We start from the raw sequence: 1,153,433 nt of genomic DNA, 5'->3' as shown, positions 1-1,153,433 counted from the left end.
AATTCCCCTCGGAGCTCACTTCTTCGTGAAGGAAATAAAATACGATGCGCCCTGCCAGTCGTTGCCATCCATGTTCGCCAGGCTGCTCAAAAATTCTATGGAAGAAGTTGACGAGAAGGTAATCAAGAACGGTTTTGAAACGTGTGGCTTATGGAATGGAACCCAGACAAGGTGGATTATTCGAAATGCTTAGCCAAAAAAAAATCCACCAAACACAGTGCCGGAAACCGATAACTTGGTCGATGTGAGTAACGCACAAGATAGGAAAGCTGATTTCAAGAAGGTTGCCACTTTTCCTGTCATTCGTTCCGAGGCGAAAGGGATGATGAAGATGCTGGGAAAGGATCGCGTGGCTCGGTACAAACTCTCAGAACAGAGTTTTAGTTCTGATTGAATGTGTACAGAATGCTGAAGCCATTGAAATCTGGTGTATATGGAGAAGAGGATGTTGGTCAGAACCGTTCTAGTGGTCATAAAAGTTTTGAAGAATTGGAAGATGATGCCCCAAACTATCAACAGCTGCTGCCACCAACAACAGAGGAAGTTCCCGATCCTCCAGATTCTGATAATGCACTTATTGCGACCGACCCATTGCTAGATTTGGACGATTTATTTCCGGATTTTGAAGATAATAAATCTCCATCAGCACCAGAACCACTAACCAGTGAGGATCTAGAGGATATCCAGCATCCATCAACAAGTAAAATCACACCATCCAATCCAAATAAAAGTACCAGGAGGAGCATTTACGGCACTCTCAGATCTCCTGAAATATCAAACCCCCAAAACTTCCCATCGAAAAGGAACTCACTGGTTCCAGCATCGAAGTCCTGCATCTCGTCGAAGACTAGAATACCATAGACTAATTGCTGAATAGAAGGCTTTGGCAAAAGCTGAGAAGCAGCGTAAGGCTGAACTGAGGACACAGAAAAAAGCCGAAATGGTAGCTGAAAAGAAAGCAAAAGCTGAACTACGGAAGAACAAAATTAAAAAGATTAAACATTAAAGTTGATTTATTGTTAATTTTTTATGGTTACAAGACTACTACTAAGAAGAATTTGAAATTCAAGTCGATACGTTCTTGGCACTGTTTTTTTTTGTTAAATTTGTTGATTTAATATTATTTTGATATATAATAAAATCATTCATATTTCAGCATTTTCGGTTTAGAAAGGGAGAGGGTTTTATACAGGGTGTTAGGTAGCTCACTCAAAATCCTTTAAGGGTAGATAGAGGACGCTATTAGATGGAAAAAAAATCCTTCTACGCATATGGTCAAAACTCAACTACTGCAGTTATTCACTTTTTCAGTTTTCGGTTATGTTTGCCTTTAACGCGGTCTAGCACAATAAGTGTGATAGCTAGCTCACCCCGTCATACATGACATTCCACAACATCGGTCCCAGAATAGAACCTTGTGGAACTCCTGCTGTGATTGAGATGCACTTCTGACCAAGGATGGAAAAAATCGTGTCGGATAACAATCATTCGGGTATTATTTCTGAACTTGCTATTCGTAAGCTTTAAATCCCAGCAAACCATCGCTATTAATAGTTACACATTCTCACGCATGCAAGAGACAACTTATAGCAAAGAAATGGTAGCTTTCTTTGATGATTTTGTTTCAATATTGCCTGCTCTAGGTGGAGCGAGCAACATATAGCGAGTGTTGCACGAAAGAATCGTAAACGATTGCACTCGAGCGATCACAACGATTCTTTTAAATGTTGGTTGCTTCCAGGCGTAATTCGGCTACTCCACATCGTGCTTTCACCGTGATATACCGCGATGATTCTTAGTGATTTCAAATATCACATGCTAATGCACCATACTGGCGATAATATCTCAAAGATTCTCGCGAAACCGTTGAATGCAAGTGAACATGGATACAATAAATAGTATCGTGTTTGAATAATTCAGTCTCCTTCTATGGTATTCGGAGCTCTTAGAAGCGAAAAACAATCAGCAGCGTTTCTATGCAAAACTTGTACGCGAGTGTAAACAATTGAACGATACCTGATGAATCAAAGAATACATTTGCATGAAATATTGCTAGTGAGTGAAAATTTCCATGCTTGCTTCTGAGCCTCCTCCGTGTTGTAAACAAGTATTCGATTCTGGAAGTAATTTTCCAGAATTGTGTACAGTGACACTGGTTCATATATGCTCCTGGGTGCAAGCGCTATGGAGTCCTAACTGGGGTAATTGAACGCATTCTTCACATCATGCGTGACTATTGCGCAACAGTGTTTCTTGCGCAGGAGTGCTACCTGAACCCTGTAGAGCCGTGTAAATTGATGCAAAGGACATGTTATCGAAAGTTCCTCAATATCAAGAAAAGCGCAGACCGCTGTCTCTTTATGTTTCAGTGACTAATGGATGAATAATGGAACAAGCAATTACTTATCAGTATAACAAATTTCTTTGCCGATTATAATATGTACTCAATCAGTTAAATAAAACGCGTGTCCAAATCAAAAGTGCTCCATATTTTCAGATCGCATTAACAATCTTATGTCATCACTATGTTCTAAATGGGACTTCAGTTCTAAACTGCGTTAAGGCCCAAGCACAATGGATACGGTTTGCGTTTGCGTTTTTCAATCCGGTTGATCCGTTTTGTACTAAACACAAAACCGTACGCAAAACGCAAAATCAACACACAATTGATCCGTTACAAGCAAAAACATTTAAACGATTTGTATATTTGTGCACGTTCCTGATATAACCTCTACTACATACTTACGTTAACTTTATTTAATTTTCAAGAATGAATTCCACTGTTGCGATAAAAATTTGTAAATTGTACAAGGCTTATAAAATGTATAGCAGTCGTCACTCAAGAATTGCTGCGAGAAGATGGTGGGTACACCCTTTGTTAGAATCTCGGGAGAAGTCGGGTTTCTTCGTAGGGAACTTTGAAGAAATGAGACAAAACCCAGAAAAGTTTTTCATGGCAACCAGAATGTACCCGGAGGTTTTCGACTCATTGCTAGCAATGGTTCGACACAGACTGGAGAAGTTTTCTTTGAGAACTGCTCTTAATCCTCAGTTCCGACTATTTCTAACATTGGTGTGAGTATTTTTGTGTGCATTTGAATATTTTATTTTTGACAGAATTATATTTATTTAAGGTACCTCGCTCATGGACCAGATTTTCCGTTTCTTTCTCTAAGTTTTAAAATAGGAGGAAGCACTTCTAGGTCAATAGTTTATGAAGTTTGTGAGGTTTTATGGGATGAGTTGAAGGATAAACTGCTACCAGAATTGACCATAGGCGACTGGTCTAGGAATGCTGAGGATTTTTTCGAGCTTTGGGATTTACCTAATTGCTGTGGTGCTGTCGACGGAAAGCATGTGAACATAGAGTGTCCCCCACGTGCTGGTTCTCTATTTTTGACGTTGGACTAACGTCTATATCGAAGTTAGGCACCTGAATTTGAAAATCTAGTAATTCAACCGGGGAAAACCAGGGAAAAGTGGTCAGGTTTTGAGCGCTTATATATCAGTCATTTCTTTTCAGAATTTCGAGGTATTGGCATCAACCGATCAGAAATTCTTTTACGGTTGAATTTATGTAACAAAAATAACCTATTGTTCGAGATACACTATTGAAAAATTGATAAATCACATCGATTGTCTAAATCATACCGAGCAACCAATCACCACCTCTCTTCACAAGCACAGTCAACACTAACGGATACAACCGATCTGACTTTGTAAACAGTCTCACAGCTTTCAACCAATAACGAGCTCGCTTTCGGTAGCTGCAACAGGTGTTTCAACACCGTTTTTAAATGCTTCTTTTATCATTACCACTGAACAGATTCTAAACACCAATGGCTTGATTGATAGGGGAAATATTGCGCAAGATTGTCATATAATAATTTAAATATGTTTTCGATACTAAACTAGTTAAAAGTTGTGTTAAAAGTCGTGCACATTCAACCAATCACAAGCTCGCTTCTTGTTTGCTCGCGGATGGATTTTTGCTTTGGGCTATATAATAGCCTGTGTCGTCTCATAGCAGTCATTCATTACATCGCTCTTGAGCAGTTCGGGGGTGTGTATATTTTAAAATCGGTTCATTAGTGTAGTATAGTATAGTATCATATCGCTCGTCCGTGTTTCGCGCAATTACATAACTACCACATATGGGTGGTAAACGCCGAAGAAGAAGTACAGCCAGCCCAAAGGTTGCCAACGTCACAGCCAGTACCCCTGACCAGGTGCAGCCAAAAAAGCAACGAAATGAAGAGGAGTTATCATCAATTGTATCGCAAAATCGCTACAGCGCCCTATCTGAAGAAAACACCGCTATTAACAATAGTGAACTGAATGGATTCGGAGAACTTCAAGACAATCTTCTCGTTACAACCAACATGAAACTACCGCCCTTGATGGTAAAGTCCATCGGATTGGAGGAGCTGAAAAGAGGTCTAGTAGCCAAGAAGATCAAAGCGGAGTTTAAACTTTGTCGAATCGGCATCAAGGTGGTCATACGTTCCAAAGATGAATATGAAAAAGCTAAAAAATATCTGAATCAACTCAACGCAGAATATTTTACACACGACCTGCCGTCAGAAAAACCGTTCAAAGCAGTTGTTCGAGGGCTGCCTGCCATGGATGCAGCTGAAATTAAAATGGACCTTGAGCTCCACTACAAACTACAACCATTAGCAGTATTCCCGATGGCCAGACACGATACTGCCAGTAGATATAGAGATTGCCTCTATCTGGTCCATTGTAAGAAGGGAACAATAACTTTGGGAGCGCTAAAAGCCATCAGAGTCATTCAGGATATCATCGTCACCTGGGAGGCCTACCGGGCAACGAGCAACGGAGTGACACAATGCATGCGGTGCCTGAATTTCGGACATGGCACCCGAAACTGCCGGCTTAAAGCAAGGTGCAATTTCTGCTCTCTCGGACACTCCTCGGATTCCTGTCCGATCGAAGGAGCAGTAGATTACAAGTGTGCCAACTGTAATGGACCCCATCGAGCTTCTGATCGAATCTGTAAAAAACGAGAAGAATATAAAAACATCCGGAAGCAAGCATCAACAAGCAATCAACCAGGGAGGAGAAGAGACCGATTTCCACCACCAGTTCCAGTATTCGACGAGAACAACTATCCAACATTTCAATCGAATTACCGAAACCAACAAATGCCAATAACACAGGCGGCATCGGCGATGCAACCACCACCGCAGCATGCAGAAGGGGCGGACCGGCGATCGAGAACAGAAAACCGCTCCCCTCCGGGTTTTCAACAGTTACCTCGTCAGTCTATACCTGATGAAAATCAATCAGCCGGTGTACCTCCGCTCAAGTACACACCAGCTGACTTACTACAGATCCTGAATGAAATGTGTGACAAATTACAACAGTGCTCTACGCGACTCGAACAAGTGCGTACACTTGGTGAATTCGTACTCAACTATGGTTATTAGTCCGATTAAATTGCTACTTTGGAATGCCCGTGGTATTAAGCGGAAGTCAGTTGAACTACTGGATTTGCTGGATCGCCGTAATATCGACATTCTAGTGATAACAGAAACGCATCTAAAACCTGACACAAACTTTTCCCTGGCAGGATACACAATCGTAAGACTAGATCGAACACACTCGAGCGGGGGTGGTGTAGCGATTGCAGTGAAAAATAACATTAAGTTTAAAGTGCAACCTCATTATAAAACCACAGTAATTGAAGCCCTTGGGCTAGTGTTAACAACAGATATTGGTGAATTAATATTAATTGCAGCCTATTGCCCTAGGCAGTGTTTCAACAGCAATGGTGACAGCGGAAGATTTAAGAACGACTTAGCCAAAATCACGCGATTCAAAAACAAGTTCATAGTGGCTGGTGACTTGAACGCTCGACACGAATTGTGGGGGAATTACAGAAGAAATAAAAATGGTGAGCTCCTGTCCGACGATTCACAACTTGGGTACTATACCATCAACGCCCCGATGAAACCAACCTTCTTTTCACCTGCTGGAAACCCCTCCACGATTGACATGTTCCTGACAAACATCGAACAACACATCAGCATCCCGGAAACGATAGCTGAACTAAGCTCCGACCACTACCCGGTCGCGCTCCAGTTCAACTGTACTTCAACAACCCGGCCGAAGAAAATGAGGAAGGACTATCACTCTGTCAACTGGGCAGAATTCCAGCGTAGGGCAGACCACCGTATTAACTTTGACATCCCTCTGGTAACCACTGCCGACATCGACCGGTCATTGGAGGATATGAAAGCAGCCATCATTGCAGCGGAAGACGAATGCACCCGCAAAATTCCTACTACTGTGAGTATTCTTCAAATCGACACTGAAACTAGACAATTAATACGTAGTAGAAACACTGCAAGAAGACAATTTCAAAGGTCAGGGGATTTGAACGCAAAATTTCTTGTAGACAGAATGACAGAGAAAATCCGTGAGAGAATAAATAACTTAAAAAATCAAAAATTTCAAGATAACATCTACAAGCTAGACACCCGCTCCAAACCTTTTTGGAAAATTGCAAAAATTTTGAAAACAAAACCCCAACAAATTCCTCCTCTGAAAGATGGTGATACATTATTACTGTCCAATCTAGAAAAAACAGAAGCAATTGGTCAGCATTTCACAGCTTCACATAGACTGGGGTTCGAAATAACTAGCCCCATGGAGCAGGTAGTACAAGAAACTATAAACAGCTTACATAACAATCAATGTTATGTTCCTCCCAATAAGAAGATCACCATTGAAGAGACAAAACTAGTCATCAAAAACTGCAAAAACATGAAAGCCCCAGGCTTTGATCAAATTTTCAATATCCTCCTGAAGAAATTAAGTGATCGCGCAATCACACACCTGGTCGATATTCTTAACAAATGCATGGACCTCCAATATTTTCCCTCGTCCTGGAAGTGTGCCAAAATAATCCCCATACGTAAACCAGGCAAAGACCCTACCGTACCATCAAGCTATCGCCCGATAAGCTTACTATCTACCATGAGTAAAATTTTTGAGAGATTGCTTCTGAATAGGCTACTCCAACACATAAACAATAATAGGATTATCCCAAAAGAACAGTTTGGATTCACGAAAGGGCACTCGACGTCACAACAACTTCTTCGTGTTACGAATTATATTAAACGTAACAAATCTGTTGCTAAATCGACCGTGATGGCACTTCTGGACATAGAGAAGGCGTTTGACAACGTCTGGCACGAAGGCATAATTTATAAATTATACAGGTATAACTTCCCTATATATCTAATAAAAATCATTCAGAATTACCTGAAAGAAAGAAAATTCAGAGTCAACCTCGGTGACGTCAACTCCCAAAGTTTCATCATCCCTGCAGGAGTACCACAGGGCAGCATCATCGGTCCAGTATTATACAATATATACACCGCAGACATACCGCAACCACCTGAAAATTGCCATCTTTCCCTCTACGCGGATGATACGTGTGTTATGGCAAAGGGAAGAAATACCAAAGCCACCACAAGGAGACTGCAAGATTACATCAACACCATTGCTGACTACATGAAAACCTGGAAAGTTAAAATCAACAATAGTAAAACGCAAGTGATTCTGTTTCCGTACAACAAATCTACAAGACTCCAACCGCCAAACAACTGCAAAATTACCATCGAAGGAAAACAAACTGACTGGACACAGGAAGTAACGTATTTAGGGCTCACCCTGGATTCAAAACTTATATTTAGAAGTCACACGGAAAAAACTAAAGTGAAATGTCAATCTGTTTCACAAAAACTATTCCCTCTAATAGGCAGAAATTCTAAACTTTCAATCACAAATAAGGAAGCCATTTACAAACAAATTATCTTGCCTATACTTTTATATGCCTCTCCCATTTGGGACTGCTGCGCTGCATCACACAAACAAAAATTGCAAATTATACAAAACAAATCCCTTAGAATGATTTACAATTTGTCAAAATACACAAACAACAGAACAACACATCAAATAGCTGAAATGAAAACAATTAACGAACAGTTAACAATAAGAAAACAAAAATTCAAAGAAAACTGTCTCGCGTCTGAATATGACACAATTAATAACCTGTATCGAACTCGGTAAATTGTAGTTTAGCATATATTAGGATTAAGACAGAGTGTATATTAAACTAAATGTGCTGAGCACTTAAAATGTAAAGAAGGAATAACAAACGAAGGAAACAAAAACATAAAAATATTAAACAAAGATGAAAACTTAGGTGTATCAATTAAAATGTACAAAGAACAGAAATTGTTAAAACAATAAGAAATAAAATATTGTTAATCGAAATCATAGCAGTCATCATCATTAGTCAGTCGATGCTTGGCATTCAAACGATACAGGCTTGTTTTTCGGATTGTTCGTCAAAGTTATTTTGCTAGTGTAGCATTTACCTGCAATATTTTGTGATTTTGTCAACCATCGCTGTATATTTCTCGAATAGAAAAGTAACAGACTACATACAGCGAATAGGAAGTGCAAAAAGAGAACACAACTGATGGCGGCGGCGGCGTGCTGGGATCCAGGTAGCCAATATCCTGAGATTGGAACTGTGCCTCAGTGGATGTATAATAATAAATTTGGTCAACTTAACATTCTGCAACTGGAAGCTGACGACAGAGCGGAACTAAACCCCTTCTTGGTCGGAAAATGTCTGGAAGCCTGCGTTGGTGAGATTGAAGGAGCAACTACGGAGAATGATGGAAAAAGATTTGTATTGCGAGTGCGAAACCCGGAACAAGTGCGAAAACTTCTTGCATTAAAAGAACTGAAACAAGATGTGGGATAACCGAGCGTGGCCGTCTCTGTGATTTTACACCCAACACTCAATAAGAGACGCTGTGTTATTACCTGTCGTAAAATCGTAAAGATGAGCGAAACTGAATTAGTGGAAGAGTTTAAAAGCCAAGGAGTTATTGCTGCCAAACGATTCACTGGGCTCGTAGATGGAAAGAAACAAAACCTCCCTACGGTGGTCCTAACTATCGAGGGCGCCACCATCCCGGAAGTCATCAAGGTTGGTCCACTGAGAATTAAAACTCGAGTGTTTATTCCTGAGCCGACGATTTGTTTCACGTGTTACAAATATGGACATACTAAAAATCGTTGCAAAGCTGCCGCTCGATGCCGAAACTGTTCGAGAGTGCATGACTTTGATGAGGAATGCAAGAATAAGCCCTACTGCCTTAATTGCAAAGGAGAACATGGACCTTCCAGCAGGAAATGCCCAGTCTACCTAGCCGAAAAAGAAATCACCAGAATCAGAGTGACGAAAGGAATCGACTACAAAGAAGCCGTCAAGCAATTCAACGCAGGGGCAGGATCTTACGCCGAAGTGAGAACAGCGACTGAAAATCAACGATAACAATGCAGTAGCAGACCTGGTCAAACAGAAGGACGACATGATCCAGAAGCTGATGGATACCGTGGCCAACCTAACCAGTAGAATTAAGGAACTCGAGCAGACTAAAAAAGAAAAGAAGCAGAAGAAACAACAGAAGAAGAAGATTGTGATTGAGGGAACCGACCAGGACATCGAAGACGAGATGGACACTGACTCTAGTCTGCAAACAGCTAAGACAGTAAAGGTAAGTGACACTTCTTCCAAAGTGAATTTACTTCCGGTATCAAACTCTAAAACTGCCCACAAAAGACACCCTACCACTGAAATCATTCCCCCTTTAGTTAAAAAATCATCGGAACAAATGACCGTTGAAGTTGACAGTTCTTCCAATCCCGATTATCTCTTCTCCACTGACTCATCTTTTAAACTACCCAATTATGGCTTGCCCTTCAAATCAAACCACTAATCGATACTCAACCAACCCACCTGCCACTTTAACAAATCTTGCAATACAATGGAACTTATTTGGTTTAAAAGGAAGACTCGATGAACTACAATTATTAATTTCTCAATATAACCCTCTCATTATTGCCTTACAAGAAACCTTATCTCCTAAGTCTAAATTTCCTTCTAACTACATCAAAGGTTATACCCTTTACATCCACGAAAACTCAAGCAATCCAAATATAAATGGTGTTGCAATAGCTGTTAACTCAGAATTCCCTCACCGCAAATTGTCTATCTCCACTCCACTCCAAGCAATAGCAATCGAAATTGACTTTCCCATCAAAGTTACAATAATCTCAATCTATCTTCCTAGTTCAATTAATACTCATCGGCTTAGAAAAGAGCTTCGTGTACTTCTAGACCAAATCTCAACCACTACCATCCTACTGGGTGATTTTAATGCTCACTCCACTTCATGGGGTGGGCACAGAGATGACCACAGAGGAAAAATGCTCGAAGTTTTCTTTCAGGAACAAAATCTCATTCTTTTAAATGATGGTAGCCCTACACGCATTAACCCTTCTAATGGCAACACATCTGCATTAGATCTGTCTGTCGTATCTTGGAGCCTATTAAACCGATTATCATGGAAAGCTCACGATGATTCTTGTGGTAGCGATCATGTACCTATCATAGTCACTCTCAATCGTCCCTGTCCTATCTCTGCAGCTCGGCCGAGGTGGAAATATGAGTTGGCCGATTGGTCTAATTTTCAACGTGAAATAACCATTCGCTTTTCTAATAATCCCCCCTCCTCTCCTGAATCTTTCACTTCTACCATACTTGAAGTAGCTCGAAGTCATATCCCCAGAACCAGTGGCAAACCCGGGAAGAGGTCAGTGCATTGGTGGAACCCTGAAGTTGAAAAGGCCATCAAACTACGTCGAAAAAAGTTAAGAGCTCTTCAAAAGACTCCCAAAGAAGACCGTCAGAAATCCTTGAAATTAGAAGAGTTCAAAATAGCCAGAGGAGCTGCTAGAGAGGCAATTTCTAGGGCTAAGTCTGATAGCTGGAAAAACTTTATATCGGCAATAAACCCAGAAACTACTTCCAGAGAATTATGGGATAGAGTAAATCGTCTCAATGGCAACCGTAACAAAGCTCCCATTAAAATCAAAATTAATAACCAGATCTCCGATGATCCTTCTTCTATTTCCGAACATTTAGCTGATCATTTTGCTTTTGCTTCTTCGTCCTCTAATTACAAACATAAGTTTTTAACCAAGAAAAATTTATCAGAATCCTCACCTCCTTGTTTTGAAACAAACTTAGACCTTCCATTTAATATAGATTTTAGTTTTTCGGAGCTTGAATGGGCTCTACGCAGAGTTAACGGCTCATCGTCAGGACCTGACGACATCGGATACCCTCTCCTTAAGAATCTACCTCACTCTGGTAAAATAATTCTTTTATCTCTGTACAACGACATATGGGACAAAGGGAAAATCCCTCCTGATTGGAAAATTGGTCTAGTGATTCCTATTCCTAAACCTGGAAAAGATCGAAGTGAGGCTGATAGTTATAGACCCATCACCCTAGTTAACTGTATTGGAAAAGTACTTGAGAAGATGGTTAACCGGCGTCTCTTGAAAGAACTCATTTCCAGAGACCTTCTCGATAGCAGACAGTTTGCTTTTCGCCCAGACAAAGGAACCGATGATTATTTCACTGAACTGGAAGATCTTATTGAGAGTCACCTTCAACGGCGCCATCATGGTGATTGTGTCTCGCTCGACTTGTCGAAAGCTTTCGATCGTACATGGCGTTACACTATGTTGAAATCCTTGGAAGAATGGGGCATTAAAGGCCGCATGGGTCTCTTCATTCGAAATTTCCTGGAAAACAGGAAGTTTAAGGTACTCATTGGAAACACACAATCCGAAACCAGACTACAAGAAAATGGTATACCCCAAGGTTCAGTACTATCCCCTACTCTTTTCCTCATTTGTATGCAGTCTCTTTTTGAAATCATCCCTAACAACATCCATATCTTTGTTTTTGCCGATGATATTTTGTTACTTTCCTTCAACCCTTTCAAATCCTCAGCCCGTAATAGATCTGCGGTTAACACCGTAGCTCATTGGGCTGATGAAATAGGTTTTACCATCTCTCCCGAAAAATCCCAGCTGCTTCACATTAGTTCCAATAGAAAAGGTATAAGTAAGCTTCGAGATATTAAACTTAATCAAGTAACTATCCCCAGTAAACCAACTCTCAAAATTCTTGGTGTATATCTTGATAGACGTCTCAATTTTAAAGAACATGCTAATGCTGTTAGAAAAGATACCATCAATAAAATGCGGGTCATCAAGATAATTGGATCTCGATCCTATGCCCATAGGTCCACTATGCTCAAACTTGTAAATGCTTGGCTGCTTCCTAAAATCTTCTATGGAGTTGGACTCTACAGTAGAGGAGGTGAATCAGTATTAGGAAGACTCCTTCCGCTGTACAATCGCGCCATTCGTTCTACTTCAGGTGCTTTCATCACTAGCCCTACATCTGCTACCATGGCAGAATGTGGTCAACTGCCTTTCAAATACTATCTTCTTTTTTGCCTTGTCAGGAAATCCATTCGATGGTTGAGCATTACCGGTCAAAGCGACGTTCCCCTGGTAAATAGAACTTTACAACTTTTCCAATCTACAACCCGCTCTAATCTTCCACCGATTGCTATATTACCTAGAACTAAAAACCGACCTTGGAACCAACCCTCCCCTTTCATAGACCTCTCTCTTCTCAACACTTTAAAAGCAGGTTACACTCCTTCCATAGTTCAACAGCATTTCCATCAATTAGTTTCCGACAAATATCAGAACTACCGCCACATATATACTGACGGATCTGTAGCCGACGGCAAGGTTGGTTATGGTATATTTTCGGAATCCTTAAACTTGAATATAAGTTCCTCTCTCCCCTCTATCTCTAGCATCTACAGTGCCCAGGCCTTCGCTCTAATGAAAGCCTCCGAAATATCCCTAGACCCCAATAAAAAAACTGTCATATTCAGCGATTCAGCCAGTTGCCTGCAGACTTTAAATTCTGATTCATCCTCCCATCCTTGGCTAACTAAAACTGAACTAACGTCCATTAGTAATAAAGTCACTCTCTGCTGGGTTCCCGGACACTCTGGAATTAATGGCAATGAAGTTGCTGACAAGCTTGCCGGTTCAGGTCGAGAAAAACCGGTTGATTTACTTCCTCTCCCCGCTATTGATGTCTCAAGATGGGCTAGAAACAGAATAAGGGACGCTTGGGATATCGAATGGTTTAAAAACACTTCATGTAGTCTAAGAAGGTTTAAACTGTCAACTCTTTGTTGGCCCGACAATAAAATCCCGGCTGTTTGCCGTATTTTAACCCGCTTACGTATTGGCCACACACGCCTTACCCACAGTTATAGACTAGATAAAACTAATCCCCCTAATTGTATTACTTGTGGCTCCCCCCTTACCATACACCATATCATAACTGACTGTAGAGCTTTTGATACCGAACGATTTAACAACAACATTCCCAATACTTTGGAAGAAGCTTTGTCACTGCCTAACGAAAAAAACTTAATAAAATACCTTAAAGACACTGACCTTTATAAAAAGATATAGATATAAAGATTTTTTTTTTATTATAAAAAGATATAGATATTAAGATTTTTTTTTATATAAAAAGATATGGATATTAAGATTTTTTGTGATAAACTAAAAATGTAATTTTGTGTAAGGAGGTGAATGACTCCTATGTTAAAACCTCAATAAAATCAATAATAATATTAATAATAGCAGTCATCAGTTAACAAGTGAAAGGCCACCAGGCCGGTCTTGTATAAACAGCAGCGGTGGCTGATTCCAGTGGCGGAACTGAGCTGCAGCAGAACCAGAGCGGTGGTATCAGGCAGCAGCGGCGGAGGTAGTGGGCAGCTGCATTTCTTCATTCAGTTCGGTTCCCCTTCGATCTGAGTTGGACCCCACCAGCGGTAATCCAATTCAGATATCGTTGGGTAAAAACAGCCAGAAACTGCACAAGCCAGCACCGCCACTAGGAAAGCTACCTCCATTTAGGGTGTGTGCAGTGTGCACATATAGCGTATGTGCATCTGCATAGCTATGACATTTGCGATAATAGTGATGATAGGAAACCAACCCATGTGTATTGATAGCTAGAGCTGTTGCTAGCTATAGCGTGTGTAAAGCAGGTATTAGACGAAGAAAATATTTGCTATTTTTGGTACGGATTTTATTTTGTGCAAATAAAATTCGTACCAAAAATAGCAAATGTTTGCTTCGTCTAATACCTGCTTAAGACATAGCATGTGTAGCATATTATGGCTATTGCGTGTATATCTTCAGCGTGTGTACGGATAGTTATAGCTTGTGTGTGGATAGCTGCTGCGTGTGTAATGATTAGTTATAGCGTATGTATGGATAGTAATAGCACATGGTTGGATAGCTTATGCGTGTGTATAGATAGTTGTATCGGATGTATGGAAAGGAATAGCGTGTGTATGGATAGCTATAGCTACAGCGTGTGTATGAATAGTTTTAACCCGTGTTTAGATAGTTATAGCATGTGTGTGAATAACTATAGCGGGTGTTTATCGAAGATTATTATTGTCATTGAAAATATTAAAACGTCTTAACGACCACAGTTGTGAATTTGATTTTACAGCAGCGATTTAAACTTCTCCAGCCAGTCTTTATTCATCGAGGAAAAATTACTACCTATGAATGATCAACACTTATTTACTAGAAATTTGATTTAGATCAAAACGGGTTCTTTTGAGTATCATAAGTTATTGGTAAAAAGAGTTGCAAGTTATCTCAATGAGCATTCATTAAATTTTCATTTTTGTTTCTCGGTGCGCGGTTTTGATTTTGTTTCTCGCACACAGAGAAAGAAACAAACTTGTCGCTATCGTGAAAAATAACAAAACAATTAGAAATGCTCTAAATCACAACTGAAGAAGTTAAGATATTTTCCTGTCACTCGCCCAAACCTTGATAACAACTACCGAAAAACGTGTGATTGAGCTCTTGCTATATTGAGTTATTGAACCGTTTTTTTTTTTTCAAATACATGAAGTTATATGCTGGGCTGGAACTAACCTAGCATGAGTTTTATCGATTAAATGTCAAACAATTTTCAAATTTAAAATTTTCGGTTGAATCGTTCTGGGCTCCAATTTCAGATAGTTTCGTAAAGTTTGCTTTTTGCTTAGGTAGGAAAATTTTACCAATTCGCTCAATTAAATGATTGTCTTGGTAGTGCAGCAAACAAAGGGTTGATTCGAATATGTATGAAATGACAGCGATTAAATAAAAGATATCCATTCTTTTAGTATATATTATTATTTATAACGTTTTAACGTCTCAGCATCCAGAAATGCACTGTTAGATAAAATTGCAGCAAATACTAGAGTTGCAATTCTCTCTATTATTTGTTTCAATGGAATATAAGAATACCGTAGTCCAACGTCATGCGGTCGTGTCTTGAATACCACCCTCCTACTTTTTTAATTATAAAGGGAACCACAGTATGCGATGGCATATGCGATGCCAAATACAAATTTATTGTCGTAGATGTGGGTGCCTATGGGGGCAATAGTGACGGAGTAGTTTTTGCCAACTCCGAATTTGGTAAACGTTTGCTCAATGGCTCTCTCAATCTACCACCTGCAGCGCAATTACCAAATTCCACCGTGAAGACTCCTCACTACATAGTAGGAGATGCTGCTTTTCCCCTAAAACCTAATTTAATGCGACCTTTTCCTGGTAAACTTCTTCCGCCGATTCGAGAGAATTTCAATATGCGACTCTCATGTGCCCGGCGTACTATTGAAAACGCTTTCGGCATTCTGGTGACACGATGGAGAATTTTGAAAACGACTTTGGTAATGCTACCAAAACATGCCGAAAAAGTTGTTCTAGCAGCAATTGTGCTTATGACAACTACATACGAAACATATTGTCCGCAAGGTTTTGCAGATAGAATAAATATAAATGGCGAGATCGAAATGCAAGGAGATTGGAGAAGGGACAGTCTTCCACTTGAAGGGCTATCTAGGGTACTCAGAAGTAATAATAGCCCTCAACAAGCTTTCGAGGTACGTAACCTCTTGAGCGAGTATGTATTTACGCACCGAATAATAAAATGAAGTGACATTGATATTTACCACAGTCTAGAAATAATGAATGTTGATATTACCCCACCCCGTAGCTTTAAGTTAGATTAATTTTAAATTAATTTAAGTTAGATTTCAGCTCATAGTCGGCAGCGAGGATAAAAAATTTGCTTTTAGTTATTAAGATACTTTAGAAAGTAAGCTACCAGATATAATTGGCGCCGGTAAACATTAAATTGTATTTGCGCCGTGTCAAATAAATTATAGATGAAAAAAAATTACCCCACCCCTTTCCACTAACTACACCACTGTGATACAACAAGCTAAATATCACAGAAACACGCCTCGTATTTGAGAACCACCGTATAAAAATTAGTACGGTGATCATTGAAATCCTCTCCTCCTTGCCAACGCTAATGTGATAGGTGAAACTCAAAGTGATTGGAATTCATTTGCTGCTAAAGAACATCTAAATATGAAATTGAATGATAGTCAGCTCGGCAGTTTGAAAATTTGAACATAGCTCGAAAACATACCCCCTAATCTCCTTCCCCCTTCACCCACCGCTAACTGAGATACAGCTAGGTCTCATATGTGTAGGGTATGGAATTACTACGCAGGTTTTCTGCAATACTCTAATCGAAAACCTGTCGGTGATCGACCGCTGCCGATGTTACGCGATTCTCTACCGTGAAGAGAGTCGCGCTACATTGTCAGCGGTCGCTTTTTGAAATACTGTAGAAATACTACTGAAAAAAACATTTGCCGAAGTGGTAACATGTCCTACATATATTTAAATTTAAAATTCTTCAATATGAAAATACAAGATCGGTGTAACGCTTATTGATTACAAACAAAATAATTTAAACAGTAAGATTTTTAAAATTATCGAAAATCCTGGTAAAATCATTCATTGATAGTATTTGGTCCTTCTCGATGCTGCTTGACTGCCGAATATATAATATCCAATATTTCAGTCTCGCATTTTTCTGCAACATTCGTTGTTTTGCTTTCGTCTCGATTAGACGCAAATTGTTTATCTCCGTTTGAGTTCGCAAAATAACAATACACGAGTTATCGTACGGGTGTTTATTTGTCGATTAGTTCTTGTGTTGCGCGATAACAATAGCCTGTTGTATATCGGCAGAAACATCTTCTGCACACTGGTAGGGGCAGGCTACCCCGCCAGTGATTCGATACGCAGCTGATATATCAGCAAGAATAATTCTCCCGCACCGCTGTTACCCCGCTAGCAGCACGGACCATCATACGATCGAGCGAGTGGAAGTCAATTACAAGTGGCATCTACAAGGTCGCGTGTAAGATACGGCCACTGTGTCACAACACGAAGCTGGATCGTCATTGTTTGTTCAGCGGAGACACTCGATTAATCCAACTATCAGCCGTGAGGTCGTGACTTAGACGTTCAGTGAAGTATTACCTTTAGAATTTTTACTATTATTATCAATATTATTACTATGTTATAATGTTATTATTAATATTATTATTGATATTATTATTTTGTTATTATTATTATTATTATTACAATTATTTTTATTATTATTATTATTACTATTGTTATAAGTATTAGTATTACTGTCTTTTTTTTATTTGATCCTTTGTAGATTGAAAAATTGTTTTTAAAATTTAATATCAACTACTTGAACCCCCCCCCCCCATATTCGAATATTTATCGTTTGTGTGCGGTAGAGCGTAACGCTCCCGCAGAATGGACGACATGCAGGTGCAACTTTTCCTGGATGTGGAAACAAACGGGGAAGAAATTGAAATTTCTCCCATCAGCTCACCCCTACCTTCCCCTGTGCCCTCCCCTTTGCCAAGTCCTGTACCAAGAGTACCGGAAGTACGGGTAAAAGCTTACCCAGATGCCGCTGGCAGTCCCTACGTTGTTTTTTTCCGGCCCATAAAGAAGCCATTGAATATTATTCAAATTGGCAAAGACCTGGCAAAACATTTTTCGGCCGTAACCGAGATTACGAAGGTGAGGCCGAACAAACTGCGAGTTGTCGTGAGTAGCTTGAAGCAAGCAAACGAAATTGCTGGCTACGAGCTCTTCACGAGAGAGTATCGCGTGTACATCCCTGCCAAGGATGTAGAAATCGACGGTGTGGTTACCGAGGGGAATCTCACTGTCGATGACATTTTGCGTCATGGAGTTGGCTGTTTCAAAAACCCCTTGATGCAAAGTGTAAAGATACTGGATTGCAAGCAATTGCATTCAGTATCCATCGAAGAAGGGAAGAAGAAATTCCTCCCTTCGGATTCCTCCGAGTAACATTCGCCGGATCCGCGCTGCCGAACTACGTCCGCTTGGACAGGGTTCGTCTACCTGTACGCCTGTTCGTACCGCGGGTCATTCATTGCCAAAACTGCAAGCAGTTAGGTCATACAGCCACCTACTACTGCAACAAGGCACGCTGTAGCAAGTGCGGAGGCAATCATGCTGAGAACGCTTGCAGTAGGGATACTGAAAAGTGTTTTTATTGCGAGGGAACTCGGCATGACCTTCCGGCATGTCCCGCGTACAAACAGCGCGAGGAAAAAATTATGCGTTCCCTTAAGGATCGATCAAAGCGCTCTTTTGCAGAAATGCTTAAGAGGGCTGAGCCACCCTCGACAGGAAACATCTTTTCCTTCTTGCCAACTGATGAGGGTACATTTGACGATCCCGTCGAAGGGTGTTCCTATGCCTTGCCAGAGGGATCTAGGAAGAGGAGAATACTCAACTCTCTTATCTTTCTCGCAAAGGTCGTAAGATAACCCCTAGCGGAATGACCAATAAGACAACACAAAAAGGAAGCGGTGAAGAAAAACCGAAGCAAGTACCCCCCGGTTTTAATTTTAAATCAAACCAGGAGTACCCACCGCTTCCTGGGGCACCAAAAACCCCTCGTGCACTCATTTCTCGATCAGAAGACATAAAAGAAACAGGGTTCATAAAATTCTCTGATATTGTGGACTGGATATTTAAAACATTCAACATACCAGATCCCCTTCAAAACATTCTTCTTGCTCTTCTCCCTACAGTGAAAACCTTTTTGAAGCAACTCACAGCAACTTGGCCCCTCATTTCAGCTATCGTATCTTTCGATGACTAATACGTCGAAAGAGGTTAGGAATTTTGTGTTACAGTGGAACTGCAGAAGTATCATCCCCAAATTTGATTTATTTTCACATTTGATAAACACATACAATTGTGATGCGTTCGCGCTCTGTGATACTTTTCTCAATTCAAATGATCAACTTAATTTCCACGACTTTAACATCATTCGTCGAGATCGAGACTCACACGGTGGCGGGGTACTTTTAGGGATCAAAAAGTGCTATTCTTTTTTCAGAATCGACCTCCCCTCGATCTCGAATATTGAAGTTGTTGCCATTCAAACGAATATGAATGGAAAAGACCTTTGCCTTGTTTCGTTATATATTCCCCCATTCGCGCGGATTGAACAGAAGCAACTCCTTGATATAGCAGAATTGCTTCCCGCACCTTTTTTGATTTTGGGAGATTTTAACTCTCACTGTTCGCTATGGGGGTCGCTGTACGACGACAACCGATCTTCTTTAATCTGTAACTTGATCGACGACTTCAATATGACACTTTTGAATACTGGGGAAGCGACACGTGTACCTAATCCTCCAGCACGTGAAAGCGTGCTTGACCTATCCCTCTGCTCGACATCACTAGCGTTAGATTGCCAGTGGAAAGTAATCAACGATCCCCACGGTAGTGATCATCTTCCAATCGTTATCTCAATTGCTAATGGTTCAACTCCCCCGAAACCAATCAATATTTCCTACGACCTTACACGTAATATTGATTGGAAGTGTTATGAGTCTATTATAGCGCAATCTATCGAGACTCACGAGGAACTTCCTCCGGAGGAAGAATACGCGTTCTTAGCTGGCTTGATAATCGACGCCGCGACTCAAGCTCAGACGAAACCGAAACTCGGGGTAACGATTAGACAGCGCCCTCCCAACAAATGGTGGGACAAACAGTGCTCTGAGCTGTACGCGCGAAGGTCCGCGGCGTATGAGGACTACCGGGAGTACGGCACTGTCAACCTACTTCGAAAGTACGAGGCAATGGGCAGGCAGATGAAGAGCTTAGTAAAGGCGAAAAAACGCGGGTACTGGCGGCGGTTCGTAAACGCGTTGTCGAGGGAAACAGCGATGAGCACTTTTTGGGATACCGCCAGGCGCATGCGGAACCGTGACGTTTCGAATGAGAGTGAGGAGTATTCAGATCGCTGGATACTCGATTTTGCCAAAAAGGTCTGTCCGGACTCTGTACCGGAACAGAAAACCTTTCGCGACGCGTTTATAGTAACTACGGAAGGGCCTCCATTTTCGATGCTGGAATTTTCAATGGCTCTGCTGTCGTGCAACAATAAGGCTCCAGGGTTAGATAGAATAAAATTCAACCTGTTGAAGAATCTACCCGACTCTGCAAAAAGACGCTTGTTGAATTTGTTCAACAAGTTTCTTGAGCTAAATATTGTTCCGCATGACTGGAGGGAGGTAAAAGTCATTGCTATTCGGAAACCCGGGAAACCTGCCTCTGACCACAATTCATATAAGCCGATTGCGATGCTCTCTTGCCTCCGGAAATTAATGGAGAAAATGATCCTCTTACGGTTAGACAAATGGGTCGAAACAAACGGTTTACTTTCAGATACTCAATTTGGCTTTCGCCGGGGCAAAGGGACGAACGATTGCCTAGCGTTGCTTTCTACTGGAATTCAACTCGCCTTTGCTCGAAAAGAGCAAATGGCTTCTGCGTTCTTGGATATTAAGGGGGTTTTTGACTCTGTCTCTGTAGAAGTTTTAAGCGCGAAACTTCATTCGCAGGGATTTTCACCAAATTTGAATAACTTTTTGCTCAATTTGTTGTCACAAAAGCATATGTACGATTCGACAACTTCCCGAATTAGTTACATGGGCCTTCCCCAGGGCTCATGTTTAAGTCCTCTCTTATATAATTTTTACGTCAATGACATCGATGAATGTCTTGCAAATTCATGCACGATAAGGCAACTTGCAGACGATAGCGTTGTATCCATTACTGGTAGCGAGGCTAGCGATCTGCAAGGACCATTGCAAGATACCTTAGACAATTTGTCTGAATGGGCTCTTAAGCTGGGTATCGAATTCTCTCCGGAGAAAACTGAGTTGGTCGTTTTTCTAGGAAGCATAATCCAGCTCAGCTGCAGCTCCTACTAACGGAAAAAAAGATCTCTCAGGTTTTAGTCGCTAAATATCTCGGGGTCTGGTTCGACTCTAAATGCACCTGGGCTTGTCATATTAGGTATCTGACACAAAAATGCCAACAGAGGATTAATTATCTTCGTACGATTACCGGAACTTGGAGGGGTGCTCACCCAGGAGACCTTCTAAGGTTATACCAAACAACGATATTGTCAGTTCTTGAGTACGGCTGTTTCTGCTTTCGCTCCGCCGCGAACACGCACATTATAAAATTAGAGAGAATACAATATCGTGGTTTGCGTATTGCCTTGGGTTGCATGCAGTCGACCCATACGATGAGTCTTGAAGTGCTAGCGGGTATTCTTCCGTTGAAACATCGTTTTTGGAATCTCTCTTACCGGTTGCTAATTCGATGCACAGTTATGAACCCATTAGTAATTGAAAATTTCGAGAGGTTGGTCGACCTTCAATCTCAATCCAGATTTATGACTTTATATTTTGACTATATGGCTCAAGATATTAATCCTTCTTCATACGATTCCTCCAATGTCGCACTTTTAGATACTTCTAATAATGCTATATTCTTCGACACCACCATGAAACAAGCCATTTCTGGTATCCCGGATCAATTGCGACCCCAAGAGATCCCTAAGATTTTTTCCAATAAGTTTAAACATGTTAGTTATGATAAAAGGTTTTACACTGACGGATCTAATCTAGATGAGTCCACTGGCTTCGGTGTTTTCCACGAAAATTTTACCGCCTCCTACAAACTCGATGCTCCTGCTTCCGTGTACGTCGCAGAACTTGCTGCTGTTCAGTACTCTCTTGGAATCATCGAAACCCTACCCATAGACCACTACTTCATCTTCACAGATAGTCTCAGTGCCATTGAGGCTCTGCGATCAATGAAGCCTGTGAAGCACACCCCGTATTTCCTGGGGAAAATACGGCGGTTTTTAAGTGCTTTAACAGATAAAAATCACCGGGTTACCTTAGCGTGGGTCCCTTCTCATTGCTCGATTCCGGGTAATGAAAAGGCTGACTCTTTAGCTAAGGTGGGTGCTATTGATGGCGATGTTTATGAAAGACCAATTGCTTAAGATGAATTTTATAGCATTTTGCGTCAGAGAACACTCAACAGTATTGACGAAAGCATGGTTCAAGGGGTTGGATGTAGGTCGGGACTTCATTCGCGTGATGTCTAGACTTATGTCCAATCACTACACGTTAAACACGCATCTCTTTCGTATAGGGCTTGTAGACAGTAATCACTGCGTTTGTGGCGATGGCTACCATGACATCGAGCATGTTGTTTGGTCGTGTGCCGATTTCTGTGATGTTAGGTCCGAGCTTATAGATTCCCTCCGGGCCCGAGGAAAACAACCGAACGTTCCCGTTAGAGACATTCTGAGAAGCGGTGATCTTCAGTACATGACACAACTGTACTGTTATTTGAAAAAGACTGACATTAAAATTTAATATTTTTTTGTCTATTTGTCAGAATACCCGTATACGACGCTGGAGACACGAACACGAAGAGCCTAAATCTATGTTTAAAAAACAAAAAAGAACACCAGTCGAAACACAAATAGATCGTATATCTTAATTAGTTTTAAGCACGAATTGTATCTCCCCTCCTTTCACCTTAAATCCCCACTAGCTCGTAGTCGGCCGCGAGAATAAAAAAAAGGCCTCCCTCTTTTCCCTGCTAACGTAGAATTAATACGAATTGTACTTGGCTCAGTAAAACAGAAAATGTATCGTGCCGTGTCAAATAAACTAATTTAAACCATTTTTCTGCAAGTTCGACAGGTAAACTTGACAATTTTTTTTTTTCAATCAACTGTGCAAAAGCAGTATGCCTTCCTTCATCGGCGATATACTTGTCGAGCAAGGTAGACATTTTGTTGTCAATTTCTTCCGCTTTTCGTTTTCTTGTTGATGGTGTCGAAAATGGTGTCTGGTCTCGTTCTTCACTTCCCTCTGGATTTCGCTCCAAATGTTCTTCAACCATGTCATGAAAGTCAGTGCTTTGACTAGCATCAGTATAGTTACTGGTTGATCTGAAAGTTTAATAGTTATGCTTAAAATTAATTGATTGATTGTCCCCCACAGAGCTTTGAATCTCCAGTTTTGTTCAATATAGGTATTACTATTTATTAGGATATCAATGGTTATTTGACCTTTGAATCTCGAATCGGACTTCGGGAAATCATGCCTCGAAGTGGACAAAGTGTCACTTTTTCTACCGGTGAAAATGAGCACAGCAAAAAAGAAACTTTTGATAACATGTTTGAAGCCAAATGTCTTAGAAATGCTAGAAACGTCGATACCTAATTGTTTTTTTTCTAAGAAAGTTTGTTTTGAAGAAAATCCCAAAAAATCAAAAGAACGTCGAGATATGGTGTTATCAACAACAAAATTTCTTGAAACAAATCAACTATCTGAAACTTAGGAATATTCGAGCTGAAGTCAACTGATTGTGAAGAAAAAAAAACCTTTGGATCTAGTTTATAACTAGACCTTTAAAGCTTCGTCCTCTTGAAAAAAGTCTCCATTGAAAATTCAGTTCAATGCACAGATTCATGAAATTGTCGAAATCGAAAAATTTGTATTTTAAAGCCAAATGTTTCAGAAATGCGAAACGTCATCACTTTTTTCGACAGAAAAAATCTTTTTTTAATACTTGAAAAATTTCTGAGCTGGAAGACTCTCGCAGAAAATTGATTGCTTGTGTTAAGGGTGAGGGACGTGAGCACTCCAAACCATTGTTTGCCTTATCCATTAATCCAATAATCTCAATTTTTTTAAACCAAAACCTCCGTTACTCAGACGAAAATTCTGGCTACGCCACTGATAATGGGTAACCTTTTGGAGAGACCTAAATTTTGCTTATGTAAGCTTGTCCAACGCTAAAAATTTGTTATCTAGCAAAAATCATTTCATTAGTAGCATATCAAAATATATGCGATTATGTTTTCAAAATTTAAAAAAAAACAAGTACAGTGCTTTTTCGATTTTATCACGGTCGAAAAAATTTTTTGTGTTGGATTCTTTTGTAATTTATGATATTTTGAGTAAAATGATGCACTTTCATGGTTGAAGGAGATATAGGTACAAGATAGAAAAAAATACCCAAGAAAAGGTTAGTTTATGATATTTTTCTCCATTGCATTTTTGTGGACTTTCTCCCGGCTATTATACATGCAATATCCATATGACTTGTACTGCCCATTCTTTAGCATAGCTAGCAGAGTCTAATGCTTGTTTATGTAAAATTGTGGAACCGCTAAGTTTTATAATTTTTAAGTTCACGCTCTATGAGGACCAAACTGTAGGGCTATTTCAGTTGTGAACAGATTTTTTTTCTCAACTGCTCTAATAAAACGTAATTTTTGCTTCAAAGTCAATGAAATACGTATTCCACGGTTCATTTTTCTCAAAATTATGACACAAATTATTTGCAACAGATATGACACTTGGTTGCCTCAGGAAATTGATCAAATAAATTGAGTTCATAAAACTATAATACATGCAAGGACACAAAACACAAGTGTAAATGATGTTTCAAATGCATTTTCTACAACTGGAAGTACTTTATTATAGTATTATAGTACAAGAAAAACATCTGTTCAAAAAACGCCCACGAGTTATCTCTATCGTACCTTTCTGCACCTGATCGATGCGCTGAACGAGCTTTTAATTCTTCAACGAACCGATCTCTGAGAGATCGCCAACGGGTGGTTAACGATTTAGCTGGAAAATGTAGAATAAGATGAATGAATATAAAGCCTATATGGTCGGCGTACGACCAGACTGAACCAAGTGCCAAAAACAATATTTCGAGTAATCGGCGTTGAAAGTTTCACCACTTTGTATGTTTTCTGCAAGCTACAGCAGGAAATTTTTGTTATAATTTTATTATGAACTGCTCAAATAATTTCATATGTTTGTGAAAGATAGATTATCAATTTTCACATCCACTGTAGTTAAAAACTCAATTTTCGAAAAATGGGGGTTGGTTCGGTCTGGTCGCGCGCCGACCATATCATCAAATACAGTTTCTTTATCGGAATGGAATGCAACTCTATCACACTCTCAATTTCACAATATTTACGCATCACATTTTCAAATTAAAATTATAATAATGATTCTAATAGATCACATTATAATCAGTAAAGTAATTGCAGTTCCATTACATGTGTTGTGTCTTTGTCTCATCTGTCTTCATAAAAAGCAACCGCGACAAGAATACAATGAACTTACCTTCTAAGCCGGTTTCCGCAGCTAATTGCTCCCACAACTTATTTTTATTATTATTTAATTTGTATGCTCTCATTGTTTTGTCGTATAAGATTGTATTTTCTCTGACAAAAGCAATAGTTTTTTCGTTAAGGCTGGTTTCTGTTTCCTGGAAAAAAGTGAAACATATAGATAAATTTGAAACAACGCGGCTCTTCCTAGTTCAGTTGCAAATTCAATAGGATGCTTCTTTATCAACACATCATTGTTTTGACTCACCGTTTCATTACAATTTGATTGCTCCACTTGTTCCATGCAGTAATAAATATTGATAAATCAATCTGTTCGATATAAAAACTTGAAAACACAAACAAGAAAAATTCCAAGCTGCTCTACACGATCAACAAAGTGATTTAGATGTCAAATCTTGCGGCAGACTTTGCGATTGATATTGCGTTTAGTACAGTTTAGAACCCAGCCGCAAATTCAGTCCGGACTCATTGTGGGTTGTCGCATATGATTCCATGAATTTAATATAACTGTCAAAAATACGGATCGTTAACCGGATCCATTGTGCTTAGGCCTTTAGCGAGGTGATCAAAGCATCGACCGATAACATGTTTATCTCGAAGGTAACACGGCCCGGGGTGAATTTTCAAATTGGGCATGTTAGCATTTTATGCAAATTCTGAACAGCATCAAGTTTAACCTGCCCCTTCAAAAGCTACCGATGTCAAACAAAGATCATCACCCTGTTTTGACCTTCTCTTGAAACACGATGATAGACGATTTAGTCGATGTTATTGAGATTGGTTTATCGATAATCTCCAAAAATGACCGATCTGATCGTCCTTAGATCCTTCAAGCTAACACGAGGCCTGTGCCCATCTTCTCCGGAACTCAAAACCGTTTTGCTATTCTATCTGAATGTCACATAGATCACGAAAATCAATCAAACCACCTGTCTGCTATCTTACTGCAAACAAAAGCTCCCAGAGAATAAATATTGATTCACTCCAAGCAGGCAGCAACTATTTTCAAACCGAGTGTAGCCTTCTTCTGGACGAACGGCGATAAATGTCACCGGCCAACCGTCTGATGACCTCCACAAGTCCTACCCAGCCACACCGTTTTGGCACCTGTCCGAGAAGCGGACGACCAGTGACAACCAAAACCAAACAATGAATCTCATTCGCACCGTGCCGCGATCAGATTTTTCCCTGGAGGCTCTTTCCCACCTGCTTCCATCTTCCTACTCACCACTTGACTCGAAGGTTCTTCAGCAACGACGACGACGATGATGATAATTATTACGACGGCGAGGATGCTGAGGTCTTCAAGGGGAACTACCGTACTGTTTGCGTTGCATCATCCATCGTTCGGTTTTTCCTTTTTTTTTTCTACACCATCGGTCGCGCTTTCGATTTCAATGATCTTCGAATCTTAACAAGGAAACTAAATAACAAAAAAAAACCGAATGATGACTCCTAACAAAAAGTAACATACGCAAAAAAAAAAACATGAAGCAATTGATTCTAATTGAGCTGTCACTTGGTCACGGTTTGCTTCGATTATGTCGGCTGGCGACCGCTTGTCTGTCCGTCCGGTTTCGTCCGGAGAAAGTGAGAGGCAAAAGGGGAATCAGTGCACAGTGGAACTAATCTTACAAAAGACGTACATAACTTTTTTTCGACGTTGTAGATCAGATGCAAATTTAACCGCGAAAACTGTCTCTCTAAATGTCTAACTGTCTGATATAAACACGTGTTGTTTAAATTGGTTACCTTGTGAGTTCGTCTTATTTTTTATAACTCTCTGATAACAGGGTGAACACAGCGCGTTGGATTGGTATCATACTTTTAGTGATTTTTTTTTTCAAACTGTAATGTGTAGCTGAAAAAAAAACACCTAAACGTTCATAACTTTTTCGTTTTTCATTAAACCATAACTAAATTTTGACAAATAGTAGTATATATTGTCATCTTCAATGTGTAAAACAATTAGATTTTTTAAAACAGGTACTTTTTGAGATACTTGAAATTTTGTTACGATTTAGGAAACTATTCCCAGGAAAACAAAATTTTTTAGAGTGTATATATTTGTGTAGAACCGTAATTTTATTACCTACAACTTTGATGAATACACCATTTCAATCAAACAAGCTGGATTTCTGATATAGAAATGTTTATCCATCAATCACACCGGCTGATATCATAGAATGACCTTTTTATCAAAAAGGAACAACTGTGCTAAAAAAATATTTTTTTATTCATTTTCCATGGAGTGCCTCTACAGCTCGAACTTCAGTCCTTCAGTCCTTCGACCATTTTGTTTTCGATCTACAGTTCTCCGCAATAGTTTAGGTATAGCTTCTTCCTACACGCAAAAGTTCGAGCTTTAATCATCCAATGTGTCCTTCAATTCGCACAGAATTTGCTCTGACTTCGCACAACCAATGCGTGATACGCATAACGCAAAAGTTGTACAAGGAATACATTGACCGAGATCAAAATCAGAATATGTATCATATACACAAAAATCGTAATGTCTCGGTAAACTTCGGCTTCGGGCAAACGATCAGTTTCGAGGCGCTCAAAAAACCGTTCTTTACTTTCGCGAGCCGGTGCGTATCAACGGCTCGTGCATCCCTAAAAATCGTCAGCAACCGAAACAGCCAATAGCGAGCCTTGTTGCCGCGAAAGTTATTGACGCTGGTGTCAGTAACGCAGAACCGAATGCATGTGAATGAAACCAGAGTCATAAAGAAATGCAAAATCCATAGTTGAGCAAAGCTCACCTGGGCCGAAAACACGTTTACCCCGGAAAGTTATGCGCGACCGCTCTATTCCCTCTTACCGACGCATACGCGGAGACACGGTATTTCGCGTTGATTACCACTCACTTCTTGAATAATGAAGCGAAGATATGAGTATGAAAAACTGGCAAAGTTTCATGCATTCATAGCTAGAAAATTTAAAAAATGCAAATAAGCATATCTAACAAGACCGAGCACAAATTAGATTCAACAAAATGCCAAAACAATCGCAATCAATATTTATTTTCCATGCTGACCGACAAGATTTCTACTTAATTAAATTAAAAATTGTCAATGTGTTTCAGTATTTACTCAAAAGCTGAAAAATCATAAAACAAGGGCATAAAACTGCTCAAAATGAAAGCAGAGAAAAAAAAAAACAAAATAAAAAAACTTTGCTTTCCTTTTGCCATGCAAATCAAACAAAAAACACAGGCAAAACGTCACTAACACTAATACTTATCCTTTAATTCCCGCGTCCTCTCTGAACCATCATGCTAGTGCGAGAAAGTGCCGCACGCAAGAGCAACGGTTATCCTGTACTCGCACTTCTCTCGCTTTTCCATGTTCACCTTGCACTTGTTCACACACACTTATGACAAGGCAAGGGCTAGCGGGAAACGTGCTCCGCCACCGAAAATGAAATGCAGCTTTCACAAATTAGCCACAAAATTGCACGAATCTTTCACGGATTTCAACATTAACGTCACTCTCACCGATAATACGAAACCGCCACATTTCGTGTTACCTTTTACTCCACCCTTTGCACTTAAAATATAACGATTACGCAACGGGAAGGCTAAATAAAATACGTCGACATTATTGCACTATCCCCAACCGTACTCGACAACCCTCGGAACACTTTATCGCGATTCAAATCAAACACTCGGAACTCACACCGAAACAACAGCGGCCTTCATTCAATAACCGTAGACACATTCCTTTTCCAGATAGAAAATATATAACTTATAAAAACTTGAAAAAACGATGAAAAACATTTTCACGTCCGTTCTTGATCACAGCTTGCTTCGATCTCATGCGATGGATTGGCGTTCCACAAAATGGCGGGTTCAAACTCTTTGTTCTCTGACAATGGATGGCACCGCCTCAAGCGTAGAGCTAGAACCAAGAATAAAAGGCCCCTCGAGGACCTATTCGACGGAAATTAGCCATCTTGTTGTAAGAACTAGTGATCCCTAAGTCACTCTTAATCGCCTTAATTTCTAATCCTAATATCCTGCCCATAATCGCATACCAGTCCCACCTGCATTTTTGTCGTTCTTCTAGGAAAGTTATGGTAAATGTCTATCTCATCATATTATGTCGAAAATATGGGAATGAACCACGCTCAACAGCTGAAATAACTTAAGGAAGAAAAGTACCTTAACGCGCTGTTTTGTCAACATGATGAAAATGAAGCTGGGACTGATATGCGATTATGGGCAGTATCTAAATAATTTGCTTTACCTTTTTTTCCTTGTTTTAATAGATATACGTATAATTTTTCTGTCGATCTTGTCTTCTGATGTTTTTAAACCACTATAATACAGTGCTTTTTCGCTTTTATCAACAGTCGTTTTTATCACTACTCGCCAAATTCACGCTCGATTTTCTCACGGTTTTTTTTTCGTTTTTATCACGCTTTTTAAAGAAAAAACTTTAAATCAAGAATAATGTATTTCCATTTGCAGCAAATGTATTCGAAACATCATTTTCACTTATGCCTTGTGTCCTTGCATGTGTATAGTTTTATGAACTCAATTTATTTGATCAATTTTCTGAGGCAACCAAGTGCCATATCTGTTACAAATAATTTGTATCATAATTTTAAGGAAAATGAACCGTGAAATACGTATTTCATTGACTTCAAAGCAAAAATTACGTATTATTCGAGCAGTTGAGAAAAAAAGATCTGTTAACAACTCAAATAGTACTGCAGATTGGTCCTCAGCGGTTCCACAATTTCACATAAACAAGCATTAGTCTCTGCTAGCTAGGCTGAAGAACAATATCGCACACTTAGCCTTGAGGCTAATAGCGGTCTCGATCAACTAGATTAGTTGAGAGAATTCGTTATCGATATTGTTTTTGGCACATTTTGTATGTGTAGGATAAATACAACAACACACCAGGCCCCAGTGCTGAGTCGAGAAAATTTCCAGCTCGAAAAGATCCTCGACTCGATCGGGAATCGAACCCGATATCACAACCGTGTGGGAGAGCTTGCCGACCGACATCGCTAACCACAGAGCCACGGGGACCACTAGGCTAAAGAATGAGCAGTATAAATCGTATTGATATTGCATGTATAATAGCCGTGAGAAAATCCGCGAGAATGCAATGGAGCAAACTATCATAAACTAACCTTTTCTCATTTATACATTTGTATCTTGAAATTATATTCCATTCAATCATGAAAGTGCAACATTTTACTCAAAATATCATAAATTTCAATTGAATCCAACACAAAAAATTGAATTTTTTTATCATTTCGCCAAATTCACGGTAAAAGTTTTTTTAACCGTGATAAAATCGAAAAAGCACTGTAGTAAGATTTATATCAGTTAGGACGTTTTTACAAATTCACATTTTTGACATCTTCAGTATTTTAACAACTTGCAATAACAATTTTAAAACATTTTAATCACTTAATAGTACAATTTTCTAATTAATCACTGCGAAAACTCCCGGTATTTCACACATAGCGTAAACCTCAAGTACGGTAAAAAACTTTATACGCGCACCTCTGAGTCGTTAGCTGTTTTAGCCGAAAGGGAATCTTCTTAGAATTGCCTCGTCGCTTTATATGTGAACTGTCATTTCAGAATCGGGAGTGCCACGAACACTCCCGAGTCGTAATGAACTGTTCAGTAGGCCACTCATTCCTTTTGACCCACCCTGTGGATCCGAATACCTAGGTTGTCTCTTCAACACATCTGTGAACGAACCCTTATGAAAGACCCCTCCGTCCCAGACGCGGCGCGACAGACTTGGAGGGATATCACTCAACTCTGTTGAAGTAGTAATGGTGATACTATTGACATGCTTTCCTATATGGGTGACCCCTCCGTCCTAGACGTTAAACGACAGATTTGGAGGGATATCACTCATGTAGATGTGCTCTGAATCCAGGGTAGGATCTGGGAGGTGGGGATTTTAATCGGGCAAGTCCGGCTGAAGGTTCAATTGTGGCGGAGCCAGCACACGCAATGTAACCGAAGGTTACATCCGCTATATCTTTACCGATCTTCACTTAGGCTGATTAATCATAATAGCCAATCCGACCAGTAGCGGGTTCGAGCCTTTCATAATGCTTTAAGAATCAGCAAATTGCACCCGCAATGGATTAGTCGAAAGGTTTGTTGATACGTTTGAAAGATCCCACAAGAAAATCACCGCAGTGGAAGAACCACTCGTCCGACGCCCTGCTGTAGTGCAGCTGGTCGTAAGTCGCATGTCGAGCTAATTTTTGGCAGACGAATTCTCAAGGTTTGGAGCTACTTCGGCCGCCAACGACGTTCCAAAAGCCGCCATCAAAGAGAGCCAGATCCGTGGACTCGCCATAAATCGGAGGAAAGCTCGCATCAAGAAGGCCCACCCGAAGGTACCAAGCCGCCCCTGTCGGTGCTCTCGGATATTCCATTTTTTTCCCATTTCTTCGGGGTATTTTTAAAATCCAAACAACCAGCTCCTGCTCTGCATCCACTTGTATAGCAGTGGTTCTGTTTTTCCTTTTATTTTTCTTTTCTGTGCAATGCGGAACCTAATTGTAGATCAAGGTTTTAAGTGCCGGTAGCAGATTTTTCGGATGCAAGCTACTTGGCCAATTTCGTGTAAACACCTGTTCACGTCGGCCTCAGAATACCTCTTCTGTCGTGGAGGTTCTACAACTGTAGTTACTCATCTGAAATTAAAAGGATCAGGCTTAAAGCAGTTTTGTTGGCATTTGCAGCTAGTTTCATAGCGTTCAGACGTTATAAAATTGTAAATAAGTACCTGGAAATGATTACCAGCTGCTGCTTTGTCCAGCACGAACCGACGCGACCGTATGGTAAACAACAGAGATGCCAAATGTTTCTGAAAAATGACTGCAACTGCTCGAAAAACCGGAAAAATCTGCATTTCGCTCGTGCAGGCAAAACTCTGTACACATTTTGAGAAAATCTACGCAAATATAACTGTAGAAATCTGCGTTTTACAGACAAATCTGCACATCTGGTATCCCTAGCTAAATAAAAAAGCTGTCAATGCCAAGGGGCTCGTGTGGCTGTCAAACTCCATACATTCTCTATCTACCACTCATTGATTCTGGTACCAGCGTTTCTGGTACCCACTTTTTGGTTGGTTTGCCCTAAAATTAGTGGAATAGAGTAAGCAAAGCCTTGGTGTTACATTCCGATTCGGAACTCGACCTTCTGTTTATTACAGACTTCGCAGCCAACTGTAAAGTGTACAGGACAATTGGGGGCTAGCGCTACGATCCACAGAGGAGTACCTAGAACAAAAAGTTGAAGAGGTTGTTTATAAGACACGACCGCAGAGGTAACGTAGAATACGACAGCCTGTCTTATGCCAATGTATTTCTTGGAATAGGTTTGGGAATACACTGAATTGGGGTTAATTCTTCAGATAAACTTTGAGGTTAAATGTGTTTGTCAATGCCATTTATTGACAAGTGAATATTATTTCAACATGGCAAATTTTTGATTTAGTTTTGAATGATTCACAGTGATAATCAAATTCTACATGAGGTGATTTGTTAGCAATTACACTACCCGTCATAAGTTTGGAATCGCTTTACTGAGTATTGCAACACCCAGTTTGAATATTGCAACGCCTCCCGAAAAGTTTAGCATTACCTGGAATAGGCGGATATCTAGTGTTTTTGACAACCTAGAAAGTCTCAGTTTTCAGCAAACTTGTTCCGAAGGTCAAAGGCTACTGTATGTTGGCCAATTCAGAGTGAAATTTTACCACTATGTGGTGCTAGTGGGCACACAATGAGCCGTATTTTGAACTTAACTAATTTCTCGATTCCGACCTGCCAGAAAGTTGCGGTGTTCAGCAAACTTGTTCAGAAGGCTAAAGGCTTCTACATGGTAGACAATTTAATACTGAATTACCCTGCTTTGCGGCGCTAGGGTGCATGCAGTTTTTCATATTTAGACTTCAACTTATCGCGTGATCATTACTACCCACAAAGTTGCGGTGTTCGGCTTGTGCCACCAGTTCTGGTCAAGCATATTACAGTTACAGTTACAGAAATTTGCCCATTTTGAGTGATGCTAAACTTTTCGGGGTGTTGTAATATTCAAACTGGGTGTTGCAATACTCAGTAAAGCGATGCCAAACTTATGACGGGTAGTGTATATATGAAAATTTCAACCGCTATACTGCTAGCCACGCACGCTATATAGCAAGCCACGCACTCTAGCCACACGCTCTATAGACATGCACAGACATGCTAGACATTCACACGCTATATAGCAAACCACGCACGCTATATAGCAAGCCACACGCGCTATAAACATGCACACACGCACTACAGGCATGCATACACGCCATAAACATACACACACGCTTTAAAGCAAGCCACACACACCTTATATATTAGGGACACACGCTTCAGATATTCACACGTTATGTGCATACACTCTGTATATACATACGCTGGATGATGGTGGCTTCTCAATCCATCTGGCGGTGCGAGTCTCTTTCAGTTTCGGGTTGTTTTTTGCCCAACGATATCTGAATCAGATTACCGCTGGTGGGGTCCAACTCAGATCGAAGGGGAGCCGAACTGAAAGAGGTAGGACTGCAGCTAACCACTACCACCGCCGCTGTTGCTCACTGCTGATCCAGGCTGCTTCGCCTACTGCCATCGGTGTTGATGTCCGATGCTGCTGCCTGCTGCTAGTAAACTGATTTGCTTGAGGAGAAACAGTCTCTTATATAGCCCAAAGAGTGCATTCCCGGCTAACTAGGTACTCCATTCTGTCGTCCTATTTAAGGAAAGGCAGCAAGCGACCAATCAAAAATCGACATTTGCGTTTCGACATTGTTCAACAGTATTCAATATTACAATAGTTTGAACAATCAGATTACAATTTTCTGCATTTGGACGGGTGCTCAAATGATTTTCCAATCGATTGCTGCAAAAATGACAGAAATCGGTTGGAAACTGACTGGGTTTAAAACGTTTGAAATTGGACAATTTTTGTGACGCTCTCGATGTTTTCGGTTTTGAAATTGGGTCCCTGTAATTGTTCCCGTAAGACGTATTCTACGTCAAAAAGCTGGCCAAAATACGAAAAAAGTTTTTTGTCGCTTTTTGGTGCCGCTATATTTTTTCCTGCAGCTTAAATAAATGCTCCACAAAATGCCATCACTCGATGAACGTTAAACGGAATCATCATATGCTGGGAGCGCAGTAAACATTGACAAATTTTCAAGCATTTTTTTTTGGGAATCGAACCATTTATAATAACAAGTGCCAGGCATAAAAAAAATGACAACTGATCAATATTTTGCAGCAAATGAGTTCTTCATGTTCAATGCTAATAAACCGGTTGATAGAAATTCCGAAATTTCAAAATTATAGTTACTCTTAAGAAGTTTTAGAAATTAGTGATTTTTACGTATTTTTGAGCATTTTCAATATTAAAAAAGTTATCAAATCTCGCACAATCCGATCATATAATCATCGGAGGAATGGAAGTTCATAACATCACGAACACATCCTCGCAAATATCTCATTCGGTAACGTCCGGATTGGCATTTGCGACCCGTTTGAAAAATGTTGTTTTTGACGAATTTTGACGCTAAGTGTTCACGCATACACGGGAAATTAAAAAAAAAAAACCTGATGGGTACCCTTATGGGTGCCTGCCTCATGCTTAAAACAGTGTTTCAGCTCAACAAAGATGAAATGAGATTAGTTTAGTGAATGAATTTCAATTAATTTAAGTTAACTTAAAAATAACTTGATGCACAGAATCAATAATCCAGGTAAATAACACTCCGTACAAAAGGCTTTTTCCAACCTACGTAGGTTCCACGAGGCATCATATAATTTGTGAGCATCAAATTGATAGGTCTAAATGAAGATATTTTACTACAGCATTTTTCTGGTAAATTCTTAAATTTGTTTCGCTGCCCGTTTTGCGAAAACAAATCATTCTAGCGTATTACTTCATCTGCTCACTAACATTAATGCAGACACATAGGCTATGTAAATGTAAACATTAAGTTGTGTGTGTGATATTTAGAGTTACTTTTTGATATAATACTCGAACCAGCCACTTCCACTTCTCACTTAAATATTTCCCAAAATATTGCTAAATAGCAGCGAAAATAATTTTGGCCAGTTTTTCACTCGAGTTACTACTCTGTGCGATCCTACTGACACTAACAGTCTCTCCCGAGCCGAGACTCGAACCTACGATGACTGGCTGTTAGGCCAGCATCGTACCTCGAAACCAGCTCAACAGGCCAGTGAAATAGAGTAATCGTCCCAAATTGTCGGTAAACTTATTTTCGAATAAATATCGTTTTAGATGGAAAAAACAAGACCTCAACATTTGTTTTCAGTACAATGTGCACTTTCAATGAATAAGATAGGTTTTGTTAGCATTTGAAATGGAATAATGACGCCGTGATGAATCGATGATTGGTTGGCAAAATGTTGACGTTTATAGTCTCCTGGTCAATGCTTGGTTAGGTGGCATCAACGAAATATATACAGGTATGGAAAAAATTGTTTAGCTGTGCTAGCTTCGTGCGAACGTTTATCAAAGTTTCCAGCTTTCCACGAGCGGTAATGGCGGACAGTGCACGCAGCTCATTTTGACGTTTTCTGTAGGTCGGGTAGTTTCCAATCGCAGTAACTGAGTGAAAAACAAAAATTTTGCAATGTAGCACAGCAACTTAATACACAGTTTAATTTATTTTGATCCGCGAATGCGCACGGCGAAATTAAATGACAAAACGCTCATTGTTTGGTGAAGTTGATATGCTACGTTATACACTCAAAATATTTTTCACATTATTGTTACGTGAAATTTCCTGTACTTATTCATTATCTGTCATTTTGCATGATTTATGTGACAAACATAACACCTACGTGAAAATCATATGCATACTATGTTTTATCACATAGTATCTACGTGAACTAGGCAACGTCAAACAGAATGTCATAGAAGAAGTATCGCGTGAACTCTTTATGTGAAAATACACAGAAATCAAAATGGCGAAGCTGTTGTCTAACTCAGTCTCTGACAATAAAATAGAATTTCTCGACGGCTTGCCAATAAGTGAGCTTTCGAAAAACCGCACGAATTCGACATCGAGCCTTGAGCTTACAGGTTTCACACATATTTAGTTCGAAGGTCGAGGAGTTTCCTATACATAAACAGTTGCAGCTTTACAATAGTAATCGCCGGCAAATGTCGTAATATTTGTCCGTTTTTATGTCGTTTGATTCATTTACGAATCGGCGATTTTTCATGGGACGTGAAAATTATTTTGAGTGATAGAATATCTCACCGAATCTCTTCAATCTCACTTTTCTGACAGTTAGTGGTAACTTTGTTTACGTTTTTGAATTTTCGTTTTTTTCTTATAGATCAATCGCGCGCGTAGTGAAGTGCTGCTCAACTTTTAATTGTTCTTAGTGTACTGGCACCTCTAGCACAACATTTAAAAGGCATTTTGATCACAATTGAAATGATTTGCTGTAATTAAGAACAAAACTGCATCACCCGAAGGTAAACAAAGTTACCAGTAGCTGTCAAACTTAGGTGCGTGACGTCACCGTGCGATGGTCTATGGCGTTGTTACATTGTCTACTCCGTTACTGCGATTGAAAATTCTCTGACATACAGAAAACGTCAAGATGGGCTGCGTGCACTGTCCGCCATTACCGCTCGTGGAAAGCTGAATACATAAAATGTGTGCAAGGTACTGTAAGAAGCCTTGTTTGCCAACATTGCTGACGTAGAATGTAAAAAAAAAAAACAATGAATCACCAGAACGGCAAATCTAGTATACAGGGTGTTAGGGAGCTCACTTAAAATCCTTTAAAGGGTGATAGAGAATCCTACTTGATGAATAAAATCCTTCTACGCATATGGCCAAAATTTAACCACTGCAGAGTAATTCACATTTTTCAGTTTTCGGTTTTGTTTGCTTTTAACAAGGTCTAGCACAGAAAGTATGATAGCTAGCTCAATTCTGTTGGTTTCGTTGGAGAAAATGTCACAATCAATAGTGTTTTGAAACCTTAAAATTAAAGAGAATAAGAAACACTTAGAAAGAAACAAACGTGAGACCAAATGTTTTTTAAGAACTAAACTGCAATTTTCTCTCTGAAATGTGTGATAAACATAAGTTTTGCTGCTAACTAAATTAAACATTGAAGTCTACTCTACAAGTTGTTCTTTGATACCAAGCATCTAACTTTTTTAATTTAGCTGCTATTTTACTTTAAAAGCAATAAGCTGCACCTTCATTCAGTGTTGGAAGATTCACAATCTTCTGCTCCACTGTGCTTCAAGCATTGATCTACTATGTAGTGCATGCTGTGTATAAGACGTCAACGATGCGTTAACGAAAACACAGTGGAGCAGAAAAACGGGACTAACTATGCCTACAAACGGATGAACTCCAACCATCTACGAAGCGTACAGAGTAAGCTGAAATCAGATCCAAAAAGATTTTGGAAATATGTCAACGAGCAGCGTAAAGAGCTAGGACTATCTTCAACAATGTTTTACGACGATGGTAAAGTGTTGTAGCGATCCGGACAACAATTAAGATAAGTAAAACACGAGATTGCGGAGCATATAAAAAAACAACGTGGTTTTATTCTGTATGAAAAGCTAATGATTGGCTATTGGAGAAAAACGGAAGTAAACAGTAATATACAAAGACGTAGTTGTAATACTTCATTAGGTAGGGGCGCAAACAAGGGTTGTCACGCAGGGATTGCACTCTTAACACGCCCGCTCAAGCACTGCAGTCAGCCAATCCAAGACTGGCTCGCAACCTTCTAAACGCTGGTGCAGGAAGACTTTTGGTGAAAATGTCTGCCTGCTGATCAGCAGATGGAACGTAGTTAACTTTGATGCACCCATTTTTCTATCAGTTCTCTTACGTTAAAATGCTTCACGTCGATGTGCTTCAAACGACTTGAATCCTTAGGGTTAGAAACTATCTTAATGGTCGACTGATTGTCTTCGTGAAACGGAACTGCATCATTGCTGGTCCAACCCAAATCTTTTAGAAATCGAATTAACCACTGACAATGGCAAGCAGCACTACTAAGAGCCACTAGCTTGGCTTCCGTTGATGACAGGGAAACTGTGGATTGTTTCTTAGCGATCCAGCTTACTGTTGAGCCAAACATTTTAAATAACGCTCCAGACACTGATCGCCGATCCACCACATCACTTGCCCAATCAGCGTCCGTGTACACCTCCAGCAACGGTCCATCGCTGTTTCCTCTATATATCAATCCAAATTCTAGCGTACCTTTTACATAACGAAGAACTCGGCGCAAATGTAACCAATGTTCGTCATTTGGGCAGGCCTGGAATTGGCTGAAATAATTCGCAGCAGCAGCTAAATCCGGTCTTGAAGTAAGCGATACGTACATAGTACACCCCACTAACTCACGGTAGGGTTGCATGATTCGCTTCGACTCCTCTCCTTTTGCCAGCTTGAGATGATTCTCCATCGGTGTAGCAATCGGACGATAGTCCTCCATTTGAAAACGATTAAGTAGACTCTCAAGGTAGCGACGTTGGCTGATTCGCAACACCTTGTTCTCGACGTTTCGATCGATTTTCATCCCAAGAAAATTTCGAACTTCTCCTACATCAGTCATTTCAAATTTCTTCGCGAGACATCTTTTCACCGTGCATACGAGCTTCTCAGAAAAACTCACGACGAGTACGCCATCAACATATATCACCAGAATCACCTGATTTCCTCCAGTACCACGCGTGTACAGGCAAAGATCATTGGCACTTCTTCGAAAACCAAGCTGTTCGACAAACGTGTTAAAACATTCATTCCACTGCCTCGAGGCTTGTTTCAAACCATAGAGCGATCGGTTCAATCGGCACACGAGACCTTTATTCCGTTCAAAGCCTTCCGGTTGATTCATAAATATTTCTTCCGATAACTTGCCGTTCAGAAACGCCGTCTTGACGTCCATCTGATGAACGAGCATTCCTTTACGATTTGCATTCGCCAACACTGCTTGCAACGTATCCAGACGAGCTACTGGAGAGTAAGTTTCTTTATAATCAAACCCACGCTTCTGACAAAAACCACGAGCCACTAGTCTAGCTTTGTACCGATCAGGTCGTCCATCTTCACCGGGTTTAATTTTAAATACCCATTTACATGTAATAACGCTTCGTCCTTGTGGTAATTTCATCAAAGTCCATGTTTGGTTTCGTTCCAACGAATCCATCTCTTCACGCAGTGCCTGCTGCCACGAATCACAGTCGCTTCTCTCTCGCAAATCTGATAACGATTCTGGGAGATCCTCCACGAACGACAAAGCATTCAGTGCGAAACTCGCATCCACTTCGTAATCTTTCATCCACACAGGAGCACTACGATCGCGAGCCAGTCGGCGAGTAGAACTTTGTTCAGGTTTCTCTTCGGTTTCACTTTCGTGTTCAGTCAAACTTGTATACTGTTCATCGTCTTCATCATCATCATGTTCGTCATGAAGATCCGCTTCTTCATCGATAATTTCTTCCTCATCGTCGCGGCACACTTCAATCACTTCACTTTTATTTATTTTCTTCTTCATCTGCCCTTTTTCGACGTCATGTGACCTTCCCGTCTCCAAAAAGTCGACATCTCGAGCTACAGTTATTGAACGTGTAGTCGGGTTCCACACTCTATACCCGTTTGGCGCATAGCCAACAAACACCCCTTTCCACGCTGTTGAATCTAATTTCTTCCGACGCTCCTTCGGTACGTGATCAAAAACTACGCAACCAAAAGCTCGTAGCTTTGAAACGTCCGGTCTTCTTCCTTCCCATAACTCAGCAGGAGTTTTGTTCGAATTATTGCTACCAGTCGGGCATCGATTCACAATGTACGCAGCTGTTTGTATTGCTTGTACCCAGCGTTGCCAGGTATCCAGATTTAGCTGGATTATCAAGATTTTTGAACATGTATCCAGGTAGACAGCTTTGATGTCCAATTATCCAGATTTTTCATGGATGATCCAGATTTAATCCAGATTTTATTTTCTCTGTTCCACAAAAAGGTCATCACTTCAATTTTGGCGCGAAATTTTGCAATTTTGTCACCTCAAATTTTGCGTACCCCAAAACTTTTATTCGAAAAATTAACCTTTCACCCCACGAAATGACTGCCAGATTTTTTCCAGATTTTTATTTTGCCTTTTCCAGATTTTTGAAAAAATTACCTGGCAACGCTGCTTGTACCCAAAATAATTTGTTAAACTTCGCATCCTCAAGCATCGCTCTGGCCCGCTCGACCAGAGTGCGGTTCATTCTTTCACCCGTTCCGTTTTGTTCGGGTGTATATGGAACAGTAAAATCCACCTGTATACCCTTCCAACGACAAAACGTTTCAAAAACCTTGTTTTGATATTCACCGCCATTGTCACATCTGAATCGGGAAATTTTTAGTCCGAACTTTGCTGTGACCAATGCTTCATAATATTCAAAATATTGGAGCACTTCGTCCTTTGTTTTCATAACAAAAACCATAACAAAATGGCTCCAATCATCCGTAAATGTCACGAAAAACCGCTCACCGTTTCGACCGATTACCTTCAAACGTTGAGAAAGGCTGGCGCGTTTGTTTACCAATAATGCATGGTTCACACACGACTACACTTTTGTTCGAAACATTCGCAGGCTGTAAACCATCGACCAGCCTTTCGCTTAACATTTGCTCAAGCTGTCTATTGTTCACGTGTCCTAGTCTGCGATGCCACAATTCAAGGTTCTTATTGATCCTACCACAAGCTATTAATGATTTACCTTCACACTCTGCTTGTGTGTAAAAATCAAGTTCATACAACTTTTCGCGACGTAAACCGGTAGCAACTAGTTTTGAACCATTCCAAATGTTCACTTTTCCGTTATTAAATACTACTTTCATACCCTTACTCTCGACTTTTAACACAGAGAATAAATTGAATCGCAATGAAGGAACATAAAGTACGTTATTTACAGAACAGGGAATGCACTTACCTTCTACAATGGAAAATAGCTTTACCGTTCCACTGTGACTAGCCTTGATCGACTCACCATTCTTGGCAACCGATATTTTAATCGGGTTCTGCAGTGGTTCCAGCCGCTCAAAGAGATTTTTGACGTAGGACTACGTCTTTGTTTTCTATACTAGATTACACTTTGTGAAAATGAAAATGAAACTGGCAAACGTTGCGTCAGATTTCAAACGGTTATAGCAAGCGAACGACTTAAAGCATCTTAGTCATTTATATGTCGGTGGATAGATAAAATGTGTAACAATTTTTTGATATTATGTTCAACATTGTTGCTTTACTGCTTAATGGTGGAAAAAGGTGAAAAGTTCCAAGGTCAAGCTTTCCCATACATTTCCCTCGTTATTGGCTTGCTTCCCAAGCACAGATAACAATAACATGGACGAAATAAATTCCACTGCCTACATATTTTGACTCAACAAAGTGTTTTGGTTTATTTTTTTTTGTCTAAGCTGCGTGGCCACGCCTTAATGGTAAAAATCTACGCTGAACTCGATACAAAAGACTGCGTGTGGAAAATTCAGCTTCGGTTTAGTTTGTTCCACAATAGCGAGTGCGGTGCAGCTGTTAAAGGTTCGCGACATTGAGAAACGAGACCTGCATACGAGTCAACTTCCAGGCACCGCGGAGCATGTTACCTTTATTCTGCACACGGCAGCAACAATAACCATTGTACGCTGCAGGATATTTTGCTGGCACAGCTGCTGGAGGGCACAGCGGAGAGCAAATTTTATACGCGGCCAACAAAATAATCGATGCTACCGGTGGTGGTGTGATCATCAGCATTCTGTAGCATACATTTCGAGCTGAAGATTATGAAATCGGTTCTTTTCAGAAATATAAGATGATGAAGATAAGAGTTGTGAGAATTTTCACAACTACTACTAGTGTGAAATGTTCATCTATTTCTAAATAATCATTTTTACAATAACGACCAGGGCGCACCAGAGATAAACGGTAGTGTTGCCTATGAATAGTTTATCACAACAAGATATAACCCTCATTTCAAGAATTTACACTGGTAAATTGAGTGATTTTCCGGTTTGATTGTTTGTTTGTGTTCACTCGAACACCGTTATCAGTTAAATATTAGCAACGAAAATTAGTTAATCTAAGAACCAGAGTGGTTTGCACATCGGGAAAGCAAAAACTTTCTTTTGATGCTTATGAAAATCACTCAGTAGTATCGAAAGTGTTTTGTTTTGTTCCTCTTTCTCGAAGCTACGTAACCACGCCTTAATTGCAATAATCTGCTCTGAACTCGATACAAAAGACTCCGCGTAGAAAATTCAGCTTCAGTTTAGTTTGTTACACATAAGCGAGAGCAGTGCAGCTGTTAAAGGTACGCGACATTGAGAAACGAGAGCTGCATACGAGTCAACTTCCAGGCACTGCGGAACATGTTACACCTTTATTTTGCATACGACAGCAACAGTTACCATCGTTCGCCGCAGGATATTTTGCTGGCACAGCTACTGGAGGGCACAGCGGAGAGCAAATTTTATGCGCGGCCAACAAAATATTCATGGTGCGATTATCAGCGTTCTGTAGCACGAATTTCTAACTGAATATTATGGAATCGGTTCTTTTCGGAACTATAGATGCTTGAAGATAAGAGTTATGAGAATTTTCGCAACTACTACTAGTGTAAAATTTTCATATATTCATGCATCGCTAGTTTTAAAATAACGACTATCAAAAATAAACGGTAGTGTTACCTATGAACAGTTTAGCGCAGCATATAATAATATTTAGTTTAGCATATATTATATATTTAGTCCTACGTCACCATTTCATACAACCCCTAGGGCTGTATACCTTGTAGTATTGTCATTTATTAAGTGGTCTGAACATCCCGAGTCCGCTATCCACAAAACTCGTCGCTGCTCGGGAAATTCTCTACCATCAGCCAAAGAAACAAACGATACTGCTTCATCATTCGCTAAATTTGCCTTTAGTTTCTGATTCCCTTGCTTAACGTTTTGATTTTGCTGATGCCTCCTCGGACAGCCTGAAATCTTATGTCCTTCCTCTTGGCAACCGTAACATATCAGCACTTTCTTTTTCTTCGGAAGTTTTTTCGATCCAGCAAAAGCAGAAGCATTCGCATCAGGGGGAAACAATTCTATACCTTTTCCCCGTTGCTTTATCTCCTCATCCAATAACCGACACTTGACAAATTCCAAATTCAGATTGTCTTCGGGCATCGTCTCAAGCGTTGTAACGACGGTGTTATAAGTCGGTCCCAATGTAAGCAAAAGATGACAAATCACATCTAGATCATCCATAATTGCTCTCGTCCCACGATATTCTCTAACTAGACGATCAAATTTTAAAAAATGATCCTGAAAATTACCGGACTCAAAGCGGAGTGACAACATTTGCCGTTTAATGTACATTCGGCTAGCGATACTTTTACGTTCGAACACACGGGTTACGGAGTCCCAAATTGCCTTTGGTGTAGCACGATCCTGCACGTACTCCAGTTGAGAATCATGGATCCGTGACACCAATAAGGATTTACACCTTCTATCCTGTTTCGTTCGTTTATCGCGAGCCGCCTCCTTCTGTGCTTTCACCGCTGCTGTATCCTCCGGATCATCCTTCAGAGCATCCAAATCGACCGCATCTAATTCGATGCACTGCAAAAGTTCTCGTTCTTCCAATAGCACGCGCATTCGAAACTTCAGGGCATTGAAGTTCGAGCCGTCGAACAGAGGCAACAAAAACCTTTCATTTTTATCATCATCTATATTTACGACACTTTCCAAAAAGCACGACGCGTAATCTGGGCCTATAACCTAAAGTGTTGTAGCGATCCGGACAACAATTAAGATAAGTAAAACACGAGATTGCGGAGCATATAAAAATACAACGTGGTTTTATTCTGTATGAAAAGCTAATGATTGGCTATTGGAGAAAAACGGAAGTAAACAGTAATACACAAAGACGTAGTTGTAATACTTCATTAGGTGGGGGCGCAACAAGGGTTGTCATTGCACTCTTAACAGATGGCACGGTATCGGACTTGCACGACATATGTGACCTCTTCGCTCAGAAGTTTTCCGGCGTTTTCTGCAATAAATCACTGTCGCTAAGTGAAATATCCTCTGCCACAAATAACGTATCGCTATATGGACAGTCTTTGAGTGATTTCAACATCGACGTGTCGATGATCCAGTTGGATTTATGGCGCTTATGTTCCGATTCACAAGAAAGGTTGACAAGGGAAACATCGAAAATTACCGGGGAATCTCCGATCTGAGTTCAGTCTCGAAACTGTTCGAGTTGGTCGGGTTGAACCAATTTTTAGCTACTGGGAGCCTCTAATCTCTGACACGCACCATGGATTTATACCGATGCGTTCTACGACGACAAATCTGTCAACGTTCACTTTAAGGTGAAACGGGACGGTGGCTTTATTTTTACAATTTTCAGGTTAGGTTTCATTTCATTTGACGATTTTGAGCGAAAAAAATTCAGTTTGCATTTAATAAACAGGGCTCGAATTGCTACTCTATGCATGCGTCGGTAGTGCAAACAACCGATCAACGTTTTACACTTGTAATCTTAATGATTTTCGAGAAAATTACCTTGTAAAATTTGAACAAAATTCGAGCACGGAGTTTCACCTTAAATGCAATGGATGTAATGTCCAAAGGGTTCCAAAAAGACGCTATTTACATGCACTGATTTGTCAGCAGCGGCAGCCTTCGACAAAATCAACCACGGCATCGCTATTGCAAAACTTGACCGAATTGGTTTTAAAGGCAATATCTTGTTTAAATCGGAGATAACAGATTGAATCGTTAATCTACCTTTAATACTTTTATGGCGTCAGTTGAGTTCTCAACGGTCCCAGATTATCTTTCACTGACGACATGACAATATTATCAAAGTCAGATGCTCAGAGGATGCTCTCAGTTTACAACATAAAATGGGAAATTTCGCTATATGCTACGATATAAACAGAATGAGTTTGAACTTAGTTGGTATTTCTTATGAAAAAGCGTGTTTTTTGTTAACAAACAGAACTTTCAGAAAGTTACTACTTTTATGCAATAAAAAAAAAGCTGCACTCTTAAACAAAATTCCAAATTTTGCTCTTTTTCCTCGAGCAAAAAGGTGTGTAACCCCTCAATAGAATCAAGGGATTTCAGGGAAGATTTGTTCGATTTGCTCTTCGTCATCGACCATGGAGCGATCCCAACCTCCTCCTCCACCTCCAAGAGATCGGGAGCTAGAATTCTGTTGTCTTCTGCTCTACTGCATCACCGTTCAGGTGTTTATCGAAGTGCCCCGTGTATACGTTTGCATAGAATAATTGGACTTTTGTCTAATTGTGATAAAAACAAATGGCGATGAAAAATCACAGGAGGGTTGTGTGCAAAGCCACGACCGCAAGGTTGAAGTAGAATACTTTTACAAGAGAGTTAACCCGGCTGCTTGCGTGTCAGTCATTTTTTCTAGTAAAAAAATAGTACGAGGGTGGTATCCAAGACACGACCGCATGTTTGACGTAGGACTACGATAGTTTTATATTTCATTTAGAGAATTCAGACTTTGTTCGATTTGACCACGTTTCACTTTCGACGCGGTTTGACTTTGGCACACATAAGCCAAAAACGAGCGGTTATGTTTAATCATAATTTATAGTTTTCTTGTTTTGCTTTTAAACAATTCAAACTCAACAACCACCAAGAGAAGGGCATTTTGTTCATTATGTTGCCGAAACCGAAACCAAAATAGACATGATTAAAGCAGTACTTAATACGGTGCTATACCTCTAATTACTCGGAAGGGTCATATCAAGTGTCTAGGTCGTTGAAGGCTTCATGCGGACGTCGCGCTCCGGTTACTTTCAGATTATTGAGCCTAAATCCATCAAACGACACCTCTAACAACTTACAATCCTAAAACTAGTTCATTGGTGGCCACATATTGTTAAGGTCATATGCCACCAGAAAGTCATAAAAAGAAAAGCGTTTATTTTTAAAAATAATTTAGATTATTTATTTGCAGACATCTATTTAAGAAGAAAAAATCACAGGAAGGTTGTATGCAAAGCCACGACCGCAAGGTTGAAGTAGAATACTTTTACAAGAAAGACAACCCGGCTGCTTGCGTGTCAGTCATTTTTTCTAGTAAATAAACGTTGACCGTTCATTGGCAGTATTGTAATTTCTTTTTGTTTGATATTTTGAATGAAGTTCATTGAATATTCTTAAATTTTGTGCAAATGAGAAGATGAAGTGCTGCCGAATTGTAATATGCACATTTAATACAACATCATTAAACGGGAACGGAACAAAGGCTACGGTTATGCAGAACGCGAATGACGGCGCGATGCGATTCGCCTTACCGTGGTGAAATGCACAGCTGTTTTTAAGGCGAAGTAGAGCTATACATTTCAACACATTTCGTCTTGCCGAATCGCATCGCGCTGTTATTTGCGTTCTGAATAACCGTAGCCAAACACTAAGCGACGCAAACACGTAATAATAGTCAGAGTATGCATGTAGATGAAGATAATTAACTTTGGATTATAGCGCAAAACGAGAAAATATTAACTCTTCGAATATTCATTTGTGTTCTTCAAATTTCAGTTGTTTAATTTAATATCCGATGAAATGTCTGTTTATTATCTGATGAAGCTCTTATATAGGCCAAATGATGCATTCCCAATTTACTAGGTTCATAACTCTGCCGACCGTGCTTGGGAAAGCAATCGTAAAACGACCAATCAGAGGTCGAATTTTGTGTTTTGACAAGGCTTAAGAATTTTCAATAGTACAATAGTTCGAATAATAAAATTGCAATTTCATGCATTTGGTAGGAATCTTAGAAGATTTTCTAATCGATTGCTGCAGAAAAACGTGAGAAATCCATCGAAAACTAACCGATTTATTAGCATTCTAAATTGGACATATTTCTCACTATGTAGCCGAACTTCCTGAGAGGAGTATTCTACTTCAAAAGCATTATGCGGTTCAAAATCGTTTGCTAATTACAACCTTTGAGCTGCCCTAACATTGGGGGAATTAAGATACACGGACAACATGCACTGTGGAAGCTATTTCACATTCAGTAAATTAGACGGGTGCGACAGATTTAAATTGCTAGAATGCAACACAGTATGCTTGTTTGCGTTGACAAAATTTATTAACTTTCAATGACTTGTTTATTTGCCTTGAAAAAGGCATTTTGATTTCCGAAATTTAATTTTCTGATGGCAATCTTCATGCTGCCCCAACACGGGGGGAATAATGGCAGTCTGGCGACACACGCTGAGAAAAACCGCGCTGCTCCTGAGACGTGGTGACCAACCACAGGGCTAGTGCTGCTGCTAAGGAAGGACAACTGCTGTTGTCGCTGTCTAGAACTATTATGAGCGGCTCCGGCTGAAACAGGCTCTTATATAGGCCAAAAAGCATGTTTTCAATTGCAAGGTATATGATCCTGTCGACCGTGCTTGGGAAGCAAGCATATAACGACCAATCAGAGGTCGAATTTTTCGTTTTGAAAAGGTTTGACTATTTTCAATAGTACAATAGTGTGAATAACAAAATTACAATTATCTTATTTTGGGAAGAATCTTAGAAGATTTTCCAATCTATTGCTGCAAGAACGAAGGAAATCCATCGAATACTAACCGATTTATTAGCATTTGAAATTGGACATATTTTTCACTTTTTTCGGTTTTAGATTTTCATTTCACATCCCTATGTAGCCGAACTTCCTGAGAGAAGTATTCTACTTCAAAAATACTGTTTTTAACATTGATGAATACCTTTCATCCTAATGCAGTCAAATTAGGATGAAAGGTATTCATCAATGTTAAAAAATGGCAATTTTTAATATGGGTCTTAATTAAGAACGATTTAGTAGAAAGCAAACTTCCTTGCATCTTCAATTGCGCTTGTGAAAGATAGCTCACTCACCGATTTCAAAGCAGTATCATTGTTAGTTTCTTACAACTGCTTAGCAAAGAAGTCACATAAGAAAATCCTGTATTTACAAGTTCGTTGGAAAAGTGACGATAAAGAGTTGCAGTTTTTTGTGGAAAATCTATATCCACAAAAATTTTGAAATTGACATTGGAATTCATGAGGATGTAGCATGTAACCAGCGTTGCCATTGTGCCAGATAAATCTGGATTTTGCCAGATTTCTGTTCGCGCGCCAGACAAACAGATAAACCTCAGAATCTGCCAGATATTTGTAAATGAGCCAGACATTTGCCAGATTTCATCCGCGTTGTCTCGCAAAAAGGTCATTACTGCGAGATTGGCCGTGCCTGGCCTTTACCTACCTACACCCGGCGAGAACAAAAAAAAAGGTCATCACTTTCAATTCTGCCAGGAATTTTATTCAAAAATGAGTGACAGATTTTTGCCAGACTTGACTTTTTATTTTCGTTTGCCAGATTTTATTCAAAACTTAGTGGCAACGCTGCATGTAACAGTCATTATTTTTTCATTTTAGGCCAATTGAAACATTTATTCACTATGCAGAACCAGAAAAAAATTAATCAGTTTCAAGATACCAATGAAAAAACAAACAACAAAATGCCATATTTAAAAGTCATCCGTCTGTTTCCTTCAAAAATAAACCTAGCTCGGTTTGATAAACAACATAAACCTCTCCAACTGATGTTTGCATAATGTTGTTCAATTACAAGTCTGGCAATGACAGGTTGTGTTCATATGTTCAGTATCTTTACACGGTTGTGTTTATATGTTGTGTTGTGCGACAGGTTGTGTTTATATGTTTAGTAATATTTTCTTGCAGATGCTGATGTAATATTTTTGTAATTGAAAAATACGAATATGAATGTTTAAAACCTAACGTCAAGATGCATATAATTTGGATTTCTCTATACCACAACCGCGTAAACTGGAACCGTGCAACTAGGATTGTCATATTGAATTAAATTTATTGAACTGGAAAAATATAACCATCAGTACAGCTTAAACGAGCTATCTGAACTATCTGTTTAAAAATTTTTACGAAGCATATTGGTTTTCTATTGTCTTTCAAATAGCCTATAGTTGGTCATTTAGATAAATCTGAGAAAAACAGAGTGTAGAATTCAAAAAGACAGCAACCCAAATGCAACTTCTAATTTTAGGAATTTGAAAGAAGTTTTCATCATTAAACATGGATAAGAAAATCACTACGGTTGCAGTTCAAATGCCATCTACTCGTCACGACAACCAAAAGGAAACGAGCAACGGGGTAGCAAGCTTCAGATTAGTAGAATGTTAACACAACTTTTGTTGAAGAGATATTTTAATTATTATATAACAATCTTTCGCAATATTCTACCTGTCGATTAAGACATCGGTGTTTGAAATCTGTTCAGGGGTAGTAATACAATAAGCACTTTAAAACGATGAGAAAACATTTGTTACAACTGTATAAAGCCTGCTCGTGATTGGTTGAAAGCTGCGAAACTGAAGTAGAAGAAGTGGATTTCAACTGAACTTTTTACTAATTTACTGTTCATCGTACAATGTACAATGTACAATGATATGCCAATTATTGTATCACATGCTTTGGCAACCTTCGTCGTTCGATCAAAGCATTGGTGGTCAAAATCCGTTCAGTTGTAATCACATATTGGATGCAACATCCAACATCGTGATATACTGTTGCGTACAGAATTATTTTATCCCCGGTCGCACAGTGTAGTGTGCGAACACGCACCACTGTACGTCGACAGCAGCTACATTGTTTCCACTTGGCTTGACTGCACACAAATGGCAATCGAGTGCTACTGCACTGACGACGAGCGATCGTCTTCTCATACATGGCTCGATGCAGTACTGTTGCCTGTGTCAGCATGTTTTCCTTCAAGACATCAGTTTTAATAACATTCTCACAACAGATCGTTTGATTGTCTGATAAAGAAGGTTGTTACGAACTTTCCGAAAAAGCTTTACTTTCGAGACATCAAAATAGTCTAGGTTCATAGAAGCGAATATTAGTTGACCTATTGGGACGGGGAGATTCTGTCAATTTTTTTTTTGCCACTGAATAGAGGTTTTCATAGCAGACAGTTGGTGTCCACTCATGAAGTCTGTGCCAGGAGTGTTCGCATGTGATTGGTACATTGTTCGTAAAAATACGACCTTGAAACTTTTCATCAATTTTCACTGTTTAACAATTAAGTAACAATGATATATGAAGAATCACAAAATTGTCCATCATTTTATCAATCCAACGACATATTGATTATTGTGATCCATCATGTGGTTACATCAGTATCACCGTTTGAAATCTTTCATTCCGACGTTACATCTTGGTTTTTAGTTTCCTCAGAATGTATCTCGATATAGTGCGGTTAGACGTAGTCCTACGTCAAAATGTTGACCGCTCATTGGCAGTATTGAAAATTCTGTGCAAATGAAGTTGAAGTACCACTCAATTTCAGTTTGCACATATAAATACGACCTCACTGAACAGGAAAAGTACAAACCCTTTGCGGCGCAAACAAGTTCCAACAGTCAGAGTATATGTACATGTGAATTCAAATTAAAATAATAAACTTTTGGTTAAAGCTCAGAACGAGAAAATTTTAAAGAATTCATTTGTTTGGTTGTCCTGAAAAGGACAGTTTGTTGTTGGAAAAAAAATCGGATATGACGCTGATTGCATCTTTGTGTTACGCCGATAGCGGGAGTGCGTATCGTAATCACCTCACCCTCAACCGGCAAGGATGTTCCGATAGCAGGAAAATAGTGGTTTCGCATTCAGGAACGGCATCGTAGTTAGGAATTCTATTCTATTCACCCGGCCGTAGGTTAATGTACAGCTCTACTTACGGCTGTACATTAACGTACGGCCGGGCGAATCTGTTCGCGCCGCTTTTCGCGTTTAGCCTGGCAAAGGCCTAATACGCACGGCCAACACAATAGAAAGGTGTTTTCACATTGAAAATTAGACACGGCTTTACTGGATGAAGTGTTGGCAAATGCATCCACCGCTAATACCGCCGCTATCGTACGAAAGCGCGTCGTTTCATGTGGGAAATAATATCAACAACGAAAAATGAAGCGCGTCTAAGCACACCCGAACTGTTTCGCCGTGCCGCTTCCATTTACTTCCTTATAACGTCGGCCAAATGGAAGTACCGGCTGCACCTACCGCTGAGGCTGTTACCATACTGCTACTGGTACCCAAAGTTATTAACTCTTCAAATTAAGTGTTTTATTTGTCCTCAAAAGAACAATTGTTCAATTCCATATCGGATATAATGCAATCGCATCTCTGTAATATTACCGACAGTAAAATTCTTCTGAACAAAATGATCCAACTTTTCCATTAGAGGAAGTGCCGGCTGATGTACGACAAAAATTTCGCCCGATCGCTCGCGTTGGTGTTTAGCCTGGCAGAGGCCTGAGACGTGGTGACCAACCACAGGGCAAGTGATTTGTTTGATTTGAAGGCAGCCACAGGCGCAACCCACTGCTATCCTCTGTTACTGCTAAGTGCTGATATCTGCTGCGGTTCGGTTCTGATCGCAACCTTTGAGCTGCTCTAACAGTGGGGGAATTAAGATACATGGACAACATGCACTATGGAAGCTATATCACATTCAGTAAATTAGACGGGCGCGACAGATTTAAATTGCTAGGATCCAACACAGAACGCTTGCTTGCGTCTTCAAAAATTATTAACTTTCAAGAACTTGTTTATTTGCCTTGAAAAAGGCAATTTGATGTTCAAAATTTGATCTCCTAATGGCAATCTTCATACTGCCCCAACATGGGGGGAATAATGGCAGTCTGGCGACACACGCTGAGAATAACCGCGCTGCTCCTGAGACGTGGTGACCAACCACAGGGCTAGTGCTGCTGTTAAGGAAGGACGACTGCTGTTGTCGCTGTCTAGAACTATTATGAGTGGCTTCGGCTGAAACAGGCTCTTTTATAAGCCAAATAGCATGTTTTCAATTGCAAGGTATATGATTCTGTCCACCGTGCTTGGGAAGCAATTATATAACGACCAATCAGAGGTCGAATTTTTCGTTTTGACTTGGCTTGACTATTTTCAATAGTACAATAGTGTGAATAATAAAATTACAATTATCTTCTTTTGGGAAGAATCTTAAAAGATTTTCCAATCTATTGCTACAAGAACAAAGGAAATCCATCGAATACTAACCGATTTATTAGCATTTGAAATTGGACATATTTTTCACTTTTTTCGGTTTTAGATTTTCATTTCACATCCCTATGTTGTCGAACTTCCTGAGAGAAGTATTCTACTTCAAAAAGCATTTTACGGTTTAAAATCGGTTGCTGATTACAATTTTTGAGCTGCCATAACATTGGGGGAATTAAGATACACGGACAACATGCACTGTGGAAGCTATTTCACATTCAGTAAATTCGACGGGTGCGACAGATTTAAATTGCTAGGATGCAACACAGAATGCTTGCCTGTGTTGACAAATATTATTAACTTTCAATGACTTGTTTATTTGCCTTGAAAAAGGCATTTTGATTTCCAAAATTGGATTTCCTGATGGCAATCTTCATGTTGCCCCAACAGTACGGGAATAATGGCAGTCTGGCGACACACACTGAGAATAACCGCGCTGCTTCTGAGACGTGGTGACCAACCGCAGGACAAGTGTTTAGTTTGAAGGCAGCCACAGGCGCGACCCGCTGCTATGGTCTGTTACTGCTGAGTGCCGATATCTGCTGCTACTGCTATCAACGTTGTGGGCGGCCCATCCATTTCACCCTCCGACTAATGAATGTAGCTAGTTTTCCCAGAAACACTCTTTTATAGCCGAAGGGTGCTACGTAGTAGGCCACGCCTCTCTGTTCAGGTTTACCATTTCCTTATGTTCTTTAGACGAATTATTCCACAATTCGCATTTGATTTTTGTATCCAGCGAATAAACACCGATGGTGCTCTCACACACGCAACGATTTAACCCCTAACCGTATTGCGACTTGTAACATCAAGCGAATTCGTTTGCTCGCTGTTGCGTGTTGCAGCATTTTGCAACATGGCAGCTGGGAGACGTCGAAATTCTGTTGATGCTAATTGATTGAATCGACTTCATATTAGCTCTGCATAGTCGAACTAACTGTCCTTGTGAATGCGGTCTAACAGGGCAGTTTGTTATTCAAAGTCGGTTATGATGATCGCAGCCTTTGCGCTGCCCCTACAGTGGGGGGTTTGCTAAATAAAGTGAAAATTAGACAACTACAACCGAATTTGATTGCATCCCGCACAGAATGTCTGCTTGTGTTGATGCCAGAAAATTATTAACCTTCAATTATTTTTTTATTTTCCTTGAAAAAAGCATTTTGCGGTTCAAAATCGGTTGCTAATTACAACCTTTGAGCTGCCCTAACAGTGGGGGAATTAAGATACACGGACAACATGCACTGTGGAAGCTATTTCACATTCAGTAAATTAGACGGGTGCGACAAATTTAAATTGCTAGGAAGCAACACAGAATACTTGCTTGCGTTGACAAAAAATATTAACTTTCAATGATTTGTTTATTTGCCTTGAAAAAGGCATTTTGATGTTCAAAATTGGATTTCCTGATGGCAATCTTCATGCTGCCCTAACACGGGGGAAATAATGGCTGTCTGGCGACACACGCTTAGAAAAACCGCGCTGCTCCTGAGACATGGTGACCAACCACAGGACTAGTGCTGCTGCTAAGGAAGGACGACTGCTGTTGTCGCTGTCTAGAACTATTATGAGCGGCTCCGGCTGGAACAAGCTCTTATATAAGCCAAATAGCATGTTTTCAATTGCAAAGTATATGATCCTGTCGACCGTGCTTGGGAAGCAAGCATATATCGACCAATCAGAGGTCGAATTTTTTGTTTTGACATGGCTTGACTATTTTCAATAGTACAATAGTATGAATAATAAAATTACAATTATCTTATTTTGGGAAGAATCTCAGAAGATTTTCCAATCTATTGCTGCAAGAACGAAGGAAATCCATCGAATACTAACCGATTTATTAGCATTTTAAATTGGACATATTTTTCACTTTTTTCGGTTTTAGATTTTCATTTCACATCCCTTTGTAGCCGAACTTCCTGAGAGAAGTATTCTACTTCAAAAAGACAAATAATTGAGTTTGATAAATTTCCCACGGAAGATAATAATATGAGTTATATTATTCAAACGAAACATTCGCTATGGCGGACGAAAACATGCATGTAGGCATATTTTTGAGTCCCTTCTCAGTTTTATTTATCAATTCCTCCTTAGTTTTCGCGACAAAATTGTTGGAGTAAGTCTGGGTGAACAACTGGGGGACGTTGGGCGGGTTCACCGAATTGGGTACCACATCGTTTTCAACCATTCCATCTCCTTCAACGATCACTTCGGGTAGTGGACTGACGCCAGATCCGACCATCGCGTCTTTTCCTCTATGATATTTCTTGCTGAACGACATCTTCTTGGAGAACTTGGTTTGTGAAATGAACTTCACCTCGGAGCTCACTTCCTTCGTGGGGAAAGTAGAATACGAAGTGCCCTGCCAGTCGTTGGCATCACCACCACCACGCCGCTGCGCCATTGCCTGCAGCTCCGAATCCAGTGGACGAGACTGCCGTTTCCTGGCTTGTATGCCCTGTCCATGCTCGTCAGGTACCTCTTCACTGCTTGGCCGGTTGCCACTGTTCCCTCGGTCTTCCTCTTCAGCAGCCTTTGGAGTTTCTTGGCGCACAGGAGCATCAGCCGCCCGGAACCGGGCTTTTTTGCGATGCTCCGATTGTTATTCAATAGTGCCAAGATGTTGTAGATGCCGGATCAGGCGTTTCCGGCCTTCACAATGTGCCGTACGATGTCCGTTTTTCGACGCCACTGAGTACCATTCTTTGAACGCGCATACTGATGAACGGACTAGTTTAATTATTTGCGCCATCGCGGCTAGAGTTCGACTGATAGAGCTGTCAATTTTTTTCTGCTGACTCATGGGTTACTTTACTATGATTGATGCTGCACGGGTAGTTTCGTCAGTGCGTGTGAGGGCAAACCCATGAAAAATCGGCAATTTTTGTCCAGTTTTTTAATGCAAACGTTAGTGTCCGGCCTAACGTTCGCTTCGCAAGCGTAGTATACAATCTTGGGGTTTAAATCCATCAAGGTTCGCAGCGGCACCTCCTTATTCTTTCGTTGGATTCACTAGCTACAGCTTGGCAGCTTTCAAATACATGCAGAGCTGTTCAATATCATCTCCGAATGGAATAAAACTGGTTAACTGGTCGGTTTTTGGGGAATCCAGCTTGTGAATCCCTGTCGAGATGACTTTGCAGCAGTTGCTCAGAACGGTCGTAAAGGAGTCGCAGCTTCGTAATTACCTTACTACCGCTATTCGCATAACAGTCCTATGTAAAATTTTGTGTTTTCTTGTTTTTTCGGGAATGGGTGCATTATGACATGCTTTTCAAGAATAGCCATTAAAATTGAGGTTGTGAGAATCAAACCTTGCTGTTGAAGAAATAATCGCGGGTGTCGCCAGAAATTAACCAGATTTATTAACTGCCTGCTGGTAACAGGGGATGTTACAAAATCCTCCGGATATAATTCATTGAATAGAAGTAGTTGGGGAATTGTTGAAGTATCTTACTTTTAGTAATTTCGCCATTCTTCAACAGATTTGTTTGCTTACGATCTGCTTTCAATCTTCTCGATTAAGACTCTAGGGTTAGATGGATTTTAATTTTATAGTAGAAATTTAATTAGAAACTTTTCACATTCCTTACCCTTTGGTAAGTATTTGCCAATAATTTTAAGCCTCAACTAGTCGTAGATGTAGCTATAAGAGTACTCATTATTGCACGTGTTTGTAGAATTAACTAATTAGGATTGGACTCACCGTATGCTGATTTTTGCATTGATGCAGATCAACTAGGTAGGTTAAATATTATCAATTAGCTAGGTTAAGTATTAGATTTAAACAATCGATAATTTTAAGTAGTAAATTTAAGTTATCCACTAATTTTATGATAAGTATAGAGTGGGTAGACTGCATGTTAGACTTCTCCTTTTCCTTTAATTTTCGCAAGTCAGAAGCGATGACAGATTCCGGTGGTAATGCAGGCTGTTTGTATGTATGACAGACGACATGAGTATCGATAAAGATGTTCGATGATTTGGGGTTTGCCGAAGTCGACGGGCGTGCTTACACTTACTTTTTTAATGACTATTTTTATAGAGCATGCCTAAATGGACCCATTCTCGCAAAAAAACAAGAATACATTCAAATTTTACATAGGACTGTAATGCGAATAGCGGCAGCTTAGAGCAAGCCCACCAGTGGCTAAATTGAAGTTTCTAAAGCTACACGCTCGTGAAAAGTAACACGGTGAATGAATTAGTTTTAATTCAATTTCATAAGTTGCATGGAAACGTCAAAAAATGAATACCGCATTTGGTGATTCTGTGTAATTTTTACACTGATTTTAGATTAATCTAGAATAACTCATTTTTGAATTTACCACTATAACTCAATTTTGAGTACTAAGCATGAAAAAACGACGCCATTATTTGACACGATTGAAAAGGCGGCACTATGATTCAACATTTGTGCACCATTATTTAGCCTTTGCGGCCGTGTTATCTGTTCTTGTGGCTGTTTGAGTGATTCCAAAAAATGAGAAAATCGCTGAGAAGGTGGTCACGGACATTTTAAAAAGCTTTAAGGTACACATATAAACTTTTTTCATTATTCATTCTAAGGAACCAAAAGTTTTCAGGTTGTTCGTGTCATCAGGAAATTTGTGGGAGAGTAAAATATCAAGTGATTATGCATCACAAAAAAGAGCAAAATATACTTAAAAAATAAATATAATTAGACACCGTTCATATAGAATGTAACCTTAGTTTTGTTTTGTTCTGACTGTTACTGGCGCAAACCTCCCTTTCTACGCTAACATCACATTTAAAACTGAGTGGTTTTCCATTCTCAAACTGAGTACTTTTGAATTCTGAAAATGGTTATTCTTAAATTCAAAAATGAATATTTTTCTATTCAAAAACTTGATAGTTTCAAAATCTAAATCTGTGTAGTTTTGAATTCAATAAATGGATAATTTTGTACACATAAACTGATATTTTTTAAGAACTAAATGAGTTTTATTAAACACAAAAAATGAGTTCAATTGTATACATCATTCTGAATAATAAATACACAGTATTTGCCTATACTATAGTTACACAATTTTGAATAACAACAGAGTTACTCAATTTTCGTGTTGTTCCACTTTTTATGGAAATGAATTGTTTTCTAATCATTTTTGAATTCATTTTAGGGAGCGTGTAGTTTGGCAACTCCCACCATAACGTGGCAACCGTACCGGGCGTTGCTATGTTGGTTTGGGAAATAGCAATTCCCACCTCGGGTAGTAGCGAGTTATTAAATTTGGCAACGCGATAGCAACGAGCCGAATCGTTGCTATTTGATGAAATGTCACACTGTTGTTTTTTTTTTGTGCTCGATAGTGAATGTTCGTAATAATATTACGAAGATGATGAGTGTTTTGAATGCGGACTCAATTGGTCGGCCTCGGAAGACGAAGTGTTTTGCCTCGCTTGTTCAACACGTCGTAGGACGCAAGTGTCGACATGAACCACTACTCAATTTTATTTCCGATTGAGCTGAAATTTTGCACAGGGTGTTTTTTTCGGGCAGGTAAACATTTGTAAGGTTTTTTATTGCGATGACCATTTTGGTTGGCATTTCGGTCTGCAACCTAAACGATGCGGAAAGCTCAAATCCTCACAAGATTGGCCAATATTATTCAATAAACCTGGAAGGTTTAAGCAAATCTGCTCGGGAGTGTTACCAACTATTTTCCCGTTTCGTTCGGTCGTTGTATAAAAAACCATTTTTCTCCTTTACCGCTGTTTCAATCTTCAAAAACAACCTAAGATGCGTTAGAAAGCGGCGTTGGGAATGGTCATCGGTATCTATATTCGGTTCGGTTCTATATTTATCGGTTCTATATTTAGGTTTTTTTTTGGCGGCAAATTTTCAAATAATAATAGCAAACTGTGGGAACCGAGACAGCATGAAATAAAGAATACAACTAATGACAGTTCGCCAGCTTTCAGTAGAATAGTCATTTAAGCCAACGTTGCGGGACGTGCCCAGTTTTACGGAATTACTTTAAATAATCATATAAGGATGAAAAAATTTATGTACGCACAAGTAAAAAAGTAGGAGGGTGGTATTCAAGACACGACCGCATGACGTTGACTACCGTATTCTTATATTCCATTAAAACAAATAGTGGAGGGAATTGCAACGCTTCTATTACAAAACTTCGAGGCATCAGAAGGTACCAGTTGCCGATTATTCTTGTTTACTGGTTAGTCCGTCAAGAATTCCAGACAATTTAGTAATTTGCAGTAGCCATGTACTACTAACAGCCACCAGCATTACGGGTTAAACCGGCACGAGATAACCGGTACTATTTTGTCTTTCCTCCTTTCAGCTGCTAGCACTTAGCGTCCGTGTGTAAACGGTACGGTTTAGTAATGAAACTGATGGGGTTTGATTGATTGATTTCTTTTGAAGGGACTTCAGCCCCAAACGGTCATTTGTCCCTCTGCTTTGCTTGAGGAGAAACAGTCTTTTATATAGCCCAATGACATATGCTGGATGATGGTAGCTTCTCAAACCTGGCGGTGCCACACGCGCTATAAACATGCACACACGCGCTACAGACATGCCTACACGCCATTCGATATAGACGTTAGTCAACGTCAAAAATTCAAAACAACCTAAAAAAGAACGAACGAAACAAAAGAATTTGCTGTTTCCTGTGCTATTTCGTTGCATCGCATGCATGCATGCCATCTCATCAGCGATGCTAATTCAACAGAATTTTCTGTAGATTAACCTACGGGAACGATCCTTTTCTACGATGATCCGAAGGTCAAATCTACTGAGACATGCGAGCCGCTTTTTTCGAAAACGGGAGCTTATAAAGTAAAAGCGTAATCGGCCTTCGGTATCTGCAGAAGCTGGTTTTTTCTAGGTTCAGTAAATGAAAATGAACGGTCCAATTGAATTGAACGTTTTCATCTTAAGGAATAAAGAATAAAAAAAATTATGATTTTTACTTTTAATGAACTGGTAACGCGCAACGATACATGAAAAGTTTTGATACCTTAGCCTCAATACTATCAGAATATCAGTATCTTCTCTTGATACAAGTATCGATGTTTAATGGTATCGCAACGTCTCTATACGGAACTAACCAATTCTTTATCGCAAAATGTAAATATCGTGTAGAAAGCATTGATTTATTTAATATCGATACAATATCGCCCAATGCTAAAACTCAACTGCTCAAATAAAAATTTCTTTGTAAAATTGGTAATGACAAGAATCCCCCCTTCTACAGGAATAATTTTGTATGGTAAATAAATACAGAAAAGGTACTAAATAAATGCTTTAACTCCTCTTTGAAGTGGTTGGTCGTCCTGAAAAGGACGGATTTTTTCTTTATAGCGGGGTCAATATGAAATTTAAGCCTTCTTTTCGGTCTTCTTTGGTAGCAGTACGGCTTGAATGTTCGGCAAGACGCCTCCTTGGGCAATGGTAACACCGGACAAAAGTTTGTTCAACTTCTCGTCGTAACGGATGGCCAACTGCAGGTGACGCGGGATGATACGGGTCTCCTTGTTGTCACGAGCTGCATTTCCTGCCAATTCCAAAACTTCAGCAGCCAAATATTCCATTACTGCTGCCAAACACATGGGAGCACCAGCACCAACTCGTTCGGCATAGTTTCCTTTCCGCAGCAGACGGTGGATACGTCCTACCGGGAACTGCAGACCAGCTCGAGACAAACGGGACTTTGCCTTTCCCTTAACTTGGCCGTCTTTACCACGTCCAGACGTGTTGCAACGGAGATTTACTTATCGTTGGTTCTCAACTAAATAACAGCATTCCACTGATGCCAAAAACAGACTATTTTGCCAACCACAGAGTAAAATTTTCTTATATACCCTACTGGATGAAGAAAAATGATGAGAGGGTTGGGCTACGTACGTAGTAGAATGGAAGAACTAGAAAATATTTGCAAGGTTTTTTTCCGCTAGCAGCAGCATTTTGTAAACAGAAAATTCAATAAGCCGCTTCTGTAACAAAATTTCGAGGCACCAAAAGTTGCCGGTTGCCGATTATATTCTTGTTTTCAAGTTAGTCCGTCGAGAATTCCAGCCATTTTAGTGTTTTGCAGTAGCCATTTACTCCTAAAAGCCACCAGCATTACGGGTGAAACCGGCACGAGATGACCGGTACTCTTTTGTCTTTCCTCCTTCCAGCTACTAACACCTAGCGTCCGCATGTCACTGGTGCGGTTTTGGAATCAAAATGATGGGGCGCCGGCCGCTGTCGTAAAATTAACACCAACAAAAACATGCATATTTGCAAGGTTTTTTCCGCTAGCAGCAGCATTTTGTAAAACAGAAAATTCAAGGAACGCGAATAAACTTCGGAAACAGAAAGTGACAACAACAATAACAACAAAGTCAGATCGATTGTATCCGTTAGTGTCGACTGTGCTTGGGTAGAGAGGTAGTGATTGGCTGCGCGGTATGATTTAGACAATCGATATTGATTACCAATTTTTCAATAGTGTATCTCAAACAAAAGTTTGTTTTTGTTACATAAATTTAACCGTAAAGGAATTTCTGATCGATTGATGCCAAAACCTCGAAAACCTGATTATAAATGACTGAAAAATAAGCGCTCAAAACCTGACCACTTTTCCCTGGTTTTCCCTGGTTGAATTACTAGATTTTCAAATCAGGTGCCTAACTTCGATATAGACGTTAGTCAACGTCAAAAATCTGCAAAAGAATTATGCTATCGATAACTTGGGAGAACGGAAACAAAGTTAAAACAAAGTTATGTGAAATGGAGGGAACATTTTATGAAGTAGAAAGAACGTAGATCATTCCGGAAACGATTGACTGACGGATAAATTGGTTATTACTAGATCCGCAAAAATATGCGTAATACATCACAAACAAACATTTTGCCAACGCTGGCTAGTGACGGTCTTCAGAAATTGGCAACTGCCGGTGTGAAAAAGAAATAGTGGAATTGGTAATCCCCATTAGCAACGACCGGTGCGAAAATCGGTTGCTATCCAAAATAGCAACGGCCAGCGTTGTGAAAATAGCAACTCAAATGGCAACTCACCGGTGCGCTTGCTCTTAGGAAACGATTTGTGGAAAAGAAGTTGTTCACAAACTGATTCGAGTGCAGCACCCCTTAGGGGTACTCCCCAAGCTCTCTACGTTCGAATAGCCACAAACACTGCGAAACACATAGGTCACTCTTCCGGTTTTCCAATAGAGGTCAGAAACTTTTTCTTGTCATCGTTTTTTTCGTCGTCGTCGTCGTCATCGGTGTCACGTTTGGAGTATCACCTTATTGTCACAGGTATTTCAGGGTCTAGCTTTTAGATCTAGAGATTGAGTGCTGAGTACCAATTCATCGTTGTTGAGACCTCCGAGATTTCGTTATTTGATTTTTGGAGAAGCTCAAACGCCGAAAATATTCATTGAATCAGGTTTTTAAAAATTAAAATTGACTGACATATTAACTTCGCTTTTTGTTAAATTTTTGACCAACAGTTTTCCACTGTGCGGACCGAAGTGTGAAGAAGTTTAACGGACATAAAAAAAACCTATGTTTCATGATGTTGTAATTGAATACGGAACGATTAAACGATCGTTTCATCTTCGTCGGATGCGGCTCGTGACGAGCCGCTCAGTCCAGTCGAGCATCGAAAGTGGACTCTTGGGAGCCTCCTTTAGTGGGTGCTAAGCCACTAGGCTTTCAAGAGGAGAAACAAAAAGGTAACCCGGTTAGAGTGCAGACATCAGCTACTGACCGCACGGTCCGGCACGTCATGGCACAAGTGGAGATGGGATGATCCGATCCCATCGCTGCAAAGTGCAGTGCAGATCGTGCCGTTTTGACGCTAATGATGATCAGAGGCATGTAACATCCTGTTTTAGCAGCAAATTGGACGTGATTTCAATTCGTTTAACCCCTATATTAAGCATGATTTGTGTGATTCGAGGTAGAGACTAGAGTGGAAGCAGCACTCCACGGGCCGAAGCAGTTTGAAGCAGCGGATTGTTGAACATCTGCTTATCTGTGGAATGATGATGCTGAAGGATGAGATAAATTTAAACTTCAGCGTTTGTTTTTTAGTCTTTTTTTGACCCACAATTATCGCCCCCTCTCGAGTGTGTTTATTTTAGCAGAGCCGTTACGTACTGTTACTAAGGATCAGAAGACGATTGCAGAGTCTATGTTTATAATAAGAGTCCCGCAAAGATGAAACCAAAGGAACCAAATCAGTGTCAAACGAGGGTACCAATCGAGCAATGTAAATAAACAGGGTGATAATGTTAGGAGTGGATGAAAAGTGTTGAAATTGAGCGTAATAAAGAATGTGTTTTTCCAAAGTTTCACTTACACATTTGAATCCAACATTAAACCTGTACACTGGTTCACTCAAATTTAACAAAACATTACCGGTGTAATCTTTCAAAACTGTGTACCTTGTGAAGAATTTCAAAAAATGATATTCGCTTATGCATGGTGAAAAACAGAACTGTACAGTTTTTGGCAACAAACGACATAGAAATTGTGTTGCCGAAACGATAGATTTTCTCTTCGCGCGACTCTATATACACATAGACTCTGGACGATTGAACTCAGCTGAAAAATTGGTCAAGACCTAAGACAAGACGTGACAGCTGGTCACCGTTACATTCAACCAATTTGAACCGGCTGCTGATTGGCTGAATTTGATAACGCAATCGTCACGTAGAAAATACAACGAGGTTACTTTTCACTGTAAAGCAGTGATGCTGGAGAGTCATAATTTAGCTATTATAATTGTTCATAAATAATGATGCAAAAGTATGCAAGGTACATGATATTACCGAGTAATGTATTTCACTGTTATAACTTTAAAAATGCATTGATTAATCGTTTATTACTATTTCGGTTGAAGTCCAAGAAACTTAGAAAAAAAAATTTGGGTACCAAGAAAATTTGATAATAGAAGTATGCTTTATTGAACATAAAATAATAAATAAGAATTGGGTATTATTCGCCTATATATTGCAATTTTAATTTGTTTTATTTTCATTGACCTACAGAAGTTGTTAAAAATAATCATTCTGGCATCAACGGTATGGAACGTTCAAAAAAATTTCGACGGGGATGACGGCCGTTACGAAAAGAAAAATAAGAAGCCAGCTGTCGCGTCTTGTCTTAGGTCAAGACTAACACGTAAGCGAAAATCACTACCATATTATCTAATTCCCATCAGTGGCCATTTTCATAATTATCGGCGGCAGCACGAAAGAGCAGCGTGGTGCATCATAACGACCCCGTGACAAATGGTGCCATTTTCCGCGAAAGGCCAAACACTAACCTCCATCCAGGAAGACACGGCCGACCGCGTCATCTTCCGATAGGTCATCATAAATAAAGACTTATTGGCCTGTGGCTAGCCAGTAACTCATCAAGCCCTTTTGATGTTCCGCGTTAGGCAGGGCTTCAGGGATCAAAGTAGCCGAAGAGTGATTGGCACGCGAGACGCGACCTGTCATTGCAGCTAATCAGGCCTGTCAGTTGTGTTGCAATAGTTGGATTTGAAACATTGTCAGAATTTTTTCCTTTCCATGGTCACTAAAAACATCGAAACGTTGAATAATCTCAAACTTCCGCGTTCAGTATATGAGTTCGGAATTTGATTCCGCACTCGAACAAGGTGGAAACTTGTTCGAAACACAATGGAAGATTAATCCAAGTGTCCTCTTCAAAGGCTACCGGCTGCCTATTATCGTTAATAGTAGGTTTAAATTAGTTTATTTGACACGGCACGATACATTTTCTGTTTTACTGAGCCAAGTACAATTCGTATTAATTCTACGTTAGCAGGGAAAAGAGGGAGGCCTTTTCTTTATTCTCGCGGCCGACTACGAGCTAGTGGGGATTTAAGGTGAGAGGAGGGGAGATACAATTTTGACCTAAAACTATTTTGGAACTTTGTTTTTCAACTGGTAGAGCAATTGTATTCTTGTTTGTTGTGGGTTCAAAATATTTGTGTAAGCATAGATGCGGGCTCTTCGTTTCCGTGTCTTCAGCATAGCATATTTGTATCCTTAATCTGACAAATAGACAAAGAAAATTTTAAATTTTAATGTCAGCGTTTTTCAGAAAGCAGTATAGCTGTGTCATGTACTGGAGATCACCGCTTCCCAGAATGTCTCTAACGGGTACGTTCGGTTGTTTTCCTCGGGCCCGAAGGGAATCTATAAGCTCGGACCTAACACCACAGTATTCGGTACACGACCAAACAACATGCTCGATGTCATGGTAGCCATCGCCACAAACGCAGTGATTACTGTCTACAAGCCCTATACGAAAGAGATGCGTGTTTAACGTGTAGTGATTGGACATAAGTCTAGACATCACGCGAATGAAGTCCCGACCTACATCCAACCCCTTGAACCATGCTTTCGTCAATACTGTTGAGTGTTCTCTGACGCAAAATGCTATAAAATTCATCATAAGCAATTGGTCTTTCATAAATATCGCCATCAATAGCACCCACCTTAGCAAAAGAGTCAGCCTTTTCATTACCCGGAATCGAGCAATGAGAAGGGACCCACGCTAAGGTAACCCGGTGATTTTTATCTGTTAAAGCACTTAAAAACCGCCGTATTTTCCCCAGGAAATACGGGGTGTGCTTCACAGGCTTCATCGATCGCAGAGCCTCAATGGCACTGAGACTATCTGTGAAGATGAAGTAGTGGTCTGTGGGTAGGGTTTCGATGATTCCAAGAGAGTACTGAATAGCAGCAAGTTCTGCGACGTACACGGAAGCAGGAGCATCGAGTTTGTAGGAGGCGGTAAAATTTTCGTGGAAAACACCGAAGCCAGTGGACTCATCTAGATTAGATCCGTCAGTGTAAAACCTTTTATCATAACTAACATGTTTAAACTTATTCGAAAAAATCTTAGGGATCTCTTGGGGTCGCAATTGATCCGGGATACCAGAAATGTCTTGTTTCATGGTGGTGTCGAAGAATATAGCATTATTAGAAGTATCTAAAAGTGCGACATTGGAGGAATAGTATGAAGAAGGATTAATATTTTGAGCCATATAGTCAAAATATAAAGTCATAAATCTGGATTGAGATTGAAGGTCGACCAACCTCTCGAAATTTTCAATTACTAATGGGTTCATAACTGTGCATCGAATTAGCAACCGGTAAGAGAGATTCCAAAAACGATGTTTCAACGGAAGAATACCCGCTAACACTTCAAGACTCATCGTATGGGTCGACTGCATGCATCCCAAGGCAATACGCAAACAACGATATTGTATTCTCTCTAATTTTATAATGTGCGTGTTCGCGGCGGAGCGAAAGCAGAAACAGCCGTACTCAAGAACTGACAATATCGTTGTTTGGTATAACCTTAGAAGGTCTCCTGGGTGAGCACCCCACCAAGTTCCGGTGATCGTACGAAGAAAATTAATCCTTTGTTGGCATTTTTGTGTCAGATACCTAATATGACAAGCCCAGGTGCATTTAGAGTCGAACCAGACCCCGAGATATTTAGCGACTAAAACCTGAGAGATCGTTTTACCCGTTAGTAGGAGCTGCAGCTGAGCTGGGTTATGCTTCCTAGAAAAAACGACCAACTCAGTTTTCTCCGGAGAGAATTCGATACCCAGCTTAAGAGCCCATTTAGACAAGTTGTCTAAGGTATCTTGCAATGGTCCTTGCAGATCGCTAGCCTCGCTACCAGTAATGGATACAACGCTATCGTCTGCAAGTTTCCTTAGCGTGCATGAATTTGCAAGACATTCATCGATGTCATTGACGTACAAATTATATAAGAGAGGACTTAAACATGAGCCCTGGGGGAGGCCCATGTAACTAATTCGGGAAGTTGTCGAATCGCCATGTGAGAAATACATATGCTTTTGTGACAACAAATTGAGCAAAAAGTTATTCAAATTTGGTGAAAGTCCCTGCGAATGAAGTTTCGCGCTTAAAACTTCTACAGAGACAGAGTCAAAAGCCCCCTTAATATCCAAGAACGCAGAAGCCATTTGCTCTTTTCGAGCAAATGCGAGTTGAATTCCAGTAGAAAGCAACGCTAGGCAATCGTTCGTCCCTTTGCCCCGGCGAAAGCCAAATTGAGTATCTGAAAGTAAACCGTTTGTTTCGACCCATTTGTCTAACCGTAAGAGGACCATTTTCTCCATTAATTTCCGAAGGCAAGAGAGCATCGCAATCGGCCTATATGAATTGTGATCAGAGGCAGGTTTCCCGGGTTTCCGAATAGCAATAACTTTTACCTCCCTCCAGTCATGCGGAACAATATTTAGCTCAAGAAACTTGTTGAACAAATTCAACAAGCGTCTTTTTGCAGAGTCGGGTAGATTCTTCAACAGGTTGAATTTTATTCTATCTAACCCTGGAGCCTTATTGTTGCACGACAGGAGAGCCATTGAAAATTCCAACATCGAAAATGGAGGCTCTTCCGCAGTTACTAATAACGCGTCGCGAAAGGTTTTCTGTTCCGGTACAGAGTCTGGACAGACCTTTTTGGCAAAATCGAGTATCCAGCGATCTGAATACTCCTCGCTTTCATTCGAAACGTCACGGTTCCGCATGCGCCTGGCGGTATCCCAAAGAGTGCTCATCGCTGTTTCCCTCGACAACGCGTTTACGAACCGCCGCCAGTACCCGCGTTTTTTCGCCTTTACTAAGCTCTTCATCTGCCTGCCCAGTGCCTCGTACTTTCGTAGTAGGTTGACAGTGCCGTACTCCCGGTAGTCCTTATACGCCGCGGACCTTCGCGCGTACAGCTCAGAGCACTCTTTGTCCCACCATTTGTTGGGAGGGCGTTGTCTAATCGTTACCCCGGGTATCGGTTTCGTCTGAGCTTGCGTCGCGGCGTCGATTATCAAGCCAGCTAAGAACGCGTATTCTTCCTCCGGAGGAAGTTCCTCGTGAGTCTCGATAGATTCCGCTGTAATAGACTCATAACGCCTCCAATCAATATTACGTGTAAGGTCGTAGGAAATATTGATTGGGTTCGGGGGAGTAGAACCATTAGCAATTGATATAACGATTGGAAGATGATCACTACCGTGGGGATCGTTGATTACTTTCCACTGGCAATCTAACGCAAGTGATTTCAAGCAGAGGGATAGGTCAAGCACGCTTTCACGTGCTGGAGGATTAGGTACACGTGTCGCTTCCCCGGTATTCAAAAGTGTCATATTGAAGTCGTCGATCAAGTTACAAATTAAAGAAGATCGGTTGTCGTCGTACAGCGACCCCCATAGCGAACAGTGAGAGTTAAAATCTCCCAAAATCAAAAAAGGTGCGGGAAGCAATTCTGCTGTATCAAGGAGTTGCTTCTGTTCAATCCGCGCGGATGGGGGAATATATAACGAAACAAGGCAAAGGTCTTTTCCATTCATATTCGTTTGAATGGCAACAACTTCAATATTCGAGATCGAGGGGAGGTCGATTCTGAAAAAAGAATAGCACTTTTTGATCCCTAAAAGTACCCCTCCACCGTGTGAGTCTCGATCTCGACGAATGATGTTAAAATCGTGGAAATTAAGTTGGTCATTTGAATTGAGAAAAGTTTCACAAAGCGCGAACGCATCACAATTGTATGTGTTTATCAAATGTGAAAATAAATCAAATTTGGGGATGATACTTCTGCAATTCCACTGTAACACAGTGACAAAATTCCTAACCTCTTTCAACGTATTAGTCATCGAAAGATACGATAGCTGAAATGAGGGGCCAAGTTGCTGTGAGTTGCTTCAAAAAGGTTTTCACTGTTGGGAGAAGGGCAAGAAGAATGTTTTGAAGGGGATCTGGTATGTTGAATGTTTTAAATATCCAGTCCACAATATCAGAGAATTTTATGAACCCTGTTTCTTTTATGTCTCCTGATCGAGAAATGGGTGCACGAGGGGTTTTTGGTGCCCCAGGAAGCGGTGGGTACTCCTGGTTTGATTTGAAAATAAAACCGGGGGGTACTTGCTTCGGTTTTTCTTCACCGCTTCCTTTTTGTGTTGTCTTATTGGTCATTCCGCTAGGGGTTATCTTACGACCTTTACGAGAAAGATTAGGAGAGTTGAGCATTCTCCTCTTCCTAGATCCCTCTGGCAAGGCATAGGAACACCCTTCGACGGGATCGTCGGATGTACCCTCATCAGTTGGCAAGAAGGAAAAGATGTTTCCTGTCGAGGGTGGCTCAGCCCTCTTAAGCATTTCTGCAAAAGAGCGCTTTGATCGTTCCTTAAGGGAACGCTTAATTTTTTCCTCGCGCTGTTTGTACGCGGGACATGCCATGACCGAGTTCCCTCGCAATAAAAACACTTTTCAGTATCCCCACTGCAAGCGTTCTCAGCATGATTGCCTCCGTACTTGCTACAGCGTGCCTTGTGGCTGTGTGACCTAACTGCTTACAGTTTTGGCAATGAATGACCCGCGGTACGAACAGGCGTACAGGTAGACGAACCCTGTCCAAGCGGACGTAGTTCGGCAGCGCGGATCCGGCGAATGTTACTCGGAAGGAATCCGAAGGGAGGAATTTCTTCTTCCCTTCTTCGATGGATACTGAATGCAATTGCTTGCAATCCAGTATCTTTACACTTTGCATCAAGGGGTTTTTAAAACAGCCAACTCCATGACGCAAAATGTCATCGACAGTGAGATTCCCCTCGGTAACCACACCGTCGATTTCTACATCCTTGGCAGGGATGTACACGCGATACTCTCTCATGAAGAGCTCGTAGCCAGCAATTTCGTTTGCTTGCTTCAAGCTACTCACGACAACTCGCAGTTTGTTCGGCCTCACCTTCGTAATCTCGGTTACGGCCGAAAAATGTTTTGCCAGGTCTTTGCCAATTTGAATAATATTCAATGGCTTCTTTATGGGCCGGAAAAAAACAACGTAGGGGCCGCCAGCGGCATCTGGGTGAGCTTTTACCCGTACTTCCGGTACTCTTGGTACAGGACTTGGCAAAGGGGAGGGCACAGGGGAAGGTAGGGGTGAGCTGATGGGAGAAATTTCAATTTCTTCCCCATCGTTAATAGTAATAATAGTTTTTTTTTCGGCAGATGATAGTTTAATAAGTGTAATTGATTACAGCGTGCCGAACCAGTTTGTTTCGAATGCGTTTTTCGCGGAAACGAATAACACGAACATATTGGTTTCTGAAAAAAGCTCATAATGAAATCATGAAACTATTCTGCAGTTACTAAATTACATCAAAGGCACTTATTGTCTCGCCCCTCGCAATTTGTGAAGTGGCCAGAGCTGCGATTAATCCAAGCAACATGCTGACTATGATGAGAGAGAAAATATCATCGCACTCGTTTCTTTCTCTCATGAATAGCCAGCAACCATCACAGTAAGTGTTGAGATCCGACAAGTGATTCAATATCTTGTCTCTTTTGTTGCCATTTTCGGCTTCTCATTGTCAATCGTCGTGAATATACAGAGTTCACTCGGAAATATCACTGCAATGCAAATCAAGGTGATTTTTGGAATATCAAAAATCGTTTCAGTAGCGTGATTATGTCAGTGCCAGCTTGAAGTTTGTTGCTATCAGGATTTAAATTTAAATTTGATCTGCTTTGCGGTCCGTGACGATCCCAACTTAAGATATGGCCACCAATGAACTAGGTTAATAATTTCAAACCAGTGGTAATAGGTGTCGCTTGATGAGCTGGCACAACAACCCCGAGTATTCGGAACACAACCGAAACAGGTCCGCATTTTTACATTTTTCAATGAGAGGCATGGTAGGATTTTAAGCACTTCTAAGCACTGCTTTGATCATCGTTACCATGTTACTGAAACATATTCCGGCTATATATCCGAAACCAGTCGATTAACTCCGGCCATCCTCTTCGTTTAAAGAAAATATGAATGAAAACTAGGAGAAAAGCAAAACCGTTCCGAACCGAAATTGAACAGTTTCAAAGTTGAACCGTGCCAAAATTTAACAGGATCTGTATATAAATATACATACCCATACATATTTAAAAGTTTTATGTTTTACCACCCGCGATTCATTTTTTGCCGCGAACTAACACTGTTTTTAGTTTAACCTACAACAAGCACAATATTCAAGAATCAATTTGATAAACTCATGCTGTCAAAAAACAAATAAAAATGCAATATTAATATATGAGATCATTTGAAAAATATTAATAGAATTCTTTTCATTACAATTGGTGTTATGAAGAAGCATATTCTCTACTGAGAATAAAAATGAATGATCATACAGATTCAAAATGTACCAAACTAAAATACGCTCAGTTACAAAACGTAGTAATAGTTGTTTATTGACAATGCTTTTAGTCGGCGTGTTATCAAATGCTCGAACGATTTCGTTATTTCATAATAGATAGATTATTACTTCTCATATCCACTGGGGGTCAATAACTCAATCTGAGAAAACGGCGCTTAGTTCGGTCTGATCGCACGCCGACCATATATCAATATCATACATATCAATTGAAGAAAAATCATTGATTTTATGTTTGGTATCCTCATAACATCATGCTGTCAAAATGAACTTGATATTTCTGCTGGTTCAATCTCAGTACAGCCATACCCGAATGATCGAGAAAGATAGCAAGAAAAGAATGAGAGTGAGAGTTGACGCTAAGAGAATCATTGTAACATCGCAAAATCTTTTGTAATGAACCATGCATCGTAGTTGGCTGATTCTGATGTTGCATCATTTTGGCGTAATGTCAGTAGAATGATATTGACTTTCCGCAGCTCTGGAAGTGGCACTTTTCTCTACTCAACTTCTTTTTATCGCATGAACGACGTTGTGGGAACTAACTTCAAGAATCCGAAACCAAAAAGACTGGCACCCTAAACGTCGTGTTGCGCAACTCACGCGGAGAGCAGAAATTTCACTTTCTAGGTCACCCGTCCTCTACCTTCTCACCGGCGCGCCTCAACGGCCGCCCATTCAACTGATTGTTTCTTTCCTCCCGCTTTGTCTCTTCCTCTTCGCGGTGGAAGAATCGACTACCAGGCGGAAAAAAAACTAGCCCCCCGGGCAGCATCCGACCGCATTTCGGTTGACCACCGGCAACAATCGGCACACTTGCGATTCGCTTTCGATGTGACCACGCCTGGAGAAAAATGAGTTGATGATGGAGCAGAGGAAGATGAGGAGGAAGAGCAAACTAGCCAAATGCCGATGACATAAAATCAATATTAGCATAAAGCTTCCTTACGTAACCGAGCTCTGCGCTCAGCTCAGCATCCCGAAACGCGCCCGAACAGGTTTCATACTTGTTTGCGTTTTGTTTCGTCTCCCGCTATCTCTTTCATCTGCGTTTCAGACACGCAACTCGTTTGCAACAAAGCACAAAACGTGCGTATTTAGTCTCGCCGCCGCTGCTCGCCCTCTTATTGTTATCAGTATCGATCCGGCTTTAACGATCGCTACAGGTGGATCTCGCTTAGCGTGGGCACTTGGCTTAACTGCAGAATGTCAAATTGTCATTATATTTACCAGGGGGGATTTACCGTTGTCAAATTTCATATAGGTGTGCGTTATCGCAGATCAACTCTGGTCCATGAAGTTTGTTGGTCCATGACGTTTGATAAATTATCAATGTGACGATAAAACATCACCAATTTTCGTTTAGAACTTGTTGCTGTCCCAAAATTTCACTACGGAACGCATTATTAATAAAAGATTTCCGCGATTTCTCGAGTTTTGTTAAAAGAGAACGTTACATTTTACTTCGATCAAAACGACAAAAACCAAAACATACAGACGCCTTGTTGCCAAATGTGTTGGTCACGGTTTCACGATATCTGACAGATAGATTCCCCCTGATATTTACCCTTCATAAGGCAGAGGCAACTATATTGCCAGTGATCAGAAATAAACAATAAAATTTAATGACATTTTTTAGCCTCAGACCATTAACGGGTTAAACATCTCAAATGACAAAGAAAAGCTATGTTCAAAATGGCGAAAATGAAAATCTCTCTGCTTCTTAGTAAGGAATAACTGTAGTACCTCGTAGTAACTCATAATGTATAATCGAATCTCTCCATGCCTGGAGGGTACTCCTTTTTCTTTTCTTTCTTTTTAACTGCATTGTGAAATCGGGAGCAACCGGTTTACAACCATGATCGGGTGTGCATCTTTCCGAATCAACGGGCCAGAATCACCGCCGCCGCACCAGGTATGGGCATTTCGGCCGAGCTCTGTGCGTTACGCATATTGATAGCCTTTGCGAAAGAATATCAATGGCCACCAAATTTCTAGACGATATCAGCCAAACTGTCGTTAACTTCTTCTATCTCGGTCACCGCTGCGTGTGACTCTGCTAACTTAACACGTTACGGTTATGTAAATATTGCCAACCACGAAGACGACCACAACAATGCCATACGTTCGGTCGGTCATCAGCTGCGCGTTGTCCAAAATAATCAAAGGCTGGCTGGTTCAAACATGTTGGGAAATCCTCTCATGAGTGGCCACAGCCACAGTTAGCTAACAGGTGGCCCATTAGCATGGAACCGTGAATGACCGTCACGGTGTAGAACCGCCCGCGGCCGGCTTAGCCCTGTGAACTGCTAAACGGATAGAAACCGGATTTGTTTACAAGAGCAATATAATAATTTACCCCATGATGACGATGATGAAGATGATGCCATCCTAGCGGTGCGGTGACAAACTGTCAAAACCTCAATGCACACTGCGAGGTGAAGCCGCCTACTTGATTTATTAGCACTCTGGCTGGAAGATAATCATTCTGATTGATGGCAAATGCGTGATAATGCTGCTGGATTCATTAAGGGGTAAAGAAGGGGAGGAAGCTAAATTGACAGCTGTCATGGTCCACTAAACCACCAAAAGTTGTAGAATCTAAACAATTTCAAAGCGGTGAAACTCGGACTTGAGATCAGAATTTTTGTAAAACGTCAGAACTTGGAATGTGGTTATTTAAATTTTTCCACCAGCATCATTGAATCTGCTGTTTACTGAAACCGATATTAATTTATTTGGAAAAACACAGTTTTTGAATCGAAGTTCTCAGAATTGCTAGCATAGCGTATTCAATAATTTATGAACTTGTAGGCAAAGTTGTAGACGCCTACATTTTCTTTTTAGGCCCGACCATTTGTTTTGACAACGCCTTTCTGACGAAAATTGTCAGTACCTTCTTGAAACCTTCCAATAGACCTTTTTACGTACGAATGTCTTAGTGGCACTCGTTGAGGAAAGTATTTACAAATCGCCTTTTTGTTTGCTATGCTGTGTTTCTAGCAGCTCGACAAATATTCAGTTGAACACTTATTATAAGTTCTAAACTCGTTTTAGAATAAATTTTTCATTCGTGATCATGAATCGGAAGAAGCTGCATCTTCTGATTTCTGATGACGAACGAAAAAATTTATTCAGAAACAAGTTTAAAACATAGTAATCTCTATCTTTGGGTAATAAATGGCGCTGGATGCCAGACTGGTCGGATTATGATGCTAGACAACGGACTCGTAGGCTCCAAGAAAAGGCTGCCGAAAAATGTAGACGAAACAGGAAACGCAGGAGGCGACAATATATTGAATCGAAAAACTTCAACAACAATCGAAACCATACCACCAACAGCAACAGTAACAAGACAACGAATAGTAACTATATCAACAACAGCCACAAGTTCACACACACTTACCAAAACGACCAGATCCGTGTCAATGGATCGGATAAACAATTACTGGCAACCGCCAAAGTTAAATTTGCCAGACCACCATCAACTATTGACCACCCTATAGCAGGCCTCGCAGTTCCAAATTTCATCAACTTCCGGAAGGGTGAAACCATAAACCCTTACCGTTCAGACAACCAGAACCAACATAATATTGAATCGCCACCAAATGAGAACACGACTTCGAAAGCAACATTAGAATCGCACCCAACATCGTGGTCGCTCGATCCCATGCGGCCTCCTGTTGTCAACCTAACACAACAATCAGCTGTTGGAGACGGGCGTTTTCTGAAGGCGCGTTTACGAGATCCAAAAATTATGCACCTTGTACGTCTTTACCTTGCGTACATGCATGACAAAGACCCAACGGTTTGCTACGACGGTATGACGAAAACCAGCATACAAATTACTTTGGCATCAGAGGGACTACCAGTAGCTGCGGAGGAGCTCAGGAAATTTTTCTTCGAGGTACATGAAGAATTCGGCGTACCGAAACAAGCGGCTTCCGAAGACCTTAATTCTTATAGTAGACACTTGAACAACCAGAGGATTCAATCCCTGCAACGCGCAAGGGAAAGTGCCGACAAATTTTATAGACCGATTTTTCGGAAATAATGACTCCTTTCGATGAGAAAGAGAGTAATTCAAGACGTGGCTCTGAAGAGTTTGTAATTTATTGCCAGAATTTTAACAGAATGAGTAGTTCAAAAAAAATTGATATCCTTAGTAAAAAGATTAGTGGTTGTATGTATTCAATCATTATAGGAACGGAAACAAGTTGGTCTGAAAGTATAAAGAGTGAGGAGGTTTTTGGAAACAGTTATCAAGTATTCAGAAGCGATCGTGATCTTTTGTTAACTGATAAAAAATCTGGTGGCGGTGTACTAGTAGCCGTCAAGACAAAGTTCGATGCAGAGTTGGTCCCAACGATGAAGTATAAAGAATTTGACGATGTTTGGGTCAAAACTGTATTAAACGGTCAATGCCACATTTTTGCATCAGTATACTTCCCTCCACAATTTGCAAAAAAAACAATATTATGAATTATTTTTAGAAACCGCCAACTCAGTAATTTGTAACTCTGACCCGGAAATTAAAATTCATATATACGGCGATTTCAATCAAAAAGATGCAGACTTCATCAAGGACTGCGATAACGAATCACTGTTGCTTCCTATAGTAGGAGATAACGAGGCACTACAGCAAATTTTCGACACGACCAGTCAGTTAGGATTATATCAAGTAAACGCAATACGAAATGAACTGAACTGTTTTTTAGATCTCTTGTTCACAAACTGCACTGAAGATTTTAGCGTAGATAAAGCCGTTGATCCTCTATGGAAAAATGAGAAATTTCATACAGCCATTGAGTATTCATTGAACATAGATAGCACTAGATCACGTCCCAATGATAGTGAATTTGAGTATGTGTATGACTTTTAAAAAGCTAATATAACAGAAATCGACCGTAAACTCAGTGTAGTCGACTGGCAATCACTTTTGCGAGGCAAAGAGGATATTGAAAAAGCCGCGAATACGTTTCTCTCTCTATTATACGAAATTATAAATGATACAGTTCCTAGGACGAAAAAACGCACTAACTTTTGTTTCAAAGATCCCGTATGGTACACGCAACAGATCAAAAACTTGAAAAACAAAAAACAGAAAGCCCATAAAATGTACAAACACCATAAATGTGAGACCAATCTGGAACGATACAAGAACATATGCAGCGAACTAGATGCAGAAATCTCATTAGCTTATGAGAATTATAACTCTAGGGTAGAAAGTAATATCAAATCTGATCCAAAGCAGTTTTACCGTTTTGCAAAGGAAAAAATGAAAACTAATAATTTTCCATCACGCATGCATTTTGAAGGTAACGAAAATACCGAGTCTCAGCTTATTTGCAACCAATTTGCGAAATTTTTCCAGACCGTTTACAAAAACCCGGATGAAAATAGAGATTTTAACTACTTCACGCATTTACCTGAATGTACCAATAGTGTATCAGTTCAAAATATAACTGTTCAAGAAATATTAACATCATTAGAATCCCTAGATGCAACTAAGGGTGCTGGGCCAGATGGAATTCCACCATCTATGCTTAAAACATTTGCTTCTTCTTTTGTAAAACCACTGTTTTGGCTTTTCAATCTTTCAATCAAAACAGGTGAATTTCCTTCCATGTGGAAAAAATCATTTCTCATCCCGATCTTTAAGTCAGGTAAACGCTCTGATATAAAAAATTATCGCGGCATAGCAATCATCTCTTGTATTCCGAAACTATTTGAATCAATCGTTAATAAACGAATTTTCGAACAGGTGAAAAATAGTATTACAATCAACCAACATGGTTTTTTCAAAGGAAGGTCCACAGCTACTAATCTATTAGAATTCGTTAATTTCACACTCGCTGCAATGGATAGAGGTAACTACGTTGAAACATTATATACCGATTATAGTAAAGCTTTCGATAGAGTCGATATAACATTACTGATTTTCAAACTAAAACGCATTGGACTAGATAACCAACTCGTGAAATGGATTGAATCTTATTTGACGAACAGAACACAATTTGTCCGTTTCAAAGGCCATCTCTCTGATCCAGTGAAGGTAACATCTGGATTTCCGCAAGGATCACATTTAGGACCCTTACTATTCATTTTGTTCGTTAATGATGTAACCCTTTTACTTAACCAGATCAAAATTTTAATCTATGCCGACGATATGAAATTGTATATGGAGATTAAAAACCAGTCTGACCTCGAATTGTTTCAGTTGCAGATCAATACCTTCTATACTTGGTGTCTGAAAAGCTTACTTGATATAAATATTAAGAAATGTAATGTCATATCATATACAAGAAAACTTTCAATGCAAACTATGAACTATTACATAGGCCAACAACTTGTAGAGAGATGTACCAAAATGAGAGACTTAGGAGTGATCCTCGATTCGAAACTCACTTTCGTGAATCATTATAACACAATAATCAACAAAGCCAACAGTATGCTTGGTTTTATTAAACGTTTCAGTTATCATTTCAAGGACCCATACACAATAAAAACTCTTTTTGTGAGCTATGTTCGATCAATATTAGAGTACTGCAGTATAGTTTGGTCCCCATATCAAGAAGTTCATATCAATCGTATTGAATCAGTTCAAAAACAATTTCTGGTTTTTGCATTAAGAAAACTCAATTGGGCATCATATCCTCTCCCTTCTTACGAATCTCGCTGCATGCTTATTAATATCGAAACTCTGAAGAAACGACGAGAAACAACCATGATTACCTTTGTAAACGATATGATCTCACAACGTGTTAATTCACCTAATCTGCTGGAAACTCTTAACTTTTATGCTCCTTCTCGTCCTTTAAGAACGCGCAATATTTTTACTAACAATAATTACCGGTCACTGTACGCCAAACATGGACCAATTAACAGCATCATGAACGCATACAACAAACACTGCGAGATTATAGACGTTACCATGTCCCGGAACGCATTAAAAAGCGCATTACGTGCTAGAACTCGATAGCTTAAGATTAACGTATACATTAGAATTGTAGTCTACATTGATTGACGAAAATAAATTAAAAAAAACATGTTATAGAGATAAGTGACTTTTCACCTACGCACACTAGTAAACGTGTAAACCCGTGTAAAGTTGCTTTTGTTTCCTCCAAACTGTAAATCATCGCATCTCGTTGCTTCTACTTTTATCACTTTTTACCATTTTTGGTCGATTATGTTCAGCACCTTCTTCCGATTTCTGATCACGAATGAAAACATTTATTCAGAAATGGGTTCAATGATGGCAATTTCGGTCACGGGTTTCTTTAAAACACGTTTTATTATGTCAAAGCCAACGTTTCAAGGATATATTTCCTCGTCCTCAGGGCAACTACGATAACAGTTTACAATTTACATAAATTAGTCACACGAATTAAGTTATTACATACACAACTTACAAACAAAACAAACAAGTTCTCGTCAAAATATGGTGCATTGGTGTAAAATTGCTTTAGGTTAACTGCACTACACTATGGATATAAAATATACAAAATATTAATTGGTTTGTGACTTCAAAATTTAAAAAAACGCAAACGGATGAGCTACACTTACACAGTATCTTCCAACACACATCACACACGATTAAAGCCGTCGGGAAATGTTGCGTCAAAACGGGGAGAAATAATGTTGCAAGACAGAGATAGAGAGTGCTAGAGACTGTAGTAGTCTGCATCAACATGTGAGAGATCGCAGCGTGCCGGAGTAAGCGATGCTTAAGTTGTTCGTGTCCGTTCTATAATTTATTGCGGATCTGTCACATGTGATGTAACACATTTCTAACACCTGTAATGCTTGAATCCTGTCATCCGAAGTTAAAATTCTAGTGTTGGCTATATTGAAACTGTGATTCTCTTCTATCGCATGCTTCATCAACGCCGTCTTTTTAAACTCATCTTCCCTTCCCTCCCTCTCAGTGCTAGAATCTCTATACTGTTCGTAGCGTTTCATGAGAGAGCGGTGCGCGGCGAAAGTCAATATGTTGCGGTGGGCCGGTCGCGTCGTAAGAATGCCGGACGATGATCCTGTGAAATCACTTCTCTTCAGCAACCCTGTTCAGGACTAGAGGGGCCCAGTGTGCACGATGGCTCGATCAGACCGAAAAGGACTTGCGGGTGATGACACGTTTGAGGAACTGGCGGAACACAGCCCAAAACCGAGCAGCATGGCAAATACTCCTTGATACAGCACGAGCCACTACGGCTCTCGTCTTATTGGTAAGGCAAGTAAGAGAGCTAGGTTTGAGAATCGACCCTGGGTGCAGTACTGGTTCTCAGCCAATGAATGATGACATCTCAATTTGTGTTGATTTTGATGCTCTGATAAGAAGTATGGAATTTATTTATGTTGACTACAATTATTCTCGGAACTTCTATGGGGGGGGATCTTTAAACTTGCTAGGGGGAGCTGTAGCCCAATTCAGAAGTAAAAACGTATCAAAACAATCGATAAAAATCCAGCCGAACGAAAAGAGTTGTAATTCGGTACTTGGAACATTAGAGCTCTGGAGTACTTCGTGATAAAGTTGTATGTCTGAACGTAAACAAAACGAGTGAGAGATGGTTTGTGCTTGTGAAGTACAATAACTCATTTAACTAACGAGTTATAACGATATAACTCTCACTTGTTTTGTTTACGTTTAGACATGCGACCTTAAAGAACTGAACTATCCAGCTTTCCACGAGCGGTAATGGCGGATAGTGCAATCAGCCCATTTTGACATTTTCTGTAGGTTAGAAAATTTTCAATCGCAGTAACAGAATAGGAAATATAGCAACGTTGTAATGTAGCATAGCAACTTCAATAAATATGGGCGTTTGTAAGAGAAATTTCGTCATGTGATAGAGTGCCAAAACCAAATTAATACTGACGCCTAAAGGATCCTTAAGCGGAATACAATCAAAGAACACTGTACTGTCAGTGCCCAGTGGACGACGCTTCTATGCGCAAAATTACTGAATTGGGACTTAAGCTGAACTTCAAGTTTGAACAAATCTTCGCCAAGAAGGTTGGGGTCAACCAGTGGCTTAGTAAATAAGTGCCCGAACGCAAAACAAGAACAGTATCTAACAAGGCAGAAAAGCAAAGTCGAGGAGACCATAGACTCGAATCGGAATGCGAGGAAAGGATGATGCAGGAGCTTCGCAATCCTATTGGACGGGATATTAAAAATCCAAATTTGACCAGCCACCCCTCACACAAATATTAAATTTATTCAGGTGAGTCTTCGCTATGCAATAGGAGATACTGGACTCCTCAACCAAATATTCACCGAAGAAAATACAGACGTGAGTCTCATACAGGAGCCTTAGGCAAATAAAAACAAAATAATTGGGATTTTTTTTCCGTGTTGGGTATTTTCGTCACTGCGACCAATTTTTTGATATTTTGTGACATATTCCCCCTTTTTAATTTTGCTTAGTCAGGATAACGTATCACTATTGGAAGTGGTCGTTATAGTCTGGCCAATAGCATTGGTTCAGTCCGGTCTTATACTTCGTATGAAGCGCACAACCGTACTGGGATTTGTTCTCCAGATTTCAGAGGGTTCCAGAAGACCTCTCTCGAAGAACTTATAACTTTTGCCGGACATCGGCATTACAGATGTTCCGAATCTTCTTTTTCCATGCCACATACTCGACATGTATCATCTTGAAGTTTTTTCATAACCTTCAAATGAAAACGGCTCGGACAATGCCCTGTTATTACACCAGTATAGGTGCTTAGATCTTTTTTTGAAAGATCCAGTATGTTACGAGTCATAGAAACGTTCGGAGTGATGAAACGTTTCGACTGCCTACCGATGAAGGTGTTTGTCCAGTTGGGTTCCACTTTCAGAGTTTCCCATGCTTTTAGTTCCATTCTAAGGGAACAAGCGGATAGACCACAGAAAGGTTCTGGTCCTATGAACTGATGAGACGATCCAAGTCTTGCCAATTCATCGGCTCTTTCGTTCCCATCTATTCCACAGTGACCAGGAACCCAGTATAAGTCTACTTGATTATTACAACCCAGTGTTTGGAGTGATTGAACACACTCCCAAACTAGTTTTGATGTGCATGTCGCAGACCTCAAAGCCTTCAACGCTGCTTGACTGTCGGACATCATGCAAATGTTTGAGTGTCTGTATTTCCTGCGTAGGCATATTTCCGAACATTCTAGTATTGCTTGGACTTCAGCTTGGAAGACAGTTGGCCATTGGCCCATTGGAACTGACAGGTCTATTCCTGGGCCAGATACTCCTGCTCCCACTCGATTGTTTGAACCATCTGTGTAGAAAATGATTGATCCTGGGCGGAGATCAGAACCACCGCGTTCCCAAACATCACGCTCAGGTTCAATCATTCGAAATCATTTCTCCATCCGGTCTTCCTTGTTGATCACTAGGGGATTGATACGACCAGTTTTTAGAATACCTAGATGACCCGTTAAATCACCCTCAAAGAGCCTTAATGATCTTTTGATCCGTAAGGCACTCTTTTCGACTTCTAATTGTAAGAATTGATGCAGTGGAAGCATAAACAGTAGAGCTTCCAATGCCTTGGTGGGTGTGCTTCTCATTGCACCCGTTATTGAGAGAGTGGCTAGCCGTTGAAGTTTTTCCAACTTATCTTGAGCACCTTTCTCCCTTGTTTTTGTCCACCAGACTAGTGAAGCATAGGTAATTCTGGGTCTCACTATAGCCGAATAAATCCAAAGGATCATTTTCGGTTTGAGTCCCCATTGTTTACCAAAAGTTTTATTACATATCCATAGTGTATTTGTAGCTTTTTTTATTGCCTGCTCTAGATGTGTATTCCAGTTAAGTTTTTTGTCAAGAGTTACTCCAAGGTATTTGACGTTATCTGAGAGTTTAAGAAGCTCACCTTTTAGCCTAATACCATTAAGCCTAGTTTTTTTTCTACGTGTAAATGGGACGATAGTGGTTTTTGAAGGATTTACATTTAAGCCTTCCCTATCGCACCACGAGGAAATAATGTTTAAGGCAATTTGCATTCGGTCTGTGATGATATCATCATACTTGCCACGAACGGACGTCCCTCTTCTGAGGCAGAACCATTATATTTTAACATAAGTAATAACTTGACTAACACTTCTTCGCTTCCTCGACAGGATGCGACTGAAATTCTTATCTATTGTCAGAATTTCAATCGCATGATAAGCCCAAGCAAAATGAAAGAAATTCAACAAAATCTATTGTCGTCATCTTTTAAAATAATTTTAGGAACTGAAAGTAGCTGGGACGAAAGCGTAAGAAGCGAAGAAGTATTTGGAAACAATTATAATGTATTCCGGCACGATCGGAATTTGTCTACCAGTCAAAAAAAGTCAGGCGGTGGAGTCCTCATTGCCATTAATGTAGACTTTACTTTTGAAGAAATAATATCCGACAAATATAAAGAATTTGAACACGTATGGGCCAAACCATTTATTGCTGGCGAAGAACATATCTTCTGTTCCGTGTACTTTCCACCGGAACATGCTCATAAACATTCGTATGAATTATTTTTCAAAACTCTAGAATCTATTATGTCTAACATGAAACCAGAAGTAAAACTGCATGTCTATGGCGACTTCAACCAACATAATGCAGACTTTATTGTAGACATTGAAAATGAATCTATCTTACTCCCAGTCGTAAGCGAAAACGAAACACTGCAGTATCTTTTTGGCAAATCCTCAGAACTCGGTCTATATCAAATCAATCATGTCAAAAACAATCAAAATGCTTATTTAGACCTATTATTCACAAACTGCACTGAAGACTTCTGTGTAGATGCATCATTGACTCCCATCTGGAAAAATGAAGCATTCCACACAGCAATTGAATATTCAATAGTAATGAATAACACTTCGTACCCTAGCGACTGCGAGTACGAGGATGTACCGGAATACCACAAAACTGACTTCGAACAAGTCAAACGTATACTTCGCATAATAAATTGGCGTGGTATAATTTGTAAAGAAGGAAATGTAAACGAAGAAGTAACAAAATTTTATGAAATAATTAATCAAATTATATCAGAAAATGTACCTCAAAAAAAAAGAAGACGAACGAACACCAACAAATATCCAGTGTGGTTTAATCCACAATTGAAGAAGAGGTTCTTCAATTGTGGATTAAACCACACTGGAAAATAGAAAACAAAAAGCACATAAAATATACAAAAAAGACAACAATAGCGAAAATCTTCAAAATTACCAAGAAATTTGCTGTCAACTTGAGGCAGCCATTAAAATTGCACATGAAGAACATAATCGTAAAATCGAACATCAAATCAAGTCTTGCCCTAAGAACTTCTTTAATTACGTAAAAACAACTTTCCATCACGAATGCATCTTGACAGTAATGTAGGACAAACTAGTAATGAAATATGTAGTCTTTTTGCCACTTTTTTTCAAGAAATTTACACCACATATGAAGAAACAGATCGCGACCGCGAATACTTCTCGTATTTTCCTGAATTTTCGAATTCTTTATCTGTCAATCAAATATCTGAATTCGAAATTCGAAACGCACTTAAAAATTAAGACGCTACGAAAGGTCCTGGACCTGACAGAATAGCTCCAATTTTTCTCAAAAACTTGGCAGAAGAACTATCTACACCCTTACAACACCTTTTTAACATGTCCCTGAAGAATGGAATTTTCCCAGAACTCTGGAAAACTTCATATTTAGTGCCAATTTTCAAATCTGGCGCTAAATCTGACATTCGTAATTATCGTGGAATTGCCATTATTTCATGCATTCCAAAATTATTTGAATCAATAATTAATGAAAAAATCTTTCAACAAGTAAAACACCAAATTACAACTCAACAGCACGGCTTTTACAAAGGCCGATCAACTACCACAAATCTTTTGAAAATTTATAACTTTCACTCTGACTGTAATGGACAACGGTAACCACGTAGAAGCTCTTTATGCGGACTTTAGCAAGGCATTATACAGAATCGACATACCATTATTGCTCTTCAAGCTCGAAAAATACGGAACTGAAACAAAATTTTTGGAATGGCTGCAGTCATACTTAACAAAGCGAACACAAATAGTCCGCTTTCAAAATTCCTTTTCAAACCCAATAGAAGTAACTTCTGGGGTTCCTCAAGGTTCCCACCTGGGCCCTCTTCTTTTTATATTATACGTAAATGACATTTCCTTCCTTCTTAAGTCAATACATGTGCTTGTATATGCTGATGACATGAAGCTCTTTATAGAAATAACCAATGCAGAAGACTTCGAAATATTCCAGAATGAAATTAATGTGTTCTACACTTGGTGCAACAAAAGCCTATTACAACTCAACATTAAAAAATGTAATTCAATAGCCTTTAGCAGAAAAACAGTAACACCACCTACAAACATTTTCTTAGGAAACCAACCAGTAGAAAAATGCAAAATCGTAAGGGACCTAGGCGTAATCTTAGACTCCAAACTTACATTCATAGAACATTATAATACAATTATCAACAAAGCAAATAGTATGCTGGGCTTTATAAAACGCTTAGGCCACAATTTTCAAGACCCATATACAATCAAACTATTATACATAACATACGTCCGACCAATTCTGGAATACTGTAGCATTGTATGGAATCCCTATATTGCCACACATGAAGAACGCATTGAATCTGTCCAAAAACAATTTCTTTTGTACGCGCTTCGTAAGCTAAATTGGACATCATTTCCCTTACCATCATATGAAGCACGCTGCATGCTTATAGACATACAAGCACTTAAAGAACGCCGCGATCTTTCAATGCTTTATTTTATCAATGACATTATTTCTCAACGCGTGCAATCTACTCAATTATTATCACAACTAAATTTTTATGCACCCAGTCGTCAATTAAGAAATCGTAAAATATTTTCGAAAAATTCTCACAGAACAAACTACTCAAAAAATGGCCCAATAAATCGCATGATGCGTCACTATAATCAGCACTGCGAAAATATCGACATCACCATGGGCAGAAATCAAATAAAAAAACGACTTACTACTGGAAATAATGTATAGAATATAAGAAAACATTGTATTATTATAACTGTAGTCTACATTTGCTTGACGAAATAAATAAATAAAACAAAATAAAACAGAACAATAATGACAATATCATCAGCAATTCCAACTACTTCAAAGCCTTCTTCCATCAATTTTTTTAGAAGATCATCAACTATTAATGACCACAGCAGAGGAGATATCACCCCTCTTTGTGGGCACCATTTTATAGCTGTTACACTTATATTAGAGCTACCAAGGCTTGCTGCTATTTCTCTTTCTGATAACATCTCGCTAATCCAAATAATTGGGATTCCCACTAATATCGGTAAGCTGATCTTTGATGATGCGCAGCCTATTTCCAGGGCAGTCATTATGTAAGGCATCGCACACAAATTACGTAACGCCAAAAATCTGGATTTCAGGTTCCCTCCTCCCCTCCTATGCAACAATAAGTAACGTTCAATATGACCCCTCCCTCCTAAAATTACGTAACGCTGAACAGACTGACCATCCTTCAAATTTTCAATTTTGAGCATACATCCCAGTACCGTAACTGTCTCAACTAATACCACATCCCTTATGTGACAATAAGTAACGCAGACATAACCCTCTCCCCCTTCTTCATGCGTTACTTAATTTGTCTACGACGCCATACCAGTGAGCCCAGGTACACGAACTTGTCGACTACTTCGATTTCTCGAGGTGGAAGGTTAGCACTTTCTTCTCGTGAGGCCCTTTCTTTCTTGTACTTCGTCTTCGATATATTGCTGACCAGCCCAATCCGTTTGGCTTCGGCCTTTAGTGCGATGTGCAAATCCGTCATCTTTACAAAGATTCAAGCCACAAAGTCGATATCGACGGCGAAGCCAAACAGTTGAATCGATTTTTCAAATATCGTGCCACTCGTGTTAATTCCCGCTCTTCTTATGAAACCTTCCAGGGCAATATTAAACAGCAGGTGTTGAGGATCTTAATAACAACGCGTGTGTACAGGAGGAAATAACTTTTTATAACTGACTGTGTTGCTAGTTTATTTAATCACAACATATCTCATATCCTTTAATTGAAAGTTTATGATAAATTTAAGCAGTATATCGAGTAACTAATCAAGAGAATAATCATCAAAACGTTTAGGGCGCGACACATCTCTGCGGGATCGTTGCGGTAACATTGACTCTCCGTTATTCGTAGTTCTAGCTGTCTCGTCGCAATTGTTCATTGGATAGCGGACGTAACAGGTTCTTTACATGGGATGTGTTCCGCTTGACGATTTGCCCATTTTCTGTTTGAAGTGTCACACTGTTTCCATAACGCCCGACCACTGTTGCTGGACTCGGAAGAAATCCTGTGGACACCTTGTTCTGTGGAATCAAGTTTTTCATCAACACTTCGTCTCCGACTACTACTGGTGACTCTTTTGCCCCGATTTTCTTGTCTCTCACTGTTTTGGCCTGATATTTACACACCATATCTCGATCTCGCAGTTGTTCGTCGTCATTGGCATCAGGCTGAAAATGCGGGATCACGTCCCGAAATCTCCTACCAAACATCAATTGCGCGGGCGCTTCTCCTATTATGGAATGCGGTGTTAGAGAGTACATGTATAAATATTCCTGGAGAGCTTCTTTCCAGTCTCTGCCTTGGTGTTTACTTATTTTGATCACTTTGAGGAAAGACCTGTTCTGACGCTCAACTTCCCCGTTTGCACTTGGCCAATAGGAAGTAGTATGAGTTAGTCTTATAGCGTTGTCCACGCAATAATCCTGAAGCTCCAAACTAGAAAAGTTTTTCGCATTATCAAAGGTCAATATATTTGGTAGTCCCATTCTAGTAAATATCATTTTTAGAAAACGAATGACATCGCCTGATGTAGTTGATTTCATAGGTTCTGCCACCACAAAGCGACTATACAAATCGATTAGAACAAATACAAAGAAACCGTCAGGTAGAGGCCCTAGAAAGTCACCAGAGAGGTGATACCAAGCAGTTGTAGGTAATTCACGAACGCGTAGCGGTTCAGCTTTATCGCACTGACCAACAAGCTGACATTCGAAACATTCTTTGCATATTTTCTCGGCTGCTGTATCGATACCGGGCCACCAAACTGCGACTCTCAACCTTCGCTTCATCTTTTCGCGACCAGGATGACCGGTATGTGCCAAGCATAATATCGCATCGCGTAAGCATAGCGGTACACAAATTTAATTTCTACGCAGCAAAATTTCACCGACGACACACAACTCGCTTTGAAACGGTGCGTATCCTTTAATGGTTTCATCCCATTTGTTAAGCTGTAGTGCTGCCTTTACTTTCTGAATTTCATCATCTTCGCGCGAAGTTCAGATAATTTCAGCCATTGCTAGTGCCACCGGTCTACTTGCCTCCACTATAGCGCATAACTCAGCTTCTGATTGTCTATCAAAAGTTTTGCTGTCCAAATTTCCGCCAGTCTCGAAAGCGGGTCTGCTATGTTGATTTCACCAGGAACGTGCCGAATAGTGTAACGAAATCACATCCTTAACACCCACCGTTCTTGTCGCGGATTGGGAGTTGAAGGCATTTTAAAAATATTAATTAGCGGCTTATGGTCTGTGAGTACGACGAAATCTAGACCGGTGAGGTACATTCGGAAGCGTTCCGATGCCCAAGCGATTGCTAATGCCTCCTTATCAAGGGTTAAGTACCGGTAAGACACTGTCGTTAAGTTGTATATTTATTTGCACATTTTTCAATTTTCCCACCCGTGGTTCCTTGTCTTTAACGCTAAAAACTTCGCCATGAATTTCAAGAACCCCTAGGTCCAAATTATCGCCGTATCGCGTACCCCCCCTAGGGGGTCTCCCATACAAAAATATCAAAAAATATCAAAAAATCACCATTATTGGCACTTTATATGACAAAAATCAGTGAATTGGCTATTATTTTTCCGCACAAATGAAGTTTCTAGGAAAAAAATGTTTTTTTTTTTTGTTTTTGAATTTTTGTTTTCTCCTGCTTCGCATGGGATTCGGTCCTGAGTCTTCAGCGCATACATACACAATTACACATATTTCTGAGCCATTCTCATTGCAGATGGCGTTTGCAGTTTGCGTCCTTTTGAACATAAAATCGTATATCACTCTGTTACATCATATGTAATATTTTTATTTCGACCAGGCAGGCGAGCACCGCTGGTATGCTACCACAACGGCTACCACGCACGGACGCTCCGTTTCCACTGTTCCTGTAGAACCAGAGTGAATAAATAGAGTGACGCAGAGTCTGAAACCAGAAAAACCAAACGAACACTGCAAAGTCGGGTGTTTTCGTCAAGGAAATAGTCTGCTGGGAGGCAACAAAAATCCATCCACTGTTTCCTCACAATCGGATTCTTCGGGAACCGAAAATAAACTCACATTCCTTACTGTTTTTTGTTATTACACAAAACGCACTTCACTTTATCTATCTCTATCAAACTTTATCAAACGAACTTGTTTTGAATTTAAATACAATAACTATCTTTCCACTCTGACAATAACAACACTCCGTTGAAGTCAACTGGAACTTGAGCAAAAAGGGGCTGCCAGAAAAATATTTTGGTGGATACATAAAAAAACCGTGTTGCTGTTTTGACTGAATTTCTCTCTGCGTCACTCTATCTATTCACTCTGTGTAGAACTAGTGTAGGTTTCGTAGAGGATAGAAACGTCAACATGAATCATTCTACATCGTCCGCCAAAGAGTCAACACCTAAAATAAAAACCTGAAAGTGAAAGTGAAAATTGTTAAAGTCAAAATATATTTTTTTTAGTTTACAATGAACCCGCAAGATGAAATAGCAACAACATCATCAGCTATCGAAAACCCAATGAGTCATATACCCAAGCATGATGTTGCTGTTTTTGGTGTGTCTTCTGATTTGAATGATATTAATTTACCAACCGATCTGGATATCTTGAGATATTATTTTTACTTGAGTGAACGTGCAAAAACAGAACAAAAAAAGTTTTCTTATGAACAATTCTCTAATCACGTAACAGATAGGTTGGTTGGAATTTGGGAAAAACTTGGTATGAAAATAATTTCAAAAAACTATGTTATTGTTAAATTGAATAGATTGGTTGACAAATACCAAGCCGAAATTAAGAAGACGAATAGAGACCTTTTAGTGTTTACCGGTACTCTGAACGAAATTTTTGACGTTGACTAACGTCTATATCGAAGTTAGGCCCCTGAATTTGAAAATCTAGTAATTCAACCAGGGAAAACCTTAGCGGGGGCCTAGTGTGGTTGGTAACGTCTCCGCCAACCACGCTCGACGCCTGGGTCTGAATCCCACCGCCGACATAGGTGTCGATGGTTGTGAGGTGGCGTGATCCACTCACAGCCAACCCAACTGGTCTAGATTCAATCCTAGCCGACACCGGGAGATTTTCTGAGGCGAAAAATCTCTGGGATCACGCCTTCCATCGCATGAGGAAGTAAAGCCGTTGGCGCCGGTCCGTTAATAAACGGGTCGTGAGTTAGGGACCTGGGTGTGGAGTCGCCTCCCTGGGCGTCGGTAATTGGCCACAACAGTGGCGGAAATAGACCGACGGAAAATAAGCAAGAATAAAAAAAAAAAACAGGGAAAACCAGAGAAAAGTGGTCAGGTTTTGAGCGCTTATTTTGCAGTCATCTATAATCAGGTTTTCGAGGTTTTGGCATCAATCGATCAGAAGTTCTTTTACGGTTAAATTTATGTAACAAAAACAAACTATTGTTTGAGATACACTATTGAAAAATTGGTAATTAATATCGATTGTCTAAATCATACCGCGCAGCCAATCACTACCTCTCTTCCCAAGCACAGTCGACACTAACGGATACAATCGATCTGACTTTGTTGTTATCGTTGTTGTCACTTTCTGTTTCCGATGTTTATGCTGCTGCTAGCGGAAAAAACCTTGCAAATATGCATCTTTTTGTTGGTGTTAATTTACGACAGCGGCCGGCGCCCCATCATTCTGATTCCAAAACCGCACCAGTGACATGTGGACGCTAGGTGATAGAAGCTGAAAGGAGGAAATACAAAATAGTACCGGTCATCTCGTGCCGGTTTCACCCGTAATGCTGGTGGCTTTAGTAGTAAATGGCTACTGCAAAACACTTAAATGGCTGGAATTCTGGACGGACTAACCAGGAAACTATAATCGGCAACTGGCACCTTTTGGTGCCTCGAAATTTTGGTACAGAAGCGGCTAATTGAATTTTCTGTTTTACCAAATGCTGCTGCTAGCGGAAAAAACCTTGCAAAAATGCATGTTTGTGTTGGTGTTAATATTACGACAGCGGCCGGCGCAGCTTTCAAGAAACATTTGTCTCTCCATTCCATCATCTATGTAGCCCCGCCTTCTTTCTAATTATCTGACGAAGCCTTGGTATAAAACGTATCGTTCGAACATTTCACCCCATCAGTTTCACTACTAAACCGTACCGGATACATACGGACGCTCGGTGTTAGCAGCTAAAAGGAGGAAAAACAAAATAGTACCGGTCATCTCGTGCCGGTTTGACCCGTGATGCTGGTGGCTACTGCAAAATACTAAAATGGCTGGAGTTCTGGACGGAAACCAGTAAACAAGAAATCGGCAACTGGCACCTTTTGGTGCCTCGCAGTTTTATAATAGAAGCGGTTAGTTTAATTTTATGTTTTACAATTGCTGTTGCTAGCGGAAAAAAACCTTGCAAAAATGCATGTTTATGTTGATGTTAATTTCACGACAGCGCTAGGTGTTAGCAGCTGAAAGGAGGAAAGACAAAATAGTACCGGTCATCTCGTGCCGGTTTCACCCGTTATGCTGGTGGCTGTTAGTAATAAATGGCTACTGCAAAATACTAAAATGGCTGGAATTCTGGACGAGAATAATCGGAAACTGGTACCTTTTGGAGCCTCGAAATTTTGTTACAGAAGTTTTGTGAAAGAAGCGTTGCAATTCCCTCTACTATTTGCTTTAATGGAATATTTTTTTTTTTAAGAATACGGTAGTCAACGTCATGCGGTCGTGTCTTGAATACCACCCTCCTACTTTTTTATATTGGAGCATGTAAATGCGATTTGACGGCAGCTCAATGTGACTGCGGTTTGGTTCCAGAACGCCTCGAAGAGTTTATGCAAGATCAACATAAACAGAGAAGACTAACAATTGATGCATTTCTGATGGAAATTGAAGAGCAAGGGACATCGTCATCAATGCCAACAATGCCAACATACGAAGATCCCGATGATACAACATACGTAGACGTACCGATGACGGTTGATGAAGATGTTATGAATAGAAGCACAAGTTCACAATACACAGAAAGATACGATTGTTTTAACTTTGCCTTGATGTGTGACAGATTTGGTGTGTCTGATAGAGTAGCGTCAGCATTGGCAACCAGTCTTTTCAAAGATTTTGAAATGAAAGATCAGCATGGCGAACCTCTCATCATGGATAAATCGAAAGTTCGTAGAGAAAGAGAGAAATGCAGCCGAATAGTGCTCCGCAAAAGGTTTGATGATTCCAGTTTAATAGCGTTTTCATTCGACGGCAGAAAAGAAGATACTTATACGAGAGAAAAAATTGATGGTAAGTATCATAGTAGGATGGTAAAAGAACCTCACCTTGTTATTTTGAGAGAACCGAATTCTCGATTGATTGGTTACGCAAGACTGGTAGAGGAAAGTGCTGAATACAAAACAACAAAATTGAATGAATTTTTCAACGATAAAAACATATCTCTGGATGCATTGATTGGCATATGCACTGACGGTGAGCCAACAAACACTGGCACACACGGTGGAATTATACGAAGATTCGAATTGCTGCTAAAAAGACCATTGCATTGGTTTGTTTGCCTTCTACACTTCAACGAACTTCCGTTTCGACATTTGTTTGGGGTTTTGGATAAATCATCCACCACTGGACCAACATCAACAACCGGGAAACTAAGCAAGCAAATTGAAAATTCTGAAGCTCTTCCGGTAAGTCATTGCTATCACTCATTTATTATAATTTTCTAACATTTTGAATGGTGAAATCATAATAAATTTATTTAATTATTATATATTTTTAGGTTGTGAGCGACTTTCAGAGAATTGCGATGGAAAATATGCCTCCTGTTGCAGAACAGCATGAATATTCCACCGATTCGCAGTACTTATACGACATGGCACATGCAATTTCTAATGGCGTGGTTTCTGTGGATCTGGCTAACATTAAACCAGGGAAAATTGTACATTCTCGCTGGCTCACCAAGGCCGCTAGATTATTACGATTATATGTGACAATGAAAAAACCACCTAAAAATTTAAAAATTTCGGTTGAATTTATAATTAAGGTTTATGTGCCAATGTATTTTAATATCAAGTATTACAGCTCTGTCGTGTACGGTAGTGTATTATTTTTCAAGTACATTACTTGGGCACAATTTCTGGAGCCAAATTTACGCACTGTTGTCAATCATGTAATTAAAAATAATCCATATTTTGCACATTCGGAAAATATCTTGCTATCAATGTTGTTTGATGATAGGAAAGAGGTGCGCGACTCTGCTATCAAGAAAATTTTACGATATCGAGACAATGTTGAAGACCCATCGGAACTTAGAGAAAATAACAAACCAGATATAAACTTCCATTGCTTCGATTACACGAAAATGATCGATTTGACTGATAAAAATAACGTATTTGAACCACCATTCACGCGAATCATTCCGTATGAAACATTGATAGCATATTTAAATGAAGATGATTCACCATTTACTGATCCGCATATTCCATTATATATACAAGGAACGGAACAACACGTTCAACTGCTAGCTAGCGTTTCCAAACGAGTAATATCGGAAAATGTAGAGGCTGTTATGGAGGCGACATTAGAGAGCCGTGCGAAATTGCCCAGTGTTGAAACCAAAAAAGACTTCAAACAATAATTTTTTAGTTTCTTTCCTATGTTCTGATCGAATAAATTTTTAAAGAGAAAACAAAAATCCAAAAACAAGAAAAAAACATTTTTTTCCTAGAAACTTCATTTGTGCGGAAAAATAATAGCCATTTCACTCATTTTTGTCATATAAAGTGCCAAAAATGGTGATTTTTTGATATTTTTTGATATTTTTGTATGGGAGACCCCCTAGGGGGGTCCCAGGGGGGTAACACTAGAATGGGTGGGTCAGCCCTCCAAAGTTAGTGGGGGTCGGTCATACATTTGGACTCGATTGGGTCACTCTAAATGGGTCAAAACAGGATTTTTTGAAATTTGACCTTTTGGGTACCTACACGTTAGTACAAGGGACATCAGAATTCATTTTAGAGGTATGGTTTCTTGAGAAAAGTATCTTATTTTGATCCCTAAAATCCGAAAATCATATGTGCCTAAGCGATTTTTAAATCGACCCACCCTACTTTCCATGTTTTGCGACTGATGACATTTACGTGTGCACCAGAATCTATCACCCAGTTTATTTTAACTCCGCCTGTGAAGCACGTCACTTTTTCGTGATTCGAGCCCATAGTGTAGATCTGCTTAATGTTATTTTCGCTGCTTGAATCATCCGAATCGCTGCTGACATCCGAATCACTGGTTTCCTCTCCAAAACGATGTACTTGCATTACACTCTTTTTGTTTGATTTTGTGGAAAGTTTTGAGCTCGATTTTGTTTTATACATTTTACGAATGTGTCCGACGATTTTACATTCGTCACAAGATTTGTTTCTCGCGGGACAACTTTTGTCGTTCGCAAAATGACCGGAGTTTCCACAGCGAAAACATACATCCTTTTTTTTCATTATTATTCTCACGAAGCTAATAGTGCCATCGTCCGTAGTCACACTACTCTTTTTCATTTCAATTTTGTTTCGCTGTATCGTTTCCAGGATTCTAGCTTTTTCTATGATTTCACTGACCAGCATAAGCTTCTTTTTTAAAATTACCTCACGGAGGTCGTCAGAATGAGAATTGTCGAACACTTGCTCTGTTATTCGCATGTCTAGTGCTGCACCAAATACCTTAAAATAACAATATAGTTCACTCTCTAATTTCCCATATATTTCCGTAAAGACAGACAGGGAACACCCCCTCTTGTGGTGAAAAAGGTAACTAAACTCATTGCACAGTGGTACAGTAAGGCAATTTATGCGGACATAAGCGTTTCGTTGCGTTTTTGGTTTGCGATTTAAAGCCATAGTTTTTGTAAAAAGTTGTTTCTTATACATAGTCCTCTATTTATGTGCGAATGAAAATTAGGGTGGTCCTAAAATCAACGAAATAAAAACAAACTAACTTGGTTTTATTTGCATAAATAATTGTAAACCAACTAATTCTCAGCCTTTTCGCTCTATTTTTCAATTCAAATTTAAAAACAAATTTTTCTTCGGTAACTTTAATCAAAAATACGCCAATTTTGACGAAAAAACATTGTCGATATATTGTACAGATGGACTATTCATTATTTCTATTTTTAAAATAGGCCCTTTTAATATATTGATGTTTCCGTTTAGGGCAAATATAAATAATTTTTTTTGTATCATATGAAAGAACAAATATTGTATAAATATTGTGAAGAAATACCGAAATTTGCTTAAAATTAGTTGATCTACAACTGTGCCGATGAATGTATACATTTATTTCTGCAAATAAAAAAGTTAGTATTTTTATTTAGTCGATTTCAGGACCACTCTAATTTTCATTTGCACATAAAAAATAGACTAAATATAAGAAACAAGTTCTTAGAAAAAATTTTACTCTAAAACCACAAAATCGCATCGAAAAACTCATGTCCGCCTACATTGACTTACTGTACCACTGTGCATTGTTGTTGGATTTCTGTGAGCGTGTGACTGACATATTCACACACGAAACTGAATTTACTCAATTTTAGATTTAGTTGACTCAATTTCATACTTTCACAGAAAAAAATATGTTGCAGATTTCGTGCGTATATTGTTGGTATGTAAAACTAACGCCATTCCGGGAGTTAAATATTGTTAATATAATGTGATGTAGCTTATCGAGGCACTAAGAAGAAATATTCAAATAATCAGGCCATGACGTGTAAATGGTAAACTAATCCCAAGTTGCTATATACGTGGTTTCCTGTGTAACTTCACTAGCTCAGATCCATCACGGGAAGCAACTACGAAATGTGCGGCCGTCAAGCTCAAGCTCAATGATCAGGCCACGAAGTGTACAATTCAATGAAGGTTTCAATTACTCGTGGAGAAGATAAAAGGAGAAACCGCACAATGGTTGTCAATAGTCGTATATGGTTGTTGTGCAACTTTTAGCTTAGATAACACTTGAATGTTCTATCAATTTAACAATTTAAGTATGGATACATATAATGTTGTAATTGGTTTAAAAGCTTTATTATATTATATATAAAAGATGTTCAACAAAACAAACATAATTAGTGATAACAACTGTTATGCAAAAACTATTATTTAATGTTTAGTTTTCTTTGCTTTGAAAGTTTTTTTTTGTTTTTTTATCCATCCAAATTTTTTGCTTTCGAGTTCCAATCTTCGTATTAATCACTTGCAGCTTTGCTTTAACCAGCATATTTATGTATTTACTAGCTGACCCGGCAAACTTCGTTCCGCCTATTTTTGTGTTTAATTTAATGACTTTCAACATTCCAAATTCATTGATTTCTTGCGATTTGTTTATATCTTTTGAAATTATTGGTCGTAGTATTCGGCTGTTTTCCAGAAGTTGCCATCTTACAATTCAAAATGGTGTCTGAGGTCAATTTTTAGCTCCATGCATCTTTCTGGTTAAAGAAACACTCATATTGGGTGGTATTTGGTCACTTTAGGCTATTTTCCAGAAACCGGAAGTCACCACCCTGGATTTTAAAATGGCATTTGGAGACAATTTCTGGCCCCTGAGCGTCATTCTGGTTTAAGAAACACCAATAATAGGTGTTATTTAGTCATTTTCGGCTGTTTTCCAGAAACCGGGAGTCACCATCTTAGAATTCAAAATGGTGTCTGTGGTCGATTCTAGCTCCTGCGTATCATTCTGGTATCGAAGCATCTCACATTGGATGGAAATCGGCCGGTTGAAGAAATACTCATATTGGGTGGTATTTGGTCATTTTCGGCAGTTTCCCATTCACCGGAGGTCGTCATCTTACAATTCATAATGTTGTCTGAGGTCGATTTGTAGCTTCAGTGCATCATAACAATCCCGGAAATACCCATAATGAGTGTTGTTTGGTCTTCTGCCACTGTTGTTTAGGAACCGGAAGTCACCATATTGGATTTCAAAATGGCATTTGGAGACAATTTCTGGCCTCTGAGCATCATTCTGGTCAAAGAAACACCCATATTTGGTTGTTTTTGGGTCATTTTCGGCAGTTTTCCAGTCACCAAAAGTCGCCATTTCACAATTCAAAATGTTGTCTGAGGTCGATTTGTGGTTCAGTGCATCATCACGATTTCAGAAATACCCATATTGGGTGGTATTTGGTCATATCTCACTGTTTCTTAGAAACCGGAAGTCGCTATCTTGGATTTCAAAATGGTATTCAGAGACAATTTCTGGCCTCTGAGCGTCATTCTGGTTAAATAAACATCCATATTAGGTGGTATTTGGTCATTTTCGTCTCTTTTCCAGTCACTGGAAGTCGCCATCTCACAATTCAAAATGTTGTCTGAGGTCGATTTGTGGCTTCAGTGTATCATAACAATCGCGGAAATACCCATATTTGGTCATTTGCCGCTGTTTTTCAGAAACCGGAAGTCGCCATCTTGGATTTCCAACTGGCATTTGGAGACAATTTCTGGCCTCTGAGCGTCATTCTAGTTAAAAAAAACTCATATTAGGTGGTATTTGGTCATTTTCGGCAGTTTTACAGACACCGGAAGTCGCCATTTTACAACTCAAAATATTGTCGGAGGTCGACAAACGTACAAACCGTGGAACACCACTCATGGATTGCCTCATACATAGGCGAACTTTATTATTATAAAATATTCGCCCGAGTCCACTTCAGAATAAAATGTGCATTTTTCTCAGTGTACCCATTAGGGTAATATTATTGTTAAAAGTTACTCTTTTTCGCATGTCGTGTAAAACAAAATCAGAAGTGGCGCACCTAGCGGTCGAAAAGGTGACTAACGCTTCTGTCATTTTCAATTTGTCTTCTTAATTACACGTAAGTGAACTATATTGGTATTTAAGATATTTGGCTGCACCATACTCACACAGACGGCCCTGTTCCCGAAGGCGGCCTACGAACTTTTCTACGGATTCGTCCTCTTTTTGCTTCAAGTTGCGAAAAACGAAACGGTCTTACGGAACGCTCGCTAAGGGCGCAAAGTAATTATCTAGAAGCTTGACTGCTTCGCGTTAAACATCGGATCCCTGGGGCGGTGCAGCGTCATGATTGTCCAGATCATAGAATATATCTTGGACTTGGGTTTCAGCAAAATGTAACAGATACGACTTACGTCCTACCTCGTGTTACAAACTTTGGGGTTATGTGCACTCACTGACGTAGTTACTACGTAATTTTCAATGAAAACGACGTTTTATCACCGTAACCCCACAGTTACTGAATGGAACCGTTTCCTCCAGAGCGAATTTAATCTTCCTTTTTGAAAAAAATGGTCGAATTTCTATCCTCGTCGCCAAAATGTTAAGAATCTTAATAACAACGCGTGTGTACAGGAGGAAATAACTTTTTATTACTGACTGTGTTGCTAGTTTATTTAATCACAACAGTAGGCACGAGATATCATCACCTGCCCTAAACCTCTGCTCGAGAATGTACCCGATACTCGAACTACACATCACTCGTTCCATCGTCGTCGCTTTGACCAATCGCGTTAGTTTGTCGGGAAATCCGTAGTTGTGCATAATTTGCAATAGCTGGCCGATTTGAAATCGTTGAACAGATGGTGTGTGGGCACCGATTCGTGGCATTTTTGCATAACTTGCCGAACCGCAAGTTATGCATGAATCTCGTAAAATGGTGATATTCGACTGCAGAGTTTTTGGGAGGTAGGCGGCGTTCAGTTTGTCGCCCTTTTTGTAGATTGTGTAGGAATTATAGAAAGAAATTGTCAATGTTTTTAAAATATGGTTGCAAAAAAAAAGAATGTTTACTATTGCGTCAGTGTATAAGCATATAACAACGTGGACCATACGAAAAATGGATCACGAGAAAACACATACAGGAGTATGATTGCCAAACGTGAGAGAAAAGACCTTTCATAGCAATACATTCTCCCGATCGCTCGTGTGCGTGAGCGCTGGTGAGTGAACACGAATAAACTCGTCTTGCTATCGCTCTACTGAGAGCGAAGAAGACGAATCAGATTTCAGATCGCTGCTTGAGGGTCGAAATCCGAAAGAAAGCATTTCGCTGAATTTCCTTTTTTCAAGTAGGATATCATCATCGGTGAATCGAACGTTGCCCAGATTCATACCATTGCTCTAACGTTGTGAAGAGCATTTTCTATCTGAATAGCGCTGGCAGAGGATGGCATAACTACATATGCCAAATAATAAACTTGGGGTTATATATTCTATTGTCTAGCTAATTTGCTGCTGCGTTTATTCCGAGATGCAATTTGATGTGGGATACCTTTTTAATAATATGAGAAAAATTTTCCTTTACAACCAGTTCACACTACCGCGGATATCATGTCGCTATTCTCGATATTAAATCTCATACAGCAAATTTCCGGTGAAAACCAGATGTATGGATTCTGATTTCAAGATACGCGATATCACATGATTACAGTGAACAAGTTTACTAACGTTTGCGGTAAACAAAAAATGGACAAAAATTGCCGATTTTTCATGGGTTTACCTTTAATCACACTGACGAAACTACTCATGCATCATCAATCACAGTAACCCATGAGTAAGCAAAAAAATATTGACAGCTCTATCAGTCAAACTCTAACTGTGATGTCGAAAAAAGTGATGCTACTCCGTTCAGAAGTGCGCGCGTTCAAAGAACGGTACCCCGCCGAACATCGAAAGAAAGCCCGGTTCCGGACGGCCAACGACCCTGAGCGAGAAGAAGCTTCAAAGGATGCTGAAGAGGAAGACCGAGGGAAAAGTGGCTAAATCTCTGCGTACACTTGGCCGGGAGGTTGGTGCATGCAGTAAAACAGTGAAAAAGTATCTGTAGAATATGGACATACATGTCAGGAAGCGGCAGTCCCGTCCACTGGTCTCGGAGCTGCAGGCAATGACGCAGTGACAGCGGTTGAATAAGATGGTCAAGTCGATTTTCCCGGCGAATCGCGACGTGGCAGTGGTGATGGACGACAAGACCTATCTCACTCTGGATGGCAACTACTGGCAGGGTACTTCGTATTTCACTTGTTCTCCCACGAGGGAAGTGAGCTCCAAGGCGAAATTTATTTCACACACCAAGTTCCCCAAGAAGGTGCTGCTGTGGCTGACAGTCAGCGACAAGGGGATGTCAATGTCGCTCTTCATTCGCTCCGGTTGGCCGTGAACGGGGAAATTTATAGTACGAAGTGTCTGCCAGAAGTTGCGTCGTTCATCTAGAAATACCATAAGGGCGAAGACAAGAGGTGTTCTGGCCAGATTTGGCGTCGGCCCACTACTCGACGCAATAGTTGGAGGAGATGGAGCGGCTGAATATCGATGTGATACCGAAGTCGGCGAATCCGCCCAACGTCCCCCAGCTGCATCCCATCGAGAATTTCTGGGCAACCTTGAAGCACAAGATCTATTTCAACAATTTTGTCGCGAAAACCAACCAACTCAATCATCTGTTTTAGTTTTTTTTTTCATGACCATCTGAAAAAAGTCCGTTTTGACGTGGGACACGTCTTTGTTTACTATACTGGGATGCATTCTGTAAAATTGGAAATGAAACGGGCAAATGTTGCGTCAGATTTCAAACGCTAATAACAGCATAACCACATGATGGATAACAATAACCAATATGTTGTTGGATAGATAAAATGTATAACAATTTTGTAATGTGTTAATTATCACTCTAATTCCATTGCTAAGCGGTAAAATTGATAATAATTTCAATAACAAATTTACGCGAATAATGAACCAATTACATGCGAGCATTCCTAGCACAGCCGACGTGAATGGACACCATCCGTTCCCTGTGATATTCCCTGTATCAATTTCGAAATAAAAATTGACAGAGTCTCCCCGTCCCAATAGGTCAATTTATTTTTGCTTCCATGAGGTTAGACTAATATGATGTCTCGAAGGTAAAAGTTTTCCTAAAAGTTTGAAACAATACCCATCCTTGAACAATCTCTAAACCTGCGTGTTAGGTACTGTAGAACCTAATAAAAACTGATGTCTTGAAAGAAAACATGCCAGTAAAAGCAACAGTACCAGTGGAGTATAGAACCGCAGGTCTCTCGTCGTCTATGATTGCATTGGTACTCTTCTATTCGTACTGCAGCAGTACTATTCGTATTGCAGTGGTACACTTTTGTTCGTACATTTCTATTCGTATGCAATTGAGGAAAAACTACAATGCTGCTGTTGATGGTGATTGAAAGTTTATTTCATAAATATGATTGCCATGAATTACTCAACAAGAATTGTAAATTTTTGCAACGGATATTTTTTAAATTTTATCTTCGATATTCACTAAATAATCGTGACCGGATAGTATCGAAAGAGTAAATTCCTGAATATATACATTTATAGAAGAGTAAGAACCTGCGAATGCTTGTGATTTTTTAGTTAATTTAGTAAGATTCGTACAGAATCTCTTTTTACATTTCAAAATTGTTAGATGATATATTATTATTCTAAGCTTTACCATAATAAACGTATATTTCCTGTCTTCGTAATACAGCGAATGTAGTTGCAGGCAAATGAAAAAATTGTCAAGCAAAAAATAAAAATGTAATTGTGGATTTCTACGATTTTTTGCTGGAACTTGTTAGGAATTTTGTTCAAAATATTTTCTTATGTTTTCCAATTGATGAACCTTTGTAAGGGCTTCCATATTATTTTGAAAGTAATATCCATACTATAGATTTGATTTAGTTAGAGTTAAATAAGACAAAAATAAATTCTGACTTTGACGCATTATGAGAAATTCTTGGTGCTTTTTCAACAAGCACGATATGCTTGTGCCTTGTTAAATACATATTTTTTTGCACAAAAAAAAATACTAAAGGCATAATATCGCCAAATATGAATGATATTTTTTCGAGTGTTGTTGAATATATTCCAAAAATTGATTTCCAGGGGAGGCTGAAAATAAACACATTGATTCTGCCTGCAGACTCTGTATATTTTGTAACAAAAAATCCCCTAATTACAGTGTTTAGTCTCACGTCACCATTTCATACAACCCTAGGGCTGTATACCTTGTAGTATTTTACCGCAAACGTTAGTATAAACCTGGGAGGGAGAACGGATACGAAGCTGTGTGAGTACCAAAATGAACCAGAATGAGCTGTCATCGACTGTCAATTTGAACCAAGAAAAAAAAAGCATTTTTTGCGATGAGTATTGTTATAACTGATACCTCTCAGTTCCTCGAAAAAATATTCATCTCCAACAGTTTTTGTATTCATTGTCGTTTCACAAAATATTTTGGTTTGTTTTTACGTGAAATAATAAATTTTTATAAGCTTTAAGTAATAATCATGCTAGCGTACTTCGATTAATTAACGTGGGCTTCTCTGGATTTAAGGCTTTGGTTACAATTTCGAACACACTTCATCACAGTCGAACTCAAAACTCTGAAAAAAAACTTTTATACAACGGCAAATTGAAAAAAAAAAACTGACTCGAAAAATTAGTCTGTAAAATTTGCACATTATTCGCGTTGAAAAAGATATTGAAGGCTGTTCGCACTTGTGTGAGCTCTCATATGTAATTGTCAAAATATGCGTGATGACAAAAGCAAAAATATTCCCTTCCAAATATCAGCAACACGGTCAACGCTAATTCCTAAACTAATATTCCTTACCAAAAACTTCGTTTGAGTCATGTAGGCGTTACAGCAAGAAGATATTCGTTTGTATTCGTTTCTCCCTTCCAGTTGTAAACCATGATGAGTAGAACATGGTGTAACGGTTTGACCAAAAAGTAGGCGCGGGGTGAGGTCGCGTTTTTGCACTTTGGAGCGTTGGAGACGAAGCATCACTTTGCTAGGGATGGGAAATATCGACTAAAATGGCTATCGATAATTATCGATAAATTCCCTGATACCATCGATAACTATCGATAGTTTGACAGCTAGAGCCAGATGAAGAAAAACAACAAAATGTTGCTCCCGTTGTGGACAGGAACAATATTTAAAAGTTTATTCGCACACATAATTCGCACTTAGGCGAAATCTTGTCGTTGTCCGTATAAGGTAGAGTGAGCGAAAATGAGTATCCCTCAATTTTCTAACAATTTTAAAGAGGATTTCATGTGAAAGCAAACAATCACCGAATTCTCTTTAAACAAAGTCTAGGCCAATATATTTTTTCAGTTCTGGCATCATTGTGGAGTATAAATGCCAATGCGAGGAAAATATCAATATCTATCGATAACGCGGAAAGCTTAACGATTCTATCGATAGCCGGCAACTATCGATACTATCGATAATTATCGACAGGTTTCCCATCCCTACACTATGCAACAGTGAATAACTTTTTCGTGTTTGTTGATATATCCTCACTAACTAGGCAGTTGAATACCGCAAATTCAGGTGTTTTAAGTTGGAAATTATTTTTTAAATTAATGAATATTGGTAGCAAGGTATGTAGCATTGCCATATTTATAAACTAAATGCACCCAAATGATATATTATGAGATGCGATAGTTTTTATGCCCTAGTTGTTTATAAACAAACCTACTCGCTGGCAATTTTTTTTTCCAATATGGCTGATTCTGCTTTTGAAAGAATCTTTATACATCATGGTGTAAACAAGGCATTAATGAGACATTTACTAAACTGTCTAAACCGATAACACCCCAGCCGATTTAATCGATTTAATAAAATGTCTAAACCGATAACATCCCAGCCAAATTCAAGTAGGCTGGGGGCGCGTTCTCAACCCAGATTGCACTGTCCCATTTTTGTTTTTTACCTTATGACCTTGACAACAACGCTTCGTTGACGAATGAACGATTTTTTTTCGCTGTTGAGCCACGTTCTTTCCAGCTGGCCCACTATGTTCGGCAATTGCTCAATATTTGCACTGCCGACGCATCAGCAGCGTCGTTCGGTATTATTTTGTCCAATTAGCAACATCACTCACTTGCTCATTCGCTCGCTCGGTTCGTAATGATCGAGATTTAGCATACAATTAGCTGTGGGGCTGGGGAATGTAACGAGTGAATTGCAGGGTACATGAGTCTCTATGCTGATGCTCTTTGTACGCCAGTCACACCCAACGCAAACGGGGAACATTTCATTACTTTAGGGCAATTTTTTATTACTAATTGTGTCTTATGACTGCGCATTATACACAATTAGTAACAACTAAAAAGTAACAAAAATTATGACGGCCACACGCTTGTATGTGTTTCTGCAGGAGAACATACAGCCAAGCACCGCACTGCATGTGTTAGCAAGACTTCACTCGCTACATTTGTATTGATGCAAAAATCTGGTTTATTTTTGTCCCTTTCATCCATTCATAATCAGAATCTATACCGTCAACCTCAATTGTCTAATTAGAAACACTTTCGTTTCGTCCCCCAGTGTTTACTTGAAATGGAAATATGTAATACTGTCTGACCAGAGTTGCCGAAGTTGCGAATATTGTTCTGGATGGGCACAAGTTTTGTATTTTCAAACAGGTCCAAATAAGTTTCCATGAACCAACGATTATGTGCTGTAGATAGCTTGCAAGAAAGCGAATGTTTTTGTTTTTCTCTAACGCAGTTTACAGATCGTGATGTCATTTTAAGGCGCATTTCAAGTCTTTAAAATCATCAACGTTTGCTCACTCTATGACGGGGAAAATGCTGCTTGGCAGCTCTTGTCATATTTTTTCGCTACTCCGTATGCATACAACGAGCGAACTAATACACACACACCGGATGAATTGGAGATAGAAGAAACTTGAAAGGCCTCTGCCAGGTTGAACGCCAACACGAGCGATGGGGCGAGATTTCTGCCGAAGGTTAATGAACAGTTTTACTTACGGCTGTTTATTTACCGACGGCAAGAATCTCGCCCGATCGCTCGCGTTGGCATTCAGCCTGGCAGAGGCCTAACATGTGCAACATATGCGACGGTGTGTGGTTTTTTTTACTTGAGATGGAAAGGGAGCATTTTGCGGTAGAAAAAAATTTGCATGTGGTTGAAACGACCATTATTAGATAGTCGTTCTCCCGTAATACGTGCTAAATATATGACAGTATGTGTTGTTACTCGACTGGGGAAGAATTTTATTGCCTTTTAAGTAATAGGTTTGTTACCCAAAAGGCAATTTTGCGCTATTGCTTCTTAAGTAATAAGGAAAAGTTTTGCGTGCATCGATACTGCAGCCAATCAGCGCCGGGTTGGCATATATTGTAAATCTCGACTGATGATGTATGTTGACCGATGATGTGCAAGCAAGGCGATTGCATGCAAGCGGCCGGTTATGATGAGCAGAAGCTCAAATATTTGCCTCCTATTGTACACTTGCCGTGGCGAGGGGTGTGACGGTACAGCACTTTCTGTGATAATGCATAATCGCCGAACGGGTAAATAACCAGCCAGGCATGACGTAACGTTGACCTACCAGGATGAGCTTCTTTTTGGGGAGGTTGATAAACATTGCTAACAATTCAAAGTCTGAATTTGGTGTGGCGGCATTTTCTCGGTTCAAATCACGCTTGCGGTTTTAGTTGAAGAATTAGAAAAACACACAAGCACAGGTTTAACATTGCCCGGTTTACTGTCATCTTAGGAATTATTATTCCCGTTGCGGTTGCAGAAAGATGGCACGAGGGCGATAACCATGTGCGTCCGTTGTTGCACCAACCGTTGGAATTCGTCTTCGGGGCGGCTTCGAAGCTCCATGATGTAACCGTATGATTTATGGACCGCTTATTCTCGCCGCCACGTTTCGAGTCGGAACGGAACTCTCAACCGATGCAGCAGCTGCTTTTCATTTTGTTGTGATCGTGAAAAATGCAAAAAATAAGCAAAACAAGCGTAAACACGAAAGCGTGAACTGAATCGCAGGAACGTGCTTGGATTCGGAATTTCCGCCCTGCTGGCCTCCTGTGCTACTGTACTATTGCAGCAGATGCTGGTGCGGTAGGCCGTGACATTTTAGCTAATTTCAAATCGCTACCTTGTTGCGAAGGGAACAGCGACAATTATTAGGTCGTTATCAAACTTTCAAATATTAAATTATGTAGAATGGTCAAAGAAATTATCCCAAAATTAGGCAAAAAAACGCCTTTGAAAACCAGAAAAGGAGGAGTTTAACAGTTACCTAAAATATATTCAAGAGGTTTGGGAACAGGCTGAAATGTTACATCGTTTCACCAGAGAAAAAAAAACTAGTTCCAAGGTCTCCTCCCAGCAGCTTGGAGAAAGTGCGATACCGTGTGACCTTTCGTCTCTTAACACAACAGAAGAAATCTGTGTCACCATGTCACATAGATATGTGACACCTTAGTCGCGCCTGCCAGGCCAGCCGATGATGGCCACATTGTTGTCCATTTGTTTGCTCCTCGTTGATGGTATAAGCCGTACCCAGCCCACAGGGTTTGCATAGGGGCTTAAGAGAGTTCGAGAGTGAAACGGAGTGAATCCCATCAGATCCGATCCGCAGCACACTCGATCACTAATGGACACACTGCTGGATGCGGTTCGAAGATTACGTAACCGTCTTTGGTCGGCTCGGCGAGTCGCACGCATCTTCCCTCTTCTGCTGTGTGTCGTCGAAATGCCATACCCCTGAGTGCATCACCACGGATCGACACCAGCAGCAACAATACCTCCATAGGCCACAAGATCCATCACGGCAAGGCTGTCAATATGTATTGTAAAAACTGTTATACAATTACGGTGTGATCAGCAATAAGGAAAGCATCCCCATTTACACGGCTGTACAGACGGTTCGATTAGCTTTCGAGGTTATGTTGGTTCAGCTGCAGATTGACTGGCCCCTGGTTTCTGGGGTTGGCTGTTGAACTAAATGCGGAAGCTCGCCACACTGATTGATATGTGCTTTGTGATGGTGTTGAGTTACGACAAGACTATTTCTGATTCGGATCAACCAAGTAGTTGGTTCCTGGTTCCAAAAATTTCTAATAAATAAATAAGCTATGGTTACTGACACATACAATCCAAAGTAGCACGGTTTTTCTCAGTGCTTACCATAAATAGGCGCAGTCCGTATTTAATTCAACGATTCACACAAATTAGATTTATTGTACCTACCTAACAGACCCGCTGCGTTTACAATCCTATTACCAAAGTGTTCATACCTTGATTGCAATATAAACAGGCAAACAAAACAAACCTAAACTTCATCCTAACGCACAGCCTACTACCGCTTCTTCGCTCAATTTAGTGCACACCTAATTTGCGAACAATATCCTTTCTCACTCATTGGTGCAGAGTGAATTCGCTTCGGCTTGCTTAGATTATCACACGCTACTTCACTTTATACTATCCCACGATTATCCGAGCTAGTTTCGGTGCTATCCAATTCTGCCCTTAGTCTCGCGCACTGAGTCAAACAACAAAATTTGGGTTTGCTTTACTAGCGGTGTTACGCTCTGTTACCCAACAGTGTGCGACTCCGACTAGGATGAGCCCTGCTGCTGGGTAGACCAAATCCACGCCCACTTGCGGTGGAACCAAACTGGATCGCAGTGTGCATTTTAAAATATTTTAAATGTCTCTGCTCCGGCCAGTGAACCGTTTTTCGAGTGCTGCAGAACTTGATAAATGTTCGGGCGCATTTCTACTAGCTGATGTTATCGAATCATGTTATCAAAATTTAAATTAGTATTCGCGGCCATACAAATTAACTGGAGTGTGGATGACAACGTCCAAAATTGTGGTCCCATATATTTGAAGATGATGCAGTTTTAGTTTTTTTGTCCCTGCCCGATCGTGTTTCGATTGCATTACATGATGCCGCCCCATGCTGTTAGGTAAGATAGCGCATAAGTGGATATATGAATACGTAATCGATGCTAGTTAATCGGAACCTCATCACGCCGCAGCAAAACAGATGTCTTCGAAGATTATAAACAATGACGATTGAGGTTAGAAAGTGCGGGGTGCGGGGCATTCCACACGCGTTTGAAATTCCACCAGCCGCCTCCGGTGCGAGTCCCTTAGCAACTCTAGCCACTTGTCACCCTGCATTATCCAATAAAAAATAAGTTTATCAAAAAAAATTCAAAAGATTAAACTACTGTACATTAAATTCGCAATCATGCAATTCGCCCCTCGTCGTCCGTGCATGAAAAATCGCCTAATTTCGCATCAATTACCAGCAACACTGTCGGTCGGTCGGTGAGGAATGCCGAATAAACGCCGATTATTATCGCTTCTCATTTCGCCGTCCAACGACCAAAAAATCGAAGAAGTAAAAAAATAGCCGCATACTATAGTTTGGCCTCCCTTTTGAGATGCTGCCCGACTGTTGCACCACGGGGATTGAGTGGTCAAAATCTGTGTTACCTGCATCCTAGTAGGCCAGATAGTAACAACTTCTGATTTAACTAATCTGCTTGCTGCTCAACACTAAATTGTGTAATATTTATGACACATTTTGATGAATCTGTGGCATATGATGGAATACTATGAATCACTCAAGAGAAAAGCGTATTTCCGTAAGTAATCAACGCAATTTTCAATATCCTATTATTATATTATCAATAGGCTTCTAAATAACTTCCACAAGTCATGAAGACATATCGAAATCATTAAAACGCATTCAAAAAGCTAGTAAGGAGGGAAAAAATCGAAAGTCAATCTTGTCAAAGAGATAAAAAACACAACCTTATTAACTCAACCAATGGTCATTTTGCAAATCAACTTCATTGTATGATAACCATCGACCATCCATCATTATCGAACAATGAATCATGACTACACACTTAAATTTAATTGCCGAAAACTCAACAGCTGGTTAATTTAACGAAATATTCTACTAGTTTTCGGCAGAATTTTCAAAAACTTCGGCAAACGAAATGTCAATACTCGCTGGTTTACGGTAATCGATGTAATTGCTGAATGTTCGTCGAAAAATATTGCTGACATTCGCAAAAAAATTCGCCGAGCTCAATCAGCTGTTGGCAAATTTGACGAGATAAATTAATTGTGTAAGGAGTTGACATTACTCCTCTGAAAAAGTAATCATAATAACATCATTTTTTTTTAATGGGGGGGATTTGTTAGTAGCTTAAGTATTTATGATAAATATTAGTAAATAATGAGTATGTGTGTCCAATCACAAATGGTGACTTCTCAACACTGTTAGAAATTTGTAATTTTTATTATTAGGATTTGTTTGCTTTCGCAATTAGGACTTATCATTCGTAGGGATTTTAACCTACTTGTCAGAAAAGGGGAAGTAAACTTACAACTAACTTAATTGCTAACTTATTGGCTATAAAGAGAGCTTATCGTAGCAATTGAGGATTGCAACGATTTTTGTTGAAAATTGTTAATAATTTTATTTGACATAGCTTCTAATGGTTCAACACCAGTAAGTCTATGTAATTCGAGTGTACCAAACCAAGGAGGACGCTTCAAAATCATTTTCAGAATTTTATTCTGAATCCTTTGGAGCGTTTTCTTCCTTGTTGAACAGCAACTTGACCAGATCGGTACAGCATAAAGCATTGCTGGTCTAAAAATTTGTTTGTATATCAAAAGTTTGTTCTTTAAACAAAGTTTAGAATTCCTGTTAATGAGAGGATATAAACATCTCGTATATTTGATGCACTTGGCTTGTATACTCTCAATGTGCTCTTTGAAAATAAGTTTTTTATCATAAATTAGTCCCAAGTACTTAACCTTGTCGGACCAACTTAAAATAACCCCATTCATCTTGACAACGTGATTATTGTTTGGCTTGAGGAAAGAAGCCCTAGGCTTATGCGGAGAAATTATCATTTGAGTTTTAGAAGCATTGGGAGAGATTTTCCACTTTTGCAAGTAGGAAGAAAAAATATCTAAACTTTTCTGCAATCGACTGCATATGACACGAAGACTTTTTCCTTTTACGGAAATGCTTGTGTCATCGCAGAACAATGACTTTGTGCATCCTGGAGGCAAATCAGGAAGATCTGAAGTGAATATGTTGTACAGGACTGGACCTAAAACTGAACCTTGAGGTACACCTGCTCTGACAGGAAATCTATCAGATTTTGAATTCTGATAGACAACCTGCAGAGTTCGGTCAGTAAGATAATTTTTTAAAATTTTGATTAGGAAAATTGGAAAATTAAAAGTTTGCAATTTCGCAATCAAACCTTTATGCCAAACACTGTCGAATGCTTTTTCTATATCTAAAAGAGCAGCTCCAGTGGAATAACCTTCAGATTTGTTAGCTCGTATCATATTAGTAACTCTGAGCAATTGATGAGTTGTGGAATGCCCATGGCGAAATCCAAACTGTTCATTTGCAAAAATTGAATTTTCGTTGATGTGTGACATCATTCTGTTAAGAATAATTCTCTCAAACAGTTTACTTATTGAAGAAAGCAAACTGATTGGCGATAACTTGAAACTTCTGCTGGGTTCTTATCCGGTTTTAAAATGGGAGTAATTTTTGCATTTTTCCATAATTTGGGAAAATATGCAATTTTGAAGCAGCAATTGAAATTTTTTACTAAAAATCCCATTGTGCTCTCAGGGAGATGTTTGATTTGTATATTAAAGATTCCATCGTCACCAGGTGCTTTCATATTTTTGAAATTTTTAATAATTGATTCAATCTCATTCAAGTTAGTTTCAATTATTTCTGCAGGTAAAAAATTCTGGGAAGAAATTGAATCAAATTGACGCGTGACTTCATTTTCAATTGGACTCACAAAATTCAAATTTGAGTTATGAACACTCTCAAACTGCTGAGCAAGTCTTTGAGCCTTTTGTTCATTGGATACAAGAAAAGGTTCACCATCTTTTAAAACTGGAATTGGCTTTGAAGGTTTCTTAAGAATGTTCGACAGCTTCCAAAAAGGTTTTGTATATGGTTTCAATTTTTCAACTTTAGTCTCAAAATTTTGATTTCTCAGAAGAGTAAATCTATGCTTAATCTCTTTCTGTAAATCTTTATAAATAGTTTTAAAAACAGGGTCACGAGAACGTTGATATTGACGTCTGCGGACATTTTTCAAACGAATTAGAAGTTGAAGATTTTCGTCAATTATTGGTGAATCAAATTTCACTTGAGCCTTTGGAACAGAATAATTCCTGGCATCAACAATTGCACATTTTAATGCTTCCAAAGCGGAATCAATATTCACTTCGTTTTGCAAATCAAGCTCATTATTGAAATTTCTCTCAATATAATTTTTGTATCTTTCCCAATTAGCTTTGTTATAATTAAAAACAGAGCTCATAGGGTTTAAAACTGATTCATGTGATAAAGAAAAAGGTATTGGAAGATGGTCAGAATCAAAGTCAGCATGTGTGATCAAATCACTACATACATGACTTTGATCTGTCAGCACCAAATCAATTGTTGAAGGGTTTCTTACAGAAGAAAAGCATGTAGGACTATTCGGAGACAAAATAGAATAGTATCCTGAAGAACAATCATTGAATAAAATTTTGCCATTGGAATTACTTTGAGAATTATTCCATGAACGATGTTTAGCGTTAAAATCGCCGATTATGAAAAATTTCGAACGATTTCTGGTGAGTTTTTGTAAATCACCTTTAAAATAATTTTTGAGCTCGCGTGTGCATTGAAATGGTAAATATGCTGCGGCAATGAATAAAATCCCAAGTTCAGTTTGAACTTCAATTCCCAAAGTTTCAATAACTTTCGTCTCAAGATGGGGAAGAGCACGATGTTTGATTCGGCGATGAATAACAATTGCAACTCCACCGCCGGAACCCTGAATCCTATCATATCTATGAACCTCGTAATTGGGATCATATTTTAATTTTATGTTAGGTTTCAAAAATGTTTCAGTAATAATTGCAATATGCACATTATTTACTGTTAAAAAATTAAAAAACTCATTCTCATTGGCCTTCAATGAGCGAGCATTCCAATTCAAAATTTGGATTGGTTCATTTAAAATCATTGCTAAATTTTAAATTAGAAACAATTTTAATAGTAAAATTTGTACCTATTTGGATAGCTTCAAACATTGATTTTGCCTGCAACATGGCGTTCATAAGATCGAACATTGCCTGTTGCAAAAAAGAAAGTTTACCTGCCGTAATAGGCCCCAGGCAGTTGATATTAGAAAAAATATTTTCGGTAGCAATATTAGCTGGAGTGATAGGTGTACAATTATTTTCTAGCGTGTTTTGCTTACCCATATTAGCGGTCATTTTCGAACTACCAACATTAGGCGGTAGAATGTTCGAACTACCTTAACCTGTGCATATGTTAAACGGGTATGCAAAGGAGTAGGTAAACTATGCGTCACTGGTACGCTTGGAGAATTTTGTTTTGAAGTTTGTTTTGAATTTTGTTTACCTTGCCTTGCCTTAACAATTGCTAAACGGCCTGGGCATTGATAAAAATTTGACATATGGTTGCCGTTACAATTCGCACAGCGAAAATTTTTACTCTCTTTCACAGGACATGTGTCCTTTTTGTGAGAAGAGTCTCCACAATTAAGACATTTTTGGTCCATGTTACAGAATTTGGAACCATGGCCATAGCGTTGGCAAGTACGGCATTGGGTGATATGCTTTTCACCTCCGCCATACTTCCTATAAATTTCCCACTTTACACGCACATTATACAAAGCATGTGCTTTTTCAAAAAATTTTGAGTTGTTAACCTCATTGCGGTTAAAATGAATTAAATAATTAACAAGGGAAATTCCAGTTCTCTGACTGTTTTCGCCTCGTGATTTTTGTTTCATTAGAATTACTTGGGTAGGGGCTATGCCAAGTAATTCTGTTAAAGTAAGTTTGATCTCATCAACGGTTTGATCGTTGGTGAGACCTTTCAAGACAACCTTGAACGGCTTGGCGTTCTTGGTGTCGTATGTAAAAAATTTGTACATCTTGTCAGTTAAATACTGAACAAGACCTCTACGGCCAATTTGCTAGGTAACTTTAACGTCAGAAACAAACGTTGAAAGTCCTTTTTGAATATATTAAATTCAGAAGAAATAGTTACCACAACAGGTGGAACTTTCTCCTTTTTTAAAGATTTTATATTTTGTATAGTTTCATTATTAATAACTTCCATTTCACCAGCTTCTTGCTCAGGCAAAATATCAAAAGGATTGTCACTACAGACACTCGATGTGTCAGAAAGAGATGCCTCTCTTTTCCTCCCCGCAGCGATGCGAGGTTTCTTTTTCCGTCCAGCCATTTCAGGTGATACGAAAAAAGTTAAAACAAATGTTAAATTCAAAAGTAGGTAGTCTTGAGAAAGACTGATGGGAAATAACTTTCAGGTAGTCTTTAAAAGACACACTGACAAAACACAAACTTTGAAGCTATAGGCAGTCAAAGACCAGTCCACAAGCAACCGAAAAAACGTCTGATCTGTAGGACAGTTCAAGACGCACTGTTTATAACATCATGATTTTCGATCGAAGGCGGCGTTGATCAACGCTATGCCACGTTAGTTGCTGCGTTCTAATCGATCGCCCTTTTAATGGATGAAGCATACAACTCCTTCCATGCATTCCACCGATAGTCTTCTTCCGAATCCTGGAAATTACCTAGTGAAGTGTCATTTATAGTAGGGAACCTATACATTATGTATAGGTTCCCTAGTTTGTACTGCCTCTTTACCATGTTTATAGGGCTCTACCGGCCGTCTATCGTTGCCTGCGGTCACTATTAACACTTCTTTCTCCTAAGGATTGTAACTAACTCATTCAAGCGCGTCGATATTTGGCCACGTTCTTAAACAATGTTTGAAATCTCTCGTACTCAAAAATTGTAAAAAAAGAAAAAAGATATTAAATTTCTTCTATGTTTTTTCACAAAAAAATACTTTCTGTCCCCCCGACAGCTCACTGTGCCTTTGTAAATCGCGGCAATGCGTTTCCCAGCGCACCGATGCCTAAGCCCCCGAGGCTGCTGGCTGGCTGTGAAAATGTCAGCCGTAGACCGACTGTGTCGGTGAAATGCGAAAAGAAAACATCATTCATCTTTCCTCTTGCGTGGTGGCCTACCCACCGCCTCGTACACGAAACGAACATACCGAAAAGGTATGTCAAGTGCACCCCCTACAAGTGAGCGTGTCAAAGTGACTCATTGCTTTGGGGGTCTGGGTTGTGTTAATTTTTGCGGTCGCAATAGGCGTGGAAGTTCAGCAACAAGTTGCCTATAAAAATACGATAAAGAAAAAGGTTCGTTATTCTAGTTTCTTCTAGCGGCCGATTGGCGGCAGGATCTGCAAACAATGCGTGCCGCCTGGCAACCGACCGAAGATAGCTCTTCAAAACTATGCAAACTCGCTGATTGCTGGGACGAGTGTTGCTGTTATTGTTGTTGTTTCTTATTTTCTTCAACAAGAATTATGTAATCGCACAGCATGGCATGCCATGTCATGGCCTTCGGCTCTATGGCCGGTGATAAAGTGGGTTCCGCACTTTTTTTTTTGGTTTGCCCTTTGGGACCGCCGCTGCCGCTGTCGAGTGTATGCACACTCCTACCTCCCTTAATTTTTTATGATGAAAATGATGAGTCCACTTGTTCCCACTTGGTGGCGGCGGCAGTCAGTCTGTTTTAGGGCAGTTTTTCACATGGTTCGTTATGGTTCATTTATAGCTAGAGTTTTTCTAATTCGTTGTGGGTGGCAGATGTGATTTTGATTAGGCAGATAGCCTACTTTCTGTCGGACGAGGGAAAATTCCAAACATGAGAACAGCTTATAACGTAATTTATGGTGTTACTACCGTGGTGAAACGCTCTCTGCACGCGACGGAGTGTTGTCGTTATTAATTTCTTTTATAGCTGCCACGAAGTGATGACGTAAGGCTTGAAGCTCTCTTTTGAAGAAAAGTTTGTAGTTTCACAATTTTAGAAAGGTTTCTGGGAATTTGAAAAGATTTTTTTCTCAGAGCATAATCACCCAATTCAATACTAACGCTTATTTACGAAGCTTTCTATTGCAATTTTGAATGAAGACTGTAAAATCTTTTGACCATTTTATATAACGGTTTCAATTATGTCTAAGACTCTTGGCTTTTCCTTCAATAGGTTTTCGATGCATCAATAAACCATTACAAGTAGCAAAATGATTTTATATTATGTTTTGGGTATCTCAACAATTCGTGCAATTCTAAGCTCAATTATTTTTTTTTTTCATTTCACGCTTCAATTTTTTTCGGGATTTAGAGCCGAAATCATATTTTGTTTTGCAGTATATCTTTTTGGCTTGAGCTAGTGTCAAAATAGGTTCACTGAATAGTGTAAACAATTCACGGTCAAAAAAATGAGGTTAGGTTGCTCCGTGCAGTGATCTATTGTGAGCTCTTTACTTGATTGACATTTTTTAATTTTGATAAGCATTTTTTCACCATTCTGAGCTCACTTTGGGTTCATTTTTTTTCTTGGCCTTTAGAACCATAATTACCCTATAGCAAAGCCTTGGCGCTACATTCCGATTCGGAACTTGACCTTCTGTTTATTTATACACAGACTTCGCAGCCGACTATTTAGTGCACAGGACAATTGCGGGGCTAGCGCAAATTACGACAGAGCATGGTTTTCCAACAAACTTAATTAAGCTGAATCGTGTGACGCTCGACGGTTTCACAAAGATTCGAGCTGTTACCAAAACGCGCTGTTTGTGTAATGTTGACACGATCATCTGTATAAAAAACAATTTCGTCTCTCTTCTATATTCGCTATTCCTAGGACATCCTCCAAGTAATGTGATGCACTGTGGCCAATACGTTCTAGCACGAGTAGATATGACGAACAAACAGTAACAAAAAAAAAATATTTTAATCAGACAGTAGAACAAAAGGCTGTACTCTTGGGATTGCCTGTCCAAGACCGAGTGTATTATATGTCGTGTTCTCGATTCGGTATAGGATCTTTATGATCTGTCGCCATAAAGTAACAACTAAAGTAAAGACTAGTGAGACTAATTTTCATCATTCCGTTTTGACATCTTTTTTTCTGGATAACGAACCATCGTTTTCGCCATTCTGATATTTTTATGATCTTATTTGGTATTTAGAAGCGTATTTTTCTTTTCGTTCTGAGATCATTTTACCCCTGATTGACTTGATTGAAAGTCTATTTTTTTTGTCTGAGGTTAATTTTTGGCCATCTTTTTAACTTTTTCTTCGCTGTGAGCTAATTAGAGGAATCATTTCCTTGTCCTTGTTGCGCTTAACAGTTTAGTTTGACTTTTCGGGTCTTAGAAGCACTTTTCAGCCTTACTTACTTACTCCAGTAGCCGTGGTGGCTCGTGCCAGTATCAACAATTTTCCTTCACTCTCCTAAGTTCTCGGATTTCTTCTGTTAGTCTAAGTTCGTCTCTTGTTAGGTTGCCGAGTTGCAGATTCTCCTGGGATCGGCGCCTGCAGAAGTTGTCCATCGACCAAATCGGTTGAATGCCATGATCCATGTCTACATAAAAATGGGACGGACGAAGTTCTTTTTCGGTTGAGCCAATCGTTCGCTGGTTGGGCCAGTCCTCTTCGAGCTTGTAGAGGAAGGCCGTATCATAGAATTAGGAACTATCCGTAGCAAGGTTTGCAGCATTGAGGTTGGTAGCGACCCAGCTGCGGTTCGTCTCCTAGCAAAAGTACACCGCACAGGCGTAAGCGGTCAACAAAAATATGTATTTGAAGACGAGAGTAGTCCTCTGTCTGCCGAAAGTAGCTTCGAGAGATGCGCAGTTGATCCTGCTTATGAAGCAAGTCCGCCCATTGTCACCAACGTTCATTTAGTTCGTGTGGAATTTCTTGATCCCAATCGATTCTACTCGCCCAGAACTTCTAGATGAATACTTTTCCGTGAACCAGGAAGTACTCATAAGACCTTTGACCACCTTGACCACTATGGCATACGCCCTTTTCGTAAGCTTCCATGGTAACGTAACAAACGGAAGTTTATAGCACCGTCTAAACGTAACTTCGGTTACGTTAGACGTGAACGATATAAAGAATAAACTGTCAGCTAGTCTGACATTCGAACGTTGATTCTTGAACTGTGAAGACTGTTTCTTTTTGATAGTGCTAAAGTGATCCGAACGATACCTTCTAATTTGCTACTGGACTTGGGACGCTTTCTTCACTAAGGAGTTTCCTGGCATTTTACTGGCGATAGTTAGGTGAGTCCGCTTAGCGCCTGGGGTTTAGAAAAACCCCTATTTACTCAGGCCAATTGGTCAGTCTGACGAACAGTTAGTTCGTCAAATCTCTCAAAATTATTGAGAGATTAGATATAAAAACTGGCGACGAGGTTAAAACTTTCGAAGGTAAAATTGTTTGCTGACTTTCAGCAGAAATTTATTTCAATTTGCGTGCTAGGCTAAGTGTTTAAACAGAAGAAAAACTAAAATCAAATTAAGTGCAGTGAAAAATCTGACGGCCTTAATTGCCGTAGTGAGTGATTTTTTTATCTTCGTTAACGGCCTTAATTGCCGTTGGTAAAGCATTTCGTTCGTAGATAATCGCTATTGATAGCCATTGTAAAAATTTAACACGCGGTTAAATTTGCTGGGGCCATTTTGTTTTCTCTTTGTTCGTTTTTCGCTGTAAAACATCGAATAGGGTAAAAGCGGCATTTGTGTGCCACCTATTCAAGTTTCGTAACAAATGGAAATTTTTGTTTCGCATTAAATAAAAGAAATACTTTCATATTTAAATTGAGTTTCAGCGAAATGATTTTCTTTTGAATTTTTGCTAATTTTTTTTTTAACCTTTGGTGATATAGGAGCATCCATTGTTGAGACCGGACAAAAGGGAACAAATTTCGGAACAAAAGGACAGTGGATAAAGGATTTAAAGGACACCGGAGATAACCACAAAGAATTCAAAGGACTTATTTTGCCATTACTGTGGCAATAGGAGGGCTAACAAAGGACAAAGTATTGAAAGGACTTATAGAGGCAAGGCGACAAAGGTCGACCTATAAAAGGAAATAAATTTCAATTAAAGCCCAGGACCGTTTCGGTAAGTCGATCTGTTTTCCAAATTTAAATTATATTTGTGATATATTATATATATATTTTTGTATATACATACTTATATTTAAAATATATTTCTTGGGGAGCATCCTGGGACTAATTTCGGTTTTTCTCTCCTTTTCGTTTAATTTAAATAAAATATAGAACGGCATGGCTCAAATGAGCATGGCCTCTTTAGTAGAACCCTACAGGAAGGGAACATCATTCTCTGACTGGGTTGATCGTCTGGAATATTGTTTTCTAGCTAACGATATAAACGAAGAGAGTAGAAAAGCTCATTTTATTACACTTAGTGGTCCTTTTGTGTACGCCGAATTAAAATTGTTATTTCCACTTGGTAATTTAAATACCATTCTCTATGGGGATATGATTAAAAAGCTTAAATCGAGATTTGATAAAACGCCTTCCGGGTTGGTGCAACGTGTGAGATTTTCCCAAAGGGTACAGCACCCAGATGAAACTTTGGAAGATGTATTGGCTATTAAACTCCAAGCAGAGTTCTGTTTCTTTGGAACTTTCAAAGACCAGGCTATTAGGGACAGGATTATTTCCGGTATTGGCGACATTCATTTACAACAAAAATTATTAAACGAGGACGAAGAATTAAGCGCGGAGGCAACTGAAAAGATTATTATCACTTGGGAGATGGCGAAATCTAATGCCAAATCGTTGGGTATCGGTAAATATACCAGAATATCTTCGTTTGCTGATACTAACTTGAACAGTCCTACAGTGCAAAAGATTTTCAAAACTTATGAGGTAGCAGATGGGTCCAATCAATCCCCTAGTTACCCTAGAGGGCCAGTGGGGTCAAGGTTAGGTTACAAGCCATATTTTAGGGATGAGCAAAATAAAGACAGAAAATATAACAACATTAAACCAGCCGAATGGCGTAAGGGGCAGTTGGCTCAAAAACATAAGATGCAAAATATAATTTGTGACTTTTGCGGCGTTAGGGGTCACATCAAAAAGAAGTGTTTTAAGCTGAAAAATATTATGCGAGGCTCAGTAAAGTTCGTGAACGATTGGGAAAAGCCAGGCCCGAGTCAGAGTAAAAATATTGAGGAGATCTTCAGCCAGCTAAGGACAAATGATTTGGACAGCGATGACGACAAAGGTGATCTAACATGCATGCTAGTTTATAATATTAATAAAATTAACAGCCCCTGTTTAGTAAAAGTCTTTATAGAGGGAAAACCCATTCAAATGGAAATCGATTGTGGGTCATCGGTGACTGCCATGAGTAAAGACTCATACAGTTCATTTTTTAAAATGCCTCTGAGGATTTCAGAAAAGAAATTAGCGGTCGTCAATGGGGACAAATTGAAAATCGTGGGAGAGACAAATGTTTTAATTACATATGGTAATAAACAACTAAACCTTAGTTGTATTAGATAGTAAACACAATTTTATTCCACTTCTGGGGCGTGATGGTTTGGATTTGTTTTTCAGTAATTGGAGAAATTTTTTCACAGGTTCGTTACAAATAAACAATATAAACGAGAGACAAAGTACTGAAGTGGTACAAGAAATTAAGCATAAATTTGCTACTGTTTTCATTAAAGATTTCTCTTCACCAATAAAAAATTTTGAAGCAGATTTGGTATTGAAAAATGACACACCTATATTTAAAAAGGCATACAATGTACCTTATCGGTTGAGGGTAAAAGTCTTAACTTATTTAGATAAACTGGAAGCAGAAAAGGTTATAAGTCCAATCAAACCAGTGAGATGGGGTCTCCTATCGTAATCGTTATGAAGAAAAATAACGATATTAGATTGGTAATAGACTGCAAAGTCTCTATTAATAAGAGTCTTATTCCAAACACTTATCCTTTACCTGTTGCTCAGGATTTATTTGCCGGATTGGCAGGATGCAGTGTTTTTTGTGCACTAGATCTTGAGGGAGCTTATACACAATTGTCTTTGTCTAAAAAATCTAGGAAATTTGTGGTAATAAATACAATCAAAGGATTGTATACATATAATAGATTACCACAGGGAGCTTCTTCAAGTGCATCCATTTTCCAACAGGTAATGGATCAAGTTTTACATGGGATTGAAAATGTTTCCTGTTATTTAGACGATGTCCTTGTAGCAGGAAAAAAATTGCAGGATTGTTCAGAAAAATTGGAGATTGTTTTATCAAGACTATTAGAAGCAAATATAAAAGTAAACTGGGAGAAATGCAAATTTTTCGTTTCTGAGCTACCTTACTTGGGGCACATTTTAAGCAAAGACGGGTTACTACCTTGTCCTAATAAAATAAAGACAGTAAGAGAAGCGAAGGCGCCTACAAATGTAACAGAATTGAAATCATTTCTGGGACTTATAAATTAGTACCACAAGTTAATACCTCATTTATCCTCGAAGCTATGTCATTTATATAATCTTCTTAGAAACGATACAGAATATTTTTGGAATACAAACTGTGAAAAAGCCTTTAAGGAAAGCAAAGCCTCCTTGCTAAATAGTCAAATATTAGAATTTTATGATCCAAAAAAGCAGATAGTAATTGTATCCGATGCGTCAGGCTATGGCCTTGGAGGGGTAATGGCGCATATTATATATGGAGTAGAAAAACCCGTATGCTTCACATCTTTCTCTTTGAACACAGCACAGAAAAATTACCCTATCCTTCATTTAGAAGCATTGGCTCTAGTTTCTACAATTAAAAAGTTTCATAAATATCTTTATGGTCAAAAATTCCAAGTATACACAGATCATAAACCATTAGTGGGAATTTTTGGTAGTGAGGGAAAGAATGCAATTTTTGTTACCAGACTGCAGCGATACGTGTTGGAAATGTCCATTTATGATTTTGACATCAAGTACAGACCGTCTTCCCAAATGGGAAACGCTGACTTTTGTTCACGTTTTCCTTTAGCGGAAGCGGTGCCTAAAAATTTAGATGAAGAATTGATCAGGAGTATAAATTTCAGTAGGGAACTTCCTATTGACTCAGTGCAAATAGCCAAAATGACTAGAGACGATGAATTCCTAATGGAAATTATTAAATATATTAAAGATGGTTGGCCAAGGAAAATAGACAAACGCTTCGTCAACGTTTTTTCTAATCAGCAAGATTTAGAATTAGTTGACGAGTGCTTATTGTATAAAAATAGGGTTGTTATACCACAACTCATGCAAAGTGGAATACTCAATTTATTACATGCCAACCATATTGGGATGGTAAAGATGAAACAGCTGGCTAGGCGCACTGTATTTTGGTATGGAATCAATTCAGATATAGAGAGACACGTTACAAACTGTGATATTTGCAGTAGTATGGCAATAAAGCCAAATCCAAACATAGAATCCAAATGGACTCCTACTATAAAACCTTTTAGTAGGATACATATTGATTTTTTTTTATTTTGAGCAACGTACATATCTATTGATAGTAGATAGCTTTTCCAAATGGATTGAGGTTGAAAATATGAAGAAAATTAGTTGCTTTTTTCGCTAGATTTGGTTAACCAGATTTCTGGTATCTGACGGAGGACCCCCTTTTAACTCTTATAATTTTGTTAATTTTTTGGAAAGGCAAGGGATCAAAGTGCTCAAAAGCCCGCCATACAACCCGTCAAGTAACGGGCAGGCGGAGAGGTTGGTAAGAACGGTGAAGGAAGTTTTGAAAAAGTTCTTAATGGAGCCTTCAACGAAAGAGTTAAATTGGGAGGACCAAATAAATTTATTTCTATTTACTTATAGAAACACTTGTTTGGCAAACGACGGTAGCTTTCCGTCTAAAAAAAATTTCAATTTCTCTCCAAAAACCTTGCTTGATTTAATTAATCCCAAAAAAACATTATAAACGACAGTTGTCGTCACCTTCCCCTCCACAAGATGAGAAATTATCAAGCCCTACTAATGTAGGAAACAAACCTACTAATGTAGGTCTAAAACGTACTAACGAAATTGATGAACTGATGGCGGGTGATGTGGTGTGGTATAAAAACCACAACCCTCGTAATCATATGCGTTGGCTTAAAGCTAATTTCTTGAAACGATTTTCTAAAAATACCTTTCAGATATTGATTGGAAACGTGCCGGTTATGGCCCATCGAGGACAAATAAGAGTGGTTGACAGGAAACCAGAGGGACCGAAATTGATTCCGCTCTGGAATCCGTTCGAAGGGACGGAAAGCTCGAGACGACAAGATAGCATGGAAGGAGAAGAGGACTGTAGAGGTTTTCCGGAGAACAATTTGCCTAATCGAGGCAGAAAGAGAAAGCTTCCGATGGAATCATCGGAGATCGTACTTAGGCGTTCGAATAGAGTGAAAAGAGTAAAAAGAGATGAAAAATATGTTTATACTTAGTCTTAAACTTTTCGAATTTGGACTTCAAGCAAGTCAATAATAAATCTGTAAATATCGAGTAATTATATTGTATAAACCATTTTGTTAATTAGGTTTTAAGAAAACAACTAATTAAAAGGGAAGTGCTATGGCATACGCCCTTTTCGAAAGCTTCCATGGTAACGTTTGTTACGTCGGAAGTTTATAGCACCGTCTAAACGTAACTTCGGTTACGTTAGACGTGAACGATATAAAGAATAAACTGTCAGCTAGTCTGACATTCGAACGTTGATTCTTGAACTGTGAAGACTGTTTCTTTTTGATAGTGCTAAAGTGATCCGAACGATACCTTCTAATTTGCTACTGGACTTGGGACGCTTTCTTCACTTAGGAGTTTCCTGGCATTTTACTGGCGATAGTTAGGTGAGTCCGCTTAGCGCCTGGGGTTTAGAAAAACCCCTATTTACTCAGGCCAATTGGTCAGTCTGACGAACAGTTAGTTCGTCAAATTTCTCAAAATTATTCAGAGATTAGATATAAAAACCACCTCAACCGGTTTCGAAGTGTAGTTTCCTGCAGTAATCGCATCGCTCGATACTCATCTCCGGGTTCCAACTCATGACTTGGAGCGGTAAATGCGCCATCTTCAAAGCTGAAATAGTCGCGAAGCTGTTCGGAGAGTTCGCGGTCGCGATCAGCGACTCCGACGTGGGATCTGACGATTGATGAACGTAGCCATAGATGCTCACCCAGATCGATCGTGCAAAAGTGTATAGTGCTTCTGGCGACATTCGTTGACACCACTGACTTTCCGGGATTGGCATGGCCACTTGCTGTGACTATTAAGGCACGTCCTACAGAGTTTCTTTCGCTGGACTTGCAAATATTACTCCGGGTAACCGAATTCTCCAGATAACACTGGTCAACACAGGTGCACTCCAAAAGTTCACACCGGAAAAAATAAAAGATTCCTGTGAATTGTGGTGTCCCTAGTCACCAACTTTTTTTCAGACACTTTGATGAGTTTGCTCTTAAAAATAACGTTAAAGCGACAAAGATGACATTGTGACGTGACGTTTTGTATTGAAATAGGTACCTACGTCACTGTTTTTGTGTTTTTTTTATTTATTTTATGCAACGTACGAATAAGACAAAACTAAAAGGCAGGTACCAAAAGATAGGTTTTCGAATAATGAACAAATTGGAATGATAAACCCATATTCGAAAAAATAGCACTTACGTCGCTTTATCATCTTACGGCAGTAGAGGCACCAAAATTTATAGGAATGGTTAAATAGCTATAGGGGTTAGCGGGGTAAGACCGCCCCCTTAAGCCGTTATGTTTATAGAAAAAAAATCATTTTTTCTTTGCTAAGATGCTCTTCTATTCAATATCCGCATCTAAAAAATAAGTACTGAAATATTTTTGTTTATTTTCTAGCTTTTTTTTCAATATTAAAAAAGCATTGAAAATTTGCAGATCTTTTTCATGCGGGGTAAGCCCGCCTGAAACTTCCGAGTCAAGAAGTTGTTTTCAAAAGGGTCTTATGGGGCAACTAGACCTTCCATTTGACACTGATTTTATGAAAATCGGTTCAGCCATCTCTGAGAAACATGAGTGAGATTGAACAGTCTCCAGAACACGTTTCTTTCCATAACTTTTGAACCATATGTTCAATCTGTATGAAATTCAAAAGTTAAGGGTATTTTAGGTAGCCCGTTCATTTAAAATCAATTCGGTTCAAATCGGTTGTGTAGTTCAGAGATAATGATGTTTCGTGATTTTTACATTTTGATACATAACCTCTAAACTAAAAATCCGATCACAATGAAATTCAATAAATTTCTTAAGGGGCAACTAGACCTTTCATTTGCAATTGATTTCATGAAAATCGGTTCAGCCATCTCTGAGAAAAGTGAGTGAGTATAAAAGTCTGCACATACACACATACAGATTATGCTCAGCTCGTCGAGCTGAGTCGAGTGATATATGCCATTCGGCCCTTTTGAGCACTTTTATATCTTCGGTTTTGCAAGTGACTGCTATACGTTTCTAGAAGAAAAGCAAAAAATATACGCTGTACAAAATCTGAAAAAAAAGAAGTCATACCGATCAAACAAACCGTCCTGGCTCTAAAATTATTATTGTTCATTAAGAACATTTTTACACAAGATTAGTTTTCCAAAAATTAGTCTTGTTAAAAAAAGTAAAAGAGTAAAAGAGTGGGCGCGCTCGTGTGCATATGATCTCGGGAGCGAATGCGAGCAAGGAAGACAGCGAGAAAGAACGAGAAATAGCTGAATACCCTGTTCACACTACACCGCATATCACCTGATGTCAGGCGATTCGTGCTATCGATCCATATTACCTGATATTCCATACAATCGAGCTGTCATCGGATATCACCACGGCTACATGATATCGCGGATATCACGCTCGGAAACCCATAAAAACCAGATTTGCAGCACTGCCCATAATTCAGAAATTGGCTAATATGCCATTTTCACCAAAATCGAGAAAACAGTTTCTCGTGATGGTACACACCCTAAACAAGGTCCCTATGGAAGCCGATTGTGAAAAAATGCATTTGGGAAGGCAGCAAACGTGAAACAATTTTGGCTAATATCCAAAATAATTGAGAAGTTGGCTAATATCCAGTCAACCTGTGGCATGTTCACGAACCAGTGTATTATTACTGTACTGTGTTTCGTCTAACTTTCGAAAGTGTGTTGTAGCTTGGCGACAGGTAAGCGATCGTAAGGCCCTTGCATCAACAATTGTCTCGTCGTCCTTTTCATCCTCATTGGTGTTTCCGTGTTGTTTTATCAAATTTAAAACCATTTTTATCACCAGCGAGTACGATATAATTCACACCGTATGGATATTAGCCAAATTGCACACCGTTTTGTCAACTGACCTTTCGTTTATAATTGAAAAAACGGCTTCTGTGTTAAAAATACGTGGCGGATGGAATTATTCTACAGATTTCTCTGTTTCAACTCAACGGCAAGATTCCAGCATGTATGAAGGATTATATACTCAATAAAAAAGTTGTCATGAACAGTCAAAATATGTTGTGCCGACAAAAAACTTTCAAATGCGTTTTTCTCGATTTGATGCTTATAGCATATTAGCCAATGTTTGAATTATGGGCAGAGCAGTCGGCAACACGACCAAAAGTTATTTGACGCAACCCTACAAATTTCGCAATTCGCGTTGCATACGAGTAAGAAGGAAGGAAATACTTTTGCTATTTTCATCCCGCACATTTTGACAATTGCATATGAGAGTTCGCGTTGGTGTGAGCCAACTAGTTGACATCTTTATCCTAATTGCATTGCTCTTGTTGTCTTGTTATCATCAGGTAATATTCGGCGTAGTCTGAATAAGGCATAGATGGAGAATACTGTATAATATCAGCAGCTACGAAACCTCTTGAGGTGTTGCATGCTGTTCATGAGTGAGACTAACAACCAGTGGTTAAAATTATCAAATGAGTTTCACAACATTGAAACTATGCTTTTTCGTCGTGTAGGTGATACATATTACCATGACAATCGGTTTCACTATCCGATATGCGATGTAAACAAAAGTGTTCATCGTTACTTGACGTCTCAAAATGAATATAATACCCAACAAGAACGAAACAGAAGATATTCGTATTGGTTCATCTATCAATTCAAAAATAGCAACCGTGAAAATGAAACTCAAAGGCAAAAAAAACAATTTCGATTTGAGGTACTGATATTTTTTGAAGTGCAGTTACATTTTTTTTATTTCGAAAATAATCTGAAATGGATAGCAATACCAACTGGAAGCTCTTCTCGTGATAACGATATTATCAAAACTAGAAAGCTTTGTGCAGGTATGGTTATCGTCCATATGTTTTCAACGTTGTAAAAAGTGCTTCAACATTGAAAATCTTCTTTTAGGGAAGCGTACGCTACGGGAAGTTGCTTTACCGCTGATTGCACGTGGGCGATGTCAAATTGATGTTGGGAGCGAATGCAAACATTCCTAAGTCGTTTTGGACGTCGGGAATATCACCCGGCATATCCGTACTAGTCATTCTTTTGAAGAGTATGAGCATTGTTTATTCAAAGATGATGAAATTACACAGAAGAAACTAAGAATCATCACCAATAGACAGGTCGCTTTAGCTGATCAATTGTTCATGAATTCAAATAATAAGTTTGTGATTATGATTGAACTTATTTATGAGAAATATCATTTATTAGAATTAACGTATTAAACGTTATAACTTAAATAAATTTTATGAATTATATACAATGATGGCTGCTGTAATTACGTATGAACTGGTCTAGGTCAGTCGGTTGCTTGTCGAATCCCAGAAATTCAATATTGAATATTGCATCTGAGCTCAACGTAACACAAATATTCAGTACAAGTTACTGACACTGATATTCGTTCTCATTTCCGTGGTGATGATAATGAATTTCAACTTTGACAACATATAAACGAATGTGAACTTTGACTGAGGAATGAATACCAACAAACGTTTTCATCGAAAATCAACATCTCGATCTGTCTAGCGACCGTTGTCTAGCTACAGTTTATGTTTGTGCATAGAAAAGATATTTGACGCTAAGGTTGGCTTGATATCAGTCTGTTTGAGTTTCTAGGCGGTGATTTTTCTCAACACTGCGTGCAGGATAGTTCATCTCCTTGTCCCAACCCTGTGAGCGCTTCGAAGGAATTCGAAAGTGTCCTCGATACGCATACGCAACCCATCACTCGATCCAAGGTAGCTTTGATAAGTCATGTAAGTTAATCCGGAAAACGTGTCGATTCTGTGTGGTGTTAGCAATTCGCTAAGAAACCCGTTCCGCAGAAAAACTAGTATTGAAGTGCGTTTACTGTGATTTCAAAGATTTATTAACTGCAAATCGATCTGAGAGGTATGTATTCAGTGTTGTACATGCTGATTATGAGGAATATGTCATGTTATTGTTATATATTTTTCATGGTTCATGCTGTACGTAAATAGAGCCCGATGCATGAGCTGATTTTTAATCCGTACACATAAGGTAATTTACTAATTCTCGTTAGTCTATGTCAGTTGTTATATTTTAAACTGCCATCCTACTTTAGTAGGCTGAGCAGAGGTACCGCCTTGAGCGGGACAGTACCGTTTCTCAGACTAGTAGTACCGTTTTTGGATACTCTTAAACAAAATTTTGAAAAAAGCTTCAATGAACGCAGGGTCCGTGGCAGTTGCAAACCGACAGTGTTCCAATAATTTACGAAATGAAAAGTTTCTAAGCTACCGGTAGCTTGTTAAAGTTACTTAGTACCTTTTGGTCTTCTTGGTAGTACTGGAAAGGACATTCTCTATCGTGAACAGTATGTGGATTGATGAAAAGTCACGACTGCAAGTTGATACCATGAGAGCAATGATAGCAATGGGAGCGCTTATTAGGCAACACTTCGATCTTTAAATTTCACGATCTTATTTTCAAAAATCACACTCTACTGCGGAAAGTTTCATCCTCAGCTAAGTTTTGCATTTGCACAGAATGAGGCAGATTCATAGAAGCAATGCATGCTTTGATAAATCTGCCTCATTCTGTAGGTGCCCCTGTACGGATTTCGATTCAAAACTGAGGTGATTACTATCTACGTGATTTAAACCCAATTAAATACAGTTTTGCGGTCCTGTGATTGTAAATATCGATAAAATAAATAACAAAATAATGCCAGAAACTATCATATAAAAGGTATCGTGATTATAGGATATTATATTGATTAATCAATATTCTTGAGTGCTCAAGTGTACGGATTTCGGAGCCGCACGGTATCATACGAAAATGGGGGTACGTTGTTCTCCCGGTGCATGCGTGAAACCGCCTTGGTACGAATTCATTTGCTAGAGGAAAAAGACGGCGGAGCAGAATTTGGAAGAGTATTTCCAGATGGCGTTGACCAACGTTACGCCACGGTAGTTACTTTACAGTAACCGATCGCCTATTCTATAGATGGAGCATACAATTTTGAAGTAGAATACTTCTCTCAGGAAGTTCGGCTACATAGGGATGTGAAATGAAAATCTAAAACCGAAAAAAGTGAAAAATATGTCCAATTTCAAATGCTAATAAATCGGTTAGTATTTGATGGATTTCCTTTGTTCTTGCAGCAATAGATTGGAAAATCTTCTAAGATTCTTCCCAAAAGAAGATAATTCTAATTTTATAATTCACACTGTTGTACTATTGAAAATAGTCAAGCCTTGTCAAAACGGAAAAATCGACCTCTGATTGGTCGTTATATAATTGCTTCCCAAGCACGGTCGACAGAATCATATACCTTGCAATTGAAAACCTGCTATTTGGCTTATATAAGAGCCTGTTTCAGCCTAAGCCGCTCATAATAGTTCTAGACAGCGACAACAGCAGTCGTCCTTCCTTAGCAGCAGCACTAGCCCGTCTAATTTGCTGAATGTGAAATAGCTTCCACAGTGCATGTTGTCCGTGTATCTCAATTCCCCCACTGTTAGAGCAGCTCAAAGGTTGCGATCAGCAGTGGGTTGCGCCTGTGGCTGCCTTCAAATCAAACAAATCACTTGCCCTGTGGTTTGTCACCACGTCTCAGGCCCCTGCCAGGCTAAACACCAACGCGAGCGATCGGGCGAAATTTTTGCCGTACATCAGCCGGCACTTTCTCTAAAGCGGCATCTATAAATTACGTAACGCTCGTAGGGGGGAGGGGGAGTAAACTCGGGCGTTACGATTTGTTACACAGGGGAGGGGGGGAGGTGAGTTCAGCGTTACGTAACGAAAAATCTCTGGAGAGACTTTCAAAAACGAGCATTTTTATCAAGGAAATCCTTCTGCAGCGTTACGTAATTTTTATGGGGGGGAAGGTGTTGGCGTTACGTTTCGTTACACATGGGGTGGTGGGGGTCCAATAATTGGGTTTTTTGCGTTACGTAATTTATGGATGTCGCCTAATGGAAAAGTTGGATCATTTTGTTCAGAAGAATTTTACTGTCGGTAATATTACAGAGATGCGATTGCATTATATCCGATATGGAATTGAACAATTGTTCTTTTAAGGACAAATAAAACACTTAATTTGAAGAGTTAATAACTTTGGGTACCAGTAGCAGTATGTTAACAGCCTCAGCGGTAAGTGCAGCCGGTACTTCCATTAGGCCGACGTTATAAGAAAGTAAATGGAAGCGGCACGGCGAAACAGTTCGGGTGTGCTTAGACGCGCGTCATTTTTCATTGTTGATATTATTCCCCACATGAAACGACGCGCTTTCGTACGATAGCGGCGGTATTAGCGGTGGATGCATTTGCCAACACTTACTCCAGTAAAGACGTGTCTAAACACCTTTCTATTGTGTTGGCCGTGCGCATTAGGCCTATGCCAGGCTAAACGCGGAAAGCGGCGCGAACCGATTCACCCGGCCGTACGTTAATGTACAGCCGTAAGTAGAGCTGTACATTAACCTACGGCCGGGTGATCAGAATAGAATTCCTAACTACGATGCCGTTCCTGAATGCGAAACCACTATTTTCCTGCTATCGGAGCATACTTGCCGGTTGAGGGTTTCGGCCTTCCTCCGGTGAAGCTCTGCCTTATTTCGGCAACTACACAAGCATTCTGGATTTTGGCAATCAAAACTTCTGCTGGCTGTCTGTTTTTCAGTGTGAAAACAGCCTTTAACTTTGTTATCAGAGTGCCTGATTACGATTTGGTAATATTGTTTGAATTAAATGTTTACAAAATTTTACAATATTCCTCTTTCTCCCATTCAATAAAACAGGTAATACGATGCCTTCGTCATACGCAAGTTCACCACTCCCGCTATCGGCGTAACACAAAGATGCAATCAGCGTCAGATCCGAATTTTTTTTTTCCAACAACAAACTGTCCTTTTTAGGACAACCAAACAAATGAATTGAAGATTTAAAATTTTCCTCGTTCTGAGCTTTAATCAAAAGTTAATTATCTTAATTTGAATTCACATGTACATATACTCTGACTGTTGAATCTTGTTTGCGCCGCAAAGGGTTTGTACTTTTCCTGTTCAGTGAGGTCGTATTTATATGTGCAAACTGAAATTGAGTAGTACTTCAACTTCATTTGCACAGAATTTTCAATACTGCCAATGAGCGGTCAACATTTATTTACTAGAAAAAATGACTGACACGCAAGCAGCCGGGTTAACTCTCTTGTAAAAGTATTCTACTTCAACCTTGCGGTCGTGGCTTTGCACACAACCCTCCTGTGATTTTTTTCCATCCATTTCTCCGGTAGTCTCTCTCCCTCCCAGATCCTGGAAATTACAAAGTGGAGTGCCGTTGCTAGTGCTTCTTCGCCGTGTTTTTAGAGCAATGCCGGTAGTCTGTCCTTACCAGCGATTCAATTGTTCTTTAGTGACCCAATTTCCCGTTTGATCTCCTGGGTTTGTAGGCACTCCAAGGATAACTATCCTTTCGCCTCCTTCCGTTGCTCCGCTATTGAGGTGCTCATCGAAAAACTGCTTCCAGCTGGTGACCACCTCACGCTCGCTTGTGATCAGGCTTCCCTCCTTGTCCCTGCACATATCTAGACTCGATGTGTAGCTCTCTCTCATGTGGTCTTGAGGTACGATGCTGGCCTAGCAAGCCAGTTGTCGTATGTTCGACTTTCGGCTCAGGAAAAACTTTTAGTTTCAGTAGGATCGTGACGCTAGACCCGCAATTGTTCTGTACACTAAACAGATTGCTGCTCCAAGGTCAAGTTCCGAATCGGAATGTAGCACCAAGGCTTTGCTTTGCTTTTTGTGTAGCTCTTACGGGATTAGTTCACGTTCTCGTGAAACTTGCGCGTGTCATTAATTCGAAACGTTTGTTTCGGCTCACTACACAATCTCTGTCCTCCTGCTTGTATTTCTACTCTTCCAAAACACAAATTTCGAGCTCGTCGATATTTAACCGCGTACTTCGAAAAATCCGTTGGATTCTGAAAAATAACTTCAGACCAAGTTCCACAATATCCAGAAGGATGAAAAAACGAGTGATAAGAAAGAAAGCAAGGGCCGCGGAAGGAAGGTTGCACCTCTTCACCTTCACTCTTCACCGTACAGCAGCAGGTCGTGGATAAGTGAAACAACAGAGTTCTCCGGCCAGCAGGCGACAGAAACGAAATCACACGTGATGACCGATTTCCGCTGCTGCCTAATCGAGTAAAGACCAACAAAATCTTCGGAAGCCTCCTCTAAAAAACTAGAAGGTTTGGAAATCCTGCAGCGACCGCTAGCGGCAGCCTGGAATAAAAGTAACCAGTGAACTTTCAAGAAGCGATATGTTTTCAAGTGAAATTCGATGAGCTTTAGGTTGATAAAATATTTTTATTTTGGTAAATAAATCTATTTATTTCAATGTAGCAATTGAATTGCTGGACCCTGTAAAAGTATCAAATTACTCATACCCTTGAAAAAGGTTTTCAAGAATTATTCTGTACCGACCAGTTCTAAAACCAGTCTGACAAGTATTGAATATTGAGATTTTACGAAGCTGTAAGCAGAAATTGAAACTAGTTCTGGTGTTATTTAGTATAGATATTAAATTATTGGATTTACAAGATAAGTCTCATCATAACTATTCGAAACTGTTGAGGTTTCAATGACACCTTTCAAAAGCTCAAGAAAATCTTCTACTTTGTGTTCAAAACCATGAAGAAATCGTAAAGAGCAAATCCCGACAAAAATCCAATAGTGGGGGATTTGATTCAGGTCGTAACCCTAAGAGCGCAGCCTACTGCGATCATTTGTACAATCGTACATTGCACACTGGGCCAGAAATGGAATCTAGCGGAACGAAATTGATAGCGCTCTCAGGGTTTGACCAATCGGTTTTCAGTCTTCTACAAAGTTTCTCGGTATAGTTAGGGCTTCATTTTGGATGTTTGAATTAGTTCGGAATTCAGCCGCAAAGGTAGCGTTGCGATGCCAACTTCTTTCTCTTACACGCTAGAGCTTTGCGGTATTCGACAAAGTTGTAGATTTCTAAATTCCATAAAACTTTACAGAACATACAAAATTTTTAACTCTTCAAGTTTCAGAGATCTACGAGTTTTTATAAATTTTGTCTGAATTTCACGTTTTATTGTGATAATAGAAATTGAATAAATACGTCGTTTTCTTCCGAGTACAGAAATTTTTGAACTACTCAAGTGAAAATATTTCACAAAATTTGAAAAAAATACATAATTTTGTGAAGTAGATATCTCAGCGGGTAGCAAATATTAGCAAATCATGATTTTTTCAAAAAATTGTCCATCAAAAAATCTTCATTTTCTGAAATTTTGAAAGAGGTGGTTTTTGGTGTTTTTGTGATATTTCAGTTTGAATATAACCATAGGTTTCATGTAAAATAACAATTGCTATGTATTTATTGCATGGAATACACGGTGCAGTACTTTGATACTCTATCCAACCCATGTGTAGTCTCCAGCAAAGTTTCTCAGTGTAATAAGAACTTCAACTTGACGCTCACTTTAGTTCGCGATTTTGCCGCAGAGATGGCACTTCGACACCAACTTTTTATTCTTACACGCTTGAGCTCTGCAGTTTCAACAAAGTTTTAGATTAGAAAATTTATGAACTTCGTAGAAGAAACAAAATTTCTGTCTCTTAAATTTTTTTGGAAATTTACGAGTTTTTGAAGAATTTGTTTGAGTTTCACGATTTTTGTAATAGTTTTGTGATTCGAAACATTAAAATCACCAAAGAATATGCAATTTTCTGAATCAGCATACGTTTTCGGTTTAAGTAGGCGGCGAGTTTTCGTTAGTAAAGCTAGGCTTATTGAGAGTAGATCCATTGCTTTTGGATTTGGCTACGAAACAAACAAAGTAACAAAGTAACAACAAAAAACACCTCTTTCAAAATTTCTGAAAATGAAGATTTTTTGATGGACTATTCTTACAAAAAATCATGGATTTCTAATACTTGCTACCCGCTGAGATATCTACTTCACAAAATTATGTATTTTTTTTCAAATTTTGTGTAATTTTTTCACTTGAGTACTTCAAAAATTTCTGTACTCGGAAGAAAACGACGTATTTATTCAATTTCTATCGAGAAAAAATTTGTAAGAAATTAATTCTAATGAACTCATAAAATTATCACAATAAAACGTGAAATTCAGACAAAATTTATAAAAACTCGTAGATCTCTGAAACTTGAAGAGTTAGAAATTTTGTATATTCTGTAAAGTTTCATGGAATTTAGAGATCTACAACTTTGTCGAATACTGCAAAGCTCTAGCGTGTAAGAGAAAGAAATTGGCATCGCAACGCCACCTTTGCGGCTGAATTCCGAACTGATTCAAACATCCAAAATGAAGCCCTAACTATACCGAGAAACTTTGTAGAAGACTGAAAACCGATTGGTCAAACCCTGAGAGCGCTATTAATTTCGTTCCGCTAGATTCCATTTCTGGCCCAGTGTGCATTGAGACGCATTGGAAGTTTTCCGATCGAATCTGGTAAAGACTCAAAACAAGAAAGTTTGATAGTGGACAAACATAGATTGACAGAAAATTGTCTTGTTTTATCATTTTTAATTTTTATTAATTTCTTTGACCTGGATTTTTCCAGAACCGTGAAACTGACTATGACGAAAATAAATACTACATTTCTATTCATTACAAAAACAACCGAAAAATTAGTACAACAAATTTTTGGTTTAGCTCTGTTGCAACCTCAAGCTTGCTGCCGCGGTGACTGTTCCGGTACGAATCGTGCAACGCCGGAGTCACTCCCGCTGCTGTCGACAGTTCTAAGCCCCTCGTGGTGAGCCTGGTTCCCCCTCTGGAACTGCTCGATGATGTTCTGTCGAAAGTCGGCCGCATCGCGGTGCAAAGTCTTCACATCACTACCGTAGTCGAGGCTCTTTCGATCGAAACCGATTGCGACTCAAAATTCGTGGATGACGGAATCACCAGATTCTCACTGTCGTTCGGTTGTTGGCCCACCGAAGTGGCGTACATGACGTACACTTTCTCTTCCGGATCCGGAAGGCGCGCGTTGAAATTGACCGGCGTGACGATCTGGATCTGTTCGCCGGGTTGCTGTATAGGCTGCTGCTGCTGCTGCTGCGGGACGATACGGTTCACTGCGAGAGGTATTGCCGGCTGGACGACGCGAGGTGACACTTTGTTGACGCTTTGTACGGTGATGGTGGCCGGGGGAGCTGCAGTGGCAGTTAATGTGGGCGCCTCGGTTGTGGTTGCGAAATCGTTTGTCGGGATGGACAGTTGATGCGGAAGCGCCTCCTCGTTGTCGGTCACGGCAGTGGGGTTTGTGAGCTGGCTAAGAACAAAACTACCGGGAGCATCCTGATCTGATGGCTCTGGTTCCTGTAGGCGCGGATCGATGAAGGGTTCCATGTCTTTTACTGGTGAAATGATGTTCTCGATAGTGATCTGCTCGGGTTCTAGCGAGTAAGAATGTCCTTCGGATTTGACGGTTTCGATAGAGTATTGGCCGTCAGGCGAAGATTGGTCGTACTTTATCGAGTAGGAATCAACTGGTGCAATGTAGTGTTCAGACTTCATGACTGAAGGCACTTGATCAAACACGGGAGGCGACGATAGCGGCATGTATCGCACGGGTTGTACACCGGGAACTATTCGAGGAGACGCCATGTATTGAGGTTGTGCATAAGGTGAGAAAGCCTGCATTGGTTGTGTTTGGTGATAATACGGTACGTATCTCGAATTTGACGGCGCCGGTTGTTGATAGTAAGAATTGTACCTCAAACTTGGGGAAGGTGGCGGAGAGAAAGCCCTTGGGGCAGGTTTAAAGAAGTACTCTAACAGCGAGCCGTAATTTGAAACTGCGTCGCACACGCAAACAGAGATCACTAGCAGCGTTAGGAGGATCTGCAAAAAGAAAACACACTTGACAACACTGCTTCCGGTCACTTTCATCGAACTCGCTCACCTTATTCATTTTGATTTTCGCTCATCCACGTCTCCGGAACTGGCTAGAACTACACCGGCAGACGATAGCCGTGACACTGAAATGCGCCGCCGGCGCGGGGCAGATTTTTATAGTGCACCCCCGAATTCGGAGATTTTCGAAATTGCCTAACGCTAACCCGGACCTCGCGTGGTCGGGCCGGAGGCAGCTCACGGTATGCGCAGATCGGCCACATCCCCGTCCTATTTGAATTTTTTTGTTCAGGAAGAAGCAGAAGAAGCAAACACCACCGCATCTTCGCGGATTTCAACCGAAATCGTTTTTTACCTTATAAAAATTCATATCTCAACTGGACCGATTGACGCCGAGCGCTCGCTCGCTGTGCGTCTCCTTCCCCCCGCGGAGCAGTGAAAGCTTCGCTTCTCGGGTGCGGAATCGAATTACCATTTGATAACAACAAAGCAGTTACAGATTTCCAAACGAAGAAGATGCCTTACGGCACGCGAGGATACCTTGAATGCGGTCGCTGACCAGCCGGCAGTGCCGGCTCCGGTGCCGTTTGAGTGCTTGGAACCAAGAAAAAAAGAACCACAAAATATTATGTCACAGAACGAATTGGTGTCACTTGGAAACCTTTGAAACTTTTCCATCATTTTTTTTTTTTTGTGTAAACTTCACATAATTTTTATGTTGTATCGCCATCCAAGACCTTAAAAGTTTCAAAAATTGAACTCAATTTCCAAAAACTTGGGCGAATAGTAATTTTTATGGTTTCTAGGAACGGGTTTTTACAACGATTCCGAGAACAACTTAGAAGCGTTTGTATCTTAATTTACAACGTGTTTTCGCTTGCTCTAACATTTGTTTTTCCTGTTTTTTTTTTATTTATTCCTCTTGAAAGCGTGTTTTAGCCATTCATTTTCATTGGTTTTCAAATGTACGTTCTAGTGATTGATGAATTTTTATCCATTATTTCCGGTTTTCAGAAACGACTACATACAGTAATTCTGAGATTGACTTGAGAATATAATACGTCTTTCAATAACACGCCCTTTTTGTAAGTTATTCGTTACTCTCCAGAAACAAACATAAATTTGCTGAAATGTATAATTAATTAAACACAATTCATTCAATTCAATATAACACGATCGTAAATTTCAATTAACTCATTTTTGCTGCTGGAGAACTGTGAATAACACATAACATAACAGATCTTTTGAAAATCGAAAAGTTGAAAGTTTCCGAACCTAATTTAGAAGTATCCCAAAGACGGATGCATTTGGATAGTTAATCGCCAAGAGCCTAATGATTTGAAATTACTATTAGAATCATATTGCATGATTGGAAAATTTTTATCAAATGCTATGGAATAGTATTAGATTTCAACAACCTTAAGAAGCATTTTTCAGTGATTGACTGCAGAGACATCAATCAGAGACGATTCAAAATGTGTTGAACGATGTTGCATCTGATTATATTTTCATAAATGTTTTCAATTGTTTATTTTGAGCATAATTTGGGCTTTTTTAAAATCTTTATTGATTCTAGAAAACGTTTTTCGGCTTGTCTTTAGTTACGATTCTAAGCTAAATGAAGAATATTGTTTTTGCTGCCCCGCGGAAGTGTTGGCGACGCTTTTTAATATTCGTTTTCTCTTTGTTGGTTTTGTTCTGGCGTTGAAAAAGCATTTTCCACTGCTTTCGGCGTAATTTATATTAAAGCAATTTTCAGTTGAATTTGGGTTTATTTTCTGTTACCCTTTTTCTCATCAAATGCGTGTTTAGCGTTTCTTGGCCTAATTTTCGAAGCTCAATTCAAGACAGGCCTTTTATTTTTTTATTTTATACGTTGGTTATTCGCTACTTTAGTTTTTTGCCTTTCTCCTAGAAAGGTATAGCAATCACTGGAAAAACCAAAGGTATAAAAGTGGTCCCAATGGCCGAATGTCATATACCACTCGACCCCTTTCGACGAACTGAGCATTTTCTGTATGTATGTATGTGTGTATGTGTGTGTGTGTATGTATGTGCAACTTTTTTTTCTCACTCACTTTTCTCAGAGATGGCTGGACCGATTTTCATAAAATTAATTGCAAATGAACAGTGCGTCTTGAACTGTCCTACAGATCAGACGTTTTTTCGGTTGCTTGTGGACTGGTCTTTGACTGCCTATAGCTTCAAAGTTTGTGTTTTGTCAGTGTGTCTTTTAAAGATTACCTGAAAGTTATTTCCCATCAGTCTTTCTCAAGACTGCCTACTTTTGAGTTTAACATTTGTTTTAACTTTTTTCGTATCACCTGAAATGGCTGGACGGAAAAAGAAACCTCGCATCGCTGCGGGGAGGAAAAGAGAGGCATCTCTTTCTGACACATCGAGTGTCTGTAGTGACAATCCTTTTGATATTTTGCCTGAGCAAGAAGCTGGTGAAATGGAAGTTACCAATAATGAAACTATACAAAATATAAAATCTTTAAAAAAGGAGAAAGTTCCACCTATTGTGGTAACTATTTCTTCTGAATTTAATATATTCAAAAAGGAACTTTCAACGTTTGTTTCTGACGTTAAAGTTACCTATCAAATTGGCCGTAGAGGTGAATGCCGCTTATTAGCCGACTCAGTAAAGGGTCGTGATCGTCTTGTTCAGTATTTAACTGACAAGATGTACAATTTTTTTACATATGACACCAAGAACGCCAAGCCGTTCAAGGTTGTCTTGAAAGGTCTCACCAACGATCAAACCGTTGATGAGATCAAACTTACTCTAACAGAATTACTTGGCATAGCCCCTACCCAAGTAATTCTAATGAAACAAAAATCACGAGGCGAAAACAGTCAGAGAACTGGAATTTCCCTTGTTAATTATTTAATTCATTTTAACCGCAATGAGGTTAACAACTTAAATTTTTTTGAAAAAGCACATGCTTTGTATAATGTGCGTGTAAAGTGGGAAACTTATAGGAAGTATGGCGGAGGTGAAAAGCATATCACCCAATGCCGTACTTGCCAACGTTATGGCCATGGTTCCAAATTCTGTAACATGGACCAAAAATGTCTTAATTGTGGAGACTCTTCTCACAAAAAGGACACATGTCCTGTGAAAGAGAGTAAAAATTTTCGCTGTGCGAATTGTAACGGCAACCATATGTCAAATTTTTATCAATGCCCAGTCCGTTTAGCAATTGTTAAGGCAAGGCAAGGTAAACAAAATTCAATTTCTCAATTAAAACCAACTTCAAAACAAAATTCTCCAAGCGTACCAGTAACGCATAGTTTACCTACTCCTTTGCATACCCGTTTAACTTATGCACAGGTTACAGGTAGTTCGAACATTATACCGCCTAGTGTTGGTAGTTCGAAAATGACCGTTAATATGGGTAAGCAAAACAGGCTAGAAAATAATTGTACACCTATTACTCCAGCTAATATTGCTGCCGAAAATATTTTTTCTAATGTCAACTGCCTGGGGCCTATTACGGCAGGTAAACTTTCTTTTTTGCAACAGGCAATGTTCGATCTTATGAACGCCATGTTGCAGGCAAAATCAATGTTTGAAGCCATTCAAATAGGCACAAATTTTACTATTAAAATTGTTTCTAATTTAAAATTTAGCAATGATTTTAAATAAAACAATTAAAATATTAAATTGGAATGCTCGCTCATTGAAGGCCAATGAGAATGAGCTTTTTAACTTTTTAACAGAAAATAATGTGCATATTGCAATTATTACTGAAACATATTTGAAACCTAACATAAAATTAAAATATGATCCCAATTACGTGGTTCATAGATATGATAGGATTCAGGGTTCCGGCGGTGGAGGTGGAGTTGTTATTCATCGCCGAATCAAACATCGTGCTCTTCCCCATCTTGAGACGAAAGTTATTGAAACTTTGGGAATTGAAGTTCAAACTGAACTTGGGATTTTATTTATTGCCGCAGCATATTTACCATTTCAATGCACACGCGAGCTCAAAAATTATTTTAAAGGTGATTTACAAAAACTTACCAGAAATCGTTCGAAATTTTTCATAATCGGCGATTTTAACGCTAAACATCGTTCATGGAATAATTCTCAAAGTAATTCCAATGGCAAAATTTTATTCAATGATTGTTCTTCTGGATACTATTCTATTTTGTCTCCGAATAGTCCTACATGCTTTTCTTCTGTAAGAAACCCTTCAACAATTGATTTGGTGCTTACAGATCAAAGTCATGTATGTAGTGATTTGATCACACATGCTGACTTTGATTCTGATCATCTTCCAATAACTTTTTCTTTATCACATGAATCAGTTTTAAACCCTATGAGCTCTGTTTTTAATTAAAACAAGGCTAATTGGGAAAGATACAAAACTCATATTGAGAGAAATTTCAATAATGAGCTTGATTTGCAAAACGAAGTGAATATTGATTCCGCTTTGGAAGCATTAAAATGTGCAATTGTTGATGCCAGGAATTATTCTGTTCCAAAGGCTCAAGTGAAATTTGATTCACCAATAGTTGACGAAAATCTTCAACTTCTAATTCGTTTGAAAAATGTCCGCAGACGTCAATATCAACGTTCTCGTGACCCTGTTTTTAAAACTATTTATAAAGATTTACAGAAAGAGATTAAGCATAGATTTACTCTTCTGAGAAATCGAAATTTTGAGACTAAAGTTGAAAAATTGAAACCATATTCAAAACCATTTTGGAAGCTGTCGAAGATTCTTAAGAAACCTTCAAAGCCTATTCCAGTTTTAAAAGATGGTGAACCTTTTCTTGTATCCAATGAACAAAAGGCTCAAAGACTTGCTCAGCAGTTTGAGAGTGTTCATAACTCAAATTTGAATTTTGTGAAAATGAAGTCACGCGTCAATTTGATTTAATTTCTTCCCAGAATTTTTTACCTGCAGAAATAATTGAAACTAGCTTGAATGAGATTGAATCAATTATTAAAAATTTCAAAAATATGAAAGCACCTGGTGACGATGGCATCTTTAATATACTAATCAAACATCTCCCTGAGAGCACAATGGAATTTTTAGTGAAAATTTTCAATTGCTGCTTCAAAATTGCATATTTTCCCGAATTATGGAAAAATGCAAAAATCACTCCCATTTTAAAACCGGATAAGAACCCAGCTGAAGTTTCAAGTTATCGACCAATCAGTTTGCTTTCTTCAATAAGTAAACTGTTTGAGAGAATTATTCTTAACAGAATGATGTCACACATCAACGAAAATTCAATTTTTGCAAATGAACAGTTTGGATTTCGCCATGGGCATTCCACAACTCATCAATTGCTCAGAGTTACTAATATGATACGAGCTAACAAATCTGAAGGTTATTCCACTGGAGCTGCTCTTTTAGACATAGAAAAAGCATTCGACAGTGTTTGGCATAAAGGTTTGATTGCGAAATTGCAAACTTTTAATTTTCCAATTTTCCTAATCAAAATTTTAAAAAATTATCTTACTGATCGAACTCTGCAGGTTGTCTATCAGAATTCAAAATCTGATAGATTTCCTGTCAGAGCAGGTGTACCTCAAGGTTCAGTCTTGGGTCCAGTCCTGTACAACATATTCACTTCAGATCTTCCTGATTTGCCTCCAGGATGCACAAAGTCATTGTTCTGCGATGACACAAGCATTTCCGTAAAAGGAAAAAGTCTTCGTGTCATATGCAGTCGATTGCAGAAAAGTTTAGATATTTTTTCTTCCTACTTGCAAAAATGGAAAATCTCTCCCAATGCTTCTAAAACTCAAATGATAATTTTTCCGCATAAGCCTAGGGCTTCTTTCCTCAAGCCAAACAATAATCACGTTGTCAAGATGAATGGGGTTATTTTAAGTTGGTCCGACAAGGTTAAGTACTTGGGACTAATTTATGATAAAAAACTTATTTTCAAAGAGCACATTGAGAGTATACAAGCCAAGTGCATCAAATATACGAGATGTTTATATCCTCTCATTAACAGGAATTCTAAACTTTGTTTAAAGAACAAACTTTTGATTTACAAACAAATTTTTAGACCAGCAATGCTTTATGCTGTACCGATCTGGTCAAGTTTCTGTTCAACAAGGAAGAAAACGCTCCAAAGGATTCAGAATAAAATTCTGAAAATGATTTTGAAGCGTCCTCCTTGGTTTGGTACACTCGAATTACATAGACTTACTGGTGTTGAACCATTAGAAGCTATGTCAAATAAAATTATTAACAATTTTCGACAAAAATCGTTGCAATCCTCAATTGCTCGATAAGCTCTCTTTATAGCCAATAAGTTAGCAATTAAGTTAGTTGTAAGTTTACTTCCCCTTTTCTGACAAGTAGGTTTAAATCCCTACGAATGATAAGTCCTTATTGCGAAAGCAAACAAATCCTAACAATTAAAATTACAAATTTCTAACAGTGTTGAGAAGTCACCATTTGTGATTGGACACACATACTCATTATTTACTAATATTTATCATAAATACTTAAGCTACTAACAAATCCCCCCTTAAAAAAAAAAAACTCGGGCATGGGCCTGTCTTATGTCAATGTATTTTTTGCAATAAGTTAATGGTCTGAAGCGGTATATTTCAGTATAAAGCAGGACTCTTCAATGCATTCCGAATTCGCGTTTCCGGTCTACTTCGCGTGCCTCGCAAAAGCTTTCATTGGTGCAGCTTTCAACATTATCATACCGCGTAATCAAAACAATTTTAATCTGACCTTTTCATCGGCTCTCTCCACCCATGTGTGAGTGTGCATATGTTTGGAGTTCGAAAAGGCAGCCGCCAAATCGATCGTTATACAATGTCGTTTTTTCTGCTGTTTTTTCGTGTGAACGAAACAACGTTCAACGTTATTAAGCAGGGCTGGCCATCGGAAGCTGCGAGAGCCGTTGATTACAGATCATGTCACACAATTCGATTCGCCACGGAATCGATCGCACGAAATTAAATTAAATTAATTCGTTGGTGGTCATTTTTATTGAAAAGTGAAAAATGGAACCATTATGATAATGGTTTTGTCGAGTATCAGGAAGTCTCGCTGAGAGGTTCTATTACTCCTTGCGCAAGCCCTTACGAGGGGAGGGCAGTGTACTCACAGTTCAATTACCTACCTTCCATTCACAATACAGTGACATTCGAAGGTCGGTCGATTTGTGTAATGAATCGCTTTTTCCTTCTCATTGTTTTTTTTTCTCTTCTCCATCCTTCACTTTTCATTTTGCGGTGGTAAAACACCCGCCATAGAGGATCAGTAGGCGATCGTTGATCGGCTCACAGCCTGCTAAGGTGCGTATGCAAAATATATGGAGAAGAAAAAAAACATACCTGCCGTCGATGTCGTAATTTTAGTCAAATATTTGCCCGAAGATGAGCCTCTCGCCGCTGACATAAGTTAGCTAGCATATGTTCCGCGGGGGTTTCTGGTCCGATGCTAGCAACTGGCGCACCTGATATTATTTTTTGATGTCATCATGGAGGATTTTTTGTTCGTTCTTCTACTGGAGGGTAATGACAAAGCTTGCGTTTATTCGTTTCGGATTGAAACGATAGGTGCTTGTGAATAATTAATGTCAGTTGATAATTCATTTCAATCTTCAGGATTAGGTTTCCGAAAGAAAAAGACCGTTTAATGCGTGTCGTTTGAATGCCCACCGCACGCAGTCTGTGCTTCGATTGTTGGATTGCTTGTCAAACACACATTATTGTCGCGAACATGCGTTCAAGGTGGTTGCGCCCTGAACAGCGGAGCTGATTAACTGGCAAGTGCGTCGATTTTGTGACTCTAGGCCTAGCTGAGCTCTGTTTGAAGGGTACAATATGGTCACATCAATTGGTTGATTTTTTCCCAACCGGTTTGACATTCTTCTCTAGGAGTTTCTCGCTTAGCAGCATTTAACTCTTTTGTTTCGAGCTACACTCTTTCCGCTCTGCTAAAAGTATATTTGAACGATTTTGACGTAGATTTTGTAGGATTTTCTCACGATTTTTTTTCCGATCCTGTACCATTCTGTTTGTAGATCTTACTTGATTTTATTTTCTTTCGGAACAGTTTGACATTCGTCACTAAGAGTTCCTCGCTTATCCGCGTTAAAATTTTTCGTTTTAAAGCTCATTTTTTCCGCTCTGCTGGAAGCATATTCGAACGATTGAATTTCTGTTTGCAATGAATTTCCGCTTCTGCGAAGCCATGTTTGAATGGTTTTCTGTATCGCAAATGAACAAACAGTGAATCTTCCCTACATTAAACTTTCTCGGTTTCCTAATTTATCTAGTAAGATTTACGTTTTTCATCAATTTCTGACCGTAGTTCATTGTTATTTGCAAAACTTTAGCCATTTCAGCGATGGATTTTCCCATGAAATTTAACTGATTGTTCAAGTTTTACTATTCGCGAATCTAGCGGCTTACTACACGTCGGACTCGAAAATCCGGAGTTTTAAAAAATCTCAATAATTGAAACGATTTAATTATATTTTTTTTTTCATCGAGAACAGTCAGTTTGTTTAAAAATAGAATATTGTACTTGGTAAATATGCCGACATTAAATACATATATAAATTTTCTAGTGAATGTATGTCGATGTTTGTCATGCATAGTAAATTTAATCATAATGACACTGAAAACAAAAAGATGAGTCTGGATGATGAAATCACTTTCTCCGTACAATCCAACCACGAATACTCGAGTCTCCGTATAATCGAGACGTGTAGTTTCTGAGATATTGATGTTTCGTGATTTTTACTAGAACTAGAACTAGAAATCCGATTACAATGAAATTCCTTAGGGTAATATGGGGCAACTAGATCTTTCATTTGCAATTAATTTCATTGAAATAGGTTCAGCCATTTCTGAGAAATGCCTGAGTGAGATTGGGAGAGTGTTACACACACACATACACATACAGAAAATGCTCAGCTAGTCGAACTGAGTCGAGTGATATATGGCATTCGGCCCTTTTGAGCACTTTTATGCCTTTAGTTTTTGCAGTGATTGCTATACCTTTCTAGGAAAAAGGCAAAAAGGTGAAAAGTTTCAAGGTCAAGCTTTCCCATACATTTCCCTCGCTATTGGCTTGCTTCCCGAGCACGGATAACAATAATATGGACGGAATAAGTTCCACTGCCTACATATTTTGACTCAACAAAGTGTTTTCTTCTGTTTGTCTTTCTCGAAACTGCGTGGCCACGCCCTCATGGCAAAAATCTACGCTGAACTCAATACAAAAGAACGCGTGTAAAAAATTCAGCTTCATCATTCTCTCTCTGCTAGCGTGTTGAGCAGTATAGTCGCTATATTTTTGCGCTGCTTAGAACGTTCGTTCTCCGTATTCTATTTTGCAAGTTTCTTTTCGCGTTGGATTTCCCGTCGAGTACCTTGGAGTATCTTCTGGATCTCGCCAAGGTACTTCCAGGGCTGGCAACAAGCCGCTCTTTCCTGTTCCATTAGACGATATATCCGACAGTGACTGCGCGGAGCAGTCGACCGATGGTTTCCACCATCCATGGTACTGCGTGATTTGTCTGCTTTGGCCGCATCGACAGTGAAACATCTTGGCACCGGAATGCCCTTCCAGAATCTTCCGGTCCGGGGTTCACTCTGTCCTGGACATATTTCTGTCCAACATGGCAATCTTCGAGGTTCCAGTGGTGTTCGAGAAGCTTTCGTCGGTCCACGGTGGCCAATCAGCCCAGGCGAGATTACCATCGCGCCGACTGGGTCCGGTTTCAGCGTATCGTCGACGAGAACACCAACACCGACCACCCCTTGAACACTCCAGCGGAGATCGACCAGGCGTTGGGCACCCTCCAGCGTGCGATTGACGTCGCACGTGACTCGGCGGTCCCCGTACAGCAAACTCAGGTGAGTACCGCCCTCCATATCGACCGCACCACTAAACACATCATAAGGTTGCGCAACATCTATCGGCGCCAGTACCAACGAGCTGGTGGCCGATCCAAGAAGACCATGAGCAACCGACTGACCAAGGTTATCCAGGAACGTATTCAAGATCTGCGGAACCGCGAGTTTGGCCAAAAGCTCCGCCAGATTCCACCAAGCTCAAAACCTTTTGGTCTCTAACCAAAATTTCAAAAAAAGAGACGAAAACACATTCCTCCGTTTGTTCCGTCAGGGGAGGGGAAAACTACTCATAACACATGTTAAAAAGGCGAACGCGTTTGGGCAGCAGTTCGTGTCGTCACACAATTCGGGGCGAAACATCGTCAGCCCTTTCGAGCTGGCTGTTTCTGAGGGAGTTACCATGGTCGACAATTCGAACAGTTTGGTCCCAGAGGAAGCACGAGTGACGGAGGATGAGCTCATCGGTCTAGCGACGAGATCTAGGAATATGATGGCCCCGGCTTTAGTAACACATTTAACCTCGAGCGCAAGCACTTGAGCCACGGCTCATTTGCTTTTGTAGCACGTGTTTTCAATCGGTGCTGGGAGCTTGGCTACTTCCCTTGAATGTGGAAGTTAGCTAAAGCCATCCCAGTACTGAAGCCGGGGAAAGGTCCTTCTATTCCTAAGTGCTATCATCCACTCAGCTTACTCTCTGCCCTCTCCAAGCTGTTTGAAAAGTCGATCCAGATCCGTCTGCTTTATTCACCGATGAGAATGGTGTCCACCCTGAGGAGCAGTTTGAGTTCCGCAAGGGCAGGTCCACCATTCATCAACTCAATCGAGTTAGGAACATCATTCAGCGGAACAAGTCGGTGTCCAAGACGACAGCAATGGCGCTTCTGGACATTGAAAAGGCTTTTGACAATGTGTGGCTTGATGACCTGGTGTACAAGCTGCTTCACAATTTTCCGATATATTTGATCAAGATCATCAAAAGCTATCTCTCGGACAGAGCTTTTCGGGTTTCCTTGCACAATGCACAATGGTCCAGAAACCAAATTTAGGGGGAAATTTGGGTCTAGAACTCTATATCAAGAACATTTTAGAGAAAAACTTTATTCTACAAAGTTGTTACATATGATAAAACGCTTATTGAAAAAGTATCAAAAATTAGGATGACCAACATTTTCGATGCAATCAAGTATCTAACTTTTTTATCTTTGCAGATAGAAGAAAAATTTGTTCTACAATGTTATAGCTCCATTAATTTGAGTATTTTTTTTGTATGCCTGAAGGGCATTGGGTAGAAAGCGCCACTGCGACAGGAATGTTTGTCTTTTGTGGCTGGTCCCGATTACTTTACACAGATTACAAGATGCTCGAACTCATTGATGGAGTTGAGCTAGTTGGTTGTAAGCCTGTGCCCCAATCCGGAACTACATGGTTGATGAAACCTGTGACCGTTTTGGGATTGGTGCTCCATACCTGGTATGGAGTTGAGAGGTAACTTCCAAAGAAGTTAAACCTCGATGAAGCAAGAGCCCCGCAAAAGCAAAGCAAATGCGCTGAGCTCTCAGGTTCAGCGATGCAAAAGCGACAATAGTCGGTTAGGACTTTGCCGATTTTCTTTAAATGATAAAGAGCAGGACAGTGTCCAGTGAGAAGTCCCGTGATGATGCGTAGTTCACTACGAGTTAAACTAAGTAGCCGTTCGGTGACCGTAGGGTTAGGGTAGATAAACTGTTTAGCTTGCCTGCAACCCTGCGCATGTTGCCATTGAGATGTTATCTTTAGCTTTTCCCATGTACTTAGTTCGCCTTTAATGGCGGATGTGGAAGTACCCAAAAACGGTTCCGGTCCAATGAATTGCTGAGCAGATCCTTGTCTTGCGAGGCTGTCGGCATGTTCATTTCCCTCGATTCCGCAGTGACCGGGTACCCAAAGTAGCATAACTTTGTTGAGGCGGGAGAGTTCCCTGAGTGTTGCGATGCACTCCCAGACTAGTCTGGAGACACATGTAGCAGACTTTAATGCCTTTAGTGCCGCCTGACTGTCCGAAAAGATTCCGATTTTCGCATGTCTATATTTGCGGTGTAGACATGTTATAGCACAGATATATATTGCGTATACCTCCGCCTGAAAGACGGTTGGCTACTTACCCATTGAGATAGTGGCCTTTATACCTGGTCCGTAGATCCCTGAACCAGTCTGGGGTCCGATTTTTGAGCCATCCGTGTAGAAGCGGATTGTGCCCGATGGAAGACTCGGCCCTCCATTGTTCCACATGGAGCGATCTGTGTCGATCACTATATATGGAACGTCCATGTTTGGCTTCGCTTCCATCCAGTCCGAGACTGTTGTTACTAAAGGTGTCAGCTTAAACTCCTTTAGGATGCTTAGGTGACCCGTTAGGTCACCTTCGAGCATCGTTGTATTTCTTTGCAGCCTTAGTGCGCCAAGCTCTGCTTCCTTCTTCACATGGAGATGTAGAGGAAGTAAGCAAAGCAAGGCCTCCAAGGCTCGTGTCGGTGTTGTGCGCAGGGCACTGGTAACTGAGAGACAGGCCAATCGTTGGACTTTGGTAAGTTTCGCCTGAGCTGTCTTTTCATTTACTTTAGGCCACCATGCGAGGGCTGCGTAGGTTATACGTGGCCGAGCAATGGTGATGTAAGACCAGAGCGCTAATTGTGGTTTTAACCCCCAGGTCTTGCCAAACAGTGTACTGCAAGCCCAGATAGCTGAAGTTGCCTTCTTGATAATGTAGTCTAGGTGAGCAGTCCAGTTCAGCTTCTTATCTAGAATGATTCCAAGATATTTGGTCTCATTGCTGAAACATATTCTTACCCCATTCAGTAGCGGAGGAATGATTGTGTGCATTCTTCGCTTGGTAAATGGTATTATGACCGTTTTAGCGGGGTTAATGTTCAGCCCTTCTTCTGAGCACCACTGAGAGGTGGTGTTAAGTGCCGTTTGCATACGACTAGATAGAGTTGCATCACATTTTCCCCGAACAATAAGGACTATATCATCAGCATATCCAATGACTTCGAAGCCCAGCTGTGATAGCTTGGTTAGGAGAACGTCTACCACCAGTGACCATAGCAGTGGAGAGAGAACTCCTCCTTGAGGACACCCTTTCACTGCCCCTACTGTGACAGACGTATCCCCCAATGCAGCTGTGATCTTCCTGCTCGAAAGCATTGCTTGGATCCAGCTCATTGTAGTATCGTCGACTCTTTTATTTTGTAGAGCCGTGTAAATTGATGCAAAGGACGTGTTATCGAAAGCTCCCTCAATATCAAGTAAAGCGCAGACCGCTGTCTCTTTATATTTCAAGGACTTCTCGATCTTCGTCACTAGGCAATGCAAAGCGGTTTCAGTAGATTTACCCTGTTGATAAGCATATTGATGCTTGTGTAAGGGTAACTCCTTCAGAAACTCACTGCGAATGTAGTTGTCCGTAATTTTCTCCATCAACTTGAGAAGAGTTGACGTCAGACTTATAGGTCTGTAGGCTTTGGGCAATGTTTTGTCTTTTTTGCCCGGCTTTGGTATAAACACCACCTTAACGTTCCGCCAGTTGACCGGGATAGGTCCCATAGTAAAGCTGGCTCGAAAGAGGCCGATGAGTTCGGACATAACGACTCCGTCCGATTTTTGTAGAAAGATTGGTAGAATGCCATTCGGTCCTGGTGACTTCATAGGCTTAAAAGAGCTTAGTGCCCAGTTGATAGAAGTCTCCGTGAAGATTCTACGAGCGAGCGCTGCGGAGTCACGTGACGTTATGCGTCTGGATTCGAGGCTCTGTAACTCTTCGACGTTCGAACCGGAGATTGCTGTCGATCCAGGAAAGTAAATGTTCATAAGGACATCCAGCGTTTCCTTGGTGGTGACAGTCAGACTACCATCTTCCTTTTTCAACTGCCCAAGACCATTCGTGTGATCTTTGGACATCGCTTTTTGCAGTCGCGTTGCCTCAGGTAGAGTCTGAATGTCTTCACAGAATCGAATTCTAGACCTCTTTTTGGCTTTGCGTAGCTCAGCGTTGTATTTTGTAAGGGATGCTCTATAGGCTTCCCAGTTGGACGTGATTTTAGCCCTGTTGAACAAGCGTCTAGCTTCCCGACGAAGGTTGCTGAGAGTTTCATTCCACCAGGGCACATCACGGCAGACTGTTCGATTTGTTAACGGACAGTTTGACATAAAAGCTTCCGTGATCCTGTGCTGTAGGTCACTTGCTGCGATGTCCAGTTCACCTGGAGTTCGAATATTTTGATGGCAGGATGTTCTCGAATTGACCAAATGTTCCTTAAAAGAGTTCCAGTTGGTTTTCTTAGGATTCCTGAAATGTTCTCTTCTCAGAGGAGTAGCCTCGACGTCAAATCTGATGTGTCTATGGTCTGATAAACTGGGTTCATCAGAGACATGCCAGTTCTTGACTTTCTCCGTTATCGAGGCGCTACATAGAGTGAGATCTAGGACCTCTTGTCTAATAGCATTACTGAAAGTTGGCTCGTTTCCCACATTGCATACATTAACATTGTTAGAAGTAAGGTATTCAAGTAGGTACTCACCTCGAGTGTTGACATCCGAGCTGCCCCAGACTGTGTGATGCGCGTTGACATCGCAGCCGACGATGAGTGGCTTGTTGATGCTTCGGCAGTATCGCACAAGTGCTGCGACTTCGGATGGCGGTATATCGTCCTCGTCCCCCGGGAAGTAAGCGGAGGCAACAACCACTTCTTGAGTGCCGTTGGTTGTCGGGACTTCCACCGCAATGGCAACCAAATCCCGTTGGATGAACTCTGTAATGGGAACAAATTTAATGTTTCTGTTCCATGGTTCCTGGATCAGCGCCACGGATAGCTGATCCTTGGTGAACCTCCGGCAAAGAACACCAGAGGCGCCCTTTGCGTGATGGAGGTTCACCTGAACGCAGCGTATGTTGCTCATTTTGTTGGCAGCGCGTCCTTCGTCGGATCTGGTTGAGATCCGATTGGCGGACGGTTGCCATCAGCGGTGACGCTGGGATGGGTAGTCTGCATACCCTCAGTAACAGGCTCGCGTTGCAGCAGACAGTAGGCGACAGAAGTGCTACTCTCACGTTTAGGCGGCGGAATTTGGCTCTGAGGGTCGCGACTGTTCAGATGCTCACGCTTACTCCTCTTTCGATTTTTCGGCGGAACCTTCTTCGCTATCGCGGGAGTGCGTCGCGCAGGTGGTAGTGGTACACTCCCTGAGGGAGTCTCCGAGCGTACCGTTCCTGCCTTCGCACCAGAACCTTTCGCGCCTGTGTTTGAGGACTTTCTGCCAACCTGCCGCATGCGTGCTTTGCCGTACTTGTAGTTCAGCAGGAAGCTCTGTGCCGCTATGAGGTTAGCAGACTGTTGGTCCAGCTCCACCATCAATTCGACAGTCTTTCCAGTAACGTGGCGATGACATACTCGCCATGCACGTGTGGAGAAACCGTCGTTCTGATTTTGGAGAAGACGGAGAATTCTCTCATTTGTGGTGTCCACACTGTCCTGGAAGTACCCTACAAATTTTAGGGCCTTCGGCAGGTCCTTAGTGCGAAAGACACTAAGGTGTGCTCCCTCCCACGGTATGAGAGAAGACGCCGTGGTCTCCAGCCATCTAACTGTGTCGTTGTCGGCACAGTCAAGTTGTAGGGTACCGTTTTTTAGGCGGTAGCTCCTAAACTTCGGCCTGATGGCCGGTGACTCCTGGTCCGCAATGCAGTCCAGAATGGCATCTCGAACAGTTTTTAACTGTTCAGGGGTAAGTAGGGAGGCTGGATAGTCTATCGTTGTGATAGACAGGCTCGTGGCCTCCAGCATCTCCCTATATGTTACCCCTGACGTTTGTCGCGGTGCAGGGGGCTCCGCGCAAGCCAAGTCCCGGGGCTTTTTGCTGCTCGGGCCCTTAGCGCTTGTGTTTGGCGACGCTGTCTCAGTCGACCGCTGTCGCTTGGTTGCTGGTTGGTTGGCTCTCTTCTTTCCCGCTTGGCGAACCGAGGATTAGTGATGAAACTGAAGGTCCTCCGTCCAGCGATTCGCTGTCGAGGTTGAAATCCATCTCCAGTTCCATCTCCTCGGTTCTGCCTGTAGCGTGCAGCCTTGTGAGGCTGCACGCCATGGAGTGTGTTGGCTCCATTTGTTCCGACAGGTTGAGGTTGCCGGGGCCCTTTTTTGAAAATTTGTTAAACTCCAGTTTTTAGTCCCACGAGTTTGCCACGAAAGAAGGGGTCATCTGCGTGTCACGATAGCCTAACGCAAAAGGCTAGTTTCTGTGGAAGGGCGCCAGGTATTCCACAGGCTCCGTTAGCGGCTGGGAATTTATTAACCCCCCCCCCCCCCACCACTCATCTCTCGGCACGGGTCGCGTCACACCTTAGCTTAGGGGTGTAACCATTATTTTACGTAACAGCCATGGTTAAGAGCTGTTACAACCATCCTCCTTTCCAGGGGCTTTAGACCCTCTGCGCCAGTTCTCAATAATTTAAGTCTACTCGTACAGGCTACACTAAACTAAAGAGAACCGTCACAGGCGGAGTTAACAATTTAAGTAACTTTGTAAAAAAAAGTTTTTCTCTATCTTTGAAAACAACCGATTTATATTGAAAAAACACATTTTGCGCTCTAACTTTTTGATTTCAAGTTTCATATCAAAACTGTCTTTGAACATAAAAAATATCTCTTGGTCTCATTTTTTAGAGCATACTTGACTCTGTAAACGGAGGAATTTTTGAAAATATGTTAGTTTTTAAATTTGAGTAAATTTAATTTAAAAACAAGACGAAAATTTCAAGAATTTTAAACATTATGCATATTATTATTATTTTAATTAAACAATTACATTCATCTGACAAAGATAAGTCCTAATGAACTAAAATAAAATTTAAACTAAACCGTCACAGCCTGCGGAAAGCATCTAGGAGGCGTTGACGAAACACATTGATTGGCAAGTCGAAGTCAAACAGGTCGTATTCCTCATTTAAACGGTGGCAAATAACACGAATTGGATCATGACAACCGTAAAGTCGATTCCGAGGATCCAAATGCAGGAAACTTCTTTGACGCAACGGCCTCTCAGGAGCATACAGTTTCAGCTGTGCTAATATGGCTGGACAGTCGATGTGGCCAGTCAGTAATTTGGCGGCGAAAACGGCTTGTGCAATATGGCGGCGTAGCTCTAAACGTTGAGTACCAAGAAGTCGGCAACGGTCCTCGTATGATGGCAGGTTCAGTGGATCTCGCATTTCCATTCTGTTGGACCAGTTTGCATGGTAAGGGGTCCATATCACAGAATTGGATTCGAGGATTGATCGCACTAAGGCACAGTAAAGTGCTTTATAACATAACGGGTTACGAAATTCATCGGCAATCTTGAATATGAATCCCAATTATCGGTTAGCCTTGGCGATACTGTTGGTATAGTGGTTTTTGAACGTCAAATCGCTATCCAAGTGTATTCCAAGATCCTTCACGCACTGCATACGAAGAAGGTGCTATGATGATATGGAATAGTCAAATTCGATAGGCATACGCTTTCTATTAAAAGAGATTATACTGCATTTTTCCACACTCAACGTTAACATGTTTGTTGCACACCAATTAACAAATTTATTCAGATGCTCTTGCAGCTCCAAACAATCACGCAAGCATTTTATAATTTTAAATATTTTTGCATTATCCGCATAAAATAGTCGACATTCGGGTGGTAGCAGTAGTGAAGCGTCGTTTATAAAAATGGAAAATAGTAGCGGGCCCAAGTTGCTACCTTGAGGAACTTCTGATAAATAAGAGAAACGATTCGAAACCGCCGAACCTATTTTCACACACACACACACTTCGATTAGTCAGATAAGACTTAAACCAGCATACGGATTCCGCTGGGACACCGAGTCGTTCTAATTTGGTAAGCAGTATTTCGTGGTCTACCCGATCATAGGCTGCTTTCAGGTCCAGGTAAATTGCGTCAGTTTGAAAACTAGCATCCATACTTTGCAAACAGCGAGAGACGAACTGCTTGAGATTAGTCGCAACAGATCGTTTAGGGAAAAATCCGTGCTGCTCAGCGTCAATATAATACTTAGAGCTGCCAAACAAGGTGTCATTCACAATAATTTCAAACAACTTTGAGCAAGCACACAAGGATGTGATCCCACGGTTATTAGAAACGTCGCATTTATCTCCTTTTTTGTGGATCGGTAACAGATATGCAAACTTCCATCGTTCGGGGAATTTACACTGCTGCACAGACAAATTGAAGAGCATCGCGATTGGGGTACAAAGCACTTCTCCACATCGCACAGTGGTTTAATAGTCGATTTTGACGCGCTAAATTGAAAACTCCACGTACGTTGGATATACAATTATGACGTCTTCAGCAAAAATGGTGGGTAATACCTCCTGCATCTTTTGGGGCTATGAGATTTGTGATTAATCTCCCCAAAAGTGAGATGAAAAATTTATTTTTTTACTGTATCGAGTTACAGAGTTGGTGTCTTCGGTAAAGTTATAAGTATAACCAATACGACCAACTTTGCCGAAGACAAAAAAATTGTATCTGTTACTTAAACGGACTTAGAGAGTTTTTATTGAAAATAGACCTGTCAAAACATATTTTTCAATGAAACATATGTTTTTCTATTTTCTAGGCCTTCACTATGTTCTACAAAGTGGTTAGTAGCATCAATATACACAACTGTCTAGAAGGTACTTTATTCGTATTGTTTGAAAAACTATGAGTTATGGGCTATTTTTTATTTTTTTTCACCATATTTCAAATCACTGTATCTTTCTTAGGGGCAGGTAGATTCGGCAGATTCGCTAGTAAGCATATGAAAGTATAACAATAGAACTTTCAAACGCTGATGGTTTCGCTAGTCCACGACTTTCTGCTAATGAGTTGTGTTCATAACAAAAAACCTCGTTTTTACCCTCTTTAATGATTTAACCAGGTAAAATACTAATATTGTAAACCAAGATAACACGCAATAAGTTCGTATCTATGGTGACCATCTTACCAAGCGTGGTTCAAGTATTTCAGAACATGTAAATTGCATATGCTTGTTTTTGGTTCACCTCAAAGGTTCTCAATCAAAAACAATGAACCTAATACTAAGTTGATAACTGTAGAACAAACAAAGAACGGAAATTGCAAGCAGGATAATAGCAAGTATAAAACCACTATCACCAATTACAATTTAAGTGTTATTCTTGTTGAATTTTGTTTGGTGGTATTCATTTTTTTAATACTATTGCATTCAGTAGTAACTATTAACTATTATTGTCGACCACCATGCAGTTGGCGGTTTCGACACATTCGTACTAGCAGCATCATAACATTATCAAGTAATAGCTTCTCGTGATTTTCGGCCATCCGCGAATGGACGTTACTACGGGGTCTGATGAAGCAAGCAGCCAGTTTATCCAATAGCTTTACGAGCATTGTATTCTCGATATCTGTTGAATTAAAGTTTTGAAAATAACTTGACACATTCCTAAGGTAATCATCATTCTGTGCCGAACACGCATCAGTATAGGACGTGTTTGGTGATCGCTCCGATATAATATAAAACAAAAGACGCGCGAGCAAGTGTTGGCATTGTTTGCCTGGTCGAGTGAAGGTTCAAGGTCGCCCGCCTTTGTGCAACTGTTTCGCATCGTGGCTGTTTGCTGGTGCGTAAGCCGATTTGGCTGCTAAGTGATTTGTGCTACAGCAGTGGACGAGAATCTCAACACAAAGGAGGAAAAAGAAGAAGCCAACAGTTGACAGCGAGTTGTGTCGCTGTGCTGAGTGATCACACACCCGGCTCGCTGCTGGTGGCTGTTTGGAGCTGCTGTATTGGTGCTGCTGGCTGTAACGGCTGCAGCTTCGACCGTTCGGACAACCAACCCTGCTGAAAGGAGAAGTAAAGAGGTACGAGTTCTGTCGGCGCTAGTGCGCTAGATTTAGCGCGATGGACGTAGATCCATCGCCTCCCGTGCCACCATCCCCGAACCCCTCCGATCCCTGTCCCTCCTGCCAACCCTTCCTCTGTTAATTCTCCAGTCCCCCCTCGCCCCAGGCTTTACCCGGACGGATCACAGGGCAGCTTTACTGTTTTCTTTCGGCCAAAAGCAGGACCGAAATCGAAACCGTTAAACATCCTGCAGATTTCGAAAGACCTGACGGAGGGGTACAAGGCCGTGACCGAAATCTCCAAGGTCAGACCCAACAAGCTCCGTGTCGTGGTCAGCGACCTGGAACAGGCCAACGCTATTGCTCGCTCCGAGCTTTTCACACGCGAGTATCGCGTTTATATACCCGCACGAGACGTGGAGATCGACGGTGTCATAACCGATTCGAGTCTGTCGGTCGAGTGTATCTTGGCAAGCGGTTTTGGCTGCTTCAAAAATGCTTTGTGTCACGACGTAAAAGTAAAGATCATAGATTGCAAGCAATTGTGGTCTGTGTCTCTTGTCAACGGCACAAAAGTGTACACTCCGTCAGACTCGTTTCGTGTTACGTTTGCCGGTTCTGCTCTCCCTAGCCACGTCTCGATCGATCGGGTTCGTCTGCCTGTGCGATTGTATGTACCCCGTGTTATGAATTGCACCAATTGCAAGCAGCTAGGCCACACAGCCGCCTACTGCTGCAATATGGCACGATGTAGCAAGTGTGGAGAAACTCATGCGGACGATTCTTGCAGTGTAAATGCTGAAAAATGTATTCACTGCGGGGAAAATCAGCATGAGCTCTCCACATGCCCGGTGTACATGCAGCGCAGAGATAAAATCAAGCGGTCACTTAAGGAGCGTTCAAAGCGATCTTACGCTAAGATGCTGAAGAAGACCGTGACCACTTCTACCATAACATCGAACCCCTTTGATCTGTTGTCCTCTGATGAAACCGATTCTGACGATTCACCAGCGGGAACAACTTATGCCAATCCTGGGGCGTCTAGAAAGAGGAAAAATATTTCCTCTCCTAAACTTCCCCGAAAAGGTCCTAAGATTTCCCAAAGTGAAATGAAAGTTACAAACAAACCAAACAGTGCTGCGGAAAAACCGAAGCAAACTCCTCCTGGGCTTGCAAATTTAAAGTCCCAGAAGGAGTTCCCAGCACTGCCAGGAACATCTAAAACCCCAGTTGTTCCTTTTGCACTCCCAGTTGATGAAACAAACTCTGGATTAGTGAAATTTTCTGACATTGTGGACTGGATTTTTGAAACTTTCAATGTACCCGATCCAATTAAAATTTTTCTTACAGCATTCCTCCCAACAGTTAGATCATTTTTGAAGCAGTTGACTGCCCAATGGCCCCTCCTTGCAGCGATTGTATCCTTCGATGCCTACACACTCAATCCGATAATAAACGTTCGGTAATTATTATTACAATTTCGATCGGTAAGTTTGAGAAAATACAGAGTAGTTTGTAAAATTGATATAACTTTACATATTTTCTGCATTCAACAAATAATTTTACTGAATACTGTTATACTTTCTACTGAACTGTTCGGTAAATTAAACTTTTACCGAATATTGGTAAACAACTACCGGACCAACTATAGCGCTGTCAAATTTTCTCTATTCGTTGTTCTCCTTCTGGTTGTCAAGTCACATTCTCGGTTCGTTTCAACATTGAAGTTCCTGCATAAGAAAAAAAAATGGAGGACGTTTTCCAACAACTTCAGCGATGATCGCATAGAACAAATTTTTCGTAAGTATATGATGATAAAACTTGTGAATATTTTAGGCATCAACCCATCACAATGTTTGCTTCTACTTCCGAGCATCTGTTGCATGCTACGTAAATAGTTGACACCGCCATGTTAATGGACACATCCGGAAGATCCTCGGCTTTGAAACTATGAACACAACTGGCATGAAGTTCATGCACAGTCCACAGCAGTAAAAAACGTTTGATTTTCACTCATGCAAATTCGGTGCGGCGAACGACGATTTTTGATTTTTTTTTGGTTTTCAATAGTTAAAATTTTTAACAACATTTGAATAAAAATATTAATATAAATTTACGTCATATTTCTGGTTTCCTTAAATAGTTAAAAGTGAACAAAAAACAAACATCACAGATCTTTCGGTACTGTCTTACACAACTTACAGATTTGATCGGTGGTTTTGGCAACTAATTGCATTCGCCGTTTTCACATATTATTTCGGTAATAATGACAGAAAGCAACAATAATTTGATTACTGATCGATCGGTAGTGGTTTATATTACCGAACGTTTTACCGAGCGCTCAGCTGTTGAAAAGTCGGTGAAAAAAAAACGGATTCGGTGATTAAATGTAAGTGTGTAATTCATCTGCGTATACGAAGGATTCTATCTCTGTCTTACGGTGGAATTGTAGAAGTATTTTACCAAAAAAGGATTCATTTAAAGTTTTAATAAATAGAAACAAATGCAATGAATTTTCCCTTTGTGAAACTTGGCTTACTTCAAATATTGATCTCAACTTCCATGATTTTAATATTATTCGCCTTGATCGAGACACCCCATATGGAGGAGTACTTTTAGGGATTAAAAAGTGCTATTCTTTCTATCGTATTAACCTCCCCTCGATTCCAGGCATCGAAGTTGTCGCATGTCAAATGACAATACAAGGTAAAGAGCTTTGTATTGCCTCAATATATATTCCTCCCAGAGCACAGGTTGGGCAACGGCTGCTCTTCGATTTAATAGAACTTCTTCCCTCGCCACGTTTGATTTTGGGAGACTTCAACTCTCATGGTGCGGCTTGGGGTTCCCCCTACAATGATAACCGCTCCTCTTTTTTTGTTTTTAAATAGTTTATTTGACACGGCACGATACAATTTATGTTTAACTGAGCCAAGTACATTTTTTTTTAAATTCTAAATTAGCAGGGAAAAGAGGGAGGCCTTTTCTTTATTCTCGCGGCCGACTTCGAGCTAGTGGGGATTTAAGGTGAGAGGAGGGGAGTTACAATTTTGATTTCAACTATATTGAGTTATACGATTTATTTATTTGTACATGGCTAAGCAGTGATGTTCTATTTGAGCAGTTTGGACTGAGGTGTCTGCGTGAACATGAAGATGCCGAGTCTTCGTTTGGGTGTCTCCAGCTTAGTGTATCATCTTCTTTCAGCGTGTAGCGGGAATGGTAATCTAACAAATAGATAGAAGAGTTTCATATTTTAATACCAGCGTGTTTTATGAACACGTATAGCTGTGTCATGTACTGGAGATCACCGCTTCCCAGAATGTCTCTAACGGGTACGTTCGGTTGTTTTCCTCGGGCCCGAAGGGAATCTATAAGCTCAGACCTAACACCACAGTATTCGGTACACGACCAAACAACATGCTCGATGTCATGGTAGCCATCGCCACAAACGCAGTGATTACTGTCTACAAGCCCTATACGAAAGAGATGCGTGTTTAACGTATAGTGATTGGACATAAGTCTGGACATCACGCGAATGAAGTCCCGACCTACATCCAACCCCTTGAACCATGCTTTCGTCAATACTGTTGAGTGTTCTCTGACGCAAAATGCTATAAAATTCATCATAAGCAATTGGTCTTTCATAAATATCGCCATCAATAGCACCCACCTTAGCAAAAGAGTCAGCCTTTTCATTACCCGGAATCGAGCAATGAGAAGGGACCCACGCTAAGGTAACCCGGTGATTTTTATCTGTTAAAGCACTTAAAAACCGCCGTATTTTCCCCAGGAAATACGGGGTGTGCTTCACAGGCTTCATCGATCGCAGAGCCTCAATGGCACTGAGACTATCTGTGAAGATGAAGTAGTGGTCTGTGGGTAGGGTTTCGATGATTCCAAGAGAGTACTGAATAGCAGCAAGTTCTGCGACGTACACGGAAGCAGGAGCATCGAGTTTGTAGGAGGCGGTAAAATTTTCGTGGAAAACACCGAAGCCAGTGGACTCATCTAGATTAGATCCGTCAGTGTAAAAGCTTTTATCATAACTAACATGTTTAAACTTATTGGAAAAAATCTTAGGGATCTCTTGGGGTCGCAATTGATCCGGGATACCAGAAATGTCTTGTTTCATGGTGGTGTCGAAGAATATAGCATTATTAGAAGTAGCTAAAAGTGCGACATTGGAGGAATCGTATGAAGAAGGATTAATATCTTGAGCCATATAGTCAAAATATAAAGTCATAAATCTGGATTGAGATTGAAGGTCGACCAACCTCTCGAAATTTTCAATTACTAATGGGTTCATAACTGTGCATCGAATTAGCAACCGGTAAGAGAGATTCCAAAAACGATGTTTCAACGGAAGAATACCCGCTAACACTTCAAGACTCATCGTATGGGTCGACTGCATGCAACCCAAGGCAATACGCAAACAACGATATTGTATTCTCTCTAATTTTATAATGTGCGTGTTCGCGGCGGAGCGAAAGCAGAAACAGCCGTACTCAAGAACTGACAATATCGTTGTTTGGTATAACCTTAGAAGGTCTCCTGGGTGAGCACCCCACCAAGTTCCGGTAATCGTACGAAGAAAATTAATCCTCTGTTGGCATTTTTGTGTCAGATACCTAATATGACAAGCCCAGGTGCATTTGGAGTCGAACCAGACCCCGAGATATTTAGCGACTAAAACCTGAGAGATCGTTTTACCCGTTAGTAGGAGCTGCAGCTGAGCTGGGTTATGCTTCCTAGAAAAAACGACCAGCTCAGTTTTCTCCGGAGACAATTCGATACCCAGCTTAAGAGCCCATTCAGACAAATTGTCTAAGGTATCTTGCAATGGTCCTTGCAGGTCGCTAGCCTTGCCACCAGTAATGGATACAACGCTATCGTCTGCAAGTTGCCTTAGCGTGCATGAATTTGCAAGACATTCATCGATGTCATTGACGTAAAAATTATATAAGAGAGGACTTAAACATGAGCCCTGGGGGAGGCCCATGTAACTAATTCGGGAAGTTGTCGAATCGCCATGTGAGAAATACATATGCTTTTCTGACAACAAATTGAGCAAAAAGTTATTCAAATATGGTGAAAGTCCCTGCGAATGAAGTTTCGCGCTTAAAACTTCTACAGAGACAGAGTCAAAAGCCCCCTTAATATCCATGAACGCAGAAGCCATTTGCTCTTTTCGAGCAAAGGCTAGTTGAATTTCAGTAGAAAGCAACGCTAGGCAATCGTTCGTCCCTTTGCCCCGGCGAAAGCCAAATTGAGTATCTGAAAGTAACCCGTTTGTTTCGACCCATTTGTCTAACCGTAAGAGGATCATTTTCTCCATTAATTTCCGGAGGCAAGAGAGCATCGCAATCGGCCTATATGAATTGTGATCAGAGGCAGGTTTCCCGGGTTTCCGAATAGCAATGACTTTTACCTCCCTCCAGTCATGCGGAACAATATTTAGCTCAAGAAACTTGTTGAATAAATTCAACAAGCGTCTTTTTGCAGAGTCGGGTAGGTTCTTCAACAGGTTGAATTTTATTCTATCTAACCCTGGAGCCTTATTGTTGCACGACAGGAGAGCCATTGAAAATTCCAACATCGAAAATGGAGGCTCTTCCGTAGTTACTAATAACGCGTCGCGAAAGGTTTTCTGTTCCGGTACAGAGTCTGGACAGACCTTTTTGGCAAAATCGAGTATCCAGCGATCTGAATACTCCTCGCTTTCATTCGAAACGTCACGGTTCCGCATGCGCCAGGCGGTATCCCAAAGAGTGCTCAACGCTGTTTCCCTGGACAACGCGTTTACGAACCGCCGCCAGTACCCGCGTTTTTTCGCCTTTACTAAGCTCTTCATCTGCCTGCCCAGTGCCTCGTACTTTCGAAGCAGGTTGACAGTGCCGTACTCCCGGTAGTCCTTATACGCCGCGGACCTTCGCGCGTACAGCTCAGAGCACTCTTTGTCCCACCATTTGTTGGGAGGGCGCTGTCTAATCGTTACCCCGGGTATCGGTTTCGTCTGAGCTTGAGTCGCGGCGTCGATTATCAAGCCAGCTAAGAACGCGTATTCTTCCTCCGGAGGAAGTTCCTCGTGAGTCTCGATAGATTGCGCTATAATAGACTCATAACACTTCCAATCAATATTACGTGTAAGGTCGTAGGAAATATTGATTGGGTTCGGGGGGGTTGAACCATTAGCAATTGAAAACAGTAACACCACCTACAAACATTTTCTTAGGAAACCAACCAGTAGAAAAATGCAAAATCGTAAGGGACCTAGGCGTAATCTTAGACTCCAAACTTACATTCATAGAACATTATAACACAATTATCAACAAAGCAAATAGTATGCTGGGCTTTATAAAACGCTTCGGCCACAATTTTCAAGACCCATATACAATCAAACTATTATATATTACATACGTCCGACCAATTCTGGAATACATTGTATGGAATCCCTATATTGCCACACATGAAGAACGCATTGAATCTGTCCAAAAACAATTTCTTTTGTACGCGCTTCGTAAGCTAAATTGGACATCATTTCCGTTACCATCATATGAAGCACGCTGCATGCTTATAGACATACAAGCACTTAAAGAACGCCGCAGTCTGTCAATGCTTTATTTTATCAATGACATTATTTCTCAACGCGTGCAATCTACTCAATTATTATCACAACTAAATTTTTATGCACCCAGTCGTCAATTAAGAAATCGTAAAATATTTTCGGAAAATTCTCACAGAACAAACTACTCAAAAAATGGCCCAATAAATCGCATGATGCGTCACTATAATCAGCAGTGCGAAAATATCGACATCACCATGGGCAGAAATCAAATAAAAAAACGACTAACTACTGGAAATAATGTATAGAATATAAGAAAACATTGTATTATTATAACTGTAGTCTACATTTGCTTGACGAAATAAATAAATAAATAAATAAATAGATATAACGATTGGAAGATGATCACTACCGTGGGGATCGTTGATTACTTTCCACCGGCAATCTAGCGCTAGTGATGTCGAGCAGAGGGATAGGTCAAGCACGCTTTCACGTGCTGGAGGATTAGGTACACGTGTCGCTTCCCCAGTATTCAAAACTGTCATATTGAAGTCGTCGATCAAGTTACAGATTAAAGAAGATCGGTTGTCGTCGTACAGCGACCCCCATAGCGAACAGTGAGAGTTAAAATCTCCCAATATCAAAAAAGGCGCGGGAAGCAACTCTGCTATATCAGTGAGATGCTTCTGTTCAATCCGCGCGGATGGAGGCATATATAACGAAACAGGGCATAGGTCTTTTCCATCCATATTCGTTTGAATGGCAACGACTTCAATATTCGAGATCGAGGGGAGGTCGATTCGGAAGAAGGAATAGCACTTTTTAATCCCTAAAAGTACCCCTCCACCGTGTGAGTCTCGATCTCGACGAATAATGTTAAAATCGTGGAAATTGAGTTGATCGTTTGAATTGAGAAAGGTTTCACAGAGCGCAAATGCGTCACAATTGTATGTATTTTTTAAATGAGAAAATAGATCGAATTTGGGGATGATACTTCTGCAATTCCACTGTAATACAGTGATAAAATTCCTAACCTCTTTCGCCGTATTAGTCATCGAAAGATACGATAGCTGAAATGAGGGGCCAAGTTGCTGTGAGTTGCTTCAAAAAGGTTTTCACTGTAGGGAGAAGGGCAAGAAGAATGTTTTGAAGGGGATCTGGTATGTTGAATGTTTTAAATATCCAGTCCACAATATCAGAGAATTTTATGAACCCTGTTTCTTTTATGTCTTCTGATCGAGAAATGGGTGCACGAGGGGTTTTTGGTGCCCCAGGAAGCGGTGGGTACTCCTGGTTTGATTTAAAATTAAAACCGGGAGGTACTTGCTTCGGTTTTTCTTCACCGCTTCCTTTTTGTGTTGGCTTATTGGTCATTCCGCTAGGGGTTATCTTGCGACCTTTGCGAGAAAGATTAGGAGAGTTGATCATTCTCCTCTTCCTAGATCCTTCTGGCAAGGCATAAGAACACCCTTCGACGGGATCGTCAGATGTACCCTCATCGGTTGGCAAAAAGGAAAAGATGTTTCCTGTCGAGGGTGGCTCAGCACTCTTCAGCATTTCTGCGAAAGAGCGCTTTGATCGTTCCTTGAGGGAACGCTTTATTTTTTCCTCGCGCTGTTTGTACGCGGGACACGCCGAAAGGTCATGCCGAGTTCCCTCGCAGTAAAGACACTTTTCAGTATCCTCACTGCAAGCGGTCTCAGCATGATTGCCTCCGCACTTGCTGCAGCGTGCCTTGTTGCAGCAGTAGGTGGCTGTATGACCTAACTGCTTGCAGTTTTGGCAATGCATGACCCGCGGTACGAACAGGCGTACAGGCAGACGAACCCTGTCCAAAGAGATGTAGTTCGGCAGTGCGGATCCGGCGAATGTTACACGGAAGGAATCCGAAGAGAAGAATTTCTTCTTCCCTTCTTCGATGGATACTGAATGCAATTGCTTGACATCCAGTATCTTTACATCTTGAATCAGGGGGTTTTTGAAGCAGCCAACCCTGTGACGCAAAATGTCATCGACCGTGAGGCTTCCTTCGGTAACCACACCGTCGATCTCCACGTCCTTGGCAGGGATGTACACGCGGTACTCTCTCGTGAAGAGCTCGTAGCTAGCAATTGCGTTTGCTTGCTTCAAGCTACTCACAACAACTCGCAGTTTGTTCGGTCTAACCTTTGTAATTTCGGTTACGTCCGAAAACTGTTTTGCCAGGTCCTTGCCGATTTGAATTATATTTAGAGGCTTCTTTATGGGCCTGAAGTAAACTACGAACGGACCTTTCGAAGCATCTGGGTAAGCTTTCACCCGTGTTGCCGGTACCCTTGGTACGGGGCTAGGTAGCGGGGAAGGTAGAGGGGAATTGATGGGGGAGATCTCAATCTCTTCCCCAGTTGTTTCCACATCCAGGAATAGTTGCACCTGCATGTCGTCCATTTTGCGGGAGCGTTACGCTCTACCGCACACAAACGATAAATATTCGAATGTGGGGGGGGGGTCAAATAGTTGCTATTAAATTTTAAAAACAATTTTTCAAACTACAATGGATCAAAATTAAAAAAAAGGCAGTAATACTAATACTAATAACAATAGTAATAATAATAATAATAATAATAATAATAATAATAATAATAGTAATAATAATAATAATAATAATAATAATAATAATAATAATAGTAATAATAATTATAATAATAACAATAATAATACTATTAATAATAATGATAAAAATTCTAAAGTGAATACTTCACCGAACGTCTAAGTCACGACCTCACGGCTGATAGTAGGATTAATCGAGCGTCTCCGCAGAACAAACAATGACGATCCAGCTTCGTGTTGTGACACAGTGGCCGTATCCTACACGCGACCTTGTAGATGCCACTTGTAGTTGACTTCCACTCGCTCGATCGTATGGTGGTCCGTGCTGCTAGCGGGGTAACAGCGGTGCGGGAGAATTATTCTTGCTGATATATCAGCTGCGTATCGGATCACTGGCGGGGTAGCCTGCCCCTACCAGTGTGCAGAAGATGTTTCTGCCGATAAACTACCGGCTATTGTTATCGCGCAGCACAAGAAATAATCGACAAAAAAACACCCGTACGATAACTCGTGTATTGTTATTTTGCAAACTCAAACGGAGATGAACAATTTGCGTCTAATCGAGACGAAAGCAAAACAACGAATGGACCGCTCCTCTTTAATCTATAACCTTTGCGATGACTTCGACATGACTATTTTGAAAAACGGTGAAATGACACGTATCCCGAAACCTCCAGCGCGCCCAAGCGCTTTGGATCTATCCTTATGTTCGACGTCGCTACGGTTGGATTGCACATGGAAGGTAATCCTCGATCCTCACGGTAGCGACCATCTGCCTATTCTTATTTCAATTACTAACGGTTCAACTCGCATGCGACCAATTGACATTCCGTATGACCTCACACGGAATGTCGATTGGAAGTTATACGAGGAAATGATTTCAAAAGCGGTCGAGTCGATTCAACATCACCCACCACATGAAGAATACAACCTCCTCGCGGGCTTAATCCTCGACGCCGCGTTGCAAGCCCAAACGAAGAAATATCCCGGCGTAACGATCAAAGAGCGGCCTCCAACTCCGTGGTGGGACAAAGAGTGCTCCGATGTCTACACGCAAAGATCCGACGCGTTTTTGGCCTTCCAGAAGGGAGCTATACCCGACGACTATATACGGTATTCGGAGCTTAATACCAAGCTTAAAAGCCTGGCTAAAGCAAAGAAACGCGGATATTGGCGTCGGTTCGTGAATGAGACGTCGAGGGAGACATCGATGAGCACTCTTTGGAACACAGCCCGAAGAATGCGGAATCGCGTAACGGTCAACGAAAGCGAGGAGTCTTCAAGTCGGTGGATATTTGATTTTGCCAGGAAAGTATGTCCGGACTCTGTTCCTGAGCAAAACATTGTTCGCGATGCGTCTCCGGGCCACGACGCGATAGAATCACCTTTTACGAAGGCAGAATTTTCAGTTGCCCTCCTGTCCTGTAACAATAACGCGCCTGGGTTAGATAGAATCAAATTCAACTTGTTGAAGAATCTACCCGGCAATGCCAAGAGGCGCTTGTTGAACTTGTTCAATAAGTTCCTGGAGCAAAACAGTGTACCGCAGGATTGGAGGCAAGTGAAGGTGATCGCCATCCAAAAACCAGGGAAACCAGCTTCTGATCACAACTCTTATAGGCCGATTGCAATGCTATCCTGTATCCGGAAATTGATGGAAAAAATGATACTCCGTCGTTTAGACCATTGGGTCGAATCAAATGGTCTACTATCAGATACTAAATTTGGCTTCCGCCGTGCCAAAGGGACGAATGATTGTCTTGCGTTGCTTTCAACATATTCGGCAGGTCCTGATGGAATTCCTGCTGTTGTTTTTAGTCGTTGTGCTACCACTCTTGCTGTTCCGTTATGCCACATTTTTAACAAGTCTTTTACGCAAGGAAAGTTTCCTGCAGTTTGGAAGCAGTCGCTGATGTTTCCCGTTTTAAAATCCGGCGACCGGCAAAACGTTAGAAATTATCGTGGCATCACTAGCCTTTCTGCTGGGTCTAAGCTATTCGAGATCATAGTAAGCGGTTATATGCTCTCCTGCACTAAGCACTATATTTCAACCACTCAGCATGGATTTATGCCGGGCCGCTCAGTCTGTACCAATTTGTTGGAGTTCACTTCGTCTTGCATCTCACAGATGGAACAAAAAGCTCAAGTTGATGCGATATACACCGACCTCAAAGCGGCTTTCGATCGTTTGGACCACTCAATACTCCTGCGTAAAATCTCGCGCCTAGGTGCCTCCCACCAGCTCGTTGCATGGTTGAGCTCGTATTTACGAGGAAGAGTTCTACGCGTAAAACTGGGTTCTAGTATTTCATCGCAGTTTACTAACAAGTCAGGAGTTCCCCAAAGAAGTAATATGGGGCCCTTGCTATTTGCACTTTTTTTCAATGACGTGACACTGCTGCTGGGTGATGGCTGCAAGCTGGTGTATGCAGATGATTTGAAGTTGTTTCTGGAAGTTCTAACTATCGAAGACTGCCGTCGTCTACAAAATTTCTTGAATGTATTTACCAGCTGGTGTCGAAAAAACTGGCTTGTGGTTAGTATAACCAAATGCGAAGTTATAACCTTCCATCGTATTTTAAACCCTGTTATCTTCGACTATCGCATCGACGGATTGGAACTAAGGAGGGTTGATCATGTAAGGGATCTAGGTGTTCTTCTTGACACTAAACTTACATTCCACCTACATCACGCAACGATAATTTCGAAAGCTACACGCCAGCTTGGTTTCATATCTAAACTCGCCCGTGATTTAAATGATCCGCACTGCCTAAGAGCGCTTTACTGTTCATTAGTACGCCCACTAGTCGAGAACTGCAATCTGGTTTGGTTTCCTCACCAACTTACTTGGAACTTGCGGATTGAGCGTATCCAAAAACGCTTCGCCCGTATTGCATTACGTGAGCTCCCCTGGCGTGATCCTGCTAACTCACCACCGTATCCAGATCGCTGCCGCTTGATCGGAATTGATACACTTGAGCACCGTCGCCGATTGCATCAAGCTGTGTTTATAGCTAAATTACTCCATGGAGAAATCGACTCACCGAAGCTTTTGTCTCTCGTGAACTTTCGTGCATCACAACGCGCTCTGCGTTCAACTGGATTTCTGCAGACCCCTTTTCATCGCACATCGTTCGGTTATAATGAGCCCGTCACCGCCTGTGTAAGAGCATTTGCTTGTGTTGAGCACTTGTTTGACTTCAACGAATCCGTGAATAAATTCGTGCAGAAGATTAAAAGAACGAACATTTTATGAACTCAACTCTAATATTGTAATATTTATTAAGACATTGGTCAGATAAATGGTAGAAATAAATAATAATAATAATAATAACAGATATTCAGCTGGCGTATGCTCGCAAAGAACAAATGGCGTCTGCGTTCTTGGACATTAAGGGGGCTTTTGATTCCGTTTCTATTGACATTCTTTCGGGTAAACTTCACCGACAAGGATTTTCTCCAATTTTGAACAATTTTTTGCACAATTTGTTGTCCGAAAAGCACATGCATTTTACGCACGGCGATTTGGCAACTTTTCGCATTAGCTACATGGGTCTTGCCCAGGGCTCATGTTTAAGCCCCCTTCTTTACAACTTTTATGTAAATGACATCGACGAATGTCTGGCAAATTCATGCACGATAAGACAACTTGCAGACGACAGTGTAATCTCTGTTACAGAAGCCAAAGCTGCCGATTTGCAAGGACCATTGCAAGATACCTTGAACAATTTGTCTGCTTGGGCTTTACAGCTAGGTGTCGAATTCTCTCCGGAGAAGACTGAGATAGTAGTTTTTTCTAGGAAGTATGAACCTGCTCAGCTTCAAACACAATTAATGGGTAAAACGATTTCTCAGGTTTTGGTACACAAATATCTTGGTGTCTGGTTCGACTCTAAAGGCACCTGGGGTTGTCACGTTGGGTATCTGATGAAAAAATGTCAACAAAGAAGGAATTTTCTTCGTACAATAACCGGACAATGGTGGGGAGCCCATCCAGGAGACCTCATAAGGCTTTAACAAACAACGAAATTGTCTGTCATTGATTACGGGTGTTTCTGCTTCCGCTCCGCAGCAAACACACATTTGATCAAACTGGAGCGAATACAATATCGTTGTTTGCGTATCGCCTTGGGTTGCATGCAGTCGACCCATACGATGAGTTTGGAGGTCTTAGCTGGAGTACTACCATTGAAAAACCGCTTCTGGAGCCTGTCTTCTCGCATTCTTATCAAATGTGAGGTTTTGAACCGTCCTGTGATTGAAAATTTTGAAAGGTTAATCGAACTTAATTCTCAAACCCGTTTTATGACATTGTATTTCAATCACATGTCCCAGAATATTAACCCTTCTTCGAATATTCCAAATCGTGTCGACTTATCAAATACTTCTGATTCTACTGTGTTTTTCGATACATCCATGATAGAAGAAACTCGTGGAATCCCGGATCATTTACGCGTGCTGCAGATCCCCAAAATTTTTCCAATTAATATCGAAACATCAACTGCGACAATATGTTCTACACTGACGGATCACTTTTTGATGGGTCCACTGGCTTCGGTATCTTCAATAACAATTTAACCGTCTCCCATAAGCTCGATAATCCTGCTTCTGTTTACGTCGCAGAATTAGCTGCAATTCAGTACACCCTAGGGATTATCGAAAAAATGCCCACGGACCATTATTTCATCTTTACGGACAGTCTCAGTTCCATTGAGGCTCTCCGATCGATGAAAGATGTTAAGCACTCTCCGTATTTCCTGGGGAAAATACGGGAACATCTGAGTGCTTTATCCGAAAAATCTACTCAGATTACCTTAGCGTGGGTCCCTTCTCACTGCTCGATACCGGGCAATGAGAAAGCGGACTCTTTGGCTAAGGTGGGCGCAACAAACGGTGGAATTTATGAAAGACCAATTGCCTTTAATGAATTTTTCTCATTTGTACGTCAGAATACGATCATCAGTTGGTAAAATGCTTGGACCAGAGGGGAACTGGGAAGGTGGTTACATTCCATAATCCCCAAGGTGTCGACGAACCCGTGGTTCAAGGGGTTGGATGTAGGTCGGGATTTCATTTGCGTGATGTCCCGGCTTATGTCCAATCACTATAGATTTGACGCGCATCTCCGTCGTGTTGGGCTCGGGGAATGTGGTATCTGTGCCTGTGGTGAAGGTTATCACGACATAGAGCACGTTGTTTGGTCATGCCCTGTACACCGTGACGCCAGGTCTAAATTAATAGCTTCCCTGCAGGCCGAAAGTAGGCAGCCGGCTGTTCCTGTTCGTGATGTCTTGGCGAGCCGTGACCTATCCTACATGTCCCTTATATACGTTTTCCTGAAATCCATCCACGCCCCAGTTTAATCCTATTCCCTTCCGCCTACATCCAACCAAACGACAAGAACACGTTAAGACCCACGATCCGGAAACAGCAATCAGACCCGCACGATACTCTCAGGTCCCGAGGGAGACACCCCAATATGCCAGTCCGTAATATCTCGGCCCAGCAGCGGAACATGTGCTTACCTATGGCAATGAAAACCATCATACAGTAAACCAGTGCTTTTAATGTTGAATATTATAGCTTTAAGTTACATTTTGTTTCAGCTCGTAGTCGGCAGCGAGGATAAAAAATTTGCTTTTAGTTATTAAGATACTTTAGAAAGTAAGCTACCAGATATAATTGGCGCCGTTAAACATTAAATTGTATTCGTGCCGTGTCAAATAAATTATAGATGAACAAAAAAAAATTCCTAAGGTAAATTCATGTACCTTTCCCAATTCTTGTTCGTTACTTCCTAAGCCTCTTCTAAAAGCTGGCGGATTGAAACATTGAAATGGATGATTACGGCCAACCCATGCATTAATACATTATGGACGCTTGTTGGTAGATAATATCGCGGCTACAAACTTACCAGCAGATGCTTGGTTGCACAACAGTAAATTAGTGTTTCCGAAGAGGCTCAGAATATGTTAGAGAAGTGGTTCCTAATCTTTTTTGGCCCGCGGCCCCTTTTGCTAAATACAAAAAGCTCCGCGGCTGCCTTTGCGAAGCACAGAGAACATTCCGGCCCTCCAAATGAATTTCAGATACAAGTTTGCAATACGAGTCTGCGTTTTTTAGTTTCATACTGTCATGCAAGTCTAATTTGTTTCAAGTCTTAGTCCTAATAGGCAGAATAATTCCCCTAGTTGAGCCTCGCGGCTCCCTGTGCTAGAGGTTTATGGTAACTTTGCTTATTCTACAGTTATCAACTTAGTGTTCCATTGTTTTTGATTGAGAACCTTCGAGGTGAACCAAAAACAAGCATATGCAATTTACTTGTCCGGAAATACTTGAACCACGCTTGGTAGGATGGTCACCATAGATACGAACTTATTGCGTGGTATCTTGGTTTACAATATTAGTATTTTACCTGGTTAAATCATTAAAGAGGGTAAAAACGAGGTTTTTTGTTAGGAACACAACTCATTAGCAGAAAGTCGTGGACTAGCGAAACCAGTTGTGACAGTTGTGTATATTGATGCTACTAACAACTCTGTAGAACATAGTGAAGGCCTAGAAAATATAAAAAAATATGTTTCATTGAAAAATGTGTTTTGACAGGTCTATTTTCAATAAAAACTCTCTAAGTCAATTTGAGTAACAGATACAAATTTTTTGTCTTCGGCAAAGTTGGTCGTATTGGTTATACCTATAACTTTACCGAAGACACCAACTCTGTATCTCGATGGAGCAAAAAAATAAATTTTTCATCTCACTTTTGGGGAGATTAATCACAAATCTCATAGCACCAAAAGATGCAGGAGATCTAACTCACCATTTTTGCTGAAGACGTCATAATTGTTTATCCAACGTACGTGGAGTTATCAATTTAGCGCGTCCAAATCGATTTTTAAACCACTGTGCATCGCTTCAGAACCGCAGAAGGTATACCGTCTGGCCCAACAGCGTATGAGGTTTTGAGCTTATGCAAAGCAGCAGTTACCTCGTCTGTACTGATATGCGGTAATCGAAACGAAAAACCATCACGAACAAGAACATTGAAGACGGTACACCCCGTTCCTTACGTTTAGCGTTTACAAACGACCAAAATTGTTTCGGGGTTTCCGGGCGCTTAACATACCTGTTATACATATAACGGCTGTAGTTTCGGTACTGATTACTGGCAATTTTGAACTGATTTTTGTAATACGATGAGCGGTAGCAGCAATATTTAGCGGTTCACAGTATGGCACTGTTTGGGTAAACACGTTTTCGAGTGTGCTATTGGGAGCAGCAACTGCATCGTCGATACTAGAAGACGGTTCTAATATAGGATCCCAGTTTATCTCAGAAAGCACTGCGTTCAGCGTAGCGTAGTCAGCACGTCGAAAATTCAGAGATGTATATTCCGATGGCTCGTCGTAGACTATTGGCTCAGAACCAACGGCTCATGTGCAACAGATACATTACTAATAGGCAATGCTTGGTCATTCACCAGTAACAGATCCAAAATACGTTCACTCTCGATCAACAAATTATTAATTTGTGTCAAACCATGCAGACAGAAACCATCAAGGAGAGAATAGTAGCAAGCGGGCATTTGTGAACGCATTGTGTTCACTGAAGGTTGACCGTTGTCTGAGAAAAGCCAACGCAAACTAGATTGGTTGTAATCTCCGAAAAGTAACGCTGGCGTTTGAAGTTTCAATCGGGATACTACCATTCCAATCGAATCAATATGCTGTTGAATCAGCTGAGAATCGGACTTCCGGTCAATGTAGGTAAGGGTAGTCGGCAAATTAGATCCGTAACTTTGGAATAAGGATTGGCTCTGAAGACTGGGATGACTCGGGCTACGGGGCTGCCGGGTCGCGGGTCTGCGGTCGTGCACCCAGATTTATTTTTTGGTGTTTTTTCTTATAACTAGAAGTAATTACCTTTAATTTAACCTAAAAACGATCAAAAATCGATCAACTGGTTCAAAAGTTATGAATTTTTTGAAATAAAATACATCGAATATAGCCGTTTTTTATGGTCACCCTATTTCGGAGCTAGTCACCCTAACAACCCAACGAAACAATACGGGTTTGATTATTTTCAACATAGATCCATCCCAGCGATTTTGAGCACAATTGAAGCACTTTGCGTGACCAACTTCAAAATAGGGTGACCACCTGTGTTCGATGTATTTAATTTAAAAAAAATCATAACTTTTGAACCAGTTGATCGATTTTCAATCTTTTCGGATCAAATTAAAGGTAAGTATTCCTAGCTATAAGAAAAAATACCAAAAAATAAATCTGGGTGCTTTAATATGCATAATGCATAAAATTATTGAAATTTTCGTCTTGTTTTTGACGTTGACTAACGTCTATATCGAAGTTAGGCCACTGAATTTGAAAATCTAGTAATTCAACCAGGGAAAACCAGAGAAAAGTGGTCGGGTTTTGAGCGCTTATTTTGCAGTCATCTATAATCAGGTTTTCGAGGTTTTGGCATCAATCGATCAGAAATTCTTTTACGGTTAAATTTTTGTAACAAAAACAAACTATTGTTTGAGATACACTATTGAAAAATTGGTAATTAACATCGATTGTCTAAATCATACCGCGCAGCCAATCACTACCTCTCTTCCCAAGCACAGTCGACACTAACGGATACAATCGATCTGACTTTGTTGTTATTGTTGTTGTTGTCACTTTCTGTTTCCGATGTTTATGCTGCTGCTAGCGGAAAAAGCCTTGCAAATATGCATCTTTTTGTTGGTGTTAATTTTACGACAGCGGCCGGCGCCCCATCATTCTGATTCCAAAACCGCACCAGTGATATGCGGACGCTAGGTGATAGCAGCTGAAAGGAGGAAAAACAAAATAGTACCGGTCATCTTGTGCCGGTTTGACCCGTGATGCTGGTGGCTACTGCAAAATACTAAAATGGCTGGAATTCTGGACGGAAACCAGTAAACAAGAAATCGGCAACTGGCACCTTTTGGTGCCTCGCAGTTTTATAATAGAAGCGGTTAGTTGAATTTTATGTTTTACAAAATGCTGCTGCTAGCGGAAAAAAACCTTGCAAAAATGCATGTTTGTGTTGATGTTAATTTCACGACAGCGCTAGGTGTTAGCAGCTGAAAGGAGGAAAGACAAAATAGTACCGGTCATCTCGTGCCGGTTTCACCCGTTATGCTGGTGGCTTTAGTAGTAAATGGCTACTGCAAAACACTTAAATGGCTGGAATTCTGGACGGACTAACCAGGAAACCATAATCGGCAACTGGCACCTTTTGGTGCCTCGAAATTTTGGTACAGAAGCGGCTAATTGAATTTTCTGTTTTACCAAATGCTGCTGCTAGCGGATAAAAACCTTGCGAAAATGCATGTTTGTGTTGGTGTTAATATTACGACAGCGGCCGGCGCAGCTTTCAAGAAACATTTGTCTCTACCATTCCATCATCTATGTAGCCCCTCCTTCTTTCTAATTATCTGACGAAGCCTTGGTATAATGAAGCCAGTTTCCTTATTAAACCGTACCGGATACATACGGACGCTCGGTGTTAGCAGCTAAAAGGAGGAAAAACAAAATAGTACCGGTCATCTCGTGCCGGTTTCACCCGTGATGCTGGTGGCTGTTAGTAATAAATGGCTACTGCAAAATACTCAAATGGCTGGAATTCTGGACAGACTAACCAGTAAACGAGAATAATCGGCAACTGGTACCTTTTGGTACCTCGAAATTTTGTTACAGAAGTTTTGTAAAATAAGCGTTGCATTTCCCTCTACTATTTGCTTCAATGGAATATTTTTTTTTTATAAGAATACGGTAGTCAACGTCATGCGGTCGTGTCTTGAATACCACCCTCCTACTTTTTAAATTGAATTTACTCAAATTTAAAAAATAACATATTTTCAAAAATTCCTCCGTTTATAGAGTCAAGTATGCCCTTCAAAATGAGACAAAGAGATATTTTTTTAAGTTTGAGATGACATACAAATGAAAAGCGCATATTTTTTGTTTAAAAATTTTAATAACTTTGAGTAAAATTCAGATTCCTGTGCACCTTAAAAAGCTCTAAAAGTCGTTTAAAGACAGTTTTGAGATGAAACTTGAAATCAAAAAGTTAGAGCGCAAAATGTGTTTTTTTTTCAATATAAATCGGTTGTTTTCAAAGATAGAGAAAAGCTTTTTTTATAAAGTTACTTAAAATTAATGGAGCTATAACATTGTAGAACAAATTTTTATTCTATTCACAAAGGTAAAAAAGTTAGATAATTGATTGCATCGAAAATGTTGGTCACTCTAATTTTTGATACTTTTTCAATAAGCGTTTTATCATATGTAACAACTATGTAGAATAAAGTTTTTCTCTAAAATGTTGCTATAGAGCTCTTGACCCAAATTTCCCCCTAAATTTTGTTTCTGGACCATTGTGCAATGTGTGCTCATAGCAACTCAACATCGATGCAGGAGTGCCCCAAGGTGGTATCTTGGGACCGCTCCTGTATAACATTGGCACCTCGGACATCCCATCTCTCCCCGGGGGTACAGTGTTGTCACAATTCGCGGATGATACCGCGATCATGTACAAAGGTCGCATCATCCGCGCTCTGACACGCAAACTGCAGGGAGGCCTGAGTGCTCTGAATGAGTACTATACCAGCTGGAAAATTGTGATAAATGTGGCCAAGACCCAGGTCATTTCGTTCCCACATTCGAGATCGCTCAGGCTTGTACTTGTTGACGATTGTAGGATACGGTTTGGTGGCTCCCTTATAGAGTGGTCCAACGTCTTGGTCTGTCTCTGGACAGTCATCTGATTTTTCGGCCACATGTCGATAAGACAGTGACCAAATGCAGCATCCTCAACAGGGTATTGTAGCCCGCGATTTGTAGAACATCGAAATTGTGTCTGAAGAATAAGATGGCTGTCTACAGACAGATCATTTACCCCACGTTGGAGTACGCAGTACCAGTTTGGAAGGGCTGTGCCCGGACACACAGGCGGAGGCTCCAGCGCGTGCAAAACAAAATTTTAAAAATGATCCTCAACCTTCCCCCCTGGACAAAAACAAGCGAGGTGCACAATTGCTCCGAAGACACTTTTAAGCTAGGATGAAGGTGAAAGGCGCTATGGAATTAAGTTTCACTTTTTGCCTTATTGGACCACTGTGCGGTGGTAGTGCGGTTATCAGCGTTCTGTAGCACGCATTTCGAGCTGAAGATTATGGAATCGGTTCTTTTCAGAACTATAGACGCTTAAAGATAAGAGTTATGAGAATTTTCGCAACTACTACTAGTGTGAAATTTTCATGTGTTCTGGCATCGTTATTTCTACAATAACGACCATCAAATATAAACGGTAGTGTTTCCTATGAACAGTTTATCGCAGCATATAATATATACATATAATCCTACGTTACCATTTCATACAACCTCTTGGGCTGCATACCTTGTAGTATTGACGTGGGATAACAATAACCAATATATTGTTGGATAGATAAAACGTGTAACAATTTTATAACACGCTACACGCAAAAGTTGAAGTCTTGTACAATCATTGTGTCTTCCCGATTCGCACAAATGTTGCACAGAAATCGCACAATAAATGTGTGAAACGCGTAACGCAACAGTTGTACTGCGAATACATTGACATAGAATGAAATCAGAATATGTATCATATACCGACACTTTATTTCTCACGTCGAGTGTATTTGTGACTGCTACTCATGGAGCAGTGCAAGCAGCAAACAACAACTTGTGAACTCACTAGATTTAAATAGCTATAATACTCGATCGATTTATCTCGATGGATTTGGTCATTAAAAAGTACCATTAAATGAATTGCAAAAAAAAACGAAACAAAATTCTGTTCACAAGATTTTGTAATCAACGCTAGCTTCACCGCAAAACTAGCCAAACCCTCCATTCCACAAAGCCACAAGAGCGTTGCTGATTTTTAATGGCAACACTCGCGCTTTTTTCTCAAGCGACGAGAGAAATTTCTCTCTCGCTCGTAGAATTTCCATGTATGTGCGACGAGACTAGACACGTCACATACAATTTGCAGGTTGCTCTTTCGCTTCTCTTTCGGTTCGGATTGCGACGCGCAAGGCGATATCTCGTTGCTTCACGAAATGAGCAAGACACCAGGGCTAGTAGCGAACTTGGAATAAAATAATAGTGACTTTAGTGACTTTTCTCATTAAAATAGTGACCAAATAGAAACTAAATAGTGACCAAAAAATAAACCAAAGAGGGTTTTGAAATTTATTGTTGTCCCATAACATAATTTCACAATGAAATGGTTGTAATAACACCTTGTTCAACATATTCGAATACAAGTTTTCGAGTTATAAGTGCTAATGAAAGTACGTGAAAGACTGTATACACTCTCGAATACGCATTGGTGTGTTGGTGGTCTGTCAGTTGTATTTAGTTCTTGATGTGCGATGTAACAAATCCGGAAAGTCGTAGTAAAACGATTTTGGGTCAGTGACTGCCCTTGCACAATATTCAAACATGTCAAATCGTTTGAAGCTAGGCGAGCTTTCGTTTATTATGCCATCGAAAAATACAAGGATACATTCGCTTTGGGGAATCCTTGAAAATTCTGTCGGCCACGATCTGCAAGGATGCCGCAAGTCGTAAAATTGTGACTGTTATGAAGAAGCGTGTCCGGCAAAATGATAACGTTCAGTTTGTAATTCCCACCCATCTGAGTATAACTAATGAATCGGTCCACAATATTTTGGCCGATTCTTTTAGAAAAAGAGGCTCGATAGAGTGAGAATGATACTTTCACAGCTCGCTGTTCGCGAGTTCAGTGCTCCTGATGAGAAACTATTTGTCCTGGAGTGTGACATGTTACACAAAACAATCGAATGTGGGCAGCAGCAAGAGACAACATTTAAGAGTTCTAGAGGAGTGTTTCTCGATTGCAGAGTGCAGCTTTAGTGATGGTCTCGGGAGCAATTTGCAAGCGAGTAAAATTCCTCTGATTTTCATTTATAAAGACGCCGAATTTAATGCTGTTTATTGTAAAACGGTAGTTTTGGAAAAAAAACGTTACCCCGTGTCATCGAAAACTCTTCAGAGCTAATTACGATATGTTCCAGCAAGACGGTGCATCAGCGCATACTGCGAACTTGACTCAAGGTTGGTATAGGGACAATTTGAGGGACTTTTTGAATAGAAATAAATTGCCGTTAAGTTCACCTGATCTTAACTCAACCTTTTTTTTTACAAAATCTCCAACTTGTAAAGCGGTTATCCAGAAAATCTGGGATGAAATCTGGGAATCCGTGCAACCTGTGACAGCTTCGACAACCGGTTGGAGTTGGTTAAGCTAACTAAGGGAGGGGTTTTCCAAAATATATTAAAAATAGCATTGTTCGTTCCGAAAATCTGCAAAAACAATACTAAACCTGTTTGTCCCATCAATGATTTTCCACGCTTATTTAACCCACTTGACATTTTCTAATCCAATTCGTCCCACTAAACACTCGTTTGCTTGATCTGGAGCATGGGACAAATATGCGTAGAACAGGTTATCATTATGGAATTTCAAAATGCTATCTGGTAAACACCGGTAGGTTCGAATGATTGAAAGCAAAACCCTACGAATTGAGACCTAAACACCACTATGCACAATATCAGCTCGAAATTTTTGAATCTACTTCAACCAGGAGGAATAGTTGATTTGAGACAAGCAAATCAAACTACAAACGTAATTTCACGCACAACGCTAATTAGAGACGCGAGTAGCTCGTAGAATGAACTTCTACATTCCTTTGCAGCTCTTAGACAATTCGTTCGTAATCATTCTGCACTGTTCACTTCAATGAGAAATTTGAAAACATTGCCTGGCATTCTATGATGGAAAAGCTAACAAATTACCTTACAAACCGAACTGTCCAAATATTCTGCGAATGAGAAGCAAGCTTTTTAAAGTATGTTGCAATACAAAAATAGTTAATTTATTCATTTAAGGCTAAAAAAGTGACCATTTTGTAGTAAAATAGTGACTTTTCAGCGTAAATAGTGACTTTTTAGTGACTAGGCTCAAAATAGTGACAAAGTCACTAAAAAGTGACTCACTACTAGCCCTGAGACACCCGTGCTGTACATACTTGATACCAGTGTTGTTAGTCTCACTCATTCACGCTCACGCTCAAGGAATGCATGAAGAAGAAAAAGTATCTCGAAAGCGTGTGTTTAGTTTAAAATTAGTTTATTTGACACGGCACGATACATTTTCTGTTTTACTGAGCCAAGTACAATTCGTATTAATTCTACGTTAGCAGGGAAAAGAGGGAGGCCTTTTTTTTATTCTCGCGGCCGACTACGAGCTAGTGGGGATTTAAGGTGAGAGGAGGGGAGATACAATTCTTGCTTAAAACTAATTAAGATATACGATCTATTTGTGTTTCGACTGGTGTTCTTTTTTGTTTTTTAAACATAGATTTAGGCTCTTCGTGTTCGTGTCTCCAGCGTCGTATACGGGTATTCTGACAAATAGACAAAAAAATATTAAATTTTAATGTCAGTCTTTTTCAAATAACAGTACAGTTGTGTCATGTACTGAAGATCACCGCTTCCCAGAATGTCTCTAACGGGAACGTTCGGTTGTTTTCCTCGGGCCCGGAGGGAATCTATAAGCTCGGACCTAACATCACAGAATTCGGCACACGACCAAACAACATGCTCGATGTCATGGTAGCCATCGCCACAAACGCAGTGATTACTGTCTACAAGCCCTATACGAAAGAGATGCGTGTTTAACGTGTAGTGATTGGACATAAGTGTAGACATCGCGCGAATGAAGTCCCGACCTACTTCCAACCCCTTGAACCATGCTTTCGTCAATACTGTTGAGTGTTCTCTGACGCAAAATGCTATAAAATTCATCATAAGCAATTGGTCTTTCATAAATATCGCCATCAATAGCACCCACCTTAGCTAAAGAGTCAGCCTTTTCATTACCCGGAATCGAGCAATGAGAAGGAACCCACGCTAAGGTAACCCGGTAATTTTTATCTGTTAAAGCACTTAAAAACCGCCGTATTTTCCCCAGGAAATACGGGGTGTGCTTCACAGTCTTCATCGATCGCAGAGCCTCAATGGCACTGAGACTGTCTGTGAAGATGAAGTAGTGGTCTATGGGCAGGGTTTCGATGATCCCAAGAGAGTACTGAATAGCAGCAAGTTCTGCGACGTACACGGAAGCAGGAGCATCGAGTTTGTAGGAGGCGGTAAAATTTTCGTGGAAAACATCGAAGCCAGTGGACTCATCTAGATTACATCCGTCAGTGTAAAACCTTTTATCATAACTAACATGTTTAAACTTATTGGAAAAAATCTTAGGGATCTCTTGGGGTCGCAATTGATCCGGGATACCAGAAATGTCTTGTTTCATGGTGGTGTCGAAGAAAATAGCATTATTAGAAGTATCTAAAAGTGCGACATTGGAGGAATCGTATGAAGAAGGATTAATATCTTGAGCCATATAGTCAAAATATAAAGTCATAAATCTGGATTGAGATTGAAGGTCGACCAACCTCTCGAAATTTTCAATTACTAATGGGTTCATAACTGTGCATCGAATTAGCAACCGGTAAGAGAGATTCCAAAAACGATGTTTCAACGGAAGAATACCCGCTAACACTTCAAGACTCATCGTATGGGTCGACTGCATGCAACCCAAGGCAATACGCAAACAACGATATTGTATTCTCTCTAATTTTATAATGTGCGTGTTCGCGGCGGAGCGAAAGCAGAAACAGCCGTACTCAAGAACTGACAATATCGTTGTTTGGTATAACCTTAGAAGGTCTCCTGGGTGAGCACCCCACCAAGTTCCGGTAATCGTACGAAGAAAATTAATCCACTGTTGGCATGTTTTGTGTCAGATACCTAATATGACAAGCCCAGGTGCATTTAGAGTCGAACCAGACCCTGAGATATTTAGCGACTAAAACCTGAGAGATCGTTTTACCCGTTAGTAGGAGCTGCTGCTGAGCTGGGTTATGCTTCCTAGAAAAAACGACCAACTCAGTTTTCTCCGGAGAGAATTCGATACCCAGCTTAAGAGGCCATTCAGACAAATTGTCTAAGGTATCTTGCAGTGGTCCTTGCAGATCGCTAGCCTCGCTACCAGTAATGGATACAACGCTATCGTCTGCAAGTTGCCTTAGCGTGCATGAATTTGCAAGACATTCATCGATGTCATTGACGTAAAAATTATATAAGAGAGGACTTAAACATGAGCCCTGGGGGAGGCCCATGTAACTAATTCGGGAAGTTGTCGAATCGCCATGTGAGAAATACATATGCTTTTCTGACAACAAATTGAGCAAAAAGTTATTCAAATTTGGTGAAAGTCCCTGCGAATGAAGTTTCGCGCTTAAAACTTCTACAGAGACAGAGTCGAAAGCCCCCTTAATATCCAAGAACGCAGAAGCCATTTGCTCTTCTCGAGCAAATGCGAGTTGAATTTTAGTAGAAAGCAACGCTAGGCAATCGTTCGTCCCTTTGCCCCGGCGAAAGCCAAATTGAGTATCTGAAAGTAAACCGTTTGTGTCGACACATTTGTCTAACCGTAATAGGATCATTTTCTCCATTAATTTCCGGAGGCAAGAGAGCATCGCAATCGGCCTATATGAATTGTGATCAGAGGCAGGTTTCCCGGGTTTCCGAATAGCAATAACTTTTACCTCCCTCCAGTCATGCGGAACAATATTTAGCTCAAGAAACTTGTTGAACAAATTCAACAAGCGTCTTTATGCTGAGTCGGGTAGATTCTTCAACAGGTTGAATTTTATTCTATCTAACCCTGGAGCCTTATTGTTGCACGACAGGAGAGCCATTGAAAATTCCAACATCGAAAATGGAGGCCCTTCCGTAGTTACTATAAACGCGTCGCGAAAGGTTTTCTGTTCCGGTACAGAGTCCGGACAGACCTTTTTGGCAAAATCGAGTATCCAGCGATCTGAATACTCCTCGCTTTCATTCGAAACGTCACGGTTCCGCATGCGCCTGGCGGTATCCCAAAGAGTGCTCATCGCTGTTTCCCTGGACAACGCGTTTACGAACCGCCGCCAGTACCCGCGTTTTTTCGCCTTTACTAAGCTCTTCATCTGCCTGCCCAGTGCCTCGTACTTTCGAAGCAGGTTGACAGTGCCGTACTCCCGGTAGTCCTTATACGCCGCGGACCTTCGCGCGTACAGCTCAGAGCACTCTTTGTCCCACCATTTGTTGGGAGGGCGCTGTCTAATCGTTACCCCGGGTATCGGTTTCGTCTGAGCTTGAGTCGCGGCGTCGATTATCAAGCCAGCTAAGAACGCGTATTCTTCCTCCGGAGGAAGTTCCTCGTGAGTCTCGATAGATTGCGCTATAATAGACTCATAACACTTCCAATCAATATTACGTGTAAGGTCGTAGGAAATATTGATTGGGTTCGGGGGAGTTGAACCATTAGCAATTGATATAACGATTGGAAGATGATCACTACCGTGGGGATCGTTGATTACTTTCCACTGGCAATCTAACGCTAGTGATGTCGAGCAGAGGGATAGGTCAAGCACGCTTTCACGTGCTGGAGGATTAGGTACACGTGTCGCTTCCCCAGTATTCAAAAGTGTCATATTGAAGTCGTCGGTCAAGTTACAAATTAAAGAAGATCGGTTGTCGTCGTACAGCGACCCCCATAGCGAACAGTGAGAGTTAAAATCTCCCAAAATCAAAAAAGGTGCGGGAAGCAATTCTGCTGTATCAAGGAGTTGCTTCTGTTCAATCCGCGCGGATGGGGGAATATATAACGAAACAAGGCAAAGGTCTTTTCCGTTCATATTCGTTTGAATGGCAACAACTTCAATATCCGAGATCGAGGGGAGGTCGATAGTACCCCTCCACCGTGTGAGTCTCGATCTCGACGAATGATGTTAAAATCGTGGAAATTAAGTTGATCATTTGAATTGAGAAAAGTTTCACAGAGCGCGAACGCATCACAATTGTATGTGTTTATCAAATGTGAAAATAAATCAAATTTGGGGATGATACTTCTGCAGTTCCACTGTAACACAGTGACAAAATTCCTAACCTCTTTCGACGTATTAGTCATCGAAAGATACGATAGCTGAAATGAGGGGCCAAGTTGCTGTGAGTTGCTTCAAAAAGGTTTTCACTGTAGGGAGAAGGGCAAGAAGAATGTTTTGAAGGGGATCTGGTATGTTGAATGTTTTAAATATCCAGTCCACAATATCAGAGAATTTTATGAACCCTGTTTCTTTTATGTCTTCTGATCGAGAAATGGGTGCACGAGGGGTTTTTGGTGCCCCAGGAAACGGTGGGTACTCCTGGTTTGATTTGAAATTAAAACCGGGGGGTACTTGCTTCGGTTTTTCTTCACCGCTTCCTTTCTGTGTTGTCTTATTGGTCATTCCGCTAGGGGTTATCTTACGACCTTTGCGAGAAAGATTAGGAGAGTTGAGCATTCTCCTCTTCCTAGATCCCTCTGGCAAGGCATAAGAACACCCTTCGACGGGATCGTCAGATGTACCCTCATCAGTTGGCAAGAAGGAAAAGATGTTTCCTGTCGAGGGTGGCTCAGCCCTCTTAAGCATTTCTGCAAAAGAGCGCTTTGATCGTTCCTTAAGGGAACGCTTAATTTTTTCCTCGCGCTGTTTGTACGCGGGACATGCCGGAAGGTCATGCCGAGTTCCCTTCTTTGATGGATACTGAATGCAATTGCTTGCAATCCAGTATCTTTACACTTTGCATCAAGGGGTTTTCAAAACAGCCAACTCCATGACGCAAAATGTCATCGACAGTGAGATTCCCCTCGGTAACCACACCGTCGATTTCTACATCCTTGGCAGGGATGTACACGCGATACTCTCTCGTGAAGAGCTCGTAGCCAGCAATTTCGTTTGCTTGCTTCAAGCTACTCACGACAACTCGCAGTTTGTTCGGCCTCACCTTCGTAATCTCGGTTACGGCCGAAAAATGTTTTGCCAGGTCTTTGCCAATTTGAATAATATTCAATGGCTTCTTTATGGGCCGGAAAAAAAAACAACGTAGGGACCGCCAGCGGTATCTGGGTAAGCTTTTACCCGTACTTCCGGTACTCTTGGTACAGGACTTGGCAAAGGGGAGGGCACAGGGGAAGGTAGGGGTGAGCTGATGGGAGAAATTTCAATTTCTTCCCCGTTTGTTTCCACATCCAGGAAAAGTTGCACCTGCATCTCGTCCATTTTGCGGGAGCGTTACGCTCTACCGCACACAAACGATAAATATTCGAATATGGGGGGGGGGGGGTTCAAGTAGTTGATATCAAATTTTAAAAACAATTTTTCAATCTACAATGGATCAAATAAAAAAAAAGACAGTAATACTAATACTAATAACAATAATAATAATAATAATAATAATAATAATTATAATAATAATAATTGTAGTAATAATAATAATAATAACAATAATAATAATATCAATAATAATTTTAATAATAATATAATAACATAGTAATAATATTGATAATAATAGTAAAAATTCTAAAGGTAATACTTCACCGAACGTCTAAGTCACGACCTCACGGCTGATAGTTGGATTAATCGAGTGTCTCCGTAGAACAAACAATGACGATCCAGCTTCGTGTTGTGACACAGTGGCCGTATCTTACACGCGACCTTGTAGATGCCACTTGTAGTTGACTTCCACTCGCTCGATCGTATGGTGGTCCGTACTGCTAGCGGGGTAACAGCGGTGCGGGAGAATTATTCTTGCTGATATATCAGCTGCGTATCGAATCACTGGCGGGGTAACCTGCCCCTACCAGTGTGCAGAAGATGTTTCTGCCGATATACAACAGGCTATTGTTATCGCGCAACACAAGAACTAATCGACAAAAAAACGCCCGTACGATAACTCGTGTATTGTTATTTTGCGAACTCAAACGGAGATAAACAATTTGCGTCTAATCGAGACGAAAGCAAAACAACGAATGACGAAAGCGTGTGTGCAAAAGACTTGAAAAGCGTAGCATATGTCTCGTCCTCAGGCAGAAAGGAGATGAATGGTTTTGCTTCTCGCTTGCTTTGCAATGCTGCTGGATACCAGTTGAAACTGTTTAGGTGTAGTAGTTTGGAGCTGTCAAATACATTGGAGAAACGCTAGAGCAATAATTGCGTTATGCCCAACACGCAATTATTGTACTGGTTCCGAATTACGCGCTAAAAACGCACAATTTGTACTGGTTTTGCACCATCCAACTTTTGCGTGTAGTCATCATTATTATTTCACTGTTTAAAGGTGAAAATTGATAAAAAGTTACAAGAAAATTTACGCGAACAATGAACCAATCACACGCGAGCATTCCTAGAACAGACGATGTGAATGGACACCAACCATTACCTGTGATATTTTCTGTTTCAATATAAAAAAATGGACAGAGTTTCCCCGTCCCAACAGGTTAATTTAAGTTTGCTTCCATGAACTTAGACTAATTTGAAGTCTCGAAGGTAAAGATCTTTCAAAAAGTTTTGAAACAAGCCTTTTACTTCAACAATTTCTAAACCTGCTGTCAGAGCATAATAAAACTGATGTCATGAAAGAAAACATGCTGGTAAAAGCAACAAGCAACAGCAACAAATATAATATACATATTATGTGGAGCAGAGCGCCACCGGTCTCTCGTCGTCTATCATTGCAGTGGTACACGACTTCTGTTTCCGTGAAATCAAGGAAAAACTGCAATGCTGCTGCATTGATAGTGATTAAAAGTTTATCTTATGAATATGGTTACCTTAGAAAAAATAATGAACTGCTCAACAAGAATTGAACATTTTTGCAACGGTCATAAATTTTTTTTTGCATTTTATTTTCGATATTCACTAAATGATCGTGATCGAAAAAGTAGATGTTATAAAGAGTAAAAATTACGTTCTTTATTTTGAGTAAAGTTAGACGTGCATTTTAAGTCCTTTATGAATAACCATAATTTAGCGTGCACTTGAGAACGTCAGCGTATAAAATAAACACTTGATTGTTGTTTTGTCATCGAACCCAATAAAACACGAGTTTTATTACATGGTGTCGGAAGTGAGGTAATTTTCGCGATTTATAATTGATGTATCGAGTTAAAATCGGAAAATTCGCTAAACACGACAGTGCGAAGTTAATTCGTCGTGAAATTTCGGTGATGCGATAATTTCCTGGCCACGCAGCGCTGAAGGAAGATTGTCGGCATCAGCCCCGTTTGAGCGGCGAAAATTGAGGTTGGGTAAACGATGAGTATTCCTGGTGAGCAGATTCCAGAGGATCCCGTACCTGGTGTGGTAAGACAACGACCAGTCCAAATGATGGCATACGGAGTGCATCCCCCGAGCTTTCTGGATCTGTCCAGCAAGACGTTGCCGGAAGATTTCGCCGATTTTAGGCAAGCTAGGGATATTTATGTGATTGCCGCTGAAATAATCGAATAAAGTGATATGATAAAAGTAGCTTTGTTGAAAAACTTTCTCGGAACGGACACAGTGAAGGTATTGAACACATTGCTAGCAGCAGAAGCGCAAGCGACACCAGCAGCGATCTTGACTGCTCTCGAAGGGTATTGTGTACCGCAGGTGAATGAAACACACGAGCGACTCCGGAAGCTAGCAGAAACTTGTAATTATGGACAGCTTAAGAATTCCCTCATTCGTGATCAGTTTGTGGTAGGGATCCGTTCGGACGATACGAGAAAGGCACTTTTGAAGATGGCAAATTTGGATTTAACAGGAGCAATTGATACCTGCCGAGCGCAGAAATTGGTGGAAGATAGGATGGCGATGATGAAGATCAAAGAAGAGCCACGCGATTCGGAAACATCTGCGGAAGTGATTGCAAAAGTGAACATAAATACGAGAAAGAAGTACGATTCATGCGGTGAGGTATGCAAGTTTTGTGGACGGAAAGATCATAAAATCGGAGACCGGGAGAGTTGCCCGGCGAATGGTGTCACCTGCCGGAAATGTTTAAAGCTTAATCACTACGCCAGAGTGTGCAGAGCGAAGTTCAGTGATGATTCTCAAGCTGGAGGATCGCGAGATGCGTCGTCGAGCAAGTCAAAGAACACAAGAAAAGTGAAAACGGTCGAACAAAAGAGTGACGATAGTGATGAGGCGGATTATATTACCAGCGTTGAAGAGGTGAACGTAGTAGAGAAGAAAATAACGGTGATGATTGGTTTGACCGTGCAGAGAGGTGAAACGCCGAAAAAGATTCGTTCGTCGTCGATCGGAAGAATCTTAAAGAGCTGATGGGAAAAGTGAACATTGAGCCCAGTAAGACGAAGTTGCGTGGGTTTGGTGGTCAGATCGTGTCAGCGTACGGAAAAGTAGTTCTTCGACACGAAAGCCACGGAAAAGCGTACAAGGTGGTATTTCAAGTGGTCGATCTGGGGCATGGCGTACTCAAGATGCCACTGTTGGGGTACAAAACCTGTTGGGGATTGTAAGTATCCAAGAGGTGATGAAATGCGAAGCCCAAGGTAAGCCGGAAGTGACCAAAACGGTAAAAAATGAGATAGCGAAAAAGATAGTGAAGAATTATGAAGAAGTGTATAACGGTGATGGAAAATTTTCCGGAAAATTGAACATTGAGTTGGAACAATGCATACCGAAACAGCAAGAGCCTAGGAGAGTTCCGGTGACAGTACGAGAACTGAAGAGCGAACTGGATGATTTAAAAACGAGAGGCATAGTAGAGAAGATCGAAGAGCCAACAGACTGGATAAGCAACTTAGTGATTGTGCGAAGAAATGAAAAGTTGCGAATATGCTTGGACCCTGTGTTTTTGAATCGGGCAATTAAGCGGCCACGATTCCAAATGGCAACGGTGGAAGAGATTTTACCTAAATTACATGACGCTAAAGTGTTTTCGACCCTGGACATTCGAAATGGGTTCTGGCATGTCGAGCTTACGGACGAAAGTAGTAAAGTGACGGCGTTTTGGACGCCTTTTGAACGATACGTGTGGAAGAGGTTGCCTTTTGGACTATCGTGCTCGCCGGAAATATTTCAAGCCAAATCGCAACAAGCGTTGCACGGACTGAAAGGAATAGAAGTTCTAGTGGATGACATCTTGTGTGTTGGACGAGGCTCAACGGATGAAGAGGCTATAGTTGATCACAGTCGGAATCTGGAGGCGCTTCTGCAGTGTTGCCAGAGCAAGGGAATCAAGCTGAATCGATCAAAGAGCAAAATGAATCAGATTGAAGTTCGCTTTTTTGGTCACGTGCTGTCGAGAGATGGTCTCAAACCGGATCCAAGCAAGACGGCGGCAATTAGCGAAATGCCGCAACCACGAGATACAGCAGAACTACAACGATTCCTTGGATTAGCGACATACATGGCGAAGTTCATCCCGAAGCTATCCGAGCTGAGCAGACCGCTGAGGGAAGTTCTGGTATCGGAAGAATGGCACTGGGGCAAACAGCAAGCAGAGGCATACCGTGCATTGAAGCAGAAAATAGCCGAGATCACCGTGCTGAAATATTACAATCCGAAGCTAGAAGCAACGATCCAATGCGACGCCAGTAGCTACGCAGTCGGCGCGGTACTACTGCAAGAAGGACAGCCCGTTATGTTTGCTTCGAGGACGCTAACAGCGACGGAGCGTAGATACGCGCAAATCGAGAAGGAAACACTAGCGATACTCTTCTCTTGCAAACGTTTCGATCAATACATCTTTGGACAGAAACATGTGACGGTGCAGTCCGATCATCAGCCACTGCAAACCATCTTTAAAAAGCCTCTGTCGGAAGTGCCTAAGCGGATCCAGCGGATGATACTGAGTCTGCAGCGATATGATCTGCAAGTTAAGTACGTGAAGGGAAAAGATTTGATTCTGGCAAATACTCTATCACGGAACATCGACGACAGTAAGCCAGTGACGGCCGAAGATTGCGACCCGTTATGGAGGACCATCGAAGAAGTAAACGTACTGCAAGGCATCGACATTCAATCGAACTTGCTGGATAGGATCAAGCAAGCTACGCAGAAGGATGAAACTTGTCAAATTCTGAAACTGCACATTGTCAACGGATGGCCCAGTGAGAAATCTACGGTGATGGAGTGCGTGAAGCCTTTTTATGCGTTAAGGGCGGAATTAGTGATTAAAGATGGCGTGATCCTGCGAGGAAATCGCATCGTTGTGCCGGCTTAGAATCGTCAGGATGTTCTGAAACTTCTGCACTACAGCCATCAAGGAGAACAGGCGACTCTTCGCAAGGCCAGAGCCATTGTTTATTGGCCAAACCTCAACGATCACGTGCAGAACATGGTCAAAGCGTGTGGTATCTGCAATCAGTACAAAAACTGCCAACAGTGTGAGCCGATGCAGAGTTCGGAGATCCCAGAGCATCCCTTTCAAATCGTATCGATAGACTTGGGAGAACTGATACACAACGGACGGAAGATGATAATTCTGGTGTCTGTGGACCATTTCTTCAACTTTGTGGAGGTGGACTTTTTGAATGATGGCCAGAAAACAACAGAACTCATCGATCGGTGCAAGAAAAACTTCAGTCGGTAGGTGTACCCCGTAAAATCATAACCGACTCAGCTCAACAGTTTGTCGGCAAAGAGTGGGCGCAATTCATGAAAGCTTATAATATCATCCATGCCACGAGCGCACCATATCACCACGAATCCAACGGAAAGGCCGAATCAGCTATCAAAATTGCAAAAAACGTTATTAAAAAAGCTTTGGAGGATGGAAAGGACATATGGCTGGCTCTATTAGACTAGAGGAACACGCCGCAAACGGACGGTTACGCGCCGTCGCAAAAAGCTCTATGCAGACGAACAAGAAGCATTCTTCCGGTAGCAGCTTGCCAACTTCAACTGCAAACGGTGGACACGAAGAAGATTAGAGAGAACATTGAGCTACGAAAGGTCAAATCGAAGTTCTATCACGACCGCAAGGCTCAAGAATTGCCGATGTTGCTTAGAGGACAGGAGGTGTATGTACAGCTGAAGCCCGAGAAGACATCCGAGTGGACTCGAGGAAAGATAACGGAAGTGCTGAGCGACAGGGACTATCGAGTTGCAGCAAATGGTGGAAGCTATCGTCGAAACCGCAAGTTCCTTCGTGACGCCTGCACTCCGATTCAAATAGAGGAATCAACGGTTCAGGAATCCGGCAACCAAACCAACAATCAAACCGTCGATTCATCAAATGCGTGGTACAGCATGTCGGAAGACAGTTGGTATCCAGCATCGAGCACTCCAAGACCAGCAGATCGAACAACGAATGAATCAGAGAGGTCATCTATCCAGTCATCGCGCAAGTCGACTCCGCTGAGCCCAGTAAGTGAGGCGAGAAGACCAAAGCGGGATGTGCGTCGTCCGATCAGGTTTGACGATTACGAAATGGGAGAGGTATGTTAAAAGAAGGGAGGATGTTATAAAGAGTAAAAATTACGTTCTTTATTTTGAGTAAAGTTAGACGTGCATTTTAGGTCCTTTATGAATAACCATAATTTAGCGTGCACTTGAGAACGTCAGCGTATAAAATAAACACTTGATTGTTGTTTTGTCATCGAACCCAATAAAACACGAGTTTTATTACAGTAGATTTCTGAAAATACAAATTTATAGAAGCTTAAGAGCCAGCGAATGCATCGGAATATTTTGTCGATTCACTAGGATCTATTCAGAATCTTTGTTCACATTTCAACATGTTTATTCTCGCTTATTTTCCGTCGGTCTAGTTCCGCCACTGTTGTGGCCAATCACCGACGCCCAGGGAGGCGACTCCACACCCAGGACCCTAACTCACGACCCGTTTATTAACGGACCGGCGCCAACGGCTTTACTTCCTCATGCGATGGAAGGCGTGATCCCAGAGATTTTTCGCCTCAGAAAATCTCCCGGTGTCGGCTAAGATTGAATCTAGACCAGTTGGGTTGGTTGTGAGTGGATCACGCCACCTCACAACCATCGACACCTATGTCGGCGGTGGGGATTCGAACCCAGGCGTCGAGCGTGGTTGGCGGATACGTTACCAACCACACTAGGCCCCCGCTCTGACATTTCAACATTGTTAGATGATATATTTTTGTTTTCAAATTAACAAATGATATTCTTGTGAATGTAATTGTTGGCAAATGAAAAAAATTTGTCAAACAAACAACAAAAATTAATCATTTCGAAACTTAACCTCCTTGTAATTGTTGATTGTTATGAATTTTCGCTGGAACTTGTTGGTTATTTTGCTCAACATATCTTCTTATGTTTCCCTATGAGTGAACCTATGTAACGGCTTGGAAATTGATTCCATAAAGATTTGTGTAATAAATTTAATTTGATAAGAGTTATATGAGGCAAAATCATGTATCATGATAAAGTAGGTATTGATGGATTTGGTTTATGTGGAAATAGAGTTAATTCTTATTCAGACGCATTGCGAGAAATTCTTGGTGCTTCTACAATAACAACGACACGCTTGTGCCTTGTTAAATAAATGTTGTTCGCACAAAAAAAAAACACTACACAATATCGTTAAGTGTAATCGAAGTTTTTTCTAGTGTTTCTCAGTGTCGATAATCGGAAAGATCCAAGAAGAAATCGCCCATTTCCACTCAATCAGGGATCGCCCAATACCAGGGCGATATAGCTCCAATTAGGTATACAAAGGTGAGGAAGAAGAAGACATTTGTCTGTATCAGTAACGACAAAAACCCAAAATCAATCCACCTAGCGGTCAGACATAGCCTTTCTTCTTCAAACTTATTATTTGTAAAAATAGATTTACATGAACGCTTCAATCCAAAAAAGGAATATTCTCATTCTGCATAAAAACGTCGCACAAAAACAGGTTTGAGTGTACTTGATCCTTTACCTGGGCCGGCCGGATTTGGGTGCTAAAAACATTTCAGAAAAATAACAAAACGACATGTTCTCTCTGAGTAAGAGTACAAGGTTAGGAATATGAACGAGTTCCTGAATCGCGTTCGAGCAAGTGTCCTTTCCATTTTGTTCCAATGAAAGTAGGTAAACCAAGCAATGATTCACAAGGTTGCTTTCCGATTGACCTTTCAATGATAGAACTTAAGTGACAACTTTACTTCTGTTACAAGTCAAGAGAAAACGCCTCTCAATACCAAAAAGATGAGCCTAATGAAATGGAACGCCACCTAACTCCAGAGAAGACTATTAAAAAAATCCACATTGGGTTTTAAACTGCAAAAAACGCTTCTAGGGGCAGAAACAGCAGAAAAGGGGCAAAACTGCAAAAGCAAAGCTGGATTTTTTGCATTAAATCCGGTTTTTAGAAGTGATTTGTTTTGGGATTCTAAACTTAGAAGTGTTTTATCATCTTGCATAAACTAACGCTCGTCCAGTGGGCAGCGTGCTAGGAAAACCTCACATAATCTAAAATTTAGGAATAATTTAGTTAACTCAAACTTACTGCAAAATATTACCTAATTTACGGTTTAGACGTCCTATTAGTGTCATACAAAGCAGCTTAAATCGGTCTTAGATATTAGTAGAATTTTTGCTCGCAAACCGTTTTTCAAATGTTAGTAAGTGGCGTTTTCTCATAACAGCTAAGTTTTGTAAGTTAACCCGAATTGGAGACGGAACCGTGTAGGCAGAAAAAAAAAACAAATTAAAAGAAAGACTCCTCTCAATACACGCACCTCACTATGCACACGCATCGAGCGAAAATTCACCGTCCATCCAGCGACCTCCAGCACAAATCGGACCGGTTCCCACGAAGGTCGCCAAGGTTCGGACCAACTGGGAAACATCTTCACACAAAAGACTTTGCACCGTCTCTGCTCCTCACCCTCCCACCTTCTCCCGCTCTCTTATCACATTTCACACTGATCAATCACCGAACGAACGGAACGACAACGGGTGCGTCGTCGTCATGCGATGGTCGCATCACATCGCTTCCAATAATCCTATTAAATTCCCCATCAGTTATGCTGTTGCGATCGCGCGTGCAAATTTGTCCGCTTCACACACGTGGCTCAGAAAGCTGTTGACTTCCCACCGCTTTATGTCAGGCGTCGTCGTCGTCGTCGTCGTCTTCAACGGTGTCGCGTCGATCGTCCGGTGGGGCGTCATACAAACACACTCCCGATGCGATGCGACGCTGGCAGCATCTGCAGTGCAACATCTCATCTGTTTCTACCCCGGCGGCGATCGGATTGGATCGGATCGACCGCGGTACATTGTAACCCCCTTAGCAGACGTGCAAGCACACACAGAGAGGCCCGAACCGGACTGTGTGCACGCGAGTTTTTCACGGCAGGTTATACAATTTTCGGCAGCCGGCGTGTGTCGGTGGTATAAAATCCGTTGACAGCGTGCGACCGACTATCAGTGTGACTAGTTTCGTGAGACGCGCAGCACACACGCGGCAATGAAGGTGGGTTTTTGTGTTCCCGGCAGTGTCCTGCGAAGGACCTTCCGGCCTTTTACAGCGAGAGCTAGCAGCAGCAGCAGCAGCGACGACAGTGATAGAACTAGTTAATTATGATATGTGTTGAAAAAATGGGACATTCTGAACCAGGAACTGTCAAACAAAAACTCTTACAAAGTGTTTACCAGCCTACTGTTGATGGGCGGAAATGAAAACGAAATCAGCGCAAACGAAAGTGAAAAGCGAAAGGAAAAAAAAATCAAAGTGCAATCGGAACACATTAAAAAGGAGACAAGCGTGATTATTCTGGGCACGTGGTGCGGCGATGCAATCGCGAAATCGCATGCAAAAAATCAGTGATTACGCGTGCGCGAGGCGCACACACGCGGAAGACTCCGCGCGGCAGTCGAGTGAAGTAATGAACGATTCGAGATTGACCGAGGCGATCCAATTAGGTTGGCCACATCCATCGTCCTTTCGCTGGTGCTGCGTTTCAACGATTGTATCGGGAAGATTGGAGCGCCAGTGTGTAATGATAGTGTTTTACGCGCGAAAAAAAAACCCATGTGAGAGCGGAACAATTCTGGTTTGAGTGCAACATTGACTGAATTGTGTGTGGCCCTTACAGATGAAGACTCTAGATTAGTTCGAGGGGAACATGTGCTTAAAATCAACTGGAACTATGTTTTGTCAGATGATGGGACTTGAATAAGTGATCAAAGTTTTGTACATATAAAATATAAAACCAAAAATAAGCTAAACATCTACGAAAATATTGAAAGAACATTAATTTTTCAGAGGAAAAAAACTGTGTTCATTTCTCTGGATTGGAAGTGATAGTGCCAAGACTTTGGAATAAGTTTATCACTTTCGTTTAAAGTCTCAAAAAAAACGATATAATTTTTCACTAGGTTAAACCGCTCCTGAAATTATTACAAATTAAAAGCAATAATATTAAGCTAAATTGAAAATCATTCAATATTTTCCTAAAAGCATCCTTCTTGAATTTTTTTTCCTAAATTTCAAAATTTGGATTCTGAGCAACTTTTGCTTTAAAATCTTTCAATTTGCGATCTGATAATGATGAACAAATTATGTTTACGCTGCCCTACTCTCGAAAATTATACAAAAGCAGCAAAATTTCTGAAAAAATGCAAAAAAAAACTTTTTTTTACTCCAGCTCTCTATAAATTTACAATTTTTTCAACAGAGAAAAAACCGAAAAATCGAAGTACTGGGACTTTTTTTAATTCATCATGAAGGTATGCGTGGAATTGACAATAACACAAAATTACCAAGTTTTTTCCCAAGCACATTTCACACATTTGTTCCAGGGTTTGGAAATTAAACCAGTTATTTGATATTTTGACCACTTCCCTGCATTGTAAGCCATACTGAATATATGCACTCAATTTTGATTTACTCCTAGGCTTCATATATACTCTTAATTATCGTTTTTCTTTCTTTCTTCCTTTTTCTACAATTCTGCTTGTTAAATTTTTCGTACTGTATTCATTCATTAAACATTTTCATGCGAAAAACTCTAGCCAAAGTCGGCAATGTGAGACCGAGTGTTGTCATGCAGTAGAATCACTTTTCGTGCCTCTACTCGTACAATGACCGTTTTCCGCACAGTGCTCGGTCTAATCGCATCAATTGCAATCAATATCATTCCCCAGAGATGGGTTCGTTCAGTTTCAACAGCACATAATAAATAACACCGATCTCATCCTACCAAATACCCAGTTTAAACTTCGCAGCGTGTATATTCGGCCAAACCGACTACATAAACGGGTAGTACTCATGACTTTTTTTGCTTTGGGTTACTGTAATGAATCCATTTTTATCACCCGTCACGATGAGATATAGAAAACCGTTCCATTTTTGTCGCTGGAGTAGTTGTTCACAGGCGAAAAATGGTGCTGAACGCTCCTTGACTTCAAATCATAAGAAACCCAAGCTGGTGAATCATTCTCAAAGCATACAATCGCTTATGAATGACTTGGCGGGTAACTTTTGTTACTGAAGCAAGCTGTTCCTGCTTCTGTCAACGTTTACGACATATTGCGATAAACTGACAAGTCGTGGACGGTTATCTCGTTTATTTTAGATCACCATATCAGTGAAGCGTATGTAATTTACGAACGAACATTTGCCGTGAAAATCCAGTTGACAGTTTTGAGTAGACCCCATATTTTTCCCACGGCTCTACTACAAACCCATGGGAGATTTATACCCATAAATATACAGGGTGGCCACTCTACCGGGAAAAGCGGGAAAAAGCTGGAAATTTCTAATCACCGGGAAAAAAAGACGGGAAAACCGGGAAATTAGGCTTCACGCCGGGAAAATCATCCTCCTTCATGTTTGCCGTTTCATTTGTTCAACAATTTCTGAAGAAATGTCAAAATAAAAATCTGTTTTTTCGAACGATGACCTAACTGGCATGATTTTGCCGGTTATGGAAAAGCTGGTTGTTGGTTTTAGTCGACGGCGGCTTCGCAGCAAGATCTATGTTAAATAAAATCAAGCTTGATCAGGCGGATAAACATAGTTTACTGTTCCGTAAAATATTTCGTCAGATTTTTAAAGAAAATGGTTAAAAACATTCTGCTCTTACATATCCTATCATCTTTTAACGTGAACAAGGATCGCTCAGTTTTGAATCAGATGGAAGAAATTTTGATTGCTCAAAACATCGTATACGAGTTCTTGTGAATAGTGTTCGACAATGGATCGGGTAGAATTCAATCAAAAGTCAGATAGGACCGGCACCTTCGAAGCTTTTTTTCGAACCGGACCGGAACGGAGCTACCCGGGTTGTATTTGACGATTTTTGATATGATTTTCAAGCAGCACATTAATATTGCGGATTATTTTATTTGCATTTGCAAGTGACATATTTTAAAGAGAATATATATATCGAATAATTTTACAAACTGTGTTCGTCTGTCATGGTACGGGAACTAGGTTGATATCTGCTGAAATTTCATCAAATCTGCAAATATAGCACTCTGCCCTAAAAATTTTGGAACGTAACGATTTTTATTCATATTTTATAAATGTAAAACAATCGAGTTACATGTACTTTAACACTTAATAAATGATAAAACATGTGCATTTGATATGATATGAATGAAACTTCGCATTTGCTTGCGACTAGAAGACACTTGACTTTTTCGTTGATATTCGGATCATTTCGACTTAAGCAACATAATTAAAAAAAGCGTGTTGGTTTTAACTGATGAAATCATTAAAAACTTGTATCCCAAAAACTTCTACCAATGTTCTTTTCGATATGATTTTTCACGCGAATTTCGGAATTTCCGCTCGAAAATTTTGCAAGTTCCAGATTCTAAGTTTTTCGAAAAAGAAAATTGTTTCGAGATAACAGTTCTCAACATTTCATGAATTTTGCATAAAAATGCATTTTGCATAATAAAATAATTTTGACAATTTCATATGCATTTTTTCATTGGTCACTATGACTTGCTAACGTCGACGAACAGCTAAAAACGAGTTAGTTTTGTAACACTATTTTTGCAAGGCATAAATAAACATGTAAATATTGCTTTTTTCTCATATGTTTAATAAATAAAACACCGGGAAATTTTATTAAATATCGTCGGGAAAACCGGGAAAAAACCGGGAAATCGAAAATGGATTTCGAGTGGCCACCCTGGAATGTTATTATAGTCGGACTGTAACTTTGTCTGTTATGTATTAAAATGTAGAAGTTATGAAACTCCATTATCTTAGAAACCACACAAAATAGGTATCAAATGAAAGGACTCGTTTTGCCAAAAAGGCTGGACTGATTTTAATAATCTTATTTTTAAATTAAAAGTTTAGTTACTTTATTGGTACCCATTTCATTTAATAACAACACTGGTTGACAAAATCGAAAAATAGATGCTGCTCTAAAGCTCACAATAGATGCTCTAGAAAGAAAAAAAACACAGGAATGGTTAAAAAGCTTTCTTTTAATTTTTTTTTCAGTTTGACCTTCGGGGCCACACTTGTGTTGACTAGTGTAATCGGACTTTTCTTTTAACCATTATGTGTTAAATTGTAAAAATATTAAAAGTCTATTCTCTCAAAGATTACACAACTTTTTTAAAGGAAACAAGTGTCAAACGAACAGGTTGTTCTTCAAACTTACAAAGAAACAAAACCCAAAGTCTTTTTAAAACTAGCTGCTTTGATCAAAGTTCTAAATTATTATGATAGAAACACTATTTATTGCCTTTCTCTTTTCTTATACTGCCCCTGTTTACATAGTTGACGTAACAACCAACACCATCATTGCGAGAAAAACGCGTTTTTGTTATTTTAACCTAAATTATTATATTGAAATACAATTTCAACAAAATATTCTGTCAATTTTATGAAGATTGATGTTTGCATAGAGGCCCCTAGGATTATACGAGTTTGCCAGTGGTAATTGATCCAGAAAAACCGCTACGCCAGTTTATGCGAATAAACATGCATTTTTTTCGCAGATTGTTCGCATAGCTTGGTGTAAAAACTCGACTACTTCCTACTCTGCCTCGCAGTTGAATCAGTTTTATCAATCGTGTTTCGGTCGAACATGAGTTATTGTCCATCGGCAAGTTCAATTAGACAAACACGCACAAACACACATACAAACACACACACACATACACACACAAACATATGCACAAAGACTTACATTCACGCTAAGGTGGGTAATCGTTACGTGGTACATTGCAAACTTGACAGCACAGAGCCACGAAAAACTTTTTTTTTTGTTCAATTTAGGCCCCCAGACAATGCTAAACCTGCCGAATATGGATTACTCGTGCCTCTGATTGGTGCATTACATACGCGTGTACATAAATTTGTACGAAAATTAATATAGGAAAACATTTTCACATGTTTCTTCCTAGAGAGCTATCAATTGATCGATAGTGTAGTGTCAGGATTGTTTGGGGTCCCAAATAGAACCATAAAAACGTTCTATCAAATCGATTAAGTTTACCCACCGTAATATACACACACGTTTTAATTTTTTCATCTGATGCAAATATCCACTAGTAGGAGGAAAGGATAGGCGACTTTAGACCTTCCTGAGGCTGAGTGTTTGTAAAAATATTATCATTCAATACAAGAATTCAATACCCCTTTCCCCTTTCCATGGAATATTTGTCGAATTAAACGACTTAACTTAGACAATTGCACCTTGTATGGAGTGACGCCAGTTTTTGCAACCGATTGGCAGTTACGCCAAAACGTTTTTCCAATATTTCTCAAAAGTTTCAAAACAAAATAGTTTTCTTTTTGTTTGTAATGTATGCATGGGCGCAACTACGGGGGGGCTAGGGGGGTCTATAGCCCCCCCCCCCCCCTAGATGTGTATCAGCCTCCTCTAGGATTTCTCATAGACTCGAGGCTATTTAAAAGGTGGCTTTGTAAGGTCAGCACGCAGGATCGATTCTCATGCTTAGCTCTGCTCAATATTGAATCAACTTTGTTAACAGATGTAGATGTTGACGCAGTGGATAAGATATTCATTTCGATAGATAGCCCCCCCTAAAAAATTCCGGTAGCCCTCTCTAGAAATTTTTCTTAGTTGCGCCCATGAATGTATGTATCTCAAGGAAAGGAAGGTGAATCAACGAAAAAGTGCACTTTGGTCATTTTGGCTCTTACGTCAACTATGTAAACAGGGGCAGTATAGCAATCACTGCAAAAACTAAAGGTATAAAAGTGCTCAAAAGGGCCGAATGTCGTCGTATATCACTCGACTCAGTTCGACGAGCTGAGCATTTTCTGTATGTGTGTGTGTATGTGTGTGAGTGTGTGTAACGCTCTCCCAATCTCACTCGATTTTCTCAGAGATGGCTAAGCCGATTTCAATGAAATTATTTGCAAATGAAAGGTCTAGTTGCCCCATAAGACCCTATTGAATTTCATTGTAATCGGATGTTTAGTTTAGAGGTTATGTATCAAAATGTAAAAATCACGAAATATCAATATCTCAGAAACCACACAACCGATTTGAACAAAATAGATTTCAAATGAACGGGCTACCTTTAATACCCTTAAGTTTTGAATTTTATGAAGATTGAACTTGTGGTTCAGAAGTTATAGAAAGAAACGTGTTCTGGAGACTATTTAATCTCACTCCTGTTTCTCAGAGATGACTGGACCGATTTTCATAAAATCAGTGTCATATGGAAGGTCTTGTTGCCCCATAAGACCCTGTGGGAATGCGAGCTGCAACGAATAAAAAACGCGGCGTTTATCGAAAATCTTAGTTTATTATCTTTGAGCAATCAAACACGCGTCCGTAGCTTAGGGTTACAACACGAAGACTGCTGCTCTCTCTTTCTTCTCTGTCGATGGAAATGTTAGTGATGGTTGAATTTATAGACTGGGGAAAATCTATCGCCACATGTGCCCCCCCAGTTACACCAAGAAACAAACACGGTGTCCACTTGGTGTGACTAATGTACGTCGAACGTCCTGAGGATGTTCTAGAAGGCTTTCAGCGCATATATGAGCCGGCTTAATCCGATTAATTGAAACCGTCACCTTTTTTCCCGAGATCAAAATATCGAAACATTTCTCGTTCCTCGCTATCACCTTGTAGGGTCCTTCGAAGGGTTGCTGGAGTGGTTTTTTGACAGCGTCTACGCGAATGAATACATGGCTGCAGTCCTTCAGTTTTGGATGCACGAACGCTTTTTCATTTGTGTGGCGAGATGCTGCGGGCGCTTTAAGATCCGCGAATGTTTTGTGTAGTTTAGCAGCTAGTTCAGTGCGATCGATGTTACTTGCCGGTAAATCATAGAATTCGCCGGGAACTCTAAGCGCTTGACCGTATACCAGCTCTGCAGATGAACACTTCAGATCCTCACGATAAGCGGTTCGAAGACCGAGCAGAACCAATGGGAGCCGATTATGCCATTCTTTAGCGTCGGTACACATGATGGCGGCTTTCAACGTGCGGTGGAATCTCTCCACCATTCCATTCGCTTGCGGGTGGTAAGCTGTCGTATGAATATGGTGGACTCCCAATAATCGAGCTAATTCCTTGAACAGCTCGGACTCGAACTGTCGTCCTTGATCGGTGGTAATCGTTTCAGGGGTACCGAACCGCGAAATCCAACTAGCATAAAGCATAAAAGCGACTGTTGGTGCAGTCATATCGCTCAAAGGGATGGCTTCTGGCCAGCGCGAAAATCGATCAATTATCGTTAGCAAGTATCGGTAATTTTGAGAGGGCGGTAAAGGACCAACCAGGTCTATGTGGATGTGACGGAAACGTGCGTTAGGAGTCACAAATGTTGAAAGGGGAGCAACGGTATGACGTGAAATCTTTGAACGTTGGCATTGCAGGCATGTTTTTACATACTGATTGACATCTTTGTTCATTGATGGCCAAACGAATCGATCTGCTAACAATTTCCGTGTTGCTTTAGCTCCAGGATGCGCAAAACCATGTAGCTGGGACAAAATATGGACTCGGTGACGCTCAGGAATGTACGGGCGAACTCGATTTGGTCCTGAAACATCACAAAAAATCGGTTTAGTTAAATAAGGTAATTTTCTCGGTTCCAGCTTTAAGCCGGTAGCTGGGGATTTTTTTAATTTAAGCAGTTGCTCGTCATTTTCTTGATCCTGGGCTATAGCGTTATAGTCGATACTTGCAACGACGGTTTCTAATCACGATAAGGTATCTGCTGCAATATTATCCTTGCCATTGATGTGGCGAATATCCGTGGTGAACTCTGCCACATAGCGCAGATAGCGCTCTTCGTGTGGCAAACGACTACTAGGGTCACTATTTATTGCACAAGTGAGAGGAAAATGGTCAGTGTAGATAGTAAATTGACGTCCTTCGATTAGATATCTAAAATATTTAACAGCAAGTTTCATTGCCGTTAACTCACGAACAAACGTATACTTCTGCTGGCTTGACGAAAATTTGGTCGAAAAAAATCCTAGGGGACGCCAAGCGTTTCGATCAAACTGCTGAAGAACTGCCCCTGCTGCAAAATTTGAAGCATCTACCATTAAAGCCATTGGCTTCGAGGCATCAGGGTAATGCAACAGAGCAGCGTTTGCAAGAGCTTGCTTGCATTTCATAAAGTCCTGCTCTGACTGTTCATCCCAGCTAATCTTTCTAATATCGTTTTTTCTGTTATCGGGGATCAGGTTTCGAAGGTTTCCCTGAACTTCGACAGCGTGTGGTATGAAACGTTTGTTTACATTTACTAGTGCAAGAAAACGACGCAGATCTTTTACGGTAACAGGAGTGCTGTATTCTAGAACTACTGCAACTCGTGACGGAAGCGGTCGGATTCCTGATTTGTTAATCGTGTAACCCAGAAATTCTACTTCTGGCTTTGCGAAGTGACATTTATCTGCATTTATCACCAGCCCGTTTTTCTTCAGTCGTTCCAAGACTATGCGGACGTGACATATATGCTCTGTTTCATTTGCTGAAGCTATACAGATATCGTCTATAAACACAATGACGAAGTCCAGGTCCCCGAACAATTTATTCATGAAGCGTTGAAAAGTTTGGCTTGCATTGCAGAGGCCAAATGGCATCCGCGTGAATTCGTAGAGACCAAACGGAGTGATAACTGCTGTTTTTGCGATATCGGATTCCTCCACTGGTATATTATAATACGCTCTCACTAAGTCGAGAGTAGTGAATGTTGCCTTACCTTCAAAACGATTAAGCAGATCGTGAACGTGAGGTACTGGGTATCTGTCTGGAACGGTCGCTTTGTTCAGTCGTCGATAGTCTCCAACGAATCTCCACTCGCCATTCTTTTTTGGGACACAATGAAGTGGGCTGGCCCAGCTACTACTCGATGGTCGGCATATCCCAAGTTCACACATTGTCCGAAACTCCTCTCTGGCTGCTCTCAGCTTTTCAGGATGCATTCGCCTGACTTTCGAAGCTATTGGCGGGCCTTTTGTGACGATATGGTGCGTGACATCATGTTTTACTTCACGCTGAACAGTAGATGGTACGAGGATTTCGCGATAGTCAGCCAAAATATTCCTCATTGGATGATGCGCGTCGATAGTTTTAATTCCGTAAACTTTTGCCGGCACAAGATCTCCAGTCGCGCGAATCTTGGTTGCACCATCCACCATCTGCCGATTTTTCAAATCCACCAAAAGACCAAAATGCGATAAAAAGTCGGCACCGATGATCGCCTTCGTTACGTCCGCAACTAAAAATTTCCAAGTTAAACGACGGCGTAAACCGAGATCGACTGAAATATATTTGCTAGAGTATGCGTTGATTTTTGTTCCATTTGCAGCGTGCAATGAGAACGGAATTGGTCCAGACAGTTTTTCAGGCCGTGTCGCTGGAATGATGGAAACGTCGGAGCCCGTGTCTATGAGAAACCTGGTGTTGCTTGTTCTGTCATAAATGACCAAACGACGACTTTGCATTATATCTTCACCCACTTGCGCCGATTCAAGCCGGTGTTCCCTTAGTTTTTTTGACGATGAAAAACACACGGTTCGCGGCAATGTTGCGCACGAGCGCCATAATTACGATGATACCAACACATAGTTTCTGTTTCCGTAGCATTCCTGTTTGTAACGGAACGACTCCGGCTTCTTCGCGGGCCTGTTTTGAGGCGGCGAATTTCGGCGGATAGGACTTCGATTTCATCCCTCAAAGTAACGATTTCTGCAGCTGAGGTAGCCGATGATGACGCGTTCACGATTTCGACACTGCTGGACGACGAATCCACCATTTTATCCGCCATCTCTGCCAATTTCGAAAGACTGCCATCACTTATGCTTAGCACAGCTCGTACGCTCACGGGCAAACGCTTAAAAAAAAAAACATTTTCATTAATTTTTCGTCTACGTTAAGTCCAACGGCTATTTCTTGCATTCGAGCGAGCAAATGCGTTGGTCGCAAATCTCCCAAATCACACGATCCAAGCAACTGTTCCAATCGAGCTTGGGAGGAAAGAGCAAAACGTGCAATAAGGCGTTCTTTTATAGCGTTATACTTGTCTCTAGCTGGTGGATTTGCGACCAGATCAGATACATGGCATATCACACTTTGATCGATCTTGGCGATGATATGCCAGAATTTCGTTTCGTCTTTAGTAATTTGTGCCAAGTAGAACTGAGCCTCTGCTTGGGCAAACCACATGTGAGGATCACTTTTCCAGAATTCGGGCAGTTTTACAGCGACTGCGGCTGCCGCTTGCGGCAATTGTGGTTCGTCTTGTTCAGAATTAGACATTTTGAGGTTATAATCGTGAAATGACGCTTCCCGTTTTTGTTGGAATAAACCGACGATTTTATCGATTTAGCGATTTATAACTCGCGTCGGGGTCACCAATTGTGGGAATGCGAGCTGCAACGAATAAAAAACGCGGCGTTTATCGAAAATCTTAGTTTATTATCTTTGAGCAATCAAACACGCGTCCGTAGCTTAGGGTTACAACTCGAAGACTGCTGCTCTCTCTTTCTTCTCTGTCGATGGAAATGTTAGTGATGGTTGAATTTATAGACTGGGGAAAATCTATCGCCACAACCCTATTGATTTTTTTTTGCAAACGGATTATTACTTTGCCTGTTATGTTTAAAAATGTGAAAACCAGCTATGAAAAGAAACATATTCCGAACACTACATAAACTCACTCACTTTTCTCAGAGATGGTTGAACCGATTTCTACAAAATAAGTGTCAAATGAAAGGTCTAGCTACCTCATAACACCCTATTGAATTTTGCTGTAATCGGACTGTAACTTCGTCTGTAATGTATCGAAATGTGAAAATCACGAAACTTCATTATCTCAGAAACTACACAATCGATTCTAACAATATATAACAATTTGATATGTGGTTCAAAAGTTTTGGAAAGAAAAAAAAAAATCAAAGGCTATTCAAAACTATACCTGCTTTGATCAATATATATGGCCTCAACATTATTTAAATGTGGTATCGTACAATTTGAACGTTCCCGGTATCGCTCGTGATTAAATTGTTGGAAATTAAGAGTCATTTCTTTTATTTCGCTATTTCTTGAGCACTAACATTACGTCAAATTTCATATTTTATACTACAATTACAACATCAATATTTTAGAACCCAATGAGTGAATGTACTTTTATTGGATTTAAGCATTCATGTAAATCTATTTTTACAAATAACAAGTTTGAATGAGAAAGGCTGAGTCTGACCGCTAGGTGGATTATTTTTTTATTATAAAAAAAATGACGTTAGCGCCCTTGAAACCTGTTAGGAGATTTTTTCTGAAATTATAGTTTCCGGATGCCATTTTCCAACAATTTTTAACATTTATTGCATTACTGAAATTGAGTGCTTTGTGGACTGAACATGCATTTTAACTAACTTTTGATGCAATTTTTACTAAACTTAAATTTATTTTATATTGAGCATTTTGAGTTGATCTAGGTCTGTTTTTTTTTTTGGGGGGGGGGGGGGTTTAATAGTCTTCTACGGAATGAAAATTTCGTGAGAGCTGCCTTACAAAAAAGAACCCTCACGGAAACCTTTTGAAAATTTCTCACATTTTTCCAACGAATAAACTATAAGCTCAAGAAGCAGCTGAACAGTTGAGGAATTTTCATAATTTCAATTCGAACGTTGTGAGTTGTACTGAAAATGAGGTTTGACTCGATACAACACTCGGAAAGTTTCACGTTCGAAATAATTAGATTTTCAACTTGACTTTATAATTTCTAGTTTCATTTCGTTCCAAATTTCACACTTACAAGGTCTTTTTACGCCACAACTGTATAATACCATCGGTCAAGATTTGCCTGAAGCTGCGTCTTGAGATTATCACAAATAAAGAGCCAGTTCGCGAGAGCCGCAACCGCCTCTCTGCGGGGCGTTGTTTTGATGCTCTCCGATTGGGCTGAAATTTAAAGCGTTTGTTTGTCTATTCAGTTTCGTAAAGTTTGAATTTTTTTTCATTGAGGTTTAGTGGGTAAAACGGCCCTTGAAAATGATATGTCCAAGAACGTCCAAATACTAAAAAGTGCAATAACTCCTTCTAGACCTAATGGATTTTTCTTAAAATTTGTGGTATTATTCTACACTAAGAGTACTTCAAAACGCATGGTCACAATACATGGCAAAGAGGTAACATGACGAAAAAACGCATTTTTCTTTTAAAAATTGTCAATTCTCAGTGTCATCCTACTCTTTTCAACATCGCTAGAAAAAATATCTGAATATGGCGTTTTGTAGAGTAACTCACTAGCTTTAATGTCATGCAGTGCTGATAAAAGTCATTTTCCCCAGCAAAATTCTTCGAAAATCATTTTCAATTTACACTTCCAATGATCGCAGCACTCGTTCAGATACACTAGATTTTCGTCCTAGTAACGTGCTGTTATACTTAGATGAAATAGATCGCGCGCATCGTTCACGGTTACGGAATAAAATTCGACGACAAATCCAACCAAATGATCTTCACTTCAAAGCGAAAAAGAACAACAAACAGTCCATTAAATCAAAATGAACCTCACCGAAACACTTTTTCACTGACACTGACCGATGCCTTGACAATTTTCGTTAACTGATAAATTGATTTTATTGTCTTGCTTCGATATTGTGCTTCCATCGCATGAAATATAATGAGGTGTTTTGACAGTTCACTTCCGGGAAGGAAGGGAGAACTCTGAAAGGATTGTAAAAAAAATAACGTTTATGGATGCTTTTTTTCACTTTCACTCAAGAGTGTCAACAAATATCAACCCTGATGTCATGTATAAACCAAGTGTGCTGAATGGGGTAAAACTGTTCTATAGCTCCTGCTAGACTCAATAGATTTTAATGAAAATTTGAATTATCACTGTACCTTACCAGCCTACTTTACCTTCTTTACCAAAAGAAGATGGTGCTTTGATGAACGTTGAAGAAGATCATGAGTATAAATTGTAAAGCATTAGTGTTGAAACTCAAACCATTACTTACTTCATTTGCTTTAACAAAACTCGAAATATTGCAGTCTTTCAGCAACCGTCTCATCGATATTGTCTTTTACAAGGTTTGATGCTTTCCTTGAAACCTAGTGAAAAAGTCGAGTAAAAGTTCTGTCATTTTTAGTCAGTTTCCAAATGATGCATCTGGATTTGATATCAAATAAAAGCTCTCTAGTTGTTTTATAAAATACTAACTCCGGGTTTTTGGACTGTTTTCTGTTGAGAAAATAGCATCCTGAAAATCGCCAATATTTTCCAAACAATATATTTTCTTCGTCGTGTAGATCTATTTGTCACTTTTGTCATCTTGTGTTTAAGTTCGTATCTAACTAGAGTTATAATGTAAATTTTCAGTAAATCTATCAATTCTAACCCGAGTTCTTCCAGTTTTGGTGATTTTGACGGCATTTTTCGAAAAAAAAATCTCCAAGGAACGTTTTACCCCAAATTGCGTATCTTCTGGTAAAGTAGGTAGCTCTGGTAAGGTACAGTGATAATCCAAATTTTTAGTGAAATCTTTTAAGTCTAGCAGGAACTATAGTGATTTTAGTGATTTCGAGTTTTTTGAAAAAAAACCTTCTAGGGCCGTTTTGTCCCATTTAGCACACTTGGCTTATACATGACATATAGTAGAATGACCCTGAAAATTATCAATGCCCTGTCCAAAATGAAACCATCGCCAATCAATTTGTTGACCAATTTTACATAAGAAATGCTATATTGAAGGTATCCAGCCCAGCGGCTTTTAATTAGTGGAAATTTGGATTCATTTTTGCCAGTGTGCGTTGGTCGGAAATTGACATCGCCAACCAGCGTTGCCGGTGCTATCAATGTTTTGACTGGCTGTCGTGTGTGCCAAAATAAGAAGCACACATTTTCATTTGTCAAGTCTCCGTATGTGATCTTGTGAAGGTGTGAAGAGCTTCGTTTGCCTTCGCCATGTCAATGCCAGCAGTCGCCAACCGTTGGGAACAGTTGGCGGCAAAAATAGAAATAATTCTATTTTTTACAACAACAACAAGCGACGGTCGACCGCTGTGCTCTGATTGATCGAAAAGGAACGGAACGGTAACGGTCAACCGCTACAACGGTTAGTCTGATACAGGCTTTAGGTGCTTATTGCGGGAGTCACTTCACGGTGAAATCAGAGTGAAGTGAACAAAATCCTATAGACCTTTTTACGTACGAATGTATTAGTGCACCTAGTTGAGGAAAGTATTTACAAATCGCTTTTTTGTTTGCTATGCTATGTTTTTGGCAGCTGGACAAATATTCAGTTGAATACTTATTATAAGTTCTAAACTCGTTTCTGAATGAATTTTTCATTCGTGATCATGAATCGGGGGAAGCTGCTGAACATTATCGACCGAAAATGGTAAAAAGTGATAAAAAGTCGGAGCAACGAGATGCGATGATTTACAGTTTGGGGGAAACAAAAGCAACTTTACATGAGTTTACACGTTCATTAGTGTACGTAGGTGAAAAGTCACTTATCTCTATAACGGGACTCACGTAAGTGAGAAAAACGTCGCAAAGTGACATGACGTTATTATGAGTGTCATATCAGTGAAGTGAGAACGGAAAAAGCGACGTTTCGCGTGGAATTATTTCACGACCATTTTGAACGGTGGAATGATTCCACAAAGATGTCATAAGTCTTAAAGTTGATTGATTTGTGATCTAATGGTAAATATTGGATTTATTCTTTAGTAACGAAGCGAATCAGAATTTGATCCGTGCCCTAAAGCGGTCAAATTTTAATTTTTTTGCCCGATGAAAAAAATGCAAACTAGTTCAGGAAATTTGCGATACCGAAAAAAAACATTATTTTTTTATGCCGAATGTCTTAGTAATGCAGAACACGTCAAGATCTGGTGTTATCTAAAAAACCGGGAAAAAACGACTTTCTGGGACTTGGACATTTTTGAGCTGGGAAACAATCTCATTTCACTTGTCCTATTCTCAATTTCACTTCACTGTCAATCTCACTCTACGGAGGTGATTTTTGTCACCTCACTTGAGGTGGAATCGGGAATAGGTCTAAAAAAGTGAAGTGAGCGTGAGAGTGAAATATATTTCACCGTGAAGTGACTCCCGTAATAAGCACCTTAGTGTAGAATAATACCACAAATTTAAAGAAAAATCCATCAAGTCTAGCAGGAGTTATTGCACTTTTTTAGTTTTTGAACATATCATTTTCAAGGGCCGTTTTATCCCACTTAACCTCAATGAAAAAAATTTTAATTTTGCAAAACTTCCTACCTTGAATAAACAAACAAACGCTGAAAATTTCAGTCCAATCGGAGAATCATTTTTTATATCATTTTCAAAGCCAGGCTCCTGCAACGGAATCCAGGGTTGGAAAAATTATCAGCAACTATTGATGGTTATCACCAAGAAAACTTACTATTGATACTTTTATTTGCTTTAATGTGTTGGGGGTCGTCCACATTCCGCGTGGACAACTTAGTGAATGAGGGGTATGCAAGTGTTCACGCTTGTCCACGGTGTAACAAACGTTTTACGTAGCAAGCCATGTTGATTCTGCGGGGTCGGAAGCGAAGAACTTTTCTTTTATATTGTGGTAACAAGGATGACGACAGCCAACCCCTTCAAAATGAGAATACTTTGGGTTAATTCCAGCTATTCCGGTAAGACGAACTGGAGCAGACCAGTCGCTGCGGAATGCAAATTAATGATTGTTTATTGGAATTAACTTGCTTTTATAGGCAAATGCAATTGCCGAATACTTAATTCTACATGTGTATGTCTACATATCAACGTATGACTGATTGAATTGGGAACTCGACCTTCTGTTCATTGATACACAGACTTCGCAGCCAACTGTTTAGTGTGCAGGACAATTGCGGGCCTAGCGCTACGATCCTACTGAAACTAACAGTCTCCCCCGAGCCGAGACTTGAACCTACGACGATTGGCTTGTTAGGACAGCGTCGTACCTTGAAACTACCTGGGAGATAAGGGCAGGAGTAGAAACAATGGAAATCTGCCAGAAATATACAAGTTATGATCATTTTTGATTTTGACTTTTTCTGTCTAATCAAGACGTTTTAATATATTATTTCTATTGATACCTTTTTTATAGCTTTCAGAGACGTTTGAGCTGAATTAGTTCTTTCTTCTGATTTATTCTTACAAGCCTTTCGATTTTAGGATGTGTCAAGCTACATTTACGAGAGTTTTTATGCATTCTAATTTGAGTTTGATGTAGTTTTTCCGGGAGTTTGGTATTTTTTTTCTGGTTAAAAGTTGCACTTTAAAGCTTTTAGATACAGATTTGAGATCAATTTTTTACTTCCAGTTATTCCAGGGTGCATTTTTGAATATTTTGCTTCTAGGTTTTGTAGCTTTTAGGAGCGCTTCAGTTGAATCAAAATTGTTCTATTCTTTTGGACGCTTCTGGTTGTTTTCAACAAAACTTGAAATCATTTATCGTTATTGCTTCAGAGTGGTTTCAGCTTAATTCGGAGTTGTTCTGGTTTCATACTTTAGATGTTTGAAATGCATTTAATAATATGTATGAACATTTTGGTAACGATAATCGGCTTCCAGTTGTGAATTATATGTAAATTTTATTGCTCTGTAATTATTTTTGTTTTTGGTCTCAAATGGCTTTCGAAAGTAATTTCCATTTTTCTGGATTAAAATAAGAACTTTCTTTTTGTTTATGGAAGGTTCGAACCCGCTCGAGGAAAATTTATAAGTACTTTTATTTTCAATATTTTATCTTACCTTCGAAATGCTTATAGAATTTTTGTTTACCCCTTAACATGTTTTTAGTCACTCAAAGTTATATTCAAGATTATTTGCTTATCAACTTGTTCTGAATTTTAGGGATGTTTTTCGGCATAAACTTTTATATGCTTTCTTTCAACCTTTAAATAGACGTAAAATGGCAGTTAAAGTTACGAGATGGAAAACCTTTAATCTGCCTTACATTAGAGGCGTAACCAAAATCATTTGCAGAGCAAATGCAATTTCGGCTAATGCAACCGAATTATATGAGACATTCAGTGTATATTTTTTATCCAAAAGCGCAGTAAAATAAATTGTGAGTTTTAAAATCAATAATGAAGAAATCAATAAAACATTACCTCAATTTAATCCCTCAGTACGAAAATCGTACAGTTGCATGAAGACTTTTAGCACTTGAAATCTCAATGTTACATGCCTTTGTCAGTTCTTTCCAAATGTACCCCTCTACAGTGGGGTAAGACCTAGGTCCTACGTCAACTTCTCCGACCGAACGGAGAAAAACAGTACCATTGACTGCAACGATCGTTCGTGAGAGGTTGTGAAGTAAATATTTGGTGCACTCAGCCTTCAGGTAAGGCGCAAAATGTGCTCAACTACAAATAATGCAAAAAAGCATGAAAATATTTTTACACTCGTTACTTGTCTCGCGGTGTTTGCGGATCTTCCGAGTGCTTCCGATACTTATGCAATTCTCAGGAAAACTAGTTTTTATTAGTACTATTTATTTATTTCCACATTTCCTTGGTTTTGTTTGTTCGAGGTGAGCTCTTCACTATTCACAATAAATGGTTAGAAAAAACCTCTTTCGTTTTATACAGGTTGAAGCTATTTAGTAACCAATTGGCAACCACTTGAATGACACACCTAATTGTAGAATGTCGAAGTTTGCATGCCTTTTCAAACGAATCACATTTCTGCTTTACACAGTAAATGTTTAGTACCTCATCAAACATCATTACGGTTGACTTTATAACTTTATTGCTCTAATATGATCCAATTAAAAAAACTCATTAACTGTTTAAAACCGGAAACCTTTAGTTTCCTTATCATGTAATTGTTGGGTCCCGCAGTTACTTTCGCCACCCCTCAGGAGATGCTTCCAGTGACCCCGGAAGCAGCAGCGCATGGCCGTAAAGCGCGAGCGACTAGACTCAGAATATTAAGATTAAAAAAAAAAAACAACCTGCTAACATAGTCCGCTTGCCACAGACCGCAGTAGGCCAATATCACCACGCGGGCTGCTAAGCTTATCGACGCCGTTTGCCTGAATGCGATCACCTAGATCGCGGCCGAAGGCCCGCTTTGTGCTGGCCCTGTTTGAAAGCCCGAAAACCCGCAACTTCGAGCTCACCCCAACAATTGCAAATAATAACAATAATTATAAAATTAGACAGTCGGCCAACACATCGCAGGCTTACGCGCGCTGGAGAATGTTACGTAAATAATGCGCGCTCACACAACGCAGATCGTAATGTGAAATTGGACGTCATCGATTGGGCGGCTGCTGGATGGATGGATGGATGGAGCAGTGGCTAATGGCCATTATCGGTTCGTGCAACAGCCAGCAAGAGAAAGAAGAAATAAAAACAAGAAACAAATAATTCCCGGGCACAGAAATGCCCCAGATGCAAATTGAACCAATAATCACGCGTTGCGGTCGCTGTTCCTGCTGCTGTAGTAGCCAATTTCAGTTTGCTTGTACATTATGACAGGTTCGGCTAATTTCCGCCTTTCCCCGTTTCCAGGTCTTAATAGTACTCTTCGCCCTTGCGGCATGCTCCTCGGCGACATTTGATCAACTCTTGAGCAGAGGCGGCGGCGGTGGCGGAGGGCTGCTGGAAATGTTCGATCTAGGTGGACTACTCGGAGGTCTCTTTGGAGGCGGTGGCGGCGGAGGGCCACCGCCACGGCCAGTATACGGTCCGCCACGGCCAGTATACGGTCCGCCACCGCCCAGGCCCGTCTATGGTCCTCCGCCCCCGAGACCAGTGTACGGACCGCCTCCACCACGGCCAGTTTACGGACCACCCGCACCAGCTCCGGCTCCAAGTATGTTTGTTTTCCAAACTTTGTTTTTTGTTTTTGAAGGATTCAAAAATGGGGTCGACACATTTTTAACATGTTCTCACTGTTTCCATCATCACAGTCTACGGACCACCTCGACCGGGTCCAGGTAACCCCATCATAAGTTTGGGCGATGTTCGTCAAAGTGCGAACATCGCCCTCGATTCACATTTGTAATAACAGCCTCGTAACTCCGCATGATGATTCAGTAGATGTAACCAAACCGTAGCTACTAATTTTTCGTTTCGACAGCTTTCAAGTCAGGAAGTTTACAGTTAACAGGCACCCAGCTCTCTCCCTCTCTTCGTAGAGTAGTTTTCTCTGCCAATCACTCAATCACTAATTGCTAAACATTAATAATATCCATCTATCGAACAGTGATACTAACAGTCATAAGAGAGAAGCCATCATCATCGTCCTCGTCATCGTCGCAAAGCCAGCGGCCTCCACCAAGACCAGGTAAATACGAACGAACCGTCTGTCAGCCTTCGGATCTTTCTTTGATGTACACCTGCAGCATCTGCGTTCGCAGATTATCCAACAATTAATTTGCATTGCAAATTTCGTCTCAACATTTTTGGCGTTGTCCCGGTTATTCTTGAAATGTAGCCTTCTTTGCATACCATCGCCGGAACAGAATTTTCGTTCGTTCCGACCTCACGGAGCCACTTCATTAGTATTCTATCCGCCTAGCAACAACTACTCTCGTTTTCATTCGACTGATTTTTGACATTTGCAGCGAGACTCTTCATTCATGGCTTGTCTAGATTTAGTGACCGCATGGCATGATAGTTTAGTCTAATATTGTTTCCGCTTTCTCGGGCGTCGTCAATTTGATTGTGAAGCCATGTTTTGTTGTGGTCAAATTGGGGACGCCGCCGCTAGAACACAGTTTGAGCCTCGCTAATTCATTTGTGAATACTTACAGTCTACGGACCTCCACCACGACCGATTGCACCGCCTCCTCCAGGTAATTATACCTTTTTATCAAACCATTTTTAGCTTGTACCAGTAAACCTAAGAACGTATTGATTCTAGGGTAGGGAACATATTCTAAGCAGCTTTAGGAACCGTCTGTGTATTGGGACATTCAAACAGAAGTACCTATATCAATCTGTTCTCTAACTTTTTCTCTGTTAAAACTTGTTTTCAAATTGTAAAACTAAGTTAGCAAACTTCAACGATAATCAATTAAAGTTATCAATCGAGGGACACTATTCCAGTCACCTCAAACCTATTCGAAACAATTTCAACGGGAAACAGCTAAAAATGATCGAAATGATACCCAGGAGCCAAGAATTTCCCCTAGAGACTATTTTGAATTCTAGGATGGTAACTTTTGTTTCTTAATAAAGGATCAAAGTGGCCCAATACCACCCAATATGAGAATTTCCTGAATCAGAATGATACCCAGAGGCCAGAAATTGGGACTTCTGCTCTCTGAAAAACATTCCAAAATTATCGAATACCACCGAGGGGCGAGACAGCTTTAATCTGAGTTACTCTTATGCTTGGAATAACTCTAATTTACTCAATATTACTCCGAAATTTCCAGATGATTCACATCTTTGATTACCTTGAAAGCAAGAAATATATATGAACGGTGGGACCGAGCAACATTCATGTGTATATTTGCGGTAGGAAAAAAGTTTAAGGATGGATATTCAGAGACACGAGAGTTACTCAGATTTGCTCTTTATTTTTCAGTTTTCCTCAGAAAACCTCAAATTTACTCACTGTCTTACCCCTCGAATACCACTCAATATGGATATTTCCGTAATCATGTTGATGCACAAAAGCGTTCAAACGACCTCAGAGATGACCGTGTTAATTTCCGTCCACGGATTCAGCTTAGCGGTGATGAAATCGAGGTAATTGACAAGTGCGTGCACGTAGGCTAACTGGTGATTACCAAGAACGACGTTAGCAGAGAAATTCGTCAAGGTCCTATGGTAGGAAATCGTGCCTTTTTTGGACTCCGGAGGACGCATTGCTCGAATAATATTCGCCGCGGCACGAAGTTGACTATTTACAAAACTTCCATCATACTGTAGCTCTCTAAGGCCACGAAGCTTGGCCCATGTTCGTGGACAATGAAAGCGCACTTGCTTTTTGTACGGAAGAAGTGCAGATGGAAGATGGCAGAGGCCACGAATGCAATTATATTCCATACCAAGCATTCTCGAATCGCGACTAGTTGCCTGATTATGAAAAAAATAATTGTTGAGCGACTCGTCGCATACTACGATGGATGTACGTCAATCGGTTGTAGAAACAGTGAAAAATATCGCTGTTTCTACAACAAATTGACGTTGGTAACATAACTTCAGTTAATTGAACTTTTTGTACAAATCATACGTTCGGCAATGTTTTGTGATTATACTAATGCATTATGTACGGATCAGATTGTTAAAGTTCGTCCTAACAGTTATTATACAAACGTTTTTGGAAAAAGCTTCGTACTGAAAATTTTACTCACTGTCGCATACGTCAGTCTGCAAGATTACGGCAGCATAGGGGTGGTGGTTGTTGCTTTTCCTTCACGAAATTCAAAAAACAACACTCAAAATTGCGCAATTTTTTTTACGCGGATTCTGGAATCTACGTTTTTTTTACGCGGATTCCTAGTTGCTAGTAGCTAGGGGTACCTGGGGTAAGCACAGTTGAGGCAAGATGCACCCCTTCTGATTTACAATGGAGAAGCGTTTCAATAACAAAATAATTATTATAAATATTTGAATTTATGTTTTCTATAGTCACCCTGTTAAATTGGCAGCACTACAATGTCAGAAAATGTAATTATATACTAAAAACTGTTCTCGTAGCATACGGTCTAATTTTATGCCCAGCTGAATTAAGTGTTTTTAGCCCTTCATTGTTGTTTTTCACTAGCAAATAGTTATTGTATCGAATATATGTCGAGCAACATATTTCCGATGAAATATCTGTAAGTTTCAATGCAACCAGAAACGTTCTGTTGTTCCGTTTGGGCACAGAACGGAAGGTCAACTTCAGGTATATGATCAAACAGAAAGTGCACACAAAGAGGACTGAAAAATCACGAATGAATTTTCTTTGCCCTCAGCAATTTATATTTGTCGTGTACATTTATGCCACTGCGACAGTGGTATAAAGTGGCATAATTTATTCGTTGTTTTGAATTGACGGTTAATTCAACAGTTTAACCTGTTTAATTCGAACTTTTACGTGCAATGCGAAAACGTTGTGCGAAAACAGCAAAGTTTCACATTTGTGCAATTTTTTATATTCGAAAATCTATAATGTGGCATAGTGGAAGTAAGTAAAAGTATCAACACAAGCTATCTGATGTCCCGTACATGTTGGTTTGGAACACGAACCACAATCAATGCTATTTAAAACCGGGTGTTCGAAACTGTTAATGATGCAATTACATATTGCGAAGGTCTTCCTCTCACGATTGTATCATGTGTTAGCGACAGTTATTTATAAAAATTAGTTTGAAACTTTATCGTTGTCATAAAGCAAATATGAGGTGTTTTTTTTTTGACGTAGGACTACGTCTAACCGCACTATACCGAGATACATTCCGCGAAAACTAAAACCAAGATGTAACGACGGAATGAAAGATTTCAAACGGTTATACTGATGTAACCACATGATGGACCACAATAATCGATATGTCGTTGGATTGATAAAATGATGGACAATTTTGTGATTCTTCAATTTTCATTATCACTTCATTGTTAAACAGTGAAAATTGAATAATAGTTTCAAGGTCGAATTTTCACCAACAATGTACCAATCATATGCGAGCACGCCTAGCACAGACTTCATGAATAGACACCAACTGCCTGCAGTGATATCCTGTATAGCAGTGGCAAAAAAAATTTGACAGAATCTCCCCGTCCCAATAGGTTAACTTATGTTAGCTTCCATCAGCCTAGACTAAATTGATGTCTTGAAGGTAAAGCTTTTTCGGAAAGTTCGTAACCACCTCCACTACCAGACAGTTTTACGTTCTGCTGTTAACAAATATGTTAATGTTAATAAAACTGATGTCTTGAAGGAGAATATGATGGCACAGGCAACAGTACTGCACCAAGTAATGTATGAACAGAGCGCTGGTTACTCGTCGTCTATCAGTGCAGGAAAACTTGATATTCATTTTTGTGCAGTCAAGCCAAGTGAAAACTACATTGCCACTGTTGACGCACAGTGGGGCGTGGAACACAATCGAATTGCCGTTTGAATTGTCTTCTTCTTCTTCTTGTTTCGTATAGCAGCAAATATCAGAAATCAATATGATTTTTCGGATGTCGCAAAATAGGCTGCGCCGCCGGGGACAACAAAATGCGTTGTTTATTTTTTGACTCTACACTCTGCCTTTTTTTAGATTTATTTAAATTACTAAATATAAGGTATTTAAAAGACAATAGAAAACCAAAATGCTCCGTACAGATCTTTGAATAGGTAGTTAAACGAGCTGTACTGATGATTATATTTTACTAGCTAAATGAATTTAGTCCAATATGACAATACTAGTTGCATCACGCAGCGGCGGTTTAGAGAAAAACCAAATTCATTTCATCTTGATATTAGAGTTCCGATGTAGTGTTTGTATTTTTCAATTGAAATTTTTTTGAATTAGCATTTGCAAGAAAATATTACTTTCCATAACCTTACTTGTAATTGAACAACGCTATGCAAATTAATTAATTGCTGAGGCTAATGTTGTGCAGCACTCTAGCCCAGTTTATTTTCGAAGATAACGGACATATAACTTTCAAATATGGTATCTTCGTTGTTCTTTGGTATCTTGAAACTGATCAAATTTTTTTCTGATTGATTCTGTATACTGATAAAATGTTTAATTTGACCTGAATTGAATGTTAACATGTTCATAAAATTCTATGTCAATTTCAAATTTTCTGTGAATATACATTTTCTACTAAAACTGTGAATCGTTATCGATATTTTTTCCACGAGCTTGTAATTACAGGAAAAAAATTTATGTGACATCTTTGCCGCTTTGTGATCGGTGAGTGAGCCAACTTCAACAAGACAAATAGATATAGAAGGAAGTTTTATTTCTACTAAATCGTACTCAATTAAATAGTTTATAGAAGGTTGCCTTTTCGCGCATTAAAGAAAATTCGCTGTATTAGAATGAAAGGTATTCATCAATGGTCCAGAAACCAAATTTAGGGGAAAATCAAGTATCCAACTTTTTTATTTTTGTAGATAGAAAACCTTGTTTTACAATTTTATAGCTCCAATAATTTTAAGTAACTTTGTAAAATAAAGTTTTTTTTTCTAAAACATTGCTATAGAGCTCTAGACCCAAATTTTCTCCTAAATTTGGTTTCTGGACCATTGTGAATGTTAAAGAGAATATTTTTTCTTCTAAGATAGAGTGCTGCAAAGAAATAATCAAAATACAGACCCCGTTCGATTTTGGCAACACCTCAGAATTTTGTCTGTTGCCAAAATCGAACCATGCCAATAATGAACGGTTTTTTTCATGACTTTTTTGACTTTTTAAATGGTCAAAGACGACCTTAACAGTAGAAATGGCCACCGGAACCAAAACACCTTCCTTTTGGAAGATGTTGAGCTTAAATTGACTAAAATAAATCAATCAAACTACAAAAGTAAAACGTGCTCAAATCAAACATAGCTTCAAAATAAAATTAAAAAATTATTGTAGTCCTACGTCAACTATGCGGCCGTGTCTTGGTTACCACCCTCCTACTATTTTTGTTTTTGTTTAAAGGAAGTGCTACTTCGTGTTGTAAGAAGATGTTGTACAGATAAATTTTGTTTGGCAAATATCTAGATATTTTATAATTTTTTTTTGTTCACACAACATTTATTTGACACGGGGCAAAATACAAATTAATGTTTTACGGAGCCAATTAAGTCTAATGCCTTATGGTCTAAAATATCTTATAAGCTAAAGGCAACTTTTTTATGCTCGCTGCCGACTACGAGCTGAAATTTTATAATATTGAATCAATACCTTAGTCGACCATGAAATTTTCAAACAGGTTTCATCCTGTTATTCCATTATATCATATGTTTTATAGATCACCCGAGATCCAAACTCTGAAGGTATATCGGTTCTGGACTCATTGATGCTAGATACATCCGATGGAATAAAAATAAGGAGGATGAAATTAGATAAACTTGGATAAGCTTCTGGAGCAACGGATAATGTGGTTGTACGAACGGATAATTTGGTTGTAGCATATTAATTTTGCGAACGATATTTCGATATTAACTATTCACGGATTTCTGGTGTTTATATATCAGCTAGAAGAGTGTAATTTTCTGAACAAACGTGATTTTATATCATTGTCCTTCAATTTTTCAATGAAGAATAAAAATCGCATACATGACAGTTGGTACATGGGCGAACTGTTATTTTAGCGATTTTGAGCAGATTTCGAACTGTTTTAAATCGGAATTTTAAAACCGAAAGATAACGATAGAAAATTAATGAAAATCATGATTTTATGTGATAGAATATTTTTAAAAATCATGATTTTATTTGAATGTGTGAATGAACCGGTTCTTTGAAAAGAGCGAAAGAATGAACGGCTCACGAAAAAGAGCCACGGTTTTTTGAGCGCACCAGAACTGATGGATTCGCGCGAACCCGAAGTTTACCGAGAAAATACGAACTGTCAACGCTCGTGAATCATTGTGAACCATGAGCGGTTCATAAGAGTCTGTTCGGAACGGTGAGTGAGCGGTTCAGAGCCGCTTTTGCAAAAGAGCCGTTCCGCACACCCCTATGTGAAGTCTTGCTCTTCGGCCCAAATAACACAGTTATACATTTTGCCAAAGCCAGTCGACATGTTGAGCAGGAGTGCGAATGAAATAGCTTGTCCCCGGGTCATTTCACACCTCCCGATTTACTGGTCTCATTTCGAAAAATTCACACGAAAAAAGCAGGTTTCTTCACACGGAGTTCTATTCCACAAAATCAATATGCGTCGAGGCGAAACTAATTTAGAACACTTCTATATTAAATTGAATTAAGTCTTAGAATGATCTTTCACATTATGTGGATGTAACCAATATCTTCTTTTCAATGGTAGTACAAAGGATTTAGCAAATAGCATATGCAATCTCTCTGGTGCAGATTCTAAAGCACAGCAAAGCCTTGCTACTGCATTCTAAATCGGAACCCGACATTCTGTTATACACCGACTTCGCATCCAACTGTTTGAGTGTACAGGACAATTGCGGGGCTAGCACTACGATCCTACTGACAGTGTCAGTCTGACACTCTCTCTTCTCTCTTCTCTCTGAGCCGAGACTCGAACCTACGACAACTGGCTTGGTAGGCTAGCATCGTACCTCGAGACCATCTGGGACGGTTCGAGATCGCAGATTCAATAAGCATTCGAATCCTAATCACTTTTCGTGACGGACGGAATTTAAATATTGCTTCCATCCCCGTACCTTTCAGTAGTAAAAATTTGCAAATTTCCAGATCGATTATATTATTCGTACTCATACGTCAAAAGTGTAATATAAAACATCTTTCAAATGCTTGTGATAACCAGTATTGCTGGGAAACTTGAGAAAATTTAAAAGTAATAATATAGAATAAACACATAACCGCATTAAAAGAGTGCACCTGTAGTGTTTTCGCTTGGCATATTTATACCAGTGTGTATGACAGATGTCAATAAAAGAAGTATAAATTCTATTTATTTTCCGTGTTAAATGCGTTCTTTCCACCACAAGAGAGCGCTGCAAAATTCACTGAGCACTCAGCAGTTTTCAAATCACAGATGACCTTCCGTTCTGTGGTTTGGGGCATAACGCTTCCCGTAGCTCGGGGCAAAAGGATCGTTTGTAAACATTTTTTTTGCTTACATTTCATCTCGTTTCCAGCAATGTCCGGAAGTCCAATCGGCGGTCCTGGACCGTTGAACAGCTACGAATGATGCTAGAGGCAATCAAAAACGGTGTTTCCAAAACCCATGCCGCTCGAGCGTATGGAATTCCGAAGAAAACTATTTTGCCATTATTTACTAGATGACAAAATGAGCCGTACTGCCCCAATATTGTGGTGCATTCTGCCCCGTTTATGGGGTGCATTTTACCTCATTTGCATGGTGCTTTATGCTCCTTCGTTGCGGTGCATTTTACCCCAGCAAGGGCGCATTTTCCCTCGATTTGCGACTTTTATAGATTTTTACACTCACTTAAAACAATGCATTTCGTGTTATGCATTTCGTATAATGTTTTAGCATCTGATGCGAGTTGGAATGAATGAATAGAGGAGTTTTCATGTTTCGATCAGTATATAACATTGGTTCTATCTCTCAGCTTTGACAAGAATATACTCTGCTTTCGTTAACTGGTGCGTTTTACCCCAGAAACCCAGGAACTTTCAATTTTTTTCTGCTGATTCGTGGGTTAGGGTATAGCTGCCTTTGATGGACCACTTAGTAGCGTAGCTGCAAATTTTTAAAGAAGAAGTGTAAATATCTAAACTGAATTAAGTATTTCATTATTTGTAAACATGAAGTAACATGTTTATCATCTTTTCTGCATGAAAAACAACAAGATAATAACGTATGAGGAAAAAAATCCGAACAAACTTCAATTCCAAATTAAAATCTTGCGCAACTTATTTTCCTATACTTGTTTGTTTATTCATGTAATGTAACTTATTTACAAACCTCATAGGAAACACTCAGCTCCACATCGCGTTGATTTCCTGATCCTCTGGGGTACTTGCTTTATAGCTTTCTGAATTCCGGATGTTTCAATGGTTTTGAGCTCCTTCTTGATTTTGCTATCAAACTATCGACGTTTTTTGCTCTGTAACCTTTATGTTAGACCATCCGCTTCAAATTTGCTCAGAAAGTTTCAATAGATTGCAGCTGTGGCACATTTTGAGAACTGTATCCTTTCGGAATAAACCCGATATTGCCTTGCGCAAATCCGCTAAAGTTGCATTAGCATAGTTTGACAATGCAAGGTCTGGCCAAACACTACTTTGTCATTTTTATGGTACTTATATTTTGAGTTTCAAACCCATTTCATGCAGATAATTGTTCACCGTTTTTGAATCAATCGGGTATTTATTGCCCAGCTCACGATATGATTATGCCGACCGACCAGGCGTTTCCGCCCTCAACTTCGCTCGAACTTTGCTCTCTTGCAAAGTGCATTTTCGTCCGAAACCAGATTTTCTTTTGAAGGTATTTCCATTCTCGAAGAGTTGGTCAATAATGTATATAAATGTTTTTTTCTATATCCAGAATCTTTGGAATAGTGGAACCTTCACTTTTAGATTTTTTTTTTATTTCGCTCACAAAAATTACAAATCAATTTACGACGATCTTCTTCCAACCACGCCTTTTTCCCAACTAAGCGTCACTTGACAAAATCGACTAGTCGTGTTACCAGTTATATAAAAGTGGCTCTTCATTTTGTGAAAAAGGATCGATTCGTGCAGCACTTCGAAATCGTAGACCCATTCGAAAGTTGTTCGGATTTTTTTCCTCACACGTTACCTCTATTTTCTTATAATAAAAGAAATAAATCATCGCTTCAGTTGCCATTAATGGGCCATCGTTTCCTTATTTGGACCACAACAGTTTCCTAATTTGGGCCAGGTCTAAATAATATATCCGAGCAGTAGATCCTATTGCGGACACTTCATTTAAGTACCACATCTACTATAGCGGCGGCGTGAAAGCAGAAAGAGGAGTCGGTTTCGTGCTAATTGGAAAACAGATGAAGCGTGTTGGATAGATGGAGGCCGATCAGTGACCGTATATGCGTGTTGAGAATCAAGGGCGAATTCTTCAACTACAGCCTAATAAATGTGTACGCACCGACCAACGAGAAACCCGATGACGAAAAGGAGGAGTTCTATGAGCTCCTGGAAAAGACATACAATGAGTGCCCAGGACACGATATAAAGATTGTCATCGGAGATGCAAATGCACAGGTCGGGCAGGAAGACTTCTTCCGCCCCGTAACTGATAGGGAAAGGTTCCACTCTACTACGAACGACAATGGCCTGAGGCTTGTTAATTTCGCTGCAGCTAGGGGGATGGCCCGAATGGAGAGCTTTGCTCTCAAATTGACCACGTTCTGACGGCACTTTTCAGACGTTACAGACGTGAGGTCGTTCAGAGGACCGAACGTTGACTCGGATCACTATCTCGTAGTAGCCAAAATCCGCGCCCGGCTGTCCAACGTGCTGAAATCCAAGGAAACGAGGAGGATGCAGAAAGTTGATGAACGGATTGAGAAAAGAGTTGAAGGAACCTGAATGAACAGTGGAGGCACATCCACAGTTCGATCAGCACTACAGCGCGAGAAGTGTTCGGTACAACTGCGGCAGCTGCGCCCAATGAGTGGTTTGACGCTGAGTGCCAGCGAGTGACGGAAGAGAAGAACCGCGCCAGGGGTCCAATGTTGGCCACGGCTGTGACTCGTCAGAGCATGGGTAGATATCGAGATGCAAGAGCCGCTGAAAAGAGACTCCATCGCCGGAAGAAACGACAGCATTGGGAGCGTATTCTTGCGGAGGCGGAAGGTTGCTTCTCCAGGCACGATGCGAGGAGCTTGTACGAGAAGATCAACGGAATCAGGAATCGAAACGTGTCAGTGAAGTCAGTGATATGAGTGAAAATGAATGATACGAGTACGAAAAAGATCAGACATCTCTCCGCCTATGCGAATTTGTTACTACCAGGTAGTAAAGCAATTTTCAATAACACACTTCCGCATTCTCACTAAAATTCTGTCAAATCTCTTTCTTTTTTTTTTGTGACGTCACCGTGCAATGATCTATACACATAGACTCTGCTCTCGGTCTTTCTCTTCAGCATTCTTTGTAGCTTCTTATCGCTGAGGATCGTCGGCCGTCCGGAACAGGACATTCTTTCGATTTTCTGATTGTTGTTCAATAGTGCCAAGATGTTGTAGATGACGGAACGGGCGTACCCGGCGTCCACAAACTCCCACACGATATCTGTTTCCGATGCGGCGGGGTACGGTTCTTTGAACGCGCACACTTCTGAACGGAGTAGCTTCACTGTTTTCGCCATTACGGTTAGAGTTCGATTGATAAAACTTTCAATTTTTTTCTGCTGATTCGTGGGTTACTATGATTCATCCTGCATGGGTGTTTTCGTCAGTGCGTGTGAAACCAGTGCCGCCTTCAGACGGTCTTCAGTTGAACCTCTAAAAAGCTTCAATCAATACTTAAAAAATGTTTATAAAAATTCATAGTGATTTTTTCGAAGTCCGTCTGAAAATAATTTGGGCACTAGAGGGTGAAGAATCGGCAGATTTTGTCCATTTTTAGTAAGTAGCATGAACAAAAATCTTTCTCGATAATTTGAATATTTATCATCTCCGCCGTATCACTGGTTCCAGACTTTGCTAAAAAGTCGGCTAGCTTGTTACCAAAAATCGACTGGAAGCTTACACTACGGTTTTCTGTTTTTTTTCCAGGATTCCGTTCTGTTCCGCATTGACTATTATGTTTTATTCATAAGAACACTGTACGAAACTGTTCATGAATTGTTGTCCCTTTGTTCTCAGCTCGTCCTCATTCCTTCCCGTTATGATTGCCACAAAATCGTCCGCATATAGGACCAAAGCGACTCCATCTTGTTCGATCTCGTGAAGACCCGATGTATCTACATTAAATAGTGTGGGAAACAGTACATCTCCATGTGGTAGTCTATCACTGATGAATTTGTGCAGAATTTCCACAATCCAGCTGACTATTTCGTTCGACATAATAATTCCTTCTGGGTATGGGTTTGTTTCATGTTCCCAATTTGTTTTTTTCTCAGACATTTCTTAGCTTTTACCACAAAATACTTGAATTTAATCGTTTTGACTTGTCAGCCTCGGACTCTGTTTTCCTTTTCTCTTAGCAAAAACTTGGGCTTTACATTTAGTTGCGATTTTTTATCCTTATAAATAATTGGTCATCGAAGAATCGTGATGATTGTGACAGAAATTTCATTAATACTTCCTCAACGTCTAGCACTTAGCAGCACCAATCTTGTTGATTAATGGTGCCCAACAGTGATAAAAACCTTTATTCTGCTTATGAGCAACTAAATCTTTTTTTTTTGTGCAATTAGACTACTGCGTCCATTATTTAGAACTATTGTAGTATATCCCCCTTACTATACGTGCTATATAGGATACCCAGTCACCCACTATTGATCGAGTGATGACCGGTTGCCTCGGCACGCTCCCAGTCAGGTATAATGTGCCTAATAAAGCCTTGTTGAGAAATTTGATTCTGCTCATGTATAATGCACCACAGCTGCATAGCAGATGTTCTGAGGTTTCACTTTCTATGCTACAAAAGCGACAAGTATCGTCTTGAACCCGACCAATGTTCTTTAGATGATACTTACTCGGACAGTGCCCGGTTATTAGTCCTGTGTAGATGCAGAGCGCCCACTTATTGAGCTCTAATGGCTTTTTTGTAATTTTTGCGTTTGGCGTTATTACCCTTTTTGACTGGTGACATCCTCCGACAGCCATCCAGTTGGATGTCACCCGTTGTTCTTCCCAGTATTTAAGTTCCATTTTTATTGTACAGTTTGAAATGCCACAAAAGGGTTCTGGACCAATGAATTGAGAGGTGGAACCTTGTTTGGCCAGTTCGTCTGCTTTTTCATTGCCTTCAATTCCGCAGTGCCCTGGAACCCAGTACAGATTGACAGAGTTCGTACGACACAGGCTCCGCAGAGAGAGAACGCACTCCCAGACAATTTTTGACGTGCATTTGGAGGCACATAAAGCCTTCAGCGCCGCTTGACTATCAGAGAAAATGCAATATTCGCATGTTTGTAATTTCTCCTTAAGCAAACGTTAGCACATTCGAATATAGCGTAAATCTCTGCTTGGAATACTGTTGGCCATTCACCCATAGCCACCGATATCCGAACTCCAGGACCGAAGATTCCCGGACCCGTTTTTGAACCGATTTTTGAGCCGTCCGTAGAGAATACCGTTGGCCATTGACGAACCATATGAGCCCCGCACTCCCAATCGGAACGTGATGTTTCATGCACCTCGCAGTTATTCATAGGTTTCATCCAGTCTCTGTTCATACTCATCACTGGCCCTCTTTTGAAGTGTTGCAATATACTCAGATGGCCAAAAAGGTGACCCGGTAAGGCATTTTTCAGACGTTTGAGCCGGAGAGCACTCCTTTCCGCTTCTAGTTGCACAAATTCGTGCAATGGCAGCAGGTGAAGGATTGCGTCCAACGCTTTCGATGGGGTGCTGCGCATTGCTCCCGTTATAGCAATACACGCAAGTCTCTGCAGTTTCGCTAGCTTTGCTCTCGTTATTGCCTGTTTTGTTTTGGGCCACCAAACTAAGGAAGCGTAGGTTATTTTCGGGAGCATAATAGACTTGTAGATCTATCTCATCATTTTTGGTTTTAGTCCCCACTTTTTACCAACCGTTTTAGAACATAACCAGAAAGCACTGACCGCTTTGCTTTAACACCATCTAGGTGCGCGTTCCAGGTAAGCTTCGCATCAAGGATTAATCCTAAAAATTTAACCCTTTCGCTCAATTGGATAATACTTTCCTCAAGCCTAAGTGGCTTTAGGTTAAGTCTTCTCCTTTTAGTGAAAGGAACTACTACAACTTTGGAAGGGTTTATGTTTAAACCTTCTTTTATGCACCATAAATGGGTTACGTTTAGGGCATGTTGCATTCTTTCCGAGACTATGTTGTCAAACTTTCCCCTTACCACAATGACAATGCCATCTGCAAAGCCTACAACTTCAAAACCTTTATCTTCTAAGCTTTTGAGAAGGTCATCCACCACTAAAGACCATAACAGCGGCGAGAGTACCCTTCCTTGAGGGCATCTTTTCGTAGCTCTTACAGTTATGGATGAGCTCCCCAGCTCCGAAGAGATTTCTTTTTGTGCAAGCATAGTGTGAAGCCAGTTGACTGTGCAACTAAATCCTACTTATTTTACCTTATTTGTCGAGAAATATTGAGATACAGCCTAATGAACAAAATTCCTGCAATGAACTCTGTTCCTGTATGCGTTTCTCTGATCCCGCGGGCATCCAATACTTGCTAGGTCTTGCTCCACTTAGTCTAACCATCTTGCTCTCCACTGAGCTCTCAAACTCTCTTTCCATCGAACGCCAGTTTAGCAGAGTAGGGGTCCGGCATTCGTGCGTATCTGTCCGGTATTGATCACCTTCGAGATACCGGGATCAGTTGCTCACGCTCGTGATTCATCATCCGACGCCACACACCGTCCTTCTGCATTTCGCCGAAAATGGTTCCGTCGTTGAAAACTCTGAGTGCTCGCAAATCCAATAGTAGGCACGCCTTCCGTAGATATCCGAATCTCACGACTGATATCATTGTCTGAAGTTACCAGTGAGCCAAGGTAGACGAATTCGTCGACTACCGCCAGCCAGCACGTACTTCGTTTTGGACGTTTTAACCTTCAGCCCATCCTTCTCTGTCTCGCATTTTAAGTCTGGTGTACTGTTCTGTCACTGCCTTAAATGTTCTGTCGGCAATGTCTACGTCATCGATACTGCATACAACACCTTCTAGCGCACTGTTGAACAGTAGGCAAGAGAGACCAAATGAGTCTGATAATCTACCGAAATCCTCACATAGCTTCGCAGGAGAGCCGTTCTCGTCCATGATCACCCATAGCTTTTCCGGTCTATTGTTTTGGCCTTAAAATCGATAAATAAATGGAGTGTAGAGACTGTCCTCACGGCACTTTTGAAGGATCTGCCGCAAAGTAAAAATCTGAGCCGTTGTTGATTGGCCGTCTACGAAGCCAGCCTGATAACTTCCCAAAATCCAATCACTAGTGATGATAGACGTTGGAAGATGATTTGGGAAAGCACATTGTAGGCGAAAGTCAGCATGCACGATAGCACGATAGTTCTCCCAGTCCAGTTTGGCATATAATCCCATCCTTCAACTCGTCCGGAATCTGTTAGGTATTCCAAAGCTTAATAATCAGTCGATGCAGACACTCGGCCTACTTATCCAGGCCCTCTTCGATAAGCTCCGCTCTGACACGATTTTTTGTTCTGATGGCTGATGATGGCATCCTAAACTTTGTCTTTCATTGAGAATGGCACGTCTCCGTTGTCTGCTGCATCGACGATGTCATTGTCCGAGTCGACCCCCTATTAATATTCTGTCTGATTTGGTGACCTCCAGGTGTACCGATGTGAGCGTTGTAATTCTCGATGATGATCTTGCCATCATGTGCTGAACAGTGGTCATATACGCGCTTCAGTTGCGCGTTGAATTCATCCTTATCATTATTGGTGCCTCCGAGGCGGAAGCTGTGCACAACAATCGCCTGGGCCGATTATTCTAGTTTGAATTATTTTGTTTTCGTTCGTTGCTAGGTTGTTTTTCCTGGTGTGGGCACGCAAGGCCAGCATTCACTCCACTATCTCGCGTATACAGACAGACTCAATGAGTTTCTTTTTTTTTGTATTTGATACAGCTTTTTTTGCATAGCTCACTCGTACGCGACCTTGAAAGCCATAATTTTCAAGTATTTGGTATAGATTCCAATTTTTATAGGTTATACAACGTACGGTCTAGCAGAAATATTAAGTTCTCGTTTCTGTCGTTTATACTATGATTATGAACATAATGTCTCCACTATTTTGGGGAGCATCTTTGGAATTACTTCTCCCCTTTAAGTCTCAAAACAGATTATCAATCTGTGATTTGATTAACTGTTCCCTTAAAGCGCGTATTTCTCGAAAAACATTGAAAAATAAAACAAGAGAAAAAATCAGTTCAACACCTAACAACAAAAATCTCAATTCATTTCAGTTTACGGACCACCACCTCGACCACTGCCCCCACCACCACCCCCACTACCAGGTAGAAACATACTGCTCAATCGATTCTACTTGTTTCTTTAATCACAACCGTCTTTATTCTCGCAGTTTATGGACCACCATCGTACTCGCCGCCAGCTCCAGTCTACGATGCTCCACCTCCTCCACCACCAGTGTATAGCGCACCACCTCAAGCGCCTATCTTCCAGTTTTCTCCACCGGCGCCAGGTATTATCCACTCTACCTTACTACGATTTCAGCAAACAGAAAAGTTTCCTTCCTTCTATTTTACAGTTTATGGCCCACCAGCGCCCGTTCCCTTCCCCCAGTATGGACCTCCACCTCCAGCGCCAGCCCCGCAGTACGGACCCCCGCCTCAAGTACAAAGCTATAGCTCCGGATCTGCGCTATCGGTCGTTCAAGCGCCCCGCGTCGAATATCTCCCCCCGGAGCAGATCCAGCAGTTGCCCCTGCAGGACACCAACGTTAACTTCAGCGGACTGAGCTCGAGTGCGGTCGCATCGGGTAGCGTAACCGGCTCGGAGGGCTACCACTACGGCATAGGACACGGTTCCGGGCACTGAGAGCGGCCCGTTTCCGCGTGCCCCCTCTTGGACGACGCCTATTATTCCGTACCTTTCTCGCGTCCTGCGACTTTCGAGTAGAGGAACACTCACTCACACACGTAGCTAGGATTGTGCAATACCAAAAAGCAAGTTTTACTATAAGCAACTGACCTCTCCCAAACTCCTTCCATACCCTACTACTACGCGAATCGATAGGTTTCCACTCTTAGGATGTACGATATCCGCTGAGAATAGTGTCGAACCACTTGCTAGTCACATTCCGGATTACCAGCTGTCTTCTTTACCCAAATACTCACCACAACCACCGTCTCCGAATGCACCAGAGATTAGGAATTCTTCTCCCGACAAGTTCAAAACCAACACACTTTAGCACTAGATCTAAGGACAGATACACGACGTAAACAAACACTGCCGCTCCGGGTGTCGACGTCGAGAAGATTGCTCAACTTGCAGCGTTCAAAAAACACAGAAACAGAGTTAAAATTAGAAAGAAAGAAAAACCTCAGAAACAAAACGTACACTGCTATTGAATTAATTTATGTGCTTGTAAATTAATGTAAGGACGTTCGTAATAGCAGGTCTCTCTGTCGAGTGAAAATAATTCGGCAAGTAAAAACAGTGTAACAGAGGAAGTAGCTTAACGCAGGTCTGTTTTTTTTTTCACTGTTAAGCAACTCGGTTCACAACCTCTGAATGCCATATTTAAGAAAAAAAAGAAAATTTGTATCTTTATCGAAAAAAATGTAAAAATCGTTGAATAAATAAAATATGAAACAAAACTAACTCTACTCACATTCGCCTACGGATCTAGTTGAGAACTCTTGTTTTTTGCTTAGCTAGTAGAACGTGATATTCATTCAATTTAAACTCATTTAAACGTTTAAATTCTCTCATTCGTCATCAATATCATCCTCAATCGACGGTATCATATCTAGATCAATTAATTCGATGATCTGAAAAATGAATTCAACAAAAATTAATCATTCAACCGCGAACTGCATTCCACTCCTCCTACCAGCAGAAAATCCTCCTTGTCAGCAATCTCCTGCGGTGACGATTTGTTGCTCCGGCTGCTCACGACATTCCTGGCGGTCCGTAACCACTGCAGGTACGCTTTCCTCTGCTCGACCGGAAAGCGGAAAAACTCCGCGAAGCAGCAGTGCTGCTCGTCCACGTCCCGCCGACTGTCGGTGCTGTGCCTCAGCAGGACAGCATTCTGGTAGACGGAAAGCAGCTTCAGCAGAAGAAAAAATCGTCGCGTGTTCAGTTTGTGCCGTAGGTCGTCAATTTTAACTTGCTGCAGTTGAATTAACACCGTCTCGAAATTGTGCAGTCGGTACATCTGCGGAGGAGGTGGGTCTGCTCCACCGTCCCAATTAGCCGTGTATCGGCGTAAGCCAGCGAACATCAACGCTATCGATACGTAGTAGAGCAACTTGTGATTCAGGACAACCAATTTTTTGATCACGTGAATCAGATTCATTCCGTCCAGCGGAATGTCCTCGAACAGACTCCTGGCGAGGATATGAATTTTTAGCGGATCGAACTCGAACTCTTCGGTGTTTAAGCTGGAAATGGCGCGAATGACTCGGTTTGTCTCGAAAGCGATTCCCGGTGGTACGTTCTTTAAAAGACTCGAAGCACACGCAAATTTCAACAACCACATATATTGCTCAAGGGTCCGAAATTCCTCCAGTCGACTGATGATCAATGATATAATCTAAAGAATATCAATTTTTGAAAACAATACAAGTTCGGAATTTGACTAAGGACACATACCTCACGTAAAATCGAGCCCCGTTCGAACGACACATCCGAGTCGCTTCTGTTGGTTTCCCGCGGTCTGTCGAATGCGAAGAATCGTTTCAGGATTGGCTGCAAACTGTTAGTAAACTCTTTCGACCCGCAGGATGCGGCACAGAGCCGAGCGAACTTTTTGTCCGTAACGAGCTCCGGTACTTGATTGATTTGCCGGCTACCTACGTTCGTCGCCATTTGGTCTGCAAGAGTTTTCAGCCCGTCAACCATTGCAACATTAATGTCCATTTTTAACTATTACCGGAAGTTAAACAAATCGCGATTTAGTGAAAGACGAAATTATTCTAATTCGTTACGATTGCGCCGTTGTTTAATTCGAAACCTATAAAGATAAACAAAAACAAAACTGTTGGTATCAAGTAGAGATGTGAGCCGAAATTTTCGTACACGTGAAATATTTTGTATTATGGAACATCCTGTGAAAAGTTTCAGTGGAAGTTAACCCTCTCTCTACCATGGTTACTCTAGAGCACCCCAGGTTTGGATGCAAAAAGTCTTTCGAAATATTTACCAATGCTACTCAAAATGCATAAATATATTCTTGAACAATATACTGATTGTTCAAGTGCACATTTATGCATTTTGAGTTGGATTGGTAAATATCTCTAAAGGCTTTTTGCATCCAAACCTATGGTGCTCTAGAGTAACCATGGTAAAGAGAGGGTTAGAATCGATGCACGTTGTTTTTTTACATTTAAACACAGAGAACAGACTAAAGCCTGTAGTACACTCTTTGTCTAATGGTCAAATATTTGACCTTCTGACATAATGGTCAAATATATTTGACATCATGGTTGTTGTTTGCCCGTGTTTGCCCCATGTTAAAATTGGAGAGTGACAAATAATTATCTTTGACCCAATTTTTATCTGCCAAAAAGTGACAAATATTTGACGCTCGGTCAAAGAGTGTACTACAGGCTTAACAAGCAAACGATTAAAAGTGTGTAAAACAGTTTGTGTGCGCAGGAATATACCCTCCGAATTACACCCCTTGTCAATGATAAATGGTAAAGTAAGATGTGATGTAGCCAGAGCTGCGATTAATCCAAGCAAAATGTTGACTATGACGAGAAAGAAAATATCATCGCACTCGTTTTTTTCTCTAATGAATAGCCAGTAACCATCACAGTAAGCGTGGAGATCCGACAAGTGAATCAATATCTTGTCTCTTTTGTTGCCATTTTCGGGTTTCCATTGTCAACCGTCGTGAATGTACAGAGTTTACTCGGAAATATCACTGCAATGCAAATCTAGGTGATTTTTGGAACATCAAAAATCGGTTCAGTAGCGTGATTATTTCAGTGCCAGCTTGAAGTTTGTTGCTATCAGGATTTTTTAAATTTGATTTGCTTTGCTGTATTGGGATAACTACGCTAGCGTTTGTTCTGTTATTGGTAAGATCATTGAAATGAGATTAATTTGGATGATCGATTTTAATTTAATATTTGTTTAACTAGATTTTGTTACAAAACCAAACATGACTGAAATTGAAATTGAACAGTTTCAAAGTTGAACCGTGCCAAAATTTAACAGGATCTGTATATAAATATACATACCCATACATAGTTAAAAGTTTTCTGTTTTGCCACCCGCGATTCATTTTTTGCCGCGAACTAACACTGTTTTTGGTTTAAGCTACAACAAGCACGATATTCAAGAGTCAAATTCATAAACTCAAAGAGCAACTAAAAATGGAATACAGTAATCACCCGATTATATCTGTACCCGATTTTATCTACCCCCGATTTTATCTGCCCCCGATTTTATCACATTTTTCACCCGATTTTATCATCATAAAACATTTCATTAAAAAAATGTCAGGGTGAACTGATTTTCTATTACGCTTCAATATTTAAGATATTTTTCATAATTCTGTGTATCATTCTGGATGCAGTTTACATTTAAACCGATGCACAATGTTACATTTTGCTGTTACCGTGCGAATAATTGAATAGTGATACAAATGTTTATTATAACCGTATAATATGTTCGGAGAGGTTTCAAAATATTTGAAAACGCATCTTTTGATGAAAAAATCTGGGTGATCAATCCTCCTAAAAGTGAGATAGAATATTTACTTTTTCATTAGATAAAGATAGACGCTTGGTGTCTTAAGCAAAGTATTAGGTGATCTCAAAACAAGAAACTTCACAGAAGACATCATGTTTCTATCTCTTATATATTGCAAGCAACATGAAGTTGCTTGCAATATAATCGTTATTCACATTTTAAGATTTTTCTGGTTGCAATATGTGAGAGATATGAGCTATCTTCGGTAAAGTTTTGTGTTGTGGGAACATCTAATATTTTGCTTTTTAGGTTTTTTATTTTTTTAGGTTTGTTCAGAAAAGTTTTAGGCAACTGAATTATCTATCTAAAAAAATGTTTAAAAAAAAGTGATGATGGATTTTTTATAGTCACTTTTTGTTTTTAATTTTTTTTTTTTCGGTACAGGATCTCAAATTGAATTTTTGAAATATTTTTTATAAAAGCTCAGACAGTTTTCTCAAATTCATCCCTTGACAACTTTTCTCTATCCTTTGTCATTATTCAGATATATCGATTTATGAAAAAACAACTGCAGCTTTTTTCATATGTTTGTACAGATAAATTTTCCAAAAAAAAAATTAAAATCGCTGATTTTACGTATTTAGTTATTGATTTAACATCTTCAATAAAAAAAATAAAATTTCAAAAATTTCCCGATTTTATCACTTTCCCTATTCTACCACGCCAAAAATCATCAGGGTGAATTATAATCGGGTGATCACTGTATTATTTTTCAGATATGAGATCATTTGAAAAAAATTAATAGAATTTGTTTATTACAATTGGTGTTGTGTTTATTACAATTGGTGTTAAAAAGCATATTCTCTACTGAGAATAAAAATGAATGATCATACAGATTCAAAATGTACCAAACTTAAATACGCTCAGTTACAAAACGACGTAAAGGCCCGAATACACACACGGCGTGACAACGCCTTCCTGACGAAAATTGTCAGTACCTTCTTAAAACCTTTTAATGTGCCTTCTAGCATCTGCCACCTTCCACTCGTCTACACGGAAGGAGCAATCACGCCGTCTCGAACTCCGCCGTGCGCTAACCTTCTTGTCGTCATGCCACCTAATTCATGTTTGTTTATGTTTGTTGGAAGAAAAAATGAGGCTACACACTTCTAGAATCACGGCGTGCCAGCGCCTTCGCCAAAAGAAGGCGACACAAGACCGCGTGGAAGGCACGATGCGTCTACACGAAAGGCAGTCAAGTACGCAGCTGAAGGCGGCGAACGACTACCTTCTTCACTAGAAGACAAAGCTAGAAGGTTCTGGTTGAAAGGCGTCCCAACGGAAGGCGCGTTTACGCCTTATAATTTGCATGGAGAAGGCGTCATTACGCCGTGTGTGTATTCGAGCCTTAATAGTTGTTTATTGACAATGCTTTTAGCCGGCGTGCAGCCAAACCGAACCAAGCGTCGAAAGACATTTACCGCCGCGATTGCTGTGTAGGCAAGCTGCTACAGAGAATTTTTGTTATAATATCGTTATCAAATGCTCAAACGATTTCGTTACTTCATAATAGATAGATTATTACTAATCATATCCACTGGGTGTCAATAACTCAATCTGAGAAAACGGCGCTTAGTTCGGTCTGATCGCACGCCGACCATATATCAATATCATATATATCAATTGAAGAAAAATCATTGATTTTATGTTTGCTATCCTAATAACATCATGCTGTCAAAATGAACTTGATATTTCTGCTGGTTCAATCTCAGTACAGCCATACCCGAATGATGGAGAAAGATAGCAAGAAAAAAAATGAGAGTGAGAGTTGACGCTAACAGAACCATCGAAACATCGTAAACTCTTTTGTAATGAACCATGCATCGTAGTTGGCTGATTCTGGTGTTGCATCATTTTGGCGTAATGTCAGTAGTATGATATTGACTTTCCGCAGCTCTGGATGTAGCTACCATCACCGTGGAGCGAACGGCATAGAGCTTTCTGACAGCTCACCCGAAAAAAAATTTACGATGTATTTTGCGGTGAAAACAGTAAACGAACAATGTTTTGTATTGTAACCATAAAAAAACATGGTATTTTTACTGTAAGTTTGCAAACGATTTTTGTCATTACCATGTTTTAACAACGTTTTTCGTTGTTGCATCTAGCACCGACAATATTTTCACCATTAAAAACATTGTCAGTGACTTCTAAATGTATGAGAAAAATGCCTGAAAAAATGCTGTTAAGATACATAACAACACCCCTTTTTCACATACTTAGACATACGTAACATAAGACATACGTAACACTCAGGTAGAAATCTTCCAAAAAAGTTGGTACAAAATGAACTACTCGGAAGTACCAACCTCTGTAAAAAAAACCTCTGTTTGAGTAGTTTATGGCGGTTGTGTACCTGCGCAGCCCTGCATTTGTCTCGTTCCCACTCGAAAAATGCAGCATTGATTTTGTAAACAACTTTTTGACAGTTTCATAAGAGATTTTGTTGAGCGCTCGAGTAGAGCCGCTATGATGAAAATTCATTCCGTTCATTTTCGTCGAGCAGTTCATACTGGTGTTGGTACCGGGTGATGTGGGGCAAAGAGTACCAAAAAAAATCGCCAGTGTTTCGTATGTCTAAGTATGTGATATAGTGTACAATTACAGCAAATTTTAAGGTTTTTTTGATGTTATTTTTTCGGGCAGTCACGCAAACTAAACTCGGATTGTTTGTCTCATAAATGACTCTTAACTATACCGGGGTTAAGCAACTTGAAAAATATAGTCTTCTTTGAGTTTCTCGGTACTGGAAATCAAATATTTATTTTGTAAGATACTATCCGTAAACAAATTACACAATCCGCGTAGGAATAAATAAAGTTTCAAGTCAGTGAAAGGAACTGCAAATTCCGCAATCAATGCAAGCATTTTGACAGCACATTGTTGGCCTCATTTTCAATCCGACTTATTATGCATTAAGTTGAAAATTGGAGTTGCCGACTAGCGACATTCGATTTTTCTCTCATACCGTACATTATACTGCCTATAATCGCATATCAGTCCCATCTGGAAAATCATCGAGTTGAGAAAACAGCACTTAAAGATATTTTTCTTGTTTTGCGTATATCACCTGTTTGAGGTGAGTTATTCTAATTTTTTCGTTATAACGTAATGAAATAGACCTCAATCATAACTTCTTCATTAAAAACTGACTTTTTCGTGAAAATTACAATGAAAAATAAGGAAGAGACGGAGATGCGATTATTTAGGCCAGTAGCAAAATAATCGCATACCAGTCTCACTTTCGACCGCTCGGTGTAGGAGTAGTCATATTTTTCTCGAGTTTTTTGAATATGGGCAGACGTTTATGGCCGCAGACAGGTTCTAAATATGCTGCATGAAGAACGGCGGAGACGTCCACCCGTTACTTACCCCGGCTTTAAGGTCGTCGTTGAAAAAGCAAAGTATAAGGTTGAAGTCTTGGATATGCTACTGAATAATTTCCTTTCTTACGTCTTCAGTTTTTCACAATACGTGCTGAATAAAATTATTCCGCATTAGCCCGTGCATTTAGCATATTAGAAAAGTGGTATTGAGAAAGGGAAGTTTCCGATTTCATTACAATAGTGACTTGACGGAAGACGACGACGATGGAAAGAGGTACAAGTTGTTCTGAGCTAAGGAACTAAAAACGATTTCTTCTGAGTTCTGATAATTTCAACTTAAATAATCATTAGAAGTGAGCAGATCATCCACAGGAAATTACCCCTTACATAAAGCAGCTTTGCTCAAGGTTATTATCCCTCTGATTGATAAAACAAAGAACCTTCCAGGGACGAACTTTCAGAAAAAGCTGCAGTTTCAGTGTCTACTTAAAATTATCTTTAGTGTGAAATTTATTTGAAATAACCTTGAACTTATTAATTATTTGAAGATTTTTGAACAGTTAAAAACTTGAAAAACAGCATCAAGTATTTATTATATGGATTGAAGCAAAAAATATGGCCATACTCAGGAAAAGCATTTCGTGGGACTGATATGCGATTATTTTTAAGATGGGACAATTTGACCTCACATTTTTTTCTGACTTTTTCAAATAAAACATACTTTTTTGTTTCTTTAATCGATAGTAGAGCAAAAAATAGATAGAACCTAATATTTAACTAAAAAACGATAAAAATCCATATGGGACTGGTTTGCAATTATAGGCAGTATACCTAACGTCGGAAGTAATGCGCTATACCAGATACCAGATGCGCTATACAGCGCACTACTTCCGACGTTAAGTATAATGTACGGTATGAGAGTAAAATCGAATGTCGCTAGTCGACAACTCCAATTTTCAACTTAATGCATAATACACGGTGTAAAGTGCACCAATACATACACGATTGGAGAGGTGGTTAATTGTAGATTTCTCCATCACATTCGGTCTTTCGCGTCGTCAGGAATAAAAAATCGCAACTTTGAGTCAACAAGAGCCTATAGAACGATAGTGAAGTCTCTCTTATAGTTATAAAACAAGGATCTAGAATTTAGTGGAGGATCGATTCTAATATGTTCCCCGTTCATGGCTCCAATGCAGTTGAAAAAAAAAATCACCTTTCCACGTAAGTACACCTACGTAGTCTTGCTTCATTGTTGTAACAATCGCATTGACAGTTTCTTTAATGATATTGGAAATAGTACCTCTTCCAATTCTGAAAGCCAAGCGAAGTGACTGCTGAGATTCTCCTGCAGAAGTAGTTAGAAAAATCTTGTTTTGCAAGAAAAGTATGAACAAATTTAAAATTTAACCTGTAGCAAGATATCTCAATGTTAAAGAAAGCCCTTCTGCAGTTGGGATGCTTCTCCGTAACCAGATGTCTTATAATTTTTGGATATATGGGTTGACCTCATGAACATCAGAAAAATTAATAATACATTATAAATAAAAGGTAATAACACAGAGAACAGACTAACAAGCAAACGATAAAAAGTGTGTAAAACAGACTGCGCACGCAAAACTATTCTCTCCGAATTACACCCCCCGTCATGCTGAGTTGTAAACTAAGATGTGATGTCGCTACTGTCGCCGTAGAGCGAACGGCATAGCCAATATACTTTAACGTCAGTACCAACGGGAGTGAAAAGTACATACACTGATGAAAACACAGTCTGTTTAGCGACGGTAGCGACATCACACTTTACTTTACCATTTAGTATAACGAGGGGTATTATTTGGAGGATAATTCATGGCACACATTCAAAAATTTTACACACTTTTTTCAGACCGTTTGTTCGTCGCTTGTTAGTCTGTTCTCTGTGGTAATAATTTGAGCGGTTCACCAACGATTACACTTCTTTCTTAATCGAATCAGGAAACCAAATTTTTGTTCGAGGGGTTTGATAGCTAAAGTCGTTTTTTTCGCTAATTTCCGCACACTTAAGCTTTGTTTATGTACGAAAATGCAACAAACCCATTCGAGTCTTCGTTTGTGCATGGAAATTGCACAAAACACTTATAACGTTTTTCGCTTTCGTTTCGCGCAAAAAAAAAATCAGCGTTAATGATGGATTCTTATCCACGCTCAACAAGAATCCGCGTGAAAAATCGATGTAAATTAATGATTGGATAGATTGGATCCATGTTGTATGCACCGTTTGTAAAATGAACTACCTTCTGAAGCGATAAGGACCTTCGAAAGCCAATTCCATAGACCTATTTACTTACGAATGCGTTAGTGCCACGGGTTGAGGAAAATATGAACACATCGCTGTTTTGTTTGCAATGCCACTTTTTGAACAGCGGGACAAATATACAGTTGGACACCTATTGTTAGTTTAAGCTCGATTCTGAATATACTTTTCATCCGTGAACAAGAATCTGGAGAAGCTGCTGAACGTTATCGACAAAAGGTAGCAAGAAATGATAAAAAGTTGAAACAACGATATGCGATGATTTAAAGTTGGGGAAAACAAAAGCATTTTAACACGGCTCTACACGTTTACTAGTGTGCGTAGTTGAAAAGTCACTTATCTCCATTAATAAGTTTTGATGCATTCCTTTTTCGTCACGTCACAATAAATACGAATGCACTCACACTTTCCGATTTTTTTACCGAAAACCGGTAGCCTGGATTAAATTTCACCTAATTCAGGCTCAAAAAGATTATGCGTTGCACGCATCTCTATCGTGGAGATGCAAAGCGATACTTAGAATACCCCATTTCTTTGATAAACAATTCCTATTGTTTCTAGCTTGACACGTGCGAACAGTCTGCATAAAAATTTGTCGCTACATTAACCATAAGTAATCAGGCCACAAAACCGCTATGATGCCAACAGTCGGAGGATTTTGGCGCTGGTTTCCAGCCCACGCCATCAACTACCAACGGGATCCGTTTCTGGATATTATCATGGAGAAACCGTGTACCTACATTGTGCTAACCGAGATCACCGCGATGTTCGTTCGCAGAAAGAAACAGCTGGAGGAAGCGAGAGCCATCATCGATCCGGTGAAGCTGTTCCGACAGATCGAACAGGAGTTCGTGCAGCGGAACGCCCAAAATCGGGTTTGGTACAGGAAGGCATTGCTGGAGCAGTGAAGGTGTGTAATCATCTTCAGTTTAGAATTTTGTTATTTTTTATTAACAAGCAGCTCAATGTTAAATGCTTGGTTTTTTTATATTGAATAAAAATTGACGAGTTTATACTTCTAACGTGTAATATTTTTGAAATTCTAAATAAGGTAGTGCAACCTTTGATAAAAGAATGAATTGGTAAGCAGTTAATGCTATGATCTGTTTTACGTTCGTGTGGTATTATATGTAGTTATGATGATCAATAACTAAAGGATAAATGGCTCAACGACTGTGTAAAGGAGTGTCTTTCTTGTTTTTGTAAAATTAATCTTTTTTATTTAATCTAGCATTATGAGTTTTACTTAGGTTCTAACTGGCCAAAACTAGTTAGGCGATTTCTTTTATTTTTAGTGCTCGTTATGTTGTCAGTCTTCGAATCCTATAAATATGCCTCGAATGATAAGTTTCGTCTTCAAGTTAACCGGTCTCTTCTATTTTAACGGCTCTAATTGAGGAAGCGCGGTAGCAAATGTCGTCTAGCAACTCTTCAATGCTGTTTCACGTGTTTCATATCTGAAATTTGACGAAGATTTAACGTTTCGATCACTGTCCTGTTATGATGTCAAGATTGTTTTTGTTTTTCTTCGTCGCGCAATGATTAATTATATCAAAAACAAGATAAATTGCTTGAAAAAAGCCGAAAAACTATAGTAAGGTAGTTAAACATGTCCAACGAGAGATCATCAAAAACAAAAAAAGTCATGTTGCCGAAAGATTCCACCGAAGCTCGACCGTCGTCATCGACGTCGGCTGCAGCTTCACCACCCGCTACATCCGGGAGTACTAACGGAAACCCACTGCCACCGCACTGGTCCAAGATTGCGTCTAAAAAACGTACAGGTCTATTCTATTATTTCAACTCAGAAACAAGAGAAAGCACTTGGGATCATCCGGCAGTGCGTGAAGCGGAAGAACAAATCATCCGTCCGAAATTGGGCGCGAAAGTAGTACCAAAGAAATCTACCGAAAAGGTAGTTCAACTGAAGAACGATACGCAGTTTAAGAAGAAGAACTTGGCCAAAAGTAGAATGGAAACATTGCAGAAACAATTAGAATTAGAGCGGAAACTCGAAACTATCAAAAATAGCTGTGTAGCCGAGCTAAAGGTAAGCTTTATATTTCTTACTATGGTATAAACAATTTTTAAACGATTTTCTATTTTCAGAATAAGAAAAGTCCTCAAAAGACACCTCCTACGAAGAAAGTTACCTCAAGCAAAAATGAGATTAAAAATAAATCGGAAGAATCAGTCACCCCATCGGATTCAAAAGCAAACTTTAAAATTGCACCCAAAAACAGCAAAGTCGTCCTCAAGCAGTCACCAACGAAGGTCGCTAAACAAGAAAAAACCGAAAGTTTAAAGAGAAAATCAAATGAAGCTGTCAACGTTGTGCAAAAACCAGTGACCCTGTTGAAGCCGTTCAAAATTCCAAAAAAACCTTCGCTTCAAGATCCTCCAAAATTGCAACAAAATGAGAGAATCCAAGTTCCCGTCTCAACACAAAAGACTGACTCACCACTAGAAACACATCACGAAGAACCTCCTGAGGTACAAGTGAGTTTGCCAACGCGCGCAGCTCTGTCACCGAACATTCCCACGTGCCCACCACTGTTGGCTTCCACGCCGAAAATCGACCAATCCTTGCCAACCCTCAAATCACCAGCAAATGAGCGTCTATCCCTAATCAGGGCACAGCTGGCCGAAGGAATCGGTCTGCTGCCGGATGAGGATACCGAAATGACCGATTTGAGCGGTCTTTCTGAACTGCCCTCCCTGGTGGCCGAAACCATGGACTGGGAGGATATTCCAGAAGAGCTAGCAATTCGTGAAATTGTGGCTCTTCGACAAGCACAAAAGCTGTTACCGCCACCGGAGACCGAAGCAAGCATTCCCCGGTTTCAGATGCCTCTGTTCGACGGCATCAACTTCCAGCGGTTTTTCTTCGTAGTGCTCGATACCAATATCTTTTTATCACACCTGAAGGGGCTCGAGGAGATGCTGTCCACGTTTCCAGCAGCCGCCGGTCAACCAATTTTAGTAGTTCCGTACATAGTTTTACAAGAGCTTGATCGAATCAAGCACCGAGAGCAGGGTAAGTCGTTAGGCCTTGCCGCTAGTCACTCGATACGCTTCCTGAACGAACGTCTCCGGAAGCGAGATCCACGCGTCAAGGGTCAATCGACGCTCGAGGCCAATCAACCGTTGATCGAGATTACCAATCCGGACGATAATATTGTTAACTGCTGCCTGCAGGTTCGGGAGGCAATTGTCAGCAGCAATCCGACCACAGAGCTGCTGCTACTGTCCAACGATGTTAATCTGCGAAACAAGATGCTGGTCAACGGAGTGCAGGCGCTTTCGTACGCAGAACTGCTAGCCGAAGCTGATAAGCTCCGACTGGCCGTGGAAGATAGCGTAGAAGCGGCTACGGAGGCTGCAAGGGCCAGGTGATACGGACTGTACAGTGTTATTTCTAGGTGTAAGAAACAGGGACGTGTATGAACCTATTTTTGATATTAATATTAAATTTGTTGCAATATGACCGAACTTTGTTGAAAGATGTTCGAAAAGAAAAACGCGTTTTACCTCGAAAGCAGTTCTTCCGAGGGATTTCCAACGCGAGACGAACTATTTTTTTGTGATTGTCTTCTCTAACGCAGACATCAATCAGATAGATTCAATACTATTTAATATGTTGTTAAAGAAAACGTTTCAGAGGTTTCAGAAGTTCTGACAATTGATACGAAGCGTCGGAGTGATGATGGAACATACATTCAAATATACTTTCATTTTTATATAGATAGATTCGAGCGAAGGTTCTATTTGCTTTGATCGACTTATTTTGTCAGTTCCAATTTCTGGCCTTCAAAAATGACTGAAGTTCTGAAAGAACTCATAACACCATTTTTTTTCTTTCCTTATTTCCTTTCCGACTTAACTTTATTTATTGAAACTTATTACTAAAAACTTAAAAATGCCCGCATAATCAATAACCATAAACGGATGATATTTCATATGGTTTAACGATAGCCCATAACGAATAAAAAATATCACAAAACGAATTGAATCGCTCTTCCAGTGAAGATTAAAAAGTAAAATCGATAAAGATCATTTTAACTTCAGATAAGTGATAAGAATCACAAAACAATAACATCTATAGAGATAAGTGACTTTTCACCTACGCACACTAGTAAACGTGTAAACCCGTGTTAAATTGCTTTTGTTTTTTTCGAACCTGTAAATCATCGCATCTCGTTGCTTCGACTTTTATCACTTTTTCACCATTTTTGGTCGATTATATTTTGCGCCTTCTTCCGAATTCTGATCACGAATGAGAAAATTTATTCAGAAACAAGTTTAAAACATATATTGAGTGTTCAACTGAATTTTTGTCCAGCTGCTGAAAACATAGCATTGCAAACAAAACAACTAGTTATAAATATTTTCCCCAACTAATGGCACTAACACATTCGTAAGTAAACAGTCTATTGCTTCGTCTGATTGGTCACCCTATTCGTACACTATAGCGAGCATAGCGAGTGATGACATTTCGTTGATCGATTTTCCAAGCAATGCTTTTACGCTGTTGTCTTTCTTCATCGATTGTCGCTTAACCCGCCATTCCTCGAACGATGCAGCGGTGTGTGTGTCTGACTACCGCAGCGTTGCCATGCATGCTAAAACTGCGAATCTACAAAGGATTTTTTTTTGCCGATGGACCGGAACTTTGATTATACAATAGATCATCTTACCGAATCTTTTTAACCTCACTTTGACGACAGTTAGTGGTAGCTTTGGTTGGATATTGGACTTTGTACTCCTTTTTGGTGGAGTCAATTTTAAATTGTTCTTAGTGTACGCACCACATTTATAGGACATTTCGGTCACATTTGAAATGATCTGCTTTAATTGTTACCAGTTAGTAGTATCTGTCAAACTCAGATGCGTGACGTCACCGTGCGATGGTCTATATGCAAATCAGTTTGCTGCTTATCCGTGAGTATAATGCCAGCTTGTTTAATTTCGCGCCTCCAATAACGTTGATAAACACAAATTTGGCCCTAGAACTCAAACTGAAAAAAGAAAGATTATAGCTTTCTAACCATTCCTGTGAAGTTTGGTGACCCTAGAACAGATAACTTTTCCAGAGTCTTTAATGAGTTTTCTCGTAAACAATGCATATACTAGCGGCTCCAAAATTCACAGGAATGGTTAAAGAGCAATAGAACTGCATTTTTTTCTTTGACCAGTATAATCCAGCTATCTGATAACGTAAATCGTGATACTTATTTGAAGTACGATTTGGACAGTCTAAAACAAATCTTCCGTTAGGAACCATTCAAATATTACATAACGCGGAATTTGGCAATTTTCAATACCCACCCACCCCCATGTAACGCAATTTTACATGTTTGCCACATGCAATATAACGCTCCGCTGAATACCCCCCCGCCCCCTAGAGCGTTATGTATTATTTGAATGATCCCTTACTTGATTTCGCTTTATTTTCTGTTTTTATACTGAATATATAGACTATTCATGGGACCAGAAAAACCCGCAACCCGGCCAGCAACAGAACACACTCGTCCGACGCATGACGGTGTGCGTGCGCTCGCGAGGTTGCTGCGTGCGCGCCTGTATTGGTATCGACAGGCAAGCAAGCAGCAGCAGCAGCGCACTGGCGAAGAACGAAGTGGAGAACAAAAATTTCGGTACTGTGTGTAGTTTCTCATCATCCGCAGACAAATCCTTTTTTCCTGACGGAAAATCCAACCGAAAAACATCTCAACGCAGCGGTAAACGTTGACAGAACTGCGGCGCAATAAGTTCCAACCCCGGCGAGGCCAATTGTGTGGCGAATTTCGCACGTTATTCCGATTCAATTTGTCGTTTAGCGCGAGTGCGGCGGCGGAAGAAAAAAAAACGAGTGCTGTGTACTGTTCGCAAAACCATCCTGTCGAGCGTGAGACAAATCGACCAGCAGCAGTGAAGCAGACGAAGAAGGCGGCGCACCGTCCCGGTTTCATTGTGGTGACAAATAGGAAGTGAAAAGGGTTTCCGTAGCAATCGCAAGCCAGCCAGCCGGACAAGTTCTTTCCATCAAACGGCGCAGGTGAGTTTGCAAGGTTTCACACCGGCGGATGATTGACTTATTTCCGTGCGGTCCTGTTGAGTGCCATTTTTCGGGATATTTACACACACATGATGGAAGATGCCATTTTTAACCTAGAATTTTTCACCCTATCGGCTGGTACTAGTGCGGAAGAGAGAAAAAAAAACAAGGAACAACGACCCAAGGTGGCCGTCCTTCGGAAGGAGGCCTCCCTTATCTGGCGGGACAAAGCGAACAACCCCGGCAGATTGTCCCGAAAATCCACGTGTAGATTCGCGTTTACTCCCCGGGAGGACGACGCCTGTTCGTTGTTCTAGCGAGAAAAATGGGTCTCCTCCAGACGCCATACAAAAGCGAGAACACCAACGCAATACGAACGACGACGACGACGGTGGTGGTGTGTAACATTGAGTGTGTCAAAAAGAGGGTTGATGAGTGTAGTGGAGTTTTGCAGAACCGCACCGCACGCACGGTGATCGGTTGCACGCGTGCACACGCATACACATGCAGGCGCGCAGCAGCGAGGCGTGCGAGTTTTGCGATTCAGTGCTGCCTTGCACTGGGAGAAATGTTTGATTGTTTTTTTAAGGGAATGTGCTTATTTTTGATGCAAAAATTGAACTACTCCGAGGGTTTTTAAATTGTTATAAAAAAGCCATTTTGTTGATTGTTCTGAAATCTGTTAGGGGATTTTTCTACATCAAGATTACTATGTATAATTTGGGAAACGTTTTGCGTTCTTTCATATCAGTATGTCTATTACTACGCAATTCGTATAATATAGATTGACGATGACTAACATGAATGTGTTATGAATATTCAGCTGTTCGTGATTCCGCATTCAATAATTTAACATCTAAATTTAAGGATGGTAATTCAAATTTCTTGCATCTAATTTTATATAAGAAATTGGACTTTGATAGCAATGCCGTTTAAAAAATTCGTGCATTCTGTAAGATTTGTATGGTGCTGGTAATAAAACCAATGAACCATTCACGATCACACCTTGCACAGACTTCAAGAGTGGAAACCAATCGCCTACCGTAAGATCCTCTTATTCTTACTCAGTGAAAAATTCAACAGAATGTATTGTATGTTTGTTTTAATGAGCTTCAATCAATTTAAAACCCTAATGAAAGTGAAATTTGTTTGAAAAGTTTATGACAATCTACTTTCTCAATCAATTTCATGATTTGTTGTAAGACTTTAAACTAATATCTTAAAGGAAGACGGTTTGTTTTCCGTTCGCAATTTTGTATGAGAAATGTACGAGGGAAGCCTTTAATTGTGAGTTTGTTTGACTAAAATCTTTAACTATCGTGAATTTTTATCCCATAAGACTATCTAAAACAATGTAAAAAGATAAAATGTTCCTAAAGCGTGCTTTATTCAGAGTCCGGAACAAATGAATTAGTTCTATCTCGGAGTGGGGTTCAAAATGAATTTATTGTACTTTCAGAGAAAAAGAAAATTCAGTTGTCGGATAAAATCGTGAACTTACTTTGGAATTCGCGCCATCACTTTCTGCTCACACACCTTCCAATCTCGCCATCACCTAGCATCACCTTTCTAGTATTTTTCATTTTCTTGACTGTTGCCCAGTACTTTTCGATAGGGCTTTTGACTTGGGGGCAATTGGATCGGTTGATATCCAAAGAAAGTAAAGAAATCCACCATATTACATTACCATTGCCCAGAGTTGATGCCAAATAGTGACGTAGCTATTTGGGTTTAACATTGAGCTCGTCTAGTTGTTTACATTCGAAGCATTTACTAATGCAAGAAAAATGCATTCACCTCCTCACATCTCTTTTATGCTTATTGCCATTGAACCCGGTTGTAGTGACAGCTTGCCAAATTTTTCCGAATCTTAGATCCTTTCTGTGGCTCATTCGACAGTAGAACTCACTTTTTGCCGCATTTTTGCCTGTATACCATCCACAGCTGCAATTCCTTTGCCAAATTCACAGCTCACAGAAACAAATCTTGCTACTCCGGAACTGTCAATTTTTTGTGACGTCATCGTTGAAGTAAACAAATCATAGCTACTGTGATAAAAATGACTAATTAACAAAGCCATTATCACGTGGTTTAAATGATGATCATACTGAGTGCAACACATAATCTGTACCGTTAAGCGATATTCGACTCAGATGATTGAAGTAAGCGTAGGCCACTTCTCGCACAATTTTTCAAAAAGACCTAAGCAACAAAGTATGTACTGCTGTGGATGAGAAAACACAGAAGCAGGGGAAAAATGTACCAAGCAATGACATTTTTTTATGACATCCGAGAGCATGACAGTGCTGGTATTGGCAAAATAAATACAGCCGACAGATAAAATATATTGCGACTATAACATTGCCGTCTAGTTCCCCATACACGAATATTTTTTTTGCTGTTCACCTCATTTCCGTGTCGACGATGGCATGTATGGTAGAGATGGTCGGGTTTCGGGTTTTCAAACCCGAGCCCGACCCGTACCCGACGGGCTCGGGTCGGGTTCGGGTTTGAAAGTTTTCGAAAATGTCGGGTTCGGGTTTTGTGAAAAAAATGTTCTCGGGTTCGGGTCGGGTTCGGGTTTGAAAATGTCGGGTTCAGGTCGGGTTTGGGTATGAAAACCCGAAACCCGACTATAAAATCTATGAAATCTCGGGTTCGGGTTTCACAATTTCGGATTCTGGTCGGGTTCGGGTTTCAAAGAAATAAAATTTTCGGGTTCGGGTCGGGTACGGGTTTGAAAAATATCAAACCCGACCATCTCTAATGTATGGTTGCAAATAACATTCGGTATCGCATACACATCCTTCAGTGCACAGTCGCTCTACTTCCGAGTTTGCTTTTCTTTGCACGAAGGCTGTCGGTGATTTGCCGAGCAGTCCTTACGCTTCTTTTTCTCACAGTTTTTTTTAACAGTCGTCACCCGACATCCATCATAGGCAAATTAAAAAAGAAAGGTAGAATGTCTCCGGTGGACTTGGGCTGTTACCGACACGCGCTGTTTGTGAAGTGCGGACACGACCGTCTGTATAAAAAACAGCTTCTTCTCTTTTCTACATTCGTCATCCCGAAGGCACCTTCAAATAATGCCGAATCGAAACACGGAGTACATTGTTCGTTTCCTTTTCTCATGCTCTGTTGCCAATACGTTCTCAATGTGACTACCGACTACCAGCGCGGATAGGTATCGGTGCTTATTACGGGAGTCATTTCACGGTGAAATATATTTCACTCTCACGCTCACTTTACTTTTTTAGACCTATTCCCGATTCCACCTTAAGTGAGGTGACAAAAATCACCTCCGTGGAGTGAGATTGACAGTGGAGTGAAATTGAGAATAAGACAAGTGAAATGAGATTGTTTTCCAGCTCAAAAATCTCTAAGTCCCAGAAATTCGTTTTTTCCGTTTTTTTTTAGATAACACCAAATCTTGACGTGTTCTGCATTTCTAAGACATTCGGCATCAAAAAAAAAATGTTTATTTTTGGTATCGAAAATTTCCTGAAATAGTTTGCATTTTTTTAATCGGGCAAAAAAATGAAAATTTTACTGCTTTAAGGCACGGATCAAATTCTGATTCGTTTCGTTACTGAAGAATATATCCAATATTTACCATTAAATCACAAATCAATCAACTGTAAGACTTATGGCATCTACGTGGAATCATTTCACCGTTCAAAGTAACCGTGAAATAATTCCACGCGAACCGTCGCTTTTTCCGTTCTCTCTTCACTGGTATGACACTCATAATAACCCAGATTCCGCGGCAGTTGTCACTTTGCGACGTTTTTCTCACTTACGTGAGTCCCGTAATAAGACTTTATTCACTTCACTCTGATTTCACCGTGAAGTGACTCCCGTAATAAGCACCATCATGAACAAACCAAGGGAATGGTATGGTAGCCTTCAAGCGTTACGAACATCTATTTCTGTACCGTTTGTCCCAAAACTACTTTTTCTGCTGTCACAGTTTGCTTAACTTTGCTTTGAGACACAATTAATATACTAAATATCACTTAGAATATCACATACCATGTGAAAACCTCAAGAAATCGCTCAAAACTGTCTGATATGCTATTAATAATTGCAGTCAACATTTAGCCGGTTTGCCCGAATCAACATAAGATAAGGGTAAACTGCCCATTTTTCGGGTGCCAGTGCCAGTGATGTTGGTAACGCGTCAAATGTATGGTAGCTGACAGCGATGCTATTCCCGTGGAACAAACAGCAACAGGGAAGAAAACCCTTAGCAGACAGTAGAGAAAAGACTGTACCATTGGCATGCCTGCACAGAAGTAATCGACTGGATCTGGGTTTTTGTTCCACACTGACCTCTCATGGGACGGAATGATCAACCAACAATGTGGCAAGATTTACAAGGCTTTGCGTACATTGCAAACTAAAGCATTAATTCTACCTCACTTCCTTTTTTGCGACGTTGTCCACGTGAAGCCTAGTGCAACTTCCATGCAAAGGTTACTTGTAGCAGCGAATTGGTGTATACGATATGTCTACGGACTAAACAGATACTCTCCTGTTGACTAATTACAAAGGAATCTTTTAGGATGTCTTTTGAACGTCCTGTATAATAACCGTTCGTGCACGTTCTTGCATAACCCCATCACTTCGCAAGCTCTTACACCTCTGTACCAAAAACTGAGTTTCCTCCGAGGACAACGTTCACAAAACTTGGTGGTCCCTGTAAACACGACCTCAGGCTACACAGGCTGTCAGGGTGTCGAAAACCTGGAAAATTAGGGATTGTCAAGGAATTCATTTTTCGATCAGGGAAATCAGGAAATATCAGGGAAAATTTTTCAACCCAGAGGCGACACTTAACCAAAAAAAAACTGATTTTTGTATCACAAAAGGCTAATAAGAATAATACTCAAGAGTTGCTACATTGGAAATTGAAGAAAAAGGTTATTTGAATATTTATAAATAATTTCCTGAGCCACTAAAAAATATGCTGGTCGCGGTACGGGGTAAATTGGGCATACCTATGGGGCATAATGGGAATGTTCATATTTTTCGATTTCAAGCAAACATTAAACAATGTATCAGTGTATCGTACAATCGTAGGTACCGAAACAAAGTTTCCCTTTCCTGTTTACTATTTATACTCCAAAACAGCTTACTTTTTTAGCCTTTTTCAATTTGAAAATTATCTATGAATTAGCCCGCATATAAAAATAAGGTTGTGGTCCATAGAATACTACCGTGCGGTTGAAGAAATAACAAAACATGACAAAATTTAAATTTAGGTAGCTTTATTTTAATGATTTTCAACAAAGGTTACATCATTGCATATATCCTGGGCACACATCTCTTTCGCATAAATGGAACCACACGTTACAGTTGGAACACATGTTCCATCCTTCGCCATCATGAGAGAAACTGAAGCAACAACCGCAAACATCGCATAGTGAATCCTTCACTTCGTCTCCGATTTTATTTTGATGCTTGTTTTTTGGTGGGTTCTCGGTAGTTGTTCTGGTCAATCGTTTATTCATCCGCTTCACCTGCGAAATGTCTCTTTTAACTTGTGATACTTTCAAAGCCGCAATATACGAATTCGCTTTAACTTTGGGTAGTGGTTGGATTGACGTGGTTGAAATTTTAAATGCACTTCCATCCGTCATTGGATATTTATCATTGTTGATATTTCGCTTATCACGTTAGCGGGTTTTGAGGCTTCAGCTTCGACGTTTTCGGTATCTCGCAATAAGCGCTCCCGTCCATGATCGTCAAATCCAAGAAAATCTGGTTCATCGCCATCCGAAGCATAAGGTCCGTAATTGAAAATATCGGTCACGTCTGCCGGAGCAAAATCATCCTCTTGGAAAATAAACCGGTTGAACGGCACAATACCGGATTTTCTAAACCCATTGATAGCATTTAAAGAACTGGCTGGTTCTGGGGAGATTGCCGGAACAAGTTCCGGTGAACATTATGTATAAACAATGAAAGAATTTGACACTCGGCAAGCCTATCATGTGGCACTTTCCATCGTATTATTAACTAGTTTAATCGAAGCCAGGATCACATTGACCACACCGGAGCATATTCCAAATACCACCGGGAAAGCGGTCAGTTTTGTGACCTGATTCAGTACATTTGACACTTCTAATAACCCTTGAAATCATTTATAAATCACAGAGGAACTTGAGTGCATGGTTCTCAGTCGATTAATTAATTTATTAAGCAGCAAGACATCGGTAATAGATGAGCAATATGTGTCAGTAACATTCAACTAGCCTCAGACCATGTCGGGCTTACCCCACTCACTGGGTGACGGTGTTACCCCGACAGCACACATTTTTTTAAAATGAGTATTTCTACAAATTTATCGCTTCAATTTACCTCAGATCGAATTCCTCTGATTGCTAACAATACAGGCAGTAAATTGTAGAGCAACGAAAAATTATTTTAGTCTTTTCAAATGAATAAAAGCTTAAGTTCCACTCACGAAAAATTACATCCGTTTACGCATAAGCTGCAGTATCGTATGTTTTGTCTATTATTTTGACGTTTGACGTTTCACGGTGGCTTTGATGTATCTTAAAATGTCTAAAATATTTAATACCAACAATTCATATATTCCAAAACACATTTAATTAGCGTTTTCTAGTAAAATCATAGGGGTGACGGTCTTACCCTTAGTGCCGGGCTTACCCCCAGTACCCCTACCGAAAATAAACTTTCGAGTTTAAAACGACATATGCGCATGCAAAAACCCTTTTTTTTTTCGCGCTTGTGAGCTATAATATTATACGCGAGACATGCATGAATGATTCAATTGTTTATTGTGTAAAAGCGAATTTGTTTTCTCCAGTTATTTTGAATAAAATTACATCTTCAGATTAATGTCAATGATTCAAATTTATAACAGTTCCAAAATTACTGCCAGAAACCTAGGAACAACAGATGCCCATTCTGCCCCGTATGGCGATCTTGCCCCTTGTTCCCCTATATTCATACCTTGATATAAGGCAATTTTGTTTTTATTTTCGTTACGTTATATCGAGTTACGTTATATCGAAGCAAAAAAAAATTTTATTTTAATTTATGCAAGAATGTTAATGGTTGCTCAAATATGCGCGAAAACCCATTTTCCATCACCTATCAGTATTTTTAAACCTTTCTTATGCCCATTTAGAAATATTTTCAGAGGCAAAAAAAATTTTTTTTTCAATTGATACACAGGTTACTCAAAGATGCGTGGAAACCTATTTCCCATCACCTATCAGTATTTTTTAACCTTTCTTATGTCCATTTAGAGAGAATTTCAACAAGCAAAAAAAACTTTTTTTCCTAGTTGATGCAAGACTGTGAATTGTTACTGAAGGATTCGTGAAAACCTATTTTACATCACCTATTAGTATTTTTAAATCTTTTTTATGCCCATTTAGGACAATTTTCGCATTAGTTTCATTAATTTTAAAACTTCCTACAAACACTGTTTTGAAGCTATTTATACTCCGAAAACAGTTGCTGTATCATTTATTTTCAATTTCAATACATTTTCAAAGTTACGTTATATCGAGGTAAAAGTTACGTTATATCGAGGTTGCCTTATATCGAGGTATGACTGTAATATGGTCTCGATTAGTTTCGCTTAAAAACAAAAAAAAAATGCTTGAGTTTTTAAGCCCTTAAATTAATGCTATTGAAGTTACTCCAATTAGTGGTCTTTTCAATACTCAAATTGACTTTATCAATAAGCTTATCAATCTCATTTACGTTTTCGGAGATATACAATTGAAATTCGTCTGCGTATAAGTGAAATTGACAGTGTGACAAGTACTCTGGACGATCGTTTATAAACATGGAAAATAAGAGCGGTCCCAGAATTGATCCTCGTGGGACACTGCTTGTTACATCAGACAAATTAGACTTGGCGTTATAAAACTACATATTGTGATCGATTCGAAACATATGATTGAATAAGTTCGATGGCACATTTTCCAAGCGAGAACAAATTTTTCAATTTTGTGGTCAACAGAGTCAAGTGTTTGATTTAATGCACAACAGAAGTCGTTTTTTATTTTGGTAAGAGCAGTGGTCGTAATGCAGTGTTTGCGATATCCAGACTGAAGGGTACATAATAATTGGTTCTACGTTGAATAGGTGTTCAGTTGTTTCGCAACTAAGCTTTCGAATATCTTAGACAGAGCGGAAAGAATACTGATTGGTAATGAAGAGTAATGAAACACTAAGTGACTTTTGAAGAATATGTAGAGATAAATTATCCGTTCCGGAGGGATCGCAGGAAGCTGAATAAGGTTCAACCATCTCGGGATAGGCCACCAGGGTGTCGAAAACCTGGAAAATCAGGGAATCTCAGGGATTTCATTTTTCGATCAGGGAAATCAAGGAAAAGTTAAAAATATTTAGGTAAAAAATCTTTAACCGAGAGGCGTTTTTTTAAATAAACGACTCTCTAGCGTAAAAACTGATTTTGAGCATAAAAGGCTAATTCGGGACCTCTACGGTTTGGTTTCATATCCGATTGAATACTTTTTTCACTGGGATTTGAGTTGCTTTAATCTACGTTGCACTTTTTTGTGCCGAATGCTGAGGAATATCTAGGAAATTCATGCTATATTTGAGAGAATAATAAAAAAAATAAGGGAATTTGGTTTAGAAAACTTTTTCGCCACCTTGGGCCACAGAACGAAAAGTTTCCATCGTGTAGTCATGTGAAAATACAGTTCTAGACATTGTTCATCTCGTTTCCACCAGTTGTATGCTTCAGTTTGGATTTTTAATAGCATATTTGAATTCTGATCCATCCATGGAGAATTTGGATCGTTGGTAGTTTTCTTTCTCAAAGGAGCACGTAGATCGATAATGAACAGAAGTGAGGTATTGAATACAGTTAGTTAACCGTTTATATTACTTCATAAGTACATTGCACGAAGATCAGTATTAGCCAAGTCTTCCATAAACCGATGATAATCAATTTTATCAGTTCTTTTCCTGCTACTAAATCAATCTATAATTGTGACCAGTCGATGAAAAGTGGGTTATGAAGAAACAATTTTGAAGATGCCAGTTTTATCGTTGAAGGATCGTCAGCTGTAAGTAAATTTATGTTCAAATCACCCATAATCAATATGTAAGGATCGTGAGACGAGAGTTCAGCAATTCCTTAATAGACTTTATTTAAGTCGGAAACAGAAACATCAGGGGGTCTTTAAATAATTTCACAATCTGTTTCAAGGTTATGAAGTTTTACAAAAACAGTTGATTTCACTCTCCCAGGAAAACATATTTTACCTATTTTAAAAAAAAATCCGCGCAACACGCATCTGATCCATCGTCATCTCGTCCCAGATCTTGAAAATAAGTTCTCAAATTGGCGCATAACAACAACAATATCGCACGCTTAGCCTTGGGGCTAATAGCGGTCTCGATCAACTAGCTTAGTCAAGAGAATTCGTTATCGATATTGTTTTTGGCACAATTTGTATGTGTAGGATAAGTACAACGATACACCGTGCCCCAGTGCTGAGTCGAGAAAATTTCCAGCTCGAAAAGATCCTCGACTCGATCGGGAATCGAACCATATCACAACCGTGTGGGAGAGCTAGCCGACCGACATCGCTAACCACAGAACCACGGGGCCCATAGTGCTCCCCAAACACTCCTCGGGATGTTTACGTGGGACGGGGGGATGCTGGCCAATTCCGGCGCCCACAGCTGATCATTTTGGACATTGTGTAGTTGTTGCAAGACAAAGAGTCTCTCATCGGAAAACACGAACTCCTGACCTGCGTACCGCAAACAACTTTACTATGACGTCGCGGGGCTCTTTCATCGTGCGCGGTAAACAAACAACAAATGTCAGCAAGTCGTCACCATGCGCGTCGGTCAGCCTATATATGAGGCTAAAGCTGACACCAATAACAATAAACCAATAACAATAATATATGCGCACTTACACAATGATAAAAGATTATATTCGAACTTATTGAACAGCCTGGATATTATTTGCAAGTGTCACTGCAAAGCTTTTAAAAGTGCTGATCAACATGGGTTCACAGTCGGTCACTCCACCGGCGTCGCAAAAGTTGACATTCTTGGAATCAACGGGAATAGGGTTACAATCGTACCTTATCGTTGCTATTAGAGAATGGAAATCCTCTATACCACAGGGAAGTTACTTAGGACCGCTTATTTGCCTTCTCTATTCGAACGACTTGATCACGTTACCGAAAGGACCACGGCTGTCTTATGCGGGTGACCACAAACTTTATCTTTAAATTCACACAATTGAAGACTGTCACTTTCTTCAAAGTCAGCTAGATATTTTTGCGGATTGGTATTGGTGATTAGGTATTCAATTTTCGCGAAAAAAACGGACAATACATTAGAGATACGCTTTGCTAGGAACAGAAATCGAGCGCGTAAACCAAGTTCAACACTTGAAATTAATTTTGGATTCCCAGCTTACTAGACAGACCCCTCATTACAACAATAATGTGGAAAGAACAGAGTCAGTTCAACGGCGCTTTTCGAGCTTGTTGAAAGTGGTAAACTTTTATCATTTTTTTCGCGGACTATTGGAAGGCAACGAATCGCTTGTTCTTCTTGTACATAATCCGAAAAGACTAAAGTACAGTCATCACCTGGCTTTTTCGATTTTTAAAATTTATTTCAATGAAACACGAATAGGTACCGAGTAATACAATGTGGTCTCCTTTTTCATTGCAGTAACTACACTCCTTAACAGGCTGTCCTTGGGAAATGGTAATGGAAGCACAACCATCGCCGCAAAGCGTTGGCCGCGAATTCGTGCGCCAATATTACACCTTGCTGAATAAGGCACCGGATCATCTGCACCGGTAAGCAGACCCCACTCGGTGTCAATCGAACAGCATTCTAACCCCTCCACCTTTTTCTCTGTTTTCCAGTTTCTACAACAATTCATCCAGCTTCGTCCATGGTGGGCTGGACTCGAAGAACCAGGAGGCGACGCTCGTCATCGGCCAGGTTCAAATTCATAACAAGATTCAGCAAATGAACTTCCGCGATTGTCATGCCAAGATCAGCCAGGTGGACTCGCAGGCGACCCTTGGCAACGGCGTGGTGGTGCAGGTGACGGGTGAGCTGTCCAACGATGGCCAACCGATGCGTCGCTTCACCCAGACGTTCGTGCTGGCTGCTCAATCGCCGAAGAAGTACTACGTCCATAATGACATCTTCCGCTACCAGGACGTGTACTCCGATGACGAGTTGGATGAGAATGAACGTTCCGGCGGCGAGGACGATGCTGACGCTGACAACACCGCTACCGTGGATAACCCGAACATCCCTGCCAACGTGGTTACTCCCAGTGGAACCGCTCCCATTCTTGGTCACCAACCGCAGCAACCGGCACCTCAACAACAGCAGCAGCAACAACAGCAGCAACAGCTGTACTACCCGCCAGGGGTCGTCAGCGCTCCTGCTGGTCTGATTCCGAACTACGGCCAACCGCAACAACCCCAACAGCAACCCCAGCAACAGCTCAACGGAGTTCACGATGATCTGCTGAAGCCCGTTCCTCCCCAAACCGCTAGCCACATGCTGCAATCCTCCTCCGGTCATCCCTCGGTTGGGCAAACCGTGCCGCTTCAGCCCAATGCAATCTTGCAGCAAGTTCCCGGCTTGACGAACGCCATTCCAACGGTCGATTCAATTCAGCATCTTTCCCAACAACAACAACAGCAGCAACATGTTCAACAAACTCCCCAGCAATACCAACCGCAACCCGTTCCACAACAATTGCCCACCCAGACAGCGCCCCAACAGCAGCAGCAGCAGCAGCAGCAACCGTCAGCTACGCAGGTACAACTGTCGGATCCGGAACCAAGCCTGTCGATGAGCGAACTGGACACCGTTTTGCCCTCTGTAAACGATCCAACACCGGCGGAAGCAAGTGACTCCCACGACCATCACCATCATCACGGTGGACACGGTTCTTCCGATCTGTCTGACCCGCATCAGTCCACGGTACAGCCCCTACAACAGCAGCAGCAGCTTTCGAACGAACCTAAAACGTACGCTAATTTGGTGAAATCCGGCGGGGCCGGTGTTGGAACAGGACCGCTCAGCTTCGCTTCAATCTCCTCTCATCACCAGCAGCAGCAGCAGACAACGTCTACGCAGCAGCCACCTAAACTAGGAGGAAGCTATATGGGATCCTCAGTTGGCCGCCAGACTGTCATGTCTCCTCCGCCATCCTCTGGACTGCAAAGTTCTATCACCAGCGGTGGCCCTGGAGGTGGTGGTTCCGGTGCAGGCAGCAACCTTGGCGGACTTGGCGTCAATAAATACGACCGTCAATCCCAGCAGCAGCAGCAACAACAACAGCAGCAAGATTTGGGGGGTGGCCAGAATGCGCCGATGCCGCAACGCGTTTCAAACCAGCAGCGACCAATTCGCAGCAATGGAGGACCACCGTCCAGCAGTGGACCGAACTCCTTCAAACCCCAGCAGGATGGTCGCCCGAGCTATCAGCGCAGCTACAACAACGATAATGAAGGTACTTTCTGCGGTGGCTTCTGATGTTGATTAGAAAATTAAATGGTTTATTTTTTCACCTTGAAGATCGTCGTCAGAACAGCAGCGCTCAGTTTGGTGACAACCATCAGCTTTTCCTGGGCAACATTCCACACCACGCAACCGAGGAGGAGCTGAAGACGCTGTTCAGCAGGTACGGCACCGTCATTGATCTACGCATTCACTCAAAGGCGGGCCAGAAAATGCCGGGCGTGCGGGCTCCCCCGAATTACGGTTTCCTAACCTACGAAGATCCTGCTTCGGTGCAAAATTGTCTGTCTAATATGGTAGGTTTTCACTCTTACCACTCTGGTGGATGTTGAATTGATAATTTTTTAATTTGCGAACAGCCGTTGTACTTCCCGGAGAATTCGCCCGATGGTCAGAAGTTGAACGTGGAGGAGAAGAAGACGCGAATGCGCGGCCCAGGTGAGACGGGCGGTCGTATCGGAAGCAACGGAAACGGAGGCAGCGGTGGTCCCCGGGGCGGTCCGGGTGGTCCCGGTAGCCAGCAACGGGGTGGTCCCGGTGGCCCACCGGGCAGCAACATGAACCGCGGCGGATCTGGTCAGCGCGGTTTGGGCGGCGGTGTCGGTGGAGGCAGCGGACGCGGCGGATATCAGCGCTCCGACAGGGGTAGCGTGTCCGGAGGTGGTGGTGGCGGTGGCGGCCGGTCCGGAAATGGAAACGTAAGTAGGAGTTATCACTATGGGGATGGTTGGAACGGACAGCGTTCGACATATGCGGCAACAGATGCGTTTCCTGATTTGATGGAAAGCGTCACTAATTGAAGGATGGAACAGGTATTTTTTTGGTTGATGCAAACGTAACCAATTCTATCGCTAGTTCTGGTAGCGAAGTGCATTGGAAACCCAGCGATAGGTAACTTCTTTCGGTACTATTTGTGTGTGAAAAATGGTAAATACAAAGCGTTATTTTCTAAGCATCATCCTGTGTTTTGTGAAGCATTTAAATGCTACATCTGATACATTCCGATACTGATGCTAACACTTTTGGTGGATGACTTGCGAGCCTTAGCTTGTTTTGGAGCTAGAGTTCTCCAGTCGATGGCTCTTAATCTTCAATTTTCCTCGAAGTTTCCGGAACTCTCACCTTCATGACTACATGGGACTACGTTGCGGTTCGGTCCACTTTTTGACACCTCGAATGATACGGGATTTGAAGATGGGGTGGCTTCCTAACCGTTTCCGTAAACCAATTAGAACAACATGACACCGTGCTCAGCGACATGTCGAACTTCTCGGCCATCTTTCGGGTGCTGGCGTTAATCTTGCTCTTGGAGGCAATTTTTAATTCCGTCTGCTTGGGGGCGCCTGTTTTTCTCCATCGTAGAACCGAGTGATCATGTTAAAATTGTTGATTTCTTAGCCCTCCGTTAAAAAATGCCCCGTTAGCTCCGATCATGGATATTGTCCAAATATCCGAAAGACGCGCTTCAGGAGAAAACTCTTCCGTGACCGCCATAAGTAGGGAATCGCTTCACTGAGTATTACAACACCCAGTTTAATACTGCAGCATTTCAAAAAGGTTTAAAATTATCTAACACGAGCAGATTATGTCGTGATCAGGGCCGGATTTAGATGCTGGGAGGCCCGGAGCAAATTTGTCTGTGAGGCCCTCTTTTCTTAAAATATTGAGAGGTAACGTTCTGGGTTCTGGAAGGTGACGAGCAAAAAAAAAAAGGTCGCCCCAGGATTAGGGGGGGGCCCTTGAATCAGAGGAGGCCCGGGGCATTTGCCCCCCCCCCTCAAATCCGGGCCTGGTCGGGATTCCGTTACTTTTTTTAGCAAGGTTGTTAAGGAGGTCACGGGATGTTGTTTTGTTATACGGTTTGGTATTAAATTCAATCGCTACGTTGCACTAGTGCGTATGTAGTTCTGAATAGTTTGAACTAGATTTATCTCGTGAAACCTCTTAGAAAGCTGCGATCTTTAGGGAACTTCGTCAGAAGGTTATGGGCTTTTGGTTTATGGACAGTTTGGTTTGAAAAAAGACCACTATGTGGTGCTGATGTACGTTTAATTTCATGTGTTATGAACTGAATTCTCTTAAAAATTCCAAAAATCGTATTTTCAAACTCGAGACGCTGACGATCACGTTTTTTTGCCATTTTAATCCCTGTGGTAATGTCAACTAAGGAACATTTCAACCCTGTGGGTATTTATTTATTTTATCATTTGTTTATTTATTCATTTCCATCCCAATTCCAAACCCCATATCTTTTTAATGCTTAATTCTAACAACATACAGAACTCAGGTCTAACACATACGAGTCTAATTATAAACGGTAATACCATTAGAAGGAAAGGTTATTGCGCCGTGTCAAATAAATGTTGTGTGAAAAAAAAACATTAGAAGGAAAGTCAATAATTCTACACGACAATCGTAATCAAGATATTAAAATATTCAACTTGATTATGACGTAATATTTGAAATTGCTAGACGAATATCCATTGTCAATTCGGCAGCAACTTACGTCGGAACACTTTAGCTCTCTCTTGAAATTCAAAGAGATAAAAGTATTCATTGAATCGCTCATCGAATGTAGAGGTGAGTTTCGAGGATACTCAGTTCTTGCTAGTGGACGACGGAGGAAACCTCCAAGCTGCTCCAACAAAAAACTGCAATCACTCTCAGACGAAACGAGCTTGGCAGCGAAAACGGCTTTCGAATTTTTTCTTCTTCTCTCCAACGTTGTAATGCCCAGCAATTGGCAGCGAGCTTCATATGGAGGTAGATCGAGTGAGCTAAGCCATCGTAGATTCCTGAAGGCGTACCAAACAAGCTAGCCGTCAATTCTGCGAATCAAAGTTGCATGATACGGTGACCAAATGAAGGCAGGAGACTCCGAGTGTGACCGTACTAACGTAAAATATAGCGGGTCGTCGAATTCCTGGGCGATTTTAAATAAAAATCCGAGCTGTCGATTTGCTTTATCTATTAGAACCTGCTGATGTCGGAAAGAAAGTTCAGAGTCGAGATAAACACCAAGATCTTTCGCGACTTCTACACGTTTCAACGTTTGGCTAGCGATCGTGTAATCAAAGCGGAAGGCTTCGCGGTTTGATTTATAATGGGAAGAGATTGTTATACACTTTTCGATACTAAAGGTCATTCGATTGATATTACACCACGCAGCAAAATGGTCCAGGTGAGACTGTAGAGTGGCGCCAAACTAGTCACTTCGGTGAGGAGTTTAAAGTCATCCGCAAAAAAACAAGCTTGCAATTTCCGGTGGAAAGGTGCATCGCATCGTTGAAAAATAAAATAAACAGGGTTGGCCCGAGATTGCTGCCTTGAGATACACCGGACCTTTGTTTCAGGTACGACGCCAACCAGCCACAGAGGCGAGCAGAAAATCCCAGTTGTTCAAACTTCTTCAGAGCTATATCGTGGTCGATTCGATCAAAAGCATCCTTTAAATCGGTGTAAATTACATTTACTTGATTACCTTTGGATATCCCGTCAAAACACATAGATGTAAACTCCATGAGATTTGTGTCAACTGATCTGCCAGGCATAAATCTATGTTGCTGTGTAGAAATGTATCTGCGACAGTTAAACATGATAGAATCGCTTACTATTATCTCAAGCACTTTAGAGCCAGCACAACGGGAAACTGAGCTTGCTACAACGAATGGTTTAGAATTTTCGAGAAAGGGGCATTGATGCAGTCTATTGTGGCACGTGTTCCCGATGTTGGATCGAGCTGATATTTTGCATGGGGACTTTTCTCGAGAAGACGAAACTTTTGAGCCCTAGGGGCTATCCACATACCACCTGGACAGATTTTTAACGATTTTGACCCCCCCCCTCCCCCTCCGTGGACAATTGCCCATATAAATTCTAAAAAAATTGTATGGACCGTGGACATTAACCAACCGCCCCCCCCACAAGCTGTCCACGTGGTATGTGGATGGCCCCCTACCGCTAAACGATATTCGAAGGTCAATTGTTTTTCATACATCTCATTGGCATTCTAATATCTATGATATTTGTTTATAAATAAGTATATGATGAACATATACGGGAGCAAGATTGAGATAAAAAAAAACATGATGAATCATAGATATTTTTATCGAAATTTTCTCTGTATTACCTAGCGAGTGCATAGTATCATAGTAGGTATATGTTATTAGAATAAATTTCATAAAAAAACTGATGAACTAGGATCTTCTAAAAAGCTTATTGCACCGGATCTATTTCGTGATGTCTCTCCATGCTCCATAAACTTGAATTGAGAAACTGGGAAAAAATGATGATAGATTCAAATTGGAAAAAAGAACCAGTGATGAGTATGAACGGAGATTGGATGAAACCTATGATATTCGCCAAAAGGTACGTGAAACATCGCTTTCCGATTGGGAGTGCTGAGTTTACATAGTTTATCAAAGGCGGTATTCCTCACGAATGTTTCAAAAATCGGTTTTAGTTTTGGTACGGGAATCTTTGGTCGTGGAGTACAGATATCAGTGACGATCAGCCAAGCTGATATGTACGCTGTCATCGAATGTATGAACGTTTGCTTGAAGGGAATATAATCAATTCGATTTAATCAATTTGAGTTTTTTTTTATTCTCGCTTATTTTCCGTCGGTCTAGTTCCGCCACTGTTGTGGCCAATCACCGACGCCCAGGGAGGCGACTCCACACCCAGGACCCTAACTCACGACCCGTTTATTAACGGACCAGCGCCAACGGCTTTACTTCCTCATGCGATGGAAGGCGTGATCCCAGAGATTTTTCGCCTCAGAAAATCTCCCGGTGTCGGCTAGGATTGAATCTAGACCAGTTGGGTTGGTTGTGAGTGGATCACGCCACCTCACAACCATCGACACCTATGTCGGCGGTGGGATTCGAACCCAGGCGTCGAGCGTGGTTGGCGGAGACGTTACCAACCACACTAGGCCCCCGCTCTGATCAATTTGATGTTGTGAAGCGGTAAATTTAGGTAATAATTCTTTTTCAACTCTGTCCAACGTTATGATCACGATGAACTAATGCAACTCTGGAAAGAATTTGGTGACCTTGCTAAGTTTTAAAATGGCAACTAAGCCCGATTTATGGCCTCTGGACGGAAATTATGGAAATTTCGTTCGACTCTATTTTATTTAAATGATTTGAAACGCTCTGAGTTGATTTCACCTACAGCCAAAGATTTAACTTCCGATTTGTTTCTAGTCTGCAAATGCTTAACGAATCTGACTTTAGATACGTTCAAACTCAAAAGAAAAATCGTTTGAAATGATTGGTAAAATCCATGATTTCCAGAATCTTGAATTTGGAAAGGAGGTGTGAAACCAATTTCTGGCTTCTGGCCATCAGTCTGATACCGGAAATACCTATATTAGGTGGTATTAAGTCATTTTTGACTGTTTTCCAGAAACTGGAAGTCACCATTAACGTCCGGGGTCGATGTTTTGCTTCTGTGCATCATTCTGATTTCGGAAATATCCGTACTGCATGGTAATTGGTTAATTTTGGGTTGTTTTCCAGAATCCGGAAGTTGCCGTATTAGAAATTAATATTATGTTTGAGGTCGATTTTAGACTTCTATGCATCGTCACATTTACTGGAATAGCCACATTGTGAAGTATTTGGTCGCTTTTAGCTGTTTTCCAGAAACCGGAAGTCGCCATTTTGAAATTCAAAATTGTGTCTGTGGTCAATTTTTGGCTTTTGCGCATCATCATGTTTACGGAAATACCTCTATTGGTAGTATTTGATCATTTTTTCTGTTTTCCAGCCTCCCCCCTCTCCTTTCAAAGTAGCGAGGGGTGTCAAACCATCATGAAAGTATTTTTTACCCCCAAAAATTTTCACATGCCAAATTTGCTGGATATTTAAATCTAAAGTCATGCAAAAATTTGTGTTTCATGTGTATAGAATCCCCCCTTTCAAGAGGAGGGAGGGGTGTCAAACCATCATAGAAACATTTCTTATCCCCAAAAACCGCCACATGCCAAGTTTGTTTCCATTTACTTGATAAGCTTATGAGTTATGCAGAAATTTGTGTTACATTTGTGAGGGAGCCTCCCTTTCTAGGAAAGGGATGGGTGTCGATCTACCACAGATATATTTATTGCTCTCGTGAACTCACTTACTTTACTTTTACGGCGACAGACCGATTATCGATCCAATGCCGAATCCAGAATACGTCGCCATGTCACTCGGTTTTGGGCTGCTATCCTCCAATCTCCCCTAACACCTATTTCGCGGGCATCTTCGTCGACAGCAAACATCCAACGAGTGCGAGGCCTACCTCGAAGTCGACGGCCTCTATCGGTATTTCTGCTAAATATAGTCTTCGCTGGTCGTTCTTCCGGCATTCTTGCTACATGCCCAGCCCATTGCAACCTGTCGTGTTTTATCCACTTAGCTATACTCACCGATTTGTACACCTGGTGCACTTCACGGTTCATGCGTCTGCGCCGGTTATACAGATATTTGTGTTTCGTTTGTATGGGAGTCCCCCCTTTGGAGTAGGGAGTGATATCAAACTACCACAGAAGTATTTCGTTGCTATATAGACCAGCTGGCAGATTATGTGTATGTATTTCATGCTATTTTCCAGGAACCGGAGGTTACAGTCATGGATTTCAAAATGGCGTCTGGGGTCGATATTAGATCTCGGCGGTATTTGAAAATTTTAGCTGTTTTTCAAAAAGCCAGAAGTCATTATTTTGTGCATCTCGATTACCTTTATTGGGTGGTATTTAATCATTTTAGGCTGTATTCCACAAGCTGGGCATCATTCTAGCTCTGAAAATATTCACATGGCCATTTCATGGGGGAAGTTTCAACCATGGATTTCAAAACTGCGCCTGAGATCGATTTCATGTCTCTGGACATCATCTCGATTCCGAAAGTACTTGTATTTAATGATATAAGGCTAATTCTTATTGTTTCAAACTGGCATGTTTCTTCGATCGTCGCCCTCTGGATATTATGCCGATTCCGAAAATACCCATATTGGATGATATGAGGCTTTGTTTTAAATAATGCAATAGTTAGCATCATAAAATCACCAACTTCCAGCTTTTTTTAGGACGCTTGGTTAATTTTTCAACCGATCGCTGCAAGAATCAAGCACATCCGTTGAAAAATAACAGAGATATTAGAAATTTTCAGCATTTTAATTTGCACTGCTATATCAGAATGTTGCCGTAAGACGTAATTCTACGTCAAAAAAGGCTTTTAGAGCTCAATGAAAGAACTCCTTACTTTACTTTTGCGGCGAAAGATCGATTATCGATCCAGCACCGAATCCAGAATACGTTGCCCTATCACTCGGTCTTGGGCTGCAATCCTCTAATCGCCTCTAACACCTATTACGCGAGCTCCTCGTCGACAACACACTTCCAACGAGTGCAAAGTCGACGGCCTCTATCGGAATTCCTGCCTATTTTAGCCACATGCCTAGCCCACTGCAGCCTGCCGAGTTTTTATCCGCTTGACTATATCTGCCGATTTGTGTATGCCTGGTACACTTCATGGTTCATGGGTCTGCGCCAAACACCATTATCCAATTTGCCGCAAGATTTGAAGCTCAAAAGCACGAAGAGCTCGCCGATCAGTCTCTTTCAGTGTCCATGCTTCATGGCCATAGATAGCCACCAGGGAATCCGTGTTTTATAGAGTGCTAGTTTTGTACGGAGTTGCAAGCTGCGGGAACTCAGCCGGTTAAGCAATCCGTAGAAGGCTCAGTATCCGCTATTCGCTTCTTTGGCTCACGCTCTCACCATCGGCACGTCTCGGCAGAGTTTATGACAAGCCTAAATCTCACAGCTTCTCTTAAAACCAATGATGTCGATATCGTTCGCAAAACCTAGGAGCATGTGAGACTTCGTCATGACGATGACGATCCCTGCACGCCAGCCCTCCGTAAAGCACATTCCAATGTGATGTTGAATAATAAGTTTGACAACCCGTCACCCTGCTCCAAACCATCTAACCGGCTACCTTGATGTGGAACGAATCAGTCTTGTTAGTTTTGTTGGAAAACCATGTTCGAGCATTACCTACCATAACTCATTTCTCCTAACTGAGTCGTAAGCTGCCCTGAAGTCTTAGAAAAGATGATGAGCCTGCAAGTTGAAATCTTAAAATTTATCGAGAACCCACGAAAACCACATTTGTATTCGCCAACAAAGGTTTCCTGCAATGGCATCAACCGATGGAGCAGGGTGCGGGAAAGAATTTTGTATACGGTATTGAGAAGTGATATGCCCCGATAGTTACTACAGTCCAGGCGGTGGCTTTCTTTGTAGATCAGGCATATCGTCAGTTGAATTCAATACTGGCACAACTCAAAATTTTGCAGTTTTGAGTTATTGATGGCAAACGATGCCAAATACTATAAAGTTTCATCTCACAAAGACCCGTTTCAAAATTTACAATGGTGCTTATTACGGGAGTCACTTCACGGTGAAATCAGAGTGAAGTGAACAAAATCCTTTTACGGAACTCACGTAAGTGAGAAACACGTCGCGAAGTGACATCTGCCGTGGAATCTGGGTATGAGTGTCATATCAGTGAAGTGAGAACGGAAAAAGCGACGTGTCGCGTGGAATTATTTCACGACCATTTTGAACGGTGAAATGATTCCACGAAGCTGCCATAAGTCTTAAAGTTGATTGATTTGTGATCTAATGGTAAATATTGGATTTATTCTTCAGTAACGAAATCGAATCAGAGTTTGATCCGTACCTTAAAGCGGTCAATTTTTCATTTTTTTGCCTGATGAAAAAAATGCAAACTAGTTCAGCAAATTTTCGATACCGAAAAAAACATTTTTTTTGATGCCGAATGTCTTAGAAATGCAGAACATGTCAAGATCTGGTGTTATCTAAAAAAACGGGAAAAAACGATTTTCTGGGACTTAGACATTTTTAGGCTGGGAAACCATCTCATTTCACTTGTCCTATTCTCAATTTCACTTCACTGTCAATCTCACTCCACGGAGGTGATTTTTGTCACCTCACTTGAGGTGGAATCGGGAATAGGTCTAAAAAAGTGAAGTGAGCGTGAGAGTGAAATATATTTCACCGTGAAGTGACTCCCGTAATAAGCACCAATATTTCCAGATATAAGAGATGTGCCTTAATTGCACAAATCTTAAATATTCCTAAAAACACAGAAAAATTAGGTTACAATTCTTATAACTTACTCATTACATGCACATGATAAAGCCAAACAAGTTCAATAAAAATGGAAAGTTTTAAAATTGGAACTTTTCACTAAAATGGAAAAAGAAATTTTTGACGCAAATTTTCAAATGCGTTTTTCTCGAAACTATGAATTTTAAGTTGTGCCAGTATTGAATTCAACTGGCTATATGAGACCCTCCAACCAGTCCGAAGGGCAATTCTTCATCAGCCCACAATTTCAGCATAAACAGACAAATGGTCCCCATCAACTTTACCAATGTGAATAACTCATTCTCTTTGAACATTAACTATTAAAGAGAGCGATGGGATGAATACCAATAAAATGAAATTTAGCTTCGAAAAAGGCTACTTTTTTGCTGCAAAACGCGCTGTTCTTTAATTATTAGATTTCATGACATGTGAAACCATTTTTTGGTGTTTCTTTTTTCTGGTATTGCAACCACTAATATCGATAATATGTAAAAATTTCATTTTCATATGTGGATTTTTTCAGCGGTCACAAAGTTCCCAAACTCCGATTGAGCTGAAATTTTGCGTCGGAATTTTTTTCGAGAAGACGCAACTTTTGTGCCCTGCCGCTAAACGCTATTCGAGAGTCAGTTGTTTTTCATACATCTCATTGGCGCCCTACTGTACGCACTGCGCTGCGCCCGCCGCAAATATGTCGATCTCTTTTGTTCTCACGCAGTAAACCCTCGACAATCGTGTATACGAATGCGCTTCTTACAGACCTACAGAAATGACAGTATTAATTTGCTTTGAAACACGCGGAACTGATGCCGTCAGGATTCTACTCCTACTTTGAACGGCGGAGTAATGGAGCACGTTAATTTGCAATTCATATCTAGACGAGTATAGTTTCATAAGATTTCGTTCTCTCTTTGCTACTGACGAACCTAATTAAATGATGCTCATAGGGCAAATGTAGAATTTAGAAGCTATCTTGAACCTTTCTTGATATTTCTAGCAAAATGGAGGGTAAAAAAATATGATAAAATTTAGTAGAAATTTTACCACTTACTAAGGGGGATGGTTGTTTTTTCGGACGTTATTAGAAGAAAACATATTGCCAAACTTCGCTTAAAAATATTTACTTATTGACTACACTACCTGATCTCAATTCTTTTTCTAAAAACATTTTTGGAGATGCTGAAATCGTAGTAATCGCCAACGTCGTTAAAGGCCCTAAGGCAGCGTTAAGTGGATTGTTCTGGCCGTACTATGTGTGGGAACAGCAAAAAGGGGAGATCTTCTCAGTCGTCGGGGTAGAGCGTGGAGAGGGATTTCCAGAAGTAATTCAGAAAATCAGCGGCCCCAGGACGCTGCTTTGTGGAACATCTGACCACAAAGACCACATCTGAGTTTTCCAAAGGCTAGGATTTCTCCAACAAAAAACGATTGAATATGCAGGAAATCGGAAGCGAAAGTGAGCACGCGCAGTGTTTCAAGATGAGTGGAGCGATGTCATCTGGTCCAGTCCAATGCCTTTTTAACGTCGTCTGATGTAATGCTCAGCGGAGGAAAATTCATGTCATGTTCCGCGTTACCATTAACTCTTTGTGCCACAGGACGGCGCGGTGCTTGCGTTGTGAACGGACTGGAAAAACTTAGCAAACAGATTAGCCACCTCGATGGGAGAGTTTGCCGTTGCAGGAATGCGGTTGCACGTTCTCTGTGAACGTAAGAATTTACAGAACATCGAAGGGTTTTGCTTTTGTTTGTTGGACTGTGTTCTCTCAACATAATCTTTGAAGCTGGTTGCAAGTAGCGAGCGGTACCGACTTTCAAATGAACGAAGTGAACTTTGACTGTCCTCGGACTTGGAGATGAAGTATTGCTTACGGGCCTCGCGTAGTTTATTGCGTTGAGTACGAAGTTCAACGTTCCACCCAGGCTTGCACTTATTGCCGTTGGAGGGAGATCGGCGGAGAGGGACATGGTCGCGAAAGATTTCATTGAGTTTTTCGTAGAATCTATTAGTAATGACATCCACTGAGTCACCGTTCATGAGCCGGTTCCAATCTTCTCTGCCGAGAAGGTCGTTCAAGGGAATAAAAACACAGTTCTTAAAGTCCAAAACAGCAGGGACATGCTGACAGTCGAGTATGCGAGATTCGACGTCGAATTTTAGAATGAATGGTCCATGGAGACATCGATATTGAATAAGGGAACGGCAGGTTCTATGAGATCGACAATGTCATAATCCGATGTGAAGGCCAGATCGAGCAGCCTACCGTTCAGTAAGCATTTCTTTCACGAGAGTTTGAAGAAACTGTTTTGAATGTTTAGCTTAAATGTTTATCGAAATACTGGTTCAACCCTTGACCGTCTAGTACCCGAGCCCGCCTTTAGACGGGCTTCGGTAAAATCACAATAAATCTTTAAAAACATTTTAAGTACTTATTAAAGATTTATAGTGATTTTACCCAAGCCCATCTAAAGCCAATAATCTTTACATTGAGAACTCGTTGGTTGAAAATCTCCAAAAAATGCTTCACTCTTGGTCAATCGTTCAATAAGGAAATAGATGTCATGATGAAAAATTTATTACCCCACGTTCGACCGGCAGAGTACCTTGGAAGACTGCAAAACACAGGAGTAGCTCTTTTCTAAAATATTGAGCTGTGCACTACATTTCATCAAGGGGTGAAATCCCGCCAGTATGCCGTAGCTAAGGTGAATTGAGGAATACTGATCAATCTGATAAACTGAACTGGATTCTTAACCATTGTCGGGTAGAAGAGAAATAGCTCACAGTAGATCCTGTCAGCTGTGCAGCTCTCCAGTATAAGGGGTACAGAAATATTGCGATTACAAAAAGGTTTGTAGTCTTGAATCATTTTTAAATTTATTCGAATTGAATTTTTTTTTTATGATTCTGTGTTTTCATGCAGATGTGGTCAATTTTTTAATAAGAAACTAATCAAAGTTTTTCCTTTCTCTTTCAGTACCATCAGTTGAACCGCTAAACTTAGCAGCTTTTTCGGTAGAAGAGCTCACAGAAACCACACATACACACTTAGCCAGATACACACACACACACAAACGGATACATTAAGGATGATCTATGCGTCGGAAGCCGACAGCAGCAGTACTATTCAATGTGTGAATACAAAACTTTATCGCGGAGAGCAGGCGGAGGAACGCGAAAAATTTACACTGTATAATTAACAGGAAACGACTTAAGCAGAGCATAGATGGAAAAATCAACCAATTTAATCAATGTGACATTAACTTAGAGCAAACAAATAAAGTAATCGTTTTAGAACATCGCGTGACGCATTTCATAACCGGTTTGGAACGAAACTCAAACACAATAATTTCTACTTAGAAACAAAGTAAACAAAAAGAAAAAAAAATATGCCAGAAAAAAAAAGAGACAAATGAACGTGTGACTTAGTATGTACACTACTAGGCAATATTTAGCACTTTTTGAAAAAAAGCAAGCGCTGATACCAGATAGATTCTTTGAAATTAATAAGAGAGAAAAACTGCTTTAAAAGAAAATACGAAAATTAACTATGAGAAAACTACCATTTACTTCATGTAATCGTATTTTATTTAAGGTACATCATAGTGAAACAGTTAAACATATTCCAAATCAGAAAAAAGGAACAATATTTGTAAACCTTTACTCTACCCGAACGGCTTAACCGTGGGTTGGATAAATAATCGAAAAAGATGCGACACAGCCGAGAAAAAAAATCACACACATACAAACATTTACACAAACACACAGCTGAAGCAGTTCCAGTCTGTATTTGCCAAATACACTATAAAACTCTCTCTTAAAAAACTCCTTAATCCATTTAATTTAGCCTTGATTGCCTGTTTATTACCTTCTCGCTCTAACCACAAAGACACACACACACACACACACCAAACACACACACCAAACACACAATTAGACTGTGTTCTTTTTCTCTGCAAACAATGCAATCCAACCAACATAATCAAGCGCCCTGGCGGTCGGTGCTTTACTGTTAAGGATCTCCACACTTTACCGCGTCAACAGTCCTACCACTTCCGATCCCCCCTTAAAATTCTTCCCTCCCATTGAATTCCATTTTCATTTCATGTTGTGAACTTACAACCGTGTCAAGACAAAACAAACAGGCAAAAGAAAAACTAAATAAAAAAAAAACAAACAAAACGACAAAAAGGAAGAAAACAAAAGAAACAGAAACTAGATGTTTTCTTTTAATTAGTCCCTTATCTGTGTTTTATATAATACCTATGCTTAGTAACAACGCTTGTTAGGATGGGCGTGAAAACAGTAACAGTAAAAAAGAAGAAATCAAAAAACAGTATAAAAAGCAACAAAAAACGAGAACTTATCCAAGGAGGCGACTTAAGCGCGCAATTAGATCAAAAAACAGTTTAGAGTTACAATTAAAACAAGAAACAAAAGCGGTGTGAAAAAAAAAGAAGAAAAAAAGTGGAGTAACAAAAATAAATCACATTCTGCAAAGCAAACTAGGAGAAATCTTCTAACAAAGTGAGAGCAAATTTAGGAAGACGTACATAAACTACGTTTAGATAGAACTGTCATAAATATACTACACCAAGTAAGTTCGTTTAATTTTTACTTAGGGTTTAATTTATAACTTGAACGCTGAAGAGAGGTAACTGAATATTAGTACAGTAAACAGTAGAATTATGAATTGAAACAAACAAACAAACAAAAAAACCTTCAAATCTGCAAAGGAACGGCAGTGGAAAGCAACCAACACAAACACACATTCACACTAACAACACACATACATACATGCGTACGCAAACCCACACTCTTTGTAACTGAAGGCGAGGAAACAAACCGGACAGCAGTTAGTCGTAGACACTATAACCCGCAGCCGAAAGTTATCGATGGAATAATAAGAGCTGAAAAGAGAAGATAACAAAAGAAAAAATCTGAAAAAAAAACCCAGTGACCATTTTTTTGTGACCTACAATTCCCTCCCCCACCGCCACCGGACCCCCCCTGTGGGCGCGTATACATCCGAAGGCATTACTTACGAGGTGATTGAAGATAGAGCAGTTTACCCTGGTGAGTAATTTGATTTATTTTGTTTCTCCATTCAGAATGCTACAGAGAAAGTTTCAGCTAGTAGAGTTTTTTGAGTTGAAATTAAAGAAAAAGAATCAGAATTGCCAATTGCTCGGACAGCATGGAGATTGTCCACCTGTAGCTCTATTATTTTCTTGTATTTTTCTACTAAAAATTACGAGAAAGCGACAATGTTGGTTGATGAGTTTCGAGGTTTTCGAGGCAAGACTTTTAAAATACCCTCGTTCATCGATGAACTCTCATCGGGAAATAAAATTAGGCCTCTAGTACTTTATTTTCTTTCAAAAAAACGGGTTTTTCGTTAAAACTACGTTGAGCCCAATGACATGTCATTATATTCAATCATGCTTAAGTCATTAATTATTATACCCTATCACAATTTCATTACTTCGCTATATTGTGTTATAATTCAGTATACATTATAATTATTAATGTCCGCTATATTTTATTGCATTTAATTGTACTTCACCGAGTCTATGGTACGGAATCACAATTATTTATATTTCATGTTATTTGTTTATCATACTTCATATAACTTCGAAAATTCAGGGATAGCGCCCGATTTACGATTGCATGTTTGACGTAGCATCTGGTTGAGTTGTTTGAATTGTTGAGTGCTCCTGAAAATCCAAATCGATTGCTGCATAATAACCTGTAGAGATGTAAAGCAATTTCGATAACTTGAATTTAAAAAAAATTAAAATATAACGAAAATTTTCACCTCAAGATAACATTTTTTGTCATTTTTCATTGAATAAAAAATGCAAAAAAATGAAATTGAAAAAAAGAGGATTTTGATAATAAAATTTCATGACAATCGGTTAAACAGTTTAAAATGCACTGTCAAACATGCTTTTGTTTGAATTTTTTATTGTGCGATTTTTTTTCCGATCCTCGATATTAATTTTATCGCAATGCGTAAGTTTGGCGTCAACTTATCACTATTTGCTGCAGTTTTGTTCAAGAAAGGGGAGCTCGTAACCTCAAAGTTATAGAGTACGCTTTGACAAGCGGAAGGTCATTTTAGTAAAATCAGGTCGTTCGGTGTCAAAGGGACTTTTACGTATCTCCCCATCAGAAGGGGTGCCTTCCACTACACTGTATTTTAAAAATAAAAAAAAATTGAATGAATAAATACCTCTCAGGGTTATTATAATTTCCTATACCTTGGTAGGAGTAACTAAGGATGCATGGTAGAGTTTAAGCGTAAAAAAGGGTAAAGGTGCAAAAGTATACAAACCCGTCACGATGACAAAGCACCTTCCTTTCCGTAACAGTCGTTAGGGATGCAGAGGTAAACTTGATATCTGACAACGATTGAAACATTTCCTTAACCGACCGTAGAGATGTTGCCGGCACCGTTATCGAACTTCTTGAAAAAGCAGAGGCTACTCAGTTATTGTACATTGAAAATTGTATTAGTCCCAAATTAGCCATCTTATGGTGATTTTTGTGCAACTTCACTAGCTCAGCTTTTTCAAGGAGTCGTTAAGCCCAAGCTAAAACAACGAAGAATACCGGTTAAGTTGTTTTTCGTAAACACGTGAAGTCTTTAATCGAAAAACACCGTTTCTAATCATATTGCTTTCGTACAAAAGTATCGAAAATTTGCATTTGGCTATCGTAATTAACATGCGTTAGGAAGGGTGCTGTATGGAATAAAGGAGATGGCTCGTCTTCTGTAATAGGGGCCATAGTCTCAAGATTCTTTTCATGTATAAAAGCAGTACAGACATGCGGCGCGCGTTCATCTTTCATCTGTCTTCTAAAGCAAAATCACTAGCAGCAGTTCTTAAATATTTTCCGAGAGATGATACATATGAGGCGCATTCAACTATACAATTTTTTTTAGTTCCGTAATTCTCACTTCTGCGTTTACGAAGCTGGTCCTACGTCAAAAATTTACCTCATCCAGACTATAGTCACTGTATACTTTACTAGTCTGGCGGAGTGGATTTCGGGAACCAGTGTGAACTGTCAAAACGGGAACCAGTCGATAGTGTGTCGGTTTTCGCATTTGGAGTATTGTAATCGTGCCGTAAAAAGATACAGAATAAATTAGACTCAATAATTGGACTTTTGAGACAACTGCTATTCACGAATAATCTCTAAGATGTGTTGAAGAAGTTACATCTTTCAAAAGTACATCTTGACAAATATGTCGATCCCTTTTGTACTCACCAGGGCCCAACATTTTCAGTTCAATGGGTGTAATTCATCGTGAAAATGAACCACTCAAACGTCACTGTCAATCAAGTACGTACAGTTTCAACGTACTACCATACTCTTCACACTTTCGGTTTCGAACGAACATTTCATCAAGCTTCACTCCTTTTTTACTATTACGTTCACGCCTTCTTTGTTAATCATATTGATGCGAGATTGTAAAACGTCATCAGTCCGAATGAAAACGAAATATTGCTAGTTGGAGCAGTATTTTGTCACACTAAAATCTCATGAAAGCACTCAATGCCAAGTCAATGGAAGGCAATCACCTTTGTCATTCAACAGCAGCAGAAAAGTAATACAATAAGAAGGATAAAAGTTTTTCTCTCATTTCAGTGGCAATCTCTTGTCTCACCAATTCTGCTGCCTTTGCTAGGTAGCACTTCACGGTTCTGGTATCCAAAGTGACCCCCAGGAGCTGCCTTTATCGGATCGAGTAACACATCCATTCCCTCCCATTCGACACACGAAACTGGGAGGTTATGAAGGGCTACGAGCTTCGTTGCTGCTTCGACCAACATTTGTTGATCGATCGGAATAGGTCGCTTTGGGAAGACTTTTGGTTTCTTAGCCGAGGGCTCTGGCTCCAACAGCAAACCGAGGGCCTTCGCCCTCTCGGTGTGCAGGAATCGAAAATGCCAAATGAAATTCTGTAGATCCATTTTAGTCCTTTGCATGTTGCATTCGACGTCCGGTTCAATGTTGCAGGACCATCTAACGTCAGTGGTTAGCACGTGTTTTCCTGCAACTTCCGAGAAGCGATATGCTTGTTTGGCGATAGCATTTTTCTTGCACGGGCCGGGGGGAAGATTCATGTTTGCAATCAAAACACAAATTATTTTCTGTTTCACTTTATGCTGCAACACGTCGCGAACCACTATGAGAACTGATATCAACGACAGAATTTTCAATCATATCATGCCATGAAGTGAAAATATTTGACAGATGAAACGACTGGGCCTGATTTCAAGCAATTCAAATAGTCAGTGATAGCCTGTCGGTAGTCAGTCTGGCTGAAGATGTTCATGAGGCGACTGAAACTATTGAACAATCAAAGCAAACTTGGAAACAGAATAAATTAGTTTCCTTTTCGACAATATGAGACGAAAAAAGTAGTTGACTATGACATTGCATGAAGTTAGAGGAAGAGGCTTGTTCAATCATTTCATTACGATTGAGTCGAAAATGTGTAGCCCTGGTACTCACACAGTAAACCCTCGACAATCGTGTATACGAATGCGCTTCTTACAGACCTACAGAAATGACAGTATTAATTTGCTTTGAAACACGCGCAACTGATGCCGTCAGGATTCTACTCCTACTTTGAACGGCGGAGTAATAGAGCACGTTCATTTGCAATTCATATCTAGACGAGTATAGTTTCATAAGCTTTCGTTCTGTCTTTGCTACTGACGAACCTAATTAAATGATGCTCATAGGGCAAATGTAGAATTTAGAAGCTATCTTGAACCTTTCTTGATATTTCTAGCAAAATGGAGGGTAAAAACATATGATAAAATTTAGTAGAAATTTTACCACTTACTAAGGGGGATGGTTGTTTTTTCGGACGTTATTAGAAGAAAACATATTGCCAAACTTCGCTTAAAAATATTTACTTATTGACTACACTACCTAATCTCAATTTTTTTTCTAAAAACATTTTTGGAGATGCTGAAATCGTAGTAATCGCCAACGTCGTTAAAGGCCCTAAGGCAGCGTTAAGTGGATTGTTCTGGCCGTACTATGTGTGGGAACAGCAAAAAGGGGAGATCTTCTCAGTCGTCGGGGTAGAGCGTGGAGAGGGATTTCCAGAAGTAATTCAGAAAATCAGCGGCCCCATGACGCTGCTTTGTGGAACATCTGACCACAAAGACCACATCTGAGTTTTCCAAAGGCTAGGATTTCTCCAACAAAAAACGATTGAATATGCAGGAAATCGGAAGCGAAAGTGAGCACGCGCAGTGTTTCAAGATGAGTGGAGCGATGTCATCTGGTCCAGGGCTCTTAGTAGCATCGAGATTGGCTAATGCCTTTTTAACGTCGTCTGATGTAATGCTCAGCGAAGGAAAATTCATGTCATGTTCCGCGTTACCATTAACTCTTTGTGCCACAGAAAGTGCGGTGCTTGCGTTGTGAACGGACTGGAAAAACTTAGCAAACAGATTAGCCACCTCGATGGGAGAGTTTGCCGTTGCAGGAATGCGGTTGCACGTTCTCTGTGAACGTAAGAATTTCCAGAACATCGAAGGGTTTTGCTTTCGTTTGTTGGACTGTGTTCTCTCAACATAATCTTTGAAGCTGGTTGCAAGTAGCGAGCGGTACCGACTTTCAGATGAACGAAGTGAACTTTGACTGTCCTCGGATTTGGAGATGAAGTATTGCTTACGGGCCTCGCGTAGTTTATTGCGTTGAGTACGAAGTTCAACGTTCCACCCAGGCTTGCACTTATTGCCGTTGGAGGGAGATCGGCCGAGAGGGACATGGTCGCGAAAGATTTCATTGAGTTTTTCGTAGAATCTATTAGTAATGACATCCACTGAGTCACCGTTCATGAGCCGGTTCCAATCTTCTCTGCTGAGAAGGTCGTTCAAGGGAATAAAAACACAGTACATCTTGACTTAAACAACAACTCATGCATGTTCTACAAGTTTGAGATCTTGTGATTAACTTTCTTATTATCATTCCAGATAAGTAATATATCACGTTATGTTCAGAATATCGATTGCACAATGTATCAACCTCCTCAATCAATTCATTGTTATCCTTAGAGTGCTCATCTCCTTCACCACGGTGGGATTTTGGTGTGGCGTCTAAATCAGTGTCATTGCTTTCGTCTTTCATTTCGAGAAGCTAGCTGTTTTCGTCCCAGTCATATGACGTCTGTGCTACACTGTTCAAATATTGTGAAACGGATATTAGTTTCAAACTGTCCTTTAGTTGTAGCATTGGTCTGATTTGTCGACTTCTTATCTGTGAGAAAATGTTTTCTAACGGGTGTTGCGTGAGCCTGCCGCCGAGAAAATAGTCAAAATTTTCGACTATCAAAAAAAATATTTCTGAAGCCTCAATACACCATCTGTAGCCATAACTGCCGCGGATTGCCAAGGCTTGCTTTGACTTCTTGCACCTACTATACAATTGAATACTAGTGATCGAAACTTTACTAATTTATCGATAGTATTATTATACGCATCCTCGTTTCCTAATTATTAATGATTTTGGCACTTTTCCCCTTACTTTTTTATTGAAAAGAATTGTATCTTCAACCACAAGCAACGCCACAGGGCGTCCTCCTCACAGAAACAAATTACAGGGGATAGTCAAAATAAGTAGGATAGGCAAAATTTTGATGAAATTTCAAATGCTATAGCTTTGCTTAATGTTATTCGATTTTAATAATTCGAACACCATTGAACTGGAAAACTTTTGAAGATTCATTTTCTGATCTCAGATCTGGCCTAGGTCACCGGATATAGGAAATATTCCTGAGTTCCGGTAGGCATGCACAACTTTGAAAAGTCATGAAAAATCAGATCTCATGATATTGCACCCAAATTTTGGATTTAAGCACTTGAATGTTATAGCAATGAAGGAAAAATATTATGAAACAGCTGACGTAAAAGAAATTCAGTCGGATGGCCACCGATTTCCCACTGTGCATTGAGATGTTTGGTACGAAGCAAATATGTATATGAGATTTGACAGCGATAGCATATTCTTGGTAAGCACTGTGACCAGGGATGTACAGACATATCTGTGTTATACCTGACGTAAAAGAAATTCAGTCGGATGGCCACCGATTTCCCACTGTGCATTGAGATGTTTGGTACGAAGCAAATATGTATATGAGATTTGACAGCGATAGCATATTCTTGGTAAGCACTGTGACCAGGGATGTACAGACATATCTGTGTTATACCGATTTTTAGATTGAATCGATGACACCGAATCTGTACTCAAAAATTACAGGTTTTTGGCAAATGCAAATGAATTATTAAATTTTTCTCAAGTTATAAACAATATTAACTTTGACCTTATTATAATATTTAGATTTCAGGTTGCTGCGATGTTCACATAAAACTCGTCGTTTTTTTTTACTTAACCAGACATGCACTTTCCATAGTGAACCTCTTCCGCCTTGAACTCTGGGTTCATTAACATTTGTTCACATTCACACTCGGTTCTTGTCTAACTCCGGCCATCATCTCGAGAAACCACATATGGAAATCAGTGCATATAACGTGCGAGGTACCCAGGTATTTAGAAAAAAAAAAAAAAAAAATCCAGGACGGGTCGGGTACGGGTCGGGTTCAAGCAATTTCGGCTTTTTTTTTCTTTCAGGTACGGGTCGGATACGGGTAGTTGGAATAGATATTTTTCGGGTTCGGATCGGGTACGGGTATTTAAAACAAACCAGACTTCGGGTTCGGGTCGGGTACGGGTTTGAAAATTTCCCATACCCGACCATCTCTAGTCAGTAGCAAGACTTGAACTGACAATAGTCGTATTGCAAAAGTGCTTTTTATGAGGCCTTTTACAGAAGACTCGCCTTCAGTCCAGAAGATTCAGCGTAGTGAAAGTTTGACAACTGTTGGTTAAAATATTACGATCATTCATGACACGGTCACTTTGCTTCCCTGGAGTCGGTGCCTATGATTTGTTTAGTTTCGCTTTATTAAGATGGTAAATATGTGACACATTCTAACGTGTTCAACAAATGTAACGTCGACGCAATACACCTAACTTATCGATGTTCATGGCCTCTGTAGCTCGCCACTTATAATTTAGCCGCGCATCAGCTGTGCAACATTGACGGCTGCCCGGCGCTAATGACACCACAGCAAGCGACCGACAACGTTGTTGATGATCATGATGATGACGACGGCGACAAAACCGCGAAACGACGCTGCTGTTTATAGTTACCATAGCGACGCGACGGCGCGCGCGCGCACTTCACTTGCTGCTCAGTCTCACGTCAGACGATCTTCGCAACAGTTCAGTTTCGGATTCGTGATCGCGCCAACTTGGATAATTAAATCAGACTCCAACCGTTCGCGAGTGATTCTTGTCGGAAGAAAGTGCTTTTCCAGTTCTAATCACCTGTATTGAGTTTGTTGTATGAAGTGAGAAAAGGAAAAAAAGTGTCGCTCCATCAGTGATTAACTTTCTTTATCGACAAACCAATTAAGTTCGCGGTACGCCGATTATTTTCAGTGAATGATTGTTGAAGAGGGAGGTAAATTCTTTTGAAATAGGCGTAGAACGCGCGGCCGCAAAAAACAGCATCGATCACTTTGCGACTAAATTATATTTAGCGCGAGACACGATTTACGTACGAATTGGTTCATTTTGCAAACAACAAACAGAAAGACCGGCCGCAAGTTTCGAATCACACAGTCCCCGGAAGCTGTGCTGCGTGCGAAAATGGAGATGGAAGCCAGCGGCACCTTTGGGGGTGCCTCCCAAGCGGCGAAAGAGATCGAAGGTGAGTGAGTGCAACAACAAGTAATTGATCGATTAGGTATTCTTTGGCCATGCTAAACGACGCCGCTGTTGTATGCAGAGCAGAACGGAGAAAACGGCCAGCGCCACTCTGGCTGGCGCGCACTTCGCGGTTTGACATTGAGAAATAGTTTTCGGTTTTATTTGCGCTTTAAAGCGTCGCTTGGTCTTGCGTCGTGTGAGCGCATTCGCGCTTGTTGAAATTCGTTCCAATTTCAAAGGCCAAGCGTTCTTCTCAGTTTAGGTGAAATTATCGTGATGCTGCAGGGAGGGAAGGTTTCGAGAAATTGTGCCGTTTTGTTATTTTGTCTTTTTGTTTTTTAATTTCAACACAATTTAGATGTCCGACTTTGTGATAGAATGTGAATGTGTAACTGGAACATCCGAGCTTGTTATTATCATTTATAATCCAATTATTGGTGTGGCACGTTCCGAAGAAAATCGCAAGTTAATGCAGTCACAGTCACATAAGCAGAACGTTGATTTATCAATGTCACCTGTTAGACTGAAAGATAGAGACGACGCTAGGTAATGACAATTCAATTGTTTACTATTTATTATTCTTTTGCTTTTTGGTGTATCAATATTTTTGTTTCTACTTGTTTCGAGTATCGGTTTCTGTAATATTTTTCAGTATCTTTTCATTAGTTCCCTTAAACTAACACTTCTTGGAAAACTGATAAACTTACATTTGTCTTATGTAATAATGTTATGGATTCAACTGTTGAAAAATAATTTAAAATGCAACACTATTCGTAATCCAAAATCATTATGAAAGATTTTATGAAAGATAATAAACATATGAATCGAAACAGATGTTCGCACAGATTTTTTCTGTGGCAAAAGTAGCATTCGAACTTGTAACATAATGTAATGTTTTATCATCTATCCTGCTTTTATTATATTTCTCGCAACTGTAATTTCTTGGCGCCAGCAAACGAGAGGAGATGACGATTAATTATCATGATTATCAACCTGCAATTGAAATTGAGAGAGAAGCATGTGCTCTTTAGTAGCTTTCGCGCCAAAATAAACTCTTCACTCGCGAAACGAATATGTACGGGATAGAACTTATGTGGCGCAACCGCGCAACCAAAAGCGGGAGAGAGAATCACGTGTATTTTTTAATCCAAGTTTACATTCGGTTCATAATTCATGTTTAGATTCCCGCGGCGTAATACCTTACGACAATCCAGAGGGAGAGAGATCACCGCAAACGACATGATAATTCAATCCCAGCAGGAATATGTACACAATCGGTCCGGGAATGAATGACACACGAGCGCATCGTTCTCGTGGAAACGGAAAACTGGGGAGTGGGAATGGGAAGTAAATGTCATCGATTGTTGTTGCTTCGCATGCTGCACAAACCCAGCAAGCTTTGATTTACTGTAATCTTCTGCCAGATGATTAGCAACCGTTGTCCGTTTTCAATCAATTGCTAGTTTATGGAAAATCATCCTGGAGCAAAAATGCTAATACTGTATGAAATAGTGGAAAAAGATACGACGACGGTGCGGTAGAAAGAGTGTGATCGAATCTGATGGCTTCCTGCCTGCCCAGCCGCGCTGGGCATGTGTTCGAAGAGGCACGTGGCGAAAGAAAAACAATGCGCGCAAAAACTTCTGGAACGGTGGCGCTGCTGCTGCTGCTGCTGCTACAGCTGATATCTGAACGGGAAAATAATAAACGAGCAATTGTCACCGCACACGACTAGGCTGGAACATTTCCGGTGCACGGTAATAGGTAACGCTATAGTAATTCAGATAGTTAGTGGTTATTATCGTTATCATAAATAAGGGGTTTTGACTGGCAACGCGCGTGCAACAATTTATGAAGTAATTTTTAGTTCATAAACCTTACCGCTTGACCGATAATGTTAATGGGAGAATTTTTAGGTTAGTTCTGTTTTCACCTAATCGTGAAACCATAGCTGAGGTCAAAATTACCTTTCATAAAGATTTTACTCATTCTTCCCTCTCCTAGGTTGAGGGGCTTGACGGTTTTGCAATTAGTAATATCTGGTTTAAATTCGTGAACTAAAATACTCTTTTCGGTTATGTATTATACAAGATAGATCCAGTCTAATAAGGCCAGATGCTAGTTGCAAAACACCTCAAACGTTCTTTGAAAAGACTTTAATGGGCTTTTAGGTTGTAATCAAAATAAAGAAGCAATAAAACTAAACCTAATACTGCATACAGCATGACCATTGTAAAATAATTTTAAATGTCTATAAAGCTCATTAGAATCTTTCATTAATAATAAGCCGTAATAAGACGAAGTTGAATGTTAATGATAACGATTGGGTGGAATGTTTGAATCATTTAACACTTTGGTAAAAGGTCAGATTGATTGATCTCGTCTTTTACGGATTAAGCAGTTTCAATTGACTATTGTGATAACTAAGACATGCTTTCTACTGAGGTGCCGAGAGGGCTCAGTAAAGGAATTTGGTATAGTAATCAAAAGATTGCGTTATCAACTTTCTCAAAGCCAACGCTCAACCAGTAGTTAGATATATGCGCGGTCGTAATTCAGACTTATTTACATTAATTTTTATTTTTCAAACCAAATTATTAATCCAGTTTCCTCTTTTTTAAGAAATGCGAGAAAAATAAAGAATTAGAGCAAACGAAGAATCAAGCAATTACCCTGAGGAATACAATCAAACAAAGGTCAATGAAAGAGTGAATAAAGGTAACAAACATAAAACGGGGTAAGTAAAGGATTAAGGCACAGCAGGTATGTAAAAAAGCAAGTTACTAGTACTATTGTTATTACTATTCATAAAATGTTTCATCTGACGAGAGTTTTAATGAATAAAAATATTTAAATATATGTGCGGTTGGGAGACTATCCACTATATTCAACCTTGTCTTACTATACGGCATTCCAACGCAGAATTTATTTGACCTCTCGGGTTACTATGCTGCGATGCCAAATCTAATCTCTCCACTGGTACAGCATGGAAAGTGTTTAAGCACTGGAGACTTGGCCCTGCGACCCCCTTCTGTACCCAAAAATGAAAATGAAAATGAAATAAAGACTTTACTCATTCTTTTCACCCCTTTTCACACCAGTTAGTAAGCACGTATTTTGACTTCTATTTGAGACCTTCCTTGGTGCTTATGTTATTTTTATTATGGGTCATTCCATACGAAATGTACATGCCACTTGGACACGACCATCACGGATTTGGCTCAAAGCTGGGGGAATTATTCATCTAGGTTCACTATGAAAAAATCTCAATTTTGGTGTCGATTGGAATACCCCCCGCTCTGTGGGACCCCCTCTTTGTGAAAAAGTCAGGCAATTTTTGTTCAAAATTCCGTTTTTCTTTTTCTTACAATTCATAGATGTAGGACGTCCGCAAAATACTGATAGATGATTTTTAAAGAAAATAAACCAAGGAATCCAAAAAAAAACAAAACTTTTGACTGGAAGTGTTGCCAGATGGATTATTTTTGTATTTGAAAACTAAATTTTCATTTTTCGGCAAATGCAGCCAATTTTATTTTAAATTTGATAATTTCATCGTGTTCCTTGGAAAATTTCACGTAAGAAACAACTATCATCCCGAGGTAATATGAGCCAATCTCGAGATATAACATTTTCACGAAAATAGTCGTAAATTGCGTAATTAATTTATTTTATAGTTTATAGCCGTAAGACACCCGAAAAATAGTGATGAGTAAATTTTGAAGAAAATAAACCAAGGAATCCAGAAAAAATATTATTTTTGACCGGAAGTGTTGCCAGATAGATTATTTTTCTATTTTAAAACTATAGCCAATCTCGAGATATAGCATTTTTACGAAAAACTAATTACGAAATTTTAAACCATTTTTGTAAAAATGCTATATCTCGAGATTGGCTCATATTACCACGGAGTAATAAGTGTTTCTTATGTCAAATTTTCCGAGAAACACGATGAAACTTTCGAATTTAAAATAAACTCAGCTACATTTGCCGAAAAATGCAAATTTAGTTTTTAATTTAAACACGATGAAATTATGGCTGCATTGGCTGAAAAATGTAAATTTAGTTTTCAAATACAAAATAATTTATCTGGCAACACTTCAAGTCAAAAATTATATTTTTTTTTGATTCCTTGGTTTTTCTTTGAAAATCATCTATCAGTATTTTGCGGACGTCCTACATCTATGAATTGTAAGAAAAAGAAAAACGGAATTTTGAACAAAAATTGCCTGACTTTGTCACAAAGAGAGGGGTCCCACAGAGCGGGGGGTGTTCTGGCCACACTGGTTATGTTTCAGCCGCGTCGCTGCATGCTTGAATACCAAGAAATGTCAGTGGGTTAAGGCGTAGAAATGACAGAAAGAAAAGTGTTGGAGCATAGAAGCATAGAAAAATTGTAAACAAACAGATACTGTAAAAGCAGGAAGGTAAAAAGAGATTCTGGCGTGGTTAAAGATAGAATTTACGGGAGATTAGTAGAAAATTTGATAGTAAAAGTGAAGTTCGGAGAGATAGATCAGTTGGAAGTGAAAGAAAGTGTTGCAGTAAGCGAATAAAGATGCGAGAAGTGATACCGATACCTAATTGTATTTTATTTACAGTCGTTGGTAATAATTCAGGCAGTTTAAGGTTGGGGAAATCGCATGCAAGGAAAAACTAGATTTGTAAGCTAAATTTATTTGTTACAATTCACCGATTAAATAAAACTAATTCTAGTTGAAGCTGTTTAAAGTGAAACTGCTGTTCGAAACTGTTTTTACTTGTCTTGGCCGAAAACGTGAAACCCAACAGGGGGTATTCCAATCGACACCAAAATTGGGATTTTTTCATAGTGAACCTAGATGAATAATTCCCCCAGCTTTGAGCCAAATCCGTGATGATCGTGTCCAAGTTTATTCTTTTCCGTGGTCACTTCGTATGGAATGAACCTTATTTATTTCAAGAACCTTTTGACTAATCGTCATTCGGGTCCGTTGGTGCTTATGTGAAAAGTCTACCGGAGCACTGGGAAAAGGCATCAAATACAAGTTACTTATTACTTTTCTGGCTAACGGACCGTTTACCGGTCTAGAGGCGAACGAATTAGAGATGTCTACCTTCCTCTGTCTTGGGCAGCCGTTCTGCATTCTCCTCGTACTCCAGCAGTTCGTGCATCTTCTTCCACCGCGCACATTCACCGCGTGCGAGGCCTACCACGGAGTCGACGGCCTCTTCCTGGTTCTCTACTGAAGATAGTTTTGGCGGCTCTCTCGTCAGGCATCCTGGCTAAATGTCCAGCCCACTGAAGCCTGCCCCGCTGTATTACCTTCACTATATCAGCGTGTTAGCCGCGGTACAACTCGTGATACATGCGTCTGCGCCACACTTCATCTTCTAGTTTACCGCCAAGTATCGATCGCAGAACTGTACGCTCAAAACTCCGAGCACTCGTCGATCAGCTTCCTTCAGCGTCCATGCTGTCCATGCTTCATGTCCGTAAAGGACCACCGGGAGTATCAGCGTCCTATACAGCGCTAATTTTGTGCGAGTTTGCAAACTACGGGACCTTAACTGGTTACGCAGTCCGTAGAAAGCCCTGTTCGCAGCTGCAACTCGTCGTTTCACTTCACGGCTCATATCGTTGTCACATGTCACAAGTGTACCAAGATAAGCGAATTCGTCAACCACTTCAAATCGTTCACCATCTATCTCCACCTCAGCACCAACGCCACGGGGACTCCCACGCTCTCTACCAGCTACTTCGTTTTGGCAGAGTTAATGACAAGACCCAATCTCGCTGCTTCCCTCGTAAAAGGTAAGAAGGCCTCCTCCACGGCCTTACGGTTGATACCGATGATATTGATGTCGTCCGCAAAACCAAGAAGCACGTGAGATTTTGTGATGATAGTTCATGTTGCTGGACCCTTCAGGCACAAACCGGTTAAACGGTTTTTAGAAAAATGGATTTTCGAGCTATTCTTTTTATTGAAATATTACTCTTGAATTTGTCAATGAACCCCCTCAACAAACACATAATTTTAAAGAGGAATGATAGAGCTTCATTTGCAGTAGAAAAAAATTGGCCGCCATCTTATGATTCGTCGCCATCTTAGATTCTATCAGAAATGCATGTTTTTGAGCAAGTTCGCAACCACCGATTTTATATTTGATATCAAGCATGCTTTAAGATACATTCAAAAAATTTTATAAGTATTGAGTTTACCTTGTCGTTCAGATCACTTTTCGAAATCGAGCTTCGAACAGTTCAACGCATGATGCGCGGTCAATATCAAATCAACGCAATATGCTGAGCCTGTGATGGGTGTCTGTGTGTAGTGTATATTAAGGGACGTGGACAACTACCAATATGAATTCTAAAAATTTTGTGTGGACCGCGGACATTACACAGACCCTCCTCCCCAAAGTAGTTGGTCGTTTTTTATTTAAATGATTTCAAACACTAAACTGATTTCACATCCAAAGGATTAACTTCCAAAAGCAAGTGGAGTTCATTTTGTAGCCTCTGAGTACCATTCTGATTCCGAAAATAACCATTTTGAGGTGTAATCGGTCCTTTTGGGCTGTTTTCCAGAAACCGGAAGTCGCCATTTTGGAGTTCAAAATTGTGTCTGTGGTCGACTTTCGGCTTCTGTGCATGATCATGAATACGGAAATATCCATATTGGGTGGTATTTGGTCACTGTCGGCTATTTTCAGCCCCTCTCTCCTTCCAAAGTGGGGAGGGGTGTCAAATCATCATAGAAACCTTTTTCATCTCCAAAAATCTTCACATGCCAAATTTGATTTCATTTGCTTGATTAGTTCTCGAGTTGTGCAGAAATTTTTGTTAAATATTGAGAGTAGGTTATGTTTCCATTTAACTCTACTACAAAAAATCGAATACCCTTTAATCGAATACCGTCCGCAGATACGTATTTCGGTTGCTACATACATCATCAGTGCTTATGTGGACTGCTTTGTTTGAAGAGGGAGATTTGTCGAACCATCATGAAAGTAGTTTGTCTCTAAAAATGTTTTTATGTCAAGTTTGGTTTCATTTGCTTGATCAGTTCTTGAGTTGTGCAGAAATTATTTTATTTGTTTTTAGTTGTGTTTTGAGGGAGGGCTGTCGGCACAGTGAAGCACCATGAAAATATTTTTTGCTCTCAAAAATATTCACATGCCAAATTTGGTTCCATTTGCTCAATGGATTCTGGAGTCATGAAAAAAATTGTGTTTCATTTGTTTGGAAGCTCCCCTTTCTAGATAAGAGAGGGGTGTCAAACCACCATAGAAACCTTTCTTACTCCTAAAAACCTCCACATGCCAAATTTGGTTCAAGCTCTTGTGAACTAGTTCAATTTGCTTGAGTAAATCTCGAGCAGGGAGGGATATCAAACTATGCTTTTTAATACATTGACGAGCCAAGTTTGGATTCATTTGTTCGATTAGTTCTCGTGTTATGCAAAAAATTGTGTTTCATTCGTGTGGGGTCCTCTCAGAAGACGGATTTTCCAATCTTTTGACAGGCCAAGTTCGGAAATCGGTCAAGAACAGAAAAAGCAAAAAGCATTTCATTTTGTGGGTACCCGGGCACCCTGCCGAGTACTTATGGGGTAAATAAATCGAAGTCTTTCCCTTCGAAGCCCCCCCCCCCCCCTGCTGCTATAAACAGTCCGATGATGGGAAATGGTTTATTTCCACTAGCTAGGAGCATTTCATAGGTTTCAGCTGGCTGAGTTGAGGTTATTCTTGTTTTTTTAAAGCAATAAAGTCTGAAAAGGTACCTGGGTACCCTGCCGAGTACATAACTGTTCAAGGCCAAAATAAGAAAACGTTCCAGAATAGAGTTCAGAATAGCGGAAAAATGCTTTCTAATCTAAAATAGTTGAAATAGTTGTTCATAAGACACGACCGCAATGATAACGTAGTATCGTAATTCATTCGCCTGTCTAATATCAATATATTTTTTGCAATAGGTTTGGGAATACACTCGATTGGTGTTAATCAATTTAATTTATTGCGCGATAAATTTCAGTGATAATTCTCTTTTTAACTCTATTTTTTTTATTAATATATTGGCCTTCAAGAGAAGCGTTGATTTTGGATAGCCTTCTAACGAGGCCACGGGATGATTCTAGTTCGCATGTTATTCTCAGCTCTGTACACACTGCACACACGCACTGCACACACGATGCGACAGATCAGGACAAAATTACTAACATGTCCGGACATGTTCAGCAATGCTGCGCAGTGTTGCGGTCCACCGGTTAGTACATCTGCTGTGGGACACTGTGATCGAATGAGTTGCCTGTTCAATCTTTCTGCGCTAAAACCAGCTGCTACTCTGTCGACGCGAGTCGAGCAAGTTTCCAAGTTTCAAAGGCTGGAAAAGTGAACCTAAATCATGCTCAGAATGCGCAGTTTGAGCTTAGAGTAGCACAAACACATTGAAAGGTGAGGCTCCCCAACCACTTAGGTGTCGTACACAAATTACGTAACGCATGAAGGGAGGGGGGTTTTATCAGCGTTACTTATTGTTACGTAGGGGGGAGGGGGAGTAGTAGAGACAGTTACGTAACTGTGATGTTTGCTCGAAATTGAAAATTTAGGGGGGGGGGTCAGGCTGATCAGCGTTACGTAATTTTAGGGGGGGAGTCATGTCGAACGTTACATAGGGAGGGAGGGGGTCTGAAATCTAGATTTTTAGCGTTACGTAATTTGTGTACGACGCCTAACCATTCCTTTGAGCTTAATTCTTTAATACCTTTGTGTGACTTTCTATGAACAAAAATCAGTTTACCTTATAATAAAGCTGGCCAGAAGGACACACGACGAAACTTCTCCAGGGAATCATAATTGGCGATATTTGGTAGGAGGAACGAGGCTCGGTAAAGTAGAGTAAATAGCGTGTGAAAGGAAAGGTAAATCACATTACACACAAGCACGGATGAAATAATGATAAGCGTGACACATTTCAACAGCGGCAGTGCTGACAATAGAAGTGTGGGTTACAGCATACACACGGGCATATCTCACAATAGATTCGCCATTCTGGTCCCAGGGAGGAAGTCCATACAGGAAAAAAAAGGCATAATGTTTGTGCCCCGGAGGACTTCAAAATGAGCAAGAGATCGTAGATCCTGAAAAAAAATCTCGTTTAATAAGTAGACTGTGCGGAATGACGCTTTCATAGTTTGAGTCATGAAATTTTCTTGAGAAGCGCACTCATACACCAACTGATTGGCCGCTCTCCGAATTAGAATGATAATTCATCAAGAAACGTCCAAGTTATAATAGGCATTTTAAATCTGACAACAGTTTGTAATGGTCTCCACTCACCGACCAAACGACCCGTTAGCTTCCTTTTCGGGCAAATTTAGTTGTTCCGATCGCGTCTCTAACCTCTCCGAACGGAACCGTGAACCGATGACGCGCGCTGAAAAGGCTGTTAATTAGTCACATTTCCGTTTTGAGCGAAAGCACGCGCGATTCGAAAAAAAAAAACGCGTGCTTCAAGTTCGTGCGGCCCACAAGCTACAAGTAAACAGGTGGAACTTGTTCCGTACTGCGTTGCATTTTTATTCTGCTCTACTATAAAGAACTAAACGTTTTAAGCAGCTATTCAAAGTCTATATCACGCTCGGTGCACATACCGGCTTACCGGATCGCGTTTAACATTCTTCCGCGTCGCTGGTAGCCCGAGGGAAGACGAGAAGCAAAAAAAAAACAGCAATGCAATTGCAGTTCTTGGTTCTGTGCGTGTCTCAGGGTCGTGCCGGAACTGGCTAAACAATCTTTGTTGAACATTCATTAGCGGTTAAAGGTAATCTTCGGTGGAAATCCCAATGGAAATCCGTCACCGTTTTAGACGGACGCCTACTAGGATTACTGGAATAAATAACAAGCAGTCTGTTGACCCAGCGATTAAATTGGTATCCGGCACGAGGCGTGAATAAACTCTGTCTGGACAAGGGGCTACTGACAGGTGGCAAACAAACCGCAGCTAGACGTGAACAAGCGCAATTACGTCCCGTTTGTATGTCAGTCTATCATTAGGCTTGGATCCGTTGATGAATTTGTCACGACGCATCGGTTAATTAATTAATAAACGAGTTATTGAGCTTCTTTTCGTGTTTCAGTTTTGCTCGTTCTCAATACGATTTTCAATACAATTTTTCATGACAATTGTGCCTCGTGGCTCGTGCTGGAAAATACGAAAATACGAGAGCCGCTCGAAGCAGAAATTCGTTGTCAGTTGCCAGTGCGCTGAAACAGCAGTAAATTATCGTGATGTACAGGTGCTTTCTTTGCATTGGAATATACTAACGGCGAACAAATGGATAAATAACTAGATTGCGCTGGCGGCAATTCTAGGAAAGTGCATGTTCCTGACGACAGCGGGTAATTTCTTCCCCCATGCCACATCGGCTGGAGAAAGGGAGAGCAATTTTTCTTTCTGTTCTGGAATGTATGAATACTAATTGGACGAACAAACGAACGTCTACTCCGTCAGAGGCGGTTGAGCTGACATGAAACTGAAAGTCCGAAGAACAATTGCTTAATGCGATGAAAAGTTGTATATGGGTTAGATAAAGACGGCAAAAATGACAAAATAAAAAATTAATTTAAAAAAATGGGAGAAGAAATTATGAAAACGAAGAAAAAAGATAAACAACTACAAAATGATGAAAACGAAAAAATTGGCGAAAGTTACAAATGACTAAAATTATAACAATGAGTTAAAAGAGGCCTAAAAATTACTCAAAAATAGCATAAATAACCAAAATTGCTTAAAAATGCTGGAAAATAATTAAAGAGAAGCTCGAAAACGTCACAATATGGTTCAAAACTGACGCAAATTGACTGAAGCTTTAAATAACACATATAATACAAATCTAAACATATAAAAATGCAGCTCTGTCTGTCTGTCTGATCGGCGTGAAATTTTGTATATAGGGGTTTTAGGGGCCAAGAAAGGTGACTAAGATAGTTCGAGACTCCTCCCTTTTCTGGAAGGGAGGGGTCCCATACAAATTAAACACAAATTTATGCACATCTCGAAAACTAACCGAGGAAATGGAACCAAATTTGGCATGTTGATGTTTATAGGAGTGACAAATATGTCCATATTGGTTCGACACCCTTCCATTTTCTGGTAGGGAGGGGTTCCATACTAATGAAACACAAATTTCTGTACATCTCGAGAACTAACCAAGTAAATAGAACCAAATTTGGTAGGGGGATGTTTTTAGGGGTAACAAATACATCCATAATGGTTTGACACCCCTCCCTCTTCTACAAGGGAGGGGTCCCATACAAATGAAACACGAATTTCGCACAGCTCGAGAACCAATCAACCAAATACAACCAAATTTGGTATTTTAATGTTTTCAGAGGTAGCAAATATGTCCATAGTGGTTCAACTCCCCTCTTTCTTCTGTGAGGGAGGGGTTCCAAACAAATGAAACACAAATTTCTGCTTATCTCGAGAACTAACCAACTAAATGGAACCAAATTTGGCAGGTGATTGTTTTTAGGGGTAACAAATATATCCATAATGGTTTGACACCCCTCCCTCCTCTATAAGGTAGGGGTCCCATGCAAATTAAACTAAAATTTCGCACAGCTCGAGAACCAATCAAGCAAATATAACCAAATTTGGCAGGTGAATGTTTTTAGGTGTAACAAACATGTCCTTAATGTTTCGACACCCTTCCTTCTTCTGGCATGTCTCCATTTCGAAATTCAAGATGGCGACTTCCCGTTTCTGAAAAACAGCGGCAAATGACCAAAAAACACCCAATATGAGCAATTCTTTAACAAGATTGACGCACGGAGGCCAGAAATTGTTCCACAAATCGACCATAGACAACATTTTGAATTATAAAATGGTAACTTCCGGTGTCTGGAAAACAGCCGAAAATGATCAAATTAGCAATGGGCGATCTACGAACAAAAATTAATTCTCCTGCATCGATTAATCAAAATCAAGAAAATCGATTCATAAGAAAATCGAGCCTGAAAAATCGATTTAACGAAAAATCGATTTTTGCTCGGTATAAGCTTTTTACGACTTGTTTTGGCTATATTTATGGAGATTTTGTTTTGTTTGCGTTTTCTGGTTTATTATCATGTTCATCGAGTTTTCGTACACAACATCTACTAACGATACGGCTTTTTTAGTTTATTGCCATCTTCTTTAACCGCGTGTTCTCTTAGCGTTTTTTTTCTACTAAAAGTTTTCGTTGTCGCTCATCCCATAGACCATTTCACGAGACGTTTGGGAACTCGATTCATGAACGAAATTTTGACAGAAAGCTTGAAACCGCTGACATAATGCACGTGAAAGCATCAAGAACATCAGCAGGATCCGTGACACCTGTCAGTTCGTGAAATGGTCTATTGTTTCGGATGCACTAAGAGCAATCCAAACCTGTATACAGTCAGGTTTTTTTTTTACGCGGGGGATACGTACCTCGTAAAAAAACGCATAAAAACCGCGGTAATTAAAAAATCCGCGTAAAAAACACGTTTTTTTTTCAAATCCGCGTAAAGTTGTCCAGCAAGAAGGGCTTTAGAAAAAACCCGAGACGCTCTAGAACCAGTATTTAAAATTGTCCTCTTTGACGGTCATTCCGGATCTTTCGGTGGGCGGAGGGTATTTTTCGGACTAAGTCTTTTACTAGATAAACACTTAAACGTTTCTGGTTCCAAACCCACGTTAATTCGGAAATTCGCTAGAATTGTTTTGAATTAGCGCGGTGTCGCGTAAAAAAAATGCGTTAATTCAAAAATCCGCGTAAAAAAACCGCGTTTATTCAAAAATCCGCGTAAAAAAAACTCGTAAAAAAATCCTCGTATGAAAAAACCGCTTAAAAAAACCTGACTCTAATTGGGTTGTTTAGTTATTCACGGATTTCCGATTTTTATATATCATACAAAAGAGTGTAATTTTTTTAAGCAAAACGTGATTTTTTAAAACTTTATATCATTTTCCTTCGGTTTTTAAATGAAAAATAAAAATTTGCTCTAAATCGTTACAATGACAGTTGGTAGATGAGCGAACTGTCATTGTATAGCGGTTTCGAGCAGATTTCAAGAAGTTTTAAATCGTGATTTAAAAAGCGAAGGATAATGATAGAATTTTTTTAATTCACGTTTTACTTGGAAAATTCAGATCATTCAGATGATATGAAAAACTGATATAGCTGAACAACCCAATTCATAAAAAAAATCGGAACATCCGCAGAACGAACTCAAATAAACAAAAATGGCGAACGCGACACCATGCAGAACAGAATACAGCACGGCATATACACGACCATTCAATTCAACTTTTGCAATATTTGAGTTAACGAGTACCCCGCTACTCATAGTTAAAAAATAAGCGCATATGCCTTTTCTACCTGAATCAAAAAATTGGTGCTTGATAGTAAACACCCACAACGATAGAAAAAAACGTCCCTACGGAAGCCAATTTTCAAAAAGTGCACTTGCAGAGGTAGCAAATATGAAATAATGTTGGCTAATACCCAAAATGGTAAATTCAATATCCAATGCAATGAAAAATTTCAGCTAAATCGGAATTCAGGAGTATTTGGTCTAAATTTCACTTTCTCGACCTATGAAGAAAAGCACAGTTTGTAAGTTTTTTTTTTGTGCCAAATGTCATGCCTTGTTCACACTATAGCAGATATCACGTGATATCGCGTATCTTGAAACATACATACATCTAGTTTTCACGGAAAATTTGGAGTATGGGATTTAAAATCAAGATGGGCGATATTACATCATGTGAACTGGTTATTAGAAATATATAAAACGTCGAGGTCGGGTGTTATCCAAAAAATCGAAATTTTGCTAACTGTTCGTGAAGGCGAAATTTTGAACACCACTAAATAAAACTGTCAAAGTCAATTTCCATTGCCACCCCAATGTACACCAATCAGATAGTAATGATTGTATACAATATATGTCGAGACGGTCTTGTGGTCTGGTAATTTATATTCAGTTCGAGGTGCAAACTTGTCTCGTCGTTCTTTTCATCCTCGCTAGGAATGGGCGAACGGCTCAAGAGCCGTTCATATGAACCGGTTCTTAGGAAAGAGCGAAAGAACGAACGGCTCACGAAAAAGAACCACGGTTCTTTGGGCGCACCAGAACTGTTTGGTTCGCGCGAACCCGAAGTTTACTGAGACAACACGAACTGTCAATGCTCGTGAATCATTGTGAACCATGAGTCGGTTTAGAGCCGCTCTTGCGTAAGAGCCGTTTCACCCACCCCTAATCCTTGGTATATTTCACAACGCATGCGTATTAGCCAAATTTCATACGGGTTTGTCTATTGATGTCGCGTTTACAAAGGCAAAAAATGGTTACTGCGTTAAAAATACTGGAGGGACTTAATTTGGCTGCGGATTGTTCTTTCTCAACTCGACGACAAGGTTATCCAGCTTCCTGACCTACAGAAAACGTCAAAATGGGCTGCGTGCACTATACGCCATTACCGTTCGTGAAAAGCTGGATATGGGGGTGTGACATACTCATGAAAAAAGTTATCATGGACGTAGACAATTGTTTGAACCAACAAAAACAATTGAAATGCGTTTTTCTCGGTTTCATGTCTATTGAATTTTAGCCCATTCTTCAACTATGGACATCCCGGTAAAAAATTGACACATTTTTCAGATCAGTGTCCGAATTCCGAGCACACACTTCTTCGGAGAGAAGAAAAAAATTTCGTATACTATCAATAAAGAAATTTTCTTCTCTTCGAAGAAAAGTGTTCTCGGAATTCGGCCGCAGATTACGTTAGCAACAAAAAAGGCAATCACTATTGTTTTCAATCCGTTTTGCACGCATTTATTTTTCAGGCGAAAAAAACGATCTTGCCATCCAAAGGATCGATTCAGCAGAAGATCGCACGCAGAGAAATCGATTCAAAAAATCGATAAATCGACTAGAAAAGATCGATTTTGCAAAAATCGGATCGATCTTGCCCATTGCTAGATCAAATACCACCCAATATGAACGTTTCTTTAACCAGACTGACGCACGAAGTCCAGAAATTGTTCCAAAATGCCATTTTGATATCCAAGATGGCGACTTCCGGTTTCTGAAAAACAGCGCCAAATGACCAGATACCACACAATATGCGTATTTCCGGAATCGTTATGATGCACTGAAGCCACATATCAACCTTAGACAACATTTTGAATTGCAAGATGGCGACTTCCGGTGTCCGAAAAACAGCCTAAAGTGACCAAATACCACCCAATATGGGTGTTTCTTAAGCCAGAATGACGCTTAGGGGCCAGAAATTGTCTCCAAATGCCATTTTGAAATCCAAGATGGCGACTTACGGTTTCTGAAAAATAGCCCAAAGTGACCAAGCACCACCGGATCCAGAATGATGCAAGGAGCTAAAAATTGACCTCAGACACCAGTTTGAGTTGAAAAATAGCAACTTCTGGGAAACAGCCGAAAACAACTGAATACTACTATATATGGATATGTCCGTAATCGAAATGATGTAGAGAAGCCAAGCATTGACCCTGGACACCATTTTGAATTCGAAGATGACCACTTTCAGTTTCTGGGAAACAACGAAAATAACTTAAATGCACCTAATATATATCTGGAATAGAGGTGATGTACAAAAGCCAAAAGTCGAGGATGTTGTCATTCCGATAAAACCAATCATTTCAAACGATATAAACCAATCGCAAGGAATCAATGAATTTGAAATGTTTAAAATTATTAAAATTATACACTAAAATAGGCGGGACGAAGTTTGCCGGGTCAGCTAGATGTTTATAAAAGTCTCTAAAATGACCAACAGTAACCCGTAAATGACCCAATTAAAATAAATTAAACAAAAATGTTCTAAATTACATTTTTTTATACTTGTTGAAAAATATTTTCACTGACAAAAAAAAACATTATAGACCGTTCCGATAATCATAAATACACTTACGATCAACCGTCATTTCAAATAACGTGCAGTATTCAACCAAACGTTGGCTGCGTCCTGTTGTTTACATCCAAAAGAAACATATGCTGTCATTTTTTCTAACATTTAGTGCGAAATTTTGAAAATGCGTGGCCTTTCTCCCGAGCAAAGAAAGCGAATTGTGCACAAATGGGGCACCGTGAGTGGTCTTTCTATAAGAAAATTAGCCAGAGAAGAAGGTATAAGTGTCGGAGCAGTTCAAACCACATTGCGGAAGTATTGTGAAGAGTGCACATTTACTGATGCCCCAAGACGTGGTAGAAAACCCGGGCCTGTTGATCCCACAATGGACTAAAAGGTTAAGGAATGCTACAAGCGGCATCCTTCAGTATCAGTACGAGATGTGGCGAGAAAGCTTGGAACCTCGGCGAGTAACGTTATGCGTGCCAAGGGAAGAATGGGTCTGCAGACCCGTCGGAAGCAGAAGCAGCCAAAACGAAATCCTCGGCTCGGAAGCCTTATGATAAACTTCTGACCAAAAAAATGGGGAGTGTTATCATGGATGACGAAACCTACATAAAACTGGACTATAAGACTCTGCCAGGACCGCAATTTTATACATCACCGAAGGGAAAGGATGTCCCTGGACCAGTGAAAGCCATTTACACCGAAAAATTCGGCAAGAAGGTAATGGTTTGGCAGGCCATTTGTGAATTTGGGAAAATATCTCGTCCATTCATTACGAATGACACAATGAATGGTAAAATTTACGTGAAAGAGTGTTTGCAGAAAAGGTTGTTACCCATGGTTAAGCAGCATAACAATCCTCCGATCTTTTGGCCCGATCTTGCTTCCTGCCATTACTCTAAGGATGCACTAGGGTGGTATAAAACAAATAATGTCACATGTGTCCCAAAGGAGATGAATCTTCCAAACTGCCCTGAAATTCGCCCTATTGAAACTTTTTGGGCTTTGACCAAGGCAAGGCTGAGGAAATATATCAAACCAGCGGACAATGTTGAAAAATTTAAAAAAGATTGGCTCAAAGTGGTAAAAATGGTCGGAGAACACACTGTGCAGAAGCTTACGAGTAGTGTTGAGAGAAAAGTTAGAGAACTCGCGTTTCCTACGAAAAATAATCCCAACTTGAATTGAAACTGGAAAGAAAACACTTATTATCTATATTTCAGAATAGAATTACCCGAAAAATCCTGTATTTTTTGTTTTATTCAAGAAAGAAGATGTATTTATAATTTTCGGAACAGTCTATATCTCTATTGTTGGCATTTTTGTTTTGTACTCTATATAGCTTGTAACAGGGGGTCACCCTGTACACACGAAAATTTGCCCGGCGAAACCCTTACAGGGCGGCCAGATACCTCTAACGGACTTTCGGATCTTTGCTAGAACACTGAAGGGGAAAACAAACAAAATAAATAAAATAAAAACTTATCGGGTTTATTTCCTCCAGCTGTCGTAAGTGGCTTCTCCTATTCTACTGATGGAGACGTCTGGTGCTTCTTCCAAGCTGCTCCCGAGATAGCGGCATCCACCAGCAGCTGCAACGATGGTCTTCGGCGGGTGGTGTTTTCCGCTCCTTTTTGATTAGCCGGGGTAGCAAACACTGCTTACCAATCCGGCGAGCAACACAAAACAGTAGCACACGATCCACGGGCCAACGGGACAACCTTCGTTGGACTTACACGACACAAAGCGGCACAATCTTCGCTTTTTTTGCGAGACAAGAACTGTAAAAATTTAACAGTAAAAAACGCGCACAGAAACGTAAACAAAACGACGCGTGTCTCACCGTGGTCGAGGCTAAACTGATCATCCCGCGGTGGCTGCTGACCACAACATACCCGCCGAGACTGGATTCAGCACCACTTTTTCGCAGCTAGAGGAAAATACCGGCCTATCTATCCCTAACAATTATTTCACAAACATGACAAAAAAAGTAGGAGGTTGTATCCAAGACACGACCGCAAAAATGACGTAGAACTACGTACACTATTAACAAATGCATTGAGTGTTTCATTACCCTAGTAACACAACTGTTTATATCAAAGTTTTAAAGAGCTCTTTTGGCTGTATTGAGCGCTATAAAACTTTGATAAAACCAATATTTTTACTTGGGTAATGAGTTTTTTTGTTAATATATAATTTATTTGACACGGCACAAATACAATTTAATGTTTAACGGCGCCAATTATATCTGGTAGCTTACTTTCTAAAGTATCCTAATAACTAAAAGCAAATTTTTTATCCTCGCTGCCGACTACGAGCTGAAACAAAATCTAACTTAAAGCTAGAATATTTTGCATTAAAGGCACTGGTTTACTGTATGATGGTTTTCATTGCCATGGGTAAGCAGCATATTAAATTTGTTCCGCTGCTGGGCCAAGACATTACGGACTGGCATATTGGGTTGTCGGGTAATGAGTTTTAATGTCTACTAATGAAGGGTTGTGAATTTCGTGAGCCGGATTCAGCAGTTAGCAGGTCGTGCCGAGTTAAAAGCCATACACAGCACACACACACAAATCATACCATATCATTATACCATACACACATCTTACCATATCATACACACATACACACATGATACCATATCATACACACACAGCATGCAAGCGACCAATCAGAGGACGTTATTTTTATTTCAACAAGGCTTGACAATTTTCAATAGTGCAATATCTCGTAGATTCAAACAACATTTTTCTGCATTTGGGCAGATGCGTGTATAATTTTCCAATCGATTGCTGCAAGAATGAAGAAAATCGGCTGAAAACCAACCGACCTATAAGCATTTGAAAAGGGACAAATTTCGTCCCAGTTTTTCAGTTTGCATCCCTGTGTGGTATGCTAAAGTTGAGCGTAGTTCTACGTCAAAAGGCATTTTGCTGTTCAAAATCGGTTGCTGATCGCAACCTTTGTGCTGCCCCAACAGTGGGGGAATAATGACAGTCTGGCGAGGCACGCTGAGAAGAACCGCGCTGCTACTGAGACATGGTGACCAACCACAGCGCAAGTGATTTATTTAATTTGAAGGCAGCCATAGGCGCAACCCACTGTTACTTCTGAGTGCTGTATCTTCTTCTTCTGCTGTCAACGTTGTGGACGGTCCATCCAGCTCACCTTCCGACTAATGAATGTAGCTAGTTTTTCCAGAAACACTCTTTTATAGCCGAGGGGTGCTACGTAATAGGCCACGCCTTTCAGTTCAGTTGTCACATTCTCTAATGTTCTTTAGACGAATTATTCCACAATTCGCGTTTGATTTTTGTATCCAGCTAGTAAACACCGATGGTGTTCTCACACACGCAACGATATTACCCCTATCGTATTACGGCTTGTAATATCAAGCAAGCGATTTCGTTTGTCGCTGTTGCGTGTTGCATCATGTTGCAACTGAGCAGTTGAGAGACGACGATCTTTATGCTGCCCCAACAGTGGGGAATAATGGCAGTCTGGCGACACACGCTGAGAAGAACCGCGCTGCTCCTGAGACGTGGTGACCAACCACCTGCTGCTAAGGAAGGACGACTGCTGTTGGCAACTTGTCGCTGTTCAGAACTATTATGAGCGGCTTCGGATTTTTTTGGATTCAATATTCTTTATTTTTCTTACGGTATTTTCATCATACATTTGTTTTTTGAACATTGTGAGAGATTCAATTTTATCAACTTTTCAACTCTGATGTTTTTAATGTACTATAAGTGTTACTACTTTTTCCTTTTCTACGTACATGATTTACATTTTAATGCTCGGCATTAGAGTTAAGGTGCGTGAAATGAAACACCGGATGGTCTAATATCTAACTTAACAAAACTACTTTATTATGGCGTCTGATCTGCGTCGATTACAAGAATGGAATAATAGAAAACCTGAACGTGTTCGGACAAGATTAACGGTAGTTCTCTCGCGCTCATTTCTCACTGCGGCGACTGAGAATCAGGGATGCCAGAATAGTTCATGAATAATGCGCACCGCATCACTCCTCCTTGCTAGAAAAATACCTATTGAATTCGAAAACGTACGTGGTGCCCGCTTTCTGTGTTCCGGTCGGATGGAGAAACGATATTGGGATCCCTGGCTATGTATGCTGGTTTAACTCTGTCGATGGACATTGTCACGGCTCTGTTTCTGATTTTGATGGTGAAGGTCTTGACGGTTCTTGAGATTACTTCATATGGACCGGTAAATGGCGGTTCCAACGCTGCTCTAATTCTATCTGTTCTTAGAAAAATATGTGTACATTTTGCGAGATCTTTTGGTATATACACGTGTCGTTTCGTATCTTTGTTAGAAGCAGGGCGGGGATAAGCGAATCTAGTTTTTCTCGTAGGTTGGCGACAAACGTTTCGCTTGTGCCCCGAAGGGGTCGTTTTTCGACCATTGCTCCAGGTATACGAATGGTTGTGCCATAGAGCATCTCAGAAGCTTCCGTTGCGCAGCGCAGTTCGCAAACATAGCAAGACTAGTGGCAGAGCTTCGGTCCAACTTTTTTTGTACGATTCTAGTGCAGTTTTGAGCGGTCTATGCCAGCATTCGATCATACCGTTAGCTTGAGAGCAACTCAGACAGCTCTTTCATCAGTTGCGATTCGAACTGTCGACCTTGATCTGATGTCAGCTTACTCGGAGTACCAAATCTTGATAACCACACTTCGACGAAAACTTTAGCTACAGTTTCTGCAGTCATATCGGGGATGGCCACTGCTTCTGGCCACCTACTGAAGCGGTCGATCATGGTCAGAATGTAGCGCATACCATTAGAAACTGGCAAGGGACCTACGATGTCTATGTGGACGTGATCAAACCTTTCGTCCGGTATTTCGATTTTTGCTGGCTCTGATTTGGTATACTTGGTAACTTTGTTTTTCTGACACTCGATACAAGCACGTACCCAGTTTGATACATCCTTTTTTACCCCTGGCCAAACGTAGCTCTGCAAAATTTGGGATTGTGTGGCTTTGGTACCGGAGTGTGCCATTCGGTGAAATTGTTCGAATAAGATTTTCTGATATTGACGGGGAACACAAACGCGAGTCTTTTCGCCTTGCTGTTGGCAAAACAGCTCTATGTCGAATGCAGTGCATTTCATTTTTTTAACATCGGGGTTGTTTTTCTGCCAGGTTTGCAACTGTTCGTCGTTTTCCTGCTGTCTGGCGAAGTCATTGTGGTTTATCGTAGATGGTAAGGAAATCGTTTCCAATCTCGATAGGATATCTGCAGGAATGTTTTTCGCGCCAGAGATGTGAAATATATCCGTTGTGTACTCGCTGGCATAGCTCAACAACCGTTGCTGTCTTGCTGTGGGTTTGTTCGCATCTCGTTTGAATGCGAACGTGAGCGGCTTATGGTCCGTGAAAATGAATACCTTCCGTCCTTCGATTACATTTCTGAAGTGCTTAACACCAAGGTAGATGGCAAGTAACTCCCTATCGTAAGTTGAATATCGTTGTTCGCGATCACTCAATTTGACGGAAAAATAGCCCAATGGCTTCCAGGCACCGTTTGATAGTTGCTGCAATACAGCTCCAGCAGCTATATCTGACGCGTCGACTGACAGTGACAACTGGGAATTCGAGTCGTGATAATCTAAAGCTGTGGCTTCTATCAGAGACTGCTTGCATTTCTTGAAGGCGGTTTCTGCCTCGGCGGTCCACACAATAAGTGTTTTGTCGTTCTTTTTGTTCGACGGTATCAGTTTACGTAGGGGTAGCTGAATTTCGGCAGCATGAGGAAGAAATCGACGATAGTAATTTACTAGGGCTAGAAAGCGCCTCAAATTCTGCACTGTATCAGGTTTCGGGTACTCCGCAATTGCTGCTACCTTTTCCGGAACTGTTTTGCAACCATCGGTGGTGATTAACTGCCCCACAAAGCGCACCTTTTCCTTTCCTAGTTGGCATTTATCAGGATTGATTTGTAGACCGTTTTCTCTCAATCTTTCGAAGACTAATCGAAGGTGTTCTCGATGCTCCTTCGCCGATGATGACGCTATAAGCAGGTCATCTAGGTAGCCAACTACAAAGGGGAGATCGAAAAAAAGATTGTTTATAAATCTTTGAAATGTTTGGCCAGAGTTCTTCAGTCCGGGAGGCATTACAAGAAATTCGTATAGGCCCAGTGGCGTGATGATGGCCGTTTTTTCGACATCCATCTCGTGCATGGGAATTTGATAATATGCGCGTTCGAGGTCGAGCACTGAGAATATAGTTTTTCCTCGCAGTGCTTGGCAAATATCGTAAGTGTGTGGTAATGGATAGCGGTCTCTAATGGTAGAATCGTTAAGATTTTTGTAATCGCCTACGAGTCTGTATTTAACCTCACCATTATGTAACGTTTTTGTAGCCAGATGCACCGGACTTGAGTATGGACTTTTCGATGGACGTATATAACCGAGCTCTAAGAAAAGTTTTAGTTCCTTACGTAGCGCTTCGAGCTTATGCGGCGGCAGCCTGCGGAATTTAGAGTGGCATGGAGGGCCCTCGATTTTTATGGTATGTTTAACATTGTGTTTAACTTCTTGGTTGGGGAGGCGCGGCTTAGTGACATCTGAAAATTCGCTGAGCAAATTTCCATAATCGCTCTGGTGGGAAAAGGTTTTCAAACCAAATAATCCTACTGCAACTGTGTTTAGGTGGCCGTATGCTTTTATGTTGGTCGTTTTATCTATCAAGCACTTACCTCGTAGGTCCACCATCAAGTTATAGTGTTTCAGGAAATCTGCACCTAAAATCGGCGAAGTTACGTTTGCTATAATAAACCGCCATGGAAAGTTCCTGCGCAGACCGAAAGTTGGTTTATATGTTTCTGTGCCGAAAGTTGCGATGCGGGAACCGTTGGCTGCGTACAAATTCATTCCTGAAGTTGGCTTTCGTTCGTGTCTCGGCGAGCATGGCAGAACCGACAGGTCTGCACCGGTGTCGACTAAAAATTTGTAGTTGGTGGCCGGATCAAGGATGATCAGACGGGATTGATTTAATTCGCTGCTTTCACCCGTCGCTGATTGCCGCTGTATTAGTTTTTTTATCTAAATTGACATGGTTTTCGACAGTTTCTCGCATCAGCGCCGAATGTTCTATGGTAGTAGCAGAATGGGTGATATTCACGGGAGTTATTTCGAGTATTCCGCTGTCTGCTAGAGCTTCTGTCGCGGGATCTATTGCGTCCTTGACGGAATTCAGCCAGCTCGTTTGAGAGCTCTGCAATTTGTGCACGTAGCTCTGCCAAATCGAAGTCTTTCTCCCCGTCTGTGGCAACTGCAGCCGTTGACCAAGTCCGTGTTTTAGTAATGTCATTGAGTTTATCAGCTTGCTCGGCAAGCTGCGGCAACTGTACAGTGGCTTCTGACACTTTGAGGACGACTTGCGTGGTTTCGGGTAGCTGCTGCATCCATAGCGATTTGATGATTTTTTCATCGGTAATGACATCTCTGGCTAAATCCTTCATTTCGCGTAGCAGCTGCGAAGGTTTGCGGTCTCCTAGTTCACATCCTCTCAGAAGTTGTTGGATACGATTCTGTTCACTGGAGCTGTACTCTACGATGATTCTTGTTTTGATTGCTGCGTAACGCTCCTGTGCAGGAGGGTCACGGATTATGTCTGAACAACATGCGAGGATTTCGGAATCAATGGCTGCTAAAACATGATAATAGCGGGTTTCATCACGGTTAATTCCGGCGAGCATAAATTGTGCTTCAAGCTGGGCGAACCAAAGTGTCGGATCGCGTTTCCAAAAGGAGCCGATTTTAATGCTGATTTTGTTCACTACGTTGGGGATGTTGATTTGTTCTGCCGCATTATCTCTCGCGGCTCGCGCTGCTGTTAGCTCCGCCTGTAAGCGGTCGATTTCGTCCTTTAAGTCTTGGTCGTTCGACATCCTCTGACTGATGTGAGTAGGTTACGTAAGACGTCGGGGTCACCAGTAAGGTGCGTGAAATGAAACACCGGATGGTCTAATATCTAACTTAACAAAACTACTTTATTATGGCGTCTGATCTGCGTCGATTACAAGAATGGAATAATAGAAAACCTGAACGTGTTCGGACAAGATTAACGGTAGTTCTCTCGCGCTCATTTCTCACTGCGGCGACTGAGAATCAGGGATGCCAGAATAGCTCATGAATAATGCGCACCGCAGAGTTTTATTTATTAAATAAATATACCTAGCTACTTATAAATAAAGCTCACGAATGAGCACCGCACTAGAGTTAAGTGCATTGTTTTTAGTGTTTTCAGCGTGTGCAGAGATTATGTTTTCGGTCATATCGATACCAGCTATTTGATGCTGATCATTTGATCAAGATCATTTTCAGGAACTTGTTCTGGATCCGTTGAATCTTTTGCAGGTGGGTTCTCGCGCAGGTTCTCCAGATCGACGAGGCGTAAAGAAGCATCGGCAGGATGACCTGTTTGTATACCGTCAATTTATTCACGACGGATAATTTCGATTTTCGGTTGATTAGCGGGTACAACTTCTTCATTAGCACTAAGCTTTTCGTTACTGTTTGTTCAATGTGGGGGCGATCAAGTAGCTTATGATCATAGGTAGCGAACATTTGACGACCAGGGAATATCCACATTGTTCAACCGAATCTTTGTTGTCGGCACCAAACGTTGACTATTCCGATGTGGGAAGACTATGGTCTGAGTTTTTGCTGCATTCACACAAATTTTCCATGAGGTGAGGTAATTCACAAAGACGTTAAGCCCAGTTTGCAGCTTTTTAACTATTCTGTTGATCTGTCTGCCCTCGTACATAATGGCGGTATCACAGCAAACAGCGACAGGATGCCTCCATTGGGTAGTTCAGGAATATCTGATGTGAATAAGTTGTACAGAACAGGACCAAGGATGCTGCCCTGTGGAACACCAGCTCCTACGTCGTATGGGTCAGACAGGCCACCCAGCACACAGACCTGAGATTTGCGCAGCGTAAGATAGTATTGCACAATCTTCACTAGATAAACGGGATAGTTGTAGCGCTGTAGCTTGTAGATAAGCCCGTCGTGTCACACGTTGTCGAATGCTTTTTCTATGCCCAGACAGGCCATGGCAGTTGTTTTAGATAGCTCCTTGTTCTGATTGATGAGTTTTGTTACTCTCTGCAGTTGATATGTTGTTGAATGGCCTCTGCGAAACCCGAACTGTTCGTCCAGGAATATGTTGTTCACTTCTGCGTGGCACAGAATACGGCTGTAGATGCATCGTTCGAATACCTTGCTGAGGGCAGAAAGCAGACTGATGGGGCGGTAGCTTTTGGGGCATGTGGGATCCTTTCCTGGTTTCAAAATGGGAATCACTTTCGACAGTTTCCACTTTGTTGGAAAGTACGCCAATTCAAGGCATCGGTTGAGCACTTTTTCCACCACAGACAAGGCTGTTGGTCCAAGGTTTTTGAGCACAAGGTTGAACACTCCGTCAAATCCGGGAGCCTTCATGTTCCGAGAGAGTTAATGTTGTTTTGTACATCGTCCACTGTTATCCGCTGATCAGGTGGTAAGATATTGCGTGTGCGGGCCAGAATTACTATCGATTCACTGACAGCTGGTTCGATTCCACTCACAATATCACGACCAAGATTGTGGGAAGCGGCAAAATGCTGAGAGATAGCACAAGCCTTTTCACGGGAAGTTAGCAGAGTTTCACTATTCACTATTAATGGCGGGATGGGTTTTGGTTTGTTCTTCAACACTTTAGCCACACGCCAAAATGGCCGTGAGCAGTTGGGCAAATTACGTAATTCGGTTGCAAACTGTCTGTTTTTCACTTTCTCCAGACGTTCTTGAACGATTTTTGTCAGCTGTCTAGCGTAGAATCGGTGCCTAGGGTTGCGGGTACGTTGATATTGCCTTCTCTGCGAGTTTCGCAAGGAAATTATGCGCTTGGTGTTATCGTCGATTTGCGCAAACTTACGTGTCACTGGAACAGATGAGATGTAGCGGCACTCTGCTTCCTGGATGACGTCTATCATGGACTGTAGAGTACGATCGATGTCTCCAGTGCTGTTCAAAGTGATGTCCGCATCAAGATGGTTTTCAACATACCGCTGCAGCTGAACCCAATTTGCACGATGGTAATTTCTTCTTTGTTGAACTTGGCGCCGCTCTACGTTAGCACCAATCTCAGCGACGACCGGAAGATGATCCGAGGAGAGCTCTGTTATGGTTTTCGGAATCGAAAATCGATCGGTGATGTTGGTCAGAAAAATGTCGAGCTTAGAGCCTACACCACCAGGAGAGATGTAAGTTGGCAATTCCGGATGAGCGGGATAGTAATATCCAGCTTCGGAATCTTCTACGATGATGTTACCATTTGAGTTGCACCTGGAGTCACCCCAAGCGGAGTGTCGAGCATTGAGATCACCTGTGATGACGAAATTGCCTCCTCTTTTCTAGACAGCTTTTGGATGTCGTTCTTCAATTTCACCGTGGTTCCATTTGCCCGTCGAGACTGCTTCGGACAATAGACCGCAATAAATGTTAGTGGTCCATCAGTGGTGGTAATTTCGATTCCTACAGCTTCGACAAAGGTCGTGTTGAAACTCGGTAGTGATTTGTATGGTAGTCCTCTCCTTATGGCGATTGCAACCCCGCCCCCAGCTGAGGTTGTGCGGTCCAGTCTGACTACCGAGGCAGGCAGAAGTTTATGTTCGGCTTCAAATGTGTTTCGGTTATTGCAGCGACATCGATGTGGTGTGTGTTCAGAAAATGTAGAAGTTCTAACTTCTTGTTGGCCACAGAGCGGGCATTCCAGTTAAGGTTTCGAAAGAATGGATCCATGACGGTAGTAAAAAGTCATCATGACCGCAATCTGTTCCTGGTTGGTGCGACAAGTCTTTGTTTGCTGATCGAGTTTAAGAAACAGCGTAGCTAGCTGTTCCATCGAGTACAAATTGCTACTTGCTGGGGGCATGCTGGCAGCCTGTGCATAACTCAAAAATCCGGGGGGGGGGGGGGTCCCGGCTAGGAACACCACCAGTTGGAGGAGGTGGAAACGGTAACGTACTTGAAGTCGCTGGCGGGGTTGGTGTAACGCTACACGCAAAAGTTTTCCTTGTCACTTTAAAAGTAACAACAAAAAATTCTACTTTTTGTAATAATTTTATTACTTAAAAAGTAATAAAATTCATTTCCAGTCAAATAACGACACACACTGTCAAATATTTTGCATATCTTACGAGATCTTGTCTATCCCATAATAGTCGTAACAACTACATTGACCAAAAATTCGTTATCATATAAAAGATAATTTGCTTTACACACACCAGCAACTAGTGTAAATTTACTTTTACGATTTACCCAGAATTCCAAAACCTCTGTTAAAGCAGGATAACTATGGGATTCTATGGGATACACAATTTGTTTCAAAATCTAGTATACTGTGCAAATTATAATGTTGACAGTCACCAACTGAGTGATTCAAGTCGTTCATATTCAGCCTCTCAATTATAATAACCCCTTTTTTCAACACCTAATAGTATGGTTTTTGAATGACACTTTAGATGACTAGTTGCTGTTTCTTTCTTCTCCAATTCATCCGGTGTACGTGTGTTAATTTGTTCATTGTACACATATGGGAAAAAGAAAACAATGTGTCAAGAGCTGCCACGTACATTTCTTCTCCACCATCCATGTTGATGATTTCCAAACCTTTATATGCAATATGCCTTTGGGAATAATGTCATGATCGGTAAACACAATGCGTTGAAGAAAAACACAAACATTTGCGTTCTCGCAAGCAGATACAAGCGATGTTGAAAATTGCATTAAACCAAACGAAGAAGAAATCTTATATTCGCTATCAATGATTTTGCAATCATCTCCGGCAACTCTGATCGCAGTGTATCAGCTTTTTCTTTTCAAGTTAGAAACAGTGATCTGAATATGCGAATCAAAAAGTGGCCGGTTCACAATTAAATATTTAATACGGAAAACTATCTAGGTAAGGGTTGGTTCTTTTTCCTGAATTATTGTTGGTGTTCATGAAAATAGAAATGACTGCCACAAACACATTTCAGTGCGGTTTCAATGCCCTACAGAGCTTCCGTTTGTGATTTGTGTTTACGGAAACCTCAAAAAATAACACAGCGATACTTTTCGTTCAACAGATAATTGTGACGATTATGGCAGACACAGCAGCTCGCGACTTCCTGAAGTCCCATGGCTTAGAACGAATTGAACCCCACCTTGAAAAAGCCGGAGTCAAATTCGACGACTTCTGGTACTTTAAAGAAAATATAGGAGAACTCCAGAATATAATGCCAAACTTGCGAGATCGTATGGATTTTTTACGATCGTTAAAATTAACTGTGGCAAACTAGGCATGCCAAGTAAACTTACCAGCACCAGTATGCGCACATGAAGTAAGTATGCATAATAAAAAATTACTCATTTTAGCTCTATGGAGAGATTCATATAGGATTACGATTTATGAAAACATGCTAGTACTTTCCTGGTATTCTTGCAATTCTGTTCCAAGGTCCGTATGTAATATCATGTATAAAACGTTTGAATTCAAAAGGCAAATCGTTCAAAATGATTTGTATTCTCGGGATGAGAACATTCTCGCCCTTGATTTTGCCTTCGTCAGAGGCGCCGAGTCTTTAATTTCGACTTTTTAAAACTGCGAAGCACTTTCCTACAAAAACTTACCGTTCATGAATAACTCATAGGGTGTTGCCTAGAAAAAACCTGAAATTATCAGGAAAAAATCTGAAAAAGCCAGTGAAGCTTCAGAACATTTGTGAACTTTTAGCTGTTTGAAATGTTTTTTTTTAAAGGATTTTTTTTGCTTTTCGTTCGGTACATGATTTTTCTTTCTCGCTCAAATGTATTTTTATACGGCAGTTTTTAGTGATTGATTCGGTAGTAATATGCTTAGAAGATGTACTTCGAATACCAAAAATTGAAGATGATTATTTTTATAGTGGACACTTTCGGCGTGAGCCTTGAAATTCATTAAGAATTTAAAAAAAATGCATAGCTTAGTGGTTGGGTCACAATTACTCTTTCAGTCGAGGTTCCATTATACGATGGCTTGCTGATAGATAAATTTCATACATAGAGACCACACAGCTCACGAAATATGTCACGATTTTTAGCAATAAAAATGTTAGTTTCTAGATAACAACAGGTTTTCTCGTGAATAAATGGAATGAATACAGATTGTCAATAGAAAATCTGAAAAGCAACTTTGTTTTTAGTAAAAAAAGTCGATGAAAACGGTTTCAATCAGATTACTGTTTTTGGTGACTGCACTGCTCATTGTCTGATTATATATCTAGAATCGAACTTGAATATATTTTTATTTCTCTTAAACCGTTCCAAAACTACATAAATATTACCCTCCTTTCTCTTTCTTTAATTTGAATTTATATATATATATATATATATATATATATATATATATATATATATATATATATATATATATATATATATATATATATATATATATATATATATATATATATATATATATATATTTTTTTTTTTTTTTGTTTCAGGTGGAGGGGAAATTTGCATCCAAACCCCTGAGGTGACCAACCTCAGGGAGTGTGGGGTTGGTTTGAATCAGTGACCGGACCCACTAAAACCCCTCCAGTCTCCAGCCCATAATACTCCCCGGGACCACCGCTAGGTATTGCTTCGGGGAGCGGCTTTTGTGCTCTGTGCACCCTCTTGGTTCTATAGATCTCTTTGCTAACTTAGCTAACTAACCTGGAGACTGGCCGTTAGCTAACACTGGCGTGTCGGTGGTCAACCTGTCGCCTGTTTTGCAATTCTAAAACTATTTGAGAGGCGGCTGTACAAACCGCCCTCCAAATGTTTGGGTCTTTACACATCCTCCGAACTAGGTTGTCCGGAGTGGTGTCTGGCCCGCTCACTACCATCATATCGCTTCGCGCATGCACAAAACGAGGGCACACGAAGAAGACATGCTCAGCAGTTTCTTCCGCATCCGCGCACTCGGGACACATGGGGGACCCCGCATGCCCGAATCTGTGTAGATACTGCCTGAAGCAACCATGACCTGACAGAATCTGTGTCAAGTGGAAGTTAACTTCTCCATGGCGCCTCCCGACCCATCCGGATACGTCCGGAATAAGTCGATGCGTCCATCTACCCTTTGCGGAATTGGACCATTCCTGCTGCCATCTGATCATCGAGAATGACCTTCTGGTGCCTTGTATACCCCTTGTGTCACGTTGATCGAAGCATTCTACGTCCTCCCTTATGGCTATGCTGATAGGCATCATGCCGGAAAGGACGCAGATTGCGTCGTATGACACTGTACGGTACGCGCTCACAACCCTCAGGCACATGAGCCTGTAGGTACTTTCCAGTTTTCGACGATGGCTGTTGGTACCTAACGCTTTGGACCACGCTGGCCCACCATACCTAAGTATGGACGAAACCACGCTGGCAAGAAGTTTACGCTTGCTGCCATATACCGCTGAGCTATTAGACATCATTCGAGATAGTCCTGCAGCGGCCGTTGAAGCCCTCTTACAGGCATAGTCGACGTGACTCTTAAATGTGAGCTTATCGTCAACCATAACCCCCAAGAGCTTCAAGGAACGCCTTGAGGTAATGGTGCAGTCACCGACTCTGACCACCGCCTGTTGCTCTAATTTGCGGTTGTTCACAACCGTAACCTCCGTTTTATGGTGCGCTAACTCCAGTTTCCTAGAGTGCATCCAGTCTTCGACCTTGCGTATGCAGTGCGCGGCCGTCAACTCGACCTCTTCGATCGACTCGCCGTAGACCTCTAGCGTGATGTCGTCTGCGAAACCGACGATCACAACCCCTACAGGGAACTTTAGTTTCAACACCCCGTCATACATGACATTCCACAACACCGGGCCCAGGATGGAACCTTGCGGTACCCCTGCGGTGATTGGGACGCACTTCTGACCCTCCTCCGTGTTGTAAACTAGTACCCGATTCTGGAAATAATTTTCCAAAATCTTGTACAACGACACCGGTACGTGGATGCTCCTAAGCGCGAGCGCTATGGAGTCCAACTGGCACTATTGAATGCATTCTTCACGTCAAGCGTGACGATTGCGCAATAGCGAATGCCCCAACTCTTACGCTGGAGTGCTACCTCTGCCGTCTTGGTGACAGAGAGAATAGCATCCAGCGTGGATCTACCTTTCCGGAAGCCGAACTGGTTACTTGCCAGACCGTTTACACCCTCTGTGTACTTCACCAGTCTGTTGAGGATAATCCTCTCAAGCACCTTGCCCGTAGTGTCCAGCAGACAGATAGGTCTGTATGCCGATGGGTCCCCTGGCGGTTTCCCAGCCTTCGGCAACAGCACCAATCTCTGTCGCTTCCACCTGTCCGGAAAGAGGCTGTCATCCAGGCACTTCTGCATGACTGCTCGAAATAGATCGGGGGCCACTTTCATGGCCGTCCTGATGGCCAAGTTCGGGATTCCATCCGGTCCCGGTGCCTTGCTCACCTTTAGGGAGTTGGCGATCACGATGAGTTCCTCAATCGTAACCCTTACCTCCTCCACAACCTCTGCACGGCTGCCGTCTCTCACGGATTGGATGCCCGGCAGGTTGGCCGACCATCCCTGGTCTGTGTCTGAGATACTGGAACGTCGGACGTGAGACTCAGCAACCGGAGGCCAAGGATTTGGCTCGTGTCGTGGAAAGAGTCCCTCGATGATACGCTCCAGCATCGCTGGTGATCGCTCTGCAGGCGCCAACACGCCTTTGGTCTTCGCCATTACGACTCTGTAGGCGTTGCCCCACGGATTCGTATTGGCACTCGCGCATAGCTTATCGAAGCAGGCCCTTTTGCTCGCCTTTATCGCACTTTTAAGCGCCGATCTTGCAGATCCGAATACTACACGGCGCTCTACCCTCTGTGCATCGGTACGTGCACGTTGCAACATCCGTCTTGCACGGAGGCACGCGCTACGGAGGTCCGCTATCGCGTCGGTCCACCAGTATACCGGTGACTTACCATTCCTAGGTTGGCGGGTCCTAGGCATGGTGGCGTCGCACGCCCGCGATAATGTGGCAACTAATTGGTCAGCACTCGGGCGGAGCCAACTGCCCCCCTCGCGCTCTCTTCTCATTGCTTCTGCAAATACCTCGGCATCGAAATGCGATGTCTTCAACCCGCGGACGGTCGGAGTATTGGCTCTACCCGTCGCCTGCCGCCTCACGTTCTGGACTACGCTATAGCAGACCGACTGGTGGTCACTATAGGTGTAGCCATCGTCTACCCTCCAGTTCACGATCAGTCCTGGGCTGGAGAACGTCACGTCGATGATCGACTCCGCACCATTTCTGCTGAATGTACACTTGGTTCCAACGTTGGCCAGATCTAGGTTGAGCTTTGCCAAAGCTTCCAACAAGATCTGACCCCTCTGGTTCGTGCGGCGGCTTCCCCACTCAACAGCCCAAGCGTTGAAGTCGCCCGCCACTACTAAGGGTGTTAGTCCCGTCAGCTCCATAGATAACAAATCGACCATCTGGGTGAACCTTTCGATAGACCAACGCGGCGGAGCATAACAACTGCAGTAGAACACTCCGTCCACCTTGGCAACCGCGTATCCTTCATTTGAGGATGACACAACCTCCTGAACCGGGAACTTGCTGGTCGTGCATATGGCCGCCGTACTGGACTTATCTGCAACCCAATTACCGTTTCCGGGAGGAATGCAGTAGGGGTCCGATACGATTGCGATGTCCGACCGCGACTCAGACGCTGCTTGGTATAGCAGCTGCTGTGCCGCATAGCAATGGTTCAGGTTCAATTGTGTCACCCTCACGCCCGTGGTTTCGTGGCCGCCTTACCGGCTGGGCACCGTGGGCCTCCCATAAAGTGCTTGGCGTCCCGTTTTCCAGTACATACCAAGCACTTGGGAGGCTCCCCGCAGTCTTTAGCTTTATGGCCAGCACCACCACAACGCCTACATAACTGGCTCCTATCGGGCCCCTTCCAGGTCCAGGACTTGTGTCCTCCCTCGAAACACCTGAAGCAAACGTCCGGCTGCTGGAGTATGCTCAGGGGACATACTGACCAGCCAACCTTAAGTTTGGCTGTCTTCAGGGCCAGAGTTGCATCGGCCGATGCAAGCCGGAAAGTGGCCACCTGGGTCCCCGCTGGACCCTTTCGGAGGCGAATTACCTCAGTGGCTACTTCCACTCCGCACTTCTCCTTGAGGGCCTGTGCAATATCGCACCTCTCGGTGATTTCATCCAGGTTTTTGAGCTGGAGAGTCACCTCTGAGGTGAGTGCCCGAATTTGCACATCTTTCCCGAGGACCTGCTCGGCTACCGTCTTGTAGGCAGCGCCCTTGTTTTTAGCATCCTTACGGAGCTCAAGGATCATCTTCCCGGTGCGAGAACGACGGATGGTCCGCACATCCGCTCCCAGATCCTTGAGCTGGGTTTCGCCTCTCATTTTCTTCAAGACTTCGGAGTACTTGGACCCATCCGTCTTGAGTATGAGGGCGTCGCCCCTGCTTCGCGCCTTCTTTCCCGTTTTTGGACGATTTGTCGCCTTCTCGTCGTTGCGCTTGCTGTCTTTTTGGCGCTTCCTTCCTCCCACGGTAACCCAAGGGTTTCCCGTAGCTGCCACTTCGGCAGACTTTTCGGCGGACTTGGAGGCCGTTGGTGTGCTATCTCGCGGGCTTAGCACAACCAACCGTTTCTTGCTGTTCTCGGGGGCTTCCCCCGGAGACTGCCTTGCTCTTTTTGCGGCTGACCCGGAGGCGCAAACCGCTGCAAACATGCAGGTGTCCGTTTGGACCGACTTCGTCGCCCTTCCGGTCACCTCCGTTGCATTCTTCTCTGCAGCCACCGCTCTTGCCTTGAGCTCGGCGTGCTCCTTCTTCGCAGCATCGACGGAGGACCGAAGCATGTAGAGAGCCTGCTTCAGGTACTTCGTCGTGTTGGTGCGACTTTTCGCAAACTCGATTATGGCATCGAGCTGCTCCGACAGCGCTACTACCTTCGGTAGCGTGTCTCGCTGTCTTCCGACCGCCTTTATCAACAGTGGACCAGCCACTGCGATGTCTTGCGTCGATCCGGTAGGCGTACTGCCTTTGCCGTCTTCGCAGGCGTCCTTTACTGCATCCATCTCCGCCTTTCTCGGCGGAGACCTCTGGATGCCTCCTCGTGCAAACGGGTTTTTCAACCCATCTGCGCCCAGTTGTTGATCTTCATTATTTTTGTTCATTTTTGTTAAGTGGGTCCCCCTTCCAGCCGCTATCCTTATCCATACTGGAGTGGTCGCCTATCTGGTCCCATGGTAGTCTATGCCGAAGCAGTGAGGCCATGGCTAGGGGCGGCTGCCATAGCGCCTTATGAGCAACTATGACACCCCCGACCGGCGCAAGTCAGGAAAGGACATCTGATCCCACTCCTGCCCGGTTCCCACCGGGCAATGAATTTGGAACGTACTGGAAGGCCTGCCAGGTTTTACGGGACGGAGACCCCTGCACCGGTTGTTGTCTCGCCGTTTCAAGCCGTTGTCACACGACCTTACTAAGGGAGCTCGGCGCAGGTGCCAGCCCAGAATCGTGGTACGAAAACGAAATCCGACTCTTATCATATGGCGTTGCGACCAGTTACCGTAATTGGGAACTTACTGGCATCAATCCCAATGGGCGAATTAGTGCATTGGGTGGTGGGAGCGGCACTATTCGCTCCGTCAGAGCTGCTTCCGGATAATGTGGCTTTTGTGAGAATTCGGCGGCCTAATGCCTGAGTCTCACCACAACCTAGGCTAGCTCTCGCTGATGGTCCGGGACTGCGTTCTTGCAGTTAGCACTTCCGTGGCCTACGGTAATCGCCAAATACCGACCCGTGGTGGCATACAGCTCTGCCAATATATATATATATATATATATATATATATATATATATATATATATATATATATATATATATATATATATATATATATATATATATATATATATATATATATATATATATATATATATATATATATATATATATATATATATATATATATATATATTTATATATATATATATATATATATATATATATATATATATATATATATATATATATATATATATATATATATATATATATATATATATATTATTTTATTTAAATTTAATTTTATATTTATATTTTATATATTTATATATTTATATATATAATATTATAATTTAAGAAGTTTCGAAGCGCATAATGATTAAGAGTATTTAATTACGTAAAATGTCCTGTCCAATAGAGTTTGCTAAAAATTTGTGAGCGATCAAAATCAGGACGTAAATTCCTTGATATTGCCAACAACGACAATGAAAGTAATCTGAGCACACCGGGATGTCGAGAATATATCAAAGATGCTGTAGTTGAACATTTCTTCGTGTTGGGAAAAGGAAAAATTCTGGCATCGGACTTTACTAAAATGGTACAAATCATTTGTAACCAGTTGCCGCATGAAGACCCACGTACCTGGTACATTCCGAAGAGTCAGAGCCAGGCAGCTGCAGGGTTACTATTTACTCGGTATAAATATATGCAACAGCATGATACAAGATTCAAGAAAGGTATATATAATCCAACAGCAGCCACAGCAGAAAATGAACAACAGCCAGAAAGTCCAAAACGATTTGAAGATCAATGGAATCAATTAAGTGCCGAAGAACGGGATCAATGCCAAGGTGAAACATATTTTATAAATGTAAAATTTAAATCCAATAGATTGGTTTGAAATTCACTTGATTAAAATTTGAATTAAAATATAACTTATAATTCGGATTTCGATTCAAATTAGGGTATTAATTTTAATTTTCAATCTCATTTAAATATATATTTCAATGTTAATGTCAATATCAAGTTTGATTCACATTTTAAATTCAAAGTTAATTTCAATTCAATTTTTAATATGAATTTAATAATCCTGATACATATCAATTTTAATATTATTCTAATTTCAATTCAGTTTAAATTCAATTTTTAATGTTATTTTAACATTATTTCAATTTTAATTTTAAATTCAATTTTAATTTATATTATTTTAAATTTATTTTTTTTTTATTAAATTGTTTATTTGACACGGCACAATGCAACTCGGCTTCACGGTGCCAGATACAAAATCACGAGGACGACTTTTGTTTATTTAAACGAGTTATAATTTTTTTCCGGGGTGGCGAGGCAGCCTCTGCCCTTACTACCTCAGAAAATGGGATATCCGAGTTCATGCCTTCATCTTCACTGCTCTCCGATACGATCTGTGGTGGTTTCTGCTCTTGCTCTTGTGCCTTCTTTCGTCTGTTATGTTTTTTGTCCACGGTAGTGAACTTATCGGCCAGCTCATTGAGCTGTAACGGGTTCGCTCCAACTGCTGCTTCTGCTACGTTCGTCTCTGTTGGTGTCTCAGCTAGTGGTGGTGTCTTTGCTGATGATTTCGGGGTTGGAGTCTCGGCTCCGATGTTGGTACAGGCTAGTTGAGTGGGAGCGGTTGAAGTGATGTTCGGTTGCATCTCGGATGGTAGTGACGAATTGCCTTTCGCTGCTTCAGTGCAAGATCTTCCGAAATGCACATCCTTAGTGCAATATTGGCAAGTTGCAATCTGGTTTTCATAGGAAACGCGACTCACGATTGGCTCCGAATAATCACTAATTACAAAGCCAACATAGCTCGGGATTGGTCGGTGTAAGCGCATTCGTAAAATACGTACACCGCTGTAAACACCACCAAAAAAGTTCTTCCACTTGTCGTATCTGGTAGATACGACCTCTCCATATGCTGCCATTTGCTTACAAATCGCGTTTGATTCGACATGAATCGGCAAATCGTGCACTCGAACTTCGATGGCATCGTCTTCAATGTGCACTGGGATGGTGTATCGAGTTTGTTGATGGAAGATAGCGTGTTTAAAGCTGTTCTGTTTCACAAATTGTTCAGCTATTTCACGTCCACCGTGAAATGTTATCAGGATACAATGCCGTACATGGTGCATCTGTATAGCCTTGCACAGACTGAAATCCAATTTCATTCTGTCTCTGAGGAGTTTTTCTACCTCTTTAATCGGTGGTCGTATCGGGCATACTCGAAAATCGACACAGACAGTATCTCCACGCATTTTTGGAATGTTGTTCACTTCCATCAGTAACACGCGGCAGGCAAACCACTGCGAAATAATAGCAAATATAGCAACGTACGGCATCTTAATCAAACAAAAGGGTATCGAAAGCGTATTGTTCTCGCGATCAAGAGCACTTGCGTCTGTTCTGGCTGGAAGACGAGCACCTAAATTTATTTTAATTTTAATTTAATTCAATATAATTTTAATTAAATTTTAATTTATTTTATTTTAATTTTAATTTTATTTTAATTTAATTTTAATTTAATTTTAATTTAATTTTAATTTAATTTTTATTTAATTTTAATTTAATTTAAATTCAATTTTAATTTAATTTTAATTTAAATTTTGACATTAATTTTGTTATAAATTGGTCGGCGTGCGACCAAACCGAACGAAGCACCGTTTATTTTCGAAATTGAGTTTTCACTAGGAATGTTAAAATTAATAATTTATCTTTCATGAAAAAACGAGATCATTCGAACAGCTCATAATGATATTATAACGAAAAATTCTCCGCAGCAGCTTGCTGAAACTGTACGGGGTGGTTAAACTTTGAACACCGATTACTCGATATAATGTTTTTGACGCTTGGTTCGGTTTGGCTGCAAGCCGACCAATTTTAATATTATTTTCAATTAAATTTCAATTCATACATTTTAATATTAATTTTAATAGTTATTTGAAGTTTAATTCAATTTTAACGTATTTTAATATATTTTCTATTTTAAAATTATTTTAATTTCAGTTTTGATTCTAATCTTAATTTTAAAGATAATTTGAATAAAAAAATTGATTATAGTTTTATTTTAATAATAATTTTAATGTTATGGTTTTCATGTTATAGTTCTAAGTCGAATATAAATTGTAATATTTGTTTTAATTTTTATTTCAATACAGTGAAACATTTATGCTATTTGAATTTTCGTGACTGTGACTTTGTGTTTAATTTTGAATCGAATTTTAATTATAATTTATATTTGAACATTTTTTCCAATTGCTGTTCATTCAATGTGTTTATTTCAATCCGCAGCTGCCAAAATCAAATTGAACATAATCGGATTTGATCGAAAGGAAGAAATTATGAACCTATGGATTACCAGCTACCCACTGCGACGTTTCCAGTCGGTCACGGGAAAATTAGCGTTCGGAGATTGGGATGCCTTAACCCATTATGCGGATGTGCATCAATTAGTAATATCGATCATCTTGTAACAAGTTTCATTTATTAATTCACGTTCTTATGTACAGATATCTGTGGACTTCAAAAAAATTCTGCCGAATCATGTTCGGCTCGAGGAACGTATTTTCCCTTTCGTTCGCCGATTCAAAAACATTTTCGAAAACTACAAACAGTTAATTGTCGAGGACATGGATTTATTGAACAATTTGGCTTCTATTTTTACAGACCATTTTCAACTCACTGGTAGGCAAAAGTCAATTGGATTAGTAATGAGTTTTTCTTGTTAGTCGCAAGACGCATTTGACGAAGTTTTCCTATTGATGTAAGAACGATAGAAGTTCTGTTAAGTTCTATTTTTGAAATACTCTTCATTTTACATAGTTCTGCGTCTCAGCAGTAGCAACAAAAAAAACTAAAATTTGAATAGAGCGCAATTTTTCAAAAAACGTCCCAATCTCTATATAATTTATTAACTGTCGTTTTTGATTTGATTGAAACCTTACGCAGATGTTCCAACGTGCTAGAGATGTCATTTTGTGCTATTGATAATTTTTGTAAAGAACGACTGATTTTTTAAAAGGTTTTATGTAAAACCGGTATTGATGGTTACATTTATTTTTAGAGTCAGATGAGTTTCTAGATAACAGTGTTGTCTCTCCAGAGAAAATAAACACAGTAAAAGCAAAAAGTTTAAAACTTCTGAAAATAAAACAAATATATTTAAAATATTTGATAAGGTATCTTCGGCAGAGTTATAAACAGTAATTTTGTTCTTAAAAAATACCCAGTAAAAAATTGAAAAAAAAATTGTTTTAAAAGTTTTATCTTTTTATGCTTGATTCATGCTAAGTTCGAACAACTATCAATGTTAAACTAACATTGTGTGGTTTTCATAGAGAAAAATTCAGGTTTTTAAAAATATGTTTTTCTAATATTCAATTTATTTATGTTTTTTCCGTAAATTTTTTATCTTGTTAAACGGCGAATATTTTCATTAGAAAAAAAAAATATTGTTTACAACGTAGACATTTTACCGATCAAACAAATCGTTCTGGCTTCAAAAATATTTTTAATCAATATCATTTTTATATAAACCTCTCTCAAAACTAAGTCATGATAAAAAAAATACTAATAGCACAAAATGATATCTATAGCTCATAGGAACATCTGAGTAAAGTTTCAATCCGATCATAAATAATATATTTAGTTGCTTTTTTGGAAATTGTTCAGTATTTAAAACCTGTCATAATTATAGCTTATTCTTTTAGAGTACTCCATATTTCTCGCGTTGTACACATTGCCATTAATAATTCGTCAATACTTCATAAAAAGAGGAGGTATAAAACGCACAAAACCGTCTTTATTGCAAAGCAGACAAGCGTTCATTTGTGTACTGGCGGTCAGAGCTGCGATTAATCCAAGCAACATGCTGACTATGATGAGAGAGAAAATATCATCGCACTCGTTTCTTTCTCTCATGAATAGCCAGCAACCATCACAGTAAGCGTTGAGATCCGACAAGTGATTCAATATCTTGTCTCTTTTGTTGCCATTTTCGGCTTCTCATTGTCAATCGTCGTGAATATACAAAGTTCACTCGGAAATATCACTGCAATGCAAATCAAGGTGAATTTTGGAATATCAAAAATCGTTTCAGTAGCGTGACTATGTCAGTGCCAGCTTTGTTGCTATCAGGATTTAAATTTAAATTTGATCTGCTTTGCGGTCCGTGACGATCCCAACTTAAGATATGGCCACCAATGAACTAGGTTAATAATTTCAAACCAGTGGTAATAGGTGTCGCTTGATGGGCTGGCACAACAACCCCGAGTATTCGGAACAAAACCGAAACAGGTCCGCATTTTCACATTTTTCAATGAGAGGCATGGTAGGATTTTAAGCACTTCTAAGCACTGCTTTGATCATCGTTACCATGTTACTGAAACATATTCCGGCTATATATCCGAAACCAGTCGATTAACTCCGGCCATCCTCTTCGTTTAAAAAAAATATGAATGAAAACTAGTAGAAAATCAAAACCGTTCCGAACCGAAATTGAACAGTTTCAAAGTTGAACCGTGCCAAAATTTAACAGGATCTGTATATAAATATACATACCCATACATATTTAAAAGTTTTATGTTTTACCACCCGCGATTCATTTTTTGCCGCGAACTAACACTGTTTTTAGTTTAACCTACAACAAGCACAATATTCAAGAATCAATTTAATAAACTCATGCTGTCAAAAAACAAATAAAAATGCAATATTAATATATGAGATCATTTGAAAAATATTAATAGAATTCTTTTTATTACAATTGGTGTTATGAAGAAGCATATTCTCTACTGAGAATAAAAATGAATGATCATACAGATTCAAAATGTATCAAACTAAAATACGCTCAGTTACAAAACGTAGTAATAGTTGTTTATTGACAATGCTTTTAATCGGCGTGTTATCAAATGCTCGGACGATTTCGTTATTTCATAATAGATAGATTATTACTTCTCATATCCACTGGGTGTCAATAACTCAATCTGAGAAAACGGCGCTTAGTTCGGTCTGATCGCACGCCGACCATATATCAATATCATACATATCAATTGAAGAAAAATCATTGATTTTATGTTTGGTATCCTCATAACATCATGCTGTCAAAATGAACTTGATATTTCTGCTGGTTCAATCTCAGTACAGCCATACCCGAATGATCGAGAAAGATAGCAAGAAAAGAATGAGAGTGAGAGTTGACGCTAAGAGAATCATTGTAACATCGCAAAATCTTTTGTAATGAACCATGCATCGTAGTTGGCTGATTCTGATGTTGCATCATTTTGGCGTAATGTCAGTAGAATGATATTGACTTTCCGCAGCTCTGCTGGCGGTAAATAAATTTATACGTTACATACATTAATGTCTGTTGATTTTCAACAACACTACTTGTAGACAGAGGCCACTTTAGAGGAAACCATCGCGTCTCGACAACTGGAAGCTCAGAACTTGGGGAAAAATGTACAGCCATTCATAGTGGCTTTTGGTTCTATTGCAAACATCAACAACAAATTCTTCGTAATCTTGGACAACATTAAGTTCCCTTGTAGCAGCATTGTATCGGCTTTGGACCTCTTGCTTAAACTACACACTGTTTTCCATTTGCGATACGCGGAAGAATGCTAAACCTTCTAAAGTTTATTCAGTTTTACTTTTATAAAATACCATTCTCTGGAGATCGTCTGGACTCCTCAACAACTGCATTCATAGCTGACTTAGATCGCTGTTAGCATTTGTTATATGTTGTTTAGTTTGTATGTTGTTTAAGCTGTTTATTGTTTTAAATGAAATAAATAGATGATTTTTCGATACACCATAAGCCAAGGTTGCGTCGCGTGCCGATAGCTCGCTCCTCAAGGACAATAATATTTTCTATTAAGCTTTCTTCATATGACGATTTAAAAATACATGGAGGCACGTAAGGTAATAAATTTCACGAGACTGAGGAATGGAAAAGCAACATCTATGGTCAAGGTGGCATATTGAATTTAAGGGTGTTTATTCGATTGCTGTTACGTTTTGCCGTTAGCTCGCTTCACACGCACAATTTTGGGAAACGTTGAATGACAAACTTGTAGTTAATAAATAGTACTACAAGTTTGTGTTTATTATGATATTCAACGTGAATACTGGCTGAATATCGCACTGAATGTGGGCAATCCACTGTTCGATGCGGACCTGCACATTTCATGCAGCGACTCTTGATGTGGCAATTCTTTGTGCCATGTTCATAGTTCAAGCAATTGGAACACTGCGTGATATCGCGATGAATCGGTCTGTATCGCTCCCATTGCACGATGATGTTGAATAGGGCGGTGTTTGTTTTCACTGTGCTCAGTGTTGTTGAACCCCTGGTCAGGTGGATCAGGTATAACTGATCACGATACTTGATGGCTTTGTTGTGTCTTATCATTTTGTATACTGCTTGCCGCAAGCGACAAGCTCCGTTTTTAACTCGTCCAGTTCCAATTCCGGTAAACCACGCAGTACAACTTTGAATGGTTTTGTAGCTGCAATATCGTGAGTAAAATACTCCGCTTTTGTTTGCTTCAGGTAAGCCTCTACTGCCTTGTAATGTGGGGTGGATGGAACGACGATTTTGTAGCCGTCCGTGTATAGCCTCAGGGTAGCTATCAGCCCTTTGCTGATAAGTTCATTGAAGTGTTGCCTTAGTCCAGGCGGGAAACCTTTTACGTAGAAAGGCGGCATTTTCTCCTTCTTTTCCGTTTTCTCGGTAGTAGAACCCGTTTTTCCCATTTCGTTGCGACCCGACAACGTACTGTTGTATAACGAATGCGATAGGTAAAATAAACGAATGCGATAGGTGAACTAAAACTTTCAGTTGTTGTAACAAACACGTCTGTACACACCAAGCGTGAGACGAAGAATAATGAGAGAGCGGCTTCGGCTGAAACAGGCTCTTATATAGGCCAAATAGCATGTTTTCAATTGCAAGGTATATGATTCTGTCGACCGTGCTTGGGAAGCAATCATATAACGGCCAATCAAAGGACGTAATTTTCGTTTAAACAAGGCTTGACAATTATCAATAGTACAATAGTTTGCATAATCAATCAACAATTTTCTACATTTGGGTGGATGCGTGTATAATTTTCCAAACAATTGCTGCAAAAATCAAGGGAATCGGTTGAAAACAAACCGATTTATAAGCATTTAAAAAGGGACATATTTCGTCCCCTTTTCGTTAATAGTTTTCCTATTTACATCCCTATGTGGTAGGCTAAAGAAAAACGTAGTTCTACGTCAAAATTATCGAACCTAACTAACGCGACAATATCGTTCACAAACGGAAAAACGAACGAATTTAAACGAAAATAAACAAACTTATGTTGCATTTGTGAAGAAAAAAAAACAAACTTATGTGAACGATATTCAGCGCAAGTGGTGACAGTTGTCATGTTGGGTACACGCTGCTGCGGGGGTGTTCAAGTGCTCCCTCATAAAATTACCCATAATAAGGGTTATTTTCACGCGAACACGCTCTTGCAGCGTTACCCAAAATTAGATAAATGTTCCACTCGATGCTGAAATTGCAACCGCACAGGTTACAAGTTGTAGAATCGTAATGGAGTATGATAAAGTGTGATGAAGGAGGATGGTAAATATTATCCAACAAACAAACAAAGAGTTTTTTGTCTCCATGATCTTTCCCCGTTGAAACATGACGGAGTGTGATGAATAAAATGATTAGGTACGATTTCTTTACGATCGTTAGATCAGACTTTGGCAAAATATGTTTGCTTACGTCTTATGCAGAAAATGCAACTAGGGTAACGGGGGTATTTTGGCCCACATGCATATTTTGGCCCACCCGGTAACATTTTACGCATTTTGAAGTAGAATACTTCTCTCAGGAAGTTCGGCTACATAGGGATGTGAAATGAAAATCTAAAACCGAAATAAGTGAAAAATATGTCCAATTTCAAATGCTAATAAATCGGTTAGTATTCGATGGATTTCCTTCGTTCTTGCAGCAATAGATTGGAAAATCTTCTAAGATTCTTCCCAAAATAAGACAATTGTAATTTTATCATTCACACTATTGTACTATTGAAAATAGTCAAGCCTTAGCAAAACACAAAATTCAACCTCTGATTGGTCGTTATATGCTTGCTTCCCAAGCACGGTCGACAGGATCATATACCTTGCAATTGAAAACATGCTATTTGGCCTATATAAGAGCCTGTTTCAGCCGGAGCCGCTCATAATAGTCCTAGACACCGACAACAGCAGTCGTCCTTCCTTAGCAGCAGCACTAGCTCTGTGGTTGGTCACCACGTCTCAGGAGCAGCGCGGTTTTTGTCAGCGTGTGTCGCCAGACAGCCATTATTCCCCCCGTGTTGGGGCAGCATGAAGATTGCCATCAGGAAATTTTGGGAATCAAAATGCCTTTTTAAAGGCAAATAAACAAGTCATTGGAAGTTAATAATTTTTGTCAACGCAAGCAAGTATTCTGTGTTGCATCCTAGCAATTTAAATTTGTCGCACCCGTCTAATTTACTGAATGTGAAATAGCTTCCACAGTGCATGTTGTCCGTGTATCTTAATTCCCCCAATGTTAGGGCAGCTCAAAGGTTGTAATTAGCAACCGATTTTGAACAGCAAAATGCTTTTTTCAAGGCAAATAAAAAAATAATTGAAGGTTAACAATTTTCTGGCATCAACACAAGCAGACATTCTGTGCGGGATGCAATCAAATTCTATTGTAGTTGTCTTATTTTCATTTTATTTAGTAAACCCCCCACTGTAGGGGCAGCGCAAAGGCTGCGATCAGCATAACCGACATTGAATAATAAATTGCCCTGTTAGAACGCATTCACAAAAGCAGTAAGTTCGACTATGCAGAGCTAATATGAAGTCGATTCACTCAATCATCATAAACAGAATTTCGTCGTCTCCCAGCTGCCAAGTTGCAACATGATGCAACACGCAACAGCGAGCAAACGAAATCGCTTGATGTTACAAACCGCAATAAGATACGGGTTAAAACCGTTGCGTGTGTGAGAGCACCATCGGTGTTTATTCGCTGGATACACTATCTACTGTCTACTGAACGGCGAACGCAATAATCTGCTTACATGCGACATGGGGACGGGAACATTTTCTTCAACCAAGCTGCACAACACGACACAAAACATGTTATTTTGTTGCTTCAATGAGAGTGCTATCGGTCCGGCTCGACAGAATGTTCACAAGAAATCATTTTTGTGCATCCGTGCTACGAAACTGAGGAAAAACTTTAGAAACTGAAAAAAGAGGTGGAGCTTATCAAATGATTGCTCTGAACCAGAATGGAGTCACACATATTTTTCAAGTTATATCATTCCACCACGTACGTAAAATAATTCATTCCTATTTTCATCCCTATATAAAAGCCTGTTTTAGTCGAAGCCGCTCATAGTAGTTCTGAACAGCGACGACAGCAGTCCTCTCTTAGCAGCAGCGGGAGCGAGCAGTGGGTACCATCGATAGCGGATAGCGGCCACAACTGTGGCATTGCTGCGAACAAGCGTAGCAGTTTCAGCGGATCTCACCATCGATAGCAGCAGGGCCAGCAGATGCAGGTACAGCGGATACCAATGGCGGCCACAACTGTGGCATGGCTACGGATAGCGTTGCAGGTGCTCAGCAGTTGGGCCAGCGTATAGCGGCCACAACTGTGGCATGGCTATGCATAGCGTAGCTGTTGCAGCGGGTATATCAGCATCGATAGTAGCAGGGTCAGCTGATGCAACGACACTCCCTTCACTAAAATGCTGTTTCAGTGTGGTAGCGGGAAGCATCAGCAGCAGGCTTGCATGAAGTGAATACATCAGCCATCAACTTTCTCTAAGGCCTCTGCCATAGTAGACGCGAAAAGCGGCGCGAACCGATTCGCTCGGCCGTAGGTTGATGTACAGCTCTACTGATGGCTGTACATTAACCTACAGCTGAACGAATCGGTTCGCGTCGCTTTTCGCGTCTATTATGGCAGAGGCCTAATGGGAAAGTTGTATCAGTTTGTTCAGAAGAATATTATTGTCGGTAATATTACAGAGATGCGATTGCGTAAATCCGATTTTGAATTGAACAATTGTTCTTTTGAGAACAAATAACACACTTATTTGAAGAGTTAATAGCTTTTTGTACCAATAGCAGTATAGTGACAGCCTCAGCGGTAGATGCAGATGCAGCCGGTACTTCCCTGTGGCCGATGTAAAGGTAAATGGGAGCAGCACGGCGAAACATTTCGGGTTATGCATAGACGCGCGTCATTTTTCGTTGTTGATATTCCCCACATGAAACGACGCGCTTTCGTATGATAGCGGTGGTATTAGCGGTAGATGCATTTGCCAACTCTTCCTCCAGTAAAGCCGTGTCTAGTTTTTAATGTGAAAACACCTTTCTTATTGTGTTGACCGTGCGCCTTAGTCCTCACTATCAAGGTAACACAGAGATGTAAGATAAACACTACATCCTATGAAAAATTGAACTATTGCCCTTATAAGGACAACAAATGAATTAATGAAGATTTAATTTTGAATTAGAATACTTCTCTCAGGAAGTTCGGCTACATAGGGATGTAAAATGAAAATCTAAAACTGAAAAATGTGAGAAAAATTTCAAATGCTAATAAATCGGTTAGTTTTCGATGGATTTCTTTCGTTTTTGCAGCAATCGATTAGAAAATCTTCTAAGATTCCTACCAAATGCATGAAATTGCAATTTCATCATTCGAACTATTGTACTATTGAAAACTCTTTAGCCTTGTCAAAACACAAAATTCGACCTCTGATTGGTCGTTATACCGCGCTTTCCCAAGCACGGTCGGCAGAGTCATGGACCTAGTAAATTAGGAATGCATCATTTGGCCTATATAAGAGCTTCATCAGAAAATAAACAAACATTTCATCGGATATTAAATTGAACAACTGAAATTTGAAGAACACAAATGATTATTTGAAGAGTTAATATTTTCTCGTTTTGCGCTATAATCCAAAGTTAATTATCTTCATCTACATGCATACTCTGACTATTATTACGTGTTTGCGTCGCTTAGTGTTTGGCTACGGTCATGCAGAACGCAAATAACGGCGCGATGCGATTCGGCAAGACGAAATCTGTTGAAATGTATAGCTCTACTTCGCCTTAAAAAGAGCTGTACATTTCACCACGGTAAGGCGAATCGCATCGCGCCGGCATTCGCGTTCTGCATAACCGTAGCCTTTGTTCCGTTCCCGTTTAATGATGTCGTATTAAATTATTACAATTATTACAATTCGGCATCACTTCAACTTCTCATTTGCACAAAATTTAAAAATATCCAATGAACTTCATTCAAAATATCAGACAAAAAGAAATTACAATACTGCCAATGAACGGTCAACGTTTATTTACTAGAAAAAATGACTGACACGCAAGCAGCCAGGTTATCTTTCTTGTAAAAGTATTCTACTTCAACCTTGCGGTCGTGGCTTTGCATACAACCTTCTTATGATTTTTTCTGATAAATTCAATGAATATTAGAAACCTATGCATGCAACATTGAATAACACACCTAAGAATCATACTACACTATAATTTTCGGCAAAAAACTGGCTCTAGGTAGTGTTATTTTGAAATTAGTTCATACATATTCAAAGTCATGGCTGAGTCAACCCAAAGTCAAGAGGAAGTGGTAATATATAAGTCAACGTCCGGAAGCTATTGTAACAAATATGTATGCTTTTAAAACATTTCGTTGTTGTAGTAACATAAATAAAATATCATAGAAACAGTTTGTATACTCTAACATGTTGGAAAAAGTTGAAAAAGTGGTTAAATGCATGGCCGAAATATGTTTGCCTCTTTCTGAAGCCAACATATTTTGGCCATGCCAAGTTTTACCATCTCTTCGATTCGATTACCGTTCGACCGTTGCACGTGAACAAAGAAGCAGCTTGTGACAATTTACAGGTAATTACTACGCAATTTATCACATTTAACGATATGAAATTGGATGAGAATGCCTGTTAAACCGCTATAAGCCAAATCATTTCATTTTTAGATGCCTAAAGTTTACAAAAATTCACAGCAGAAGGATGTTCTCCTCAAACCCACTATTTTTGCTCTGAAAAAACCGATGATGATCTTAAATATAATTAGTCCGAACTATTTCCATACACGTCTGTAGATATAAAGGTGGGCCAAATTAAAAATTTGGTGGACCAAAATATGTTTTTAGTACTTCGTAGAAATTTTGATATTTCTAGGATATTTTTCAATATATTGCATTGTTAAACGGTGTATATTAAAATAGACACTTTGCATTAAACAATGGTATAATAGAGTAGGTATTTATGTTGTAAAGTTGTGTTTGTTTCTAATGAACTATGAGAACACTTCCCAAAGCTGGCCAAAATACCCCCGTTACCCTATTGTGGAATGCGAAGCTGTCAACAAGTTATGAATTCGGAACTCAAAGAATTTGACTTTATTGGACTACAATAAAAAAAAATTGTTCATTCAAGTATATAAACAGCGAGAGCTAGGTAACTGTTTCAGACAGTGGGTTGGCATTTTAGTAATGATCGATATTTATTGGGCAATATTTGGGACACTTTGATTCTGTTGTATTGCCAGCATTAGAAATTCAATGTCAATAATCGATTATTTCTCCATTCGACTCAGACATAACTTTCACTCTGTGATAAATCGAATGTAACTAAACTGCTTGGTCACACTTTAAGGTGAAGTTTGCCTGACGCCTTCATTCATTGTTTTTGCTCTAGATGGGAGCAATACACTGCTACCCCTCTCGAACTTCCCAACGACGGGCGTCACCTTTCGTTTCGTCGATCGACCTTGGACTTGCCGGGAAAGGACAGATCAACATACGCAGACCGGCTTTTCGTCGAGATTACGCAGGTTTTTTTTTCGTACTGCTGTTGTTGTTTACTTTGATGTGCTTTTGTTTTTTTTGCATTAAACCGCCTACAACGGAACTTGTTGTTTACGTTCCGTAGATAGATCGATCGAACCTTCAGCGGGGAATTGGTGAATGGGTCCAATTAAAGTCAATGACAGTGCGCAGTCTAGCAATATGTAACTTATTATTTTATTTTTACCACGGGAATGGCATCGCTGTCAGCTACCATACATTTGACGCGTTACCAACATCACTGGCACTGGCACCCGAAAAATGGGCAGTTTACCCTTATCTTATGTTGATTCGGGCAAACCGGCTAAATGTTGACTGCAATTATTAATAGCATATCAGACAGTTTTGAGCGATTTCTTAAGGTTTTCACATGGTATGTGATATTCTAAGTGATATTTAGTACATTAATTGTGTCCCAAAGCAAAGTGAAGCAAACTGTGACAGCAGAAAAAGTAGTTTTGGGACAAACGGTACAGAAATAGATGTTCGTAACGCTTGAAGGCTACCATACCATTCCCTTGATTTTTACAGCACGTGGGGAAATTTATAGTCCACACCATTTCTATTGCAAAAGTGTGGCTGCCTGCATTGTTCAACGTTCGTCAAGCTTTATTACCCTTCTAGGGGAATTAAGTAATCGTCAAATTTGGGTGTCTCATTTCAGACAATGTGCTCCCAAATTGTGAATCATATTTTATGTTTTCAACTCACGCCCCAGTCGAATATCGAAAATTTACACACTCGTTGCCTTGTCCGTACAAGAGGTTATACTAATGCCGTTCGGCATTTGCCTCATAGAGCAGACTAACCGCAAGCACAGCAACAGGTTAAATCATGAAGATTTACTACGTCCCCGTCTTGCCGGTGTTGTGTTGTTTTCTTTTCTTTTAAATGGCGAAGAATGAGCAATATCTTGCAAACTTTACTTGCATTGCTAAATCGACCGGTTTCCAATTGAGCGAGAAGAATGGTTCTTAGAGCTTAATGTGCCGTAGTCAAATTATTAATTTCATGTTCGCTAGCGATCTATGGAATGGATAGGAATGAAATTAGCCATAGTTTGACGGTAAAATTTAATTCGCTTGCGAAACTACAAAGAAAAAAAAAGACAAAAAAGAACATTACTTATTGAAGGAATGAATGAAGTAAAAAAATATTTGATGGAAACGCAGAGCGTATCGTAAGGTTTCTGAGCTGCAAGGCTCCAACAAAAGTTTATGCCTAAATGCATAGAAAGCGTTTCCATAAATAATATTTGAAAAAAAAAAAAACAATTAAATAAGCGCAACTAGCTTAGCACTGAAGGCCCCCAGACTGGGCACTGGGGCGCATTAGAAGTGCTAATTAGCAAACGTTGCAGATCGGTGACATTAATGTTTACCCATGCATAGCGTTGCACTTAAGCCCGGTCATAGTTGGCTCTTGAGGAGAAAACTCGTCGTGACTTCGCTTCACCAGGTAACGAAATTACCATAGGAAAACAAACGCTGTGCACTTGGACGATTTTAGGTTACTTTGATCCGCACGGAATGACACGTGCGCGCGCTTTCTGTTGCCAGTCATAACAAAACAAACGCATTAGAATTATTCCGTGGGAACTACAGTCACTGCGTTAGTAGTCTGGCGAAGTGGATTTTGGGAAGCAATTAATTAACCAGTCAATATTATCAGAAGATTATCGGAAGTTAGTAAAGATAAATCAGAAGATCGATGTGCCTGTCCAGTTTCCAATGATATCACAATTGATAGTGTAGGTTATCAGTTTCATGTTTTTCCTTTCCGCCAGTCTAGTGAAGGAGTGACTAAAATGGCAACTGTTGAACATGGCAGACAGCGAAATGTAGTTACGTGTTTTATCGCGATGCGTCTAGTGGGTGCGAAAGTAATTGCTCGCCTCTTACACCGATAGTTCCGATTTGAGTTCCCCAGAGGAAATGACAAAGCACTCACCGTTAAGGCAACTGTCAACATCAAAACGGATAACGGCAATGCAAAATTATACAGCTCGCCCGTTTTGATGTTGACAGTTTCCTTAACGGTGAGTGCTTTGTCATTACTCTAATATACAGGTTCACTAGAGGAAATATACGAATGAATAATTTTAATTGGCGTTCCTATGTAAGCTTAACATATAGGACAATCCTCTAGGCCTGATAACGCCGGAGAATGTTTGTATGAATGTTTGCAAGATATTGCGTAGAACACTTTCGAATATGTTTGTTATTTGTAAATTCGTCGGTGAAGTAAGTAATATTTAAAACTAAACTTGTGGCTCAGGATCATTTTCATATCAAGTACTTCCGACTGTTAATGACTTGTTCGTTATAACCTTCATGAGTGAACCCATCATTAAAATCAAAATACAGATTAAAATAAGGTAATACAGTGTTCTCTGCCAAAAAAGGTTGAACTTGACAAAGAAATTTTTTTAACTTTTTTGAATGTCCTCCAATGGTTGACTATGTCAATTATTATTCATCAAATTGCAGAAACCCAGCAGTTTGGTGTTCACCTAAATTCGATAATACCAGCGGTATACACGGAACTAATCTCATTTGAATTAAAAGTCCAGCGTATTCTACTGACAATGCTGAATTCGTTTCAGAAAACTCATTAGAATCCATTCAAAATGTTGAAACGCCTTAAAAAAAAGATCGCCGTCCCAGCAGCATTTCGAATTCCGTTCTTATGACGGCCATAAATTAGCACAAACAGCATTTTGTTGTTCCCCAGCGGCATAGCTGCAATATGCAACACTCACACACCAGCGCACAGTGGTCCAATAAGGCAAAAAGTGGAACTTAATTCCATAGCGCCTTTTACCTTCATCCTAGCTTAAAAGTGTCTTCGGAACAATTGTTTTTATGAATGACCCACAGAATCGAAAATTATCAAAAAATATGAAAAGTTTACTACACTAAAAATAATAAAACAAAACTTTTTTGTGTTAAGAGATAGAAGAATAGTTTGTTCAGCAAAGTAGTAGAAGATTGAAAAATATGAAACTTTGTAGAACAAATGAAAATCCTATCTTTCTCCGGTACAAAGTTATAAAGTATATTACAAGGAACTTACTTAAAAGTAAGTTTTTTGTACTTAATTTTTGTTAGTTGCATTTTTCACGAAAGTATTGTTCGGAGGAATTGTTAAGGCACACACAACCCACATTTTTGCCAAGGTCATATATCTCCAGGACCTTTCCTTACAAAGTGACATCATATTTAAGCTTATTTTTTTGATAACTTCAAGAACGTATAGGTTAAAAAGGGGCAAACGGAATCATGATGTCAATACTTTTCCTTGGAGTTAAGTTGAAGTGAAGTACTATAAACTCCATTAGGTTTCATTTGTCCCAATCCACCCATATAAGAGTACGGCGAGCATATGTTACAGTAGGTTTTTATATATCCAGAATACTAACTTTTTTGTGTTAAGAGATAGAGGAATGGTTAATTTGGAAAAATTTTAGAACGTGCAAAATTATGAAATTTTGCTGAACAAACGAAATTCCTATCTTCATTGGGTACAGAGTTACAGAGTGTTTTCTGTAAAAGTTACTTCAAAGTTAACATTTTGCACTTATCTTTTGTTAGCTACATTTTACAAGAAAACGTTATTCTAAAGGAGCATTTTGGCATACAAAACACACGTTTTTGTTGAAGACCACACACCTCCAGAACTTTTCCTTACAAAGTTATAGCAAGTTTTAGCTTATTTTTTCAGTACACGTCTTTGAAGTTCTTGGCCATTCTCATGATCAGTCCCAAATTTCGCGACGCTCTGCCAACGAAATTGCAGATATGCTACCTTAAAGTGAGTTGACTGTCTATCAGCACTCCTAAATCTTTAACAAATGCTTTTTTCAGATGTCACACCATTTAGTAAAATTTTCCAACTGATGTTGTAGATAGAGAGCATCCTCTGAGCACCTTACTTTCGCGTGAATTTTCATGTCGTCGGCAAAAGATATTCTGGGGCGATTGAGAATGCAGTTCACATCGTTGAAGTAGAGGATGAAGATTAGAGGCCCGAGGTGACTACCTTGTGGGGTTCCGGCAGAAGCATGAGATTTTTGCGATCTCTTGTCCCTTATTTTTATCCCATTCGGTCTAGTTTTTCAATAGTAGTGACAAATCAGAGTATATAGCGTCTGTTTGGTGCCCTTCAGACATAATATTCATTGCAAATGAGGTGAACGTTAAAAGATTCCGGTTCGATTGGTTGCTAATACGAGGTTCATGTGTTATATACATTCGAACGGAACAGACGGGATGAAATCTGTTTGCGTCTCGCGAAATTAGTAAAATGGAATATAGCTTGTGAAAAAAGGCGATTCTCAAAAAAAAAAAACATCGCGAGCAGAAAGCCGTCACTTTTTCAATTAATTTATATTATTGTACCTAAAGTTTGGGGAAAAGTTCATCTTTCGATCAAAACACTGGCGTTTAAAATTCGTGGTATAACCTAAAAATTGCTTTCGCAAAATGGTATAACCTAAAAATTGCTTTCGTACTGACTCGATACGATTTATATGTGTATCATGATATGGCGACCAAACTATGCTACAATATTCAAGTAGAGGCCTAATGTGGGTAATGTATAAAGTTTGGATTGAGTATGGATCTTTGAAGTTCAAACTTGCTCTATATAATATAATGATATAATGATCAACGAAGGTTGATTTGGAGTCAAGTCCTTGATATCCAATTTGACTGCTCCTTTCAACTGTTTTCATTCCTATATTATATGTTTCCTTGTGAAAGAAATAAAATTTCATTTTCTCAAGTTAAGTTCCAGGCTTCTATTTGGATGTATGAATAAGTTCGGAATTTAGCAGAGAAATTGCGATGTTAGTGGGGGACCATGGTGCAGAGGGCGGGAAAAGCGATGGCAACCGGACCGGATTGTGCCTGATTTTTTTCGGTCCAATTCTTTTGTGGCAGAAGATAGTTTTCGACTGTTACAGTAGAATGGACAACGCTGGCTGCTGTGAAAGCAGCAGAAAAAGAGCTCATTAACTACTAACCGAAACGAAATTCGGTTTTTGTTCAACAATTGGGGGTGATTGCTCCAATGCAAACACTGTCCTTCTCAGGGCAAACGAATCTACCATTGAAAAGTTAATGCTTTTTCTCTTTTGCTTATACACATAGGGGTTTAGCTTGGGTATAGACCAAAATAACACGAGCTTGAAGAAATATTCTTTCTTGTGTGATGGTATTAGCTTGTGTATTGGCACAGTCCTCTACAGGAAAAAAGGATCACAAACAATTATTGGTGACAGCCAGTAGCTCAGAACAAAAAAAAACAAATTCCGTTCATCAAAGCTTAGTAGCACGCCCATTCAATCAATTAGGCGCATGCATTGCAGACAATTTCAGCGTAATGGCATGTCGCGTGAAACCGAATGTCACATTTGATGCATCTGCCCCATCCTGAGCCATCTACAGAATCAGAAAAACCATTTCCGCATTGATCGCAAAGAGAATCCTCCGGAACAATTTCTCGCTTGACACGTTTAATTGGCCTTTTCATCTTCTTGATGAGTTTTATCTCTTTTGCAGCTTCAGCTATCGCCAATTCTTGGCGGTATGAGTCAGATGTGATCTCAACCGCTTTTTCGGTTTTGCGCTTCCTTTTCGAGCCTCGGGGTCTGGAAATTTTCGGAAGCGGCAGAATTTCTTTAGGCGTAACGTTGAAAGATGATTCCATGTCACTAACAGCTTGGTCGCCAGGAATTAAACCATCTTCCAACGTAGATTCAACTACACTTTTCTCTACCGTGCAGCTTGCAGGTTCATCATGATTCTCAACAGGTTGTACTTCATGTTGATCTGTAACTTCGGACGGCGCAAAAGATTCATCCGAAAATACGTGACGATTGCAAGGCCATATTCCGGTTGCTTTGAAACCAGCAATGGCAACACTAATGCTGGCAGCCTCAACAAAAGCTTGCGCCATCAAATCTGCAACATCATACAGCCCAATTACAACCCCAGGATGTTGGCGCAAGAAAGCGTCTGCTGCGTAGGAAAAGTTCTTCTTAAATGGTCCCATAAATGCAACGTCTAGAGGTTGCATCTTATTACTGCAGTGGGGGGGCAATACAAGAACTGTTACAAAACTGTTCCTTGCCTTTTCAGCAAAAGCCAGATTCTTCGTGTGACTACTATGTCCGTCGATAATAAGTAATACTGGTGTGTCCTTTGATGGCTTAGCGTACTCCAGGAAGTGGTCGAACCAATCGAGAAATACTTCCGTCGTCATATATCCCGATGCATTACACCGAAACTTAGTCCCAGCTGGAGCACCTCTCTTCAATGCTTCATTCATCCGAGCTCGAGGAAAGATCATGAATGGAGGAACATATTTACCGGTTGCAGACATGCACATCATCACCGAAGTAGTTTCTCCACGTTCCGCAGAGGAAATCGATCCCACTTACTTCTTTCCTTTTAAAGCAGCAATTTTTTGTTGTTTTGGAGGGACCTTTGAAGAATATTTTCTGTGCTGATTCCGGTCTCGTCTGCATTATATATTTGGGTAGGAGCGAATCTTCCTTCTTTAAGAAATTACTCGAGTAAATTATAAAAAGCATATACTGCCTGTTTGTTGAAACCTCGTGCACGCGCGTAAGACGTGGCTTCAGGCTTTCGAAAGCTTAATTTTGGATTTCGTTTCAGAAAGCCGAGTAACCAATCGCGCCCTGCCATTTTTTTGACTTTGTTGAAGGGATGTGGAAGGAAGTTTCTTTCGGCTAGCTCGAAGCCAAGCTTTTGGACATCCTTTTGAGTAAGGCCATAGAAGCGACTCTCTAAGTCCAAGAGATGCTGTACCAATTCATTTTCCTGTGCTGCAGTGAAAACGGCTTCCTTAGGCCCCATACTCATTGTCATTGTAGGAAATGCAACTCGCCTCTTCAAAGTGGTCCTTGGAATACCGTATTTTACCGCGGTAGCAAGAACCGAAATTCCGCAGGCCACTTCGTGTCTGGCAGCAGCCAGCTGACTTTCGGTCCACGTCTGACGGGTAGTTGTCCTTTTGTAGGATCGAGGCATACCTTAATTTGAAGAACCAATATTATAAACACTGACCGTCTTACCCACCCTGGTGGTGGACCATCTTACCCCACCAGTACACACAATTTTCAAACTTTCATAGTTTTTCAATAACAATATACTTTACCTGTATCTCTTCGCGAATAGATCAGCCAAGTTTCAAATAACCGAAAAATGGATCAACATCCAATAAAACGCGACACTTACTGGAAAAAAATCTTATTTTCTGACACAAAAAAACTACATCCGCACTCGAACTTGTAGCTTTGTTATAAAGTTTGTTTATTTATTGCACATTTGACGAATGTAACCATGGTGACAGTGGTTCGAAAACCATAAACTAACTTGATGATAGATTGGCCGAGACAATTTTGCAGAAAGAAAGTCGCTAAGCTTAAGAATAAGTCACATGTCCATCTTACCCACCCTGTCCGTCTTGCCACCACCCCCCCTAAGAAGATGCAAATATGTGGACAAACTCTAAGAATTTCGATATTGGTCTTAAAACAAAATGGCATCGAAAAAACATCAAAAATTACCAGTTTCTCAAAAATTCAAAATGGCGCCATTGTTGCCCCTTAAATTGAAATATGTTAAAACTCAGGGAAATTCTCTTTTCGCATCAAACTTCATCAAAAAATCATACATAGAAGCCAAAACAAAAAAAAATATCGCACTGTGTTTTAAGTAAAAAACATTCTAGAAAGAAAGGCTCACGATTGCAGAAGACATAATTTATCCCATTACGGCAATTTTCCACTTACCATGCGGCGCGGCAGCTTTTCAAACTTTCATCAATCTGCGTCGTCACCGGAACGGTGCGTAATTGACCAGAAACATAATTACTTCGCCTGTGCGGTGCTGCTTCTTAGTTCAGCTTCCGAGTGACTCAGCCAGTCAGTACTACGCGTAGATGCAAAGTGAAATGCGATGGGGGAAGCAACAAGTCGTAACGAAATCGCGCCGACTCTTATGCAAGCGAGCGCCATTGTTCATTCATATTTGTTCTGATTGTTGTTAGCCTAATTCATTCGATGATTGCGTCGCTGGTTGAGTAACGACCGAGCGAGTTAATCTTGTTGGGAAGTGCACGCCAAGCCAAACACGCATTTTCCCGGAAGGGGGCTCTGTAGTGGTGGGAATCAAGTGAAAGTTATTAGCCAGATCAAAGCTTCAATACTGAAGGGACCGGCAATCAACGGGGTTTTCCTGTACCGTTTTTGGAGGACAAGTCAACCGGCTCTAATCCAATCTTCGCCACCATCACCAAGGACATCCGCTTTGGGACGGTGTTCGAACCGGAATCAGTTGCAGCGTTTTTCCCCCGCACAGATCACACAGATCGAGCCGAAAAAGTGGATGTGGATGACCTCTGGGCAGATTTGTCTACGCGGGGTTGATGATCTCTCTGGGAGAGAGCTACTGTCAGAACTAGCTGTACACGCGAAAGTTGGAACTCGATATCATTCGAAAGAACAACCGAACTATCATCGTTTGTTTCTAATGATGTTCTACACCTTTGGGTAAAATTGGGCATTCTTGAGTTATGTCAAGTTTATGTTAAAATGATTGATATCCTTAGGATAATTCATACCAGCTCGGTTAGTAATTGGTCTTCGTATTTTGGATTGTAATGCAGTTTTGTGAGTATAAATAGTTTGCCTACCTATGAGCAATTTATATATCAACTAGTTGAACGCAGTGATGGAAACGAAACGAATATGATGCAATCGTCGTTTATTCATCATATGTGCACTTCACGAAGTGTACAGGCCGGGACTAAACTCGAATCCTCTTAACCCATAATGAAATGAAGATAGGGTGCCTAGGTTTCTGGGAGAAAACAAACACATGACTAGACTACATCAGCTCTGAGAAGCGATTCGATCGTTGCGTTTGTCTCTCCATAGGCCGGTAGTTACGGGAAGAAAGGATAGAAGGATAGCAACAGGAGAAAATCATGTCGTCTGAACAGCAGCAGAGGTGTGGTGCGGTGAGAGGGAATGTGTGGGGGAAGGAACTACTTCGGCAGCGGTTGAGTTTAAGCGAGAGTAGGAGAGCATACACTGTCATTTTCTTTCTTTTTCTGACAAAAAATCATATTCATGAGTCAAAAGAATAAGGATATAACAAGTTCTGATCGCTCTCTGTAACAGAGACGAATAACTTCATATACCGAGTTGTGCACATTGAGAACCACGTATTGTGGTGTACACTAATGACTAGAAATATATCGTAAAGAGGAAAGCAAAAAGAGTGCACCAGCACCGATACTTTGTTTTTCGCATACTGACGACGATGTCAACGCATCCTAGGCCTGTTTTATATGTATTCATTAATCGCTAGAGGTGATTTTTTTCCTTCGCTGGTTGAACGTTCCCGGCGATGCTCGGGATCAAAGGTTTTAAATTTAAGAATAATTTTTTACAATTCGTTACTGCTTAAGCACAACTTACTTAAAAATATTTCACATCTTATACGTTCATCATCACTTTAAATACTTCCATATTTTGAGAACAGAACACACATAAACTGGAAGTCGCCATATCGGATTTCCAAACGACGTATGGAGTTCCACTTTCGGAATTATTGAAATGGTTGGCCAAATACCACTTTAGGTTATTTTTCTGAAGCCGGAAGCCGCCGTTCTGGTAAATGTTGTGTGGAGCAGTGCTCTGATCAATCCTTTTTTCTACCGAACACAAAAATATCAGTCATTCAATTTCATCTTATCCGTTTTTTTTTTTTTTTTTTTGTAGCTTAAGTATTTATGATAAATATTAGTAAATAATGAGTATGTGTGTCCAATCACAAATGGTGACTTCTCAACACTGTTAGAAATTTGTAATTTTAATTGTTAGGATTTGTTTGCTTTCGCAATTAGGACTTATCATTCGTAGGGATTTAAACCTACTTGTCAGAAAAGGGGAAGTAAACATACAACTAACTTAATTGCTAACTTATTGGCTATAAAGAGAGCTTATCGTAGCAATTGAGGATTGCAACGATTTTTGTCGAAAATTGTTAATAATTTTATTTGACATAGCTTCTAATGGTTCAACACCAGTAAGTCTATGTAATTCGAGTGTACCAAACCAAGGAGGACGCTTCAAAATCATTTTCAGAATTTTATTCTGAATCCTTTGGAGTGTTTTCTTCCTTGTTGAACAGCAACTTGACCAGATCGGTACAGCGTAAAGCATTGCTGGTCTAAAAATTTGTTTGTAAATCAAAAGTTTGTTCTTTAAACAAAGTTTAGAATTCCTGTTAATGAGAGGATATAAACATCTCGTATATTTGATGCACTTGGCTTGTATACTCTCAATGTGCTCTTTGAAAATAAGTTTTTTATCATAAATTAGTCCCAAGTACTTAACCTTGTCGGACCAACTTAAAATAACCCCATTCATCTTGACAACGTGATTATTGTTTGGCTTGAGGAAAGAAGCCCTAGGCGTATGCGGAAAAATTATCATTTGAGTTTTAGAAGCATTGGGAGAGATTTTCCACTTTTGCAAGTAGGAAGAAAAAATATCTAAACTTTTCTGCAATCGACTGCATATGACACGAAGACTTTTTCCTTTTACGGAAATGCTTGTGTCATCGCAGAACAATGACTTTGTGCATCCTGGAGGCAAATCAGGAAGATCTGAAGTGAATATGTTGTACAGGACTGGACCCAAGACTGAACCTTGAGGCACACCTGCTCTGTCAGGAAATCTATCAGATTTTGAATTCTGATAGACAACCTGCAGAGTTCGATCAGTAAGATAATTTTTTAAAATTTTGATTAGGAAAATTGGAAAATTAAATGTTTGCAATTTCGCAATCAAACCTTTATGCCAAACACTGTCGAATGCTTTTTCTATGTCTAAAAGAGCAGCTCCAGTGGAATAACCTTCAGATTTGTTAGCTCGTATCATATTAGTAACTCTGAGCAATTGATGAGTTGTGGAATGCCCATGGCGAAGTCCAAACTGTTCATTTGCAAAAATTGAATTTTCGTTGATGTGTGACATCATTCTGTTAAGAATAACTCTCTCAAACAGTTTACTTATTGAAGAAAGCAAACTGATTGGTCGATAACTTGAAACTTCAGCTGGGTTCTTATCCGGTTTTAAAATGGGAGTTCATCTTATCCGTTTTGTGCGAGACTTCGTACACCGTTCGTCTCTCCGAGCTGTCGCGTTCAATTTCATTTTCCGATTGCAAAATAAAACGAACGGGCATTACGATCATCTCTTTTCCTCTCTAGTGTAGAATCCTCGCAATCCTGTTCGCACTACTTTATGACGATTTTTTTCGCATTCTCCTTTTGTTCAATATCCATTGATTTTTAGTGGCAATGAACGACCGGAAAAAAATTCATTTGACCGGCATAGTGATGGGAAATATCGCCCAAAACGTACATCGATAACAATCGATAATTCCGGGGGTTTTATTATATTATCGATAAGTATCGATAATTTGACAGCTAACGTTTGCGGTAAAAAATTTTTTTTTCAGATGATGAAAAAAAAAAACTATTTCAGATGGTGATGAAAAAGAAACTATGACAGATAATTGAGTTGGATGAATTTCCCATGCAAGGTTATCATGTTAGCTTCCTCGCAAAAAAATACTACGTCCTTGCGTGCGGCCTTCCGGCAGTTAACCGTAACATTTGCCATGGCGGACGAAAACATGCGTGTAGCCATGATTTTAAGCTCTTTCTTCGTTTTTTTTTTTATTAATTCCTCCTCCGTTTTCGCGACAAAATTGTTGGAATAGATCTTGCGCTTCAAGTTTGCCCAGAAATTCTCGATGGGAAGCAGGTGGGGGACATTCGGCGGATTCACCGACTTCGGTACCACATCGATATTCAGCCGCTCCATCTCCTCCTACGATCGCTTCGAGTAGTTGGCCGACGTCAAATCTGGCCAGAACACCGTGTCTTCGCGCTTATGGTATTTCTTGATGAACGACGCAACGTCTGTCAGGCACTTGGTACTATAAATTTCCCCGTTCACGGCCAATCCTAGTCAGCCTATACACCAGAGAGACGCCGAGACACTCACCGTTAAGGCAACTGTCAACATCAAAACGGGCGATCTGTATAATTTTGCATTGCCGTTATCCGTTTTGATGTTGACAGTTACCTTAACGGTGAGTGTCTTGTCATTTCTCATATCTACAGGTTCACTAGCCAACCCGGAGCGAAAGAAGAGTAACTTTGACATCCCTTTCTCGCTGATTGTCAGCCACAGCCGCACCTTCTTGGGGAACTTGGTCTGTGAAATAAACTTTACCTCGGTGCTCACTTCCTTCGTGGGGGAGGTAAAATACGAAGAACCCTGCAAGTCGTTGCCATCCAGGGTGAGACAGGTCTAGTCGTCCAATACCACTGCCACGTCGCGATTCGCCGGGAAAATCGACTTGACCATCTTATTCAACCGCTGTCGCTGCGTCATTGCCTGCATCTCCGAGACCAGTGGTCGGGACTGCAGCTTCTTGTATTCATGTCCATGTTCTCCAGATACTTTTTCACTGTTTTAGAGCATGCACCATCCTCTCGGCCAAGTGCACGCAGCGATTTAGCCACTTTTCCCTCGGTCTTCCTCTTCAGCATCCTTTTGGTTATCAGCAAGCTTCTTGTCACTCAGGGTCGTTGGCCGACCAGAACCGGGTTTTCTTTCGATGCTCTGATCATTGTCCAATAGTGTCAAAATGTTGTAGATGCCAGATCCGGCATACCCGGCGTCCACAAAGTGCCGCACGATGTCTGTTTTTGACGCCATTTTGAAACCCATGAAATCGGGAATTTTTTGTCCATTTTTTTACCGCAAACGTTATTGCGGTTATAGTAACGGCCCAAACAGAATGGATACGTTTGCGTTGCGTTGGCGTCAATTTGACATTAAATGTATGGGCTAACTGTCAAATTGCCGCAAACGCAGCCGCAACGTATCCATTGTGTTAAGGCCTTGAATGACAAATCTTACGATACTGCGAATGATAATTCAAACTACCGGACGAGTTAAACGGTTTGTTTTGGAAAGTCTTTGAGTTTTACGCCGGGAGTGCTTTCTACGGAGTAGTTTCAAGCCGAAGTTCATTTTGAAGGTTGTGTAATAAGGGAAATAATTAAAGCAGGCAAAATTCTGTCAATTTTTAAATGGCCAAAACTTCACGAAAAATGAATCAATTCAGACAAAACAGGTTTCATTTTACTGGAAAACTGTCCTAGATTCCTAGTATAACTTGAGAACTGGACGTGACCAAGGGTCACTGGAAATGTTTCAGATTTCCGGAGTGTGTGCCAAAGTGTACATTTTTGCAACGCGTAGAACTTTTTCTGACATTCTGTTTCACATAGGTTTATATGTTGTCAATAAATCAGAATTTATTTCAGGTTCAGGTAGCCAAAGATTGAAAATTCGCCAAGGAATCATCGAGGTATGAATTTATTAAGTATGGGTGTTGATTTTGGTGGTTTTTTCCCTGTTGGATGCTAATTTTCTTTGAGCTTGCAGCACTCTAGCAGAATTCAATCGAACATTGTGGGTGTGTAGGTCTTATTAAACCAAGCAACTTTGCAAACTTGCGTTTGAAAATTTATCTGGATTAACATTTAAAAAGGTCAGATTGAAAGTTGAGACCATGATAATTGTTAGTCAAAATTTCGATCATCATGTGACAAATTTCAGGAACTCATTGCTGAAAATTGCACTCTTCAGGATGGGGTAAGTTCGTCGAAGCAGTCCCAATTGTTTGCATGCTTTGGTTGGAAAAAAATTTCAAGAATAAATGTTAACATGTGTACCGTTTTTTGAACCCGTTTGTCCCGTTTTTATCCCGAGAAAATCTGGTCAGCCTACTTCAAAAATATAAAAAAATGAGTTTAAGTTCCTACTCTGAAAAAAATATAATTTTAAAAACAAAAAATGATTTTAGAAAATATCGGTGATCTCAGATTTTTTTAGATAGTATTTTAGATAGACAATTTAGTTGCCTAAAACGTTCTTTGCGTTGCAAAAATGTACACTTTGACACACACTCTTGAAATCCGAAACATTTTCGGTGTAGGATGGTCACACCAAGTTCCCAAGTAATACTAATATAATACTGTTTGCCAGTGGAATGAAACTGGTTATCAAAATTGATTCATTTTTCGTAAAGTTCTGGCCATTTTAAATTCGAGAGAATTTTTTTTATCTCAATTATTTTTTCCACCCCCTGTATAAATCAGGATACTTTTTTTGGCGCAACAATTTCGTTGATTTGGATTTTTAGTTGAACTAAAAATTGTTTGTTGGGTAACAGATACTTTAAACTTAAACAGTTCCAAGTTAAACTAAACAATTACCAGAGAATTACCAATAGACTGCCGCTATGCATGTCCATCATATTATAAGAGTTGGCAAGCCAAAGAAAATGCATTTTATTACAATTTCGTGTCATTGCTTTTTATGAGATGGTGCGAAAAGTTTGGATATTTTTTTAAAGTTCTCCAGTACTGAGTTGTCGAATTCATCTGTTCATAGGAAACTAAAAACTATAAATACCTTTTTAGTTACCATTATTTCTCAGAAACTCAGTGACATGCGGGGGGAACCTTTACACCACCCCCAACAATGCTAAATCTTGTCGAATAGCAACAAATACCCAGCGGCAAAAGCAACTCCTGGGGAAGGGTAGGTGAGGTCTCCTTCCTTGGGTCTCCTCCAGTAACCAGCCGCGCTGACTTGTGCTCACCCTTATAATATCGATAATTATCGTTAACGTCAAAAAATTAACGATAATATCGATGTCAAGCGCTTATCGATATTATCGATAAGTATCGATAAGTTTCCCATCACTAGACCGGCAGTCGCTGTATGCTTCTGATGCGTATATTCTGTTACAGCATTTTGGTGGCTGGAGGCGCTTGTTTTTGTTGTTGTTGTTATTAATGTTTAGCGATTATGGAAAAGTAAGGTGTTGAAGCTGTTTGATTAATTCTTCATACATCTCTCAAAGCATCCATGGAAATCAAAGCATCGCGTTTGGACATGAGTAGTGTAGTTACATCTGCCAACGCGGCTAGCACTTTATGTTGCGCAGCTCGCGTCGCGGCGGTGCACAGTGGGGCGGCTCCATACAAATGCTGGCCAAGCGAAAAAATATCTTCGAATCATGGAAAATACATGGTTTTTATATATTTTTGACGCCAGGGAAAATTTCATGTTTTTTATATATATTATATGAGGAAAATTTTACGTCGGTTTCAATCTTTTGGAGAATAAAATGCATGATGCTTGAAAGACTTTCATATGCCATAAAAAACATAAAATATTAATCAGTTATTTAGAAAAAGAAAAAAAAATTGAAAAATATGCTTCGTGTTGAAAATTACTTATGACTTGTTTTTTTTTTTTTTTCAAAGTGACTATTGATTCTTTTTATCGCATTCGCATTTTTTTCCATTTGCATTTTTTTCCATTCACTTTCACCTTCATCTTTATTTTTGTGTTCATTTTCAATACAGTTTTAATATCTTCAAGAAGGGTTTTCGAAATGCAGTTTCTAACGTCAAAATAATTATTCACTATTTGCTCTGTAGAAGTTAGCAGGCGATGTATTATGTTATGGTTTATGTTGACACGATTGTTTTTACATGTGACTGGTATGATATAACTTAAAACATGATTTTGGTAGTCAGTGCTGGTGATCCAAAACATAAACAATGACTAGTTTTTGATACTTCGTAAACTATCAAAATATAGATCAGTTAAACTTGTAAATATGCAAATAGTGTGATTAATTATACTGAAACTTGTTTGAAAACGTTGTTATTATCAGACTAATCAGATCATTTGTTATTATGTAGACGGTTTGCAGTGTGCAATTCAAATTTACATTTTTGAAATCCGACATGTGCCGAACACTCGTTGTTTCTCTTCGAAAGAAAGGTACTCTGCGCAAGATCGGACTAGATGCATTTAAAGGCATTTTTTCCAAGCTATCTTTTAAAACTAATGCCAATAGTGCCAAACCCTGCCGTTTAAACTTTAAACGCTGTTTTATGCAAAAAATACGTAATTTTTTTATTCCGTCAATTTATACATATAAACATTATCCAATGATGAGGATTATACATTATCCAATGATGAGGATTTATTCTCCACTATTTTATAGACAACTTTTACTTGGACGTCATCAAGATTCAAGTTACTCTTGGGGCTCCAGCAAATTTCGCAACATTGCATTTTTTTTTCAAGAAAAACGCTAAAAAACGCTGACTCAGTACACTTTGAAAAATCATAGAAAATTCAAATTTTGTCGTAATGCTCTAAAAATTTGGATCCTGTCACTTCAATAGTATACAACTATAGGAAAACTATAATTGAAATGAAATTCACATTTTCAATTTTGGGTCGATGGCCAGCGATTCCCCACTGCGGTGGTCTACTTTGTCCGAAGCTAATTTAGATTTTCGCATCGCTAAGTACAGGTCAGACTCGATTATATATAGTCTCTGATTTTTTTCCACTATATAGGGTAACGGGGGTATTTTGGCCAGCTTTGGGAAGTGTTCGCACAGTTCAATAAAAACAAACACAATTTTTCAACATAAATACCTACTCTATCAGAGGCGACGCGTGACCAAGTGGGCTACCTGTTCAACTAACATTTGCAACACTGAAACAACAGTATCGTGATAACAGTTTCGAAAATTATGTTTATGATCTTTTTGCCTCTAAACTTTTCGCATGAGTACACCCAACGCAAACGGGGAATATTTTATTACTTTTGGACAAATTTTTGTAACTTTTTGTGTCTTATGACTGCACATTATACACAAAAAGTAATAAAAATTATGACGGCCACACGCTTGTATGTGTTTCTGCAGGAGAACATACAGCCAAGCACCGCAATGCATGTGTTGGCAAGACTTCACTCGCTGCATTTGTATTGATGCAACGATCTGGTTCATTTTTGTCTCCCTTCATCCACACATAATCAGAATCTCAACCGTCAACCTCAAATGTCCAATTAGAAACACTTTCGTTTCGTCCCCCAGTGTTTACTTGAAATGGAAATATGTAATACTGTCTGACCAGAGTTGCCGAAGTTGCGAATATTGTTCTGGATGGGTACGAGTTTTGTATACTCAAACAGGTCCAAATGAGTTTCCATGAACCAATGATTATGTGCTGTAAATAGCTTGCAAGAAAGCGAATGTTTTTATTTTTCTCTAACGCAGTTTACAGATCGTGATGTCATTTTAAGGCGCATTTCAAGTCTTTGAAATCATCAACGTTTGCATACTCTATGACGGGGAAAATGTTGCTTGGCAGCTCTTGTCATATTTTTTCGCTACTTCTTATGCATACAACGAGCGAACTAATACACGCCCACCGGATGAATTGGAGATTGAAAAAACTGATTTGCATTTTTTTATTTTTTGCATCTAAAAAAACACAGTTTGTAAGACGGTTATCAACCAATACATCACAAAACTATCAACTCAATTGTAGAACGTGATTTGTCAGGGCATAAGGATTGACATTTTCCACTATTTATGCATAACGAATCAGAAAAAAAATTGACTGAAAAATTAGCCTACTGATAACAATGGATATAAAAAGAATAGAGTATATATCGGCTTATCTGTTGGGCCAATGATATAAGCGAAGCAAGAATCTGAATAAGCTTCGGAAAAATATAAATTACAGCCACGCGCAACGCAACATATGGTATAATGCTAGCCGCGTTGGCAGAAGTAAAAACACTACTTGTGCCTGTCGGCGCTTTGCGACGTATAACTACGACGGACTTCAGCATTTCGCATAAAGAAATATTCAAACTATATCTCCACCTCATTTGTCCTCGAGCAATTATCGCTAAACATCAACAACAACAACAACAAACTTCTCCACCAAAAAATAACGTGCATCTGTAAGCAGTGCCCCAATCCCATCCGATGCAGCGAAAAAGCATTCATCGACCGTTTTTTGACCGTTCAGACAGCCAGTCAAGAACCAGTCGAGAACGAGAGAAACGAAAATAAAACACGCCACATGCTGCCGATCATACTCTAGTTTGCTCCGTTCAACATACATTGTAAATGATCGAGCAAGAGAGTTTTAAAATCGGCTTCTCCGAAACTGCGGTCGCTATCGTTAGAAAAAAAATCGTCACACGAGAGAAAGAGAAAAACTTGTTTTCGTTCGCCCGATCGTTTCTGCCTTTCAATTCAAACGAAAAAAGCATGTGCATTCATCGCAGTCACAATCAAATTTCGATCCCTTCTCAAGCAATGGTGTGGAGTCATCCCAGTTTCGAATATACCTATACTGGGTGATAGTCGGGCTATTTGACAATTGTTTATAGTAAAACCTCTTTCTAGGATATCAAAGTAAGTAAGAAGAATTGAGCATGACAATTCATGCTTATTTCTCCTCTATAATGGAATCTAAAGAGATGCTTGTGATTTTTTTCAAAACGAAAATGTTTGTTGGTGTCCAATGACTTTCAATGCTTAAGTCGCCTCTTAATCTTTGTTCAAACCAATGAAATGGGACCTTTCCTCTAGCTAAATGTTCCAAGATCTAGTTTGGATAAAGGTAAAAAAGTGAATCGAATCCCGTAATGTGTTACTATTCACAAATCTACGAATACATCAGAAATGTAAATATTTTATGCTCGACTCGCACTAATTCAAAACATGGATTTTTCTGCAAAAAAATATTTGAAAGTGTTAAAGAAACAATTGAAAGAAAAATCACATGTTATCGTTTTGAATTTTGATTTAGATGCGATTTGAGCTTATGCTTAAAAAGTCAAAGTTTAGCATGTATTATATGTTTTTCAAAAAAAATCAAAGAAAGTACTTTAAGGTATTTTTTTGTATGCAAAAAATCATCTCCAAAAATACTTCGAACATACGTAGTTTTTTGAGTAATATGTCAACTTAATATGATAAGATATGTGTTATTTTTTCTCAAATGTCTTTCCTGAACATTAACTAACATTTTATTGGAAAACAATCACATATCATAGCTTTGAATTTTGATTTGCAGACAAATTGGGCCTAAATATTACTTAGTTTTGTGAATAATATCTACATTTTCAGTAATCAGATACCTATCATTTCTTCTCAAATGTCATTCCTGAACATGAACGAACATTTTATTGAAAAAAATCACATGTCATCGCTTTGAGTTTGGATTTGGAGACGAATTGAGTATAAAAAGTCATTATTTTGCATGTCTTACGTAGTTTTGTGGTTGGCGAATGGTTGGACACGTGTCACTTGAGATCCTATTGTGGTCATTCACCTCTGTCCAGCAACTCCTATCCCAACCTCGACGTGGTGCCAACCGGGATACGAGTAACCTTAGCGGAGATCGGGTAACCAACCCCGGTGGAAACTTTGGTCGTATGCTGACTGGGAAGGGGAAACGTACGCGGCTGTTTCCCCAGGTTAGGGGCGGCGTACAACAGCGTCTGATCCGGAGCGGGCGGCTGAATCATGAAACGCGGTGTCTCGCCAGCTATATCAAAGACGGCAGCCCCGTCGCGAGACTAGGTATCGCAGCCCTAGTAAGGCAGCATACTGAATATTAAATACTACGAACAATCCAGATATAAATACGGAACGGAATAATCGGCATGGTCCTAGGCGAACGAAAAAGGACAACGATTATTGAAAACTCGGTACTTGGAATGTAAGGACTCTACTCGAACCGGCACGCGCAAGTATCCTGGCTAGAGAGCTGCGGAAGGTGAATGTGGAGGTTGCAGCTATCCAAGAGGTGCGGTGGCCGAAATCGGGAGAACGCGAATTCCGAGCAGTAGATCCTATTGCGGACACTTCATTTAAGTACCACATCTACTATAGCGGCGGCGTGAAAGCAGAAAGAGGAGTCGGTTTCGTGCTAATTGGAAAACAGATGAAGCGTGTCATTAGATGGAGGCCGATCAGTGACCGTATATGCGTGTTGAGAATTAAGGGCAAATTCTTCAACTACAGCCTAATAAATGTGTACGCACCGACCAACGAGAAACCCTATAACGAAAAGGAGGAGTTCTATGAGCTCCTGGAAAAGACATACAATGAGTGCCTAGGACACGATATAAAGATTGTCATCGGAGATGCAAATGCACAGGTCGGGCAGGAAGACTTCTTCCGCCCCGTAACTGGTAGGGAAAGCTTCCACTCTACTACGAACGATAATGGCCTGAGGCTTGTTAATTTTGCTGCAGCTAGGGGGATGGTTGTATGTAGCACTTATTTTGCACGCCGGAACATACGTAAGCACACCTGGATGCACCCGAATGGAGAGCTTTGCTCTCAAATTGACCACGTTCTGATTGATGGACGGCACTTTTCAGACGTTACAGATGTGAGGTCGTTCAGAGGACCGGACGTTGACTCGGATTACTATCTCGTAGTAGCCAAAATCCGCGCCCGGCTGTCCAACGTGCTGAAATCCGAGGGAAGGAGGATGCAGAAAGTTTATGAACGGATTGAGGAAAGAGTTGAAGGAACCTGAATGCACAGTGGAGGCACATCCACAGTTCGATCAGCACTACAGCCCGAGAAGTGTTGGGTACAACTGCGGCAGCTGCGCCCAATGAGTGGTTTGACGCTGAGTGCCAGCGAGTGACGGAAGAGAAGAACCGCGCCAGGGGTCACATGTTGGCCACGGCTGTGACTCGTCAGAGCATGGGTAGATATCGAGATGCAAGAGCCGCTGAAAAGAGACTCCATCGCTGGAAGAAACGACAGCATTGGGAGCGTATTCTTGCGGAGGCGGAAGGTTGCTTCTCCATGGAAGGTTGGGGGGAGCTTCTACAAGAAGGTTAACGGAATCAGAAATCGAAACGTGTCAGCCCCTGTCATGTGCAACGATAGGGAGGGGAACCTGATAACCGATAAAACAGAGGTGGCCAGGCGTTGGAAGGAACACTTCAGTGTGCTGTTGGACGGTGAGGGAAACAGTGGAGTCGAAAGGAGCAGAATGACTATTGAGAATGACGGTCAAGCTGTGGATCCACCATCCATGGACGAGGTGAAGAAAGTAGTGAAAGAGCTGAGAAACTGCAAGGCAGCCGGGAAGGACGGCATTCCCGCCGAACTCTTCAAAGTCGGGAGCGAACAGCTGTATCGTGCCATCAATCGGATCATGCTGAGAGTGTGGTCTGATGAAGAATTGCCCTCGGACTGGTTGGAGGGTCTCATATGCCCGATCTACAAAAAAGGCCATCGCCTGGACTGTAGCAATTATCGGGGCATAATTCTTCTCAATACCGTGTATAAAATTCTCTCCCGCATCCTGTTCCACAGACTGAGGCCGTTGCAGGAGACCTTTGTTGGCGAGTGACGCGGGGGACGCTCCACGACGGACCAAATGTTTACCTTGCGACAAATCCTCGATAAATTTCGAGAATACAACTTGCAGACGCACCATCTGTTCATAGACTTCAGGGCAGCGTACGATTTAGTCAAGAGAAATGAGTTATGGCAGATTATGATTGAACATGGCTTCCCAACAAAGCTGATTAGGCTGATTCGAGCCACCCTTGAAGGATCTACATCAAGCGTCAGGATAGCCGGTGAGATATCGGACTCGTTCGTGACGTTAGATGGTTTGAAGCAGGGTGACGGGCTGTCGAACTTATTGTTCAACATCGCATTGGAAGGTGCTATACGGAGGGCTGGTGTGCAGAGAAGCGGCACCATCATTACGAAGTCGCACATGCTTCTCGGTTTTGCGGACGATATCGACATCATTGGTATCAACCGTAGAGCTGTGGAAGAGGCCTTCGGACCTCTCAGGAGGGAAGCTGCGAGATTAGGGCTGGTCATAAACTCTGCCAAAACGAAATACATGGTGGCTGGCAGAGTGCGTGGTAGTCCGTCGGAGGTTGGTGCAGCGGTGGTGCTAGATGGGGAAACATTTGAAGTAGTCGACGAATTTATTTACCTGGGAACATTAGTGACATGTGACAACGAGGTTAGCCGTGGGATAAAGAGGTGGATAGCAGCCGCAAACAGGGCCTTTTACGGACTACGTAACCAGCTAAGGTCCCGTAGTCTGCAAATCCGTACTAAACTTGCACTCTATAAAACACTGATTCTTCCGGTGGCTCTCTACGGCCATGAATCATGGACGCTGAAGGAGGCTGATCGGTGAGCTCTTGGTGTTTTTGAGCGTAGGATTTTGCGTTCGATCCTTGGCGGCAAACTAGAAAATGGTGTTTGGCGCAGACGCATGAACCATGAAGTGTACCAGGCATACAAATCGGCGGATATAGTCAAGCGGATAAAACACGGCAGGCTTCAGTGGGCTGGGCATGTAGCGAGAATGCCGGATGAGCGTCAAGCGAAGGCGATATTTAGCAGGAATCCCGATAGAGGTCGACGACTTCGAGGTAGACCCCGCACTCGTTGGATGTGTGCTGTCGACGAGGATGCACGCGAAACATAATCGGTCGATAATCGGTCTGTCGCCTTAAAAGCAAGTAAGTTTTGTGAATAATATTTCATGTTTTAGTAATTAGCTATTGATTATTCTTCCTCGAATGTCTTTCCTGAACATTAACTAACATTTTAATGAAAAAAGAATCACATGCCATCGCTTTGAAATTTGATTTAGAGGCAAATTCAGGTTGAAAAGACATAATTTTGCATGTTTTACGTAGTTTTGTGAATAATATCTCAAATTGTAGTAATCAGATACTAATTATTTTTCTCCAAATGTCTTTTCTGAACATCAGCGAACATTTTCCGGTTAAAAAACTTTTATGTCACCGCTTATTTTTCTGATTTAGAACGATTTTAAATGATAATGATTACTATACACCACAGAGACGGAGGGAATAATATCAATAAGATCAAGCGTTACGGAATTCCATTTTTATATAGTAGAAGAGAAGATAACACAAGCTTAAGTTTAAAAGAGAAATGTGAACCAAGTGAGAATAGTAAAAAAATCACAGGAAGGTTGTATACAAAGCCACGTCCGCAAGGTTGAAGTAGAATACTTTTGAAAGAAAGATAACCCGGCTGCTTGCGTGTCAGTCATTTTTTCTAATTTCATTTCATTTTGTTTGATATTTTGAATAAAGTGTATTGAATATTTTTAAAATTTTGCGCAAATGAGCAGTTGAAGTGCTGCCGAATTGTAATATGCACATTAAATACGACATCATTGAACGGAAACGGAACAAAGGCTACAGTTATGCAGAACGCGAATGACGGCGCGATGCGATTCGTCTTACCGTGGTGAAATGTACAGCGTTTTTTACGGCGAAGTAGAGCTATACATTTTAACACATTTCGTCTTGCCGAATCGCATCGCGCCGTCATTTGCGTTCTGCATCACCGTAGCCAAACACTAAGCGACGCAAATACATAATAATAGGCAGAGTATGCATGTAGATGAAGATAATTAACTTTGGATTATAGCGAAAATATTAACTCTTCAAATATTCATTTGTGTTCTTCAAATTTCAGTTGTTCAGTTTAATATCTGATGAAATATCTGTTTAATATCTGAAGAAGGCTCTTATTTAGGCCAAATAATGCATTATTCAATTTACAAGGTCCATAACTCTGTCGACCGTGCTTGGGAAAGCAATCGTATAACAACCAATCAGAGGTCGAATTTTGGGTTTTAACGAGGCTCAAGAATTTTCAATAGTACAATAGTTCGAATAATACAATTACAATTTTCTGCATTTGGGAGGATTCTTAGATGATTTTCCAAGCTATTGCCGCAAGAACGAAGGAAATCCATCAAATACTAACCGATTTATGAGCATTTGAAATTGGACATATTTTTCACTTTTTCCGGTTTTAGATTTTCATTTCACATCCCTATGTAGCCGAACTTCCTGAGAGAAGTATTCTACTTCAAAAATGCAATCAGAACTTTTCGTGCTCTTTTATGCAGATATGACATTTAGATGAGGACTTATGGTATATCATGTGCGGAACCTTTTAGGCACAGTTCAGACCTTTTGTTTCAGTAAACTGTTGTACCTCTTATAAATCTTTGTTTATGCAACGAATATGATGAGAATTAAAAGTTAGAATTATTTTGCCTTTTATTACATCCCTTAGGAGAGTTCAAAAGTTATGCTTATATTGCATGCACGACAATATATAAATTTCATCATTTTCGCAGTATTATATCCAAGGTAAATTAGACATGAGAGCATACGGAATAAATAAATGGTTCGATTTCTCCTACCTCTAGTAGAAGGCCCTTCTCCAGCGTCCCAACCAGAGGTTGGACACGTGTTACCTCTAGGGACGTTGCGATACCATCGATACTAACACAGAATCGATCCTTCTACCTCCGACCTCCGGTTTTACCAGCAATACTTCATCAATATCGATACACACCGCTCAGTATCGAAAAAAAAAAATCAAAACAACCTAAAGAAGAACGAACGAAACAGAAAATTTGCTGTTTCCTGTGCAATGCAACAAGCATGCATGCCATCTCATCAGCGATGCTAATTCAACAGAAATTTCTGTAGATTAACCTACGGGAACGATCCTCTTCTACGGTGATCCGAAGGTCAAATCTACTGAGCCATGCGAGCCGCTTTTCTCGAAAACGGGAGCTTATAAAGGAAAAGCGTAACCGGCCTTTGGTATCTGCAGAAGCTAATTTTTACTAGGTTCAGTAAATGAAAATGAACGGTTTACTTGAACTAAACGTTTTCATCTCGAGGGATAAATAATAAAAAGAATTTTGATTTTTATAAATAATAAAAAAGAATTATGATTTTTATTTTTAATGAACTGGTATCGCACAACGATACATGTAGGTATCGATACCTTAGCCTCAATACTATCAGAATATCAGTACCTGCTCTTGATACAAGTATCGATTCTAAGTATCGATGTTCAATAGTATCGCAACGTCCCTAGTTACCTCTGGCTGCTTTTACATTGACCTCCGTACTGGTACTTGGTTTCTTCGAGGCACTTCCCCCATGCTGGTCCTTCGCGCGTTTCCGAGCATCACGCTTGTATTTGGCGTTCATATAGTTAGACATAGCATTGAATACACTTCCGATGGATTTCTTAATAAATGCAATAAATGCACTCGTAGTCTATTACCCGAGAATAATAAAACACTTCCAAGAAATGTTGCTCTAGTAAAAAGACAATTCCCACGTGTTGTAACGTGCTGGAGCACGGAATCTATGTCTGTGGTAGGGAACCTTCACGTTCACGAGGCATGACTGGAGAAACGCGTCTAATAATGCGGTAAAATTTTTAATGTCTTTTTGTGCAAATTATTGTACTCAGACAAAAACCTGTTTTGGATTGGATGAATTTTTAGTGAATAAACGTTAACCGTTTGTTATTCAAAGTTGGTCATGCTGATCGCAGCCTTTGCGCTGCCCCTACAGTGGGGGGATTACTAAATAAAGTAAAAATTGGACAACTACAACAGAATTTGATTGCATCCCGCACAGAATGTCTGCTTCTGTTGATGCCAGAAAATAATTAACCTTTAATTATTTTTTTATTTGCCTTGAAAAAAGCATTTTGCGGTTCAAAATCGGTTGCTAATTACAACCTTTGAGCTGCCCTAACATTGGGGGAATTAAGATACACGGACAACATGCACTGTGGAAGCTATTTCACATTCAGTAAATTAGACGGGTGCGACAAATTTAAATCGCTAGGATGCAACACAGAATACTTGCTTGCGTTGACAAAAATTATTTACTTTCAATGACTTTTTTATTTGCCTTAAAAAAGGCATTTTGATTTCCGAAATTGGATTTCCTGATGGCAATCTTCATGATGCCCCAACACGGGGGGAATAATGGCTGTCTGGCGACACACGCTGAGAAAAACCGCCCTGCTCCTGAGACGTGGTGACCAACCACAGAGCTAGTGCTGCTGTTAAGGAAGGACGACTGCTGTTGTCGCTGTCTAGAACTATTATGAGCGGCTCCGGCTGAAACAGGCTCTTATATAGGCCAAATAGCATGTTTTCAATTGCAAGGTATATGATCCTGTCGACCGTGCTTGGGAAGCAATCATATAACTACCAATCAGAGGTCGAATTTTTTGTTTTGACAAGGCTTGACTATTTTCAACAGTACAATAGTGTGAATAATACAATTACAGTTCTCTTCTTTTGGGAAGAATCTTAGATGATTTACCAATCTATTGCTGCAAGAACGAAGGAAATCCATCGAATACTAACCGATTTATAAGCATATGAAAATGGACATATTTTTCACTTTTTTCGGTTTTAGATTTTCATTTCACATCCCTATGTAGCCGAACTTCCTGAGAGAAGTATTCTACTTCAAAACATAAGAATTTATGCTGCACGGAGGGCGCTATATGCCTGACATTCCGGCCACCTAAATTCTGTTGAGGCATTCACCAATGCAAAGATAACTTAATCTAACCTATAACAGGTTTTCTCGAATGGTAGCAGACAGACACGCGCAGCCTGTCGCTCATAGACTGCTCCAGTCGGCATCCGTACCTTCACTACCCTAACCTATGCCGATGATGCGAGTCAGTGGTCATTCGATAGTTGCGCTTCCGTCTTCCTCGAGGATCACCATTTTAGCCCACTTTGAACGGTGTGGCACGAAAGAATCGTTGGTTCTGTTCTGGAGTTGCGAAATGTACTTCCGCTTCCACCGTCTCCAATGATGCTGAACCAGCTGCTGCAATTGTTGGTAGTGCTGCATCCGTGTAGTTCGGATCGAATAAACCATCGCGCAGATATGCCATTCCCCGCGAGAGATCTTCTATCATCTGACTATTACTACCCTAATCTGATGAATTGAAAGTTGATTGCTGCAATTTGGCCAACTTGAAGAATAGTTAAGCTTATGTTGAATTTTAAAACATTAGAAAACTCTATGCCGGAATTCCAAAACTTGATTTTACGATCCATAAAAAAGCCAATTTATTTATTCGCAAACAATTTATTTCTCGATTTCATAACTCTGTTGAGTATTACACTGATTGCTTTACTGTTTTTAGAGTGCATTCCAATAATTTAAGGTAGTTTTATGATCAAACAGAGCACGACTTAATTTCTTCGGGAAAAAATTATGTTCATTTGAGACTGATTCCTGCCTTAGCGCATCCAAACTCGTGTAAGTCACATCATCACTTTCGACACCCATGCTGTTCAGATGAAATTGACAAACAATCAACTCGTAGCTGCCGTTGTTGTCCATGCGGGCTGTTCTCCCCTTGATTAGAACTTCTTCATCAGGATCAAACGAGAAAAATGTTTGAATGACATGCAGGCCTCCGTGCTTTTCGACTTCGTCACTGGATTTGAAGTCAATTTCTCGTACCATATCGGGAGTTGTTAAAGTAATGGTTCCAGCTACACCCACTTCATTGATGTAACGATTTCTCAATTCCCATTCGGTATCCGATTTCAACGCGTTAAAATTATTCAAATTACCGAAATAGTTTTTCTGAAAAATATCCAGTCGAACATAGTTGGTAAAACAGACAAGCACGGACCGGTTTCCTGCTATTACGGTTTGAACGCGATTGAAGATCTCCGCCATCCATTGCGAATAGTCGGCCAATACACGAAAATCACGTGACGGGTGGAAGCGAAGCTTGGAAACTCCGGAATGCGTTGGCATAATCGACGTTTGATTAATGTTGAAAGAATCAATCAATAATTCTGTGGGTGGCAATTTGCTGGAAACACCAAGAATTAACGAATACTTTCTCAATAGCTCTGCCCGGGAAAACCAGCTGGAAGACAGTAGGAAATACCCGTAGTTTACTTCATTTTCTACTTTAGTCTTGTAATTAATTTTACACCGGTGGAAGTAGTTGAATATGTTGTAATATTGCAGATACTTTTCGTTTACGTACTTATTTTCATATTTGTAAAGTATGGTACCTTTAGGGCTGAGCTTAAATAAATCAACCATTGGCTTCTTGTAAACCTGAATAGCACATTCGACCATTGCCTTTAGATGTTCGTTAAACAATTTCTTGTTGGTGTATTTTTCAATTTGTGAATAATAATAACCACCCATCGGCAGATAAAACTGCTTGTCGTTGGCGATAAATGCTGGGAATTCTTTATCTTTTATCATATCCTCCGAATCTATAAAAGAATAAATGTCTTCTAGGACGTTATCGACTTCATTGTTGTGTTCTTGTGAAGATACAATCTCCCATATTTTCTCTTGTATTAAATCCAATCCCGGTAACATGGACACCACTTCGACATAATAAGATGGGTCCCGAAACAAATCTACTTCATCTATTAGAAGAACTATGTTAGGCATATCTTTGAAAAACGAATCTTTTCGAGTTTGCTCGTTTTTAGCCAACAACATCTGCGTAAACAAGTTTCCCAGTTTCGTACGATCAACTACATCTTCGGTAAATGTTCGTATTGTACCATAAACAATGGTATTTTCAACATTAAACATGGAGAAGAACTGCTGGAAGATTTGTTCATTCCTCGATACCAGAAATTCATTTCCGCAGGCTATCCGAGGGTCATGACCTGTCAACGCCAGCAGAGCAGCTGTCAAAGCTAGGACTAGTGATTTTCCTTGTCCACTTAGAACTTGTGCCAGATGATTTAGAACACCTTGAGTCGCTTGATCCACGCTCAGCAGTCTGAGTATGCAGAGAATCTGAGTACAACGAGGAGTAAGAAATTTTCCAGTGGTTGAAACATCCTTCGATTCCAGAATAGACCAAACAACTGCCAACCCTGCTAGGAGTTTTGGTATTTTTTCTCTTTTGTCATTGTTGTTCCACGTTTTAAATGACTTCTGGAACTTCATTTCTAAAACTTTGTTAGCAGCTCGTGATGCTTCCTTAGTATATTCTGAAACTAAACAAAACTATTTAAATTTAGAATGAAGAATATTACCACAAGCTTACAATTGTGCGAATCCACAAGAAACTGATTAAAAGTTTCTTCATAAATCTGGTAAGCAGAGCGTAGAACTTCTATTTCGGATGCGCTGTTCAATTCTTCGAACAATTTCAACGCTTCGTCAATTTTCATATGGTTTTGTTTTCGAATAAATTTCGTGTATTGGTTCTCAATTTGACGGATTCGATTTGTGAAATCTGCATGAGAATAGCTGTTATCAACGGCATTCTCAAAAGATTCAATCCGTCCATCCAGAAACAATTGAAACGATTTATAATCAGCTTGTTCCTTGAGATTCAAGAACGATTTTCTTAGGGCTTCAAGAAGTTCTTTAGTCGTACAGATTTGCTCCGTTTCCGACAGTTTGCTACCTGACTTCCACTGGTCTTTCGTTAGCTGATTTTTAACGTACGACAGCATTGTTACCAGAACTTCAATAACATAATGCTTTGGGAGTGAAGAACTTTCGAGAAAGAGTGATGCTGTTTTGATGAACTTTTCCACCGCTATAACTCGATAACTTTTATGCTCTGTTTGGGTCCATTCGTTATCAACTAGTTCAATCGTTTTGAAATCCTCAAACGTTTTCATACTGACGCCGGGAAAAGCTTTGATATACCAAACGAACTGAACTTCATTTAAGTCTCTCAACAGTTCACAGTACGATTTAAAGAAGCATTGTAAAATTTCTATACTGAAAGATTTACTCAAAGCATCAAAAACGATATCCAGCAGGATCTTTTTCAGTGATTCCATCTCCGGGAGACAGATTTTGGAAGGAATTGCGGCTATAATATCTTCTCTATGTTTCCAATACATGTTGAACTGGTTTACCAAATCTCGGAAACTGCTTGGAGAGAATGAGGATTGAATGAACTCAACATTGATTAGGTTAAGCTGTTTTTGTAAAATCTGGTGGTCAATTGTGGAGCAATCTTTCTGTACCAAAAAGTTCATAGTTTGTACTATAAAACGAGCTATACTGTGAGTAATAACACGAAGCATTTCCATCTGATCGGGACCAGCTTCAAACATAAAATCCATGTAACTCTCGAAAATGGCTTCGAAACAACTACATTCTTGTTCCGCTGGTAGACTATGATAAAGAACGTCGCCAAGCAGATAGTGCCAAATGTACTTCTCGTCAACTATGTTCAGTGAATTTCCTTCACTTGAAATTGGTTTGGAAAGTCTGACCAGTTGCTTCCATGTTGAATGATGTTTTCGTTCTTGGAAAAACTCGGCTGTGTTCTTGAAACGTCGCTTCTCACTATCGCAATTCAGATCAAAATGCTTCAGGAGCTTAATGATAATGAAATATTCCTGCTCCAAACACTTCGTAATCAAATCCTCAGACTTCCAAGTAATTTTTTCGATCGCATGCCATCCACAACTGTCACTAGTGAGAAGATCTTCCGCTTTGTGGTCTGTTCTGCCACTGATTTCAACAACTAATTCTTGCAAACTTTTTGCCAAAAGATAAAAGCTCGTACTGATTAATCCATTAACTGGAAGTTGCTTTGATACTGTTAACTTTTCCACACAGTTAGTCCAACGAACGGCAAGGTCAGCCAACGGTTTCTGAAATATGTTTTCACTCAAATCTTTTGTCAAATCAGAGAATAAAGCGACATCCTTTTTATGAACGAAAATGATTCGATCGTTGCTGCAATTTTCGAGAAAGTTTTCTAAACAGATCGGCGCTATTTTCAAAAGTTGTTCCCTGTAGGATGAAAGGTTTCTATCTATTATCTGTTGTAATTGAGCGATTATTTCTGCCCTAGGTGTTGTCGACTGATGATCAAACTGAGCTAAAATCTTATCTCTTACAGTACCACGAGTTTCTAGTTCCAAAAATGACGATGTCGTTGAACGTAATTCTGCTCTGATTAATCTGTTTGCATTTATTGCTTCGCACAATTGGCGGAAGTCCAAACTATCCGAATGCTGGCTTATTAAATAACACAATTGAATGTTCTCAGCACTGTTTGCGCCCTCAAATGTTTGTTGTAAGTCATTTTGAATTTTCTCCACTATTGAAGACTGCAGTTCCTCTCGTTCTGTGGTCAAATCATCTTGTAGTACCTTCAAAATTCGTAGCTGTTGAAGCAGATTTGTTTTTGCTTCATCAAAATCGACAGCTTGCGTGATCGGCTGTGGATTATCAATTCGTACTTTGGCCACAAAATTATCATCCGCCGTCATCAGGCAGCCTTCGTTGTGTAATTTAATATTCAAATCTGCATGGCAAAGTCGGGCGGAGAAAGCCAATTGATCGATCCTTTTTTTCGTTAAGAATTTCTTCTTGATGTACTCTCCAGTGTTGCAATCGCGAAAGATTCCGATTGTATCAAGACTCTGAATCGATACTCCACACTCTTCTTCTAGTGTGAAGGTCTTTTCAACAATCGGAACTGTTATGAGCGAAGGTTTATCGTCCATTGATTTATTTTTATCAGTTTTATCTAACCCTTCTGACTGAGTCGTCATTCTGGAAGGCAGCAAATCAGTCGTACTATTTTCCTCCTCACTGAAAACTTCGTCACGTTCAAAATTACACTGACCCTCCTCTCTGTTGGTCATTTTTCCGACGATCTGTAACGATATAATCTGGCTAGATTCACTTCTTAGAACTTTTTCAAACAAATGTACTCACTTAGCGGACAAGAATGGATTTTTTATTTCACCTCAAAAATATCTTCTCATTAGGAAAGGAAGCAGCTTAATCGAAGTTGAACACAAGAATCGGAGACTACCGCTTCTCTCACTAAACTTGTGTTTATCGTCTCACATTCGAAACACAAATAAATCTTGCATCCTCAGCATAAATGCACTGCTTGCTGTTGATTGTTGATATTTCTTGATTTTAAATCGAGAACCGACTGATGTATTTTTTTTCGTTTCACTAATCACAGAGTTTATCCACAGAACAAGTTCGGCAAACCACAGATCGGTAGAGCTTTTATTTGTCCCCGAAATACTACCCGGTATCGAAAATCGGGGTAACCAATTTCGGCCTGATTCATTGCTTTGCTTACCTATCGTAGTACGAGATACCTACCGAAAATAGATTGTATAGAGCCAAAATCCCGGAGCTAGCTAAAAGCCTATCGCATGACAAGAATTTTCATCGTTATCCTGTACAATATAGAAATAAACGAAATGGGGGAAAGGAGTCCTTTTCGAGTGCCAAAATCAAAGAATGCAGAATATCACCAGTGGTGGGCGACGCTAATCGCTTATCCGTTAGCTGAAAAATTTAACTCGATAATTGTAAACGCTAAACCCATATTAGCGGAACTTTCGCTAATCGCTAACTTATTAAAACGTAGATTGTAAAATAGTTATATTTATCTGTCTTCTATCTTTTATTTTCTATCTATTTATATAAAAGATAAGTTTTGTATGTATGAAGGTATGTATGTTCCAGCACAGACCGAAACATGGTGACGAGAAGGAGAGGGACAACTATCAAAGAGGGGTTTTAATTGATAAGAAAGTCAGATCTTTCAGTGCGTTGAATTTGTACGATAACTTTCGGTTTCTGAGAAGCAAAACTGTAGAAAACGTTTACAAACCTCCCAACATTGATATTTCCGAAACCAGGATGACCCTTAGAAACCAGAAATAAAACGACCAACGACATTTTTCCGGTTTCAGAATTTTGTGAAAATCAATTTCGCGATTTCTGCCTTTTGTCAAGCTGTGTAAAATTGAGTAAAATGTTCAAATAATGTAAGTATATCTATAAAGAAAACTATGTTCAGAAAATGACAACGGGTGTCCAACGCTATTTTCAAATTCAAGATGGCGACCCCTGGTATCTGACACGCTGTGGATAGCAGAAAAAAATATTCAAATACTACCTGATATTAGGTTTATAGAACAGAGCTGTCTCCTCAAAACCGAACATTGGAAGAGATTCAAAACTTGAGGAAAATGTGAAGATAGTCCCATCATAAGGATATTGTCTGCATAGAAAAATAAAACGAGAAGACAAAGCAAGCATTGATTTTCACTACCAAAGGTGAGTTTAGGCTATTGATGATGTGTTTTCAGTGTAATTGGAGTTCATTTGAGGTTTATAATTTCTGTGGTACCCGTAACTTAACACTAGAGTATATTTTAAAATAAGTAAACAAAAAAGTGCTTTCAAGTTTTTAGTCAACAATTATGGCTCCAAATAAATGTAGAAGACTGGCGCTGACGCTGAGTGTTGTGCGTGTTCTATCTCTACGTGAAGTTAAACTAATTTACGAGGTTTTCCCCCAAATAAAATTAGTATTTTCAGTGAGTTTCAAAGTTACGTAGTTGTTCCATATTTTCTGTGAAAATATTATTCATGAATTGAAATCTGAAACGTCTCGTAAAATGGTTTCTGTTTCGCTAAACCTTTAAGTCGTCGCATCACGATGCTACCAATTTCAATTCTTGTTTTCAGCCACTGAAAGGAGCACAACAACAACCATTGATATGTCATGAATTAGTCTAGAAAAAGTTCAGCAATTCTTTTGGGAACACAATATAACGGACACTTTTTATATGTTTTTCGAATTCGTTTGCGTTTTCCACGGTTAAAGTTTGAAAATTTCAGCTATGAAAGGCAGTCAACTGAGATCTTTATGACATGCTGTTGTATTTATTTGTTGGATTTTATAATTAATTTTTCTTAATACATATCACATTATACATGATCATATTAACAATGTTTGGATGACTTTATACGGTCTATGGTTGCGCTGCAATGTCCTTGTAATAACTTATTTCAATAATTGTTTTCAGCAGCACAATAACTACTATTGAAATGTCGTGAATTAGTCTTATGTAAGTTAATCTATTGCATTTTATCACAACATGACGGATAATGGAAATAATACAGATTTATACAGATTTTTTTTTGGTTTTCATGGGGTCGTAAATTAAACTTCTTTATATAGTTGAAAAACATAAACTCACTCAAATGCGGTGGAGCGTGTCGGAGTTTTTTTTTATATTCATATGCTACGCATAAACGTGTGCATGAATGAATCACGGAAAAAATGTTAAACAAGCTATATTGCATTTTTTTTTCGAGAAGGATATACATATGCAGACTTTATTTTACAGATTTTTCCAAATATTACCAAGGTGATAAGATTTGTTGAGCTCCAAAATACAGATGAAAATGTGGCATCACTGCCCGTAATGCTGGTGGCTGTTAGTAGTACATGGCTACTGCAAAATACTGAAATGTTTGGAATTCTGGACGGACTAACCAGTAAACAAGAATAATCGGCAACTGGTACCTTTTGGTGCCTCGAAGTTTTGTAATAGAAGCGTTGCAATTCCCTCTACTGTTTGTTTTAATGGAATATAAGAATACGGTAGTCAACGTCATGCGGTCGTGTCTTGAATACCACCCTCCTACTATTTCCTCCCCCACGAAGGAAGTGAGCTCCGAGGTTTATTTCACAGACCAAGTTTCCCAAGAAGGTGCGGCTGTGGCTGACAATCACCGAGAAAGAGATGTCAAAGTTGCTTTTCTTTCGTTCCGGGCTGTCCGTGAACGGGGAAATTTATAGTACGAAGTGCCTGCCAGAAGTTGCGTCGTTCATCAAGAAATACCATAAGCGCGAAGACACGGTGTTCTGGCCAGATTCGACATCGGCCAACTACTCGAAGCGATCGTTGGAGGAGATGGAGCGGCTGAATATCGATGTGGTACCGAAGTCGGCGAATCTGGGCAAACTTGAAGCGCAAGATCTATTCCAACAATTTTGTCGCGAAAACGGAGAAGGAATCAATAAAAAATTATAAAACAAAGAAAGAGCTTAAAAACATGGCTACACGAATGTTTTCGTCCGCCATGGCGAATGTTCCGGTTAACTGCCGGAAGGCCACACGCAAGGACGTAATATTTTTTTGCGAGGAAGCTAACATGATTACCTTCCATGGGAAATTTATCCAACTCAATTATTTCTAAGACATCACCATCATTCATCACCATCTGAAAAAAGTCCATTTTTTTACCGCAAATGCTAGCTGTCAAATTATCGATACTTATCGATAAAAGCCCCGAAATTATCGATTGTTATCGATGTCCGTTTTGGGCGATATTTCCCATCACTAATCATCTCTCAACACGGAATGTCCTTTTAAAACGTCACTCAGTGTGGGGAACTTGGGTGATTAGGGGAAGAACCAAACCAAACTGCTTTCTTTCTCCGTCGCTTACGTTGGGTGATGAATGCGTTCCCAATTGGGTGGCATTGCTAGCCAATGACTGAACGCGTGAAATCATTTCGTCTATGTTTTTGAAGTCAGCGTTAGGGAAATATACCAATCGTATGAAAAATTTATGTAGATATTCGACCTTCAAACTTTTCCGCAATTTTCACGAAGTAATAAGAAAATGGTAACTAAAATTATTATATTATACAAATCTTGTATATTTTGGCTTTCCAACGGTATATTAACTATGGGGCCATCCACATACCACGTGGACAGCTTTGGGGGGGGGGGTTGTGTATGTGTAATGTCCACGGTCCATAGAAATCAATTTTTTTTTAAATTTATATGGGCACTTGTCCACGGAGGGAGAGGGGGGCGGTCAAAAACGTTAAAAATCTGTCCACGTGGTATGGCCCCTATTGAAATCGGAACAGTTGTTTAAGCGCTGTTAGCATCTTAAATCTTCCATTCCGCCAACCAAACGTTACATGTGTTTCACAGAATGTACGTACCTTAGTATAGTGAAGAAAGACGTAGTCCCACGTCAAAAATATTTCGGGGCACCTCTCTAACGTAACTAATAAGAATCGGTGCAAAATTAGAAAAAAAAAAATTATTAACATCATTAAGGATAGTAATAAAATCGCTGTTCATATTTGTCCCGTAAACTGCGTACTGTTGCCCTGCATGCGGTGTTGAAGTTCGCATTTGAGATTTTTGTTTCAAAAAGTGAAATTCTCATGCTACGAACAAAATTCGAAAAACTCTGGTACTACGTTTTGAAGACAAAAGGTTCATGTGCCGCTTGGGAACAAACCCGTATTTTAAGATAGTTTTGTGAAAATGCTTTGTTGCAAAAACAATTAAGTACGTACTTTTTAGTATGTGGGGCCAAAAGAGCCATCGGTCCTTATATTGTACAGGAACCAGGTGTGGTCGCTGGTTCATGTCGGTCTCGGATTCTAAAAGTAGACAGATTTTCCAATCATTTGACAGGCCAAGATCGAAACCCCTTGCTGCTATAAACAGTCTGATGATGGGAAATGGTTTTCTTTCCACTAGTTAGGAGCATTCCATAAGCTTCAGCTGGCTGAGTTGAGGTTATCCTTGTTTTTTAAAGCAACAAAGTCTAAAAAGGTACCCGGGTACCCTGTCGAGTACATTACGGTTAATGTTCCGAATAAATGTTTTTGGTAAGTTTCGAAATCAATAAGTACCGTAAAATGGGGTACAATTGATTTTTTTTCCTTCACTGTTTTGTGACTGATTATGTTTGCCAACAAAAATTGTCTTGAAGAGGCATGAGAAAGGATTCTATATACTAACAGGTGTAAAAAATAAGTTTTTGCTTTGAGCAACTATCAACAATTTTTTTTTCGTGCTTCGATATGAAGTAACTTGATATAACGTAACCAAAAAAAAAAAAAAAATTTGCGTTATATCGAGGTATGACTGTAGAGGACCCCTTTCCTATAGTGGACCATCCGCCAACATAATTCATGTTATGTGTAAACTCGAGTGATTTTCAGAAATCTTTCTTTGGAAAACAACTTGTCCAGCCAGTCTGCACCACAAACATTCAAAAATTCCGATAAATTCCGATTTAACCAAGTTTTTGTTGTTTTGATCTAGTTCATTATAAAGTTATTATAAATCCAAAAAAAAAAATCTCTCAAAAACAAAAAAAAAATTCAGCAATTTATTCGAAAACGTGAGCATACAAAATAAATAATTAAAATCTCTTTCAAACACGAAAAATGGAATAGATGATATTTTGCAGCGCGACACAGATTGTAAAATTTTTCAACATCAAACGAGCGGACGTTCTCAGTGACAGGTGCTACGCTGGGTTCTAGGAGCCTGTAATTCTGTTCTCATGAACACTCGGTTCTAGCCTAACTCCGTAGGGTTACCATTTGATCGGAGTTAAAAATCAACTTTTTTTTTCCGGCACAACTTTGATCTAATTTTTATTTTTATTTTTTGAGATATCAATAAATAAAACATGTAATCTGAGATTTGCTCTGCAACATGATGATGATGATGATGATGATGGTCCCGCCACATACCCCTACAAAGGTTTGAGCTGGACGATTTATCTATAGATAATTAATGTGATCACATTTTAATCAGTTATACAAAACAAAAAACGAACTGATTTTACCTCCAGATATAAACTTCTTCAAAAACTGTATACTTGATTCATAGAGCACACAAAACTAGTACAGGGTTTTCATGACCTTCAGCCAGACCAACCACAACTATTTCATGATTTTCTCTAAGCATTCAAATAACAGTTTTAATTTGCTAAAAGAAATCATTTATATCTGAAAACCGCGCGCGAGGCTCAAGCTTTTGTAGTCTCTTTCTATTATTTTTAAAGCTACAACAACAATAATGAAAAGAAAAAAAATCCATCATCATCACCGTGACGAACACAGTAGTTTTGTTGTTATAAATTTAGAAAAGTCCAATTTAATATAAACATATAAATAAAATTTTACAACACAATCAGATCCGTTCGTATAAAACTTCGTCATTTACAAGCTTCAATAAAACAATCAATATATGAATAGAAACCAAAACAAATAGTTCATCTAAAATAAATCCGTTTGTTAAAACTTCGTCATTTAAGATCCGTTTGCTCAAACTTCGTCAGGTAAACTCTACATCATTTTGAAAAACTTAGTATCGTTCTACACAATAGAAACTTTCACGTGTGAAATACATTGTCTCTTGAACTCCGCAAGTGTTGGTGCACGTTTAACATGTCTTGGCATCGAATTGAAAAAATTTATACCTTTATAAAACAATGAATTTTGTGAAGCTCTCGTTAGAGAGAAAGGTGTTGTTATTTCATCCGCGGTTCTAGTGTTATATCTATGAAAATCTCTTCCTCTTTCAATTCGATCACTCAAATATTGAGGTAGCAAACCATTTATTATTTTAAAAATGAACACCATAGACAAATAAACAATTCGCTGCTTCACAGATAGCCATTGCAAAGCGTCCAACATGAAAACAGAGGAAGTTAATCTATCACAATTTAAAATCAAACGCATTATTCTATTCTGCAAACGCTGTAACCTCAATAGTTGTGTGTTATTGGCTAAGTATAAAAAAGTAGGGCAAAAATCCAAATGTGGAGAGATGATTGACTTGTATAGCTGTATTTTACTACTAATCGTTAATTCGTTTTTCAGACGGCATAGAATTCCATACTTTTTGGCAATTTTCTTGATGACATTGTCAATGTGAGCGTTGAACTTTAGATTGTCATCAATAATCACGTCAAGATATTAAATCTCCCGAACGCGACCAATTGCCTCATCATCAATCAAAACAGAGACATCATCATTTACAACGGTGCGCGAGAAAATCATAAATTTAGTTTTATCAATATTCAATTTCAATTGCTTATACTTCAACCATCTGCTTAGAGAACGTAAATCTTCGTTCAAGTGTGAAACGGCTTCTTCTACGTTCTTAGCTGCAATGAATAATACGGTGTCATCGGCAAAAAGATTAATATCACAAAAACGTAAAACTCGTCGCATGTCATTTATATACATAATGAACAAAAGGGGCCCTAATACACTTCCCTGTGGAACTCCAAGATCATTCTCCACGGGACTAGATACAGAATCATTAAAAACAGTCCGTTGAGTTCTGTCAGACAAGTAGCTTTCAAACCATCTGAATGCAGTACTCGAAATTCCAAAGCGCTTGATTGTGTTCAACAATAAGGGCCTAGAAATTGTCTCAAAAGCGCGTTTTAGATCCAAAAAAACAGCAAATATTGTGTCTCTATTTTCCAAGTTATCTTTCCATTTTGCACTAAGTTTAACGCAGTTTCACATGAGTGGCCTTCCGGTAGCCTGATTGTTCCGGAATTAGCAACGAGTTACTATTTAAATATTCTAGAAGCTGGCCTCCAACAATTAGTTCTAATATCTTTTCTAATGTGTGTAACATGTTGATGGGACGAAACTCTTCGGCTTTAATCGTTCCAGCAACCTTTTGAATCGGAACAACCAACGATTCTTTCCACACCAAAGGCACGTGCCCTGTTTGCAACGATTCATTAATGAGGTCCAGCAAAGTGTGACCAATGACATTGAAGCAATCTTGAATAACTCTAGCATTTACATTATCTACTCCAGCCGTTTTACCTAATGAAAAACAAATTTTTCTCAGTTAATCTAACGTGATTGGGTGAAAACCATCAAATGTACAACTACTGTTAATCGGCTGTTTTATTTCGTCGGGTTCCTCGACCAATTCAATGGATTGATTGATCAATGAAACACTATTGACAAAATAATCATTAAATCTAGATGCAATAATTTGTTCTAAATGTTCTAATGTGCCTTCAAAAGTTATGGACCGCGGTTTACAATTACTAGGTTTCAACAAAGATTTCAAAATTTTCCATAACTCTTTGCTGTTATTTTGATGTTGAACAATCTTTCTCTGGATATATTCACAACGCTTCTTTTCAATCGCTTGTGAATATTTATTACGCGCGAACGTGTACTCAATCCAATGATTCTGATTGTTTGATCTACAAAACTTGTTGTACAGTTTATCTCTCTTGCGCTTTAGGTGCAAAAGATCCAAACTATACCAGCTGTTCGAGTTTTTCAGCGAAACAAATTTATGTTCAACTAATTGATTCGTACACGTCTTCAAAATGTTAGTAAGAACAGCTGCAGATTCATCTAAACTACCGGTCGCGATTGGAAAACCCAAGCTTCTCTCAACAAGGTTCGAAACAGCCTGTTTCGAATATTTTCTCCAGCATTTCAATTTTATTGAATCATTATTATTATTCAAGTTTTCTAGAACATTAACTACTAATGTCTCATGATCGGTTATTTTCATATCAGAATTCGTAACTGAACGAATCGAATCAAAATTGCAATAAACATGGTCAATCAAAGTTCTACTCCGCTGGGAAATACGCGTATATTCATCTACACTTTGTTTCAAATTGAAAGACTCAACTAAACGCTTCAAATGATTCGAATTTGCATCATCTCGCCAGTTAATATTGAAATCGCCCGTCACTATATTTATTTTACTCAAATCAAGAAATTCATCAAACCAGTTTTCCAATATTTCAAGAAAACGGCGGTCACTAGCATTAGGAGAATGATACAAAACACCATAATTGCCCACCTTCATGCCACCAACTACTGTAATGCCCAAGAACCAGTTACCATCCTTAGCTTCGTTGTGACAAAGCTGGAATTGAACTGATTCTCTGACATAAATAGCAACACCGCCAGTTTGCCTAGAATGTGATAAACAAGCAGCAACATTGTATCCCGGAATACTATATTGTTCAAATGCTTCATCATCTACAATGTGAGTCTCTAATAAAAACACCAAAAGTGGACGTTTATCTTCAACAATCTGACGTAATGCAACGTAGTTTGTTGTCAACCCCGCAATATTAAAATACAATAAATCAAACTTATTCACATTCTCGTTGGAACTTGTTTGCTATTTATTGAAACGCAAGCTGCTTTTCTTTTGCTCGAATAGTCTTTTATAAATTAAACTCTCTGAACTAAAAGCGGCATGGCTGACGTCCAAATTAGTTTTACGCTCTTTATTCGTTTTTACACAATTGACGCATTTCAATACAGTAGATGTACACTCGGATGTCTTATGGTTTTGGCTACACCTAGAGCATGCATTTACTTGCTTAGCAGATAACAAACTATTATACGTTTCTAAATCAACTTCAATTACCGCGCTATACTTGTTATAGGTGAAGCGTGGATTTTCGTACATATTAACTACTTTTACCTCATTGATTGTGATGCAATCATTTTGACTCTTTAAATAGTCAATGAAAACATCAGGAGAAAGATTCTCACTCATGCCCACTACTTTCAATCTAGGCACCGACGTGGGAACAACAGCACTGTATTTTTCACCCAGATTGCTTTGAATGCCATTTTTCACTAAATCAATATTTTCGCCAACGGCGCATTCGACAATAATGGAACCATCTTTACCGTTCCCGAAATTACTAACTTTGTGTGTTTTAGGATCTAAGTTAGTTTTCAAAAACTTCCGAGTTTCCTCGCAAGGTTGTTTGGACTCTTTCGGTTTAATCACAATAACCGGACGAGTCTTAGGTTTAACCGGTTTAAATCCGATATTAGTATTACTTTTGCTACTTGAGTTAGATTTATTGTTTTTACCGCGACTTTCAACAACTTGCGCAAAAGTTGCACCGTCGTCAAAAACATCGTCATTATTTTCGTATTCGATTCTACGCTTTTTGCCGATTTGGTCCGATTCAGAAGAAATCGTCCCAATCCGCGCGCGAGCATTATTAATAGCAGCTATATTCTGATTCGTATTTAATTGCAAAACCGAATGATTCAATTTTTCTAATTTCTCACATAATAATTTTTCAAGAGACTCCTTTACATTTGATCTCAACTGTTCCATACCGATATTTATCGCGCTGTTTATCTGGGTCGCAATTTGATTCCGCATTTGAATGACCGAGTCAGAGAGAGAAGATAATTTCTGCATCTCTTCTTCGATACGCTTCATGTCCGGAGTCAAATGTTGCCCACCACAACATTGGTTTGATAAACACTCATCACACTTGAAGCAAAGATTATCGTTGTCTGTAATCATCTTTGCCGTCGCCTTGGTGAGCCCGGTGCACTTGTAGTGAAACAAACGTGCACAGTTAAAGCCCACACATTCCAACGGCAAATCTGATAATACAATTGCCGAACTACAGCCGGAGCAAATCATGACACAATACAGGTTAAACGCGGGACGCTACACCAACAAGCATGCAGGGAACAGAGACAGAGGCAAGGAAAAAAACGATCGCCACCACCGCTGCTGTGAAAGCGCCGGGGGGGATTTTATTTTATCAAACTTTAACGCGAACTTGCTGCTTAAAGCAACTGTTCTTGTACTTAGCCTTTTGTAGATTCACTACCGACACACGTTAGAATATATCTACCGTGAATCCCTTCACTATTTCACACGCAAATTAACAATTTTATATCACCACACAATAACACGACTACTGTGTTCGCCATCAAAAGCGAAAAAAAAACATACACCAAAACTCATTTATTTATGTTAAATGTTTGCCAATGTTCAGGAAAGACATTTGAGAAAAAATCATAGGTGTCTGATAACTAAAATTTGAGATATTATTCACAAAACTACGTAAAACATGCAAAATTATGACTTTTTGTGCTGAATTTGCCTCTAAATCAATATTTAAAGCGATGACATATGATTCTTTTTTAATTAAAATGTTTGTCATGTTCATTAAAGACATGTGAGGAAAAACTATTAGTATCTCATTACTAAAACTTGAGATATTCTTTCACAAAACTACGTAAAACATGCAAAACTATAACTTTTTGTGCTAAATTTGCCTCTAAATCCAAATTCAAAGCGATGACATATGATTCTTTTCACATTAAAATGTTTGTTAATGTTCGGGAAAGACATTTAAGGAAAAATATTTAGTATCCGATCACTAAACCTTGAGATATTATTCACACAACTGCGTGAAACATGCAAAATTATGACTTTTTATTCTTAGTTCGTCTCCAAATCAAAATTCAAAGCGATGACATGTGATTCTTTTTTCACTAAAATGTTCGTTGATGTATAAGAAAGACATTTGAGGAAAACTAAAAGGTATCTGATTACTAAAACTCGAGATATTATTCACAAAACTACGTGAAACATGCAAAATTATGACTTTTTAAGCTGAATTTGCCTCTAAATCAAAACCCAAAGCTGTGATCTGTGATTTTTTCTATAATAAATCATTCGTTGATGTTGAAGAAAGATATTTGAGGAATAATTAATAGGTATCTGATTATTTTAAATTTAAATATTTTTCACAAAACCACATGGAAATGCAAAACCATGATATTTTAGGCTCAATTTGTCCTGCAGCTATGATATATGATTTTTTCATTAAAATATTTGTGTATGTTCAGGAATGACTTTTGAGTAAAAATAACACTATGTAAAACATGCAAAATCATGAATATTTGGGCTCAATTTGCCTCTAAATCAAAATTCAAACCTATGACATGTAATTGTTTTTCATTGAAATGTTTGTTAATGTTCGGGAACAACATTCGGGAAATAATAATAGGTATCTTATTGCTAAAAGTTGTTACTGTTAGATGTTACTTTAAAAACTACGTATGTTTGAAGTATGTTTGAAGTATGTTTGAAGATAATTTTGTGCATACAGAAAAACACATTAAAATACTCTTTTTGAATATTTTTTTGCATATAATGCATGCAAAATTTTGACTTTTTGAGCATAAGCTCAATTCGCCTCTAAATATAAAATCTAAGCGATGACATGTGATTTTTTTTTCAATAAAAAGTTCGTTGTTCCTTCAACATCTGCAAATATTTTCTTGCAGCAAAATCCATGTTTTGATCATGTGCGAGTTGAGCAGAAAAAAAAATACATTTTTGATGTTTTCGTAGTTTTGTGAATGGTAAACACATTACGGGATTCGATTTCCTTTTTACGTTTACCGAAACTTGGCTGTAAAAAAGGCCACATTTCATTGGTTTAAACATCGATTAGGAGGTGACTTATGCATTAATTTTTATTTAATTTCTACGTAGTTTTGTGGATTAAAGCATTAACTTCCTCTCAGACGTGTTTCTTTGGACACCGAAAACATTTTCGTTATGAAAATTCACATGTCATCTTTTTAGATGTCATTATAGAGGAGAACTTAGCATGAATGGTCATTCTCAATTCTTATTACTTCGATTTCTTTCTTTCAAAAGTTACATAAAAAGAGGTTTTACTGTAAACGATTATCGAATATCCGGAAATCACCCGAATTTGGTATATTCGGAACTGGGATGACCCCACACAACATTTTCCAGAATGGCGACTTCTGGTTTCAGGAAAATAGCCAGAAGTGGTATTTGGCCAGCCATTTCAATACTTCCGAAAGTGGAACACCGTACGACATTTTGATATCCGAAATGGCGACTTCCAGTTTCTGTAAAACAGCCCAAAATCACAAAATGCAATCCAATATGAGTATTTCCGTTCTGTGCGTTCTCAGAATATTAAAGTACTTAAAGTGATGATGGACGTATAAGATGTGAAATATTTTTGAAGTGAGTTGTGCTAATATTGCAACGAATTATAAAAAATGATTCCTAATTTTGAAGCCTTTGATCCCGAGCATCGCCGGGAACGTTCAACTAGTATTCTATAAAACAAAAATCCAGGACGGGTCGGGTACTGGCAACTGCGGCGTTTTTTTCTACTTTCGGGCTCGGGTCGGGTGCGGGTTTACCTGACCATCTCTACTCTCGATGGGGACGGGACACGAGGCATATGGACGCTAGGCATATGGATGTTAGGCATAGTATGCTAGGCATACAGACGCGAGGCATAATGGATACGAGGCATACTGCCAAAAGGCATAACGGACGCGAGGCCGAATGGTCGCGAGGCCGAATGCGATGTTGTACGATCGCATGAGATCCAATAATGTAGTTCAGGTGTTATTATATTCCTACAGAGTTTAAGTTGGGTATAATACCTTTCTTGCAATCATGCGGCGAAGACACATAATCGAGGGCAAGGAAACGAGGCGGCACTAAGCCGCCGTGGTTTCCGCAGTACGAGTCGGCCGCCGACCCGCCGTCGGAAGCGGCGGCCTCTCGTACCCAAACGACTGATTTACTGGTTTGCTAGGTCTACTCAAACAGAGTTTTCTTCCCTTAGTTAAGTCCGAACGAGCGGTAGCGAGTAAGGACAGCATTCGCTCGAACAGCGAGTCGGCCGAAGGCCGCGAGTGTATTGCTTTCTAAATGACACTTTGAAGCGAAATACATGTTATCGAATGCTGTGTAGATGATGACGATAATAACATATTCCACAGAATTACAGAATTTATTAAACGTGATATTGTGGCGGTAGCTATACAAATTTCCACCACACGTGGTAAAACTGAAATCTACATAGCTTCGGCATATTTTCCTGGAGACATAGACGAGGCGCCTCCACCAGAAGTTTCAGCATTCGTGTCATTCTGTAAAAATCAGAACAAAGCATTCATCATAGGTTGCGACGCAAATGCACATCATACAGTATGGAGCAGCAACGATATAAACAAAAGAGGTGAGTGCCTGCTAGAATACATAACTCAAAATAATATAGATATTTGTAATAAAGGGACTGACTTCACTTTCATGAACTCCATAAGACAAGAAGTCTTAGATTTAACACTCCATGTCTCCAATGAAGTATCCTTATCCGATCACAGACATATTTTATTCGAATACAAAACAAATGACATTATCAAAGAAACTTTTAGAGACCCCAGAAAAACGGACTGGGGGCTATACTATTCTTATCTATTAGCGGGAGGCAACTTCCCAAATGATATTATAACCACAAACAGAGAACTTGAAAAAGTCTCTGTTCAAGTAACAAATAGAATCTTCCAAGCGTATAACAACAGTTGTCCGATCAGGATTCGATCAACAAACAGGGATGTTCCATGGTGGAACACCAGACTAGATAATCTAAGGAAGCAGGCACGAAAAGAGTTTAATCGCGCAAAGCGCACCTCACAGTGGGATGCATATAGAAGAGCTCTTACTACGTACAACAAAGAAATGAGGAAATCTAAACGTAAAAACTGGAGGCACCCATGCGAAAATATCGAGAGTACTCCAGTGGTTGCTAGGTTACAAAAAGTTCTTTCACAAGATCATTCTAATGGCTTAGGCACTTTGAAATATAACAGCGGAGCTTTCACTTCCACCGCCACAAAAACTTTGAAACTAATGATGGAGGTACACTTCCCAGGATCCTCACCAGTCGTGAGCGAAAGTGCGACTTCGTTGGAATCATACACTGGATCAGAAACGACCAGCATAATTAATTCCAATGAACCCAATGAAATTGTAGGTGCAGCTGGGCAAAATATGACCAGAGAGCATTCGCAAGATCTAGCAAGTCGTATTTTTACTCACGCGAGAGTTGAATGGGCAATAAATTCGTTTGCACCATATAAATCACCAGGTTCTGACGAAATCCGTCCTATCATGATTCAAGAGGGCAAAGGAAGCTTAACCTCTTGCTTAACTGAGATGTTCAAAGCAAGCTTAAGGTTAAAATATATTCCAAAAAGCTGGCGCCAAGTTCGTGTTGTCTTTATTCCGAAAGCTAATAAAAAGGACAAAACGAGTCCAAAATCGTTTAGACCAATTAGCCTTTCGTCATTCATGTTGAAATTGATGGAAAAACTCATCGATGACTATATAAAGTCAGAATATCTAAAGCCCAAACCTTTGAATAAATATCAATTTGCTTATCAGCATAACAAATCCACAGTAACAGCACTTCATGCACTAGTAACAAAAATTAAAAAAAACATTCGAAGCCAAAAAAATTATACTAGCAGCATTTCTAGACATCGAAGGCGCTTTTGATAATGCATCCTATAATTCAATGAAAGGTGTTATGATAAAACGTAACTTCGACAAAACTATCGTTGACTGGATATTTGAAATGTTACAAAAAAGAGAAATAACTTGCAATTATGGAGGCTCAACAGTCACAGTAAGGACTGCAAAAGGATGCCCACAGGGAGGGGTTCTCTCACCCCTGTTGTGGTCATTAGTGGTTGATGAACTGTTGACACAACTAGAATCACAGGGTTACGAAGTAATTGGTTTTGCGGACGATATAGTAGTTATAGTTCGTGGAAAATATGAGCATGTAATCAAAGATAGACTCCAAGATGCTCTAAATTTAACTACAATGTGGTGCAAAAAAGAGGGACTTACGATACATCCAAAGAAAACTAACGTTATTTTATTTACACGCAGGAAAAAAATCAAAATTCCTGACTTATGTCTCAATGGAACGAAATTAGAACTTTCGCAAGAAGTCAACTACTTAGGAGTAACTCTAGACAGCAAATTAAACTGGAGCTTACATATGGAAAAAATAATAAATAAGGCTACAAGTGCCTTATGGATCAGTAAAAAAACCTTTGGTAACAAATGGGGATTGAAGCCAAAGATGATCTATTGGATCTATACAGCTATCGTTAGACCCAGAATAACATATGCGTCCTTAGTATGGTGGCCAAAAACAAATGTCAGGTATGCTCAAAAGAAGCTGGAAAAGTTGCAAAGACTTGCCACAATTTCCATCACTGGAGCAATTCGAAGTACTCCTTCAAAGGCACTAGATGCTATGTTAAGCTTACTTCCATTGCATCTATTTGTACAATTAGAAGCAGAAAAAAGCGCACTAAGGCTACAAAGAACAAAAAAGTTCCTTGAAGGAGACCTTAGGGGACACCTCAGTATACTTGATAATTTCAAAATCAGTGCAATGTTATCTCAGGAAGACTGGATGAATAGGCAGTACAACTTTGAACGACTATTCCAAGTGACTGAGCCAAGTCGCACTGAATGGGAATCAGGTGGGCCTAGCATTCAACCAGGCTCAATAGTGTTCTACACGGATGGCTCCAGGTTAAACAACAGGGTTGGCGCTGGGGTGGCAGGCCCTGGAGTCAGTCTATCAATACCAATGGGAGAGTGGCCAACAGTATTTCAAACAGAAATACAGGCAATAATTGAATGCGCTACAATTTGCTTACGACGTAACTATAGACATACAAATATATGAATTTTTTCGGATAGTCAAGCTGCACTAAAAGCACTGAAATCCGTTTCCTGTTCTTCGAAATTAGTATGGTATTGTGTTCAATTGCTACAGCAGGTGGCTAGAAATAGTAAAGTAAACTTATTCTGGGTACCTGGGCATTGCGGCATTGAAGGGAATGAAAAAGCTGATCTGTTGGCGAGAAATGGATCAATGCAGTTGTTCATAGGGCCAGAACCGTTTTGTGGGATCTCAGAATGTGCCCTCAAAATGGAACTTAAGAAGTGGGAACAATCAATGATAGAAAACATTTGGAAAAACAATAATTCAGCTCGACAATCGAAAAAATTTATTGCACCCCAAAAAACAGTAACCCAGCGATTGCTCAGTATCTCAAAAAAAGACTTATGTACCTACAGTGGCCTTGTAACAGGACACTGCCCAAGTAAATATCACTTTAAACAGATAGGTAAATTGCAAAATGATGCCTGTCGCTTTTGTAACCTAGATAAAGAAACCTCGGAACATTCATTATGTGACTGTGAAGCACTCTCTCAAAAGAGGAAGCAATTCTTTGATAAACACTTAATACAACCATTAGATATCTGGATGACTTCTCCCAATAAGGCAGTGAACTTTATTCGTTCAATAATACCTTATTGGGATGATGCCTATATTCAGCAAGTGGAAACCATTCAACCTAATAGTGGTACGACACCCTGATAAGGCTTACATCAAATAGGGGCCCGCCACAAAAGATCAAATCTCTGGTCGCAGTGGAAAATGTACCCAACAGGAAAAAAAAAACATATTCCACATCACTTCCCCTTGGCCTTGTGTCCTTTCGGCCTTGTATCCATTCGGCCTCGCGTCCATTCGGCCTCACGTCCATTCGGCCTCGCGTCCATTCGGCCTCGCGTCCATTCGGCCTCGCGTCCATTCGGCCTCGCGTCCATTCGGCCTTGCGTCTATTCGGCCTCGCGTCCATATGCCTCGCGTCCGTATGCCTCGCGTCTATATGCCTAACGGGGTGTCACCTCTACTCTCGATGTCCAATATCGTATGCTGAAATTGGTTCCATTGACGAGAACCTCTACAGGATCCGGAGTAAAGGAGTTTCACTCGGGTGTACCAAAAAAAAAAATCGATTTTCGTAGATGTCCAGAAGCCTGTTTTCCAGTTTTGGCGGTTTGAAAAAAATATTGTGAATTTCGGATTTGATCAGTTTCTCCCGTTTAGTCATAAAATAGCTTCGAACTTCTTAAAATAATTCCATGTGACACCCTCATGTTCGTTTTCTTCTGTCATCTGACTAGTACTGCCCTAACCTGATGAATTGAAATTTGGTTGCTGCAATTTGGCCAATTTGTAGAATAGTAGTTGAACTTATGTCTAATTTTAAAACGTTAGAAGACTTCATGCCGAAATTCCATAACTTGTACCATTAAAACAGTCGATCTGATTTTATGATCCATAAAAATGGAAATATATTAGTATTCACAAACTATTCATTTCTCAATTTCTTTACTCTGTTAAATATTACACTAATTGCCTGATTGTTTTTAGAGTGCATTCAAATAATTTATGGTCGTTTCATGATCAACCCGAGCATCGACTGAAAATTTCGAGAAAACTTTATGTTGTTTAGAGTCAAAATCCTGCCTCAGCGCATCTAAACTCGTATAAGTCACATCATTACTGTTCAAACTGTTATAATCCAGATGCATTCGATAAACAATCAACTCGTAGCTGCCGTTGTTGTCCATGCGAGCTGTCCTCCCCTTGATTAGTACTTCTTCATGAGGATCACACGAGAAAAATGTTTGTATGACATGCAGGCCTCCGTTCTTTTCGACTTCGTCACTGGATTTGAAGTCAATTCCTCGTACCATATCGTGAGTTGTTAAAGTAATGGTTCCAGCTACGCCCGCTTCATTGATGTAACGATTTCTCAATTCCCATTCGGTATCCGATTTCAACACGTTCAAACTGCTCAATTTACCGAAATATTTTTGTTGAAAAAGATGAACTTGAAGATGCTGCGTAAAACAGACAAGCACGGATCGGTTTTCTGCTATTACCGTTTGGACGCGATGGAAGATTTCAGCCCACCATTGCGAATCGTCGGCTAATACACGAAAATCACGTGACGGGTGAAAGCGAAGCTTGGAAACACCGGAATGCGCCGGTATAATCGACGTTTGGTTAATGTTAAAATGATCTTCAACTATTTCTTTTGTGGGTGACATTATGCTGGAAACACCAAGAATTAACGAATACTTTCTCAATAGTACTGCGCGGGAAATCGAGCCGGCTGGCAGAAGGAAATACCCGTAGTTTACTTCGTTTTCTACTTTAGTCTTGTAATTAATTTTACACTGGTGGAAGTAGTTGAATATGTTGTAATATTGCAGATACTGTTCGTTTATGTACTTATTTTCATATTTGACAAGTATGGTACCTTTAGGGCTGAGCTTAAATAAATCAACCATTGGCTTCTTGTAAACCTCAACAGCACAATTGACCATTTCCTTTAGATGTTGGTTGAACAATTTTTTGTTGGTGTATTTTTCAATTTGTGAATAATAATAACCACCCATCGGCAGATAAAACTGCTTGTCGTTGGCGATAAATGCTGGGAATTCTTTATCTTTTATCATCTCCTCCGAATCTATAAAAGAATAAATGTCTTCTAGGACGTTATCGACTTCATTGTTGTGTTCTTGTGAAGATACAATCTCCCATATTTTCTCTTGTATTAAATCCAATCCCGGTAACATGGACACCACTTCGACATTATAAGATGGGTACAGAAACAAATCTACTTCATCTATTAGAAGAACTATGTTAGGCATATCTTTGAAAAACGAATCTTTTCGAGTTTGCTCGTTTTTAGCCAACAACATCTGCGTAAACAAGTTTCCCAGTTTCGTACGATCAACTACATCTTCGGTAAATGTTCGTATTGTACCATAAACAATGGAATTTTCAACATTAAACATGGAGAAGAACTGCTGGAAGATTTGTTCATTCCTCGATACCAGAAATTCATTTCCGCAGGCTATCCGAGGGTCATGACCTGTCAACGCCAGCAGAGCAGCTGTCAAAGCTAGGACTAGTGATTTTCCTTGTCCACTTAGAACTTGTGCCAGATGATTTAGAACACCTTGAGTCGCTTGATCCACGCTCAGCAGTCTGAGTATGCAGAGAATCTGAGTACAACGAGGAGTAAGAAATTTTCCAGTGGTTGAAACATCCTTCGATTCCAGAATAGACCAAACAACTGCCAACCCTGCTAGGAGTTTTGGTATTTTTTCTCTTTTGTCATTGTTGTTCCACGTTTTAAATGACTTCTGGAGCTTCATTTCTAAAACTTTGTTAGCAGCTCGTGATGCTTCCTTAGTATATTCTGAAACTAAACAAAACTATTAAAATTTAAAATGAAGAATATTACCACAAGCTTACAATTGTGCGAATCCACAAGAAACTGATTAAAAGTTTCTTCATAAATCTGGTAAGCAGAGCGTAGAACTTCTATTTCGGATGCGCTGTTCAATTCTTCGAACAATTTCAACGCTTCGTCAATTTTCATATGGTTTTGTTTTCGAATAAATTTCGTGTATTGGTTCTCAATTTGACGGATTCGATTTGTGAAATCTGCATGAGAATAGCTGTTATCAACGGCATTCTCAAAAGATTCAATCCGTCCATCCAGAAACAATTGAAACGATTTATAATCAGCTTGTTCCTTGAGATTCAAGAACGATTTTCTTAGGGCTTCAAGAAGTTCTTTAGTCGTACAGATTTGCTCCGTTTCCGATAGTTTGCTACCTGACTTCCACTGGTCTTTCGTTAGCTGATTTTTAACGTACGACAGCATTGTTACCAGAACTTCAATAACATAATGCTTTGGGAGTGAAGAACTTTCGAGGAAGAGTGATGCTGTTTTGATGAACTTTTCCACCGCTATAACTCGATAACTTTTATGCTCTGTTTGGGTCCATTCGTTATCAACTAGTTCAATCGTTTTGAAATCCTCAAACGTTTTCATACTGACGCCGGGAAAAGCTTTGATATACCAAACGAATTGAACTTCATTTAAGTCTCTCAACAGTTCACAGTACGATTTAAAGAAGCATTGTAAAATTTCTATACTGATAGATTTACTCAAAGCATCAAAAACGATATCCAGCAGGATCTTTTTCAGTGATTCCATCTCCGGGAGACAGATTTTGGAAGGAATTGCGGCTATAATATTATCTCTATGTTTCCAATACAAATTGAACGCGTTTACCAAACCTCGGAAATAGCTTGGAGTGAACGAGGATTGAATGAACTCAAGATTGATTATGTTAAGCTGTTTTTGTAAAATCTGGTGGTCAATTGTGGAGCAATCTTTCTGTACCAAAAAGTTCATAGTTTGTACTATAAAACGAGCTATACTGTGAGTCATAACACGAAGCATTTCCATCTGATCGGGACCAGCTTCAAACATAAAATCCATGTAACTCTCGAAAATGGCTTCGAAACAACTACATTCTTGTTCCGCTGGTAGACTATGATAAAGAACGTCGCCAAGCAGATAGTGCCAAATGTACTTCTCGTCAACTATGTTCAGTGAATTTCCTTCACTTGAAATTGGTTTGGAAAGTCTGACCAGTTGCTTCCATGTTGAATGATGTTTTCGTTCTTGGAAAAACTCGGCTGTGTTCTTGAAACGTCGCTTCTCACTATCGCAATTCAGATCAAAATGCTTCAGGAGCTTAATGATAATGAAATATTCCTGCTCCAAACACTTCGTAATCAAATCCTCAGACTTCCAAGTAATTTTTTCGATCGCATGCCATCCACAACTGTCACTAGTGAGAAGATCTTCCGCTTTGTGGTCTGTTCTGCCACTGATTTCAACAACTAATTCTTGCAAACTTTTTGCCAAAAGATAAAAGCTCGTACTGATTAATCCATTAACTGGAAGTTGCTTTGATACTGTTAACTTTTCCACACAGTTAGTCCAACGAACGGCAAGGTCAGCCAACGGTTTCTGAAATATGTTTTCACTCAAATCTTTTGTCAAAGCATTTAATAAAGCGACATCCTTTTTATGAACGAAAATGATTCGATCGTTGCTGCAATTTTCGAGAAAGTTTTCTAAACAGATCGGCGCTATTTTCAAAAGTTGTTCCCTGTGGGATGAAAGGTTTCTATCTAGAATCTGTTGTAATTGAGCGATTATTTCTGCCCTAGGTGTTGTCGACTGATGATCAAACTGAGCTAAAATCTTATCTCTTACAGTACCACGAGTTTCTAGTTCCAAAAATGACGATGTCATTGAACGTAATTCTGCTCTGATTAATCTGTTTGCATTTATTGCTTCGCACAATTGGCGGAAGTCCAAACTATCCGAATGTTGGCTTATTAAAAAACACAATTGAATATTCTCAGCACTGTTTGCGCCCTCAAATGTTTGTTGTAAGACATTTTGAATTTTCTCCACTATTGAAGACTGCAGTTCCTCTCGTTCTGTGGTCAAATCATCTTGTAGTACCTTCAAAATTCGTAGCTGTTGAAGCAGATTTGTTTTTGCTTCATCAAAATCGACAGCTTGCGTGATCGGTTGTGGATTATCAATTCGTACTTTGGCCACAAAATTATCATCCGCCGTCATCAGGCAGCCTTCGTTGTGTAATTTAATATTCAAATCTGCATGGCAAAGTCGGGCGAAGAAAGCCAATTGATCGATCCTTTTTTTCGTTAAGAATTTCTTCTTGATGTACTCTCCAGTGTTGCAATCGCGAAAGATTCCGATTGTATCAAGACTCTGAATCGATACTCCACACTCTTCTTCTAGTGTGAAGGTCTTTTCAACAATCGGAACTGTTATGAGCGAAGGTTTATCGTCCATTGATTTATTTTTATCAGTTTTATCTAACCCTTCTGACTGAGTCGTCATTCTGGAAGGCAGCAAATCAGTCGTACTATTTTCCACCTCACTGAAAACTTCGTCACGTTCAAAATTACACTGACCCTCCTCTCTGTCGGTCATTTTTCCGACGATCTGTAACGATATAATCTGGCTAGATTCACTTCTTAGAACTTTTTCAAACAAATGTACTCACCTAACCGACAAGAATGGATTTTTTATTTCACCTCAGAAATATCTTTTCATTAGGAAAGGAAGCAGCTTAATCGAAGTTGAACACAAGAATCGGAGACTACCGCTTCTCTCACTAAACTTGTGTTTATCGTCTCACATTCGAAACACAAATAAATCTTGCATCCTCAGCATAAATGCACTGCTTGCTGTTGATTGTTGATATTTCTTGATTTTAAATCGAGAACCGACTGATGTATTTTTTTTCGTTTCACTAATCACAGAGTTTATCCACAGAACAAGTTCGGCAAACCACAGATCGGTAGAGCTTTTATTTGTCCCCGAAATACTACCCGGTATCGAAAATCGGGGTAACCAATTTCGGCCTGATTCATTGCTTTGCTTACCTATCGTAGTACGAGATACCTACCGAAAATAGATTGTATAGAGCCAAAATCCCGGAGCTAGCTAAAAGCCTATCGCATGACAAGAATTTTCATCGTTATCCTGTACAATATAGAAATAAACGAAATGGGGGAAAGGAGTCCTTTTCGAGTGCCAAAATCAAAGAATGCAGAATATCACCAGTGGTGGGCGACGCTAATCGCTTATCCGTTAGCTGAAAAATTTAACTCGATAATTGTAAACGCTAAACCCATATTAGCGGAACTTTCGCTAATCGCTAACTTATTAAAACGTAGATTGTAAAATAGTTATATTTATCTGTCTTCTATCTTTTATTTTCTATCTATTTATATAAAAGATAAGTTTTGTATGTATGAAGGTATGTATGTTCCAGCACAGACCGAAACATGGTGACGAGAAGGAGAGGGACAACTATCAAAGAGGGGTTTTAATTGATAAGAAAGTCAGATCTTTCAGTGCGTTGAATTTGTACGATAACTTTCGGTTTCTGAGAAGCAAAACTGTAGAAAACGTTTACAAACCTCCCAACATTGATATTTCCGAAACCAGGATGACCCTTAGAAACCAGAAATAAAACGACCAACGACATTTTTCCGGTTTCAGAATTTTGTGAAAATCAATTTCGCGATTTCTGCCTTTTGTCAAGCTGTGTAAAATTGAGTAAAATGTTCAAATAATGTAAGTATATCTATAAAGAAAACTATGTTCAGAAAATGACAACGGGTGTCCAACGCTATTTTCAAATTCAAGATGGCGACCCCTGGTATCTGACACGCTGTGGATAGCAGAAAAAAATATTCAAATACTACCTGATATTAGGTTTATAGAACAGAGCTGTCTCCTCAAAACCGAACATTGGAAGAGATTCAAAACTTGAGGAAAATGTGAAGATAGTCCCATCATAAGGATATTGTCTGCATAGAAAAATAAAACGAGAAGACAAAGCAAGCATTGATTTTCACTACCAAAGGTGAGTTTAGGCTATTGATGATGTGTTTTCAGTGTAATTGGAGTTCATTTGAGGTTTATAATTTCTGTGGTACCCGTAACTTAACACTAGTGTTTTTTTTATTATAAGTAAACAAAAAAGTGCTTTCAAGTTTTTAGTCAACAATTATGGCTCCAAATAAATGTAGAAGACTGGCGCTGACGCTGAGTGTTGTGCGTGTTCTATCTCTACGTGAAGTTAAACTAATTTACGAGGTTTTCCCCCAAATAAAATTAGTATTTTCAGTGAAATTCAAAGTTACGTAGTTGTTCCATATTTTCTGTGAAAATATTATTCATGAATTGAAATCTGAAACGTCTCGTAAAATGGTTTCTGTTTCGCTAAACCTTTAAGTCGTCGCATCACGATGCTACCAATTTCAATTCTTGTTTTCAGCCACTGAAAGGAGCACAACAACAACCATTGATATGTCATGAATTAGTCTAGAAAAAGTTCAGCAATTCTTTTGGGAACACAATATAACGGACACTTTTTATATGTTTTTCGAATTCGTTTGCGTTTTCCACGTTAAAAGTTTGAAAATTTCAGCTATGAAAGGCAGTCAACTGAGATCTTTATGACATGCTGTTGTATTTATTTGTTGGATTTTATAATTAATTTTTCTTAATACATATCACATTATACATGATCATATTAACAATGTTTGGATGACTTTATACGGTCTATGGTTGCGCTGCAATGTCCTTGTAATAACTTATTTCAATAATTGTTTTCAGCAGCACAATAACTACTATTGAAATGTCGTGAATTAGTCTTATGTAAGTTAATCTATTGCATTTTATCACAACATGACGGATAATGGAAATAATACAGATTTATACAGATTTTTTTTTGGTTTTCATGGGGTCGTAAATTAAACTTCTTTATATAGTTGAAAAACATAAATTCACTCAAATGCGGTGGAGCGTGTCGGAGTTTTTTTTTATATTCATATGCTACGCATAAACGTGTGCATGAATGAATCACGGAAAAAATGTTAAACAAGCTATATTGCATTTTTTTTCGAAAAGGATATACATATGCAGACTTTATTTTACAGATTTTTCCAAATATTACCAAGGTGATAAGATTTGTTGAGCTCCAAAATACAGATGAAAATGTGGCATCACTGCCCGTAATGCTGGTGGCTGTTAGTAGTACATGGCTACTGCAAAATACTGAAATGTTTGGAATTCTGGACGGACTAACCAGTAAACAAGAATAATCGGCAACTGGTACCTTTTGGTGCCTCGAAGTTTTGTAATAGAAGCGTTGCAATTCCCTCTACTGTTTGTTTTAATGGAATATAAGAATACGGTAGTCAACGTCATGCGGTCGTGTCTTGAATACCACCCTCCTACTATTTCCTCCCCCACGAAGGAAGTGAGCTCCGAGGTTTATTTCACAGACCAAGTTTCCCAAGAAGGTGCGGCTGTGGCTGACAATCACCGAGAAAGAGATGTCAAAGTTGCTTTTCTTTCGTTCCGGGCTGTCCGTGAACGGGGAAATTTATAGTACGAAGTGCCTGCCAGAAGTTGCGTCGTTCATCAAGAAATACCATAAGCGCGAAGACACGGTGTTCTGGCCAGATTCGACATCGGCCAACTACTCGAAGCGATCGTTGGAGGAGATGGAGCGGCTGAATATCGATGTGGTACCGAAGTCGGCGAATCTGGGCAAACTTGAAGCGCAAGATCTATTCCAACAATTTTGTCGCGAAAACGGAGAAGGAATCAATAAAAAATTATAAAACAAAGAAAGAGCTTAAAAACATGGCTACACGAATGTTTTCGTCCGCCATGGCGAATGTTCCGGTTAACTGCCGGAAGGCCACACGCAAGGACGTAATATTTTTTTGCGAGGAAGCTAACATGATTACCTTCCATGGGAAATTTATCCAACTCAATTATTTCTAAGACATCACCATCATTCATCACCATCTGAAAAAAGTCCATTTTTTTACCGCAAATGCTAGCTGTCAAATTATCGATACTTATCGATAAAAGCCCCGAAATTATCGATTGTTATCGATGTCCGTTTTGGGCGATATTTCCCATCACTAATCATCTCTCAACACGGAATGTCCTTTTAAAACGTCACTCAGTGTGGGGAACTTGGGTGATTAGGGGAAGAACCAAACCAAACTGCTTTCTTTCTCCGTCGCTTACGTTGGGTGATGAATGCGTTCCCAATTGGGTGGCATTGCTAGCCAATGACTGAACGCGTGAAATCATTTCGTCTATGTTTTTGAAGTCAGCGTTAGGGAAATATACCAATCGTATGAAAAATTTATGTAGATATTCGACCTTCAAACTTTTCCGCAATTTTCACGAAGTAATAAGAAAATGGTAACTAAAATTATTATATTATACAAATCTTGTATATTTTGGCTTTCCAACGGTATATTAACTATGGGGCCATCCACATACCACGTGGACAGCTTTGGGGGGGGGGGTTGTGTATGTGTAATGTCCACGGTCCATAGAAATCAATTTTTTTTTAAATTTATATGGGCACTTGTCCACGGAGGGAGAGGGGGGCGGTCAAAAACGTTAAAAATCTGTCCACGTGGTATGGCCCCTATTGAAATCGGAACAGTTGTTTAAGCGCTGTTAGCATCTTAAATCTTCCATTCCGCCAACCAAACGTTACATGTGTTTCACAGAATGTACGTACCTTAGTATAGTGAAGAAAGACGTAGTCCCACGTCAAAAATATTTCGGGGCACCTCTCTAACGTAACTAATAAGAATCGGTGCAAAATTAGAAAAAAAAAAATTATTAACATCATTAAGGATAGTAATAAAATCGCTGTTCATATTTGTCCCGTAAACTGCGTACTGTTGCCCTGCATGCGGTGTTGAAGTTCGCATTTGAGATTTTTGTTTCAAAAAGTGAAATTCTCATGCTACGAACAAAATTCGAAAAACTCTGGTACTACGTTTTGAAGACAAAAGGTTCATGTGCCGCTTGGGAACAAACCCGTATTTTAAGATAGTTTTGTGAAAATGCTTTGTTGCAAAAACAATTAAGTACGTACTTTTTAGTATGTGGGGCCAAAAGAGCCATCGGTCCTTATATTGTACAGGAACCAGGTGTGGTCGCTGGTTCATGTCGGTCTCGGATTCTAAAAGTAGACAGATTTTCCAATCATTTGACAGGCCAAGATCGAAACCCCTTGCTGCTATAAACAGTCTGATGATGGGAAATGGTTTTCTTTCCACTAGTTAGGAGCATTCCATAAGCTTCAGCTGGCTGAGTTGAGGTTATCCTTGTTTTTTAAAGCAACAAAGTCTAAAAAGGTACCCGGGTACCCTGTCGAGTACATTACGGTTAATGTTCCGAATAAATGTTTTTGGTAAGTTTCGAAATCAATAAGTACCGTAAAATGGGGTACAATTGATTTTTTTTCCTTCACTGTTTTGTGACTGATTATGTTTGCCAACAAAAATTGTCTTGAAGAGGCATGAGAAAGGATTCTATATACTAACAGGTGTAAAAAATAAGTTTTTGCTTTGAGCAACTATCAACAATTTTTTTTTCGTGCTTCGATATGAAGTAACTTGATATAACGTAACCAAAAAAAAAAAAAAAATTTGCGTTATATCGAGGTATGACTGTAGAGGACCCCTTTCCTATAGTGGACCATCCGCCAACATAATTCATGTTATGTGTAAACTCGAGTGATTTTCAGAAATCTTTCTTTGGAAAACAACTTGTCCAGCCAGTCTGCACCACAAACATTCAAAAATTCCGATAAATTCCGATTTAACCAAGTTTTTGTTGTTTTGATCTAGTTCATTATAAAGTTATTATAAATCCAAAAAAAAAAATCTCTCAAAAACAAAAAAAAAATTCAGCAATTTATTCGAAAACGTGAGCATACAAAATAAATAATTAAAATCTCTTTCAAACACGAAAAATGGAATAGATGATATTTTGCAGCGCGACACAGATTGTAAAATTTTTCAACATCAAACGAGCGGACGTTCTCAGTGACAGGTGCTACGCTGGGTTCTAGGAGCCTGTAATTCTGTTCTCATGAACACTCGGTTCTAGCCTAACTCCGTAGGGTTACCATTTGATCGGAGTTAAAAATCAACTTTTTTTTTCCGGCACAACTTTGATCTAATTTTTATTTTTATTTTTTGAGATATCAATAAATAAAACATGTAATCTGAGATTTGCTCTGCAACATGATGATGATGATGATGATGATGGTCCCGCCACATACCCCTACAAAGGTTTGAGCTGGACGATTTATCTATAGATAATTAATGTGATCACATTTTAATCAGTTATACAAAACAAAAAACGAACTGATTTTACCTCCAGATATAAACTTCTTCAAAAACTGTATACTTGATTCATAGAGCACACAAAACTAGTACAGGGTTTTCATGACCTTCAGCCAGACCAACCACAACTATTTCATGATTTTCTCTAAGCATTCAAATAACAGTTTTAATTTGCTAAAAGAAATCATTTATATCTGAAAACCGCGCGCGAGGCTCAAGCTTTTGTAGTCTCTTTCTATTATTTTTAAAGCTACAACAACAATAATGAAAAGAAAAAAAATCCATCATCATCACCGTGACGAACACAGTAGTTTTGTTGTTATAAATTTAGAAAAGTCCAATTTAATATAAACATATAAATAAAATTTTACAACACAATCAGATCCGTTCGTATAAAACTTCGTCATTTACAAGCTTCAATAAAACAATCAATATATGAATAGAAACCAAAACAAATAGTTCATCTAAAATAAATCCGTTTGTTAAAACTTCGTCATTTAAGATCCGTTTGCTCAAACTTCGTCAGGTAAACTCTACATCATTTTGAAAAACTTAGTATCGTTCTACACAATAGAAACTTTCACGTGTGAAATACATTGTCTCTTGAACTCCGCAAGTGTTGGTGCACGTTTAACATGTCTTGGCATCGAATTGAAAAAATTTATACCTTTATAAAACAATGAATTTTGTGAAGCTCTCGTTAGAGAGAAAGGTGTTCTTATTTCATCCGCGGTTCTAGTGTTATATCTATGAAAATCTCTTCCTCTTTCAATTCGATCACTCAAATATTGAGGTAGCAAACCATTAATTATTTTAAAAATGAACACCATAGACAAATAAACAATTCGCTGCTTCACAGATAGCCATTGCAAAGCGTCCAACATGAAAACAGAGGAAGTTAATCTATCACAATTTAAAATCAAACGCATTATTCTATTCTGCAAACGCTGTAACCTCAATAGTTGTGTGTTATTGGCTAAGTATAAAAAAGTAGGGCAAAAATCCAAATGTGGAGAGATGATTGACTTGTATAGCTGTATTTTACTACTAATCGTTAATTCGTTTTTCAGACGGCATAGAATTCCATACTTTTTGGCAATTTTCTTGATGACATTGTCAATGTGAGCGTTGAACTTTAGATTGTCATCAATAATCACGTCAAGATATTTAATCTCCCGAACGCGACCAATTGCCTCATCATCAATCAAAACAGAGACATCATCATTTACAACGGTGCGCGAGAAAATCATAAATTTAGTTTTATCAATATTCAATTTCAATTGCTTATACTTCAACCATCTGCTTAGAGAACGTAAATCTTCGTTCAAGTGTGAAACGGCTTCTTCTACGTTCTTAGCTGCAATGAATAATACGGTGTCATCGGCAAAAAGATTAATATCACAAAAACGTAAAACTCGTCGCATGTCATTTATATACATAATGAACAAAAGGGGCCCTAATATACTTCCCTGTGGAACTCCAAGATCATTCTCCACGGGACTAGAAATAGAATCATTAAAAACAGTCCGTTGAGTTCTGTCAGACAAGTAGCTTTCAAACCATCTGAATGCAGTACTCGAAATTCCAAAGCGCTTGATTGTGTTCAACAATAAGGGCCTAGAAATTGTCTCAAAAGCGTGTGTAACATATTGATGGGACGAAACTCTTCGGCTTTAATCGTTCCAGCAACCTTTTGAATCGGAACAACCAACGATTCTTTCCACACCAAAGGCACGTGCCCTGTTTGCAACGATTCATTAATGAGGTCCAGCAAAGTGTGACCAATGACATTGAAGCAATCTTGAATAACTCTAGTATTTACATTATCTACTCCAGCCGTTTTACCTAATGAAAAACAAATTTTTCTCAGTTCATCTAACGTGATTGGGTGAAAACCATCAAATGTACAACTACTGTTAATCGGCTGTTTTATTTCGTCGGGTTCCTCGACCAATTCAATGGATTGATTGATCAATGAAACACTATTGACAAAATAATCATTAAATCTAGATGCAATAATTTGTTCTAAATGTTCTAATGTGCCTTCAAAAGGTATGGACCGCGGTTTACAATTACTAGGTTTCAACAAAGATTTCAAAATTTTCCATAACTCTTTGCTGTTATTTTGATGTTGAACAATCTTTCTCTGGATATCTTCACAACGCTTCTTTTTAATCGCTTGTGAATATTTATTACGCGCGAACGTGTACTCAATCCAATGATTCTGATTGTTTGATCTACAAAACTTTTTGTATAGTTTATCTCTCTTGCGCTTTAGGCGCAAAAGATCCAAACTATACCAGCTGTTCGAGTTTTTCAGCGAAACAAATTTATGTTCAACTAATTGATTCGTACACGTCTTCAAAATGTTAGTAAGAACAGCTGCAGATTCATCTAAACTACCGGTCGCGATTGGAAAACCCAAGCTTCTCTCAACAAGGTTCGAAACAGCCTGTTTCGAATATTTTCTCCAGCATTTCAATTTTATTGAATCATTATTATTATTCAAGTTTTCTAGAACATTAACTACTAATGTCTCATGATCGGTTATTTTCATATCAGAATTCGTAACTGAACGAATCGAATCAAAATTGCAATAAACATGGTCAATCAAAGTTCTACTCCGCTGGGAAATACGCGTATATTCATCTACACTTTGTTTCAAATTGAAAGACTCAACTAAACGCTTCAAATGATTCGAATTTGCATCATCTCGCCAGTTAATATTGAAATCGCCCGTCACTATATTTATTTTACTCAAATCAAGAAATTCATCAAACCAGTTTTCCAATATTTCAAGAAAACGGCGGTCACTAGCATTAGGAGAATGATACAAAACACCATAATTGCCCACCTTCATGCCACCAACTACTGTAATGCCCAAGAACCAGTTACCATCCTTAGCTTCGTTGTGACAAAGCTGGAATTGAACTGATTCTCTGACATAAATAGCAACACCGCCAGTTTGCCTAGAATGTGATAAACAAGCAGCAACATTGTATCCCGGAATACTATATTGTTCAAATGCTTCATCATCTACAATGTGAGTCTCTGATAAAAACACCAAAAGTGGACGTTTTTTTTTTTTTTTTTTTTTTTTTTAAAGGTGGTGGGGAAATCTGCAAACAGACACCTGAGAAGAGAACTCAGGGTGTGGGGATGAGACTAGGGGAGAGATGCTGGGGTAGTTACACTCGCCCAGACACCTACTGATCCCTGTCCCGACCCACTAAAACCCCTCCAGTCTCCAGCCCTGGTCTTCCCGGAACGACGGTTAAGTATTACGTCGGGGAGTGGCTTTTGTGCGTGATGCACCCTCTTTACTCTTATAACCTCCTAGCTAACTACCTGGAGACTGGTAATTAGCTACCACTGGCGTGTTGGTGGTTGACCCGCCACACACGTTGCAGCTCCAGAACAATCTGAGAGGCGGCCGCACAGACCGCGTTCCAGATGTCCGGGTCGTCGCACATCCTCCGGACTAGATTGTGCGGAGTAGTACCAGGCCCGCTCACAGCCATCATGTTGCTCCTCGCTCTTACGAAACGGGGGCATACGAAGAAGACATGCTCAGCAGTCTCCTCCTCCTCCACGCACTCGGGACACATGGGGGACACCGCGTGTCCGAACCTGTGCAGATATTGCCTGAAACAACCATGGCCTGACAGGATTTGTGTCAGGTGGAAGTTCACTTCACCATGTCGTCTCCCGACCCAGCCGGATATCTCCGGTATGAGTCGGTGCGTCCATCTGCCCTTTGTGGAGTTGGACCATTCCCGCTGCCAGCGGAGCATCGAGAATGACCTTCTGGTACCTCTTATGCTCCTTGTGTCACGTTGGTCGAAACACTCTCTGTCCTCCTTGATGGCGATGCTGATAGGCATCATGCCGGACAAGACACAGATTGCATCGTATGACACCGTACGATACGCACTCGCAACTCTCAGGCACATGAGCCTGTAGGTACTTTCCAGTTTACCACGGTAACTGTTAGTACCTAGCGCTCTGGACCACACTGGCCCACCATACCTAAGTATGGACGAAACCACGCTGGCAAGAAGTCTTCGCTTGCTGCCATAAACCGCTGAGCTATTGGACATCATACGAGATAGTGCTGCAATAACCGATGAGGCCCTCTTACAGGCATAGTCGACGTGACTCCCGAACGTGAGCTTGTCGTCCACCATAACCCCCAAGAGCTTCAGGGATCGCTTCGAGGTGATGGTGCAGTCTCCGACTCTGACCACCGCCTGTTGCTCCGATTTACGGTTGTTCACAACCGTGACCTCCGTCTTATGATGCGCGAGCTCCAGTTTCCTGGAGCGCATCCAGTCCTCGACCTTGCGTATACAGTGCGCGGCCGTCAACTCGACCTCCTCGATAGACTCGCCGTAAACCTCCAGCGTTATGTCGTCTGCGAAGCCGACGATCACAACCCCTACAGGGAACTTGAGTTTTAACAATCCGTCATACATGACATTCCACAACACCGGGCCCAGGATAGAACCTTGCGGAACCCCTGCGGTAATTGGGACGCACTTCTGACCCTCCTCTGTGTCGTAAACAAGTACTCGATTCTGGAAATAATTTTCCAGAATCTTGTACAGCGACACCGGTACATGGATGCTCCTGAGCGCGAGCGCTATGGAGTCCCAACTGGCACTATTGAACGCATTCTTCACGTCGAGCGTGACGATTGCGCAGTAGCGTATTCCCCTTCTCTTGCGCTGGATTGCTACCTCCGCCGTCTTGATGACGGAAGAGATTGCGTCCAGCGTGGACCTGCCCTTCCGGAAGCCGAACTGGTTACTTGCCAGACCGTGTACACCCTCCGTGTACCTCACCAGTCTGTTGAGGATGATCCTCTCAAGCACCTTGCCCGCGGTGTCCAGCAGGCAGATAGGCCTATATGCCGATGGGTCCCCTGGCGGTTTCCCAGCCTTCGGCAATAAGACCAGTCTCTGCCGCTTCCACCTGTCCGGAAAGAGACTGTCATCCAGGCACCTCTGCATGACTGCCCTGAACAGCCCGGGGGCCGTTTTTATCGCCAGCCTGATCGCCAGGTTAGGGATACCATCCGGTCCCGGTGCCTTGCTCACCTTTAGGGATTTGGCGATCACGATGAGTTCCTCATTCGTAACCCTTGCCTCCTCCCCTGCCTCGACACGGCTGTCGTCGCTCACGGATTGGATGCTCGGCAGGTTGGCCGACCATCCCTGGTCTATGTCTGAGATACTGGAACGTCGGACGTGAGACTCGACCGCCGGAGGCCAAGGACTTGGCTCGTGGCGTGGAAAGAGTCCCTCGATGATACGCTCCAGCATCGCTGGTGATCGCTCTGCAGGCGCCAGCGCGCCTTTAGTCTTGGCCATTACGATCCTGTAGGCGTCACCCCACGGATTTGTATTGGCACTCGCACATAGCCTATCGAAGCAGGCCCTCTTGCTGGCCTTTATCGCACTCTTTAGCATCGATCTTGCCGAACTGAATGCTGCGCGGCGCTCTGTCCTCTCTTCTTCGTTTCGCGCACGCTGCATCCTCCGTCTTGCACGGAGGCACGCACTGCGAAGGTCGGCTATCGCGTCCGTCCACCAGTAAACCGGTGGCTTTCCATTCCTAGGTTGGCGAGTCCTAGGCATGGTGGCGTCGCACGCCCGCGTTAGCATAGCAACTAGTTGGTCAGCAGTCGGGCGGAGCCAACTGCCCCCCTCGCGCTCCCTTCTCATTGCCTCTTCGAATACCTCGGCATCAAAGTGCGATGTCTTCCACCCGCGAACGGTCGGAGTGTTGGCTCTACCCGTCGCTTGCCGCCTCTCGTTGTTGTCTACACTAAAACAGACCGCCTGGTGGTCGCTATTAGTGTAGCCATCGTCTACCCTCCAGTTCTTGATCAGTCCTGGGCTGGAGAACGTCACGTCGATGATCGACTCCGCACCATTTCTGCTAAATGTACTTTTGTTCCCAACGTTGGCCAGATCTAGGTTGAGCTTTGCAAAAGCCTCCAACAGGATCTGGCCCCTCTGGTTCGTGAAGCGACTTCCCCACTCAACAGCCCAAGCGTTGAAGTCGCCCGCCACCACCAACGGCGTTAGGCCCGTTAGCTCCATGGATAGGAGGTCGACCATCTGGGTGAACCTTTCGGTAGACCAACGTGGCGGAGCATAGCAACTGCAATAGAACACTCCGTTCACCTTAGCAACTACGTACCCTTCTTCTGAGGTTGAGACAACCTCCTGAACCGGAAACTTGCTCGTCGTACATATGGCCGCCAATCTGGACTTATCCGCAACCCAGTTACCGTTTCCGGGAGGGATGCGGTAGGGGTCCGATATGATGGCGATGTCCGACAACGACTCAGTGGCTGCTTGATGTAGCGGCTGGTGATCCGCGAAGCAATGGTTCAGGTTCAGTTGCGTCACCCTTACGCCCGTGGTTTCACAGCCGGCTTACCGGCTGGGCACCTGGGATCTCCCCGAAAGTGTTTGGCGTCCCGTTTCCCGGAACATACCATACACTTGGAAGACTCCCCACTGCAGACTGCTTTATGGCCTGCACCTCCACATCGCCTGCACAGCTGGCTCCTATCGGGCCCCTTGCAGGTCCAGGACTTATGTCCGCCCTCGAAGCACCGGAAGCAAATGTCTGGTTGCTGTAGTATGCCCAGAGGACATACAGACCAGCCAACCTTCAACTTGCCCTCTTTCAGGGCCAGGTTAGCGTCCGCCGACGGTAGTCGGAAGGTAGCTACCTGGGTCCCCGCCGGACCTTTGCGGAGGCGGATTGACTCCTTAGCCACCTCCACCCCGCACTTCGCTTTAAGGGCTTGTGCAATGTCGCACCCCTCAGTGATTTCGTCCAGGTTTTTAAGCTGGAGAGTCACTTCTGAGGTGAGTGCCCGCACTTGCACCTCCTTCCCTAGGACCTTTTCGGCTACCGTTTTGTAGGTAGCCCCCTTGTTCTTGGCGTCCTTCCGGAGCTCAAGTATCATCTCGCCAGTGCGAGATCGGCGGATACTCCGCACATCCGCCCCCAGATCCTTGAGCTGGGTTTCCCCCCTCATCTTCTTCAAGACTTCTGAGTACTTCGACCCATCCGTCTTGAGTATGAGGGCATCACCCCTACTCCGCGCCTTTTTGACCTTTTTTGGTCCTCTGGCCGCTCCGCCATCATGTCGCGTCGCACCTTCCCGACGCTTCCTACCCTCTACGGTAGTCCAAGGGTTGCCCGTAGCCTCCACCTGTGCCTTTTCCGCGGTGGACCTTGAACCGGTTGGCGTGTGTTCCCGTGGGAGTAGCACGACCAATCGTTTCTTGGTGTTCCCGGGGGCCGTTTCCCCCGGGGACTGCCTCGTTCGCTTAGCGACCTGCCCCGTGGAGCAGGCCGACGCGAACGAGGGGGCGTCTGTCTGCACCTCTTTAGATGCAGTCGCCCTCCCGGTCCTGGCCGCTTTCTCGGCCGCCTTCACCCGAGCTACGAGTTCTTCGTGCTCCTTTCTGGCTTCATCAATGGTGCTCCGAAGCAGGAGGAGGCTCTGCTTCAGGTCGCCAGCGATGTTTCGCCTGTTCGCCGAGAACTCGATTATGGCATCGAGTTGTTCTGACAGCGCCGCCACTCTTGGCCGCGTGTCCATGCACCTTTCGACGGCCTTGACTAGCAAGGGACCGTCCACCGAGATGTCTGGTGTGGACACCGACGGATTCGCCGTTTTTCCACCTCCAGACTTCGCCGCATCCGTCTCCGCCTTCTTCTGCGGAGACCGCTGGATGCCACCTCGTGCGAAGGGATTTGGTAACCCCTCCGCACCCGTCTCTTTTTGGTTCTTCGAGCTCATTTTTGTTAATTGGGTCCCCCTTCCAGCCGCTATCCTTGTCCATAGATGAGAAGTCGCTTGAATGGTCCCATAGTAATCTATGCCGAAGCAGTGAGGCCATGGGTAAGGGGAGTCGCCATAGTACCTTATGAGCACTATGACGCCCCCGCCCGCGTAAGTCAGGAAAGGGGCATCTTGTCCTAGGACTAGTTCCCCCCCATCTGATCCTTCTCTGCCTGATTCCCACCAGGCAATGGACGCGGAACGTACTGGAAGGCCTGCCAGGTTTTACGGGACGGAGACCCCTGCACCGGGTACCATCTCGCCGTTTCAAGCCGCTGTCACGCGACTTTACTAAGGGAGCTCGATGCAGGTGCCAGCCCTTGGTCGTGGTTCCTTATCGTATCCGACTCGAATCCGTTTCGTTCGCTGCCAGTTGCCATAATTGGGACCTTACTGGTGTCGGCCCCAATGGACGAGGGAGTGCATTTGGTTGATGGGAGCGGCACTACTCGCTCCGTCAGAGATGCTTCCGGGTAATTGTGGCATTTACGAGGAGTCGACGGCCCAGTGTCCGACCCTCACCACCCCTAGGCAATCTCCCGCTGCTGGTCCAGGGCTGTTAGGTACTGTCAGCGGTCACCCTCATATAACGTGACCTCGGCGGTCGCCACGCGCCGACCCGTGGTGGCATGCAGCTCTGCCAGAAAAGTGGACGTTTATCTTCAACAATCTGACGTAATGCAACGTAGTTTGTTGTCAACCCCGCAATATTAAAATACAATAAATCAAACTTATTCACATTCTCGTTGGAACTTGTTTGCTATTTATTGAAACGCAAGCTGCTTTTCTTTTGCTCGAATAGTCTTTTATAAATTAAACTCTCTGAACTAAAAGCGGCATGGCTGACGTCCAAATTAGTTTTATGCTCTTTATTCGTTTTTACACAATTGACGCATTTCAATACAGTAGATGTACACTCGGATGTCTTATGGTTTTGGCTACACCTAGAGCATGCATCACAATTTTTGCAATTCATGCTCTTGTGTCCAAATTCTCCACATTTGAAGCATCTTAGCACATTTATCGCGGGCAATACTCAAACTCTACATTTACTTGCTTAGCAGATAACAAACTATTATAAGTTTCTAAATCAACTTCAATTACCGCGCTATACTTGTTATAGGTGAAGCGTGGATTTTCGTACATATTAACTACTTTTACCTCATTGATTGTGATGCAATCATTTTGACTCTTTAAATAGTCAATGAAAACATCAGGAGAAAGATTCTCACTCATGCCCACTACTTTCAATCTAGGCACCGACGTGGGAACAACAGCACTGTATTTTTCACCCAGATTGCTTTGAATGCCATTTTTCACTAAATCAATATTTTCGCCAACGGCGCATTCGACAATAATGGAACCATCTTTACCGTTCCCGAAATTACTAACTTTGTGTGTTTTAGGATCTAAGTTAGTTTTCAAAAACTTCCGAGTTTCCTCGCAAGGTTGTTTGGACTCTTTCGGTTTAATCACAATAACCGGACGAGTCTTAGGTTTAACCGGTTTAAATCCGATATTAGTATTACTTTTGTTACTTGAGTTAGATTTATTGTTTTTACCGCGACTTTCAACAACTTGCGCAAAAGTTGCACCGTCGTCAAAAACATCGTCATTATTTTCGTATTCGATTCTACGCTTTTTGCCGATTTGGTCCGATTCAGAAGAAATCGTCCCAATCCGCGCGCGAGCATTATTAATAGCAGCTATATTCTGATTCGTATTTAATTGCAAAACCGAATGATTCAATTTTTCAAATTTCTCACATAATAATTTTTCAAGAGACTCCTTTACATTTGATCTCAACTGTTCCATACCGATATTTATCGCGCTGTTTATCTGGGTCGCAATTTGATTCCGCATTTGAATGACCGAGTCAGAGAGAGAAGATAATTTCTGCATCTCTTCTTCGATACGCTTCATGTCCGGAGTCAAATGTTGCCCACCACAACATTGGTTTGATAAACACTCATCACACTTGAAGCAAAGATTATCGTTGTCTGTAATCATCTTTGCCGTCGCCTTGGTGAGCCCGGTGCACTTGTAGTGAAACAAACGTGCACAGTTAAAGCCCACACATTCCAACGGCAAATCTGATAATACAATTGCCGAACTACAGCCGGAGCAAATCATGACACAATACAGGTTAAACGCGGGACGCTACACCAACAAGCATGCAGGGAACAGAGACAGAGGCAAGGAAAAAAACGATCGCCACCACCGCTGCTGTGAAAGCGCCGGGGGGGATTTTATTTTATCAAACTTTAACGCGAACTTGCTGCTTAAAGCAACTGTTCTTGTACTTAGCCTTTTGTAGATTCACTACCGACACACGTTAGAATATATCTACCGTGAATCCCTTCACTATTTCACACGCAAATTAACAATTTTATATCACCACACAATAACACGACTACTGTGTTCGCCATTAAAAGCGAAAAAAAAACATACGCCAAAACACTCATTTATTTATTCAACGTATTTCTCGGACGATTCATTTTTGCAACTTCGATTCCTCAGGCATTAATAGATACCCAAAAATGTACCACACATAACTGTTTGACATTATACTTAACAATTGTCAGATGGTTAAACGGTTTCAACGACTAGACAACTTCTCTCGTCAAGATTCAACCAAGGAAAAAAATCGTTTGAAATGAGTTCTTTTCTTTCCGGGGTCAAGAAAAAGTACTGAAAAATCTTCAACATTTCCGAAATCAGGACAAATGCTTAAATATGAAAAATAAATCAAGACGCTCCAAACGGGACTCAAAATCAGGACATGTCCTGCTAAATCAGGACGGATGGTATCCCTATAACTCCGGCCATCATTTCGAGAAACCACATATGACAATCAGCGCATAAAATGTGCGAGGTGAAGGTGGGTACACGTATTCTATAAAACAAAAATCCAGGACGGGTCGGGTACTGGCAACTGCGGCGTTTTTTTCTACTTTCGGGCTCGGGTCGGGTGCGGGTTTACCTGACCATTTCTACTCTCGATGGGGACGGGACACGAGGCATATGGACGCTAGGCATATGGATGTTAGGCATAGTATGCTAGGCATACAGACGCGAGGCATAATGGATACGAGGCATACTGCCAAAAGGCATAACGGACGCGAGGCCGAATGGACGCGAGGCCGAATGCGATGTTGTACGATCGCATGAGATCCAATAATGTAGTTCAGGTGTTATTATATTCCTACAGAGTTTAAGTTGGGTATAATACCTTTCTTGCAATCATGCGGCGAAGACGCATAATCGAGGGCAAGGAAACGAGGCGGCACTAAGCCGCCGTGGTTTCCGCAGTACGAGTCGGCCGCCGACCCGCCGTCGGAAGCGGCGGCCTCTCGTACCCAAACGACTGATTTACTGGTTTGCTAGGTCTACTCAAACAGAGTTTTCTTCCCTTAGTTAAGTCCGAACGAGCGGTAGCGAGTAAGGGCAGCATTCGCTCGAACAGCGAGTCGGCCGAAGGCCGCGAGTGTATTGCTTTCTAAATGACACTTTGAAGCGAAATACATGTTATCGAATGCTGTGTAGATGATGACGATAATAACATATTCCACAGAATTACAGAATTTATTAAACGTGATATTGTGGCGGTAGCTATACAAATTTCCACCACACGTGGTAAAACTGAAATCTACATAGCTTCGGCATATTTTCCTGGAGACATAGACGAGGCGCCTCCACCAGAAGTTTCAGCATTCGTGTCATTCTGTAAAAATCAGAACAAAGCATTCATCATAGGTTGCGACGCAAATGCACATCATACAGTATGGAGCAGCAACGATATAAACAAAAGAGGTGAGTGCCTGCTAGAATACATAACTCAAAATAATATAGATATTTGTAATAAAGGGACTGACTTCACTTTCATGAACTCCATAAGACAAGAAGTCTTAGATTTAACACTCCATGTCTCCAATGAAGTATCCTTATCCGATCACAGACATATTTTATTCGAATACAAAACAAATGACATTATCAAAGAAACTTTTAGAGACCCCAGAAAAACGGACTGGGGGCTATACTATTCTTATCTATTAGCGGGAGGCAACTTCCCAAATGATATTATAACCACAAACAGAGAACTTGAAAATGTCTCTGTTCAAGTAACAAATAGAATCTTCCAAGCGTATAACAACAGTTGTCCGATCAGGATTCGATCAACAAACAGGGATGTTCCATGGTGGAACACCAGACTAGATAATCTAAGGAAGCAGGCACGAAAAGAGTTTAATCGCGCAAAGCGCACCTCACAGTGGGATGCATATAGAAGAGCTCTTACTACGTACAACAAAGAAATAAGGAAATCTAAACGTAAAAACTGGAGGCACCCATGCGAAAATATCGAGAGTACTCCAGTGGTTGCTAGGTTACAAAAAGTTCTTTCACAAGATCATTCTAATGGCTTAGGCACTTTGAAATATAACAGCGGAGCTTTCACTTCCACCGCCACAAAAACTTTGAAACTAATGATGGAGGTACACTTCCCAGGATCCTCACCAGTCGTGAGCGAAAGTGCGACTTCGTTGGAATCATACACTGGATCAGAAACGACCAGCATAATTAATTCCAATGAACCCAATGAAATTGTAGGTGCAGCTGGGCAAAATATGACCAGAGACCATTCGCAAGATCTAGCAAGTCGTATTTTTACTCACGCGAGAGTTGAATGGGCAATAAATTCGTTTGCACCATATAAATCACCAGGTTCTGACGAAATCCGTCCTATCATGATTCAAGAGGGCAAAGGAAGCTTAACCTCTTGCTTAACTGAGATGTTCAAAGCAAGCTTAAGGTTAAAATATATTCCAAAAAGCTGGCGCCAAGTTCGTGTTGTCTTTATTCCGAAAGCTAATAAAAAGGACAAAACGAGTCCAAAATCGTTTAGACCAATTAGCCTTTCGTCATTCATGTTGAAATTGATGGAAAAACTCATCGATGACTATATAAAGTCAGAATATCTAAAGCCCAAACCTTTGAATAAATATCAATTTGCTTATCAGCATAACAAATCCACAGTAACAGCACTTCATGCACTAGTAACAAAAATTGAAAAAACATTCGAAGCCAAAGAAATTATACTAGCAGCATTTCTAGACATCGAAGGCGCTTTTGATAATGCATCCTATAATTCAATGAAAGGTGTTATGATAAAACGTAACTTCGACAAAACTATCGTTGACTGGATATTTGAAATGTTACAAAAAAGAGAAATAACTTGCAATTATGGAGGCTCAACAGTCACAGTAAGGACTGCAAAAGGATGCCCACAGGGAGGGGTTCTCTCACCCCTGTTGTGGTCATTAGTGGTTGATGAACTGTTGACACAACTAGAATCACAGGGTTACGAAGTAATTGGTTTTGCGGACGATATAGTAGTTATAGTTCGTGGAAAATATGAGCATGTAATCAAAGATAGACTCCAAGATGCTCTAAATTTAACTACAATGTGGTGCAAAAAAGAGGGACTTACGATACATCCAAAGAAAACTAACGTTATTTATTTACACGCAGGAAAAAAATCAAAATTCCTGACTTATGTCTCAATGGAACGAAATTAGAACTTTCGCAAGAAGTCAACTACTTAGGAGTAACTCTAGACAGCAAATTAAACTGGAGCTTACATATGGAAAAAATAATAAATAAGGCTACAAGTGCCTTATGGATCAGTAAAAAAACCTTTGGTAACAAATGGGGATTGAAGCCAAAGATGATCTATTGGATCTATACAGCTATCGTTAGACCCAGAATAACATATGCGTCCTTAGTATGGTGGCCAAAAACAAATGTCAGGTATGCTCAAAAGAAGCTGGAAAAGTTGCAAAGACTTGCCACAATTTCCATCACTGGAGCAATTCGAAGTACTCCTTCAAAGGCACTAGATGCTATGTTAAGCTTACTTCCATTGCATCTATTTGTACAATTAGAAGCAGAAAAAAGCGCACTAAGGCTACAAAGAACAAAAAAGTTCCTTGAAGGAGACCTTAGGGGACACCTCAGTATACTTGATAATTTCAAAATCAGTGCAATGTTATCTCAGGAAGACTGGATGAATAGGCAGTACAACTTTGAACGACTATTCCAAGTGACTGAGCCAAGTCGCACTGAATGGGAATCAGGTGGGCCTAGCATTCAACCAGGCTCAATAGTGTTCTACACGGATGGCTCCAGGTTAAACAACAGGGTTGGCGCTGGGGTGGCAGGCCCTGGAGTCAGTCTATCAATACCAATGGGAGAGTGTCCAACAGTATTTCAAGCAGAAATACAGGCAATAATTGAATGCGCTACAATTTGCTTACGACGTAACTATAGACATACAAATATATGCATTTTTTCGGATAGTCAAGCTGCACTAAAAGCACTGAAATCCGTTTCCTGTTCTTCGAAATTAGTATGGTATTGTGTTCAATTGCTACAGCAGGTGGCTAGAAATAGTAAAGTAAACTTATTCTGGGTACCTGGGCATTGCGGCATTGAAGGGAATGAAAAAGCTGATCTGTTGGCGAGAAATGGATCAATGCAGTTGTTCATAGGGCCAGAACCGTTTTGTGGGATCTCAGAATGTGCCCTCAAAATGGAACTTAAGAAGTGGGAACAATCAATGATAGAAAACATTTGGAAAAACAATAATTCAGCTCGACAATCGAAAAAATTTATTGCACCCCAAAAAACAGTAACCCAGCGATTGCTCAGTATCTCAAAAAAAGACTTATGTACCTACAGTGGCCTTGTAACGGGACACTGCCCAAGTAAATATCACTTTAAACAGATAGGTAAATTGCAAAATGATGCCTGTCGCTTTTGTAACCTAGATAAAGAAACCTCGGAACATTCATTATGTGACTGTGAAGCACTCTCTCAAAAGAGGAAGCAATTCTTTGATAAACACTTAATACAACCATTAGATATCTGGATGACTTCTCCCAATAAGGCAGTGAACTTTATTCGTTCAATAATGCCTTATTGGGATGATGCCTATATTCAGCAAGTGGAAACCATTCAACCTAATAGTGGTACGACACCCTGATAAGGCTTACATCAAATAGGGGCCCGCCACAAAAGATCAAATCTCTGGTCGCAGTGGAAAATGTACCCAACAGGAAAAAAAAAACATATTCCACATCACTTCCCCTTGGCCTTGTGTCCTTTCGGCCTTGTATCCATTCGGCCTCGCGTCCATTCGGCCTCACGTCCATTCGGCCTCGCGTCCATTCGGCCTCGCGTCCATTCGGCCTCGCGTCCATTCGGCCTCGCGTCCATTCGGCCTCGCGTCCATTCGGCCTCGCGTCCATTCGGCCTTGCGTCTATTCGGCCTCGCGTCCATATGCCTCGTGTCCGTATGCCTGCCGTCCATTATGCCTCGCGTCCGTATGCCTCGCGTCTATATGCCTAACGGGGTGTCACCTCTACTCTCGATGTCCAATATCGTATGCTGAAATTGGTTCCATTGACGAGAACCTCTACAGGATCCGGAGTAAAGGAGTTTCACTCGGGTGTACCAAAAAAAATCGATTTTCGTAGATGTCCAGAAGCCTGTTTTCCAGTTTTGGCGGTTTGAAAAAAATATTGTGAATTTCGGATTTGATCAGTTTCTCCCGTTTAGTCATAAAATAGCTTCGAACTTCTTAAAATAATTCCATGTGACACCCTCATGTTCGTTTTCTTCTGTCATCTGACTAGTACTGCCCTAACCTGATGAATTGAAATTTGGTTGCTGCAATTTGGCCAATTTGTAGAATAGTAGTTGAACTTATGTCTAATTTTAAAACGTTAGAAGACTTCATGCCGAAATTCCATAACTTGTACCATTAAAACAGTCGATCTGATTTTATGATCCATAAAAATGGAAATATATTAGTATTCACAAACTATTCATTTCTCAATTTCTTTACTCTGTTAAATATTACACTAATTGCCTGATTGTTTTTAGAGTGCATTCAAATAATTTATGGTCGTTTCATGATCAACCCGAGCATCGACTGAAAATTTCGAGAAAACTTTATGTTGTTTAGAGTCAAAATCCTGCCTCAGCGCATCTAAACTCGTATAAGTCACATCATTACTGTTCAAACTGTTATAATCCAGATGCATTCGACAAACAATCAACTCGTAGATTAGTACTTCTTCATGAGGATCACACGAGAAAAATGTTTGTATGACATGCAGGCCTCCGTTCTTTTCGACTTCGTCACTGGATTTGAAGTCAATTCCTCGTACCATATCGCGAGTTGTTAAAGTAATGGTTCCAGCTACACCCACTTCATTGATGTAACGATTTCTCAATTCCCATTCGGTATCCCCTATCAACACGTTGAAATTACTCAATTTACCGAAATATTTTTTCTGAAAAAAATCCAGTAGAACATAGTTGGTATAACAGACAAGCACGGATCGGTTTTCTGCTATTACGGTTTGGACGCGATTGAAGATTTCAGCCCACCATTGCGAATCGTCGGCTAACACACGAAAATCACGTGACGGGTGAAAGCGAAGCTTGGAAACTCCGGAATGCGCCGGTATAATCGACGTTTGGTTAATGTTAAAATGATCTTCAACTATTTCTTTTGTGGGTGACATTATGCTGGAAACACCAAGAATTAACGAATACTTTCTCAATAGTACTGCGCGGGAAATCGAGCCGGCTGGCAGAAGGAAATACCCGTAGTTTACTTCGTTTTCTACTTTAGTCTTGTAATTAATTTTACACTGGTGGAAGTAGTTGAATATGTTGTAATATTGCAGATACTTTTCGTTTATGTACTTATTTTCATATTTGACAAGTATGGTACCTTTTGGGCTGAGCTCAAATAAATCAACCATTGGCTTCTTGTAAACCTGAATAGCATATTCGACCATTGCCTTTAGCTGTTGGTTGAACAATTTTTTGTTGGTGTAGTTTACAAATTGTAAGCTCAAATAATTCGTCAAGAGATCAAACTGGGTGTCGTTGGCAATGAAGGCGTGGAATTCCTTCTCTTTTATCATTTCCTTTGAATCGATGAAAGAATAAATGGCTCTTAGGACGTTATCGACTGTGCTGTTGCCTTTTTGTGAAGATACGATCTCCCATATTTTCTCCTGTATTAAATCCAATCCCGGTAACATGGACACCACTTCGACATAATAAGATGGGTCCCCAAACAAATTTACTTCATCTATTAGAAGAACTATGTTACGCATATCTTTAAAAAACGAGTTTTTTCGAATTTGCTCTTTTTTAGCCAACAGCATTCGCGTAAACAAATTTCCCAGTTCCGTACGATCAACTACATCATCGGCAATTGTTCGTATTGTACCATAAACAATGGAGTTTTCAACATTAAACATGGAGAAGAACTGCTGGAAGTTTTGTTCATTCCTCGATACCAGAAATTCATTTCCGCAGGCTATCCGAGGGTCATGACCTGTCAACGCCAACAGAGCAGCTGTCAAAGCTAGGACTAGTGATTTTCCTTGTCCACTTAGAACTTGTGCCAGATGATTTAGAACACCTTCAGTCGCTTGATCCACGCTCAGCAGTCTGAGTATGCAGAGAATCTGAGTACAACGAGGAGTAAGAAATTTTCCAGTGGTTGAAACATCCTTCGATTCCAGAATAGACCAAACAACTGCCAACCCTGCTAGGAGTTTTGGTATTTTTTCTCTTTTGTCATTGTTGTTCCAAGTTTCAAATGACTTCTGGAACTTCATTTCTAAAACTTTGTTAGCAGCTCGTGATGCTTCCTTAATATATTCTGAAACTAAACAAAACTATTAAAATTTAAAATAAACAATATTACCAAATATTTACCATTATGCGAATCCACAAGAAACTGATAGAAAGTTTCTTTATAAATCTGGTAAGCAGAGCGTAGAACTTCTATTTCGGATGCGCTGTTCAATTCTTCGAACAATTTCAACGCTTCGTCAATTTTCATATGGTTTTGTTTTCGAATAAATCTCGTGTATTGGTTCTCAATTTGACGGATTCGATTTGTGAAATCTGCATGAGAATAGCTGTTATCAACGGCATTTTCGAAAGGTTTAATCCGTTCATCCAGAAACAATTGAAACGATTTATAATCAGCTTGTTCCTTGAGATTCAAGAACGATTTTCTTAGGGCTTCAAGAAGTTCTTTAGTTGTACAGATTTGCTCCGTTTCCGACAGTTTGCTACCTGATTTCCACTGGTCTTTCGTTAGCTGATTTTTAATGTACGACACCATTCGTAGTAAATATTCAATAACATAATGCTTTGGGAGTGAAGAACTTTCGAGAAAGAGTGATGCTGTTTTGATGAACTTTTCCACCGCTATAACTCGATAACTTTTATGCTCTGTTTGGGTCCATTCGTTATCAACTAGTTCAATCGTTTTGAAATCCTCAAACGTTTTCATACTGACGCCGGGAAAAGCTTTGATATACCAAACGAATTCAACTTTATTTAAGTCTCTCAACAGTTCACAGTACGATTTAAAGAAGCATTGTAAAATTTCTATACTGATAGATTTACTCAAAGCATCAAAAACGATATCCAGCAGGATCTTTTTCAGTGATTCCATCTCCGGGAGACAGATTTTGGAAGGAATTGCGGCTATAATATTATCTCTATGTTTCCAATACAAATTGAACGCGTTTACCAAACCTCGGAAATAGCTTGGAGTGAACGAGGATTGAATGAATTCAAGATTGATTATGTTAAGCTGTTTTTGTAAAATCTGGTGGTCAATTGTGGAGCAATCTTTCTGTACCAAAAAGTTCATAGTTTGTACTATAAAACGAGCTATACTGTGAGTAATAACACGAAGCATTTCCATCTGATCGGGACCAGCTTCAAACATAAAATCCATGTAACTCTCGAAAATGGCTTCGAAACAACTACATTCTTGTTCCGCTGGTAGACTATGATAAAGAACGTCGCCAAGCAGATAGTGCCAAATGTACTTCTCGTCAACTATGTTCAGTGAATTTCCTTCACTTGAAATTGGTTTGGAAAGTCTGACCAGTTGCTTCCATGTTGAATGATGTTTTCGTTCTTGGAAAAACTCGGCTGTGTTCTTGAAACGTCGCTTCTCACTATCGCAATTCAGATCAAAATGCTTCAGGAGCTTAATGATAATGAAATATTCCTGCTCCAAACACTTCGTAATCAAATCCTCAGACTTCCAAGTAATTTTTTCGATCGCATGCCATCCACAACTGTCACTAGTGAGAAGATCTTCCGCTTTGTGGTCTGTTCTGCCACTGATTTCAACAACTAATTCTTGCAAACTTTTTGCCAAAAGATAAAAGCTCGTACTGATTAATCCATTAACTGGAAGCTGCTTTGATACTGTTAACTTTTCCACACAGTTAGTCCAACGAACGGCAAGGTCAGCCAACGGTTTCTGAAATATGTTTTCACTCAAATCTTTTGTCAAATCAGAGAATAAAGCGACATCGTTTTTATGAACGAAAATCATTCGATCGCTGCTGCAATTGCTGAGAAAGTTTTCTAAACAGATCGGCGCTATTTTCAAAAGTTGTTCCCTGTGGGATGAAAGGTTTCTATCTAGAATCTGTTGTAATTGAGCGATTATTTCTGCCCTAGGTGTTGTCGACTGATGATCAAACTGAGCTAAATTCTTATCTCTAACATTACCACGAGTTTCTAGTTCCAAAAATGACGATGCCATTGAACGTAATTCTGCTCTGATTAATCTGTTTGCATTTATTGCTTCGCACAATTGGCGGAAGTCCAAACTATCCGAATGCTGGCTTATTAAATAACACAATTGAATGTTCTCAGCACTGTTTGCGCCCTCAAACGTTTGTTGTAAGACATTTTGAATTTTCTCCACTATTGAAGACTGCACTGCCTCTCGTTCAGTCGTCAAATCATCCTGTAGTACTTTGGAAATTCGTAGCTGTTGAAGCAGATTTGTTTTTGCTTCATCAAAATCGACAGCTTGCGTGATCGGCTGTGGATTATCAATTCGTACTTTGGCCACAAAATTATCATCCGCCGTCATCAGGCAGCCTTCGTTGTGTAATTTAAAATTAAAATCTGCATGGCAAAGTCGGGCGGAGAAAGTTAATTGATCGATTTTCTTTTTCATTGGGAATTTCTTCTTGATGTACTCTCCACTACTGTAATCTCGGAATATTCCGACTATATCAAGGCACTGAATTTGTACTCCACATTCTTCTATTAATCTAACTGCATGTTTATCAATCGAAACTGACGCGAGCGAAGGTTTATCGTTGCTTGATTCACTTTTATTTTCCGGATTTTCATCCATTCTGGGGGGCAGCAAGTCAGTCGTGCTAATTTCCACCTCATCGCAAACTTCGTAACGTCCGGAACTACTCCGCGCTTCGTCTCTATCGGTCATCTTATAAACGATCTGAAAGCTTACAATATTGCTTGAATTACTTCCTAAAAACTGCTTTAAATTACTTACTTGATGGACGAGAATGTGTAGAACTTTTCGTGTTACTCAACTGCGCTTGAACTTTGTTTATCGTCTCACATTCGAAATGCAACTAGTGGCTAGTGACATTCGCTTGATTCTGAATCGGTAACTTTGTCACAATTGTTTTTCAATCTTTTAAAAAGTACAGTCTTGTCATCACAGCTGATTTCATACTGATGACCAAATCTGCCTTTATACCGATACGCACGTTAGTAACCGTAACGAATACATGCACGAAGGAAGGTTGTTTGTATACCTATAGCAAGGCCTACCCGGGCTGTCTGCTATTTTGCTATGCTGTTGGAATGACAGCCTATGCAACGCGACATCTTCGCTACAAGCAGGCTGTTTCGACTCACGGTTTACTGGATTAGTGATCAGATACGTAAGAAAAAGGTAAAATGAAGGGAAATGAGTTTGAAAAAAAGCTTAGATAATTTCTCTGTTTTAGGTAAAATCTGAAATGACCGACTTTTTTGAAATAATTTGTTTCTGAAATAATTTTTTCTGCAGTGCAGAATCTCATATTCAACTTTTGTAATATTTTTCTTTAGAACTGCACCTGCGATTTCATCGGCTAGTCGTAGCTCTAAGCGTCCTAGGATTATTTCTGCGAACTTGACCCCTAAAAGATCTTGTGGATTTGCTGACTTGATTAGTGGTACTAAGTCAACTGAAAATTTTCCTAAATTGGTCGAAACTGTTTCGCAGCCAGCGGCTAAGTGTTGGATCTACCTTTCGCGCATTGCTCCGCACGTTTCTGAAGATGAATTATCGGCTCTTGTTCGAGAATGCGTACCTGGCGCACAACCAGTTGTCAGAAAGCTGATTAAGAAAGATGCCGATATAAAATCGTTTGCATTTGTGTCCTTTGAAGTCGGAATTGACTTGCAACCAGTGTTATGAAAATGACTGCTAGACAATGACAGCAAATTTTCTACTGACCCGGCTCTCATTGTATTTCACAGCTCTCTCTGCTTCCCACACGTTCGGTAAACAGTCATCTCCTTATGTCTGTTGGTATTCCCAAGCTGTCGCAAATAACAGTCTATAATCTTCCGACATTCTTCAACACGAATCCGAGCGGGATGTCAGATGATTATGATTCACGACAGTAAGGCCGATGAAAGAATGAAAGAGACATGGTGCGAAGCACGTTTCTTCTTACGTGGGGAACAATATCAACAATGGAAACGGTTTACTTTGTATTCAATATGCCACCGGCCTGTGAAAAAGGAGAAACGAAAAAATGCAAGTCGATGACAGCCGCAGCCGATCAGCAGGCTGTCAGCAGGAACAGGACATCCTTAAAATGAGCAAACTAGGCTGTCATGTCCGAACGAACAAAATACATGCGCAAGAATGAGCTGTCGTACGCAACACAAGACAGTTTCTTTGCCTTGTGTAAGCTGTAGCTGTATGTGAGCTCTCATGAATAGCTTGTTCAAAGCGCTGTTATAGCGAAAAGAAAGCCCGGCCTCACATATACTGTCGTAATACCGTACATTTAAGAAGCCTGCTTGCAACTAAAAGATTTACTTTACGAACTAATTTCATTTTTGTCATATGACTTACATTTTAAGTTTTGTAAAGCGGGCAATGTATGCAGTTTGCGAGGATGCGAAAATGAACGGGAATAGAAGGTGTGACTTTTAGGCCTAGGAAATTTTTTTTTGAAGTAGAATACTTCTCTCAGGAAGTTAGGCTACATAGGGGTGTGAAATGAAAATCTAAAACCGTAAATAGTGAAAAATATGTCCAATTTCAAATGCTAATAAATTGGTTAATATTCGATGGATTTCCTTCGTTCTTGCAGCAATAGATTGGAAAATCTTCTAAGATTCTTCCCAAAATAAGATAATTGTAATTTTATTATTCACACTATTGTACTATTGAAAATAGTCAAGCCTTGTCAAAACGAAAAATTCGACCTCTGATTGGTCGTTATATGCTTGCTTCCCAAGCACGGTCGACAGGATCATATACGTTGCAATTGAAAACATGCTATTTGGCCTATATAAGAGTCTGTTTCAGCCGGAGCCACTCATAATAGTTCTAGACAGCGACAACAGCAGTTGTCCTCCCACTAGCCCTGTGGTTGGTCACCACGTCTCAGGAGCAGCGCGGTTTTTCTCAGCGTGTGTCGCCAGACAGCCGTTATTCCACCCGTGTTGGGGCAGCATGAAGATTGCCATCAGGAAATCCGATTTGGGAATCAAAATGCCTTTTTCAAGGCAAATAAACAAGTCATTGAAAGTTAATAATTTTTGTCAACGCAAGCAAGCATTCTGTGTTGCATCCTAGCAATTTAAATCTGTCGCACCCGTCTAATTTACTGAGTGTAAAATAGCTTCCACAGTGCATGTTGTCCGTGTATCTTAATTCCCCCAATGTTAGGGCAGCTCAAAAGTTATAATAAGTAACCGATTTTGTACCGAAAATGCTTTTTTTTTTCAAGGCAAATAAACAAATTATTGAAGGTTAATAACTTTCTGGCATCAACACAAGCAGACATTCTGTGCGGAATGCAATCAAATTCTGTTGTATTCCCCACTGTAGGGGCAGCGCAAAGGCTGCGATCAGCATAACCGACATTGAATAATAAACTGCCCTGTTCATTCATAACTCGTTTATTTGGAGGAGGGAAAATCCTTTGGGAGTAAAGTTCATTTAAACCTCTTCTCCCAAAGGCATAAAAAACCTACTCTTCTTTTTCATATATAACACACTTCAAATACACCTCCAGTGAGACATTGCCTCTTCGAAGGAGGTGCATTGTATCTAATCTAATTACAAATACTTATTATCTACTTCAACAAATTGCACTGGTGAATGACGCAGCATTGACTGAAACAGTGGCAGCTTGGTAGTCTCCAATGATGAAACTCACAAAATATCTGGTGCGGCTCCTGGCCGAGCATTTCAACCCGTAGTGGTAGTGACCTCAACGGCGACACATAGGACAAGGTTTGGATGTACATTGGGTTGGTATTCCAGGAAGGTGGCGATGATTCTGTCAGTGGCGCGATCGACCGATGAACAGTGAACAGCTGAACACAGGAAGACTGGTCTAGCTTCTGACCAAGAGTTCGTAACTTCAACTGCGAGATCATCAGACAAGGTGAACGAAGCGTTTTTTTTTTGTTTTGGATGCTGAGCCGGGCTGCTATTCCGTAGCTTTCTGCTACAATATGACTTAGATAAGATATTGACGTAACTTGCCTCTAATATACAGTTGTGCCGCTTTTTTGAACTTGGGTATATTGCGTTCTAATTTCAATGCTTCTGGTAATGCGTTGTATCGGACGTTGCCATAATACGTGAAGGTCTTTTTCCAGTCTCCGTATTCTGTCGTAATACTAAGAGGTTAGCTCGATTTCTTGTTTCATGAGTATGGTCGGCTCGTCTTAGAACGTAATTATGGTGGATCCGTGAATTATGGAGAAGATTTTGCATGGTCACCACAGTTTGTAATTCGCGTAAAGCTGCTATAGGGATAATCGAGTTGGGTGCATTAGAATATAGCTCCAGAGTTTCGTATAGCCGTGGTTTGCCATATACGATTTTGAGACATCGATTCTGTGTTATTTGGAGCGGCCTCAATACAGTTTTCGACGCAGCTCCCCAAATAGCGACCAGATACTGCAGTTTAGATTGTACAAATGCTTGGTACATAGTAATAAGCTGTTTCGAGGTAGCAGATTTGATATTCTCCAGAACAAACCACAATATGAGCTAATACTGTTTCTTAAAATATCAACATGAGCGTGCCAGCTAAGTGCAGTATCGAATGTCAAGCCGAGATATTTGAAACTGTCTACTTTTTCTATTGTTGTTGTACCAACTTTCAGCTCAGTCTGGTTTGCCACTTGCCGGCTCCGTAGACGAAATATCATATACTTTGTCTTTTCAAGGTTTAGAGACAACAGATTTTCACCGAAAAACATCTGGAGTTTTTGCATATCTTCAGACATTTGATGAACTAAACAAGCGAAATTTGTAGCTGTGTATGCCATAGATGTATCATCCGCAAATAATCTAAGTTTTCCATGCAAATGAAGTCTGGCAAGATCATTAATATAGAGCAAAAACAGTAGAGGCCCTAAGTTGCTCCCTTGTGCAACTCCAACAGTAATTGCTTTTCTGGAGCTTTCGGTACCGTTGAGAATTGAGACATAGCTCTTGAACAGAGCATTAGCTATGCCCCGGATACCATAGTATTCCAATTTTCTCAGTAATAGGTCATGATCAATGGTATCAAAAGCCTTCTTTAAATCTAAGAAGATTACGTCTGCAATTTTTCGTGTATCCATTGCCTGATAGATATCGTCAACGAGTTCACTAGCAGCTGTCCATGTATTTGAACCGGAACGAAACCCGAATTGGTGTTGGTAAATGATATTTTGATCCTCCTGGTATTTGATAACTCTCTCAGTAAGAAGTTTCTCGAACAGCTTACTCAGAACTGATTACTGGTTATTAGATAATCTGGGTAAGTGCCTGTCGAAATACATTCATTAAAGCTGTTTGCTACGAGAGGCGCAAAGATAGTGTGATGCGTCTTTATAAAGAAGGATGAGATATCGTCATATCCTGGGCTTTTATTGACTTTTAAATTATTAATCTTAACAAGGACCTCTTGTACTGTTGCTGACCGTAGGAATATGGACTGATTGACGTTTTGCAATGTTTTAAACTTATTTATGTCACGGCTGCTAGGAATGGTGGAGGCTAGCTGGGGTCCGATCGCACTAAAGAAATTATTAAATTTATCAGCAATTGTTTGTTCATCTGTGATTGTACGTCCATCAATTGTTAGCTTTATAGAATCTTTGCTTTCTGATTTGCGCCCAAGCACTTTATTCATGTTACGCCAAACCGTTCTTTGATCAGAGTTTTCAAACAACCTGGAGTAATAATTTCGCTTGGCAAGAAGTTTCTCTTGCTAAACCTTTTGAGAGATGCGTGCAAGTAATCCTGACATTTGCTCGTCATTTGGTCTTCTTCGATACCTCCTAATCACATTATTCTTGTTATGCATCAGCTTCCAGAGATCAAACGTCATCCACGGGCATTGCCCCTTTACTCTAGCTTTAATTTCTACCATCTTAGAATACTGGCGCATAAGGGTGCGGTATGTGTCCACAGCCTGCTTCAACTTTTCTTGAGCGGAAACATCACCTAAATTTTGCCTTGCTGTCGAGAATGCATCATTCAGCCTTCCATGGTTTACTATGGTTTTCTTGAGTTCGACCAATTTTATTGGTTTCTTAAGTTCAAATGTTGAGAGAATAAAGCAGTGATCACTGATTTCCGATGGCATAGTTTCGTTCATAACTGAGCCTCCAATGGTCTCTGAACATATCACGTGATCTAAAATGTTGTTGCTGGTCGGTCTTGTTGTAATAGTATTGGTTACGTTGAAGTTGTAGCAGTTCAAAAAGTCTAGGTATTCTTGAACGATTCTACAGTCTGTTCGGTTCACTGATATATTTATATCTCCAACTATTATACAAGGATTTCCATTTTTCGCTCTTAGAGAGATTGTTTCCAGTTTGTTATAAAACAACGGAAGAGAAAATCTGGGAGGTCTATAGATGGCGTGTACGTCAAATGTAGAACGCATTCACAGAAGCAGTTAGTTCGACTATGCAGAGCTAATATGAAGTCGATTCAATCAATCAGCAGTAACAGAATTTCGTCGTCTCCCAGCTGCCAAGTTGCAACATGATGCAACACGCAACAGCGAGTAAACGAAATCGTTTGATGTTACAAACCGCAATAAGATACGGGTTAAAACCGTTGCGTGTGTGAGAGCACCATCGGTGTTTATTCGCTGGATACAAAAATCAAATGCGAATTGTGGAATAATTTGTCTGAAGAACATTAGGGAATGGAACAACTGAACTGATAGGGCGTGACCTATTTCGTAGCACCCTTCGGCTATAAAAGAGTGTTTCTGGGAAAACTAGCTACATTCATTAGTCGGAAGGTGAGCTGGATAGACCTCCACAACGTTGACAGCAGTAGCAGCAGATATCAGCACTCAGCGGTAACAGAATATATCAGCGGGTTGCGCCTGTGGCTGCCTTCAAATTAAACAAATCAATTGCCCTGTGGTTGGTCACCACGTCTCAGGCTTCTGCCTGAGAACGAACGCCAACGCGAGCGATCGGGCGAGATTTCTGCCGTACATCAGCCGGCACTTCCTCTAATGGAAAAGTTGGATCATTTTGTTCAGAAGAATATTACTGTCGGTAATATTACAGAGCTGCGATTGCATTATATCCGATATGGAATTGAACAATTGTTCTTTTGAGGACAAATAAAACACTTAATTTGAAGGGTTAGTAGTTTTGGGTACCAGTAGCAGTATGGTAACAGCCTCAGCGGTAGAAGCAGCCGTGAACCGTTTCGCCCGGCCGTAGGTTAATGTGCAGCCATAGGTAGAGCTGTGTAAAAGTATTCTACTTCAACCTCGCGGTCGTGGCTTTGCACACAACCCTCCTGTGATTTTTTTTTTTTTCTGGACGAGGGAAAAATTTTTCTAAGCCTAAAAGTCACACCTTCTATTCCGGTTCATTTTCGCATCCTCGCAAACTGCATACATTGCCCGCTTTACTAAAACTAAAAGATGTTGCTTTTGATACTGCTAACTGGCCAAAAAGAATTTATTTTCGGCTGTTTGAGAAACGCAATACATCCGTGGATTTTTGGAAACCGAGATCGTCGAAGTTTATACGCACGTTAACCTCGCAGCATGCTGTGAGTCCTCATCTGACGCCTTCAAACTGATTTCTCAACCTCCGAGGGAGCTTGGGGGCCAGCTGGCCCCCAGTCCAGTTAAGTCTTTGCATTTCCCCAACATTCAAAAAATGTATGCACAATTTATTCCCCATAGCTCAACGACTAACCGCACTGCACAGTGCGAAATGACGCCCCACCTGACGCCTGTCTACACGACCCCTCCTCGACTAGCCCTTTCTCTGGACGATTACGCTGGCGAGCAGCAGACAGCCAGTACTGTTTTACTTTCGGACAATAGTGGCATGCGAGTCGACTCTTCGTGTGACCAGCGTTGCTAAACGAGCGAGAAGCATAACATAGCCACTCCTTTCTGCTTGAGAATGAGATGTGTGCTACGCTTCTCCAGTCGTTCGCACACACACCTTCGAGACACTCTTTATTATTCACGCACTTGCCAGAGCAGCAGCCAGCATACAACCGCTCGCAAATTCTCTTCTATCTTTTTACTCACGCCGAGTACGCGAGTACTCGAATAAGAGTACTTGACAAGGAGTGCTTGAAAAAATGTGCCCGAAAACGAAAATGCTTCGTTCACCGACTCACGCATGCGGTTTGTCAATCGCTGAACTGATGCCAAGCAGTTTTGCATCGTGCACCGACAGCCGAAAGTGGGGTGATAAATCGCATGCTTGAACGTGTAGGGTATCGGAATACCTACTCGCAGTGATGCCACATTTTTATCTGTATTTCGAATCTCAGGAAATCACCTTAGTGATATTTCAATCTGTATACAAATCTGCATATTCACTGAACATATCCCTTAGAAGAAAAAATACGCAATATAGTTTGTTCATTGACTCATTTATGCACACGTTTACGCGTAACATATAAATATAATGAAAACTCCAACACGCTCAATAGCATTTGAGTTCATTTTCGATTTTCAACTACCTATATCGAAAAGTTTATTTCGCGACCTCATGAAACCAAAAATAAAACTGTATAGTTCTGTACTATTTCTAGAAAATCTGTAATTTGTATATACAGATATCTGTATGAAAAACACACAAAAAATCTGTATAAGTACTGATAAATCTGTATATGTGGCATCCCTGCCTACTCGTCGAAATATTCTTTTTGCCACTCCGCTTCGTCGTGCCTTGTCACTCCGTATCGTCATAATGCGTCTTGACGGTCTTGACAATCACCTCCGCTGGTTGTGCTCGCGAGAAAGGGAGGTACACGCGAGTGGGAAAGTACACGAGCGAGAGTGTGTGCGAGAAAACTCGCAAGCAGCAACGCTCAGTAGTGTGAAATGAAAAAAGTAAAAGAGAACGAGAAACAGTGCGACAGGAGTATCTCTAGTGTGAGATTTTGGTAGCGGCGAGAACGCCACTTGGAGTATCGCATGCTTTTTGCGAGCGAGTTTAACAACGCTGCGTGTGACACTGTACTTTCATCTTTACTCTGCTACTACCAGAACGTGCATGGTCTACGCAGCAAAGTAACCGATTTTGCTTTGGAAGTATCCAATTCGTCATTATCACCGAATCCTGGCTAGATTCTCAAATTTCATCTTCCCAACTGTTCGGCATTGATTATACCGTGTACTGGACCGATTGTTGCTCGACAAATAGCACCAAGGCAAGGGGTGGAGGAGTAATCGTTGCTGTGCGACGATCGTTGGTGTCGGCATTATTGATTGAAGCTATGGATGACTCGCTTGAGCAGCTGTGGGTAACAATTAAAAACGGTGAATTGAACATTGTAATCGGCGCTATTTACATTCCTCCTAACTTGCGAAATGAAGTTGAGATAATTGATCGGCATATTTCATCAGTCGAAAAAGCTGTCAACTCGACTAGTTTAAACGACGATCTACTTATCTTCGGAGATTTTAACCGTGCTGGTCTTTCCTGGTCGATGCAGACGGAGGCTAATCATCTCGTTGTTGACGCTTCGCGCTCTTCTGTTAATGCCGGTAGCACCCATTTATTAGACGGTATGGCATTTCACTGCATGCAACAAATTATTTCTGTTTGCAACCAGAATGGCCGATTTCTCGATCTAGTTTTCGCAAACTCACATGCTTTGCCAGCATGCTCAGTCACTATTGCACCTGATCACTTATGTAACATTGACGTTCATCATCCGCCTTTGATGGTTACTTTCAACAGAGCTATCAAAACTCAGTTCATAGACGAGTTTGATCCTTCCAGTTTTGATTTTCGGCGTGGGAATTTTGATGCAATCAATTCAGCTTTAAGTGATATTGATTGGTCATTTCTCAATAAATGTCAAAACTTGGATGATGCCGTGTCAGAATTCACTCAAATAGTTCTGGAACTTATAAATCAGAGCATATTCCAAAAGTTCGTCCTCGTTGTAAGCCTGTTTGGGGAAACAGGCATCTTACTAAGCTTAACCGCACTCGAAAATCAGCTTTGTGCGAATAGAATTCTGTACACAAGGTTCGTGCGCAAAACGGAACACAAATTACGCTTAAATCCAAAAAGCTTCTGGAAGTTCATTAACTCGAAGCGTAAGGAGGAAGGATTACCATCCAGTATGTTTTTGGTGGACAATGAAGCTTCATCGAACAACAGAAAATGTGATTTGTTCGCCGAACACTTCGCCAGCGTTTTTAACACGAAGTGAGCTTCACACCTAACGACATTGCCGCAGCTTTGGCTCATGTTCCAAGCGATGTGTTTGATGCCGAAATCTTCACGGTTACAATCGGAGAAGTAGCTAAAGCCACCTGTAACTAAAAACAATCTTACTCTCCTGGTCCCGATGGAATTCCTGCCGTTCTTCTGAAAAAATGTACTGATAGCCTAGTATCACCGCTTACCGCTATTTTCAATCTTTCTTTGCTACGACATCAATTTCCCCGCAGCTGGAAAGAATCGCTCATGTTTGGTGTTATGGTTCGTGAATTTAATTTTGAACAGGCTCGGCCGGATAGATTTCGGCAATATTATTGAAACTACATCTAATGCTCGGTTACTGGACAGCGAGAGTCATCGGATTCTCGCTCAAGTTAAGTACCATCCATATAATGTACCTGATCACAACCAACGGCTCATCACACGTTTCAGCATACCTGACGCTACTCCTGTCGCTTGTGAATGCTTATACCCCGCACCTTCCACTATTCTTCCTGTCTCATCACCGCAGGAACGCACCATGTATGGCCTGATGGAAGCCCCTTCCACCCCCGCGTCAGTCCAGTTTCGTCAACAGGGTCACGACCTCCAACATGTTTCCTGCCATCAGAGTCGTTCCGGTCCTGATTACGGGGTGCTGGAAGAGGGTTTCCAAACCGTGCCCGCAGGCAAGTATCGCTGCTTGACTCAGTCTGCTAGCGCTGATAAAAAGCTTCCTTCTAGCAAATTTCGATCCTCTGACCTCCACATTTACTACCAAAACGTGGGCGGCATGAACACTTCCATCGAAGAATATTTTCTTGCTTGCTCGGACGAAAGCTATGATGTAATTGTTTTCACCGAAAAATGGCTGAACGACCGTACACTATCGAGTCAAATTTTCGGCGGCAACTATGATGTTTTTCGGACAGATCGTTGCCCCCTCAACAGCACAAAATCTATTGGAGGAGGAGTGCTTATTGCTGTTAATCATCGATTCAAGGCAGTATTAATCGAGAATAAGTCTTGGGCGAGTATTGAATAAGTTTGGATTCGACTGAAGCTTTCTGGTTACTCGCTTTTTCTATGCTCCATTTACATCCCACCTGACAGAACACGTGACGCGACGCTTATCAACACCCATTGTAATTCGATAAATACGATTTGTGAGCAAGCTCTTCCCAATGACGAGGTAGTTGTGTTTGGAGATTTTAATTTTTCCGGTGTGAAGTGGCGCTCTAGTCCGGATGGTTTTCTATTTGCTGATCCAATGGTGTCGTCTTTTCATGACGGGATCAATAACTTGCTTGACTGTTATAGCTCTAATCTGTTACGGCAGATCAATCACATAAATAACGAGAATGGCAGAATTTTGAATCTATGTTTCGTCAGCAATGTTGGCTGCGCACCGGGGATAAACATTGCTGCATCTCCCCTAGTAAAAACCGTGACGCACCATCCCGCACTACATCTTACGACCAGGACTACTCTTTCGGATTTTTGCTGCACGGTTGATACTGTCTGCTATGATTTTAATAAAGCGGACTATGATAGTATCCTCAGCATTCTGTTGAATATCAATTGGAATGAGGAACTTGACAACGACAACATCGACACAGCAGTTCAAGTATTTTCGAACATCATGAGCTATGTTATCGATCGCCACGTACCCAAGCGAGTTGTACCTAAATCTAAACGTCTACCTTGGCAGACTAGTGAATTGCAGCGCCTAAAACGCTTAAAGCGAGCAGCTTTGAGAAGATACTCTAAGTTTGGAGGATTATCGCTGCGCGACGAGTACTTGAAGGTTAACTAGACCTACAAACGGATGAGCCGAGAATGTCATTTCAACCATCTACGCAGCGTCCAGAGTAAACTGAAATCGGATCCAAAGTGTTTTTGGAAATATGTCAACGAGCAGCGTAAAGAGCGGGGACTACCTTCAACGATGTTTTACGATGAACGTACGGAATCGGACTTCCAGAACATATGTGACCTATTTGCTCAAAAATTCTCCAGCGTTTTCTGCAATGAATCACTATCGTTGAGTGAAGTATCTTCCGCCGCAAGCAACGTATCGTTGTATGGACAGTCTTTGAATGATTTCGACATCGACGTTTCGATGATCCAGTCGGCACTATCTAAACTGAAGCCTTCTTCCTCGGCCGGCCCTGACGGCATACCCGCCGTTCTACTAAAGCGATGTGCTACTGGCGTATTAATCCCGCTTCGTCATTTATTCCGCCGTTTCACTCTCGACTAGTACTTTCCATCTTTATGGACGTTCGCGTTCATGTTTCCGGTTCACAAGAAAGGGGACAAGAGGAACATCGACAATTACCGGGGCATCTCCGCTCTGTGTGCAGTCTCGAAACTGTTTGAGTTGGTCGTGATGGAACCGATTTTCAGCTACTGTAAGCCTCTCATCTCTGACACGCAACATGGATTTATGCCGAAGCGCTCAACGACGACAAATCTTTTAACGTTCACTTCATATGCAATGGATGTTATGTCGAAAGGGTTTCAAACAGACGCTGTATACACTGATTTGTCAGCAGCCTTCGATAAAATCAACCACGACTTCGCTATTGCAAAACTTGACCGAATGGGTTTTGGAGGCAATATTTTACGTTGGCTTCAGTCATATCTTGCGGACCGCCGCATCGCTGTTAAAATCGGAGACAACCGATCGAAAAAATTTCATGCTGCTTCCGGAATTCCACAAGGTAGTCATCTTGCGTCCTTAACGGTCCCAGGTTATCTTTTGCTGACGACATGAAAATATATGCCGAAGTCAGATGCTCAGAAGATGCTCTCAATTTACAACATGAATTTGAAAATTTTGCTAAATGGTGTGATATAAATAGGATGACTTTGAACTCTGATAAATGTTCTGTGATTTCGCAGACCAGGAAAAAGCGGCCTATAATGTTCAACTATCACTTGGGTGCAGTACCAATTAAACGAGAAGGATGCGTGAAGGATTTGGGAGTCTGGATCGATGGTCAACTCACATTCAAGGAGCATATATGCTACACTGTTGCTAAAGCTTCTCGAAATTTAGGACTGATTATGAGAATGGCAAAGAATTTTAAAGACGTGTCCTGTTCAAAAAGCTTATATTGCTCATTAGTCCGCTCGACGCTAGAATACTGTTCGACAGTGTGGAACCCTCATTACTTCAATGGTGTTAATAGAATCGAGGCAATTCAACGAAGATTTGTTCGTTTCGCTCTTCGTCATCTACCATGGAGTGATCCTCACCAGTTGTCAAGTTACGAAAATCGGGCGCAGCTTATCGGTCTCGACACTTTGCAAGTAAGACGGGATCTTTCGCGCGCTATGGTAATTGCCGACACCCTAATGGCGCGAACTGACTGTGCTGTACTTCTGGGTAATATCGACATTAACGTGAATTCCCGAATTGTTCGAAACATCCCTTTTCTACGAGTTCCTTTTCGTCGCACAAACTATGGGGCAAACGGAGCTCTCATCGGACTACAACGTGTTTTCAACAGTGTCTCCACCGGGTTCGACTATCACCTTCCTCGCACTAGGATTAGAAGTAATTTTTTAAGTATATTAAGACACAATCATTAGGGCCAGATAGAGTCTGTTGATTTTTCGTGTAAATAAATAAATAAATAAATGTTTCCAGTATTCAAGAAAGGTGATAAACGTAATGTGGAAAATTATCGTGGAACTTCATGTTTGTGTGCCTGCTCCATCATCATCATCTGAAGTTTAGCGTGAAAAACTACATTTCTACTGCGCAGCACGGATTTTTTCCTGGTAGATCTGTTTCAACAAATTTATTAGAGTTCACATCATTTTGCCTTCGCGGCATGGATCGGAGCCTTTAGATCGACGCTGTCTATACGGACCTCAAAGCTGCCTTCGATCGTGTTGATCACGGCCTACTTTGTGCCAAGTGCGACAAACTCTGAACTGCAACTGGAATGGTGGCATGGCTAGACTCGTACTTGCGGAATCGTAAGATTGCCGTTAAGTTGAGTACGTCGCGATCTACCTGGTTTAGTAACGGTTCAGGGGTTCCACAGGGTAGCATCCTGGGACCGCTACTTTTTTCACTGTTCATTAATGACGTTACAAAAGTTTTACCACCTGGCACACGTTTATTGTACGCAGATGATACGAAAATTTTTAAACTTATCGAGACTGCTGAGGATTGCTGTAGGCTTCAATCGCTGATTGAACTTTTTAATGACTGGTGCCATCGCAACTATATGATGCTGAGCATTCCGAAGTGTACCGTGATCAGTTTCCAGCGCAAGAAACAGCCTCTCTTGTTCAATTACCACATTGCCGGTACATGTTTACAACGTAGCAATGTCGTCACCGATTTGGGTGTTTTGTTGGACACTCAACTAACATTCAGGCAGCATTTGTCAATGATCATCTTCAAAGCTAATCGTCAACTTGGTTTGATATTCAGAATTGGAAATGAGTTTGTTGATTATGGCACCATGCGAGCTCTCTATTGTTCATTAGTACGCTCTATTCTGGCAACTGCTTGCGTTGTTTGGGACCCGCATTATGAATTTTGGAGTCAGCGAATTGAGCGCATACGGAAACATTTTGTTAGAAGGATCTGCCGTACTTTGCCATGGAGAGATCCAGATCATTTGCCACCTTACGAAAGCCTCTGCTTGTTGGTTGGAATATCCCCTTTCGAACAGCACCGCAAGGAGATAATTGCCAGAATGACTCACAATATTTTGACAAGCCGGTATGATTGTCCAGCCATCCTGACGTTGCTGCAGTTGTATTGTTCCATTCGTCCTCGTCGAAGCCAGAGCCTATTGCAAACGAATTCGCACCGCACGAACTCTGGCCAGAATGAACCTGTTCGCCGAATGGCCGTGCTCTTCAATCGATACTACGCAAATTTTAATTTTTAGTCATGTCTTGTATTGTTATGAATTGTATATGTATGTTATTTTATACTTGTACTGTTGCCATGTATTATTTGCAAAAGATTTTATGCCAGCCTGAAAGTTGCATTCACGGCCTTTCAAGGTGGCTTTTCCCAGCCATACAGTTTAATATTTATTCATTAAGACTACTGTCGGATGAATTATTCAATAAATAATAGTAATAATTATTATTTAAAAAAAATAGCAGGAGGGTGGTATCCAAGACACGACCGCATAGTTGACGTAGGACTACAATAGTTTTATATTTGCTTTTGAAGCTCTGTTTGATTTGAGTTCGTTTTACTTTGGCACGGTTCGATTCTGGCACACATGTGCCAAAAATAAGCGGTTACGTTTAATCACATTTTGTAGTTTTCTTGATTTATTTTAACCAATTCAATCTCAACATCCTCCAAAAGAAAGGTATTTTGGTTCTTTTTGTTGCCGGAGCGGATAACCGGAATAGGTGAAACGGTTCCTGAGATATGACTGGAATATGTTCCGGCAATATAGTGTATAGGCAATATAGGCAAAGCAGTACTATGTTTCTAATTACTCGGGTGATGATATCAAGTATCTAGGTCGTCAGCCGTAATTCATCAAGCGACACCTCAAACGACTTGGAACTAAAACTAGTTCATGGGGTCTGTATTTTGATTATTTATTTGCAGTACTCTCTTTTGGAAGAAAAAATATTTTTTTTAACATTGATGAATATCTTTCATTCCAATACAGTCAATTTTCCCTAATACGCGAAAAGGCAACCTTCTATAAAATAATAAATTTAGTACGATTCAGTAGAAATTAAACTTCCTTCCATATCTATTTTATTATATTGTGAAAGATGGATTACTCACCGATCACAAAGCGGTAAAGATGTCACTTTTTTTTTCCTGCAGTTACAAGCTCATGGAAAAAATATCGATAACGAATTACAGTTTTTAGTAGAAAATATATATATTCACAGAAAATTTAAAATTGACATAGAATTTTATGAACATGTTCAATTCAGGTCAATTTAAACATTTTATCAGTATACAGAATCAATCAGAAAAAAATTTAATCAGTTTCAAGATACCAAAGAACAACAAAGATACCATATTTGAAAGTCATATGTTTACTTTACGAACTAATTTCATTTTTGTCATATGACTTACATTTTAAGTTTTAGTAAAGCGGGCAATGTATGCAGTTTGCGAGGATGCGAAAATGAACGGGAATAGAAGGTGTGACTTTTAGGCTTAGAAAAATTTTTCCCTCGTCCAGGCGGGACTCGAACCCGCAATCTCCGTTGTCTCCGGCAAGGTGTTTTGGCCAATTAAACTACTGAGAAAGGTATAAATAGTTCTAAACCAAAGTCGAATCACCCTCTACTATTGTGTTCCCGTATCTCAGCACGCCAACGATGAACTGCACACACTGCCCGGTGGGAGTTTATTTTTTATAACTGAGAGAGTGATCTCTTCACGCACACAGTGTATAATGATTTATTATATCTACAGCGGCGCAAGCGATGAGACACCTCAGTCGGTGGCTAGACTCCGAACGCGTATCACGGAAGAGCTCCGTTGGCTAGATTTACTTTACGAACTAATTTCATTTTTGTCATATTGTAAAAAGCATTTTGTCATGATCTGGCAGCACAGTACCGGACGGCTGCAACGTACTTTTTACTCGTTTCATTGTTTAGCGATTTTCGAATGATTTTTGTGTTAATTGTTTGTGAAATTTGTGTAGGCTTTTACAGCTCAGGGCGGCGCGTGTGAAATGTATGAAATTCATTCAAAACAAGCTGGCCTACAAGTGAAAATTTGATTTAAAGATGTGTATTTTTTTCGGCTTCGGTTGTTTTTGCTCGTTTCTCTCGCTGCTTAGAGCAAGCGCACCGGTGAGTTGCCATTTGAGTTGCTATTTTCACAACGCTGGCCGTTGCTATTTTGGATAGCAACCGATTTTCGCACCGGTCGTTGCTAATGGAGATTACCAATTCCACTTTTTCTTTTTCACACCGGCAGTTGCCAATTTCTGGAGACCGTCACTAGCCAGCGTTGGCAAAATGTTTGTTTGTGATGTATTTCGCATATCTTTTTCGGATTTAGTAATAACCAACTTATCCGTCAGTAAATCGTTTCCGGAATGAGCTACGCTCTGTCTACTTCATAAAATGTTCCCTCCATTTCATGAAACTTTGTTTTAACTTTGTTTCCGTTTTCCCAAGTTATCGATAACATAATTCTTTTGCAGGTTTTGTTTACTTGTGCGTACATAAATTTTTTCATCCTTATATGATTATTTAAAGTAATTCCGTAAAACTGGGCACGTCCCGCAACGTTGGCTCAAATGACTACTCTACTGAAAGCTGGCGAACTGTCATTAGTTGTATCCTGTATTTCATGCTGTCTCGGTTCCCACAGTTTGCTATTAATATTTGAAAATTTGCCGCCAAAAAAAAACTTAAATATAGAACGCGTAAATTGTTTTCGAGTATTTGGTTGATTCTAGTGATGGAGAAAATGATTTCGCAGAACAAATTTCCTTATACGCGATAAGGAAAATGGTTTTTGGAAAGATTCGGGGCGGCTCTCAGCCTAGTAAATAGCCAAATATTGACCGCCATGCGGAGGAAGGTGCCATCCAGCGTTTTAACAATGTTTTTATCGGAAACACCGGTCTATACCGATGACCATTTCCAACACCGCATTCGAACGCATCTTAGGTTATTTTTGAAGATTGAAACAGCGGTAAAGGAGAAAATGTTTTTTTATAAAACGATCGAACGAAACGAGGAAATAGTTGGTAATACTCCCGAGCAGATTTGCTCAAACCTTCCAGGTTTATTGAATAATATCGGCCAATCTTGTGAGAATATGAGCTTTCTGCATCGTGTAGGTTGCAGACCAAAATGCCAACCAAAATGGTCATCTCAAAAAAAACCTATACAAAATGTTTACCTGCCCCAAAAAACACCCTGTCCAAAATTTCAGGTCAATCGGAAATAAAATTGAGTAGTGGTTCACGCCGACACTTGCGTCCTACGACGTGTTTAACAAGCGAGGCAAAACGCTTCGTCTTCCGAAGCCGACCAATTGAGTCCGCATTCGAAACACTCATCATTTTCGTAATATTATTACGAACATTCACTATCGAGCACAAAAAAACAACAGTTTGACATTTCATCAAATAGCTACGATTCGGCTCGTTGCTATCGCGTTGCCAAATTTAATAACTCGCTACTACCCGAGGTGAGGATTGTTATTTCCCAAACCAACATAGCAACGCCCGGTGCGGTTGCCGCGTTATGGTGGGAGTTGCCAAACTAGCTTTAGAAACTTCAATTTAGTCACTGGTGGGCTTGCTCTTAGGCTACTGACATACTGAGGCGTCAAATTAAGCGAAGCGTTGAGCGTTTGAGAAGCGGAATAAACAGAAGCGTTGAGTGAAGCTTCTTATGACATACTGGAGCGACTGGAGCGAGCGATGCAAATGCGTTGTGTTGTCATATTCCTAGATTCCAGCATCGGATTCGTTTAAAGGAAATATGAATTCTTCCATTGAAGATTTGTTTGCTGCTTCAAGCACAGTAAATCACGTTTTTAGTAAACATAGAGATTTTTTTATGAAGTAAAATAATATTTCTGAAGTCAGTTGCGCTACAGACGTAGTAAAAAATATAAGAAATTATTCTAAATTTTAAACCCGCTGACCCCAAGTAACGTTCAACTAGTTTATGATATCTGTTCAGTATGTTAGGCATGCAATATCAATCAAAAATACCAGTGTTATTTTTCTGACGACCTGAAAATTTTTCCCGATATTATCTGTATTTAAGACCAAAATAAAACGAATAAAAAGCACCTGGCGATATCAGGTTTAGTCTGAACATGGTATTACTGCACTAACATTTTTTATACATTTTAATATTTTGTTAACCGAAAATGTATTCTATTTGCTTTTTTACAATTACCAAACCAAAACAAAGCAAATGTAAAGCACCTCGCGAAGAAGATTTTGTCTAAACAAGGTATTACCGCGTAAGTATACGCGCGTCAAAACACTACTCGTTCTGTTTCGCCGCCTCTACCGACGCGTCGTTGCCGCTTGAGTATGACCGGTTTGAGCGTTTCATATAGACGTTCGAAGAAGTAGCTCGGACGCTTTTGCGACGCTTCTTGCTTCGCTTCATTTGACGCCTCAGTATGTCAATAGCCTTAGTGACGGTTCGTACGAGAACGAGAGTGAGCATGTGGTAGTGAGGTGCTCTGGTAGAAAAGAAATCGTTTTATACCAGAGAAAAGGCGTTCAATTCAACATCCGAAGACCAGAAGCTAAGTGATACTTATTCCATTAGAATTGTTGTCCGTCTCACTTGTTTATCTCAGGTCCAGCGATCAATGGAGTTTTGAGTGATTGTGTTCTAATTGCTCACTCAGGCTGACAGTTGTTATATAGTTCCACTATGAAAGTGTTCCAATTGGACAAAATCTTGTTTGAAAACGTTTCGCTATAAACTGTGATGCCGACTTTTGAAATTTTTTTTTGTGAGAACGATTTTATTAACCGTTTCAAAAGTAACGGAATGCTTTATGTGCTGAATGCTGACTCGATGTATAAGATAAGTGCATTGTGTTTATATTTACAAAAACATTTATTTAATAATTTCGCTCAGTGGTTGAGTGATCCTTTTTCGAAACTTTCGTCATTTCGTCAAAATGAAATGAAGATTTTTCTGTTCATAATGGAATGCTTATACATGAATAATACATGAAAAGAATCCGGTTACTGCTATATTTCAGTTAACATTATGTTTACATTCTCAGATTTTGGAACAAAGATGACGGAAACAGTGCGATGGATATTCCGATGCTATAAAAACTGGATAAATTTTTCATGTACTGCCATACAAACATCATTTTTAATATTATTATATACGGGTCCATTTTTTTTTGATACGGAAGCAACATCAAATAAATCGAAAGTCTGAAAACAATATCAGAATCCCAATGGCTCTGATATTGCTGTCGGGCGGGGCTTACCGACGGGAAAAAGATTTCGGAATGCGCTGCAAGTACTCAGTCATTCTGTCATGGATCTTTGGAAAATCGGTAGAGCTAGCACCTTCTTGATCCCGAAACAAAGAATGTTGCAGAAATGAAATTCTACTGCAGCTGTCTTCGTTTCACATTATCACTGCCAGACAGTGGGAGAGAGATAGGTTCCACACACACACACATTGTAAAAAGCATTTTGTCATCACTGAATAGTAGGCTATGAACTATTCGGGCATGCCGGAGTAGTTAAGGGTCTCTATGTTAAAGCTTTTGACAGTACAATCCCGCGTCATGATGAAAAAAATGCTTTTTACTATGACTTAGAAACTAAGGGAATTAGCGTCCGTATGGCGGCACCTTTAGTGTCTACGCATGAAGTCTGTGTCAGGCGTGCTCGGATGTGATTGGTACATTGTTCGTGAAAATTCGACCTTGAAACTCCTATGAAATTTTCACTGTTTCACAATGAAATGATAATGATATCTGAAGAATCACAAAATTGTCCATCATTTTATCAATCCAACGACACATTGATTATTGTGATCCATCGTGTGGTTACATCAGTATTAACGTTTGAAATCTTTCATTCCGACGTTACACCTTCGTTTAAGTTTCCACAGAATGTATCTCGATATAGTGCGGTTAGACGTAGTCCTACGTCAAAATATTTTTCTCTGCGGGTTTTTCCGGAAAGACAAAATTATTATCTACAGCTTTGCTGAGAAACGAAAAATACTAGCTTGAAACAAAAATAAAACACTTGCAACGTTCTAATTTTCCGCTCTCTCTCTCTCCCACAACAGTTCCCATGGTATCGATGGACGGAGAAGCGCACCCGGAGATCACACTCGCCGCAGTCGGTATGGGAATTCTGGCCGCCTGTATCATTCTAATCACACTGATAGCGTACATCAGTCGGAGAAAACGGTAACCGGTTTCTTTTTCGCATACTAAAAATGTTACAATTAAACTTTTCTACCCACTCACAGACAACTGGCTGACAATCTGAAAGCGATCGCCAGTGGTAAACTGTCCGATTCGGAGGTGTTCTCCGTCTCGGGCCGACTGGATTCTCGCAGCAGCCATCGAAGTTCGACGGCGACCGTCTGCACGGACGTGGTGACGCAAATCTAGAAAAAAAAAAAATCGTGTCGGAGTCGGTGTCGGATCTCGCAGACTGAACAGTGTATTATTTATCTGTATCTGAACTTCTTTTATGTTCTAACTAGCAATTAGACGTAGGGCTTATCAGGTCTAGCTATTCTAGACAATAGTAGTGTAACGTGTATATTTTGTATGGCGAGATAGTTTTGTAAATGTTGGTTCTAAGAATCCTTATTGGAATAATAAAAGTAGGAAAAAAAATGCTAACCTTTGTAAGCCGAAACTCGGATGATGACTGCCAACCAAGCGCAGATCAACACTTACCGAGCACCATGGCAAGAATGGCCATCCGAACGTACATACCATACTCAGCCTGGCGGAAGTAGGCTGCCCTCGGGTCGATGTCGATTTCCTTGCTGATCTCGAACACCCGCGGTAGCGGGTGCATCACAATCATGCGACGCTTGGCGCGAGTCATGATCTGCGGGGTCAGCACCAGCTGACCGCAGCACTAGAAAAAAAAAAAACGTTAGACCGTCATTTTACAGTTTTAATTTGTTTTCTAACATTTCATACTAACCTGCTTGTACTCCTCCTCGGAACTGAAACGCTCCTTTTGAATTCTGGTCATGTAGAGAACGTCCGTTTCGGCGATGGCGGCTTCCAAGTTATCGTAGATCTAAAAACAGTGATATTTAACCAAAAATGCCAGATATGGAGCGATGGATTCATTTTTTGCTTATTATATATAAGTTTTTATGAGATTTTTGAACTTAATGAATTTTACACACGTCTTTAAATTATTCGCAACAGAAAAGGAGCTCAAATTATTTTCTAACCGTCATTAGCCTGATGCTAAGCTATAAAAATAGATTCAAAAAAGATCAACCAACCTTTTGCGTGATACCCTTGGACTCCACAAACTTGCAGATCTTGTCCGGCATGCCGAGATTCTTCGGACTGACGTAGCGCAGATTAACGTTGTACAGGGTGAGAAGCCGCGCCAGTGAATGAACGGTCCGTCCGTGCTTTAAATCACCGACCATCGTAATCGTCAATCCGTTCACGGTACCGATCTCCTCCCGGATGGTGAAAATATCCAGCAGCGCTTGGGTCGGATGCTCGCCAATTCCATCACCGGCGTTAATCAGCGGCTTCCGGCAGTGATGAGCCGCTCTCTATGCATGAAAATAAATCAAACATTTCATCCAATGAGGCTTTTTGTTGAAACGTGATAAGTACTTACCGAAACGGCTCCCGGTTCCGGATGTCGCAGCACAACCACATCCGAATATCCCGCCATCACCAAAATGCTGTCTTCCAATGTTTCACCCTTTTTCACCGAAGAGCTTGTTTCATCCATATAAATCACTCGTCCACCCAGCCGCTGCATAGCGGCCGAGAAACTGCAGCTGGTTCTGGTGCTAACTTCGTAGAACACCGACGCCATCACCTTCCCGCGCAACAGATCGTCCAGAGGACGATCCTTCGTCACCCGTCCGCGCATCGTTTGAGCGATGTTGAAAATCTCATTCAACTGCTCCTTGCTGAACATTTCGACACTAAGAATGTGCTTCCCCGCAAGATATTTCTCCCGAGGCACCCCAGTAGACGCGACAGCAGCCATCGAATGAGCCTCCTTTCCATAGGTGCTGGTAGAATCGCAGCGAATTCTCGGCAGCGGTGAAATGGCACGCATCATAGGATCCCCGAAGTGCACCCCAAGCTTGTTCGATTCCGCAGCACCGGTCCCAGCGGTGGCTAGTAGCTTAGCGAAAACATCGTTCGTAGTACCATCCGCATCCCAGAAGTCCAACCCCTGTCGGGAATTATCCAAAGATTTGGTAATCGACAGTAAATCCAACCCATCCAGCGAGGTGTTGATCTTTGCCACCGATGGTGCCACCGTCGGTTTCTTTAGGGGCCACTCGCGCACATTCTGACCGTAGCCCGGATTGACGAGAACAACCCCATCGACGAAAGCGGTCTCCCCTCGGAGCACCACTCGATGAACGCGACCCTTTACCTTCGTGCCGGCAAACGGAGTCCAGCGGGCCTTCGATTGCGGCGGACAGTCGGCAATGGTCCACTCCTCGTTGAAGTCCACCTCAACGTACGTGTTAGGTTGCTCCGGCAGGCTGAAGATTCGTTTGGGGTTTTTGTAGAATTTCGCAATCAGTTCTTCCACCGTAAGACGACCTTCGTTGACGGCATTCAGCAACAGCGGCAGGATCGTTTCTAGTCCTGGGAAGCCGGGCGGTGGGTTGGCGGATTCTTTCTCTTCACGTGTATGCGGTGCATGATCTGTCGCGAATACGTCGATGACGTCCAGATTCTCCCACAGAGCTTGCTGATCCTCGGGACTGCAAAGAACTGGGCGGACTTCTCCTCTTCCACGGCCGATTCGATCGAGATCCGCAGTGGAAAGGAACAAATGATGGGGACAAACTTCGCAGGTGATTTTGATGCCACGTTCTTTGGCTGCCTTGATGATAAGGATTTCCTCTTTCCGAGCCACGTGACAGATGTGAATTGGCCGATCCACGAGGGAAGCTAGCAGAATGATGGCGGCTGTGGATTGGCGTTCCGCATGAACGCACAGTGGCGCCCGCTTGGGCCAATTAGACAAATGCTTTTGCCAGATTAGCATATCGGTCAGCTTGAGGGTGGTGAAGGTTTCATTGAGGTACATTTTCAGGGCAGCCGCTTGAGGTGCCAATTCATTGATAGTGGTGAAATTTGATGAAGAAGCTCCAACAAACAGAGCATAATCACAGCGTGCTCCCTTCTGGGCTAGGTCCTGCACCAATTGGAATGATTGCCGATCGACGATCGGCGGAGTGGTGTTAGGCATGGCACACACCAGAGTGACTCCACCTGCCAAAGCCGCTGCCGTGCCGGAGTCGAAATCTTCCTTGTAGGTTGCACCCGGTTCCCGCAGATGGACGTGCACATCGATAAATCCCGGCAGTTTCACCATCGCCCGAGAGGACATACAATCCGTGTGGGTTTTCATCGATGGAGCTCGACCGATTCGGTTCATAGCCTCCACCAGAAGTTTCGTACACTTTACATCCGTCACGAGTGGAATCGAATAATCCACCGCCAGGCGTCTGGTTCTGTATCCGTGGGTCATAAAGGAACTAACCCGTCTCGCTCCGCCACCCCTCATCGGCAGATTGATTACCATATCGAACTTTTTGTTCGCTAGAAACTCCGCCAAGTGACGCAGCTCACCGGCACCTCCGTTCTCGTCCCCGGTGACGGCTGCGTCGAAAGTCCACTGGACGCATTCCACCTAGAAGAGAAGAGAAAAAAAGGCGAAAAGTTAGTACGTAACAGCGACAACACGGAACTGCCCAAATGGAGAGCAACTGTATCTGCGTAACTGCCGCAAAACACAAATCGGGTCTGATAGGAGCTGGCTTCCCGAGTGGAAGGGTGCACCAAATGTAATGTTAATTTTGTTGCCATCTTTGCGTTCTACTTTGTGGTCGTTTTGCGGCTGATGGGAATTTTTACATCATTTTTTTTTTTTGATGCCAAATGACTTAAAAACGCATTAAACATCGAGAATTGGTGTCATCTGAAAATTTTTTATTGCAAAAATCGACTCTCTGGGACTTAAGCCTATATAGTACACTCTTTGACCGAGCGTCAAATATTTGTCACTTTTTGACAGATAAAAATTTGGTCAAAAATAATTATTTGTCACTCTCCAATTTTAACATGGGGCAAACACGGGCAAACAACAACCATGATGTCAAATAAATTTGAGCATTATGTCAGAAGGTCAAATATTTGACCATTAGATAAAGCGTGTACTACTGGCTTTAGTCGTTTTTTTAATTGTGAAAGTCGGAGTTCAAAATGTTTGGGATTTATCTTTTGAAATTGATCACTAGTCTCTCGAAATAGCCTGTATAATGATATACTTTATAAATAGCATCGAATACATTATGTTTCATTAGGGTGGTTCATTTATCCGGCATAGGGTGGTTCAGAATATTGTGAAAAATGAGTATAAAATAAAAAAGCACTTCGGTTCGTTTGATTGGTGTGGCGTCTTCGACAAAGTTGTAGATAATAATTCTGTCTTTCCAAAAAAAATACACAAATTATTTATTCAAAAAAAAAGTTAGAAAAAAAAATTAAAAATTAATTATTTAAAAGAGCTCATTTTTTAAAATTCTGATTTTTCTAATCAAACCTACAAAAGATTACCAAAACAATGAAACCAGTCCGATCATTTAGAAATCAAGAAAAAAAAACTTTTCATTTTTTGAAAAAAAAATTTTTTCTTTTAAAAAAAAATATTTTTTCAATTATTTTTTTTAAAGGCCTGTTTTTCCTTGGAAGGACAAAATATCATCTATAACTTTGCCGAAGACTCTATGCCAATCAAACAAACCGTTTCGACTGTAGACATATTTTTATTTTCCAATAGAGCACTCGGAATTAAGAATATTTTTACAGTCAAAACGGTTTATTTGATTGGCATAGTGTATCTGGCAAAGTTGTAAATAATAACTTTGTTCTTCCAAAAAAATGTACCCTGTGAAAAATAATAAATTTAAAATAAATTATAACATTTTTTTCTAAATTCTCCATGACTGGTTTCGTTGTTCAGGTAATCTTTCGTAGTTTTTATAAAAAAAATCGGTTTTTTTTCAAATGGGCTGTTTTGGCTGTTTCAAAAAAATAATAATTTGTTTTTAGAGTATATGTATATTTTTTTGACAGACAAAACTATTATCTACAACTTTGCCGAAGACGTCACCCCGCTCTATCGAACCGTATTGGCTTTAAAAATATTTGTAACCATCAATACCTATCCGAAATAGCATTTTTCAAAAATAAACTGTGTTTCAAAAAATTTAACTAATAGCACAAAATGGCATCTTTTGCCTATAAAAACGTCTATGTAAAGTTCCAGCCAAGGGCACGTTCACGTTTTGATGATGTAAACCTGACAGAAAATGTATGGTCGAACTGTCAAAACGACGCAAACCTAGAAACAACGAGTCAATTGTGTTGCGTATCTGATTGCGATCCCTATACTCTCATTATCACTGAACAACATCGATACAGTCTGCTGTCCGATTATATAAGCCAGAGCACTGCACAGTGGGGCGACTCCATACAAAGGCTGGCCAAGCAAAAAAAGTGTCGATAAATGCGACAAAAACTTGGTATTGACATAATTTTTGGGGGCTGAACACGAATTTGGCATCCATTTTTTCTTTGGGGCCGTCCATAAAACACGAAACTCAAATTTAAATATTTTTTGGCACTTTTTTCCTTTTTTATAGAATTATATGATCTTTGACCACAAAAAAAAAACAAAAAACGGCAGTTCGCCAAGCTTTGAAAAGTCATAAAAAAATTCAAATTTTATGATATTGCGCCCAAATTTTAGATTTAGACACTTGAATGTTATAGCAATAAAGGAAAAATATTATGAAACAACGAAAAAAAAAATTTTTTGGCTGATGGCCAGCGGCAAAGAATATTATTGTGGTGAATAAAACGAATAAATTGTCTGGTACAACATTTGAAAGAACAAGTACAAGTGTCCTAGAGAGTAGAAATTTTAAACAAAATAAAAAAAAAATATTTCATCAGTTTCCACCGTTTCATGTACTTTTAAGACACTTGGAATCGAAAACATTTTTCAAATATTAAAATTCCATGTACCTCCCGTGTGTGATTTTGCAAATGACATGAAAGCATTCAACATTTCCCGCGAGACACAATCTTAATTTCGGTTGAGATAATTTTATTTTTGCACAGAGTACTTTTTTGAAACATTTTGTTATTTTTTTTTTTTTTTGTAATACAGTCATACTTCGATATAAGGCAACCTCGATATAAGGCAACCTCGAAATAACGTAACTCGATATAACGTAATTTTTACCTCGATATAATGTAACGTTTTAAAATGTATTGAAATGGAAAATAAATGATACAGTAACTGTTTTCGGGCTATAAATTGCTCCAAAAAATGTTTGTAGTAAGTTTTGAAACCAATAAAACCGATACGAAAATTGTCCAAAATGAGCATAAGGAAGATTTAAAAATACTAATAGGTGAAGGGAAATAGGTTTTCACGCATTCTTCAGTAACAATTCACAGTCTTGCATCGATAAAAAAATTTTTTTTGCTTGTTAAAATTTTCTCTAAATGGTCGTAAGAAAGGTGCAAAAATACTAATAGATGATGGGAAATAGGTGTCCGCGCATCTTTGAGTGCCCTCTTGTATCAATTAAAAAAAATATTTATTTTTGCTCCTGAAAATATTTCTAAATGGGCATAAGAAAGGTTTAAAAATACTGATAGGTTATGGAAAATAGGGTTTCGCGCATCTTTGAGTAACGTAACGAAAATAAAAATAAAGTTGCCTTATATCGAGGTATGACTGTATCTTGCCATTTCACATGGTATTTTTTCCAATTCAACATTGCCACCCTAACGACAATGATATAACAAATATTATATTTTCAGGAATTTTTCTATTGGTATTCAGAGAAAAGTGATTTTTTTCATTTTATACTCATTTTTACACATGAACCACCCTATGTCGAATAAATGAACCACCCTAATGTAACATAATGTATTCGATGCAAGTTATAGTGTACATCATTATATAGGCTATTTCGAAAGACTAGCGATCAAATTCATTAAATAAATTCCAATTTTTTTAAACTCCACCTTCCACAATTGAAAAAATGACTAAGTCCCAGAGAGTCGATTTTCGCAAAAAAATAAGTTTTTCAGATGACACCAATTCTCGACGTTTCATGCGTTTTTAAGTCATTTGGCATCAAAAAAAAATTTTCGGAAACCGAAATTTCACGTCAAAAAAATCTAAATTAATCCACCTAGCGGTCAGACCCAGCCTTTCTCATTCAAACTTTTATTTGTAAAAATAGATTTACATGAACGCTTCAATCCAATAAATGTATATTCACTCTTTAGGTTCTAAAATATTGATGTTGCAATCTATACATATAAAAATGCACTCCGGTCTGTCTGATTTATATAGGCTCGAAAACTACCAAACCGATCAACGTGAAAATTAGTATGTAGGGGTTTTTGGTGCCGATAAAGGTTCCTATGATAGTTTGAGACTTCTCCCTCTCCTGGAAGGGAGGGGTCCCATACAAATAAAACATAAATTTCTGCACAACTCAAGAACAAACCAAGCAAATGAAACCGAATTTGGCACGTGGATGTTTTAAGAGGTAACAAATATGTCCATAATAGTTGAACGCCCCTCCCTTTTCTGGAAAGGAGGGGTTCCATACAAATGAAACCCAAATTTCTGCACATCTCGAGAACTAATCAATTAAATGGAACCAAAATTGGCAGGTAAATGTTTTTAGTGGTAAAAAATATGTCCATAATGTTTTGACACCCCTCCTTCTTTTGGAAGGGAGGGGTCCCATACAAATGAAACACAAACTTCTGCATATCTCGAGAGCTAACCAACTAAATGGCACCAAATTTGGCAGGTGAATGTTTTTAGAAGTAACAAATATGTTCCATAATCGACCTCAGGCAACATTTTGGATTGTAAGATGGCAACTTCCGGTTTCTGGAAAACAGCCAAAATTGCCGATTTCCACCCAATATAACAATATCCGGATCCAGAATGATACACAGGAGCTAAAATCTACCACAGATACTATTTTGAATTCTAAGATGGCGACTTGCGGTATTGGGTGTTATTCGATCATTTTCGGCTGTTTCCCAGGAAAATGTGCTTCCAGAAGAGAGAGGGGTGTCGAACCATTATGGACATATTTGTTACCTTTAAAAAAATTCAACCAGAATGACGCTCAGAGGCCAGAAATTATCTTAAATACCATTTTGAAATCCAAGAGGGCGACTTCCGGTTTGTGAAAAACAGCCTAAAATAACCAAATACCATCCAATATGAGTATCTCTGGAACCAGAATGATGCAATGAGCTAACAATTGACCTCAGGCACCATTTTGAATTGCTAAATGGCAACTTCTAGGAAACAGTCGAAAATGACCGAATAATACTCAATATGGATATTTCCGTAATCGAGATGATGCATAGACACCAAACATTGACCCTTGACACCATTTTGAATTTAAAGACGACCACTTTTAGTTTGTGGAAAACAACCAAAATAACAAAATACCTCCCAATATTGGTATTTCCGGTGTCAGATTGATACCAGAAAATCTGCTGAAAATAACCGAATACCACCCAATATGAATATATATTCAGAATTAAGGCGATATACAAAAGCCAAAAGTAGAGGATGTTGTCATTTAGATAAAACCAATCATTTCAAAGGATTTGTAATTTGACTTTGATCATAATCTATGGCCGACTCGTCGTGCATTTGCTGACTTTAAACACATCGCAAGGAATCAAAGAATTTGGAACGTTCAAATAGTACGATACCACATTTAAACTATGTTGAGGCCACATATATCGATCAAAGCAGGTATAGTTTTAAATAGTCTTTAAATTTCTGTTTTTTCCATAACTTTTGAGTCACATATCAAATTGTTATGAAGTTTGTTATTTGTAAGTTCGAAAGATGACTCGTATGACTTTAGTTATGTTCAAATAAGTCATGTAATCTTTGAGATAAAAGACTTTCGTTGTTTTATTAACAATTTAATACATAACGTTTGCTTAAGTTCGATTATAATCAAATGAAATGGGAACGTGAAGGGCAGCCAAACTTTGAAACCACGTGTTCAATCATAATTCATCAGTTAACCCTTAACAAGCCCGCTCATCTGATAATAATATTGATAATGAACTTTCGTGATTTTCACATTTTGGTACATTACAGACGAAGTTACAGTCCGATTACAGTAAAATTCAATAGGGTCAACCATCTCTGAGAAAATTGTGTGAGTTCATGTAGTCTTCGGAATATGTTCCTCTTCATAGCTGGATTTCAAATTTTTTAACATAACAGGAAAAGCAACAGTCCGATTGCAAAACAAATCAATAGGGTCTTATGGGGCAACTAGACCTTCCATTTAACACTGATTTTATGAAAATCGGTCCAGCCATCTCTGAGAAACATGAGTGAGATTAAGTACTCTTCAAAACACGTTTCTTGTCATAACTTTTGAACCACAGGTTCAATCTTTATGAAATTCAAAAGTTAAGGGTATTTTAGGCCCGTTCATTAGAAATCAATTTTGTTCAAATCGGTTGTGTAGTTTTCGAGATAATGATGTGTCATGATTTTTACATTTTGAAACATAACCTCAAAACTAAAAATCCGATTACAATAAAATTTAATAGGGTCTTATGGGACAACAAGACCTTTCATTTGCAATTAATTTCATGAAAATCGGTCCAGCCATCTCTGAGAAAAGTGAGTGAGAATAAAAATCTGCACATACACACACACACACATACAGAAAATGCTCAGCTCGTCGAGCTGAGTCGAGTGATATATGCCATTCGGCCCTTTGGAGCACTTTTATACTTTCGGTTTTGCAAGTGATTGCTATACCTTTCTAGGAGAAAGGCAAAACGCGAATTGACACAAAAAAATCACAAGCGAAATCTTTTTACATTTACTCGCGGTCGCAGCTTGCTACGATCTCCTTTTTGCTCGTCGCTCGTCGTCTATCAGTGCAGAAAAACTCGATATTCATTTGAAAGCAGCCAAGCCAAGTGAAGAGTTAGAGCATTACACTATTAGACAAACTTGTAGTACTATTAAGGAACTACAAGTTTGTTATAAATCGTTTTTCTAAATTGTACTTATGAAGCGAGCTATCGGCATGCAGCGAAAAAGCACCCAAAAATTAAATAAGCAACCTTGCTTATCAAATGTACTTTATTTCAAACTAATATTAACATTACCCTCCTGGTCCTGGCCGCTTTCTCGGCCTTTCGTGGCGGAGACCAACGTGGCGGAGCATAGCAACTGCGTACCCTTCTTCTGTGGTTGAGACAACCTCCTGAACCGGGAACTTGCTCGTCGTACGTATGGCCGCCATACTGGACCTATCCGCAACCCAGTTACCGTTTCCGGGAGGGATGCGGTAGTGGTCCGATATGATGGCGATGTCCGACAACGACTCAGTGGCTGCTTGATGTAGCGGCTGGTGAGCCGCGAAGCAATGGTTCAGGTTCAGTTGCGTCACCCTTACGCCCGTGGTTTCACAGCCGGCTTACCGGCTGGGCACCTGGGGTCTCCCCGAAAGTGTTTGGCGTCCCGTTTCCCGGAACATACCATACACTTGGAAGACTCCCCACTGCAGACTGCTTTATGGCCTGCACCTCCACATCGTTTGCACAACTGGCTCCTATCGGGTCCCTTACAGGTCCAGGACTTATGTCCTCCCTCACAGCACTGGAAGCAAATGTCTGGTTGCTGTAGTATGCCCAGAGGACATACAGACCAGCCGACCATCAACTTACCTTCTTTCAGGGCCAGGTTAGCGTCCACCGACGGTAGTCGGAAGGTAACTATCTGGGTCCCCACCGGACCTTTGCGGAGGCGGATTGACTCCTTAGCCACCTCCACCCCGTACTTCGCTTTTAGGGCTTGTGCAATGTCGCACTTCTCAGTGAGTTCGTCCAGGTTTTCAAGCTGGAAAGTCACCTGTGAGGTGAGTGCCCGCACTTGCACCTTGAGCTGGTTCCCCCCCCCTCATCTTCTTAAAGACTTCTGAGTACTTGGACCCGCCCGTCTTGAGTATGAGGGCATCACCCCTACTCCGCGCCTTTTTGACCTATTTCGGTCCTTTGGCTGCTCCGCCATCTTGGCGCGTCGCACCTTCTCGACGCTTCCTACCCTCTACGGTAGTTCAAGGGTTGCCCGTAGCCTCCACCTGTGCCGTTTACCCGGTGGACCTTGAACCGGTTAGTGTGTTCTCCCGTGGGAGTAGCACGACCAACCGTTTCTTGGTGTACCCGGGGGCCGCTTACCCCAGGAACTGCCTCGTTTGCTTAGCGACCTGCCCCGTAGAGCAGACCGCCGCGAACGAGGGGACGTCTGTCTGCACCTCTTTCGATGCAGTCGCCCTCCTGGTCCTGGCCGCTTTCTCGGCCGCCTTCATCCGAGCTACGAGTTCTTCGTGCTCCTTTCTGGCTTCATCAATGGTGCTCCGAAGCAGGAGGAGGCTCTGCTTCAGGTCGCCAGCGATATTCCGCCTGTTCGCCGAGAACTCGATTATGGCGTCGAGTTGTGCAGACAACGCCGTCACTCTTGGCCGCGTGTCCATGCACCTTTCGACGGCCTTGACTAGCAAGGGACCGTCTACCGAGATGTCTGGTGTGGACATAGACGGATTCGCCGTTTTCCACCTTCAGACTTCGCCGCATCCGTCTCCGCCTTCTTCTGCGGAGACCGATGGATGCCACCTCGTGCGAAGGGATTTGGTAACCCATCCGCACCAGTCTCTTTTGTTTTTGGATTCATCATTTTTATTTTAAATGGGTCCCCCTTCCAGCCGCCATTCCTGTCCATGGTGGAGTAGTCGCCTATGTGGTCCCATGGTGGGCTATGCCGAAGCAGTGAGGTCATGGCTATGGTAAGCAGTCATAGTGCCTTATGAGCAACTATGACTCCACCGACCGGCGAAAGTCAGGAACAACCATCTGATCCTACTCCTGCCTGATTCCCACCAGGCAATGGACTCGGAACGTACTGAAAGGACTGCCAGGTTTTATGGGACGGAGACCCCTGCATCGGGTACCACCTCGATCTGGTGCCAGCCGGAGGACGTGGTACCATTACGAAATCCATCACATATCCATTAATTACGCTACCAGTTGCCATAGTTGGAACTTTACTGGAACGCGTTACACGCGTAGTCACAGTCAGCATGCGGCTCTGGCACGGTTCTTCTCATCTGTCGCTCTCTGAAACTCGGCAACGAACCAGCCGTTACACTGTCTTCCTCGCGTCGTACCTACCACCTCTCTCGCAGTCGTTTCGATGGCACCGTGGATACTGCTCCACAGCTAATTTATGTCTTACACTCCTTCCTTCTGCTGTTCTGCGATTCGTCGATCCAGCTCTCTGGCGTATTCAACCGCTGAATGTTGAAACGCGTCGTCCTCTCTGTGCGAGATTTCAGCACGTTCGACAACCGTGCGCGGATCTTAAAAACGACGAGATAATGATCAGAATCAATGTTCGGTCGCCGAAATGTCCTAACATCAGTAACATCCGAAAAGTGCCGACCGTCAATCAGTACGTGATCGATATGGGAGCAGGCTTTTCCATTCGGATGCCTCCAGGTGTGTTTTCGAATATTCAAATGTGGAAAATAGGAGCTACATATGGCCATTCCTCTGGCCGCGGCAAAGTTTTTCAGCCTCAGGCCGTTTTCATTGGTTGACGAGTGGAGGCTATGCCTTCCAATGATCGGACGGAAGAATTCCTCCCTCCCAACCTGTGCGTTTGCGTTTCCGATGACGACTTTTACGTCGTGCTTTGGGCACTCGTCATATAGACCCGTTCCGATAATTATAAATACACTTACGATCAACCGTCATTTCAAATAACGTGCAGTATTCAACCAAACGTTGGCTGCGTCATGTTGTTTACATCCAAAAGAAACAGATGCTGTCATTTTTTCTAACATTTAGTGCGAAATTTTGAAAATGCGTGGCCTTTCTCCCGAGCAAAGAAAGCGAATTGTGCACGAATGGGGCACCGTGAGTGGTCTTTCTATAAGAAAATTAGCCAGAGAAGAAGGTATAAGTGTCGGAGCAGTTCAAACCGCATTGCGGAAGTATTGTGAAGAGTGCACATTTACTGATGCCCCAAGACGTGGTAGAAAACCCGGGCCTGTTGATCCCACAATGGACAAAAAGGTTAAGGAATACTACAAGCGGCATCCTTCAGTATCAGTACGAGATGTGGCGAGAAAGCTTGGAACCTCGGCGAGTAACGTTATGCGTGCCAAGGGAAGAATGGGTCTGCAGACCCGTCGGAAGCAGAAGCAGCCAAAACGAAATCCTCGGCTCGGAAGCTTTATGACAAACTTCTGACCAAAAAAATGGGGTGTGTTATCATGGATGACGAAACCTACATAAGACTGGGCTATAAGACTCTGCCAGGACCGCAATTTTATACATCACCGAAGGAAAAGGATGTCCCTGGACCAGTGAAAGCCATTTACACCGAAAAATTCGGCAAGAAGGTAATGGTTTGGCAGGCCATTTGTGAATGTGGGAAAATATCTCGTCCATTCATTACGAATGACACAATGAATGGTAAAATTTACGTGAAAGAGTGTTTGCAGAAAAGGTTGTTACCCATGGTTAAGCAGCATAACAATCCTCCAATCTTTTGGCCCGATCTTGCTACCTGCCATTACTCTAAGGATGCACTAGGGTGGTATAAAACAAATAATGTCACATGTGTCCCAAAGGAAATGAATCCTCCAAACTGCCCTGAAATTCGCCCTATTGAAACTTTTGGGACCAAGGCAAAGATGAGGAAATATGTCGAAATAGCGGACAATGTTGAAAAATTTAAAAAAGATTGGCTTAAAGTGGTAAAAATGGTCGGAGAACACACTGTGCAAAAGCTTGTGAGTAGTGTTAAGAGAAAAGTTCGAGAACTCGCGTATTCTACGAAAAATAATCCCAACTTGAATTGAATTGGAAAGAAAACACTTATCATCTATATTTCAGAATAAAATGATCCGAAAAATCCTGTATTTTTTGTTTTATTCAAGAAAGAAGATGTATTTATAATTTTCGGAACAGTCTATAGATTCGCTCAAGCTTGTCAGAGAACTCACCTTTGACTTCATCGGATTTGTCGTTTGTCGGTGAGTAGGTGTTGATTAAACTGTAGTTGAAGAATTTGCCCTTAATCCTCAACACGCATATACTGTCAGTTACGGGCCTCCACAGGATGACTCTTGTTTCCTGATTTCCCAGCACTACGAAACCGACGCCCCGTTCCGCTGCTCTTCCGCCACTGTAGTAGATGTGGTCTTGAAGGAAGTGTGTGCAATAGGGTCTACTGCACGGAATTCCCTTTCTACGAAATTTGGCCACCGAACCTCCTGAATCGCTGTAGTTCTCGAGCAAGCAAGCCAGCCCGCGCCGGTTCATTGAGAGATCGGATGCTCCAAGTATCCAGTTTCCAATCGTTTACCTTAATCTTTTTCCGTGTTCGTAGCCTAGGTCTTTGCCGATTGAGCCGTTCCGTATTTCTAATTTCGTTGTGCGTGGTTGAAGAAAGGTTTCGGTATGCTACCTTACCAGAGTTGCGATACCTACATCCTGCTGATGAGGCTGCCATCGTAGGTGTAGCTGGCGGGATACAGCATTCCATCATCCAGCCGCCCGCTCCGGATCAGACGCTGTTAAACGCCGCCCCTAAAATGGAGACGCAGCCGCGTACGACCTTCCCAGTCAGTATACGATCATAGTTTCCACCGGGGGTTGGCTACCCGATCTCCGCTAAGTTTACTCGTATCCCGGTCGGCACCTCGTGAAGGTTGGGATAGGAGTCGCTGGACAGAGGTGAATGACCACATTGGGGTCTCAAGTTACACGTATCGAACCATTCTGAACTCTATACAGTATCGGAAGTGTGGCCTTGCCTGTATCCGCGGTTTTCGAATGATATCGAACCAATGAACAAAATAGAAACCTGTTTCGCAAGCTAGGCTTTAGTGTCAAACAAAAGTGTCAAACAAAAAGAAAAAGCCGGTCGCCGCATTTTACCTCAAGCGACTTGAGTTGAAGTGATGGTCTACAATCTACGAAATAAACCGTGCTAAGATTATACTACGAATCTGACTTTTTTAATACAGTGATCATCCAATTTTATCGCCCTCTCGTTGATGTTTAGTATGATAAAATAGGGAATCGGGAATTTTTTTTCATTAATTTTTTGCTATGGAAGATGGTAAACCAATAATTCAATACGTAAAATCAGCGATCTAATCATATAAAAATGCAGTTCTATTTGTCTGCCTGCCTCTCTGATCCTTATAGACGTAGAAACTACTACGCGGATTGCTTTCCTCCATTACTTAAAAACGGTACGAGATATCGACCTCATTTCAATCACTTTTCCCGTTTAAGGCCATGGGTAATCATATATCAGTTTTCGAAAAAATCACAATTTTTGGTGTTTATACTAAAAATTTAAAACACTGATTCCTAATATTATATTCGACCTAGAGAATCACTCTGATTTTTTGATACTATTTCAAGAATATTCGTGATTTAGGTTTTGGTTATTTTTTAATCCTGCGTATGTTTTTTTTTCATTTTTTTTGTGACTATTTGTTATTTTTTTATTTCGTTTTAAGCCTACTTCAGTTTGTATTTGAAATCAACTCAATGTCTCATTTCATGCCACTTTCAGCCTCATTTTTACGTGTATTTCCGATTCTACTTTAATTCTATTCTAGATTCTATTTTGGTATTCCTTTTCTATTTCTATACTCTCTCTCTTTTTGAATAGTTTAATTTTGATATCCTTTCGATAGTTCATATCAAAATTATAACATTACTTTGCGATTTCCTTAACTTTAGGTTATGTGTCAAATTTTTCATGTGTGATTTCGTACTTTTGTTTATGTTTTGTTTTACTCAATTCGCAATTTTTTAACATTTTTGACTTCAAATTTTCAACTTCAGTTGGGACTTTAATCTGGTTTTTGATAAGGAAATCTCACATGTTAATCTTCTTCGGGTTTTTCAGAAATGGTGAATTTTGGTTTCACACTTACAGTTTTCGATTTAATTTAAAAAAATAAATTTTGAATCAGAATTTTTTGATTTTTTTTTCTATACCCATTATTTTTGTTAGATGATATCTGACGATTTTTGATATTTTGTGTTCGTTATAAATTTCAGCAGTTGTTAGTGATATAAAATTAAAAAACCAACAAGAAATATTTGGAACGCTTTTCCAAGCGGGTTCCGCTCTAAGCAATCAAGATAATTGATGGCTACCAACTACAAGTTTCTCTCCCTCCCCCCGGGACCACCGTCTTTTATCAGCCACCTAGCGCAGATTTTGCGGAACTGATTGTGTCTTCCAGTATGCTGCCGCGGGAAGCAGCAGCAAACCACGGGATTGTTTCCAGCATCATGAAAACTGTACGAGACTGTAAGCCGTAGCAAAAGTCGCAGTTACGCACTAGCCACAGCCAAGACACATTAGCATTGCGTCACCGACAAACAAACGGAGCGGCAGAACCGAAAGTTTGCCCGATAACTGTTATTTTTTATTTTTCTCTCGCCTCCACAGCGCAGCGCAGTCTATCTGTATAATTGGCCTCATACCTGTTCGAACTGATAAGAAGGAATGGAGTTCGATTTTTTCTCTTTATTTCGAACCACGTATTCAGTTTGACTAACTCATCCCGGCGGGTAACAGTGATCGGAACCTCTAGAGTCTTAACCGTCCGTTCCGCGAATCGATCGAGAGCGTACTGTAAAACTTGAAAGTCGAAATGTGTGTCCTCCTATTTGTTCACTAGAAGCTTCACCACACAACGCAAAAAAATGGGCCGTTCCGCCTCCAAGCAGCAGGCGGCGAACTCGCCGAACAACCCTTGGGAGGTGGAAATAGCCCGGAAGAAACGTCGCGAGCAGACAGTGAAGGAACGTGCCGCCGAAGTGGAAGCCGAACGGAAGCGCTCGGAAAAAGAGCGCAAACGTGCGGAGAAGGAGGCCAAACGCGTCCAGAAACGCAACCGTAAAAAGCGAAAATCTCAACTCGAAGAACTGCAAGACAGCGAACCGCCTCCGATTGTGCGCAAATCGAAGGCTAAGTTGGAGGAAAGTGATTACGACTCGGAAGCGATCCGCCGGATGCAGGATCAGCTGGCGTTCAACAGTGATGTGTTCGTGCTGAACCAGCTGCTGCTGGGAGTGCAGTTCTACGGGAACTATGAAAGGTTCGTAGTGTAACAAAATCGTTTTTCGTCGAAAACTGACGGACGACCATTCGCTTATCAGCTCCGTCCGACTGACGACGACAGGTTGTTCGACATGGTTCAAGGCTTGGTCGCAAATATGTGATGGGATCAGATAGGGCGAGGGAGAAAAAAAAGTGATTTCACCGAGAACGGGCGTCGCGAGCAATAAGTGCCACAAGTGACAGGTGACATGTGTGTGCCAACACTGAGTGACTTTTACAGAGGAAACGGATCAACGGGCGGACTCAAGTGCGCGTGCTTCAGACAGATAGATAAGATCGCGGATTGTTCGGTGTAAACGAGCATCAGATAGTATTCGCCCGGCCGTGCAGTCTCTGTGCAACCGTGGATCAATCAATGTCCGATAAGAGATGGGCACTTTCACAAGTGTGGATTTGTTCCGCTTTCGTTGTTTGCCGGTTGCTTGCGAATGACCACTTCAGATTGGTAGTTAGTGAGCCGTAATGATTCAGGCATACAATATAAGGAGGAAACTGGTTTGATTTGGTCTCAAGGCTGCTAAGTACATATTGTTGATTTTGATGCAAAATTTGCTCAGATCCAAATAGTCTTTTTTTACATTTTTAACCTTCGAATTTTGCGCGGTAAAATTGATGCGCGGTATTAAAATTATACAGATTAGTTTTCCATTAGGCGAACTGTACAGAAATAACGAAAAAAGGTTTACCATTAATATTCTAGCACTAGATACTGATTACGTATGATATACAAAATGTGGTTTTCTAAAAAGTTAATTGTAGCTGCCTCCACATTTCATTATATTATACATCCTGTTCGGGCTCAGTTCCAGTTTCGTTTTTATCTAGTTTCAGTTCAGATTGATCAGTTGAAGTTAAGATTCCGCTTTACAATGATTTGAACTAGTAACAGTTCAGATTCATATTAATTCCAGGTCTTTTCTTTCTGTTCCAGTTTAAGTTTAGTTTTCGTTTATTTTGGTTAGAGTAGATTATTCTCCAATCGATTTCTGCTGCAATAACAAAGGAAATCCGTTGGAAACTAACCGTGTGATAACAATTAGACCTGATTTCGTCCCCTTTCTATCTATGAGAAAATAACCTCAAGTATTTCAATGCACTGTCTGGTGGTCCTGAGAAGGACTGTTTGTTGTTCCATATAAAAATGATCGGAAGTTACTGTTACCGTCCGCTAGTGAACGGATGTTTGACAGAAACGAGAAGCCAACTGCTACCCCGTTTGCTCGAATGTGACCGTGTATCGCTTAATTTGTTCGAACCGAAAGCAGGCTCTTCTATAGCCTAAACAGAGCATTCCCGGTTGACTAGGTATAAATCTAGCTTGACGTTAAATTTTTTGACATATCAATTCTTTCGCTGGATTCCAGCAAACATTCATTTTGCTGGAACTGTTTTCTATTCAGCAATAGTTTCGCTGTATTTTCGCGAATCACTGAATCGATTACTAGTTTTCAGTAAATTGATTAATACTGTTTCACAGTAAAAATAAAATTACTGAACGAAGTTCAGTTAATTGAAGAACTTAATCACAGTAACATTTTGAAAGAAATGCTGTAATTCAGTAAACAAGTGTTTTGCCGAAACGTTTTCAGCAATGTACTTTACTGAATCATAAAGAGAAATTTTGGTGTGCACATTCCTCCGCACGAACTGAAGGATGGAACGACCAAAAAGTGCTTAACTTCAACGCATTAATACCATAATCGATTATTTGAAAAAAAAAAAAAAATGTAAGCCCCCGATTTTTGTTGGCGCAGGTATGTAGAATGGTGTGCCTACTTTGTTTTCGGCGCACACTTTTCAATTGTCAAAATGGCCTCCACGCTAGAGGAACAGCGTTTAAAAATTCTGCAAGCGCATTCAGAATTTCCGCTTTTGTCGCAGAATAAATTAGCTTGATTTGCCTCAAACAACGCTGTTTAAATTGATTAGAGTGTTTGGGAAGAGGTTGACCACAACTAGGAAGCCTGATCGAACAGACAAAGAAAAGAGCTGGGCTGTTAACGTACAAAAAGGTAAAGACCCCAAATAAACAATAAACAAAAAAAAATCAGCCTAAACGAGGACACGTCGATGTTGACCAAATTCGGCTGTATCGTTATGGATAACGAGACATACATCAAAACCGACTTTAAGCAGCTTCCGAGACCGGGAGTTATTGATACACAGTAGGGTGCCAATCATCTTATGATAAAAAGTGACCAGAAAATTTCAAAAAGAAACCCTATACAAAAATTCAGCTCAATCGGACTTAAAATGGGGTGGCGCAAAGCGATTGAAGTTTGGCCATTTTGAAAACCGAAAAATCACCCAAAGGGGGGGGGGGGTCGGAAATTTCGGTTTTCGAAATTTTTTTTTCGATGCCAAATGACTTAAAAACGCATGAAACGTCGAGAGCTGGTGTCATCGTAAATTTTTTTTTTTTTTTAAATTGACTCCTGGGACTTCGTTTTTTCAATTGTGTCGTTTTTTCAATTGTGGAAGGCGGAGTTTAGAACATTTAGAATTTATTTCATGAAGTTGATTACTAGTCTCTCGAAATAGCCTGTATAATGATATACACTATAACTAGCATCGAATACATTATGTTTCATTAGGGTGGTTCATTTATTCTCCATAGAGTGGTTCAGAATATTGTGTACAAAATGGGTATAAAATGAAAAAAAATCACTTTTCACTGAATACCACTAGAAAAATTCCTGAAAATATAATATTTGTTATATCATCGCATTAGAGTGGCAATGTTGAATTGTAAAAAATAACATGCAAAATAACAAGACACTGCAAAACAAATTTACAAAATGTTTCAAAAAGCTATCCTGTGCAAAAAAAATATCTCAACCAAAATTAAGATTGTGTCTTGCGGAAAATGTTGAATGCTTTCATATCATTTGCAAAATCACACACGGGAGGTATGTACATGAAACGGTTGAAACTGATATTATATGTTTTTTTTTATTTTGTTTGAAAAATTTACCCTCTAGGACACTTGTACTTGTTCTTTCGAATGTTGTACCAGACAATTTATTCGTTTTATTTACCACAATAATGTCCTTTGCCAACACTTGATCGAACACACAGTGCTCTGGCTTATATAATCGGACAATAGACTGTATCGATGTTATTCAGTGATAATGAGAGTATAGGGATCTCAAACAGGCACGCAACACAATTGACTCGTTGTTTCTGGGTTTGCGTCGTTTTTAAAGTTCGACCATACATCAAGTTTACATCATCAGAACGTGAACTGAATTGGCTGAAACCTTGCATAGACGTTTTTATAGGCAAAGGATGCCATTTTGTGCTATTGGTTTAATTTTTTGAAACACAACTCATTTTTGAAAAGCTATTGAAAAATGCTATTTCGGATAGGTATTGATGATTACAAATATTTTTAGAGCCAACACGGTTCGTTTGAGCGGTGTTTCGTCTTCGGAAAAGTTGAAGATAATAGTTTTGTCTTTCAAAAAAAAAAATATACACACTCTAAAAACAAATTATTTATTAAAAAAAATTAAAAAGAAAGTTTCAAATTTATTATCCAAAACAGTCCATTTAAAAAACTGATTTTTTTTTATAAAAACTACGAAAGATTACCTAAAAAACGAAACCGGTCATGGAGGAATCAAAAAAGAAGTTATAATTTAAAAAAAAAATTTCCACAGGGTACATTTTTTTGGAAGGACAAAGTTATTACTCACAACTTTGCCAAATACACTATGCCAATTAAATAAACCGTTTTGACTGTAAAGATATTCTTAATTCCTCATAGAGTGCTCTATTGGAAATAAAAAATATGCCTACAGTCGAAACGGTTTGTTTGATTTGATTGGCATAGTGTTTTCAGCAAAGTTTTAGATCATATTTTGTCTTTCCAAAAGAAAAATATGCCTTCCAAAAATATAATTGAAAAAAAAATTTTTTTTTTCAAAAAATTCAAACCGTTGATGAGATCGAACTTACTTTAACAGAATTAATTGGCATAGCCCCTACCCAAGTAATTCTAATGAAACAAAATTTACGAGGCGAAAAAAGTCAGCGAACTGGAATTTCCCTTGTTAATTATTTAATTCATTTTAACCGCAATGAGGTTAACAACTTAAAATTTTTTGAAAAAGCACATGCTTTGTATAATGTGCGTGTAAAGTGGGAAATTTATAGGAAGTATGGCGGAGGTTAAAAGCATATCACCCAATGCCGTACTTGCCAACGTTATGGCCATGGTTCCAAATTCTGTAACATGGACCAAAAATGTCTTAATTGTGGAGACTCTTCTCACAAAAAGGACACATGTCCTGTGAAAGAGAGTAAAAATTTTCGCTGTGCGAATTGTAACGGCAACCATATGTCAAATTTTTATCGATGCCCAGCCCATTTAGCAATTCTTAAGGCAAGGCAAGTTAAACAAAATTCAAAACAAACTTCAAAACAAAATTCTCCAAGCGTACCAGTGACGCATAGTTTACCTATTCCTTTGCATACTCGTTTAACATATGCACAGGTTACAGGTAGTTCGAACGTTCTACCGCCTAATGTTGGTAGTTCGAAAATGACCGTTAATATGTGAGGTAAGCAAAACACGGTGGAAAATAAATGTACACCTATTACCCCAGCTAATATCACCACCGAAAATATTTTTTCTAATGTCAACTGCCTGGGGCCTATTACGGCAGGTAAACTTTCTTTTCTGCAACAAGCAATGTTCGATCTTATGAACGCCATGTTGCAGGCAAAATCAATGTTTGAATACTCTAATAGATTGCCTGTGAGAGCTTGTGTGCCTCAGGGGAGTATCTTGGGCCCAATCTTATAAAACATTTTTACTTCTGATCTTCCTGAATCACCACCAGGTTGTGAGAAATCTCTGTTTGTGACGATACAAGTATTTCCGCAGAAAGAAAAAGCCTTCGTGTTATATGTAGTCGGCTACAAGAAAGTTTAGATATATTTTCTTCATACTTGCAGAAATGGAAGATTTCCCCTAATGCTTCTAAAACACAGTTAATCATTTTTCCTCATAAGCCAAGAGTTTCATTTCTCAAACCCACCAATAACCACGTTATTAAGATGAACGGTGTGGTCTTAAATCGGTCTGATCAAGTTAAATACTTAGGGCTAATTTATGATAAGAATCTTACTTTCAAGGAGCACATTGAAAATATCCAGTCAAAGTGCAATAAGTATATCAAATGTTTATATCCTCTTATCAACAGGAATTCTAGACTTTGTCTCAAGAATAAACTGTTAATTTACAAACAAATTTTTAGGCCAGCAATGTTATATGCAGTTCTCATCTGGACAAGTTGTTGTGCAACCAGGAAGAAGACACTTCAAAGGATTCAGAATAAACTTTTGAAAATGATTTTGAAGCGTCCTCCCTGGTTTAGCACGAACGAGCTACATAGGCTCACTAATGTAGAAACATTAGAAAATATGTCAAGCCAAATTATCAACAAATTCCGACAAAAACCGTTGCAATCCTCAATTGCAACGATTAGCTGACTTTACAGTCAGTAAGATAGTTTTAAGTTTATTTTAAGTTTTGTTTTATTCCTTTTTTCTCCTTGACAAGTAGGTTTAATAATTTTCCTACAATTACATTAACTTAACTACGAAAGCTAATAACATTCAATAATATAATACTACAAGGTATACAGCCCTAGGGTTGTATGAAATGGTGACGTGGGACTAAACCCCAAGTAACACCTGCAACATCTTTTACGAAAAAATGAAAGGTAAATCTTATAAATAAGTCATAACTAAGTTACTGGGAAAACACTAGGTTTCAATTCAATCGCATTGATGTTTAAAATCGGAATGATGTTTTGAATCGGAATGATAAGTTGAAGTTGTAAATACATTACAAATTGCTGTAAAAACTGATTTATAACATGTTTATAACAAGCTTTTGTCTTGAGAATGTAAGAGAGACAACAGTGGTGAATATGTGTTTGACAGCAAAACGTATAGTGGAGACAAAATTGAAATATGGCCGCAAAAGTTGTAGTTCAGTTTTAAATCAGTTGTAAATGTGATTTTATGGTGTGAACTATTTCTTCTTCATCAAATACAGTGCAGATCAAAAGTAATGTTAAAATATTCATCAAGAGAATGTGAACAACAAAATCGTTCGATCTGATCAGCCATGATTTTTATTTTTTTTTAGTTTTACCCAACGATCTTCGGTTTTATTATTATTATGTTGATCATCGTTAATAACCTCAAATCAACGTTTAAAAATTTCTGTTTTACTTAAATTTCAAAATATATTACTCAATGTTTGGAGAATTTTTATATTATTTTCTTTACTACAACTATCAAGATGGTAACGACGATTTTTTTAATAGATTGTAGTAGCTCCATATAGCCTTGCTTAATTGGTTTCACGATTCCATCTCTAAATTGAGGCAGAATTTACTCCTCGTTTTGTTCGCTTAAAGAGTAAGAAAGTTTAAATAAATAGTACACAGTGCCTGACTTCTTAGTTCACCTTTCACTTGTATGGGTGATGTTTCAATGTACATTCTTTCATTTTTTTGCGATAGTTTTTTCGAAATAAACTTTATAGATAGTAGTTATCTAGAGGACAAAATCTTTTGGTAATTGGTGTACCCTTTCAGCGAGTGCTAATAATCCGCATGGCTGCCTCGTTAGAGCAAGCAGAGTGCTAAAATAATATTCAACACCATATTTCTTTGCTAAAGGCACGTTTCATAATATAATTCTATCGGAAATATATACCTAGGGGTCATTCCTCTGGAGTTCGTCTGTTAGTTTTTTCTTTATTTTAATTTTTTTTTTTCAAAAAATATGATATTGATTACTATCATGTTGTGGTATTTTCGAAGCGCGTAAATTTTAACGAAGTACAAGGCAAATATTCACGACAAATCTAAAATCGCACGTGAATTTATTGTATTTAATCACTATACCAACACCCTATTCTATTGATGAATTGTTTTGATAATTTCTCAAATGAAGAGCCATGATTATTTTCGTGGGTTATTTGTTTTGTATGTATTAGAAACAGTCACCAGCGTGTGAAATTTCAACTCATTTGTGCAATTTATTTAAGACTTATCAATAACAGGCCACCATTTGTTGGCACTGAAAATGAAAGAGTGGTGGTTATAGTCGTTATAAAGTTGTTTAATATAAGTCGTGTGAACAATTCATTTAATGTTGAATATAAATGTTATATTGGCTCCGCCCCTTGCGCTTTTTGAGTTGTTAACAAGTTGTATATCAGTTTATACGTTATTGTACCAGTGACGAGATTTGTTATATATCAATTACCTAAACTTATTGAAGACTGACCGTGTTACTAGGGACACTGTAATTAGAAGGATTTTTAGTTACAAATGTTACAGAATCTGCAGACAACAACGGTTCGTTCGTACTGTGATTTGGCATTTTTTACATGCAGACTCCCCATAAATTTTCTTTTTATAAATATATTGAACAATACTCGAAAGAACTCCGAATACACTTAACGATATTGTGTAGTGTGTAGTGAGCTCTGATCAAATTAAATTTATTATACAAATCTTATTATAAAAATAATTTCGGAGCCGTTACATAGGTTCAGTTTTAGGGAAACATAGGAAGATAAGTTGAACAAAATTATCAACAAGTTCCAGCGAAAAATCATAACAATCAACAGTTACAAGGAAGTTATAGTTCGAAATGATTAATTTCTGTTTTTTGTTTGGCATGTTTTTTTCATTTGCCAACAATCACATTCACTGCATCACGAAGACAGCTAATATACGTAAGAATATTATTTGTTAAGTTGAAAAAAAAAAATAGATCATCTAACAATGTTGAAATGTGAAAAAAAGATTCTGAATAGATCCTAGTGAATTGACAAAATATTCAGAAGCATTCGCTGGCTCTTAAGCTTGTATAAATTTGTATTTTCAGAAATCTACTCTTGCTATCACGATCATCTAGTGAATATCGAAGATAAAATACAAAAAAAATCTTATGACCGTTGCAAAAATGCTCAATTCTTGTTGAGTAGTTTATATTTTTTAAGGTAACCACCCAAGTAACACGGTTAGTCTTTAATAGGTTTAGGTAATTGATATATAACAAATCTCGTCACTGGTACAATAACGTATAAACTCAAATACAACTTGTTAACAACTCAAAAAGCGCAAGGGGCGGAGCCAATATAAAACATATATTCAACTTCAAATGAATTGTTCACACGACTTATATAAAACAACTTTATAACGACTATAACCACCACTCTTACATTTCCAGTACCAACAAATGGTGGCATGTTATTAATAGGTCATAAACAAATTGCACAAATGAGTTGAAATTTCACTCGCTGATGATTGTTTCTAATACATACAAAACAGATGACCCACGAAAATAATCATGGCTCTTCATTTGAGAAATTATCAAGACAATTGATAGAATAGGGTGTTGGTATAGTGATTAAATACAATAAATCTACGTGCGATTTCAGGTTTGTCGTGAATATTTGCCTTGTACTTAACGAATTTACGCGCTTCGAAAATACCACAATATGATAGTAATCAATATCATATTTTGAGGCTCAGGTATATATTTTCGATAGGATTATTTTATGAAACGTGCCTTTAGCAAAGAAAAATGGTGTTGAATATTATTTTAGCACGCCGCTTGCGCTAACGAGGCAGCCATGTTGATTATTAGCATTCGTTGAATGGGTACACCGATTGCCCAAAGGTTTTGTCCGTTATAGGACCACTATCTATAAAGTTTATTACAATAAAAATATCGCAAAATAATTGAAAAAAAAAATGTACATTGAAACATCAAGGTGAACTAAGATGTCATGCACTATGTACTAATTATTTGAACTTTCTTACTCTTTTAGCAAACCAAGCGAGGAGTAATTTCTGCCACAATTTAGAGATGGAATCGTGAAACCAATTAAGCAAGGCTATATAAAGCTACTACAATCTATAAAGAAAATCGCCGTCACCATCTTGATCATTGTAGTAGAGAAAATAATATAAAAATTCTCCTAACTAAACCACGCATTAAGTAATATATTTTGAAATTTAGGTAAAACAAAAATATTCAAACATTGATTTGAGGTTATTAACGATGATCAAAATAATAATAATAAAACCGAAGATCGTTGAGCAAGTCAAAAAAGAGAATTGAAGCAAATCATGGCCGATCAAATCAAACGATTTTCTTGTTTTAAGTAAATTGAATGATAAATTTATTGATTGTAATTTACTGTCAAATTTATTATTTATGTTTCATCAAACATAAATTCCCTGGGTGTTTAAATATTTTATATAATTTTGAATATTATAACAGTAGTTTTGATCTGCACTGTATTTGATGAAGAAGAAATAGTTCACACCATAAAATCACATTTAGGGGTACTGGGGGTAAGCCCGGCACTGAGGGTAAGACCGTCACCCCTAGGATTAAACTAGAAAACGCTAATTAACTGTGTTCTGGAATATGTGAAGTGTTGGTATTTAATATTTTAGACATTTTAAGATACATCGAAGCCACCGTGAAACGTCAAACGTCAAAATAATAGACAAAACATACGCTACTGCAGCTGATGCGTAAACGGATATAATTTTTCGTGAGTGGAACTTAAGCTTTTATTCATTCGAAAAGACTAAATTAATTTTTCGTTGCTCTACAATTTATTGCCTGTATTGTTAGCAATCACAGGAATTCAATCTGAGGTGAATTGAAGCGATAAATTTGTAGAAATACTCTTTTTAAAAAAAAGTGTGCTGTCGGGGTAACACCGTCACCCAGTGAGTGGGGTAAGCCCGACATGGTCTGAGGCTAGTTGGATGTTACTGACACATATTTCTCATCTATTACCGATGTCTCGCTGCCAAATAAATTAATTAATCGACTTAGAACCATGCACTAGGGCTCTTCTGTGATTTATGAATGATTCCAAGGGTTATTCGAGGTGTCAAATGTACTGAATCAAGTCACAAAACTGACCGCTTTCCCGGTGGTATTTGGAATATGCTCCGGTGTAGTCTATGTGATCCTGGCTTCGATTAAACAAGTTAACAATATGATTTAAAGTGTCACATGATAGGCTTGCCGAGTATCAAATTCTTTCATTGTTTATACATAATGTTCACCGGAACTTGTTCCGGCAACCTACCCAGAACCAGCTTACCGACAACAACCAAATTCAACAGTAACATACAGAATAGTAAGATCTCTCATTTGGCGGTTTCCGAATTCAAATTGGTTCAGTTAGTTCGAGTAAATTCATGAACAAACTTAAGTGCCGGTGTTACCCCCAAGGGGTGCCGGTTTCACCCGCACTGGTTGCTAAACGTCGTTTTTATCTTGGTTTCAAAACTTCACTATTTCTTATAAAATAACAGTTGGAAAGTACTGAAAGCTTTCATATCTTGTAGAAAAGAACTTGGGCAATGATTCTGTGGAAGAAATATAACAATATTTACCATCATGTCCTACTAAAGAATCATTTTTCTTAGGGGGCCGGGCTTACACCCAGTACCCCTACAACTGATTTAAAACTGAACTACAACTTTTGCGGCCATTTTTCAATTTTGTCTCCACTATACGTTTTGCTGTCAAACACATATTCACCACTGTTGTCTATCTTGCATTCTCAAGAAAAAAAACTAGTTATAAACATGTTATAAATCAGTTTTTACAGCAATTCGTAATGTATTTACAACTTCAACTTGTTATTTCGATTTTAAACATCATTCCGATTTTAAACATCAATGCGAGTGAATTAAAACGCAATGTTTTCCCTGTAACTTATTTATGACTTATTTATAACTTTTTCCTTTTATTTTTTGCCTTTCTCCTAGAAAGGTATAGCAATCACTGGAAAAACCAAAGGTATAAAAGTGGTCCCAATGGCCGAATGTCATATACCACTCGACCCCTTTCGACGAACTGAGCATTTTCTGTATGTATGTATGTATGTGTGTATGTGTGTATGTGTGTGTGTATGTATGTGCAACTTTTTTTCTCACTCACTTTTCTCAGAGATGGCTGGACCGATTTTCATAAAATTAATTGCAAATGAAAGATCTAGTTGCGCCATAGGTTGCTATTGAATTTCATTGTAATCGAATTTTTTGTTAAGAGGTTATGTATCAAAATGTAAAAATCACGAAACTTCATTATCTCAGAAACCACACAACCGATTTTAATAAAATTTGTTTCAAATGATCGGGCTGTCTCCAGAACCCTTAACTTTTGAATTTCGTAATGATTGAACATATGGTTTAAAAGTTATGTGAAGAAAAGTTATCCTGAGGTTGTTTAAACTCACTCATTTTTCTCAGAGATGGCTGAACCGATTTTCACAAAATTAGTGTCAAATGAAAGGTCTAGTTGCCCCATAGGTTGCTATTGAATTTCATTGCAATCGGATTGTAACTTTGTCCATTGTTCATGAAAATGTGAAATCACATAATGAAAGTAAACATATTGCCTTCCTCCTAACGATCACTGGCTAATTAAAAGGTAGAAAAGTGATCCAAATGGCCGGATGTCATATACTTCTCGACTCAGTTAGACGAATCGAGCATTTTCTGCATATAAGCATGTATAGGTGTATATGTTTGTGTGTGGGTGTGTACGTGTGTATGTACACCTTTTTTCGCACTCACTATTCTCAGAGATGGTCTGACCGAACAGATTTCAATGAAATTAATTGCAAATGAAAGGTCTAGTTGCTCTATAAGACCCTATTGAATTTTATTGTAATCTGATTTCTAGTTTAGAGGTTATGTATCAAAGTGTAAAAATCACGAAACATCAATATCTCAGGAACCACACATCTGATTTGATTAAAATTAGTTTCAAATAAACGGGCTACCTTAAAAACCCTTAACTTTTGAATTTTATGAAGATTGAACATGTGGTTCAGAAGTTATGGAAAGAAACGTGTTCTGGAGACTATTTAATCTCACTCATGTTTCTCAGAGATGGCTGGCCCGATTTTTATAAAATTAGTGTCATATGAAAGGTCTTGTTGCCCCATAAGACCCTAATGACTTTTTTTACAAACGGATTATTACTTTGCCTGTTATGTTTAAAAATGTGAAATCCAGCTATGAAAAGAAACATATTCCAAGACAACTTACTTGGACTCACTCATATTTCTCACAGATGGTTGACCCGATTTCCACAGAATTAGTATCAAATCAAAGGTCTACCTCCCTCATAACACCCTATTGAATTTTGCAGTAATCGGACTGTAACTTCGTCTGTAATGTATCGAAATGTGAAAATCACGAAACTTCATTATCTTAAAAACTACACAACCGATTTGAACAATATTGATATCAGATGAACGGGCTAGTTAAGGGTTAACTGATGAACTATGATTGAACACGTGGTTTCAAAGTTTGGCTGCCCCATACGTTACCTTTTCATTTGATTGCAATCAAACTTAAGCAAGCGTTATGTTTTAATTTGTAAAACAACGAAAGTCTATTATCTCAAGTATTACACGACTTATTTGAACATAACTAGTGTTATACAAATGAGTCATCTCTCAAACTTACAAATAACAAACTTCATAACAATTTGATATGCTGTTTAAAAGTTTTAGAAAGAAAAGAAATTCAAAGACTATTCAACACTTTACCTGCTTCGATCAATATATATGGCCTCAACATGATTTAAATGTGGTATCGTATTATCTGAACGTTCCTGGCATCGCTCGTGATTAAATTGTTCGAAATTAAGAGTCATTGCCTTTATTTCGCTATTTCTTAAGTACTAACATTACGTCAAATTTCATATTTTATACTTTAATTACAACATCAATATTTTAGAACCCAAAGAGTGGATAAACATTTATTGGATTTAAGCATTCATGTAAATCTATTTTTACAAATAATAAGTTTGAATGAGAAAGGCTGAGTCTGACCGCTAGGTGGATTAATTTAGGTTTTTGTAAAAGATGTTGCACGTGTTACTTGGGCATATTCATGAGATAATCTTTTAATCACTATCAATGCAGCAGCATTGCAGTTTTTCCTTGATTTCACGGAATAGAAATCGTGTACCACTGCAATGATAGACGACGAGAGACCAGCGGCGCTCTGCTCCACATAATATGTAAATTATACTGTACGGTATTTTTGCTTTTACCAACATGTTTCTTCCAAGACATCAATTTTTATTATGCTTTGACAGCAGGTTTAGAAATTGTTCAAGTAAAAGGCTTGTTTCAAAACTTTTCGAAATATCTAAACTTAAATTGACCTGTTGGGACGGGGAAACTCTCAACTTTTTTTTGATATTAATACAGAGAATATCACAGGGAATGGTTGGTGTCCATTCACATCGTCTGTGCTAGGAATGCTCGCGTGTGATTGGTCAATTGTTCGCGTGAATTTCCTTGTTACTTTTTATCAATTTTCATCATTGAGCAGTGAAATTATAATGTTATGTTATGTTATGTTATGTTATGTTATATTTAAAAATTCCATCTGACAATTTTTGTCTTAATGAATAAAATTAACAACTAGAGACGATTAACAATAAATAATTAGCGATTCCGCAGGCGACGTAAAAACGTGTATAATGATGACTAGCGTATTATAAAATTGTTACACATTTTATCTATCCAACAATATAATGGTTATTGTTATCCATCATGTGGTTATGCTCTTATCACCGTTTGAAATCTGACGTAATATTTGCCAGTTGCGTTTCCTATTTTACAAAATGCATCCCAGTATAGGAAACAAAGACGTAGTCTCACGTCAAAAAAGCGTACAAATATATATATATATATATATATATATATATATATATATATATATATATATATATATATATATATATATATATATATATATATATATATATATATATATATATATATATATATATATATATATATATATATATATATATATATATATATATATATATATATATATATAATTCTGAATAGATATAAGTACATAAATAAATCATTACAAACCAGCAGACTACTAATTTAAATCCTTTAGAAATTCAATGGAAGATCGGAAAAGTCTAGGTTGCAAAGCATCATCCAAAGAATAAAACAGACTTATGGACCGTCGGACAGGCAGCGTGAAATGCTAGTTCAGCTTCTACTCGTGAAAACCTGGGGGTAAACATTCTACGAAGATTGAATATGGCTTTACAAAACAAAAAACAGGCCACAAAATTTTGGACGTGAGTTTTGTTACTTCAAAAATCACTTTGCTAACAATATCTAGAGAAAAGAAAGCTAATTTGGATTGTTTTGTATATATATTTCAATAGTGTATTTATTTTTGTCGCCACTTTAAAAACACTAACTCACGCAAAAAAATTTCGGAATCACCGACAAAGAAATTTCTCCAGTCATATCTCCGTGCCTCTTTTAAAAAGAGTGTCTGCGGAACATAATGACGTAACATAACATCATACAACAATTAAAATCAGTGCGCAAAAACGAAAAATTATCAAACACTGCAAGTGTATTTATTATTTTCTCCATGACTGTATATGGCCTCAACATGATTCAAATGTGGTATCGTACTATTTGAACGTTCCCGGTATCGCTCGTGATTAAATTGTTCGAAATTAAGAGTAATTTCTTTTATTTCGCTATTTCTTAAGCACTAACATTACGTCAAATTTCATATTTTATACTTCAATTACAACATCAATATTTTAGAACCCAAAGAGTGAATTTAAATACCTTTATTGGATTTAAGCATTCATGTAAATCTATTTTTACAAATAATAAGTTTGAATGAGAAAGGCTTTGTCTGACCGCTAGGTGGATTAATTTAGGTTTTTTTAACAGAAAAACTAAATTCTTAAAGAATTACCCTTTATAAATCCGACGTTTCGGCCGTTGGTTGCAGCCTTCCTCAAAGGAATTAAATATAGCAAATTGAAGCAAAAGACTGCAACCAACGATTGAAACGTTGGATTTATAGACAGTTGTCGTTTATATTATTCAAATTCAATTCCAATTTTTATTTTTTCTGTTAGTATGGTTTCCGTCAGATTCGGTTTTCAGTTTGTAACAGTTACAGTTCAGTTGAGTTTCGATCTTGTTTAAATTCTGTTTTAGTTTAGTTTTTCGTCAGCTTAGTTTAAATTCTAGTTTGAAAAATTTCAATTTTGATGTTTCATTTCAATTTTCGTTCGGTTCCGGTCCGTTTCCGCTCAGTCTTATATCAGTTGAAATTTAGCCTAATTTTAGTGCAGTTTTTACTATGAAGTCACAATAGTTTCTGCCGATTTCAGCTTATAGTTTTATAATAGTTCTATTGCAGTCTTAGTTCAGTTTTAGTTTAGTTTTAGTAGATTATCTGTTCATTGATTTTTAGTTTAGTTTCAATTCGCCATGAGTGCAGAGTCGTGTAATTTCGGATCAGTTTTCGATTATTTTTAATTCCGGGGAAGTTATGTTCAAGCACAGTTTCCAAACAAATTTTTAAATGTCTGCATAACCAGTGCCAACCGTTTCTTATCTTTCATTCATTACATCGCAAGTAATCGAGCATCGAAGCACCGCAAATCGGGAATTTTTATCGGGTTATTGAGGGTCGACATTTCTAAAGCCATGATTCACGCGACACCTCACAAGAAAAAAAAAAAGACTTTCAACCCGTCAATCCAGTCAATTTTTCAACGAACCCACTTTGATAAGGTTCACTCTAATGGGGGTGCAGATTTTAAAATTACTTTCGAAAAAATGCGTCATCATAATGACACTATTCAGCGAAAGATAGATAAAGTGAGCCGTTATCAATGCAGCTGACTGAACGCTAATGGACTGTCGGTTATTTTGTTCCGATCTTTTTCTTTTCTCTCTTCCAGGGAAATGTGGGATGCAATCGAGCGAAATCGACAGGAAGAGAACGATCACAACGGCAGGATTTCGCGTCACTGCAAAACGGTCATCCTACCCGATCGGCTACAGAGTGCAGTCGATCAGAGAATCAAGTTTCAACCCAAGTAAGTCTATCGTTGGTAGTTCTTTAGTTGAACTTTACTTTTCACTTCGCTTTTTTGTAGGCATGGACCACGAAAAAATGAACTGCAACCGTTGCATACCCAAACATGCTACGTGATACACGACAACATCGAGATATCCAACCCCGGAGAGACATCCGTCTACAGCATCCTAACAGACGCACCCATCTACAAGCTGGAAATCGAAGACGGGCTAGAAGAGAAACTAACTAGCACGGGAAGACGCCGTCGGGGACACTGCCATCACGGGTACATCAAGCTAAAAAGTACGGAGTTCATCAAACCGAACAATTTGTCACCACTGGATGCACTCGCCAGCAACTCCAACACGTATGGCGAATCCAGTGGCCTCGGAAGAAAACCAACGAAACAAAACGGAAAATCGAGTAGCGCTAGCGAAAGCGATACCATGGATGAGGAAGACGAAGTCGACGAAGAGGAAGACGACGTACCGATCCGCAACTTCGGCAAGATAAAGTTCCGAGACAGCATAGCCATTAAGCAGCCCAAAACACCCAACGGAAGTATCTACGGGCTATCCCGCCTGATGGTTCCATCCACTTCAACAAGTTCTACGTCACCACCCAGCAGCGAGTACGACTACGCGTATATTACCGCGATCAACACCCATCAACCGTTGAGTATCATGAAGGGATTAAGCGACGATCATCCGCTCAGCACAACAACACTTCCCGACTACTGCGTGACAACAATCAGCTGTCCGACGGAGCTCAACCGAGGCTACTACTCGGACGACGAGTCAGACGCCGATAAGCTGCTCTATCTAGCCAAGAGATCCCTCCAACCGAAGCACAATCCAGTGGAATACGTCACCGAGCAACGGCAGTATCTGAACTCCAAGGGATTCCTAGCCTATTTCATAAACTTGTTCCAGGATGCTCTGGCGCACGATTTAGGCATCCCGAAGGAGGACCTGGATAAGGCAACCTGGAAGGGAGCCATCATATACAGTGGTCACTGGGAAATAGTTCCAGCGATTGTTTGTCCTTGGCCACGCGAAGCGTCCGAATGGGTCGAGCGGAAACGTGACATCAAGATCAACCCACTGACCAAGCAGAAATTCCAATGGCCAACAGCGCCCATGATTCAAAAGGTAAAATCCTTCGGCTGCCACGTCGTACCAACCGGATACGCTCCGAAGCAGGGTAACAACCGCTACCGGCAGCTCGAGTGGAAAGTGGTCTTTCCCGAAGCCGAACGCTATCTGGAAAGTTGCCTCACGAACACCCAAGCGAAGATCTACATGTTGGCGAAGTTACTCTTCAAGACCTTCGTCGAACCGGCTTTCGCAGTCGGTGTTAGCATGTTCAGCAACGAACACCTGCGGGCGCATCTGTTCTGGCAGTGCGAAACAAACTACGCTGCCTGGCCGGAGGACTATCTGGGCGAGGTGTTGGTGCGATTCTTGAACGCCCTGCTCGAGCGCATTAAGACACACAAACTTCCGGACTACTTTTTACCCAGCAGGAATCTGTTCGAGAATATCCCGGAGAAGGTGCTGGTGGAATTGCACAAGCGTATCTTTCGTATCACCGAGAACCCGCTGATGCATGTGCTTATCGCTCTACGGAACATGAAGTTCCCCGGTGGGAATGTGACATTCTATCCGAAGGTTAGGATCAAGCGATTGTACTCGGTGCTGATCATCGACAATCCGCTGAAGTTGGTTAATCCACTGTTTCGCGATGAAAACGAGAACCTGGCCGCGGAGGATTCGGAGGAGGATGAAGAGAATGTGAAAGAGGTAGCGGTTGGCTCGATGGCCTACTTTAACCAGCAGGAGGTGGAGTCACGAAAGCAGCGAACCCGAATAGTGCGCTTCATGGAAGCGGAGAAGATCAAGGAACGGCAAGCCAACGCAGAGCGTCGCCAGTCGGTGGATTCGATCGATTTGATGGTTGGTTTTGATTAATGGTTGAAACTATTGCTATTTGGGTAATTGCTTTTGTTCTAAATTTCAGTTTAGTCCCCTGAAACATATGGAAAACCTACGGCGCCAGTTGATCTACAATATCTTCGTACAGCATTTCATCGAGATGGCTCAAACCTCCTACGTGCTACGATCATTAAATCAAGGTTTGATCTACCTGAAGCAAGCCGAACGGTTGTGCAGCCTGCTGAGCGATGACCATGGGGTCGAGGAAGCCCGCCGCTTCCTGTCCAAGATCTACAGCATGCGCAGCCAGATTGAGAAAACGATCAATAACACGAGCTATGGTCCGGCACTTCCGAAGCGCGTCAGCACCAACCAGAGTCCGCACAATCGACGCATTCGGATGAAGTCCCCGAAGCAGAACGGACACCGAAACCGACCCGCGTACACCAACGTCAGCCCGGGATCGCTATCGCCGGATCGTACTCCCCAGCAGTCGCCGGACCACAACCGACGGCGTCCTCCCAGGAAAGTTGCCGTTCAGGTCCACTCGATACACACTGCGCCGGACGAGCCGGAAAATATCTCCCAGCTGCTAGGGAATGTCACCGTTGGTGCTGCTTAGTTACTTTTGCTTTGAGGTTATGAACTACTTCTGTGATATCGAGAATGCTTTGAATAAAAACGCCTAGAACCCAAAACGAAACGTTAATCTTTTTACAGCTTAGAAATTTTAACGATTTCCAAATTTTCATTATGCAGTCTGCCGAAGCAAGCTATCGCTTGTACCATCCGCCATCGTATTTCGTCAGTAATTTCTCATTATGTGTTTTTTTTTCAATGAAATTATCGAGTTGCCCAGGGTGAGATTTCTCTTGCTTCGATGTTTTTGAAAATTACAATGGTAAATTTACTAGGAGATCCAACGCTTTTTTGGAGTTTTTCCCCCTTTTTTTCTGAGCTGCTTCCTTCAACAAGGAGAACAACGTTGGTTTCGGTTGCAGCTTTCTCAACGCCTTTCTTCTCGCCTTTATTCAATCGTTCCACCAGGGTACAGTTTTTCGTCCTTCATAAATCGTCGATTTCGTTATTAAAATTTCTGCTGCTTTCAGCATTTCGCTGAAGTTATTTTTTTTTTTTTTTTTTGCAGAATGTTAATTGTGTTTTCATACTGTCGCCAATCGGCCTCATCTATTCTCCATCAGCCTGATGGATCCAGGGAACGTTAGAAACACAGGGGGTCGTCGTTGCCGTATCTTCTGCTACAGAAAGCAAAAACATGATATCAAGAAGACTGGGAGCTCTGCCTGAGAATGAGCGATAGTTTTGGCAGCGCAGTCTTTCGAGTAAAAGTGGAACTGACGCATGCTAGTGTGTGCTGGCGATGCGAATGCAAGCCGAACGCACAGGTTGGACTACCACATACCCCCACTTTGTCTTCGCAGCGATGCAAACTTCCACCTCTAATAGAGGGAATACGCTGTTTGATTTGACGCTTGTCATTTGTATTGGATCGATCCAGAAATGCCAGTCTCTTTTTTATGATTTTATTTATTTATTTATTTCGTCAAACATATATGTAGACTGGTTACATTAATTTCTAAACTATAAAAAGCAAAGCCTTGGTGCTACATTCCGATTCGGAACTTGACCTTCTGTTTATTTATACACAGACTTCGCAGCCGACTGTTTAGTGCAAAGGACAATTGCGGGGCTAGTGCTACGATCCTACTGACACTAACAGTCTCTCCCGAGACGAGACTCGAACCTATGACGACTGGTTTGTTAGGCCAGCATCGTACCTCGAGACCATCTGGGAAGTTTCTAACCTATACACGAACATAAAACAAATTAATTTTGTGTCCTCAGTCTCAAGGACTTGAAATACTGTTTCAGTTTATAACGGGACATCGTAAAGTCAATGGCTTCGCAGTGTTGATTATAAGAATTCATCATACTATTTACTGTTAATAATCGCAAATTTGTAACATTTGCAAAACTGGTTGCTCGAGCAAATGACACTTTTATATTTTGACCTTAAATGCTTTGTTCCCAATATATTCTTGCAAATAGACAGTTCAAACAAACTTAGTATCATGAAGAAAGCACCACTTTACACTACATATACAACGAACATTACTTTTAAAGTCAAAAAGGTTGAAATTTTTGCTATGATACTTTCATTTTTCGAACTAAATTTCTATTTTTAACAACGGCTTTTTCCTGTTGAACACGCAAGTTCATTAAGCAGACAGTATATGAAGTAGAGAGAACGAAAATTTAGCGAACTGGATATATGATACAGATTTAGAAAAATATACCGCATCCCGACGGGACTTGAACCCGCAATCTCCCTGTCTCCGGCATGGTGTTTTGACCAATTAAACTACGAGGGACGGTGGTACTGTTCCACAATCTATATCGTATCAATGCCGCCTTATTCTATTGCTCATCCTCAACTACACACACTGTTGTAATTTCATGTCTTCACTTTCAACCAACTTTTAGATTATATCACAGTTGAAATGAAGTTTTTCTTGTATTCAACGAGCATGAGCTGAACATCAGAAACGGATCACCGTTAGTTGGTTACCGGACCAGAATAATTTTCGAGTTTCAAAGGATGCAGATGTGGATTGGATGGAAGTTTTTTTGACCAAAAAAAGTTAAGTAGTGTGACAATTATGCGGTTATTTACGTTATGTGACAAAACAACTTGGTATTTTTACGACTTTTTTCAAACAAACATAAGCATATTTTTTATTTTTTCAGATTTAAAAAGTACATACTATTTTATAAATTTCCCAATTAAAAGCACGAAATCCATAAAATGTCGAATGTTACAATTATGCGATTATGGGCAGTTTATAGGTCAATTTTTTGCGTATTCCGTACGGTGATGATTAAGAGCAAATAAACTACGGTGTCGAAGTTGTCGAATGGGTACATAAAAGTTCAATTTAGAAAACAGTACTGCTGAGTCAACGTTCTGCGAAACGATATCGTTTACAAATGAAGCCATCGCGTACTCTCGCCGTTCTTTTAATGTTTGAATGTCAATCAACATGCAGCGTGCTTCATATGACGGAAGACGATGTGCGGTCCAACCTAGCTTACGAAGAGCATATAGTAGAAATTGCTTTTGTACTGATTCTATTCTTTCTTCATGCACGCCAGGACGAGGAGACCACACAATGCTACAGTATTCCAGTATTGACCTCACATAGGCAATATACAAAGTTTTGATAGTGTACGGGTCTTGAAAATTGTAGCAGAAGCGTTTGATAAACCCTAACATGCTGCTTGCCTTGTGTATGATAGTGTTATAGTGGTCGATGAAATTAAGTTTAGAATCTAAGATTATTCCTAAATCCCTAACTTTATCTCATTTCATCACATTCTGATCCCCAAATGCGATTACAATTTTGGGCGTTGTTAATTTTCTGCTAAAGGATATTACTTTGCATTTTTTTACATTTAATTCAAGTAGGCTTTTCTTACACCAGATGTAAAATGTGTGGATTTCATTCTGAAATACATTGTGGTCTTCTTTTTTATTTCCAAAAACAGCTTCATGTCGTCGGCATATATTAGAACTTTGATATTTTTGAGGATGAAGAAAATGTCGTTTACGTACAAAATAAAAAGAAGTGGGAGCCTTGGGGAACACCTGATGTAACTTGAATGGGATTTGACTTTTTTCCATTAAATTTTATTATTTGTTGCAAGTGAAACCGCATAGCTGCACATAGCTTCTGCTGTTGTTCATTGTCGTTACCGGTGCCGGCTATAGAGGTAAACGTCATCTGGAGCAGAGAGACCATTTAATTAATCAACTCCAATTGAGTGTATTTCCAAACCTATTCCAAGAGATACATTGACATAAGACAGGCTGTCGTATTCTACGTTAACTTTGCGGTCGTGACTTATAAACAACCTGTTCAACTTTTTAGCAAATCTCCCGAATATTCACATTCCAACTTTTAACCTATTAATTGACTGTGATGCTAAAATCATGTTATTATTATTGTATTATTGGATTTTTTAATACATTTGTTAGTTTATTTATTCCAGATATTTTTTATCTATTTTACTGTTTTCACTGTTCCAACTGAAAATTGCCTGTTTTTCGATTATTTGTCTTTTTAAGCTTAGATAGTTTTAGTCGTCAAACTTTTGGCGTTTTTTGATGTTTTCACAATTTATTCACTTCAATAAAAGCTAAAGTTAATGGTTAGCCGATTTCACGTTTATTTAGCCTGGCGACTTTACCTTCTCAATCTTTTTGATATTTTTATATTTTGTGGTCTTTGTTTCCCGAAAATATCGCGCATTCTTTTTCGTTTTTTTTCGTATGCACTATGCTATTAATATAGTTTTTGTCAGTTGTTTTGTTTTTGTTAGTTCGTGTTGAATTTGCTCTCTGTTTATTTAACCTTTTCTCATAGTTTTTAACTTAATATATTTGTGCCTGCTGAATCAAACGAAAAATCTTTGTGTGTCGTTACGAAAACCGTAAATTTAAGCCGATAGAAATGTAAATCAATAGCACATTTTGTGGGATTTGTTTCGTGTCGGATAGCTATAGTGTTTTTCGTGCGACCTGCCAGAAAATTGAAAATCATGGCTACCCAGAGTGGTTATTAGTAACAAGTTATAGTTGGAGAAAAAGTTTGATATTTGAAACGAAATGCCCGCCATGTGATATTGTATATCAGGTAATCCATAAAAATCGTGGAGAGCGGCTGTTGCATGCTCAGTTTGCTAAGCCAAATACGTGTGCAAAGTTTCATTCAAATCAAAAATGGTCGATTAAATTTTCGCGTATTTACAGGTCATTTGAAATGATTTTGCTCATTAGTATAAAAATGTTTTTATTTCAATTTGTTTCGTTTTGTTGTTAAAAAGAGTGATTTACATTTCGTTTCATATGTCCGTCTGCTTTTCAAGTTCAACCAACTTTTTCATCTAACATTTTTATTGATTTATTTGTTTGATTTTCGATGTTTTTACAAATAATTTGTAATTGTTTTCCGTTTCCTAGCTTTTTTTTGAATATTATCCTTTGGTTTTCGTTGATTCAAAATTATTTTTATTCACTCTTTTTTTTAAATTGTTTTGCTTATGGTAACTTATTTTTATTTGTTTTATTATTTTGTTGTTGTTTTTGTTACGCTAACAAAACGTCTGAAAAGCCTAGGTTTGTTTTTAACAACTCAAACATTAAGACACCTCTGCCGAACGATCAATTTGGGTTATTTGGGATTTCTGATTTATATATATATCAGCTAAAAGAGTGTAATTTTCTAGGCAAAACGTGATTTTCTTAAGTTTTATATTATTGTTCTTCGATTTTTAAATTAAGAATAAAAATCGTTCCAAATCGCTACAAAGACAGTTGGTGGGCGAACTGTCACTGACTGTTTTGATTCGGAATTTAAAAATTCAAAAAGCATAGAATTTTTTTAAAAATAACGTTTGCTTAGAAAATGCAGCTCTTTCAGATGATATAAAAACTGGTATAGCTAAACAACCCAATTATAAGTTCGAGTCTGAACACAACTGAAATTTTTTTAAATGAATTTTTCCCCTGGAGCCAAATAACCAGAAGCAATTGTACTTACTAATTTGAACTGCAACAATCAAACACGAATAGACAATTCCATCTATTATTTTTTTACTATCAACTTAGAAAACACTGTAAATAATGCTACTTTTGTTTACTTGAAGAAGAACAACTATCAATTTAAACCATAGAGTAAAAGCAATTTTCCAGAGGGGATTCACTGCTGTCAAATTTCATACATGTGTGCGTTATCGCAGATCAACTCTGGTCCATGACGTTTGTTGGTCCATGACGTTTGTAACTATGAACAAAAATGGGAGAAAAATATCACTACACAACACATTCATGAAAGTTTTCCGCGGTTTCTCGCGTTTTGATAAAAAACGTTCCAATTCTATAATATATCACACCGATCAATTTCATGACTAAAAAGAACAAAAACCAAAACAAACGCCATGTTGCTGAATATGTTGGTTACACGATGTTTGACAGATAGATCCCCCCTGCAATTTTCCATGGTAAAAACTCCGCTTGCTCGATTGCAATGCAAGCGTCAGTCTGGGTTTGAAACATTTCACCGAAGAATATTTCAATGAAACATTTCATCCTCGTATTTCGAATGCCGCCACGCACAAAACGAGTAATGAAGAAAATTAAAAAAAAAACTCACATCCACTCCATGCTCGGTGTAAAAATCTCCGGTACCCATCGAAGCGTACAGCTTGTAGCCCATCTTGTGCAGCACCCGAATGCTCGGCAGAAGTTCCATTTTGTGCTGCAACGAAAACGGGGCAAATTAATAATTCACTTCCCATCATCTTAGCTCACTAATCGGCCTACCTTGAAGCTTCCAATACTCAGCAAAATGGCCCGTTTCGGAATCTGAAATCCGGTAGACATCATTGCCTTCAGATACGCTTCGTATCGATTGTCACCGAAGCAGGCAACCTCGCCAGTTGATGCCATCTCCACACCCAGCATCACATCCGCTCCAGCCAACCGAGAAAAACTAAACTGTGGCACCTTCACCCCTACCTTTCCACACCCGTGCAGGACATCCACCGGCTCAACACTCAGTCCCACAATCACCTTGGTAGCCATGGCCACGAAGTCATGATTCAGCGTTTTAGACACAAACGGGAACGAACGGGAAACGCGCACATTACACTCGATCACCTTCAGCTCATTATTTTTGGCAATCAGCTGCATGTTGAACGGTCCGGTAACATCCAGTAGGGCCGCAATGTCGCGTGCGATCTGTTTTATCCGCTCAAGCGTCTCCGCGTTGATATCCTGCGGTGGAGTGACCAACGTTGCATCACCGGAATGCACCCCGGCGTTCTCCACGTGCTCGCTGACTGCCATGCACAGGATCTCCCCATCCGCAGCAACCGCATCCACGTCGATTTCTTTTGCTTCAACCAAAAATTTAGAAATTACCACCGGGTGTTCCTTGCTGACGTCCGATGCGTGCTTCAGGTAGGTTTCTAGATCCTGGTTGGAGTAGGCGACATTCATCGCCGCTCCGGATAGCACGTAGGAAGGTCGCACCAGACAGGGATAGCCAACTTCTTCGCAAAATTCGATTGCCGATTCTAGATTCGTGAGCTCCTTCCAACGGGGCTGCAGAATACCCTTCCGATCGAGCATTCGTGAAAACTTGAACCGATTCTCGGCACCATCCACCGACTCGGGGGTGGTACCCAGAATCCTCGCCTGCTGCCGATGTAGATCCATCGCAATGTTATGCGGCAACTGACCACCCATCGACAGGATGATACCTTCCGGTTGCTCTGCATCATAAATGTCCATCACAACCTCGAAAGAGATCTCCTCAAAGTACAGCCGATCACACATGTCATAATCGGTACTAACCGTCTCCGGGTTGTAGTTAACCATGATCGTTTTTCGCCCCAGGTTGCGCAACTCTCGCAAACATCCAACCGCACACCAATCGAACTCAACGGAACTACCAATCCGATACACTCCAGAGCCGATGACCATCGTGTACTGCCCGGGAAAATCGATATCATTTTCCGTCGCATTGTAAGTCATATACAGATAGTTAGTAGAAGCAGGCCATTCCCCCGCCACCGTGTCAATCTGTTTCACAAACGGCAGCACTCCCGTTTCCTTCCGCTGTACTCGAACCGCCAGCTCCGTACTCTTGATCAGTCCAGCGATCTGCTTATCGGAAAATCCGATTTTCTTCGCCTCCAACAACAACTCCCCGCCCGGAATGCTGGACAACTTTTCCAGTCGGTCGGTGAAATTAATAATGTTCTTCATCTTCCTCAGAAACCACCGATCAATCTGCGTCAGCTCGTAGATCCGTTCCACCGTGTAACCGGCCTTCAGGGCCGCCGCCAGTACAAACATTCGCTTGTCGGTCGGTTGCTTCAGCTCCTGCTCGTTGACCGTTTCCAGGTACGGATCGAACCCGTTAACATTGTCCACCATGCGCAGTGCCTTCTGGAAGGCTTCCTCGAATTTTCGCCCAATGGCCATCACTTCCCCAACGCTCTTCATCGAACTACCAATGTGCTTGCTGACTCTCGTGAACTTGGCTAGGTCCCAACGGGGCATTTTCACTACGCAGTAGTCCAAACTTGGCTCGAAGCACGCTGTTGTAACGCCAGTGACGGAGTTTCTAATCTCCGGTAGTGGAATCGAAAGCGATAGTTTAGCAGCCACGTAAGCCAGTGGATAGCCGGTCGCTTTGCTAGCGAGAGCCGAACTACGGGAGAGTCGGGCGTTTACCTCTATGATGTAGTATTCCTCCGAGTACGGATTCAGTGCGTACTGGATGTTACACTCGCCAATGACTCCAAAGTGGCGAATTACCTTGATCGCGGTCGATCGCAGCATATTGTACTCACGGTTGGACAGTGTTTGCGACGGAGCAACCACGATACTTTCACCGGTGTGAATTCCCAGAGGGTCCACGTTCTCCATGTTGCACACCGTTATGCAGTTATCGTACGCATCACGGACCACTTCGTACTCGACCTCTTTCCAGCCCTTCAGCGATTTATCGATGATCAGCTGGTTGGAGTGGGCAAGCGCTTGCACTGCTAAGAGTTTCAATTCCTCGCGATTGTTAGCAAATCCGGATCCTAAACCACCCAGCGAAAAGGCAGCCCTCGCCATAACCGGATAACCGATCTTATCGGCAGCTTCGATCGCTTCCTGCACCGAGTATACCGCAGTAGAAGGCGCCACTTTCTCGCCGATTTCCGCAACTCGCTCGGCAAAAATCTTACGATCCTCGGTTTCGATAATCGATTGGATTGGAGTGCCCATGATTTTAACCTTATACTTCTCGAAAACTCCAGCTTTCTCCAACTCGATTCCGCAGTTAAGGGCCGTTTGACCTCCGAACGTCAACAGGACCCCTCCCGGCCGTTCTGCCTTGATTACTTGCTCCACGTATTCCGGTGTCAGCGGTAGAAAATACACCTTGTCTGCTAGACCCTTGGAGGTTTGAACGGTGGCGATGTTAGGATTGATCAAAACCGTCTGGATGCGTTCCTCCCGCATTGCCTTGATCGCTTGCGATCCCGAATAATCAAACTCACCGGCTTGGCCGATAGATAACCCACCCGAACCAAGCAGCAGTACTTTCTTCGGTCTACTGGAGTCGATCTCGCGCTTGGGCTGATACTTCAAGCTGTGGATTAATTTCTCCTTCACCAACACCACACCATCAGTCGTTCCCATTTTGTATTCTCTAACCGTGTCCAGAAACACATCGAAGAGTACTTCCAGATCCTCCGGTCCGGCGGTATGCTCCGGATGGAATTGCACACTGAAGAAGGGTTTACTTTCGTGCACGATCCCTTCATTCGTGTGATCGTTGATGTTGGTGAACAGTTCTTCCCAACCAGTCGGCAGAGCCGAAGCATCAACGGCGAAGCCGTGATTCTGCGACGTCATGAAGCATCGTTTCGTTCCCCGGTGGATGCAGGGCAGATTGTGACCCCGATTGCCGTACTTCATCTTATACGTACTACAGCCGGCAGCCGTCGCGAGCAGCTGATGTCCGAGGCAAATACCGAAGATCGGTTTAATGCAATCCGCCCCAAGCAGCTGCCGAATGTTGTCCACCGTAGTCTGGCACATCTCCGGATCGCCCGGACCATTGCTCAGGAACAACCCATCGAAGTTGGCTGGATCGAGCGTCGCGTTCCACGGTACCACGTCCACCCGGGCACCCCGATTGACGAAGCAGCGCACCTGGTTCAGCTTAAGGCCACAATCGATGGCGCAGATACGCGGCGAACCGGTTTCGTTGTAGGTGATTGGCTTGGCCAGCGACACTTCGGCGACCAGATTGCGCAGATTCTGGTCGGAGAAGGCCAGCCGGAGGGATGGACCTGCGAGGTGACCCTGGACGATTTTACCTGAAAACAAAAATGTAAAACAATGTTAAAATGTGGTGTTAAATAGTCTGAAATATTTGAATGGTCACCTATAAATATAATGTTGCTTTATATGTTTGATATAGTTTGGGCTTGAGCTTAAGTTTGAAAATGACCTTAAAATTGTTGAAAATTAACATAAGAGTAAAAAGCTAGAAGGCAATAAGAAATACACTAAGGTCGCTTTTCACGCGGTTTTTTTTTCACGCTGGTTTTTTCTCAAGCGGCTTTTTTCACGCGGATTCCGAAATTTAAGCGTTTTTTTTTTACGCGGCACGTATATCCCGCGTAAAAAGCAACTTTAGTGTATTGCAGAATGTCCAACTCATCTTAAGGGATAAAGAATCAAAGAAATTATGACCATAATTACAAAAACTGTCTTAAAGGTGACAAAAATATACAAATACAATACAAAAAAATAACAAAAAGTTAATGTTAGAAACGTTGTAAAGATGTAGAAATGATTATACAAATAACAACGAAACAGACAGCAAAAACAATGGCAATAAAAATGAAATGAGTGACGGAAAAACGATGAAGATGGAAAAGGAAAAAAAATTTATGACAATAATGATGACAACGGGGATGGTTCAAACGACGATAGAAATTTTGAAAATATAGGAGAAAAATATAATTAAAAGAATAAAATATGATAACAAAAACGGCAATAAAACTATAGAAGAGGTAACAAACGTGATAACAAAAATGCCAAGAAGGCTGATAGAAACTAGGAGCGAAATTGATAGCATGACAGCTAGTTGTCATCTAGAGTCGTGTGCATTAAGTCATCACTGTATATTACAGTCAAACCTCCATGAGTCGATATTTTCCTGAACTCGATGAAATTTTCAGTCCCTTCGGTTCCCCATACAAACTCACCCCCAGTAGGTAATTCGATATTTCTACCACTCGATGGTCGCATGGTGACAATGCGAGTTGTTTGGTTTCCATGAGCCGATATTGTTTTTAAAATTCCACGTTCTCTAATGTGAAAGAGTATTTCAATGGAATTGCGATTCGCACTGAAGATGAAAAAATTTAAAAAAAATAAACAGGGTATAATGTGCTGACTGTTGTTTATCTGCAAATGCTCATTTTATCATCTGCAAATGTTAATACATGACATCAAAAGATGCTAGAATTGCATAGCATAGCATAGCATATTTGATCGCCCGTGTGTTGCCCGCGATTGACGCGATTGAAATTGTACAAAGAACCGTCAAAATGGTGCCTAGGAGTAGCAGGCCATTTTCAGTGTACAACTCCTGGTAATCTTTCTTTTCATTGGTCAATAACGTAACTGGCCACGCCCGATGCAGATCAAATGAGGAAGGGATCTCGGGAGTGATAGTTTAATACTTGTTGCTACAAGAGATCGATGAATCCTCTGCATCATCTACAAGTATCAACGGAAGGAATTAGTGTTGGTGGAAAGGAAATAATCTGGATCCATCGAGGTTGATGGTGCGATCTTTCCTACACCAATTCGCGTACGATATGGTTACTTCTCGGTTTCTGGACAACCGGCCACCAGGAGACGATATAAATAGAACCGCGCCACGATCGCTGCATACAGGAGAATCGATGTTTCTAGTTATCTTCGGCAACCTACCAATCGTTATCACATGGTATCACACCAAACAATATAATCCCGATATTTATTGCGAAAAATTACGATATTTTGTCGCGATTAATTCCAGTTTTTTTGTCGTGATTAATCAACTTATTACGATGTTTATCGAACGAACGAAACCTACTCTGAATCACAACATGCTGGAATAGAACCAACGGGCAGGCTTGCCAGATCTACGGATTTATCCGTAGATCTACGGATTTGTTCACTTCTACGGAAAAACATTTATATGGGAAATCCGTAGAAAAGAGGGAAAATCAGGGGAAATCCGTAGAATCTACGGATTTTAACGAAATAGTTCTGGCGACGCTGCCAACGGGCGAGCAGTCTTCAAATAAATGATTTGGTACACCTTGGAAGTCACAATACACCGAAAGCTCCCAAAGCTCACCCGGGCCGAAGACGCGTTTACACCGGAGCATTATGCGCGACCGCTCTATCCGGTCCCGGTGCCCTGCTCACCTTTAGGCAGTTGGCGATCACGAGGAGTTCCTCATTCGTAACCCTAACCTCTCCCTAAATCTCGACGCGGCTGTCGTCGCACACGGATTGGATGTTCGGCAGGTTGGCCGACCATCCCTGGTCTGTGTCTTAGATACTGGAACGTCGGACGTAAGACTCGACTGACGGAGGCCAAGATCAAGGCTCGTGGCGTGGAAAAAGTCCCCCGATGATGAAAAATGGTTCACTATAGTGAGCGGATCAGAGCGGTTCCGCTCACTAAGATGAAGTTTCTTTTTAACAGCTCACTAGCTCTTTTCGTTCCTACATAATTTTTGGTTTTTATCAGCGTAGCTAATTATCAGACACCGCAAGCAAGAGCCAGGTGAAAGCTTTACACCCGATTTGCCAAGCGCAAGGTCGCGCGCAAAATTACAATAGAACTCCCAGAAACAAGCTGCCACCAAACGTCTGCCCTGATATGCATGACCTGCATTTCTCATCAACCAACCACCAGCCAGCCGTAAGAGCATGCAAAAAAAAACAACTTGCAACAGTCCATACACAGGTACACGGGTTGGCTAACGCCGAGTACGCACACGAATGGATGTGGAACGAAAAGAACGAAAGAACTGATTCACTGATCTGGCAATCCGCTCGCAGGCTGTTCAAAAGATTCAGTTCTTTAAAAGAGCGAAATCTTTCGCTCTCAGAAGAACTGGTTCTTCCGATGGCTCTTTTGTTCAGCTCGCAGGCAATCCGCTCGCGATCAGAAGATTTCGACCTTTTGAAGAACTGATTTTCTGATCAGCTCGCGAGCGGATTGTCTGCATAGATTCAAAAGATCAGTGAACCAGTTCTTTCGCTCTTTTCGTTCCACTTTTCGCGTGCGTCCCGGCGTTAGCCAGCCCGTGTGCTGTGTGTGAACTGTGGCAAGTAGATTTTAAATTTTTTTCCCGCGGCTGGTGGATGGTTATGCATAGGAGAGCAGGCAGCCGGCGGTAGCTATTTTCTGGGAGTTCTATTGCAGTGTCGTACGCCGCTTTGCGCTTGGGGTGTGAAACATTCATATGGCTCTCGCTTGCGGTGTCTGATCAACAAAATCAGCTTCAGCTTTTTGCTTGAAGTAAGGGGTGAGTTACCGCTCTTTAAAAAAGAGCGATAGATCACTCACTCACTTTGAAGAGCCAGCTCTTTAGATCAGTTCGTGAGCGGATTGCCCACCTCTACTCCAGCATCGCTGGTGATCGCTCTGCAGGCGCCAGCGCGCCTTTAGTCTTGGCCGTTACGATCCTGTAGGTGTTACCCCACGAGTTCGTATTGGCACTCGCGCATAGCCTATCGAAGCAAGCCCTCTAGCTTGCCTTAATCGCACTTTTTAGTGATATTGCAGAACCAAATGCTGCGTGGCACTCAATCCTCTGTTTGTCTGTGCGCGCACGCTGCATGCTCCGTCTTGCACGGAGGCACGCACTGCGGAGGTCCGCTTTCGCATCGGTCCACCAGTAAGCCGGTGGCTTCCCATTCCTAGGTTGGCGGGTCCTAGGCATGATGGCGTCGAACGCCCGCGATAGTACTGTAACTAGTTGGTCAGCAGTCGGGTAGAGCCAACTGCCTCCATTGCCCTCTCTACTCATTGCTTCTTCGAATACCTCGGCATCGAAATGCGATGTCTTCCAACCGCGAACGGTGTGAGTTTTACCCGTCACTTGCCGCCTCGCGTTGTTTTCTACACTAAAGCAAACCGACTGGCGATCGTTATTGGTGTAGCCATCGTCTACCCTCCAGTTCGTGATCAGTCCTGGGCTGGAGAACGTCACATCGATGATCGACTCTGCACCGTTTCTGCTAAATGTACATTTGGTCCCAACGTTGGCCAGATCTGAGTTGAGCTTTGCCAAAGCCTCCAACAGGATCTGACACTTCTGGTTCCTAGAGCGACTTCCCCGCTTTTGGTCGAGAAAAATGAGGGAAGTTTGAATTCATTTTCAAGTGCATAGCACCATTTTCATTGCATCAAAGTGGTATTTTTCTGAAAGTACAGTTTATCAACAACAAAAAAATACGTTTGATTTTGAGATATACCAATTATTACTGGAGTAATGGCCGTTTCCCTGAAACGCTATTTTTCTCCAGAGGCTTGCGGTGATCCTGCTAGAGACTCAGCGGGTCAACCGAAATCAAAAAACTCATATTATTTCATTAGTTTAGAAGTGTGCCGTGTCCTTGAACGATGAGTATTTCGTTTTCAGTGTAAACGGGAGCGTTTTCCCCAAAAAATGCACGTTTTGAGCGCTAAAAATTGCATTAATAATTTTTTTGCGGCAAAATGTAACTGTATGTTTCAAAAAGCGATCGTTCAAGGACCGGTTAATTTAATAAAGAAAATTGAAAAAAAAAGATGAAGGAAATCGGTTCAGTAGTTTTCCCGCTATCAGGATCACGGCAAAGTCATTTTTTCGAAAAACACTATTCCGAGATAATCGCGTGTAAAGATTCAAGTTTAGCTTATGCGGCCGTGGCGAGGCGCGCTGCAAATCTCTTTAACTTACTTTTTGTTGCTCAGATCTTTATGAAAATTTGTGAAAATATTCTCAAGATGTTGTATTTGAAGATAATGCAATAAAAAAGTTTTCGGTTTTTTGAAAACTAAAAAGGTATATAGCCCCTTAAGGGGTAATATCTACCAAAAAAATTTGTTTGATTATTTTTTTATTGGTTTGAATCATGCTAAAACTATCCTAGAATCAAAATCTACATCGCTCAAGTACTGATCTTAACTCAAAATTCGTTTAAATTATTTTTCTACCGAACAACTTTTGTGCTCCAAAATCACATTTTCCGTTCATTTTGGCGATGCTCGTTTTTTTTTTAATTTCGAGTCTTTGTAAACTAGTAGAAGTTGCCTATGATCGATATCGTGTTTCAAATTTGAAGTATAGAGGTCGCTGCATCAAGTTTCGACCGGTACAGCGTCTCTACAGCACGTGTATACTCACAATTTCCCTTCGTTTAGTCGATCAGCCGTTCTCGTTGTGTACGTTCTTTGTTTGAGTTTTTCTATATTTTTCAACTGTGAGTTATATTCATAAGTACTTAAATATGAGTGACAAGTTTGAGTTTTGCGTGGGATCGGACGCCAACCGCGTCAAAGTCGCTGAGCATCGCATGTCTGATATCGCGAAAGAGGGTAGGCGCAGCCTTAGATCAGATAAAAAAGGAAGAAGAGGAAAATAAAGCCCAGGAAGGACAACTTTACGGCGCAGGGATTGCTGACTGAAGGCGAAAATATTAGGGGCTTTATTATTGCGATTCTTAAGATTTATAGCATTTTGAAACTTTAAACGCGTTTTTCTCAAAACCATGTTTTCAAAATCGGCGAGAAAAAGTTTACATCCGAATGACTTGAAATTTTACTGTAGCTTCTTTATTACATTATCTAGTGAAGTACAAACGATTTTAGCGATTGATCAACAACAACTAAAGTTATAAACAATCAAAGTCGATTTTTGACGTAGAATACGTCTTACGGCAACAATTACAGGGACCCAATTTCAAAACAGAAAACATCGAGAGCGTCACAAAAATTGTCCAATTTCAAACGTTTTAAACCCAGTAGGTTTCCAACCGAATTGTGTCATTTTTGCAGCAATCGATTTGAAAATCATTTAAGCAAACTATTGTAATATTGAAAATTGTTGAACATTGTCGAAACGCAAATGTCGACTTTTGATTGGTCGCTTGCTGCCTTTCCCTTAAAAGGACGACAGAATGGAGTACCTAGTTAGCCGGGAATGCACTCTTTGGGCTATATAACTGACTGTTATATAGACTGTTTCTCCTCAAGCAAATCAGTTTACTAGCAGCAGGCAGCAGCAGCGGACATTAACACCGATGGCAGTAGGCGAAGTGGATCAGCAGTGGGCGACAGCGGCGTGGTAGTGGTTAGCAGCTGTTCCTACCTCTTTCAGTTCGGCTTCCCTTCGATCTGAGTTGGACCCCACCAGCGCACAGTGGTTTAAAATAGCAATGTCGCGAACTTAATTCAATAGTCCCTAAGTGCTTCACTTCAGGACTATAGTGTCCTCGAAGCAATTGTTTGTTTTGAAATTGCTCGAGATTGGCTTATATTACCTCGGGATGATAGTTGTTTCTTACGTGCAATTTTCCAAGGAACACGATGAAATTATCAAATTCAAAATAAAAATGGCTGCATTTGCCGAAAAATGTAAATTTAGTTTTCAAATACAGAAATAATCTATCTGGCAACACTTCCAGTCAAAAATTATATTTTTTTGGGATTCCTTGGTTTATTTTCTTCAAAAATCATCTATCAGTATTTTGCGGACGTCCTACATCTATGAATTGTAAGAAAAAAGAAAATCGGAATTTTGAACAAAAATTGCCTGACTTTGTCCCACAGAGCGGGGGGTATTCCAATCGACACCAAAATTGGGATATTTTCATAGTGAACCTAGATGAATAATTCCCCCAGCTTTGAGCCAAATCCGTGATGGTCGTGTCCAAGTTTATTCTTTTCCGTGGTCACTTCGTATGGAATGACCCATATACATACACAAAAAGTCCAAAAGCGTGTTACTATGAATATATCTCGTTCCGCTGAAGGAAGAGTACGCAAAACTACGACGCTCTTTCTCAAAATTGTGACAAGTCGGACGAATAACTCTTCCACTATTTTGTAGTACTAACCTGAAGCTTCAAAATGGCGGTGAGTGTGTATTTCCGGACGTTCCCTTTTTTCTCTAATCCACAGTTGAAAATAGGGTAAATCATTGTTAATATTGCTTTTATCTTTTGAACCAAAAGGAATTTCAGCATAGTGTCTTCATCAAATTTTTTAAACATGATAGGGCCTTAAATTCTCTAGAACAATGAGTTTATAAAAAAAATAAACAAAAAAGTTAGAAGCAAAAAACTGATTTTACAGACAAAGTCATACGAAACTTAAGTTCTTTTAAAATCTACAGTATATAGAGCAAAAGTCTTGTTAGCAGAATTGTTTTTAATAAAACTATCTACAAGTTTGCCGAAGTCAACTTTTAGTTTTATGCAGAAACAAAAAAGTTAAAAAATTCATTTTTTGCATAGTAGGCTATGGCCCTTGCTGCACAGCACCATAATGTGGGCAATTTCAATACAAACAATTACTTCGAAGACACTATAGTCCTGAAGTGAAACACTAAGGGACTATTGAATTAAGTTCGCGACATTGCTATTTTAAACCACTGTGTAGCGGTAATCCAATTAAGATATCGTTGGGTGAATACAACCCGAAACGCGTATGTATATATAGGGTGTGTGTACATAACGTGTGTGAATATCTGTAGCGTGTGTCCCTAGCTATATAAGGTGTGTGGCTAGCATGTGTGGCTTGCTATATAGCGTGCGTGGCGAGCACTGCCTAAATTAAGATATCTTAGTGCAACTTGATACAAAAGACAGCCTTAAAACAATTCAATTTAATTCTTGTTTTGGATACGGCAGCAATTGAAACCGCGGTGCCGGCTACAGAGGCAAACGTCATCTGGAGCAAAGAGACTATTAAATTAATTAACCCCAATTGAGTGTATGCCCAAACCTATTCCAAGAAATACATTGACATAAGGCAGGCTGTCGTATTCTACGTTAACTCTGCGGTCGTGTCTTATGCACAACCTCTTCAACTAACTTTTTGTCGAAACAGAACTTGTTTTTTTTCAAACCGTTGCCATTTTGCGAAGAAAAATTCTAAAAATCACCAGCGACACTTTTGTAGATAATGAAAAAAATTTTGTTTTGGGTATAGGTGGAGTTGGGCACGACTTCTACTGCTCGCCGCGGAACAACTTTAAAAAAAAGCGGTTCACGGCAATCGCTGCACAGCCGTCATTTTGTAACAAAAATAGCAATAAAAATATTTTTTCTATTCTGCAAGTGTTGCTCAATCCAATGATATATTATTTATATACCTTACATCTCAAATGTCCTGTAAAAAAAATGATGAAAAAAGCCTTGCTTTTTTGAGCATTTGGTAGATGTAACCCCTTAAGAATTATTCTTTCAAAAAGTTTGCTTATAGAAGAGAGTAAACTAATTGGACGATAACTTAATCCTTTTTTTCAGGCTTTAAAATTGGAGTGACTTTGGCATTTTTCCATTTTGAGGGAAAATATGCTATATCAAAGCATCTGTTAAAAATTCTCACCAACAAAATTAAAGAGCATTCAGGAAGTCTTTTGAGGAGGATATAAAAAATCCCATCATCTACTGGTGCTTTCATGTTTTTAAAGTTATTGATAATAGTTCGTATTTTATTCAAGTTTGTTTCTAGTACCTCATCAGGAGGAAATTCTTGAAAGGTGATATGATTATACTTTTGTAATACTTCATTTTCAATAGGACTTACTACGTTCAAATTGAAATTATGAACACTCTCGAACTGCTGGCAAGTTTTTGAGCTTTTTGTTCATTCGTAAGAAATATGTGGTCGCCATCTTTGAGGACTGGAATGGGCTTTGAAGGTTTCTTAAGAACCTTCGAAAGCTTCCAGAAAGGTCTGGAATATGGTTTTAGTTGTTCAACTTCTCTCATGAAATTTTCATTTCGCAAGAAAATGAATCTTTGTTTGATTTTCGTTCGTAAATCATTAAAAATTACTTTCAAAGCAGGATCACGAGTTCTTTGAAATTGACGTCTCCGTATGGTCTTCAAACGTATAAGAAGTTGAAGTTCACTGTCAATAATTGGTGCATTAAATTTCACTCGGGCCTTAGGAACTGATAAATTCCGGGCATTGAGTATTAAGCTGCTAAAATTTTCTAATGCTTTGTCAATGTCAGCACTATTTTGTAAAATAATATCATCATTCAAATTTTCTTCGATTGTAGAACGATATTTATCCCAATTAGTCTTGTGATAATTTAACACAGATCTAGTGGGATTTAAAATAGTTTCATGGGAAATAGAAAATGTTATGGGAAGATGATCAGAATCGAAGTCAGCATGAGTTAATAAATCACTGCATGAATGACTTTGTTAACTATACAAACTATATAGTTGGGGTTTCTTTTTAGTTTGATGTTAGGCTTTAAAAGCGTTTCAGTCACAACTGGAATATGTACACCATAGACTGTTAAAAAATATAAAAATTCATCTTCCTTCGCTTTTAAAGAGCGAGCATTCCAATTTAGAAAATTTACAGTTATTCAAATTCATTACTAAATTTCAATTTCATGACAATATCAGTTGTAAATTTTATACCTTCTTCAACAGCCTCGTACATCAAGTTACAGTTCAACAAAACGGACATTAGCTGCAGCATGGATTATTGTAGGTATTCAATCTTCTCGGGAGTTGGACTACCTAAATCAATACTGGCTGGTGGTGCCTTTTTTTTTTTTTTTTTTTTTTTAAAGGTGGCGGGGAAATCTGCAAACAGACACCTGAGAAGAGAACTCAGGGTGTGGGGATGAGACTAGGGGAGAGATGCTGGGGTAGTTACACTCGCCCAGACACCTACTGATCCCTGTCCCGACCCACTAAAACCCCTCCAGTCTCCAGCCCTGGTCTTCCCGGAACGACGGTTAAGTATTACGTCGGGGAGTGGCTTTTGTGCGTGATGCACCTTCTTTACTCTTATAACCTCCTAGCTAACTACCTGGAGACTGGTAATTAGCTACCACTGGCGTGTTGGTGGTTGACCCGCCACACACGTTGCAGCTCCAGAACAATCTGAGAGGCGGCCGCACAGACCGCGTTCCAGATGTCCGGGTCGTCGCACATCCTCCGGACTAGATTGTCCGGAGTAGTGCCAGGCCCGCTCACAGCCATCATGTTGCTCCTCGCTCTTGCGAAACGGGGGCATACGAAGAAGACATGCTCGGCAGTCTCCTCCTCCTCCACGCACTCGGGACACATGGGGGACACCGCGTGTCCGAACCTGTGCAGATATAGCCTGAAACAACCATGGCCTGACAGGATTTGTGTCAGGTGGAAGTTTACTTCGCCATGTCGTCTCCCGACCCAGCCGGATATCTCCGGTATGAGTCGGTGCGTCCATCTGCCCTTTGTGGAGTTGGACCATTCCCGCTGCCAGCGGAGCATCGAGAATGACCTTCTGGTACCTCGTATGCCCCTTGTGTCACGTTGGTCGAAACACTCTCTGTCCTCCTTGATGGCGATGCTGATAGGCATCATGCCGGACAAGACACAGATTGCATCGTATGACACCGTACGATACGCACTCGCAACTCTCAGGCACATGAGCCTGTAAATACTTTCCAGTTTACCACGGTAACTGTTAGTACCTAGCGCTCTTGACCACACTGGCCCACCATACCTAAGTATGGACGAAACCACGCTGGCAAGAAGTCTTCGCTTGCTGCCATAAACCGCTGAGCTATTGGACATCATACGAGATAGTGCTGCAATAGCCGATGAGGCCCTCTTACAGGCATAGTCGACGTGACTCCCGAACGTGAGCTTGTCGTCCACCATAACCCCCAAGAGCTTCAGGGATCGCTTCGAGATGATGGTGCAGTCTCCGACTCTGACCACCGCCTGTTGCTCCGATTTACGGTTGTTCACAACCGTGACCTCCGTCTTATGATGCGCGAGCTCCAGTTTCCTGGAGCGCATCCAGTCCTCGACCTTGCGTATACAGTGCGCGGCCGTCAACTCGACCTCCTCGATAGACTCGCCGTAAACCTCCAGCGTTATGTCGTCTGCAAAGCCGACGATCACAACCCCTACAGGGAACTTGAGTTTCAACACTCCGTCATACATGACATTCCACAACACCGGGCCCAGGATAGAACCTTGCGGAACTCCTGCGGTAATTGGGACGCACTTCTGACCCTCCTCCGTGTCGTAAACAAGTACTCGATTCTGGAAATAATTTTCCAGAATCTTGTACAGCGACACCGGTACATGGATGCTCCTGAGCGCGAGCGCTATGGAGTCCCAACTGGCACTATTGAACGCATTCTTCACGTCGAGCGTGACGATTGCGCAGTAGCGTATTCCCCTTCTCTTGCGCTGGATTGCTACCTCCGCCGTCTTGATGACGGAAGAGATTGCGTCCAGCGTGGACCTGCCCTTCCGGAAGCCGAACTGGTTACTTGCCAGACCGTGTACACCCTCCGTGTACCTCACCAGTCTGTTGAGGATGATCCTCTCAAGCACCTTGCCCGCGGTGTCCAGCAGGCAGATAGGCCTATATGCCGATGGGTCCCCTGGCGGTTTCCCAGCCTTCGGCAATAAGACCAGTCTCTGCCGCTTCCACCTGTCCGGAAAGAGACTGTCATCCAGGCACCTCTGCATGACTGCCCTGAACAGCCCGGGGCCGTTTTTATCGCCAGCCTGATCGCCAGGTTAGGGATACCATCCGGTCCCGGTGCCTTGCTCACCTTTAGGGATTTGGCGATCACGATGAGTTCCTCATTCGTAACCCTTGCCTCCTCCCCTGCCTCGACACGGCTGTCGTCGCTCACGGATTGGATGCTCGGCAGGTTGGCCGACCATCTCTGGTCTATGTCTGAGATACTGGAACGTCGGACGTGAGACTCGACTGCCGGAGGCCAAGGACTTGGCTCGTGGCGTGGAAAGAGTCCCTCGATGATACGCTCCAGCATCGCTGGTGATCGCTCTGCAGGCGCCAGCGCGCCTTTAGTCTTGGCTATTACGATCCTGTAGGCGTCACCCCACGGGTTTGTATTGGCACTCGCACATAGCCTATCGAAGCAGGCCCTCTTGCTGGCCTTTATCGCACTCTTTAGCATCGATCTTGCCGAACTGAATGCTGCGCGGCGCTCTGTCCTCTCTTCTTCGTTTCGCGCACGCTGCATCCTCCGTCTTGCACGGAGGCACGCACTGCGAAGGTCGGCTATCGCGTCCGTCCACCAGTAAACCGGTGGCTTTCCATTCCTAGGTTGGCGAGTCCTAGGCATGGTGGCGTCGCACGCCCGCGATAGCATAGCAACTAGTTGGTCAGCAGTCGGGCGGAGCCAACTGCCCCCCTCGCGCTCCCTTCTCATTGCCTCTTCGAATACCTCGGCATCAAAGTGCGATGTCTTCCACCCGCGAACGGTCGGAGTGTTGGCTCTACCCGTCGCTTGCCGCCTCTCGTTGTTGTCTACACTATAACAGACCGCCTGGTGGTCGCTATTAGTGTAGCCATCGTCTACCCTCCAGTTCTTGATCAGTCCTGGGCTGGAGAACGTCACGTCGATGATCGACTCCGCACCATTTCTGCTAAATGTACTTTTGTTCCCAACGTTAGCCAGATCTAGGTTGAGCTTTGCAAAAGCCCCCAACAGGATCTGGCCCCTCTGGTTCGTGAAGCGACTTCCCCACTCCACAGCCCAAGCGTTGAAGTCGCCCGCCACCACCAACGGCGTTAGGCCCGTTAGCTCCATGGATAGGAGGTCGACCATCTGGGTGAACCTTTCGGTAGACCAACGTGGCGGAGCATAGCAACTGCAGTAGAACACTCCGTTTACCTTAGCAACTACGTACCCTTCTTCTGAGGTTGAGACAACCTCCTGAACCGGGAACTTGCTCGTCGTACATATGGCCGCCAAACTGGACTTATCCGCAACCCAGTTACCGTTTCCGGGAGGGATGCGGTAGGGGTCCGATATGACGGCGATGTCCGACAACGACTCAGTGGCGGCTTGGTGTAGCAGCTGCTGAGCCGCGAAGCAATGGTTCAGGTTCAGTTGCGTCACCCTTACGCCCGTGGTTTCGCAGCCGGCTTACCGGCTGGGCACCTGGGGCCTCCCATAAAGTGTTTGGCGTCCCGTTTCCCGGAACATACCATGCACTTGGGAGACTCCACACAGTCCTTTGCTTTATGGCCTGCACCTCCACATCGCCTGCACAGCTGGCTCCTATCGGGCCCCTTGCAGGTCCAGGACTTATGTCCGCCCTCAAAGCACCGGAAGCAAATGTGGAAGGCTGGTGGTGCCTGAACAGGATTATTTGTTCTCAATTTGTTGTTTTCTAAATTTGAATTGTTACCTACAAACACACTAGCTACAGGAAAGGCTGGTGTTGCCTGAACAGTATTGAAAGTCTTTTGATTACCCACATTAATATTATTGACAACAGGTTGTTTTGAATACCTACGTTGTCTTTAGGAAATAATTTTCGACCTAACAGGGCAATCAAAGAAATTTGATTTGTGTTTACCCCCACAATTTACACATTTGAAATTATTAGTGGTCTCTTTCACAGGACAGATGTCCTTTGTGTGGGAAGAGTCACCACAAATCATGCATTTTGTTGCCATATGGCAGTTACGAGTTCCATGACCATAAGCTTGACAATTCCGGGATTGCGTGATATTATGGATACCTCCATGTCTCTTGAAGTTCTCCCAAACGAGCTTTTCTGGTTCGTCCTGGTATTTCAGAACAAAATTCACGTCACTTTCACTTTTCACAAATTTTGTCAACACGAATTTACACATTAATCACTCGTTGAACGTTAAAAACAAATCCAATACTTTGCGATTCAAAAGATACTCTTGAAAAAAGATTACCTGTTGAAAGCGGAAAATTTCCAATATATCTCGGTAGTCTAAGACAAGCCTCGAGTTGTTGGTAAAATGCGACCGTTCTGCAAGGCAGTTCAAGTCGTACTGTGAGCTACGAAAACTTATCGTGCTATTCGAAAGATGTTCACGTTTCATACATAGATATGAAAATATAAGAAAATTTTGAAATCATATCTCGCTATGCCTTCAATAAGGTATTTAAGTTGCTTTTAAAATAGTCATACCTCGATATAAGGCAACCTCGATATAACGCAGCTTTTACCTCGATATAACGTAACTTTTTGAAACGTATTGAAATCAAAAATAAATGATACAGCAACTGTTTTTGTTTTGAAACCAATGAAACCAATGCGAAAATTGTCCTAAACGGGCATGAGAAAGAATCAAAAATACTAATAGGCGATGGAAAATAGTTTCCCCGCATCCTTCAGTAACAACTCACAGACTTGCATCAATTAAAATCAATTTTTTTTGCTTGTTAAAATTTCCGCTTAATGGGCATAAGAATGGATTGAAAATACTGGTAGGTGATGGGAAATAGGTTTTCACGCATCTTTAGGTAACCTCTTGCATCAAAAAAAATTTTTTTTGCTTCTGAAAATATTTCCAAATGGGCATAAGAAAGGTTATGGAAAATAGGTTTTCGCACATCTTTGAGTAACCATTAACATTCTTGCATAAATTGAAAAAAAAATTCTTTTGCTTCGATATAACGTAACGAAAATAAAAATAAAGTTGCCTCATATCGAGGTATGACTGTATCTCATTAAAAGTAAGTTTCTAAGTGAAAATTGTTCGTTACTGATTATTTATAATATACTAGCTGACCCGGCAAACTTCGTCCCGCCTATTTTAGTGTTTAATTTAATAATTTTAAACATTTCAAATTCATTGATTCCTTTTGATTTGTTTATATCGTTTGAAATGATTGGTTTTATCGAAATGGCAACTTCCTCTACTGTTGGCTTTTGAACATCAACTCTATTTCGGAAATATATTGGGTGCATTTCAGTTATTTTCGTTGTTTTCCAGAAACTGAAAGCGGTCATCTTCGAATTCAAAATGGTATCCAGGGTCAATGCTTAGCTTCTTCACATCATTTCGATTACGGACAACTCCATATGTAGTAGTATTGGGTTATTTTCGGCTGTTCTCCAGAAGTTGCCATTTCACGATTCAAAATGATGTCTGAGGTCAATTTTTAGCTCCTTGCATCATTCTAGTTCCGGTAATACTCATATTGGGTGGTATTTGGTCACTTTGGGCTGTTTTTCAGAAACCGTCTTGGATTTTAAAATGGCATTTGGAGACAACTTCTGGCTTCTAAGCATCATTCTGGTTTAAAAACACCCATATTGGGTGTTATTTGATCATTTTCGGCTGTTTCCCAGAAACCGGATGTCACCATCTTGAAATTCAAAATGGTGTCTGTGGTAGATTCTAGCTCCTGTGTATCATTCTGGTACCTAAGATACTCATATTGTATGGAAATCGGCCATTTTTGGCCGTTTTTTAGAAATCGGAAGTTGCCATTCTACAATTCATAATGGTATCTAAGGTCAATTTTCAGCTCATTGCATCATCCTGGTTCCGGAGATAGTCATATTGGGTGGTATTTGGTCCTTTTAAGCTGTTTCTCAGAAACCGAAAGTCGTCATCTTGGACTGCAAAATGACATGCGAAATTAATTTCAGACCTCCAGGTGTCATCCTGGCTCCGGAAACATTCATATTGAAGGGTATTTGGTCATTTTCGGCTGTTTGACAACCACCGGAAGTCGGCATCTTTGAATTCAAAATTTTGTCTCAGGTCGATTTGTGACTTCAGTGCATCGTTACGATTCCGGGAATACCCATATTGGGAGGTATTTGGTCATTTGCCGCTGTTTTTCAGAAAACGGAAGTCGCCATTTTGGATTTCAAAATGGTATTTGGAGACATGTCAGAAGAAGGAATGGTGACGAAAGATTATGGACATGTTTGTTACACCTTAAAACATTCACCTGCAAGATTTGATTGTATTTGCTTGATTGGTTCTCAAGCTGTGCGAAATTTGTGTTTCATTTGTATGGGACCTCTCCCTCATAGAAGAGGGAGGGGTGTCAAACCATTACGGATATATTGTTTATACCTAAAAACATCTAACTGCCAAATTTGGTTCCATTTAGTTGGTGAGTTCTCGAGATGTGCAGAAATTTGTGTTTCATTTGTATGGAACCCCTCCCTTCCAGAAAAGGGACGGGTGTCAAACCAATATGGAGATATTTGAAATGGTTGAAATATCTGTTTAATTTCTATGGGAGCCTCCCTCGCCCCCTTTAAGAGTATGGAGAGGTATTAAACCATTATAGAAACATTTCTTGCCCCCAAAAACCTCCACATGTCAAATTAAGTTCTATGTGCTTGATTAGTTCTCGAGTTGTGCAGAAATTTGTTGTTTATTTGTATGGAATCCATTCATTTCAGAAGAAAAAGGGGTGTCAAATCTCAACGAAAATATTTTTTACCCCCAAAATCCAAATTTGGTTTTATTAGCTTGATTAGTTCTCGAGTTGTGCAAAAGTTTGTGTTTCATTTGTATGGGAACCCTCCCTTCCAAAAGACGTAGGGGTTTTAGGTATTCCTTAGCAACATTTTTTATCTCAAAAAATATTCGCACGCCAAATTTGGTTCTATTTGCTTGATTAGTTCTCGAGTTGTGCAGAAATTTTTGTTTCATTTGTATGGGACCCCTCCCTTCCCGAAGAGGGAAGGGTTCGAACTACAATATAAATATTTCTTGCTCCCAAAAACATCCACATGTTAAATTTGGTTCTATTTGCTTGATTAGTTTTCGAATTCTGCAGAAATTTGTGTTTCAATTGTATGGGACCCCTCCCTCTTAGAATAGGGATGGGTGTCGAACTGCCACGGACACATTTGTTATCCCTAAAAACACCCACATACCAAATTTGGTTCGATTGGCTTGATTAGGTCTTGAGTTGGACAGAAATTTGTTTTTCATTTGTATGGGACTACTCTTTCCAGAAGAGGGAGGGGTCTCGAACTATCTTAGTCACCTTTTTCAGCACCTAAAACCCCTATATACAAAATTTCACACCGATCGGTTCAGTAGTTTCCAAGCCTATATGGAACAGACAGACAGACAGACAGACAGACAGACAGACAGACAGACAGACAGACAGACAGACAGACAGACAGACAGACAGACAGACAGACAGACAGACAGACAGACAGACAGACAGACAGACAGACAGACAGACAGACAGACAGACAGACAGACAGACAGACAGACAGACAGACAGACAGACAGACAGACAGACAGACAGACAGACAGACAGACAGACAGACAGACAGACAGACAGACAGACAGACAGACAGACAGACAGACAGACAGACAGACAGACAGACAGACAGACAGACAGACAGACAGACAGACAGACAGACATTTTGGCACCGTCTGCCGGGGTGAGATTGTGCCAAAAAAGATTACGTTTTTGTTCCTTATCTAGTAATGCACACATTTAGGCAATGAGTTTGATCCAAATCACGTCAATGCACACTTGATTGTTTAGTTAACGACTGCCGCAAATATGGTTAAGTTACAATAAACTATAATTTTAGTAAAATTAAATGAATTTTGGCCTAATCTCACCCCTTCTATGGGGTGTGATTGTGCCAAATACAAATAGTAGAATTTAATACCTGTTAAATGAATATTTATAATTCACATGAATAACATGATAAAACAGTAAGTACCATAAACGACCATAAACAATGTGGACTATTAAGGGGCTGTAGAGGGTTGACCAGAAACTACGTTTCGTATGAATTATAAAAAAATGTATGACTGGATCAAATCGATATCTGGAGTAACCAGTTATGAGAACGAGGCTTATAGACAGTCTCTATACACATAGTGGCGTCTCCAGGTAGCTTAGAAATGGAAAACGTTAGGACATAAAGCCTGAGAAGACTTTTCGTTTCAATTATTATGTGTCATTGACTACTGTATATTTTATTGGAGATCTCAAAACCACTGGAAACGTACCCACAACTCTCCTTTCTCGCTTTTAAAGACATCAGTTTATATAGAATAGGTGTACAAAATTTTGTTACATTCCATAAGTAATATCAGTCATTGTAAATTTCCATCTAACAGTTGTTAGCTTACTGTTCTCAAGCTTTAAGTCATTATTTCAAATGATAGGGTAGGGAACATATTCTAAGCAGCCTTAAGAACCGCCTGTGTATTCAGACGAAATACTCGAAATGTGTTGGGTGAAACTCAAACTGTAGTATATCAATCTGTTCTCTATCGTTTTCTATGTCAGAACTTGTTTTCAGATTGTAAAACTAAGTTAGCAAACTTTAACAATCATCAATCAAAGTTACCAATCGAGGTACACTATTCCAATCACCCCGAACCTACTTTAAGCAGTTTCCATCTGTTTTGCAGGCGTTTTTTTCAGCACCCGAAGTAGCTCCTGAATGGCTGCAATACAGGTCGATTTGTTTCGAATGGTGATTTTTGTGTGATTTCTTTGTGAATAACAGTTTTTCTTATATTCGTAAGACAGCTAGACAATCAAAGTTTTCGTTTCCATCATTGAAATTGTCGATATTGATCAAAATGCAGGAGTTTGAGGCCTGTTTTCTTCGACTGATTAAAATAGGTGCTACTGCTTAAGCCGTTCCCTACCCTACCATAGCTAGACAACATACTCTATGTAAACAATGCAAGTGTTTGGGTGTATACTGATATAATTCTGTCGAGAATGTAAATTCCGTAAACTGTACCGTTTATTATAGCTTGGCACAATTTCACCCCAAAAGGGCTCGAAAAGTGTACAGTTTGGAAAAACATTATTTTCATTCAACACATTGGAGACAACATCCTAACGTACCAACTGAGCAGTAAGTTGATGTGATCTCTTGATCGGGTTGGTTTCCCAGGGACATTTTTGGCAAACGTTATTTGCGCATGTTTTTCAGAGATGGTCGGGTTTTCAAACCCGCAACCCGAGCCCGACCCGTACCCGACGAGTTCGGGTCGGGTTCGGGTTTGAAAATTTTTGAAAGTGTCGGGTACGGGTCGGGTTCGGGTTTTGTGAAAAAAATATTTTCGGGTTCGGGTCGGGTTCGGGTTTGAAAATGTCGGTTTTAAGTCGGGTTTGGGTATGAAAACCCGAAACCCGACTATAAAATCTATAAAATCTCGGGTTCGGGTCGGGTACGGGTTTGAAAAACATCAAACCCGACCATCTCTAATGTATTTCATCCTGTATTTTGAAACATTATTCAAGTGGAACAGTTCACTGATATTATCTATATTTCATTTGAAGTTGTGAATAAATATGTCAAGTTTCATGAGGTATTCAATTTGAGGTATTAGGATCTAGAAATCTTAAGCAATTTAACATACAAACATTTCCCGTTTTGGCTCAATCACACTCCCGTGGCTTAATCTCACCCCAGCAGACAGTATTATTTTTTGTTATTTTACCAACTATGTAAACCATATTAAGATCAAAATGAGGTGTATTTACAATATCTGGATTGCTCCAGATTATTGTATATCGGATAATTTTAGGCATATAGAAGTATGTCATTCAATTAACTATACTAAAGTTGTTTTTCTGTGGTACAATCTACGTTGCCAGTGATACTGCCGGTTGCTAGTTCAATTTATATGTGATGGGACAAAATATGCGAGTACTTTTGAAATGTACCCGCATATTTCGTCCCATATTGTTTTTTTTTCGAATTATGTAACGTAAAACCAATTTCATCCATGGTTTTTTGTTCTCAACGTTGAACTTATCGTGCCATGAAACTATTCTGGTCATTGGTTTTGGATGTAAATACTTAAAATAGCTGGAAATCAGAAAATTCACGGATAATATGAAATCGTCGTTCTCTCAACATGTTGATTTTCATTATGGGACAGTTATCCGGGTACCGGCAGAATTGCTCCCATGAAAACACTGTCCTTATCAGGGCTAACAAATCTGCAATTGAATAGTAAATGATTTTTCCCTTTATGAATGCATATTGAAGTGGAAATCAGGATAACAGCATAACACACTGGTTCTCCCATAGGCCAAAAATTGAAAAGAATTTTTTTTTGTTTTCTATTTATTATTGATTTAATGGATCGGTTATGAACCTAAGAATGCAGATAAGATGTTTTTGTTGGCCTATTTTATGAACAGTTCACTTTTGAGCACGAGATAAATGAAAGTGTTTGACACTTGCAAAATTAGTTTAAGCAGTACGTGTTTTTTTGCATTATGTATATATCTGCTTTAAAACAAATTCAATTGCTTCATCTGTTTATTTTCATCATGAACTTTCAGAAACAGGAATGTTTTGCTATTGCGGTGAAAGACTCAGAACTCAGGAAAGACTTGTTTAAGGTTCCGTTTGCATATATTTGCATCTAAGTCGATGGTAAGCGGCTAAAGATGCTTACTTCTTAGTTTGAATTTTATGCTTTTCACATAGTTTCTTAGAAGGGTTGAGGAACATTCAGCTCAAATTTACAAATTTGTTCTCTCTCTGGAATTTTGATATTTGGTGTTGAAATACGGGAGGTTTCTGAGACAATATCAAATTTGTTCGAGGCTTTTCCAATGGTAGAATAGTCAAACTTTGATCGCTTTGAGGGATCACTTAACGAAACCCGATTGAGCTTAAATTTTGCATATGAACTTTTTTCGAGAAGGCAAGACTTTTGAAAATTGGCTCATTTTACAATTCATTGGTCAAAATTTTCCCTATATTCTATTGGCACCCTATTACATATGCATGATAATGGAAATAAAAGAAAATTGAAACAAGTTGGATGATAACAGTCCCAAAAAAGTTTGCGGTAGTCAAAAAACATCTGATTCTGTCGATTTCAGAAGTTTTCAAGAACAATATTGTACAAAAATGATTTATGACCGCCCTTGCCATACGATTCGAACCACTGTACATCACTGGGAATGGAACAAACACTAACATTTCACTTTTAGTTCTTGCACAAATCCTCTTGAGAGAATATTAAATCTTCAATCATTTATTCGTTCTGTCCTAAAAAGGACAATTTGTTATTCAAATTTAAACTGGTTATGATGCTGATCGCATCTGTGTGCTACTTCGACAGTGGAAAAAAGGCACTCTGACAACACAGTAGGAAGCTCACAATTGAGTTTAGTCGGCTGCAGATTTTGATTGCCAGGATCCAGAATTCTCTGCATATGAGTGGATGCATAGATTATTTTTCAATCGGTTGCTGTAAAAACGAAGGAAATCTGAACTTCCCGAGAGACGTAGCTCTACGTCAAAACTTTAGAGAAACTTTTGATGTAATTTATCAGTTGATATTGTTGAACTCAATGAGCTATAACTCATGTAGTAACCTAAAAGAAGAAATCCTTACGCTGCAATGATTCAACTTCTCTAATTTTTCGTCAACCTTGCGGTCATGGCTTTGCATACAACCCTTCGTTCGATGTTGTGACCAATAACTTTGTTGGAGCAATCTTCAACTCTATTTTCGAACGACTTAAAGCCAATTAAACAACGCTCTTTATCAGGGCTACCGATGTTTTTCGTAAAAACAGCGAGAGTTGAAAGTGAATTATTTCTGAAATTTCCCGCTTCAGACTATCCAACAGATTAACTTCAATCCGAGTGTATTCCCTAACCTATTGCAAGAGATACGTTGACATTGAACAAGCTGCCCAATGTGGATTAGGTAGACTGAAGTGCCTCGTAGGTATTCTTCAGAAGACGAGCTTTACTTTAATGCTGTAGGTAGTCAAAGATGAATATTTGCATAAGAAAAATCACGTCTTGCCTTTCCGCACAGTTGTAGGTACAATCACCAAAAGGTGGTGTATTTTTCTCAGTGCAGCAGGCATAAGCAGAACGCAAACTGACAGCATAAAAAAGCATGTGTGTGAGTGAAATCGTTTGACGGCTGGATAAGCAGATTGAGATGTATGTGATGATTGGAGAATCAGTATTAAATCAGCTTTTACGTTAAGATGTAGTTTTTGGAAGGTCGTTAGCTAACCAATCGATAAAAGTAATTTGACGATCGAACAGCAATAACAAGAATGTTAGTTTTTGGTCCCATTGTGTTTCATGAATGTTGAATAGTGCTTTGTAGCGCAGAAAGTTCTCCAATGAAAGTTGTTTTTTTCCACATTCTTATGCGTTCAGTGAGTTAACCTAATAAGTAAAATGGTCGTCATAGAGGAAGTTCAGTGCAACTCTGAACGTTGCGAAGTTTTCGGAGAGGTGGAAATTAACACGACTGCTGACTTGCTTTCATCCAAAATGACGATTTCGGAAGGTGAATTGTGTGAAGATGTGGAAGAAAATCCTGAAAACGAATCTTTAAGTGAAACAAAAGACGATGAACCTTCGATAGTGACAGTACCTAATGTTGCGAAACCCAGCAGGTTAGAAGAAGAGTGCGGAGCTTCAATTCAGTGTCTTGATTTGATGGGAATCTTTCGCGATCACAATAGTGGAGAGTACATCAAGAAGAAGTACCCGACAAAAAAGAGAATCGATCAGTTGGCCTTCTCCGCACGGCTTTGCCATGCCGATTTGGACGTTAAACTGCACAACGAAGGCTGTCTGATGACGGCGGATGATAATTTTGTGGCCAAGGTACGAATTGATCATCCACAATTGATTGCTCAGGCTGCTGATTTTTTGGAAGCAAAGCGAAATATGCTTCTTAAGCTACGAATTTTGAAAGTCCTGCAGGACGATTTGGCAACCGAACGGGAAAGATGCCAGACTTCAGTTGTGAGGACAATTCAGAAGGTCTTACAGCAAACGCTGGAGCATGGAAACAGTTCGGAGAATATTCAATTGTGTCAATTTATCAGCACCCATTGCGACAGTTTGGACTTTATTCAGTTTTGCGAAGCAATAACCTCAACCGAATTGATTAGTACAGAGTTGCGTACCGCGGCAGCGTCATTTTTAGAGGCCGAATCTCGCAGAACAGCAAGAGATAAGAGTTTAGCTCTTTTTGGTCATCATCATGCGGTAACACCTAGTGCAGAATTAATCGTTGAATTGCGGAGCATTATGGATGAAAATATTACAGCCTACAGGAAGCAATTACTGGAAATGACACCTATCTGTTTAAAAGAGTTTTTCGACAATTGCAGCAACGATCGAATTATCCACGTTCATAGAAAAGATGTCGCTTTATTCTTCGAAATCACAAGGGATTTAGATGAAAAATTATTCCAAAAGCCGCTGAATGACCTTGCCGTTCGTTGGATTGATTCTGTGGAAAAGTTAACGAAGCTGGATCCAGTTAAGGAGCTACTCAATACAAATTTTTATCTTTTGGCAAAAAGTTTGCAAGAGCTAATCATTGAAATCAGTGACATAACTGACCACAAACCGGAAGATATTCTCACTAGTGACAGCGTTGGGTGGCATTCGATCGAAAAGATTACCTGGAAGTCGGAGAATTCGTTCACAAAATGTTTGGAGCGGGAATATTTCTTCATCATAAAGCTGCTGAAGCATTTCGATTTGAATTACGATAGTGATAAGCAATCCTTCGAATATGCTGTCGAACTGTTTGAGGAACGGAAACATCATTTAACTTGGAGCCAACTCGTGAGGTCTTTGAAACCAATTTCAGACAATGAGAGGGAAAAAATATCGGACGAAAAGTACATTTGGTACTGTCTACTGAGTGACGTTCTTTTTCATACTCTGCCAGAGAAATTTGAAATTGAGTGCTTCGAAGCCATCTTCGAGGGTTACGTGGATTTTATGATTAAAGCAGGTCCCGATCAGATGGAAATGCTTCGTGTTATTACTCACAGTACAGTTCGTTTTATGGTAAAAACTATGACCTTCCTGGAACAAAAAGATTGCTTCACAATTGATCACCAGATTTTGCAAAAACAACTACATTTCATCAACGCTAAGTCCGTTCAACCTACACTCACTCCAAGCAGCTTCCAAAGTTTGGTAAACGAATTCAACGGATACTGGAAACTTAGAGAAGATATTTTAAGCGAATTTCCCTCCAAAATCTGTTTCCCGGAGATGGAATCACTGAAGAAGACCGTGCTGGAAACTGTTTCGCTAGCGTTTGACAAAACTAGCGCCACAGAAGTCTTGGCATCCTTCCTAAAATCCTTTTGTGAGCTATTAGTGGATTTAAACAAAGTTCAATTCGATTTGTACATCAAAGCTTTTCCCGGTGTTAGCATGACTATGTTAGAGGACTTGAAACTGATTGAAGTAATCAACAACAAATGGGCAAAAACAGAGCATAAAAGCTATCGAGTCGTTGAGAGAGAAAAGTTCACCAAAACAGTGTCATTACTTCTTGAGAGCGTTCCACACCCAAAGCATTATGTGATTGAAGTTCTACTAACTATGCTGTCGTACGTTAGAACCCAACTAACGAAAGTTCAGTGGAAATCCGGTGATAAACTGTCAGAAACGGAGCAAATCTGTACGGCTAAAGAGCTGCTTGATGTGGTGAAAAAGTCTTGCTTGAATTTCAAATCACAACCGGATTATAAGTCATTCGATTTTTTCCTGGATGAGAGGATCAAACCTCTAGCGAATGCCGTTGATAACAGTAACTCGCATGAAGAATTCACAAATCAACTCGAGGGAACCAGAAACCCATACTTAAGATTCATACGCGTGCAGCACGAAATGGACATCGATCAAACGCTGGAGTTGTTCGACGAATTGAACGACGAGGTCGAGCTGGAAATTCTACGTTCTGCATACCAAATATATGACGAAACTTTTCATCAACTAATTGAGGATTCTCACAATGGTAAAGTAGTGTTATGATATGTTGACTCCTAAATTTTAACAGTTTTTCTCTTAGTTTCAGAATACACCTCGGAAGCATCTCGGATTGCTAACAAAGTTTTGGAAATGAAGTTCGAAAAGTCCTTCAAAACCTGGACTCAGGACGAAAAACGTGAAGAGATACCAAAACTCCTAGCAGGGCTGGCAGTTGTTTGGTCTATTCTAGAATCGAAGGATGTTTCAACCACTGGAAAATTTCTCACTCCTCACTGTACTCAGATTGTTTGCATACTCAGACTGCTGAGTGTGGATCAACCGACCGAAGGCGTTCTGAATCATCTGGCACAAGTTCTAAGTGGACAGGGTAAATCACTGGTCTTAGCTCTGACAGCTGCTTTGTTGGCGTTGACCGGTCACGAACCTCGGATAGCTTGCGAAAATGAATTCCTGGTGTTGAGGAATGAACAAAACTTCCAGCAGTTCTACGCCCTGTTTAATGTTGAAGATTACATTGTTTACGGTACAGTCCAAACGATTGCCGATGATGTAATTGATCGTACGGAAATAGGAAAGTTATTCACGCAGTTGCTGGTGGGTGCAAACCAGCAAGAACAGAAAACTTCGTTCTTTTATGACATGCGTAACTTCGTTCTTCTAATCGATGATCTGCATTGGTTCAATCAACCATCGCATGATGTCGAAGTAGTTGCTATGCTACCGGGCTTGGATTTAATACAGGAAAAAATATGGGAGTTTGTATCGCTGCGAAAGTGCAACGGAAAAGTGGAAAACATGGTAAACGCAGTCTATTCCTACATCGGTTCGAAGCGAATGAAGAAAGGGAAAGCCTTCCAGGATTTCATTGAGAACGACCAGCAGTTTAGGCTTATGGTTCACGATGATGAAGTACAAGTCAAACGCTACAATATCGATCAACTGTTTGAGGAACATCTGAGAAAGATGATCCAATGTGCTATTGAAGTTTTCCGATATCCAGAGGAGGAGGATTTCAAACTCAGTCCCGAAGGTACCATACTTCGCCGATATTTCCATAAAAAATACGCAAGTGAAAATTATTCCAGTTACTACAACGTTTTCAACTACCTTCGGCTGTGCAAATCTGGTCGCACAACGAAAGAAGACAACGAAATCAACTACGGCTATTTTCTTCTGCCATGCGGCTCACTTTCACGAACAAAACTGCTGAGAAGATATTCGCTAATTCTGGGTGTTTCCAGTACACTATCAGCCAGTACAAGCTCAATCGCGAATTTACTTAACATCAACCAAACGTCGATAATGCCGACGCACTTGGGAGTCTCGAATCTTCGCTTCGACCAGTCACGAGACTTTCGCATGTTGGTCGATGGTCCGCGATGGATGACGGCAATCTTCAAACGCGTTAAGGCCGTACTAGCGGAAAACCGATCCGTGCTTATCTGCTTTGATGGCGAGACTGAGCTGATGGCTTTTCACAACGAATACTTCGGTCGGTTGAGAAATATGAACGTGCTGACAGAGGATACCACTCTGGGACTGAGGAATCGGTATATTGAAGAAGCGGGCATTGCTGGAACCATTACGTTAACTACATCCGGTGTGGTACGAGGTATTGACTTCAAGTCGAGTGACGTGATAGAAAATTACGGAGGCTTGCACGTTATTCAGACGTTTTTCTCGCATGATCCTGTCGAAGAAGCGGTTATCAAAGGAATAACTGCTCGAATTGACAACAACGGCAGCTACGAGTTGATTGTTTGTCGGAATCATCTGTTTTTGTGTTTTCTCACCGGTGTTGAATCTTACGCTAGTTTAGATGCGGTTAGGCAGGGTTTAGCTTTGAAAGAACAGGAGAATTTTTCGAGTAGATTATCCGAAGCACAACTTAAGCATCAAACTGCCATGAAATATTTGAATGCACTTTAAATAGTTTAGTATCTATTGAATAGAGTTGAATAAAAGTTTTATAAAAAGACTTTTGATTGATTGTATTATTTTTACAGGGGAAATCTGTGCCTCTTGCTGATGAAGAAGATCGTTGAAAGTTCAGAAATTTTTAAACAAAATCACTCCCCCTTATCCATTCTCGTGATTATTTTCCTACCTAATCGTTCCAAACCTTCTGCACTTTGTTCATCTGCATTTTTTTTTCTAATTTGTATACCTAACTCAGGTATTGGAATGCAGGTTTAAAAAACATTAAAAATACCTCAAGAAATTCGCTCGAAGGCAAAAGATCAGTTCGTAGGCGTCGAGAATTACAACAGATAGATCCAGGGGTATTTTCCCCGACTTTTTTCCGCATGATTTCAACAGGGTGGCCACTCAATACCCGAAACTAAATTCCCTGGTTCGTTCAAATATTTTTTAAACAATATTTTTGTTTTCCACAATTTAGGAATTAAAACAGCGGATTAATATAATAATGATAATTTCATGAATTATTATTTAACATTGATACAATAGAAAGACAAACAAGAGAAATATTCGAAAACTAGCTGACCCGGCAGACTTTGTCCCACCTATTTTTCTTTTATTTAATTTTGAACATTCACGATTCTACATGTTTGCATTTGTGATTTTAATTTAGTTACTGGAAAGAAACAGTTTTTTTGCTCACACAAAAAAGAAACAGTTTTTCAAGTTCACGCATAAAAGAAACAGTTTTAAAATTGTTCAGGTGGAAGACGACCTTTTCGAAAATAAATGAACAATATATCAATATATATCACATATATCACAGGACGTGTGAAAAGCATAAAAATTCTAAATTGATTCTTAACACTTCCAAAGATTGACTTTGCGATTTTTTAATAGTCATTTCAAATCCAAACATGACGTTTAAACTCAAAAGTCAAATCGTTTTCGGAATGAGAACATCCTCACCTTTGAATTTGCCTTCAAGTATCGTCGATTGTACTACATTGCACAATGGTCCAGAAACCGTATTTAGGGGGAAATTTGGGTCTAGAGCTCTATAGCAACATTTTAGAGAAAAACTTTTTTCTACAAAGTTGTTACATATGATAAAGCGCTCATTGAAAAATTATCAAAAATTAGAGTGAGCAACATTTTCGATGCAATCAAGTATTTAACTTTTTTATCTTTGTAGATAGAAGAAAAATTTGTTCTACAATGTTATAGCTCCATTAATTTTAAGTAACTTTGTAAAATAAAGTTTTTCTCTATCTTTAAAAACAACCGATTTATATTAAAAAACATATTTTAAGCTCTTTCTTTTTTATTTCAAGTTTCATCTCAAACTTGTCTTTGAACGACTTTTAGAGCTTTTTAGGAGAAACAATTTGCAATGCTGACATCGTAAATATCTCAATTTTACTCAAAGTTATTAATATTTTTCATCAAAAAATATGCGTTTTTCATTTGTATGTCATTCATTTTGGGGCAAACATAAATCTCTCATTTTGAAGGGCATATTTGACTCTATAAATGGAGGAACTTTTAGAGATATGTTATTTTTTAAATTTGAGTAAATTCAATTAAAAAACAAGACGTAAATTTCAATAATTTTATACATTATGCATAAAAAAGCACCCAGATTAATTTTTTGGTATTTTTTCTTATAAGTAGACGTAATTACCTTTAATTTGACCCAAAAAGATCGAAAATCGATCAACTGGTTCAAAAGTTATGAGTTTTTTAAAATTAAATACATCGAACACAGTCGTTTTTTATGGTCACCCTATTTCGAAGTTGGTCACGCAAAGTGCTTCAATTGTGCTCAAAATCGCAGAGATGCATCTATGTTGAAAATAATCAAACCCGTATTGTTTCGTTGGGTTGTTAAGGGGACCAGCTCCGAAATAGGGTGACCATAAAAAACGGCTATAGTCGATGTATTTTATTTAAAAAAAAAAAACATAACTTTTGAACCAGTTGATCGATTTTCGATCTTTCTGGGTCAAATTAAAGGTAATTACGTCTAGTTATAAGGAAGATGGATTGGTAATATCATTCGCATTAGCGACGATCCGGTTGTTTGCGTCGGTAAATGCAAATCTCAGTTCCACAGAGTTTGCACGCCCCTTACGAAAATAGCAGCGAAAGTCGTTAATGATAATGATAATATTGTGTTTAAATGTGTTTCGTGTTTATCAGCCTGTGATGACGGTGGGGAAGATGATGTTTTGAGTGAGTTGACAAAGATGAGAGGTGCCTTATCATTGGTCTCTCAGTCGCTCACAAATAATCAAAACAAAATTGAAACCCAGATAAATGTTGCTGTTTCTAACGCGATCGAGACTATTTTGAAATCTGTCAGCGATTCTCTTCGTGAGAGTCAGGTAAACATTGAGACCAGTGTTGCCAGAAAGCGATCGCAATGATTCTTTCAAATGGTGGTTGCTTGTAGGCGTAATTCGGCTACTCCACGTCGTGCTTTCACAGTGATATACTACAATGATTCTTGGTGATTTCAAGTATCAGATGCTAATGCACCATGCTACAATTTCCGTAAGCATTATTGATACCTATTTGCTCCGGCAAGCAAACAATTGAACGCAATCTCACGTTCATTTGGTTTCATAATTTTGTATCACTGGCGATAATATCTCAAAGCTTCTCGCGATAATGTTAAATGCAAGTGAACTTGGATACAATAAATACTGTCGTGTTTGAATCATTCAGTCTCCTTCTATGGTATTTGGAACTCTTAGAAGCGATAAACAATCAGCAGCGTTTCTATGGAAAACTTGTACGCGAGTGGAAATAGTTGAACGATAACTGATAAATCAAAGAACACATTTGCATGAAATATTGCTAGTGAGTGAACTTTTCCATGCTTGATCACAGTGCATAACTTTTAATGGTATTGAGGAAAACTCCGCGCGAGTTATTGCAAATAAATTTAACAGTTATTTCGTTGAAAGTGTTCAATCGAGCAATCAAAGTATTGATGTGGTCAATGAACCTGACGAGATAATACAGCCGATCCATAATAACTGTAGATTTGATGGTTTTCATCCTATTACTTTTGCAGAGTTGACAGATATTTGTTTCTCTTTGAAGAGATCGGCTGGTATCGACAATGTCAACGCAAAAGTAATACAAGATTGCTTTCATATAATTGGACACGACCTGCTGGACCTTGTTAACGAATCTTTACAAACAGGGCACGTGCCTGAAGTTTGGACGGAATCTCTTGTGGTTCCTATCCCCAAAATTACTGGGACGGATAAAGCCGAAGAGTTCCGCCCCATTAATATACTGCACACATTAGAGAATATTTTGGAGCTAATTGTTAAAGGCCAGCTAGTGCATTATTTAAACAGTAATGATTTGCTGATCCCAGAACAATCAGGTTATCGAGAGGGACACTCTTGTGAGTCTGCATTGAATTTGGTGTTAGCAAAATGGAAAGAGAAAATCGAGGCTAAAGAAACTATTTTTGCGGTGTTTCTGGATCTAAAACGCGCTTTTGAAACAATTTCTAGGCCCTTATTGTTGCAAACATTGAAGCGCTTTGGTGTAGTAGGGACAGCATATAAATGGTTTGAAAGCTATTTGTGTGCTAGAACTCAGAAGACTCGTTTTTATGATTCTGAATCAGTTTCCATTGCTAATACACTGGGTGTACCGCAAGGAAGTGTTTTAGGGCCTATTTTGTTTATAATTTATATTAATGACATGAAGCGAGTTTTACGGTTTTGTGATGTAAATTTATTTGCTGACGATACTGTTCTGTTCATTGCGGCTAAAAATCCAAATGATGTTGAAACACTTTTAAACCAAGATTTACATTATCTGGCGAATTGGTTAAATTTTAAACAATTTAAGCTAAACATTAGCGAAACTAAATATTTGATTATTTCTTCGGCCAACTCCAGACCAGACGTAAATATTGCAATTAATGGTGAGAAGATTGATCGCGTGAATGAGTTAAAATATCTTGGAGTAATCATTGATGACAAGTTAACTTTCAAGTCTCACATTGACAACGTCATCAGAAAATGGCTAAAAAATATGGTATTCCGTGCCGTTTAAAAAATGAATCGACTGTTAGTAGTAAAATTTTGTTGTATAAGTCAATCATTTCACCACATATAGACTTTTGCTCATCCATCTTATTCCTTGCAAATAATACACAAATATTGAGATTACAGCGGTTACAAAATAAAGTAATGCGATTAATATTAAGATGTAATAGATACACTTCTTCGAGTTTCATGCTGGACGTGCAGCAACAATGGCGGAGTTTAAAAGGCTTTGTATTTCACACATAAAATCTGTTTTGTAGACAGATTTCAACGAATTTTTTGTAAATTAATAAAGAAGATTGTAATATTTAAGTATTTTTTTTTTTCAAAATTTATCTGGTACACTAAGTTATTATGTTCATTGATGATGATGGATTTTTGTTTGAATATAGCTTATAATAATAAATAGTAGAGTTAAAAAAAAATGAGTTGACTACACATGTTTGAGCCACGCGCGCGTAGACTGACAAAGACAATCTAGATACTGAGTACATCAGGGTTAAACCCCTGAAATTGAAACAAAACGCATATCGGGTAGATAAGTTGCTTTTTTGGTTTGTAATATTATATATATTTTCATCAAGATTTTTAATATTTATCTGTTATCACGATTTAGAACAAAGGGTTGGGAGAAAAAACTGAAAAGGCTTGGGTTTGCCTGTGGACTGTAAAGCTCGTTATCGAGAACTATAGTATCATAGGATCTCTCTCGTAGTTTTGGATCGTTATCCAGAACCAATTCTGATTAGTTAAAGCTCCTAAATGTTAGGTTCGATTCCTAACCTAATCCGGATAATTTTCGGGTTGGAAACATTTTGGATGAGCCTTGGATCAATGATGTTATTGGAAAATCGTTTTTTTTTTAATTTTCAAATTATTGGTATTCTTTTGAAGGGTTAAATAATATCTTTCTTAGATAAATCGACCAGCTCAAACCGATGTAGGGGTATGAGGTGGGACCATCATCATCATCATCATCATATGGTCTGGGGACTGTTTGCGATTAATCGCTTCTTGGTGCCCCCGCGAGCCTGCAGACGCAAACCGCCGCAAACGTGCTGGTGTCCGTTTGGTCTCCTCCTTCTCCGCAGCCGCAGCTTTCTTTTCGAGCTCGGCATGCTCCTTTTTCGCAGCATCAACGGAGGACCGAAGCATGTAGAGGGCCTGCTTGAAGTACTTCGTTGTATTGCTGCGACTTTTCGCAAACTCGATTATAGCCTCGAGCTGCTCAGACAGGGCTACTCCGAGGGTAGCATTTCCCGCTGTGTTCCGACCGCCTTTATCAACAGAGGACCAGGCACCGCGATATCTTGCGCCGATCCGGTAGGCGTACTGCCTTTGCCATCTTCGCAGGCGTCCTTCACTGCATCCGTTTCCACCTTTGTCGGCGGAGTCCTCTGGATGCCTCCTCGTGCAAATGGATTTTTCAATCCATCTGCGCACATTTGTAGATTTTCATTAGTGAGGCCGTGGCTAAGGGTGGCCGCCATAGCGCCTTATGAGCAATTATGACACCCCTGACCGGCGCAAATCAGGAAAGGATATCTGATCCCCCCCCCCTGCCCGGTTCCCACCGGGGGCAATGGATTTGAATCGTACTGGAAGGCCTGGCAGGTTTTACGAGACGGAGACCCTTGCACCGGTTGTTATCTCACCGTTTCAGGCCGTTGTCACACGACCTTACTAAGAGAGCTCGGCGCAGGTGCCAACCCAGAATCGTGGTACGAAAACGAAGTCCGACTCTCATCATATAGCGTTGCGACCAGTAACCGTGATTGGGAACTTACTGGCGTCAATCCCAATGGGCGAATTAGTGCATTTCCTTTAAGGGGTGTTAGAAGACCCTATTTGATGATAAAACCTTCTACGCATATGATCAGATTTCAACTACTACAGAGTTATTAATTTTTTTATTTTTCGATTATGTTTGCCTTTAACGAGGTCTATCACAAGAAGTGTGACAGCTAGCTCATTTCTGTTGATTTCGTTGGAAAACTGAGAAAATATCGTAATCAATAGTGTCTTAAAAACGCCCAACTAGAAAAAATAAGAAGCACTTAGAAAGGAATAAACGTGAAATCAAATGTTTTTTGAGAACTAAACTGCAATTTTCTCTCTAAAATGTGCGATAAACATGGATTTTGTTGTTAACTAAATTAAACATTGAAATCCACTCTACAAGTTGTTTTTTGACACCAAGCATCTAGCTCTATTAGTTTGGCTGCTATTTAAAAAAACTTTTTGACGTAGGACTACGTCTAACCGCACTATATCGAGATACATTCTGCGGAAACTAAAACCAAAGTGTAACGTTGGAATGAAAGATTTCAAACGGTAATGCTGATGTAACCACATGCTGGATTACAATAATCAATATGTCGTTGGATTGATAAAATGATGGACAATTTTGTGATTCCTCAGTTATCATTATCATTTTATTGTTTATCAGTGAAAATTAAATAAAAGTTTCAAGGTCGAATTTTCACGAACAATGTACCAATCACATGCGAGCGCCCCTGGCACAGACTTCATAAATAGACACCAACTGGTTGCTGTGATATCCCGTATATCAGTGGCAAAAAAAAAAAATCTATGAGCCTAGACTCTATTGATGTCTTGAAGGTGAAGCTTTTTCGGAAAGTTCGTAACCACCTACACTATCAGACAGTTTAACGTTCTGCTGTCAGAATGATATTAAAACTGATGTCTTGATGGAAAACAATCTGGCACAGGCAACAGTACTGCACCGAGCAATGTATGGATAGAGCGCTGGTCACTCGTCGTCTATCAGTACAGTAGAACTCGATATCCATTTGTGTGCAGCCAAGCCAAGTTTAGACTACATTGCCGTTGTCGACGCACAGTGGGGTGTGTTGGGTTAACGCGTAGGTATCGTTTGGCGATCTGGAATACAATCGAATTGCCGTTTAAATTGTCTTCTTTTTCTTCTTGTTTCGTATATGTAGTAGCAAATATCAGAATTCAATATGATTATTCGCAAAATACGCTGCGCCACCGGGGACAGCAAAATTCTGTACGTGTCGGTAGAGGCAGATAGCAGGGTATATAAATTAGGTTCATTGTACAGATAAAATGCGTTGTTTGTTTTTAAACTCTGCATTCTGTTTTTCTCATGTCCATTTTAAATTTTCTGTGAATAACATTTTTGTTCAAAAACTGTAATTTTTTATCGTTATTTTTTCCACGAACTTGTAATTGCAGGAAAATTTTACAACAAAATTTTACAACAATGTTTAAGAAATGTTTAAAACGAGCTCAAATCAAACAGAGCCTCAAAGGGAAATATAAAACTATTGTAGTCCTACGTCAACTATGCGGTCGTATCACGGATACCACCCTCCTACTATTTTTACAAATTATTTTAAAATAAACAAAGCTATAACATTGTAGAACAAGTTTTTCTTCTATCTCCAAAGTTAAAAATGTTAGATACTTGATTTCATCCAAAATTTAAGTCACCCTTATTTTTGATAATTTTCCAACAAGCATTTAATCATATGTAACAACTTTGTAGAAGAAAGTTTTTCTGTAAAATATTGCTATAGAGCTCTAGACCCAAATTTCCCCTTTAAATTTGAATTTTGAACCATTGTGCACATCCATAGAACTTTTTGTTTCAGATTTTCAAGATCTGTTGTTTTGATGTTAAATAAAACCCCAAGCTTTTATCTAGTCTAAATCTTTTTTAATTTTTTTTTTTCATTTTTTTTGTGAAACCACATTCGTACCGCTTCAACTAGTGTTGGTTATTAAACAGAAAATTAGTCAATTTCAGCCCAACGTGCTTTGTTATTCTCTAACTTCTGACAGTTGCACTCTTCACCATAATATGAGTAGTTTTTTTTCAGTGTAGCAGTCATAAGAAGCGACGGAAACTGACAGCATGGTTGGCTTTGCTTCAGGTAGGTATGAATATCGGAAAAGTTAACATCGATATTCGGAATCACAATATAAATCACAGTCGCATTATTTAATTTAATTTTATTGACAATCTTTCAACGAATAAATAAATAAATTTGTTCTAAAAAATCCAAAGAAATCGTTACGAACACCATTCGGAAATAACATCGATAGTATCGATATCGAAGAATCGGTTGGCGAGCAGGCAGATTTGCTCGATAGAGTGACAGTCGGAACACAGTATGAAATTAGCTGTCACGAAAAAAGACTGTACTTTTTTTGGGAAAATTATGAATAACTATTGTAAAACAGTGTGAAGCAAATTAATTCAAGTGAAACAGTGTAACATCGAACAACAACAACAGTTTGTAGATCGAATGTCACTAGCAGTAAAATTAATTCATGCTGAGTGTTTTATACATATCAACAATAACAACAAAGAGCGATTAGCGATTATTTATTGGACGATAAGTGCTGTGCTGTGAGTAAGTAAACTTATATAGTTTTTAACAAGTAATTCAAGCAAGATTATTTCGTTTCAGATCGATTGCAAGATGACCGATAGAGACGAAGCTTCTAACGAGGTACCGGCTTACTTGCTGCCTTCAGAAACAACGACTCCGAATAAAGAGTTAGATGACACTGCTGGAAATAAATCCAGAGACGAGAGACTTTCACTGGTGTCAGTTCCGATTGTGACAAAAGCAAGTAGACGCGAGGAAGAGTGTGGAGTATCAAATCATGAAAGTATCGAAATCTTTCGCGATTTTACTAGTGGAGAGTACATCAAAAAAATGCTACCGACAAAAAAGAGGATTGATCAATTGGCTTTCTCTGCACGACTTTGCCATGGAGATTTGGACATTACATTGTATAACGAAGGCTGTCTGATGATGGCGGATGATAATTTTGTGGCTAAAGTACAAATTAATGATCCACAATCGATCAGTCAAGCTGCCAATTTTGATGAAGCAAAAAGAAATCTGCTTCTGAATCTACGGATTTTGAATGTTCTGCAGGATGATTTGACGACTGAACGAGAAGCACTGCAGTCTTCGATAGTAAAGACAATTCAGAATGTTCTACAACAGACGTTGAAGGGCGCAAACTGTTCGGAGAACGTTCAATTGTGTTATTTAATAAGCATAATAAGCACGCATTCCGAGAGTCTGGACTTTAGCCAGTTTTGCGAAGCTATAGTAGCAAACAAGTTAATAAGCACAGAATTGCGTTCTAGCGCAGCGTCATTTTTGGAACTCAGCGCTCGTAGTACTGCAAGAGATAAGATTTTGGGAATATGGGATGATCATCACCAGACGGTGAAACCTAGTGCAGAAGTAATCACTCAATTACGAAGGATTCTAGAAGAAAATGTAACAAACTACAGGAGGCAACTGTTGGAAATAGCACCAAGCTGCTTAGAAAACTTTCTCAGCAATTGCAGTAGCGAACAAATTCTCTTCGTTCATAAACAAGATGTTGTTTTATTCTTCGATATGACAAAAGACTTGGATGCAGATATATTTCAAAAACCACTGGCTGACCTTGCCGTTCGTTGGATTAGTTCTGTGGAAACGTTAACAGGAACAAAACAGATTCCAGTTAATGGATTAATCAATACGATTTTTCATCTTCTGGCAAAAAGCTTGCAAGACTTGATCGTTGAAATAAGTGATAGAACAGACCACAAACCGGAAGATCTTCTCACTAGTAACGGTGCTGGATGGCATTCGATAAAAAAGATTACTTGGAGGTCTGAGAGTTCGTTCACAAAATGTGTGGAGAAGGAATATTTCTTTATCTTTAAGCTCCTGAAGCATTTTGATCTGAGTTGTGATGGTAAAAAACGTTCATTCGAATATAACGTTGAGTTGTTCGACGAACGAAAACAACATTTAACATTGATGCAACTCGTGAGATTTTTAAAACCAATTTTAGGTGGTGAGAGAGGAAGTGAAAACAATTCATCTAAAATAGCTGACGAGACGTACATTTGGTGTTGGCTACTAAGTGACGTTTTTTTTCACACTCTGCCAGCGAATTTTGATTTGGATTGCTTCGAAGCCATCTTCGAGGGATACGTGGATTTTATGATTAGAGCAGGTCCGGATCAGATGGAAATGCTTCGTGTTATTACTCACAGTACAGTTCGTTTCATGGTTCAAACAATGACCTTTCTGGCACATACAGATTGCTCCACGATTGATCACCTTATTTTGCAAAAACAGCTTAACTTAATTAATGCTAAGTTTATTCAATCCTCTCTCATTCCAAGCAGCTTCCAAAATTTGGTAAAGGAGTTCATCAAATATTGGAAATATAGAGAGGATATTATTTCTAAGATTCCTACCAAAATATGTCTCCCAGAGATGGAATCACTGAAGCAGACTCTGTTGGAAATTGTTTCGGTTGCGTTGGACAAAACTATTGCCAAATCAGTCTTGGAACCCTTCTTTAGGTCGTATTGTGAGTTTTTGGTGGTTTTAAATGAAGTTCGATTGGATTGGTATGTCAAAGCAGTGCCTGATGTGAGCTTGAAAATGTTAGAAGATTTAAAGCTAATTGAACTAATCAACGACAAATGGGCCACAACAGAGCATAAAACTTATCGGGTCATATCGGTCGAAAAATTTGCCAAAGCAGCAGCATTGCTTCTTGAGAGTTCTTTACACCCAAAGCATTATGTTATTGAAGTTTTACTAACAATGCTTTCGTACGTTAAAAACCAACTGACGAAAATCCAATGGAAATCTGGTCATGAACTATCCGCAACGGAACAAATCTGTACGACTAAAGAGCTTCTGAATGCGGTGAGAAAGTGTTGCCCTCACCTCAGGAAACAACCTGATTATACATCATTCGAGCTGTTCCTGAATGAACGGATCAAGCCTTTTGCAAACGCCATTGATAACAGTAACTCTCATGCAGACTTAACAAATCAAATCCTTTGGATCAATAAACCATACACGAGATTCATTCGAAAACAAAACGAAATGAACATTGACGAAGCGTTGAAGTTGTTCGAAGAATTAAACAGCGCATCCGAACTAGAAGTTCTACGATCTGCATTCCAAAAATATGACGAAACTTTTCACCAGTTTCTTGAGACTTCGCACGATGGTAAAGTTGTGTTAATTTCTTCACTCCTAAATTCAAACAGTTCTTTTTTAGTTTCAGAAGCATCTCGAGTTGCGAACAAAGTTTCTACTATCAAGTTCCAGAAGCCATTTAAAACCTGGAGCAACGATGACAAACGAGAACAAATACCAGAGCTCCTGGCAGGGTTGGCAGTTGTTTGGTCTATTCTAGAATCCAAGGATGTTTCAAGAACTGGAGGATTTCTTACTCCTAACTGCATTCAGATTCTGTGCGTGCTCAGACTGCTGAGTGTTGATCAAACGAATGAAGGTGTTGAAATTCAATGCGCACAAATTCTAAGTGGGCAAGGAAAATCATTGGTCTTTGCTCTGACAGCTGCTTTATTGGCGTTGACTGGTCATAATGCTCGGATAGTTTGCAGCAATGACAAGCTGGCATCAAGGGATAGACAAAACTTTCAGCAATTCTGTACATTATTCAATGTTGAAGAATCCATTGTTTATGGTATAACACAACAATTTTGCCGTGAAATAATTGAAAATATGGAACTGACAAACCTAGCGAAAATGTGGCTGGCCAAAAAAGAGACGAAACATAATAGACTGTTTTTGAAAGATTCGCGTAATTCAGTTGTTCTAATAGATGGTGTTGATTGTTTTGTATCTGCATTTTATAGGTCATTTGTGACGTTCTTTTTTTTAATGATTAGTGTCGCGATCGCCTTTGGCATAGGTTTCGTGATTCGTAGAACTTAGGGTTTTGTAATAAATTTAATGAAATGTTAAGTTACAGTTTACCTATTACTTTATTCTTTGCATACCGAAGTGAAATTTGCTCGCGTTGCAAACATTTAGGAAAAGTGTGATACAATCGAAATGATCACCGTCTGTCTATTTGTTTCCTGTAAGCTCACGGTTCACTGTTAACTTGAAAACGTCTTCCACGATAACCGTACAACTTTCAATACAGAAGTTTCATAGTATGAGGCGTATTTTCGTGACGATATTCGAAACTTTTCTGTATCTCATTGCACAGTGCACAGTGGTGCGAGAGCTCAAAAACGTGAACTTAATTCATTTGCTCTCCAAATAATGGTTTTATTGACATATTATCTTCCAAAGATATTTAGTATATAAAAAGGCTCAAATCATGACAGAAAGTTTTAGTTCGAAACTCAACCGCTAGTGGCGCTACAAAATCTAACTTTTTACTCTTACACTTTAGAGAAATGGTGTCTTCAGCAAAATTATAGATAAAGTTCTTACAAAAAACTTTGCCTAAAATACTTTTCTTCTAACTCTTCCGGTTTTTGATATATAACATTTCTTATTAGACTTGTCTTTAAAATTAGTTGTTTTTCGAATATACAAAAGCAAATGTAACGTTTAGAAGGTTATAATGTTCTACATATATTTGTATATCATCGAAACACACAACTTTGTAGAAGACACAAAATAGATAGCTTCCACACAAACCGAGCTATTGCCAAAAATGTTAAAAAAGCATCATTTTTTGTACACACCAAGAACATAAAAAAAGAAAAAATTAGCAGGCGAAACTCACATAGAATGAAATATTATCATAATCACTCTACGAAATCACTTTGATCGTTTGCCCCTTCTAGTATCTTCATTTCCTGATATGAAATTCAAAAAGACAGTTCAAAGTGCAATTGCAGGGCGAAAATTTCATAAACTTTAACTAGTAATAGCATTGGACAAAATCACGCAAAGAATCGATCTCACTGTATCAATCTTTTTTTTATTTTTAGTAGGGGTAAACAGGGTAAGACCGCCAACCGTAGTTTTACTACCAAGTTATAAAATAATTAAAAATTTCTTTAACGTGTCTATTACAGTACAATTACATAACATTTTGCACATTTTTCTGTTTTGATAGTGCGCGAACGGTCGCAGAAATAATCAAAAACAACCTTTCAGCTGGCAACCAGTCAATGCGCTATTGTTTTGCGGCAACGGGACTTAAGGTTTTTCAGTCTACAAATCTATTGTTTTGTTCGTGAATATACGTTTAATCGCTTGCCTGAATCTATCTTTTTTCGGGAATATCGAAGGCCGTGAGTCAAATATGAAAATGTTCCACTGGGGGTAAAGTCGCCCCCTATACAAGGGGTAAAACCGCCACGTATCCAACTGCTTGTTGTTTTACTTCAAGACCCAAATGCCTCGACACTACAAAGGGAATATTTACAGGATCAGTAAAACAACTTCAAGCCACATAAGACATCGATGTTAATCAACCATTTTCGATTTGGTTGAAGCTTTTCTAGTAATATATTTTAACAAGACTTATTTTTGAAAAAAGTAAACCTGTGTGAAAATGGTGTTAATGAACCAAAATAATTTTAGAGCCAGGACGGTTTGTTTGAATGGTATGACGTCTCCGGCAGAATTGAAAATAGTACACTCAAAATATTTTTCACATTATTGTTACGTGAAATTTTTTGTACTTATTCATTTTCTGTCATTTTGCATGATTTATGTGACAAACATAACAGCTACGTGAAAATCACATGCATACTATGTTTTATCACGTAGTAACTTGGCAACGTCAAACAGAATGTCATAGAAGAAGTATCGCGTGAACTCTCTATGTGAAAATACACAGAAATCAAAATGGCGAAGATGTTGTCTAACTCAGTCTCTGACAATAAAATAGAATTTCTCGACGGCTTGCCAATAAGTGAGCTTTCGAAAAACCGTACGAATTTGACATCAAGCCTTGAGCTTACAGGTTTCACACAGATTTAGTTCAAAGGTCGAGGAGTTTCCCATACATAAACAGTTGCAGCTTACAATAGTTATCGCCGGCAAATGTCGTAATATTTGTCCGTTTTTATGTCGTTTTATTCATTTACGAATCGGAGATTTTGCATGGCCGTGCGATTTATCAAGCAACATATTTCTATAGTTTCTAAAAACTATTTGCCGTCTTTTAATTGGGGAAACAAAATTTGGAAATTTTACGTTGTATCAAACGTAGTAGCTAGCAGATAATCGAATGCTTTCCATTTTACCGGTAGTTGAATTCTACGTGAAATTCACATAAAATGAATATGTCTGCTGTATAAAATTCATAGGATAAATCATATCACCAGATCATGATGAACTCAAATGACAATCACGTAGAATCTACGTGAAAATGATAGTGGAAAATATTCACATAACTTATCCGGTAATTATGACGTGAAAATTATTTTAAGTGATAGTTTTTTACTTCCGAAAAAAGTACACACTCTAAAAAAATTTAAAGAAAAAATATAAAATGGAATTAAAAATATTTTTTTTCAAATTTTTTTGAAAAAACATGTTTTTGCCTGTAAAATCTTCAAAAGGTAAGCTAAAATTTGATGGTTGTTGGATCATGGAGTAATAGAAATATTTTTTTTTTTCTATATCTATAGTTTATTTGACACGGCACAAATACAATTCAATGTTTAACGGCGCCAATTATATCTGATAGCTTACTTTCTAAAGTATCTTAATAACTAAAAGCAAATTTTTTATCCTCGCTGCCGACTACGAGCTGAAACTAAATCTAACTTAAAGCTAGAATATTTTGCATTAAAAGCACAGGTTGCTGTTTGATGATTTTCATTGCCATAGGTAAGCAGCATATTAAATTTGTTCCTCTGCTGGGCCAAGATATTACGGACTGGCATATTGGGTTGTTTCCATCGGGCCTTGAGAGTATCGTGCGGGTCTGATTGCTGTTTCCGGATCCGGGGTCTTAACGTGTTCTTGTCGTTTGGTTGGATGTAGGCGGAAGGGGATAGGACTAAACTGGGGCGTGGATGGATTTCAGGAAAACGTATATAAGGGACATGTAGGATAGGTCACGGCTCGCCAAGACATCACGAACAGGAACAGCCGGCTGCCTACCTTCGGCCTGCAGGGAAGCTATTAATCTAGACCTGGCGTCACGGTGTACAGAGCATGACCAAACAACGTGCTCTATGTCGTGATAACCTTCACCACAGGCACAGATACCACTTTCCCCGAGCCCAACACGACGGAGATGCGCGTCAAATCTATAGTGATTGGACATAAGCCGGGACATCACGCAAATGAAATCCCGACCTACATCCAACCCCTTGAACCACGGGTTCGTCGACACCTTGAGGATTATGGAATGTAACCACCTTCCCAGTTCCCCCTTGGTCCAAGAATTTTGCCAACTGATGATCGTATTCTGACGTACAAATGCGAAAAATTCATTAAAGGCAATTGGTCTTTCATAAATATCACCGTTTGTTGCGCCCACCTTAGCCAAAGAGTCCGCTTTCTCATTACCCGGTATCGAGCAGTGAGAAGGGACCCACGCTAAGGTAGTCTGAGTAGATTTTTCGGATAAAGCACTCAGATGTTCCCGTATTTTCCCCAGGAAATACGGAGAGTGCTTAACATCTTTCATCGATCAGAGAGCCTCAATGGAACTGAGACTGTCCGTAAAGATGAAATAATGGTCCGTGGGCATTTTTTCGATAATCCCTAGGGTGTACTCAATTGCAGCTAATTCTGCGATGTAAACAGAAGCAGGATTATCGAGCTTATGGGAGACGGTTAAATTGTTATTGAAGATACCGAAGCCAGTGGACCCATCAAGAAGTGATCCGTCAGTGTAGTACATACTGTCGCAGTTGATGTTTCGATATTTATTGGAAAAAATTTTAGGGATCTGCTGCACGCGTAAATGATCCGGGATTCCACGAGATTCTTCTATCATGGATGTATCGAAAATCACAGTAGAATCAGAAGTATTTGATAAGTCGACACGATTTGGAATATTCGAAGAAGGGTTAATATTTTGGGACATGTGATTGAAATACAATGTCATAAAACGGGTTTGAGAATTAAGTTCGATTAACCTTTCAAAATTTTCAATCACGGGACGGTTCAAGACCTCACATTTGATTAGAATACGAGAAGACAGGCTCCAGAAGCGGTTTTTCAATGGTAGTACTCCAGCTAAGACCTCCAAACTCATCGTATGGGTCGACTGCATGCAACCTAAGGCGATACGCAAACAACGATATTGTATTCGCTCCAGTTTGATCAAATGTGTGTTTGCTGCGGAGCGGAAGCAGAAACACCCGTACTCAATGACAGACAATATCTTTGTTTGGTAAAGCCTTATAAGGTCTCCTGGGTGGGCTCCCCACCATTGTCCGGTTATTGTACGAAGAAAATTCATTCTTTGTTGACATTTTTTCATCAGATACCTCACGTGACAACCCCAGGTGCCTTTAGAGTCGAACCAGACACCAAGATATATGTGTACCAAAACCTGATAAATCGTTTTACCCATTAATTGTGTTTGGAGCTGAGCAGGTTCATGCTTCCTAGAAAAAACTACTATCTCAGTCTTCTCCGGAGAGAATTCGATACCTAGCTGTAAAGCCCAAGCAGACAAATTGTCCAAGGTATCTTGCAATGGTCCTTGCAAATCGGCAGCTTTGGCTCCTGTAACAGAGATTACACTGTTGTCTGCAAGTTGTCTTATCGCGCATGAATTTGCCAGACATTCGTCGATGTCATTTACATAAAAGTTGTAAAGAAGGGGGCTTAAACATGAGCCCTGGGGAAGACCCATGTAGCTAATGCGAAAAGTTGCCAAATCGCCGTGCGTAAAATGCATGTGCTTTTCGGACAACAAATTGTGCAAAAAATTGTTCAAAATTGGAGAAAATCCTTGTCGGTGAAGTTTACGCGAAAGAATGTCAATAGAAACGGAATCAAAAGCCCCCTTAATGTCCAAGAACGCAGACGCCATTTGTTCTTTGCGAGCATACGCCAGCTGAATATCTGTTGAAAGCAACGCAAGACAATCATTCGTCCCTTTGGCGCGGCGGAAGCCAAATTGAGTATCTGATAGTAGACCATTTGATTCGACCCAATGGTCTAAACGACGGAGTATCATTTTTTCCATCAATTTCCGGATACAGGATAGCATTGCAATCGGCCTATAAGAGTTGTGATCAGAAGCTGGTTTCCCTGGTTTTTGGATGGCGATCACCTTCACTTGCCTCCAATCCTGCGGTACAATGTTTTGCCCCAGGAACTTATTGAACAAGTTCAACAAGCGCCTCTTGGCATTGCCGGGTAGATTCTTCAACAAGTTGAATTTGATTCTATCTAACCCAGGCGCGTTATTGTTACAGGACAGGAGGGCAACTGAAAATTCTGCCATCGTAAAAGGAGATTCTATCGCGTCGTGACCCGGAGAAGTATCGCGAGCAAAGTTTTGCGCAGGAACAGAGTCCGGACATACTTTCCTGGCAAAATCAAATATCCACCGACTTGAAGACTCCTCGCTTTCGTTGACCGTTACGCGATTCCGTATTCTTCGGGCTGTGTTCCAAAGAGTGCTCATCGATGTCTCCCTCGACGTCTCGTTCACGAACCGACGCCAATATCCGCGTTTCTTTGCTTTAGCCAGGCTTTTAAGCTTGGTATTAAGCTCCGAATACCGTATATAGTCGTCGGGTATACCTCCCTTCTGGAAGGCCAAAAACGCGTCGGATCTTTGCGTGTAGACATCGGAGCACTCTTTGTCCCACCACGGAGTTGGAGGCCGCTCTTTGATCGTTACGCCGGGATATTTCTTCGTTTGGGCTTGCAACGCGGCGTCGAGGATTAAGCCCGCGAGGAGGTTGTATTCTTCAAGTGGTGGGTGATGTTGAATCGAATCGACCGCTTTTGAAATCATTTCCTCGTATAACTTCCAATCGACATTCCGTGTGAGGTCATACGGAATGTCAATTGGTCGCATGCGAGTTGAACCGTTAGTAATTGAAATAAGAATAGACAGATGGTCGCTACCGTGAGGATCGAGGATTACCTTCCATGTGCAATCCAACCGTAGCGACGTCGAACATAAGGATAGATCCAAAGCGCTTGGGCGCGCTGGAGGTTTCGGGATACGTGTCATTTCACCGTTGTTTAAAATAGTCATGTCGAAGTCATCGCAAAGGTTATAGATTAAAGAGGAGCGGTTATCATTGTAGGGGGAACCCCAAGCCACACCATGAGAGTTGAAGTCTCCCAAAATCAAACGTGGCGAGGGAAGAAGTTCTATTAAATCAAAGAGCAGCCGTTGCCCAACCTGTGCTCTGGGAGGAATATATATTGAGGCAATACAAAGCTCTTTACCTTGTATTGTCATTTGACATGCGACAACTTCGATGCCTGGAATCGAGGGGAGGTTAATACGATAGGAAGAATAGCACTTTTTAATCCCTAAAAGTACTCCTCCATATGGGGTGTCTCGATCAAGGCGAATAATATTAAAATCATGGAAGTTGAGATCAATATTTGAAGTAAGCCAAGTTTCACAAAGGGAAAATGCATCGCATTTGTTTCTATTTATCAAAACTTTAAACGAATCAATTTTGGTAAAATACTTCTACAATTCCACTGTAAGACAGAGATAGAATCCTTCATATACGCGGTTGAATTAGGCATCGAAGGATACAATCGCTGCAAGGAGGGGCCATTGGGCAGTCAACTGCTTCAAAAATGATCTAACTGTTGGGAGGAATGCTGTAAGAAAAATTTTAATTGGATCGGGTACATTGAAATTTTCAAAAATCCAGTCAACAATGTCAGAAAATTTCACTAATCCAGAGTTTGTTTCATCAACTGGATGTGCAAAAGGAACAACTGGGGTTTTAGATGTTCCTGGCAGTGCTGGGAACTCCTTCTGGGACTTTAAATTTGCAAGCCCAGGAGGAGTTTGCTTCGGTTTTTCCGCAGCACTGTTTGGTTTGTTCGTACTTTTCATTACACTTTGGGAAATCTTAGGACCTTTACGGGGAAGTTTAGGAGAAGAAACATTTTTCCTCTTCCTAGACTCCCCAGGATTGGCATAAGATGTTCCCGCTGATGAATCGTCAGAATCGGTTTCATCGGAGGGCAACAGATCAAAGGGGTTCGATGTTATGGTAGAAGTGGTCACGGTCTTCTTCAGCATCTCAGCGTAAGAACGCTTTGAACGCTCCTTGAGTGACCGCTTGATTTTATCTCTGCGCTGCATGTACACCGGGCATGTGGAGAGCTCATGCTGGTTTTCCCCACAGTGAATACATTTTTCAGCATTAACACTGCAAGAATCTTCCGCATGAGTCTCCCCACACTTGCTACATCGTGCCTTATTGCAGCAGTAGGCGGCTGTGTGGCCTAACTGCTTGCAATTGGTGCAATTCATAACACGGGGTACATACAATCGCACAGGCAGACGAACCCGGTCGATCGAGACGTGGCTAGGGAGTGCAGATCCGGCAAACGTAACGCGAAACGAGTCTGACGGAGTGTAAACTTTTTTACCGCCGACGAGAGACATGGACCGCAATTGCTTACAATCCAAAATCTTCGCCTGTGTTTCGGTATTTTTGAAGCAACCGGTTGCGCTTTTTAGGATACACTCGACAGACAGACTCGAATCGGTTATGACACCGTCGATCTCCACGTCTCGTGCGGGTATGTAAACGCGATACTCGCGTGTGAAGAGCTCAGAGCAAGCGATAGCATTGGCCTGTGCCAGATCACTGACCACGACACGGAGCTTGTTAGGTCGGACCTTGGAAATTTCGGTCACGGCCTTGTACCCCTTCGTCAGGTCTTTTGAAATTTGCAGTATGTTTAATCGCTTTGAATTCACTCCTGCCTTTGGACGAAAATAAACAGTATAGCTGCCCTGTTGAGATCCGTCCGGGTAAAGCCTGGGGCGAGGGGGGACTGGAGAATGAACAGGGGAGGGGGTAACAGAAGGGTCAGGGTCAGGGGGGTTCGGGGATGGTGGCACGGGAGGCGAGGGATCTATATCCATCGCGCTAAATGTAGCGGACTAGCGCACTAGCGCCGACAAGAACACGTACCTATTTACTTCTTCCTTCCAGCAGTGGTAGTCCGATCGTTCGAAGCTGCACCCAAAGCAGCCAGCAGCACCAGTACAGCAGCACCAATACAGCCAGCAGCAGTGAGCCGGGTGTGAGATCACTCAGCACACTCGACTGTCAACTGATGGCCTTGAATTAGAAAGATCTATTCACTGTGCACAGATCAAAACTGCAGCTGGTATTTTGCACCAATACAGCCAAAGTTGCGAGCCGGGTACAGAACGTAGCGACACAACTCACAATCTAGTTGGCATTTAGCGCGAATAATACACTCTTTTGTTTGGCTATTCGTACACACGGACCGGATTGTAATAGAACGACCACTTTGCACGTCCGTTTCTGTCGAGTGTTCGACGCGGAATGTAATAGAAATATTACTGGTCAAATTTTGTGAAGAAATTTTTTTGGACGGTTTGTTTGGTGTATAGTGTCGTTGGTAATTTTGTTCTTCAAAAAAAAGAGCATAGAAAATTGAAAATATAAATAAAAGAAATCATAATTATTAGTATTTTTCAATGCATAATAAGTCTTCAAAAGAATTATACAGACAGGTTTGATGAGTTTTAAATTTTAGCTTTAAGATAGGTATATTATGAATTCAATATCTTGAAAAACCCCAATTCTGAAAAATCTATTTATTTTGAAAACCAAAAAAGTTACCTAAACATTGATTTGAACTTGAATAATCAGAAAACAAAATAAGTTAAAACTTAGAAAAAAATAATATTTGTTCAGATTTTTCACAGTGTATTTTATATTTAAAAAGAAAAAAAAATACCATCTACATCTTTGTCAGAGACACTATACCGATAAAAACAACCGTTTCGGCCCTAAAAATATTGTTTATCCTCAAGAAATGGTGGGCGATCTTACCCCGCTGGTGGGCGGGCTTACCCCGCATGAAAAAGATCTGCACATTTTCAATGAATTTTTAAAATTTAAAAGAAAGCTGGAAAATAAACAAAAATATTTTAGTTCTTATTTTTTAAATTCGGGTATTGAATAGAAGAACCTCTTAGCGAAGAAAAAATGAAATTGCAGCCGCAACTTTTTTTTCTATAAACAGAATTGCTTAAGGGGGCGGTCTTACTCCGCTTACCCCTACTGTAAATCTAGTAGGCATTTCCTAGTCCCTGTTGGCCAGCTATCCGAGAAGGCACAAGAAAGCCGGAACAAAGAAATCAAGAGGTATGATGAGCTTGCTGTAATATTTGAAAACGCATAATAACTATTACCTTTGTGATAGACGAGTCTCACTAACACTAATACGTTTCTCTCGAAAGCGCTACCTTTCGTCAACCGAGTCAGTTATCTCTAGTCCCTACTAGAGATGGGAAAAATGGTTCACTATAGTGAGCGGATCAGAGCGGTTCCGCTCACTAAGGTGTACTAGTTCTTTATAACAGCTCACTCGCTCTTTTCGTTCATACATAATTTTTGTTGACTATCAGTGTGGCTAATTATCAGACACCGCAAGCGAGAGGCATGTGAAAGCATTACACCAGATTTGTCAGACGCAAGGCCGCGCGCAAAACTACAATAGAATTCCCAAAAACAAGCTGCCACCAAATGTCTGCTCTGCTATGCATAACCTGCATATCCCATTACCCACCCACCAGCCAGCCGCAAGAGCTTGCAAAAAGTCAACTTGTCACAGTTCATACACAGGTGCCTACACGGGTTGACTAACGCCGAGTACACACACGAATGGATGTGGAACGAAAAGAACGAAAGAACTGATTCACCGATCTTCTGGCAATCCGCTCGCAGGCTGATCGGAAGACTCAGTTCTTTGAAAGAGCGAAATCTTTAGCTCTCAGAAGAACTGATTCTTCCGATGGCTCTTCTGTTCAGCTCGCAGGCAATCCGCTCGCGATCAGAAGATTTCGATCTTTTAAAGCACTGACTTTCTGATCAGCTCGGGAGCGGATTGTCTGAACAGATTCAAAAGATCAGTGAACCAGTTCTTTCGCTCTTTTCGTTCCACTTTTGCCATCCTTTCGTGTGCGTTCTCGGCGTTAGCCAGTCCGTGTGCCTGTGTGTGAACTTTGGCAAGTAGATTTTATTTTTTTATTCCCGTGGCTGGTGGATGATTATACATAGGAGAGCAGGCAGCCGATGGCAGCTTTTTTTTGGAAGTCTTATTGCAGTGTCGCGCGCCGCTTTGCGCTTGGGGTGAAGCATTCATTTGGCTCTTGCTTGCGGTGTCTGATCAACAAAATCAGCTATCAGCTATTTGCTTGAGGTAAGGGGTGAGTTACCGCTATTTAAAAAAGAACGATAGATCACTCACTCACTTTGAAGAACCAGCTCTTTAGATCAGTTCGTGAGCGGATTGCCCACTTCTAGTCCCTACCGCTGGAAGCATTAAGGGCTATTCCCACTGCTTCCGTTCCGGGACCGGGCCGGGACCGGGCTCGTCCGGGACTTTTCATGCATTCACACTGCGCCGTGCTTGAACCGTGCCTGCGCTGCGCTCTGGCTGAGAAATGTTGATGTGTGTATGTGAAAGAACGTCTTTCCCTTTTTTTTATACCGCAGCTCACTCCGCGCGAAATATGTCACTACAACATACACGCATCCACCCGAGTGCCTTCCGTGCACTTTCCGGCCAACACAAAGTATCGTCGGCAACGATAGTTTTTCTCTCGCACTGCAGCAGCACGACGGCAACTCAACGCTGCCCCGGTCTGGGCACGGCGCGTCAGTGTGAATGCGTTCATAAGAACGCATGCAATCAATCTCAAACGAGCCCGGACGACGCGCGGAACAGCCACGGCCCGGTCCCGGAACGGAAGCAGTGGGAAGAGCCCTTTATACTTCGCGTGTTAGTTTTTCTGTGATCTATTAAACGTTCTCACAAACCGTGGCGACGAGGTGAAAAAGAAAAACCTCGACGGGAAAAATATAATTCGTGTTTATTTGTTTATTCACGGAAAATCAGGAACAGAAAAAGTGCTCAGTGAAGTAAAATCGGTGAAAAATTAGCACTTCGAAAAAATCGGATGATCAGCGCCATTTTGAAGGCTGGAGAAAATTGGCCGATTGTGCAAACGCAAACTTGCTTTCATTTGCAGGTTACACCCTCTCAATTCTGTGAATAAATCATTTTCAATTTCATCAGTCATACCACCGAGAAGAGCAGTAAAAGTTTGCAGGTGAGAAAAAAAGTCGGGCATGTGCGAATAAAACAAAATGGCGTTACATTGCCGTGATGATTTTTTTCTCTGGCAAGAGTAACGAAATTGGATTGATGATTAGTGCGTCGGTGTGTTGGATTCAACCAATATTCATAAAAGCGACAAGAAGAGTTATCTTAAAAAAAAAAAAAAAAAAAAAAAAAAACAGTGCAGCGATATTTTAACAAACTATTTGATCATCTCTAAAGATAAATGTAACCGATTTGATTCCGGTTTGTGTTTTGAGAGCATCCGATTTAATTCCGGATATTTATTGAAGGTAATTGAGAAAAAGCAACCGATTGAATTCCGATTAGAAGCAATGAGATGACGGCAGGCAAGAAAAAAACTAATTGGATTCCGGTAAGAAGTGTTCAGTCGAAATGCAACCGATTGAATTCCGGTTGAAACTGTCGAAGTTTATTTACAATTGAATTCCGGTTATTTTTGATGCTGACAATAATGCATTCTCGAGAATTTCTCACGACATATGTAATGATTACATGCTGCTGATTTGTTGATTGTAAGACAGCAGCAGTGCATATTGATAGAATGGGCTAGCAGAATAAACATCCATAATTTTATTTATTTTTCATGTGTATTCAGTGACAAATAATCGGAGCTGGCCCCAGAACCGCAAGTTGTTCATCAGAATGTACAGTTCTTGAGTCCGGCATCGTACAATCTTCCCCACTTCAAGTACAAACACCTTCCGGCATCTGAAGTGCGAAATACTTGGAACATGTGGATTAGGTGGTTCGAGAATGTTATGGCTGCTGCTCGTGTACAGGATGGTGCAAGTAAGAAGGTGCAGCTACTGGCTATGGGTGGGATGGAATTACAGAGTGCATATTATGGTTTGCCAGGCATAAATGACGAAGATGACGTGGATGACGATGCAGACCCGTATCTAGTAGCAAAAGAGAAACTACAGCAGCACTTTTCTCCCAAGCATCATGACAGTTTTGGACGCTTTTTATTCTGGTCAATGGCCCCCGAAACTGATGAACCTATTGAAAAGTTTGCATTACGAGTGCAGCAAAAAGCGGAGAAGATATCTTTTGGCAAGACAGTTACAGAAAGCCGGCATATTGCTGTTATTAATAAAATCATACAATATGCATCGAATGATCTTAGGCAAAAGTTACTCGAAAAGGAAGTTCTCACGTTGGACGACACGACGAAAATCGTGAACGCATTCCAGGCAGTTCGATATCAGTCTTCTAAGATTAACCACAGAGTATCCGAAAGCCGGTCAGAGTGCGGTGTCAACCGATTATTCACCAACAACAGCAGAAGATCGGAGAGTAGTGCCAATCGTTCATTCACCAGCAATCCTGGCAGGAGTTCGAAGTGTCTGAGGTGCGGATATGAGGCTCACCGGCCTGGAGCTCGATGTCCTGCGGCGACCGAAACATGCCGTTCCTGTGGTAAAGTAGGACATTTTCGATCGGTATGCCGGTCTAAATCGAAGACAAGTCATGTTGATGAAAAGGTACGTACATATTTTTGTTTTCCTTACTATTTTATATTGGTATTAAAATTTGAATACAACAATAATTTCAAATAACTAGGAAAGTCGGACACTAGATAACCGAAAACGCAAGCAACATTTCGCGACACCAGAGAAACTAGATAACCGAAAACGCAAGCAACATTTCGCGACACCAGAGAAACGTCCCAGGAACGTTTTCAATGTTAATGAAAATGACGGTAATAAATCACCAGAACATTTTCCGGTTTACAATGTTGGGGGCGAAGGTGACGAAGTAATTCAATGCCGAGTTGGTGGTGTCCAAATCGCTATGCTGATCGATTCTGGTTTCACACATAATCTCATTGATGATACGACATGGGAATTGATGAAATTATGTGATGTTAGGATATCGAATGAAAGAATTGACACAGGCAAACGATTCTTGGCGTATGGGCGAATACCTCTGAATCTTCTTACTGCTTTTGATGCGGAACTTGAAGTTGATGATAACGGGCACATATTGCGAACGAACGCGACTTTTTATGTCATTCATAAAGGACAACAACCGTTACTGGGTAAATTGACAGCACAGAAACTGGGCGTACTTAAAATCGGAACAGTGCCTCCCATTATTCAACCTTTGCGCCGCTGCCCCATACCTCTATTGGAGAAAGTAAAACAGAAGATAAACGAACTCTAAAGGATGGATATTATCGAAAAGGTTAAGAAACCAACGTCATGGGTTTCGCCATTAGTTCCCATCCTAAAAGAGAACGGAGACTTACGATTATGCGTTGATATGAGGAGGGGAAACCAAGCTATCCAGAGGTTAAATCATCCGCTACCCGTTGTCGACGATTTGGTATCACGATTTCCCAATGCCCAACCCTAGTAACAATATTGGTTTTAACAAAATTTTATAGCGCTTAATACAGCCGAAAGGGCGCTATAAAACTTTGATTAAACCAGAATTGTTACTTGGGAATACTTCACATCACTCGATATCCAACAAGCATTTCATCAGGTGGAACTTTCTGAAGACTGTCGTGACGTCACCACTTTTATTACCAATTGGAGACTATTCCGATACAAACGGCTTCTTTTCGGCATCAATTGTGCGCCGGAGCTCTTCCAGAACCTTATGGAGAACATTCTGGGAGGGTGCAACAACACCGTCGTATTTATCGATGACATCATGATATTCGGCGAGACTATGGAAGAACATGACTCTGCCGTTAAACAGACGCTAGATGTTTTGAGCCAATACGGAATATTACTGAATGACCACAAATGCAGATTAAAGCAGAGCGAAGTTACATTTCTCGGACACAAACTGTCAGCCAATGGGGTATCACCGAGCGAGGAAAAAGTCAAGTCGATTTTGTCTTGTAGAGCTCCGCGTACGAAAGAGGAGCTTCGAAGTTTCCTGGGTTTAGTAACGTATGTTTCAAGGTAGGAAATTAGTGATATATTATTTAAAAAGCTCACTAACGCATATCAATCATGCATTTCAAGGTTCATCCCAAATTTAACAACCGTTAACTATCCTCTGAGACAGCTATTGAAGCAGGAATCTAATTTTGAGTGGAATATACAGCACCAATCATCTTTCGATGAAGTCATGGCACTTATTGGGTCAGCAGGCAGTTTAGGATTCTATGATCCAAACGATCGTACCCTAGTAGTAACAGACGCCTCAGGGGTTGGGTTGGGTTGGGAGCCGTTTTGATACAGTTCAAAAGCTCTTAACCTCGAGTCATAAGTTATGCTTCTAAAAGCCTGTCAGAAATAGAAAAAACGTATCTGCCAATCGAAAAAGAAGCTCTAGGTATTGTTTGGGCTGTTGAAAGATTTAGGCACTATCTTCTGGGAATAACATTTGAGCTTGAAACGGACCATCGACCCCTTGAAACATTGTTCTCGGTAACATCACGACCAACAGCTCGAATCAAAAGATGGTTGCTGAGAATTCAATCGTTTCGATTCAGAGTCGTTTATCGAAAAGGGTCTGCGAATTTGGCTGATTGCTTATCTAAACTTGCGGCTCATGTAGAAGACCCACACTGGGGTGAGGAAACGGATATGTTTATTAGACGTGTGCTGGTTGAATCATTGTCACTGCTATCGGTTATGGAAAATAATGAAGATTTCGATTCGGATACCGAAGAAGTTATTAGAGCCGTACAAGAATCAACTGCAATAGATATTGGAGAAGTTGTCGCAGCTACATCCGCAGATCGGGAGCTAGAGAAACTGATCGAGTGCATCGAGACCGATAACTGGGATCAGCATGATCTGAAGCAGTACAAGCCATTTCGGATGGAGTTTTCGTATATAAACAAGCTAGTTATGCGCAGTGAAGGAAATGAAATGATTTTGAGCTGATTGTTTTTTCATCTTGAGTTGTGCACATCATGAAGTGCACAGTTCATGACTAAAATTGTATCCTCTCAATACGTAATAAAATGTTGGTGCCTTGGCCACTCGGAGATGACAAATACAACAGTTGACTACATACAACTCTGAGAATAGAGTGATGCGCGTTGCTCCGTTGTAATTCTCTCTTCGTACGTGGCGCATCGTAGGAAAAAAACGATAGCAACAAGCAAAAGAATAATTGAGAGTCCCATAAATGTTGGTTGGATTGCATCTCGCATCGCAGTGACGCAGCAGCGATGATGCGGTGCGGTGATGATGGGAGGGAGAGTAAGTAGTTCGGAAGGTATTTTTTTCAGCAGGTTTTCTATAGCAGCCAAACAGATACCAAAATGTGCTATGTTTGTTACCGAGAAATCATACGTTTGTTGTATTGCGTTGCGATTTCGTCAATGACATTACTCACTAGTTTTTGTTATGATTAGTGAATGGAATATTTTCCTCATACTAATTTGGGTAGTAACGTTATGGAAGAGTGAGAGGGGATGGAGTTTTGAAAATCTTTGAATAATGCTTGACTTGCTTTTGAACTGGTTTTGGATGCATTATTGCAGATTTTGATACTGCATTTTCACGTTTCAGTGCTGCGATTTTCAGGTTTTAGTGCTGTATGCCAATTGTGTTGAACCGAATATATTCGAAATAACACCGAGAGGTAAAATAAGGCTTCTTTAGCAAAATCTTTAGCAAAAATTTGTAGAGGTTTGTAGAATTATCATTCTTATTAAACATATGCTGGCAACGACATTTTTATTATCACTGGACTTGTTTATTCATACTGAATTCAACAAGGAACTTGGAATATAAGCATAAAAACTCAGATCTTTTTTTCCCTTCCTTTCCAATTTTCTATATTTCTGAGTACAAATGACATAAAGTATTTACAGATCAAATTTGTAACGGCTAATTTAACAAACATATTTACCCTAGTACAAATGTTATGCAACTCAAATCCAAACAAAATATGGCAAGTGTTTTTTACGTCTAATGCCTGATTAATACCTGATAAAATCTGCAATATTTTGCAAATCATTAAAACTTTTTCTATCTTTCACAACAGTTCGAAAAACATAGAGGAGAAACAATTGGTATGATAAAAAGCTCATTGAAGCTTTTTTCAATTAGTCGAATGTTCGCGGAATACCAGTTCAAGAAACACTAGTTAGGGCCAACAATGGTGGTCTTAAAAGGCTTCGCGCTCATTCCACAGCCCTCCGACCGAAAAGCATTGTCAGAACGATTATAAGGTTAGTTTCAGAGCTATATGCTCTGTACTGAAAACAGTTACAGTTTGAACCTTTGTTTTTATTTGTTTTGGAAATATTCGAACTGTTATTAAAATTTGTATACACTTGTAACAGTAAGGAAAAAATTCTTAATACATATTTAGAAGAAATTTGTTTTGTAAGTTCTCCGTACGTCACAATTGAATCAGTTGTAACACACCCTGTTGACACAGTGCGGTTCGATGGTTCGATTTTGGTAACATATTTATTTGCCTTCATTGACCACAGGGGGTTTGTTTCTGAAAAGTTGGTTGGGTTTGTAACGACAAATGTTGTTGGGCCATAATGGGTCAAGTAGGAGAAACATGCTGTTAGTGATAAATCAAACGGGCCCGTAACATCAGAATTGCACAAAAGCTTGAACACTCCGAAATTCAAAGAGTAGTAAATCTAGAATTTGTTTATATTCAAATGTTAATCTGACTTAACACCAACTAATTATATGTAAGGAATTACCCATCGTGAAAAAGTTGAAGAGGTTGTTTATTAGACACGACCGCAGAGTTAACCTAGAATACGACAGCCTGTCTTAAGTCAATGTATTTCTTGCAATAGGTTTGGGAATACACTCAATGGGGTTTATCAATTTAATGGTCTCTCTGTTCCAGATGACGTTTACCTCTACAGACGGCACCGGTAACGACAAAGAACAACAGCAGAAGCTATGTGCAGCTAAGCAGTTTCACTTGACGCCATATCCAAAACAAGAATTGAATTGTATTGTTTTGTGGCTGTCTTTTGTATCAAGTTGCACTGAGAAAGCTTAATTTAGGCAGTGGCTACGATGAGGGCCAATAGTGCATTCCCGGTAACCTAGGTTTAATACGAACAATTTTCTGCAGTTTGCAGTAGCGTAGATAATTTTAAAACTGATCGCTGCAAATAGTAGGACTTGAGCGAAAAATTATGTGATTCAGGTTCACTGGCGCAAACATTCTTCAAATAAATGTTGAAATACACTCAGTAAACTTTGAGGCTTAGCTGAAGTCAAAAGAGGTTAATAATGTTTGTCAATGCCATTTATTGACAACTGAATATTGTTTTTTGACATGGCAAATTTTTGATTTAGTTCTGATGATTTACTGTGTAAAATCAACATGAGATGATTTATTCGAAACTATATATGATAATTTTTATCGCTATACTGCTAGTCACGCACGCTATATTGCTAGCTACGCACGCTATAAACATGCACAGACATGCTATAGACATGCACAGACACGCTATAGACAAGCACAGAAACTATATAACCATGCACACGCAAACCACGCACGCTATAGACATGCATGCGCTATATAGCTAGCCACGCACGCTAGCGACACACGCTATAAATATTCACACACGTTATATATGTGCACACACCCTATATATACACCCTGGAAGATGGTGGCTTCTCAAACCACCTGGCGGTGCGAGTCTCATTTAATTTCTGGCTGTATTCACCCAACGGTATCTGAATTGAATTACCACTGGTGGGGTCCAACTCAGATCAAAAGGGAGCCGAACTGAAAAAGTTAGGTTCTGCAGCTAACCACTACCGCCGCCGCTGTTGCCCGCTGCTGCTCCACGCCGCCTTTGCCCACTGCCATCGCTGCAACTGTCCGCCGCTGCTGCCTGCTGCTAGTAAACTGAGATTGCTTGAGGAGAAGCAGTCTCTTATATAGCCCAACGAGTGCATTCCTGGCTAACTAGGTACTCCATTCTGTCGTCCTTTTTAGGGAAAGGCAGCAAGCAACCAATCAAAGGTCGACATTTACGTTTCGACAAGGTTCAACAATTTTCAATAGTACAATAGTTCGAACAGTCAAATTACAATTTTCTGCATTTGGACGGTTGCTTAAATGATTTTCCAATCGATTGCTGCAAAAATGACGGAAATCGGTTGAAAACTGACTGAGTTTAGAACGTTTGAAATTGGACAATTTTCGTGACGCTCTCCATGTTTTCGGTTTTCGAAGTTGGATCCCTGTATTGAAGTTGAACCCCTATATATGTTGCCGTAAGACGTATTCTACGTCAAAAAAATCAATTTTGTCAATGATCAAGGAACAACTTTATTTGAAATAAAAAAGTCTCTCTCTCTCTCTCCAGCTCGGGGAAAACTAATAGTGTCAGAAGGATCGTAGCTCTAGCCCCGCAATTGTCCTGTACACTCAACAGTTGGCTGCGAAGTCTGTGTATAATAAACAGAAGTTCAAATTTCAAGACGGTATGTAGCACCAAGGCTTTGCTTTACATTATCAATACACAAAATTTAAAATGGTTAAAAAAGTTGTTTAAGTTAATATTTCCGAAATCTCATTTTTTGTTATGAAAACACTATAAAAGGTTAGCTAAATATTTGTTGTCTGATCATGGCAAACTGAGAGAGAAAAAGTTACGATGGCAGTTCGTAACGTTAATGACTTTTGGCCGATAGCTACAATTTTCCACCGCCGTGCACCGGAAATTGCCATTCTCCGCCACAAACATTTGCCGAACTTTTTCGGATACATTATTTTTTCTTAGCCCTTTGTCCATATTGACGCCTTATACCGACAAAAGCTTCTAACCAACTAGCAATTTGCACTTGCGCTTGCACCTACCAGCTACCACAAAAAAAAACCCCGTTGAGTTGAGTGAGAGTAGGAAAACACGAACTCTCTTTCTTGAAAAAAAAAATCCCCATCATTGAGTAAATATTTACGATCCAATTTCTCTTATTACTTTTTGTTCATAACGCGACTAACTTTATATTCTCAGCTGTGCATATAGAGAATAACATATATTGCGTGCTTCCACGATGAAAAGTACATCGTAAGAAGGAAGGCGGAGAGAGTGCACCAGTAACGATTTTTTATATATGGTGCTCTTTTGTGATCTTCGTTATTCACCTACCATGGAGGTCTGTTTGCAAATGTGCGAAGAATAAGAATAACTCGCACACTGACGACGATGTCAACGCATCATAGGCTTGGTTTATACGTATTCATTAGTCGCCAGAAGCGATTTTTTTTCCATCGGTGGAGTTGAGAGCTTTTTATTTGTTTTTTTTTTTTTTGACGTTGACTAACGTCTATATCGAAGTTAGGCACCTGAATTTGAAAATCTAGTAATTCAACCAGGGAAAACCAGGGAAAAGTGGTCAGGTTTTGAGCGCTTATTTTTCAGTCATTTATAATCAGGTTTTCGAGGTTTTGGCATCAATCGATCAGAAATCCTTTTACGGTTTAATTTATGTAACAAAAACAAACTATTGTTTGAGATACACTATTGAGAAATTGGTAATTAATATCGATTGTCTCAATCATACCGCGCAGCCAATCACTACCTCTCTTCCCAAGCACAGTCGACACTAACGGATACAATCGATCTGACTTTGTTGTTATTGTTGTTGGCACTTTCTGTTTCCGATGCTTATTTACGTTCCTTGTCATTTCATTAGCTACTTAGCCCCTCCTTCTTTCTAACTAACTGATGAAGCTTTGGTATAAAGGTACCGTTCGAACATTTCACCCCAGCAGCAGCGGACATCAATACCGATGGCAGTAGGCGAAGTGGATTAGCAGCGGGCAACAGCGGCGGTGGTAGTGGTTTGCTGCAGTTCTCACCTCTTTCAGTTCGGCTTCCCTTCGATCTGAGTTGGACCCCACCAGCGGTAATCCGATTCAGATATCGTTAGGTGAATACAACCCGAACCTTAAAGAGACTCGCATCGTCAGGTGGTTTGAGAAGCCACCATCATTCAGCGTATGTATATATAGGGTGTGTGCACATAACGTGTGTGAATATCTGTAGCGTGTGTCCCCAATATATAAGGTGTGTGGCTTGCTATATAGCATGTGTGTATGTTTATGGCGTGTATGCATGTTTATGGCGCGTGTGGCCAGTGATGCCACATATACAGATTTATCTACATTTATACAGATTTTTGCGTATTTTTCACACAGATTTTCTGAAAATAATACAGATTTATACAGATTTTTTTGGTTTTCATTGGGTCGTAAATTAAACTTCTTTATATAGTTGAATAAATTAACTCAAATGCGGTGGAGCGTGTCGGAGGTTTTATTATATTCATATGCTACGCATAAAAACGTGTGCATGAATGAATCACGGGAAAATGTTAAACAAGCTATATTGCATTTTTTTCGAGAAGAATATGTCCAGTACGTATGCAGATTTCATTTTACAGATTATTTCAAATTTTACCAAGATGCTAGTATTTATATGAGCAGTGCTAACGTAAGAGCTTCACAATACAACACTGATAGAACGGACACGTAAACGGGACCAGACAACAACACTTATTGCTCTTACTTAATATTAAGTAAGAGCAATAAGTGTTGTTGTCTGGTCCCGTTACGTGTCCGTTCTATCAGTGTTGTATTTACAAAGATGATAAGATTTTTTGAGCTCCAAAATACAGATGAAAATGTGGCATCACTTCGTGTGGCACCGCCACCGGTACCGCCAGGTTTGAGAAGCCACCATCATCCAGCGTATGTCTTTGGGCTATATAAGAGACTGTTTCTCCTCAAGCAAAGCAGAGGGACGAATGACCGTTTGGGATTAAAGTCCCTTCAAAAGAAATCAATCAATCAAACCCCATCAGTTTCATGACTAAACCGTACCGGTTACATACGGACGCTAAATGTTAGCAACTGAAAGGAGGAAAGACAAAATAGTACCGGTCATCTCGGGCCGATTTCACCCGTAATACTGGTGGCTGTTATTAGTAAATGGCTACTGCAAAAAACTGGAATGTCTGGAATTCTGGACTGAATAACCAGTAAACAAGAATAATCGGCAACTGGTACCTTTTGGTGCCTCAAAGTTTTGTGATAGAAGCGTTGCAATTCCCTCTACTATTTGTTTTAATGGAATATAAGAATACGGTAGTCAACGTCATGCGGTCGTGTCTTGAATACCACCCTGCTACTATTTTTTTTTTAACACTCGTTGTCGCGCGCGTACATAAAAAGCGTGGTAAGCACTAGCAAGAGAGAAGCGCTCGCGTTACAGTTCGAAGAGCGTGAGGTGAAATTGGAATTTCTCTCTACCGCACAGAGGATACGGATATCTATTTTCTCTATTACTATATATAAGTCACAGGGACAATCCAATAAACAATGTGTAGTAGATTTGAGATCACTGTGTTTTTCCCATGGTCAATTATATGCTGATACAATCTCCGAGCTCGCGTTTTGGTAACGAAACTTTGTTTCAACTTTCTGCTTGGTTGCTTGGTGGCTCGATAAGAACGTACCATGCTCGCAAACGAATTCTTCAGACGGTATTTTTGCGCGATTTCATTATCTTGTAGTGCAGGGTTTGCTCTGAAGGTTCTCAACATCTTTTGGTTCAGCTTGCGGTCATATGTTCCACACACGCTTACCTTGAGGCACTCGATCCACGTTCTTTCGCTTCCTGGAACGTTTGAGCACATCATATACGGTTTATTTGACGACAATAAGTGATTCCGGATTCTAACTGGACAACACTTTAGTTTGAAATAAACTTTCGGATAGCTTTCCAATATTGATTCTTCTAGAACCGAGACCTTGTCTAGAAACTGAAAATCGCCATTTCGAATCCTGAGATGGTGACCTACAGTTTGCATAAAACTAATAACGCTCAAATATCGGTATCTCCGGAACAATGGGGACACGTAAAGAATAAAAAATTATGTCTAAGAGGCTGATAGAGGTGATGCAGACAAATTTGACCCACCATTTGTTGTACCACATACATTACTAATTTAGAGCAAATCGACATTTTTTAGTATTCTGCGGTATCCAGCGTTTTTTCAATCGATAGTTTTAGGCTGTTTTTGTATTAGGATATATTTTAAGAATATCTGAAGTGGGTGATTTCTAGTAATTTTCGAACTTTTGTACACATATTTCTAGGCAAGCATAACAAAACGTTTAATCCGCGGGCCGAATTTTGCGATTGATCGTTTTTTAAAACATACGATTCGATATAATAATCATTTGATAGCTAAATTACTGTTACTGTTAGTTACTGAGGTTGAGCTGTTGTTAAATTAAAATTTGATCCAAAACATCGAACAAATCCTTTTCAGATCTATCTATATAATAGTTGTAGTGTATTTGAATGTGTGATCCACCATCACTCTGTAACAGTTAGTCGTGTCTCTATCAAACTAGGCACCGATGTTTCTTGGCATAACAAAATGGTTATAGAATGATAAACCAGATATTGGCCACTGATTGGCGAAATAATCTTCTCACAATACGGTTCGAAATTTCAAATTCAATAGTAACATAAAATATCAATTTTTGAGTTCAACAAATCAGAAATCAATAACTTCTAAGCCACCATAACAAGAGCTAGTTTTGGATCCCGAGCAAGATCGGGTACTCAGCTAGTATGTATCTATAAATGCGAATGTCTGACTACTGAACCGATAACGGTGAAAATTGATACATAGGGGTTTTCAAGTACGGCTAGTTACATTTAAATATTAGTTTCGCTCCATCTCATAAGCGTAGGCAATAACATACACGATAATATAGAATATATACCTCTTAATAGCAATACTTGTGCAGACCCAAACAAAAATCAACTTATTTCAGGAATATTGCCGGCAATCAAAAAAGTACATTTCTAAAGTAAATAATAAGTATAACGTTTTTTTTTTTTGCAAGCCAGAGCAAGCATCAAGTTGGCGCTGACCTTTTCCCCGCTTGCAAACCACACCACATATAAATCAATGTTGCTAAAGACTCACCCAGAACGGTTCCATTTTCGCGTATCTTCTTAGTCAGCGCACGGGTATCGATGCCGCTGATTCCCGGCACCCGGTGCTTGCGCATCCACTCCGACAGGGTTAGCTTGCTGCGCCAGTGAGACGGTTCGTCGCAAATCTCCCCCACCACCAGCCCGGCCGTCCAGATCTTATTGTTCGACTCGAAGTGCCGCATCAGGCCCCACTCGTCGAGATCCTCGCCCGGGATGCCGTAGTTCCCAATCAAAGGATACGTCAACACCAGAATCTGCCCGTGGTAAGACGGATCGGTCATCGATTCCGGGTAGCCAACCATTCCCGTCTGAAAGACCACCTCTCCGTCGGAATCAACCGCGGCACCGAAGCTGTCACCGTGCACGATCGTGCCATCTTCCAACACTAGTGAGGCTGGCATTTCGCACCGCACAGACCTGGCATAGTAAACAAACAAAGTTAAATGACCTTCAAAATGTTGTAGCGTAAAATCATATGCTTTTTCATCCATTCATTCATGCATGCTTCGCAACAGTCAAAACAAAAATTAGTGTGTGTGAGTGTATGGGATAGTTTGTACACAACACTCAATTGGCTCAATTTATAACTCACACACACGCACGAACTAATGCGCACATTACTAACTGACAGTCGGTTTGTTTGATGAGAGGATACAAAGTAGGCGTCGGAAAAACGGGATAAAAACCGATACCATTGTTTGCAGAGTGCTTAAATGACTAATAACATACCACAAACCACGTGAAACAAGTCAATAAATCGTCAATATTTTCACACAGTAACCGTCCCGGACAGTTGACAACTCGATAGTTTTTTTCCCTGTTTTCAATCAAAACAGTCAAAAGTTCGCCTTTTTTTCGTTGGAAAATTTCACCAATCAAAGCGGCTCGACTCAACCCTAGAGGGGAACCGAAAAATTTTCAACAAAAACCTGCAAAGTGGGCGAAAATAGCACTTTTGTGGAAAACACGTGGCATAAGCTTCAGCGCGAGGACAACACTAGAAAACAGTTCCGAACCGGTCAATAGTCGCGATCGGACTGGACTGGAGGCAATCTGAGCCAAGCGAAGCGGCGGGCATGCAATAAAAAAAAGTACAGCAGAGAGAAGATGTCTTGATTTTACTTTGCTGGAGAACAGCTCTCGAGGAACTTGGAACCGGTCAGGTGCGGAAGGTAAGTGGATGGAGGATGATAGTGGAAAGATGCAACAGTTGGAAGAAGAAAAACAGCAGCAGGTATTGGAATCATCCGCAGATGAAGCAGTGAAATTCGATTCGAAGAAAAAACAACTTACATTGAGTCACGCGAAAGCCACGACAGTCAGTAGCAACCACTTGTTTGCGTTTAGCATGTGGTAGTGTACCGCACGCTGCACGTGCGTTGTTGCAAAAATGTTAAAGAGCGAGACAGTTTTATATGTTGCTGACAGCCCAAGAGAGGCGTTTTGCGTAACGCATAACCTGTAGGCGTACGTTGGCAGGGGCGTGCATAAGCTATTTTGAACGTCGTCGTTTCTAATTGATGAATTTGGGCTGCTGTCAAAGTAAAAAATTCAAAATTCAGTTCAGAAAAATAATCCAACATAAGTTCAGGATTTCGGAAAAACGCTTCCTAATGCCCAAAGGAAAAAATAACCAGAAAAAATGAATAAATAAGCTTTGGATTGCGGCCGCAAAGGCCAAGTCCAAAAATGATCTTTAATTAAGCTCAGCGAAGCTGAAAAAAATGTAAAAATGCGGAAAAATGCTTTTAAAGGACTAAAACAAAATATGAAAAAAATCCAATTAGACATAAACATCTTCTGAAAGCTAATATTCCAAATCGAGCTCGGATTTGCGAATAAACACTGCTTAGGCCGGAAAAGTCAAAAACTAATGATTCCAATTTGGGACCTAAAAAGAAAGTAACACCAAATTAATCTCAGAATTGCCGAAAAATGGCCAGAAAAACAACTTAAAAGAAAATGATTCCAATTTAAGCTCAGAATGACTAAAAACGTTTCTGAAGGCTAGATAAAATTAAAAAAAGTATGCATTCGAAGGTCAGAAGCAGGTTAACGAAGAAATCAATACTAGCTTTACGAAAAAAATCTTTTTTTTAAATCCCAGATCAAGGTTGCATATTCAATTTTGGGGTGTTTGCTCGCCGTGTGCCGATAGCTCGTTCCAAAAATGAAATTTTGTGAAACAATGTATAACGAACTTGTAGTCCCTAAGTAGTACTACAAGTTTGTCGAATAGTGCAATGTTCTAACTCTCATACCTGAAGTGTGAGAGCCCATATTCAGCGCAATATTCAGTCAATATTCGCGGTGATATTCACCGTTGGAGTTGCAGGCAGCCGTTATCGGTTGTAGGTCAATGAAAACACTCTGCACATGTCACAGTTTACCGATCATGAGAAGGGTGTTATGGACCGACTCGAAAACAGTACTCGCATGGATCAATTCCGATCACCGCCGCTACCGGCAGTTTGTGGCCTGTAGAATGGGAGAGATTCTCTCCAAAACTAATGCCAAAGATTGGAAGTGGGTACCCACGTGGCGGACGAGGCAACAAAATGGGGCAAAGGACCAAACTTGTACCCAGAAAGTCGCTGGTTTACTGGACCTCAGTTCCTAAGAGAAACAGAAGCATCTTGGCCACGGCAGTTTATAAGCGAAGAAACCCCAGAAGAACTGAAACCATGTATGGTACAATATATTGTGGTAAATGAAGTAATCGATTGGAGCCGTTTCTCTAAGTTTGAAAGAGTTTGGCGTGCAGTCGCATATGTACACCGTGCAATACAAAACATTCGTCGAAAGAAACAGGGACTACCACTTGAACAATGTTTTCTTACCCCGGAGGAATTCAATAGGGCCCAAGACACTTTATGGCTTCTAGATCAAAAACATGCGTTCCCGGAAGAAATAGAGCTACTGACAAAGTTCACTCAAAATGGCTTGTCGGTTTCAATAGGAAATCTATGTACGCACTGCAAAATAAGAAAAACGAAACAAGGCTTTTTTTTGTTAGGGAATTAGGATTACGTTGTCCATTGATATGAACTTTTGTAATATATCCCAGTCAATTGCTATACGTGTCCCTTTGCAAAATACAATGACCACTATTGTTGTGAGTGATCAGGTACCTGCACCGACACGCTCCCAGTCAGATAAAATATGGTTTACGAAGCCAATCACCTTTCCAGGATTCAGAGACCAAATCTCTTCGGGCTGTAAGAAGCCACTGCCAAGAAGTCTTGATCTGCGTTTAAATAATGCACCACAACTGCAAAGCAGATGTTCCGATGTCTCGCGTTCCGTATTACAAAAGCGACAGATATCATCCTGAACCCGGCCAATGTTCTTTAAATGATATCTACTCGGACAGTGCCCCGTTACTAGGCCGACATATGTACAAAGAGCTCTTTTGTTGAGCTCTAGGAGCTTTTTTGAATGGTTTTTGTTTGGTGTTATAAATCTTTTAGATTGGGAACACTTTTTGGCATCCAACCAATTGGTTGGATTGGCGTTTAAGCTCCATTTTCACTGCACAGTTTGATATTCCGCAGCAAAGTTCTGGGCCGATAAACTGTGAGTTAGATCCTCGTTTCGCAAGTTCGTCTGCCCTTTCATTCCCACCAATGCCACAATATCCTGGAACCCAGTATAAATTTACTGAGTTTGTTTGACACAGCTGTCGCAATGGGAGAATACATTCCCAGACAAACTTGCATGTACATTTATAACGCTTACGCAGGTATTAGACGACGCAAATATTTGCTATTTTTGGTACGATTTTTATTTGCACAAAATAAAATCTGTATCCAAAAACAGCAAATATTTGCTTCGTCTAATATCTGCTTAAGCATCAAGTGCTTTCAGCGCTGCTTGACTGTAAGAGAAAATACAAATATTTGCATAAGTAACCTTAGTGGAGATCGGGTAACCAACCCCCCGGGGACGTACGCGGCTGTTTCCCCATGTTAGGGGCGGCATACAACAGCGTTTGATTCGGAGCGGGCGGCTGAATCATGAAACGCGGTGTCTCGCCAGCTATATCAAAGACGGCAGCCCCGTCGCGAGACTAGGTATCGTAGCTCTAGTAAGGCAGCATACCGAATATTAAATACTACGAACAATCCAGATATAAATACGGAACGGAATAATCGGCATGGACCTAGGCGAACGAAAAAGGACAACGATTATTGGAAACTCGATACTTGGAATGTAAGGAGCTGCGGAAGGTGAATGTGAAGGTTGCAGCTATCCAGGAGGTGCGGTGGCCGAAATCGGGAGAACACGAATTCCGAGCAGTAGATCCTATTGCGGATACTTCATTCAAGTACCACATTAAGCTGAAAGAGGAGTCGGTTTCGTGCTAATTGGAAACAGATGAAGCGTGTCATTGGATGGAGGCTGATCAGTGACCGTATATGCGTGTTGAGAATTAAGGGCAAATTCTTCAACTACAGCCTAATAAATGTGTACGCACCGATCAACGAGGAACCCGATGACGGTAAGGAGGAGTTCTATGAGCTCCTGGAAAAGACATACAATGAGTGCCGAAGACTTTTTCCGCCCCGTAACTGGTAGGGAAAGCTTCCACTCTACTACGAACGACAATGGCCTGAGGCTTGTTAATTTCGCTGCAGCTAGGGGGATGGCTATATGTAGCACTTATTTTGCACGCCGGAACATACGTAAGCACACCTGGATGCACCCGAATGGAGAGCTTTGCTCTCAAATCGACCACGTTCTGATTGATGGACGGCACTTTTCAGACGTTACAGACGTGAGGTCGTCCAGAGGGCCGGACGTTGACTCGGATCACTATCTCGTAGTAGCCAAAATCCGCGCCCGGCTGTCCAACGTGTTGAAAGCCACGGCAACGAGGAGGATGCATCCACAGTTCGATCAGCACTACAGCACGAAAAGTGTCGGGTACAACTGCGGCAGCTGAGTCCAATGAGTGGTTTGACGCTGAGTGCCAGCGAGTGATGGAGGAGAAGAACCGCGCCAGGGGTTACATGTTGGCCACGGCTGTGACTCCTCAGAGCGTGGGTAGATATCGAGATGCTAGAGCCGCTGAAAAGGGACTCCATCGCTGGAAGAAACGGCAGCATTGGGAGCGTATTTTTGCGGAGGCGGAAGGTGCTTCTCCAGGCACGATGCGAGGAGCTTCTACAAGAAGGTCAACGGAATCAGAAATCGAAACGTGTCAGCCCCTGTCATGTGCAACGATAGGGAGGGGAACCTGATAACCGATAAAACAGAGGTGGCCAGGCGTTGGAAGGAACACTTCAGTGTGCTGTTGAACGGTGAGGGAAACAGTGGAGTCGAAAGGAGCAGGATGACTATTGAGAATGATGGTCAAGCTGTGGATCCACCATCCATGGACGAGGTGAAGAAAGCAGTGAAAAAGCTGAGAAACTGCAAGGCAGCCGGGAAGGACGGCATTCCCGCCAAACTCTTCAAAGTCGGGAGCGAACAGCTGCATCGTGCCATCCATCGGATCATGCTGAGAGTGTGGTCTGATGAAGAATTGCTCTCGGACTGGTTGGAGGGTCTCATATGCCCGATCTACAAAAAAGGCCATCGCCTGGACTGTAGCAATTATCGGGGCATAACTCTTCTCAATACCGTTTACAAAATTATCTCCCGCATCCTGTTCCACAGACTGAGGCCGTTGCAGGAGACCTTTGTTGGCGAGTACCGATGCGGTTTTCGAGGGGGACGCTCCACGACGGACCAAATGTTTACCTTGCGACAAATCCTCGATAAATTTCGAGAATTCAACTTGCAGACGCAGCATCTGTTCATAGACTCTAGGGCAGCGTACGATTCAGTTAAGAGAAATGAGTTATGGCAGATTATGCTCGAACATGGCTTCCCAACAAAGCTGATCAAGCTGATACTTGCCACCCTTGAAGGTTCTACATCAAGCGTCAGGATAGCCGGTGAGATATCGGACTCTTTCGTGACGTTGGATGGTTTGAAGCAGGGTGACGGGCTGTCGAACTTATTGTTCAACATCGCATTGGAAGGTGCGATACGGAGAGCTGGTGTGCAGAGAAGCGGCACCATCATTACGAAGTCGCACGGCTTCTCGGTTTTGCGGACGATATCGACATCATTGGTATCAACCGTAGAGCTGTGGAAGAGGCCTTCGGACCCCTCAGGAGGGAAGCTGCGAGATTAGTGCTTGTCATAAACTCTGCCAAAACGAAATACATGGTGGCTGGCAGAGTGTGTGGTAGTCCGTCGGAGGTTGGTGCTGCGATGGTGCTAGATGGGGAAACATTTGAAAGAGTCGACGAATTTATTTACCTGGGAACATTAGTGACATGTGACAACGAGGTTAGACGTGGGGCCTTTTACGGATTGCCTAATCAGCAGTCTGCAAATCCGTACTAAACTTGCACTCTATAAAACACTGATTCTTCCGGTGGCTCTCTATGGCCATGAATCATGGACGCTGGAAGAGGCTGATCGGCGAGCTCTTGGTGATTTTGAGCGTAGGATTTTGCGTTCAATCCTTGGCGGCAAACTAGAAAATGGTGATTGGCGCAGACGCATGAACCATGAAGTGTACCAGGCATACAACTCGGCGGATATAGTCAAGCAGATGAAACACGGCAGACTTCAGTGGACCAGGCATGTAGCGAGAATGTCGGATGAGCGTCAAGCGAAGGCTATATTTAGCAGGAATCCCGATAGAGGTCGTCGACTTCGGAGTAAACCCCGCACTCGTTGGATGTGTGCTGTCGACGAGGATGCACGCGAAATTGGTGTTGGGGGCGATTGGAGGATAGCGGCCCAAAACCGAGGGACATGGCGACGTATTCTGTATTCGGTACTTTGTCGATAAATCGGTCTGAAGCCTTAAAAGTATAAGTAAGAAATTTTCTAGTCACTGTCCCATTGCCGCTGAAATATCAATTCCAGGGTCGAAGATTCCTGCACCAGTTTTTGTACCTACTTTTGAGCCATCTGTGAAAAATATCGTTGAACCGAGACGGACATCAGGAACATCGACTTCCCAGTCTGTACGCGACGTTTCGCACACCTTGTAGGGAATAATATTCCCTACAGGGAAGAGGGGATATTATCATGATTATCCTGAGGTGCCATCCAGTCTCCATTCATACTCATCACTGGCCCTCTTTTGAAAAAGTCCAATATAGTCAGGTGACCCACAAGATCACCTGACAAGATAGTTTTCGTTCGTTTGAGCCTCAATGCACTCTTTTCTGCTTCTAGTTGCACGTATTCGTACAACGGCAACAGAAGAAGAATTGGATCAAGAGTTTTTGATGGGGTGCTGCTCATTGCTCCTGTTATAGCAATGCACGCAAGTCGTTGAACTTTATTTCTCTTTGTTCTGGCAGTGGATTCTTTGGTTTTCGGCCACCATACTAACGAAGCGTAGGTCAGTTTTGGATGTATAATCGATGTGAATATCCACATCACCATGTTTGGTCTCAAGCCCCACTTTCTTCCAACGGTTTTGAAGCATAATCATGGTCCAACCATAGCAAGGCTTAGTGCGTTTGTCAGACCTTTTTTTCACGTGGGCCTTGACTATTTTGGCCCTATCTAGGTGAAGATAGGACGTTCACTGGTGAAAAGATGGGTTGCCTTATTCACGTGCCTCATCATCTGAGCAGTACACTTGGAAGTAGTGCAATCACTCTCCACGAACTCATGCAGGATGGCTATTCGACGGTTTCTGGTACGAAGAGGATCGCCGTTGGAGATTTGGAGCGACAAAGGCACCAATTTTACCGGTACCAGCCGTGAGCAACAGCTGGAGGCTAATGAGAAGTCTGGTGGACGAATTCTGGCATCGCTGGATTAAGGAATACCTTCCTACAATTGCTTGTCGCCCCAAGTGGGCAGGAGATACGAAGGAGTGCAAAAAGGGGGACCTGGTGGTTATTGTGAACGAATCCACGCGTAATGGGTGGCTGCGAGGCAAAGTTTTATCTACATTGACAGGACGCGACGGACGTCGTCAAAACTCAGAATGGGGTGCTACGACGTCCTGTAATGAAGATCGCGATATTGGACATCCAGGAAACCAGCACACTGCATGAAAAAAATTGATAACGCTGACACACAGGAGATCAAGAACCAGCGTTAAGGGCCGGGGGATGTTGGTGCGCCTCTGCCCGTGCGAAATTCAATCTCAAACACACTGCTCACTTGAAGTCAATTCATTATATCGAGATCCACAATCTAAAATACCCTGCTCATTTATCGGCGATCACTTCCTCCTTATCAGCACCATTGTCTTTCACTTGCACTTTTTACTGCAAGGAAGAAACACGTTGTTCAAAATTTAGAAGTAAATTCATTTGAAAAATTGACTTATATTGTTAGTGACAGTATATGAAGAGACCAAAATTGTAAGTTACTATTAATTCAAAATTTTATGCTAAAAATTAATTGCAAAAAATAAATTTCAGCTTTTCGTCTAACCAAACCAAACTACGACGCCGCTAGAAAGAGGTCCGAAACTGTCCCAAAAGTCCTCAATGAGATCCACACATTTTCCAGCAAATTTTCGATCCATTCTAGGTAAATTCTGGCAGTAAATCATTCACCTAATGTAGATAGGATAAATCTCCACAATTTTTTCGTTTTTTATAAGCAAAAATCTGCTTTACGGTTATGTAGCATCATCCGGATAGAATCTGGAGTAAATCAAATAAGCAGTAATGGTTCTTAAACACTCCTCTGATGGATAATCACTACCTCCTTCCCAGGCAGCCACGAACTGTTCACTCTTGGCGCCGATTAACGTACGTCGCAGCGTTTAGGACACTGTTTGCTTTATTGCCTAAATTTGGGTTTCCGTTTTGGGTTTCGCATTTCTTAAGAAGCAGTCTAGGTTTTACGAATCATTGAGTAACGTAACGTAACAATTAACATTTAAAAATAACTTTAAAACAGCTTGGGTTTAAATTTTGCTCCAACTATAATACACCGGTTAACGTAACTCATAAAAAAAATAAATCATTCCCACGAGATGTCGAGGTTCCTAAAGCCGTGCACTTTTTAAACTCAACTCGAAGGTTTTTCTTTTTTACTATACATTTCAGCCGACGGCTGCGCAGTGAAAGTCACGATCGATGTCACTTCCGGGGCGGAAGAACGAATGGCCAATGAAGTAATGAAAAAATTACCTTCTCTTCTTTTTCTTCCGGGAAAGTTGGGACTTCGAGACTTCACACCGCCTTGGTCCTGCTGTGTTGACCCGAACGCACACACATACACGCGCAAACATACACACGTTTATAAGCTAAATATTTGCACATAATTTGATCACGCAGACCCTGCCGGAGGCTACACCGAGGCGGCAATAATTTCTCGGATCCATTGGCTATTGGATGTAATTTTATCGTACATTCGGGGCCGGGCAACTCCGTTGGGAGCACACGCTATCCGCCAGGAGGCAACCCCTACCAGGGCCCATTTCCGTTCGGTCGAGAGTAAACAAACGACGGGACTACCGGCGAACTCTTCTTCGCTGCAGTCCTGCTTGTGGTAGGCCGCTTCCGTGCACATGCTGTTAACGGTGGCGATCGAAACGTTCTCACAGGGTTTCATGTCGCTTATTTTAAGCTGAACTCGCTGCAGATGATCTCGCTGGCGGCTCCAGCCGAGCGTGTTGCAATTTGTCCACACGGACTGCTTCGGTTTGGGCGGCTGGAAGCTGCTTCCGATGTGGTTCAGGGGGGAAATGTAGTTGTTGGTTTGGGGGGAATTTTCCGGCAGGGGATACGCGTTCCGGGCACCGCTGACGGCACCAACGGCTTCGGCTTTCGGGATTTGATCGCCTTCGTCTGCGAATTCGGCTGCGAATTCGTTGATTGAGTAGCGAGTTGCTTCCGTGGCTTCGCCGTAGTCTTCGGAAGGGTCCTCCTCACCGGGTGTCTCGAAGTACTGGCGGTATTCCTTGATGCGTTTCCGCTGGCGTGCCTTAGAGAATCGTGCGGCGTGGGGAGTTGGAGTGACCAGGTCGCTCCGATCGATGGTTTCCTTCAGCGGGATGTCCGGTAGGCAGATAGGACGGACGAAGTCCGAGTAAACGACAGGGTTTTCTAGGCGCACTAATGCCGCCGTGCTGCCCTCGACCGGGGATTTCACCATACCAATCTGTGGGGGGAAAATTAATATGAGTAAAGGGGGATTCAAACTGCTTTTAGAGCATACTCACAATTCGTCGTCGTTGAGTCCAGGGAGCATTAGAAGATAATCGCACTGCACCAAACATGGCAATCCATGTCGCTTTGGGTTGGCCCTGGAAGCATGACTCCGTCGTCAAAACCCAATCAGACGACACCTGTAAGAATGTAATCCATCAAATACCACACAGAACTCATCGCAAGTAACTTACCAAAGTCCCATCGCAAACGTGCGTATCCGCACGGAACAGCGCTGCCAACCATGGCCAATCCCCAGGAGCGGCCATTTTGGACAGTCCCACATTTGGATTACTCGGCAGAGCCGACTGAACTCCGCACTCCAGCTGTCCGCAGCCCACGTACAGCGATTGCTTGCTCTGGCAGGTCGTTCGTACAAAGCTGATCTCCGAAGCTCGCGGGTCCAGCACTCGCACGTAGCTGGTGTTGGGTTCCGTATCATTTCGCACCTCCGAATATTCGACCCTTTCGTAGCCGAGCGCTTTGCACAGCGATTCAGCCACGGTATTACGCACGTACTCATTGGTCTCCATCCCAACGGAGCATAACTTTCCGGTGATTCCCTTCTCCGAGAAGACAGCGTACCCTTCCGAGTAGAAGCGAGGCCGGTACGGCACGATCGGTGCCGGGAACGTCAAATACGTTACCTGAGGTGAAATCGAGACTAGAAAAGCAAAAATTTATTAGATTATCTCGGGCTCGATCTGAAGGAAACCACTTACGACAATCCTTCTCATCACTCCCGTCCGGACAGTCCATCTTGCCATCGCAGCGAGCGTTCCGGGCGTAGCAAACTCTACCCCGGCCGCAGTAGATCGCACCGTACGGGCAGAAGGTGCACGTGTTCTCATCGGACAAATCCGGACAGTCAGCAACTCCATCGCACAACCGGGACGAGAGAGCGTTGGATTGCAGCTCCGTTGCACAACCAGGACGACTGTGGCAAGACTGTATTGCCGTGGACTCCGGAAACCGTTCGCAATCCATGTACTTCTTGAACCGCTCCGGCAGTCGATCGCCGCACCCATTCCAGAACGCCTGACAATACTGGCGGCATATCTTTCCCGGAGTCGGTTCCTCAATACGGCGATATTCGCACGGGGGTTGCAACAATCGGCAGATGAAGTCGAATGCCTGTCGGAAGCATTCGGCATCCACCAGCTCACGGAACGATATCAGGTCGGCTTCGACTTCCTCTACCGATCCGTGGCCGAAGATGTTCGGATAGGTGGTAAAGTTGTAACCTACCGAGCGGCAGTAGCTGAGACGCAGTGGTTCACACTTTCGAGGTGGTCGCATCGTGGTGATAATCTCGTTGATAACATCATCTTTACCACCCAGCGGAGACGAGGAAGTTCCTGGAATATCGTCAAACTGTCCGAGCACTTCCTTGATGATCAAACTGGACGGATCGATGGTTAGGTTGCGCAGGTAGCGAGGATGATCGGACGTTATCTCTTCCATCAGAATCGAGTGAAGGTCGGCGGTGGATACCAGATCCGCATACGGGTCAAAATACATTGCAAAGTGTAGCGTCACGTCCTCGCCTTCGTTGCTGCGTGGAAAAATACAAAATTTAGTGATTGACTCCATCGTAAGATTTAAAAAAAACACTTACCCATCCAGGGCGAGGATCTCGCTACCCTCGTACGGTTCCCGTAGGTCAGATCGTCGCATAATTAGGTTGATTCGTTCTCGGTAGTCTCGCGCCCGCTGCTGAAACCGGCTTGAGTTTTGATCGGCCAACTCCGGAGTCCAGTGATCACCCTCGACAACCCGCAGCCGCCCACGGAATATCCGATCCGGCAGAGGTTCCGGTCGCAGGTAGGTGTCTGTGAAGGAAGATAGATTTTCGAATGAGGAATTGTTGGTGCAAAAGAGTATAAAATATATGACCAAAGGTTTGAATAGAATGCCAAAGTTAGGGATGCACGAATATATCTAAATCATAAGCACCTAAGAGCGCAAAGTTTTGAAATCTAGAAAATCCAAGTTTCTATAATCATAAAATCGTAAAATTCTATAAATAAATAATCGTAAGACCTGAAAAATTCTAGATCGACGAAATTCTGCATTCCGAGGAGCTTGAGCTTTACGATCGCACATTTTCTGCTCCTTCGTAATCGATCTGAGCTAGTGAAGTTGCACAAGGAACCACGTATATGGCTACTTGAGATTAGTTCGCCATCTTCAGGGTACAACAATCCATTGACGACCGCTTTGTATGGATCGATAACGGCGCCGGCCACGTCCTTACGATCGTTGGGGTAAGGAAGGCGGTTGTAAGGAAGGAGGTGTAACAGCCGTTGTTGGCAGGGACCGAGTTCCTCTGCATCTCCACGACTGCGACGGAAAGGAAAGGTTGTATCACCGTGGAAAGTGACAGCTAGAAAAATCACAACAAATAATCCACAAAACTACGCGAAACAATTTCTAGACTTACAACCACTGTAAGCTGTTGAATAAAGTATTATTCACATGTTTTAAATTAATAAAATATGATAATGATTCTTCTGGTTCAAATTCTTGGATGTCGTTTACTCTGGTCTATTCTGTAATGGTAATGAGTTCCCCTGGAGGCAATGTAAATATGATCGAGTATATACAATTCGACATAAGCGATGAGGTAAATAATATATAAGTGAGTTGTAAAACGCGATATAAAATCCTCAAATCTCGATTCATAGCTTTCCACAGTTGAAAATGTCAAATTTTAAACATAGAACGTACAGAAAAGATATATAGAAAAGCACAGAGTTTGCACTCACACTTGCCCAACTTCTCTGGCCGTGCGGTTTGCAATTGTAAAACGTGGATGAATTTATCACCCCCATGCTAGAAACACTCTGATTTTAACTAAAACTTCACAATTACCACGTGAATAAAACAACTAGGATCACGTCTCTTCATTTTGCAGCAAATGTGTCCGCATAAATCACTCGAAAATCGAAAAATTTAACGGAGAAGTTTCAAAGCCCGTACTATCAGTTGGCAGTGCTGCCAGTTCTCCTCCCACCAAATTCTGCATTCCGAGGATCATATAAAATAAATCCAAAAATTTCAATCAGTCGGCATCCGTAAATTACGTAACGCTCATTAGGGGAGAGGGGATATCCTTGCGGTAAGATCAGTGTTACGTTATTTTTATGGGGGGGTTAGTGTTGGCGTTACGTTTCGTTGCATATGGGCGGATGGGGGTCCAAAACTAAAATTAATATTTCAATTCGTGAAATTTTGAAAATCAATCCCTGAATTCACATAAACCTAAAGTCAAGAGTTTTCTATTTCAAGTATTCTTAAGTTCCAAAAATTTTAACATAATTAAGTTTTCAAATTGCAAAAAGTTACAGTTCCAAAGTCCGCGTTAGAAAAACGAGTAAATTTCGAGATCTACGTAAAAAATAAAGGTTGCTCGGTAGTACGCCTCCATGTGGCGCAACCTGAATAACGCCTAGTTATAGCATATACTTGGGCGTCTGTTCCCATGTCAGGAGCGGCTCAGAACAGCGTCTAAACGGAGCGTGCAGCTGAACTCGAAACACGGATTTCTTCAAGATGTCAGTGGAATGGGGACCTTGGGCCCACAACCTACTGTACCAGAATAAACAAAAACGTTACGGAAAATTAAATAAAAAATCGATCAGGTTTATTGGCGAACACGAATTGGAACAGGACAAAAAACGAAAAAAAAACTTTGACCAGCTCAATCACGAAAACTCAGGCATAGAAGAGTTCCAGATAAGCCAATCCCAAGCTCAACGGCGTCTTGTCAGACCCTACAAGGGTCTGAAGCAGAAGAGGCAGACCCAGAGGCTCTTGGCAACGCAGTCCGACCAACGATATTCAGACTGTCAACGACAACTTTTCCGGCCGCCACACACTGTTTCCAAAGCTGCAAAAACGTGATCGAATTCATTTTGACCCAAAAAACTTGATTTAAGAGCCATAGTGTCTTCAGCAAAGTTGTTCCATTAATTATTCTTCATGTTATAGAAGCTACAGTTTTGTGATCAATCCACTTAACAGTGAAAAGCGAATTTTACTTTTTTCATTTTTTCATATAAAAATTCATCGTGTTTGGCAAAGTTGTTGCACATATCATAAGAGACAACTTTGTCAGAGACACCATACTTCTATCTGCCTATTTTAATGGACTTATATGGAGTTTTTTACAGATTGCCACTAAAAATCAGTTCTTTCGATATAACTTTTGGTTGTGATTTACTACAATTTTTCAATGTTCTATAATATTGTTTCCTATACTAAAACAAACAATTTCTTCAAAGGTAGTTTATTTTTATCTACCATATTTTTTTAGTTATTGACGATATCTACTTAAATAATGCACTAATTCACACTAATTACTTTTTTACTCAAAGAAAAATTGAGTTTGGAGCCATAGTGTCCTCAGCAAAGTTGTTTTGTTAATTATTCTTCATTTTATGAAAGCTAGAATTTTGTGATTAGTCCACCCAAAAGAGAGAAACGAATTTTATTTTTCTCATTTTTGCATATAAAAATCCAGGAATGTTTTAGCATATTTTATAACAAACAACTTTGTTGAAGACACCATATTTCTATCTGCCAATTTAAATAAGCTATTGTTAAGATTCCTTTAGATTGCCCCTAAAAATATTTTTTTCAATATAACTTTTTATAGTGATTTTCTAAAATTTTTTAATGTTCTGCAGTGTTTTCCGGTATAATAAAACACACGAGTTCACCGAAGGAAGCTTATTTTTATTTCTTTTATTTATTTAGTTATTGAAGATTTTTATTAAAATAATGCACCAATTTACTTACAGATATAAACACAGGAGACAGCGAGCGACAAATGCCTATATCTGGATTGAATGATGTTTTAGTTATACTTTAATATAGAAATGGTTTAGTCTGCAGATATTTGCAGATTCTGAAGATATCTGTTGGTAAATTATTGCATTGTTCTAATAAAAAACGGCAATAACCAGAGAAATATGTGAGATAAAAATAAACTTGCTTCGCAGACATTGTTTGTTTTGTTATAACTAACAACATTGTAGAACATTGGAAAATTATAGAAAATCACTATTGAAAGTTATATTGAAAAAACTGATTTTTAGTGGTAATCTGAGGAAAACTCTACATAAGTCCATTTAAATAGACAGATAGAAGTATGGTGTCTTCGACAGAGTTGTTTCTTATGATATGTGCTACAACTTTGGCGAACACGATGAATTTTTATATGCAAAACTGAGAAAAGTAATATTCGCTTTTCACTGTTATGTGGATTAATCACAAAATTGTAACTTCTATTACATGGAGAATAATTAATGGAATAACTTTACTGAAGACACTGTGGCTCTAAAATCAAGTTTTTTGGGTCAAAATAATTTCGATCACGTTTTTGCAGCTTTGGAAACAGTGTGCGCCAGGTGACGGCAAAGGCGGGTAATCCTCGGTAATAGAGATCGCTTAATTCACCCCTTTAACTCGTCGAAGACACGGTGGACCAGGACCGTCAAGTTTGTAAGTAATTAAAGACAAGAAAAAAAATCGCATAAGTTCTGAAGTCCGCGTAAAAAATCAGTGATTTGTTCACTAATCGTAAAAAAACTTAAATGCTAAAATCTGAAGTTTTCTAAATCTGAGAGCTAACTATAAAATTTATTTATTTTAATTTTAAAAAGATTCTTAAATCCCAAATTTCAACAATGCTAGAATATTGAAATCCTGAAATCCAAATCCCAAAATACTTCAGTCTAAGAAGCCAATTATTTTAAATATATAAGATCTTTGTATTCCAAAATTTTAAATGTTTAAACGCAAAATTTTTGGAGCATGAGATCTAGAAATCCTAATTCTAGAATTTTTAAATCCTAGAATCCTAAAATTCCAAACCCCTTATGTCATGGAATCCCGAAATAAAACAATAAAGAGTCACATGATTCCAGAAATGTCTGCAATCTAAGATTTAAATTCGTAGCATCAAAACATAATAACTGATAAAATAAACACAAACGAATTCAAATCAAAAATTCTTAAAATACCAGTCTAAAAAATTAAAATCCCAAGATCTTCATGGAAATCATTGAACTTCATCATCTAAAAAAAAAATACTAAAATCGTATCTATAGAATCTATCTTAAATCGTCTCCATTAAATCGTGATATTCTAGAATCCTCGTATATCGAAAGTATCAAAAAACTAATCCTGAAACATATCCAACATCCTGAAAAAGCTAAAATTAATAAATCTTCAAAGTCGAAAATCCCTAACCCTATGATTGCTACTATCTTGAATTCCTCAAATCTGAAAATTTTGAAATTTTAAAAATATAACGAATATAAAATCGAAGAACCATCAAACTCTGAAACCCATAATCAAAAAATTTAAAGCGTAGAATCTAAAAATTCGTTTGTGCCGTAAAATCAAAAGTTAAAAAATGCAAAATAAAGGTACCCAAAATCCATTAGTTTTCAAAATTGATTCCTGAGTCAAAAATCATAAATCCTGAAATGGAATGTTTCTGAAATGCCAAATATGTTAAAACCTTAACCACCAAGTTTTCGAAACTGAAAGTTTTGAAATTCTCCAAAAATCTTTTATTTCTACTATCTTAACTCCAGTAATCTCAAAATCTTAGTTTCTAAAAATGTTATAACTCTAAAATTTAAAGTCAAAAAACGACTCTGGAGTCCGCGAAAGAGATGCATTAAAAGCAACTTCAATGTACTTAAATGCTGATATTATTCAATATTAGAATCCCAAACTCTCGAGAACTAAAAGTTCTGAAACTTATCAAATCCAGAATTATGAAATCCTATAACTCTCAAATTTCTAATTTCTAGTATTAAAAAAGCAAAGCCTTGGTGCTACATTTCGTATCGGAACTCGACCTTCTGTTTATTATACACAGACTTCGCAGCCAACTGTTAAGTGTATAGGGCAATTGCGGGGCTAGCGCTACGATCCTACTGACACTAACAGTCTCTCCCGAGCCGAGACTCGAACCTACGACGACTGGCTTGTTAGGCCAGCATCGTACCTCGAGACCAGCTGGGAGAGGCAATTTCTAGTATTATAAAACTCATATATTTTGAGATTTACCAGTAAAAAAAAATTCAAATATCTTGAGATTTACCAGTAAAATATCGTTAATTTCCTTAATTTAAAATTCAATAATCCTAATTTTAAAATTCAATAATCAAGGAGCCAATCAAATGCAAAATATTTTAAAAATTCAGACACTCTTGAATATTAACATCCCAGAACCTCAAAGTCCTTGAATCCTACAATACAATGTTAAAATTTCAAATATGCAAAACTTCACACCCAAAATTCTGAATTCTGAAATTCCTGAACCTACCCTGCAGTTCTTCTGTGATCGAAAAAACATAGAATCTTCAATTCCCAAAATCATGAAATCCAAATACATTAAAATTCTGCAATTCTGAAACGATGCAATCAAAATTTCTGAAATGGTAGAATATTGAAGTCTTAGAATGCTTGAATCTCAAAATCTAAAATTCGTGAAATTCAAAGACCTGAATTTTATAAAAAACATACAATCCATGGAACGACTAAATCCATAAATGCTACAAATCGATTATTTCACAGTCTTTAAAATCTTTTTTTTTTTTTTGAGTTTTGGGATCCCAAGATATTACATTCCGATAGTGAAAATTTTAAAATTCTATAATCATAAAATCAAAGAGTCCTTATAATAATCATATAATGAAATAGAAAAAAAATCAAAAAAATTTAATTATTGAATATAAACTTTTAAAGAACCCGTATAATCCGATGAATCGTGATTCCTTGAATCCGAAATTAAAATTCTAGAATACTTATTCTTGAAATTTTGAAGATTTAGCTCTGATAAAACATAAAATCATAAATTTTCTAATTCAAGTATTCTTGAGTCCCAAAAATTTTAACACAATTAAGTTAGTTTTAGTTATTAATTACGGTTTGCACGGTAGTTCACCTCCACGTGGTGCACCCTCGATAACGCTAATTACCTGCCAAACATTCGGCGTCTGTTCTTCATGTTAGGAGCGGCTCAGAACAACGTCTGATTCGGAGCAAGTAGCCGAACTCGAACAAAGTTATATACCAGGTTAAGAAATTTTCATAAATACCTATGATTTGTGGTATATAAATTATGAATAATTGAACTTATCACTACCTCCGCCACTGTAGGTCTAACATTATTATAGTCTATCCAGTATTAAATTGATAATGAATATTCTTGACTGTAACAGAAGAACTGTGGAACTGTAAGAACGTACGACTTTTTTCTCTTCTTCCACCTCTATTTCCTTGTGCTTGACGGACAGATCCCCAGATCCCTGGGTAACCGGTGTGGCAGCAACGCTCATTCGGAGGTGATCCACAACTCCACTGTCAGATTCTACAGTTCCACCACCAGATAGAGTAGGGCTCGATAAACGGCATGGAGTAACCTACAGCAGGTTTCCGTTGATCGTTGTCTGCGATATGTCATTCGAGCATGGTCCATATAAAATTTTTATAGAAAATATATGGGCAGTTGTCCACGGAAGGAGAGGGGGGGGGGGGTTAAAATCGTTAAAAATCTATCCACGTGGAATGTGGATGGCCCCTAAGCAAGTACGCAGAAAATTAATGATTCATGTAAACTCTGAAATTCTTGAAGAAAACTTCACCGCCTGCGAATAAAAACGAAAATCAGTAATCAGGTATAATCAGTGAACAAAAAATAAAATATTCCCAAATCTCGAAATCCTTTTCATACAATTAAAGGAACTTAGCAAACCTAAAATAGTAAAATACTTCTAAATTTAAAATCTGAAGTTTTTAAAATATAAAAGCGAACCTTAAAATGTTCTTAATACAATTTTGAAAATGATTCCTGAATCCCAAAAATGCTGGAATTTCGAAAGCCAGAAATCCAAATCCCAAGATACTTTAGTTTTTGAAGCCAGTAACTCAAAAAATATAAAATCATTGAATCATGAGATCTACAAATCTACAAACTCTAGAATCTAGAAGTTCAGACCTCTTGAGATCTAAAACAAGAAATAATTTCGAAAATCCCTATTCTTTTGAGCCGTAAATTCGAATGTTAAAAAACGTGAAACACAAGCATCCAAAATCCAAAGCTCTGGAATTATGTAAAACTGAAATCATAAATCCCATTAAGATCAGTCTAGAGTTTCAAAAAATTTTCGTTTCTAGAAATTTAGAAGTTCTGAATCTGGGATGGAAATATATTTTTGATTTCGAGATTTCGAAGTGACGAAATTGAATTTTTAGGGTTTCAAATAGCTTGCATTTAAGGATATTTCACCAATATTCGACAGTCTATGTAACTTGTTAAGTTTGCCATCCTTCTTCAGTAAATGTTCGAATTTCATCTATTAATTTTTATCATGTTTTCCTGCTCACCATCATAAGGGCATCTTCAGCGGTGGTCCAAATCGTTGTTTTGTTTTATTTTTTTTGGAACAAATTCAAACTCACTGCTGCACTGGTGTTGTAAGTTTTGTTTTATACCAGATCTAAACTGAAAAATTTTGGAACTGATATAGGTTTTGATATGTTTTTGTCACTTTTTGGAACAAGAAATAGATCGTTCTATAACACAGGTAAAATGTCATATTTTAATTGAATAGCTCATTTTTAGGTATTTCTATATAAGCTTAGCGTGCATTGTGGGATAAACTAAACAAAGATTTTTCACATCAATTCCACAATTCATTTTTGTGGTTTTTCGGAAGAAAAGTTTTGTCGTTCTTGGCTGAAAAAAACTAAAGACTTCATCAAGGAAACCGACCAGCAAAACGGAGAATTCTGAAAAGCCGTGAAAGATTACACTCATACGTTGGCTTTCTAGCCTTCGTTAACTGCCTCAATTGTAGTGGAACTACCAACACCGATCAGTCTCAAGAAGCCAGAAAAATGTACCCCGAAGACACTTTCAAAATGCAGGCTTGTTACAATATCCTCAGAAACGAGCCCAAGTTTGTAGAACTGCAAGATTTTAAGATCTAAGAAATAGATGGAACGAAAACGAAAGGCGAATATCTCCGCGATCAAATGTTTTTCCTCCGAAGCCCACTTGCAGCAATAATTTTTCGATCATACCAATCCTTCCTGAGAAATGTCACTGACGTTTAGCTCAAACCGTTAAATCCATAGTCCCGTGGATATAAAGTGTCTTGTCAAAGTAATCATTTAATGTGCGTAAAGATTATTTAATTCCTGTTTGTTGAATATGGAGCACTTTATATTATAACGAGTCTCATGGGAAACTGTAGCATTGGGTTTTGAATTGTTGACGGGTGACAGATGTCAGCGGTTTAAAACAATAAAATATACATTACTGGTGCGAGAAACGCGAAGTTGGTCTATTTTAGCAAGTTCTATTCAGGTTTTTCTGGTGTAAATCTAGTATAAAATTTTTCCAAAAATAGACCACCGCTGAAGATGCCCTAAGTTAACTTTCACAGTTCCATTTTTTGTCAATCCATTTACGGTTCGGACATCATTTCAAATAAAGGATTGAGTTACTAAGTGAAATAAAAGCCGATTTACAACACATACGACAGGACTTTACAATTTTATTATATTTTAGAATGTCAGATAGTTTGAGTATGATTTTGAGATGCTCAAATTTTAGGAGTTTTGATTCAGGATCTCACGATCTAGGATTTGAATTTAGGGATTCCAATGTTTTTATTGTTGGATTCTGCTTTTAAAAATTTCGGGTGTATTTGGTTTGAGGACTAATAAATCTAAGTATTTTTACATATTTTTGGGGTTTTGAGCTTGAAAATCAGAATTTTTAAATTTTGGATCATTGGAGTTCAGGTTCTAGATTTCCAAAGTTTTCTATTGATTTAATTATTTTCAGGATTTTGGCACTAATACCGTTTGGACTCAAATTTAGAACAGTCTTTAACTTCGAATACTTCGGAACAACAATCAAACTATTATAGCTAAAGTAATCAAAAGTATGATTATTATATACCATTCCGTATCTTGGAATGTCCTTTACCCAGTGATGTATAGCTCTTCACTGTAGGACCACTTGCCAGGAAACTAGCAGGCGTTTAAAAAAAGTGACAGTTTTGAGAGGTTTGCCTATCTATCTCTTAGTGATTACATTGAAGTGTTCGGAATTTGAATCGAAGCCGAGTTCTCAATTTCAGTTAATTCAATGAGCAAAACTTGTTTGAATCTATACAAATAGCACTTAATTCCAACAAAAATAAAATAACCAACATGTTAAACCTTTGAGGTCGACGAGAAAATTAATTTTTCGTTGATTTTTTAGTGCAAGAAGTGACATCATAGCTTAAGTGTTCGAAATTTGATGCAGTACGGTACATATTTTCTCGGAGTTCTGCAAATTGGGATACGAAGATTCTGAAAATTCACGAATTCAGGATTAGAGAATTTTTGGATTGCGCCACTCCACATTCTAGATAGATTTAGATTTTTTATGACGTCTTTGGTATAAGACCTTTATATTTGAAGGGGTTTCGGAAAATTTTGGATTTAGGGATTTATGATTTCATGACTTTGGGATTGAAAGAATCTAGAACCTTAGGACCAATGATTTTTTGGTTATTTCATTTCGAGAAGTTTCAATTTTTTTTACTAAAGAATTCCTAGATTTAAGATTTTATGAATTGTGGATTCAAGAGATTTGATTCTAAGAAATTTTGGCTTGAGAATATTATAAATTCCAACTATTTAGCATTTTAGTACCCACAGATTCCGTAGTTCACGATTTAAAAAATATTCAAAATCTGGGTAAAATATAAAAATTCTGGAATCCTGAAAATAAGCGATAAAACTTACAAATATGAAATCTCTTAGAGTATAATGAATGAAAATGTCAAAATCCTCATATTTTGAGATCCTTGAATTTTATAATAGTAGAGCAGTGGTTTCCAACCAGGGGTCCGTGGCCAGCAAGGGGGCCGCGAAAATCCTTTTACCAAAAGCCCTGAACTTTATACACTTACAATTATAGCTTCATAAAAAATAATTTACATTCAACAAATCGATAATTTTACAGTCTTATAGTCTGAAAATTTGAATATATAAAAACTTAAAATCTTTTAATCAAATTTTCTGTTGGCAAATAGAATTTCATCCCAAAATTCAAACCAGCTTTTTCAGTTTTTACACAAATAACTACAAAAAAAACTAGAGAGCTGAAAATCCAGAATCCATAAATCCTCATTTTCGAGGACATAAAAATTCAGCAATGCCAAATCTTCAAAATTTGGAGATGCTAAAATTTTAAAATTTTAAATTTAAAACTTCTGATTATAAAAATTGTTGAATCCTAGAATTTTGAAATCTTAAATCACAGATTCCAAAAACCGATGAAATAGAATCTCAAAATTCTCAAACTCTCAATGGTGGATGAAAATCGTAGTTGAAAAGAACGAAAAATGGTCCCTTGTTTTAATTTTCACATTATTTGTCACCTCAATCATTAAGGGGTAAAATCCACAAAAAAAATTGTTCTATGTCATTTCTTTATTGGCTTAAATCATGTTAAAACTATCCTAGAATCAAAATCTACATCGCCCAAGTACTGATCTAAGCTCAAAATTCGTTTAAATAAATTTTTACCGAACAAGTTTTATGCTCCAAAATAACATTTTTCGTTTTTTTTTGGAGATGCCCGTTTTTCTTCTTATTTCAAGGCTTCGTAAACTAGCAGAAGTTACCTATGATCGTTATCATGTTTCAAATTTGAAGTATAGAGGTCGCTGCATTAAGCTTCGACAGTTATAGCGTCTCTACAGCATAGGTTTACTCACAGTTTCCCTTTGTTTAGTCGTTCAGCCGTTCTCGTTGTGTATGTTCTTTTTTCGAGCTTTTCAATACTTTTCCACTGTGAGTTATCTTCAAAAGTATTTAAATATGAGTAAAAAGTTTGAGTTTTGCGTGGGATCGGACGCCAACCGCGTCAAAGTCGCTGAGCATCGCATGTCCGATATCGCGAAAGAGGCTAGGCGCAGCCTCACATCAGATAACAAAAAGGAAGAGGAAAATAAAGCCCAGGAAGGACAACTTTACGGCGCAGGGATAGCTGACTGAAGACAAAAAAAATATTAGGGGCTTTATTATTGCGATTCTTAAGATTTATAGCATTTTGAAACTTTAAACGCGTTTTTCTCAAAACCATGTTTTCAAAATCGGCGAGCAGTAGAACAGAAAAAGTTTACATCCGATTTACTTGAAATTTTACTGTAGCTTCTTTATTAGATTATCTTGTGAAGTACAAACGATTTTAGCGATTGATCAACAACAACAAAAGTTTTAAACAACTAAAGTCGATTTTTTTTTGTCGAAAAAGAATTTGTTTTCCAAACCGTTGCCATTTTGCAAAGAAATATTATGAAAATATAATCATGTGTACATCACTAGCGACACTTATGTAGGTAAAGAAAGAATTTTTGTTTCGGTTATAGGTGGCGTTGGGCACGACTTCTACTGCTCGCCGCGGAAGAACTTAAAAAAAAGCGGTTCACGGCAATCGCTGCACATATATTATTTATATACCCAACATCTCAAATGTCCTTTGAAAAAATCATGAAAAAAGCCTTGTTTTTTTAGCATTTGGTGGATATTACCCTTTAATTTTAGCAAACACTGTCGAATGGATTCTGAACCAAGCAATATAATCGTTTTAAAACATTGTAAACTGTTTCAAAGTTTCAATGGTTTCCTTGTTTTACTTACATCCCACGTAAACGACCACACCGGCAAACAGCAGTATCAGCAAAAACCCGGCAATCAACGCACAGCCGCACTTCTGATTGTCGCCCAGCTTCCGCCGGGTGAACCGTATATCGGAATCACTCGACAGAACCGAATCGGCCCGGCTACTCTTGGAGTTCCGATGGTGATGATGGTGGTGATGATGATGGTGAGCCTTGTGCTGTTGTAATCCGTTGGCTCGCAACTGCTGCTGCTTCGACTGGCTGCTATCCGAGTTGGACCGGTGCTTGCGGGACAACTTATCCGTCGGACTGGATCCGACCAGATCCAGCTGGTTCAGGTGGCTCAAGTGGTTGTGGTGATGGTGCAGCGGGGGCGGCAACTCGTCGAAGTAAGGCGGCTCATCTTCCGGGGGTGGTGGCGGTGGCAACGAATCGCAATCATCCGATTCGGGATATTTCGTATTTTTCTGAAATCGAGACAAAAAAAATGCAACATTAACAAACAACTTCCGATTAGGTTGTTCATTCAACGGACAGGGAAGTTAGCGGAGAGACCTCTAATCGCCAGTCCTGCACGTTTCTAGCTACACGTGAGCGGTGAATCGTTACTTGTTCATTTTCTTTTCCGGCGCGACGAAGTGAACTTCATTGTGCAGTTCAGTAGGCCGTGCATACAACAACAACAGTTGGTTTCCCGGTTACGAGTGAAAAGCTGTCAACAATCGTGATTCGACTGGCCTGGAGAGGACTGAAACAACGCCAAAAACAGCTCAGTTCTGGTGCAAATTAACTAGATCACACACTGTAATGTTTTACGTTTTTTTTACTGTCCTATCGATGAACGATTGATTACACCTTAACCAGTAAGCCGCCCTGTCGGAATTCAAAAACAAAACTCAAAAACCAGTATGTGTAATCAACTGTTTCGTCTTGTCCCGGTCGGTTGGTTCGATCGGACCAAACAAGCCAAGAGTTACGCGTTGTGCGGCCGTCCATCGCATGGCGGAACCAACCGATGGACGTTTGTTTGACGGTTAGTTGGGTAACGTTACGATTCTGATTTGCTTGGGCCAGATTTCTTCCTACCTACAGCTAAACTAAGTTACGATCGAATCGCACATCAGTTTTCTGCGACACTGGCCACACTTTCGTTGTAGCGCTCTGCACGCTACTGGGTGAGTAATGTTGGGAGAATTTTTATCACTTGTCAACTGCGCATGCGCGGTCGCTCTCAAGTGGCGCAGTGCTCTTCTTGGAATTAACTAAATCAAAACAAACTTAGGCAAGCATGCTCTGCTGTCGTTCGGTGGTCAATTTCGGAGAACTCCTTTATCGTCGTTTCTTAATCGTTTCAAAGTGGCAAACTGTGCTGATAATACTTCATTTTCGAATCAATGAGTCTTAGTAATGGTTCTTTAGTTTAAACAAAAATCAATCGTAGATGAAACTGATTGCAGAAGTGTAGCTAAAAAGTTTTCTTTTCAACGTTCAAGCTGTGTATCAATGTGTAGCGGTATTTTGATAATCTTGTGTAAGTATTGAAATTTTGCTTTAAGTGGTTTTCATTGATACTTATTTGCGGAGTGTTTCGTTTAGTGAAGATAACGTTTGAAATCGTGAAAAATCCTTTTAACAAATCGCTATCGGTATCGGTGTGGTAGACAACAAATTCATGTAGGGTAAAAGACCTATTTTCGGCCTATTAGGCGAAGCGTTGAATTATTTTAGGCAACACAAAACTAATTGTCAATTCAATAGTAACGTGTTTCACATCACCTTATTCACGAACAATCTGTGAATAAGTAAATGTATTTCGAAAATTGCCAGACGTTTTCAAAATTAAACTATATCCACAGAAAGCAAACTACTCCAAGCGTTTATTTTCGGTCTTAAAAATCTATTTTCGGTTCTGTTTCGATCCTATTTCCGGCATGGTTATGATTGGCTAATTTCAAATAAAAACATAACCAACACATGGACATGTAATGAAGTGTGTTACAAAAATATGAAAAGGGTCTAACTTGATTTTTAAATTCTTGTTTTCAATTTCTGGTTCGATAAAAAATAACGTTCTTACTTTCTGTTCTACATCTTTGTTCCGAATCTGATATTTTTTTCTTCACCATTCACAAGATATTTTATTCTTTTCTCCATTTAGTTTGGCAAGAAAATTAATGTATGATAAATTAGAATAAAATCCGCTTTTTCAACAGCGTTCGTATTTTTTAAATGAGCTATCATCTTTTTATTGTGAACAACGAGAATAATAAATGTTGTTCATAATTTTATAACCAAATTAGGAGAGTAATTTTACACGAATAAGTCACAATCAATTTAAAAGATTTTTTATTAATTTTTTATAAACGACAAGTGTTGTTGAAAATGAATCGAAAGCCAAACAATAAATGTATTCTGGATAGTTTTACTTTTGCCTCTTAAAAAGCATAGTACCCACTATGATATATCTGATATGGGCCGAGTTACTTATTATATACTCAACACATTTCGTTAAACTGAGCGTTTTCGCAAGCTTATGCTATTGTCACCATTCTGGTTTACCCTTCTCAGAGTTCTTCGAACCAATTACTACGAGTCTAGCGTCTGATAAACATCTTGTTGCCACATAGGACACGATATACAATTTCATAACAAATTCTATTTTTTTGTATGAAAATGTTGTAAAAGAAAAACTCTTAAATCTCCCTATCTTAAATTTTTTCTTTTCCAAATACTTATCTTATAACTTTCAAACTAATTGGGTGTTGGGTATGGTGATTAGTTTTACATCCACCTTTTCTCATTTCTTTTTTGCTATTGTTTTGCTGTTCCTTTAACTCTTGAATCCGTTCCTTCTCCTTCACTTTCAGAGCTTTTTCTTCGTCCTTGATTTTCTTCTGTTGCATTTTCTCTGCCTTCAGTGCTGCTCTTTTCGCGACCGCTTCGGCTTTTTTTTCATTTCTGCATTTTTCCCTTCTTCTTCAATTCGCAACTCTGTCAACCTTTCTGCTGCTGTTAAAATTGAATATGACTTTTGTTTAAAATTAATATGTTTTCCTTTTCGTGTCGGAGTTGGTGGTGTTAATAAAAATTCCGACAAGCGCCTATTTTTAATAGTTTCGCTGTTACTAATTTCGTCCGCAATGAGGTCCTGTTTTATGCTTTGAGGCTCAATTTGAATGAGTTTATATGCGGCCTCTTCTTTAAAATCTCTCGAAAAATTCAAATCTCTTTCTTTCACTGATTGATGTGTTTCCTCTGATTCATTTATTGGCCACAACGAATTCGACGTTGAAGGTTGAGAAGTATTTTGCAAAGTGTCATTAAAAATTCCAAGCTCAGAGTTTAAAGAAGAACCTGAAAATATATCCATGACATGAGTGAAAGTAAATATACATGATAGTAATTTCATACCGTTACCGCGATCAACTGATTTTCCCAAACACTTACTGTAGTCTACAGCATTAGCGTTGAATGGAAATATTCCACAGCGACGGAATGAACTGATTATTGTTGTTTGTTTTAAGGACTCACTCATGGCTTGCTCTAGTACTGGTCCAAATTTTTTTAACGTTATTTCATGGCCTTGCTGTCGGACATTTTCCACACATCTGTTCCAGCTTTTCTTCAATGGTCCAAAATTGCCTACATCAGCAGGCTGTATGATTCTAGTTGCGTTAGGGTGTAAAGCTACCAGCACGATCCCGAGTTCTAGGCACGCTTCCGCGGCTTCAAATGTCGTATGACTCTTATGGCCATCGATGAAAAAAATAACAGGGAATTTCACTTTCCTTTCTACTAACGATGGGTAAATCAATTTTCTAATGCAAAGAACGAAATTTTTGGTAGTCATCCATCCATTGTCACTAGTGTCGAGTCCCCAAGTACCAGGAAAGCTACGTATAATATCCTTAGGCAGCCGCCGGTATGCTAAGATAACATCTGGTGGAAAGGCATATCCATCGGCGGAAAAGCAGTACAAAACAGTAATGTTTTTTTTTAGTTGTTGCAATCTCTATAATGGGTATGTTCTTGTCTCCTTTTTTGGCAATAACTCGTGATGGACATGTATTCAATAGGAATCCTGTTTCATCGCCATTAATGACTCGTGAGGCATCATTCAGTGCATCTATCAAATTGTGTTCCGTGAAATAATCAAGTACGGTTTGAAACCAATTTTTAATATCTTTTTCAGTCACGCATGCACTGGCTTTCGTTACTGCTTCTGGTTTCCTAATTGTGAGCGCTGGGTGCCTTTGAAAAAAACCTTTAACCCAGCTTTTCCCTGAAAAAGTGAATGCAAGATAGAAATATTTATTCTTCCTGTCTCTTTTTTTTATATCACACGATACGAGACTACAAATAAAAGAACCCCTATCGCAATATGTTATCTTCTCAAGTGAACAAATTTGTTTATCATTACCTGGAACATTTTTCCGAAATAGATTTGGTCTGGGGTTTGATTCTAAGTAGCTGGATATTTTATGTTTCAAATTATCAACGGTAACAGGAAACCCTTTTCGTTGCATCTCCAGCAACCAGTTGGCAATTTTATTTTCTTCCTCTACAGTAAACACTGTTCTGGGACCTCTTGAACCCTTATGTTTATAATTGTCGCTGAGACGATATTGTATTGTAGTTCGTGGGATGCCGAAAGACTTCCAAGCTTTATACACAGTTAAAGTCTTACAGCGAACCTTTTCCACGACGCTATTCAAATGCATCTGACTGTATCGTTGATGAGTCTGTTTTCCTGAAAACCAACTCAGTATAAATATATCTGTATTTAGCACTATAATATAAAAGAAATCTATGTAATCAATGTATGAAAGCTAAACCGTCGTCTGCACGACTGAGTTTTGTTTTTTCTTCATTCAAATCGAACTAGGTAACTTACATACAGACTACAGAGATTATTCAGTATATAAACTCACCTGTATTGTTATTATAAAGTAGTGATTCAAAACATTGAGATATTTGCGACAGCAGCGGGTCACATTCCGTCAACACAGATGACTGCAAATCACGCTGCGGATTGTTCAAAACGGGTGCTGGTTCCAAATGTGAAGCATTCACAACAGAATTTTTTTCTCAGCGACAAATCCATTAGCAGAGCCGGCTCGATTGCCAATTTCTTTGGCGGTGCCTGCACGATTTTGCAGCGGCTCGTCGTGCGATTCATAGCCGTGTCCATTTATACAACCTAATTAACTATTAGAAATATGTTTTCGATACTATAAAGACACTTCGGTACCTGTACAAGCAAACAAAACAACAGCTTTACGTATCTGTGTTCTTATTCTACAACACCTGTCAAAAATAATTGCCTGAATTTGCAAAAGGGTGTAAGCCAATTAGCGTGTATGTGTTTTAGCCTGGGTGCCAGTTGGTAGACGAAAGCTGTTCAGTATTAGGGATTTTAGTCAAAATGATGAAATTAAAACTAGCAGCTCTGGATGTATAAATGTAGTAGTGTGAATTGTGTTCGAAAATAAGACTGTGCCGAAATTACAATCGCGAATATTTTCAGAGAACCAGGCAAATTTATCGTGTTTTTTTCGAAAATAAGCAGAAATGTGAGCAGAATGTATAATTTTTTGGTAGAATAAGTGTTATAAAAAGATATACAATGAAAATTTTTGTTCATTCAGTGGATAAATTCGAAAAATTTTGCATCGGAAAATTGGTGAACGAGATGTCTTTTAGTGTAAGCGGTGGATGGTATTTATTCGGCCGAATTAGGCGAGGCTTGAAGTCAGGCAGAAAAAAAAGGTTAGTGTAACAATTGCATGAAAAAGGCTCAACTTATGGTTTTTTTTTCACCAAAAAATATTAAATTAGCTAGCCGTTGTTCAAAAATATGATTATCTATGGTACATTTTGTGTAATGTTTCTCGTGAACGTAGATGCTAGGCAAATACTGAGACATAGGCCCAATTTACCAGCATGCCGAAATTACCCTCCAGTACGCTACATCATGCTGCGATACACCCGTTTCTGCAGCTAAAAATTTGCACACTACACTTTTTAGAGCGGGTCAGAAAAAAATGCAGTTCTGGTGTAACTCGGAAGGCAAAAACGAATAACTTTACTGTGAAACACATTCTTCATGTTTACACAACAACTTGTCCAGATGACAGCATATAACATTGCTGGTCTGAATATTACAGTTCGTTTTAAGGACAAAGAGGGACACCAAAATTCACAAGAATGGTTGAACAGTTATAATCATTCATTTTTTCCGGTTGAACCTTTGGAAGTGCCCCTGTGTTGACCAGTCCATAGCCCGGAAATCAAGTTCACACAGTATTCTGAAATTCGAGGTGGTGACGTCTGGTTCGTCTGGTGTCGGTTTCAGGTCTCTTCAATTCATTAAGGCAACCGGAAATACTCATATTCGATGGTATTTGGTAAATACCACGTTGTTGCTTTTTTTTAATTGTTTCTATGGCCACTAGAAGCGCCGGTGGAATCTGTCCCAGAAAAATACCGTTGTAAGGGCATATCACCAAACACCCAAAATCATAAAAATGGTCTGTGAAGTTAACTTTATAAACATTCAATAAATAATTGAAACATTTTGTTCAAATATTCATAAAATTTCTCAGTTTCGGAATATATAAAGTTGAACTCAAGCCTCTATAAATCTTACGTTATGAAGGTACAAACTGACTTCCGGAGAAGTCCAAAAAAGTTTTGGGTATTTTGTAAATTCCAACTCAACGTTCGAGTCTTGCGTGCTATTCACCAATTTTTTCTCCGGTATTTGCTTCAGATTCTGTTTTCAATAAACAAGCAAGTCGCGCCGCTGCCAATGTTCCTGCTGATCTCATTGATCTCGACATTTTCGAAATTACACCGCAAATGATTTTCACAGCTGCAAAAAAAAATTTAAATCCTCATTCTGCTGAATATTTAATCGATCGTTGGTGTAAGCGTATGTTGATGTTATTTATACTGATCTGAAAGCTGCTTTTGATGATCGTATCGACCATCGTATTTTGCTAGAGCAAATATCTCGAAATATTAGATTTACCACGTATCGTCACGTCAGCTTCCTTTACGAACAAATCTGGTGTACCGCAGGGCAGTAATTTTGGGCCACTACTTTTCCAAAAATTTTTTTAACGACGCTGCTGGCACCTGCAGAATTGTTTACGTCGATGATTTAAAAATTTATTTGACGATTCGTAACATCGAAGATTGTTACCGTTTACAGTCGCTACTGCTTTGTGACGTGGTGTAAACTAAATGCCTTGGCACTGAGCACAGCTAAATGTGAAGTGATCACATTTCACCGGCCTCAATCACCGATAGTTTTTACGTACGTCATTGACGCGCATCAGTTGAAAAGAGTCGATCGCGTAAACGATCTTGGCGTTATCTTGGACCGAAGATTGACTTTTGAGAGTCACCGTACGGCGATAGTTTCTAAAGCCACTAGATAATTCGGTTTTTTCTCGCAAAAATCGGACGTGAATTCAAGGACCCCCATTGCTTGAGAGCGTTATTTTGCTCGTTGGTACTTCACATACTAGAAAATGCATGCGTGGTTTGGAAACCGTATCAGCTATCTTGGAGTTTTAGATAGGAGCGTGTGCAGAGAAGATTTTTCCGTTTGATCTTAAGAAATTTACCCTGGCGTGATCCAGCTAATCTCCCTCCTTATCCTGATCGCTGTCGTTTGCTTGGACTTGATACGCCGCAAGATACAGCAGGCATTATTCGTTGCTTAAGTTCTAAATGACGAAATAGATCCTCCGAAATTGCTGTCTACAATTAATTTTCGAACTTCACAACGCATGTCAACTTCAATGCTACAAAAATCCGTTCCACCGTACGAGCTACGGTTACTTCAAGCCTGCTGCGTACATGATCAGAACTTTCACAAGTGATGAACAATTTTGCAACTTCGGCGAATCAGCGCACATATTGCTAGGCTTTGTTCTTTTTATCTTTCAATTCATAAGGACAACTGTCAGATGATGTAAATGTGCTAAAATTATCGACATCGGATGAAACTTGTCAAAGTTACAAGAATTTCTATTTGTGGGTACCCTGGTACCCCGTCGAGCGTGTAAGGGGTAAAAAATTTCCACCCCCCTACATTGACTCCTTCTTGTTACTATAGAAAAACTAATGCTACCGAAGTTGCCTTTTAATGAGGTTTAAGATGTGCGGAGTCTTGAACATAACGGTTCAAGAGTGCTAACTCTTCACCTACTTAAAAAAACCTGATACAGGTCGGACTCGATTATCCGGAACATCAAAAAAATTTTCATTCCGAATAATCGAGTTTTCCGGATAATCGAATCACACAAAAAATACTGAAATTTTACGATTAACGAACATAAAATAAATATTTCTTTTATTTAATTTATTTGTATGGTGCAGTGGCGTAACCAGAAGTTATTTTTGAGGCGAAAATGGGAAAAATCTTGAGAAGCAAAAAAAAAAATTGTACATTGATTATTTTCACTTGATTTGAACATGTCCTAAACTTGCTGGAAATGATTTGAATGGTAACAAATATGCTAGAAGGGATGGTAAAGACAACATTTCGGAATAAAAATTGAAAACGAACACCAAAAAAATAAAATTCCGGATAATCGAGTCTCCGGATAATCGAGTCCGATTATAGTTGATTTTGTTGATCAGGCACCGCAAGCGGGAGCTATGTAAAAGATTCGCACCCCTCTCTCTCCAAGCGCACAGCCGCTCGCAACTCTGCAATAGAACTCCCAGCAACTGCTTGTCGGCTCTGCTATGCTTAACCAATCAACCAGCCGCGAAAAGATTAGAACGCCACAGTTCACACACGGAAACAGGGGCTGGCTAACGCCGAGTACGCACACGGATGGAAAGCTGTAAATATTCATTTCAGTTTTATATAGTATTCATCATAATTCTGTTGGTTTTATGTGAAATAACCAAAAAAAAAAAATCTGTGTGTTTTTACATGTAAAACATATACAATTGCTATAATTCTCGAAATTTTTTTTTATTATTTCTAATTTTCAAATATTTTTTGCTTCTTAGTTGCTTGTTAGTATTATTTTTTTTTGTTTCTAATTTATTCTGTATTCGCTTGCGTTTTTTTTTCGCTTGGAATCTACCTTCTATTTACCCTCCTCAGTTTTCTTTTCACATGTTTCTTTCTTGGTTAACCTTTTTAATTTTCTTTAATGTTATTTTTTTCCATTTTTTGTTTTTCTTTCCAATTCTTTCCAATTCCCTCTCTTTCCTTCGCTTTCTTCTTTTCTCTTACCCTTCTATCGCCCTTTCTTGCTTTTGATATCTTTCTCTTTTTTCTATCTCCCTCTCTTTCTTTATATAACTTTCTCTTTCCTTCTACCTCACTTTCTTTCTTTATATTTCTCGTTCTTTCTTTCCATCTCTCTCCTCATCTCCCCCCTATCTCTCTCTCTCTCTCTCTCTCTCTCTCTCTCTCTCTCTCTCTCTCTCTCTCTCTCTCTCTCTCTCTCTCTCTCTCTCTCTCTCTCTCTCTCTCTCTCTCTCTCTCTTTCTCTCTCCTTCTCTCTCTCTCTCTCTCTCTCTCTCCTTCTCTCTTTCTCTCTCTCCTTCTCTCTCGCTCTCCTTCTCTCTCTCCTTCTCTCTCTCTATCTCTCTCTCCTTCTCTCTCTCTCTCCTTCTCTTTCTCTCTCCTTCTCTCTCTCTCTCTCTCTCTCTCTCCTTCTCTCTCTCTCTCTCCTTCTCTCTCGCTCTTCTTTTCTTCGCGCTATTTTTTTTCCTTTCTTGCTTGCTATTTTTTTTTCCTTTCTACTCCTCTCTCTTCCCGTGTGTTCCTTATTCGATCAATTTATTTCTCTCTCTTTTTTGACTATCTCTTTCTCTTTATTTCTTACCTTTTCTTTCTCTTATTTTTTCTCCTGTTTTCCTGTTTGTTCATTATACTTATGAAATGTATTGAATATCCATTCAGCAGATACTGATTGCAAGATTACAACATATTTTGCTTTTGAGAAATAGTCGTTCAATGTAATGATTATGTTATGATTAATGTTATGATTACTCACAAAGAAGAAGTTTTCAAAAAAAAAAAAAAAAATTACACCACAACCGCACCGCATTATTCTATTTTCATTTCTCTCTATCTCAATCTTCCTCTCTCTTTGGTCAATTTTTTCCTTTCTCTCTTTCTCTACACGCAGTTCATTAGTTCAGAAGAATGGAAAGTGTCTGATGAAGTGGATAAATAACCACTGTTTTCGAAAGAACTCATTATTTATAAATGTTTAAAATTGAGTAACGCATACGTTCTTAGCGGTAGTGGAGCGATGGGTGGTCAGACGGTATAGCAAAGGCACGTTTCTGGTTTCAAGTAAGTTGACAACAACAATTTTATTGTCGATTCGATTGATGATTGTAATGTAATCACGTTTTTTACCTACCAACGTATATCGGGGTGTTTCATGGAGTAAATATAGGCCCTCTTTCGTTTACGTTGCTTCTTACAATTGTGATCAAGGTTTTTTTTTTCAATTTCTTTCAGCCCCAAATTGGAAATAAATCTCACACAAGAGGTGACATGAGAGACATAGACAGATTTTCCAAACAGGCTCTGAATGGCCGGTGCAACGTCGCCCACGAAGTTAAAGAGTACAGCCGTCATACTGAGTATGGAGTCGTTAAAATCTATTTCTACATTGACATCACGACAACGTTCGCCATCCTGGGAGGGCTCACGGTTGTTCCGGGACTGGTGTACATCGGGGATCAGGCTTTTAACGATGGAGAGTTCTGTACTACACGGGCAACACGTTATTTTGACGAGGATAGTGGTCAGGAAATATCGTCTGGTCAGGCAGAAGAAAATCGGAGTAAAAATCGACAAGCGGATGAGTTGGAGGCAGAGGGCAACGTCTTATGGGGACAAGGAAAGTATCGTGAGGCGTATGAAAAATACAGTCAAGCTTATGCTATGTGCACTAGTGGGTATCACCATGAGGCACGATTCAAATCTAGCCGGGATAAAGCCAAACAAGAGATGGAAGCTGCGAATTTATATGCAGAAGGAAATAGACTGTACCGTCAGGGAATGTTTAGGGAAGCACAAGACAGATACCAACAGGCGTACGACTTGTCGAGGGAAGCCGTCGCAAAAAAGACCTACAACTCACACATGGAGGAAGCTAAGATTCAGCATAAAAATCAACAAGCGGATCGACTGAACAGGGAAGGAGATGATTTGTTTAAAAATCGAAGACAATATCGAGAGGCTTACCAGAAGTACAAAATGGCTTACGACTTATGTACTGTTGGATATAGTGGAGAGGCTAGATTCAAAAATAACATGAACTCAGCTAAATCTGAGATGGAGGCCGCTGATTTAAATGCCGAAGGAAATAGATTGTACAATCAGGGAAAGTTTGAAGAAGCACAAAGTAAATACCATCAGGCGTGTGACCTGACGAAGGAAGCCGTTGCGAAAGAGACTTATATATCGAACATAGAGAGAGCCAAGAACCAGGAGAAAAATCAACAAGCAGATTTACTGAACAGTGAAGGAGATGATTTGTTTCAAAATCGAAGACAATATCGAGAGGCTTACCAGAAGTACAAAATGGCTTACGACTTATGTACTGATGGATATAGCGGAGAGGCTAGATTCAAAAATAACATGAACTCAGCTAAATCTGAGATGGAGGCCGCTGATTTAAATGCCGAAGGAAATAGATTGTACAATCAGGAAATGTTTAGTGAAGCACGAGATAAATACCAGCAAGCTTTTGATCGGTCGAAGATAGACATTGCAAAAGAGACGTATAAGTCGAACAGAGAGAGAGCTAAGAATCAGGAGATGAATCAACAAGCGGATCAATTGAACAGTGAAGGAGATGATTTGTTTAAAAATCGAAGAAAATACCAAGGTGCTTACGAAAAATACAAGCAAGCTTACAATTCATGTACCAGAGGTTATAGGCAAGAGGCTCGATTTAAAAGTAACATGGATTTAGCGGAATCAGAGATGAAAGCCGCCAATTTGAATACCGAAGGAAATCGATTGTACAATCGGGGCATGTTTAGTGAAGCACGAGATAAATACCAGCAAGCTTTTGATCGGTCGAAGATAGACATTGCAAAAGAGATGTATAAGTCGAACAGAGAGAAAGCTAAGAATCAGGAGATGAATCAACAAGCGGATCGATTGAACAGTGAAGGAGATGATTTGTACAAAAGCCGAAGACAATATAGAGAGGCTTTCGAGAAATACAAGAAAGCTTACAATTTGTGTATCAGCGGTTATAACCAGGAAGCAAAATTCAAAGGCAACATGGATTCAGCTGAATCAGAGATGAAAGCCGCTGATTTGAACGCCGAAGGAAATAGATTGTACAATCAGGGAATGTTCAGTGAAGCACGAAGTAAATACAAGCAAGCACATGACGTGTCCAAAGTTAGTCAGGAACGTGCAATATATGGGGCAAACATTGAAAGAGCCCAGTTTGCAGACGAGGCGCGAAGAAACTCACAAGCCGATCAACTGAACCGGGAGGGAGATACGTTATACGCGCAGGGTAAATACAGTGAAGCCCATGAAAAGTACCACCAGGCTTGCAGCACATGTACGAAGACTTACCAGAAAAAAGCTGGATTCCAGTTGAGTAGCGACGCAGCTAAGCGGGAGCTTGATGCTACCAAGCTGAACAGTGAAGGAGATGCGTTGTACAGTCGAAGCAACTTCAGTGGTGCTGTCCAGAAGTATCAGCAAGCTTTCGATAAATCAAAAATCGATGCTGCTCGCAGTAGATACAAAACGAACAGGAACAAAGCGGCGGAAGCGTACGAAAAATGTAAACTAGCCGATCGTCTGTTTCAGGAAGGTATAGAAATGTTTAATCAAGGAAAGTACAAAGAAGCCTATGATAAATTTAGTCAGGCTTGTGATACCTGTACAAGTGGTTACAATATAAGTGGAACCTTCAAGATCAGAAAAGATGAGGCCAGTCGAGAGATGATGGCGGCCGCCTTGAATACCGAAGGAGACCTATTGTTTCGACAAGGACAATTTAGTGAAGCTCGAAGCAAATATCAAGAGGCTTACGATAATTGTCAAATTCGAACGCAATATATGACCTACAAAGCGAACATAAACCGAAGCCGAACGGAACTGCAAGCTCAAGGTTTTTGTACAGCGTACGAAAAATGTAAACTAGCCGATCGTCTGTTTCAGGAAGGTATAGAAATGTTTAATCAAGGAAAGTACAAAGAAGCCTATGATAAATTTAGTCAGGCTTGTGATACCTGTACAAGTGGTTACAATAGAAGTGGAACCTTCAAGATCAGAAGAGATGAGGCCAGTCGAGAGATGATGGCGGCCGCCTTGAATACCGAAGGAGACCTATTGTTTCGACAAGGACAATTTAGTGAAGCTCGAAGCAAATATCAAGAGGCTTACGATAATTGTCAAATTCGAACGCAATATATGACCTACAAAGCGAACATAAACCGAAGCCGAACGGAACTGCAAGCTCAAGGTTTTTGTACAGAAGCGGATGCATTATTCGGACAGCACAAATATTCGGACGCTCGAGGAAAGTACCAGAAAGCGTACGACAAATCTACGCTTGAAAGCGAACGTAACAAATATCGAACGAAACAAGCGAAATGTTTGCAAATGATTGCCGAGAAAGCGTGGGACGATGCGTGGCAAGCGGAGAACGCCGGTCGTGCCGAAGTTGCGCTGAGCAAATTTCAACAAGCGAATGATTTATTGCAAAAAGCTAAGCTGCTCGCTGCAAGCGATGGCGAGATTTTGAGACTGAGTAACGCCTGCAATTTGAAGATCGACGGGAATCAGCTGTTCAATGAGGGCATCAAGTCGCAACAGGACGGAGTTCGGCTGCTCGGAGAAGCGAAGCAGCTTGAACAGCAGCAACAGTACGAACAGGCTAGAGACAAGCTTATATCTGCGGAACGGCAGTTGTCACATGCCAAGGAAAACTTCCAGTTTGGGAGCAAGTACGATCAGCGATTTGTGGCTTGTGTGGGGTTAGCGCAGGAGCAACTTGACGATGTTGCCGATTCGATAAAGTTGGTCGATCAGTTCCTGGTGTCTGTAAAATTCAATGCTATGCAACCTAATAGTGATCAGTGTGAGGACACTAATTTTACATTGCAAAGAAATAATGTCACAGAAGCGCAATATGCTGCACAAATTTGATAGAAAGCAAACATACACTGTTTCTGTTTTGATAGTGCGCGAACGGTCGCAGAAATAATCAAAAACAACCTTTCAGCTGGCAACCAGTCAATGCGCTATTGTTTTGCGGGACGGGACTTAAGGTTTTTCAGTCTACAAATCTATTGTTTTGTTCGTGAATATACGTTTAATCGCTTGCCTGAATCTATCTTTTTTCGGGAATATCGAAGGCCGTGAGTAATCTTGTAATTTTGACTACTTTTTAGGTCAAATATGAAAATGTTCCACTGGGGGTAAAGTCGCCCACTATACAAGGGGTAAAACCGCCACGTATCCAACTGCTTGTTGTTTTACTTCAAAACCCAAATGCCTCGACACTACAAAGGGAATATTTACAGGATCGGTAAAGCAACTTCAAGCCACATAAGACATCGATGTTAATCAACCATTTTCGATTTGGTTGAAGCTTTTCTAGTAATATATTTTAACAAGACTTATTTTTGAAAAAAGTAAACCTGTGTGAAAATGGTGTTAATGAACCAAAATAATTTTAGAGACATGACGGTTTGTTTGATTGGTATGACGTCTCCGGCAGAATTGAAAATAGTAGTTTTTTACTTCCGAAAAAAATACACACTCTAAAAAAATTTAAAGAAAAGATATAAAAATAGAATTGAAAATATATTTTTTTTCAAATTTATTTGAAAAAATAAGTTTTTGCCTGTAAAATCTACAAAAGGTAAGCTAAAATTTTATGGTTGTTGGATCATGGAGTAATAGAAATATTAATAGCTAAATTTATGTGAAGAATTTTTTTTTGACGGTTTGTTTGGTGTATAGAGTCGTTGATAATTTTGTTCTTCAAAAAAAAAAAAAAAAACATAGAAAATTGAAAATATAAATAAACGAAAGAATAATTATTAGTATTTTTCTATACATAATAAGTCTTCAAAAGAATTATACAGACAGGTTTGATGAGTTTTAAATTTTAGCTTAAAGATAGGTATATTATGAATTCAATATCTTGAAAACCCCCAATTCTGAAAAATCTATTTATTTTGAAAACCAAAAAAGTTACCTAAACATTGATCTGAACTTGAATAATCAGAAAACAAAATAAGTTGAAACTTGGAATTTTTTTTTTCAGATTTTTCACAGTGTATATTTTATTTAAAAAGAAAAAAATACCATCCACAACTTTGTCAGAGACACTATACCGATAAAATCAACCGTTTCGGCCCTAAAAATATTGTTTATCCTCAAAAAATGGTGGCCGATCTTACCCCGCTGGTGGGCGGGCTTACCCCGCATGAAAAAGATCTGCACATTTTCAATGAATTTTTAAAAATTGAAAAAAAAACTGGAAAATAAACAAAAATATTTCAGTTCTTATTTTTTAAATGCGGGTATTGAATAGAAGAACCTCTTAGCGAAGAAAAAATGAAATTGCAGCCGCAACTTTTTTTCTATAAACAGAATTGCTCAAGGGGGCGGTCTTACCCCGCTTACCCCTAGTTTTTTCCTAGGTTCTGTAGATTATTGCCAGCGTAGCCTTATATTTGCGCAGTCTTTCTCAAATTGTGTGCAAATTTTTGCTTGCGGATCGCATTTTTTTTCGAATTGCGGTAGGTTTTTATTTTTCAGATATCAAGCAAAAAATTCCGGATTTCGAGCAGTTGCATACATTTTTTTATTTGAGCCTAATGATCTCGAACGCAACTGGAGAAAGATCTTTATCGAAGATGAAACTGATTGAAAATAGGTTGCGTACGACTATGAAGAGTGAAAGGCTGTCAAACTTAGCATTGTTAAGTTGAGAGTACAATATTCTGAAGGAGCTGAATGTTGATTATTCAATCAATAAGTTCTCTGCAAAAAAAAACTCGTAAGAAAAAATTCTAGCAAATTTTTGGTAACTTTTCAATGAGAAATAAGTGTTTTTAACTCGTACGATAAAAAAACGGGTTTGTTTTATTCTGGGGCCCCAACTGTAAACTGGGCCCCGGGCCCCCACAATCGTAAATCCGGCTCTGATCATAGTGATTTTTTCGAAGTCCGTTAATTTGGGCTTTTCAGCATAAAAGGCTATTTAGGGACCTCTACGTTTCGGTTCCATATCCGATTGAATACTTTTTTCACTGGGATTCCAGAGTTGCGTTAATCTACGTTGCACTTTTTTTGAGCGGAATGCTGAAAAATACCAGGAAAATTAAATGGAATTTCAGGTAAAATCAGGGAACTTCATGTTGAACATTTTTTCGCCGCCCTGTACTCGGTATAACTACCCGTTTGCTAAAATTCCTTCGAGTTGTAGCAGACGAAATTTCATGCCATTGTTTCATCAAAACCTTTTGGTTTCAGATCGTATGTTCTCGGTTGTTTCTCTCAAGATGACCTCACAAATTTTCTATGAGATTAAGGTCTGGTGATTGGGGAGAATGTGGAAGTATAGATTGAACGTTGTAGAGCAGCCATTCCTTGATTAGTTTTGACGAATTTTTCGGATCATTATCTTGAACGAAGTGGAAATCGGATCCATAACCCAGTTCTATCGCACTGTGCTTAAAATTGTCAATGTACATGAATCGATCCATGGTAGGATTCAATAAACGTTAAGTTTACGATGCCGTTCGCCTTCAAGGCACCCCAAGTAACACACAAAACATGTTAGAAAATAATTCCCAATGACAGTAATCATATAAGAGTGCTATAAGCGCAATTAAAAACTTGTGTTGTTATATTCTTGTTCTTGCGATGTTATTTCATAGCAACCTATGCTGTGTTTTGTAAACTAATAAATGAAAAAGGACGGTGCTTGTGTTTATGATGCTATCAAAACAATATAGAAAACAACCTAGAATACCACATTTGTGAGAAGTTGTTTTTCATCAGTAATTCAACCACACTTCAAAAATAAGTTCGTTTTTTCTGGTATCGGAGATGTTTTTCAATAATATGAGCTCAACAAACAATAAATGGCACTTGTCTTCAAGTTGTCTTCCAGATGTACTATCAGAAAAACTGTATATAAAATGCCCAACCGGGGCAGCCGCACCACTTCAATATTACACGCCTAATAACAATACTACGTACCTGCAAAGTGCTTTCCTTATTGTTGGTTTTAGTGATGACACCCCGTTAAGCATACAGACGCGAGGCATACGGACGCGAGGCATAGTACGCTAGGCATAATGGACGGCAGGCATACGGACACGAGGCATATGGATGCTAGGCATAATGGACGGCAGGCATACGGACACGAGGCATATGGACGCGAGGCCGAATGGACGCGAGGCCGAACGGACGCGAGGCCGAACGGACGCGAGGCCGAATGGACGCGAGGCCGAATGGACGCGAGGCCGAATGGACGCGAGGCCAAATGGACGCGAGGCCGAATGGTCGCGAGGCTGAATGGATACAAGGCCGAAAGGACACAAGGCCAAGGGAAAGTGATGCGGAATATGTTATTATCGTCATCATCATCACAGTCCTCTTTAAATAACATGTATTTCGCTTCAAAGTGTCATTTGGAAAGCAATACACTCGCGGCCTTCGACCGACTCGTTGTTCGGGCGAATGCTGTCCTTACTCGCTACCGCTCGTTCGGACTTAACTAAGGGAAGAAAACTCTGTTTGAGTAGACCTAGTAAACCAGTAGATCAGTTGTTTGGGTGCGAGAGGCCGCCGCTTCCGACGGCGGGTAGGCGGCCGGCTCGGACTGCGGAAACCACGGCGGCTTAGTGCCGCCTCGTTTCCTTGCCCTCGTTTATGCGTCTTCGCCGCATGATTTCATGAAAAGTATTATACTCAACTTAAACTCTTTACGAATATATTAACACCTGAACTACATAATTGGATCTCATTCGATCGTAGTACAGCATACTATGCCTAACGTACATCGCATTCGGCCTCGCGTCCATTCGGCCTTGCATCCATTCGGCCTCGCGTCCATTCGGCCTCGCGTCCATTCGGCCTCACGTCCATTCGGCCTCGCGTCCATTCGGCCTCGCGTCCATTCGGCCTCGCGTCCGTTATGCCTTTTGGCAGTATGCCTCGTATCCATTATGCCTCACATCCATTATGCCTCGCGTCTGTATGCCTAGCATACTATGCCTAACATCCATATGCCTAGCGTCCATATGCCTCGTGTCCCGCCCCCGGTTTTAGTATTCAGCAGCCAACGCTAAATTGATCAAATTGTTATTAAAATTATTTTAACGATTTCAATAAAACTATTCGAGGTGGGTCAAAATGTGTCATGAAAAGATAAACAAAACGCTTGCAATGCAGCCAGTATCATTTCATTTTATGTTACCGTATATCTAACAATGTTTTCTAGCTTTGTTATGTTTTGAGTCTAGATAACGTTGAAACTATGCGAAAACAACTTTGATATTGAAGCAACAGAAACAGTCCATCTAGAAAGGTTGTACATTGCATTTTATAATCAATTTATAATTATTTGAAAGTGCCACTGACAAAAGCGATTCTCGATCTAGTTGTACTGTACATAACAACACATTTGCGCATGTGCTGAATTAATATTGTCATAGCAACACATTTGCGCATGCGCCTTGTTATGGCGATTTTCGACCCACGAATGCGCGAATTTCTTTATTCCACTGGGTCAGTGCAGATCTACCCAGGAAAAAAGAAACCATTGCGGTTTTCTACGCAAGTAAGAAAGAGATGCCAGATAGTTGTTTACGAACTAAGCCCATGCAGTGGTGGGCTAAATTGACCTATTTGCTCCGGCAAGCAAACAATTGAACGCAATCTAACGTTCATTTGGTTTAATAATTTTGTATCACTGGCGATAATATCTCAAAGCTTCTCGCGATAATGTTGAATGCAAGTGAACTTGGATACAATAAATACTATCGTGTTTGAATCATTCAGTCTCCTTCTATGGTATTCGGAACTTTTAGAGGCGAAAAACAATCAGCAGCGTTTCTATGGAAAACTTGTACGCGAGTGGAAACAATTGAACGATACCTGATGAATCAAAGAACACATTTGCATGAAATATTGCTAGTGAGTGAACTTTTCCATGCTTGAGTGGTACTCGATATGTATTTTGCATCTTCAGTTTAACAAGTTGGCTTGCTTTCATGAAGTTATATAATACTTCATATAGTACTAGTATTTGTTCTAGTAGCCTTTATTTTTTGCGTTTTCTGGTGATAGAGACGTCATGGAAAAGGTAATGTCAACTGGAATCGGCTACACAGGGATGTGAAATGGAAATCTAAAAGCAAAAAAAGTGAAAAATATGTCCAATTTCAAATGCTAATAAATCGGTTAGTATTCGATGGATTTCCTTCGTTCTTGCAGCAATAGATTGTAAAATCACATATTAAATTCTGCCCAAATGAAGATAATTGTAATTTTATTTTTCAACTATTGTGCTATTGAAAATAGTCAAGCCTTGTCAAAACTAAAAATTCGACCTCTGATTGGTCGTTATATGATTGCTTCCCAAGCACGGTCGACAGAATCATATACCTTGCAATTTAAAATATGCTATTTGGCCTATATAAGAGCCTGTTTCAGCCGAAGCCGCTCATAGATTCTGCTAGCTTGTTGAGCAGTACAGTAGTTTATTTTTGCTCCGTTCGTTTTGTGCGTTCGTTCGTAAGTTTGTGTGTTCGCGTTGGAAACCGACGATACGGTGAACCCTAATATGGGTAAATCAAAAACCAGTTCCAGTGCGGGGAAAAGGCCTCGGCCTGACAATATGCCTGATCCTGCGGCTAAAAAGCTTTTGGCCAACAACAGCTGTCCTGGAAAACGCCACGGATCCCGTAGTAGTGAAGAAGAAAAAAATTCCGGCTTCCCGGAAGGACTACGTGAAGCAATTGTGTTTTATATCGACAAAGAACTGAAATGCACCATCCGCATGTGCACTGAGGAATACAAACTGATGGTTCCGTCGTTGAATCATTACAAGGCGGTGCAAGTGATACTGCAGAAACACGAGGTTTAATATATCTCCCATGACATCGAAGCAGAAAAACACCTCAAGGTTGTTCTCCGCGGTCTTCCTGACATGGAAGTTGACACCCTGTTGGAGGACCTGAAGGCAAATGGACTCAAACCAATCCAGATCCACAAAATGACGCGGCACAACAAAACTCGGAAGTACCGTGATCAATTATATCTCGTGAACCTGGAGAAAAATTCAACGTGCCTGGCGGACTTGCAGTCCATCCGAGCACTTTTTCACATCATCGTAGCCTGGGAGCGCTACAAACCAGTGCATCGTGACATCACCCAATGCTCTTACTGCCTGCTGTTTGGACACGGGACTAAAAATTGCCATATGGCGTACCGTTGCATCAAGTGTGGCCAAACGCACGCCCCCGATGCCTGCCAGCTGATGGAGACCGCCGATCCGGTGTGCGCCAACTGTGGGGCTGCCCACAAAGCAACCAGTCGAACGTGCCCGAAACGCGCAGAGTTTATCGAGATTCGTAAGTGGGCCTCCACCAACAATCAACCAGGTCGCCGAAAGGTGCCGCCAAACAACACAAAGGAGTTCCCTGCCATAGGCTCCCGGCACCCCATACCTTTGCTCGCCCCGCTACCGCTGAATCCCACCACCAAACCAGTCACAGCTGCCTCTACGTATGCTGAAGCAACGAGATCCGGTAGCCGTTCACCCCCAACAGGTCTCCAAGGGAACTCGTCCGCAATGACTTTCTCCCAAGCTGCAACTGGCACAACTGAAAACGAACTCATGCTCACCATGGAGCAATACGTTTCACTGGTCGTGGAATGCATCAACACTTTTCGCAATAGCAAAAGTAGAGCTAAACAACTGCAGTCTGCGGTGATGATCGCTTCCAAATATGGACCGTGAAATCATCAAGATTGCTAATTGGAACGCTTGCTCCATCAGGAACAAGAATGACGAGCTAGTTGACTTCCTCAACACACACAAAATAGACATTGCAATCATCAGGGAGACGCATCTCAAACCTGAGGTAAACATCTTCCTTCCCGGTTTCCGATTTGTACGGCTGGATCGAGCATATTCTTCTGGAGGAGGTGTGAAATAAGCTGTCATCTGCTACCGAGTTTTCAACTTAAGGTCATCGAGGCCGTGGGATTGGAAGTGACCACTGGAGTCGGTCCCATTACCAGCCTACTGTCCCAAGCAAGTCAGCGTAAGGGACGGGACGGCAACGAACCTAAGAAGCGACATCATCAAACTGACTCGGAGGCAGAGGCAGTTTATCATTGCGGGTGACCTGGGGCAACAATCGACGCAACCAAAACGGCCTGATCCTCTTCAACGACCTACATGTAGGACACTACAACATCCTAGGTCCGGCCGCTCCTACCCGGTTGAGCAGATCCGGAGTACACGCAACCATCGACCTGTTCATCTCCAATATGGGCAACATCACCGACCCGGTTGTTCACCAAGAACTCAGCTCGGACCACTACCCAGTGGTAGTCGAAGTTGGATCGAAGTTGGAACCGATTCCAAGTCTCTCGGCGTAACTACCATCGAAATCGATTGAGCGCGTTTCCAGCGATGTGTGGACAACGCAATAGACTACAGCGTCCAGCTTGAGTCTCCAGAAAACATCGACCAGTGTCTTCAGTCCATCGATGAGGCGTTATCCCAGTCTCGGGATCTGCATGTGCCGGCTTCCTCGTGAAGATCATCAAGAATTATCTGTCGAATAGATCATTCCAGGTCTTCCTCAACAACATTCCCTCTGATACGTTTAACGTAGATGCTGGAGTTCCACAGGGTAGCCTTCTTGGTCCCATCCTGTTCAACATATTTACCTCAGATGCTCCTCCCCTTCCGGGTGGTGGCATTCTGTCTATGTTTGCAGACGACACTGCCATTATCTACAAAGGTCGAGTGATTAAAGCTTCGGCGCGTAGACTACAAGAGGGTCTGGATGTTTTGTCCGACTATTTCAACAGCTGGAAGATCTGCATCAATGCAGCTGAGACTCAAGCTATTATATTCCCGCATTCAAAATCAACTAGACTTGTTCCACCTGCCAATGTGAGAATTCATCTCAATAACACTCCCATCGAATGGTCGAGTGAAGTTGTCTATCTTGGTCTCTCACTGGACCAAAAACTTCTATTTCGTTCACACGTAGAGAAAACTGTTACCAAGTGCAATATACTGACCAAATCCCTCTATCCTCTCATTAATAGGAAATCCACTCTTTCCCTCACTAACAAGCTTGCCGTTCACAAGCAAATAATTTTACCGGTCATTGAGTACGCTTTACCTGTCTGGGAGGGCTGCGCTAAAACCCACCATCTTAAACTTCAGACCCCTCCGAGGACACGAAACTCTGAGATCCATTGCCTGGCTGGTCTTCAGGTGCTGAAAGAACGGAGAACAACATCGTTGACTAGGTTCAGAGAATCCCGCTCCAGGTCACCTCACCAGATCATTCGTGAGCTGGTACCTTAGTTTTTAAGTTAATTTTATGTTAGTTATTCGTAGTTAAGTAGGTTATAAAAAATTTTATTTTTCAATTAAAAACAAGTCCGATAAAGGAAGAAATGTAAAATTCTGCACAAATATTGTTAATCTATAGAAATAAGTAACCAGCAAACCTCAGAACAAAGATTATTATTATGTAAACCATATGTAACCATACAAAAATATGAATAAATATACTTTGAGTTAAAAAAAAGAGTTAAACGAAGCCGCTCATAATAGACAGCGACAACAGCAGTCCTCCCTTAGCAGCAGCAGTAGCAATGCAGTGGATACCAGCGATAGCGGATAACGGCCACAGCTGTGGCATAGCAATGGATAGCGCACTAGTTGCAGCGGATCTCAGCATCGATAGCAGCTGAGCCAGCTGATGCAGGGACAGCGGATACCAATGGCAGCGTATAGCGGCCACAACTGTGGCATGGCTACGGATAGCGTAGCAGTTGCAGCGGGTATCAGCATCGATAGCAGCTGATGCAGTGAGGCACTTTAGTGAAATGCAGTAGCTGTGCAATAGCGGGCACTGGTAAATGCATTCAATGAAAAGTTGTCTCATTTTGACAACACATGAGCCGTCTAGTTTTGAGTGTTGAATCAGCTTTTCACTGTTTATTTTATCACAAGAAATTCTCTATTCGCACTGTCAGTGATAACGCCAAGATGTGATCGGTATCTTATCCGACATTGAATTGAACAACAAATTGTCCTTTTCAGGATGAAATAAAAACCTGATGATTGAAGAGTTAATATTTTCACTTGAGTTAATTTACATTTTTAAATTTGTAAAGGTTATAAATTTTACTTCATTTTTGTGTCTCAGAACATACTGAATAATCTTTTCCTTCATTCATGAGCACGACATCCGAAAAACTTTCTTTATATGCATAAAAATTATTTTTTCGCATAACCAAAATTACAAAATTGTCAAGCCCTAATCATGACAAGCAACTTACTATATTATTGAAAATGGTCAATCCTTGTTGAAGCGCAAAATTCAATTGATCTGTTTATTCAACGTTTATTTACTAGAAAAAATGACTGACACGCAAGCAATCGGGTTACCTTTCTTGTAAACGTGTTCTACTTCAACCTTGCGGTCGTGGTTCTGCACACAACCCTCCTGTGATTTTCAAATCCGATTCAGCATTTGGCTCGCATCTTACCCTGGTACGTCAGTCAGTGAATATACCGTTCTGCCAAAACTCTTCCGACTCCAGCACGTATCTTTGGGTATGACTCAACTGCATTTTCATATTTGTTGCTGATATAAACGGCTTCTCCCTGGCGAGACAACCGCGGTAGCTGTTATAATGGAGAACATTGCGTACTGTTTGGGAATTAAACTGTAAGCACTGATTTTGGGAAACTTGTGGACGCTTCACGATGCTTGTACTATCATTCCTCAGCTCAACAAGCAGTTTTCGGTCCATACGGATAATTTGTTGATACAGTGTAAGTATTCGAATGATTTAAAATAATGAAAATAAAAATAGAATAAAGTAACCTGTGCAGTAGGCTGTCCCAAAAAAAAAATCGATGTTGAAAAAGTCAAGGTGCTCAGCCCTAAATTGAAAGATAATGTTATTTATAGCATTTTTGTTGAACATTTCGACTTTCTAAAAAATTATTTTCAGGTTACCCAAACGTAATTTATGAAAAAATGATTTTTTCTGCACTTTTTTTAATTCTGTTTGATTCCCAAATTTTTCCATATATTTTTTTATTTTTGTGGGATTGTTTTTGAATAATTTGCAGGGTTTGGTTCAGCATCGCGTTCAAATTTTTGACTCACCGAGCCCATTGTACATCACAAAAAAGTGAATTTTTCTCATAATTTTAAGATAAAACCCTTCAAAAATTTTTTGATCAAGAACTGAAATTTTTACTGCAAAGCGGGATTCAAGACGAAAATTTACATGGAAAAAGATTCTTCATATCTTATCGTGGGGCTGAGATATTGGAATTTTTCTATGTGAAATCTAGAAATTGTTGGAAAAATTATTTTTTTTTGTGATGTTTGGCTCTGGGAGTCAAAAAACTGAATGCAATGCTGAACTGAACTCTGCAAAATATTCAAAAACAACCTCAAAAAAATAAAAAAACAAGTGGAAAAATGTCGGAATCGAACAGATTTGAAAAAAGTGCAAAAGAGTGGGTTTGTACCTAAAAAAAGTCATTTTTTCTTAAATCACGTTTGGGCAACCTGAAAACAAGATTGTAGAAAGTCGAAATGTTCTAGAAAAATGCTATAAATATCGCGCACTTCCCACCAAAATTGACTGCACAGTTTAAAAGTGAAACAACAAACAAGTGTGCATCAAAGTGCTCATTGACACTTATAAAATCGTTTTCGCGATGGTACTACACCGTTCCCGGAGTTACAAGGTAAAAAGTGTAACACGAGTGTAGCTACACCGCAAAAACAAAATTTACCATCACTCACCATACTTTTGACAGTTTGCTTTCATTCGTGTGCGGCAGTGTTGCCAAAATACATTATTAGAATCTTTTTTTTTTAAATATTGGAAATTTAAAAAAATCTTGTTTGTGGTTGCAATGATTTATTCATGTACGGACATCTAATAAATGCTACGCAATACATTCACTAAATTTTACTCTTGATTGAACACTTAAAAAATTAGTAAGAGTATGATTCAATCAGATTCTGAAGGAAGTATATAAGTGTTACTGAATCTTTTCTGGCAACAACAGTGCACGGATCCAACTGTGATTGTAGAAGTGAGCAGAAAATCCAGTAGTCAAAACAATAAGCAATAACATTATCTTTCAATTCAGGGCTGAGCACCTTGACATTTTCAACATCGATTTTTTTTTGGGACACCCTACTGTGCAGTGTACATTAGATTAAAAAATAAGATTATTAAGCCCCAAGATAAGGGACCATTCATTAATGATGTCACGCAAAATTTGGAAAAAAATTAACTCCCCTCCTCCCCCTTGTCTCAATCTGTTACAATTCCCTGACCACCCCACTAAATTACGTCACGTTATAATTGACTAAAAATTGAGAAATTTGTAAAAAATGCATTTTTTTACATTAGAACGAATTTGCTGAAAGAAAAACTGAAATTAAAAGGAAAAGAAGATTATAAAAAATAGCTAGAAAAAGCGTTTAATCCTTAATCCAAGGATTCTGTTGATGGAGTCGCCTGTCGACGACATAGAAAGCCGAGGCAGTAACTGCAACATCATTGCTGATACCTAGACGACCATTCATATAGTTCCTCTAATCCAATCAATTCGCAGCCCAAATTTTCTCCACATGTTAGTAGAACTGAGAGGGACTTAAAATGAATGAAATTACGCTGTCATTTGTAAACAAACATGCAAGGTAAAACAGAACCAACGAACATCATGCTTTTTTAACGAAAATTTTTTTGTCATTTATTTATTTTATATTTTAAGCAAATCTTGAATAAACAAAGGGATCGATGCAAGTATCATAAATAATTTTGAGTTGATCTCTGTAGTATAGGCATGTGTATTCTTTATTAATTTTTTTTTTTTGGGTTGAAATGTGTTGTCACACTCCAGCTAACCCCCCCTCCCCCATATGTCACAAAATATCACAATAATCGAAACGATGATTATTAAAAAAGCGGTTAAGCTGATAACACTCAACGAGGTTCTTTTTGATTAAAATATAAATTTGATTAAAATATAAATATATACTCATTTAGTTTAAAAATTTAAAAGTCATATCATCCAAACAATACTAAAGGCAAAACTTATTCTTACGTTATGGAAATCTTTAAATTAACTCAAATCAACTTAAACTAGGTTCTAAAAAAATTGTGACTATCTACTTATGATTCGACCGTTCCGCACAGTGACACAGAAAATTAAAACGCTAAACGTAAGTTGTTTACATTCTAGACTCAACCTAAACTAAACGAAAGATGCGCATTAATAATTTAATATCCTATGCATACCTTTGCTAACCTAAAATATGTTTCTGTGACAGGAAAATTATATTCTCCCATTTTTTAACAACGTGTTGCGGTGAATTATAATTCTGGATAAACTCTCGTTGAATAAATTTCAACAGACACTAAAATGCATAGGAATGGTCAAAAAGCTATAATCTTCCTAGAGTAATTGTTTCGAGTTTTGCGAATAATTTTTTTCGCATTTATCGACCAGTGTAAGCTACATACACTGCAATTCCACTATTGTTATTAATTCTTTTCTGATGATGTTCAACGCTTTTGTTGCAAAAAAGTAGCAAAAGTAGAACACTTTAATGAATATTTCCTTTTATATTTATTTTTAAACAATTCTCGACCAAAATGCATGGTTATACGCATGAAGCCCTTTCATATATTGATGTGTATTACAAATGAAAAAAAAAACAAATACCAACTCTGCACACGCCGTTTGAGTTGGTACAACAAGCCAACGTGCAATATTGCTAGGGAGTTTACCATTTCATTTTTGATAATTGAAAAAAAAAACAATTTTTCAAATGTCCACATTTACTTTTGAATAAATGCAAAACATTGTTTCCTTGTGTCGCCCTTTTCACTTTTGAAGCCAAAACGAAGGAAACGAGCCAGAGCAACTCGTGCTGGATGTATCGTGTGGCCTTTTTGCAAAATTACTCTCGACTTCGTATTGCGCCCCATGCTTTGTCGCTTTATGTCCAGTTTGCAGTTAGCAGTCACATCGTGCTGGTCTACGTTTTCTTTGGTGTGGGTGAAGGTTGTTAAAAAGAATTCTACAGTTAAAGAAACATTTTGGAAAACCTTGAAAATAGCAGATAACATTAGGTGAGTGTTAGATAGTTTGTCCAACCAAGGCATTTTAAATTAAAACTTATCTCACTGGTGAGTAATGTTAGGAGAGTTTTTATTGCTCACACCGGTACGCATGCGTAAAAAGAGGAACTACATTCGGGCGGGCTGAGGGCGATTTCTGAGAATTCGTTGGCTGGTGTTGCTTATTTTTCATCGACTGTGCGCAATATGGGCGTAGACCTTGCGGTGATTGACAAAGAAACTTTTCAAAAGACATGAGCGGCCACATTGAGGAAATCTTAGGAAGTTTTAGGACAATGTGCCCCTACAGTTTTCGAGAGATCCTTTTTTAATGAGTTTCAACCTGAACAACTATGTAATTTTTAGTTTCAATACAGGTCGGACTCCACCTAGAAATGCCAACAACGCAAGTACAGCACTTTATCGCTCTTGTGATAGGTAGCGATTATAAAACTTCGAAAAAATTCGAAGTGATAAATATGTGCCAACTGTGTATAAATGGTGTTATTGGTTGTAATCAAAATAAACACATTTAGATTATCTACAGTTGGAGGGTTTCGTAGTCGCAAGATTACAGAACCCGCGAGTGGTCATTGGGTTCGGTTACTACTTTTTACGTTTTTTACTTGCAGAAATGTTGTGTAATTCACGAGTGATTCACACATTTTGGGAAATTTTGGTAAAAGATAACACAGTGCAACAATTTTTTTACCTTGGCTCCTATGTATGATTTTTTGATGAAGTTTGATGCGAAAATAAATTTCCCTGAGTTTGAACAGATTTCAACTTAAGGGGCAACAATGACGCCATTTTGAATTTTTGAGAAACCGGTAATTTTTGTGGTTTTTTCGACACCATTTTGTTTTGAGGCCAAATATCAAAATTCTAAGAGTTTGTCCACATATTAGCATCCTTTCACCCATCTTTTGAAAAAAAAAACAGATCTTAATCGGACAAAAACTGACACAAAACGGTGATTCTACGAAACCGGTTTTGGCATAGTTTTAGTATATTTCACAAAGCAAAATAATATCGATTATTTCTGAGTATTAATGGTAATTCGCTAATATCTTAAAGTGGTAGTCAAATTATATTTTATTTTGAGTAAAAAGTCTCAGAAATCGAATGGTAGGTGTCTGATCAACGTAAAATGTCCCAATTGCCCCAATTCCCCTACAATACTAAAATAGGTTTATCTGCTGACATTTTACGTAGATCAGACAACTGATCAATATGTTCAAACTCGGGGAAATTTAGTTTTGCATAAAAATGGACAAGAAAATTATATATAGAAGCCAAGGCAGAAAAAAAGTCAATTTTTGTTGCACTGTGTAATGGCAGGTCCGCGATAGCAGCGGATGACAGATTTTGCACCAATGAAGAACATCTTCATGTTTCGGAGTACTTTTCAATTTTCAGAGACAAATTAAAAGGCATTCTGACGGAACGGTAGTTCTTCAGAAAGATTTTTCAAAAATACGGAAGCAATTTCATCAGATCCAGGCCCTTTGGATGCGTCCAGGCTTTTTGGTGATTTTGAGGGAGGTTTCGTGTTGAGAAAGGTACTATAGGTAAATGCAAAAAAGTCCAGGTCGCGGTTTTCTTTGGAGAATCTATACCTATAAAAATGCAGTCCGGTCTGTCTGTCTGATCCATATTAGCTCGGAAACTACCGAACCGATAAACGTGAAAATTTGTATGTAGGAGTTTTTGGGGCCGAGAAAGGTTCCTATGATGGTTTGAGACCCCTCCCTTCTCTGGAAGGGAGGGATACTGTACAAATGAAACATACATTTCTGAACAACTCAAGAACTAATCAAGCAAATGGAACCGGATTTGGCATGTTGGTGTTTTTAAGGGTAACAAATATGTCCACATTAGTTTGAAACCCCTCCCTTTTCTGGAAGGGAGGGGTTTCATACAAATGGAACACAAATCTCTGCACATCTCAACAACATACCAACTAAATGGAACCAAATTTGGCAGGTTAATGTTTTAAGGGATGAAAGATGTGTGTGTGTGTGGAACCTTTCTAGATCCCACTGTCTGGCAGTGATATAGTGAAAAACAGACAGTTGCAATTATATTTCAATTCCGCAACTATCTTAGTTTCGGGTTCTAGAAGGAGTTAGCTCTACCGACCTTCCAAAGTCCCTGTGCAGAATGACTGAGTACTTGCAGGTCATTCCGGAGTAATTTTCCAATCGGTAAACCCCGCCTCAAAATAATATTAGAATCTTACAGATTTTATTATTATTTTCAGACTTTCAATTCGTTTGATACATTTATATCACAAAAATTGACCCGTATTTAATAGCATGTTATATTTATTGACAAGAGGAGTGCCAAATAGTAAAATGAATAAATATTACCATATATACGTAGCAAAATATAACCTATGTATGTACCAAAATATTACCTAAAATCTGATGACAAATTGCTTAACTTGTAATAAATAATGTGTCAACCGGTCGCCTACGTAATTGCTACAATAAGAAAATTGAACTTAAAATAATAATAATAAATTTAAAAAAATAAGCGAAAAAAAAACATTTATTTGCAATGCATTTGCTCCATTTACGGTGGAAACAGCAGCACTGTCTGTCCACTCGGACCTGCACACAAGCTTTCATGCAAGCCTTAATGTGGAAAGCAAGCGACGCTCGTTCCAATTGTCACTTTCTATGCATGAACAATTTTAAACTACCTCCCGCATGTTTAAGATACTTATCTTTAGCCGCATCGTTTTCACTTCCTCTATCACACGGGACTCGGTAGTCCCAATTGCACCCCAAAAATTAGTTCTTTTTTACGAGCCGATACAGGATGCACTCTACACCTTCTCAAAGCAGTGTTCATCAATCATGTTTTAGGGGTTGAAAGATATGTCCATATTCCCTCCCATGTTCCCTCCCCTGGAATGGAGGGGTCCTATACAAATGGAACACAAATTTCGCACAGCTCTAAAACCAAACAAGCAAATACAACCAAATTTGGCATGTGATGTTTTTTTGGGGTCAAAATTATGTCCGTAATGGTTCGATACCCCTCCTCCTCTTCTGAAAGCGAGGGGTCCCACACAAATGAAACACGAATTTCGCACAGCTCGAGAACCAATCAACCAAATTTGGTATGTGAATGTTTTTAGAGATGACAAACATGTCCATAATGGCTCGACACCCCTCCCTCTTCTGTAAGGGAGTGGTTCTATATAAATGAAACACTAATTTCTGCACATCTCGAGGACTAATCAAGTAAATGGAACCAAATTTGGCAGGTGGATGTTTTTAGGTGTAACAAACATGTCCATAATGTTTCGACACCCTTCCTTCTTCTGGCATGTCTCCAAATACCATTTTGAAAACCATGATGGCGACTTCCGGTTTCCAAAAAACAGCGACAAATGACCATATACCAACCAATATGGGAATTTCCGGAATCGTAAAGATGCACTGAAGTCACAAATCGACCTCAGACAACATTTTGAACTGTAAGATGGCAACTTCCGGTCTCTGGAAAACAGCCAAAAATGGCCGGTTTCCATACAATATGAGCATCTTCGGAACCAGAATGATACACAGGATCTGGAATCGACCGCAGATACCATTTTAATTCAAAGATGGCGACAACCGGTTCCTGGATAACAGCCGAAAATGATCAAAAAACACCCAATATGGGTGTTTCTTAAACAAGAATGACGCTCAGGGACCAGAAATTGTCTCCAAATGCCATTTTAAAATTCAAGATGGCGACTTACGGTTTCTGAAAATTAGCCTAAAGTGACCAAATACCACCCAATATGAGTAACATCGGAACCCGAATGATGCAAGGAGCTACAAATTGACCTCAGACACCATTTTGAATTGTAAAATGGCAACTTCTGTGAACCAGCCGAAAATAACCGAATACTACTACATAGGGATATGTCCGTAATCAAAATGATGTTATGAAGCCAAGACCCTGGACACCATTTTGAATTCGAAGATGACCACTTCAGTTTCTGGAAAGCAACGAAAACAACTGAAATGCACCCAATATATATCCGGAATAGAGGTGATGCACAAAAGCCAAAAGTCAAGGATGTTGTCATTCCGATAAAACCAATCATTTCAACGATATAAACAAATCGCAAAAAAAAAACAAAAAAAAAATTAAACAGTAAAACAGGCAGAACGAAGTTTGCCGGGTCAGCTAGTTTAGTATCAATTTCCTCTCTTTCAATTTTGGATCAACCTTCACGTACATTTCCATCGAAATGCATTCGTGACGGAAAATTTATACATCTTAGTTTCGTCTTTGCGTAGGGTATCGAACGTATTTGGCAGCCCTTACTAACACGCAGAGAATCCTGAGTAAGAATCCCCAGGATACCGATTAACACGGTGACGGAATCGTGAAAGGAATCGCGAACACGATCCAGAGGATTCCCACTCACGATTCTTATTCAAGAATCCTAGAGCCATATACAGGGCATTCCTGAGGATTCTTTATTCAAGAATCTTTTTCAAGGACGCTCACGAATCCAATGTGAGGAATCCTAGAGAATCTATGCGAATTGTATGTGTTCGTCCGGGAGGTTTTCTGCAGCAAGCAGTTTGAAGAAATTATGTGGGCATGATATAACTTTATATTTTTTGTGTGGTATTGATAGCTGGGTTGAGTTGATTAGTTTCAGGTAAGTCTGGCACAACTCCAGACTGGATGATAGTAAGACCCATAATCACTTTTACAGGGGTCACATGCAACAGTATACGAGCGTTGCATGATAGTTCAGATTCCAATGGCCAGTTAGTAATCTCACCAGCACACAGCATAACTGACGATATCTTAAGAAAGCGTGCCGTCAATCACGCAATTTAACAGAATACTGTTGAAAGCTCCTCCAATATTTAGGAAAACTCCTAGTAAGAATCGCTTCGTTGAATAGGCTTTGTGATCTTTCCTCTTTGTATTTTTTTTGTGTTTGTTTCTAACCTAGGTTTACATGAATGATAATAATGAACGTTTCATATAGATCTACAGTTAGCAAGTTGTTGTCTAAACTTATATGACGGTATACCAAAATCGAATATGTCTTCAATCTTGAGGAACGTGCGAATGCAGGAAGCTAGCGGTTCGTTGTATCCAAACATAGTGCGATGAAAACTAGGTTGTTATAATCCAGTAGATCGGCTGCGTTTAGCAGCGACAAAATTTTCGGGGAGTCGATTTCACCGTTGATAATTTTACCTGTAAAAAGTGCTTGCTCCATTTTCCTGCGTCAATCAAGAGTGTCGAGTCCAAGCAGACGACAGCGATCCGGATACGGAGGCAGGTTAATCGGGTCCCGCCAAGGTAGATTTCTCAATGCTAAACGAATGAACCTTTTCTGCACACGTTCGATACGAATGGTCCATACTACTTGATTAGGGCACCAGATCATGCTGAGTTTTCAAGTAGAGGCCGTACCAACGAACAATATAAAGTTTTTGAACAGTAAGGGTCGTTGAAATCACGAGCAATTTTAGAGATGAAGCTAAGCTGACGTGTTGCTTTAGCAATGATGTTTGAGCGATGCAAATTAAAAGAGAGTTTCGAATCCAATTAAACTCCAAGGTCGTTGATCTGATCTACTCTCACAGGCTCCTGATCATCGATATGATAGTCAAAGACAATTGGATTCAACTTACGATGAAAAGTTATAACGCGGCATTTGGAGACACTCAGAAATAACCAGTTTCTACGGTACCAGCAAACAAATATGTCCAAAAGCTTCTGCATACGACGACAATACTCAACAGTACGTATTTCGAGGTATAGTTTCAGTTCGTCAGCATATACTAGTTTTACACCAACACCTAACAGCAAGGTCACGTCATTGAAAAACAATGCAAAAAGTAGAGCGCCCATATTGCTACCCTGTGGGACACCTGAGTTATTCATAAATTGAGATGAACAGCAATTTTCAAGTTTTACGCGCAGTACTCTACCGCGTAAATAGGAGCTCAGCCATGCAGTAAACTTCTGAGAGGCACCGAGTTGCGAAATTTTCTCCAGCAGTATATAATGGTCAATTTTGTCAAACGCAGCTTTTAGGTCCGTGTAAATTGCATCAACTTGAGCTTTTCGTTCTATGTTGGAAATGCATGTCAATGTAAAATCGAGAATATTGGTGTTAACGGGCCGCCTCAGCATAAAACCGTGCTGGTCAGTAGAGATATAGTTCTTTGATAAGCATGTTGCATTACATCTCGACAAAGTTTCACAGCGGATGTTGTGATCGACTGTCACGTTGAGAGAACGCCATCACAATTAGTTTTTATTATTATTATTTCTTATTACCCTGTTGCTTATGTTAATATACGGTTTACTGTTGCAAAACATTTAAACATCATTACATCAGGAATCTTTTATGTGTTTTACACATAAATTACGTGTTATACATAAAAATAAGGGACATATGTACGATGAACTGCTCACTCTTGGTGCCAGAGGTATCATTCGAAAACGCGAATTCCGGTTGAAAGAGCAAACTTGAGCAATGGGAATCACTTCCAAAGTTTGAAGGATATTCCCAATAAGAGGAAAAAGTGAAATTCAGAGAGGTACTTTGGGGTACTTTTTTTGACGATCGATTTTAAATCGAAACTATCTTTTTTCTCCAAGCACAAAAAAGCATGACCAAGAAGCCTTTAACTTCAAAATGCGCTACGTTGTGTCTCAATAGTAACATGTAAAATGTAGTTGTTACATGCCTCCACCGTTGCCATATTGGTTTTAACTTGAAAAGATATAAAGTATATTAAAAAATTATTTTGAAAACTAAGAGAATGTTTCAAAAATAACGTATCTTTTAAATAGTTGAAACCACTTCACAGTAGATGCGTTTCATAATCGTATGGGTGAACTTACGAGGTTAATAATATCATTACAGGTTGTCTCAAACATGTATAAAACATATCAGCATATAAAAGTGGTTCAATAAGAAACCAACTTTTTTGATTTTTGTCTATGGAACGTTGCACTGTGCAACGTTGCCACTGAGTTTTAAATCAAATCTGGCGAAAAAAAAAACTAGCAAAAATCTGGCACTCATTTTTGGACAAAATTCCTGGCAGAATTTTAAGTGATGACCTTTCCGACGTTGACTAACGTCTATATCGAAGTTAGGCGTCTGAATTTGAAAATCTAGTAATTCAACCAGGGAAAACCATGGAAAAGTGGTCAGGTTTTGAGCGCTTATTTTTCAGTCATTTATAATCAGGTTTTCGAGGTTTTGGCATCAATCGATCAGAAATTCTTTTACGGTTAAATTTATGTAACAAAAACAAACTATTGTTTGAGATACACTATTGAAAAATTGGTAATAATTATCGATTGTCTAAATCATACCGCGCAGCCAATCAGTACCTCTCTTCCCAAGCACAGTCAACACTAACGGATGCAATCGATCTGACTTTGTTGTTATTGTTGTTGTCACTTTCTGTTTCCGATGCTTATTAACGTTCCTTGTCATTACATTTTCTACTTAGCCCCTTCTTCTTTCTAACTAACTGACCAAGCCTGGGTATAAAAGGTACCGTTCGAACATTTCACCCCATCAGTTTCATTACTAAACCGTACCGGTTACATACGGACGCTAGGTGTTAGCAGCTGAGAGGCGGAAAGACAAAATAGTAACGATCATCTCGTGACGGTTTCACCCGTAATGCTGATAGCTGTACATGGCTACTGCAAAATACTAAAATGTCTGGAATTCTGGACGGACTAACCAGTAAACAAGAATAATCGGCAACTGGCACCTTTTGGTTCCCTGTAGTTTTGTAAAAGAAGCGTTGCAATTCCCTTTACTATTTGTTCTAATGGAATATAAGAATACGGTAGTCAACGTCATGCGGCCGTGTCTTGAATACCACCCTCCTACTATTTTTTTCTCTCGCCAAGTGTAGGCAGGTTAAGGCCAGCCACGGCCCATCTCGCAGTAATGACCTTTTTGCGAGACAACGCGGGTGAAATCTGGCAAATATCTGGCTCATTTTCAAATACCTGGCAGATTCTAAGGTTTGTCTGTTTGTCTGACGCGCAAACTGCATACTGACAACGTTGGACGTCGGTGTCTTGCTCGATGCCAACATAAATTTAAACCTGAACCGCTCATCTATAATTTAAAGCTACTCGACAGCTTGGCTTTATTAAAAAGTTAGGTCGTGAATTAAGGGACCCATATTGCTTAAAAGCCCTATACTGTTCACTTGTGAGACCTTTATTGGAAAAGGCGTGTTTGATCTGGTCTTCTTATCAACTTGCATGGACTCTAAGGATCGAACGAGTACAAAAAGATTTATCTGGTGAGCATAAAGAAATCTTCCCTGGCGGCTCTTATTGGTCTTGAAACGCTTTAACGGCGCAGGGAAATCCAACAAGCTGTATTCGTGACCAAGGTATTAAATGGAGAAGTCGACTCACCAAGAATTCTTTCTTTGCTGAATTTTCGTGCTCCGCAACGGTCACTCCGATCTGCTGGTGTGCTTGAACCCAGATTACATAGCACATTGTTCGGATATAATGTACCAGTCACTGCATGTGTTCGAGCTTTCGCTTCAGTAGAGGAGTTCTTTGATTTCGGCGAACCGTCACACAAATTCCTTCAGAAAAGGTCTTTGTCGAATACTTCATATCTGACCAAATTGCATAAGGGACGATCCATTAATGATGTCACGCAAAATTTGGAAAAAATTAACTCCCCCCTTCCCCCTTGTCACAACTTCCTTGACCCCCCCCCCTTAATTACGTCACGTTTTTAAACCTCCTCCTTTTTTGGTGATAATTGATTGAAAATCGAGAAATTTGTTAGGAATGCATTTTTTCTTAATAAGAACGATTTTACTGAAAGAAAAACTGAAACTAAAAGGAAAAGAAGAATAAAGAAGATAACTAGAAAGGCGTTTAGTTCTAAGTCCAAGGATGCTGTTGATGGCGTCGCATATCGACGACATAGAAAGCCGAGACAGTAACTGCAGCACCATTGCTGATTTTTGTTTAGTTTTAAAATAGTTTATTTGACACGGCACGATACAATTTATGTTTAACTGAGCCAAGTACATTTTTTTTTATTCTAAATTAGCAGGGGAAAGAGGGAGGCACATTTTTTGTATCTCGCGGCCGACTACGAGCTAGTGGGGATTTAAGGTGAGAGGATGGGAGTTACAATTTTGTTTTTAACTATTCTAAATCATAGAAGGTATTCCTTTGTACGTGGCTAACCAGTGATGTTCTAATTGACAGTTTTGGTCTGAGGTGTCTGCGTAAACATAAAGATGCCGAGTCTTTTTTTCAGCTTGTGACGGGAATTGTAATTTAACAAATAGATAAAAAAAAGTTTCAAATTTTAATGCCAGCATTTTTTATAAACCCGTATAGCTGTGTCATGTACTGGAGATCACCGCTTCCCAGAATGTCTCTAACGGGTACGTTCGGTTGTTTTCCTCGGGCCCGAAGCCATTCTATAAGCTCGGACCTAACACCACAGAATTCGACACACGACCAAGTAACATGCTCGATGTCCTGGTAGCCATCGCCACAAACGCAGTGATTACTGTCTACAAGCCCTATACGAAAGAGATGCCATCTAGATAAGATCCGTTAGTGTAAAACCTTTTATCATAACTAACATGTTTAAACTTATTGGAAAAAATCTTAGGGATCTCTTGGGGTCGCAATTGATCCGGGATACCAGAAATGTCTTGTTTCATGGTGGTGTCGAAGAATATAGCATTATTAGAAGTAGCTAAAAGTGCGACATTGGAGGAATCGTATGAAGAAGGATTAATATCTTGAGCCATATAGTCAAAATATAAAGTCATAAATCTGGATTGAGATTGAAGGTCGACCAACCTCTCGAAATTTTCAATTACTAATGGGTTCATAACTGTGCATCGAATTAGCAACCGGTAAGAGAGATTCCAAAAACGATGTTTCAACGGAAGAATACCCGCTAACGCTTCAAGACTCATCGTATGGGTCGACTGCATGCAACCCAAGGCAATACGCAAACAACGATATTGTATTCTTTCTAGTTTTATAATGTATGTTTTCGCAGCGGAGCGAAAGCAGAAACAACCGTATTCAAGAACTGACAATATCGGTGTTTGGTATAACCTTAGAAGGTCTCCTGGGTGAGCACCCCACCAAGTTCCGGTAATCGTACGAAGAAAATTAATCCTCTGTTGGCATTTTTGTGTCAGATACCTAATATGACAAGCCCAGGTGCATTTAGAGTCGAACCAGACCCCGAGATATTTAGCGACTAAAACCTGAGAGATCGTTTTACCCGTTAGTAGGAGCTGCAGCTGAGCTGGATTATGCTTCCTAGAAAAAACGACCAGCTCAGTTTTCTCCGGAGAGAATTCGATACCCAGCTTAAGAGCCCATTCAGACAAATTGTCTAAGGTATCTTGCAATGGTCCTTGCAGATCGCTAGCCTCTCACCAGTAATGGATACAACGCTATCGTCTGCAAGTTGCCTTAGCGTGCATGAATTTGCAAGACATTCATCGATGTCATTGACGTAAAAATTATATAAGAGAGGACTTAAACATGAATCCTGGGGAAGACCCATGTAACTAATTCGGGAAGTTGTCGAATCGCCATGTGAGAAATACATATGCTTTTCTGACAACAAATTGAGCAAAAAGTTATTCAAATTTGGTGAAAGTCCCTGCGAATGAAGTTTCGCGCTTAAAACTTCTACAGAGACAGAGTCAAAAGCCCCCTTAATATCCATGAACGCAGAAGCCATTTGCTCTTTTCGAGCAAAGGCTAGTTGAATTTCAGTAGAAAGCAACGCTAGGCAATCGTTCGTCCCTTTGCCCCGGCGAAAGCCAAATTGAGTATCTGAAAGTAAACCGTTTGTTTCGACCCATTTGTCTAACCGTAAGAGGATCATTTTCTCCTTTAATTTCCGAAGGCAAGAGAACATCGCAATCGGCCTATATGAATTGTGATCAGAGGCAGGTTTCCCGGGTTTCCGAATAGCAATGACTTTTACCTCCCTCCAGTCGTGCGGAACAATATTTAGCTCAAGAAACTTGTTGAACAAATTCAACAAGCGTCTTTTTGCAGAGTCGGGTAGATTCTTCAACAGGTTGAATTTTATTCTATCTAACCCTGGAGCTTTATTGTTGCACGACAGGAGAGCCATTGAAAATTCCAACATCGAAAATGGAGGCTCTTCCGTAGTTACTTAAAACGCGTCGCGAAAGGTTTTCTGTTCCGGTACAGAGTCCAAACAGACCTTTTTGGCAAAATCGAGTATCCAGCGATCTGAATACTCCTCACTCTCATTCGAAACGTCACGGTTCCGCATGCGCCTGGCGGTATCCCAAAGGATGCTCATCGCTGTTTCCCTCGACAACGCGTTTACAAACCGCCGCCAGTATCCGCGTTTTTCCGCTTTCATTAAGCTCTTCATCTGCCTGTCGAGTACTTCGTACTTTCGAAGCAGCTTAACAGAGCCGTACTTTCGATAGTCCTTATACGCCGAGGACCTTCGCGCGTACAGTTCAGAGCACTCTTTGTCCCACCATTTGGTAGGAGGGCGCTGTCTAATCGTTACCCCGGGTATCGGTTTCGTCTGAGCTTGAGTCGCGGCGTCGATGATCAAGCCAGCTAAGAACGCGTATTCTTCCTCCGGAGGAAGTTCCTCGTGAGTCTCGATAGATTCCGCTATAATAGACTCATAACGCTTCCAATCAATATTACGTGTAAGGTCGTATGAAATATTGATTGGATCCGGGGGAGTTGAACCATTAGCAATTGAGATAACGATTGGAAGATGATCACTATCGTGGGGATCGTTGATTGCTTTCCACTGGCAATCTAACGCTAGTGATGTCGAGCAGAGGGATAGGTCAAGCACGCTTTCACGTGCTGGAGGATGAGGTACGCGTGTCGCTTCCCCAGTATTCATAACTGTCATATTGAAGTCGTCGATCAAGTTACAGATTAAAGAAGATCGGTTGTCGTCGTACAGCGACCCCCATAGCGAACAGTGAGAGTTAAAATCTCCCAAAATCAAAAAAGGTGCGGGAAGCAATTCTGCTATATCAAGGAGTTGCTTCTGTTCAATCCGCGCGGAAGGGGGAATATATAACGAAACAAGGCAAAGGTCTTTTCCATTCATATTCGTTTGAATGGCAACAACTTCAATATTCGAGATCGAGGGGAGGTCGATTCTGAAAAAAGAATAGCACTTTTGATCCCTAAAAGTACCCCTCCACCGTGTGAGTCTCGATCTCGACGAATGATGTTAAAATCGTGGAAATTAAGTTGGTCATTTGAATTGAGAAAAGTTTCACAAAGCGCAAATGCGTCACAATTGTATGTATTTATCAAATGAGAAAATTGATCGAATTTGGAGATGATACTTCTGCAATTCCACTGTATTACAGTGATAAAATTCCTAACCTCTTCCGCCGTATTAGTCATCGAAAGATATGATAGCTGAAATGAAGGGCCAAGTTGCTGCTAGTTGCTTCAAAAAGGTTTTTACTGTAGGAAGAAGGGCAAGAAGAATATTTTGTAGGGGATCTGGTATGTTGAATGTTTTAAATATCCAGTCCACAACATCAGAAAATTTTATGAACCATGTTTCTTTTTTATCATCTGATCGAAATGGGTGCACGAGGAGTTTTTGGTGCCCCAGGAAGCGGTGGGTACTCCTGATTTGATATGAAATTAAAACCGGGAGGTACTTGCTTCGGGTTTCTTCACCGCTTCCTTTTTGTGTTGGCTTATTGGTCAATCCGCTAGGGGCTATCTTGCGACCTTTGCGAGAAAGATTAGGAGAGTTATTAATTCTCCTCTTCCTAGATCCTTCCGGCATGGCATAAGAATACCCTTTGACGGGGTCGTCAGATGTACCCTCATCGGTTGGCAAAAAGGAAAAATGGCGTACAAGCAGACGAACTCTGTCCAAAGAGATGTAGTTCGGCAGTGCGGATCCGGCGAATGTTACACGGAGGGAATCCAAAGGGAGGAATTTCTCCTTCCTTTCTTCGATGGATACTGAATGCAATTGCTTGACATCCAGTATCTTTACATCTTAAATCAGGGGGTTCTTGAAGCAGCCAACTCCGTGACGCAAAATGTCATCGACCGTGTGGCTTCCTTCGGTAACCACACCGTCGATCTCCACCTCCTTGGCCGGGATGTACACGCGGTACTCCCTCGTGAAGAGCTCGTAGCTAGCAATTGCGTTTGCTTGCTTCAAGCTACTCACGACAACTCGCAGTTTGTTCGGTCTAACCTTTGTAATTTCGGTTTACGTCCGAAAACTCGATTCTTTTTCCTTTTTGCCAACCGATGAGGGTACATCTGACGACCCCGTCAAAGGGTATTCTTATGCCATGCCGGAAGGATCTAGGAAGAGGAGAATTAATGGGTAACGGTTGCACACAATGCACAGTCTTCTAAAGCACTAGACAGTAACCGGCGAACGGCTACATAGGGAATTCGCCCTGGCTTTTGTTTTCACAGCACCGAAATCGAAAACAGAAATCACGCGCGGACCGACTATCAGTGCTTTTCAAAGGATCGCAAGTTGACTGTTAAAACACGAATGCGAACGCCTTCCGCAGTCAACTTGACTGCTCGATATAGTCAAGCGATCGCCCAGAGAAAAAACAGTCAAAGTAAAGTTGATCGTTTTTTTAGTTTCTAGGTGGCGGTCATTCGCTATGGCAGCGCTCGTTAATTACGTTCACTCTCCGATTATGTGTACGTGCAAGACACGAAGTGAATGAGGGCGGTTGGTATCATTCTTACTGTTTCGTTTTGCGTTTGTTTTCGTATTTGTTTTTGTATGTCGGATTGGATTGGAATAGAACTTTGAAATTTGTGTAACATATGACTAATGCATAAATCTGTACTTAGAGCGGGAAAAGTTGGTCATTTTTAGTAAAAATGTTCCATTACTTTATACCGGTAATACAGTCATACCTCGATATAAGGCAACTTTATTTTCATTACCGCTACGTTAAATCGAGTTACGTTATATCGAAGCAAAAATTTTTTTTTTAAATTCATGCAAGGAAGGATGCGTGGAAACCTAATCCCATCACCCATTAGTATTTTAAAACCTTTCTTATGCCCATTTGGGACAACTTTCGCATTGGTTTCATTGGTTTTAAAACTTACTACAAACAAATTTTCGAAGCAATTTATACCCCAAAAACAGTTGCTTTATCATTTATATTCAATATCAATACATCTTAAAAAGTTACGTTATATCGAGGTAAAAGTTACGTTATATCGAGTTACGTTAAACCGAGGTTGCCTTCTACCGAGGTATGGCTGTATTATGCGAAAATATGAACTACATTAAACAGCTCGCAATTTTGCGGAAGTTTTTTTTTACGAGGAGACACGTAGCGCGGAAAAAATCCGCGTGAAAAACGCGTAAGTTCCAAAATCCGGGTAAAAAATGGCGTTAATTGTAAGATCTGCGTAAAACTTCACGTGAATTCCGAAGTCTGAGTATATAAACTGGTGATTTCCAAAATTCGCATAACAAACGAGAAATTTCTGAAAACCGCGTAAATTCCGGATTCCGAGTAAAAAACCGCGTGGATTAATACCGAACTTCGGGTAAAAAACCGTGAAAACTCTGAAATCGTAAATTGGGGTAAAAAAACGTGTAAATTCCGAAATCCGCGTTAAAAACGCGTAAATTCTGAAATTTTCATAAAAAACAGCGTAAGTTCTGAAATCTGCGTAAATTCCGTAATACGCGTTAAAAGGCTTCAGTGTATTTTATCTTTTTTGAGCGGTTGACAGATTGGCCAATTAGCTCCTCAGGTAGGGTAGAAGTTGATCAGCGAGTGGGGTAAAGTGACAACTTTTATTTCGAAAGGACAATTCAGTTTTCCTCCACCAATGCATTACAGCAGTCTGTAGCAATTAGGCGGAAGTCAAATCGTTTTCAGTTTTTCGCTTAGACGTTCGCAAAAGCTACTCATTGTTGGATGAAAAAGTGTTACTCTCCCTTGCTTGACGAAAAGTTCAATGAGGTCGCCTTTTTTTACAGTTTTTTATGCAAGTTTTTTTATGTGGTCATTTTTACGCGGATTCCGGAAATTACGCGGTTTTTTTACGCAGATTCCGGAATTTACGCGGTGTTTTTTTCTTACGCGGATTTTTTTTTTTCATTTCGGAATCTGGAATTTACGCGTTTTTTCACGTAGATTCAGGAATTTACGCGATTATTTTTTACGCGGTTTCCTTTTACGCGGCACGTATCCCCCGCGTAAAACGCGACTTTGGTGTATACGTTGAAATTACATTGATGGTTTGAATGGACACTTGATCAAAGAAAACACGTGTTAAATTGAAAACTCGAACCGAATTCCCCAATTCTAAAGTTTTTATGGTTTTCTGATTGTTATAGATCAGCTGAAAGAGAGTAATTTTCTGAGCAAAACGTGGTTTTTGAGAAATTTTTATCGCTGTCCTTCGTGTTTTTAATTGAGTTCTTGCTCAAACCTGCTCAAAATCTGTTAATGAGCGAATTGTCATTTGAAAACGGGTGTTTATTATTCTTTATTTAAAAACCGACGGACAACGATAAACATTTTTTTAAATCACAATTTGCACAACTGCACTTTGTTTTGTCATTTAGTTTCGTTGCTTATCTGATTAAATCACCCATATAACATAATTTTTTTTTTTATATAAATGATATGTGAAAATAAAACACAGTTTTTTCGATGCGTTGGTTTGATGTAATCCTCATTGACCAATTTACCCCGTAACGAACTAGCCCTGTTCTACCCTATCTTCTTCCCCGCCGATGTTGTGAGAAAAACTATCTTACTCATGAACAGCGTTGCCAGGTATCCAGATTTAGCTGGATTATCCAGATTTTTGAACATATATCCAGGCAGACAGCTTTGATGTCCAATTATCCAGATTTTTCATGGATGATCCAGATTTTATCCAGATTTTATTTTCTCTGTTCCGCAAAAAGGTCATCACTTCAATTTTGGCGCGAAATTTTGTAATTTTGCCACCTCAAATTTTGCGTACCTCAAGACTTTTATCCGAAAAATTAACCTTTCACCCCACGAAATGACCGCCAGATTTTTTCCAGATTTTTATTTTGCCTTTTCCAGATTTAAAAAAAATGACCTGGCAACGCTGCTCATGAAGCCATTACCACGTGGCTTGAATGATGACTATATTGAATATCACTCACAAACTCTACTGCTAAGCGATATTCGACGCAGATGATTGAAGTAAGCGTTGGTTAATTCATTACGAATGAGGTCCCGGTTAGTAAAAATTGGCACTGTAGGTGCAACAGTATAACAGATTTTTCAAAGCCCTGCCGTCTATACAGAATACACTGTCTTCTGCAGCGTTAGGGGGTAACGGGCGCCCGGCGGCGCGGGGAGTTTGATCCGGCTGCTGGATTGCTTTTGTTTTCAGCACCGAAATCGAAAACAGAAACCACACGCGTACCGTCTGCGTACAATGCAGTATTGTTTTAATTTTTCGAACCAGTATATATCGGAGCGATTCTCGTTTGCTTCTTATCGCAACAAAAGCAGAGAAGTTAATGATTGCTGATTTTTAAAGACCATTAATATTTAGTTCCTCTTCTCCATTCAATTCGCATTCTAAATCTTCTCCACATGTTACAATAGCCAAGTATTTTTATTTGGGGACGGGACACGAGGCATATGGACGCTAGGCATATGGATGTTAGGCATAGTATGCTAGGCATACAGACGCGAGGCATAATGGATGTGAGGCATAATGGATACGAGGCATATTGCCACAAGGCATAACGGACGCGAGGCCGAATGGACACAAGGCCGAATGGACGCGAGGCCGAATGGACGCGAGGCCGAATGGACGCGAGGCCGAATGGACGCGAGGCCGAATGGACGAAAGGCCGAATGAACGCGAGGCCGAATGCGATGTTGTACGATCGCATGAGATCCAATTATGTAGTTCAGGTGTAAATATATTCCTAAAGAGTTTAAGTTGGGTATAATACTTTTCTTGAAATCATGCGGCGAAGACGCATAATCGAGGGCAAGGAAACAAGGCGGCACTAAGCCGCCGTGGTTTCCACAGTCCGAGCCGGCCGCCGACCCGCCGTCGGAAGCGGCGGCCTCTCGCACCCAAACGACTGATCTACTGGTTTGCTAGATCTACTCAAACAGAGTTTTCTTCCCTTAGTTAAGTCCGAACGAGCGGTAGCGAGTAAGGACAGCATTCGCTCGAACAGGGAGTCGGCCGAAGGCCGCGAGTGTATTGCTTTCCAAATGTCACTTTAAAACGAAATACATGTTATTGAAAGAGGTCTGTGATGATGATGACGATAATAAAATATTTCGCATGTCTTCCCCTTAGCCTTGTGTCCATTCGGCCTTGTATCCATTCGGCCATGTATCCATTCGGCCTCGCATCCATTCGGCCTCGCGTCCATTCGGCCTCGTGTCCATTCGGCCTCGTGTCCATTCGGCCTCGCGTCCATTCGGCCTCGCGTCCATTCGGCCTCGCGACCATTCGGCCTCGCATCCATTCGGCCTCGCGTCCATATGCCTCGTGTCCGTATGCCTGCCGTCCATTATGCCTAGGGTACTATGCCTCGCGTCCGTATGCCTCGCGTCCGTATGCCTCGCGTCTGTATGCTTAACGGGGTGTCATCTTTTTATTTACGTTTTGTCAAAATTTTAGAATGCATTGGATTGAGAGACACTAAAAATTAATGAAATTACGCTGTCATTCATAAACGAACATACACGGTAAAACACGGTGCATGCATCCTTAAATGACATAAAAATTGATCTTGATAGTGGTAGGTTTCTTTGCACGTTCGCTTCTTGTGCCTCAACAATCAACGCCACAAAATCGACTTTGTATTTATCTGATATTATTAGCCATAATTTTTACACTTCCGGCGTCTTTCGAATCAGCTTAAGGGAATCTTTTCACCGGCGACCTCGAAAATGAAGAAATATTTCAACATGACTATAGGGTAAACAGGTATAATACGCCCCCCCTAAGGAACATCGTCAATATTGTAGTTATGTTTATCACAAACAACAAATCTTTCATGCAGTTGGATACACTATTTTGTTGGTAATGCACTGCTATTATTTTGTTTTGTAATTACTGTTACAGAAAAACACCATAATTTTATTAAAAAATACGACAAAATTGCAAGCTTTCCAATCTACCGGGGCAAAACGCCCCAGATGCAATATAATATGCCCCTTGCAGTAGCTTCATATGGCAGCTCAGCACGCGAAGTGGAACAGCGCTTGAAGTCTCAGAAGCAAACGCTAAAGCAATGAACAAATAAGCCCGGCTAGCGGTGGGGCATATTGCCCGGAGCTGTAATGTAGCAGAAAGCATTGAATACTTAAAAGCAAATTATACGATTTTTATCGTTTCTTCACCAGATACAGCTGATTAGAGGTTCATTCAGGGCCGGATTTAGACGGTGAGGGGTCCGGGACAAATTTGTTTGTGAGGCCCTCTTTTCTTAAAACATTCAGAATAAACGTTCTGGAAGATGACGAGCAAAAAAAAAGGTCCCCTCAGGACTAGGGGGGGGGGCCTTGAATCGGGAGGCCCGGGGCATTTGCCCCCTTTGCCCCCACTCAAATCCGGGCCTGGGTTCATTTGAGATATATAAGTTCAAATACCAGGTAATAAACTTTATACGCTAGGGAAAAAAGGTTACAGAAACGCTGCAAGAAATTAGATCTGAAGCAGCTCAAATCAAAATTGATTTTTGTTTATTTTTTGCTGCTAGTGACAATTATCAAACTTGCACAGAAGGTTGGTCCTATGACCCGCTACGGATCCCCAATAGTCTCATGTCTCATTTTTTGTGTGTTTCCGAATAAATGGACTGGGGCGTTATGCCCCGGGGGGGGGGGGGGGGGCGTTTTATACGTATTTACCCGACTGCCGTTCAAAGCATAGTTGTCCCAGCGTGCATAAGGTTTGTGTAGAACATGGGACTACTATGATTGGAACGGCAGTATATGCATACGAATATGTAAATATTCTTATTGTCTGTGACAGGCAGCGTTGCCAGGTCATTTTTTTAAAAAATCTGGAAAAGGCAAAATAAAAATCTGGAAAAAATCTGGCAGTCATTTCGTGGAGTGAAAGGATAAATTTTCGGATAAAAGTCTTGGGGTACGCAAAATTTGAGGTGACAAAATTGCAAAATTTCGCGCCAAAATTGAAGTGATGACCTTTTTGCGGAACAGAGAAAATAAAATCTGGATAAAATCTGGATCTTCCATGAAAAATCTGGATAATTGGACATCAAAGCTGTTTACCTGGATACATGTTCAAAAATCTGGATAATCCAGCTAAATCTGGATACCTGGCAACGCTGGTGACAGGAGACAAAGAAGGCGATTTAGTTGATTGCGTCGATTTAGTCGATTGCGTCGATTAAGTTGATTGCGAGAAGCCACTGTGTGAATTTGCCATTTTCTATCTCTTTTTTTTCATGTCCAAAATTGCTTTGAACAATTACAAAAGATTATTTCTCTTTGTCTAAAGCAAATCTTAAACAAAAAAAAGGGATCGTAGAACTATAAGTGAATGATGCATATATCATAAATAGTTCTGAGTTGAACTCTGCGATTAGGTATGCGACTTTTTTATTTTTATTTTTTTTTGAGTTTAAATGTGATGTCACACTCAAGCTAACCCCCCCTCCCCCATATGTCACAAAATGTCACAATAATTGAAACCACCTCCCCCCTAAACGCGTGACATCATTAATGGATGGTCCCTTATCATAGGATGAATGTTTTATGTAATGACTAAGTAGAATCGTATAATCGTATAGGATTGCTTGTTGAATTTGAAATTAAGTTTGTAATGTTTATAATTTTGTTAATGACTTTAATGAGCTCAATGTAAAATTTTGATTTTGACGTATATTTCTAACAAAAGATTATGGGGTTGGGGCCTCCATGAGGACGGCCTCAAACTGGCTTTTCCTCATCCACTAACTTTCATGAAGACCAAAAAGGTCAGACAGAAATAGGTTAAATAAATAAATAAATAAATAAATGAAATAAATAAAGTTTTCAATGAAGAGGCACTGAAAATCACAATTTTTGCTAAAACTTTTCTCTCAGATTTTTCCGAATTTTCAAACCCTTTAAAAAGTTATCAGTCATTCAAAAATGCATGTTTATATGTTGAACATTGGTTTTTTATCTCCTAAAATAAAAAAAAATAGGAGGCTGGTATTCAAGAAACACAGGGGCGGATTAACGTATAGGCGAAGCAGGCGGTCGCCTGCTCGTCAATCATCGAAGGGCGCCAAATGAGTGAGCGAAAAAATAAAAAAAAATTAAAACTCGAATCATAATAATATTATTGAAATTCGGCAAGTTTAGTTGACTATTGTTTTTAGACTGCTATTCCTAAAAATTAGCAAGTTAATAAAAAATTGTAGAATAACATTAGAATTGGACTCGGACGGGCAAATACTAAGGCAAACGTTAACGAAGGATGAACAGTTCGTCGAAAAACGATCTCAATGATAGCACGTCTCCATTGGGAATGATCGAAAATCTTCTCCATGACCGCTTGCTTGGAAGTGCCTACTTCGCCACCCCCTTTTGATTGTGGAGTCAAACTGTTCGTTGTAGGTCTTTGAATCAGCGCCTTCGTGAAGATGTCCGCCAACAGCTTTTCGGTTCAAATAGGTGCCATTTGTAGGCATTCAGCTGCGATGTGGTCGTATATAAAATGGTGTTCGAAGTCAGGTTTTGAGCCATCCCTATGACACTACGGTTGTCCTCAGATCGTCACCGGTTGCACAATCGTAACACCAACATCATCCAGATACCCGGCTTATCAAATCACTCCAGCCACATCAGCGCTCAATGCCACGTGCTTCTTGCTTGACCGCGAAACTGTGGCCGTAAACTTTGAACAGGAAGCCACTTACTGATTTGCGAAGCAGTGAGTCCGTCTTAGTGTAAGGGAAACAATCTTCGTTAAATTTGACGTCTCTGGCAATAACGATTTTGCTCGCCAGTTTGTCCCTAAGCTGGTATTCGGTATTCGGAGTGTAGCCAACCATTACCGTTTCTCGGCTCTTGGGCTCTAATACCGTTTCTCTGCTGGTTCGAGATACATGTCATAGCATCCTAAAATCCGTATCCTGTCAAGGTCTGGTTTTGCGTTTATCTGCTTCTCCGCAAGGGTTTTTTTTTTCTGTGTGGACTCATCACTGCGACCAGAGCTTAGATCTATTGTGATATTGCCCAGGTGTTTTCTGTACTCCGCACTTCATATTATTAGCAGTAACACTATTGAAGTAAGTGATACGCTTGTCATTCATATCAGTGCTTATGTGTAATTTACCTTTCCGTTTCAAGCTTACTGCTCTACCATACCGAGCCTCTGTCCATCCTAACAATATCGCCTAGTTACAATTCCCTGGAGAGAACTTTCATGTGTTACTCACACCAGTTTTATTATAATAGGGACTTAGTTTTGTTAGGAGGAGAGTCAACAGGGGTACTGTAGAATCCAGAATGAAGGAAGGGTACGTGGTGGGGCTAAAAGTCCTTTGACAACCAAATGGCCTGATTCTACTAACATTCGAACCCACGACCACCCGTTTACCAAAGCGAACTCTGTAACCTTGCGGCTACGAAGCTCCCCGCAAGGGTTAAGTTTCCAGCTAAAGCCACCGTAGATAGCATCTTCATAGCTTTTGAATTAGACAGAATTGAGCTTAGCCTCTCAACCATCAGCGTCTGATTGAAGCGTTCAGTTACCCCGTTTTGCTGCGGGGTTCCATGAGTCTTGAAATAGTTGAGGCTCATTTGAAAAATATTCGCGGCCATGGTACACGGTGAGACTTTTATTTGCCACTAAGCTAACGGCTCCCAGTGCTGCTTAATCAAAGAACATGAGTCGCAGAATCCAGTAGAATCCAACTCCTTTACAAAACCAAGGGTCATCTTGTGTTTCGCAAGGTTGTTGAGAGCTTGCTGACTTGCATGATCCATACGACGATGTCACAACTTACTTATCTCGGCCACGATGATATTGGCTTGCCCAAAAGACAATACTTCCAATTCCAATGGATCAGGTCACCGTTTTATTTTGTCCTGGTCTTCGCGAACAGTGAAATGAGTCTTTCGTAATCGTACTAACTGCTTTCTTAGCAACGTTTAATTTGAAACGGATTTTTTTATAAAGGCTTCTTTTGAAGTTTGCCACATTTCAGCTGCCGTTTGATTTGACCGAGCAAATTCGAATTTTCATCCGCTGTGAGTCCAACAAGAATTGACTTGACCTTGTAGTCGGTTTTATTCCACTTCTTGAGAGCATCGTCTGCCGCCGAAGCTGGTTTTGTCTGCGCAGATGAACCTTCAACTGCATCCAAATGAAGCTCGACTCGGAAACACTAATTTTCATAATTCGCTCCGGTCAGCTGCGGGATGCGTTCCTTTGAATTGCTCATAACCTCTAGGATAGCTTCGTACTTTGACTCGGACAGACAAAGACGAACTCAGACAAATGCTAACGAACAAGGAATGTTTTATTGAAAAACGACTTTACGTCTTTTCCATGAGCACTTATTGACTTCTCAAGAACTGCCTGGCAGTGCCTACTACTCAAAAAATGCTCATAATATAAACTTAACAATGATGACCAGGGGGGCGCCAAATCGATTTTCGCCTGCAGCTCAAAATACCCTTCATCCGCCCCTGAAGATACGACCGCATAGTTGACGTAGAACTACAATAGTTTTATATTTCCTTTTGAGGCTCTGTGCACATGTGCCAAAAACGAGCGATTATGTTCAACCACATTTTTTAGTTTTTTTAACAAACCTTAAAAAGAACGGTATTTTGGTTGTTGAAGTTGCCGAAGCGGATGACCGTAATCGGTAAAACGGTTCCAGAAATATGACCGGAACATGTTCCGGTAATGTAATTATCATAATCAAAGTAACTCTAATTACTCGGGTGGTAATATCAAGTATTTGTGTCGTCAGCCTATAGGCTGGGTAATATTATAAATTCTTCAAGCGACACCTCAAATGACTTGGACCTAAAACTAGTTCATTGGTGGCCATATCTACTGTTGGGGTCGTCTTTGGCCACTTCAAAAGTAAAAAAGTCATGAAAAGTTTATTTTTGGCGTGTTGCCAAAATCGAATGTTATTTTGATTATTTATTTTCAGCACTCTTATTTTAGAAGAAAAAATATTTTCTTTAACATTCATGAATACCTTTCATTCTAATACAGTCGATTTTCTTCAACACGCGAAAAGGCATCCTTCTATACAGATCTTGATATTTTCTGTTATACTATCTGAAACAACAAGAAGAAAAAGACAATTCAAACGGCAATTCGAGTGTCTTCTGGAATGCAACAACCAGCCAAGCTTCTTTCCAAATTCCTTTTTTTCTTCTTCCCCGATTTCCTCCTTCCCCGATTTAAGGGAAAATGTCGTGTTTACGCATGTGTGCCGAAAAAAAATTCAAAATTGCTGAATCTCGGAACCAAAATAATGCCCAGAAGCCAAATATTGACTTCACATGGTACAGCCGAGCAAGACCTGAGTCTAATCAGAAGATCTATTAACTCGTGAAATTTTCCCAAAAACACCCTGTATAAACTTTCGACGAATAAATAATTCATTTTAATTTCAAAGAAATCGGGAAATTCTTTCTTTCTAGCTTCCAAGCAGCGAATGAAAAAGTATCGGTATTTGAAAACATTGCCTAGGACAGTATCGGTGAGCAGGCAGATTTGTTCAATACAGTGACAGTTGGAACAGTATTAAATTAGTTGTCACAGAAAGCCTGTACTTCTTGAAGAATTGTGAAAAAATTACTGTAAGAAAGTATGAAACAAAAGCAACAAACCAATAAAAAAGTAATACGAGCAAACTTACAACATTTCAGATCGCCTGAAAGATGATGCAAGAATATGAACCGCAGACCAAACTTGAATATCGCAATGCCTCTGGTAGGCAGGAGAACAGTATAGCCAATCAGCTAGTTTCAATAATAACGACTCCGTTTAAAATGTTCTTCGAAAGTACTGAAACTGAGGTCAGACACGAAAGACCTTTGTCTATGTCAGTTTCGACTGTGAAAAAACCAAGTAGACAGGATGTTTGGATGAATGAAAAAAAGTCACTGCTGTCTTTAATCGTAAATAAAATTTTAGACGTTTTACAACAACTGTTCAAGGGCGCAAAGAATTATGAAAACATTCAATTGTGTTATTTCCTAAGCACTCATTCTGAAAGACTAAGCTTTACTGAGTTTTGCGAAACTATGGTTTCGAACAAGTTAATAAGCTTAGAACTGCGCGCTATGGCAATGTCATTTTTGGAACTCAAAGCAATAGCAAGAGATGAGATTTATATATATTGGCATGATCATCGCTCATCGATGATATCTAGTGCAGAAATAATCACTAAACTACGAAGGAATGTAGATGACAATATATCAACTTACAGGAAGCAACTATTGGAGATAGCGCCGATCCGTTTAGAAAACTTTCTCAAGACCTGCAGCAACGACCGAATTCTCATCGTTCATAAAAATGACGACGTTTTTCTCCAATATGACTAGCGATTTGAATAGAAACATATTTCAGAAGCCGTTGGATGACCTCGCTGTTCGTTGGATTAATTTTGTGAAAGCGCTAACAGTAACTAACAAAATTTTAGTTGAAGAATTAACCAATTCGACTTTCCATCTTTTGGCGAAAAGCCTGCAAGATTTGATCGTTGACATCAGTGACAGAACAGACCACAAAGCGGAATTTCTTCTTATCAGTAACAATGATGGATGGCATCCGAACAAAAAGATTGTTTGGAAATCTAAGAATTCGTTCTCCAAATGTTTGGAGCAGGAATATTTCTTGTTCTTTGAGCTCCTGAAAAAATTCGATCTAGGTTATAATAGTTTTGGAATATGCAGCAAACCTTATATCGAGATGTTCAAGAAACGACACCATTATTTTAAACTCCGTCAACTCATGAAATATTCTGAACCAATTTTAGGAGACCGGGAAAAAAAATTATCAGAAATATCTGACGAAAAGTGCATTTGGTTTAGTATAATGCTCGAAGCTCTTTTCAGAGCTCTGTCAGCGGAATATAACTTCGATTGCTTCGATACCATTCTTCAGGGTTACGTGAAATTTGTTATTGAGACTCGTTCTGTTGGGATGGAAATGTTTCGTGTTATTACTCACAGTACAATCCGCTTCATAAGACAAACTATGACCTACATGACACAGAAAGATTGTTCCCAGATTGACCACCAAATTTTGCAAAAACAATTCAACATAATGAATGCTCAACTTATTCAATCCTCTCTCATAACAAACGACTTTCAAAGTGTGGTAAAAGAGTTCAGCATATATTGGGAATACAGGGAAGATATTATAACCGTAATTCCTAACAAAATACATCTTCCGAAGATGAAATCACTGAAGCAGGCTTTACTGGAAATCGTTTCGGTTGCGTTGGACAAAACTGTTCCTACGGAAGTCTTGAAATCCTTCTTCGTATCGTACAATAATTTTTTGAGAGTTTTAGATGAAGTTGAATTCGATTGGTATGTCAAAGCTATACCTGGTGTCAGCATGGAAACGTTAGAGGATTCAAACTTAATTAAAGTAATCAATAACAAATGGGTCGAAACATCGCGGAAAACTTATCGGGTCATAGCGGTGGAAAAATTTACCAAAGCAGTATCAGTGTCTCTTGAGAGTTCCTCATACCCAAAGCACTATACTATTGAAGTTGTACTACAATTGTTGTCGTACGTTAAGATTCAACTAACAAGAACACAGTGGAAATCAGGTGGCAAACTGTCTGAAACGGAACAAATCGATACGAGTAGAAAACTGCTTGATGCCGTGAGAACGTGTTGTTTGAAACTTAAAAAACAACCCGATTATGGATTATTCGAATTGTTCCTGAATGAACGGATTGAACCTTTCACGAATGCCATTAATAACAGTAACTATCATGCAGACTTTTCAAATCAAATCTTCTGGACCAAGAATCCGTATTCGAAATTTATTCGAACACAAAACGAAATAAACATTGACGATGCGCTGAAGTTGTTCGAAACATTGAACAGCTCATCCGAGATAGCAGTTCTACGTTCTGCTTACCAAAAATATGATGAAACTTTTCACCAACTCCTTGAGGATTACCACGATGGTCAAAAAGATTTTTTTGCAGTTTCAGAAGCATTTCAGGTTGTAAAGAAAGTTTTCGATATGAAATTCCAAAAACCATTTAACAGCTGGACTAACTATGACAAACGAGAACAAATACCAGAGCTGCTAGCAGGGTTGGCAGTTGTTTGGACTGTGAAATCCCAGGTTGTTTCAGGAACTGAAAAGTTATTCACACCCCGTAGCACTCAGATTCTTTATGTGCTTAGACTGCTGAGTGTTAATCAACCGTCTGCAGGTGTTGAAAATCATTTCACACCGATTATAGGTGAAGAAGAAAAATCATTGGTCTTAGCTATGACAGCTATTTTACTGGCGTTGACAGGTCATAAGCCTCGGATAGTTTGCAGCAATAACGATCTGGCCTCGACGATTATGAAAAACTTCCAGTACTTCTTCAGCTTGTTTAGTGTTGAAAATTCTATTATTTACGGTACAAAACATAGATTTGCCTATGAGATATTTAAAAGTACGAAACTGGTAAACTTAACGAAAATGTGGCTGGCCAAAAAGAAGACAAGAGAGCATAAATTGTTTCTCAAAAATTCGCGTAATTCAGTTCTTCTAATAGATGGCGTTGATTGTTTTGTATCTGCATTTTGTAGGCTAATTTTGACGTTCTTTCTTATCATAATTGTTGGGATCGCAATTGGCATATGGTGTCGTAATTCATAGAATGCAGGGTTTTGCAATGAATTGAATAAAATGTAAAGTTACAGTCTACCTATTTCTTTATTCTCAATATACTGAATTAAATACGCCGACAACTATAAATTTGTTTTTTTTTTATTAGTTTTTATTTACTAACCTAAAACTCCGCAGAAACTGATCCATCGGGTGAAGCAGTATCCGGAGGGCAAACCGGGTATTAAGGTTGTGTTCTTTCGGCCCAAAGCCTGCCAAGGGGGGTAAAGGCCCCGGGCCTTCCGACTTGAGGGGCCATCCTAGCCCTAAGCCACAGGCATACAACCACCTAAAAGCTTATCAGACGGGAAGACGAAGTAAAGAGCTTTTTGCCTTTCTCCTAGAGAGGTATAGCAATTACTGAAAAAACCAAAGGTATAAAAGTGCTCCGAAGGGTCGAATCTCGTATATCACTCGACCTAGTTCGAAGAGCTGAGCGTTTTCTGTATGTGTGTGTGTGTGTGTTTGTGTGTGTGTAACGCTCTCCCAATCACACTCGATTTTCTCAGGCTGAACCGATTTCCATGAAATTAATTGAAAATGAAAGGTCTAGTTGTCCCATCATAAGACCCTATTGAATTTTATTGTAATCGGATTTTTAGTTTCGAGGTTATGTATCAAAATGTGTAAATCACAAAACTTCATTATCTCAAAAACTACACAACCGATTTAAACAAAATTGGTATCAAAAGAACGGGCTTGTTTTTTGAACCATTTGTAAAACAAATTTATAAGGATCGAATATGTGGTTCAAAAGTAATGTAAAGAAACGTATTTCAAAGACTGTTTAAACTCACTCATTTTTCTCAGAGATGGCTGGACCGATTTTCACAAAATCAGTGTCACATGGAAGGTCTTGTTACCCCATAAGATTCTACTGAATTTTATTGTTATTGCACTTTAACTTTGTCCGTTATGTATAATAATGGGAAATCAGGCTATGACAAGAACCATGTTTCTAAGACTGCTTGAACTCACCCACTTTTCTCAGAGATGGAAGGATCGATGTTCACAAAATAGGTTGCAATAGAAAGGTCTAGTTGCCTGATAAGACTCTATTGAATTTTATTATAATCGGACTGTAACTTTGTCTGTTTTGTATCAAAATGTAAAAGTTATGAAACTTAAACTATTACAGAAACTACACAACCGATTTGAACAAAACAGGTATCAAATGAACGGATAGTCTTCAAAACCCCTAAATAACGAATTTTATGATGACTGAACATGTAGTTCGAAAGTTATGGAAAGAAACGTGTTCAGAAAACTTTTTTTTAATTTACGCATTTTGCCAAAGATGGCATGACTGATTTCAACAATCTTAGCTATAAATTGAAGGTTTAGTTGCTTTATAGGTACCCATTTCATTTGATTATAACACTGGTTGACAAAATCCAAAAAAATGCTGCTCTAGAGCTCACAATAGTTGCTCTAGAAGGAAAAAAATTCACGGGAAAAGCTATAATTTTTCATTTTTTCTTAGTTCGACCTTCGGGGCCACACTTGTGTTGACCAGTGCAATCGGACTTTTATTTTATCTATTCTCTCAAAGACTACACGACTTATTTGAAGAAAACAGGTGTCAAACCCTCAGGTTGTTCCTCAAACTTACAAAGAATCAAAACCCAAAGGCTGTTTAAAACGATGACACCTCGTCAAGCATACAGACGCGATGCATACGGACGCGAGGCATAGTACGCTAGGCATAATGGACGGCAGGCATACGAACACGAGGCATATGGACGCGAGGCCGAATGGAAGCGAGGCCGGATGGACTCGAGGCCGAGGGGAAGTGAGCCGGAATACGGTATATCGCCCTCATCAGCCTCGTTTCCTTGCCCTCGATTATACGTCTTCGCCGCATGATTTAAAAATTAGTACTACGCCCAACCTAAACTCTTTAGATATATAATTACACTTGAACTACATAAGTAGAGAAAAACTTATCTGAGTTTAATATACAATTGGTTGGATGACGCTTTTTGTCGATTATCAAACGTGCAGCATATTTTTAAATAGACATTCTGATGGATATTTTTTAATTCTGACATTCTGATATGGATGTTGCAAATCCGGGACACATAGTCACAATAATTGGATCTCATGCGATCGTGCAATATCGTATTCGGCCTCGCGTCTGTTATGCCTTGTGACAGTATGCCTCGTATCCATTATGCCTCACATCCATTATGCCTCTTGTCCCGCCGCCGTTTAAAACTAGCTACTTTGATCAAAGTTCGAAATTAGGAGTCATTATCATAGAAAAACTATTTACTCAGTACAAATATTACGTCAAATTTCAAATATTATGCTCCAACTTTTCCTTCAAATACAACATCAATATTCTAAAATCCGAAGCGTGGATATACCTTTTTTGGATAATATTTGGCAATTGAAGGATGTTTTCCAGAAACCGGAAGTCGCGAATTCGGATTTCAAAATGAAGTATGGAGTTGATTCCTGGCCTCTGAGCATCATCCCGGGTACTGAAAAACTCACATTGGGTAATGCTTGTCCCTTTTAGACTGGTTTCCGGAAACCGGAAACTACTGTCTAGTAATTTAAAATGGCGTCTGAAGATGATTTCTGGCCTCCGGGTATTATACCGCTACCCCAAATCGAATTGGATGATATTTGTCACTTTAGGCTGTTGTTCGGAAACTGTCGCCATCTTCCCCATCGAAATACCCAGCTCAGGCGGTTCGGCAATTTTATGATGGATTTAATGATTTTATGATTATCAGGCAACCAGAAGTGGTCATCTGGATTGAAAATGAGGTTTGAGGGCGGATTCTGGCCACTGGGTATAATCCAGGTTTGAAGAACCCATATTGATTGGTATTTGCCCATTCATTGGATGTCCCTCAGAAACGATCAGTTATATCAACTGCGGTTAAGAATTTCATTTTCTGAATATTTAAACGCAGTATCTCATATACTCATATACAAATCGATTATACCACGATCAAAAACAAAATATATTTATATTTGAAAGAATTCAATGTTATTTGCTTGTATATGTGTTAATGTATGTTTATATGTGTGCGAATGTTATATTTTAAATGTTCGGTATAGTTGTGCTGTTGGCTACCAAAAATTTGTTGTTTAGAATGAATTACAATTCCAGCAGAAATTATCAAGCAGTATATTAAAAGTTTTTTTTTTTGGTGTAAATCTATTTTAACAAATAATAAGTTCGAATGACAAAGGCTGGGTCTCACCGCTAGGTGGATTAATTTAGGTTTTTTGTTGCTCGTCACCTTCCAGCGAAGTGTGAAGGCGTTGCACAATTTGCAAAAAAAAATTCCTCGAAATTCTTTGAACAAAAAGGGCCCAACGAAAAAATTTGCCCTGGCCCAAAGTAAAGACATTGAACACAAAGCAAATTTGTAGAGATTCGGTACCGGTACCGACATTACCACAGTACGCCGGAACTTCGAGCTTGCGTAGTTGAGATGGACGGCGTGGCCAGCGAGTCGAGTCTGCCCGTTGCGGCCTTTTCAAGGATTCCAGCCGTCAACTGGTAATGGTGCAGAAACCACATGGCCACCCACTACGGCAATAAAAAACGTTATGACAAATGCGGAGAATAACATGCGGATTACGCTTGTGAAGAAGGTGCTACGAAGTGCCTCTAGTGTGGGCAGACTCCACATGAACTACAAAAAGCGCCGAGGAAAATCAACGTTCGCAGAAATGCTCAAAGAGGCCGCTGCTACCAAACTAGTTTCCCCGAGTCTTATTGAGATCTTGTCTTCCGATGAGTCTGATTCTGATGATTCAGTTGGGGAACCTTGGGAAGGTTGTATCCAAGACACAACCACATAATGGACGTATTTTGGAAGAAGGTAAAAATGCGTTGTTTTTTTTAGTATGAAGACAAACGTTTCGCGTGCAAAATTGATTACTGCAAAAAAAAGGAAGATAAAAAAAATCCTCTCAAGTTCCAACAATAATCGAACTCCAATGATGCGTTATGATTTTAATAGTAATTTCACATCATAAAGTTTTTTGTGACTAACTTTCCATATGCATCCGTTTTAGGAATATTTCAATATTAAAATACGCTCTTTTGTGAGTTATTTGTTGTTCGTAGATCGATATAAAACACTTTGTGTCAGTGTTAACATGGGTCATAGGTATAGGGAGTAAACGCCCAGAAAAAAAAACAAAGGATACACTTTTATAAAAAATAGAAAGATTAGTTGCAAAGGGACAAAAAAATAATAGGGTATCGGGCTACTTCGGCAGCGGTTGGTTTTGTGTTGGACTGCTGTAAAAAACTTACCATAGCAGTTTGGTATCCTACACGTTGCGATACTTTACATATTCTTCGCCCCACTGTCGGCTGTCGGTGCATGAAGCAAAAACAAGTAGATGAAGAAAGCATTTTCGTTTTCGAGCACAGTTTTCGACCAAGCACTCCTCCTAGTCCACATTACCGGTCCACATTAGCACTGAGGATGACTGTATGTCACAGTCGAAATATATATTTGCGCGGACTGAATTTCAATATTTATTTCCCAAATTTCCAGTAGAGTTTAACGGAAACCGATAATTATTTTTTTTTATTTTATAAAATTGATAATATTTATTCAATTGTTTCACTCGACCTTGATTATTGTAGGAAAACATTAAAATTCAACTTTTTATTTCACAGTAAATCACGAATATCTCAAAATCAAGTAATTTTAGAGCCATGTAGTCTTTGGCAATGTTCTTCCCCATACAATTTTCCAACTTTTAATGGTATTCATTTGGTGAGAGCATTAGGTTTAATACCCACTTTTATTGATTGAATGTCAAAGTAAACTTGTAAAATCTCTTTTCTAAACGAGTTTTTTTTAGGAAAATAAATTGACGATAATCAATCCGAAACGAATTTTTTCTTACAGTTTGGACCCTAAGGAACCTGTAAAAAATATAAATGGATTAGGTTTCATGAAAAATTGAATAACTGGACATGTTTTTTGGATTTAACATAAGAAAAACCGATTTTTTCAAAAAAGTCATCGGGGCCAGTTGAAAACATCATATTCAAGAGCTGCCGCCGAACAAAAGTTTGTTCGTAACACCATTTTCTATCATCTGGAGGGTGAGCCTCAGACTTGTGCAATTTTGGGACACCCTTATGTGTATGTGTGTATGTGTGTGTGTGTGTGTGTGTGTGTAAGTAGCGTGGGTGTGTCTGAGGATCGTGTGCTTGTGAGTAGTGTGTGTGTATATAACGTGTGTGTAAAACGTGTATGTGTGGATACCATGTGTGTGCAAAACGACAAACGACAAACGACAGAATACTTTTATAGGCGACAAGTTAATTATTTTTCCTATTAGTTTGTATGCTATGGTTTATGACATGTGTATGTGTTTTTTTTTGTTCATGGATTGTTGTGTATGGTATTTGTACGTTTGGTGTGTGTTATATACTATGGCTATGGCAGAAATAAATCTTTCCACCCACAATAGTCCCACGTCAAGCCTACGTTTGTGCACTCAATGTAAGTGCATTCAGTTGGTGAGAGCATTAGGTTTAATACCCACTTTTATTGATTGAATTTCAAACGATAGATTTTTTTTAGGAAAATAAATTGACGATAATCAATCCGAAACGAATTTTTCCCTTACAGTTTGGACCCTAAGGAACCTGTAAAAAATATAAAAGGATTAGGTTTCATGGAAAATTGAATAACTGGACATGTTTTTTGGATTTAACATAAGAAAAACCGATTTTTTCAAAAAAGTCATCGGGGCCAGTTGAAAACATCATATTCTAGAGCTGCCGCCGAACAAAAGTTTGTTCGTAACACCATTCTCTATCATCTGGAGGGTGAGCCCTAGACTTGTGCAATTTTGGGACACCCTAATACACATACACACACCACTTACATACACCCACACACCACTTACACACACCCACACACCACTTACACTCGCCGCTCACACATACACGTTACTCACACACACGTCACTCTCACACACACACATTCACACACACATATACACACGTTACTCACACACACACACATACACACACGTTACTCACACACACACATACACACGCCACTCACACACACATACACACGCTACTCGCACACACATACACACGCTACTCGCACACACATACACACGCTACTCACACACACACATACACACGCTACTCACACACACACTTGGTATACGACACACTATACCTACACAAATTCCTATCGGCAGCATCCAAACGGCTTCCAATGGTCCCCAGAGCCGATCACGTCCAGTTTCGGGCTGTATTCCAACAACGATATCTGAATTAGATTACCACTGGTGGGGTCCAACTCAGATCGAAGGGAAGCCGAACTGTTCGCTTTGACGGTCGACCAGGGAATGAGCTGAGAATGTGGGGAACTTGGGTGATTGGGGGAAGAACCAATCACGTGGAAGCATTTCCGCTTTCTTTCTTCGTCGCTCACGTTGGGTGATGAATGCGATGCCAATTGGCTGGCATTGCTAGCCAATGACTGAATGCGTGAAATCATTTCGTCTATGTTTTTGAAGTCTGCGTTAGGGAAATACACCAATCGTATGAAAAATGTACGTGGATATTCGACCTTCAAACTTTCCCGCAATTTTCGCGGAGTAATTAGAAAATGGTAACTAAAATTATCATGTTATACAAATCTTGTATGTTTTAGCTTTCCAACGGTATATTACCTATTGAAATCGGAACAGTCGTTTGAGCGCTATTAGGATCTAAAATCTTCCATTCCGCCAACCAAAAACGTTACATGTTCAATCCAGTTTTCCCAGAATGTACCTTAGTGTAGTGAAGAAAGACGTAGTCCCACGTCAAAAAAACAAATACCAACTCTGCACACGCCGTTTGAGTTGTTACAACAAGCCGCCGTGCAATATTGCTAGGTAGTTACCCATTTCATTTTTGATAATTGAAAAAAACAATTTTTCAAATGTCCAAAATTACTTTCAAATAAAAGCAAAACATTGTTTCCTTGTGTCGCTCTTTTCACTTCAAGAAAAAAATTAAGAAAAAACACCTGCTTTTGAAGCAACTGGGGAACAATTCTTTAAGCAAATATTTTTTATCGTATTTGTATCTGAAACTTGTTTTCATTTTAAGAAACAAAACGAAAGAAACGAGCCAAAGCAATTCGTGCTGGATGTATCGGGTGGCCTTTTTGCAAAATTACTCTCGACTTCGTATTGCGCCCCATGCTTTGTCGCTTTCTGTCCAGTTTGCAGTTGGCAGTCACATCGTGCTGGTCTACGTTTTCTTTGGTGTGGGTTAAAGTTGTAAAAAGAATTATACAGCTAAAGAAAAAATTTGGAAAATCTTGAAAATAGCAGATAGCATTAGGTGAGTGTTAGATAGTTTGTCCAACCAAGGCATTTTAAATTAAAACTTATCTCACTGGTGAGTAATGTTAGGAGAATTTTTATTGCTCACACCGGTACGCATGCGTAAAAAGGCGGACTACGTGCGGTCGGACTGAGGGCGATTTCTGAGAATTCATTTGCTGGCCTTACGTAATATTGGCGTGAACTTTGTAGTGGTTGACAAAGGAACTTTTTTAAAAGACATGAGCGGCCACATTGAGGAAATCTTAGGAAGTTTCAGGACAATGTGTCCCTACAGTTTTCGAGAAATTCTTTTTTTTATGAGTTTTAACCTAAACAACTATGTTATTATTAGTTTCAATACAGGTCGGACTACATCTAGAAATGCCAACAAAGCAAATACAGCATTTTATCACTCTTTTGATACAAAGCGATTATAAAACTTCGAAAAAATTCGAAGTGATAAATATGTGCCAACTGTGTAGAAAGGGTGTTATTGGTTGTTATCAAAATAAACTCATTTAGATTATCTACAGTTGGGGGGGTTTTGTAGTCGGAAGATTACAGAATCCGCGAGTGGTAATGGGTTCGGTCGCTAGTGATACGGTTTTTTACTTGCAAAAAAGTGTGTCATTCACAAGTGATTCACAAATTTTGTAGAAGATAATTGCAGTTGCAGTTGCCTTTGATTCAAAAATCATTCATTTCTTATTCTCAACAACTTTGTTCAAGCGACTGACATACGTAGAAGCGCAATTTTGTAAACGATTGGATTTGATTTATGTTATTTAAAAAAATAAACTGCTTTTTAAAATAAAACATTATATTGAAGTCTGAAAAAAAGCAATGTGATGTTTTTAGATTTTTACTTGGTTAACTTTTCCATATAGGTAAACAATCGACTCTTCCTTTGGAAGATTACATTTTTGATAAAATAATGAAACTTTGTATTTTTTGACGACTTTCCTCGTATTCTCGTTTTCTACGATTTCCCATATAAACGTCTTCTTTTTTTCTTCATTTTGTATTTCTGTTTATTTTTTCTCCTTTGCATTTTTTTTTAAATTCTTGTTTTCTGTTCCTTGTTAGTTTTTGATATTTTATTTTACTTGGTTATTGTTGTCACCTTCTTTGCCTTTCAAAATTCTTATTGTCTTGAAAATAATTGACCTCCTGTTTTCTCCTCTCAGTTTGTTTGATTTATTTCTCATTTTTCCTTCTTTTTCCTCTTCCTCTTCCTTCCTTCTTTTCCATTGTTTTCTTCTCTTTCATTTTTGCCCTCTTGTGTAACTTCGTTTTCCTTATATTTTTCCTTTTTTTTCCTTCTCTATTTTCTTCTAATTTTCCTTTTCTTCTTTTTTATTTGCTTTCATTTACTGTTTGTTCATCCTTTGTTTTCTCATCCTCTGTTATTTTTATTTTTCTTGTCTTCTGTTCTCTTTCATTTTCATTCTTTTTTAAGTTTGACCCTGTTTTTTTTTTCATTTCAAACTTTTTATTCCTTGTGCTACGAAAATTTTTGGTATTATTTTACATTTATATTCAAAATTCCCTCATTTTGTCATGTCTTTTATTACTAGTGTTGCATGTGACTTTTATATGGTTTCGTTCTGTTACTTTCAAACTATCTTGCCATTTGCCATACCGATTTATTGTTGGTATACATTCAAACTTTTTTAATTTTTTTTAGTAAACAGTGAAGGCATATCTTTTTTGTTTTTGTTAAATATGCATGTTTTTACTAGCTGAAATCTGGCTCCCGTTGCTGTGCTTCTTATTTTACGACGATTGCCGCATATGTCTTGAATATGCTATATACATGGGTCATTCCATAGGAAGAGCACAAACTTGGACACGACCATCACAGATTTTGTCAAAGTTGGGAGAATTGTTCATCTACTGTCACTTTGGAAAAATCCCAATTTTGGTGTCGATTGGAATACCCCCCGCTCTGTAGGACCCCCCTCTTTATTGCAAAGTCACGCAATTTTTGTCAATTTTTTTTCTTTTTCTTACAATTCATAGACGTGAGATGTCGGAAAAATACTGATAGAGCTGTATGCCACCACGGGTCGGTAATTGGCGATTACCGAAGGCCACGGAAGTGCTCACTGCTAGCAAGCAGTCCCGAACCATCAGCGGGAGCTAGCCTAGGTCGTGGCGAGATTCAGGTACTGGGCCGCTGAATTCTCGAAAAAGCCTCACTGCCCGGAAGCAGCTCCGACGGAGCGAGTAGTGCCGCTCCCACCACCCAAATGCACTATACCGCCCATTGGGACTGATGCCAGTAATGTTCCCAATTACGGCAACTGGTCGCATCACTATAGGATAAGAGTCGGATTTCGTTTTCGTACCATGATTTTGGGCTGGCACCTGCGCCGAGCTCCCTTAGTAATGTCGTGTGATAACGGCTTGAAACGGCGAAATTACAACCGGTGCAGGGGTCTCCGTCCCGTCAAACCTGGCAGGCCTTCCAGTACGTTCCGAGTCCATTGCCTGGTGGGAACCAGGCAGGAGTAGGATCAGATGTCTTTTCCTGACTTGCGCCGGTCGGGGGTGTCATAGTTGCTCATAAGGCGCTATGGCAGCCGCCCCTAGCCATGGCCTCACTGCTCCGGCATAGACTACCTCGGGACCATTTAGGCGACTACTCCATTATGGATAAGGATAGCGGCTGGTAGGGGGACCCAATAAACAAGAATGCAGCAAAACAAAACTCTGGAGATGGGGGCAGATGGGTTGGAAAAGTGGAGACGGATGCAGTGAAGGTCGCCTGCGAAGACGGTAAAGGCAGTACGCCTACCGGATCTACGCAAGACATCGCGGTGGCTGGTCCACAGCTATTAAAGGCGGTCGGAAAACAGCGGGACACGCTACCGAGGGTAGTGGCCCTGTCTGAGCAGCTCGATGCTATAATCGAGTTTGCGAAAAGTCGCAGCAATACAACGAAGTACTTGAAGCAGGCCCTCTACATGCTTCGGTCCTCCGTCGATGCTGCGAAAAAGGAGCATGCCGAGCTCGAAATGAAAGCTGCGGCTGCGGAGAAAGAGGAGACAAAGGTGACCGAGCTGGCGACGAAGTCGGTCCAAACGGACGCCAGCACGTTTGCGGCGGTTTGCGCGGCAGGGCCAGCTGCCAAACGAACGCGACAGTCCCCGGGAGAGACGGCCCCCGGGGGCACCAAGAAGCGTTTAATCGCAAACAGCCCTCAGACCGGTGTAGGAGTGGCGCAAGCAACGCCCACGGTGGCAGCCAAGGAGCAGAAGGCTCCCGGTAACCCGTGGGTAACGGTTTCGGGAAGGAGTAGGAACCAAAAAGTGGTGGCCAAAAAACCGCACCCGGTTACAAATCCTGCGACGAAGAAAGTTAAAAATAAGGGCGACGCACTCATCCTTAAGACAGAAGAGTCAAAGTACTCGGAAGTCCTTAAGGCAATGAGAGGCGATGCGAAGCTCAAAGATCTGGGGGCAGATGTGCGTAGCATTCGCCGATCCCGCAAGGGAGAAATGATCGTCGAGCTCCGCAAAGAAGCCAGAATCAAGGGCCCAGCCTATCGGGCATTGGCCCAAGAGGCGCTTGGAGATAGAGTGCAGGTTCGGGCACTCACGTCGCAGGTAACCCTACAACTTAAATACCTGGACGAAGTCACCGAGGCATGCGAAGTCGTGGATGCCCTCAAGGAGCAGTGCGAAGTGGTTGTGGCACCAGAGGCAGTTCGACTGCGCAAAGGCCCAGTAGGAACCCAGACCGCCACTGTCAGGCTTCCGTCAGTAGACGCAAACCAGGCGCTAAAGGTAGCGAGGCTCAAAGTGGGCTGGTCAATGTGCCCACTCAGCATCTACCAGCCGCCGGAGGTCTGCTTTCGATGCTTCGAGCAAGGACACAAGTCCTTTAGCTGCAAGGGGCCTGACAGGAGCTCCTTATGCAGGCGGTGCGGTGCTGCAGGCCACAAAAGCAAAGACTGCGGAGAGAACCCGAAGTGCTTGGCGTGCGCCGGGAAGCGTGACGCAAAGCAGATAATGGGAGGCCTGAGGTGCACGGCCGGTAAGCCGACTAGCAAGCCACGGGCGTGAGAGTGACACAGCTAAATTTGAACCACTGCTTCGCGGCTCAGCAACTGCTATACCAAGCAGTCACTGAGTCGTTGTCGGACATCGCCATAATCTCGGACCCCTACCGAATTCCTTCCGGAAACGGTAACTGGATTTCGGACGGGTCCGGTATGGCGGCAATATGGACGACGAGCAGGTTCCCGGTTCAAGAGATAGTGTCAACTTCGAACGAAGGATACGCGGTTGCCAAGGTGAACGGAGTGTACTACTGCAGCTGCTATGCTCCGCCTCGTTGGTCTACCGAGCAGTTCGCAAGGATGATCGACCGAGCCACCGGGGAGCTGATCGGTCTATCACCGTTGGTAGTGGCGGGCGACTTCAACGCATGGGCAACTGAGTGGGGAAGTCGACGCACAAACCAGAGAGGCCGGATCTTGTTGGAGGCTTTGGCGAAGCTCAACATAGATCTGGCCAACGTCGGCTTGAAGAGCACCTTCAGTAGAAACGGCGCGGAGTCGATCATCGATGTGACATTCTGTAGTCCAGGATTGATCACGAACTGGAGGGTAGACGATGGCTACACTCATAGCGACCATCTGGCGGCCTGTTATAGCGTAGACTGTAAAACGAGACCGCATGTGGCGAGTAGAATTAACACTCCAGCTCCTCGCGGGTGGAGGATATCACACTTCAACGAAGAGGTATTTGCGGAAGCAATTAGACTAGAACACGAGGCGAGCAGAACTCGTAACCTGAGCGCTGATCAACTTGTTGCCATACTTTCGCGGGCGTGCGACGCCACTATGCCTAGGAACCGCCAGCCTAGGCATGGAAGGCCACCAGTCTACTGGTGGACCGAAGCGATAGCGGACCTCCGCAGAGCGTGTCTTCAAGCGAAAAGAAGGATTCAACGTGCGCGAACCGACGAAGAAAGGGAAGATCGTCGAGGGGCATTCAGTTCCGCAAGAGCGGCGCTTATGAGAGCAATAAAAACTAGTAAACGTGCGTGCTTCGAAAGACTGTGCGCTAGTGCCAACACTAACCCGTGGGGTAACGCCGGTGCAATGGCGCCCGCAGAAAAATCACCAGCGATGCTTGAGCGGACCATAGAGGGACTCTTTCCACGCCACGAGCCAAATCCTTGGCCTCCGGCTGGCGAGTCACTTCACCGACGTTCCAGTATCTCAAACTCAGACCAGAGGTGGTCGGCCAACCTGCCGAACACCCAATATATGAGTGACGGCGTTAGCCGTGCCGAGGCAGAGGAGGCGGAAACGGTTACGAATGAGGAACTCATCGCGATCGCCAACTCCCTGAAGGTGAGCAAGTCACCGGGATTGGATGGGATTTCGAATCTGGCTGTGAAGAAGGCCATCAAAGAGGCCCCCAGACTATTCCGGGAAGTCATGCAGAAGTGCCTGGATGACTGTACATTCCCAGAGAGATGGAAGCGACAGAAGCTGGTCTTATTGCCGAAGACAGGGAAACAACCTGGTGACCCGTCGGCATACAGACCGCTATGTCTGCTCGATACGGCGGGTAAGGTGCTCGAGAAGGTTATTCTCAATAGACTGGTTAGGTACACCGAAAGTGCAAACGGTCTGTCGAGTAACCAGTTCGGCTTCCGAAAAGGCAAGTCTACGGTGGATGCTATTCTGTCCGTCACCAAAACAGCAGAGGTAGCACTCCAGCGTAAAAGATGGGGCATTCGCTAATGCGCAATCGTCACGTTGGACGTGAAAAATGCGTTCAATAGTATTAGCTGGGATTCCATAGCCCACTCGCTTCGGAAACTAGACATTCCGCTGTCTTTGTACAGGATTCTGGAAAATTATTTCCAGAATCGTGTGCTAGTTTACAGCACAGACGAGGGTCAAAAATGTGTCCCAATTACCGCAGGGGTTCCACAAGGTTCCATCCTGGGCCCGGTACTGTGGAATATCATGTACGATGAAGTGCTGAAACTAAAGCTCCCCCAAGGGGTTGTGATCGTTGGATTTGCGGACGACATCACACTTGAGGTCTACGGCGAGTCGATCGAGGAGGTTGAGCCGACGGCTTCGCACTCTATAAGCGTCGTCGAGGACTGGATGCGCTTCAAAAAACTGGAGCTGGCGCATCATAAGACGGAGATTTCAGTTGTCATAACCGCAAGTCGAAGCAACAAGCGTTGATCAGTGTCGGGAATTGCACCATCGCCTCTAAACGCTCCCTGAAGCTGCTGGGGGTGATGATCGATGACAAGCTCGCCTTCGGGAGACATGTCGAATATGCCTGTAAGAGGGCTTCAATGGCTATTGCAGCATTATCTCGCATGATGCCCAATAGCTCAGCAGTGTACGGCAGCAAGCGGAAACTTCTAGCAAGCTAGTAACACAAGGGGCATACGAGGTACCAGAAGATCATTCTCGATGATCAGATGGCAGCAGGAGTGGTCGAATTCCGCGAAGGGTAGATGGACGCATCGACTTATTCCGGATGTATCCGGATGGGTCGGGAGGCGCCATGGAGAAGTGAACTTCCATCTGACACAGATTCTGTCAGGCCATGGTTGCTTTAGGCAGTATCTACACAGATTCGGGCATGCGGGGTCCCCCATGTGTCCCGAGTACGCGGATGCGGAAGAGACTGCTGAGCATGTCTTCTTCGTGTGCCCTCGTTTTGTGCATGCGCGGAGCGACATGATGGTAGTGAGCGGGCCAGACACCACTCCGGACAACCTAGTTCGGAGGATGTGTAAAGACCCAAACATTTGGAGGGCGGTTTGTACAGCCGCCTCTCAAATAGTTTTAGAATTGCAAAACAGGCGACAGGTTGACCACCGACACGCCAGTGTTAGCTAACGGCCAGTCTCCAGGTTAGTTAGCTAAGTTAGCAAAAAGACCTAAAGAACCAAGAGGGTGCACAGAGCACAAAAGCCGCTCCCCGAGGCAATACCTAGCGGTGGTCCCGGGGAGTATTATGGGCTGGAGACTGAAGGGGTTTTAGTGGGTCCGGTCACTGATTCAAACCAACCCCACACTCCCTGAGGTTGGTCACCTCAGGGGTTTGGATGCAAATTTCCACTTCACCTGAAACAAAAAAAAAAAAAAAATAATTTATATATATATATATATATACAACTTACAATACAGACAACTTTTTCTTAGACATCATCAAGATTTAAGTTACCCTTGAGGCTTCAGCAAGAAAAACGCAAAAAAACGCTGACTCAGTACATTTTGAAATATCATAGAAAATTCAAATCATGTCGTAATGCTTAATCAATTTGGATTCTGACACTTCAATAGTATACAACTATAGAAAAATTAAATTCAAATGGAACTCACATTTTCATTTTTGGGTCGATGCACACTGTTTCCAAAGCTGCGAAAACGTGATCCAAATTATTTCGATCCAAAAACCTGACTTTAGAGCCATAGTGTCTTCAGTAAAGTTGTTTCAATAATTATTCTACAGGTTATAGAAGTTACAGTTTCGTGATCAATCCACTTAACAGTGAAAAGCGAATTTTACTTTTTTCATTTTTGCACTGCACTGCACTAATTCACACTAATATCTTTTCACTAAAGGAAAATTGATTTTGGAGCCATAGTGTCTTCAGCAAAGTTGTTTTGTTAATTATTCTTCGTTTTACGATAGTTAGAATTGTGTGGTTAATCTACCCAAAAGAGAGAAACGAATTTTATTTTTCTCATTTTTGCATATAAAAATCCACTTTGCTGAGTAAAGTTTTAGCATATTTTATTAGAAACAACTTTGTCGAAAACACCATATTTCTATCTGTCAACTGAAACTGACTATTGTTAAGATTCCTCTAGAGTGTCCCTAAAAATCATTTTTTTGATATAACTTTTTATGGTGATTTTCCAAAATTTTTCAATGTTCTACAATGTTTTTCAGTACAATAAAACACACGAGTTTACCGAAGGAAGCTTGTTTTTATCTCTTGTAATTATTTAGTTATTGAAGATTTTTATTAAAATAGTGCACCAATTTACTTACAGATATAAACACAGGAGACAGCAAGAGACAAATGCCTATATCTGGATTGAATGATGTTTTAGTTATGTTTTAATATAGAAATGGTTTAGTCTGCAGATATTTGCAGATTCTGAAGATATCTGTTAGTAAATTATTGCATTGTTCTAATAAAAAACGGCAATAACCAGAGAAATATGTGAGATAAAAATAAACTTGCTTCGTAGACATTGTTTGTTTTGTAATAGCAAACAACATTGTAGAATATTGAAAATTTTTAGAAAATCACTGCTAAATTTTATGTTGAAAAAACTGATTTTTAGTGGCAATTTGTAGAATACTCCACATAAGCCCATTCAAACAGACAGATAGAAGTATAGTGTCTTTGACAAAGTTGTTTTTTATGAAATGTGCCACAACTTTGCCGAACTCGATAATTTTTTTATGCAAAAATAAAAAAAGTGAAATTCGCTTTTCACTGTTAAGTGGATTAATCATAAAACTGTAGCTTCTATGACATGAGAATAATTAATGGAACAACTTTACTGAAGGCACTATGGCTCTAAAATCAAGTTTTTTGGGTCAAAATGATTTCGATCACGTTTTTGCAGCTTTGGAAACAGTTTGCGATGGTCAGCGATTCCCCTCTGTGCACAGTGGTACAAGAGCTCAAAAACGTGAACTTAATTCATTTGCTCTCCAAATAATGGTTTTATTGACATACTATCTTTCGTAGATATTTATAATATAAAAAGGCTCAAATCATGACAAAAAAATTTAGTTCGAAACTCAACCGCTAGTGGCGCTACAAAATCTTACTTTTTAGCCTTACACTTTAGAGAAATGGTGTCTTCAGCAAAGTTATAGATAAAGTTCTTACAAAAAACTTTGTCGAAGACACTATACTTCTATCTGTCTGTTTGAATTTCTTCTAACTCTTCTTGTTTTAGATATATAACGTTTCTTATTAGACTTGTTTTTAAAATTAGTTATTTTCAATTTTCAAATTGCCAAAACTGCAGAAATCACGAATCTGACGTGAGCAAAGAGGTTCACAAATTACGAACGCGCATTATAGCGCCCGCCATTATGGTGCGTAAAAAGCTGGATATCATTGAAACACACAATTTTGTAGAAGACACAAAATAGATGGCTTCCACACAAACCGAGTTATTGCCAAAAAATGTTAAAAAATCATCATTTTTTGTACACACCTAGAGCACAAAATAGCAAAAACTAGCAGACGAAATCTGCATAGAATGAAATATTATCATAATCACTCTACGAAATCACTTAGATCGTTTGTCCCTTTTGGTTTCTTCTTTGCCTGATATGGAATTCAAAAAGACAGTTCATAGTGCAATTGCAGGGCGAATATGTCATAAACTTTAATTAGTAATAGCATTGGACAAATTCACGCAAAGAATCGATCTCACTGTATCGATGTTTTCAGTACTGTTATTCTGGTAGGCATTTCCTAGTCCCTATTGGTCAGCTATCCGAGAAGGCACAAGAAAGCCGGAACGAAGTCATCAAGAGGTATGGTGATCTTGCTGAAATATTTGAAAACTAAAAATAATTATTATCTTCATAGATACAGATTAGACCACACCAAAAAGTTTTCTAGAACAGGTTTAAATGTTGATTTCCGGTTATAAGCAGTTTGCGAGACAAGCCACCTAATGAGCTCTGCGTTGATGCAAAATACAGGCTAATTCTGATGGGGATGATTTTTCAACTTTATATTTTTTATTCATTTATTTTAGCGAAATTAATACATGAAAATATAATTTAATTATTAGAACAATGCAATAGATGATACAACATTTTTAATTTGGAAAAGGTATGTAGTAGTGATCAGTAATCTGACCAACGTTTTGACGTGTATTGTCATCGAAAACATTGAGTAAGGCTGTTTTTGAAACAAAACTTAGGCAATGAAGATACTGGAAGGGACAAACGTTCAAAATTATTTCGTAGAGTGATTATGATAATATTTCATTCTATGCAGGTTTCGTCTGCTAGTTTTTGCTATTTTGTGCTCTAGGTGTGTACAAAAAATGATGCTTTTACTTGGGAATATTAACTCGGGAATAACTCGATTTGTGTGGAAGCTATCTATTTCGTGTCTTCTACAAAGTTGTGTGTTTTAATGATATACAAATATGGACATTATAATTTTCTAAATGTTACAGTTTCTTGTTTATTTAAAAAAACTTATTTTTAAAAACAAGTCTCATAAGAAACGTTCTATATTCAAAACAAGAAAAGTTAGAAGAAAAGTGTCTTCGACAAAGTTTTTTGTAAGAACTTTATCTATAACTTTGCTAAAGACACCATTTCTCTAAAGTGTAAGGATAAGAAGTTAGATTTTGCAGCGCCACTAGCGGTTGAGTTTCGAACTAACTTTTTTTGTCATGATTTGAGCCTTTTTATATACTAAATATCTTCGGAAGATAGTATGCCAACCATTATTTGGAGAGCAAATGAATTAAGTTCACGTTTTTAACTCTCGTATCACTGTGCTGTGGACCGGCTTGTTGAATTTTCGTTGAAACTTATTTTTTATTGAAACTTGACGTTTTTCCAAAAATTTTCGTAAAAAGTTCACGATACAGAAATATGGGATGAATTTTTATTTTAAAAGTTAGGTTGAACAGGATTTTTTCAATTTCAAAATTTAAGAGCATAATCAAATTTCAATGATGCAATATGATTTTGATGGTTATTTCAAATCATAAAACCCTTTGTGACTAACTTTATAAGTGCACCCGTTTTTGAGATATTTAAAAATAAGGTTTGAGTCTGTAGGGAACAGACAGACAGACATCTGAACTCATAGATATAAGATTTTGTCAAAATCATTTTCCCGCCTAAATTGCTTGATAGGCAAGCGACAATTGCTAATTTGCCATTTCCTTGCCGATTGAATTGGTTGTGTTACTCATCGTAAGTTAACGTATAACAAATAGATTGACGTGGCCAAATTGTGTAATAAAACGATGCTTTTCCTCCAAATTTATTTCGTTACTTGTTAAAATTGTGATGAAGGCTTTTTTGTTATTTTTTTAAGCACGAATTCAATCTCGCTCAAACTGTGGAAGCGCACACGAAGTGACATGGGACACATATCCGAGTATTCTAAAATGGCACTGAATCAACGATGTTATGAGAAACATGAAGTTAAAGAGTACATCCGCCATACCGAATACGGAGTCGTTAAAATTTATTTCTACATTGACACCATAGAATACGCCCTCCTAATAATCAGACTTCTTCCGCTACTGGGGTACTTTGAAAATATGTCTTCTGCCGAAGGAAAGTATTTTACTACACGGGAAACACATTATTTTGATGAGGGTAGCGGTCAGGAAATAACGTCTGTTCAGGCAGAAGAAAATCGGAGTAAAAATCGACAAGCGGATGTTTTGGAGGCAGAGGGCAACGTCTTATGGGGACAAGGAAAGTGTCGTGAGGCATATAAGAAATTCAGTCTAGCTTATGCTATGTGCACTAGTGGGTATAACCATGAGGCTAGATTCAAATCGAGTCAGGATAAGGCTAAACGAGAGATGGAAGCCACTGACTTGAATGCCGAAGGACATAGAGTGTACATTCAGGAAATGTTTAGTGAAGCACGAAGTGAATACCAGGAAGTTTTTGCTTGGTCAATGAGCGTCGGAGCAGAAACCTATGTATTGAACAGAGAAAGAGCTGAGACCCAGGAGAAAAACCAACAAGCAGATCTACTGAACAATGAAGGAGATGATTTGTTTAAAAATCGAAGACAATATCGAGAGGCTTACCAGAAGTACAAAATGGCTTACGACTTATGTACTGATGGATATAGCGGAGAGTCTAGATTCAAAAATAACATGAACTCAGCTAAATCTGAGATGGAGGCCGCTGATTTAAATGCCGAAGGAAATAGATTGTACAATCAGGGAAAGTTTAAAGAAGCACAAAGTAAATACCATCAGGCGTGTGACCTGACGAAGGAAGCCGTTGCGAAAGAGACTTATATATCGAACATAGAGAGAGCCAAGAACCAGGAGAAAAATCAACAAGCAGATTTACTGAACAGTGAAGGAGATGATTTGTTTCAAAATCGAAGACAATATCGAGAGGCTTACGAAAAATACAAGAAAGCTTACAACTTGTGTACCAGCGGTTATAGGCAAGAGGCTCGATTTAAAAATAATATGGATTTAGCTGAATCAGAGATGAAAGCCGCCAATTTAAATGCTGAAGGAAATAGATTGTACAATCAGGAAATGTTTAGTGAAGCACGAGATAAATACCAGCAAGCTTTTTATCGATCGAAGATAGACATTTCAAAAGAGATGTATAAGTCGAACAGAGAGAGAGCAAAAAATCAGGAGATTAATCAACAAGCGGATCGACTGAACAATGAAGGAGATGAATTTTTTAAACATGGGAGACAATATCGAGAGGCTTACGAGAAATACAAGAAAGCTTACAACTTGTGTACCAGCGGTTATAGGCAAGAGGCTCGATTTAAAAATAATATGGATTTAGCAGAATCAGAGATGGAAGCCGCTGATTTAAATGCCGAAGGAAATAGATTGTACAATCAGGGGAAGTTTAGTGAAGCACGAGAGAAATACCAGCGAGCACATGACGTATCCAAAGTCAGTCAGGAACGTGCAATATATGAACAAAATGAAAAACAGGCGCGGCTTGCAGACGAGACACAGAAAAAGGCACAAGCCGATCAACTGAACCCGGAAGGAGATACGTTACATACAGGATGTAGTTTTGAGGAAGTCCATGTAAAGTACCAACTAGCTTGCAGCGCATGTGCGGAAAATTACCAGCGGGAACTCGATGCTACCAAGCTGAACAGTGAAGGAGATGTGTTGTACTGTCAAAGCAACTTCAGTGGTGCTGTCGAGAAGTATCAGCAAGCTTTCGATATATCAAAAATCGATACTGCTCGCAGTAGATACAAAATGAACAGGAACAGAGCGATGGACGCATACAAAAAATGTAAGTTGGCTGATCATCTGTTTCAGGAAGGTAAAGATATGTTTGATCAAAGGAAGTACAAAGAAGCTTATGAGAAACTTAGTCAGGCTTGCGATACCTGTACAATCGGTTACAATAGAAGTGGGACCTTCAAGACCAGAAGAGATGAGGCCAGTCGAGAGATGATGGCGGCCGCCTTGAATACCGAAGGAGATCGATTGTTTCGTCAGGGACAATTTAGTGAAGCCCAAAGCAAATATCAGCAAGCATACGACAGCTGTCAAATTCGAACGCAGTATGTGATCTACAAAGCGAACATAAACCGAAGCCGAACGGAACTGCAAGCTCAAGGTTTTTGTACAGAAGCGGATGCATTATTCGGACAGCACAAATATTCGGCCGCTCAAGGAAAATACAAGGAAGCTTATGATAAATCTACACTCGAAAGCGAACGTTACAAATATCGAACGAAACAAGCGAGATGTTTCCAGAAGATGGCCGAAAAAGCGTGGGACGATGCGTGGCAAGCGGAGAACGCCGGTCAGGCCGAAGTTGCGCTGAGCAAATTTCAAGAGGCGAATGTTTTACTGCAAAAAGCTAAACTTCTCGCTCCAAGTGATAGCGAGATTTTGAGACTGAGCCGGCAGTTTGAAGATCGACGGTAATAAGCTGTTCAATGAGGGTATCAAATAACAACAGAATGGAGTTCGGTTGTGTGAGAAAGCCAATCAGCTTGAAAGGCAATTCAATAGTGATCGATGTGAAGAGGCTGATTTCACACTACCGAGAAACGTGGTTACAGAAATGCAAGACTCGGCACAAAATTGAACAAGCAAGCACGAACAGAAGTACTCTAACGATTGGAAGAATATGCTTTGGAATAACTTCCTGCTAGTGAAAAATAATCTTCATTTCATTAAATAAAAATCATTTAGTGTCGTTAAAAAAGAGTTTCACTTGAGGTAGGGTGAATGGGTTCGAATGATTCTTTTTGTGTTTGTTTTGATTTGCTCTGTATCAGGTCACTGTGTCATAATCAACTGAAAACGATGAAAAATATTAAAAAATCAATCAAAAACTACTCCAGGAACAACGGGCGTTCAAATTATGAAATCTTGCTTTGGCTTGTGAAACCATGATTTTAACTCATGAAATCATCAACTAGACTCATAAAATCTGGCGTTTGATTATTAAAACCTCGCTCTTGCTATAAAACCATGAATTGAACTCATGATTTATTGAGCTAGTTTTATGAAATCATTATCTGCGGGATTCGGTTCATGAAATTGCACATTTGATTTATGTGACCTGGCTTTGGTTCAATCATGATCATGATGTCATGATTAATCGACCACGAACTCGAAAATATAAGTCGTGTAAACTAGCATTCCACTCATGTGACTTGACATTATTTATTAAATCGTGTTTTGGTTTACATTCATGAAATATCATGGTTTATTTCATGAAATATCAAATAAAATTCGTCAATTGCTCTGTTCAAATAATTATTAACGTGTAGTTTCTTCGGCTGCTTTTCTGCAGCAGCATTATGGTGATCGGCGATAAACATTCGATCTTTTTTTAGCGTGTGAGTCAACTTCGTCTCTCAGTCGGTTCTAACATTTATCGTACGACATGCCAGTTCGAATGAAATGATTCGGAGATTCGTTGAGATAGTTCATTCTCACTCAGAGATGGAATTTCCAATAGGGTTTGCAATCCCGGGAACGATTTCCCGGGAATTGCCTTTTCCCGGGATTCCCGGATCCCGGGAATAGGAATATTGATTCCCGGGATCCCGGGATTCCCGAGTTCTCGGAAAATTTTCCATACAATATTGCAACAAAACTAAATATCGTATCAAAACACGAAACTTACGTCGTAGAAGTGTAGAGCAGCTTCATAATGTGCATTATACGAAGCAAATATTTGCTTGAAACGACGATCAATATTTGCTTGCCGTGTAATATCAAATTATTTGCTTAATTTATTTGTTAAAAATATATGCTGTCGTATTCAGTAAACGATAAATTAAAAAAAATATTTTCTTCGTCTCATGTCTTTTTATGTTAGTGAGCTTACTACTAAGCGGACAGTTGCTTGATTTTTTCTTCGTTTATTGACAAAAAATTTTGAAACCTGTAAATTGATAAAAAAAAAATTGAAACCCGTAAATCAATGCGGCCAGAAATAAATAAATTAATAAAACTCAGTCAGTTTACACTGACTTGGGTCGTGGCCGCGATTTCACATTAATTACGACGACATTCAAATGCTCTAAAATCTGGCTGCCAAACACTCAGTTTTATCTTCAACAAACTAAAAGTATTGGACTCTTCAGTTTCTAATGAATTGTAGCAAGAGCTGGAATCGGTGATATAGAAGTATTTTAGAAATCAGACCCCAGCGGTGATTCAGCGATCTTAAGCAAAGTTTTACAGAACAAAGTTTTACAGAACAAAGTTTTACATTATTTGGGCTTAACGAAAATTGTCAGCGGATCTGATGCGGTTGGTAGACGATTGTTCATGAATTTCTGGAGTAAACTTGAATAAATTTTGTTCTTCATTGATAATTAAGTTGTAAACGATAGTTTGGAACTTTTTATTAATAACCATTATTTGAAATCTAATTTTTGCTAAGAATTTTTTCCTTTCCCGGTTCCCGGGAATTCCCGGGAAATGAGATTTTTCACTCCCGTTTCCCGGGAAATCTATTCTCGGGAATATTGCAAATCCTAATTTCCAATAGCTCTACAAACCGATGATTCACTCTTCGCTGAATCCAAGTGCCAAAACGTAGGAGAAGTATCGAGAGATGATAATTATCGGAAAAGAGAAGTGATTGCGATCGCTTGAACAATTCTCGCGTAATTTTTCAAAAGGACCTAAGTAACAATGAGAGATTCTCTCCTCTCTCACTTTGTTTCGTTAATTACGCCGTCATTACAAATATTTTCCAAGCTTTCTTCCCGTTAATCGAGAGATTGTAATACTGTCTTGCTTACTATGCATTGAGTGTTATGAAATATGGAAAATTTAACATAGTTATTGATCAAAGAGAAAGCAAACAAAGAGAGTCTCTCAATGTCAATGTTAGATAAGTCCTTTTGAAAAATTACGCGAGTATTAACCGCCTTTCTTTCTGAGTCGCAAGTGTTGACAGTAAAGTAGGTTTTTCATCGTTTAACAAAATGTTGCTTGCTGTTGTCATTGTCAGCTCAATGTTCCTTTGTTCGTTGGTTTTATTTTCATCGAAGGTTTGTTCGCTGGTGTATGTTGGCCGATATCAAAGTTTTTTTAACAAGCAAAAACCTGCACACATTTTGGAAAAAATCCGCAAATATAAAATTGATTCGAAAAAAGTTTGCAAGCTATGCAAAAAGTAACAAAAAACATTTGCCATTTGAGAAAACAAAATCGGCCACGGACTCTGAAAATCTGCATTTCACAGACAATTCTGTAAATCTGGTATCCCTGCTTGTGCTGCCTTTTAGTTGGTCTAACGCTTGCTGATTTTTTCCTCTCCGAGTTTTTGGTTTGCGATAAAATTTTACGATTGTCGGGACACTCTTACTCACAAGGTAATTTAAACTAAAGATTTTCGTTCCACGGCTCGATCGGATCGGAAGACAATAATGAATTACCGATTGGAGCAAATGAGACAATCGAAACATCGTATTAACGAGCGCCAATAATCTCGCATCAGCCTTGCCAGATCTCCGGATTAATCCATAGATCTACGGATTTGTTCACTTCTACGGATTTCCAAATATATGAGAAATCCGTAGAACAGAAGAAGAAAACAGGTGAGATCCGTAGAAATCCATAAAAATCCGTAGAATCCGTTTCAACTGGTAGTCTATTGTATCATATGACTCGTGGAGGCGTGAGATAGGAACTTGTGAGCAGTGTTGCGAAATTTCGACACAGAATAATGAAAATGATACAACAGCAGTTTCACTCTCACTCTCTTCAAACTGATATTGAGTGTCACCAGAGTCAATTATCAGTCTATAATCATGTCAGTGTTATAAATGATATATCTTAATTAATATCGAAATTATTTGATCTGAGCCAATGCATTGCATGAATTGAAGGAAGTAGGTAGACACCTTTATCCTACACCGCATTAAAGTCGCTAGATCAACATAGCGTGTGCGAAATCATAGTAATGCTGCCAGTCAGCATTATTCTGTCAACGGATTGGAGCTGACAGCAATTATCGCTTTCAGCTCGCTCGTGTTGATACTGATATTCGAAGTTTTCTGTTTTAACTGAGAATCTATCACTAAAAGTGAAAATTTCCAACCCTGCTTGTGAGGATCGGAGCTTAGACTATGTAAGCAGCATGGTCCTTGAAGCTTAATTTCAAATCGAACATAGCTCCCAGATCCTTAACTACCATTTCGCGACTCGAAACAGTCCCGTGTAAGCTGCACTCGTGAAGATACATGACATGTTTCCGACCGAAGGAAATAGCTGGGCACTTAGACAGATTGAGTGGCATCCTGTTAATTCGGGCTGCCACACGGAGCACGAAAATTATGGCATAGTAGTATAATTATGGCATAGCACATAGTCGTAATAGATTTCTATGTCATAGTTCTATAACATTTGGGAAACAATTTTTAAAAAGTCGGAGCTATAACGTTATAGAAGCTATGTAATAGATAGCTATGAAGTAGGCACTACGAAGTAGAGTCTTCAACTGCGATGGCGGTACGAGCTTTTTTTTGTGCTCCCTTACGCATTCGGTCTGGATGCGTCGGGTCCCACAGCACTGGATGCTGCTCCCACAATTCAATGAGCCGGATCTTCTGATTCTGATCCATAACAAACACTCACAAATAAAAACAATCGAGTCAATTCACGGCCAAAACCAAAAAGTACTTTCAGAAAACCAGAACAACAACACAACGCGAGCGCGAACAGAATTGAACTGTCACAAAGTGACTATAAACGGTTCCGTCATGACGGAATAGATCAAAGCAAGCAACTATGATGCAGAAGATAATGCTAGAGTGTACACACAGCAACAACTTTTTTCTACGTAATAGCTGTTAAAATTGAACTTACAAGTCATAACTATGAGCTATAACGTTACAGAGTAGGTGTTCCTATGAGCTAAGACTTAGTTGTCTAAATAATAGCCAACTATGTACAAGAAATAGCGTCCGTGTGGCAGCACCTTAACTATCAAAGTCTTCCAAGGCATGTTATAGCATCTGGGCGTCTTGAGTATTTTTTTTGTGTTGTATAGTTTTAAATCGTCAGCGTAAGATAATTTTATACATTTGAAACCCGAATTCACACCTGGTCCGAGATGGCTGCCTTGAGGAACGCCAGCCAAGTAGGAGCGAAGCCACGAAGTCACTAATTCCTATTTTGTCGTATTTTGCCAAAGCAATCTCGTGGTTTACCTCGTCGAATGCAGCGGAGAGGTCAGAATACATAGCGTCAACTTGATGATCGCGTTCAATCTCTCGAGTAATAAACGATGTGAAAGTAGTCAGATTTGTCGTCGTCGAGCACTTCGGCATAAACCCATGCTGGGTAATGAATGGTTAATTTTCCCAGAATAACTATTTTGAAAAGCTTTGAGACAGAACTGAGCGATGCAATTCCACGATAGTTAGTAACAGTCCGCTTGCATCTTTTCTTGTTAATAGGGAAGATAAATGAACTCTTCTAACGTTCGGGAAAAACGCCCGTCGTTAAGGATAGGTTGAAAACCTTGGCCAAAGGTACAGCGAAGAAATGAACTGTTAATGTGAATAAAAACTTAAAAGCTGAAAACGTATCGAAAGTAAGAAAAGATGAAAATGAAAAGGAGTTATAGAATTTCCTCGAAACGGTTTAAACCTATTTTGAACATAAAAAACACTTCTAAGTTTATTCCCAAAAACTGAAATTACTTTTGAAAGACAGCTGAGACCAAAAACAAAAATAACAATTTAATAACAGAGCAATAAAATTTACATGTCATTCACAAATGGAAGCCGGTCGTAATTTCCAAAATTTTTATAAATTTTATCAAATGCATTTCAAATTTTAACTTAAGAAACCAGAATAACTCCGAATCAAGCAGGGACCAGTTAGAAGCATTGCGAAGAATATAAGTGGATGATTTCAAGTTTTGCTAAAAATTACCGAAAGAACAGAACAATTTAAATTTCACTGAAGTGCTTCTGAAATCTAGAGACCAAATAATCAAAAATACACCCAGAAATAACTGAAAGCATTTTAAAAGCTTACGAAAGCAAAGAAAACAGCGAAAAGGTCACAACAGAAATTGTAAAAAGCAACTAGGTACAGCCCAGAAGAAATAACAAAATCTATAAAAACCTATATCGAATTTAATTTAGAAAGCATAAGAACTCTCGTAAATGTAGCTGAAAACATCTGGATTCATCTCAAAATGGTTGCGAAACGTCTCTGAAGGTCAACGATGAAAATGATTGTTTAGAACGTTTTAGTTGAACAAAAATCGTCAAATAAAACATGATCAAAAAGGTCTGGAAAATGCTTCTTAAATAGAAAATAAACCGAAGAGAATGAAATTCTCTGAAGAAACGGATAAAACAAACTAGATATTTCGAATTAACTAAAAATGCTCCTGAAATTCAGAAAAAACGAAGAAAATGCTTTTAAATATGGTTCAAACTAATTGAGTAATTCTAACGAGAGAAAGTATCCAGAAAGAAAATGATTCAAATTCAGCCTAAAAAAGTAAAACAAAAATCTATTCAAAATTTAGCTAAAAAAACTTTATAGTTTAGTTGATAATGCCTCAGAGAGTTACAACAAAGTTTATGATGAATGATATCAAGTTATCCTAGAAAAAACTAAAAATACTAACGAGTGAAAACAAACTATACTATTTTACATGAAATTCCTGAGAGATTCTGAACATGTCTAAGGGACCAAAAACCTAATTGTTCACAAATAAAACAATTCCGAATTCACCTAAAATATAACTTACAATGACTCTAAAACCAAAACACGTGTAGAGTTTTTATCATAGGCCAATAACGTGTCCACATGGACATTATCATTACAACCTTTCCCCCTTCCGTGGATCCCCCTCGTTCATTATGTTGACCACTTGAAATGTAGACGGTCCCGTGCAAGGATTCTCGAGCCGAAAAAATTTTCATGGCTTAAGGTAGGGTAATTTATATTGAGCTTCTGAGCAAGGATGGAAAAAATCGTTTCGCATAACAATCATTCGGGAATCATTTCTGAACGTGTTATTCATATGCTTTCAATCCCTGCAAACCATCGCTAATAAAAATTACACATTCTCACGTATACAAGAGACAGCTTAGAGCAAAGAAGAATAAGGTAGCTTTCTTTGATGATTATGTTTCAGTATTGCCTGTTTTAAGCGAAAGGGAGCAACATATAGTGAGCGTTTCACGAAAGAATCATAAACGATTGCACTCAAGCGATCGCAACGATTTTTTCAAATGTATCTTGCTTGTAGGTGGAATTCGGCTACTCCACGTCGTGCTTTCACCGTGGTATACCTCGATGATTCTTGGTGATTTCAAATATCACATGTCAATGCACCATGCTTCTACTTCCGTAAGCATTGATAATACCTGCTTGTTCCGGTAATCAAACCGTTGAGCGCAATCTAACGTTCATTTGGATTCATAATTTTGTATCATTTGCGATAATCTCTCAAAGCTTCTCGCGATACTATTGAATGCAAGTGAACTTGGATACAATTAATATTGAGGTGTTTGAATCATTCAGTCTCTTTTTATGGTATTTGGTACACTTAGAAGCGAAAAACAATCAGCAGTGTTTCTATGGAAAACTTGTACGCGAGTGAAAATAGCTGAATGATACATGATAAATCAAAGAACACATTTGCATGGAATATTGCTAGTGAGAATATTGCTAGTGAGTATTTAACGCTATATCATTTTTTTGTATTTCCCGCCACAAGAGAGGCGAATTATGCTACGGTTTATCAACCGATTAACGGCAACAAAGCTTAGTTCGACTAGTCACTAATCGGCTTCTTCATAGCTACGCAATAGTGAAAAAAAAACAGCTACAACGAGATTAATCAAGTTATTGAGATTACTGTTTTACATTATTAATGGTGAGCGACGGCACAACCCTCAAAGCATCATCGAATCGCGGCCGCTCGAGGCACTATTTTCTTCTACTCTTTTGTGTGTGCACATCACAATGTAAACAGCACACAAAAAAAAAAATGGGCAGCTAAAACAACAATCAACCCCGTGATTGGTGTTAAAATGAATGCTTCCTATAATTATGTTGCTGGTTCGAACTGCGCCGGCTCTAGGCATTAGAAATGCTAAACATAACCTCTTACCGTACAACGGACCGGCTAATTATGGTAGTTCGAATTGTGTGTTTTTTCTCTTTATCTCAATGTACACTGGACTTGCTTTTTATGCGCGTAAATTCATCTTAGTGTTCAGTGTACTTGTTTTGCTTGCATCGATGATCGTCTGGCGTTACACGTTTGAACCGAACGAGACGCGGTGCGATCGGACCGCGGTCGAGCATCACATTGTTTGCAATTAGTATATCTACCCCCTCTTTTTTCAGATTGTTGAACCTGGCACTGATTAGAAAAAACAGGCAAAACTCACCTTAAAATCCCACTCCTTGTCCAGATCCATCCGTGGACTGTTGTTGTGATGACTGTTGTTGTTGTTGTTACTGTAACTATTCAGATTGTTCACACTGTTGTTATTGTTCACACTCACATTGCTTATTCTTCGGCCGACAATATTATTGCTGCCGCCATTGCTACTACTATTCCGACGGTGATGATGATGATGATGATGACCGGATCTTCCTCCTCCTGCTCCACCTCCACCACCGCCTATGTCATTAGACGATGTCATAATGAGGGTCGGACGACGTTCTGGGCTAACCTCACAAAAAAAAAACAAACACAAAAACTATAATCCGTGGCCTACTGGCAGCAATTCCTCATTCTCGAGTGTGGAGCTGCGTTTTTTTTTGCTCTCGCTGAAAATGTTCGGGTAAGATTCTGAAAAAAGAAGAACAACAAAAAACGTAGGTTAAAGCAGAGAAAATAATCCCAAAATGATGGTAATTCGACTGTTAGAGGGGGAAATTGGGTTGTAATTTTTACCGGTCGGAGAAATTAATGAGTTTACTTGTTTTGTATAGGATAATTTTCTGGAAAAAGTTTAGCACGTGCACTCGGACTGTTCGCTGAACCTCGCAAACGTAAATTCTTCTTACTTGTTAGCAGCAAGCAAACGGTTGAATAACCTGAGCTCTGCTGATCCGAATGAAAACACCGATTTTACAGTAAAAATTCAATCAAACTGGCTCTACGGGCGCATCTTTCACTCGGCCAGACTTTCGTTACGCGGCGGTCGTTACATTCGCGGAGCATCAGTTTCACCCAGCCAATATCAGGCTGTAAATATCGGTGTAAACAGCGTACTCAACTCTCACACTCGCACTAATGTCCGCCGTAATTACCGCCCATATAAGTTACGTTACAATCGCAAACCGACCGCGGAATATTATTACCTATCGCAGCTCTGTCTGTAAGATTAACGTGCAATAATGGTGGCACACGTTTTGCAACATTTTCCCATGCTTCCAAACACTAAACAGACCGTGAGCTCTTCTCACAAGCTGGTGGAGAAGAATCCATCCTCAGCTGGAGTGTCGTCGTCGTCGTCGTCGTCGTCAATCGATGGCAGTTAAGAACCTGCTTCAGCGCTGTAACGCGAGTGAGGAAGCGAATCGAAAGTGAAAGAAGGCCTCCAACTCAGTAAGCGACGGTGATCGTGACAACCAAGGTCTCTCTTCTTCAGATGGAGCGGAAGCGGGAGAGCAGAGAAGGAAAAAAACGTGTTCGATTGGTTCAATTTTGAAGTAGAATACTTCTCTCAGGAAGTTCGGCTACATAGGGATGTGAAATGAAAATCTAAAACCGAAAAATGTGAAAAATATGTCCAATTTCAAATGCTAATAAATCGATTAGTATTCGATGGATTTCCTTCGTTTTTGCAGCAATAGATTGGAAAATCTTCTAAGATTTTTCCCAAATGAAGATAATTGTAATTTTATTATTCACACTATTATACTATTGAAAATAGTCAAGCCTTGTCAAAACGAAAAATTCGACCTCTGATTGGTCGTTATATGATTGCTTCCCAAGCACGGTCGACAGAATCATATACCTTGCAATCACTGTTGCCAACTGTATAGATTTATCTGGAAATGTACAGATTTTCTCAGTTTTTCAGTACAGATTCTGTACCGTACAGATTACAGGTTTCGAGAAAAAGTACAGATAAGTACCGTGCTGGATCGAAATCCGTACAGTATCGAAATCCGTACACCTTGATGTTTTTCTTCAATTTGAAGCATTATAAAAATAAAAATTCATATGATAGTTACATGTACATGTCCGTTGAGTTGTTGGCCTTTTGTTAAATTAAACTATGCGTCAGTAGGCCATGAAATAAAAATAATAAAAATAAAAAATCAATCGTGTATCGGTTTCAGTTGTCATTTCGCTGTATCGTTAGAAAATTTATTAAGAAAACGTTCTTCAGATGAAAACATTTTTCAAGTGGGATATACGTGTTTTACTCTGTGAATCTTTTTGAAATTGATGGAAAAGGTAAGTCTTCGTCATTTTCGAGCTGTATATTGTCTGGTGAATAGTGTAAATTGTATTTATTCAACAAAAACTGTGCCGTACGGATTTTGATCCTTGTTAATTGCTTGAACCGAAATCCGTACAGCATGTGTATTATCATGCATATATTGTTGAACTTTCTTCTTGTTTTCAGCATATAATGGAAGAAAACAAGTATAAATATACGGCAAACAATTTCGAAGGAGCTGTGGCTGAGGTGCGCTAGGGAGAGTCGTACCGGGAAGCTTCGAAAGGTTCCGGCGTTCCGGTTGCTACAATAAGGTGTGCCGCAACGAAACGCTACGAAAAATTGCACTATTCAGCTGATATAAAAAATTAGAAAACTGTGTGAAACTTTAGGAACAAATTGATCCTCAAAATATATTTATTCGTAAATTTAAAGATAAATTATAAATAAAAGATGTTCATTTATGTACTCTAATACTCTAATGGACTCTAATCCAGTCTATATCGCGTGTGTGCGGATTTCGATTCAAAAGTGTACGGGTTTTGATTCAGACAAAAAACTGTGTACGGATTTCGATTCAAAACATGTTCTATTAAAACATGATTTTTTCGAGTTTCAGAGTGATTTTAATCATTTTGCTTGAAAATAGTGATAAAATATAAGTAGACTTATAAGTAAACATGACAGTTTAAAGCAATATGTGATTTCTTGATTTTTTATTGACCGTCGAAGATTATCATGTGCTTAGGTGTACGGATTTCGGTCCAGCACGGTACAGATTTTTTAAAAGGTTAGAAAAGATTAGACAAAACTTTTTGACCGACTCTGCAACAATACAATGAATGCGATCTTGCAATACACGCACTTAGTCTACTGCCAAATCTCGGAAATTCGCTGCCGAGAATGGCACCACTCTACTTGGTTAAAAAATGGCAGCTATTACATTTTTTCGTAAATCTCGATTTTTTTTTTGTTCACACAAGTAAATCTCGATTTAACTAAACTGAAATGTTGGCACAAAATACCGGTAGTGTTGCTGAAATGTGGGTTTCATTGTTTTTTGGCTGTATTTAGGGGATTGAACCGCAATGGATCGGTAGTATGCATTACTGAGCCCTACTTCAAGTGTGCAAGAGTTTTGTTGACAATCAAGCTAGTAGTTTGGAATTAAAACTGAGTCAACGCAGTTACGGTTCCCTCTAAACAATTCACGTTAAAGCTGTTTTTTTAAATATAGAAAATGAAACTGGGCCAGTGGTACAGATTTCTTCCGGAAATTGTACAGATGAAAAAGATTTTTGTAGCTCCCAGTACAGATGAATATGTGGCAACTCTGCTTGCAATTGAAAACACGCTATTTGGCCTATATAAGAGCCTGTTTCAGCCGAAGCCGCTCATAATAGTTCTAGACAGCGACAACAGCAGTCATCCCTTAGCAGCAGCAGTAGCAGTGCAGTGGATACCAGCGATAGCGGATAGCGGCCACAGTTGTGGTGTAGCAATGGATAGCGCACTAGTTGCAGCTGATCTCAGCATCGATAGCAGCTGGGCCAGCCAGTGATGCCACATTTTCGTCTGTATTTAAGAGCTCCAAAAATCTTGTCACCTTGGTGAAATTTAAAAAAATCTGTGAAAAAATCTGCATATGTACTAGACACATCCTTCTCGAAAAAAAAATGCATTATAGCTTGTTTAACATTTATCCCGTGACTCATTCATGTACACGTTTATGCGTAGCATATGAATATAGTGAAACCTCCGACACTCTGAACCGCATTTGAGTAAATTTTTGTTTTTCATCTCTATCGAGAAGCTCGACCCCATGAAAACCAAAAAAAATCTGTATAAATCTGTATTATTTTCAGAAAATCTGCAATCTGTATATGCAGATATCTGTATTAAAAATACGCAAGAAATCTGTATAAATGCAGATAAATCTGTATATGTGGCATCACTGGGGCCAGCTGATGCAGGGATAGTGGATACTAATGGCAGCGTATAGCGGCCACAACTGTGGCATGGCTACGAATAGCGTAGCAGTTGTAGCGGGTATATCTGACCATGAAGCATATATGCAATAATTGAATGAAATTTGTAATTGCAGCAATCGGCCTTTTTCAAGGCTACTAAATGTTTTTGGAAGAGCATAATTAATGTTTATTAATAAACTGCAACTGCGGTTTGAGATGCTACAAATGCATAGCAGTGTGATGTATATTACGATTTGTTAATACTGTGCATAACAAGCGTTATATACGAAACAAATCCGATTTCAAACAGAAAAGTTCGGCACGTTCTGCTCACGATGCTGAGTCTGTTTAAAAAAAATTCACAACACTCTATTAACAAGGATGTAACGCCTTGAAGAAGACGGTTATGGTAAGACATCACAGCAGAATTTCGACCTTCATACTCATGTCTACCATCGGCAATATCAAACACGCAACAATTTGCTTCCATGCGACACGGGGACGGAAACATTTTTTACTTCCAAGCCGCACAACGCGACACAATACATATTATTTTGTTGCCCTAATGAGAGCTCTATCGGTTCGGCTCGACAGAATGTCCACAAGAAATCGTTTTTGTACATCCGTCTTACGAAACTGAAGCTGTAGGAACTGAAAATAAAGGCGGGTCCAGAATGAATGAGATGTATTTTTCGTACATGAGTATTACGACATACGAAATAAAATTTTTCGAACGTTGTAGAATGGTATAACTGGAAATATTTTAGCCACACCTGTTTTTCCAGTTATATCATTCCACAATGTTCGAAAAATTTATTCTGTAAGAGCGGATATCGCACGCTATCTGACCATGAAGCATTTATGCAATAATTGAAGGAAAATTGCAATTGCAGCAATCGGCTTTTTTTAGGGCTACTAAAAGTTTTTGGAAGAGCATAATGAATGGTTATTAATAAACTGCAACTGAGGTTTGATGCTGCTGCAAATGCACAGGAGTGTGATATTTATTACGATTTGTTGATACTGTGCTTAACAAGCGGTATATACGAAACAAATCCGATTTCAAAATGACTGACACGCAAGCAGTCGGGTTATCTTTCTTGTAAAAGTATTCTACTTCAACCTTGCGGTCGTGGCTTTGCCCACAACCCTCCTGTGTTTTTTTTTTCAATTGAAAGTAATTCATGGAAGTAACTGGTTTGTTTAACCTATGCAAAGGGGGGAACTTATTTTGAGCAAAAAGAAGCTGAAAAAAATTGAAGCTTGATTTTCGAATTTAATCAGAAACTATTCGAAAATGTCAGCAAAATAAGCCGATTGGATGTGAACTTCACGGGATTACGTTATTCTAAAACTGTAAATTCCGTACCATTACTTGGACCATGGTGCTTAACTTAGCTTCCAATCAACTGTTTCAAGTACCTATTTGTTTCTGCTTCAAATTCGCTATTTCCAACAGTGCACAATGGGCCAGAAACCAAATTCAAGGAGAAACTTGGGTCTAGACATTTATAGCAATATTTTAGAAAAAAAAAACTTTCTTTTGTAAAGTTGTTACATAAGATAAAGCGCTTACTGAGAAATTATCGAAAATTAAGGTGACCAAAATTTTCGATGAAATCAAGTACAGTCATACCTCGATATAAGGCAACCTCGATATAACGTAACTCGATATAACGTAACTTTTACCTCGAGATAACGTAACTTTTTAAAATTGAAATTGAAAATAAATGATACAGCAACTGTTTTTGGGGTAAAAATTGCTTCAAAAAAGTGTTTGTAGTAAGTTTCAAATTTATTTAAACTAATTGAAAATTGTCCTAAATGGACAGAAGAAAGGTTTAAAAATACTAATAGGTGATGGAAAATAGGTTTTTCACGCATCCTCCGGTAACAATTCACAGTCTTGCATCAATTAGAAATTTTTTTTTTTTGCTTGTTGAAATTTTCTCTAAATGGGCATAAGACAGGTTAAAAAAACTGACAGGTAATGGGAAATAGGTTTTCGCGCATCTTTGAGTAACCATCAACAGTCTTGCATCAATTAAAAAAATTTTTTTTTGCTTGTTGAAAATTGTCCTAAATGGGCATAAAAATGGTTTAAAATTACTGATAGGTAATAGGTTTTAACCTGTGTATCAATTGAAAAAAATTTTTTTTTGCTCTTGAAAATATTTCTAAATGGGCATAAGAAAGGTTTGAAAATACTGATAGGTGATGGAGAATGGGTTTTCGCGCATATTTGAGTAACCATTAACATTCTTGCATAAATTTTAAAAAAAATTTTTTGCTTCGATATAACGTAACTCGATACAACGTAACGAAAATAAAAATAAAATTGCCTTATATCGAGGTATAACTGTATCTAACTTTTTCATCTTTGTAGATAGGAAAAAAAATGTTCTAGAATGTTAAATCTTTGTTGGTTTTAAGTGACTTTGTGGAAAAAAGTTTTTTTTTTTCCTTTTTTGGAAATAACCGATTTATGTTAAAAATAAAAACATATTTTTCGCTCTACCTTGTTTATTTAAATTTTCACCTTAAAATTGTCTTTAAACGACTCTTAGGACTTTTTAAATGAGACAATTTGCTATGCTGACATCGTAAATATTTTTATTTTAATCAAAGTTATTAATGCATTTTTTATTAGTTTGACATTCTTTTTGGTGAAAACATGGCAAATATCTCTTGGTCTTAATTTGAGGGGCACATTTGACTCTATATATAGAAAATTAAAAAAAAAACGATATTTTTTATATTCGATAAGATGCAATTTAAAAACGTGACCGAAGTTTTAAATTTTTATATTTTATACATGTAAAAGCACACAAATTATTTTTTTTAATATTTTGTCTTAAAACTAGAAATAATTACCTTCGATTTGATTCACAAAGATAAAAAATTAGTTATGACTTTTTGAAAATTAAATACAACGAATGAAACCGTTTTTATGGTCACCCTATTTCGGAGTTAGTCGCCCTAACGACCCAATAAAAAAATACGGATTTGATCATTTCCAACAAAGATCCATCTCTGCAATTTTGGGCTCAACTGAAGCACTTTGCGTGACTAATTCCGAAATAGGGTGACCATAAAAAACGGCTTAATTCGATGTATTCTATTTTCAAGAACTTTTAACTTTTGAACCAGTTGATCGAATTTCGGTCTTGTTTTGAGGAAACTTCTAGTTTTGAGGAAAAATTACCTGTGTGCTTTATTTAATTGTTATTATTTTCGTCATATTTTTCAATTGAATTTACTCAAAAATAAAAAAAAATAAAAAAAAAGATATAACGCTTTATATTAGATTAGTCTCTAGAATTATTGTTTTAAATATCAAAAATAATGTAGCATGTAGAAGCCAACTATTTTCAGCATATATTTTTGTATCATTGAAACGCACAACTTTGTAGTACCCTTTACAAAGGTAGCTTCTACACGAGGAGTCGAATTACCAAAAAATGTAAAAAATATGTCTTAGAATTCTATATCAGGCAATGAAGGTACTGGAAGGGGCAAACGATTCAATCAATTTAGTGAAGTGATTGTGACCATAATCCACCCTGCCTTGGAGATGTACAAAACCAGATTTTTAGTTTAAATATTTTCGCAGTAACTCGGTCTGTGTAGAAGTTATCTTTTTCGTGTGTTCTACAAAGTTGTATATTCTGTTGATATACAAATATATGCTGAGAACTGTTGTCTTATAAATGATGTAGTTTTTCTGATATAAAATAAAAACTAATTTTAAAGACTAGTCTAATATGAAACGTTATATCACCAAAACAAGAGATGTTAGAAGAAAGAGGTCTTCAGCAAAGTTTTTTGTGACGACATTATCTACAATTTCGCTGAGGACAACATTTCTCTAAAAGACTGAAATGTTGAATTATGCAGCGTCATTTTCTTAGGATTTTGATATACTAAATTTCTTCTTGAAATAGTATTCCAATAAATCCGTTTTTGGAGAGTAAACGAAAATAAGTTCACGATTTCGATTGGTTTTCTTGTATCTGAAATTCATCCTTAAAGCGTTAAAAGATCCAAAATTAGCTGATTCACCTCTAAACACCGTGGACTTGCATTGGATTTGGATTACATACTGATTGGATTGGCTTAAATTGATAGGATTTAAATAGGATTTTGATTTGAATTAGATCGGATTTCGATGGAAATTGCATTTGCATGCAAGTTGGTTTTTGATGGCAACTCCTTTGAGATGGAGAATAACTAATCAAACAACTTTGCTGAAGACAACATAGCTTTGAAATCAATTTTCCCAATTGTTCTGGAATTGGATTTAAATCAATTTCGAACTGAGATTAGGATTAGATTCGTATGGGATTTAAATTGAACGAAAAGGATTGGATTGGATAGGGATCGGATTGAATTTTGGTGTGGTAGGGCCTATTAGCCTTAAATTAACCCCAGAATATCATGGATTCGGTTTTCGGAAGGTAGATTATGATGTGTAGGACAAAGCTTCAAAAACGAGCTGCTAAACGAAACTATACAAGCTAAAGAGGTTGTGTATGAGACACGACCGCAAGGTTAACGTGATATTATGACGTCCTATCTTAAGTAAAAGTTTTTCTTTGCATTTGCTTGTTTGGGGCCAATCAATTTAATGGTCTAAAGCGGTAAATTTCAGAAAAAGTTCCATTCCAGCTCACTATTTTTTTTTTTGAGTGGATAAAAACACTGAGAAAAAGCGTTGTTCATTTGAATTGAAGTCATTTGAAAATAATGTTGAAGGTTGCTAGGACACTTTTGTCGGTAAAGTACCTCTTCTCCGGTAAAGAAAATGCAATATGGATTGAATTGGATGCTGCTCGATGAAAAAAATTGAGTTTAAATTAGACACAACAAATGCATTTCGAAAGATTCGAACTGACCAAGGGAACTTTTTGAGAACTTATTATATACAATACTGATAGAACGGACACGTAAACGTAAACGGGACCAGACAACAACAGTTATTGCTCTTACTTAATATTAGGTTAAATTCTGAAATTTACCTTTTAGCGTCGACCGGTTTCGAGCATTATCATGCTCATCTACAGGACGAGGCCAGATGTCCAGTTGGTAAAAGTAAGTAATGTATTGTATTGTGAAGCTCTAACGTTAACACTACAGCAATAATTACAAGAACTTATTATATATTTAAAAAAAAAATCTGATAGTTGAATTACATACCACGTGTAACTGTTTTTGAAATGACTTATTCGATTTATTATGTGTGGCGCTGGAAAAATATTTTGGGCTGATTCCAATCGCTGGAAATCATCCTGACTCACAGCTTTCCGCATATTGGTGGATGCTTAACTGATTTTTCAATCGATTACTGCATGAATGAAGAAAATCCGTTTACTATTGACTGAGTTATAACCATTCGAAATTGAAAATGTTTCGGTATTTCAAATTGCACCCCAAGTTATACCAAAATGTAACCGTAAGACGTAACTCTACGTCAAAAAAACATGACATCTTTCTAGCAAAACACCGATTTAGCTTCGCTAGTGACACGTACAACCTCCACGATCAGTTTCTTTTGTTACATTGCACAATGGTCCAGAAACCAAATTTAAGGGGAAATTTGGGTCTAGAGCTCTATAGCAACATTTTAGAGAAAAACTTTCTTCCACAAAGTTTTTAGAGGTCGTTCCTAAACCACGTGGTCATAAAGAGGGGTACGGGGGGGGGGGGGGGTTTGTCAAAAGACCACGAAAGACCACGCACGGGGGTGGGGGGTTAACGAAATGACCACGTGGTCTTTTTTCCTGACTTATAATTTATTGTTGCCACCAAGTCAAGAATGAAGTTTTTGCATTTAAGAAATATAGAATGTAGGTACTGAAAGTTTAATAATGAAAATGTAAAAAAATTAAGCGTATTTTTGGCAGTTGACAAATGCAAAGACCACGTGGTTAAAGTCGGAAGGAGGGGGGGGGGTTAACCAAAAGACCACGAAAGACCACGGAGGGATACGGGGGGTATAAAAAGTGATCAAAATATGACCACGTGGTTTAGAAACGGTCCCTTACATATGATAAAGCGCTTATTGAAAAACTATCAAAAATTAGGGTGACCAACATTTTTGATGCAATCAAGTATCTAACTTTTTTATCTTTGTAGATTCTACAATAATGTAGCTCCATTAATTTTAAGTAACTTTGTAGAAGAAAGTTTTTCTCTATCTTTGAAAACAACTGATTTATATTGAAAAAACCAATTTGCGCTCTAACTTTTTTATTTCAAGTTTCATCTCAAAACTGTCTTTGAACGTCTTTTAGAGCTTTTCGGGAGAAACAATATGCAATGCTGACATCATAAATATCTCAATTTTACTCAAAGTTATTAATATTTTTCATCAAAAAATATGCGTTTTTCATTTGTATGTCATTCTTTTTGGGGCAAACATAAAAATATCTCTTGGTCTCATTTTAAAGAGCATACTTTACTCTACAAATGGAGGAATTTTAAAAAATATGTTATTTTTTGAATTAGAGTAAATTAAATTTAAAAACAGACAAAAATTTCAATAATTTTATACATTATGCATATAATAACACCCAGATTTATTTTCTGGTATTTTTTCTCATAACTAGAATTAATTACGTTTAATTTGATCCAAAAAGACTGAAAATCGATCAACTGGTTCAAAAGTTATGATTTTTTTTTAAATTAAATACATCGAACACAGTCATTTTTTATGGTCACCCTATGCGCAAAGTGTGTTTTTTCAATATAAATCAGTTGTTTTCAAAGATAGAGAGAAACTTTCTTTTACAAAGTTACTTAAAATTCATAGAGCTATAACATTGTAGAACAAATTTTTCCTCTGTCTATAAAGAAAAAAAAAGTTAGATACTTGATTGCATTGTCGGTCCCCGTGGATCTGTGGTTAGCGATGTCGGTCGGCTAGCTCTCCCACACGTTTGTGATATCGGGTTCGATTCCCGATCAGGTCGAGCAACTTTTCGAGCTGGAAATTTTCTCGACTCAGCACTGGGCCACGGTGTATCGTTGCAAAATGTGCCGATAACAATATCGATAACGGATTCTCTCAACTAATCTAGTTGATCGAGACCGCATTAGCCCCCAGGCTAGCGTGCGATATTGTTTTACTTGATTGCATCGAAAATGTTGGTCACCATAATTCTTGACAATTTTTCAATAAGCGCTTTATCATATAGAACATTTTTGTAGATGAAAGTTTTTCTCTAAAATGTTGCTATAGAGCTCTAGACCCAAATTTCCCGCTAAATTTGATTTCTGGACCATTGTGCATTGGTACATTGAGCAAACTCGACATCCAAGAAAGTTCTAGTATTTTGTTCGATCCGAACTAAAATAAGATGGATTACCAGCTTGAATGTTTCTTTTTTTTTGAGCATTTCATAGAGCAACGCTGTATGCTTCGTGTAAGAATTACACTAACATAAATCTGACCCTAAGAGATCCGTCGCAACCAGTCTGTTGCTGTTTTCTTCATTGTGTACTTGCTCAATGGATGCGAAATTGCTAACGGATGCTACGTTCTAGTCTCAAGACGGCATCTATAAATTACGTAACTCTTATATCCTTGAGCGTAAGGATTTGTTACACAGGGAAGGGGGAAGGTAGGTGAGTTCAGCGTTACGTAACAAAAAAACTCAAAAGAGACTCTGCAAAAACTAGAATTTTTACCAAGCAAATCCTTCTGCAGCGTTACGCAATTTTCATGGGGGGGTATGTGTTGGCGATACGTTTCGTTACATATGAGGGGGGAGGGGGGGGGGGTGCTGGTCCAAAAATTGGGTTTTTTGTGTTACGTGATTTATGGATGTCGCTCAGTTGTCACACTATCTTCTGCAGTGCCGCAAGGAAGCAATCTGGGCCCATTTTTTTACTCTTTGTTGGCTATAGCTAGAAACGTATCAATCCGATGAACTTTATTGAATTAATGTGAGTTAAAAAATTTCCTAGAGAATATTAAGCTAAGTTAGACTAAGTTTGTTATATATTTTTCAAATACCTTCTTAAGTTATTTTCGCTAGCGTTAACGAATTTGGAGGGAAACTACTTTATTTCTAGGTTTGGGGTTAGAAATTTTCATTCGGTAGAAGAACTCAAACGAGTTCCGCTCTCCAGTTATGGAATCTGTCCCGGATCACAGTGCGATTTAAATATATAAATTTAGTGAATCTCGCGCAATCTTATTATAAAGGTGTGCACTAGTAATCAGGACAGGTTGAAAATTATACATGTATCACAAGAATTCGTTTGATTTCATACCGTTCCATACGTTTAGCATTAAGTTTAGCAAGTAATTATATAAATTCAATTATCTGTCTAACTATCTAGGCGACTGCCTAGAGATACAAAAGTTGCTCGATGCTTCGCTGATTGGAGCAACCGAAATCTCCTTACTCTGTGCCTAGGCAAATGTAAGGTAATAACCTTAGAATTCAAAAACGACTGTAACGTGAAATTCATAGGGAAACACGGCTTTTTTCAGTCTTAACGGTGGATTGAAACGTTACTATGCCTTATGTCCGACGTTTCGACCTTTGGACTTGGCCTTCCTCAGGGAATATAAAGTTGTACCGTTTTCGCTCAGCGTACAAAGCTTTACAATCCTTTGTCACAGCTATCAACAGGTTTTCCTTCAGAGAAAGAAATATCTCTCTTTTAAATAGTTTCGTTTGAATTTATTTCTTATTTTATTTTATTATTTCTCTCTACATTTCATGGAAAGTAATTCTTCTATAAATATTACAGTTTTCCTTACAATTTCTTCAACTTTCAGATAGGTTGGATTGGCATATAATTTTCGTTTTAACAGTACTTTCGAAATTTGCTAACCACATAGAATTTCCATCTTTATCAACTTGTATATTTTGTTTGTGTCTGATACTGTTATTCTTAGTATAATTTTTGGTTTTAGGGAGTAACCAAATTATCCGAAAAATATGATAGTAGCAATATAGTTCAGCAGATAGAACACGAAGCCACAACTTCAAAGCTCCAAAGAATCGAGTTTAGTATCGCTTATCCAATTCTCACACTTCGTACATTCACTCAGTAGGGACTATTTTTTGATAGCAGGCTTATTATATTAATTTTCGCAACGACTGTATTGAATTTTCATTCGTTTCCTAGTGTTTATTTCATAATGACGACCGGGGAAACTCGAGAGAAATTGCAATGCTGCCGATTTACAATTTTTCGCACTAACACAATTATTTTCAAGTACCAAAAATGAGAAACATATTATGCAAGGGTTGAATATTTTTATAACGGCATTAAAATGAATTGAAGGTGTGATAAAAAGCCCGAGAAAACGAATTAAATCCAAGTTATTTCGGTGAAAGTTTCGCAATCAACTGAATCGTCTAGTCGATCCTCACCAAAAGATATAGTAAGTCGCTATTCAAGGTATGAGAGAGGCAATCTCAGTTACAAAAACAACTTGCTTGGCTAGGAACGGGACACAATAGTAGAGAGTAATCGATATTATTCTTGGGAGAGATTACCTTCCCAGTAGACCCCCTTCAGACGATCTCCGGTTGAACCTCTAAAATGCTTCAGAAAGAACTTGAAAAATGTTTACAAAGCTTCATAGTGTTTTTTTTTTCGAAGTCCGACTAAAAACTAATTTGGGCACTAGAGGGTTAATTTACCAAAACACCATGCCTGAGACATCGCAGATTGCGGGTTCGAGACCCCTACTGGATGAAGAAAAGTCACACTTTCTGTCCTTATTCATTTCTCGCATACTCGTAAAATTACGCGATTTGCCTACTTTACTAAACTTAAAATGTAGGTTATAAGACAACAAAAAATGTAATTAGTTCGTAAAGGAAAGAATTAAATCCACCAACGCATCGTGCATTTTGCTGTGGTAAAAGTATGAAGGTAGTTTCTAAAGCTTCAATTAACTCTAACGTTTCAATTAAGAACCTATTGATAGCTATGACAACCTATCGAAAAGGTTTGTACGCTGAACGAAAAACGATACAACTTTATGTGGGTGTTTTGAAAGAAAAAAAATTTGCAATGTACTTTCTAACATGTATTAATGATTTTGTAGATCCTCTCAGGAAGACCAAGTCCAAAGGCCGAAACGTCGAACATTAAACATAGTAATATTTTGATCCACCTTCAAGACTGAAAACAGGGGTAATTACCTTCAGCAGAAATCAGTTTTCAATACAGTTTACTTGGCCAAGCTCCTTAGCGTATAAGTGAAGTTGAAGATCTAGGTGACACTACGAAAACATAATCTCAACTCAAGAGCCAACAAGCAGCAAGATTTTGGGCAGATGAGATTTGGATTGAGTTTAGAGTGGATATGAATGGGATCGAATTTTGGGTATGAGTTAGATTTGAATTGAATGGATTTGGAATTCGATGGATGTGAATCAGTTTTTGAATTGGTTCTAAAATAGAATAATAAATTCATAAGATTTGGATTGGATCGAGATAGAAATTAAATTGGGTTTGAATTGGATTTAGTTTGAAAATAGCGTAAATTTAGATCGGATTTGGTTTATAATTTGGGTTGGATTGGATCAGATTTGGATTTGGATTAGATTTGCATTGGTTTTGGAAGGATTTTATTCGGGTCTGGTTGGGATTTGTTTCCTTTTTAGGTTGGAGTTCGATTAGAGTTGGATTTAAATAGGATTTGGATCGAATTCAGGTTCAATCTTTTTCTCAATACAGTATGGTCTTTTTTTACACGAAGGATGCGTCCCAAATTTGATGATGAGGTGTATTGGGTATGAAACTGATTTGGATTGAGCTTGGATTGAATTATATTTTTTAGATGGCATTAAGAATGGTTTTGTATTGGATTGGGATTGAAATTGAGTAAAATTTGGACTGAATGTGGATTGAGTTTTGCCTTGTGGATTAGATTTTTATTCGGTTTGGAGTGGATTGGGATTGGATTTAGACAAGATTTGATCAAGTACTCTCAACTTGATAGGTATTCGCAAGAATCGGATTTGAATTGGAATCAAATTAAATATTGTTTGGATTTAGACAAGATTTGGATTCAACTTGGATTGAGTTTCAATTCAATTTGCCCCCCTTTCATAGTTATTCTTGTGATTTATTATGAAAACCACCATGAAGCAGCTTTTCTTTATCTTTATTATAACCCATTACATAGCAAAAGAAGCTCACCCTTACCATTATTTATTTATGAAAATGCATTTCAAAATAATTTAAGTTTCCTAAATGTACATTTCTTCATCATCATTCATTTTCAAGCATGAGCAAAAGCAAATCGTGAAACTAAGTCAAGTTTAGTAATTCGCCTCATTAGCAATAAGTAGCTTAAACTTGAACCCTTTTCTAAAGAGAAAGAACAGCAGCAACCACAACATTCGTCAAATTCCCTCCGCAACTTCACTTGAATTACTTGGTTTGTGGGAAAAAAATCATCACTCATCAAATTTCATGATCTTTTTAAAAGCAAAAACTCATCATCAAAAACTTAAAACCAAATTTCCCTCAACGGGTTTGCGGCAGCAATTTCAGATTCCCAAATGGTATGCACATAAATACACCTCCGAAAATGAAGAAAAAACCCACGAATTTCACGACCCGTAGAGGTATACTCAGCAACGGCAGTCGCAACAGCAACAGTGGCCAGTCAGCCGGTGACGAAACTGTCGCCGCTTGGCTTTTGTTCTGCACCGTGGCGGAACAGCGGTGAACCGTTACACTTTCCCACGCCCAACAACGCCGACCGAGCAGATTTCGATGCGCGACCACTCAGACCTCCCTCGTTACACTCGAGAGTAGAGTGGATTATAGGTTAAAGGCCTCCCGTGTGATGAGCCCGGATGATTTATTCCTCTACGGAATCTATGGATGTGCGCATCACCTCACATGGCGGAACGTTTTATGTTCGCAGTAAATTCGCAATTCTTCTGGCAGACGGGGACGTGGACGGGAGAATGCACTCGCTGCTTTATTATCATGAAACAAAGTATGTTGTCGAACGCTAGGCGTAACGTAATTTCTCTACAAACGGAGTGTTTTTCTGTTTGCCAAGCGGTGGCTTCATCTGAGAAGCTTGAGCTTGCGACTCGCGAGTAACACGCGGAGTGCAGACATAAAAAACAATCATAATTTTACGGTTTCTATCGAAGTGCAGGCTGGGCCAGAAAAACTAATTCAGCGATTTGCAACAAAGTGTAGGGATTGTGATACAGTTTTACCCTTTTAGATTACTCTGGTTGAATTAAGATTGTGAGTGTTAGAAAGAGGTGACTCCTACCTTTTAATCTACCGCCATTAGATTCACTTTCTCGAAACATGTCACAAAATAGTTCATAAAGTGAAGACCTGTTTTTTTGCTCACCACAGGGTGGCGAAAAAGTTTTCTAAATCAAATTTCCTGAAATATAACATTAATTTATCTGATATTTTTCAGCATTCGGCACATGAAAGGGCAACGTAGTAAACGCAACACCGAAATCCCAGTGAGAAAAGTATTCAATTGGATATGAAACCGAACCGTAGCGGTCCCGAATCAGCCTTTTTGCTACAAAAATCAGTTTTTTCGCTAAAGTGTCGTTTTAAAAAGAATCACCACTCGGATAAAAATTTTTCCCTGAATATTTTTCAGTTTTCCCTGATATTCTCTGATTTCCCTGATCGAAAAATGAAATCCCTGATATTCCCGGATTTTCCAGGTTTTCGACACCCTGTCACCACCTCTTCCACATCGAATATCAATATTCTTACTACGTTCTAAGGAAAAAAAAAACCACCCGAAACTATCCGCCCCGTGTCTCCCATCACCCTAATTCAGCTTTGCTCACAGTTATAGGCTGTGTTTAAACTCAGATCAGCTCGGATTGTGAAGAATAACGCTAACATCACAATCATTTCAAGTATCTCGTTAACATTACGCGTCAAGATTCAATGATTATATTTTTTTGAAACATGCGTGAAAAGCTGAATGGTTTGCAAAATTATTCATCAAATTTAGCTAGTGTTTAGTGGAATTAGTTTTAATGGATACTTTCAACTTGCTCTTATCATTTATCGAAGGCTGTAGCTTCTTTGAAATTGTGTGAGATCCGAATCCATTTCTAAAATCTCTGGAAATATTCCAGACTTTATTAAAAATTATTTCTATTCTGAGATTCAAATAATAAATTATAAACCCATAAAAACCTTTTAAAATGCCAGGAAATTATAAAATTATGATCCCAAATTTATTGAACCCAAAGCTACAAAAAGAACCTAGTTTTGGCGCAAAATTACTGTACGTTGTTTCTGAAATTTAAATTATGCTCCTGGTAAATTTTTTTTTAAAACGCCTCCAAAAACCAGATCGGAAACAAACAATGGTTACAAGTTTGGTTAAACCAAACCGGCTGAAAACAGTCTCTGATACTAAAACAACAACGAATGCCTTTAAAAGCCATCGGAAGAACCAAAAATAATCCCAAATTTGACAACAATAAAGCATTAGAAATTGTGTCCAAGATTAAAAGTAAAAAAACCTAAAGTGTACTGAATTTTAATGTATTTGAAACACGCTTCTTGAGCAACGAAGATCATGAACGAAATATAATTCCAAATTCGGAAAAAATCACCGAAAATTGCGCTGAGATCAAAATTATACTCAAGTTGAAAATCCTTCAAAACACTTTTGCAAGCCATAGCAGGAAAAAGGACCGGAGACTCACCTACGACGACTGATTTGTTAGGACTGCATCGTACCTCGAGACTAGCTTTAACCTTTAAATAACCTTTAAATCATTTTAAGTATTTTCTATCGCTAGCAACAACTTTGACTCATCTTCTGGCGGAGCTCGAATTCCATTGCAATGTAGGTGTTTATCTTTTGAAGCTATATTTGAGGCAGGACTTCCCATTCGATTGTTTTCCTGTGAGTTTCAACGACTTTGGCAGTATGAGGCCGAGCGTTGTCATGTACTAAAGTTACTTTTTAGCGTTCTGCTCGATACCATTCTCCAGTGATGGTTTCGTTTAACAGATCATAGGAAAAAAACCATCTGGTTCCACATCTTTTTGCTTGCTGTAATTAATTCAGTTTTTATCACTCGTCACAACGCAATGAAGTAAATCATTAATTTTTTTTTCACTAAGGCAGTGCTTGCCAGGCGGTAAAACGACACTCAACTTCGATTAGTTTCAAATCTTGAGGAACCCATGTTGATTACTTTTGAAGCATTTCCAAAGCCAGCATTCGCTTGGAAATAGCTTGGCGGGAAACTCCTAATACCGAAGCAAGCTGTTCCTATGTTTAGCATGGATCCTCATCGAGTAAATCCTCCAACTCGGCGTCTTCGAAGGTTTTTGCCAGCCATCTTTAAAGCGACGGAGCCAATAATGGCACGTTGTTTCAAATGGAGCAGAATTTTCGTTCACTTTTTATAACTCTCGGTGCGTCGCAGCCGCCGCCTTCTTTGAATGAAATGAGAAAAACAACACCTCCCGCTACAATGAAACTGATAGAATATCTAACGTGTTGAAGCCTTTTGTCTCAATTTGATATTAGGGAATCCAAAAGTAAAGCCTTTTTTTAATGTCTTCTTAGAATACTTTTTCTGTTGCTGAATGTTTGTGATAGGTATCCACGCTAGCAGTCGAGTGAACAACAGAACATCACAAAACGAAACGAAAAATGTACTTCGTGTGTCGATTCGGCATTATTTAGAGGATGTCATCGGAACAGCGTTTGAGAAGAAAGAAAAAGCTGTTTTTGTATAGACGTTCGTGTCAGCACTACACGAATAGCGCGTTTTAGTAATAACCGAAATTCACTGGAGACATTCTTCCTCCTTTTTCAATACCTATGACGAATGTCGTGTGACTACTGTTATAAAAGGCTGTAGAAAGAATAAGCGTAAATAATACAGACTGCTCGGCACCTAAGTGAAAGAAAAAACATTTGTGTATGGGGAACCAGACAGCAATATTGTAGCCGCAAAAGAACCCCCCCCCCAGGTTGAGTTCATCGCTTATTGATGGCGTCATCTGCTGACAAAAAGCGAGACCTTACATACGCCAGTTTAAAAAAATACCCTTGAGTTCATCAAATAAGCTCAGTTTACTTAGACAAATACATGTTTGAAGTTTCATTCAAATCAAAAATCAAACAATAAATTAGCCATAGATAAAAACGAATCCCATTCAAGTTCTATTAAAATAACACAATACCGGTTCATTAAGCAGACAATATGTGCAGTAGAGAAAACGAAAAATAAGCGAACTGGAAATATGATACAAATTTGGAAAAATATATCGCATCCCGACGGGACTTGAACCCGCAATCTCTCTGTCTCCGGCATGGCGTTTTGACCAACCAAACTACGGGGGACGGTGGTACTGTTCCACATTCTATATGCGTATCACATTCCACTGCCGACTTATTCTATTGCTCATCCCTAACTACACACTCTGCTGTGCAAGCGTGCTAAAAATGTGCTATAAATAACGCAGAGGTAAGGTAACTAGATTGATCTGGTTAAAGAACATATGTTAACGGGAAGTTTTAATCATTTCAATCTAGCTCATGATATACTGCTGTAGCTCAACGCTTACTATCAAAACCGCTTTCGAATTGGTTTCTTATTGATGTTTGCGTAACTTTGTTTCTTTAATCTATTATAATTGAACGAATAAATTACACAACTCAAACGGACAAACTTGTTTTTGTAAAAAAAAACACAAAATTTGTCACGAATTAACGTAACTTGTGATAAAATAACTTAAAAATAAATTAAAAATATTGAAAATTGAAAACAATCAATAACCAACCAATCGAAAATTATTTCAAAAAGCCAAATAAAATAAATCATTCATTTTGCATTTAAAAAAATGAATTGCGTGAAACTCTAGACGTTATTTTGAAATCTAAGATGGCGACATTTGGTTTTTGAAAAAAAAAACAGCCAAAAGATGGCTAAATACCACCCAGAATAGGTTTTCCAGAAACCGGAAATCACCATCTTGTAATCTTAGAATTCAAAATGGCATCTGGGGTCGGCTCCCGGCCTCTACATACCATCCTGGTTTTATGAAGAAATACCTGTATACAAATTTGACGTTGTTGACAGTTCTGATTGGTCTGAATCTGTATTTTTAAACATGGCTCGACATATCTAATATGACGTCATAGAATTACAATTTTTCCGCATTTTGGCGGCCGCGAAACTAATTTTCCTATAGATTGCCGCAAAAACAATGGAAATCTGTCGGAAGCTCACTGAGTCATAAGCAGCTGAAATTGGACGTAATATCGTCCCCTTTTCCAATTTCAGAATTTCATTTTGCTCCCCTATACACTTTCCTTAGAGGCGTAGTTCTACGTCAAAATCGAACATGGATAAAATTTAAATGCAGGGAATATGTTATTGGATATTTTGCGACTCCGACCACGTCCTCGCAATCACGTTGGAAAAAGAAAAAAATGTGACTTTGGCTGTTTGGAGATCGTGTTAACTCCTGCATGTCCACAAAGGTCACAGGAAAGATTTTTTTTCAGTAGGGAAGGGTACGTCAGATTAGGATTCATCTTGATAAGTGATGCGGTCAAAGCACAATTAGCCTTTTCATATTTGGTACCGGTGTAGACCAACAAATAGTAAAAAAGCTGTTGGGGCCGCGCTCAAATGTGTAGCTTATTTTAGTAGAGCACAAAATTGTTCACTCTCTGATTTGAGACCAATTCAAACCGACAGACAAGGGAATGCTATTGAAATGTCATTCATTGCAAAGTTTTATGCAGGTGCCAATTTTGATCAACATACCATAAAAAGGCTGTTGGGGCCACGCGCAGATGTGTGGGGTTCACTTGAAAGAAATACGAAACTTATTATTTCAGCATATGGGTCATTCCATCTAAAGTGTGCACACCTCATATATGCGACCTTCTCAGATTTGGCTCAAACTTTGTGGAATGGCTGAGTTGGGGTCATTATGCAAAAATCCTAATTGTGATGCCGATCGGTTCACCCTCGTGAGGCCCTCCCTTTTTTTGAAGAAAGTGAAGTTTTTCGTAAGACAGTCTTGTTTTCTTTTAATTATAGCTTCAAAAGCATGATGTCTAGAAATAAACTGATACATGAGTTTTAAATAAAATAAGCTGAGGATTCCAAAAATATATCAATTTTGAGTGACAGTGTTGGCAACACTGTTGTTTTGTTGTTTTTGCATTTTAAAAATGAAATTGCATTTTTCGCAAATATGTATACACTGAACGCTCGCTTTCTACGCGGGGGATACGTGCCGCGCAAAAAAAAACCGCGTAAATTCCGGAATCCGGGTAAAAAAATCAGCGTTAATTCTGCATTCTGAGTGAAGAGAAACCGAAATCCGCGCAAAAAAAATACCGCGTAAATTCCGGAATCCGCGTAAAAAACCGCGTAAATTCCGGAATCCGCGTAAAAAAACCGCGAAAATTCCGGAATACGCGTAAAAAAGTCGCGTAAAGATATTATGAGAAGAACTCCGTGCTATCTTATCGGGGGACTTAGATAGTGGCATATTATATGTGAAGGAAAACGTTCGAACCATGCGAAATATTTAAAAATAACTCTATAAAAATTAAAAACAACATCACTGTGGACAGAAATCTTCAAGCTCTTCCAGCCTCCAGTCGCCGTTTTTGTTTTCTGTGCAAAACTGTTATTGTACGGTTCGATGCTTGCCAGGGCTCACTCTGAAAGATCCGAATTCACTCGGTGTCTACTGGAGTAATTACCGTTTGCCATGGGCCTTCACGGATCATCACCATTCGCATGGGAAATTCGAATTTTCGCATGGAAAACGAACTTTCAACTCATCGCTCTCCTTTCTCCATCACATCATCCGGAATACCTGGTCTGGTTACCGTTTCCCCCTCTGCAACGCTTGATTTGCTTCCGGCACACGCCTTCTACCACTGATTTAAATAAATCTTTGAATGAATTTTTTTTTCTGACATATTGATCAATCGTTACTACTGGGCCCATAACCTGATTGCAGAGGTAAAGTAGATTGATCTGGTTGAAGAACACGTGTAAACATGAAGTTTCATTCAATCTAATCTAGCTCACAATTTCATAGTTGAATGCTTTCTTCTAACAAAAACGTTTTCACAAGTAAAAACGAACTAAATTTTTTTAACAAACACAAAAGTTGCCGCAAATCAAGCTTCTAAAACGCTTCTAAAACGATAAAAACATGACTAGACCAAAAAATCAAATATATATATATATATATATATATCTATATATATATATATATATATATATATATATATATATATATATATATATATATATATATATATATATATAAGTCAATGCCTAACAATATGTCCAAAATTAGTGATAGTGTTGAATAAAAAGTACATTAAAAATAATACACCAAGAAGTAAAAGAAATAAACGCGAAAAAGTTAACATGATAATAAAAAAAAACCTTAACTTCAATCTGAGCTCAAAATAACAAAGATAAATAATAGCAAAGCATTTATACTATAGATTTAAACTTGTTACCATGGCTTTCTTACATAAGGTTTCTTATAAGGACTACTAATTTTGAAATTGGTGCATAACACAGAATGGATAATACTGAAAGCAGCAGTCAAAGATTAAGTCAATAATTGATAAAGAAACAAAAATTGGCGAGTAGAAAAATTGAGGCTATGGCAAAAAAGTTGAAATAAAATACATTGAAAAACAAAAAAAAACATTAGCTTGACTGATTACACATATCTCTGCTACTTGGTGCTCCGTGATTGATCCGAATCTGTCAAATTGCAGTCAGGTGGGAAAAAGGAAGGGTTGTTAGTGTTGGACCTTTGCTGTTTGAGTACCCTGTTAACCTATGCATCTCCACAAAGGTCACAGGAAAGGGGTTTTTGTTAGTAGGGAAGAATACGAAGGATTGTAATTCACCTTGATGAGTGAGGCGATCATATGAGCGATGAATAAATACCGCGATTCAATCCGGGCGAGAGCGACACTTGCTAGAAGCAGACAAATGTTATCTCTTCAAATGTTCGTGAGAAAGCAAACAGATTAGAACCAAGCGAGGTGATGAGGAGCCTGACAATAAACCCTTGCTTAAGTCCATTGATAACCAAAAATGGCCTGCTCTCAACTAAGATTCGAACTGCTATCAAAGCGGATTCAGTAACCTTCCGGCTACCAGCTCTGTTTTACACAAACAAATTCATGTAATTGAATAATTTCAAAATAGTGGGAGAGGTTGAAGTCACGACAGCCTTTCTAACAGTCTGGCGACCTTAAAGCCATTCAAAACAGTAACTGGAGTCGATTTACTGCCTCATCCCGTCGTCTCGATTTCGGGTTAACTTATATTGGATGAAATTTGGTTTTATTATAGGCTTTGTTTGGTCGAAATTTGCGTTCTGCGTGCAGTGCCGTGTATTTTTCAATAGTAAAATATAAAGCACCACAAAATTTCCCGCATTTTCGTGGATGCTTAGCTAATTTTCTAATCGTTTGATGTAAAAAAGAAATGAATCCGTTGAAAACTGGCTGAGATATTAGGATTCGAAATTGGAAAATTTTCGTGACGTTTTCGATGTTTTCGGTATTTTTATTTGCACCCCTATCCCAGAATGTTGTCGCAAGACGTAATTCTACGCGGAAAAAAATCAACATAAATAAAAAGTTAATATAGAAAAAAATGAAATTAAATAATTCCTAAATAACAGACAATTTGAGAAATAAAAATTTGAAGAGAAACCAATAAAGTTATTGTATAATTTTTGTTTGTATTGAGCAAGTCATTGCTCAATGGTTCAAAATTCGAATATAGGGAGAAATTTGGATCTAGAGCTTAATAGAAATAATTTCGAGAAAAATTTCCTTCAACCAGGTTGTTATTTGACCTATCAAAAATTGGGGTGACCCCAATTTAAGGATGGAATCAGGTGTCTAACTTTTCTATCTCTGTATGTAGATGAAAGAAAAAGTTGTTCTACAATGTTATACATCTGTTAATTTTTAGCAACTTTGCAAATAACTTTGAAAATAATCGATTTAGATTGAAAAATTACTTCTTCTGTTCTAACTATTTTATTTAAATTCTCACCATGAAATTGCGTTTGAACGACTTTTAGGACTTTTTGTGAACAACAATTTGCAATGCTGCTATTGCTATTGTGAATATTTCAATCCTATTCAAAGTTATTAATGTTTTTGCCTTTCTCCTAGAAAGGTATAGCAATCACTGGAAAATCCAAAGGTATAAAAGTGGTTCCAATGGCCGAATGTCATATACCACTCGACCTCTTTCGACGAACTGAGCATTTTCTGTATGTATGTATGTATGTGTGTATGTGTGTATGTGTGTGTGTGTATGTGCAACTATTTTTTCTCACTCACTTTTCTCAGAGATGGCTGGACCGATTTTCATAAAATTGATTGCAAATGAAAGGTCTAGTTGCGCCATAGGTTGCTATTGAATTTAATTGTAATCAGATTTTTAGTTTAGAGGTTATGTATCAAAATGTAAAAATCACGATACATCAATATCTGAGAAACCACATAACCGATTTTAATAAAACTGGTTTCAAATGATCGGGCTGTCTCCAGAACCCTTAATTTTCAAGTTTCGTTATGATTGAACATATGGTTCAAAAGTTATGTAAAGAAAAGTTATCCCGAGGTTGTTTAAACTCACTCATTTTTCTCAGAGATGGCTGAACCGATTTTCACAAAATTAGTGTCAAATGAAAGGTCTAGTTACCCCATAGGATGCTATTGAATTTCATTGCAATCGGATTGTAACTTTGGCCGTTGTTCATAAAAATGTGAAATCACATAATGAAAGTAAACATATTGACTTTCTCCTAACGATCATTGGCTAATTAAAAGGTAGAAAAGTGATCCAAATGGTTTAATATCATATACTACTCGACTCAGTTCGACAAATCGAGCATTTTCTGCATGTATGCATGTATAGGTGTATACCCAAGCAGCAAAATTTGTTCCGATTATGAACTTTGCGCATCACAGCAACAAATTCTTATGCGAAATTAAACTGCAGTCACATCTCAGTTTCTTTTACAATGACGAAAAAAGCGCAGGAGGTGGAGCCAATTGCAACATTTTCGTTGTTTCAACACAAGTTTCAAGAATGAAACCGCAATGTGTATGAACTAATGCATGGAATTTGATAACAACATGGTAAATGTTGCATGGTAATTCCAGCTACGAAGATGGATCGTAGCAGCAACTAGGGCGCAATAGAGACTTCATGGCGTTGTGGTAAGATTGTAAAATGGCAAATGGTCAGAATGGAAAGAGATTGTCTGTATAGCGATTTATCTTTGATTATTTCCAGAAATTTGAGGATTCAACTCCAGTTATCAATTTCTATTCACGTTACTCGTTTGTACTATTTACGTCATTTGCTGTAGAAACACTTGCAAGTTCATGGCTCAGTTTTAAATATTGCTTCCCTTATCATGCTAATGGTCATTGCCAGTTTTAATTTTGCTTCTTCAATTCATCAGTACCTCAGCGTGATAATGAAATTCAAATCAATTTATCACATTCCGTTTTAGAGACCCACACTTTTTGGACGACTTCTAGTTCAAGTACCCAAAAGTTACAACGGAGTAAATAGCCTCATCTCAAAAACTAATATAAGGCGAACGATCAAGCAAAAGTTGCCGTTACATGGCTTCAGAACATGACAGCAACTTTGAGAAGTATTTTTGTGTGTTTGTTTTTTGTATCTCGCAAGCATCACGTTGGCAACCTATATGCTCCACCCACTAGATCTATTCAGTGAAGGTTAGGTTTTCAAATGCCGTTTACACGTTTCAACAACAAATCCAACCTCGCGAATTACGTTGTTGGTGTGAAAATTTTTGAAGCAGCGATGCAACTTTAGTTGTTGCTTGTTTCTTTACAATTTCATCGTAGTAACAAAATTTTTTCTTAAAACCTCGGAATTTCATTAGTGCAACAAATGATCACAATTTATTTTTTTATTATGTTTCAATTGTTGCTTGGGTATGTTTGTGTGAACGTGTGTATGTGCACCTTTTTTTCGCACTCACTTTTCTCAGAGATGGTCTGACTGATTCTTTCTATCTTGGTGTCAAATGAAGGGTCTATTGCTGCTTATGTTGCTATTGAATTTCATTGTAATCAAACTTTTAGTTTTGGCGTCAGAATGTGAAAATCGCTTTTATATCTCAGAAGCTATGAACATAGTTGAATTCAAATTAATGAGCTTTTGAACCCTTAAACAATGAATTCCATAATGTTTGAACATGTGGTTTGAAAGTTATAGAAAGAAACGAAACCCGCAGACTGTTTAAAACTATAGCTACGATCAAAATATGTGGCCTCAACATCATTTAAATTTAATATTGTACTATTTCAATGTTTGCGGCCTTGCTCGGGATTGAAGTTGGTATTAAAAGTCATTTCTATCATTTCACTTTTTTTTTAAGTCATTTAAATCATTTCACTTTTTCAAAAGGGCCAAATGTCGTACATCACTCAACTCAGTTCGACGAGCTGAACATTTTCTGTATGTGTGTGTGTAACGCTCTCATAATCTCACTCGATTTTCTTAAAAATGGCCGAACCGATTTCAATGTAAATAATTGCAAATGGAAGGTCTAGTTGTCACATAAGACCCTATTGAATTTTATTGTAATCTGATATCTAGTTTAGAGGTTATGTATCAAAATGTAAAAATCACGAAACATCAATATCTCAGTAACTACACAACCGATATGAACAAAATTGATTTTAAATGAACGTTTTACCCAAAAAACCCTCAACTTTCGGATCTTATGAAGATTGAACATGTGGTTCAAAAGTTATGGAAAGAAACGTGTTCTGGAGACTATTTAATCTCACTCATGTTTCTCAAAGATGGCTGGACCGATTCTCATAAAATTAGTGTCATATGGAAGGTCTTGTTGCCCCATAAGTCCCTATTGATTTCTTATGCAAACGGATTATAAATCTATTTTTACAAATAATAAGTTTGAATGAGTAAGGCTGAGTCTGACCGCTAGGGGGATTAATTTAGGTTTTTATAAAAAAATATGCCTTTTTCGTTCGTTTGTCGTTCTTTTAGAGGCAAACATAAAAAAGTATCTCTTGGTCTCAATTTGAAGGGTACATTTGACTCTACTCATGAGAAATTTATCAAAAAAAAAACACAGGAGGGTTGTGGGCAAAGCCACGACCGCAAGGTTGAAGTAGAATACTTTTACAAGAAAGATAACCCGACTGCTTGCGTGTCAGTCATTTTGAAATCGGATTTGTTTCGTATATACCGCTTGTTAAGCACAGTATCAACAAATCGTAATAAACATCACACTCCTGTGCATTTGCAGCAGCATCAAACCTCAGTTGCAGTTTATTAATAACCATTCATTATGCTCTTCCAAAAACTTTTAGTAGCCCTAAAAAAAGCCGATTGCTGCAATTGCAATTTTCCTTCAATTATTGCATAAATGCTTCATGGTCAGATAGAGTTTTTTTTTTTTTTTTTTTTTTTTTTAAAGGTGGCGGGGAAATCTGCAAACAGACACCTGAGAAGAGAACTCAGGGTGTGGGGATGAGACTAGGGGAGAGATGCTGGGGTAGTTACACTCGCCCAGACACCTACTGATCCCTGTCCCGACCCACTAAAACCCCTCCAGTCTCCAGCCCTGGTCTTCCCGGAACGACGGTTAAGTATTACGTCGGGGACTAGATTGTCCGGAGTAGTGCCAGGCCCGCTCACAGCCATCATGTTGCTCCTCGCTCTTGCGAAACGGGGGCATACGAAGAAGACATGCTCAGCAGTCTCCTCCTCCTCCACGCACTCGGGACACATGGGGGACACCGCGTGTCCGAACCTGTGCAGATATTGCCTGAAACAACCATGGCCTGACAGGATTTGTGTCAGGTGGAAGTTCACTTCACCATGTCGTCTCCCGACCCAGCCGGATATCTCCGGTATGAGTCGGTGCGTCCATCTGCCCTTTGTGGAGTTGGACCATTCCCGCTGCCAGCGGAGCATCGAGAATGACCTTCTGGTACCTCGTATGCCCCTTGTGTCACGTTGGTCGAAACACTCTCTGTCCTCCTTGATGGCGATGCTGATAGGCATCATGCCGGACAAGACACAGATTGCATCGTATGACACCGTACGATACGCACTCGCAACTCTCAGGCACATGAGCCTGTAGGTACTTTCCAGTTTACCACGGTAACTGTTAGTACCTAGCGCTCTGGACCACACTGGCCCACCATACCTAAGTATGGACGAAACCACGCTGGCAAGAAGTCTTCGCTTGCTGCCATAAACCGCTGAGCTATTGGACATCATACGAGATAGTGCTGCAATAGCCGATGAGGCCCTCTTACAGGCATAGTCGACGTGACTCCCGAACGTGAGCTTGTCGTCCACCATAACCCCCAAGAGCTTCAGGGATCGCTTCGAGGTGATGGTGCAGTCTCCGACTCTGACCACCGCCTGTTGCTCCGATTTACGGTTGTTCACAACCGTGACCTCCGTCTTATGATGCGCGAGCTCCAGATTCCTGGAGCGCATCCAGTCCTCGACCTTGCGTATACAGTGCGCGGCCGTCAACTCGACCTCCTCGATAGACTCGCCGTAAACCTCCAGCGTTATGTCGTCTGCAAAGCCGACGATCACAACCCCTACAGGGAACTTGAGTTTCAACACTCCGTCATACATGACATTCCACAACACCGGGCCCAGGATAGAACCTTGCGGAACTCCTGCGGTAATTGGGACGCACTTCTGACCCTCCTCCGTGTCGTAAACAAGTACTCGATTCTGGAAATAATTTTCCAGAATCTTGTACAGCGACACCGGTACATGGATGCTCCTGAGCGCGAGCGCTATGGAGTCCCAACTGGCACTATTGAACGCATTCTTCACGTCGAGCGTGACGATTGCGCAGTAGCGTATTCCCCTTCTCTTGCGCTGGATTGCTACCTCCGCCGTCTTGATGACGGAAGAGATTGCGTCCAGCGTGGACCTGCCCTTCCGGAAGCCGAACTGGTTACTTGCCAGACGGTGTACACCCTCCGTGTACCTCACCAGTCTGTTGAGGATGATCCTCTCAAGCACCTTGCACGCGGTGTCCAGCAGGCAGATAGGCCTATATGCCGATGGGTCCCCTGGCGGTTTCCCAGCCTTCGGCAATAAGACCAGTCTCTGCCGCTTCCACCTGTCCGGAAAGAGACAGTCATCCAGGCACCTCTGCATGACTGCCCTGAACAGCCCGGGGGCCGTTTTTATCGCCAGGTTAGGGATACCATCCGGTCCCGGTGCCTTGCTCACCTTTAGGGATTTGGCGATCACGATGAGTTCCTCATTCGTAACCCTTGCCTCCTCCCCTGCCTCGACACGGCTGTCGTCGCTCACGGATTGGATGCTCGGCAGGTTGGCCGACCATCTCTGGTCTATGTCTGAGATACTGGAACGTCGGACGTGAGACTCGACTGCCGGAGGCCAAGGACTTGGCTCGTGGCGTGGAAAGAGTCCCTCGATGATACGCTCCAGCATCGCTGGTGATCGCTCTGCAGGCGCCAGCGCGCCTTTAGTCTTGGCCATTACGATCCTGTAGGCGTCACCCCACGGATTTGTATTGGCACTCGCACATAGCCTATCGAAGCAGGCCCTCTTGCTGGCCTTTATCGCACTCTTTAGCATCGATCTTGCCGAACTGAATGCTGCGCGGCGCTCTGTCCTCTCTTCTTCGTTTCGCGCACGCTGCATCCTCCGTCTTGCACGGAGGCACGCACTGCGAAGGTCGGCTATCGCGTCCGTCCACCAGTAAACCGGTGGCTTTCCATTCCTAGGTTGGCGAGTCCTAGGCATGGTGGCGTCGCACGCCCGCGATAGCATAGCAACTAGTTGGTCAGCAGTCGGGCGGAGCCAACTGCCCCCCTCGCGCTCCCTTCTCATTGCCTCTTCGAATACCTCGGCATCAAAGTGCGATGTCTTCCACCCGCGAACGGTCGGAGTGTTGGCTCTACCCGTCGCTTGCCGCCTCTCGTTGTTGTCTACACTATAACAGACCGCCTGGTGGTCGCTATTAGTGTAGCCATCGTCTACCCTCCAGTTCTTGATCAGTCCTGGGCTGGAGAACGTCACGTCGATGATCGACTCCGCACCATTTCTGCTAAATGTACTTTTGTTCCCAACGTTGGCCAGATCTAGGTTGAGCTTTGCAAAAGCCCCCAACAGGATCTGGCCCCTCTGGTTCGTGAAGCGACTTCCCCACTCAACAGCCCAAGCGTTGAAGTCGCCCGCCACCACCAACGGCGTTAGGCCCGTTAGCTCCATGGATAGGAGGTCGACCATCTGGGTGAACCTTTCGGTAGACCAACGTGGCGGAGCATAGCAACTGCAGTAGAACACTCCGTTTACCTTAGCAACTACGTACCCTTCTTCTGAGGATGAGACAACCTCCTGAACCGGGAACTTGCTCGTCGTACATATGGCCGCCAAACTGGACTTATCCGCAACCCAATTACCGTTTCCGGGAGGGATGCGGTAGGGATCCGATATGACAGCGATGTCCGACAACGACTCAGTGGCTGCTTGGTGTAGCAGCTGCTGAGCCGCGAAGCAATGGTTCAGGTTCAGTTGCGTCACCCTTACGCCCGTGGTTTTGCAGCCGGCTTACCGGCTGGGCGCCTGGGGCCTCCCATAAAGTGTTTGGCGTCCCGTTTCCCGGAACATACCATGCACTTGGGAGACTCCACACAGTCCTTTGCTTTATGGCCTGCATCTCCACAACGCCTGCACAGCTGGCTCCTATCGGGCCCCTTGCAGGTCCAGGACTTATGTCCGCCCTCAAAGCACCGGAAGCAAATGTCTGGTTGCTGTAGTATGCCCAGAGGACATACAGACCAGCCGACCTTCAACTTGCCCTCTTTCAGGGCCAGGTTAGCGTCCGCCGACGGTAGTCGGAAGGTAGCTATCTGGGTCCCCGCCGGACCTTTGCGGAGGCGGATTGACTCCTTAGCCACCTCCACCCCGCACTTCGCTTTTAGGGCTTGTGCAATGTCGCACCCCTCAGTGATTTCGTCCAGGTTTTTAAGCTGGAGAGTCACTTCTGAGGTGAGTGCCCGCACTTGCACCTCCTTCCCTAGGACCTTTTCAGCTACCGTTTTGTAGTTAGCCCCCTTGTTCTTGGCGTCCTTCCGGAGCTCAAGTATCATCTCGCCAGTGCGAGATCGGCGGATACTCCGCACATCCGCCCCCAGATCCTTGAGCTGGGTTTCCCCCCTCATCTTCTTCAAGACTTCTGAGTACTTCGACCCATCCGTCTTGAGTATGAGGGCATCACCCCTACTCCGCGCCTTTTTGACCTTTTTTGGTCCTCTGGCCGCTCCGCCATCATGTCGCGTCGCACCTTCCCGACGCTTCCTACCCTCTACGGTAGTCCAAGGGTTGCCCGTAGCCTCCACCTGTGCCTTTTCCGCGGTGGACCTTGAACCGGTTGGCGTGTGTTCCCGTGGGAGTAGCACGACCAATCGTTTCTTGGTGTTCCCGGGGGCCGTTTCCCCCGGGGACTGCCTCGTTCGCTTAGCGACCTGCCCCGTGGAGCAGACCGACGCGAACGAGGGGGCGTCTGTCTGCACCTCTTTAGATGCAGTCGCCCTCCCGGTCCTGGCCGCTTTCTCGGCCGCCTTCACCCGAGCTACGAGTTCTTCGTGCTCCTTTCTGGCTTCATCAATGGTGCTCCGAAGCAGGAGGAGGCTCTGCTTCAGGTCGCCAGCGATGTTTCGCCTGTTCGCCAAGAACTCGATTATGGCATCGAGTTGTTCAGACAGCGCCGCCACTCTTGGCCGCGTGTCCATACACCTTTCGACGGCCTTGACTAGCAAGGGACCGTCTACCGAGATGTCTGGTGTGGACACCGACGGATTCGCCGTTTTTCCACCTCCAGACTTCGCTGCATCCGTCTCCGCCTTCTTCTGCGGAGACCGCTGGATGCCACCTCGTGCGAAGGGATTTGGTAACCCCTCCGCACCCGTCTCTTTTGTTTTTGAGTTCAACATTTTTGTTTATTGGGTCCCCCTACCAGCCGCTATCCTTATCCATAATGGAGTAGTCGCCTAAATGGTCCCAAGGTAGTCTATGCCGGAGCAGTGAGGCCATGGCTAGGGGCGGCTGCCATAGCGCCTTATGGGCAACTATGACACCCCCGACCGGCGCAAGTCAGGAAAAGACATCTGCTCCTACTCCTGCCGGCAATGGACTCGGAACGTACTGGAAGGCCTGCCAGGTTTTACGGGACGGAGACCCCTGCACCGGTTGTAATCTCGCCGTTTCAAGCCGTTATCACACGACATTACTAAGGGAGCTCGGCGCAGGTGCCAGCCCAGAATCATGGTACGAAAACGAAATCCGACTCTTATCCTATAGTGATGCGACCAGTTGCCGTAATTGGGAACATTACTGGCATCAGTCCCAATGGCCGGTATAGTGCATTTGGGTGGTGGGAGCGGCACTACTCGCTCCGTCGGAGCTGCTTCCGGCCAGTGTGGCTTTTGCGAGAATTCAGCGGCCCAGTGCCTGAATCTCGCCACGACCTAGGCTAGCTCCCGCTGATGGTCCGGGACTGCTTGCTAGCAGTGAGCACTTCCGTGGCCTTCAGTAATCGCCAATTACCGACCCGTGGTGGCATTCAGCGATATCCGCTCTGACATAATAAATTTTTCGAACATTGTGGAATGATACAACTGGAAAAACAGGTGTGGCTAAATTATTTACAGTTGTACCATTCTACAACGTTCGAAAAATTTTATTTCGTATATCGTAATACACATGTACGAAAAATACATCTCATTCATTCTGGACCCACCTTTATTTTCAGTTCCTACAGCTTCAGTTTCGTAAGACGGATGTACAAAAACGATTTCTTGTGGACATTCTGTCGAGCCGGACCGATAGAGCTCTCATTAGGGCAACAAAATAATATGTATTGTGTCGCGTTGTGCGGCTTGGAAGTAAAAAATGTTTTCGTCCCCGTGTCGCATGGAAGCAAATTGTTGCGTGTTTGATATTGCCGATGGTAGACATGAGTATGAAGGTCGAACGTCTGCTGTGATGTCTTACCATAACCGTCTTCTTCAAGGCGTTACATCCTTGTTAATAAAGTGTTGTGAATTTTTTTAAATAGACTCAGCATCGTGAGCAGAACGTGCCGAACTTTTCTGTTTGAAATCGGATTTGTTTCGTATATAACGCTTGTTATGCACAGTATTAACAAATCGTAATATACATCACACTGCTATGCAGCATCATCAAACCGCAGTTGCAGTTTATTAATAACCATTAATTATGCTCTTCCAAAAACATTTAGTAGCCTTGAAAAAGGCCGATTGCTGTAATTACAATTTTCATTCAATTATTGCATATATGCTTCATGGTCAGATATACCCGCTACAACTGCTACGCTATTCGTAGCCATGCCACAGTTGTGGCCGCTATACGCTGCCATTAGTATCCGCTATCCCTGCATCAGCTGGCCCCAGTGATGCCACATATACAGATTTATCTGCATTTATACAGATTTCTTGCGTATTTTTAATACAGATATCTGCATATACAGATTGCAGATTTTCTGAAAATAATACAGATTCATACAGATTTTTTTTGGTTTTCATGGGGTCGAGCTTCTTGATAGAGATGAAAAACAAAAATTTACTCAAATGCGGTTCAGAGTGTCGGAGGTTTCACGATATTCATATGCTACGCATAAACGTGTGCATGAATGAGTCACGGGATAAATGTTAAACATGCTATAATGCATTTTTTTTTCGAGAAGGATGTGTCTAGTACATATGCAGATTTTTTTACAGATTTTTTTAAATTTTACCAAGGTGACAAGATTTTTGGAGCTCTTAAATACAGACGAAAAAGTGGCATCACTGGCTGGCCCAGCTGCTATCGATGCTGATATCAGCTGCAACTAGTGCGCTATCCATTGCTACGCCACAACTGTGGCCGCTATCCGCTATCGCTGGTATCCACTGCACTGCTACTGCTGCTGCTAAGGGATGACTGCTGTTGTCGCTGTCTAGAACTATTATGAGCGGCTTCGGCTGAAACAGGCTCTTATATAGGCCAAATAGCATGTTTTCAATTGCAAGCAGAGTTGCCACATATTCATCTGTACTGAGAGCTACAAAAATCTTTTTCATCTGTACAATTTCCGGGAAAAATCTGTACCACTGGCCCTGTTTCATTTTGTATATTTAAAAAAACAGCTTTAACGTGAATTGTTTAGAGGGAACCGTAACTGCGTTGACTCAGTTTTAATTCCAAACTACTAGCTTGATTGTCAACAAAACTCTTGCACACTTGAAGTAGGGCTCAGTAATGCATACTACCGAGCCATTGCGGTTCAATCTCCTAAATTCAGCCAAAAAACCATGAAACCCACATTTCAGCAACACTACCGGTATTTTGTGCCAACATTTCAGTTTAGTTAAATCGAGATTTACTTGTGTGAACAAAAAAAATCGAGATTTACGAAAAAAATGTAACGGCTGCCATTTTTTAACCGAGTAGAGTGGTGCCATTCTCGGCAGCGAATTTCCGAGATTTGGTTGTAGACTAAGTGCGTGTTTTGCAAGATCGCATTCATTGTATTGTTGCAGAGTCGGTCAAAAAGTTTTGTCTAATCTTTTCTAACCATTTAAAAAATCTGTACTTATCTGTACTTTTTCTCGAAACCTGTAATATGTACGGTACAGAATCTTTACCGAAAAAACTGAGAAAATCTGTACATTTCCAGATAAATCTGTACAGTTGGCAACAGCGATTGCAAGGTATATGATTCTGTCGACCGTGCTTGGGAAGCAATCATATAACGACCAATCAGAGGTCGAATTTTTCGTTTTGACAAGGCTTGACTATTTTCAATAGTACAAAAGTGTGAATGATAAAATTACAATTATCTTCATTTGGGAAAAATCTTAGAAGATTTTCCAATCTATCGCTGCAAAAACGAAGGAAATCCATCGAATACTAACCGATTTATTAGCAATTGAAATTGGACATATTTTTCACATTTTTCGGTTTTAGATTTTCATTTCACATCCCTATGTAGCCGAACTTCCTGAGAGAAGTATTCTACTTCAAAAAACAAACACAAAGTTCAGCCAGGGGCTTCAAATTAGGGTAACTTTTATCACGCTACTCTTCAACTGGTTCATCTCGAAAAAAAAAACTATTAATCAAAAAACAGCGCGCTGCACAATCAGCTGAAGTTAATTATTGCTAACATTAATTTAACATAGCGAACTAGTGCACAACAATTGTATAAAAATTAAGTGTTTCCAATCGTTCCCGGATGGATTTTGCTTGCCTGTAGAGATTGACCTGTTTTTCATCCGTCCGTTTTTTTTAGATCGCTGCAAAAGAAATAATCTAAATTCCATACGTGTGCACGGAAGAAACTTGTGTGTTTGTGTGCATATGCTTTTTATTGGTAAACAGAAGCATTTGTGTGCTATTTAGGCGGCTCTCTGTTTGACCACACCGCTGCTCCACCAGACACAGTTATTTGTTCTCCTCTCCCCCACCTTAAGACTCCTCTTGTTATGCAAAGACCGATTCGATCATAGAATAGTTCCTAAAAAGCGGATTGCTTGAAGCAAGAAGCGGGAGACGGGAGAAAGCAATAATAAAAACAACGGTCACACGCGATCGAAAAGGTAATATGGCAATCGTCGAAAAGTGACCATATTGGTAGATGGTAAATAATACACAACCTATTTGGAACACGCCATCCGATTGTCAGTCGCGCGCCGGCTAGGAAAAGCCTAGGGGGAAGGCTTCGATTGCTGGCGAAAGCCGATTGACAGTCCGATCATGGCATCACGCTGCTGCCCCGGGGGGAAAGTCCATTCTGTCAGGTGCCATCCAAGAAAGTCTGCCACCCGAAGGGCAGCAATAAAAAAATCAGAATATGTGTTTAGCATCCGTACGCGAACGTTCGAAACTGTCGTCATGTTGCCGTACATTTTTTTTTGTTCAAACTAGGTTATTGGGGACATGCATGAAGTTCCCTTTGTTGACTAAACGACGACCGAAGCGCACGTGAAAGGCATTTTCGAAAGGGAAAATAATCATTAGCATACAATCCGTGCGTCGGTCAGTCGAATGTTGGTGACACAGCACTGCTTGGAAAGTGTGAAACTTTCGGTTCACGCTTCATGTGAAGCATGATGTCATATTGTCACGGTCAGAAATTAGCTTGTTAGAGGATCGGAAACTCATATTCAACATCTGCAAGAGACACCTGGAATAATTCAGCTCTGACTTCGCTAGTCATTTGTCTAATTAAACGGCAATTAAATCTTATACTCGGTTGAGAAAAACATAGAATCAGTGCTAATGTTTTTGTCCACTCTCAAGACTCTACAGATCACTAAGTGCGAAAAATGAGGTTCGTTGTTCTACTATCTTAGTTTCTTTCATCAGCAGATAAAACGAGTGCCGCCGGCACGCCTGTTATTGGGGCGATTACAATTTAGACAACGAACTTTCCACGGCAAACCGCAGCATCACCGTCGCCGATAATTCGAGCGGAACAGATTGAACTTTAAAAATATCGCACACCGGTGCGCGGGCGTTTCTTGCCACATCAGTAAGCCGGAAACGGTTGGGCGGAACTTTCTGGGGTCCCCGGTTTTGTGTTGAATTATTCCACGGTATCCAGCACGAAATGGACACCCTAGCCAACGTCGAAGAGCGGATCAGAAACCGGAACTTATTACAAATTGTTGTGCGATTTTGTGCAACAATTGCAGTCTGTCTCAGTTTCGTTTCGTTTTTTTTTCTTTCTCGCTTCTCCCTCGTCATTCATCATCTTCTCCTTTGGTTGCGCCAACTGAATCTGGGTGAAATTTCATACCTTGACTTGTGCTGCACATCGTCGGCGGCGTCGTCGTCGTCGTCATCGCTTTGAGTGGCTTTTCTTATGGTAAATAAATAACTTTTGCTGATCGTACTGGAAAACTTGTTTGCAGTCAGCAAAACTGGAGCATTTTAGCTTCACACTCTATTGTGTTCTTTTAGTGATTGTTTTCTTTTCAATGTCTGACTCTGTTTGATAGTTGCGCGATGTTTGGTTGGTCGTCATCCAAGCGAACGATCATCGGATGAATTGTTTTCCATCCATGTCAGAGTTTGATGTCCTGTAGGTAAAACTCAAAACTGATGTCCCTACGGAAAACAATATTTTACCTGACAATTTTTGTTTTTCAAATTAGACACCGCGATCAACTCCAGCATGGAGTGTGTACTTCCAATGTCAACAACCCCATTTACAGCCGGCTGCTCTAACCGTTGCTTTTCCTTTCCTTTGTTGCGCACGGGAAGTTTCTTTTTCTCCCGACGAGGGCCGCCGCCGTCTCGTTAGCCAGCACGATTTTCCCGTTTCAGCGCACTCTGAGCACTCTCGTCTCGGTGCGGGGGATGCTGAGGAAAAGCCGGTTCCAAACACGACGACTAATTCCTCTGGTAGCCACATACGTACTCAACAAGCTGCCACTACTGGTAACTTTTACCTTCGATGGAAACCAGTGCCGATTGGTATCACGCGGTATTTGGTACTTGAGAGTTGAAGCTGTTGTAAACGCGTAAGGAGCAGCGGACGGATGAGAGGCCGGATTAAACCTGTCGACACAACGAACAACGAATGATTCGATTGGTAATGCCGGGTCCGATTTGAAAGTGAATTTTTCATCTGGTGAAGTAAGCGTCGCGCATCATCGGAGACGGGTGCATTGGAAAGTTTACCCTTACTGGGTTTGAATATTATTTTGCTATCGCATCTTTATTGTTCAGCAAGAATAGCAACAGTGATGCCTCCAGCGCTTACATTTGAAAAATTATGCCCAACGTCTCAACACCTGTTCCTGTTTTTGGTAGCGTCGATTCTGCAGTGTCTGACATGTTTACAGTCGTCCCAATTGTCGAAGAAAGGTGAAAAAATCAATAGAGGTCACAGAAACGAAAAGTCAAATAAAACAAGATAAATAAAAAATTTCTCAGAGGTCCGAAATTAGCATGGTCAATCCATCTCATGTGTTACCAGATATGTTCATTTTGCATGAAAAACTCAAGTGCGTTGTTTGGAAAATGAGTATATTTTGAGTTAAAATTTGCATCGGGTTCCTGAGAAAATTTTACACGAGAAACTATCACACATTTATCACTCAGTGGTGTTAAGAGTGAATCTCGATTTACTGCATTTTCAAGAAACAAATTTGAATAGAGGTTTATAGGAAATCTTTTTTTATAATTTTCCATATCTCCGGATGTTTTAGATCAATTATAAAAAAAATAATTTAGGAAGTCATAAAAAAAATCGAATTCTAAAATTTTGAGTGGGGGTGTTGCTGATATGTTATTTTTGCATTAGAAAAGCTAAACTGCGTTTTTTTATTGTGAAAGTTTATACTCTTCCTGTTTTGCTAAAACCTCTACAACTTTTTTGAATACGGACATTTTGGATGAAGCGATTTGAATAAACTTGCAAAGGAATGCAGAACATATATTTTTGTTAGAGGTAGTATTTTCAATTGTTGTTTTATGCTTGATAAAATTATATTTATCTTCAGTGCAATACTGAGCAGAGAAAATTTTATTGACAAAAAACCTTTCTTTGCGATGTTTAAGTTAGGACTTAAAAATTTCAGATAAATCAAATAAACTGTTTTACTTCAATATCCAAGGAACTGGCAATATTTCCAGTCAAAATTTTTTTTTTGAATTCCTTGGCTATTTTGCCTTGAAGAGCGTCATTTAGAACGCTCATAATTAAAACAGAGATATAAGCACAGTAAGAACAAAGAAGAGCATCAGAGTAAATTTAACTTTTTTTCTTCAAAATGCTTTTGCTCAGAACACCACAAAAAGATAAGTGTTTCTCGTGCAAAATCCTCCCTGGAACACGATAAACTTATCGAATTTAGCATCCAAATACAAAAAGCAAAGCCTTGGTGCTACATTCCGATTCGGAACTCGACCTTCTGTTTCTTATACACAGACTTCGCAGCCAACAGGACAATTGCGGGGCTAGCGCTACGATCCTACTGATACTAAGAGTCTCTCCCGAGCCGAGACTCGAACCCACGACAACTGGTTTGTTCGACCAGCATCGTACCCCGAGACCAACTGGGAGGTTCATCCAAATACACTATTGCTTAAAATTAATATCTTTTCTGGATTTCTTGACAAATTTTCTTTAAAAATAATATATCAGTTAATTCTGGACACTTTGTAAGCTCAGCAATGCGAAATAACTGTGTAACAAACCATGATATACAAGCAGCCAAAAATGTCGAAAAGAAGTTAAACATATAAGAGATAAATAGGTAATGCATATTTAAAATAAAAACGTTTAAAACACGGCCAACATTGATGAAAAAAATAAAATCATCAAGAAAAATTTAGAAAGGCGCACATATCAATTGAGAAGAAAATTGTCAAACAAAATTGAACAATTTTGAAAAAGATTCCAAATGCCAAAAATGTTGGAAGAGGTCAGAAAATAACAAAATAGTCAAAATATCGAAACTATTCAGAAAACCAAAATTGTTCACAATATCAAGAAACGTCAAACAAGACATAAAAATTGAAAATGTTGAATATGTCAGAGAAGTTCAAAAATATCAGAAGTTTGAAAACCCAAGTTCTCTTCATTATTCAGTTAAAATGTATAAAAAATAAGTAATTTTGAAGGAAGTTCGTGAATTAAAAAAACCTCAGCAAAATAAATGGTTATTGTTTTATCCAATGACTTTAGAGTTATAAAACTTACAGGTAAAATCAGTGAAGAAAATCATTGATAAATATTGTGTGGAAAATGTCTTTTCTGGAAAATCCACGTGGAAAAGGCGGTGTGTAAATTTCGAAATCCGCTTAAATTTGAGTCAGAAATGAGCTTAACCCTCTAATGCCCAGTGCCGCCTTAAGACGGGCCTCAGTCAAACCTCTAAAAAGATTCAAAGAATATTTGAAAAATGTTTATAAAGATTCATAGTGATTTTACCAAAGTGCTTCTAAAATTAACTTTGGCACTAGAGGGTTAAAGACCAAATTCGAACCGATAAACTACAGTACATCAAAGAAGAGATGCGTACCAGTTCCAAAGACACCGCTTACACTGACTCCCCGACCTCTCGCTTTCAACTTTGCCAAAAAAAAAGAGACAATGATGGAAACAGGAATATTTCGACTAAGCCCTACTTCCATTTCATCAAACCCGACTATAGTCGTTGTTCACGTTCACTTAACCTATATTTGACTATTTAAAGTTATTGAAATATGTTAAAAACCAATACAAAGTTTAGACTGGCACATAATACTGGGATGACTGTATTTTTTTTTCGGAAAGACAAAATTGCTATGTATAACTTTGCCGAAGCAGTCACAAATTGTTATGGCTCTAAAAAATTTGTAACCATCAATACCTTCATTACATAGCATTTTTAAATAGCTTCTCAAAAATAAGTTGCAAAAAAAATCACAAAAGGGCTGTGTGCAAAGCCACGACCGCAAGGTTGAAGTAGAATACTTTTACACAGCTCTACTTACGGCTGTACATTAACCTACGGCCGGGCGAATCGGTTCGCGCCGCTTTTCGCGTTCAGCCTGCCAGAGGCCTAATGCGCACGGCCAACACAATAGAAAGGGGCCATCCACATACCACGTGGACAGATTTTTAACGATTTTGACCCCCCCTCCCCCCTCGTGGACAAATGCCAATAGAAATTCTTTTTTTTGTTGTAAGGACCGTGGACATTACATAGCTCCCCTCCCATCAAGCGATTCCTTTGCTCGCTGTTGCGTGTTGCATCATGTTGCAACTTGGCAGCTGGGAGACGACGAAATTCTGTTCATGCTGATTTATTGAATCGACTTCATATTAGCTCTGCATAGTCGAACTAACTGCCGTTGTCAATGCGTTCTAACAGGGCAGTTTGTTATTCAAAGTCGGTTATGCTGATCGCAGCCTTGCGCTGCCCCTACAGTGGGGGGTTTACTAAATAAAGTAAAAATTAGACAATTATAACAAAATTTGATTGCATCCCGCACACAATGTCCGCTTGTGTTGATGCCAAAAAATTATTAACCTTCAATTATTTGTTTATTTGCCTTGAAAAAGGTGTTTTGCGGTTCAAAATCGGTTGCTGATCGCAACCTTTGAGCTGCCCGAACAGTGGGAGAATTAAGATACACGGACAACATGCACTGTGGAAGCTATTTCACATTCAGTGAATTACACGGGCGCGACAGAATGCTTGCTTGCGGTGTCAAAAATTATTAACTTTCAATGACTTGTTTATTTGCCTTGTAAAAGACATTTTGATGTTTAAAATTGGATTTCCTGATGACAATCTTCATGCTGCCCCAACACGGGGGGAATAATGGCAGTCTGGCGACACACGCTGAGAAGAACCGCGCTGCTCCTGAGACGTGGTGACCAACCACAGGGCTAGTGCTGCTGCTAAGGAAGGACGACTGCTATTGTCGCTGTCTAGAACTATTATGAGCGGTTTCGGCTGAAGGAGGTTCTTATATAGGCCAAATAGCATTTTTCCAATTGCAAGGTATATGATTCTGTTGACCGTGCTTGGGAAGCAATCATATAACGACCAATCAGAGGTCGAATTTCGTTTTGACAAGGCTTGACTATTTTCAATAGTACAATAGTGTGAATAATAAAATTACAATTATCTTCTTCTGGGAAGAATTTTAGAAGATTTTCCAATCTATTGCTGCAAGAACGAAACAAATCCATCGAATACTAACCGATTTATTAGCATTTAAAATTGGACATATTTTTCACTTTTTTCGGTTTTAGATTTTCATTTCACATCCCTATGTAGCCGAACTTCCTGAATTCTAATTCAAAAAAAAAAATAACGCAAAATGGCATCTTTCTTCCTTATAAACGTCTATGCAAAGTTTCAGCCGAATCAAAAATAGTCGATAAAATTTTTTTCGTGGAATTGTACAATTGTTATATTTTGTTCAAATATTCATGAAATCCCTCAGTTTCCGGAGAACCGGACTTTTAAAAAAAGAGAAAACTCTTCCGGGACACCACTAATGCTAATTTGAAAGTAGAAAAGTTACTAAATCTTTTGGTGTTAAAACCATCAAAATCGGATGAAAATTGCAAAAGATAAACGGTTAAAGTGATAGGTTTCGTATCTGAAGAATTCTCATAACACGATTCTCGTTCAAGAACTCTAGTCTATATACAAGGCATGTTTGAGGATTCTTTCGCAAGATTTTTTATCGCGAACTCTATGCGATACCTGTGTGTTCGTCCGGGTTACGTCCCAGATAGGATAAATTCATACACGTATCCGGACGAACATATTAGATTCGCGTAGCGGTCGCAAAAAGGAATCCTGATGAAAGAATCCTCAGGATTCCCTAGGATTCCTCACATTTAAATCCTTGAAAAAGAATCCTCAGGAATGCCATGTATATGGGACTAGGATTCTTGAATGAGAATCGTAAAAAGAGAATCCCTCGGATTCGAAAGCTTCCACTTTAAGGGATTCTCGGAATTGGAAACGCCCGGACGAACACGAGAACGTGTTATGAGAATTTTTCGGTTGAGAAACCTTTCACTTTATTAGTTAAGTGCTAGACGGGATACTCAGGTAGCTCTTTAGGTTTTATAAGACGAAATTTTATAGTTCACCTCAATCAATAGTGATAAAAATCAGTGTCATATCAGAACTCATTAAAAGGCAACTTCTGATAACATTAGTTTTCATATTGTAATAAAGGGGTGTGAGTTACGTGACCGACGGGGTACAAGGGTACCCACCATTCAAAATTCTTGTAACTTTTTCAATTTCCATCCGGTTTCGACAGTCTTAGCACCAAAAGATTCAGTAAGTTATGTACTTTCAAATTAGCGTTAGTGTCGCCCCGAAAGAGTTTTCTCTGTTCCGGAAATCCAGTTTTCGAGGATATGTTTCGAAACTGAGGAATTTTATGTATATTTAAACAGAATCTCACAATTATTTGTTCAATGTTTATAAAATTACTGCCACGCACAGGTCATTTGTATGGTTTTGGGTATTTTATTGATATGCCCTCGAAATGGTCCTTCCGGAATAGATTCCACAGTGGCTTCTGGTGGCCTTATAATCAATTAAATAAAACATTTGAATACCATCCAATATTGGTATATTCGGAACCGGGATGATGACCATACACCAGAAAACGACCTCAGACGCCATTTTGAATTCTGAAATGGTGACTTCTTCTTAGGCCTTTTTTCCAGAAACCGGAAGTCACTATATTGAATTCTGATGGCGTCTGAAATTGATTTCCGGTCTCTGGGCATCATTACGCATCCGGAAATACTCCTTTTTGGGAGGCCAGATTTCGTTATTTTTCAGACACCGTAAGTCACTATTAAAGAAAATCAAAATAGCGTCTGAGGTCGTTTTCCGGTCTCGGCGCGTCATCCCGGTCCTGAAAATACTCATCTTACCATCAACCTTGTTTTATTCAATGTTTTCTATCGGCAATAGAAGCCCCTGTGGAATCTATTCCGGAAGGACAATTTTAAAGCCATATTACTTAATCACTCAAAAGCTAGCAAAAGGCCTGTGGAAGTAATTTTAAGAACTTTGAACCATTATTTGAAAGATTCTGTTCAAATATACATATAATTCCCCAGTTTCGGGATATAACCCTGACAAACCGGATATCCGGCTATGAGAGAATTTTTCGGGGCTCTGCTAACGCTGATTTGAAAGTAGATAAGTTACTGAATCTTTTGGTGCTACAAGTAGCAAATCAAGTATCAAGTATCGAATGAAAATTGCAAAAGTTACAAGTACTTTAATTTGGGGTACCCAAGAACCCCGTCGAGCACATAACGCTTGAAGTGAAAGGTTTCGTATCCTAAGAATTCTCCTGACACGATTCTCCTTCAAGAATCCTAGCCACATAGACAGGGCATTCCTGAGGATTCCTTTTTCAGAATTCCTCATCAAGGATGCTTCACGATTTCAATGTGAGGAATCCTAGGGAATCCATGCGAATCTTATGTGTTCGTCCGGGGACCCTTTGAAAAGTGTTAAGAATTCCTTTGGAGTGTCTTTTTAAAAGATTTTTCGTTTGTAATTGAATTTTTTTTTGCCGTTTTCTTCCGATTAATATACAGATAAATTAACTTCACTCGAAAGCTTTCTCTTCCACAGGTTTTTTGACGTAGAACTACGTTTTTCTTTAGCCTACCACATAGGGATGTAAATAGGAAAACTATTAACGACATATGATACTAGAAATATTTATATTATTGAAATTTCAATTCCAATGTATGGTCCAGAAAATAGCATGGCTTCGGATCTCTGACGAATCACTTCCGGAGGCAAACTATGGTGGTGAATTTGATCGCATTTTGGTTGACATATGGCGGTATAGCGGATGGAACACCAGGCAGATGAAACAAATTTCCTGCAACAGATTCAGTCGTTATGCTTAGAGACAAGACAAAACCACAGTTACAATGTTTGGGATCATTGGTTGTGACGAAAAGCCTTCAATTCTTAGCTGTACGCAGTTGCAATGATTGTGTTAGCCACGCCATCCGACGTGTCCGTGGAAACAGTTTTCAGTGCGCTTGGTTTGGTTTTCTTGAACCCTTCGGACTGGCCTCGGAGAGGACACGTTAGCTAACGTCCTATTGATAAATTTAAATAAGGATTCGTTCCAACAGGCCATCTCAACGGCCTACAACTGGAAAGAGGGGAACAATGTCGGCGAGGGTTGATAGCATTTGTAATGCTACTTCATAAAATTAACGAATTAAAAATAATATAATAACTAAAACAACGGATTTCTTTTTAGTTTAACTGTTTGTTTTTTAAATCTAAATTTTCAAAACTTTGCATTATATATTTTATATGGCCCATATATTGGTACAACGGAAGAGACCAAGAAAGTAAAAACATTCCAGTATTCACTTGAAATCTACCCAATGTGTAGATCTCCTCCTTGATTTTTTCTTCGTTACGACTTGAGTCAGAACGCAAGTGCGTTACATAGGTCGCGCATTGTTTTTCTTGCCTGCGAAAATCTTGGATGGCCGCTGATTACACTGACGACACAGGACTCATGCAAAATTCACGTAGAATCTAGCGGGTTCTCTCTGGAACAGTTTTCTGTTTCAGCCTATCTTCATGTTATCAATATGATTTCACATTGGATTCTTCATTGGAAAAGACGGAAGTCTAATGTCCATGCAGTAATCCTGGCATCCTGGTGCTATAGAAAAAAGAGATTATCACGATAAGAATACTGGACTTTGCTGTTGCTGCGTTCCAAACGCATCTTACTTACCTTTCTGGAATCTGCACAAAAGTTTTTCCATCATGTATCAAGCACGTAATGAAAATAACATATAGCACAGTATACAAAAAATCACTACAATCACTTGACTGAAAACGTATTGATTGTTAACTTGTTTCTCAATGTTGTAAAGACACAGGAATGAACTTGATATCGATAGTGACAGAATCTCAGTGCAATATTTTACGAATGAATGCTAGGAAGAGTGAAAGAAAAACAAATGATAGATCGGTTATTATGCTATATCAACAATAAAAGACTCGGTTAGTTTTCCATGCACTATAATTTGTTGATGGATGAATGTGATGTTGTTACTGGTAACGCACATTCAGTTATATGATAGTGAACTTTTGCAGCTCTGTCGCTAACCACAGAGCCACGGGAACCACACTGTGTGTGCTGTGTATGGTTTTTAACTCGGCACGTTCTGCTAACTGCTGAATCCGGTTGACGAAATTCACAACCCTTCATTAGTAGACATTATAACTCATTACCCAAGTAAAAATATTGGTTTTACCAAAGTTTTATAGCGCTCAATACAGCCAAAAAAGCGCTATGAAACTTTGATTAAACCAGTTGTGTTACTAGGGTAATGAAACACTCAATGCATTTGTTAATAGTGTACGTAGTTCTACGTCATTTATGCGGTCGTGTCTTGGATACAACCTCCTACTTTTGTTTTGCAGATTAGGTGGCATTTCGTACGATCGCTTACCAACGAGGATTCGCCCGCACTCAGTGTTATGAAAATGACTGCAAGATAATGACAGCAAATTTTCAACTGATCCGGCTCTCATTGTATTGCACAGCTCTCTCTGCTCCCCACACGTTCGGTAAACAGTCCAACAGCAGCTGACGACAGCACACATGTAACTCCAAACGGGCTGTTATTTTTCATCTCAATATGAATGTTGGTTCTTCCAAGCTGTCGCAAATGACAGCTTATAATCTTCCGACATCCTTCAGCACGAATCCGAGCGGGATGTCAGGTGATGATTTATATGATTCACGACAGTAAGGCGTCGTACACAAATTACGTAACGCATGAAGGGGGGGGGGAGGTGGGTTGAGTTTGCGTTACCTATTGTGACATTAGGGGGAGGGGGGGGGGTAGTTTTCCAAGTTAAGTAACTGCGATTTTCCTTCGAAATCGAAATTTTTCGGGGATTAAGCGTTACGTAATTTTAGGGGGGGAATCATATTGAACGTTACTTATCGTTACATATGGGGGGAGGGTGTCTAAAATCCGGGTTTTTAGCGTTACGTAATTTGTGTACGACGCCTAAGGCCGATGAAAGAATGAAAGAGAGATGGTGCAAAGCACGTTTTTTCTTACGTGGGGAACAATATCAACAATGGAAACGGTTTGCTATGTATTCAATATGCCACCGGGCTGTGAAAAAGGAGAAACGAAAAAATGCGAGTCGATGACAGCCGCAGCCGATCAGAAGGCTGTCAACAGCAACAGGACATCTTCAAAATGAGCAAACTGGGCTGTCATGTCCTAACGAGCAAAATACATGCGCAAGAATGAGCTGTCGTACGCAACACATGACAGTTTCGTTGCTTTGTGTATGCTGTAGCTGTAGATGAACAACGGGCAAGACGGTCACCCTAAGGAAATCATTCATTATTCTACTCAAAACACAACATTGCAACCAACGATATTCATAATATTCGACATTGACTAGTGCTTTTCATAAAATAATGCAAACCTTTCCTTTTTAGAGTGATTTTATATTAGTTTTCACTAAAATAAAAACAGTCTCGAAAAACCACTATTTCACAACGTGCATATGAAACGGACCGGCTCACAGTGGAACGGATTCAAAAAAAGGCGGACATTAGCTTTTACGGAGAAACTATTAGTTTTATGATACTGATGTCTTCACAAAAGTTTCATAATTCTTTGAGTATTTTTATGCTGCAATGTAATATTTGAGATTAAGGGGGTATGTGTTATGATCTCGAATAATTTTTTTTTTGTTTCGAGTTAAAATTCAAATTCTTTTATGAAATGTGGAATATTAAGTTATTTGGAGAATTTTTGTCGAAGAAAAAAAAATTCTATTTGTTAAGGGAAAAAAGTTATTGACCTTCTAATTAATGACCCCCTTAAATCAGTTTTTTTACTTCAACTTTTCTAATTCAATTTTTACATAAAAATGATGTTCTAGAAAAATGAGAATATTGTAAAAATACATCTTTTGCAACCAGAAGTGTAGTTCTATCTATTTTGGTTACTGATTTATTGCGGATTTTAACTTATTTTTAGGCAATCTTTAAGGGGGTTTATTTTGAAAGTGCGCAAGTATGCGCAGCCAATCTCAGTGACCTCCAATAGTGTGGTTAAATACCTTTCATTCCATATACGTATCGCGATGGAACCTTGTGGAACTTTTGAGAAAACTGCAAAAAAATCTGTTGATTCGTAAAGCAGTTTATGTTAACTCACACAAGAATACTGTACCATAATGATATTGTGTTATGGATGTCAGTTTGGAGCATGATATCGTGTGCATCTAAGTAAGCGTTGCATTTCAACTAGGTACATGCATAGTTCATTTTTTCAATTTGTTTACATTCAGTGCTGTGTGTTGTGATTACAGTGAGAACGAAAACATGTTTAATCCAGTTCGATCGGAATTGTTAAGTGTATGGAATAAAGAAGGGAATTTAGTATTGGAAGACAGGAAAAGGCGTGTTCTGGAGTACGTGAGTAGGAATCAGGAGTTGGGGAAATTTAAGCACGAAACTCATCGAAATATTCGTGTATTTTGTGTGAAACTGCAAACAAAATGGCAGGCGTCTGGAAGGCATATTGAGCGGCTTAAGGAAAAAACAGCTCGTGGTTTTCACAGTGCGTATTTCCTGGGTCATTAGTTAAAAAATATTTATCAAGTATCAAAACGAAACAGCGCGTGAAGAAAGATTTCGCCAATTTGACAGATCGTAGCAAAAGAAGACGAGTCGCTAGTCTGAGAACAAAAAAAATTCGTTTGCTGCTCAAATGGTTGCCCGAAGTGAGGGTAAAGAAGATGCAGCTTAACTTCTTGCGGAGGCAATGCAAACGACTCCAACGCGTTCTTAACGCATACGCAATGCTTGGAAAACATCTCGTTCGTTAGCTGTAAAGCCTGCTAGAAAGCTTTCTAACGTGGAAGCTTTGAACTTCTACGTAGAGGGTAATTTTTCCAAGAGCCTGTGGATTAGAATGCGGGAAAACAATAAACTGTGCAATGTTCCGCAAATTTACCCGTCGTATACAGCTCTTATGAAAGCACGGGAGAAATGCTCTATATTCATAACGTCTATAGTACCAATTCAGATACGTGAGAAGCATTGCCCTTCAAAAATAATATGGCAGAACAATCGTCCATCCTCAACAAGATTCTGTCGGCCAATTAGAATGCAATTTACCAAAGAGACAAAGGAGCTCATAATTCGTGAAAAACGTGACATAGATGACCAAATCAAGATTTTGATGTCTACGAAGACCCAAAATTCTTTTGGCGCCAATGTTTCCATAAGCCATGGCATGGTATGCACTATGATCGACGGTAAAGTCTGTAGTGGACTATCGAACGTTTCGTGCCAGAAATGTTTCGTGTGTGGTGCAAGCCCTAAGGAATTCAATAATATTGCTAAAATTAAAAAGAAAATTGCAAACACTGAAATGTACAAATTCGGCTAATCTCCTCTGCATGCTCATATTCGGTAGTTATCATTACTAATACATCAACTTTGTTAATCTATTTCATGTAACGAATGTTAATTTTTTCTTAGGTTAATGGAATGTCTCTTACATGTTGCTTACCGATTGGATGTTAGGTGTTGGCAAGCTAGGAAACCACACGAAAGAATAGTGTTTCTGCGCGCAAAATAAAAATCCAAGATGCTTTTAGGGATGTTATGGGATTGCTCATCGATGTACCAAAACAAGGCTCAGGTACATCTAACGATGGAAATACGGCAAGACGTTTCTTTTCGAATTCAAAAACAACAGCATCAATAACGGGTTTGAACGTAGAAATAATTGAAAGATTTGCCACGATTTTATCTGTAATTTCATCGGGTTTTGAAATCAATACTGAACTATTAAAAAAATACTCGATGGACACTGCTTTGCTTTATGTTAATATGTACGGATGGTACAAAATGCCAGCGAGTGTTCATCGCATTTTAGTTCATGGCCCAGATATCATCGAAGCTTCAGTGCTACCTATTGGTACTTTGTCCGAAGAACCGCAGGAATGCCGAAACAAAGACATTAAAATGTTTCGGGAATACCGCGCAAGAAAATGTTCTAGGCATAAATATAAGTGTAAGTGATATATAACGTTCTTTTTGCAATCAATTAGTTTTTTACAGAATATTTACGAACCAAGATATTTTTGTTCGACTGCTGGTATCGTCTGACCCTTTGATTTCCTTAGTTCGCAAAACCACCAAACGGCAGAAAATACCTTTCAGTAAAGCTGCTCTAGAGATGTTAATTGAACCAAACATTCCGAGAAAAAATATTCACTCCTCCAGCGACGACAGTGATGAGTCTGACACGAGGTTTATTATAGTATCACTATATACTGTTATAAATAAAATTTGTTTTTGTTTATACCATTACTCTTGTCATTCTTACTATAAAAAAATTACAAATATCAATTTGATTTCGCAATTATCTCAAAAGTTCCACAAGGTTCCATCGCGATACGTATATGGAATGAAAGGTATTTAACCACACTATTAGAGGTCACTGAGACTGGCTGCGCATACTTGCGCACTTTCAAAATAAACCCCCTTAAAGATTGCCTAAAAATAAGTTAAAATCCGCAATAAATCAGTAACCAAAATAGATAGAACTACACTTCTGGTTGCAAAAGATGTATTTTTACAATATTCTCATTTTTTTAGAACATCATTTTTATGTAAAAATTGAATTGGAAAAGTTGAAGTAAAAAAACTGATTTTAAGGGGGTCATTAATTAGAAGGTCAATAACTTTTTTCCCTTAACAGATAGAATTTTTTTTTTTCGACAAAAATTCTCCAAATAACTTAATATTCCACATTTCATAAAAGAATTTGAATTTTAATTCGAAACAAAAAAAAAATATTCGAGATCTTAACACATACCCCCTTAATCTCAAATATTACATTGCAGCATAAAAATACTCAAAGAATTATGAAACTTTTGTGAAGACATCAGTATCATAAAACTAATAGTTTCTCCGTAAAAGCTAATGTCCGCCTTTTTTGAATCCGTCCCACTGTGCGGCTGTGCTGGTAAGACAGACCTATGAAAGACTATATCAAATTTCTTTTCTATACGGGACGACGCGCTGCGCAAAAAAGCACGTGTTTAAAGCTTACCGTCCGCTGCGCAGATGGAATCATTCACATCATTTACATTCAACATATTTACAGGATTTAACAACGTTTCTAATGATGCTTTTTATTTCAAATGAGAATTAATGACTTTAAGTGTCATCTCACGTGCTAAGAATGCTGAAAGAAACAATATTAAATGGTGCTATCGCCGTTTTCTCAGACTGCCCATTTTGCAAACACAACGACTGACCGTCTTGCCCAAGAGGCAAACAAATTTGTGGATCGATGTGATTTCCAAAAAAGTCATATTTTTACTAAGCCATTTTCCCCCACATGTTTCAAATATGCTTAATTATTCCAATGTCATTGAAAACTTTATTTTTCTGAAGTTTTACCGCAGCAGAAGCTTAAATTCGGCACGGCAAAAACTACATCACATTGCTTTGCTATTGAGGGTGAGCTTATTTTGATAATTTCTCAAATATCTAACTATTGTTTCAATCTACATAATATCTCGAAACTCCCAGATGGTTGTTGGTATGTAACTGGCATAAATGATTTGTGTTAATTTCAATGGTTCATATAGAAATGAGCAACGGACCATTTTACCCGCCCTGTCCGTGTTGCCCGTTGTTCCCCTATATCAGCTGTCATGAATAGCTCATGCATGAGGCTGTTAGAGTGAGAAGAGAGAAAAGTCGTTAGTATAGTGTCATTTTTCAGTCTTTTTCCAAATGTCGAATTCGTTTTTACGGCAGGACTATCCCGTCCCGGACTACGCTTTGCAGCTGAAAAAAAAAAAACACTTTCCGAGCAGTTGCAATGGTGTGCGTAATACCGGTAATACCAGAGGTAACTGTCACTTTTGTTTTGGTCATTATCGCCATTGTCTTTTATCGCATTTGTGCTACTGTACGAAAAATTTGCCAATTTACTGAGATTGACGAAATAACAAAATAAAATAAATAAAATTCAACCTGATGTTTGACACGCGAAGAACAATAATCAAAGCAAACCGATTTTGACAAATTTTTTTTTTTATTTTGACATATACGTGAGAATGTGTTGGTGTCTTCAAAACTGCACTCTGTTTCTTGCGCGGACTGTCCGGGACAGAAAAAGGGTAGTCCGGGATAGTCCGGAAAATGTAAAAAAAACAGTGATAGGACAAAGTGTAGTCCGCGGGGTAGCTACACCGCAAAAACGATAACGACATAAGCTTGCCCGCATCTCACGGAAACAAGAAATCACTTGTCACTTGACTAACAGCTTCAAATAAACAGCCAAAGAAATGAGAAGAAAAAATAACAACAAACAACAATTAACGAAGTTAATTAATGACGACAACGACGGAGGAGACGGCAGTAATAGCAACTTAGCGCCTGCAAATGTGACGATTTGTCTGAAGCGGCTAATAGTGAACGCGAGTCGCACGCACGAACGCACGCACAGTTCCGGAACGACGGTCGCGGCAACGATGGCATTCTTCTGACAACGAAAAAACTGTCACTGTGCGGGTTCTGCAGGTGAACTCAATGAGGAAGATAAAATAACAGCCGGAAACCGGCACGCAGCTAACAAACGAAAGAGAAAACATTGACGACTGACTAAGTCGCGGGTAGATGTTATGGATGGATGACATCTCGTTTCTCGTTTGTTGGGTGACAATTTGCGGAAAGATTTTTCAGCTTTTTTCCCGGATCTGCTGCTCTGCTATAGCAGAGCAGTGAAAGAGACAAGGAAGCGTAAAAAGATAGTACATAGTGTACGCACCAAGTGAAGAAGAAGTATGTCACGGTGGCATGAAATCGAAACCGTGCGCAAATGAAAGTACTCCGGCTGTGACGGTTTCCAGCCTGCAGCAGCAGCAGCAGCAGCAGCGTCAGTCGACAGATTATCGAGGGCTCTTCCCATAATGACGACGATCGTGTGTATGAGCGACGCGTTTAGTCACGGTACGATACGATCAGTCACTCGAATCGATCCCGTGCGGTGTAGGAGTATGCGGTACAAAGCCGCCAAGGGAAATTAAGTCGTGATTGAAGTCTTTTTTTTCCTGCTGCCCGTCAGTTCCGGTGGTAGCGAAGAGAAAAGCCAGTCGAATTATCGAACGCCAAATTGTCAACTTTCGATACCATCACCGTCATCACCATCGTCGTGGGAAGAAAGAAAAAAAAAGGCTTTATATTGCGACACGGACGCTTTGTGATCTCATTCCACCCGCGGCGGCAGGGGGTGGAATGAGCATACGGCATTCGTCAATCATTGTGCCTTGCCAATTGTGAAACACAAATAAACACTCCATGAAGGGGCCTTCAAGGTGCCATTACCTACTACTACTACTGCTAACTCCCATTACTAGAGCAGCCAAAGCCAAGAGTTCCGAGAGTGATATTCTACTCCACATTTGCTGAGCCGTCAAGCGCTGACACGATTGCACTTTGAAAACCACTGCCGAAGGTAAGGGCAGGTAATTGTTTGAAAATAAAACCGCTAAACAAACTGCATTGAGGCCCCATTTCGAGCCGAGCATCGGCGAGTTTTGTTTGTTTGTTTGTTTTCGGTTTCCTAGTGGCTTTGCGCAGTGCAAGCAGAAATTCACTTCGCAGCGCTAACAAAAAAAAACGCATCAATAGAGCTTACCACAACTTGGTTATTCGGTATTTAGGTGACGGAGATGACGAAACAATATGTTTGGAGGTAGCATCAAAGGGAAATCTGCACTCTCGAATCGTAATAAAAACCTAGAACATCGAGATGTAAAATTGCAATCTTAATTCTGTTTTTCTCTCGAACCGCACACAATTATTAAATTGCTTGTACATGTTTTTCACTGCACATAAATTGAGCATTGAAAGCGAATAATGTTATGTTTAATGTACATTTTGATGTGAGTTCATCTAAAACTATGAATTCTAAAAATAACTTCCTCTTCTCAAGCTATTTGACACGTTTGCTTTGGCAAATTTGTTGTTTGTTTTCCATGCTAACTTTTTCGTTGCTTTCCATTTCAACTTTGTTTCGATTACCTTCATTCATCTTGTTTTACTCTTTCGTCATGCTTCATTTCCACCTTGTTAATTCTAAATTTATACAAGCTTCCTCGATTCCTCTGACTATTTTTGTGTTGAAGTGTTTGACTTGTTTTTGACGGCCAAAAAACGAAAGAGATTTATTTTCTTGTTCTGCTTATTTTTGCTATCAATAACTGATTTTTTCTCCAATTTACCTATTTCCTCTTTTTCTGTTTGGATGCTGTTTTAGTAATTATTTAAGCACTGATTTCTATATTCTTCTGGTTAGTTTTTAGTTGTCGTTTGGACGTTTTTTTTCGGTTTCGACTAATATTTTGACGTGATTGTTATTTTTGCTTTCTACTGTCCTTATTATATTTTGCAATTCATAACCATTGTATTTTTTACTATTAGCTTTTAACTACTACATTGCAGCTATTATCGATAAAGTTTCCTTTCGGTTGTGTTTCTTATTTTCACAATCTAATTTTATCTTCGTAATTCAATACACTTCAGATGTATGTTTAAAATGATTTTGTTTTTCAGTCTCTAACTTTGTTTTCCTCGATTCCAAGAATCCAAGATCCAAAGACGAGTGTCATAGACGAAATTCAAAGGCAGTACAGGTCGGACTCGATTATCCGGAACATCAATTTTTTTTTTATTCCGGATAATCGAGTTTTCCGGATAATCGAATCACACAAGAAATACCGAAATTTTGCGATTAACGAACATAAAATAAATATTTCTTTTTTTATATTTTCTTGTATGGTGCAGTGGCGTAACCAGAAGTTATTTCTGAGGCAAAAAAGGATAAAATCTTGAGGAGCAAAAAAAATAAATTGGACATTGATTATTTTCACTCAATTCAAACATGTCCCAAACATGCCGGAAGTGACTCAAATGGTAACCAATATGCCAGAATAGATGGTAAAGACGAAATTTCGAAATAAAAATTGAAAACGGACACCAAAAAAATTAAATTCCGGATAATTGAATTCCGGATAATCGAGTTTCCGGATAATCGAGTCCGACCTGTATTCTGGAGTTAGCAAGTTAAAAAAACAAAACCTGAGAGGCAAAATACGCGAGAATAAATCTTGATAGATTTCCTTTTTTATCACTGGGATTTTTATACAATTGAAATATCAGCAATACACAAGTTGCAGTTCATTAAGCAGACAATGTGTGCAGCAGGGAAAGCGAAATATGAGCGAACTGGAAATATGATACAGATTTGTAAAAATATACAGCATCCCGATGGGACTTGAACCCGCAATCTTTCTGTCTCTGGCATGGTGTTTCGCCCAATTAATATTAATCATATTTCCAGATCGCTTATTTTTCGCTCTCCCTGCTGCACACATTGTCTGCTTAATGAACTTGAATGTTAACGGGTAAAAGCCGTTGTTCAAATTAGAAATTTAGTTCGAGAAACACTAGTTGCACTCTGTTGTAAATTCGAAAAAGTTTTTGGAACAATATTTGGATAAAAAAAAACTTTTTCCTGCGACGGAAAATGATATTCTTGGTAAAAGTTCAGCATTGCGTTGAAATGCAAAAAAACGTCCAGATGTGTCTCTATTAATACTTTGCGCCTTTGTTTGAAAAAAAAAAATCAGTCTCAAGCGTAATCTTTACAGATGTTGACGCTGTGAAGATATGAAACTCACCGCTTCCAAAAAACTCTATCAAATCCCAAGTCCAATCGATTTCATGTCACTTCACCTGTTCCCCAAGGGTCTCATTTGGGACCATTTCTTCGTATTGCCACTAAGGGAAATGAAAGAATGAAATAGGGTGTTAAACATCTTCGGCAGTGTTTTTTTTTCGCCAGGTTTTATATAAGATTGCTACAGAGTGCGATTTACCATTTTACCATTTTTGAAAAATACAATTTATTATTTTTTCCTTCAAATTTTCCTTCATAGCAAGATTTTTTGTTTTGTGGTGTCCTTTTTTCGAATAACAATTTTCTCTAAGCCACCAAATTCACCAAATCCATAACGAAATGTACTGTTCGAGCAAATCTACATCAATCAAACCTGCAGAAACCGGAAGGTGCCATTTTACAATTCAAAATGTTGTCTGAGGTCGATTCGTGGCTACAGTGCATCATTACGGTTTTTGAAATACCCATATAGGGTGGTATTTGGTCAACTTTCGCTGTATTCAGAAACCGTAAATCGTCATCTTGGATTTTAAAATGGCATTTGAAGACATTTTCTAGCCTCTAGGTGCCATTCTGGTCCCGGAAACATCCATATTAGAAATCGGAAGTTTTCATCTAAAATATAAAAATGGCACCATGATGATTTTTCTTGCTCTCAAAAACCTCAACGTATCAAATTTGGTTCGATTTGTTTGATTATCTCTCGAGAAGTGCAGAAATGTGTGTTTCTTTCGTGGGAAACCCCTCTCTCCCAGAAGAGGGAGGGGTGTCAAATTATTATGGACATATTTTTACCCCTAAAAACATTGACCTGCCAAATTCACTTGGTTAGTTCTCGAGATGTGCAGAAATTTGTGTTTCGTTTGTATGGGACCCCTTCCTTCCAGAAGAGAGAGGGGTCTCGACCTGGCCCCTCTCTCTTCTGAGAAGGTATTGATGATTACAAATATGCTTAGGCCCAAAACGATTCGTTTGATCGGTGTGACGTTTTAGACAAAGTTGTAGTTTTGTCTTTCCAAAATGAAAATATACACTCTAAAAAATTTTTTTTTTTGATAAAAAGTCAGAAGAAAAATTTGAAATTAATTATCTAAAAGAGCTTATTTTTTGAAAATCTAATTTTTTTCTTATAAAAACTACAAAAGATTACCTGAACAATCCAATCGAAAAAATATATTAGAAAAAAAAATATTTAACTTTTTTTTATTTCTCCATGATCGGACCGGTTGTTAGATTTTAAAAATGTGTTTTTTTAGATAATTGATTATTAAAACAAACCGTTTTGACCCAAAAAATAAATAAATAAAATAAAATAAAATTCAACCAATAGCGCAAAATGGCTTTTTTCGCTCATAGAAACGTCTATGCAAAGCTTCAGCTAAATCATAAATGGTCGAATAAATTGGTCGCTGCTTTTTGTGGAATTGCTCCCTATTGAAATGAATCCAAGTGGCATTATTTAAGTTTGCCCTAAAAACCGCAAACAAACGTAAAACCCCTGTATACAAAATTTCACTCTGATTGGTGCAGTAGTTTCAGAGCCTATATGGATCAGACAGATATCTGACGGGCAGACTGGACTGCATTTTAATATGTTTAAATCGTGGTAGTTATTTTGAGAAAAAAAATTTGTCTTGGTGAACCTCGGAAATCAACAGAATGGTTTTGAGCGTAGATCATGCTGCTTGCATGGATTGATTTATTGTGGTATGGAACAAGTGTCTGCCTCATTCCAGACTTCTGTTATCAGCAATGTCACTATTTTACTGCGATTCGAATCCACGACTCTCTTTCATATGTTTCTCAAGGCAGCTTTTAAGAACCTCTGCTGGTGTTTTTCCCTAACGATATTATTTCATTACTTTTTTCTACATTTTCTATCCGTCCACGAATTCTATCCGTGGAATGGAAAAATATGAAATTGTGAGACCAATTTTGCATGATAATATAATTTAATCATACATAAAATGCAAACTATGAAATTTAACATACAATAAGCGCCGATTTTTCACGATTATGTTTTCCTTTGAGACATCAAACTAGTCTAGGCCTACGGAAGCAAACATCGATTGACCTGCTTTGGGACGAGGAACTGACGGGTCTTTTACTCGAAAACTTCACGTTGAAACTATAACTTATTTTCAACTTATCACAAGCAGTGATAAAATAATGACAAATCAAGTATCGAAAAATCATTCCACATTTTAGTTATCCATCGACTTGCATATGATTGCAACCTATCATGTGGTTAAACAGTTATTACCGTTTGCTATCCTTTGTTGTTTAATTTTCATATTGTTGTGTTTGTGTGTGAACAAAATACAAAAGGTTTACATCAGACAAACCCAAAGCATACTGGGGAGTTATTTGAAAAGATTTTGTTTTTTGGAAGTTACGAGAGCATAAAAAGTTTCACAAAATTGAAAATATATTTTTCATTCATAACTTTTGGTTATCAAAAATCGTGAAACTGACAACTGACAACTCGAATTCATTATATTCGATCAACCACAATACATTTCTCTATTTTGGGCATAATAAGCTGCAAAGACTGCACCAACCACGCTGATGTCGATGCACCCCGAATGAAAATTCATTTTTTTACGTCATTCGCAAAAGAAAAACATCAACTCAAAAATAACCGAAATGCTATCGAAGCAATATCAGCCCAGGATGGCTCGAAATTGGATTATATAAACACCCATCGGAGATGAGAGGTCAACGAAGCGCCGATCGGCGCTACGTCAAACCCATTTCTGTTGTTTTTGTCTTTCTTCGCTCCAAACCGGAACGCGGCCCGCTAGAAAGTGTGTGCACCCGATGTCAGTGACTTGGGTGTTGTGATTCATGGATTTCGGACAGAAGAGCGCCTTATTGCATATGTATCGATAAGCCGCCAGAAGCGACGACGACGAAGACGACGCAATATCGGGGCTGGCGCTGGGCGATTACGATGATATATTCACATATAAATGCCAAGGGGTTTTTAAATTTTCTCCACTCGGTTGGATGGGTGAATTTTCATCTTTGGAAGACTGTTTTTATTAAATTCCCAACTGATATTTTGAGTATTTCATTGGTTTTGTTGGAGTAAAAAGCACAAATTACTCTTAACGAATTAGCCTCAATTGTTGGGTGAGAGACCACTTAAACGAACATTTCGCATTTACCATTCCGCTATTAAAATAAAACAAAAAAGTACTTGGATGTCATGTTTGTCACTCATCTGCCCGGAACGGGCAAGTAAATCAAAAACTCATTAAGCGACAAACTTCGGGAGATTTTCAAGCCCAGTACCGTACGGTCTCTCTCACGATAATTGTTCCCTAAAAACCGCACGAAATTAGCAGCCACGGTCAGGAGATAAAAAACCAACGGAAAAGAACATCAACGCTGCCACCAGCCACGAACCACGAAACGAAAATACAAATTAAAATTGCTACCTTGTGCGTGTTGATCGCTTATCACTGCGGGGCTACGATTAAGCCCAATAAAGGAACCATTCTCCCAGTGTGAAAGCGATTTACCTAGAAAAAAAAGGCGGTGATAGGGGGGAGAAAAATCGGACTAAAACAAACAGTTGGCCACCGATTGAGGAAGATTAAACCAGATAACCCTTTTTTTGCTTTCTCTCTTCCTATCTCTGTGGGAATAACACGAAAAATGACATAAATTTTAATTGGTCCCATTCTTCTTCTGACGGGGGCCAGCAATTGCTTTGTACTGAGCTTTCGGAAGCGCAATTTTAAGCCGGAAAATGTTCCATTTAATCGGTCCGACAGAAGAATGATGGATGAGAGATTCATTCGTCTGATTCAGTCATGAAAAAAGATTTGAGGTGAATGGGAGAAAAAAAAGCTAAGCTCGGTCCACCTACCAGAGCTATATATGAAGCAATATCTTGTGAACAATAGAATTTCAGCGCAATCTTTTACCAATTAATGGCGAAGAAATGTGCTTTTTTTGTCCACACTTCTCTGTGATATGAAGTAATCTTAATCACACTTCTAAGTAAAATATTCACGCACTAATTATAATCAGACCTGAGCGCAGCCACGCGTATCCGAATTATGAGCCTATTAAAAGTAAACTGTTGATAAAATGAATATTGAATGTAAATCGAAAACTTCTGTCGTATTTTGTTGCCTCCATTCCAATTCTTTTTTTTTTTTTTTTTGATTCACTTGGAAAAGAAACCCTTTCTTAAAAGAGTCCACCCCTCTAAATCTATTAGAATTTATTCGACAGTCTCTAGGTGTCACCCTGCTTTTAGTTTTCAGCTCATCAGACACTGAAATCGCCATCTTCGCTTCTAACTTCCCACATCTTCATAACCCAGCAATCGCCATCTTTTTTGGCGTCGCGTCGATTCGGAAAATACTCATGTTTTCTCTCAACTCATTTTTCCCTGATTCAGTTATAGCAGCTGTTTTACCCTTCGGCAGTAATTACCTCGGATTTTGTACATTATGAACCAATTCTAATTAGATTGACTTAGTGTTACCATCCAGTTCACTTTTCTTTTCAATTTTTGGTTCAATTTCCACCTATGTCTCCTTATTTTTTTTTTTCAAAGCTGTCTGTCGACCAGAAATATCTCATTTTTTTCTAAATAAATGTTATTTATTTTCATTTTGATCCAAGCCAATATGTTCGACTTTCAAGTGAAAACTGGCTCAATTCGGATTTGTTTGTTTGTTTCCTTTTCATCTCCTTCGTTGATTCAGTCTAAACCTAGTTTCAATCTTGTCTAGAGTTTAGTTCGAAATCGATCAATAGGTAATATTGTCTTCTGTTTTCTACTTTTGTTTAGGTTTGTATCAGTTTTTATACTTCTATTGAATATGTTTTTTTTTTTCATTCCAACTTTCATTCCATCAATCCCGAAATTTGGTCTGTTGACGTTTTTATTTCTCCCCAAAAGGATGTTGATATTATTCACTTTTCATTGATTCAATCTGTTTCAATTCTTCTCCTAAGTACAGCGTAGTTTTACTTGCTATTTGTCTCATCATTTTCTCCAGGTTTTGGTTTTCGGTTTAAATATTATTTATTTAGAAGTTAGTTAAATTTCATGGTTTGATCAGTGCCGCACAATTTTATATGAGTGTCCTCAAGTTACCGTTTTATTTTCTTTGTACAGCCCTATTTTGAACTTTCACTTTGGACAAATGAATTTTGATAGCTACTTTAATACCAGTAGTACAGCCCGACTGTCTGGAAATATTGTAACTTTCACTAAACAGATCTTGAACCAGTGAAAAAATGACCTAACAATCACTTGAAAAAGCAATAGCTAAACAAACACATGCCAGCTTTCTATTCGCGATGTTTATTGCAGGCTCAAGTTGTAAGTGGCTGCGCCGTTTTTTCGATAGTTGCCGATTCCCCAGTTTCACAAGAATCAAATAGATTTTGATCCGTATGTAATACGAAAAAATGAAAACTGTCCTTTTCAGGACAACCACATACATAACTGAAGAATTTTAAGAATAATAATTTATGTTACTCTTTGTTTTTATGTTTAATTTCATTTTTCTTGGTGTTTTGGAAATTTTTGTTATTTTTAGGCCCACTTTAAGATTTATTTTTTACATATTTTTTACATATTTTTTGAATCATTTTTGAGAAGCTATTGAAAAATGCTATTTTGAGAAGGTATTGATGATTACAAATATGTTTTGGCCCAAAACGGTTCGTTTGATCGGTGTGACGTTTTAGACAAAGTTGTAGATACTAGTTTTGTCTTTCCAAAAAAAAAATACACTCTAAAAATTTTTTTTTTTTTGATAAAAAGTTAGAAGAAAAATTTAAAATTAATTATCTAAAAGAGCTTATTTTTTGAAAATATATTTTTTTTATAAAAACTACAAAAGATTAGCTGAATAATGCAATCAAAAAAATATATTAGAATTTTTTTTTTTTCAAAAAATCATAACGTTTTTTTTCATTTCTCCATAATCGGACCGATTGTTAGATTTATAAAATGTGATTTTTTTAAAAATTAATTATTAAAACAAACCGTTTTGACCCAAAAAATATTTGTGGTCATCAATACCTTCCTAAACTATCAATTTTCAATAGCTTCTCAAAAATGAGTCGTGTTGCAAAAAATTCAACCAATAGCACAGAATGACTTTTTTCGCTTATAGAAACGTCTATGCAAAACTTCAACTAAATCATAAATGGTCGATTAAATTGGTTGCCCGTTTTTGGTGGAATTGCCCCCTTTCGAAATGAATCCAAGGGGCATTATTTAAGTTTACTCTAAAAAAACCGCAAACAAACAAAAAGAGCGTATTTTTTTTATAAAATGAGAACATGAGTTTATTATTTGATAACATGAAAATAATTGCTCTTTAAAAAATCTTAAAAAAACTATATCAAATAATATCAAAATCGAGTTTTCCTGTAGCATTTAATGAGCATTAAATTATTTTGACCATTGCACAGCAGTTTGTTAGTTGAAAATGCGGTAGTTTGATGATTATTTTTGTACCTTTTTCTTGACGCAGAAATAAAAACGTCTTCAAAAATTCTAAAATAAAATTTATGAAATAGTACCAAAATCTGGTTTTTCCAGACGCATTTTAATAAGCATTAAATGGGCATTAAACTATTTTGACCATTGCACAGCATACTGTACTGTACTGCAAAATCAAAATCAGAGTTTTTGCAAGAGCATTTTATGAACATTAAATAAGCATTAAAATAATTTAAATATGGCACAGCAGTCTGTTAATTTAAGCTGTTGATTTTGATCATTGTTCTGCTAAATTTCTGTTGAGCTAGCAGAACAGAAAATAGATACATCTCTGGAAGATCTTAAGAAAGCTATATAAAATAATATCAAAATCAGGTTTTGCCAGAGCTGTGATATTCTTCATATCTAAATAAAAGTTATTGATTTAACAGAAGAAGGAACAACTCTGAATGGATTTTTCCATCAGTGAACAAAGTGCAGTGGAAAATTTCCTAATTGAGTATACCCATTTTTGAAGTCCCGCAGGTAAAGCTTGTTTTGTTTTCGGTAAATAGAACTCAACGGCAGATGCACTGCACTATTTAATTAGTGTCTCAAATCTAGAGCGTCAATATAGGCGTAATACTACCTATATCGGTTTACCTATCAACCTTTAAATAGCGCGTCTGAATAAAGATTCAGAACCCCAACTATTTCTACACTGTTTATTGGAGAAGCCACATCAATTTTTTAAGTACGTTTCACTAGAATATAGCTGTTAGAAGCATTCGAATTCAAGCAACCGAGAATGGATTTCGGTGCACCGCACATCAACGAGTTGCCCAGCGAAGTTTTACAGAATATTTTCCAGTATTTGCCACACCTGGAAGACCGAACGGTTCTTTCCCTGGTGTGTCACCGGTGGAATAACCTGGCATTCGATAACAACTATCTGCGACGCGTTCAAATTAGACTAATGCCGAGGCCGGAGCAGGAGAAGCGTCCAGCGAAGCTGGATAAATTAACACGGTCGTACCGAAAGGTTACTCTACATGTTCATAACTCATTAACTATTCTACGTTTAAACCCGAACGAAGTGGATAGGTTAGTGGGCTTGATTGAGCGAGTAGGACCAAGCCTAGAAGAATTTGTGTGTAGTACATCTATTGCACCCCGGACGGTGCTGTTTGAGCTTCTTTCGAGGTGCCCACGACTGAGAAAGGCCCACATCGGATCGATACACGAAGTGCTGGATGAAGAACTGCCCGTTTCGGAACATTTGACGGAGTTGGACATTGATCGCGTACCGCGGATCGATGTTAGTCGTCTGGCTCCGAATTTGCGTATCCTCTGCGCAAGTAGTGAACTCGCTGATCTACCAGCTTTAGTGCAGAAGTTACCACTGGAGCAGCTGAAATTGAGGAGCTCGTGCGCCTACATCAACATATTCAACCAGAGCTCAATTATAACAAAACTTCGGGTTGTGGTACTGATTCAAAGTGGCATTAACCAAGAAAACTTGGAACAGCTGTGTCGAAGTTGCCCACTGCTGTCTAAGTTGTGGTTTAATGCCTTCAACATCACATCGTTCAGTTGTTTGACCAGTCTAAGAAACCTGCAGTGTCTCACACTGGAACAGTTACGACACAGATTTGACGCGAACAGTGACGCCGCAATGCCAAACATTCGCATGTTGAATTTAGAAAACGCATACATACTGCAGTTCGATAGTTCAATGCGTTACATATTTCCTAACGTTCAGTTTCTAAAACTGCATTACGACAGTATTGTGAAATCTACACCCATCACCCGGATAAGCGATGGTTTTCCACAGCTAAGAACACTGGAACTTTTCGGTATTGCATTAGCGTCAAATCACGCGATTTTAGGCGATCTACTCGAAGGGCTTTCCAGCTTGCGCGAGTTTATTATTCTTCAAGGTGGACAAGTTTTGGGTAGTGTTTTACCCAGCATGAATGTGGTCCAGCTGACGCTGGTAGATACGAGGGTGGTGACGGCGGACAGGAATATTTTTCCCCAGCTGCAGCTACTGAAGTTGTTCGGTTGTGCCTGGTGTCTACCTGTTAAAAACCTACCCCCCAATTGTACTATACGGCGAGATCTTCACCCTACCTATGAGGATTTGTTTCAGTGATTAATGGTAGATTTAGCAGGTTAAGAACAATGAATAAATGCTGTATCTTCTGTTACCGAATATTTTTTTATTTGAAGAACTGAATTCGTGAATTAAGAATTTCTTGGTTTTCAGTATTGGAGAAGTCTCCTCGTCTAGGCGTTATCGAACAGACAACTTTTAAAATTTCATGATTCTGGAATTTCAGGATTCAACAGATTTGTTTATTCTTTCGAATTCCGAAATTCAAAAAAAGCCTTAGAAATTTCGAACGTTCCTCATCAAACGAAGATCACGATTCGATACTTCTTTAAACAAATGAAGCAGAGAACTACATCGTAGTGCTCAAATATAAAACGTTTTCAGAAGTATTCCTTTGGGGTTTGCCGAGATAGTATTATAAGATTACTGTGTGATTTTTTACGCTTGAAATTTGATTGACTAAAAGGTGCTATTAATCGTATGCCCCCTTCGGGGAGCGGTTGTGGCCGTAAGTATATGTTTGTACTATGTGTGATAAGAAGAGTAAAACAAGAGATGACTGACGATTTGTCATGTCGTGATCGGAAAGCTGCTGTAAAACGTTCTTGTTGTAGCCACGAAATACAACGAGGAAAATTATTCTAGAAGCCGTTTCGACAAAGCTACTTTGATTATTAGGATTAGATCCATGTATATTGTAATTACTTTTAGTTTCGATTCCGTCCTTATGAGAACAACTTCTAGTTCGATAACGGCTACACGGTCTCATGTAATGAGCATGAGCATGAGCATGATTGACCGCCCGCGATTGCTACTCCGTTATTGCCAGATCAGTTGTAATTACACAAAGAACCAACAGATGATGTTTGGGACCAACATGCATCCTCAATGTGTAAAAACAGGTGACCTAAATCTTTATATTAGGCAATACCAGCGCCGGCCGCATCCGAATGCAGGTCAAAGAAGGAGTTTGTATAGGAATATGTTGACGTGATACTCGCTTTATTGGAAGCCGAGAACACCTCTGCACTTCCACGAGAAATCACTGGGATGTTGGAGAAAGGGAAAAGGTATACAGCAGGGTTCGTTTTGGTAAACGATGCGCTAATTTCGAATGTCGGGTTCTTCAGAACAAGTGCCGCGCCTACAAGTTTATTACATCCGCCACGATATTCATAATGTGATTCGAACTTATTTAGTTTGACAATGTAACACCGCAACAATAAAACGTACGCGAGGATACAGGACCTTTGACTAAACCGAGACAACCTAAAATTACCATATATCTCCTCGTAAGGTGATGCTCTTTATACCTAAAACTATTGCGCGTTGTTTATCTATCTGTAGATGATACGACCTCATGGAAGGTACCGACGCGGGGGTTGGAATGATATTTATCGACTGAATGAAATCTACTTCGATTTGCGATGTAATAATTTAGATGCAACGCGCGAGCTGTCTCCGACTTAACGTTGATTAAGGTGAGAAAGATATGATGAAATATTTGGGTTCACTTCGCGAAATCACCACACGCCGGAAGTCCATATATCAGCAAAACTCGCCCGGGCTTGTGACCAAACTCTTTGACGGTCACAATAAAATCCATTGGTCGCTGAGCCAGCTTGATCTTTACTCGTATTTATATTGTATTTTTTTTTAGTGTCAGCAGACCGCAGTGCCAGGTCCACAATTTGTGTTTGACGATGCCTGTTGTTTGTTTACACGTATGAATAATTGTCAGTAAATGTCTAAGCAAAAATTATGCATTTACATACTCCAATGTTATGTTTGAGTTTTGTTTAATTTTTGTTTAATAGCCTCGGTTTGGTGCCATTTTGCTTAGTTTTTGTATATAAATTATTTCTATTGTTTGTTTATATGAATTATTTATTTAAACTATTTTGTTGTATTTTGCATGTATATAAAATTTAAATTTAAGAGAAAACAAGTCGTAAATTAGGTAAAATCAATAAATTGTTCTAAAAAAATCAAATAATGATAAATAAAACCCTGGCACCAAACTAAACGATAAGTTTATAAAAGCTTCGAGTCGTCGGGTACAAACAACGGGGCGGTGCGCTACGCGGCAGGGAGGGTCTACGATGGAAAGCGGACAGGTTGTAAATAAAAAGGTCGGATAGCAAATATGCGGGAGAATTCTTGATTATAACCCGGAGGAGTGTAGTCGCGCGTGTCGACCAGTGTCGAAGTTTTGGCGGAATAAAGCCCTTAGTGATACCTTTTGTGGTCAAATTGGAAGGCCATTTTGTACGCTTAGTTTTGGCGCGTCGTTGAAAACCGCGGCCGTGGTGAAAGGCAAGTTAAAGCCAGTTGGAGCCATCCAGAGTGCAACAGTGACACCCTCCGGGTTACCCGCCAGCCGATTATCCAGCGATCGACAAGCCGGTGCTACGCTTGTGACGCCCCACTGGTGACCACCGACGCCGCTGCGTCCGATACTACAACGCCCAGCTGGCCAGAAGACCGGATCCGACCGAAGAATCCACCGCATCTCTAAGGCAACGAATCAGCCACCCGATCAGCATCTACACCCCCAGCGAGCGGAGTGCCCGACGGACGTTTCATCGCGAAAAAAAGATATGCGCAAGTAATATTATCCCTACTAACCTTTCCTTCCCGCGAAAAGTAATTATAATAAAACTATTGTATGGTCTCGTAATTTTCAAGCTGTTCTTTGTTAAATTAATTGTGAGTCCTTTTGACTTGTTTCCGCTCAGTATTAGTGTGTAATCCGTGAATTTCGCTCAGTGACCAACGGTATAGGTGGGTTGAAAGTCCGCCCAATTGAATTTTCTACAGGAGACCAAAGTAACGACCCGAAGCTGGGAAGTAAAAAAGCAACTAGAAGCGAGTGAATAGTAACAATTGGCGCCCAACGCAAAATTTAAGAAAAAGTGATTTGCTTCCTAGACCAGAAGCAAATCCCTTTTTCAGACGGTCTCCTGGAGAAAATTCATTTCACAAACGTTCATTCATTGTCATTAGATCGATTTAATACTTTAAAGATTTTCCGAAAAAAAAAAAAATCATTATGTGTGAAAAAAACGAATCGTTGCGAGTGATGAGAAATCATACTATGGAAGTTCCGTCAGTTCCGTGCCAGTTCGAGTAGAAATGTCATACACCGTTTGATCGTTTTTATCGCTTGCGTTTGGCAGTAGCAATCAATCAGCCTTGTTTATATTGCTTCATTTTCGGTTGTGTGATTTGGTGCGATAAGTGCATTTGGGTTTTATTATTTAAATTGTGGGTGAAAAATTTATAATTCCGTTTATAATTTAGTAGTGAATGAAAAAAAATTGAGATGGCTGTAGCGCGTCTCACATTTGATCAAGCTAGTGAGCTGTTGTTCGAATGGTACTATGGAATAAGAGTGGAATATTTGACTGATGAGGAATTAGATCACGAATTGGTTTCTCGTGCAGTTAATCTCTCAACAGGTCTCGACAGATCGCACAAACGCAAATGGTTGAGAAATCAGCTAAAAGCGGAAAAAGAAGGGAATGGTGATATATCTTTGCGAACTTTCGGGGGAGATCCAAATCAAGAGCTGCAACAATGCATGCTTAAGTTTTCCGAGTTGAAAAATGAGTTCGAGTTGGAAGTGAGTGAAGATGCACGGAAAGTCATTCATACAAGAATGTTGTGCCTCAGTATTCGCATGATAACGGCTTTGACTGACTCACGGGGATCACCAAATTTGCACGGTCAGGTGCAAAACGCTCTTGTCGAGTTTGCTGAGGGTATTGAGGCTTTGTTTAGGTCTGTTTCACCGACTGATGAGGAAATCCCTGCTCCCCCTGTACCACGACCTGTTCCACCAATAGAACCCCCTGGGGACGAAAATAGCTCTGACGGTGTTGCAAACGGCAGATTAGTTACTCGAGTAACTACATTGAGTCAGGAAGACTTGGACTGGATGCACTCTTTACAAGCTAGAATTTTCGAATTAGAGACTGAGCTGTTAAAAGTGAAATCCAAGCAAGATGCTGGCACGCAAACCGTTAGAGACGATATTCCAACTGGTCAAGCTTTCCAGGATTTTTCCAACTATAATAACCTTCCGTTTTATTCCAGTGCTATCCCGAATCATCACTCCATTCCGAATAATACCCATTTTCAAAATCAGAGCCCCAACCATCATTTTCAAACTCCTAATCCTAACCTTAGTCCTTTTAAGAATCCTAATCCTTTCACTACATCCCATTTTCCGAACAACAACCAACAGTCAACTCAGCGCAACATTTCAAATTTTGCCCAACCATCATATCCAATTTCAAACCTACCTATTCCTCACCAACCTGCTTTACCTATCCCAAATCGGCACACTCTACCTGTGTCCAAGTGGAATATAACGAAATATGGGGGCGAGGATCAGGGATGGAAATTGAATGAATTCCTGGAACTTGTTCAGGCTTTAGCTCAAGCTGAACGTGTTTCGGAAAACGAACTTTTTGAATCTGCGATTCATTTGTTCACTGGATCAGCCCTTAAGTGGTACATGACCCAGCGGGCAACTGGCAGATTGCTTAATTGGCAACACCTGGTTTTCGAGTTGAAACGTACCTTTATGCATCCAGAGCTTGATGCTTGGATAAAGAAACAAATTTACCAACGACATCAACAAAGGAATGAATCGTTCCATGATTTCTATTTTGAAATAGAAAAATTATTCCGTACAATGAACGTACAAATTCCTGAGTATGAAAAATTACAAATTCTGTTGCAGAATATACGACAGGATTACAAACGGGCCCTGACGTTTATTCCGATACTAGATTTAGTCACGCTGGTGTCTGCGGGACAGAAACTAGACTCGATAAACTCATCAGCTTACAACAGAGTTTTCGGCAACGAAAAAACTGTCCATACAGTCGATGAAACCAGTACGAAGTCGAAAAAGAAAGCTAAAACCCAACCATCCTCTCAGCAAACTGCTGCCCCAGTCAGCACTGTTTCGCATCCCAACAAAAGCCTCAATACCACCTCTGCCAACACACAAGATAACTCTCGCCATAACCAATCTTCTTCTAGACATGTTCAGCCGACCGCCATCTCACAACAGAACCAGAAAGTACCGACTAATTCGGCCCAACCTGAGCCAGTAGCAGGACCTTCTGGATACCAGAACCGTCCGCAGTTAAGCTTGGAAGACGTGGTCAACTCACACGTGCCACCATCCATTCATACGTGCTACAATTGTGGCCGAGCCGGACATCACATGGCTAGGTGTCGGCAGCCACGGGGTATTTTCTGTAGCTTTTGTGGTCTTCGCGGTTTTCCAACCAACTATTGTCCATATTGTTTAAAAAACGGTTCTCGTGCGACCCAAAATCGCGGTTCGCAGAACACCGATGCGTAGGAGATGTTTTTTCCGAAGCGAAAAGTCCACCCGCGTACTGGACAGCCGCGCACGATGATTTGTACGAACGTGCCAAAGAAGTTTTACACATTACATACCCAGTAGCGAATGATAACCGACCGTATGTCGATGTCCACATCTACGGATATTCGCTGCATGCGCTTCTTGATAGTGGTAGCAATTACACACTTATCAACGAAACCGTTTTTTTGAAGCTTAAAAATAAAAAAATGCAACGTCTTCGTAAAGACGTGATTTTGCGGTCCGCCAGCGGAGATGAGCTTAATGTTTTAGGCGAAGCTCAACTTCCATTCGTTTTTCAAGGATCAGTAAAAATAGTTCCTACTTTAGTTGTTAAAAACCTTTCCATAAATTGCATTTGTGGAATGAATTTTTGGAGGAAATTCAAAATTCAGCCTACAATACGGGATGCTAGGGAAGAGTTTGTTGCCACATTAGCCGATAGTGCCCAGCCTACTTCTGATACAAGTTTGACCGAAGAAGAGAGCGCGGCCATCGACGATGTAAAAAAATTATTTTTGCCTGCCCGTGAGGGAGTATTAACGTTGGCTAACGGTGCTGAACATAGGATAGTTATAAGCGAAGAGTGGAAAAGTAAACCCCCAGTAAGACAGTTTCCTTATGTAATGTCCCCTAAGACGCAGGAACTTGTTGCGATTGAGCTCAACCGGCTGCTAGGCTTGGGAATACTGGAACGAAGCTCGTCAGACTGGTCGTTGAATTGTGTGCCAGTAATCAAACCAAATAAGGTTCGGTTGTGTCTGGATGCGCGCAAGATTAACGAGAGGACGGTGCGAGACGCGTATCCGTTGCCTCATCCAGGTCGTATCTTGGGACAGCTTCCAAAGGCGCGATACTTATCCACCATCGACCTTTCGGAAGCTTTTCTTCAAGTGCCCCTGGAAAAAGATTCGCGAAAGTTTACAGCTTTTAGTGTGCAAGGGAAAGGGTTATTCCAATACACACGGATGCCTTTTGGTTTGATCAACAGTCCCGCCACCCTGGCAAGACTCATGGATAAAGTTCTTGGCCACGGTATACTAGAGCCGTACGTTTTCGTCTACCTAGACGATATCGTCGTGGTGACAGAAACGTTCGAGCAACATCTGCAACTTCTTAAAGAAATCGCGCGTCGCTTAAAAGAGGCCAATCTAAGCATAAACCTCGAAAAGTCTAAATTCGGTGTATCAGAAATTCAATTCCTCGGATATCTTCTGAGTACTAACGGTCTGCGTGTCAATCCCGACAAGATTCGCCCAATCGTTGAATACGAACGGCCAAATACAATAACGAAGCTCAGAAGATTCCTTGGAATGGCGAATTATTATCGCCGATTCATTCCGGACTTTAGTGGGGTGACTGCTGCATTAACTGACCTGTTGCAAAGCAAAACGAAAACCATTCAGTGGAATGATAATGCTGAAGTAGCCTTTTGCGCTATTAAAGAGCGATTAATCTCGTCGCCCGTTCTAGGTAGTCCCGATTTTGAAAGGGAATTCACTATCCAGACGGACGCCAGTGATGTCGCTGTTGCGGGGATACTCACGCAGGAGCATGAAGGTGCTGAGTGTGTCATATCTTACTTTTCCCATAAATTGACCACCCCGCAGCAAAACTATCATGCTGCTGAAAAAGAGGCACTGGCTGCAGTTCTTTCGATTGATGCTTTCAGAGGGTACGTTGAGGGTTACCACTTCACCCTGATAACGGACTCTTCAGCTTTGACGCACATTTTAAGCACAAAGTGGAAAGTGGGTTCGAGGTGCAGTCGATGGGCGTTGAATCTGCAACAGTTTGATATGACCGTACGACACCGCAAGGGAAAAGAGAACGTAGTACCCGATGCCCTCTCGAGAAGCATTGCGGCTGTTGCAGACTCAACGTGGTACTCGGAAATGCTCCACAAAGTTACTGAGCAACCGGATAATTTTGTGGATTTTAAAGTTGAAAACGGCAGACTGTTTAAATTTTTGAATGATCCCAACGGCATACCCGATTCACGCTTCGAATGGAAGCGAATACCGCTTCATTCAGAAAAAACAGAAATTCTGAAACAGTGCCACGATGAAATATTTCATCCCGGTTACGACAAAACACTTGCGAGAATCAGAATGCGGTATTATTGGCCTAGAATGGCAACTGAAATTAAAACCTACGTCAAAAAGTGTGGAATGTGCAAAGAAGTGAAAGCTGCATCTGTTCCAGTGGTACCTGAAATGGGAAAAATGAAAATAGCCACTCGCCCGTGGCAAATAATTTCGGTTGATTTCATTGGCCCTCTTCCCCGTAGCCGTCGTGGTAATCAGTACATGTTAGTGGTGTGTGATTACTTCTCAAAGTGGGTGATGATCCACCCCACTAGAAATGTGAACAGTTTACTGATGTGCACGGTCTTAAAAGATCAATGGTTCCACCGGAATTCAGTCCCAGAGGTTATTATAACGGATAACGGTAGCAGCTTCACTTCGAAGGACTTTAAAGAGCTACTAGACCGCTTCAAAATAACACACTGGCTAAATTCACGGTATCACTCTCAGGCTAATCCTGTAGAAAGGGTGAACCGAACAATTAATGCCGCAATCCGCACGTACGTTAAGGAAGACCAGCGACTGTGGGATACGCGAACGGCTGAAATCGAGATGGCTCTAAACACCAGTGTCCATTCTTCGACAGGCTTTACACCATTTTTCGTAACCCACGGCCAGGAGTTATACGAGGTCGGAACGGATCATAAAATCGAGCGCGATAACAAAAACGTCACTCCCGAACAGCTGCAAGACCGACGTAAACAAATGTTTGCCCGCATTTTCGAAGTCGTCCGTAAAAACCTGGAAAAAGCACACGAATCTTCACAACACAGGTACAACTTGCGTAGTCGTCGCTTTGCAAAACCGTTCGTGGAGGGGCAGCTAGTTTATCGCAGAAACATGAAGCCCTCTAGCGCAGCGAACCACTACAATGCCAAATATGGGCCACAGTTCGTGCCTTGCCGAGTCAAAGCTAAAATCGGTTCTTCCTCCTACGAACTTAGTTAGCCTATAGGATAGAGAGAAGACGTAGCACTCACCGTTATGGTAACTGTCACACCAAAACGGCGGGTTACCCCGCCAAAATAAGCTTCGCGATGTTATTTTGCGTGACTTTTTCAATATTATATGTTTAGGGACCCAAACACATCTCACGTAACAGGAATTAAACCGTATGGCAGTAAAGCGTATATCAAACATGTTTAAATTTAATATATGTTAGAGTCACATTCCGATTCGGAACTTGACCTTCTGTTTACTATACACAGACTTCGCAGCTAACCGTTGAGTGTACAGGACAATTGTGGGGCTAGCGCTACGATCCTACTAACACTAACAGTCTCTCCCGAGTCAAGACTCGAACCTACGATGAATGGCTTGTTAGGCCAGCATCGTACCTCGAGAGCTGGGGTTCGAAAAACATTAACAATTCTTTTTTTTTAAATTTTACTTGCACACAAGTTGTTACGTAAACTAGCAAGTCCCTTTTTTCATCGCAACTTGATTGCAATACTTTGCGTCAAAACTTTCGAAACTTTAAAGGCCTTCCAGCCGTTTTGGTGTGAGCTTAATGGAAGTGAGTGTCATGGCGTCTCTCTTTTCTATAGGCTTTCTATACGAACTGCAAGATTTAGCCGGAAAAAGTATCGGTATTTGGCCTGCCGCTCATCTGAAGCCCGATTAAATCACGCGTTACCACAACTGTACCAAAAAAAAAAAAAAACAACCAAGCAAACATCACTGTATTTAATTTCCGCTTTCAATGTTTATAACCACCATATCAATTGCTGCCTTCTCGTGCCATCGTAACTCCATCCAATTCGAACTCCTGTGGAATCGATCCTAGATCCTACAAAAGAGAAAAAAAAAAAATTAAACAATTATACTTACCAAGTGTTTCTGCTTCTGCTAGTTGGTGTGATCCTGCACGTTATTATGTTGAGATGATTTTGACAGTTCCAAACCGCATAAGCATAAGTCGACATCGACCGGGTTGTGTTGTGTCAGGCTACATCGGTAGTCTTCGCGCACGTACGCAGCCATGTCGACATAACACTCTTATTCGTGAATTATATAATTCTGCGTACTTCTTACTCATTTTTCTCTCGCAAGTCGAGAGAGTCTTTGGAAGCGCGTAAAGAGTGAGATAATTCACAATGTGCATCAAAATTAGATGCAAAATTATTAATTTTGGGGCCCCCTAGCATAAATGATCAATATGTATTAGTTTTAAGAGTTGCGATTGCGAAGTAGGAATGAGTGTTTGACTGAATGAGATGAATGTTTGAGTGACCCGAGTGAGATGATAGCAAGAATTGTTTATCCGTCCAAAATATGATTGTGACGAAAAGGATAAAGTAAAAAGTAAGGTTGATAGGTTTAATCGGTTCGGTTCTTGGTTCTGTAAGACATTTCTACTCAACATGTACGGCGATGACGAACAAAAAAGGTTTTTATCTGACGCAACACCTGCCACTTCGATAAGAAGCATGTAAGATCTCTAGTATGGAAAATCAGGAGATTATAGTCGATTCTAATTTTGACAGATTTCGGATGGAGTGTAGGGCAGGATGGCCAGGCTCACTCCTTCAGTGCCTCATACAATTCGTTGAAAAGAGTTCCTCTGAATACCATGACAAATCATTCAACGAAGAGTACTGGTACTGGAGTAGAAGTAGTCGCATCCGACTGTCCCAGATGGTGGGCAGGCTCACTGTTTCAGTGTCATACAATCCTTGAGAAAGAGTTCCTCTGGTTTCCATGACAAATCATCTCACGGATTTAACTGATACTGAAAGAGAAGTAGTCGCATCTGACGGTAGGTGGACAGGCTCACTGCCTTAGTGTCACACAATTCATGAGAAAGAGCTCCTCTGGTTTCTATGAAAAATCATCTCATGAATTGAACTGATACTGAGGGAGCAGTAGTCGCATCGGACAGTGACGGATGGTGGACAGGCTCACTGTCTTAGCGTCATACAATTTGTGGGAAAGAGATCCTCTGATTGTCATGAAAAATCATTCCACAAATTGCCCTGACTCTAAGAGAGCAGTAGTCGCACCTGAAGTTAACACTCAAAATAAGAAAAAAAAACCTTCAGTTTTTTTTTTATCCGACTCCGGGAAAATTGTGACCAAACTCTTTGACGGTCACAATAAAATCCATTGGTCGCTGAGCCAGCTTGATCTTTACTCGTATTTATATTGTATTTTTTTTTTAGTATCAGCAGACCGCAGTGCCAGGTCCACAATTTGTGTTTGACGATGCCTGTTGTTTGTTTACACGTATGAATAATTGTCAGTAAATGTCTAAGCAAAAATTATGCATTTACATACTCCAATGTTATGTTTGAGTTTTGTTTAATTTTTGTTTAATAGCCTCGGTTTGGTGCCATTTTGCTTAGTTTTTGTATATAAATTATTTCTATTGTTTGTTTATATGAATTATTTATTTAAACTATTTTGTTGTATTTTGCATGTATATAAAATTTAAATTTAAGAGAAAACAAGTCGTAAATTAGGTAAAATCAATAAATTGTTCTAAAAAAATCAAATAATGATAAATAAAACCCTGGCACCAAACTAAACGATAAGTTTATAAAAGCTTCGAGTCGTCGGGTACAAACAACGGGGCGGTGCGCTACGCGGCAGGGAGGGTCTACGATGGAAAGCGGACAGGTTGTAAATAAAAAGGTCGGATAGCAAATATGCGGGAGAATTCTTGATTATAACCCGGAGGAGTGTAGTCGCGCGTGTCGACCAGTGTCGAAGTTTTGGCGGAATAAAGCCCTTAGTGATACCTTTTGTGGTCAAATTGGAAGGCCATTTTGTACGCTTAGTTTTGGCGCGTCGTTGAAAACCGCGGCCGTGGTGAAAGGCAAGTTAAAGCCAGTTGGAGCCATCCAGAGTGCAACAGTGACACCCTCCGGGTTACCCGCCAGCCGATTATCCAGCGATCGACAAGCCGGTGCTACGCTTGTGACGCCCCACTGGTGACCACCGACGCCGCTGCGTCCGATACTACAACGCCCAGCTGGCCAGAAGACCGGATCCGACCGAAGAATCCACCGCATCTCTAAGGCAACGAATCAGCCACCCGATCAGCATCTACACCCCCAGCGAGCGGAGTGCCCGACGGACGTTTCATCGCGAAAAAAAGATATGCGCAAGTAATATTATCCCTACTAACCTTTCCTTCCCGCGAAAAGTAATTATAATAAAACTATTGTATGGTCTCGTAATTTTCAAGCTGTTCTTTGTTAAATTAATTGTGAGTCCTTTTGACTTGTTTCCGCTCAGTATTAGTGTGTAATCCGTGAATTTCGCTCAGTGACCAACGGTATAGGTGGGTTGAAAGTCCGCCCAATTGAATTTTCTACAGGAGACCAAAGTAACGACCCGAAGCTGGGAAGTAAAAAAGCAACTAGAAGCGAGTGAATAGTAACAGGCTGAATACGCGTTTACACCGAAGCGTTACGAACAACCGCCTCAAATCCCCCCGGCCGACACATACGCGCAGGAACTCGGCGTTTACGTCGATTATCTCTTAACGATGTACGCCTAATACGCCTAATAAATATGAAAATTTGCAATGTTCCATGCATCCGAAGCCTCAACAATTTAATAAAAGCAAATATATATATAAGCCAGAATATATTTTTAAATTTGTTGACAAAGTGCCGAACTAGTCATAAATATAACAAATTATGTAAAACAACTGGTCAAAAGCTAGAATAATCAAAAAATCAAAGCATATGATTCCTGAGAAACACATACTCCAAACTCCACAAACAAACACTTTGTGGACAAAAATAAAACTTGTTACTGAAACCCTGCGGAAAAAAATACCGCGCACACAATTTCAACGATGAAATCAAAATCTCTCTGTATCTGTTTTCTCACATAAAGTAAAACTAGAAACAAGCATCAAAATATCACTTTACAATACAGACAAGACAAAACGTATACTTAGCTTTCATCTCTTCATTTTCCAGTTGTTTTCATCGTTTTTGGACTTTTCTTTAAATGGAAGTACAGTGGCAACATGCATGTATGCCTTCACACACTCGTTTAATCCATACAACATTTCATTCGTTAAAAAGAGATAGCACATAAACACTGTAAACGGCGATGCGTTTGATGCGTTTTGATCTTATTGGCAAATTTTCACTTCAAGTTTAATTAGATACAAGCCAAATATAATTTGCACTATGCCAATGAATAAATCCCTAATGAGCATTCAATCACTATAAAACTATGTGGAGCAGCTGCTCGAAAAACACTCTCCTTATTGTATGTAATAGCACCACACACTCCACACTTTCAAACCGTCGCCAAGACAGCGATAGAAAAAAAACAAGAAAAAATAAACACTTTGGTGAATCTAAAAAGCAACGCAATAATATTCAATTTTCACAATTAAATTCACTTTTTTTGTGGAACTTCACACTTTTCGCACTCAGCACATTTCAATAGAACACCTGTATATATGTTTAACAATTCTTTAGGTGTAAAATAACCGAAAATCACCAAACAATGTGATGATTTCAAAGCAGCAACCAGCTGGCCAATCTTGATCACGGCCTCGCACAACCATCCGCGAACTTTTCCAAGAAAAAACAATTTTAAACTTAGAAAATAAACTCACTCCGCGATAACATCTATAACGAACATGCACAACTAAATTAAACAATTTTTCTTCCGATATAACATGCGAGCGAAAAATTTTTGCGTCCGATTTCGGTCATGGCTTGCTTCGACCAACGGCTATACGGTCTCATGTAATCACGCAAAACTAAATTATCAAAAATTCAAGAAAATTATTTTTATTTTCTTTTATTCGTGTTGGGTATTTTTGTCACTACAACCAATATTTTTATATTTTGTGACATTTTTTTTGTATTCCGTTGTCATATTTAAGCAATTCTCGCTGAGACCGGCCCACTATTTACATGATGGTGTCGGAAAACACTCAAGTGTTGTAGTTTTGGCAGCCCATGTTGAATAGGTGAAAAATACTACAAGGTATATAGCCCTAGGGGTTATATGAAATGGTGACGTAGGACTGAATGTATATATTATATGCTGCAATAAACTGTTCATAGGCAACACTAACGTTTATATTTGATGGTCGTTATTGTAAAACTAACGATGAATGAATACATGTAAATTTTACACTAGTAGTAGTTGCGAAAATTCTCATAACTTTCATCTTCAAGCATTTATAGTTCTAAAAAGAACCGATTCCATAATATTCAGATAGAAATTCGTGCAACAGAACGCTGATGATCGCACCATCGGTAGCATTGAATATTTTGCTTGACCGCGCATAATAAAGTTTGCTCTTTGCTGTGCCCTCCAGTAGCTGTGCCAGCTAAATATTCTGCAGCGTACGATGGGCACTGTTGCTGCCGTATGCAAAATAAAGGTAACATGTTCCGCAGTGCCTGGAAGTTGACACGGATGCAGCTCTCGTTTCTTAATTTCGCGTACCTCTAACAGCTATACTCCACTCGCTATTGTGTGACAAACTAGACTGAACTGAATTTTCTACACGCAGTCTTTTGTATCGAGTTCAACGTAGATTTTTGCCCTGAGGGCGTGGCCACGCAACTTAGAGAAAGAGAAACAAACCAAAACACCTTCGATACTACTGAGTGATTTTCATCAGCATCAAATGAAAGTTTTTGCTTTCCCGATGCGAAAATCAGTCTGGTTAACTAATTTTCGTTACTAATATTTGACTGATAACGGTGTTCGAGTGGGCACAAACAAACAATTAAACCGGAAAATCACTCAATTTAGCAGTGAAAATTCTTGAAATGAGAGTTATATCTTGTTGTGATAAACTATTCATAGGCAACACTACCGTTTATGTTTGGTGCGTCCTGGTAGTTATTGTAAAAATGATTATTGATAAATAGATGAAAATTTCACACTAGTAGTAGTTGTGAAAATTCTCATAACTCTTATCTTCAAACATTTATAGTTCTGAAAAGAACTGATTCCAAAGTCTTCAGCTCGAAAGGTGTGCTACAGAACGCTGATGATCGCACCACCACCGGTAGCATTAAATGTTTTGTTGGTCGCGCATGAAATTTGCTCTCCGCTGTTCCCCTCAAAATATCATGCATCATACGATGGTGCCTGTTGCTGCCGTATGCAAAATAAAACCGAACCGATTCCATAATCTTCACGTGTGCTACAGAACGCTGATGATCGCACCAACGGTAGCTTTGAATATTTTGCTTGACGGTGCATAATAAAATTTGCTCTTCGCTGTGCCCTCCAGAAGCTGTGCCAGCAAAATATCCTGCAGCGTACGATAGTAACTGTTGCAGCCGTATGCAAAATAAAGGTAACATACTCCGCAGTGCCTGAAGGTTGACTCGTATGCAGCTCTCGTTTCTCAAGGGCACGTACCTCTAACAGCTATTATACTCCACTCGCTATTGTGTGACAAACTAGACTGAAGCTGAATTTTCTACACGCAGTCTTTTGTATCGAGTTCAGAGTAGATTTTTGCCATTAGCGCGTGGCCACGCAGCTTAGAGAAAGACAAACAAACCAAAACACTTTGTTGAGTCAAAATATGTAGGCAGTGGAATTTATTCCGTCCAGTTCATTGTTATCCGTGCTCGGGAAGCAAGCCGATAGCGAGGGAAATGTATAGGAAAGCTTGGCCTTGGAACTTTTTACCTTTTTTTCACCATTAGGCAGTAAAGCAACAATGTTAAACATTATATCAAACAATTGTTACACATTTTATCTATCCACCGACATATAAATGACTAAGATGCATTAAATCGTTCGCTTGCTATAATCGTTTGAAATCTGATGCAACATTTGCCAGTTTCATTTTCAATTTCACAAAATGTAATCTAATATAGAAAACAAAGACGTAGTCCTACGTCAAAAAGTAAAGAAACTGCATTTGGTTGATCAAATTCGTGAGCCCCTCGTTAGCTGGAAATCAATACTTTTTTTTGGATTCTTCTTCGTTCTTCGTAAAAACTTCGCTCATCAAAATTGCTCTAGCTCTTGAATTCTTCAATAGAATTACTCCAACCCACAATTTTTTTCTGTTTTTCGGTACGATTTAGTTTTCATAATTCATAATTCTGGTGGTTCTGTTCTGGCCTTTGGGTGTGATTTCCGACTGTTCCAAGCCCCCCGATCATATATTTGTCTTTTTGGCATTTCACAAGCTACTTTTAAACATTTCAACTTAGAATGTCTAGTTATTCCTTTTTTGTATTATTCTTTTCCAAACTTTTGGGTAAAACTAAAAGTTTTCTCTCTTCCGAAGCATTTTCAAGCTGAATCTAGGATCAGTTGAGCGGTTTTTTGTGTCGGCCTCCAAATCTTTTCAGTTGAATTTGAAACTTTTCTTTCAATTTACAGCTTTCCAACATTTGATGGTAAACATTTAGCATCCCCAATCCAATTGTTAGTAATTGTTCTGGTATTGTTCTATATTTCTCGAATGACGAGTTTTACATTATTTTTTCAGTGTGTGGAAGGCGTGTAGAACTGCTCACTCACTATTGGCGGTCTAATCTGTGATCATGTATGGAATCTCACCGCGCCACTCTTCTAGTTCCGATTTCAGTTTGATTTGAAGTTAGCGAAAAGAACACGAGAAGATCCAAGCGGCTACTCTGCTGCGAGCTGAAATTCGTCAAATCGCTAGTAAAGTTGCCCACCTCAGCAAGTTGGAATCAAACGGTTTTCTAGTTTCCATTAAATCTGAGGGCGTATAAGGTTAATTTTTTTCGCTCAGCATCAATTCTTCATTGAAATCCTGTAGCTGAACGTTGCTGTTAAAGGTCGTTCCTCTTCTACCGCCGTCACCCGCTCGCGATGACATTTGTCTTGGCTTGCCGGTGCAGGTTTTTAGCGCCCCTGCGGGGCCGAATGCGGAGAAGTTTTGCATATTTTGCAAAGGCAGAACTCTGTCACGCCGAAAAGAAGGTGCGTTTGGAAACCCGAGTGATCAAGTGATGCAACTTACCCGTATACTAACATGGGGATGGGTTTCTCATCCGGTGTGATGAATCAGAGTCGCGGTCGATCGGTGGCTGCATGCTCTAATACTTCTTTTCGATTCGCTGCTTCAGGCTTATATCATGATTTTGTGATAGCCACTTCGTAAGATGGTTATAAAGCGGCTGATTTAGCAAAACAACAGCCAAGGAAAACACAGTCCGGTGTCCGATTCCTCATGCTTCCATGGTGTAACTTTGGTTGTTGCCGTTGTTGTTGTTGTTGTAAGCCGTTTAGGTCACTACCGCGTACATTGCATTTTTTCTGCGCCTGTAACAAGGACGTAACTGTCGTCGCGAAGCGAGAGACCGAGGAAGAGTGTAGGTCATTAAAATGCGTACGCGAAATGGGTATAACACTCTTACCGGAGGTTGAGGTCGAAAAACAAGCCACCAATGCGGAACCCCAAAAACGCCGTTGCGTACGCTGCGTTTTGGACGCTTCTTGAGGCGATTACGACACTTATGACTCGCCATTAAGCCAGAATAATCAGATATTTTTAACTATAGCCCAGGCCCGGCTGTGGCCCGGAATCAGCGAACCGGACACGCTTCTCGGATTGATGGCGAAAAGAAAAATCACAGCCAATAATACTGTGCGCGAAATGGAACTAAAATTACCCGCCTATCACTTTCTTTTTTTCTCTCTCTCTCGCTCACTCGCTCTGTCCGTCAGGCCGTGAGTTTCATCTCACGCTTCGCCGGTTAACCAGATGATGCGGTTCGCATCGGACCGAAGTCATTTACCGTCACGCTTACATCAAGCGTCCCCAAAACCACCCCTTCTCTTCAATGGTCAAGCAAGCGGTGCCCTCTTCCAAGAACTTTGTCGAGGCAGCTGCTGGGCGGAGACTCAACCTAAAAAAACTTTGACCCCAGCAGTGCTGTTAATTACCATACGAAAACATAATCGCGAGAGAAACAATCCGTACCGAATCGAAATTTTGTGGCTTGCTTGTTGGTTGCATAAGGGTTCACCCCAAAGAGAGCCGCGGTCAACGACGTGGACTTCATGACCTTTTTGGTTCGAAACGGTCGGGAAAACTCGGCGAAAATCTAGACTATTGGGGCTAGTCAGATTGAGCATGAGCTCGGGAGCAATAAATAAAAATTGCACTGAGGTTTTCCTTACTACTGTGTTATTATAACCCTGATCGAGAGCAACTTAGAGCGCTTGCTTGAGATCAAAGTTTAACCCCGTGCTTTGGCGTGACGGGACTTGATTGCCGGTGGCGGCACGGGTAAAGCCAGTAGCCCACGCGCGCCCGGTCGCTGGAGGAAAAGACATAATTATCAGGTACGTGTAGGTCTGCACTCCGAGGTGGCCAGGCCGTAACCGTGTCGGTTTGGCCCGGTGTGGCCCTTCGCTGCTAAAATGTTGTTCTTGTCTTCGAACCGGCCAGGCTTTTCCAGTACGGTTTTATCGGACTACAGCAATCAGCAAATGGCGCGCTTTCGAAATGTCGTCTCTATCGAAAAAAAAAGCCAGAAGGGAATTAGTCCAAGGCAGTTCACCTGTCCTTCTGCTGTGCTACGATGAAAAGTGAACAGAAAAGGTTGGTTTGGAAAGATGTTTTTGGTTCTGGTTCTTTTTCGAAAATAATTCTTCACATTTCTGTCTCATTTATTGCGAACCACAAATAGTTTCATAGTTTTCAGAAAACCTCGACATTCAAAACGAGTATTAGTTAATTTAGGCTTATGAAGGTTTCATTGCATCATCGGCGCTTATTTATAATTCTACGACGGAGCATGTCGAGAGAAACCAACCAACGCTAGTTTTACGGTTGTTTCGATGAGTTCTATGAAATCAGCTCTAGCAGCTTTTATGGTTGCTACTTCGATTCGGTCCATCACTTTTCTGTCGTAAAACAATAAGTTTACACAAAAATTGACACTCAATATGCTCCAGCAACGGTTGTTACATACAATTTTATGACGACCTTACAAACTTAAAAGAGCACGTCGTCCTAAAATATCTTGCAAACCTCAATAAAATTTGTTGTAAAATATATCGATGCCAGAGCATTTTTTGGGTGGATATGGTTGCTTTGAAGTGATTCATAAAACGAACTTCGATTGAGAATTTCAACCGATTTTTGCGAATTCATCTCATTTAAGTTTGAGTATTTTGACGTAGAATTACGTCTTACGTTTTACTGAACATCGAAAACATCTTGAGCGTCACGAAAACTATCCAATTTCAAACGCTAATTTTTCAACGAATTTCCCTCATTCATGCAATAATCGATTGAAAAGTTAGCTAAGCGTCCACCAAAATGCGAAAAATTGTGATTTTAAGATGCACTCTTAAGTACTATTGCGAAATGTGGGTCCTTGTTTTGAAGAAAATTATATCCACAGGCCGGAAGTCGAGCTCTGGGGTCTGTGCGCCATTTCGAAATTCAAGGTGGTGACTTCTGGTTATCGTACCCACTATGGATGTTTTCGAAACTAGAGTGATTCCCAGAGACCTGAAATCGACCTCAGCCGCAATTTTCAAACCTTATATGGTTGCATTTCTCCGTTAATGGAAAATAGCAATAAATGAATAAATACCACCCAGAATGCATTTTTTCGTAATCGGGATAATGCACAGAGGCCAGAAATGACCGAATACCACCTAAAATGAGTGTTTCAGGAACCGGAATGATACTCAGAGACCTGGAATCAACCCCAGTTACCATTTTGAATTTCTTAAGGGCCGCCACATTATTTTCAGAGAGTTATTTATTAGTGTCGGATAAAAGTATTTAGTTTCGAATAAGGATGCCAAACAAAAATCGAACACTGAAAAAAATCGAACGGTATCAATAATAAACTAGTATAATACGCCATGTAGCATTTATAGTGCACAAAATGATAAATTCGTGTGAACTTTTGACGTTGACTAACGTCTATATCGAAGTTAGGCCCCTGAATTTAAAAATCTAGTGATTCAACCAGGGAAAACCAGAGAAAAGTGGTCAGGTTTTGAGCGCTTATTTTGCAGTCATCTATAATCAGGTTTTCGAGGTTTTGGCATCAATCGATCAGAAATTCTTTTACGGTTAAATTTATGTAACAAAAACAAACTATTGTTTGAGATATACTATTGAAAAATTGGTAATTAATATCGATTGTCTAAATCATACCGCGCAGCCAATCACTACCTCTCTTCCCAAGCACAGTCGACACTAACGGATACAATCGATCTGACTTTGTTGTTATTGTTGTTGTCACTTTCTGTTTCCGATGTTTATGCTGCTGCTAGCGGAAAAAACCTTGCAAATATGCATCTTTTTGTTGGTGTTAATTTTACGACAGCGGCCGGCGCCCCAACATTCTGATTCCAAAACCGCACCAGTGACATGCGGACGCTAGGTGATAGCAGCTGAAAGGAGGAAATACAAAAGAGTACCGGTCATCTCGTGCCGGTTTCACCCGTAATGCTGGTGGCTTTAGTAGTAAATGGCTACTGCAAATCACTTAAATGGCTGGAATTCAGGACGGACTAACCAGAAAACTATAATCGGCAACTGGCACCTTTTGGTGCCTCGAAATTTTGGCACAGAAGCTGCTAATTGAATTTTCTGTTTTACCAAATGCTGCTGCTAGCGGAAAAAACCTTGCAAAAATGCATGTTTGTGTTGGTGTTAATATTATGACAGCGGCCGGCGCAGCTTACAAAAAACATTTGTCTCTACCATTCCATCATCTATGTAGCCCATCCCTCTTTCTAATTATCTGACGAAGCCTTGGTATAAAACGTATCGTTCGAACATTTCACCCCATCAGTTTCATTATTAAACCGTACCGGGTACATACGGACGCTCGGTGTTAGCAGCTAAAAGGAGGAAAAACAAAATAGTACCGGTCATCTCGTGCCGGTTTGACCCGTGATGCTGGTGGCTACTGCAAAATACTAAAATGGCTGGAATTCTGGACGGAAACCAGTAAACAAGAAATCGGCAACTGGCACCTTTTGGTGCCTCGCAGTTTTATAATAGAAGCGGTTAGTTGAATTTTATGTTTTACAATTGCTGTTGCTAGCGGAAAAAAACCTTGCAAAAATGCATGTTTATGTTGATGTTAATTTCACGACAGCGCCAGGATGTTAGCAGCTGAAAGGAGGAAAGACAAAATAGTACCGGTCATCTCGTGCCGGTTTCACCCGTTATGCTGGTGGCTTTTAGTAGATTAACCAGAAAACAACAATGTTGGTGTTAATATTATGACAGCGGCCGGCGCAGCTTTCAAGAAACATTTGTCTCTACCATTCCATCACCTATGTAGCCCCTCCCTCTTTCTAATTATCTGACGAAGCCTTGGTATAAAACGTATCGTTCGAACATTTCACCCCATCAGTTTCATTACTAAACCGTACCGGGTACATACGGACGCTCGGTGTTAGCAGCTAAAAGGAGGAAAAACAAAATAGTACCGGTCATCTCGTGCCGGTTTCACCCGTTATGCTGGTGGCTGTTAGTAATAAATGGCTACTGCAAAATACTAAAATGGCTGGAATTCTGGACGAGAATAATCGGAAACTGGTACCTTTTGGAGCCTCGAAATTTTGTTACAGAAGTTTTGTAAAAGAAGCGTTGCAATTCCCTCTACTATTTGCTTCAATGGAATATTTTTTTTTTTAAGAATACGGTAGTCAACGTCATGCGGTCGTGTCTTGAATACCACCCTCCTACTTTTTTTACATACTCTACCCTAAGTTAACTGCCACATGTTCTCGATATTATAGGGTGACGCGAGCGAGAGTCATAAAACAGACCAAAAACCTCTCATGAAGTGCACGTTTAAATGTACACCGTATTATTTTGTATTTAAACTAGGGTTGCAATTCGATGTATAAGAACAAACATCATCATCGAATTTTAATAACCGACCATTTACATTTTGTTTATTTGCCCAAAATAATAACCTGTGCAAAATTTCAGCTCAGTCACATATGTTTTCGGGGTGCCTGCCTCAAAGCGCTTAAAACTTTAGTGTTTTGACCCTCAAAAATTACAATCCCAATAGAAAATTATATTTAAGATGCCTAATAAACATCAAAATGATTTACACATGGTTTAGTGAATCATTTTAAAGTTTATTATGCATCTTGAACTAGATTTTGTTATTAGGGATGTCCATTTTCGAGGGACAAAACATCAAAACTTTGAACACTTTGAGGCACTCCTAACCAGGCTTCGAAATGGTCACGGTAAAACCACTTTTCACTGCGATAATCGTCTTCTTCTCCCTCTGACGCTACCAAGGCTCGCTGTCTGAATACATTCTTAAATAAAAATGTCAAATGAGTATCGCCATCACGACGTTATTTTCCTCAAACGTATTTTGACATTTTTTCTAGAAATGAGAATTACGCACGTTGAGTGCGTGTATTCTGGGAATTATTTATATCATTGATCTTGTAATAATATTTCTCAACATAAATGAACGAAGTAAACAGAAATAGGCCGAAATAAAATCGCCAAACTGCCAGTACCCGGATAACTGTCCCATAATGAAAAACAACATGTTGAGAAAATGGCGATTTATTATTATCCGTGAATTGTCGGATTTCCAGCAAATACATCCAGAACCAATGACCATAACAGTTTCATGGCACCACAGGTTAATCGTTGAGAACAAAAAACCATGGATGGAATTGGTTTTACATTATATAACTTGAAAAAAAAAGACAAAATGGGACAAAATATGCGGGTACATTTCAAAAGTACTCGCATATTTTGTCCCATCACATATAAATTCAACCAGCAACCGGCAGTATCACCGGCAACGTAGATTGTACTACAGAAAAACAACATTAGTCTAGGTAATTAAATGACATACTTCTATATGCCAAAAATAATCCGATATACACCAATCTAGAGCAAAATTTTATGTTTGCAGTTTGCACCACTATGCAGTGGGACTGTAATGCGGGTACTTTCAATATGGGACAAAAATAACTTGGTATTTTTTCCATGTTTTTCCATAGAAAAGTATCAGTTTTAATTTTTTTCCAGAAAATATGATAAAAATTAAGTCGATTCCCGATGATAACTCAAAAGTGACCAAAATCAGTATGGGACAGTTATGCGGGGCTTTGAAAAATCTCTTTCTATAAAGACGCTTGAACGTTTTCTCGGTCAGTTACAAGCTTTCCTTTTTGTGCGATCCTTCGCTCAATTTCAACTTGTACCTGCAGCACGTTCAATTTCAACGAACGGTTCAAAGCAGAGCGAATATGAAACAAGCTGCGTGCAACGTTGCTTTCCGCAGAAGGATCACCGCTTCGGCGTTCAAGTCCGCCGTACAATCTTCTGTCGGCAATCACGTACCATTTTTCGTTTGCGTTCATGATCGACCGAAAAAACAGTCAATCAGTTTGAAGCATTCTTACATTTGAGGCTCATGTGCTGGTGGTATGCTGTTGCACCTACAGTGCCAAGTTTTACTAACCGGGACATCATTCGTAATGAATTAACCAACGCTTACTTTAATCATCTGCGTCGAATATCGCTTAGCAGTAGAGTTTGTGAGTGATATTCAATATAGTCATCATTCAAGCCACGTGGTAATGGCTTTATGAGTAAGATAGTTTTTCTCACAACATCGGCGAGGAAGAAGATAGGGTAGAATAGGGCTAGTTGGTTACGGGGTCAGTTGGTCAATGAGGATTACATCAAACCAACGCATTGAAAAAATTGTGTTATATGGGTGATATAATCAGATAAGCAAAGAAACTAAATGACAAAACAAAGTGCAATTGTGCAAATTGTGATTTAAAAAAAATGTTCATCGTTGTCCGTTGGTTTTTAAATAAAGAATAATAAACACCCGTTTTCGAATGACAATTCGCTCATTAACAGATTTTGAGCAGGTTTGAGCAAGAACTCAATTAAAAACACGAAGGACAGCGATAAAAATTTCTCAAAAACCACGTTTTGCTCAGAAAATTACTTTCTTTCAGCTGATCTATAACAATCAGAAAACCATAAAAACTTTAGAATTGCGGAATTCGGTTCGCGTTTTCAATTTAGCACGTGTTTTCTTTGACCTATTGTCCATTCAAACCATCAATGTAATTTCAACGTGTACACTAAAGTCACTTTTTACGCGGGGGATACTTGCCGCGTAAAAAATAATCGCGTAAATTCCTGAATCTACGTGAAAAAATACGGAATCCGCGTAAGAAAAAAACACCGCGTAAATTCCGGAATCTGCGTAAAAAACCGCGTATTTCCGGAATCCGTGTAAAAATGACCACATAAAAAAACCTGCGTAAAAACTGTAAAAAAAGGCGACCTTAGTGAATTTTAAAACCAATGAAACCAATGCGAAAGTTGTCCCAAATGGGCATAAGAAAGGTTTTAAAATAATAATGGGTGATGGGATTAGGTTTCCACGCATCCTTCAGTAACAATTCACGATCTTGCATCAACTATTTTTTTGTTTGTTGAAATTTTCTCTAAAGAAAAGCATAAGAAAGGTTTCAAATTAATTACTGATAGGTGATGGAAAATAGGTTTTCGCGCATCTTTGAGTAATCATTAACATTCTTGCATGAATTGAAAAAAAATTTTTTTTGCTTCGATATAATGTAACTCGATTTAACGTAGCGGAAATGAAAATAAAGTTGCCTTATATCGAGGTATGACTGTATTACCGGTATAAAGTAATGGAACATTTTTACCAAAAATGACCAACTTTTCCCGCTTTACCCTAAGTACCGATTTATGCATTACTCATATGTTACACAAATTTCAAAGTTCTATTCCAATCCAATCCGGCATACGAAAACAAACGCAAAACGAAACAGTAAGAATGATACCAACCGCCCTCATTCACTTCGTGTCTTGCACGTACACATAATCGGAGAGTGAACGTAATAAACGAGCGCTGCTCCTAACTCGTGTCCGATTGAGCTGAAATTTTACACAGATCGTTTTTAGGTCAATTATCAAAAATTGAAAAATTATCAAAAATTAGGGTGACCAAAATTTTCGAAGCAATCAACTAACTTTTTTATCTTTGAAGATAGAAGAAAAATTTGCTCTACTCTTATAGCTCAAATAATTTTAAGTAACTTTTTCTAAAAAAAGTTTATCTCTATCTTTGAAAACAACCGATTTATATTAAAAAAAAAAAACACATTTACGCTCTAACTTCTTTATTTCAAGTTTCACCTTCGAACTGCTTTTGAACGACTTTTAGAGCTTTATAAGAGAAACAATTTTCTATGCTGATATCGTAAATATCTTAATTCTACTCAAAGTTATTAATGTTTCTCTTCAAAAAGAATGCGTTTTTCATTTGTTTGTCATTCTTTTTGGGGCAAACATAAAAATATGTCTTGGTCTCATTTTGAAGGGCATACTTGACTCTATGAATATAGAAATTTTTGGAGACATGTTATTTTTTAAATTTGAGTAAATTCAATTAGATAAAATTATAATAGTTTTATTTAATACGCATATAAAAGCACGCAGATTTATTTTTCTGGTATTTTTTCTTACAACTAGAAGTAATTACCTTTAATTTGATAAAAAGATCGAAAATCGATCAACTGGTTCAAAAGTTATGAATGTTTTGAAATAAAATACATCGAATATAGGCGTTTTTATGGTCACCCTATATCGGAGCTAGTCCCCCTAACAACCCAACGAAAAAATACGAGTTTGATTATTTTCAATATAGATTTATCCCTGCGATTTTAAGCACAATTGAAGCACTTTAAGTGACCAACTCCGAAATAGGGTGACCATAAAAAACGGCTATATTCGATGTATTTTATTTAAAAAAATCATAACTTTTGAACCAGTTGATCGATTTTCAATATTTTTGGATCGAATTAAAGGTAATTATTCCTAGTTATGCATAATGTATAAAATTATTTAAGTTTTTGTCTTGTTTTTAAATTGAATTTACTCAAATTTAAAAATTAAAATATTTTTGAAAATTCCTCCATTTATAGAGTCAAGTATTCCCTTCAAAATGAGAACAAGAGATATTTTTTATGTTTGCCCCAAAAAGAATGACATACAAATGAAAAACGCATATTTTTTAATGAAACATATTAATAACTTTGAGTATAATTGAGATATTTACGATGTCAGTATTGCAAATTGTTTCTCTTCAAAAGCTCTAAAGGTCGTTCAAAGACAGTTTTGAGATGAAACTTGAATAAAAAAGTTAGAGCGCAAAATGTGTTTTTTCAATTTAAATCGGTTGTTTTCAAAGATAGAGAAAAACTTTTTTTACAAAGTTACTCAAAATTAATGGAGCTTTAACATTGTAGGACAAATTTTTCTTCTATCTACAAAGATAAAAAAGTTAAATACTTGATTGCATCGAAAATGTTGGTCACCCTATTTTATGATAATTTTTCAATAGGCGCTTTATCATATGTAACAACTTGGTAGAAGAAAGTTTTTCTCTAAAATGTTGCTATAGAGCTCTAGACCCAAATTTCCCCCTAAATTTGGTTTCTAGACTATTGTGCACTGTGCAACAATTGCTACATAAAATTTTATAACAACCTAAAACACCTCAAAAATGTTGTTGTAAAATCTATCGATTTGAAGGCATTTTCTTTTTGGAGATATTTTTTTGGTGGCTTTGAAGTGTTTTATGGAACAAATTTCAATTAGAATTTTAATCGAATTTCCCATTCCTGTGAAAACAACAGAACAAATGTGGCATTTTTCTATATAATTTTTCTTATCGTTTCTGTTTTTTCGGTAGCGCTGGGATTTACATGTATCTCTTATACTCTACTCTATTTCATGGTTTCAACCGGCAGGCAGTATGGATATCTTCGTGATCGGGATCATGCATAGAGGCCAGAAATCGACCTCAGATGCTATTTTGAAATCCAAGATGGCCAATTCCGTTTTTTTTTGTAAAATAGCTTAAAAGTTACTGACATAAACGCTTCAACATATCGTAATCGTAGCAGTAGAGAGTGTTGAAATTGATTTATTTCAAAAGAGTATATTCGTCAGCTTATTGTGAGAAATACATTCACATACGACAGGCTGTCGTAATTCTACGTTAACTTCGCGGTCGTGTCTCATACACAACCTCTTTAACTCCAACTGAAAACTTCGAATTTCTGACTATGTATATCTAGGATTTTGCATAATAAATACCAGTTTTTAATTGGATTTTCAACTTTGCAGTCTCAGTATATGATCTAAAGGACAATTTTATTCACATCCCACAGTGCACTGTGGAAAAAGTCCTGGAGGTGTGTGGTCTTCGACAAAAACGGGTGTTTTGTATGCACAAATGCTTTTTTAGAACAACGTTTTCTTGTAAAATGTAACTAACAAAGTGAAGTACAAAAAGGTAACTTTTAAGTAACTTTTACATAAAACACTGTAACTCTGTACCCAATGAAATTAGGAATTTTGTCTGTCCAGCAAAGTTTCATATTTTTCCATGTTCTAAAACCTTGCCAAATAAATCATTCCTCTATCGCTCAACACAAAATACTACAAGGTATACAGCCCTAAAGGTTGTATGAAATGTATACATTATATGCTGCGATAAACTGTTCATAGGCAACACTACCGTTTCTATTTGATGGTCGTTATTGTAAAACTAACGATGCATGAATACATGAAAATTTTACACTAGGAGTAGTTGCGAAAATTCTCATAACTCTCATCTTCAAGCATCTATAGCTCTGAAAAGAACCGATTCCATAATCTTCAACTCGAAATGTGTGCTATAGAGCGCTGATGATCCCACCGCCACCGGTAGTATTGAATATTTTGTTGGCCGCGCATAAAAGTTGCTTTCCGCTGTGCCCTCCAGTAGCTGTGCCAGCAAAATATCCTGCAGCGTACGATGGTAACTGTTGCTGCCATATGCAAAATAAAGGTAACATGCCCCGCGGTGCCTGGAAGTTGACTCGTATGCAGCTCTCGTTTCTCAATGCCGCGTACCTCTAACAGCTATACTCCACTCGCTGTTGTGTGACAAACTAGACTTAAGCTGAATTTTCTACACGCAGTCTTTTGTATCGAGTTCAGCGTAGATTTTTGCCATTAGGGCATGGCCACACAGTTTGGAGAAAGAGAAACGAACCAAAACACTTTGTTGAGTCAAAATATGTAGGCAGTGGAATTTATTTCGTCCATGTTATTAACATCTGTGCTCGGGATTTTTCCACCATTAAGCAGTAAAGCAACAATGTTGAACATTATAACAAATAATTGTTAAATACAAGTCGTTCGCTCGCTATAATCGTTTGAAATCTGACGCAACATTTGCCAGTTTCATTTTCAATTTCACAAAGTGTAATCTAGTATAGAAAACAAAGACGTAGTCCTACGTCAAAAGTTAGTAGTTAGTCTTGTAACATATGTTCGCTTAACTCCAATATGGGTGGATTGGGACAAATGAAACCTACAAGAGTTCATAGTACTTCAGCTTAACTTCAAGGAAAAGTATTGATATTATGATTCCACTTGCCTCTTTTTAACTTATATGTTCTAATCGAGAATAATCGAGAAAATAAGCTAAAATATGATATAACTCTACAAGGAAAAACCCTGGAGATATATAGTCTTCGGCAAAAATGTGTGTTTTTTTTCCTCTGTGTGGACTCATCACTGCGACCAGAGACATATTGATCTATTGTGATATCGCCCAGGTGTTTTCTGTACTCCGCACTTTATATTATTGGCAGTATCACTATTGAAGTGAATGATACGCTTTTTTTTATTTATATCTGTGCTTGTGTGTGAGATTTTACCTTTCCGTTTCAAGCTTACTGCTCTACAATACCGAGCCTCTTTCTATCCTACCAATATCGCCAAATTATAATTCCCTGGAGTGAAACTTCACCTAACGTTCCACTCTGGCCAGGTTTATTCTAAGAGGGACTTATTATGTCGAGAGGAAGGAGTCTTATCGAAACCTCGTTCCTCGTGCCAATATCGCCAATTACAATTACAGTTTTATTATAAGAAGGACTTATTTTGTCAAGAGAAAGGAGGTCTTATCGAAACCTCGTTCCTTCAGCCAAGACCGCGTCATAATTACAATTCCCTGAAGAGAACTATTATACGTTACTCAGAACAGTTTTATTATAAGAGGGACTTTTTTGTTAGGATGAAAGTCAGCAAGGGTACTATAGAATTCAGCTTGAAGGAAAGGTATGTGGTGGAGAGCCTGAGAATGAACCCATGTTAAAGTCCTTTAACAACCAAATGGCCTGATTCTACTAAGATTCGAACCCTCGACCACTCGCTTATCAAAGCGGACTCTGTAACCTTGCAGCTACGAAGCTCTCCAAAAAAAGTGTGTTTTGTGTGCCCCAACAATACTTTTGAACAACACCTTCGTGTTAAATGGAACTAACAAAAGTTAAGTAAAAAAACTAACTTTAAAGTAAGTTCCATGTAATATTCTCTATAACTTTGTACCGAAAAAAGATAGGATTTTTATTCGTTCAACAAAGTTTCATATGTTTGAAACTTCTATGACTTTTCCGAATAAACCATTCCTCTATCTCTTGACACAAAACAGTTATTTTTTTTTTTATTTTTAGTATGGTAAACTTTTCAAATTTTTTGACAATTTGCGATTATGCGAGTCATTCATACGAACAATTATTCTGAAGACACTATTAAGCTAAGATGAAGAACCACTGTGCATCGGCCCAAAAGCGCTGAATGCTTACTAAAGAATTTTTGGGAATAAATCAGGTGTTCAGAAATTAAGTTTTGATTAAATAAATTTGATTCTACATTCGATATAGTTATTGATAGATTTCGAAAAAACACTCAAGAAAAATAATACTAAAACACTAAATATGGTTTTATGGTGATGACCACTGGGGGGAAGTTGTTTGTATAGGACAACCTTGAGTGCACAAGCAATATTCAAATCAACGTGAGAAAAATGATTAATCCCAATCGAGTGTATTCCTTAGCTTATTGTAAGAAATACATTCACATACGACAGGTTGTTGAAGTTCTACGTCATCTTTCCTATCGTTCTATTGCTTATACACGATGGCGAATTCTGTAACGACGGCTATAAAGCTTTTTTTCGGGTGTTCTGCAAGGCAGTACTTTGGAACCTCTGTTGTTGCTATTCTTCGAGGATATTGTTACATGCCGACGATCTAAAATTAAAACTAGTAACTTTACTTGTAGTTGTTCATGCTTACAAGCGGTTGATGATTGGGGCTGACTAAATTTGCTTTTTGCAGAGTTTATTACAAAAACAGCAATGGAATTTATTTCTCTAGAACACTGATTTTACTGGACAATAATCTACTAGACTGCTTAACTAAAACTTACATTGAGGTGTTACGAATCTCTTTCCATTCTCTCTAGTCTCAATCTAAATTTCGACATGTCAGCTAGTTATAGTGCTGTACGTCTACCTCAATACATTTCCACTACACAAATCAAACTCATACACAACGCTAGCCGTTTTCAGTCCGCCCCAGCCAAGGGGTTGCCATTTGTACTAATTAATTAATCAAGGTTCCCACACAGTGTTATCTAAAGTATACGATCGGCCCCATAAAAACAGCAACAACAACAACCAGATCGGTGCACTCCATGGCTGCTGGGACAGCCCCAACAACAGATCCGTCGTATTAGATTGGCGCACTTAACAAGCCGCCGGAGAAAGTTTGCAACGATTTTATTCGATGACGTAGCAGACGAAAAGCAGCACGCCATTCCCGAAAAACTGCCAACAGCGGCTCAACTTTTGACACGAATCCAGGAAATGCGGCCTGCTGTGATGCACATAATAACAGCCAGTGCTATCGTGAAATCACGATATGCAGCGCGTTGATAAGCGATAGAAGCAAAGCACCGCCCCATCGAATTGAAACCAGATTGTCTCAGGCTCACGTGTGAGTCCGAGACGAACAAGAAATGTTACTCGAACACAATAAGAAAAATGTTTAAATTTTGCTTCACTCTAGGTGTACGACTTAGCCCCGCTGAGGGGTGCATAACTAAGTAGCCTACGCGCATGCAATCACTCGCGTATGCTTAGGGCTCCCGAGAAGAAAGAAAATAACCTCGCAATCTGGCTTTTGTTTTTACGTTTGCATTTGCACGCAGAAACAAACGCCTCTGCCTGTGCGCTTGTTTGTTCGTCTGAGTCGCGATGATGCTGCTGAATCGCGTAATCGCGCTTTTTGAGGGCAGAAGCGTCAACATCGTCGTTCGTCGTCGGCTGTAGATGACGATGATGACGAAACAATAGTGGGTTGTGTGGTACCCATCGAAGTTGGCGTTTCGTTTGGATCTCAGCGATTACATCGTCCGCCAATCGTTTATGTGTGTGTGTGTTTTTTTTTTTCTAAACGCTACTAGGAGAAATTCCCAAAATTTGGTTGAACGTGCGGCATTGCTGTCTGCGGCTCTGGTTGTTGCTAGCAAACAGCCAACGCAAATCGCATTCGACACCGCCGAATGCGGCGAAAGTGAAATCAACCGTACAGAGCGCGCAACCGTCCGTTAAACGGAGCCCCTCGCCGTGGTCCAAAACATTCGCGGTCGGCCAATTCCGAACGAACGAACGATCGCAACAGAGAGAACGCAAGAGAAGGGAAAAGAAAATTACTCATCTAGCAACGGTCCATGTACCGTGCAGTTGATCGGCAGGCAAATCACATCGCCGGTTTCGTGGATGCGTGGAAGGCTTTATTTTTAAACAGATGCCCTTCAAATTATGTGAGAATCATGAGAAGAAACTCCGATTTTTGATACAAAGTTATATATCATTTTTGAATCGAAATGGCAATGGTTTAGAAACAGAATATAAAGGGATATTTGGATTTAGAGCTAGATAGCAATATTTTAGAGATAAAGCGCCAATTGAAAAATTACCTGAATTTAGGGTGACCCAAATTTTCAATAAAATCAATAATCTACCCTCTTTTAATTTTTTGTAGATAGAAGAAAAGTTGTTTTGCAATATTATAGCTCCTTTGATTTTAGGCAACTTTATAGAAAAAAGTTTTTCTCTATCTTTCAGTTTCTGGTTCATATTGAAAGAAATTAATCTTTTCTTTTCTAATTTTCACATCAAAACTATCTTTGAACGACTTTCAGGACTTTTCAAGAGGAACATTTAGCAATGCTGACATTGAGAATATCTCAAATCTAGTCAAAGTTGTTATTACTTTTCTTTAAAATATAAACCTTTTTCATTTGTTTTTCGTTAAAACATAAAAAATATTTCTTGGTTTAATTTAAAATACACATTTGACTCGATATATGAAGATTTTTTTTTTAAATATGTTACTTTCTATATTTGAGTAAACTTAATTCGAAAATATGACATAAATTATAATGATTTTAAATATTTTGCATGTGAAAGCTTAGATTTTTTTTTGTATTTTCTTTAAAAACTAGAAATAATAAATTTAAAAAATGTGAACTTGCGAAACTGAAGTACAACGAAAAAAGCCATATAGGAGCTTTGTAGAAGAACGTTTTTCTCTATAACATTACTATCGAGTTCTAGATCCAAATTTCCTTTCCAACTCGATTTCTGGACCGTTGTACATTCTTCTATCGTTTTTTAGCCTTCATGTCGGCAGTTTTTTATTGTTTTCACTCATTGTTTGGTCCTTGCGTGTGAGCTTTTACTGAAACCCTTCAAGCTTTGGTGAGAGTAGTAGAGTTTATCGGAGAAAATTTTCAATGTTTTTTTTTATTTTGGAATTCCGGTTGAAAAAGGAAACTAACGGCCGAAACGTCGGATGCGCAGTGGTACGGTGTGTAGTAGAGTTGAATGGAAAAATATAATTTTTTTTTCTGAGTTTATTATTAACTATCAGGTTTGCGGGATCTACTGCTCATTTTTACTTTGTTGACTGAAAAAAACTTGAAACTGGGAAAATAATGTCCTCCAATCGCAGCATCAATGGTTTATGTGGCCCCTTTTGTGCAATGCAAATTCAAATTTGCTGCAAGAGATTTCTCTAGTTTTGTTAGAATAGTATGAAGTACTGTTACAAAATATAAGACCTCCTGATATGGAAATTGACATCCTTATCAGGTGACTTGAAGGGTTTAGAAGATGAATACAGTATGTCAACCATAAAAAAATCATCCGACGAAAATGTATTTTGAAGTAGAATACTTCTCTCAGGAAGTTCGGCTACATAGGGATGTGAAATGAAAATCTAAAACCGAAAAAAGTGAAAAATATGTCCAATTTCAAATGCTAATAAATCGGTTAGTATTCGATGGATTTCCTTCGTTCTTGCAGCAATAGATTGGAAAATCTTCTAAGATTCTTCCCAAATGAAGATAATTGTAAATTTATACTTCACACTATTGTACTATTGAAAATAGTCAAGCCTTGTCAAAACGAAAAATTCGGCCTCTGATTGGTCGTTATATGATTGCTTCCCAAGCACGGTCGACAGAATCATATACCTTGCAATTGAAAATATGCTATTTGGCCTATATAAGAGCCTGTTTCAGCCGAATCCGCTCATAATAGTTCTAGACAGCGACAACAGCAGTCATCCCTTAGCAACAGCAGTAGCATTGCAGTGGATACCAGCGATAGCGGATAGCGGCCACAACTGTGGCGTAGCAATGAATAGCGCACTAGTTGCAGCGAATCTCAGCATCGATAGCAGCTGGGCCAGCTGATGCAGGGACAGCGGATACCAATGGCAGCGTATAGCGGCCACAACTGTGGCTTGGCTACGAATAGCGTAGCAGTTGCAGCGGGTATATCTGACCATGAAGCATTTATGCAAAAATTGAATGAAAATTGTAATTGCAGCAATCGGCCTTTTTCAAGGCTACTAAATGTATTTGGAAGAGCATAATGAATGGTTATTAATAAACTGCAACTGAGGTTTGATGCTGTTGCAATTGCACAGCAGTGTGATGTTTATTACGATTGGTTGATACTGTGCATAACAAGCGGCACGAAACAAATCCGATTGCAAAATGACTGACATGCAAGCATCCGGGTTGTCTTGTAAAAGTATTCTACTTCAACTTTGCGGTCGTGGCTTTGCACACAACCCTCCTGTGATTTTTCAGAGCAAGTTTGAGTCAACTGCCGACCTACCGTCGGAAGCAGCGGCCTTTCGCAAATATGCGATACACACATCCCTCAGTACATGGCCGCTCCATTTCCGAGCTTGTTTTTCTCTGCACGAAGGCTGTCGGTAAGGTACCGAGCAGTCTATATTTTATTCCTTACGCTTATTCGTCCTACAGCATTTTTCAACAGCCGTTACATGATATCCATCAGGAAAATAAAAAGGAAGGGAGAAAATGTCTCCGGTGGATTTGGGCTGTTACCAAAATGCGCTGTTTGTGTAGTGCTGACACGAACATCTGTATAAAAAACAGCTCCGAAGACATCCTCTAGATAATGCCGAATCGACTCACGAAGTACATTTTTCGTTTCCTTTTGTGATGATCTGTTGCCACTACGTTTTCAATGTAATTGTCCGACTGCTAGTGTGGATAGGTATCACGACCAAACAGCAACAGAAAAAATGTTCTGAGAAGACAATGAAATAAGGTTGTACTTTTTGGATGCCTAGTCCCTGTATCTTGTTTCTTAAATAAAAACAAGTTCTGTTCTGCTGGTGTAAGAATAAGTCAGCAGAATCATGAATAACATTGATAATTTGAGCTAACAGACAGTTTAATAATGGTAAAAATAATTTGATGCTCTGCCGATCAAACGATTTCAACAAACGGGTAACACAACTATATCTGAACTTGATAGAAATAACAAGGCCTGTAATATTCCTGATATGCCAGAGTGATAAAAAGTACAGAATTATATCAAATCCTGTTATCATACGCTTGAATGTTCAAAAGTTTGTCTTTTTTAAGCATATTTTCAACATAATTTGTTATTAAATTGACAAAATATTGTACATTACAACTAATTCTGTTCTTTTTCTACCTTAAACTTCACAAAACTTGCTATAATTTGTAATAATCAGTAAGTAATTTCAATAGTAATTTTGATATTTCAACTTTTAACGAGGCCAAGTTTAGAACACAAGGTGATACAAAAAGTTCGTAACAAAATATCAAGATTTGTTGTAATCAATCTAAATTAAAACTTGATAGTTAATATTTTAAGCAAGCTCTCCGATAATGAAGATAACGTGAGCAAATTATCATACCTTCAAGCTTAATCCTACACGAGAATGTTTTTCACTACGTAGGGGTGTTTAGAAAGCTGATTTTTTACTTTTAGGGGTATATATCACACAACGAATACTATCAAAATATAGGAATTGATATTCTAAGCATTTTCCCCGAAGATACTATGAGCAAAAAATCACGCTTTCAAGCTTAATTCTACGCGAAACTGTTTCTTATCACGTTGTTGAGTTTGCAACAGCAGCATGCTGCAGCAGTGTTGCTGGAAAAATGCTGGAAAAATTGTAGCACCTTACAGTCTTCAGAAGAATTATTCCCAGGAAAATTTCCTACAAATATCATGTATTGGTATATTTTTAGGAGCCAACTGGAAATTTCTAGTGGATAGGTTTTGAAAAAGTGGATTTTCTCATATAAATTCGTATGGAAACTTTAAAAATCCACCGATCGATCTGAAAAGTTACACAGTTGTTACAGGACCCATAAGGAACACGAAAAGTGCATGGGAGCTAATATTCATTTTTTGTCCTACCCTAATGGGTCATTCCATTCAAAGTGTACATGCCACTTGGACACGACCATCACAGATTTTGCTCAGTTGGGAGAATTATTCATCTACTGTCACTTTGGAAAAATTCCAAATTTGGTGTCGATTGGAATACCCCCCGATCTGTAGGAGCCCCCTGTTTATTGCAAAGTCACGCATTTTTTGTTCAAAATCTTCTTTTTATTTTTCTTACAATTCATAGACGTAAGATGTCCGAAAAATACTGATAGATGATTTTTGAAGAAAATAAACCAAGGAATCCAGAAAAAAATATAAGTTTCGACCGGAAGTGTTGCCAGATAGATTATTTTTGTATTTGAAAACTAAATTTACATTTTTCGGCAAATGCAGCCGTTTTTATTTTAAATTTGATAATTTCATCATGTTCCTTGGAAAATTTCACATAAGAAACAACTATCATCCCGAGGTAATATGAGCCAATCTCGAGATATAACATTTTTACGAAAAAAGTTCTTAACAAGATATTTTTTTTTTTTTCTTCACATAACATTTATTTGACACGGCACAAATACAATTTAATGTTTAACGGCGCCAATTATATCTGATGACTTTAAAACTAAAGCAAATTTTTTATCCTCGCTGCCGACTACGAGCTGAAATTAAGTCTAACCTAAAACTAGCATGGGATTTCCAATCAGTGTTTTGTTGTTCAATGGTCGTCTGATAATCGTCGAATGGCATGTATGGATTCGTTCTGCTGAGCCACGATGTCGTGAGTTGGGACAGAGGCTCGTAGTCCTTGGGTCCTGGTTCTATTGTGCGGGGTCTGGTTGCTGGTTTTGTGCTTAAGGTTCAAACGTGTTCTTGTCGTTTTGTTGGGTGTAGACGGAGGGGAACGGGACTAGACTGGGGCGTGGATGGATTTCAGGAAAACGTATATAAGGGACATGTAGGATAGGTCACGGCTCGCCAAGACATCACGAACAGGAACAGCCGGCTGTCTACCCTCGGCCTGCAGGGAAGCTATTAATTTAGACCTGGCGTCACGGTGTACAGGGCATGACCAAACCACATGCTCTATGTCGTGATAACCTTCACCACAGGCACAGATACCACTTTCCCCGAGCCCAACACGACGGAGGAGCGCGTCAAATCTATAGTGATTGGACATAAGCCGGGACATCACGCAAATGAAATCCCGACCCACATCCAACCCCTTGAACCACGGGTTCGTCGATACTTTGGGGATTATGGAATGTAACCACCTTCCCAATTCCCCTCTGGTCCAAGCATTTTGCCAACTGATGATCGTATTCTGACGTACAAGTGCGAAAAATTCATTAAAGGCAATTGGTCTTTCATAAATATCACCGTTTGTTGCGCCCACCTTAGCCAAAGAGTCCGCTTTCTCATTACCCGGTATCGAGCAGTGAGAAGGGACCCACGCTAAGGTAGTCTGAGTAGATTTTTCGGATAAAGCACTCAGATGTTCCCGTATTTTCCCCAGGAAATACGGAGAGTGCTTAACATCTTTCATCGATCGGAGAGCCTCAATGGAACTGAGACTGTCCGTAAAGATGAAATAATGGTCCGTGGGCATTTTTTCGATAATCCCTAGGGTGTACTGAATTGCAGCTAATTCTGCGACGTAAACAGAAGCAGGATTATCGAGCTTATGGGAGACGGTTAAATTGTTATTGAAGATACCGAAGCCAGTGGACCCATCAAGAAGTGATCCGTCAGTGTAGTACATATTGTCGCAGTTGATGTTTCGATATTTATTGGAAAAAATTTTAGGGATCTGCTGCACGCGTAAATGATCCGGGATTCCACGAGTTTCTTCTATCATGGATGTATCGAAAAACACAGTAGAATCAGAAGTATTTGATAAGTCGACACGATTTGGAATATTCGAAGAAGGGTTAATATTTTGGGACATGTGATTGAAATACAATGTCATAAAACGGGTTTGAGAATTAAGTTCGATTAACCTTTCAAAATTTTCAATCACGGGACGGTTCAAGACCTCACATTTGATAAGAATACGAGAAGACAGGCTCCAGAAGCGGTTTTTCAATGGTAGTACTCCAGCTAAGACCTCCAAACTCATCGTATGGGTCGATTGCATGCAACCTAAGGCGATACGCAAACAACGATATTGTATTCGCTCCAGTTTGATCAGATGTGTGTTTGCTGCGGAGCGGAAGCAGAAACACCCGTATTCAATAACAGACAATATCGTTGTTTGGTAAAGCCTTATAAGGTCTCCTGGATGGGCTCCCCACCATTGTCCGGTTATTGTACGAAGAAAATTCACTCTTTGTTGACATTTTTTCAGCAGATACCTCACGTGACAACCCCAGGTGCCTTTAGAGTCAAACCAGACACCAAGATATTTGTGTACCAAAACCTGAGAAATCGTTTTACCCATTAATTGTGTTTGAAGCTGAGCAGGTTCATGCTTCCTAGAAAAAACTACTATCTCAGTCTTCTCCGGAGAGAATTCGATACCTAGCTGTAAAGCCCAAGCAGACAAATTGTCCAAGGTATCTTGCAATGGTCCTTGCAAATCGGCAGCTTTGGCTCCTGTAACAGAGATTACACTGTCGTCTGCAAGTTGTCTTATCGTGCATGAATTTGCCAGACATTCGTCGATGTCATTTACATAAAAGTTGTAAAGAAGGGGGCTTAAACATGAGCCCTGGGGAAGACCCATGTAGCTAATGCGAAAAGTTGCCAAATCGCCATGCGTAAAATGCATGTGCTTTTCGGACAACAAATTGTGCAAAAAATTGTTCAAAATTGGAGAAAATCCTTGTCGGTGAAGTTTACCCGAAAGAATGTCAATAGAAACGGAATCAGAAGCCCCCTTAATGTCCAAGAACGCAGACGCCATTTGTTCTTTACGAGCATACGCCAGCTGAATATCTGTTGAAAGCAACGCAAGACAATCATTCGTCCCTTTGGCACGGCGGAAGCCAAATTGAGTTTCTGATAGTAGACCATTTGATTCGACCCAGTGGTCTAAACGACGGAGTATCATTTTTTCCATCAATTTCCGGATACAGGATAGCATTGCAATCGGCCTATAAGAGTTGTGATTAGAAGCTGGTTTCCCTGGTTTTTGGATGGCGATCACCTTCACTTGCCTCCAATCCTGCGGTACAATGTTTTGCTCCAGGAACTTATTGAACAAGTTCAACAAGCGCCTCTTGGCATTGCCGGGTAGATTCTTCAACAAGTTGAATTTGATTCTATCTAATCCAGGCGCGTTATTGTTACAGGACAGGAGGGCAACTGAAAATTCTGCCATCGTAAAAGGTGATTCTATCGCGTCGTGGCCCGGAGACGCATCGCGAACAATATTTTGCTCAGGAACAGAGTCCGGACATACTTTCCTGGCAAAATCAAATATCCACCTACTTGAAGACTCCTCGCTTTCGTTGACCGTTACGCGATTCCGCATTCTTCGGGCTGTGTTCCAAAGAGTGCTCATCGATGTCTCCCTCGACGTCTCGTTCACGAACCGACGCCAATATCCACGTTTCTTTGCTTTAGCCAAGCTTTTAAGCTTGGTATCAAGCTCCGAATACCGTAAATAGTCGCCAGGTATACCTCCCGTCTGGTAGGCCTTAAACGCGTCGGATCTTTGCGTGTAGACATCGGAGCACTCTTGGTCCCACCACGGAGTGGGAGGCCGTTCTTTGATCGTTACGCCGGGATATTTCTTCGTTTGGGCTTGCAACGCGGCGTCGAGAATCAAGCCCGCGAGGAGGTTGTATTCTTCAAGTGGTGAATGATGTTGAATCGACTCGACCGCTTTTGAAATCATTTCCTCGTATAACTTCCAATCGACATTTCGTGTGAGGTCATACGGAATGTCAATTGGTCGCATGCGAGTTGACCCGTTAGTAATTGAAATAAGAATAGGCAGATGGTTGCTACCGTGAGGATCGAGGATTACCTTCCATGTGCAATCCAACCGTAGCGACGTCGAACATAAGGATAGATCCAAAGCGCTTGGGCGCGCTGGAGGTTTCGGGATACGTGTCATTTCACCGTTGTTTAAAATAGTCATGTCGAAGTCATCGCAAAGGTTATAGATTAAAGAGGAGCGGTTATCATTGTATGGGGAACCCCAAGCCACGCCATGAGAGTTGAAGTCTCCCAAAATCAAACGTGGCGAGGGAAGAAGTTCTATTAAATCAAAGAGCAGCCGTTGCCCAACCTGTGCTCTGGGGGGAATATATATTGAGGCAATACAAAGCTCTTTACCTTGTATTGTCATTTGACATGCGACAACTTCGATGCCTGGAATCGAGGGGAGGTTAATACGATAGAAAGAATAGCACTTTTTAATCCCTAAAAGTACTCCTCCATATGGGGTGTCTCGATCAAGGCGAATAATATTAAAATCATGGAAGTTGAGATCAATATTTGAAGTAAGCCAAGTTTCACAAAGGGAAAATGCATCGCATTTGTTTTTATTTATCAAAACTTTAAACGAATCAATTTTTGGTAAAATACTTCTACAATTCCACTGTAAGACAAAGATAGAATCCTTCATATACGCAGTTGAATTAGGCATCGAAGGATACAATCGCTGCAAGGAGAGGCCATTGGGCAGTCAACTGCTTCAAAAATGATCTAACTGTTGGGAGGAATGCTGTAAGAAAAATTTTAATTGGATCGGGTACATTGAAAGTTTCAAAAATCCAGTCCACAATGTCAGAAAATTTCACTAATCCAGAGTTTGTTTCATCAACTGGGAGTGTAAAAGGAGCAACTGGGGTTTTAGATGTTCCTGGCAGTGCAGGGAACTCCTTCTGGGACTTTAAATTTGCCAGCCCAGGAGGAGTTTGCTTCGGTTTTTCCGCAGCACTGTTTGGTTTGTTTGTAACTTTCATTTCACTTTGAGAAATCTTAGGACCTTTTCTGGGAAGTTTAGGAGAGGAAATATTTTTCCTCTTTCTAGACTCCCCAGGATTGGCGTAAGATGCTCCCGCTGGTGAATCGTCAGAATCGGTTTCATCAGAGGACAACAGATCGAAGGGGTTCGAAGTAACGGGAGAAGTGGTAACGGTCTTCTTCAGCATGTCAGCGTAGGAACGCTTTGAACGCTCTTTGAGAGACCGTTTTATTTTATCCCTGCGCTGCATGTACACCGCACATGTCGAGAGCTCATGCAGATTTTCTCCGCAGTGAATACACTTTTCAGCGTTAACACTGCAAGAATCTTCCGCATGAGACTCCCCACACTTGCCACAACGTGCCTTATTGCAGCAGTAGGCGGCTGTATGGCCTAACTGCTTGCAATTCAGGCAGTTCATGACGCGGGGCACGTAGAGCCTCACAGGGAGACGAACCCGGTGGATCGAGACGTGGCTTGGTAGTGCAGACCCGGCGAACGTAACTCGAAACGAGTCTGACGGAGTGTATACTGTTTTGCCACCGATGATCGATGCTGACCGCAATTGCCTGCAGTCGAGCACCTTTACTTCGGGACACGTTTTGTTCTTAAAGCACCCTTTGGCACTTGCCAGTATACACTCGACGGACAGACTCGAATCGGTTATGACACCGTCGATCTCCACGTCTCGTGCGGGTATGTAAACGCGATACTCGCGTGTGAAGAGCTCAGAGCAAGCTATATCGTTGGCCTCTTTCAGGTTACCGACCACGACACGGAGCTTGTTAGGCCGGACCTTGGAAATTTCGGTCACGCCCTTGTACTCCTTCGTCAGGTCTTTAGAAATCTGCAAGAGGTTCAACTTTTTCGATTTCGGTCCTGCCTTTGGCCGAAAATAAACAGTATAGCTGCCCTGGGCTCCGTCTGGGTAAAGCCTGGGGCGAGGGGGGACTGAAGAATGAACAGGGGAGGGGGTAACAGAAGGGTCAGGGTCAGAGGGGTTCGGGGATGGTGGCGCGGGAGGCGAGGGATCTACATCCATCGCGCTAAGTCTAGCGCACTAGCGCTGACAAGAACACGTACCTTTTTATTTCTCCCTTCCAGTAAGGTTGGTTGTCCGATCGTTCGAAGTAGCAGCCGTTACAGCCAGCAGCACCAATACAGCAGCACCAAACAGCCACCAGCAGCGAGCCAGGTGTGAGATCACTCCACACAGCGATACAACTCGCGAACACTGATGGCTTCTTCTTTTTCCTCGTTTGTGTCTCGTCCACTGCTGTAGCACAATCCAGCCAGCAGCCAAATCGGCTTACGCACCAGCTGGCAGTCACGATGCGAAACAGTTGCACAAAGGCACGACCTTGAACCCGGATTTATTTCACTCGACCAGGCAAACAATGCCAACACTTGTTCACACGTCTTTTGTTTTATACTCTATCGGACCGATCACCAAACACGTCCAGTACTGATGCGTGTTCGGCACAGAATGATCTTAACAAGATATGTTGAAGTATTATTCTGCTATCTAGAGACAAAAGATAGCAGAACAATGATTTTCATCGTCAACAGCATTTTAAACCAATAAGTTGCAGAACGATGGTCAAAATAATTTAATGTTCATTAAATGCCCTTCGGAAAAAGTGCTTTTGGTTCTCGTTTTCCTATGTTTTTTTGGTACAATAATATATATGTATTCATGCTAATACATGTATTTGTATGTATGACAAACTCAAAGTGGTCTTCAACATCAGTAAAGGTACGAATACACGCTGTGAAAGGTTCTTTATTTTCAAGCGTGGTACGGTCGACAAAATGCAAAAAAAATCATTTCAAAAGCTCAAACCGAAAAGACATGAGAGATTATAGCTATTTAACCATTCTTATGAATGGTTAAAGATTATAGCTCGTCGCTTGACCGTTATGGTTACTGGTTGTAATATACGTTGTAACGTGATAACCTGGCATTTGTAAACTCCAACAATCCTCCTGTGTTTGTACAAAAGCATACAACTTGGAGTCTTCAGTAGACACCAGTTCTAGACAGTATGAAAGCAGCGTAATTAAAGAACAGAAAAAATAGCAGCGGTCCGAGATTACTGCCTTGTTGGACACGGGACTTATTTGAGAAAGGCCGTGATACACAACCATCAATCTTTACTCTCTAAGTTCACGATCTGTTAGATAGGATTCCAACGCCCAGGCCCTGTTGGTCAGTTGGAATGTAACTTTTCGTGACATCAAGAATAATTTTACCAACTACTATTACATCGTATTATACATAACATTATATCGATCACCTCCCTTAAAAACAGGATACATAAAAGACTGTTTCTAATTGCGAAGGGAATTTCAATGAGTGGTCCATAAGAACACTTTACTAAAAACTAAAAAAAAGTGTGAACGAGATAACTATGCACTTCTTCACGTTTATGGTCAGGAAGTTTCGCTCACACCAGTTTACGAAGATATCGGTAATCTGCTGGAGCATTCGGCAGTCGTCGGGTGTCTTTAACAACCAGTAAACTCTAAAGTCATCAGCATAAACCTGCACTCTTCAGGCAACATGGCAAACTTCGTTGAACAATAAAGAATGGTCCCAAGTTACTGCCTTGAGGTACACCGAAGTAATTACTGAATGGATCAGATTCGGTGGTTCCCAGTTTAACGTTCAGTTGTCGACTAGTCAGATATGACTCCATGCATCCAACCACATTTGTTACCACGCCGAGACGGTCTATTTTCGCCAAAAGAATCCGGTGGTTCACTTTGTCAAATGCAGACTTTAAATCGGTGTAAACTGAGTGCATCTGAGCTTCTTACTGCATAGACTTAAGACACAAAGAGGTAAATTGTACTTAGTTTGTTGTTGTTGTTTGTTGTTGTCCGGGAAAAACTAAGTCAAAAACGCGATTGAGAGAGTTTCGAATGAGGCTGCTTTGATGGACTCGTTCATGGTGATCAGGTCATAGTTGCAGTATTAATAGTACATGCTCTTTTTTCTCTGAAAACGAGGTCGTTTTCAGGTTGCCCATACGTGATTTATGAAAAGATGACTTTTTCAAGCTACAAAACCACTCTTTTGCATTTTTCTCAAATCTGTTCGATTCCGAAATTTTTTCATATATTTTTTTATTTTTGTGGGATTATTTTTGAATATTTTGCACGGTTTGGTTCAGCATCACATTCAATTATTTGACTTACAGAGCCCATTGAACATCACAAAAAAATGAATTTTACTCAAATTTTCAGATAAAGCCCTTCAAAACAAATATGAAAAACTTTTTTGATCAAGAACTGAAATTTTCACTGCAAAGCGGACTTCAAGACGAAAATTTACATGTAAAAAGATCCTTAATATCTTATCGGGGGGCTGAGATATCGGCGTTTTTACAAGTGATGGAAAACTATGCATTTTCTCAAAAATGCCACTAAAGCTCAATATCTCCATTGCTCAGTGTTTTATTTTGCCGTTTGTGCGTATAATTTCCTAAATAGTGATTCAAATGTTGATTATAGCCATAAGGTATGTTCGGAGAAGTTTCAGGATATTCAAGAATGCATTTTTTAATGCAGAAAGAAGGGTGATCAATTCACCAATAAGGTTTAAATTAGTTTATTTGACACGGCACGATACATTTTCTGTTTTACTGAGCCAAGTACAATTCGTATTAATTCTACGTTAGCAGGGAAAAGAGGGAGGCCTTTTCTTTATTCTCGCGGCCGACTACGAGCTAGTGGGGATTTAAGGTGAGAGGAGGGGAGATACAATTTTGACTTAAAACTATTTTGGAACTTTGTTTTTCAACTGGTAGAGCAATTGTATTCTTGTTTGTTGTGGGTTCAAAATATTTGTGTAAGCATAGATGCGGGCTCTTCGTTTCCGTGTCTTCAGCATAGCATATTTGTATCCTTAATCTGACAAATAGACAAAGAAAATTTTAAATTTTAATGTCAGCGTTTTTCAGAAAGCAGTATAGCTGTGTCATGTACTGGAGATCACCGCTTCCCAGAATGTCTCTAACGGGTACGTTCGGTTGTTTTCCTCGGGCCCGAAGGGAATCTATAAGCTCGGACCTAACACCACAGTATTCGGTACACGACCAAACAACATGCTCGATGTCATGGTAGCCATCGCCACAAACGCAGTGATTACTTTCTACAAGCCCTATACGAAAGAGATGCGTGTTTAACGTGTAGTGATTGGACATAAGTCTGGACATCACGCGAATGAAGTCCCGACCTACATCCAACCCCTTGAACCATGCTTTCGTCGATACCTTAGGAAAAATGGAATGTAGCCACCGTCCCAGTTCATCTGAGTTCCATGATGATTGCCAACTGTTGAGTGTTCTCTGACGCAAAATGCTATAAAATTCATCATAAGCAATTGGTCTTTCATAAATATCGCCATCAATAGCACCCACCTTAGCAAAAGAGTCAGCCTTTTCATTACCCGGAATCGAGCAATGAGAAGGGACCCACGCTAAGGTAACCCGGTAATTTTTATCTGTTAAAGCACTTAAAAACCGCCGTATTTTCCCCAGGAAATACGGGGTGTGCTTCACAGGCTTCATCGATCGCAGAGCCTCAATGGCACTGAGACTATCTGTGAAGATGAAGTAGTGGTCTGTGGGTAGGGTTTCGATGATTCCAAGAGAGTACTGAATAGCAGCAAGTTCTGCGACGTACACGGAAGCAGGAGCATCGAGTTTGTAGGAGGCGGTAAAATTTTCGTGGAAAACACCGAAGCCAGTGGACTCATCTAGATTAGATCCGTCAGTGTAAAACCTTTTATCATAACTAACATGTTTAAACTTATTCGAAAAAATCTTAGGGATCTCTTGGGGTCGCAATTGATCCGGGATACCAGAAATGTCTTGTTTCATGGTGGTGTCGAAGAATATAGCATTATTAGAAGTATCTAAAAGTGCGACATTGGAGGAATCGTATGAAGAAGGATTAATATCTTGAGCCATATAGTCAAAATATAAAGTCATAAATCTGGATTGAGATTGAAGGTCGACCAACCTCTCGAAATTTCAATTACTAATGGGTTCATAACTGTGCATCGAATTAGCAACCGGTAAGAGAGATTCCAAAAACGATGTTTCAACGGAAGAATACCCGCTAACACTTCAAGACTCATCGTATGAGTCGACTGCATGCAACCCAAGGCAATACGCAAACAACGATATTGTATTCTCTCTAATTTTATAATGTGCGTGTTCGCGGCGGAGCGAAAGCAGAAACAGCCGTACTCTAGAACTGACAATATCGTTGTTTGGTAAAGCCTTAGAAGGTCTCCTGGGTGGGCTCCCCACCAGGTTCCGGTAATCGTACGAAGAAAATTAATCCTCTGTTGGCATTTTCGTGTCAGATACCTAATATGACAAGCCCAGGTGCATTTAGAGTCGAACCAGACCCCGAGATATTTAGCGACTAAAACCTGAGAGATCGTTTTACCCGTTAGTAGGAGCTGCAGCTGAGCTGGGTTATGCTTCCTAGAAAAAACGACCAACTCAGTTTTCTCCGGAGAGAATTCGATACCCAGCTTAAGAGCCCATTCAGACAAATTGTCTAAGGTATCTTGCAATGGTCCTTGCAGATCGCTAGCCTCGCTACCAGTAATGGATACAACGCTATCGTCTGCAAGTTGCCTTAGCGTGCATGAATTTGCAAGACATTCATCGATGTCATTGACGTAAAAATTATATAAGAGAGGACTTAAACATGAGCCCTGGGGAAGGCCCATGTAACTAATTCGGGAAGTTGTCGAATCGCCATGTGAGAAATACATATGCTTTTCTGACAACAGATTGAGCAAAAAGTTATTCAGATTTAGTGAGAGTCCCTGCGAATGAAGTTTCGCGCTTAAAACTTCTACAGAGACAGAGTCAAAAGCCCCCTTAATATCCAAGAACGCAGAAGCCATTTGCTCTTTTCGAGCAAATGCGAGTTGAATTTCAGTAGAAAGCAACGCTAGGCAATCGTTCGTCCCTTTGCCCCGGCGAAAGCCAAATTGAGTATCTGAAAGTAAACCGTTTGTTTCGACCCATTTGTCTAACCGTAAGAGGATCATTTTCTCCATTAATTTCCGGAGGCAAGAGAGCATCGCAATCGGCCTATATGAATTGTGATCAGAGGCAGGTTTCCCGGGTTTCCGAATAGCAATGACTTTTACCTCCCTCCAGTCATGCGGAACAATATTTAGCTCAAGAAACTTGTTGAACAAGTCCAACAAGCGTCTTTTTGCAGAGTCGGGTAGATTCTTCAACAGGTTGAATTTTATTCTATCTAACCCTGGAGCCTTATTGTTGCACGACAGGAGAGCCATTGAAAATTCCAACATCGAAAATGGAGGCTCTTCCGTAGTTACTATAAACGCGTCGCGAAAGGTTTTCTGTTCCGGTACAGAATCCGGACAGACCTTTTTGGCAAAATCGAGTATCCAGCGATCTGAATACTCCTCACTCTCATTCGAAACGTCACGGTTCCGCATGCGCCTGGCGGTATCCCAAAGAGTGCTCATCGCTGTTTCCCTCGACAACGCGTTTACGAACCGCCGCCAGTACCCGCGTTTTTTCGCCTTTACTAAGCTCTTCATCTGCCTGCCCAGTGCCTCGTACTTTCGTAGTAGGTTGACAGTGCCGTACTCCCGGTAGTCCTTATACGCCGCGGACCTTCGCGCGTACAGCTCAGAGCACTCTTTGTCCCACCATTTGTTGGGAGGGCGTTGTCTAATCGTTACCCCGGGTATCGGTTTCGTCTGAGCTTGCGTCGCGGCGTCGATTATCAAGCCAGCTAAGAACGCGTATTCTTCCTCCGGAGGAAGTTCCTCGTGAGTCTCGATAGATTCCGCTGTAATAGACTCATAACGCTTCCAATCAATATTACGTGTAAGGTCGTAGGAAATATTGATTGGGTTTGGGGGAGTTGAACCATTAGCAATTGATATAACGATTGGAAGATGATCACTACCGTGGGGATCGTTGATTACTTTCCACTGGCAATCTAACGCTAGTGATGTCGAGCAGAGGGATAGGTCAAGCACGCTTTCACGGTGTCGCTTCCCCAGTATTCAAAAGTGTCATATTGAAGTCGTCGATCAAGTTACAAATTAAAGAAGATCGGTTGTCGTCGTACAGCGACCCCCATAGCGAACAGTGAGAGTTAAAATCTCCCAAAATCAAAAAAGGTGCGGGAAGCAAATCTGCTATATCAAGGAGTTGCTTCTGTTCAATCCGCGCGGATGGGGGAATATATAACGAAACAAGGCAAAGGTCTTTTCCATTCATATTCGTTTGAATGGCAACAACTTCAATATTCGAGATCGAGGGGAGGTCGATTCTGAAAAAAGAATAGCACTTTTTGATCCCTAAAAGTACCCCTCCACCGTGTGAGTCTCGATCTCGACGAATGATGTTAAAATCGTGGAAATTAAGTTGGTCATTTGAATTGAGAAAAGTTTCACAAAGCGCGAACGCATCACAATTGTATGTATTTATTAAATGAGAAAGTAGATCGAATTTGGGGATGATACTTCTGCAATTCCACTGTAATACAGTGATAAAATTCCTAACCTCTTTCGCCGTATTAGTCATCGAAAGATATGATAGCTGAAATGAGGGGCCAAGTTGCTGCTAGTTGCATCAAAAAGGTTTTCACTGTAGGAAGAAGGGCAAGAAGAATATTTTGTAGGGGATCTGGTATGTTGAATGTTTTAAATATCCAGTCCACAATATCAGAGAATTTTATGAACCCTGTTTCTTTTATGTCTTCTGATCGAGAAATGGGTGCACGAGGGGTTTTTGGTGCCCCAGGAAGCGGTGGGTACTCCTGGTTTGATTTGAAATTAAAACCGGGGGGTACTTGCTTCGGTTTTTCTTCACCGCTTCCTTTTTGTGTTGTCTTATTGGTCATTCCGCTAGGGGTTATCTTACGACCTTTACGAGAAAGATTAGGAGAGTTGAGCATTCTCCTCTTCCTAGATCCCTCTGGCAAGGCATAGGAACACCCTTCGACGGGATCGTCAGATGTACACTCATCGGTTGGCAAAAAGGAAAAGATGTTTCCTGTCGAGGGTGGCTCAGCCCTCTTAAGCATTTCTGCAAAAGAGCGCTTTGATCGTTCCTTAAGGGAACGCTTAATTTTTTCCTCGCGCTGTTTGTACGCGGGACATGCCGGAAGGTCATGCCGAGTTCCCTCGCAATAAAGACACTTTTCAGTATCCCCACTGCAAGCGTTCTCAGCATGATTGCCTCCGCACTTGCTACAGCGTGCCTTGTTGCAGCAGTAGGTGGCTGTGTGACCTAACTGCTTACAGTTTTGGCAATGCATGACCCGCGGTACGAACAGGCGTACAGGCAGACGAACCCTGTCCAAGCGGACGTAGTTCGGCAGCGCGGATCCGGCGAATGTTACTCGGAAGGAATCCGAAGGGAGGAATTTCTTCTTCCCTTCTTCGATGGATACTGAATGCAATTGCTTGCAATCCAGTATCTTTACACTTTGCATCAAGGGGTTTTTAAAACAGCCAACTCCATGACGCAAAATGTCATCGACAGTGAGATTCCCCTCGGTAACCACACCGTCGATTTCTACATCCTTGGCAGGGATGTACACGCGATACTCTCTCGTGAAGAGCTCGTAGCCAGCAATTTCGTTTGCTTGCTTCAAGCTACTCACGACAACTCGCAGTTTGTTCGGCCTCACCTTCGTAATCTCGGTTACGGCCGAAAAATGTTTTGCCAGGTCTTTGCCAATTTGAATAATATTCAATGGCTTCTTTATGGGCCGGAAAAAAAACAACGTAGGGACCGCCAGCGGCATCTGGGTAAGCTTTTACCCGTACTTCCGGTACTCTTGGTACAGGACTTGGCAAAGGGGAGGGCACAGGGGAAGGTAGGGGTGAGCTGATGGGAGAAATTTCAATTTCTTCCCCGTTTGTTTCCACCTCCAGGAAAAGTTGCACCTGCATGTCGTCCATTTTGCGGAGCGTTACGCTCTACCGCACACAAACGATAAATATTCGAATATGGGGGGGGGGGGGTTCAAGTAGTTGGTGTTAAATTTTAAAAACAATTTTTCAATCTACAATGGATCAAATAAAAAAAAAAGACAGTAATACTAATTCTAATAACAATAGTAATAATAATAATAATAATAATAATAATTATAGTAATAATATTAATAATAACAATAATAATATCAATAATAATATTAATAATAATATTATAACATAGTAATAATATTGATAATAATAGTAAAAATTCTAAAGGCAATACGTCACCGAACGTCTAAGTCACGACCTCACGGCTGATAGTAGAATTAATCGAGCGTCTCCGCAGAACAAACAATGACGATCCAGCTTCGTGTTGAGACGCAGTGGCCGTGTCCTACCCGCGACCTTGTAGATGCCACTTGTAGTTGACTTCCACTCGCTCGATCGTATGATGGTCCGTGCTGCTAGCGGGGTAACAGCGGTGCGGGAGAATTATTCTTGCTGATATATCAGCTGCGTATCGAATCACTGGCGGGGTAGCCTGCCCCTACCAGTGTGCAGATGTTTCTGCCGATATATAACAGGCTATTGTTATCGCGCAGCACAAGAACTAATCGACAAAAAAACACCCGTACGATAACTCGTGTATTGTTATTTTGCGAACTCAAACTGAGATAAACAATTTGCGTCTAATCGAGACGAAAGCAAAACAACGAATGATCAATTCACCAATAAGTGAGATAAAAAATTTATTTTTTAATCAGAATGAGATAGACGCAAGGTGTCTTTGACAAAGTTTTAGGTTATCTTAAAACAAGAAACTTTACCGAAGACGTCATGTTATTATCTCTTACATATTACGAGCAACATTGAGTTTTCTATAAGAAGGCACGAAAAATCATAATTATCGTTCTAACTTTTTTCGCAGATTTTTCTAAATTTTGAAACCTTCTACTAACTTATCAGCCATCCAAAAATTCATTTGTTTTCCGAACATTGTTATTTTTTATCTCCCAAAATAAAACAGTTATTTAACATATTTGTTAAAATGCATAGTTTTCCGTCACATAGAAAAATGCCAATATCTCAGCTCCTCGATAAGATATCTAGTATCTTTTTTCATGTAAATTTTCGTGATAAATCCCGCTTTGCAATGAAAATTTCAGTTCTTGCTCAAAGTTTTTTTTTATTTGTGTTTTGAAGGGTTTTATCTGAAAATTATTAGAAAAATTAATTTTTTTGTGATGTTTAATGGGCTCTGAGAGTCAAAAAACTGAATACAATGCTGAACCAAACCAGGCAAAATATTCAAAAACAACCCCACAAAAATAAAAAAAATGTACGAAAAAATGTAGGAATCGAACAGAATTCAAAAAAAGTGCAAAAAAGTGGGTTTGTAGCTTAAAAAAGTCATTTTTTCATAAATCACGTATGGGCAACCTGAAAACGACCTTTTAGAAAGTCGAAATGTTCTACAAAAATGCTATAAATTACATTATCTTTCAATTTAGGGTTGAGCACCTTGACTTTTTCAACATCGATTTTTTTGGGACACCCTAATGTCCATGGAATACTACCATAAATAGTTAGTTTTCGTTGTTCGTTACATCATCTATTCAGGTTTATCGCATTCTGGTAAGAGCTTCATTCAATCATATTTGCTATCCTGTGTAATAACATAAAAAAAGTGAACTTGAAGTGAGTTGGTAAAATTTAAAAAAGAAAGTTAAGAAAGAAAAATTAACTGTTTCTGCTACTAGTGGACTTCTTAATCTTTGAAAAAAAAGGACCACTTAGATCTAGGTTTTTTTTTTTCTTGGTAAACATTATTAAACATTATTAAAACAACTGAGACATCTCAATAATTCACACATGAAAGAGGATTTACAAGTATGTTTTTCTATGTAAAAATCATAAGATAAAGTAGAATCGAACTGGGCCGGAGATTATTAGAGATGTAATCCATTAGTAATTGTTAATCTTACATTATCATCAATCATATTGATATAGGAGTAAAACAAGGCCGTATCATCGGCACGTTGATTTTACTTATATTGGTAATGTAGAGAAGAAAAAGTAGAGGTTCAATGTTACTTCCCTTTGGGACTCTGGTATTTATGTCTCTATTGGAGCCTATTTCTCCGTCATTTTACAGCCAAACCGAACCTCTACCCATTAAATACACGACGATTTCTGCGAAAATCACGATGACCAATCCAGAATCAGCTGCTCATTGAATATATAACATTTCCGCTCAATCGTAATCATCAATCAGCTGAGCATTAGACCAATCAAAATATCATCAACCGAGTTAAATATGACACCTGTAGCCACAAAATTACCCCACTAACTCATTCTGCCAGTGGTGTCAATTAGATTAATAACTCGACAAAACTTCCTCATTTGTTTCGCGCCAGATAGCAGCCCCAGATGCAACGCGCTCTCCGTGCATGCGTGTAATAGAGCATCAGATCAGGAGAGAAGCAAAGCAACAGAGCAAAAAAAAAACCTTCAAACTGGTGATTGAGTTCCGTAAATCGAAAAAATAAAAACAGTTTTCGCTATACAAACTACATACGCCGAGACGGTACCGGTGAATCTTCCCGGGACCGTGCCGTGCTTTACCGTGTGTGGCTTCCACTCGACTCGAAAAGTGGCTTAATTCCGTGCTCGGGATTATGGCAAATTGCTGGCTAGCTTGCGCTCGAAAAACTCATTAGATCTTCGGTTAATTACAAACCCCCCGCGATTTGGGTTGATTTTCGACTTGATTGCTGGTTCGCGTTTGTACGCTCGGCAGCAGTACCGGTAATCACCCACGAGGGATCGTGGTTGGCGACCGCGAATCTGTCGAATGGCAGCTGATGGCCGATGGCCGTCAAATTACATACGTATACAATCTAGATTAGTAGTTCTCGATTTCGAAATTTGCATCATTAAAAATGCCGCTAAATTTGTATTTTTTTTTCAGAAGTTCGAAATATTTTGGTAAATATTTGAAGAACGGTTGAATGGAGGAAATTACAATCGAAATTACTATTCACAGTCTAGTAATGTTCACCTAAAACAATACAAAAATAACAAATCACAAGAGAAAAATGTGAAGCAAAATTTTATTATCCTTCGTCTCGGTTGTTTGTCAATAAGCACTAGCTGAGTATATTTTGGGTTTCTACTAACTCCCGTTAGCTAAAAAGAAAAACCGCTATCGATATAATATCAAACTCAAACACATTGCGATCAACAGAAACCAGCAGAGAGAAAACCAAACACCACATTTGGGCCGATTTAAAATTAACACCCTCTTGTGAAAGTAGATTTTCTATAACAGCAGCCACTGTCAACATTGTAACGTACCGTTCTATATAGCCTTTGGGCATTAGCTTCACTTAACAAGTGCAATACTTACCGTGTTTTTTTACTTGCTTCCCCGTCAATTCAACAGAATCGAGTTGGCCTTGCCCCGTTCAATGTGCGCTTGCGCTCCTTACTACACGGCACAGCACAGTCTTTGGTAGGAGCCGAACCCTTTTTTTCTTAAATATTTTTCTCTGCTCTGTCTCACGCGCGCGCGATATTCTTGATCACCTGGTAACCACCAGCCAGCTCAGCTGGAGCCACGGCTTGCTGGTCTGTTCTGGTTCCTTTCCCCGCTCGGAGCTGCTACAGGGGGCTGGGTCACGCTAGGTTGCACTTCTTCCAGTAAAAAAAATAATAAAACACTAACCAGTAAAATTATTTCACATTCACTTCACTCGGACCTTCTTCCCTTATGTTTACCGGTTCAAAATGTTGTTTTTTTTTTGGTGTCGTTACAAGGAAACTGCCTTGCGTAATGCTGTTGTGCACACTTTTTCGCGAAACGCCATCGATTTTCACCTTTTCTCTTCGACCGATTCACGGAAAAAAGAGCTGCACAATTTCACTCGCCTTTCTTCTCCGGGCGGCGACGATCTTCCAAGATGAGGGAGAAAAAACCACTCGCAATGCGACACAAAACACAACACTCTAGCCCCGACTGAAAGGCGAGACTCGGAATTCCGTTTCACTCGTCGTCGTCGTTACTTTCGAATAGTAGCAGCAAAAAAAAAGTGCTTCGCACAGTGAATTTATACCAGGGCACAACCGAACGCGACGGCCTTCTACGATCAACTGACATTTGCGAAACGATCGCGAAGGTACCGCAACGGGTTTTCAGCCCAGCCAGCTTCTCCTTCCAGCTGATCGGTGTTTACGCGGTGAGCTTTGGGTTGAAAGCGTTCAGTGGTCTCCTACCAACACACGCGCAAGTAAAAGCTTTGCTGCGTACGAGATATACGAGATGAGAAGTGAGAAACCCGGCGTGTCGGTCGTTCGCTGTGTCACTTCATAAAGACTGAAACGCAAGAGAGGCGACAAAACACTCTAGAATGGAAAATGCCTGTTGATAATCTGTTCTTTATTTTTACGATTCGTTCAAGCTCGATTATTCAAAGTTTTGAGAAAATTTTCATACCAGGTAATCGAGCTATTTTCTATTCATTTTTTTTATAACTTGAAACAGGGGGTTACCCTGTACACTCTTAACATTGCCCGGCGAAACCCTTACATTTTACAGTATTTCTATCGGACTTTCGGATCTTTGCTAGAACGCTACAAAAATAAACAAACAAAATAAATTGAACAAAACTTATCACGTTTATTTTTCCTCTTCGCTGGTGCCCACTTTTATTCGGATCGCAGTTGTTTCCGTGCTGCTCCAGCAGCAGACTTCGGCGGGGTGGTTTCTTCGCTTCTTGCTACTTAGCCGGGGTAGTGAACATTGCTTACCACCGGCGAGCCAATACACAACGTAGCACTTGAATTCCGCGCCAGCGGAACAACCGTCGTTGGTCTTGAGTCTTGACAGTGGAACAATCTTCACTGTAAGATACACAAAAACGGGGCACCAACTACAAAAAAAAATCACAATTGAAAACGCGTACAAAAAAATCAGAACAAACAGCTGTCTCCGTCGCCTATCAAAACAAACCCGCCAAGACCGAATTCAGCACGACTTTTTCACAGCTAGACAAACTTATGTGAACGATATTCAGCGCAAGTGGTGAGAGTGGTCATGTTGGGTACACGCTCTTACAGCAGTACTAAAATTGGGGTCATTTTTTTTATTGTGACTTTTAGTAACGTTTTTTCGCGTGAGCTCAATTTGGTGACATTTTGCTTTTTGACTGCAGACTTTAAAACTTTATAAAGGTTTTCTCACTTTTTTATGGTTTTGAGCTCAGTTTTGGACATATATTGTTCTTTTCTGACCTTAAGAAGTGATTATTTTGTGTTCTTTTTTTCTGTTTTATTTTCGTATAAAATAATTTTCAAATTTGGAGAGTTTTATTTTGCAATTTTGAGCTCAATTTGGGATTATTTTCAGAAGCGTTTTTTCTTCTTCTTTGAAAATTAAGACCATTTTCTCTGTTGACCTTTCCAGACTTTTTTTTTTTAAATTTGTATTATTTTTCCTCCAATTCTGAAAAACAAAAATAAGGTTGATTAATTATTATTTATTCTATATACGTTTTCTAGCTTTCAAACATTTTTTTTGCAACTCAGAGTTAATTTTGAGATCATTTTCTGGTTCGGTTTTTCTGACCTCAAAAGGTGTTTTCTCGCGATGTTGAGTCAAATTTGCTCATTTCTGGCTTCAGGAAACGTCATTTCAATTCTTAGTTGGCATTTTACGAATTTTAATGCAATTCTGAGCTCAACTTGAAATCATTCTATGGCATCAGGAAGTGTTTTTGCCTGAGCCTGATTTTGGATCCTTCTCTTAGTTTAACTCGGAATCCTTTCTGGCTTTTCTGAACTCTATTCGGATTTTTTGTCTTTTAGACTATTATATATATTTACCGGTTTGTTCAGTCTGTTCGACTCTTTATCACGCTTTTACTGATAGATGTTTTTCAGCATTCTTAACGGGACTTTTCGGTATGTCTTGTCTATTTGACACTTTTATAGAGGGTTTGTCTGTTACCGACGTTACCCTTCTTCGGCCGTGCAAATTAGGGTTTGCATTCCGGGAACGATTTCCCGGGAATTACCTTTCGCAGGATTCCCGGATCCCGGGAATAGAAATATTGATTTTCGGGATCCCGGGATTCCCGAGCTCCTCGAAAAATTTTCCATACAATATTGCAATAAATTTAAATATCGTATCAAAACACGAAACTTACACCGTAGAAGTGTAAAGCAGCATTCTACGAAGCAAATATTTACTTGAAATGACGATCAATATTTGTTTGCCGGGTGATATCAAATTATTTGTCATAAATATATGCTGTCGTATTCAGTGAACGAAAAATTAAGAAATATTTTCTTCGTCCATTGTCCTTTTTTGCTAATGAGTTTACTACTAAGCGGATAGTTGATTTTTTCTTTGTTTATTGACAAAAAATTTTGAAACCTGTAAATTCATTAAAAAACTTGAAACCCGTAAATCAATGCGACCAGAAATAAATAAATTAACAAAACTCAGTCAGTGTAACTTGGGTCGTGGCCACGATTTCGATAATTACAAAGACATTCAAATGCTCTAAATCCTGCCTGCCAAACACTCAGCTTTATCATAGCATAGCATAGCATAGCATAGCATATTTGATCGCCCGTGTGTTGCCCGCGATTGACCAGAATCAGCTGAAATTGCACAAAGAACCGTCAAAATGGTGCCTAGGAGTAGCAAGCCATTTTCAGTGTACAACTCCTGGTGATCTTTTTTTTCACTGGTCAATAACGTAGCTGGCCACGCCCAATGCAGATCAATAGAGGAAGGGATATCGGGAGTGTTAGTTTAATACTTGTTGCTACTAGAGACCGAGGAATCCTCTGCATCGTCCACAAGTATCAAAGGAAGGAATAAGTGTTAGTGGAAAGGAATTGATCTGGATCCATCGAGGTTAATGGTGCGATCTTTTCTACACAAATTCGCGCACGATATGGTTACTTCTCGGTCTCTGGGCAACCGGCCACCAGGAGACGATATAAATAGAACCGCGCCATGAACGCTGTATCGGCATACAGGAGAATCGAAGTTTCTAGTTGTCTTCGGAAACCTAAAAACAATATCGCACGCAAGCCTGGGGGGCTTATGCGGTCTCGATCAACTAGATTTAGTTGAGAGAATTCGTTATCGATATTGTTTTTGGCACATTTTGCATGTGTAGGATAAGTACAACGATACACCGTGCCCCAGTGCTGAGTCGAGAAAATTTCCAGCTCGAAAAGATCCTCGACCTGATCGGGAATCGAACCCGATATCACAACCGTGTGGGAGAGCTAGCCGACCGACATCGCTAACCACAGAACCACGGGGACCACAAGTCTTCGGAAACCTACCAATCGTTAACAGTCTGTATCATAGCAAACTTCGCGTTTCATCCCGTGAACTTTTTTAACCCGTAAAGACCCGGGACGGAACTTTTTTTTAGAAAATGGTCGTTCTCAGCGATGCTGCGGCCGATTTGTTTTTCTCAAAATCTGTTCATGCTAGAATAAATCTTTCGCCATATTTGAATTCAGGAGACCTTTTTCTAAAAATGTCAAGTTGAAAAATGGAAAAACAAAATAGAAACCTACTGTGAGAGACTGAGAAAATCGAATTTCCATGAAAATTCGTACTTTAGTATATTCAAACTCGTTTTTCTCAAAATCTGTTCATGCTAGAATAAATCTTTCGCCATATTTGAAATCAGGAGACCTTTTTCTAAAAATGTAAAGTTGAAAAATGGAAAAACAAAATAGAAACCTACTGTGAGAGACTGAGAAAATCGAATTTCCTTAAAAATTCGTACTTTAGTGAATTCAAACTTGTTTTTCTCAAAATCTGTTCATGCTAGAATAAATCTTTCGCCATATTTGAATTCAGGAGACCTTTTTCTAGAAATGCAAAGTTGAAAAATGGAAAAACAAAATAGAAACCTACTGTGAGAGACTGAGAAAATCGAATTTCCATGAAAATTCGTACTTTAGTGAATTCAAACTTGTTTTTCTCAAAATCTGTTCATGCTAGAATAAATCTTTCGCCATATTTGAATTCAGGAGACCTTTTTCTAGAAATGCAAAGTTGAAAAATGGAAAAACAAAATAGAAACCTACTGTGAGAGACTGAGAAAATCGAATTTCCATGAAAATTCGTACTTTAGTGAATTCAAACTTGTTTTTCTCAAAATCTGTTCATGCTAGAATAAATCTTTCGCCATATTTGAATTCAGAAGACCTTTTTCTAAAAATGTAAAGTTGAAAAATGGAAAAACAAAATAGAAACCTACTGTGAGAGACTGAGAAAATCTAATTTCCATGAAAATTCGTACTTTAGTGAATTCAAACTTGTTTTTCTCAAAATCTGTTCATGCTAGAATAAATCTTTCGCCATATTTGAATTCAGGAGACCTTTTTCTAAAAATGCAAAGTTGAAAAATGGAAAAACAAAATAGAAACCTACTGTGAGAGACTGAGAAAATCGAATTTTCATGAAAATTCGTACTTTAGTGAATTCAAACTTGTTTTTCTCAAAATCTGTATATGCTAGAATGAATCTTTTAACATATTTGGACTTAGAAGACCTAATTCTAAAAATGTAGAGTAGAAAACTTGAAGGACACAGCTACAATCTCCCTCAGTAGAACATCTTTTTTGACTTTCTATGAAAATACGTAGTTATGTGATTTTGCACTGAAATAATTTGGTAACTTCAAAATTTACTTTTGTTAATCGTATTTCATCTACTCGACATGATTTGATGCAAAGGACATTTGATACGTATGATAAATCCATGCGTTTGTTCAATCAGTAGGAAAAAATAAAAAAAGGCACAGACATATTTGGGTCTTACATAAACTGGGAGGGGTTCAGAGGGGTGGCACCCTTACTAAAACTTAGAGCAACTATTCCCCTTGAATAATATTCCGAGTTTACTCAAATCGGCCGCAGCATCGCTGAGAACGACCATTTTCTAAAAAAAAGTTCCGTCCCGGGTCTTTACGGGTTAATTTACCTAGAAACGAATGGATTTTGTAAAACGCAAAAAACTACTGGTACCAGTGGCAAATATCATACCGCGTTGATTTGTGACATGATGGAAAAATGGATAATGCGGTCAAATAATCGATAGAACAAGTCAGGAGAAAAAAAACCCTTCGCGAGCAAAGTCTCTGACCAGAAAACCACCACGAGGCACACCCGAGCATAGTACGATGTAATGGTCATTGATGCGTAGTCATTGAATTTCGAAACCGTCGTATTAAGATAGTCACTGAGTGCAGTTAAAATACCGCGTGCGAAACTGAACCGCCCTCTTCGAAAGCAAACAAGAGCTTGCCGACCACTGGTATGACGGAAAAGCCAAAACACACGCTGTGTTTAAAAATAATAATAATAATAAAATAGATAAAAAGGGAACTGGCGAAATTCCATGCATCCAAAGCTCAAAACATCAAACCTGAAAATCTAAAACCCGAACAAAATGGCCGCAGCCGTCCGAACAGGATTAATCATGGTGAATGAAGCGATCTTTCTGATGAAATCTATCTCTCGTCGCGAATTTTCTATTGAGTAGACAAAACTGGCAGAGTTCCATGCATTCAAAGCCATAAGAATTAAGAAAATGCAGATACACATGTTCGCCAAAACAGTATGCATAAATGTAGGTATTAAAACCGAACAGAATTCTAAGTTTACTTGAAAAATGCCAAACCAATCACAATCAAAGTAAGTTTGGAAATTATTGCTTGGAAAACATATACATAAATATCTATCCAAAAGCTAGGAAAATCATAAAATGAAATCAAGTTTCACCCGTGGAATCAAAACTGGCGCAAATAAAATTCGCTTGGTCATCGCCGTTCGAATCGATCGACAAAAAGGCGTGTGGTGTTATATAATTGCGGAGAGAAAGAGAAACAAAAGCAGAAGAAACCAAAGACTCGCAACAGCCCAGCACGCACTGTGCCGAGGTCATAAAGGAAACGATGCAGTACGAACATCGTCTTTCCTCACTCGAAGGAATAATCTTGAACTTGAAACTGACGCGCTTCCGAACACATCCCGAACTGTTTCGGCGCTACTGCGTCGCATCACCCTCGGCCCAAGCCTCGAGGGCAAGAAACCCGATCGAAAGCAAAGTGAACAAAGCTGCTCACCCTCGACTTATTCATTCTGCCATTCGATTAGAAAAAAAAAAAAGCCAAATATCCTCATTACTAGTCTAGTACTTATCTTTTGCTGTGTCTCTTCTCTGATCCCTGGTGTTAGTGCGTGAAACGTCGCATGGGTGACGCTCTTCTTGCACACAACCTTATTGCTACCTAAGTTCACTTTACGCACACTAACACAAACTCATGGTAAGCGCTTGCGAGAAACGCGCTCCGCCACCGAAAAGAGGATTTTAGCATTGGCATCACTTTCACCGGCTCAACGAAACTGCCTTATTTCGTAGAACCTTTTTCACCAACCTTATTAAAACTTATTGAACCTTTTAAAATTGTGACCGCACCACAGGAACACTAAGGGAAATGCGGTTATGGCACTTTACACTATTTCGCTGGACGCTGTACAGCAATCAAGGACTTAATTAATCGGCGCGGAGCATTCGGAAAAACGAACCGCACTAGTCGAGCGCACGCATCAAAAACTCTCAAAAAACACTTTTAAATTTAATAAATAAACTAACTTCGCGATAACAACTATAACTAAATTAAACCATTTTTCTTCGGATATACCAACGAGCGGAAATTTGTACGTCCGATTTCGGTCATGGCTTGCTTCGATCTCCACTCAGCTTTATCTTCAAGAAAACTAAAAGTATTGGACTCTTCAGTTTCTAATGGATTGTAGCAAGAGCTGGAATGGGTTTTACAGAAGAAAATTACATTATTTCGGCTTAATGAAAAATAGTCAGCGAATCTGAGGCGATCGTTCGACGGCATAAAAACCCTGAGACCTACTCTTCTGCTAACATTTGCTACAAAAATCGATCATGAATTTCTGGAGTGATCTTGAATAACTTTTGTTTTTTAATCCGTTTTTAATGGGAGTTGATAATGAAATTATAAACGATTGTTGGATACCTTTTATCAATAAACTTTATTTGAAATCTCATATTTGCTAAGAATTTTGAATGAAATTTTTCATTCCCGTTTCCCGGGAAATCCATTCCCGGGAATATTGCAAACCCTAGTGTAAATGCACTGAAAGAAGTAAATATCTCATGGGGTTGGATATGCTAACTCTTCCCCCTTCAATTTAAGTTTACAAATAATTCTTGTAATTGACAATGATCAGTTTAATTTAGCTTATTGACAGTGATCAATTTCAGTTTACACTTTAAATTTAGAAAATTTGGTTTTAACAATTTTGCTTATAAAAACTTAAAAATTAGAATTACTATTAAAGGCTATCATTCAGAAGGAATCATTAATTCCTGATATAAAATTTTGAGATGATAGGCAAGAATAATTCGAGCTTGTCCGTTTGGACCTTCGAACCTTGTTGGGTAGAATCTCCATCATCCATTTTCTCCCGCTTCATTTCTCTTTGTATTTCCTGTGAAGGTAAACCGTAAAATTCCGCTTCCGTGCCTTCAACGAAACGCCCTACGTTCTGGTTCGGTAAACACGTCGTATCTGTTTTGCGCTTCCTCCGCGAAAACCTCCACGCTTCCAATTTAAATCTGAAAAATATTTTGAGAGTACTTTCTAGCAACATTTTCTAGTTGCTTAAGGTGGGGAACATATTCTAAGCAGCTTTAAGAACCGCCTGTGTATTCAGACGAAATATTCGAAATGTGTTGGGTGAAATTCAAACAGTAGTATATCAATATGTTCTCTATCGTTTTCTCTGTCAGAACTTGTTTTCAGATTATAAAACTAAGTTAGCAAACTTTAGCAGTAATCAATCGAGGGACACTATTCCAATCACCCCGAACCTATTTTGAGCAGTCTCCATCTGTTTTGCAGGCATTTTTTTTGCAGCACCCGAAGTGGCTCCTGAATGGCTGCAATATAGGTCGATTTGTTTCAAATGCTGTTTGTTCACAGATTTCTTTGTGATTAACAGTATTTTTTATATTCGTAAGACAGCTAGACAATCAAAGTTTTCGTTTCCATCATTGAAATTGTAGATATTGATCAAAAAGCAGGAGTTTGAGGCATGTTTTCTGCGACTGATTAAAATAGGCGCTACTGCTTAAGCCGTTCCTTACCCTATCTTCAATTCTAATAATACAATCACTATTGTAATCCGAATTCATGACAACTTATTTAGCGGAGAGTTTTTTTTAACTTTTACAAATACGCGTTGTTTTACGTTTCGAAAGACGAGTGAACATAAATTTGTTGCATGTGGTATTGTATTTTGTTAGAAACAAAAATCCTTAAGCTCTGATAAGCGGTCGTCAGAGATGCTATGACTAATTGTTTCCATATGATCGCAAGAGAGTGTGAACAAACCTGCGTGAACTGCAAACCACTGCCCAAACCTAATGGAAAAATGCGTTCCGAACTATAGATCAAGTTTGATAAAACACAGACAAGCGGTCACTGTTATCAATGTATGATAAACAGGGTGAGCTTACCACAGCTCATAGCCCCTCACAATGAAGCAAATGTGGGTTAGCGGTGGTTTAACCAGTTGTGGCCAGAAGTGTTTTTGACGTACGTATTGCGTGTTACATTCGCAACGGAACAACTATAAATAGAACTGATCGATGAGCTGTAGTCTACTAAGTTTCCGACTTTAACCAGCGACATATCGTCCACAAAATGCAGCGCACTAAAGCCAAGACCACCAGACAACACACCGATCAAGCCAACGCCCCAATCAGCGATAAAACAGTAGCAACATTGGTCGATATCGGTGAAAAATTGCTCAGCGGAGAGAGCTCGACCCTCGAAGACATCCACCAGTTGGCACAACGTTACGCGCAACAGCATGGCTGCGATCCGAGTAGGCTGATCGTTTGTACTGTGGCAGAATTGGAAACGAGCCTGGCTGTACACACCGTTGACAGTTACTAGTTGACAGATTAGCGAGAGCACTCTGGCTGTGTTTAGTCTGATGAAACATCGCGGTGAAATCATGTGTCTGTACAGTGACCTTCGCAATCGCCGGATTCCATCGGGGATTGAAAAAATTTTGATGAAACAATTTACCGACGGTGTGCGGTCGAAAGTGCTTGCCATGTCAGGAGAGCTGTTCTGTTGAGGACACTGGAAATCTTAATGGTGAACCTGAAAGCAGACAAAAGGGATCAATTTATCGAGAACTTCGCTTCCGATCAGGATAGGGACCGTATAAATTTCGGTACGTTTCTCAAAGACGGAGTGTTTAACCTCGTGAAAGAAGCATACTACGCTAGGTTCGCCAGTGATATCGATCAATTAGCCAACGACACTGAGTTCAAACGAGAAGTCGCCAAATTCATCAATAGCTTACCACTATTAAATGAAGTGATTCATTTTCGTGCGTATCAGAAGCTGTTGGAAGAGGTTGCCGCAATTGATGAACGCGAGCTGGGTTCGCTGGATGCGGAAAAGCTGATTCAGCTCGAGGTGGCCAAGGCACGGGTGCTGCAGGTAGCCGAGAGCGCAAACAATTTGCAACAGCATAGAAATGGAGCAAATGAACAAGTGTTAGACATTCAAAAACGATTTTCCACCCAAATGAAACTGTTTAAGAAAATTTTTCAACCATTAGCGAGATCGCAAGTGGATGATAAGCAGGAAGTGACGCTTAGAGAGATCTGTGCCAAGCTGGATTTGGAGTATGATATGATGCGAAAGTTTTACGAAACCGCCGGAAGTGTCGAGCTTGAAGAAGCTTCCAGTGGTGGTAGTATGACTGACGACGCGTTGAGTCAGGTGGCAAAAATAGAAGCTCAGTTCACGGGCAAAGCTGAAGCTGGTATTAAACCACTGGAGCAACTGTTGGATGAAATAGTTTTGGAGGCTTCGGGTACTTCACAGTCAATGCGGGAGGGCTACCGGAGGGTGAAGGATTTTAGTAAACGCTGGGAAAGTGAGACAGCCCAGGAGGTGCGCACTTGGGTTACCAACAAGAGGGGTAAACTTCGAAATTCGGAGGTGTATGAGGCAATTGCTGTTATGGACAGGGCAAACAATTTGATTACTGGAGGAAATAGATTTTGAGATACACAGATTCTGACGATGTTGGTGTTTCTACAACAACCGAAAGATAAAGGTCAGCTGAGCCAAATGCAAACCGGTGAAGGTAAAACCGTTATCGTTTCGGTCCTGGCGGCGATCAAGGTCCTGCAAGGGGAGAAAGTCGATGTGGTGACCAGTAATCCCGTACTTGCAGCCGAAGGCGTTCGCGATAGGAAGCTTTTCTTCGACTTACTGAATGTCGACGTTGATACCAATAATGCGGACGAAAAGTATTCCCATGGCAAACGGGCGTGCTACGAAGCGGACATTGTCTACGGGAGTATTGGAAATTTTCAGTTCGATTACTTGCGCGACTCGTTTATGGGTTTGGAAACCCGCGCTGGTCGGACATTCGAGAACATCATGCTGGACGAGGTGGACTCGATGATCATCGACAACGCAAGCCACATCGCTAAACTGAGCGGCCCATTTCCTGGGATGGAAAACCTTCGGTATGTTTACATCAAGATATGGATCGAATTGCACAAGGCGGAGGAGATAGTCGTTCGAGAGCACCAGCAGCGATTGAAAAGCAAAGCGGAGGAGTTAAGCTCTGGAGCGCTTCCTGAAGCGGAAGCACAGCAAGCGTACGATCAGCTTAGGTCCGAACTCGAGAGCGAAGTGCTGCAACGCACAAAAGAACTTATCAGATTGGCGAAACCAACGGAAATCGAAATCATTCCTTCACACATACGCGAGTACGCTGTCCGCACGCTTGACCGGTGGATTGACAGTGCGATCAAAGCCAAGTACCACTATGCCATAGAGGAGCAGTATGTGATTCGTGAGGATGGTAGAACTGGGGAGCTTCTCATCCAGCCGGTCGATTACGCTAACACTGGCATCACGTTGAAAAACACCAACTGGCAGTATGGATTGCATCAGTTTCTACAACTCAAACATAACCTCCATCTCATGGCCGAAAGTTTAACCAGCTGCTTCATCTCTAACCTTGGCTACATCAACAAGTACGTACGAAGATATTCGGTCCGACCGGAACGCTGGGTTCGGAGGCGGAGCAGCAGCTGCTGGCATCGATCTACAATGTTGGTTTCGCTCGAATTCCGACCTACAAAGATAAAAAATTCTTCGAAATCGGGGGTGAAGTTGTCGACGACGAATTGTTCGGTGAGCAGATCGTGGAAGATACACTTCTACAGCTGCAGCGGGGTCGTTCTTCGCTGATCATCTGCGAGACGATTAAGGACGCCAAAAGGGTTCAGGAAGAAATTAAAACAATAACCGAGCGTAGCACGGTGTCACGAACGAAGTGTCAGCGTCACCGAGAAGAAAGTTCAGCCTGGGGAAGTGATCATCGCAACCAATATCGCCGGGAGGAGAACTGATTTTCGAACCACTAAGGAGTTGGAAGCAAATGGGAGACTACACGTGTGTGTAGCCTTTCTGCCGTGCAACAAACGCGTGGAGGATCAAGCCTTCGGACGGACGGCTCGGCAGGGTAACAACGGAACGGCAAAACTGATGGTGAAGCAAAGTGAGGTCGAGAAGCTGGGCGCAGAGTCCTATCTTATGCGAGAGATCAAAGTGGCAAGAGGTTTGAACGAAGCAAGCAGAATCCGGTTTGTTACGGATGTTAAGGTGAAGGAATTGGAGTTTCAGGACGGAATCTACGAGCTGTTTTCCACCTTGTATCGGGAATTGAAGGAGCAGTACAAAGCTAAAAAGGGAGAAAACCAGTACGTGCTGGATGATTTGAAAGCATTTTGGGCGTTTTGGCTGGAGGTAAACGGGTTCCAGGAGGCGACAGAGCTAGTGGGGAAACGACCGGAGGTCGAGTTCGAACGATTCAAGTTGGAGGCACAACCTACCATCGGAGGAGCCATCTGTTTCAATCCGTACTACAGTATCAAACAGGCGGAGTATTTTATTCAGAACGAAAAACAAGACCGTGCGGAGCAGGCGGCAAACCACGCTCTCACCATCAGCGGGAATCCGGACATTTTGCACAGTGCCTACATAAAGTTGTTCGAAATTTCGATCGAACGAGGTGAGGTCCTGCTGGACAAATTTAGGCAAGCAATCGGTGATCTTTTCTTTATTCCCGCTGCTCGACCCGATCGAGAGTCAGAAGGTAAGGACATATTTGCTAAAAACGAAAGCCGCATTCGAAAAAGAGCTCAAATATTTAGATGAGCTTTTCGCAGCCGACGAATTCAGCACCATCCTGGAGAGTGACGACCAGCAGGAGAATCTGTTCCTCAAACATTTACTTTCAAAGCAACGATCAGCCTTGGCATGAGCCACGTTGAAAGTTTGGCAGCGCAGATCGATGAACATGGAGAAGGAGTTTGCATCCAGAGTCGCATATCGAACTATTTCACGAATCTTAAGCCACAAATTCGACAAACTCGCTAAGGTATTCGACAAAATGGCAACCGTGGCGCGCTTCAGCAAAATGAGCAAAGCGGAGAAATGGATATACTTGGACGAATTGCAAAGAACCAAAGATCTGAATCAACTCCAACAGCTCGGCACGAATATTAATGAGGTGAATAGTTTGATGGATGAGATGATTCAGTTTGGTACACTGACGGAAATCACGCGTATGAAAAGTCCGTTGCGAGTCTACGGCAAGTAGCGGTTAGTGTTGCCAAGAACGTGACTGCCAGAACAGTGGAATATGCAGTGATGAGTAAAATTGTGACCCCAGCGCTAAGCTCGGCGATGTCCGATATCAAACCATCGCTTAGAAAGCATGTCGAACGCGCTGTTAAGGAGACAATCGACGAAAGCAAACTACAGCTCTACAGCATAGACGAGCTTCAGAATATAATGAAGGAGATTCGTGGAACGATAGATTTCGGGACTGTAGCTGGGATTTTCAAAGACTCCATTATGGCGATGACCAAGCGCTGCAGCAACTGGCGCGTTCAGTTGGGTTCATTGGCTGTCGATCAGGTGATCTCCTGGACTGAAGTGTACAACTACACAGCAAAGCTGTGCTGGGATATAAACAAAAAGCTAAACCGCCAGGGGCGGCCATCAAATGACGAAACTGCGGCGAAACTGATCGCAAAACTAACGGAACAGCTGACAGAAGAACTCTACGCGCACTTCGTGAACGCCACCGCAAAAACTTGCAAAAACGTTATCTCCGTTGGAAGATCAGCCTACGAAAACTACATCCTAGAGAGGAAAAAAACCGCCCGTAGTCTCGCCCTCGATCGGGATTTCCGAGAAGGTGGACTAGCCGGTCAGGAACAGGCGACTGCACTAAGCGACGAGATAAAGCGACCGATTTATATTTACGACGACGAAGGCAACGAAATAAGACTCGGAGCTCAATACGAAAGCTTGGCTGAACCGATTAAGGTTCGTTTTTTCCCTCCGGATAAAAACAACCCGGTTGGGCATTACGCTCCAATAGGCGAAAACAAAGACTGGAAACCGGTCGGGGTGACGGTAGACAATAATTGTCTCTTCGATGCCATCGGCAACCGAACTGGGCAAAGCCCAATCGAATTGAGACAAAAAACCCTACACCGCATCGAAGCCGATCCAGACGCCTATATTGCCTATCAAGTGCATGACATCGGATTGTCGGACGTTTTTCTGTTTGGAGGTGGTCCTCCAAAATACAAACACCTCGAAAAAGGTCATTATCCTTCGTTTAACGCAAGAATCAAAGCACCTGAAAATCTGAAGGAAGTTCTCGCCTTTCTACGAAATGATTTAAACAACCAAAAGTTGAAAGCTGACACCTTCAAGAGCTCATCGGAACAACGTGATCACATGAAAAGTGCCAAGTCCATTCCTACATTCGGTGTCGAGACCACGTCTGGATTGAAGCAAGAATGGATGATGGGTGTATTGAAGGTACGATTCGAAAACGGGAAAGACTTGAATATAATGACCGTATCCGGAAGTTACCCGTTCTTTACCAAAAAAGCCATTCTCGATAGTCAAAACCCAGAAATGACGACGTCCGTACCGTATACAACCAATTACAAAGGTTTCCGTTCCGTTGATCCAGGCGACGTTGGAGGTAAAGTGGTGTGTGACGTTTAAAACCGCTTCAGCACGAAGAGTACCTTTCCTTCCCAGAATGAAGGGGGTACACGAAATTGCGCGGCACAGAAGTTGTTCTACGTACTGCAGGAGCACATGAAGAACAATCCGTCCCTAACCATCAAGGGTAACATTGAAATGGCGGAATCGTGGTACAAACCCGGCACGGGAAAGTTCAAGCCCGAACAGGTCAGTCTGATCGACTCGTGTGACAAGTGCACCAAGCTGCTTCCAGTTGCTACCAGATCAGAGTACAGAAAAGGCGATTGACTTTAGCGGGTGGAGATTCGAGCTTGGCAATGTTATTTGTGCCTGAATGGTTGTTTTTCCTCAGGCAAACAAAATAACTAAACATTACAATTACAAACTAAACATTATAAATAAAAAAATACACGAAACAAAATTTTAAAGCATCCCAAATATTACTATTCAAGCTTAAGTAACGAAATGAGAACATAACAACGTTGTATCGTCGCGTAACAACTAATTCCAATGAATCAGTTTATATTATTTGTAGGCAAGCCAATAAACCTATTTACATGTTAAAGCCCGGCGTAACAACGCTTCCCTCACGAAAATTGTCAGTACCTTCTCGAAACCTTCCAATACGCCTTCTAGGTGAATCAAGGTGAAACGATGTTGAATTCACAAATGACCGATTTACAGCCTCGAAAATTTACAGCTTCGAATTTTCAAAAGCACAAGACTCGATAATAGTTATGGCGTCACCTGTCTAAACGCTATACTATGTTTTCTGTGGTTCACAGGGAACGCATTAACAATATCCGAGTCTTGTGCCTTTGAAAATTCGAAGCGGTGGGTGTTTCACCTTTATTCTGTTGTATAAATGGAGCCACCATGCGGCGCTAGTGTCCAAGTGATTTATAACGTATTTCTGCTTGAAAATTTACACAAAATTTTCGATCAATATTGTTCTTGCTTGAACGTGTGTCTGAAATTAGGCTTCATATATGTATGCAACTTTTATTCGGGACTTCGAAGGTGCTGATATTTGTACGAAGGTTTTTGCATGCGAAAACAAGAGAAGAAATATTTTTGGTTTTGTCATCACACACATTTTGACAATCGCGTAGGAGCGAATAGCCTTTAGAATATCTTTTAACTTCGCAGTCGGGAATAGACTGTCCTTACACAATTCCCCTCTGTTGCTAGCGGCGAAGCGAAAAAGGGCACTGCTTAAGTGCTTACGAAAATGCACCACAGTTCTTCGAGCGCAACGAAACTGATAGTCCTTCTGAAACCGAAGTTAACCGGGATGCGAGGGGTAAGACATTGAGTAAATTTGAGTTTTTCTGAAAAAACCTGAAAATAAAGAGCAAATCTGAGTAACTCTCATGTCTCTGAATATCCATCCTCAAACTTTTTTCCCACCGCAAATATACACATGAATGTTGCTCGGTCTCACCGCTTATATATTTTTCTTGTTCTCAAGGTAATCGAAGATGTGAATTATCTTGAAATTTCGGAGTAATATTGAGTAAATTAGAGTTGCTCCCAAACATACGAGTAACTCAGATGAAAGCTGTCTTGCTTCTCGCCGGGATAACAAGATTTATTTACCTCACACACAAATCATTGCCAGAGTCTATGTTTATAATAAGAGTCCCGCAAAGATGAAACCAAAGGAACCAAATCAGTGTCAAACGAGGGTTCCAATCGAGCAATGTAAATAAACAAAGTGATAATGTTAGTGTCGTGACGCTTGGAGTTACAAATTTCAACTGTTAATTGATTAATGCGCAACTAAGGAAAATTTCTAGGGGGGGCTAGTTTTCATGTATGTCATTTTAAAAAAGAGAAAAAAGAGTTTGTATATGCTTATTTAATAACGCTTAAAATAGTATCGTAAAAGCAGAAACAAATCACGTAGGGATAGAATCTCCGAAGATGTACTGAATATCTTGAACATATCGTCAACGCCAAGCTCTTTCAGCAACACTGATTCGTTATTGAGGAGAGCCAGATTTGGTAAACGGCTGGGCAGTGTTTTTTAACAGTTAACCCGTACTAGTTAGATTAAAATAGAGCCCAGTGTGGTTCAAGGCATAATGCTCTATTCCTACCTCCGCGTGGTACCGACTGGTATACGAGCAACCAAGGAAAAACCGGTGAACCGGTGGGAACTTGGTCGTATGCTAACAGGAAGGGGTAGTTGTTCTCCTTAGAGAGCAGCTTGTCTGCGCGTCTACCCCACAGGCTAGGGGCGGCTCAAACAGCGACTGATCCGGACCGGACGGTTGAACTATGAAATGCGGTGTCTCGCCAGCTACATCTATGGCGGCAGCTCCGTCGCGAGACTAGGCATCGCAGCCCTAGTAAGGCAGCATACTAAAATCAACACACTACGGAGAATCAAGAATTCAAAACCCAGCCGACGAAATAAAGCAGGCATTAGACCTATTTTTTAATACAGAATTTATTTTGTGCAAATAAAAATCGTACCAAAAATAGCAAATATTTGCGTCGTCTAATACCTGCTTAAGGACGACGATTAGAAGCTCAGTACATGTAACAGTATATCGCTTAACGACCCGGATCCCGAATCGTTGCGCTCCAGGAGCTTTGACGGAAAGGAGAGAAGGTACGGTGGATTTGTGGCCGCAAGGCACGATAGCTGCTCGTGTAGGTACATCAAGATCGTCGTTGGGGACATGAACGGAAGGAAAGACTTATATAAGCCGGTTATCGGCCCGCACAGCCTGCTATGCACCAACTTCGCAGCTTCCCGCGGATTAGCAGTCCAAAGTCCTTTCTTTCCTCGACCAACGTGCAGCAAAACAAATTGACCACGTTCTCAACGACGGCCCGTTCTTCTCAGACATTAAAAACGTACGCACCTATCACGGTGATGATCGGACATGACCACTTCGATACAAAAAACTACAAAACCCTGATATAACCGGTAGTCCTCTACGGAAGTCCTTTTGGTGTCGAACGGAAGGTGCCTATCGGCGAACAGAAATCTAATCTACGGTGGAGCACAACCGGACGACGGATAATGGCGACAGCGCATGAACCATGAGCTACAAGCGCTGCTTGGAGAGAACCCCATTGCACACCTGGCGAAAGACAACAGGTTGCGGTGGGCCGGTCACATCGTAAGAATGCCGGACGACAACCCTGTGAAATCACTTCTCTTCAGCAACCCTACCGGCACAAGAAATTAAGGGGCGCAGCGTGCATGATGGCTCGACCAGATCGAAAGAGACTTGCGAGTGATGAGACGTCTGGGGAACTGGTGAAACACAGCCCAAAACCAAGTAAAATGGCCTCCGGTTTTGCACCCACTGCTGCAACTTCTAACGGTTCACTGTTTGGTTTTCGTTCATTGAAGTCTTTTCTGTCCCTCGAAACTAGGGGTAAGTTACACGCTCTCTGAAGATGGCCCATGCCACCGCAGTTGTGGCAAGTCATGTTGATTGCAAAACATCTTTCTTCCGAATGGTAGATACTGTTGCAACGGCTGCAACGCTCAGGTACTTGAGAATATGAACCTCTCCAAGCTATACCACTATTCATCGGCCGCTGACCTCTTCCACTACGGAGTTTATACCTCTGGTTTTGGTTTCTACCGTAAACAGTATTGGTGCGATTCACAACGTATCGTGATGACCCAACACTTCCTTTAACAAGGTTTATTGAGGCCACTGCCGTCTCTGTAACGGCTAGCTTCTTAGCAACAAACTCTTCATTGAGGCGAAATGTTTCAATTGCTCTAACTTTCACGATGAGATCTGATAGAGTACCTTGGCGAATCATCACTTTGAGCTCTTTTCTCACGTCTTTGTCTTTTGAGTGCTCGGCCACGGTGTTCAAAATTTCTTCGAGTTGTTTGTTCTCTCCGTACTCACAAAATTTCGCCGCCAAACCAACTCTTCTGATGTAAGCCAAATCCGATTCATTTGGACCCTGCGACATGTGTGAAAGTTTCCAACGTTGAAGCAATAAGTCCGAATTGGAAATGAAATACGCTTTGAGGCGAGCCATCGCATTAGAAAAGGGTTTTGTAGCTTCATCTGGGGCGTCGTTCGGTGAATCAGTTCCTTTGTAAACTTCCAGAAGTTTCTGGCCTGCCTTGACTTTGAATATAATGTATTTTGTTGCTTCATCCAAAACACCCGCCAAAGTCATCGAATTCAACAACAATTCATGCCATGCCTCAAAATCAATTCTAGAGATATCATCGCCTTCCATGCTAGGCTTACATTCTGGCACACAAATCGATGACACCGATATTTGATTAACCGAGGAAACAAAACGGGGAAGTTCTGCCGATGAATCACTATGGTTTATTTGTCGTTTCGTGCTGCATGGTCCAAGATCATTTTCGAATTCCACGCTATTATTATCACCGCACTCACTTCTTGAAGATGATATGCTTGTTTGCAACGACCGTATCGTTTCGCGTGCTCTATTTAGCTCTTCCATAAGTTTCACGTTATTTGCATTAGCCTCCGATAACTCTTCCAGAGCTACAGCTAATCTCGGGTTTTTCTTTCTAGAATTTACGTGAGAATATTAATTAACATATATTTCAACTGTAATCAAATTTGTTTGTACTAATCTGTAATAAGCATTACGGGTGAAACCGGCACGAGATGACCGGTACTCTTTTGTCTTTCCTCCTTTCAGCTGCTATCACCTAGCGTCCGCATGTCACTGGTGCGGTTTTGGAATTAAAATGATGGGGCGCCGGCCGCTGTCGTAAAATTAACACCAACAAAAAGATGCATATTTGCAAGGTTTTTTCCGCTAGCAGCAGCATAAACATCGGAAACAGAAAGTGACAACAACAATAACACCAAAGTCAGATCGATTGTATCCGTTAGTGTCGACTGTGCTTGGGAAGAGAGGTAGTGATTGGCTGCGCGGTATGATTTAGACAATCGTTATTGATTACCAATTTTTCAATAGTGTATCTCAAACAATACTTTGTTTTTGTTACATAAATTTAACCGTAAAAGAATTTCTGATCGATTGATGCCAAAACCTCGAAAACCTGATTATAGATGACTGCAAAATAAGCGCTCAAAACCTGACCACTTTTCCCTGGTTGAATTACTAGATTTTCAAATTCAGGGGCCTAACTTCGATATAAACGTTAGTCAACGTCAAAAGATTTTTGTGTTATGTATTTTGACTGAAAGAAACGATTTTTTGTTGACCAATTTTTGCGCGTTCCAATCTTTAATTTCAAGATTTTCATTGACCGATACTCCAGTGGATAAAGGAGTTTCAACTTTGCTGTCTCTGCCAGACAGTCTAGCTTGTCGAATTTTAATACTAATAATAATTTTCAACGCTGATGAAGGTGAATAAACACTGGAGTTAGGGTAAACTCAATAAACCCAACAGTGTTTTAATTTTTAATAATTTGCAGGATAAAATAGAGCGGCGTAACCAGTGTGTATACGTTACTGCTAACTGTCGTGACGCTTGGAGGCCATCTCTCTTCCAAATTTTCTACGTGTGACTGCTCGCTCTGAAAATCGTACTAAGAATGAGCCTGAGGCATCGAAGATCTTTCTTCAACCACAATCAGTCGCGATGACCGTATGGAATTGTTTCTTTTACTCTTTTTAATGGATCTGAGTCTTTCTCAGATAGCAGCACTGCAGTATCTGCATAACGGATAAGGAGAACCATTCGTTCTCTCTCTTTTATTCAGCGTGTTACATCTCTTTTGTTTCAGCTCTACACATTATATTTAACTTAGCAATAAATGGGTATCTTTAACACCCCCAGTGTTGAGTTTATGAACTTATTAAGTGCCAATCGATAATGTTCTTATTATATCCCACAGTTAGGAGTGGATGAAAAGTGTTGTAATTGAGCGTAATAAAGAATATGTGTTTTTCCGAAGTTTTACTTACACATTTTAATCCAACATTAAACCTGTACACTGGTTCAGTTAAATTTAACAAAACATCACCGGTGTAATCTTTCAAAACTGTGTACCTTGTAAAGAATTTCATGATATTCGCTTATGCATGGTGAAAAACAGAACTGTATAGTTCTTGGCAACAAACGGCACAAAATTGTTGCCGAAACGATAGATTTTCTCTTCGCGCGACTCTATATACACATAGACTCTGATCATTGCGAATCGCAAGGAATAATTGACGGTCCAGAGTCGCCTATCGTAAAGAATAGTTTAGCCCACCTCTATTTCGAGGGAATTACTCAAATTCTAGTGCATACAGCCCTTAAACAAAAACATCGCAAGCAGAGCGCGCGTAGCGAATATGCCGTGAAATATCAGGGATGCGAGGTTATTTTTTTTTTTCAAAAGTTCCTACATTCGACAAAAATATGCCTTCACTCATTAGAGCATTGTAAATTCTTCATTGTAATTTGGACAGTGAGCACACTATTAGCACATTTCTTTATTCCCAAGGGCCACCTAGTTTGTGCCTGGAGTCATCCTAATTGCTGTCAAAACTTGTTTTTTTAACATCAATAAAATCAAAAAATTTGCTGTAATCGTACATAGTTAAATCACAATTGAATTATGTTTCTTTTGTAAACACATCAATTTCACGAATAATCATAAATATTGCTTTTGCCATTTTAACATGAAAAACGCTTGTTGTTATGTATCATAAGCCTTAACAGCAATTTAAGAGCATTTTTCCCATACGTTCTGAGGTCACTGACAACTAAAAACGTTGTTAGAACATGCTTATGACAAAAATCGTTAGCAAGCAAACAGTAAAAATACCATGTTTTTATGGTTACAAAAATACAAAGCATGGGGAATCTTGTATATCTTTACACGAGCACCAATGTCTTTCAATTAGGTCCTAAAGCTATATCAGTTTTAATATGTCGTTTGAAAAAGCCACGTTTTCTGAGCAATTCGCGATTTCTAAAAAAAGCTTTTCTTTAATTTTTAAATGAAGAATTGAAAACTTCTCGAAATGTCTTAAATGAGAGTTCGCCCATGTACGGTATATGGGAGGATTGTCATTTGAGGCATTTCGAGCAGTTTTACACCAGAACAACACACCCACCAACCAGCATACTTTTCTATTCTTCCGTTTCAAATTGGCTGGATTCTCCTTACTATCTCGGTTTACCCGCACTTCACCTTCATGAGTTTCACGATTAAATTCACAGGAAAATAACAAATTATCACTCTGCTGGAATTCAACAAACTTAGCACCAATAAACCGCGCACTACTGGCCAGCAGCCGGATAAACACTTTCGACACTTTTTAACCCGCCGCGACAGTATTTTCTTACTTTAAACCCGCGAATTTTTAACGCGACACGAAATAATTGAACTTCAATCACAACTCGATTGAAAATAAAAAAATGTTTGCGCTACTTTTGCTTTCGATGAGAATAAACAAGAGTTCAATACACACACCAATACAATAAATCGTGCATCTGTTTGCGCGACGTTTGCTATCGGTTTTTGCGCCAAAGCGAGAAAGACAGAAAAAACCGAAAGAAAGAGCGTCAAACATATAATTCGAGCGAATTTCGTTCAACCCGCATGAATTTTAAGAGAGATGGGTCCGATGGTCCGACTCGCGTTCCAGGGAATTCTGACTGGGCACTTAAAATTCATTACCGGGTCTCGGTAATTTTTGCCGAGAACGGCACCACTGAGTGCTCGGTTAAAAAAAGAATGACAGCTGTCACATTGTTCGTAAATTTCGGTTTTCCTAACTGAAATTTCAGCACAAGATATCCGTAACCTCGGCAGTGATAGCTCGGTAATATTTTGTGCCAAAATTTCAATTAGGTTGAACCGAGATTTACGAAAAAATGTGATAGCTGTCATTATTTTTTAAACCGAGCATTCAGTGGTGCCGTTCTCGGCAAAAATTACCGAGACCCGGTAATAAATTTTAAGTGTGAATAACTATGTTATATTTTCCATATTTCATAACACTCAATGCATAGTAAGCAAGACAGTATTACAATCTCTCGATTGAGGGAAAGAAAGCTTGGAAAATTTTTATAATGACGACGTAATTAACGAACAAAGTGAGAGAGGAGAGAATCTGTCATTGTTACTTTGGTCCTTTTGAAAAATTACGCGAGAATATATGCCTTCACACATTGTAAACAATGTAAATCCTCCATTGTAATTCGGACAGTTGGAAATAATCCGGTGAATACACTAATAGCACACTCATTACTCCCAAGGGCCACTCAGTTTTGGCTGAAGTCATCCTAATTGCTGTCAAAACTTGTATTTCTTAACATCAATAAAAGCTTAAATTTTGCTGTAATTGTACATAGTGAGATAACAATTAGACTAGGTTTTTTTTTTGTAAGCACATCAATTTTACGTTAAATATCATTGTTCAGAATAATCAAAGTTTTTTTTTTCATTTTTTACATGAAAAGCGGGGGTTGCTATGTATCTTAAGTCTTAACAGCAATTTTTAGGGGATTTTTCCCATACATTCCGGTGTCACTGACAATTTTTTCCGTGGTCAAACTATTATCGGTAGTAAATTCGACAACAAAAACGTTGTTAAAAACATGGTGATGACAAAAATACAAAGCTTGCATATCTTTACACGAGCACCAATGTCTTCCAATTCTAGACATGTCTTCACATCTGGCATCTCTGCGAACTTTGGCCCACATGAATCTGTCAAACTGGTGGTGCGATGTTTGTTTGTTTCGTCCGTCAATCACGTCAATCAGCAGCAGTGCAGTGCAGAAAGCAAAGAAAAGCGAAATCACGACAAAAAAACACCAAAAACAAAACTGTGTCGAACCACAACAAAAATATATTCGCGTTGTTTTTTCGCTTACCTTACTCAAGAGAAAAAAAAATCGACGTTCGAAGGCCACACAGGGGATAAAACCTAGCAATGCGATTGAGTCAACAACGATAGTCAGCAGCATACAAAAGTTTCCTCCTGGGCTAGCAGCTTTTGTCCTTGTCGATTGTGTCACGCAGTTTTGATCGTCCGACCTATGGCCAACCGCGACGGTGATCGATGTCTTCCAGTCGGATTGTTTCTGCTGTTCCTGCTATTAGGTAACGCATCGCCAAACGCTTCGATCTCACCATCGTCGGAGGAGCAACCAGCGGTTCTGCTGGTGGTCTCGTATGACGCATTCCGTACCGAGTATCTGCGTCGTAATTGTACGTTGTTTATGAACGAACTGCGCCACAATGGAACGACGGCGGGATACTTGCGGAATGTATTTCCTACCAAAACATTCCCGAACCATCACAGCATCGCGACCGGAGTATACCCGAATCAGCACGGGGTGATGGCGAACGGTCTGTACGATCATGGCCGAGGAAAGCTAAATTATTCGTACGAGCTTTTCCATTTCAATGACGAGCTTGTGCCGATATGGGTAAGTCCTTATCAGTTTGCTGATTGAAAATATTTTTATCTTATCTGTTGCTTTTGTTGTTAGATCTTGAATCAGCAGCAGGGGGGACATTCGGGTTGTATGATGTGGCCTGGATCGGAGTTTCCTTACACGAAGTCCAACATCAGCTGCAGTCACAATCAGCTCTACAATTTGACTCTGCCCTGGAACGAGCGAGTCGATACGGTCTTCCGCTGGATTCGTGACCCGGCTAGACCTGCCAATCTGGTGATGTTGTACATTGAGGAACCGGACTACTATGGGCACATCTACAGCCCCGAATCGGATCGGGTGGCGCAACTGATCGTGAAGCTGAACGATTTGACGCGGTACATTTACGAGCGGATTCGCGAGTTTGACCTCCAGGAGCGGGTAAACGTTGTGCATCTCAGCGATCACGGGATGGATTCGCTGATGCCGAAAAATTTCATTAATCTAACCGGTTTCGCACCGGACGATATCCGGTATGACACGTACGGGTCGACTCCGGTGCTGCAGGTGGTGCCGAAGGTCAAACAGCAGACGGCCGATCTGTATCGGGCGCTGAAGAACGCCTCGGAACAGAACGGTCATTTCGATGTGTACACACTGGAAAATTTGCCAGCGCGCTGGCATTTTAACAATTCCCTGCGGACTGGCCCAATAACGGCGGTGGCGAAGCTAGGCTACGGGTTCGATGATATGTGGCGGACGGTGGAGTACTATCGGAAGAATTTCAACGTCACAGGTGAGGGTTGCGGTTTTCAGTTTTTGAGTAGATTTTCATTTTTCCCTTTTTAGTTACTCCGGATACAAAGTACGGTGTGCACGGATACGACAATCAGTTGGACATTATGCATCCGATCTTTTTCGCTTACGGGCCTTTGATACGGGAGCGTACCGTAATTGAACCGTTCGATACCGTCGATTTGTACTACCTGTTTTGCGAGGTTCTTGAGCTGAAAGCGCCCCCGCAGCTGGTTGGTAATCCGGGTCATGTTGCGGGTATTCTGCGGAACGATTCCCGAGACGACGATGACGACTCGGGTGAGGGCTCCACCCGGGCCGCTACGCTAGCTGGTGAGTAGAATGTTTTATGTGGGGTTTTAGCTTTCGACATCTGGGCCTGCCAAGAATCAAACTGATTATCATGATTTTTGACATAGCACTACGTGTCTGTTTCCTATAGTGGGATACAGTCTGCGAAAGTGAAAATGAAACCGGCCAAATGTTCGGTTAGATTTTAAATGATAACAACAACCAATATGTCGTTGGATGACTAAATTGATGGTCAATTTTGTGATACGTTACGTTACGTTGTGATTCGTAAGTGGCAACTTTTTTAGGCTGTAATCTGTACACAATGGGGAAAGGGTCCATGTAACATTTTGGACAGATTACAATGATCGGCTCTGTGGAAACGCTGCAGAAGGTTGTTAGTTTTCCGAAAGGTTTCAGCCGTCTTTTAACTAACCTCCTCATTGTCTTTGATATACAGTTAGTTAATGAAATCAAGCATCCGTGTTACGGCAATTTCGTTCGGGGATAGATTAATCCAAGCTGTACCTCCAGCTCTGTAGAATGGTGTTTCGGTACGCTTGCGATTAAAGAGTCCGAGTAAGCACTTTTTTTTCTCATAGAAAAAAGTTTCTTAGCATAGGGTATCATATCTCGTCGTTCTCTGCTGACCGTTCTTTGATCATGAATGAGGCATTAAGTTCAGCCATGGTCACGGAGCATTGATAGCATCATTAAGACCATTGTCGGGAACAGGGCTCTACATTTTCGAAATAAAACAATGAAACTGATGTACTCGCGCTGTCATTTTGATTCGAACAGTTTCGTTTTCACTTGATTCCTTTCGGCTACTATCAACGAATCACTTCTTTCTCTCTTTCCCTCTTTTTTCTCTCGGATCATTTCAAATGAAACTAAAGACTATTTCAATCGACGGCTTTTCCAAACCGGCTTTTTTCTTTAAAAAATTGGATAGAAGCCTGTTTTTTATTAAAGTCTTACGAAAAATTAAGGTTTAATGGTGTTTTAAAGGTTCAGTAAGAATATCAAAAGTATAGTATAGCTTTTTGCCATTTTTTTAATCTTGTGGCAAATTTCAGCGCATTTTCCTCTGAATATGATTTTAGCGAGGACATGAATCGTTATGCACTGCGTAAGTTTTTTTTCACGTAGAGCAAATGTCATCACTAAAATCGTCCCGCATGATTTTCCGGTCAGGTCTTTGGGAACAAAAATAACCGGTTGACAGTTTCTCCCTCTAAATCTGACCTTTATCAGTGAAAAAAAAATCTGCGAGATTTGTTCAATCTAATTTCTAAGTCACAGCGAGTAGAAGCCATAAAATGATGTAATAATTCGCATCGGTATTTTGGTTCGAAATTTCGCGATCTTCGAAATTTAAAGTTGAATTTCACGAAATTATGGGCGGCATTTGTCGAAATTCAACGACTTTTTTCTGCATGTCTTTAAAGTATCATTTCCATTAGTTATTTAAAAAAAACGAACAATTTTCCTTATTACATTTAGACTAGTTAGATCTCAGAATAAAAAATAAATAAATAAAATCCAGATATTCTGTTAAACAGTCTTTGGAGACTTGGTTTGGTTTCGCAGGGTACGAGGCTGCACGTTTATATTCACTTGCTCCCGAAAAAAAAAAAAAACAGAACAATCGATGCGTCCTTGCAAAAGGTCAGTGGTGGTCGTGTCCCTACGATCCATCCAGGGCAGTGCATGAAAAACGAATCTCAAAAAGCGCCTTTGAACTGACCATTGTTGTGACGAGGGATCCAAACAACTGAGCAGCACAACGGTTTGAGGCAGTAGACATCCTTGAATTTCTTATCGGTCTTGAAGATGATTTGCAAAACTCAAGAGGTTTGATCGACGAAGTACGAAGGGTGAAAGTAGGCTGGTTATCCGGAATTACTCCCAACTCCTTCACTTGATTTACACGCCCGATTTCTTTCCCTGGTGTATTTAAAACGTGTCGTCCGTTTTTTTTTTTCGTGAAAACGGAATAACATGCGATAAGAAAGTTCTTTGGACTTTCGTTCCTTTAGTTTGGTTTGGTAGGTAATTGGTTTCGTGTTTACCATGGGTCATTTTGTTGTGTTCCTTGTTTCGAGCTGGCGAAATTGTAGCTGGCTGTCGACCATGGGTCCCTCGATAGACTGAGAGGGAGATGGGAAACGCTTCCGGATAACAGTTCGAAGTATCTCTTGCTTCTTCGATTCGACGTATATTTCCATATCTATCCTCCTATTGTTCCGTAATCAAACAAAAAGTTTGAAAATTCTTGGAAAAAAATTAATATGACAAAACGTACTTCGGGCTGGGCTCTATAAAGAAAAGCCTTAACTGAATATAGGCACGAAACCAGAAAATCTGAATGGAGATCTTGGGTTCAAATGTGTAAATCTATTGAAAGAACTCCAGTCGTTTCCAGATTACAAAAGATTCTTGAAATCTACAGGGTGGCAACATAGAAGTGATACACGTATTCGAATGCCTCTCGCTGTATTTTCTATCACAGCACGACAAACATCTGAGCATGTTTTTGAAGAGTGACGTGTTTACGTGTTTATACGGAACAAATTGCAATGGACTCAAATAGGGAACAAATAAGAGTCTTGCACACCTGCAAGGATTGACAAACATCGAGATCAGGAGGAAGCTGTAACATCTGAATTTAAGCAGATTCTTCGTCTACAGGATGACCGAGCGTTTCAAGGATATAGGTACGGTAGTTCCCAAGAAGAAACCTGGTAAAAAATGGAGTGTTCAGACTCCAGCGGTCTTCAAAGCAATGAAGGAACGTTTCCGGCGAAATCCAGCCCGTCGGCAAGAAATACAGCGTGTGAAATGAACATGAGCCACATTTCCATGCAAAATGTTATCAAAAAACACCTTGGATATTCAGCTTTTAAGAAACAGAAAATTCACGGATTTACTCGTAAAAATATTGCCGACTGGGTTGCTGTTGAAGACGCAGCTGTGATGGTTTGGGAAGGTGTATCGACCAAAGGGAAATTACCATTGCTATTCATTGACATGGACGTGAAAATAAACAAGGAGTACTACTTGCCACACCTTATAGAAGGCCTTGTTGCATCCTGTGATGGGATTTATAAGTTCAGTTTAAGGTTAAATCATACTCCATCGAAACGGAGGGTAGTAAAAGTCATCTTCACACCTAAAACGGGGCAGTGCCTTAGAATATCGCTGTTCGAATATAGAATATCGAACTCGTGAATAAGAGTTGATGAATTGAATTGTTCTCAGTGTCACATTTATTTTCTGATGCAACTAAGGCTGATACAAATTTCGAATTCTTTTTATGTCCAAGGTTATCAAACTCAACAAAGGGGGTGGCAAAAAATGAATAACACCGAGACGAAAAAAAAAAAGAAATATCTTTGATAAAAGTTTGTGTGCAAGTTATGACGTTTGTACCTTGCTCTCAAATAAATGTTAAAAAATAACACTTTATTATTATTATTATTATCTATTTCGCTTGCCTTTTGACGATACTCTCTCTCTGTCACTGGACTTGTTCATTGCTAAATTAAGCATTAATGCTGTCGGAAAACAAATAAAATGAATAAAACGGTATGAGCTTTTTTTTCTTCCCCTTCCAATATTCAAGATTTTTGAAGGGAGGGGGGTGACATAAAATGAAAATAGAATTTATAACGGCCTAAGTAACCTATGCTCATTGCGACGATGCATGAATATCGTTTATAATATTTAATGACAGAACAGTGGAATGAATATTAAAGGCCTCGTAATGATATTCAAAGAAGCTTTGGTGATTATCAATCCAAGTAGTGAAAGTCTGTTCAGATGCTGTACACCGCACAATACAGTATAAATTGTCGAATGAGGTAATTTTGATTTTCACTATTTCTTCTTCTTCATCTCTGTGTGTACTGTCAGCTGACAGCTCCGATAGAAGGGAAAAGTAGCAATGACTATAAAGCCCTGTGGTTCTTTTTTCATCGTGGGTTTTTACGTATGCGTTTGCGTTTTCCAATTTGTTAGCGTTGAGAATTCGAATTATCTCTATAGTACAGCTTCTTATGAGCTTTTTCCTGCACTGAGGAAACATGATAAAATCAAAGTGCAAAGGTTTTTTTTTTAAGTTGACTTTAAATGTCCATCTTAATTTCATCAATAAATTGGCAAATATCACAAAAATAATCAAGGTTTTTGCTTTTGAACAATTCAAGTATTGTTTGGAATTTGTTGTTGAATGAATATTTGGCTCGCATCATCTCAAATTTGCTGCAGTGTAACACTACGTGTTCACCGGTTTCTCGAATTTTGCAAACTTCGCAATTTTCGTCGTCTACGATTTTCATTTTGGCTTTCCAGTATTTTGACCAATCGTGTCCGGTAAGCAATCTATTCAGCAACCTGATCTGTAGATTGTTTAACGTTTTGTTGAAAAACCAGGATTCTTTTTCGAAATTTGGTTGAAACTGGAAAAAAGTTCGACCTTTTGATTCTGAATACTCCCGATACCATTGATTTGTTTTAAGATTCATTTTACTTTTGAAAATTCGATAAGCATCATGTAGTAGGATACAGTTATGTATGGTTCTAGTTTCAGCTAAGCCTTGTTTAGCTAATTTATCTGCTATTTCGTTTCCTGAAATATCAACATGACTCGGTAACCATTGCAACGCGGTTTTCCATTTACAGGCTATTTCAATTATTTGTTTTATTAACCTAGGGATCTTTTTTTTCTCTAGGCCAGCTTCAATGATCTGGCAGGCTGATTTCGAGTCTGTATATATAATGGCATTTGAGGTTTGATTTTAATCTATTAATTGTAATGCTACATCAATAGCGATTATTTCCGCTGTAGTGATCAGGGCCCAACATTTTCAGTTCAATGGGTGTAATTCATCGTGAAAATGAACCACTCAAACGTCACTGTCAATCAAGTACGTACAGTTTCAACGTACTACCATACTCTTCACACTTTCGGTTTCGAACGAACATTTCATCAAGCTTCACTCCTTTTTTACTATTACGTTCACGCCTTCTTTGTTAATCATATTGATGCGAGATTGTAAAACGTCATCAGTCCGAATGAAAACGAAATATTGCTAGTTGGAGCAGTATTTTGTCACACTAAAATCTCATGAAAGCACTCAATGCCAAGTCAATGGAAGGCAATCACCTTTGTCATTCAACAGCAGCAGAAAAGTAATACAATAAGAAGGATAAAAGTTTTTCTCTCATTTCAGTGGCAATCTCTTGTCTCACCAATTCTGCTGCCTTTGCTAGGTAGCACTTCACGGTTCTGGTATCCAAAGTGACCCCCAGGAGCTGCCTTTATCGGATCGAGTAACACATCCATTCCCTCCCATTCGACACACGAAACTGGGAGGTTATGAAGGGCTACGAGCTTCGTTGCTGCTTCGACCAACATTTGTTGATCGATCGGAATAGGTCGCTTTGGGAAGACTCTTGGTTCCTTAGCCGAGGGCTCTTGCTCCAACAGCAAACCGAGGGCCTTCGCCCTCTCGGTGTGCAGGAATCGAAAATGCCAAATGAAATTCTGTAGATCCATTTTAGTCCTTTGCATGTTGCATTCGACGTCCGGTTCAATGTTGCAGGACCATCTAACGTCAGTGGTTAGCACGTGTTTTCCTGCAACTTCCGAGAAGCGATATGCTTGTTTGGCGATAGCATTTTTCTTGCACGGGCCGGGGGGAAGATTCATGTTTGCAATCAAAACACAAATTATTTTCTGTTTCACTTTATGCTGCAACACGTCGCGAACCACTATGAGAACTGATATCAACGACAGAATTTTCAATCATATCATGCCATGAAGTGAAAATATTTGACAGATGAAACGACTGGGCCTGATTTCAAGCAATTCAAATAGTCAGTGATAGCCTGTCGGTAGTCAGTCTGGCTGAAGATGTTCATGAGGCGACTGGAACTATTGAACAATCAAAGCAAACTTGGAAACAGAATAAATTAGTTTCCTTTTCGACAATATGAGACGAAAAAAGTAGTTGACTATGACATTGCATGAAGTTAGAGGAAGAGGCTTGTTCAATCATTTCATTACGATTGAGTCGAAAATGTGTAGCCCTGGTAGTGATACACGTTTCGTTATCCAGTTTGTATGCGTATCTTTGTCTGTTATATGCACTGAATATCCCTATGCCACAACTTGTTGCATCTTTAGATGCGTCCGTAAAGATCGCTGGCCAATTTTTGTATTTACCGTATATTAATCCTAAAGCTACTTGTTTTAGTTTGATTGGATTGGTATTGTTTTTTGAAGTAACCACGTTTGATAAGTCTGTTTCTATATCTATGTGTGGGGTGTTCTGATCTACTTCAACTAAAATAGAAATCTTATTAAAAATCTGAGTTTCAGTTAAGTAAACTGATTCCAAGTACGTTAACTGGTCTTCGTTGTTTGCTTCATCAATAAGTGTTAGCTGCTTTGATATTATGTTTTGGTTGTAGATGCACCTGGCTATTTCTTTGCAAGTAACAAAACGATGTCTAATTTCTAATGGCTCCGTTGCTGCTATTGCTGATAGGGAATTGATAGGGGTTGTTCTGGTACATCCTGTAATCTTTCGTAAGCATTGGTTATTTATCGTACTTAGTATTTGTCTATTAGTTTTGGATGCATTGTTATAAATCGATGAACCATACTCTATAACGCTACGAAAAATGGTTTTGTATATTTTAATCATAGTTTCCGGGTGAGCACCAAATTTTACGCTGTTTATAATTTTTATCATATTTAATCGGTCTATAATTTTTTGTTTTGTACTTTTTATATGAATTCCGAAACTCAGAAATCGGTCCAAAGTTATACCTAAATACATGTGGGATTTTACGGTTTCAATATATTCACCGTCAATTCTGATCGACAGGTTATTGTTACTGTTCTGGAATAAGATTATTTTTGTTTTTTGAGGGTTTACACTGAAGTTGAGCTTGTTGAGTTCGTTGGTGAGTATGTCTGTTTTTTCCTGGACTTTATTATTCAACTCTTCTAGAGATTTAGCTTTCATTATGAGACCGAAATCATCTGCATATTGTACCAACACAGTATCGTCACTGTTGATTTTATGCAGAGATGCAGTGTACATATTAAATAAGGTTGGGGATAATACATCCCCTTGTGGCAAACCGTTTGATACCAAACGTGATAAGGTGTTATCCATATTTTCAAAAGTGATCTTCTTATTTCTGAGAAATTGGAGTATCCATAGCGTAATGTCTTCTGGTATCCGAAAATCGAGTTAAATTGACTCTAGAATTTCCGTTTTGACGGCGTTGAATGCGTTGGAAAGATCTAAGAAAACTATGGCTGTTAGTGTTTTTTCTCGTTTGTTGCGTTTTATAGTATTTACAACATAGTTTGTACATGTTATTGTTGAGCTGTTCTTGCGAAAACCAAAAGATGTATCTGGAATTAAACTGTGAAAGTTAAGATGTTCGACTAATTTGTCTAAAACTGCGGTATTCATAATTTTCGTTAGTGTAGGCAATAATGATACGGGCCTTTTCCCGTCTACTGTTGCTTGGTCTTTGTTTGGTTTTGGGATCGCGACTACTTCTATCGTTCTGAGAGTCAGAGGGAGGTAACAGTCCTTCCAAGTTTCATTCAATTGCGTGCTTAAACCTATTTTGATTTCAGGTTTCAGTTCTCTTAGTAATAAATAAGATATTCTATCGTGACCCGGAGCGCTACATTTCTTTTTTCTAAAAATTATGTTATTGAATTTGTCTAAATCCAACAGATCGTAATTTATTCTAAAACGGGAATCGACATTGAAGTAAGGTTCATTGGGACCAAAATGCTTGTTAAGGAACTCCTCAGCCATATTACAATCTTCATATAAAATATTGTTACTTTGATTTCGTTTTCGTTTACCGGTTAGTTTACTTATTTTCAACCACAGTTCGCTAGAACTCATTGAAGGGTTGATTTCTTGTAAAAAACTGTTGAAGTTATTGTATTTTGCTTCTTTTTTTAATTTGTTAAAAATTGCTTGTTTCTTCTTGAACATGATAAGATTTCCAATTGTTGATTGTTTATTAAAATTATTTCGTGCATACTGTTTAATAAGTAGTTTAGTGTAAGATAGCCTCCCCAGCTAGTCTCGAGGTACGATGCTGGCCTAACAAGCCAGTTGTCGTAGGTTTGAGTCTCGGCTCGGGAGAGACTGTTAGTGTCAGTAGGATCGTAGCGCTAGCCCCGCAATTGTCCTGTACACTCAACATTTGGCTGCGAAGTCTGTGTATAGTAAACAGCAGGTCAGGTTCCGAATCGGAATGTAGCACCAAGGCTTTGCTTTGCTTTTAGTGTAAGATAAAAATTAGAATTTGTTTCAATTATTTCACCTCCTAGTATTCAACCCTAATTAAACGTCTGAAATTAATTATATATTTTGAGATACAACCTGGCCGGGCATGCTCTCCACTTCGCGCCAAAAGAAGTATATAATAAAAAACAATAGGTGTTAATGCCCGAGATCCCTATAAATTAAGATGAGTCGATCAGAGGGATGAGTGTTTTATTCCACCCGGTCACCAAGCAGAAGCTCTGTCGGTTGAATAAATAATAATAATTTGTAGTTAATACAAGTGTTTAACAGTGAAAAGAAAGCCGCTTGGCCATTCTACCGTCCACTGTATTGTCGTCTCGGCGGATCGCGATCGTATACATCATCGCGAGTGTCCGCGTTCGTTATTCAAGTCTCGCTCGTCAACATGGTCCTTCGAGCCGGATCGTGGACCAGTGTGCTAGTGCCGAATAAACTCTAGTGTCGAACAATTCGCGGCTGGCCATTGGCCATGATATGAAACAATTGTCCTTTCGTCAATAGTGAGACTGTGGAAACCAAGCGGTCTGAGCGCACCAAAAAAAATGTGAACAAACGTTGAAAAAACTCGTAAAACACTGTATGAAATTGAGAACTGAAACTCCTGGACAAAGTGAATGAAGAAGAAAGTTTAAAATAGAATTTTGTGATATATTGGATTATTGCTATTTGACACTGAAAAACAATTGTGCTAGATAAAAGTGCTTGCTGCTAGTTTTGGCGGAATCTTGATACATCTCCGCGTGACGGATCGAGAGCTGCTTCTGCTGCTGGAGGAAGCCTGAGTGTGTGCTGGCGGCGCCATTGGAAAGTCATCATTCTCTAGTAGAGGTAGGTTCGTTCCATTTTTTTTGTGCAGTAAAGTAGCAAAGAGATTAAGTTGGCAGGATAATGGCTGAAAGTGATGTTCCCGTCGTGGATCCGTTTGCGACACAAAGGCGCGAACATCATATTCGCGCAGATAACATTAAACGGTCGATAGCGGCAATTGAATCGTTTCTTGAGTCAAATGAGTCGTCAAAACAAGCGGATCAGGTGCAAGTTAGGTTAGAGAAGCTAGAAGTGTTCTATAGCCAGTACGTAGAGCAAATAGTTCAGCTGCAATTGCTCCCCCCGTCAGAACCCGCGAGTACTAGGTAGATTCGAAACGAAATATTTTCTGCTAAAGGCGAAGTTGAATAAATTGATCCCGCCTAAGCCGTCCGTCTCTGCATTGCCGTCGAAAGGATTTAATCCGCATACCTCGCATATCAAATATCCCGAATTAAAACTTCCAGAGTTTTTCTGGCAACCCTCTCGAATGGCGGTCGTTCCATGATAGGTTCACCGCTGCTGTGCATTCATCAGAAGAATTAAGTGCTTCGGAAAAGTTTCAATACCTGAAAGGCCTACTAAAGGGCGAAGCGGCAGGATTGATCACCGAGATTCCAATTTGCGATGAAAATTATTCAGAAGCTTGGAAACGTTTAGTTGAAAGATATGATGATAAGCGACTGCTAGTGAAATGCCACTCCGCTGAGCTTTTAAATACGCCAGCCATAAAGCACGAGTCTACAGATGAGCTTTTAAATCTCGTTGATCGCTTCGACCGAAATATCGCTGTCCTTAAAAAACTCGGGGAGCCCACAGAAAGCTGGTGCTCAATTCTAGTACATCAGCTTAGCTTACGTTTAGACAATAATACGCTTCGTGAGGGGGAAAATTACGTTGGTCGTAATAGTATGAGAACAGAGGAATCGCATGTGGCATCCTCTCCCAAGTTCTCCAGGCTCTCGCTCCATCTCAATCGCATTCTTGTGAGATAAAATGCAAATCGGCACCGAGATTCTCCACTCTTCACGTTAGACAGCCATCGGGTAATGGTTCAACAGCCGGTCGGAAATGTTTACAATGCGGTGGTGATCATTTTTTGTACCAATGTTTCAAATTTCGCAAACTCTCGCCTAAGCAACGTTTTGATTTTATAAAGCAACATCATTTGTGTTTAAACTGCATGAAGAGCTCAAGTCATAGTTGCAGGGACTGTTCAGCGGAAGGGTGTCGCAAATGTAAAAGGCGTCATCACACCCTCATTCATTTACCTCCACTAGAGACTGGTCCTTCGCAATCTTCGACAGATGTGGGTAATCCGCAGAGAAAAATTCCTTCAGCTTCTACCTATTCACTTGATCTCGCTCAACATGCCAACACTGTACCGGAAGCCTCAAGCAGCATCAGTAACTCAAACACGACTCTCGTAGCGGTCACGCAATCTCAGTTCACGCCAGTGCTGCCGTCGCGTGCTTTATCTCAACCAATCGTGAACCCACCACCAGTAGTTCTCTTAGTCCACTCAGCAAAGCTTCCCAGCGAAACAGTTATTTTGTCAACGGCCCTGATTTACATCGAAGATAATTGCGGAACTAAGATCACTGCTCGTGTCTTATTGGACAGTTGTACGCAATTCAATTTAATCACGGAATCATTGTACCAAAAGTTAAAATTAACTGCAATTCCAGCACACGTCAACCTTGGCGACGTGGCGCAAACGGTTACATCAATTTCGAAGGCCGTCCAAACAAATATATTTTCTCGAACGTCCGGCTTTTCTCAGCACTTGAAGTTTTTAGTACTACCCAGTATATCATCAAACCAACCTGCCCAGGTTATATCGACAGTTGACTGGGAAATTCCCAGTTGGATCACTCTAGCAGATCCAACATTTGGCACACCTGGACCAATTGACGCTCTCTTAGGATCCGGAATATTTTTCCAACTTCTTCGTTATGGCAAGTTAACAATTGGAAGACACCCGCCTCTCCTGCAGAACACTGTGCTGGGCTGTATTGTTTCCGGCGAATGTTTGGAGCGAGAATCCAGCCCACCGAAAACGTCTAGTTGCCACTTGACTCATAATCAACGTCTCGAAAAATTGGTGGCACGATTTTGGGAGCTGGAACAATGTTATTCTAATATTTGGTGGTCTCCGGCGGGAAAATTCTGTGAGCAGCATTTCAAATCGAATGTGTCTCGAAATAAGGAGGGAAGGTATGTTGTGCGTCTACCAATAAAGCTGGAACTGCTTCCACGTCTTCGGAATAATCGCTTTAATGCCCAGCGTCGTTTCTCGCTTTAAAGCGCAAGCTTGAGGCAAATCCAAGCTTACGATGTCAATATAGTGAGTTCATTAATGAAAACCTGCAGTTAGGGCACATGCGACTTGTGACTTCGGAGGAACTAGCAAACGAAAACCTCGATCTTCCGCGGTATTTTTTGCCGCACCACGCTATTCTTCGTCCGGAAAGCACTACGACCAAGCTTCGTACAGTCTTTGATGCATCCTGTAAAAGTAGCTCCGGATTATCGCTAAACGATGTTTTATATGCTGGACCCACTATTCAGGATACTTTACTGGCCATTGTCTTACGGTTCAGAATGCACGCTTTTGTCATCACTGGGGACATTGCAAAAATGTACCGCCAGATTCTTGTGCACCCAAACGATCAACCTCTCCAAAGAATCTTCTGGCGAGATAATACTTCCAAACCGCTTGAAACATACCAACTTCTCACCGTCACATATGGGACGAGTTCTGCCCCATTCCTCGCTACCCGAGTCCTGCAGCAGCTTGCGGAGGATGGTATCAATGAATATCCTCTGGCAGCGGCAGTAGTTCGAAAAGATATGTATATGGACGATTTACTTACCGGTTGCGATGATTTGAAAATGATGTTCCAGCTTTGTGCCCAATTGATGCAAATTTTCGGGAATGCTGGAATGCAGCTTCGTAAAATCTCCTCAAATAACCAGGAAATTTTAAATATGATTTCAAATGACTGCCGAGAAACGAAAACGTTAGTTGAATTCGATTCAGAAACGCCGGTGAAGGCTCTTGGCTTGCTTTGGGAGCCATCATCCGATTCGATACGCTACAAATTACCAAAACTTTCGCGCTGTGAACGTTATACTAAACGAATTGTTCTGGCTCAAACATCGAGTTTTTTCGATCCTTTGGGGTTGATAGGTCCCGCCATCGTGAAAGCAAAAATAGTTCTTCAGACGCTCTGGAAATTAGAATATGACTGGGACCAGCCGTTACCAAAAGCATTCGCGACTGACTGGGAGCAGTATCAGAGTCAATTTAGCCGCCTAGGTAAATTTTGTCTTCCGCGTCATGCTCGATCTCTTAAACTTCCTGAACGGGTAGAAATACATGGCTTCAGCGACGCATCCGAACACGCATATGGTGCGTGTATTTATTTGAGATCCATATCCTCTGATGGGTACGTTACTATCCGCCTTCTAGTTGCTAAATCTCGTGTCACTCCGGTGAATAACAAATCTATCGCTCGCTTAGAGCTCTGTGCAGCGAAGCTTCTCGCACGACTGTTAATGTCTGTACTCGCAAGCATTGGAAAACACGAAAACGTGTACGTGTGGAGCGATTCCACTATTGTGTTACATTGGCTGTCCGCTAGCCCATCGACATGGCAAACATTTGTCGCCAATCGCGTGGCGGAATTTCAAGAAATTACGGATAATTGCACTTGGAACCATGTTCCTGGCGAACGGAATCCCGCAGACTTAATATCAAGAGGTGTTCATCTTAGCGAACTCATCGACAGCTCTTTGTGGTGGAACGGCCCACCTTGGTTAGCTGCAGTGGATCAGCCATGGCCCCAACTACCGGAAGAACTTCGTAATGTGAAACAGAAGGACTTGGAAACACGAAAAGGAGTTTCATTGTCGATTGTTGTCCAAAATGAACCGAATCTGTACACTAAATATTCATCCTTCACCACACTGCTACGAATGAGAGCTCTTTGTAAACGATTCGCTGATAACTGTCGAACACGAAGGCGCCGAAAGCAGCAAGCCGACTCGCGGCTACATGAGTGTCGTATTGGACCACTCTCGGTAGACGAGTTAAATGAAACACTACTACTTATTATCGGTCAAGTTCAGCGAGAACAGTTCGCAACAGAGCTCAGCGCCTTGAAAGAGCATAAGCCGGTTCCCAATCAATCACGTTTACGCTTTCTCAATCCAGAGCTGCATAACAATTTAATTCGTGTTGGTGGTCGGCTCAAGCATGCTGGTATTCCTTCAGACGCAAAAAACCCTCTCGTTCTACCAGCGAAGCACCCGCTTACCCGGCTTATCGCTGAAACCACGCACCGGCAACAATTGCATGGTGGGTCCCAACTGCTACTGGCCACGCTGCATCAACGATTCTGGCCGTTAGGCGGTCGAAATCTAGTTCGAGATGTTGTACATGCGTGTGTAACCTGTGCTAAGGCACGACCTCGTAACCTGTCGCAACTAATGGGGTCCCTACCAGCAGTTAGAGTCACACGGTCTTACGTCTTCGAAAACGTTGGTATTGATTTTGCTGGGCCATTTTATCTACGACGTTCCAGCCCGCGTGCCTCACCAATCAAGTCATACGTGGCCGTTTTCGTATGTATGGCTACGAAAGCCACACATTTAGAACTCGTGAGTGAGCTATCATCAGCAACTTTCATCGCCTGTCTTCGTCGCTTTGTTGCAAGACGCGGTCGGCCACAGAATATATACTGCGACAACGCGACCAACTTTGTGGGGGCCGAACGAGAAATTCGTAACCTTTTTCGATCGTCGGAGCATCGACATTCTGTAAACATGGAAGCAGCTACTCAACAAATAAAATTCCATTTCATCCCCGCTCGATCACCCAACTTTGGCGGGTTGTGGGAGGCATGTGTCAAATCGATGAAACATCACCTCCGTCGCATCATCGAAAAGGCGTTCCTGTGTCAGGAAGCTTTCATCACCGTGCTAGCTCAAATTGAGAGCTGCCTCAACTCGAGGCCAATTACACCCCTATCCAGCGATCCCAACGATATGCAGGTTTTGACACCCGGCCATTTTCTCATCGGCCGACCGCTTAATGCTCTACCCGATCATGACTACACTGACATTCCAGAGAACCGTCTCAAATTATGGGAACGCATTCAACGGTGCACGCAGCACTTTTGGCAACGATGGCATCGAGAATACCTTTCTGGTCTTCAAAGGCGCTACAAATGGTCAAAGTTCACCGCTAATTTGATTGTCGGCTCTATCGTCCTGCTGCAGGAAGATTCGGTACCAGTGCTGAAATGGCCTATGGGGCGAGTATTAGAGGTACACCCGGACGATAGGGGAGTTGTACGAGTAGCATCCATTCGGTTTCCGTCCGGCAATATCACTAGGCGAGCCGTTTCCAAGATATGTGTCCTGCCTGTGGAAGTGAATCCCGAGCAACTACCATCCACCACCCAATCGTCGGACGCTATTCGTTCATCCACAGGGTCATCAGGCGACTCTGGTAACCTCATTGATGCCGAGAAAAGCCGTAATAATATGTAAAAAAAAAATATTTAAATTTGAAATTTGTTATGAATTGTCATTCATGGTGGCCGGAATGTTTAATAAGTAGTTTAGTGTAAGATAAAAATTAGAATTCGTTTCAATTATTTCACCTCCTAGTATTCAACCCTAATTAAACGTCTGAAATTAATTATATATTTTGAGATACAACCTGGCCGGGCATGCTCTCCACTTCGCGCCAAAAGAAGTATATAATAAAAAACAATAGGTGTTAATGCCCGAGATCCCTATAAATTAAGATGAGTCGATCAGAGGGATGAGTGTTTTATTCCACCCGGTCACCAAGCAGAAGCTCTGTCGGTTGAATAAATAATAATAATTTGTAGTTAATACAAGTGTTTAACAGTGAAAAGAAAGCCGCTTGGCCATTCTACCGTCCACTGTATTGTCGTCTCGGCGGATCGCGATCGTATACATCATCGCGAGTGTCCGCGTTCGTTATTCAAGTCTCGCTCGTCAACACATACTTTTTATCTTCCCATGCTTTGGAAAGTTCACTGGACCACCAGTGCTTCGGGGTGTGTTTATTTCTTATTCTGTTTTTCTTGTGAATATCATTAACCTGTTTTTGAAAACATTCAATATCTGTGAGGTTTTGCGAGTCTATTTGATTTAAGTCCTGTTTAATTTTCTTGTAATTATACGTGAATTTCGGTTTTTCCGTACTATTTTTTTGAAATTCCATTTCAATCAACAAATGGTGACTCCCTATACTACCATAAATAGTTTTCCATGAAAATTCCGATATCAAATTGGGTGTGCAAAAGGAAAGATCTATTGCTGTGTGTTTTTTGTTATGTTGAATCGGAACAAAAGTTTTTGATCCGTCATTTAGTAAAATGATATTATCATCGTTGATTAAATCCATGACTATTTTTCCCTTAGTATCGTTAAAATCGTTACCCCAAGTAATGTGATGACAATTAAGGTCGCCAGCTATCAGTACTCTACTGAACTGTTTCGAAAAGTAGAAAAGGTTGGAAATATCTGTTTCAAACTCGGTATTTGTGATTGATGGAGCAATGTAGATTGAAACCAGAACCATGTTCCATGAGCAAACTTTTATTGCTACTGTTTGCATGGAATTTGACGTCGAAGGTAAATTAATTGTTGTGTACACACTACCAAAAAATGAAATTTACAACTAATACAAATGAAAGCACATAACGATTTCTAGCACATAAAGTGAAAAACATATACAATTTCACACCGTAAATCATGTACAATACAGAATCGTTTTAAGACATGTAAATTTGTACGTTAATTGATATAAACTTAAAGCTTCGAATATAAATATGCATGCAAATTCACAATATATTCATTTACTTTGCATGTGATTATAATGCCACACGGAATATTACGTGGTTTCCAATGCTCCATTCATGTGCATTTAAAGTAATGTAAATTTTCTTTACTGTGTATCCTAAACTGTCTTTAAGGAAAATTGCGCATCCACCGTAGTTGTCAAATCTAGATTTCAAAAATCTATGGTATCGGGATATATTGTACTTACTAGTAGATTCTAACTCTAGTTTTGTCCATGTCTCAGAGATCAAGGCTGCGGAATAGTCGCCCACCATCAGAACGTGTTGTAGTTCTTCTTTATTTTTCACCAGACTCTGAATGTTACATTGCAACAGTTTGAAGTGCGCCATTTCTAAAAGAATAAAAACCAATGATAAATTTAATTAAGCGGGCATCCGTCTGCTTTAGCAAATTCACTTCAAGACTTGATCGAGTTTTAAGTATTTTTTTGTGCAAGCTTTGATTTTATCTTTAATTTCTTCAGAAACGTCAGGGATTTCTAGCAAGGCGCTATAGAAACACATAAAATCACCTCGCATGTTGCGGTATACAGTTTCCTGAGCAAGTGCCTTTCCTTTTTCGTACATAGCTTGTAATCTTTCTGTTGTCGTAGCGGTATGTGGGTTGTTTAAACCTGTTCCGTATATCGTATCGGTTTGTTTGTTTGTTGCTGGTTTCACTGAAGTCGAATTGCTGGCGCCCATGTTATCGATTCGAATATTCTCTTCGTCGGTTTTCTTCCTTTTCCCAATGTGACTCTGAGCATTTAATGTCTGGCTAGGGGTTACGTTGTTCCGCGTTAAATTTCTACCATCACTGTTTATTTGCTTATGTACGTATTTACCAGCTGTCATCTTAGCGAAACTTTCCTGGATTGTAGGATAATCTTCAGAGTTAGCAAGGAGTTAGTATCTATTACTTGATAAGCTTGGTGCTACTATCTCTTTCGCTTCCACGTACGTCAGGTTTTGTCTGGACATCAGTTTCTTGATTCCTACTTCGCGTTCTCTTGCAGGGCATTCCTCGTCGATGCTGCGATGGCTGGAAACTCGACAATGCAAACATCTTATGGCTTTAATACACTGACTGGAATCCTCGTCATTTACCTGAGCACAACGATCACATCTTTTCTTAGATTTGCAGTTTTCGTGGTTATGTCCATACCTGTGACAATTTTTACACATTTCTGTCTTTTTGACGAATGGATGTACCTTTGCTACGACTCCGAACAACTTTATTTTCTCTGGCAAGTTTCGTGCTCTGAAGGTAAAACTCACTCGGTTTGTGGCCTCCTTTTTCATTTTCTCTCTGTCCCAACGATTTAACCTGTAAACCTTCACCACCTGTGCGCTACTTTCGGTTTCTTGTTTCAGATACTCTATGTCAATGTCAGTATCTATTCCATTTACTACCCCTGTTATGCATACCACGTGACGTGGTATATAAGCTTGGTAACCTTTTTCGTTGATGACTTTTTCATCAATTAGTGAATTAGCTTTCATCCAGGAATTGAAGAATATTATTAGTTTATGTCTGCCGAGATATTTCATGTCTTCGATATAGTTCCGGTACTTAGTTAGCTTCCTCAACATCGCTCCCACCGAATATTTGTTGATTGGCTTTGTTCTGTCTGTTACTTCGATATAAATTCTGTATGGTCCTTCATCTTTTGCCGTGTACAAAAATGTCTCGCGTTCGTAGTCGTCCATTTTGCTTTCGTGTACGCTACTCTTCTCATTCTCGTCCGGGGGCCTCGTACCCCCGCCACTTGACGCCATTTTGAGAACGCACTACCACGTTTATTTTAATAGCTACTATAGCTAATAAATGTTACTGTGTCAGTATTCAACTGAATTAAGATCACTTGTTGAAAACTCTACTATAAATTGTCCGTTTATTATCTTTATAATACAAAACCCGAAAAGTAAAACCGTAAACCGATCAAGCGTTTTAGCACAACCGTTCGCAATGGCGTCCACGATTCGAATGTTTCACTATTTCGAATTGATTTTCATTTCTGATGATCAAAATATCCACACGACTGTTAAGGTTTATCCTGTCAGTATTCATCAGTTGTTTGGTATCATGAATATCACCGTTCGCATGGGTAGCTTGATTATCAATAGAATAAGTTGAAGAGGTTGTTTATAAGATACGACCGCAAGGGTAACGTAGTATTACGACAGCCTGTATTATGTCAATATTTTTTGTTGGCAATAGCTTTGGAAATACACTCGATTAGGGTTGATCAATTTGATGGAGCGAAGCGGTATATTTTTCCGTATACTTTTCGTATATTGAGAATGAAGGCCGAAATTTTGCTGTGATGTCTAACTATAACCGTCTTCTTCAAGACGTTACATCCTTGTTAATGAAGTGTTGTGAATTTTCTGGAACGGACTCAGCATCGTGAGCAGAACGTGCCGAACTTTTCTGTTAAAAAACCGATTTGTTTCGTATATACCGCTTGTTATGCACATAATCAACAAATCGCATAAATGCTTCATGGTCAGATAGCTTTGGAATGGTATAACTGGAAAAAAAGGTGTGACTTAATTATTTCCAGTTATACCATTCTACAACGTTCGACAAATTTAATTTCGTATGTCGTAATACTAATGTACGAACAATACACCTCATTCATTCTGGTTTAGGGCAATCTTTTGATAAGCCCCACCTTTATTTTCAGTTCCTACAGATTTTCTCAGTTTCGTAACACGGATGTACAAAAACGATTTCATGTGGACATTCTGTCGAGCCGGACCGATAGACCGATCATAAAGGCAACAAAATAACATGTTTTGTGTCGTGTTGCGCGGCTTGGAAGAAGAAAATGTTCCCGTCTCCGTGTCGCATGGAAGCATGAAGGTGGAAATTCTGCTGTGATGTCAAACTATAAACGTTTTGTTTTAAGACGCAATAGCGTAAGTGCTGCATTTCTGTTAGCTGCTGCCATCCAATAACGAAAGAAGGCGCTCTTTCACCACTGATGTGGTCTTTGGTTGTAGACTCAGCTCATCAGAAGCTTAGAAGCAAACGGTTTCGAGATTGTGGGCTTTGCCGATGGCATATTCACTACTTGGTAAGAGGCAAGTTTGACAACATCATCAATCGCGAAGAAGAGTGCTCTGACTGGCTCAAAAAAAACGAAAAGTATCTTGTCAGATGATCTTGTGGGTTACCCAGAAGTAATGAACTTCTGACTAGAAAATACAGTCATGTAATTATTAATTTTTTCTCTAAAAGTCAGGTAGTGTTGAAAGCATTTGATGCATGTTGTTTGAATATGTGTGTTAAACGAACTTAGTCAATTTGTACCGGATTCCGAGACATTATTGAATTGAAAAACTGCATTTAAAATTGAACCGTTGGGAGAAATAAATGGTTGGACCATAAAAAAAAATCCAATCTAAAATTATTCCAAAAAGCTCTTAAGAGCTTAACAAAAGAGCTCTTTTTACATACCTGGGCCTCGTAACGGGGCACTGTCCGAATAGATATCATTCATAAACTATTGGCCGAGTTCGCCTTTGTAATATGGTTAGCTAGGCATCGGAGCATCTGCTGGGCAGTTGTGGTGCATTATTTAATCGCCGATCAAGATTCTTTGACAGTAGCTGTTCACAGTTCGAAGAGATTTGGTCTCCGAATCCTGGAAAGGGGAATAGTTTCATAAACCATAGTATACCTGAAATGAAGCGTGTCACATATTTTTTTACAACAAACAAAATATTCATTGTTCAACAACTATTTTCGGTATTTTGACTCTTGAATTATTTTTGTTAAATGATCTTCTCTCTTTTCTCGTTTTTAGTAATTTTCGCCGGCAGTTTGCTGGCCTCCTTCGGCCTTGTCAGCATGCTCGGGGCGGTTGTAATTTGGCAGCGTCGCCGGCGGGAGAATCTAGTACCGCACTATCTGTACGACGAAACGGAATCGTTCCTGGACGAGGGCAACAAGCTTCTACCAGCTCATCAGCAGCAGCAACAGCAACAACAACCGCAACAACTTCCGCACCAACAACAACAACAACAACAGTCACATCAACCCGCTAGTCGTCACCTCTATCATCATCATCTTCACACGAATGGGTCCATCAATGGGGACGTGGTTTCAATCGACGTTTGAGTGGGGCTTCCGTCAATCTAGTTATTTTCACACACACTCTCTCTCGTCATTTGTTTGTACATAATTCAGCCGGATAGTTTTGCCTTGGAAAACACAAAACCCTAACCTGGTGGTGTATGTTGTTATCAGTAGACAATTTAAAATCCCCTCTCCCCTATCTACCCGTCTGATACATATCAAGAAGCACTTGGACAATACTGTATAGCGAGAGAAACGACGGAACTCGTCCCTCACCAGCAAATTATCGATGTTTCATAGTAGGCGTTGTAGTTTCTTTTATTCGTATAAAGTTCACGCTGCAGGCGACATCATCATCGAAAGTGATTTTTGAGGTTATAACAGTAAGCATTTTAAAGCACGTAAAACAAAAATACACGAATTTGAAGCCAATTCGGAGACTGTGAGTAGAAGAAAAAACAAACACTAGAGTTGTGCTAACGAAGCAGAGGAGAAAAAATAAACAAGCCATAATAATAGAAAAGGTAATTAACTGTAATATTCGCTATTATACAATAACTATATATTTTAAAGTCAGACTGTAGTTGTGTAAATAAATCTAACGAAATACCGAGAGCAAGGTACCAATAATAATAAAAAACAAAAAAAAACATCTCGCACTTGTATCGTACACTAGGAAATAATTCTATCAAAATGTGCCGGCTAGGGGACTTTCTCTCTTGCTCTTCAATTGAAAAGAATAACTAACTACTATTCTGTAACGAAGATTTTAACTATCAAAAAAACAAAAACTAAAATTGTGGTCAAAAGAGAGAAACATTATGGCCAGAGTAAGACAACTTCATGTGATATTTTTTACATACACACACACTCACACAAACACACACACACCGAAACACGCAACTTTCTAAAACGCTTTGTAATTGTAACTCATTTTTCCCGAAGAATTGAAAGATGTGGTCACCTATAATTTAGAACAAAGAACTCTTGAGGGAGCCTCTTCCCAGGCCCAAAAAGTAACTATACTAAGAGTCTGTCGAGTTAGTCACTAAACTCACAAAGTTAGGTTGGGCAAAAGCTACACTTGAAGTAAAGTAACGTAATAAAATTCCCTGAACATAGAAAAGTTGAGTTTTATTTTCCTCTACTCCTCAAGCACCGGTGAAGAGTCGTAGTGATCCCAATCCTGGAGCAAATCGTACAACGCATCTCCCGGACTGCTCACTGCGATGAGCTGTCTCGCTCCATACAGGTTATAATCCGGCTCCAGTTCACCAAGTTCGACTCCACACTCCATCAACTTAGCGACAGCATGGACGGCTTTCGGCGAAGGTAAAACCCGTTCGAAGTTTCCTATGAAAGCCACACCAATGGATTTGCTGTTGTAACGTCGGGTGTGTGCTCCTACCCGGTGCCAACCGATGCCTTCGAAAACGTCTCCCGTGTTACCGATCAGGAAGCTGTGTGATGGGATGGGAACCAGAAATTCGAAACCTTCGTTCCGAAGGATTGTTACTTACTTGTATCCGATGTCACTCCATTTGTTGACCTTCTGGTGGTAATCCTGAATCGAGCGAACCCTTGCCTTACAGGCGTTCAGTTCGTTGCATTCCGGTGTGACCGTGTGATGGATCACCACCCAAGGAACTGGACGGATTTGATAGGTGACGTTGGTTGACTTCTGGGAGTTCCATTGGGCGCGTTTCACGATGATCGAGCAGGCTTTCGGTGTTTCGGCTGCAATTTACAAGCATCTTTTCAGTCATGATTTAAACCAAACGTGGAATAATCAAATAAGCACCTAGAACGGATCCATTTTCTATTGCTACTTGAAATAGTATCAAAACAACTTGAGTAGCTATCAGCGTTTTGAGCATTTTTGTTATCACTTTGGATTCGAACGACAATAAACTTGTTTTCGGAGATCTCTGCTATAGGGCTGGTGTCTACCTTGATACTGAAGCAGCAAAACGTGTTTAGCACAAAGAAGAACGACTTTACGCATGTACTGCTTGCATTCGAGCAGAATCACCGAGCAGAGCAGGGGATTCACCGAGAAGAATGATTCCGTGTCTTTACTTGGTGCAGTTTTCGAGTCTCAGTTTTGTTCCTATTTCGGATCAATGGGTAAGAATGATTCTTTGGTTGACACTTAAAGAAGATAAATTTGTAAATTTGGTTAGGATTGAAACAGATATAAATTTTATGAAATAAAAAAAAACACCTGCTAGTGGCACAAATAAGTAAGTGATTATTTCACAATCGAATTAAGTTCAGCCGGCATGCCGGCAAGCGTTCATCCTTTTGCTTGAGTTACGATGGACTAGAATAGTTCAGTTTATTGCAAATAGGAAGGCACACCTTCCGTATCAATCTAAACGCTATGTACATGATTCGTAGCGGCCCGATTGCTTAATTTAAATGGTTACTAGGCTGATTAAAAAGTGTCAAACAAAGTTGCAAAACGAGAAAAATCACTCTACTAGAACCCAACCGGAATCCAACTTATGACGGATACTCGCTACCAGGTTCCGGAACCGACTTAGAACAGGCTGTCTCCGCAATAAATTGCTGTGGCACTTGCGCACCGACTCCGTTACTTGCAACGCGCCGTCAAGTCATAATGTTGTTACCGAAGTAGTTGAGATTGAAGTCATCCTCGAAGAGAATCTGGTCTTCATCCTGGCCCGAGCTCATGTTGATGCCCAGCTCTATCGGATCGATGGTTGTGATGTAGTAATCGGCTCCCGGGGTTGCGTCCGTCCGGTGGCCCGTAGTCGACCGCAGTCCGCACTCCTGCACTATCTCTTCCTTCGAGACCGGGTTCAGATAGTCGGCCAGGTAGTAATCTGTAGATTGATACCGGATTTATACCTCGGAAAAGTAGATAACATTAAAATTGAAAGTACCGGAATCCAGCAGAGCATATGCCTGAAAGTTGTTCGAACTAATCGGGTGCACAATTTGAACTTCGACGTTCCGTCGAATGCCATTCAGGATCTCACCGGCCGATCGTTTCAGTTCGTCCCCCTGAACCACCTCGAATTGATTAGTCGAAATATTGGCATACAGTGGTTGTTGCTGCTGCTGTTGGCCCAGTGCCTGTAGATGATGTTGGCTGGATGTACCCGGTTGTGAATTGCGGAAGTCAATGGACTGTGGATTGAATTCGAATTATTATTTGTTTTGTCATGAGAACATGATTTACGCCAAACCTCGGAAACTGATCGCTGCTCGGGAGATTGTGGCTCATACTGAGCCAGACTGGCGGTAGCAGCAGCAATCTCCTCCTGGCTGGGGGATCCTGGAGGTTGATCGCGTACAGTTTTGGCATTGGCTGCCTCCATCTTGAAAAACAACTCCAACCGTTGACGTTTCTGCAAAAAGAAACAGTGTTTCTAGAGTTTGAAATATTGCATCTAATTTTATAATGTGGAAATCAATTATTCACACATTTGAAACCTGTAATTCGCAAGATTCGAAACCGAAAATTGGAATTGCATAAATTTATGTAGATTCAATGACGCAATGTTAAATCAAAGACTTATATTTGATTTCACATTGCGTCTCTTTTCATCTAGAAACACTTTAAAGTAACGGGCCGTAAACTTACATGTTCCCAAGCGAGGAAATTCGCCTCCGAGTCGCGACTGGAAATCGTCCACAGATGACCGGCACCTTGCGGTGCTTTGTTGCCCTTCCGGAAGTGCGGATTGATTGACAGGTTGTGCCGGACGGAGTTCTTCCACCGATCGTCGTTAGACTTATAGAACGGAAAATGGTCTCTGAAAGTAAAACGAAATAAATTAGATTCGATCACATGGCAACGATTCTCACGCTTCACTGGACAGCGTACAACTTCTGTACCGTACCTACGTCATACACGTCACCCCCTTTTCTAAGCTCAGGCGAACGAACGGACGACGAACCACGCGCCTCCATCGCAAAACCCATGCGCTTAGTGAAGCATGAAAAAGGTGCTCTTAGGAGGTGCCCCCGAGTAGCCTTCGCTCACCTGTACCAGTACCTGTGCCGCAGGGGACGATATCGATATCAATTCCCTAGACGAACGTCCACAACACGTGCACCGGTACGAAATGCTTGCACTGAAAACCATTAATCATGCAACCAAAACCTGTTTAACCCACGTCCTGCTGCTGGTTGGTGCTACTGCTACTACTGGCAGGACAGAACCGATATGCATTTATTCTACCACATATTCGTCATATGGCTCTATCTGTGTCTATGTACGTACATGTATAATGGGAGCAGGATTTGCCACACCGAGACCGAAGGAAACCGACAACAGCCGCAGTCCATAAAAAGTAAATGTTTATTCATGTGGAAATCGCGTTCACGGTGCGCCTCGTTCCATAATTTTTATGACCTCACCCGCGACACAGATAAATGCTGCCCGTCATAGAAAGACTAGTGGGGCCCTCCTTTCCACTCGTTGTGTTGTGATCCGGCAAAACGGGGATCGTAAATTATCTGCCCAAGCAGCTGATAATTTTCGTTCCACCTGTGCTCGAATAGGACTGAACTGAACGGAAATTTAGAAACATCCCCATTGCCTACTACGACTTTGATTGAATGTAGGGACACAGCAAGGGGGCTGAAGAACAAGAGAAGGCGCGGTTCGCTGTTGTAAATCAGCAATCCGCGACATTTGACAAATCGTTTTCTTCCGTGTGATGCGAAAAATGGATTATGGAATGGATTGCGATTATTTTGCAGTATGATTGATTTCCTATGCCGAATTCTATCTAACCTGAAGGCTTGAGAATGGAACGCTGCAGAGCAACTATGCCGATCGGATTGTATACCGTGGTTAGGTGTTACTTTACAGATGCACATGTAATGTATTTCTGTCTTTCGTTCGAGTAAAATATTACCAATAGAAATATTATAGGAATTTTGAACAACTTCAAACTTTTTTTTGGACTAAAAGCCTCATATCAACCACATCATAATCTTTTGTTATGAATCTAGTACTTTCAAGAGCTCATATTTTTGGCTATTTAAAGCGTTTGAAACCTTTTAAAATGTTTGTTTATACAAACGGAATAGCGATGTGATGATGAAAAAACCCGTGTGGTTATCTTAAATACCTACGAAGAGATTTCATACTTCCGTAGGTTTGCTGTTGCGAGAAGAGCTGTTTCCGAAACAGTAGCTAAAACATGGTGTTACGAAATACACTAGCTCGAAGCAAATTGTTTCATTTCCCCAAGCAAATAAAATTACAATCGTGCCTTTTTAGGGTCACAAACACGTTCATAATGCAATGTTGAATTTTCTTACCTTGCAAGTCCGGAGTGATTTGTGACTAGGGCGCAACTAACAAAAAGACTGACGAAATTCACGACAAAAGAGAGGAGCTCTTGTATTAATCGATAAAATTATTTAAATCAAGTTTTTAGTGAAGGGCGACAGAACAGTTTACCCAAAACAAAAGGTACTTTGGAACAAGCCCATTGTTTTGAAGCAACGGGCTTATTTGCGAAATATTTCGTAAACAGGCGATGGTAAAGGGCGGATCAACATTGTTTTAAAAATACAGGTGCATTTTAAGAGGCGCTACTGAAGGAAAAATAAAAACCAGGTGAAAAATGTTAACATTACAGGATTAGAAAAATATTGTTTAAAAAACTAAAATTGATAAAAAAAAGTGGGAATATGAAAATACAGGTGAAAAAAGCCCAAAAATATTCATAAGTCGTGAATATCAAAATAGGTCAAAATGTCAAAAATGGCAAAAATTAAGAAAACAAAATCGGGATGCTCAAAAAAATTTATCGATAAAGGAACATTGCATATAACCTCAAAACCTATCAAATATAGAGAAAGATCACAAATGTAAAAATAGAGCTAAAAGAGAGCAAAAGTAAAACATGCCAAAAAGCCACAATGGTTGCTCGCGCCCGAGTGCCAGCAAGCATAGTAAGCCCTGCCTTGTTTTTTCGAACCATTGGGATGAGTAGCGAGAGCCAGGAAGAAGAAGAAGACGTAGCGTCTGTGTTACACTATGAAAGCGGTGCACGCAGTTGTACTTTCGTTAGACTAACCAGATTTTCTCGGGATAAAAACGGGACAAATGGGTTCAAAAAACGAAACACATGATAAAATTGATTTTTGGAAATTTTTACCAACCAATGCATACAAACAATTGTTCATTGTTTTGATGAACTTGCCCGATCCTGAAGAGTGTGATTTTTTGCAGTTAGTTCCTGAAACTTGTCACATGATAATTGAGATTTTGACTAACAATTATCATGTTCTCAACTTTCAAGCGCGACTTTTTCATCAGTTCACGATAGGGGATGTCCTTCCAGTGGTGCGGTACTGTCAGGAATGCACAAAACGTACTCAATATTAGAAAAATCCTGGCTGCTTGGAAACTTATTTTCCATTTAGGAAAATTTCAATGCAAAGCTCTATTTGAGATTTTGTCAAGGAGTATCCGAAAACGGTACAAAATGGTGAACAAACGGGACGGTTAAAAACAGTCGAAAAAACGGAACTGTCTCGTTCAAAACGGTACGTCTGGTCAGCCTAACTTTCGTTCAGTATAATTTAAGAATGCTTCAGTCTGTAAACTACAAAAGGAAAAGCTATCAAATGGAGAGTTAACACTGGGCTAGTGTTTTCTTCAACCATACTCTGAAGACGCCTGGAAGTAGCAGTTTGAATACAGTTTAGTGATGAGAGAGTGTTTGCTGTCGACGGACTTGCGGACCAAAATCGTCTTGTTTTAGGATAAGCTAGTTAATGAGAATCCGCAAGTGCCCGAGCAGAACACTCATTTCTACGACAGCTTCTGTTTCGAGCGACACGTGTCGTGAGGTGTCATGCCGCAAGAGAGCTAGCAAACCTCCCGAGTCCTACCTACCAGAGCCTGATACGGCTCTGACAACAGTCGTAGCTTAAAGGATTGCACATTTCATAGTCACTCCTCCGTGATGGATCTAAGCTAATAAAGTTACACAAAAAACCACCGTAAGATGGCTAATTTGGGATACCATCATCAATGTACAACAATTCAACAGATTCCGCTTTTGATAGATCGATAACGGCGCCGACTACGTACTTACGGTCGGTTAAGAAAGGAAAGAGAGAAGTGTTACAATTGTTGTTGCCAGAGGCCGAGTTTACCTTTGCATTTTTAACGACTATAACGGAAAGGAAGGTTACTTTTGCCGCCGTGGTAAGTGACGAATTTTATACGTTTAGCCTTTTTTTTACATGCCTATATATTGCTCTTTTGAACCGAGCTTTGTTAGTATCGGCAATTATAACTGCCCACTCCTAGTCCCACCTGCAATTTTGTCGTTCTTCTAGAGAAGTTATGGTTAATGTCTATCTCATTATATTATGTCGAAAATATGGGAATGAACCACGCTCAACAGCTGAAATAACTTAAGGAAGAAAAATACCTTAACGCGCTGTTTTGTCAACTTGATGAAATTGAAACTGGGACTGATATGCGATTATGGGCAGTGAAGAGGTATTCATTCAACTATGTGTGACTTTTCTTCTGAAATTTAGCGTGCAGGAAGGGTTAAGGAGTTGATTGGGAGGGTGCCTGAGAATAAATCCATGTGTAAAAAAATCCCTCTGACATACGGACTCTGTCATTTTGAGACTACGAGCTCCCCGAAAACAATAAAAACTCTTAGTTATGAGCTTGAGCTCAGCTTGACGACCGCACATTTGGTAGTTGCTCCTTTGTGATGGATCTGAGTTAGTAAAGTTGCACAGAGAACGACGTGTATGGGAACTTGGGATTAATTTACCACTTTCAATGTACAACAATTCAGTAGCTTCCACTTTGTGTAGATCGATAACGGCGCCGACTTTGTCCTTACAATCGTGATGATAAGAAAGAAGGAGGTGTAATAGTCGTTATTGTCAAAGACCGTGTTCACTTCGGCATCTCAACAACTGCGAAGTAAAGGAAGGGTTGTGTCACCGTGGTAAGTGACGGAATCGAACAGCTTTTCGATACGAATCATATTTAATGTAAAAAACAGCAACGCTCTATGTACCCGAAACAAGAGTATATCGTCGTGAATTCTCCTCACGTTGACCCGAAATTTCATCATCAGTATTCAAAAACTGTTTCCAGAAACAAGTTTTTTTGGTTCCATTCGGCGCCCAACAATCCCAAACTTATTGGATGTCGTTTGGTTTTATCTCCTCTTGGCGCACAACATTTCAATTTTTTATGGGTAAAACTACTTTTTTCTGAATAAATAAAAAAGGTCAAAAAATGAGAGAGATGATAATACATAGTGAAAGCGAGAAATATCAGAAAGGTTAAGAAAAATCAGAAAAGTGAAAACTGTTTACCTAAAATGTTGAAAGTGGTCCAGTATTTCTATAATGTCGAAAAAGGTAAAAAATTTAAAAACAAGCGAAAATGTCCTCGAAGGTCCAGAAAGATCGAAGGACATTTCTTGAGTGTCGAAAAAGGCAAATATGTCAGTCAAATCATGAACTTGAATGAATGAAAAAAAAAGTCAAAGTCTAAAATTTTAAGAAGCTTAAATGAAAACAATGTCTGAAATATTTGGAAAGACTTGTGGTAATTAAAAAAAACTCAGAATTTTTTGCAAGGGAAGCCAAATATGTGATAAATCAAAAAAAAATAGCTAGGGACAAATGCCGCTGCAACAATATGAATCGCTGTTTGGTCGATGAGTTCGGATTAAGCATGGCACAAACTGCTTCAAAAGTGAAGATTTGAATTGAGCGCAAAACCATTGCACACTGGGCTAGGAATGGAATCTAGCGGTACGAAATTATTAACGCTCTCAGAGTTTGACCAATCGGTTCCCGATCTTCTACAAAGTTTCTTGGTATAGTTAAGGCTTCATTTTTGATGTTTGAATTAGTTCGGAATTTTGCCGCGAAGGTGGCGTCACGATGGCAACTTCTTCCCCTTACACGCTAGAGCTTTGCGGTATTCGACAAAGTTACATATCTTTGAATTCTATGAAACTTCACAGAACATACTAAATTTCTAACTCTTCAAGTTCCAGAGATCTACGAGTTTTTATAAAATTTGTCTGAAATTCACGTTTTATCGTGATAATTTTATGAGTTCACTCCGCCTGTTACGATTCTCTTGGTTCAGTTTAGCCTTTACGAATAGACTTGAATTATTGAGAACTGTAGCAGAGGGTCCAAAGCCCCTGTAAAGGAGGATGGTTGCAACAGCTCTTAACCATGGCTGTTGCGTAAAATCCAATGGTTAAAACCCCTAAGCTAAGGTGTTATGCGACCCGTGCCGATGGATGACGTGGTGGGGGGGGGGTTTAAAAAATACCCAGCCTCTAACGGAGCCTGTGGAGTACCAGGGCACCCTTCACAGTAATTAGCCCTTACTGCATCACGCGGGTCACTGATGCAGCGGACCCTTCTTTACCCAGCGACTCGTGGGAATTTTATGAACGACAAAACTTCACAAAATTCGGCCACCGGCAGCCTTTTTTTTTGCCGGAACCCATGGACTCATCGGAGCGTAGTCCAATAAAAACAAACGCACCGGGCAGAACGGAGGAGATGGAGCATGAGGATGATTTCAACCTCGACAGCGAATCGCTGGACGGAGGACCCTCGGCTTCATCCTTAATCCTACTTTCTCCACAAGGGAATGACGAAAGTCAAATGGACTTAGTTCCCGGTCCACAGACAAGGCCCGATGACGAAGGGAAACCCGAATCATCGGCACCCCTTGTCAAGCGACTTTCAAATGCGCAAAGGCGGCGACTGAGCAAAAATCTTCGCTCCGGTCTCTCGTACGAAGAAGCCAGGAAGCTGGCCCTCCTTCCAACAGAGCAGCCTGCTCAATCGAACCAAGTTGCCGTCAAGCGACAGCGGTCGGGCGACTTGGTGTCACCAAACACCAGTACTAAGTGTCCACAGCCTAAAAAACTGCGGAACGGCACTGGTTTGGGGCCATCGGGTTCGAAGCCGCTCCCGAAGGCCACATATAGGGACATGGTGGGAGCTAAAGCCTTGCGGTCACTTCTGCTACCCACCCCAGCTCCCTACTCACAACGGACCAGCTTCAGGCTGTCCGGACCTCCATCCTCGATCACATTGCGGACCAGGAAAATCCAACCACCAAGCCCAAGTTTAACGGTTGCCATCTAAAAAATGGCTTCCTGCAACTTGCCTGTGCCGACAACGACACAGTGCAGTGGTTGGAAAGGGAGGTACCTTCTCTCGTACCATGGGAGGGAGCACAACTTCGTGTATACCACATGAAGGATCTGCCGAAGGCCAGACGGTATGTCGGTGCCTTCGCGGACAGTGCGAACTCTCCGGACGAGAAGATTCTTCGTTCACTCCAGAATCAGAACGACCATCTCTCTACCAAAATGTGGCGAGTCTGTAACCGCAAATTGGTAAAGACCTTGGTCGAACTAGTTCTGGATATTGACGAAGAATCGGCCAAACTCGTTGAGAGTAGAAATTATGAACTGCACTACGGTTTCGGCAAAGCACGCATCCGAAAGGTTAGCGGAAGGCCAAACGTCACAGGCGGGAAAGACTCCGTCGCAATGTCAGGGAAGGTACGTGCGGGTAACTCCTCCGGGAGTACTCTGCCACCACCCAGGCAAAACGATCCTGCGAATGGGCTAAAGGTTCGCGTGGGAAACTCCTCCGGGAGTGCCCCACAACCACCCAAACGCAACCCTGCGATTGGGAAGGTACGCGCAGGATGCTCCCCCGTGAGTGCCCTGTCACCACCCAAAAAAACGCAACCCCGCGGCTGCTCGGACGGTTCCGCCGAAGACTCGCAAGAGTGTGAAGCATCAACCACCGAAAAGTCGCACCCCCCGGAGTCAAAAACCGCCACAGTGTGCGCGACGACCTTCTGTTGCCAATCGACTGCTGCAACCGAAGCCGAACAGTGAGGAAGAGCAACTTCCATCAACCAGCCAAACCGCTGTTGGCAGCCGTCAGCCAATACCAGGATCATCTTCCGATCCGGACAAAGACGGCAACTTCACTGCAAAGTGAGCAGCCTTCGCTGCGTGCAAGCGAATCTCCATCATGCAAAAGGCGCCTCGGGTGTTCTTTGCAGGAGATTCGCCAAAGAGCAGCTAGCGGCTGCATTCATCCAGGAGCCATGGATCAACGAATCCAAAGTTCTCGGACTTAACGCTCCTAACGGTAGGTTAATCTACTGTGACACGCAGTCCAAACCAAGGACTGCAATTCTGCTAAATAGAGAACTAAAATTTTTACCTATTACAGAATTTATCCAACGCGACGTCGTTGCCGTCACGGTTGAAGTACCGACAACCAGAGGAAAGCAGGAAATGGTTGTCGCGTCGGCCTACTTCCCGGGCGACCAAGGTGATATACCGCCACCCGAAGTTGCTGCGCTCGTGCGGTACTGCAAGGCCATCAACAAGCCGTTTCTGATCGGCTGCGATGCCAACGCTCACCACACGATCTGGGGCAGCTCGGACACCAACACCAGGGGTGAGTACCTACTTGAATACCTTACTTCTAACGATGTCAATGTATGTAATGTAGGGAATAACCCCACGTTTATCAACGCTATTAGACAGGAGGTCCTTGATCTCACTCTGTGTAGCGCCTCTATTTCTGAAAGGATTAAAAATTGGCATGTCTCCGATGAAACTAGTTTGTCGGACCACAGACACATCGTTTTTAATATAGAGGCTAACCCTCTGAAAAGAGAGCTGTTCAGAAATCCTTAGAATACAGATTGGGAATCCTTTAAGGAACGCCTGATCGATTCACGAACTTTCAGTTACAGCAACATTCGAAATTCTGTTGACCTGAATTCGGCAGCAAATGATCTACAAAACAGAATCATGGATGCTTTCGACGCTAACTGTCCACTAACACAGCGGTCAGTATGCCGTGACGTACCCTGGTGGAATGATCAACTTAGTGACCTTCTTCGGGAAACTAGGCGGTTGTTCAACAGGGCAAAAGTCACGTCTAACTGGGACGACTACAGGGCGTCCCTCACTAAATACAACGCCGAGCTACGCAAGGCTAAACAGAAATCCAGAGTTAGTTTCTGTGAAAGAATCCAAACTCTGCCGGAAGCTACGCGGCTCCAAAAGGCGATGTCCAAAGACCATACTAACGGTTTAGGACAGGTGAGGAAAGAGGATGGATGCCTCACTGTCACTACCAAGGAAACGCTGGAGGTTCTTATAAACACCCACTTTCCTGGATCGACAGAGACCGAAGAACTGAATAGTGATGGGTCGCGGCAGGACAATTCGAGACATATGGCGTCTCGGGAGTCCATCCTGCTGGCCCGTCGACTGTTCACGGAAGCTTCAATAGGTTGGGCTCTAAGCTCATTCGACCCTATGAAGTCTCCTGGTCCAGACGGCATACTACCCATCTTTCTACAAAAATCGGCCGCAGTTATCATGTCCGAACTCATCAACCTCTTCAGAGCCAGCTTTATCCTGGGCCATATTCCGGATAACTGGCTGAAGGTGAAGGTAGTGTTTATCCCCAAAGTTGGAAGAAAGGACAAAACCCTACCTAAAACTTTCAGACCCATAAGTCTGACTTCATCGCTTCTCAAGTTGATGGAGAAAATAATGGATAAATATATCCGTGATGAGTTTCTTAAAGACTCCCCGCTGAACAGGAACCAACATGCCTATCAAAGCGGCAAGTCAACAGAAACTGCTCTTCACAGCTTAGTGACGTTGATTGAAAAGTCCCTAAGTTATCAGGAGACGGCGCTATGTGCCTTTCTTGATATTGAAGGGGCCTTCGATAACACGTCCTTTGCATCAATCGATACGGCTCTTTCTCATAAGGGAATCGACCAAACTTCAAGGAACTGGATACACGCAATGCTCTCTAGCAGAGTGATCACAGCAACCTTGGGAGATTCGTCTGTAACAATGTCAGTGATCAAGGGGTGTCCGCAAGGAGGAGTTCTCTCGCCCTTGTTATGGTCACTAGTTGTCGACGCACTTCTCAACAAGCTTTCACAGCTTGGTTACGAGGTCATTGGATACGCCGATGACATCGTCCTCATCGTCAGAGGTAAAGATGACGCAACTCTGTCGAGCCGAATGCAAACGGCTCTGAATACCACCATGTCATGGTGTTTACAGGAGGGTCTAAACATAAACCCCTTAAAAACAGTCCTAATTCCATTCGGCAGACGAAGGACGAACTCCATCACTCCTCCAATACTGAGTGGAGTTAGACTGGGCTTCAGCAATGAAGTCAAATATCTCGGAATTATTCTGGACAAGAAACTGAACTGGTCTGCACAACTGGATCATGCCGCTAAGAAAGCGATCTCAGCGATCTGGGCCTGCAGAACTCTCTTCGGTAAGACCTGGGGACTGAAACCAGACTTGGCACTCTGGTCTTACAAGACCATTGCCCGACCAAGAATCACCTATGCTGCTCTAGTGTGGTGGCCTAAAGTGAACGAAGTGACTGCGCAAGCCAAACTCAAAAAAGTTCAAAGACTTGCATGTCTTTCGGTTACCAGCGCTATGCGAACAACTCCAACTGCAGCCATGGAAGCTATGCTTTGCCTACTACCTCTACATCTTCATGTGAAAAAGGAAGCAGAGCTTGGCGCTCTAAGGTTGCAAAGGAGGAAAACCATACTTGAAGGGGACCAAATCGGCCACCTTCGCATACTTAGGGAGTTCAAACTAACTCCGCTATTAACCACAGTCTCCGACTGGATGGACGTTAGGTCCAACATGGATATTCCATATAGAGTGATTGAAACAAACCGCTCTATGTGGAACAATGGAGGGCCTAATCTTCCACCTAGCATCGTCAGTTTTTTATACAGATGGCTCGAAAATGGGATCCCTAACGGGATCTGGTATATACAGACCCGGTATCAAGGAAACATTTTCCCTGGGCAAATGGCCCACCGTTTTTTCAAGCAAAGGTATATGCCATATATATCTGCGCAAAAATATGTCTGCAACGCAACTACAGACATGCGAAAATCGGTATATTCTCGGACAGTCAAGCAGCACTACTAGCACTTAAGTCCGTCAAATGCGCTTCCAAACTTGTTTGGGAATGCATTGAAACTCTACGGGAACTTTCCCGACAGAATTCAGTTTTTCTGTTTTGGGTGCCCGGACTCTGCGGAGTCGAGGGTAATGAACACGCTTACTACCTAGCAAGACAGGGATCAGCTCAGCGGTTTATTGGTCCCGAGCCGTTTCTGGGTACGTCCATTTCCGCTATCAAAAGCGAACTATTAACTTGGGAAAGGCTAGAAATAGTATCCCAATGGCAACAGGCACAGGGTTGTAGACAAGGCAAACAGTTTATCTATCCGAACCCTGGAACCGCCAGAAAGCTACTTAGTCTAAATCGTAGTGACCTACGGATAATCACGGGACTCCTCACCGGACACTGTCCCGCTTTTTATCATTTAAAGAAAATCGGCGTAGTGTTGAACGACACCTGCCGATTCTGCAAATCTGAACCAGAGAGTTCAGAGCATTTGCTTTGCTCTTGCGAAGCTCTTGCTTCCTCTAGGTACAACTTCTTAGGAAGTTACCTTTTAACTCCATACCAAGTATGGAGCTCCAATCCCAAGCAGGTCATTAGTTTCATCAACTATGTTGTACCTAATTGGGGTACAGGTTTACAACAAAACAGTTCTACTCCATCAATGAGTACGAACAATCCGTAACCTGTGCACAGCAATCGGGGCCCGCCACAAAAGACAATCAGCAAGAATGTCGCAGTGGCATTTCAGTACCCAGTGCCCTTCAGGCATACAGAGTAAAAAAAAAAAATGAGTTCACTCGAATTAATTTCTTACAAATTTAAAAAAAAATCCAACAAAATTTAGGAGACAGAAATTTTGTTTCTTCTACGAAGTTACATAAAATTTTCTGATCTAAAATTTTGTCGAAAACTGCAGAGCTCTAGCGTGTAAGAATACGTGATACGTGTCGAAACGCCATCTCTGCGGCCAAATCACGAAATAAACTAATCGTCAAGTTGTAGTTCTTGTTACACTGAGAAACTTTGCCGAAGACTGCAAATAGGTTGAATAGAGTATCGGATTACTGGACCGTGTATTCCATGCAATAAATACATAGCAATTGTGTTTTTACATGAAACCTATGGTTATATCAAACTGAAATATCACAAAAACACAAAAAACACATCTTCCAAAATTTAAGAAAATAGTAGGAGGGTGGTATTCAAGACACGACCGCATGACGTTGACTACCGTATTCTTATATTCCATTGCAGCAAATAGTAGAGGGAATTGCAACGCTTCTTTTACAAAACTTCTATAACAAAATTTCGAGGCACCAAAAGGTACCAGTTGCCAATTGTTCTCGTTTACTGGTAGTCCGTCCAGAATTCCAGCCATTTTAGTATTTTGCAGTGGCTATTTATTACTAACAGCCACCAGCATATCGGGTGAAACCGGCACGAGATGACCGGTACATTTTTTTCCTCCGTTTAGCTGCTAACACCTAGCGTCCGTATGTAACCGGTACGACTTAGTAATGAAACTGATGGGGTGAAATGTTCGAACGATACGTTTTATACCAAGGCTTCGTCAGATAATTAGAAAGAAGGAGGGGCTACATAGATGATGGAATGGTATAGACAAATGTTTCTTGAAAGCTGCGCCGGCCGCTGTCGTAATATTAACACCAATACAAACATGCATTTTTGCAAGGTGTTCTCCGCTAGCAGCAGCATTTGGTTAGACAGAAAATTCAATTAGCCGCTTCTGTACCAAAATTTCGAGGCACCAAAAGCTGCCAGTTGCCGATTATAGTTTTCTGGTTAGTCCGTCCAGAATTCCAGCCATTTAAGTGATTTGCAGTAGCCATTTACTACTAAAGCCACCAGCATTACGGGTGAAACCGGCACGAGATGACCGGTACTCTTTTGTATTTCCTCCTTTCAGCTGCTATCACCTAGCGTCCGCATGTCACTGGTGCGGTTTTGGAAACAGAATGATGGGGCGCCGGCCGCTGTCGTAAAATTAACACCAACAAAAAGATGCATATTTGCAAGGTTTTTTCCGCTAGCAGCAGCATAAACATCGGAAACAGAAAGTGACAACAACTGTGCTTGGGAAGAGAGGTAGTGATTGGCTGCGCGGTATGATTTAGACAATCGATATTAATTACCAATTTTTCAATAGTGTATCTCAAACAATAGTTTGTTTTTGTTACATAAATTTAACCGTAAAAGAATTTCTGATCGATTGATGCCAAAACCTCGAAAACCTGATTATAGATGACTGCAAAATAAGCGCTCAAAACCTGACCACTTTTCCCTGGTTTTCCCTGGTTGAATTACTAGATTTTCAAATTCAGGGGCCTAACTTCGATATAGACGTTAGTCAACGTCCAAAATGATTTTTAATGGACAATTTTTAGAAAAAAACATGGTTTGCTAATACTTCCTAACCTATGAGATATTTAATTAACAAAATTATGTATTTTTTCAAATTTTGTAATATTTTTACATAAGTACTTCGAAAACTTCTGTACTCGAACGACGTAATTATGCAATTCCAAAAATCTGTAAAACATTAATTCGACTCATGAAATTATCACAATAAAACGTGAATGTCAGACAAATTTTATAAAAACTCGTAGATCTCTGAAACTTGAAGAGTTAGAAACTTAGTATGTTTAGTGAAGTTTCATAGAATTTGAAGGTATACAACTTTTTCGAATACCGCAAAGCTCTAGTGTGTATGGGAATATTCCGAAAAAAAATTCCGAACTAATTGAAACATTCAAAATGAAGCCCTAACTATACCAACAAACTTTGTAGAAGATCAGAGTTCGATTGGTCAAGCCCTGAGAGCGCTAATAATTTCGTACCGCTAGATTCCATTCCTGGCCCAGTGTGCATTGAAGGGAACTGGCGGACTTTCTGAGGATATAAGGCGTTGTAGACAAATTACGTAACGCACGAAGGGGAAAGGGGTTGAGTCTGCTTTACTTATTGTTTGGGGGAGAGGGAGTAGTTGAGACAGTTACGTAGGGGGGGGGGGAGTCATATGGAGCGTTATTTATTGTTACATAGGGGGAGAAAGAGTCTGAAATCTAGATTTTTAGCGTTACGTAACAGGTATACGACAGATTCGACAGCTTTTCATATACACCAGGCGTCCGTGTGCTGTGCAGTGAGTGAAACATAAATTCAAAAACATTTGATACGGAAAATATGTCAGTCAAAAGGGTTCAGATAGTGTAAGTAAACAAGCTAAAAATGTTAAAACAAAAATTAGAAAAGAAAGACGTAAAAATATCACAGAGAGATCAAAATATGTCCAAAAATATCACGAAATGTTATCATATTAAAATATAAAATGTCAAAAACCTGTAATACCTCTGTGTGACAAGCACTTTGTTTACACAATTTTCTCAGCAACGCGATGCAATTTTCTAGTTTGAAAGCAAAATAGACTCATTTCCATTCAATTTAATTTTTCAGCTGTGAAAATAACATATCTGGCAACACTACCGATCGAAATTGTTATTTTTTTATTTCTTGACTAATTTCCTTCAAATTGCACCCTTCAGAATGTTCATAATCAAAAGAGTTTCAAAGATATCATTCAAAATTGATATTTTTTTGGAATCCTCTACTTATTTTCCTCAAAAACCAAGTATCAGTTTATTTTCTAAACATCATGCTATTGTCGTACTCATAGAAATCAAGGCTTTTTTGACAAAAAATGGCACTTTTCTCAAAAAAGGAGGGGGTCCCGCGGGGTGAGGGGTGAACTGATCGGCACTCATATGACTCATGAACAAGTCCACGTTACGTTCACAAAATTTTGCCCTTTTCACCAAACGGAATTCTGACAGCTGAGAATGCTTCACAGTAACAACATCTGACGTCAGTGGACGCATGATTTTTGCTTTTTTTATCGTTAAACACTTGAACACACTTGTTTACAAAATGCGATCTGGTGTGAGACGACCATCTAACTGCCTCTTTCAGTACCTGAATAATGTCAGTGCTCATTATTCCGCGCAAGAACAAGTGACATTTTGCTTCACGGCAATATTAACGCTAGAGATGTTCAGGAAGAGAGATAAGTGATGAAAAAAACCGCCAATTCGGCAACACGGTTTCACATGTCAGAGCTGCCAGATCTCTTCTCGAAGCGCAATGCTGACTGACTTTTTCATTCAACTCGTATAACTGATGGTGACTGTGGAAGCCTTGGGAAACAACAAAACGCATCACGAAAACCGTGAAGGTGTTAAATTTTATGTTTATGTTTAATTTTATATACTTTCACCATAATTGATCAATATTTTGTTGACCACACAAAAGGTTTGTGAACCACCAGTTAAAAATCACTGTGTCAAAGCAATTTTGAAGCCTTCTCAATGTATTGTTTAGCGAAAGAACATGAAAAAACGTGTGAAAATAAAGTTAACCTTTATTGTATCTGATTGCAATACCTCTCAATGTGTTCCCTTTCTTGTTCGTTTGGCTCGGATTTTGACATGTTCGTTTGGCTCACAACTTTCTCTCCGCATATCTCTCCCTCTGAGTACTGCTGATTCACACCAAGTGAGCTTTGTTTTCCCTTTCGGTTTATGATTTCTTCTTAGCTGCGTACTGCCCATGAGAAGGAATTTCATTGCCTGATTCAGTGTCTGAATAGATAGGAGAATGAATTCCTTTTTCAACTGCATACTGCACATTACTCAAAAATGACAATGAGAGTTTAGGCTTTTGTGTAACGACCGTACCTCTGAATTGACATTGATCGGTTATAGATTTCAAATGTTGTTTTAGTTCTCAATAAATGTCTCTTTTCACATATATATGTGAAAGAAATTTGTTATTTTGAAAAAGACACTCAAAAAACTTAAAGTTCGAGCTTAAACATTAATAATATCAGCAAAAAAAAAAAATTGACAACTACAAATTGTTAGCTAAGCCTGTACTGACATAATAAATTCTTCTAATTTCGCAATAACGAGTATAAGCCACTATTCATGGTACAATTTTGTCACGGTAGAAAAGATGACAACTAAAATACGAGGGCATGAATAAAAATCGGGTCGACCACCGCACAGGCGCGTGTCCATTTTTTCCTCCTCCGGCCATAATGCTGTTGGATTTTCCACTGCGGGCAGTCCCCTTTTTTTCTTTCGAGGAAAGACAATAAGTGTAAGCAGAAACTTTTACCCATTTTTTACGGGGTAGTGGAGAGGAAAAAGTTTCACCGTCAAGAATTGGAACTACCGAATTTCCAGTTGCCAGTTAGGTAGGGGGGGGAGGGGTAAAGTCGATTTAAGGAACCGTAAAAGTATATTTCGCTGCTCGTCCGGAGTAGCCTAATTGGCTACGGACACGAAACACCGTGAAGTCGAAGCGAATGGGTTTGCAACTTTTACTGTCTCTCCCATTCTGCGGCCATCATCATCATCATCGGACGACGATCGATCGATGGTAAAACTTTTCGGTCGAGTGTCAACTAAATTATATCGTTAAGGAAGGACATTTGCGTTGTTAGAAGGTAGAGAATTTTTTTCTGTTACTTTACGTATTGTCCTTGATGAGTTTCTGTATTAATTTCTTGTTGAAAATGAAATTACTTGTTTCACTCATATGTTCTTTCTAAATTACGGTTTCATCATCACTCTTATGGGAACAGTGGCAGAAATTACTGTTTTCTTCGAAGCTGTAACGAATCTATTTTTTTTTTTTTGGTAAACGCTTCTGAAACTCGAATGTTAAAAATAAATTACATCTTAAAAATATTAGACTGTACTTTTGCGTCGTAAAGACTTTGATGTTCAATGTGTACTTTTCTAGTGTTTTAGTAGTGCATTAATAAAACAAAAATTTATACCTTAAAAAGGATATCTAAAATAGTAGATGGTGGCAAACATTTGACCCCAATATCAACCACCTTTAGTAGTGTATTTCGACATTTTATGACCACTCTTTAGCTCCTGCAACGCAAAAGAAAAAGAAGGAAAAACACCCATCGTTAAATATATGACTCATAATAACCGTAGCTCTACACCGAATTTTACGATCTTCGCCCGGTTTCGGTGTCTTCTCCGGAAAGAGGGATAGAGAGAGAGAGTGCGAGCAGGAAAGGAAGTGAATAAATTGTCGCAGTCGCCATTCGATTCGTCCTCGCCCGTCCTGGGATGTGCTTATTGGCCACCATCGGTCGCATCGGTCGTCGCCTGCTGCGGTGCGGATGGGCATTCCTTTCCAAGGCACACCACCACCTGGTGCGCATGCTCTTGCATCGTTCCCTTTGTAGATTTCGTAAGCGAAAGTGGGCGGTGGGCAGTTTGTGGGACTCGTGCGCCATGTTTTTCTTTTCCCAGCTCTGTGTTACGTCTCTGCTGCGGGCTGTCCACCAACAGGCACCCGCGTTGTTGCCGCTGTGTAGCTTCGAACGATGGGAAGGAGTGGTAGAAGGTTCGGGTTGTTCGAAATGGTGAGCCATTGGACTCAATTCGTAGCGGTGAAAATCGTTATTTCAAGCGTTGACCGATTCTTCTAAATCAAATTTTTTCAATTACCAACCAAAAATTTGCAAATCGTTTTACATTGTTAAAATACGGATAAAGCATTGAGTCACATTGCATCGATTGTTTATCAAATTGTTTCTATCCGACGCTCTAGAAAAACAGCTACCAACAGACCCTCTTTCAAAGAATACAACCAGGGTGGGGTGAGCTCCGAGTATTGGCCGATCCACGACTGAGCAAACTCAGTAGTGGAGGAAGGCATGCGAAAAAAAAAATTGACGTACAACCGGACGGCCGGTTGACACCGATCGGAAAGTGCAAAGTTGAAGCACACGGCTCACTTGCTTATTTTTAAATTTTTCGTGATAAAAGGTACTGCCAATAGGTTTGCGGAGTGCTAGGTAGAAAGAGCTGAGAAAAATCAAAATGAAGGAACAACAAACTGTTATATGTTAAAATCAAATTGTGCACAATACGTATTAAGTTAAGGCAGAGCTTCGAATTATTTTAAAATCCTGAGTTTTATATAATGATTTAATTTCTCAGATTCAATTTAAACCCCAAATTTTTGCGTTTGTTCGTTTATGGATTGATGAATGTTTGCATTTCTTTAATTTGCCATTTACGTATTTTTAGATTACACCATTTCTTTTCATTGAAGGCAAACAGTTTGTGCTGGTGGGAAAGTAAAAAATAAGCGAACTGAAAATATGATAGAGACTTGGGGAGCTGCGTAGCCGCAAGGTTACAGAGTCCGCTATGTCAAACGGATGGTCGTGGGTTCGAATCTTAGTAGAATCAGGTCTTTTGATACTTAAGCATGGGTTTGGGAGGGTTAATAAGCCCCTCTTATCAATAAAACTGACCAGAAGGACACTCGACGGAACTACTCCAGGAAATTAAATAATTGGCGATATTTGGCCTTTTTTTTTGACGTAAATTACGTTTCTCAGAACGTTCGGGAGGGGAATGAAAATCTAAAAACGGACAAGGGGACGAAAATAATTCCTTTTCAAATGCTTATAAGTCGCTTAATTTTCAAAGGATTTCTTCCGTTCTTGCAGCAGCCGATTGGAAAATTATCCACACATACGCCCAAATGTATTTGTAGTTGGGTTACTCGAACTATTGTAATCGTGAAACTGGCCGCTTAATGCTTGCTTTCCCTAACACAGTCGACAAAATTGTATACCTAGTAAACCAGGAATGCATTTTTTTGGGCTATTTAAGAGCCTTTCTCTCTGTCTCGGTTCAAACCAATCAGTTTACTAATGGATGGCGAATAGGACGGTTTTAACTAAGTAGCAGCGGGTAGCAACAGTAGCGACAGAGAAAAGCAGCATTCGGTCTCGGTATGCTCGTTTAGCCGGAGATTGTTCGTCCGCTTCTTTCTATAAGCGCATTGCAAATCGGAATAGGTTTCCGTCAATTAATAGCGCGATAAATCTAATGACTACGCAATGCATACTATTCACTGAACCGCGTCTGCCTGAGTACGGTTGCTTTCTTGAGGAAAATCACCCGACCCGTGTTTGATAAAAACTCTTGTCGTTCGTCTCTATAAAGAGTTAACTTCGCTCGTAACATTGTTCAATTCCGTCACTTACCACGGTAACACAAACCTTTCCTTTCCATCGCAGTCGTGGAGATGCAGCGGTAAACTCGGCCTCCAACAACGACTGTTACAACTCCTTCCTCACAATTTCCTTTCTCACTCTAACGACCGTGAGGACGTGGCCGGAGCCATTATCGATCTTTCCAAAGCTGAGCAATTCCACAAAAAAAACGGGCAAACAATGTAATCGACCATTTCTGATTTGGTTGAAACGTTGCAAAGAACACGACTCATTTTTGAGAAGCTTTGAGAAAATGCTATTTTGGGAAGGTATTGGTGATTACAAATATTTTAAGGGCCAAAACAGTTGGTTTGATCGGTATGACGTTCTCAGCAAAGTTTTAGAAAACAATTCTGGCTTTCCAAAAAAAAATACACTCAAAAAAAAATTTTTTTTTGTGAAAAAGAGTTGAAATAAAAATTAAAAAAATTAACTATACCATTTATTTTCTTTTAAAACTACAAATGATTACCTTAACAATCAGACCAGTCCGAAAATGGAGAAATCAGGAAAAAAGTGATGATTTAAAAAAAAAAACAAATCCTTATTTTTTTCGAGGGGCATATTTTTTTTGGAATTACGAAGTTTTTATCTACAATTTTACTGAATCAAACAAACCGTTTTGGTTGTAGAAAATTTTTTAATTTCACTCTAGAGCACTCTATGGGGAAATAAAAATATTTTCACAGTCAAAACGGTTTATTTGATTGACATAGTGTTTTTGACAAAAATGTAGATAATAATTTTTTCCTTCCAAAAAAATATACGTTGTGAAAAAAAATCAATTTTTCTTTAAATATTATTTCTTTTTATTCTTAATTGATCCATTATCGGACCGGTTTCATTGTTTAGGTAATCTTTTGTAGTTTTCATAAAAAAAAGATTTTAAGAAAATGAACTGTTTTAGACAATATATTTTTAATTTATTTTAGCTTTTTTCACGAAAGAATAATAGTTTTTTAAAGTGTACATTTTTTCGGAAAGACAAAATTGTTTTCTACAACTATGCTCAAGACGTCATACCGATCAAACTAACTGTTCTGGCCCTAAAAATTTTTGTAATCATCAATACCTTTCTAAAGTAGCATTTTTCAATAGCTTCTCAAAAATGATTCGTGTTCCAAAAAATTAAACAAATCGCATAGAACGGCATCTTTTGCCTAAAGAAACGTGTACGCAAAGTTTCAACCAAATCAAAAATGAAAATTAAATCTGGGATATTTTTTGTGGAACTGCTCACCTACAGAATTGTTGTGCATTGAAGATGGTAGGCAAATCAACCCCAAATTGGCCGTCTCATGGTGGTTCTTTATGCAACTTCATAAGCTCAGATTCACCACGAACAGTGTCAACAGTGCTCATTGTTCATTTCGCTTTTCATTTGTTTGTCTGACTCCATATGTTCTATTGCTGTGTCTAGTTTTCCTGCTCATCTCTTTGTTCTTCTTATTTTTTTTAAATTTTCTATTCGTTATGGAATTTTTTATGTTCTTCTATTGTAGGATATTTAGGCTGTTCTCTTCAATCCGTTTTCCTATTTTTCTTATTCTCAGATGTAGTTTTTTTCCTCTCTTCATTTTTTGAAGTAGAATACTTCTCTCAGGAAGTTCGGCTACATAGGGATGTGAAATGAAAATCTAAAACCGAAAAAAGTGAAAAATATGTCCAATTTCAAATGCTACTAAAACGGTTAGTATTCGTAGGATTCCCTTCGTTCTTGCAGCAATAGATTGGAAAATCTTCTAAGATTCTTCTCACTTGAAGATAATTGTAATTTTATGTTTCAAACTATTGTACTATTGAAAATAGTCAAGCCTTGTCAAAATGAAAAATTCGACTTTTGATTGGTCGTTATATGATTGCTTCCCAAGCACGGTCGACAGAATCATATACCTTGCAATTTAAAATATGCTATTTGGCCTATAAAAGAGCCTGTTTCAGTCATAGCCGCTCATAACAGTTCTAGACAGCGACAACAGCAGTCCTCCCTTAGCAGCAGCACTAGCAGTGCAGTGGATACCAGTGATAGCGTATAGCGGCCTCAGCATCAGCATCTCAGCATCAATAGCAGCTGGGCCAGCTGATGCAGGAACAGCGGATACCAATGGCATCGTATAGCGGCCACAACTGTGGCAGGGCTACGAAAAGCGTAGCAGTTGCAGCGGGTATCAGCATCGATAGCAACTGATGCAGTGAAGCACTTGAGTGAAATGCAGTCTCTATGCGATAGTGGGCACTAGTAAATGCATTCAATGAAAAGTTGACTCATTTTGACAACACGTGAGCCGTCTGTTTATTTTATCACAAGGAATACTTTGTTCGCACTGTCAGTGATAACACCAAGATGTGATCGGTATCTTATCCGACATTGAATTGAACAACAGATTGTCCTTTTCAGGATGAAATAAAAACCTGATGATTGAGAGTTAATTTTTTCTCTTAAGGTTAATTTAAATTTTTAAATTTGTAAAAGTTATAAATTTTACTTTATCTCCGTGTCTCAAAACGTACTGAATTATCTTTTCCCTCAGTCATGAGCACGACATCCGCAATATTTCCATTATCTGCATAAAAATTAATTTTTCGCAAAACCAAAATTTAAAAATTGTCAAGCCCCAATCATGACAAGCAACTTGCTATATAATTGCAAATGGTCAATTCTCGTTGAACTGCAAAATTCGATTGATCTAGTCAATGTTTATTTACTAGAAAAAATGACTGACACGCAAGAAGCCGGGTTATCTTTCTTGTAAAAGTATTCTACCTCAACCTTGCGGTCGTGGCTTTGCACACAACCCTCCTGTGATTTTTTTCATCTAGTTCTCCATTTTTCCAATCTTTTGTTTGGCGTTTTCCCGTTCGTTCTTTCTTATTTTCAATTGTATTTATTTTTACTTTTTTCATTTTGTTACTATTTTTCCACTCCTTTTGTTACTTGAACTCGAAATTGTTTTTATCTCTCTTTTCCTTGTATTTTAGTACATTTTCGTACTAACTTTTTGATTATATTGTTTATTTTCGATTTTTTCAGTCATTTTTTTTGTTTCTCCACTGTTAATTTTTGCTATCTTTTTTCATGTTTTTTTGATTTCCTAGTTTTTTTTTCAAATTTTTTAATTGTTTGTTTTTCGAATTTCATACATTTGGACTATTTTTTTATAATTTTTTTTTCTGAAATGATTTTTATTGGTGATTGATAGGTGTTCTATTGTGCTTAAGTTTGTATAATTCTTGATTCAAATATGTATTTTGATTCTGCATTCCTTTTATTTCGTTTTTTCTTCTGTTTTAGGTTATCTCTCTGTATTTTTTCTATTTGCTGTTATATTTTTTGGCTTTTTTATTTTTTCATTCCCAATTTCTGCTCAATTTTTATTCTAACAGCTTATGTTTGCAAACTTAATTCATCCGATTTTTTCATTTTGTTCTAATTCCTCAATTCCGTTTCTCGTTTCATAAACTTTCTCTTTCTTCCATTTCGTTTAATTTTGCTGCTGCTATTTTATTTTGTTTGTTTTCTTTTTTTTCATTCCTGTTATTTTGTTTTTATATTTTTTGAAATTTTTATTTGATGCGAAATTGCCCTTTTTTCTCTTTTATAAGCTCTCTTTTCATTTTTCTTTGTTTTCTCAGTCATTTTGTTCTTAGGTTTTTCAATGTTTTTATCACGAATTAAGGTCACTTTTTACGCGTTTTTACGCTGCTATTTTTACACAGATTCCGGAATTTACGCAATATTTTTTTTACGCAGATTACGAAATTTACGCGGTTTTCCTTTACGCGGCACGCATCCCCCGCGTAAAAAGCGACTTTAGAGGATATTAGTATTTCTTATTTTTTTGGAATAATGTTTAAGGGTTATTTATGAGTTTTCTATTGTGTTTTTTTTTTATTTAATTCTTTCTCTATATATTTTGATTCTGTATTTTTTTATTCCTTGTTTATCTTATTTAGGTTATCTCTCAATAATATTATTTGTCGGTTTTCTAGTTTTCCGTTTTCTTTTTCTTTTTCTATTTTTTCATGCCCTATTCCTGTTTATTTTTTTGATCTAATTGCTTTTGTATTTAAATCAAAATTTGTTCGATGTTTCTATTTTATTCTACTTCTTCAATACCGTTTCTCGTTTCATAAAGTTTTCTTCATTCTCATTGCGTTTTATTTTGCAACTAAAATTGTATTTTGTTCGCTCACTTTTTTTTTATTCCGCTATGTGCTCTTTTTACGTATTTTACATATTGTTTCCAATATTTCTTTTTCAATTATTTTTTGTTCTCCGCTATCATTTTTTGCTATTTTTTTTATTAAACTTCGATTTCTATTTTTTTTTTCATTTTTCAATAGTTTTTTCTTTAATTGTTCGATTTCGTTTGTTTTTGTTTCTTAAATTATAAATTGTTTCCTTTTTCCACTTCTTCATTTCTTCCGTTTTTTTTTTCAATATTCATCGTATTACGTTTTTCTATGTTTTTTTCTATATTTCAACCATCATTTGTAGTTTGTTGTCTATTTTTTGGCATTTTCTATATGTTCCAAGGTTTTCTTCCGTGCAATTTTCAAAACATCTCCTATTCAAATATTGCACTGTGTAGTTGATTTTTTTCCTTTTCTTTTCTTTTACTTCTGAATATCTTTTTGTTTTGTAAAGTTTCGTTTCCTTACTTTTATTTACTTTTTTCTTTCTTTGCTGTTGTAGTCTATTCTGCTAATCTTTTCCATACTCTACTGTTTAGTATAACTATTTTGCTAATTTTTTATTCACATTTTTCTAGTTAAATTCTCATTTTTTACCTCCATATTTCCTATTTTAGATATTTTTATTTTCCCAATATCAAATTTTACAGTTTATTTTTTTGTTACTTATTAATTGTGTTCTTTTCTCCTGCCAATTTCTTCTAATTGCTTATTAATTATTGTTGTCATTGGTTCAAAATAATTTTTCATTTGTCTATATTTTTCCGTTTTTTCTAGCTGGTTTTCGTTTTTCACCAATCATTTTTAACATTTTCTCTGTTGTATGTTTTATAAGATTTCATTTTGTTAAATTTTTTGATTGTTTATTTTATTTTTTTTTACTTTTTATCTTTTCCTCTAATTTTATAGTTTCCTCTAATGTTTCTGTTTTTTTTTTAATTTTCTGAGCTTATATATATTTATTTTTGAACACCCCATTTTCCTTGTCTACTACACTAAAGTCGCTTGTTACGCGGGGGATACGTGCCGCGCAAAAAACTGCGTATATTCCGGAATCCGCGTAAAAAAACCGCGTGAATTCCGGAATCCGCGTAAAAAAACGCGTAAAAAACGCGTAAAAAGCGACCTTAGTGTATTTAAGTCTATCCTTCTGTTTATTCTCACCTTTCGTTTGTTCACTTTCAATTTCTCTAGTGTTTAATCAAAAATCCTTTCTCATTTTCAAATTTTTGATTTGTTTATTTGTTTTTTTTTTGGTACCTTCGCATCCATTTTCCAAAAATTCGGTTTACCACTTGAGTACATTTGCATTCTTTTTTTTCTATTTTGCTATTTCTTGTTTGTCTATGTTTATATATTCTTAATTTTTTTTATATTCAGTTTTTTCATTCTATTACTATGACATTGTTCTACAAAAGTGAGAAAATTGCTACCCTAAAACTCAAAATAGTTGCCCTAGCAAGATTATAACTTTTTAACCATTCCTGTAAAATTTTAAGCCCCTAGCCATTGTCAAAACGCGCCAACTTACGTCAAAGTGCCGCATAGTAATTGCTCGTCGGGTTGTCGCTTCAACGTTTACTTAACGAGAAAACTTCTTTAAGTCTCTAAAAAATGTTTGTGACTAGGGACACCCAAAATTCACAGGAATGGTTAAAAAGCTATAATCTTCCATTTTTTATACTATGAGCTTTAGGGACACATCTGTGTTGACCAGTGTTTTGGGATGATTGTATATTCTTTATTGATTCATTATTTTTAATCTAGATTTGAATAATATTGCCGTGACTCGGTGGAGTCAAATAATTTTCGAAAAGGCACAGTTTTTGCTTAGTCGGTTTAGACTTAATTTTGTGTGAATTCCTTTTCATTCTTAAAATCCTCAATTTTTTTTTCCATCTTCATCATTACCACATATTTTTAGCATTGAAATTTTCGTAAAAAATTGTTTTGAATTTTCTTCAATTGTCAAAGTTAGCCATCATTTTCCATAGTAGTAATTTTTGTATTGCTAATACGTCATACACAGTTAATTTCGACATTTTTTTGTTTTAATCTTGTGGATATGCTTTGAAAACCAAAATCTAGCTATTTTTCCCAACAATTTCATACTTCAGCTCTACATAATACTCGCACCTGTTACCGAAGACGAGCAAACAAAACACTGCTGCTCTTTTGCGTGCAAAAATTTGTTTGCACTTCACACTAATCAAAGTGCAATCAATCAACAAAACCCATCACCCATCAGGTTCATTTACCCATTTACCCAGATAAACAATTACGATACCGTGGAGAGCACCCGACGACGCTGGAGGGCACAAATTTTTCCTTGACACTGGCCAAGGCCGTTTCCCAGGAAGCCAACAACACACCTTCGCAGAGGGGCCCTGGAATTTGGAAAAAAGACACGACTCGGCTGTTGCTAGCAACAGAAGCAACAGCAGCAGGAACAATACAAACCGTTAACAACAATTAGATTTGCAATCTCATAACCTCACTTACCCACCCCCCGCTTGGAAAGCCATCAGGACGTGTGTAATGAAGGCACGGATTTCGCACGACACCCCGCCAGCCTTTGCGGATTGTTTTGTTTACAAACACCAAACAGATTTTCACCGTTGTTGTTGGTTTTTGTTTCCATTCAATTACAACCCAGGCAAATATGTAGAGAGATATCAGCTGCTTGTTGGTTGTCCTCCTAGACTAGACTGGCTATAGAAGCTGCGAAATTCCCCGGCAGGCCTACCTGGGCGCATTTTGTTTATTGTTTGTAAATATTCCTACGCTGTGCTATTTAAAACCACGACGAGCCCGCCTTCGATTACAACGGCGACTGTTGATTGCCTGTTGGCTGGCAGCCGTTGCCGTGGGATGAAGTGTTAAAGTTTTGCGAAATTCTCGGGATAACATTTCAACACCTTCCGTGAGGTTAGGTGAGGGCACCCCAAAACAAGTGACGGTGTAAACAAATAGCAACATGTGCTTGCTTGTGGTGTTGTGAAAACCGTGAAAAGGGTTTATAGAAAAATTAAGTACTCACGAAATCCACTGATAGATCCCGGACACTGTCAGTTCGCCCTTGTCCTCCAGGGCGTACTCGATCAGCTCGGTGTAGGTGAATGGTGGCTTTTTGGTGCTGTTGAATAAAATAAAAACAAAACATTAACTCTATATGGAATAATGTTTCTAATTGTTAACGTACACTTTGGCCACACTGCTATTCTCAATGGTCACATTCTCGGCCACGTTCATATCGTCCTCCTCGATGGCGCTCGCTATTGTTGCCGGATCCAGTCCAACCAGTTCCGATTCGGTCAACTGACCGTGTAAGGGAGCAGCCAAGCCAACCGAGAGGGCTAGCGGCGGGACACCGTGACCGGACGACACGGTTGCATTTTTCGGTCCCTGTTTGCGTTTTGCCTCTGGCGAAAGATGGGGCAAATCTTCCAGCTTGAAGTTGAACAGCCACGATAGGTTTTTGTCCTCGATGTCCTCTGGGGTTTCCGGTGTGGCTGATGGGGGCACTGGAATATAAACATCAAATCAGTCAAATAAACGTTATTGTGTTGAACAGCGGTTATTCACTGAAGTTACCCCAAAGCTTAAACAAGTTGCCCTAAAAAAATACCCCGCATTGGAAACATTAATCATGAATTCGCATTGCAGAAGTGTATAAAACACGCAATAACTCTTATTATCGTTAGAATAGCTCTAACAAAATGCGCCACTCGAGTCGCAGTACAGCAAGAATAACTCATTTAATTCTGCACAACATTGTCAAGGAACCAGAGCAATTGTCAAAAATATTCAGTCGGTTCGATCTTCCATGTTACACTTTTTCGACTTTTAGAAAGCACCAAATATGCAACCGAATAATATTTCTAAATGAGTTGGATGAAAACATATTTAATAAAACACTACCAGTCAAAAAGAGGTAAACTCTGTCAGAGCGTGCAGAAGTAATTTCCAGGAAACAATTGAGCATCAAGCATTTTAAAAATTGCTTAAATTTATTTGAATATTTGAATATTTATGCAAGGTTCGAAGAAGTTAACAAAAATGAATAATTTTTGAATAGAATATAGGGAAACAACTTTAGAATCAATGAAAAAGATAAAAACATAAAAGTAAACTTGGTTGCGTTAGAATCAATTTCGTGCAAAATCGAAAATTCTTATTTTACTTACGGTTTTCAGCTTGTTCAAGAATGGGAACGGCAATTCACCAAATAGACCTTTCCTAAAAAACCTAAGTTCCCCGCTACACAAACTCGTGATAATACACTGAAAATAGAATCTTGATAGGGGAACTGCTCCATTATTCATCTCAGCCCATACAATATTCATATTCATTCATAACACAATTGAAAACAGGAAAAAACGCATATTTTCTTCTTAAACCAATCTGCTAATCCATGGAATGGATTATTCTTAGTTCACTTTAGATTCCTCTTAATGTATAATCCTCAAAAACTCACTTAAAAGCACTAAATTTGATATTACAGTCGGGCATCTGCACTCGAAAACTCATTTAATTCAATCAGCTACTTCAGAAATCAAAATCCGCACATTATTCTATACGACTACAATGGGACTCGTTCAGCAGCCAACAAAAGTTTTTTTCATCACTAGCAGACCACTTTTTATTTTAATCACTAAACAAAATCACTCACTACGCTAAGAATACTTTAATTTTTGAAATGTTCACCTTCAAATTTCCTAAAACAAGCTTAAATTAGCAGAAATAAAGGAGATGAGTTTCTACAATTCCTAAATTTCAACTGTATGTATTTTCATCTGTTTTCACTGCGTTGAAGAAAATCATAAGTTGCCAAATCAGTTTCTGTTAATACGAACAAATCATACTGAAAATGTAAAATTGTCCCGACATAATTAACATAAATCTACAGCACTGTTGTGGTTACGAGAATTTCGAGGAGGGAGGCTGGTTGAAAAACTGGTATGTACACAATGTAATTTGTTTTCAAACTTTCATTAAATAATTACCGATTTTTTCGATTTGAAAAATGTATAAATTGCTAACAAATTGGTAACACTACCCCCTTCGTAGCTAGCAATTAAAAAATGCCGATTCCCCTTCCTGACAGCAAAACATAAATGAAGCATTTAGTATAAAGCAAATAAATTATGACATACAGAATTACCGTCTAATATTCTCAGGGAGGCATTTGATGGTTCCTCCGGTGAACACAAATTGTGGAGGAGTAGTGTTCTCTTAGAACGCCACATTAAATTTTTTGCATACTATAAATTCACGTAAATACTGTAGTCGGAAACGTCACATCACAACCGAACTAACAAAAACACTGAAAACACACAAATACCAACACGCTGGAACTGTCAACATTATAATTTGACTGATTTTACGTGAATTGACAGTGAACCGTACGTGAAGTTTAGGTGAAAGTTACTAATGCCACAAAAGGCGGCAGATTTTCTTGAAATCAGTCCCTTACGTAATTTTTCAGGTAGATTTTACCTGCCTGCCTTGTTTCCCGTAAAAGCAAAAACGACGTTCGCAAAAAGTAGCGGTAAAGTTTTTCCTTTTCGGTAACTATAATCATGCTTGTCATTCTCCTCAGTATGTGAAAGGAGAGGAGAAAAAATTCACCGCGCATACCCTTCCAGTATGTGCCTGCGTGTAGCAAATGCTTCCACCACACTGCTTCTTTCTACACTCCAAAGTGTCTCAACCAGCTTACAGAGAGACAAACACACTTCCAGCTCACCCCACATCTGATAGAAACAAGAGGAGTGAATCACTCTACAGAGAAAACGCAGAAGTACACAACAGTGTCCACTGGCGTGTATTCCAGAAAGCCTCGAAAAAACCTACCGGGCAAACATGTAGTCCTCGTGTAGCTACACCGCGAAAACGAATTCCACCAGAGTAAATTCGACCGGCACGAGTGGCACGAGCAACGCAGTCTATTTGTTTCCCTTTTTTTTTTTCTCTTCTGCCATGCTCAAGAAACCAACTGTGAAACGCACCGCAGATAGCTCTGCAGTGTAATTATTGAGCGTGATGTCCACACGTGTGAGAAAGTGCACCATAGTTCATTGTCTCGCAAGAGAGACATTTCAGATTTCACCGCAGTGCTTTCAGGAAGCTCAGCAGATAAAAATCGTTTGTCGCTCTCTTCTAGCATGAGCGTTGATTTGCTCTTTAGTATGAGAGCAGTTGTTTTCGCAGTGCAAGATGTTCTCCTGCACTCTAGAGGTTTTCTTAGGAGAAAAGACAAGCATGACTATAATGAACAAAGCCGTGTAATAGAGTAATAAAAACTTAGAGAAAACAAGGAAGGAAATCAAGAGAAAAAGGTTTAAGTAGAATTTGTGAAATAAAATCAATCTGAACCCAGTTGGTAGTGATGAAGTCGAGCTCGTGTAACTGGGTTCACTGGTAACTGTCGACAACGATATCAGCGGAAAAATTCTGTGGGATATGAGTCGGGTTATAATAAATTATCTTTAAAATTAGTGTCTCTTCATGTGGCGTGTAGAATGTGTGAGCACTAATTTGCTATTTACATAGTTCGAGTTCCTGTAATGCTATCGCAATGTTGACAAAAAGAGCGGCCGTACTATTCAACACGAGCGTTTAACGCGGTGCCCCTAAAGAACGTCCTCATCGGAAAAACAAGAGCTCTTACAAAAGTAAAGGAAAGAGAGATAGAGTGGTGTGTGTGTGTGTGTGAGAGAGAGAGAGAGAGAGCAGCGTTAAAGAAAAGACAGTAGTGTGGAGAGTGTACATCTTCTGGTGGGAGCAAGAGAAAAGCAAGAGGAAACGGAATGAGCTAACAGAGGTTATACACACCAGGTAAAATGACCTTCTCCTCATTCTGTGTTCGAAATTTGAAGCGATTAGTCGGACTGCGCGAATTTGGAAAGCGCAACAAGATAGCTTCTAAGCGTCACGACAAATTCCCACCTGAATGCACTGCGGTGAAATCTGAAATCTCTCTCTTGCGAGACAATGTACTAGGGTGTACTTTCTCACACGTGTGGACATCACGCACAATAATTACACTGCAGAGCTATCTGCGGTGCGTTTCACAGTTGGTTTCTTGAGCATGGCAGAAGAGGAAAAGAGATTGGGTGAAAAAAAATAGACTGTGTTGCTCGTGCCGCTCGTGCCGGTCGAATTTACTCTGGTGGAATTCGTTTTCGCGGTGTAGCAACACGAGGACTACATGTTTGCCCGGTAGGTTTTTTTTGAGGCTTTCTGGAATACACGCCAGTGGACACTGTTGTGTACTTCTGCGTTTTCTCTGTAGAGTGATTCATTCCTCTTGTTTCTATCAGATGTGGGGTGAGCTGGTAGTGTGTTTGTCTCTTTGTAAGCTGGTTGAGACACTTTGGAGTGGAGAATGAAGCAGTGTGGTGAAAGCATTTGCTACACGCAGGCACATACTGGAAGGGAAGTGCGCGGTGAATTTTTTCTCTTCTCCTTTCACATACTGAGGAGAATGACACGCATGCTGCCAATAATAGGAAGTGCGGAGTACAGAATACACTTGGGCAATATCACAATAGATCTAATCTCTGGTCGCAGTGAGGGACCATCCATTAATGATGTCACGCATTTAGAGGGGGGAGGGGGTTTCAATTATTGTGACATATGGGGGAGGGGGGGTTAGCCTGAGTGTGACATCACATTGCAACTCAAAAAAAAAAATAAAGTCACTTACCTAATATCTATTTTTTTCTTGTTAAAAAGCATAATATTCGTTAATTCTGTTTTATCGTGCATGTTCGTTCATGAATGACAGCGCAATTTCATTAATTTTTAGCGTCTCTTAATCCAATCAATACAAAAATTGTGACAAAACGTAAATAAAAATGCTTGGCTATTGTAACCAGGCTTCTGAATACTCCTCTTCGTTGGAATGTGTAGATGTAAAATATTGCTCTTGATACCAGTAGGCATTAAACACGTGTTGCATATGCATGCAACTCATAGTTTTGCTTAATTTGATACAGCTCTTCAGAAAAAAACTAATCAAAGGTAGCTATTGTCACAACCACCAACTTTTATAAACGCAATGCAAAAAAGAGCACTGTGATTCATGGTGCACAGAAAAAACGATGACTTACACATCTCTGATTAAGTGAGCACAGATTATAGCTAATGTAGTAAAAATTCAAAATCTAATTGTGGTTCCGAACGAATCCTTTACAGAATGAAATTGCTCTCGGGTGTTGTAGGATCTCGTTTGCTTTGCCTAAATAATGCAGCTGGAATAGCTTGGCTACTAGTAAAGATCGATATTATAGCGTTTCCCGTTGACGGTGTTAAAAGTGATTTTAAAGGCTGTTCGCATCTACGTGAACTTACATATGTAGTTATCAAAATGTGCGTGATGAGCAAAAATATTTCCTTCTTTCTTGTTCGCTTGGCAAAACTAAACAAATATGTATCAGAAACGCCGTCAACGCGAAATTACAAAACCAGATTACATTGCATCATGGTTAGCACAATAGCTGGCAGAGCAAAAAATTCCACTACACACTTGTGAGCAGAGTCTATCCAGCCGATCGGCACAAATTGTTATCAGATGTTACTCTGATCGATTCTTCCTACCTCCGTTCAAAAAGACCATATATATAATAGTGAACCTAGTAATAATACTGCGAAACAGCACAGTGGGACATTGAGCACCAAACAGTTTTCCCCAATCATCAGCTAACTTGATCGCTCTGGCATACTATTTCATCAGACGAAAATGATAAAAGAGTTGGTGTATTCGAAAGCCTGATTGTTACATGTGGAGAAGATTTGGATTGCGAATTGATTGAAGAAGAGGAACTAAAAGGTCTTTCAAAAATCAGCAATGATGCTGTAGTTACTGTCTCGGCTTTCCTTGTCGTCGGTATGCGACTTCATCAGCAGCATCCTTGGACTAAGAACTGAACATCTTTTCTAGTTATTTTCTATAATCTTCTTTTCCTTTTAGTTTTAGTTTTTCTTTCCGTAAAATCGTTCTTATTAAGAAAAAATGCATTCCTTACAAATTTCTCGATTTTCAATCAATTATTACCAAAGAAGGGGGAGGAGGGTATGAAAACGTGACGTAACTAAGGGAGGGGGGTCAAGGAAGCTGTGACAGCTTGTGACAAGGGGGAGGGAAGGAGTTAATATTTTGCTAAATTTTGCGTGACATCATTATTGGATCGTCCACACAGTAAAAAAAGCTCATGGAAGCAAAAATAAATTGACCTATTGGGACGGGGAAACTCTGTCAATTTTTATTTCGATGTTGATACAGAGAACATCACAGGGAACGGATGGTGTCCATTCACGTCGTCTGTGCTAGGAATGCTCGCATTTATTTGGTTCATTATTCGCGTAAATTTGTCATTGAAACTTTTTATCAATTTTATCGCTTAGCAATGAAATCGAAGTGATAACTGTTTATTGTTATCCATCATGTGGTTATGCTGTTATTAACGTTTAAAATCTGACGCAACATTTGCCAGTTTCATTTTCAATTTAACAGAATGCATCCCAGTATAGTAAACAAAGACGTAGTCCCACGTCAAAAGATCACACCAGTTTGCTATCTCTCTGAAGAAATATTTCAGCACGATTTGCTGCTCTCTTCAAGCAAGTGCGTTGCTTTGCTCAGTAGTGTGGGACTCTGGGTGTAGTGCACGTGAATAACGGCGCAGGGCGATTTGCCTTGCCGTGTAGTAATGTGTGGTGGATACGGCCCCTTTTAAGATAAGCAAAAGAAAGTAATATAAACTTAAGTAGTGTAAACACTGTGATCAGCATAAACGCTATCACGCCACCCGCGCGAGGAACGGGCGACGGCGATTATGCTGAGCACAGCATTAAAGGTCACGTATCGATCTGCGATCGTGCGGCCTGTATAGGCTAAGAAATAGAAATAATAAAGCATTATGGAATCGACCGTACACTCGAGAGGTTCGAGTTCTCTTTTAATAACCGAAACCCACATAAACACATATATACAACCACTAACTTTCATGGCGATCCTGCCAGGAGGCGATCCTATGATGGTGTATCGGTTCGGCGTCGCTTTACTGAAAACTTTGAACCCAGTTATGAAGTGTTTGAAATTGTGCAACAAAGATATACAAATGTAAAATGTTCAAAACAGTGAACAATAACCCGAAGAGCAGTAGCAGTCAGTGGAATTGTGCAACGTAAAGTTAACGATGAGGCGATCAGAAGATTCCAGGTTCCTCGAATGAACCAGAAAAGACCAAATGCACCAATAGAAGAGGCCACAGTGAGTGTTAACGATGTAAGAATGGGCACACCCCAGTCCAAGACGGAAACCAGTGGTGATGCTTTGGTGCAAGTGGTCAACAATCAAGACCTACACACCTCATATCACGAAGAACATAGTGTCATCTTGTGGGTCATTTGTGTAGTGGTCGCTATCTCTTTAGTTCTAGAATTAGAGAAGCGATATAAAAGTGCAAAAACACGGGACGCAGAACGCACAGCACGTTCTATCGCCCGCTTGACAGACGTTATTGCTGAAAAATAAACAATTATGAGCAATCACGAACAATAAGTAAAAAAAAAAAATGGATAGATCCCATAGAGCCGCAATTTCTAGTGCATTCCTTGTGCAATATTGCCGTCATCATCTAACGCAATTAAGAGACACTTTGTACGACCATATCAAACAACGATCATTTATGCCGGAAGAGGCCGAAGCATACTTGAAACTTTCGGAAAACCTGTACCACCTAGCTACAAATGCAGCCATCGGATATAGCGCACCAACGACAACTTTCAACGCTCTGGCAGCGCTATACGATGAAATAGATACAGTGCTGTTGTGGAATAATATGGGAAATCACTGAAATATACAATGGACCAACTCGTTTTAGACTAAAGGAGAGTATCGTGAGTTGTTTAATAAAACTTCGCAATATTTAAAAATATACCGTTTAGGTAACAACAAGAATATAAGTATTCTATTTTACTTATGGAGTAGCAACGAAAAATAAAAAAAAAATAAAAAACACTAATCCACGTATACGTGTAAGTAGATATGGATATATATATATATATATGTATTTTCCTCGTATCAAAAACACTCTATACTTATTATGACCATTCCTGTCTGAAAGAGATAAAGATATATATATATATATATATATATATATATATATATATATATATATATATATATATATATATATATATATATATATATATATATATATATATATATATATATATATATATAAATAAATAAATAACTACGTAACATACAACCTATGCTTTAATGCTAAATGGAAAAAATTTTTGAAGCTGGTGACACTCTAAACAAGTTGCTAGCTAGTTTAAAAAAATTTAAGAACTTTACAGCGCCGACTAGGCATAAAAAGATTAAAGCGGTATACGATCTATTACGAGAAATCAAGCAGATAACAGTAACCGCTGAAGGAACCGCCGACTATATTGTCATTAGAAAAAGATACAAAAAATTTAAAACAATAGCCATTGAGTGTTTGACCTTGTTAAAGGGAGACTTAAATTTAACGATTACAGAAAACGACCCAAGAGACATAGGAGACGAAGACGACGACGAAGAAAGTAATTTGAGCGAAATAAGCCAAAAAACGATCACAATGGCTCATAAAATTGATTTGGGAGTGGCTATCCGAGTCGTTGATAAATACGACGGGGATGCTGCTTCTCTCCAGTCTTGGTTGGACAACGTGGATGTCCTACGAGCTGATGACCCGGAAGTACCGGAAGTCAGCTTTATTACCTTTCTCAAATCCCGATTAGTGGGCGCTGCACGCGGATCCCTCGAAGGAGTTCAAACCCTTGCGGTAGCGAAAGCCACACTTAAATAGAAGTTTGCTGTCCAGCTCACCCCCATAGCGGTGGAGGCTGAATTGCGATCGTTAAAGCAGAGGAGTGGTAGAACTGTTACCGAATTCGGCAGTGACATTGAAAAACTAGCCACGAAACTGGCAGCTGCATGGGTTTCCAAAGGCCCCCCATTTACTACCGAAGCTTCCGCTAGGCCAGTGGTGGAGCCTATAGCCGTACACACCTTTATAAATGGTTTAAGAGACAAATCGGCAGCTTATTTAGTAAAGTCCAGAAATCCAAAGACTTTGACTTTGGCTATTTCTGATGGATTGGAGGTTCAACCTCAATCATCGACGGAGCCAGCATTCTGGGCTCAGGGAAACAGAGTTCCCCATTTCAGTAATCATTCCTAAGTAATCAAAACCCAGGCCGTAGAGGAGGCCGCAGATTCAATAATAATAACCGTGGTTATCGTCATAATAACAATAATCAACGAAATTATAACCAAGGTTATTGCAATAACAACCATGGTTACGATAACCACAACCCTGGATATTTTAATAACAATCAAGGATACAATTATAATAATCGAAGCAATCGACGTAACTTCAACAATAACCACAACAATCTTAATAATAACTATCCTAATAATAACTACCAAAATAATAATAACAACAATAACAATGGAAACAATGCTCCTCGGAATAAGAACAACCTCAACAATAATAATAATCCCCAGAGACGAAATGCAAATGTGGCGGAGGAACCACAAGAGCAACAACCCCGAGCAGAAGCAAATGTAAGAGAGTTTTTTCGTGAGTAATTTTAGCGGCGAGAGAGCTCTAAGATTGAATTTCAAAATAGATAACACTAATTTTCTTTTAGTAGTGGACAGTGGAGCTTCATGCTGTCTACTTGATAAGCGTCATTTAACGAAAAATTTAAATTCATATCTTGACACATCACGGATAATTGAAGTAAGTGGTGTAAATGGAGTAACCACTACACTAGGTACAATAGATACTTTTACAGAATATAATGGCTACATGTACCCGATTACGTTTCACATTATGGATGAGCTACCATCCAATGTCATAGGTTTAATTGGAACCAACTTTTTGAAAAAGTTTAGAGCAAAGATAAATTTTGAAAATTCTAAAATGACATTAAGAATCCCCCGATTTGAGGAAAATTTCATAATTCCTCCACGAACTGAAGTGATTGCTTTTGTTGAAACTTGTTTCTCAGAACCAATGGTTATTCTAAATCAGGAGATACAACCACAAGTATACATTGCAGGAGCAATTGTAAAACCTGAAAAAGGAAAAATTCCTGTTAGGATACTGAACATAAATAAAGCTGTGAAGGTTGATAATTTAAAACCTCAAGCAAAACCTTTAAAAAATTATGATATACTTGAGATTGACGGTGCATCAAAATATAATGTTGCTAGAACGAAAGAACTTTTATCAGAATTAAAACTGACTGAAATCCATGACAAGGACAGACCAGTGATAGAAAGATTGTGCATAAAATATAACGACATTTTTTGTTTGGAAGATGACAAATTGACAGTGACGAAAATTTATCAACCCTCGCTTACTGTTAAGCCAGATACACATCCTGTATATACCAGACCATATAAATTACCACAAGCTCACAAGGAAGAAGTCCTGAGACAAGTAGACAAAATGTTGAGCGAAAATATCATTGAGAACGCTATTTCTGAGTGGAATAGTCCTTTATTACTGGTTCCCAAGAAATCAGCTCAGGATGAAAGAAAATGGAGGTTGGTCATAGATTACCGCAAATTGAATAACGCATTGCAAGATGATAAGTTTCCGCTTCCTAACATAGAAGAAGTGATTGAGTCGCTAGCAGGAGCGAAATATTTTTCTCATTTGGATCTTTCACGAGGATATTACCAATGTGAACTGAAGCCAGAAGATAGACCAATTACCGCTTTTGGTACCAGCGGAGGGCAATATCAAATGACACGTCTTCCTATGGGATTAAAAGTGAGTCCTTCAACATTTTCAAGATTAATGACCGTAGCCATGTCAGGCCTTAATATGGAGAGATGTCTTGTTTATTTAGATGATATTATTGTTTTTGGAAAGACTCTGGAAGAGCACAATAGAAACCTTTCAGATGTTTTCGAACGTTTACGTAAAACAAATTTAAAACTCAATCCGCAAAAATGCAATTTTCTTAAAACCGAATTGTTGTGTTTAGGACATTTGGTATCTGTAGAAGGAGTAAAACCCGATCCTTCAAAAATTGAAATAATAAAACAATGGAGTAGTCCACGAAGCGCAGATGAGGTAAAAAGGTTCGTTGCTTTTGCGAACTATTACCGTAAGCACATTAAGGATTTTGCGAAACTTTGTAGTCCTTTAAATAAATTAACTCGAAAAAATGAAGATTTTAAAGGGACGGAGGAGTGTGAACGATCCTTTCAATACTTGAAGGAGTGTTTCATGAATCCACCAGTCCTCGATTACCCGAATTTTTCGGAGAGTAATATTTTTACCTTGCACACAGATGCATCGGGAAAGGCTTTAGGAGCAGTATTAAGTAATCAAAACACTAGACCCATCGCATTTGCGAGTAGGGCTTTGAATAAAGCTGAACTGAATTACAGCACTATCGAGAAGGAGTTATTAGGCGTCGTATGGGCAATACGCCATTTCAGACCATATTTATATGGCAGGAAATTTGAAATTTTTACAGACCATCGCCCATTAGTTTATTTATTTACACTAAATGATCCTTCAAGCCGATTACCCAAGTTCCGTTTGGCTCTAGAGGAATATAAGTTTGACGTTATATACAAAAACGGCTCGGAAAACGTAGTAGCGGACGCGTTATCACGTATTTCGATCGAAGATCTTAAGGCTCTAACACCAGCAGGTACAGCTTTTGTTTGTACCAGAAGTCAAACCGCGAAACAGAAAATACAGTCTGATACATCGGTTAAGATTGATACACCGAATAATTATATTGAAATTAAAATTGGATCCATGAAGAAAAATGAAGCGCTAGAAGCTCAATTAGAGCAGGGTATTATTTGTATCGACCCTAATACGACATTGACTCACCTACGGGGAGTAATGAACCGATTAGTGGATCTTATGAAAGAAACCAAAATAAAAGGCCTAATCGTTAAAAATACGATTGAAAATAAAAAATTAAAGGACAAAATAGAAGTCCTCGATATAAAAGGCATGCCGCCTATAATTATATTAGGCAGAAATACTCGTCAAATAGACGATAGAAATGAACAAAAAATTATTATAAACGATTTCCATGTATTGCCAACTGCAGGGCATGCAGGAATAAAAAGAACAATTAATACTATAAAACAACGATATCATTGGAAAACCTCAGATAACGATGTTGTTTCATACATTGTCAGAGAAACAAGAGCCATTACACTAAACAACCAATGCAGCTGACAAGCACAGCTAGTCAAGCTTTCAAAAAAATATTTCTGGATATGGTAGGTCCATTATTGCCGGACGCAGAAGGTAACCAGTATATACTGACTACTCAATGTGATCTGACGAAATTTGTGACCGCAACACCTATTATGGACAAGACAACAGATGCCGTGGCCAAAGCGTTTGTTGAAAATGTCATTTTGAATTATGGTGGTTCTAACAGATAGAGGTACCGAATTTATGTCTACTGTATTTGAAAAAATATGTAAACTATTACAGGTGAAGAAGCTGAATTCCACAGCTTACCACCATCAAACAATCGGAGCGTTGGAAAATTCGCATAAAGTTCTTGGAAATTTTCTACGCATACAAACGAACAACTCTTATGGAAGTTGGTCTGCCTGGATACCGTTTTACAAATTTGCCTAGAATACAACGGTACATAGTGCAACAGGTAAGACTCCGTTCGAATTGCTTTTCGGAAGACTTTGCACCCTTCCTTCAAATCTAACTGGACAATACCAAACAGACCCAATATATAACATTGACGACTATACGAGTATTTTGAAATACAAGCTACAAGTTTCTCAAAGAGAAGCTAGGGAGAATCTTCTCAAAGTAAAGGCAGATAGAGTTTCAAAATATAATCAAAACGCCAAAGACACAAATTTTACAAAAGGAACATTGGTCCTCGTGAAGACCGAAAAGGGACCTAAATTAGAAACAAAATATAACGGACCATATGAAATTTTAGAAGATATGGGATCAAATGTAAAGATAGCAATTAAAAATAATAAAGATATAGACATAGTTCATAAGGACAGAATAAGAGAATTTTTAAAGTAAAAAAAAAAAAAAAAGAGAGAGAAGAACCTACATTCAGTTTTTCAGAAAGATAAGAAGATGAAACCAGAGTAGTTTATAATGATTATTTCCATGAATATTTTATATAAATGTTATTCTTATACATAAACATTTTATACAGAAATATTTTATATAAAAACATTTGATACAAAAACATTTTTATACAGATTTTAATATATGTACGTATATATATATATATATATATATATATATATATATATATATATATATATATATATATATATATATATATATATATATATATATATATATATATATGTATATATGTGTATGTATATGTATATGTATATATATATATATGTATCTCCATCATTATATTTTATATTAGAGTAATAATTATAAATTCAAACTATAAATTTTTTTTTTTATTATCCACCAATTTCAATTTGTATTATTGATTTTCACTTCATATGTTTTATTCCTAATTTCAATACAAACATTATATAGATTTAAAAATTAGAACTTAAGGCTAATTTTTAAATTCATTAAGAAAGGGCGTGTGGTGGATACGGCCCCTTTTAAGATAAGCAAAAGAAAGTAATATAAACTTAAGTAGTGTAAACACTGTGATCAGCATAAACGCTATCACGCCACCCGCGCGAGGAACGGGCGACGGCGATTATGCTGAGCACAGCATTAAAGGTCACGTATCGATCTGCGATCGTGCGGCCTGTATAGGCTAAGAAATAGAAATAATAAAGCATTATGGAATCGACCGTACACTCGAGAGGTTCGAGTTCTCTTTTAATAACCGAAACCCACATAAACACATATATACAACCACTAACATTTCAAATGATACACATTTGGATTTGAATCATGTCTATGTATTCTTTGTGCAGCTGATGCGTTATGCTTTTCACACATCTTTCGTGCGTTAATAACGCAGAAAATGTGTGAACTGAGAGGACACAGTGGCTGCGTAAGAATTTGTTTTTTTTTTGCCGCTGAGTGCATGAACTTAAAGAAAAACTGATTTATTTTCCATGAAGATACATTCATTATAAACTAACCAAAAATATTCAACATTTGATAAAGACCCGTTAGCGACCTTCCGAAAAGTAAAAAAGCTTTGTATGACCTTTAAGTTCGCTTTTCGAATGCATCTTTCAATTCTGTCAATCAACTGTTCGCATTTCGTTGATCTCCAATTTTTTTAAACTGCAGAAACACCAAGACTGCTGAATAAAAAATTGTTAGATATTATCGGACTTTGACTTGGACAAACAAATACAAAACAAGGAATGACTATAAATCTTCTCCATGGGCGCTTGTCACCGTAGGTCTTCGAATCATCCAACGTCCAGCGTGTTGGTGAAGATGGCCGTCAACTGCTTGTTGAACCAAATAGGTTCCTCTTGTATGCGTTCAGCTGCGATATGGTCGCGTATAAGATAGTGTTTGATGTCAGGTTTGGGGTCATCCTTTTTCAACTATGCTTGTCCTTAAGACCAGGCACATCAGCACTCAATGCCACGGGCGTCTTGTTTGACCGCGAGACTGTGGCCGTAAACTTCGAACAAGAAGCCACTTACTGATTTGCGAATTGATATTAGCTTTTCAACCAACGTCTGGTTAAAGCATTCAGCTACCCCGTTTTGCTGTGGGGTTCCTTGATTCCTGTAGTAGTTGTATTGCTCATTTGAACAATATTCGCGGACTTGGTCCACGCTGAAACTTTTATCTGCCACTAAGCTATAGCCATTGCTTCATAGACCTTGAAACATCGGAACATCTTTGACTTGCGCTTGTTGGTATAGATTACAACGATGTACGTCCAACCGTGACCGATCCGAAATAACGTGACACATTCCATACCAGGGATCCGAGTAATGTTCTTTCTAACGGACGTGTGGCTCGTTCTCTAACACTCTCAAACTAACATTCAACTTCTTTGTTAGACATACCTTCAATTACTGCTTCATACTTTCCGATTTTTCATATCATCCATAATACTTTCCGCATCTTTTATTTTCCGTCGCGTGATGATCACTGCATCCTATCTAGGCAGAACTGAATCTTTCCGGCCGCTATAGCATTTCCCTTTGGTTTCTTCAACGAGTCCCTCACAACTCAAGTCATCATTGCGGTCTGTCCTCTACTCTTCGCTCAACAGCCATCCATTGGCCATCCTTCTCCCGGGGATCATAGCTGTCGCGTAAGGTTAAGAATAGTTGAACTATCAAGTTCCCTTTTTTCCATTTCCAGACCTGCGGCCTCGAATCGCCGGACAAAACCAAACAAATTGAAGATTCCATTCGCTGTGAATCCAACGAGAATTGACTTAGCCTTTCTGTCGGTTTGATTCCACTTCATTAAAGCATCGCCTGCCGCCGAAGCTGGTTCTGTCAGCACAGATGAAACATAAACTGCATTCAAGAGAAGCTTGACTTGGAAACACCAATTTTCGAAATTCAGTCCGGTCAGTTGCGGGTTGCATTCCTTTGATAACATCGGACTTTGACTCGGACAGACTAAGACGAACTCTGGCCAATGTTATCGATCAAGGAATATTTTATTGAAAAACGCCTTTCCCTTGAGCGCTTATCAACTTCTCGAGGACTACTCGAAAACTAAAAACTAAACAATGAGCGGGGGGGCACCAAATTAATTTTCGCCTGCAGCTCAAATCACCCTTCATACGCCTCTGTCCACTACCTTCCTGGCGGAATTCAGTTGAGATTAACAGGAAATTATACACAATAGAAACCGGAAGCTTTTCGCTTTGAAAATGGTTTACCGTGCATGCATAAACAAGCCAAAAAAAAAGCACTATTTATCGTCAGAAAAAAGCTTCTGTTATGGTTTCACCTCTAATTCTGTGTCAACGATATTTTTTTTTCATAGCTTCAGAATGGAAAAATCTCGATTGACGTAGAAGACATGGATTTTACGTTGAATCGAAATTTTTATAGCATTTAAACCATTCGCAGCAAGTTGTTTCACTAATGCAGTCTTAACCATAACTTCCAACAATCAATCGACGTGTTTCGGCTGGAGATTTTTTTTTTTCAATTAAACGCAAAAATCAAAACTCCCCGATAATGGCTCTTGTGCGGCTTCTTGAGTGCCAACATTTTCACACAACCAAACAAAAATGGCCAATCGAAAATTGACGATTTGCAGTTGTTGACCTCAGCTCACGATAAGGGAACATCCATAAATGACGTAGCTTTTTTTAGGTTTTTTTGACCCCCTCCTCCCCCATCGTAGCATTTCATAATTACGTAGCTTTATGACAACCCCCCCCCCCCACATAATTTTATTTTTGCAGATTCTATTATCCAAAACATACCTTGAGTCATTAATGTACAAGAAAAGACAAGGAAGGAATAAAAATGACCCTAAGCAGACAAAACAGTGATATAAAAGAACAATTAGAAAAAATACAAATTTTTTTCTTAGTTTCATGTTTGCTACGTAGCTTGGCTTGAACCCCCACCCTCCCCCTCGTCACATTTCGTCACAAAACTGCATCCTATATCCTATTGTAGGTACTTAGTTTATCCCTTGATTCGAAAGAACAAAGTTAGCAAAACAAATAGTTGATGGTATGAAAATTCAACGCTCATTCGATGTTCTACTTTGCTTTGTTTTACTTGATTAAGCGAAAAAATAAACAAATAATATTCGAACTCAGCATTTTCAGTCACAAAACAGGTTTATATTGATAAAAATACTCTGAGCCCTGTTGAAAACTCTTCGAAAATTCCGAATGAAAGCTCTCAAAAACTCGAGTGCTCATTATTAACTTTTTCCCTTACTGGAGAGCACCATTAAATGCTCAAATTAATATTAGACCATTGTTTTGCTATCTATTGAACTCTCTCGGTTTGTCTCGAGGTACGATGTTGGCCTAACAAGCCAGTCGTCGAAAGCTAGAGTCTCTACTCGGGGGAGAATGTTAGTGTCAATAGCGCTAGACCCGCAGTTCTCTTGTACATTAAACAATTGAATGCGAAGAAAATCAAGTTCCAAGTCGGAATGTAACAATTAAGGCTTTGCTTCGCTCATTTAGAAACTAGTGGGAAAGTATTTTTGAAAAAAAAAAAATAACTTTATATGATCGTTGTTAGTTAAAATTAAAAAAAAAATCAAGTCATAAACAGTCGAAAATCTAGCAAAAAATGTTGCAGCGCAGACACTAATAATAAAAAGTCCTTACCTTTAACACGAAAGTCTAAAGCTGTAAAAAACTTAACAGCCATAGTTATAGAGAACAGCCAAATATGTCTAGACTCATTGAAGTCAAGGTAAATAATCAATTACAAGTAATGTGATCTGCATTGGAGCGGGAAAAAGAGCCCAAAACTCACACCACAGGATCATGCTTGTGTCAAAACAAAGTGCAATCGGTGATCAGTTCAACGATAAATTACAATCCTTGCCTTCAAGTCTAAAATTATACATTTGAAAAGTCCCACACGCGTGACAGAAACGCAACGCAGCAATAGCGTGCTTCTCTGTTCCAGTCATTTCACGCTCCAACGATCACGAGTGTGAATTCCCGTTTCCGATCCTTTTAACGTCCCTTTAAATGCCACCCCGGATATCACATTTCCTGTGTGTGCGCTACACTGCGCTCAAAGATAATTTTTCATCGATCATGTCAACACGTGCCCCGTTGATCCCTCTCTCACCCTGTTGTCATTGTTAAGCTAGGAAATTACACTTTAAATACCGCTTAACTGTTGTTTTGTAAATGATCTAAACTTACCCCAGTGAGTGTTGCTGCCACCGACGGCTGCGCTGTTATTGTTGGCCGTCACGATTGTCAGCTCCTGCGGCTTTGGCGGACCGTTTCCGTATGGGTGAAGCTGATCGTGGAACCGTACTTGCTGCTGCTGTTGCTGATGACGGTGATGCAAATGATGATGTTGCTGCTGCTGCTGTTGAGGGTGATGATGTTGCAGATCGACACTGACAATCGGAAAACTGTTATGGCTGTCCGTCTGAATCGTCAACGCTGGTTGCTTACGGTCCAAATCCAGCAGCTCCTGGGTGCTAGTCCACGTGGATGAACTGATGTCCGTTAGGACAATCCCATTACCCGATGTTGCGATGTCTTGTGGCATGATTTGAGAGTGTGGAACCGGAATCACCGGTACACTGTTCCCGCTGGGCACTTCGTAAATGTAACTCATCTGATGCTGCGCTTCCTGTTGGATGTTGCTCTGGTTATTGTTGCCATCACTGGTCGCTGCGGCCGAAAATTCGCCCGCAGATTCAGCGAAAGCCGGTCCGTATACTTGAAAGTGGTTCGCCTCCGCCGGCAGATGAAGACCGTCGCCGTCTTTGCGCACTTTGTGAATCGAATGACCCACCGCCGTCTGATGGTAGTGACTGCCGGACTCGAACCGTTCTTCGCTATGTTTTCGCTTCAGCTGGCGATTCGCGGGTTCACCCGCGATAACTGGTTCATACGGATCGCCCGGTGACTGCATCGCGGTACAAACACTAGCACTTCCGACAGCACCCGAAAAGGTTGGCGTAGATCTTCTCATTTTTACCACGCGGAATCACAGAAACTGTCACTGGCAATGTTTTTTTTTCTGACCAATTTCAAAGCACACTAGGATCCGAGCAGTGGGTGACCCCAACCACCCACTCTGACGTACTTTGATTGACTCTGAGATTTTCGGACTCTTTTCAAGAGGTGGTGACCACCATCTTTGATTTTGTGGGTGTTTGCATTGCAGGCGATAAGAAATTTTCCACCTTCTTGGGTTGCAAATTCAAAATGGCTGCCCAATCGGCGGTATCAACATTTGATGGAAATGAACTATTTTTCGCTTCGAGCGTTACACTTAATGGATGGAAATGCGTAGGTTACCGGATTTTCGAAGCCGTTATAAGTTTGGACCACCTCGGAGTCCGATTTTCCCGCGGGTCAGGTTGTACCGTCCCTGGTGAATGTCTGCGCGAGACTAACGGTGAAGAACTGCACCACCCAAAGCAGGTCTATCGCGAGTCTGTGTGTAAATAGCAGCAGGTATCCTGTTTTCGTCCTGCCTTGCAACCTAGGTTGCCACTCCCCTCCCGCGCTACGCTCACTCTGTGTGTGCGCGCTAGTGTTTACATAGTAGTGGTAAGAACTGGTGATGCGGAAAAACTACCGTTTCCGGTTGGGTGAGCATGAGCTTATCGGAAAAAAGGATTGGTGTTCCTGAGCGGTAGCAGAAACCGAAGCGCACCTGTGTGTCAGCTGCTGGCAACTTCGCAGGACTCATCAAGGGGTGAGTCAATAGTAGCTATGCTTAAACCTTTAGATAACAGAAGGGGAGAAAATCATTGATTTAAAAAAAATATTCTTAAGAGTTCTATTCCAGCAACAGTATTCATATAGAAACATTTCAAAACATTTTAAACAACGAGAAGCCAACCAGAAATAAAATGATTTAACAGAAAGTAATAAAATAAGAATAAATAATGCTGAAAACAGCTAAGAAACGCACTAAAACAAGAAAAAGTATATCGCAATCTGAGCTGAAAATAACCAGAAAAGGGTGAAAACTGTCAAAAAAAAAAAATTCTAGAGCTCAGTTAAAATATATCAGACATTTATGTGAGATAAAAAAGGTTCTAAACTGATTCTTAAATAACCTCAAAATGCTTATGCAAGAACAATGTAAGAATAGGCAAATAAAATCCCAAGTTACGCTGAAAACTTTTTTATAAATCTATTCCCAAATAAAGTTTAGATTGCCTAAATAATTTTAGGGACCATAAAACAAAGCAATGGTTCTGAATTAAGTTTGAAATTTTTTGATTCTACAGCTTGCGTCAGATATTTTAAGATTTTTACACAAATTTACAATTTATCTTCATCGATTTCATTCTATAATTAAGGTTACTTCAACATGTAACAGAGTTTGAACAAATTCTATTGTTTATAATTATGTTTATGTTCCAATTGTGTCGAAATCAAACTGGATGGATTTCACAGCATTGATAGATTCAGACGTCTTACGATATATTCGAGTGTAATTTATTCCACCAATTCACACATTTTGGATTTGAACATAAATTCATTTGATTTTATGCTATTACATATATATTTTTCTAATAATGCATGACAATCCTGAAAAACCGAAGTAAAAATATTATTTATTTTCAATGGTAACAAATTACAATTGATACACAAATAAATTTGTGCCAAAATTAAGATAATTGTCGAATCGCGCAATGAACCTACTTCTAAGCTTCTAAAATTTATACAAATAAAGAAAACAATTACGCCTCTCATCACCACGCAAAAGCTAATTGCTAATCACAATCCTTGGAAAAGTAGCAGCAAAACTCGTCCGTTTTGTTGCAAATCACAGGAAACGGCCCATCCGGTGGAAAAACGTACGCCCCGAAGGCGACGTCCATCACCTTGACGTACCGCAGATCGAACTGGTTCAGGCCCGGTGGCAGTGATACTGGACACGAGTGCCCCGTGATGGTTAGACCGAACATCTTCAGCGACTAAAAGTGACGAGATTATTTATTAAGACAAATCTCTTACTAAGTTTAGTTTAACAATAAACTCACCTTCAGATTACGGTTGCGAAAAATCTGCGCAAACACGGGAAACGAAAGCTCGAGGTTCGGATTGAACCCGCACAGGGTCAACGCGGTAACATGTTCACAGTGTTTGAACATTTGATTCAACAGTGCGTCGCACTGCAGCGGAGCGTTGTAGGCAATCATGGTGAACTCCGTGATGTTACGGAAATTGGGCATAACCCGATCCAGCTCGGGACGAGCCGAGCTAACGCGTACATTTAGCTCCCGTAGCAGCGGAAAGGAACGGGCCAGCAGATGGTCCGGAATGTCGGAAGCGTACAGATCGAGCTGTAGTTTTTCCAACGCGGCCGGTGGAACGTTGTTCGAGAAGAGGGTAAAATCCGGTGCACCATACTTGGCCTGACCAAGAATGCGCAAGTTTGGTGCGAATATTGCCAACGTGTGACCGTCCTGATTTTTAACATTAAACCACTCGAGTTGCTGCAACAGCGGAAGGCACAGCGTGCCGCTGCTTCGGATTTTCCCCGACTCCAAGCGCAAATGTTCCAGGTGAGGAAATATTCTATCGGTGGACAGAAACCGTCCAGTTAAGTCTATGTTCTCTAGCAGAAGAACGCGTAAGCTAGAACAGCAGCGATGGATCGCTTCCACAATGGTATCATTTACCTCCCAAAGCTGAATCAATTTTAGATTGGACATATTGGCAAAGATTCCGTTCCAGTCACGAGCTTCCAGATTAGTAGTCTTATGAAAAAGCGTCAACTCCTGAAGGCAATTCAGCTGCTGCTCGAAAAACTTTTCCCACATCCGGGAATGCAGATGGATTTTCAAGCTGTTCAAACGACAACTGCGGTCCAGCTCGAGGAAGCTACTGTGCCACATAATCCCGTGATCAGAATCCGAATCACCAAACCGCACTATTGCCGAGGTAAGATTGGGAGCGTCCAACAGAATCAAAGGCCTCTGGCCTTCCAGCTGGTCGTTGGGAACAATCTCCCTCCAAAAGAGTGACTCCAGTTGATCCATCCGAAGCCAACATCGGTCCAACCGCAGTCGGCTATCCGTACATTCAGTAGACACCTGAAGCTTGCGAACACGCGTCAGCAGTTCGCCATGCGTGCGAAAAAAATTCACCAACTGCGGCCCGAGGGGTGCATCGATAATCATACCCTCAAGCTGGCACTTGTCCTGCAGTTCCCGCAGCAGTCGGTCAATAGACACCAGCAGGGCCGGATTGGAATCCTTACACCACTTCACATAAACCACCCGATAGTCCCGTTCACTGGCCTCCACAACGGCATCGTCAACGACTCTCACCTTTTCAATGTCACCCCCCGCACCTGCCGTACTCCAATCACCGCGACTAAGCTCGATACAAAGGCTGCGACAGAGGGATCTCGAGAAAACGGCCTCATTCCAGCGGCGACAAACCAACGACAGTGGCTTACGGTCCCAAAAGTTAAGATTCTTGAAAATATTCACGTAAATTTCGAACGGTAATTGGTCCCACGACATTGCACTAATTTTCTAATGAACCGTTCTTTTTTTTTATTACCTTTCTCACACCTGAGCAACTGAACGCAATTTTCAGCTCCGTACGGGGCAAAATACAAACACCGAATAATCATAACAAAACAGACGGCAGCCAGATAACAGCAAAGCAAGCGGCGGATAGCGTGTGGCACCAACACACAGCCAAAGAGCGGCTACCGTTAGACGAGCGACGAACAGCTGATGTGATTGCGAGAAGCTTCTAGCACTTTCGAGTGCTGGTACACTTGTACTAGGGTAGAGTTTTCTCCTACCACCGATAGGTGGTGCTAGTAGCATGGCTTGATTGAGAGCTTTCTTCACATTTTGTGCGATGTTTTTTGGATGGTACAGCGCAAAGTAAACTTGTTTATTTTTCAAAATAAATTATTAGGTTTGAATTGTTTTTAAGGTGTTTGATTTTTACGTTAACCTAGTAGGTAGATTATAAATAGTTAAAATTAAAAAAAAAAATTATCTTTCTTGGCGAAACGCTTTTAGTTTTTGACAAATCTAATTTGGAATAATTCCCATCTTAGACTTTTTCTGGCTTTAAAAGACATAACTATCGCATTTCTTCGCATAATTTGGGAACATTTTTACCTTTGTTGCCCTTTCTCTGTAATTCTATGTTAATGTGGATCGCTTTTTTGCAGTTTTTAGCACACTCTTGGATCGTTTTCAGTTACCTTTTGTGGCCTGAAGAAGCCTTTCATCGCAATTCTGAGCTCAATTGGGAATCATTTTACTTTTACCTTCTTTAACTTTCTGTCATTTTGAAACCTTTTGTGCAATTTTTGTTTCTTGAAAATACCAGACAAAAATTATAACAAATAATTGAAAAATGACATAGAATTGACACCAAGCTATCCCAAATATGACACAAAAATGAGATGAAATTGAGAACGAATTTGCACAAAAATATCTTAAAAACAACACATAAATGACTGCGAAACAATACAAAAACATCATGAACAACAAAAACCTGGAGCAAAAAAAACGAAAATTGAAAATAACACACCAACTAACCAATATAAAAATTATATAAAATTTAGACAATTCTGTCTCGAAAATAACATAAAAATGGCACAAAAATGATACAAAAACGTCAAGCAAATAACAAGTTAATTTTTAGGCGGACTTCGAAAAAATCACTATGAATTTTTATAAACATTTTTTTTAAGTAATGATTGAAGCTTTTTAGAGGTTCAACTGAAGGCCGTCTAAAGGCGGCACAGGGCACCAGAGGGTTAACACAAAAATGACTTAAAACTAAACTCAAAATGACTCGAAAATCACTCTAGAATTGGGTTGTTCAGCTATACACGGTTCCAATCTCCTAGTTGGTCTCGAGGTACGATGCTGGCCTAACAAGCCAGTCGTCGTATGTTCGAGTCTCGGCTCGGGAGAGATTGTTAGTGTCAGTAGGATCGTAGCGCTAGCCCCGCAATTGTCCTGTACACTTAACAGTCGGCTGCGAAGTCTGTGTATAGTGAAACAAAAGGTCGAATTCCGATACGGAATGTAGCACCATGGCTTTTTTTTAGTTATACACGGTTCTCTGATTTTTGTATATCAACTAAAAGAGTGTAATTTACTGAATAAAACGTGATTTTATAAAGGTTGAAATCGTTTCCTTCGATTTCTAAATGAAGAATAAAAATTGCTCGAAAACTATTGAATGACAGTTGGTACATGGGTTAACTGTAATTCAATGGTTTTCGAGTAGTTTTGTTACGTGATTCGAAAATCGATGGATAATGATATACATTTTTTTTAAATTACGCTTTGTACAGAAAGCTCAGCTTTTCAAACAACAAAAGTGGTATGGCACACAAAGGTAATAAAAATGACTCGGAAATCACATAAAAATTAACACGAAACTGACGAAATAAGAATCAAGAATGATTGGAAATGGCAAGAAAACTCAACTTTTAATGGCACTAAAATGGCACAAATTAGTCATAGCAATGATACGGGAATGACACAATAGTGAACAAGATTGATACAAAAATATCTTGAAATATAATAAAAAAAAAACAATAAAATTACGAAATATTTCAAAATTAACAAAAAATATTGCTAAACTGGCACAAAAATAACTTGAAAATGACGCGAAATTTTTTGAACATGACATTGAAATTGCTCAAAAATGACAGAACAAATAATTCAAAAATGTCATAATGCAAATTCAAACTGTTTTAAACTTGGAACGAATATGACATCAAAATAAAATAGAATTTGCACAAAAATGTCTTCAAATGACACAAAAATGACCCGGAGGTGATACTAAAACATTACAAATAACAAAAAAAAACTGAAGCAAAAAAAGTGAAAATTACTAAAAAAACACACAAAAATGACACGGCGCCACTCTAGTTATATATTGGCACCTTACTTTCTCCTTCCTCCTTTCTGCTTGAGAACGAGACATATGCTACGCTTCTCAAGTCTTTTGTACACACGCTTTCGAGATACTCTTTCTTCTTCATGTACCTGCCGGAGTAGCTGGAGCTGCTGCTGCTTACTTCACTTACTTACTTTCAAGGCCGAATCCAGAATACGTCGCCATGTCCCTCGGTCTTGGGCTGCTATCCTCCAATCGCCCCTAACACCTATTTCGCGTGCATCCTCGTCGACAGCACACATCCAACGAGTGCGGGGTCCACCCCGAAGTCGACGACCTCTGTCGGGATTCCTGCTAAATATAGCCTTCGCTTGACGCTCGCTACATGCCCAGCCCACTGAAGCCTGCCGTGTTTTATCCGCTTAACTATATCCACCGATTTGTATGCCTGGTACACTTCATGGTGCATGCGTCTGCGCCAAACACCATTTCCTAGTTTGCCGCCAAGGATTGAACGCAAAATCCTACGCTCAAAAACACCAAGAGCTCGCCGATCAGCCTCCTTCAGCGTCCATGATTCATGGCCGTAGAGAGCCACCGGAAGAATCAGTGTTTTATAGAGTGCAAGTTTAGTACGGATTTGCAGACTGCGGGACCTTAGCTGGTTACGTAATCCGTAAAAGGCACTGTTTGCGGCTGCTATCCGCCTCTTTATCTCACGGCAAACCTGAAATTAAGTCCCAGTTATAATTAATTACTGAAATTTTAGGTTTATCAACAATGAAAATAATTTTATCTCTTTAACGGTCAGTCGTACAGTTGTGATATTTTCGACAACTTTATGTCAATTGATGATATTAACAACTTTGCCAAAAAAAAAAAAAAACAAAATGTTTTTATGGTGAACAGCATTGCCGAAGACATAGACATTGTGGAAACAACTGTTGAGGAGATATGAGGTTTCGTCGCACCAACGGACCAATTTGCCCCACTGTGCGACGTTGTTATATTTTCTACTCCGTTACTGCGATTGAAAATTCCTCGACCTACAGAAAACGTCAAAATGGGCTGCGTGCACTGTCCGCCATTAACGCTCGTGGAATGCTGGATATGTTTTGAAAGCCCTATTTTTCATCTTTAAAATTAAAGAACCGGTTGAATAGTGACCTTGTTAAAAATAATAATATAAGCCAAAGGTCCATAAACGGGACTTTGACCATAACATCAAATTTTAGGAGTATTTGAAAAGCTTCAAGTATGGGTACAGTTTTCCACGAGTGGTAATGGCGGACAGTGCACGCAGCCCATTTTGACGTTTTCAGTAGGTCAAGGAGTTTTCAATCGCAGTAACGGAATAGAAAATATAACAACGTCGTAACGTAGTATTGTGATTTCAACGAACAATGGGCGTTTTGTTATTTAAATTTCCTCGTACGCGTGCGCAAATCAAAATAAACAAAACTGTTTCATAAAGTTGCTATGCTACGTTGCAAAATTTTTAGGTTTTTCACTCCGTTACTGCGGTTGAAAATTTCCTGACCTACCGCTCGTGGAAAGCTGGATAACTTTCATTATGTCATATCAGAAGTTCTTGCCTTTTTTTTCATTCAAAAATTCTGGTTACTTAAAAAATATATAACTCAGACAAACACTACTATTTGATTTGTTATTGAATATACTGTCGAAGTGCTGGTGTGTTTGTAGTATCTTTCCTAGAAAAATAAGTGAATAATTTTAAGCTAATTTGGAAAACTGTGTAAAAAAGTGTAAACAATTAGATTTAAACACAAATAACTCAATATATTTCAAAGAAATTAGTACATATCTGCATATATTTTTTCCCCTTTCCAAAACTGCTAAATCGTTGCAAATCGGTTGTGAAATGACCGAGTTAGAAAATTGTATGCGCTGAGGTCCAAAAAAACGGTGATTTTGAAAATACTTCAAATTTTGGAGGTGTTCGGAAAATTTCTAGTATGAGTGAATGTTACACTCAACAAGACCTACAACCTACACTAAGTCACTTCAAAAGTTCTGAATCGCTGTAGTACAGTTTTATAGTTTTTTCTTCGCCATAACCCGAAAAAATAGTTTCTATAGCTCATTGTTTGAACTGTTCCTCAAACATAGTCCACCAGCCTTTGCACCAGTCTTGGGAAACTATAAAACACATTTTGTAGTATTCGATCGTTAAGCTCTAACTACGACGATTTTAACTACGAAACAGTGAAGCGTTTGTTGTGCAAGGAGCTCTATTGATATCCCACTTGCCGCCAAGAAATAGTCCAGTAAAAAATAAAACCGTTTTGATCGCTAAATGACTGTAAAGCCGAAAAAAAAAACACCCCTTTTTTAGAAACCTTAAGACTGATTAGTTTAAAATATACATCATACAATATATTGTGAAAATTTATGAAAAAACTGATTGATCGTCAAATAAAAATAGTCTATCTGACAGTTGATCAACAACAAATTTTAATTTGCTCATCGAAACAACAGAGCTACTATAGATGTGTCGGGTATGTCGGTAAGCAAAGTCAAGAGCAATATCGAAACAAAGAAATTTGCATTTGCACAATTCTTGCATCAAGGGAGCATTTGATAACGCTTTTAATGGTGCAAAACTAGTAGTGCACTAATTAATCACTGGTTTTTATTTCAATTATTTCGGTTTACTTACGATCGTTTGGGTTTTTTTCTATTTTAATCTCTTCTTTTCAGGTTACCTACAACAGGTGCTGCGGTCGCTGTGGGTAAGTACACGCGTTTGTTATTATGTGTCTTCTAATATTTTCTATCTACTTACAGGTGAATAAATCTTCGACTACTATTAACTATGTCTTCCGAACTACTTCTGCTTTGCAAACTAATGTGTTTTAATTTTAATTTGCACTAATAATTCGCAATATAAATTTGGAAATCTCTAAACTTTCTCACTCACTAATGAAAACTGGTTGTTTATCTTCCTCCCTATTGTTCAAATCTCGCTGTCAGGCAGCTGCCAATCTAGAGGGTACATTCCGTCTTGCCGTCGGCGCTTACACCGTCGGGCCGCACTGTGGGCGCAACATACCCCAGCCCGTAACATCCGGTGGGTCCTCAAGAAGTCCCGGATTTACCGTCACGTACCTCGAGCACCGCCAAGTTTGCTACTGCACCACGGAATACTCCTCCGGCCGTTCTGACGTTCGCTTGCCTGATCCGCCCGTCCGTTCCGCTAAACACCTGTTCAACGATACCTCTGGTCCAGCACTTCCGGTTTTTCCCGTCGACGATGAACACCAAATCGTTCACTTCCAACGGCTTCTGATCGTCGAACCACTTTGTCCGCTTGTTAATGGTGGGCAAATATTCCTTGGTCCACCTTTCCCAAGTCCGGTTAGCTACGTCTTGAGACCGCTTGTAGGCATCTCGCAGAGCTTCTGCAGCTTTGATGGAACTATCTACTCTCATGTCCGCTATTGTGACCGTTCCCCGGAGAAAATGGTTCGGGGTGATCGCTTCTTCATTGCCTGGCTCTTGAGGCATGTACGTCAGCGGTCGAGAGTTGATTGCATCTTCCGTCTCCGCTAGAACCGTTAGCAGCACTTCATCCGTGAGGGTTCGTCCATCGTCCAACGCCTTCAAGCTTTCCTTCACTGACCGCACCATTCGCTCCCATATTCCGCCCATGTGCGGCGTTGCTGGTGGATTGAAATGCCATGCTGTCGTTACACTACCTATAGCCTCTGCACATTCGTAGTGGATTTTCCGCATCTCGTTGGCAGTACCTCGGAAGCACGTAGCATTGTCCGAGAAGATTTCTGCCGGTGCTCCGTGCGCTTTGCTGAACCTTCGAAAGGCCATCATGCAGGATTGTGTAGTGAGTGTATGGACGACTTCGAGATGCACTGCGCGTATGGCAAGACAGGTGAAGACTGCGACCCACCTTTTTACCTTTTTCCGGCCAATGACGACTTCGACGGGACCCAAATAGTCTATGCCCACCGCACTAAATGGCCAAAGATGAGGCGTTGTTCGCTGTATCGGAAGCGGACTCATCCGCGGAGCAACTGGTAGACATCGATGCACTTTGCACCAAGTGCACTGTCGCGTTATCTGAGAAATCGCACTTCGGATATTTGGGATCCAGAATCGCTGGCGAAGCTCGTTTACCACGGTCTACTTATTAGCGTGTCCGAAGTTCGCATGATAAAATTGAATCAATTTCCCGGTCAGCCCATGCTTCCGCGGTAAGATGATGGGAAATCTCTTATCGAACGGTATGTCAGTCGACGTTTCAATTCGACCGCCCATTCGCAGAACACCGTCCTGATCCAGGATTGGTGTGAGCTTGTAGATGCTACTGGATTTACCTATCTTTTCGGGTTCCTGTCCCGGCTTTAGTTCAAGGTTCGTCATCAGTATACTCATTTCGTCTGGAAACTCATCGAACTGCGCTTGTTTCCACAGAACGATCTCGGCCTTCGCTAATTTCTCCTGGCTAAGGGGTTTTTGGACCGAAGAACGCCGAGCTTTGATCAGCTGCAGTTGCTTCTCTGTCGCCTTCGTCGTGATGATCGGTACGCTATTTTTCCTGCGAAAGCAGTTGCTTATGAAGCGCAATGCGTATGCTGTTCCCCTTAACAACGTAGTCCACCGGGAACATCTTTTGTCTGTGATCACTTCGTGAAACATTACAGACCCTCTTGCTTCCTCGATCGTATCATCAATCTGCGTGTCGGTAATCGGCCATTGATCTTTTGACTGGTACAGGAAAGAAGGGCCAGTGAACCATTCACTATCGCTTTGCAGAATCGGGTCTCGACTCCATTTGGTCAAAACATCGGCTATGTTGAGCTTTGTTGAGATCCACCGCCAATCTGGTGCCCGTGTCAGCTCCAGAATTTCTCCGATCCTAAATGCGACAAATTGTTTGAATTTGTGCTGATCCGAGCGGATCCAACTGCTCACGGTTCTGGAGTCTGTCCAGAAATAACACTGGTCGATTTTGAGAGTGTGCGTTGTGAAGATAGTTTCACTCAACCGTGCACCCAAGACACCGGCCATCAGCTCCAGCCGGGGGATCGATTGGCGTTTCAGCGGGGCTACCTTGGACCGAGACATGACCAGACTGCACCGCACCACTCCTTCGACTACGACACGCAAGTACGCGACACATCCATATGCATGTTCGCTGGCATCGGTGAAGACATGCAGTTCAATCGATTCGACCTTAGAAGATAAAACGTCTCCGAGATAGCAACGGGGGACGCGAATATTCTCTACGTCCGACAACAAGCCTATCCAACGCTTCCACATGTCCCAGCAGTCGCTCCCAATCTCTTCGTCCCAGTCACAGCCGCTTCGCCATAGATGTTGGACAAGGATCTTCCCGTGAATGGTGAATGGTGAAAGCATGCCCAGCGGATCGAAAAAGCTCATGACGCAGCTGAGTACTGTTCGTTTAGTAGGTCGTTTGTCTCCATGCAAATAAGGAAGAAGCTCGTCACGAAGCTGTGTGGAGAAGGAAAATTCATCACCGGCCTGGTTCCACTTAATTCCCAGCACGCGTTCCTGCATCGTCGTTTTATCCTGGGTGAAGTGGACCGACGTAAGTGAACGAATCTCGAACCCACCTCGTTGATGAATGTACCGCACCTGCTTCGCTCGATCTATGGCTTCTTCAACAGTATCGACGCTGTCGAAGTAATCGTCGACGTAATGGCGATGTATCATTGCCGCCGCTGCTTCCGGATATTTTCCGGCGAACTCCTCCGCATTCCGGTTCTTCACAAACTGGGCTGAACAAGGAGAACTTGTCGACCCAAAAGTGGCAACATCCATGATATAGACACTTGGAGGATCTTGAGGGTTTTTGCGGAAGAGGAATCGTAAAAAGCGCTTATCTTGAACGATCATTTTGAGCTGGTGATACATTTCACGCACATCACCACCAAAAGCGATTCTGCGCTCTCGAAAACCGATTAAAACGGACATCAGAGGTACAAGCATGTCTGGTCCCTTCAGCAATTTTGAATTGAGGGACACCCCGTGTACTGCAGCTGCAGCATCCCAAATGAGCCGTACCTTCTCAGGTTTTTTTTGGGTTACGGACAACGTTTAAGGGAAGATACCACACTTTACCGGTTTCCGTGTTGGCGAGTTCTTCCGCCGTTGCCACGTGAGCGTACCCCTTCTCCAGGTACTCTTCGATTTGTCGGTGGACGTTTTGACGTAGTTTCAAGTCCTTCAGCAGCCTCTTCTCCAGCTGCTTCATCCTTTTCAAGGCCATCGGATAGCTGTCGGGAAACGTCGGATCATCTGTGTTCCAAAGAAGTCCAGTCTCGAAGCGATCTCCGATTTGTTTGGTGGTTAGCTCTAATATCTTCCGCGCTCTTCCGTCTTCAACAGATTCTCGCGGCACGCTTACCACTGATTCCTCCAACGCGTAGTGGGATTTAAGGAGGTCGTACAGGGTTTCGTTGGAGACGTCTTGATGCACACCTAGGTAGGCTCCACTCGCTTCAGCAGTATTTGTTTGCCTCGGGCCGTAAACTGTCCAGCCGAGTTTACATCGCACTGCAATCGGATCCGCTACTGAACCAATATTCGCCTCAATCGGGGCGAACGTGTGGATGTTGTTCAACCCGATAAGTATTTCCGGCCGTCCGTTGTACGACGGGATAGGTAGTCCGCGCATGTAGGCGTACTGGTCCAAAAGTTCTTCAGCATCCAGTTTTTGTTGTGGCAGCATCAATTTCCCAACTGTACGCACGGTTTTCAGTAAAAGCTTTTCATCCGCATCTAACGCCGACACCCAGAGGTTCAGCCGCCGGGACTCTTTCTCCACTCGTGCGATATCGGCAGTCCATTTAATCGTGAGCTTCTCCGCGACGCCGACAGCTCCCAGCCGGTCCACCAAGCTTTTCTCCACTAGCGTAACTGATGCTCCCTCGTCTAGGAACGCCAAAACTGTAACGGTCCGTTCGCCGCAATGAAGGTTCACGGGAATCATCCGGAAAAACGTTACATTGTCGGCCCGAATATGAGCGCTCACTACGCCTTGCACCGGATGTAGGAGAGGATTGTGGGCTTCTCTGCACTCACCGACGTTGCATCGCAGTTTAAACTTGCACTGGGCAGTTCCGTGATCGTTGAGGCACACCTGGCAAAGCTTGAAACGATCAACTATCCTCTTCCTATCAACATACGGCAGCTTCTTGGAGTCTTCACAGTACCGTAATCGATGATCCGTGCGCTCACACACCCTGCATGGCTTTTGCTTCTTCCGCTCTTCGTTGCCGGCCCCACTCGTGTACTCGCCATGGTTGTAGACCGCACCTTTCTCTTTGACTTTTCCTTTTCCTAGCTGAACTTCCGCAACGGGTTTGCTCAGCGGCTTGTAGTCCAGGCACACGTTTGCTTCGCAGGCCTCCGCAACAATTTCCGAAATAAAATTGGTGAAGGTCCGTAGTGTCACCCGCTTTTTGCCACGTTTGTAGCGCACCCACTCACGCTTGTCGTTGTCGGGAAGTTTATCAACTAAGTCCTGAATCAGTAGTGGATTCACCAGATGCTGCTTCAGCTCAGCTGCTTCCAGATGCTCGCAAAGCTGCTCCACTGCGGTCCCAAAGGGAACGAAGCTGGCCAGTTTTCCCGCCTTCGGCGACTCTAACTTCCGAACCTTCTCAAGATGGCATTGCAGAAGTTGTTCCGGCCGACCGTACAAAATGCGCAACTTCTCGACGACTTTTGGGACCGATTTCGGGAGAAGTAATTGTCCACGTACCATTTCCAAGGCTGGACCCTTCAAGCATTCTTGAAGTCGAACTAGGTTCTCAACGTCGCTGAATCCGCACGCTTCGTTGGAAGCTTGGAACGAACTGTAAAACAGCGGCCATTCCTCCGGTTTTCCTGAGAAAGTGGGAAGTTTCTTAGTGACCCCACTTCTCACCGCCAGTTGAGCTTTAGTCGGCCCCGATCGCTGCTGCCCCTGCCTATTTCGGTTCGTTTGGTCTGTTTTGTCCTTCGGCTTGATCTTTTCAGGCTTTTCTTCCTCTGCATCTTCGCCGTTTTCGTCTTTTTCTTCTTCACTGGAACTTTCGTCTTCACTGGAGGCATCTTCTTCGTCGTTTTCGTTTTGCTCGGTGGACTGTTGTTTTCCAAAGGCTTTCGGTATCTTCAACGGATTTCCGGAACTGCTTGGTATTGGAACGACCGAAGACAACGATTCGACCTTTTTCCCAGCCGCATCCAGCTTTTGCATCTCTTCGTCTAGGCTTGCCATCTCGTTCCGGAGCTCCTCATGTCGTTCTTTCATTCGCCGAACCTGCATCCTTTTCTCCATTAAAACTCGTTCCTGGCGAGCATATTCCTCTTCTTCTTCCTCCTCACGAAGTTGCTGTTCGAGCAACAGTCGCTTCTGTTCCAGAGCTCGCTTAATCTCCCTTTCATTCCTCTTTAGCACCGCCTCCGCTTCCATTTCTTGTTCCAGCCGTTTTCGATTTTCCTCCATCTCCTTCAGCTGTTGTTCCACGGATTTGGCGATTTCGGGATTTTTCTTACCGCTACCCTTGCCCCTTTTGATTTCCTTCTCCTTCCTGTATTTCAGAGCAAGTGCTTTGCAAGACTCAGCCGTGCAGAACCACCTTTTATCCAACTTAGTCTCGTCGACAATACCCACACAGCGGTTGTGGTACCAAGATTCGCAACCGTCGCACCCAACCATCCCCTCATTGGATGTCGAAATCTCGCCGCATGCTGCGCACGGTGTTTGCGTGAGGTCCAGACCTGGCTCGGCAGATTCACTCATGGTGATTTGAAAGACTTCTGATCCGTTTCTCTATTTATTTATTTTTGAGAATGTTCGGATAGAATCGAACCACTTTTTTGCAGCAGTGTTGATTTGCACAGCTCAAACTAGAAGAGAATTTATTTACAGAAGTTTGACCATTAGTGTTATTTTTAGTTTCCGTTTTAAATATTTTTTAAAGCTTACAATAAATAGTTTCGCCTATATTTTCCTTCTTGCACGCCACAAGTTCCTCTACCAATTTGCGATCTTCCAAATTGCCTATCTCAGCGCACTGTTTTTGCCTGCTATTCGAATCCTGTTATAGTGCACTAATTAATCACTGGTTTTTATTTCAATTATTTCGGTTTACTTACGATCGTTTGGGTTTTTTTCTATTTTAATCTCTTCTTTTCAGGTTACATACAACAGGTGCTGCGGTCGCTGTGGGTAAGTACACGCGTTTGTTATTATGTGTCTTCTAATATTTTCTATCTACTTACAGGTGAATAAATCTTCGACTACTATTAACTATGTCTTCCGAACTACTTCTGCTTTGCAAACTAATGTGTTTTAATTTTAATTTGCACTAATAATTCGCAATATAAATTTGGAAATCTCTAAACTTTCTCACTCACTAATGAAAACTGGTTGTTTATCTTCCTCCCTATTGTTCAAATCTCGCTGTCAGGCAGCTGCCAATCTAGAGGGTACATTCCGTCTTGCCGTCGGCGCTTACACCGTCGGGCCGCACTGTGGGCGCAACAGCACTTCTACTCATAACTCTGGAATTTTTGTGATTTTCGAAATGGGATTTCGTGTGATGAAACTTAACAGTATTTGGCATCGTTTGCCATCAAAAACTCAAAAATGCAAAATTCTGACTTGTGCCAGTGTTGCACGAAGCCGACGACATTATACTAAATTAGATTTATGCTACACCCAAAAAAGTGGATTACTTTGTATGTTAACAAAATATGTGATGGCTACGGAATAATAAGAAATCCTGCATAGGTACTCTAGTCTCCGGAGGGCGCACCTATTTTCTACGGTCATGAGACATGGACTAGGCGTGGCTCACATTGATTCACGAGCGTTGACAGTTTGTGTTGTCTCGGTAAACTTCGGGTTCGCGGGAACCAAACAGTTCTGGTGCGCTCGAAAAACCGTATCTCTTTTTCGGGAGCCGTTCGTTCTTTCGCTCTTCTCCAAGAACCGGTTCATATTAACGGATCGTGAGCAGGACCAGCTTGCTAGTGCGGTCTTCGAGTGGAAGGTGTTGCGAACTATCTTCGATAGATCGCAGATAGAGAACTGAACGTGGAGAAGACAACAGAACCTCGAACTGCAGGAGCTGCTTGGGGAGCCATCTAACGACCACACCGCTACGATTGGCAGGTTCTGGTGAGCTGGGCATATTGTAAGGATGTCGTACAGCCCGGTTAAGTTTTTTTTTTAATTTTATTTGCAGGCTACAAACAACTTTGGGTGGTTTATTATTTATTAATTTGGCATTCCGTCGTAGTGACATGGCCTGATTCACAAAGTTTTTCCAATTCACTTGGTTATTAGCTGCCGCTCTCCAATCCCTGGGACACCGTGTACTCTGTTACCGACGATGTCGAAACAATTAGTAAAACTAGGTACATATGCATGTTATACGTTTGTTAGTTGTTGTAAAGTATTGCTATTGTTTAAATGTTTATTTTGTTTGAGTAGATTAAAATAAAAAGGCTCATAAAAAAATTATTGTTTAGTAATAAGTTAGAAAATAAGCTATGATGCACCCTTAAATATTCCAACAATATAAATAGTCACCCAGCCCTTAAAATAAATTTTGTTGAAGACTGTGCATTAGGTTGTCCCAAAAAAAATCGATGTTGAAAAAGTCAAGGTGCTCAGCCCTAAATTGAAAGATAATGTTATTCATAGCATTTTTGTAGAATATTCCGATTTTCTAAATGGTCGTTTTCAGGTTGCGAAAACGTGATTTATGAAAAAATGACTTTTTCAAGCTAAAAAACCACTCTTTTGCACTTTTTTCAAATCTGTTCGATTCCTAAATTTTTCCATATATTTTTTTTATTTTTGTGGGGTTGTTTTTGAATATTTTGCATGGTTTGGTTCAGCATCGCATTCAATTATTTGACTTACAGAGCCCACTGAACATCACAAAAAAGTGAATTTTCCTTATAATTTCCAGATAAAACCCTCCAAAACACATATAAAAAATTTTTTTGATCAAGAACTGAAATTTTTACTGCAAAGCGGAATTCAAGACGAAAATTTACATAAAAAAAGATCCTTGATATCTAATCGGGGGGCTGAGATATCGGCGTTTTACATGTGATGGATTTTGTCAAAAATGCATTTTTGAATATCCTGAAATGCCAGTTTCAGGATATTCAAAAATGCATCTTTTAATGTAGAAAGAAGGGTGATCAATCCACCTATAAGTGAGATAAAAAATTTACTTTTTAATCAGAATAAGATAGACGCAAGGTGTCTTAGACAAAGTTTTAGGTTATCTTAAAACAAGAAACTTTACCGAAGACATCATGTTTCTATCTCTTACATATTATGAGCAACATTGAGTTTTCTATTAGAAGGCACGAAAAATCATAATTTTCGTTCTAACTTTTTTCGCAGATTTTTCCAAATTTTGAAACCTTCTACTAAGTTATCAGCCATCCAAAAATGCATTTGTTTTCTTAACATTGTTGTTTTTTATCTCCCAAAATAAAACAGTTATTTAACATAATTGTTAAAATGCATAGTTTTCCATCACATAGAAAAATGCCAATATCTCAGCTCCCCGATAAGATATCAAGTATCTTTTTTCATATAAATTTTCGTGGTAAATCCCGCTTTGCAATAAAAATTTCAGTTCTTGCCCAAATTTTTTTTTCTTTTGTGTTTTGAAGCGTTTTATCTAAAAATTATTAGAAAAATTAATTTTTTTGTGATGTTTAATGGGGTCTGGTAGTAAAAAAACTGAATACAATGCTGAACCTACCACGCAAAATATTCTAAAACAACCCCACAAAAATAAAAAAATGTACGAAAAAATGTAGGAATCGAACAGAATTGAAAAAAGTGCAAAAAAGTGGGTTTGTAGCTTAAAAAAGTCATTTTTTCATAAATCACGTTTGGGCAACCTGAAAACAATTTTTTAGAATGGTGGCGAACCAGCCTGTGGCTGAAAACCACCCTAATAAAGTAATAAAAAAAAATATTTTTAGAAAGCCGAAATGTTCTACAAAAATGCTATAAATAACATTATTTTTTAATTTAGGACTGAGCAACTTGACTTTTTCAACATCGATTTTTTTTTGGGACACCCTACTGTGCATGTACCTAGTCGCTCAAAACAACCCTGAAAATTGATACTAACAACTCGGAGCACTGTATCCTGTTGATGATGAAGAGGGAGAGAGAGAAAGAGAGGTTGAGAGAACGGCGAAGCAAGCCGAACAGGGAGTTCGAAGTTGACCTCGGGAGAGTGAGGATCGTTGTTGCCTGCTCTGCTTGAATGTCGAAACCGAAATTATAAATAGGGTAAGGATTAAGCCGTTCCTTACCCTATTAGTAGCAGTAGCCGCATTAGTAGCAGTAGCGCCTATTTTAATCAGTCGAAGAAAACAGGCCTCAAACTCCTGCATTTTGATCAAAATCGACAATTTCAATGATGGAAACGAAAACTTTGATTGCCTAGCTGCCTTACGAATATACGTAATACCGTTAATCACAAAGAAATCTGTGAACAATTGCAATTGAAACAAATCGATCTATATTGCAGCCATTCAGGAGCCACTTCGGGTGTTGAAAAAAAACGCCTGCAAAACAGATGGAAACTGCTTAAAATAGGGTGATTGGAATAGTGTCCCTCGATTCGTAACTTTGATTGATGATTGTCAAAGTTTGCAAACTTAGTTTTACAATCTGAAAACAAGTTCTGATAGAGAAAACGATGGCGAACAGATTGATAGACTACTGTTTGAGTTTCTCCAAACACATTTCGAGTATTTCGTCTGAATACACAGGCGGTTCCTAAAGCTGCCTAAAATATGTTCCCTACCCTAGTTGAAAAGTACACGAAGCCGATAAGAAAGAAACGCGACGTGGGTGTCACCAGAGACCGATATAACCGCTGAATTCAAAAGGGATCTGCCGGACCGCTAGTTCACAAACGACCGTTCCCAACCCAAAGACGATAGTCTCACGTGCCGCTGGATTTGATTTGTGGGGCGTGATTTACCTTCATCGCCACGTGGAACGGCAGCAAAAGGCTATCGGAGCCGAGAGGAGTTCGGCCGGCAGCTGGACGTCGAAGGGTAAAAGCGTACGAAGTTAGAAGATTCATCCTGTTCCTGGCGGAAGTTCTGGTGACCGGCGAGTTACGCTATCGTCGCGTCACACGTTTTCGACGGCGGGCATGTGTATCTAGTCCCTCTTCCCTTTGAATCAGTTGAGTTATTGGTCGTAAGTCCTCCTCGAATAGCGGGGGAAAGCCGACCCTAGGGTCCATGTAACCTGAGCTAGTCGTTTGTTACAACTCTCTGCCAGATCTAGCTCCATCTGGTCTACCCATCTTGCTCGCTGTGCCCCTGGTCGTCTTCTTCATACCGGATTCAAGGCAAACACCATTTTTGCAGGGTAGTTGTCCGGCATTCTTGCAACATGCCCTGCCCAGGGTATCCGTCCAGCTTTGGCCACCTTTTGAATACTGTGTTCGCCGTAGAGTTGCACGAGCTCATGGTTCATTCGTCGCCTTCATATTCCGTTCTCCCGCACGCGGCCGAAGATCGTCCATAGTACCCGTCTTTCGAAAACTCCGAACCACGTTTCATGCCCGTAGAGAACAACCGGTGTTTTGAGCGTTTTGTACAGGTTACACTTCGTACGGGGACTTAGTTAGTTAGCTCGACTGCAATTGCTTGTGTAGTAGTAGGCACGACTTCCGCTGATAATACGCCTCCGGATCTCTCCGCTGGTATCACTGTCCTCAGTAACCAGTGAGCCAAGATAGACAAACTCATCGACTACCTTGAACTCATCGCCGTCGATCGTAATGCTTCTACTGCCTAGGCGTTGTCGGTCGGTTTCGGTTCTGCCGGCTACCATATACTTCGTTTTAGATGTATTTCCTAATCTTCGCGTTTTAGTCTGGGGTAATGTTCTACCACCGGCACAGTTGTTCTGCCGACACTGTCGAATTGACGAATTGACTGGATTTGTTTTGAAAATCGTACCCCGCGTGTTGATGTTCGCTCGATTCATTACACCCTGTAGCGCAATGTTGAATAACAGGCAGGAAGACCATCACTCTGTCGAAGCCCCATTCAAATGGACCCGACAATCCATCCGAAATCCGCACACAGCACTGCGTCCCATCCACCGTAGCCTTTATCAGTCTAATCAGCTTCCCCGGAAAGCCGTTTTCGTCCATGACCTTCCATAACTCTTTTCGGTCGATAGTGTCATACGCGGCTTTAAAGTCGATGAATAGATGGGAGGTGGGAGTTCTGTATTCACAGCTTTTCCGGAGAATCTGCTGTATGGTAAAGATTTGGTCCGTCGTAGACCGTCCTCCAACGAAGCCGGTCTGATAACTTCCCTCAAATCTGTTGGCTAGAGGTGATAGGCGGCGGAAAATGATTTGTGAAAACACTTTGTATGCGGCATTCAGGACGGTGATCGCACGATAGTTCCCACAGTCCAATTTGTCGCCTTTCTTATAGATGGGACAGATAACCCCATCCTTCCATTCCTCCGGTAGCTTTTCTGTATCCCAAATTCTTGCAATCAGCCGGTGCAAACAGGTGGCCAGCCTCTCCGGGCCCATCGTAATAAGCTACGCTCCAAGGCCATCTTTCCCTGCCGATTCATTGTTTTCAGCTGCTTGATGGCATCATTAACTTCGTCTATTGTTGGGGCTGGTTCGTCTTCTACATTTGTCGCTCCGGCGGGATCGCTTTCTCCGCCGCCATGGTCTCCTGCCTGGGCACCATTAAGGTGTTCGTCGAAGTGCTGCTTCCACCTTTCGGTCACCTCACGATCGATTGTCAGAATACTACCATCCAAGCTGGTCTTCTTCCGGCAGCGCAGCTTCGAGCGAATGTGCGTAGTTTTCGGCGACGTTAGGCGATCTTGATATCATGTTTTGGGCAGTCTCACGCTCCAACTGCGCGTAAAGTTCATCCTTATTGTCTTCGGTACTTCCGAGGTGAGGGCTGTGCACGTTTATGATGCTGATGTTGAAGAAACGACCCTTGATTCTCAACCTGCACATTCGAGGGCTGATTGGCCACCACTATAAAAGAGCCCCAGCTCTTGTAGATGGCATGACCATCCCGGAACGTACGTACCATTGAGCCCTTCCAGCATACCTCCTGCAGCGTCGAATCTGCGGGATTTCAATACATCGGAAAGCACTCGTGTGCTTTCTTGGAAATTGAGAGATCGGCAGTTCCACGTCCCGAGTTTCCAACCGTTTCTCCATTTTCGTCGCATGGGTCTGTGCCGATTGTTCCAGTCCGAATTTCTTTTTTCCTCGTTCATTACTTGTGAGTGTTTTACGTTGGTGGCTTGTAAGGCCTGCGCACTGTCTCGCCGGAGGACCATCGTGGACAACACTGTTTAGAGTCCCACGTTGGCACGAGGACGATAATCGGCCGCCCCTAACCTGGAGTACAGTCGCCGTTTTGAACCGTTCCTAACAAGGAGGACAGACGCTCGGAAACTCGGGGTTAGTTACCCGATCTTTCCTTGGTTGCTCGTACCCAGCCGGCACCGCGTGGAGGTTGGGATAGGAAGGGCTGGATAAGAGGCTAAGGACCACATGTGGGGTCTATTTTATTCCAGTAGGCGCACTTGGCCCCGGTTATACGCAATATCCGGCCATTCAGCCTACCAGCCAGTGTTATATATTAAATTCCTAGGTGGGAATTCTCGAGACATGAGATTAACCGGTGCTGTTGTTATAGTGCCGATTACTTTTCGATGATCGCGACAAAAACAATACGTTTTACTTAATACGATGAGCCAACGGATTTCTTAATCGTTTACAATTATGTTATCTTCAATTGGAAAAGGTCTTGCTGAAACTTTAACTGCGGACAAAACTTGCCCAATTATGACTTTCGCTTGCATTTTGGCAGTTTAACATATTTAAGCTATCAATTCGCGTCTCTCTTAGACCACTCACTTCGAGTAGGGTAAATATGTATAAAACGCCCCCCAGGGGCATAACGCCCCAGTCCATTTATTCGGAAACACACAAAAAATAAGAAATGAGACTATTGGGAATCCGTAGCGGGTCATAGAACCAACCTTCTGTGCAAGTTTGATAATTGTCACTAGCAGCAAAAAATAAACAAAAATCAATTCTGATTTGAGCTGCTTCAGATCTAATTTCTTGCAGCGTTTCCGTAACAGTTTTTCTCTCATGTATAAAGTTTGTTACCTGGTTTTTGTACTTATATATCTCAAATGAACCTCTGAGCAGCTGTATTTAGTGAAGAAACGATAAAAATTGTATAATTTGCTTAACTATTCAATGCTTTCTGCTACACTAAAGCTCCCGGGCAATATGCCCCACCGCTAGCCCGGCTGATTTGTTCATTGCTTTAGCGTTTGCTTCTGAGACTTCAAGCGCTGTTTCACTTCGCATGCTGAGCTAGCATATGAAGCTACTGCATGGGGCATATTATACTGCATCTGGGGCGTTTTGCCCCGGTAGATTGGAAAGCTTGCAATTTAGTCATATTTTTTAATAAAATTATGGCGTTTTTGTGTAACAGTAATTACAAACCAAAGTAATAGCAATGCATTACCAACTAAATAGTGTATCCAACTGCATGAACGATTTGTTGTTTGTGATATACATAGCTACAATATTGACGATGTTCCTTAGGGGGGGCGTATTATACCTGTTTACCCTATACGACGATGCAACTGAATTAAACAGTTTTGGTTTTGTCTCGGCTGTTACGCAACAGCAACAAACCATTTAACGAGAAGCATTCTGAAGGGAAAACTGCAGCCCACCATCGACAAACTGTCACTTTCGCCCACTCCACCTGCAAGAGACGGTTTCCGTGTCACTAGCCGACCACAATCACCGCTGTGTTAGCTGCCTAAACGCCGCTAAAGACGCCTTAATTGGACATTAATTCTTTTTTTTCCTCCTCCCCGTGATCCAATTGCCAATGGGAAAACTCACCCGCTGTTGCTACTTTCATTCAGCTGTCATCCCGTGCCGGCTTTGATGGATTTCCGATTTTCGCGATCCGCTACTGCGCGCGATCGTGACACGGCGGATCGAACCCGTATCGGGTGGCCGACCCTCAAACTCGATTATATAACCGCTTTCTGAGAAGAAAAGTGGATCGATGATGCCGGGTTCTTCAGCCGACGCGAGCGCACGCGAAAGTCATGAATTTTTGATTGGTTCAATCGCAGCTCATACACGCATGTAAAGTACCCTAACAAACACGGTTATCATGATCGTTTGATCTATCTTCGCATGCGCATGACTCCGCCCGGTTGCCTAAGAAACATCACGTTCATCTCGCTGGGTCTTGACTACTAGCTAACTACGTTGGTAACTACAATTATTAGATGCACCAAAAAAGAAACAAAAAAAAAAACCTCGATCTTACGTTACGAAACACGATCGTGTATCGCACCCGATAACACGAAGAAGAAGTCTCTGGCAGTCAGTCACGCAAATTCCGTTTAAAATTACAGCCTAAAAGCTTTTGGGTTCACCTGCATCATATATTAGGGAGAGTCCGATCGATGGGTCACGCATTGTCTTCTTATCTCTTCCCTACCCGCCACGCCAGCTTCACCAGAACCTGTTGCTGTCAGTCTCAAGATTCGATCTCAAATATGTTGATGCAATCCATATTCACTACTCTTCTCCTCTTTCGTTGCTATGAACCTCTACAATGTTTTTCGATTCTATGTTTGGATTTTTCCTCCTTCGCACTTGCGTTTTCAACGTTTTCAGTTTTTGGTTTCATTTTCCCTTTCGTTCCGCTGCTGCAGTTCTGCTGTGGCTTTTTTCTATATTAGTTTAAACGGGATGGCGGCGGGTAAGTAATTGAAGACCGCCTAAGACGAAGCAGGCGGCGCTGCTTGTTTTAAGCCCACCGTATATAAATCAGATCATTATTTTGTACTCCAGTTTAGTACGCGTCTGTCGGTGCAAGTCGTCGGTTGTAAATAGGTGAAAAGAATCAAGCACTTGCTGAGGGCTAAGTTGGTGATTAGTTTTCTTTAGAATTTTTAACTAAACACATTGGTGTGGTTTAAGGAGAACACACACACAAAATAGTGCAGCAAATTGTGATTGTAAGCAGAAACAATGGTTCGGCGTATCCTAGCAACCGTGACGGTGGTGAGTTTAATTTTGTATTGGCGATCAAAGACAGAAATAAAATGGACTGCTTCTGGAATGTGGCTTCTGTTGAAAACCGTATAATTTTGTAAAGTTTGTGATAGAGGTGTAAATCGGCTGAAAATTATTCGATATGTCATGAAAAGTTGATGTTGCTAGCAGCCAAGAGAATAGTTCTTAGAAACCTTCTGTTATCTCAAAATTATTTGTGGTTAAATGATGAAAATTAAGGAATCAGAAACAATGCAAGATATTATGGACTAGCATTTGGTTGTGCGTAAAACACTTATTGTCTTTGTTTGAAATTTATTTGCTTTGCTACCTATACCGAAATGAAGTCCTGGAGGTAAAGTAAATTTGAAAAGTGTACGTGTTAGTCTCTTCTTTAAACCTAATCACACTAAAGTCGTTTTTGACGCGGGGGATACGTGCCGCGTAAAAAAACCGCGTAAATTCCGGAATCCGCGTAAAAAAAACCGCGTAAATTTCGGAATCCGCGTAAAAAACCATCGTTAATTTTGCGTTCCGGGTGAAGGGAAACCGAAATCTGGGCAAAAAAAAATACCGCGTAAATTCCGGAATCCGCGTAAAAAAACGCGTAAATTCCGGAATCCGCGTAAAAAAACCGCGTCAAAAACGACCTTAGTGTATATACGGTCTGCGAATATAGTGTGTCAAGCACGCATAAAAGAGCTAGCAAGACGATGAAGGAAAAAAATGAAGTACAATGCCATTATCGCAACCCAAATCAAAGTCAACCTGTCATTGTCATTTGTCCACCGGCTTATCAACTCACCAAGTCGAAAAAATTATGAAAAACGAAACATAACGCTCATCAGCGATCAGTTAGTTTTGTTCGAAGAACTCGAAACGAAATGCGCAATGTCACCCCGGGTTTGAAAAACAACGTTGATGATAGTTCTAATGTTTGAAACTCATTTTTTTTTGGTTTATACAGTTTTGACATGAATTTAAATTCATAGTTTCAAATTGTATTTGTTACATTTTCTAACATCCCTGATCTATTCGAACATGATTGTCAACTTTTGATCTTTCTGGCGTTTCCAATTTGTTATTTTGGCCCTTTCTTTTAAGGGGTTATATACCTTTTTGGTCGAGAAAAATGAGAAAAGTTCGAATCTATTTTAATTTGCATAGCACATTTTCATTGCATCAAAGGGGTATTTTTCTGAAAGTACAGTTTATCAACAACAAAAAAATACGTTTGATTTTGAGATATACCAATTATTACTGGAGTAATGGCCGTTTCTCCGAAACGCTATTTTTTTTTGCAGAGGCTTGCGGTGATCCTGATAGAGACTCAGTGGGTCAACCGGAATCAAAAAACCCATATTATTTCATTAGTTCAGAAGTGTGCTGGGTCCTTGAACGATCGCTTTTATGAGTATTTTGTTTTCAGTACAAATGGGAACGTTTTTCCCAAAAAATGCACGTTCTGAGCGTCAAAAATTGCATTAAAAATTTTTGTGCGGTAAAATGTAACTGTATGTTTCGAAAAGCGATCGTTCAAGGACCGGCGAATTTAATAACGAAAATTTAAAAAAAAATGAAGGAAATCGGTTCAGTAGTTTTTCCGCAATCAGGATCACTGCAAAGTCATTTTTCGGAAAACACTATTCCGAGATAATCGCGTGTAAAGTTTCAAGTTTAGCTTATGCGGCCGTGGCGAGGCGCGCTGCAAATCGCTCTAACTTTCTTCCTATTGCTCAGATCTTCATGATAATTTGTGAAAATGTTCTCAAGATGTTGTATTTGAAGATACTACAATAATTTTTTTTTCGGTTTTTTTGAAAACTAAAAAGGTATATAACCCCTTAAATCACTTTTTATATTTTGGGTCTTTTTACCTACTTCGAAATTTGCAACTCTTTTTGTGATGTTTTAGCCATTATAGATCTTTTCGAAATCTTGATATATCGAACGACATTTTCATCCTTTTTTAAGACATTTTCATTTTCATTTGAACAATATTAACATTTTCTTATTTATTTTTTGTTTAATATTTTCGACATTTTCAATATGTTTGACCCACTTGAAGCCATTTAATTCATCACTTTTTGTACACTTCTATTTTTTTTGTACTTTTCTTATTTATTTATACAAAAGACAAAAAAATGTATGCATGTTCCAGCATAACTCTAGAATGCCTGAACCGATCTCCACCAAACTTGACATAAGAAGTCCCTTTTACGAAGGAGGTGGTCATAGTTTCATTTAAAAGTGGGGAGAACAACCCTTGAAGGAAGGACGGATCAAAAATCATGATTTTTCGTGCATTGCAGTTCCCATTTTGAATTCATTCAATGTCTTTCGGGCCCTTGGTCATATCTGGAGGTCAGAAGTTGATTTCCGGAGACCGGAACACAACGCTTGATGTCATTTCCAATTGGGTCCTTAAGTTTCAAACGGTTTTCTGATTTTTATATATCAGCTGATAAAGTGCAATTTTCTAAGCAAAACGTGATTTTGAAAAAATGTTTATCGTTTTCCTTCGATTTTTAAATGAAGATTAAAAAACTGCTCGAAATGCCTTAAATGACAGTTCTCTCATATACCGTACATAGGCGAAACGTCAACTAAGACCTTTCGAGCAGTTTTCATTCTTCATTTAAAATCCCGTTTTGTACAGAAAACGCGGCTTTTTCAAATGATATATAAAAACTGGTATAGCTTTAGGACCCAATTCCAAGATGGCGACTTCCGGTTTTTGAAAAGTAGTATAAAACTGTAAAAAAACATTCATAAATCCCGCAAATGGTGGCATATCCGGACCAAGGTTGTTAACGTATGGTATCGTTATTGACGATAACGATACCGCCTTCAAACATTAACGATATCGGCGATAACGATAGTCACTAGACGTTATCAGCTCACTAACGCCTTATGCCAGTTTTGTCTGCTGTGGTAGCGAATGGTGTACGACTTGATGGAAAAGCAGGCACGGGGTGAGGAAACGTTTTTTCACTTCGGAGGATTGGAGACGAAACATCACTAGGCAACAGGAAGAAACTTTTCCTTATTTGTTTATGTTTCGCTTCTCATCAGGGAAATAAATTTATCAGTTTTGATTGTTTTAGCTTATGAGGTGCTTTAATAAAGCACAAATTTGAATAGTAAGGTATGTAGCATTGTCATATTTGCATTTAAAATGCATCTAAATGATATATCTTATAAAGCAAAAGATGGTATTGCAGTGGATGGTAATAAACAAACGTTATTGATTCGATACCGTCCAGTAGCTATCGTCATTGACAATGACGATAATGTCTGAAGACATAAGCGTCATCGTCGATAACAACAACAGACGGTATCGTTATCGGCGTTTACGATAAATTATCGATTAACAACCTTGATGCGGACTCATTTCTGGTTCCTGAATATCTGCAAAAATAGAATGATTCACTGCAGTGTGCATATTTTTGGAATCAAGATGACGTTCATCACCCTGGCACACATGAACAGGGCCGGCAGTTGATGTGGGTAGTATGGGTAGTAGTACTCTCCGAAAATATCCTTGTGGGCACCACCCCACACGGAATAATCAGACAAAACCAAAAAGAATTTAATGTTTTCTATGTTCGAAACTGCGAGCAACCACTTTTTGATGAATATCGTTGAGCGAGAGTTTATGAAGCTATAGATTTGATGCATTTCTAGGCGATTTGCTCAAACAAAATTTCGATTTCGAAAACTTCAAGAGCTACTCTTGTGCATTTTTTTCATTGGTCAAGAATGTGAGACCTTAAGTGAAGCCCTACCAGTAGTCCGATAAGTTTTAACTTTGGATGGGGACGTTTTTCGAGTAGACAAAAGTGTTGACGCTAACGTTCGCATTAAAAAAATGCATAAAAATTCTCGATTTTTCATGGATTTACCTTTACATGCACTAACGAAACAACCCATCAATCATAGAAGCACATGAGTCAGCAGAAAAATTTAACTCGAACTTTAACCGTGATGGCGAAAATAGTGGAACTACACTAAAGTCGCTTTTTACGCGGGGGATACTTGCCGCGTAAAAAAACGCGTAAATTCGGAATCCGCGTAAAAAAACCGCGTACGATCCGGAATCCGCGTAAAAAAAACCGCGTAAATTCCGGAATCCGCATAAAAAAGCCACGTAAAAAAACCCGCGTAAAAAAAACCGCGTAAAAAGCGACCTTAGTGTACTTTATTCAGAAGTGTGCGCGTTCAAAGAACGGTATCCCGCCGCGTCAAAAACGGGTATCGTGCGACACTTTGTGGACGCCAGATACGCCCGTTTCGGCATCTACAATATCTTGACACCATTGGATGAGAATCAGAGCATCGAAAGAAAGCGCAGTTTCGAACGGCCGACGACCCTGAGCGATAAGAAATTCCAGAGGATGCTGATGAGGTAGACCGAGGGAAAAGTGGTCACATCGCTGCGTGCGCTAGGTTGGGAGCACCAGCCAAACTGTGAAAATTACCTGCCGAACATGGATGGCAACAACTGGCAGGGCGCTTCGTGTTATACTTGCTCCACGAAGAAAGTGAGCTCCGAGGTGAAGTTCACTTGACACATTAAGTTTCCCAAGAAGGTACTTCTGCGGCTGACAATCAGCGTGATGAAGAGTCAAAGCAGCGCCGTGAACGGGGAAATTCATAGTAAGAATTGTCTGCTAAAAGTTGCGTCGTTTATCAAGATATATTATATAAGGGCAAAACTGAAGCGTAAGATCTACTCAACAAATTTGTCGCGAAAATTGATATCTAAAACGAGGCAAGAACTCAAAAACATGCCTACACGCATGTTTTCGTCCACCATGGCGATTGTTCCGGTTAACTGCCGGAAGACATCCATGAACCTTCCCTTACCCTTACTGCCCACTCGGTATAATAGTGCGACGCCGCCCCTGCACATGAAGACATGTTTTCACAGGTGATTCAATCCGAGTCTTGTGCCTTTTAAAATTAAAAAGCGGTCATTTCTGGTTTTTGTAACGCTTCACCCTCAAAGCTAATGAAAATGTAAAATACTATATTTTTAGAACCGATAAAATGCCTTCAAGCGAACACTGGTGTCTGATACCATTTGATTGATAGAGATGGCATTTCAAAACATCCAATCTGTTTTGATCGATTTTCAATAAACCGAATTAAATAACTTTTTGTATAGCACACCTATTTAAATAACACACAAGTTTTGTATTTTATTTGTATGTATGTTCCAGCATAACTTCTGAATCCCAGAATCGATTCACATTAAAAATGGCATTCGAATTTCTTTTGAAAAAGAGGGTGTCATAGATGTATTGGAAAGGGGATCTCTAATCCTTCTATTTTAATTGATAAAAAATTCAAGTTTTTTCCTGACTCTTTCGAATATACTGTTTGAATTCGATGATTTTCAGGCCCTCGGCCATATCTTCAGGCCAAAACTTTACGACCACAGACCGAAACATGATGTTCGACCCTATTTTAAAATCCAAGATGGCGACTTTCAGTTTCTGAGAGATGAATGGAATAGTGGAATACGCTCGCCAATTCGCTAATGTTGGTGTTTCCGGTACCAAACCGACGAAAATAGGTATTGGAATGACGAACAAAGATCACATATCCATGTTCGACGTCGGTTTTTTGATTCAAGTTGATGATATACTGTCTCTGCTAAGATGAGTAAATATAAAGAAAATGTTCCGTAAATCAATTAATCGGTAGCAAACAACATTTCTAAATTCAAGAGGTTGACTCCCCCTGTCAGAATATCCACGAAAATTGATCATATATTCTGGAATATGGATATTTTCAGAATCGGGATGACGTCCAAGGATCAAATATCGATATCCGATGGAGATGGTCGGGTTTGGCTTTTTTCAAACCTGTATCCAAGTTTATTTCTGGGTTGGAACTTTTTTTTTTCGATCAACCCGGACCCGACCCGAACCCGAAAATTTTATTTTTGTGAAACCCGATCCCGACCCGAGCTCAAAACTGTGATAGCCGAACCCGAGATTTTTTTTGGGAGTCGATTTTTTTAACCATTTTGAGGCTGCCCGTACCCGACACTCCCAATAATTTTCAAGCCCGAACCTGACGGGTAAAACCCAATTCAGAAAAACCGATAAGTTCTATAAAAAGTTTTGAAAATTAGTAACCCTGAACCATATTTCAATCAAAATTTAATACCCTTCCTAGGTAACCCCACAGAAGAAGATTAAAAAAAACAGAAAGCTTTAGTATTTGTGAAAATTGACCGCTTTCACGAAAGTTTTGGATTTTCCGGTGGGCCACCTATTGGTCACCTTGAACCATACTTCGATCAAACATTCATTTCCTTTTTAGTTGACAAAAATGGTTTCTAAAAAGTTTGGAACCCCTAGGACCGTTTTCATAAAATGATCTCGTTTACTCTGCATCTTCCGAAGGATATCCGGTGGTTACCTTGGACCATTTTCCGATCAAAAGATTATTTTCCTTTTAATTGACCCTGCAGAAACAGTTTTGAAAATACTGGGAAGCTGAAAATTACCCGTTTATACGGTAGGTCCAGATCATCCGGAGAGTTACCTGGTGGTTTCCTTAGTCCATAACCCAGTAAAACTCCATCTTATTTCTAGTTGACCGCAAGAGAGTGCTTCAGAAATTAACCGGCTCTTGGATAACTAGGTTACAAAATATTGGGTATTTCCGACACTTCAACGACTCATTTATTGGATGCCATTGCCGTTGCGTCTTGCGGTGTGAGAAAGCTATCATCAAATTATATGATGCGGTACTATTTTCAAGTGACACACTGAAAGAAAGGAAAGTGGCATAAGGGGCCATCCACATACCACGTGGACAGCTTTGGGGGGGGGTCTGTGTGATGTCCACGCTCCATACAAAATTTTTTGAATTTATATGGGCAGTTGTTTACGAAGGGAGTGAGGGTTAAAATCGTTAAAAAATTGTCCACGTGGTATGTGGATGGCCCCTAATCTGTGTCAGTCGCTCCGTCAAATGAAACAGCCATCAAGTACATTTGAATTGACGCGATGAACACCAGACAGGAAAGAAACCCGTGACCAAATCTGCTTTGGATCTGATGACGAGAAAGGATCGTTCTATGTGCAGTTTGAGGCAACATACGACTGCAGTTCGTCACAAGGCATCAAGACCATTATAAACCGGCGATAGGGCCTCATCGCCTACACACCGACATGAACGACATGAACGACAACGGCCATCGATACATCTAAACATCGTAGCTTCCTAAGGCGACAAGAAGCTCCTTTGTCCACCATAAAGATAGCCACAAAGCCATCTGAAGATCAGCTAACCAGGCTGCCGAAAACTTCGCTGACAAGCTTACCAGATCTACGTATTTCTATCTAGATTTGTATCACTTCCACGGATATACGGATCCGTAGATAAATTCTACGGATTTTTTGATAAATCTGCTATCCCGGAGTGAATATGTTTAATAAATTTAGAGGGAACTTATTCGCGGTTCGATCTTTTTTCAAAAAAATGGTTATTAGTGACAATAAAATATACCGTGCTGGATTGAAATCCGTACACTTAAGCACATGATCATCTTCAACGGTCAATATAAAATCAAGAAATTACATATTGCTTTAAACTGACATGTTAACTTATAGGTCTACTTATATTTTATCACTATTTTCAAGCGAAATGATTTAAACTTCTCTGCAACTCTAAAAAATCATGTTTGAATAGAACATGTTTTGAATCGAAATCCGTAAGCAGTTTTTCGTCTGAATCGTAATCCGTACACTTTTGAAACGAAATCCGCACGCACGCGATATACACTGGATTAAAGACCGTACAGCAGTGAATCAAAATCCGTATAGATATAGAAGTACGTAAATGAATTTTATTTTTCAATTTATCTTCAAATTTACGAATAAATATATTATATTTATTTATTATTTGTTTATTTGAGCATGTAGAGTAAGAATTACTTCTTATAAAATTCTACACTAAGCAAAAAGAAATTGTGGCGGTCAATTGGTTCCTAAAGTTTTACACGATTTTCTAATTTTTATATCAGCTGAAATAGTGCAGCTTTCTGTGCAAAACATGTTTTTAAAAAATGTTTATCGTTGTCCTTCAAATTTTGAATGAAGAATAAAAAACTGCTCGAAATGCCCTAAATTTCGAGCAATTTTTTATTTTTCGTCTAAAAGTCGAAGGAAAACGATAAAGTTTTTTTTGAAAATCAAGTATTGCTCAGAAAATGCGGCTTTCTTCTAATGATATTTAAGAACTGGAATAGCTTTAGGTCCCAATTGAATGATTCGACATAAAAAACATAAATTTTTTCTCAACTACCAGCTGCAAGACGCCTTCTTCCAGGCTTAGATTTAAGGAGGGGGCAAATGCCCCGGGCCCCCCGATTGCTATACCCCACTTCATGATCCAAATCTTCCTCTCCAGCAGTGAAGGTTGGTGGAACTCCTTTTGATTGAGATTCGTAGCCATAAGTTACGGCTCTTTTATCGTAGTCACTAGAACGCCGGAACCTCTCGAAGCTTCCCGGTACGACTTTCCCTCGCGCACTTCTGTCACAGCTCTTTCGGGATTGTTTGCCGTATATTTATGCTTGTTTTCTTTCATAAAATGCTGAAAACAAGGATGAAAGTTCAACAAAATATGCATGATACACACGCTGTACGGATTTAGATTCAAGCGATTAACAAGGATCAAATCCGTACGGCACAGTTTTTGTAGAATAAATACAATTTGCACTATTTACCAGACAATACACAGCTCGAAAATGACAAAGACTTACCTTTTCAATCGATTTCAAAAAGATTCACAGAGTAAAACACTTATATCCCACTTGAAAAACGTTTTTATCTGAAGAACGTTTCCTTAGTAAAATCTCTAACGATGCGACGAAATGACAACTGAAACCGATACACGATTGATTTTTCATTTTTAATATTTTTATTTCATGGCCTACTGGCGCATAGTTCAATTTAACAGAAAGCCAATAGTTCAACGGACATGTACATGTAACTTTTATATGAGTTTTCATTTTTGTAATGCTTAAAACTAAAGAAAAAACATCAAGGTGTACGGGTTTCGATACTGTACGGGTTTCGATCCAGCACGGTATACCTACTTCCGAAGTAAGTGCAAACTGACAAAACAGCTGGTTCAACGGCGAATAGCAGCAGGCGATGAGAAGAAAAAAAGAATCGCCACAAGAATGAACGCACCCAAATATCGACGAGTTCGTAATCAGTTACCCACGATTCTGAGTAGAAAAAAGCGCTAACAGGAGGACATAGATTATGAAGAAATGGAACTACTATCTCGGGATAATGACAAGCGCAAATTTTTTGAGCAGGTAAATTATTCCCGTAAACGTTACTCACCGAGTCCAGATATGTGTAGAAACGTGGAAAGAAACCTGATTACGGTTGAAAACCTCCAATGCTCCAGGACCTAATGGTATCTCTGCTGTCGTATTCAAAAAATGCATCAGTAAGCTTGCCAATCCACTAGCAAAAATATTTAATTGGTCTTCACAGCGAGGCAAATTCCCAGCTCTTTGGAAAAACTCGCATATTTCTCCGATACATAAAAAAGGAAACAGACAAGATGTTCGTAACAATCGAAGTATAACATCACTAAGCGCCTGCTCGGACTTATTTGAAATGATCCAAAGTGATCACCTGCTGTATCACACAAAAATCATCATCTCTAGTGATCAACACGGTTTTTATCCCGGTCGTTCTGTGACAACTGATTTGCGTTGTTTCACCTCTGACTGTATCACTCCTATTGAAAACGGGAAGCCGGTCGATGCTGTAAACACAGACTTGAAAGCTGCATTTGATAAAATTTACCATCGAATATTACTTGAAAAACTCGCTAGAATGGGTGTGTTAAATGGTTGCAATCGTGCCTAAGTGATAGAAGCCTAAGTGTCAATCTTAAATCCTGCCCATCCCGACGATTTACAAACACCTCCGACGTTCCTCAAGGGAGTAATCTTGGACCACTCCTTTTCGTTTTGTCTATAAATGATGTCGCAGCCCGTCTTGGATGTAAACTGTTTTATGCTGACGATCTGGAGATATTCATGGTCATTGACAATTTTTCCGACTACCAAAAGCTGCAAGAACTGTTGGATATTTTTGAGGATTGGTGTCAAAAAAACTTAATGACTATTAGTGTCCGGAAATGTGCTGTAATTTAATTTCATCGATATAGTAATCCCATAAAAGCCACCTATACAATCGGACGTACACCTCTTGCTCGTGTCAATCAAATTAACGACCTTGGGGTACTACTTGATGAAAAATTGACTTTTGGGCCACATCGAGCCAATATTATTGACCGTGCAAGTCGTCAGCTAGAATTTCTTAAGAAGGTGTCTAAAGATTTCACTAATATCCATTGCCTGATATCGTTATATTCGGCGTTAGTAGGATCGATTGCGGAGTCGTCAGCTGTAGTGTGGGCGCCATACCAAAACATTTCGATTCACAAGATTGAGAGACTGCAGAAGTGTTGTAATCTTTCAAGAATTGCTTCTCTGGAACATAGAAGAAAAATTTAGCAGGCAATGGTTGCTGCTAAAGTTATTCTTGGTGAAATCGACTGCCCGATTCTTCTAAGCAAGTCTTCTCTGAATGCTCCTGGTCCAATTCAACGCAGATCACTGGATGAAATGTTTACAATGCCGTTCCATCACTCTGTCTTCGGATATTTTGAGCCAATCTCCAGAATAATCCGTACATACAACGGATGTACCTTAAATATTTATCAACAGAAAGCGCTATCAGCTAGACTTTTATAATATCTGTTAAGTTTAAGTTTTTTTTTATTCGTTAAGACTATAACTTGTCAAATGCATTATAATAAATAATAGTAATAATTACAAGCGAGCGCGAAATAGTCGATAGGAAGCAGCGATGAGTAGCTCAATAGCGGAAACGAAAGAAGGCGGAAGGAAAGTTAACCTTAAAGGGAAATAGCAGTGTCCCAGTTCCTGATACATATTGTGAAGATGATACGAGAAGTTGGGTCAATGAAGAACAATAGAGCCGCAAGCAAGGACGAACTACCAGCAGGACTCTATGAAAATGATAAAGAGGCATAGTATTTCACCAGAATCTGGAAGGAGGAATGGATGGAAGTAGTTGAATGCCCCGTGTATTAAAAAAACGATCTCGTGTGTACAACGTGTCTACGCATCACGTCTTCGTGAACTTCAACGCTACGTGCGATACAGTCGATGGAGACCAGCTATGGCAAATAAAGTTCGACTACGGTTTTCCAGATACACTGACACGAGTTATCAAAGCTGTCTTAGACCGAATGATGTTCGAATCCCCTCAAGCGCATCATTCGAGGGCATCAAAACGAGAGGTGCGATTTTCAGCGAAGGTAATCAACTCGAAAGCCTCGCCGCGACCTTAACGTCGACTTTGACGGCTTACAACGGCTTTGCAACGGCAGAGGCAATCTACACCAAACTAGAGGTTAGGAGGCTGAGAGAATTGGAGTAGAAACTTGGTCCAGAAACCAGCGTTCATCCCTACGGATGGTGGACGACGATGAGCTCGAAGGTAATCGCCGACAATAACATAAGTAAGGGAATCCAACGACGCATTCAAGCTGGAAATCGGGCCTCCTTTGTCTTTCGTAGGATGCTTGGATCCAGTAGCTTCGAAGCGTGATACTACTCACGGAGAACATATAACAGGCACTAGCCATATTGGTACGTGAAGTGTTGCGAACAATATTCGATGGAGTACAAACCTAAAGCGATGAGTTGCGCAAACGTACACAACACGAGCTGCAGGTACTACTTGTAGAGATTCCCATTGTGCATGGGGCTATGATGAGCTGGCAGTACGGTTAAATCGGTTTTCTTCAACCACCGCACACTGCTTCCAAAGCTGCTAAAACGTGATCGAAATTATTTTGACCCAAAAACATTGATTTTAGAGCCGTAACGTCTTCAGCAGAGTTATACCATTAATTATTTTCCATGTTATAGAAGTTGCAATTCTATGATTAATCCACTTAACAGTGAGAAAAGAATTTTATTTTTCTCATTTTGGAAATTTCAAAAGAAACAACCTTGTTGAAGACGGCATACTTCTATCCATGTACTAAATTGACTATTGTGCAGTTTTCCATAGATTACCCCTGAAAAATGTTTTTTCTTTCTATTTAGCTTGTTATAGTGATTTGTGTTAGAGTGATTATTCTACCTAAAAGTAAAAAAAGAATTTTATTTAAAGTAAAGCACATTTTATAAGAAACAACTTTGTCGAAGGCACTATGCTTCGATCTGCCATTTTAAATGAGCCATTGTGAAGTTTTCTCTATAATGCCTCCAAAAATCATTTTTTGTATATAACTTTTTATAGTGATTCTCTAATTTTTTTCAATGTTCTACAATGTTATTTACATGGGCGCAACTAAGGAAAATTTCTAGGGGGGCTAGTTTTCATACACTTCATTTAAAAAAAAAGGAAAAAGAGCTACAATGCGCCTAATTAAAAACGCATAAAGTAGTGTCGTAATAGAAGACAAAATCACTTCAACCGGGAATAAAGCTCCGAAGATGTATTGAATATTCTGACCATCTCATCCAGCTGACACTGATTTGATATTGAGGCGAACTAGGTTTGGTAAACGGCTGGGCAGTGCGTACCAGCAGTACACCCGTGCTAGTCGGCATAAAATAGATCCCAGTGTGGTCCAAGGCATAATGCCATATTCTTAACTCCACGTGGAACCGACTGGAATACGAGCAACCATGAGAAGATTGGGAAACCGGTGGGAACTTGGTCGTATGCTGGCAGGGAAGCGGTAGTTGTTCTCCTTGGAGAGCAGCTTGTCTGAGCGTCTGTTTTCCAGGATGGGGGCGGCTCGAACAGCGACTGATCCGAAGTGGACGGTGAACTATGAAATGCGGTGTCTCGCCTCTACACCCAAGACGGCGGCCCCGTCGCGAGACTAGGTATCGCAGCCCTAGTAAAGCAGCATGCTAAACTAAACATACTACGAACAATCAAGAATTGAAAACGAACCGGAATTACCCGCAATGATCTAGTGACGAAATAAGGACGACGATAAGAAGCACGGTACATGTAACAGTAGATCGCTTCACGCCTCGGATGCCGACCGGATCCTGCTGGATCAGCTAGAACTCCACCAGTTCGGCATCGTTGCGCTCCAGGAGATTTACCGAAAAGGAGAGAAGGTACGGCGAATTTGTGGCCGCAGGGCACAATTTTACCAGAACGCCGGCACAATCAATGAGCTGGGTACCGGTTTTATAGTGCTGGGCAGGATGCAGAGTCGTGCGATCGAGTGGCAGGCGTTCAGCGAAACGTTGTGTTTGTTGAGAATAAAAGGCCGGTTCTACAACTACACCATCCTCAATGCCTACTGCCCCCTCGAAGGACGTCCCGATATAGAGAAAGAAACGTTCTACGCACAGCTGGGGAAACTCTACGATAGCTGCTCGCGTGGAGACATCAAGATCGTCATTGGAGACATGAACGCTCAGGTCGGTAGGGAAAACATATATAAGCACTTCGCTGCTTCCCGCAGACTGGCAGTCCGAAGAACCTGCTTTCCCCAAAAAGACATCCACGAAACCACCTGGAGATCACCTGACCAACTTACAACAAACCAAATTGACCATGTTCTAATCGACGGCTCTTTTTTCTCAGACATACAAACGTACGCACCAATTGTGGTGGGGGTATTGGCATGACCACTTCGATCGAGTCTAGTGCGACGAGTAAAAAGTTGACGATGTAGCTGATACGACCGGTAGTTCTCTACGGAATCGATACATCAACGCTCTTGGAGTTTTCGAACAGAAGGTGCTGCGGACTATCTATTGTGGAGTACAGACAGACGACGGATAATGGCGACAGTGCATGAACCATGAGCTGCACGCGCTGCTTGGAGAGAACCCCGTTGCACAGCTGACGAAAGTCAATAGGTTGCGGTGGGCCGGTCGCGTCGTAAGGATGCCGGACGATGATCCTGTGAAATCACTTCTCGTCAGCAACCCTGTGGACTAGGGGGCGCAGCGTGCGCGATGGCACGACCAGATCGAAAGAGACTTGCAGGTGATGAGACGTCTGAGGAACTGGCGAAACACAGCCCAAAACCGAGCAGCATGGCAACAACTCCTTGATACAGCACGAGCCACCACGGCACTCGTCTTATTAGTAAGGTAAGTAAGAGAGCTAAATTTGAGAATCGATCCTGGGCACAGTACTAGTTCTCAGCCAATTTGTGTTGATTTTGATGCTCTGATAAGAAGTAGGGGATGTATTTATATTGACTACAATTATTCTTTGAGAAATTCTAGGGGGGCTGTAGCCCCCCTTAGCCCCCCCGTAGTTGCGCCCATGGTTATTTACTATAGTAAAACACACAAGTTCACCAAAGAAAGTTTAATTTTATCTCTTATATTTATTTAGTTATAAAGGAATTTTATTAAAATAATGCACTAATTTACTCACAACATAGGAGACAGCGAGAGACAAAAGCCAATATCTGGATTGAATAATGTTTTACCTGTACTTTTACGTTTTACTGTACTTGTACTGTTTCTCACTGTTAAATGGATTAATCACAAAATTGCAACTACTATAGAATGGTGAATAAATAATGGAGTGACTTTCCTGAAGACACTACGGCTCTAAAATCTTTTTTTTTTCGGGGTCAAAATAATTTGGATCACGTTTTTACTGCTTTGAGATCAGTTTGCACCGGCACCAGAAACAGAGAGGCCTAAGCGGATCTGCGGATACAGCCTGTGTTGACCAGTGTAATTAATTTATTCTGTATCAGTTGAGATCTGGATGATTTTTGGTTCAATATTGACAAAGATAATCGACAACAGTAAGAATATTTTTGAAAATATTACAAATAGGAAAGTATTCTCAAAGCGTAACAAACAGTTGAGTATGTTGAAAATATCTACAGTTTCAAGAATGGCAAATTACACAAATTATGTATTTAGAATATATGTTGGATAAATAGAAAGTTAGAGAATAGAATTAAATCAGACAGACAAAACTCACTCTCAGAAATAATAGATTTTCGACTTTTTACACATTTTGACATGACGTCATTGTTATCACATTTTTGATAATTTAGCGTATTTTAAACTTTTCTTGCCAGTTTGAAATTTGTTATGTGATTTATGTCATTGATATTACTAACACTTTTGTGTTTCTATATTATATTTGACATACTCAACGTTGTTGATATTTTTGACGTTCTGGAGTATTTTTACGAAAAGGGTAAAAATATTTATGTTTGAAATTTGTTTGTTGAGACCTCTACATCTTTATCTTTTTTATTTCCTTATTTTAGATTTTTAGCATTGTAACCATCATTAACATATTTGACAATTTTCACGTACGATAAAGCTTTTTTCAGATTTATGTTTCTACTACTCTAACTTCAGTCGCCTTATCAACTTACCTAAACACTTGTTTTTTACTTCCAAGCTCCTAACGATCGCCACCACCCGTACGGAAGCCCGTCCCGAGCCACCAATTGGTAACGGAGCCGGTCCCTATCCTCCATCCCGTCCATCGGAACAAGGATACAGCTACAGACCACCATCGCCGTCAGTTTCCATCAACAGCTTCGGGACGGCCACTGCAGAGTATGCTCCCCCGAAGCCAATAATCCACAAACATGTGTACGTGCACGTTCCCCCGCCGGAGCCCGAAGTTCCCGTCACCAGGTAAGAGTTATGAAACATCACAACATAAGCCGCTGTACGTAGAGGTGATGACCCTTCGTCGTAGGTCACAAGCGACACGACAAAGCAACAGAGTGACCTTCGTCACTTTGGTGTTGCCGCACGATGTAGGTATTTTCTTCGCATTCAATTCGATCGCACACTCGCTTTTGCTAAACAGCCCTGCTGACAAATTTATTGCCAGTCCGAAAAGGTTGTGCAATTTGTGGCAAGAAACCAACTGAAAAGCCTGAAATTCTCTCACCCGCTTGACGATTTCGTCCACGTTTTTTCGCCTTCGCAGAACGATGTCTCCGCTGGTAAATTAATTCACCACACCTCACCCTCACCCTCACGGTAACGGCAACGGCGGCGGCGTTAATTGAATTCTTCCATAACACCTGCTGATTACTCACTCAGTGCCGGCCCCACAGAGTGCGATATGTGTTTCCATTTCTCTGGGAAACTCAGGCTCCGGCTTTCTGCCTTCGCTTTCCTCAGTCGGCTGAGAACAAACCAACGAAGATCTCGTAGCCGGCGCCGGTTCGAAAGCAAAACTGGACAAAAAGTTTGCGCAAATGCCGAGAGCAAAACACGCACCGCACACAGAAAGCATATGCTACGGTTTTGTTTTTCAGTCTGTGCGGCATCGCATCCCCATTAGTAACCCATGATCGGTTGGCAAATAGATGCACAACAATCAGCCCCCCCCTGCTCCCCGTTCGCTTCGCCGTGGGTTTGGAACTGTGATTGGGACTAACTTGTTTATGCTAATTAGTTTACGGTGTGTGTGTGTGGTGCATCATGTGATGCTTAGTTCTGCAATTCTTTGGGTGTCTTACCGGAGAAGGTAAGCCGTAGCCGATTTCGTCAATCAGCCCCCCGGGGGTCTTCGGTGCTGATCTGTGAACAATTAAATGCTATGCTTTACAGTTGGAATTGCTGCTGGAATTCTGGGGTTTGTCTCTCTACACAGATTAGTGCTTATTTGGCGATTGTGATTTATGAGTGCATACTTAATCGAGCGGCAGATGGTTGTGAACTTGTCTAGTAATTTATAAAAATTAAATGGATTTAGGTTAGTTTTATTATCGATTGAGTGGTTCAAAGTTATGCTAAATATGTTATCGTTGCCAGATGTGGACTATAAAGTGCGTTTTTTCGTGAATGGCGATCGGTAGTGTACCGAATCCTTGACAATTTCAAAGAGATAAACTTGCAGAAATCATTTGTTTACAGACTGTAAGAAAGTGTACGATTAGGTTAAATGTGATTGCTTAAAAACAACTTTTAACAATACTGATTGGGTTAGGATAGCGAGTTGATTATTGGACCCCATTCTGCATCGGAATTTAATGTCACGATGTCTTACTATTAGAGGGTGGTATGCTGTGAAAAACTTAATCGTTTCTTATTTTGGCAGTCCACAAATAAATCGTCACTCCTTTTTCTTTTTTTAAATAAAGCTTTTCTTATACGAATTTTGCATTTTCAACAGAATACATCCGATCTTAGTTGAAGTTGAATTTTGTAAATAATCCTTCTTTTTTGTTCACGTAAGCGTTATCGTTTTTTAATGCCAACTCAAATATCACTGAAGAGTTTATTTATTTATTTATTTTCGTCAAACAAAAGTAGACTACATATGTTTAAAACTAACTTACATGCTATATGCTATTTATACTAGTGGAAGTAAAAAAAAAAAGAGTTTATACATAATTGAGTAATAATTTCTCTACTTGACGGATTATTACAATAAATGTTTTCTATCGATTTAAATTGCGCGTTGAATTGAAGTATTGTTTTAATTTAGTTCTCGATATAGAAAAGTCAATTGCTTCACAGTGTTGGTTATACACTAACATCATTTGATTAATAGGCCCGTATTTAGCATAATTGTTTCGTTGATGATTTAAAGAAAACGAAGTCCGAGTTCGCAAATTTCTAGAAGGTACATTAAAATTGAGTTTTGATAATATTTCGGGTGAATCGATACGTTGAGATACGATATCGTTAACAAATGAAATCATTGCGAATTCACGACGGGCTTTTGGATGTCAATAAGTCTGCAGCGTTCGTCATATGATGGTAGGGGAAATGACGTCCATCGTAGATTACGAAGTGCATATAACAGGAATTGTTTTTGCACTGATTCTATTCTGTTTACATGTGTTGCAGAAAACGGAGACCATACAATGCTACAGTATTCTAAAAGTGACCTGACATAGGAATTATAAAGTGTTTTTATTGTGTATGGATCTTGGAAATTATAGCAGAAACGTTTTATAAAACTGAGCATGTTACTAGCCTTATTAATGATTGTATTGTAGTGATCAGTGAATGTTAATTTTGAGTCGAGTATGACTTCTAAGTCCCTAACTCGTTCACATTTCTCCTAAGGAAATAATATTGTTTGGCATGTTTCTTTTTCTACCAAAAGCCATCGAACTACATTTTTTTACGTTTAGCTGAAGAAGGCTTTTTTTACACCAAATGTAAAAATATTTTATCTCGTTACGGAAAATGTTTACATCATCAGCGTTTTTAATTTCAATGAAAAGTTTTATATCGTCGGCATAAATAAGAGTTTTTACATGTTTTAGAATAAAGGAAATGTCGTTTACAAATAATATTAATAGTAGAGGGCCCAAGTGAGAGCCTTGAGGAACTCCTGAGGTTACCTGAATAGGTTTCGATAGTCTACCTTTAAATTTGACTGTTTGTTGACGATCTGTCAAATACGATTCAATCCACTTGAGTAATTGTGGATGAATTCCAATTTTCCGTAACTTGAAGAGAAGCAGGGGTATATCAATGCGATCAAAAGCTTTACTGAAGTCAGTATATAAGGTTTCAACATAACTACCTTTATCCATTGCGTTCAAAGAGAAGTTAATAAACTCGAGTAAGTTAGTTGTTGTTGAGCGCCCTTTGAAAAAACCGTGTTGCGTTGGGGTAATTCTATTTTTTATTTGGTGGAATAATTTTTCGTTTATTATTGCTTCAAAAAGCTTAGGTATACAGGAAAGAATGGCTATGCCTCGATAGTTGCTAGTGTCGGTTTTTTTACCAGATTTGAACACAGGCACTAGATATGAGTTTTTCCAGAATTTCGGGAAGTAACCGGATTCCAGCGACATATTGAAAATCAAGAACAGTGGGGAAGTTAGCTCTTTAGCTAAATGTTTCATGAATGATGGCGGTATTCCGTCTGGTCCCGGACCTTTAGACGCATCCAGAGCTTTTAAAGTATCTTCAATTTCGCGTGCGCTGACATGTTCAATATTGAAATAGTTGGGAAAATCAGGAAAGTTGATGAAGAATGTATAGTCACGATCAGATTCTGAGAAAGTTGTATGATTTTGTTGAAAAAAATCAGCAAATAGATCAGAGATGTATGCCGGGTTCTCTTCAACTTTGTCATGCAGTTGCATTTTTGAAGGAAAATTTTCAGATTTTAACTTTGATTCAACATATTTGAAAAAAATTTTTTGGACAAGATTTAATTTCAAGCTCAGTTTTTAGTGTGAACTCTTCAAACGCGTTACTAATGGCATCGTTTAATTCGCCGCAAATGTTAAGATAAGTTGTTAAAGCATCACGATTATTATGAGTTTTGTATTTTTTGTATGCTTTTTGTTTGCGATTTTTTAAGTTTTTAATTTGTCTATTGTACCAGACTGGGTATTTGGAATTGCCATGACGTCTTCTTCTTTTCAATGGTATTTCGCTAATAAATAAATCAGATAATATCTTATAAAAATTTTCTATAGCCGAATCGACGTTTCCGTCTTCAAACAATACATCTTGCCAGTTGATACTATTTAGTTTATGTTTTAATTCATCATAGTTTGCTGACTGAAAGTCAAAAACATCTTCAAATTCATATTCGTCAGGTCTTTTATTCACATGCACAAATATAGCAAACTCTATTGCTGTATGATAAACTTCGTTTTTCCATAATGGTTGTAATGAATTCGTCACACAAAAGTCTTCACTAATGTTGGACATTAACAGATCTAGATAACAATTTTGTCCATTTTTCACATGATTTATTTGATTAAGGCCAAGACTAGAGGTTTTATCAAAAAGAAGCTGCAGCGTTTTATTTTCGCCAATAATTGGAAGTAAAATGCTATGGTTATCGATGTCCGGAATAAAATCAATGTTGCGTTGGTTGAAATCACCGTATATGTGGAGTTTTACTTCAGGTAACAGCTCAGATGCAATATTTTCAACAACATGAAAAAACTTTTCAAAGATTTCTTTCCGCGCATTATTTGGAGGGAAATAGACAGAGACAAATACGTGTGTCTCTCCTGCTAGTTCTGCTTTCACCCAAACATGTTCGAACTCTTTAAACTGAATGGTGTCGATAAGCGCTGAATTAAAGTCTACTGACACCGCAATCAAAACACCACCACCGGATTTCATTTCAGATAATTGATAGTTACGGTCATTTCTATAGACATTATATCGGCAACCGAAAACTTCTTCGCTGCGAATACCCTCATCCCAGCTGGTTTCGGTTGCTAAAATAACAGAAAATGAACAGGATAGTACATTTTTTTGAATTTCGTTAATTTTGTGAGCGCCTCGCATGCGGTTAAAATTTTGGCAATATACAGAGATCTCGGTAGTGGTGAGGTGTTCGGGTGTAGAAGCTAAAGAATGAGAGTCATTAGTAACAGGAGTGTTTACCAAAGCAGAACAGGTCGCGTCATTTCCTACATCTCTAGGTTGAACAAAATTATCACCAGCAACGGTCCTCTGATGAGTGAGTCAATTGCGCTGAAGACACGAGTGCCTAGATGAGCACGCAATGCATTGTGAAGTAGGAAGGTGTGCAGGATCGCTGATCATCTGGGGTTGAGAAAGTGGAAACGCGTCGTTCGCCGGGTATGGGTTTAGAGTTTCGCCTCTTTGAAATTGAATCGGAGGAATGAAGTTAGCTTGAGGTCTGGAGAATCGGTCTTTCGCTGCTGCAAGAAGCACTCTGTCAGGTGGTAACAGTTGAAGTTTGAGCCCAGTCCTGTTATGACCAATATGACGAGCTCTTCATTTGAATGCAAATTCGGGCAATACAACCGAAGATTGACTGGACTTACTGACGACGTCTCAGAGGATATGATGCAGTTCTATGAATATTTTGTGTATTTTCTAATATTGTCTGTGTTATTCGTAATAAATTTTTGTTTAAAATAAGTCACGGCAGCAGCTGCAAACCAAATCGCTCGTCTTTAATCTTTGATAATGTTTTTAAAAAGATGTTCGATATTAGAATAGAAAATGTTGAAATACTTAATAATTACTGTCTTATCTCCATCTTCCTTAAGTGTAAATTCAACTGCAGGAAACGCAGCAAGAAGTGAGAATTTAGCTTAAAATCTGAGTAAGAAACCTTGCTTAGCAATAATTTCCTTGATAAAATTCAAAACTGTTTGAAACTGGAAATTTGAGAGATAATTGAGAAATCTGCTGCCTTTCACCATGAACCAAACTTGGGTTTAGCATTTCCCATCTGAGACGAAAGAATGAGCAACGCAATGGGCTGATCAGGAAAACAGTTTCATCCGCTTGCATGGCTCCAGTTTTTTAGGATGCGAGTGGGATAATTTCATTTTCTGTAGAGAGGAAGTTATTCAACGCCACGGCATATTTAAGTGAACTTACTGAAGCATTTGCATGATGTAATCAGGAGAAAAACACCCTCATTACCAGACTCAAATGAACTTTCCTGACTAACCATTAATTCATCATATTTCAGCTACCTCTGGAGTATTGTCTGTTCCCAAATTTGCAAAAAAAAAAAATGATTCGAGGGTGATAGTGGAGGGTGCAGTAATTTTGTAATTATTTTGAGGAGCTCGACCATTCTCATTTTGATTATAATCATGTGTTCGAAGCCATCGAAATATCAGAACCTTAGTCGAACAACTTTTGATCGGATATTGGACGCAAATAAAATCTGACAAAAGGCACTTAATCGAAATCCGCGAGGGCAACGCCTCACGGAAATAAATGCCAAAAAAACTTGACTGATTTTCTGAACGCCGAGAAAAGTGGCCACAACGAACAAACATTGACCAATAGTATGCGAATTTTCGAAGCTGTGGAGACATCTCCGGAAACGGTGGTTATGCCAAAAATTGGATATCACGGAACACGCTCATGAATTACCAAAAACCACATTTTTTCAAGTGGGTAGATAAAAACAAACTTGGATTTTTGAAAAAGTCGTAAGTGTGATAAAAAAAAATTCTGTGCCAGTAAAGAGTAAAGAATGTTTTCAAATACTACTACGTTCCAGAGTTTAAATGACCGTCAATCGAACGAAAACACGTGGAAGTACCATGACCTCAATATTTTGGGATTCACACGGAATTTTACTTAGCGAAAAAATGTTCTCAAGAAAAAGTACAAGTAAGTACACATGAGAATATAGAAGCAAGCATGCAGTAAAAAACGATGTTTCAATCAGGATCAACATAAAAGTTGAATTGAGAATTTGGAGCGCATACAATTTCCCATTTCTCCATGAGGAAATAACGTACAAAGTTGGTAAAAATATGTTCTTGCAGGGTTTTTGGTAAACTTCAATGAAAAATCAAGAAAAAATATTTCGCTGCTGTTCTGATGAATTCTCGAAATACGAATACCTCCCATCAATTTCAGCACAGTTGCAACATCAACCGTATCGGCCATTTTTTCCCACAATGTTTTTAGCAACTATTGCCCAATATCTCTCGATGGGACGAAACTGTGGGCAGTTTGAGCATGAGCATGAGCATGAGCATGAGCATGATTGACCGCCCGCGGTTGCTACTCCGTTATTGCCAGATCAGCTGTAATTACACAGAGAACCAACAGATGATGCTTGGGACTAACATTCATCTTCAATGTGTAAAAACTGGTGACCTTAATCTTTAGATTAGGCAATACCAGCGCCGGCCGCATCCGAATGCAGGTCAAAGAAGGAGTGTGTATAGGAATATGTTGACGTAATACTCGCTTTATTGGAAGCCGAGAACACCTCTGCACTTCCACGAGAAATTACTGGGATGTTGGAGAAAAGGGTAAGGTTTGCAGCAGGTTCGTTTTGGTAAACGATGCGCTGAGTTCGAGTACCGGGTTCATAATAACAAATATCGCGCGTACGAGCTCATTATACCTTCTACGGAAATCATAACGCGATCAATATGTTAGATGAAGTAACACTGCAAAAATAAAGCGCACGCGAGAATACCGGACCTATGACTCAATCAAGACCGACTCAAATATTTGAACATCTGTTTATGTAGTCATTATGCAACTACCGTAACGTGTTTCCCATTGATTGATCTCAGCTGACTACACAATGTTACGAAAGCTACGAGACTTGAGTCCACGTTAACGCCTCGCGACTCCTATCACTTTTTCGTGAAGTGACCCTATTTATATCAAAAATTATAACACGTTTATAACCAATCTGTAGAAAACACGACCTCATGAATGGTATCGACGCGAAGTCTCTAGATATTCGGTCACCCGGACATCTGTCTTTGAGCTTAACAGGTCGACTAACGGCGTTTCTTGTATACTGTTCATCTGTTCTTAAAAAGCGATTTTTTGATTTGAGACCGATTTAAAGCAGTAATAAACTAAAGAGTGTTGTTACCGTCACGCACAGGTAAGTGTGGTACATCCTAGTGAAACGCAAAATGGTATACCACACTAAGTGGACGATTTGAACTAACATATCAGAAAGTTGGGTCACTACATTTCGAAAACATTTATATGAGCAAAACTCTCCCGGACCGGAGACGCGTTTTACCACAGCATTGTGCACGACCGCTCAATCCACGACTACTGACGGAGACGCTCGGGAGCTCGATATTTCACGCCGATTCTCTATTAACTGTCGATGCGAGTGTTGCCTAACAAATAGAAAAATTGGCAAAGTTTCATGCATCCAAAGCCCCAATAATTTGAAAAATGCAGATACGCAGATTGACCAAAATATATATCTTAAGTTTGTTGACAAAATGCCGAACTAGTCATTATTGGGACATAGTATACAAAAACCTCTGCTCAAAAACTAGACAAATCGAAAAAATTGAATCAAAAACTAGACAAATCGAAAAAATTGAATCATAAGATTTCGACTTCGACTAGCAACAATTCCACAAACCACACCAGTACTCTCTGGGTGACGAGTTCGAGTAATGTTACGCGTTATGTTGGCTCATTGTTAAGCTGAGTGATGGGGACCTTTTTGTCAAACGACATGCGTAAAAGCATAAGTAATGTCGAACTCGTCTCCGCGGCGCATTCACACCCGGACTACAGTTTTGTCCTGTACTTTTTTTCACTTTCCGGACTATACTTTTTCTGTATCCGACTACACACTTTATCCTGGACTACACCCGAAAGAGACAGGGTGCAGTCCGAAAACACTAATAACAAAAACAAATGCTCTCAAATAGCGTACTAAAAATATGACAGCTGAGTGTAGCGTCGCTTGCGTGTTTGTTTTCGAGCTGTAAAGTGTAGTCCAGGACGGTGTAGCACAGCCGCAGAAACGAGCTTGACACAACATTACAGTATTTCTGAACCCTTTACAAAATGCCAGAACAGTTATTATTCATTTTACCGTTTCGGATCTGCGTCTATAAAAATTTAGCATGTTTAACAAAACTTTGCTATGGCGTAAACATAATTATTCAAAAGCTAGTGAAGTCATAAATAGAAAAGGAATGACAATGGATATTAAAACATGGTCATCAGATATATTTCAGTTCGGAAATTCAAGACATTTTTAACATTGGGAAATATTGCAGAATAGATAAACCGCAATCGTGTGGTACACCTTTTCAAGCGGTGCATGAATGAATGACAGAACAGTACGAAAATGCTACGCTGTGGTAGCACACATGAAAGATGAATTCGCCATTAAATGACGCACAAATTCATTGCTAAAAAATTCATACTATACTGCACACACTACAAGTCTACAGTCTACAACACGAAATATAGAAAAAAAACGATTTGATTCTTATCGGTGAAAACTACTACCTTCGAGTCATTTATAAATAAATAAACAAACATGTCTGTAAATGTATGCACTTATCTTTGTCATTGAATCAGTTTTAAGCAAACCAAACATGCCTCCGCTCGCACACAAACAAGTATAGCCAACTTGTTTCTATGGTCACAACTGCCGCTCTCTCAGTTTCTGCCTCTCAGCAGATCGTGCCGTCGGCGGAGAATATGCTTGCACATTACCGTATCAAAGGAAAGTCACCAACACAACACTGCGCTTTGAAAGCAGCCATTTGCTAGGCGACAAATTGTAAAAAAACGGCAATAAAACTTTGAATTTCCAGATCGTTTTACTTCCAAATCACATTCAATACAATGTTATAACACTCGAAACACTTTCACCTACAATTACCACACGAAATACACAATTTATCGTGCTATATACCACTATAAAATGCGATTACCACGGACGCAATAAATAAAGCGTCTACACACGTCGCCAGCGATGCCAGCTCCTCAGGACGAAACTGTGGGCAGTTTGGTGGATTAACCCTTTTTTCGATAACATCAATATTATTCTTGTTGTACCATGCCAATACATCTCGGGCGTAGAGGCAGCTAGCTAAATGAACGCCGAAACTATCTCCTGAAGACACTTCTCCTTGTAAACTTGTCCATGCATGGTTGCTCCAGTGATGAAATCTGTTGTCTTCTTTCCACAGCTACAAATGGCTTGCCAAATCATCATCGTGAAAATAAATTTGAAGTTACCTGGAGCATTCCCCTTACGGTTGACAAGGTAAAATTTCCGATCCGGGATTCGTCCAAAGTCCATTTTGACGTATGTTTCATCGTCCATCAAAATACAACCGTTTTACTCTATCAGAACTTGCTCGAATAGCTCTCCTGCTCGGGTTTTGGCAACCAGGTTCTGATTCAGCGTCCTGTTGGGTCGTTTGCTAGTATGATACGATCGTAATCCTTCACGCATACAGATTCGACGAACCTTTTCTCCAATTCAAAGAGGGAAACCCTTGATGATCTTCGCTCGTACTTTCCGGTTCAATGTTATTCTTCTACGTTTGGTTTGTTTAGCGCGATCCACTGACCACCGGTATTCACGGCCGGTTTCAGTAGTTTGAAAGCCTTGGCGATCATGGCCAGGGTTAGCAACGAAGGTGTGCACAATTTTCTCTCGTCTCCCAGGTTCCATCTTGGATATTTTTCAACGCGTGTGCCAATCCTGACGAAATTTTCACCACTAAGTAAACAATCCTTCCCGATCAAACGCTGTCATTAGCTGTTCGATATGACTAGAGGCGCCGCAGTAAATAAAAGGAACTATTTCCTTTCCCAAACTGCTCGTACATTTGATACTCTTGAAACAGCTCATAAGATCTTTGGCACCCATTTTCTCTTCAAAGCTTCATGGGTTTTGCATGTTTTTCCGCTTTTCTTCAGCTTCTTCTTCATTATCGCCCAAAACTTTTCGATCGGACGAAGTTCTGGTGAATCTAGGGGGCTCGCCTTCTTCGGGACCACATTAATGCCCTTCGGTTCGTACCAATCCATTACAGGCTTGGCTTAATCGCACGAAGCGAGATTCGGCCAGGACAGTGTAGGACCACAGTGAGAGCGAAGAAATGGCAGCAAGCACTTCTGCAAGCATTTCTCTCGATAAATCTGACCATTTATGGTGCTGGATATTACGAACGGCTTGCTCTACCGTCCGTCCGTCGCAGATCGCCTGCCACAACAGGTACTTCTTCGCGAATTTGTCCGTCTTTCTCTTCCGGAACTTTTCCGGAACCTCCATGCGGCAGGTACCGACAAAAAATTCGAGGCAGGGGATTTGTTTGGTTTCCGCTTTGATGTATGTCTCGTCGTCCATGATGAGACTCCGCGCACACTACGTGGCCACCGTGTTTTGCTTGTCAGTCCGGCTTGGCACCTTCCTGACCTTGAAACACATAGCTAAGCCCGTTTCATTGTCTGCTGGATGAACCACTTAGACGAACTGACTTTTTATGGCCACGTCCCGAGTGGAAAGGTTCCGCACCTTATCTGGGTTTTCCGTTTTCGGTTTTCGGCCGCTTCCAGCACGCCGATCGATGGTCTTCGTCTCCCGGAACATCTCCACAACGCGGGACACGGTGTGCGACTGACTAGGATTACTATCGATCAACGCGCCCAAGATTTGTTAGCGTAGCTCTCCTTGTTTTGAATGCATCTCGGAAACTACTTGACAGATCGCGATAAAACACTCTAAACTAGTATTACCCAAAATTTCATTAATGTTCACCCACGCGATAAAAAGTTACCCCAAACGAAGTGTCGCATTTTTTCCGAGTTATCAAGAATTCCTCACAATAATGCGGCCTGTTGTTCTTATTTTTAATTTATTGGGAAACCATTCACCGCAAGGAAAATGTTTTTTTTTTATAATGGTTTTAACCCTAAAGGTCATTCGCCACTTGGGCAAATGTTTTTTTTTTTAAAGCACAAATAATATTATGGGGTGTCAAAAATCAGATTGCATCACGATAAAAACGCTGTAGAAAATTACCTAGTTGACCGATCCTTTTCAAATTTTCAGACAATAAAATATAATTAATTAGAAAGCTTTTGGCATATTTATTTTATTCAACTTCAATGCCATAACCGTACGCTCGCACCTTACGTCATTAGGTTTTGTACATCTCGCTCTTTTTCTTTATGTCCTCTCAGTTGCCGGAAGTCCGCCTTGACGGAAGTCTTATCATCCATAATGAGACAATGAGGCTTCGTCACGTAAGCAGTCTCTCCCGGTCCTTGGCTCTCTGGACGAAGGCCAGATCCTCGACCGAAGCATTGGGATTCCGCGTAAACACTTTCACAAAACCTGAACACTAATACAACATCCATTCTGACAGCATTTTTCCATCCGTTCGATACTCAGAATTTTTTCGCAACGTTTAATCACACGATTCACCGTTGACTTCACGATTCCGAGCAGGTTCCAATGTCCTGATGAGAGCGTTGACTTTTTTTTCCAATTCTCGAAAATCACACACCCTACACCGCAAAATTGTTAATGCTGTATATGAGAAAGCATGAAGTCATGACATCGAATTTTTGGGATGCGTGTGAAATAAACGGTAGTTTTCATGTGAACTCATTGAAGCGTTTAACCGATATAATCAAAAAATAAAAATGACCGCATTTGACCGTACATACGTTATTACTGTTCAAACTGCTGCCTACTTCCTATTCACCAGATTTATCCTCTCGAATTATTTTCTGTTCCAAAGCTAGAAAAACTTCGACAAGAAAACCATTATCAGCAACCTAGTCTGCAGTAGAAAGTTAACTAATTTTTCTATTATTAAACACCGAGCACTGGTCAAACGGCTTTCATGAACTTCAATGATTCATGACCGTAAAAGACAACTGGAAGGATCAATTTTCCACCACAGAACAGATATGCAACTTCGAACAAAACTCTGCAGCAAATCGGTGCCCAAGCTTTCGCATTCATTTTTTGCTGTTCCATCCTACATTGATTTTACAGTGCATCGTACGAACAGTTCGCTCCAATAGTTTGAACATGCACCAAAAAACTATTTTTTTTTTTGCTTTAATAACCAGGCAAAAAGGTGATCTTGAATAGTTGAATCTATCAAAATCAAGTTCACAGGACCGACCGCACTTCACACAGGACCGCATTCAAGAGATCTTTGAAGTGGAACTTCAGTAACAATTCACAATCAACGTCAATAGAACAAATAAACTAAAAATCTTTCAACCATTCAAACATTGTCTAACAAATTTTCTTGGATCGTACACCTCACGACTGTTGAAACTATTTTAATCCGTTAATCGATTTACTTGAATATTTTCGTTGGACTTGGAAACCGAATTTCTCGATCAACGACAATATTTTTTTCTCGTGCCGTTTTTATACCTAACATTGCTAGAAATGCATATCAGACGCGCTGTACCAGCACTGCATATCAGACGCGCTGTACCAGCACTGCTTACGACATTAGGTACAATGTAAAAACATAATTGTCGTTAGTCAAGATATTCAGTTTTCAACTTGGGAAACAATGAAATTCATTAAAAATATATTTACATAAAAACCGTTGCACGTATGCGGGTGGCACTGTACGTTTATCATGAAAAGGCACCCTCGCTATACCAGCACCGGGGAGAACAAAGGATTCTCTCGACGAAAAAGCGGCGAGAGCTCATACGGTCCTTTTATTGAATGAATGGAATATAAGCGTGATGTAATTTCGAGTGTAAAATGCATTCTCTCCACCGCTAGATGTCGATACTTAAAAAAAAAGATATTTTGTCTCGTTTTTGGTTCTTCTGTTGAACAGATGTGGTTCCACTAAACAGTGCACATAAGACGGTTTTCATATAGAGGAGTGGCCAAAATTACCAAAATGCGAATTTCATATTTAGGAAGTATACACATGATTTTGTTCGTTTTGATCTATATTTTCATAATTTATCAATGAAATTTTGATCTATAGAACGGTTCATGTTGAAAAACGTGACCTCTTTCAATAATGAGGGAAACCGTTCTTCTGAACATTTTGAAACACATAAAACCCTTCTAAAGCTGTTATGGTATGTTTGCATACAATTAAGAGCTTGTTCTATTTGCTTCCTAAAACCGGAAAAGTATTTGATTTTAACCCTGCAGAGTGTGCCGCAGGCCACGCAGAAAATATTCGGAATTTGACTAATTTTGATCTTCCAAAACAGCTCCTGATGGTGTAACTGAGAGCCCTGTTTGTGCTCTTCAAGAATTAATGTTAAAATTTTGCGGAAAATTTGGGTTTTTATTTTTTTCTGTATATTTAGAATTTTTGGGTGATTTATCAACAAAATTCTTCGTATATCACACCAATTCAGTCCAGGACACATTATCAATTAGTATAATTTGTTTATATTGATACAAGTATAAACTAACGATTTTTTTTCATTGTTCAGAAAAAAACTGAGATATGCCTCAATTCACGTGGTTCATGAACAGCCCCACTACAATAGTTTCTCATATGACCAAAACCTGCAATTTGACAACAAAAAAATAATTATGGCCCAATCTTGCCGCTTATCTCCTAAAAGGCCACAACTTCCAGTTCCCTTCAGTAAATCGTACGCCGTCTTGGAGTCCATAAACAGATGGTAAGTCTGCAGGTTGTATTCCGGAAACTTATCTAAGATCTTTTGCAGAATGAAGATTTGATCTGTCGTGGAGCGTACCTCACGAAAACCAACTTGGTATTTACTAACAAAAGTTCATCAGGTATCAAGTAGAATCAAGTTAAACTCATCCTTGACGTCATTGGGTTCATCGTTAGTTGGTGCGTGAGTTGAATGTTGATCAGACTATAGTTGAAGAGTTTGCCCTCAATCCTCAACACGTCGGTCATCGGCCGGCTAACTCTATTCTTCTGGTTACTCAACCCTTCTAAAACATCATTTCTTCGGAATTTGGCCACCAAACCTCCTGGATTATCGCAATCTGAACTCGCAGTCACTTCAGCATAGTGTTCGAGTATCCCAGAAACCTGGTTTCCAATCGTTTAACCCTTGCTCGTGTCCATGTTCGTTGTTGTGGTCTTTACCGATTGAACCATAGGGTCCAGTATACTGTCTCACCACGGCTGCGATGTCTACATCTCATGGTAGAGCTAACACCTACACTGACGTGATGCAGCAATGTAGTCACTAAATCGCTACATTATAGCGTTATCCAGAAGCCACCATGTGGAGGCACACTACATTACCCCCCCTGAAAAAAAAGTGATCAAAGCGTTTTTAATTGTGATTTTTTTCCCTGCTAACGGTAGCAGCGAAATATTAAAACTAAACTGAGCATGGTTATACAAAGTTTGAGTTTAAAACATTAGATGCCTCATCGACCTGTGACAATTGAGGAAATGAGTAAAATGGAGAATCTTGGAATTTTCTTAAAGGCTGCCTAACTGGCTTCTTTTAATTCGTCCTATGTGAACTCCTCATTGAGGTGTTTGTAAACAATTAAATCCAAAAAATTTATGTCGAAGAATAAAATGTGAGAATTATTATTTTAAAATCTATCAAAATATCTAAGGCTAACCTATATTGTTTGAATTTAAAAAAGAATTCGAAAATTACTTCCAACTGGGATACCAGAGAACTGTTTCACAACTTTTATGTCCGTTTACTGTCTTTTTGATAATGATGACAATTTTGTGAAGCTTTTTTGGCTAGTTTTGCATAATCTTTTACGGTGTTATGATTACCTGGAGATTTGCTAGCAAATATGATGATGGCGAAATTTAAACCACTGTGAAACACCGAGCAACAATTTTGGATTTTTTTTACTTTTGATTTTCACCAATTTTCGACAATTTTTAAACATTTAATGTTTTTTAAATCCTTCTAACTTTTTTGTAACATTAATTATAATTATGACATTTCGAAAGTTTTATTGAAACTTGATGATTTTTAATTATTTTATAAACTTTTAGATGATATGTTAACCTTTTTTAATCTCTCTGAAGATATTTGTTGTTTTTTATACAGTTTTTCGTGATTGTTTTGATTAGTTTCTAGTGACTTTCTATGACTTGAGCAAGTTTCTCGATTATGTTTCGTAGTAACTGGACCGAATTTTTGCAGTGATTCATAACCATTGACAGAGCTAAGATCTTTCATTTCATACCTGAGACGAAAGTACAAACAACGATTTGTCCCAAACATGAACTTTCATCTCTGAAAAAGGGAAAGACAGTTCCATGTCATGCATCGGTTTTCTGGGATGCGAGAGGGACAATTTTCATTGATCATTATGTTCGATAAAGAAAAAAAAACAACACGATTGCATATGGACACATCCTGTTCACCAGATTCATCCATCTTCAAATTAATTTCTGTTCCCAAAACTTTTAAAATATCTGACAATGAAAAAGTTAACTAGAGCAAAATAGTAGGAGGGTGGTATCCAAGACACGACCGCATAGTTGACGTAGGACTTCAATAGTTTCACATTTTCTTTTGAAGCTCTGTTTGATTTGAGTTCGTTTTACTTTTGGCACGGTTCGGTTTTGGCACACATGTGCCAACAATGAGCGGTTACGTTTAGTCACATTTTGAAGTTTTCTTGACTTATTTTAACCAATTCAAGCTCAACATCCTCCAAAATATGGATATGTTCCGGCAATATTTTATTGCCTATAATAGTGTATAGGCAATATAGGCAAAGCAGTACTATGTTTCTAATTACTCGGGTGGTAATATCAAGTATCTAGGTCGTCAGCCTCAATTCATCAAGCGACACCTCAAACGACTTGGAACTAAAATTAGTTCATCGGGTTTGTATTTTGATTATTTATTCAACATTGATGAATATCTTACATTTTAATACAGTCAATTTTCCATAATACGCGAAAAGGCAACCTTCTATAAAATAATAAATTGAGTACGATGTAGTAGAAATTAAACTTCCTTTTATATCTATTTTATTATATATTGTGAAAGATGGCTCACTCACCGATCACAAAGCGGCAAAGATTTCACTTTTTTTTTCCTGCAGTTACAGGCTCATTAAATAAAAATTCGATAACGAATTACAGTTTTTAGTAGAAAATGTATATTCACAGAAAATTTAAAATTGACATAGAATTGTATGGACATGTTAACATTCAGGTCAATTTAAACATTTTATCAGTATACAGAATCATTCAGAAAAAAAATTTAATCAGTTTCAAGATACCAAAGAACAACGAAGATACCATATTTGAAAGTCATATGTCTGTTATCTTCAAAAATAAACAGGGCTTAAGTGATGCACAGCATTAGCCTCCGCAATTAATGTTTGTATAGTGTTGTTCAATTACAAGTAAGGTTATGGAAAGTAATATTTTCATGTTGATGCTAATGCAAAACAAAAAAAAAATTAATTGAAAAATAATTATTTAGTTTTTTAATAAATCTTAGAAAAACAGAGTGTAGAGTTGAAAAAAAAACAATGCATTTTATCTATACAATGCACTAAATTGATATACCCTGCTATCTGCCTCTACCGACACGTACAGAATTTTGTCGTCCCCGGCGGCGCAGTGTATTTTGCGGCACTCGAATAATCATATTAAATTCTGATATTTGCTACTATACGAAACACAAAGAAAAAGATGACAATTCAAACGGCAATTCGATTAGGTCCCAGATCGCAAAACGATACCTACGCATTAACCCAACATGCCTCACTGTGCGTCGACAGCGGCAATGTAGTCTTCACTTGGCTTCGCTGTAAACAAATGAATGTCGAGTTCATCTGCACTGATAGACGACGAGTGTCCAGCGCTCTATTCATACATTGCTTGGTGCAGTACTGTTGCCTGGCCAGCATGTTTACCTCCAAGACATCAGTTTTAATAACATTCTTACAACAGAACATGAAACTGTCTGATAAAGGAGGTGGTTACAAACTTTCTGAAAAAGCTCCACCTTCAAGACATCAAAATAGTCTAGGCTCATTAAAGCAAACATCAGTTGACCTATTGGGACGGGGAGGTTCTGTCAAGTTTTTTTTTTTTTTTTTTTTGACACTGCTATACAGGATATCACAGCAGGTAGTTGGTGTCCACTCATGAAGTCTGTGCCAGGAGCGCTCGCATGTGATTGGTACATTGTTCGTGAAAATTCGACCTTGAAACTTTTATGAAATTTTCACTGTTTAACAATGAAATGATAATGATAACTGAAGAATCACGAAATTGTCCATCATTTTATCAATCCAACGACATATTGATTATTGTGATCCATCGTGTGGTTACATCAGTATGAACGTTTAAAATCTTCCATTCCGACCAGTGCTTGAGAAGGGATCGAAATTTGATTGTGACTGCGATGAATGCACATGCTTTTTTCGTTTGAATTGAACGGCAGAAACGATCGGGCGAACGAAAAAAAGTTTTTCTCTTTCTCTCGTGTGATGATTTTTTTTCTAACGATAGCGACCGCAGTTTCGGAGAAGTCGATTTTAAAACTCTCTCGCTCGATCATTTGAATTTATGTTGAATGGAGCAAACTGGAGTATGATCGGCAGCATGTGGCGTGTTTTTTATTCGTTTCTCTCGTTCTCGACTGGTTTTTGACTGGCTGTCTGAACGGTCAAAAAATGGTCGATGAATGCTTTTTCGCTGCATAGGATGGGATTGGGGCACTGCTTACAGATGCACGTTATTTTTTGGTGGAGAAGTTTGTTGTTGTTGTTGTTGATGTTTAGCGATAATTGCTCGAGGACAAATGAGGTGGAGATATAGTTTGAATATTTCTTCATGCGAAATGCTGAAGTCCGTCGTTGTTATGCGTCGCAAAGCGCCGACAGGCACAAGTAGTGTTTTTACTTCTGCCAACGCGGCTAGCATTATACCATATGTTGCGTTGCGCGTGGCTGTAATTTATATTTTTCCGAAGCTTATTCAGATTCTTGCTTCGCTTATATCATTGGCCCAACAGATAAGCCGATATATACTCTATTCTTTTTATATCCATCGTTATCAGTAGGCTAATTTTTCAGTCAATTTTTTTTTTCTGATTCGTTATGCATAAATAGTGGAAAAAGACAATCCTTATGCCCTGGCAAATCACGTTCTACAATTGAGTTGATAGTTTTGTGATGTATTGGTTGATAACCGTCTTACAAACTGTGTTTTTTTTAGATGCAAAAAATTAAAGGTAGATTGCAAATCAGCAAAAACATTAGAGGCCACCTAAATTGAATTGTTGAAACTAGCTCAATTTTAGTTGTGAGTTGTTAGTTGTTTCTGGTACCCAGGAGCGGATTAAGGCGAAGGCGAAGCAGGCGGACCTCAAAATTGATGTTTGATGCATGAATAGGATCATCAACAATGTATGGAGAACACTATTAATGTATAACGAAAAAGAATTTCCCGCATACAAATTGACTTGAAAAATTAGCCTCCTGATAACTATCGAATTCAAAAGTATCTATCTGTTAGGCCGATGATATAAAAGTCGGATTCGATTATATAGAGACTCGATTATATGTATATGATTCTATTATATATAATTTCAACTCGATTATACTGCCGTTCCAAGCATAGTTGTCCCAGCGTGTATAAGAACGGCAGTATATATAGTAGCAAAAAAATTTTTTTTAAATTTCAAATGTGATCTAGAGCGAACATTTCGTAAGAGAACATCCAGAAAATACGTTACGCTTGATAGAAAGGGAAAAAAATAAAAAATAATTAAAAACAATGAAAAATTTTGGTTTTTTGGTTTTTGGAATTTAAAAATTAAAAGAAATTGAAAAACCCTTAATAAAACAAATTTCAAAAATAAAAAAAAGAAATTAAAAAATTTAGGAACAAACGAATAATTTGAAAATTTTCAAAAATTTGAGAAATTAAAAACGAACGAGTTGACAAATCAATATATACTGATCTAACTTTTTCTTTCCATTTGACACCAGGAATAACTACAAGAATAACTACAAGATATATGTATAATTTTCATAAGAACTGTGTTTGCTGACTTTTAGGGGGATGAGTCAAAAATAAAATTCTTCCTATTTATTCGAAAATAATAAAACATTCATGTAAAATGAATAAAATACATTTTTTCTCTGATTAGATTATATATAAAATTCGATTATATATAGTGGAAAAAAATCAGAGACTATATATAATCGAGTGTGACCTGTACTTAGCGATGCGAAAATCTAAATTAGCTTCGGACAAAGTACACCACCGCACAGTGGGGAATCGCTGGCCATCGACCCAAAATTGAAAATGTGAATTTCATTTCAATTATATTCTTCCTATAGTTGTATACTTTTGAAGTGACAGGATCCAAATTTTTAGAGCATTACGACAAAATTTGAATTTTCTATGATTTTTCAAAGTGTACTGAGTCAGCGTTTTTTAGCGTTTTTCTTGAAAAAAAAAATGCAATGTTGCGAAATTTGCTGGAGCCCCAAGAGTAACTTGAATCTTGATGACGTCTAAGTAAAAGTTGTCTATAAAATAGTGGAGAATAAATCCTAATCATTGGATAATGTATAATCCTCATCATTGGATAATGTATATATGTATAAATTGACGGAATCAAAAAATTACGTATTTTTTGCATAAAACAGCGTTTAAAGTTTAAACGGCAGGGTTTGGCACTATTGGCACTAGTTTTAAAAGATAGCTTGGAAAAAATGCCTTAAAATGCATCTAGTCCGATATTGCGCAGAGTTGCGCAGAGTACCTTTCTTTCGAAGAGAAACAACGAGTGTTCGGCACATGTCGGATTTCAAAAATGTAAATTTGAATTGTACACTGCAAACCGTCTACATAATAACAAATGACTCATATTAGTCTGATAATAACAACGTTTTCGAACAAGTTTCAGTATAATTAATCACACTATTTGCATATTTACAAGTTTAACTGATCTATATTTTGATAATTTACGAAGTCTCAAAAACTAGTCATTGTTTATGTTTTGGATCACCAGCACTGACTACCAAAATCATGTTTTAAGTTATATCATACCAGTCACATGTAAAAACAATCGTGTAAACATAAACCATAACATAATACATCGCCTGCTAATTTCTACAGAGCAAATAGTGACTAATTATTTTGACGTTAGAAACTGCATTACGAAAACCCTTCTTGAAGATATTAAAACTGTATTGAAAATGAACACAAAAATAAAGATGAAGGTGAAAGTGAATGGAAAAAAATGCGAATGCGATAAAAAGAATCAATAGTCACTTTGAAAAAAAAAAACAAGTCATAAGTAATTTTCAACACGAAGCATATTTTTCAACTTTTTTTTCTTTTTCTTAATAACTGATTAATATTTTATGTTTTTTATGGCATATGAAAGTCTTTCAAGCATCATGCATTTTATTTTCCAAAAGATTGAAGCCGACGTAAAATTTTCCTCATATAATATATATAAAAAACATGAAATTTTCCCTGGCGTCAAAAATACGCATTTTCATGCAAAAATAATATCAAATTCGGACTCAGCGTCCCAAAATTATATAAAAACCATGTATTTTCCATGATTCGAAGATATTTTTTCGCTTGGCCAGCATTTGTATGGAGCCGCCCCACTGTGCACCGCCGTGACGCGAGCTGCGCAACATAAAGTGCTAGCCGCGTTGGCAGATGTAACTACACTACTCATGTCCAAACGCGATGCTTTGATTTCCATGGATGCTTTGAGAGATGTATGAAGAATTAATCAAACAGCTTTAACACCTCACTTTTCCATAATCGCTAAACATTAACAACAACAACAACAAAAACAAGCGCCTCCAGCCACCAAAACGCTGTAACAGAACATACGCATCAGAAGCATACAGCGACTGCCGGTCAAATGAAATTTTTTCCGGTCGTTCATTGCCACTAAAAATCAATGGATATTGAACAAAAGGAAAATGCGAAAAAAATCGTCATAAAGTAGTGCGAACAGGATTGCGAGGATTCTACACTAGAGAGGAAAAGAGATGATCGTAATGCCCGTTCGTTTTATTTTGCAATCGGAAAACGAAATTGAACGCGACAGCTCGGAGAGACGAACGGTGTACGAAGTCTCGCACAAAACGGATAAGATGAAATTGAATGACTGATATTTTTGTGTTCGGTAGAAAAAAGGATTGATCAGAGCACTGATTCCGACGTTACACCTTGGTTTTAGTTTCCACAGAATGTATCTCGATATAGTGCGGTTAGACGTAGTCCTACGTCAAAATGCAGAAGTATTGTAACAGGAAAATATAAAAATTGTTCCGAACACTAATGGTCAATCATGATTGAGGAGAAAAAATAGTGCATTATATTTGAGGCACGATCGCGCTGGACAACGCCAATTAATGCTCATCAAACTTTTTCACGATATTTGTGGTGGCCCTCAAAGAACCGCCTACCAACAACAGATGAAAAATTGTTTTATCGCACACCCTTCTTATTTGTTGAACTAGCACAATGATAGTGGAAAGCTTCATCTATTAGAGGACCGTGAGACAAGGAATTAAACAATAGTTAAGGCGATAATGGTCTGTCAAAAAAGAATGCCAAAATTTTTCTTGGTTTGTCCAATGTAAACCTCATCACAGTGATAGCATGTAGCTCTATAAACCGCATTCAGTTTACTAAAAAAATCATACTCGGTCACCAATTTTGGGCCTGGTGCGAAAATATCATTTCCAATCATATTAGAAGAATAGTACTTTATCGGTGGTTCACAGAATCAAAATAGATTGTACAAGCATAAAGTTAGCTGAAAAGCACCGAAAACTGATCGGTTATAGCTTCCGTTTTTAGGGATCCAGCATCGTTAACCTGCAAAAGAGGTGAACAACCAAACGGGTGAAATTTAGGAAACAAAAAGGTTTCGTCGAAGAGTATTTATATTATATCCTTAAAAGTGGTTGCCGAATGAGATCAATCGAACTTCGAATTGTCTGTTCAATTTTTTTTTCGTTTTCTATCCTCTTAAAGATTAACAACGTCACTAGAATCAATGTTAATCAATTTAAAATCGACTATTTTTTTATACGTTTCTTGTTCCTCTAGGAAACCCATCACCGTGCCTCCACCCCAGAAGCACTACAAAATCGTCTTCATCAAGGCGCCGTCGCCGCCGACGCAGCCTCCACCGGTGATACCGCCGTTGCCTCAGAACGAGGAGAAAACCCTAGTCTACGTGCTGGTCAAGAAGCAGGACGAACCGGAGGAGATCATCATTCCGACGGCGGCTCCGACGCCTCCCTCAAAACCGGAGGTGTACTTCATTCGCTACAAAACGCAGGTGACCTAGACCAACTGATGATGACCTCAAGTAACCCCAAATTTAATTGATATTTTTGTTTCATGGGAAAACAATAGAAACAGGAAGGGAGTTTCGGTGGTCCATATCCTGAAAGCGGATCCCCAAGCGGAGAGTACGGAGCGCCGCCGGGACCAAGCCCCAGCACCAGCTACGGTGTCCCGCTATAGGTCGGTCCTGTCCGAGTACGTGTACCATAAGTTTCTCAAGCTGTACGGGCTGTACCCGGCTCCAGATCTTCCTGACCTAACCTAAAACCAGAACGGTGAGACTATGTTTGGTATTCTTATTCTTCTTCACTAGAGTCAATGTTTTAGCCAATAAAAACCAGTTCTATACTGTTGTTTTTTTTTTATTCTAATAAAATCTCTCTTTTATTATATTCATCTTAAATTTAGACAACAATTTGTTTAGTTTTTCCTCCTCGTTTTTCTCTTTCACTAGTTTTTTCGCCTATAAGCCTATCGAATCACTACAATTAGAAATTCGCTTCTTATTCAATCAATAATTTAAAATAGCGAGAAAAAATTGTCAGCCATTTCCGTTCCGCTTTTGTGGAATGGGCGCGAATGTGGTGCAGCCCGGGGCAGCGCTTCTCCTCGTTTGCCAAAGCGTACCATTTTGCTTTCGTCACCGTTAGGGAAAGCAAAATGGTCACCCGATGGCCGCCTTCGCTGCTTCGGTTGCCTCTACTGTCCCTTTGTTTTCATGTGTTTGCTTCCGTGTGTGTGTGACCTCCTCCCGTAACTTCCTACTAAAACACTAGACTAATTCTACAGCAACTATGGAGGTATCGCGGCGTTCTCTCTGATGTGTCTGATAATGTCTGTGTATGTGTGTGCGTGTGTGTTTGTGCGAATGCTGATAGAGTTTGTTTTGCAGTCTGTCGGCTGTGGTTGCTGTTGTTTAGGGGTATCCCTGGTGACCGCCGCCAGGGGCGCCGTATTGCGTGTGCGGCAGGCCTGCGTTTGTGGAAAGAAAGTGAAAACTCTCGGTAAGTAACATTATTAGGTGTAGTACTTGGGGATGGGTTTAACTGACGCCTTTGTTTCTCCCTCTCTCTCTCACTCTCTAGGTGGTTTTACATAGTTTACTATCTGTTTGTATGGCAAGTGACAACACGAGATTCGAACGAGGAAGACACTTGCAGTGGTTAATTGTTATTGCGTTCGCTTCGACAGAGAAATCGTCTTGGCAAATATTTATCCAACGCTTGGGTGACGTTCGTCACCCGGAGTCGCTTATGTAGATTTCTCAAGCGTAATAAGTTTTGCATGATTGTTATGAGTTTCGGAAGCCGACCGAGATTAGCTAATCTCAAATTCGCGAAACTAGGTTGGGGACATTTTCGATCAAAAAACAAAGTTAATCCGAAAGTTCATCTTTTGAAGAATGCGAATTACGCAACCGATCGGTTAAAATGTCATCCAGTTTAGCTGATGCATTTTTTTTTTCGCTTGATTACTTCACACGAGACCGCCGTTCGCACGCTTTTTTCGAACTGGTCTGATAAATCTTGTCTCTCTCTCTGTCTGCCGATAAATCACCGAAACGAAACAGGCGGCATGATGAACCAGCAACATTTTCGGGAACCGGTTCCGACTGGAGTGGCGACCGTTATACCCCATTGCGAGGCGTAGGATCGCCGGTTGTTACGCACTCACCCGATTTACATAATAATCGAATCATCCCAAACAAACCAGTTTTGAACTGCGTTTGTCAATAGATTTTGAGGAAGGATGAGCATTTGTAAATTCGGCTTTTCGAAAATGGTTAACTTTCTCTGTCTACAAGAAAAAAAAAGGTTAAATAATAATAAAACCGAAGATGATCTTCCGGCTGGTGATGCTGCGCGTACAATCAAAATTAGCATAACGACGGAAAGCGAAAGTGACATCTGCATAATATTTGTGCCCGTTGGTTTCGAAGCGTTCGAAGCCAACACGGATGATCGATCGGTCGATCGATCGATCCTCGATCCCTCATCCGGCGGGCTGCAGGATTTTCGTTGGATGCGTTCGAAACTTTCGCTTTTTTCGGGTGGAATTTCGATTGCTATCGGATGATTTTGAAGAGGCGAAGTTAAAAAAAAAAAACCACAACCAAAATTGGCGTACAGTATTTGTAATCATAACTTGGTACAATCAGTTGAGAGTGTACAATATACCACCCGTTTTATACCTTTGATAGTATTTCGCATCTAGTAAGCCATGGGTGCTTTTTTTCTCTGAACGCGTCGATTTGTTAACGTTCATCATAACCATTGAAGTGCAATGTGAATGTGAAATGTGAGCTGCATTCGGAATCCGAACTCAGGATTCGTAACGAAAAATTGTTCGTGATCGACAGAGCGATTGAAAGGGCAAATTGAAGCAGTTCATCATGTGAAAGTAGTAACGAGGAAGAACGCTTCTGGAAATTGAGGAAATTTTGAATTCAAACGTGTCCCGGAAGCTCTCAATCTCACACCTTCTCACATCGAAAGACGATTAGCCTGTGCTAGTAAAACCAACATGAGGCGTATGTTTTGCTCGGAGCCCTTCAAACAATTCATCAATTCGAGACGTATTTTGGTACTTTCGATTCTTCGGGCGACAAAAAGAAATCAAACACGATATGTTTGGTCTGAATATTGTATAAACAGGAAGCCCAAGAGTGCGAGACAGCTTTCACGTTTTCAAAATTCTATTCAATGAAACTGAATAATTTTGAAATAGTCTCATAGCAACTAAAATAAACGGGCAGATAATGGGTTCAAGGTCAACTGGTTGTAAACTCTCCGTAAGCACCCAGAAGTTATTGAAGATGAACTGGAGTTGAAACCAGTTCACGTGAAAATGACAACATAAATAAGGCCAATGAATGATGACAAACAATAAAACGATACAAAGATAAAATACGGCTGATACGATTGAAAGACATGGAACACTAAAGGGTAAGGCCAACTTAGATTCATAATAAGACAAGTTACGAACACCAAAATATGACCAGCAGCCGAACTTCACTACTTGAAGGAAATAGTCAAAAAAAAATCTTTGAAAAATGTTGCGTGTTTCCGAAAAAGCAAAGAGGAACAAAAAAAATCATATTTCAAGTCTTTTTACCACCGGAATACGACTGCAGAGCTCAGATGAGGAAGCTAGAGAGTTTTCTTCTGTCTGTGACCTTCTTGTATGAGCTCCTGGTGTATCTTTCAGGAATATCGTAGTCGACAGATCAAGGTTGTAGTTCTCTCTGATCTTTCGAGAATTCTACTGCCACCGAACTGTTAACAGTAGCTCCAGATTCCATTCCACCCGGACCATACACATAAAAAATGCATCATCATCGATAAAAAGCGTACTTTTGAAGATGGAATTTATATAAACTGAACACCAATATTTGATGAAGCTGCAAAGCGTCAACTTCTTTATAAATTATTAGTTTTTGGTAAAATTAGACTAATTAGAAGAGTCAAAAACCAAGCTCCACGAACCTTTGCAAACTGGTGTCACCTCTGACCAGTGGAATCTGAGTTATTTAGAAGAAACTCTACGGTATTCAGAGAGTTCAAAATAATTGAATTGAGATTTTTAGGACAAAATAGTCTCCAGACCAAAGGCTGAAAATGCGACAAATCGAACGTTCCCGAAAACGTTCAGACTCGTAGATTATTTAGCGCAAATGAATGAGACTCAATTGTTCTGTTTATAGAAGAAACAACATTATGCGCTTTGGTTGATATCGGAAGGGCCTTCGATAATACTGAATACATCAATCCAACCAGCTTCTCAGTCCTTAGACGAATTTAAATAATATTCCAAAAAGGTTACCCGGGAAACTGAGAAAAAATAACAAAAATAATACTGGATTGAACAAAAGGGCGCTAAAAGTAACGAAAAAGGCTGTCGAGGTCCTACTCAAACCCACGCATAAACGCACGCGCATTAACTCACGATCATGCCTCAAAAATGCCTAGTATCTATATTTATGAAATTGCTACACTTTCTTTCCTTATGACCGTTAAATGAATGGAAGCCCTGAATTGCAGTTATCGTACATTTTGTCATAATTAAAACAGTTTTAGAAAAAAAGGAAACCAGTACTGAAAATTAAATTTGTAGACATAAATGATGCTTCAAAAATAGACAGGAAAATGGTTCTAAGAGAATTGAACAACGCGCTTCAACTCAAGTGACAACAAATGAATTACTGAAAGATATAAAATTTGTGGCAGTATGTAAAAGTAGAAATGAAGGTCACAAAAGTATCTAGAAGTAACCTAAAAGACTGCAAATACATACCCGACTTTGGACGGTTCAAAATGAATATTTATAAACAACTAAATATAAGAAAGTAAAGATCAAAGTACAAGTTGAAACTTCAAATGTTGGCAAGAAGGAAAAAAAAATAAAATCTAAAACAGAAAAAAAGTACACGTCAAGTTACTCAGAAACGGTGTCAGAGGTCTACAGTGTCGAAATGATAAAAACAGTTCAGAGCATTTAGGAAACAGAAATCAAAAATACGACAACGATCAAAACTAGTAACTATGCAGAAATAGTATGTTCTACAAATAAAAAGAAGCAGAGCAGTTTTCTATGATAAAAAACCTATAAAAAACTTAAAAGAAATGGAATAATCAAAAAGGGAATAAAATAACATTAATCAGCCAATTGATATGCTTACAAGAAATCAGACAAAAACACGAAAAACTTCCTGACATTACTGAAATAGATCTGAACGGAGTAATTTAAATAGTTAAACACAGATGAAGACTGACAAAATTTTAAAACATAGGAAAAACACATTTAAAATGGTACAGAATGTATGGAAAAAAATATTTGAAAATTTGATAACATAAAAACAAAACGGTGTGAAATATGGAGCAGCAGACATTAAATGTGAACTTTGCAGGATATAAAAGAAAGACAGAAAAAACAATTTGAACACCAAAATTACGGAAAAGGTTGAATGTTCAAAACGTTGAAATAATATTAAACGCAACACAAAACAGTTGCGAATTTTATCATAAAAAACGGGAGAAAATGATGCACAATATCTCCTTGTATTTGCCTAACTAAAACAAAGGTGCTGAGTGTTCTAATTTGAGTGTGAATATAACAGTTAAAGTCAAATACATCAAAAACACAATAAAAGCAAAAAATATACCGTAAAAATACAGCAAACTTCAATAAAAAATACAACAGAACCACAATATTAATGCAACAAGGATAAAAAACAAAACAGTTCAAAGAAATAGAATATAATAAAAGTTATAATGGAATATAAAACAAAAAAAATTAGCGAAGATATATTGTAAATTCAATAAGAAAATAATACCCTTAAAATTGAGGAAATAAAAAAAAATATCATTGAAAAAACTGTAAAATTAAGAAATTACAATCCAGAATAATAAAAAATTGCAATAAAATACTTAAAAAATACGCAAAAAAAGCATAAAAAATACTACAGAAATGAAAAAAAAATACAACAACGCAAAAACATAATAATAACACAGAAAAAAATGCCATTGAAACCGCCTTTGACCGTATAAAAGTGCACCAGAAGTGCAACAGAAATGAATAAAAAAAATCACAGAAGGGTTGTGTGCAAAGCCACGACCGCAAAGTTGAAGTAGAATACTTTTACCCAGCTCTACTTACGACTGTACATTAACCTACGGCCGGGCGAATCGGTTCGCGCCGCTTTTCGCGTTTAGCCTGGCAGAGGCCTAATGCGCACGGCCAACACAATAGAAAGGTGTTTTCACATTGAAAATTAGACACGGCTTTACTGGAGTAAGTGTTGGCAAATGCATCAACCGCTAATACCGCCGCTATCGTACGAAAGTCAGCCTGGCAGAGGCCTGAGACGTGGTGACCAACCACAGGGCAAGTGATTTGTTTAATTTGAAGGCAGCCGCAGGCGCAACCCGCTGCTATCCTCTGTTACTGCTGAGTGCTGATATCTGCTGTCAACGTTGTGGACGGTCCATCCAGCTCACTATCCGACTGATGAATGTAGCTAGTTTGCCCAGAAACACTCTTTTATAGTCGAAGGGTGCTACGTAATAGGCCACGCCTTTCAGTTCAGGTTTACCATTTCCTTATGTTCTTTAGACGAATTATTCCACAATTCGTATTTGATTTTTGTATCCAGCGAATAAACACCGATGTTGCTCTCACACACGCAACGGTTTTAACCCGTATCTTATTGCGGTTTGTAACATCAAGCGATTTCGTTTGCTTGCTGTTGCGTGTTGCATCATGTTGCAACTTGGCAGCTGGGAGACGACGAAATTCTGTTTACGCTGATTGATTGAATCGACTTCATATTAGCTCTGCATAGTCGAACTAACTGCTTTTGTGAATGCGTTCTAACAGGGCAGTTTATTATTCAATGTCGGTTATGCTGATCGCAGCCTTTGCGCTGCCCCTACAGTGGGGGGTTTACTAAATAAAGTAAAAATTAGACAACTAAAACAGAATTTGATTGCATCCCGCACAGAATGTCTGCTTGTGTTGATGCCAGAAAATTATTAACCTTCAATTATTTTTTATGTGCCTTGAAAAAAGCATTTTGCGGTTCAAAATCGGTTGCTAATTACAACCTTTGAGCTGCCCTAACATTGGGGGAATTGAGATACACGGACAACATGCACTGTGGAAGCTGTTTCACATTCAGTAAATTAGACGGGTGCGACAAATTTAAATTGCTAGGATGCAACACAGAATGCATGCTTGCGTTGACAAAAATTATTAACTTTCAATGACTTGTTTATTTGCCTTAAAAAAGGCATTTTTATTTCCGAAATTGGATTTCCTGATGGCAATCTTCATGCTGCCCCAACACGGGGGGAATAATGGCAGTCTGGTGACACACGCTGAGAAAAACCGCGCTGCTCCTGAGACGTGGTGACCAACCACAGGGCTAGTGCTGCTGCTAAGGAAGGACGACTGCTGTTGTCGCTGTCTAGAACTATTATGAGCGGCTCCGGCTGAAACAGGCTCTTATATAGGCCAAATAGCATGTTTTCAATTGCAAGGTATATGATCCTGTCGACCGTGCTTGGGAAGCAAGCATATAACGACCAATCAGAGGTCGAATTTTCGTCTTGACAGACTTGACTATTTTCAATAGTACAATAGTGTGAATAATAAAATTACAACTATCTTATTTTGGGAAGAATCTTAGAAGATTTTCCAATCTATTGCTGCAAGAACGAAGGAAATCCATCGAATACTAACCGATTTATTAGTATTTGAAATTGGACATATTTTTCACTTTTTTCGGTTTTAGATTTTCATTTCACATCCCTAGGTAGCCGAACTTCCTGAGAGAAGTATTCTACTTCAAAATACCAATTTTGTTGAAAATACAACAAATAAGAAAACATCATCAAAAACACAACTAAAGTACAAAAAAGACAAGAATACAGCAAAAATTCAGCAAACATACATTAAAAAACGAATACGAATTGCATAAATACAACAAACTAACGGAAAAAAAATTAAAAAAAAATCAGCAACAAAATAGAGTTTGGTACTTGAAGCAGAACATAGAGACAATATAAATATCGTCAAAAATACAACAAAACAGCAAACAAGCACAAAAACAAGGAGGAAGTTCAACGGAAATGTAATGAAAATACAGCTAAATTACCACATAAACACTATTAGGTGCGCACTATTTGTTCTCACTATTTGTCAATAGACGGTACCAGCAGTAACATATCTGAAATCGCTCTGAAACGTGACTGATTTTATTGTGGCGTCATATATTTTGAGTTGTGTGAAAATGTCAGATTTTATGCCAAATATTCAACGTTTGCGGCAAACGTTACTTTTCTAATTTCATATAAAGAAAACGACGAAGAGACGCCTCGAAAGTGCCGTGATTGGTTCCGTTGCTTCAAAGGTGGTAATTTTGATATTGACGACTGTCCGCGTGGATGAAGGCCGGAAATCATTACAGATTCTAAATTGGAAGAATTGCTCGATGAGGATCTTTGCCAAACGCAGGAACAGCTTGCTTCGGTATTAGGAGGTACCAGCCAAACCAATTCCAAACGATTGCACGCCTTGGATATGATTAAAAAACAAGAAACCAAGCTTCGTTTTGCTTATCTTGATCTTAAAGAGAAATTCATTTTTACCTCTCTTATCAACTGTCAGCTTACGTTCAATGTGCATCACACCATCTGCGCAGACAAATAGTTTCTCTGGTCAATAAAAGCTCTTGTTTAACAAAGTAGAAGCACAGTAAAACGTGCAAGATAAGTGAAATGAATTGCTCAGCGAACATCGGAGAATTGCGTCACTATCTTCGTCGCTCTGGGATGCGACAAAAACAGTATAAAATCGAACGTTCTGCAGAATACACCCAACGCAAACGGGGAACATTTTATTACTTTAGGGCAATTTTTTATTACTTATTCTGTCTTATGACTGCGCATTATACACAAATAGTAATAACCGAAAAGTAACAAAAATTATGACGGGCACACGCTTGTATGTGTTTCTGCAGGAGAACATACAGCCAAGCACCGCAATAGGGCATTTGCACAGTGCATATGTATTAGTCATCTGTTGGGCAGGCAAAAGTGACAGCTCCGTATGATTAACATGGACAAGCAGGAGCAATTTAATTTAAATAATTATTTTCGAATATTCAACACGCAAATCACGCAATTAATTCTTATTTTCACAAGCTAACATGTTTGCTTACAACATAAAAAAAATTGTTTCAGGTATTAAAATGCGGTGTGCGGTAAAACTGGGAAATGTTAAAGTTGTGACCCAGGCTAACCCAAGTGGCGCGAATTTTAAACAATACATTTATCGAAAAATATTACATTTTCCGTTTTTGCAGAATATATTGCTGATAGAGACGTACCTTGTAAATTGTATGAAGCTTTCAAAAAGTATAGATTAATTGGGAAAAATGCCGGTTTAAAAAACGTTATATTCGGATTTTGTTTTGCTTTCGTTCGGATAAATTATTGATCAACATTATTTTTTTTACGTCTAAAAAGTAGTAAATCTTGTTAATTTGTATATCACTTTCTATCTTATTAGTTGAAAATATCTAGAAATAGGATTAAAGACTGTTTTTCGCTGGACTCGGCAGATTCATGATCGCCGAAAAATGCATACGTTCTAAAGATTTTTTTTACAAAATTATAAAATAAAACGATAATTATTACTAATTGTAGCAATTCGAATTTGTTTACCGCAAAAAGGATTAAAATCTGTCAAGTAATTGATGATTAAAACTTGAATCGCCACAACGGAAACAAATGGTAGATCTGCAATGTGTGCCCAACAGATGCTATGTACGTATGTGTAGCAAAAGCGCTATGCATGTGTTAGCAAGACTTCACTCGCTGCATTTGTATTGATGCAACGATCTGGTTCATTTTTTCCCCTTCATCAACACATAATCAGAATCTCAAATGTCTAATTAGAAACACTTTCGTTTCGTCCCCCAGTGTTTACTTGAAATGGTAATATGTAATACTGTCTGACCAGAGTTGCCGAAGTTGCGAATATTGTTCTGGATGGGCACGAGTTTTGTATTTTCAAACAGGTGCAAATGAGTTTCCATGAACCAATGATTATGTGCTGTAGACAGCTTGCAAGAAAGCGAATGTTTTTGTTTTTCTCTAAGTTTACAGATCGTGATGTCATTTAAAGACGCATTTCAAGTCTTTGAAATCATCAACGTTTGCATACTCTATGACGGGGAAAATGCTGCTTGGCAGCTCTTGTCATATTCTTCCTCTACTCCGTATGCATACAACGAGTGAACTAATACACGCTCACCGGATGAATTGAAGATTGGTGAAACTTGTAACATGTGCAACATATGCGACGGTGTGTGATTTTTTTTACTTGAGATGGAAAGGGAGCAGTTTTTGACAGAAAAAAATCTTGCATGTGGTTGAAACGACCATTATTAGATAGTCGTACTCCCGTAACACGTGCTAAATATATGGCAGTATGTGTTGAATTTTATTGCCTTTCAAGTAATAGGTTTGTTACCTATAAGGCAATTTTGCGCTATTGCTTCTAAAGTAATAAGGAAAAGTTTTGCGTGTACGCACCCATGTAGGATGTAGCTTCAATGTGAACCTACATGTTTTGCTCTTCGGTCAACTTCTCGTTCAATAATGTTTGTGAGTGAAAGTGTACTCTGCGACTGAAATACTCTACGACTAAATGTCGTTAGTTATTGACTCTGTGTGATAGAAAGTCTAGTTCTCCAAGGCGTTTGACAGGTAAAGGAGAAAATGTGAGTAAAAATCAAGAGAATAGGTAAAGCCTGCAAGAAACTTGGGTTCCTTATGATTTAAAACCAAGTGACGTTTGGCGCAGTTTTTTTGCCTGTGAACAACCACTCCAGCGGCGAAAAAGAGGAGAGAATTCTTCATCTTATCGTGACGGATGATGGAAAATGGATTCATTACAGCAACCAGACGGAAAATATGTACTAAGCGATGACAGTTTTTCGATAACATTCGAGAGCGTCCCTCCATGACAGTAGTAGTATCGGCAAAATAAAGACAACCGACAGATAAAATATATTGCGACTATAACGTTACCGTCTGATTCTTTATACACGAACGTTTTTTTCTTCTTTGCTGTTCTCCTTATTACCATGTCGATACACAGTACACAGCCGCTCTATTGCCGAGTTAGCTTTTCTTTGCACGAAGGCTGTCGGTTAGTTGCCGAGCAGTCCTTACTCTTCTTCTTCCCACGGCCTTTTTAACAGCCGTCACACGACATCCATCATGGGCAATGTCTCCGGTGGATTCGGGCTGTTACCGAAACGCGCTGTTCGTACAGTGTGGACACGAACGTCTTCTCCTCTTTTCTACATTCGCAATCCCAAAGACATCCTCCAAATAATGCCGAATCGAACCGTGGAGTACAATTTCGTTTCCTTTTGTGACGCATTGTTGCCAATACGTTCTTAATAAAACTATCGAACTGCCAGCGCGGATAGGTATTAAAGATGGTCGGGTTTGATGTTTTTCAAACTCGTACCCGACCCGAACCCGAAACTTTTTTTTTCGTTCAAACCCGAACCCGAAAATTTTATTTCTTTGAAACCCGAACCCGACCCGAACCCGAGATTTCATAGATTTTATAGTCGGGTTCCGGGTTTTCATACCCAAACCCGACCTGAACCCGAACCCGACCCGTACCCGAAAATATTTTTTGCACAAAACCCGAAACCGACCCGTATCCGACACTTCTAAAAATTTTCAAACCCAAACCCGACCCGAACCCTTCGGGTACGGGTCAGGCTCGGGTTTCGGATTTGAAAACCCGAAACCCGACCATCTCTAATAGGTATCACGAACAAACAGCAACAGAAAACATGTCCTTAGAAGACAGTTGAAAGAAGACTGTACCATTGGGATGCCTGACAGCAACCCAAACAGAAGAAAGGCACTGCCCGGCAGGCTTGGTACTCCTCACAATATGTGGAAAAAGTAAAGTGAATATTCATCGCATAAGCCCTGCATGTAGAATTTTTTCCCACCAAACTTCTTCATTCTGCTTTGTGCTGTGTTTCTATCGCTCGCAGAAAAATTAATACACTTGCAGCTGAGTGAAACAAGAGTGGCGAATTACTCTAGTAAGAATACACAGAGGTATTCAGAAATACGTCCTTTCGTGTAAAAAAGCTCACACTAGTTCACACCCTGGAGAGATATTTCAGATTCCACCGCGAAGTTTTTTTCTGCAAGCTACTTAGATACACACAATTCGCTGCTCTCTACAAGCAGTGCGTCGCTTAGCCACCCAGTTTGAGAGTAGTTGTTTTCACAGTGAAAGATATTTTCCTACACGCTAGTGATCCTCTGTGGAAATATGACAAGCCTGCTGCCCGGTCATGCCTGTAAGTCGTCAACTCGGCCGAATATGCACACTGCAATGGTTTTGCTGTGTATTTGGGTCGGTGTTATTTAGGATGAGCCGTTCAAAATGCACGAAACCATTGCCTGGCAACGGTCGGTAAAACTTACAACGAACAACGTTGCCTTCTAAATTCTACGGTTCTACAGATATTCAAAAAATCAAATTTTAAGGACTATTCGAAAAGGTGTATCCCCTAAACAAGAGAAAATAAAAGGAAAAAGTTTTCAGCAAAGTGTTTCTGACAATGTTATCTACAACTCTGTGGAAAACACCATTTCTCTAAAGTGTTAGATTGAAAAGTTAGATTTCGCAGCGTCTTTTGAGTAAAAATGAGTTACAATTGGACGTTGAAAAACCTGAATCAAAACGTATGGGAAAGCTCAGCTGGCAGAAAACTAATCACCCACACAAAAATTCACACATCAGCACGACTAATCAGTTATTTAAAGCAGTAAAAAATGCAAAATAAAGTTCAAAAGCTAACAAGTCGCAAACGCAGATCTGCAGGAAATAATTCAAAACATAAATTAAAAGACACTATCAAGAAAGACACAAAGTAAATGGTTTGAAAAACTAAGTAAGTAGAACAGTTTGCAGAAAATATAAAACACATTGTGAAATGGCAAAAAAAACTAGAGAGGACGAAACGATCAAACAAACAGTGCAGGGTTTAAAATGGCAATAGCGGCAAAGCTGAAATGCATAGAAAAGTTTGATATCAAAGTACTAAGGAAAATATAAAATAAGCTTTTTTAACAAATGAAATATGTAAAAAATGTAACAACAAATTTTATATGTGAACTTTTCAAGATAAATAAGAGGAAAAATGCTACAAAATTCCACCTTATAATGGCAAACGAAAATGCCAATTTCAAGTTTTAACTAAAACGATACAATTAGTCCTTATTTTGATGGGGTTTTAGAAAACCAAAAAAATACAACAAGTATTTAAATACACAGAAAATAAAACGAAATGACTACAAATATTCATAAAAATAAGAGAAAAAATCGTTTAAAATGCAGTGAAAATACATAAAAGTAAACTTAAAATACACCAAAAACATTACAAAAATTCTACTAAAACGAAAATATATAACAAATTGTTGTTGCAAAAAATACAGCAAAGCTGTAGAAAATTTAAAACACAATAGTACAAAAACGCAAAAAAGTTTGACAAAAGTACAACAGAAATACAATTTCTGTTATAATTCCGTGAAAGAACACCGACTGAACTGCCGTAATCTCGCAGACTGACGTAAGCGCCATTTTTTCAAATATGGGGTTCTTATGCCAATTTGTTCGTTATTCGGAGACCCATCTTGTGGTATTATTCTTTTAGTTGTTACTTATTCGTACGTTGCAGAGAATCAAGAAAATAAAATGACGTATGCACCATTTTAATATAAAAGTGACAAGTAACCCGTTCGTTACTGATCAAATGGATGTACGTCATAATGTTATATCACGGCAGTGAACGTCTCGATCACACGCAGGCCATAGATATAGTAGTATCTCGCTGATGTTCTTTGCGTGTGAGGGGACACTCGCTCTCTGTTACAATCATTACGCTCTCAAGGCATTGTGCGTAGTTGAGGGTGGTGCGATCAGAAGTTTAAAAATTAAATGCAGTCAGAAGTTTAAAAATTAAATGCAATTTCATACATGAAAAATTCGAAAGTAAAAAACAACAGAGTTTAAAAAAAAACAAACTAAAACACAGAGGAAACAGGAAATCACGGCGAAAATAAACAGATAAAACTCTCAGCGGAATTTTCCTTAAATGACTGAGATATTTAATGTTGAAACTCGAGGGATTTTGAGAAAACTTTCATCGGAAAAAACCTCATCCAGTCGAGCTGCACCAGAAACATTTATAAATTTTGATTTATGCCTGAAGAAAATAGGTTAATCTGACAGGTGGTCCACTATAGGTTAATAAAGCAAAGCGGTCCACTATAGGTTAATTTATCTATAGATCAAGGAACAGATAAAATAAAAAAATTTAACAATCAAGAGCAGATGTCAATTTTTTTTCAATTGTTTTAGCTGAAACTAGTTGAAAACCAACTACTCAGAAACAGAGAAGGCAAAAGACACTAAGGACTAGAGCAGATGATTTAGTTCAAGATAGGATAAAAGAGGTTACAAAATTGAATTAAGAAATAGTTGAGTGATCAAAACATGGAAACAAACCTGTGTAATATAGTAAAAATAATGCAACACAAAATAGTTCAAAACAACAAAATAGATCAATTTTGTAGAAAGAAATTAGGAAAAGCTAGAGAAAAAAAATGAACATTGAAACGTCAAACGACATTGAACAATGAGAAAAAGTGCAGCAGCAAACTTTCGCCGAAATGGTAATAGTTGGCCGAAAAAATTTAACTGAAAAAAAATGGACAGAAGATAGGAAAGAAACCGAAAAGTAGACTGTAATAAAAAAAGTGGTGAAAAATAAAACATTGAATAAAACAAACATGAGTCAAGAATAAAATCAGTGTACAACATAAGAGTTACCAATTTTAAAGCAAAAAATGATGAAAAGTGATTAAGATTTTATCGAACAATAGCATAGCTGTTTCCCAATGTTAGCGTAGAATAAAGGATTCGCGAGGAACTTTAATTTCCGCAAGTAGAAAAATTTCGAAACACTGCACCACTAGAAAATAAACGAAAATTGACAAAACTATTCAACTTTTAAACGGGAAACGCCACAATTAGCCACCTACTATAAAAAAAAAACGATCAAAACCCCGTTGCTGGCATTCTGTTGCAGCAACGAAAGAGCTGAACCATAACAACAGACACCACGGAAACGAAGAGCCAACAAGTTTACGACCCTATTGAAAATCCATTAAAATGCTCCTCTCGAAGTGAAGGAAAAAAAAATGCTTCCCTTTATCTGCCCGGTGGTAACGGTAAACGCTGGGAACGTTCTTGCCCCGTCATGGTTTCCCCATTCGCTTTCTACGCCGGAGAAAAACGAAAACCAGTCCGTCCGACGGAATTCCAACCGATGGCGGTCCAATGAAACAAAAAGTGATGTAAACATCATCTCCCTGCGCCGCCCAAACAAATTGTAGGCAGAGAACGAGTCAGAGAGGGAGGTAGATGCGTCAGAACTGATGAGAATGGGGAAAAAAAAGTTCGTTGACTTTTGGTTCGCGTTGTTTTGCTCTCTGTGGGAAATAAAAAGTAAGGAATGAATTCTACTTACTGCCACCACCGCTGACGGAAGATGAGCCTCCCGAGGACACAGCCGTAGATCCCAGCGCAGAAGCGAAACCAGATCCGCTCGAGGACGATCCAAGCTGTGCCCCGCCACGGTTGGCCTTGTACTTGATGAAGTAGACCTCGGGTTTGCTTGGCGGAACTGGAGCCAACTCTGGGATGCTCAGTTCTTGCTGTTCGTCGGGTTTCTTCACCAGCACGTAAACGATGGTCTTCTCCTCTTGTTGGGCCTGCTGTAGCGCGATTTGGGCAGCCGACGGTTGTACGTTCGGTGTTTTGATAAAGATAATCTTGTAATGTTTACGGGCTACACCTTGAGAAACGAATTGTGGACTGTGCACTTCTTCCTGTTCCTGTGGGGGCACGTGCACGTAGATGTGCTTCTGGACTACGGTCTGCTGAGGAGCTGTGATGGTAGACCGATTTCAGAAATGACACAAACTTGGGTCCTTGGTTCAGAACTTACCAAAGAATTGGCTTTGACCACCGCTGGCGAAAGCCGATCCAGAGCTGGAGGAGATGGCCGATCCGAAACCAGTGGTACTAGCCGATCCGAAACTAGAGGACACGGCCGATCCAAAACCCGTGGCTGCCGGTGGGTGATAAGCTGGAGCGTGATAAGCTGGAGCTGGAGCTGCCTGGTAGCTACTGGATACCCCAAAACTCTGCGAGTGAACCTGCGGGTGACCGACTGGCCGCGGGGGGTTATAATTGTATCCTTGCAGTGGGGCTTCCGGCCGAGCAGAAACCATGGCCACACAAGCCAAATAAACCTTGACGAAATAGAATAGCACATTTTAGCATTCACTGCACTGCCATCGCAAAACAAAAAGCATCACTTTTCAACAATCGGACAGTCCTTTGGTTTGTCGCTTGCACCAGCATCGAAGTCACTTACCACTAGAATCTTCATTCTCTGATTCGAAACTGATCGAAGAAAGCACTCGAATCTTAAAAATCACAACCGTTTTTGACACTCGAAGACACCGGACGAAAATGACCCGCGGTATTCACTGTGGGAAGCTGAATCTCGGACTGAATATTGGCAGCATTGTTTGTATCAATAAATATAGCCAAACCCCCACCACTGGTGGCGGCTGTCGTACCGAAAAAAAAATAAGCCAATATGATGCGCGCATGGTTGTTCCAACGACACCACCAGCAACCAGCAGCAACAACAATAACCAGATAAAACCCATGTTGCAGAGTGGCACCTCCACGCACACACATCGGACCCCGAAGATTTTAGGAGAGTTTAAAAAATCCGACGAGCGACAAAACGACGCGCAGCAAGCGCGCATCACCACCGGCCGCTTCGGACGGACGAACGGACGCAGACGAAGAAAGCACATGGCCAGAAACATGACAACATGCGCCAAGTGCCAAGTAGGCGATGCAGCGACTGATTAAACACAAACGAGACAGTCAGAAGAGAGTGAGAAAAAAAGTGTAACCTTTTAACGGTTATATGCAATGTGAGATAACAAAACATTTGCCGTTGCCGGGCGACGGGATCGAAACGGGAGATTTAAGCTTTCGTGAGAACTTTTTTTTTCACTCAATATGCAAATGGAACCGGTGGAAAAATTTTGAATGCGTAATCCCATAAAGTGCAACAGAAACAAAACAGCTTTATTGAAGACCAGGAACAAAACCGCAAAGTGATGCCATGCGAACAATTTAATTAAGCCATTTGCAGCTAGCTTGAGATACTTGTTGCTGTTTGCTAAATCGATCTGCCTGCAATAAGAAGTAGCAAGCACAAAATGTAAACTGATATCGTTTGGGTAATTCAGTTTTGCTCTGTTCGTTCCAGAGTCATCCTTGCGGTTGTTTGATTATATTTGTTAATCATTGTTATTTCATTCCACAATTACCGTCTCAATGTAACTCTCCAAAACTAACTGTAAATTAACATAATATACATCTATCTTAGCTTAGCTTAGTTCTAATTGTACATATCAATGGTTGCTACTCCGTGATGGGTCCGAGCCACTCAAGATGCACAATGAATCAACTGAAAGAACGACTGGGAGTGGGAACTCCTTCTCACTGTGCAACATTCAATGACCCGATTTTTTTATAAACCAATAATGGCGCCGGCCACGTCCTTACAGTCAGGTGGGGATATCGTCGGTTTAGTGCAACACCGGCACAAATCAATTTTTTTCCATTTTAAAATTTTGATGTCAAATGATGTCAAATACGGTTAACTTTTTTTTCACAAAGATTTTAACTTGCTCGTAGGTTTCGTGAATGTGAAAAGGGTAATTTTAAACGCTATTTTTTTGATTCAGTTTTCTTGGAGCTACGAGTTTCGAGTTGTGCCAATGCCGCACAAAACCTTATATAACGAAGGAATGTTAGAAAGTAGTCTCTGTTTTCTTAAAGACCGAGTATACCTCTGCATCTCTACAAGGACCACGGAAGGAAGCTTTTGTCAGTGGGGTGGGTCAAAAAAAGCCCTCCGAAGGTTCCGAAATAACCGTTACAGAGGACAATTTTAAATACTGGTCGGTGAGCGTCTAGGCTCTTTTATAAAGCCTTTCTTGGTGGTTCACTTTACGGGGATTTTTGAATTGACGCGATTTTTTTACACGGTTTTACACGCTTGTACAAACGTGTCGCTCCTTTCTACAACTATTCACCTCATAAAGGCATCCAAACAGATCATCCACACGTTCACGCATCTAACTCAACCACGAACGTTACCGGCAAAAAGTGGAAAAATTGGAGCACCGAGATTCGACGATTCAGAAGTCGAGCGAAACAGAAACGACGGCTGTAGACCATTTTCCGAGACAACATCAGTATCAGCAAAAAAACGTGTGTCTTACCTTACCAGTTCGTTGCCAGTGTATGTACGGAAAATTTCACCTTTCTTCACAAGCAAACGTATGATGAAGATCGAAAAAAAGACAGCAGAATAAATGTTGCAATTCGCACACGCGACATTTTCCTACACTTTCAGTGCGGCGTAAAATAGGGCGACGAATATTTCTTACTGGGTATGAGCTCGAATATTAACAAAATAATGGAACTTATCTTACTGAATCCATTGAAATTGTTGCATATTTGAGCGCCTTTACAGCCTACAGCAACCACTCACACAAAAACACTAATTTCAGTAAGAAAACTGATGGAAGAACACTTGAAATGTAAATTTAAATTAAAGCAGACAATTCACACGCGCTGACGATTGCCGTGCTGCCAGAGCCCCCCGCTCCGAAATTTTCGATATGTATTGGGTGAAGTACAAATATAAGCATATCAATTTGTTTATTATTTTTTCTCTGACTGTTTGACAAAGTATGACAGCACTTGTTTTAGATTGTAACACTAATTTAGCAAACTTAAACAGTTATTGAACTAAGACACTATTTGAATCACCTCGAACCTATTTTAAGAAATTTATATAGGGTTTATATAGGCTTTATATGCCCTTTAGTAGGTGTATTTAACAATTTTGATGTAAGCGACCAGAATTCCTTCTATAGACTCGGCTCCATAATGCGCATGTTACAACACTTGATCATGAAATGTTCAATTCAGTTTTAAAATATTCATCAAGCCTCAATTGTGAAGAACTGTAATTACACTATCCTTTTAATGCATTCCTAAAACATTTGGCATAAAAACATTGCTTTTGACAATTTTATTTTACAACTACAATTTTTCTTTGGTAAAAAAAAGTTGATCTTTGACCGTTTTGAAGCACGAGCTCCCGAAGAAATTCGAAGATCAAATTTTATCCTTACAGTACATTGGCACTCAAGAATAGATCATTTTGTTCAGTTTTTTGGAAGTTTTATTTGAAGAGGTGCGCCGAAAGAGAAGGAAAAGAAACCGAAATAACCATCAACTAGGGTAAATTAACCTATAGTGGTCCACCCGTTAGATTACCTCAATTTCTCTTAACATAAATCGGAAATTACAAATGTTTGTTATGTAGATTGGCTGCACAAAATGTTTCCCGGTGGAAATTTCTCGAAAATTCCTAGAGTTTTCGCATAAATTGAGTGAATCTAACAGAAAGTCCACTAGAGATTAATTGACCATATGTACTATAATTGTAAAAAACAATGCAACACATAGGATTTCATTCATGGTTCAATATTCATTTAAGCAAGAAATTCAACAGCTCTCTAAAAGAGATTGATTTAGGTTTCTTTCTTTCAATGTAGTAATTTCTCCTCAGACTGGGTGAGATATTTTATCAAAACGTGGTTCTGGGTCGCTAAAATGCCACTATAGGTCCACCATTGGTTTATTAACTGAGTTTACTTTCACGCATACGCGAACGACAGAATTTATTTCTAATTGAACGGTAATGAAGAATTGCCAAATAGGGTTGATTGATCTATAGTGGACCGCTTTGCTTTATTAAAGTGGACCACCAGTCAGATTTACTCATTTTCTCTTAATATAAATCAGAAGTTTTAAATGTTTATGATGCAGTTTGGATGGATAAGATGTTTTCCGATGGAAGTCTTCTGATCTAGCGGGCGGTCTACTATAGGTTAATTAATTCTATGCAATACATCAATTCGAATTAAGCCTTTAATTGACACTCAATGAATCAGTGTTTTCTAAATTTTTTCTACCTCTACGTGGTTTCCATAGTGAAATTTAGTATTCGTACTAGGTATAACTTATATTATTTTTGGATCAAACAATTTTGTTACAACGAGCAATCGAAGTCCCCTCGAACGACCGTTATGATAGCAAACTGATAGTAACGTGAGATGGCAGAACGAAGCGGGAAGATGTGACGTTCTATTGTCACTCTCATTGAAGTGTCTTCAGATTGGTGAGGAGTCATCAAGTAAGAAAATTAAAAGCGTACAACCGATTGAGTAAATTTTTTTTTTTATATATATATATATATATATATATATATAAGAGATTAAGGTAATTGCAATACTCTCACGTGGATTTATAGACTGTTCCGAAAATTATAAATACATCTTCTTTCTTGAATAAAACAGAAAGTGGAAGAGGTTGTTTATAAGAAACGACCGCAAGGTTAACGTAGAATTACGACAGCCTGTCTTATGTCAATTTTTTTTTGCAATAGCTCTGGAAATACACTCGATTAGGGTTAATCATTTTAATGGAAGCAGATTATTGCGTGTTTGATACTGCTGTTAATGAAGTGTTATGACTTTTCTAAAACTCTTAACTCTTCATTTGTGTTCTTCAAATTTCAGTTGTTCAATTTAATATCCGATGAAATGTCTGTTTGTTATCTGATGAAGCTCTTATATAGGCCAAATGATGCATTCCCAATTTACTACAATTTACTCTGCCGACCGTGCTTGGGAAAGCAATCGTATAACGACCAATCAGATGTCGAATTTTGTGTTTTGATAAGGCTTAAGAACTTTCAATAGTACAATAGTTAGAATGATAAAATTGCAATTTCATGCATTTGGTAGGAATCTTAGAAGATTTTCCAATCGATTGCTGCTAAAACGAAGGAAATCCATCAAAAACTAACCGATTTATTAGCATTTGAAATTTTTCTCACTTTTTTCAGTTTTAGATTTTCATTTTACATCCCTATGTAGCCGAACTTACTGAGAGAAGTATTCTACTTCAAAATTAAATCTTCATTAACTCATATGTTGTCCTTATAAGGACAATTGTTCAAATTATCATATTGCACCTTGCATGACTATTTGGACTTCTGTGATAATCATTCATTGCCCAATTTCTTATTTCGCTCTATCGAATTGACACCTCAGTAGCGCAGTGGCAGTTTTTTTTGGGTTCATTGTTTGTTTTGTTTTTCATTTGCAATATTAAGTATATATTTTTGAGCAGCTTTACAGTTGAAAATTAGGTTGAATATCAAAACAAAACTAAGTGTTACAAGATTGATTGGGTGATACTGAGTATATATACTTTCTCAATTGTCATAGTATCGATACCAGACCTCACGGTTTCAAGTATACTTTATTAATATACAGTGGTGGGCACCATTCCGCTAATTCGCTAATAGCTAAATAGCGACGCTAATTTTCAGTTAGTGATTTAGCGATTTCGCTAATTTTTGAGCTTATTAGCGGACTGTTAGCGTAGCTAAAATTTCTGGCTTCGAAACGCTAATCGCTAATTCGCTAAATTTGTAGAGAAACGATAAAAAAACATTTTTCAAAAACTGTGAGTCGCTGATGGCGTACATAAATTGCTTCGAATGATGAACAAACCTTGCTGCAAAAGTTACTTCTAACACATATGTTTCATTCAAACAACGTTTAACTGTCTGAACTGTCTAGAATTCTCTGACAAAGGTGCAAAAATAGGATTCCAGTTATCGTGTAAGCCACAGAAGCATTCTGGAGAACAAGCTCAATGTGATCTAGATTAAATTTTTTTAGTGCCAATAGTTTCTGCATATTGCAATGCGCTAGAATTTACGACAACTTCGGTCTTACTTTTTCGATTCAGATAATATTTGAGTTTTTGAAAACATTCCAAAAACCATTTACATTACATACAAGCAGAACCACTTTTGTTGCTCACATAATCCAAATGTTGCTTCATAAAATTCCTAAGTACTGACTGTTCTGTGAATTTTTTGATCTATTATTGTAAATAGCACTTTTAAGTAATTATTTTCGTTTGTTTTTATAAACACAGAACATATCCAAATGACAATCTACGTATTAACAAAGACAAACGAACGTACCACGAAATTTGTTTTCGTGGATCAAATTACGGTTAGTTTCGAGGAATATTCCCGTCGCAGCGGTGGTGACGCTGACGTGCTACTTCCCTTCAAACTCACTTGACAGTTGTCGCACACCGTGCTGCCAAAAAAGCAGAAAGGCAGAAAATATAACTTTTGCGGAATATGTCCAGTAGGTGTCGCACAAGTTAGTAGGAAACGAATTTTTCTTAGAATTTTATACGGAGTGGTACGTTGTTTGTCTGTGGTATTAATGAGTTAGCGATTAGCGATTAGCGTGAATTCCGCTAATATGGGTATAGCGTTTAGCGTTTAGCGATTATCGAGCTAAATTTTTCAGTTAGCGGATTAGCGATTAGCGTCGCTAAATTTTCAGTTAGCGGTGCCCACCACTGTTAATATATATAGGGGAAAGTAGGTAAAGACGGACACCCTAAGGTTTAATCTAAATAATTACTTAGGTATTGCTATTTAGATCGCAGTAGTCATACAAATTGAGACTTGAGGTAATTTGTTTTCATAATCATTTTTGGTATTAGTGAACTTCCTCCAAGTTTTATGTGTTCTGGGTCTACAAAAATAAGACTACAAATTGCTGTTTTTTGACATGGTTGGGAAAGACGGACACTTGGGGTGGGTAAGATGGACACTACGAAGGTAAAGGTGGACACTCACAAAAAAGATGTAGTACGTTAAGTATTCTTTTGATTTATGTGTTAAGTGATGGCCATACATTACTCTACGTTATTCGAGTCCATCTATACATCACGTGAACAGTGTGAGAGGATGGGTTTCGATAAAGGCGAAAATTCTCCGTCTATATGGCCTGTTCTAACTGCTAAGTGATTAATATCTGCTGGTTTCACTCGCGGGTGTACTTTGTGAACATCTGTAGTACACAACAGATGCTACATGTGAAAATTCTTGGAAAATCCGTGTGTCCATCTTTCCCTACCTTAGTGTGTCCGTCTTGCCCGACCTGGTTGTAAATTTTTCAAACGATCGTAGCGCTTCATCGGAACATCGAAAATTTGCTGGATTTTCACTAGAAAACCGAGGAAAGGCTAATTAATCACTTTACTATTGTGAACAAATGAAAACACGTAAGTTTCACGATTTTTTCACTATTTTTCGTGGAATAAAAATTACATCAAATAGCGCGTTCACGAAAATATTCTTTGTTTTACTTACAAATTTGACAGTTTGCTTGCTGAAAACCGATGATGCAACTCAAAAGCATTAACACACTATAAAGAAGGTATTCGCATCACTTAACTATCATAATACATTCTAGTTTGTGAAATATTAAAAGTGTCCATCTTACCCGCAGTGTCCGTCTTTACCTACTTTCCCCTAGGTATCAAGCACTGACCATTGCTGGAGTGATTTTTTTTAACTCACCAAGGTAACAGTCATGATAGAGATTTTTTTTTGTCTATATAATAAAATATTTCTGTCAAGCGTTTCGATAAAGCTAGTATCGATACCCATCACCCTAACTGCGAAATCGTCTGCGAGATTCGACTGTGATAATCGTGTATTTCGGGGTAGTCTAATTTGGCGTAAAAGTCGCAATAGGATGTAGTGTTTATCTTACATCTCTGTGTTACCTTGACAGTGAGGACTAAGGCGCACGGTCAACACAATAAGAAAGGTGTTTTCACATTGAAAACTAGACACGGCTTTACTGGAGGAAGTGTTGGCAAATGCATCTACCGCTAATACCGCCGCTATCATACGAAAGCGCGTCGTTTCATGTGGGGAATATCAACAACGAAAAATGACGCGCGTCTAAGCATAACCCGAACTGTTTCGCCGTGCTGCTTCCATTAACTTCCACATCAGTCTCAGGGAAGTAACGGCTGCGTCTATCGTTGAGGCTGTCACTATACTGCTATTGGTACCAAAAGCTATTAACTCTTCAAATAAGTGTTTCATTTGTTCTCAAAAGAACAATTGTTCAATTCAAAATCGGATTCACGCAATCGCATCTCTGTAATATTACCGACAATATTCTTCTGAACAAAATGATACAACTTTCCCATTAGGCCTCTGCCATAATAGACGCGAACCGATTCGCTCGGCTGTAGGTTAATGGTCAGCCATCAGTAGAGCTGTACATTAACCTACGGCCGAGCGAATCGGTTCGCGCCGCTTTTCGCGTCTACTATGGCAGAGGCCTTAGAGAAAGTTGCTGGCTGATGTATTCACTTCATGCAAGCCTGCCGCTGATGCTTCCCGCTACCACACTGAAACAGCATTTTAGTGAAGGGAGTGTCGTTGCATCAGCTGACCCTGCTACTATCGATGCTGATATATTCGCTGCAACAGCTACGCTATGCATAGCCATGCCACAGTTGTGGCCGCTATACGCTGGCCCAACTGCTGGGCAACTGCAACGCTATCCGTAGCCATGCCACAGTTGTGGCCGCCATTGGTATCCGCTGTACCTGCATCTGCAGGCCCTGCTGCTATCGATGGTGAGATCCGCTGAAACTGCTACGCTTATCCGATGGTACCCACTGCTTATCGATGGTACCCAATGCTCGCTCCCGCTGCTGCTAAGGGAGGACTGCTGTTGTCGCTGTTCAGAACTATAATGAGCGGCTTCGCTGCTGCTGAATTGTCTTTTATTTTTGAAATTGTTTACAGAGGTATAATTTATGACAGGATAATTGGTCAGCCCTAAAGGCTCGTCATCTTTGTTCGTAGTAGTGCATTAAGATTGGTTTTTTAAATTATCTTGAAGATTAATTTTACATCTTTGCCTTAATGGCACGGTAAGTTTATGAATTTAAATAAAATTGAATAACCTACCTAACTAATACTATCTTAAAAACTAAATTGACAAAGATTGAATTGCCTCGTGAATTGACCTCTGGCAAGCATCCCTGAATCTAGACAGAATTGCCTGTTTGCGCACCAAAAGTGTATCTAGACCGGCTAGTTGGTGGATCTCAAAATTACGCGTTCTTGGAGGACTGTTAAGGATCTTATTTTGGATAACCTGTAATTTATCATGGTGATACTTGGCACAACTCTCCCAGATTGGCAAACCGTATTCTAATACTGGCAGGATAATCATTTTATGGACAGCAAGCTTGTTCTTCAGGGACAGTTTGGATTTTCTGTTTATCAGTGGGTATAGAGATTTAATTAGGATGTTGCCTTTGATTGATGTTTTTTCCACAAGTGATCTGAATATAAGCTTGCTGTCCAGAACAAGACCGAGGTATCCCACCTATCTCGACCATTCGATGGGTGAATTATTAATTTTAAGCCTGACGTCGTCAGGCGGAACAAGTCGACGTAAGTTTGAGTGGGGAAATAAGATGGCCTGTGTTTTAGCCGCATTGATGCAAATCTTCCAGTTGTTGAAGAAGCCGGATAGAACATCCAGGCCTGCTTGAAGTTTTCTAGTCAGCGAACGGATCACTCGCCTTTTGTACATGATGGCAGTGTCGTCCGCGAACATGGACAGTACACCACCATCCGGAAGGGGAGGAACGTCTGACGTAAGGATGTTAAAGAGGATAGGACCCAAGAGGCTACCCTGGGGGACCCCAGCATCAACATTAAATGTATCAGACTGGGAGTTGTTCCAGCAGACCCTAAATGATCTACCCGACAGATAATTTTTGATGATTTTCACAAGGAAGATCGGGAAGTTGCACCGATGCAGCTTATAAACAAGACCATCGTGCCAGACGTTGTCAAACGCTTTCTCAACGTCCAACAACGCCATGGCAGTTGTTTTGGAAACAGACTTGTTACGCCTGATAATGTTCGTTACCCGGGTGAGCTGGTGCACAGTGGAGTGCCCCTTCCTGAACCCAAATTGCTCTCTAAGGAAGATGTTGTTCTGATCAGCAAACTCTAGTATACGTCTCAGAATCAGTTTTTCGAACAATTTCAAAATAGATGAAAGGAGGCTAATGGGCCGGTAGCTTTTAGCGTCAGTGGGATCCTTCCCAGGTTTATGGATGGGGATAACTTTGGCGACCTTCCAACGGGACAGGAAGTAGCCAAGTTCCAAGCACTTATTGAAGATCTTTGCGAGGTGATGAAAGAAGTCAACGCTCAAATTTTTCAATTCGAGATTGACCACCCCATCGACACCCGCGGCCTTCATATTTTTACATGATTTGATGGCTGCCATTACCTCGTCTGCAGAAATTATAGATTCCTCTGGGACAACTAGAGGGGTCACAGCGATTCTGGACATTGTAGCTGCCACATCAGGCTCAAAGGGGCTCACCAGGGAACGACCAAGATTGTGAGAACTTACGAAATGCTGGCCAAGTGCATTAGCTTTTTTAGCTGGTGTTATTAGCTGAACTTGGCCAGCTTGTTGATCAGAATGGGAGAGAGGAGGGACAGGTCTCGGCTTGTTTTTCAGAAGTTTAGTTAATTTCCAGAAGGGGTTTGCACAATCTGGGAGAGAGCGAATATGACTTTCAAAGCTTTTGTTTCTTAGATCCACCAACCGGGCCTTAATGATTTTATTAAGACGATTGCAGTAAGACTTTAAGTGAGGCAGGCCAGTACGTTGATAATTGCGCCTAGTTGTGTTACGAAGTCTTATATAAGATTTAGTTAGGCTGTCTAGATTCAGAGTGTTACTCACCAGGTCAGAAGCAGGGATGTGTTGGTCACGGGCTAAGGATAGAGCCTCGTCGATGATCTGCAAGCACTGATCGATGTCGTCCGTCGATTCAAGCTCGATGTTGTAGCGGATGTTGGCGTCGATGAACTGCTGGAACCGTGGCCAGTCCGCACGATGGTAGTTGCGACGACGAGCACGAAATCGATTGGCGGAATAGCCCACTTCGGCCACCACTGGAAAGTGGTCGGAGCTCAGTTCCTGGTAGACGATCGGATTCGAAAGGTTTGCCATGTTGGTGATGAAAAAATCGATGGTCGAGTGGACACCAGAGCGACTCAACCGGGTGGGGGAGTCTGGGCTCAGGATGATGTACGAAAATGCTTGTAGGTCATTGTGGACGACTTTGCCATTTGGATTGCTTCGAGTGTTGCCCCAGGCTTGATGTTTGGCATTGAGGTCACCAGCCAAGATGAAGTTTTGCCGATGTCTGGTAAGCTTGACGAGATCTTGTTTCAGATTCAGATTGCGACGGACAGTAGGCGGCTATGATAATAATAGGGCCGACAGGGGTAGAAACCTCGACCCCAACCGCTTCGATGACTTTTAAGTTGAAACTGGGCAGCAGCTTACAGCAGATGTTCTTCCTCAACGCGATGGCTACGCCTCCACCCGCTGAGTGGGTACGATCGAGCCGAACAACTCGAAAGTCGGGGAGGTAGATGTTGACGCCAGGCTTTAGATAAGTCTCGGTGATGATAGCTACGTCGATAGTCCGCTCGTTGAGGAAATCAGCGAATTCGATGGCTTTGCTCTTCAACGAGCAAGCGTTCCAGTTAGCGATGTTGATGCATTCACGGGCCATATTTGGTGAGGATCGAAACTGCTGCTTGCAGCTGTTCAGCTCTGGTTTTACAGGTGCGAAGGGCTACGAATGCTTCGGCCAGGAGATGCACGAACTCTTCTGTAGTGAGAAGGGAATCTGCGTTGTTTTCTTCGGCGTCTGTGCGGGTAAACTTCATTCCAGTGGCAGGAGTTGTAAGCCCTGGGAGCCCCGGGGGAGGCGAGGAACGGCTTGATGCTGCGACATCGGCAAACGAGGTTGTAAGCCGATTATTCAGTGGGAGAGGTGGAAGCACTGGGATTGCATGTCGCGATGTGATGACTGGAAAATTTTGTTCGTTATTCACTGGCACTGGGACTTTTCTCCGACCGGGTTGGTTGTTGGTTGAGGCTCTTTTGCAGGTACGACTGGTGGCCTTATGATCAGCTCCACAATTTGCGCAGACAGGATCGGCAGTTTCCATCAATTGGCAGGCGTCGGGTGCGTGCGTTTGTCCGCATTTGATGCAGCGGGAGGCCATATGGCAGTTTTTAGTCCCATGTCCAAACAACAGGCAATTGGAACATTGGGTCACATGTCGATGAACTGGTTTGTAGCGCTCCCAGGCCACAATGATGTGGAAAAGGGCACGAATGGACTGCAAATCCGCCAAACATGTTGAATTTTTCTTCAGGTTGATAAGGTACAATTGGTCGCGGTACTTCCGAGTCTTGTTGTGGCGTGACATCTTATGGATCTGTATTGGCTTGAGTCCATTTGCCTTCAGTTCCTCTAACAGAGTGTCAATTTCCATGTCTGGAAGACCACGGAGAATAACCTTGAGCGGTTTTTCTGCTTCAATGTCATGGGAGAAATATTCCACCTTACGCTGCTGCAGTATTACTTGCATCGCCTTGTAGTGATTCAATGCCGGAACCATCAGTTTGTAGCCGTCAGTGCACGTACGGATAGTGCATTTCAGTCCTTTCTCGATGTAAAAGACAATTGCTTCACGAAGACCTTCTGGAAATCCTTTCACATAGAAGGGTGGAATTTTCTCTTTTTTCACTATTTCGGGGCCGTGGAGTTTTCCAAGACAGCAAATCTGTTGTTGGCCAAAAGCTTCTTAGCCGCCGAATCTGGGGCATTTCCAGGTCGAGGCCGTTTACCCGTACTAGAACCGGTTTTCGATTTACCCATGTCAGGGTTCACCGTAGCGTCGGTTCCCAACGCGAAAATAAAAACTTACGAACGAACGTACAAAGTGAACGGAGCGAAAATAAACAGCTGTACTGCTCAACACGCTAGCAGAGAATGATGATTGATGATGAGCGGCTTCGACTAAAACAGGCTCTTATATAGGGATGAAAATAGGAATGAATTATTTTTCGTACATGTTGGAATGATACAACTTGAAAAATATGTGTGACTTCATTCTGGCTCAGAGCGATCATTTAATAAGCTCCACCTCTTTTTTCAGTTTCTAAAGTTTTTCCTCAGTTTCGTAGCACGGATGTACAAAAATGATTTCTTGTGGACATTCTGTCGAGCCGGACCGATAGCACTCTCATTGAAGCAACAAAATAACATGTTTTGTGTCGTGTTGCGCAGCTTCATTGAAGAAAATGTTCCCGTTCCCGTGCCGCATGGAAGCAGATTATTGCGTGTTTGATATTGCCGATGGTAGACATGAGCTGCTGTGATGTAAAACTTCAACCGTCTTCTTCAAGACGTTACACCCTTGTTAATGAAGAGTTGTAAATTTTCTAAAATAGACTCAGCATCGTAAGCAGAACGTGCTGACTGCTGTACGTACATTTGCAGCAGCTTTAAACCTCAGTTGCAGTTTATTGATAACCATTCAATATGCTCTTCGATACATTTAGTAGCATTGAAAAAGGCCGATTGCTGCAATTGCAATTTTCATTCAATTATTGCATGAATGCTTCATAGTCAGATAGCGTGCAATATCCGCTCTGACATAATAATTGTTTCGAATGTTGTGACTTAATCATTTCCAGTTATGCCAAACTACAACGTTCGAAAAAAAAACATCTCTTCATTCTGGCTCAGAGCGATCATTTGATAAGCTACACCTCTTTTTTCTGTTTCTAAAGTTTTTCCTCAGTTTCGTAGCCCGTTTGTACAAAAATGATTGCCACATTTTGCTGCCACATTTTCATCTGTACTGGAAGGGCAAAAATCTTTTTCATCTGTACTTTTTCTTCCGAAAATCTGTACCAAAATCTGTACCTTTAAAATTTGTGTTGCATAGAAGGATCACTTTTGTTAACCTTGATAACATTACAGAAGCTATGTTTTATTCATTAAGTTTATAATATTTATTTATTTATATTTTTATTAAATTTGGAATTTGTTTTCAAGATTTCCGAGATTCTTCTGGGACAGTAGCACAATAGCAACGTTTGCATCAAAATACCAGTCGGCCCTTCACACCGAGTTTCACACAAATGTTTTGTTTTATTTTTCAAGGGAAGTATCCCAAGTGATTTCAAGTACACCGAGAAATATAATTCAGTGTAAGTAATGGACCTTTTAGAAAAATCTGTACCTATCTGTACCTTTTGACAAAAATCTGTAATCTGTACCGTACAGAATCTGTACCAGTAAAAACGAAAAAATCTGTACTTTTACAGATAAATCTGTACCTGTGGCAACACTGGCTGAGGTATCAAAATATAACCGTTTCAATTTAAGACGCAAGAGCGTAAGTGCTGCATTTCTGTTATCTGCTGCCATCCAGCACGAGAACAAGTAAAAATTATAACCGGTCCTTCTCAGGGCCACCAACACGTTCTTGAGGCAATGTTGAATTTTTCCTCGCTTGCAAATGCTGAAATTCGCGGTTTTCCGTCTGTTACAAATGATGAAAAATTTTAACTACTTCAATCACATAGTTGAAGAGCACCAAAAGGTGCTATTATATTTCACAACGGTAACAACACTGGCAAGTTTGTTCAATCATCATTATTCCGGATAACCATTCGCCGATGATTCTAGATCTCCCGGTTTCTCTAGTAGAATTGCCTGTCATTTCCAGTAATTCTGCAGCTACCGAAAACTCCATAACAGCCGCCAGATAGACAGGTGCTTAAGTATCAACGCGCCCAGTACGATCAGCCAGAAATTGAAACCCGGCTTTTCTTTCTTCTTCACGATCAGCAACCAACGTCTGTGTGGTATCGGCACAATCATGAATTATACATTAAACACAAAGCGCGCATTCTTAGTCAACTAGGTATATTCTGTCGACCTTGTTAGGGAAAGAAGCATTGTGCGACCAATCAGAGGTCGACATTTGCGTTTCGACAAGGCTTGACAATTTTCAATAGTACAATCGTACGAACAATCAGATTACAACTTTCTGCATTTGGACGGGTGTTTGGTTGATTTCCCAATCGATTACTCCAAAAATGACGAAAATCGGTTGGAAACTGACTGAGCTTAAAACGGTTGAAAATGGACAATTTTTGTGACGCTCTCGATGTTATTGGTTTTTGAAATTGGATCCCTGTAATGAAATTGGTCCCCTGTATTTGTTGCCGTAAGACGTACGTCAAAAATACAGGATTTTTCGGGTCATTTTATTCTGAAATATAGATAATAAGTGTTTTCTTTTCAGTTTCAATTCAAGTTGGGATTATTTTTCGTAGGATATGTGAGCTCTCTAACTTTTCTCTTGACACTACTCATAAGCTTTTGCACAGTGTGTTCTCCGACCCTTTTGCACCACTTTAAGCCAATCTTTTTTAAATTTTTCAACATTGTCCGCTGGTTTGACATATTTCCTCAGCTTTGCCTTGGTCAAAGCCCAAAAAGTTTCAATAGGGCGAATTTCAGGGCGGTTTGGAGGATTCATCTCCTTTGGGACACATGCGACATTATTTGTTTTATACTACCCTAGTGCATCCTTAGAGTAATGGCAGGAAGCAATATCGGGCCAAAAGATTGGAGGATTGTTATGCTGCTTAACCATGGGTAACAACCTTTTCTGCAAACACTCTTTCACATAAATTTTACCATTCATTGTGTCATTCGTAATGAATGGACGAGATATTTTCCCACATTCACAAATGGCCTGCCAAACCATTACCTTCTTACCGAATTTTTCAGTGTAAATGGCTTTCACTGGTCCAGAGACATCCTTTCCCTTCGGTGATGTATAAAATTGCGGTCCTGGCAGAGTCTTATAGTCCAGTTTTATGTAGGTTTCGTCATCCATGATAACACACCCCATTTTTTTGGTCAGAAGTTTGTCATAAAGCTTCCGAGCTCTCGGTTTCACAGATTCAGCGTGTTTTGGATTTCGTTTCGGCTGCTTCTGTTTCCGACGGGTCTGCAGACCCATTCTTCCATTGGCACGCATAACGTTACTCGCCGAGGTTCCAAGCTTTCTCGCCACAACTCGTACTGATACTGAAGGATGCCGCTTGTAGTAATCCTTAACCTTCTTGTCCATTGTGGGATCAACAGGCCCGGGTTTTCTACCACGTCTTGGGGCATCAGTAAATGTGCACTCTTCACAATACTTCCGCAATGCGGTTTGAACTGCTCCGACACTTATACCTTCTTCTCTGGCTAATTTTCTTATAGAAAGACCACTCACGGTGCCCCATTTGTGCACAATTCGCTTTCTTTGCTCGGGAGAAAGGCCACGCATTTTCGAAATTTCGCACTAAATGTTAGAGAAAATGACAGCATCTGTTTCTTTTGGATGTAAACAACAGGACGCAGCCAACGTTTGGTTGAATACTGCACGTTATTTGTAATGACGGTTGATCATAAGTGAATTTATAATTATCGGAACGGTCTATATATAGAATAATTAAGCGTTGAAATATTATGCAATATAGTTTATACTGATTTGTCAGTTGTTACACGTGCGGAGAACATTGACAATAAAGGAATTAAATATCATTTACCGCGCATAGGTCGGAGATCAGCATTATCGATTGTGATCGAACACCTAGATTGTGAGTAACTGAATAGAATAGTATCCGTTTAAGTTTCTTAGTATTAAATTAATTGCAGCGTAAAGCAATTTATGAATAAAGATTTGAAAAAGATTTGGTTACTCGAACAAACTTGCTAAAATAAAAAAGATGAATGTAATGGCTGCTTACTAACCGCTATTCTATACACCAAAGTCGCTTTTTACGCGGGGGATGCGTGCCGCGTAAAAAACGCGTAAATTCCGGAATCCGCGTAAAAAAACCGCGTAAATTCCGGAATCCGCGTAAAAAAAGCCGCGTAAAAAATCGCGTAAAAAAATCGCGTAAAAAGCGATTAGTGTACTTATATTGATCATATTTAACGTTTCCATGCACAAATCAAGAAGATTTAGGTATATCCCCTTAACTTTCAATTATTGTATCTATTCGTTACAGATACTAATAATAGCATAAATATGAGAGTAACAGCAAGTAAATGCGAAAACGTAGAGAGGGGTCCAATATACGCATAGGGTCCATTATACGCATACAGTCCTCATTCGTAAGACACCTAGATAATATTTTATTTTGAAAGAAATGTGTTAAATTCGACAAGCCGATTTCCATTGGCCCTCTACTCATGCAAATTGACCATTGTCTGAACTATGCAACAGTTCATGTAAACAGCGCGTGCGTTGCATGGTAGGCGGTATCACTAATGATAGCAGCAAAACAGTTCAGCGTAATTTCATGAAAAGTAGGCAACCATGTTTATCTACCATTTTTGTCTACCTGGAACTTTGCGCAGAATTTCCAAAGGGCTAGATTTGTGCTATTATTTTGTTTTCAATCACGACTATTTCCTAAAAAGGGCTTGTATAGATATTGTATTTGTGATTACAAATATCCCAAACCAAAGACCACAAAAACCATACAATTAGTTACTTTGTAAAGCAAAAAAAAAAATAATTGGCTCAAAAAGTCATTTTTTAAATTTTTAATCAAACTAAGTTGGTTTTCTTACCATGAAAATATAAGAAAAAAATAAAGTTAAAATTTTGTTAAAATTTTAACTCTAGTCGAACTCGATCATCCGGAGTCTTGAAAAACATTCTGCAGGTAATATAACCGTTTATTTATTTTCATTTTTCTATTATTCTAGCTAGTTGCTAATATAAATTATTGTACGTGCTGACATAAAAATTTTAAAATGTTTATGGTATTCTGGTAACAAATTAGTTACGGCTTTTAATTTATATATCTTGGAGGTTTCTGAACGTATGCGCAACAGATTTCATTTAAAACATTGAGCTTCCTTCAAACCCTTGTGAACTTTATCGTAGTCGGTTAACAAATCACAAGACAAGCTGCGGAATAATTATAAGGAGAACGATAAGTCTCTTAAAAACGTTGATGCTTTTTTTTATAACTATGTACTTTATTAACGGTTATAACGGCACTGTGGCTAGATAAGCTACCAATCAGGGAAAGCATAAATATTACAACCTATTCCAAGACGAGCTGCGATATCATTGAAATATGATACGAATAGAAGTGGTCCAATATTACTCCCTTGGGGAACACTACAGTTTTCGGCTTCTGGCGCATATATAGACCCGTGTGCATTCGTTCTTGAGAATTTGCAGAGTAAAATTCGGTGATAAATTTCATCAAATAAAGCTTTCAAGTTCGTATATACAAAATTTTTCGTCTATTACTGTTCTTTTGCTAAGTCGTAACGTATTGTTTAAACAGTCGTGTGTTTAATCTTTGGTACGATGCGCCTGCCTGCCCAATGTGAGTTCCGGCGAGTGGTGTACAAATTTTACGATTGTGACGTTGATAGTTCGCGCTTAAACAATCGCAAAGGCTATCGAGATATATTATCATGCGTGCATATGAGAATGCGACTAATCCAATTTGGAGTGATATCAAGTGGTGGATGCTCTGCCCTACCACGCATAGTTGTCCTAGCGTGCATAAGGTTTGTGTAGAACATGGGACTACTATGATTGGAACGGCAGTGCTCCATTATTCATCTCAGCCCATATATTCATCTAATACAACATGAAAACACAATTGGAAACGGGAAAAAACGCATATTTTCTTCATAAACCAATCTGCTAATCCATGCAGTGGGTTGTTCTTAATTCACTTTAGATTCCTTATAAAGTATAATCCTCAAAAATTCACTTAAAAGCTCTAAATTTGATGTTAGAGTCGGGCATCTGCAATCAAAATCCGAAAACAAAATCCGCGCATTGTTCTATACGACTACAACGGGACTCGTTCAGCAGCCAACCAAAGTTTTTGAAGTAGAATACTTCTCTCAGGAAGTTCGGTTACATAGGGATGTGAAATGAAAATCTAAAACCGAAAAAAGTGAAATATATGTCCAATTTCAAATGCTTATAAATAGGTTAGTATTCGACGGATTTCCTTCGTCCTTGCAGCAATAGATTGGAAAATCTTCTAAGATTCTTCCCAAAAGAAGATAATCGTAGTTTTATTATTCACACTCTTGTACTATTGAAAATAGTCGAGCCTTGTCAAAACGAAAAATTCAACCTCAGATTGGTCGTTATATGATTGCTCCCCAAGCACGGTCGACAGAATCATATACCTTGCAATTTTGAACATGCTATTTGGACTATAAAAGAGCCTGTTTCAGCCGAAGCCGCTCATAATAGTTCTAGACAGTGACAACAGCAGTCGTCCTCCCTTAGCAGCAGCACTAGCAGTGCAGTGGATACCAGCATTCAATGAAAAGTTAACGCATTTTAACAACACGTGAGCCGTCTAGTTTTGAGTGTTATATCAGCATTTCACTATTTACTTTATCACAACGAATACTTTGTTCGCACTGTCAGTGATAACGCAAAGTTGTAATTGGCATCTTATCCGATAAATTGAACAACAAATTGTCCTTTTAAGGATGAAATAAAAACCTGATGATTAAAGCGTTAATGTTTTCTCTTGGGTTAATTTACATTTTTAAATTTGTAAAAGTTATAAATTTCACTTTATTTCCGTGTCTCAGAAGGTACTGAATTATTTTTTTCATCACTAGCAGACCACTTTTTATTTTAAATACGAAACAAAATCACTCACAACACTAAGAATACTTTAATCTTTGAAATGTTCACCTCAAATTTCCTAAAACAAGCTTGAATTGGCAGAAATTTATGAGATGAATTTCTACAATTCCTAAATTTCAACTTATGTATTTTCATGTGTTTTCACTGCGTTGAAGAAAATCAAAAGTTGCCAAATCAGTTTCTGTTAATACGAACAAATCATACTGAAAATGTAAAATCATCCCGACATAATTGACATAAATCTACAGCATTGTAGTGGTTACCTAGGTTACCAATTTTGTACGTAAACAACTACAGTGGATATCTAGGTAACCTGCTACAACGGGCTGCGGCTACGTTCATTCATGATAATGTGATTCATTCATGATTAACAGTTTGATGAATATAGGGGCGTCGTGAGATTAATAATTGAGCAGTGATTCAAGTTTTGATATGGATATGGAAGCGTTGTGAAGAATGGTTTGTTTTACAAAATTCAGGATAAATCTAGCTAAGTTCACTAAATAAACAATGCTGAACGATTCCATAAGTGCACGTCAGCATATTTGGTTTATTTGTTCAATGATTTTGTGAAAATTTGATGTTTAATCCGTTCATTCTTCGTGAATATCGGCTTAATGAGATGAATAATGGAGCAGCTCCCCTACTATTTAAAAATCCAAATTTTTTTATAGCGTCATGACTAAATTTGAATTTTTCACATTTTTTTTTATTTTCCATAATTTTCTTGCCAGAGAGCTTCAATCTTGACGATGTCTAGGAAAAAGTTGTCTGTAGAGTAATGGAGAATAAATCCTTATCATTGAATAATATATAATCTCAAAGTATTACCTAAAAATCGGACAAAATAAAAAAAAATACGTTTTTTAACATAAAACTTCGAAATTTCGCAACGAGAAAGGAGCCATCCACATTCCAGGTGGGCAGATTTTTGACGATTTATAATTTTTTTCCTTAATTTGAAGGCTTTATTTTGCTTGGCCAACATTTGTGTTGAGTCGCAGATAAGAAAATGAGACTGTCAAAATTTCCCCAAAGAAACTATTAAACTGTTGCATGTTCATCATTGTCAGGCAATCTCGTGTAGTGAAACAGTAACAACGTTAGCATACGCATCATCCTATTCCAAGCTCAGCTAATTTTGTAATATTGTATCCGCAGCTACTGACCGATTGTAATTGTAATTGTAATTGTTTATTGGACATAGGCTGCTAGCCCGTTACCCCTCTTAAATCTAGATACAATACATGTTTGAGTTTATATTGCTGATTTCTTAAGTATAATTTGAGTCTTCTTCGAATTACTTCTGGAGTCATATTTACAGAGATTACGTCCTGCAGTTCATTGAACTCGATCATAAATCTGCTGGTGGGTTCGTGTTGTGTGTAGTTCCTCGTTCTCAATAGAGGACCAAAGACCCTCTGACGACGAAGAGAAACCGGGCTTTCGTTGAAATTAAGTCGGTCCAACAGATAAGAACTTTCAATCCGTCCACTGAGTATGTTGCAGAAAAACACATTATCTGCGATCTTATGTCTGCTACTGATTGTTTCAAAATCTACTAGACAGCAAAGGTTTTCGTATTCGGGTAGTTATTCATTCCATCCAAGGTGTCTTAAAGCAAATTTCTCGAATTTACGCTGAACTGATTCAAGTCGTTGTTTTTGCATGCCATGCTTTGGTCGCCAAACCACACTCGCGAAATCCAGTTTTGTTCTGACAATACTGCAGTAGATTGCAATAATTGCATGAGGGTCCGTAAATTCCCGTCCAAATCGTCGTGTGAGAGCAAAAAGTTGCATCGATTCCTTCACTACTCTTTCGATATGATAGTTGAATGTGAGAGACTGATCCATTGTCACACCCAGGTCTCGAACATTCCGTACGCGTTGTAAAATGGAAGGTCCTAACATATAGTCAAACAATATCGGACGAACTGTTCTGGTGTACGATATGACAGACCATTTACTCGCATTTATACTTAGTCCATTTTCATCAACGGATCTCCCAAAATTATTCAGATCCTTTTGAAGCGAATCGCAATCTTCGGTGATTTTAATTGGTAGGAAAATTTTCACATCATCTGCGTTAATTAGTACTATTGCTCGGCTCACGAAGGTTGGCAATTCATTCATAACCATTACAAATAACAATGGACCCAGGTGGCTACCCTGTGGGACTCCTGACTGAACACCAAAGGTGCTGGATGTTTTGTTGAATACCTTGACGTATTGCATTCTGTCTTTAAGGTATGTCTTAATCCATGCCAACAACTTCCCATTAATATTAAAATAAGCTGCGGCTCGAAAAATGCTATCTATTCCAACCACATCAAAGGCCTTGCTCATGTCCGTATATACACGGTCGACTTGATACCCTTTAGACATATAATCTGTGACCATAGAAGAGAATTCACAAAGATTCGTCACAACCGATTTTCCTTTCAAGAATCCTATCCTAATCCTAATCGTTCGAATAACTTAGGAACAGCGGACTGAATCGCTACCCCCCTATAGTTCTCCGCGTTCGAACGAGAGCCTTTTTTATGAATTGGGGTTATATTAGAGATCTTCCAAAGAGGTGGAAAAACTAACTGTATTTTATCGATCTTTGTTCGTAGTCGGCGTGAATTGCGAAAACAGATGTAGATTTCATCATTCAATCGAACTTCTTCAATAGGATCCATGCGGTGACCGGCAACAACCTGGAAAGGCGATGCAGATCGATGTGGTGCATGCAAAAAACACCTCTGCCGTCCTCGTTAAAATGCCCTAAGTTATACATATTCATTGATGACATTGCTGCTCGTGTTAACGTTGATTGTACCCGTCGGGAAATCGTGCGTAGGTTGTGTTGCAGAATAGTCACACCCTCGAGGAGGATGTTTTTGTTCTTGCCATCCCCATTAGAAAAGTTTACACTGCTATTAAGAGAAGTGCTGAATACAGCAGACACCCAGGCGATATCACAAGTTGATTAAAAAATCACCCAGAAATTGAAAAAAAGCTCTTGCCCAAGCACAAGCTTGTAATAATCCACTCATTTTATTAGAAAGTCTGCATAGTTAGCAAGGAGCATTTTACAGCCGAACTCCGATGATGATCTCAGTGGTTTTGTCTCCTACAGATAAAATACTGTCCTGAACACACTGCCCGATAGGAGCAGAAAAATTGTTACATAAAATTTAACATTTGCAGTATAGCTGATCCAGAAAAGAGGCTGAGTAAAGGTGAGACCTTGATTATGCGTTTTTCGAGACGGTCAGTTTGTTAGATAATAATAATAATAAATGAACGTGCCATTTCTGTTTCCCAAGTATAATAATCTTATAGATTAGATCTTAAAGAACAGTTTTTCGCTATCTGAACAAACGTTACATCAAGGCTATAAAACGTGTCAAAGTTTATAAGTCCCATAAGCCTCTAACTAATCAACTTAAAGCAGCAATAAATCAAACCGAAACGAAATATTACTGCTAATAAATGTTTATACGGGGAAAATGCAAAGGGGAAAACCTTTGCCGCTGGCGCCCATCCGCGTTTGTGTGTGTGAGTTGGCGCTCTTCAAAAATTAGCCCATGCTAATGAGAAAAACTGCATAACACGGCGCTTAGGAAAGCATCAGCATCAATTAGCGCACTTTAACACCGAGGAGACGCAAACAATATCGTGTGCAAGAGCAACTCTCGTCGTATTTTTCGCGAACTGGGCACTGCGAGGCTCTCGCTGTCAAACATTGATTATCTAATGTCGCATGCTTCTAAATACCAACCGAGATTCGCTTTGCTGCAGCGCAGCAAACCAATCGAGCGGCTCATCTTCGCTGTTGATAAGTGGTTTATTATATTTGTGCCGTGTCAAATAAATTATAGATGAAGAAAAAAAAGTGGTTTACTAAAAACCAAAAACAAAAAGTAATAAAAAAATATACTAACTCAAGCGAAAGTAGTCGTCAGCCACCATTGAAATGCTAATCTCTGTAGGACGATGCTCATCCTGCACCAGAACAGGTTTTTTTTTCGGTTTTCTTCGAATTTCTCCTGCGATTATACATACGGGGGACATTTTTTTTCGAAAAGTTCAAAATGCTCGAAATCGACAAAAAATAAAACGACGGTCATCTAAATAACGCAATGCCTCGCGCGCTATTACAGCATCTCTGCCAGAGTCGTCTCGATAATTAATGCTAATTCAAAACGGAAACGCCATTCACGCGTTTGATGATCCGCAAACCGTGTGAGCGAAGACAAAACTGCCCGATATTGGGCTTGAAAACACGATCAGCGGGGGCGTCGAACAAGGGTCGGGTCGATCCCTTTTCCGCCTAACCACTACCAAAATATTTCAGTCGACTTTTTTGTGTTTTTTTCGTCTTCTTCTTTTTTACTCTTCCTGAAACAGAGATGAATATAACAACCACAAATAATGGGGTCGTAGAAATTTGCCAACATTTCATAACGATCCGAGACTCGAGGACGACCGACGCACGGGGACACAACGAGATGACAACGATGAGATAACTTTCCTCCGATCGTAACTTTCTTCTTTCTGTTGTCACATACACATGGGGTATTCAGTGCGAACAGTTCGATCGGGGCCGATCGGATCGATAGTAATCGAGTAGGGAAGAAAATGCTTGGCAGCCGGTTTTTTCTTCTGTTTTCAAAATATCATAATTTTAATATCGGGCCATCGGCCGCCTTTAAACGTTCCTCATTCACACACAGCCGTGAACAATTGCCGATCGCGCAGCACAGCACAAGCGAAACAATGAAAAGGGCCATTCATTGCGACAGACGATTAGCTTGTAAATTGTACTTGAAGCTTCAAAGTTGCCGGGATGATTTAAGAGTATTAAAAATGTAACCAGTTTTGTTTGCCAGCAACAAACAGGTTTGCAAGGTGCGATATCGTTTGTGGTTTTGAATATAACGTAATAATTGGCGATTTTTTTTCTCTAGTCATCGTAAGTCAGTGAACAGTAAAAAAATAACTAATACATAAGGGTCATTCCATATGAACTGTACATGCCACTTGGACACGACCATCACAGATTTTGCTCAAAGTTGGGGGAATTATTCTGCCCCTCATGGCAAGTCCGTCCCAATTGCATTTTCATCAATTTTGACATTATTGGTGGAATCATCACCTTTTTACATCTACTTTCGATAGAACAGATGATTTTGAATACTTTGTTCTGAGGAACTATGAAAAAAATCACAGGAAGGTTGTATGCAAAGCCACGACCGCAAGGTTAAAGTAGAATACTTTTACAAGAAAGATAACCCGGTTGCTTGAGTGTCAGTCATTTTTTCTAGTAAATAAACGTTGACCGTTCATTGGCAGTATTGTAATTTCACTTTGTTTGATATTTTGAATCTATTTTATTGAATATTTTTAAAACTTTGCGCAAATGAGAAGTTGAAGTGCTGCCGAATTGTAATATGCACATGCTATGCGATTCGTCTCACCGTGGTGAAATGTACAGCTCTTCTTAAGGCGAAGTAGAGCTATACATTTCAACACATTTCGTCTTGCCGAATCGCATCGCGCCGTCATTTGCGTTCTGCATAACCAAAGCCAAACACTTAGCGACGCAAACACGTAATAATAGTCAGAGCATGCATGTAGATGACGATAATCAACTTTGGATTATAGCGCAAAACGAGAAAATATTAACTCTTCAAATATTCATTTGTGTTCTTCAAATTTCAGTTGTTCTCTGATATCTGATGTCTGTTTAATATCTGATGAAGGCTCTTATATAGACCAAATAATGCATTCTTAATTTACTAGGTCCATAACTCTGTCGACCGTGCTTGGGAAAGCAATCGTATAACGACCAATCAAAGGTCGAATTTTGTGTTTTGACAAGGCTTAAGAATTTTCATTAGTACAATAGCTCGAATAATAAAATTGCAATTTCCTGCATTTGGTAGGAATCTTAGATTTTCTTATCGATTGCTGCAAAAACGAAGGAAATCCATCGAAAACTAACCGATTTATTGGCATTTGAAATTGGACATATTTTTCACTTTTTTCGGTTTTAGATTTTCATTTCACATCCCTATGTAGCCGGACTTCATGAGAGGAGTATTCTACTTCAAAACTATTAACTTTCAATGACTTGTTTATTTGCCTTGAAAAAGGCATTTTGATGTTCAAAATTGGATTTCCTGATGGCAATCTTCATGCTGCCCCAACACGGGGGGGAATAATGGCAGTCTGGCGACACACGCTGAGAAGAACCGCGCTGCTCCTGAGACGTGATGACGAAATTCTGTTACTGCTGATTGATTGAATCGACTTCATATTAGCTCTGCATAGTCAAACTAACTGCTTTTGTGAATGCGTTCTAACAGGGCAGTTTGTTATTCAAAGTTGGTTATGCTGATCGCAGTCTTTGCGCTGCTTCTACAGTGGGGGGTTTACTGAATAAAGTAAAAGTAAAAATTAGACAACTACAACAGAATTTGATTGCATCCCGCACAGAACGTCTGCTTGTGTTGATGCCAGAAAATTATTAACCTTCAATTATTTGTTTATTTGCCTTGAAGAAAGCATCTTGCGGTACAAAATCGGTTACTGATTACAACTTTTGAGCTGCCCTAACATTGGGGGAATTAAGATACACGGACAACATGTACAGTGGAAGCTATTTTACATTCAGTAAATTCGACGGGTGCGACAGATTTGGATTGCAGGATGCAACACAGAATGATTGCTTGCGTTGACAAAAATTATTAACTTTCAATGACTTGTTTATTTGCCTTAAAAAAGGCATTTTTATTTCCGAAATTGGATTTCCTGATGGCAATCTTCATGCTGCCCCAACACGGGGGGAACAATGGCTGTCTGGCGACACACGCTGAGAAAAACCGCGCTGCTCCTGAGACGTGGTGACCAACCACAGGGCTAGTGCTGCTGCTAAGGAAGGACGACTGCTGTTGTCGCTGTCTAGAACTATTATGAGCGGCACCGGCTGAAACAGGCTCTTATATAGGCCAAATAGCATGTTTTCAATTGCAAGGTATATGATCCTGTCGACCGTGCTTGGGAAGCAAGCATATAACGACCAATCAGAGGTTGAATTTTTCGTTTCGACAAGGCTTGATTATTTTCAATAGTACAATAGTGTGAATAATAAAATTACAACTATCTTATTTTGGGAAGAATCTTAGAAGATTTTCCAATCTATTGCTGCAAGAACGAAGGAAATCCATCGAATACTAACCGATTTATTAGCATTTGAAATTGGACATATTTTTCACTTTTTTCGGTTTTAGATTTTCATTTCACATCCCTATGTAGCCGAACTTCCTGAGAGAAGTATTCTACTTCAAAATAGCAAGTCGGTTTGTCCTATAGCAAAAATGATCGCAAGTCGGTCCCATAGAACAAATCATCAGAATCATCAGTCCCACAGTCAAAAATAATTATGAAGCATGTTATGTTTAACATAGTTCATGGTCTTCAGGGTTAGTATTTGATGTACCAGTTGACCAAGTAAAATTCAATAGGCGGTTCGATCGAATTTTACTATAGTTTCGCATTTAAAACTGGAAAAATAGAACATTTCGTTTCCTATAAGAGAAACCTGATTTCTAGAATCTGTTGGAATCGTTAGTTGTTGTGCCGATATCTTGTTATAGGTAATCACGAGAGAACAAAACTAATTACATATTTGTGTATTTGAGGATGGGATAAAAATTAAAACCTTATTGTTTGGCAGTTGATTAGAAATGTCTTTGTATTTTTAGAATTATACAAAGAAAAAACTACAAAAATTTATCAATGCTAAGTTTTTACTGGAAGACTCTCGACGTTTATAACTGGAAGATTGCTTTCAGTCTCCTTTTCATGATCGTGCGCTTATTTATGACCGTGTGGATCTCGCTGTTTTCTTCAAGCAAAAAATTCCACCAGTTGTTTCTTCTATCTATTTTTTTTTTTTTTTTTTTTTTGAATGAACAGCATTTCTGCCATCGCTGTTAGGTGCCCCACTGTACTGTTAATTAGAGCATCCAATCAATATAAAATAATACTACCCTCGTATTTTATCCATGTTGGGCCGTGGATGACAATTGAGAAACGCTGGTTTATTTTTTAAAGAACGTGTCAACAGTATACTTCAATACGAATACCTCTGCACGCTTCTTAGCTTTTTCACAACGTAGTAAAAATATTAATGAGTAATACATAGAAGGGTAGCCTCCCCAGCTGGTCTCGAGGTACGATGCTGGCCTAACGAGCCAGTCGTCGTAGGTTCGAGTCTTGTCTCGGGAGAGACTGTTAGTGTCAGTAGGATCGTAGCGCTAGCCCCGCAATTGTCCTGTACACTTAACGGTTGGCCGGTGTAAACAGCCTGTTCAAGGGAGCACACCTGAGAGAGAGCAAAACAAGCACTCAATGGTACCCTTGAATAATCACCGTACGCAGGGGGAGCGAAAGAAGCCCCCGGGAGCAAAGCTGTACCGAGATGGACGACAAGAACATTAAGTTCATCCAGGTGAACCTGCATCATGCAAAAGGGGCAAGCGAAATCCTTTGTCGCAGGTTCACCAAAGAGAACATCAACGTGGCTATTGTCCAAGAGCCATGGGTGAACAAAAATAAAGTCTTAGGACTTTCAACAAATAAGGGTAAGCTCCTTTATGATGATTCTGCGCATGCACCAAGAGCAGCGCTTTTGGTAAGTAGTAATACCAACTATACGCCAATTACAGAATTCATCGGACGGGATATAGTTGCTGTGCAAGTGGAACTGCCAACGACACGGGGAAAAGCAGAAATAATGGTGGCCTCCGCCTACTTCCTAGGGGAACTAGAAGAAGCCCCTCCCAGGGAGGTACAGGAGTTTATAGCACATTGCAAGAGGCAAAATAAGCAGTTCATCGTTGGGTGTGATGCAAACGCCCATCACACAATATGGGGAAGCACAGATATAAACAAAAAAGGTGAGTGCCTTTTTGAAAATATACTAACAAATAATATTGATATATGCAATCGAGGTAATAATCCAACTTTTGTAAATGCAATTCGACAAGAAGTGCTCGACCTAACCTTATCGAGCGCTAAACTATCGGAAAAAATCGTCAACTGGCATGTATCTGATGAGATTTCGCTATCGGATCACAAGAAAATTTTGTTTGACTATAACGCAGGGGACTTAGTAACGGAAGTTTATAGGAACTCTAGAAAAACCAACTGGGAGCTTTTTCATTCAAAAATAGTTCGTGATGAATCTACCTTTGAAGGGCAAACCCAGACAATAAAAGAACTGGAGGATTCATCACAAAAATTTACGAATAAAATCATAGCCCTTTATAACCAAAGCTGTCCAACCAAGACGCGAGTATCCAACAAAGACGCGCCTTGGTGGAACAAAAATCTAGAAAAACTGAGGAAGTTAACTAGAAGGTTGTTCAACAGAGCCAAGTTAACCTCAAATTGGGATGCTTATAGAGAGTCCCTTACGCAATACAATAAAGAAATTAGGAAATCACGCAGGAGGGGATGGAGATTAATGTGTGAACAAATTGAAAGCACCCCTGCAGCTGCAGGAGTACACAAAGCCCTTTCCAAAGATCACACGAATGGCTTGGGCAGAATAAAGAAGGACGACGGTACTTTTACTACCGATTCTCTTGAAACACTCAATGTTATGATGGAGAAACATTTCCTAGGATCACGACCCATTCTAGAAGAAGAAACGCAGGACTCAAATGCGCCATGTGCTGGTTCGACTATCGCTAGGATAAATGCGCATTACATAGCCTGCGATATCTTCACAGAATCGAAAGTGGAATGGGCAATCAACTCATTCGAGCCCTATAAGTCCCCGGGATTGGATGGATTATTACCAATAATGCTTCAACGGTGTGGAAGGGTAATAATTCCATTCATAACCGAGATATTTAGGGCAAGCCTGACACTTAATTACATACCCACCAACTGGAGAAAAACGAGAGTGATCTTCATACCAAAGGCTGGGAAGCGCGACAAAACACTTCCAAAAGCCTTCAGATCAATTAGTCTAACCTCCATTATGTTAAAAATTATGGAAAAACTAATTGACTATCACATTAAATCAACGTACCTAAAAACCTCTCCGCTGAGTAGGTATCAGTTTGCATATCGAAGCAACATGTCAACAGTGGATGCAATACATATGCTAACGACAAAAATAGCGAAATCTATAGATACAAAAGAAATTGCACTCGCTGCGTTCTTAGACATAGAGGGAGCTTTTAATAATGTATCCCATCACTCAATGTTGAACGCAATGGGACACCATGGGTTTGATACATATACCTCAAAATGGATTGAAACCATGCTGAATAGTCGTAAAATAACTGCAGTATTGGGTAATACTACCCTTACAAGGAACACAACTAAGAGATGCCCGCAAGGTGGAGTTCTATCGCCTTTGCTGTGGTCATTGGTTGTAGACCAGCTACTTAGAAACCTAACTGAGCTAGGTTTCGAAGTTGTCGGATTCGCCGATGATGTTGTGATTCTTGTGAGGGGAAAATTCGACAGTACAGTATCGGAGAGAATGCAGTTAGCTCTAAACTATACTTTAGAATGGTGCAGACAAGGGGCTGACCAATAACCCCTCTAAATCAACCATTATTCCCTTCACCCGGAAAAGAAGGTACAACTTGGAGAGCCTGAAGCTGGGCGAGACTACACTGCAGCTTTCCACTGAGACTAAACATCTTGGAGTAGTTTTAGATCAGAAACTCAGCTGGAATGCACATATTGAATATGTCATCGGTAAAGCTACGAGTGCCCTCTGGGCATGTAGCAAAGCTATTGGCAGAACATGAGGTCTAAGGCCAAGTATGATCTATTGGTTGTACCAGGCAATAATAAGACCAAGAATAACGTATGCCTCGCTAGTGTGGTGGCCTAAAACAAAAGAAAGGTCAACGCAGAACAAGCTTGGCAAGTTGCAAAGGCTAATTTGTAATGCAATTACAGGAGTAATGAAAAGTGCTCCGTCGAAAGCCTTAGATGCAATTCTGCATCTATTACCACTCCACCAGGTAGTACAACTAGAGGCGGAAAAAAGTGCATTGAGACTAACACGCCTTAAAAAAGTACCTGATGGAGATCAGACAGGCCAGCTGGCAATCCTCAAACATTTTCAGCTGAGCAAACATATACCAGGTATCGAAGATTGGATGAATACAGAAGCAAACTTCGAAAGACCTTTCAAAATCATAGAGACCGAACGGGAATTTTGGGAACAAGGTGGCCCGAACATCCGACAAGGCTCTGTCGTCTTTTACACAGATGGCTCAAAAATGAATGATTCAACCGGAGCAGGTATAAATGGTCCTGGGATAAGTATCTCGATACCAATGGGCCGTTGGCCTACAGTGTTCCAGGCCGAAATATTTGCAATTTATGAATGTGCACAAGTCTGTTTGGCTAGGAAATACAGGCATGCTAACATATGCATTTTTTCTGATAGCCAAGCAGCACTTAAAGCACTAAAAGCCTTCACATGTACCTCTAAGCTAGTATGGGAGTGCATCCTTTCACTGAAACAACTGGCAGAAAGGAACCAAGTATGTTTATACTGGGTTCCTGGTCACTGCGGAGTGGAAGGCAATGAAAAAGCCGATACGTTAGCTAGACAGGGGTCATGTACCGATTTCAATGGCCCAGAACCGTTCTGTGGGGTGTCATCAAGCGCCTTGAAAACAGAATTGGAAACCTGGGAACATAGGACAATACAAGAGAACTGGAGATGCTCAGTAGGGCTACGCCAGTCTAAACGCTTTATAAAACCAAGCGCCAAGAAAAGCCAGCAATTGCTTAGTTTAAATAAAAAGGGACTAAGGACAATTACCGGACTGTTTACAGGACACTGTCCAAGTAAGCATCACCTGAAACAAATTGGTCAGTCAGATGACGAAATTTGTCGTCTCTGCGGGTTCGAATATGAAACCGCAGAACATTTGCTCTGCCACTGCAGTGCACTAATACAGCGCAGAATAAGTGCCTTTGGAAAAGGAACTTTGGAGCCATTTGAGGTCTGGTCTGCGAATCCTAATGAGGTAATACATTTCATACGAAATTCATACGATAGGACAACGACGATCACTTCCATCAATAGTGATATGTCTGCCACGAGTACCTAGACTAAAGAAGAGGTATACCACAAAAGATCAAAATAATGGTCGCAGTGGTCCAAATCTTACAAAAAAAAAACGGTTGGCTGCGAAGTCTGTGTATAGTATAAACAGAAGGTCATGTTCTGAATCGGAATGTAGCACCAAGGCTTTGCTCTAGCTCACCCACACGGTTGTGATATCGGGTTCGATTCCCGAACGAGTCGAGGATCTTTTCGAGCTGGAAATTTTCTCGACTCAGCACTGGGGGACGGTGTATCGTTGTACTTATCCTACACATGCAAAATGTGCCGAAAAACAATATCGATAACGATATCTCTCAACTAATCTAGTTGATCGAGACCGCTATAAGCCCCAAGGCTAAGCGTGCGATATTGTTGTACATAGAAGGGTCTTTGTTATATTGGTTTCCCTGCCTAATGCGTGAAAGCTGTCCGCCGCCGTCATACATTGACCGCTTTCGAAAAATTTTAGAACAAGTTCCTTCACCTGAACTGATTTAAAATTATTTCATAGAATTAGATGAAGAAACAAGTGGACAAATTATACAACCACATTGTAATACATTTCTCACTACAAAATCGTTTAATGATTCTGTGAAAGCACGCGAGAAGGTGATCGTCCAGTATCTGATTTGTTTCAAATGCAAGCTATCACCGCACCAGAATCGCTTTGCAGTAGTTTGCTTTTCATCACCAGTCGTAGGTGGCTATGGGACTGGTTTGCTATCATTCTGGCTAGGCATCAAAAAAGTAATCGCATATGGGTCCCAGTTTATGGTTTGCAACATAATTTAATCAGATTTTGGTGTTTATGAACGGGTTATAACGCTAAAGTATTTAATTGACATTGCAGTAAGAATTTCTATTGATGGACTTGTTTAAAACAGCATAAGAGTGCAATATTGCTCCCAAAGCGTTGCGATTTTTAATCGCTGTTCTCTCATCAGCACGAAAACGCAAATGGGACGCCATGAGCGGCAGTATTCATCTACTGTCTCTTTGGAAAAATCCCAATTTTGGTATCGATTGGAATACCCTCCGCTCTCTAGGGCCCCCCTCTTTATTGCAAAGTCACGCAATTCTTGTCAAAAATCTCTTTTTTCTTTTACTTACAATTCATAGACGTAAAATGTCCGAAAAATACTGATAGATAATTTTTGAAGTAAATAAACCAAGGAATCCAGAAAAATAAAAGTTTTGACCGGAAGTGTTGCCAGATAAATTATTTTTGTATTTAAAAACTAAATTTACATTTTTCGGCAATTGCAGCCATTTTGATTTTAAATTTGATAATTCCATCGTGTTTCTTGGAAAATTTCACATAAGAAACAACTATCATCCCGAGGTAAAATGAGCCAATCTCGAGATATAACATTTTTTCCAAAAAAGTTGTTAACTTCGTAATTATTTTATTTTATAATTTATAGACGTTAGACACGCGAAAAATAGTGATAGGTGAATTTTGAAGAAAATAAACCAATTTTCCAAGGAACACGATGAAATTATCAAACTTAAAATAAAAATGGCTGCATTTGCCAAAAAATTTAAATTTAGTTTTTAAATACAAAAATAATCCATCTGGCAACACTTCCGGTCAAAAATAATATTTTTTCTGGATTCCTTGGTTTATTTTCTTCAAAATTCATCTATCACTATTTTTCGGGTGTCTTACATCTATAAATTGTAAAAAAAGAATAATTACGAAGTTAACAACTTTTTTCGTGAAATTGTTATATCTCGAGATTGGCTCATTTTACCTCGGGATGATAGTTGTTTCTTATATGAAATTTTCCAAGGAACACGATGAAATTATCAAATTTAAAATCAAAGTGGCTACATTTGCCGAAATATGTAAATTTAGTTTTCAAATACAAAAATAATTTATCTGGCAACACTTCCGGTCAAAACTTATATTTTTTCTGGATTCCTTGGATTATTTTCTTCAAAAATCATCTATCAGTATTTTTCGAACATCTTACGTCTATGAATTGTAAGAAAAAGAAAAAAGAGATTTTGAACAAAAAATGCGTGACTTTGCAATAAACAGGGGGTCCCACAGAGCGGGGGTTATTCCAATCAACACCAAATTTGGGATTTTTCCAAAGTGACAGTAGATAAATAATTCTCCCAACTTTGAGCAAAATCTGTGATGGTCGTGTCCAAGTTTGTGCTTTTTCGTGATCACTTCGTATGGAATGACCCATAATGATTGATGATAACCCAATAATCAAAATTATAAACAGAAAATAATAAAAAATACAAAAAAGTCAATCTCATGTCGAAAGTCCAGAAAAAATTCGACGTTTAGTCCAAAGAAATATTTCTACAGCGAAAGAAACATGCACAGATTTAGTTTCTAAACACGAAAAAAAAATATCTGGCAACACTTCCGACCAAAAATTATTTTTTCTGGATTCCTTGGTTTATTTCCTTCAAAAATCAATATTTTTCGGACATCTTATGTCTATAAAATGTAAAAAGAGAACAAATAGGTTTTGACCAAAAACTGCATTATTTTGCAACAAAGAGAGGGTCCCACAGAGCGGGGGGTATTCCAATCGACACCAAAATTGGAATTTTGCCAAAGTAACACCAAATGAATGATTTCCACAACTTTGAACAAATTCTGTGATGGCCGTGTCCAAGTTTGTGCTTGGAGACTTTGTTAGTTTAAATGAAATGACCCATATATCAAATGAGGGGAGCATCTAGGTAGAAAAATAGATCTCAGAACTGAAAAAAAAATCCAGCTGCCGTCGCGCAAGTTTGCTCTTCGAATGCAGTACGTACCGCGATGTATTCTCACTAGAGTGTTTCGCCACCCTTGTTTTGCTCAGCTATGGTGCAAGCAGCAAGCGTATTAATGTTTTCCCGAGCGGCAATACTGGATCTCCTCAAAAATTTGGGTCACTCTAATTTTTAAATAGATGCTTTTATATAACAACTTTGAATAAGAAAGTTTTACTCCAGAATATTGCTATTGAGGTGTAGATCAAAATTTCACCTTAAATTTGGTTCCTAGACTATTGTGCAAAAGCGTATCTTCAAAATTAAATCTTTTCTATCTAAGCGTAGTCGTAGAATCGTAGGAGAATTGTTGATTGGTTGTTGCTCAGGAACTCGTTAATCTGATGAAAAATGGCTGTGATATAAGCGCTCAAAAACTTGCCCAAAAATATCCATCAGAATCCCAAAGTAGAAGTAAAACTACATCAAAGCCCCAATTTGAAAGAATGAAGACAGTAGGCAACGTTTGACAATAAAACCTAAATTAATCCACCTAGCGGTCAGACCCAGCCTTTCTCATTCAAACTTTTATTTGTAAAAATAGAATATATATTCACTCTTTAGGTTCTTGAATATTGATGTTGTGATCTATACATATAATAGGTTCTAATATATTGATGTTGTAATCTATACATATAAAAATGCAGTGCGGTCTGTCTGCCTGTCTGTCTGATCCAAATAGGCTCGAAAATTACCGAGTAGATCGACGTGAAAATTTGTTTAGGGATTTTTGGTGCCAATAAAGATTCCTATGATAGTTTGAGACCCCTCCCTCTTCTGGAAGGGAGGGTCCCATACAAATGAAACAGAAAATTTCTGCACAACTTAAAAACAAACCAAGCAAATTAAACCGAAATTGGCATGTGGATGTTTTAAGGGGTTACAAATATGTCCATAATAGTTGGACGCCACTCCCTTTTCTGGAAGGGAGGGGTTCCATACAAATGAAACACAAATTTCTGCACATCTCGAAAACTAACCGAGTAAATGGAACCAAATTTAGCATGTGGATGTTTTAAGAAGTAACAAATATGTTCCAAAATCGACCTTAGGCAACATTTTAGATTGTAAGATGGCAACTTCCGGTTTCTGGAAGTCAGCCAAAAATGGCCGATTTCCACCCAATATAACATCCGGATCTAGCATGATACACAGGAGCTGAAATTGACCACAGATACCATTTTGAATTCTAAGATGGCGACTTCCGGTATTGGGTGTTATTCGATCATTTTCGGCTGTTTCCCAGGAACATGTGATTCTAGTATATATATAGAATTAAGGCGATGTACAGAAGCCAAAAGTCGAGGATGTTGTCATTTCTATAAAACCAATCATTTCAAACGATTTGTTATTCGACTTTGATCATATCATATGACCGATTCGTCGTGCATTTTCAGATTTTAAGCACATCGCAAGGAATCAATGAATTTGGAACGTTCAAATAGTACTATACCACATTTAAAATATGTTGAGGCCACATATATCGATCAAAGCAGGTGTAGTTTTAAATATTTTAATTTCTTTTCTTTCCATAACTTTTGAGCCACATCAAATTGTAATGAAGCTTGTTATCTGTAAGTTCGAGAGATGACTCGTTCGTATGACACTAGTTATGCTCAAATAAGTCATGTAATCTTTGAGATAATAGACTTTCGTTGTTTTATTAACAATTTAATACACAACGGTTGCTTAAGTTCGATTATAATCAAATGAAAATAGGGCAGCCTAACTTTGAAACCACGTGTTCAATCATAATTCATCAGTTAACCTTAAACTAGTCCGCTTATTTGATAATAATATTGATCAAATCCGTTGTGTAGTTTCTGAGATAATGAAGTTTCGTGATTTTCACATTCCGGTACATTACAGACGAAGTTACAGTTCGATTACAGCAAAATTCAATAGGGTGTCATGAGGCAGCTAGACCTTTCATTTGACACTAATTTTGTGGAAATCGGGTCAGCAATCTCTGAGAAAAGTGAGTGAGAATAAAAATCTGCACATACACACACACACATACACACACACATACAGAAAATGCTCAGCTCGTCGAGCTGAGTCGAGTGATATATGCCATTCGGCCCTTTGGAGCACTTTTTCACTTTCGGTTTTGCAAGTGATTGCTATACCTTTCTAGGGGAAAGGCAAAAAATATACCAAATATCCTGTTTTATTTTACTACCTGAAAGTTAGAAGGCGATTGGTTGAATGAGTGGAAAATACCAATTTTTTGTGATGCAATTTGGTCCCGGACACTCTTTACCCAATCCAACGAATCTGCTTCAGAACAGTCCTGTCGAAGATTTCTGTATTTTTTTTTTTAAGGGGGGGATTTGTTAGTAGCTTAAGTATTTATGATAAGTATTAGTAAATAATTAGTATGTGTGTCCAATCACAAATGGTGACTTCTCAACACTGTTAGAAATTTGAAATTTTAATTGTTAGGATTTGTTTGCTATCGCAATTAGGACTTATCATTCGTAGGGATTTAAACCTACTTGCCAGAAAAGGGGAAGTAAACTTACAACTAACTTAATTGCTAACTTATTGGCTATAAAGAGAGCTTATCGTAGCAATTGAGGATTGCAACGATTTTTGTCGAAAATTGTTAATAATTTTATTTGACATAGCTTCTAATGGTTCAACACCAGTAAGTCTATGTAATTCGAGTGTACCAAACCAAGGAGGACGCTTCAAAATCATTTTCAGAATTTTATTCTGAATCCTTTGGAGCGTTTTCTTCCTTGTTGAACAGCAACTTGACCAGATCGGTACAGCATAAAGCATTGCTGGTCTAAAAATTTGTTTGTAAATCAAAAGTTTGTTCTTTAAACAAAGTTTAGAATTCCTGTTAATGAGAGGATATAAAAATCTCGTATATTTAATGCACTTGGCTTGTATACTCTCAATGTGCTCTTTGAAAATAAGTTTTTTATCATAAATTAGTCCCAAGTACTTAACCTTGTCGGACCAACTTAAAATAACCCCATTCATCTTGACAACGTGATTATTGTTTGGCTTGAGGAAAGAAGCCCTAGGCTTATGCGGAAAAATTATCATTTGAGTTTTAGAAGCATTGGGAAAGATTTTCCACTTTTGCAAGTAGGAAGAAAAAATATCTAAACTTTTCTGCAATCGACTGCATATGACACGAAGACTTTTTCCTGTTAACGGAAATGCTTGTGTCATCGCAGAACAATGACTTTGTGCATCCTGGAGGCAAATCAGGAAGATCTGAAGTGAATATGTTGTACAGGACTGGACCCAAGACTGAACCTTGAGGTACACCTGCTCTGACAGGAAATCTATCAGATTTTGAATTCTGATAGACATTCTGCAGAGTTCGATCAGTAAGATAATTTTTTAAAATTTTGATTAGGAAAATTGGAAAATCAAAAGTTTGCGATTTCGCAATCAAACCTTTATGCCAAACACTGTCGAATGCTTTTCCTATGTCTAAAAGAGCAGCTCCAGTGGAATAACCTTCAGATTTGTTAGCTCGTATCATATTAGTAACTCTGAGCAATTGATGAGTTGTGGAATGCCCATGGCGAAATCCAAACTGTTCATTTGCAAAAATTGAATTTTCGTTGATGTGTGACATCATTCTGTTAAGAATAACTCTCTCAAACAGTTTACTTATTGAAGAAAGCAAACTGATTGGTCGATAACTTGAAACTTCAGCTGGGTTCTTATCCGGTTTTAAAATGGGAGTAATTTTTGCATTTTTCCATAATTCGGGAAAATATGCAATTTTGAAGCAGCAATCGAAAATTTTCACTAAAAATTCCATTGTGCTCTCAGGGAGATGTTTGATTAGTATATCAAAAATTCCATCGTCACCAGGTGCTTTCATATTTTTTAAATTTTTAATAATTGATTTAATCTCATTCAAGTTTGTTTCAATTATTTCTGCAGGTAAAAAATTCTGGGAAGAAATTAAATCATATTGACGTGTGACTTCATTTTCAATTGGACTCACAAAATTCAAATTTGAGTCATGAACACTCTCAAACTGCTGAGCAAGTTTTTGAGCCTTTTGTTCATTGGATACAAGAAAACGTTCACCATCTTTTAAAAGTGGAATAGGCTTTGAAGGTTTCTTAAGAATCTTCGACAGCTTCCAAAAAGGGTTTTAAATATGGTTTCAATTTTTCAACTTTAGCCTCAAAATTTTGATTTCTCAGAAGAGTAAATCTATGTTTAATCTCTTTCTGTAAATCTTTATAAATAGTTTTAAAAACAGGGTCACGAGAACGTTGATATTGACGTCTGCGGACATTTTTCAAACGAATTAGAAGTTGAAGATTTTCGTCAATTATTGGTGAATCAAATTTCACTTGAGCCTTTGGAACAGAATAATTCCTGGCATCAACAATTGCACATTTTAATGCTTCCAAAGCGGAATCAATATTCACTTCGTTTTGCAAATCAAGCTCATTATTGAAATTTCTCTCAATATGAGTTTTGTATCTTTCCCAATTAGCCTTGTTATAATTAGCAGCAGAGCTCATAGGGTTTAGAACTGATTCATGTGATGACTTTGATCTGTTAGCACCAAATTAATTGTTGAAGGGTTTCTTACAGAAGAAAAGCATGTAGGACTATTCGGAGACAAAATAGAATAGTATCCTGAAGAACAATCATTGAATAAAATTTTGCCATTGGAATTACTTTGAGAATTATTCCATGAACGATGTTTAGCGTTAAAATCGCCGATTATGAAAAATTTCGAACGATTTCTGGTGAGTTTTTGTAAATCACCTTTAAAATAATTTTTGAGCTCGCGTGTGCATTGAAATGGTAAATATGCTGCGGCAATAAATAAAATCCCAAGTTCAGTTTGAACTTCAATTCCCAAAGTTTCAATAACTTTCGTCTCAAGATGGGGAAGAGCACGATGTTTGATTCGGCGATGAATAACAATTGCAACTCCACCACCGGAACCCTGAATCCTATCATATCTATGAACCACGTAATTGGGATCATATTTTAATTTTATGTTAGGTTTGAAAAATGTTTCAGTAATAATTGCAATATGCACATTATTTACTGTTAAAAAATTAAAAAGCTCATTCTCATTGGCCTTCAATGAGCGAGCATTCCAATTTAATATTTTAATTGTTTTATTTAAAATCATTGCTAAATTTTAAATTAGAAACAATTTTAATAGTAAAATTTGTGCCTATTTGAATGGCTTCAAACATTGATTTTGCCTGCAACATGGCGTTCATAAGATCGAACATTGCCTGTTGCAAAAAAGAAAGTTTACCTGCCGTAATAGGCCCCAGGCAGTTGACATTAGAAAAAATATCTTCGGCAGCAATATTAGCTGGAGTAATAGGTGTACAATTATTTTCTAGCGTGTTTTGCTTACCCATATTAACGGTCATTTTCGAACTACCAACACTAGGCGGTATAATGTTCGAACTACCTGTAACCTGTGCATAAGTTAAACGGGTATGCAAAGGAGTAGGTAAACTATGCGTCACTGGTACGCTTGGAGAATTTTGTTTTGAAGTTGGTTTTAATTGAGAAATTGAATTTTGTTTACCTTGCCTTGCCTTAACAATTGCTAAACGGACTGGGCATTGATAAAAATTTGACATATGGTTGCCGTTACAATTCGCACGGCGAAAATTTTTACTCTCTTTCACAGAACATGTGTCCTTTTTGTGAGAAGAGTCTCCACAATTAAGACTTTTTTGGTCCATGTTACAGAATTTGGAACCATGGCCATAACATTGGCAAGTACGGCATTGGGTGATATGCTTTTCACCTCCGCCATACTTCCTATAAATTTCCCACTTTACACGCACATTATACAAAGCATGTGCTTTTTCAAAAAATTTTAAGTTGTTAACCTCATTGCGGTTAGAATGAATTAAATAATTAACAAGGGAAATTTCTGTTCTCTGACTGAAAAGATTTCTGTATGATTTCATGTTCCTTGGTGTGCAAAAACAACTGGAGAGCAACAAAATTTCAGTTGTCACCCGTTAGCTAATAACTGCACTGGTTACCTCGCACTTACTACTACGATAGATCATTACCATGACCAATGTAAATGTTTCATCGCATAACGTTGATTTGCGAAATTCTTGCGATAAATCTTCTTCTTCTTTTTCTATATCTATAAAATAGATGATACCCAGCCCGCGTTGCTGCGCCTCTTAGTTTGTAACGACAATTATGTATTTCTGGAATGTGCCATAATTTCAAACATGTATTACCATGCAATAAATGTTTATCCACTCTTTGGGTTCTAAAATATTGATGTTGTAATTAAAGTATAAAATATGAAGTTTGACGTAATGTTAGTACTTAAGAAATAGCGAAATAAAAGCAATGACTCTTAATTTGGAAGATTTAATCACGAGCGATGCCGGGAACGTTCAGATAGTACGATACCACATTTAAATCATGTTGAGGCCATATATATTGATCGAAGCAGGTAACGTGTTGAATAGTTTTCGTGATTTTCACATTTCGATACATTACAGACGAAGTTACAGTCCGATTACTGCAAAATTCAATAGGGTGTTATGAGGTAGGTAGACTTTTTATTTGATACTAATTCTGTGGAAATCGGGTCAACCATCTCTGAGAAATATGAGTGAGTCCAAGTAAGTTGCCTTGGAATAGGTCTCTTTTCATAGCTGAATTTCACATTTTTAAACATAACAGGCAAAGTAATAATCCGTTTGTAAAAAAAAACATTAGGGTCTTATGGGGCAACAAGACCTTCCATATGTTACTAATTTTATAAAAATCGGGCCAGCCATCTCTGAGAAACATGAGTGAGATAAAATTGTCTCCAGAACACGTTTCTTTCCATAACTTCTGAACCACATGTTCAATCTTCATAATATTATATAAGTTAAGGGTTTTTAAGGTAGCCCGTTCATTTGAAACTAATTTTAATCAAATCAGATGTGTGGTTTCTGAGATATTGATGTTTCGTGATTTTTACACTTTGATGCATAACCTCTAAACTAGAAATCAGATTACAATAAAATTCAATAGGGTCTTATAGAGCAACTAGACCTTTCATTTGCAATTAATTTCATTGAAATCTGCTCGGTCAGACCATCTCTGAGAATAGTGAGTGCGAAAAAAGGTGCACATACACACGTACATATACACCTATACATGCTTATATGCAGAAAATGCTCGATTCGTCTAACTGAGTCGAGTAGTATATGACATCCGGCCATTTGGATCACTTTTCTACCTTTTAATTAGCCAGTGATCGTTAGGAGGAAGTCAATATGTTAACTTTCATTAACATTTCACATTTTCATGAACAACGGACAAAGTTACAATTCGATTGCAATGAAATTCAATAGCAACCTATGGGGCAACTAGACCTTTCATTTGACACTAATTTTGTGAAAACCGGTTCAGCCATCTCTGAGAAAAATGAGTGAGTTTAAACAACCTCAGGATAACTTTTCTTTACATAACTTTTGAACCATATGTTCAATCATTACGAAATTCAAAATTTAAGGGTTCTGGAGACAGCCCAATCATTTGAAACCAATTTTATTAAAATCGGTTGTGTGGTTTCTGAGATATTGATGTTTCGTGATTTTTACATTTTGATACATAACCTCTAAACTAAAAATCCGATTAGAATGAAATTCAATAGCAACCTATGGCGCAACTAGACCTTTCATTTGCAAATAATTTTATGAAAATCGGTCCAGCCATCTCTGAGAAAAGTGAGTGAGAAAAAAAAAGTTGTACATACATACACACACATACATACATACACACATACATACATACATACAGAAAATGCTCAGTTCGTCGAAAGGGGTCGAGTGGTATATGACATTCGGCCATTGGGACCACTTTGATACCTTTGGTTTTTCCAGTGATTGCTATACCTTTCTAGGAGAAAGGCAAAAAACTCAAAACTGAGCAAAACAGTTAAAAAACAAGAAAAAATAAAATTGATCAGCATCAGAGAATAGTCAAAAATTAAAAGCAAAAACTGATATCCAAACTCGGAAATCGGAAAGCCAAATAAAAAATTCATAATAATACCAACAGACCAACACTGCCCATAATTCAAAAATTGGCTAATATGCCATAGGCATCAAATCGAGAAAAACGCATTTAAAAGTTTTTTGTTGGTACGACATATTTTGACTGTTCATGACAACTTTTTTATTGAGTATATCACCCTTCATATATGCTGGAACCTTGCCGTTGGGTTGAAACAGAAAAATCTGCAGGAAATTCCATCCGCCACGTATTTTCAACGCAGTACCGTGCTGGATCGAAATCCGTACACCTAAGCACATGATAATCTTCGACGGTCAATATAAAATCAAGAAATCACATATTGCTTTAAACTGACATGTTTAGTTATAGGTCTACTAATATTTTATCACTATTTTCCAGCAAAATGATTGAAATCACTCCGAAACTCGAAAAAATCATGTTTAAATAGAACATGTTTTGAATCGAAATCCGTACACAGTTTTTTGTCTGAATCAAAACCCGTACACTTTTGAATCGAAATCCGCACACACGCGATATAGACTGGATCAAAGTCCATACAACAATACATCAAACTCCGTATAGATGAAGAAGTACTAAAATGAACATCTTTTATTTATGATTTATCTTTAAATTACCGAATAAGTATATTTTGAGGATCAACTGGCTCCTAAAGTTTCACACGGTTTTCTAATTTTTGATATCAGCTGAAATAGTGCAAATTTCGTAGCGTTTCGTAGTAACCGGAACGCCGGAACCTCTCGAAGCTTCCCGGTACGACTTTTCCTTGCGCATCTCAGTCTCAGCTCGTTTAAAATTGTTTGCCGTATATTTATACTTGTTTTCTTCCATTATATGCTGAAAACAAGAAGAAAGTTCAACAATATATGCATGATACACACGCTGTACGGATTTCGATTCAAGCAAATAACAAGAATCAAAATCCGTACGGCACAGTTTTTGTTGAATAAATACAACTTACACTATTTATTAGACAATATACAGCTCGAAAATGACAAAGACTTACCTTTTCCATCAATTTTAAAAAGATTCACAGAGTAAAACACTTATATCCCACTTGAAAATCGTTTTTATCTGAAGAACGTTTCCTTAGTGAATTCTCTAACGATACAACGAAATGACAACTGAAACCGATACACGATTGATTTTTCATTTTTAATGTTTTTATTTCATGGCCTACTGGCGCATAGTTTAATTTAACAGAAGGCCAAAAACTCAACGGATATGTACATGTAACTATCATATGAATTTTCACTTTTATAATGCTTAAAACTGAAGAAAAACATCAAGGTGTACGGATTTAGATACTGTACGGGTTTCGATCCAGCACGGTAGCCGTTTTTTTCAATTATAAACGAAAGGTCAATCGACAAACCGGTGTGCGATTTGGCTAATATCCATACGATGTGAATTATATCGTGCTTGTTGGTGATGAAAATGGTTTTGAATTTAAAAAAACAACACGGAAGCACAAGTGAGGATGAGAAGGACGACGAGACAATTGTTACGTGCAACAATATAACAATATAACGAAAATATTATTATTCATGGCAATCTCACAATCTACTTTCCTACTTTTCCTCATCAAATCAAAAATGAAAGCTGAATCTTCTCTTTATTAATATTACTTCTAATCAAAGAGCTAAATATCATTTTTTTAAATGCAAAGATTTACGACAGAAGAAAACAGTCACACGTTTTGATGATTGGGTTTCGCAGGACAACAAATAAATTCTTGTAGCATCAAATATTCTTCGTGGAAAGTCAAATTTGATGCAAGGGCCTTAAGCAGGTATTAGACGAAGCAAATATTTGCTATTTTTCAATACAGACTTAATTTTGTGCAAATAAAAATCGTACCAAAAATAGCAAATATTTGCTTCGTCTAATACCTGCTTTACGATCGCTTACCTGTCGCCTGTAACCACCAGGCTACAACATACTTTCGAAAGTTAGACAAAACACAGTACAGTAATAATACACTGGTTCGTGAACATGCCACAGGTAGAAACATATTGGATATTAGCCAACTTCTCAATTATTTGGGATATTAGCCAAAATTGTTTCACATTTGCTGCCTTCCCAAATGCATTTTTTGACAATCGGCTTCCGTAGGGACCTTGTTTAGGGTGTGTACCATCACGAGAAACTGTTTTCTCGATTTTGGTAAAAATGGCATATTAGCCAATTTTTGAATTATGGGCAGAACAGTCGAAATCTGATAATAAAAAACTCAGAACTGAACGTTAAACGGTAATCATTGAAAAATTAAGCCAATCGAAGTCGGAAAATGAAAATTATGAAATGGCCTTAGCAATAAAAACCTAGAGTGAGCTTTCGAAAGTCAAGATTACGAAATTCGAAGCCAAGTTTTAAAAAAAAATCTAAAATAAAAAATCCAAACAAAAGCCAAAAAAAAAAATGCGAACAAAATCAAAGTAAAAATTTAAAAATGAAACATTTTTAATTTTTAAACTAGCAGTTCAACACCATCGAGGAGGCGCTTGGTCATTTTTCCTATCAATGTATAGCTCAAAAACCCTTGTTGATGAAGTCGTCAGACTGACACGGCCAGCACGTGTGTGACTTCTTTGTCCACCACTCGAACGTTACGAATTTTTGCGGGGCTGTAAACATAATTGTTGCAAAAAAGTTTCAGACTGGTATCTAGTGCCACCTCTCCGATTACCTAGTTGGATGGTTATTGGGATGCGAGCGTATTACGATCGTGATCGTAAGCTGATAGACCGATTGTACACACGCAAACAAAAAATATACAACTGTAAAAAAGCCCCCGGGGCAGATTGTTTCTACCGCGATCATCTCGAGCTGAAGAGTAAGTCACTATGGTCACTATTTTTTTCTACCTCACTTCATCATAAGGCCGGTCCAGCACGTACTTACGATCTTAAAGGCGAGAAAACGTTCGTTTGTGTTCGCTCTTCACAACGGCCAGTTGCATCGGCCAAGGACTGCCGCCTGTTCCTCGGCCTAACCCAAACCGAACCCAACCCCGCCTGAAAGGTGAAAAGTGGGCTAGTAGTCGTTTCACAGCCCGTAGTTCCATAACGAGGATCATCACAGAATTCGGAAAATTGCATGATTTGCTATGGGCAGAGATCAAAGCAAAGGCCTTTGCCGCTCTTGGTTGGCTACACGACACGGCAGATGTTAAATGTCAACCAACGAAGGTTGTTGAACGTTGATTAAATTTATCCCCACCCGATCGACATTGGCTTCGTGGTTGATCGCGATGACAAGCATTCGGGGGCACTTAATTAGATTTGCTTTGTTGATACTGCTGCGATCGTACAATTTGTGCGTGTTTGCGCAGTCTATAGAGTTTCTCAGATGTCGGTACCTACCTCTTTCGGTGCGTTTGAATGGCCTTCGAGAGTGAAATAGTGAGCGAAAAAAAAACAGAAAGTCATTTATCAGCAGCGGAGCGATAGAGATCATTCCGTCACAGACACGACCGCCACCGCAAAATTAATCGAAGGAAGAGATAGAAAACCAAAATCTGCTCGAGTGTTTATTCGACAGTATTGTACCCACGGGTTTATCGTGCCCCTTCGGAAAGGGCGGGACGCGGCCAGTGGTTGCGTAATTTCTCAGCTTGGCTCAGCTTGGGACACGGAGCTTTTGACGTAGAACTACGTTTTTCTTTAGCCTACCACATAGGGATGTAGATAGGAAAACTAGTAACGAAAAGGGGACGAAATATGTCCCTTTTTAAATGCTTATAAATCGGTTTGTTTTCAACCGATTTCTTTCATTTTTGCAGCAATTGTTTGGAAAATTATACACGCATCCACCCAAATGTAGAAAATTGTTGATTGATTATGCAAACTATTGTACTATTGAATTGTCAAGCCTTGTTTAAACGAAAATTACGTCCTCTGATTGGTCGTTATATGATTGCTTCCCAAGCACGGTCGACAGAATCATATACCTTGCAATTGGAAACATGCTATTTGGCCTATATAAGAGCCTGTTTCAGCCGGAGCCGCTCATACATTAGATCATTAGATTTCGCTCTCAGACTGTTGAGAAGTACAGTTCTATTCTGAAAAGTCGGGTTAGTTAAAAATTTTATTCCGTTTTGTGCGACAGTTCGTCGCTTGCATCGCTGTGTGATGTCAAAGAAAAAGAGAAGAGCAGGCTCGAGTCCTGCGAAACAAAACTCTGCTGCTGAAGGAGGCAGTAAAAAGAAAAAACCAGGCGGAAGCAGTTGCACTTCGAAAAGTGTGGCTGACTGCGACACGGTGACAAACGTTAGCGACGTTGGAGATGTTGGCGGGCCGACTGATGTTCCGGATTCTGCCAGCCCCAATACGGTGAAAGTGAAGCTTTCCCCGCTGGTAGTGAAAAACGTCCCTCTCAACAAGCTCATTAGCGACTTTGCATCGCTGGGCGTAGCAGCTGAATATAAGTTATGCGGCATCGACACGAAGGTGGATTTTGAGAAGGCCACGAAGTTTTTGAAAAATTCTAAATCTGAGTTCTTCACCCGCGACATTCCTGGGGAAAAGCCATTCAAGGTGGTCATCAGAGGCTTGCCAGGTTTCGACCCCAAGCTGATCGGTGCCGAAATCAAGGATCGGTACAAATTGGCCCCAATTGCTGTCTATCCGATCAAACGCAGGAATGAAAATGAAAGGAAATACCCGGACTGCCTCTTTCTGGTTCATTTCCCAAAATGAACAGTTACACTGAGCGCTTTGCGAGCCATCCGCTCTTTGTTCTCCATTATCATCCGTTGGGAGCCCTATCGAGGAGGCCGTCGAGACGTTACGCAGTGTCAGAGGTGCCTCAACTTCGGTCACGGTACCCGGAACTGCAACATCAAACCGCGTTGCAACATCTGCGCCAAGGACCACTCTACGTCGGATTGCCCTGTGGACGATGCTGGTGCGGTACAGTTTAAGTGTGCTAACTGTGGCGGTGATCACCAGAGCTCTGATCGACAGTGCCCGAAAAGGGAGAGCTTCAAACATATCCGCAAGCAGGCGTCGTCAACCAACCAGCCGAGCAGGAAGAAAGACAAACCACCGGTCTTCAGGGCGGAAGATTTTCCTCCTCTGCGTTCATCCCAGCAAGCAGGGCAACCAAGTACGCGTACGCAACTTGACCTTCCACACTCACCATCCGGCGGGTCAGCCGGTCAACGGTCGCCTCCCCCCCCTGGCTACTGGCGTCCACCCACAACAACACCACCGAGCGCTGAGTCCGAGAAGTACTCTGCGGATGAGCTGCTAGAAATTTTAAGCAGCATGACCAATGCCCTTCGTGCGTGTCGCAACAAGCCCGAGCAAATCCATGTGCTCGGTAAATTTATTATCCAATATGGATCCTAAACCCATCTCCATCGTCACCTGGAACGCTTGCTCTGTTAGAGCAAAAAACATTGAGCTTGCTGACTTTCTCCGCAAGTACAACATCGACGTGGGTCTACTCACAGAGACCCACCTGAAGTCTGGCGACAGTTTTTGGCTGCCGGATCACAACATCATCCGTCTCGATCGCACCAACTCCAGGGGGGGTGGTATAGCGATCATCGTTAGAAAAGGGATGAAATACAACATCTTGCCGCACATCCACACCGCCATCATCGAAGCCCTTAGTGTGGAGGTCAAATCAGCTACCGGGTTCATCCGGTTCATCGTCGTCTACTGTCCTCGCCAGTGTAGTATCAGCAACGGTACAGCAATGCAGTTCAAGAACGACCTGGCAACCATCACCAGGACCAACTCCCGCTTCGTCGTTGGGGGAGACCTAAATGCTCGGCACGAGGCTTGGCGAAATTATCGGCAGAATCAGAACGGTCGTCAACTCTTCGAACACTCGCAGCATGGGTTTTATACGGTGCAGTTTCCGGATGAGCCGACTTTCATCTCCCCAGCGGGGAGCCCTTCAACCCTGGACTTCTTCCTGGCCAACATCGAGCTCTCCAAACCAGTGGCCCACAACGATCTGAGCTCAGACCACCAACCTGTCGTTGCTGAGGTGGGGATCGGTGCCGCTCCTGCCAGCTGTCTGCGGAAAGATTACCATCATGTCGACTGGGAGCGCTTTGCTCGAATGGTGGACAACAACATCGATGAGGCGCCGCCGCTCGACAGCGTGGAAAACATCGACCAGGCGTTGGAGGGTCTCCAACGAGCCATAAACGTGGCCGACGAGGCGTGTGTGCGACGTGCTCCTGTGAGGGGTAAGTTCCTTGCTATTGATTCCCATACCCGGCTGCTAATTAGACTGCGGAATGTGCTTAGACGCCAGTTCCAGAGGACCAGGGATCTGGACATTAGGCTCGAGGTGACCGATCTGAATAGACAAATTGCTTCCAGGATGGTCTCACTCCGGAATGAAAATTTCGGACGCTTAGTCCAAAGTTTGGACGACCGCTCCAGGCCATTCTGGAAAGTAGCCAAAGTGCTGAAATCGCACCCCAAACCAGTTCCTCCCCTCAGGGTCGGAGAGAGGCTTCTTGTTGCACAGGTCGAGAGAGCAAATGCGGTAGGCGATCACATTGCCTCATCGCATTTGCTTGGCTCGACCATGGCTAGTCCAATGGAAGACCAGGTCGAGCAGTGCGTCCGCGACCTCGAAAACTCCCCCTGTACCGTTCCTCAAGAACATAAAATCACAGCAGAACAGGTTTGCTCAGCGCTGATGAGTACAAAGAACATGAAGGCTCCTGGGTTTGACGGGGTCTTCAATATGGTCTTAAAAAAGCTCAGCAACAGGGTTCACCTGTTGTTGAGCTCTATCTTCAACAGATGCTTGGAATTGCACTACTATCCAAGCATTTGGAAGATAGCCAAGATCATACCGATCCGCAAACCCGGGAAAGATCCGACGTTAGCATCAAGCTACCGTCCGATCAGCCTACTCTCATCGCTGGGCAAACTGTTTGAAAAACTGATCCACAACCGCATGATGAAGGTGGCTGAGGAAAACAACATCTTACTCCCGGAACAGTTTGGGTTTAGGAAGGGTCACTCCACCACGCAGCAGCTGGTGCGGGTGATGAACAACATCAGAAGGGACAGGGCTGTATCCAAGTCCACAGCCATGGCATTGTTGGACGTCGAAAAGGCGTTTGACAATGTCTGGCATGACGGTCTGGTATACAAGCTCTGTGCCTTCAACTTTCCATCATATTTGACGAAAATCATCTGCAGCTACCTTCGGCAGAGGTCGTTCAGGTTATCGCTGAATGGTTGTTTATCAAATACTTTTTCCATCCCAGCAGGGGTCCCGCAGGGCAGTCTGCTGGGCCCTTTGCTATACAACATTTACACCTCCGACATTCCTTCCCTGGGAGATGGCTGCGTGCTCTTTCTGTTCGCAGATGACACTGCAATTGCCGTCAAGGGAAGAATGCCTCGTGAGATCACCAACAAACTTCAGCGATGCTTAGACGCCTTTGTCGAGTATGCTAACACCTGGAAAATTAAGATCAACGCTTCCAAAACCCAAACAATAATGTTCCTTCATCGACAATCCCCTAAACTGAAGCCCCCTCCATCATGCATTGTGGTCATGAACGGTACCGGGGTTGAGTGGTCTTCCGAAGTTACCTATCTTGGGCTGCTATTCGACGAGAAGCTTCTTTTCCGATCGCATGTGGAGAGGACACTGGTTAAGTGCTCAGCTTTGGTTCGGTCACTATACCCGCTTATTTGTCGCAGATCTCGCCTCTCAAGAACAAACAAACTGGCAGTCTACAAACAAATAATTGCCCCCGCAGTCTTTTACGCGGCTCCGGTGTGGGAGTCATGTGCACAAACTCACAGGAACAAAATACAGATTGCGCAAAACCGAATCTTACGGATGATCCTCGATTGTCCCTATGATACCAGGATCACAGATCTCCACCAAGAAGCAGTTACTCCAAAAGTAGATGCCAGAATAACAGAAACCAAAACCAAATTTGTACATAAATGTCAGCATTCAGAATACGCTTTAATAAGCGGTTTGTACATAGTAGGTTAAGTTAGTTCTAAGCTGTAAATAGTAATTTTAAGCTGTGATTAGTAGTTTTAAGTAGTTTCCTTTCTTTTCTTTCAAACAAGCGCCACCAAAGTGGACAATCCAAAATTCAAAATCTCTACAATTAGAAAGCTTAGTAAAACAAAAAACAAAACTCGCACATCAAAGATGAAAACAGTAATGTGAATCACTTATACTTGTAAAAAAAAACATGTATTATACCCTACAAAAGCATAAAAATACAGATAAACTTTAACAACAAACAACGGAGCCACTCATAATAGTTCTAGACAGCGACAACAGCAGTCGTCCTTCCTTAGCAGCAGCACTAGCCCTGTGGTTGGTCACCACGTCTCAGGAGCAGCGCGGTTTTTCTCAGCGTGTGTCGCCAGACTGCCATTATTCCCCCCGTGTTGGGGCAGCATGAAGATTGCCATCAGGAAATCCAATTTTGAACAGCAAAATGCCTTTTTTCAAGGCAAATAAACAAGTCATTGAAAGTTAATAGTTTTTGACAACGTAAGCAAGCATTCTGTGCGGATTCCAGCAGTTACATCTGTCGCGGCCGTCTAATTTACAGAAGGTGAAATAGCTTCCACAGTGCATGTTGTCCGTGTATCTTAACTCCCCCACTGTTGAGGCAGCACAAAGGTTGCGATCAGCAACCGATTTTGAACAGTAAAATGCCTTTTTCAAGGGAAAAAAAAACAAAAAATATTGTGAATACTATGGAGATTAATGCCGTGGTGACGATTTGGGATATTGCTTAGTTGAAATGATGGGATAATAGATAAATGGGTTGATGGATATGGGATTTCCCATAACCACGTGAAGGTTCCCGACCACAGACATAAATTTCGTACTCAGCACGGCACAAAATGTGAAAATTTGTAGCCGTCGCGAACCGATCATGCTTAAGCGAGTGGTTTAAGCGCCACTCCTTACGGAGACTACCGCCAAGATAAATGTTGCCCGGATGAGACTGCTTTTCTATGCAAGTCCAAGTTGAATCCCTTTGGTGAAAGAATTCAGATCGGTTCAGCTCGCTAACTAGTTTCCGTCAAAACAGGTGCAAACTCGGAAAGAAACTTAACGAACCCAAAGCTCACCGTACATAATTCTCGATATAGGAATCACTTAAGCTTTTATCATTACGGGAAACTTACAAAACCCGCCACCAGACAGCGCCAACTTGAGAGGAACCGAACATATGCATGCCTGAGACTTTCGCATGCTGCGAACTAAAACGGAACGAACGAACTAAGGTGACTAGGGAAACATTTCATAAGCTCAAAATCCTGTATAATCTTAAGGGCTAGGTTTATTAGGAACAATTTCAATTGGTTTAACTAATCCTATATTTACACATTCAGGTTTTCGTTTTCTCTACTCGGACGGTATCGTGTGCGATTCTAACTATCTACTCTTACTTTACTCTTCCTCTCTCTCTCTCTGTGGGTGCAGGCATAACGACCATCTCACTACATGACTTTTCTATTCCCGAGAGCCAAGGGTGGATCAACTTGATCTCCCGGGAGTGATCGCAATTGCGTTACGGGGCGTCCGTAATCTCGGTTACATGTGACCAATCGGGTCACTCGAGCTCGAAATTTCTATCGGTCTATCTTCTACCCGTCACAAGCGGGAATTACAAAATGGCCGTCAATCGGCTCTACATACGCCACGTGGCGACTTCTAGTGTCGGCACTTCAAAAAAAGAGAATGGAACGGACTCACCGAATCTCTCATGAGATCAGTTGCACTGGCTGCTGTTGAACCAGGATGCTGGCTGTATTCCCTAGTTACAGATGTATGACTGGGGCGATCTCTTATCGTAAGGCATTTGCCGCCAACTAAACTGCAGGTGCCGGCCGAAAAGGGTTGATTCGGGCCAGCAGAATCGTTTCTCGGGCCAATCCGGAGAATTCTGGCTGTGCTGACTCGGCGAGGTAACGGTGATGACGGGTGGCGCGCAAACGGCGCGGCAAGCGTGATGAGAACGTGCTCTCGTGCGGTTTCTCCGATTCCTAGGGTGAGAAAATCTTTCTGTCTCCTAGCATGCACACGAATCGGGTTTCACACACTTAACTATTCGCACGTTCTATCTAACTCCTTGAAGCAGTGACCTAACGCGAAACTATTCACTTCCACTATGTTTGGCGGTTTGGAACGAAGTGATCCTACAGTTTTAGCCCTCAGATAAACTAGGAGACCTGACTACTTGCCGGAAGTACGTCAGTACATAATCGAAAATCCTTCGGGATCACTCGGAATTCGCTAAATAATTCTTTCGGTTCGTTTTGACCTACGCACGTAGTTTTGCCTTCTCTTTCCTTCAACTTTCCTAGAAAGGTTCGTTTTGAACCTGCATGTGAAGTAATCTCACTCGGGTTTCCTTATATAATTTATTTCGGCTATCTAAGGGATCGACGCATGGACGTGCGACGCGTGGCCTACCTTTTGGCGATCTTACCTTAGACACAACCCAACTGAGCACTAATCAAGGTGAATATTTACAGGACTTAAGTGTTATATTCTAAATTTTTATAGTAAGAATATTTTATCGCTTCCAACTCAACCGTACTGCATTATGCTGTGACCGGCAACGGTTACAAATTGTCTTTTACTCCAAGTAGTGCAGTATTACTTTGTAGTGTTGTGTTATTCTCGTACGATAGACTCCCAGCCTTTATTGAGAAATCAATCAAAAGTTTAGTAATGAAGTAAGATATCAAAGTATATGAACACCAAAAACAAGTCGAAGAAACCAAGAACCAGTACTGAGCGTTCCGGACCCTGCAAGCCAGAATGGCAGCAGACGGCGGTGAAGCGAGTTCAACCACTGGTTGGGACGCCGGTGAATGGCCTTCTACTCGAGGTAGGAGGAATTTAACAATTTTGACGTAGAACTACGTTTTACTTTAGCATTCCACACAGGGATGCAAACTGAAAAACTGGGACGAAATTTGTCCCTTTTCAAATACTTATAGGTCGGTTGGTTTTCAACCGATTTTCTTCAGTCTTGCAGCAATCGATTGGAAAATTATACACGCATCTGCCCAAATGTTGTTTGAATCTACGAACTATTGCACTATTGAAAATTGTCAAGCCTTGTTGGAATAATAATAACGTACTCTGATTGGTCGCTTGCTTGCTGTGTGTGTATGATATGGTGTGATGTGTGTATGTGTGTATGATATGGTATGATGTGTGTATGGTATGATGATATGGTATGATGATATGGTATGATGTGTGTGTGTAATGAAACATTTATGCGGTCGTGTCTTGGATACAACCTCCTACTTTTTTTTCGCTTCTTCTCTTTTTATTATTGATCATGAGGAGGATTGTAAAGCGCTTTTATACCATTTAGCAGATACTTTCCGGCCTTTTGTTAGGAGATTGTTATGAAATGACACACATTCGGATGAAATACTGATGGATGGCTTTCGTTTAGTTGGTAGTGACTGGGACATGCAACAGTATCGGTTGTTTCGCGCGTGAACTTCCACTCTCTCAGCGCAAACCTATTAAGTGTATCGATATTCGGTAGAAACAGCGACATAAAGTTATCATTCATAACTTTACGATACATTTTATTCGATTTTAAGTAAGTTGATTTTTTATACAAATCTTGTATTACGTCTTGATTATGAATTTGATAATGAATTTGGATCAATATCACCAAGTCCAATGATGGCAACGAAAGCATTGATTAACTAGCTGCCTAACGAATATATAACGAGAATACATAAATTGTAGCCTTTTTCTAGATACTGAAGAAAACCCCTGCAAAACAAATGCAAACTGTGTTATCTTTTAATCTTTGACCCGCGAATTAATGATACCAAATTTTGATTCTCACCCATCGGTTTTTTACTTTTCTAGTTAGGATTATTGGTGTTTCTTTCAGTTTTCGATAATTAGTTGGAACTTTCTTTTCCTTTTCGTTCAGTTGTAATTTTGTTTTTATAGTTCAATGTTGTACACTGCCTCCATTTCTTTATATTTGAGATTCAGTTTGGTTTACCTCGCATTCTGGAATTCTAATGCATACTTTCTTTTCGTTGAGTTTTTTTATTTTTTATTTTCGTTGACGTTTTGGATTCTTTTTTTTTTCGACTTTTATTTTATAGATGTAGTTTAATTAAAGCAGCAGTATTTTTGTAGCACAGCTCAAACTAAAAATAAATATTCAGATTAATTTAAGCAACGTTTTAGTTGAATCTAGCTATCAGTATTATTTCAGGTTATGTTATAAGCCTCGCTGACGAGGCTGATGTTGCTTCGAATGCTACAAATATTAATCCGAAATAACTTCAAATTTCACCCAATGTATAGTTCAATTTTGCATTTAGATATTCCAGCTTTTGAACTTTTGAACCCTGGACTTTTTGATTTTTTGAACTTTTAGTATTATCTCGGATGATATTATTCTAATTTTCAACTCTTTTTTACATTTTTATTTTACTAATTACTTCTTAGCCTTTCTTTTGATTTTGATCTTATTTCACTATGGGACTTTGGATTTTTTTTTCATTGCTATTATTTATATCATAGACTTTTATTCCCTTCAATCAACCATACATACTTACTTTCCTGGTGAAACATCCCTCAGGACTTCACCTGCGTTACAATGTAACGCCAACGCATTCGATCCATAGCAGCTTGCCTCCAGTTTTATAAGCGTTTTACACTTCCAAGATCACATGTTGCCAGGGGTCACATGTTGGCCACGGCTGTGACTCGTCAGAGCATGGGTAGATATCGAGATGCAAGAGCCGCTGAAAAGAGACTCCATCGCCAGAAGAAACGACAGCATTGGGAGCGTATTCTTGCGGAGGCGGAAGGTTGCTTCTCCAGGCACGATTCGAGGAGCTTCTACAAGAAGGTCAACGGAATCAGGAATCGAAACGTGTCAGCCCCTGTCATGTGCAACGATAGGGAGGGGAACCTGATAACCGATAAAACAGAGGTGGCCAGGCGTTGGAGGGAACACTTCAGTGTGCTGTTGAACGGTGAGGGAAACAGTGGAGTCGAAAGGAGCAGGATGACTATTGAGCATGATGGTCAAGCTGTGGATCCACCATCCATGGACGAGGTGAAGAAAGCAGTGAAAGAGCTGAGAAACTGCAAGGCAGCCGGGAAGGATGGCATTCCCGCCGAACTCTTCAAAGTCGGGAGCGAACAGCTATATCGTGCCATCCATCGGATCATGCTGAGAGTGTGGTTTGATGAATAATTGCCCTCGGACTGGTTAAAGGGTCTCATATGCCCGATCTACAAAAAAGGTCATCGCCTGGACTGTAGCAATTATCGGGGCATAACTCTTCTCAATACCGTGTACAAAATTCTCTCCCGCATCCTGTTCCACAGACTGAGGCCGTTGCAGGAGACCTTTGTTGGCGAGTACCAATGCGGTTTTCGAGGGGGACGCTCCACGACGGACCAAATGTCTACCTTGCGACAAATCCTCGATAAATTTAGAGAATACAACTTGCAGACGCACCATCTGTTCATAGACTTCAGGGCAGCGTACGATTCAGTCAAGAGAAATGAGTTATGGCAGATTATGATCGAACATGGCTTCCCAACAAAGCTAATTAGGCTGATACGTGCCACCCTTGAAGGTTCTACATCAAGCGTCAGGATAGCCGGTGAGATATCGGACTCTTTCGTGACGTTAGATGGTTTGAAGCAGGGTGACGGGCTGTCGAACTTATTGTTCAACACCGCATTGGAAGGTGCTATACGGAGGGCTGGTGTGCAGAGAAGCGGCACCATCATTACGAAGTCACACGCTTCTCGGTTTTGCGGACGATATCGACAACATTGGTATCAACCGTAGAGCTGTGGAAGAGGCCTTCGGACCTCTCAGGAGGGAAGCTGCGAGATTAGGGCTGGTCATAAACTCTGCCAAAACGAAATACATGGTGGCTGGCAGAGTGCGTGGTAGTCCGTCGGAGGTTGGTGCTGCGGTGGTGCTAGATGGGGAAACATTCGAAGTAGTCGACGAATTTATTTACCTGGGAACATTAGTGACATGTGACAACGAGGTTAGCCGTGAGATAAAGAGGCGGATAGCAGCCGCAAACAGGGCCTTTTACGGACTACGTAACCAGCTAAGGTCCCGCAGTCTGCAAATCCGTACTAAACTTGCACTCTATAAAACACTGATTCCAGGCATACAAATCGGCGGATATAGTCAAGCGGATAAAACACGGCTGGCTTCAGTGGACTGGGCATGTAGCGAGAATGCCGGATGAGCGTCAAGCGAAGGCTATATTTAGCAGGAATCCCGATAGAGGTCGTCGACTTTGGGGTAGACCCCGCACTCGTTGGATGTGTGCTGTCGACGAGGATGCACGCGAAATAGGTGTTAGGGGCGATTGGAGGATAGCAGCCCAAGACCGAGGGACATGGCGACGTATTCTGGATTCGGCACTGGATCGATAATCGGTCTGTCGCCTTAAAATGAAAAAGGAAAGGAAATACTTCCAAGATCTTGCTCCACTTTGTCCAACTACCAAGCTCGTAGCGCGCCTCTACGTCTTGTACCGGTTTGATTCGAGACGAACACTTTTTTTGTGGGATTTTTGTCTTGCATTCTTACAAGCTTACTTGCAATAGCTCGTGGTTCATTCTTCACTTCCATAAACCATCCCCACGTACTCCGCTGAAGATGGTCCTATGCACACGTCGTTCGAAAAAGGCTAGTGATTGCAAGGCCTCCTCGAGTATTGTCCGTGTCTCGTGCTCGTAGAGGACTATACCGGTCTTATGAGCATCTTGTACATGGTGCACTTGATACGAGGCGAAGTTTGCCAGACTTCAAAGTCCTGTGGAGTCCGTTGTAGGCACGAATTCTGTAGCTGGAATACGTCTGCGGATTTCTTTGCTGCATTTGTCTGACGTTACCAATGATCCGAGGTACAAAAATTCGTCAACCACCTCTCCGTCGAACACGCTTCAACTTGGAGTACTGTTCAGCAACCGCCTGAAACGTCCTCCCGACAAGGTTTGCTTCGTCAGCGAAGCAAATGAACTGACTGGATTCATAAAAGATTGTGCCCGCATGTTAAAAGTTGCACGTTTCATTACACCCTTATGCGCAATGTTGAACAGGGGGCTGGGAAGACCGACGCATTGTCTCAGTCCTTCGCGTGTTTCAAACGATCTTGATACCGCACACGAAATCTTCACACTGTACACCTTCCATCGTAACCCTAATCAGTCTTGTTAGTTTCGCAGGGAAGCCATTTTGTTCCATAACTTTTCATAGCTCTACACGGTCGATAGTACCGTAAGCGATCCTGAAATCGATGCGTGGGGACTCACAACACTTTTGGAAGATCTGCCGCAGCGTAAAGATTTGGTTCGATGTCAATCGCCCATCCACAAAAGGAGCTTGAAAACTTCCCACAAACCTTCGCGCTAGCGGCGAGTTACGGCGAAAGATGATCTGGGAGAGCCACTCTTCCGGTAGCTGTTCTGTATCCCAGACCCTGACTATCAGCTGATGCAGATAAAAAGCCAACCTATCCGGGCCAAACTAGCTCCACCGCGATGCTATCCTTTCCAGCTGATTTGTTCTTGAGCTGCTTGATAGCATTCTTAACTTCACTTATCGTAGGGGCCGGTATGTCTCCATCATCTGCTGTACTGAAGAAGTCGTTCCTCCTAACGTCTCAATCCTCTGCCTCTGCGCTATTCATGTGTTCGTTGTAGTGCTGCTTTCATCTGTCGATCACCCTACGTTCCTCCTTCAAGAATCCTCCATTCTCCACCCATTCGTGGCACAAAGCCTTCGCGGTATGCGTTTAGTTTCTTGTAGAATCAACGTGTTTGTAGACTCTACGTGCTCTATCAAGCGTCGCCTTCTGCCCCGGAAAAGATGGGTCTGCTATCTACGTTTCTGTTTGTATCGACTCACGTTATGAAGGGTCTTTCGATTGTAACAGGGGGTCGCCCTGCACATACTTAAATTTGCCCGACGAAACCCTTACTGGGCGGCCAAGTACGGCTAACGGAATTTCGGACTTCTGCTAGAACATTGAAGAAAAAAAATTAAACAAAAACCAAACTTATCCGCGTTTATTTCGTGGTGTCGGTGGTGAGGGTAACTGCGGTGACGTTGCCGCTCGTTGTCGGTCTGGCGGTATCCAACAGCAAATACCACTCGTAGCACTCGCACTTACGGGCCAGCGGAACAACCTTCGCTGGTGTTATAACAAAGAAGCGGAACAAACTTCGCTTCACGGTACACAAATCAAATACACAAAAATAAACGTGATCGAAGCTAAACTGATTATCCCACGGCCAAAACAAACCCGCCGAAAGACCGAATTCAGCACCACTTTTTCACAGCTAGAGGAAAATTCCGGCCTATTTAACCCTAACAATTCTTCTACAAAAATGAAATAAAAATTATCGAACCTATCTAACGCAACCATATCGTTCACAAACAAAAAACGAACGATTTTAAACGAAAATAAAACCAATTTATGTGAACGATATTCAGCGCAAGTGGTGAGAATTGTCAAGTTTGGGTACACGCTCTTCCAGCGTTACCCAAAATTAGGTAAATTTTCCACTCGATGCTAAAATTACAAGCGCGCAGGTTACAAGCTGCAGCATCAATGTCCGCGCTAAGCTCTTCTCGTCTAGAATCGTTTGACACTCCTCGTCGAACCAGCCGATACGCCGATTTCTCTCGACGAATCCGACAGCACCTTCCGCTGCTTTGTTAATGGCTGCTTTCACAGTACTCCAGCAGTCCTCCAGAGGGGTTTCGGTAAGCTCTCCCTCATCCGGTAACGCTGCTTCAAGGTTTTGCGCGTACCCAGTAGCGACTTCGGGGAGTTTAGGTCGCTCCAAATACCGTGACGGGCGACGCACGGTAGCGAGTTTCGTTGACAAACGAAAGTCTTTGGCGCATTTTGACCATTGGAAGATAGTGATCAGAAATTCTGTCTCGCCGGGGGACCATCGTGACAGCACTGTTTAGAGTCCCATGTTGGCACCAGGACGATGATCAGCCTCCCCTAACATCCATCACTCAGGATGCACCAACCAGTTGTGCCCATGTTTCAGCTGGCAGTCTATTGTGATCGTATTACTACTCATGGAGGTGTGAGATATGGACTTTTGACGACCGGAGCTAAGTTTGACTGTCGTTCCAGGTTTTCAGCTCACCATTCACCATTAGCTATTCGTACTGTTCGTTATTTTATCAATACTTGAATTATTTTCTCACTTTTGACGTAGAATAACGTCTAACGGCAACATATATAGGGGTAGAAATTAAAAAACCGAAAAGATCGAGAACGTCACAAAAATTGCTCAAAACTCAGTCAGTTTCCAACGGTTTTCCTTCGTTCTAACAGCAATCGATTGGAGAATTGGTTATGCATCTACCAAACTGCGGAAAATTGAGACAAATCAAACACCCCGCAGTTCCAGAGCACCGCGGCAGTGATGGTTTGGGGTCATATCCAGGCGTGAAAATCAACACCGCATGCTACAAGGTCAATTTTCTGGAGAAGGTTGTGACCCTGGACTTTTATGTATAGTCGTACATGCTGGCCAAGCAGAGTGAACACCTTGTATACAAACGATATAAATTTATAACCGATATGTTGTTGTTATTTTACTCTCGCTAGTCCACAAAGACACATCTACCACCTAACTCTACAGTAGTCACGTATAGAAGCTAGCACACATAAATTCAGTCTTCATTGCATAACCAATTATTGCAGGATGATCCTTACTGGGAAACTGGCTTGACCCGCAGTCGGCTCAGCAAGGCTGAGCAGGCGACTCATTCGAACGTAGCGTTACACAGTAAACGGACCAACTGGCGGAACGCAACACTGCACAGTATTACTAAACATGTCCGGACATGTAAGCAATTTTATCCGGATCTGTCGCATCGCGTTTACTTTCAGTCATTCGACCACTACTCATAGCTATAAGTGTACGTGTGCAAGTGTGTGCAGGGCCAGATTTAGGGTTTTGTGAGCTCGGTGGAGAAGGGGGGGGGTTTGTCAAGTAATTTGTGAGGGGCCCTTTTTTCAGTTTTCAGAATTTTAAAATACAAAACGTAGGATAAATTTTCTAAGGGCGAATGTAAAATTGAAGTTTGGAATCGGAACATGTGTAACTATCGGGATAGATTTCTCCCTAACAACCTTGAGAACCCCTGAACAAGGCTCAACAAGGGTCGACACAGGTTCGCGACTGATTGCCAACAAAACACCTGTAGATTCTTTTTGAAAAAAGTTCCCCTTTTATTTCTCTCAATCCCTAGTCTTACACCCTTTTTCTGTAGGAGCTTAAGACCACTGTTACCATTAGTTGAATGTATTGTGGTATTTTCTTATACTTTACTCGTACCTCTTGTTTTTTTTTTGTGTGTTTTCCAGAAAATTACAGGGTCCTGTTATTAGAAACTTTTCTTAACACCGAGTGTCTATTGATCGTGAGTGCGATCGAAAAGTTTTCATACCTGTCGTTTGCTGTTGTAACGTCTCTTCTTTTAACCAATCTATTTTAAACTTCTCTACCGTGCTGGATCGAAATCCATACACCTATGTAAGCACATGATAATCTTCGACGGTCAATATAAAATCAAGAAATCACATATTGCTTTTAACTGACTTGTTTACTTATAGGTCTACTTATACTTTATCATTATTTTCAAGCAAAATTATGAGAATCACTACGAAACTCGAAGAAATCATGTTTAAATAGAACATGTTTGAATCGAAATCCGTACATAGTTTTTTGTCTGAATCAAAACCCGTACACTTTTGAATCGAAATCCGCACACCCGCGATATAGACAGGATCAAAGTCCATACAGCAATGAATCACAAAAATAAGTACAAAAATGAACATCTTTTATTTATAATTTATTCAAATTTACGAATAAATATATTCTGAGGATCAATTGGTTCCTAAAGTTTCACACGGTTTTCTAATTTTTAATATCAGCTGAAATAGAGCAATTTTCGTAGCGTTTCGTTGCGGCACCCTTTGTCGTATTAACCGGAACGCCGGATTCGCTCGAAGCTTCCCGGTACGACTTTTCCTTGCGCACCTCAGTCACAGCTCCTTAGAAATTGTTTGCCGTTTATATTTATACTTGTTTTCTTCCATTATATGCTGAATGCAAGAAGAAAGTTCAACAATATATGCATGATACACACGCTGTACGGATTTCGATTCAAGCAATTAACAAGGATCAAAATCCGTACGGCGCAGTTTTTGTAGAGTAAAAAAAAATTACACTATTTACCAGTCAATATACAGCTCGAAAATGACAAAGACTTACCTTTTCCATCAATTTTAAAAAGATTCACAGAGTAAAACACTTATATCCCACTTGAAAAACGTTTTTATTTGAAGAATGTTTCCTTAGTAAACTCTCTAACGATACAACGCAATGACAACTGAAACCGATACACGATTGATTTTTCATTTTTAATATTTTTATTTCATGGCCTACTGGTGTATAGTTTAATTTAACAGAAGGCCAACAGCTCAGCGGACATGTACATGTAACTATCATATAAATTTTCATTTTTATAATGCTTAAAACTGAAGAAAAACATCAAGGTGTACGGATTTCGATACTGTACGGGTTTCGATGCAGCACGGTACTCACTTCTTCGGCATTTTACTGTTTTCAGTCTATCATTCTTTTCGTAAACTTCGCTTCTGATCGTTCAAGTGGTTAGAATTGAAATGATCGACTCTTGTAAGTTGCTCTAGCTTGCCCAACGAATCAGCTTAATTTTTATGACCAGAAATAGGCTAATTCGTTCCTTTTTTTTACCGCCCTAGTGCTGGATGGGATGAAGCTAGTTTGTTGTGGCTGCATCCTTCTTCTTAGATAGGGTGGAAGGGCTACGCATAGGGAATAAGATCCCATCTGAGTTTTCTTAACATTCAAACTTAATTTTATTTTAGTCGCGCTTTTATCTCACAATTCTCAAACAGAAATAATACCGACACACACGTGTAATAATTGTAAAAAAAAATTGTAAATTGATATTTCATAACAAGAAATATTATAGTATTGAAAAATGTCGAGCCATACTTAAAAGGCAGATTTCGATCAATCAGAGCTCCAATATGAATATTTTCGAAATCTGTATGACATCTAGAGGTTGCAAATCGACCCCAGATGCCATTTTTAGCTGTAGGATGGCGATTTCCAGTTGCTGGAAAACAGCCTAAATGGCTAAATACTACCCCATATGCCTATTTCTATACTCGGGGTAATTCACAGAGCCTGAAATTCGTCCCAGACGTCATGTTTCAATCGAACATGGCGGCTTCCGGTTTCTGGGAAACAGCAAAAAATTGTCATTCTAGGAAGATTCCAAATTCCAAATGTCGTTTTTCAATCCAAGATGGCGGCATCTAATTTCCAAAAACGACCAGATACCACCAAGTGTGATTTGATACCAAAAGGCCGGAAATCGAATCCAAACGCCAAACGGAAATCCAAGATAAAGGCTTCCGATTAATGAAAAAGTCAGGAATGGCCAAATACCTCCCAATTTAAGTAATCAAGAAGATGAACAGAGCCCAAAATTCGAGCAATACTTTATTTTGAAAACCGATGTGGTCACTTCAGGTTAAAAAGAAAACAGCAAAAAAGTGGAGTTGATACCCAGAGACCGGATTTAAAATCCAGTTGTCATTTTGTAATTCAAGATAGCGAATTTTCGTTAGCGCAAATGACCAAATACCACCCAACATAGCCGGAAAACGACTCAAGCTGTCATTTCGAAATTCCGGTTGATGCAAAACATCCAAATATGGCCGAACACCACCTAATATGGGTGTTTTCGGAGCCGGGATGGTATCCGGAGGTCAGAAATCTACTCCAGATACCATTTTGAATTATTTCAGGGCCTTCACATTAGAGTTATTTTATAATTGTTGAATAAAAGTTATTAACACAAACATTGATACAGGATAGTATATCGTAATCTGAACGCCTATCATTTGAAGAGTTATTGAACGATCGATCATTCTCGAATGCAATAATACAAGGTAACAAACAGCTTCATGTAGTTCTTACGTCAACCTTGCAGTCGTGGCTTAGTACACAGGCCCGCTTTCGTATATTGGCCATCTTTTTAAAAAGGGCAAATAAATTTACCAGAGACACAGCATAATAATTTTGGTCATACGATTTATTAGCAATTTGCCACGTACAGCCTATTGAAAGTTTCGTTATTAGATGCAAAACTACTCATAATAACTAGTTGTCAAATAAACTGCGCTTTTCAAAAGTGATTGCAATGTTTATCTCATGAATATTCATTGGCGTAAGCCCAGCTGCATGCAGTCGAACACACAAAAACAAAGAAAAATCAAACAAATCGACTATCAACGATGATCTTTTCACCGTTTCACACCGTCTTCGCGGAACAACTCATCATATGTCTCAACTAACAACGCAAACTACAAGGTCATTTTTTTTCCTACCCAGAAACAGGGTGGAGGGTGAGAAAGGTGCACTCGCTCGCATGATGTAATAGAAAAGAAGCATCTTCCTTTTCTGTCACGACTGGCACATAATTTATTATCCATTACACTTCATCTAACAGTCAAGCTTCATTTTTTTTCTGGTGCCTTTTAATCACGAGCGGTATGATGAGTATTTTTGCTGGCTCACCGCGCGCATTGAAAGCAAAAGTTATAACGATCGAAAATAAACAGCAATTAGTCGCGCAGAGTTCGACATGTCCGCCGCGTGTTGCATAAGCGTGCGTCCAATCAATTGGGCCCTCTGGCGTGCTCCACCCGGCACATCAGGGGCACATCGATCAGCTGGGTATGATTCTGACGACCGCGTAGTCGAATAAATCCGTTTACAACCTTCTTCCGATAGACCAGCCAATTTAGATCAACCAAAAACTGCTGAAAAAGCTGCTCCCGGCTGGGGATTGCCATATCGAGATGCATTTTAACGCGCTGCCACACGTTGCCGGTATTCTGGTGCTTCATGAACAGCCAATAGCGGGGGATCATCATACACTGCACGTGGTTCCGGGCAACAATCGAGCGATCCTCCATTTGTTCGCCCAGTCCAAAAACCGATCCGCAGCTGTAGCTTCCGACGTCCATAAAGTGATGCTCTAGCGTTTCCTCAGGCAGTGGCGTGGGTTCATCCTCCTTACTGCTAACGGGTGTCGCGTCCAGCGAGGCACGCAGCTGTGGAGACATAATCGACCGTATCACGTCGGAGTCCCTGCGTTTCATCAACCGCTCGGCAATGCGCAGTTCCTTTTCATCACACTCCAGCGGCTGCAGTCGATAGCACTCCCGTTTACCGCGCATCTTCTTCTTGACCTTGAGACACTGCAAAATCATGCACTGGCCGCTAAGTACAAAGTAGGCGTACTCGAATTGGGTGCTCGTTTCGGTTGCGGTGATCCGCTCGTGCGGCTTGAAGTGGTTCACCTTGGCCAGGATGCAGCACTCGCGAATCTGGTGATGGTAAAGTTTTTTCGGTAATTTTTACTGTTAGAAAAATGAAAGCTCAAACCCACCTGATCTTCGTTCCAGTGGTCAAAGTAGTGGAAGCGTTGGATCGCTTCCTGCATCCGGGACCATTGCAGCCGCAGGGTTGGTTCTAGCAAACGCACAAAATCGTCCCGTGAAACGCACAGCAGCTCACAGTCGGCTGCGAACACCACCCGAAAGCCGTCCGTTCGCGAACCCAGCGGGGGAGTAAATGAGCGAAAAAGTTTCGGCATTATTGGGACGAGTGTTTTCCGCATTCATTCTATAGGGGCTTTCACCCACAAGTCAGTACCCGAGGCCGGGCGATGAATCGGAAATCGTTTTAAGTTTTCCGCTTCGAGCCGCCTCACACCCTCCACAACACATTCCGCTCTAGAAAGGCGGACATACTCGAAGGTAGAGGTATGAAATGGAGGAGACAAAGTTTTCAACGGTTCTGCTCGTAAATGAGTGAACACAAATTTGCCCAATCTTTTCGTCCTTTGAGCTGAACCCACCACCCCCCTCGGGTGGAAGGGGTAAATTGTTCCCTTACATCTATATAAGCAATAATAAACCCACAAAAGTGAATGATGGATGGCGAACAGCGAGTGACTCTACAAAGCGATAAATTGCTCCAACCGCTAATCTATTAATCACGATAAATGCTAGTGGCTGCACGGCACGCTTTCCCTACCCACCGTGCCCTTGAAGAGAAGAGTTGCGAAACATGAACTCGCAGTCGGAATTGTGGTTACACGGGACAGTTTTTTAGACAATCAATTTGCCAGAGCGTCTTCTGATCGTTGAAAGTAAATAAACATGAGACAATGGAATAGGAACAGTGTCTTAACATGCTGCTGGAGATCGAAACCGATATTTTACCAGTTCAATACTAGTTTTGAGAGTTAATTATCCGGAAAGTACTTCGACTTTTAATAATTCGATTTTCGTTTTGCAGAACAGTCCCACAAACGTAGGACAGCTTTGCGATTTGCCACCAGCATTCCACAAAGACCAACAGTCTGATGGGCTCCCGGCACGCGATAAAATTCGTACTTTTTCCGATACGGGAAAAAGTTTTAATTGTACCTCATTACGTCGGTCTTTCAGCGGGTGGCTGTTTCCTAACCTCAGTTATGTAGGTCGGGAAATTGTTACCATTCTACCACCATTCTTTTGTAAGCATAAAAATTTTCACTGGATAATACTTACTCGCCGTTGCGCAGGTCATAGTACGGGGACAACCGTACAGAAACGAAATTTCGCCGAACATTTCTCCCGGCACACGAACGCCGTACGCAATATCATCGTACCGCTTGTAAACCTACCAAAGAGCAGATCACATTAAATTTTTCTGTCGACAGAACCTATTAATTAAACCACTACCGGATTCCACGTCAGTCGACTGACGGTGATTTCCCCGTCCAAAACGAAATACATGGCGTGCGCTTCGTGCCCCTCGCGCAGTACAGTGCGACCGGCATTATAATACCGGTACCCCGCGCACTTGGCCAACTGCTCACGAATTTCGGGAGGAAATCGGGATAGGCACTCCAACCGACGAAAAACTTCCGCCAGTTTATCTCGCTTTTCGGCGGTGCGTTCCTCCGACGGTTGGTTGAGAATCGCTTTTTCCTTTAACAATCATCTTTTCAATACTAAGAACATTTGTAATAGCAACTAATTACTCACAAGAAGCGTCAGCAATCCCTTCCTTCCCTTGCGTCGTACGATGACAGCAATATTTCGGCGGGCATTTTCGCCAATCTCTTGATCATCGATTTCCGACAGCCAGTAATTATTGCATATCACCAACCGAATGAGAGATTTAAAACGATATCGTGCCAAACGGCGGCGTCGTAGCTTTTCCTCCTTTGATTGAGCGGTTGCAATTAATTACAAAATTCAAGATCGAACTAATCACTTACTTCCGCTTGTTTCTTGCTAGCCATGTTGCACTTTCGTTTTCGGATTATGAATTTCGAACCTTTTCGAGCAGCGCTTGCTTTGCTACTTTACGAAGTAAAGCTTTTGTGGGTTGTTTCTCATTCCGACCGATAGGGCGGCGCAGCCGCCTATCACGGAACATCGCAGCATTCAAACTGTCACTTGCAGCAAAGCAACGTGGTGTTCATCGTTATTTACTTCGCGTGAGGAAAAAAAGCGTTTAGTAAAGTTTTTAAATGTCCACCTTTGACGACACTGGAAGGCGCATCTATTCGGACCTGTTTACCGAGTGCCACCTGGAGGGACTGAAAAAAGAGTTGCAGTTGCGTGAGCAAATCGTTCTGCTCATCCAGCGGACCGAGCTGTGGGAGCTCGTGCAGCAGGTTTGCAGCGGCTTTCACGAGCGCTACTTACAGGAAGGAAACGATCAAGATTTACTGCTGGGACCGCTGGTACTGCCGCTGTACATTGGATACGCGCCACTGCGGAAGTTTGGTAAGTGGAAAAGTGTTATTTATACTATACTGCCCATAAACGCATAAGAGTCACACTGCCAAAAACGTACAACTGAGTAATACGCAGTAGACGCAGGTAAACCATAGCATTTTTTCCTTCCCATGGATTCAATCAAAAAAACAAAAATTTAAAATAAGTATTCATCCGAGGTAAATATATTTGTGCAGAATACTCTTATATGCAATAAGGTTATTGTTGTTCCGATCAGTACACTTTATTTAATCTTTTAATGAAAGTTACCATGATTTTCTGCTAATTGGTTTTAGCTCTGAGCCTGTTATGCGTTTATTCGTAACGTGGGACTGACCAAAATCAATTTTTTTTTTGTTAATCCTGATTTTGAAGTTTAGAAAGAATGTATTTTTGATATATCAAATATTCAAAATAGTAGTTAGTTTAATGGAAAATAAAACGTTGAACGAAAGTGCTAAAAAACAACACAGTGAACTAATCTAAAACAAACTAAAAGTAAACAGAGAATAAACGATAGGAACACTGTTGCTGGATAGCAAAAGTAGCAAAAACAGAAACATGGACAAAAAAACATACTGACACACTTGCGAAGCGAAAAAATAATACAAAAGATAAAGAGAAAACAGTAAAAAATCAGAATTAAGAGCGAATGTCAGATAGAGTGGTGGGAAAAAATAGTTTTTACAGGGACTAAACACTCTTTTTGCCCAGAAGTTAAAAAAAACTACGGGTCGCTGTGGGGTCCACACAAAAAAAACTAAATTCTAAGTGAACGAAGGAAAAAACAAACACTGGTGATCATAGATATTAGGGTGGGGAAGCTTTATTTAGAAAAAAAAACGAAACTTGATAGCAGAAAGCCAAAATCAAGTTTTTTTTTTTGGTCGATTTGGAGCCCCAAACAATCCTAGATTAATCGGAAGTCGATTGGTTTTGTCTCCGCTTGGCGCATTGCATTTCAAATTTATATAGAGATTTTTCATCCTAAAGAGCTCAAAATGGCCCAAACCATAGGTTTCATGACTTTATATGGTAGGGTTTTCGATGCCCAATAACTTGGCCAAAGACACCAAAGAGCTTTACACCCTACTAGAGCCGTTCAAAGTTGATTATGTCGAAATTTATGTTGCAAATCATTTTTTCTACCAGTGTACCCGCGTCAGTCAGATTTCTATCAGAAGTAACCTTTGAAACACGTAGATTCTACCTACGCCTAGAATATTGACCTAAATTTGTTTGCTTGATCCAGCTGAGTGTATAAACTCGTTACGACAGGTTACTTCTGATGGGAATCATACTGACGCCGGTACATTGGTAATGTTGGCAGAAAACAAGATTTTTCGCATTTAAATTGACATACTCAACTTTTTGAACAGCTATAGCTCTTTCTAGGGACATTCTAGCTCTCCAGTGTCTTTTGCAAAGTTGTTAGGCATCTAAAATACTATATTTTAACATAATGTAGTACATTATTAGAGCATTATTGAGCTCTCTAGAAAGGTAAATGCAAAAAAGTAGGTTTTCCAATATAAATTTTCATACAAATTTAAAACGCAATGCGCCAAGCAGAGACAAAACCAATCGACTTTCGGTAAGTTTAGTGCTGTTTGGGGCCCGAAAATGAACCAAAAAACTTGTTTCTGAAAAATCGATCACTTTACCACCCTAATAGATATAGACCAAAACCAAGGAAACGTTTCAAAATTAGAAAAGAAAAAGCACAGACGTAACACTTTAGCCTAGCTCCATCGCAACAAAAAATGTTCATTTCAAATTTTCAATCGAATAATAGTCATCGCGCGAAAACGTCGTCTAGGGCGCTGTCATGCAATCTCATACATATTTTGTAGTTCCTCATTCGACACATGCAGTAACGTTGGCGCTGATGTCGAAATACATGACGAACACGAACAGCAGATGGTGCTAGTGTTACTAACGTAAACTACTGGAATCATCCAAACGATGATTTTATTGAAAATTTGTTCGACGTGTTATGTCTGTTAGTCTGTGGAAAAAGTAAACTTGAGTAAACAATGAAAAAAAAAATGAAATCAGTGGCCAAAATGATACAGCAACAAGAAAAGAGAAGAAACGTATAACTAAAAATATGAGCAGGAAATGAAAAAAAAGGTTGACAAGCGCAAATTAAAAAAGAATTTGGAAGTCATGAATAGATCATATAAATTAAAAGAAGATTCATCAACTAACGAACAGCAAGCTATTCCTAACGAACCTATCACTGCACGTTGTTTCACTCAGAGCATTTTCGTATTTTTTTTCAACTCGATGCACTCCAGCCACCGTTTTCTTTGACTGAAATAAGAAAAGGAACGATTCCTGTCAATGACGATTGTTTAGCTCAAAATCATTTTCAATGTAACGAATAGAAAACTCTCTAAGAACTGTATCGTTAAGTAATTAGCATTTTTTGAAAATCATTTACTCAAAAACGACTAAACTTCGTTTTGTGTGTATACTTGCAAAGGTTTGTTTACATGTCAAAGAAACGTTGTGCAATCCTTTTGTTTCAATTTAGTGGTTTGTTTTCGACATGGCTAGAATAAATCTTGAAACCAGAAAGAAAATTCTGCACACTTGGTGCTCCGAAAAGAACGTTACCTACAATCAAATAGCAAAACGCCATCAAGTGCACCACACAAGCGTGAAAAATTTTATTAGTAAGTATGGACACGAGTGTACTTTGAAGGATTTACCAAGATGCGGGGGGAGACCTGGTCCCAGTATGCCCGAGCTGGATGGTAAAGTGCTCGAGTACATTAAACTACATCGATCGGAATCAACGCGTGTTTTGGCCAAAAGATTCAAAACCAGCATTGGGATGATTCGAAGAATCAAGACTAGGCACTCTTTGAAGACGTATAAGAAGCGGAAGGTTCCAAAAAAGTCGGTAGAGCAACAATCTCGAGCCAAAACAAGGGCAAGGAAACTGTACAATCGGATTCTGGACAATTGGGGCAAGTACATCTTAATGGACGACGAAACATACGTTAAGCAGGATGCGAAAACACTTCCGGGACCGCAATTCTACACAAAATCAGTGGAGGAGGATGTGGACGATGCGGACTGCACAGTTGCGTTGGAAAAATTTGGACAAAAGGTCTTTGTTTGGCAAGCTATTTGCACTTGCGGTTTGCGGTCATCTATTTTTTTTTACGAAAGGTACAATAAATGCTCAAGTGTACCTTGATGAATGCTTGAAGAAAAGATTGCTGCCCCTCTATAAACAGCATAAGTCTCCCCCTCTGTTCTGGCCTGACTTGGCTTCTGCACACTACGCCAAATCTGTTCTACAGTGGCTTTCACACAATAATATCCAATTCGTCGAGAAAAACATCAATCCACCTAACTGCCCGGAGCTCCGACCAATTGAACGATTCTGGGCAATCGTGAAGGCGATCTTCAGGAAAGAGGGGACAGTATCCCAAACCATGGAAGAATTCAAATACTACAAGGTATACAGCCCTAGAGTTGTATGAAATGGTGACGTGGGACTAAACACTGTAATTAGGGGATTTTTTGCTACAAATTATACAGAGTTTGCATACAGAATCAATGTGTTTGCTCAGCGACTGTACGTATTTTTATTTTCAGCCTCCCCTGGAAATCAATTTTTGATATATATTCAACAACACTCGAAAGAATATCGTTCATATCTGACGATATTATGCCTGTAGTATTTTTTTGTGCAAACAACTTGTATTTGACAAGGCACAAGCATATCGTGCTTGTTGAAGAAGCACCAAGAATTTCTCATAATGCGTCAACGTCAGAATTAACTCTATATCCTCAAAAACCAAATCCAATAATACTTACGTTATCATAATGAATGGTTTTGTCTTATTTAACTCTAATTCAATCAAATCTTTAATATGGATCTTACTTTCAAAATAATATGGAAGCCCTTACAAAGGTTCATTAATTGGCAAACATAAAAAGATACACGCAAAACTTTTCCTTATTACTTTAGAAGCAATAGCGCAAAATTGCCTTTTGGGTAACAAACCTATTATTTAAAAGGCAATAAAATTCCTCCCCAGTCAAGTAACAACACATACTGCCATATATTTAGCACGTGTTACGGGAGTACGACTATCTAATAATGGTCGTTTCAACTACATGCAAGATTTTTTCTGGCGAAAACTGCTCCCTCTCCATCTCAAGCAAAAAAAAAAATCACACACCGTCGCATATGTTGCACATGTTACAAGTTTCTTCAATCTCCAATTCATTCGGTGTGCGTGAACTATACACGCATACGGAGAATACGGAGAAGAGAAAAAATATGACATCACGATCTCTAAACTGCGTTAGAGAAAAACAAAAACATTCGCTTTCCTGCAAGATATCTAAAACACATACTCATTGGTTCATGGAAACTTATTTGCACCAGTTTGAAAATACAATACTCGTGCCTATCCAGACAATATTCGCAGCTTCGGCAACTCTGGTCAGACAGTATTACATATTTCCATTTCAAGTAAACACTGGGGGACGAAACGAAAGTGTTTCTAATTAGACATTTGAGGTTGACGGTTGAGATCCTGATTATGTGTGGATGAAGGGGACAAAAATGAACCTGATCGTTGCATCAATACAAATGCAGCGAGTGAAGTCTTGCTAACACATGCATTGCGGTGCTTGGCTGAACATATCTCCTCCAGAAACACATACAAGCATGTGGCCGTCATAATTTTTATTACTTTTTGTTTGTTACTCTTTGTGTATAATGCGCAGTCATAAGACACAATAAGTAATAAAAAATTGCCCTATAGTAATAAAATGTTCCCCGTTTGCGTTGGGTGTATGTTAAACAAAATTATTAACAAGTTCCAGCAAAAAATCGTAGCAATCTACATGTCCCTTATATACGTTTTCCTGAAATCCATCCACGCCCCAGTCTAGTCCTGTTCCCTTCCGCCTACATCCAACCAAACGACAAGAACACCTTGAGACTCCGGATCCGGAAACAGCAACCAGACCCGCACGATACTCTCAGGGCCCGAGGGAGACAACCCAATATGCCAGTCCGTAACATCTTGGCCCAGTAGTGGAACATATTACATATGCTGCTTACCAATGGCAATGGAAAACCATCAAACAACAAACCAGTGCATTTAATGCAAAACATTCTAGCTTTAAGTTAGATTTAGTTTCAGCTCGTAGTCGGCAGCAAGGATAAACAATTTGCTTTTAGTTATTAAGATACTTTAGAAAGTAAGCTACCAGATATAATTGGCGTCGTTAAACAATAATTTGTATTTGTGCCGTGTCAAATAAATTATAAATGAAAAAAAAAATCGTAGCAATCCACAATTACATTTATATTTTTTGCTTGACAATTTTTTTCGTTTGCCTTCAACTACATTCGCTGTATTACGAAGACAGGTAATATACGTTTATTATGGTAAAGCCTAAAATAATAATATATCATCTGACAATTTTGAAATGTAAAACGAGATTCTGAATGAATCTTAGTAAATAAACAAAAAAATCACAAGCATTTGCAGGCTATTACTCTTCTATAAATGTATATATTTAGGAATTTACTCTTTCGATACTATTCGGTGACGATTATTTAGTGAATATCGAAGATAAAATAAATAGATATCCGTTGCAAAAATTTACAATTCTCGTTGAGTAATTTACTGCCTATGATCGCATAGATGTAACATTCGACATTTTATGGATTTCGTGCTTTTTATTGGGAAATGCTTAGAATAGTATTTACTTTTCACATCTAAAAAAATATGCTTATGTTTGTTTGAAAAAAGTCGTAAAAAATACCAAGTTGTTTTGTCACATAGCGTGAATAACCGCATAATTGTCACACTACTTAACTTTTCCAACTTTTTTGTCAAAAAAGTTTGCATCTGAATCCACATCTGCATCCTATGGAACGCGGAAGTTATGCTGGTCCGGTAACCAACCACCAGTGATCCGTTTCTGATGTTCAGCTCATGCTTGTTGAATACATGAAAAAAATCATTTTCCCTGTGATATATTCCAAAAATAGCTTGAAAGTAACGACATAAATGTATCATTGCGAAAATTTCAACCAATTCGACTTCGAGAATAATATTCAATGTATACATAGTGTAAAGTAGTGCTTTCTTCATGATACTAAGTTTAGCTAAAGTGTCTATTTGCAAGAATATATTAGAAACAATGCATTTAAGGTCAAAATATTAAAGTGCGATTTACTCGAACAAACAATTTTGCAAATGTTACAAATATGCGATTATGAGCAGTTTATGGTTATCATATTTATGAGATAAACTTTCAATCACCATCAACAGCAGCATTGCAGTTTTTCATCAATTGCACACGAATAGAAGTGTACGAATAAAAGTGTACCACTGCAATACGAATAGTACCGCTTCAGTACGAATTAGCGAACCTATACATTAGAGAAATGACAAGACACTCACCGTTAAGGCAACTGTCAACATCAAAACGGATAACGGCAATGCAAAATGATACAACTCGCCCGTTTTGATGTTGACAGTTGCCTTAACGGTGAGTGTCTTGTCATTTCTCTAATGTATAGGTTCGCTAGTACGAATAGAAGTGTACCGCTGAAATATACGAATAAAAGAGTACCACTGCAATCATAGACGACGAGAGACCTGCGGTTCTTTACTCCACTGGTACTGTTGCTTTTACCGGCATGTTTTCTTTCAAGACATCAGTTTTTATTAGGTTCTTCAGAAATTAACACGCAGGTTTGGAAATTGTTCAAGGATGGGTATTGTTTCAAACCTTTAGGAAAACGTTTACCTTCGAGACATCATATTAGTCTAAGCTCATGGAAGCAAAAATAAATTCACCTATTGGGACGGGGAGACTCTGTCAATTTTTATTTCGATATTGATACAGAGAATATCGCAGGGAACGGATGGTGTCCATGCATGTCGTCTGTGCTAGGAATGCTCGCATGTAATTGGTGTATTCGCGTAAATTTGTTATTGAAACTTTTTATCAATTTTACTGCTTAGCAATGAAATTAGAGTGATAATTAGCATATTACAAAATTGTTATACATGTTTTATCTATCCAACAACATATTGGTTATTGTTATCCATCGTGTGGTTATGCTGTTATTAACGTTTGAAATCTGACGCAACATTTGCCCGTTTCATTTACAATTTTACAGAATGCATCCCAGTATAGTAAACAAAGACGTAGTCCCACGTCAAAAAAATTGGACATCAGCATCCAGAAAATGCACTAAAGTGACTGTGCAGAATTTAATGAAAGGCATTCGGTCAAAAGTGCGTTCGTTTATCAGAAGATAAGTTTTTGATTTATGTAAGCCATTATATTGATTGTAACTGAACCAAACTTCAATAAACTGAAAACATGAAAAGAATTGTCAAGCCCTTTCAAATATAATCTACAAATAGATGTTGCTAATAACTTTTCGATACAGTCCCTAATTGTAGAAAAACAAGAAAAATTAAAATAAAAGTACATTTCTACACTCTACAAATAAGTGAATGTAAAATAGAAAAAAAGTAATCATTAGGATAACACTGGTTCACAAGAACGAGTCCTAGAGCTCAAAATGAACAAAAAAGAAAGAATAAAGTTTTTTAACAGTTCTGTGTAGAGGTACCAACCTAACAACCTCTAAAATGCATAAAAACGCAGAGTAAACAGTGGAAAATTAAAAAAAAACTTTAATGAATTTTAAAAACTATGTCATTCATAACAAAACTTAGCATAAACTTCAAAAACTGATAAAAACCTGAAGAAAAATTTCAGAACTAAAATATAAGAAACATAAAAAAATTAAAATAGCAAGGGCTTAGAAAATATTAAAAATAACCTGACATAGGTAAGATTAGCAAAACTGAAAAAACAGAATCTTCAAAAAATAAAAGAAAAAACTATAAAACCGAAAAGCAGAAATATATAGTAGAAAAAAATACTACACGAAAAGAAAAACAAAACGAGAAAATAGATAAATTGGTGAGAAGCGAAGAAGAGAAATAATTAGAAAGTGAAAGAGTTTAATTAACATAAAGGAATTAAAAAATGATAGTTGAAAATTAAAAAAAAAATAGTACGAACTGCAAAAAAAATCGCATATTCTAATAGTAGTAAAAATAAAAAACGGAACAAGCGATAAAATAAAGCATATTTAAATTTAAGAAACGGAATCAAACAGAATAAATAGCAGCCGAATAATAAACGAAAAACACATATCAATATGCAAATAGCAGAAGCATTGGACAAGCAATAAAAAATATAGAGAGGATATAACAAACACATTGAAAATTTGAAAATCAGGAACTGGCAGTGGAAAATAAAACAAATCAACAAAAAGTCAGAAAAACATTTTAAAAATATGAAAATATGTAAATACAAAATCATGGCAATAAAAAGAAAACGAGGGAAATGATTATGATATAATAAATTAATTAAAGATATGGCTGATACAAATTTCGAATTCTTTTTATGTCCAAGGTTATCAAAGTTAGCAGAGAGGGTGGCAAAAAAATGAATAACACCGAGACGAAAAAAAAAGAAATATCTTTGATCAAAGTTTGTGTGCAAGTTATAACGTTTGTAACTTGCACTCAAATAAATGTTGAAAAATAATACTTTATTATTATTATTATTATTTATTTCGCTTGCCTTTCGACGATACTCTCGCTGTCACCTGACTTGTCTGTTGCTAAATTAAGCATTTATGCTGTCGGAAAACCAATGAAATGAACAAAACGGTTTGAGCTTTTTTTTCTTCCCCTTCCAATATTCAAGATTTTTGAAGGGAGGGGGGGGGGGGGGGCTGACATAAAATGAAAATAAAATTTGTAACGGCATAATCTAAAAAAATAAATAGTAAATCAAGAAATCGAAAACATAAAAAACGGTAAGTTAAAAATTGTAAAAGTGACAAAATTGAAAATTAAGAAACTAACTACATAAATTGACTAAAAATGAAAAACGAAGACAAAAATATAGAAAATTCTAATTAAAATTAGATAATACCCAATTTGCCGTATTATTCGTGCATTAAAAAAACCTGAACACCCCTCGTTCAAGATTCGTGTTTAAAGTATCATTCAGTTGTGAAAAATGCGTTGAAGCAAGAGAGACAACGCATCAGAATTTCGCTCGCGAATCGCGAAAATCCAAAAACGGGAAAATTGTTGAATGTGGTCAAATCAAGCGTCGCCAAAGTTATAATAGGGTAGAAGCACCAGTTGTGGCCATGATAAAACAAAATTGATAGTTATGGAAAACTATCTTAAATTTCTTCTATTTTGAGGTTTCTTATTGAAACTGCTGATATTATTCGACAAGATTATTACGAACTGTAGCAAATGCTTATGCGTATTTTACTTTTTTTTTTAAGATAATTTGCAAGCTATTTTTTTCAGAGCATAGCTTTGTATAAGTTTGTATAACAACTTTTGTTACCAGCATCAGGCACAACTTACTACAGCACATGGATTAAAAATAGACTTTTTGGTATGATTTTTGTCTAACGTTTTTAACTGATCCATTTTTGGCCATATATCAATGCAATTTCATGATTCATAATCCTGATATTGGTCATATGTAAACAAAACCATGGTAACGTATTGGCGTTTAGGCGAAATAAGAAATGTACGGAGTTTTTCGTGTTGTTGTTGAGTCTAACATTAAGATAATTTGCAAGCTATTTTTTTCAGGGCATAGCTTTGTATAAGTTTGTATAACAACTTTTGTTACCAGCATCAGGCACAACTTACTACAGCACATGGATTAAAAATAGACTTTTTGGTATGATTTTTGTCTAACGTTTTTAACTGATCCATTTTTGGCCATATATCAATGCAATTTCATGATTCATAATCCTGATATTGGTAATGTAAACAAAACCATGGTAATGTATTGGCGTTTAGGCGAAATATGAAATGTACGGAGTTTTTCGTGTGGTTATTATCGCATGGGATATGTGAAATTACAAAACTGGTTTTTGATTATAAATATTGTATTACTACAGCACCGCTGTCTCACCGTTACAAAAAAAAATCCGTTTTCCATTTGATCAGATTATTTACAAAACTGTAACTTCAGTTGTATTTACCAAAAATTACGCTTCGGACTCTTAACCTGGTGACTATAGTAAGTGGCACATGAGTTACCGAGGTTGCTGTTAGCAAACAATACGAATAGTTTCTATGTGAAAATAGTAAAGAGCGGATCAATGACAAACGAATAACTATTATAGATCAATGATGTGATGTCAGTGTTATTAAATATCTCACTCATTTTAAATAAAATCCTAACTCGAAGTACTTTGCACTACTAGCTATGTGTGAATATGATATTATTATGAAGCTTGACTAATATACTGGCATTTCAGTTAGTTAAACAACAGGGATTTTCTGCTGATAAATAACATCTAGATGGTAAAGCCAAATTTTGAAACAACTTCGTGAAACTTCAACATTTCCGTGAATTGACCAAAATAGGAATTCCAAACGGCCAATTTAGAAATGCTATGGCCGAAATAGAAGTTTTTTAGTTGGAAAATATGTAAACAAAATAACAATTTATTGATTTAAACTCAATGTTAATGCAGAATATAGGCGAATTCATCCGATTTCCCCGTTAAACTGATTTTCTTACATATTTTTCAAAGGAAGAAGGACAAATATCTCTCATACATAACATACTATGACCAAAACCGGTCGTTTTACCCTAATGTTTGGTGAACGTTTGTTGCCCGCCAGGAAGACAAGATTGGGGTTAAATCAAAATCCAAAATCCGCAAAAAGGACGAAAAGAATGGCCGGCACTTTTAAGCGGAATATTAACCTTCCCGTCCGAGATGTCGCAAACAAACTGGGAGTGTCGTCTTCAACTGTGAATCTAGCTGAAAAACGAGCCGGAGTGTCGACTTAGACTCTCCCAACACACCAAAACCCCGCCCAAATAGAAATATACTGGGCTATCGCCAAGCGGAATGTAAAGAAAACACGAAAGACAGTTGTGAACGAGATGCGTGAACGAGTTCAAGGCTAACTAGCGTTCTGCGGTGAACAAAGTGTCCAAGAATGTTTTACAAAACTTGATGGAAGAAGGTAAGAGAAAAGTCCGGTAATTCGCATTCGATAAAAAAGGAGACTTGAGTACTTTATTCTGTACGAATTAAACATGAGAAAAAAAACATGACTTGATTTTTTAATTTACACAACATTTTTGTTTGACCAGGTTTTGACCGTAACACCCTTGAGACAAGAAGATAAAATGGGAAATAAAAAAAGTGAATAACTAAAAATAGTTTTCGAAAATAACATAGAAAACACAGCAAAAAGTAGTAATATGAAAAATTTGTACCCTACAATAAAAATCACAGGATGGTTGTGTGCAAAGCCACGACCGCAAGGTTGAAGTAGAATACTTTTACAAGAAAGATAACCCGGCTGCTTGCGTGTCAGTCATTTTTCCTAGTAAATAAATGTTGACCGCTCATTGGCAGTATTGAAAATTCTGTGCAAACGAAGTTGCAGTACTACTCAATTTCAGATTGCACATATAAATACGACCTCACTGAACAGGAGCGCGGCGCAAACAAGTTTCAACAGTCAGAGTATATGTACATGTGAATTCAAATTAAGATAATTAACTTTTGGTTAAAGCTCAGAACAAGAAAATATTAAATCTTCAATTCATTTGCTTGGTTGTCCTAAAAATGGTTCGATTTCTCCTACCTCTAGTAGAAGGCCCTTCTCCAGCGTCCCAACCAGAGGTTGGACACGTGTTACCTCTGGCTGCTTTCAAATTGACCTCCGTACTGGTGCTTGGTTTCTTCGATGCACTTCCCCCATGCTGGTCCTTCGCGCGTTTCCGAGCATCACGCTTGTATTTGGCGTTCATATATTTAGACGTAGCACTGAATACACTTCCGATGGATTTCTCAATAAATGCAATAAATGCACTCGTAGTCTCTTACCCGAGAATAATAAAACACTTCCAAGAAATGTTGCACTAGTGCCCATAATTCAAAAATTGGCTAATGTGCCGTAGGCATCGAATCGAGAAAAACGCCTTTGAAAATTTTTTATCGGTACAACATATTTTGACTGCTCATGACAACTTTTTTATTGAGTATGTCACCCTTCATATATGCTGGACCCTTGCCGTTGAGGTGAAACAGAGAAATCTGTAGAAAAATTCCATCCGCCACGTATTTTTAACACAGTAGCCGTTTTTTTTTTTCAATTATAAACGAAAGGTCAGTTGACAAAACGGTGTGCAATTCGGCTAATATCCATACGATGTGAATTATATCGTACTCGTTGGTGATGCAAATGGTTTTAAATTCAATAAAACAACACGGAAGCACAAGTGAGGATGAAAAGGACGATGAGACAATTGTTACGTGCGGCAATATAATATTATAACGAAAATATTATTATTCATGGTAATCTCACAATCCACTTTCCTATTTTTTCTCATCAAATCCAAAATGAAATCTGAATCTTATCTTTATTAATAATACTCCTAATCAAAGAGCTAAATATCATTTTTTTTTTTTAAATGTAAAGGTTTATGACAGAAGGAAACAGTCACACGTTTTGATCATTGGGTTTCGCAGTACAACAAATAAATTCTTGTAGCATCAAATATTCTTCGTGAAAAAGTCAAATTTAATGCAATGGCCTTACGATCGCTCACCTGTCGCCAGTAACCACCAAGCTACAACACACTTTCGAAAGTTGTAAGAAACACAGTTCAGTAATAATTATAATACACTGGTTCGTGAACATGCCACAGGTTCAAATTGGATATTGGATATTAGCCAAATTCTCAATTCTCGCGTAATTTTTTTCAAAGCGACCTATCTAACATTGAGGGACTCTCTTTGTTTACTTTATCTTTGATCGATAATTATGTTATTTTTTCCATATTTCATAACACTCAATGCATAGTAAGCAAGACAGTATTACTATCTCTCGATTAAGGGGAAGAAAGCTTAAAAAATATATATAATGACGACGTTATTAACGAAACAAAGTGAGAGAGGAGAGAATCTGTCATTGTTACTTAGGTCCCTTTGAAAAATTACGCGAGAATTATTCTGGATATTAGCCAAAATTGTTTCACGTTTGCTGCCTTCCCAAATGCATTTTTTGACAATCGGCTTCCGTAGGGACCTTGTTTAGGGTGTGTACCATCACGAGAAACTGTTTTCTCGATTTTGGTAAAAATGGCATATTAGCCAATTTTTGAATTATGGGCAGGACTAGTAAAAAGACAGTTTCCACGTGTTGTTACGTGCTGGAGCACGAAATCTATGTCTGTGATAGGGAACCTTCACGTTCACGAGGCATGATTGGAGAAACGCGTCTAATAATGCGGTAAAATTTTTAATGTCTTTTTGTGCAAATTATTGTACTCAGACAAAAACCTGTTTTGATTTGGATGAATTTTTAGTGAATAAACGTTATTCAAAGTTGGTCATGCTGATCGCAGCCTTTGCGCTGCCCCTACAGTGGGGGGATTACTAAATAAAGTAAAAATTGGACAACTACAACAGAATTTGATTGCATCCCGCACAGAATGTCTGCTTGTGTTGATGCCAGAAAATTATTAACCTTCAATTATTTTTTTATTTGCCTTGAAAAAAGCATTTTGCGGTTCAAAATCGGTTGCTAATTACAACCTTTGAGCTGCCCTAACATTGGGGGAATTAAGATACACGGACAACATGCACTGTGGAAGCTATTTCACATTCAGTAAATTAAACGGGTGCGACAAATTTAAATTGCTAGGATGCAACACAGAATACTTGCTTGCGTTGACAAAAATTATTAACTTTCAATGACTTGTTTATTTGCCTTCAAAAAGGCATTTTGATTTCCAAAATTGGATTTCCTGATGGCAATCTTCATGCTGCCCCAACACGGGGGAATAATGGCTGTCTGGCGACACACGCTGAGAAGAACCGCGCTGCTCCTGAGACGTGGCGACCAACCACAGGGCTAGTGCTGCTGCTAAGGAAGGACGACTGCTGTTGTCGCTGTCTAGAACTATTATGAGCGGCTCCGGCTGAAACAGGCTCTTATAGAGTGATGAAAATAGGAATGAATTATTTTTCGTAGGTGGTGGAATGATATAACTTGAAAAATATGTGTGACTTCATTCCGGCTCAGCGCGATCATTTGATAAGCTCCACCTCTTTTTTCAGTTTCTAAAGTTTTTCCTCAGTTTCGAAGCACGGATGCACAAAAATGATTTCTTGTCGAGCCGGACCGATAGCACTCTCATTGAAGCAACAAAATAACATGTTTTGTGTCGTGTTGTGCAGCTTCGTTGAAGAAAATGTTCCCGTCACCGTGTCGCATGTAAGCAGATTATTGCGTTCAGTAGACAGTAGATAGTGTATCCAGCGAATAAACACCGATGGTGCTCTCACACACGCAACGGTTTTAACCCGTATCTTATTGCTGCTTGTAACATCAAGCGATTTCGTTTGCTCGCTGTTGCGTGTTGCATCATGTTGCAACTTGGCAGCTGGGAGACGACGAAATTTTGTTTACGCTGATTGATTGAATCGTCTTCATATTAGCTCTGCATAGTCGAACTAACTGCTTTTGTGAATGCGTTCTAACAGGGCAGTTTATTATTCAATGTCGGTTATGCTGATCGCAGCGTTTGCGCTGCCCCTACAGTGGGGAGTTTGCTAAATGAAGTAAAAATTAGACAACTATAACAGAATTTGATTGCATCCCGCACAGAATGTCTGCTCGTGTTGATGCCAGAAAATCATTAACCTTCAATTATTTTTTTATTTGCCTTCAAAAAAGCATTTTGCTGTTCAAAATCGGTTGCTAATTACAACCTTTGAGCTGCCCCAACATTGGGGGAATTAAGATACACGGACAACATGCACTGTGGAAGCTATTTCACATTCAGTAAATTAGACGGGTGCGACAAATTTAAATTGCTAGGATGCAACACAGAATACTTGCTTGCGTTGACAAAAATTATTAACTTTCAATGACTTGTTTATTTGCCTTCAAAAAGGCATTTTGATTTCCGAAATTGGATTTCCTGATGGCAATCTTCATGCTGCCCCAACACGGGGGGAATAATGGCTGTCTGGCGACACACGCTGAGAAAAACCGCGCTGCTCCTGAGACGTGGTGACCAACCACAGGGCTAGTGCTGCTGCTAAGGAAGGACGACTGCTGTTGTCGCTGTCTAGAACTATTATGAGCGGCTCCGGCTGAAACAGGCTCTTATATAGGCCAAATAGCCTGTTTTCAATTGCAAGGTATATAATCCTGTCGACCGTGCTTGGGAAGCAAGCATATAACGACCAATCAGAGGTCGAATTTTTCGTTTTGACAAGGCTTGACTATTTTCAATAGTACAATAGTGTGAATAATAAAATCACAATTATCTTATTTTGGGAAGAATCTTAGAAGATTTTCCAATCTATTGCTGCAAGAACGAAGGAAATCCATCGAATACTAACCGATTAATTAGCATTTGAAATTGGACATATTTTTCACTTTTTTCGGTTTTAGATTTTCATTTCACATCCCTATGTAGCCGAATTTCCTGAGAGAAGTATTCTACTTCAAAAAAAACCGAAAAAGTAATATGAAAATGCAGTTAAAAAAGTTTAGAAAACCTGGAAAAAGAGCTAATAGAGGAGTGAAATTTCCGAAACGAAAGTAATAAATTCAAAATTGAAAAAAAAAAGAAAATTGAAGAGACAAGTTGAGAAATTAAAAACGGAAAACAAGTTATTATCAATATGAGAAAAGCCTTGAAAAAATGAAAAAGGTAAAAAGAGAATGCAAAATAAGAAAACAAAATATAAGAAAAATAGAAAAAGGAAAGCCTAACAACTAAAGATTAAAAATATAGGAAAATATTGATCTACACAAATAGACCAAAAACAAAATGAAAACTACTGAACATTTCTAAATTAAAACAAAATAAAAAAGTTGAAGTAAAGGGAAAAAAACCAAATCACGGAAAAATGAAAATATTAGGTGCGCAACTAAGTTCTCGCTTTGCTGCTGTAAGTGAAACACTCGTGACTGGTTCCGTGGCCTCGAAGAGGATAATTTCGACGACTATTCTCGTGAAGAAAGGCCAAAAACCGTTAAAGATACTGCGATGGAGAAATTGTTCGATAAGGATCTAGGCCAAACGCGGAAACACCTTCTTTGGTATTGGGAGTTACCCTCCAAGCCATTTCCGAGGGATCGCATACTTTTTCTCTTTCTAACTAAACAGAAATAAAGTAAAAAGAAAACAGAGACCATCATATAATATTTTTAGTTAACACATAATGGAAAATCAATGTCCAAAAACAATTAAATGGGTCAAAAATAAACCGGAGTTTGAGAAGAGTAAACTGCGATAAGGTCAAATTGAACAAAAACCTTTTGAGTGACGTTTGCTTCTTTCTTTCAGACGAAAAACTGCTCACCAACATCATCCAGGAACCAATTCTATACGAACGAATTTTCCGTGAGGTCATCTTAAGCATTGCCAACACCTTCTTCAGCCGTCTCGAGCCACCCTTTCGGATCCGCCTCGAGCAGGTCTACTGCAGGTTGCGACTGAAGCTGCCCTTGGAGGAACAATATCTGTTCCGCACTCACCCACAGAACGTTTCTATTGGACTGACCGTGCTGCACGGCGTAGTGCAAGCCTTCAGTTCTGGCCAAAAGTACATGTAAGTAATAAATTTCTCATCCAAGTTTAGCGTTGATAAAAAAATAATGACCCAACTGTAAACAGCCTCCAATCGGTCTGGGTCTGCCCAGACGATCCCTACTCGGTAACAATCACGGGTGAGGTCAAACGAGTCCCAAAGTGCGACGATTGTGGCTGCCCACAGCAGGAACATCAACGCATTCGAGCCGTGTCCGATTTCTGCACCGTGCGAGTGTTCGACGTTGACAGTCTGCGTACACCGACCACCGTTGGGCGCATCTTCCAAAGCATTTCGGTCCGCTTGGCGGATGATTTGAGCCAGCAACTGCGGCTTGGTTACGAGTACGCTTTTACGGGAGTTTTCAATTCGTTGAGTCAACTGTTCAACGCGTGGCAGGTGGAGAAGCTGTGATGGATGCTACTGCGGTTGGTTTGGTTTCCGATCCCGATGAGCTGCGGGAGGTGTCTCGGGTAGCCGTTGTGGGGACTTCTCACGGGAGTAATGCGTACGGGGAGTTCGTTTCGCAGGAGGTTTTCAGTCAGGTGGAGCCAACTGATTGCTTAAAGGTGGAAATCGGTGAGGATGAGTTGAACGTTTTGATGACGTGGGAACCTTCGCCTCCGGCCGAAGGTAATTCTAGTGGCGATTCGGATGCAACTTTTGATTCAACGATGGTGTTCAGTATGAAAAGCACTCAAGGGTGGACGTTACCAGAGCAATACACATGCAGTGAAATCAAGCAGGAGGACTCTGAAGCGAGCGTTACATCAGTGTATCAAGAGTTATCCACCATTCCAAGCTCGATCCGTGAACTGTACACCTCAGTAACCGAAAAGTACAGCGATTTCTGTTTCTCGTACATGCTGGCGGCGCAGCTCTGCCAGGATGAGGTGCCCGCTAGTGCTTACAATAGTCTTAAGCTAAGTCTACTGCTAAGCATAGCGTCAATTCAAAAGTCCAACCAAATTCAACCGTTCCACGTGATCGCTTTGGGTGCCGACACGGCCATCTCGCACAGGTTGATGTCCTCGATCGGGCAGCTGGCGCGTCGCTTCGCCACCGGAATGCTCGATCCGCTGGCCGGCGGTCACGTGTTGGACGATAACTTTGTCGAGTGCGGTGCGACGACGCTGGCTCGTACCGGCGTTTGCTATATCGGCGATTGGGCCATGCAGAAGCCGAGTAACTCGATCCGGCTGCTGCGTGAGATCGAATCCGGGTTGGTAATCATTGAGAATCATGCCATCACGTATCCGCTGGAGTGTGCTATTTGGACCAGCTGGAATTATTCGCACAAAGCCAAACAGGATCTGAGCACGGTGTTGACTTTCTTGAAGTGAGTTTTGTTAGCGGTGGTAATTAAAGATTAACAGGTTTTTTTGTAGTACCTTTGGAATCCCGATTGTTCTACCGGAGGAAACACCGTCTTCGGTGATTGATTTCATTTTGGAACGATCCCTCGCCAGCTTCGAACCAGCGGATCAGGCGGTGCTCGTTAGTGGAACTGACGTTCGACAGTTTTTAAAGCTGATGTACCATCAGGAGGTTAGCTTCACGGAGGAAGCTGAAAAGCTACTGGGGGATTATTTTGTGACTACAAGACTAACCGTGCCAGGTTCGAGGGTTCAATTTAGTTTGAAACATTGTCTAATGGATAATTTCTACTTCTAGAATCACTAACGCAGGCTTCTTTCCTAGCGCTTCGCAAACTAACGGAAGCTCATGCGCGTGTCTGCTTCCGGAATGTGGCCACCCGCTTGGATGCCGTAGTGGCTGTGATGATCTGTGAACGCTTTATTCACAGCGTTTCCTCAAACCCGGGGAATGCAGCTCCGCTGCAGAGCAGCTTTACCAACTTCGACGAACTGGAACAGTATTTGGTCCGATTCGAGTGCTGGTTAAAGGAGTTTCTCAGAAATTCAACACCTCGCTAACGCCTACAACTACTCTAATTGTACATTTCTCCAATACTTAATCTAAATATAATCCACCATTCCCTTGAGTATCTCGATCGTATCCTTGGCCGTGCCCTCAATGTTGGAAGGAGGCAACAGGAAGCCGTGCGTTCCCGTATCTGGCAGTTCAAGGGTATAGCTGTACTTAATCCCAGCTTCATATCTAGCAAACTGTGCTGAAGTGCCCGATCTCGGATGGAACATTTCACTTTCGGGCGTCACTCGGTAGGAACTGTCACTTCCGGAACCACGCAACGCTTCCACCCCAACGGCGGCCATCTCGTGAACGTCGCTGAATCGCTCACCCTCAACCAGCGGCCGTTTCTCGTCCGGAAAGCTGATCGTCTGACCGTACGATTGCAGGGAAACGTAAATCTGAATGTTTCGTCGGCCGTTTAGCAAAAATTTGCTCAGCGCTCGCGCTTCCGGCTCGGAGAAGGCCTTGTGGCCGGAGTAGTACTCACTGCAGACAGCCCGCGAGGCACCCTCCTGGTTCCAACGGTGATCCCAGTTGCGATCCAGATCCACTCCGTAACAGGACTCGCTCGAGTCGACGACCAGCGAACTCTGCGCTTGCAGCCAGTTTAACCTGAAACAAAGTGGTGAAAGGAAGTCGCTAAAAGCTTGAGCTAGAAAACTTACATTTTAAGTTTAGTAAAGCGGGCAATGTATGTAGTTTCGCGGGAATGCTAAGATGAACGGGAATAGGAGGTGTGACTAGAATTAGAAAAAAATTTTCCCTCGTCCAGACGGGACTAGAACCCGCAATCTCCGTTGTCTCCGGCAAGGTGTTTTGGCCAATTAAACTACTGGGTAAGGGTAACTCTTCCTAAGACCAATGTCGAATCACCCTCTACTATTGTGTTCCCGCATCTCAGCACGCCGCGATGAAACTGCACACACTGCCCTGTGGAAGTTTATTTCTGTCTACTGAGAGAGTGGTCTCTTTACGCACACTATGTATAATGACTTATTATATCTACAGCGTTCCATGGGAGTTGGCCACCAACTGACGTGTCTCATCGCTTGCGCCGCTGTAGATATAATAAGTCATTATACATAGTGTGCGTAAAGAGACCACTCTCTCAGTAGACAGAAATAAACTTCCACAGGACAGTGTGTGCAGTTTCATCGCGGCGTGCTGAGATGCGGGAACACAATAGTAGAGGGTGATTCGACATTGGTCTTAGGAAGAGTTACCCTTACCCAGTAGTTTAATTGGCCAAAACACCTTGCCGGAGACAACGGAGATTGCGGGTTCGAGTCCCGTCTGGACGAGGGAAAATTTTTCCTAATTCTGGTCACACCTTCTATTCCCGTTCATCTTAGCATTCCCGCGAAACTACATACATTGCCCGCTTTACTAAACTTAAAATGTAAGTCAATATGACAAAAAATGAAATTAGTTCGTAAAGAAGAAAACTTACGCCGACGACAAAATTCCCGAACTTTGAGCTTCCTTATGTTTGGATCGAGTTTTCCGCCACATTCGATCGAACTCGTGGCTGTATTCGTATCCATCCGGGTTCAAAACCGGTAGAATATACCAATCCAGTGATTTCACATTTTCCAGTTCGGTATCTGCGAAGGAAAACAAACCGAGTGAGTACCAATTTTATTATTTTTGGTCCGTGTTACAAACCATTACTAGCAATCGCCTTCGTCAGTGCATCCAGTATCCAGGTGGCAACACTCGGACCGATCCACTGCTGCCCGTGAGCTCCCGCCTCGATAAACAGCGCTCCACGTGAACCTTTTCTCTTTTTACCTTTTTTAAGCTTAGAACCCTTCATGTACTTCGAATTGCTCAGCTTCCCTTCACTCGATCGGCGCTTCTCATCGAACCGAACCCGCACCACCGTCAGTGGACGTGCCTCGTAGCTCCTTCCGATATGAATCAGCTCCACATTTCGGGGGAACCTTCGTCCCAAATAGTTCAGAAACTTCACAATATCCCCATACCGATGATATCGGTACCAAGTCAACGGATGACCGTGCAAAACTTCATTCTCAATCTGCTCCCTCCGAGTCATCTTAGGATTTTCGTACAGAATCGCCTGTCCCAGATCCCTAATCGCAACTTCCCGTGCGATTTCTTCGTCTTGTAAATAAGTGGCCATCGTTTCGAGCATATGAGGGGGAACCAGAATGTCGTTTGCACCCCGCAGGCTCGGACCTTTCCACCACTGCAGTTTAACGCCTTCCGGTGATACGCGGTATTCCTCTAGAAAGCGAACGTTCTCCGCGGATCGCGGGAAAACACGCCACAGCTGGTAGCCGCTGTAGTAAACTTTGGTCGGTTTCCCGAGATGCGTTGTCGAAGCCGCTTTTGTCGTTCTCGGTGCTCGAGTGGTGGTGAAGACGTGCTGCGCGATTACGCTGAACCAATTTTCCGGCTTCTGAAGGGGATCCGTGGACGGCAGGAAGGGGATCAAGGGTTTTTGGGTTGATGGTGATGGTGGTGATGTGGCAGGTCCTCCAAACAAGTTCGGAAACCATGCTGATTCGGTAGGAGCCGGGGCAGTCGTAGTCGTTTGGGTGGATTGAGTCGTATCGTCAATTGAATCCCATGACCACGGGTTGAAAAAGTCCCAAGGCATCAGGAATTGAAACCAGTCGCCGTTGGAGTTTTCTTCGGTGACGAGACTCGGATCCGCAGTTGGAATTTGATTCTCCGGAGCTGGGTCCTGTATTTCATTAAACATGTAGGAGGGATAGTGATACCACGGTTGTTGCTTCTCTGTAGAGTCTGCTATTCGTTCGATCTGAGTCTGTTGATCGGTGCTACGAGTTGGTCGCTTTCGAAGATCTAACATTCTCGGGGTCGTACTACGTGTTTCCTCATAATCATCATATTCCACCGCGGTACGCGGTCTAAACCCCAACGATCTCACAAATCGTCCTAAGGATGAAAACATCCTTGTGAAAAAACTACCACCACCGTCCGATTCTTCCTCGCTGTCCCCTTCATCATAATCGTCCTCCTCACTATAATCTTCCACACTAGAGGGCTTCTTGCGGTGCTTCAATTTCACCGAATCCATAACCTTATCACTTGCGTCACCGTAATCGTATTCTTTTTCCAGTCCCACCTGATTACCCACGGCTTCATCACTTGCACTGTCCTCTTCACTACCTTCCTCTTCCTGACTACCGTCATCTTCGTCATCATCTTCATCGTCATCTTCGTAACTGGTATTCGCGAACCCTCCATAGTAATCACCATCCTCTGCTTCATCCGATTCACTTTCCTCACTACTTTTGTCCTTATCACCGGACAACGCGGCAGCCGCCGCAGGCGGTGAAAACGGCAGCGTTGCTGGCGTAGCCGGCGAATACTCACTAGTCACATGAATATTAGTCGTCAGCTTATTCTTAGTCGTCGTTTCGTCCCCCAACGTAACTCGCTTCGAGGTCCCCTGTTCGTACAGCTTAGACGACGTCAGAGCTACCGGTACAGGACTGGGCATGGTCACCACCACAGCATCCGAATGTCTCGAATCTCGCTTCGTCTTCTTACTGCCCACCTTCTTGGACTCGTCTTCCTCAACTTCCTCCATCGAAATGTACTCACTCGAGATAAAGGCATCGTGCATGTAGTTGTAGAAACTTTCCAACACACCCCCGAGCGAGCTGACGACCGGTGGATAGACGTACACAACCGGACGGGATGTTTTCCTGACCGTTTTTAACTGCTTGCGACCCTGTTTGGCGCTGGTTCGAGCGCTTCGAGTCGTGGTAGTTGTCCTCGGCAGCGGAGTTGTCGACGTGTGGATCGGAGTCAGCGTGCAGTTGATGGTGAAGTACTTGCGCAGCAATTCTATCGTTTTCTTGGTGAGCTTGGTTCGATTCTTCACAGGTTCCACCTTGGTTTTGGGCTTCTTCAACCTCCTAACCGGTCGAACGGTGGTCGTCGTCGTAGCTTTCGTGGTTTGTTCCACATAGTAATCCCCCTTATAGAACGGAGTGGTGTTATTCAAGGTGTTCTCCACTGATGACAGATCATCGGCATAACGCCAAGTTGTTGCCGTAGGCTCTTCCGTAGTTGTACTACTCCGAAAAATCGATGGTAGATAGGTTTTATTTTTACCCCACAACAAATCTATATACCCAGCGGGGTCACTACCCACCAAGTATTGATAGTACTGCACTGGATTGGTGAAATTCTCCCTGGTAAGTAGATCCGTCTTCGTCACCACCGTCTTAATCCCCTCCGTTGGATTCAGCAGCTGTATCCTATCCAGATCGATTTTATCGATCTTATGATTGTTCACGTAAACCCCGTTAAGCGCCGCCACTGGACCCAAAAGCGTCCAAAAAAACACCAGCTGCACGCAGCACGGAAAGCACATTTTCCGTTCCGATCACAACCAAAGCCACGCATAAACTAACCTTGATTTTTCTTGGGGAGCTTTTGCTTTGGGATATTCAAAACGCTAACCAGAACGCAATGAACCGTAACGTCGCGCGAGCGCGCGCGCCACGGTTGAGCCCGAATCGGTTGACAGGCTTTCTGGAGCTTTGAGACAGCTGTCGCCAGTGGGAACCGATCGCGATATGTGAACTTGCGGATGCGCTCCAGTTCTTTACACATCAGTCACATGGGGTTAATCTGCTTGAGGATCGTTTTGCCCCCCCAACTCGAGAGTGCACTGCACTCAGTTAAGCAAATTCGATTTTGTTTTCACGATAAGGGGAACCGGTAATAAGGGTGCGACGGATTCGGTCGATCATTAGTTCGGGTAGGGCGAAAGTGATAGTTTGTTTTTGCTTTGTTTTCTAGAACAAGCGTCGAAATGCGCGCAGAGTTGATTTAGCGTTTTGCGCGCGGGAAGCTGGAAAATCGGCAGTGAAAGTTTTCGTCGTCGTCGTCGTCGTCGTTCGGAATTTTCTTTGCCCTTCGCAGGTGTTTGTTTATCTTGAACAGGTCGTTGCAATAAATTGGTTATAGGCTCAAAATATTACAAGAGTTGGCAGTGAACAATATAATAATTTGGAGATAGTTGCCTAAAACTTGACAGTATGATATGAAATATTGAATTATTTTTTCCCCTTTTTTGACAAGTAGGTTTAAATCCCTACGAATGATAAGTCCTAACTGCGAAAGCAAACAAATCCTAACAATTAAAATTACAAATTTCTAACAGTGTTGAGAAGTCACCATTTGTGATTGGACACACATACTCATTATTTACTAATATTTATCATATATACTTACTAACAACCCCCCAGCCCCCTTTAAAAAAAATTTAAAAAAAAAAACAATTATGTTCATTTTCACTCAAAAATGTAGCTAGTTTTCTGCATTCTTCCATGATATTTTAAGTATTCACAACAACCTTACATTATCTTTTATTTTAATATCGATTGTTCTAGCTTTAAGGTACCTAAATGTTGTTTCACATGTAATTTTACAATATTATGATCATCTTTTGTGTTTAATTTTTAGGACTTTGGACGCATGCAACTTTACCAACCATTCCGGAGGTGGTAATACCTATGCGTCGATAAATAAAGTAGTTGCTTTTACCGAAGTCAACAAACATTTCGGCTGATTTTTCATCAGCTGAGCTTTCAATAAGCAATTCGGTTATAAAATTATTAAACGAGCGCTCGGTGTACTTTGTCCCATTCCTTAGAGAAACTGAGTGCAGGTTTTTCAGGATGTTTATGTTATTAAATCCAATTTTCCCTCCCAGCTGGTCTCGAGATATGATGCTGGCCTAACATCCATCAAAGGGTCGAGTCTCAGCTCAGGAGAGACTATTAGAGTCGCGCTTCCCCGCAACTGTTTTGTACACTAAACAGTCAGCCACGAAGTCTGTGTATAATAAACAGGAAGTCGAGCTCCAAATCGTCTGTCGTTTATTTAGTGATTTGATTAATAATAAATGTCAGCAAAGAAGAAAAAAACGATAATAATTTTAGATTCAAAGATAAACCATCTAAATTTATTTAATCAATTTTGGGTACTGCTGCAGTAGAGTGTATGAGTAAAAATAACCCCTCATTTGGATACTCCCGCAAGAGCGTGTACCCAACAAAACAACAAACAAGTTACTCCCACGCCCACCACTTGCGATGAATATCGTTTGCATAAGTTTGTTAATTTTCGTTAAAAATCGTTCGTTATTTCGTTTCAGAACGATATTGTCGCGATAAATACAGTACCCGTCATAAGTTTGGAAGCGCTTTACTGAGTATTGCAACACCCAGTTTGAATATTGCAACACCCCGAAAAGTTTAGCATCACTCAAAATGGGTAGATTTATGTAAATCTATCTTTTGATTCTGGAAACCTAGATAGTTGAAATCTTCAGCAAAGTTGCTCAGGAGGTCAAGGGCTTGTAATTGGAAGACAGTATAGTGCGAAGTTCAGCCGCAACGCCGCGCTTGTGTGCTTGTAGTTTCGAGTGTTTTGAACGCTCAATAATCTCGCCATTTAGAGAGTTGCGATTTCCAGCAAAATTACTCAGGAAGTCAAGGGTTTGCAATTGGCGGACAATATAGTGCAGAATTCAGCCGCAACGTAGCGCTGATGTGCATGTAGCTTTGAGCGTTTCGAATTCCGTTTAGCTCAATAATCCCAGTTCAGCAAAGTTACTCAAAAGATCAAGAGTTTTTGGTTGGCTAACAGTTTAGTTCGGAATTTTTCTTCAATGTGCTGCTAGTGTGCATAAAGTTTTCAGTGTTTTTAACTTACTCTATCTTGAACTCTGTTTTGATAGTTGCAATATTCAGTAACACAGTAACACTTTTGATTTACCCAATTCTATAAGCACTGATTGTTTACGCATGACGAAGTGAAACCAATTTCAATGTTGACAGTTTGATCACTTCACACAATACGTAAGCTTGTGTTTTGCAGAAAACTGCAACTTTCTAGGTTGTCAAAAACACAAGATATCCGCCTATTCTAGGTGTTGCTAAACTTTTCGGAAGGTGTTGCAATATTCAAACTGGGTGTTGCAATACACTCCCCCCACAATTATGGATCTCCCGCAATGGGACACCCGAAACAATGTTCAATTCTAAGATATGGCGCTGCAGTGGTAGTGGTAGTTAAATCGAAATTTTAACGAGCAGAGCATTTTGCTTTATGACCGGAAAAACTGCTATTAGTTACTCTGTTTTGTATATTATTCTAACTTTCTAGTACTTACTTTTACTACATTCAATCTATTTTTATCACAAAACTTGATTTTGCTGTACTACTATACCGTGCTGGATTGAAATCCGTACACCTAAGCACATGATAATCTTCGACGGTCAATATAAAATCAAGAAATCCCATATTGCTTTAAACTGACATGTTTAAACTGACACCAATAATATATGCATGATACACAGGCTATACGGATTTTGATTCAAGCGATCAACAAGGATCAAAATCCGTACGGCACAGTTTTTGATGATTAAATACAATTTACACTATTTACCAGACAATATGCAGGTGGAAAATGACAAAGACTTACCTTTTCAATCGAATTCAAAAAGATTCACACTTATATCGCACTCGAAAAAGGTTTTTATCCTAGGAATGTTTGCTTAGTAAATTCTCTAACAATGCGACGAAATGACAACTGAAACCGATACACGATTGATATTTTATTTTCAATATTTTTATTTCATGGCCTACTGGCGCATAGTTTAATTTAGCAGAAGGCCAATAGTTCAACGGACATATACATGTAACTATCATATGAATTTTCATTTTTATAATGCCTAAAATTGAAGAAAAACATCAAGGTGTACGGATTTTGATACTGTACGGGTTTCGATCCAGCACGGTATTGAGTCAACGGAGTTGTATACGAAAATCAAGTTTCTTGATAAAAATAGATTGCAAATAGTAAAAGTAACTACTAGAAAGTTAGATTAATATAAAAACAAGGTAACTAATAGCAGTTTTTCAGGTCAATAAGCAAAATGCTCGTAGAAATTTCGATTTTACTACTACCATTACAGCGCCATCTCTTAGAATTTAACATTGTTTCGGGTGTTTAACTCAGTTAAACTAACGGTTCGAAGGCATGTAACATTTTTGCAGTAAAATATGCCATATTTGCTAGCTTTGAACATGGAAAACATCGTTCTTATTCCTAGATGGATGTGTTTTTTATAAGCGTAAAATATTGTCTTCCAAATCTATCAAAATATTGTCGATGTGTCGTTTTTCTTATTCAGCGTAAGTGGCACGCTCATCATTCATAAGGTTCATATGTGATATAATCGCTAATTCTCGTGCAACAAATAACTCATACACGAAGATCAAGGTAAGTTCTTTACGATTCATCAAAATGTTGATGGTTGATAAAGATTTTTCTGTAAAAATTAGTTATTTTCTAAGTGTTGCATAATAGGGACCGGGACAAGATAGATCTCTATAAATATGAATCACTCCGATTCAAATGTGATTTTCATCAACTAAAACACGCTCTCAACTTCTATTGAGCTCTAAACGGAAGCTCAACAGTGCTGAGCCTTTAAAAAATATTATTCCCAAGGCACGAGGGACAGGAATGCTACGTAAAGCGGGAAACTGTTATGATGTACCGTATACAATGGTTCATTTCTACCTTCGGGAGCGACAGACCTGGACTCTCGATCTAACTGCAATCTCAAAAGCCACATAAAATGTGGCCAGGCCATGCGGGATCTTTAATACGATTTGAAATATGTTATTTCTTCAAATTACATAATTTGAATAAGGTTTATTGAATGAATTCGTTGCCAGAAGTTGTTTTTTTTTAATATGCTGATCCATAATGTGATGCGAAATGTCTCATAATTAGAACCGCTCTCAAAAGTGATCCATAATTGTATATTTGGTGAGTTATGAAATATATATATTTTCTGAGCAATATTCACAAAACATGGAAAGAAATACTCAATGAAGTGAAAGATTACATATTTCTGTGACTGAAAACATTTATAGATATAGATTTATAGGCCGTTACTAATTTTATTTGTCACCCCCGTCAGAAGCAACACGAAAATGCTCTTGATTATGTACGAAACATGGAAAATACCTATTACCAAACTGTTTTAGAAAGCTAGCGTGCATGTCAATCTACCATCTGACAAAATCCTACGGTGGGTATAAAGGTCTGACGGAAGTTATAGGGTAAAAGGTGTGCAATTTGTCAGAAGCAACACGAAAATGCTCTTGGTGATGTATGAAACATGGAAAATACCTATCACCAAACTATTTCGGAAAGCTAGCGTGCATGTCAATCTACCATCTGACAAAATCCAACGGTGGGTATAAGGGCCTGACGGAAGTTATAGGGTAAAGGTTTGCGTTTTGTCAGAAGCAACACGAAAATGCTCTTGGTGATGTATGAAACATGGGAAATACCTATCACCAAACTATTTTAGAAAGCTAGCGTGCATGTCAATCTACCATCTGACAAAATCCTACGGTGGGTATAAAGGTCTGACGTAAGTTATAGGGTAAAAGGTGTGTATTTTTTCAGAAGCAACACGAAAATGCTCTTGATGATGTACGAAACATGGGAAATACCTATCACCAAACTGTTTTAGAAAGCTACCGTGTATGTCAATCTACCATCTGACAAAATCCAACAGTGGGTATAAGGGTCTGACGGAAGTTATAGGGTAAAAGGTGTGCATTTTGTCAGAAGCAACACGAAAAAGCTCTTGGTGATGTATGAAACATGGAAAATACCTATCACCAAACTATTTTAGAAAGCTAGCGTGCAAGTCAATCTACCATCTGACAAAATCCTACGGTGGGTATAAAGGTCTGACGTAAGTTATAGGGTAAAAGGTGTGCAATTTGTCAGAAGCAACACGAAAATGCTCTTGGTGATGTACGAAACATGGAAAATACCTATCACCAAACTGTTTTAGAAAGCTAGCGTGTATGTCAATCTACCATCTGACAAAATCCTACGGTGGGTATAAAGGTCTGACGGAAGTTATAGGGTAAAAGGTGTGCAATTTGTCAGAAGCAACACGAAAATGCTCTTGGTGATGTACGAAACATGGAAAATACATATCACCAAACTGTTTTAGAAAGCTAGCGTGCATGTCAATCTACCATCTGACAAAATCCAACGGTGGGTTTAAGGGTCTGACGGAAGTTATAGGGTAAATGTTTGCGTTTTGTCAGAAGCAACACGAAAATGCTCTTGGTGATGTATGAAACATGGAAAATACCTATCACCAAACTGTTTTAGGAAGCTAGCGTGCATGTCAATCTACCATCTGACAAAATCCAACGGTGGGTATAAGGGTCTGACGGAAGTTATAGGGTAAAGGTTTGCGTTTTGTCAGAAGCAACACGAAAATGCTCTTGGTGATGTATGAAACATGGAAAATACCTATCACCAAACTATTTTAGAAAGCTAGCGTGCATGTCAATCTACCATCTGACAAAATCCTACGGTGGGTATAAAGGTCTGACGGAAGTTATAGGGTAAAAAGTGTGCAATTTGTCAGAAGCAACACGAAAATGCTCTTGGTGATGTATGAAACATGGAAAATACTATCACCAAAATGTTTTAGAAAGCTAGCGTGCATGTCAATCTACCATCTGACAAAATCCTACGGTGGGTATAAAGGTCTGACGGATGTTATAGGGTAAAAGGTGTGCAATTTGTCAGAAGCAACACGAAAATGCTCTTGGTGATGTATGAAACATGGAAAATACCTATCACCAAACTATTTTGGAAAGCTAGCGTGCATGATAATCTACCATCTGACAAAATTCTACGGTGGGTATAAAGGTCTGACGGAAGTTATAGGGTAAAAGGTGTGCAATTTGTCAGAAGCAACACGAAAATGCTCTTGGTGATGTATGAAACATGGAAAATACCTATCACCAAACTATTTTAGAAAGCTAGCGTGCATGTCAATCTACCATCTGAGAAAATCCTACGGTGGGTATAAGGGTCTGACGGATGTTATAGGGTAAAAGGTGTGCAATTTGTCAGAAGCAACACGAAAATGCTCTTGGTGATGTATGAAACATGGAAAATACCTATCACCAAACTATTTTAGAAAGCTAGCGTGCATGTCAATCTACCATCTGACAAAATCCTACGGTGGGTATAAAGGTCTGACGTAAGTTATAGGGTAGAAGGTGTGTATTTTTTCAGAAGCAACACGAAAATGCTCTTGATGATGTACGAAACATGGAAAATACCTATTACCAAACTGTTTTAGAAAGCTAGCGTGCATGTCAATCTACCATCTGACAAAATCCTACGGTGGGTATAAGGGTCTGACGGAAGTTATAGGGTAAAAGGTGTGTATTCTGCTAGAAGCAACACGAAAATGCTCTTGCTGATGTACGAAACATGGAAAATACCTATTACCAAACTATTTTAGAAAGCTAGCGTGCATGTCAATCTACCATCTGACAAAATTCAACGGTGGGTATAAGGGTCTGACGGAAGTTATAGGGTAAAATGTGTGCAATTTGTCAGAAGCAACACGAAAATGCTCTTGGTGATGTATGAAACATGGAAAATACCTATCACCAAACTATTTTGGAAAGCTAGCGTGCATGATAATCTACCATCTGACAAAATTCTACGGTGGGTATGAAGGTCTGACGGAAGTTATAGGGTAAAAGGTGTGCAATTTGTCAGAAGCAACACGAAAATGCTCTTGGTGATGTATGAAACATGGAAAATACCTATCACCAAACTATTTTAGAAAGCTAGCGTGCATGTCAATCTACCATCTGACAAAATCCTACGGTGGGTATAAGGGTCTGACGGATGTTATAGGGTAAAAGGTGTGCAATTTGTCAGAAGCAACACGAAAATGCTCTTGGTGATGTATGAAACATGGAAAATACCTATCACCAAACTATTTTAGAAAGCTAGCGTGCATGTCAATCTACCATCTGACAAAATCCTACGGTGGGTATAAAGGTCTGACGTAAGTTATAGGGTAGAAGGTGTGTATTTTTTCAGAAGCAACACGAAAATGCTCTTGATGATGTACGAAACATGGAAAATACCTATTACCAAACGGTTTTAGAAAGCTAGCGTGCATGTCAATCTACCATCTGACAAAATCTTACGGTGGGTATAAGGGTCTGACGGAAGTTATAGGGTAAAAGGTGTGTATTCTGCTAGAAGCAACACGAAAATGCTCTTGCTGATGTACGAAACATGGAAAATACCTATTACCAAACTATTTTAGAAAGCTAGCGTGCATGTTAATCTACCATCTGACAAAATTCAACGGTGGGTATAAGGGTCTGACGGAAGTTATAGGGTAAAATGTGTGCAATTTGTCAGAAGCAACACGAAAATGCTCTTGGTGATGTATGAAACATGGAAAATACCTATCACCAAACTATTTTAGAAAGCTAGCGTACATGTCAATCTACCATCTGACAAAATCCTACGGTGGGTATAAGGGTCTGACGGAAGTTATAGGGTAAAAGGTGTGTATTTTTTCAGAAGCAACACAAAAATGCTCTTGATGATGTACGAAACATGGAAAATACCTATCACCAAACTATTTTAGAAAGCTAGCGTGCATGTCAATCTACCATCTGACAAAATCCAACGGTGGGTATAAGGGTTTGACGGAAGTTATAGGGTAAAAGGTGTGCATTTTGTCAGAAGCAACACGAAAATGCTCTTGGTGATGTATGAAACATGGAAAATACCTATCACCAAACTATTTTAAAAAGCTAGCGTGCATGTCAATCTACCATCTGACAAAATCCTACGGTGGGTATAAAGGTCTGACGGATGTTATAGGGTAAAAGGTGTGCATTTTGTCAGAAGCAACACGAAAATGCTCTTGATGATGTACGAAACATGGGAAATACCTATCACCAAACTATTTTAGAAAGCTAGCGTGCATGTCAATCTACCATCTGACAAAATCCTACGGTGGGTGTAAGGTTCTGACGTAAGTTATAGGGTAAAAGGTGTGCATTTTGTCAGAAGCAACACGAAAATGCTCTTGATGATATATGAAACATGGAAAATACATATCACCAAACTATTTTAGAAAGCTAGCGCGCATGTCAATCTACCATTTGACAAAATCCTACGGTGGGTATAAAGGTCTGACGGATGTTATAGGGTAAAAGGTGTGCATTTTGTCAGAAGCAACACGAAAATGCTCTTGATGAGGGGCTAACACAGCTGCCGATTTCTCGGGTGACCGCTTCGTATCTCGCTGTGGTTCTCCACAAGAATTCTACACGGGAAACGGCAAGCCTTAGCATGGACATTCACAAGCTGGAAATTCATCCCATCAGCTACGCTCGAAGAGAGGCATGTTTGATCGGTCAAGGGCAGTTTTGACGCGAGATGGATTACAAAACTTTAGTAACTGTCATCCTTGAGGTTGAGGCTATGATCATTTTCAAGCCTCACATTTTTCCATGCTTAGTTGCACCTGCAAATTGGCTTCTGGGGACGATGGGTAAAGGAACATTACTTTTATTTCGTGAAAAAAAAAAACGCCATTACGATATGTTTTTTAAGCCATTTGTGAAGAAAAATGTTATTTTAAAGGTTTTTAGAACCAAAGTTTCATTTCAGATTACTTCACCAAACGTTCCGATATTAAATCGCATAAAAGAAATGATCGATATTTGACTTCAACAATATTTTCTGATAGACATTGACCTACACTGGTTGCGAAAAAATAGAAAAATATCAGCAACACGTATACCGTAACAGAATACGACATATTTTTCATACAAGTCCACATGCTTCTTAAATATCTACAGAAAAAACGAGTAAGGAAGACGAGAACGAGTGTAACGGTTCCTTTCTGGTGTTCACATGAAAGAAGTTGCGATTTATTTGCACCAAACTCTTTTATATTTTTCCAAGATCCAGAGTCGAAAATGATGCTGCAATTTCTCAAATCGAGAACAAAAGCTGACAACATCTCTCAAAATTGTCCTACATCTTTAAGAAGAGGTTGACTCTCAACTGGTGCAAAAGGTCTCTCACACGTGAGCAGAAGCCCATCTAAATATTTATTTGACAAACAACTAATGACATCTATTTTAGGGTAAATTTATCGCCAACACGTAAAAGGAAGTGACATAATAATTTCGGTATATTTAAATGCACACTTTGTCATAAATTGACTAGATCGGAACAAATTGGCAGTTAACCAGTAGATCATCAGAAAAAAAGAAAATCCGACCGAAAATTAATAAACGTATTTTCTTTGGCTGCCAAAACAAAAAAAGAAGCGCTCTTGACGTTGAAGCGACGAAGACACGGCGGGCATTTCCCAACCGAGCAGATGCATGTCGACAAATTTGTCAAGCAATATGATAATCAGAGGGTAAGAAAATAGAAACATAACACAATAAAACTTGGCTGCCGTCCCACTACTTGCCATTCTGACTTGGACTCGGACAATCTCCGCCACGCTATGAAACTATTTCAATCTCGCATCGATCACAGACAATGGGACGCACGGCGTCCACCCGCTGTAAGCTCGGTAGACGCACCCGTGCAACACTCGTGCGTTTATCTCCGCTATCGGCAATCGAATTTCAAATGCCGTACCGGATTTGCATAATCTAGCAATTAAAATCGCCGTCCAACGACGGACGCTGGTTGCACTTGCAGCTCTCATTCATTACCAGCAGCAGCAGTAGCATGGCGTCGCACCCGCACTCGCTAGACCAGAATACCACACACGCGCCACCCGTCCGCGGCAGGTCTTCAAGGACGATCTCAGCATTTGCTCGAGGCGCGAGTCGCGACGCGGATATTCGAACGGATCATTTAGCCGATAAATGAACGCGTCGTCGAAGTGGAAATGAATGCACTGCCGATGATCCCCAGAATGAACCACCCAATCCACAGCTGGGTTGTTGTGTTTCTTGTTTTTATCTTCGCGAGTCGAACCATTCGAGCTACGACTCAGTACGGTTCGGTACGTTTCGAGCGTAGGTAGGATATAGTAGTACCCGAAACGCGCGCGTCCCGTAGTTCACATCACGTTTCACGCCTGCCGGAACCGTGATCGACGGAGCAGCAATCTGCTGGTGCAAATATTTGACTGGTGGTAAAAACGGAGACGTGCCAAACGGTAAACTCGGTCACATCGCAGTTCCTCAGCGCGGAGATAAAGATCCAACCTTGTCGATATTGTTTTATTGGTAGGTGATAGGGTGGCTGCTTTCGTCAGGTGAGTGAATTTTGATAGCCTCCACGTTCACAGTGAGTCGTCTATAAGGTGGTGATCAATTGGACACTTTCTACCCGGGATAGAACGCGTGCGCGACAGGTTTCGAAAACCGGTTTTCGTGAACGCGGCACGTAAGCTCCGGCGCGTTTTGTTTTGTCCGTCTTATTCGCGTCACCCACAATATGCGCACAACGATTGCGACGGCGACGGCGACGCCTTTCAAACTGTTGTAGTAATCACGCGCCACTCGATGCCGATGGTGTGTTATTTTTATGACCACTCTAACACACGTTCCACGCACCAGACCACTCAGTGGTGAGCATTCGAGGCACATGCCCGTCTCGGATGGCCAGAATCGGAAGAAGCTCTTCTATGGAGGGTGCATTATCTTCAGGCTGTCAATGCTGCTTTGTATTGTGACAAATTCAGTCTGAAAGTCTGATAAAGACCAACGCCGCCTTCGAGAGAAATATTGTGCTGGACAACCCGCTATTAATTGCACTACCGCTGCAGGAGTTGATTTTTAGCTGCATCTGCAAAACCTCAAATCGTCGTTCTTGTTTTGCCGCTCTTCGTCAACTTCGCCCGCAAAGTAAAGTTGTCAATATAAACCCCGAAGCAGGGATTTTAAATCAGCATGTTTTGCGGTTAGTCACTGTCTACCTAGAAATCCACGGATGCGAGCTTGCATTTTCGAGGGGGAATGCCTCTTTGAAGGACTACCCTTGTTCACATCAATAGGTGACAGCAAAAAAAAATAATGAATTCTTTGGAGAAATCTTACGTACGTGCTTGCAATATGATAACAAAGTTCAAACAGCCTTAATGTTTATCTGTTGAGATTGAGAGAGTAATTCTGCACGGTGTTGGAAAAATGTTGTTCCGAAAAATGTTTTTAAGTACATTGGTACATGTTGAATGGAGAAAGGATCAATGCTGAAACATGAGTCATTTATTATCTGGACGCAAAAAAAATCTCAGAACCATGTTAATGAAATGGGTTAAGTACTCGAACTTATAACTGATTGAGGGCAGTTGGCTGAATTTTTATTTATTTATTTATTTATTAGTATTTGTATCTCGTAACTTAAGACTTCTGTCTTTTTAATATTACATTGTTAACTCTTTTGAAGTAGAATAGGCATCACACAAAAAATACCAGATAGTAAAGAAACTTCATGACAAAAACTACTCAAATAACAATAATACTTGAATAACTACTTATTTGAAATGCTCAAAACATCCTCTTCTAAATGCTGTGCAAGAAGGTATGTTGGCCAAACTATTGGGTAATGAATTCCAGTGTACTACACCTCGTACGAAAAATGAGTTCCCGTACATTGACGTGCGATGTCTTGGTATAATAAATTTCAAGGAACGATTACTTCGGGTCATATGTAATTTTCTATGTAGATAACCAGGTTGCTTCGTTTTCAACAAACCATGTAGAAATAGGCAACTACGCAGCTTACTAAAATTTTCCAAGGTACAACCGATTAGGCGATACTGAAGGTGGGTGACACGAGAAAACCTGTTTAAGTTGAACACATAACGCACACATGAATGTAACGCAACTTTTAGCTTATTAAAAACAGTGACTGGAACATCGTCAAGCAAAAAATCACATGCCAAAAAATGGGGATAAATTAAACTCTTAAAAAGTTTCAATTTTGTGTTAGTTGCGAGGAACGCTGTTGTTGTATAAAGCGAGCGTAAACATTTATAAATTTTACCACATTGTGAGAGCACATATTTATCCCAACCAAAATTAGATTGGATGCGAATACCCAAACTAACAGCACCCTCAACAAATGAGACAATTTCATTGCCTAGAAACAACACCGGTTTCAAGGTACCATGTATAGAGCCATTGTTAATAAAAACTGCGTTTGTTTTTGTACAATTCAATGTGAGCTTATTTCTTGCAGACCAATCAAAGACTCGTTTTAAATCAGCATTAATTTTATGAGCTATTTCTACAGCCGAGTTATTACTACATCCATAATATAACTGGACATCATCCGCAAACAGATGAATCTTGCAGTTTTTGATGACTTCAGGAAGGTCATTTATGTATAAAGAAAACAAAATTGGTCCCAGAATAGAACCTTGTGGGACTTCGGATGATACAGGCAGAAACTGAGAAAGTATTCCATTATTGAAGACTGCTTGAGATCACCCACTCAGATATGAATTTATCAGATTTGATGCATGTAATGAAAGTCCAAAGTTTGATCTCAGTTTTTGACATAAAATTGTATGTGACACTGTGTCGAAAGCCTTCGAAAAGTCTAATAAAATTAGAACAACGGGCCGACCACCATCAAGTACAAGACCAATATCATCAATTATTTTAGCATCGCGGTTTTTGGGCTGTGTTTAGTCCGATAGCCGGACTGAAACTGATTTAACAGGTTCTTCCTGGTTGTATAATCACAAAGGTTCATTTTGATTATTTTTTCAAAAATCTTAGACAAAGCGCAAAGGATGCTTATGGGTCGCAGATTATCTATCGTGTTAGAGTTGGATTTTTTCTTAATAGGTATAATCTTGGATTTTTTCCAAGCATCAGGAAAAACACTTGTTGTGATTATAGAATTGAAAAGATGTGTTATAGGCTCAACCAAAATAGGGCAAATATTTTTTATGAATTTCATTGGTATTAAATCGACTCCCATAGCATTAGAATTAATTGAGTACATAGCTTTAATGACATCAATTTGATTAACTCTACCAAAATAAAAAGCATTGTTACTGAATTCGTATGTTCCGAGGGTACTAGGGAAAGGCGGGTTGTTTTGAGAAAAATGACTACAAAATTTGTGATTAATTTCATCAGCAGTGAAATTGTTTGGTGTTTGCGATGATGATTGACCAACTCCTAGTTTTCAGTTTTTTCCACAATTCCTTAGGAGGCACATTCATGTCAAGGCGGGAGGTAAAATAATTTTGTTTAGCTGTGTGAATAAGTCGGTTTACCTGATTTCGAATTCTTTTAAACTCAAGATGAACATCCGAATTTTTACTTCTTTTCCATTCCTTGTACAATATATCACGGTTAACAATTGCCATACTCATGGTTGTATTGAACCAAGGATTACGCTTTTCGTGACACGAAACAGTACGGGTGGGAACAAAAGTATCGTGAAGATTCAACAATACTTCATTGAAAAATTCCAACTGCAAATTAGGGTCATCAATGCGGTAGAAAGCACTCCAGTCCAATGCATTGAAGACTTCTATCAACGGATCAATTTGTATGGCGTTATAATCACGATACTGAATTACCTTAGGAGTGGGTGAAAAAGAGAAATCAAGAGATGCGAAAATTAAATCATGGTTGGAGAAAACGGGTGCTTCGATTTGGTTGAACCGTAACACTTTCGATGGATCATTAGTTAGGATTAAATCTAACAATGATGCTGCATTTCTATGAAAAAAAGTTGGTTCATTACCTAAACAGTGTAGGCAATGAGTGGTAATAAGACTGTTAAGCCTGACAGTTTTCGGTGATGAATTGTTTAGCAGATTTGTATTAAAATCACCTAAAAAGAAAATGTGTTGATAGGCAGATCCATATGTAGACAGTATGTTCTCCATAATATCTGTACAGTCCAACTCAGGAGGGTTGTAAATTGCAGATATCATAAGTTTTTGGTTTTGAACAAATACTTCAATTGTAATGAATTCCGTGCAGGCAATGCCTGTCTGATTATTTGACTTGGTAAGCATATTAAAAGCAAGATCATTTTTAACATATATTACGATCCCACCTCCAAGCCGCCCGATGTGGTCATGTCTAATTATATTGTAGCCGTCGATAGCTATAACTGTGTTATTGATGGTTTCATTCAACCAGGTTTCACTCACACATACAATATCAACATTACTAATGGTCACAATCTGCCGTAGCTCCTCAATTTTACATAGTTTCCGAGCACAAATACTCTGGCTATTTACACAACATATGGATAGTTTTCCATCATACAATGCGGATTTCATTACGGTACCAGGAATGCACCAGCTCGTCGAAGTGTAGGGACCAGACTCATTATCCATTGGGTAAAGTTGAAGACGACACAGCAAAATAGAAAAAGTAGTTATTGAGCATTTCATCGAAAACAAATTTAACCTTCTTCATTACTAATAACATATTATCGCTAAATATGTGATGCAAACAGTAACAACAGCTTATTTAGGTTTCTACTCCATAATCAGCGGTTTCCAAGTATGAACAACTCAGCAGCAGCAAGTCAACCAGCAGGCCAGCCAGCACCAACAGCAACGGCAACACCAACAGCATCAACAACTCAGCAGCATCACGAACAGACTTTTAGGAGAGGAATGCCAGGCACGCAGGGATAGGAGAGAAAGGAAAAACAGAAACTAGAAAGGATAGGATTTAAACTGGTCGGTTAAAATCACTCTCTGACGATACAGCAATCTCTTTATCTTCTCCACTTCTCTTCACGAACAATAATCCACCACGCGTGAACACTCCATTCAGCTTTCCTTCCCAGTCAGAATTCCCTGGAAAGCGAGTCGGCGCCAACGGCTTCACTTCCTCATGCGATGAAAGGCGTGATCCCAGAGATTTTTCGCCTCAGAAAATCTCCCGGTGTCGGCTAGGATTGAATCTAGACCAGTTTGGGTTGGTTGTGAGTGGATCACGTCACCTCACAACCATCGACACCTATGTCGGCAGTGGGATTCGAACCCAGGCGTCGAACGTGGTTGGCGGATACGTTACCAACCACACTAGGCCCCCGCTGCAACTTCAATATTATCTACATGAACATAATAACTGAAATCTAAAACTGAAACTATTGCAACATCCTTAACCTTAATATTATTTTACCAAAAGCGCGTGAGGAACTATTCCCAAAGCCAAAAATATCTTCCACTAATGTGAAGGTACGGGTTGATAGTGTTTCATGAAAGCTAAGACAAGCAAAAACGCCCTCAACGCGTCCAAGAAACATCAACTGTGTCTGTATGCGTATCATCGGTTAGGCACGTTTGACAAGACATTTCTGTAGTTGTTATTGTCAAGATCGTATTTGATACTTTATGCACGTTACACACACATTCACCATTAGTGGGAGTCGTTCGGGGGCGCCACATTAGTTGAAGTTCGCAAGGTATATGCATGGGTGTAGCCAGAATTTCGATTAGGGGGGGGGGGCAAGTTCTTCAAAATTTTAGAAGTAAATAAATGGTATTTTGAAGTATAGAAATAAATACTAGTAGTGATAAACACGGATTTGCCTGGTACTTTTGCCGCTGGAATGTCCATAGTGGATCAACAGAAAAACCTGTGCAATTCCACGCAACATAGGCCAAGCATTTCAATCAATTATTTTTGATCTGGCTGATACTTTACACAGATGTTTCAATGGGATAAAAATGTCGTTTTGTGCTAACGTATGCGTTAAAAAAATGGACTTTTTTCGAATGGTGGTAAAAAAATAACTAAGACAGATAGTTGAGTTTCATAAATTTTCTATGGAAGGTAATTATGTTAGCTTACTTGCGAAAAAAATCTACGATCTTGCGTGCGGCCTTCCGGCAGTTAACCGGAACATTCGCCATGGCGGACAAAAACATGCGTGTAGGAATGTTTTTTAATTCTTTTTTCGTTTTATTTATCAATTCCTCCTGAAATTTCGCGACAAAACTGTTGAAGTAGATCTTACGCCTCAGGCTTTCCAGAAATCCTCGATGAGACGCAACTTGGGAACGTTGGGCGGGTTCGCCAACTTGGGTACCACATCGACATTTAACCGTTCCATCTCCTCAAACGATTGCCTCGAGTAGTGAGCCGACAATACACCGTGTCTTCGGCTTTTTTTGATATTTTTTGGTGAACGACGCAACTTCCGGCAGGTGCTGCGTACTAGTGCTAGGACTATCCGAACTAAAATATCCGGATATCCGGCATCGGATATCCGACAAATATCCGAAATCCGGATCAAACGGATATCCGGATATCCGACAGGACATCCGGATTTTCGGATAGTCGGATATCCGGATATCCGGATTTTGTATCCGAACATAGTTTAAAGAGAATTATGGAAATAATTACTTACGAGGGGATTGTGGCGATTGTGAAAAAAGCCATTTTTCGTGTTACGTTTTATTTGACGGGGTTTCAAAAGACAGAAAAAAATTATGGATATCCGGATAATAAATATCCGGATACCCGAATATCTGACTATTAGGTGATCCGTATCCGGATATCCGAGTATCCGGATAGTATTCGTCTACCCATCCGTGATCCGAGCTTCGGATAACCGGATCTTGAGTATATCCGGTTAAAAGTCCCAACACTACTTCGTACTATAAATTCCCCCGTTCACAGCCAGTCCGGAGTGAAAGAAGAGCAGCTTTGACATCCCCTTCTCGCTGATTGTCAGCCACAGCAGCACCGTCTTGGGGAACTTGGTCTGTGAAAGAAATTTCACCGTAGTGCTTACTTCTTTCGTGGTGAAAGTAAAATACAAAGTGCCCTACCAGTCGTTGCCATCCAGGGTAAACCAGGTCTCGTCGTCCATCACCACCGCCACGTTGTGAATTGCCGGGAAAATGGCGGCGCTGCCGCTGCTTCATTGCCTGCAGCTCCGAGACTAGTGAACGGGTATTGGCAGTCCATGTTCGCCTTTCGTGTTCCTTATGGGTCCCATAACAACTGTGTAACTTTTCAGATCGATCGGTGAAACGCCCGATTTGCGCCCGATTTTTTAAGTTTCCATACGATTTTATATGGGAAAATTCACTTTTTCAATACTTATTCTCTAGAGATGTCTAGTTGGCTCTTTAAAAAATATCAATACATCATATTTGTAGGAAATTTTTCTGGAAAAAACTCTTCTGAAGACCGTAAAGCGCTACCTTGCTTGTAGAAACAGCTATTCACCCCAAACTGATTGAATGTCTGGCGAACGGCTCATCATTGAAATTTTCCAGCAACACTGCTACAACATGCTGCTATTGCAAACTTGCTTAAATATGAGAAATAATTTCGCGTGGAATTAATTTTCAAAGTGTGATTTTTGCTCATAGTATCTTCGGGGAAGCCTCTAAGATAAATTTAAGCGATATCATTTCTCATCACATAGTTGAATTTGCAACAGTAGCATGCTGCAGCAGTATTGCTAGTAAAATTCAATGGTGAGCCGTTCGTCAGATATTCAATCAGTCTGAGGTGAATATATTTTTTCACAAGCAAGGTAGCGCCTTGCGGTCTTCAGAAGAGTTTTTCCCAGCAAAATTTTCTACAAATATCATGTATTGATATATTTGAAGAAGCCAACTGGACATCTCTATAGAAAAGGTTTAAAAAAGTGGTTTTTCCCATATAAAATCGTATGGAAGCTTTAAAAATCGGGCGCAAATCGGGCGTGTCACCGATCGATCTGAAAAATTACACAGTTGTTATAGGACCCATAAGGAACACGAATGCATGGGAGCGAAAAAATAACACCATCGCTTTTTGCCTTTCTCCTAGAAAGGTATAGCAATCACTTGCAAAACCGAAGATATGAAAGTGCTCCAAAGGGCCGAATGGCATATATCACTGTATGTGTGTGTGTGTGTGTGTGTGTGTGTGTGTGTGTGTGTGTGTATGTGCAGATTTTTATTCTCACTCACTTTTCTCAGAGATGGCTGGACCAATTTTCATGAAATTAATTGCAAATGAAAGGTCTTGTTGTCCCATAAGACCCTATTAAATTTTATTGTAATCAGATTTTCAGTTTAGAGGTTATGTATCAAAATGTAAAAATCATGAAACATCGTTATCTCTAAAACCACACAACCGATTTGAACAAAATTTGTTTCAAATGAACGGGCTACCTGAAAAACCCTCAACTTTTGAATTTTATAAAGATTGAACTTGAGGTTCGAAAGTTACGAAAAGAAACGTGTTCTGAAGACAGTTTAATCTCACTCATGTTTCTCTGAGATGGCTGGATCGATTTTCATAGAATTGGTGTCATATGGATGATCTTATTGCCCCATAAGACCCTATTGATTTGTTTTGCAATCGGACTATTACTTTGACTGTTATGTTTAAAAATGTGAAATCCAGCTATGACAAGGAACATATTCCGACGACTACTTGGACTCACTCACTTTTATCAGAGATGGCTGAACCGATTTCCACAAAATTAGTGTCAACTTATAAGTCTAGCTGCATCATAACAACCCATTGAATTTCACTGTAATCGAACTGTAACTTCGTCTGTAATGTACCGAAATGTGAAAATCACGAAACTTTATTATCTCAGAAACTACACAACCGATTTGATCAACATTATTATCAGACGAGCGGACTAGTTAAGCGTTAACTGATGAATTATTATTGAACACGTGGTTTCAAAGTTTGGCTGCCCTATACGTTCCCATTTCATTTGATTATAATCGAACTTAAGCAATCGTTATTAAATTGTAAATAAAACAACGAGAGTCTAACGTCTCAAAGATTACATGACTTATTTGAACATAACTAGTGTCATACGAACGAGTCATCTCTCGAACTTACAAATTATGGAAAGAAAGGGAATTCAAAGACTATTTAAAACGATACCTGCTTTGATCGATTTTTGTGGCCTCAATATAATTTAAATGTAGTATCGTACTATTTGAACGTCTCAAATTCGTTGATTCCTTGCGATGTGTTTAAAGTCTGCAAATGCACGGAGAATCGGCCATAGGATATGATCAAAGTCAAATAACAAATCGTTTGAAATGATTGGTTTTATTGAAATGACAGCATCCTCGACTTTTGGCTTCTGTACATCGCCTTAATTCTGAATATATTTATATTGGGTGGTATTCGGTCATTTTCGGCAGATTTTCTGGCATCAATCTGACACCGGAAATACCCATATTGGGAGGTATTTAGTTATTTTAGTTGTTTGCCAGAAACTAAAAGTGGTCGTCTTAAAATTCAAAATGGTGTCCAGGGTCAATGTTTGGTTTCTATGCATCATCTCGATATCCATATTGAGTATTATTCGGTCATTTTCGACTGTTTCCTAGAAGTTGCCATTAAGCAATTCAAAATAATGCCTGATTGGTAATTTTGGGCTGTTTTTCACAAACCGGAAGTCGCCGTCTTGGATTTCAAAATGGTATTTAAGATAATTTCTGGCCTCTGAGCGTCATTCTGATTGAAGAAACACCCATATTGGGTGTTATTCGATCATTTTCGGCTGTTTCCCAGGAACCGTAAGTCGCCAACCTAGAATCCAAAATGGGGTCTGTGGTCGATTTCAGCTGCTTTGTATCATTCTAGTTCCGGAGATACTCATGTTAGGCGGAAATCGGCCATTTTTGGCTGTTTTCCAGAAACCTGAAGTTGCCATCCTACAATTCATAATGGTGTCTGAAGTCAATTTTTAGCTTCTTGCAACATTCTGGCTCCGGAGATACTCATATTGGGTGGTATTTGGTCATTTTCAGCTGTTTTTCAGAAACCGGAAGTCGCCATCTTAGAATTCAAAATGGTATCTGTGGTCGATTTGAGCTCCTGTGTATCATTCTAGATCCGGATATTATTATATTGGGTTGAAATCGGCCTTTTTTGGCTGTTTTCCAGAAACCGTATGTTGCCATCTTACAATCCAAAATGTTACCTGAGGTCAATTATAAAACATATTTGTTACCACTGGAAACTTTCAATCAATCCATTTAGTTGATTAGTTCGCGAGATGTGCAGAAATTTGTGCAGAAACATGTGCTTCCAGAAGAGGGAGGTCGAACCATTATGGACATATTTGTTACCTTCCAAAACATTCTCATACCAAATTTGGCTGTATTTTCTTGATTGGTTCTTGAGCTGTGCGAAAAAAGTGTTTCATTTGTATGGGACCTCTCCCTCATAGAAAAGGGAGGGGTGTAAAACCATTATGCACATGTTTGTTACCTCTAAAAATATTCACCTGCCAAATTTGGTTCCATTCAGTTGGTTAGTTCTCAGGGTGTGCAGAAATCTGTGTTTCATTTGTATGGCACCCCTCCCTTCCAAAAGAAGTAGGGGTGTCAAAACATTATGAACATATTTTTTACCACTAAAAACATTTACCTGCCAAATTTGATTCCATTTAGTTGATTAGTTTTCGAGATAGGCAGAAATTTGTGTTTCATTTGTATGGGACCCCTCCCTTCCAGAAGAAGGAGGGGTCTCAAACTATCATAGAAACCTTTATCGGCACCAAAAACCCCTACATACAAATTTTCGCGTCGATCGGTTCGGTAGTTTTCGAGCCTATATGGATCAGACAGACAGACAGACAGACAGACCGGACTGCATTTTTTTTATATGTAATGTATAGATTACAACATCAATTTTTTAGAACCTTAAGAGTGAATATACATTTATTGGATTGAAGCGTTCATGTAAATCTATTTTTACAAATAATAAGTTTGAATGAGAAAGGCTGGGTCTGACCGCTAGGTGGATTAATTTAGGTTTTTCCCAAGTTTTGAAATATCTCCTACCACACCACACCAACGGGATTTCACTTTTCCAGAAGTAGTCACAAAGCTTAATTCCGTAGGAGCAGTAGGAGCACCCAGCCGGAAAAACATCACGGTGCTCACCAAAGACCAACCGGCAAACCTACAACTGAATGGTGGATCAGACATCACCATCGTCTCCGTTCAAACGTGGAAGAAGCATGGCCACCACCAATCGTGAACATTGCTTCAGGTGCTGCAGCCCCTGAACCGCTGAAGGGAGAATTTCAAGGCAGCATGTCTTTCAACGGTGAATTCAAAATGGTACCTGCCATGCCCTACTCGGACTGGACTTCGTCGAAACGTGCGTTCTGTGGAATAATCCGCTCACCTCCGTTTGTAATCGAGTAAATCAATCTAATTTCAATCCTGATTGTGAAAACCAATACCTAAGTCGATACCCCGAAGTTTTCAAAGACACACTGAATCACTGTACATAAACAAAGGTGAAAAACGCGAAACCAGATTTCCCTTCCACATTGTCGTCTTCAGTGATCACTCCAGTCGATTTTTCCGAGTGGGCAGCACCGATCGTCGATGTAAAGAAGGCAGGTGGAAAGGTGTGAATTTGCGCCGACTGAATAGCTGAACCGAACAAACAAAGATTTTCAGTGTTATCGATCTATCCGATGCCTGTTTGCAAATTGAAGTTGACGAGGATCCGCTCCAGGAGTGAAATCTGCACCCGGCGCATTTCAATAGCTGATTAGCAGCCTAACCACTGATATTGAACAAGTAGTGTCTTTCCTGGATGACTTCATTATCCACACGTCAATAGAAGTGGTCCACTATTGAACGCTAAACGTTCTCTTCAATCGTCATAAAGAATTTGGCTTCAATCTATGGTTAGAAAAATGCAATTGTAGCTAATCCAGCATCGAGTTCATTGATCATATTGTGAATTCAAACGGTATTTAGTCAGATCCAGCCAAAATCAGCCAACTCTCACGGAAATTTCGTCAGAGAAATGCATCAATCGCAACAACCGTTTGCTAAAGAGAGACTACCAATTCTTCTGGAGTCAGCAGGGCCAAAAATCTTTCATTAATATCAAGAAAATGCTTCAAGCGGACCTGTTGCTAACTCACTACAACCCTGCTAAGGTCAACATCGTAGCAGAGGACGTCTCGAAGACAGGAATTGATTCCGTTAGCATATGTCAGTTTCCAGATGGGCAAATCAAAGCCAAAGCTCACGCTTCAAGAACACTGACGACATTCGAACGAAACTACAGTCAAGTGGATAAAGAAGCACTGGCTCTGGTGCGAAATTCGCCGCATGCTGCTGGGTCGCCATTTCAAGCTCCAGACCGATCATCAACCGCTCCTGAAGGTATTCCAAGATAGAAGTTCAACTCCACACAGTCAATCTTCTCCAGAGATGGGTTCGTACGCTACATGGATTTGATTTCGACGTGGAGTATATCTCAACGGACTAATTCGAACACGAGAAGCCATATGAAAAATTTGTTGTTACTGCGGTCGACATCGAAGAAGAGTTTGACAACGCCGTATGTAATTCTTTCAGCAATCCTCCATTCATATTCGAGATGGTTCGTTCAGCCACGAGGAAAGATAAGCTGTTACAGACGGTTATCCAGCATATCGACACTTGTTGGCGTGCAGGCAAAAAATCACTGATCCTTTGATCACCAAGGATTGCCTCATGTTCAGCGATTGTATCGTACTTCCAGCTGTATATCGTGGACGGATCCAGAAGCAGATTCACCTCGGTCATCCTAAATTTACCGGATGAAGCCAATTGCCCCTAGTATCATTTATTGGCCTGCGATTGTTCATAGATCCAGTGCCATTGACAATAGAAATCTTGAGAGAGACTTTTGGAATATTTGGAAAACCTGATGCTATGGTACGGATAACAGAAACCAATTTTGCAGTGGCATGTTCTAGCCGTTCAGTGAGAAATCCGGAATCATTCACATTTGTACCGCTCCTCACCATCCGCAGTCAAACGGACAGGCGGAACGATTTGTAGACACCCTCAAGCGTTCACTGCGGAAAATTACAGGCGGGGAAAACGTACCATCATCCGAAGCACTGCAAACTTTCCTTCAAGTGTACCGCTCAACGCCAAGCAACGCTTTGAAAGGAAAATCCCCGGCAAGAGTGTTGTTTGGCAGACCAATGACGACAACTCTTGATTTGTTCCGACTTCAACTTTGCATTCACATAGCGTCATTACTCTAACTGCTGGAATAATGGTTACGCCAAGGTCCACAAAAACGCCAAAACCTTAACATGGAAACATGGAACTATCATTGAGGCATTTGGAAAGGTGAATTTCAATGTTCTACCGGATTAAGGTGTGGGACGCCGGAAACGCATTCGTTTCCATGCAAATCAACTACCTGCTAGGTACGATGACATACAGCAGCCATCACGCAAAGTTCATCTACCATTGGCAGAACTAATTGCTTCGGATTACCAGTTCCTATTCAACGGAATTTAAATCCACAACTTCGATCCATGTCGAGCTATTCCCATTGACGATTCACCCTACAGCACGGATGAAAATGGGTAGGACTGGATGCGGACGGCTTCAACGACAATGATTGCATCAACACCCATAGTAATTTATAGTAGAAATGAGAAGGCCATTTCTCGACCAGTTTGATGCTCAAGACCACCAAGACGATTGGAGGATTGCATCCGGTACTGGAATAAAGGTAAAGATGCTACCAGCAGCTAGACAACTAAGTATGCTATGATTAATGGAAAACCTAGCTGTCAGCGTGAAGCAGAAAATTCCATCATTCTATTACACGCTCTTGTTCAAGCCAGACGTTCCTTAATAAATAGTCTATAATTTGAACCTCCTTCATTTATAACATCCACCTCGATTTCATCACTGCTAATCTGAATTCGTGGTGAAAGGTTGATAATGTCTTCTATGGAACCTCTTCCTCTGATGTACTTAGTCTTCGATGCGTCTATGACTAGTCCAAAACGTCCGGCTTTAGCCTACAGTCTGATGTACATTTCCGTCATCTCGTCGTCATCGGTATCATAGGCCTTAACTTCGGCGAAGCCGAAGACCTGAACAGATCTCCTGAATATCGTGCCACTCTTGTCAAAACCCTCGTTCTACACTTTCGAAAGCGATGACCAACGTACGGTTCTCATCGAAAAACGGTTTTTAAGCTGTAGTTCAGCCGGAATCTGTTTAACAAGCTATCCAGCTTTCCACGACCAGTAATGGCGGACAGTGCACGTAGCCCTTCTTGACGTTTTCTGTAGGTCAGGGAATTTTCAATCGCAGTAACGGAGCAGAAAATATAACAACATCGTAACGTAGCGTAGCAACTTCAACAAACAATGGGCGTTTTGTTATTTAGATTTAGTCGTGCGCATGCGCGATACATAATAAACAAAACTGTTTATTAAAGCTGCTATGCTACGTTGCAAAAATTTTATATTTTCACTCCGTTACTGCGATTGAAAATTACCCGACCTACAGAAAACGTCAAAATGAGTTGCGTGCGCTGTCCGCCATAACCGCTCGTGGAAAACTGGATAAATCATCAAAATTGTTCATGGTATCACGGCCTAACATTGAGCAGCTATGGAACCCTCAAAACAGCCCAAGACTATGCGCAACGACTGGACCTGATATTACCAACGTTAAAAAGGTTAGGCGCAACCTTTCTCGAGGACGGATGGTGCAAAATAAGCACAACCAGAACAGAAGCGCCTGGTATGCGAGACGGCGGTGGCAAAGAAAACCCGTCTTTTGAACGCACTCCCAGAGAGCGAACTTAACCAAGTTCAAACGGGCACGAAACGATGTAATCATGATTCTGGGGTGGCTCATGATAATGAAAAGCTTGTAGATACCAGCCCCCGATCTCCAGGAAATTCATCCGGAGATTTGAAGGCTGAAAAACAACCAAGCCCCGGTGAATATGAATGAGCTCTACGAATATGGTAGTGTAACACTTGCTAGAGCACAGTGCTGGGCGATCTCCAAGATTTGGACCGAGGAAAAATTACCCGAAGAGTGGATGGAGGAAATCGTCTCCCTTATCTACAAGAACGGTGGCAAGCTGTAATGCGGCAACTATCGGGGCATTACGCTCAATAGCGCCACCTACAGAATACTCTCCTAAATCCTATTCCAACCGTTAATCAGAAGGTTCATGGGATAGTAGCAGGCGGGCTTCATGGAAAAAGCATGGATCAAATCTTTTCGCTCCCGACAGATTGTATCGAAGTGTCGTGAGTATAACGTGTCATATCCTCGTCGATTTCAAGGCAGCGTAAGATACGATCGAGTGGTACGATTTTCACGAGAGTGGTCCAACTTTTAGGCTTCACTGATGACCTTGACATCGTAGCACGGAACTTTGCCACGGTGGAGAATACCAACACCAGACTGAATGCGGAATTCAGTAGAATAGGGGTGCTCGGGTCGTTGTTTACCGTGGGCAACAATACCAGTACAGAGATACAGAGACGCAGGTAATGTGAGAATCACGCCTACCTTTGACTTCGAAAGACCCTGAGATTGAGAAAGAGCGCACGCCGAACGAAGTTGAAATTGAACCAAACCCAAATTAGACCAGTGGTCCTCTATGGGCTTAAGAAGACAATACTGGTTTCAGAGGATCTGAACGCCCTTGAAGTTTTCGAATGGAAGGTGCTATTTCCAGTGAAGTATGGGATGAAAACGCCGAAAGGCGTAGACCCATGAACCAAGAGCTACACGAACCTCATTATACATCTGACTACAGTCAGTAAATTATGGTGGGCCGGACACGTCGCAATGATGCCGGACGACAGCTCGGGTAATAAGCTTCAGTAATCCTTTCGGCACCAGAAATAGAGAAGCAGAGCATGCCCGATGATGGCTTGATAAGAAAAGACTTGTGAGTGCTAAGACGCCTGGAGACTACGCAACAAACAGTTTCTTTATTCGTCACGAGTCACACCGGCCATCAACTGAATTAAGCTAGTAAATACTTCTTACGCGTTGGATCGGATCGTATGAAACAAACCAACGGCGTTTCACAAGATTCTATATTTACGGTGTCACTATTCACTTTTAGTATAAACTAGATATTCAACAGAATTCCTCTTCAGGATCGAGTAGGTACTTCGGAACATTCGTCTCAATGGAAAAGGCATCCCTGAAATGAAGAACATGACGATGCTAAAAAAAGCGATAACCACTGGTTTTAGAGTTAAGCAACATGCCAGGATTGTCAAGAAGATGTTCCATCGATGGAGCATTGCTATCAAAAGTGTAGAAAGCGGTCTACAATGATATCTAGCCTTGGGTGCCAAATCTGGAGAGTATCCTTTTGTTTTTTGCTTCAGGTCGCCCGAGCTCGAGGAAAAATAAAGTGGCATCCCATTTCGATGAAGAATGGCCGATAACTAGACGTATTTGAGGATCTCGCACATATGGCCTGGCCACCTGGGAGAAAATGGAATTCCACAACGCTGACTGCGGCTTGGTCGGTAAAAAATCAATTCATTGTCAATGGGGATAATGGATAGGAACAATATAAAGATTTCTCCCACGTATGTACGGATGGCTCTCTAGAAGAAGATGATCGAATGGACCATAGTTGTTGGAATCAAGAATTCATGTGAACGAATTCCTGATAGATGTTCTATTTTTTCTGCTCTTAAATGTGTGGACAGAAGCAAAAATAGTTAAAGAGGTTGCGTATGAGACACGATCGCATGGATTATGACGGTTTTATACTTTTTCAGAAAAATCTGTTATATCTATTTGTTTTCTCTACCATCTCGAAACCATTTCGAAAATTACAAGGCTGTTTAATTGAATAAATAAATAAAATTTGTAGGTATTAGGTTCCTATTTATGTTTGCGCTAGTAGATATTCGAATTTAAAAAGTGGGATGAAATACGAGATGTGTGAAATACGAGATTGATTGAAAAATAACTCTTTTTATCATTATTAGCTCTTTTTATCATTATTGTGGCGAGTGGAAGAAAAATGATGATGATTATGGGGCGCTTAAAATGCCAGTCAAAATAGTTACACCCGCCCGTTTGTTTAGTTTCTCGTCGTTACGGATTGCCATTTGCATATGAGCCGTTGCAGAACAGAGTGGTCTATGTGCCATCGAGCAAATTTTTCAGGAGAATCAATTTTCGAAAAATCTCTGAATAAAATTCTGCTCAACAGATTTTTTTAAACAAAATGTTCTAATATAAAGGTTATGGAGTGTTTTAACATTGGAATATATAAAATTAACAGTTTCGTTTCGGAGCAGAGTGGTCTATGTACACAAACCTGCTAAATGACAAAGAAAATGACGGTAACTCGTATAAAATGGCTAGTGTCACATGTTATATGATACATATAGCATGTCACATGTAAGATGTCACGTGTAACACTACATGTAACACAATATGTTACATGTTACAGAATATTTTACATGTTACATTTTTCGTGTTACATTATGTGTAACATGTTACATTACATATTACGTGTGACATATACAGAACAAGTGACATGTTACTTATCACATGTAATATGCTACATGTTACGTGTTACATGATAGTATTACATCGATTTATGTACATAGACTACTCTGTTCCGAAACAGAATGGCCATTCTGTTTCGGACGAAATTTCAACACGATATAAATCACCTTTAAAGTTCGTTTTTTCGAAATTTTCTTAATCTCCCAACTTCAGCTTCTTGAGTAGATGCGGTTCATGCAAAAAACTCATTTTCGAAAAAAATGGTCTTTAGAACACTCTGTTCCGCAACGGCTCATATAACGTGGAATAATTCTCGTTCTCTTGTTATCACGGCGGCATTTTCAACACTCCAGCAGCTGCTTTTAAAAGAACACTGAAGCGCTTGAAATCACTGAAAGATCGTTTTAAGTCACTATATAATACGAGAAATCTCGAAAGTAAAATGCCACAGCAAGATTTACATTGATAGTTATGTGTCCTCTTCTTTCTGAAAAGACAGCGCAACGGGTGATTTCGACGCCACACATTCAATAAAAATCTTGCAATCATAACCAACAGCGCAAAAATACTAATTTATAATTAAACTCTAGAAATCATTTGGCTTCTGAACGGTCAATCCGTTGCTGGTTTTTCAGCAAAGATGCAGATTGAAAAACAAACACAATCATAGTAGCCAAAGAATTGTTAAGTGCCTTCAAAGCTGTCACTTAAATTCCATGTCTACTGTGACTCTCTTAGTTTCAGGCAGCAAAATTGCACTCTTTTCTATACTTTTGTATCGTAGAATGACACCTTATTTTACCCATCGATCACCGCCGCTCGAACCCACCCTGAAAAAACCAGAACCAGAATAAATTCCGATTCTTTTTTTAGCCGGCTCGAGCGACAACAACAATGAGCAATGCCGTCGGACGCGCGTCGCTGCAGCAGACGACGACTTTGGACACGGTCCAACGGAATGGGGGTGGTGCTGGTGGCGATGACGCCAACAGAGGCCACCTGAACCAAGCGTTCGAGCTGACAGATGTCGAAAGCGCCAGCAAGCAGCGACCAGGTGCTGATGGCGGTAAATCGACCCACCTACAGCACGACGAACCCGGCGGTGGTGGTGGACATGGAATCGACAGCGATCATCCGACGTCCTACCTGGAGACGATGATGCACATCTTCAAGGGTAACGTCGGTCCGGGGTTGTACGCCATGGGTCAGGCCTTCTTGAATGGAGGCATCATTGCGGCGCCCATTCTGACCCTACTTTTGGGAATCATCTGCGTTCACAGTCAGCATCTTTTGGTAAGCGATCAAGTAAGTTTTAACTCTGTTGGATTACTTTAATATACTCCCATTACAGCTGATTTGTGCCAAAAGAATGAAAGCAAAGTTACCAAACTCGAGCCAACTACCGGACTTTGCGGAAACGGTCGAGCTTTGCTTCATCCACGGTCCAGTGCGATTCCGCCGGTGGGCTCGAGCAATGCGACTCTCGGTTAACGTGTTCATCTGTGTCACCCAGCTGGGATTCTGCACCGTCTATTTCGGATTCATCAGCAATAATCTCAAACACGTGAGTCATCCTCTTCTTAAGTAGAACCAAACCTCATAACTTGTTTTCTTCAGATTCACGATTTCTACGGCATCCACTTGGACGTGCGGCTGCACATGCTCATCATCCTGGTTCCGATTCTACTTCCCTCGATGATCCGTAATCTCAAGTATCTGGCTTGGTGCATGACGCTGGCGAACGCCTGCATGATCCTAGGCATCTGCATTACCGCGTACTACGCGGTCCAAGATTTACCGTCGATTAGCGAACGGCATTACTTCAGCAGCTGGCGTCAGTTGCCACTTTACTTCGGTACGGCCATCTTCGCCTTCGAGGGTATCGCACTCGTACTACCGCTGCATAATGCCATGCGAAATCCGGACGATTTCGGTCGACCCCTCGGAGTGCTGAATGTTGGTATGGCCGCTGTGACGCTGATCTTCGCTTCGCTTGGCTTCCTGGGTTACCTCAAGTGGGGAGACGATGTGAAAAGTAGTTTGACCTTGAACCTACCGAAGGAGGAAATACTGGCACAGTCGGTCAAAGTGATGGTCTCTTTGGGTATTCTCCTGGGCTATGCGTTGCAGTTTTTCATAGCAATTCAGATTATGCTACCATCGGTGCTAAGGAGGGTTCGCTGGGGCAAAAGTTATCCGGTGCTAGTGGAGCTGTGCTTCCGAACGGCGATGGTTCTGGTGACGTGTGAGTAGATGCTTTTAACTTGAAAGGTAACTAAAAAATTCGAATTTTTGATTTTTAGTTGCCATCGCAGAGAGCGTCCTCAACGTTGGAGCTCTGATTTCGCTGATCGGAGCGCTCTGTTCCACGGCACTGGCGCTAGTTTTTCCACCTGTCCTGCAGCTGATTCTTGGAATGGCAGAAAGCGAATGTCAACCAGCGTTGAGTAACGCTAACCGCATTGGATGGTTCGTTTGGACAAAGAATCTAATGATACTGGTGCTGGCGTTGTTCATCTTTGTGACAGGCACCGTGGAAAGTTTGGACGAAATTCGACATCTCCATTGAAAACGTGTGATATTAGTGTAGTGTAGTGTGAGAATGGTTATTTTTTATGACATTTTACTGGCACTGGAACCTGAATGTTTCTGTTTTAATCCGTTTTTGCTTTGTGTTACAGCTCTAAGATCGAGATCACAGGAACAAAAACTATTGAAGTTGTGTAGGTTTATAGTATGAAAATAAAACAACGGAATGTAATCTCATTTCGTGATGAAAAAATCAGTTTATTTTTAAATAACAACAATCGAATAAAGAAAAAAAATTAACAAGTACTAATTGTTCGACACAGTTTTACCCCGTCTCCGCCGAACGGCGACGTCATCATAAATATTCACTGCACGGGGCGTCGCGGTCAAGTTCGGCTTATACTCTTGTACTGAGTCTCTAGAGAGACTAGCAGCAGCAGCAGCAGCACTGGTAAGCCATGCGTCGTGCGTCGGTCCGCTTATCCAACGGCCGCCTTCGATTAAAGTTTGCAGTTTTTGTTTCGCCACTGTCAGCAACGGTTGTACACACAGCGAAAGCCAGTGTTGTCAAACTGTTCTCGGCGGAGACGGTTAGCTGGCGGCCATTCACAAGCAATCAACCGTGAAACCGAAAACATACTCTTAGCTGGCAGCGCGAATTTTACGGGGTCGCTAAATAAGGTGCTAATTGTTCGGCAAGAGGGTTTCCACAACAACAAGAAGAAGAGTAAGTGCGAAACGGAAGTCGAAACTTTCGATAGTTGGTATTACTCATTCGGTGGACAGATTTGTGCTTAAAGATTTAGAGACTTTCTAAGACCCGCCGTCGTCGCTGATTCTAAAATCGAAAAAAGGCTGATAAAAATAGACTACCCAAGTCCCGCGGAGTTGGTAGAAAATTGAAAATGTATTTTCATTGCCCAACAATGTTTTCATGTTGTTCGGTGTGCACGCTGCTCCCGTGCGTAAATGACGTCCGAAGAAAGCTACAATGTCCCTGCCTCGGGGAAAATCGTAATCAATGACGACGGCCAATAATGTTGTTGTCAAACGGTTTTATCAATCGCAATTTTCAAGTGAAAGTGTTTTACGTTAATTACTGTAGTTGGCGTTAAATTGGATCACTCAAGATTCGTAATGATTCTAAAGTAAACAAGGTGCCACTTCAGTGTGACTGGGTAACCATGCTGAATTAGGAATGTGTTAAACGCAGAAGCACGGATTAGTTTTGAGGAAAAAACTGCAAAGTGACTGAAAAACCTGCTTCCTCATCACTTATCTAAGGGCCGCTTTGATAATGACGAGGTTAATTAGATATCGTGTAAATATTCATAAGCTGTGATTTATCACGAAAAATCCCATCGATTGTGCTGATTTGATGCCTTTACTAGCTAAAATAAGCTTCATAGTGGGGGAGGTCATTTTCAGCTCGCATGCTGGAGAATAAATCACGTGCCGAATGCCCCTCGAGTGTATCGCAGTAAGCGATGGCTTGAAACCGCTGTGTTGTGATTGTTTACGGTGTTGAAGATATGCTACCCGAGTTTGATAATGAGTTTGTAGTATTATTGTCTAATTGTTTGAAAAAAAAAACAGCAAATTTGCGAAACAAAATTGTCCCGAATGATTTCGCTTTGCTCCATATGAAAGGAGCGTTTTACTTGACCGGAATTCAGACCTGACCATACCAGACCAATCATTTCTAATCTCATTCGCAAATTTTTCGCGCCAATCAATCATTAATTCATCTGCGAAACCCGGGACAACAAAAAATCTTTTCTAAGCGATACGTAATAGATAAATTAGCAAATACACGCAGTCATCGGAGTTTTAGACATGTTTGGAAAATTGACGAACGTCAACATTTATTTCTACCGTTTTCAGTGTAGTGGCTCTGAGTGACAAAAATAAGTGCAAATGCAACGTAAATATGCCAATTAGGGTAGGGAACATATTTTAAGCAGCTTTAGGAACCGCCTGTGTATTGAGAAGAAATACTCGGAATGTGTTGGGTGAAATTCAAACAGAAGTAGGGTAAGGAACGGCTTCAGCAGTGGCGCCTATTTCAATCAGTCGAAGAAAACAGGGGTGGCATTTCGCATTTCGTTTCGAGTAACTCGAACAAAACTAAATGATCGCTGGTGAGCGTTTTTCTTCTTTTTTTCGACTTTGTGGGTTAAATGAGCCGAAGGACAAATGACAATGACAGCTATTTTTGAGCTTAAAGCAAAATTGGCAGCATGTGACGTACTCGAAAATAGCGAAAATCGTTCGAGTCGAGCTGCGCAATGCCACCCCAGGCCTCAAACTCCTGAATTTTGATCATCATAATTTCAATGATGGAAACGAAAACTTTGATTGTCTAGCTGTCTTACGAATATGAGAAATACCGTTATTCACAAAGAAATTTGTGAAGAAACACTAATCGAAACAAATCGACCAATATTGCGGCCATTCAGTTAAAGTTTGACTTAGTTTTACAATCTGAAAACAAGTTCTGACAGAGAAAAAATTAGAGAACAGATTGATATACTTCTTTTTGAATTTCACCCAACACATTTCGAGTATTTCGTCTCAATACACAGGCAGTTCCTAAAGCTGCTTAGAATTTGTTCCCTACCCTACTTTCTTCAATTTTATGGTGACAGATCGCAGAAATCCAATGCCGAATCCAAAATACGTCCCCACCAAACTCGGTCTTGGGCTGCTACTCTCCAGTCTCCCCTTACACCCGCTGCTCTCTCGTCTTCTCGTCGACAGCACACATCCAGCGCGTGCGAGGTCTGCCTCGAAGTCGTCGATCTCTATCCGGTCCTCTGCTAAAAATTATCTTTGCCTGTCGCTCATCCGCCATCCGTGCTACGTGGCCAGCCCACTGTAACCTGCCGTGTTTCATTAGCTTGACAATATCAGCGTGTTTGTATACTTCGTACAGCTCGTGATTCATGCGGCTGCGTCACACTCCATTCTCTAGTTCGCCTCCGAGTATCGATCGCAGGGTTCTACGCTCGAAGACCCCAAGCGCTCGCCGATCGACCTCCTTCCACGTCAACGATTCATATCCATAGAACGCCACCGGGAGGATCAGAGTCCTATAGAGCGCAAATTTGGTACTGATCTGTAGGCTACGAGACCTAAGCTGGCTACGCAATTTGTAATAAGCCCTATTCGCCGCCGCAATCCGTCTCTTCACCTCGTTGCCAAGATAAACAAATTCGTCGACCACTTCGAAAGTATCCTCATCCATCTCCACCGCAGCACCAACACCCGCAGAACTACCACGCTCTCTGCCAGTCATCATGTACTTCGTTTTGGCAGTGTTTATGGTGAGTCCAATTCTCGCAGCTTCCCTTTTGAGAGCCGAAAAAGCCTCTTCAATAGCTCTACGGTTAATACCAATTATATCAATGTCGTCCGCGAAGCCTAAAAGCATGTATCACTTCGTGATGATGGTGCCGCCCCTCTGTACACCTGTACTTCGTATTGCAGCTTCCAAAGCTATGTTGAACAGCAAGTTCGAGAGCCCGTAACCTTGTTTCAGACTATCTAACATCACAAACGCGTTCGAAAATTCGCCGCGAAAACAGTTTCATTAGTTTTGTGGGAAAACTATGTCTAGCATTATTTGCCACAGCTCGTTGCGTTTCACTGTATCGTACGACGCCTTAAAGTCAACAAACAGATGATTTGTCTGCAACTTGTGTTCTAAAACTTGTCGCAAGGTGAACATCTGGTTCGTTGTAGATCACCCCACTCGAAAACCGCATTGGTATTCTCCAACAAAGGCTTCCTGCAACGGCCTCAGTCGCTGGAACAGGATACGGGAGAGAATTTTGTAAGCGGAATTGAGGAGGGCTATGCCTCTATAATTGATACAGTCGAGCCTATGTCCCTTCTTGTAGATATGGCATATGAGTCCTTCCAACCAGTCCGTAGGTAGTTGTTCCTCAGACCATACCCTTAGGATAATCTGGTGAATTGCACTACACAGCCGCTCGTTCCCAACTTTGAAAAGTTCGGCCGGTAAGCCGTCCTTCCCAGCGGCTTTGTGGTTCTTTAGCTCTTTGCAAGCATCCTTCACCTCGTCCAATGTTGGTATGTCCACAGCTTGTCCGTCCTCCCCAATTTCTATCCTGTTCCTTTCGACGACTCTCCTACCTTCCTCACCGTTCAACACCACTTCAAAACGTAGCTTCAACGCCTGGCCACTTGCGATTTATCGGTAATAAGGTTCCCCTCCCTGTCATTGCACATGGCAGGTACTGGCACAGTCCGGTTCCTGATTCCGTTGATCGTTCTATAGAAGCTCCTCGTGTCGTGCCTGGTGAAGCAATTCTCTGCCTCCCTGAGGACGCGATTGTTCTTACGTCTTTTCTTACGTTTCTTACGGTGATGAAGCCTCTTTTCGACAGCTCTTGCCTCCCGGTATTTCTCCCGCATCTGACGCTTTACACGATTAGCTGCTACTAACGTGTTGACGTAGGCTCGGTTCTTCTGCTCCGTCAGCTCTAGGCACTCAGCATCGAACCACCCACTACGCGTGGTTCCCGTTGTCATGCCTATCACTTCTCGCGCTGTTTCGCTGACCGCATCATGGATGTGCTTCCACTGCTCGTTCAGGTCCGCTCCAGTTGGTTTACCGATCCGTAAATCAACTTTTCGGGTATAATCTGCAGCAACTCCTTCCGCTGATAACCCTTTGGATGTCCAGATGTATCTTCCTCGCCGATCTCGATTTAAATACATTGGACAACCGGGCGCGAGTCTTGCCTACCACAACATAGTGATCCGAGTCGATGTTTGGCCCTCGAAAGGACCGCACATCTATGCCGTCTGAAAAGTGCCGGCCGTCGATCAGCGTGTGGTCGATCTGGGAGCAGGCCTCTCCATTGGGGTGTTTACAGGTGTGCTTCCGAATGTTCAGACGTACAAAATGGGTACTACAGATGGCCATGGGTGAATGCCTGCATTTGTGCCAAATAATCGACATTGGCGGGAAGCGTTTTTTCTCGTTCAACTCAAAAAGAGCGGTGGTGAAGCACTAGAAAGTTAAAAAAAATGATGAAACGCTGCTCTTAGTGAGACAAAATGTCGTGAGAGACGCTAATTTTGATATTGATGACACCGTGTGAAAACCCCCAAAAATCTTAGAAACGCTAAATCAAAGAAATTGTTCGATCCATGCCAAACACAGGAACAGCTTGCTTCGGTATTAGAAGTTACTCGACAAGCAATTTCCATGCGATTACATGCTTCGGTAACAATTCAAAAACAAGGAACTTGGGTTCCTAACGATTTGACGTCAAGAGATCGCATCGCGGCGTGTGATGAAAAGCAGCAACGAATAAAGGAAGGACTCCTCGATTATGCTTCTTTGTCGTCGTAGGTTGTGCTGTGTATTTGGTGAGACCACTTCTCCGGTAGCTGTTCTGTATCCCAGATCCTGACTATCAACCGATGCAGACAGAAAACACATCTGTTTAACTAAAGAACCAGAAACGAGATAAAATCTCTTTATTTTAAGTAGTATCGACATCTAGTGGTGTAGAGAACGCATTTTACACCCAAATTTCGTCACACTCATACCATTCATACCTGCTCGTGGTGAATAATATGTTGCTCATTCTAGCAAGATATCACTGCAATTCTAGTCTTAAAAAAGTGAAACACTGCCTTTATTTTTTACAAGTGAATTATAAACCTGTATCGCAATCAAAACAAACACAGCTGATTAACAGGGATTGTATCGTTCACATTGGGAATTGGACATCAGATGGATGCTGATATACAGACTTTAAAAGCTGAATTTAAAAAAAATGACCATTACTCCAAATCAGTAGAGTTGGTTTCTCTAAAAACCTGGTTAAATGGTTAGAATCGTATCTAAGTGTCAAACTTGGATTCTGCACGTCCCAACGATTTATGACCGTTTTCGGCATTCCCCAGGGAAATAATCTTGGCCCGCTCCTTTTCGGTTTTGTTTTTTAAGTAATGTCACAGCCCGTCTTGACATAGGACGTAAGCTGTTTTATACTTTTGATCTGAATATTTTTATGGTCATTGACAAATTTTCTGACTGTAGTCAACCAGGTTTTTTTTCGTTAAGGTGTCAAAAGACTAGTGCCCAATGTCTGAAATCTCTGAACCCGGCGAAACGATTGAATGGCTGAAAAAGCCTTTTTTTTCGTTTCGCACTCTGTAGACTTCCTTGGATAGACAGGCTGAATCTTCCTCCGAATGATCACCGTTGCATCTGTTGGGGATTGTTTCTCTGGAACGTAGAAGAAGTTTTCCTTTAATGTTCCTGGTCAAATACAACGCAGATCACGCTGGTCAATTTTCAGTCATCTTCTAGGCCGCTTTGCCGTCTACTATTTTAAGGTGAAATGGCATTGAAGCCACAAACAGCCGATTTCGAGCCACCAGTTCAATCCCTGTGAAAACGCTATTTTATGTTTGCTTCTTCGCAGAAAACATAAAATAGCGTTTTCACAGGTGACGCATTCACTGTTACCGAATCTTGAGCCTTTGAAAATTCGAAGTGGTGGCTCAAAGTCGGCCATTTTTGGCTTCAATACCATGCGGCCTTTCAACACATTCCAGGCAGAATGGGAATCATTACACCACCCGGGTTTTTTCTACACATAGTCTGAACATTTGATTTTATTTCACCATTAACGGGAAGCTTTCAGAATACTATAACAGCTAAAAAAACACTACCATGTAGATATTTTTCTAAAATTTTAGCCTAAGGCATAAGCGGTTCTGTGAGACTTGTATTTGAAGCGAAATTAGCTTGGATGTCTGTTATCTGTGATTAAACTTAGAAAATGTATGAGGTTAGCAGTAAAAATTCTCTGAAAAGAATTTCACGTTTCACAATGACCTTCTTTCAACCATCAAAGAATGGTATTCAACAATAAATAAGTTCTAATACAGTATTTATGATTGACCACTCTCTAATGTATCATGCAGCAGAAGTGATTGGTGACAAATTCTATGTAAACCAACACAAAAACAATGACCAACAATCCCCTAAAGCTAACTTTTTATCGGGTTGCCTTTCCATGTTAATAATGCAACAGAACGAAGCACAATACAAACGTTTTTGTTTGTGTTTTGTTTTGGAAACAAACGTGTTTACAAGCCTTCTCGAAGGCTTAGCCAGACCAGACGCTTGTCACCTTCGCAAAGTGCAACGTGAAAATTCACCGTTGGTGGCATAACCAACTGCGTCAATTTAATTTTCCGGCTTGATACTAGATACTATCAAATAGTTACCTTACTGTTTAAAAAAAAAAAAAAAAACAAAACAAAACATCATTTATCAAAACACTCGAGCACTTTTTCCAACACGTAGGTTAACACAAACATGACCACTAACATTGAGCAGTAAATTGGTTAATCGCTTCCCACGCCTACTCAGATAAAGCACGTGCTAAATTGTTGCATGTCTGACCACTGTCACGGTGAATGTTTGTCATAAACAGGAAACAGCCACAGCTAAAACAGATTGCACAATTACCGGTAGCGGATCGGTCAAATTAAGACGGTGCAAATAATTGACCAATTAAATGCACTCTCATCAGCTGGCTGCTAACAAAATGGGTGGTTGTTAAGATTAAATCTCTCTTATTTTTCTTCCATTCAGATGACGGTTGTAGTTGCACTGGACGAACGCAGCCAGCAGCATAACGGAACTGTAGAACTACCAGTCGACGGAGCCATCAACCATGCCTTCGTTCTGGAAGATATCACCCGAAAACACCCGCACGATCACCACGGACACGATCATCACTACCACGTGCGTCATGATCACCTGCGGGAAAAACCTGGCCATGACTACAGCGAGGATGTCATCACGACGCACGGCGTGCAGCCGCACCACAAGACAACCTACCTGGAAACGATGACCCATCTGCTGAAGGGCAACATCGGCACCGGTTGTTACGCAATGGGTGATGCGTTCAAAAATGGCGGTCTACTAGTGGCCCCCATCTTGACGGTATTTCTGGGTTTCATCTGCGTTCACTGCCAGCATGTTTTACTTAACTGCGCCCGCAGGCTGCATCTGGATCCACAGAACAAAGGTCACCTGCCGGATTTCGCGGAGACCGTAGGTCTCTGCTTTAAAAATGGTCCCCCTCGCTTCCAGGGATGGGCCAAGCCAATGAAAATGGCTGTAAATATTTTCATCTGCGTTACGCAGTTGGGTTTTTGCTGCATTTACTTCGTGTTTATCAGCTCTAATTTTAAACAGGTTAGTTCAACTAATATTTCAACAGCAAACCGAACTGTCAAGTTCTGTTTCAGATCTTTGACCGGTACGACATGCCCCTAGACGTACACTACCACATGGCTCTGCTGCTGATCCCCATCATTCTAACCTCGATCATTACCAAGCTGAAGTTCCTGTCCTACTGCTCGATGCTGGCGAACATTTTCATGACACTTGGTATTAGCATTACCTTTTACTACGCGGGTCAGGATCTACCCTCACCGACGGAGCGACGCCTCGTTGCAGACTGGAAACAACTTCCACTCTTCTTCGGCACCGCCATTTTTGCCTTCGAGGGGATCGCTTTGGTGCTGCCACTGCAGAACGAAATGCGCAAACCACACGACTTCAGCAAAACGTTTGGCGTACTGAACGTCGGTATGGTGTTTATTGTGACACTATTCACCAGCTTTGGCTTTGTAGGTTACCTCAAGTGGGGCGAAGCGGTTGAGGGCACCATGACACTCAACCTGCCGGACGGTGACATGTAAGACGGTTTCGGTCGTAATGGTTTATGCACAGGCTAAAAAGGAATTTTTTGTTTCCACAGTTTGGCCGAAAGTGTTAAGGTTATGATATCACTTGGTGTCCTGCTGGGCTACGCCCTGCAGCTGTTCGTCGCGATCATGATCATGTGGCCGAGGGTAGAGTGTTGGTTGAACATCACCAAGCATCGAACGTTGGCCGAGATGGGCTTCCGGGTTTTGATGGTGTTGGTCACTTGTAAGAAAAGATTTCTCTAAATTTTCATTTGAACCTATTTTTGAAAGTTTCATTTCCCGCACAGTTACCGTAGCAGAATGTATTCCGAAGTTGAGTTTGTTCATCTCGCTGATTGGAGCCCTTTGCTCATCGGCTCTAGCGCTGATTTTTCCTCCGGTAATCGAACTTATCGTGGCTTACTCCGACACGGAGAACCAAAGCCCTAGCGTGTGGCTGCTGCTGAAAAATGGATTTATTCTACTGCTTGCACTGCTAGGATTCTTCACCGGTAGCTACGAAAGTTTGAGCAAGATAATCTTGGAGCTGTTCTTATGAAGGACAGCAACTCCTCTAGACAGCTGTTCGTTGTTAGGTTTTTATCTGTTTCGTTTTAAGTGTACAGAGAATAAATCGTTAAAGTAAAATTGTTGTTCTGTAGTTTAATTTTTAATGGGAGGTTTTCCATAATTGATAATTAATTAATAATTGAATAATAAGTAATTTGCGTCTTCTAGAATGTTTTCAGTATTGATCCTAAATTAAAAGCTTTTTTTAATTTCTTCTTATTTTCTTTGAAAGTGATTTATTTTATTGTAACCAATCTGTGTAGAAGTGATTTTTCTCATTGTAATCTTTAGAATCGGTCTGGACTTAACCTAGTTTAAATTTAGTTTATTTAGCACATGGTAAATTTCAACTTAAAAAAATGGAACGCGATCATTCACTTGAAATTACGGTGCAATGTGAAAATAGTTAAAAGTAGGTACAATTGGAATGTAAAGAATGTGTAAATCGCACCAACGGCCTCTTATTCATAGTTAAAACCACGGAAAACCTGTACCGTTTTTGGAAGCATTCTAGGATCTGAAATAAGACTCTTTAACATGACCGCACCTTTCATGCTTTCTTTCATACAAAACACAGAGCGCAGCAGAATCCAGCTCCCACTGCTTTTGACGTCGTCGTGGTGAGTTTCGTTTATTCCGTCGTCACTCCGCACCAATGCGACGGCACCCCAGCAGCCGCATTGAGTTGATAAAAAAAGCGAAGAAACGGAAAGAAAACGCGCATCGATCAAAAACAAAAACAACGCAGCAGCAGCAGCAGCCTACCAAAAGCTACAGCGCGTGTGTGTTTACAAAAGGCAGATCGTCTTTATTTTCACTATTCTGTGCAAGAGTGAGCATTTGATTTGCTATTTTCGGTTCAATTATTCTGCATTTTGTGCGGTTCGGAAGCTAGGAAACCCAATAAAGCGACGATTGCGGTTGTTAATCGAACGGTTCCGGTAGGATTTCGAGGTTTGTTTTGTGTTTCACGCTAAACACGCAGATAGGAAAAAAAACCACAGGAGGAAACCTTGTGCATGTGCTTTTCACACCAGCAGTGAGTTGAAAGAGGCTCTGTCCAGAATTTTTCACTTGACTTGGACGACGGAAAAAATCCACGCTTGTTTTGCGGAGTGACGTAAGTTGAAATGTGATTTTTTCGAATGTTTGTTTACTACTGTGTTTCGGTCGGTTTTTGGGAAAGGTGAGAATTCCGACGAGAAATCATTGCTGACATATGGCGGCTGGGACGGAAAGTTACGTAAACAATAAACCTCCATGACGAAATAATGCTGCGCTATACTCACCTCATCGTGAATCATGATGTGTGCTGTTAGCCAGAGCAATGCTTTGCGTAGTTAAAATCGTCTCGTCACTGTTTGCGATTGGCTTATGTTGATGTTTACATTTTAGCTAATCTCACGTTGTACATTGTTGGGAGTGAGTTGAATTTGTTTTCTTCTTTTCCGCTTTTTTAAAAGAAAGCAAATATATTTTGAACAAACGTTTCTCTGTTGATATAGTATTCTGAAAATAGACTTATTACTGTTATTACATCTAAAAAGAAACAATATTTTCACATGATAAAGCGAAATCATGCTATGACATGTAGAAAACTGACTTTTTTATACCAATTTATGAATTTAGAAAAACATACAAAATGTTAAAAAATTATCACTTCTAGCCACACGGGCATTCAAACTCACCACCGAGAGAAAATTGCTGTTGAATTTCATAATAATCACGATTTTTGCCACAAGTAACAGGGTTGAGCTAGAGATTCTCAGAAATTTGTATATTTTGTAGCTTGAGTTTTATGACCTATGCACAAAGATAAAATTTGAAAAATACATACATACACTAAGTTCGCTTTTTACGCGGATTCCGGAATTTACGCGGGTTTTTTACCCAGATTCGGAATTTACGCAGTATTTTTTTTGCGCGGATTTCGGTTTCTCTTCACTCAGATTGCATAATAACCGCAGGTTTTTTTTACGCGGATTCTGGAATTTACGCTGTTTTTTTTTACGCGGATTCCGGAATTTACGCGTTTTTTTTTACGCGGCACGTATCCCCCGCGTAAAAAGCGACTTTAGTGTATATCGTAAGAGAATATCTACAAAATAGAGGGGGTGGGGGCAAGACGGACATGTTAAGGAAACAGTAAATTTGTATGTGTAAAACATCATATTTTTGGGATCTTAATTCTTTACACTTTAGTTTGACACAAGCACTTTGATGCGTAGTATTTGGTTTCACGATCGAAAATCGTTTTCTACGTTTTTTGAAACAATAAAAAAAGATTGCAGAATTCGCTTTTTTTTGAGTGTGCGGGTGAAACGGACAGGTGGTGTGGGTAAGATGGACAGGTAGGGTGGGTAAGACGGCCATGTTAAGAAAATTAAAAATAAACGACGAGTTGAGCTTTTATAACGTTATGAATCAGCGAAACGTGAAACGAAAACACACATGGAGGATATTTTAAGGTTTTTGGCCTTACTGGGCACACTCCGGGAACAGGGTTTTACAAGGTCCTGTATCAGTTTTTCAGAGGCAGTTTCAATCTTATCGAACTGAATGATTTTATATATTATTTTATTTATTATACAGCGGAATAAATCACAAACAATTATTGGTGACAGCCAGTAGCTCAGAACAAAAAAAAAACAAATTCCGTTCATCGAAGCTTAGTAGCACGCCCATTCAATCAATTAGGCGCATGCATTGCAGACAATTTCAGCGTAATGGCATGTCGCGTGAAACCGAATGTCACATTTGATGCATCTGCCTCATCCTGAGCCATCTACAGAATCAGAAAAACCATTTCCGCATTGATCGCAAAGTGAATCCTCCGGAACAATTTCTCGCTTGACACGTTTAATTGGCCTTTTCATCTTCTTGATGAGTTTTATCTCTTTTGCAGCTTCAGCTATCGCTAATTCTTGGCGGTATGAGTCAGATGTGATCTCAACCGCTTTTTCGGTTTTGCGCTTCCTTTTCGAGCCTCGGGGTCTGGAAATTTTCGGAAGCGGCAGAATTTCTTTAGGCGTAACGTTGAAAGATGATTCCATGTCACTAACAGCTTGGTCGCCAGGAATTAAACCATCTTCCAACGTAGATTCAACTACACTTTTCTCTACCGTGCAGCTTGCAGGTTCATCATGATTCTCAACAGGTTGTACTTCAGGTTGATCTGTAACTTCGGACGGCGCAAAAGATTCATCCGAAAATACGTGACGATTGCAAGGCCATATTCCGGTTGCTTTGAAACCAGAAATGGCAACACTAATGCTGGCAGCCTTAACAAAAGCTTGCGCCATAAAATCTGCAACATCGTACAGCCCAATTACAACCCCAGGATGTTGGCGCAAGAAAGCGTCTGCTGCGTAGGAAAAGTTCTTCTTACTTTACGAACTAATTTCATTTTTGTCATATGACTTACATTTTAAGTTTTAGTAAAGCGGGCAATGTATGCAGTTTGCGAGGATGCGAAAATGAACGGGAATAGAAGGTGTGACTTTTAGGCTTAGAAAAATTTTTCCCTCGTCCAGACGGGACTCGAACCCGCAATCTCCGTTGTCTCCGGCAAGGTGTTTTGGCCAATTAAACTACTGGGAAAGGTATAAATAGTTCTAAACCAAAGTCGAATCACCCTCTACACCCTCTACGCGTTCGGAGTCTAGCCACCGACTGAGGTGTCTCATCGCTTGCGCCGCTGTAGATATAATAAGTCATTATACACTGTGTGCGTGAAGAGATCACTCTCTCAGTTATAAAAAATAAACTCCCACCGGGCAGTGTGTGCAGTTCATCGTTGGCGTGCTGAGATACGGGAACACAATAGTAGAGGGTGATTCGACTTTGGTTTAGAACTATTTATACCTTTCCCAGTAGTTTAATTGGCCAAAACACCTTGCCGGAGACAACGGAGATTGCGGGTTCGAGTCCAGACGGGGGACGAGGGAAAATTTTTTCTAAGCCTAAAAGTCACACCTTCTATTCCCGTTCATTTTCGCATCCTCGCAAACTGCATACATTGCCCGCTTTACTAAGTTCTTCTTAAATGGTCCCATAAATGCAACGTCTAGAGGTTGCATCTTATTACTGCAGTGGGGGGGGCAATACAAGAACTGTTACAAAACTGTTCCTGGTCCTTTTCAGCAAAAGCCAGATTCTTCGTGTGACTACTATGTCCGTCGATAATAAGTAATACTGGTGTTTCCTTTGATGGCTTAGCGTACTCCAGGAAGTGGTCGAACCAATCGAGAAATACTTCCGTCGTCATATATCCCGATGCATTACACCGAAACTTAGTCCCAGCTGGAGCACCTCTCTTCAATGCTTCATTCATCCGAGCTCGAGGAAAGATCATGAGTGGAGCAACATATTTACCGGTTGCAGACATGCACATCATCACCGAAGTAGTTTCTCCACGTTCCGCAGAGGAAATCGATCCCACTTGCTTCTTTCCTTTTAAAGCAGCAATTTTTTGTTTTTTTGGAGGGACCTTCGAAGAATATTTTCATTTAAAATAGCTAAAAAGGTGTGAACTGAACTATTGAACTTACTGTGCTGATTCCGGTCTCGTCTGCATTATATATTTGGGTAGGAGCAAATCTTCCTTCTTTAAGAAATTGCTCGAGTAAATTATAATAAGCATATACTGCCTGTTTGTTGAAACCTCGTGCACGCGCGTAAGACGTGGCTTCAGGCTTTCGAAAGCTTAATTTTGGATTTCGTTTCAGAAAGCCGAGTAACCAATCGCGCCCTGCCATTTTTTTGACTTTGTTGAAGGGATGTGGAAGGAAGTTTCTTTCGGCTAGCTCGAAGCCAAGCTTTTGGACATCCTTTTGAGTAAGGCCATAGAAGCGACTCTCTAAGTCCAAGAGATGCTGTACCAATTCATTTTCCTGTTCTGCAGTGAAAACGGCTTCCTTAGGCCCCATACTCATTGTCATTGTAGGAAATGCAATTCGCCTCTTCAAAGTGGTCCTTGGAATACCGTATTTTACCGCGGTAGCAAGAACCGAAATTCCGCAGGCCACTTCGTGTCTAGCAGCAGCCAGCTGACTTTCGGTCCACGTCTGACGGGTAGTTGTCCTTTTGTAGGATCGAGGCATACCTTAATTTGAAGAACCAATATTATAAACACTGACCGTCTTACCCACCCTGGTGGTGGACCATCTTACCCCATCAGTACACACAATTTTCAAACTTTCATAGTTTTTCAATAACAATATACTTTACCTGTATCTCTTCGCGAATAGATCAGCCAAGTTTCAAATAACCGAAAAATGGATCAACATCCAATAAAACGCGACACTTACTGGAAAAAACCTTATTTTCTGACACAAAAAAACTACATCCGCACTCGAACTTGTAGCTTTGTTATAAAGTTTGTTTATTTATTGCACATTTGACGAATGTAACCATGGTGACAGTGGTTCGAGAACCATAAACTAACTTGATGATAGATTGGCCGAGACAATTTTACAGAAAGAAAGTCGCTAAGCTTAAGAATAAGTCACATGTCCATCTTACCCACCCTGTCCGTCTTGCCCCCACCCCCCCCCCCCCCCTACATAACGGTTGATAAAAAAGGAAAAAATTTAATAAAAAATTCAATTTTGAAAATTATTTAAAAAAAATTTGAAAATAAAAAAAATTAAAATTCTTAAATGAAAATACCTGAATAAAAATAATTTCAAAAAAAAATATTTTTCAAAAATTTGAGAAATTAAATACAAACAAGTTGACAAATCTACATATACTTTAAAATTTTATTTTTTTTGATACTTTACATTTGACTACAAGTACATCAAAAATAACTAGAAGATTATATATTTTTGTAAGAAATGTTTTTTTCTGACTTTTAGGGGGATGAATCAAAAATAAAATTCTTATTTATTCGAAACAAAAAATCATATATGAAAAATAATTATAAAACATTTTTTTCTTCTATGATTCGATTATATATAAAATTCGTTCATATATAGTGAGAAAAAATCGGAGACTGTACATTCGATCGAAATTAAATAATTTGATGGTCTGGCGCGGTATATTTCAGTAACAATTCTCTTTCAAATCTCTCTAACACTAAGATTACTGTAGTGTTCCTGAAGAGGCTCAACTGAGGTCAATTTACGGTCTCTATATATCATCCCGGTTCGAAAAATAGTAATCAGGTGGAATTCGGCCGTTTTAGGTTGTTTTCCAGAAACCGTAATTCAACATCTTGGAATTTAAAATAGCTTCCGAAGTCGATTTATGTCATCCCATCAAGATAAATCGGTGGAACTATGTTTTTGGGCCCATTTTTTGTAGGTTTTCATACGATTTTATTTTCTTCAATATTTATTCTCCAGAGATGTTCAGTATGCTCCAAGACATTTATCGATACATGATATTTGTAGTAGATTTTCTTGGGAAATACAACAACCATAAGCTTTTTGAAAAACTGTTTAAACTGGGGAATTCACAATTTCAAAGTCTCGACCGAACTACGAAAAAATCACAGGAAGGTTGTATCCAAAGCCACGACCGCAAGGTTGAAGTAGGATACTTTTACAAGAAAGATAACCCTGCTGCTTGCGTGTCAGTCATTTTTTCTAGTAAATAAACGTTGACCGTTCATTGGCAGTATTGTAATTTCTTTTTGTTTGATATTTTGAATGAAGTTCATTGAATATTTTTGAATTTTGTGCAAATGAGAAGTGAAGTGCTGCCGAATTGTAATATGCACATTTAATACGACATCATTAAACGGGAACGGAACAAAGACTACGATTATGCAGAACGTGAATGACGGCGCGATGCGATTCGCCTTACCGTGGTGAAATGTACAGCTCTTCTTTAGGTCGAAGTAGAGCTATATATTTCAGCACATTTCGTCTTGCCGAATCGCATCGCGCCGTTATTTGCGTTCTGCATAACCGTAGCCAAACACTAAGCGACGCAAACACGTAATAATAGTCAGAGTATGCATGTAGATGAAGATAATTAACTTTGGATTATAGCGCAAAACGAGAAAATATTAACTCTTCAAATATTCATTTGTGTTCTTCAAATTTTAGTTTTACAATTTAATATCAAATGAAATGTCTTTTTTTTATCTGATGAAGCTCTTATATAGTATAAATGATGCATTCCCAATTTACTAGGTCCATAACAATGCCGACCGTGCTAGGGACAGCAATCGTGTAACCACCAATCAGAGGTCGAACTTTGTTTTTTGACAAGGCTTAAGAATTTTCAATAGTACAATAGTTCGAATAATAAAATTGCAATTTCATGCATTTGGTAGGAATCTTAGAAGATTTTCTAATCGATTGCTGCAAAAATGAAGGAAATCCATCGAAAACTAACCGATTTATTAGCATTTGAAATTGGACATATTTCTCACTTTTTCCAGTTTTAGATTTTCATTTCACATCCCTATGTAGCCGAACTTCCTGAGAGAAGTATTCTACTTCAAAAAGCATTTTGCTGTTCAAAATCGGTTGCTGATTACAACTTTTGAGCTGCCATAACATTGGGGGAATTAAGATACACGGACAACATGCACTGTGGAAGCTATTTCACATTCAGTAAATTAGACGGCCGCGACAGATGTAACTGCTAGAATCCGCACAGAATGCTTGCTTACGTTGTCAAAAATTATTAACTTTCAATGACTTGTTTATTTGCCTTGAAAAAAGGCATTTTGCTGTTCAAAATTGGATTTGGTGATGACGATCTTTATGCTGCCCCAACAGTGGGGGAATAATGGCAGTCTGGCGAGGCACGCTGAGAAGAACCGCGCTGCTACTGAGACATGGTGACCAACCACAGCGCAAGTGATTTATTTCATTTGAGGTCAGCCACAGGCGCAACCCGCTATTACTTCTGAGTGCTGTATCTGCTTCTACTGCTGTCAACGTTGTGGACGGTCCATCCAGCTCACCTTCCGACTAATGAATGTAGCTAGTTTTTTTTTTTACATTAAAATTGGTCTTTATTCAATTCATTTTGTTTTGTACAATGTTGAAACATTTTGAGAGATTTACAATATTTGTTTTCAACTTCGGGTTCCTCGTTAAATATTTTTAATATTTGTTATTGCTTTTTTTTCATATGTGCATTATTTTGATGGTTCAACCATCAGTATTTAAATTTGAAAATCCTACTTACACTAAAACTTTATAACCTAATTTACCAGGCCTCGAATGAGTTGGTGCTCTGAGGAGAGAGCCTTCTCCACAAAACTGGCGTAGGAATCCTCTATCCGCTCCTGTACTGTCTTGCATCCGGCCGCTCGATGCAGGTATGTTATTCGGATGTCGTAGGGGGCATTCATTATGTTCCTTAGCAGACGATTCTGGACTACCTGGAGTTTCTTTTTATGGGTCTCGGCACAGAAACCCCATAGTGGCATGGCATAGTTTACCACCGGTGCGACTATCATTTTGAAGATTGCGATTTTATTTCGTTGCGACAACCGCGACCTACGGCATGTCAACGGGTATAATTGCTTCATCAGTCCGATGCATCTTTTTCTGAGGCTGTCTGTGTGAGCATTGTAGAGCAGTTTGTCGTCGATGGTTACACCGAGGTAGCCTGCCTTGCTGGACCATTCGACGGGATGACCGTTGATCGTTATTCGACAACTTTCCGGTGGAGAGAGCTTTTGCAATTGCCGGTGTTTGAAGATTATTGTTTGTGTTTTCGCTTCATTGACTTTGATTTTCCAGCTGGCAAGGTAGTCTACGTATGCAGTTATCCCACGCTGCAGCCGGGCTCGGTTGTCCTTTGGCATTCGTCCATTTGCCAGTATCGCGCTATCATCCGCGTACAGCGATAATTTGCACCTACTGTGAAGTGGAGGCACGTTTGATGTAAATATGCTGTAGAGGATTGGGCCCAGTAAGCTGCCCTGTGTTACTCCAGCTGGAATACCATGTTGTTCCGAGTCCGTTCCATAGAGATGGACTCGAAAATGCCGATTGCTCAGGTAACTCCTCACCATTTGGACCAGGAACACCGGGAACCTGGACTGGATAAGTTTGTGGATCAGCCCGTCGTGCCACACATTGTCGAATGCTTTTTCGACGTCTAGTAGTGTCATGGCAGTGTTGTTGGAGAGTGACTTGTTTCGGTAGATGATGTTTTCCACTCGAACCAGCTGTTGAACGGCGGAATGCCCTTTCCGGAAACCGAACTGTTCTGGTATGATGACCTCATGCTCTTCGATGTGCCCCAACATGCGCTGAAGTATGATCCTTTCGAAGACTTTGCTCACCGATGACAGCAGTGTGATGGGCCTGTAGCTTGTCGGTAGAGTCGGGTCCTTTCCTGGCTTCAGAATGGGAATAACTTTCTCTGTTTTCCATCTGGTCAGGAAGTGTTCCAACTCGAAACATCGCCAGAAAACCGTAAGCTTTGCTGGACAGCTTCTTCAGTACCAGGTTGAAGATGACATCGTTGCCTGGCGCTTTCATATTTTTGCCACATTTAACCGCAGCGTTCACTTCCCTCTCTGATACCTGGCTGGCCGCCGGAATGTCGTGGATTTGATGTTCTAGCTAGGTGATTGTCTGTCGAACCATGTCCTCGTGTGGGCTTATCATGCTGTCTCCGATGTTGGGCGCCAAGACGAGCTTGTTAGCGATAGCATTCACTTTCTCGGAAGGAGATACCAGAATGCCTCCTCGATCGTCCTTCAGGGGTGGTATCGCTTTCGGTTTCTGCTTCAGTAGTTTCGCCAACTTCCAGAAGGGCTTTGAATGGTCACCCATTTGACCAATGTCAGCAGCGAACTGGTCGTTTCGAATTTTTGCCACCCGGTCTGCGATGATTCGGTTGAGGATGGCGGCTTGTTGTTTCTTCAGCAGGCAGCCCGTACGCTGAAATTGCCGTCGGATGGTGTTTCGCTGTTGGATTAGCCTACAGGTTTGGGCGTCAATTGCGGTAAACTGGCGCCTTACCGGTACCCAACGGACGCAGGATTCTTCTGCGGCATGAATTGCTTCCTCGAAGATTTGCAGCTGGTTGTTTATGGCTTCAACGGATGGCAGGATCGGTTCGTCGTCAGGTAGGCGTGTGTCCACCAGTCGGCTGAATGTGACCCAGTTGACCCGATGATAGTCTCTCCTCATCTGGACCGGAGCAGGTGATGGATCCAGTTCGAGTTCACACACCACCGGGTAGTGGTCGGAGCTCAGTTCGTGGTGGGTGACCGGCTTAGACAGGGCCAGGTCGGTTAGGAAGACGTCCAGTGTCGACGTAGTACCAGCTGGGGGTAGAAAGGTTGGTTCGTCTGGAAAGTGGATAGCACACGTGCCTGAGCTAAGGTGTTCCGCCAGCAGATCACCATTTTTGTTGCAGCTTCGGTTACGCCACAGTGTATGGCGCGCGTTGAGGTCACCAGCCACCACAAAGCCGGTTCTGGTATCGATGAGTTTTTGGAGGTCTTCCGCGTAGAGCTTGGATGTACCGTTGCGTTCCACACACTGGCGAGGATAGTAGAGAGCAAACAGCATGATGCCTCCATGGAAGGCATGGATCTTCACTCCGATGGCTTCGATGATACTCGTCTTCGGATGCGGGAGGATTTCGTAGCGGATGCCGTGTTTGACGATCACAGCAACACCGCCACTGCTGGAGTTAGGGTGGTCTAGCCGAACCATGGTGTGGTTGGGGAGCGAGAAGTTGGATGTTGGACTCAGCCTGGTTTCGGTGATAACTCCTACGTCGAGTTTTGTTGAGCAAGGAAGTTGCTCAGTTCGATCTTTTTCGCCCTTACAGAGCGAGCGTTCCAGTTGGCAATACGGATGCAGCGAGGCTCAATTGACCCCATATTTGCAAACCATATGTCCAGGCGTTGGAAGTTGACGGAAAGGCCACTGGGATTGGCACACCGGCGGGCTGCGGGATGCTTGGGAAGTTTTTTCGTTCAGAGCAGGCACAGACGGACTTTTTCTTATGTTTCTTCCGGGCTGATTCGAAGTTGTCGCTTGTTACCGAATCTTGATGTATTCGGTCTCTTGGGACAGTTGCGGTCCGAAGCAGCGTCAGCGCCTTCGCAGTTGGCGCATCGTTTGGCGGGTGCATTAGATTTGCATTTTTCCGTAGCGTGCAGTTCGCCACAGTTGTTGCAGCGACTCTTCAGATGACAGTTTCGGGTTCCGTGGGCATGGTACAGGCGATTCATGCATTGTGTGCGTCAGCGCGTTTGTTGCGGTAAGCTTCCCATTTTACGATGATGTGCCCAATGCTTTTAACTTCACTCAGCTTCTTCAAGTTGGTGTACCCCTTTGTAAAGTGTACCAGATAAAACGACTCGTCCAGATCGGCACACTCAACTTTACGCCGGATGATGTGTGCGGCCAGGGCAGTGATGTTGGATTCTTTCTTCAACCGATCCAGGATGCTGGTAAGGTCAGCCAGTGGGAAGCCACGGAGCCGTCGTGTGTGTAGAACTCACAATCAGATTCCTGCAGGTAGATTTTCACTCTGTCAAATTCTTCCGCCGATGAGCACAAAATTTTGATGCCGAACCGGGTTATTTTGTATGTCGGTCGGGCATCGCAGTGCTCCATTTTCTCGACGAGGTTCGCGAAGCCGATGTTCTTAACCACCAACGGAGGCTGCTTCTTCCCGGACGAGTTTTCCGATGCAGTCACACCGGGGCCGGCTGGCTCTTGGTGGCTTTAAGTTTCTCCGTCAGCTTACTGAAGGTGTTTTTTCGCAATAACTCCGCTTCCAGCTCGTCGTCACTAATGTCAGGTGCTTCTGTTTTCTTCCGCTTAGGCTTGGTGCCCGTGGATTGCAGCGTCCAGGTTTCTTCCACCTCCATCTACTAAGTGCACAACGTATACTTTGCTCAGTTTGTAAAACGACTGTTCTGTTCAACGGTCAAAACTAAACTGTGAAATGATGAATGTGATGAGCGGCTCCGGCTGAAACAGGCTCTTATATAGGCCAAATAGCATGTTTTCAATTGCAAGGTATATGATCCTGTCGACCGTGCTTGGGAAGCAAGCATATAACGACCAATCAGAGGTCGAATTTTTCGTTTTGACAAGGCTTGACTATTTTCAATAGTACAATAGTGTGAATAATAAAACTACAATTATCTTGTTTTGGGAAGAATCTTAGAAGATTTTCCAATCTATTGCTGCAAGAACGAAGGAAATCCATCGAATACTAACCGATTTATTAACATTTGAAATTGGACATATTTTTCACTTTTTTCGGTTTTAGATTTTCATTTCACATCCCTATGTAGCCGAACTTCCTGAGAGAAGTATTCTACTTCAAAAGTGTAAGAAATGTGAAAGTTATAATTTCTCGTCTCGTTTTGCTAGTATAATTTAATTCTAGACATTCTAAATTATGCAAGATGAAAAAATTAACCAATTCAGAAAATATATAATTTTGACCAGAGATGTGCCCACTTTTGCTGTGTGAAATTTTTCCAGGAAAACAATGCAATTATTAATATTGGGGTCAAAACATAATCATTTGCTAAAAACTGGAATTTTATTTTTTAAATATATCCGGCAACACTGTCACTTGAAGTTCATATGCTTTTCGGATTCCTTAGCTAATTTTCTTCTAAAATAATGTATCAAATCATTTCTAGACATCAGGGTTGATATTTGTTGACACTCTTGAGTGAAAGTGAAAAAAAGCATCCATAAATGTTATTTTTTTACAATCCTTTCAGAGTTCTCCCTTCCCACTTTTTGCATGGAAGTGAACTGTCAAAACACCTCATTATATTTCATGCGATGAAAGCAAGACAACAAAATCAGTTTATCAGTTAACGAAGATTGTCAAGGCATCGGTCAGTGTCAGTGAAAAAGTGTTTCGGTGAGGTTCATTTTGGTTGAGTGAACTGTTTGTTTTGCTTTTTCGCTTTGAAGTGAAGATCATTTGGTTGGATTTGTCGTCAAATTTTATTCCGTAACCGTGAACGATGCCCGCGATCTATTTCATCTGAGTATAACAGCACGTTACTAGGACGAAAATCTAGTGTATCTGAAAGAGTGCTGCGATCATTGGAAGTGAAAATTGAAAATGATTGGCTGTAATTTTCGAAGAATTTTGCTGGGGAAAATGACTTTTATCAGCACTGCTAGACATGCGTTTGTAACCTTAATTAAAATAAAATAAGGATTTTTGGCAACAAATGGAACTTTTTTCAAAAAAGGGGCACCTAAGTTAATGCTAGAGACTGCTCTATTTTAGTTATCTCTTTCATCCATCCGTCATTCACAACGTTAGCCTTTATCATTCCTTGATGCATCGCCTGAAGCCTTGCCGATTCCGACACTACAGCCCATCTGAAGTACTTTGCCTATTGCAATGGGAGTGAAGCAACCCTTTTAATTGTTATTGCTTATGTGCAGAACTAATAAAGTTTACCCATAATAACCAGGAACTGTAATAATCTTCAATGTTCGGGTGATTCGTGCGTAGTTCTTCGGCAAGCGCAGCATCATCTCGAGTTGAATGAGCTCCCTAGCAAATCGGATTTTCCGGTGTTATCAGTGTACGTAACAAACTTTGATATTCAGCGTTTGTTTCTACACTTACTGAGTACACATAAACAAACACTTCCATTGACTGATCCCGCCATGATTGCAGTATTCGATGTGTAATAGCAGACACCGTATAATTCTGTTTTTTTTTTTCGTTAAATCCTGTAGCGTAATGAAATTGTTCATATCGTTAAAATCAGGTCATTCTTTCTCACACCATCGCGGGACATTGTCAGTAAATACAACTTTTTGATTCGCGGCATCGCTATATGCAGTGTAAAATATTTTCTACAGTATTTCTCAAAACAATTAAGTGGCAAAAAAAATTGAGCGCAGCTGATTCCTGAATTGCTTTAGACAAAAAGTTACCTGAAAATGGATGATATGATCTGATGAGGTTCAATTTGGGTATACGTAATCTGATTAAACAAATCAGTTAGATCAAATCAACTACTCCGTCCAAGAAATTATTGTTTTCGTATTGTGCATCAACTTGTGAGCTGTAAATCGACATTGAATCGGTATCGTTTGAATGAGAAAAAAGATATTCAATTACCTGTCCATTTTTGTATTTAGTAGCTCATCAGCAAACGTAAACGTTTTTCTAATATCTGAATCTGGAAGAACTTTAATTCCAACACCCACAAAGTATGCACAAATTCACTAAAATAAATCTCTGTATAGCGCCAAATAAATACCATTTCTTGTTGATTCAAATCGACAAACCTTCTTCCCAGTGTAAATAACGTCGCAATCAAACGTTAGTTAAGGCCTCAACACAATGGATACGTTGCGGCTGCGTTTGCGGCAATTTGACAGCTAGCCCATACATTTTCTGTCAAATTAACGTTAACGCAACGTTTTTATGAATTTTATTCAAATTTCGCGTAACTTTTCAAAAGGGCCTAATTAACAATTAGCGATTATCTTCTCTCGCTCTGATTCGTTAATTACAGCTTCAACAATTTTTGCCGCAAATCGAAAGATTGTAGTGCTGCCTAGCTTACTATGCAAAGAGTATGATGAAATATGTAAAAATAACTAAGAGTCTCTTAATGTTACTTAGGTCCTTTTGAAAAGTTACGCGAGAAATAGACAATAAGTTTTTGTTAGTTGCACCCCAATCCCAAATGACTTCGGAAATTCTAGTTACAAAGACATTCAAACTCACCACCCAGAGAAAAAATGCTGAATTCCATAGCTGTCGAATTTTATCTAGCCGGTTTCAGTTAGATATACCTTTTTTTCAAGTGTGGAAATCTGCCAAAAACTCTACGGATATTCTGGTTTTAGAGTCGTTGTCAGATACATTTGAGAAAAATGTAGAATCATTTCTTTTGTGGCCTCTCCGTTTTTGAAGACGGTTCTCCAAACATGTTGAGAAGCTTTCAATAATTTCAGGGTAAATTAAACAAATATTTTTCTATTTCTCTAGTTAGCGCAGCTACTTTTTAGTTATTCTCCTAGCTAGTTCGAAATCATTTTTCATAAACTTCGTTTAAACTCTGACATATTTTCGACTAAGCTCTGAGTTACATATGGACTTAGTTTTGTTATTAGCCTTATACGCACTACTTAGAACTCTATTAGGTCTGCTTTGCTTTTTCCTGTAAACGCTTCTTTTCTTCAACCAATTTCAATCATTTGCTTTTTGACTTTTCCTCTCGTCAGAACTCCTATATTAATAAAAAAAATATTTTTTTTGGGAGCTGCGCACTGCGCAGCCGCAAGGTTTGTCCACTTTGTCAAGTGAATGGTCGTGGATTAGAAATTAAGTAAAATCAGGCCATTCGATGTCAATAAGGACTTAAGCATGCATTTATTCTCAGGCCTCTCATAATAACTCTGGCCAGAAGGATGCCTTACGAAACTTCTGCAGGGAATTATAATTCTCGAGATTTGGTATATCAAAGCGGTAAGCGTGTAGAAGGAGGGTAAAATCATATTACACACAAACACGGATAAATAATAAGCATGCCACTTCTCAATAGCGGTATTGCTAAAACTAGAAGTGCGGAATACAGCAGACACTCGGACATATCTCACAATAAATCATTGATACTGGTCGCAGTAAGCAATTCCACACAGAAAAAAAAATATTTTAATTGTTTTTGTTTTTTTTATGGACTACCGGTACATTCTTAGGCATTTTTAGTGCATTCGAGATACCTAGTTTGCTTTATCAATTTTTAAAGTAATTTCTCAAATATTTTTATACACATTGTTATATTCTTCTGTACCTAAGAAACGTTTTTTAACCCTCTTTGGCTAAATTTTGATCCTATTTTATTTGGATCTTTTCTGGTAAATTGAAGCGTTTTAAAGCATTATTTCCATTGTTGGCTTTTTCTAGCCTTCAGAACCTGGTTACCTACGTCTAAGGCACGGAAGAATGTTATTTGTAAATTCCTAAACTTTCAGCTACATCTAATTTTCATAGATTATTTATGGGGTGGAACAAGTGAATGTTACCCGAAGTCAATGAATGTTTCTTTCTGGCTGAAGTGTCTTGGCTGAATTTTTATCATGTAATTTTCTGGTCGTTCTGTCTTCTAAACGTTATCAATTTTTATGTCTTTTCTCGTTATATGTGTGACTGATTGATAATTAATTTTAAGCTTACTCTTTAAACACTTACTACCATTTTTCTGTTTTTTTTTTTGTTTTCAAACCACTTCAAATTAAATTTTGTTTATTGGTCTATTTTATCCTTTGAAAGTATTTTCAAGTATTTTAATTTAAATACTTAAACCATGCACCATTTTTTAGTAAACGTCTCAAAGTGGTTCCAGCTGAGTTTAGAGTTATTCTGGTTACTCAAGTCAATCATCTTCCATTTGTAAACTACATGTAAGTTTTATTTTGTTGTTATTATTTTTGTTTCTGGTCTCAACCGTTTTTTAACAGTTATTTTTATTTTTGTGGATTAAATTTTAAATCTATTTTTTTTTTGTTTTGAAAGAGGTTCAGATGCGTTTTCAGAATTTTTTTTTTTTCCCCTTCAACAAGATTTTAGTCACTTAAAGTTGTAATCACAATTATTTTCTTTACGATTTCTTCTGTATTTTAGGGATGTTTTTCAGTGTAAACTTTCGTATGCTTTCTTACTACCCATTAGAGACATTTATAAGTTTTTTGAAGTTGATTTTGGTTGAATTTTTGGTTGTAGCTTTCGAGTTTTTTTCTGACGTAAAATAAACTTTTTTACTATTCTACTGTTTTTTCAAGTAAATAATAAACTTGGTGCTATTTTTCTTTCAACTTCTGTTCTGTTGCTTTCAAAAATTTTAACGTTTATTGTGTTTAATGGATAATGATTGACCATTTTCTTTCATGGTCTTTTCTGGTATCCAATACGATCTTAACTTTTCAACATGCATCTTTCTGCTTGTATTCTTTCTGACTTTGGTATTTCAGAAATGATTTTAGCCATTTCAATTGGATTTAGAATATGCTTCTAGTTTATTATTTAACATTTTTTGGGTGCATTCAAAGGGATTTTCAATGGTAAATTTGTGTCCTTTTCAGTGTACTCTTCGACTTTTTCGGTGTTTTCTCTCGGCCTTCCAAACAAATTTAAGTTTTGTTTAATTTACTACATTTCAACTTTTGATGGTGAGCATGTATAGCATCTTTAAACAAATTGTTAGTTATTTTTCTAGTTTTTCAAGTTGTGTGTTGAACAGGCAAGCGTTAATAAGTTGATAAAAGTATAAGAATTTTATAACATTTCAGACATTCGATGTGTAAATTTATTAATTTTTTTATAATTATTTTAAATTTTGGTCGTTCTCAACTGCATTTGAAATGAATTTCTGGCAACATTGTTCCTTTTTTCGACTAAATTTGGTTCATGTTTTGTCCGTCTTTTCTATCGTCTATTCAAATTAATTATGATAAAAATAAAATTCAAGGTAAATTTGTGATTGTCTTATTTTGTGGTTGTTTTATTGTCTTCAACGGCTTTGTAAGACACCTTGAATAGAATTTAGATTTTCTATATCCTATAAGCGTTTTTCAGGTATTTTAGAAGAAGAAAAATCATTCTTTTAGAAAGAAATTTGAATACAATATTTATAAGGTATAAGTTAATTATGAAACCCTATTCTATTTTTCGTTGCTTGTTGAAGTGTGTTATATATTTTAAACCTAGTCAAGAATCATTTCACTTCGATTTTTTTCTGGCAGGTTTTATGATGTTGGTCTTTACTTTACTGTTCTACAGATCTTTACTTCATTTTATCACTGCATTTTAGTCACTAAACAAGCCACAGAAATAAACGTTTTTAAACTTTTCTTTGTAAACAAAATATCCACATTGTCAAAGGGGAAACATGAGGACAACTTGTTAAAAATATTCTACAGAATGTTTCTACAATATGTTTTGCGTAATTTTGCAAATTCTTTTTTACTGACGATAATTGATATCAAAAGATCAATGCTTCAGCTGTAAATTAGATATTTTTTGAAACATTAAGATTTCATTCATAAAAAGTTTCATGTTTTTTCAGTTTTAACTTTACAACTAGAATGCACACACCGTGAGCCCACCAATCACTTGCATGCAACACCCTCAACCGGGCATGGCAACACTGCCCCTCCGGAGTGGTGAAAAACTGACCCGTTCGTCGCGTACCACACGACGATCACGAGCAGCACAGGGTGTCGAACAATCTGTCAACTCGGTGGTTTTCGCTGTGGCTCGCGTGCGTGTTTTTCTTCTCTCGGTTTGACCTTTTTCGCTGCAAGCGAAGCGAGAGTGCGTGTGGATTTTTCCTTTCGTGGAACACCGGAAAAAGCAAGCCATTTTCCTGCCACTTTTTGCCGTTCCAGTCGGGCCAGTTCCGGGGTAAGTACGGGAGAGTGCGTGTGACTCCGGGTCTCGTTGATTGATGAAGTTTTTGGTAGCTTCCAAAGTGAAGTTCATTTGTAAACAAAGCCCTTCCTCGCTTTTTGGCTGGATCGGACGGCCGGACGGATGGATGGATTGCGGATGGCTGACTGGCTGGCTGTTGCTCGCTGATGCGAGTCCGGGCGGTGGCGTGTTTTTGTTTGCAACAACAACCAGCAGCAGTCAGTCAGTCAGTAGCAGCGAGTCCTAACCTTTCCATTATTTATTTATTTTTTCTGCTCACCCGGGGCAGCTCGTCGCCCTCGATGGTGATGTTTTGCCTCCCGGTTTGCCCTGTGTGTTGCGTCAGCGGAAGGGCTTTGGGGGACGAGAAAAAAAACAGACTTGTGCCTCCTTCTCTACTAGGGCGCGTTTGATCGATTTCTGCTGGACGGTGCCACCGACCGGATTGTGTAATTTTCCATTTTTCGTGACGGTTTTTAGTACTGAGAAGAGTATTTTGAAACGTTAGCTAAGTGCTGTTTTTCGGACATTCGGGTAATTTTCCGTTCTCAGTGTGATTGGTAGAAGAACGACGGTGATGCCCTAGCGTCACTTGTCTTACACGGGCGTCTAGTGGGAAAAAATCTTGATCGGTGAAGCAATTTTGAAGAAACCTTTTTTTTACTGTTCTGTTACTGTAAGTTTACAAGGAACTAAAAAGCAAATTAATTGCAATTGTAATATAATATCCATTACACGCAACATCTTTCGCAGATCATCCCGAAAAATATCATGTGGAAAAACAGCACATAAATGAAACGTTATAATCGCCTAAAACTTACTTCGTAAAGAATGTGATTGCCTATGTGAGTTTAATTATACAAGTAATTGCGAAAAAAATATAGGCATAGGTCTGGTCAAACTAGTATTTATTTATTATTTTATTTATTTTATCGATCTGGTTCCTCGATGGTTGATTAGCTATATAACAGTTTGTACAACAACCATCAGTTCCATCTGAAGCATCATCTTAAAAGGATACCCATCCAAATACTGGCAGACCAAAGTTATTGTTCTGCCTCCTTCAGTTGTTTTTCCCTAGGCCCTATTTCTTACTCTAGAAAAACCCCTTAGTGATTCTTTGCTATGTTTGCAGGCCTGTGATCCATCCCCTTCCCGGGGATCAACTATTTTCCAACAACTCAGTTTCTTGTCTTTAAAAAATCGAAACCCAATGTTCCCTACTATTGTTTGTAGTCACTCCAAGGTTCGTCTAGGTCCCATCCGTCGAAGGTCGCTGTACCTAGAAGAGTACCAATGGCATGTCGATTCGGTCAAATGCTCCACTGTAATCAGTGTAAAAGGGCGTCTACGTGCCTACGAATATCCTTTGGATTGCGATGTAGGTATCACATCCATTAGGATTGGTAGCTCCAATAGCAGAAACCATTTTGTCGCCTTAAACCCTTCCAGTTTGATCAACCCGAAAAATACTGCCTTATTTTTTCCTCTTTTCCTCGATTCATTCAGAGTGTGCTGCAGAGGGTGGGTAGAAGTAGGGAGGGACATGTATAAACGAAGAACAAACTCAGTCTACTAGATTGCTATTTTCGTTTGCCGGGAATGCACAACAATAACAGCGATAGGAAACGTTGCTAGTTTGTGTGCTTGCGTGCACACTAAGCAACCGCTTCGCTTGTTGATTTTACGACGTTACACTATCGGGCCGCCGCCGCTGACTGGCGCAGAGAAGAGAAGAAAACAAAAAAAAAACCACAAAACCGAAAGCCGCTCCTATCGTTCGTTTGTTTACTTTTTTTCGGACAGGTGCTGCTGTCCAGTAGTATTCGAGTAACAAAATCTGACTCCCACCTTTTTGTTTTATATTTGCAGAATACAGCAAAAAAAAACCGCAGGTCTCTATTTTTCTTGCAATCGCGAGTGTCTCTAGATGCGTCAACTGTAGTAGCCAACGAGAAGCTAGAGCGCTACAATGACCGACAACAACAATTTCCACATCCCGCAGCATGTTATCAAGCACGAGACCATTCAGTCGTCTTCGTCGTCATCCCCGCCGCAGCATCATCAATTCCAGGTGTACTACCACCACCAGCCGTCGCCGGCGGCCACGGTAGGCCAGCAGCAGTTGAAACCGGCGGCGACGCCGGCGCTGAAGATTGTCGAAACTGCATCCGTCGAGCCCAGCAGTGGTGCGGGCACTGGTATTGACTACAGTACGCATCACCACCCGCACCCGCAGCAAATCATCGAGTACGATCCGATTAGCGAGCCGGTCAACGTGGTCATCGAACAGCAGCAGCACTACGTCGAGAGTCAACCTACCATCGAGCAGCAAGAGCAGAGCGTGATCGAGGCACTCTGCCAGCAGGCACACCAGAATCGACTGCAACAGGAGCAGCAGCATGTGGTAGCCTTCAAGGGAAAACGCCTGCGGCTGGAACAACATCAGCACGAAAACGGTTCCGATGCCATGAGCGACGAAGAGAACGATGACGACCGTCGAAGGAAACCACATCACGGACCGACGGCTCACGGTGAGTCCATCGAGGAGCAAGAGCAGAGTATTATTGAGGCGCTCTACCAGCAGCAACAGCAGAATCTGCGGAAACTCATCCATCACCAGCCCCTCTCCTTGCATCGGCACTCGTCCACTCCACCGTCTCGCTCGATTTCTCCCTCCCAGTCACCGACCGTATCGGGGACGACCGATTCGCTCGGTTCTCGCGTCTCATCTCAGCCCGGTCAACCGACGCCGAATGTCTCCCATCTGGCGCCCGCTATTTCGCTGGCCAACATCAACCAGAACAACTTTATCGCCCGATTGATAAGCAAGGACAACATTCTGCTCATCTCGGAGGACCTCATCGAGATCGGTCGCAATTCATCCCGCGCCCAGGTGGACTTCCACGTCGGCCGGAACAGTTTCGTCTCGCGAAAGCATCTGCTACTGCACCACGACCACACCGACGGGGAATTCTATCTGTCCTGCTTAAGCAAGAACGGGGTCTTCATCGATAACGTTTTCCACCGAAAAGGTGCCGAACCGTACCTGCTGCCTAAGGTGTAAGTAAACCTATCATAAAAGAATTTTTCAATACTAATCGGATTGTTAAACAGTTGCAGCATACGCTTCCCCAGTACAAACATCAAGATACAGTTCGAAAGCTTGTACCACAAGAGCGCCTCTGAGCCGCGTGACTTGCTGGATGCCAGCGGAGGATCCTATTCGGCTGGCCTTCAAGCGGTCGGTAATGGTCCATCCGGTGGGGGTGGCAACGCGCAACCGAATTCGTCTTCTGGTGCTGGTGGCGGTGGTGGCAATAGTGGCGGCGGAAGTATGTACGCTCCGCTTAAGATCTCCATTCCGCCGGAACCGCCCAGCTCATCGTCGATGGAACACATGGACCTTAGCGGTCACGGTCGGGATAACGGCAAAAGTCCGTACCCGTCGCCAACGGGTACCATCAGTGCGGCCAACAGTTGCCCTACCAGTCCCCGCCAAGGTTATCACGATTTTTCGATGTACGGAGTTGGCCACGGTGGCTCCCTTAACCTGGGGCACGATGGTAATGCCGACATGAGTGCCGGTAGCGGTGGATTGGCCTCCAGCAGCAGTGCTAACCATAGCTTTAATGACTTCCAACCGCCAGCCACGTCGCAATCGCTCGAGAACGAGAAACCTCCGTACAGCTACGCCCAGCTTATTGTGCAATCGATTTCGGCTTCGCCGGAAAAGCAGCTGACGCTGTCCGGAATCTATTCGTTCATCTCGAAGAACTATCCGTACTACCGGAATGGAGCCAACAAGGGCTGGCAAAATTCGATTCGACACAATCTGAGTCTGAATCGGTATGTAGTCAGCATTTGTCGATTTCGAATGACCAAAGTAAGCGGTTTTTCCTTCCAGGTATTTCATTAAAGTGCCCCGGTTACAAGACGAACCGGGCAAGGGCAGTTTCTGGCGTATCGATCCCAACAGCGAGCTGAAGCTGGTGGATCAAAGTTACCGCAAGCGGCGCCAGCGAGGCAGTCAGTGCTTCCGGACGCCATACGGTATGCCCAAATCGGCTCCGGTTTCGCCCACCCCGATGGATCCGGAGAGTCGGGAGGGTTCGCCACTGAACGAACTGCTGATGCAGTCGGCTCCCGGATCGCCCGGACAGGTGGCTGCCAATGCGTACGTACACAGTAGCTCCGGCACCGGCGTGCCGGGCCATCCTGGCCAGGAGGGTAAGTGCACCGACCGTCAATCCGTACGCGCACCTCTAGCGAACAGAGCCCGTCCGATCGACCAAATTTCGTTGCAATTAATTTTATTTTCTCCTTTTAGAACACCACAACTTTTCGATGGTTTGAGTTCACTTTTTGTTGTATTCGTCGTATCTAGAGACCTAACTAGCATTTATTTTCACCATCTTCGACCGGAGGTTTGTTGTTCATTCACTCCCTTCTTAAGCACACACCAAAACGCTTACCCAGCCCGTTATTCACGTGCGCTAATGATTTTCGCTTTGCAGAGCCTTCTCGGAACAACACACCACCGGCATCCCTCACCAGACGGGCGGCAGCTGCCACTACCGGCAAAAAAAACCTCCAAAAATTCGTTACACAAAATTCACCCAACACAGCCACAGCCCTCCACACCAGCAACAGCAGCAACCTCTGCAGATCTGTAGGCACCAGGACCCCTTTCTAACCTTGTTTTTTACCCTTTTCTTATATCGTCGAATGGTGCCATTTGTGGACTTTTCCACCACCAACAAACCACTTTGCGGTGTAGTAGTTCTTTAGTTTTTTTTTTCTCCAGCAAACTTAGGCACATACAAAACCACCCCAATTGTATGGACAAATAACCTTTCAGGTATATATTTAGATTTATATGTACTAGGATGTGAGACTACTTCGGCAGGGCATTCTAATGCGCAAAACCTACCGAAATAGTCCGATACTCTACGTGTTAAACAAACAAAGAGGATAGGTGTATCGAGTAAAACAAAACAAAAATTAAGCCGAATACGAACAAACCATTGATGTTTTTTGTGTTCGTATTTGAAGTTGTTAGCCAGCAGCAGCGCGAACCCAGATGATTGAAGAATACAAAGCAACATGAAATCTGTTTCAAAAAAAAAAAAACAAACGCTCAAATCTTTAGAAAGTAAAGCAGACATCCGAAGGTCCCCCGACAAGAAGAGTGAACAACTCAACAACTCAAGAGAAGCTGTACATAAAATAACTCAGATTCGTTTAAAGGAACAATGCCTATTCGCCACCTATACTGAACTTCAAGTAGTGAACAACAGGTGAGAGAATTTTTTACACTTTGCATCATTTGTTTTTTGCTATAAAAAGGACCGATTTACGGTTAGACCTAGAAACATTGTATTCATTTCGACTACCAAGCATTGATCACTTTCATATGAAAAATTGGAAAGTGTAAAGCAGGTATTAGACGAAGCGAATATTTGCTATTTTAGGTACGATTTTTATTTGCACAAAATAAAATCTGTACCAGAAATAGCAAATATTTGCTTCGTCTAATACCTGCTTAAGGAACACTTAACATTTTCAAATTTCTATTACCTCTTGTAACGACCTTTTACTATTTCAAAATGGATTAAAAACGTCTATAAGCGTCTAGCCCATCTACCTCCGGGCGCCTGTACTCCATGAGGGCAAAGTGAGCAAAAAGCTACTTAATACATTTTTACTACATAGAGTAAGAATAATACTCAAGAGTTGCTACATTGGAAATTAAAGAAAAAGGTTATTTAAATATTTATAAATAATTTCCTAAGCCACTAAAAAGTATGAGGCTGGTCGCGGTACGGGGTAGATTGGGCATACCTATGGGGCATAATGGGCATGTTCATATTTTTCGATTTCAAGCAAACATTAAACAATGTATCAATGTAACGTACAATCGTAGGTACCGAATCAAAGTTTTCCTTTCCTGTTTCACTATTTATACTCCGAAACAGCATAATTTTTTAGCCTTTTTCAATTTGAAAGTTATCTATGAATTTGCCCGCATATAAAAATAAGGTTTTGGTCCATAAAACACTACTGTGCGGATGAAGAAATAATAAAACATGACAAAATTTGAATTTAGCTAACTTTATTTTAATGATTGTCAACAAACGAATCTGTTCGACGCAGCCTTAAATGTCGGCTTAACGTTTGCCGTGGAATGCCGTGTGCAATAGCCGCTCGGTTCACTGACATTCGATGAGAAATAATCGCGTCTATAGCAGTGGCCAATGATGACTGTGACCATTTTTTTCGCCCCGACAACCGTTTGTAATTCCGAACCAATTTACTATTAACTGCTGCTAGCACGATGTTCACTTTTTTGACAGCACTTTCTGGTTTGTAGGTTATGTTTTCGTGCATAGGTATGGCAATTTGCCCCTACCAGCAGTGCCCGTTCTGCCCCATGAGAAACACGTATGAGAAAGAGCTGTTTTTAGATGATGTTTCATTTGAAAACACTGCATTATTTATTGAAACTGTTTGAATATCAATAACGATTACCGAAAATAAACTTTCGAGCCCAAAACGACACATACGCATGCAAAAACCCTTATTTTCCGCGCTTGTGAGCTATAATATTATACGCAAGACGTGCACGAATGATGCAATTGTTTATTGTGTAAAAGCGAATTTGTTTTTTCCAGTTATTTTGAATAAAATTACATCTTCAGATTAATATTAATGATTCAAATTTATAACAGTTCCAAAATTACTGCCAGAAACCTAGAAACAACATATGCCCATTCTGCCCCGTATAGCGATCTTGCCCCTTGTTCCCCTACATAGCATCTGTACACTAGACGAGCGGCTGAAATATGAAAAGCGGTGTCTCGCCCAAGACGGTGGCCCCACCGCGAGACTCGGCTCAAATGCACCATCCTAAACGTGTACTGTCCATACGAACAAAAGATCCAAGTAGAGAAAGAACCGCTTTACGCGCAGCTGCAGTAACTCTACGACAGTTATTCCCGTCGAGACATCCATATTATCGTGCTAACGAACGACAACAGCTAGTGATGCGTTAACTTTGCAGCTTTCCGAGGACCGGTAGTCCGAAATACCTTTTTTCCTCGCAAAGACATGCACAAAACCAATTGCGGATTACCTGACCAATGTATAGCAAACCATATCGACCTTGTTCTCCTCTACGGTCGTTTTTTTTCTAGGTATTACCGACGTATGCGGTGCGGATATTAACTCGGACCTCTTCCGAATTGCGGATGCTTCCACTAAAAACTGCGTAACCTAGGAACTCTTAGGCTGCGGAGAATCACCCGCATCAGGTTGAAGTGGTACTACCCACGGTCGGTGGAGGAGCTTGGGGCATCGTCTCTCGAAAACGGGTCTTGCAGAATCCGCAAAGCTATCAGAGAGACCGCAATGGCTATACTTGGCGATATACCTGAGGGAATCGACGAGGTAGAACAAGGCCAAGTACAAATGGGCACGAAACGAGATGACCACGATGCTTAGACAGAGGAGCGCCAGCAAAGAGATCGTGAACATGAAAAGCTCGAGCAGCTGCCCCGTGCCAGCGATACGCGGGAGTTCTATAAGAAGATTTTTTTGACGTAGAACTACGTTTTTCTTTAGCCTACCACATAGGGTTGTAAATAGGAAAACTATTAACGAAAAGGGGACGAAATATGTCCCTTTTAAAATGCTTATAAATCGGTTTGTTTTCAACCGATTTCCTTCATTTTTGCAGCCATTGTTTGGAAAATTATACACGCATCTACCCAAATGTAGAAAATTGTTGATTGATTATGCAAACTATTGTACTATTGATAATTGTCAAGCCTTGTTTAAACGAAAATTACGTCCTCTGATTGGTCGTTATATGACTGCTTCCCAAGCACGGTCGACAGAATCATATACCTTGCAATTGAAAACATGCTATTTGGCCTATATAAGAGCCTGTTTCAGCTGAAGCCACTCATAATAGTTCTGGACAGCGACAAGTTGTCAACAGCAGTCGTCCTTCCTTAGCAGCAGCACTAGCCCTGTGGTTGATCACGTCTCAGGAACAGCGCGGTTCTTCTCAGCGTGTGTCGCCAGACTGCCATTATCCCCCCGTATTAGGGCAGCATGAAGATCGTCATCACCAAATCCAATTTTGAACAGCAAAATGCCTTTTTTCAAGGCAAATAAACAAGTTATTGAAAGTTAATAATTTTTGACAACGTAAGCAAGCATTCTGTGCGGATTCTAGCAGTTACATCTGTCGCGGCCGTCTAATTTACAGAAGGTGAAATAGCTTCCACAGTGCATGTTGTCCGTGTATCTTAACCCCCCCCCCCCCCCCCCACTGTTGGGAGAGCACAAAGGCTGCGATCAACATAACCGATTTTGAATAACAAACTGCCCTGTTAGAACGCATTCACAAAGGCAGTTAATTCGAATATGCAGTACTGATAAAAAGTCGATTCTATCAATCAGCATGAACAGAATTGCGTAGTCTCTCAACTGCTCAGTTGCAACATGATGCAACACGCGACAGCGACAAACGAAATCGCTTGCTTGATATTACAAGCCGTAATACGATAGGGGTAATATCGTTGCGTGTGTGAGAGCACCATCGGTGTTTACTAGTTGGGTACAAAAATCAAACGCGAGTTGTGGAATAATTCGTCTAAAGAACATCAGAGAATGTGACAACTGAACTGAAAGGCGTGGCCTATTACGAAGCACCCTTCGGCTATAAAAGAGTGTTTCTGGGAAAACTAGCTACATTCATTAGTCGGAAGGTGAGCTGGATGGACCGTCCACAACGTTGACAGCAGAAGAAGAAGATACAGCACTCAGAAGTAACAGCGCGTTGCGCCTGTGGCTGCCTTCAAATTAAATAAATCACTTGCGCTGTGGTTGGTCACCATGTCTCAGTAGCAGCGCGGTTCTTCTCAGCGTGCCTCGCCAGACTGCCATTATTCCCCCACTGTTGGGGCAGCATTAAGATCGTCATCACCAAATCCAATTTTGAACAGCAAAATGCCTTTTGACGTAGAACTAAGTTTTACTTTAGCATACCACACAGGGATGCAAACTGAAAAACTGGGACGAAATTTGTCCCTTTTCAAATGCTTATAGGTCGGTTGGTTTTCAACCGATTTTCTTCATTCTCGCAGCATTCGATTGGAAAATTATACACGCATCTGCTCAAATGCAGAGAAATGTTGTTTGAATCTAAGAACTATTGCACTATTGAAAACTGTCAAGCCTTGTTGAAATAAAAATGACGTCCTCTGATTGGTCGCTTGCTTGCTGTGTGTGTATGATATGGTATGATGTGTGTATGATATGGTGTGATGTGTGTATGATATGGTATGATGTGTGTATGGTATGATGATATGGTATGATGTGTGTGTGTGTGTATGATATGATATAATGTGTGTGTGTCTGTATGATATGGTATGATGTGTATGTGTTTGTATGATATGGTATGATGTGTGTGTGTCTATGATATGGTATGATTTGTGTGTTTGTGCTGTGTATGGTTTTTAACTCGACACGTTCTGCTAACTGCTGAATCCGGTTCACGAAATTCACAACCCTTCATTAGTAGACATTAAAACTCATTACCCAAGTAAAAATATTGGTTTTATCAGAGTTTTATAGCCCTCAATACAGCCAAAAAAGCGCTATAAACTTTGATAAAACCAGTTGTGTTACTAGGGCAATGAAACACTCAATGCATTTGTTAATAGTGTACGTAGTTCTACGTCATTTATGCGGTCGTGTCTTGGATACAACCTCCTACTTTTTCTTTTGTGGCATTGTCCGGACGTTATTGCTGTTCGCACATGTTTTGTTTTTTTGTTTAACCCATTAACTTATTGAGAAGTAACCTGCTCCGTGTTATAGTGCTTTCTGTCTTCTCCTTCAGACTTAGTAACCTACTTCCTTTCTTATCGACCTTATCATATCCTCCTCCAGGCTATCACTCTAACAGCGTATAACGTGCTGTAGTCTAAGATATTATCGAAGCTTTAGACCAGTGGTTATTAAGTCTGGGGAGAAGATTTTGTGTGAAAGGACCTGAGAATAAACCCATACTTAAAGTCCTTTTGCGAACGAATGGCTTGGTTCTACTAAGATTTGAACCTATCACCATTCGCTTGTTAAAGCGGACTCTGTAATCATGCGGCTCTCTTACGAGAAGATTTACCAGACTCACAGAGATTATGTGTTACAAGCCGACATGTGCAACGACGCCGACGACGTGGAATACTCTCACGAATGCCTGCGAGGTGATCAACAGATGGAAGCAGCACTTCAATTGACACCCAAATGACCTAGGACCACCATCAGCAGATGACCATCCTCCGATGTCCGTGAAGTTCGTTGTGAGATCGGGAAGCTGAAGAACAAGAAAGTTGCTGGCACAGATAGATTGCAAGCTAACGTAGATAGCGTGCTGCATTAGGTCATTTACAGAATCTTGTCAAACGGGTTTTATGGGGCTCACGGACCAGATCTTTTCAATCCGACAGATCTTACAGGAATGTTACGAATACAATGTGGTACTTATTACGGGAGTCGATTCACGGTGAACAAAATTACACTCTTACGCTCACTCCATTTTCTGGATTGAGCTATTTCCGATTCCACCTTAAGTGAGGTGACAAAAATTAGCTCTGTGAAGTAAGATTGACAATGAAGTGAAAATGAGAATAGTACAAGTGAAATGAGGGAGTTTCCCAGCTCAAAAATGTGTAATTCCCAGAATTTTTTGCGCTCTGGAAGGTAATTTTTCCCCTTATGTTCCATTGGCTGCAGTCTAAAAATTTCCCAGAGTCGATTTTTTCAAAAAATAAAGGATTTGTCTTGCTACTAATAAATCCGATATATATTATCATTGAATCACAAATCAATCGATTTTTAAACCTTCCCCATCTCCGTGAAATCATTTCACCATTCAAAATGGTAGTGAAATATTTCCACGCGAAACGTTGCTCATTCCGTTTTTACTTCAGTGACTCATAATAACCCAGATTTCACGGCAGATGTCACTTTGCGACGTTTTTCTCACGAGAGTCCCGTAACAGGACCACATACATAATACAGACGTAACACGTGGGTAGAGGTCTAGATGCTAGGGCCGCTGAAAAGAGACTCCATCGCCGGAAGAAACGACAGCATTGAGAGCGTATTCTTGCGGAGGCGGAAGGTTGCTTCTCCAGGCACGATGCGAGGAGCTTCTACAAGAAGGTCAACGGAATCATTAATTGAAACGTGTCAGCCCCTGTCATGTGCAACGATAGGGAGGGGAACCGATAAAACAGAGGTGGCCAGGCGTTGGAGGGAACACTTCAGTGTGCTGTTGAACGTTGAGGGAAACAGTGGAGTCGAAAGGAGCAGGATGACTATTGAGCATGATGGTCAAGCTGTGGATTCACCATCCATGGACGAGGTGAAGAAAGCAGTGAGAAAGAGCTGAGAAACTGCAAGGCAGCCGGGAAGGACGGCATTCCCGCTGAACTCATCAAAGTCGGGAGCGAACAGCTGTTTCGTGCCATCCATCGGATCATGCTGAGAGTGTGGTCTGATGAAGAATTGCCCTCGGACTGGTTGGAGGGTCTCATATGCCTGATGTACAAAAAAGGTCTTCGCCTGGACTGTAGCAATTATCGGGGTATAACTTTTCTCAATACCGTGTACAAAATTCTCTCCCGCATTTGTTCCACAGACTGAGGCCGTTGCAGGAGACCTTTGTTGGCGAGTACCAATGCGGTTTTCGAGGGGGACCATAGGCGTAGCCAGAGGGCGGGCAGGGAGGTCCGTTGCCCCCCCCCCCCCTAAATGTTGACACTGGTGTAGAATTTTTTTCTCAATAACTCTAATTGATTGAATTGATTGAAATGCTTGCGCTATGTTGCGTGTAATTGCACAGGTTTTTCAGTTGATCCACCAAGGATATTGCAGCGGCAAAAGTACCGGGCAATTCCACCTGCATCAACTGGCTTGGAGTATTGGAACCGAGCTGTGACAATTCCTTACCTTGATTCTCTTGTAACCTCACTGGAAACACGGTTCGATGAAGATAGTGCACCTGCCTACGCGTTGTCCTTGCTGCATCCCGCTAACGTAATACGCATGTCGTTGGAAGAGTTCAAGCCCAAAACCGAAAATTTCGTAATTTTTTATGAAGTTGACAATTTTGTTGGAGAGGTGGAAGTTCCCTGCGACTGAAAAAGCAGTTAAAATTGCACTTGCTCTACCATGGAAACATGCACGATTGAACGCTCGTTCAGCACATTACGTCGGGTGAAAACCTGGCTGAAGTCAACAATATTTGAACAGCGGTTGAGTGCTCTCTGCTTGCTGAGTGTTCATCGGCAGATGGTCAACAACAATCTTGAAAAGACACATGAACCGCTTCCGGGACGTTTGACGTTTGATGCCCGAAGATTTTATTGAGAATCTTGACTGTGTCTTCAAACTTCACGTCCTTGGGAAGCTTTGACAGGATGTAGCTGAGATAGCGGCTGTGCGAATGGGTGTCCAGCTTCCGGAGGAGTAAACGTACCTTCGCCGCATTATTCAGCTGGCCTGCATCGTTCTCGAAGAGGTCCTGGTAGCGGCTAAACAACAACGTCCGAACGTAACTTCGTTTTCTTCGTCGAAGACAAACTCGATGATGTTCGAAAAGAGGGACTCCAAAATCTGCTCCGGGGTTTGATACTGACGCTGCTGCTGCTGGACCGCTATCCGCTTTAAAATTTGGGTCATCTTGTGAATCATATCTTGAATTCCCAGTTGCAGCTGCTGATCAACTCTATCTTCTGCCATGTTCGTGGATTCTTGAGATCCTCGTCGTCAAAATAATATGTCCGAATGTTTGAATGACAAAGAATAATCAAATTTTCCACTCTGATGTCAAGGACAACTGGTTGCCTTGATGTAACAATCACTAAAGACTGGTATTGATTTCTATTTTTCAAGTTCATTTTACAGTCGCTTTTACGCGGGGAATACGTGCCGCGTAAAAAAAACGCGTAAATTCCGGAATCCGCGTAGAAAAAACGCGTAAATTTCGAAATCCGCGTAAAAACCGCGTAAATTCCAGAATTCACGTAAAAAAGCCGCGTAAAAAGCAACCTTAGTGTACCTTTTTTTTTTTACTTCTAAAATTTTGAAGAGCTTGCCCCCCTCCCCCCCTATTTGAAATTCTGGCTACGCCCATGAGGCGGACGCTCCATGACGGACCAAATGTTTACCTTACGACGAAGCCTCGATAAATTTCGAGAATTCAACTTGCAGACGCACCATCTGTTCATAGACTTCAGGGCAGCGTACGATTCAGTTAAGAGAAATAAGTAATGGCAGATTATGATCGAACATGGCTTCCCAACAAAGCTGATTAGGCTGATACGTGCCACTCTTGAAGGTTCTACATCAAGCGTCAGGATAGCCGGTGAGATATCGGACTCTTTCGTGACGTTGGATGGTTTGAAGCAGGGTGACGGGCTTTCGAACTTATTGTTCAACATCGCATTGGAAGGTGCTATACGGAGGGCTGGTGTGCAGAGAAGCGGCACCATCATTACGAAGTCGCACATGCTTCTCGGTTTTGCGGATGATATCGAAATTACTGGTATTAATCGTAGAGCAGTGGAAGAGGCCTTCGGACCTCTCAGGAGGGAAGCTGCGAGATTAGGGCTTGTCATAAACTCTGCCGAAACGAAATACATGGTGGCTGGCAGAGTGCGTGGTAGTCCGTCGGAGGTTGGTGCTGCGGTGGTGCTAGATGGGGAAACATTTGAAGTAGTCGACGAATTTATTTACCTGGGAGCATTAGTGACATGTGACAACGAGGTTAGCCGTGAGATAAAGAGGCGGATAGCAGCCGCAAACAGGGCCTTTTACGGACTACGTAACCAGCTAAGGTCCCGCAGTCTGCAAATCCGTACTAAACTTGCACTCTATAAAACACTGATTCCAGGCATACAAATCGGCGGATATAGTCAAGCGGATAAAACACGGCAGGCTTCAGTGGACTGGGCATGTAGCGAGAATGCCGGATGAGCGTCAAGCGAAGGCTATATTTAGCAGGAATCCCGATAGAGGTCGTCGACTTTGGGGTAGACCCCGCACTCGTTGGATGTGTGCTGTCGACGAGGATGCACGCGAAATAGGTGTTAGGGGCGATTGGAGGATAGCAGCCCAAGACCGAGGGACATGGCGACGTATTCTGGATTCGGCACTGGATCGATAATCGGTCTGTCGCGTTTTTCTGGTACACGTTACCCCATATTACTCCGTACCTCGTCCTGCCCAATTACTCGACAAATAATGAACAAAATGAATTTTCTGTTATCTCAGCTTTATCGAGCCCCAAAGAAAATCCCATAAGGAACTGTCAAAAAGTTATTTACAAAATCAATGCAGCGTTTTTTGAGTATCGAGACAAATGCAGGGCTGCGCAGATACACATTGAAGGCAACAACTCAAACAGTGATTTTATTCAGAGTGTGGTACCAATCGAATAGTTCATTTTGTACCAACTTTTTTGTAAGATTTTTTTCCTGAGTGTTACGTATGTCTTTTGTATGTGATAGGACTTTATTCACTTCACTCTGATTTCACCGTGAAGTGACTCCCGTAATAAGCACCTCTACCCACACATCACAACTTTGTTGACCTAATGGTACCGTCTATCAAGAACGGCTATGACATCATGTACGACAGGGGCTTTCTGGATAACCTGATTGATCAAGCCCACCATAGCTCAAGTGATGTGTTACGTACTTGTCTCGGGGATAATCTCAAACTCCTTCAAATCGCGCAGAGATTTAAGACAAGGTGATGGACTCTCGGGTTTGTTGTTCAACACGGTGTTGATAACACCCGAGAAACATTTTTCGGCTGAATAAGCGCTTTTATAACTAATCTTATTCAGCTGACGGCTGAACACAAATCGAATAATGTATTTCTAAGTGTTTAATCAGCTCTTAATCAATCGGTTTTGGAGAACTAAATAAGCTTAAAGGGCTCATTACGAAATAACTCAGCCATTTTAACGACTTTTATACATGCTGATGATTTTTTGTACAGCTTGTAGAAAAACTCTTTTACAGCAAAGATGACTAGAACAAGATACCTGACTCTTGCAGAATTCATCGAACATGATTGTCGCTGCGCGTAAGCAAAAGTCGAACTAATTAATACACTGTTAATTTGATGTAGACTTGACGTCAAAATCAACTGACGACAAGGCCAAGACATGACTGCTGAAAGTTGAAACAATTTTTTTTAGTATCCATGTGGACTACTCTACGGTGCTCCCATCTTAAAAATGATAATAATGTGTACGAATGTTTAGTTCTCAAACATGAAACTTTCCAGAAGAATCAAGTATCGGTGCATCATTCAAAATTAAGCGTACTATCAGAACTTCCTGATAACCGCTATCAGCACACTCTACAGCCAAGTTTTCCACTTTTGCCGAGGTTAATAAAGTTAATAACTAACGATAAAGCTTCTACAAATATTTCCACCGAAAACCAAACGCGAAATTCCTAGGTTGATATGGCAATCATAATAATAACAATAAAACCTAGAAAATCTATAACGAGCGTCCGAAATAGTTATCGGTTTCCGTTATACTCTACTAAATTTTTTGGAAATAAATATTGAAATTCAGTCCGCAAATATATATTTCGACTGTGACGTACAGTCTTCCTCAGTGCTTATGTGGACTGGTAAAGAGCAAAGCGTAAATCCTGTTTTTTATTTGTAGTAGGTAAAAATGAAAATTTAGCACCCTTAATTGGAGTTAGGTAGGGAATTATGCGGTCGATTGTTTACCGTACCATGTCTGGGGTTTTTGGGAAGCAGATTGAATAGCCATGAGGGGTGATTACCTGCGTCTTTATTGAGAAGCGTGCATGAGTGTTGTTTATAAATTTCTAAACTTTCAGCTACGTCTAATTTCCATAAATTATTAACGGGGCGGAGGAGGTGAATGTTATCCGAAGTTAGTGGATGTTCCTCGTTAAAAATATGTTCAGCCACTTTTGATTTGAAATGGTGTGGTGGGGCATTTGTTGAAACTTTACTTGCTTTGGTCACTTCTGCGAAATGTTCTTTGAAACGTATCCCTAGGTTACGTTTAGTTTGTCCAATGTAAACCATGTCACAGTGACTGCATGCAATTTTATAAATTCCAGCTTTGTTCAGGGTATCAATAGGGTCTTTGGTAGACCCTAATTTTGTTTTGAGTTGGGTATTTCTACTAGTGTAGACAATATCCATCCCAAATTTTCTAAATTTTGAACGAAGTGGGCGTGTCAAATTAACGTCATATTCAACGGCTACCCTTTTCAGATCTTCTGTTATTGGGGTGAGTGTTGTAAAAGATTTCCGAATTTGAGCACGCTTCTGTTTATCAACAATGGCTTGAATGATACTTTCATTGTAGCCATTAAGTTTAGCAATTTCGAAAATATATTCCAGTTCCTTTTGCTTGGCTACTTCACTTAGAGGTAAAGTTTCCATGCGGTGGATCATATGATGGAAGGATGCCAATTTATGCTGGAAGGGATGGTTTGAAGTGTTAGGTATTACCCGTTTTGTATTCGTGGGTTTCCGATAAATTTCAAATTCCAAGTCCGTAGACTTTCTGACTACAACGACGTCCAAGAAAGGGAGTCTGTTGTTAAGTTCTTTTTCAACTGTGAAGTTTATATTTTTATGGGTATTATTAAGGGATATGAAAAAAGTTTCAAGATCCGCCCTTTTCAAAATACAAAAAATATCATCCACATACCTCCACCATCGAATCGGTAAGATGTTCCTCTTCTCTAATGTACCTTCTATATTTGCCATGAAGAGCTCACATAGAAAGGGAGAAAGAGGATTCCCCATTGGTGCCCCTTTAGTCTGTTTGTAAAATTTACCACGAAATGTTAAGTAGTTTTCTTTCATGCAAAGGCGTGAAAGTTTCAACAAACTGTCAACTTTCTTTTTCCAAGTATTATCAAAATATTGGGAAAGAAGCCAGTCCTCTAAAAGGTTTAAGGTTTCATTCACTGGAACGCTAGGAAATAAGGCCGTAACGTCAAATGAAACCATTATCTCATCAGATTGTATGTTACCCGAGGATCTTAAATTTTCAACGAAATCTCCGGTGCTCTTTACTGATCGACTTGGAAATTTATGGGGCATGGCTTGAAATTCTTTTACCAGCCATTTGGCCAGTTTTTCTGTGGGAGCCCCTACCGCTGAGATAATTTCTCTCATTTCATTTCCAGGTTTGTGAATTTTGGGGAGACCCTTTATTCTTGGAAGAACTGGATTTGAAACACGAAGATTTCGTAACGCATTACCCAAAACGGGTTTGCATTCTTTTATTGTATTTTCTACACGTTTTACCATATCAGCAAGAGGATTGAGTCGCAGTTGCCAATATGGACCTTTATCAATTTTTTGGGTTATTTGTTCATCATAGTCAGACTTGTCCATGATGACGGTTTTGTTCCCCTTATCTGCTTTTAAATAGAAAACAGGTTTTTTACGTAATTCCTCAACTGTCTTTAAATCAGACGAATTTTCATGACGTGGCAGTGTCTTAGTAATTTTTAAAAAAATTTGGCGTACTTCACCAGTTTGTTCTGTGGAAAGTTTACAACTGTCCATCCCAGCTTCTATATCGATGATCGATTGTTCAATATTGGGTCGTGAAGGAATTGCGTAATTCAGGCCCATATTCAGAAGATTTTGCTGGGGTTGTGAAAACTCGTACGAAGACCTATTGACCACAAAGTCGTCTATGAGGTGTACTTTGGCTGTCTTTCTACTACTGTTATTTCGTAGAAGCAGTTGGTTTAACTTTTTCAATCCCAATTTTCGTTTTCTTTCCCCTTCACACTTTTCGGCTACTTTAACTTTAGTTAGAAAATTTTGAAATTCAAAAGGAAATTCTTTGGCAAGTTTTAAATGAAGTGAATAACATTCCAGAGTTGTGGAGCTAAGTTTACTATAAAGAAACTTGATGCTACTTTTCAAACACTCCCGTTCCATATGTTTCATAATGGAGGGGGCTATAGGACTTTTAACTTTTACTCTATGACTCGTGGGAGTGACATGATATTTCAAACAATTTTTAAGAAAGGAAATAGATTTGTGGATACCCGCAATGCTCTTTTTTAACTTTAAAAACCTATTTGGCTCATTTGGCTTGGATGCCATTGTCAAATCTAGAAAATCTTTAGGCTCTTTACCAGTCCACATAAGCACTGAGGAAGACTGTACGTCACAGTCGAAATATATATTTGCGGACTGAATTTCAATATTTATTTCCAAAAAATTTAGTAGAGTATAACGGAAACCGATAACTATTTCTTTGATTGATAATAAATTCAACTTAACTTATCATTGCTTGACAACAACAGAATTAGCTAAAGTTTATTGTGCTACTTTGCACAAACCAAAAAAATTTGCTTCATGTTTATATGAATATGTACCGGGTTTGTATATTCTGTTCTTTTCAACAACAACCGAAAATGTGAGAAACTGATATGTTTATATATGACAAAATAGCGTTGACGAGAGTGTTGTACATAATTTATGTCCTCACTACTTTCGGAATTATCATCTACAATACTTTAAATTACAATTTCCCAGGGGCATTTTCCGTGATATATGAAGACACTCGAGAATTACAAACGCGACTTCCATGTTAGCTAGCTTGCGACATATCAAACATAAAGTTTTGGTAGAATGGGACCAGAAAATAAATATAACCCCTCAATATAAACTTTTCACTTTTTCGCAGCGTGTCATCACTTTCTGGAACGGTCTTCTAAACCAATTCAGTTTAGCAAGAACGTAGCCCGATGACTAGGCCCTGTTATCAAACCGCTGCTGCTGTTCGCTTCTCCGTTATCTCACGTGCAGTCGATTACAACGGAACGGTCGTTGGCCTCTCACCTGCCAAACTTGCATCCCGCTCGAGTGTGTGCCTGCAATGACGAAGAACATCATCATTAGAGGCACTATTGACTATTGAGGGTGGGTGGTTTGCGACACAATTTCCCCGACGTAACACAGTTGATTGTTTCGTTTTATCGGTCATCGTCGTCCTGTTCGTCCGACCACGTCATAATTCGACAGTCAATCAATAAGTCGGTGTTAGATAAAACCGACCGGTGGAGTGTGCATTTCTGGCAATCGTAGCCTAGATTCATCAGAATGAGGTCTTGTCTCGCGTCGCTGGTGGTGGTGGTGGTGGTGATAATAAGTGCTTTGCTAATCGTAATTGCCGGTAGTGAAGTAGCGGAACGAAATGGGGAGGCGATTTGTGAAATGCAACTAGAGGCCATGCTTCAGGGACTTGGTGGAACTCAACTCTGGGCTATGGAATGTAGGTTTCAGAAAATTGATCACTGCTTTCTATAATTCTGTAACCTTCGACCGTTAGTGTTTGACACGTGGGGATCGTGGCCTTCCGGGCAGTTTGCCGGTAATCGGTACACATTTGGAAGCTACGATCAGTGCCGCAGTTTCGTCCACAATCATGACGATGCAGGAGAAATCCGTGGACACTACTGTATGGCGGTAGTGCCTCGGGAATCGGATAACCAAACCCGAGCTGGTCGCTTCGTTGTGGATATGAAGGGGTATTATATAACCTTATTAAGTTTGTTGAGGCAATCTTTTAGAGGTTGTTATATTTTTTTAGAATCAACGGAGTTGGAATCGGAATGTGCTTTCCGCAGGTGTGTGCTGATGAGCAGCTTCAGGGGTACCTGAAGCGATTTGTCGAGCTACGATATCATATCACAAGCGACTATTCGCAGGTTAATTGTGCACCGGAAGCAATTGCGCTCGGTGGTAAGCGGATAGCTGCCATGTGAGTATACTAAACATTCACTTTTAAAATAAATCAGTTACTAAAATAATGATAATTTCAGAACCATTTTCTCCCTCGTTGCCGCATTGGTAGTGGCCAGCACTGTTTACGAAATAGTTTCCAATTATCGTGCAGTAAAACCTTCACCCTTGCCGATAACCTTCTCGCTCTACTCGAACTGGATCAATTTGATGTCTATCAAAGCTGCGTCGAATCAAGTGACTAAAAAATCGGCCTCCATTGACTGTCTTCATGGCCTACGTGTGCTAGCGATATTGTGGATTATATTCGGCCACAGCTACATGATGGTTCTGTCGGCACCTTTAATCAACCCCGTGGCCACACTTGAGGTAATAGACTTCTCATATAAACCAGAGTTCAACTCTCACCTTCTCTTTTCCGGCTAGTGGATAGCTTCAGTGCACAGTGCGCTAATCGTGGCCGGCGTGATATCCGTCGACACATTCCTAGTGCTAAGCGGGTTACTTACCTGTTGGAGCTTGCTACGAGAACTTGACCGCAACCGAAGACTGAACGTTCCGCTACTGTACCTGCATCGCTACCTTCGTCTAACACCGCCTTTCGCAGTGCTAATTCTGTTCACGGTGGGTGTTTATCCGAACTTTGGTTCCGGACCGCTGTGGAACTCATCACTGGCAGTCACAGCCGATCTCTGCAACAAATACTGGTGGTCCGCTCTGCTCTACATCCAGAATTACGTCAATCCAAATGAGATGTGCTTGGGACATTCCTGGTATCTATCGGTAGACATGCAACTTTTCCTGCTGGCTCCGTTCATCATTTATCCTCTGTGGCGATGGGGTTGGCGAATTCTGCTGGTGGTGATCGGGTTGATAATCGCCTCCATTGCATGTATTCTAGCCGTGACAATGGTGTACGACCTGCGAGCTAACATTCTACTGTCCTGCTTGGAGCGAGATCGGTACAGTTACGTACCGACACACACCCGAATGGGTGCGTGGTTCGTAGGACTGATTCTTGGCTACATCCTCCATCGCACCCGGGATGATTTCGTGTCACTACCTAGATGGAAGGTTAGTCTGGGATGGACAATAACCGCGGGACTGCTCGCGGGGTGCGTCTTCGGTTTTTACCCATTAAACCAACCGGATTACGAGCAGAACCCACTAATAGTCGATGCCCTGTACGACAGTTTTAAGCATGTGTCTTGGGCGGTCGCGGTCAGTTGGATCATATTTGCCTGCGTCAATGGGTACGGTGGACCGGTGAACGGAATTCTCTGTCTTCCGATCTGGCAACCGCTCGGGCGTTTGTCGTACTGTCTGTACTTGCTGCATCTTCCCATTCAGACGATGCTAACAGGCTCGCTGCGAACGGTGCGACACTTCAGTGACCTGCAAACCGTGCATACCTTCTGGGGGGACTTCAGCCTGACGTTGATCGTCGCGGTGGCGTGGACTCTTTGCTTTGAAGCTCCCGTCGGAAAGCTGGACGGGCTGCTGCTTGGGAGAGGTAGTTCAGATGTGTGTTTTTTTTAAATAGGATTTTAAATAGTTTTTCTCATTTTAGGAAAAAAGGTTCGACCTACTATGCCACTGAAACAGGCAAGCTGAATATATGACTTCCGTCACATAATTAAGATAAACAGATTCTACAAGTTTTTTAAGAGGTATTTTTTTCGGCACTTTTTTCTTACCTAAAGTCTTTAGAGCACATATCACATAGCCTTTTGTAATTCTTTGATTGCCACAACAGTCAAAATGCATTGAAGGTAATTTTACTTTAGTACTATTGCAAAGTACATCTCGTTAGTTTGAATGCTAATAGTGGAATGAAAGTTTTTATTATTTTCATCAAACAGTATAGTGGTTGTTATGCGTAGAGCTTGACCACCACTTCTTGTGGATCGTGGTTTACTTGTTTGCCAACACTCCTCCCTAATCCTCGATTTCCAGAAACCGCTTCTGGATGACGATTCCAGCTTGTACTAGCGGCTTAGTGAGCCCACCGGCAGCTTGGTTCTTTGTGTTAACGTAGTTCACCACAACCGACCCATCATCGATTGCATCATGGACAAAGTGGTAGCGCATGTCCACGTGTTTGGTTATAAGCTCTATTCTTGGCGATGCCAATAGCCGATTGGTTGTCGCACAAGATTGGTATAACCATCTCTTTCACTATAGCGCTTCCTGAATCGTCCTGGACAGCGCCATATATTCCGCCTCACACTATGATAAGGCTACTGTCCGATGCATCTTTACGTTTCAGGAAATGCCACTACCTTGGAACACAAATACGTCTCCTCCTTAATCGACATCAGTGTAGCCAACGATCTCTTTATTACCTTGCTTGCTGTACCTGAGCCGATTGCCTGCCGTTCCTTTCAAATATCGGAAAATCCTCTTTACCGCCTCCCAAGTCCCAATACCTCCCAGCATTTACAAAGTAGCCTATATCCTGACGCGTTGCCTGTGCGATGTACTGCAAATATCCGACAGCTTCCTTGTAGGGAACACTCTGCATCTGCTCTGTTCGTTCTGTGATGACATTGACTTGTCCAATCGCTCACTTGCTTCAAACGGTGTAGAGACAGGATGACAGCTTGTCATGTTGAATCTGCCTAGCACTTCTTCAATGCAGCTTTGTTGGTCGAGGGACAACACACCACGTTCACGATCTCTGCTGATTTTGAATCCCAGACAAAACTTTGCTTGACCCTCAAGTCCTTAATCTGGAACCGAGTGCACAGGAACTTTTTTATTGTTGTAGTCTCCAACAAATAAAAGACTAGTTGTAGCTTTAACGTCTATATTCTTTGGAGGTTGGAACAAATATGAATAGAGAAAATTGTGTTGTCAACCAGCTTAATAATTCACAGGCTTCTTAGTTAAAAGTCTTCGAGTGTGATTGCTACGGAACATCTCCCCCTTAAAAGAGATCGTAGGATCCGAGCCATGGCGGAAGCCTTCGGTTACGAACGGGTTGATTGGAGCACTGCGGAATGCTGCCTTCAACAACGACTTCTGGTGCTAGAACCATTTCTTGGTCCAATGTTGGTTTGGCAGGGTGCAATACTTCAGGCAATTGTTGAATTGGGTGTGCCACTTCGGGCAGCATTTCAGGCGGTTGTTGCGTTTCTTTGGAATCAGGATCGGCAGTTTCATCCGAACATGAAGTACACAGATTTTGCATTCCAAATTCCTCAAGCAGCACGGTCCATGGTAAATTTGATTCAGTAGCTTCACTAATGGATTCTAGATGACGCTGTCGTAGCTGATTCGTATGAGAACGGATGAGACGACCGGTTTCCAGAAGTACAGCATAGATGACGGAGCCTTTTCTCTCAATCACCTTGCCAGGAACCCATGAGGTTTGATTGTGATGATGAACCTCTGCGTACACTAAATCATCAGCGGAGAACTCTCTCTTGACGGTACCATGGCGTTGATTGAACTGGTTATTCTGCTTACTGTTTACAGCTGGTGTGCTTGATTTTCGGGGCTTAAGAAGATCCAGTGTAGTAGTGAGGGGTCTACCTAGAAGCTCTGCAGGTGACTTATGATCACGAGCACTTCGATTGGGTGTGGACCGGTAAACGGAAAGGAAAGTTTGAAGATGTCGGAAAGTTGCTGGATTTCCTCCCTCTCGTAACTTCTTGAGTCCTCTTTTCAAAGTGTCCACAAAGCGCTCAGCCTGTCCATTAGACTGTGGATGGTAGGGCGCAATTGTTAAGTGGGTGATCGGGCGCTAACAAATTGCGAGCCATTATCCGAAACCAGAATTTTTGGATTGCCGAATCTTGAAAAAATCTCGTCTAGCATTTCCAACGTTTTCGTTGTGTTTGTGCTTCGAGTGCGGTAGATTTCTGGCCATTTTGAATATGCGTCAATTACCAGAAAGTAGTAGTATCCATTAATCGGGCCAGCATAATCGATATGGACTCGTTCCCACGGCTTCGATGGAATGGGCCACGACTCCAGGTCCGTCTTGCGTGGTGATTTAGCAGCTTCAGCACAGGGTCTGCAGTATCGAACATATTTTTCGACGGCATCATCGATGTTAGGCCAGTACACGAAACTTCTTGCTAGGGATTTCATTCGCTCCATCCCCGGATGGCCTCGATGTAGTTGCTGAAGAATGCGTTTGCGAAAGCGGTTTGGCACAACAACTCTATCGCCGAACATGATGCAACCTTGGACGATCAGCAGACTGTCTCGGCGGATAAAGAATTGTTGGACAACTGGATCATTAATTGCTTTGGAATGATTGGGCCATCCTTCATTGATATGGAACACCACCGACTGGAGAACAGGATCTTTCGATGTTTCAGTAGCGATCATTTCAGACGTCACAGGTAGACTTGAAGTAGAATCACTGAGAACGGTGTTGACATCGGCTTCCATTTGGACAGAAGCAATGACATACTCTTCGTCAGTTGTTGAATGGCATTTCATTAGTCGTGAAAGGAGGTCAGCGTGTCCAAAGTCTTCAGTGCGCACAAACTGGATGTCAAAATCGTACAGCATTAACGTAAGCGCCCAGCGTTGAAGCCGGTTAGCCGTTTATACCGGAATTCCTTTTTTACTCCCGAACACCTTAAGAAGTGGTTGGTGATCAGTCTGCAAGGTAAACTTCCGGCCGAATACCATCTTATGAAACCGTGTTACAGCAAAAACCAGTGCCAAAGCTTCTTTCTCTATCTGGCCGTAATTCTGCTCCGCAGGAGTTAGAGATCTTGAAATGTGCGAAATAGCCTTCACTGATCCATTCGGAAAACGATGCAAAATAACAGCGCCCAAGCCATTTTTGGATGCATCACCTGCGACGATGATTTCTTTGTTCGGGTCAAAATGTGTCAGCAACAAGTCGGAAGTGAGCAGCATTTTGAACTTGTCGAACGACTTCTGACAGTTCGCAGTCCATTCCCATTTCACGTTTTGTTTCAGTAAATAATCCATGGGTGCTCTTAGCTCTTTCATCTGCTTGACAAAACGCCCATAATAATTGATAGCTCCAAGATACGATCGAAGCTGTGATACGTTGGTTGGAGCTGGCATTTGCGAAATTGCGGTTGTCTTCGCGGGATCAGGTCGTAAGCCGTCTTTGTCGATGATATGGCCTATGAACTTAATTTGTGATAGACCAAATCGACATTTTTCGATCTTCAGATGAAAACCGTACGTTTTGATCCGCTCCAGGACCTCATGAAGGCTTCGATTGTGTTCTTCTTTTGTCTTACCAGAAATCATGATATCGTCTAGATATGGCTTCACTCCAGGAATACCAGCGACCATGCTATCAATAATCCTTTGGAAGGCACCAGGAGCGGACTTGATTCCAGGTGGCAGACGGTTGTATACGAACAGTCCTCGATGAGTGTTTATCGTCAGATACTTTTGTGATTCCTCTTCAATCTCGACTTGCAGGTACGCATCAGAAAAATCGAGTTGGGAGAAATGACGGCAGCCAGCTAGATCAGCAAAAATATCAACTGGATGTGGTAGCGGATGGGCATCTGATTCTAGCGCATTGTTTAACCCTGTAGAATAGTCGCCACAGATACGGACGGAAACGTTGTCTGACTTACGGACCACTACTATTGGAGTTGCCCAGTCGGAAAACTTCACTGGTGAGATAATTCCCTTGTCCTGAAGACGGGAAGAGCAGACGGGAAGAGCAGCATATGCAACTGGTCTCTTGGGACAGTACACGGGACGGGCGTTGGGCTTTAGGTAGAGTTTAACTTTTGCTTTGGTACACCGGCCAAGTGTGCTCTGGAACACTTCCGGGAACTTCGTACGCAGCTTTTGCTCAATGTCTTCCGGCTTCTGATGCACAGCATTGACCAGTGAGTTGAAAGGAATCGACCATAGATGGAATAGATCGATTGTTTCAATTCCAAGGACATTCAAATCCGGGCTTGATGACACATAGACAATGCCAGCTTTTGTCACGCTTCGGATGGTTATGTCTGCAAGGAACTCACCAGCCATGTTAATCTTGTCTCCGGAAGCGCTGATGGCGGTTATGTCAGTTTCGTTGATGGCTGGTTTGCCTATCGCCTCCCAGGTCTGCGTAAAAATAATGGTGATATCAGAAGCGCAATCTAACTGAAGGACAGCTTCTTTGCCATTGATTCCAACAGTAACGTATTTCCTCTTCCCTTGAAGATCGATGCGTTTCACTGAAATTCCTTTGGACTTCACAAATGCCTTGTACTTTTGTTTTTCGAACTTCTTTGCTGGCTTTGATTTTGATTCAGCGGATGAGCAGTAACCTTCTTTATGCCCTTTTCGTTTGCACTTGTTGCAATTGTGGTCTTGATAGGAACATTCCTTTAGGAAATGTAAATCACCGCAAAACCAGCACGGAGATTTCGGTTGTTTTTTCTTAGCAGGCTTGGTGGAAACAGCGTTGACGACGGATTTTTCCGGAACGGGCTTCTCTACCAACTTGGTGTCCTGCTTTAGATTGTTGAACCGATGACACTCCTCGACGAGATTTTCCAAGGTTAGCTTTGTGCCGTCTGCTGGCGGAGCATGCTCTTCAGCTTCCAATTTGCCGATCAATCGAGTTCGGATGTCTGCATCGCGGGGAGATTGTGGACCGCAAACAAAACGTAGCGCCTTGAATTGGTCATCAGTGAGCTTGGTGAATTGGAATGCTTCGCAATGCTTGTTCACAGAGGCAGCATAACTTGAAAAATCGTCTGCTTCGTTCTTAGTATACTGAAAACAACGGTAACGATCGTTGAACAGCGAGGTTTGATGACCAAAAAGTTTCTTAAGTTTCTTCACCGTTTCGTCCAGGCCAAAATCGCGGGGATGTCTTGGCAGGATACTATTTACGTATCGCTCGTGGAACTGGGTGCCGATTTTTCTTAAGAGTAGCCTCACCTTCGCTGGATCGTCTAGATTCTTGCCGTCGACCTTGAAGACATCTTCGTAGCGAGCAAACCACGCGTCAAAGAACACTCCACCGTCAGGATCGTAGTAAAAATCATCAGTTCCCGTGGCCAACGATTCGATTATCTTCTCGCTTCCCGGTTGGCTGGCTTGACCGGTTCGCTTGAGGAGTTGAATCTGCTCTTGTTGGTTGATTACCAGTTCGGTTAGTCGGAGAATCGCGTTTTTCAAATCCTGGTCGGACATCTTGCAAGAGTCTTGAAGCAGCTTAAAATTGTCCTCGTCGCCAAGAATTGTTGTAGTCTCCAACAAATAAAAGACTAGTTGTAGCTTTAACGTCTATATTCTTTGGAGGTTGGAACAAATATGAATAGAGAAAATTGTGCTGTCAACCAGCTTAATAATTCACAGGCTTCTTAGTTAAAAGTCTTCGAGTGTGATTGCTATGGAACATTTATTTCTTTAGTTTCGCACGATTCGTGAAGATCAAAAAGTCATCCACATAGATAGTGACGAACAACATTCTGCCTCCATTGATCTTGTAGTAAAGGTAAGTGTCGATTTTTAATTGTTCTTGTCCGAATTCGTGTAACACCTCATCAAGTTGCTGGCTCCAAACACGGCTGGAATGTTTCAGATCGTACAACGTCTTTTAAACCCGGCACTCCTTCGTCGTATCCTTTACAAATCTTTCTGGCTGCTGCATATAGATTACTTCATCTTTGAGCTTCCCTCGACCCTCGACGACTAAGCGGGCCTTGTATCGCCAGTCGGGTCCACGTTTTGTTTTGGAATACCCACTTGTTTTTGATCGCTTTCCCGCCTTCAGGCAAGTCTTCAAGCACCCACGTCTGTTTGATCTCCAATGCTTGGATTTCCTCTCTCGTGGCAGCTATCCACAGCTCTCGGTCTGGTCTAATCAACGCCTCGTTGTACGTGGTTGGATCGCTCATTTGTTCGATATCCGGAGCCGCAGCATCTCGTGTGCTGCTTGTCACCAACTGTTGGGAAACATTTCGGCCAGTATACGTACATAGGTGATAAAGTTATTATACTTGCCTGGAGTCCGGCGCTCCCGACCGCTGCGCCTCAACTTTTAGCTGCTTGTCAGCCGGTCTTTCAAGTTACGGTTGGAGCGCAGTTTTGTCGTCTGTATCTTCATATTCTTCCGATACTATCGATTCAACAGTTGCTACTGCCGCCTCATCACCTGGTCGTTCTGGTTGACTGCCAGTTGCTTTATCTTCGGGTCGTACTGCAGTCTGCAAACCATCACACGCTTCATCGACTGCCGCATCGGAGAATTCGATTTCCAGAATTTCTGCCAGCTCAGGTGTTTATTTATTTACTACGTCTTCAGGCCGAGCTGACTTCAGGCCGACTGACTTATTCCTAATTAGTTTAAAAACCTAACACTTATTTTAAAACGATGTCTGGTTACATTGATATCAAACACATTAATATTATTTAATAGGGCAAAACATCTTTCCAGTGGGTGATTTTGTCCGAACACAGTCCGGTGCGTAGTAATCCGGAATAACGAGCGTTGGCGAGATCGATGCGCTGGCGCATAGAAGTTCACCTGTTGCAGTAGGTCCGGGCAGTCAATATGGTGGCGTGCCACGTCGAAAGCAAACGTTCGTTGTGAGTATGCCCGTCTTTGATGCAAGGGTTCCAATCTAATTGAACGGCATCGCTGGTCATACGGCGGTAATCTTTGTGGGTCGTTCCAAGGTAGTCGTCGTAGTGCGAAACGGAGAAAACATCACTGTATTCTCTCTATGCGAGCAATTTGGGTTTCGTGGTAGGGAGTCCATCGGGGTTTTCATCGATATTATCGATAAGTATCGATAATTTGACAGCTAACGTTTGCGGTAAAAAAAAATTTTTCAGATGGCGATGAAAAAAAAACTATTTCAGATGGTGATGAAAAAAACTATGCCAGATAATTGAGTTGGATAAATTTCCCATGGAAGGTCATCATGTTAGCTTCCTCACAAAAAAATATTACGTCCTTGTGTGCAGCCTTCCGGCAGTGAACCGGAGCATTCGCCATGGCGGACGAAAACATGCGTGTAGCCATGTTTTTAAGCTCTTTCTTTCTTTTTTTATTAATTCATCCTCCGTTTTCGCGACAAAATTGTTGGAATAGGTCTTGCGCTTCAAGTTTGTCCAGAAATTCTCGATGGGAAGCAGGTGGGGGACATTGGGCGGATTCGCCGACTTCGGTACCACATCGATATTCAGCCGCTCCATCTCCTCCAACGATCGCCGACGTCAAATCTGGCCAGAACACCGTGTCTTCGCGCTTATGGTGCTTCTTGATGAACGTCGCAACTTCTGTCAGGCACTTCGTACTATAAATTTCCCCGTTCACGGCCAGCCCGGAGCGAAAGAAGAGCAACTTTAACATCCCTTTCTCGCTGATTGTCAGCCACAGCCGCACCACATACATAAGACATACGTAACACTGGCGTTTTTTTCTGGTTCACGTTGCCCCATAGTACTCCGTACCTCGCCCTGTCAAACTGCTCGATAAATAATTAACCAAATGAATTTATCCTTTTCTCGGCCTTAGCGAGCCCCAAAGAAAATCCCATAAGGAACTGTCAAAAAGTTATTTACAAAATCAATGCAGCATTTTTCGAGTAGGAACGAGACAAATGCAGGGCTGCGCAGGTACACTGCCTTCAAAAACAACTCAAACAGAGGTTTTTTTAAAGGGGTTGGTACTTTCGAGTAGTTCATTTTGTACCAACTTTTTTGAAAGATTTCTTCCTGAGTGTTACGTATGTCTTATGTATGTGGCCGCACCTTCTTTGGGAACTTGGTCTGTGAAACAAACTTTACCTCGGTGCTTACTTCCTTCGTGGGGGAGGTAAAATACGAAGAGCCCTGCTAGTCGTTGCCATCCAGGGTGAGATAGGTCTAGTCGTCCAATACCACTGCCGCGTCGCGATTCGCCGGGAAAATCGACTTTACCATCTTATTCAACCGCTGTCGCTGCGTCATTGCCTGCCGCTCCGAGACCAGTGGACGGGACTGCCGCTTCCTGCATGTATGTCCATGTTCTCTAGATGCTTTTTCACTGTTTTAGAGCATACACCAACCTCTCGGCCAAGTGCGAGCCACTTTTCCCTCGGTCTTCCTCTTCGGCACCCTTTGAAGCTTCTTGTCGCGCAGGGTCGTTGGTCGTCCGGAACCGGGCTTTCTTTCGATGCTCTGATCGTTGTCCAATAGTGTCAAGATGTTGTAGATGCCAGAACCGGCATACCCGGCGTCCACAAAGTGCCGCACGATGTCCGTTTTGACGCGGCGAGGTACCGTTCTTTGAACGCGCACACTTCTGAACGGAGTAGCTTGACTTTTTTCGCCATCACAGTTAGAATTTGACTGATAGAGCTGTCAAATTTTTTTTGCTAACTCATGGGTTACTATAATTGATGATGCATGAGTAGTTTCGTCAGTGCGATTAAAGGTAAACCCATGAAAAATCGGCAATTTTTGTCAATTTTTTAACCGCAAACGTTATTCGACAAATGCAATTTTGCTATATAAATTTGTTAAAAACAGAGACAGAGATGGCCCAAACAGAATAGATACGTTTGCGTTGCGTTGACGTTAATGTGACAGTAAATGTATGGGCTAACTGTCAAATTGCCGCAGACGCAGCCGCAACGTATCCATTGTGTTAAGGCCTTGAATGACCAATTTTACGATACTGCGAATGAAAATTCAAACAACCGGACGAGTTAAACAGTTTGTTTTGGAAAGTCTTCGGGTTTTACGCCGGGAGTGCTTTCTACGGAGTAGTTTCAAACCGAAGTTCATTTTGAAGGTTGTATAATTAGGGAAATAATTGAAGCAGGCAAAATTCTGTCAATTTTTAAATGGCCAAAACTTCACGAAAAATGAATCAATTCTGACAAAACAGGTTTCATTTTACTGGAAAACTGTCCTAGTTTCCTAGTATTACTTGAGAACTGGACGTGACCAAGGGTCACTGGAAATGTTTCGGATTTCCGGAGTGTGCGCCAAAGTGTACAGAGCGTTGCAAATCGAGCGAGAAGTAAAACCTTTCTTCTCCTTTCTGCTTGAGAACGAAACATATGTTACGCTTCTCGAGTCTTTTGTACACACGCTTTGGAGATACTCTTTCTTCTTCATGCATTACCTTGAGTAGCAGAAAGCACGCACCGACACGAACACACTCTTTCGTATTGCTACTCAGCTACCGTAAAAGAGTACGTGAGTAGGAGTACTCGACTAAAATTGCTCGACTAGGAGTGCTTGAAAAACTGTGCTCGAAAACGAAAATGCTTTCTTCCCGGTTTAGCCTCATGCACCGACAGTGGGGTAACGTGTAGGGTATCGAACTGCTTCGGTGAGTTTTTTACAGCAGTCTAATGCAAAACCAGCCGAAGCGAACCGCTGCCTAAGTAGTCCGATACCCTATCATTTTTTTTCCCTATGCAACCATCGCAAAGCATCTTGAAACAATTGTCTTCGGCTAGTAGTTCTCGCGAGTTGGGCAATAGGTACACACGAGTACACATGAGGAGAGTAGACGGGAGCGTGTGCATATGATCTCGGGAGTAAATGCGAGCAAGAAAGAACGAGAAATAGCTTGAATAGAGAATTCTCTACTGTGTGAAAGCGGCATCACCGAGAACCTCACATGAGGTGTTGCATGCCGCTTACGAGCGAGACTAACAACACTGAGTGTACATTTTTGCAACGCGTAGAACTTTTTCTGACATTCTGTTTCACTTAGGTTTATATGTTGTCAATAAATCAGAATTTATTTCGGGTTCATTGGTAGCCAAAGATTGAAAATTCGCCAAGGAATCAACGAGGTATGAATTTTTTAAGTACGGGTGTTGACTTTGGCGGTTTTGAAGTAGAATACTTCTCTCAGGAAGTTCGGCTACATAGGGATGTGAAATGAAAATCTAAAACCGAAAAAAGTGAAAAATATGTCCAATTTCAAATGCTAATAAATCGGTTAGTATTCGATAGATTTCTTTCGTTCTTGCAGCAATAGATTGGAAAATCTTCTAAGATTCTTCCCAAAAGAAGATAATTGTAAATTTATTATTCACACTATTGTACTATTGAAAATAGTCAAGCCTTGTCAAAACGAAAAATTCGACCTCTGATTGGTCGTTTTATGCTTGCTTCCCAAGCACGATCGACAGGATCATATACCTTGCAATTGAAAACATGCTATTTGGCCTATATAAGAGCCTGTTTCAGCCGGAGCCGCTCATATTAGTTCTAGACAGCGACAACAGCAGTCGTCCTTCCTTAGCAGCAGCACTAGCCCTGTGGTTGGTCACCACGTCTCAGGAGCAGCGCGGTTCTTCTCAGCGTGTGTCGCCAGACTGCCATTTTTCCCCCCGTGTTGGGGCAGCATGAAGATTGCCATCAGGAAATCCAATTTTGAACATCAAAATGCCTCTTCCAAGGCAAATAAACAAGTCATTGAAAGTTAATAATTTTTGTCAACGCAAGCAAGCATTCTGTGTTGCATCCTAGCAATTTAAATTTGTTGCACCCGTCTAATTTACTGAATGTGAAAAAACTTCCACAGTGCATGTTGTCCGTGTATCTTAATTCTCCCAAGGTTAGGGTAGCTCAAAGGTTGTAATTAGCAACCGTTTTTGAACCGCAAAATGCTTTTTTTCAAGGCAAATAAAAAAATAATTGAAGGTAATTAATTTTCTGGCATCAACACAAGCAGACATTCTGTGCGGGATGCAATCAAATTCTGTTGTAGTTGTCTGATTTTTACTTTATTTAGTAAACCCCCCACTGTAGGGATAGCGCAAGGCTGCGATCAGCATAACCGACTTTGAATAACAAACTACCCTGTTAGAACGTATTCACAAAGACCGTCAGTTCGACTATGCAGAGCTAATATGAAGTCGATTCAATCAATCAGCATGAACAGAATTTCGTCGTCTCCCAGCTGCCAAGTTGCAACATGATGCAACACGCAACAGCGAGCAAACGAAATCGCTTGATGTTACAAACCGCAATAAGATACGGGTTAAAACCGTCGCGTGTGTGAGAGCACCATCCGTGTTTATTCGCTGGATACAAAAATCAAATGCGAATTGTGGAATAATTTGTCTGAAGAACATTAGGGAGTGGAACAACTGAACTGATAGGGCGTGGCCTATTTCGTAGCACCCTTCGGTTATAAAAGAGTGTTTCTGGGAAAACTAGCTACATTCATTAGTCGGAAGGTGAGCTGGATGGACCGTCCACAACGTTGACAGCAGCAGCAGCAGATATCAGCACTCAGCGGTAACAGAATATATTAGCGGGTTGCGCCTGTGGCTGCCTTCAAATTAAAAAAAAATCACTTGCCCTGTGGTTGGTCACCACGTCTCAGGCCTCTGCCTGAGAACGAACGCCAACGCGAGCGATCGGGCGAGATTTTTGCAGTACATCAGCCGGCACTTCATCTAATGGAAAAGTTGGATCATTTTGTTCAGAAGAATATTACTGTCGGTAATATTACAGAGCTGCGATTGCATTATATCCGATATGGAATTGAACAATTGTTCTTTTGAGAACAAATAAAACACTTAATTTGAAGAGTTAATAGTTTTGGGTACCAGTAGCAGTATGGTAACAGCCTCAGCAGTAAGTGCAGCCGGTACTTCCATGAGGCGGATGTTATAAGGAAGTAAATGGAAGCGGCATGGCGAAACAGTTCGGGTGTGCTTAGACGCGCGTCATTTTTCGTTGTTGATATTATTCCCCACATGAAACGAAGCGCTTTCGTACGATAGCGGCGGTATTAGCGGTAGATGCATTTGCCAACACTTACTCCAGTAAAGCCGTGTCTAATTTTAAATGTGAAAACACCTTTCTATTGTGTTGGCCGTGCACATTAGGCCTCTGCCAGGCTAAACGCGAAAAGCGGCGTGAGCCGTTTCGCCCGGCCGTAGGTTAATGTGCAGCCGTAAGTAGAGCTGTGTAAAAGTATTCTACTTCAACCTCGCGGTCGTGGCTTTGCACACAACCCTCCTGTGATTTTTTTCCCTGTTGGGTATTAATTTTCTTTGAGCTTGCAGCACTCTAGCAGAATTCAATCGAACATTCTGGGTGTGTAGGTCTTGTTAAACCAAGCAACTCTGCAAACTTGCGTTTGAAAATTTATCTGGATTAACATTTAAAAAGGTCAGATTATTTTCACGCGGATTTTCTCTAAAAGGTTATTTATGCAGATTTTCAAATTAACGTGGTTTTTTACGCGAATTTTTGAATTAAAGCAGTTTATCAAGCGGATTTCTGAATTAACATGGTTTTTTCACGAGGCATGTATCCCTCGCGTAAGAAAACCCAACTGTATTTGAACCTTTTCAATTAATCAATATATTTTAGTAAAAATTATCTGAACTTTCCTTCAAAAATATAAAAAATTGAGTTGAAGATCCTACTCTGAAAAAAATATAATTTAAAAAACAAAAAAAGATTCAAGAAAATATCGGTGATCTCAGATTTTTTTAAATGAAGTATTTTAGATAGACAATTTCGTTGCCTAAAACGTTCTATGTGTTGCAAAAATGTACACTTTGACACACACTCTTGAAATCCGAAACATTTTCGGTGTAGGTTGGTCACACCCAGAGTCTATGTTTATAATAAGAGTCCCGCAAAGATGAAACCAAAGGAACCAAATCAGTGTCAAGCGAGGGTACCAATCGAGCAATGTAAATAAACAAGGTGATAATGTTAGGAGTGGATGAAATGCGTTGTAATTGAGCGTAATAAAGAATATGTGTTTTTCCGAAGTTTCACTTACACATTTCAATCCAACATTAAACCTGTACACTGGTTCACTCAAATTTAACAAAACATTACCGGTGTAATCTTTCAAAACTGTGTACCTTGTGAAGAATTTCAAAAAATGATATTCGCTTATGCATGGTGAAAAACAGAACTGTATAGTTTTTGGCAACAAACGGCATAGAAACTGTGTTGCCAAAACGATAGATTTTCTCTTCGCGCGACGCTATATACACATAGACTGATGTCACACCAAGTTCCCTCGTCCATTGGGGCCGACACCAGTAAGGTCCCAATTATGGCAACTGGCAGCGAACGAAACGGATTCGAGTCGGATACGCTAAGGAACCACGACCAAGGGCTGGCACCTGCATCGAGCTCCCTTAGTAAAGTCGCGTGACAGCGGCTTGAAACGGCGAGATGGTACCCGGTGCAGGGGTCTCCGTCCCATAAAACCTGGCAGGCCTCCCAGTACGTTCCGCGTCCATTGCCTGGTGGGAATCAGGCAGAGAAGGATCAGATGGGGGGGAACTAGTCCTAGGACAAGATGCCCCTTTCCTGACTTACGCGGGCGGGGGCGTCATAGTGCTAATAAGGTACTATGGCGACCCCCCTTACCCATGGCCTCACTGCTTCGGCATAGATTACCATGGGACCATACAAGCGACTTCTCATCTATGGACAAGGATAGCGGGGACCCAATTAATAGGGGGACCCAATTAACAAAAATGAGCTCGAAGAACCAAAAAGAGACGGGTGCGGAGGGGTTACCAAATCCCTTCGCACGAGGTGGCATCCAGCGGTCTCCGCAGAAGAAGGCGGAGACGGATGCGGCGAAGTCTGGAGGTGGAAAAACGGCGAATCCGTCGGTGTCCACACCAGACATCTCGGTGGACGGTCCTTTGCTAGTCAAGGCCGTCGAAAGGTGTATGGACACGCGGCCAAGAGTGGCGGCGCTGTCTGAACAACTCGATGCCATAATCGAGTTCTCGGCGAACAGGCGAAACATCGCTGGCGACCTGAAGCAGAGCCTCCTCCTGCTTCGGAGCACCATTGATGAAGCCAGAAAGGAGCACGAAGAACTCGTAGCTCAGGTGAAGGCGGCCGAGAAAGCGGCCAGGACCGGGAGGGCGACTGCATCTAAAGAGGTGCAGACAGACGCCCCCTCGTTCGCGTCGGTCTGCTCCACGGGGCATGTCGCTAAGCGAACGAGGCAGTCCCCGGGGGAAACGGCCCCCGGGAACACCAAGAAACGATTGGTCGTGCTACTCCCACGGGAACACACGCCAACCGGTTCAAGGTCCACCGCGGAAAAGGCACAGGTGGAGGCTACGGGCAACCCTTGGACTACCGTAGAGGGTAGGAAGCGTCGGGAAGGTGCGACGCGTCATGATGGCGGAGCAGCCAGAGGACCAAAAAAAGGTCAAAAAGGCGCGGAGTAGGGGTGATGCCCTCATACTCAAGACGGATGGGTCGAAGTACTCAGAAGTCTTGAAGAAGATGAGGGGGGAAACCCAGCTCAAGGATCTGGGGGCGGATGTGCGGAGTATCCGCCGATCTCGCACTGGCGAGATGATACTTGAGCTCCGGAAGGACGCCAAGAACAAGGGGGCTACCTACAAAACGGTAGCCGAAAAGGTCCTAGGGAAGGAGGTGCAAGTGCGGGCACCCACCTCAGAAGTGACTCTCCAGCTTAAAAACCTGGACGAAGCCTGGACTGAGGGGTGCGACATTGCACAAGCCCTTAAAGCGAAGTGCGGGGTGGAGGTGGCTAAGGAGTCAATCCGCCTCCGCAAAGGTCCGGCGGGGACCCAGGTAGCTACCTTCCGACTACCGTCGGCGGACGCTAACCTGGCCCTGAAAGAGGGCAAGTTGAAGGTCGGCTGGTCGGTATGTCCTCTGGGCATACTACAGCAACCAGACATTTGCTTCCGGTGCTTCGAGGGCGGACATAAGTCCTGGACCTGCAAGGGGCCCGATAGGAGCCAGCTGTGCAGGCGATGTGGAGGTGCAGGCCATAAAGCAAAGGACTGTGGGGAGTCTCCCAAGTGCATGGTATGTTCCGGGAAACGGGACGCCAAACACTTTATGGGAGGCCCCAGGTGCCCAGCCGGTAAGCCGGCTGCGAAACCACGGGCGTAAGGGTGACGCAACTGAACCTGAACCATTGCTTCGCGGCTCAGCAGCTGCTACACCAAGCAGCCACTGAGTCGTTGTCGGACATCGCCGTCATATCGGATCCCTACCGCATCCCTCCCGGAAACGGTAATTGGGTTGCGGATAAGTCCGGTTTGGCGGCCATATGTACGACGAGCAAGTTCCCGGTTCAGGAGGTTGTCTCAACCTCAGAAGAAGGGTACGTAGTTGCTAAGGTAAACGGAGTGTTCTACTGCAGTTGCTATGCTCCGCCACGTTGGTCTACCGAAAGGTTCACCCAGATGGTCGACCTCCTATCCATGGAGCTAACGGGCCTAACGCCGTTGGTGGTGGCGGGCGACTTCAACGCTTGGGCTGTTGAGTGGGGAAGTTGCTTCACGAACCAGAGGGGCCAGATCCTGTTGGAGGCTTTTGCAAAGCTCAACCTAGATCTGGCCAACGTTAGGAACAAAAGTACATTTAGCAGAAATGGTGCGGAGTCGATCATCGACGTGACGTTCTCCAGCCCAGGACTGATCAAGAACTGGAGGGTAGACGATGGCTACACTAATAGCGACCACCAGGCGGTCTGTTTTAGTGTAGACAACAACGAGAGGCGGCAAGCGACGGGTAGAGCCAACACTCCGACCGTTCGCGGGTGGAAGACATCGCACTTTGATGCTGAGGTATTCGAAGAGGCAATGAGAATGGAGCGCGAGGGGGGCAGTTGGCTCCGCCCGACTGCTGACCAACTAGTTGCTATGCTATCGCGGGCGTGCGACGCCACCATGCCTAGGACTCGCCAACCTAGGAATGGAAAGCCACCGGTTTACTGGTGGACGGACGCGATAGCCGACCTTCGCAGTGCGTGCCTCCGTGCAAGACGGAGGATGCAGCGTGCGCGAAACGAAGAAGAGAGGACAGAGCGCCGCGCAGCATTCAGTTCGGCAAGATCGATGCTAAAGAGTGCGATAAAGGCCAGCAAGAGGGCCTGCTTCGATAGGCTATGTGCGAGTGCCAATACAAATCCGTGGGGTGACGCCTACAGGATCGTAATGGCCAAGACTAAAGGCGCGCTGGCGCCTGCAGAGCGATCACCAGCGATGCTGGAGCGTATCATCGAGGGACTCTTTCCACGCCACGAGCCAAGTCCTTGGCCTCCGGCAGTCGAGTCTCACGTCCGACGTTCCAGTATCTCAGACATAGACCAGAGATGGTCGGCCAACCTGCCGAGCATCCAATCCGTGAGCGACGACAGCCGTGTCGAGGCAGGGGAGGAGGCAAGGGTTACGAATAAAGAACTCATCGTGATCGCCTAATCCCTAAAGGTGAGCAAGGCACCGGGACCGGATGGTATCCCTAACCTGGCGATCAGGCTGGCGATAAAAACGGCCCCCGGGCTGTTCAGGGCAGTCATGCAGAGGTGCCTGGATGACTGTCTCTTTCCGGACAGGTGGAAGCGGCAGAGACTGGTCTTATTGCCGAAGGCTGGGAAACCGCCAGGGGACCCATCGGCATATAGGCCTATCTGCCTGCTGGACACCGCGGGCAAGGTGCTTGAGAGGATCATCCTCAACAGACTGGTGAGGTACACGGAGGGTGTACACGGTCTGGCAAGTAACCAGTTCGGCTTCCGGAAGGGCAGGTCCACGCTGGACGCAATCTCTTCCGTCATCAAGACGGCGGAGGTAGCAATCCAGCGCAAGAGAAGGGGAATACGCTACTGCGCAATCGTCACGCTCGACGTGAAGAATGCGTTCAATAGTGCCAGTTGGGACTCCATAGCGCTCGCGCTCAGGAGCATCCATGTACCGGTGTCGCTGTACAAGATTCTGGAAAATTATTTCCAGAATCGAGTACTTGTTTACGACACAGAGGAGGGTCAGAAGTGCGTCCCAATTACCGCAGGAGTTCCGCAAGGTTCTATCCTGGGCCCGGTGTTGTGGAATGTCATGTATGACGGAGTGTTAAAACTCAAGTTCCCTGTAGGGGTTGTGATCGTCGGCTTTGCAGACGACATTGCGCTGGAGGTTTACGGCGAGTCTATCGAGGAGGTCGAGTTGACGGCCGCGCACTGTATACGCAAGGTCGAGGACTGGATGCGCTCCAGGAAACTGGAGCTCGCGCATCATAAGACGGAGGTCACGGTTGTGAACATCCGTAAATCGGAGCAACAGGCGGTGGTCAGAGTCGGAGACTGCACCATCACCTCGAAGCGATCCCTGAAGCTCTTGGGGGTTATGGTGGACGACAAGCTCACGTTCGGGAGTCACGTCGACTATGCCTGTAAGAGGGCCTCATCGGCTATTGCAGCACTATCTCGTATGATGTCCAATAGCTCAGCGGTTTATGGCAGCAAGCGAAGACTTCTTGCCAGCGTGGTTTCGTCCATACTTAGGTATGGTGGGCCAGTGTGGTCCAGAGCGCTAGGTACTAACAGTTACCGTGGCAAACTGGAAAGTACCTACAGGCTCATGTGCCTGAGAGTTGCGAGTGCGTATCGTACGGTGTCATACGATGCAATATGTGTCTTGTCCGGCATGATGCCTATCAGCATCGCCATCAAGGAGGACAGAGAGTGTTTCGACCAACGTGACACAAGGGGCATACGAGGTACCAGAAGGTCATTCTCGATGCTCCGTTGGCAGAGGGAATGGTCTAATTCCACAAAGGGCAGATGGACGCACCGACTCATACCGGAGATATCCGGCTGGGTCGGGAGACGACATGGCGAAGTGAACTTCCACCTGACACAAATCCTGTCAGGCCATGGTTTTTTCAGGCAATATCTGCACAGGTTCGGACACGCGGTATCCCCCATGTGTCCCGAGTGCGTGGAGGAGGAGGAGACTGCTGAGCACGTCTTCTTCGTATGCCCCCGTTTCGTAAGAGCGAGGAGCAACATGATGGCTGTGAGCGGGCCTGGCACTACTCCGGACAATCTAGTCCGGAGGACGTGCGACGACCCGGACATCTGGAACGCGGTCTGTGCGGCCGCCTCTCAGATTGTTCTGGAGCTGCAACGTGTGTGGCGGGTCAACCACCAACACGCCAGTGGTAGCTAATTACCAGTCTCCAGGTAGTTAGCTAGGAGGTTATAAGAGTAAAGAGGGTGCATCACGCACAAAAGCCACTTCCCGACGTAATACTTAACCGTCGTTCCGGGAAGACCAGGGATGGAGACTGGAGGGGTTTTAGTGGGTCGGGACAGGGATAAGTAGGTGTCTGGGGGAGTGTAACTACCCCAGCATCTCTCCCCTAGTCTCATCCCCACACCCTGAGTTCTCTTCTCAGGTGTCTGTTTGCAGATTTCCCCGCCACCTTTAAAAAAAAAAAAAGAAAAAAACACCAAGTTCCCAAGTAATACTAATATAATACTGTTTTCTAGTGAAATGAAACCGGTTATCAAAATTGATTCATTTTTCGTAAAGTTCTGGTCATTTAAAATTCGAGAGAATTTTATTTATCTCAATTATTTTGTCTACCCCAGGATATTTTTTGGCGCAACAATTTCGTTGATTTGGATTTTTAGTGGAACTAAAAATTGTTTGTTGGGTAACAGATACCCTAAACATAAACAGTTCCAAGGTAAACTAAACAATTACCAGAGAATTACCAATAGACTGCCGCTATGCATGTCCATCATATTATAAGAGTTGGCAAGCCAAAGAAAATGCATTTTATTACAATTTCGTATCATTGCTTTTTATGAGATGGTGCAAAAAGTTTGGATATTTTTTTAAAGTTCTCCAGTACTAAGTTGTCGAATTCATCTGTTCTTAGGAAACTAAAGTCTATAAATACCTTATTCGTTACCATTATTTCTCAGAAACTCAGTGACACCCGGGGCTAAAGGTTCGCCCGCACCACCCCCAACAATGCTAAATCTTGTCGAATAGTAGCACCCAACAAATACCTAGCGGCAGAAGCAACTCCTGGGGTAGGGTAGGTGAGCTCTCCTTCTTTTGAGTCTCCTCCAGTAACCAGCCGCACTGACTTTTGCTTACCCTTATAATTAGCAATGGGCGATATTGTATCGGTATCGGAAATATCGATACTTTTGAGACGATATTTCGATTTTTTGGATCGATACACAAGCGTACGATACTCGACCGTATCGATACTAAAAACCGCGATATTTGTATCGATATTCTTTTATGCATACGAACCAGTTAGCTGAAATCGCACCATGTTTCAAGGGCTGACATCTCAATGTGTAAACGAGATCGCCGCCACTTTTCATGCGCTATGTTATGCTGTCTGTCAGTGTCAGTAGGGCCCACACATCGTGGATCCGCTGCGATGTTAGCTGCGATGAAGCAAGCAAATAAGATAGAGATGCCAGCTAGTTGATACGAGCTGGAAGCTGGAACCACTAAAAAGCTGCCACTGTCAGTATAAAAATCGCACAAGTCTATTTGCACTAGCAAAACTTAGATGGAGAAATAGACAGAGAGAATGTTGTGAGCCAAACGAAAAAGAAAGATAACAACAATATACAATATATACAATATAGAACATGTTTATTGCCATACGTTTTTCTTGTCCTATAGAGCTTTCTGACAACTTAGTCACAAACACTTAATTCGGGTTGTTTGCCTTATGGTCCCCGTGGCTCTGTGGTTACCGATGTCGGTCGGCTTGCTCTCCCACATGGTTGTGATATCGGGTTCGATTCCCAATCGAGTCGAGAAACTTTTCGAGCTGGAAATTTTCTCGACTCAGCACTGGATCACGGGGTATTGTTGTACTTATCTTACACATGCAAAATGTGCCAAAAACAATATCGATAACGAATTCTCTCAACTAATCTCGTTGATCGAGACCGCTATTAGCCTCAAGGCTAAGCGTGCAATATTGTTGTGTTTGCCTCATGAATGATTCTTGCTTTACTTCACCGGGGTTAAGTAAATCGAAAAATATAGTCTATATATTTTTCAATTTGCTTAGCTTTGGTTACTCGGTACTGTAAATTAAATATTCATTTTGTAAGATACTATCCATAAACAAGTCACACAATCCGCGTAGGAATAAAGTAACTTTCAAGTCAGCGAAAGTAAATAAAAATTTCGCAATCAATGCAAGTATTTTGACAGCACTTTGATTGCGTCGTTTTCCATCCGACTCACGCGGTGTAAAGTGCACCAATACATGCACGATTGGAGAAGTCTATTGCTACACAATTTATAAGAATGTTTCAAAATTGCATTATCACAGTGATTTTTAGCCGGAGGTTGACAAGTCTTTTATAGCTAACAAAGTAATTATCTATTGTTTTGGTGAAAGCATTTAAAATTAAACATAAACATATAATTAAACACCTTAACGGTTTTTGCGATGCACTTTATTACTCCCCAGTACTTTCATCGTCACCACCGGTTATACGAATCAAATGAGAAGTCATTCAACTTTGCGTTTTGAGAAGAGATCTGGCACCTTTGACATGTAAAACCCAGTTGCCAAATTGGTGATTTTTTCATCGTCCATCTCTCTCTCTCTCTTAGACGGCATATGACCGTATGACATTTTGACACAGGACAAAAGTAAAAAGATTTGTATTACAAAAACAAATATAAGTTTTCTGGTTACATTGTTCAGATCGAATATTGACAAGCGGAAACTAACTCATGCTTTCCGTCGACACAAGTTTAAGTACAAGTGAAAAATAAAATTGCAGTAAGAAACATTCAGCGGTAGACTTCACTATCTTATTTTCGCTGACATATCTAACTTTTTTATGTCATCAACTTTCTCATCAATTTATACGGAAGTGTGTTAATAATTTATACAAATAAGACGGGAGCTTTACAGCCCATTAGGCCATCGAATACAAATCTTGAAGATTTAAGTTGTTTAATTCATTTTTTGCCAAAGCTCAGTATTTCTGCATTACCTGTATGTATTTGTTTGTGAAGTCATTTGATTCATGCTGCTCTATAGAATGCGGATAGATACCAGAAAAACAACGAATAAGTCCTCATTATTTACCTTGTGTTTACAAAAATTCAAAAAATTTTCTTAGCTATTGTATCGATACTTCTGGTATCGATACTTTTTGGCCGATATTTCGAGTATCTCGATACCTTTGGCTTTTTGGGTATCGATACTGAAGTATCGATACTCTCCATCGTATCGCCCAATGCTACTTATAATATCGATAATTATCGCTAACGTCAAAAAATTAACGATAATATCGATGACCATCATTTATCGATATTATCGATAAGTATCGATAAGTTTCCCATCACTACAATAGAGCAGTAAAGCGTTTTGGGTGCGTATACATCGCTGAAATCGCGTGTGTGTCGGTGGATGAAACCGAGCAAAGCGAAAGCCTTACTCGTAGTCGCTGCGATGTGCTCGTTAAAACTGAGCTTGCTGTTCATGATCACTCCTAAGTCGCTCATTGAAGAAACACGTTTCAGACTCAAACCGTTCGCTTTATACTCGTAGCGGCACTGCGTCCGCATTCTAGCAAAGCTGATTACCTTGCACTTCGTCCCGTTTATCGCCATCCCGTTCAGAATACACCAGCTTGTTACGATGTCGATGTCCTGCTGCAGAGCGGCACAATCGATCAAAGAACTGGTTACTCGGTGTATCTTCAAATAAACGGCATACATCAGATGATGAGAGTCAAGGCGGTTGGTCTAGTCGTTCACAAATAAAACTGAAAATTAAAGGACCAAGGTGGTTACCTTGCGGCACACCAGATGGTGTCGGAAGCTGGCCTGACTTTACGAATTTATATTTCACGAAAGCGGATCTGTCCTGTAGGTGAGAGCGCAACCACAAGATAAGCCAGCTAGGGAAGCCCAGCTTTTCAAGCTTTTTCAGCTCGTGGGGTACTTTATCGAAGGCTTTGGCAAAGTCTACGTAGACACTGTCAACTTGACAGCGTTTGTCCTAACTAGAGTTAAGAAAACTTGCGTATGCCATGAGGTTCGTGGCAGTAGAACGATTTTTGACAAAGCCGTGTTGGTGTTGGAATACTTGGGGCTTAGCGGCTGTGTAGAATTTATCGTGAATTAGAAGCTCGAGCGTTTTGGCGAGACAACAGGGAATCGAGATTGGTCGGTAGTTAGTGACGTTACGAGCACTTCAGGCTTAGCGAATCGGCGTGACAGCAGACATTTTCTATGCCTCCGGGAATATACCTTCTGAACGATAGGTTGAAGATATGGCATACCGGTGATGCATATACTTCCGCGCAGCGCTGAATGAATACAGAGGGCAGTTTGTCCGAACCAGGGCCTTTTAACTATAGTCACTGTACTTTACTAGTCTGGCGGAGTGGGGAACCATGCAACTGGCAACCCACTTTTTCACATTAAAATCCTGACAACACTGGATATAATTCATGTTGCATATGACTTCTTTGAAAGTAAACATTTGATGTGAAAATGAAGTGCGTTTATAACAAATGTAACAGCAATTGGCGAAGGACAAAGAAACAAACAAGTTTACTCCGGTTTCCAAAGAATGCGGAGATTAGAAGGAAATGGCTAAAATTTTGGGAGTTACCTGATAATTCATTTATTCGTTGAAAGAGAAAATTGTAAAAAAAATCATTTTGTTTCGATTGAGCATTTCCCGTACAATAGTACGGCGTGAAAAGCGACAGGACAGCAAATCTATGGCAGTATAATGTTAGCAATAAACAATTAATTATAAAAAGAGCACGTTATTGATGCGACGAAAGAAAATATTCCTTGTGATTTTCTCACATGCATAAATTTAACATTATTGTGATATCATTAATTCATTACAATAACTATTCTCAAAAAAATAGCAATTGTCACATAAAGTCCAATTATTGATTCCAATTTATTCTGTATCTTTTTACGGCACGATTACAATACTTCAAATGCGAAAATCGACGCACTATCGACTGGTTCCCGTTTTGACAGTTCACACTGGTTCCCGAAATCCAGTCCGCCAGACTAGTAAAGTATACAGTGACTATACTTTTAACATGTCAAGAGATTTCAGCGCGATGGTAACCTCGGCTGCGGTGAAAGTTGGACGTGGCAAGTGTATATCGAACGATGGCAAGGAGTTTAACAGTTCCGGGGAAATAGCTGGAGGGTTAAAGTTGTACAACAATTTGAAAAAAAGCGGCAAAAAGTTCGACTGAAACTTCATCCTCGTTGCTGGTTGTGCCCTAGTAAGACATCGCTGATGGTATTGACTGTGTGCCTTTTTTACTTTTGAAGCAGCGTCAGGAAGAGGACGGATCCGCCTCAGCCTTACTTTCAATTCGGAAGATATAATTACGGTAAGCAGAAAGTAGGCATTCATCATACTCTGTCTCCAGCATGCGAAGGGTCAATCTGTTTCCGGCGGTGCGATGGCGCATAAATCGGCGGTGTTGCAACACCACGTTGGCCGTTGTTCACGATCTTTACATCACGGCCAATAGCGACTTCATTGGTCTCCGGGTTGTACAATCTGTAACCTTTTGTGTCCTCAAAATAACCAACGAACACACATTTCGTCGATTTTGAGTCCAGCTTCTTTCTCTTCTGCTTTGGCACGTGCATCATGGCTACGGATCCAAATATCTCCAAGTTTCAAGCACCTTGTTGGACTACAAATAATCAGGTATGCTACCATATTCACCGCTTCCGCTCAGAACTTTTTCGGCAAGTTGGCATCATTTAGCATGCATCTTACTTTCTCAAGAATGGTCCGGTTCATGCGCTCAGGAACGCCGTTTTGCTCAGACGTATACGGACAGGATTTTTGATGGCTTATTCCGTCCCACTTCAAACTTGCCTTGAATTGACCATTCGCATATTCTCGCCCGTTGTCACACGGTAATACCTTCAACTTGCAGCCAGATTGCAGCTCAGCCATCGCTTCAAAGTTTACGTATGCCTCCAAAACCTGATCTTCGAGTTCAGGGTATATATAAACATTTTCCGCGTAGCATCATCAATGAAACTTGCGAAATATTGACTTCCTCCAATTAATGGCACTTTAAACGGTCCGCAAAGATCTGGATGAACCAGCTCCAAATGCTTCTTGGCTCTCGAATAACTGTTCGGGAATTCGTCAATAGCATGCTTACCTTGTAAGCATGCAATGCATTCTAGTCGGTGGTGGGCACCATTCCGCTAATCCGCTAATTCGCTAATTAGCGACGCTAAAATTCAGTTAGCGATTTCGCTAATTTTTGAGCTGGTTAGCGAAACTGTTAGCGTCGCTAAAATTTTGGCCTTCGAAACGCTAGTCGCTAAATCGCTAAATTTTGTAGAGAAGCGACAATAGAAATATTCAGAAAAACTGTGAATTGCTGATGGCGTATGTAAATTGTTTCGAAAGATGAACATACCTTACTGCGAAAGTTACTTTTGTCAGTTTTTTTTCCCTAGAATGGAGTTCCAGTTATCGTACAAGCCACAGGAGCATTTTGAAGAACAAGCACAAGGTCTAGATTGAATTTTCGGCACATCAAGAACTTTGGTAAATTGCAATGCGCTTGAAATTATGACAACTTTGGTTCTACTTTTTCGATTCAGATAATAATTGAATTTTTATGAAAACATTCCTAAGAGTATCTATTTTCAATGCAAGCTAAATAACTTTTGTTATTCTTGTTTTTACAAAATCAAATATGATTACCGTTTCGTGAACCTCTTACTGTAAATAGCTTTAAAAAGTATTTGTTTTCGTTTGTTTAACCAAAACAGATCAATGTGGTCCAAATCTTACAAAACACGAGCAATAAATATAGCGATATGACTATTTACATATTAAAAAGTTAGCGATTAGCGATTAGCGAAAGTTCCGCTAATGTAGGTTTAGCGTTTAGCGATTATCGAGCTAAATTTTCCGGTTAGCGACTTAGCGATTAGCGTCGCTAAATTTTCGGTTAGCGGTGCCCACCACTGATTCTAGTGTTACCACTTTCTTTATCGAAACTCCGTTCATCATCTGCTGCAATCGCTTTAGACATGGGCGCAACTACGGGGGGGCTAGGGGGGCTGAAGCCCCCCCTAGAACGTGTTTAGCCCCCCCTAGAATTTCCCAGAGAATGATTGTATTCAATATATATATACATTCCATACTACTTATCAGAGCATCAAAATCAACACAAATTGAGATGTCGTCATTCATTGGCTAAGAACTAGTTCTGCACCCAGGATCGATTCTCAACCCTTGCTCTCTTACTCACTTTACCAGTCAGACGAGAGCTGTAGTAACTCGTGCTGTATCAAGAAGTCGCCAGTTTACTCGGTTTTGGGCTGTGTTTCACCCGTTCCCCAGACGTCTCATCACTCGCAAGTCTCTTTCGATCTGGTCGAGCCATCATGCACGCTGCGCCCCTTAATTTCTTGTGCCGGTATGGTTGCTGAAAAGAAGTGATTTCACATGGTTGTCGTCCGGCATTCTTAAGATGTGACCGGCCCACCGCAACCTATTGTCTTTCGCCAGGTGTGCAATGGGGTTCTCTCCAAGCAGCGATTGTAACTCATGGTTCATGCGCTGTAGCCATTATCCGTCGTCCGCTTGTGCTCCTCTGTAGATAGTCACCTTCTGTTCGCCGATAGGCACCTTCTGTTCGAAAATATCAAAAGGACTTCCATAGAGGACTACCGGTTATCAGGGTTTTGTAGTTTTTTGTATCGAAGTGGTCATGTCCGATCATCACCGTGATTGGTGCGTACGTTTGTAATGTCTGAGAAGAACGGGCCGTCGTTGAGAACGTGGTCAATTTGTTTTGCTGTACGTTGGTCGAGGAAAGAAGTGACTTTGGCTGTGCGGGCCGATAACCGGCTTATATAAGGCTATCCTTCCGTTCATGTCCCCAACGACGATCTTGATATCTCTACGCGAGCAGCTATCGTAGAGTTTCTCCAGCTGTGCGTAGAACGCTTCTTTCCCTGCATCAGGTCTTCCTTCGTGAGGGCAGTGCACATCGGGAATAGTGTGGTTGTGGAACCGGCTCTTAATTCTCAACAAACACAACCTGTCGCTGATTGCCTGCCGCTTTGGTGGTACTGTGCCTTGCGGCGTCAAATCCACCGTTCCTTCTCTCCTTTCAGGCAAAGCTCCTGGAGCGCGACGATGTCGAAGTGGCGGGGTTCTTGCTGATCCAGCAGAATTCGGTCGACATCCGGGTCGTTAAGCGATCTACTGTTACATGTACTGAGCTTCTAATCGTCGTCCTTATTTCGTCGGCTGGGTCATTGCCGATTGTTCCGGTTCGTTTTGAATTCTTGATTCTCCGTAGTATGTTTTTTTTAGTATGCTGCCTCACTAGGGCTGCGATACCTAGTCTCGCGACGGAGCTGCCGCCATGGATGTAGCTGGCGAGATACCGCATTTCATAGTTCAACCATCCGGTCCGGATCAGTCGCTGTTTGAGCCGCCCCTAGCCTGTGGGGTAGACGCGCAGACAAACTTTTTGGACGACTTCTAGTCCAAGCACCCAAAAGTTACAACGCAGTAAATAAGCTCATCTCAAAAACAAATATAAGGCGAACGATCGAGCAAAAGTTGCTGTTACATGGCTTCTGAACATGACAGCAACTTTTAGAAGTATTTTTGTGTGTTTGTTTTTTGTATCTCGCAAGCATCACGTTGGCAACCTATATGCTCCACCCACTAGATCTATTCAGTGATGGTTAGGTTTTCAAATGCTGTTTATACGTTTCAACAACAAATCTATCCTCGCGAATTACGTTGTTGGTGTGAAGATTTTTGAAGCAGCGATGCAACTTCAGTTGTTGCTTGTTTCTTTACAATTGCATCGTAGTAACAAAAAATGTTTCTTGAAACCTCGGAATTTCATTAATGGAACAAATGATCACAATTTATTTTTTAATTATGTTTCAATTGTTGCTTGGGTCTCTAGGAGAACAACTACCCCACCGGTTTACCGGTTTTTCCTTGGTTGCTCGTATCCCAGTTGGTACCACGTGGAGGTAGGAATAGGGCAATATGCCTTGAACCACACTGGGGTCTATTTTCTTCCAAATAGTACGGGTGAACTGTTAAAAAGCACTGCCCAGCCGTTTACCAAATCTAGCTCTCCTCAATATCGAATCATTGTTGCTGAAAGAGCTTGGCGTTGACGATGTGTTCAAGATATTCAGTACATCTTCGGAGATTCTAACCCGAAGTGATTTTTTTCTGCTTTTACGATACTATTTTAAGCGTTATTAAATAAGCATATTCAAACTCTTTTTTCTCTTTTTTAAGTGACATACATGAAAACTAGCCACCCCTAGAAATTTTACTTAGTTGCGCCCATGGCTTTAGATGCTGTACATTTAGGTGGCCGAATCTCCAATGCCACATCTCGAGTTCACCACACACGTATGCCTTCTGCACCCACCGGTTTAGTCTATATAAGCCGCTTCCAGCCGTACCGGGGGCAAAAAATTCTCCGTCCTTACAGTTGTCCGCTGTAAAAACCATCGAGAAACCTTTGCTGCAGATTTTACTCACTGATAACAGATTTGCCACCAGCTCTGAAACTTCCAGCACCTTGTGCACTGCTCTTCGAGGCAATTTAAGTTCATAATACCTTTTATTTTGGCTGTCATGCAGTTTTTTTGCTGTTCCAACTCGATACGTGCTTCGGTTGGAAGTGTGATCCAGACCTGGCCATGTGAGTAGTAGCACCAGATTCAAAGTACCATTCCATCTTAGTCGACTTTGCTGGTTTCCCCAGACAATTTGCGGTAGTTATAGCACGCTCCATCCTTCTGCTTTTTCAAACCGTCGTCCTCTCGACGTCACTGCTGCTCCGCGGTCCATGCTTGACCTTCACGTCCTGCAAGATTTTGGCCTTCAGGGCACCCGTTTTCGAAGCCTTTCCAGACGCTTTCAAGCCCATTACCACCGGTGTATGGTACTTTAGCAATCCCATCAAAAGTAGAGAAGCAAGCCACACGTCAGCCACTGAATTTCCATGAGCAGTTTTTTCAAACTTGCCGGCAGCTTGCTAAAGCAGAATATAAAATAAATTCTCACTGGAAACGCTGAACTCAGAAAGATATACCTCTCTTCTCTTCCTCGTAGCGATGCGTAGTTTCTTTTTTCGCCGTGTCTTTCCAGGCAATATGGAAATATCAAGTTTCAAATTGGTAGTCTTGAAAAAGACTTATGTAAACAAACCAGGTAGTGCTTGAAATTAATTCACTGTTACAAAAACTTGGTCGACTTCCGTTCTGAACGGCTGCTCGATTCAGTCTTGACCTGGGCCCAGATTCCTATCGGCTTCTTCAATTTCTTTGTTGAGGCTGCGTCGCCACGACCCTTGGGTCTACCACTGCTGTAATGTCCGGCTGGATTCCAGTTCAACGCATGCTTTCAGATTTCCTCTCTGCTCCTTCGAAGTGTGTGTCCAATTCACCTCCATTTTCATTCCCAAATTTCTCGACATTTGACATTCAGATGTGGGGCCACCACTCTGCTGAGAAACACCTTGTCTAATTGGCGTATAGCAGCACAGTTTCAACATTTGAGTTAAAAATTCGGGTTTTGGAAAGCAAACTAATCTGGTACGATTTCCATACGTTTCTTAAACTTGCAGAAATAGCTCTAGCCTTCTTGATCCTTGCAACTATGTCGCTCTTCGTACCGCTATCTAGTTACCGAGATATTAAAAGCTTTCGACTTTCTCCGCTAGTTACCCTTCTACTGTAAAGTTGGAAGGATTGTCCACGTTTACACCGTCCTCATCTACGACTTCTCTTACCTTCGGTATTACAGCGCTTCAAGAACCTTCCCGAATCAACGTCATCTTCATTGCGGACGCCCACGAAACATAATTGTTACGCCTTTTCAGCTTTTCGAAATTTTTCGATTTTTTTTTAATTTAAAATGGCGCCATTGTTGCCCCTTAAGGTGAAATGTGTTCAAACTCGGGGAAATTTGTTTTTGCATCAAAATACATGAAAAAATCATACATAAAGTCTAAGGCAGAAGAAAAAGTAATTTTTTGTCGTACTGTGTAGCCATTATGACGGTCGCAGTGGCTCTCTCAGTCCCAATACCCTTCAGGCATACAAAAAAAGTTATGGACGAAAATGGCTTTCCTGCGAAACTAACAAGACTGATTAAGGCCACGATGGATGATGCACACTGCTGTGTGAAGGTTTCGAGGGCGGTATCAAGCCTGTTTAGAACATGCAAGGGACTTCGACTTTTCTTACGACATTGACCTTGCCGGGAGGACGTTCCAGGCGGTTGCTGAACAATACACCAAGCTGAAACTTGAAGCAGAAAAGGTTGGATTGAAGGTGAATACGTCGAAGACCAAGTATCTGCTAGCAAGCAAAACCAAGCGCGAAAGGGCTCGCATAGACAGTAGCGTAGTGATCGACGGAAATGAGTTCGAGGTGGTTGACGACTTTGTGTACCTCGGATCAATGGTAATGTCAGACAACTGCATCTCTGGTGAACTTCATCCCCGAACCAAGCGCATCGTGTACAAAACACTCATAAGACCGCGGTAGTCCTCTACAGGCACGAGACATGGATAATGCTCGAAAACGATTTGCAAACACTAGCCGTTTTCGGACGACGTTTGCTTAGGAACATCTTCGGCGGAGTATGTAGAGATGGCGTATGAAGGCGAAGAATGAATAATAAGCTGGCGCAACTCTAAAATATTGATTCTCCCGGTGGCCCTCTGTGACCATAAAGCATGAACACTGAAAGTGTCTGATCAACGAGCTCTTGGTGATTTTGGGCGTCAACCCTTGGCGGCAAACTGAAGAATGGTGTTTGGCGCAGACGCATGAACTATGAAGTGTAGGCAAGCATAAAAATTCGGCGGATATGTTAGAGGCGACTGGAGGATAGCAGCTCGGGGCTCATGGGGACTATTCTGATGATTCAACTTTCCCTGATTTATGACAAGTATCTCAAGATGTCTTACCACGATCTCTAGTTTGCCCGAATCTCTATTCTTCGGCACTGCACGCTCTCCACGAGTTTAACAGGGCAAAGTATTCAAACTGTAACACCTTTTATTGTTTCCCCCACCAGCCAGACTTACTTAAATGGCCGTACGTCTTAGACATGGCCTACACATCAAGCCACCAGCCAGATATATCAGGATTTCAACATATCTTGATATATTGTTACAAACTGTTTTTGTATCAACTTTTGATCTAAACTTGGTCTCGTTAATAGGTAAAGTATCAAAAATCCTATTGAATTTATCTACTGATTATTACGAATTATAGCAGGTTTTGTTAGGTATTCAGCAGAAAACGATCAGAATTAGATGGTTAGAATTATTTTTATAATTTTGTTATGAACATTCTTAAAAAGCTCTGCTTATCGTATGGGTTGAGCTGATTTTCTTTTTCTTTTTGTGCTGATTACTTGAAAAAGAAAAACTACCGTGTCACATTTGTGTTTCAACTATCAAGATTTTTTTTATTGCTCAAAAATGAAATGTCTTAACTTATAAGTGGATACATTAATACTTATATGTAGAATAAGAAATTTCACGATATTCAACGGTGTAGAACAATCTTTCCGGATACATCAATCGCCTGAAACTTCAACCCAAAAATGGAGATTACTCAATTGACTCGAATATTCTGCGGGAAAACCATTCAGATCGCGTGAGTGAAAATAGACAACGACAGATCGATTTTCTTCAATTACGGCTTCAATGCGACTGATGATTGCCGTCATCCATTGCAAGCCGTCGGCCAACATGCGAAAATCATGTGAGGGATTGAAACGAATTTTGGAAAGCAGAGGAAAAATCGACGTTTGGTTGATGGTGAAAAGTCCTCCAAATAATTTTTCAGTGGTTGGGAACGTGTTGAAAACACCAAGGAGTAGGGAATATCTTTTCAATAAGAAGGAGCGTGACAATAAACCGCACGGCAAAAGAAAATAACCGTAGTTGACTTCGCTATCCAATTTTGTCTTGTAGTCAGAATAACGCAGCTGAAAGTACCTAAACACATTTTGGTAATCGAAAACATGCTCATTCAGGTATTCGTTTTCAAATTTGCCGAGAATAGTGCCTTTAGGACTGAGTTTAAAGTAATAACTTTGGTGAATTTCATAAACAGTACAAGCAGCCTTAATCATTTTTCTGAGATGTTCGTCAAACAGTTGTTTGTTTGTACAGCGTTTAGTTTCTACCTTATAATCAATGAAAATATCAAACAGCTCGTCATTGGCAATGAAATCCTGGAGTTCTTTCTGTTTCATCATTTCGTTTGAGTCGATGTAATTATAGATGTCTTTGGCGAGGTTCTCGATTCTACTGGTGTAGTTAATGTTATTTATGAAGTATTTCCCTGATGATACAAAATTCCATATTTTCTCCTGTATCAAATGCAAACCCGGCAGTATAGACACCACATTGACATAAACGGTACTCCCAAACCATGAAAAACAATCAACACCATCTGCTAGTAGGACAAAATTGTGCGTATCTTTAAGAAAACAATCTTTCTGTTTCTGCTCTCCTTTAGCAAGCAACATCTGCGTAAACATATTTCCTAGTTCCATACGATCAATTACATTATCGGCAATTTTTGGCGTTGTACCATAAACAATGGACTTTTCAACTCCAATCGTAGAAAAGAACTGCTGAAAGTTTTGTCTGTCCCTTGATGCCAGATAGTCATCGCTACAAACTATCCGAGGTTCATGCCCAGTCAACGCCAACAAAGCAGCTGTCAGAGCTAAGATCAATGATTTCCCCTGTCCACTTGAAACTTGTGCCAGATGATTCATAACGCCTTCAGTCGCTTGATCCACACTGATGAGTATGCAAAGAATTTGAATGCAACGAGGAGTGAGAAATTGTTCCGTTTTTGAAAAATCCTTCGATTCCAGAATAGACCAAATAGCTGCCAACCCTGCTAGGAGTTTTGGTATCTTTTCTTGTTTGTCATCGTTGGTCCAGGTTTTGAATGGCTTCTGGAACTTTATTTCAAACACTTTCTCAGCAACCGGAGACGCTTCCGTAGTGTGTTCTGAAACCGTCGAAAAGCATTAAAAATCGAAAATTTAAATATTAAAATATTCTTACCATAATACGGGTCCTCAATAAATAGGTTGAAATATTGAATGTATTTTAATTACTGTTTAATTTTTATAAACTGTTTAATGTGTCGAACAACTTCAGAGTTTGGTCAATACTGATATCCTCGTGTACAAATCTCGAATATGAATTTTTGGTGCGATTGATTTCCTTAGTAAATTCTGCATGAGAGCTACTATCATTGTTGGGTCCAGGATTTCCAAACGGGTCTGGGGAATCACTTTCAACTTCCATAATTCAACGCTTCCTCTCAACAGGAACAGCGGACTGCGGGACGGGTATCTTCGGGCTCAAACTTCTTTTCTACAGGCGGTATAATTCACGGGTAGCGTTTTAATATGTGCACTAATCGAGCGGACACTGGTAAGTACGCGCACTTATTTATTCAACAGATAAGTATTCGCGCCAGTTAACTATGCACACTATCGAACGGGACAAACCCGTGTCTCTCACGGGTAGGTTTAAGTCACTTTGCGTAAATGATAGTCACTTTTTTGGTCGCTTCATGAGTACACTTTATTCTCCTCTAATTTGGGGAAATTCCACTGATTTCGGGGTATTGGGAAATAAACTAGAAACGCGATCTTGTTTCTAGGGTGGTTTATTATTTCGAGACTATTTTCGAGACTTAACAATCTTAAATGGCAATTGTGAATGGTTCGATCAGTTCATTCAGAAATAATTCAAACGATTTATAATCAGGTTGTTTCCTGAGATACACGCAAGACTTTTTCGCGGCATCAAGAAGCTCGCTAGACGTACAGAATTGTTCCTCTTCGGATAGTTTTCGACCTGATTTACACTGAACTTTCGTTAGCTGATTTTTAACACACGATAGCATGGTTAGTAGAACTTCGATAACGTAATGCTTTGGGAGTGGATAACTTTCGAAAAAAAATGATGCCGCATTGACAAATTTTTCCACTGCAATGACGCGATAAGTTTTATGCCCTGTTATGGTCCATTTGCTATCGACCAGCTCAATCAGTTTTAGGTCCTCTAACGTAGTCATGCTAACGTTGGGAAAAGCTTTAACATACCAATCGAATCGAACATTGTTTAAAATTATCAACAGCTCAAAGTATGATCTGAAAAAACATTCCAAAACTTCTGCAGCTACAGTTTTGTCCAACGCAACCAAAACAATTTCCAGCAAAACTCTCTTCAGTGATGCCATCTCCGGAAGACAAATTTTAGAAGTAATTTCAGTTACAATACCTTCTCTATGTTTCCAATAGATTTCGAATTCCTTTACCAAATTTCGAAAACCGTTTGAAGTGACAGTGGATTGAATGGATTTAGCATTTATGTGGGTAAGCTGTTGTTGCAAAATCTGGTGGTCAATTGTGGAGCAGTCTTTCTGTACCAAGAAGCTCATAGTTTGTACCATAAAACGAGTTGTACTGTGTGTAACAACACGAAGCATTTCCATCTGATCAATACCAGCCCCAATCATAAAACTTACATATCCCTCGAAGAATGTTTCGAAGCAATCGAATTCATATTCTGCTGGCATAGTATGGAAAAGAACGTCATCCAGTAGACAATACCAAATGTACTTTTCATCAGTTATTTTTGTAGGCTTGTTTTCATCGCTTAAAACTAGTTCTAAAGATCTCGCCAGTTGCTGGCACGTTAAATGCTGTTTTCGTTTTCCAAATCGCTCAACGGTGTACTTGAAGGATTGCTTTTCACTATCATAATTCAGATCGAAATGCTTCAAGAGCTCGAAGATGAAGAAATATTCCCGTTCCAAACATTTCGTGGAAACATTTTCAGACTTCCAAGTAATCTTGTTTATCGAATGCCATCCACAACTGGTGCTAGTGAGGAGATCTTCCGCTCTGTGGTCTGTTTTGTTAGTGATTTCGGCAATCAATTCTTGCAAACTTTTTGCCAACAGATAAAAAGTCGTATTCATTATACCTTCAACGGAATGCAGTGTTGAGACTGTTAACTTTTCCACTGAATCAATCCATCGATCGGCAAGGTCAGTCAATGGTTCCTCAAACATCTTTTTGTTCAGATCTTTGGTCATGTCAGAGAGTAAGGCAACATCTTTGTGTTGGACAAAAATAATTCGATCGTTGCTACAACTGCTGAGATACTTTCGTAAACTGATCGGCGCTATTTCCAAAAGTTGCTTCCTGTGGGCAGAAACGTTTTCATCTAGAATTCTACGCAATTGGACGATTATTTCTGTACTGGGTGTTTTCGACTGATGAAGGTGGAACAGAGCTAATACCTTATCTCTTGTAGTACTACGAGCTTCGAACTCCAGAAATGATGCGGCCGTAGACCGCAATTCTATACTTATTAATTTGTTTTCGTTTATTGCTTCGCAAAGTTGGCTGAAATTGAAACTGTCAGAATGGGTGCTTAATAAAAAATACAATTGAATATTCTCTAAATTGTTTCTGTTCTTCGACGTTTGTTGTAAGACACTTTCGATTGTCTGCACTAGCGAAGACTGCCATTTATTTCGTTCTGCCGTCAGATCATCCTGTAGGACTTTGAAAATCCGTAATTGCTGAAGTAAAATCTTTTTTGCCTCGCCAAAATCGACAGCTTGAGTGATTAGCTGTGGATTCTCAAGACGTACCTTGGCCACGAAGTTTCCATTCGCCGTCATCAGACAGCCTTCGTTGTGCAATTTGATATCCAAACCTTCATGGCATAGCCATGCGGAGAAAGCCAATTGATCGATCCATTTTTCCGTTGGGAACTTCTTCTTGATGTACTCTTTACTATTACAGTCGCGAAACATTCCGATTTTATCAAGACACTCAGGTGGCACTCCGCACTCTTCTTCTACTCTAATTGTCTTTTCAGCAATTGAAACTGAACCTTTCAAAGAATGCTGGTTCATTATTTCCCTTGTTTCGATTTTTCAGTGTCAGCTAGTTTCATATGATTTGCACCTCTCTTTTTAACCGCACGCGTCGCTTCACTTACTTAACGGGCAACTGTATTTTTCACTTCGGAAAAAAAATCTTTTACTGGAAAACTTTCCGTGACACTGATTAGCGCTTAGTGACGAATAAATGATCCGAACAACTGGACACAGTATAACGCAAAAATATAAACTCTCGTCACTCTTGTTTATCGTTCCGCATTCTAAGTGCAAAAAACTGCTGATGTTAGTAATTTAATCCATCAATAAAACCAGATTGAAGAATATCGTAATGATAGCTCTTGAGTGTAGTTTTATCATGCTTAACCCGAATCGATGAATTTTTATACTTTTAAAAAGTTTACCTACAATCATTGGTCCCTCAAACAATACCTGGTAGCGAACTTCAGGGTAGTTAATATTAATTCACTTTTCTATTTTGCTTACCTATCGTAAGTAGTTTGCAGTGCTGAAGATACTGAACATGAACAATTACCTATCTTTGAGGTGATGTGACTATCACTCCAAGCCAAACTTGTATCGGTTTACCTCCCGAAACAGTGTTCGGTTGTAATATATTACTGAAAATTTCACCTACCCCTACAACCCTTCCTCGAACTAGTTCTAACCCAACTTTCCTTTCGGTAGCGGAATGTGCTCTCTGTCGCTTTCCCTCAGCACGCCCGGCGGAAGAAAGCCCAGCAGTGCAGTCACATGCTCCTTCAGTAGTTTGATGCGCTCCTCTTCGATTATCTCTTGGCGACGCTTCTCGTCCTGTTCGAACTGCAACTGCTGCTGCCTCGTTTCCTTTATCTCGTCCGCCCGGCGACGTCGTCGGTCCTCAAGCAGTTCCTGGATCGCTCGACGATGCTCCAGCAGCTTCAGACGTCGCTTTTCCACCGTCATCTGCTCGATTCTATCGCGTTCGGCCCACAGCCGCAGTTGATCGTCCTTGAACTTACGTTCTTCTTCGGCAGTTGTTTGTTTTTGGCAAGCAATTTCCACCATCTGTCGCTCGAGCCCAAGACGGGCCTCGATGCGACGCCGCATCTGCTGTTCCAGATCGTGCTGGATGCGATTCTCCTGCCGCTCGTCCAGCTCGGCCGCGTACAAATCCTGCAGTAGTTCCTCTCGTTTGCGGGCTTGATCCTGTGAAAATAGTTTCACTATTATTCAGTTTCAATTTTGTAACAAAGCAACCACTGCTTTGAATTCAATCGATCATAAAAACGAAAAAAAATGTCCCTGGATCTAACCCTCGAATCGGGCGAAGAGATTCGCTTTCTAAATAGAATCAGCAGCACCGTCCGGCAGCTGCTGCGGCGAACGCATTTTACCACCCGAGAGCTGGAGGCTATTCTGCTGATATACTACAAGCTACTGAAGGACGAAGTAGGGCATGGTGGACGTGGTCAGCCGCGATTCATCACCCGGCAGCAATTTACAACCGTGTTCGATACGGTGTTGGGAATGAGCGATAGCGTTATGATCGGCCGAATTCATGCCGCCCTGGATAAGGGTGCCAGCAGCTTCGTTACGATGGAAACCTGGGCCCTGGCAATGTCGCTTTTCCTAAGGGGGACATTCGAGGAAAAGATCCGCTACTGCTTTCAGGTGTACGATATCCAAAAAGAAGGCATCATTCGGAGGGATCACATGATGCTTCTGCTAAAGAATGCCACTATCAAGCACCAAGAAGAGGACTCGGAGGAAGCAGTTAAGGATCTAGTGGATATAATTCTACACCGCATGGATCTCGATCGGGATGGATCTATTTCATTTCAGGACTTTAGCGAGACGGTTCGGCGGTCTCCCGAGCTGCTAGAGTGCTTCGGGCAGGCTTTGCCCGATCGACGCAAGGTTTATGCTTTTGCGATAACATTTTTGGAAAAAGTGCACAAATTTTAACCAGTAATAAATTAGCCAATTATAAAAACTTACGTAGTCAGCCTGCAGTGCAGCTACCATTTTTTCGTTCAGACGCTCCCTTGTTTGGGCACTCTGTAGCTTTCGCTTGTTCTGTTCCTCCTGTTCTGCGTCACGACTTTCCAGGTAACGCCGGATGCGCTCGTTCTCCTCTGCCAGTGCCAACTTTTGCCGTTCCTGCCAGATTTCTTTTGCCTCCTGAAAATATTCCATCTCTTTACGGGTTCGTTGCTGCAGTTCCATCTTGCGTTGAATCTCCTCGAACTGTTCTTCCTGAATACGTTTGCATATTTCATCGAGATACATTTTCTCCTGGAGGAACTCTTGGTAGAGTATCTGCTTCCGACGCTGCGCAGTCTGCATTTGATTGTAAAGGACGTCTCGAAGCTCGCGCTTACGCTTCCATTCCTCCTCCTGGCACTGCTTAATATAGTCCATATTTTTCAGACGAAGTTGTTCTAACTCTTCCTGCTCCCGCTGGGCTGCCATCCGCTCTTCAATGCGTCTCGCCTCTGCTTCCGCTTGTTGTGCCGCGAGGCCTTTCGCAACGTAGGCTGCCCGAAGTTTCGATTCCAGCTCGCGAAGCTCTTGATTTGATTCGCGCAACTGCTGCCGCAGTTTCTCCTCGTTGATCCGCCGTCGGTTGGCTTCGTGTATTCGTAGCGCAAGTTCTTCCTCTTCCTGTAACGCATTGTAAATCGATTAGATTGGTATAAAACGGATGCAAAAGTTGCTAACCTGAAGTTGCCGCTGACGGGTCTCCCTATTTACAGTTTCTTCGCGTTGCTGTGCCTCCAGTTGCCGTACATGGTGGTCAGCCGTTTGGGCTCGCTTTTGCAAGCTCCGCTGGCCATTGCGTTGGATTTGCTGAAAATCGCGATGATAGTTTTCGTGTTGTTTGGCCGTTTGCACGTCCCGACGGAGAGCCGCTTGACGCAGCTGATGGCGCTTTTCCGGTGCCGCAAACTGATTTGTTTTGGCGGAAGATAAATAAAGCGATAAATGAAATTACCTTATTCACTTACCATTTCCTTCGGTTTTTTTTTATAGAATTCGGAATTTCAACGGCGGAATCAACGATATCACGATAAGAGCAAAAACGGGTTAGCATAAACATAAACAAGCTGTTGGCATGGCGACTGATTTTAAAGTACGCAGCCAAAATTATATGTGTGCAGCTTTGCATCGGATCTGTGATGTCAAACTGGAAGCCAGGGTTGTACCATTTGAGTTTGAATTTGCCATTTCAAAAATCTGTACATTTAAAAAAAATTAAGTCTGTTTTCGTGTGATGAATCACTCGAGATTTCGAAGAATATTAGATCCCAACTCGTTTCATAAAACTTTACTTTCTCCTTTTGAAATTGACTTTTAATACACATAATAAAACAATTGAAGTACCTACAGCATTTTATGCATATTTGAAAAAAAAAAGACTAAAATTTACCTCGAACTGAATTTCTACTTTTAACAACGGCTTTTTCCCGTCGGGATGCGGTATATTTTTCCAAATCTGTATCATATTTCAGTTCGCTTATTTTCGTTCTTTCTCTACTTCACAAACTGTCTGCTTAATGAACTATTATTTACCTGTCTCATCACGCCCATCGTTTAATACCGGCCAGTTCCAACGGCGGAACCGGATTCTGCGCCAGTTCGGTCGCATGTACACTCTCGACATGTTTCTTGCGGTAATCCTTTCTCGGGTACGTCTTGGGGCAGTAAAAGCACGGATAGGGCCTTTGCCTTTCGTGGAACAGTCGCACGTGCCGATTGAGATCGGAACTGCAGGGAAACTGTTTACCGCACTGTGGACAGGGATAGTTTTTCTGCCCGGTGTGGGTTCGAATGTGAAACTTCAGGCAACTGTCACGCACGAAGCGTGCCGGACAATGCGGACAGGCGAGTGGCCGCTCGCCAGTGTGTAGAATCAGGTGTTCCTTGAGATTTTTGCTCGTCTTAAAGCGTCGGTCGCAAACTTCGCACTGAAACTTATCCTCTGGCATTCTGTGCCGTTGAACGTGCCTCCGAAAGGTGTCCTTATTGCTGAACGCCATCGGGCAAAGCTTACACTGGAAAGCCTTCTCTCCGCTGTGATAGATTTCGTGATCCCGTAGAAGACCCGCACCGATGAACGTCTTGCCACACTGCGTACACTGATGAACCTTTGCGTACTTGATCCGTCGGGACTGATGCGCGTACAGCCGGTAATCGTTGGGAAAATTGTGATAGCAGACGTCACACACAAACGGTCGCTTTTCATTCGGAGCCGGTTTTTCCGGCAGATGCACCGCATCCGAGTGGTTCTTTAAATCATCGTTAGAGTCAAACTTTTTCCCACAACCGCAGCACGTTCGAAACTGATCCGACACAGAGGCGTTCGGACCGTGCAGTCGTTCGTAGTGCAAGCAAACACGAATTCGGGCCGTGAAAATATCACCACAAACTCGGCAGCGGAAGTTTACCTTACCGATTTGCTGATGGTTGTTGTAGGTTTTTTTATCGTTCAAAACCTTGTAGCAAACGCCACACTGCAAACGACCACCGAGCTCCTGTTCGGGTATGATGTTAACCGCGTGTTTGCTTGCAGCATGGAGCTTCAGTTCTTCGGCTGTGCTAAATCTGGCCCGACAACCACAGCAGCAAAGTTTACTAGCAGGGATTTCATCAAAAACATCCGGAAATTTACCTTTCTGTTTTGTGCGTTCCCTTTTTTGTTCAAGTTCTTCGGTTTCCATTTTAAGGTTTTGTGGGCAGTTGTTGGATTCTTCTGAAGGGGTGTTCAGTTCTAGACCTCGGCAGCTGCGCTTCTTCTTCATGTTGCGTACTGCAAGATATGAGTTTTTATTATTAATTCAACCAACAAAACTAGTTCTTACCTCGATTTTACCGCACAATCTACTTTTACACCCTCAACAGGTTGAAGTTTCTCACTCAATACCTCTCGAAGTTTACGATCATTTTCTTGGCACAACACTCGTAGCTTATAGGCAATCTCAACGTTCCGCAAACACCGTTTGCAGCAGAACCTCGGGAGACCATCGACGACCGCAATTGACACGTTTCCCACCATCGACAGCACTTCGTACAGCGGTTGGTTTTCGACAGTCTGCTCAAACAAACTGGCCAGGCGGGATGGTTTAGCCGTCTCCACACAGATACGACAGATCTTCTCGGGCATACCGGACATGTTTGTTACCGGCTCAGGTTTCGGGTGCTTGGCTTGAGGTAGACGATTTTAACTTGAAAAAATAGTTAACTTGTGTTATTTATTTTAACGCACAATTTGCCGCAAATAAAACGAATTCCGGCATTTCTTGTAATGCCAAAATAATAACATCAGCACGCAGCCAAATTCAAATGTAAACTCTAGCGTGAACGAATAAAAGGGTGCGATTAAAAATTCTGAGGAGTAAGGAAATTGGGGCAAACAAATCCACTCCGAGCTGTTAAATGAAAGTACTCTCGCATATTCGAAAAAAATTTACGATGCATTTTGCGGTGAGAACAGTAAAGGAACAATGTTTTTTATTGTAGTCATAAAAAACATGGTATTTTTACTGTAAGCTTGCAAACGATTCTTGTCATTATTATGTTTCAACAACAAAAAACGTTGTTGCATCTACCAGCGACAATATCCGGAGTACTTCGTGATAAGGGCGAATCTAACAAATTGTAAACAAATAGAGATTTTACCGAAAATGTAGGAAGTGAGCTACTATCTACCTTCAAACTTTGAAAAAATAATGTAGCTCTTTTCTAACTATTAAAAAGTACGATATTTGTTAAGGGCGAAATCTACTTTATATCAAAACGAAGTAGAATGAGAAATACGCCCTTTTTGTTGTTTAAGTTAGTAAAAGGCGAAACTTGACTTCGTCTTTGTTGAAGAATATGATTTACAATTTTAAAATTATATTAATACTTGTGTATGTCAATGTAAGAAAACATGTAGAAATACTTTTGAGCAACCCTTTGATGTGAGATTGGTTTAGCGTTCGTGAAACAAAAGAAAAGAGCGTTCGTGGAACGAAAGAAGAGAGAGTGAGGCGAGATTTCGTCAAACATGATTTAGCAATCGCTAATGTAACCGGGTCGACAGAAGTGAGGTAGCAAAGCAAGATCCAAATTCGAATCTCAGATTACTAGTTGTCGCTAGTGATGGGAAATATCGCCCAAAATGGATATCAAACCGCGTAAAAATAACCGCGTAAATTTCGGAATCCGCGTAAAAAAAACCTGCGTTATTTTTGCGATCCGAGTGAAGAGAAACCGAAATCCACGTAAAAAAAATACCGCGTAAATTCTGGAATTCGCGTAAATTCCGGAATCCGCGTAAAATAAACCGCATAAATTCCGGAACCCGCGTGAAAAAACCGCGTAAAAAGCGATCTTAGTGTAAATCTGCGAAAATCAGAGACAGTGAATGACAAATTATACGATACTGCGAACAACCGGACGAGTTAAATAGTTTGTTTTGAAAAGTCTTCGGGCACAAAGTCTTACACCGGAAGTGCTTTCAACGGAGTAGTTTCAAGCCGAAGTTCATTTTAAAGGTTGTATAATTAGGGACACCATGGGGGGGTAGACAAAATAATTGAAGCAGGCAAAATTTTATCAATATTTAAATGGCCAAAACATCACGAAAAATGAATCAATTTTGACGAAACAGGTTTCATTTTACTGGAAAACTATCCTAGTTTCCTAGTATTACCTGAGAACTGGACGTGACCAAGGGACACTGGAAATGTTTCGGATTTCAGGAGTGTGTGTCAAAGTGTACATTTTTACAACGCGTAGAACTTTTTCTGAAATTTTGTTTCTCTAAGGTTTATATGTTGCCAAAAATTTAGAATTTATTTCTAGTTCATTGGTACCTAAAGATTGAAAATTCGCCAAGGAATCTTCGAGGTAAGAATTAATTAAGTATGGGTGAAGATTTTGACGGTTTTTTTTCCCTGTTGGGTACAATTTTTTTTTGAGCTTGCAGCACCCTAGTCGAACTCAATAAACATGTGGGTGTGTCGGTCTTATTAGCGACTACGATGCTCAAAAAGGGCTCTCGTATAGATTGTCAGAGTATGCGTGTTGACCAAAGCAGGAATATTTCTTTCCTTCACTCTCTTATGCGAAAAATCGAACAAATATCAGCAGCTTCATAGTCCCAAAACAGCTTTGCAAATTCGCATTTGAAAATTTAACTGGACTAACATTTGAAAAAGTCACATTTTTTTCCGCAGATTTTATTTTGGAGGTTAAATATATACGCTGATTTTCAAATGACCATGGTTTTTTACGCGAATTTTTTAATTAAAGTGGTTTATTTAACGGCTCGCTGAGAAACGCGGTTGTTTCACGAGGTATATATCCCCCGCATAAGGAAACCTAACTGTATTTGAATCTTCTTATAAATCAATATATCCAAGTAAAGACGAGAGATATAGAATGGTTATCAAAGGATAACTTTTCAAAAATTATCTGAACTTTCTTTCAAAAATATAAAAAAAATAAGTTTAACATCCTACACTGAAAAAATATAGTTTTAACCCTCTAGTGCCCAGTGCCGCCTTTAGACGGTCTCCAGTTACACCTCTAAAAAGCTTCAATCAATACTTAAATGATTTTAAAGATTTTAAAGATTCATAGTGATTTTTTCGAAGCTCGTCTGAAAATTAGCTTGGGCACTAGAGGGTTAAGAACAAAAAGTGATTTCTAAAAAATATTGGTGATCTCAGGTTTTTTAAATGAAGTATTTTAGGTAGACAATTTAGTTGCCTTAAACGATCTATGCGTTGCAAAAATGTACACTTCGACACACACTCCTGAAATCCGAAACATGTCGGGTGTAGGTTGGTCACACCAAGGTCCCAAGTAATACTAGGAAACTAGGATAGTTTTACAGTAAAATGAAACCGGTCATCAAAATTGATTAATCTTTCGTGAAATTCCTGCCATATTGAAAATTGACAAAATTTTGCCTTTCTCAAACATTGTGAGGGTGAGCCCTGTATAAATCAGGACACTTTTTTTCGGTGCGACAATTTTGTTGATTGATTACATGAAGCTACATTCGGAGGAATTTAGTGGAACTAAAATTGTTTGTTGGGTAACCGATACTTCAAAAGTAAACAGTTCCAAGTTAAACTAAACGATTACCAGAGAACTACAAATAGACTGCCGCTATGCAAGTCCATCTTATTACAAGAGTAAGCATGCCGTATCAATGCTTCTTATGAGATGGGGAAAAATTTTGGATATTTTTTTAGGTTTTCCAGTACTAAGTTGTCCAATTTATCTGTTCTTAGGAAATTGAAAACTATAAATACCTAGTTAGCTACCATTTTTTCTCAGAAACTCAGTGACACGCGGGGCGAACCTTCGCACCACCAACAATGCTAAATTTTGTCGTATAGCAGCATCCAACAAACACCTAGCGGCAAAAGCAACTCCTGGGGTAGGGTAGGTGAGGTCTCCTCCTTCTAGGTCTGCTCCAGTAACCAGCCGCACTGACTTGCTCGTCCTTATAATATCGATAACTATCGTTAACGTCAAAAAGTTAACGATAATATCGATGACTGGAACTTATCGATATTATCGATAAGTATCGGTAAGTTTCCCATCACTAGTTGTCGCTAGTAGAGTTGCTTGAGAAGGTAGCAGCCTTCAGTTCAAGTGAAGAATAAATATAAGAAGATAGTCGTCTTCTTAAGAAGCAAAGTCAAATAGCCTTTTTATCAGTCTTTATGAGTGGGCGAAATCAAAGTTGTCAACAAAATGAACATTAATAGCAAAGGGCGTATTCCAACACAATAACGTAAACACGACGTATAGTAAAGGGCGATACTGTCGAGTAAATTAAAATAAGGCGCATAGTAAAGAGCGATACTGTCGAGCAAATCATAATAAGGCGCATAGTAAAGGGCGATACTGTCGAGCAGATCTAAATAAGGCGCAAAGTAAAGGGCGATACATTCGAGCAGATTAAAAAAGTTGCATAGTAAAAGGCGAAACTATAAATTCTCGAATAAGCAATGTAAAGCGACTGAAATTCAAGTTTTATGTTCACCATGTACAAAGCTAGAACAATTTTGCTTTTAGTAGAGTATTTGGATAACAAATATATTGTTCCACTGTTATTTAGGATTTAAATTTGTAAGTGAAAACTTTGTTTGTCTTTTTTGAGCTATGTAGTCATTGTAAGATTCGCCCTAATCACGAAGTAGTCCGGATATTTTTACCATGAAAAACAATGTCAGTGACTTCTAAATGTATGGGGAAAATACCTGAAAAATGCTGTTAAGATACATAACAACCCCCCTTTTTCATGGTAAAAATGACAAAAACAACGTTTTTTATTGTTCTGGACAATGATATTTAACGTAAAATTGTTGTATTTACAATGAAAAACGTAGTTAAATTATGGTATAACTATGTACAATTACAGCAACTCTTACGATTTTTTCATGTTATTTTTTTTCGGGTAATCAATAACCATAAAACGTGCCTAACAACTAGTTTTTTTTGTAACATTTGGTCCACTGCGACCATGGTATTGATCTTTTGTGGCATGCCTCTTCTTTAGTCTAGGTACTAGTGGCAGACATATCACTATTGATAGGAGTGATCGTCCTTGTTATATCGCACCCTTTCTCCCAATTCGGCACTGAATTTCGTATGAAATGTATTACCACCAGTGGTGGGCACCGCTAACCGAAAATTTAGCGACGCTAATCGCTAAGTCGCTAACCGGAAAATTTAGCTCGATAATCGCTAAACGCTAAACGCTAAACCCACATTAGCGGAACTTTCGCTAATCGCTAATCGCTAACTTTTTAATATGTAAATAGTCATTTCGCTATATTTATTGCTCATGTTTTGTAAGATTTGGACCACTTTGATCTGTTTCGGTTAAATAAACGAAAACAATTACTTTTTAAAGCTATTTACAGTAAGAGGTTCACGAAACGGTATTCATATTTGATTTTGTAAAAAACAAGAATAACAAAAGTTATTTAGCTTGCATTGAAAATAGATACTCTTAGGAATGTTTTCATGAAAATTCAATTAATACCTGAATCGAAAAAATAGAACCAAAGTTGTCATAATTTCAAGCGCATTGCAATTCATCAAAGTTCTTGGTGTGCCAAAAATTCAATCTAGACTTTGTGCTTGTTTTTCAAAATGCTCCTGTGGCTTGTACGATAACTGGAACTCCATTCTAGGGTAAAAAAACTGACAAGAGTAACTTTCGCAGTAAAGTATGTGCATCTTTCGAAGCAATTTACTTACGCCATCATAAGTTCACAGTTTTTCTAAATATTTCTATTGTCGCTTCTGCACAAAATTTAGCGAATTAGCGATAAGCGTTTCGAAGGCAAAAATTTTAGCGACGCTAACAGTTTCGCTAACCAGCTCAAAAATTAGCGAAATCGCTAAATCGCTAACTGAATTTTAGCGTCGCTAATTAGCGAATTAGCGAATTAGCGGAATGGTGCCCACCACTGATTACCACATACATAAGACATACGTAACACTGGCGTTTTTTTCTGGTACACGTTGCCCCATAGTACTCCGTACCTCGCCCCGTCCAACTGCTCGATAAATAATGAACCAAATAAATTTTCTTTTTCTCGGCCTTACCGAGCCCCAAAGAAAACCCCATAAGGAACTGTCAAAAAGTTATTTACAAAATCAATGCAGCATTTTTAGAGTAGGAACGAGACAAATGCAGGGCTGCGCAGGTACACTGCCTTCAAAAACAACTCAAACAGTGATTTTATTCAGAGTGTGGTACCATTCGAGTGGTTCATTTTGTACCAACGTTTTTGGAAGATTTCTTCCTGAGTGTTACGTATGTCTTATGAATGTGGTATTACCTCATTAGGATTTGCAGACCAGACCTCGAAAGGCTCCATATAGAGAACTATCAGACTTAAGTTCACATAGCGTTCCGCGTGTACTTTTTCTGGGCTAGAAATTTTAGAATAAGTTCCGCGTCAGCCTTTCCTGAACTTCCTAGTTCGCATGAGGTTCCGCCTGCACTTTATCTGAACTTCCAAGCTAAAAGATAGAGCCGGTATGTTCCTAGCTATGAACGTGTAGGTAACGAAGAGAAATCAGATCTCTGATCTTCTGATCTAGATTTTTTCGGTAAATGATTATCATGGCATTATACCAACACGAATGATGAGTGAGGGAATTGAAAAATTGCAAATTGATTTTTGTTTTAAGTTTTTTGATGTTTTTTTTTTCAAGCTGAATAGCGCTCTGTTAGCGACCTATCCGAACTTAATGTGACCTTTCTAGTTCGGGTTAGAAGATGCTTTGCATGCTACTCAGAGTTTATTCAACAAACGCGAACTTGAAAGTACGGTTAATTACTTAAAAATTGAGCTGAATAGAATTATATTCATGATCGTTAAATTGCCTGATTAGCCTATGAATTCTACTTTTAACGAACTTTTAACCGGGTTACTCCCAAGCAAAAAAGCAACTCAGATAAAAGTGAGTAAAGTTGAGTTTTTCCGAGTTTTTCTGAGTAAATCTTAAAATTACAGAGCAAGTCTGAGTAACTCTCGTGACTCTGAATATCCATCTTTAAACTTTTTCTCCACCGCGAATATAAACATGAATGTTGCTCAATCTCAGCATTCACATAATTATCTTGTTTTCAAGGTACTCATCTGAGAATTTCGGAGTAATATTGAGTGAATTAGAGTTTTTCCCAAGCATAAGATTAACTCAGATAAAAGCTGTCTTGCCCCTGCATAATGGTCAAATTTATTTAACATCATGGTTGTTGTTTGCCCGTGTTTGCCACATTTAAAAGTTGGAGAGTGACAAACAATAATCTTTGACCAAATTTTCATCTGTCAAAAAGTGACAAATATTTGACACTTGGTCAAAGAGTATAATACAGCATTAAGCCTGTAGTACACTCTTTGTCTAATGGTCAAATATTTGATCTTCTGACATAATGGTCAAATTTATTTGACATCATGGTTGTTGTTTGCCCGTGTTTGCCCCATGTTAAAATTGAAGAGTGACAAACAATTATCTTTGACCAAATTTTTATCTGTCAAAAAGTGCCAAATATTTGACGCTTGGTCAAAGAGTGTAATACAGGCTTTAGGAAAACAATAACATAAATACAACATAATATACTACCGCTGTTCGTATAACAGTCCTATGTAAGAGTCCTATGTTTTCTTGTTTTTTTTTGCGAAAATGGGTATGCTCTGCAAGAGTAGCCATTTAAATCGAGGTTGTGGGAAACAAACCTCACTTTTTTAATGGCTATTCTTGAAAAACATGCCAAAATGGACCCATTTTCGCAAAATTTACTCAGGACTCGCAACTTTTACATAGGACTATTATGCGAATAGCGGCAGTATAAGGGTTTATCAAAAAAAATCATAACTTCATTATAATTATTATTGTTGCTTTGGAGCATTGCTGACAAAGATCCTTCAATGCAAGTTATCGTTACGAACTCAAAACAGAAGGAAAAGATACTCAAAAGTTTACTGTTAATGCGTAGGGGCTAGACATCTTTATATTTATGAAAAATATTTCGATAATATTACACGATATTGGTTGATATATTTTGATATTTATCGTTTATCTGTTAATTGACAACCTCCAAACGATAATGTAACGCTTGATCTAACGGCAGTGAGCTATGATATAGATTGAGGGGTGCCCGAAAATGGAACGGTAAATACTTTTTAATATTGAATATTGGAAATATTTCGCAATATATCAAAAGTATCTTACCCCTAGATTAAAGCATAGTTTACAGTTCCAAGCGAAGTGAAAAATCAGACGAGTGAAATTTTCGCTAGTGAAATCTGTCGTGAAAACCCGTTTGTGGAACACACAGGTATTTCACCAGCCTGCAGTTCACAGTTTAAGTGAAGCGAAATTCACGAATCTACACTCCGATCGAAGTGAAAATTGGCTGCTATGACATTTTCACTTGGCTTGAAACTCTAAATAAGGCTTAAGATATATATTGTAAAAGTAGCAAAAACCATGTTTCTTTTTACTGTTCTTGGCCATAGTTCTCAATGTTCAATTGTTGTATATCCAACAATAATAAACTGAGTTAAACTGTTGCAAGTTTACATACGTTTACGGTAGCTGTAAATGTTATGTTGAAATATTTTTTTACCAGGTGCGTTACTTTGAAATCTCCTTGGCGTGCTTAAGATTCAGTTCTGGCATTAAATGGTTTTGTACTGCGATCCGCCGAAAACCGCTGCAAGCCTGTAATGAATTGGCAGGTACGCAGCCAAATCGATATGTCAAAAAAGATGTTTATGTGGGAGCATAGTATCGACGTCTTCGTTCGTTCCGGGTTTATAATTTTTGTAGTTTTTGCGGCGTAGCAAAAAGTAGTATTACTGGAGGAATTTGTTCCGGACAATAAAAGTGTCCTCAGCGGAAGTGAACGAAATGTGTTTTTAAGTTAAGCTATACAAGTTTGTGAACAGTACGGGATTTTTTTTCCTGCTTTCTGAATCATCAGTGTGTTATTGATCGAAATAAAAAAAAATGTCTTCGGAGATATTGTTCGTGATTGAGGGCACCGCCATCAATGGGGCCTACATAAACGATATGAAAAGCAACTACATCGTGCCAACGTTGGAATACTTTTCTCAGAGTACCGTGACGGACGAACGGAACGATAGCTATTCGACCGACAAGAACGGAAACCAGTACGGCATCGTGGTGTACAAGACGGCTCAAAGCCTGCCCGGGATTTGCTGCACCACTTTTGGTCCGTACAACAGCGCCCACAAAGTGCTGGGAGCGATCGACCGCCTGGAGCTGAGTGGTGGTAAGAGCGAATCGAATGCTAATCTGGCCGAAGGACTGGCAACGGCTTTGGTTTGCTTTGACGATTTTGATGAGCTGCGTGAAGCGTCAACCGGGGGGAACGGAATGAAGGTGCACAAGTACTGCATTCTGATTGCGGCCAGCTCACCCTACTCGATGTACGTGACCGAATGCTGTGCCTATGAGAACAAAAATGTCGAACAGCTGGTGGCGCTTTTTCATGAGAAAAATATTAATCTGTCCATTATTTCGCCGAGAAAGATTCCGATTTTGTTTCAATTGTTTGAAAAGTCTGGAGGGGATTTGAGCTCTTCTAGTACGAAAAATTATTGTAAAGATCCACGTCACCTGGTGCTGTTGAAGGGTTTCAGTCTTAAAGAACGCCCGATTAGCCCTCCGGTTAATAATATGCACCACTCTCAGCAGCAGCAACAGCAGCCTGGTAATATGCCCAGTCCCAATCCTAATCAGCAACAACAGCAGCAGCAACAGCAACAACAACAGCAGCAACAACAGCAGCAGCAACAATCAGTTCAAAATGTTATGGACAATGTGAATCATATTGCTGGAATGGGTAACAATCCGGCTATGAGGGGAGCAATGACACCGCAACAAGTTGCTATGCAACAACAACTGCAACAGCAGCAACAACAACAGCAGCAGCAGCAACAGCAACAATGCCGTATGAATTTCCCTCAGGGTCACATGAACAATCAAATGTTCGTCAATCAAATACCAAATCAGCAGCAAAATCTCAATACCATGAATTATCAGCAACAATTGCAACAGCAGCAGCAGCAGCAGCAGCAACAACAACAGCAGCAACAGCAACAATTACCCCAACAGCAGCAGCAGCAGATGCGCTGGATGGCCCCTCCCCAAGCGCAAGGACGGAACTTCATGCAGCCGGGAGGCATGAATGGTAATCCTAATCAGCAGCAGCAGCAGCAACAACAGCCACAAAATCAAATGGTCGGAAACAATGCCCAGACTAATTCGGTACTAATTTCTCAACTGACCACTCCACCTCATACTATGACCGCCCAACAGCAGCAGATGAATCAAATGAATAATCCTCAGTTGCGGATGCAGTTTGTCAATAATTGCCTCCAGCAACAGCAACAACAACAACAGCAGGGTCAACCGAACCCACAGCAGCAGAGCATGATGCAGCAACAGTTGCTGGCACAGCAGCAAGCCAACATGCAGAACCAAAACATGCAAAACCCAATGGGCATTCCTGGAGGGCAAATGAGCCAAATCGGTGGCGTTAATCAGCAACAGCAGCAGCAACAACAGGGTGGTATGCCAAACCAAGGCCAGATGGGAGGTCCGGGTGTCTCTCAGCAACAGCAGCAACAACAACAGCAACAGCAAATGGGCCCCGGTCCGGGGCAGCAGATGGGACAGCCCGGCCAACTGCCACGGGAGCGAATCTGGAGCGGAACACTGGAGTGGATCGAGAAGCCAAACAAAAACGATGCGGCCAAGGTAACCCGTCAACTGCCTTGCTCCGTTACTGCCAACATTCGCGATGGGGAACCGGAAATGTGAGTATGATACAAAAATAAGACTTTTGTGAGAATAATAATGTTCTTTTTTACAGAAAAGCGGATAACTGGCCTCCCCGGCTTATCATGCAGTTGATGCCCAAAGCGCTGGTGGGCAGCGCCGGTGGTCAGTACATCAAGGAGTCGAAAACGGTCGTCTTCATGCCGTCCCCTTGTGAGGCCCTGGATGCGTTGTCCAAGGTTATGGGTTCTGGCTTTGTAAGTGACTGATTCATTCTTTTTTTGAACTGTCCTGATTTTTTTTTTCAATTTCTCACGGCAATAGGCGGGATGTGTACACTTCACCACGTCCCCCAGCTGTGACATAAAGGTTCTCATTCTTCTGTACACGGCGGAAAAGAAAGCCTATTTGGGTTTCATTCCCAACAACCAGGTGGCATTCGTGGATCGGCTGAAAAAGGTGATTATGCAGAACAAAACCATACAAGCTGCCAACCAGCAACAGGCCGGACAGGGTTCCGGCATGGGGATGCAGGTTCCTCAAGGTGGAATGAATCCTCAGCAGCAGCAACAACAGCAGCAGCAAGTTCAGCAGCAGCAAGCCAACCAGCAGATGATGGGTGGCCCAATGGGCCCAGGTCCAGGTCAAATGGTACCGGGCCCTGGGCAGATGGTACCCGGTGGTGGTATGCAGCAGGGACCTCGAATGGGTGGAATGGTTACCGTAAGCAATGCTCTCTCTCGATTCTTTATCGTCTAAGTTCAGTACTACCGTTACAGCAAATGTTTTCGCCGGAACAACAGATGCAGCAGGATCAGTTCAACAATTACGGCCAAATGGGTAACCAACAGATGCAGGATCCGGGCATGCAAATGTCCCAGCAGGAGCAGTATAAAATGTTACTGCAACAGCAGCAACAGCAACAACAACAGCAGCAGCAGCAACAGCGTAACATGGGTGGACCGATGGGGAATATGGCGGTAATCTAGCTGAAAATTAATTTCAAGAAACCCAATGAAAGAATCTTTAATCTAGCAGATGAACGTTGGCCTGCAGAATCAACGAATGATGCGCCCGGTGCTGTCCAACAATCCGGGACTGCGCCACCTACTGCAGCAGCAGCCGAATCCCCAATTCAGGCAGCAGATGGGCATGGGTAATCCGAACCCGATGGGACAGATGGGTGGCCAGCGGCCCAATCTTAACCCGAACCCGAACCAGGCACCGTTCGACGATGCCAATTTTGACTTTATGTAAATTGTCGGTAAGTTCGTTCTATTTTTTAGCTCTGTTTTAGCATATTCGTATAACAGCCTATATATGGTATGGATATCATGTGAAACAATGTTCGTGAAGAATTTAACTCGTCGAGTTTTTTGTGTATGAGAAAGACCAGAGAGCGAGCGACAATTGTGAATGTTTGAATACACGAACGGCGAAGCGGTTAATTCGCACAGAAAAGGAAGAAAATAATTAGAAAGAAATGGTCCTACAATTCGTCTTCATACTTGAGTGTCATTGCATGAAAGAAAAGTATTTCGACCTTTTCATCTAGAGTTTAAGTGAGCGAATTTGTAAACTTCTAGCGTTAGCGTTAGCGTGCCAGCGGCTGTGTGGTGAAACCAAGCAGGCTATGCCGGACACTGTCATAAGTTTTCACACTCGAACTTTAAAGTTACAGTTTTTCAATGGTGACATACTAATTCTAGTTGGTTTTCGCTCTGATATTATTGTGCGTGTTTTACTCGATTGGATTAATTTGTGAGTAGCGAAACTACTTTATATAATACATCTTAAAAGCGATTGAAATGAGTAATTTGCTTCCAGCATATAGCGAGCAAGCAGCGTTTCGCAGTCATCCGGTTTGTGTTCCGGCTGACTCAGATGACCTTTCTAAATGAAGCACAATGTGATAAGAGTTGAAAGACTTTTTCGTTTTTAAATTTTTGTCTTTGCAAGTTTGCCTCTAGAAATCTCAATGGAGGAAAGTACATGGTTGTAATCTTAAGACACGAGTGTAAATTCGAGTATGCATTAGATTCTTTTTCTTAAAGTAAGATATGAGTGAGGTGTATCCAGCACAAAACTTTAATTCGAAACATATAGGTATTTTTAAATCTTTATTTCACATAAAGTAATATTGACCACATGAAGGATTTATGTAGTAGAATAAGTAACTCAGAAGCACTCAGTTGAATGATTCTGACTGCGTCTGCAACAGCTTTTCGTTATTTTCAGATTAAAAAATATATTCACATATTGTAGTATGTTAGGAAAACTATTTTTCTTGTTTGGAGTGTTCTTGTAGTTTCTAAAAATGTGTTAATTTTTATTTGTAGACTTTCTTCTCAGCCCCAAATGCTAATTTGTCGTTCTTCTCATCTTGTTTGGTCTTTTCTAGTGGTTTCTACTGTTTTGTTTTTTTTTCGCATTTTTTATTATTTTGTCATTCAGTTTAACATGCAATTAACGAAAATGATATTTTTTGTCATTTTGTTCGTCAGATTTTTTCATTTATTTATTGTTTATTCTTTAGTTATATGTTTTTGTCATGCATCATCTGTTTTAACGTGTTTTGTAATATTTTATCCACCATATAACATCTTCAAAATCTAAACATGGCAAAATGGCAGTCTTATAAGCAAGAAGTTCTGCTCGCAACATGTTATTTCTTTTTGATTCTATCTCCTTCAATTTCAATTTATTGCTCAAGAAATTACAAAACTTACAAGATTGTAGTCAAAGAGTGGAGTGTAGGAAATTATTCAAATTCTTGTATCATTTCCCAAAGTTTTCGTCAATATGTACATTGAATGGAGCTGCTACTTGGAGATAGTCTTAACCACCGCATCTCCACAAAGGTCACAGAAAAGGAATTTTTGTGAGCAAGGAAGAGTACGCTGCATCAGGATTCACTTTGATGAGTGATGCTATCATACATATAGTTTGTACCCGCATCTGTTTAATAATTTACGGTACCTCTCCACTTCCTTAATTTAGGTACTTGGGGGCCGTTCCTAAACCACGTGGTCATATTTTGATCCCTTTTTATACCCCCCGTACCCCCCGTTAGTCAACCCCCCCACCCCTTGCGACTTTAACCACGAGGTGTTTTCATTTGTCAAGAGGCAGAAATTCGCTTAAATTTTTTGAAATTTTTGTTATTAAACATTCAGTACATTCTATATTTCTAAAATGCAAAAGCTTTTGCTCTTGACTTGGTGGCAACAATAAATTATAAGTCAGGAAAAAAGACCACGTGGTCATTTCGTTAAACCCCCACCCCCATGCGTGGTCTTTTGACACCCCCCCCCCCCCCGTCCCTCTCTTTATGACCACGTGGTTTGGGAACGGTCCCACCACTGAATGAAATTCAAGGATCAATTTTTTTCCCTTACGTTCCTTACGGCCGCAGCTCAAAAATTTCTGATTTCCAAGAAGCCGTTTTTTCTAAAAAAAGTTTCGTCTTGTTACAGAAAAATGAATACATATACACATTATCATCACAAATCAATCGATTTTCGAACCTGCCTCATCTTCATGAAGTAATTTCACCGTTCAAAATGGTCGTAAAATAATTCCACGCGAAACGTCACTTTTTCCGTTTTCACTTCCGTGATATGACACTTATAATAACCCTGATTCCACAGCAGATGTCACTTTGCGACGTTTTCCTTACCTACGTCCCCTAAGGCTGTCTTTACTTCACTCTGATTTCACCGTGAAGTTACTCCCCTAAAAAGCATTTTAAATCAACAGATAATAATACGAAACAATGTTTTCATACATAAGAAATCTTTCAAACGGGCCCCCTCGATTATTAAAAAAATCCCAGCAAATACATTTAATCGGGTGCGAGTAATCAACCGACTGTTAGGCTTCCATTTCTTCACACGCGCTTCAATGTCTTCGGAATTAATACTTTTTTTCACATCTGACAGGGATCTCTCATGACACGTAACCAGGGTTATATTTCCCACAAAAAGCAAAAGCAATGTAACTTTGTGCACTACTTGCCAGTTAGTGAAAAATTTGAAAATCAAAGGAAACTCGTAGAGATCTACACACCAAATTTTATTTGCTGGAAACCAGCAAAATTAAAGTTCTACAGTTTACTGAATTTCGTTCAGTAATTTTATTTTTGCTGTAAACCAGTATTTTTTCATTGATAAATTCACTGAAAACCAGTAATCGATTCAGTGATTCGCAAAAATACAGCAAATCTATTTGCTGAACAGAAAACAGTAAATGAATGTTTGCTGGAATCCAGCGAAAGAATTGATATGTCAAAATATTTAACGTCAAGCTGTCATTAGTAAAACGCGCCAAATCGCTGTGCAGCTGGTACCAGATCATCTCTAAGCTCCTGATAGCGGATATGGGACCATAGCTAAGCCACTGTAGGGCTAGATGAACTTAAAGGTTGAAATGATAATCATACATCTCTAGTTCAACAGTAATTTGGCTATGATCCGATGGGCGGATGGAAGCTGGTGCCTGAGGGAAACATGGTTCCCTTGAACTAACTGGTTAACCAGTAAATTGATTTATGCTTTGCTGAATGTACAGCAAATTGTCATAGCTGACAATCAGCAATTTGTATTTTGTGTTACTGAACATGCAGCAAACGATCTGTCATTTTTATGCAATTGAGCATTACTGAATAATCCGCAAATTTCATTTTGCTGAACAGATTGCTGGAAACACAGCACACCAAAAATCAGCAAAATTTTGCTGGTTTCCAGCAAATAAAATTTGGTGTGTAAGACAAATTACGAAGTGCCTACCAAAAGGTCGGTCATCGGTTAGTATAGCAAAACATCATGTATTTTTTTAAATTAAAACCCCCTCTTGTTTACATCACTCTTCTTTTTGCTTTGTGTTGTGTTTCTGCCGTTCGCGGAAAAATTTACACACTTGCTGCTGTCACTCT

General features: G+C 40.2%; 43 protein-coding genes and 4 long non-coding RNA genes across 72 annotated transcripts; 22 read left to right on the top strand and 25 right to left on the bottom strand.

The window, feature by feature from the left end:
- Positions 1-23,008: 23,008 nt before the first annotated feature.
- Positions 23,009-25,876, bottom strand: LOC129716574 (uncharacterized). The gene is made up of 5 exons (XM_055666408.1): positions 25,746-25,876; positions 25,491-25,635; positions 24,872-24,980; positions 23,087-23,287; positions 23,009-23,021 (listed from the first exon to the last, which is right to left on the bottom strand). The coding sequence occupies exons 1-5, from the start codon at positions 25,779-25,781 to the stop codon at positions 23,009-23,011; spliced, it is 504 nt and encodes a 167-aa protein (XP_055522383.1). The 5' UTR covers positions 25,782-25,876.
- Positions 25,877-59,927: 34,051 nt separating this feature from the next.
- LOC129716572 (histone H2A.v1-like) lies at positions 59,928-85,813 on the bottom strand. Its single transcript, XM_055666407.1, has 3 exons — positions 85,646-85,813; positions 71,628-71,817; positions 59,928-60,488 (listed from the first exon to the last, which is right to left on the bottom strand). Exons 1-3 carry the CDS (start codon positions 85,811-85,813, stop codon positions 60,097-60,099), a joined length of 750 nt encoding a protein of 249 aa, XP_055522382.1. The 3' UTR covers positions 59,928-60,096.
- A 370-nt stretch (positions 85,814-86,183) lies between these two features.
- On the bottom strand, positions 86,184-86,816 carry LOC129716571 (uncharacterized protein K02A2.6-like). The gene has a single exon (XM_055666406.1). It carries the CDS (start codon positions 86,814-86,816, stop codon positions 86,184-86,186), a length of 633 nt encoding a protein of 210 aa, XP_055522381.1.
- Positions 86,817-102,587: 15,771 nt separating this feature from the next.
- On the top strand, positions 102,588-227,795 carry LOC129717478 (uncharacterized). Of its 6 annotated transcripts, XM_055667392.1 has the most exons (9): positions 102,588-102,725; positions 116,992-117,230; positions 210,261-210,564; positions 210,662-210,688; positions 210,958-211,038; positions 211,508-211,549; positions 226,435-226,485; positions 226,551-226,670; positions 226,737-227,794. In XM_055667392.1, exons 3-9 carry the CDS (start codon positions 210,357-210,359, stop codon positions 227,024-227,026), a joined length of 819 nt encoding a protein of 272 aa, XP_055523367.1. In that variant the 5' UTR covers positions 102,588-102,725; positions 116,992-117,230; positions 210,261-210,356; the 3' UTR covers positions 227,027-227,794. The 6 variants fall into 6 exon arrangements, with proteins under 6 accessions (XP_055523367.1, XP_055523362.1, XP_055523363.1 ...); XM_055667388.1 differs by lacking the exons at positions 102,588-102,725; positions 116,992-117,230 and adding an exon at positions 191,629-191,767 and having other exon boundaries at positions 226,737-227,795; XM_055667389.1 differs by lacking the exons at positions 102,588-102,725; positions 116,992-117,230; positions 210,662-210,688 and adding an exon at positions 191,629-191,767.
- Positions 133,180-134,686, bottom strand: LOC129717480 (uncharacterized). The gene is made up of 2 exons (XM_055667395.1): positions 134,510-134,686; positions 133,180-134,448 (listed from the first exon to the last, which is right to left on the bottom strand). Exons 1-2 carry the CDS (start codon positions 134,516-134,518, stop codon positions 133,432-133,434), a joined length of 1,026 nt encoding a protein of 341 aa, XP_055523370.1. The 5' UTR covers positions 134,519-134,686; the 3' UTR covers positions 133,180-133,431.
- Positions 227,796-227,900: 105 nt separating the features above from the next.
- LOC129717479 (uncharacterized) lies at positions 227,901-229,187 on the bottom strand. Its single transcript, XM_055667394.1, has 3 exons — positions 228,809-229,187; positions 228,045-228,749; positions 227,901-227,982 (listed from the first exon to the last, which is right to left on the bottom strand). The coding sequence occupies exons 1-3, from the start codon at positions 229,073-229,075 to the stop codon at positions 227,920-227,922; spliced, it is 1,035 nt and encodes a 344-aa protein (XP_055523369.1). The 5' UTR covers positions 229,076-229,187; the 3' UTR covers positions 227,901-227,919.
- Positions 229,188-238,032: 8,845 nt separating this feature from the next.
- On the top strand, positions 238,033-240,573 carry LOC129717477 (transcriptional protein SWT1). The gene is made up of 2 exons (XM_055667386.1): positions 238,033-238,586; positions 238,646-240,573. Exons 1-2 carry the CDS (start codon positions 238,146-238,148, stop codon positions 239,930-239,932), a joined length of 1,728 nt encoding a protein of 575 aa, XP_055523361.1. The 5' UTR covers positions 238,033-238,145; the 3' UTR covers positions 239,933-240,573.
- A 1,560-nt stretch (positions 240,574-242,133) lies between these two features.
- On the top strand, positions 242,134-268,626 carry LOC129717475 (ras GTPase-activating protein-binding protein 2). 2 transcript variants are annotated; one of them, XM_055667385.1, is made up of 6 exons: positions 242,135-242,594; positions 253,314-253,444; positions 253,514-255,126; positions 255,192-255,430; positions 255,494-255,832; positions 267,282-268,626. In XM_055667385.1, exons 2-6 carry the CDS (start codon positions 253,347-253,349, stop codon positions 267,300-267,302), a joined length of 2,310 nt encoding a protein of 769 aa, XP_055523360.1. In that variant the 5' UTR covers positions 242,135-242,594; positions 253,314-253,346; the 3' UTR covers positions 267,303-268,626. The 2 variants fall into 2 exon arrangements, with proteins under 2 accessions (XP_055523359.1, XP_055523360.1); XM_055667384.1 differs by lacking the exon at positions 267,282-268,626 and having other exon boundaries at positions 242,134-242,594; positions 255,494-256,092.
- A 7,949-nt stretch (positions 268,627-276,575) lies between these two features.
- LOC129717469 (uncharacterized) lies at positions 276,576-426,529 on the top strand. Of its 3 annotated transcripts, none has more exons than XM_055667380.1 (5): positions 276,576-277,112; positions 315,188-315,348; positions 315,406-315,580; positions 425,980-426,103; positions 426,166-426,529. In XM_055667380.1, exons 1-5 carry the CDS (start codon positions 277,052-277,054, stop codon positions 426,308-426,310), a joined length of 666 nt encoding a protein of 221 aa, XP_055523355.1. In that variant the 5' UTR covers positions 276,576-277,051; the 3' UTR covers positions 426,311-426,529. The 3 variants fall into 3 exon arrangements, with proteins under 3 accessions (XP_055523355.1, XP_055523354.1, XP_055523353.1); XM_055667378.1 differs by lacking the exon at positions 276,576-277,112 and adding an exon at positions 312,449-312,729; XM_055667379.1 differs by lacking the exons at positions 276,576-277,112; positions 425,980-426,103; positions 426,166-426,529 and adding exons at positions 312,423-312,729; positions 316,606-317,594.
- Positions 294,479-320,236, bottom strand: LOC129717474 (uncharacterized). The gene is made up of 2 exons (XR_008726680.1): positions 320,171-320,236; positions 294,479-294,604 (listed from the first exon to the last, which is right to left on the bottom strand). It is a non-coding gene; the product is annotated as an uncharacterized LOC129717474 (long non-coding RNA).
- LOC129717472 (uncharacterized) lies at positions 358,201-359,303 on the top strand. Its single transcript, XR_008726678.1, has 3 exons — positions 358,201-358,506; positions 358,579-358,798; positions 359,213-359,303. It is a non-coding gene; the product is annotated as an uncharacterized LOC129717472 (long non-coding RNA).
- On the bottom strand, positions 374,964-380,103 carry LOC129717459 (uncharacterized). The gene is made up of 3 exons (XM_055667359.1): positions 379,789-380,103; positions 377,138-379,727; positions 374,964-377,087 (listed from the first exon to the last, which is right to left on the bottom strand). The coding sequence occupies exons 2-3, from the start codon at positions 379,713-379,715 to the stop codon at positions 375,235-375,237; spliced, it is 4,431 nt and encodes a 1,476-aa protein (XP_055523334.1). The 5' UTR covers positions 379,716-379,727; positions 379,789-380,103; the 3' UTR covers positions 374,964-375,234.
- On the top strand, positions 379,091-381,664 carry LOC129717473 (uncharacterized). Its single transcript, XR_008726679.1, has 3 exons — positions 379,091-380,867; positions 380,940-381,159; positions 381,574-381,664. It is a non-coding gene; the product is annotated as an uncharacterized LOC129717473 (long non-coding RNA).
- On the bottom strand, positions 401,186-406,545 carry LOC129717461 (uncharacterized). 3 transcript variants are annotated; one of them, XM_055667365.1, is made up of 4 exons: positions 406,359-406,545; positions 405,785-406,254; positions 403,153-405,734; positions 401,186-403,102 (listed from the first exon to the last, which is right to left on the bottom strand). In XM_055667365.1, exons 3-4 carry the CDS (start codon positions 405,713-405,715, stop codon positions 401,289-401,291), a joined length of 4,377 nt encoding a protein of 1,458 aa, XP_055523340.1. In that variant the 5' UTR covers positions 405,716-405,734; positions 405,785-406,254; positions 406,359-406,545; the 3' UTR covers positions 401,186-401,288. The 3 variants fall into 3 exon arrangements, with proteins under 3 accessions (XP_055523340.1, XP_055523341.1, XP_055523339.1); XM_055667366.1 differs by having other exon boundaries at positions 401,186-403,096; positions 403,153-405,727; XM_055667364.1 differs by having other exon boundaries at positions 403,153-405,727; positions 405,785-406,161; positions 406,359-406,544.
- Positions 426,422-533,620, bottom strand: LOC129717457 (CAD protein). Its single transcript, XM_055667357.1, has 8 exons — positions 533,323-533,620; positions 532,583-533,010; positions 467,513-471,075; positions 467,343-467,447; positions 427,527-429,578; positions 427,174-427,458; positions 426,861-426,959; positions 426,422-426,791 (listed from the first exon to the last, which is right to left on the bottom strand). The coding sequence occupies exons 2-8, from the start codon at positions 532,992-532,994 to the stop codon at positions 426,594-426,596; spliced, it is 6,714 nt and encodes a 2,237-aa protein (XP_055523332.1). The 5' UTR covers positions 532,995-533,010; positions 533,323-533,620; the 3' UTR covers positions 426,422-426,593.
- Positions 442,651-461,797, top strand: LOC129717464 (uncharacterized). Its single transcript, XM_055667372.1, has 4 exons — positions 442,651-443,187; positions 459,057-459,194; positions 459,255-461,130; positions 461,195-461,797. Exons 1-4 carry the CDS (start codon positions 442,793-442,795, stop codon positions 461,729-461,731), a joined length of 2,946 nt encoding a protein of 981 aa, XP_055523347.1. The 5' UTR covers positions 442,651-442,792; the 3' UTR covers positions 461,732-461,797.
- LOC129717458 (uncharacterized) lies at positions 492,753-497,508 on the top strand. Its single transcript, XM_055667358.1, has 2 exons — positions 492,753-495,557; positions 495,612-497,508. The coding sequence occupies exons 1-2, from the start codon at positions 492,959-492,961 to the stop codon at positions 497,459-497,461; spliced, it is 4,449 nt and encodes a 1,482-aa protein (XP_055523333.1). The 5' UTR covers positions 492,753-492,958; the 3' UTR covers positions 497,462-497,508.
- LOC129717462 (uncharacterized) lies at positions 505,635-509,345 on the top strand. Of its 2 annotated transcripts, none has more exons than XM_055667368.1 (3): positions 505,635-505,933; positions 505,995-508,572; positions 508,624-509,345. In XM_055667368.1, exons 2-3 carry the CDS (start codon positions 506,007-506,009, stop codon positions 509,304-509,306), a joined length of 3,249 nt encoding a protein of 1,082 aa, XP_055523343.1. In that variant the 5' UTR covers positions 505,635-505,933; positions 505,995-506,006; the 3' UTR covers positions 509,307-509,345. The 2 variants fall into 2 exon arrangements, with proteins under 2 accessions (XP_055523343.1, XP_055523342.1); XM_055667367.1 differs by having other exon boundaries at positions 505,635-505,937.
- Positions 520,272-570,786, top strand: LOC129717460 (uncharacterized). 4 transcript variants are annotated; one of them, XM_055667361.1, is made up of 4 exons: positions 520,272-520,626; positions 521,254-521,447; positions 521,514-522,142; positions 567,012-570,786. In XM_055667361.1, the coding sequence occupies exons 2-4, from the start codon at positions 521,390-521,392 to the stop codon at positions 570,681-570,683; spliced, it is 4,359 nt and encodes a 1,452-aa protein (XP_055523336.1). In that variant the 5' UTR covers positions 520,272-520,626; positions 521,254-521,389; the 3' UTR covers positions 570,684-570,786. The 4 variants fall into 4 exon arrangements, with proteins under 4 accessions (XP_055523336.1, XP_055523335.1, XP_055523338.1 ...); XM_055667360.1 differs by having other exon boundaries at positions 521,254-522,142; XM_055667363.1 differs by lacking the exons at positions 520,272-520,626; positions 521,254-521,447; positions 521,514-522,142 and adding exons at positions 557,777-558,032; positions 566,671-566,840.
- On the bottom strand, positions 541,406-757,022 carry LOC129717463 (uncharacterized). 3 transcript variants are annotated; one of them, XM_055667369.1, is made up of 8 exons: positions 756,288-757,022; positions 639,870-640,276; positions 556,521-556,968; positions 544,405-544,618; positions 543,509-544,341; positions 542,981-543,450; positions 542,801-542,926; positions 541,406-542,739 (listed from the first exon to the last, which is right to left on the bottom strand). In XM_055667369.1, the coding sequence occupies exons 2-8, from the start codon at positions 640,125-640,127 to the stop codon at positions 541,927-541,929; spliced, it is 3,162 nt and encodes a 1,053-aa protein (XP_055523344.1). In that variant the 5' UTR covers positions 640,128-640,276; positions 756,288-757,022; the 3' UTR covers positions 541,406-541,926. The 3 variants fall into 3 exon arrangements, with proteins under 3 accessions (XP_055523344.1, XP_055523345.1, XP_055523346.1); XM_055667370.1 differs by lacking the exon at positions 756,288-757,022 and adding an exon at positions 640,792-640,982; XM_055667371.1 differs by lacking the exon at positions 756,288-757,022 and adding an exon at positions 640,495-640,668.
- Positions 559,128-562,223, bottom strand: LOC129717471 (uncharacterized). 2 transcript variants are annotated; one of them, XR_008726677.1, is made up of 4 exons: positions 561,433-562,223; positions 560,922-561,251; positions 559,913-560,783; positions 559,128-559,855 (listed from the first exon to the last, which is right to left on the bottom strand). XR_008726677.1 is itself a non-coding variant. In XM_055667383.1 (2 exons), exons 1-2 carry the CDS (start codon positions 560,349-560,351, stop codon positions 559,416-559,418), a joined length of 879 nt encoding a protein of 292 aa, XP_055523358.1. In that variant the 5' UTR covers positions 560,352-560,507; the 3' UTR covers positions 559,128-559,415. The 2 variants fall into 2 exon arrangements, 1 of the variants encoding a protein (XP_055523358.1); XM_055667383.1 differs by lacking the exons at positions 560,922-561,251; positions 561,433-562,223 and having other exon boundaries at positions 559,913-560,507.
- On the top strand, positions 583,819-610,894 carry LOC129717465 (uncharacterized). Of its 2 annotated transcripts, none has more exons than XM_055667374.1 (3): positions 583,819-583,937; positions 607,664-607,822; positions 607,892-610,894. In XM_055667374.1, exon 3 carries the CDS (start codon positions 608,541-608,543, stop codon positions 610,866-610,868), a length of 2,328 nt encoding a protein of 775 aa, XP_055523349.1. In that variant the 5' UTR covers positions 583,819-583,937; positions 607,664-607,822; positions 607,892-608,540; the 3' UTR covers positions 610,869-610,894. The 2 variants fall into 2 exon arrangements, with proteins under 2 accessions (XP_055523349.1, XP_055523348.1); XM_055667373.1 differs by having other exon boundaries at positions 607,664-607,830.
- Positions 757,023-767,067: 10,045 nt separating the features above from the next.
- LOC129716570 (protein translocase subunit SecA-like) lies at positions 767,068-769,327 on the top strand. The gene is made up of 4 exons (XM_055666405.1): positions 767,068-767,992; positions 768,037-768,375; positions 768,467-769,159; positions 769,233-769,327. Exons 1-4 carry the CDS (start codon positions 767,068-767,070, stop codon positions 769,325-769,327), a joined length of 2,052 nt encoding a protein of 683 aa, XP_055522380.1.
- A 10,424-nt stretch (positions 769,328-779,751) lies between these two features.
- LOC129717468 (bis(5'-adenosyl)-triphosphatase enpp4-like) lies at positions 779,752-802,755 on the top strand. The gene is made up of 4 exons (XM_055667377.1): positions 779,752-780,456; positions 780,520-781,201; positions 781,255-781,533; positions 801,358-802,755. Exons 1-4 carry the CDS (start codon positions 780,064-780,066, stop codon positions 801,669-801,671), a joined length of 1,668 nt encoding a protein of 555 aa, XP_055523352.1. The 5' UTR covers positions 779,752-780,063; the 3' UTR covers positions 801,672-802,755.
- On the bottom strand, positions 802,495-803,606 carry LOC129717470 (peptidoglycan-recognition protein 2-like). Its single transcript, XM_055667382.1, has 3 exons — positions 803,431-803,606; positions 803,150-803,366; positions 802,495-803,089 (listed from the first exon to the last, which is right to left on the bottom strand). The coding sequence occupies exons 1-3, from the start codon at positions 803,504-803,506 to the stop codon at positions 802,774-802,776; spliced, it is 609 nt and encodes a 202-aa protein (XP_055523357.1). The 5' UTR covers positions 803,507-803,606; the 3' UTR covers positions 802,495-802,773.
- Positions 803,607-803,942: 336 nt separating this feature from the next.
- Positions 803,943-850,038, bottom strand: LOC129717466 (uncharacterized). Its single transcript, XM_055667375.1, has 7 exons — positions 848,845-850,038; positions 831,170-831,491; positions 831,008-831,103; positions 805,243-805,414; positions 804,845-805,006; positions 804,539-804,785; positions 803,943-804,478 (listed from the first exon to the last, which is right to left on the bottom strand). The coding sequence occupies exons 1-7, from the start codon at positions 849,629-849,631 to the stop codon at positions 804,243-804,245; spliced, it is 2,022 nt and encodes a 673-aa protein (XP_055523350.1). The 5' UTR covers positions 849,632-850,038; the 3' UTR covers positions 803,943-804,242.
- Positions 850,039-851,093: 1,055 nt separating this feature from the next.
- LOC129717467 (uncharacterized) lies at positions 851,094-853,293 on the bottom strand. Its single transcript, XM_055667376.1, has 2 exons — positions 851,664-853,293; positions 851,094-851,597 (listed from the first exon to the last, which is right to left on the bottom strand). Exons 1-2 carry the CDS (start codon positions 853,152-853,154, stop codon positions 851,394-851,396), a joined length of 1,695 nt encoding a protein of 564 aa, XP_055523351.1. The 5' UTR covers positions 853,155-853,293; the 3' UTR covers positions 851,094-851,393.
- Positions 853,294-859,677: 6,384 nt separating this feature from the next.
- Positions 859,678-861,510, bottom strand: LOC129716569 (uncharacterized). Its single transcript, XM_055666404.1, has one exon. It carries the CDS (start codon positions 861,508-861,510, stop codon positions 859,678-859,680), a length of 1,833 nt encoding a protein of 610 aa, XP_055522379.1.
- Positions 861,511-861,589: 79 nt separating this feature from the next.
- On the bottom strand, positions 861,590-864,310 carry LOC129716568 (uncharacterized). The gene has a single exon (XM_055666403.1). The coding sequence runs from the start codon at positions 864,308-864,310 to the stop codon at positions 861,590-861,592; it is 2,721 nt and encodes a 906-aa protein (XP_055522378.1).
- A 9,187-nt stretch (positions 864,311-873,497) lies between these two features.
- LOC129717791 (uncharacterized) lies at positions 873,498-912,637 on the top strand. The gene is made up of 4 exons (XM_055667957.1): positions 873,498-873,695; positions 889,196-889,437; positions 912,045-912,279; positions 912,357-912,637. The coding sequence occupies exons 1-4, from the start codon at positions 873,663-873,665 to the stop codon at positions 912,465-912,467; spliced, it is 621 nt and encodes a 206-aa protein (XP_055523932.1). The 5' UTR covers positions 873,498-873,662; the 3' UTR covers positions 912,468-912,637.
- A 9-nt stretch (positions 912,638-912,646) lies between these two features.
- On the bottom strand, positions 912,647-928,496 carry LOC129717790 (uncharacterized). Its single transcript, XM_055667956.1, has 4 exons — positions 928,342-928,496; positions 927,910-928,216; positions 927,430-927,849; positions 912,647-913,259 (listed from the first exon to the last, which is right to left on the bottom strand). The coding sequence occupies exons 1-4, from the start codon at positions 928,354-928,356 to the stop codon at positions 913,204-913,206; spliced, it is 798 nt and encodes a 265-aa protein (XP_055523931.1). The 5' UTR covers positions 928,357-928,496; the 3' UTR covers positions 912,647-913,203.
- A 63,391-nt stretch (positions 928,497-991,887) lies between these two features.
- On the bottom strand, positions 991,888-995,108 carry LOC129732860 (cyclic nucleotide-binding domain-containing protein 2-like). The gene is made up of 6 exons (XM_055694217.1): positions 995,030-995,108; positions 994,794-994,973; positions 994,488-994,736; positions 994,314-994,425; positions 993,146-993,279; positions 991,888-993,083 (listed from the first exon to the last, which is right to left on the bottom strand). Exons 1-6 carry the CDS (start codon positions 995,051-995,053, stop codon positions 992,370-992,372), a joined length of 1,413 nt encoding a protein of 470 aa, XP_055550192.1. The 5' UTR covers positions 995,054-995,108; the 3' UTR covers positions 991,888-992,369.
- Positions 995,109-995,284: 176 nt separating this feature from the next.
- LOC129716567 (uncharacterized) lies at positions 995,285-1,012,653 on the top strand. The gene is made up of 3 exons (XM_055666402.1): positions 995,285-995,543; positions 1,011,996-1,012,260; positions 1,012,326-1,012,653. Exons 1-3 carry the CDS (start codon positions 995,285-995,287, stop codon positions 1,012,651-1,012,653), a joined length of 852 nt encoding a protein of 283 aa, XP_055522377.1.
- LOC129718358 (minichromosome maintenance domain-containing protein 2) lies at positions 1,012,505-1,014,225 on the top strand. Its single transcript, XM_055669068.1, has 3 exons — positions 1,012,505-1,013,578; positions 1,013,628-1,013,857; positions 1,013,914-1,014,225. The coding sequence occupies exons 1-3, from the start codon at positions 1,012,653-1,012,655 to the stop codon at positions 1,014,174-1,014,176; spliced, it is 1,419 nt and encodes a 472-aa protein (XP_055525043.1). The 5' UTR covers positions 1,012,505-1,012,652; the 3' UTR covers positions 1,014,177-1,014,225.
- On the bottom strand, positions 1,014,184-1,019,351 carry LOC129718357 (uncharacterized). Its single transcript, XM_055669067.1, has 3 exons — positions 1,015,840-1,019,351; positions 1,015,625-1,015,778; positions 1,014,184-1,014,786 (listed from the first exon to the last, which is right to left on the bottom strand). Exons 1-3 carry the CDS (start codon positions 1,018,547-1,018,549, stop codon positions 1,014,219-1,014,221), a joined length of 3,432 nt encoding a protein of 1,143 aa, XP_055525042.1. The 5' UTR covers positions 1,018,550-1,019,351; the 3' UTR covers positions 1,014,184-1,014,218.
- Positions 1,019,352-1,029,072: 9,721 nt separating this feature from the next.
- Positions 1,029,073-1,049,148, top strand: LOC129717762 (proton-coupled amino acid transporter 1-like). Of its 2 annotated transcripts, none has more exons than XM_055667906.1 (5): positions 1,029,073-1,029,333; positions 1,047,237-1,047,656; positions 1,047,715-1,047,927; positions 1,047,981-1,048,608; positions 1,048,667-1,049,148. In XM_055667906.1, exons 2-5 carry the CDS (start codon positions 1,047,258-1,047,260, stop codon positions 1,048,930-1,048,932), a joined length of 1,506 nt encoding a protein of 501 aa, XP_055523881.1. In that variant the 5' UTR covers positions 1,029,073-1,029,333; positions 1,047,237-1,047,257; the 3' UTR covers positions 1,048,933-1,049,148. The 2 variants fall into 2 exon arrangements, with proteins under 2 accessions (XP_055523881.1, XP_055523880.1); XM_055667905.1 differs by having other exon boundaries at positions 1,029,074-1,029,362.
- A 199-nt stretch (positions 1,049,149-1,049,347) lies between these two features.
- On the top strand, positions 1,049,348-1,058,224 carry LOC129717763 (proton-coupled amino acid transporter 1-like). The gene is made up of 5 exons (XM_055667907.1): positions 1,049,348-1,049,619; positions 1,056,544-1,057,152; positions 1,057,206-1,057,657; positions 1,057,721-1,057,893; positions 1,057,958-1,058,224. The coding sequence occupies exons 2-5, from the start codon at positions 1,056,544-1,056,546 to the stop codon at positions 1,058,206-1,058,208; spliced, it is 1,485 nt and encodes a 494-aa protein (XP_055523882.1). The 5' UTR covers positions 1,049,348-1,049,619; the 3' UTR covers positions 1,058,209-1,058,224.
- A 647-nt stretch (positions 1,058,225-1,058,871) lies between these two features.
- LOC129733895 (forkhead box protein K1-like) lies at positions 1,058,872-1,081,703 on the top strand. 4 transcript variants are annotated; one of them, XR_008729738.1, is made up of 6 exons: positions 1,058,873-1,059,339; positions 1,078,452-1,079,642; positions 1,079,697-1,080,428; positions 1,080,487-1,080,809; positions 1,080,910-1,081,006; positions 1,081,097-1,081,237. XR_008729738.1 is itself a non-coding variant. In XM_055695481.1 (5 exons), exons 2-5 carry the CDS (start codon positions 1,078,552-1,078,554, stop codon positions 1,081,273-1,081,275), a joined length of 2,325 nt encoding a protein of 774 aa, XP_055551456.1. In that variant the 5' UTR covers positions 1,058,872-1,059,339; positions 1,078,452-1,078,551; the 3' UTR covers positions 1,081,276-1,081,703. The 4 variants fall into 4 exon arrangements, 3 of the variants coding, with proteins under 3 accessions (XP_055551456.1, XP_055551457.1, XP_055551458.1); XM_055695481.1 differs by lacking the exon at positions 1,080,910-1,081,006 and having other exon boundaries at positions 1,058,872-1,059,339; positions 1,081,097-1,081,703; XM_055695482.1 differs by lacking the exons at positions 1,058,873-1,059,339; positions 1,080,910-1,081,006 and adding an exon at positions 1,076,398-1,076,573 and having other exon boundaries at positions 1,081,097-1,081,703.
- Positions 1,059,027-1,059,931, bottom strand: LOC129733896 (uncharacterized). Its single transcript, XR_008729739.1, has 2 exons — positions 1,059,509-1,059,931; positions 1,059,027-1,059,445 (listed from the first exon to the last, which is right to left on the bottom strand). It is a non-coding gene; the product is annotated as an uncharacterized LOC129733896 (long non-coding RNA).
- A 13,850-nt stretch (positions 1,081,704-1,095,553) lies between the features above and the next one.
- On the top strand, positions 1,095,554-1,098,122 carry LOC129730474 (nose resistant to fluoxetine protein 6-like). Its single transcript, XM_055689821.1, has 6 exons — positions 1,095,554-1,095,972; positions 1,096,030-1,096,228; positions 1,096,291-1,096,461; positions 1,096,523-1,096,811; positions 1,096,869-1,097,955; positions 1,098,013-1,098,122. The coding sequence occupies exons 1-6, from the start codon at positions 1,095,801-1,095,803 to the stop codon at positions 1,098,054-1,098,056; spliced, it is 1,962 nt and encodes a 653-aa protein (XP_055545796.1). The 5' UTR covers positions 1,095,554-1,095,800; the 3' UTR covers positions 1,098,057-1,098,122.
- Positions 1,098,123-1,099,371: 1,249 nt separating this feature from the next.
- On the bottom strand, positions 1,099,372-1,100,846 carry LOC129716566 (uncharacterized protein K02A2.6-like). Its single transcript, XM_055666400.1, has 2 exons — positions 1,100,196-1,100,846; positions 1,099,372-1,100,148 (listed from the first exon to the last, which is right to left on the bottom strand). Exons 1-2 carry the CDS (start codon positions 1,100,844-1,100,846, stop codon positions 1,099,372-1,099,374), a joined length of 1,428 nt encoding a protein of 475 aa, XP_055522375.1.
- A 159-nt stretch (positions 1,100,847-1,101,005) lies between these two features.
- LOC129716565 (uncharacterized protein K02A2.6-like) lies at positions 1,101,006-1,103,594 on the bottom strand. The gene has a single exon (XM_055666399.1). It carries the CDS (start codon positions 1,103,592-1,103,594, stop codon positions 1,101,006-1,101,008), a length of 2,589 nt encoding a protein of 862 aa, XP_055522374.1.
- Positions 1,103,595-1,128,784: 25,190 nt separating this feature from the next.
- Positions 1,128,785-1,133,197, bottom strand: LOC129733547 (uncharacterized). Its single transcript, XM_055695223.1, has 2 exons — positions 1,130,317-1,133,197; positions 1,128,785-1,130,260 (listed from the first exon to the last, which is right to left on the bottom strand). The coding sequence occupies exon 1, from the start codon at positions 1,133,195-1,133,197 to the stop codon at positions 1,130,966-1,130,968; it is 2,232 nt and encodes a 743-aa protein (XP_055551198.1). The 3' UTR covers positions 1,128,785-1,130,260; positions 1,130,317-1,130,965.
- Positions 1,133,198-1,133,205: 8 nt separating this feature from the next.
- LOC129733563 (meiosis-specific nuclear structural protein 1-like) lies at positions 1,133,206-1,136,301 on the bottom strand. Its single transcript, XM_055695224.1, has 4 exons — positions 1,136,173-1,136,301; positions 1,135,886-1,136,113; positions 1,135,163-1,135,828; positions 1,133,206-1,134,370 (listed from the first exon to the last, which is right to left on the bottom strand). The coding sequence occupies exons 1-4, from the start codon at positions 1,136,173-1,136,175 to the stop codon at positions 1,133,846-1,133,848; spliced, it is 1,422 nt and encodes a 473-aa protein (XP_055551199.1). The 5' UTR covers positions 1,136,176-1,136,301; the 3' UTR covers positions 1,133,206-1,133,845.
- LOC129733595 (calaxin-like) lies at positions 1,134,420-1,135,175 on the top strand. Its single transcript, XM_055695226.1, has one exon. It carries the CDS (start codon positions 1,134,461-1,134,463, stop codon positions 1,135,127-1,135,129), a length of 669 nt encoding a protein of 222 aa, XP_055551201.1. The 5' UTR covers positions 1,134,420-1,134,460; the 3' UTR covers positions 1,135,130-1,135,175.
- Positions 1,136,302-1,136,390: 89 nt separating the features above from the next.
- LOC129733579 (zinc finger protein 883-like) lies at positions 1,136,391-1,138,468 on the bottom strand. The gene is made up of 2 exons (XM_055695225.1): positions 1,138,027-1,138,468; positions 1,136,391-1,137,974 (listed from the first exon to the last, which is right to left on the bottom strand). Exon 2 carries the CDS (start codon positions 1,137,964-1,137,966, stop codon positions 1,136,746-1,136,748), a length of 1,221 nt encoding a protein of 406 aa, XP_055551200.1. The 5' UTR covers positions 1,137,967-1,137,974; positions 1,138,027-1,138,468; the 3' UTR covers positions 1,136,391-1,136,745.
- Positions 1,138,469-1,146,461: 7,993 nt separating this feature from the next.
- On the top strand, positions 1,146,462-1,149,961 carry LOC129733501 (mediator of RNA polymerase II transcription subunit 25). 4 transcript variants are annotated; one of them, XM_055695221.1, is made up of 5 exons: positions 1,146,462-1,148,538; positions 1,148,595-1,148,757; positions 1,148,825-1,149,223; positions 1,149,304-1,149,480; positions 1,149,539-1,149,961. In XM_055695221.1, exons 1-5 carry the CDS (start codon positions 1,146,704-1,146,706, stop codon positions 1,149,755-1,149,757), a joined length of 2,793 nt encoding a protein of 930 aa, XP_055551196.1. In that variant the 5' UTR covers positions 1,146,462-1,146,703; the 3' UTR covers positions 1,149,758-1,149,961. The 4 variants fall into 4 exon arrangements, with proteins under 4 accessions (XP_055551196.1, XP_055551195.1, XP_055551194.1 ...); XM_055695220.1 differs by having other exon boundaries at positions 1,149,536-1,149,961; XM_055695219.1 differs by having other exon boundaries at positions 1,149,280-1,149,480.
- The last annotated feature ends 3,472 nt before the right edge of the window (positions 1,149,962-1,153,433 follow it).

Source organism: Wyeomyia smithii, chromosome 1 (assembly GCF_029784165.1).
Source record: "Wyeomyia smithii strain HCP4-BCI-WySm-NY-G18 chromosome 1, ASM2978416v1, whole genome shotgun sequence".
Taxonomy (NCBI): domain Eukaryota; kingdom Metazoa; phylum Arthropoda; class Insecta; order Diptera; family Culicidae; genus Wyeomyia; species Wyeomyia smithii.
Note: the sequence above shows the minus strand (reverse complement) of the source record. Positions and strands in the feature narration are given on the sequence as shown.

Excerpts from the sequence above, each read along its gene's own strand:
- LOC129716569 (XM_055666404.1), bottom strand. The coding sequence starts at position 861,510 with ATGCTTGTACCTCTGATGTCCGTTTTAATCGGTTTTCGAGAGCGCAGA.
- LOC129716566 (XM_055666400.1), bottom strand. The coding sequence starts at position 1,100,846 with ATGGAAGCCGATGTCAACACCGTTCTCAGTGATTCTACTTCAAGTCTA. Across the intron at positions 1,100,149-1,100,195 it reads CGGATAATGGCTCGCAATTT|TCTAATGGACAGGCTGAGCG; the intron begins GTTAGCGCCCGA and ends TACCATCCACAG.
- LOC129717479 (XM_055667394.1), bottom strand. The coding sequence starts at position 229,075 with ATGGACATTAATGTTGCAATGGTTGACGGGCTGAAAACTCTTGCAGAC. Across the intron at positions 228,750-228,808 it reads GGGGCTCGATTTTACGTGAG|ATTATATCATTGATCATCAG; the intron begins GTATGTGTCCTT and ends GATATTCTTTAG. Across the intron at positions 227,983-228,044 it reads ACAAGGAGGATTTTCTGCTG|ATCATCGAATTAATTGATCT; the intron begins GTAGGAGGAGTG and ends TTCATTTTTCAG.
- LOC129733579 (XM_055695225.1), bottom strand. The coding sequence starts at position 1,137,966 with ATGAAGAAGAAGCGCAGCTGCCGAGGTCTAGAACTGAACACCCCTTCA.
- LOC129717791 (XM_055667957.1), top strand. The coding sequence starts at position 873,663 with ATGGTTCGGCGTATCCTAGCAACCGTGACGGTG. Across the intron at positions 889,438-912,044 it reads CCCGAAGTTCCCGTCACCAG|GAAACCCATCACCGTGCCTC; the intron begins GTAAGAGTTATG and ends TTGTTCCTCTAG. Across the intron at positions 912,280-912,356 it reads TCATTCGCTACAAAACGCAG|AAACAGGAAGGGAGTTTCGG; the intron begins GTGACCTAGACC and ends GGAAAACAATAG.
- LOC129716568 (XM_055666403.1), bottom strand. The coding sequence starts at position 864,310 with ATGAGTGAATCTGCCGAGCCAGGTCTGGACCTCACGCAAACACCGTGC.
- LOC129717462 (XM_055667368.1), top strand. The coding sequence starts at position 506,007 with ATGACCGATAGAGACGAAGCTTCTAACGAGGTACCGGCTTACTTGCTG. Across the intron at positions 508,573-508,623 it reads TCTTGAGACTTCGCACGATG|TTTCAGAAGCATCTCGAGTT; the intron begins GTAAAGTTGTGT and ends GTTCTTTTTTAG.
- LOC129717465 (XM_055667374.1), top strand. The coding sequence starts at position 608,541 with ATGACGACGTTTTTCTCCAATATGACTAGCGATTTGAATAGAAACATA.
- LOC129717466 (XM_055667375.1), bottom strand. The coding sequence starts at position 849,631 with ATGAGAAGATCTACGCCAACCTTTTCGGGTGCTGTCGGAAGTGCTAGT. Across the intron at positions 831,492-848,844 it reads TGGCAGCAACACTCACTGGG|TGCCCCCATCAGCCACACCG; the intron begins GTAAGTTTAGAT and ends TTTATATTCCAG. Across the intron at positions 804,786-804,844 it reads AGCAGCGATCAGTTTCCGAG|TCCATTGACTTCCGCAATTC; the intron begins GTTTGGCGTAAA and ends TTCAATCCACAG.
- LOC129717470 (XM_055667382.1), bottom strand. The coding sequence starts at position 803,506 with ATGCTCAAAACGCTGATAGCTACTCAAGTTGTTTTGATACTATTTCAA. Across the intron at positions 803,367-803,430 it reads AGAAAATGGATCCGTTCTAG|CCGAAACACCGAAAGCCTGC; the intron begins GTGCTTATTTGA and ends TGTAAATTGCAG. Across the intron at positions 803,090-803,149 it reads TGGAGTGACATCGGATACAA|CTTCCTGATCGGTAACACGG; the intron begins GTAAGTAACAAT and ends CCCATCACACAG.
- LOC129732860 (XM_055694217.1), bottom strand. The coding sequence starts at position 995,053 with ATGGCTAGCAAGAAACAAGCGGAA. Across the intron at positions 994,737-994,793 it reads AGGGATTGCTGACGCTTCTT|GAAAAAGCGATTCTCAACCA; the intron begins GTGAGTAATTAG and ends TGATTGTTAAAG. Across the intron at positions 993,280-994,313 it reads TATGACCTGCGCAACGGCGA|CCGACTGTGAGCTGCTGTGC; the intron begins GTAAGTATTATC and ends TGGTGTTCGCAG.
- LOC129730474 (XM_055689821.1), top strand. The coding sequence starts at position 1,095,801 with ATGAGGTCTTGTCTCGCGTCGCTGGTGGTGGTGGTGGTGGTGATAATA. Across the intron at positions 1,096,812-1,096,868 it reads ACCCCGTGGCCACACTTGAG|TGGATAGCTTCAGTGCACAG; the intron begins GTAATAGACTTC and ends TTTTCCGGCTAG. Across the intron at positions 1,097,956-1,098,012 it reads CGGGCTGCTGCTTGGGAGAG|GAAAAAAGGTTCGACCTACT; the intron begins GTAGTTCAGATG and ends TTCTCATTTTAG.
- LOC129717459 (XM_055667359.1), bottom strand. The coding sequence starts at position 379,715 with ATGACCGACAGAGAGGAGGGTCAGTGTAATTTTGAACGTGACGAAGTT. Across the intron at positions 377,088-377,137 it reads TCTTGTGGATTCGCACAATT|TTTCAGAATATACTAAGGAA; the intron begins GTAAGCTTGTGG and ends AGTTTTGTTTAG.
- LOC129716570 (XM_055666405.1), top strand. The coding sequence starts at position 767,068 with ATGTTGGTGTTTCTACAACAACCGAAAGATAAAGGTCAGCTGAGCCAA. Across the intron at positions 767,993-768,036 it reads CCTCCATCTCATGGCCGAAA|TACGTACGAAGATATTCGGT; the intron begins GTTTAACCAGCT and ends TACATCAACAAG. Across the intron at positions 768,376-768,466 it reads AGAAAGTTCAGCCTGGGGAA|CCTTTCTGCCGTGCAACAAA; the intron begins GTGATCATCGCA and ends ACGTGTGTGTAG.
- LOC129718358 (XM_055669068.1), top strand. The coding sequence starts at position 1,012,653 with ATGGATGCTACTGCGGTTGGTTTGGTTTCCGATCCCGATGAGCTGCGG. Across the intron at positions 1,013,579-1,013,627 it reads ACGGTGTTGACTTTCTTGAA|TACCTTTGGAATCCCGATTG; the intron begins GTGAGTTTTGTT and ends GTTTTTTTGTAG. Across the intron at positions 1,013,858-1,013,913 it reads TACAAGACTAACCGTGCCAG|AATCACTAACGCAGGCTTCT; the intron begins GTTCGAGGGTTC and ends TTCTACTTCTAG.
- LOC129716574 (XM_055666408.1), bottom strand. The coding sequence starts at position 25,781 with ATGGAACAAGTGGAGCAATCAAATTGTAATGAAACG. Across the intron at positions 25,636-25,745 it reads AATCAAATTGTAATGAAACG|GAAACAGAAACCAGCCTTAA; the intron begins GTGAGTCAAAAC and ends ACTTTTTTCCAG. Across the intron at positions 23,288-24,871 it reads AGGTACGATAGAGATAACTC|ATCAACCAGTAACTATACTG; the intron begins GTGGGCGTTTTT and ends TTAAACTTTCAG.
- LOC129717467 (XM_055667376.1), bottom strand. The coding sequence starts at position 853,154 with ATGTCGTGGGACCAATTACCGTTCGAAATTTACGTGAATATTTTCAAG. Across the intron at positions 851,598-851,663 it reads TTCGCAACCGTAATCTGAAG|TCGCTGAAGATGTTCGGTCT; the intron begins GTGAGTTTATTG and ends CGTCACTTTTAG.
- LOC129717469 (XM_055667378.1), top strand. The coding sequence starts at position 312,474 with ATGGTACAAATCATTTGTAACCAGTTGCCGCATGAAGACCCACGTACC. Across the intron at positions 312,730-315,187 it reads AGAACGGGATCAATGCCAAG|CTGCCAAAATCAAATTGAAC; the intron begins GTGAAACATATT and ends TTCAATCCGCAG. Across the intron at positions 315,349-315,405 it reads ATGCGGATGTGCATCAATTA|ATATCTGTGGACTTCAAAAA; the intron begins GTAATATCGATC and ends TCTTATGTACAG.
- LOC129717457 (XM_055667357.1), bottom strand. The coding sequence starts at position 532,994 with ATGCCAGCCTCACTAGTGTTGGAAGATGGCACGATCGTGCACGGTGAC. Across the intron at positions 471,076-532,582 it reads CGAAAATGGAACCGTTCTGG|GTAAAATCGTCCAGGGTCAC; the intron begins GTGAGTCTTTAG and ends TTTTGTTTTCAG. Across the intron at positions 427,459-427,526 it reads CGGAACCGGGAGCCGTTTCG|AGAGCGGCTCATCACTGCCG; the intron begins GTAAGTACTTAT and ends TTTCATGCATAG.
- LOC129716565 (XM_055666399.1), bottom strand. The coding sequence starts at position 1,103,594 with ATGTCCGACCAGGATTTGAAAAACGCGATTCTCCGACTAACCGAACTG.
- LOC129717762 (XM_055667906.1), top strand. The coding sequence starts at position 1,047,258 with ATGAGCAATGCCGTCGGACGCGCGTCGCTGCAGCAGACGACGACTTTG. Across the intron at positions 1,047,928-1,047,980 it reads TCAGCAATAATCTCAAACAC|ATTCACGATTTCTACGGCAT; the intron begins GTGAGTCATCCT and ends TGTTTTCTTCAG. Across the intron at positions 1,048,609-1,048,666 it reads GGCGATGGTTCTGGTGACGT|TTGCCATCGCAGAGAGCGTC; the intron begins GTGAGTAGATGC and ends TTTGATTTTTAG.
- LOC129716567 (XM_055666402.1), top strand. The coding sequence starts at position 995,285 with ATGTCCACCTTTGACGACACTGGAAGGCGCATCTATTCGGACCTGTTT. Across the intron at positions 995,544-1,011,995 it reads CGCGCCACTGCGGAAGTTTG|ACGAAAAACTGCTCACCAAC; the intron begins GTAAGTGGAAAA and ends TCTTTCTTTCAG. Across the intron at positions 1,012,261-1,012,325 it reads AGTTCTGGCCAAAAGTACAT|CCTCCAATCGGTCTGGGTCT; the intron begins GTAAGTAATAAA and ends AACTGTAAACAG.
- LOC129717458 (XM_055667358.1), top strand. The coding sequence starts at position 492,959 with ATGGTCGTCATAGAGGAAGTTCAGTGCAACTCTGAACGTTGCGAAGTT. Across the intron at positions 495,558-495,611 it reads AATTGAGGATTCTCACAATG|TTTCAGAATACACCTCGGAA; the intron begins GTAAAGTAGTGT and ends TTTTTCTCTTAG.
- LOC129733595 (XM_055695226.1), top strand. The coding sequence starts at position 1,134,461 with ATGTCCCTGGATCTAACCCTCGAATCGGGCGAAGAGATTCGCTTTCTA.
- LOC129717460 (XM_055667360.1), top strand. The coding sequence starts at position 521,390 with ATGTGGATTAGGTGGTTCGAGAATGTTATGGCTGCTGCTCGTGTACAG. Across the intron at positions 522,143-567,011 it reads CAAGTCATGTTGATGAAAAG|CCCCAAATTGGAAATAAATC; the intron begins GTACGTACATAT and ends AATTTCTTTCAG.
- LOC129733895 (XM_055695481.1), top strand. The coding sequence starts at position 1,078,552 with ATGACCGACAACAACAATTTCCACATCCCGCAGCATGTTATCAAGCAC. Across the intron at positions 1,079,643-1,079,696 it reads CCGTACCTGCTGCCTAAGGT|TTGCAGCATACGCTTCCCCA; the intron begins GTAAGTAAACCT and ends ATTGTTAAACAG. Across the intron at positions 1,080,810-1,081,096 it reads GGGCCATCCTGGCCAGGAGG|AGCCTTCTCGGAACAACACA; the intron begins GTAAGTGCACCG and ends TTCGCTTTGCAG.
- LOC129717468 (XM_055667377.1), top strand. The coding sequence starts at position 780,064 with ATGGCCAACCGCGACGGTGATCGATGTCTTCCAGTCGGATTGTTTCTG. Across the intron at positions 780,457-780,519 it reads ACGAGCTTGTGCCGATATGG|ATCTTGAATCAGCAGCAGGG; the intron begins GTAAGTCCTTAT and ends TTTTGTTGTTAG. Across the intron at positions 781,202-781,254 it reads GAAGAATTTCAACGTCACAG|TTACTCCGGATACAAAGTAC; the intron begins GTGAGGGTTGCG and ends TTCCCTTTTTAG.
- LOC129716571 (XM_055666406.1), bottom strand. The coding sequence starts at position 86,816 with ATGGGACTACCAAATATATTGACCTTTGATAATGCGAAAAACTTTTCT.
- LOC129733563 (XM_055695224.1), bottom strand. Across the intron at positions 1,135,829-1,135,885 it reads CCCGTCAGCGGCAACTTCAG|GAAGAGGAAGAACTTGCGCT; the intron begins GTTAGCAACTTT and ends AATGCGTTACAG. Across the intron at positions 1,134,371-1,135,162 it reads CTGCACTGCAGGCTGACTAC|GATCAAGCCCGCAAACGAGA; the intron begins GTAAGTTTTTAT and ends CTATTTTCACAG.
- LOC129717464 (XM_055667372.1), top strand. The coding sequence starts at position 442,793 with ATGGGCCGTTCCGCCTCCAAGCAGCAGGCGGCGAACTCGCCGAACAAC. Across the intron at positions 443,188-459,056 it reads TTCTACGGGAACTATGAAAG|GGAAATGTGGGATGCAATCG; the intron begins GTTCGTAGTGTA and ends TCTCTCTTCCAG. Across the intron at positions 459,195-459,254 it reads AGAATCAAGTTTCAACCCAA|GCATGGACCACGAAAAAATG; the intron begins GTAAGTCTATCG and ends GCTTTTTTGTAG.
- LOC129717461 (XM_055667365.1), bottom strand. The coding sequence starts at position 405,715 with ATGACCGATAGAGACGAAGCGCGGAGTAGTTCCGGACGTTACGAAGTT. Across the intron at positions 403,103-403,152 it reads TCTTGTGGATTCGCATAATG|TTTCAGAATATATTAAGGAA; the intron begins GTAAATATTTGG and ends AGTTTTGTTTAG.
- LOC129718357 (XM_055669067.1), bottom strand. The coding sequence starts at position 1,018,549 with ATGTGCTTTCCGTGCTGCGTGCAGCTGGTGTTTTTTTGGACGCTTTTG. Across the intron at positions 1,015,779-1,015,839 it reads GAAGGCGATTGCTAGTAATG|ATACCGAACTGGAAAATGTG; the intron begins GTTTGTAACACG and ends TTTCCTTCGCAG. Across the intron at positions 1,014,787-1,015,624 it reads TCGGGAATTTTGTCGTCGGC|GTTAAACTGGCTGCAAGCGC; the intron begins GTAAGTTTTCTT and ends ACTTTGTTTCAG.
- LOC129733501 (XM_055695218.1), top strand. The coding sequence starts at position 1,146,704 with ATGTCTTCGGAGATATTGTTCGTGATTGAGGGCACCGCCATCAATGGG. Across the intron at positions 1,148,758-1,148,824 it reads AGGTTATGGGTTCTGGCTTT|GCGGGATGTGTACACTTCAC; the intron begins GTAAGTGACTGA and ends TCACGGCAATAG. Across the intron at positions 1,149,481-1,149,535 it reads GACCGATGGGGAATATGGCG|CAGATGAACGTTGGCCTGCA; the intron begins GTAATCTAGCTG and ends TCTTTAATCTAG.
- LOC129717471 (XM_055667383.1), bottom strand. The coding sequence starts at position 560,351 with ATGACTACCAAAAATTTCGTTCTTTGCATTAGAAAATTGATTTACCCA. Across the intron at positions 559,856-559,912 it reads ATCAGTTGATCGCGGTAACG|GTTCTTCTTTAAACTCTGAG; the intron begins GTATGAAATTAC and ends ATATATTTTCAG.
- LOC129717790 (XM_055667956.1), bottom strand. Across the intron at positions 927,850-927,909 it reads TGGTCAAAGCCAATTCTTTG|CTCCTCAGCAGACCGTAGTC; the intron begins GTAAGTTCTGAA and ends CTACCATCACAG. Across the intron at positions 913,260-927,429 it reads TTCCGTCAGCGGTGGTGGCA|GCCTGCCGCACACGCAATAC; the intron begins GTAAGTAGAATT and ends CCACAAACGCAG.
- LOC129717475 (XM_055667384.1), top strand. The coding sequence starts at position 253,347 with ATGGTAATGGAAGCACAACCATCGCCGCAAAGCGTTGGCCGCGAATTC. Across the intron at positions 255,127-255,191 it reads CTACAACAACGATAATGAAG|ATCGTCGTCAGAACAGCAGC; the intron begins GTACTTTCTGCG and ends TTCACCTTGAAG. Across the intron at positions 255,431-255,493 it reads AAAATTGTCTGTCTAATATG|CCGTTGTACTTCCCGGAGAA; the intron begins GTAGGTTTTCAC and ends ATTTGCGAACAG.
- LOC129717763 (XM_055667907.1), top strand. The coding sequence starts at position 1,056,544 with ATGACGGTTGTAGTTGCACTGGACGAACGCAGCCAGCAGCATAACGGA. Across the intron at positions 1,057,153-1,057,205 it reads TCAGCTCTAATTTTAAACAG|ATCTTTGACCGGTACGACAT; the intron begins GTTAGTTCAACT and ends GTTCTGTTTCAG. Across the intron at positions 1,057,894-1,057,957 it reads TTTGATGGTGTTGGTCACTT|TTACCGTAGCAGAATGTATT; the intron begins GTAAGAAAAGAT and ends TTTCCCGCACAG.
- LOC129716572 (XM_055666407.1), bottom strand. The coding sequence starts at position 85,813 with ATGACGGATTTGCACATCGCACTAAAGGCCGAAGCCAAACGGATTGGG. Across the intron at positions 71,818-85,645 it reads TCGTGTACCTGGGCTCACTG|GCGTGGTCACATCGAAAGCG; the intron begins GTATGGCGTCGT and ends ATTTTTCTCCAG. Across the intron at positions 60,489-71,627 it reads GCGGCCGTTGAGGCGCGCCG|TAAATCTCCGTTGCAACACG; the intron begins GTGAGAAGGTAG and ends ACCAACGATAAG.
- LOC129717477 (XM_055667386.1), top strand. The coding sequence starts at position 238,146 with ATGTCCAACGAGAGATCATCAAAAACAAAAAAAGTCATGTTGCCGAAA. Across the intron at positions 238,587-238,645 it reads GCTGTGTAGCCGAGCTAAAG|AATAAGAAAAGTCCTCAAAA; the intron begins GTAAGCTTTATA and ends TTCTATTTTCAG.
- LOC129717478 (XM_055667387.1), top strand. The coding sequence starts at position 117,395 with ATGGCTCAAATGAGCATGGCCTCTTTAGTAGAACCCTACAGGAAGGGA.
- LOC129717463 (XM_055667369.1), bottom strand. The coding sequence starts at position 640,127 with ATGACATCGTCTAATGACATAGGCGGTGGTGGAGGTGGAGCAGGAGGA. Across the intron at positions 543,451-543,508 it reads GAGTGATGAGAAGGATTGTC|TCTCGATTTCACCTCAGGTA; the intron begins GTAAGTGGTTTC and ends TTGCTTTTCTAG. Across the intron at positions 542,927-542,980 it reads ACGTTTGCGATGGGACTTTG|GTGTCGTCTGATTGGGTTTT; the intron begins GTAAGTTACTTG and ends ACATTCTTACAG.
- LOC129733547 (XM_055695223.1), bottom strand. The coding sequence starts at position 1,133,197 with ATGAACCAGCATTCTTTGAAAGGTTCAGTTTCAATTGCTGAAAAGACA.